The sequence below is a fragment of the Danaus plexippus genome, chromosome 17, assembly GCF_018135715.1.
Source record: "Danaus plexippus chromosome 17, MEX_DaPlex, whole genome shotgun sequence".
Classification (NCBI taxonomy): domain Eukaryota; kingdom Metazoa; phylum Arthropoda; class Insecta; order Lepidoptera; family Nymphalidae; genus Danaus; species Danaus plexippus.
This window is the reverse complement of record NC_083548.1, coordinates 7,298,458-8,451,890: the sequence shown is the minus strand read 5'-3', so window position 1 is coordinate 8,451,890 and position 1,153,433 is coordinate 7,298,458. Positions and strand designations below refer to the sequence as shown.

Below are 1,153,433 nucleotides of genomic sequence, written 5' to 3'. Positions count from 1 at the left end.
TTTATACAATAAAGTAAAATAGAAGCGAACACACATCTTCTATACATAGTATACATTACACGTATATCAGTGCTGTAAAACGACAGAGATGGAAGATCGTCCTAGTGACTTGCGCGTTGAAGAGCCGCCAGACTCTACTTATTTTCTGATGGACAAAACATATATAATAGGTTAGTATTAGTGTCTATAGTAAACGTATATAACTGCTAGCTTATACCGACGGTCAATTCTCAGGTATCAGGTGCTGCCGGTAAGTAAAAATTTTACTCACTTTACTGTGATACCTGATTTTTTAATTTTTTAATTTAAATATATTTTGTTAGTTGTTAAATCAATCCGAGGAGCCCAAATATCTATCATCCATCCATCCATCCAGTATGCATGACAATGATACTTACCTTTTGATTACTGTTTCAATAAAAATATCTAGTAATTTGTCGAATGAAAGCTTAAAACAATAATTAATTAAATTATTTATCATCATTTTTATTTATCATCTAATGTCCAAACGACTGCAGAACAATTAAGATCTTTAGATTTTTTGCTGACATTATTTACTACAGAAAACATACATACAGACACACACATACACGTTTAAAATGTATGTACAATACACAAATAGCAGAAGGTGACAGAATAAAGACGTAATTTCTATTTTTTTTTTTGTAAATTGTAAGGGAGTAGCGCCGCCACAACTCATAACATCTTACCAGGAGAACATAAAGATCTAACAGGATGTTTCACTAGATAATTAAAGTGAAAGTCAGCAAGCATATTTACTATATCCAAAATGTGTTTGTGTGCCTCCGTGTATGTGAGTAAAGGCAGCAAACAGTGCATGCAACTTACTAGTTTTTTTTAACGCTTTTAAAAAATAAAATTTTAAATGTAATTAATTCCCCAACAACTGTATACTCGTGTTTAGATCAATCAAATGAATATTGTTTTCTTAACAATAATATGACTCTTAGTAAGAATTAAATCTCTTCTTTGAATATAACTCAATTTAAGATTTCGATTAACTCGTAATCTATATCAGTCCCAATAAATCAAAAACTGCGTTCAGAACAATCCGTCCACTTAATTCATTAATATTAACGTCACCGCACAATAGACAAATACATTTGAGAATATTGCTAATTGTGCCCTGCTACGCTTTGCTACGCTACGAAGTTTAATTTTTTATTACTTGTGGGTTAACAATATTTTCTGTTTTCCCGTTGTTTGTATAGATATAAAGGCCATCTGGTTTTCACGGGAACACGCAACATACAATTGTCCATGTGAAAAGCAATCTACATACAAATCTAGACCACAGGTATCTAAAGATTGACCTTGAGCTTTGTTGATTGTGACTGCGACCGCCAATGGAATTGGGAATTGCAATCTTTTAAATTTAAATGGTGCATCAGTCGGAATTATGGGAATTTGAGGAATGAGGACATCTTCACCTTTGAAAGGCCCCGTTGAAATCGTTGCTTCCACTATGTTGTTGATTAATTTTTTAACGGTGATTCTTGGGCCGTTGCAAAGTTTTGGCTAGTTAATGGCGCACTTAGGGGTAATGTTAACATTGTGCAAAATAAAAAGAAACAATTCTTGAAGCTTGTTGTATATCGTTTCAAAATTTCAATAACTTATAATTTAATTCAGTTCGCATTCTGTCACCAATAATTATGGGCTCAGAGTACCTAATATAATTAAAATTAAATAATATAGCCTTGTACTATTCAAATAGTGGTTACAATCTGACCTGCGTAAGGGTCGTAACAAGTGAGGACGCCGGTAGCCTAAGTTTTGATTTCGTACTATTTAACGTTGTAGTATCGACATTGGTGTCCTTATTGAAGTGAGGGGGGAGTTTATTAACTAGCCCACACGCATGCGTGAAGTATGCTTCATCCCCTAACACCCCTCTACAAACTCTCTGCTCTCGAGAGCTTTGACCTCATTGAGAGACCCGCATAACTTCATGTTCTCCTGGTAAGACGTTTTGAGTTGTGAAGGTGCCTCTGTGGACTGACTTTTTCATTCACTATATTAACTAACTTGACTGAACGTCAAGTTAATAAATAATATCTTAAAAACTATATGTTGTTAGTTATCCTATTGTTGAATGGTGTATGGTGTCAATAGTTATAAATATTTTATTGACTTATGAGTAGAGTGATTATCATTTCGATAATATCTTCAAAAGCGCCCCGCGCTTTTTTTAAAATAAAATACATTTTTTTTATTCAGACTATTATTAATTTAAATTTATTGAAATTTTTAACACTATTTTCTTAATTTAAATTTATTAAAATTTATTTTCTATTTTTTAGTTCGGTTTTCTATAAAAAGCGTGTTTTTTAGTTTTTTTAAACTATTATTTATTTTCTACTTTTTAGTTTGGTTTATTTATAATAGCTAGTTTTTTTTAATTTTAATTAATTTTATTACCTTATCGACTATAGATGAAAATTATATAAATTAACAAAAATCATATTTTGCAAATTGAAAATGGAATAATTTTATCAAATTAGTGTATTGTCATCGGTCCTCAATAAATCTACAAAGTTTGAACGAAATCTGGCCGTTTAAAGTGGGTCAAAAACGCGCCTAAAGAAGTTGGTTACAAACATACAAACAAACATACAGGTGAAGCTAATAAAAAGCTAATAAAAATCGATACACATATAATATATATATATACATATTCAGCAGTTAATTAACTATGTAGGGTGAAATTAATATAAACTAAGTATATAACAAACTCTCAAAATACTAAATAACAAGACGTAAATAAAAAATACGTTATTTATTTTTCTATTTTGCGTTTTATTTGAACAACAAGAAATTTTGTGTATCGTGGGTTAAGTGATAAATTTAAGTGATTTATAGTATATATAGTATGCATCTAATAATTAATTGTATGTAACATGCGCGTATTCCATCCACCTTTGTTACTCTTCAGTATCAATGTGGTTCTGCAGGAGGCTGTACGTTTGTTGTGGAGGGAAATCCGTACTGTGTACGACGCAGTATACAAAACGTTTCTGGAAAGCTCTAACTGAAACAACTGTACCAGGATCACATAAATCATATAGATATTTTGAGATAATATCGACTGCAGCTGTTGAAAGTTAAATAAATGCATTCTGTATATAAAAAGGAAAACTATTACTTGTTTTAATCAAATTAAGTGACATGCGTTCCATATTAAGTAACAGCTTGAAACTAAAAAAATTCGGTATACTATGGTGAGAAAATAAATTTCAAGAATGTCAGAAGTCAGGTAGGGAGATGTTAGAAACGAAGATCTCACTTTTTTGTCAATTAATATCGTCGCATCAATAGTATAACCAGTGACGTTGAAAAAGAAGACTTCAGTGGTAGGTATTTTAGGAATTCCCCGCTGCAGATTAGACAATTTATCCGGATCCAAATCATTGTAGAGGAAGTGATGATTTTCTAATAATAATTTCATTGTAATTTTAGCGATAGCCAAAGTATTTGTCAGTATTGGTAAACTATTTACAAAAATATATATTAAAGTAATGAATACTAAGACTTTTCTGTGCTATAATAATTAATCATAGGTTAACTTCTTCGATGTTTTCTTATTTCTAGGAGGAATGAAGATTTTGCTTTCAAATTCGTGCTGCTCGGTAATAATGCTTTGAAATCATGTTACCTTATCAAGCCAGCTCTTTCTATATTTGATATTTCATGTGAAATTATTTCATTAAATTCCATTATTTCTTTTTTCATTTTAATTTTCTGCGACGATCTTCCATTTCAGTCATAACTCCCATTTATTTATAATATGATACACATACACACATAATATAATATATTTTTAAAACTCAATGATTTTCTCATCTCTGCTTTTAGGTCGATACTGACAATTTTGAACATCTTACCAGTAAACCATAGAAACAAAATGTGATTAACTAATGTTGCCTTTTATCCCGCCTAAACTAAAATAATAATATGATGGATGCTCTACCTTTTTCCTGACATATTTTTGACAGAAAACATAAATACATGCTTATATGATAAAATATATACGTACACACAAAGAAGAGCTTTAAAGTGGAAATAAAGGAAATAAATAAATTAATTTTTTTATAAAGAGGCATTTTTAAAACCAGGAAGTAACGCCGTCACAACTCATAACATCTTACCAGGAGGACATAAAGCCTAGCGGGCGATGTTTCACCAAAGGATGAAAAGCACGTTTAAGCGAAATTAAAGCAACCAATTTGATACATAATTCCTGACATACATACATAATTCATTCCTCAGTTCAATGAAAACGGTTTTCTTTATGAAAACTCCAGTACATGTTAGACAGTTCTTTGAATCTAAGTCATTTTAATAATATAGTTAAAAGTGTATCAAGAATAATTTATCTTTTGTGCGTTAGTAACAAGGTCGTCTGTAGGTTGCACAAAATCTGGATCACTTAATTTTTTTTTGTAAAAACATTAAATTTTATAACTAAAAATAAAACAAAAAAGTATCTTCTTATTTTAACACATAGCACTGTTTGTGTACGTAACCTATAGGTTCAATATACCCTTGGCTTTCGTAGCGCGCTCGTAGCAGATCGCAGAAGCTACTTTTGATTTATGGACCCCTGGTACTTCATATTATACAAGAAACGTGACCTCCAAGAATAATTTTGTTTCAGACAGAGCAAGACTCGAGGGAGCTCGTAAAATAATTTTAGTGGGAAGATAGTTTTCATAATTTAGTTAATTAAGCACATTTTGTTTTAATTTGATTTGTTTTGTTTCACATTAAGAGTCACAATTTGTCATAATATTTTTAATTTCATAATTATTTTTTTATGTCAAACATACATATTATAAAAGTCCCTAACCGCGTCCGTCTGTTCGCGATAAACGGAAAAACTACTGCACCGATTATGAAACAGTTATCACCATTCGAAAGCGTGATTCTCGAGGAAAGTTTAAGTATATAATTTTTTTAAGAATTTGTATTTATTTGTGTGTGTGTACATTAACCATATTTGTTTAAAATGTCGGGAAAATATGAGCCGTCTGAGAGTTTTCAACGAAAACGGTACCTAAAGTCTTTGAGATATAACAAAATAATATATGGTAGAATTTTGTATCTTATATAGGTCTACAGAAAAGTCCGCGGTGGCCTATGATGTCCTTTACCTTAAGGATAACATACTATATCCATTTTACGACTTTTAAAAATTTGCATTGCTAAAGCGTTTATTGAAAAGCTATTTAGATAAATATGGTATTAAGTCTTATCAACATAAATTACTTCGTTTTCAAGCCTACATCAGCATCTGTACATTATTTTTAAATCATATAAATCGAGAGTACCATTTGAAAGTTATCATAATATAAGTTTAATAATTCTCAAAATGAATGAAATAGGCAAATTTTATATTTTTTGTAAAATAGCTTCTGCGAAGCCGGGGCTGGTACCTAGTGTATGACATTATACAAATGCTATTTCCCTTTTCGAAGAGCTGGTTTAAAAACATATACACGTATGTCCCAAAGACATAGATTTTATACATAAAAGTATATCTTGCCGCCATCCTTTTTTTTCTCGCTCGTTGCGTAACACCGCCACAACTCATAACATCTTACCAGGAGAACATAAAGCCGAGCGGGTGATTTTCCGCTAGGGGTTGAGTGAAACTACTAAATACTCATATTTATTGTATGTGACCTAAAATTGATGTGTATCGAATGATTTCATTTCATGATTTTTCAAGATGGACAAAGTTTTGAATTAAGATAACGTAGACTAAGTAAGTGAAACTACACATGAACAAAATACAAATCTAAAATTATGCTTACATCAAAGATATAAATTATACCCGGGTTAACTAAATAGATAACTAAACAGACCTTTAAAAAATTAACTCACTTATTTGAATATCAATAAAGAAAACATTGTTTTTTGTAAGCTTCAATTAATTAATCTTAAATATCCCACGTCGTAAGTCAGAATGTATGTATATACCCCACCAATAGTGGTCAAAATAATCAAAATTTGTTTTTTTCTAATATGGTTTTCCTGTCAAGTCCGTCGTAACCCTCCAACCTAACCCAAAACATCTTACCAGGAGAACATAAAGCTGTGTGGTTGATGATTCAATAAGGACTGTCCACATTGAACCTCTTGTTGTGTTTCTGTCTACTGATTGTATCCTTGGATTTTTTTGAAACCAATTTTTGTTAAAAACATATAAACTTGTATAAAATTAATATGAAGTTATTGTAAAACTTTTAATAGGAAAAACAAGTGAAATAGAACAAACTTGTTAAGCTAGATGTACATATTATTTATAATATAATTTTACTAACTTTATTAAGATCAAATGTAACTGACATATTGATACGATTTATTTACTCGTTACCTTACGCAGATCAATCGGCAATTCTCTCCTCAGTCATCCATCCTTCATCTCTCTCATGTACACTGCTTGACTTTTCTGAACTCCTGGTCTCCCGTTCAGTGATATAAACGTGACTATGTGTATATGTTGGTCTTTTAAACTCTGGATAATTTTAATATTCTTCGAAAGTAAACTATATAATTTTGTTTTCTGAAAAAAACTGATAGGTTTAATCCACCCATAGTTTTAACAAAATAAACATAAAACTGAAACGACTGTAGTAGGAACAGATAAATTGTATAGATATTTCAGATAATATAGATTTGAAGTGCTGAAAGTACAATGAACTCTGTAGTATTTAAAAATGAGCATAAGAACTCCGACTCAATTCAATAGACTAATAATACTAGCACACTCAAGTCTATTTATTGTTTTATGAAATAAACGTGGTTAGCAAGCTTCATTGGAATTATCGTAAAACAAACAAGGACGGTTCATTCAAAGTAATACTGAATTCCTTTAGGTAACGACAAAACCCATTCGTTACCTTTATTTGTATTATTTACTTATTTATTTATTTAAATAGGAAGCCAACGTTGTATACAATTTTAGTTCTTAGTCTTAATTAACACTAAATTATTTAATTTGTTACATGTATTAATTGTACACCCCACTTATAATTAACTCGACATTTGCATGTACATGATATGTAATAAAATAACATTCTTTGCATGTTCACTCACGAACAAAAAAAAATAGTAATAATAATAATAATCTAATAATAATCTTAAACAATAGCAAATGTGATACAGTTGAAAGCAACAATTGGTAAAAAATGAGGTACAAATAAAGTAAAACAATTACAAGCACTGACTTAAGGAAAAAGTAACGAGAACCAAAAAAAGAAAAAGTGTGATCACAAATCATAATCAAAACGCAATAATAATACTGGGCTGATAATGGAGTAGTAATAAAAAATTATGATAATACTAAGCCCAAAAACCAAGACATTCTTGCGCAGTATATTCCACAGAGACCTTACTTCGTAGAATTACTGAGACTAACCTCAAGTAGTCAGATAGCCTTTTGCTAGTCTTTTGAAAGGTAACAGAGAATCCTTGAAAATATCTAACCCAGCTCCTTTAAATACGTTATTATAAGTTAGAATCATTCTGTTGATGGGAGCATTACGGCCGATGTTAGTCCTAGCAAACCTTTCCCTGAACGTATGTTTATTCCTAATGTGGCTCCTTGAGTTATATTTTGGTATCGCCAATCCAACTCTCTCTAACAAATTTGCACTATCAAGATCACCCTTCACAATTCTGTGAAGAAAACATAAATCTATAAATTTTCTACGATTACACAGGGAAGGCGTATGGTAAAGATTTAACAAATCTTCGTATCTGTCATTCTGTCTTACGACTATCTTTGTAGGCCAGGTGACGTAAGAACTTCTTCTGTACTCTCTCGATTCTGTCTCTATGTGTTTGATATTGCGGATTCCATACAACAGAACAATATTCCAGTTTACTGCGTATCAATGAGTTAAAGATTGCAATTTTGGTTGAAGATTTTTTAAATTCCTTTGTGATTCTTATGATAAAACCTAATACTTTGAATGCGTTTGTAATAATATTATCAATATGCGGAATAAAGGTCAGTTTGTGGTCCAGTGTAACTCCTAGGTCGGATATTTGATGTAACCTCTTCAGTACGTTTTCTTTAATATTATAATCAAATATGAAATTTGATTCCTTTCTGCTAAAGGTAATAGCGTAGTATTTTAAATGGTTTAATTTTAATTTATTCTGGTCACACCATAATCCAAGCCTATCGACATCCATCTGCATATTCCTTGCGTCTTTAATGTCGTTTATCGTCTTATAGAGTTTGAGGTCATCGGCATACAATTGAAACTCACAATGCTTAAAACACTTAGCTATATCATTGACGAAAATTCCAAATAAAATAGGACCAAGAATAGAACCCTGAGGAACACCCGAGGTCGCAGTAAATGCATCTGATTGGTAACCTCCAACGACAACGTTCAAAGTACGCCCTGTTAAATATGATTCCAACCACCTTAAAAGATAATCATCGATGCCATAGTCGCTAAGTTTTTGAAGTAAAATATGATGGTCCACCAAATCAAAGGCCTTTTCCAGGTCCGTGTAAATGCAATCTATTCTCTCCGAGTTGTCCATAGCCTTTGATATATCGTCAACAAAAATTGCTAAATTAGACATAGTAGACCTTTTTTTAGTAAAGCCGTGTTGATTATCTATCATTGTAGACTTCATGTGCCACGTAAGTAGAGGGCTAATAAATGATTCAAAAATTTTTGAGAAGACAGATAGTAAACAGATTGGTCTGTAATTCTTTATGTCATTTTTATCACCACTTTTAAAAATTGGTACCACTCTTGCCTTTTTCCACAAGGAGGGGAATTCACCAAGAGATAGCGATTTGTTAAAAATTACATATAAAGGCTTTGCTAAATGAACAGCACATCTTTTAATGAATAATGGAGGTATGTCATCAGGACCAGTTCCTTTAGCAATATCGAGACTTTTCAGCTCTTTTACAATGTCACTCTCAAGGATGTGCGTATTGTTCATATGTGTGTTAAACATTGATTTTGTAATGGGGGTTGATGAAGTGGTTTTTAAATCGTTCGTAGCGTAAATATTAGAAAAATGTTTTGCAAATTGGTTACATATATCAGACCCATTTGTGAAAGAGCAACCATTCATTGTCATCAATGCCGGGTACTCACATCTGTTACCGCGCCGATTTTTGACGTACGAGTAAAAGTGTTTAGTGTTTAATTTAATATTGTCTTCCATCTCATTTAAATAATTTCTATAATCAGTGTCAATTAAAATTTCACACCTGTCTCTTAGTATTTCGTATTCAATTTTATCCATGGGATTGTGATATTTCTTAAACAGCAATCTGTACTTATTCTTCTCTCTTAATCTTTTCTTTAAATTACTCGTGTACCATACAGGATAATTACTATTATTCTTCAGTCGCCCTTTTGGAATACATTGCTGGACTAAGTTGCCCAGGTGTGAATAAAATATTTCGGTCATTTTATCTACGTTGTTGCAATTAATAAGTAAAGTTTCCCAGTCAATGCCGGCAAGGAGTTCATTAATTTTTTCATAATCACCCTTTCTAAAGTTATACCTAACATTAGTATTCACCTCCAGCGTCGATGGTTTATATTCTAGTTCAAGCTTAATCTGTAGAGGAGGATGAAACTTGTCAACCGAACATGCTGAGAAGTTGCTTTCTGTTACTTCAACCTTTTTATTTGAACTGAAAATAAGATCTAATATCTTCCCGTATGCATTAGTTACAGAGTTATATTGCGAAAGAGACGTTAACCCCATAAAATCCTTAATTAGAGATATAACTGGACCACTATTGCATGGAAACATTTTATTATTTTTAAGATCTAGACTCCATTCTATGGACGGAATATTGAAATCCCCTAATACTAGAGTTCGTGATTGCTTGTTATTTGTTATTCTCTCAACATTTATTGTGAAACGTTCAAGAATGTCGTATTGTAGTGGTGATGGGATATATACTGCACATAGTGAAATAGTTTCCGACTCCAGTACTAAATTAACCCAAATATCTTCACAATTAGTTTCCCAAGAATTAACCCTGTAAGATTTATATTTTTTTAAGACTGCTATCAAAACTCCTCTGCCCTCCTTTTTCTTAGAATCGCATGATTCACGATCTCTGCGAAATATATTATATCTCGCATCGAACAACTCGTTGTCCGATATTCCGCTATTGAGCCACGTTTCAGTGAAAACTAATACATCAAAATCAGACTTAAGCGTTGCTAAGTAAACGTCTTTGGTTTTCGTTTTTAGTCCCCTAACATTCTGATAGAATATTTTTATGGCATTAGCCATTTTGATTTTAATTTTCAAAAAAAAAAACCACTGCGTAATATTTTCTTAACTTAAAAAAAAATATATATATAGCAAAAATAATAATACAAGAAGATTAACTGTTACAATACAACTACAAAGAAGAAAAAAAAAAAAACAATTAAATAAACTTTAAGTTAAAGTGAGTAAGTCGTCCTCTGATTTAACTACAATTGCGTCACTGGATTCAGTTTTTCGCAGGAATATTTTACCGTTACGCGTCCAGACGAAACGATATTGTTTTTGCTTGGCGAAAATACGAGCTGCGGCGTAGGTGTCTTTAGCCGTGGAGGATAAGTGCTCCGAAATAAATACTGGTCTCTTCTCACCAGTTATTCTTATTATTTTAATTAACAAAAAATAGTTCTACTTAGTAAGATTCCGTTTTTCTTTTAAAAGTTAATTTGATAAAATTTTGTAAAAAGAAAGTAAGTTTCATTTTTTATTTCAAATAACCCAAAACTTTCTAATCATCTCTTGAACGTTTTAAGGGTTGATTAGACATCCGATTCTTTTTTCTTAGCAATTGGAACAAATGTTGTTGAAGAGTTTAAACATCGATTCTAATTTAACATAAATTGCGATCACCGATATGATTCATAACACCTTACCAGGACAACATGTATTGGAACGGTTGATGCGATAGTTGTTGATGACTATAACTAGTTTGAGTGTCAGTAAAGTCAACACTAAAAAAAAAAGGACAAAATGATTATACATTTAGCATAAGTATCAAACTAATACTTATTCAGTTTCCAATACGGACTTAGGTCTGTCTAAGGGTAATGTTACATTATTTATGGTTTTCGTTTTGTTAATTTCTTATCTAGTGATCGGTGAGAACATTTCACTTCTGACTGAATAAATAAAAAAAATAAATAAATAAATAAAAAAAATAAATAAATAAATAAATAAAATAAATAAATAAATAAAAAAAAATCTATACAAATAAATAAAATTTAAGTCTCTGTTTGAATTCTAAAAGAACTTTTTTGTACTAAATAAATAGGATGGGCATATCTATGCGAAAATATTATTTGTTAAAATTTTTATTTGTCTATCTGTTTGTTCTAACAATACGTAATTCAAAAATGTAGCTTCAGTTTATTTAGTTTAGAAATTTCAATTATTTAATATGTGCCGATATGATCACAGCTATAAATAAACAAAATTCTTAAGTGAACACTTCAAATTAATTAATTTTTCTTTATATTGAAGAATTAAAGCTTAGAAAATGGCGCAACAAGAACTGCCACCCTGGACTGTCGACAGAGTTGCTCCTCTTTCACGGCGGTGCTGAATAAGAGTGAGAATGGAGTCAGCCTTTAAAGTCTGAATTAATATATTGCCGGTTTATGGATGTGTGTAAACTTTGCCTTTCACTCTAAATGATATAACTCTCGAGTTATGATATCCTGGTAACTATGACTCTGAAGCGTTACGCAACCGATTTTGCAGACGTTTTTTGTATTTATTTTATTTATTTACCTTACCTTATTTTATTTGTTTTTTGAAAGAAAGTTCTCTAACATAGAATGATTACTATTAATTTACTTCAAATTAAATCAAATGACATTATTATTACATAAATAAATAAATACACAATTTCTCATTATTTTATTGAATTATATAACTTGTACTTTATAATTTTCAATGAAAATACAATTAATATGACATTTCAATTGTAATTTACAATAACCTTACTTTATAATACATTATTTAATGATATATTTATTTAATTGCAATTTATTCAGTTATTTGTAATTCCTAACCTAGTAAAATTTCATGCATTCACATTATTCATAAATAATTCAATTAAGTTATATATATAATATTAATAGTTCATCTTATACTTTCTAATCTCCGACATCGGTAACGGTATTATCAGTTTGCCCTTTCGCATAGGCCTCCCCTAGGCTTTCCACATATCTCTGTTCGCGGCTTTTCCTTGCCATGTAGTCCCAGCTACCTTTCTGACACCATCCTCCTATCTCATTTTTTGCGCACTTTTTTCTTTTCCCTTGTTATGGGTAACCATCCAGTTACCGTTTTAGTTTATTTGTCGTTTATGCTTATTTGAACAACAAGAAATTTTGGTTATCGGAGTTTACTTGAACTACGTTTACTAGAAGAAATCACAAATTTTTTACTTATTCACCCTTGCCTTTTTTACTTATTCACTATGCAAGCGATGGCAGTAAAATGTAAGTGATTTAGTATATATTATATGCATATAATAATTAATTGTATGTAACATGCGCGTATTCCATCCACCTTTGTTACTCTTCAGTATCAACGTGGTTCTGCAGGAGGCTGTACGTTTGTTGTGAAGGGTAGGTTCGTACTGTTCGTATATACCGTTCCTTGAAAGCTCTAACTGAAACAACTGTACCAGGATCACATAAATCATACAGATATTTGAGATAATATCGATTGCAGCTGTTAAAAGTTAAATGCATTCTGTATATAAAAAGGAAAACTATTACTTGTTTTAATCAAGTTAAGTGACATGCGTTCCATATTAAGTAACAGCTTGAAACTAAAAAGAATTGGTATACTATAGTGAGAAAATAAATTTCAAGAATGTAAGAAGTCAGGTAGGGAGATGTTAGAAACGAAGATCTCACTTTTTTGTTAATTAATATCATCGCATCAATAGTATAACCAGTGACGTTAAAAAAGAAGACTACAGTGGTAGGTATTTTAGGAATTCCCCGCTGCAGATTAGACTACTGATCCGGATCCAAATCACTGTAGAGGAAGAGATGATTTTCTAATAATAATTTCAGTGTATTTCAGTGATGACCAAAGTATTTGTCAGTATTGGTAAACTATTTACAAAAATATATATTAAAGTGATGAATACTAAGACTTTTCTGTGCTATAATAATTAATCATAGGTTAACTTCTTCGATGTTTTCTTATTTCTAGCAGGAATGAAGATTTTGCTTTCAAATTCGTGCTCCTCTGGTAATAATGCTTTGAAATCACGTGACCTTGATATCAAGCCAGCTCTTTCTATATTTAAAATTTCATGTGAAATTAGGTATATTATTATTATTATTATTTTCATTTTCTTTTAAAGCGATTATCTTCCATTTAGGTAATAACTTCCATTTATTTATTAATATACACATTACAAACTTTTATAATATATTTTAAAAAATCTATGATTTTCTCTTCTCTGCTTTTAGATTGATACTGACAATTTCTAACATCTTAGCAGTAAACCATAGCAACGAAATGTGATATATAGTGGACTGACTAATGTTGCCTTTATCCCGCCTAAACTAAAATAATAAATTAATGATGGATGCTCTACTTATTTCATGACATATTTATGACAGAAAACATACAAACATGCTTATATGATAAAATATATACGTACACACAAAGAAGAGCTTTAAAGTGGAAATAAAGGAAATAAATAAATTATTTTTTTTATAAAGAGGCAGAAAGACATTTTAAAACCAGGAAGTTACGCCGTCACAACTCATAACATCTTACCAGGAGGACATAAAGCCTAGCGGGCGATGTTTCACCAAAGGATGAAAGTGTCAGTCAGCACTTTTATTTATTTTTTATTATATCCAACATGACGTGTTTTTTGTTTTTAGTGAAGTCAACAGTGAAAGCTTTTGGGCAGTTTATTCGTACGTTTAAGCGAAATTAAAGCAACCAATTTGATACATAATTCCTGACATACATACATATTTTACATTCCTCAGTTCAATGAAAACTGTTTTCTTTATGATAACTTCAGTATATGTTAGACAGTTCTTTGAATCTAAGTCATTTTAATAATATAATTAAAAGTGTATCAAGAATAATTTATCTTTTGTGCGTTACTAACAAGGTCGTCTGTAGGTTGCACAAAATCTGGATCACTTAATTTTTTTTTTTGTAAAAACATAAGAGTTTATAACTTAAAGTTCCTATAAGATTATAACTAAAAAAAAAACAAAAAGGTACATTAATACACACATTAGATATTCACACATGTATGTATATGGATATTGTGACATCTTATTTGAACAGTTAACACATAGCACTGTTTGTGTACGTAACATGTAGGTTCAATATACGCTCGGCTTTCGTAGCGAGCTCGTATCAGATCGCAGAAGCTACTTTTGATTTATGGACTCCTGGTACTTCATATTATACAAGAAACGTGACCTCCAAGAATAATTTTGGTTCAGCAGAGCAAGACTCGAGGGAGCTCGTAAAATAATTTTAGTGGGAAGATAGTTCTCATAATCTAGTTAATTAAGCACGTTTTGTTTTCATTTGATTTGTTTTGTTTCACATAAAGAGTCACAAATTGTCATAATATTTTTTTTATATCAAACATACATATTATAAAGTCCCTAACCGCGTCTGTCTGTTCGCGATAAACAGAAAAACTACAGCACCGATTATGAAACAGTTATATTATGAAAGCGTGATTCTCAAGGAAATGTATATAATTTTTTAAGTTTTTATATTTACTTGTGTGTACATACATTAACGACATTTATTTAAAATGTCGGGAAAATATGAGCCGTCTGAGAGCTTTTAACGAAAACGGTACCTAAGTCTTTGAGTACATAATAATATATGGTGGAATTGTGTATCTTATATAGGTCTATTATCTACCTATATATAGTATTGTTTATTTTTAAAATATTATTTTACAAATTCATAGAAATGCAATGTTTGTTCTATTAAATGTCAAACGGGCACTATTGATAATTCTTTTGTATTCTTCTTAAGTTTTGTTAACTATTATTGTAATAATGCGTCGCCAGCTTCAGAATGTACACTGAGTAACTAAAATTAAATTTAGTCGTGACGGGAGAAAACAAAAAGCACCCAAAAAGCTCTTGTACCGTAGACTGTCACTAGAGTTGCTCCCCCTTTAAGACGGTGCTGAATGAGAGTGAAAATGGAGTCAGCCTTGAAAGCTTGAATCAATACTTTGCCAGTGTACAGATACATGTGTTAAACTTTAATTTTCACTTTAAGGATGTTCCTCACAAGTTATGATATCCTGGTAACTATGAATCTGGACTGTTACGCCATCATTTGAAATTTTTACCTCTTTGCATTTTTTTATCACTAAACCCTCCTACATTAATTTATTTATTTTAGACTTGAACAAGCCCGTCGCCATTTTTATTCCATACATTCGACTTGCAATAATACAGTTGCTTATTTTGTTTTGTAATCAAATTCTTTGATTCTTTAGAAATCTAGTAGTGATCTAGTGAAATCTTGAAAATGTGACTGAATCTATATTGACCGTAAATAGTGTCTCTATTGACATTCGTCTAAAGAGTAAAATACTAACAGACAAATTTCACCGATTATAATACTAAGCTAAGCGTAGCAAGAGAAATCTATTAATAAAAAAGAACTTCAAGAAGTATTCGATATTGCTATCATAAACTATTAGAAATTTATCCCTTGGCTCAGCCACTCTAGTACCAATTCTTTTAATATTTTTACAAAAGAATTAAACTCTTATCGAAGAAAGTTTCTTGTTTCATACCTAAATAATAATAATTGTAGCTCGCTATTTGAGTCTGTTTTTAAAAAGCCTGCTTTGTCTGAAAAGACTATAAATTTATATATTTTAAATCCTGCATATATGTTGACTTCATTATTTTACTCTACTCGTTCTTACTATAAAATGTTTACAAAAAAAATCGACTTATTTATTTATTTACTTTACTTTACTTTTTGTTCGGTCACGTTTATTTCATAGTATGATGTACTAGGTACTCATAAAACGAAAGTTGTACTGAAATCCTCTACCAGTATCTTATGGCAGCGGAAGGTACATTGATCGTAAATTAAAATTATACACATACCCGTTACACAAGTAGCCATAAATGTTGAAAAAGTTAGAAACATCTATTATTTTTGTATAATTGTTTTATAAATAAAAATGAAAATAGATTTTAGATATGACAACAAATATTGACGTTATTAACTCGAGTTCAAAACAAACGAAACAAACCGGAGTACGAACATTCCCTTAATAGCAATAATCAATGATCATTATAAGTAACAAACAAAAAAGTATGTTATTAATATTAGGAACAAATAAATAAATATCCAGTAATTAGAGTTTTAGTTTTAGCTTAATCAGATTAATTTAATTATAGCTTATTTTTTTGTATTTTAAAACTCATCATATTTCCACGGATCAGTAGCCTCATTCTTACTTGGAGTATTTTACAAGTACGTAACGTGTCGTAGTTCTATCGCAACATATAAAATTAGTTATGCTCTGATACCAAATTAAAACAACAGTTACAACAACAACAACAACAACAACTAGTAATATTATAAAATTTTACTTGCCTTAAAACTTACTTACTGCAGACAAAATCAGTCACGTTTATTTCATAAAATGGGAAACCAGGGATTCATAAGTCAGAAGAAGTATATAATATTCTGTTCTAAGATTGCTACAAAAAGTTATAGTACATATTATATTTCAATAGATATAAGTAATGAATGTCATTATGTAAGAAGACAACGATACGTTTTACGAAAATTAATAAAAAAAAGTATTCATTGTCTTAAATTCAATTTCAACAAAACCAAATACTTCTTTTTTAATCCAACGTAAGTGTCAAATTACCCTTCCAGTTATTTTAGTGACTTATTCGATTTTTTTGATTTGTAGGGTGTTGAATGTGGGGAACTCTTATTAATACAGTAACTACATACTTTTATGTTCTCCTGGTAAGATGTGTTGAGTTAGGTAGGTTACGTAGCAGTCACGTTGTTCGCAACAGTGTCTACCAGGAGAACATAAATTGATTGAGTGATCATAGTGTAGGAGATTTCGTGTCGCAGCAATTTCTATTTCTAACACTGTTTTTGCATGAAGTGAGCCAGCTAGCTTATTTAGATGACCACTGTTTTTAATAATGAAACAAAGTCGTTGTTTTTAACATTTTTGATTGACTATTTCGAACAGCAATTCAAAATGTATCTCGTATATAATTTGTAAAAAAGATTTCATAAATATAATCAAGTCTGAGTACTGACATTTGGATTTGACTAAAATTCTTACTTGTTCTAATTTTAGAAAAAAAAATGCACAGATAGAACTAAGTCTTAAGAACTAATTTTAAATACATTTTTTTTCAACTAATAAATAACTGCTTCAATAAGGAGTAACTGACGCAAATTTATTAAATTAAAGATAAATTAAGTTAATTGGGGATACAAGTGACGCCCAACAAGCTCCGGTACCCTGGGCTGTCGCTAGAGTTGCTCCTCCTTCAAGGCGGTGCTGAGTGAGACTGAATCAACAGTTGGTTGATGAACAGACGCGTGTAAAATTTTCACTTTCACTTTTAATGGTGTTTCCAACGAGTTATGATGTCCTGGTATCTATGATTCTGACTCGTATGAATTATCAGACATTTTGTTTCAACGATGTACGATGCCATTTCTATGATGTTTCTTCTTGTGCCACTTGCCAATGCGATAATGACATATAATCTTTTATTTAATGTTTAACTTATAAAACCTTCTTTAATTTTTTTTTATGAAAAATACGTTTTACGTTACGTGACCCCGGATCCTCGAGCCACCACTTTCATACCTCTATCCTCATTCCATGAAGGTGGTGTCCTGTACCCCCCCTCATTCCCCTTCCTAACCTCTTTCCCCCATTCTCTATCTTTTCCTTTCCTGGTTTTACCCGTAAAACGGGGTTTTGGAGGTCAGACGGCAGTCGCTCCGTTAAAACCACTCCCGCCACTCTTATGGTTGCAAAAGTTTATGGACTGGGTACGGCTAGGGCGTCGCCGATAAACGACGCGCAGGCACATCGCCCTACACCTGCGATAAGTGGGAAAGGGCTACCGTGTCAAGTACGGGCACGGCTAAAGACGTTAGTACCCAAAGGAAACTCCGCTTTGCAACGTGGAATATTGGCTCTCTAACTGGACGATGCAGAGAACTCGCAGATGTACTCATGAGACGTCGGGTCCAGTGCGCGTTCCTCCAGGAAACTCGCTGGAAGGGCAATAAGTCTCGGAACATCGGACAGGGTTACCGGCTGATATACACTGGGTCGCCTTCAGGTAAAGCTGGTGTAGCGGTAGTGCTATCTGAGGGGCTTCGGAATGGTCTTCTTGAAGTTGATCGTCGCTGCGACCGCCTGATGCGGGTGCGGGTACTGGTCGAGGGAGTGATTACTAACTTGATCAGTGCTTATACTCCTCAGGCTGGATGTAGCGGGTCCGAAAAAGAGTCATTCTGGGAGCAATTTGAAGAGGTTCTACGTGCTATACCAGCTGCTGAAGTAATCATAGTTGGGGGGGACTTAAATGGCCACGTAGGTAGGGCTGCGGAAACGTTTGACCGTGTACACGGTGGTTTTGGTTATGGTCGCCGCAATGCAGAGGGAGAAAATATTCTCAGAACCTGTATTGCGTCTGACTTAGCCGTCGTGAACACGTTCTTCCAAAAGACTCCACAGCACCTTATCACGTATAAGAGCGGGTCCCACTCAACCCAAATAGATTATCTGCTGACCAGACGGTGTCATATCAGCAAGGTGACTAACTGTAAAGTCATTCCTGGTGAAAGCCTGACGGCCCAACATCGACTTCTTGTCATGGACTATGTCGTTACCCCGAAAAAGAAAGTGGCCGAGAAACGTAAGCCTCGCATCAGGTGGTGGTTGCTGAATGGAACGATGCAGACCAGCTTTCGGGCAGAGGTTGAGAGTCAAAATCTGTCGACTAATACCGAAACTGCTCAGAAAGTTTGGGATCGAGCCCAGTCAGCAATTATCACAGCAGGTAAACGAGTTCTAGGCCTTTCTAAGGGAGGACGGGTCATTGACAAGGAGACATGGTGGTGGAATGACGAAGTGCAGGAGGTGATTCGTGAAAAGAAGACTGCCTTTAAGAAGTGGCAGCAATCAAACTCTCCTGAAGACAGACTAGAGTACATAGCAGCGAAACGTGCCAGTAAAAGGGCTGTTGCCAGAGCCCGCAGTGATAGGTTATCACCATTATATGATACACTTGAAACTGCGGAGGGGCAGAAGCTCATTTACAAATTGGCACGAGCTCGGGATAAGGCGACGCAAGATATCGCAAAATGTCTTAGCGTCAAAGATTCCCAAGGCACGTTGCTGTGTAATCATGCCTCTGTGAAGGAGAGATGGAGATGCTACTTCAAGGAGTTGCTAAATACTCAGCATCCGTGCAGTCTTCCAACCGAAATACCTCCTAATCTTGGACTTATTGCCCCGATAACACCTGACGAAACTAGGAATTGTCTTCGACGCATGAAGAATCGGAAAGCGGTGGGACCTGACGATATTCCGATCGAAGCGTGGAAATCATTGGGCTCTCTTGGTGTGCTCATACTGACGGACCTTTTTAACCGCGTCTTGAACACTGGGACTATGCCACATCAGTGGCGTTATAGTTACATTACCCCTATATACAAAGGCAGGGGCAGTGTTCAAGATTGTGGTAGTTATAGGGGCGTTAAGATCATGAGTCATACCATGAAGCTCTTTGAGCGTATGATCGACCTCAGGCTCCGCCGAGAGTGTACTGTCTCGGAATGTCAATATGGATTTCAGCCAGGATCGGGCACCTTGGACGCCATCTTTGCCATCAGAACTCTGATGGAGGCATACAGGGAAAAAAGGAGAGCTCTGCATGTCGCATTCCTAGATCTGCAGAAGGCCTTTGACTGCGTTCCTCGTCAATGTATCTGGTGGGCATTGCGATTCAAAGGCATCCCTGAGGCCTATATTGACATCATTAGAGACATGTACCGCGATTCCGTTTCAATGGTTAGGACTGCTGTTGGCGATACAAAACCCTTTCCGATCTCAGTAGGGGTTCACCAAGGCTCGGCTCTTAGCCCCTTCTTGTTCAATGTAGTGCTGGACACTGTCTCGGCTAACATCCAGGAACAGCCTCCATGGCTGATGATGTATGCCGATGACATAGCGCTCATTGATGAGAGCAGGTTGACGCTAGAGCGAAGAGTGAACCTCTGGAAGGGTACGCTTGAGAACGGTGGTCTTAAACTAAATGTGACGAAGACCGAGTACATGGCTTGCGGAAGCCCGGACTCTTGCACTATCCATATAGGTCCTGAACCAGCCGTTAAGTCGGAAAAGTTCAGGTACCTTGGATCTATTCTGCATGAGTCCGGAGGCATCGATCACGATGTCCAAGCCCGGATCAGCGCTGCTTGGGCGAAATGGCGTGAGGTCACAGGTGTGGTCTGCGATCGCAGAATACCTACCAAGCTCAAGGGAATAATATACAAGAGCATAATCCGACCGGTTCTCTTATATGGAAGCGAATGTTGGCCAACACTGTCCAGGCACACTCAGGAGCTTCACGTCACGGAGATGAAGATGCTGAGGTGGATGTGTGGCGTAACGCGAGCTGACCGTATACGTAACACATTTATCCGAGGTAGTCTTGGAGTCCGTGACGTAGCGGATAAGCTTCAAGAGAGTCGCCTGAGATGGTATGGTCACGTTGCACGCCGGCCTGAGAATTACGTCGGAAAAATTTGCCTTGATATGTCGGTCCCTGGAGCAAGACCCCCAGGACGCCCAAGAAAGCGATGGCTGGACACCGTGAAACAGGATATGAGAGCCAATGGACTTACCACCGCGGATGCTAAAGATCGTGCAAAGTGGAGGAGTTTAAGCAGGAAGGCAGACCCTGGCTAATGCTGGGATAATTGCCAGGATGAAGAAGAAGACGTTTTCCTCCTTTTCCGTTTCGGAAAACTTTTTTTAAAAATTCATAGCTGCATGCTAAGCAAAATTTTATTGATTTCTAGAACTTATTGAACTCTGTTACTTAAAGGAATCCAGAAATTAGCAAATTACATTTACAAACATTCGGTTAGAGAATAAATTTTTGTACGACCAGATATTGCACAAACACTGATGTCGTTTCTAGTAATATAAAATATACATTTCGTTAGGTAGGTGAATAATCTTTTACGCGTGGTGAAAATTGACTACAATTTTAATTTGGTTTATTGATTATTTGCACTAAACTTTAATATATATGTTATTCAATAAACTAATTAGTTGTCTTTCACCTTCCAATTTAGTTACAAGGAATGTTTAGGTCTTAGAAACACTTCCAAAAAATAATCTTATACAGTCTTTAAAACAATGAATGTAAATTGTGAAACTATTTTGATATCAAATACTACAATTATTGAGATGAGGATAATACTCCTAGTTTAAATGGCGGAAAAGAAGTCTGAGACTACAGAATAAATTGAAGTTAATATTTTTCCGTAACAACTCATTATTCCTGATTTTAAATCTGACTACATTAGCAGCTGCGACCGTTTGAAACATAAATCATCAAACAAGCCTCGAACCATTTTAATTTCTACCAAGGGTTATCCACTCTGACATGAGTAATGATTCCCAAAAACCTGTTTCAATAACAGCGGTGTTACCTAGTCAGAATTTCATACTATGGAAAGTTGTTATATGTTTGTGAAGGCTCAACATCTGCTTGCAATTTTCGACTGTTGAATGAAGTATCAGTATGTGGTAGAAATGAATTAGATAGAGAATAGAAATACACACATCAACATTGCCTAGGGATATTTCATTTTTACCTTATTATATGAAATTCTGTATATATTTTGTTAAAACAATTATATATGAAATTGAAGTTTATTTTATGGTTTATACTTGCAATACATAAAAAGAGATGCATCAAAGATTTTAATTTATTTTTTTGTGATTTTATTTTTGGGTGTAATTTTTACTTTGTACATAATGAATTTGATGTAGGAAATTATGAAAATTAAAGTCATAGAGTTACCAAAAAAGGCATTTAATTAAAGTTATCAATCAATAATATCAATAATAAATAATTAAAGTATTTCCTCCCCTAACATTAATTAGAGTTCGACATCGGCTATTCATGCTCAAAATTAAGTTATCCAAATGGAGCTGTGTTATCAGGTCCCAGGTACTTTTCAAGTCTAGGAAGAGTTGTTCTTCTGTTATCAAATTTCATGTTCCCTAAGCACAGTTGATTCCAGCTCAGCCGTATGGGCACGAGCATTATCGTGCATGAGTTAGAACTTCTGACTCATTTGTACCCTGCCTGGGATAAACACAGGTTCCACTACCTCATTGCAGTATTTCAGTGCATTCATGTTCCCTCTGATCCAAATGATATCGGTTCACGCACCGATACGAATACCATACCATACCATAATAGTGCCGCCTTGATATGAATAGACTTCTTGTGGATGCTGGAGACGGCTTCGTCTACCAGGAACTCGCTTAACTCCTAATCTTCGTGAATCCGGATGAAGTCCAAATCGAGACTCATCAGAAAAAAGCACCATGGACCATTGCTCGTCACTCCATGCGAAATGTTCTCGAGCCCACAATAGTCTCCGTCCGCAATTGCCACTTCGAAAACTGGAACCCATCTACGCGAATGAAGACCGGCTTCATGCAATCTTCTTCTTACAGTTTGGTCATTAACCAACAATTGTTGGTTAGATTGTAGCCTTTGAACCATTTGCATAGCTGTAATATTGGTTTGTCTCTTAGCGATATTTTGAAGAAATCAGTTCTGTGTAGGAGTGGTGATGCGATATCTGCCTAAATGCCTTTCAGCGACATTTCCTGTAGCACGATATCGTGACCATAACCGGGAGATTACATTTTGGCCGGTTTGCAGAGTTTCAGCAACCAGGCTTTGTTTAGCGCCTGCTTCCAACATGCCTAAAGATCTAATCTGCTCTTCCGCTGTCAAATGTCGACGTGACATAACAATAAATTTAACACACGTTGAAGTTAGGAAAATTGAAGAAAAGAAAAAAACGTGTAATCACTTGTAATTTTTCAGAACTTCACTGTTTTATTGTAACATGAACTAACTTTTCGACGGCCAAATTCTTGTTTCAAAATGAGTTTTTTTTTTATTTTTTTAAATTTGGAAAGAAGTGATGGAGAAGAAAATATTTTATATCCAACCTTTTTTTTCTTGGTGGAAATCTTTCAGTTTCATCCTCTAGAGAGATATTGTAAACCTATCGTTATGTTTCCCTGGTAAGATGTTATGAGTCGTGGCGGATTTATCTATCCCATCCTCGTGATGTTTGTTTATAACATAACATAAGCTGTATATAAGAAGTACGTTTATGTACTCGTAGTTGTATTAAATTTCGCTTTACATCATTTTTTTATTCATTCATTATACCCTAATTATATAAATTTTAAAGAGGATAAAAGAAACATAGAGGAAAGCTTAATTTTTTCACCATTTCATTACATAAAATATATACTTCTGTTAAGAGTTAGTGGTCATCAGTTTCACCTTAATAAGTAAAATACAGAAGAGGAACAGGAATTTCTTTTTGGATATAATTCGAAACGTTCATAATATTGAACCTTCTCTTCATACAACAGCTAACATTTTCTTTAGATAAACAGACATTTTACCCGATGTAATTAATTATATTTATTTTTTAGTATTTTATTATTCGATGTGATTGCTTACTTTTTTATAAAACCAATCTGTTAGGAGTGATAAATTTATTATATATGGTTATTGTATTCTCAAAATATTCTGCAATCTTTAATTTATTCGTGTAATTAAATTAACAAATCAATAACATTTGCATTATTGACGACTAAAGGCTTCTTTTTGTGAACAAATACAGAAAAAATATCGAATAAATTTAATGTTTATCACTTAAAACAATTACAATATACTAACAAGGATATGATAACTCTATAAGAAAATATAAGGAAATGGAATAGAAAGTCTGCATGCACATAGCAATACACAAACCATACTTCAGACTGAACCATTGGTAGTGGCCAACACGATACAAGGAAAAGAAGGTATATAAGAACTCGTGTGATAAGGTGGAAGATTGACGAAGTAATTTGCGTATTGAGTGCTCACTACAACGAGCAAGATTTATAACATAAGTTTTATTATCTATCACATAGTGTTATGATATATATATATCCATAAATAAAATCAACATCGTATTAGATGTCTCATTTTTATTTAAACGAAAAAAAAGAAACTGTTAGTTTAAATAAAAAAACACTAACTAACCTTCACTTCATTAAAACGATGATTCCTTAGAACATTATGGTGCATTGTTTAAATTACAACCTTGTAACACCTTTATGACTGAAATACAGAAATATACTATATTAGTATATCTTCAGGTAGGAGAAATTCATTACTTTGATATAATATTATTGTAAACAGTTCACCAACACCTTTAAGAGTAATCACTGAAATGTATATAAATTTTAAAATATATTCATACAAACATGTCCTTATCCAGTACAGTATTGATATAGGTAAGTGATATCATCCTCACCGGAGTATTTCTACACCTTCACAGCTTTATGTTCTCCTAGTAAGATGTTTTGAGTTAGTTCAGAGTTACGTAACCAACCAGTCACGTTGTTCATAACACTGCTTAACAGGAGAACATAAATTTGGGAAACAGTATTAAAAGCTTCACATACAGCGTCGTTCAAATGCGGCTATAAAATTTTTCATTGGAATGTTCTTTCGACAACTTAAGGAACAAGAGTTATTGAAATTTATAGTTAATAAATACAAAACCTAACAAACTTTATATTTCACATATAGATAAAATATTTTTGTTTTAATAAAGTAAATTTTGTCGAAATAACTGCTACAATTTAAATTTGAAATAGAGTGAGCTCATCCCCACGAGACCATTTCAATGGTGCAGGGTCCAATAGCTGCCTACTAAGAGCAACCACAGCGGTTTTTGTAGGCTACCAAATAAAACATGGCAAAAAAAATAACAAAATTAACAAAACAAAATTTTAATGATGTCATGTAAAAAAGTTCATTGTGGGTTAATTTAAATATAACAAAATAGTCGTAATTAATTAAAAGGTGATTTTAACTCAAAATTTGAATCTGCTGACTTGTGACATACACAAGGCATCCCAATTTTAGCTCTGAGGGTTCCGGTTGTATATGTTGTTTCTTATACAAACAAATATTATATGCAGATATTCCTTACCTTAGATACAAAAAAGTAAACCAATAAAATACTCCTTAGTCCTCTATTAAAACTTGAAAAATAAAACATTAATGAAGTAGTTAACCGCAATCATTAAATGTGAACTTTTAAATTGAACGGCAAAGCAAGCAAGCACTCTTTGTTTGCCCTGAGCGGCAGGTTGCGTAACACTTCAGGATCACGGTTACCAGGATATCATAACTGTCCAGGTTTATAGAATAAAGTAAAATAGAAGCGAACACACATAGTATACATAACACGTATATCAGTGCTATGAAACGACAGAGATGGAAGATCGTCCTAGTGACTTGCGCGTTGAAGGGCCGCCAGACCCTACTTATTTTCTGGCGGACAAAACATATATAATAGGTTAGTATTGGTGTCTATAGTAAACGTATATAACTGCTAGCTTATACCGACAGTCAATTCTCAGGTATCAGGTGCTGCCGGTAAGTAAAAATTTTACTCACTTTACTTTTAGTGTGAGGTGTGATATTTACGTATGTTCTACGAAATAATGTAAATAATGTCAAATGAATACCGCTACACATCTCCTGTTGGCAGAATTTTTTCGCCAGACAATTTAAATATCGACAACAAACAAACACAATCTTACTTACAGTGTGATACCTGATTTTTAAATTTAAATATATTTTGTTAGTTGTTAAGCCAATCCAAGGAGCCCAAATATCTATCATCCATCCATCCATCCAGTATGCATGACAATGAAGTGCCTTTTGATTACTGTTTCAATAAACATATCTAGTAATTTGTCCAATGAAAGCTTTAAACAATAATTAATTAAATTATTTATCATCATTTTTATTTATCATCTAATGTCCAAACGACTGCAGAACAATTAAGATCTTTAGATTTATTGCTGACATTATTTACTACAGAAAACATAAATACAGACACACACATACACGTTTAAAATATATGTACAATACACAAATAGCATAAGGTGACAGAATAAAGAGGTGATTTCTACTTATTTTTTTTTTGTAAATTGTAAGGGAGTAGCGCCGCCACAACTCATAACATCTTACCAGGAGAACATAAAAATCTAACAGGATGTTTCACTAGAGAATGAAAGTGATAGTCAGCAAGCATATTTACTATATCCAAAATGTGTTTGTGTGCCTCCGTGTATGTGAGTAAAGGCAACAAACAGTGCATGCAACTTACTAGTTTGTTTTAACGCTTTTAAAAAATAAAATTTTTAAATGTAATTAATTCCCCAACAACTGTATACTCGTGTTTAGATCAATCAAATGAATATTGTTTTCTTAACAATAACATGACTCTTTGTTAGAATTAAATCTCTTCTTTGAATTTAACTCAATTTAAGATTTCGATTAATTCGTAATCTATATCAGTCCCAACAAATCAAAAACTGCGTCCAGAACAATCCATCCACTTAATTCATTAATACTAAGGTCGCCGCACAATAGACAAATACATTTGAGAATATTACTAGTTGTGCCCTGCTACGCTGCGCTGTGGACAACAAAAGACAGTATAAGTTTCATTGAAGTTAAATTTTTTAACACTTGTGGGCTAACAATATTTTCTGTTTTCCCGTTGTTTGTGTAGATATAAAGGCCATCTGGTTTTCACGGGAACACGCAACATACAATAGTCCATGTGAAAAGCAATCCACATACAAATCTAGACCACGCGTATCTAAAGATTGACCTTGAGATTTGTTGATTGTGACTGCGACCGCCAATGGAATTGGGAATTACAATCTTTTAAATTGAAATGGTGTATCAGTTGGAATCATGAGAATTTGAGGAATGAGGACATCTTCTTCTTTTAAAGGCCCCGTTGAAATTGTTGCTTCCACTATTTCGTTGATTAATTTTTTAACGGTGATTCTTGGGCCGTTGCAGAGTTTTGGCTAGTTAATGGCGCACTTAGGGGTAATGTTAACATTGTACAAAATAAAAAAAACAAGCTTCTTGAAGCTTGTTGTATATCGTTTCAAAATTTCAATAACATTATAATTTAATTCAGTTCGCATTCTGTCACCAATAATTATGGGCTCAGAGTACTTTATATAATTAAAATTAAATAATATAGCCTTCTACTATTCAAATAGTGGTTACAATCTGACCTGCGTAAGGGTCGTAACAAGCGAGGAAGCCGCTAGCCTAAGTTGATTTCGTACTATTTAACGTTGTAGTATCGACATTGGTGTCCTGATTGAAGTGAGGGGAAGGGGGGGTTTATTAAGCAGCCCACACGCATGCGTGAAGTGTGCTTCATCCCCCAACACCCCTGTACAAACTCTCTGCTATCGAGAGCCTTGACCTCATTGAGAGACCCGCATAACTTTATGTTCTCCTGGTAAGATGTTTTGAGTTGTGCCGGCGCCTCTGTGACTTTTAGTTAATTTTTTTTTAATTTATTTATTTTTCAGCTCACAGTCAGATAAAATTATTTATTTATTTATTTTATCCATAACAAATAAAAATAACTTAAAAAATAAATAAATGAACATGATGTAATTGATCCTATATATATATAATAATGAGTTTGTTACTTTAAAAAAATGTAAGTAAAAATTCGATATTTATTTAGCAGTTAATTAATTATGTAGGGTGAAATTAATATAAATTATATAAAAACTCTCAAAAGGCGTATCTTATAAAATAAATAAAAATTTATTTATTTATTTTTCTATGTTGCGTTTTGTTTGAACAACAAGAAATTTAGTGTATCGGAGTTTACTTGAACTACGTTTACTGGAAAAAATCACCAAGCTGCAATATTCATAATATTGCCAGAGTGAACCTAGAACTGTGCAAGCGATGAGAGTAAAATTTTAGTGTGGTATGCATAAAATGAATTGTATGTAACATGTGTGTGCCTTTGTAGTCTTCAGTATCAACATGGTTTTGCAGGAGGCTGTACGTTTGTTGTGAAGGGAGATTCGTAATGTGCACGCAGTATACAAGGCGTTCCTTGAAAGCTCTAACTGAAACAGCTGTACCAGGATCACATAAATCATACAGATATTTGAGATAATATCGATTGCAGCTGTTGAAAGTTAAATGCATTCTGTATATCAAAAGGAAAACTATTACTTGTTTTAATCAAATTAAGACACATGCGTTCCATATTAAATAACAGCTTGAAACTCAAAAACATTGGTATACTATGGTGAGAAAATAAATTTCAAGAATGTCAGAAGTCAGGTAGGGAGATGTTAGAAACGAAGATCTCACTTTTTTGTTAATCAATATCATCGCATCAATAGTATAACCAGTGACGTAAAAAAAGAAGACTACAGTGGTAGGTATTTGAGGAATTCCCCGGTGCAGATTAGACTACTGACCCGGATCCAAATCACTGTAGAGGAAGAGATGATTTTCTTATAAAAATTTCAGTATATTTCAGTGATGACCAAAGTATTTGTCAGTATTGGTAAACTAGTTACAAAAATATATATTAAAGTGATGAATGCTAAGACTTTTCTGTGCTGTAATAATTAATCATAGGTTAACTTCTTCAATGTTTTCTTATTTCTAGCAGGAATGAAGATTTTGCTTTCAAATTCGTGCTCCTCTGGTAATAATGCTTTGAAATCACGTGACCTTGATATCAAGCCAGCTTTTTCTATATTTGATATATCATATGAAATTAGGTATATTATTATTATTTATTTTCATTTTCATTTAATGCGATGAACTTCCATTTAGGTAATAACTCCCATTTATTTAATAATATAATATATTTTAAAAAATCAATGATTTTCTCTTCTCTGCTTTTAGATTGATACTGACAATTTCTAACATCTTAGCAGTAAACCATGGAAACGAAATGTGATATATAGTGGACTGACTAATGTTGCCTTATGTCCGGCCAAAACTAAAATAATAAATTTATGATGGATGCTCTACCTTCTTCCTAACTGACATATTTATCACAGAAAACATACATACATGCTTATATGATAAAATATATACGTAACTACATACACAAAGAAGAGCTTTAGAGGAAATAAAGGAAATAAATAAAATTATTTTATAAAGAGGCATTGAAAACTAGGAAGTAACGCCGTCACAACTCATAACATCTTACCAGGAGGACATAAAGCCTAGCGGGCGATGTTACACCAAAGGACGAAAGTGAAAATCAGCACTTTTATTATATCCAACATGTTTTTGTGGATGTTTTTTATTTCTAGTTAAGTCAACAGTGAAAGTTTTTGGGCAGTTATTAGTACTTTTAAGTGAAATAAAAAAAAACAATTTGATACATAGTTCCTGACATACATACATAATTCATTCCTCAGTTCAATGAAAACTGTTTTCTTTATGATAACTTCAGTATATGTTAGATATTTCTTTGAATCTTAGTCACAATTATTTTTTTTTTGTAAATACATAAGAGTTTATAACTTAAAGTTCCTAGAAGTTTATAACTAAAAATGAAACAAAAAAGTACATAAATACACACATTATATATTCACACATGTATGTATATGGATATTATGACATCTTATTTTAACAGTTAACACATAGCACTGTTTGTGTACGTAACATGTAGGTTCATTATTTATGGATTTATGGACTCCTGGTACTTCATATTATACAAGAAACGTGACCTCCAAGAATAATTTTCAGACAGAGCAAGACTCGAGGGAGCTCGTAAAATAATTTTAGTGGGAATATAGTTCTTAAGCAGGTTTTGTTTCGATTTGATTTGTTTTGTTTCACATAAAGAGTCATAATATGTTTAATTTCTGTGATAATTGAAAAATACTGTGATTATTTAAAAAATTAAAATATTATAAATAAAATCAAATCATCTTCTTCTGCTTGCTGGTTGCGTAACAACGACACAAATCATAACATCTTAGTAGGAGAACATAGAGTCCATCCGGTCATGGCCCGCTTGAGAATGAAAATGGGACTATCTGTATTTAATTTGTGAATGGGGATAGTTGTTTTTTTTGTGTGTATGTATGTGTTTGTGAGTAAAGTCAAAAGTGTAGCTTTTCATCGCCACGATTTTTGGGAACATACAATCCTAAACTAGAGATATTATTTAAAATTACATTTTATCAAAGTCTTATTCATTTCCTACGCTAGTTTTTAGAAATTCACGAAATAGGATTAATAACAACTGTCTATCAATATAAATATGCCAGCACAAGAAGGAATATATGCAGTAAAAGCTTTAGTATGTTACATATGTATATTTATATTTTATATGACAATTTGAGAAAACACCGTTGGGCGATGGCGTATTTACTAAAGACCCAATGATGGAACAAAATCCACAGACCTAATTTTCTTTCTAATAGGAGAGATTAATAGTCTGTCTCCAATTTAGGTTACAATTTAAAAGATGAAATACACACAGTTGTTGGTACTATTAGCCGTAAGACTTTAAACGTCTATTTATCTTTTCATTCGTTATTCGTTGTTCAATTTAATTATACGTAAGCCAGTTTTTAGTGTTCATTCTACCAATGACCCACTGATACACTGAAATGTGTGTACACAAGTAGTTCTTAAAACTGAACTAACTGAACTTATATGTCATTCTATGCGTCGTCAAAACAAACATATTCTTTGAACTTCAAATACTACTTGTAAGTAAATTAATACAAAAAAAAAATATTATGAGTCGGCCGGTCGCTATCGCAACGGCGCTTTCTGAGCACATTATTGACTGAATACAATATTCGGACATGATACAGTGTAATATTGTCCAAATTTGATATGGTGATGCACCATATCTATGATATGTATGGATATCGTCTGTGGGGAATATTTGTTGCAAGGTCGATACGCTCCTACTTACCGTAGCGATCTCATGGCTGATTATATTATATTGATTTATGAATTTACTTTTTGAATTCCTGGCTCCCTATAATGTGAATAAAACTATACTCACAATTAATTTGCTCTTAATTAACTTAATTTATTAATATCTCTTTACTCATACTCGCTAAGTGACCATTTTTAATTATTTATTTTAAGTGGTAAATAACAATTGTAATAAAAGAAAAACGGTAAATTTTATTGAAAAGATTTTTTGTCTTCTTTTATATGTTTTTTATCCATGGTTCATCCCTGGGTAAGACAATCGTTTACGATAGAAAGCATCTGTTCAGACAAGCCAAAAACTTCTTTCGCAGTAATTTTATTCCTAAATGACAAATAAAAAATATTGTTAATATTTATTTAAGAATATATTGAGAAAATGGATCAGAAGAATTGCACAAATTAATAGAGAAATGGCAAAGAAATATCAACGTCAAGAACAAGATAGGAAAAGAATAAGAAAGAAGAATAAATAATAATATTTTAAGATAAACCATAATGATTTTATAAGCTTTCCTGTCTTTTCAAAGAAATTAAAAAGTTCAATAATTTTTTAAAAATAAATAATTAATTATACACCAACACAGCAATTTGATTCCGTGAAATATCAATATGATATTATACAAGTGTTATTTCCCTTTTCGAATAGGTTTAAAAACATTTACACGTGTATATTCCAATACGTATATATGTATGTACCTAGAGGATATCTTGCCGCCATCCCTTTTTTTCTTCTCAGTTTTGCTCGTTGCGCAACACCGTCACAACTCATAACATCTTACCAGGAGAGCATAAAGCCGAGCGGGTGATTTTCCGCTAGGGGTTGAGTGAAACTACTAAATAAATACTCATATTTATTGTATGTGACCTAAAATTAATTGTGTATCGAATCGGGTGACAGCGCCTACTTAAGATCGAAATATCAAAATTGTCACGGTATCTTTAATAAAAACTATTGAGCCCTCAATTTCATGATTTTTCAACGTGGACAAAGTTTTAAATTAAGATAACGTAGACTAAGTAAGTGAAACCACAAATGTTTAGTTTGATTGAAAATATATTTTTTAAAGTTTTTTTATACACCGTAAGATATATACATATAAACACATATAAAAAATATTTTAACTTGTGTTTATTAAGAGAATAATTATTTCTGTTTCGAGATATCCTTAAAAAAATAGGTAAAGTTTTTTGAAAAGATCGGAATTGTTAAGTAAGAACATGAAACAAAATACAAATCTTAAATTATGTTTACATCAAAGATATAAATGATACCCGGGTTAACTAAATAGATATCTAAACAGACCTTTAAAAAATAACTCGCTTATCAGTAAAGAAAACATTGTTTTTTGTAAGCTTCAATTAATTAATCTTAAATATCCCACGTCGTAAGTCAGAATGTATAGATATACCCACCCCACCAATAGTGGTCAAAATAATCAAAATTATCAAAATTTGTTTTTTTAATATGGTTTTCCTGTCAAGTCGTCCGTCGTAACCCTCCAACCTAACCCAAAACATCTTACCAGGAGAACATAAGACTGTGTGGTTGATGATTCAATAAGGACTGTCCACATTGAACCTCTTGTTGTGTTTCTGTCTACTGAATGTATCCTTGGATTTTTTCAAAAACAATTTTTGTTAAAAACATATAAACTTGTATAAAATTAATAAGAAGTCATTGTAAAACTTTTAATAGGAAAAACAAGTGAAATAGAACAAACTTGTTAAGCTAGATGTACATATTATTTATAATATAATTTTACTAACTTTATTAAGATCAAATGGAACTGACATATTGATACGATGTATTTACTCGTTACCTTACGCAGATCAATCGGCAATTCTCTCCTCAGTCATCCATCTTTCATCTCTCTCATGTACACTGCTTGACTTTTCTGAACTCCTGGTCTCCCGTACAGTGATATCAACGTGACTAGCAAGTTGTTTGATGACGTTATAGTAGTGACGTAGTAAGTAATATTATGTTGGTCTTTTAAACTCTGAATAATTTAATTTAATATTCTTCGAAAGTAAACTATATAATTTTGTTTTCTGAAAAAAAAAAATAGGTTTAAAATTCACATATTGTTTTAACAAAATAAACATAAAACTGAAACGACTGCAGTAGGAACAGATGAATTGTATAGATATTTCAGATAATATAGATTTGAAGTGTTGAAAGTACAATGAACTCTGTAGTATTTAAAAATGAGCATAAGAAATCCGACTCAATTCAATAATAGACTACTGATAGTAAGTAGCACACTCAAGTCTATTTTTTTATGAACTAAACGTGGCTAGCAAGCTTCGTTGCAATTATTGTAAAACAAGGACGGTTCATTCAAAGTAATACTGGATTCCTTTAGGTAATGACCAAACCCATTCGTTACTTTTATTTGTATTATTTTAATTATAATTAGCCAAAATTGTTTTTATTTCGTAAGATGCCGTTTTTCTTTTAAAAGATAATTTGATAAAATTTGGGTAAAAAGAAAGATTAAATTTCATTTTTTAATTCAAATAACCAAAAAGTTTCTCAACTCCTCTTGAACGTTTTAAAGGTTCATTAGACGACAGCCGTTAATTCTTACTGTTTTTTTTTCCTAGCAATTGGAACCATGAACATGTTGTTGAACAATTTAAAAAACATCGATTCTAATTTAACATAAATTGTGATCACCGATATGATTCATAACACCTTACCGGGACAAGATGTATTGGAACGATTGATGCGATAGTTGTTGATGGCTAGAACTAGTTTGAGTGTCAGTAAAGTCAACACTAAAAAAAAGGGGCAATATGATTATACACATGTACCATAAGTATCAAATTAATACTTATTCAGTTTCCAATACGGACTTAGGCCTGTCTAAGGGTAATGTTACATTATTTATGGTTTTCGTTTTGTAAATTTCATATCTAGTGGTCGGTGAGAACATTTCACTTCTATAAGTCCTCACATGGAAAAATATCTGCAACCGTACTTATTCCCTTCTTTATTGCTAATTCTTGTAATTTTTAGTAAATCAAACATCCTGAAAATTGTAAAAAAGTTTTAGTTTTGATTTATTTTTATTTAATTGACTGAATAAATAAAAAAAAAAAAATAAAAATAAAAAAAATCTATAAAAATAAATAAAATTGAAGTGTCTGTTTGAATTCTAAAGGAACTTTTTTGTACTAAATAAATAGGATGGACATATCTATGCAAAAATATTATTTGTTAATTTTTTTTTATAAACAGGCATTTGAAAACAAGGAAGTTACGCCGTCACAACTCATAACATCTTACCAGGAGGACATAAAGCCTAGCGGGCGATGTTTCACCAAAGTAAGAAATTGAAAGTCAGCACTTTTATTTATTTTTTATTATATCCAACATGACGTGTTTTGTGTTTGTAGTGAAGTCAACAGTGAAAGATTTTGGGCAGTTTATTTGTAGGTTTAAGCGAAATTAAAGCAACCAATTTGATACATAATTCCTGATACACATACATAGTTCATTCCTCAGTTCTATGAAAACTGTTTTCTAACTTCAGTATATGTTAAATATTTCTTTGAATCTAAGTCATTTTAATAATATAATTAAAAGTGTATCAAGAATAATTTATCTTTTGTGCGTTACTAACAAGGTCGCCGCACAAAAGACACTGTACTTCCTACAGCTTAGAATATCATGTTGTTAGATTTTTCTCTGTCGTACTTTTAGTTACATATAGTTATTGTAAGAATATAATATTATGGAAACTAACTGAAATATTTGAATACTGGAAAAACTAAATCTTCATGTGGGCTATTGTGCACCATCTATGCATAAAATCTGGATCACTTAATTTTTTTTGTAAAAACAAAAGTTTGTAATAAAAAAGTATCTTCTTATTTTAACACATAGCACTGTTTGTGTAGGTAACCTATAGGTTCAATATACCCTCGGCTTTCGTAGCGCGCTCGTATCAGATCGCAGAAGCTACTTTTGATTTATGGACTCCTGGTACTTCATATTATACAAGAAACGTGACCTCCAAGAATAATTTTGTTTCAGACAGAGCAAAAAGACTCGAGAGGAGAGCTCGTAAAATAATTTTAGTGGGAAGATAGTTCTCATAATTTAGTTAATTAAGCACATTTTGTTTTGATTTGATTTGTTTTGTATCACATAAAGAGTCACAATTTTTTTATATCAAACATACATATTATATTATAAAGTCCCTAACCGCGACTGTCTGTTCGCGATAAACGGAAAAACTACAGCACCGATTATGAAACAGTTATATTATGAAAGCGTGATTCTCGAGGAAAGTTTTAGTATATAGTTTTTTCAGTTTTTATATTTACTTGTGTGTACATACATTAACGACATTTGTTTAAAATGTCGGGAAAATATGAGCCATCTGAGAGCTTTTAACGAAAACGGTACCTAAGTCTTTGAGTACAAAATAATATATGGTGGAATTGTGTATCTTATATAGGTCTATTATCTATCTTATATAGGTCTATATATAGTATTGTTTATTTTTAAAAGATTATTTTAACAATTCATAGAAATGCAATGTTTGTTCTATTAAATGTCAAACGGGCACTATTAATAATTCTTTCTTTTCTTTCTTAAGTTTTGTTAACTATTATTGTAATAATGCGTCGCCAGCTTCAGAATGTACACTGAGTAACTAAAATTAAATTTAGTCCTGACGGGAGAACAAAAAGCACCCAAAAAGCTCTTGTACCGTAGACTGTCACTAGAGTTGCTCCCCCTTTAAGACGGTGCTGAATGAGAGTGAAAATGGAGTCAGCCTTGAAAGCTTGAATCAATACTTTGCCAGTGTACAGATATGCGTGTTAAACTTTAATTTTCACTTTAAAGGATGTTCCTCACAAGTTATGATATCCTGGTAACTATGAATCTGAACTGTTACGCCATCGTTTGAAATTTTATCTCGCTGCATTTTTTTTATCACTAAACCCTACATTAATTATTATTACATTTAACTTAAGTTACCCATAAAAAGTAAGATGAATTGTGAACCCAGTGACTCATGGACTAGTTGTCCATTTTCCGTTTTGGTAGGTTTACACTGTGTGAAAAGCAGTTAGTTTCCTTTGTTTGCAATTTCCCAAGGAACCACGGTTCCTTAATAGAACTCACGAGTTATATTAGTACAACGCGCTTTAAAATTTGCGAATGTATAAATAAATGTCTGATCTGGACGCCGACTTACTTATCCTCTGGGATTTTATATTGCTTCTCATACGTCATCTTTCAGTATAGTCCAATCCAAGGAGGTTTTAATGATAGAGTAAGGCTTAAAGCTTGATTTTGTAGTCTTAGTGCCTTCTTTCACAAAACCTATTGATAGCTTGTTTGTAATAATAATATTTCACAACAACTGAATATTCCTGATTTTAAAAATGACTGCGACCGCCTGAAACATATGTCATCCAAGACTTGAACAAGCCCTTCGCCACTTTAATTCCATACATTCGACTTGCAATAATACAGTTGCTTCTTTTGTTTTGTAATCAAATTCTTTGTTTCTTTAGAAATCTAGTAGTGATCTAGTGAAATCTTGAAAATGTGACTGGATTTATATTGACCGTAAATAGTGTCTCTATTGACATACGTCTATAGAGTAAAATACTAACAGACAAATTTCACCGATTATAATACTAAGCTAAGCGTAGCAAGAAAAATCTATTATTAAAAAAGAACTTCAAGAAGTATTCGATATAAATCATAAACTATTAGAAATTTATCCCGTGGCTCAGCCACTCTAGTACCAATTCTTTTATTATTTTTACAAAAGAATTAAACTGTTATCAAAGAAAGTTTCTTGTTTCATACCTAAATAATAATAATTGTTGCTCGCTATTTGAGTCTGTTTTTAAAAAGCCTGTTTTGTCTGAAAAGACTATAAATTTATTTATTTTAAATCCTGCATATATGTTGACTTTATTATTTTACTCTACTCGTTCTTACTATAAAATGTTTACAAAAAATCGACTTTTAGGTCACGTTTATTTCATAGTATGATGTACTCATAAAACGAAAGTTGTGCTGAAATCTTATGGCTTCGGAAGGTACATTGATCGTAAATTAAAATTATACACATACCCGTTACACAAATAGCCATAAATGTTGAAAAAGTTAGAAACATATATTATTTTTGTATAATTGTTTTATAAATAAAAATGAAAATAGATTTTAGATATGAAAACAAATATTGACGTTATTATAAAGAAAATAGTTTGCATTAAATTGATGTAAAAAATGTATAGAAACTAATTAGCATAAGTATTCAATCAGGAAGGTAACGGAGCATCAAAAACCAAACTCGAGTTCAAAACAAACGAAACAAACCGGAGTACAAACCTTCCCTTAATAGCAATAATCAATAATCATTATAAGTAACAAACAAAAAAGTATTTTATTAATATAAAGAACAAATAAATAAATATCCAGTAATTACAGTTTTAGTTTTTGCTTAATCAGATTAATTTAATTATAGCTTATTTTTTTGTATTTTAAAAATCATCATATTTCCACGGATCAGTAGCCTCATTCTTATTTGGAGTATTTTAAAATTAAAATTACGTATCGTGTCGTAGTTCTATCGCGACATATAAAATTAGTTATGCTCTGATACCAAATTAAAACAACAGTTACAATAACTAGTACATTATAAAATTTTACTTGCCTTAAAAGATTTTAAAGTACTGCAGACAAATTGGACAAAATCAGTCACGTTTATTTCATAAAATGGGAAACCAGGGATTCATAAGTCAGAAGAAGTATATAATATTCTGTTCTAAGATTGCTAGAAAAAGTTATAGTACATATTATATTGTAATAGATATAAGTAATGAATGTCATTATGTAAGAAGACAACGATACGTTTTATGAAAATTAATAAAAAAAAGTATTGAGTGTCTTAAATTCAATTTCAACAAAACCAAATACTTCTTTTTTAATTCAACGTAAGTGTCAAATTACCCTTCCAGTTATTTTAGTGACTTATTCGATTTTTTTGATGTGTAGGGTGTTGAATGTGGGGAACTCTTATTAATACAGTAACTACAGACTTTTATGCTGTCCTGGTAATATATCTTGTTAGGTCGGAGTATTAACGTAACAGTCACGTTGTTCATAACAGTGTCTACCAGGAGAACATAAATTGATTGAGAGATCATAGTGTAGGAGGTTTCGTGTCGCAGCAATTTCTTTTTGGCATGAAGTGAGCCAGCTAGCTTATTTAGATGACCACTGTTTAAATAATGAAACAAAGTCGTTGTTTTTAACATTTTTGATTGACTATTTCGAAGAGCAATTCAAAATGTATCTCGTATATAATTTGTAAAAAAGATTTCATAAATATAATCAAGTCTGAGTACTGACATTTGGATTTGACTAAAATTCTTACTTGTTCTAATTTTAGAAAAAAAAATGCACAGATAGAACTAAGTCTTAAGAACTAATTTCAAATACATTTTTTGTCGACTAATAAATAACTGATTCAATAAGGAGTAACTGACGCAAATTTATTATATTAAAGATAAATTAAGTTAATTGGGGATACAAGTGACGCCCAACAAGCTCCGGTACCCTGGGCTGTCGCTAGAGTTGCTCCTCCTTCAAGGCGGTGCTGAGTGAGACTGAATCAACAGTTGGTTGATGAACAGACGCGTGTAAAATTTTCACTTTCACTTTAAATGGTGTTTCCCACGAGTTATGATGTCCTGGTAACTATGATTCTGACTCGTATGAATTATCAGACATTTTGTTTCAACGATGTACGATGCCATTTCTATGATGTTTCTTCTTGTGCCACTTGCCAATGCGATAATGACATATAATCTTTTATTTAATGTTTAACTTATAAAACCTTCTTTAATTTTTTTTATGAAAAATACATTTTCCTCCTTTTCCGTTTCGGAAAACTTTTTTTAAAAATTCATAGCTGCATGCTAAGCAAAATTTTATTGATTTCTAGAACTTATTGAACTCTATTTTTAAATTTTTGTACGACTAGATATTGCACAATCACTGATGGCGTTCCTAGTAATATAAAATATACATTGCGTTGGGTAGGTGAATAATCTTTTACACATGGTGAAAGTTGGCTTCAATTTTAATTTGGTTTATTGATTATTTGCGCTAAACTTTAATATGTAGTTATTCAATAAACTAATTAGTTGTCTTTCACCTTCCAATTTAGTTACAAGGAATGTTTAGGTCTTAGAAATACTTCCACAAAATAATCACACAGTCTTTAAAACAATGAATGTAAATTGTGAAACTATTTTGAAATCAAATACTACAATTATTGAGATGAGGATTATACTCCTAGTTTAAATCGCGGAAAAGAAGTCTGAGACTACAGAATAAATTGAAGTTAATATTTTTCCGTAACAACTCATTATTCCTGATTTTAAATGTGACTACATTAGCAGCTGCGACCGTTTGAAACATAAATCATCAAACAAGCCTCGAACCATTTTAATTTCTACCAAGGGTTATCCACTCTGACATGAGTAATGATTCCCAAAAACCTGTTTCAATAACAGTGGTGTTACCTAGTCAGAATTTCATACTATGGAAAGTTGTTATATGTTTGTGAAGGCTCAACATCTGCTTGCAATTTTCGACTGTTGAATGAAGTATCAGTATGTGGTAGAAATGAATTAAATAGAGAATAGAAATACACACATCAACATTGCCTAGGGATATTTCATTTTTACCTTATATGAAATTCTGTATATATTTTGTTAAAACAATTATATATGAAATTGAAGTTTATTTTATGGTTTATACTTGCAATACATATAAAGAGATACATCAAAGATTTTTAATTTATTTTTTTGTGATTAAATTTTTGGGGGTAATTATTACTTTGTACATAATGGATTTTATGTAGGAAACTATGAAAATGAAAGTCATAAAATAACAAAAGTTTATAATCAGTATTTCCTCCCCTAACATTAATTAGAGTTCGACATCGGCTATTCAAGCTCAAAATTAAGTTATCCAAATGGAGCTGTGTTATCAGGTCCCAGGTACTTTTCAAGTGCAGGAAAAGTTGTTCTTCTGTTATCAAATTTGGAGAAAAATTTACCATAGCTCTTCGTTGTAACATGTCCCATGCGTGTTCAATGGGATTCATGTCGGGGGACTGAGCAGGCCAGTCCATAACCCTGATTTCATGTTCCCTAAGCACAGTTGATTCAAGCTCAGCCGTAAGGGCACGGGCATTATCGTGAATGTGTTAGAACTTCTGACCCATTTGTACCCTGTGTGGAATAATCATAGGCTGCACTACCTCATTGCAGTATTTCAGCGCATTCATGTTCCCTCTTAGCCAAATGATACCGGTTCGCGCACAGATACGAATACCAGCCCATACCATAATAGTGCCGCCTTGATATGAATAGACTTCTTTTGGATGCTGGAGATGGCTTCGTCTACCAGGAACTCGCCAAACCCTTAATCTTCGTGAATCTGGATGAAATCCAAACCGAGACTCATCAGAAAAAAGCACCACGGACCATTGCTCGTCACACCATGCGAAATGTTCTCGAGCCCACAATAGTCTCCGTCCGCAATTGCAACGCGGCCAAGCTGGGACCCGAAGTGGTCTGCGAGAATGAAGACCAGTTCCATGTAATCTTCCTCTTACAGTTTGGTCACTAACCAACAATTGTTGGTCAGATTGTTGCTGTAATATTGGTTTGTTTCTTAGCGATATTTAGAAGAAAACGGTTCTGTCTAGGAGTGATGATGCGATATCTGCCTCAATGCCGTTCAGCGACATCGTCTGTAGCACCATATCGTGAGCATAACCGTTAGATTACATTTTGGCCGGTTTGCAGAATTTCAACAACCACGCTTTGTATAGCGCCTGCTTCCGACCTACCTACAGATCTAATCTGCTATTCCGCTATCAAATGTCGACGTGACATAACAATAAATTTTACACACGTGAAATGAGGAAAATTGAAGAAAAGAAGAAAATGTGTAATCACTTGTAATTTTTCAGAACTTCACTGTTTTATTGTAACATAATCTAATTTTTCGACCTCCAAATTCTAATAATCGACAGACATTCTTATATTTCAAAATGAGTTTTTTATTTTTATTTTTTTGAATTTGGAAAGAAGTGGTGGAGAAGAAAATATTTTATACACAAACTTTTTTTAATACTGTAAATAGTTTTTAAGTTAAGAAGTCTTTCATGTAATATCCCTAGACATTGTTGATGTGTATACATTATTATCATAGTTTAATTAAATGCTTTTTCCAAAAGTTTATATTTCAACTTGCTATAGTGCCGTTGCTGCTTTAAAAAGTTAGCACCAAAATTAAAGTAAAGCTAATCAACTCATATCAATAAAATAACCAGAAGATGTTTATTAATATTGACTTTCCTGAGCGAGTATCTGATGTTTGTCAAACCGGATGCATTGGTTTGGTTTGTCGGTTGTGTGTTCACCCATTGCAGATTCAAAACACGCCTATTTTTAATGTCCGAGATATGTTCTTTAACCCGCTTGCCGATGATCCTCTTTGTTTGTGCAATGCATGATAAGCCACAGTCACAACCAAGTTTGTATACACCAGCTTGTTGTAAAGAAATAGTTCTCTTAATGGGTCTCAAGCATTAGGTCAATTTCTTGTGTGTTTTATATTTAGTCTTGGTAGAAATCTTTCACTTTCTTACTCTAGACTTCCAGTTTCATCCTCTAGAGAGATATTGTAAACCTATCGTTATGTTTCCCTGGTAAGATGTCATGAGTCGTGGCGGAGTTATCTATCCCATCCTCGTGATGTTTATTAACTAACATAAGCTGTATATGTAAGAAGTACGTTTATGTACTCGTAGTTGTATTAAATTTCCCTTTACATCATTTTTTTATTCATTCATTATGCCCTAATTATATAAATTTTAAAGAGGATAAAAGTAACATAGAGGAAAGCTTAATTTCATCACCGTTTCATTACGTAAAATATATACTTCTGTTAAGAGTTAGTGGTCATCAGTTTCATCTTAATAAGCAAAACACAGAAGAGGAACAAGGATTTCTTTTTGAATATTTCTCCTTCCTTCTCTTCATACAACAGCTAACATTTTCATTACACAAACAGACATTTTACCCGATGTAATTATATTTATTTTTTAGTATTTTATTATTCGATCTGATTGCTTATTTTTTTCATAAAACCAATCTGTTAGGAGTGGTAAATTAATTATATATGGTTATTGTATTCTCAAGATATTCTGCAATCTGTAAATTATTCGTGTAATTAAATTAACAAATCAATATCATTTGCATAATTGAAGAATAAAGGCTTCTTTTTGTGAACAAATACAGAAAAAATATCGAATAAATTTAATGTTTATCACTTACAACAATTACAATATACTAACAAGGATATGATAACTCTATAAGTCAATATAAGGAAAATGAAATAGAAAGTCTGCATGCACATAGCAATACATAAACCATACTTCAGACTGAACTATTGGTAGTGAGCACCACTATACAAGAACTCGTGTGATAAGGTGGAAGATTGCCGAAGTAATTTGCGTATTGAGTGCTCACTACAACGAGCAAGATTTAAATAAATAAAATTCATAAATAAAATCAACATCGTATTAGAGGTGACATTTTTATTTAAACGAAAATAAAAAAAAAACTGTTAGTTAAAATAAAAAAACACTAACTAACCTTCACTTCATTAAAACGATGATTCCTTAGAACATAATGGTATATTGTTTAAATTACAACCTTGTAACACCTTTATGGCTGAAATACAGAAATATACTTTATTAGTATACCTTCAGGTAAAAGAAATTCATTACTTTGATATAATATTATTGTAAACAGTTCACCAACACCCTTAATACATTACTTAATACATTGGTAATCACTGAAATGTATATAAATTTTAAAATATATTCATACAAACATACCCTTATACAGTACAGTATATTGATATGGGTAACTGATATCATCCTCACCGGAGTATTTCTACACCTTCACAGCTTTATGTTCTCCTAGTAAGATGTTTTGAGTTAGTTCAGAGTTACGTAACCAACCAGTCACGTTGTTCATAACACTGCTTAACAGGAGAACATAAATTTGGGAAACAGTATTAAAAGCTTCACATACAGCGTCGTTCAAATGCGGCTATAAAATTTTTCATTGGAATGTTCTTTCGACAACTTAAGGAACAAGAGTTATTGAAATTTATAGTTAATAAATACAAAACCTAACAAACTTTATATTTCACATATAGATAAAATATTTTTTGGTTTAATAAAGTAAATTTTGTCGAAATAACTTTTACAATTTAAATGTGAAATAGAGTGCGCTCATCTCCACGAGACCATTTCAATGGTGCAGGGTCCGACAGCTGCTTACTAAGAGCTACCACAGCGTTATTTGTAGGCTACGAAATAAAATATACGAAAAAAAAACAAAATACTTGTAATATACTAATAAAAAAGATATTTTTAAATTAATAAAACTATTTTAATGATGTCATATAAAAAGTTCTTTGTGGGTTAAAAATAATGGTAATTAAAAGTAATTTTAACTCAAAACTGGAATCTGTTGACTTTTGACCCACACAATGCATCAAAATTTTAGGTCTGAGGGTTACGTTGTATATTATTATTAATATTATTATTATATGCAGATTTAGATATTCGTTACCTTATACAGCACTTTAGATACAAAAAAATAAACCAATAAAGTACTCCTTAGTCAATATTAAAACTTGAAAAATAAAACATTAATGAAATAGTTACCGCAATCATTTAAATTTAAACTTTTAAATGGAAACGGCAAAGCTCTTGAGAAATAAATAAAAATTGTTTGCCCTGAGCGGCCGGTTGCGTAACACTTCAGGATCACGGTTACCAGGATATCATAACTGTCTAGGTTTATACAATAAAGTAAAATAGAAGCGAACACACATCTATACATAGTCAAACATAGCATACATTACACGTATATCAGTGCTGTGAAACGACAGAGATGGAAGATCGTCCGAGTGACTTGCGCGTTGAAGGTCCGCCAGACCCTACTTATTTTCTGATGGACAAAACATATATAATAGGTTAGTATTGGTGTCTATAGTAAACGTATACATATCTGCTAGCTTGTACCGACGGTCAATTCCCAGGTATTAGGTGCTGCCTGTAAGTAAAAATTTTACTCACTTTACTTTTAGTCTGAGGTGTGATATTTACGTATGTTCTACGAAATAATGTAAATAATGTCAAATGAATACCGCTACACATCTTCTGTTGGCAGAATTTTTTCGCCAGACAATTTAAATATCGACAACAAACAAACACAATCTTACTTACAGTGTGATACCTGATTTTTAAATTTAAATATATTTTGTTAGTTGTTAAACCAATCCGAGGAGCAAAAATATCTATCATCCATACACCCATCCAGTATGCATGATAATGAAGTGCCTTTTGATTACTGTTTCAATAAAAATATCTAGTAATTTGTCCAATGAAAGCTTTAAACAATAATTAATTAAATTATTTATCATCATTTTTATTTATCATCTAATGTCCAAACGACTGCAGAACAATTAAGATCTTTAGATTTTTTGCTGACATTATTTACTACAGAAAACATACATACAGACACACACATACACGTTTAAAATATATGTACAATACACAAATAGCGTAAGTTGACACAATAATTTCTACTTAGTTTTTTTTTGTAAATTGTAAGGGAGTAGCGCCGCCACAACTCATAACATCTTACCAGGAGAACATAAAGATCTAACAGGATGTTTCACTAGAGAATGAAAGTGATAGTAAGCAAGCATATTTACTATATTCAAAATGTGTTTGTGTGCCTTCATGTATGTGAGTAAAGGCAACAAACAATGCATGCAACTTACTAGTTTGTTTTAACGCTTTTAAAAAAAAAAAAATTTTAAATGTAATTAATTCCCCAACAACTGTATACTCATGTTTAGATCAATCAAATGAATATTGTTTTCTTAACAATAACATGACTCTTTGTTAGAATTAAATCTCTTCTTTGAATTTAACTCAATTTAAGATTTCGATTAATTCGTAATCTATATCAGTCCCAACAAATCAAAAACTGCGTCCAGAACAGTCCATCCACTTAATTCATTAATACTAACGTCGCCGCACAATAGACAAATACATTTGAGAATATTACTGGTTGTGCCCTGCTACGCTTCGCTGTGAACAACAAAAGACAGTATAACTTTTATTGAAGTTTTATTTTTTAATACTTGTGGGCTAACAATAATTTCTGTTTTCCCGTTGTTTGTTTAGATATTAAGGCCATCTGGTTTTCACGGAAACACGCAACATACAATTGTCAATGTGAAAAGCAATCCACATACAAATCTAGACCACGCGTATCTAAAGATTGACCTTGAGATTTGTTGATTGTGACTGCGACCGCCAATGGAATTGGGAATTACAATCTTTTAAATTGAAATGGTGTACAGCCGGAATCATGGGAATTTGAGGAATGAGGATATCTTCACCTTTGAAAGGCCCCGTTGAAATCGTTGCTTCCACTATGTTGTTGATTAATTTTTTAACGGTGATTCTTGGGCCGTTGCAGAGTTTTGGCTAGTTAATGGCGCACTTAGGGGTAATGTTAACATTGTGCAAAATAAAAAAAGCAATTCTTGAAGCTTGTTGTATATCGTTTCAAAATTTCAATAACTTATAATTTAATTCAGTTTGCATTCTGTCACCAATAATTATGGGCTCAGAGTACTTTATATAATTATAATTAAACTAGCTTTTGCCCGCAACTTCGTTCGCGTGGACTTCGGGTGTCTCCGCAGCCCGTTGAGATGCTAGATACTCAGCATGCTGTCGACGTCGATCCTGGGACTGTTCGGGTGTCTCAGAAGCCCGTTGAGATGCCAGATATTCAGCGTTCTGTTGACGTCGAGCTTGAGACTGTTCGGGTGTCTCTGCAGCCCGTTGAGATGCTAGATACTCAGCATGCTGTCGACGTCTATCTTGGGACTGCTCTGGTGTCTCAGCAACTCTTTGAGCTGCCTCACGCTCTGCTTGTTTAAGCCTTCGCAGTTCGGCTTGTGGAAACGTCTCGTTAAGTCTAGCTACTTTCATAGTTTTAGCTTTATTAGAGCTTTGGGAAAGATTAGACTTACGCTTTCGCGGCATAATTCTTAAGTACGTGTTGTTTCTATACTTCCAAAAAATACAGTACGGTAGTTATTGTTATGATTGTACTTTAATGCAATCCTTGCCTATTTAATTAACCTATCTATATAGTAATTCAATTATCAATGAAGTAATTCGTTATAATTAACCTATTTATATAATTTGTTATAATTAACGGTAAATAACCTATCTATATAGTAATTGAATTATCAATGAAGTAATTCGTAAAAATGAAGTATCTTTTTGTACGTGTAACTCCTAACCAAAAAGAAACCTGGCAATAACTAACCTTAGGCCTATATTACTTAAAGTAGGCGACCATACGTTTTTATCAAATCGCTAGTGCCTTGAAAATTCGCAAAACGGACACAACCGTCAACGACGTCTGCCCTCACGCGTCTACCCGCGTTCGGGTCGCGCACTCAGCGATGAGCCACTTCTTCCCCACCGCACCTACCCCGCTCCCCCCACGCCCCGTTCGCCTGGCGCCGCTGCCGGTATTTATCACCGAAACGGTATTTATCGCCGAAATTGCTATGACTCTGCATTTTAAATCTGTGATATCTTCGAAAATATTTATTTAATTTACATGCTGTAAAAAGCCATATTGATCTTTATTAAATGCACAATGTATTTAAGATACTTAATTGGATAAGGATTAATACTGTATTGCTTAAAATCGCTTCGTAAATAAGCCATTATTTCTCGTACAAAGTAAAGGATAAAAAATGGTTATTGTGGGTTATTCCTAAGAGATAAACATATACCATCACGGACATTTTTGTAGACCTTTTTAAGTTGTACAATACTGTAGTAAATTGTTTTGATCTATCTTGTAGGATTCAGTCAGCGTTTGCAATGTAAGCGCAAAAAATGTGTTTTTTTTACGACCTCACATTAAAAACCTCAAAAATTAGCCTATGTGTTATTCTGATGTATAAGCTATATTGTGGTAAAGTTTCATTCAAATCCATTCAGTAGTTTTTACGTGAAAGAGTAACAAACATCCATACATCCATACTTACAAACTTTCGCCTTTATAATAGTAGTAGGATAATATAGCCTTGTACTATTCAAATAGTAGTTACAATCTGACCGGCGTAAGGGTCGTAACAAGTGAGGACGCCGCTAGCCTAAGTTTTGATTTCGTACTATGTAACGTTGTAGTATCGACATTGGTGTCCTTATTAAAGTGAGGGGGGAGTTTATTAAGCAGCCCACACGCATGCGTGAAGTATGCTTCATCCCCCAACACCCCTCTACAAACTCTCTGCTCTCGAGAGCTTTGACCTCATTGAGAGACCCGCATAACTTTATGTTCTCCTGGTAAGATGTTTTGAGTTGTGCCGGTGCTGCCTCTGTGACTTTCATTCACTTTATTAACTTGACTGAACGTGAATAATATCTTAAAAACTATATGTTGTTAGTTATCCTATTGTTGAACATGATGTGAGTGATCGATCCTATTTATGATTTTGTTAAATAAAAAAAAACAATTCTAAGTACAAAATCGATACACATATAATATATACATATTTAGCAGTTAATTAACTATGTAGGGTGAAATTAATATAAACTAAGTATATAAAAACTCTCAAAATACTAAATAACAAGACGTAAATAAAAAATAATTTATTTATTTTTCTATTTTGCGTTTTATTTGAACAACAAGAAATTTTGTGTACGTGGGTTAAGTGATAAATTTAAGTGTTTAGTATATATAGTATGCATCTAATAATTAATTGCATGTAACATGCGCGTATTCCATCCACCTTTGTTACTCTTCAGTATCAATGTGGTTCTGCAGGAGGCTGTACGTTTGTTGTCAAGAATGTCAGAAGTCGGGTAGGGAGATGTTAGAAACGAAGATCTCACTTTTTTGTTAATTAATATCATCGCATCAATAGTATAACCAGTGACGTAAAAAGAAGACTATAGTGGTAGATATTTTAGGAATTCCCCGCTGCAGATTAGACTACTGATCCGGATCCAAATCACTGTAGAGGAAGAGATGATTTTCTTATAAAAATTTCAGTGTATTTCAGCGATAGCCAAATTATTTGTCAGTATTGGTAAACTATTTACAAAAATATATATTAAAGTGATGAATACTAAGACTTTTCTGTGCTATAATATTAATCATAGGTTAACTTCTTCAATGTTTTCTTTTTTTCTAGCAAGAACTAAGATTTTCCTTCCAACTTCGTGTTCCTCGAGTAATGTTTAAATCCTCGAGTAATGCTTTGAAATCATGTGACCTTGATATCAAGCCCGCTCTTTTTTCTCAACTATTCTATATTTGATATTTCATGTGAAATTAAGTATATTAATATTTTTTTTTATTTTCATTTAATGCGAAGATCTTCCATTTAGGTAATAACTCCCATTTATTTATTAATATACACATTACATACTTTTATAATATATTTTAAAAACTCAATGATTTTCTCATCTCTGCTTTTAGGGTTGATACTGTCAATTTTGAACATCTTACCAGTAAACCACAGAAACAAAATTTGATTATAGTGACTGACTAATGTTATACATGCATACATGCATATATAATAAAATATATACGTACACACAAAGAAGAGCTTTAAAGTGGAAATAAAGGAAATAAATAAATTTATTTTATAAAGAGGCATTGAAAACCAGGAAGTTACGCCGTCACAACTCATAACATCTTACCAGGAGGACATAAAGCCTAGCGGGTGTTTCACCAAAGTAAGAAATTGAATGTCAGCACTTTTATTATATCCAACATGACGTGTTTTTTGTTTGTAGTGAAGTCAACAGTGGAAGCTTTTGGGCAGTTTATTCGTACGTTTAAGCGAAATTAAAGCAACCAATTTTATACATAATTCTTGACATAAATACATAATTTATTCCTCAGTTCAATGAAAACTGTTTTCTTTATGATAACTTCAGTATATGTTAGATATTTCTTTGAATCTTAGTCACAATTATTTTTTTTTGTAAATACATAAGAGTTTATAACTTAAAGTTCCTAGAAGTTTATAACTAAAAATGAAACAAAAAAGTACATTAATACACACATTATATATTCACACATGTATGTATATGGATATTATGACATCTTCTTATTTTAACAGTTAACACATAGCACTGTTTGTGTACGTAACATGTAGGTTCAATATACCCTCGGCTTTCGTAGCGCGCTCGTATCAGATCACAGAAGCTACGTTTGATTTATGGACTCCTGGTACTTCATATTATACAAGAAACGTGACCTCCAACAATAATTTTCAGACAGAGGGAGTAATTATGTAGTGGGAAGATAGTTCTTAAGCAGGTTTTGTTTCGATTTGATTTGTTTTGTTTCACATAAAGAGTCATAATATGTTTAATTTCATAAATACTTTTTCATATTTATATTTTATATAAAAAAAAATACTGTGATTATTTAAAAAATTAAAATATTATAAATAAAATCAAATCATCTTCTTCTGCTTGCTGGTTGCGTAACAACGACACAACTCATAACATCTTATTAGGAGAACATAGAGCCCAACCGGTCATGGCCCGCTAGAGAATGAAAATGGGACTATATGTATTCAATTTGTGAATGGGGATAGTTGTTTTTTTGTATTTGTGTTTATGAGTAAAGTCAAAAGTGGAGAGCTTTTCATCGTTTCGATTTTTGGGAATATGCAATCCTAAACTAGAGATATTATTTAAAATTACATTTTATCAAAGTCTTATTCATTTCCTATGCTAGTTTTTAGAAATTCACGAGACAGGATTAAGAACAACTGTCTATCAATATAAATGTGCCAGCACAAGAAGGAATATATGCAGTAAAAGCTTTAGTATGTTACATATGTATATTTATATTTTATATGACAATTTGAGAAAACACCGTTGGGCGATGGTGTATTTACTAAAGACCCAATGATGGAACAAAATCCACAGACCTAATTTTCTTTCTAATAGGAGAGATTAATAGTCTGTCTCCAATTTAGGTTACAATTTAAAAAGATCAAATACACACAGTTGTTGGTACTATTAGCCGTAAGACTTTAAACGTTTATTTATCTTTTTATTCGTTATTCGTTTTTAAATTTAATTATACGTAAGCCAGTTTTTAGTGTTCATTTTACCAATGACCACTGATACACTGAAATGTATGTATACAAGTAGTTCTTAAAACTAGGACTTTATAGTAGGGTGTTTCTTTATAAAGTATCACAGTGTATATGCTTGATTCTATGAGTCGTCAAAACAAACATATTCTTTGAACTTGAAATACTACTGGTGAATAAATTAATAAAAAAAAAATTATAAGAGTCGGCCGGTTGCTATCGAAACGGCGCTTTCTCAGCACATTATTTGACTGTATACAATATTCGGATATGATACAGTGTAATAATGTCCAAATTTAGTATGGTGATGCACCATATCTATGATATGTATGTATATCGTCTGTGGGGAATATTTGTTGCAAGGTCGATACACCCATACTTACCGTAGCGATCTCATAGCAGATTATATATTGATTTATGAATTTACTTTATGAATTTCTGGCTCCCTATGATGTGAATAAAACTATACTCACAATTAATTTGCTCTTAATTAACTTAATTTATTAATATTTATTTATGAATTCTTACACATCTCTTTACTCATACTCGCTAAGTGACTATTTTTAATTATTTATTTTATGTGGTAAATAACAATAGTAATAAAAGAAAAACGGTAAACTTTATTGAAAAGATTTTTTGTCTTCTTTTATATGTTTTTTGTCCATGGTTCATCCCTGGGTAAGACAATCGGTTACGATAGAAAATATCTGTTCAGACAAGCCAAAAACTATTTTCAAAGTAATTTAATACCTAAATGACAAATAAAAAATATTGTTAATATTTATTTAAGAAATATATCGAGAAAATGGATCAGAAGAATTGTACAAATTAATAGAGAAATGGCAAAGAAATATCAACGTCAAGAACAACATAGGAAAAGAATAAGAAAGAAGAATAGATAATAATATTTTAAGATAAACCATAATGATTTTATAAGCTTTCCTGTCTTTTCAAAGAAATTAAAAAGTTGTATAATTTTTTAAAAATAAATAATTATACCACTAAACACAGCAATTTGATTCCGTGAAATATCAATATGATATTATACAAGTGTTATTTCCCTTTTCGAATTGGTTTAAAATTAAAAACATTTACACGTGTATATTCCAATACGTATATATGTATGTACTTAGAGGATATCTTGCCGCCATCCCTTTTTTTCTGCTCAGTTTTGCTCGTTGCGCAACACCGCCACAACTCATAACATCTTACCAGGAGAGCATAAAGCCGAGCGGGTGATTTTCCGTCAGGGGTTGAAAGTAAAACTACTCTAAATACTCATATTTTTTGTATGTGACCTAAAAGTGATGTGTATCGAATCGAGTGACAGCGCCTACTTAAGATCGAAACATCGAAATGGTCACGGTATCTTTAATAAAAACTACTGAGCCCTCAATTTCATGATTTTTCAACGTGGACAAAGTTTTAAATTAAGATAACGTAGACTAAGAAAGTGAAAACACAAATGTTTAGTTTGATTGAAAATATATTTTCTAATATTTTTCTATACACCGTAAGATATACATATAAACACATATAAAAATATTTTAACTTGTGTTTATTAAGAGAATAATTAATTATTTCTGTTTCGAGATATCCTTAAAAAAATAGGTAAAAGTTTTTTAAAAAGATCGGAATTGTTAAGTATGTAGTGGTACATGAACAAAATACAAATCTTAAATTATGTTTACATCAAAGATATAAATGATACCCGGGTTAACTAAATAGATATCTAAACAGACCTTTAAAAAATTAACTCACTTATTTGAATATCAGTAAAGAAAACACATTTTTTGTAAGCTTTAATTAATTAATCTTAAATATCTCACGTTGTAAGTCAAAATATATGTATATACCCCATCAGTAGTGGTCAAAATAATCTAAATTAGCTAAATTTGTTTTTTCTAATTTGGTTTTCCTGTCAAGTCCGTCGTAACCCTCCAACCTAACCCAAAACATCTTACCAGGAGAACATAAGACTGTGTGGTTGATGATTCAATAAGGACTGCCCACACTGAACCTCTTGTTGTGTTTCTGTCTACTGATTGTATCCTTGGATTTTTTGAAAACAATTTTGTTAAAAACATATAAACTTGTATAAAATTAACATGAAGTTATTGTAAAACTTTTAATAGGAAAAACAAACGAAATAGAACAAACTTGTTAAGCTAGATGTATTATTATTTATAGTATGATTCTTCTAACTTTATTATGATCAAATCTAACTAACATATTGATACGATGTATTTACTCGATACCTTACGCAGATCAATCGGCAATTCTCTCCTCAGTCATCCATCCTTCATCTCTCTCATGTACACTGCTTGACCTTCCTGAACTCCTGGTCCCCCGTACAGTGATATAAACGTGACTAGCAAGTTGTTGGATGACGTTATAGTAGTGACGTCGTCACAATATTATGTTCGTCTTTTAAACTCTGAACAATTTTAATATTCTACGAAAGTAAACTTTGTTTTCTGAAAAAACAAAATAGGTTTAATTCAGATATTGTTTTAACAAAATAAACATAAAACTGAAACGACTGTAGTAGGAACAGATAAATTTAGTATTTAAAATAGATTTGAAGAGCTGAAAGTACAATGAACTCTGTAGTATTTAATAATGAGCATAAGAACTCCGACTCAATTCAATAGACTACTAATATTAGCACACTCAAGTCTATTGTTTTATGAAATAAACGTGGCTAGCAAGCCTGGTTGTAATTATTGTAAAATAAACAAGGACGGTTCATTCAAAGTAATACTGAATTCTTTTAGGTAATGTCCAAACCCATTCGTTACCTTTATTTGTATTATTTAAATTAACAAAAAATAGTGCTACTTAGTAAGATTCCGTTTTTCTTTTAAAAGTTAATTTGATTAAATTTTGTAAAATGAAAGATTAAATTTCATTTTTTAATTCAAATAACTTTAAAATTTCTAATCCTCTCCTGAACGTTTTAAAGGTTGATTAGATAGATAATTCTTACTGTATTTTCCTAGCAATTGGAACAATTTTGTTGAACAAAACAAATAAAGTTGAATTTAAAAACATCGCTTCTAATTTAAATTGCGATCACCGATATGATTCATAACACCTTACCAGGACAACATGTATTGGAACGGTTGATGCGATAGTTATTGATGACTATAACTAGATTGAGCGTCAGTAAAGTCAACACTAAAAAAAAGGACAAAATGATTACACATTTAGCATAAGTATCAAATTAATACTTATTCAGTTTCCAATGGGGGGGGGGAAGGCAGGGTAAAGTCTTGGTGGGAATCACTGTTGGTGAGGACAGTATTACCTACAAAATGCCAAGAAACTATCTGCAGTGTTAGTGGCGGAACACCTTTCTAACGCAGAGCCCTAGCAAGTCCGAGTTACCCACGTCCCCGTCGGCCCTCCTGGGAACTGCTGCAACCGCGCAGACGCGTGACCGCTACCATAGGATGCAGCTGAGCTGAGGGTACAGGGTGAAAGGCGCCTTTTTCTGCGCCTCAAAACAGAACCTACTCACCAGGGAGGAAACCAGTGACAAAACCGAGCACGCTCACTTGCTCTAAGGTGGCAGCCCCACCAGTGAGCTAGGGTATAGTGGGCTAATCACTCGCTTACCTAAATCCAAAAAGATTAGCGAAACCAACACAGTATTTGTACTGTGGATGCCCTCTGCCCCATCTAGGGGACATAGGACCAAGAAAGAAGAAAAAGAAGAAGAAGTTTCCAATACGGACTTAGGACTGTCTAAGGGTAATGTTACATTATTTATGGTTTTCGTTTTGTTAATTTCATATCTAGTGATCGGTGAGAACATTTCACTTCTGACTGAATAAATAAAAAAAATTAAATGAATTAAAAAAAAAATCTATACAAATAAATAAAATTTAAGTCTCTGTTTGAATTCTAAAAGAACTTTTTTGTACTAAATAAATAGGATGGACATATCTATGTGCAAATATTATTTGTTAAAATTTTTATTTGTCTATCTGTTTGTTCTATCAATACGTAATTCAAAAATGTAGCTTCAATTTATTTATTTTAGAAATTTCATATATTTAATATGTGCCGATATAATCACTGTCACAGCTATAAATAAACAGAATTGTTAAGTGAACACTTCAAATTAAATAATTTTTCCTTATATTGAAGAAATTTAAATTTAAAGCTTAGAAAATGGGGCAACAAGAACTGCCACCCTGGACTGTCGACAGAGTTGCTCCTCTTTCACGGCGGTGCTGAATAAGAGTGAAAATGGAGTCAGCCTTTAAAGTCTGAATTAATAAATTGCCGGTTTATGGATGTGTGTAAACTTTCCCTTTCACTCTAAATGATATAACTCTCGAATTATGATATCCTGGTAACTATGACTCTGAAGCGTTACGCAATCTTAAGGATTTTGCAGACGTTTTTTTTTGTATTTCATTCTATTGTTTTTTGAGAAAAAGTTCTCTAACACAGAACTGATTACTATTAATTTACTTCAAATAAAGCCTTTATTACTTGATAATGACATTTTATAATATAATTTCCACATTATTTTATTGAATTATAACTTGTTCTATATAATTTTCAATTAAAATACAATTAATATGACATTTCAATTCTAATTATAATTAATTAAGGTAATCCTTATTTTACATTGTAAATACATTATTTAATGATATATTTATTTAATTGCAATTTATTCAGTTATTTGTAATTCTAACCTAGTAAAATTTCATGCATTCACATTATTCATAAATAATTCAATTAAGTTATATATATATAATATTAATAGTTCATCTTATACTTCTAATCTTCGACATCGGTAACGGTATTTTATCAGTTTGCCGTTTTGCATAGGCCTCCCCTAGGCTTTCCACATATCTCTGTTCGCGGCTTTTCCTTGCCATGTAGTCCCAGCTACCTTTCTGACACCATCCTCCTATCTCATTTTTTGACGCCCTTTTTTTCTTTTCCCTTGTTATGGGTAACCATCCAGTTACCGTTTTAGTTTATTTGTCGTTTATGCTTATCATTATATGGCCTACCCAGGTTAATTTAAGACTTTTCACTGTGTAAGTGACATCTGAGATTTGTGTCTTTGTGCTCATACTTTTAGGTTTAATTTTGTCTGTTAACTTCAGGTTAAGAATGCTCCTTTTCATATTATGTGCTTACTATATTCATCCATAGCGCTGGAACATCATTTCAATATTCAGTTTCCAATCAAATAGTTTAAATTCTCCTATTACTTTTGTTCTGTATAAAATTTATTTAAATAAATTTCCACGAGTAATAAATAATAATGATATTATTTATTAATAACAAACGTGCTTCTCCAGGCCTTTCAGAAATCGAATAGGTAAAAAAAACCACGTTTGTTGATAGCGCTGGCACAACTCATAACATCTTACCAGGAGAACATAAAGCCGAGCGGGTGAAGTTTCGTTAGGAGATGAAAGTGAAAGTCCATAAACTAACTATATTTTCTACACATAACTTGTGTTTGTGTGATTGATTATCTATAACACGTGTGCTCTTGTAGTAAAACTCAAAAGTTAAAAATTATCATTATGTCATGCATTTAAAGAATCCACTTTTTGACATAATTCCTAACTTATGTTACCTTCATCTCTAATGGAAACTCTATATAATCTGTACAATAACGTTAATATTTATAAGAACTATTCATTGAAAGGTTTAATTTTATTCATGGCATAAGTTCACGCAATTTATAGAAATATGTCACGTACAATTCATTAGTATGCATGAAGCATTTCCTGTAATTTATTTGCGTAATTGTTTAATAGGGAATCTTACAGAAAATTAATTCACACTGAAAAATCTGCGTCGCGAGGTGTATATGTATTTATATGATGTAATATTAGGTTACACAGCTGGCTCGCCTTGAATCTTATTTGGTGATAGAAATTAATTTTATCACATCTTTTTATTTTTATAAACGGTGCTAAATATTACGAAATCGTAAGCTAAGGTCTAAATAAAAAAAATGTTCAAGCTTTAATTTAAGTATTCTTTTTATTAGAAGTTGCGGCCGCGATCATATCGGCACATATTAAATAATTGAAATTTCTAAAATGTATAAACTGAAGCTACTCTTTTTGAATTACATATTCCTTGGAACAAACAGACAGACACAGATAAATACTTAACAAATAATATTTTCGCATAGATATGTCCATCCTATTTATTTAGTACAAAACAGTTCTTTCGGAATTCAAAAAGACACTTCAATTTTATTTATTTGTGTACATTATTATTATTCAGTCAATCAAAAAAAAAGAGAATTAAAAGCAAAACTTTTTAATGTTTTTATTAATGCTTGAGTTTCTACAAAACCACAACAATTATGTGAGCAATAAACAAAGTGACATAAACACAGAGTGAAAAGTAGCAAAACAAGAGAATAAGTACGGTTGCAGATATTTTTCATGTGAGGACTTACAGAAGTGAAATGTTCTCACCGACCACTAGATATGAAATTAACAAAACGAAAACCATAAATAATGTGACATTACCCTTAGACAGGCCTAAGTCCGTATTGGAAACTGAATAAGTATTAATTTGGTACTTATGGTAAATGTATAATCATTTTGTCCTTTTTTTTTAGTGTTGACTTTACTGACACTCAAACTAGTTATAGTCATCAACAACTATCGCATCAACCGTTCCAATACATGTTGTCCTGGTAAGGTGTTATGAATTATATCAGTGATCGCAATTTAAATTAGAAGCGATGTTCAAACTCTTCAACAACATTTGTTCCAATTGCTAAGAAAAAAGAATCGGATGTCTAATCACGAAATATGTGATCAAATTACAAAATTTTATCAAATTAACTTTTAAAAGAGAAACGGAATCTTACTAAGTAGAACTATTTTTTGTTAATTAAAATAATACAAATAAAGGTAACGAATGGGTTTGGTCGTTACCTAAAGGAATTCACTATTACTTTGAATGAACCGTCCTTGTTTTACAATAATTGCAACGAAGCTTGCTAGCCACGTTTAGTTCATAAAAAAATAGACTTGAGTGTGCTAGTATTATTAGTCTATTGAATAGAGTCGGAGTTCTTATGCTCATTTTTAAATACTACAGAGTTCATTGTACTTTCAGCTCTTCAAATCTATTTTATCTGAAATATACAATTTATCTGTCTACTACAGTCGTTTCAGTTTTATGTTTATTTTGTTAAAACAATATGTGAATTAAACCTATTATTTTTTTTCATAATACAAAATTATATAGTTTACTTTCGAAGAATATTAAATTATCCAGAGTTTAAAAGAACAACGTAATATTGTGAGGACGTCACTACTATAACGTCATAAACAACTTGCTAGTCACGTTTATATCACTGTACGGGAGACCAGGAGTTCAGAAAGGTTAAGCAGTGTACATGAGAGAGATGAAAGATGGATGACTGAGGAGAGAATTGCCGATTGATCTGCGTAAGGTAACGAGTAAATACATCGTATCAATATGTCAGTTACATTTGATCTTAATAAAGTTATTTAAATTATATTATAAATAATATGTACATCTAGCTTAACAAGTTTGTTTTATTTCACTTGTTTTTCCTATTAAAAGTTTTACAATTACTTCATATTAATTTTATACAAGTTTATATGTTTTTAACAAAAATTGTTTTCGAAAAAATCCAAGGATACATTCAGTAGACAGAAACACAACAAGAGGTTCTATGTGGACAGTCCTTATTGAATCATCAACCACACAGTCTTATGTTCTCCTGGTAAGATGTTTTGGGTTAGGTTGGAGGGTTACGACGGATGACTTGACAGGAAAACCATATTAAAAAACAAATTTTGATTATTTTGATTATTTTGACCACTACTGATGGGGTATATACAAAAATTCAGACTTACGACGTGAGATATTTAAGATTAATTAATTGAAGCTTACAAAAAACAATGTTTTCTTTACTGATATTCAAATAAGTGAGTTAATTTTTTAAAGGTCTGTTTAGATATCTAATTAGTTAACCCGGGTATCATTTATATCTTTGATGTAAACATAATTTTAGATTTGTATTTTGTTCATGTACCACTACTTACTTAACAATTCCGATCTTTTTAAAAAACTTTTACAATTTTTTTTTATCTCTTGAAACAGAAATAGTTATTCTCTTAATAAACACAAGTTAAATAAAATATTTTTTATATGTGTTTATATGTATGTCTTACGGTGTATAACATAACTTTAGAAAATATTTTTTCAATCAAACTAAACATTAGTGGTTTCACTTACTTAGTTTACGTTATCTTAATTTAAAACTTTGTCCACGTTGAAAAATCATGAAATTGAGGACTCAATAGTTTTTATTAAAGATTCCGTGACCATTTTGATGTTTCGATCTTAAGTAGGCGCTGTCACCCGATTATTTTTAGGTCACATACAAAAATATGAGTATTAGTAGTTTCACTTTCAACCCCTAGCGGAAAATCACCCGCTCGGCTTTATGTTCTCCTGGTAAGATGTTATGAGTTGTGTCGGTGTTGCGCAACGAGCGAGAAGAAAAAGGGATGGCGGCAAACATATAATAAAACCTATGTTTTTGGGACATACGTGTATATGTTTTTAAACCAGCTCTTCGAAATGGGAAATAGCATTTGCAAAATATCATATTGATATTTCACGAAATCAAATGGCTGTGTTGGTGTCATTATTTATTTTTAAAAAAATATTATGGTTGGTTAAACATTATGGTTAGGGTGTTCTTAAAATATTCCTGTTTATTCTTCTTTCTTATTCTTTTCCTATCTTGTTGTTGACGTTGATATTTCTTTGGTATTCCTCTATTAATTTGTCAATTCTTCTAATCCATTTTCTCGATATATTCTTAAATAAATATTAACAATATTTTGTATTTGTCATTTAGGTATTAAATTACTTTGAAAATAGTTTTTGGCTTGTCTGAACAGATGCTTTCTATCGTAACCGATTATCTTACCCAGGGATGAACCATGGACAAAAAACATATAACAGAAAACAAAAAATCTTTTCAATAAAATTTACCGTTTTTCTTTTATTACTATTGTTATTTACCACTTAAAATAAATAATTAAAAATGGTCACTTAGCGAGTATGAGTAAAGAGATATTAATAAATTAAATTAATTAAATTAATTGTGAGTATAGTTTTATTCACATTATAGGGAGCCAGGAATTCATAAAGTAAATTCATAAATCAATATATAATCAGCCATGAGATCGCTACGGTAAGTATGGGTGTATCGACCTTGCAACAAATATTCCCCACAGACGATATACATACATATCATAGATATGGTGCATCACCATATCAAATTTGGACAATATTACACTGTATCATGTACGAATATTGTATACAGTCAAATAATGTGCTGAGAAAGCGCTGTTGCGATAGCGACCGGCCGACTCTTATAATATTTTTTTTTGTATTAATTTACTTAGGAGTAGTATTTCAATTTCAAAGAATATGAAACTAGTATTATTCGGATTTACTACGCGGATTTTATTATTTAAAAAACTACATAATCCCGACGATTCGGTTACTTTGCAGCAACCGTGATCACGGGCAGACGAGGTCTGTCAAAGTAACCGAAACGTCGGGATTATGTAGTTTTTAAATAATAAAATCCGCGTAGTAAATCCGAATAATACTAGTTTCATTTAAATGAATACTCGCGAAAATCTTAGATCTCATTATTCAAAGAATATGTTTGTTTTGACCACTTCTAGAATCAAGTATATACACTGTGATACTTTATAAAGAAACACCCCATTTAAGTCCTAGTTTTAAGAATGTATACATACATTTCAGTGTATCAGTAGTCATTCGTAAAATGAACACTAAAAACTGGCTTAATTTAAAAACAAATTACGAGTAAAACCAAGTAAGTACCAACAACTGTGTGTATTTGATCTTTTTAAATTGTAACCTAAATTGGAGACAGACTATTAATCTCTCCTATTAGAAAGAAAATTAGGTCTGTGGATTTTGTTCCATCATTGGGTCTTTAGTAAATACACCATCGCCCAACGGTGTTTTCTCAAATTGTCATATAATATATAAAGACTTTATACTACATACATTCCTTTTTGTGCTGGCACATTTATATTGATAGTCAGTTGTTGTTAATCCTGTCTCGTGAATTTCTAAAAACTAGCATAGGAAATGAATAAGACTTTGATAAAATGTAATTTTAAATAATATCTCTAGTTTAGGATTGCATGTTCCCAAAAATCGTAGCGATGAAAAGCTATCACTTTTGACTTTACTCACAAACACATACATACAAAAAAAACAACTATCCCCATTCACAAATTAAATACAGATAGTCCCATTTTCATTCTCTAGCGGGCCAAGACCGGATGGGCTCTATGTTCTCCTAGTAAGATGTTATGAGTTGTGTCGTTGTTACGCAACCAGCAAGCAGAAGAAGATGATTTATTTGATTTATTTCACATATTTTAATTTTTTAAATAATCACGGTATGTTTTTATATAAAATATAAATATGAAAAAGTATTTATGAAATTAAAAATATTATGACATATTATGTGAAACAAAACAAATCAAAAGGAAACAAAACCTGCTTAACTTAAATTATGAGAACTATCTTCCCACTAAAATTATTTTACGAGCTCCCTCGAGTCTTGCTCTGTCTGAAAATTATTCTTGGAGGTCACGTTTCTTGTATAATATGAAGTACCAGGAGTCCATAAATCAAACGTAGCTTCTGATACGAGCGCGCTACGAAAGCCGAGGGTGTATTGAACCTATAGGTTACGTACACAAACAGTGCTATGTGTTAAAATAAGAAGATATTTTTTTGTTTTATTTTTAGTTATAAAATTTAATGTTTTTACAAAAAAAAAATTAAGTGATCCAGATTTTGTGCAACCTACAGACGATAGCCTTCATGACGATTTAGTTTTGACAGTATTCAAATATTTCCATAATATTATATTCTTACAATAACTATATGTGGCTAAAAGTACGACTGAGAAAAATCTAACAACATGATATTCTAAGCTGTAGGAAGTACAGTGTCTTTTGTGCGGCGACCTTGTTAGTAACGCACAAAAGATAAATTATTCTTGATACACTTTTAATTACATTATTAAAATGACTTAGATTCAAAGAACTATCTAACATATACTGAAGTTATCATAAAGAAAACCGTTTTCATTGAACTGAGGAATGAATTATGTATCAAATTGGTTGCTTTAATTTAGCTTAAACGTGAGAATAAACTGCCCAAAAGCTTTCACTGTTGACTTCACCACAAACAAAAAACACGTCATGTTGGATATAATAAAAGTGCTCACATTCAATTTCATACTTTGGTGAAGCATCGCCCGCTAGGCTTTATGTCCTCCTGGTAAGATGTTATGAGTTGTGACGGCGTTACTTCCTGGTTTTAAAATGTCTGTCTGCCTCTTTATAAAAAAATAAATTTATTTATTTCCACTTTAAAGCTCTTCTTTGTGTGTACGTATATATTTCATCATATAAGCATGTATGTATGTTTTCTGTCATAAATATGTCAGTTAGGAAGAAGGTAGAGCATCCATCATAAATTTATTTTTTTAGTTTTGGCCGAACATAAGGCAATATTAGTCAGTCCACTATATATCACATTTCGTTTCTATGGTTTCCTGCTAAGATGTTAGAAATTATCAGTATCAATCTAATAGCAGAGAAGAGAAAATCATTGATTTTTTAAAATATATTACATTTTTAAATAAATGGGAGTTATTACCTAAATGGAAGATCATCGCATTAAATGAAAATGAAAAAAAAAATAATAATATACCTAATTTCATATGATATATCAAATATAGAAAGAGCTGGCTTGATATCAAGGCCACGTGATTTCAAAGCATTATTACCAGAGGAGCAGGAATTTGAAAGCAAAATCTTCATTCCTGCTAGAAATAAGAAAACATCGAAGAAGTTAACCTATGATTAATTATTATAACACAGAAAAGTCTTAGTATTCATTACTTTAATATATATTTTTGTAATTAGTTTACCAATACCGACAAATACTTTGGTCATCACTGAAATACACTGAAATTATTATTAGAAAATCATCTCTTCCTCTACAGTGATTTGGATCCGGATCAGTAGTCTAATCTGCAGCGGGGAATTCCTAAAATACCTACCACTGTAGTCTTCTTTTTAACGTCACTGGTTATACTATTGATGCGATGATATTAATTAACAAAAAAGTGAGATCTTCGTTTCTAACATCTCCCTACCTGACTTCTTACATTCTTGAAATTTATTTTCTCACTATAGTATACCGAATTTTTTTAGTTTCAAGCTGTTACTTAATATGGAACGCATGTCACTTAACTTGATTAAAACAAGTAATACTTTTCCTTTTTATATTCAGAATGCATTTAACTTTGAACAGCTGCAATCGATATTATCTCAAATATCTGTATGATTTATGTGATCCTGGTACAGTTGTTTCAGTTAGAGCTTTCAAGGAACGGTTTGTATACTGCGTGCACAGTACGAATCTCCCTCCACAACAAACGTACAGCCTCCTGCAGAACCATGTTGATACTGAAGAGTAACAAAGGTGGATGGAATACACGCATGTAACATACAATTAATTATTAGATGCATACTATATATATTTCTTGTTGTTCAAATAAAACGCAAAATAGAAAAATAAATAAGGTATTTTTATTTACGTCTTGTTATTTAATTTTTAGAGTTTTTATAAACCTAATTACTATTAATTTCACGCAACATATTTAATTAACTGCTAATTAATAATTAACTTTTTTATTTTTTCATTTAACAAAATCATAAATAGGATCGATCAATAACATCATGTTCAACAATAGGATCAACAACTAATAGTTTTTAAGATATTATTATTAATTTAACGTTCAGTCAAGTTAATAAAGTGAATGGAAGTCAGTCCACAGAGGCACCTTCACAACTCAAAACGTCTTACCAGGAGAACATGAAGTTATGCGGGTCTCTCAATGAGGTCAAAGCTCTCGAGAGCAGAGAGTTTGTAGAGGGGTGTTGGGGGATGAAGCATACTTCACGCATGCGTGTGGGCTACCTAATAAACTCCCCCCTCCCCTCACTTTAATAAGGACACCAATGTCGATACTACAACGTTAAATAGTACGAAATCAAAACTTAGGCTAGCGGCTTCCTCGCTTGTTACGACCCTTACGCAGGTCAGATTGTAACCACTATTTGAATAGTAGAAGGCTATATTATTTAATTATAATTATATTAAGTACTCTGAGCCCATAATTATTGGTGACAGAATGCGAACTGAATTAAATTATAATGTTATAATAATAGTAATAATTAAATTATAATGAATTAAATAACAACATAGTGGAAGCAACAATTTCAACGGGGCCTTTAAAAGATGAAGATATCCTCATTCCTCAAATTCCCATGATTCCGACTGATACACCATATCAAATTAAAAGATTACAATTCCCAATTCCATTGGCGGTCGCTGTCACAATCAACAAAGCTCAAGGTCAATCTTAGATACGTGTGGATTTGTATGTGGATCACTTTTCACATGGACAATTGTATGTTGCGTGTTCCCGTGAAAACCAGATGGCCTTTATATCTACACAAACAACGGGAAAACAGAAAATATTTTTATCCCACAAGTATTAAAAAATAAAACTGCAATAAAAGTTATACTGTCTTTTGTTGTCCACAGCGCAGCGTAGCAGGGCACAACTAGTAATATTCTCAAATGTATTTGTCTATTGTGCGGTGACCTTAGTATTAATGAACTAAGTGGATGGACTGTTCTGGGCGCAGTTTTTGATTTGTTGGGACTGATATAGATTACGAATTAATCGAAATCTTAAATTGAGTTAACTTCAAAGAAGAGATTTAATTCTTACAAAGTACTTACATATTATTGTTAAGAAAACAATATTCATTTGATTGATCTCAATACGAGTATACAGTTGTTGGGGAATTAATTACATTTAAAATTTTATTTTTTCAAAGCGTTAAAACAAACTAGTAAGTTGCATGCACTGTTTGTTGCCTTTACTCACATACATGGAGGCACACAAACACATTTTGGATATAGTAAATATGCTTGCTGACTTTCACTTTCATTCTCTAGTGAAACATCCTGTTAGATCTTTATGTTCTCCTGGTAAGATGTTATGAGTTGTGGCGGCGCTACTCCCTTACAATTTACAAAAAAAAAATAAGTAAAAATTACCTCTTTATTCTGTCACCTTATGCTATTTGTGTATTGTACATATATTTTAAACGTGTATGTGTGTGTCTGTATGTATGTTTTCTGTAGTAAATAATGTCAGCAAAAAATCTAAAGATCTTAATTGTTCTGCAGTCGTTTGGACATTAGATGATAAATAAAAATGATGATAAATAATTTAATTAATTATTGTTTAAAGCTTTCATTGGACAAATTACTAGATATTTTTATTGTAACAGTAATCAAAAGGCACTTCATTGTCATACATACTGGATGGATGGATGGATGGATGATAGATATTTGGGCTCCTTGGATTGGCTTAACAACTAACAAAATATATTTAAATTTAAAAATCAGGTATCAGACTGTAAGTAAGATTTTGTTTTTGTAGTCGATATTTAAATTGTCTGGCGAAAAAATTCTGCCAACAGAAGATGTGTGGCGGTATTCATTTGACATTATTTACATTATTTCGTAGAACATACGTAAATATCACACCTCAGACTAAAAGTAAAGTGAGTACAATTTTTACTTACCGGCAGCACCTGATACCTGGGAATTGACCGTCGGTGTAAGCAAGCAGATATATATATGTTTACTATAGACACTAATACTAACCTAATATATGTTTTGTCCATCAGAAAATAAGTAGAGTCTGACGGCCCTTCCACGCGCAAGTCACTAGGACGATCTTCCATCTCTGTTGTTTCACAGCACTGATATACGTGTAATGTATACTATGTATAGAAGATGTGTGTTCGCTTCTAGTTTACTTTATTGTATAAACCTAGACAGTTATGATATCCTGGTAACCGTGATCCTGAAGTGTTACGCAACCTGCCGCTCAGGGAACAATTATTCATTTCTCAAGCTTTGCCGTTCAATTTAAAAGTGCACATTAAATGATTGCGGTAACTACTTCATTAATGTTTTATTTTTCAAGTTTTAATGTTGAGTATTTATTGGTTAACTTTTTTGGTAACGAATATCTAAATCTGCATATAATATTTGTTTGTAACCCTCAGAGCTAAAATTGGGATGCCTTGTGTATGTCACAAGTCAGCAGATTCTAATTTTGAGTTAAAATTACCTTTTAATTAATTACGACTATTTTGTTATATTTTAATTAACCCACAATGAACTTTTACATGACATCATTAAAATTTTATTTTGTTAATTTTATTATTATTTTTTTGCCATGTTTTATTTCGTAGCCTACAAAAAACGCTGTGGTTGCTCTTAGTAGGCAGCTATCGGAACCCTGCACCATTGAAATGGTCTCGTGGGGATGAGCTCACTCTATTTCAAATTTAAATTGTAGCAGTTATTTCGATAAAATTTACTTTATTAAAACAAAATTATATATATAAATATTTTATCTTCAAATGACCAATGTTTTGTCGTATTTCAATAACTCTTGTTCCTTAAGTTGTCGAAAGAACATTTCAATGAAAAATTTTATATCCGCATTTGAACGACGCTGTATGTGAAGCTTTTAATACTGTTTCCCAAATTTATGTTCTCCTGTTAAGCAGTGTTATGAACAACGTGACTGGTTGGTTACGTAACTCTGAACTAACTCAAAACATCTTACTAGGAGAACATAAAGCTGTGAAGGTATGTAGAAGGTAGAATACTCCGGTGAGGATGATATCACTTACCTATATCAATACTGTACTGGATAAGGGCATGTTTGTATGAATATATTTTAAAATTTATATACATTTCAGTGATTACCAATGTATTAAAAGTATTGGTTAACTGTTTACAATAATATTATATCAAAGTAATGAATTTCTTTTACCTGAAGGTATACTAATAAAGTATATTTCTGTATTTCAGTCATAAAGGTGTTACAAGGTTGTAATTTAAACAATACACCTTAATGTTCTAAGGAATCATCGTTTTAATGAAGTGAAGGTTAGTTAGTGTTTTTTTATTTAAACTAACATTTTTTTTTTATTTTCGTTTAAATAAAAATGTGACATCTAATACGATGTTGATTTTATTTATGAATTTTATTTATTTAAATCTTGCTCGTTGTAGTGAGCACTCAATACGCAAATTACTTCGGCAATCTTCCACCTTATCACACGAGTTCTTATATACTTTCTTTTCCTTGTGTAGTGTTGCTCACTACCAATAGTTCAGTATGATTTGTGTATTGCTATGTGCATGCAGACTTTTTATTCCATTTCCTTATATTGACTTATAGAGTTATCATATCCTTGTTAGTATATTGTAATTGTTGTCAGTGATAAACATTAAATTTATTCGATGTTTTTTCTGTATTTGTTCACAAAAAAAGGCTTTATTCATCAATTATGCAAATGATATTGATTTGTTAATTTAATTACACGAATAATTTACAGATTGCAGAATATCTTGAGAATACAATAACCATATATAATTAATATACAACTCCTAAAAGATTGGTTTTATGAAAAAATAAGCAATAAGATCGAACAATAAAATACTAAAAAATAAATATAATTACATCCTGTAAAATGACTGTTTGTGTAATGAAAATGTTAGCTGTTGTATGAAGAGAAGGTTCAATATTTTGAACGTTTCGAAATATATCCAAAAAGAAATCCCTGTTCCTCTTCTGTATTTTGCTTATTATGGTGAAACTGATGACCACTAACTCTTAACAGAAGTATATACTTTATGTAATGAAATGGTGATGAAATTAAGCTTTCCTCTATGTTACTTTTATCCTCTATAAAATTTATGTAATTAGGGTATAATGAATGAATAAAATAAAATATGTAAAGGGAAATTTAATACAACTACGAGTACATCAACGTACTTCTTACATAGACACCTAGCTTATGTTAGTTAATAAATATCACGAGGATAGGATAGATAACTCCGCCACGACTCATGACATCTTACCAGGAAAACATAACGATAGGTTTACAATATCTCTCTAGAGGATGAAACTGGAAGATTTCCACCAAGAAAAAAAGTTAGTATATAAAATATTTTCTTCTCTTGGGTAGAAAACTCATTTTGAAAGATAAGAATTTGGCCGTCGAAAAGTTAGTTCATGTTACAATAAAACAGTGAAGTTCTGAAAAATTACTAGTGATTACACGTTTTTTTCTTTTCTTCAATTTTCCTAACTTCAACGTGTGTTAAATTTATTGTTATGTCACGTCGACATTCGACTGCGGAAGAGCAGATTAGATCTTTAGGCATGTTGGAAGCAGGCGCTATACAAAGCGTGGTTGCTGAAACTCTGCAAACCGGCCAAAATGTAATCTCCCGGTTATGGTCACGATATCATGCTACAGGAAATGTCGCTAAACGGCATTAAGGCAGATATCGCATCACCACTCCTAGACAGAACTGATTTCTTCAAAATATCGCTAAGAGACAAACCAATATTACAGCTATGCAAATGGTTCAAAGGCTACAATCTAACCAACAATTGTTGGTTAGTGACCAAACTGTAAGAAGAAGATTGCATGAAGCCGGTCTTCATTCACGTAGATGGGTTCTAGTTTTCGAAGTGGCAATTGCAGACGGAGACTATTGTGGGCTCGAGAACATTTCGCATGGAGTGACGAGCAATAGTCCATTGTGCTTTTTTCTGATGAGTATCGATTTGGACTTCATCCGGATTCACGAAGATTAGGAGTTTAGCGAGTTCCTGGTAGACGAAGCCGTCTCCAGCATCCACAAGAAGTCTATTCATATGAAGGCGGCACTATTATGGTATGGTATGGTATTCGTATCGGTGTGCGAACCGATATCATTTGAATAAGAGGGAACATGAATGCACTGAAATACTGCAATGACGTAGTGGAACCTGTGTTTATTCCAGACAGGATACAAATGGGTCAGAAGTTCTAACTCATGCACGATAATTCCCGTGCCCATACGGCTGAGCTGGAATCAACTGTGCTTAGGGAACATGAAATCAGGGTTATGGACTGGCCTGCTCAGTCCCCCGACATTAATCCTATTGAATACGCATGGGACATGTTACAACGAAGAGCTATGGTAAATTTTTCTCCAAATTTGATAACAGAAGAACAACTTTTCCTGCACTTGAAAAGTACCTGGGACCAGATAACACAGCTCCTTTTGGATAACTTATTTTGAGCTTGAATAGCCGATGCCGAACTCTAATAATTAATGTTAGGGGAGGTAATACTTTAATTATTTATTATTGATATTATTGATTGATTATTAACTTTAATTAAATGCCTTTTTTTGTTACTTTATGACTTTAATTTTCATAATTTCCTACATCAAATTCATCATGTACAAAGTAAATATTACACCCAAAAATAAAAAAAAATCACAAAAAAATTAATTAAAAATCTTTGATGCATCTCTTTATATGTATTGCAAGTATAAACCATAATATAAACTTCAATTTCATATATAATTGTTTTAACAAAATATATACAGAATTTCATATAATAAGGTAAAAATGAAATATCCCTAGGCAATGTTGATGTGTGTATTATATTCTCTATCTAATTCATTTCTACCACATACTGATACTTTATTCAACAGTCGAAAATTGCAAGCAGATGTTGAGCCTTCACAAACATATAACAACTTTCCTTAGTATGAAATTCTGACTAGGTAACACCACTGTTATTGAAGCCAGTTTTTGGGAACCATAACTCATGTCAGAGTGTATAGCCCTTGGTAGAAATTAAAATGGCTCGAGGCTTGTTTGATGATTTATGTTTCAAACGATCGCAGCTGCTAATGTAGTCAGATTTAAAATCAGGAATATTGAGTTGTTACGGAAAAATATTGACTTCAATTTATTCTGTAGTCTCAGACTTCTTTTCCGCGTTTTAAACTAGGAGTATAATCCTCATCTCAATGATTGTAGTATTTGATTTCAAAATAGTTTCACAATTTATATTCATTGTTTTAAAGACTGTGTGTGATCATTTTTTGGAAGTATTTCTAAGACCTAAACATTCCTTGTAACTAAATTGGAAGGTAAAAGACAACTAATTAGTTTTTTGAATAACATATATATTAAAGTTTAGTGCAAATAATCGATAAACCAAATTAAAATTGAAGCCAACTTTCACCATGTGTAAAAGATTATTCACCTACCCAACGAAATGTATATTTTATATTACTAGGAACGCCATCAGTGATTGTGCAATATCTGGTCGTACTAAAATTTATTCCCTAACCGAATGTTTGTAAATGTAATTTGCTAATTTCTGGATTCCTTTAAGTAATAGAGTTCAATAAGTTCTAGAAATCAATAAAATTTTGCATAGATAACAGCTATGAATTTTTAAAAAAGTTTTCCGAAACGGAAAAGGAGGAAAACGTATTTTTCATAAAAAAAAATTTAAAGAAGGTTTTATAAGTTAAACATTAAATAAAATATTATATTTCATTATCGCATTGGCAAGTGGCACAAGAAGAAGCATCATAGAAATGGCATCGTAGATGTTGAAACAAAATGTCTGATAATTCATACGAGTCAGAATCATAGTTACCAGGACATCATAACTCGTGGGAAACACCATTTAAAGTGAAAGTGAAAATTTTACACGCGTCTGCTCATCAACCAACTGTTGCTTCAGTCTCACTCAGTACCGCCTTGAAGGAGGAGCAACTCTAGCGACAGCCCAGGGTACCGGAGCTTGTTGGGCGTCACTTGTATCCCCAATTAACTTAATTTATCTTTAATTTAATAAATTTGCGTCAGTTACTCCTTATTGAAGCAGTTATTTATTAGTTGAAAAAAAATGTATTTGAAATTAGTTCTTAAGACTTAGTTCTATCTGAGCATTTTTCTTTCTAAAATTAGAACAAGTAAGAATTTTAGTAAAATCCAAATGTCACTAAATCACTACTCAGACTTGATTATATTTATGGAATCTTTTTTACAAATTATATACGAGATACATTTTGAATTGCTGTTCGAAATAGTCAATCAATAATTTTAAAAACAACGACTTTGTTTCATTATTAAAACAGTGGTCATCTAAATAAGCTAGCTGGCTCACTTCATGCAAAAACAGTGTTAGAAATAGAAATTGCTGCGACACGACATCTCCTACACTATGATCACTCAATCAATTTATGTTCTCCTGGTAGACACTGTTATGAACAACGTGACTGTTACGTAATACTCCGACCTAACTCAAAAAAACATCTTACCAGGAGAACATAAAAGTATGTAGTTACTGTATTAATAAGAGTTCCCCACATTCAACAGCCTACAAATTAAAAAAATCTAATAAGTCACTAAAATAACTGGAAGGGTAATTTGACACTTACGTTGAATTAAAAAATAAGTATTTGGTTTTGTTGAAATTGAATTTAAGACAATCAATACTCGTTTTTAATTAATTTTCGTAAAACGTATCGTTGTCTTGTTACATAATGACATTCATTACTTATATCTATTGAAATATAATATAATTTTTTGTAGCAATCTTAGAACAGAATATTATATACTTCTTCTGACTTGTGAATCCCTGGTTTCCCATTTTATGAAATAAACATTTTGTCCAATTTGTCTGCAGTAAGTAAAATCTTATCTTAGGCAAGTAAAATTTTATAATATACTAGTTATTGTAACTGTTGTTTTAATTTGGTATCAGAGCATAACTAATTTTATATGTCGCGATAGAACTACGACACGATACTACTACTACGGCTACTGATCCGTGGAAATATGATGATTTTTAAAATACAAAAAAATAAGCTATAATTAAATTAATCTGATTAAGCAAAAACTAAAACTGTTATTACTGGATATTTATTTCTTTCTGTTCCTAATATTAATAAAATACTATTTTGTTTGTTACTTATAACGATTATTGATTATTGCTATTAAGGGAATGTGTGTGCTCCGGTTTGTTTCGTTTGTTTTGAACTCGAGTTTGAGTTTTGATGCTCCGTTACCTTCCTGATTGCATACTTATGCTAATTAGTTTCTATACATTTTTTACATCAATTTAATGCAAACTATTTTCTTTATAATAACGTCAATATTTGTTTTCATATCTAAAATCTATTTTCATTTTTATTTATAAAACAATTATACAAAAATAATATATGTTTCTAACTTTTTCAACATTTATGGCTATTTGTGTAACGGGTATGTGTATAATTTTAATTTACGATCAATGTACCTTCCGCTGCCATAAGATACTGGTAGAGGATTTCAGCACAACTTTCGTTTTATGAGTACCTAGTACATCATACTATGAAATAAACGTGACCGAACAAAGTAAAGTAAATAAAGTCGATTTTTTTTGTAAACATTTTATAAAGGGTTTTCCATTAAGGGCGCTTGATCTTTGAAATGCAAAAAAAATACATGTAGGAAAGATATTTGCGAATTTTTTTTTTATTTAGAAGGTCTATCGACCCCATTATGTACGGAATATGACATCATTCAAATGACCGCCACGGCTTCGGTTGGTGGCGCGCACACGAAAGGTCCAATTTTCGATGACTCTGGCGCACAAATCGGGCTGTATTTGATCGATGGCGTGGCGTATGTTGACTTTGAGGGCATCGGTGGTTTGCGGCTTGTTGGCATAGACCTGCGACTTAAGAAAACCCCACAAGAAAAAGTCCAGCGGGGTCAAATCGCACGATCTCGGTGGCCAGTTCACGTCGCCTCCGCGCGAGATGACCATGTCCAGAAATTGCTCGTGCAGAACTTCCATCGTAGCGTGTGCTGTGTGGCACGTAGCGCCGTCCTGTTGAAACCACATGTTGTCCAGATCCATATTCTCGATTTCAGGCCAAAAGAAGTTGGTTATCATCGACCGGTATCGCTCACCATTGACGGTGACGGCCACACCATTATCGTTTTCGAAAAAATACGGACCAATCACCCCTCCGGCCCAAAATCCGCACCAAACAGTCACTTTCTGCGGGTGCATTGCCACTTGGTGAACCTCGTGTGGATTGGTCTCGTCCCAAATATGGCAATTTTGCTTGTTGACATAGCCATTCGTCCAAAAATGCGCCTCGTCGCTGAAGATGATTTTTTTGCCAAAATCGGCGTCAACTTCCAACTGCTCTAATGCCCAGTCAGCGAACACACGGCGCTGTCTATGGTCATTAACCTTGAGCTCTTGGGTCAGCTGGATCTTGTACGGGTGCAGGCTCAAGTCACAACGCAAAATTCGCCAAGTTGTCGTCTGCGAAAGGCCGAGTTCCTGTGCGCGACGCGGAATTGACTGCCGCGGGTTTTCGAGGACACTGTCGCGCACAGCGGCGATATTCTCGGCAGATCTCGCGTTATGTTGACGCACGGGAACCGGCTGATTGTTAACTGACCCGGTTGACTCGAATTTGTCCACCAATCGACGGATAGTCGACTCGGCAGGACGATCATCGCGACCGTAAAACGGGCGAAGTGCGCGGAACGTTGCTCGAACTGAAGACCCATTTTCATAAAACAATTTTATGATTTGCACGTGCTGCTCGACACTGTAACCTGCCATGGTGGTTTGGGAGGACGGAATGAATATAACACACTGCATTTGACAGCTGTCACTCAAACAACATGGCCGCAATCAGCTGTCAAAGTTCAAGCGTCCCTATTGGAAAACCCCATAGTTAGAACGAGTAGAGTAAAATAATGAAGTCAACATATATTCAGGATTTAAAATATATAAATTTATAGTCTTTTCAGACAAAGCAGGCTTTTTAAAAACAGACTCAAATAGCGAGCTACAATTATTATTATTTAGGAATGAAACAAGAAACTTTCTTTGATAACAGTTTAATTCTTTTGTAAAAAAAATAAAACAATTGTTACTAGAGTGGCTAAGCCATGGGATAAATTTCTTATAGTTTATGATAGCAATATCGAATACTCCTTGAAGTTCTTTTTTATTAATAGATTTTTCTTGCTACGCTTAGCTTAGTATTTTATAATCGGTGAAATTGGTCTGTTAGTATTTTACTCTTTAGACGAATGTCAATAGAGACACTATTTACGGTCAATATAGATTCAGTCACATTTTCAAGATTTCACTAGATCACTACTAGATTTCTAAAGAATCAAAGAATTTGATTATAAAGCAACTGTATTATTGCAAGTCGAATGTATGGAATTAAAGTGGCGAAGGGCTTGTTCAAGTCTTGGATGACATATGTTTCAGGCGGTCGCAGTCATTTTTAAAATCAGGATTATTCAGTTGTTGTGAAATATTATTATTACAAACAAGCTATCAATAGGTTTTGTGAAAGAAGGCACTAAGACTACAAAATCAAACTTCAAGCCTTACTCTATCATTAAAACCTCGTCGGATTGGACTATACTGAAAACTACGTATGAGAAGCAATATAAAATCCCAGAGGATAAGTAAGTCGGTGTCCAGACCAGACATATTTATTTATACATTCGCAAATTTTAAAGCGCGTTGTGCTAATAGAACTCACGGTTGCTTGGGAAATTGCAAACAAAGTAAACTAACTGCTTTTCACACAGTGTAAACCTACCAAAACGGAATATGGACAACTAGTCCATGCGTCATTAGGTTCACAATTCATCTTACTTTTTATGGGTAACTTAAGTTAAATGTAATAATAATTAATGTAGGGTTTAGTGATAAAAAAATGCAGCGAGATAAAATTTCAAACGATGGCGTAACAGTTTAGATTCATAGTTACCAGGATCCATCCTTTAAAGTGAAAATTTAAGTTTAACACATGTATCTGTGCACTGGCAAAGTATCGATTCAAGCTTTCAAGGCTGACTCCATTTTCACTCTCATTCAGCACCGTCTTAAAGGGGGAGCAACTCTAGTGACAGTCTACGGTACAAGAGCTTTTTGGGTGCTTTTTGTTTTCTCCCGTCAGGACTAAATTTAATTTTAGTTAGTCAGTGTACATTCTGAAGCTGGCGACGCATTATTACAACAATAGTTAACAAAACTTAAGAATAATACAAAAGAATTATCAATATTTCCCGTTTGAAGTTACGCCGTCACAACTCATAACACCTTACCAGGAGGACATAAAGCCTAGCGGGCGATGTTTCACCAAAGGATGAAATTGAATGTCAGCACTTTTATTATATCCAACATGACGTGTTTTTTTGTTTTTAGTGAAGTCAACAGTGAAAACTTTTGGGCAGTTTATTCGTACGTTTAAGCGAAATCAAAGCAACCAATTTGATACATAATTCCTGACATACATACATAATTCATTCCTCAGTTCAATGAAAACTGTTTTCTTTATGATAACTTCAGTATATGTTAGACAGTTCTTTGAATCTAAGTCATTTTAATAATATAATTAAAAGTGTATCAAGAATAATTTATCTTTTATGCGTTACTAACAATGTCGCCGCACAAAAGACACTGTACTTCCTACAGCTTAGAATATCATGTTGTTAGATTTTTCTCAGTCGTACTTTTAGCCACATATAGTTATTGTAAGAATATAATATTATGGAAAGTCACTGAAATATTTGAATACTGGAAAAACTAAATCGTCATGAAGGCTATCGTCTGTAGGTTGCACAAAATCTGGATCACTTAATTTTTTTTTGTAAAAACATTAAATTTTATAACTAAAAATAAAACAAAAAAGTATCTTCTTATTTTAACACATAGCACTGTTTGTGTACGTAACCTATAGGTTCAATATACCTTCGGCTTTCGTAGCGCGCTCGTAGCAGATCGCAGAAGCTACTTTTGATTTATGGACTTCTGGTACTTCATATTATACAAGAAACGTGACCTCCAAGAACCATTTTGTTTCAGACAGAGCACGACTTGAGTGAGCTCGTAAAATAATTTTAGTGGGAAGATAGTTCTCATAATCTAGTTAATTAAGCACGTTTTGTTTCCATTTGATTTTTGTTTCACATAAAGAGTTTGTCATAATATTTTGATTTCATAAATGCTTTTTTCATATCAAACATTATAAAGTCCCTAACCGCGTCTGTCTGTTTGCGATAAACGGAAAAACTACTGCACCGATTATGAAACAGTTATCACCATTCGAAAGCGTGATTCTCGAGGAAAGTTTCAGTATATAATTTTTTAAGAATTTGTATTAATTTGTGTGTGTGAACATTAACGATATTTGTTTAAAATGTCGGGAAAATATGAGCCGTCTGAGAGCTTTTAACGAAAACGGTACCTTAAAGTCTTTGAGATATAACAAAATAATATATGGTGGAATTGTGTATCTTATATAGATCTACAGAAAAGTCCGGGGTGGCATATGTCTTTACCTTAAATATAACATACTATAACCATTTTACAACTTTTAAAAATTTTGCATTCCTAAAGTGTTTTTTGGAAAGCTATTTTTTACATATATATGGTATTAAGTCTTATGAAAATAAATTACTTCGTTTTCAAGTCTACATCAGCATCTGTACATTATTTTTAAACCATATAAATCGAACGTACCATTTGAAAGTTATCATAATATATAAGTTTAATAATTCTCAAAATGAAATAGGCAATTTTATATTTTTTGTAAAGAGCTTCTGCGAAGCCGGGCTGGTACCTAGTGTATGTCATTATACAAATGCTAATTTCCCTTTTCGAAGCTGGTTTAAAAACATATACATAAACGTGTGTGTCCCTTTTTTTCTTCTCGCTCGTTGCGTAACACCGCCACAACTCATAACATCTTACCAGGAGAACATAAAGCCGAGCGGGTGATTTTCCGCTAGGGGTTGAGTGAAACTACTAAATACTCATATTTATTGTATGTGACCTAAAATTGATGTGTATCGAATCAGGTGACAGCACCTACTTAAGATCGAAATATCGAAATGGTCACGGTATCTTTAATAAAAACTATTGGGCCCTCAATTTCATGATTTTTCAAGATGGACAAAGTTTTGAATTAAGATAACGTAGACTAAGTAAGTGAAACCACAAATGTTTCATCAACAACAACATCATCATCAGCCTATCGGAAGCCCACTGCTGAGCATAAGCCTCTTCTCGCATAGAGAAGGTACAAAAGTTTAGTTTGATTGAAAATATATTTTCTAAAGTTTTTTTATACACCGTAAGATATTCAGTGAAGATAAGATTGAAGGTAAGATTCTTCACTGAACACTTCAAATAAATTAATTTTTCTTTATATTGAAGAAATTTAAATTTAAAGCTTAGAAAATGGCGCAACAAGAACTGCCACCCTGGATTGTCTACAGAGTTGCTTCTCTTTCACAGCGGTGCTGAATAAGAGTGAAAATGGAGTCAGCCTTTAAAGTCTGAATTAATAAATTGCCGGTTTATGGATGTGTGTAAACTTTCCCGTTCACTCTAAATGATATAACTCTCGAGTTATGATATCCTGGTAACTATGACTCTGAAGCGTTACGCAACCGATTTTGCAGACGTTTTTTGTATTTATTTATTTTACTTACTTACTTATTTTATTTGTTTTTTGAGAGAAAGTTCTCTAACATAGAATGATTACTATTAATTTACTTCAAATTAAATCAAATGACATTATTACATAAATAAACACATATCATTTATACACAATTTCTCATTATTTTATTAAACTTGTACTTTATAATTTTCAATGAAAATACAATTAATATGACATTTCAATTGTAATTAATTACCTTACTTTACAATACATTATTTAATGATATATTTTACAATTTATTCAATTATTTGTAATTCCTAACCTAGTAAAATTTCATACATTCACATTATTCATAAATAATTCAATTAAGTTATATATAATATTAATAGTTCATCTTATACTTTCTAATCTTCGACATCGGTAGCGGGATTATCAGTTTGCCCTTTCGCATAGGCCTCCCCAAGGCTTTGCCACATATCTCTGTTCGCAGCTTTTCTTTGCCATGTAGTCCAGCTACCTTTCTGATATCGTCCTCCTATCTCATTTTTTGATGCCCTTTTTTTCTTTCCCTTTGTTATGGGTAACCATCCAGTTACCGTTTTAGTTTATTTGTCGTTTATGCTTCTCGTCTTATGGCCTACCCAGATTAATTTAAGATTTTTCACTGTGTAAGTGACATCTGTGATTTGTGTCTTTGTGCTCATACTTTTAGGTTTAATTTTGTCTGTTAACTTCAGATTAAGAATGCTCTATTTCATATTATGTGCTTACTATATTCATCCATAGCGTGGGACCATCATCAATATTCAGTTTCCAGTCAAATAGTTTAAATTCTCCTATTACTTTTGTTCTATATAAAATTTATTTAAATAAATTTGTACGAGTAATAAATAAATAATAATGATATTATTTATTAATAACAAACGTGCTTTTCTCCAGGCCTTTCAGAAATCGAATAGGTAAAAAAACCACGTTTGTTGATAGCGCTGGCACAACTCATAACATCTTACCAGGAGAACATAAAGCCGAGCGGGTGAAGTTTCGTTAGGAGATGAAAGTGAAAGTCACTAACTAACTATATTTTCTACACATAACTTGTCTTTGTATGATTGATTATCTATAACACGTGTGCTCTTGTAGTAAAACTCAAAAGTTAAAAATTATCATTATGTCATGCATTTAAAGAATCCACTTTTTGACATAATTCCTAACTTATGTTACCTTCATCTCTAATGGAAACTCTATATAATCTCTACAATAACGTTAATATTTATAAGAACTATTCTTTGAAAGGTTTAATTTTATTCATGGCATAAGTTCACGCAATTTATAGAAATGTGTCACGTACAATTTATTAGTATGAATGAAGCATGTCCTGTAATTTATTTGCGTAATTGCGTAATAGGGAATCTTACAGAAAATTAATTCACACTGAAAAAACTGCGTCGCGAGGTGTATATGTATATATATGATGTAATTTTAGGTTACACAGCTGGCTCGCCTTGAATCTTATTTGGTGATAGAAATTAATTTTATCACATCTTTTTATTTTTATAAACGGTGCTAATTATTACGAAATCGTAAGCTAAGGTCCAAATAAAAAAAATTTGTTCAAGTTTTCATTTTAGAATTCTTTTTATTAGAAGTTGCGGCCGCGATCATATCGGCACATATTAAATAATTGAAATTTCTAAAATGACTAACTGAAGCTACTCTTTTTGAATTACATATTCGTTGGAACAAACAGACAGACACAGATAAATACTTAACAAATAATATTTTCGCATAGATATGTCCATCCTATTTATTTAGTACAAAACAGTTCTTTCGGAATTCAAAAAGACACTTCAATTTTATTTATTTGTGTACATTATTATTATTCAGTCAATCAAAAAAAAAGTGAATTAAAAGCAAAACTTTTTAATGTTTTTATTAATGGTTGAGTTTCTACAAAACCACAACAATTATGTGAGCAATAAACAAAGTGAAATAAACACAGAGTGAAAATTAGAAAAAATAAGAGAATAAGGTGTTGGGCTCTCTGTAACAAAGATTTGCCAACGGTAGCTAACTGTATAGGGTGGTGGTGCGAGTCAATAGTTTTTATTAAAGATACCGTGACCATTTCGATATTTCGATCTTAAGTAGGCGCTGTCACCTGATTCGATACACATCAATTTTAGGTCACATACAATAAATATGAGTATTTAGTAGTTTCACTCAACCCCTAGCGGAAAATCACCCGCTCGGCTTTATGTTCTCCTGGTAAGATGTTATGAGTTGTGGCGGTGTTGCGCAACGAGCGAGAAGAAAAAATGGGACCCACCCACACGTGTATATTATATGTTTTTATACCAGCTCTTCGAAAAGGGAAATAATAATAATTTGTGTAATGTCATACACTAGGTACCAGCCCCGGCTTCGCAGAAGCTCTTTACAAAAAATATGAAATTGCCTATTTCATTTTAAGAATTATTAAACTTATATTATGATAACTTTCAAGTGGTACTCTTGATTTATATGATTTAAAAATAATGTACAGAGGCTGATGTAGGCTTGAAAACGAAGTAATTTATGTTGATAAGACTTAATACCATATTTATGTAAATAGCTTTCCAATAAACGCTTCAGGAATGCAAATTTTTAAAAGTTGTAAAATGGATATAGTATGTTATCCTTAAGGTAAAGGACATAGGCTACCGCGGACTTTTCTGTAAACCTATATAAGATACACAAATCCGCCATATATTATTTTGTTATATCTCAAAGACTTAGGTACCGTTTTCGTTGAAAGCTCTCAGACGGCTCATATTTTCCCGACATTTTAAACAAATATCGTTAATGTACACACACACAAATAAATACAAATTCTTAAAAAAATAATATACTTAAACTTTCCTCGAGAATCACGCTTTCGAATGGTGATAACTGTTTCATAATCGGTGCAGTAGTTTTTCGGTTTATCGCAAACAGACAGACGCGGTCAGGGACTTTATAATATAATATGTATGTTTGATATAAAAAAAGCATTTATGAAATTAAAAATATTATGACAAACTCTTTATGTGAAATAAAACAAATCAAATGGAAACAAAACGTGCTTAATTAACTAATTTATGAGAACTATCTTCCCACTAAAATTATTTTACGAGCTCCCCTCGAGTCTTGCTCTGTCTGAAACAAAATTATTCTTGGAGGTCACGTTTCTTGTATAATATGAAGTACCAGGAGTCCATAAATCAAAAGTAGCTTCTGCGATCTGCTACGAGCGCGCTACGAAAGCCGAGGGTGTATTGAACCTAAAGGTTACGTACACAAACTGTGCTATGTGTTAAAATAAGAAGATACTTTTTTGTTTTATTTTTAGTTATAAAATTTAATGTTTTTACAAAAAAAAAATTAAGTGATCCAGATTTTGTGCAACCTACAGACGACCTTGTTAGTAACGCACAAAAGATAAATTATTCTTGATACACTTTTAATTATATTATTAAAATGACTTAGATTCAAAGAACTGTCTAACATATACTGAAGTTATCATAAAGAAAACCGTTTTCATTGAACTGAGGAATGAATTATGTATGTAGGTCAGGAACTATGTATCAAATTGGTTGCTTTAATTTCGCTTAAACGTGGGAATAAACTGCCCAAAAGCTTCCACTGTTGACTTCACTACAAACAAAAAACACGTCATGTTGGATATAATAAAAGTGCTGACATTCAATTTCATCCTTTGGTGAAACATCGCCCGCTAGGCTTTATGTCTTCCTGGTAAGATGTTATGAGTTGTGACGGCGTAACTTCCTGGTTTTAAAAATGCCTCTTTATAAAAAAAATATTTATTTATTTATTTCCTTTATTTCCACTTTAAAGCTCTTCTTTGTGTGTACGTATATATTTTATCATATAAGCATGTATTTATGTTTTCTGTCAAAAATATGTCAGGAAAAAAGTAGAGCATCCGTCATATTATTATTTTAGTTTAGGCGGGATAAAAGGCAACATTAGTTAATAACATTTTGTTTCTATGGTTTACTGGTAAGATGTTCAAAATTGTCAGTATCGACCTAAAAGCAGATATGAGAAAATCATTGAGTTTTTAAAATATATTATAAAAGTATGTTATGTGTATTAATAAATAAATGGGAGTTATTACCTAAATGTAAGATCTTCGCATTAAATGAAAATGAAAAAAATATTTATATACCTTATTTCACATGAAATATCAAATATAGAAAGAGCTGGCTTGATATCAAGGTCACATGATTTCAAAGCATTCTTACCAGAGGAGCACGAATTTGAAAGCAAAATCTTCATTCCTGCTAGAAATAAGAAAACATCGAAGAAGATAACCTATGATTAATTATTATAACACAGAAAAGTCTAAGTATTCATCACTTTAATATATATTTTTGTAATTAGTTTACCAATACTGACAAATACTTTGGTCATCACTGAAATACACTGAAATTATTATTAGAAAATCATCTCTTCCTCTACAGTGATTTGGATCCGGATCAGTAGTCTAATCTGCAGCGGGGATTTCCTAAAATATCTACCACTATAGTCTTCTTTTTACGTCACTAGTTATACTATTGATGCGATAATATTAATTAACAAAAAAGTGAGATCTTCGTTTCTAACATCTCCCTACCTGACTTCTTACATTCTTGAAATTTATTTTCTCACCATAGTATACCAATGTTTTTGAGTTTCAAGCTGTTATTTAATATGGAACGCATGTCTCTTAATTTGATTAAAACAAGTAATAGTTTTCCTGTTTATATACAGAATGCATTTAACTTTTAACAGCTGCAGTCGATATTATCTCAAATATCTGTATGATTTATGTGATCCTGGTACAGTTGTTTCAGTTAGAGCTTTCAAGGAACGGTTTATACGATCAGTACGAGCCTACCCCTCACAACAAACGTGCAGCCTCCTTCAAAACCATGTTGATACTGAAGAGTACAAAGGCACATGTTACATACAATTAATTTTATGCATACCAAACTAAACCACTAAAATGTTACTCTCATCGCTTGCACAGTTTTATGTTCACTCTGGCAATATTATGAATATGATTTCTTCTAGTAAAGATATTATCGCGCTTTTGAAGATATTATCGAAATGATAATCACTCTACTCATAAGTCAATAAAATATTTATAACTATTAACACCATGCACCCCACGCTTTTTTTAAAATAAATTTCATTTTTTTAATTCACACTATTATTAATTTACATTTATTGAAATTTTTAACACTATTTTCTTAATTTAAATTTATTAAAATTTATTTTCGATTTTTTAGTTCGGTTTTGTATAAAAAGCGTGTTTTTTAGTTTTGTTAAACTATTATTTTTTACTTAGATTTTTTTTTTATTTAACAAAATCATAAATAGGATCACTCACATCATGTTCAACAATAGGATAACTAACCACATATAGTTTTTAAGATATTATTTATTAACTTGACGTTCAGTCAAGTTAGTTAATAAAGTGAATGAAAGTCAGTCACAGAGGCACCGGCACAACTCAAAACATCTTACCAGGAGAACATAAAGTTATGCGGGTCTCTCAATGAGGTCAAAGCTCTCGAGAGCAGAGAGTTTGTAGAGGGGTGTTGGGGGATGAAGCATACTTCACGCATGCGTGTGGGCTACTTAATAAACTCCCCCCCCCCCTCACTTTAATAAGGACACCAATGTCGATACTACAACGTTAAATAGTACGAAATCAAAACTTAGGCTAGCGGCGTCCTCACTTGTTACGACCCTTACGCAGGTCAGATTGTAACCACTATTTGAATAGTACAAGGCTATATTATTTAATTTTAATTATATTAAGTACTCTGAGCCCATAATTATTGGTGACAGAATGCGAACTGAATTAAATTATAAGTTATTGAAATTTTGAAACGATATACAACAAGCTTCAAGAATTGTTTTTTTTATTTTGCACAATGTTAACATTACCCCTAAGTGCACCATTAACTAGCCAAAACTTTGCAACGGCCCAAGAATCACCGTTAAAAAATTAATCAACAACATAGTGGAAGCAACGATTTCAACGGGGCCTTTAAAAGATGAAGATATCCTCATTCCTCAAATTCCCATGATTCCGACTGATACACCATTTCAATTTAAAAGATTGTAATTCCCAATTCCATTGGCGGTCGCAGTCACAATCAACAAATCTCAAGGTCAATCTTTAGATACGCGTGGTCTAGATTTGTATGTGGATTGCTTTTCACATGGACAATTGTATGTTGCGTGTTCCCATGAAAACCAGATGGCCTTTATATCTACACAAACAACGGGAAAACAGAAAATATTGTTAGCCCACAAGTGTTAAAAAATTTAACTTCAATGAAACTTATACTGTCTTTTGTTGTCCACAGCGCAGCGTAGCAGGGCACAACTAGTAATATTCTCAAATGTATTTGTCTATTGTGCGGCGACCTTAGTATTAATGAATTAAGTGGATGGATTGTTCTGGACGCAGTTTTTGATTTGTTGGGACTGATATAGATTACGAATTAATCGAAATCTTCAATTGAGTTAAATTCAAAGAAGAGATTTAATTCTAACAAAGAGTCATGTTATTGTTAAGAAAACAATATTCATTTGATTGATCTAAATACGAATATATAGTTGTTGGGGAATTAATTACATTTAAAATTTTATTTTTTAAAAGCGTTAAAACAAACTAGTAAGTTGCATGCATTGTTTGTTGCCTTTACTCACATACACGGAGGCACACAAACACATTTTGGATATAGTAAATATGCTTGCTTACTATCACTTTCATTCTCTAGTGAAACATCCTGTTAGATTCTTATGTTCTCCTGGTAAGATGTTATGAGTTGTGGCGGCGCTACTCCCTTACAATTTAGAAAAAAAAATAAGTAGAAATTACGTCTTTATTCTGTCACCTTATGCTATTTGTGTATTGTACATATATTTTAAACGTGTATGTGTGTGTCTGTATGTATGTTTTCTGTAGTAAATAATGTCAGCAAAAAATCTAAAGATCTTAATTGTTCTGCAGTCGTTTGGACATTAGATGATAAATAAAAATGATGATAAATAATTTAATTAATTATTGTTTAAAGCTTTCATTGGACAAATTACTAGATATTTTCATTGTCATGCATACTGGATGGATGGATGGATGATAGATATTTTTGCTCCTCGGATTGGTCTAGCAACTAACAAAATATATTTAAATTTAAAAATCAGGTATCAGACTGCAAGTAAGATTGTGTTTTTTGTTGTCGATATTTAAATTGTCTGGCGAAAAAATTCTGCCAACAGGAGATGTGTGGCGGTATTCATTTGTCATTATTTACATTATTTTGTAGAACATACGTAAATATCACACCTCAGACTAAAAGTAAAGTGAGTACAATGTTTACTTAGCGGCAGCACCTGATCACCTGAGAATTGACCGTCGGTACAAGCTAGCAGTTATGTATACGTTTACTATAGACACTAATACTAACCTATTATATATATCGGATTTATTACAAATTCATTGTTTTAAAGAGAGGACGCCAGCCTCGCTGACGTCACTAATGTCACTTGTTTCAGTACGTTCCAGATATTTTAAAATGAAACTTCAATTCTTCTAAATGTTCTTCTATTTCTCGAAGGTTCTTCATAATCACATTCTTGATGATCCACACTCGCTGAACTCTGCAGTCCGCTGTCGTGCGTTCAGACGTCATATTTATACCAGAATTCAAACATAGTTCTATTCTCTTTGATTGCGTTTTACTTTTAACAATAGTAACGACGACCAATAAGTTGTTATAATAATTGATGCCATTGATGTCTTGAGTTGTTTTCATGTTGCATCCGTCATTGAAGCTGCTTACGCCGATATATATGTTTTGTCCGCCAGAAAATAAGTACGGTCTGGCGGCCCTTCAACGCGCAAGTCACTAGGACGATCTTCCATCTCTGTCGTTTCACAGCACTGATATACGTGTAATGTGTATACTATGTATAGACGATGTGTGTTCGCTTCTATTTTACTTTATTGTATAAACCTAGACAGTTATGATATCCTGGTAACCGTGATCCTGAAGTGTTACGCAACCGGCCGCTCAGGGCAAACAATTTTATTTATTTCTCAAGAGCTAAATTTAAAAGTTCACTAAATAATGATTGCGGTAAATAGTTCATTAATGTTTTATTTTTCAAGTTTTAATATTGACTAAGGAGTACTTTATTGGTTTATTTTTTTGTATCTAAAGTGCTGTATAAGGTAACGAATATCTAAATCTGCATATAATAATAATAATATTAATAATAATATACAACGTAACCCTCAGACCTAAAATTGGGACGTGTATGTCAACAGATTCTAATTTTGAGTTAAAATTACTTTTAATTACCACTATTTTTAACCCACAATGAACTTTTAGACATCATTAAAATAGTTTTATTAATATAGAAATATCTTTTTTATTAGTATATTACTAGTATTTTGTAATTTTTTTTGGTATATTTTATTTCGTAGCCTACAAATACCGCTGTGGTTGCTCTTAGTAAGCAGCTGTCGGACCCTGCACCATTGAAATGGTCTCGTGGGGATGAGCTCACTCTAATTCACATTTAAATTGTAACAGTTATTTCGACAAAATTTACTTTATTAAACCAAAAATATTTTATCTACAAATGACCAATGTTTTGTCGTATTTCAATAACTCTTGTTCCTTAACTTGTCGAAAGAACATTCCAATGAAAAATTTTATAGCCGCATTTGAACGACGTTGTATGTGAAGGTTTTAATACTGTTTCCCAAATTTATGTTCTCCTGTTAAGCAGGGTTATGAAAAACGTGACTGGTTGGTTACGTAACTCTGAACTAACTCAAAACATCTTACTAGGAGAACATAAAGCTGTGAAGGTATGTAGAGGGTAGAATACTCCGGTGAGGATGATATCACTTACCTATATCAATATATTGTACTAGATAAGGGCATGTTTGTATGAATATATTTTAAAATTTATATACATTTCAGTGATTACCAATGTATTAAGTAATGTATTAAAAGTATTGGTTAACTGTTTACAATAATATTATACCAAAGTAATGAATTTCTTTTACCTGAAGTTATACTAATAAAGTATATTTCTGTATTTCAGTCATAAAGGTGTTACAAGGTTGTAATTTAAACAATACACCATAATGTTTTAAGGAATCATTGTTTTAATGAAGTGAAGGTTAGTTAGTGTTTTTTTATTTTAACTAACAGTTTTTTTTTTATTTTCGTTTAAATAAAAATGTGACATCTAATACGATGTTGATTTTATTTGTGAATTATTTATTATTATTTATTTAAATCTTGCTCGTTGTAGTGAGAACTCAATACGCAAATTACTTCGGCAATCTTCCACCTTATCACACCGATTTCTTGTATACTTTCTTTTCCTTGTATAGTGTTGCTGTCTACCAATGGTTCAGTCTGAAGTATGATTTGTGTATTGCTATGTGCATGCAGACTTTCTATTCCATTTCCTTATATTGACTTATAGAGTTATCATATCCTTGTTAGTATATTGTAATTGTTGTAAGTGATAAACATTAAATTTATTCGATATTTTTTCTGTATTTGTTCACAAAAAGAAGCCTTTATTCGTCAATTATGTCAATGGTATTGATTTGTTAATTTAATTACACGAATAATTTTCAGATTGCAGAATATTTTGAGAATAAAATAACCATATATAATAAATTTATCACTCCTAACAGATTGGTTTTATAAAAAAATAAGCAATCAGATCGAACAATAAAATACTAAAAAATAAATATAATTACATCGGGTAAAATGTCTGTTTGTGTAATGAAAATGTTAGCTGTTGTATGAAGAGAAGGAAGGAGAAATATTCAAAAAGAAATCCTTGTTCCTCTTCTGTATTTTGCTTATTAAGGTGAAACTGATGACCACTAACTCTTAACAGAAGTATATGTTTTATGTAATGAAATGGTGATGAAATTAAGCTTTCCTCTATGTTACTTTTATCCTCTATAAAATTTATATAATTAGGGCATAATGAATGGATAAAAAAATGATGTAAAGGGAAATGTAATACAACTACGAGTACATAAACGTACTTCTTACATATACAGCTTATGTTAGTTAATAAATATTACGAGGATAGGATAGATAACTCCGCCACGACTCATGACATCTTACCAGGAAAACATAACGATAGGTTTACAATATCTCTCTAGAGGATGAAACTGGAAGTCTAGAGTAAGAAAGTGAAAGATTTCTACCAAGACTAAATATAAAACACACAAGAAAGTGACTTAATGCTTGAGACCCATTAAGAGAACTATTTCTTTACAACAATCTGGTGTATACAAACTTGGTTGTGACTGTGGCTTATCATGCATTGCACAAACAAAGAGGATCATCGGCAAGCGGGTTAAAGAACATATCTCGGACATTAAAAATAGGCGTGTTTTGAATCTGCAATGAGTGAACACACAACCGACAAACCAAACCAATGCATCCGGTTTGACAAACCACAGATACTCGCTCCGGAAAGTCAATATTAATAAACATCTTCTGGTTATTTTATTGATATGAGTTGATTAGCTTTACTTTTATTATGGTGCTAACTTTTTAAAGCAGCAACGGCACTATAGCAAGTTGAAATGTAAACTTTTGGAAAAAGCATTTAATTAAACTATGGTAATAATGTATACACATCAACAATCTCTAGGGATATTACATGAAAGACTTCTTAACTTAAAAACTATTTACTGTATTAAAAAAAGTTTGTGTATAAAATATTTTCTTCTCCACCACTTCTTTCCAAATTCAAAAAAATAAAAATAAAAAACTTATTTTGAAATATAAGAATGTCTGTCGATTATTAGAATTTGGCCGTCGCAAAGTTAGTTCATGTTACAATAAAACAGTGAAGTTCTGAAAAATTACAAGTGATTACACATTTTCTTCTTTTCTTCAATTTTCCTAATTTCAACGTGTGTTCAATTTATTGTTATGTTACGTCGACATTTAATAGCGGAAGAGCAGATTAGATCTGTAGGTAGGTCGGAAGCAGGCGCTATACAAAGCGTGGTTGTTGAAACTCTGCAAACCGGCCAAAATGTAATCTAACGGTTATGCTCACGATATCGTGCTACAGACGATGTCGCTGAACGGCATTCAGGCAGATATCGCATCATCACTCCTAGACAGGACCGTTTTCTTCTAAATATCGCTAAGAGACAAACCAATATTACAGCAACAATCTGACCAACAATTGTTGGTTAGTGACCAAACTGTAAGAGGAAGATTACATGGAACTAGTCTTCATTCTCGCAGACCACTTCGGGTCCCAGCTTTGCCGCGTGGCAATTGCGGACGGAGACTATTGTGGGCTCGAGAACATTTCGCATGGTGTGACGAGCAATGGTCCGTGGTGCTTTTTTCTGATGAGTCTCGGTTTGGATTTCATCCAGATTCACGAAGATTAAGGGTTTGGCGAGTTCCTGGTAGACGAAGTCACCTCCAGCATCCAAAAGAAGTCTATTCATATCAAGGCGGCACTATTATGGTATGGGCTGGTATTCGTATCGGTGCGCGAACAGATATCATTTGGATAAGAGGGAACATGAATGCGCTGAAATACTGCAATGAGGTAGTGGAGCCTATGATTATCCCACACAGGGTACAAATGGGTCAGAAATTCTAACACATTCACGATAATGCCCGTGCCCATACGGCTGAGCTTGAATCAACTGTGCTTAGGGAACATGAAATCAGGGTTATGGACTGGCCCGTTCAGTCCCCCGATATGAATCCCATTGAACACGCATGGGACATGTTACAACGAAGAGCTATGGTAAATTTTTCTCCAAATTTGATAACAGAAGAACAACTTTTCCTGCACTTGAAAATTACCTGGGACCTGATAACACAGGTCTATTTGGATAACTTAATTTTGAGCTTGAATAGCCGATGTCGAACTCTAATTAATGTTAGGGAAGGAAATACTGATTATTAACTTTAATAAAATGCCTTTTTTTTGTTAATTTATGACTTTAATTTTCATAATTTCCTACATCAAATTCATTATGTACAAAGTAAAAATTACACCCAAAAATCACAAAATCACAAAAAAATAAATTAAAAATCTTTGATGCATCTCTTTATATGTATTGCAAGTATAAACCGTAATATAAACTTTAATTTCATATATAAATGTTTTAACAAAATATATACAGAATTTCATATAAGCTAAAAATGAAATATCCCTAGGCAATGTTGATGTGTGTATTTCTATTGTCTTTCTAATTCATTTATACCACATACTTATACTTCATTCAACAGTCGAAAATTGCAAGCAGATGTTGAGCCTTCACAAACATATAACAACTTTCCTTAGTATGAAATTCTGACTAGGTAACACCACTGTTATTGAAGCCAGTTTTTGGGAACCATTACTCATGTCAGAGTGTATAACCCTTGGTAGAAATTAAAATGGTTCGAGGCTTGTTTGATGATTTATGTTTCAAACGGCCGCAGCTGCTAATGTAGTCAGATTTAAAATCAGGAATATTGAGTTGTTACGGAAAAATATTAACTTCAATTTATTCTGTAGTCTCAGACTTCTTTTCCGCGATTTAAACTAGGAGTATTATCCTCATCTCAATAATTGTAGTATTTGATTTCAAAATAGTTTCACAATTTACATTCATTGTTTTAAAAAATGTGTGTGATCATTTTTTTAAAGTATTTCTAAGACCTTAACATTCCTTGTAACTAAATTGGAAGGTAAAAAACAACTAATTAGTTTATTGAATAACATATATATTAAAGTTTAGTGCAAATAATCAATAAACCAAATTAAAATTGCAGCCAACTTTCACCATGTGTAAAAGATTATTCACCTACCCAACGAAATGTATATTTTATATTACTAGGAACGCCATCAGTGATTGTGCAATATCTGGTCGTACAAAAATTTATTCCCTAACCGAATGTTTGTAAATGTAATTTGCTAATTTCTGGATTCCTTTAAGTAACAGAGTTCAATAAGTTCTAGAAATCAATAAAATTTTCATAGAACAGTTATGAATTTTAAAAAAAACTTTTCCGAAACGGAAAAGGAGGAAAACTTATTTGTTCATAAAAAAAAATTTAAAAAAGGTTTTATAAGTTAAGCATTAAATAAAAGATTATATGTCCTTATCGCACCAGCATTGGCAAGTGGCACAAAAAGCATTGGGCAAATGGCATCGTAGATGTTGAAACAAAATGTCTGATAATTCATACGAGTCAGAATCATAGTTACCAGGACATCATAACTCGTGGGAAACACCACGACATCATTCATCAACCAACTGTTGATTCAGTCTCACTCAGCACCGCCTTGAAGGAGGAGCAACTCTAGCGACAGCCCAGGGTACCGGAGCTTGTTGGGGGTCACTTGTATCCTCACTTAACGACTTCATTTATCTTTAATATAATAAAATTTTCGTCAGTTACTCCTTATTGAATCAGTTATTTATTAGTTGACAAAAAATGTATTTGAAATTAGTTCTTAAGACTTAGTTCTATCTGAGCATTTTTTTTTCTAAAATTAGAACAAGTAAGAATTTTAGTAAAATCCAAATGTCACTAAATCACTACTCAGACTTGATTATATTTATGGAATCTTTTTTACAAATTATATACGAGATACATTTTGAATTGCTCTTCGAAATAGTCAATCAATAATTTTAAAAACAACGACTTTGTTTCATTATTTAAACAGTGGTCATCTAAATAAGCTAGCTGGCTCACTTCATGCAAAAACAGTGTTAGAAATAGAAATTGCTGCGACACGACATCTCCTACACTCTGATCACTCAATCAATTTATGTTCTCCTGGTAGACACTGTTGTGAACAACGTGACTGTTACGTAATACTCCGACCAAACAAGATATCTTACCAGGAGAACATAAAAGTATGTAGTTACTGTATTAATAAGAGTTCCCCACATTCAACACCCTACAAATCAAAAAAATCGAATAAGTCACTAAAATAACTGGAAGGGTAATTTGACACTTACGTTGAATTAAAAAAGAAATATTTGGTTTTGTTGAAATTGAATTTAAGACAGTCAATACTTTTTTTTATTAATTTTCATAAAACGTATCGTTGTCTTCTTACATAATGACATTCATTACTTATATCTATTACAATATAATATGTACTATAACTTTTTGTAGCAATCTTAGAACAGAATATTATATACTTCTTCTGACTTATGAATCCCTGGTTTCCCATTTTATGAAATAAACGTGACTGATTTTGTCCAATTTGCCTGCAGAGTACTTTTTAAGCAAGTAAAATTTTATAATATTACTAGTTGTTGTTGTTGTTGTAACTGTTGTTTTAATGGTATCAGAGCATAACTAATTTTATATGTCGCGATAGAACTACGACACTACTACGATACTACTACTACGGCTACTGATCCGTGGAAATATGATGATTTTTAAAATACAAAAAAATAAGCTATAATTAAATTAATCTGATTAAGCAAAAACTAAAACTGTTATTACTGGATATTTATTTATTTGTTCCTAATATTAATAAAATACTTTTTGTTTGTTACTTATAATGATCATTGATTATTGCTATTAAGGGAATGTTTGTACTCCGGTTTGTTTCGTTTGTTTTGAACTCGAGTTTGGTTTTTGATGCTCCGTTACCTTCCTGATTGAATACTTATGCTAATTAGTTTCTATACATTTTTTACATCAATTTAATGCAAACTATTTTCTTTATAATAACGTCAATATTTGTTTTCATATCTAAAATCTATTTTCATTTTTATTTATAAAACAATTATACAAAAATAATATATGTTTCTAACTTTTTCAACATTTATGGCTATTTGTGTAACGGGTATGTGTATAATTTTAATTTACGATCAATGTACCTTCCGCTGCCATAAGATACTCGTAGAGGATTTCAGCACAACTTTCGTTTTATGAGTACCTAGTACATCATACTATGAAATAAACGTGACCTAAAAGTCGATTTTTGTTGTAAGCATTTTATAGTAAGAACGAGTAGAGTAAAATAATGAAGTCAACATATATACAGGATTTAAAATATATAAATTTATAGTCTTTTCAGACAAAGCAGGCTTTTTAAAAACAGACTCAGATAGCGAGCTACAATTTAGGTATGAAACAAGAAACTTTTTTTGATAATAGTTTAATTCTTTTGTAAAAATAATAAAAGAATTGTTACTAGAGTGGCTAAGCCTTGGGATAAATTTCTAATAGTTTATGATTTATATCAAATACTTCTTGAAGTTCTTTTTTATTGATAGATTTTTCTTGCAACGCTTAGCTTAGTATTTTATAATCAGTGAAATTGGTCTGTTAGTATTTTACTCTTTAGACAATAGAGACACTATTTACAGTCAATATAGAATCAGTCATATTTTCAAGATTTCACTAGATCACTACTAGATTTCTAAAGAATCAAAGAATTTGATTACAAAACAAAAGAAGCAACTGTATTATTGCAAGTCGAATGTATGGAATAAAAATGGCGAAGGGCTTGTTCAAGTCTTGGATGACGTATGTTTCAGGCGGTCGCAGTCATTTTTAAAATGAGGAATATTCAGTATTATGAAATATTATTATTACAAACAAGCTATCAATAGGTTTTGTGAAAGAAGGCACTAAGACTACAAAATCAAACTTCAAGCCTTACTCTATCATTAAAACCTCGTCGGATTGGACTATACTGAAAACTACGTATGAGAAGCAATATAAAATCCCAGAGGATAAGTAAGTCGGCGTCCAGACCAGACATTTATTTATACATTCGCAAATTTTAAAGCGCGTTGTGCTAATAGAACTCACGGTTCCTTGGGAAATTGCAAACAAAGGAAACTAACTGTTCTTCACACAGTGTAAACCTACCAAAACGGAAAATGAACAACTAGTCCATGCGTCACTGGTTTCACAATTCATCTTACTTTTTATGGGTAACTTAAGTTAAATGTAAAATGTAGTAGTAGTAACTTTCTCAAAAGAATGAGATCTAAGATTCTCGCGAGATTTATTCATTTAAATGAAACTAGTATTTTTCGGATAAACTACGTGAAACCGTGATCCCGGTTGCTCAAAAGTAACCGAAACATCGGGAGTATGTAGGTTTTTACAAAAATAAGTCACGCGTATTTTATCCGAAAAATATTAGTTTCATTTCTCAAAAGTAATTGCAGTTTTCCAGAGATAGAAAGATTTTATGTAGATTTTTTTTTTAATCAATGAATTTGATAAAACTGCATTGTAAGTAGAAAATAAATAAGAAATTTCATAACAAAGCTGTCAAGCGAATGTGTACTGATTTTATCACAAAGTCAAGAAAAGAGCTTCATTCGAAGTATAAATAATAAAAGAATAAATGTAAATAAATAATAATGTAATAAAAAATTAATTAAATTCGTGATAAAAAAATGCAAAGAGATAAAATTTCAAACGATGGCGTAACAACTCAGATTCATAGTTACCAGGTTATCATAACTTGCGAGGAACACCCTTTAAATTGAAAATGAAAGTTTAACACACATATCTGTGCACTGGCAAAGTATCGATTCAAGCTTTCAAGGCTGACTCCATTTTAGAGCAACTCTAGTGACAGTCTACGGTACAAGAGCTTTTTGGGTGCTTTTTGTTTTCTCCCGTCACGACTAAATTTAATTTTAGTTACTCAGTGTACATTCTGAAGCTGGCGACGCATTATTACAATAATAGTTAACAAAACTTAAGAAGAATACGAAATAATTATCAATAGTGCCCGTTTGACATTTAATAGAACAAACATTGCATTTCTATGAATTGTTAAAATAATATTTTAAAATAAACAATACCTTAAAATAACTGAAAACCTGAGAAAAGAAACAACAAAGATGACAAAAGTCAAGCCCAAATTATTTATTTCACTCTACAGTTTAACCATAAGCCCAAACATAAAAATGACAAGCACACATAGACACACATAAACACAAGAAACTATAATAAAATTGGATAGTTTTACTTTCATCCCCTGACGAAACATCACCCGCTAGATTTTATGTTCTCCTGGTAAGATGTTATGAGTAGTGGCGCCGCTAGCTACCCCGTTTTCAGCAATTTTCTTTATTTATTTTTCTTTTATGTTGTTATGTTTTTAAGTTGTACGTAGTAGTTATTTTTTTTCATAAATGTTTTTTATTAAAGTATGTAAATGAGTTTTGTATAGTAAATATCTCATTTTCTTCAAAAAACTAAATAAAATAAGGTAATAAATAAATTATACTTTTTAGGAGTCAAATCTCGGATTTCTTTTTTAAAATACAAATAGGTGGACGAAAGTGATCCTTTCTTTATAGTTACTGCTTTTTTATTGGCCATTAAGTTTCGCTTAAAAGAAAAAAATAAAAATTGTTGGTCACGTTCAGTCCATAAAATAGGACCCTGCTGCCAGGAATTCTGCTGAGCTGAACTTATTATAAAGTGCTAATAAAAAAGTGAAAGTACGTTATATTATATTTATTGGTAAAAAAAAAATATTACTATCTCATATTTACATTACATATAGTAGATTTATATAAAATAAAATGTTAAATATAAATAGGAAATGAAAAGTATATAAAAGTAGGGTTTGAACCTGATAAATATACATAACACTACTTTTTTTGTTTGTTAATAAAATGAAGTATAATGTGTTAATAAATGTGATATAAAAAATTTTGTATCGATATATATTTCTCTGAATACGTAATTTAATAGTTTGATTTAATTCATTATATTTTTTTCAATTTTTCAAACCATATCTCTGTGGGACCTACATTACCTACCACACGCAGCGTCCATACAATACATCAAGCATATGACCGTCGCGAGCCGAAGGCGCGCGGTTACTAAAACGTAGGGGCACATACGCCGAGTTTTGTATGGACACAGATAGGCGCGTATTTATATGGTGCCTCCCGCGGCGACGGTGCGCCCCTTACCTCTCCTACAATTCGTAAGAAATAATTATTGTTCTTACATACTCACTCGCTATTGGTAGAAAAGCCAATGTTTTGATTTGTACAAAATTTTCTTAAAGAATTTTATTCTTGTTATAACCCTTCCGATTGGTAAACCGGTAATTAAATTGTAACTCACATTATAATCCAATTTCATTGGTTATAATGTGAAACTTTTTATTGGAGACGAATTTCTGTAAATATTGTTTATTGGTTATTAATAATTGTCATTTTTGTATATATATCTGTGTAAATTTCAAATAAAATCATTCCACCTGAAGCATCAACAAGTTTATTACTATAGTCAAGAAACCTCCGAAATAGTTAGGGAAGCAATAGCCCCTACATCTCCATCACCTTTCAGTGCCTACAGTCGATATCATCTTAAACATCTAGATAATTTATGTTCTCCTGGTAGAGTTATTTCAGTTACAGTCTTCAAGGAGCAAAGTCGGTTAACGACGTATACGACGTACATACGGCACAGGCTTCTCTCATCAAAACGTGCAGGCTCCTGCAAGGGCCGCTTTCATACTGAGGAGTACAAAGGATAGGACTAGCATGGTACTTTTATGCATTCCTAGGACTTGTGTACGTAATAAATTAAACCTTAGCAGAATGAATATTTGGTTGTATTTTGTTTATTGCTTACTCAGTGAAGCACTAACAATTTTATGTTCACCTGGTAAGATGTTATGACTAGTGACAGAGCTTAATAAAAAAAAACAAATTAATAATTTACTGTTTGCCTTTTTTTCTCTTGTCAAGGGAAATTATTGTACAGTTATAAATTTTTCAACACCTTAATTATTATGTTTTTGACATTTACACCTTTTTTATTGTTTGATATATTTTTTGTATTGTTAAGACCCAGTTTCACCAAGCTGTGTTTGTTAAATCTAAACGAGGCATTTATTAACGAATCTTCAAAAATATTTACTTCCTAGGATGAAAAAGAAGGCACTATTAAATGACACATTAAATTACTGGCTACCAAATTATTCGTTCCTGTTATAAGACGACTGCGAATAAATAAGACAGAAATAATTAAAACTTTAACATTAAGAAGTGGAAGGGAGTTTGATAGGAGAGCCTTCTTCGGAAACTTACCTAAAATAAGATAAGCAGTAATTATATAAGATGGCAACAGGAGGTTCCAGGAATACTACGAAACATACTTATATGTATATTATAATGAAAATTACATATTAAGACTTATAACCTATACCTCTAAGACTACATGATTGCCCGATGTTAGGATAGCAATGCCATTCCATAGCTTGTGTGGTATCAGGATTCTTCTGGCTCCCACGGCTTGGTGTTGGTTCCGCGGAGTCAGCGGCGTCACTTGTTATATGATATCTTATCCATACAACGATGTTACCCCGGCGATGTTCATTTATTTTATAATATGCACCGCGTACGTAACACAGTCCACTGTGTTTTATCAACATTTTGTTTTTAATAGAAACAAAAAAAAATATGCTCCTGCTTTAATTTCAAAACTTAGTCAAGTAAGTAGTGTACGAGACTGCCACGTAATGTATGAAGAATTAATTTATATTTTTATATTTTTTTTGTTCATCCCTTAAATAATAAATAGATATATAAAGCTCATTTTTTAATTTTTCAAATCTCGGTCTATGTGACTTGTAGGATGACTATATAGATTATTGAGTGTGAAGAAAATTCTTAATCACTTTGCGAGTGACAAAATCGTATTACTGTTACAAACAATCATAATATCACAATAGTATGTAAGGAGTAAGTTGAATTAAGATATATAACTTATCCATATTTGTGTTTCACTTATTTTTCAAGTTTTACAAAATATATTTTTAGAAAAAACCTCACATTAATTAATTCTTAAGTGCCGGATTTATTTTTGAAAAATACGCATACAATTAGGAAAAAGGTAACAAAATTTAAAGTTGAATTACAATTCAAAGCTCCTATAAATAAATATTCAAACTACGTACGTGTCTTTACATATTTTTATATTCCCATGAGATGATGTTTTTTTCTGAGTTAAGTTTTTTTATTTATTTTTATTACGTTAACCAGTCACGTTCTTCATAACTTTACCTACCAGGAGAACATAAATTGAGAGAATGTGAGTCTTCACACTGACTTCAATATAGACACTATTGAAGATAGAGATATATATATATATATATATGTGGATAATGTTTTTAAACAATTTAACGAACAAAGGTGATTCACGAATTCACACATTAAACAAATATTTCTTATATTTCAATATACTTTACATTATTGAAATTATCTACTAACATCTGAAATTTTAAGAAAACATATTTGTTGAAATAAATTAAAAATTACTTAAACAACTATCACAATTTAAATATCACATCGAATGCGTTCATACAAACAAGTAAATTTCAATGGTAAAAGATTCCATAGCTGCCCAATATGTGGAAGCACAGTTTAATTAGTTAGTGATTAATTTAAAAATGGCATTAAAATTTACATTACACTGGTAATATGGCAAAGGAAATTCCAAATTTCCAACAATTTAAAATTACTGTCCGTCAATTAAAAAAAATCTAATGACGTTCTTTATGAACATGAAAGTCTCGATTACTTTTCAGCAACCGTGATCACGGGCGTATGAGATGAGAAACGTGACGTGACGTCGGGAGTATGTAGTTTTTTACAAAAATAAAGTATGCGTAGTATATCTCAAAAATATTAGTTTCATTTAAATACTTCTTAGGTCCTTAGTCAATTATTGAAACATAAAAAACTAAATATATTTATGTCACTTTAAAGTGAAAACTTACGACAAAACCCTCTTGAAAAATAGTAAAATAATTAAAATAAATATAAAAGAAACATTACAACTAACTAACTAACTACTGAAAGAAAATATTTTTTTCCACGTCAGGTTGCGTAACACTTCTGAAGCGTGGTTACCAGGATATCATAAGTGTCTAGGTTTATATAATAAAACACATTTATGCCTCCTCTACACTACTCGCGGAGTTGAACGAAGTTAGATGAATAGGATAGTGTAGAGATGCACTTCAGCTTACCTCGTCAATCTTTACTTCGCCTCGGGTGACTTCCATTTGTTGTCGGTTTTTGGTGCCGAGTCAAAGGGCCCGAAGTTGCACGAGTGTCGGCGCCTTATAGCGAATGAGCTCATCACAAAATTGAACGAGTGTGTAGTGACGCACTTCGGACTGTTGCCAAGGTATCTCGCGTACTTCGCCGAGGAACTCTGCGAGTAGTGTAGAGGAGGCATTAGAAAAACATGATCAAACTTCGCAGGCACTACAGGTACTTCTCAATGAAGTGACAGAGACGGAAGATCATCGTAGTGACTTGCGCATTGAAGAGTTCTCACTGCGAGCCTAATATTAAACACTAGTCTGTCATAAATTTGGTTCCCAGTGCTGATGAAGATAAAAAGAATAGTTAGTAAAGTTCATTTAAAACAAACTTCAAATACGACAAAAAAGTTCATTATTTTTTAATTTGACTAAAAAAATTCTCATATTATTTACATTTTTATACTCACGCTGTTTACAGAAAATTTACAAAGGATAGTGATGGTGGTGGTGATTTGAATTGGGATTGGGTTCAGTAGTCTTATCCTAACCAAAGAATTCTGAAGGTAACTTTATTAGGTAATTTAGGTAACTTTGTTTTTATGACTTGGGTAGCTTAACATTTTATTGATGTTTAGGGCACTCACTATATATTACTTACTACTTACTATACAACTGTAAGACAAAGCACTGATTCGTTCAGACTAGTTCTATATATGTATAATGATATCTTCATTGTTGTTGTACAATTTTAAATCGATGTTAACGGTTTTCTACAAAAAATTTGAAATCTGCATTTTTTTTTTAATTTTTACTTTTTATTTTACATTTTTTACATTTTTTTTTTTATTTTTTTTTATTTTTTTTTTTTTATTTTTTTTTATTTATTTATTTTTTTTTTTTTAATTAAATTATTCTTTCTTATTCATCGTCAACGGTTCCTGAAAGCTCAAACTGAAACATGTGTACCAGGAACACATAAACTATATAGATATTTGAGATAGCGGAAATGAAATAGCGGGGCGAGGCGTCATATAGATGGAAAACTAGCTACCACCAAGGAAGAACAGAAACAATTTCTACTTTTGATGGTCAAAAATTTTAGAGAACAGTAGCCAAATTCAAAGGAAAGCACGTTGGATAGCATGAAATATTTTTTTTCTAATAATTAGCATAACACCTGCTTAATTTATAAGTTCAGTAAAGATGAACAAGTACATATTTTTATTGCCTTAAAATATATTTTTAAAAATGTGAAAAACACTCTGTATTTTTTTGTCTTTGAACAGACTGAAGGGGAGATAGAACCAAAAGATATTTTTAAAAAAATTGAATCAAATAAGAAGCATCCTTCTAGTCTTACTGGGTCGACTCAGTTCCACCAATCAATGTTAAATAAGTAACGTCTTGTAAAGGCCTTCGATGGACTGTTAGATGTATCAAACATCCCACCAGGCACTAATGTCTGTTTAGATGTCTTAACAAGACATTAATATTAATTTCTGCTCTAGAGGTCCGTCAAATGGCTAACGGACTCTTAATCTCTTGTATTATCAAAACTTAAATGTCCAATTCCATCCCTGATTTTTTGTAACCATAGTATCATCATCTGTTTCGTTATTTTCAACTATTTGATTGTATTTAATAATAAGGTGAATTAAAATTTCTTTTTAATGTGATGAAAATTTGTTGCAAATCATGTGATAAATGTGATGACATTGCAAATGAGGTACTGTTTTCATCACTTATAACTTGAACACAATTATGCCAATAAATTAACAAACAATATTATTTTGACAGGGTAAATCTAGTTAACTGAAAAAAAGCTTTTTGTGTGCCAAATCTATGCAATCAACCATATACGTATACGATTTGGTCGCATTAGCTAACAAGTGACGTATCGAAGGATATATCAAGGGATAAAGTGGTTGCATCGTAAGCAAACATGTGCTTTAAACGCTATAACTTCAATTCGATCGTCTTATAACATGGACGAATAATTTGGTAGCCGGTCATTTAAGGTGTCATTTAGTAATAAATATGCCTTTTTAATTTTTCATCGTAAATATTTTGGCAGAAAATTATATTTTTGAAGGTTCGTTAGTAAATGCCTCGTTTAAATTCAAACTAAGCTAAATAAAAACAAAACTAAACTAAATAAAAACAAAGCTTGGTGAAACTGGGTCTCAATAAAATAAATGAAACATGAAGGTGTCGATGTCAAAAAAAAATAATATAAGAAAAATTTATAACCACACAATAATTTCCCTTGACAAGAGAAAAAAGAAAAACAGGTAGTAAGTAACTAACTAACTACTTACTTACTACTTATACCTATTTATTTGTTTTTTTTAAGTACCAAGGTTTGCACTGTCACTAGTCATAACAAAAAACTACGAGAGTAATGACAACTTTTTAGTGCTTTATTGAGTACTCGAGTGAGTGAATATGAAAATGCAACCGAATATTTATTCTGTTAAGGTTACATTTAGGTCCTAGGAATGCATAACAGTGAGCATGCGCGTATTTCCTTTGTACTCTTCAGTGTTATTTTGGCGCTGCGGGAGCCTGTACGTTTGTAATGAGGATAGCTGTGCACGTATGTTCGTTGAAAGCTCAAACTGAAACACCTGTACCAGGAACACATAATTACTTTAGATATTTCAGATAATATCGATTGTAGGAACTAAAAGTGTAATGTATTCAAAGGAGTTTTAATACTCGTACACGAATTGGAAATAAAAACAATGAAAACTAATTGAATTAACTTATTTAATTGATTTTTCAGACAGGTCTGTTCGGTGACAATATTTTACATCATATCAATTAAATAACGATTTAAACTTGCTAACAAAAACAAATGTGTTTTATTCATAATTATTTAAGACAAACTTGTTATAAATAAATTGTGTCTAAATTTCATAATAAATAGAAGTCTACTAAAAAAATTTCTTTCAAGTTGTATTTAGAGATAAATTATGATTTCGACGGTCGGTGGGTGCAATGAAACCAATATTTAAATGACTTAATTTAATTTTAAAACTAAATAACAATTAACTGGTTAGACTTTATTGTAGGAAGGGTGAACGAGTGACGACAAAATATTCATAAAAGAAATATAAAAATGAAACGTCTATTCACAAGAAACCCGTGTCATTTCGGCGTTCGTATTTTGTGACGCCACCGTACTATCGGAGTTAATAACAACAAAGCGTCGTCTCACAGATTCTTTTGACAATAATGGAATAACAACAATATTTTTCTCCAATAATTCTTTCGCAAGCGTATAAATCGCTGTACCTTGAAACCTTCCATAGTAATTATTTGATTAAACTAAACTTACTTCATTTAAAAATCAGTTTTAAAATAAAGTTTTTCGATATGAATTACTTTAAACCATGATCTTTCAATTTATGTCCTCCTGGTAGGCAATGTTATGAACAACGTGACGTGACGTAACTAACTCAACACTCACTCTGACCTAACTCAACACATCTTACCAGGAGAACATAAAACTATGTAGTTAGTTCATGGTTCCATAAGAGCTATTCACGTTGAACTTCAAATCGTTACCTCGTCAGTTTTTCCATGTTTCGGTTTTTTTAAACAATTATGTAATATGCTTTATTACATAATTGTTTAAAAAGCGACTAAGTAAAATGAAAATAAACATGGAATGACTTCTTGTAAAGTATTTATGTAATCCTATTATTTGTATAAAACATAATTACACGTTCGTTAAAGTAAGCCTTTGTGTAATGTATTAATATATGTATTTTAGTAATTTGTATGTAAGTTATACACATTTATTTTGTTTTTATACTGCTTTTTATTTATTTGTGTTGAAAAATATTTAGAACCATAAAAATTGCAACAGTTATATATTGTAAATATTACCTTTACAGTTAAGTGTAATTCCCTATTTACATATACAAAATAGCTCATCATGTTTCCTGACAATTTTATATCATGTATGACGAATACCTTATCAAACCAGATTTCTCATTAGCACCCTTAATATTTTAGTCTTAGGAGCTTTGGCAGTCTGCTGCAAAATGAGCAAGATCGACAAGGTTTTCTAAACAATGACAAAACAATTAAAGTTGAGTACACTTTTGTACTTATTGTCACTAACTATTTGAAATTACGTGGTTTTTGCTATTCATTGGTTTATCATACGTTCAAAAACGCGATTCATGTTATTTTTAAGTACTACGCCATGATCACGTGAGAGTGAAAGGTGGTGATTTGGATTGGTATCAGTTGTCTCATTAGACATTCTCACCTTATTATTTTACAAGTATTAATGTAGATCATATTATTCAACCAATAATATTATATCAAATTTCGATTTCAGTTTAAATTAACAACAAGAAAGTAATTCGTATTTAAGTTATTCGTATTATATTTTAAAATGCAATTTTGGATCTCAATTGATAAAATTTTATCGAGCGTTTATTCCAATAACTTTCTTTGTCTCATAATTATAATCTTCCCACTTAGGTGGCAACCTTTTCAATAAAATTAAAGTATCTCTTGAATTTTACTCTTCTGCATATTATCGATAGAAATCTCTAATAATAAATTTTACCTCTTTAAGAACTTCAAATACGCATTTTTGATACAAATCCACGATTTCTGAAAATTAAGACACAATTAATTACTATAACTATGACGAACAGGCCAATTCAAACACTGAAATTTTTCACTATTTTTTGATTTTTACTATTTTCACAATCATCAGTATTTTCAGTTTTCTTTAAGGTGGATGCGAAAATTACTATTATATTTGTAGGTCAGGCTAAGAGTTTCAGGAACATGTATTAAAGGTAAGTTCACTATTGGTACTTCCGAGAGATTTTCATTTTCTTGAATTATCTTGTGCATTTTCACAGCCATCGATCCAATTTTCACTTCACAAGGGTCATCTAGGATTAGAATGTAAGTTTCTCTAACCTTATATCGGGAAACTTCATCAGAACATGTCTCTTTAACATTTCCTCTTTTCAAGTAAAAAGTACCCATTTGTTAGTTTGCAGTGGTTGTAGAATAATGTCTTCAGTAATTACAGGAACAGGTGTACATAAGGCGTTTTCAGCGTAACTCAATAACTCGGTGTTACAAGGATCATTAAAGAATTGTAGAACTTCATTCTCGTAGCATAGGAAGCTTCCTTTATCAGTCTTCTTGCAGGCGTGAGTTAGTTAGTTAATGATTTAGTTTTCAACCCTTTTGCTATATGGTAAGAATTTACCAGAGTACCAGAGTTACTTTTTGTAACCATTACTTCACAGTACAGGAAAATAGGCTTCCATAAGGCTGAGGGTATATATTATACTTACAGTCATCTACGTCTTTGCTACGAAAAGTAAAAGTAAAAGTACAGTTTTCTCACTACATTATAAACTTGAGTTACTAAAAAAATGTAATACGTTCAATCATGGTTCTATTCTAAATGTGCAAGAAATATAGTAGATACATTAAAAAATTTAAAAATCAAAGATTGAAATATTTGATTTGAATAATTTTTATGGAAAACTTCGTTTAATCGACATATTTAACAACACTTATATAATAGATACTCTCACCTAAACATACTTTCAATAAAATCAAAGTGACGTTCACTTTCTTTTAATTTTTATACGTTGGGAAAGCTATTTATTACATTCTTCCGACCCAAGGGGGAAGTCAGAAGTATCGATTTCAAACCAACGTAGCAGTCAGCTGAGGAGGCAGATTCCCCTCTCTACACTGCGTTCTCGTTTGCAGAAATGACTTGTTCTCAGTTACATAGTTGATAATATAGTTAATGTTTAATTTTAAGTTGTTACTTATTACTTTCAACAATCGTTATATTCTTATTGATAAAATATTCGTTTAATGTGTTAGTTATCACATACCAATGACTCTTGTTCATTCAATTCGTCGAAACAATGTGGCATAGAATATTTTTTATTATAACATTAGTGTGTGAATTCTTCAATACTGTCTATATTCAAATATTCTCTATGAGATCCCATATGGAGGTACACCAATTCTCAATTTATGTTCTCCTGATAGGCAATGCTTTGAACAACGTGAATGTTACCTAACTTTCTGAACTATCCTCAAAACATCTCACCAGGAGAACACAAAAAAATGAAAATGGTGTTTCTTTATGTTCTCTCGACATTTCAACATTCGTGTCCTTATCTAACTTTAGCAAATGAGGGTCTTTGGAAAATAGTTTTGATTTTTATAACAAAAAATATTGAAATTATTTCTCTATTTAGTTTAAGCGTTTAAAAAACTAGTTCGAAAAGTGTTATAATAAAAAAAACTATATAAAAATATTATGCTGTTCCGACGTTGGTAAGAAATTAACGAATATTTATTATTTTTTTAATTCATACATATGTAAAAAGTAAATTAAATATATATTTTTATGCTTCCACTATGTCTTCTCTACCAGTGTTATTTCTTATTTTTACTTTGATAGTTTGTACATTACTTTAAAATCAAGAAAGAAGAAAATTAAACACAAAACAAAACAATAAAATGTTTTTTTAGTCAGGTTTATTTCATAATATATTCATAAAGTAGTGTACTTACAGTCTACTACGAGGATACACCGACGGCTAGAAAAAGATCCTACTTTAATTATAAAAGTCAGACTGTTACAGCTAGCTACAATAGGTTATGCATTTAATATGATTTTATATAGAATTTTTTTAATTTCGCAAATATTTCTCACTAAATGAAAATTCATTTTGGTGTTGAATTTGAATTCGAAATCTCTTCGATTTGAATTGTGATCGGAATAGGGGTTGCATCCTCACAGCAGTATTATGCAAGTGCCACTGTGGCACCAATCGGGATCAATTAGAGTTGGAAAGGGACAACAAGGCAGAGCGTGTTAATTTCATACTTAAGACACTTTCTGAATATACTGTTTTTAATGCCCTCAAAATGCATGCCAGTCATTTGATCGCCATGAGGAGTCCATTTATCTCGAGTCTAATTTTTCAGAATTTATCTTTGGAACACTCCGATCCCCTTCACCTATTTAACATTCTTGAATCTTAACTTTAAGCGATTTATTAAGTCCAAATGTAAGGGAGCTACAGGGAATCTCGGTATCTTTCCAGAAGTACATCAGTTCATCACGCTGGACCAGAATTGCTTTAATTATTGAATATCTTTCTTATCGGACAACTAGATACCGGGTGGGCATAAAGTGTCTCGTATGTAGATATTTCTCCCATCTGGACTAAGCTATATGCTTTTCCTTCCTTCGTCATAAATAAGGTGCGGGGCGGAGTATAAGCAGTATAAACTGGTGCAAACCTGGTGATGATACCTTCACAATATTGAATAAAAATAAAACATCTGCTTTTCTGAACCATCTTAATTCTATCTATAGCAAGATTAAGTTTACTATAGAATTAGAGGCAAATAATTCTTTAGCTTTCCTTGATATACTTGTCATTAGGAATCCTGACAATACTTTGGGACATACTGTTTATAGGAAACCCACATATACCAATAGGTATCTCAATGGTAACTCACACCACCACCCTATCCAGTTAGCTACCGTTGGCAAATCTTTGTTACAGAGAGCCCAACACCTTTGTGATGCTGACCACCTAGAGGCCAAGCTGCAGCGTGTAAAACATGCTCTCACCATCAACAACCTGCACGTGCCTCGCCAGCATCGCAAGAACCACTTGAATCCACCCACAGTTGAACGACAACCTGCGATACTACCATATGTGAAGGAATTTACTGACAGATTAGGCAACATTTTGAAGAAGGTTTCTATCAAAACTAACAAACCACATAAGAAATTGAGTCAATTCTTGCAACATTCTGGTGTATACAAATTCGATTGTGACTGTGGCTTATCATACATTGGACAGACGAAGAGGAGCATCGGTGCAAGGGTTAAAGAACACATCTCAGATATCAAAAGCAGGCGCGCGTCGAAGTCAGCAGTGTGTGAACACACAATGGACAAACCAGCCCACTACATTCGGTTTGATAAACCACAAATCCTCGCTCGGGAAGACAAGTAAATACCGATGTTAATTCGCGATTTTAAATTCGGTAAAAAACATCCTAATTTCAATAGAGAAGATGGCTGGAATCTATCAAACACCTGGGACCCCCTTCTTAAAAATATAAAATCCCATGTCCCTAATCACACCGCAGGACATCGAGACACCGTAAGCGCATTCTGCTGGCATACAGAGCGGTACGTCAGAAAATTAAGAAATCGTTGGCGGTAGATGATAAATAACAGGAGCAACTGACAGACACTCACATCTCATCTGCCCGTGACCACAGTTGCTGAAAAGTAACCGAAACATCGGGAGTACGAAGTTTCTTTCAAAAATAAATCACGCGTAGTTTATGCGAAAAATATAAGTTTCATTAAAATCTTGAATATTGATAACGCCCGAACGGCGTAATAAAAGTACATAAGTTGGCACTCTGATCTTGTAATGCTCGACCAAAATCCAGAATTGCCATCCAGAACTGTATAATATTTAGCCCCGTTTAAGTTAGTGGCCAACTCATTAATAGTCGGATATTGAAAATGCGCTCGTCTAACGACTTCATTGAGAGCACGCATATCTATCTACCGCGCCGGTGCCGATGCTGCCTCCGCACTACGCGCCTCTGCCAGGACGCGATTGCTGTCTGTCTATATTTCGTTGATTTGAAATATTTTAATCGCTTTTTGGAGCATGAGATCCTCCGTTCTCAGCAAGCGATCACGTAACATCATACTTTTTATGCCACATGCGACTCAATCTTGAATAAATTCTTCGTTTAATGCATGGATTTGGCAAGTTTTGCTTAAAAGTTTTAATGCGGTGACGTACTGGTTAATGTTTTCACCGTCCTCCTGGTTTCTCGTGTGGAACGTGTATCTCGCCAACGTAACGTTCGATTTGACCCCAAACTACTCCTCAATTTTTTTCAAAACGACCGTTACGTCATCCCTCTCGGCGTCGTTTGAAATACTGAACGTCTCGTATACGTCGAACCTTCCGTTCCGATCAAGTTTATAAGTTATCTTGTACTCCAACTTCCTCCTTATGTACCCTCGATGCCTTTAGAAACAACTGAAATTGTTTCTTCCAACATGTCCACGCGTCAGCCCGGTTGACAGGTTGTCTTCTAAATACAATTCAGACGGTGGTCGGTTGTGTTCCATTGTTAAAAACAAAAGTAATTACTTTTCGTGATACTTTTACGCAAAATATTTCGTGTATTAAAACTTTCGAAGGCTTTTTCTAGTTAAAATCCCACCGCTGCCACCCTGTAGTGGTCAAAAGATAGTGTGCAGTTGACAAATGTTTATTATTTAATTACCCTCAACATTAATGATTTCAATCATGTTATAGTCATAGCAATTGTAAACAGAGAACGTAAAATCATATGATCACTATCATCGTCAACAAAATAAAAAAGAACAGGCCAAACAAAAGCAAAACAAAAATCTGTTTTATTTCGTTTTGTTAAGCTACCTAAGCTCTGCCACAACTCATAACATCCTACCAAGAGAACATAAAATCCAGCGGGTGAAGTTTCGTTGTGGGCTGAAAGTGAGGAGTCAATATTTGTTGTATCCACGTTGTGTTTGCGTGTGTACTATGTCTGCGTGTCGCGTGTGATTAAAGTCAAGACTAAAGAATTTTTAGAAAATTAGCTACATTCTTACTGATATTATAATTTTAACCAACGTTTATATTAAAATGGAATAAATAATATTGGACTTATTAAAAAAAAATCGAGTGCTTCTTAATAAATAGCAAGGCTTCTTTATTAAAAAACCTAATATTATTTGTCACGAAAAAAATACATACAGTATCATTTTTATATTGTTATATAACATAATTGCATTATTAATATTTCCTTACTGAGAAAAGTGCGAAAAAATAAACAAAAACATGAATTTTGTGTCCGTAACTTACTTTATATTCTAACAATGTAAGATTTCCCAATAACATAAAATTAGTAGATAGCATATAACGGCACACACGACGACCTAAAATAGATGCAACACTTACACGATATCATTAATTCTCTTACATTAATAGTTTTGTTAACAGTGCCTGGGCCTTGCGACCCAGGTGTAGGTTTAAGGGGGCCTTATCTAACTCGTGTAAAAAGTCACCCCCACCGTCTAAGCTCCTCTCTCTACCTAAAATAAATTCACCGGTTCACGGTGGATGCAGGCCGCTTCCGACCGAACCGCTTGGATGTCGATGAGGAAGGCTTATGTCCACCAGTGGAACTCACATGGCTGAAATAGCAGTAGTAGTAATCAGAATCTCTATAATCATTAGTGCTTGATAGAATGTTTATATGTTTCTTGCGGATTGTGGCAGGTGTTTAAATATGGTGAATCGCGTAACTAATTTTTCAAGTCACAAGTCTCAATTTTAAGTTGCAAAAATACTTATGTCTAGACTATTAATTAACATCTAAAGGAATTCCTATCTTCCTGTGTAGAATAACTTCGGGAGTAATGCGTTCGCTGTTAATAAATTTGAAGTTGTTGGCTGTGAAATTGACTTTATTGTAACTTAACATTTTCTATATTTTCAACAACCTTATATTATTGCACGACCTTCACGACGCGACGACGGCATTTGATTTTGATAATGTTTCTTTTTTTTATTACTTAGCCTCCTGCTTCCTGTATGACCTTGACGGTGTACATCACAGTCGGCTAAAAGTAGACATAGAGGCAAACAAACATATTATTTATTCAATAAATACTATCGACGAAGAAAGATTGAACCGTATCTATACGATTGCGTAACAATTCATAATCATAGTTACCAGGATATCATAACTCGTGAAGAGGATTATTTAAAGTAAAAGTGAAAGTTTAACACACACATCTGAATACCAACCACCTGTTGTTTCAGACTAGACTGCACTTTCACTCTTTTTCAGCAACGCCCTAGAGGAGGAGCAACTCTGTCGATAGCCCAAGACACCAGAGCTTATGCGGCCATACTTGCGTCACCCCGCGCTACTCTACTTAATTTAATTTTAATAACTAAATTTTTGAAATTGAATTTGTATTAGTGTTACTTAAAAAATTCTTTTGCTACTTCAAAACAGCAAAATGTTTTTAGCAAAATAGTTATCTTTTATAAAATATATAAATAAAAATAAATAAGTACTCTAAAATAGAAATTAATTACTTCACATTATATCTACTATCTGCCAATATAAGTACGATCAAAATCAAATAAGTACATATTTTATTTGCAAGCGACCTTGGTTTGGTTGGTTCAAAGGTCAGCATTCTTGAAAAAAAAAATATTATCAAAAGATACCCAATATTAACTCAACAAAGTTTACCCTAATTACATATTAGAAAAAAGGAAACAATTTACAGTAAGCAAATAGAGAGCGTGAGAAAGGAAATAAAATCCAAAAATACGATAAACTTGTTATATTAAAACCAAACAACAAAAGAACACTGATGACTTCACCAGAGTTTGATCGCAATTCTTAAAAACTAATTGGTAATAAGTACGTCTTAGCTCTTAAAAAATAAACAATCTTACTCATCTATGTCCACATCAAATAGTGTCTCAGAAGGTGTTATAAAACCAAGCAATCTAAGCTTATTAGTAAACAATAAGTTACGTAGTAAATTATAACACCATGTAACCAAACCAAAGTCATTATAATCAGAAACTTACATTACTACCAACCAACCAATAGCACCAAACCAATTTCTCTGAACAGTATAAAAAAAACCCAGACCGCAGAAATATTTAACTCAACTAAGGCAAGCAAGGAAGCAAGCTTTACATGGTAAGATAAAACGTCAGAACTTTATATACTTACGAAGAGATGAAAGATCGCACAGTATGCGGAAAAAGGGAAAAAAGTGAGTTATATACTGACACGGATCATTCTGTCAAAAAAGATGTAACATACTATTTTATTGTGAAAGGTAATAAATACTAATAGCTACTAACCGAGTGTCTTTAAAGTAATGCATGTTGATATTTAAGAAGTCAAACATATCATTCAATTAAAACTTAAAACATGGGCATAAGAGCAATTGTACTTACTGAGACTAGTTTCAGCTTTAAAACTGTTTGTATATAAATATTAAAATTTATCATCACATTTTTTTTTCGTTTACATTATTGAGGCTGAGAAATGTATATTTGTGTTATAATTATAGTAGGATCAATATCTTATACTTTTCGTAGCATCCTCGTAGCAGTTTGTAGCATCGTACTGTGGCTTTAAGAACACCTGGTACTTCAAATTATAAAATAAAAGTGATTTAACGATTTTCTTTTGCACTTATTTGACTACTTTCTTGTCTAATAAAGAATCTACAAATTATTTGAGTAGAAGATAGTGGCACAAGAGACAGGATTAAAAAATAGGGCGTGGAGGCCCTCGGTGCGGAAGAAATGAAACTTTGTAATGTCGCAATGAAAATAAGAAGAATAAGAAAGGGTAGAAAATAATTTTTAGTGAACTCTTTAAGTCAAACTTTATAAACATTGCTTACAATTATATTCCCCCTCCGCAGGAGCGTTAAACGTTTAACGCAACCTTGTTGAAATTCACATTAGAAGAAGTTTCACTTCAAAACTAAATTTTATTATGATTGAAGCCGAAAATCATCGGTCAAGTAAAAGTAATATACCTACCTATATTGTCTTCTGTATAATATTTTTTCAGTTAACACCGGACAAAATAGTTTTAAAATTGCGTGTTCCTTTTTTGCTCTTCTTTAACTTACTGGTGGAATTTTCTTCATCATTCCACGCTTTGGATTGATTGCGTAACATCAACTCATAACATCTTACCAGGAGAACATAAAACAGAGCGGATAATGTAAGGATGAAAGTGAAACTATTCATATTTTATAATTATTGTTTATATTTTGAATGTTTTTATATGTGTGTGCTTTAACCTTAACTACGAATATATTTGCTTTCTTTTTTGCTTAAGAAACTTTATTAACGAGAAAGAGAGTCTTAAAGTGCAATAAATAGTATTTTGTAATTATTTCTAAGCTAAAAAAATATTTATATTTAGAAATCTATTTCATTAAATTTTACTATATACACTGCATCTACAACAACTACAACTTCATCGTAATTTTGTAGGGAACACAAACATATGTTTTCAGTAAGATCAATACATTAATTTTTTATAACTATCTGGAAGCAGTCTTTATACTACTTCAGCCTTATGAATTCCTGGTTTCCCATTTTGTTGAATAAACGTGACCCACCTTCGTTGCACCTTCTGTTTCTCTTTTATTATGTATGGGTCTTTTACGTGTCCAGAAAATCATTAAAAAAGTACTTTTGATCCCATAAACAATCTTTTAGAAATAGTCTTCCACAGCTTTGTCATAATATGGAATACAGGTTGGCGGGTTTATTTAAAAAATATTTGCGAAGGTAAAAAAAGGTGTTTTTTATCTTCGATACTTATTTTGTTGTAAGCCTCTGTATGAAATCTTGTTTTTCAATATTTCATATAGTGATTATTAATTAATTTAATTACACGTGTTATGAGTAACTCCATTGGAATGTTTGTAATTATATTTTGAATAATAATTATTTAAGAAGTAAAAGAAGTATATTTACTATAAGTGTTTATTATAATGGGTTTTGTATTGTTTTTAGGTTTAATAATCAACATCAATTCTTTTAAGCCTAATCAATCACCTAACAGAGAGTTACGCGCTGACACGGTCATTATATCACGCAAGGTATTACACGTCGGTATATGTTGAAGGATTGTATAAAAATTATTGATATTATTAATAAACCGTAATTCTTAAACTAATACATTACATTAACATCTGAGAGCATAAAGGACAATTGTGCCAAGCTTGTTCTCAGTTTGGGTTTAGAAATTCTTTTCATGTCATCATTTTATAAGTGTCCACACGTTGTAAAAATAAATGTACATATTATGTTTCATTTTCTCGTAGGATCAATATTTCATGGTTCTCGTAGCTTGATCTTAATAGTTCGAGGCATAGTACTTATGGTATAATTATTATGAATTCATATTACGAAACACATGTGACCAAGATTTTATTTAATTATGTTCCAGTAGTAGAAGGTCAAACAAAAAAAAATCGTTTATAGTTAATAAAATAAAATTATAATAAATTTAAAGTTTGACAGAATAATTTAATTCAGAGTAAAAAGCGTGGGGTGCTTGATATTGAATGTTACAATCATTCCAGAGACAACTAACTATCTATGACAGGAAAGATAAATGTAGTCAAATTATTTGATTCTAGCGCGAAACTTTTTATGATTGCGTAACACCACCACTACTCATAACATCTTACCAGGAGAACATGAAAGCGAGAAGTTGATGTTTCATCAGGGGATGAAAGAGAAATAAACTGGGATGGTATAGCGGAGCGAAGAGATCTCGCGCCTGCGTGCTGCAGTGGTTTGGTCACGCCTCTTCACATTTAATCTCAAAGAAGGCAGCGACATTGCTGGCAGGAACGCCTCCTAATAAGGTTCTCACTTAAATATGTATATGTTTAGGGAACACACATTTAATTCGAACCGAACCTTGAAAATGTGAGTGAATCTGAAAACCTAAGTTACATTTGGTTTGTTAACTTACCGCGGAAAAATATTTGTCGACTAGATTTGTAAATGTCTTTGCAAATTAAATTTAAGTTGTTTAACGTATTTCGTTTTAGACAATAACAATTAGTTGAAAATCTTTAAAACAAGTTTGTTCAACGTTTAATTAGTTAATCAAAGTTGTAGTTTTATAAGACAACTATATCTTTAATGTAATACGAATATTTAACTTTTGGTTACTTGACTTACAATTAAACTATTATTATTGTGATAGTTATTAGAGATACATTATACAAAAATTTGGTATAAAAGGAAAATGATGTCCCGTTTATTGCTCCACCAAAATTTGCTGATTGCGTCACCGACATATCTCATACCATCTTACCAGGAGAACATAAAACCGAGCGGGTGATGTTTCACAAGAGGGTGAAAGTGAAACCATCCATATTTATTATATTCAACTTGTGTACGCGAGACTGTTGGTTTTTATGTGCGGGTGAGCTTGTGTGGCTGGTTTAAAGCTTAAATGAAACTAGTATTATTCGGATTTACTACGCGGATTTTATTATTTAAAAACTACATAATCCCGACGTTTCCCGACGTTTGGTTTAAAGCTTTACAAATGAAAATTTTGTTTTTCCTATTCCGGTGATTAAAAGATTAAACATTATTCTGAGTGTTTATTTCATAACATAGAAACCCAACCAGTTCATAACTATCTCATGAACAATTTATATCTTATCAATGCGGCGCAAAATATGTGTATTTTTGTAAAGCGCTGCAAAATTATATAGACATCTGAGATTGTATTGATAGCAGTCAAAGTGAAATAAATATTATAATATAAAATAGCATTTTTAAATTATTTGTTAGCAGAATTTTCATCCCATAGTAGTAATCATTAATAAAGTTTATCAATCGAAGTATTACTTTATGGAATGAAAAACAATAAAAACTCATACTCGTGAGACAAAAGAGCAAAGACTTGTAAAGTATATAGTCTAGATCAATATATATTTTTTGTTCATATAAAATTTTAATTCATGACTTTTTTATATTTTAGACTGCTAAGACTATACGCTAACATATGTGTAAAATAAAAATGTATCTTCTTAAATGCATCTAAACGTATGCATCCTTAGCAGATCGTAGTACACTACTGCAGGTTTATGAATGCCTGGTACATCAGATCATGATATAAACGTGACCTAAGCAACGTTTCCACGTTTTGTATTTTTTTTATATATTGTCTTGGTTCCAAAAAAAAGTTAAAATTTATTTAGTAACATCACATTCACTATAAAGTTAGTGCCAGAACAGATAGAATTAAAGACAAATTTTATTTAATTTTTGAACCTGGTATAATATAAGATACATAAATAATGTATTCAGAATTTACCAACGTCAGACAAAATATATATTGTTTTCTATAATATTTTCTTGAGTAACTTTCGGACAAAGAAATATTGAAACCGCGATAATTAAGTTGCCTTGGAGATTTGAAATTGGCTGCACGGCGCATTTAACACATTATTATATATATATAATATGCCAAAAAATACTAAATTACAAAAAAATAATAAAAAATATAAATAAATCATCAAATAATTCCCAGCTTCGATCGAGAATGTAAAAAAAAGAATTTGTTGTTATCGCAGCGCCACCACAACTCATAACATCTTACCAGGAGAACATAACACCGAGTTGATGTTCACTGGAGGATGAAAGTGAAGCTGGTTGAATTTCATATATGTGTGAGTTTGTTCAGACTGGTTTTGAGACTCACCAATGTAAAATTCTTTAGTTTTTCCAAATTCCCGAGAATGAAAGTTAAAACATTATTTTGTGTATTATTAATGTAATTTCACTGATCTTTCCGTCAGGAGGTATTTTAAACCCAAAATAGATTTCCTTAAGCTTTGCACTCGGTGCCTGGCCTTTTTATAGGAAAATAGGACGACCTAAAGAAATTGGGTACTTGACAAATATTCAAATTCAATATTTTTTTTAGAATTCTCAAAAACGACAGTTTTCGATGATTTTTGTACGGGACTGGGTGTTGTGACGTCATGTTTTTGTTGCGTCTTCTTACGTCGTCCAATTTTAGTTTGGGGTTACACGTAATTTAACTTTTGCTATAGATGATTTTAATAGTTTTTACAGTTTTTCGTTAATTAATTAGCTTTTTTCTTCTGTTTTGGGGAAGGCAACAACTTAAAAAAATACTTGGTATATCTAAGTTTATTTAAGACAGAAAAAATAGTTTTATTTTTTATTTTTTAGTTCTGTTATAGTCTCTAAGCATTCCTACATAGGTAAGTTATGTACAAACAATTTTAAGTCGGTAATTTTTTTCTAACCTCCTTTTTTTGTACTTGTACTTGTACACCAAAAAAATATTTAAAATTGAAATGAAATAGGCCTCGAAATTTTTGAGGTTCGTGAATCATGTTTTTTATAATAATTACGAGTATAGATTTTTTCATCCTTAAGGCCTCAAGCGGGTAAACTGAAATATCGCCTTAGGAGTGTGCAATGTTTGGATAATTTATCATTCATCCCCTAACAATACATCACCCGCCCGGTTTTATGTTTTCCTGGTAAGATGTTATGAATGCGTGTTGAGCACACCACCTTCATTGAAGCTTTCATTCTACAAGGGTTGCTCATATTTTTATAACTAGTTTTTAAGTTATTTATAGTTTATAAAGGGGCCACACGAGGTTAATAGCATTCGCTTAAAGTAGATGCTTAACTTAGAAACCACCGGCTTGTTATTTTTGAAAATGAAAATAATAGTTGGTTATCTATTATTTTCATTATAAATAAAAAATGAAGCAAAAATACATTATTAACGTGTAAAATTTTCGGTGTTGTGAACCTTATTCGGTTTATTTAAAAGTGATAATGGCCTTTACAAGTTTCTTGTCACAAAACATATCTACCCAATTTCATAGCTACAAATTGTATAAGACTTTAGCTTAAAAAAAACAAAATATTACGTCCATAGTTCCTGATAATAGGATATATTTGTATTTGATTGAGTAAATTAAATAAATTGTAATGGTTTGTATACAACATTAATGTCATCAGTGATATATCTAGTTGCGTAGGCACTACGAGATCAACAAAAAAAAAAAAAAAAAAAAAAAACTTTTGAAGGTGTTAAGTAATTTGCTAAACATATTTTTAACATAACTATATTATACATGTAATGTTAGGTTAAGTACACTAGGGGCACGCCCCAAGTGATATTCAGTACGTCCCCGTCGTGTGCCCTGGACCCCTTCCTGACCACCGTAACGGAGTGGCAGGTTGGGTGACCGAATCTGAATATCATTACTTGTGGCTTTTCGGAGTGTTTTCGTTGCGTTTTGTACTCTGCTATTTGATCCTCTCCACTTGGTGCGCGGTAACGCAGTGGCCAGTGGAAGGTGACTACTTTGCGGCTCTCCGTATTAACTGCTTTCTGTATTATCGATCCCTTATTGACTTGGCTTGCCTACTGGACCTTGTATCTATAGTGGTGTGGATCCGTTGATTTGTCTGATTGTTCCTTTAGTTGTTTGTGTTTGTCTGTTTTATTTTATATTTGTCGTTGGGGGAAAACATTATTTCCCCAACAGAATCAGTCTTGGGCAGGGCCCTTGACTGGACTATGTCCGAGAACTCAGAGTCGTCGGACAGGAGAGGGGAAGCTCCTCGGAAAGTCTCCCCAATCCCCCGGCAGACTAGAAGCATGACGGCCGCTGGCTCGAGTGGCTTGGATTCCGAGGCTAACCCGAGGAAGCGGAAGGACTCGGACTCTCAGGGGGATTCTGCGTTGAAGTTCCCAATCGTTGTCCTTCCGAAAGTCCCCCGAAGTTCGACTGGTAGAGGGACCTACCACAATGCTGGTTTGTCCCAAGCCAGACGTGAGAGAAGGGAAGCGATGATGGTGGATACCGACACTGACTCCACCGTGACCGAAGTGGAGAAGGAACAAACGCGTTCCCCCAGAAAGGTGCAGGGTAGGAGGTCGCCAGACATCTCGATGGAGGACCTAGTGAATAAGGCCAAGGTGAGTTCCGAAAGGATTTGGATGCTGGTGTCAAAGTCCAAAAATCTGAAAGGAACCACCAAGAAAGAAATAAAGGATACCTCCATGGCCATAAACCAGCTGGTCGAATCAATCGCTGAAAGGTCCACGAGCGAGGAGCTCAAGAGGGTGCAGGCGGACAACAAGCGCCTAAGAAGCCAGCTGTCCGTACTCCAGGATGAAGTTGCTGCGCTCAGGCGAGCATTTGCTGAGCAGGGCAACCGAAGGAAGAGCCCTTTGGCCGAGGTGGAAGAAACCGTAGAGGAGATGCAGGCAAGCAAGCCTAGTGAAGGCGTCTCTAGGACGGAGCTGACCAACATCATGGAGCGCTTCCAGCGAGAGTTGACTGAGCAATTCGGGCGCATTCTGGGTGCCCGTTTGGAGGGGCTCGAGGTGGATGGCCGACTCCTTCCAGCCGTCTCGCACCGTCCAGCACTAACATCTGACACCCGGAAAAGGAGCAACGAGCCAGTACCCACCACTCTTGTCCCACCTGCGAACATGCCAAAGGAGGCAAGAGCTAAAAAGGGGGCCAAAGCAAAGGCCGTGGCAACGATCTCAGGTCGGGCTGCAGAGCAGACGGAGGGTCCCTCACACCAGGAGCCACCAATGGTTTTGGAAGGCTGGACAACCGTGGTGAAACAGGCAAAGCCCAAGAAGCCCGCGCCAGCTTCCGCTGCCCCCAAGGCTCAAAAGAAAAAGCCATCACTCCCGAAGCAGCCTAAAACCCTAGCGGTGGTCGTGACCCTCAAGCCAGAGGCCGGGGCTGAAGGCATCACATACAAGGATGCCATCACCAAGGCCAAACAATCCGTCAGCTTGGAAGAGCTGGGAATTGGCTCGACCAAATTTCGGACGGGGATAACGGGGGCTCGAATTATTGAGCTCCCAAAAGAGGTCTCTGCCGCCCAGGCGGACAACCTTGCGTCCAGGATTGGCCAAGCTCTAGGGGATGCCGCCAAGGTGACACGCCCGAGGAAAATGGCCAATGTCCGAATTTCCGGCCTGGACGACTCAGTAACCCCGGAGGAAATTCGTCTGGCGCTGGCAGAAAAAACTGGAGTCTCCCCGGAAGACTTCAAAGTCGGGCTTATTACCCACGGGTACACTGGAGTAGGCTCTACCATAACTGCCTGCCCCATTGAAACTGTTGCCAAGCTGGCGGAAGTGGGTCGGCTTTGTGTGGGCTGGAGCGCTGCCTCCATCAGGGTTCTGGAGCAGCGCCCAATGCGGTGTCACCGGTGCTACGGCATCGGACACCCGCAGCAACTCTGCCCCTCTAACAAGGACCGCAGTGGATTATGTTTCCGTTGCGGAGAAGAGGGGCACATATCTAAAGATTGCACAGCCCCACTTTGCTGCGCGGTGTGCAAGGACCGGGCTTGGCATCGGGTCACCGAATGGGGGGAGCCCACTGTAACCCCCCTCCGGTCAAAGGCCGCTCCCTACAATGGGGATCAGCCCTCCGCTCGACTTCCGTGTCGGCTGCCCCTGTAGAGATGCCTATGGAAATCAACAATGCCAGTTAGGCCCATAGGTAAAGTTCTTCAGGGGAACTTAAACCACGCGGTCGCAGCACAGGACCTCTTGTGCCAGACTGTGGCCGAGTGGAACATTAATGTAGCTGTCATTGCGGAGCCATACTCTATACCCCGAACCCATAAATGGGCCGGGTCAGTGGATGGTTCCGCGGCTATTTTCTTTCCCGGCGTGGCCTGCACTCACTCCGTTGTGGAGAGAGGAGCGGGCTTTGTGGCAGCTCGATGGGGAGAAGTAGTGGTGGTCTCTACATACTTCTCCCCAAACCGCAGCCGGGCCGACTTTGAGTCGTTCCTGGCTACGGTTGAAGGAGTCATCCTTCGGGTGGCCCCCAGTCCGGTGCTGGTGGCTGGGGACCTCAATGCGTGGTCTCGCGCTTGGGGCTCTATCAGAACTAACGCCCGCGGTCGTGTCCTGGAGTCCTGGGTTCTGTCATTGGGACTCCAGATTCTCAATAGAGGCACCACCCCAACCTGCGTCCGGTGGCAAGGCACATCCATAGTGGACGTGACCTTTGCCACCCCATCACTTGCCGCCCGCATCAGGGACTGGCGGGTTATGGCGGAAGCAGTGACCCTTTCGGACCATCGGTACGTCCGATATGAGGTCTCCCCGACGTCCCCTGGGACACCTTTCCAGCTGGGTACCAGACCACCTTTCCCAAGGTGGTCACTTGTTCGCCTCCAACCCGATGTGGCTGAGGAGGCAGCGATGGTGAGAGCATGGGCCGAAGTGCCCGACACTATCGCTGGGGATGCGGACAGCATGGCGGACCTCTTTGCGGATGACATTAAGGTTGTCTGCAACGCCGCCATGCCGAAGACGCAGGCCTGCCCACGAAACAGGGGGAAAGTGTATTGGTGGACGCAGGAACTGTCCAGCCTGCGTACCGCCAGTATGGGAGCCAGACGCGCCTACCAGCGTTGCCGTAGGCGCGCCCGAGGAACGCCCGTTGTAGAGGAAGCTCTATACCGGGCCTACCAGGACGCCAACAAGGCATTGCGGACGGCCATTCGCAAGGCCAAAGAGGATGCCTGGGACCAGTTTCTGGGTATCCTCAATAACGACCCTTGGGGTAGGCCCTACAGGGCGATTAGGGGAAGTTGTCTACTGCAGCTTCCCTTACCTCCTGTATGGAGCCTGGGCTGCTGCGGAGGGTACTGGGGACGTTGTTCCCTGATCCGGGACCTTTCGCACCTCCGTACATGGCAACCGCTGCTCTCGCTCAGGGAGAGCGGGTTGACGGCCCTCCTGTGTCGGACGTGGAATTCAATACGATCCGTTCAAGACTCCGTCACAAACGCAAGGCGCCGGGGCCGGACGGGGCCCCCTCTAAGGTGATGGATATCGCCTTGGGACCCCTGGAGGACCGGTTTCGAGCAGTGCTCGATACCTGCATGGCGGCGGCCCGCTTCCCCAGGCGATGGAGAGTAGGGCGGCTGTGCCTAATCCGTAAGGAGAGCCGTCCGGCGGATGCCCCAGAGGGATACCGGCCAGTGGTGCTACTGGATGAGGCGGGGAAGGCTTTCGAAAAGATTCTCGCCTCCCGCATCATCCAGCACCTGGAAGGTAGAGGACCCGACCTGGCGGAATGCCAGTACGGCTTCCGTACTGGTCGGTCTACGATCGACGCGGTGACCCGCCTAAAGAGGTGGACTGAGGCGGCTTTCAACAGGGGGGAGGTGGTGATTGCGGTGTCCCTGGACATCGCGAACGCGTTTAACACCATCCCCCATGAGTGTATCACGGAGGCACTCAAGTATCATCGAGTGCCTTCGTACCTTCGCGCCATAGTCAGGGACTACCTGCAGGACAGGATGGTCCTCTACGAGAGCGCGGAGGGCCGCGTCGAGTCGTGGAGAGTGGCGGCAGGAGTACCTCAGGGTTCCGTATTAGGCCCTCTATTATGGAACCTGGGGTACAATTGGGTTCTGCGGGGCGTGATGCCGCCGCGCATGGATGTCATCTGCTTTGCGGATGACACGCTGGTCGTGGCGGCAGCGAATGGTTGGAATGAGGCGGTCAACCTTGCGTCTTTCGGCACCTCTTTGGTCGTTCGGCGTATCCGCCTACTGGGTCTGGAAGTAGCCCTCAACAAAACGAGGGCCATCTCATTCCATGCCCCCCGACGCAGAGCCTACCTGGAGCTCAGAGTACTGGTAGAGGGGGTCCAAATTCCAGTAGAAATTCATACTAAGTACCTCGGCCTTATCTTGGACCCCCGGTGGAGCTTTGAGGAGCATTTCAAACTCCTAGCTCCCAGGCTATGCGCCGCCGCAGCCGGTCTTGGACGGCTCCTTCCCAACGTGGGAGGGCCGAACACAAAATGCCGTCGGCTGTATCACGGGGTAATACGGTCGCTGGCACTATACGGAGCTCCGGTGTGGGCTGAGTGCCTCACATCCCGCACGCGAGCCCTTTTGCGCAGGCCGCAAAGAATAATCGCGACCAGAGCCGTGCGGGCATATCGTACGGTTAGCCATGAAGCGGCCTGTGTACTAGCGGCCACGCCTCCTTGGAAATCGATGCACTTGTGCTTGCGGAGGTGTATCATCACAAAGTCGAGGCGAGACAGCGGGGTGATGAGCTTGCTCTGGTTGACATAGAGCAGGCCCGAACCGAGGCACAGAGAGAGGCTCTACACCGGTGGAAGGAAGCACTTGCCAACCCCACTGCAGGTCACTGGACGATAACGGCGTTTCGTCCGGTGTTAGAGGAGTGGGTGGGGCGCCAGCAGGGCAGCCTCACCTTCCGTCTGGTGCAGATATTGACCGGACATGGTTGTTTCGGCCACTATCTGCACCGGATTGCAAGAAGAGAAGAGACGCCGCAGTGTCACCACTGCGGCGATCCTGACGACACTGCCGACCACACAATATCAGTGTGTCCGGCATGGCAGTATGAGCGCCGTGAACTCACTGCGGCGCTCGGCGGGAGGAGCCTCTCGCTTCAAAATATGGTCGAAGCCATGATTGACAGCGTTGAAGCTTGGGAGGCTGTCACTTGTTTCGCCGAGACAGTTATGTCGGCGAAGGAAGCCGCGGAGAGGGAGCGGGAGGAGGATGCTCTAGCCGCTCCCCTCCGGCGTAGACGAACGGGTCGGAGGAGACGGGTAAACTTGTAAACACCTCTCTCCGATGACCTGGCGGTTTGACCAGTCTGCGTCAAATGGCACTGACCCGGGGGTGAATTTGGCGAATTGCTGTAGCAGGCCCCAAATCACTCTCAATATGGGCAGGAAAGGAAGCCGGGGAGTTTTAGTGGGTATTCCCAGTGCCAAAAACATCAGGCGCTGGGCGACCCCCACACACATCCCACTGTCGAGCCAGGGCAGTGGGCAGTCTGTAAGCGGATTTCTCCCCGAAAAAAAAAAAAAAAAAAAAAAAAAAAAAAAAAAAAAAAAAAAAAAAAAGGTTAAGTACACTTAGTTCGTTCATCCTATTTCGAGAGTTCAACTATTTCACTATTTAGTTTTAGCGTTTAAAGAACTTACTTGTCCGAAAGTTATTACTATAACAAACTATTTAAAAAATATATTGCTGTCCTTACGTTGATAAGAAATTAAGTAATTTACCTAGGTAATTATATTTTTTATTACCTTCGTTCTGTCTCATATACCTGTAAAAACAAGAAAGAAGTTTAAAAAATAAAACAAAACGATAAAACGTTGTTTTAGTCAGTTTTGCATCATAACCAGCTGTTACCCGCGACTTCGTCTGCGTAACAAAAAAACAAAGTAATTAATACATATATTCATAGATACAAAACTAAAATGAATCAAATGCCCTAAATGCAAAATTAACAATCTGACCTACTTATTGACTGGACTAAAAAAAATTGCCAAAAATACCTACTACTTAGTGTTTTATGATGTATAAATACTAATTCTAATACAAAGTACCTGCTGATTTGTACACATCCTGAAATAGAACAAATTTATAGGTGAACCTATTTATAGATGGTTACTTAGAAACTCAGAAAAAAAATGGTAATACTAAAGTTGTCAAAATATTCATAAATTAATGCTAATTTAAAACACTACGAAAGATAAAAACAATATTATATAAAACATGAATAAAAGCTTTGTGGCATTGATATATCCTAAAGATCATCAGTGGTGGGTGAATTAAATATTCTTGTGTGTTCACGGGCAGGTGTTTTGTCAGCTTGAATGACAATATTATGCCTGTCAGACGGCTCCATCAGAACGAAAACTATTTTGAACATGTTCAATAAATTTCTATTCAATTTAAATAAATCGATCGTACAATTCTGATAATGACTATATATATTATGGAGAGCGATATCTACTACACAATTGTAAAAAAGATCAGAAAAAGTCTTTTTAATTAATAAAACGAGAAAGAAAAGGAAAAAAATAGCAAGCAGCGAGCGAAGCGAGCTGTTTGGTCACGTTTGTTTCATAGTATGGGAACCAGGACTTCATAAGGCTGAGGGAGTAGTGAGTAAAAATATATTGATCTCGATACATTATTATTATGCATGTATGTCCATAGTATAGCTCCTACTTTCTTACAACATTGCATATGCAGAGAACAAATGGAGGTATTTTGGTTTGTTCAGAAGACAAATTGGACTTTCCACTGCTGCTCGTCTTAAATAACAAATAATGGGGTTTAGACTTTATATAATATAAAACGATGATCGAAATGAAACTATTGCTCTTTGTGATCTCTGTATATATCCTAGTTTGATTAAACTTCGCATAGGGAAGGGAATTCCTTTTCTTCAATGAAATAATCAGACCTTTTAAATTCAACTACTGCCTGTCAACAATTAAAACCATCACTGTAGTTGAACGAACAACGTCAGTCCCCTTTATCTTATTGGATGGGATCCAGGAAATCGTAAGAGTAGTGTACATCACATATTTCGTAGCGAGGCGCACTATAGAACTACACAGTTTTATGTTCTTTTCGTAAAATGTTATAAGTTGCGTTGGAGCTATAAGACCAGTAAAAAAATATTTTTAATAATCAAAGCTGTCAGGGAATTTGTCAAGGATATTTTTTAAATAAATATATAAGAGAAACCATTTTTTCTGGTATATATATATGGACCAGAAATGGATGAACCACATTGGGAAAGGAGGAAAATATTAAAGAAATGGAAGGAAAATAAATTAAAGGGCAATCTGAGATCGACAAGGAAATCGGATATAGTCTTTAAGGGTAAAAAACGGTTTCTCTTGATCTCGGACAAAACAAAAAGAGCTATAGAATAAAGTCCAATGGTTTAGTTTTATATAAAATTAAAAAATGTAAAAATTGTTGTGCTTTTTCGATATTAATTTAGAATAAGGTGAGAAAAAAAATACTTTTAATCACATAAATTACAGCGTATTTGGGACATAAAAAGATAAGTTTTCACCAAACTTCATTAAGAAAATTAGTCTAAAAAGATAAAAATAAAAACTTGGTTTTTTGAATTTTTCATATAAATATTGAGGTTACGTGGAAAATTTTGTATACAAGATACAAAATTTTTACATATTTTTATTATCAAAAGTATAAATAAGCTCAGTATTATGAATAAAACTTTTAATAATAAATGTTGTTATAGTAAGTACATAGAGTACATACAAAAGAACAAGTCACTGTAAGAAAAATCTTAATTACATACTTAAGAAAATATTTATTCGTAAAATAAAATAAAATTAAGCTTGCCCCAACATGTAATTCTGATAACAACTGAATTAGTGAGAACAATATCTGAAAGATTGTAATAAGATCAAAAGAAGTCTTTTAAAATAATTTCTTAATTACTAATAATATAATAATGAGAAGGAAAAATAAACCTACCGAGGGTTATAGATAGCAAAGCGCTTTTTGGTCACGTTTATTTCATGATATGGGAACCAGGACTCCACAAGGTGGAAGGAGTGGTACAACCTGCTACGAGATTTCTATGAAAAGTAAAACTATTATTGATCCAACTACAGTTATGTATGTGTCCATATTATAGTTCCTATGTTCTTTATAACATTGTATACCAAGAGAACTAATTGAAATATTTTTATTTTTACGTAAGACAAAAAGGAAGAGCTCTTAACTTAACATAATATATTGTGACAACATTTGTCTAAAAAATCTCCGAAGAAAAACAGTTTTTTAACATTTTATTTTTACAAGAAGAAGTAAGTTGTTTATAGAAAGACCTGTATCTTTCTTAATTTCAGTTTTTATGGGTTTAATAGAATACAAATTGTTTTAAGAAAAAAAAATATGATTCGATTTTATTAGATTTTAAAAATACTTAGCCATCTTCATAAACAAAAGGAACCAAACAAATTCATAAAACTGATAAAAAGTAAGTAGTAATAATAATACATACAATATAATTGAAAAATATACTGGCTAATGGCTCGGATTTCAAAAAAACATTTGTTATATACACAATACACTTACATACGCAGACATACACATACATATATATAAACTAATTTGTAATAAATGTGTATCTTTAACAAGTGACACATTCTCAAACCACAAAATGAACAAATAAAATAGAAATAATTCTCTTGTTCCAATAATTTATTCAGTCTCCAGACAGAATAACCAAAGAATCTACTTTCTGATTTTGTTAAAAGTAATATTTTGAAAAATTTATGATGTTTAACTTTTATATATTCTTAACAGACTTTTTAAATATTATTTTAAATAGCTCAGCAAAACAAATTGCGCCCTATTAACGATTTAAAAACACCACCCACCGTAGTTTGTTGATATCGTTTATAGAACGAACAACGTCAGTCACGTTTATCTCATTGGATGGGAAACCAGGAAATCATGAGAGGCGAGTAGCGTACATCACACTTTTAAGCAAACTATAGAGCGAAACAGTTTTATGTTCTCCTGGTAAGATGTTTTGACCTTACGTCACAGTGTTTCGTAACACTCACGTTGTACATAAAACTGAATGATCATGCCCTGTGCTTGGAAACTTTGTTTAAATTTCTTTATGTGGACAAATTGCTGGCTATATCGGTTACCATGCCATCCATGTGCTTGGAAAGTTTGTTAAAATTTCTTTAGATAGACAAATTGCTGGTTAAGCCGGTTATTATGCAATGGTACGTTATTCGATTTTTTCTATTATGTCCTCTAATAGAGGCGAATGGAGCAATACATTACAGAATGGTGAGAGATACCCGTTTGTGACTGGAGGGTTTCTGCGAAACATTACATATTAAATAATCAATAGCAATAAGATGACTACAAAATCTATTGACGTTATTTCAAATGACTTTTTTATAAAATCACTAACGTTAGACTGTCAAGGAAAGAAAGAATATAAAAGAAAAACTGAGATCTCGTCCAAGGAACGTGTTTCTCTCATACCAAAAAAATACATTGTATTGAGCTTTGACATTATCTTTCTCGTTAATACAGTTTTTAAAAACTCGTAAACCACATGGCTATTACAAAATAAGGAAAAATGGTTAAGATAAAGAAACTTCCTTTAAGAAAGAAAATCTGTGTTGATACATTAATAATAAATTAAAGATATATATAATATATACACTTTTTAGAACTGAATAGCAAAACAATTTTACATTAAGAACGATAGAAAATCAGATACCTCACACACACAAAAACATAACCAACACACAAGCACAAGTTTAATAATGTCGTAATAGAAAAGTTTCACTTTCATCCTCTGACAAAACATAACCCTCTGAGTTTCATGTTCTCCTGGTAGGATGCTATGAGTTGCTGTGGCGCTACGAGATCAGTAGCGCCACAGCAGTTCATTTTAAATCAAGAAGGAATTTAAAACAAAACGTGAAACTTATATATTTTTAGAAACAAGGTAAGAATTGACTTTTCAAAAAATAATTTAATAATTTAATTCCACTACTAATTTATTAAATTTACACAAAAATAAAAACAATTCTAAATGAATAACTTTCAACTATCCTGATTTAAACTAATCGTTAAATGAAATCCGAATATACACAATCGAAAGATTCCACACTTCGAAAATCTACTAACGACTAAACTATCACACCAACGCTCGTTAAGAAACAAATGAGGGTCCTGATGTCCTCTGACAACTGCTTATATGTCGATTGAGTGTCTCCTACCCTCTCATATTCGTACAATATATATATATATATATTGTACAATATATACTCTCATATTCGTACAATATATATATATATATATATATATTGTACGAATATGAGAGGGTAGGAGATATATATATATACTAGCTTTTGCCCGCGACTTCGTTCGCGTGGACTTCGGGTGTCTCCGCAGCCCGTTGAGATGCTAGATACTCAGCATGCTGTCGACATCGATCCTGGGACTGTTCGGGTGTCTCAGAAGCCCGTTGAGATGCCAGATATTCAGCGTTCTGTTGACGTCGAGCTTGAGACTGTTCGGGTGTCTCTGCAGCCCGTTGAGATGCTAGATACTCAGCATGCTGTCGACGTCTATCTTGGGACTGCTCTGGTGTCTCAGCAGCTCGTTGAGCTGCCTCACGCTCTGCTTGTTTAAGCCTTCGCAGTTCGGCTTGTGGAAACGTCTCGTTAAGTCTAGCTACTTTCATAGTTTGAGCTTTATTAGAGCTTTGGGAAAGATTAGACTTACGCTTTCGCGGCATAATTCTTAAGTACGTGTTGTTTCTATACTTCCAAAAAATACAGTACGGTAGTTATTGTTATGATTGTACTTTAATGCAATCCTTGCCTATTTAATTAACCTATCTATATAGTAATTCAATTATCAATGAAGTAATTCGTTATAATTAACCTATTTATATAATTTGTTATAATTAACGGTAAATAACCTATCTAAATAGTAATTGAATTATCAATGAAGTAATTCGTAAAAATGAAGTATCTTCTTGTACGTGTAACTCCTAACCAAAAAGAAACCTGGCAATAACTAAGCTTAGGCCTATATTACTTAAAGTAGGCGACCATACGTTTTTATCAAATCGCTAGTGCCTTGAAAATTCGCAAAACGGACACAACCGTCAACGACGTCTGCCCTCACGCGTCTGCCCGCGTTCGGGTCGCGCACTCAGCGATGAGCCACTTTTTCCCCACCGCACCTACCCCGCTCCCCCCACGCCCCGTTCGCCTGGCGCTGCTGCCGGTATTTATCACCGAAACGGTATTTATCGCCGAAATTGCTATGACTCTGCATTTTAAATCTGTGATATCTTCGAAAATATTTATTTAATTTACATGCTGTAAAAAGCCATATTGATCTTTATTAAATGCACAATGTATTTAAGATACTTAATTGGATAAGGATTAATACTGTATTGCTTAAAATCGCTTCGTAAATAAGCCATTATTTCTCGTACAAAGTAAAGGATAAAAAATGGTTATTGTGGGTTATTCCTAAGAGATAAACATATACCATCACGGACATTTTTGTAGACCTTTTTAAGTTGTACAATACTGTAGTAAATTGTTTTGATCTATCTTGTAGGATTCAGTCAGCGTTTGCAATGTAAGCGCAAAAAATGTGTTTTTTTTACGACCTCACATTAAAAACCTCAAAAATTTTAGCCTATGTGTTATTCTGATGTATAAGCTATATTGTGGTAAAGTTTCATTCAAATCCATTCAGTAGTTTTTACGTGAAAGAGTAACAAACATCCATACATCCATACTTACAAACTTTCGCCTTTATAATAGTAGTAGGATTAGCATACATTTTTTGCATGATAACTAACTATATGATACGTATGGTTAAGCAATGAAAATAGTCCTTAAAGACAATTTCGACAATAATTTATAAGTATAAATAAGTATGGTTATAAGTAATGGCTTTTATATCCTATCTGTTCTGCCTGAGGCAGTTCTACTTTTTAAAATGCATTACTTTACTTAGATAATTTGCAAGTTCATTTTAAAACAAGAAGGAATTTAAAAACAAAACGTGAAACAAAGTTTAAGTCACTTACTTCGTGATGCATGTACCAGGTGTTTGAAGCTATATACTATACTTAATACTATGCTACGATGCGGCTACGAAAACAGAGAGAGTATTGATCGTACGATTAATAAATAAATGTACATTTCAGAGCCTCAATAGTGAGATAATTAAAAAAGATGTAATAATTCATTTAATTGTTATTATACAATTGTCTGTCATAAATCTCTTATTTCTTTCTTGCTTAGTAAAGGCCAATTTAATAAAATATATTTCAGGAAAAAGCTCATTATTATGCTATCGCATAAAGCTCATTCATATATTTTTAAAATCTCGAAAGACATTAGTGGTTTAAGAGCAAATATTTATTCTATCGAGTGAATAAGTTGAGAAAACCTTGTGAACTGAAACACTTGAAACTTAAATATAAATCTTTTACTGTGAAGTCTGTGTTACTACAATAAATCACATCATAAGAAATTGATATCGAAAACAGTTCTGAGCACGCTACTCCGACATACATATACAGCACTAACGCTACGGCCTACTGTTTTAATATAAACAAGGAAGGGTTTCAAACTTTACATAATATTGCAACATGTATGTACATTTATAACAAAATCTCCACAGGAAAAAAGTGTTTTTGACATAAGATCTCAGTAAGCAAGTAAGGAAACATACTGTAATTCAATGATATAATAGTAGTGCTGAGTCACTACTAATGTAGTCACTTAAATTGATTCATTCATGCATTCATACGGGAGATCAGAACTTCTTAAGATTCAATTTAAGACGAGATTCTACGAAATTGCTAGGAAGACTATATTTACCCTTTTATTTAATTTTTTTAATGTATTTTTTTTTTTCTACCTTTAAAAACACCGAAGAACTAAAGTACCAAGTATTCATAATGGTAAAGCAATATCTGCTACGAGGATGCTACGAACAAAAAGAGTACATTGAAAATACGATTAGTAAACACATGTATTTACAGCTTCATTAGTTTGAGGAAATATAAAATGATGACCAAACTGAAACCAAGCTTGGTATAATTCTCTTTATGCTCTCTGATATTATACACCCTAGTTTAATTAAATTTCGAATTCCCTTTCTTTATGATAGTCGAACTCGGGAATTCCTTTTTTTCATGATAGTCGATACAAACTAATTTTTTTGCAGGATTTCATTTGAACTGTAATGTATACATATTTTAAACAGAACTTTTAATAATTACAATTAATATGATTTAAATTGATTTAAATTGCTAAAAAATTAAATTTATATTGCTTCTCATACGCATCAATCATTACAGTCCAATCCGAAGCCGCTGTAATGATAGAGTAAGATTTGAAGGTTTATTTTGTAGCCCTAGTGCCTTCTCTCACAAAAGGTATTGATAGCTTGTATTGATAGCTTGTAGTGGTTATTTCTTTTTGCGCTCTGGGTACCGAAACCGTTTTCAGCAACCGTGATCACGGGCAGACGGGATGTTAATGTCTGTCAGTCGGTCCTTGTTATTTATCATCTACCGCCATCGATTTCTTAATTTTCTGGCGTACCGCTCTGGATGCCGGCAGAATGCGCTTACCGTGTCACGAGGTCATGTGGTGTGGTAATGGATATAGGATTTTATATTTTTAAGGAGGGGGTCCCAGGTGTTGGATAGATTCCAGCCGCCTTCTCTATTGAAATTTGGATGTTTTAATTTCAATAGCCTCGCGGATGAACCTCGGTATGTACCTGTCTCACGAGCGAGGATTTGTGATTTATCAAAACGAATGTAGTGGCCTGGTTTGTCCCTTGTGTGTTCACACACTGCTGAATTCGACGCGCGCCTATTGTTGATGTCTGAGATGTGTTCCTTCACCCTTGTACCGATGCTCCTCTTTGTTTGTCCAATGTATGATAACCCACAATCACAATCGAGTTTGTATACACCCGCTTGTTGCAAAGGAATGGTTTTCTTGATAGTTCTCAAGAATTGGTTCACTTTCTTATGTGGTTTGTAAATAGTCTTAATCGAAACCTTCTTCAAGTTGTTGCCTATTCTGTCAGTAACTCCCTTCACATATGGTAATATTGCAGGTTGTCGCTCAACTGTGGGTGGCTTCAAGTGGTTCTTGCGATGCTGGCGAGGCACGGGCAGGAGGTTGGTGGTGAACTTGTCGCTTTCGAGTGTCGCAGAGAAGATGCTCGAGAGTGACAGGTCCTGGATGGCGGTGTCCTCCTTCTGTGAGACGGTCATGTCCACGAAGGAGGCATCTGAGCGGGAACGGGAGGTTGCAGCTGATGCACCCTCCCTCCGCAGACGACGGGGGGGGGGGGGGGGCGCCGGAGGCGATATTCGCAACGCCTCCAATAGCGCCCCTCCACTACGGGCTGGGGTTGGGCTGGTAACCCGGCTCCTGTGAAAGCCCGGCGTCGTCGGGACGATCCTAATTGCCGGGATCGCCTCCTTTCTCCGAGGGAGTAAGTCCGGTCTTTGCCAGGACCGGCCAGTCGCTGGTGTGCCCTGTCGCTGACAGATCCGGGGTGCACCAACTTAGCGGCCGATGGCTTTCGCAGTGGTTTTAGTGAGTAGGGACCTGCCCAGGTCGAGTCTCACACATCCTCTCCGGCCCCACCAAGGCCGGTGAGACGGCTCGTAAAAAGAGTTTCCCTGCGTCATCAAAAAAAAAAAAAAAAGGAGGTTGGTGGTGAGAGCATGTTTTACATGCTGCAGCTTTGTTTCTAGGTGGTCAGCATCACAAAGGTGTTGGGCTCTCTGTAACAAAGATTTGCCAACGGTAGCTAACTGGATAGGGTTGTTGTGTGAGTTACCATTGAGGTACCTGTCCATATGTGTGGGTTTCCTATAAACAGTATGTCCAAAAGTATTGTCAGGGTTCCTAACGACAAGTATATCAAGGAAAGCTAAAGAATTATTTGCATCTAATTTTATAGTAAACTGAATCTTGCTATTGATAGAATTAAGGTGGCTAAGAAAAGCAAATGTTTTATTTTTATTTAATATTGTGAAGGTGTCATCTACATACCGTTTATATATTAAAGGTTTTATTGGAGGAGAGCAAAGGGCTCGCGCATCGAAGTCCTCCATGAATATATCAGTCTATTCTAAGATCTACTTAGAAAACTACACACCCACGCATACACGCACTTGGTTTGATTATTTAACTTTATATGATACTTCTCAGGTGTCTACCGAATCAGAGAAGGAAATTGAACTGAACAATGTTACTGTTGGTGCCACTACTGGGACTAGTACTAATCGTAGTAGAATAGACTTCTGGGTGAATCCCGAGGAGATACGGGCGAGAAGGGAGGCAGCAAGGGCGGTGAGGGGGGCAGGTGTTATAGGTAAAAAGATTCACTATATATAAAAGTAAAAATCCATATAATTACTAGCCAAATACATAGCAGTGTGAAAAAATCGACAGATGCAGAATTATTCCTTAGTTTTGATAAATACAGCTTAAAAATATCTATAAAAAATTAATTCCACAAATACATAATAATATTGATGAGTTATTCCACATATGTTAATACGATATTTATACATAGTCATAGGAATGCTGACGTCACCGGAAAGCCCAAGGGTCAAGGTCAAGAAAAGGAAGTGTTGCTGAATAGGGATAGGAAAGAAAAGAATAAGTCGTCCAAAGGTAACCACGGGAGGAGGCAGGGCGAGCAGTGGAAGAGATCTCAGGGGATGATGCCCTCATAGATTACTACTGTTTGGAATGTTTAGTTTAATGTTTGAAGTCATTCATCGCTATGGCTCTGAGTAAAGGTTTAGCATTTTCTATGACATACATTGGTTTTAACGTCTTGCTTAAATTTTGTAATGTTTTGGTAATTTTTAATATGAAGTCCATAGAGAAGTAACTAGTGGTGAGTATTGGGTCCGTGATCCAGATGATTGTGTGTTACCAGAATGATTACCTTACCTTAATATCAGCGGAGAATTTAAGAATAGTTTAAGTGATTTGAATAAAGGAAATATAAGGAATTTATAAAGGAATAAATTTGGTTCTTATTTGTTATTTTCAATATAATTCATTACCATTTATTATCTAGTGTTAAAAATAATGTTCACTCCGGTATGGCGTAAGCTGATGATGATAATGATATGATAACGATATGATAGTTGTCTTAGTCACGTTGCTCAGTTCTCATGCGAGTAATGCTACGTTGTTTTTGATGACTTCATTGAATAGACATTTCAAATAAATATTAAGACGTGAAGTTGTGAAATAAAAACTACATTGTTTTTATGATATATTAATATCTAAAGCACTGCTTCTGGTTGTACCTGTTTTTTTGAAGCTCTGTATCAGTTATTATATATTTATATGGTATTAAATATTTAATCATTATTTTCTTTGATTTAAATTTCATCCTCTGTGTTTTGTAATAAAAAAAAAAATAATCTCATCTCTAAAGTTCAAGTATTTTTCGTATTTACAAAGTCTAAGGAATAATTTTTGAGGTTTTATGCGGCTATATCAATTACTCCTATACGCCGAGAGTTTTCTCGATAAAGAAACACAGTTGTTTTAATTTCGATTTTGTTTATTGTCAATCCAAAACCGTAACTGGAAGATATTTAATTGGTTTCTGTTTTTAAAATATAAAAAGTCGTTATTTATTCAGTCATTCTTAAAAGTATATTTTTTTTGTTTTTTGAGACTTACGTTCAGGCGAAATCGATTTTTTTTTGGTACTTACGTATCAATTATTTAATTACACTCTTAATTGAATGTGTTATCTGTCTCCGTGATTATCTTCCAAAAACAGACGGGCAAAATAAAATATCATCAATTTACATATGCTGTAAATGCAGTCACAAAGACACAATTTCTATTTATGTTTTTAATTATAGAAGCATTTACAGTGGTGTTTCTTTTTTGACATTGAAACGGTTAATAGGCGGTTTTTGTTTGTCTAAATCCATGACCGGGAAATGGGAAAGATTATGGTACGTCAATAGTGGACAAGATATTGGAGTTTTGAATTTTATTTTCCATCTGTGCTTAGTAATATAGGGTTTTCCATTAAGGGCGCTTGATCTTTGAAATGCAAAAAATAATACATATAGGAAAGATATTTGCGAAATTTTTTTTTTATTTGGAAGGTCTATCGACCCCATTATGTATGGAATATGACATCATTCAAATGACCGCCACGGCTTCGGTTGGTGGCGCGCACACGAAAGGTCCAATTTTCGATGACTCTGGCGCACAAATCGGGCTGTATTTGATCGATGGCGTGGCGTATGTTGACTTTGAGGGCATCGGTGGTTTGCGGCTTGTTGGCATAGACCTGCGACTTAAGAAAACCCCACAAGAAAAAGTCCAGCGGGGTCAAATCGCACGATCTCGGTGGCCAGTTCACGTCGCCTCCGCGCGAGATGACCATGTCCAGAAATTGCTCGTGCAGAACTTCCATCGTAGCGTGTGCTGTGTGGCACGTAGCGCCGTCCTGTTGAAACCACATGTTGTCCAGATCCATATTCTCGATTTCAGGCCAAAAGAAGTTGGTTATCATCGACCGGTATCGCTCACCATTGACGGTGACGGCCACACCATTATCGTTTTCGAAAAAATACGGACCAATCACGCCTCCGGCCCAAAATCCGCACCAAACAGTCACTTTCTGCGGATGCATTGCCACTTGGTGAACCTCGTGTGGATTGGTCTCGTCCCAAATACGGCAATTTTGCTTGTTGACATAGCCATTCATCCAAAAATGCGCCTCGTCGCTGAAGATGATTTTTTTGCCAAAATCGGCGTCAACTTCCAACTGCTCTAATGCCCAGTCAGCGAACACACGGCGCTGTCTATGGTCATTAACCTTGAGCTCTTGGGTCAGCTGGATCTTGTACGGGTGCAGGCTTAAGTCACAACGCAAAATTCGCCAAGTTGTCGTCTGCGAAAGGCCGAGTTCCTGTGCGCGACGCGGAATTGACTGCCGCGGGTTTTCGAGGACACTGTCGCGCACAGCGGCGATATTCTCGGCAGATCTCGCGTTACGTTGACGCACGGGAACCGGCTGATTGTTAACTGACCCGGTTGACTCGAATTTGTCCACCAATCGACGGATAGTCGACTCGGCAGGACGATCATCGCGACCGTAAAACGGGCGAAGTGCGCGGAACGTTGCTCGAACTGAAGACCCATTTTCATAAAACAATTTTATGATTTGCACGTGCTGCTCGACACTGTAACCTGCCATGGTGGTTTGGGAGGACGGAATGAATATAACACACTGCATTTGACAGCTGTCACTCAAACAACATGGCCGCAATCAGCTGTCAAAGTTCAAGCGTCCCTATTGGAAAACCCTATATATATGGAATATGGGCTTACTCGACCGGAGAAATACCACCCTCTCACAGAAGTTAAGGCTAAGTTAAGGCTTTCTAGGTCCTAAGATGGATAATATAGGTCGTACTCCATCCTTAGAAGAATAGAAGATAGCTTTTTGAAAGATCTTAACCAACCTATAAGTAACGGCAAAAAAACTTGGTTCTACGCTAATTATCTAATATCATATTGGAATTGGCCTTTCCTCGTCTATGATTTTAATAAAACCCTTTTTTCCAAGTTATAAGATATAAGATATCCCGGAGAAATCCGATGATGACGTCGTTACATCACTCCCCAAAAGCTAAAGATGCCCAAGAATCAAGACTTCAATTCCATAAACAGTTTATGATAGGAGAACAAAGTAACAGAGCGGGGTTAGTATCAAGTAAGAAGGCCAAAGATACAAATATATTAAAGATGATTTATATTATTTTAGTCGGCATGACGGGAATTCTAAATATAAGATCCATGCAAATATCTTAGAAATGCAGAAGGAGTGGCTACACATAGGAGATTTTTGCAAGCTATTAGCACTAAAATGGCGCACCCTAATTTATTATTGGTCGCCGTCATTGCTAAAAATTTATCTCAATGCGTTCCAAATGACTCTCCCAGATCAGAGTAATTTAGTAAGATGGAAGGAAGGCAGTTGGAACTGCTAAGCATTTACTGGTGGGATGTAAGGTACTCCTGGATAGCGCACAATACTCGCGTTGTCACGATAGGGTTTAAGAGGTCATACGTGAAGCGGTTAGACTTTCGGTAGCAGGAGCGCAAAAAGAAATATCCACAAACCAGCGATCAAAAGGTTTTGTGAGAGAAAGCATTAGGACTAAAAAACCAAACGTCAAGCCTTATTCCATACTTAAAGTAGCTTCGGATTGGACTATAATAATGGATACGTATGAGAAGCAATATAAAATCCCAGAGGATATATGTGCGTCGGCGCCAAGACCAGACATTTTTATATTCGCGAATTTTAAAGTCCATTGTGCTATTAGAGCTCACGGTTCCTTGGGAAATCAACATCTCCAATGACTATAACATCAAGGTCAACACGGGCTCACTAACGAAGTCACTAAGAATAGGTTCGTTGTACATTTGTACGCGGTAGAAGTAGGAGCGAGAGGTATACCAGCTAAATCTCTCTACAACCCACTAAACGACTTGAGCCCGTTAAGAACTAACATCAGTTCGTTTTTGGATTGTACGTCGAAGGCACCTCTAGTGGGTGCGTTTCAAATTTGGTTAGGTAGATAGAAGAGCTGGGACGGTGGAGGTGAGCGCTTAACGCGAGCTAGATAGGGATCCCTTAAACCTACACCTGGGTCGCCAGCCCCGGGCACTGTTGAAGCTCCTCCCCTTGCAACGCGATGGATCCGGCACCCGCACGGTGAATCCATGGAATGCTGAGAGGTTTCGTCTTTTACATATGTTTTATTTATATTTATAAACAGGATATTTTTTTTTATTGTAGATGAATGTTGGGCGTCTACTATAAAGAAATGCTTGGTCGTTTTAAGCAATAAGCAAATTAGAAAATCAAAAAACGTTAAAAAAATCATCTGCTAAGGATGATACAAAAAGTAAAAGTATTGAAATAGGTATTATTACACACGTCGTTCTCCTCCAGTTTCACTAGTAAGTAAAGTAAAAAAAGATATAATATTTAATTTGTTTATCTTAACAAATTTTAAGTTGTGCCAGACTCCATTCATTTACCCTCATGCCTCATAATGCTGGTATATAGTGTTTCTCATTCCATAATGTAGTACTTTTTACTGAAACATCACTATGAAGGCCATATTTAAAATAACCTAACCTGAAACATCACTAGCTCTGTTTTATGTTCGCCTGGTAAGATGTTATGAGTAAGTGTTACGTAGCAGCAGCTTGATTTTTTTCACAACTCAACAAACACAATTTTTTTTATAACTAGCAACTTTTACGTTATTTACTGTTTATAAAAGAAATAAAAGAATATGTGGCTAAAAGCAAATACTATACTAAGACATTACTGATTAATTTAATAATGTCAATTTTGTTATCTAAAAATAACAGAGAAACTTAAATTATTCATTGAAAAATAGTGAGCTAAATAAATACTTTTGCAAATAAATACTTTAGCTAAATACTTTTGCAAAGGTTTTCTTTGCATTACTAATGCGAATAATTTCATTGTTTAACGAATTTAATTAGAATACATTATTTTAAATTTTAAGGAATCAAATTGTCATATATACAACAGATACATTATTTATTTAAATAAAATTCGAAATAAATTCGCATACCTGTCCATGTCATCACATTATATTGCAACAACACTCTTATAGATTTATGTTCTCCTGGTAAGATGTTATGAGTTGCGGTGGAGGTACAAGACAAAAATTTTATTTTTATTTGCTGATAAAAGTATAACAAATTTGTGCATCTCAACAGACGTTAGAACTAGAATTATATATTAATATAGAAATAACTTAATAATTAATACACAATTAATAATTAACAAATTGTTTATTTCGAAACACTTTGTATGCACGTGAGAGAAAAGGAAACTAAACTCAGTGGCGCCATCACGCGTTACGTTAGGAATTACCCTAACCTATGAAATTATCATTAATATATTTTTTACACTTTTTCCTTATATTGGTAGTAAGTATATAGATTAATTACAACAGATGAAGTCTAGGTAGGGAAAACTTAATTTTATACTTAAGAAAATATTTAAAATAAACGTAACTAACGTAATTTTATTAAATAAGCCTGCAGATTGTATATAATTCTGACAAAGACTGACTGACTTTTCTCTGAAAACGATAAGAAAAAAAAATCCTTTTAAAATATTTAATTATCGACGAGCAGTTTGGTCACTTTTATTTCTCAATATGGGAACCAGGTGTAAGGAGTAGGAATAAGGTGGAAGGAGTGGTACAACCCGCTGCGAGATTTCTATGAAAAGAAAAGTATATTTATTGATTTTATGTATGTAACTCATGTTACACAAAACCAAAACAATTTGTAGTTTTGTGGTCTGTTTTCACCATCCACTGCTAGTTTTTATTTCATTAAAAAAGGAAGGAAGGGTTTTAAACGTTATATGTCTATCAAAATATCAGAAGAAAAAGTGTTTTTGACATTTGCTCTCAGTAAGCACGTAAGGAAATTTCAATTGTTTGTGTCGATGTCGTAGGACTGACATAGTCAGTCGTGTAGGACATGAACATAATTTATTAATAATATTTAATAATGAGACGGAAAATAAATCTTTAAATAAATCTTTAAATCTTTAATTAATTTATATAATTTAATTTAATCTATAGCGAAGCGCTGCTTCGTCACGTTTATTTCATGATATGGGAACCAGGACTTCATAAGGTGGAAGGAGTGGTACAACCTGCTACGAGATTTCCATGAAAAGTAAAACTATTATTGATCCAACTACAGTTATGTATGTGTTCCTATGTTCTTTATAACATTGTATACCAAGAGAATAAAATGAAATATATTTATGTTTACGCAAGACAAAAAGGAAGAGGTCTTAACTTAACATAATATATTGTGACAACATTTGTCTAAAAAATCTCTGAAAAAAAAAAACAGTTTTTTGATATTTTATTTTAACAAACAAAACAAGAAGAATTATGTAAGTCGTTTATAGAAGACCTGTTTTTCTCTTAATTTCAGTTTTTATGGGTTTAATAGAATATAAATTGTTTTAAGAAAAAGAAAAATATAATTTGATTTTATTAGATTTTAAAAATACTTATCCATCTTCATAAACAAAAGGAACCAAACAAATTCATAAAACTGATAAAAAGTAATTAGTAATAATAATACATACAATATAATTGAAAAATATACTGGCTGGCTGCTACAAAAATAAAGAGAACGGATTATACTTCAACATTGTGACGAAATATAACTTTGACAAAATGATGACCGAAATGAAACTAAGCTTGGTACTATTGCTCTTTATGATCTCTGAATATATCTTAGTTTGATTAAACTTTGAATAGGGAAAGGAATTCCTTTTCTTCATGATAGTCGATACAAAAATATATTTTTTGTAAGCTTTCTTTTAAAATCCAATGCCTGTATGGGAGGAAACTGAATTTAAGGAGATTTTTTTAACTTTCATTAAATTTATTCATTTAGAATTTATATTAACAGTTTTTATTTACCATCTGATGGCAAGTTTGGTCGTTCTCATGTAATATATATTCTAAACAGACCTTTTAAATTCAACTACTGTCAACAAAAACAAAACAACTGTAGAACGTAAGTTAGCAAGTAGAACGGACAAACTCAGTCACGTTTATCTCATTGGATGAGAAACCAGGAAATCATGAGAGGCGAGTAGCGTACATAACACTTTTAAGCAAACTGTAGAACGTCACAGTTTATGTTCTCCTGATAAGATGTTTTGACCTAACGTCACAGTGTCACGTTGTACATACCACATGCCCTGTTGAGCATGAGCTTTGTTAGTTTAAATTTTTTTATGTAAAATTGCTGGCTAAGCCGGTTATTAATGGAACGTTAAGTCATATTATACAGATATTGTAAAGACCGATAATTGTACTTATTCGATTTTTCAATTATGTCCTCTAATAGGGGCAAATGGAGCAATACATTACAGAATAGTGAGAGATAGCCATTTGTCAAAAAGATGAATACCAAATCTATTGACGTTATTTCACATGACTTTTTATAAAATCACAGACCTTAGATTGTCAAGGAAAGGAAGAATAACAAAGGAAAACTTAGATCTCGTCACAGAAACCTGGTTAGTTAGTTTTCGCGATATAAATAAGTAACTACTTTACCTGAAAGTAACTGAAGAAAAACTATATAAACAATATTAATTGTGCTTAACTTGTTTTGATGAATTAAGAAATAAAGAATATTTAATTTTTCGGATTCATACTAAATGTAGAAAGCTTATAAGTATCACTATTAAATCCTGTCTTCAATTCTGCTTAAGGAGGTTTTACTTTTCATTATGCATTCATTACTTTACTTAGATAATTTGAATGTTCATTTTAAAACGAGAAGGAATTTAAAATAAAAACCAAACAAAATGTGAAACGTACTTTCAGCACTTTTATTTCGTGATGTTAAAGGTGTTAAAGCTACATAGTACTATGCTACGATCTACTGTGAGAATGCTACGAAATAAAAAGAGTATTGATCTTACGATAAATATAAAGTAGATTTCAGAGCCTCAATAGTGAGAACAATTAAAAAAGATGTAATTCATTTTATTGTTAAATCCAAACAGTTGTGAAGCTGAAATCATTCCTAGTACGTACTATTGTCTGATATTAAATCTTATTAAAAGGTCAATTCCATAAAAATATATGTTAAGGATAAAGCTCACTATTATGAATAAAAATTTTATTATATAAGAATACCATAAAAAGTACTACAAAACAGGTAAGAGAAGAATTGATTTTGAAGTTTAGAAAATATGAATTAAATAAATCTGCAGACCATATAATTCTGATAAGACTAAATTTTGGAGAACGATATCTAAAAGATTCTAAAGAAGATCAAAAGAAATCTTTTTAAACATAGTCTACCAGGAGAACATAAATTGAGAGGCAATAGTTTAGGAAATTTTGTTTAGATTTCTTTCCATAATCTAGCTTATTCAGTTACTACGCAATCGAGTTTTAATTTTTATGACAAATAGGGTGTTAGAGTCACATATTTTACAAATTGCAATATTTGTAATTATTTTTTTTTTTAATTATAACGTCTTTATACTGGAGACCGATGGGGAAAGACATTTCACAATGGAGAGAAATAGCGGTTTGAGATTAAAGTATCGCTGTGAATCACTACATTTTAATAGCAATAGAATGAAAAATCGATAAAGCCAGCCAACACAATACCACACACATAAAATATAACTGACACACAAATATAACTTTATTATAATAAATATGAATAGTTTTCACTTTCATCCTCCAGTGACACTTCATCCGCTCGGTTTTATGCTCTCCTGGTAAGATGTTATGAGTAGTGGCGGTGTTACCAGCCACCGTGTGGCCGTTGTGGGAAATTTTTAAGATTTTTCTCTTCATATCAAATGTAAAACAATTTTATTTATTTTATGAAATGTATATATATATCGGCGCAAGCAGCTTCAATGACGGATGCAACATGAAAATAACTGGCATCAATTATTATAACACCTTATTGGTCGTCGTTACTATTGTTAAAAGTAAAACGAAATCAAAGAGAATAGAACTATGTTTGAATTCTGGTTTAAATATGACGTCTGGACGCACGACAGGGGACGGCAGAGTTCAGCGAGTGCGGATCATAAAGAATGTGATTATGAAGAACCTTCGAGAAATACAAGAACAGTTAGAAGAATTGAACTTTCATTTTAAAATATCTGGAACGTACTGAAACAAGTGACATTAGTGACGTCAGCGAGGCTGGCGTCCTCTCTTTAAAACAATGAATTTGTAATAAATCCGATATATATAATATGTAACTTATGAACGTATATATGTCATTGAAACCTAATTCTCTAACCTAAGTATAACTGGACCGATTTGGATGAATTGTCTTTATATGCATTTAATCTTGACGAAGGAACAAGAAATCCATTTTCGTTTTGGACATAATAAATAAATTAAATTTGTTTGAGAATCATCGCTTCAAAAATAAAATACATTAAAAATCGCTTTAAAATTTTTCTAAATATTTTTTTGAAGAAGTGGTTCACCTGTTTCTTTCAATCCATTTCTTGTAAAGGTTATACGAAAAATGTTACCGTCTTTTTTTTTATTAAACGTAATGTAAGATTCTTTATTTTAGATTTAGAAGCCGAATTATATAAGAGAACAAACAATTGACGAATACAAATTACAGTTATTTATTACTACGTTATGAATTTAGTTTTGAAATTAAAACCTGGCGAACCTGGAATCCATAAGTAGTACTTTAATATAAAACATAATTACACTGTGAGTACTCGGTTACAGTGTTTTTGCACAGACAGGATCGATATATATGTATTTAAAATTAATTCATTTATGTAATCGTCCTTCATAAAGACAAAGCAGAAAGAATTTTGACTGGTTTGGAATTTTGTTCAGAAAATTTTAGTTGACTTTCAAATAAATTTCTATTTAATTTACTTAAAAACATATTACTTACCATTTTTTCATTTACATACACAAATATCGACCGTATGTCAAAAACATTAAGGTTAATGAAAGAGATATGAGTTGTAGAATGTTTTATTTTTAATATTTAATTGACGAAGATTAACAAAATATGTTCCTCAAAAATACATTTGAGTTTGATAAAATAAGTCACATAATTTGAGATAGAACAGAAATAAAAAAATTCAAAACATAAAGTGTTTATTAAACTTCAAACGTTTCATATATTTTAATGTATTTCTTATGGTGTGATACATTCGTTTCTTAGCTGAGTTTATTAAGAATTTCTTTCTCTATCTGACAGATTGCATCTTCCAGGTTGTCCTTGGTGGTCAAATCAGGTTTTTATAATGGGATACTCCAAAAATTTAAAGAAATCAAAGAAACGGAGGGAAATCTATTTTTTTATTTAAATGCGGGTTAGAGAAGGTCGTTCCACACGTTTTTCGGATGACTGTTGAAGACGCCGTGCTATATTAAAGTACGCTTTAAATACTGAGCTTGACATTCCTCATACAGGATGCAAGTGAGGAAGGTCTTCCTATCTTGAAACAGCTACTCTATTCTACGTTTTTATTTTATAATTACGTATCAGTTCATTCTTGGGAAGTGCGTTGAAGGCTGCCCTAGTAGGTTCGTTTCAAATTTGGTTAGGTAGAGAGAGGAGCTTGGACGGTGGAGGTGAGCGTTTAACGCGCGTTATATAGGGGCTCCTTTTTCCTACACCTGGGTCGCAAGTTCCAGGCACTGATGAAGCTCCTCTCCCTGCCAGGCGATGGACCCGCCACCCGCACGGAGAGTCCATGGAATGCTGAAAGTTTTTGTCTCAAAGGCAAGAAATAAAAATATTTTAAAGTAAAAAACCAACTTAGTTATCAGCAACTAAAAGACAAGAAATAATTTTTCACCTAACTATTAGTTCCTAACCTAACCTAGATAGGACAATAATAAAATATAAATATCTGCACAAAAATTGACTACACATCTAATGTAGATAAACCAACACAATTTTATTTTACTTTACAATAATCTAATTTAAAACTTAACTAACTATACACAATGGCTTAATATCTAATCAACTTTTGAAGTCGATGCCTTAGGTATACAACTATAAGGGTAACATGTCTTAGTAAATAGAATAATTGCATTAAAATATCACTATTGGTGACTAAATATCGCTGCATGTATTATGAAATGCGCTGTCGACGTTATTTGTTTGTACGTTATTTGTTGTGATTTAAAGTGTTAACGTTTTTAAGCAAGTAAAACATAAAAACTTGTACTTGATAAGTTAGCAAGCCAGCCATCACAAGCTTACACACCCATAAAAGACAACCATTACACAAACACAAGTAGATTATATTAAATATAGTTAGATAGTTACACTTCCACCCCCTTGTGAAGGATTACCTGCGCGGTAGTATGCTGTCCTATGTTATGAATTGGTGTTATGCAACCAATACAGCTTAGCTAGAGGATTTTTTCCCACATTTCTTCTCTTCTCTCTGGCTGAGTTTATTAAAGTTATCATTATACAGTTAATTCGAGTTACAATTAAGTTACACGCAAATTTAAAGCATTGGGTCAAGCAAATTCTAGATTTACTGATAATTTTGATAAAATAATCCATCAACTTAAAATTATTCAAACCAGTTCAACAACGAGCAAACATAAGCTACAGCATGAGATTAATGGGGAGAAAGATCACCTCGATAGTTTTATATTCCCTGACCTTATAACCTTGTATTACAGATGAAAATTAATTGAGGAATCATGTTTTGTTTGCAATACTGAACGACGATCGTCCACTACTCTACGAACTTAAAAATAATACAAATTATTATATGAAAGTAATATTCACTTCCATAATGCAAGATTTCAGGAACACGCAAAAGAAACTTATACAAGAACAAAAATATATTCATAAGAATAACAGAAAAAACTGAGTTAGGTAATAATAAATAAGCTAAATATAAATTAGGCCATGACACAGGAACATACACATACAAATATATAATATTTATTTTAAAATAAGAAATAAATTTAAAACACACGTCTGTCCAATATATAAAAGCACAAATTTCACTCTGACTTCATAGTGAACATCACTCATACAGATTTATGTTTCCCTGGTAGGATGTTATGAGTTGCGGTGGAGCTACGAGACCAGTAAAATTAAAATTTACTTTCGAAGCGGTTGAGCAGTTTTTTTTTACATAAATGTTATAAATGGGACTTAGTCTTACAGCCTGTTTCGTCTCTCCACTTCGAATTGTTACACTAATTATTTATTACACTCAATTTTCGAGTTATAAATACTTTGACTAAAAAGTAACTGAAAAAAAAACGATATATATTTGAAAAAAAAATTGTTTAATTAATTAATTAATTAATTAAATTAATTATTAATTAATTAAATTAATTATTAATTAATTAAATTAATTATTAATTAATTAAATTAATTATTAATTAATTAAATTAATTATTAATTAATTAAATTAATTATTAATTAATTAAATTAATTATTAATTAATTAAATTAATTATTAATTAATTAATTATTATTTATTATTAATTAATAGTTAATATATTTATTTTCTGATTCTACATCATGTAGAAAACATGTATGAAATGATTTCATTTTCATCTCGTCTTTAGTTGATCATGAACCCGAACTTCGAGTTTACGTGAAATGTATATTCGAAAATTGGTCACGTTTGTTTCATAGTACGGGAACCAGGACTTCTTAAGGTTGAAGGAGTAGTACGTTTCAAGATTGCTGTGAAAAGTAAAACTTTATTGATCTTACTACAGTTACGTATGTAAGTATTACGTAGTTACATAGTATGTGACTCACGTTTTTCATGACGTTGCATACTACGAGAACAAATTTAAGTATTCTGATTTGTATACAATACTGATACGACCACCCACTGCTCTTAGTTTTCAAGATATGTATGTAAGGCAGACTTTTAAGATTGACAAAATACATTTTCACAATATGTATGTCTAAGAAAATCTCAGAAGAAAAATACTGTTTTTTACATAAGCTTTCAGTAAGCCAGTAAAGAAACTTCACTTGTGTGTGTCGATGTTGTAGGCTAACTTAGTCTCGTGTATTTTACATACAGGAGACAGGAATTCATAATAGTCAAGTGCAATCTATGACGAGTTTACTAAGAACAGTGTATTAGACATGGGTATGCACATGCATACGTAATAAGTTGCAATAAATATGCGTCGTTAATAATTACACATTTTCAAACCCCATATAAACAAATAAAATAGAATCAATAAAATATTCTCTTGTTTTTTATGTTCCGATAATAAATTCAAAGTTAACAGAGGCTAAAAGCAGAATTAACTTTCCTAACAGTCTTCCTTCTGCTTAGTTGAAAGTAATGTGTATATTTTGAACAATTCACTTTTTCTATCAATTTTTTTATTTCTTTTTCTTATTTCTTTCATGTATTTTTTTATAAAAGAGTTTTTTATTTTTTTTGTAGTAAAAATTTATTTTATTTCCTTCTTTTCTTTCTTTATTCATGAGAATACCCGTTACTTCATATTATGAAATATATGTGACCTCTACAAGTTCTTACCTAAATATAAAAAAACAACACGAAGAACTTGTAGAGGTCACATGGATTTCATAAAATGAAGTTCCAGGTGTTCTCATGAATAGCATAATATGCTAAAGCAATACGCTACGATCTTCTACGAGGACGCTACGAAAACAAACAGAGCTTTGAAAACTTGATAAGTATAACATACACATAGGTGTGTTTTGAGGTTTCATAGTGGGAAGAATAATAAAATGATGATCAAACTGAAACCAAGCTTGAGTGAGAAAATGGCCCTTTATACTCTCTGATTTTAGATATCGTGGTTTGATTTAATTATGTATACTGGAATTCCTTTCTTCATGAGAGCCAATACTAAAATATGTTATGGCAAATAAGACTCCAGAAGTCTTCATCACATATTTCCTAGCAAAGCGCATTTTAAGAACTACACAGTTTCATTATCTCCTGGTAAGATGTTTTGAGTTGCGTAACAGTCACGTTTTTCGTAATATGGTCTACCAGGAGAACATAAATTAAGAGACTATGGTTTAGAAAAGTGTTAAATCTTAATCATACATATAAAAAGTAGAAATAATTGTAATTATTTGTTTGATTTTGAAAGATTAATCCATAGTGAGTGGGAAAAGGGATAAATAATGAGCAGCAACACACTGACAAGGATCCCTACATTATTAGTGATACTTGCTATTCTAAAGTGTAATGTATATATATATACTTACAATTATTTACCAATAAAGTTAATAACAGGTTGATGTTTTATGAATTCAAATATTATATTATTCTATGAGAAACTTAAATCTCGGTGATAAGAGTAATTGCACGTAATGAGCTTGGTTTCAGCTTCACAACTTTCAGAATGAAACAATTTAATTTATGATATCATTTTTATACGTCTGCACTATTGACCCTTTGAAATGCATATTTGTATGTTTATCGTAGAATCAATTCTCTGGGTTTTCGTAGCATCCTCGTAGCAAATTGTGTCGTAGTATTCTGTAGCTTTATGAACACCTGGTATGTCATACTACGAAATAAACGTGACTTGAAAAACAACGTTTCACAATTTGTTTTTAAATTTAAACTTATTTTTAAAAGGAACGTGCATTATCCAGTAAAAAGTAAATAAAAGTAAAGATAGACAGGTAGTTTTATAAAGTAAAGGCAGAGATAAAAAACCAAATCTTATTTAGACGTTAAATATTTACATACTTTATGTATGATTAAATAATTAATAATTTATCAACATCGGACAAGTTTTGAGATATTTTTGCAAAGAATAGTTTTTATTTAATTGAATGAAAGAATTTATGATTGAAGACTCGAAACAAAGTGCAAAATTTAAATGATTTTATTACAAAATTTTCTGCAACAGATTACATACATAAACTTGTTTGAAATAACTTTCAGAAATCAAAAACCAAAAACGGTTTCAAAACCATATAAAAATTTTATTAGATTAAATTATTTGAATTTTTTTTAATTTACAACATGGGGCCAATTACTCAATAAAGTCACTATAGAGTCTATACTAGGAAAAGGATTAAGTCACACTCGTGGCGTCACGACGCTGTCATGGCAATCTCGTAGCCAATATTCACTTTTATTTCATAATTAGACGTGTTTATCAGATCCATTTTGGAGATCTACAAAAATTTGCAAATTAATTCACAACCTATAACTATTTAATATTTAGCAATTTAGTATTTAATATAATATTTTGTATTACATTTATGTGCAATATGAACTAAAACACCTCGAGACATTCTGTGTTAACCGATACCGCGATGTAGAAACGTGACGTGTTTTACGATCACTTTAACAGACTACCTTTAGTAAGGAGCACCATGTAGTTTTATGAAGGTAAAGTACTATGGTATCAATTGATACGAGGACGCTTCGAAATCTAAGAATTCATAAGAATATGTACTCGTACAACTTCAATGTACATTTCATATCATTAAAATCTACACATTGTCAAACTCCTCCTTATAACAAAATAATAGAAATTATAGACTATCCTTGGTCTGTTTATGTTCCGATAGTTATTCAGTGGGAACTCGGAGTCACCAGACAGAATAACGATTGAAACCATCTTCTTTCAAATTTTCTTTCTTTCTTCAAATCAACAGTCACTAAATAAAGAAGAAACTTCACGAAACAAACAAACAAGCCACAGTCAGTCACGTTTATCTCAGCGGATGGGAAACCAGGAAATCATGAGACACGCGTATTTTGTAGCAAAAGCACTCTATACAACTAACTACACTGTTTTATGTTCTCCTGGTAAGATGTTTCGAGTTAGGTAACAGTCACGTTGTTCATAACACTGTCAACCAGGAAAACATAAATTGAGAGGCAATGGTTTAGAAAACTTTATTTGAATTCTTTGTTCCTTTTTCTCGAAAATTTGAATTTTCTTGTTTGTATTTTTTTTTTATTAAATTACTACGCAAGGGAGTATTAAGTTTTATGACAAATACGATGTTAGGCTGATACCATAGTACAAGTAAATATAATTGTAAATATTTGTTGTTTTTTTTTTTCTTTTAATTATGACCTCAATCTGCTAGGGGCAGATGGAGGCAGACATTCCATAGTAGTGAGAGTAAGTTGTTTGTGACTAGCTTATCGCTGTGAATCATTACATTTTAAAAGCAATAGGATAAAAAATCGATAAAGGCAGCCAACACCACACACATATAAAAAATAACTGACGCACACGTATAACTTTAATATAATAAATATGAATAGTTTTCACTTTCATTCTCCAGTGAAACTTCATCCGCTTGGTTTATGTTCTCCTGGTAAGATGTTATGAGTTGTGGCGGTGTTACGCAATCAATCAAAATCAGCTTTGGGAGATCCATCGACTTTTCTTTTCTAGATTGATTATTATTCCTTATTTTATTTTGATTCAAAATCATCTTTGCAGTAAAGAAACAGTTTGAAAATTACATTGACATTTTTCTTGATTAATTCTTTTTGTCTCAAGCATGGTCTGACTGGTTATATTTGTATAAAATTCCTTTCTCAGTAAGTTTTATAAAGCTTGAGAATATAAAAAAGTTGCTGCCACAGTGTTTTAAATTTGAATCGTCTATGTATGTGAATGCAAGATATTATAAGGTACTCGCGTTTATTTTAGAAATAACGGCACTAGTAGAGTCACTAAAGGAAAAAAGCACTACGCTTCAAATATTTTGTAGAGATACTATGCATAATATTTATACAAGTGTATATATATGTAACTGTGTACTTATTTGTAATTCATATTTATAATCCGCTTTTTTTAGACAAAGCTGAAAGATTTCTCTCACTGCTTTGTAATTCTGATTTGAGATGACTCTTTATTAATTATAAGAATTGATGAACAAATATGTTTCTCTTATCTTTTTTTTCGACACAACTTGAAAAACCTTTTAAAGTATATAAATATAAGTATATATATATAAGTATATAGGAGTGCATCTGTGGTTGGTCATCTAAATAACCTACCTTACTAATCTACAATCATGTAATAAACTTATGAAATACATATTATATATATGAGCTTTTTATGTTAATTTATTACAAGTTTATTTTGTTTATATGTTTTTTAAGAAAAATATTTTTTTATTCCTTATTTTGTTAGCTAGCTCATGACTTTTAAGTACTATGTTACGATCTGCTACGAAGATGCTACGAAAGCTTTAGGTTACACATAGGTTTTCGTACAGTCTCAATCATCTAAAATATAGAAAAATATCTTTGATTTGATTTCTTTATACAAGCAAATTTTAAGTAGAACCATTTTTATTGAATTTTCTAATCCATTCACAATGTATAAAATTCGAAATTTTATTTTAACCCTACATGTTCTGACGCTAATGCATTAATTAATAATACTTTAATAATTTGCACTTTTGTTTCAAATATGACAGTGTAAAAACAACTACAAAATCATTGTAAAACGTAATAAAATAAAATAAATTTGTCAATGTAGGAAATAAAAATTGCTACTGAGAAAAATTTTTATATAAAAATTTCGTCTTTCACAGAACAAGCCGCGCTAAGCAACTTAATAGAAAAAAAATATTTAAAACGAAGAAAACGAACCAACAAACAATATGCGCCGTTTGGTCACGTTTATTTCATGATATGGAAACCAGGAACTCATAACGCTGATGTAGTAATATTATCTGCTACGAGATTTCTATGAAAAGTAAAAAAGTATTATTGATCCGAATACCGAATTCACTTTCGTTATAATGTAACAGGAGAACAAAATTGAGAGATGATGGTTTGTATACAAAACTGATACGATCGTCCACAATTGCTAGTCTTTAATATAAATAAAGGAGGTTTTCAAAGTTAACATAATAAATATATAGTTAAAACATAATATGTCCAAGTTAATCGCGAAAGCAGGAAAAAAAGATTTTACATTTTTTTTACCAAAAAGAATTATGCGAGTCTTTTCTTTCTACGCGAAACATAAAGCAAAATTGTTTGAATTTAAATAGATTTTTATTTTTTTTCCTCTGAATTTTTTTTAATGAACTGATTAGCTTAACTAGTCAACGAGTATGGAAACTTCACTGAAGTTCGTGATAGTGCCGTTGTTGTAGGGAGCTAGTGTATTGTCACGTGTATTTTACTGAATGAAAAACCAGGAATTCAGGAGATTCAAGGAGTTTACTTACTCTTATCGTAGCCATTATGCTACGATATTGTCGCTTAAATGGGAAGAGTCACCTTACACATATAAACAAACTTACACAGAATGAGATCTAAGACTTTCGCGAGTATTATTCATTTAAATGAAACTAATATATTTTCGGATATACTACGCGGATTTTTATTATTTTAAAAATACATAATCCCGAAGTTTCGGTTACTTTTTAGCAGCATTTCATTTTTTATTTTATTTATCTATTATCTCTATAGCGAAGCGCTGTTTGGTCACGTTTATTTCATGATATGGGAACCAGGACTCCATAAGGTGGAAGGAGTGGTACAACCTGCTACGAGATTTTTATGAAAAGTAAAACTATTATTGATCCAACTACAGTTATGTATGTGTCCATATTATAGTTCCTATGTTCTTTATAATATTGTATACCAAGAGAACAAATTGAAATATTTTTATTTTTACGTAAGACAAAAAGGAAGAGGTCTTAACTTAACATAATAAATATATTGTGACACCATTTGTTTAAAAAATCTCTGAAAAAAAAAACAGTTCTTTGACATTTTATTTTAACAAACAAAACAATAAGAATGAATGGAAGTCGTTATTAGAAAGACATGTTTTTCTCTCAATTTCAGTTTTATAGGTAATATTTTGAAAAATTTATGACGTTTAACTTTTATATAGTCTTAACAGACTTTTTAAAATTACTTTAAATAGCTCAGCAAAACAAATTGCGCCCTATCAATAATTTAAAAACACCCCGTAGTTTGTTGATATCGTTTATAGAACGAACAACCTCAGTCACGTTTATCTCATTGGATGGGAAACCAGGAAATCATGAGAGACGAGTAGCGTACATCACACTTTTAAGCAAACTATAGAGCGAAACAGTTTCATGTTCTCCTGGTAAGATGTTTTGACCTTACGTCACAGTGTCACGTTGTTTGTACATGCTTGGAATTATGTTAAAATTTCATTAGATAGACAAATTGGTGGCTAAGCAGGTTATTATGCAATGGTACGTTAAGTCATATACTCATATTGTAAAGATTGGTAATTGTATTTATTCGATTTTTTCTATTATGTCCTCTAATAGAGGCGAATGGAGCAATACATTACAGAATGGTGAGAGATACCCGTTTGTGACTGGAGGGTTTCTGCGAAACATTACATATTAAATAATCAATAGCAATTAGATGACTACAAAATCTGTTGACGTTATTTCAAATCACTTTTTTATAAAATCACTGACGTTAGACTGTCAAGGAAAGAAAGAATATAAAAGAAAAACTTAGATCTCGTCCAAGGAACGTGTTTCTCTCATACCAACAAAATACATTGTATTGGGCTTTGACATTATCTTTCTCGTTAATACAGTTTCTAAAGCTCGTAAACCACACGGCTACTACGAAATAAGGAAAAATGGTTAAGGTAAAGAAACTTCCTTTGAGAAGGAAATTTTTGTGAATGTATTAATAATAAATACATTAATATTAAATAAAAGATATATAATATATTCACTTTTTGGAACTGAGTAGCAAAAATATAAAATTTTACATTAAGAACGATAGAAAATCAGATACCTAACACACACAAAAAAATAACCAACACACAAACACAAGTTTAATAATGTCGTAATAGAAAAGTTTCACTTTCATCCTCTGATAAAACATAACCCTCTGAGTTTCATGTTCTCCTGGTAAGATGCTATGAGTTGCTGTGGCGCTACGAGACCAGTAGCGCCACAGCAGTTCATTTTAAAACAAGAAGGAATTAAAAACAAAACGTGAAACAAAATTTAAGTCACTTACTTCGTGATGCATGTACCAGGTGTTTGAAGCTACATACTATACTTAATACTATGCTACGATGTGGCTACGAAAACAGAGAGAGTATTTATTGATCGTACGATTAATATATAAATGTACAGTTCAGAGCCTCAATAGTGAGAACAATTAAAAAGATGTAATAATTCATTTAATTGTTATTATATAATTGTCTGTCATAAATCTCCTATTTCTTTCTTGCTTAGTAAAGGCCAATTTAATAAAAATATATTTAAGCATAAAGCTCATTATTATGCTATCGCATAAAGCTCATTCATATATTTTTAAAATCACCTAAAGACATTAGTCTTTTAAGAGCAAATATTTATTCTATTGAGTGCAAAAGTTGAGAAAACCTTGTGCACTGAAACACTTGAAACTTAAATAGAAATACTCTTACTGTGAAGTCTGTGTTACTATAATAAATCAAATCATAAGAAATTGATAGCGATAATAGTCCTGAGCACGCTACTCCGACATCCACTGTGTTAATAATATAAACAAGGAAGGGTTTCAAACTTTACATAATATTGCAACATGTATGTACATTTATAACAAAATCTCCGCAGGAAAAAAGTGTTTTTGACATAAGATCTCAGTAAGCAAGTAAGGAAACATACTGTAATTCAATGATATAATCGTAGTGCTGAGTCACTACTAATGTAGTCACTTAAATTGATTCATTCATGCATTCATACGGGAGATCAGAACTTCTTAAGAGTCAATTTAAGACGAGATTTCTACGAAATTGCGAGGAAGACTATATTTACCCTTTTATTTAATTTTTTTAATGTAATTTTTTTTTTCTACTCTACTTCTACTTTTTTTTCTATTAATATGATTTAAATTGATTTAAATTGCTAAAAAATTAAATTTATATTGCTTCTCATACGCATCAATCATTACAGTCCAATCCGAAGCCGCTTTAATGATAGAGTAAGATTTGAAGGTTTATTTTGTAGCCCTAGTGCCTTCTCTCACAAAAGGTATTGATAGCTGGTATTGATAGCTTGTAGTGGTTATTTCTTTTTGCGCTCTGGGTACCGAAACCGTTTTCAGCAACCGTGATCACGGGCAGACGAGATGTGAATATCTGTCAGTCGGTCCTTGTTATTTATCATCTACCGCCATCGATTTCTTAATTTTCTGGCGTACCGCTCTGGATGCTGCCAGAATGCGCTTACCATGTCACGAGGTCCTGTGGTGTGGTCATGGATATGGGATTTTATATTTTTAAGGAGGGGGTCCCAGGTGTTGGATAGATTCCAGCCACCTTCTCTATTGAAATTTGGATGTGTTTTAATTTCAATAGCCTCGCGGATGAACCTCGGTATGTACCTGTCTCACGAGCGAGGATTTGTGATTTATCAAACCGAATGTAGTGGCCTGGTTTGTCCCTTGTGTGTTCACACACTGCTGACTTCGACGCGCGCTTATTTTTGATGTCTGAGATGTGTTCCTTCATTCTTGTACCGATGCTCCTCTTCGTTTGTCCAATGTATGAAAACCCACAATCACAATCGAGTTTGTAGACACCCGCTTGTTGCAAAGGAATGGTATTCTTGATAGTTCTCAAGAATTGGTTCACTCTCTTATGTGGTTTGGAAATAGTCTTGATCGAAACCTTCTTCAAGTTGTTGCCTATTCTGTCAGTAACTCCCTTCACATATGGTAATATTGCAGGTTGTCGCTCAACTGTGGGTGGCTTCAAGTGGTTCTTGCGATGCTGGCAAGGCACGGGCAGGATGTTGGTGGTAAAAGCATGTTTTACATGCTGCAGCTTTGTCTCTAGGTGGTCAGCATCACAAAGGTGTTGGGCTCTCTGTAACAAAGATTTGCCAACGGTAGCTAACTGGATAGGATCGTGGTATGAGTTACCATTGAGATACCTGTCCGTATGTGTGGGTTTCCTATAAACAGTATGTCCAGAAGTGTTGTCAGGGTTCCTAAAGACAAGTATATCAAGGAAAACTTTTATGCTATTTACTGTTTATAAAAGAAATAAAAGAATATGTGGCTAAAAGCAAATACTATACTAAGACATTACTGATTAATTTAGTAATGTCAATTTTGTATCGAATCGAATCACTTTGTATGCACGTGAGAGAAAAGGAAACTAGACTCAGTGGTGCCATTAGACGCGTTACGTTAGGATTACCCCAACGTAAGAAATTATCATTAATATATTTTTTACACTTTTTCCTTATATTGGTAGTAAGTATATAGATTAATTACAACAGATGAAGTGTAGGTAGGGAAAACTTAATTTTATACTTAAGAAAATATTTAGAATAAACGTAACTAACTTAATTTTATTAAATAAGCCTGCCGATTGTATATAATTCTGACAACTGACTTTTCTCTGAAAACGATAAGAAAAAAAATCCTTTTAAATTATTTAATTATCGACGTGCAGTTTGGTCACTTTTATTTCTCAATATGGGAACCAGGTGTAAGGAGTAGGAATAAGGTGGAAGGAGTGGTACAACCTGCTACGAGATTTCTATGAAAAGTAAAACTATTATTGATCCAACTACAGTTATGTATGTGTCCATATTATAGTTCCTATGTTCTTTATAACATTGTATACCAAGAGAACAAATTGAAATATTTTTACGCAAGACAATAAGGAAGAGGTCTTAACTTAATATAATATATTGTGACAACATTTGTCTAAAAAATCTCCAAAGAAAAACAGTTTTTTGACATTTTATTTTAACAAACAAAACAAGAAGAATGTAATTCGTTATTAGAAAGACATGTTTTTCTCTTAATTTCAGTTTATATGGGTTGATTAGAATATCAATTGTTTAAAGAAAAAAATCTATAATTTGATTATATTAGATTTTACAAATACTTAGCCATCTTCATTAACAAAAAGAACTGGTAAAAAGTAAGTAGTAATAATAATACATACAATATAATTGAAAAATATGCTGGCTAATGGCTCGGATTTCAAAACACATTTGTTATATACACAATACACACACACATACGTAGACATACATGTGTATCTTTATCAAATGACACATTCTCAAATCAAAATGAACAAATAAAATAGAAATAATTATCTTGTTCCAATAATTTATTCAGTGTGAACTCTAGTCAGTCTCCAGGCAGTATAACCAACTAACTGTTGAAAGAATTTACTTTCTGCTTTTGTTGAAAGTAATATTTTGAAAAATTTATGACGTTGTTTATGTTAAAAAAAGAACTTGTAGAGATCGCATATTCTACATAATATGGAGTAATAGGTATTTATAATGCTACAGTACTTATACCGCGACCTGCTACGAGGGTGCTACAAAAATATAGAGAACGGATTATACTTCATTACTTTGATGTAATGATGACCGAAATGAAACTAAGCTTGGTACTGCTCTTTGTGATCTCTGAATATATCTTAGTTTGATTAAACTTTCAATAGGGAAAGGAATTCCTTTTCTTCATGATAGTCGATACAAAAAAAATATTTTTTGTATTCTTTCTTTTAAATTTCAATGCCTGTTTAAGAGCAGATGAATTTTAAGGAGATTTTTTTATACTTTCATTAAATTTATTCATTTAGTATTTATATTAACAGCTTTTATTTATCATCTGATGGCAAGTTTGGTCGTTCTCATGTAATATATATATATATATATTCTTAACAGACCTTTTAAATTCATCTGCTGTCAACAATTAAAAACAACTGTAGAACGTAAGTTAGCAAGTAGAACGAACAACCTCAGTCACGTTTATCTCATTGGATGAGAAACCAGGAAATCATGAGAGGCGAGTAGCGTACATCACACTTTTAACACACAAACTGTAGAACGACACAGTTTTATGTTCTCCTGGTAAGAAGTTTTGACCTAACGTCACAGTGCTACGTAACACTCACGTTGTACATAAAACTGAATGACCCCATGCCCTGTGCTTGGAAACTTTGTTTAAATTTCTTTATGTGGACAAATTGCTGGCTATATCGGTTATTAATGGAACGTTAAGTCATATTATATACATATTGTAAAGATTGGTAAAGATTGTACTTATTCGATTTTTTCTATTATGTCCTCTATATTACAGAATAGTGGGAGATAGTCGTTTGTGATTGGAGGTTTTCTGTGAATCCTTACAATTTCATACCAATAAGATGAATGCAAAATCTATTGACGTTATTTCACATGACTTTTTATAAAATCACAGACCTTAGATTGTCAAGGAAAGGAAGAATAACAAAGGAAAACTTAGATCTCGTCACATAAATATAGTTAGTTAGTTTTCGCAATATAAATAAGTAACTACTTTGCCAGAAAATAACTGAAGAAAAACTATATAAACAATATTAATTGTGCTTATCTTGCTTTGATGAATTAAGAAATAAAGAATATTTAATTTTTCGGATTCATACTAAATGTAGAAGAAAGCTTATAAGTATCACTATTAAATCCTGTCTTCAATTCTGCTTAAGGAGGTTCTACTTTTTATCATGCATTCATTACTTTACTTAGATAATTTGAATGTTCATTTTAAAACGAGAAGGAATTTAAAATAAGAACAAAACAAAATGTGAAACGTAGTTTCAGCACTTTTATTTCGTGATGTTAAAGGTGTAATTCATTTTATTGTTATATCCAAACAGTTGTGAAGCTGAAATCATTCCTAGTACGTCCTATTTATCTGATATTAAATCTTATTAAAAGGTCCATTTCATAAAAATATATGTTAAGGATAAAGCTCACAATTATGAATAAAATTTTAATTATATAAGAATACCATAAAGAGTACTACAAAACAGGTCTAGTAAGAGAAGGATTGATTTTGAAGTTTAGAAAATATGAATAAAATAAATCTGCAGACCATATAATTCTGATAAGACTAAATTTTGGAGAACGATATCTAAAAGATTCTAAAGAAGATCAAAAGACATCTTTTTAATTAATTAAGTGGCGGTATTACGCAACCGCCAACTTTTTTGTAGGGTAAAAAGTTTTTGGAAATTATTTTTGAGATTTCTTTCCCTTCATAAAACATATTTATATCAGACTAGTTTTTGCCCACGACTTCGTCCGCATTAATTTTAAAATTAGTAATATATAGCTTTTACTCGCGACTTCGTCCTCATTAGATAGCTTTTTTGGATAGCAGTATGGAAAAAAACCTGAGCTGTGCTTTTTTGTACGTATGTTTGAATCGTGCCGAAAAGGGGTGATGCCATACTAAGTGTGATTGTCATAGGTTAGGTTAGGTTAATACATTTTAAGAAGAAGATAGGTTATTGCTATCCATTTTTATATACGATGTTTTTTGTTTTTCCTTCCTTGGCCAGAAAAGTAATTTTTCCCGTTGGAATGCGTTGGTTTCCCATGGCAAAACAGGGAATACGTTGTTTGAAAGTGACTCATGTCATTTCTTAAGTCTCAAACTATCTCCTTACCAAATTTCATTTAAATCTGTTCAGTAGTTCAGGCGTAAAAGCGATCGGCCCACCTGAATTTTCCCATGGGAATGCGTCATTTTCCCGGTATAAAAAGTAGCCTATGTCCTTTCTCGGGTATCAAAATATCTCCATACCAAATTTTATGCAAATTGGTTCAGTAGTTTAGGCGAGATTGAGTAACAGACAGACAGACAGAGTTACTTTCGCATTTATAATATCATATAGGATGGATGTATTACTAGATAAAACAATTTTATTTATTTTATGAAATATATATAATATGTAACTTATATATATATTATTGAACGGTACGTGTATATGTCATTGTCATCATCGCCTACTCTGCTGGACCGATTTGAACGAATTGTCTTTGTATGCATTTAACCTTGACGATGGAACAAGAAATCCATTTTCGTTTTTGGACATGATAAATAAATAATTTTGTTTCGGAATCATGGCTTCCAAAACAAAATACTTTAAAAATCGCTTTATCATTTTTGTGAATTTTTTTTTTTGAAAGAATGGTTCACCTGTTTATTTTTTTTAATCCATTTCTTGTAAAGGTTACACGAAAAATTTTACTGTATATTTTTTATTATTAAACGTAAATATAAGATACAATTTTTAGATTTAGAAGCTGAATAATATTAAAAGCAAACAGTTGACGAATGCAAATTACAGTTATTTATTGGCACGTTATAAATTTAACTTTAATAATAGTGTGATATCCATATTCGTAATTAACAAAGAGCCAGCTAGCAAGCCAGTCATACCAAACTTACACACATAAAAGACTACCATCACACAAACTACTTGTTTATATATTAAATATAGATAGATAGTTTTACTTCCACCCCTTTGTGAAACATCACCTGCGCGGTTGTATGTTCTCCTAGTAGGATGTTATGAGTTGGTGTTATGCAACCAGTACAGCTAGCTGAGCTAGAGGAATTTTTGCCACATTTCTTTTCATACGTTTGTTTAACTGAGTTTATTAAAGTTATCCAATCATCATACAAATAATTCCAATTATAATTAAGTTGCACGCAAATTGAAAGCATTGAGTTCAAGCAAATGCTAGATTTATTAATAATTTTAATAAAAAAATATATGGAACTTAAAATTATCCAAACCAACTAGAGCTTGAGATTAATGGGGAGAAAGATCACCTTAGTGATAATAAGTAATAATAGTTAATAGTTAATAGTTTTATAATAATAATTAATATTTTTATATACCCTGACTTTATATTTATAACTTTATAACAACGATCGCCCACTGCTCTGCGAACTTGGAAATAATACAAATTATTTTATGAAAGCAAAATTCATTTCCATAAAACAAGCAAAAGAAACATATATCACAAGAACAGAAATACATTCATAAGAATAACAGGAAAAAATGAATAAATAAATAAGCTAGTAGTATAGTAAATATAAATTAGGCCATGACACGCGAACACACACAAACAAATAAATATCAATATATATCGATATGAAATATTTAAAATACACGTCTGTCCCAATATGTTCCATATAGCACAAATTTCGCTCTCAATTCATAGTGAAACAACACCTTCATAGACTTATGTTTCCCTGGTAGGATGTTAAGAGTTGCGTTGGAGCTACGAGACCAGTACAAAAATTTTACTTTCAAAGCGGGCATTTCTTTTTCTATAAATGATAATGGCACTTACTTCGTACAGCCAGTTTCATCTGTCTACTTCGAATTATTTATTACACTTAATCAATTTTGACTAAAATTAACTTAAAAAAAAACATAGATATCGGCGTAATTCTAATTATTTGAAAAACTAATAATTGAGGGTAGTTGAAATTATCAGGCGTCAGCCGCATAACCACCTGTAAGCCACCTGTGTAACTGTAGTCACAACAATGTTGGTATAAATAGAGGCCAGAGATACATACATACATATTACAGATAGTGTCGCTCAAGCCGTTGCAGGGTACGGACCTCTTCGAAGTAAGGGGTTCGTCTAACCGTCCACGTGGTTATCTTCACGAGTCACATCCTGACTACAATCAAGAATAAAGTTATTGATGACGTCAGGTATGCTGACGTCACTCTTTTAAAAAACCACGGCCTGGACCCTACTCCAACTTATAATATATTAATTATTATATTGTATTAGTTTTACTTTATATTATATTAATTAATTATATATTATATTATTTTTTTTCTGATTAGAAAACATGTATGTACATGATTTCATTTTCATCTAGTCTGTCAAATTGATCATGGTTGCTACGAAGGAATTATCAGAACTTCGAAAATTGGTCACGTTTCTTTCATAGTACGGGAACCAGGACTTCATATGTTTGAAGGAGTAGTACAATATGTTTCAAGATTGCTGTGAAAAGTAAAACTTTATTGACCTTACTAAAAAAATATATATACATAGTATGGAACTATAAATACATAGTATGGGACTCTGATAGCGTTGCATACTAGGAGAACAAACTTAAGTATTCCGATTTGTATATATCGGCGCAAGCAGCTTTAATGACGGATGTAACATGAAAATAACTCAAGGCTGTCATCAATTATTATAACAACTTATTGGTCGTCTTTACTATTGTTAAAAGTAAAACGAAATCAAAGAGAATAGAACTATGTTTGAATTCTGGTATAAATATGAAGTCTGGACGCACGACAGTGGACTGCAGAGTTCAGCGAGTGCGGATCATAAATAATGTGATTATGAAGAACCTTCGAGAAATACAAGAACATTAAGAAGAATTGAAGTTTCATTTTAAATTATCTGGAACGTACTGAAACAAGTGACGTCAGCGAGGCTGGCGTCCTCTCTTTAAAATAATGAATTTGTAATAAATCCGATATATACAATACTCATACGATAACCCACTGCTCTTACTTTTCAAGATATGTATTATGTATATGTAAGGCAGACTTTTAAGATTGACAAAATACATTGTTACAATATGTATGTATAAGAAAATTTCAAAAGAAAAAACTGTTTTTTACATTAGCTTTCAGTAAGCCAGTAAGAAAATTACACTTGTGCGTGTCGATGTTTTAGACTAAATTATCTCGTGTATTTCACATACAGGAGACAATATTTCATTGTAGACAAGAGCAATCTATGACGAGTTTACTAAGAACTAGGTATGCACATACGTAATAAATTGCAATAAATATGCGTCGTTAACAATTACACATTTTCAAACCCCATATAAACAAATAAAATAGAAACAATAAAATATTCTCTTGTTTTTTATGTTCCTACAATAAATTCAAAATGAACAGAGGCTCCAAACAGAATTACAATCCTAACAGTCTTCTTTCTGTTTAGTTGAAAGAAATGTGTATATTCTGAACAATTCACTTTTAATTTTTATTTTTTTATTTCTTTTTCTTTGTATGATAAATGTATGATAAATACATATTTTTTTTATGTAAAAGTGGTTTTTGTTCATTTATTTTTGGAGTAAAAATTTCTTTTTTTTCTTTCTTTATTCATGAGAATACCTGGTACTTCATATTATGAAATATATGAGACCTCTACAAGTACTTACCTAAAGTATAAAAAAAACAACACGAAGAACTTGTAGAGGTCACATGGATGAGATCTAAGATTTTCAGATGGATTTCATAAAATGAAGTTCCAGGTAAATTCGGATTTACTACGCGGATTTTATTATTTCAAAACTACATAATCCCGACGTTTCGGTTACTTTGCAGCAACCGTGATCACGGGCAGACGAGGTGCCTCGTGTAGTTTTGAAATAATAAAATCCGCGTAGTAAATCCGAATAATACTAGTTTCATTTAAATGAATACTCGCGAAAATCTTAGATCTCACTATGTGAAGTTCCAGGTGTCCTCATGAATAGCATCATATGCTAAAGCAATACGCTACTATCTTCTACGAGAATGCTACGAAAACAAACAGAGCTTTGAAAACAAGATAAGTAAAACACATACAAGTATTTTTAGAGCTTTATTAGTGGAAAGAATCATAAAGTGATGACCAAACTGACACCAAGCTTGATACAACTGCCCTTTATGTTCTTTGATTTTAGATATGGTGGTTTGATTTAATTTTGAATACAGAAATTCCTTTCTTCATGACAGCCAACACTAAAATATATTTTCGCAAATAAGACACCGGAAGTCTTCATCACGTATTTCGTAGCAAAGAGCATTTTAAGAACTACACAAGTTTTATGCTTTCCTGGTAAAATGTTTTGAGTTGCGTAACAGTCACGTTGTTCGTAATATTGTCTACCAGGAGAACATAAATTAAGAGACTATTCCAATAACTCAATGAAGTCACTATAGAGTGTATACTAGGAAAAGGATTAAGTCACATTCGTGGCGTCACGACGCTATCATAGCAATCTCGTAGCCAATGTTCACGTTTATTTCATAATAAGACGTGTTTATCAGATCCGTTTCGGAGATCTACAAAACATTGCGAATTAATTCACAACCTATAAACAAGCATTTTGGGACTATTTAATATTTAGCAATTTAGTATTTAATGTATTTAGTATTACATTTATGTGCAATATGAACACACACAAACACCTCGAGACATTCTGTGTTAACTGATACCGCGATGTAGAAACGTGACGCGTTTAAGGATTACTTTAACAGACTGCCTTTAGTAAGGAGCACCATGTAGTTTTATAAAGGTAAATTAAAGGTAAATTGATACGAGGACGCTTCGAAATCTAAGGATTCATACGAATATGTACTCGTACAACTTCATTGTACACTTCATATTATTAAAATTGACACATTGACAAACTCTTTAAACCGAAATAAAAGAAATTATAGAATATCCTTTTTCTGTTATTTTCCGATAGTAAATTCAGTGGGAAATCAGAGTCACCAGACAGAATAGCTTTTGAAACAATAGTCTTTCAGCTTTAGTTGAAAGTATGTGTGTATAAATATTTTAAAAAAATAATTTTTCTACGTTTAACCCTTTTCATTTATTTCCATTATTTATCATACATATGCATGTTTTGTTATACATAAAAGTTCATTTTTATCTTTTTATATATTAAAATATTTTTTGTCTTTGTTTTATTCGTTTCTTAACAAAATAAAACTACGAAGAAACAAGCTGTAGGATCATAAGTATTTCATAAAATGAAGTTCCAGGTATTCATAATCCTAAGGCGCTATGCTACGATCTGCTACGAGAATACTACGAAAACAAAGAGAACATTTATAAATAAGTATATACATATGTATATTTCCCTTTTCAATAGTGTGAAGAAATATAAAATATGACCACACTGAAATCACGCTTGGCACAATTGCCCTTTATGAAATGTGATGTTGGTTTTAAGAAGTTTTTGATGTGATTGCCTCAACGTATAAATAAATATAATGTTTTTGAACTAAAACAACCCCAATTCCGCCACCGATTTCTCCTACCCTAAGTAATTTGGGACTATAATAATAGTTGCAAATTGACAAGACTGCACGTTTTTTTAGTTGTCATTAGTTGGAGGATTAAGATCTACTTAGAAAACTTTGTTACACAATATTATAGTGAAAATATTCTTAAGAATTTTTAAGAATTATTTAGTAAGTGTTTAAAGAATTAAAACGATTATGTTATTTATAGAAAGACGCCAATGTGAAGTCTTGTGGTAAACAGAATTTTGGAATTTGTCATTCGGTGTTATACATCCTAGTTTGAATTAATTATACGGGAATATGGGAATTCCTTTCGTCATGATACTTGAGACAATTTTATTTTCGCAAGCCCTCATTTAAATGCAATACCTGTTAGCAGATGGTTTTGAAGGACATAATATTTTCGCTTTTATTGATTATTTATTTAATATGAAAGTTGAGGACGAAATGTTGCTTCTGTTCTGAAATAATTTCATATTTCACAGTATGATACAAAAGTAAGTAAATGTTTCGAGTTACGTAACAGATCGTTACGTAACAATCATGTTGTTCATAGCATAGTCTACCAGGAGATCATAAATTGAGAGGCAATGGTTTAGAAAAGTTTGTTTGAATTATTGGTTTCTTTTTCTCGAAAATTTGAATTCTCTTGTTTGATTTTTTTTAATTCAATTACTATGCAATGGAGTATTAAGTTTTATGATAAACAGGATGTTAGACTGATACATAGTACAAGTAGAGATAATTGTAAATATTTGTTTTTTTTTTCTTTTAATTATGACCTCAATCTTCTAGGGGCAGATGGAGGCAGACATTCCATAGTAGTAAGAGTCAGTTGTTTGTGACTAGCGTATCGCTGTGAATCACTACATTATAAAAGCAATAGGATGAAAAATCGATAAAGCCAGTCAGCACAAGCTCACACAAACATAATAACAACCGACCCACAAACATTAGTTTAATGTATTAAATACATATGAATGATAAATTTCACTTTCATCTTCCAGTGAAACATCATCGGTTTGGTTTTATGTTCTCCTGTTAAGATGTTGTGAGTTGTAGCGGTGTTACGCAATCAATTAAATCAAAATCAACTTTGTGAAGGAGATCCATCGACTTTTCTTTTCGAGATTGATTAATTATTTTGATTGAGATCTCTGCATTAAACAGACAGTTTGAAAATTACATTGAAATTTTTCTGAATTAATCCTTTTTGTAGAAAGTCCGGCTGGTTATTTTTGTATAAAATTCCTTTCTGATTAAGGGTTTATAAAAAAAAATACCTTGAGAATATAAAAATTGCTCGTCGTGAATCGTCCTATGTATGTGAATGCAAGATATTATTAGGTACTCACGTTTATTTTAGTAATAAGGGCACTAGTAAAGTCACTAAAGGAAAAGAGCACTACTACGCTTCAAATATTTCGTAGAGATACTATGAATAATATTTATACAAGTGTATATGTATGTTAATGTATACTTATTTATAATTCATATTTATAATCCGCTTTTTTTAGACAAAGCTGAAAGAATACTCTCACTGCTTTGGAATCCTGAGACCTTGAGATGACTCTATATTAATTATAAGAATTGATGAACACATATGTTTCTCTTATCTGTTTTTTCTAAACAACTTGAAACCTTTTAAAGTATATAAAATATAGGTAGGAGTGCATGTGTGGTTGGTCGTCTAAATAACCAACCCTAATCTACAATCATGTAATAAAGTTATGAAATACATATTATATATATCGGCGCTATCAGCATTAACGACGGCTGCAACATGAAAATAAGCTGAGGCTGTCATCGGTTATTATAAAAACTTATTGGTATTCATAATTATTGTTAAAAGTAAAACGAAATCAAAGACTGTTTAAAAGGAGAATAGAACTATGTTTGAATTCTGAATTATACGACGTCTGGACGCACAACAGCAAAAAAAATATGAATAAATAAATAAGGTCTAATAAATATAAATTAGGCCATGACACGCGAACACACACAAACAAATAAATATCAATATATATCGATATTAAATATTTTAAACACACGTCTGTCCCAATATGTTCCATAAAGCACAAATTTCGCTCTTAATTCATAGTGAAACAACACCTTCATAGACTTATGTTTCCCTGGTAGAATGTTATGAGTTGCGTCGGAGCTACGAGACCAATACAAAAAAAAATTACTTTCGAAGAGGGCATTTCTTTTTCTATAAATGATAATGGCACTTACTTCGTACAGCCAGTTTCATCTCTCTACTTCGAATTATTACACTAAATCAATTTTGACTAAAATTAACTGAAAAAAAATATATCGGCGGCGTAATTCTTGTTATTTGAAATACTAATAATAATTGAGGGTAGTTAAAATTATCTATCAGGTGTCAGCCGCATAACCACCTTTTTTTTTTGATGACGCAGGGAAACTCTTTTTACGAGCCGTCTAACCGGCCTTGGTGGGGCCGGAGAGGATGTGTGAGACTGGACCTGGGCAGGTCCTTACTCACTAAAACCACTGCGAAAACCATCGGCCGCTATGTTGGTGCACCCCGGATCTGTCAGCGACAGGGCACACCAGCGACTGGCCGATCCTGGCAAAGACCGGACTTACCCCCTCGGAGAAAGGGGGCGATAGGATCGCACCAACGACGCCAGGCTTTCACAGGAGACGGGTTACCAGCCTGACCCCAGCCCGGATTGCAGGGGCGCTATTGGAGGCGTTGATCGCCTCCAGCGCACCCCCGTCCGTCGTCTGCGGAGGGAGGGTGCATCGACCGCATCCTCCCGTTCCCGCTCAGATGCCTCCTTCGTGGACATGACCGTCTCACAGAAGGAGGACACCGCCAGCCAGCCGCATAACCACCTGCGTAGCCGCCTGTGTAAGTGTAGTCACAACAATGTTGGTATAAATAGAGGCCAGAGTACATACAGATTACAGATGGTCTCGCTCGAGCCGTTGCAGGGCACGGATCTCTTCGAAGTAAGGGGTTCGTCTAGCCTTCCACGTGGTTACCTTCACGAGTCAGATCCTAACTACAATCAAGAATAAGGTCATTGATGACGTCAGGTATGCTGACGTCACTCTTTTTAAAAACCACGGCCTGGACCCTACTCTGACCCTGGACCCTACTTGTAAAGTGATGTCATTTCTGTTCTTGGTCTAGACGGAATCAGGTTGAGTTAAAACGGTAGGACATTTTGGTCATATTTGATAGCGAGATAATCTTAAAAGCTAACTTTGGGTTGTTCATTGAGTCTAAGGTAAAGGCAGCATCAGGGAAACTTCAGGTCCTTGCTAAGATAGGGCTGTACTTTACTCGGTGATGGCTTCTTTATATCTACAAAGATCAGGACCAGTCCTCTGTAGACAGCTGCTTTTACCTTCAGGCAAATTCTATCAAATTGCACCTTATGTTTCTGAACTCTGTCAAAACTCGTAGAGAAGACTAATTGGTGAACACGTTTTGGTACGAATTAATTTGGTTAAATTGGAGAGTTTGAGAAATGCATAATGCAGAAAAAGAAAGGGAGAGTGTCTATTATCTCGTTATAGAACTTCGTTAATGATGAATGTCGACGACGAGGCGAAATTCTTAGCTTTCTACGTACTTACATGCACAGCAAAAGTATTGAAATGGTTTGCCTGTTTCTTTGTTCCCTCCCTTTCAATTTAGAGGTCTTCAAGGAAATAATGAATAGATTCGTACAAAAATGGTGCATTTAGCATACAGGAAACTTTTCGCTTATCGTCAAGGTGGAAGATAGCCAAGTACTATGTATTCAGTTCTAAATTAATAAATTTCTGAAATGACAGGCCTGAGCACCAAAAGAGTGTTCAAAAAATTCTTAATAAATACATGTAAATAAATACTAAATACATACTTAAGTTCTCCATTCAGATATTTATTAAAAAGATTAATGTAAGATTATGAAAGAAGATCCAATAAACATTTGGATTAAAAATCAGAGAAAGAAAATGAGTTTTGAAATCACCACGTTCTCTGAAACATACGATTGCGCAACAATTCAGAATCATAGTTACCAGGATATCATAACCCTTGCAGAACATAATTTAAAGCGAAAGAGAAAGTTTCACATAAATATCTATACACGAACCACCTGTTGATTCATGTACCTGTTGATTCAATAGCATTTTCACTCTTATACAGGAACGCCCTAGAGGAGGAGCAAATTTGTCGACATCCCAGGACGCCGGAGCTTCTTGGGCGGGACTTGCGTAATCCTCCCTACATTAGTTAATTTAATTTTAATAATCATTATTTTGAATTCAAAAAAAATATTAAATTATTTTTGGGTGTCCAAAAGCAGGATAGCTGTATCCACGATTAGTTATTTTTTATTATATTACTGAAAAGTTAAAATAAAATAAAGAGGTGTGCCCGTGATCACGGTTGCTGCAAAGTAACCGTAACGTCGGGATTATGTAGTTTTTAAATAATAAAATCCGCGTAGTAAATCCGAATAATACTAATTTCATTTAAATGAATACTCGCGAAAATCTTAGATCTCATTATAACACAAATTATTTTATGAAAACAAATTCACTTTCATAAAATAAGATTTCATAAAATAACAATAACTAAATCTACAAAGTTTGAACGAAATCTGGCCGTTTAAAGTGGGTCAAAATCGCGCCCAAAGAAGTCGGTTACAAACATACAAACAAACATACAGGTGAAGCTAATAAAAAGCGTTAAAAATGGATAACGTAATAAGGTCCGATTCATATAAATTAAGCCATGACATACACGCACACATATATATTGTAAAATAAGAAATAAATTTTAAACACACGTTTGTCCAATATGTATAGGAAGTTACACACTCATAGATTTATGTTTTCCTAGTAAGATGTTATGAGTTGCGGTGGAGCTACGAGGTATTTTCAACCATCGTTCAGATTTTTTTTACAGAATGTATATAGCGCTAAGTTCGTGCTACCTATTTCGTCTGTGTACTTAGAATTATTGCACTGATTTTAGTTTCACGGGAAATAAGCTGCTCGGGTTGACTGCTGGAACGAAAGCCTAGCAAGATCAGCCCGGTATTTAAAAGTACAAAAAGAAAAATGCCCCTGGGTTAGTCTGAGGGGACCGATAGAACTTTCCACCGGTCGATATAAACGTCGAAAACAGCGCGAATACGGACTTGAAAAGCCCTATGTACGGGAAAAAGTACAAGAGACGACGATCCTGGTATATCAAACACCTAAAAACACATAATGGTGTTAAAACAAGACAGTCGTCAGTATGTTCTTCGACTTTCGCTTCGGATAGAGTTGACCCTCATGTACCCCATGGTGAACCATTGTCTGGAAATTATCAGCAGTCCTTTGAATTCTGGACTCGTATTAGCATTGCAAATACAACAATCGATTTGGAAAGTTTACGACGATAGTTTAGCGGTCCCGACGATAATAGAGAAGCCGGGCTTAAAGCAGGAATTCAACTCGCAAGTAGAAACTTTTTAAAATACTGTTTACGACTACTTTCACAACCAATATCCACATCAAAATCGTTACGCTCATAAATACAAAGAAAATTCATTCACGATAAACGTGAGGATGAAACAAGGGTAATTAATAAAAAATCTACATATAGCCAAAGCTCTAGGTGATAATAATCTTAGTCACCAACTAGCTAGGGCCTTAATTCAAAAAAATAATTTAAGGAATGCCGATATTCCTTAAATTAATAGCAAACCGGACAATATCACAATAATTTTGATCGGTAAAAATATGAAATAAATTTTTATAAAAACCCTTTTGAGTATTCGAAAACCCTTTTTAAGAAAAAACGCGCAAAACTTTTCCTCTAGAACCAACACTTTAATTCCATAAACAGTTGATGATAGGAGCACAAAGTAACAGAGTAGGGTTAGTATCAAATAGGAAGGTCAAAGATACGTTTATATTAAAGAATTTTAACCGGCAAGACGAGAATCCGAAATATAAGATCCATACAATAAGCCTAGAAATGCAGAATGAGTGGTTACACATAGGAGATTTTTGCATCCCATCAGCACTAAAATGGCGCACTTTAATTCATGACTGGTCGCCAGCAATGCTAAAATTTTATCTTAGTGCGTTCCAAATGACTCTCCCAGATCAGAGTAATTTAGTAAGATAGGATAAAGGTACCGAAAAAACTTGCTTCATCTGCGGGGAGGCAGTTGGAATTGCTGAGGATTTGCTGGTGGGATGTAGGGTACAACTGGATAGCGGTCAATACTCGCGTCGTCACAGTATGGTTTTAGTAATTATACGCGAAGCGGTTAGTCTTTCGGTAGCAAGAGCGCAAAAATAAATAACCACAAACCATCGATCAATAGGTTTTGGAGAGAAGGCACTACGGCTACAAAATCAAAAGTCAAACCTTACTCTATCATAAAAGCGGCTTCGGATTGGACTATAATGATGGATACAAATAATGTCGTGGTGGCCTGGAGGTTAAAGGCCTGCCTTTCATACGTGAGGGCGCGGGTTCGAAACCTGGCAAGTACCAATGTGAGCTTTTCCGTGTCATATGTACTTTCTAAGAGTATTTAGATACCACTGACAGACGGTGAAGGAAAACATCGTGAGGAAACCCGGTCTTATAATTTCAAATTATAAGATTGAAATCGCCAACCCGTCTTGAGCAAGCCTGGTGATAATTGCTCTAACATTCTCCATGCGAGAAGAGGCCTTTGCTCAGCAGTGGGCTCCTATCGGCTGATGATGATGATGATGATGGATACGAGCTAACTAACCATCTCACTAAGAATAGGTTCGTTATAAATTTTTACACGGAGCACGAGCTTTAACAGCAAAAATCTCTATACAACCTACTAAAACTAACATCAGTTCTATCTTTAAACGTGCGTCGAAGGCAGCCCTAGGAGATTCGTTTCAAATTTGGCTAGGTAGAGAGTAGCTTGGACGGTGGAGGTGAGCGTTTAACGCGTTCTAGATGGGGGCTCCTATACCTTGGTCGCAAGTCCCAGGCACTGTTGAAGCTCCTTCCCTTGCAACGCAATGGACTCGGTACCCCCACGTAAACTCATGGAGTGCTAAGAGGTTTCGTCTCACGGCATAAAAAATTCTTTGACTAAAAGAAACTGAAAAAAGATACAACAAATGTATTTGAACAACATTGATTAATATATTAATGAATATTTATCAATTTTCTGATTTAAACACGACATAGAAAGCTAGATGAAATATGTATTTTTCTTTGTTTATTGTATATGTGTACTTAAATAATTTATTTAATAGGTTGCTCGGGTTGACTGCTGGAACGAACGCCCTGGATAACAAGCCTAGCAAGATCAGCCCGGATCAGCCCAGAAAAACTTGTAGAGGTCACATGGATTTCATAAAATGAAGTTTCAGGTGTTCGCATGAATAGCCTCATATGCTAAAGCAATAACGCTACTATCTCCTACGAGGATGTTACGAAAACAAACAGAGCTTTGAAAACACGATAAGTATAACATACATATAAGTATTTTTAGAGGTTTGGTAGTGGAAAGAATCATAAAATGATGAGCAAACTGACACCAAGCTTGATACAATTGCCCTTTATGTTCTTTGATTTTAGATATGGTGGTTTGATTTAATTTTGAATACAGAAATTCCTTTCTTCATGACAGCCAACACTAAAATATATTTTTGCAAATAAGACACCGGAAGTCTTCATCACATATTTCGTAGCAAAGAGCATTTTAAGAACTACACAAGTTTTATGCTCTCCTGGTAAGATGTTTTGAGTTGCGTAACAGTCACGTTTTTCGTAATATTGTCTACCAGGATAACTAAATGAAGAGACTATTCCAATAACTCAATAAAGTCACTATAGAGTGTATACTAGGAAAAGGATTAAGTCACATTCGTGGCGTCACGACGCTATCATAGCAATCTCGTAGCCAATATTCACGTTTATTTCATAATAAGACGTGTTTATCAGATCCGTTTCGGAGATCTACAAAAATTTGCGAACACAACCTATAACTAGCATTTTGAGCCTGTTTCATATTTAGTAATTTAGTATTTAATATAATATTTAGTATTACATTTATGTGCAATATGAACTAAAACACCTCGAGACATTCTGTGTTAACCGACACCGCATGTAGAAACGTGACGTGTTTTACGATTACTTTAACAGACTACCTTTAGTAAGGAGCACCATGTAGTTTTATAAAGGCAAAGTACTAAGGTATCAAATGATACGAAGACGCTTCGAAATCTAAGAATTCATAAGAATATGTACTCGTACAACTTCAATGTATACTGCATATCATTAAAATTCACACATTGTCAAACTCCTTATAACGAAATAAAAGAAATTATAGAATATCCTTTTTCTGTTATTTTCCGATAGTAAATTCAGTGGGAACTCAGATTCACCAGATAGAATAACTTTCGAAACAATAGTCTTTCTGCTTTAGTTGAAAGTATATATATTTTAAACAATTCACTTTTTTTTTTTATTTGTCATACATATGCATGTTTATATACAAAAGTTTATTTTTATTTTTTTAAATATTAAAAATATATTTTTATTTTTTTTAAATGTTGATTTTACTTTTGGAGAATTATTCGACTACTAATTTTTTAAGAATTATTTGACTACTGTTTAAAATGCTTTCCTCAGGAGGGTTTATAAAAGAATTGGTGTCACAAGACTTAGAACACTGTAAGATTTTTGAACACAATTGAAATGTATACTCGCAAAAATCTTATAGGATTAAATTAAAGAATCTTTTTTCGGATTAATATTTGGAATATTGAATAATTTTTTTAATTAATATTTTTAGTACATAAACTAATAAGTAACGAGAAAAAATGGGGTTAACGGTTCAAGTTTAATAATAAATGAGTTTAAGACTCCATCTGAGCCTTCGGTGATGATCTCGCAATACTGACAGTATTTATTGAGTATGTAAAAAAAATCTATCAAGGGTTTTTTATTATTCTATTTATTATATCTATCTCTATAGCGAAGCGCTGCTTGGTCACGTTTATTTCATGATATGGGAACCAGGACTTCATAAGGCGGAAGGAGTGGTACAACCTGCTTCGAGATTTCTATGAAAAGTAACAAAATATTGATCCAACTACAGTTATGTATGTCTCCATATACATGTGTATCTAGTATACATGTATACTCTAGTCAGTCTCAAGACAGATAACTAACTGTTGGAACAATCTACTTTCTGCTTTTGTTGAAAGTAATATTTTGAAAAATTTATGACGTTTAACTTTTGTTTATGTTAAAAAAATAACTTGTAGAGATCACATGTTCTTCATAATATGAAGTACAAGTTATTCATAATGCTACAGTACTAAGCTAGGTTCAACGCTACGAGGATGTTACAAAAACAAAGGGAACGTTAATAATAGGATAATTATACACAAAGCTTCATAGTGAGAAGAAAAATAATATGATGACCAAAATGAAACCAGGCTTGTTACAATTGCCCCTCGTGATTTTTGAACATCCTAGTAAGATTAAATTTTGAATACGGGAATTCATAACAGTCGAGACCAAAATATTTTTTTTGTTAGTTTTATTTCAACTCTGATGGATTTAGAGGAGTATTTGTTTTTACTTTTATTAAATTATTCATTTAGAGTTTAATTTAACAGTTTTTATTTACTATCTGATGGCCCGTTTGATCGTTCTCATGGTCGTTCAAATATATATGTATTCAAATGTTATATATATGTGTTCAAATATATATATATGTATTCTAAACAGACTTTTTAAATATTATTTAAAATTAATTTTAACACCACTGTAGTTTGTTGATATCGTTTATATATGTTAAACAGAACATTTAACAATTACAATTAATATGACCTAAAACAATATAAATTTCGACCAATTGATAAAAAAATTAAAATAAATAAAATGACTTAAGTAAAAAATAAACTTATTCGAGTGATTTTAATATAATTTTTTAAAACCCAGCAAAATATGAGTGGAAATCTTGTTTTGCTCTTTTTACATCAAATGTCTTCATGTTTTTGTTAACAATGGTTTTAATCCCAACAGAGAGAAAGCAAGAAAGCATGGAAAGCGCTTGGTTCAATTCTTTACATTGCTAGGACCGATATAGCTAAATGGAACTTTAATATTTTTGAATTTAAAGTGGATAAAATTTTAAAGTGTTTTTAAATAACATCAAAATATGTAAGTAAGTAAGTAAGTAATTTTATATAAGTCAAACAAGCAAAGTTTACAGAATTTATGGTTAAGAATTTCTAAATTCAACTTCCGGGCAACAAACTCTAAAAAAATGCATTTCTGTGTCAGTAAACGAAGAACGTGTTTATATCATTGGATAAGAAACCAGGAAATCATAAGACTCGAGTAGTGTACATCACAAAGTTTGTAGCGAACGCACTATGGAACTACAAGTTAGTTGGAATTTCTCCCTGGAAAGGATGTTTTTGAGTTAGGTCAGAGTACGTCACGTTGTTCAAAACATTGCCTACCAGGAGAACATACATTGAGAGGCAATGGTTGAGGAAATTATGTTAAGATTTCTGTAGATAACCTAACTTATTCGGTTACTACGCAATCGAGTATTAAGTTTTATAATAAATAAGGATATTGGAGTCTCATATGTTACTAGTTGCGATATTTGTAATTATTATTTTTACTAAAAAAGTAATAACAAAAAACAAAAATATATTTTTCAAAAAAAAGAACCCAAATGAAGCACCAAGGTAAGCCAAGACAATCCAAATGAAAGTCAAAACCAATTTAATGCACAACACCGATTGATATTGATAGCTTAACTAAAGTAAAAATCCCTGAAGGATTGATAAATATACATAGGACCAACAAGCAACATACTCGTATGTGCCCGTTAACCTCGTGAAAATTCTATGAATAGTTCTTATAAGAACGAGCACTAGGATGTGATTCATGGAGCAAATTATATTTAAGAATGACCATTCCGCTAAATAAATAAATAGAGGAGTACTTAATATAAATCCTCAATGAAGGAATTATCCTGAAAAAAGTTGTGAAATCCTAGAAGACTTTTGGTTTCAAATAACCTAGGTCTACCTCCTACTACTTTGATAACGGATGGAAAAATTACATATAAAAGTTATGTTTATTCGATTTTAATTGAGGTTACTTACACTGGCAGATATAATATGTAATAAGGGGTGAGTTTTCATACTTTTATTTTGAGAATATTCATAATATATAATCAACAAATTAACAAGATCGCGGTTACATGTGCAATAAATTAAATTCTTTAAGTTACCACTCAAATTAAAAACATATATTTTGAGATGAAAAATATGGTTATTAAAATTAAATTGTGTAGTGTAGTGAGAACGACGCAAGTACCGTCCAATAAGCTGCGGCGACCTGGACTGTCGACAGATTTGCTCCTCCTCTAGGGAGGTACTGGATAAGAGTGAAAGTGCAGTCTAGTTTGAATCTACAGGTTGTTGGTGCAGATGTGTGTATTAAACTATCACTTTTACTTTAAATGTATGAATCTTCACGATTTATGATATCCTGGTAACTATGATTCTGAATTGTTACGCAATCGCATGGATTTTCAGACACGGTTGCCGGTCCATAATTCGTGGATAGAAATATCCAGTGAGTCTAATATTAGGCATTTAGGACTAATATTAGCTGAACAGGATGTAAATGTGTGGAGATTTAAGCTCTGGCTGGGGCACACGCGGCAGGTAAAATAGATATTCTCTATAAAAAAATATCTTAACCTCGACAAAACTCATCTAAAGCGGGCTACAACGTTATTATTTGATATATTTAGGTTGAAGTGCTAATAAAAACCTGTCACTAGTTGAACAAATGCTTGTAAATTTTCTTAAAAGGGCGGGCTTATATTTTAATAATTCTTTTTTTAAGAATGAGCCTCCAAAAAGGTGAAAAATTTAGCAGAAGTCAATCTAGGTTGCCAAGCTTCATATCTTAAATTGCAAAACCCTGAATTAGGAAGAGATTTACAGGTGGTAGAGCATAGCTGTAGCAAAGTTACTACATTTGGAATATGGGCTTACTCGACCGGAGAAAAACCATCCTCTCACAGAAGTAGTAGTTGTTTCGTTCGCTGAGTCAGAGAGCTGATTGCCCTTTCCTTTTTCCCGCCCTTTCTCCTCCCTCTTCCACGATCAAGGCCGGCAATGCCCATGTTGCTGATGTCCATGGGCGACGGTGACTTTCATCAAGTAGGCCGTCAGGTCGTATGCCACCTTTGATATAAAAAAAACCACTGACAGAGTAAAACAAAAAACAAGATAGGGGAGTCAACACTTTCAGAGAAGAGGCTAACAAATTCTGTACATACAGTAAGACATACGAAGGGAAAAATTTTGTAGAAACTTCGGATCGATGAGCTTATGTCGAAAATATCCTACATTAGGTGGTAGAGCCATGCCGTAAGGCTGAATTGGGCCGGCTCGCTCCGGTGCGGTACCACCCTCCCATAGAAAATCGGCGTTAAGTAATGGTATCTTGTCAGAGATGTCATTGCGTTTCGTACGGTAAGTGGGAGTGCTGAAAGCCATTCTTCCTTTCAGCTAATTCCTTTAGCTAAGCTAAGCTAAGAAACCATTCTTCCTTTCAGCTAATTCCCTTCCCAAACTCTCTGAAAACCTCAGCGGTGTATAAAAATAAACTACCCCAGGAGGGTACCGATGCGATTCGCATCGGAGAATCCCTCCCTGAACACTGTTTCAGGCTTCCTCTCGTATTCTGGGGGGGGGGGGGGCAAGTCCCCGCTCAATACCTCTGGTCGAGGTCGCAGGAAGCTTAGAGTAGATTTATGTTACATAAGGGGGCTACATTCTAATATCAACGCCGTACACTACCACCTCGGGGCGGCCCAGCTGGCCCTTTTCTTTCTTACTTAAACCCAGATATCGTCTCCGGTCGACATCTCTTACCTCCGATACCCCGGCTACTCCATGGAACATAATTTTTTGCCCCGCGCCGGGGTATGTGCGTACGTCGGACACGATATCTGCTATCGTCGCCTTGACTTTACTGAAGGTCCGGACCTGATACAACAATAAAGACCTTCAGCACAAACATGTGTATTGATTAATGCTTACCAAACTCAAGTACATACAGTCTGTTGATAACTCCTTCTTAAGCTATGAAAGGAAGGATGGTAATTAGTACCCACGACAAACGAGCAAGCAACCACTACCGGAATTGTTGATTTAACCGTGTAAATGTATTTACATGAAATAAAAAAAAATACTTGCTCTCTACCTTTATACTCCTATTATATATACATACATTTATAATATTATTCTTTTTATTGTTATAATATTATTATTTATTATAATAATATTCTTGTTCTTTTTTCATTTAATTAGCTGTAAGTATCTGTAATAATAAAAATCTGTTGGATATTCTCTCTAAAACAATCGTTATAATGATACCAGAGAGTGTGTTCAGTTCATTTACTAGAGGTAAAGGGGGGGATGAGATTAAAAAAAAATTACCAATACGACTTCTACATACAGAATCATAATCTGAACAGTTTTCAGAGTTCAACCCCATACATGAAAAACAATTAATAGCTGTAAGGATGGTGCTTTTGGTGTGCATTTAAATAAATTAAATAAGATCATTCATACATTCTGTGTACTCACCTTAAGTTTCTGCTTCCGCTCCTCTCCGTATCTCGGTAGGACATTGATATCTGGAAATTCGGAAGGTACAGGAGCAGAGAGAAGGGGAGATGAGCTGAGGTTCGAGCTCAGTGGATTACTGTGCGTGAGAACTATGTCCACAAGTGGCCTGATAACTGCTGATGATGAGGATTACTTTAATATACTATTGCAACAAAATTATAAGCTTTGAGATTTATTTTTATTAATATAAAAGTGGAATTCATTATGCTTATTTAAACAATGTTATCATGTATTTCTAAGTAGTTTTTTGTATGCACAAGGCCTCTCAGAAAGCAACACATACACACACACACAAATATGTATGTATTGCTTCAAATGAGGTGACATTGAGTGTAAGTATCGAGGGAGATAAGTGATTTCTGATTTAGTGTCAATAATTGCTGAGACTAGCTCATTTCAAAAATCGCTAACGAAGAGTAAGATAAATAATAATTTGGCCGAAAACCATATTGATTTTATCCACAAGAACACACATACGCAAATAACAGCCATCACACAAACATAGTTTCAATATAAAGACGTTCACTTTCAAACACTAGCAGAACGACACCAGCTCGGTTTTATGTTCTTCTGGTAAGATGTTATGTGTTGTTAAGCAACTTCATTCATTCTCACGTTGACAACATTATTTTCATATAGTGTTTTTTTTCCTTTTTTTTTTAATTTTGATTTTACTTTTGGAGAATTATTCGACCACTAATTTTTTAAGAATTATTTGACTACTGTTTCAAATGCTTTCCTCAGGAGGGTTTATAAAAGAATTGGTGTCACAAGTCTTAGAACACTGTAAGATTTTTGAACACAATTGAAATTGTAACTCGTAAAAATCTTATAAGATTAAATTAAAGAATCTTTTTTCGGATTAATATTTGGAATATTGAATAATTTTTTAAATTAATATTTTAGTAGATAAATAAATAACGAGAAAAAATGGGGTTAACGGTTCAAGTTTAATAATAAATAAGTTTAAGACTCCATCTGAGCCTTCGGTGACCCCAAACACTGTCAAGTACGTATGAAGTGGATAAATTCTGTGAGTGAACGGATGGGTTGAGGACAAAACCAAATAGATGTCACTGTCTATGTCTCGGTAGGCGAAATATAAGGCGTAGCTCATACGATCTGGGATAATCGTTAGGAGGTCAATGCGTTTGTACGATTACGGAAAATGCTCCCCTTAAATTTCTCAGTCGTAATATAGATAATATAGGTCGTACTCCATCCTTAGAAGAATAGAAGATAGCTTTATGAACGATCTTAACCAACCAATAAGTAACGTCAAAAAAACTTGGATCTACGATACTTATCTAATATCACAATGGAATTGGTCTTTCCTCGTCTATTATTTTAATAAAACCCATTTTTCCAAGTTAGATGCAAGCGTCATAAAGGTGTGATGTGTGGCTCGGGTTCGCGTTGTCATCTGATTCGTCAGCGTTATTTAGGAATCGTAATAATTTTGGGATGAATTTAAAAGGCCATTGGAGCTCTATAAAGACCGAAGAGTTTGCGAGACGGATATCCTGGAGAAATCCGATGATGACGTCGTTACATCATTCCCCAAAAACTAAAGATACCCAAGAATCAAGACTTCAAATCCATAAACAGTTTATAATACGAGAACAAAGTAACAGAGCAGGGTTTAGAATCAAGTAGGAAGGCCAAAGATACGGATATATTGAAGTCTTTTATTCGGCAAGACGAGAATGATAAATATAAGGTCCATGCAATGAGTTTAGAAATGCAGAACGAGTGGTTTGAAATAGGAGATTTTTGCATCCCATTAGTACTAAAATGGCGCACCTTAATTTATGATTGGTCGCCGTCATTGTTAATAATTTTTCTCAATGCGTTCCAAATGATTCTCCCAGATCAGAGTAATTTAGTAAGATGGGGTAAAGGTACCTAAAAAACTTGCTATATCTGTGGGAATGTAGTTGGAGCTGCAAAGCATTTACTGGTGGGATGTAGGGTACTTCTGGATAGCGGGCAATACTCGCGTCGGCACAATAGGGTTTTAGAGATCATACGTGAAGCGGTTAGTCTTTCGGTAGCAAGAGCGCAAAAGGAAATACCCACAAACCAGACATTAAACTAGAATTATTTATTAATATAGAAATAACTTAATAATACACAATTAATAATTAAGAAATTGTTTATTACTCGAAACAATTTGTATGCACGTGAGAGAAAAGGAAACTAGACTCAGTGGTGCCATCACGCGTTACGTTAGGAATTACCCCAACATAAGAAATTTAATAATATATTTTTTACACTTTTTCCTTATATTGGTAGTAAGTATATTGATTAATTACAACAGATAAAGTCTAGGTAGGGAAAACTTAATTTTATACTTAAGAAAATGTTCAAAATTAACGTAACTAAATTAACTTTATTAAATAAACCTGCCGATTGTATATAATTCTGACAACTGACTTTTCTCTGAAAACGATTAGAAAAATACGAAGAAATATGATAAAAAAATCCTTTTAAATTATTTAATTTTAACGTGCAGTTTGGTCACGTTTATATCACAAAATGGGAACCAGGACTTCATAAGGTGGAAGGAATGGTACAACCTGCTACGAGATTTCTATGAAAAGTAAAACTATTATTGATCCAACTACAGTTATGTATGTGTCCATATTATAGTTCCTATGTTTTTTATAACATTGTATACAAAGAGAACAAATTGAAATATTTTTACGCAAGACAAAAAGGAAGAGGTCTTAACTTAATATAATATATTGTGACAACATTTGTCTAAAAAATCTCGAAAGAAAAACAGTTTTTTGACATTTTATTTTAACAAACAAAACAAGGAGAATTATGTAGAAAGACCTGTTTTCTCTTAATTTCAGTTTTTATGGGTTTAATAGAATATCAATTGTTTTAAGAAAAAATCTATAATTCGATTATATTAGATTTTACAAATACTTAGCCATCTTCATAAACAAAAGGAACCAAACAAATTCATAAAAACAAACTGATAAAAAGTAAGTAGTAATAATAACACATACAATATAATTGAAAAATATGCTGGCTAATGGCTCGGATTTCAAAACACATTTGTTATATACACAATACACACACATACGTAGACATACACATACATACATACATAAAACTAATTTGTAATAAATGTGTATCATTAACAAGTGACAAATTCTCAAACCAAAATGAACAAATAAAATAGAAATAATTCTCTTGTTCCAATAATTTATTCAGAGTGAACTCTAGTCAGTCTCCAGACAGAATAACCAACTAACTGTTGAAAGAATCTACTTTCTGCTTTTGTTGAAAGTAATATTTTGAAAAATTTATGACGTTTAACTTTTATATAGTCTTAACAGACTTTTTAAATATTATTTTAAATAGCTCAGCAAAACAAATTGCGACCCATCAACAATTAAAAAACACCCCTTAGTTTGTGATATCGTTTATAGAACGAACAACCTCAGTCACGTTTATCTCATTGGATGGGAAACCAGGAAATCATGAGAGACGAGTAGCGTACATCACACTTTTAAGCAAAACTAAAGAGCGAAACAGTTTTATGTTCTCCTGGTAAGATGTTTTGACCTAACGGCACAGTGTTTCGTAACACTCACGTTGTACATAAAACTGAATGGCCGACCATACTAGCTTGGAAACTTTGTTAAAATTTCTTTAGATAGACATATTGGTGGCTAAGCCGGTTATTATGCAATGGTGCGTTAAGTCATATTATACTCATATTGTAAAGATCGCTAATTGTATTTATTCGATTTTTTCTATAATGGCCTCATACATGTGGTATTTACAGCTTCAAGAGTTTAAGGAAATATAAAATGATGACCAAACTGAAACCAAGCTTGGTATAATTCTCTTTATGCTCTCTGATATTATACACCCTAGTTTAATTAAATTTCGAATTCCCTTTGTTTATGATAGTCGAACTCGGGAATTCCTTTTTTTCATGATAGTCGATACAAACTAATTTTTTTGCAGGATCTCATTTGAACTGTAATGTATACATATGTTAAACAGAACATTTAATAATTACAATTAATATGACCTACAATTTTGTCACAATTTCGACCAATGGATAAGTAAAATAGATGTAATAGTAAAATGGATAAGTATTTAAGTTAAAAATACTAGTTAGTTAGAACTACAAGTTAGTATGATTTTCTCCTGGTGAATGAAGGATGTTTTGAGTTAGGTCAGAGTACGTACGTTGTTCATAACATAGAGGCGATCGAGCGAGGCGAACGTCTGATGCCTCGACAGATTGAAGCACGGAGGGCGGAGCTCCGCCAGGGCCTAGTGGCAGAGTGGCAGACGCGCTTAGCGCAACCCACGGCCGGTCACGCCGCTGTAGCGGCGGTAAGGCCTGTTCTCGAGAGGTGGCTCAATAGGAGCCACGGCGCCCTCAGCTTCCGGCTGACGCAGGTACTCACCGGACACGGGTGTTTCGGGAAGTACCTTTGTCGTATAGGCCGGGAGCAGACGTCCCAGTGCCACCATTGTGGTGACGGCCGCAATTATACGGCGCTGCATACGTTGGCGGAGTGCCCAGCTTGGGCACTCCGCCAACGTATGCAGCGCAGTGACTTGGTCGCGGCTATAGGTGATGCGGGAAATCTCTCGCTTCCGACTGTAGTGTCTGCTATGGTAGGGAGCGAGTCAGGGTGGTGTGCCGTCGCCACCTTTTGCGAGGCTGTGATGCTCGCAAAAGAGGCGGCGGAAAGAGAGAGAGAGGCTGCCTTCTCTCTCCCCTCCCGCAGCAGACGCATTGGGCGCCGAAGGGTGGCCGAATTCCGGCCACCGTAGAGCGCGGCCTGTGGACGGCAGATTCGGGGCATCGTGTCGTCCGAACAGTGCAGGCTTCGAGGCGGCGGCGTGTGTCCCGCGCGCGCCTCATAGTTGAGTCCTGTGGCCGGGTGACGGCCGCAGAGTGGCTGACGGGGCCCACCTGACCATCTGGTGGGTCAATACTTGTCGGGGGGGTGGCGACGAATGCTTTGGCGATACCCGCCCCTTTGACATACGGGTACATGAGGAACACGGGTTGGTTTTTAGTCAGTAAGAGTCTGACAGTCCCCTTCGCCCTTCCCCGAGGGCGACGGGGCTCCATGAGGATTTTCCAATCCAAAACCAAAAAAAAAAAAAACGTTGTTCATAACATTGCCTACCAGGAGAACATAAATTGAGAGGCAATGGTCGAGGAAACTATGTTATGATTTCTGTAGATAACCTAACTTACTCGGTTACTACGCAATCGAGTATTAAGTTTTATAATAAATAAGGATGTTGGAGTCTCATATGTTACTAGTTGCGATATTTGTAATTATTATTCTTTTAATTATGATATCTGTATACTAGAGACCGATAGAGAAAGACACTTCACAGTGGAAGAAATAGCGATTTGTGATTAAAGTATCGCTGTGAATAACAATAAGATGAAAAATCGATAAAGCCGACCGGCAGAAGCTCACACAAACAAAAAATAACTGACAAACATTATTTCAATATAATAAATATGAACAGTTTCACTTTCTTCCTTCATGCAAGCATTATTCGCTTGGTTTTATGTTATTCTGGCAAGATGTTATGAGTAGTGGCGGTGTTACGCAAAAACAGAAAGAAAAAGAAATTTTTGGAGGAAATCTTTTCAAAAAACATATTTTATGTCAGATATTTTAGTAGATACAACTTAATTTATTTCATACATATGAAATATGTCATTGAAATCCTCATAATCTTGCTGAAAGGATTGGAATGAATTGTATGCGTTTAACCTTTAATGAAAGAAAAAGAAATCCATTTTCGTTTTTGGGTATGATAAATAAATAATTTTTTTTTAGGAATCATTACTTCAAAACAAATAAATATTACCTTGAAAACCACAAAATATTTTTTGAAAAATTGCCTCACCTGTTTTTTTTGTAATTCATTTCTTGTAAAGGTTATAACGAAAAATTTACATACGTATTTTTTAGTGTGAAGAATTATAAAATGATGACCAAAATGAAACTAGTATTGCCCTTTGTGTTCTCAGATTTTATACATCCAAGTTTAATTAAATTTTGAATACAGGAATTACTTTCTTCATGATAGTCAAGCCAAAATTTTTTAATAATTTTTTTCCTCAGAAAAACAAACAACCTTCGTCATGTTTATTTGGAAGGAAAACCAGGAAATCATAAGAGTCGAGTAGTGTACATCACACAGTTTGTTTACTACTATGTTTTGTGTAGGGTCAGATTGTTGCGTAGCAGTCACGGAAAGAAGATTAAAAAATTAAAAGAAAGAATATAATCTCGTCAAAGAAACCAGCACTCAATGGATTCACCGTATTGGTGCCGGGTCCATCGCCTTGCAGGGAGATTAGCTTCAACATTACCTTAGACTTGCAACCCAGATGTAGGTTCAAGGGACCCTTATCTTATACGCACGTCATACGCTAACCTCCACCGTCCAAGCTTCTCTGTCTATCTAAGCAAATTTGAAACGTACCTTCGAAGTATGTTTTAATAATGAATTGATGTTACTTCTGGGCAGGCCCAAGTCCAAGTGAGCTCGTAATACTTGTTGACCTTGATACCATGGTCTTTGGGGATGTCGGTTTCTCAAGAAATTGTAAGCTCTATTAGCCCAACGCGCTTTAAAATTCACGAATTTTAAATATTTCTGGTCTGGACGCCGACCCACAAATATCCTCTGGGATTTTATATTGCTTCTCATACGCATCAATCATTACAGTCCAATCCGAAGCCGCTTTAATGATAGAGTAAGATTTGACGGTTTATTTTGTAGCCCTAGTGCCTTCTCTCACAAAATTGATAGCTTGTACTGATAGCTTGTAGTGGTTATTTCTTTTTGCGCTCTGGGTACCGAAAGACTAACCGCTTCACATATAATTTCTAAAAACCTATCGTGACTACGCGAATATCAACTGCTTAATTATCATTATATTTAATGAATAACCTAACACAAATCATCCAGTTAAATAAAGGCCGTATCGCTAAGTTTCTTTATACTCGATTAATGCAAGATTTCCCAAAACATGCTATACATAGAGACTTTGAAACTTTGACTTTGAGACTTAAAACAATTGACAATATTAAACCGACCGATTAACACAAACTCTCATAATTTCCTTAAAAGTGACTGATAGAACAATAATACCCTCAAATTTTTTCTTATAAGGATATATGGAAATCAAAAATGAATGACTACATTTTAAACAGATCTTTTTTAATTTTTACTATATAGAGACGGTGTCTGTCTGTCCTGTGTCATGTGTCCTCCAGGTGACATGCAGCGCGCGCGGTTGCGTAACAACTTACACCTTTATCACCAGTTCTAGGATTTCATAAATCCAAGGATTCAATATGAAACTTTGATATTCGTTTTCTATAATTCTATATCAATTAAGTTGAATAAAATTTCTTCTGGTTTAGTTTCTAAAGTATTTATATTAAAGTATCCATCGGTATTTATTTTAATTCAATATTTTACTTTTTTTTTTTTATAAATTGATCACCAACATATAAATGTATTATGTTCATATATGTGTGGATGTACAAATGATAATATGTACAGATGACAGACAAAGCTTCAAATTTACAATATATTTGAAGCTTTGTCTGTCATCAAGTCTTTTTGAAACATGAGTCAAAGTCATTTCATGTTATTTAATCATTATACATATCAAATATTTCAATTAATACTGCATTCACAAGTCAGGAGAGATGTGCCGTCATCGTAAAATATAATTAACCAACTTGACTGAAATGGGGTTTATAAATGTACAGGGTATTTAAAAATCACTTTTTGGAATAAATTAAGAGCTGTTCTAAATAGAAGAAGAAGTAGATCGTGATAAAGTTATAAATTATATGAATAGTAACGATTGTAAGAACAAATTTAAGAGTGAATGGTGCGTCCTTTCAAAGGCTAAGCGATTCTAGATCTTATCACAAAAAAATATTTTTTTTAATTTTAGGAAATAAAACTAGTTTAATAAAGTAAAAGGTACAATTAAATGCAAATTATAGAATCGATAATTAAGAATCGATTCTGGGTCGATTCGGATAACTGGGAATCCTTTTTAAATAATCGAGTTTTTGAACACACAATCTAATAATTTAATAATCTTCATTCCAAAACATATGTATCTTATTTCTCATATCATATGAGGATTGTTTCGGTATTCTAATAAACCGCAGTAATAACTGATGTATCCGATGATGGATATAATGAAAATAAAATATAAAAAGAAATATCTTTAATTTATCAATGATAACCCATAATGAATTCAAATATTTGTACAAAATTAATATGTGTATATACATATACTTGTCTGTATTATACATATATAAACATATGCATATACATATGACATATACATGGAGCGAAAGAAGTTTTACTTCAGCCTTGTGGTGTAAGCACACTGTTTAGTTTTTTTTTTTTACTTGAGAGAGATGGAGGATGACTTATAGAGTGAAGAGTGATTTGTGAATTGCCTTGCCTGGGGTGATAAGTGACAACATTGAATTATTTGTTTTGTATAATCGTATTATGATGCGTTGAAGTATAGCACCAATAATATACGTATAGATGATCGCATTCCTCATATTCACTCACTTTTTGTTATTTATTAGTAAAAGTCATAATTTTCAAATAAAAAAAAACTATTTCCGAAAATCGCAATGGTTTTCTATAGATCTACGCATACAACCAGTGGACTTTATGTAGAAAGTTGAATGTTTTTTGTTATAGCCGTTCTTAAAACATCAACAACATAGTTTTATGTTCTCCTGGTTAAATGTTTTGAGTTAGCTCAGAGCGTTACGTAACGGTACATTGGCTACCAGGAGAACATTAATTGAGAGCAATGGTTAAAGACAGTCCTGGAGTTGACAAGTACACGTGGAATATTTTTTTGTTATTTCACAGTTTCTGAATTGTAAATTATTTCAAAATTTGGTTTTGTCTTCAGATTAGTGCTTTGTTAATGCAAAATTTAACATAAAATAAAGGTGACACACACTGCAAGTATTTTTGTTATTATATTTCTTTCATATATTTATTTTGTTAACCACCGTTATCACCTTAACTATGACTGTGTTCAGTTAAACTTAGAGTATATTGTAACTCTGAAGCAACATACACGAGCAGTCAAAACATTGGGTAAAATAATAAATGCAAAAAACATACATAGTTTTAACCAAATTGAAATTCATCGTATTGAAAAAATCTTTTTAGTGAAGTAGTGTCCATTTAAGGGACATCCATCAGTTATTATTATGGTTTACTTTTTTATTATGGCTTACGTTAGTTGGAAGTTTTTTCTTCAATGATATCTGTAAAGTACTTTGTATTTGGTGTATTAATTCAATACCTTTAGATGAAAAACAAAGAATTATTAATCTGGTACGAAGTCTTAAAGTTGGGTAAGAACGGTTTATAATTTGATTACTCTGCTAGAGTTTTGCTATAACTTCTACTATCTATTAAATTGAGCAATAATAAAGTAGAAATTATATATTTTATAAGTATATGATGACTATTTTCGTAAAAATATTCACTCCTAGAATTTTCCCACAAGCACACATAAAAAAGGAAATATCACACAGACACAACTTGAATATCATGAGGATGAAAGTCAGCCTCTGATGAAACATCACCTGCTCGGCTTTATGTAGTCCTGGTAAAATGTTTTGAGTTGTGGCGGCGCTACAAATAAGTACAAATTTAACAAACCTCTTTTTTTCACCAAATATGTTTGCAAGCATGAACGTTTTAATTAAATTTGTTAAAAATTATTTATTTGTACATACTTTATTTTATTTGTTACTAAAGTTTTTATTTTATCAATGTTAATAAAATAATAAAATACAACAAAATAAAATTTCTCAAAATCAAAATCGATAAAAAATTATTTTACAACAAAATCTTATTTTTAGCTCATTGATCAAGAAATCCATAAATTTACATTTTTTTTATCGGACTTACTATTTAATAATCTTACTGTCCTCTTATAATTTTTAAGAAAAAACAAACATTAGATTAAAACGTTTCAAATATATAGCGTTTAAAAGGCTGATGGAATATAAAATTGAAAACGTTGAAGAAAGATAACAAAAGGGAAATCGGGAAAAGAATGTACTAAAGTTATTAGCCAAGGACTGTAGAAGCCACCATAAAGTCTCGGGCTAAATAGCCTATATGAGTTTTTAATTCGATTTGGTGAATCTTAGTATAATTATTATTTAATATGAAAATCTCTCTTTTATTCATTACAGTTACAGAAGGCATTAGGCCTACAAAATGAAACGTCAAACCATACTTTATCATTAAAGTGGCTCTAGATTTGACTATAATGAGGGATACGTTTGAGAAATAATATAAAATCCCAGAAGAATATTTGTGCATCGGCGTCGAAACAGACATATTTTTAAATTCACGACTTTTAAAGAACGTTGTGCTCAAAGAGCTTACGGTTTCGTATGAAACCAATATCCCCAAAGACCATGACATCAAGGTCAACAAGTATTACAAGCTCACTAACGAACTGACTAGGAATAGGTTCGTCGTAAATTTGTACGCGGAGGAAGTGGAAGCGAGAGATATAACAGCTAAATCTGTCTACAACTTACAAAAAGACTTGGACCTGTCCGGCACTAGCACTAATTTATGTTTAGAACGTACCTCGAAAGCAGCCTTCGTAGGTTCGTTTAAGCTGGTACGGTGGAGGTGAACATTTAGCGAGCGTTAAAAAGGGGCCTCTTAAACCGTGTTAGTTCAACAATGCCTGGGTCGGATGTCCCAGGCACTGTTGAACTCCTCTCCCTGCAACGCGATGGAACCGGCACTCGCACGGTGAATCCACGGAATGCTAAGAAGTTTCGTCTTATGTCTGTGTGGTGGTAGTTGTTTATGTGTGCCTGAGCTGGTACTTCAAAATGTGTTAATCTCTTATTTTTCTTATGCACTTCTAAAAATGCAAATACTCTTTAACAAAGCTTCTATTGTGAATTTAATGTCACTGATTTTTTTTTTCCTTAAGAGGAGGTTTTTCTTCCGTAACTATATTTCATTTATTTTTTAAGTGTGTACGAACTAAATGTGTTTAACCGTTACTAAACCAGGGTAGAAAGAAGTCTAAAAATAATAAAAGGTGAAAAACCAAACCTAAAATCATTTGGAAAAAGAGGAGAATGTTATAAACATAAAAGAAAACTAATTTACGATCAATTTGATGTTGTGAAGGGGAAGAGGGTGAGTTTTTAAGGGTAAAATCGGTTTATATCGATTTCCGAAAAAGTTAAAATTCCCATGGAAAAAAAAATTGTCAAGAGATATAAACGTTATGTAATAATACTTTTTTCACGTAACCTCAAAATTTTTCACACAAACTTTGAGGTTAAAGGTAAAAAAACCGTTTTTGGTTTTTATTTTTTACATGTTTTTTAAATCTTAGGTATTATTTGTTGATTTATCTTATTCCGAAAGTTGGTTATATTTTCGTATCCTGCTGGCGTCGATGAGGTTTCCTTTCTATTTTGGAATTGAATAGTGAGTGGAAAGAATTATAACCAGTGAGTTACATACTCTCACGGATAACTCTATCACGCAAGAAGGTGTTTAATACAATTATGTAGTCAATTATTATAATAAAAAATAAAAGTTATAACCATTCATCATTAAAATAATACAGGTTGATAATTTGAGAATTAAAATATTATATTATTAATTGAGAGACATTTTAAATTTGGACATAAGAGCACCTGTTTGTACTGAGCTTGGTTTCACCTTTAAAACTGTTTGGATATAAAAATCAATTTAAAACGCATTCTTTATTCATCGACAATGTTTGACAATTTGAAACACGCTTTTGTATATTTGTAGTCGAATCAACACTCTGTTAGTTAGTAAGTTAGTAGCTTTATAAACAAGTGGCACTTATATAACGAAAAAAACGTTACTAAACTAAACTACGTATCAACTACGTTACTACTGTTTTATTTTGTTTTTTTTTTTTAGTAATTCCTTTTTATTTTGATAAGAACGTACAAATTATATACATAGTATTATTATAAAAAGACAACCTCCTCAGGCAGAACAGGATCAAGAAAATATATTTCAAGCTAAATATTGATTTAGCTAAATATTTTATTTATATAATTTTAATTTTATACTATATATTATTTTATATTTTATAATAACAATAGCTTCAGGAAAATTAGCTTCAATAATTAATTTAAAATAATTTTTCTACTGATTCCGTAGCTCCAACGCAACTCATAACATCTTACCAGGAGAACATAAAACTGTGATGGTGATGTTTCACTGTAGAATAAATGAGACCATATTTTAAACAGGTAATAAAAATGAAATGGGTGCGGTTGTTGAAAGTATTTTTTAAAAAATTTTGTATACAATTTAAATTATTATGAAATTTCGTTTGTTTTCTTAAATACGTCCAGCAGTGGGCGATCGTCGTTGAGGGTTAATTACAAAACATGATCAAATTATGTTCACATTTAACTAAATGGAACAAGTTAAACAAAACTGCAAAGTTTCCGCTGTAATAAAGTAATTTCTGCTTAGTGTATGCTTATTGTTAAATTTGTTGGGTAATTTTAGGTTTTGTTTACAGGTTTTATTCACAAAAGTAACCTATTTAATTAGTCAATAGTCTCACAGACTCGTACTTGCTTTTCAGCAAAACCAATTTTTTTTTCTAAACTGTAAAATAGGATATATCCAGGATGTCTGGATTTTTTTATTTTAAAACTCTGCGTAACACCGCCGCAACTCATAACATCTTACCAGGGGAACATCAAACTCAGCGGGTCATGTTTTACCAGGGGATGAATGAGAAATTTCATATTTATTATACAAAACTTGTATATGTGTGTTGGTTGTTTTTGTGTGTGTGAGTTTGTGCTAGCTGATTTTGTTGCTTTCCAAATATATATAAATATATTAATTGTATATTTTTGCTATTCAGTTCTAAAAAGTGTACACAAAATATAAATCTTCTATTATTATTGCAATACAGATATTTTGTCTTAAAGAAAGTTTCTTTAGCTTAACCATATTTTCTTCATTTCGTAATAGTTCCGAGGATAACTTAAGAATCTGTGTTGACGAGAAAGTTAAAGCTATGTTTTGTTGTTATTGAATAAATAGTAACGTTTCTTTGACGAGATCAAAGTTTTTGTTTTTAATTCTTTCTTTCCTTGAATTTCCTGTGTTTTCCAGTAGGAAAAAAACAATTTGATAACATAACATCTTACCAGGAGAACATAAAACCAAACGAAAGATACTTCGCTAGGGGATGAAAGTATTTTTATGCAAACATCGCAGACCGAAAGTTCTTGTAAAAGGAAGAGATTTCGCGGCTACTTATTGCAGTGGCTTGATCACGCCCCTCTAGTCCCAATCACAAAGTCGTTTATGGTATGGTATCCACGGAGTTTAGATTTTGGATTGGAAGGTAGTAGTCCCGTCCTGTGAATCAGTTGGATACCAGGTAAAAAAATAGAATTTATCTTACCTTTTTAAAATTCCTTACACCTTCTTGCGTAGTTTTTTACAAAAATAAATCACGCGTAGTTTATCCGAAAAATATTAGTTCCATTTTGTGAAGTACTTGTTTGTATTATAGTTACAGTAAGATCTAAATATGTAATCCTAAAAAAGGTCACTTGTTTTTTTATTCTAGTCGATTCTAGTATAGCAATTCTTTCTAATGAATGCCTGGTCTTCCAAACAGTGAAAAAATGTGACTAAGTTAGTTCTTCAATGACTTTGCATAACGAACTTATATTTATTTATTACTAAAGATTCCTTTAATTACGTTAACTTGCAGAGTACTATTATTGTTAGCTTACGGCTGATATATATTTTCATATTTTTCTATATTTTACTTGATTGAGACTGTACGAGAATCTATGTGTATAATTAAGACTAATGTGCTCTAAGTTTTCATAGCATCGTCGTAGCAGCTCGTAACATGGTACTTAAAGTTTATGAAAACCTGGTTCTTCATATTATGAAATGCATGCGGCCACCGTAGCTGCTTCATTTATAAAAAAATAAGGAAATAAAAATTATCTTATTTTAAAAACATATAAAAAACAAAATCAACTTGTTATATATTATTATCATAAGAAACTGATATATATAATATTGTTAGGACAATTAGGGATTATTTGATGCATTTAGAATCGTCACCTCACAAATATTATAAAAGCGAAGGTATTTCGAGGGATAAGTCATTTTCTGGTTGGCTTTCGTACGAAACGGTTCTCGTTGGGAGGTGTCGTCGCTATTTGCAGTGAGTAATTTTCAGTGTACCCACATTAAATTTATTAATGTTATGTGACTAATGGCTGTTTCTTAATAACGAATATTGATATTACATTATTGTTTGTTTTTGATTTAAAAGTTAAACTTGTAATGTAGCAATAAATAATTGTAATTTGTGTCACTCGATTATTTTTTTATATAATTCGGCTTTTATTCCTAAAAATCTGTATTTCATAACTTTATGACATCATTGTAGATCCGATAAGCTTATTTAGACGAACATAGCTGCAGGCTTAAATTCTATATACTTTGAAAGGTTTCAAGACACGCTGGAAAAAAGTATAATGGAAACATCTCTTTACATTGTTATTGTCAATACAGACCAGTGAGAATTCTAAAAATAAATATACATATGTATATATGTGCAAAAGTAATATAGTAGCGTCAATATGGTTACTTTTCATGACAATAACTTAGCTGACTTTATTGCGCATGTTACTATAATAAAAAAAATTAATGCAAAAATTAATTAATTAATTATGTATAAGAGTAATGTGACAGTTATATAATAAATACTAATATCTTGAATGCACGTTCGTAGACGACTCAAAATTGAGAACATCATGGCAACAATACTTTATATATTTTTTTTAAATCTTAATGAAAAAAGGATTTTTTTTCTATAGAAATTATTACCTTTCTTACCTTTTTATTTGAATATTTTTACCATCACAAGAAGATAAAATGTAAAATATAAGCGGAAATCTGTATTTCTGACACGTTTTGTCTTTCAGGTACGAAAATATACAGTTATAGAGAAATCCATATCAAGGAAGGATAACTCTCGACTTACAGTTCGTAGCACAATAGTTGTAAATAATGCTTCCTAGGAATATTTTTAACACGATTTGCATCCTGTCTATAGTATAAACTGGGTTCTCTAAAGACCACGTGAAGACACACAATCTCTCAACGTATGTTCTCCTGGTATGCAATGTTATGAACTTGTGACCTTACTCCAAACATCTCACCAGGAAATCATAAGACTGTGTAGTTGATCTTTTAATAAGGACTGTCCATATTAACTTCTTGTAGTGTTTCCATCCACAGTATCCGTGGGTTTGTTAAAAACAATTTCAGAATTTAAAAAATATGTTCTTCAATAAAAATAATATGAAATTATTAATATATTTTTCTAAAACATGAAATAGAAAAAAATCGAAATAGAACAAACGTGATAAGCTATATGTATGTATCATTATTACATATGCGATAACTCTATTATTAATATTATCATCGTGTGTAACAAATATTGATAGTATGTTTTCACTCGTTAAATTCCGCAAATCAAATAGCAATTCTCTCCTCTCAGTATATAGCCATCCCTCATCTCTCCCATGTACACTGCTTGACTTTTCTGAATTCCTGGTCTCCAGCACAGTGAAATGAACGTGACTAGCAAGTTGTTGATGACGTTATAATAGTGACGTCGTCTCACAGTTTTCATGGTGGTTTTTTAAACTCTGAACTTAAATTTTAAACATCACTGAGTTGAAGTAACGGTAGACAATATAGCAAATTCGCTTTGTATACGAGCATCATTAGAATTTAACAAAATACTTGAAAACCCAATTTTAATCAGTTAAAAAAATTGTCAAAAATAAATTGAAAGTCGTTACTGTAATATGCTTTTTTGTCATTACAATCTATGTCAAGTGCTGGCTTCAAGATTCTGTTGCAACTTCAACTCCAAGAAACTACTTATGGATGTAAAAATCTGAAGACTTGTTAGAACATAAAAAAAGGAATGCCCAAAAAGCCTTAACAGTAAAGCCTTATTATTATTATTATTATTCCAAGGAAACCATTGGTAACTATCTGAAGAACTTGTTGCGTTCGATTTTTTTGATAATGAAGTTTTTATTAAAACCAAAAAGAAAATGGCAATTGCACTGAATAACGAAGGGCCAGATTTAAGTCCTTATATATGAGTCATATTGTAGAAAATCTATTGAGGTTTTTGTGTCTAGCAACATCTTGAGATTATTTAGAAACCTTGAAATTTCGTCTACCTTTTTGCATAAAGAACCCGGTCTTTGGACAGAGAACGAAGATTAAAAAATTTCAAAAAACATTACGAGTATATACGTTCAATGACAGTGGAAAATGAAATAGCGAAGCGAGGCGTAACATATGTATATTGATAACTGACACATATATTGTATATTGAAGAAGTATAATTAAACTAGTTACCACCAATGAACAAGAGAAACAAATTCTACTTTTGGTGGTCTCAAATTTTAATGAATAGTAGCCAAATTCAAATAAAAGTATATTGTCAGCGTAATTCTTTTTTCCTATAATAGGCATAACACGTACGCCGTACTTAATTACGTACGTCGTACTTAAGTTTAGTTACGACATAAAAAAATATAAATTTTTATTATTTTTCATATGCTGGTAGCCACCGTTAAATATTATTTTAAAAATCTGAAAAAAAAAGCTCACTTAAAACAGTAAGTAGTTCGTCTAGTCTTAAAACAGACTGAAAGGAGGTATATACATAAATACAGATAGATACATAAGATTTTTAGAAACAAAAATAAGAAGCAACCTACTCTTAATATAAAAAATATAACAATAAACAAATGGATGTAAGAAGGTGTTAAAAATTTATAACTATAATAAAATAATATCCCTTCACAACGAAGAAAAAAGAAATCCTTTGAACACTTTTAGTTCCTACAATCGATATTATCTGAAATATCTAAACCAATTATGTGTTCCTGGTACAGGTGTTTCAGTTTGAGCTTTCAACGAACGAAGACATACGTGCACAGCTATCCTCGTTACAAACGTACAGGCTCCTGTAGCGCCAAAATATCACTGAAGAGAACAAAGGAAATACGCGCATGCTCAATGTTATGCATTTCTAGGACCTTTGTAACCTTAATGGACTGAATAATTCGGTTGCATTTTTAAATTTACTCTCTCCATAAAGCACTAAAAGCTTATCTCATCAATCATCCACTTTTATGTTCACCTGGTAAGATATTATGAATAGTGACAAGTTTTTTAGCCATTTCTGAAAATAATGTCCATTTATTTGGAATTCCCTCCCTTAAAAATGAGAAACTTAAAGAATACCCAGAGCTTGTTTAGAACGAAATTTTCTCCTACCTTCAGAAGCTCAGTTATGATACCGTAGCCCATATTCAAGATGTAGAAACTTTACCACATCTACCTGTATGTTGTATGTAGCTATTTCGAAATCTGGGCTTTCCAATTTCAAATAGGAAGCTTGGCAATCTACATTGACTTTTGCCAAATTTTTCACCTTCTTTGAGGCTCTTACTTAAAAAAAGTGTTATGAAAATATAACACGTTTTCAAGATAATTTTCAAATAGAGAATATTTTGTGGTCGGCTAATATTAGGATGTAGGGGACTAACTCGATATTTCTACAAAAACACTGTCGACGAATTTACGAAACCATTGCGTAACAATTCAGAATCAAATTTACCAGGATATCAGAAATAGTGAGGAACGTAATTCAAAGTGGCAGCGAAAGTTTAACACATACATCTGTATACCAACCACCAGTTGATTCAGACTAGGCTGCACTTTCACTTTTTATCAGCACCGCCCTAGAGGAGGAGTCAATCTGTCGACAGCCCAGGATGCCAGAGCTTATTGGGAGTTATTTGCGTCATCCTCACTACACTATTTAATTTTAATAAAATCTTTTTCATTTCGAAGGAATATGAATTTACGTTGCGTGTTTACTTTATGAATTCTATAGCTCTGATAATAAATGATTTTGTTAGTGCGAAGTAGTTACCTTTTTATAAATTATATAAATAAAAAAAAGATAAGTACTAGAAAATAGAAATAAAATAAGTTATATCTACCATTTGTCAGTGAAAGTAGAGTAAAAATCAAATAATTATATATTTTATATGTATTTTTTACTAGTTATCAAAGTAATAGAAGGTAGACCATTATTTGAAACAATTAATCTTCTAGGATTTCATAAGTTCTTTAAGGATAATTTCATCATTTAAATTTTCTATTTAAGCGTCCTTTACTCTTTTCTTAAGGATATACTCACTGTAAGAAATAATTTGCTCCATGAAGTATATTTCGGTAAGTATTGTTATATTTGATATCTATAGAAATTTTGCAAGAGGTAAATGAGCAGACTTGTTTCTTGCTGTTCCTGTATAAATTTATCATTTTTGCGAATATTTTTTTAAACTTCTACTATATCAATTAGTGTTATTTGAATTGACTTTCATTTATGTTCTTTTGCCTTTCGTTGGGTTTAGATAGGGTATAGATTGGGTATAGATTTTTAGATTTATCTAGATATCTAGATATATCTAGATATTTGGTAATTATACTCGCAGTAAATTATTTTTTTTATCTGGTAAAGTACCGTTTTATGTTGCAATTGAAAACGATTTCTTTGATCGTCCTTTTACAATTAAAGACTTCTAAATTCCTTAGAGATTTTTAGGCCCCAAGACGAACGCTACGGAAGCAAAACCTATGAAGATACCCAATTTTAACCCACATCACATATTTAACCCCCAACACAAAACGGCGGGTGTTACTTAATATAATACATAACACAATATAATGAAATATCTTGTATACCATTGATTTTCCGATTATTCATTTAAGATTTAAAAATCGCCCTTTAGATTCATTTACAATTAAAAAGTGAAAAAATAATAAGAAGATGAGACTCATTGGAAAAGGAGCACAATATTTTAAAAATGAAAGGAAAACTGATTTATGGGTAATATGAGTTTGGAAAGGGAAAGAGGGTGATTGGTTAAAGAAAAAAAACGGTTTATATCGATTCAGGGCAAAAGTATTACTCCTGTAGAAAAATGTCGAATGTCGTGTTTTAAACTTTTGTATTTACACTTTTTTACGAAACCTAATTGATGTGAAAAATTAATAAAAAAAAAACAAGTTTTGTTTTTTACTTTTAATTTTTTTTTATTTGCAATGTCAAACAAACTCTGGGAGTAAAACTTATCATTATATGAAAAATAAAATTTTTAATAAATGCAATGAAATTGTCGAAAATGTAAAAAAAAGGGATGTTGTTACAATGGCAGCACAGTATTAGGGGTGGGAATAGACATTTAAGTTTTGACAATGCAATAGATTAACAGTCCATCAGACGTTTGATGGAGTTCTACAGCAGGAAATAATATTAATGCCTTGTCAAGGCATTCAAAACGACATTAGTGCGTGGTGGCACGCTCAATACATCCAACAATCCATCAAAGGCCAAGACGTCATTTATTTAACATTGTTTGGTGAAACTGGGCCTGAATAAGATATATTTGCTAATTTTACTTAAATAACTTGCTCTTTCTTTTCAAAAAAGAGTGGAAAATAAAAACACATATTGTAGCCACGTTTAGTTCATAATACGAAGTCTCAGGTATTCATAAACATACAGTACAACTGCGCTACGGTTTGCTACGGGGATGCTACGAAAACTAACAGAATATTGAATAAAATAAAATAAACTTTCACGTTTATCCTCCAGTGACTCATTACCCGCTCGGCTTTATCTTCTCCTGGTAAGATGTTATGAGTTCCGGTGGTGTTCAGCAAATAAAATATATTTTTTATAATTTTTTTTTATACAGCTCAACGGCTTTATGTTGTTAAAAATATGTAAAGACTGGATTTTGTCCTAAATAAAAGTCATCCAGAGATCATTAATTCAGAAACTACTACCAAGCAAGACGTAAGATATAATAACTCAACCATAAACATATTATATACACGACCTCAATAACTTCATACAATATATGCATCTCAGTAACTGTGGTACTTTAAAGAACAGTTACCAACTTTAGGAATCCTCATTCTAGTGTAAAAAAAGAAACATGTGATTTCAAAGCATATGACATGTGTACATGCACTAAGTAAAGATTATGTTTTGTAGTAAGTTATTAACATTGTTTTTTCTTTTGTACCACCAAAAGAAAAACATAATGACTTGCCTAACCTACTGCTTAAAAGCTATTCAAAATTTATTTTATTCTTATTTATTTTTAAAAATTATAACAATATCTAAAATCATATAAAAGTACAATATTTTTCATCAAAGTTAAGCATTTGAATGGCGCGTGAGACAATTTGAAAATTATAAACGATTAACTTTAAACAACAGTTACTTATTTGTTAATCGTTCTCAAAAACCTACGAATATATTGCAAATGAAAGGAGAAGGAAAACAAATTAAATATAATTTTCGTGCAAAATCATCTTTATTATATCAAAAAAATATTATTTATTAGACGAGGTTGTAATTCAATTAATTGAAATTAGTTTTTAAAATATATATATTTTTTAAAGTCCTTACATTCACTTTTCATACTTATTACATTCTGATTTATTAAATTCCAACAGAAATTTTAATATATATTTTAAAATACCCTTTCATGCATTCAAACAAGCACGCAAAGGGATGTTGATTGTATAAGTCTTACTAATACATGAACTACATAGTTTTATGTTCTCCTGGTAAGATGTGTTGAGTTAGGTCAGAGTGTTACGTAACGTCACGTTTTTCATAACATTGCCTACCAGGAGAACATAAATTGAGAAGCAATGCTTTAAAAGACCAACGTTCGACACAATCCCACCCAGTCGTAGTAATGAATGTTTGAGCAGTGATGCATACTGATTAATCAAATACAGTGATTTAAATTTTAATAATATTCTGTGGAATAAGATACTATAAGCAGTAAAATAAAAAAAAAATATGCACTACCTGGTTTTTGATTTTCAAAACCGGTCGTGTACGGGATGATTTACCTTATATTTATTTTTGATGTGTTTTTTTTTTATTTATATATTTTATGTTATATTTTAATTAACTTAATAGTAACATTTAGATCAGATATATCGTCACAGTTATTGTTATTTGAATAACTAATAATTGAGGGTAGTTGAAATTATCAGGTGTCACCCGCATAAGCATCTGAGGAGCCAACTGTGGAAGTGTAGTCACAACAATGTTGGTATAAAAAGAGGCGAGAGTACAGATTACAGGTAGTCTTGCTCGACCCGTTGCAGGGTAAGGACCTTTTCAAAGTAAGGGATCAGTCAAACCATTCAAGACTCTGAGAACCTGATGACATACATGAATATAGGCCTCGGTGACGTCAGTTATGCCGACGTCACTCTTTTTAAAAACCACGGTTTGCGTCTTACTCCGACAGATATATTATTACTTCTCTCTCTTATTTTATCAAATTGTTTTGATTATTACATTTATGGTTGACGGTAAAGAATGCCTATATTAAGTTCGCCTTTTGTTTATCTTTTAGGCGACAAAGGATTTATACTCTTAAATTCATATATCAGGTTATGTCCCTGAATAATTGAATTTATTTTATCTTCTTTTAATAATGTAATTTTTTTTTCATTTTTAAGATTGCAGGAATGAGTCTTACTCGTGTGCGTGACTTTTTATTTTCTTTTAGAACTTTTAACATCTTATTTTATGAATCTAACATACTATTTAATATTATGTTATGTAAGTATTATAGTACATTCATTCATTATATGTGAATGTATTAGGAGAAGTTTTCTTTTACTTTTCGTATCAGGACCATAGCAAATTGTTTGATATGCAACATTACGATAACTTGAGTTTTTTGTTGGGTGCATTTAATTTATGATAACGAATAAATAAATTTTATAAATAATAACAAAAAAGCCAAGCAAATTATATTAAATATGAAAGATATCTTATTTAAGAAATAAATTAATAAATTACATTCTGTTTCATCGGCGTCATTTCAAACAAAACAGAAAGAGTTGATTGGATTACAATTTTCTGATTAGAGACTCTGGTACTTCGTTTTAATTATAATCTATCGACAAAATAGGATTTTTAAATTCTTTCCAACACAAGTCAATTAATTATATTGGTTGATTTTAAAAAAAACTTATCAGAAGAACACAAAACCGAGAGAGTAATGTTTTGTTTCGGTTGAAAGCGATTACTTAACTTTTTTAATTATAAATATTATAGAATATATTATTATATAAGCTGTGTTACAAAAACGTCGTAAAATAAGTGTGATTTGATTGAATTCGACTCTTGAATATGAGAGAAAATCACCGCCTTTTCCATGGTGCAAGGCCACTTTGTATAATACTGCGAACCAACAACATTCTTTGTTGTGTAGATAACAGTACTGGTGATGCTTCTTACAGGAGCTAAGCAAATATTCCTCGAGACCGAGTAGAAGAGAGCTCAAGAGCCTTGTGTTTTAAATTTAGATTTTCAATGGAGGAATTTGGGTTTGGTTCAGTTCAATCCCAAGAACAAAATCAAAAAAAAATCTAAAAATCCCATTTACTGTAGAACCAACATTCCAGCATATTTCCTCTAAGATAAAACATATCCCAAAACAATCAACGATTCCATGCGCACAGACCCTTAAGCCTCTGAAGGGATGTTCTTGCTAAAAAATAATAATAATAAGAAATAAATTAAGTAAAAACTTTGAATGATGAATGCAGTTACAGTGTTGGACGTAAAAATACAAAAAATATATAATTTATAGTATTAGCCCTATATCAAAAGCATTGTGAAAATATTATTTTTATATTTTTATTACGACATTGACAAAGATTAGCAAATATATTCACAGCATAAAATTAAGTATGCAAAATTAACTTACTTAATTTGAGATCAGAGTAGAAATAAAAAAATGGAAGCGTGATGCTTTCATACAGAATAAAATTGAAGTGGGCAGCTATGGTCTTCTGAACAAGCTTATTTCATTTAAAATCATATATTACAGAAAATATAATGGGTAACCAGTTTTTTAAACCACGATCTCTCGTTTTATGTTTTCCTGGTAAGCAATGTTATGAAAACGTGACTGTTACGCAACACTCTGATCTTACCAGGAGAACATAAAACCACGTAGTTTAAGTTTTAATAGGAGCTTCCAATACTGTGTGCATGTCTAATGTTTGTATTTTTACCTTTTGTGAAATCTTTATTAAGAAAAGACAGGAATGTGGATATTTATTTATACAATTATAATTGACAGTACGTAAACACAGTAATGTGAATATACCAGCTGTGGATCTCACACATTGTATAATTACAGAGACTGCCATAGTTACTGCAGAGTGTAGTAATTATGGCATGTATATTTATATTTATGTATGTCTAATATCCAAATTATCTATTACTATAATTTTGTTTGTATGCTTATATATATATATATCTTTTTTTTATTTCTTCCTTCTCTTTTTTATTGTACTTAAACCTTTCTTTTATTGTTTCCTCTATCAAGAGGGTTTTTGGTGGAGATCTCTTTTAAGAGATTATTTATCCTTTGTGCATAACTATTTTTTTATAATAATGTAAACTACTTTTGGTACCTTAATAAATAAATAAATCTAGCTAATGCTTTTAAATCACTTGTTCCTTTTTTTTCTTTTTGTACACTGTAAATATCTCTATAAATAAATCGAGTTTTAAGTTATGTTTTAATTTATTATTATTAAAGTTTTATTGCAACTGATTACTTGACATTTTGCAATGTGTTACTGTTACTTTCACAGATGTCTATTTAAATTCTGACATGGTTACTTAACCTTTGCTCTGTTACTTACTCTTCTTTTTTCTCGTAGTTAAATTTTCTTCTCATTCATAAAAGCTTCGTTGGTTGCATAACACCGACTCATAACATTTTACCAGGAGACCATAAAGCCGAGCCGGTGAGGTTTCACTACAGGATGAAAGTGAAATTTTTATAATATTACTTGTATGTGTGTGATGTTTGTTTTCCATGTGTGCGTCAGCTTCTGATGGCTGGGTTTTAAGTTCATTAAATGTAAATTCTTATTTTTCCAATTCTAGTGATTAAACGTTTTAATACTATTTTACGTAGTATCATTAATATAATTTCATTTATTTTTTTTTCTAACCAGAGGTTTTTGAACCTTAAATAGATTTCGTTAAGAAAAGGGTAAGTGTAATACTAATGTATTTTGTAGTCATTTAAAAATACGACGCTTTGACAACTTACAGACAGAATTTTTTTTTTCGTTCTTGTTTCTTTCTTTCTTTCACAATGTATACGTTACCGATTTTGTTAGAAGTTCAACTGAAAAATTGTTTCTATCAATTTGACATCACTTCCACTAATAATACTATGATTTTCATTGTATATTTTTATTACTTAAATTTAAATGGAAGTTTTAGTTTATTATTATTTTAATAATAAAACAAAAATTAGACGAAAACTATTTCTTATTATATTTGCCTATTTTCTTATTATTTAGTGGATTGCCAATAATCGTCAATTTAATAATTTAGAAATTTAACCCTAACTGTAACTTAGTAAACAGATTCTCTCATTACTGTATTATATTATATATAACATTGTTTATATTATATTTAATTTGTTATTTTCCAGACCTGTAAATTATAATTTAATAACAATGTTTTCATTTCTTTTTAATCGTAATACATTCTTATATAATTAAGCTCATCATGTTCCTGTAATGTCCTTTTCTAGTTTAATAAAACAAATATAGTTTTAAAGTTCAAGTGAAATGGGCCGTGCAATTCCTGAGATTAGGATCATGTTTTTTTATAATAATTATGGCGATAGTTTTTTAGCATTGGCTACACTGAAATATGGTTCCCGCAGTCTGGGATGTGTGGTTAGATTCCCTTTCATCCCCTTACGAAGCATCACCCGCGCGGTGTTATGTTCTTCTGATAAGATGTTATGAGTAAGTTTTAAACCAACAATATCTTTATATTAAATAAGGTCACATTGATTCCGCACATCTTTTTAAGATAGTATTTGAGTTAATTATAGTTTAAAAAGAAAAGAGACGTGATTTTTTAAATGTATAACTAAAATACCACCGGCTAGTTATGTGTTACTTTTGGTGAACAGAAATAAATCATCATCGAAATAACAAAAATCAAAGAAAATATGAGCAAAAAGTCATTATTTAAAAGTAAACTTTCCGTAGTTGCGATACTTGTTCCTTTTATTTAAAAGCATTAATTAATGCAGTTTAAAAACTTTTCACTGTTCACAGAACACATCTTATCTATTTCGTACCTTCATATTATTTAAAGTTGTATGGGGGATTCAGACATTAAGCCCAACAAAGGAAAACATTACCTCAATAGTTTTAAATCTAGCTATATATCATATTGTCCTGATACAGATACTTCATAATGTTGAACATAAATTTTAATGGTTTTATACAAAGCTAGTACGGTTATTCACTGTTATTTGTCATCAACCTCCAACGATTTCTTAATTTCCTACCGCACCGCTCTGGATGTTGGATGATTGCGCTTCTTATGTCTCGAGGTCCTGCTTTGTGGTCACGGACGTGGGGTTTTATATTTTTATGAGGGGTCCCAGATTCCAGTCATCCAATGTCCAATGTATGACAAGCCACAGTCACAATCAAGTTTGTATACACCCGCTTGTTGTAAGGGAATGGTACCTTTAATTGGTCTCAAGAATTGGTTCACTTTATTGTATGTCCTTATTTTTACTTAAATAATTTGCACATTATTTTAAAAAGAAAAAAGAAAAAAATTAAAACAAAACGTATAAAACACTCACCTTTAGTCAGATTTATTTCATAATAATACGAACAAGATGTTCATAAAACTAAAGTAATATATTACGATCTGCTACGAGAATGCTATAAAAACAAAGAAAATATCCTACTTTAAGGAGTATATCAATTCTAACTTTTCAGAACACTCCAATTGGGTATTGAGACATCCTTAAATCTTAACTTTGAGCGGTTGATTCAGTCCAAATTTAAGGTAGTTGTAAGGAAACTAGGTATCTGCAAAATTACTTCACGCTGGCATAGTTTTTTGACTATACAAAGCACAGGTTTCGGCGATTGTTTAATACTGATATCACATCTGGGATGGCGCTGTCAAATGTGACTAAACTGCTTTGGACTTTGAAACGTGCAAAATGACTTATCGGTGACCACTTGATTATAAACAATCTAGTCACATTAGTGCACAGCCGTAAAGTATCTCTCTCGGCTTTTCGGTATTCTGTAGGATACACTTGGGCCTTCATCCTCAATTGTGAACTTTTCTTATATCCTTGGTATTTTACCGCCTACTTTTGATACCTATATTAAAGGAGTGGAAAAGAAATATTACCCCATGTTTGTATTTAAAAAGATGTCAAAATAAGCATGTACACAAAATTTAAATTCCAAATATTAACAATATCAATAAAACTTGCATTACATGAAAGCTTGGAAAAAGGAAATATTTTTAACGCAAATAAAATTAATATAATTTTTTAAACTTATCTTTGCATAAAACTAATTTGTTGATAAAAGATAAAGCAATAAAAAAGATAAAGTAAGAAAAAGTAATAAACAACCATCCAGTACTCATTCAAAAAACTGCTTTAAAAAATACTTCAGTTATAATTTTCATCAAAGATTTGCCGATGGCGTAACACCAACTCATAACATCTTACCAGGAGACCAGAAATCTGAGCGGATGATGTTTCCTCAGAGCATGAAAGTGAAAGTTACCATATTCAAGTTGCGGCTGTGTGATGTTTGCTTTTTGCATGTGTGTGTAAAAAACAAGAGTGAAAAATTTTCGCAATAATGGACATCATATTGAAGCACATTTAAATATACTTATATAGCATATAATTTCTACCTTACCCACATGTATCTTTCGTCCATAAATTCAATGTAATCTGTTTTCTGTACAACGGCGTTATTTATAGTTTAACTGAAATAAGTAGTTAATTTATATAATCAATTTGAATTGTGATCGGGATAGGGGTCGCATCCTCACAATAGTATTCTGCAAGTGTCACTATAGGAACAGTCGAGATCAATTAGAGTTGAAAAGGGAAAACATGGCAGATCGTGTTAATTTCATACTTAAGATACTCTTCGAATACAGTGTTTTCATCCCTGTGAAATTTAATGCCCTGAAAATGCATGCCTGTCATTTCATTGCCATAAGGAGTCCATTTATCTTTCTACAAATTTTCAGAATGCATCTTTGGAATGCTTTACTTACTTTCTTACTTATACTTTCAATGCTTTTCCTTCCGTCGTCAATTCATAACATCTTTCCAGGACATATATCCATACGGGTGATGGTGTTGTTGGTTTAGTTTCTCACCTAACATGGAGTCTTTTCTTTTCAAAATACACCAAACATATATTAATATTTATCTTAAGGAGTTAATTGTATTGAACCTACTTTATACTTGCAGAAGACACGTATATATTTGTCTTCAGTAAGACCAATGAATTACTTTTAATAATAATCTGACAGCAATCTTTACACTACTGTGGTCTTATCAATTCCTGGTTTCTCGTTTCTGGAAATGAATATGAAGAGGCAGGGGCTTTGCTGAAACTTCTTTTCTGTTTTGGCTTTTTTTTATTCTTTTTTCATGTCAAAAAAAATTGTTAATTTACAATTTTGTAAATATTCCTCCAAAACTTTATCATAATAAGCATAAGGGATCGGCAGGTTTATTAATTTGATAATTTCAAGGTATATATTTTTTATCGCTGTAACTTATTGTATTGTAAACATATTTTTCTCAATTTCCGTTTATTATTTTATGAGTTTAAGTCGTTACTTTTTTTTACATGAGGTTACTTTACTTCAACTAAATTCCCTTTAATTCGCAATAATAGTTACAAAAAGGAAAATAACGTCTAAATAAATTTAATGTATTTATTAGTTATTAAAATGCGTTACTTTTACCTTTACTATAAAATCGTTAGTGATTTTGCAAGAGTTTGAATTTTATTGCTATTAATATGTAGTTAGTGGCTATTTATAAAATACTATTCTCTGTAAAATATTTCTCATTAGGCTAGAAATTTGTTTGCCTGCAGAAAGTTAAACAAAGTACTCTAAAATGTGAGAATTGATAGCTAGGTGACCTAATGATTTTTTTTTTATAATTACCTGACTATTGTAAAAGCGACACTATGTGTCTGATATAAACCCTTTTTTTACATAAATTATTAATATAACTTACCTTGGAATCTGTATAAGTTTGTTTATATGTGTAAGGTTACTCTTCTCGTTGTAGTATCAATTTCACAGCAAAATGTTACGATAAGAGTAAGTAAACTACTTGAATCTCCTGAATTCCTGGTTTTTCATTCAGTGAAATACACGTGACAATACACTACCTCCCTACAACAACGGCACAATAAACTTCAGTGAAGTTTCCATACTCGCTAGCTATGAGTAGACTAGTTGAGCTAATCAATTTAATAAAAAATAATTCAGAGGAAAAAAAATAAAAACCTATTTGACTTCAAACGATTTTGTTTTATGTTTCGTGTAGAAAGAAGACTTGCATAATTCTTTTTGGTTAAAAGAAAATGTAAAAACTCTTTTTTTCTTTCGTGATTGACTTAGACGTATATGTTGTAACTATACTCGTATATTATGTAAACCTTAAAAACCTCCATTATTTATACTAAAGACTAGCAGTAGTTGTATAATAGCAATAGTATCAGTTTTGTATAAAAACCATCATCTTTCAATTTGTTCTCCTGATACATTATTATAAAGAAAGTGACTTCGGTATTCGGATTCATTCATGACTATAGTTGGATCAATAATACTTTTTTTACTTTTCATAGAAATCTCGTAGCAGATTGTATAACTACTTCAGCGTTATGAGTTCCTGGTTCCCATATCATGAAATAAACGTGACCAAACGGCTCTTTTTCGTTGCATAAATTTAATTTTTCTATTAAATTGTTTACTAATTAATTTCCTACCCGGGTTTTTTCTGTTAAAAAAGATATTTTATATTTAGATTTTTTGTCAGTAGTAATTTTTACTGCCTGCATTGACAAATTTATTTTATGTTATTACATTGTACGATGGTTATGTTTTTTTTCCGCTTTCTTATTTGAAACAAAAGTGCAAATTATTAAAGTATAATAAATTACCATTAGCGCAAGAACAGGTAGGAAAATAAAATAAAATAAAATAAATAAAATAAATTAAAATAACATTTCGAATTTTATACATTGTGAATGGATCAGAAAATTCAATAATAATATTTTCCAGTTGCAAATTAATTGAAAGTGGATAGATGAAATAAATAGGCTGCACGTAATAAGTGCATTTTAACCTTGGCAGTAAAAAAAAATCCTTTACATGTCTGTTTTAAATTTATATCTTATTTTTCAATATACATATATGTATGTAATGGCCTCATTAATATATATTAGAGCTTATTAACTGAACTATCTTTTCTTTATTTTTTTCTTGTGTTATATTATTTTTTGTGTTATGATATTGAATATTGTTTCCTAAAGTTAGTCAAAATTATACTTTCACTAAGTGTGTAGTAAATTTTTTCAAAATTCTCCAGTCTTGATTTTACTTACACGCGACACGCACTCATAATACACACAAACACAACTTGGATACAATAAATATTGTGACTTGCACTTTTATCTCACAACGAAACTTCACCCGCTCGGCTTTATGTTCTCCTGGTAAGATGCTATGAGTTGTGGTGGCGCTTCGATATTAGTAAAAACAACAAATCATTTACATTTATTTACATTTACATTCTCGATCGAAGCTGAACTAACTAACTTCGTTATCACAACAAATATATATTTAATTAAATAAATAAAAAACAAATATTTAAATTTTCGAAAATCTAATTACTCATTCATAGAAAAATAATTACAATTTTTTTCAAATTTCGACTGAATAGTGCTTGATAGAAAATAAAGTCGTAGGTGGTGAGTGATTCTTGATTTTTCCAATCTTCTTCATAGGAAAGAAGAAGCGCACAGGATTCTTTCGGATGTGTCTGGTTGTCCAATGACAAAAATGGAATGCTGGAATTAAAGTTAATATTACCTAAGCATAGTCTTAACTGTATCATATATAATAAATACCAAGAGGCTTGCTGCCTTCGAGTTTGCTGTAGGTGGAATAGATTATTTTTATTTATTAAATTATATTCAATTATAAAGGAAAAACAAAGAAGAAATAAGTGCAAAAAATGTAACAGAAACTCATCTAGCTTATATTTTCCAGGGATTGCTTTTGAAGCATCAAATAAAATAGGCTATTAGGATGGAAAATTTTATATCCAATCAGTTGTTAGTACAATCAAATTTCAATACAAACTCTTACTTTCATTTTAATTCTATTAAAACAAAAATAGAGCAATTATTTTCTTAATTTTATCCCATGTAACATTACTAAACAAGAAATTGCTTTAGAGACTTATATGAAACTACTTGTAACTAACTTTGATCTTGGTCTGTTAAATCCATTATAAGGAAACAGCGTGATGACACAATAACAATTAAAAAAACTTTATACTCGGAGATTCTTTTATATTTTTATATGTAGTCATTTTTACAGAGTAGTATGTAAGATTCAAATCCTCAATCCTCAAAAAATTCGTACTTACGATGGAGGTCAAGAACTGCGGTTGGTACTATATAGCTTTTGTTTTAAAAACCTTATCTTTGGGAGCGGGACAAGTTTAGAAAACTCAACTCTTAAAACAATTTCCATTCAGTTTATGTTCTCCTGGTAAGCAATGAACATAAACAACGTGACTCTCTCTCGTCGCTAGGTAGGTAAGACCAATAAAATAATTAAAATCGTTGTAATAATAATAAATAATAAAAAAAAATACCTTGAAATTAAATCCATCTTCTATTTGGGTGGGGATTAAACAACACTACATCCATTTTATTAATAATTTTGATTTTTGTTAATTACTAACCAAATAAGTTTGAATAAATATCATATTTAGTGTGACATATAAAAGTGTTCGAGGTCCAGTATCAATCAGTCCAGGACCTGATTTTTAATGTTCAGCGTTACTTCCAGAAATGGCTTACAAAATGGCTGAAGCATTAGTTTTCAAATAAATATATTTAGTTTTCAAATACAAGCAGACACTCAAATGTTGCCATTACAAAATGGAAAAAAGTTCAGTATTATAGTTAATTAGTTATAAAAATAATTCTAAGGATTTATTTGTAAAATAAAAGTACGGTAAGGAAGGCGTCACAAGAGATTCGTCATAAAAAATATGGAATTATGTTCGTTTATTCTTTTGTATATACTATTGTTAGAAATAAATTTAGGTAGTACTTCCACTAAGATTATTTTATTAAATATTTTATTATTATTAAATAGTTTATTACTATTACTATTACTGTTTATTACTATTTATTATTACTCCACAATTCATAATATAACTTACTACCCGGTCTAGCACAAAAGGAAAACGGAAAATACGACCTTATTGCAACCGGCGATTGGGTAAACCTTTATCACAAGTACTAGGATATCATGAATCAAAGGAATCCATATGAAACAGTGATAAGTTTGTTTTTAATAATGTACCAAGAATGTATGCTGTATAGTTTCAGATGAATAAAATTTGCTATTAGTTTAATTTTATTGAATGAAACCATATATTATATTTCTTATAAATTAATCGCCAAAATATTTAGGGATGAGTCCCCGGTCCAAGGAAGTAGAACGTGATGAAGTTATAAACTATATGAATAATAAAACATCTTAGTTTATACAGATAGTTACATTTATACAGATAGAACAATGTAAGACTTAAAAGTTAACCACGTCTCTTCCAAGCCTTATGGGTTCTGGAGTTTATTTGACTGTGAAAGGTCTGACAAAGTTATATGAAGATCTATATGATTTGTGTGTTCCTGGTACATATGTTTCAGTTGGAGCTTTCAAGGAAAACAAGGACCGTTGACTACGTACGTACAAAGTTAGTTTAATCTTATAACAAACGTACAGGAGGTATCCTCAGGTCCACATTGATACTGAGGAATAAAGAGGATGGAGAGCGCTTGCTCTATTTTTATACATTTCTAACAACTATGCATAAATGAAACCTTCAGAGTTAATATTTTGGTGTATTTTGAAAAGAAAAGACTCCATGCTAGGTGAGAAACTAAATCAACAACGATGATGTTGTATGGATGGATCTCTCAGGAAGACTCCTGACCCGTATGGATCTCTGTCTTCCTGGAAAGATGTTATGAATTGACGAAGGAAAGAAAAGCATTGAACCTAATAAATTTCTCAAAGTTTACATTAAAGGATATAAATAGCTGAAGGGGATCGGAGTGTTCCAAAGATGAATTCTGAAAACTTGGAGTCAAGATAAAAGAACTCCTCGTGGCGATGAAATGTCAGGCATGCATTTTGGGGGCATTAAATTTCACAGGGGTGAAAACACTCTATTCGAAGAGTGTCTTAAGTATGAAATTAACACGATCTGCCATGTTGTCCCTTTCCATCTCTAATTCATCCCGACTGGTCTAACAGTGACACTTGCAGAATACTACTGTGAGGATGCGACTCCGTAATTCAAATTCAAAACCAAAATGAAATTTCATTTGGTGAGAAATATTTACGAAACTAAACAAATTCTATATAAAATCATATTTTATATTAAATGCAATGCCTGTGCGTCTTTTATAATTAAAGTAATATCTTTTCCTAGCTATCGTAGCATCCTCGTAGCATCGTAGCATCCTCGTAGCACATCGTAAGTACACTACTTTAAGAACATCTGGTACTTTATATTATGAAATAAACCTGAATAAAACAACGTTTTATTTTATTTTTTTTGTTTAATGTTTCAATATCTTCTTTCTTGTTTTTAAAATAATGTGCAAAATATTCTAAGTAAAAATAAGCAATATCACAGGTAGAGAAGACAGAGCAGAAGAATAAGAAATTTATTTAATATATTCTACTTTATGTATAAATAAGAAAATTAATAAAGAATCATTAATTTCCTACCAACGACGGAACAGCATCATATTTTTTAACTTTCGCACAAGTAACTTTTAAAACGCTAAAACTAAATAGTGAAATAATTTAATCCAATCAACTTTTTTAATATATTTTAATAAAAAATTTAAAACAATTTTTAAAGTCCCGCATTTACTAAGGTTAAACAAGGACATAATTAAATGTTATATATATGTCGAGAGACCATAAAGAAACACTTATTTCATAGTTTTATGTTCTCCTGGTAAGATGTTTTGAGTTAAATCAGTGTTACGTAACGTCACGTTTTTCATAACATTGCCTACCAGGAGAACATAAATTGAGAGTTGGTGTACCTCCACAGGGGATTTCATAGGGAATTTTTTAATAATAAAGACAGTATTGAAAAGTTCACATTCTGTTAAGATGTTTTAATAAAAAAATCCATGAAAAATTATATCGGCAACTTAATAAACAAAGGTGATTTATATATGACAACACATCAAACGAATATTATATCGATATATAAAGATTGTCGAAAGTATCAAGTAAAGACCTAATTTTAAACAAAAACTATTTATTTAAATCAAATTTAAATCACCTTAAAAACAATTACATTTTAATATCAATACTATTATTTTATTATTTAAATATCAATGTCTGAATAAATTGTATTGTCTTTTACCATTATGAATGCATTGCACAATGCGGTAATTAATCAATTTGTAAATTCCACAGCTGCTTTATTCACATTATTTTCATGTTGTCAAATATAATTGACACTTACAAACCTGTTTATTATTTAGGTTTCTCGACCGTAAGAAGCTTGATAGTTTTAGTATGGGTGAATTAATTTGAATATTTTTTCTGCTCTGTTATACGTTAAGGTAACTAATTAAGCATAAGTTAGTAAAAATATTCAATACATTAAGCTAAGTATACAATTAGTTGCCTGTTACGTTTCAGCATTTATGAGGTTTACAACAAAATACAAACCTGCTCCAATTATCGGATAGATGATGTTTTAATACTTGTGATAAATTTTCAAAAAATTACATATTCGTAAAGTATGTAATTTTTTTTTGTCAGCCTTTGTTGATTATACATATCTCGTCTAGGATGGATGTTACTTTTATTGTATCAGCTTTTCCTTCAAGACAATGATTAAGACGTTCAAATTCTATGTTAAAAATAAAATAAGGTAAGTCTTTATATTATTTAATTTTTCATTTGTTAATCTTACAAAAAAATTTTACTACTCCGGTTAAGCGAAGGAAAGTTTTAAGGTTTTTTTGTTAATTTGAAATCATAGAAAACAAAAAAAACTAAGTTATTATATATTTACAAAGACGTTTACGATTTAGACAATTTTACACGGAATTAATGATTGAAAGGAAACTGTGGAATATTTATAGAACTACATGACAATACCGCAAAACTCTAAAATAAAGAAACAATTAATAAAAGCTAAATATAAATAAATATTTAATATCAATATCCAGGGGTTGTATGAAAATTTATTTGAAAATATGATTAATTATTATTAAGGTTTAGTGTCGGTTGCGAATAGCAGTGCCCTCTCTTCACGTGGGTGTGTATTATTTAATGTTTTGTTAATTTCATTTTGCTTTTGTATACTACTGATACTAAAATATTTAAAATAGTCAGAGATTAACAAGATCTTCTTGGATTATAACTTGGTTGGTTTTAGAATTAACAGAATCAAAAAAAATCATTGAAATCTTAACGCACCCTGGGTTTCATATCTAGACAAAGAAACGACTTCAGAAATGTCCATTCATCTATTATTTTATACAACGCCTATGTTATTTCATATCTATAAAATGTGAATATATTAATGAATTAGAGAAATAAAACATAACTTTTTTGACTTTGAGTATTCTTTCACTTGAGATGCAGAGAAGCAGAGATCAAACTTTCCTGCTTACAATTATTAATTACTTGGTGGATTCCCCGAATCTGTGGAGTAAATTTTAATTTAATTGTCTTCTACATCTACCCTCTCGTCATCATAATACGTATACAATTCTTGGATAACTAATTACATCATATAAATGAAACTCGCAAAAATCTTAGATCTCATTAATTACATCATATTTTATTTACACACATAACATTCAGGAAATCTATTGATAATATAATAACTGGAATAATATTGATTATATTTATTTGGAAATTTATTTGAATAGTGCATTTAATGTTCTTAATCTACTGCATGGAGAAATTATTCATAATATAATAAAAGAGTTCCATGTGCGATTTTTTTTATGTGAAAAAGTTTTTTAAGCAAAAAATGCAAGAGCGTAAAATGTAAACTGCTATCTCAAAAGCTGTGCTAGCATCAATTAGCCTTTGCCCAAAATAACAATTTATGAAGACCGCGCTAAAAGAAAAGGGCAATTGCAACATAGTGTTCTTAAAACCACCGACACATTCCGTTACAAAAGCCAGCATCATAAGTATGAAATCATTCACAAACATAAATCGTAGGTCTCTCGACTTTATTTCGGAGATTTATATTCATAATGTGAAATATCAAAATTTCTCGAAGTCGATTCTTTATATATAAATTTTTCACTTCATATTCACCACCAGATTCGTTGTGATGAAATATATTAGTTGAAGAGTTTCTTACTATCTTTCCACATATTAGTCAATTTCACATTCAGAGCTAGCATTTTCGATTCAAGGTAAAGCAAAGATGATCGATAACACCATCATAACGGTTGCTATTTCGTAGTTAGGAGATTCCAGCAACGGTTCCAAACCTGAAAATAATTAAATATAAATAGGAATTATGATTTCCCATTAAAAAATATTACTTCATCGTAGGGATACACCATATCATTATTATTTTCTCAACTTTTGTTAATTATTATAATTCATAACTTAATAAATACTTACCGTATATTACATACATGTCTTGAGTTAAATGGCGTCCAGATCTCAAAAGAGGAAGTGAGATGTAAGTCGCGCTATTTAGCATAGCCACAGCCCAAGTAACTGTTGCTTACCTTTTTACAGTTTTCATGTTTTTCAAGAAATTCTTTTCAAAGCGGGTGCCTTTAACCATCAACTCATTACATCTTAAATATTCATCGATTAGATCCATCACTGTTGAACTAAAATTTTAAATTAGTAAAGAGGAATTTGTCTCATAAAAAACTCAAAATATATAGTTAGCCATTTTGTGATATTTCGGTTTGTATATGTGTGACTAAGTCACAGTATAAATCTTACAAACGATGAAATAAAATAAATTTAACAATATATTTGATAATACCTAATTGGTTTTAGATTTTTTTTACTTACCTGTAATATTTCATGTAAAAGATTTTAGGTATACAAGTTAAACTGAACATTGAAAGTGAAAGTTCAACTATGGCTGCTATAAAATCCCCAGTTTCTTTACTTTTCACCATAAGGAACCAGACGGGCGAGATTACGCACGAGTATATTTAACTAAGACCAGAGGAAATATTAATATATAAAATATCCAGAAAATTGCTAAAATGAATGTAAGAATTATTAAAATATTCCGAGATGTCATTTTTTGACTTCACTGGTTATGGTGTCTTATTCCACATAATATTATTAAAATTGTAATCACTGTATTTGATTAATCCGTATGCTTCACTGCTCAAACATTCATAAGTACGGCTGGAAGGGATTGTGTCGAACGTTGGTCTTTTAAAGCATTGCTTCTCAATTTATGTTCTCCTGGTAGGCAGTGTTATGAAAAACGTGACGTTACGTAACACTCTGACTCTGACTTTAACTCAAAACATCTTACCAGGAGAACATAAAACTATGTAGTTCATATATAAATAAGATTTAACATCCCATTGCATGCTTGTTTGTATGCATGAAAGGGTATTTTTTTTTTGTTGGAATTTAATAAATCAGAATGTAATAAAAATGAAAGGGCATTGTAAAGAATTTAAAAGAAAATTATATTTTAAAAACTAAATTATAATTAATTGAAATATTATTGTTCGTCGAATAAATAATATTTTTTTTATATAATAACGATGATTTTGCACGAAAGTTATATTTAATTAGTTTTCATTCTCTTTTGTATGCAATATATGTTTTTGAGAACGATTAACAAATAAGTAACTATTGTTTAAAGTTAATCGTTTATAATTTTTAAAATCTCACACGCCATTCAAATGCTAAACTTTGATGAAAAATATTGTACTTTTATGTGATTTTAGACATTGTTATTATTTTTAAAAATAAATACGAATAAAATAAATTTTGAATAGCTTTTAAGCAGTAGGGTAGGCAAGTCATTATATTTTTCTTTTGGTGGTACAAAAGAAAAAACAATGGTAATAACTTACTACAAAACATAATCTTTACTTAGTGCATGTACACATGTCGTACTAGAAGCTTATGATTTGAAATCACATGTTTCTTTTTACACTAGAATGAGGATTCCTAAAGTTGGTAACTGTTCTTTAAACTACCGCAGCTACTATATACCTCATATTGTATGAAGTCATTGAGGTCCTGAATATAATATATGTATGTACATCTTGCTTGATAGTTTTTTAATTAATGAGCTCTGGATGATTTCTATTTACGACAAAATAGCCTTTACATACTTTTAACAACATAAAGCCGTTGAGCTGATTCAAAAAAAAAAAAATTTTTTTATAAACAAAAATTACGGCTGATTGGATAATAAAAAATATAAAAAAATATATTTTTCAAAAGATTTGCTGAACACCACCGCAACTCATAACATCTTACCAGGAGAAAATAAAGCCGAGCGGGTAATGATTCACTGGAGTATAAACGTGAAACTTAATTTTATTTTGTACAATATTCTGTTAGTTTTCGTAGCATCCCCGTAGCAGCCCGTAGCATACTTGTACTATATATTTATGGATACCTGATATTTATAATTATGAAATAAACGACGTGTACACTACGTGTTTTTTCTTTTCCACTCTTTTTTGAAAAGAAAGTTTAAAAATTAATAAATATAATTAGTTAATATTTTATACAGATCCATTTTCACCAAAAAAAGTTAAATAAATGATGTCTTGTTAAGGCCTTTGATGGACTGTTAAATGAATCGAGGGTCCCACCTCGCACTTATGTCTTCACAAGTCATTAATATTAATTATTGCTTTAGAGGTCCGTCAAACGGCTGAGGGACTGTTGGTCTATTGTACCGTCAAAATTCAAACGTCAATTCGAATCCCTTATTTTTTGTAACCATAGTAATATCTGTTTTTTCGACAATTTCTTAATATTTTTTCATAAGGTGAATAAAAATTTCTTTTTCACATAATGAAAAATTTAGCCCCTCGATTTTTGTTTGACATTACAAATAAGATACTCTTTTCTTCACTTAAAAAACATTTCATGGCAATATCGCCCGATGAAGAAACAAGCGCACAAATTGTAGGTATTTCACTTTATTTTTGATTTTATTTAATACAAAAGATAACAAAAAACAATTCTCTTCAAAATAGTCACAATTCCCAACACGATTTTGATAGATTACACCTAGTAAATATTTCTAATCAAATAAATAAAAAATAAGGTATCAAGAAACTTCATAAAAAAATGAAAAAACAAAGAAACAAAACTTATTTTCTTAAATTTTTTACATAACTTGGGTTTCGTGAAAAAAGTGTAAATACAAAAGCTTTACATTTCTTTATTACCTAAAACTTGACACTGGACTTTCTCCATAGGACTCTTAGTTTCGTCGAGAATTGAGATAAAACGTATTTTTCCCCTTAAACACTCGCTCCCTCCCCTTCCTGTACTCAGATCGTTCGTCAATCATTTTCCTTTTGTTTTTTTAATATTCTTCTCCTTTTCCAATAGGTTTTATCATTTTTTTTCACTTTTTAATTGTAAATTAATCTAAAACGCTGAAAGGCGATTTTTAAATCTTAAATGAATAATCGGTAAATAGTAAACATTATGGAAAATCAATCGTATACGAGATATTACATTATACTGTATTATATATTATATTAAGTTACACCCCCCTTTTTGCACTAGGGGTTAAAAATGTGATGGAGCTTAAAATTTTATATCTGCATAGGTTTTGCTTCCATAGTGCATATCTTGGAGCCTAAAAATCTCTAAGAGAAGTCTTAAATTATAAGAGGAATCGTTTTCAATTGCAATAAAAAACGATACTTTACCCGACAAAAAACAAAATAATAACTAGGTGTATAATTTCCAAATATTTATATGTCTTGATATCTAAAAATCTATACCAACTTTATCGAACACCCAACGAAAAGCAAAAGAACTCAAAAGAAAGTCAATTAAATTTCAGTAATAGATATAGTAGTAGTTTAAAAATATATATTCGCCAAAATGATAAATTTATACAGGAATAGCAAGAAACAAGTCTCCTCATCTACCTCTTGCAAAATTTCTATACATCTATCAAACATAACAATATTTACCGAATACTAACTACATGGAGCAAATTGTTTCATACAGTGATAATTTCCTTAAGAAAAGAAATAAAGGAGGCCTAAATAGAAAATTTAAATGATGGAATTATCCTTAGATAAGTTATGAAATCCTAGAAGATTTTTTGTTTCAAATAATGCTCTACTTTCTACTACTTTATGATGAATAGACAACCAGTATTAAAAAACATAAAATTTATAATTATTTTATTTTTACTGTACTTTCATTGGCATATAGTAGATGTAACTTATTTTATTTCTCTTTTATAATACTTAACTATTTTTATTTATATAATGTACTAGGTACCAGCCCCGGCTTCGCACAGACTCTTTACAAAAATGTAAAATAACCTATTTAGTTTTGAGAATTATTAAATTTATATTACGATAACTTTCAAATGGTACGCTCGATTAAAATTATTTGAAAAGTAATTTATAGATACTGATGTAGGATTTAAAACGAAGTAATTTATTTTAATAAGACTTAATACCGTATTTACGTAAATAGCTTGCCAATAAATGCCTTTTGGTTTTTAAAAGTTGTATAATGGAGATATGCCACCTCGGATTTTTCTGTAGACCTATACACAATTACACTAAATATTATTTTGTTATATCTTGAAGAATTTAGGCAGCGTTTTCGTTAAAAGGTCCCAGACAGCTCTCGACTTTCTCGACATCTTCAACAAATATCGTTAATGTACACACAAGTAAATACAAAAACTTAACTTATATACTAAAATCTTCCTGGAAATTTAACGCTATCACGTGGTGATAACTGTTTGATAATGAGTGTAGTAGTTTTTCCGTTTATCACGAACAGACAGACAGACGCGGCGAGGGACTTTGTTTTATAATATGTATTGACGTATATTAATTGATGATGAAAAGGTTATTACTTTGCTCAAACAAAATCATTAACACAGCTAAAGAATTCATTAAGTAAACACCCAAACTAAATTCATATTCTTTCGAAATGAAAAACATTTTATTAAAATTAATAGTGTAGTGAGGATGACGCAAGTAACTCCTAATAAGCTCTGGCATCCTGGGCTGTCGACAGATTGACTCCTCCTCTAGGGCGGTGCTGAATAAGAGTGAAAGTGCAGCCTATTTTGAATCAACAGGTGGTTGGTGTACAGATGTGAGTTAAAATTATGCTCCTCCTCAGTTATGATATCCGGATAACTATGATGCTGAATTGTTACACAATCGATAGATTTTCAAACACGGTTTTCTGTCCATAAATTAATTGGTCGACAGTGTTGTAGAAATCCAATGTGTCCCTACTGCCTAATATTGGCCTACCACAATGCACATGGGTGGAGCTTTTAGCTCTGGCTAGTTGGTTGGTAAAATAGATATTCTCTATAAAAAAATATCTTAGGCTCGACATAACTTCTCTAGAGCAGGCGACAACGTTATTTATTATTTGAGATATTTAGGCTAATGTGGTAATAAAAACCGGTCACCAGCACTCAGTGGCATCTCTCGGCTATGGAAGTATTCATTTTTTTTAACAAATACTTGTAAATTTTCTTGAAAAGACGGGCTTATGTTTTACTGAACCTTCTTTTTTAAGAAAAAGCCTCAAAAAAGCTGAAATATTTAGCAGAACTCAATGTAGGTTGCCAAACTATTTAAAATTGGAAAACCCTGATTTAGAAACAGATCTTACCTTTAGAGCCCAGCTGTAGATAAGTTACTGCATCTAGAATATGGGCTAGATTTTCCTGGAAAGTACCACTCTCATACAGAAGTAGCATTTAATGTTTGCGTTTAGTTCACCGATTGAGAGAGTCGATTGCCCATGCCCTTTTCCCACACTTTCCTCTCAATTTTTCACAATCAAGGTCAGCAACGTATCCGCAACATCTTTTATATTGTAGATGTCCATAGGCGACGGTTACTTCCAACAAGTAGGCCGTCTGCCCGCTTGCCACATTTGATATTTAAAAAAAACACTGACAGAGTAAAACAAGAAACAAGACGGGCCAACACTTTCAGAGAAGAGGCTAACAAATTTTGACAAATTCAGTAAGACATGCGGGGGGAAAAATTTTGTAGAGACTTCGGATCATGAGCTTGTGTCGAAAACATCCTACATCAACTTTGCAAAAACTCTCGAAACGAAATAAAACGACCAGGAATCTTATGTACTAAGCCTCCGAGCCTTTGATTTACTTCAGATAAGAAAACAATTGAGAAGATCCGTGAGTTAAAAAGTATTTGTTCAGCCACTTGGAAGAAGCCACGTGAAAAAGTTGACTACCCGAAATGTTAGTCGCCTCTAAGCCAGAGATTCTCTGGAAAGTTTGGAATTATTACAGCTAGAAACCTCTAAACTATAACTGTAAAGCCACCTTCGCACACATCGTCTCAGAAGATCTGACCGAAAAACACCTCGATGGAATCGAAGTGAATCTCAATAGCTTAAGAATGGAATAGGCAGCCCTAGGCAAAGACGGTATCGTATCATAAATGAGCTTTGAAGTTAGAAGAAAATTTCGTTCCAAACAAGCTCTGGGTATTCTTTAAGTTTCTCATTTTTACGGAATGTATTCCAAATACATGGAACTGGAGTATGGACATCTTATTTTTCGAAAAGGATTATAAAATCTAATCGCGCCAACTCATCGAGTTCCAAACTCCGGACTATGCCGGGTTTCAAAATGTCTTTATACACATCTACAAAGTGAGGCAGATTGTACAGAAAACTATTAATCTAATCTACTAATCGGCTCGTGATTCTTACCTTTGTGGACTATCAAAAGACTTCAAACACTGTTAAAATCTTATCTATTCTGAACTACTTGCAAATATGTTAATTCGAATGGTTAAATACATCGAGATGATGAAAAAGTCTTTCCGAAGGACTACCGATGACGGCCCGATATCAGAACCAGTAAATTGCGTCTATTCTGATGTGATGTTATATCTAATGAAACTAATATTTTCGGATTACTTCGCGTATTTTATTATTTTTATAAACTACATACTCCCGACGTTTTTGTTACTTTGCAGCAACCATGATCACGGGCAGACGAGATGTGAAAGAATTGTAGAAAAGAAAGATTGCAACAAAATTATAAGCCTTATTTCAAATTTATTTCGACTAACATAAAATTGGAATTCATCATGCTATTTTAACCACGTTATTTTATATTTATAGGTAATTTTTGTTTCCACGAGGGTACTCAGGAAGCAATACATACACACACACTCACATACACATATATATACATATATTGCTTAAAATGAGGCCACAACCTATGATATGAAAAAAACAAAATTTAATTCAAAACTGGTTCTATCTTGCTTATACCCAAAATCGCTAACAAATAAATAAATAATAATTTTTCCGAAAACCTAATCAATTTTATAACAAGCACACACACACCTAAAAACTGCCATCATTCAAACACAATTTGAATATAAGGAACATGAATAATTTCACTTTCACACACTAACAGACGATACCAGCTCGGTTTTATGTTCTCCTGGTAAGATGTTATGAGTAAGTGTTACGCAACCAATTCAACAAAACTTACCTTGGATTTGTTATTATTTCTGTTTTAAACTGATAACCCCTGATTAGGTCAGAAACTCGTCATCATTAGAGATGTTCTGAAATATAACACCGACAATTATCTTGACGGCAATTAAAATAATTATTTAAATATATTGACGAGGAACACCTGAGGATAAAAAAAATAAAAAAATAAAATTAAAATAAATTAAAATTATAGGTGATAGAGCCTTGATACCGTGGTCAAATAACTGCAGCTCGAACAAGGTCTGGCTTGACCGGGGAAGTACCACCCTATTACAGAAGATCGGCCTGAAGTAGTCATAAATGGCTACGTTTCGTTTGATGAATGAGAGAGCCTATCCCTTTCCCTTTTCCCAACCTTTTCTCACCGTCTTCCCCAATCAAGGGTGGCAACACATCGGTAAAACTATGTTGCAGATGTCCATGGGCGACGGTACGACCTTCATCATGTAGACCGTCTTCTCGTATACCCCCTTTGTCATAAAAAAAATAGGGCACTAGCACGAAACAAACTCACTGAGCACAAATATTAAACTAAAATTTCGAAACATATTTTAAGGAACCCCAAGCATTAAAATTAATTAATTAAATATTTAAATTAAGCAATGAAGGATATGTAGACGACTATAGTTTACTCCTGAATTTTATGTACTTTGTGATTTCATTTTTATCTATGTTTTTTTCTTGAGAAACTTATTAATCACTGTCAATAAAAAATTTAGAAACGAAAAAATTAAAATTTCTGACTTAATTAAACGTATTAAACGCTATAATTCAATGCGGTTCTTATAACAAGAACGAATCATTTGGTAGCCGGTCATTTAATTAATGCCTTTTTAATTTTTCATCGTGGGAGGTAAACATTTTGACAGACAATTAAATTTTTGAAGGTTTGTTAGTAAATGCCTCGTTTAGATTTAACAAACAGACCTAGGTAAAACTGGCTCTAAATCTTTATTGAACTAAAAAACTTGATTAAACTAATATTTCATTAATAAGAATGCCTTCAGATTGTAATTAGTCAATTGTGACTGGTGGTATTATTTATTTACCTTCATCATTATCATCATCATCATCATCAGCGTACGGAGCCCACTGCTGAGCAAAGGCCTCTTCTCATATGGAGAAGGTTAGAGCATTAATCACCACGCTTGCTCAAGACGAATTGGCGATTTCAAACTTATAATTTGAAATGATTAGCCCAAGTTTTCCCACGATGTGGTCCTTCACCGTCTGTCAGTGGTGTCTTAATACTCTTAGAAAGTACATATGATTCGGAAAAGATCACATTGGTACTTGCCAGGTTTCAAACCCTCGCCTTCACGTCTTAGATGCGGGCCTTTTTAACCTCCAGGCCACCACTACTTATATTATAAATGTTATTCATATTGATTTAAGACAAACTTGTTATAAAAAAATAATTTCTAAACGTCTAAGAGTCTAAACACGTATACATTTATTATAGAAGTCCGTTAAAAAATGTTCTTCCACTTTGTATTTAGAGAGAGACCTGTCAATCTACCTATCTGAACAAACAGCTAACATCATTACAGTCAACATAAACGTTTATGCTAAATTTAAACTTAGACACTTTAGACTTTAGACACCACTGACGGACGGTGAAGGAAAACATCGTGAGGAAACCTGGTCTTATAATTTCAAATTATAAGATTGAAATTGCCAACCCGTCTTGGGCAAGCGTGGTGATTAATGCTCTAACCTTCTCCGTGTGAGAAGAGGCCTTTGCTCAGCAGTGGGCTCCTATAAGCTGATGATGATGATGAACATTTGTATTTGTTATCGCGTTAAAAAAAGTCTGTGTACAATTAATATTCTTTAAAATATTGTCGCCAGATAGATCTGCCTTCAAAAGTTATTAAATAACTTAATTAATTTGTTTTCATATTTTTTAATTTTCAAACCGAGTATGAGTACTAAATCCCATTTGAATAATAATAATATTCAGGTCCTACAATTGATATTATCTGAAATATCTAAAACAATTATCCCAGTATATATTCCCTCATCACAACGACAGCCTCCGGCAGTGCCACGTTGATGCTGAGGAGTAAAAAGGTAGGAACGCGCATGCTACATACAATTCTATGCACTCCTTGGGCCTATGGTACGTAAATGTAATCTAACAGAAAGAATATTTGGTTTCATATTGTTTTTAACAACTAACTGCTACCATAAATTATCAATCAAACGAATTATTAGACGTACACCTCAATTATCACATATATTTTATTGTTTTTAGACCAGAATTACACTTATTAACATAATCTACGAGTAGTGTTGAAATTAAATTAAAATGATATTCTTCAGCATTACACTCAACAACAAACAAGACTTCGCGCTACTAGTGTTTAGGAAATTTGGGTGGATTCGGAAAACAAATTTTATGAGAAAGAATTTTTAATTTATACAATACATAAGAACAATTAATTTTAAATTTATAGTATACAATGCATATCATAAATTAAAAATTATTGCCAAAATTACTATTTTATATCCTAATTATGGTTACATCATTCTTATTATACAAAATCTCTGTATCCAATGTGACTGACTATTCAACACGGGCTTTACGAAATATTGAAATACTTCAAAAAATTATCTAACGGCTGAGAAAGTGAAGCTCCAAAAGTTATTTAAATATATTTTAAATAATAGCTGAAAACGAAGCGCCGCCGCAACTCATAACATCTTACCGGGAGAACATAAAACCGAACGGTCGATATTGTGCTAGGCTACGATAGTGGAACTATTTATTTATACATCCAACTTGTGCTTTTATGTACATACTAGGAATCAGCCCCGACTTCGCACGGACTCTTTACAAAAAATTTCATATTTTTTATAAAGAGTCTATTTAATTTTGAGAATTATTAAACTTATATTATGATAACTTTCAAATGGTACGCCCGATATAAATGATTTAAAAAGTAATTTACAGATACTGATGTATGCTTAAAAACAAAGTAATTTAATTTGATAAGGCTTAATACTGTATTTATGTAAATAGCTTTACTTACAATAAACGCTTTAGGAGTGCGAATTTTGAAAAGTTGTATGTTATCCTTAAGGTATAGACTATAGACTATAGACTATAGACTATAGACTATAGACTATAGACTATATGCCACTATGGACTTTTTTGTGGATCTATGTTTATAAGATTCACAATTCCATCATACATTATTTTGTTTTTCAAAGACTTTAGCAGCGTTTTCGTTAAAAGCTCTTAGACGGCTCATGTTTTCCCGACATTTTCAACAAATTTCGTTAATGTACATAAAAGTAAATACAAAAACTTAACAAATTATATACTAAAACCTTCTTCGAAAATCACGCTATTGAGTGGTGTTAACTGTTTGATAATCAGTGCAGTAGTTTTTCCGTTTATCGCGAACAGACAGACAGACAGACGCAGCGAGGGTCTTTGTTTGATAATACGAGTATGTATTGATATTGATGATATGGGTGGCCGTTATAGGTTCATGTGCTCTTGAGGGCAACGTCAAAATTTAAAGATATACATTGCCTGTATGATTATCACCTTTATACGCAATTTTTGCAATGAGCACTATCTCAGATCTCTGAACAAAAAAATAAATACTTGCTGTTACAATTACTTTAGAGTAGGCAGGATTACGGGCAAACGCAATAACAATTCTGTCAATATAACTTGTATTTTGTATTCTCTGAGCTTTTGTCATTTCTGTCGTTAAAGTAAACATCTTCTGTTTTATGAAAGCCTGGTATTGCATAATATGAAATAAACGTGACCTTACCTTCGTTATATCATCCATCATCCATCTATCTCTGTTTATCCTGTACAACTCCTCTAACTGGCTGACTTTTTGTTGTTCTTCTATTTTTCGAAATGTTGCTATATGACGTACAGATTATTATTGATTTTACGGCACGGATTTTTTTTAACAGGAAATCGATTTTTGAAGAAAATATCGTCAATCGAGCTTGACTCGTAATAGTATCATGATATAAATACGCGTCACAAATAACTCTCTCCTCACTCTGAAAAATGTAAGCCCTTATTTTAGAGCTTGCAATAAAAAAAATAAAACAATAAAATTTCTTGTACTATGTGTGAGTGTAACAAGCTAGTCTTCAAATCACCGGCTCGGCTCAGCTTACTGTTCTCCTGGTAGGATGTTATCATTTGTGGCGGCGCTATCTACAATATAAAAATATAAAAATTTTACGTATGTAAAAAAAACTTTTGAAGAAAAGAGTTGTAAGAGCATAACAAGGTTTCTTTAATTATTTAATACAGAAGAATATCAACTAAATTAATCTTTTATCACAAAACCACTTCAACCAAATAATCTTTGAGGTTATCAAATTTCTGATATTGAACTCATTTTTTGAAAAACTGATCTTAAAAATATAAAATTCATACATCCAAAGTAGTTACACCTTTATAACCTCACCTTAGTATTTTTTAGCTAACTAACATATGTTTATATCTAAATAAATATAATTAAAGACTGTGTTTCTACAACACTATTCTTTATTATCTTTATTCAGTAAAATTTTCAAATTTAGTATTTGAAAAGATAATTCTGTATTTTCTATTTTACTTTTTTAACTTTAACTGCATTTCTCAATAGACCTTGAAAATATTTGTATATGTTATTATTTTTTGTAGAATATTTCCCAATTGATAAATTTTTCTCTAACTATACTACGTTAAGGATACGACTTATTCAGTACTTTTTGATTACAATAATTTTGATTTGCATAAAGTGTTTGAATATTGTTTTTAATACAAACAAGGGTTAAATAATTCTTTAACAAGAATACTTTTAAAGAATATCTTATTAGTGAATTCTTTTTGTTATAACCTTAAATAAATTAATTTAAAACTATTTTTCATCCATAGAAAACTTTAAATTGCATTTGGATTGTCATCAATTAACATTTCTCGTTATAAAACAATATAATGTAGCAGACATGAATAAGCATAGAAGCTAACACGGAAACCAACTCACACTATAAATAATTTTGTATACGTACGACGTCCCTATAACGCAACATACTCAATACGTTTTACACGTCACACAAACAACACCGAGTTGTAGGAAGCCTTTGATTTATGATGTCCTAGTACCTGTGCCTAATTTGTTGCGCCATCATGGTCGTCCTCTGTGGATGTAAAAATATGTCAAACGTTCTTTTCTTGTCTTTCTTTATTTAGTGTGGCTTGGATGGCCATTTAAATGAATAACTAACCGAGGTTAGTTATTCATTTAAATGGAATTATTTTAAGAAGTAGTGCATACGTACTTTGCACGTTAAGCTGACGTTTAACCATAGTAGCAGCAAAAGCAATTTTTTCATAAAAGCTGTTTTTAGAACTCAAGAAATGTTCATTTCCTTATTATTTTTCTTCTTTGCTCGGAATTTTCATCATTTAATAAATGATAGGTCTAATTTATTTTTCCTCATTTTAGTCTTGACCCTGCTGGTTTTTGATACAATAAACTTAGTTACTTTATGGTTCTCTATTCTAAAGTATTAACAAGAATTTTTTTGCTTCTAAAGTACCCGCTTCTCTTTGTATACTATATAAAAAAGTATTATCTCATTGATGATACTCGTGATGTCTGATCTGTTGTTATTATTATACTAGAAAGCAACAAACCACTAACACTATAACGATGAGGACAATGGCGTTTGAACCCGCTGACATCACTTTTAAAAGTACGTCGAAGTAATTAGAGGTTAACAAGATCTTTCTTATAAAAAAAACTAACTAAATTTTATTTAGATATTTTAATATTTAATTCAAAATACATTTTTATAAATTTAATAAATTTTGAATTAAATAAATTGAATTAAATATTTCTAACCATACCTTAAACTTCTTAAACGTATACTTTAATTAAAACCTGATTTCATTGGTTATGAGAAAACAATTATACATTTTACTTCTTTGATATATTTTAATTTCCATATCAACATTTTTAGCAATAAAACATCAAATCAATACCTTTACAGTTTTATGTTCTCCTGGTAAGATGTTTTGAGTTGGTAGTTCAAACGTACCAGTCACGTTATTCATAACATTGTTTACCAGGAGAACATAAGAAGTGAGCTGGAAGATTAATGTATAAGGCCAAAGCGGGTATAAAGGAATCTGACTTTCGTTTGACTTTCGTTAAAGTAGAAAATGACTTTCGCTTAACAAATAGATAGACAACAGTGGCGATACAGTAATTTTTTTGTATTTAAATTAAATAAATATTGAATGTATTTAGTTTAATAACTTACGACTTTAAAAAAAAATACAGAAGTGATTAAACAAAATTTAAATAAGACTTCTATATATTCAATTACATATGAAACTTCGATTGCATGAAGTACGATGGATGGCTACCAAACGAAGCCAGCGCATAACATAAAGTGATTCATTAAGACGAAGCAGTATACTTTATATCTAGTATAATGCCTCACTTTTTCCACTTATCTATAGGTATACCAGGTATACCTTTAAATAAGTGCAAATTTAAGATGAGACAGACTCCGTACATAATTGAGAATGCTTCCTGTATAGGTCTTTTATTCAAAATTGAAATACTTTTATTTTGAAAACAGCAAACTACAATAGGAAAACCGCAGATTCAAAATAACTACTACCTCAAGTTGAAGCATAAATGATGTCATTTAAATAAAAGAGTTTTCAAAAGATGAAGTAAGTTATTCTAGACGATAGACACAGATGAGGAAGAAATTACATAGTAACTAAACATACATATATGTACTTGAGTGCGTTAAGAAAATTATTATGGCAAAAATATTTTACTTTTGATTTTTCAAACAGGTGCCCACACATCTAAAAAGTAATTACCACAAACACACAACTAAACACGAGGTGAATATTATAAATATGCAGTTTCACTTCCATTTCCTGGAGCAACGTCACCCTCTCGGTTTTATGTTCTCCTGGTAAGATGGTATGAGATATGTCGGTGTCGCCATCAGCAGAAATTGATAAAACGATGCTGCATTGGGTATTGGGTAAAAAAATAAAATCAAATAAACTAACTAAATTGTAACTTAAAAATTACTTATTGTTTTTATAAATATTAAATACTTGTATCGACGTATCGATTTTAATATCACTATCACTATTCGAGAAATCTGAAATGGAATGTAAGGTATGTTAAAAAAAAGATATGTATGATAAGTACCTGTATAATCAATATATCTGGAATCTGCCTAATTCATAAGCTGGCATTGCTTCTTTCCAAAATAAAATTTCAACATCAGCCAAGATGGCAAAAGGAGGCATTCCTGCCAGGAATGTCGACGCCTTCTTTGAGATTGGAAGTTGAGGGGCGTGACCAAAACCACTGCACCACGCAGACGCAAGATCTTTTCGCTCACTAGATCGCCCTAGTGTGTGTAGTGTACAACATGTGGAATATCTCTTTCACCCCTTAACGAAACATCACCTTTTCGGTTTCATGCTCTCCTGGTAAGATGTTATGGATAGTGGCGGCGTTACGCAGGCAAAAACGTTCGTCTCTCTGGCTATGAAACAATGAGAAAGAAGTACTTCTATTAGAAGTATTATTATTATTTATAAATATTTTACTATGACTTGTTAATTTTATTTTTCTTTGTATCACATATTTATTATGTTATTTAATATATTAAATTTAAAAGTATTGTTGTAGTCTAATAAAACTTCACTTTTTTCTTTTTATTCCTTATTTGTACTGATGACATTTCGTAAGTACCAGGTATTCTTAAGGTAAATTACTATGCTACGATCTACTACGAAGTAGCTACGAAAACCAAGACAATCCTTAGATACACATAATATGTATATATTTTTACAGTGTGAGAACAAATATAAAATAATGAAATAAATCTAATTTCTATATCCAAACATAACAAAACATTTGCCTTTTAAACAATGCTTGAATTCTTAAAATATTAGTTAATGACCTATATTAGTTTAATGTCCATAGGTTATTATTATAACAATGCTTCAACATATACAAGTGTGTAACAGCTCGTGTGATATAATAACCCGTGTCAGTGTGTGGCTCACTATTTCTCTCTTTTTCTCTTCATTATTGCGATCTTTCGTCTCTATTGCCGTATTGAGTTCATATAACTATAGTGTACGCTGTGTTTTAATATATATAAGGAGAAGTTTAGCTTTACTAATTGACGGATAAAACGCGCATTAGATAAAGGTCCCTTAAACATACACATGGGTCTCAAGTCCTAGGTACTGTTGAAGCTTCTCTCCCTGTAGGGAGAATTGTAATTCGATGGAACTGGCAACCGCACGGTGAATCCATAGAATGCTAAGAAGTTTCGTCTCTTATCGAAACTATCCCAAATATCCGGATGAAGGACCAGGGTTGTTACATCATATGTCTAATATACAAATAATAACTTCTGTGGTAGATTTCACCCGTTACAAAAAATCTAATTAATATTTTCATAATTAAATACTAATAAAAATTACTTTTATTTAATACTCAAAAAAAGTAATACTCAATAATTATTATTAAACATACATTAAAAAAAATAGAGTTACAAAACATTCTAATGTATTTATCAATAATAGGTGTGATTAAAGCAATACATGAAATATAGAGAATTTTTTATTACAATAACATTGCAGTCGCTACAACAGAATACGCGTATCAAATATAAAAAACTGACTTTTTTACTTTCGAAAATATTTATGTTAAACCTGCAAACCTGTGATTATTAATATAACCACATTGTGGAGGAGTATTTATTTCCAAAAGATTTTAAAATTGGATCAAAAGTCCTTTTCTTACTACTTTTCTTAACACGTAAAAGAAAGAAACAGAAGGTTTGTGTGTGTACTTTGTTTGGTCACGTTTATATCAAGAAATGGGAAACCAGGACTTCATGAGGCTGAAGTAGTAAACAGTCCACCATTTCCAGTCCAGAATTTCATGAAAATTTATATATGATCTCACTGAACTTATGAATATGTGTCCTCTACAAAATTATGATGAAGTTGTTATTGTTTGAGATGTAGTGTATATAGTAAGTTTTTATGAAATTTATTACCTTATATCAATATTATTTTATATTATAAGGATAAATTCAAACTAACTTTGGCATTTCAAAGGACTCCTTACAGAATCACTATCAGTTAGACTACCGAGGACAGAAAGAATAAAAAACAGCAACTTGCATGTTGTCAGAGTTACATATTTTTTTAATAACTACAAAAAACATTGTATTGGACTTTGACATTATCTTTTTCGTTACTGAAGTGCTCCTTAAAGCTATGTTTCGAAATAAAGCATGTATAGACGATGTAAAGCATCCTCCTTTAAGATAGGTAAATAACAGAAGCTACAGATATATTTTAAAGTGTTTACGTTTTTAAGCAAGTAGGAAAAACATAAGAATTTATATTTTGCAAGTGAGCAAGCCAGCCATCACAAGTTCACACATGCATAAAATATAACCTTAACATAAGCACAAGTTGGATATAATAAATATACATAGTTTTACTTTCCCCTCTCGTGAAACATTAGAAGCTCGGTTTTATGTTTTCCTGGTAGGATGTTATGAGTTGGTGTCATGCGACCAAATACAGTTGCAAATGAGACGAAGTTTTTGTCATCATTATTTATATAATTTTATGTTCTCCTGATGAGATGTTTTGACGAGCGAGATCATGAACAAAAAAATGAAACTTTCGAAAGCTATCTTGAAATTTTCTGATAAATATTTTTTTAAATAAACGTAATGCGATGGTCAAATGAATTAATTTCGTACAGCCTATTTGTTTCCTCTCTCCATTTCCAAGTATTTTGCAACTGGATAAAAATTATTATTGAATTTTCTGATTCATTCACAATATATGTTATAAAACTCGAAATTTTATATTTATCCTACCTGTTCTGACGCTAATGCATTAATTAATAATACTTTAGTAATTTGCACGTTTGTTTTAAATAAGAAAGTGGAAAAACAAAAACGAAACTATCGTAAAACTTCATAAAATATAATAAATTTATCAATGCAGGAAATAAAAATTGCTACTGACGACAAATATAAAATCTCTTCTTTTACAGAACAAGTCGAAAAGGAAAAAAAATTAAGCCCCGTTTGGTCACGTTTATTTCACGATATGGGAACCAGGAACTCATAACGCTGAAGTAGTTATACAAACTGCTACGAGATTTCTATGAAAAGTAAAAAAAAGTATTATTGATGCAACTACAGTCATGCATGTATCCGAATACCGAAGTCACTTTCTTTATAATAATGATAAAATATCAGGAGAACAAATTGAGAGATGATGGTTTGTATACAAAACTGATACTATTGCTATTATACAACTATTGCTAGTCTTTAGTATAAATATGGGAGGTTTTTAAAGTTTACATAATATATGAGCATAGTTACAACATATATGTCTAAGTTAATCACGAAAGCAAAAAAAGAGTTCTTATATTTCCTGTTTACCACAAAGAATTATGCAAGGTATAGTAGTCTTCACACACACATTAACTCAAACAGACGTTCAATGTAATTAAATTGGAAAGTTTCACTTTCATCCTTTTGTGCTCTGTCTCCATTTGCAGCTCATTTAAATGAAACTAGTATTTTTCGGATAAACTACGCGTGCTTTATTTTTGTAAAAAACTACATACTCCCGACGTTTCGGTTACTTTGCAGCAACCGTGATCACGGGCAGACGAGATGTGAATGTCTGTCAGTTGGTCCTTGTTATTTATTTTTCATCTGACAACTTAATTTTTGTTGTCCCAAGTAGATACGAATGAATTTGTATGATTTCAAGTGATTAAGAACTCACTGCATTCAGAGGGGTATTAAAAGATTCATTAAAAGCTTATAAAAGAATATCAAATAAATAAAGTTTGTGGTGGGTCAGAGAAAAAAGAGGCGTTTTGGATAAAAAAAATGTTCTGAATTTTTCTTCATACGATTGCGTAACAATTCAGAATCATAGTTACTAGGATATCAGAATGCGTGAGGAACGTTTTATCCCTCTTCACCGACAACCTGTTGATTCTGACTAGGCTACTCTTTCACTGTTATTAATCACCACCCTAGAGGTGGAGCAAATGTGTCGACAGCCCAAGGCGCCGGAATTAATTGGGTGATAGTTGTGTCATCCTCACCACACTTATTATTTTAATTTTAATAACCATCTTTTTCAATTCCAAGAAAATATAAATTTCAAATTTGGGTGTTAACTTAAAGCATTCTATTTATAAAGGAGCTCTGTCCGCGATTTTGTATTATCACTAGAATTCCCTGGAGGTTGGTCAATATATGTATAAACTATCTCAAAATATCTTACCATGAGAATATAAAACTGTGTAGAAAATTTTAATAAATAAAGGCTTCCCAAATTTAACCTGATGCTGTGCTTGTATAGTTTGTTTTTTTTTTATTGGAACTTAAGTGAAAAATATTAATTTATATAAAATAAACAAGAAGTTATTAAGAATGAGAAAAATATTTTACGAAACATATAAACTACAACTGAAACATATAAATGTAATGTAACAAACGCTATTAGCTAAGAGAGTTATCGTTATGATATGGATAATAAATAAATAAATAAATATATATCGTTAAATTGAAGCATGCGCTCTCCATCCCCTTTATTCTCTAGTGAGATATTTCAAATTGTAACCATTAGTACCAGTGGCACATAAATGACAACAGCTTCGTAATTGGCCCACTGTGTGAAATCTCGGCTACGCTCGGCTATGGCTATTCTAATGTATTCTTCTTTCGCAAATGAGAATGTTTTGTTAAGCTGATGACACCGTCAAACTCCTTTCCTGCGCTATGGCTTTTGGAAGGGTCTGTCCTCTTTGTCGTTGGAGAACCGTCTACTTTATGATCTGCCGGCATCATGAGGAGCAGATTCTTTTACGTTCCTCCTCTATTTTTAATAAGATTAAACCGCTTAAAGCTTTAACATACTTAAAGCTTAGACATCCTTTTTTCTTGAAAGAATTAATTACAAAGAATCAACTAAAAATCAATTAAAAATCAGGTATTGCTTGGGGCACAACTTCTGGCAATCAAACCTAGTGGTTTTGGAAATTACGCTAGCCCATCACGTAATTAAACTCGTGGCCATCTGTTGAGGTGATGAGTAAGCAGGAGAGCAGCGGGTGGGTATTCCCGTCTCTTTTTTGCATTTTAACTGTAAACGCTGTTTGGGTCACGTTTATTGCATAATATGATGTACCAGGTATTCATAAACTTCAAGTTGTGTATTTTGGATACGATGCTACGAAAACTGAAAGCATATTACCATATAAAACGTTAATATATATAATATTACCATATTTAAACACAGTCGTTCTCGTTCAGTCTTATAAGCTCAAATATAAAAAAAATATCATAAATTTAACTCTTATATACAAACACATTTCGAGTTAAATCAGAAGTCACACATTTGCCCTCATGGCTGAAAAAGTAGATTTCGAGTGCTTTTTATTGTATAATTATAATATTTTCATTTGTAAATTAGCATACCGTTATAAGTATATAATAACCACAAATACATAAAACTACTACTCATAAGTGAACTTAAAATGCGATTTTATTTTCTACCAAATTTATAGAACAACAACATTGATATACAATGTTATTACTTTTCTGATTCACACACGATGTAGAAAACTAGATGAAATATGTATTTTTAATCCCGTCTGTTCTGCGTATTAATTTATTATATTTAATTATAATTTATTCATTTTTTTTTAAAACAAGAAAGTAAAAACTTTTACACATAATAAACAAAACATAAAACGTTAATTTAAGTCACATTATTTCATAATGTGAAGTACTAGGTATTGATAAAGCTACGATTTGCTGAGAGGTTGCTACGAAAATTAAGAGAATATTGATTCTACGATATGATATACAAAATGGACATTTAAAAACCTCAATTGTGTGCTCCAATAAAATAGGATGTCATATATTTAATCTTTATATCTAAACAGCTGTGAAGCTGTAAAGTAAGAACAAGAACAGTTTTAGTAAGAACAATAACTCTTATACCCATGAATCTCATGAAAATCTTTTATAGTTATAAAAGATTTTCATAAAATAATATATATATATATATATTTGAATTCTTAAAATATAAAACTGTATTAGTTATAGACGATCGGTTACTAACTATTTATTATTATTATACTTCACTTCATTATGGCATGTAAAACCTTGTACGATATAATGATCCGCGGCAGTGTTTTACTTACTGTTTATCCCTTTTTCTAGTCACTAGTAATTAAAATTCAAAAATCAACAATTAATTATATATATGATTTTCATTTAAATAAACAAAATTTTTAGGATGTACTATAATGAAAATGATCTTATTTTCATCTCGTCTGTACTTATTAAATAATAAGAAACGCGTAGTATATCTGAAAATCTAATTTTTATTTAAAACAATTAATTGTCAAATCTGTAAAAAAACTGCTTCTGACTAAATATCTTATCTCTTTCTTGCTTAGTAGACGGCATTTTAAATATCATGCCCACTGTTATGAATGAAAGTTTTAATTATATAAGAACAGTATATAAAGCTACGGAACATGTCTAGGTAGTAAAAAACTTAATTTTATACATTTTTAAATATTAATTAAATAAATCTGCAGACCATACAATTCTGGTGATGACTATATTATGGAGAGCGATATCTAAACGATTGTAAAAAAGGTCAGAAGAGTCTTTTAAATTTAATAAAAAAAATCAAAATAAAAAGTGAGCGAAGTGGCTGTTTGGTCACGTGACTTTCATAGTACGGGAACCAGGACTTCATAAGGCTGAAGAATAAGTACAATTAGTTTCGAGATTGCTGTGAAATGGGGCTGTATGGGACTCACGTTTTTGATAACGTTGCATACCCGGAGAATAAATTTAAGTATTCTGACTTGTATACACCACGGAAACAACTTCCCACTGCTGCTAGTCTGCAATAAATGTAAGGAACACTTTTAAGATTGACAAAGTACGTTGTTATAATTTGTGTGTCTCAGAATCTCAGAAGAAAAATTTCTTTTTTTATTTCCTAATAGGTTTTTATAAAACACAACACGAAGAACTTGTAGGTTACATGAACTTCATAATATAAGGAAGTATCAAGTATTGATAATGCTACAGTTCTACGCTATGTTCTGCAATGAGGGTGCTACGAAAAGAAGGAGAACAATGATAATTTGATAAGTATAACACATATTATGTATTTTTACAGCTTCAATAGACAAAAAATTAAAATTATAGGTGGTAGAGCCTAGCTGTGGTGAAATAACTACATCTCAAACATGGGCTAGCTCGACCGGGGAAGTACCACCCTCTCACAGAAGATCGGCGTGAAGTAGTCATTAATGACTGCGTTTCGTCCCATGAGTGAGAGAGCCGGTTGCCCTTTCCCTGTGCCTACCTTTTCCTGTCATTTCCTTATTCCCATCCCTCCCTTTTCCTAAACAACTAAGGTTGGCAATGTATGTAATCATTGATATCTGGAACTCCGGAAGTAGCGGAGAAAATAAAAGGGGATATGAGCCGAGCTTTGAGCTCAGTGGACTATTGTGCATGAGAACTACATATGTCCAACAGTGACCTGATAAGTGCTGATGATGAGGATTACTTTAACATCTACAACAACTATCACAACAAAATTATTGGTCTTAACTGAGATTTATTTTGATTAATATAAAAGTGCAATTGATTATGCTTATTTTAACCACGTTATTTTGTATTTCTAAGTATTTTAGTATCCACGAGGCTGCTCAGGAATCAACATATATATGTATATGAGGCCGCGTTGAGTGTTAGTATCTAGGGAGATTAGTGGCTTCTGATTAACTGTCGTGAATTTTTGGGATCTATGATATGAAAAAAAAAATACTGAAATAAAGGTTCTATCTTGTTCATTCATAAAATCGCTAACGAAGAGTAATAATAATTATGCCAAAAACCACATTGATTTTATCCACAAGCACAAACCTAAAACAGCCATCACGTTAACAAAATTTGAATATAATAAACATGGACAATTTCACTTTCAAACACTATCAGAACACCACCAGCTCGGTTTTATGTTCTCCTGGTAAGATGTTATGAGTTGTGGCGGTGTTACGCAACCGCCAACTTTTTAGTATTATTTTTTTATATTTTTGTATTATTGTGGGAGATTATTTGACTTTATTATTTTTTTATAAAATGCTTTTTAAAACAATTTCTGTCGCAAGAATTAGTGTTCAATTAAAGGTTACTCAAAAAAATCTAATAAGAAGTTAAGTTTTCTATTTTACACATGGTTTGTTTTATTTTTATTATCCTTTCTAAATTAGATTTATTTTAAATTGCGGATGAATAATGCTCGACGTCTATCTACTACAAAGAAATGCATGTTTGTTTTAAGCTAGAAGCAAATATGAAAGTATCCAAAAACAGTAAAAAAAAAAGAATGGGATGTCGTTTAACATGAAGTATCAGGATCATAAAGCTATAGATGCTAAGGGTGATGCAAACAGTAAAAGTATTTAAATTAGTATTACTTGTACACATACATTCTCTTAAAGTTTCAATAGTAAAACAATATAAAAAGATGTGATATATTAAAATTCTTTATCTTAACAAATTTCCAGTTGTGCCAGACTCCATACATTTGCCCTCATGCCTCAAAATGCTGTTATGAAGTGTATGCCACTCAATAATGTAGTGCTTTCATTCATAGACAAGCAAACTGTATTAGTAATTTGCACAGTTGGATAAACTCACTAATTACGTAAAAGTTTTATTTGATATGAAATTTATATCTTTACCCGTCAGCAATAAATTCTTGTAACCTCAGGTAACCAGATAAATATATCCAATGCATACATATACAATATTTCAATTGGAGCGATATTACGAAATAAATGAATTATATTTAAGTTTACACTTTTAGCAGTGAAAAGAAAAAATAAGACCTACATTTGGCAGCATATCTCACTCATACACAAACACTAACGACCACACAAACAAATAATTAATATATAGATAGTTTCACTTTCATCCCTTACTGAAACATCACTGTAGCTATATTTTATGTTCTCCTAGTTAGTATTACCGCAAGCAACAATCTAAATGTTTTATAACAATAGTGTTGTTTACTTACTTAAGTTATTATTTACTTTAAAAAAATAAATAAAAGAACATGTGATCTGAGGATATCTTTGATGGAAGCAAATCCGAGATTACTTGCTTGATTCACTAATAATTTAAATTTGGGCGACTAAAAATAATAAAAAAACTTAAATTATTCAATGAAAAATAGCGAGCAGAAAAAAGGAAACATAGAGTAAATATAGAAAGAGTAAATAGAAACAGAGATACTTAGAAAATTTTTTGTTTGCGACACTGATACGAATAATTCTATTGTGTAATGAATTTAAGTAGAATAAATTTTAAGGGAACAAATTATATTATACACAGATACATACATATTTAAGTTAAATACGATAAGAAATCAAAATACATTTATTCCATAGTGAAACATCACCCTCATAGATTTATGATCTCCTAGTAAGATGTTATGGGTTGCGGTGGAACTTTGAATTTTTTAGCTCGAAGCTAAATAATAAAATAAATAAAATAATTTAATTAATTAATATATAATAATTAAAAATAATAATTTCCTCCTATTTTATTTTATTGCTTACACAATGTACCAGGTGTGCAAGCTACATACTATAACTACAATCTGATACGAGGATGCTAGGAAAACTAAGAGAATATTTGATCAAATAAATATACAAAGGTAGAATATGTTTCAGAGCCTCAATGAGTGGTCAAATAAAATAAGATGTGATAAATTTTATTTTTGTATCCAAACAGTTTTGAAGCTGAAACGAGGCTTAGTACGAACAACGCTCTTATGCCCAAACTTTAAATGAGTCTCCATAACATTTATATACTATAAATTCTTAAAAAGTAACCTGTATTACTTTAATGGAGATTGATTGAAAACTATTATTATCAAAAATAGAATAGAAAGCTCAGCAACGCAAGCAAGATCTGGATTTAAACCCAACTTCCGGAATAAGATAAATCAACAAATAAAATTTCGTCAATTCCATAAATAAAGAACTGCTTCGGACAATAAATCGTTTCTAAGGTTAGGAAAGCTCACTCTTATGAATAAAAGTTTTTATTATATAGGTATTGTAAGTCCATAGAGTAAATACAACAGAAGTCTCGGTGGGGAAAAAATTATTATTTACTCGTAAAATAAATTTAAATTAAGTATGAATTTTAATAAAAATTATATTAATGAAAAGGATATAGACATTGAAAATAAGAGCAAAAATAGTCTTTTAAAATTATTTAATGCTACGAAAAGGTGCAAGAGTCTAGCGAAGTGCAGTTCGGTCACGTTTATTTCATAATATGGGAACCAGGTATTCATAATATTTTACGAGATTTCTATGAAAAGTGAAAGCATTTTGATCTCACTACAGCTATGTATGTACATTATGTATGGGGAATCACGTTCATGATAACATTACATACTAGGGGAACAAATTGAAGTTTTCTTGTTTTCTACTCAAGACTAATCTACTATCTTCTGCTGCTAATTTTTAATATAAACAAGGAAGAGTTTTAAACTTTACATAATATGTTGTGACAACATGTATGTATGAACATGTCTGAGAAAATCTCCGAAGAAAAAAGCTTTTTGACATTTTATTTTAACAAACGGAACAAGAAGTATTATGTTTATTGTAGTAGTCTTCTACACGGAACTACAATTCTCCATAAAACTAAATCGTATGGTTATAGAAAAACATGTTTTTTCTAGTAATGTAATTTATTATGAATTTAATAGAATCCAAATTGATTTAACGAAACAAACTATAAATCAATAATTTAGATTATAAAAATATTGAGCCATCTTAATGAACAAGAGGAAACAAGCAAGTTAATAAAACAAGGTAAGAAGTGGTATTACATATATATAAAAAAAATGTTCTTCCAAGTAAAATTTCTTACAGAAAACTGGCTTAAAGACTAAATTTCAAAACAAATTTGTAATATACACAATACACATACAAGGTATGCACATACATATAATAATAATTTGCAATAAAAATATATAGTTAACAATCATACACTGTCAAATTCCTTATAAATTAATAAAAAAGAAGCAATGGCACATTCTCTCGTTGTTTTTTGTTCCGATAATAAATTCAGAGTGAACTCAGAGTCTCCAGACAGAACTACAATCCAAACAGTCTTTATTATCTTCATTCTGCTTTTATTGAAAGTTATGTATGCATGCATATTTTAAACAATATACCTTACTACCTTAGCTTTTTTATTAACCATACATTTTTTTGTGTACAAAGTTGTTTTTTTTTTTATTTAAGTTAAAATATATTTTTTTTCATATTTGTGTTTATCAAAAATATCGCGGAACTGAGGTCACATGTATTTTTATTATATAAAGTACCAAGAATTGAAGCACTATGCTACGATTTGCTACGAGAATGCTAAGAGAACGCTACGGAAACATAAGGTTTCAATTGTGTGCCGAAATATAAAACGATGACCAAACTGAAACCAAGCTTGCTACAATTGTACAATTATGGTCTGATTTAAGCATCCATAATTGAATTCCTTTTCTTTATTTAAACTAAAACTGCTTACCAGGACAACAAAACTCGAAAGTCGATGTGTTTGGAAACTGTGTTTAAATTTTTTTAGATTAACAAATTTCTGACTTAGCCAGTTATAATGCAATGGAACGTTAAGGCATATTATACGCATATTGTAAAAACCGATATTTGTACTTATTCGATATTTCAATTATTCAATTAGGGGCGAATGGAGCAATACATTACAGAATAGTGAGAGATAGCTGTTTGTGACTGAAGGGTTTCTGTGAATCATCACATTTTAATAGCAATAAGATGACTACGACACTATTGACGTTATTTCAAATGACTTTTTTATGAAATCACTTTAGATTGTTGTTATTACAGTTTCTAAAGCTCGTAAAACTCGCGGCTACTACTAAATAAAGCAAAAATGGTTAAGGTAAAGAAACTTTCTTTAAGAAAAAAAATCTCTGTTGATACATTATTAATTAATAAAAGTTATACACACTTTTTAGAACTCAATAACAAAAATATAAAATTAACATTTAGAATGATAAAATGTCAGCTACCTCACACACACAAAAAAATAACCAACATATAAACACAAGATTAATAATGTAATAAGTATGAAAAGTATCACTTTCATACTCTGATAAAATAATATATATACCCTTTCTGTGACTGGCGTATTTCAATGACGTCCCTTTGACTCCGCACAATACATAATAGATGGGAAACCAGGAAATCATAATATTCGAGTAGTGTACATCACACATTTTGTCGAAGTATATATAAGAACTTTAAGTTCAATTTTCTCCTTGATCAGATGTTGCGTAAAAGTCACGTTGTTCATAACATTGTCTACCAGGAGTTCATAAATTGAGAGGCAATGGTTTAGAAAACTTTATTTGAATTCTTTGTTTCTTTTTCTCGAAAATTTGAATTGTCTTGTTTGAATTTTTTTTTTATTCAATTACTATGCAATTGAGTATTAAGTTTTATGACAAACAGGATGTTAGAGTGATACATAGTACAATTAAAGATAATTGCAAAAATTTGTTTTTCTTTCTTTTAATTATGACCTCAATCTTCTAGGGGCAGATGGAGGCAGACATTCCATAGTAGTGAGAGTCAGCTGTTTGTGACTATCGCTGTTAATCACAAGATTTTAAAAGCAATAGGATGAAAAATAGATAAAACCAGTCAGCACAAGCTCACACAAACATAAAGAACAACCGATCCACAAACATAAGTTTAATGTAATAAAAATGTTTTAGTGAAACATCATCGGCTTGGTTTTATGTTCTCCTGGTATAATGTTTTGACTTGTGGCGTTGTTATGCAATCAGTCAATCAGGAGGTCCATGGACTTTTCTGTTCTATTTTGATTAAAAATCATCTTTGCAGTAAAGAAACAGTTTGAAAATTACATTGACATTTTTGGTGATTAATTCTTTTTGTAGAAAGTATGGTCCGACTGGTTATTTTTGTATAAAATTCATTTCTGATTAAGGGTTTATAAAAAAAAAATACCTTGAGAATATAAAAAATAGCTCGTCGTGAATCGTCTATGTATGTGAATGCAAGATATTATAAGGTATTCACGTTTATTTTAGTAATAACAACACGAGTAGAGTCACTAAAGGAAAAAAGCACTACGCTTCAATTATTTTATAGAGATACTATTAATAATATTTATTTAAAAGTGTATATGTATGTAAATGTGTACTTATTTATAAATCATATTTATAATCCGCTTTTTTAAGACAAAGCTGAAAGAATACTCTCACTGCTTTGGAATCCTGAGGCTTTGAGATGACTCTTTATTAATTTAAAAATTGAGGAACACAGAGATGGTTTCTCTTATCTTTTTTTTCTACACAACTTGAAACCTCCTCCTTTTAAAGTATATAAAATATAAAAGTGTATTTGCGCGGTTGGTCGTCTAAATAACCTACCCTACTAATCTACAATCATGTAATAAAGTTATGAAATACATATTATATGTATTAGCTTCTTATGTTAATTTATTACAAGTTTATTTTGTTTTTGAAGAAAAATCATCTTTTATTTCCTTATTTTGTTAGCAAGCTGCTCTGTAGAGCTCACATGTATTTCATAATAAGAAGTACCAGGTTTTCATAACCCTTAAGTACTATGTTACGATCTGCTACGATGATGCTACGAAAGCTAAGAGCACATTGATCTTTTAATTATACACATAGGTTATAAATTAATTACTATACAGTATTGGGTAATTACAGTATTAAATAATATCGACTTAAGTACTTGAAACAATAAGATCCAATTCTTCACAATATTGTCATAAAAATATGTTCATGGTCCTTGCGGATTTCATAATAAAAAAGAATATAAAAAGTTGCTGCCCACAGTGTTTTAAATTTGAATCGTCTACGTATGTGAATGCAAGATATTATTAGGTACTCACGTTTATTTTAGTAATAAGGGCACTACTAAAGTCACTAAAGGAAAAGAGCACTACTAACTACGCTTCAAATATTTGTAATTTGTATTTGTAGAGATTATGTATAAAAAATAAAAACAAACAAGCCACAGTCAGTCACGTTTATCTCAGCGGATGGGAAACCAGGAAATCATGAGGCACGCGTATTTTGTAGCAAAAGCACATTAAAGAACTAACTACTCTGTTTTATGTTCTCCTGGTAAGATGTTTCGAGTTAGGTAACAGATCGTTACGTAACAGTCAGGTTGTTCTATAAAATTGTCTACCAGAAGATCATAAATTGAGAGGCAATGGTTTAGAAAGTTTAGTTTAGTTTAGTTTTGTTTCTTTTTCTCGAAAATTGGAATTTTCTTGTTTGATTTTTTTTTATTCAATTACTATGCAATGGAGTATTAAGTTTTATGACAAACAGGATGTTAGAGTGATACATAGTACAAGTAGAGTTAATTGTTAATATTTGTTTTTTTTTTCTTTTAATTATGACATCAATCTTCTAGGGGCAGATGGAGGCAGACATTCCATAGTAGTAAGAGTCAGTTGTTTGTGATTAGCGTATCGCTGTGAATCACTACATTATAAAAGCAATAGGATGAAAAATCGATAAAGCCAGTCAGCACAAGCTCACACAAACATAATAACAACCGACCCACAAACACTAGTTTAATGTAATAAATACATATGAATGATAAATTTCACTTTCATCTTCCAGTGAAACATCATCGGCTTGGTTTTATGTTCTCCTGGTAAGATGTTGTGAGTTGTAGCGGTGTTACGCAATCAATTAAATCAAAATCAACTTTGTGAAGGAGATCTCCATCGACTTTTCTTTTCTTGATTGATTAATTATTTTGATTGAGATCTCTGCATTAAACAGACAGTTTGAAAATTACATTGAAACTTTTCTGAATTAATCCTTTTTGTAGAAAGTCCGGCTGGTTATTTTTGTATAAAATTCATTTCTGATTAAGGGTTTATAAAAAGAAATACCTTGAGAATATATAAAATTGCTCGTTGTGAATCGTCTATGTGTGTGAATGCAAGATATTATTAGGTATGCACGTTTATTTTAGTAATAAGGGCACTAGTAAAGTCACTAAAGGAAAAGAGCACTACTACGCTTCAAATATTTCGTAGAGATACTATGAATAATATTTATACAAGTGTATATGTATGTTAATGTGTACTTATTTATAATTCATATTTATAATCAGGCTTTTTTAGACAAAGCTGAAAGAATTCTCTCACTTCTTTGTAATTCTGAGACTTTGAGATGACAATTAATTATAAGAATTTATTAACACAAACATATGTTTCTCTTATCCTTTTTTTTTACACAACTTGAAATCTTTCAAGGTATATGAGATATAGGAGTGCATCTGTGGGGTCGATCGTCTGAATAACCAACCCTAATCTACAATCATGTAATAAAGTTATGAAATACATATTATATATATCGGCGCTATCAGCATTAATAACGGATGCAACATGAAAATAAGTTGAGGCTGTCAGCAATTATTATAAAAACTTATTGGTATTCATAATTATTGTTAAAAGTAAAACGAAATCAAAGACTGTTTAAAAGGAGAATAGAACTATGTTTGAATTCTGGTAAAAATACGACGTCTGGACGCACAACAGCAAAAAAAAAATGAATAAATAAATAAGGTCTAATAAATATGGCCATGATACACGAACACACACAAACAATATGTATATAATATGTAAATTTATATATTGTAAAATAAGATATAAATTTAAAACATACGTCTGTCCAATATGTTGGTTCATATACTCGTAGCACCAATTTCACTCTGAATTCATAGTGAAACATCACCTTCTTAGATTTATGTTTCCCTGGTAGAATGTTATGAGTTGCGTCGGAGCTAAGAGACCAATACAAAAAAAAATTACTTTCGAAGAGGGCATTTCTTTTTCTATAAATGATAATGGCACTTACTTCGTACAGCCAGTTTCATCTCTCTACTTCGAATTATTACACTAAATCAATTTTGACTAAAATTAACTGGAAAAATATATATCGGCGGCGTAATTCTTGTTATTTGAAATACTACTAATAATAATTGAAATAGTAGTTGGGTAGTTGAAATTATCTATCAGGTGTCAGCCGCATAACCACCTTTTTTTTTTGATGACGCATGGAAACTCTTTTTACGAGCCGTCTAACCGGCCTTGGTGGGGCCGGAGAGGATGTGTGAGACTGGACCAGGGGAGGTCCCTACTCACTAAAACCACTGCGAAAGCCATCGGCCGCTATATTGGTGCACCCCGGATCTGTCAGCGACAGGGCACACCAGCGACTGGCCGGTCCTGGCAAAGACCGGACTTACCCCCTCGGAGAAAGGGGGCGATCCCGGCAATTAGGATCGCACCAACGACGCCGGGATTTCACAGGAGACGGGTTACCAGCCTGACCCCAGCCTGGATTGCAGGGGCGCTATTGGAGGCGTTGATCGCCTCCAGCGCACCCCCGTCCGTCGTCTGCGGAGGGAGGGTGCATCGACCGCATCCTCCCGTTCCCGCTCAGATGCCTCCTTCGTGGACATGACCGTCTCACAGAAGGAGGACACCGCCAGCCAGCCGCATAACCACCTGCGTAGCCGCCTGTGTAAGTGTAGTCACAACAATGTTGGTATAAATAGAGGCCAGAGTACATACAGATTACAGATGGTCTCGCTCGAGCCGTTGCAGGGTACGGATCTCTTCGAAGTAAGGGGTTCGTCTAGCCGTCCACGTGGTTACCTTCACGAGTCAGATCGTAACTACAATCAAGAATAAGGTCATTGATGACGTCAGGTATGCTGACGTCACTCTTTTTTGAAAAACATGGATCTAAAAAAAATCTAAATCAATTAAGTAATGATATATTATATTATTTATTTTCTTATTAGAAAACATGTATATGATTTCATTTTCATCTCGTCTGTCAATTGATCATGGATGCTACAAAGGAATCACCAGTAGTTACTTCGAAAATTGGTCACGTTGGTTTCATAGTACGGGAACCAGGACTTCATAAGTCTGAAGGAGTTGTACATAATGTTTCAAGATTGCTGTGAAAAGTAAGACTTTATTGACCTTACTACAGTTACGTATAAATACATAGTAGGGGCTCACGTTTCTGATAGCGTTGCATACTAGGAGAACAAACTTAAGTATTCTGATTTGTTTACAATACTGATACAACCACCTACTGCTCTTAGTTTTCAAGATATGTATGTCAGGCAGAATTTTAAGATTGACAAAATACATTGTTACAATATGTATGTCTAAGAAAATCCCAGAAGAAAAAAAAACTGTTTTTTACATTAGTTTTCAGTAAGCCTGATACAATTGCCCTTTATGCTCTCTGATTTTAGATATCTTAGTTTGATTTAATTTTAAAAACGGGAATTCCTTTCTTCATGATAGCCGACACTAAAATATAGTTTTGCCTTAGTTCGTGCATGCATGTTTGCCACAAAGTCTGCACTATTGACCCTTTGAAATGCATATTTGTATGTTTATCGTAGAATCAATTCTCTGGGTTTTCGTAGCATCCTCGTAGCAAATTGTGTTATAGTATTCTGTAGCTTTATGAACACCTGGTACTTCATACTACGAAATAAACGTGACTTGCAACAACGTTTCACAATTTCTTTTTAAATTTAAACTTATTAAAAGGAACGTGCATTATCCAGTAAAAAGTAAATAAAAGAAAAGATAGACAGGTAGTTTTATAAAGTAAAGGCAGAGATAAAAAACCAAATCTTATTTAGGCGTTAAATATTTCATATTTCATGTATGATTAAAAAATAATAAATTAAAAATTAAATCCACACTATATCCTATATACTATTATACTATATACTATTATTTTATTATTATTATTATAATATTATAAATGCGATAGTAACTCTGCCTGTCTGTCTGTTACGCTTTCACGCCTAAACCAGTGAACCGATTTTGATGAAATTTGATATTTATCGCAAAAAATGGGGGAAAATGGGTAAAAAGAGGGGATGACTGTTCGTATGGAAAATCGTCATTTTTGAAGATATAACAGTGAAACTTTGTATTTAGACACTTTATTAGGAATGAAAGAACATAGGCTACTTTTTAGAGCGAAAATTGGGGTAAAAACAGGTGATGAATGTTCGTATGGAAAATCGTAATTTTTGGAAATATAACAGTGAAACTATGTATTTAGACACCGCTTGTGCCGCTCTTAGTCTGACCCCTCACCCTAGACCCGTCCGGTATGGTAGTACCTGCCGGTAAAGCCCTGGGGATCACTGGAGCACTCAAGCCCCCCACCACGACAAGGTGGCAGCTCTCGGGGGGATCGTCGAATTAACCTACCCTAATCTACAATCATGTAATAAAGTGATGAAATGGGTTGAAAATTGAATGAAAGGGTTGAAAGATCACCTTGATAGTTTTATATACGCTGACCTTATAACCTTGTATTACAGATGAACATTAATTGAGGAATCATGTTTTAAATGAAACTAGTATTATTCGGATTAACTACGCGGATTTTATTATTTAAAAACTACATAATCCCGACGTTTCGGTTACTTTGCAGCAACCGTGATCACGGGCCACACCTGACACACCTCGTCTGCCCGTGATCACGGTTGCTGCAAAGTAACCGAAACGTCGGGATTATGTAGTTCTTAAATAATAAAATCCGCGTAGTAAATCCGAATAATACTAGTTTCATTTAAATGAATACTCGCGAAAATCTTTGGAATCATGTTTTGTATGCAATACTGAACGACGATCGTCCACTGCTCTACGAACTTGAAAATAATACAAATTATTTTATGAAAGCAAAATCAGTTTCATAATACAAGATTCCAGTAACAGTATTCCAGTAACTTAATAATCACGGGAATAAAATTTTATATTCATAAAATAACAATGAAACAATATATTTTTTTTTTTGACACGATGACACACACAAATGCACACACACATATACATATGTATTGTTAAAAAGAAATAATAAAAACACACGTCTGTCCAATATGTATACATATTAATTTGTTATAATAATTTTTATTTGTTTCAATTTCACTCTCATTTCATAGTGAAATATTACGTTCATAGATTTATGTTTTCCTGGTAAGACGTTATAAGTTGCGTAGTAGCTGCGAGATCAGTAAAAAAAATATTTTTCGAAGCTGTACAGCATTTTTTTTACATATTAAATATTTTAAATACATTTTTGTTTGTGCAGCCTGTTTCGTCTCTCCACTTCGAATTATTGCACTCAATCAGTTTTCGAGGTATAAATAATACTTTGACTAAAAATAACTGAAAAAAGTACATACAGTAAACTTTGATCAATTCTCTGATTCACACACGATATAGAAAATGATGATATGTATTTTGTTCCCGCCTGTTCTGCCTCTAATGCACTTATACTTAAATAACTTATTTGCTCGCCTTATTTAAAACAAAAATTAAAAAATTTAAACAAAATGTAGTTTAAAGTCATGTCATTTCATAACGTAAGGTACCGGGTATTCATAAAGCTTACGATCTGCTACGAGGGTGCTTAGTTTTAAATGTGAAAGTTGGCAAACGAGCAGATGGCCCACTTGATGGGTTGTACTGACCATCGCCCATGGACTACACGCCGATCTTCTGTAAGAAGGTGGTACTTCCCCGGTCGAGCTGTAGTAATTTAACCACAGTTAGGCCCTACCACCTCAAAAAACTGCTACGAAAACAAAGAGAACATTGATCCTACGATATAATGTACAAATGGGTATTTAAAAGCCTGAATAATGTGCTCGAATAAAATAAGATGTCATATATTTAATCTTTATATCTAAATAGCTAAGAATCTGAAACCAGTCTTAGTAACAACAATGACTCTTATACCCAAGTTATAAAAGATTCTCATGAAATAAGATAAATTTGAATTCTTAAAACATCAACTGTATTGCATGTAATACCTTGTATGATATAGTGACCCGCGTTAGTGTTTTATTTACTGTTTGTCCCTTTTTCCACTCACTATGTAATTAAAATTCAAAAATGGAATGGAAACCTCTTCGACGCAAACAGGATACTTAACTCTAAAACTAACTTCAAAAAACATAAATCAACTATTAATAATATCGATGATTTTCGTTTAAATAAAACCAAAGTATTCATCATCATTCAAAGATCATGTACATATAAAATAAGAAAAAAACCTGTAATATATCCGAAAATCTTAATTTTATGTAAAACAATTAATTGTCAAATCCGTAAATAAAAAACTGCTTCTGACATAAACCTCTTATCTCTTTCTTCCTTAGTAAATGGCTCTTTCATAAATATATGTTAACGATAAAGCGCACTGTTATGAATAAAAGTTTTAATTATATAATATTAGTATATGGAGTACTACGGAGCAGGTCTAGGTAAGTCTTAATTTAATGCTTTTCAAAATATGAATTAAATAAATCTGCAGTCCGTACAATTCTAACGACTATATTATGGAGAGCGATATCTCAACGATTGTAAAGAAGATCAGAAGAAGTCTTTTTAATTAGTTTAACATTACATTTGGAAAGCATGAAAGTCAGCCAGCACACAAACACACACACACACACACACACACACACACACACACACATAGAAATCAATCATCACACAAATACAAGTTTCGTATAATAAATTTGTATAGTTTCACTTTCATTCTCTAGTGAAGCACACCCGCTCGGTTTTATGTTCTCCTAATAAGATGTTAAGAGTTCATGATATGCAAAAAAATCGTAAAAGAAAATTTTTCAATTAAATGTGATGATTATTCATTTCCTTTACAACTTTTCTGTTCGCTCACGACATGTGCAAAACGTAAAATCTTATTTCGCAGTGACACCTCAAGAACGTTCGAATATTAATTATTAAGCTGAACAAAAAAGAAACTAAACATCACCTTCCTAGTTTTATATCCTCCTGAGAGTAAGATCTATTTATTGGGTTGAGGTACTGCATAAAAGTTGAGCATAAATTGAATAATCACGTTTTATATGCAACACTGATACGACTGTTTACGGCTCAACTAACGACTTAAGTAGAAATAAAAATATCTTAAGAAAACCAAATTAAATTGTTGCTTATTCGAAACATATGAAAAAGTTAACATCGCCAGGGCAAGACCGTTGTATGGATAAAATATCAAAGAATTTCACCCTATATGGGTAATTAGATAACACACTTAGAATTTTAGAAAAAAATTTTACTTAATGAGTAAACTAGAAAAAAACAAGCAAGTTGATATAGACAAACATATTTAAGAAGTTTGAAAACATATTTAGTGTGGAGCGAGTCAGTGTGGTGTGCCATCGCCACCTTTTGCTAATCATTAATTATACTTTACTTTAATTTTCTCGTTCTTTTTAAAACAAAACAAAACATAGTTTAAGTCAGGTTTATTTCATAATATAATGTACCAGGTATTCATAAAGCTCTAGAGTACTATGCTACGATTTGATACGAGATTGTTATGTATATTAAAAAAAAAGTATATTGATCTCACTACAGATTAATGTATCATAGTATGGGAGTCACGTTCTTGATAGCGTTGCATACTAGAAGATCAAATTTAAGTATTCTGGTTTAATTATTAGGACGGCCCACTGTGGCTAATGTTTCATATAAATAAAGAGGCTTTTAAGGTATAAATAATATGTAGTTACAAAATGTATTCCCAAGAATATTAAAAAAGTTTTTTTTACATTTTCTTTCAATAATCAGAACAAGAAAAATGATTTAACTTATAGTCTTCTACACGGAATTATAATTGTAAGATATTGAAAATCTTCATAAAACAAAATGATATGTTTATAGTTAAACATTTTTTTCTGTTAATTTAAAGTTTTAGGAATTTTATTAGCTTACAAATAGTTTTAAAGAATCAAACTATAATTTAATGACATTAGCATTTGAAGTGCTGAGAAATTCTAATAAACAAGAGGAAACAAACAAGTAAATAAAAGTAAAATACAATGGAAGTAAGTAAGTAAAGAGTAATATCCTACTACTATTATAAAGGCGAAAGTTTGTAAGTATGGATGTATGGATGTTTGTTACTCTTTCACGTAAAAACTACTGAATGGATTTGAATGAAACTTTACCACAATATAGCTTATACATCAGAATAACACATAGGCTAACATTTTTGAGGTTTTTAATGTGAGGTCGTAAAAAAAAAACACATTTTTTGCGCTTACATTGCAAACGCTGACTGAATCCTACAAGATAGATCAAAACAATTTACTACAGTATTGTACAACTTAAAAAGGTCTACAAAAATGTCCGTGATGGTATATGTTTATCTCTTAGGAATAACCCACAATAACCATTTTTTATCCTTTACTTTGTACGAGAAATAATGGCTTATTTACGAAGCGATTTTAAGCAATACAGTATTAATCCTTATCCAATTAAGTATCTTAAATACATTGTGCATTTAATAAAGATCAATATGGCTTTTTACAGCATGTAAATTAAATAAATATTTTCGAAGATATCACAGATTTAAAATGCAGAGTCATAGCAATTTCGGCGATAAATATCGTTTCGGTGATAAATACCGGCAGCGGCGCCAGGCGAACGGGGCGTGGGGGGAGCGGGGTAGGTACGGTGGGGAAGAAGTGGCTCATCGCTGAGTGCGCGACCCGAACGCGGGCAGACGCGTGAGGGCAGACGTCGTTGACGGTTGTGTCCGTTTTGCGAATTTTCAAGGCACTAGCGATTTGATAAAAACGTATGGTCGCCTACTTTAAGTAATATAGGCCTAAGGTTAGTTATTGCCAGGTTTCTTTTTGGTTAGGAGTTACACGTACAAAAAGATACTTCATTTTTACGAATTACTTCATTGATAATTCAATTACTGTATAGATAGGTTATTTACCGTTAATTATAACAAATTATATAAATAGGTTAATTATAACGAATTACTTCATTGATAATTGAATTACTATATAGATAGGTTAATTAAATAGGCAAGGATTGCATTAAAGTACAATCATAACAATATCTACCGTACTGTATTTTTTGGAAGTATAGAAACAACACGTACTTTAGAATTATGCCGCGAAAGCGTAAGTCTAATCTTTCCCAAAGCTCTAATAAAGCTCGAACTATGAAAGTAGCTAGACTTAACGAGACGTTTCCACAAGCCGAACTGCGAAGGCTTAAACAAGCAGAGCGTGAGGCAGCTCAAAGAGCTGCTGAGACACCAGAGCAGTCCCAAGATAGACGTCGACAGCATGCTGAGTATCTAGCATCTCAACGGGCTGCAGAGACACCCGAACAGTCCCAGGATCGACGTCGACAGCATGCTGAGTATCTAGCATCTCAACGGGCTGCGGAGACACCCGAAGTCCACGCGAACGAAGTCGCGGGCAAAAGCTAGTATACATATAATATATAAAAAAAAATATATATAAATAATTCCATGTAAAGTTTCCTACAGAAACCTGGCTTATGGCCATGATTTCAAAATACTCATCTCAACACGTCCACTCTAACAGTCCAGACAAAACTAACAAATTCTCAGTTAAGAATATTTGACTGTATAGAAAAACAGGTATTTATAAAAATCAAGTATTGTTTCTCACACTTTCGTAGCAATCTGCTACGAAATTATTTATCAATTGAAGTCAAAGGCTTATTATTAAACAATTAAAGTTTATTATCTAAACAAACATACATTATAAAACATAATACAAAAGTTTTCATTTACATCGTTTCTAAGTTTTTTTACCTTTTTAGTATGGAGAGGAGATAAGTTAAAGTGAGAGATTCTATGAGATCAAAAAAATATATTGAATAGATAAAGATTTATGGATTTACGATACTATAAAGTAAATAAAAATAATACAAGACCTTTAACTCACGGAGATTTTATTTGGAAGTTTAAACTTTTAAAATAAAATACATAATTGAAAATTTAATTTAAAATACATATGAAATATAAACAAATAAGTAACATATAAAAAATTTGATAATGTAAAATAATTTCAAATGTCCTTCCGACGTAAACTGACTAAAAATAGACGTATGGCACTCGGAGACTGCCGCGGTAAAGATTTTTCATAGCATTTTATCAACTTATGCAATTATTATTATATATTTATTTTATATAATGCAGTATTTTTTTTCTTTGTTCTTTTTTTCTTTGGAGATGCCGTAACTTGTGCTATCTATTTCAATAAAATCGTAATAAAATAATATAATGATAAGTGTCAGTGACGAGTTTTGAGTCGCGCTATCAGTATTTTGTAGCTTGCTGACTATATATACGGTTGAGAGTGCTCATTGCTCGGATGTGTATTATTTAGTGTGATGCCACTACTGTATTTATATCACAAGCTTCTCGTCAGCTAGTCTGTTAACACGTGATGTCACGTAATTATTTTTTTATAATTTTAACACCATATACATACACGATAAGGTCTAACTAGTTGCGAGCTTGAACTTACTCGTGGACGAAGACAAAAAGCACCTAGCGTTGTGTGTGAAAGAGATAGAATCAGTTGTGAGCAGTTAGCAGCTAGTTAACCTTCATTCGTGTAGTCGCACGCACACATACACCGTGCCGCAGTTTGCCAAACTGAAACGACGTTCGACGATAAGTGTTAGAAATTTTCGCTACGGAATTTCTGAATTCGGTCTCCGCGCTCAAGGCCCGCGATAGAAGCTATGCAATAAAAGGTTTAAAAGATCTTATACACTAGAATTTCAAAAAAGACCAGGTATTCTTAAGAGTTAAGTACAATCTATGAAGAGATTGTTAAAAATTGCTAGGAAGAATATATTTAACCCTTTTTTGATAAAAGATATATTTTATTGTAACATAAAAATATAATGAAATCTTAAAAAACAATCAATTCGTTAGATAAATAAATTTCTGAAATAGGCATTCTACTTAAATGTTGGGTTACAAACCATATATACACACATTTTCATATAGTACTTTTAACTGTCAGTCCTTACATTGGTCTTACCATTATAATTTGATTTATTTCATTTGATATATACCCACACATAGACATAGGCATGAACAGAAATATATAATAAGTTGCAATAAATATGTATCATTAACAAGACATTGTCAGACCTGTAACTATAGAGATCTCGTGTATTTTATAATATGAAGTAGCATGAATTCAAGCAATATGCAACGATCTGCTACAAGAATGCTACGGAAACAAAGAGAACATTGGATAATACGTTGAGTATATAGGTATTTTTACACATAGGTATTTTTACAGCTTCAATTGTGTGAAGATATATAAAATAAGGACCAAAATGAAACCAAACTTTATACAATTGCCCTTTGTGATCTCTGATTTTATACATCCTAGTTTGATTAAATTTTGAATACGGGAATTCCTTTTCTTCAAGGGAGTCGAGACAAAAATATTTTTTTCACAATAATTCGTCGTGGTGCATGCAATGTTTGTCATAAGAAAGAACTATAGAACTACACAATTCTATGTTCTCCTGGTAAGATGTTTTGAGTTAGGTCATCGTTTCAAAAAAGAAGCGGTTTACGAGGAAAAATAGTTTAGATTTTTTTTTTAATTTCTCTTGCAATAAACAAATTTCTAGCTTATTCAGTTCCTAAAAAATGCGAGTATAAAAATTTTATTAAAGAGAGGATTTTAGAGTTATAGGTACCGATTATAACTACCGATATTAATTAATTATAATTATATAATGAGATCTAAGATTTTCGCGAGTATTCATTTAAATGAAACTAGTATTATTCGGATTTACTACGCGGATTTTATTATTTAAAAACTACATAATCCCGACGTTTCGGTTACTTTGCAGCAACCGTGATCACGGGCAGACGAGGTGTGAATGTCTGTCAGTTGGTCCTTGTTATTTATCATCCACCGACATCGATTTCTTAATTTTCTGGCGTACCGCTCTGGATGCCGGCAGAATGCGCTCACGGTGTCTTGAGGTCCTGCGGTGTGGTTTCGGACATGGGATTTTATATTTTTAAGAACGGGGTCCCAGGTGTTTGATAGATTCCAGCCATCTTCTCTATTGAAATTGGGATGTTTTTTAATTTCAATAGCCTCGCGAATTAATCTCGGTATATACTTGTCTTCCCGAGCGAGGATTTGAGGTTTATCAAAACGAATGTAGTGGCCTGGTTTGTCCATTGTGTGTTCACACACTGCTGACTTCGACGCGCGCCTGTTTTTGATGTCTGAGATGTGTTCTTTAACCCTTGTACCGATGCTCCTCTTCGTCTGTCCAATGTATGACAAGCCACAGTCACAGTCGAGTTTGTATACACCCGCTTGTTGTAAAGAAATGTTACTCTTGATTGCTCTCAAGAATTGGCTCACTTTCTTATGTGGTTTGTAAATAGTTTTAATGGAAACCTTCTTCAAAATGTTGCCTATTCTGTCAGTAACTCCCTTCACATATGGTAGTATCGCAGGTTGTCGTTCAACTGTGGGTGGCTTCAGGTGGTTCTTGCGATGCTGGCGAAGCACGGGCAGGGTGTTGATTGTGAGAGCATGTTTTACATGCTGCAGCTCGGCCTCTAGGTGGTCAGCATCACAAAGGTGTTGGGCTCTCTGTAACAAAGATTTGCCAACGGTAGCTAACTGTATAGGGTGGTGGTGTGAGTTACCATTGAGGTACCTGTCCGTGTGTGTGGGTTTCCTATAAACAGTATGTCCCAAAGTATTGTCAGGATTCCTAACGACAAGTATATCAAGGAAAGCTAAAGAATTATTTGCCTCCAATTCTATAGTAAACTGAATCTTACTATTGATAGAATTAAGATGGTTCAGAAAAGCAGATGTTTTATTTTTATTTAATATTGTGATGGTGTCATCTACATACCGTTTATATATTAAAGGTCTTATAGGAGGAGAGCAAAGGGCTCGCACCTCGAAGTCTTCCATGAATATGTCAGCGACAACGGGGGAAACCGGCGAACCCATTGCAACTCCATCTACTTGTATGTAGAATTCATCCTTCCACATGAGGTAGCCAGATGTTAGACAATGCTTTAATAGTTCTGCATATTCTATAGGCATATTGTTATATCCTTTAACTTACCTCTTACAATCTCAATGCAGTCAAGAACAGGTATACTAGTGAATAATGACTGTACATCGAAACTGACCATACTGTCATTGTCGCTCAATTTTAGGTGTTTTAAATCTTTGACAAACTGGTAGGAATCCTTAACGAATGACTTTGTGTGGCCCCGGAGTGGTGATAATATCTTTGAAAGAAATTTAGCCAGTTTATAAGTTGGTGAGTCAATCTGGCTTACTATTGGGCGTAATGGAACATCTTGTTTATGGATTTTAGGTAACCCATACAATTTTGGAGGTTTTGCACACGATGGTACGAGTGATTTGATATCAAGATTAAGTTTTGAACTGTATTTGTTTATTAAAAATTTTGTTTCTGTTAAAACTTTAGTTGTCGGGTCTTTGTTAACTTTTTTATAAATAGAATTATCTGAAAGTATTTCGATTATTTTATTATTATAATCACTCGTATCCATTATTACGGTCGCGTTCCCTTTATCTGCACGGAGGACAGTCAGGTCTTCATTGTTGCGAAGTTGTTTGAGTGCAACCGATTCTTGACGAGAGATATTTTGTCGAGGCAATTTGCTCCGGCGCAGAACATACGAAACATCCTGCCGGATTGCTTCAGACTCTTCTCTCGTGACATGATTTTTATGAAGACATTCCTCAACGTTACAGATAATGTCTTCGAACGGTAATTTTGATGGCACTGGTGCAAAATTCAATCCTTTTTTAAGGATCTCAACGGTTTCTTTATCTAAAGTTTGTTTTGACAGATTGACAACAGTTACCGATGTTTGTGTTGCCCGACTTAAATAAATATTATATAATTATTGCCATTACTATTACAACTTTTTATTTTTTCCGTTAATTTTTTAAATTTATTAATTTTATTATTTTTCGATTGATTATACGTGAATTGTTCACGTTTATTAATAATATCAAAACATTTTTGCCAATCTGTCTTTGACAAACATTTTTGTATTTCGTAACTCAGAACATCAATTTCAAAATCTAACTGCCGTGCATCCGACCGATGTTGTCTGTGAACACACAATGTGTGAACACACAATGGACAAACCAGGCCACTACATTCGTTTTGATAAACCTCAAATCCTCGCTCGGGAAGACAAGTATATACCGAGATTAATTCGCGAGGCTATTGAAATTAAAAAACATCCCAATTTCAATAGAGAAGATGGCTGGAATCTATCAAACACCTGGGACCCCGTTCTTAAAAATATAAAATCCCATGTCCGAAACCACACCGCAGGACCTCAAGACACCGTGAGCGCATTCTGCCGGCATCCAGAGCGGTACGCCAGAAAATTAAGAAATCGATGTCGGTGGATGATAAATAACAAGGACCAACTGACAGACATTCACACCTCGTCTGCCCGTGATCACGGTTGCTGCAAAGTAACCGAAACGTCGGGATTATGTAGTTTTTAATAATAAAATCCGCGTAGTAAATCCGAATAATACTAGTTTCATTTAAATTATAATTATAATTTTTCTTTTTTTATTTTGTCGTCTATCTAGTATGGACTGATGGACGAAAACATTACATAGTTCTGAAAGTAGCAGTTTGTGGTTAAAGTATCGCTATGAATAACCACCACATTTTAACAGCATTAGGAAGAAAAATCGTTAAAGCCAGCCAGCACAAGCTCACACAAACATAAGTAAGTAAATAAATATCAATGAATTAGTTTCACTTTCATGTTCCAGTTAAAACATTTTTGGCTTGGTTTTATGTTCTCCTGGTAATATGTTACGAGTAGTGGTGAATAACGTTTTAACGGATGAAGGAAAAAAAAGAATGCGCTCCCAGCTGTTCTTAGCTCTCTCTTCGAGGTTACGCCTAACCTGAAACCCAATTCTGTGTAACATTTGTGCCAGCGAGCATTTCCATTGCGGATCATGAGTCACTGAATATATTCACGGACGTTTTCTCCTGTCTCAGTGCTTTGCAATTTCGATTACTTGATGAAGCGCAAAAATTTCGACCTGAAAGACCGTGCAAAATGATTCAAGGGCATACTTCTTATAAAGTGTCTCAACTTGATCATCACACCATGTTCCACCTTGCCTACTCTCCGTAAATATCCTCAGCATCCCCTCTTCATATTCCCCAGAAACAGATTCCTCCATGTTTTCCAGAAAGGCAAAATGTTTTAGGGTTCAGGCCGCAGCAAATTTTTTCTGAAGGCGTCAATACCTTATACATGTTAGTGGCCTTGTCTGGCTGTTAAAATTCAGTTGGTTACCTACCTACCTAATTAAAAATATGTTTGTTGATAGCCTACCGTAGCCTGGGAATTCTTAACATACTGGAATTGCAACTCTATTTTCGCTGATGGGTGTTTTCTTTTACCCATATGACAACATAATTGTAAAGTGATGTCATTTCTGTTCCTGGTCGAGACGGCGGAATCAGGTTGAGTTATAACGGTAGGACATTGTGGTCATATTTGATAGCGAGATAACCTTGAAAGCTAACTTTGGGTTGTTCGTTGGGTCTAAGGCTAAGGCAGCATCAGGGAAACTGCTAAGATAGGGCTGTACTATACTCGGTGGTTCTATATATCTACAAAGATCAGGTCCAGTCCTCTGTAGACAGCTGCAGTCTTTACCTTCAGTCAGATTCTATCAAATTGCACCTTGGTTCTGAACTCTGTCAAAACTCGTAGAGAAGACTAATTGGTAAACACGTTTTGGTATGAATTAATTTGGATAAAATTGGAGAGCGTGGGTTTGAGAAATGTATAATGCAGAAAAAGAAAGGGCGAGGAAATAATGAATAGGTTCGTACAAAAATGGTGCATTTATCATACAGGAAACTTTTCATTTATAGGAAGATAGCCAAGTACTATGTATTCAGTTCTAACTTAATAAATTTCTGAAATGACAGGCCTGAGCACCAAAAGAGTGTACAAAAAATTCTTAATAAATACATATAAATAACTACTAAATACATATGTAAGTTCTCCATTCAGATATATATTAAAAAGATTAATGTAAGATTATGAAAGAAGATCCAATAAACATTTGGATTAAAAATCAGAGAAAGAAAATGAGTTTTGAAATCACCACGCTCTCTGAAATAAACGATTGCGCAACAATTCAGAATCATAGTTACCAGGATATCATAACCCTTGCAGAACATAATTTAAAGCGAAAGAGAAAGTTTCACATAAATATCTATACACAAACCACCTGTTGATTCAATAGCAGTTTCACTCTTATACAGGAACGCCCTAGAGGAGGAGCAAATTTGTCGACATCCCAGGACGCCGGAGCTTATTGGGCGGGACTTGCGTAATCCTCCCTACATTAGTTAATTTAATTTTAATAATCTTTATTTTGAATTCAAAAAAAATATTAACTTATTTTTGGGTGTCCAAAAGCTGGATAGCTGTATCCACGATTAGTTATTTTTTATTATATTACTGAAAAAGTTAAAATAAAATAAAATAATTCTCATTATACTATCTACCTTCCAGTGAGAGTACAATAAAAAAAACAATCAGGTTAATCAAATCCTATGCACTTAGTATAATAATATTTTTTATAATAATATATGTTTAGGAATCGAACCAAACATTAAAAACTATAGTTTTCTTATAAACCTACAGAAACTTGTGTTAAAAAGTTTTAACTAATTATTATTCCAAACCCAAACCTTTAACAACTTAAATTTAATTTACGAAGACACTCACAAAAAATATTTTATAAATTAATTATTTTATGTATTTGATATTCCACTGAAAAATAAAGAAGAGATACCTACGAAGGCAAAAATTTATCGCAGAAGCAGCTTATATATCTTGAATGACAATTAGATGTTAATTTATTTCATTCTGGAAGTTGGTTATAGTTTCATATCCTGATCGTGTGCATGACATTTCCAATCTTTTTTTGAAATTTTAATCCATAGTGTGTGGCTTTTCCCACTACACAAATATAAATAATAATAAACATTGGACAACACGCTGACAAGGGTCCCTGTATTATAGGCACTAACTACATACCATTGTAATGTATTATAATAATATTTAATAACCAATGGTGATTAAAGTAATACAGTTTGATATTTTATGAATTCAAATATTATTTTATTCTATGAGAAACTTAAAACTCAGGCGTAAGAGCTTGGTTTTAACTTCACAACTTTTTGCATTAAACAATTTAATTTATATCATCTTTTTTATTTATCCACACTATTGACCCTTTGAAATGCTCATATATATTGTATATTTCTCGTAGAACCACTTCACTTAGTTTTCATAGCATCCTCGTGATAGATTGTAGCGTAATACTTTGTAGCTTTAGGAACACCTGGTACTTTATTTTACGAAACAAACGTGACTTGAAACTACGTTTCAAGGTTTGTTTTTAAATTTTAGCTTGTTTTAAAAATTTTTGTTTGTTTTAAAAATAAAACCATTTATTGTGAATATAATTTAATTCTAACAAAATCATTAAAAATACAGTTGTCCTATAAAGCCAATACTTTTAAAAACAAACCAAACCTTAACTAGAACAAACTAATTATTATCTCGAAGCAAAATATACCTTAAATAAGTTAAATACAATTTAATTTGATTTGATTTAAATTTCACTCTCATAGATTTATGTTTTCCTAGTAAGATGTTATGAGTTGCGGTGGAGCTACGAGGTATTTTCAACTATCGTAGAAGCTGTTCGGAATTTTTTTACAGAATGTAAAAAAAAATATATAAAAAATGTATATGTATAAATGCGCTAAGTTCGTGCTACCTATTTCGTCTGTGTACTTAGAATTATTGCATGATTTAGTTTCACGTTTAATAGGCTGCTCGGGTTGACTGCTGGAACGAAAGCCCTGGATAACAAGCCTAGCAAGATCAGCACGGATCAGCCCAGAAAAACTTGTAGAGGTCACATGGATTTCATAAAATGAAGTTTCAGGTGTTCGCATGAATAGCCTCATATGCTAAAGCAATACGCTACTATCTCCTACGAGGATGTTACGAAGACAAACAGAGCTTTGAAAACACGATAAGTATAACATACACATAAGTATTTTTAGAGGTTTGGTAGTGGAAAGAATCATAAAATGATGAGCAAACTGACACCAATCATGATACGATTGCCCTTTATGCTCTCTGATTTTAGATATCTTGGTTTGATTTAATTTCATCATTCATTCGTTTCACTTTTTTCATGATAGCCGACACTAAAATATATTTTCGCCTTAGTTAGTGCATGCATGTTTGTCACAAGAAGGAATAACGCCACTCACGTTTATCTCATTGGATGGGAAACAGGGAAAATAAAAAAAGTCTTCAATCACATATTTCGTAGCAAAGTGCATTTATAAGAAAGAACTACACAGTTTTATGTTCTCCCGATAAGATGTTTTGAGTTACGTAATAGTCTACCAGAAGAACATAATAAAGAGAGTATAGTTTAGAAAAATGTTAAATCTAATCACACATCACTCACTATTGACCCTTTGAAATGCATGTTTATCGTAGAACCACTTCTCTTATTTTGATAGCATCCTCGTAGAAACTGTATCGTAATATTCTGTGGCTTTATGAACTCCTGGTACTTCATATAACGAAATAAACGTGACTTGAAACAACGTTTCACATTTTGTTTTTAAATTTTAAATTAATTCTTCGAGGATACAATTATAAGAACATATTTAAATCTTATCTTATTAGGATGCTACAGGCCTCATTAACTTGTTTCATAACCATTTCAAAATTTGACTAGATTAAATTATTTGAATTTTTTTTTCTTTACAACATGGGGCCAATTACTCAATAAACTAACTATAGAGTCCCTACTAGGAAAAGCATTAAGTCGCTCCTGTGGCGTCACGACGCTGTCATGGCAATCTCGAAGCCAATATTCACGTGTAGTTCATAATAAGACGTGTTTATCAGATCCATTTCGGAGATCTACAAAAATTTGCGAATACAACCTATAGCTAGCATTTTGAGACTGTTTAATATTATAATATTTATATTTAGTATTATTTATTATTAGTATTATTTATGTGCAATATGATCTAAAACACCTCCAGACTTACAAGACATTCTGTGTTTAACTGATACCGCGATGTAGAAACGTAACGTGTTTTACGATTACTTTAACAGACTACCTTTAGTAAGGAGCACCATGTAGTTTTATAAAGGTAAAGTACTAAGGTATCAATTGATACGAGGACGCTTCGAAATCTAAGAATTCATAAGAATATGTACTCGTACAACTTCAATGTATACTTCATATCATTAAAATTCACACATTGTCAAACTCCTTATAACGAAATAAAAGAAATTATAGAATATCCTTTTTCTGTTATTTTCCGATGGTAAATTCAGTGGGAACTCAGAGTCACCAGATAGAATAACTTTCGAAACAATAGTCTTTCTGCTTTAGTTGAAAGTATATAATATATTTTAAACAATTCACTTTTTTTATTTTTTGTCATACATATGCATGTTTATATACAAAAGTTTATTTTTATTTTTGTAAATATTAAAAATATATTTTTATTTTTTTTAAATGTTGATTTTACTTTTGGAGAATTATTCGACTACAAATTTTTTAAGAATTATTTGACTACTGTTTAAAATGCTTTCCTCAGGAGGTTTTATAAAAGAATTGAAGTCACAAGACTTAGAACACTGTTAGATTTTTGAACACAATTGAAATGTATACTCGCAAAAATCTTATAAGATTAAATTAAAGAATCTTTTTTCGGATTAATATTTGGAATATTGAAAAATGTTTTTAATTAATATTTTAGTAGATAAACTAATAAGTAACGAGAAAAAATGGGGTTAACGGTTCAAGTTTAATAATAAATAAGTTTAAGACTCCATCTGAGCCTTCGGTGACGATCTCGCAATACTGACAGTATTTATTGAGTATGTAAAATAAATCTATCAAGGGTTTTTTATATTATTTTATTTATCTATCTCTATAGCAAAGCGCTGCTTGGTCACGTTTATTTCATGATATGGGAACCAGGACTTCATAAGGCGGAAGGAGTGGTACAACCTGGTACGAGATTTCTATGAAAAGTAAAACTATATTGATCCAACTACAGTTATGTATGTGTCCATATACATGTGTATCTAGTATACATGTATACTCTAGTCACTCTCAAGACAGATAACTAACTGTTGGAACAATCTACTTTCTGCTTTTGTTGAAAGTAATATTTTGAAAAATTTATGACATTTAACTTTTGTTTATGTTAAAAAAATAACTTGTAGAGATCACATGTTCTTCATAATATGAAGTACAAGGTATTCATAATGCTACAGTACTACGCTAGGTTCTACTACGAGGATGCTACAAAAACAAAGAGAATGTTGATAATAGGATAATTATACACAAAGCTTCATAGTGTGAAGAAAAATAATATGATGACCAAAATGAAACCAGGCTTGTTGCAATTGCCCCTCGTGATTTTTGAACATCCTAGTAAGATAAAATTTTGAATACGGGAATTCATAACAATCGAGACCAAAATATTTTTTTTTGTTAGTTTTATTTCAACTCTGATGGATTTAGAGGAGTATTTGTTTTTACTTTTATTAAATTATTCACTTAGAGTTTAATTTAACAGTTTTTATTTACTATCTGATGGCCCGTTTGATCGTTCTCATGGTCGTTCAAATATATATGTATTCAAATGTTATATATATGTGTTCAAATATATATATATATGTATTCTAAACAGACTTTTTAAATATTATTTAAAATTAATTTTAACACCACTGTAGTTAGTTTAGTTTGTTGATATCGTTTATAAAACGAACATCACACTTTTAAGCAAACTATAGAGCGAAACAGTTTTCTGTTCTCCTGGTAAGATGTTTTGACCTAACGTCACAGTGTCACGTTGTACATGCTTGGAAACTTTGTTTCTTTAGATAGACAAATTGGTGGCTAAGCCGGTTATTATGCAATGGTGCGCTAAGTCATATTATATTCATATTGTAAAGATCGCTAATTGTATTTATTCCATTTTTTCTATTATGTCCTCTAATAGAGGCGAATGGAACAATACATTACAGAATGGTGAGAGATACCCGTTTGTGACTGGAGGGTTTCTGTGAAACATTACATATTAAATAATCAAAAGCAATAATATGACTACAAAATCTATTGACGTTATTTCAAATGACTTTTTTATAAAATCACTAACGTTAGACTGTCAAGGAAAGAAAGAATATAAAAGAAAAACTGAGATCTCGTCCAAGGAACGTGTTTCTCTCATACCAACAAAATACATTGTATTGGGCTTTGACATTATCTTTCTCGTTAATACAGTGTCTAAAGCTCGTAAACCACATGGCTATTATAAAATAAGGAAAAAAGGTTAAGGTAAAGAAACTTCCTTTAAGAAAGAAAATCTGTGTTGATACATTAATAATAAATAAAAGATATATATAATACATACACTTTTTAGAACTGAGTAGCAAAAATATAAAATTTTACATTAAGCACGATAGAAAATCAGATACCTCACACACACAAAAAAATAACCAACACACAAGCACACGTTTAATAATGTCGTAATAGAAAAGTTTCACTTTCATCCTCTGACAAAACATAACCCTCTGAGTTTCATGTTCTCCTGGTAAGATGTTATGAGTTGCTGTGGCGCTACGAGACCAGTAGCGCCACAGCAGTTCATTTTAAAACAAGAAGGAATTAAAAACAAAACGTGAAACAAACTTTAAGTCACTTACTTCGTGATGTCATGTACCAGGTGTTTGAAGCTACATAATATACTTAATACTACGCTACGATGTGGCTACGAAAACAGAGAGAGTTCTATATCCTACGATTAATATATGTAATAATGTAAATTAAATGTTCAGTTCAGAGCCTCAATAGTGAGAACAATTAAAAAGAAGTAATAATTCATTTAATTGTTATTATTCAATTGTCTGTCATAAATCTCCTATTTCTTTCTTGGTTAATAAAGGCCAATTTAATAAAAATATATTTAAGGATAAAGCTCATTATTATGCTATCGCATAAAGCTCATTCATATATTTTTAAAATCTCGAAAGACATTAGTGGTTTAAGAGCAAATATTTATTCTATCGAGTACATAAGTTGAGAAAACCTTGTGAACTGAAACACTTGGAACTTAAATATAAATCTTTTACTGTGAAATCTGTGTTACTATAATAAATCACATCATAAGAAATAGATATCGAAAACAGTTCTGAGCGCGCTACTCCGACATACATATACAACACTGATGCTACGGCCTACTGTTTTAATATAAACAAGGAAGGGTTTCAAACTTTACATAATATTGCAACATGTATGTACATGTATAACAAAATCTCCGCAGGAAAAAAGTGTTTTTGACATAAGATCTCAGTAAGCAAGTAAGGAAACATACTGTAATTCATTGTGTTTGTCATCAATGATATAATCGTAGTGCTGAATCACCACTAATGTAGTCACTTAAATTCAATCATTCATTCATTCATTCATATGGGAGATCAAAAATTCATAAGAGTCAATTTAAGACGAGATTTCTAAGAAATTGCTAAGAAGAGTATATTTACCCTTTTATTTTATTTTTTTAATGTAAAAATATATTTTTTTCTACTTTTATTCGTTTTTATAGAAAAAAAAACAACGAAGAACTAAAGTACCGAGTATTCATAAGGCTAAAGCAATATCTGCTACGAGGATGCTACGAACACAAAGAGTAGTTACGTTAGGAATTACCCCAACGTAAGAAATTCAATAATATATTTTTTACACTTTTTCCTTATATTGGGAGTAAGTATATAGATTAATTATAATAGATGAAGTCTAGGTAGGCAAAAACTTAATTTAATATTTAAGAAAATGTTCAAAATTAACGTAACTAACTGAACTTTCTTAAATAAGCCTGCCAATCTATAATATAAAAATAAGTCGAGTTTTCCTTCCTGACGCTATAACTCCAGAACGCACAAACAGATTTCCACAGTTTTGCATTTGTTGAAAAGGTCTCGGGCTCCGTGAGGTTTATAGCAAAGAAAATTCAGGAAAAAATTCAATAGAAAAGCGGGAAAATAGGGAAATAATTTTTTAATACAGCGCCATCTCTGATACATAGCATGTACTACAAACCAATATTTTAAGTAGATGGCGCCGGTGCGTGACAAATTGTTTGACAGCTACTTATTGTTTTCTTCTCAGTTAATTTCATGTGACAAACCGGTGTGAAATTGTGAAAAAAATGTAAAAAAATAAGTTATTCGTTTCTTAACATTTTAATTGGAAACCATCAAATCAATCACGTGTATTGTGTACATTTTTATTCAATTTCAACAGCAGGTATTTGTCTTTAAGGTGGTAAGTTGAACTGTGTAAATTATGTGGATCGTGCATTTGAGGTTAAATTCACCACTCTGCCCATAGTTAAAAATGCCTAGAGGACGACGTGCGAACATCGGCCGCCGCACAAGACATGCAAGTCAGCAACAAGTGTATTCACAGAACTTAAGCGAAGAAAGACAAAATATAATAAGAGAAAATGCCCGATTGAGACAACGCGTGAGCACACGAAGATCATTGGCATCATACAATCGCTTGGCATTCCAATATGATCCCACTGCGAACTACAGTGATGATGAAAATTTAAATATTGGACCAATGACGACTGTATGCCGATATTGCAATGCGTTAAAGTTCAAAAGAGAAACGGCTGGATTGTGCTGCGCAAGTGGAAAAGTCAAACTGGATCCATTACTTACACCACCACAGCCACTGAAACCATTGTTCGATGGAAGTGATCCCGATTCCAGCCATTTTCTTCAACACATCCTTGAATACAATAACTGCTTTCGCATGACTTCCTTTGGAGCTAATATCATTCGAGAAGGCGGCTTCATGCCGACTTGCAAGGTAAAAGATACAACACACACGATCAAAAGTTACACCATATTCTTTAACAAATGATTGTTTGCAATTACAGATACAAGGAGAAATATATCATTTGCATGGTTCAATGGTGCCAACACCAGATGAACCGCATCAATTTCTGCAAATATATTTCATTTCGTCGATGGTGGATCAGCTGAATGTGCGGTGTAAAATTCAGGGAACACAACAGTTAAAGAGACGGATTATTGAACAATTGCAAGCATTTTTTCACGCTAATAACGCTGTGGTTAATATGTTCAAAACAGCATTGGAACGAATGCCATCGGATACGCACAAATTTGTCATAAGAGCGGATTGTACCCCAACAGGTGAACATGTGCGAAGATTCAATGCACCCACCGTTAATGATGTTGCTGCAATTATTGTTGGCGATCCAACTAAATCGCGAGACATTGTCGTTCAGCGAAGAAGCAATATCATGCATCGTGTAAACGAGACACATCGTTTGTACGATGCGTTACAATATCCAATCATTTATTGGCAAGGGCAAGACGGATACGACATCACGTTGAAGATGGTCGATCCAATTACAAGTACAATATTCACACACTAATTATTGCTATTATTGGTTTCCATTAACAATTCATTTAATTTTGCATTTTCAGGCGTATCAACGAATAAAAATCTAAGCGCAATGAATTACTATGCGTATCGTATGATGATTCGTACACATGAGGAGAATGTCATTCTGAAGTGCCGTCGGCTATTCCAGCAATTCGCTGTCGACATGTATGTCAAAGTCGAGACAGAACGTTTAGCGTTCATCCGATTCAATCAGGCAAAGCTACGATCTGAGGACTATATACACTTGCGTGATGCTATTCATTCAGATGGTGATGTTCAGAGTATTGGACGTCTGACGATTCTCCCATCATCTTATATCGGAAGCCCACGCCACATGCATGAATACGCTCAAGACGCTATGACATACGTGCGAAATTATGGAACTCCCGATTTATTTATTACGTTCACATGCAATCCGAAGTGGACGGAAATTGAACGTGAGTTGGAACCGGGCCAAAAACCGCAAGATCGCCATGACATAATCGCCAGAGTATTTCAGCAAAAACTCAAGGTTATGATGGATGTGCTTACTAAGTATCGAGTTTTTGGTGACACACGTTGTTATATGTACTCGGTGGAATGGCAGAAGCGTGGACTACCGCATGCTCATACCCTAACTTGGTTGCTGAACAAATTACATTCAAATGAAGTGGATGACATCATATCAGCTGATATTCCTGATCCAGTCACTGATCCCCATCTACACGACATTGTGACGACACAGATGGTGCATGGACCGTGCGGTGCATTAAATCCATTATCGCCTTGCATGACTGATGGAAAGTGCACAAAACGATATCCGCGACCGTTAGTTGCTGAAACAGTTACAGGGAACGATGGATATCCAGTATATCGTCGGCGTTCAAAAGAAGATAATGGTCGAACTATCAAAGTTAAAGTTCAAAATCAAGAGATTGAGATCGGAAATGAATTCATTGTACCATATTGCCCGCTACTATCACGAATTTTCGAAACACATGTAAACGTTGAGAGTTGTCATTCGGCCAAATCAATCTAATATTTGTGCAAGTACGTCACAAAAGGCAGCGACATGGCTGTGTTTGGTATTGCGTCGAAAAATGCGAATGACGAAATCAGCAACTTCCGAATGGGCAGATACGTCAGTACTAATGAAGCACTGTGGCGATTATTTTCATTTCTAATTCATGAAAGATATCCCACAGTTGTACATTTAACAGTGCATTTGGAAAATGGCCAAAGAGTTTACTTCACTGAAGCTAATGCAGCACAACGAGCTGAGAGACCACCATCGACAACATTGACTAGCTTCTTTGCCATGTGTGAAGCAGATCCATTCGCAGCGACGCTGATGTACGTTGAAATGCCTAAGTATTACACTTGGAATCAATCAACAAAGAAATTCCAACGTCGTAAACAAGGAACCCCAGTTCCAGATTGGCCACAGGTGTTTTCCACTGATGCACTAGGTCGCATGTATACTGTTCATCCTAGAAATGATGAATGTTTTTATTTGCGACTGCTGTTGGTAAATGTACGTGGACCAAAATCATTTGCGCATTTGAAAACTGTGAATGGCCACCAATGCCAAACATATCGAGAAGCATGTTAACTATTGGGTTTGCTAGAGAACGATTCTCATTGGGATTTTACAATTGCGAATTCAGTTGTTTCATCAAATGCGTAACAAATACGAACGCTGTTCGCAATTATCATCACCACATGTTTTCCTTCACAACCAATTCAGTTATGGAACAAATACAAAGACGACATATGAGAAGATATCTTGCATCGCTTGCGCATTCAAACGAATAATCCTGACATGCAAATAACCGATGAAATCTACATTGAAGGATTGATTCTGATTGAGGATAATGCTTGACTATTGCAAACAAGCTACTGATTGAAGTAGGAATGATTGCACCAAATCGATCGATACACGATGCATTCAACCAAGAATTAAATCGAGAGCTGCAATACAGTGTTGATACATTGCAGGAATTCGTTCAAAATAATGTGCCGTTGCTGAATGAACAGCAAAAACCAGTATACGAAACATTAATGCAAGCGGTGGACAATAATACTGGTGGTCTATTCTTCCTGGACGCATCTGGAGGAACAGGGAAAACATTTGTCATTTCATTGATTTTGGCCACTATTCGATCAACAGGTGACATAGCTTTGGCGTTAGCATCATCTGGAATTGCGGCGACTCTTCTAGATGGCGGTCGTACTGCACATTCTGCGCTTAAGTTGCCACTCAATTTAAACACAATTGAGACTCCAACATGCAATATTTCCCGATCCAGTGCAATGGGAAAATTGTTGAGGCAATGCAAGCTCATTGTTTGGGATGAGTGCACAATGGCACATAAGAAATCACTTGAAGCACTTAACTTCACACTGAAGAATCTTCGGCGAAATAACAACATTTTTGGCGGCTTGATGATATTGTTGGCAGGCGATTTCAGGCAGACGTTGCCAGTAATTCCCCGTGGAACGCCTGCAGATGAATTGAATGCTTGCCTGAAGGCATCACCTTTATGGAATAACGTAAAAACATTATCGCTAACCACTAATATGAGAGTTCAACTTCAATATGATCAAAGTGCTGCACAATTTTCAAAACAATTGTTAGCTGTTGGAAATGGAAAAGTCCCAGTTGATGCGACATCTGGATTAATTACTCTCACCAACGACTTTTGCCGATTTGTAGACTCTCAACTAGCTCTTATTGAAAATGTTTTTCCAAACATTAGTGAGAATTATCAGAATTATGCTTGGTTAAATCAACGAGCAATTCTTGCCGCAAAGAATAATGATGTACACGCACTGAATTTCACCATTCAATCAAAAATCGATGGCGATTTGGTGACTTACAAATCCGTTGATTCCATAACAAATCCCCATGATGTAGTACATTATCCAACGGAGTTTTTGAACTCTCTGGAGTTACCAGGATTTCCACCACATAACTTGCAACTCAAAGTTGGTACAGTCATTATGATATTGCGTAATTTGAATCCACCGCGACTTTGCAACGGTACTCGACTTGCGGTAAAAAGACTTATGCCGAATTTGTTTGAGGCAACCATTATTAACGGAAAGTACGCAGGTGAAAATGTATGTATTCCTCGAATACCAATGATTCCGACTGATCTTCCGTTTGACTTCAAACAATTGCAATTTCCAGTTCGCCTTGCGTTCGCAATGACAATTAACAAGTCGCAAGGCCAATCGCTTAGTGTTTGCGGGATAAATTTAGAAAATCATTGTTTTTCTTTTGGGCAGTTGTACGTTGCGTGTTCACGCGTTGGGAAACCATCCGCTTTGTTTGTGTTAACGTCAGACCAAAAAACAAAAAATGTGGTTTAACAAAGAGCACTTCAATGAAACGGTTAATTTGCAGACACGTATAACGCTTCGATTCAGTATTTACTTTGGATTTACTTTCATTTACTTAGAGAAGTTCAACTAAATAACACTTAATTTTTTTAATCGAAATGAATTCATTACTGTTGTGAAATGAAATAAAATTTTTCATTTCAAATATAAAACAAAAAAAAAAATTTTTCTTCATCTTTTAATCACCAAACGAAACGTTACATAAAACGAAGCCATCTGGTGGCGAAACGGAGTTCGCCGGGTTTGCTAGTTGTATATAATTCTGACAACTGACTTTTCTCTGAAAACGATTAGAAAAATACGAAGAAATATGATAGAAAAATCTTAAGCTGTGCCAGACTCCATTCATTTACCCTCATGCCTCATAATGCTGGTATATAGTGTTTCTCATTCCATAATGTAGTACTTTTTACTGAAACATCACTATGAAGGCCATATTTAAAATAACCTAACCTGAAACATCACTTGCTCTGTTTTATGTTCACCTAGTAAGATGTTATGAGTAAATGTTACGCAGCAACAGCTTGAATTTGAAATAAAAGAATATGTGGCTAAAAGCTAAGATATTACTGATTAATTTAATAATGTCAATTTTGGTATCTAAAAGAGAAACTTAAATTATAATTAAACTTTCTTACTTAATTCATTGAAAAAAAGTGAACTAAAAAAGAAAAACAAACTTTTTCAAATGTTTTGGTTGCGATACTAATACGAATAATTTCATTGTTTAACGAATTTAATTAGAATACATTATTTTCAATTTTAAGGAAACAAATTGTCATATATACAGATACATTACATATTTAAATAAAATTCAAAATAAATTTGCATACATCTGTCCATGTCATCACATTATATTGCAACAACACTCTTATAGATTTATGTTCTCCTGGTAAGATGTTATGAGTTGCGGTGGAGGTACAAGATAAAAATTTAATTTTTATTTGCTGAAATAAAAGTATAAAACAAATTTGTGCATCTCAACAGACGTTAGAACTAGAATTATTTATTAATATAGAAATAACTTAATAATAAATACACACTTAATAATTAACAAATTGTTTATTAATCGAAACACTTTGTATGCACGTGAGAGAAAAGGAAACTAGACTCAGTGGCGCCATCACGCGTTACGTTAGGAATTACCCCAACGTAAGAAATTATCATTATTAATATGTTTTTTACACTTTTTCCTTATATTGGTAGTAAGTATATAGATTAATTTACAACAGATGAAGTCTAGGTAGGGAAAACTTAATTTTATACTTAAGAAAATATTTAAAATAACGTAACTAACTTAATTTTATTTTATATAATTTAATTTATAGCGAAGCGCTGCTTGGTCACGTTTATTTCATGATATGGGAACCAGGACTTCATAAGGTGGAAGGAGTGGTACAACCTGCTAAGAGATTTCTATGAAAAGTAAACCTATATTGATCCAACTACAGTTATGTATGTGTCCATATTATAGTTCCTATGTTCTTTATAACATTGTATACCAAGAGAACAAATTGAAATATATTTATTTTTACACAAGACAATAAGGAAGAGGTCTTAACTTAACATAATATATTGTGACAACATTTGTCTAAAAAATCTCTGAAAAAAAAAACAGTTTTTTGACATTTTATTTTAACAAACAAAACAAGAAGAATGTAAGTCGTTTCTAGAAAGACCTGTTTTTCTCTTAATTTCAGTTTTTATGGGTTTAATAGAATATGAATTGTTTTAAGAAAAAACGTCGAGCTCAGTCCCCGGATGAAATATCTGGGGCTGACTCTGGACGGTAGGTGGAAATTCCGGGAGCACTTTCGCGGTCTCGTCCCGAAATTACTCGGGACGGCGAACGCTCTCGGAAGGCTTCTGCCTAATCTCGGTGGTCCGAGCGCGACATGTCGGCGCCTGTACACCGGCGTGTTACGTTCGATGGCGCTGTACGGAGCACCAGTGTGGGCCAGTGCCCTTTCGAGGCCGAACGTGGCGTCACTGCACAGAGCGCAGCGCGTCATGGCTCTGAGAGTGGTGCGTGGATACCGCACTGTTTCCCACGAGGCGGCTTGCGTGCTCGCTGGGACGCCTCCCTGGGACTTGGTCGCCCAGGTTCTGGCGGAGGTGTACCAGTGGCGCGCACGAGCTCGATCCCAGGGTGTGAATCCGCCCTGGGATCCGGTGGATGGTTGGCGACGTTCCGCACGCGAGGAGCTACTCCGTCGATGGGGGCGGCGGCTCTGCGAGCCCGTGGCCGGGTTCCGCACCGTGGAGGCGATTCGACCGCTCCTTAAGGAGTGGGTGGATTGCCGACACGGTTCCTTGACCTTCCGGTTGGTGCAGATCTTCTCGGGGCACGGTAGCTTCGGGTGGTATCTGTGCCACATAGTCGGAAGAGAGCCGACGGCGGCGTGTCACCATTGCAGTTGCGTGGATGATTCGCCCGACCATACATTAGCGGAGTGCCCTTCTTGGAAAGCGGAGCGTCGCCAACTAATCAGTGAAGTTGGCGAGGACCTTTCGCTGCCGGCCGTTTTCCCACATTTCTTCTCATACGTTTGTTTAACTGAGTTTATTAAAGTTATCAATCATCATACAAATAATTCCAATTATAATTAAGTTGCACGCAAATTGAAAGCATTGAGTTCAAGCAAATGCTAAATTTATTAATAATTTTAATAAAAAATATATGGAACTTAAAATTATCCAAACCAACTAGAGCATGAGATTAATGGGGAGAAAGATCACCTTAGTGATAATAAGTAATAATAGTTAATAGTGTTATAATAATAATTAATATTTTTATATACCCTGACTTTATATTTATAACTTTATAACAACGATCGTCCACTGCTCTGCGAACTTGAAAATAATACAAATTATTTTATGAAAGCAAAATTCACTTCCATAAAACAAGCAAAAGAAACATATATCACAAGAACAGAAATATATTCATAAGAATAACAGGAAAAAATGAATAAATAAATAAGCTCTAGTAAATATAAATTAGGCCATGACACGCGAACACACACAAACAAATAATAATCAATATATATCGATATGAAATATTTAAAACACGTCTGTCCCAATATGTTCCATATAGCACAAATTTCGCTCTCAATTCATAGTGAAACAACACCTTCATAGACTTATGTTTCCCTGGTAGGATGTTATGAGTTGCGGTGGAGCTACGAGACAAATTTACTTTCGAAGAGGGCATTTCTTTTTCTATAAATGATAATGGCAATTACTTCGTACAGCCATTTTCATCTCTCTACTTCGAATTATTTATTACACTAAATAAATTTGACTAAAATTAACTTAAAAAAAAACATAGATATCGGCGTTATTCTAATTATTTGAAAAACTAATAATTGAGGGTAGTTGAAATTATCAGGCGTCAGCCGCATAACCACTTGCGCAGCCACCTGTGTAACTGTAGTCACAACAATGTTGGTATAAATAGAGGCCAGAGATATATACAGATTATAGATGGTCTCGCTCGAGCCGTTGCAGGGTACGGACCTCTTCGAAGTAAGGGGTTCGTCTAACCTTCACGAGTACAATCAAGAATAAAGTCATTGATGACGTCAGGTATGCTAACGTCACTCTTTTTAAAAACCACGACCTGGACATATATGTGTTTCAGAAACATTGATTAATTATAATCTAAATCAATTTATATTACATCAATTAATCATATATTAATTATATTATTTATTTTTTGATTAGAAAACATGTTTATGATTTCATTTTCATCTCGTGTGTCAATTGATCATGGCTGCTACAAAGGAATCACCAGAACTTCGAAAATTGGTCACGTTTCTTTCATAGTACGGGAACCAGGACTTCATATGTTTGAAGGAGTAGTACAATATGTTTCAAGATTGCTGTGAAAAGTAAAACTTTATTGACCTTACTAAAAAAATATATATACATAGTATGGAACTATAAATACATAGTATGGGACTCTGATAGCGTTGCATACTAGGAGAACAAACTTAAGTATTCTGATTTGTATATATCGGCGCAAGCAGCTTCAATGACGGATGCAACATGAAAATAACTCAAGGCTGTTATCAATTATTATAACAACTTATTGGTCGTCGTTACTATTGTTAAAAGTAAAACGAAATCAAAGAGAATAGAACTATGTTTGAATTCTGGTATAAATATGACGTCTGAACGCACAACAGTGGACTGCAGAGTTCAGCGAGTGCGGATCATAAATAATGTGATTATGAAGAACCTTCGAGAAATACAAGAACATTAAGAAGAATTGAAGTTTCATTTTAAAATATCTGGAACGTACTGAAACAAGTGACGTCAGCGAGGCTGGCGTCCTCTCTTTAAAATAATGAATTTGTAATAAATCCGATATATAAAATATACGATACGATTACCCACTGCTCTTAGTTTTCAAGATATGTATTACTAGCTTTTGCCCGCGACTTCGTTCGCGTGGACTTCGGGTGTCTCCGCAGCCCGTTGAGATGCTAGATACTCAGCATGCTGTCGACGTCGATCCTGGGACTGTTCGGGTGTCTCAGAAGCCCGTTGAGATGCCAGATATTCAGCGTTCTGTTGACGTCGAGCTTGAGACTGTTCGGGTGTCTCCGCAGCCCGTTGAGATGCTAGATACTCAGCATGCTGTCGACGTCTATCTTGGGACTGCTCTGGTGTCTCAGCAGCTCTTTGAGCTGCCTCACGCTCTGCTTGTTTAAGCCTTCACAGTTCGGCTTGTGGAAACGTCTCGTTAAGTCTAGCTACTTTCATAGTTCGAGCTTTATTAGAGCTTTGGGAAAGATTAGACTTACGCTTTCGCGGCATAATTCTTAAGTACGTGTTGTTTCTATACTTCCAAAAAATACAGTACGGTAGTTATTGTTATGATTGTACTTTAATGCAATCCTTGCCTATTTAATTAACCTATCTATATAGTAATTCAATTATCAATGAAGTAATTCGTTATAATTAACCTATTTATATAATTTGTTATAATTAACGGTAAATAACCTATCTATATAGTAATTGAATTATCAATGAAGTAATTCGTAAAAATTAAGTATCTTTTTGTACGTGTAACTCCTAACCAAAAAGAAACCTGGCAATAACTAACCTTAGGCCTATATTAATTAAAGTAGGCGACCATACGTTTTTATCAAATCGCTAGTGCCTTGAAAATTCGCAAAACGGACACAACCGTCAACGACGTCTGCCCTCACGCGTCTGCCCGCGTTCGGGTCGCGCACTCAGCGATGAGCCACTTCTTCCCCACCGCACCTACCCCGCTCCCCCCACGCCCCGTTCGCCTGGCGCCGCTGCCGGTATTTATCACCGAAACGGTATTTATCGCCGAAATTGCTATGACTCTGCATTTTAAATCTGTGATATCTTCGAAAATATTTATTTAATTTACATGCTGTAAAAAGCCATATTGATCTTTATTAAATGCACAATGTATTTAAGATACTTAATTGGATAAGGATTAATACTGTATTGCTTAAAATCGCTTCGTAAATAAGCCATTATTTCTCGTACAAAGTAAAGGATAAAAAATGGTTATTGTGGGTTATTCCTAAGAGATAAACATATACCATCACGGACATTTTTGTAGACCTTTTTAAGTTGTACAATACTGTAGTAAATTGTTTTGATCTATCTTGTAGGATCCAGTCAGCGTTTGCAATGTAAGCGCAAAAAATGTGTTTTTTTTACGACCTCACATTAAAAACCTCAAAAATTTTAACCTATGTGTTATTCTGATGTATAAGCTATATTGTGGTAAAGTTTCATTCAAATCCATTCAGTAGTTTTTACGTGAAAGAGTAACAAACATTCATACATCCATACTTACAAACTTTAGCCTTTATAATAGTAGTAGGATGTATATGTAAGGCAGACTTTTAAGATTGACAAAATACATTGTTACAATATGTATGTCTAAGAAAATCTCAAAAGAAAAATTTGTTTTTTACATTAGCTTTCAGTAAGCCAGTAAGGAAACTTCACTTGTGTGTGTCAATGTTTTAAGCTAAATTAGTCTCGTGTATTTCTCAAACAGGAGACAGGAATTCATAGTAGTCAGGTGCAATCTTTGACGACTTTACTAAGAACAGTGTATTAGTCATCGGTATGCACATGCATATGTAATAAGTTGCAATAAATATGCGTCGTTAACAATTACACATTTTCAAACCCCTTATAAACAAATAAAATAGAAGCAATAAAATATTCTCTTGTTTTTTTATGTTCCTATAATAAATTCAAAATGAACAGAGGCTCCAAACAGAATTACAATCCTAACAGTCTTCTTTCTGTTTAGTTGAAAGAAATGTGTATATTCTGAACAATTCACTTTTAATTTTTATTTTTTTATTTCTTTTGAAGTGAAACTTCTTTAGAATCGTTGTGATTTCAAACCTGATGCAACGGAAAAAACGGCAGGTAAGAGACACAAATACAAAAATGTGTAGAATGAAGCCGGTAAAGAATGAGACAGAAATATACATACCATTTTATATTATCGGTCTCTCCTCTTTATTATCATTTAGATTTATAGGAAACAAAAACAATTTTAAGACGTATGAATATTTTTGAATTGTAAAATAAATTGTAAGAAAATTGAAAATTAAAATGATATTTAAAAAAATAATAATTTAGTTTTAAAATAAAATGTGGATAATTTTTAAATTGTACATATAATTTAATAACGATATTTGAAAATAATCATCTTTATAAAATGAGTTTTTAAAATTAATTTTATATACATTTTCAATAAATTATATAACATATGTTAAATAAAATATCTTTTAAAATTAATCAAAATACTTTCATTTTTAAACGAATAAACTTTGTAATTATCCTACCCTTGTTATATATATTCATCTCCTACTTTTCTCGATTTACTGAAGTTTCACTTCTATCGTGTGTGAATCACACACACACCTTTTTTTTTCTTTTTATCATACATATTTTTTTTTATGTAAACGTGGTTTTTGTTCATTTATTTTTGGAGTAAAAATTTCTTTTTTTTCTTTCTTTATTCATGAGAATACCTGGTACTTCATATTATGAAATATATGAGACCTCTACAAATTCTTACCTAAAGTATAAAAAAAACAACACGAAGAACTTATAGATGTCACATGGATGAGATCTATGATTTTCAGATGGATTTCATAAAATGAAGTTCCAGGTGTTCTCATGAATAGCATCATATGCTAAAGCAATACGCTACTATCTTCTACGAGAATGCAACGAAAACAAACAGAGCTTTGAAAACAAGATAAGTAAAACATACATACAAGTATTTTTAGAGCTTTATTAGTGGAAAGAATCATAAAGTGATGATCAAACTGACACCAAGCTTGATACAATTGCCCTTTATGTTCTTTGATTTTAGATATGGTGGTTTGATTTAATTTTGAATACAGAAATTCTTTTCTTCATGACAGCCGACACTAAAATATATTTTCGCAAATAAGACACCGGAAGTCTTCATCACATATTTCGTAGCAAAGAGCATTTTAAGAACTACACAAGTTTTATGCCCTCCTGGTAAAATGTTTTGAGTTGGGTAACAGTCACGTTTTTCGTAATATTGTCTACCAGGAGAACAAAAATGAAGAGACTATTCCAATTACTCAATAAAATCACTACAGAGTGTTTACTAGGAAAAGGATTAAGTTACATTCGTGGCGTCACGACGCATAGCAATCGCGTAGCCCAATATTCACGTTTATTTCATAATAAGACGTGTTTATCAGATCCGTTTCGGAGATCTACAAAAAACATTGCGAATTAATTCACAACCTATAACTAGCATTTTGAGACTATTTAATATTTAGCAATTTAGTATTTAATGTATTTAGTATTTCATTTATGTGCAATATGAACACACACAAACACCTCGAGACATTCTGTGTTAACTGATACCGCGATGTAGAAACGTGACGCGTTTAACGATTACTTTAACAGACTGCCTTTAGTAAGGAGCACCATGTAGTTTTATAAAGGTAAATTAAATGTAAATTGATACGAGGACGCTTCGAAATCTAAGGATTCATACGAATATGTACTCGTATAACTTCATTGTCCACTTTATATTATTAAAATTTACACATTGACAAACTCTTTAAACCGAAAAAAAGAAATTATAGAATATCCTTTTTCTGTTATTTTCCGATAGTACATTCAGTGGGAAATCAGAGTCACAAGAAAGAATAACTTTTGAAACAATAGTCTTTCTGCTTTAGTTGAAAGTATGTGTGTGTATATATTTTAAACAATTAATTTTTTTACGTTTAACCCTTTTGATTTATTTTCATTATTTATCATACATATGCATGTTTTGTTATATATAAAAGTTCATTTTTATCTTTTTATATATTAAAATATTTTTTGTCTTTGTTTTATTCGTTTCTTAACAAAATAAAACTACGAAAAAACAAGCTGTAGGATCATAAGTATTTCATAAAATGAAGTTCCAGGTATTCATAATCCTAAGGCGCTATGCTACGATCTACTACGAGAATACTACGAAAACAAAGAGAACATTTATAAATAAGTATATACATATGTATATTTCCCTTTTCAATAGTGTGAAGAAATATAAAATATGACCACACTGAAATCACGCTTGGCACAATTGCCCTTTATGCCATGTGATGTTGGTTTTAAGAAGTTTTTCATGTGATTGCCTCAACGTATAAATAAATATAATGTTTTTGAACTAAAACAAACCCAATTCCCCCACCGATTTCTCCTACCATAAGTAATTTGGGACTATAATAATAGCTGCAAATTGACAAGACTGCACATTCTTTAGTTGTAATTTGTTGGATTAAGATCTATTTAGAAAACTTTGTTAAACAATATTATATTGAAAATATCCTTACGAATTTTTAAGAAACTTCACGTAGTTCGTTGTGCAAACGAAACAAACAAAATACTTTGTATAAAATAAAAACAACCACGTTAGTCACGTTTATCTCAGCGGATGGGAAACCAGGAAATCATGAGAAACGAGTATTTCGTAGCAAAAGCACATTATAGAACTAACTACACAGTTTTATGTTCTCCTGGTAAGATGTTTCGAGTTAGGTAACAGATCGTTACGTAACAGTCAGGTTGTTCTATAAAATTGTCTACCAGGAGATCATAAATTGAGAAGCAATGGTTTAGAAAACTTTATTTGAATTCTTTGTTTCTTTTTCTCGAAAATTTGAATTCTCTTGTTTGAATTTTTTTTATTCAATTACTATGCAATGGAGTATTAAGTTTTATGACAAACAGGATGTTAGACTGATACATAGTACAAGTAGAGATAATTGTAAATATTTGTTTTTTTTTTTCTTTTAATTATGACCTCAATCTTCTAGGGGCAGATGGAGGCAGACATTCCATAGTAGTAAGAGTCAGTTGTTTGTGACTAGCGTATCGCTGTGAATCACTACATTTTAAAAGCAATAGGATGAAAAATCGATAAAGCCAGTCAGCACAAGCTCACTCAAACATAATAACAACCGACCCACAAACATTAGTTTAATGTAATAAATACATATGAATGATAAATTTCACTTTCATCTTCCAGTGAAACATCATCGGCTTGGTTTTATGTTCTCCTGTTAAGATGTTGTGAGTTGTAGCGGTGTTACGCAATCAATTAAATCAAAATCAACTTTGTGAAGGAGATCCATCGACTTTTCTTTTCGAGATTGATTAATTATTTTGATTGAGAATCATCTCTGCATTAAATAGACAGTTTGAAAATTACATTGTAATTTTTCTGAATTAATCCTTTTTGTAGAAAGTCAGGCTGGTTATTTTTGTACAGAATTCCTTTCTGATTAAGGGTTGATAAAAAAAATTCCTTGAGAATATAAAAAATTGCTCGTCGTGAATCGTCTATGTATGTGAATGCAAGATATTATTAGGTACTCACGTTTATTTTAGTAATAAGGGCACTAGTAAAGTCACTAAAGGAAAAGAGCACTACTACGCTTCAAATATTTCGTAGAGATACTATGAATAATATTTATACAAGTGTATATGTATGTTAATGTGTACTTATTTATAATTCATATTTATAATCCGCTTTTTTTAGACAAAGCTGAAAGAATACTCTCACTGCTTTGGAATCCTGAGACTTTGAGATGACTCTATATTAATTATAAGAATTGATGAACACATATGTTTCTCTTATCTTTTTTTTCTAAACAACTTGAAACCATTTAAAGCATATAAAATATAGGTAGGAGTGCATCTGTGGTTGGTCGTCTAAATAACCAACCCTAATCTACAATCATGTAATAAAGTTATGAAATACATATTATATATATCGGCGCTATCAGCATTAATGACGGATGCAACATGAAAATAAGCTGAGGCTGTCATCGGTTATTATAAAAACTTATTGGTATTCATAATTATTGTTAATAGTAAAACGAAATCAAAGACTGTTAAAAAGGAGAATAGAACTATGTTTGAATTCTGGTATAAATACGACGTCTGGACGCACAACAGCAAAAAAATATGAATAAATAAATAAGGTCTAATAAATATAAATTAGGCCATGACACGCGAACACACACAAACAAATAAATATCAATATATATCGATATGAAATATTTAAAACACACGTCTGTCCCAATATGTTCCATATAGCACAAATTTCGCTCTCAATTCATAGTGAAACAACACCTTCATAGACTTATGTTTCCCTGGTAGGATGTTATGAGTTGCGTTGGAGCTACGAGACCAGTACAAAAAATTTAAAATTCGAAGAAGGCATTTCTTTTTCTACAAATAATAATGGCACTTACTTCGTGCAGCCAGTTTCATCTCTCTACTTCGAATTATTACACTAAATCAATTTTGACTAAAATTAACTGAAAAAAAAATATATCGGCGGCGTAATTCTTGTTATTTGAAATACTAATAATAATTGAGGGTAGTTGAAATTATCTATCAGGTGTCAGCCGCATAACCACCTTTTTTTTTTGATGACGCAGGGAAACTCTTTTTACGAGCCGTCTAACCGGCCTTGGTGGGGCCGGAGAGGATGTGTGAGACTGGACCTGGACAGGTCCCTACTCACTAAAACCACTACGAAAGCCATCGGCCGCTATGTTGGTGCACCCCGGATCTGTCAGCGACAGGGCACACTAGCGACTGGCCGGTCCTGGCAAAAATCGGACTTACCCCCTCGGAGAAAGGGGGCGATCCCGGCAATTAGGATCGCACCAACGACGCCGGGCTTTCACAGGAGAGGGGTTACCAGCCTGACCCCAGCCTGGATTGCAGGGGCGCTATTGGACGCGTTGATCGCCTCCAGCGCACCCCCGTCCGTCGTCTGCGGAGGGAGGGTGCATCGACTGCATCTTCCCGTTCCCGCTCAGATGCCTCCTTCGTGGACATGACCGTCTCACAGAAGGAGGACACCGCCAGCCAGCCGCATAACCACCTGCGTAAGTGTAGTCACTACAATGTTGGTATAAATAGAGGCCAGAGTACATACAGATTACAGACGGTCTCGCTCGAGCCGTTGCAGGGTACGGATCTCTTCGAAGTAAGGGGTTTGTCTAGCCGTCCACGTGATTACTTTCACGAGTCAGATCCTAACTACAATCAAGAATAAGGTCATTGATGACGTCAGGTATGCTGACGTCACTCTTTTTAAAAACCACGGCCTGGACCCTACTCTGACCCTGGACCCTACTTGTAAAGTGATGTCATTTCTGTTCTTGGTCTAGACGGAATCAGGTTGAGTTAAAACGGTAGGACATTTTGGTCATATTTGATAGCAAGATAATCTTGAAAGCTAACTTTGGGTTGTTCATTGAGTCTAAGGTAAAGGCAGCATCAGGGAAACTTCAGGTCCTTGCTAAGATAGGGCTGTACTTTACTCGGTGATGGCTTCTTTATATCTATAAAGATCAGGACTAGTCCTCTGTAGACAGCTGCTTTTACCTTCAGGCAGATTCTATCAAATTGCACCTTATGTTTCTGAACTCTGTCAAAACTCGTAGAGAAGACTAATTGGTGAACACGTTTTGGTACGAATTAATTTGGTTAAATTGGAGAGTGTGAGTATGAGAAATGCATAATGCAGAAAAAGAAAGGGAGAGTGTCTATTATCTCGTTATAGAACTTCGTTAATGATGAATGTCAACGACGAGGCGAAACTCTTAGCTTTCTACGTACTTACATGCACAGCAAAAGTATTGAAATGGTTTGCCTGTTTCTTTGTTCCCTCCCTTTCAATTTAGAGGTCTTCAAGGAAATAATGAATAGATTCGTACAAAAATGGTGCATTTAGCATACAGGAAACTTTTCGCTTATCGTCAAGGTGGAAGATAGCCAAGTACTATGTATTCAGTTCTAACTTAATAAATTTCTGAAATGACAGGCCTGAGCACCAAAAGAGTGTACAAAAAATTCTTAATAAATACATATAAATAAATACTAAATACATATTTAATTTAAAGCGAAAGAGAAAATTTCACATAAATATCTATACACAAACCACCTGTTGATTCATGTACCTGTTGATTCAATAGCATTTTCACTCTTATACAGGAACGCCCTAGAGGAGGAGCAAATTTGTCGACATCCCAGGACGCCGGAGCTTATTGGGCGGGACTTGCGTAATCCTCCCTACATTAGTTAATTTAATTTTAATAATCATTATTTTGAATTCAAAAAAAATATTAAATTATTTTTGGGTGTCCAAAAGCTGGATAGCTGTATCCACGATAAGTTATTTTTTATTATATTACTGAAAAAGTTAAAATAATTCTCATTATACTATCTACCTTCCAGTGAGAGTACAATAAAAAAAGCAATCAGATTAATCAAATCCTATGCACTTATTATAATAATAATTTTTATTATAATATATGTTTAGGAATCGAACAAAACATTAAAAACTATAGTTTTCTTATAAACCTACAGAAACTTGTTTTAAAAAGTTTTAACTAATTATTATTCCAAACCCAAATCTTTAACAACTTAAATTTAATTTACGAAGACACTCACAAAAAATATTTTATAAATTAATTATTTTATGTAATTGATATTCCACTGAAAAATAAAGAAGAGATACCTGCGAAGGAAAAAATTATCGCAGAAGCAGCTTTTTATATATTGAATTGAATGACAATTAAATTAAATCTTACCGTCTGTGACTGGCGTTTTTCAATGACGTCCCTGTCTCTCCGCACAATACTTAACAGATGGGAAACCGGGAAATCATAATATTCGAGAAATGTAACATCACAGATTTCGTAGCGAAGCACACTATAGAACTTATAACGTTCTATGTTTTCCCGATCAGATGTTGCGTAACAGTCACGTTGTTCATAACATAGTCTACCAGGAGAATATAAATTGAGAGGCAATAGTTTAGGAAATTTTGTTGAGATTTCTTTACATAATCTAGCTTATTCGGTTACTACGCAATCGAGTATTAAGTTTTATAATAAATAAGAATGTTAGAGTCAAATATTTTACAAATTGCAATATTTGTATTTTTTTTTTTAAATAAAAAACGTTTTTATACTGGAGACCGATGGGGAAAGACATTTCACAGTGGAGAGAAATAGCGGTTTGAGATTAAAGTATCGCTGTGAATCACTACATTTTAATAACAATAGAATGAAAAATCGATAAAGCCAGCCAACACAACACCACACACATAAAAAATAACTGACACACACAAATAAAACTTTTTTATAATAAATATGAATAGTTTTCACTTTCATCCTCCAGTGAAACTTCATCCGCTTGGTTTATGCTCTCCTGGTAAGATGTTATGAGTAGTGGCGGTGTTACCAGCCACCTTGTGGCCGTTGTGGGAAATTTTTAAGATTTTTTTTCTCTTCATATCAAATGTAAAACAATTTTATTTATTTTATGAAATATACATAATATGTAACTTATGAACATGTATATGTCATTGAAACCTAATTCTCTAACCTAAGTATAACTGGACCGATTTGGATGAATTGTCTTTATATGCATTTAACCTCAAGGTTCCATCGTCAACGATGGAACCAGAAATCCATTTTCGTTTTGGACATGATAAATAAATTAAATTTGTTTGAGATTCATCGCTTCAAAAACAAAATACATTGAAAATCGCTTTAAAATTTTTCTAATTTTTTTTTTCGAAAAAGTGGTTCACCTGTTTCTTTTAATCCATTTCTTGTAAAGGTTATACGAAAAATGTTACCGTCTTTTTTTTTATTAAACGTAATATAAGATTCTTTATTTTAGATTTAGAAGCTGAATTATATTAAGAGGAAAAACAATTGACGAATACAAATTACAGTTATTTATTGCTGTGTTATGAATTTAGTTTTGAAATTAAAACCTGGCGAACCTGGAATCCATAAGGCTGAAGTAGTACTTTAATATAAAACGCAATTGCACTGTGAGCACTCGGTTACAGTGTTTTTGCATAGACAGGATCGATATATATGTATTTATAATTCACTTATGTAATCGTCCTTCATAAAGACAAAGCAGAAAGAATTTTGACTGGTCTGGAATTTTGTGCAGATAATTTTAGTTGAGTCTGAAATAAATAGAAGAATTTATCAAAACATATTACTTACCTTTTTTCATTTACATACACAAATATCGACCGTATGTCAAAAATATTAAGGTTAATTAAAAAGATATGAGTTGTAGAATGTTTTATTTTTAATATTTAATTGACGGAGATTAACAAAATATGTTCCTCAAAAATACATTTGAGTTTGAAAAAATAAGTCACATAATTTGAGATAGAACAGAACAAAAAAAATTAAAATATAAAGTGTTTATTAAACTTCAAACGTTTCATATAGCATATAGAGTTTAGGATTACGGCTGTGGTCGTCTCCATTTATTCGAAATCAAGTTATAAAGTTATTAAGACCATATAAATGTATTTCTTATGGTGTGATACATACATTTCTTAGCTGAGTTTATTAAGAAATTCTTTCTCTATCTGACAGATTGCATCTTCCAGGTTGTCCTTGGTGGCCAAATCAGGTTTTTATAATGGGATCCTCCAAAAATTTAAAGAAATCAAAAAATGGAGGGAAATCTATTTTCTTATTTAAATGCGGGTTAGAGAAGGTCCTTCCACACGTTTTTCGGATGACTGTTGAAGACGCCGTGCTATATTAAAGTACGCTTTAAATACTGAGCTCGACATTCCTCATACGAGATGCAAATGAGGAAGGTCTTCCTATCTTGAAACAGCTACTCTATTCTACATTTTTATTGTATAATTACATATCAGTTCATTCTTGGAACGTGCGTTGAAGGTAGCTCTAGTAGGTTCGTTTCAAATTTGGTTAGGTAGAGAGAGGAGCTTGAACAGTGGAGGTGAGCGTTTAACGCCCGTTAGATAGGGGCTTATCTTATAAATAAAGCATAGCTTCGTATATCTTATATGATGGGGTAAGGAAATGTCCCTTAAGAAAGGTAAATAGCAGAATCTATGGCTGTGTTTTAAAAAGTTAACGTTTTAAGCAAGTAAGTAAAACATAAAAACTTGTACTTGATAAGCTAGCAAGCCAGACATCACAAGCTTAGACACATAAAAGACAACCATTACACAAACACAAGTAGACTATATTAAATATAGTTAGATAGTTTCACTTCCACCCCCTCGTGAAACATCACCTGCGCGGTTGTATGTTCTCCTAGTAGGATGTTATGAATTGGTATAATGCAACACAGCTTAGAGCTAGAGGAATTTTTGCCACATTTCTTCTTTTACGTTTAACGTTCATTAAAGTTATCATCATACAGTTAATTCCAGTTATAATTAAGTTACACGCAAATTGAAAGCATTGGGTTCAAGCAAATGCTAGATTTATTGATAATTTTGATAAAAAATCTATGACACTTAAAATTATTCAAACCAGTTCAACAACGAGCAAAATAAGCTATAGCATGAGATTGAAGGGGAGAAAGATCACTTTGATAATTTTATATACCCTGACCTTACAACCTTGTATTACAGATGAACATTAATTGAGGAATCATGATTAGAGCAATATTTGAGCAATATTGAACGACGTTCGTCCACTGCTCTTAGTTTTCAAGATATGTATGTAAAGCAGACTTTTAAGATTGGCAAAATACATTGTAACAATGTGTATGTCTAAGAAAATTTCAGAAGAAAAACTGTTTTTTACATTAGCTTTCACTAAGCCAGTAAGGAAACTTCACTTGTGTGTGTCGATGTTGTAGGCTAACTTAGTCTCGTGTATTTTACAAACAGGAATTCATAATAGTTAAGTGCAATCTTTGACGACTTTACTAAGAACAGTGTATTAGTCATAGGTATGCACATGCATATGTAATAAGTTGCAATAAATATGCGTCGTTAACAATTACACATTTTCAAACCCCTTATAAACAAATAAAATAGAAACAATAAGATATTCTCTTGTTTTTTATGTTCCTACAATGAAATCAAAATGAACAGAGGTTCCAAACAGAATTACAGTCCTAATACTCTTCTTTCTGTTTAGTTGAAAGTAATGTGTATATTTTGAACAATTCACTTTTTCTATTTAAATTTTTTGTTCCTTTTTCTTATTAATCAAACATTTATTTTTTTTAAATGTAAAAGTGGTTTTTGTTGATTTATTTTTGGAGTCAAAATTTCTTTTTTTTTCTTTTTTTATAGGTATAAAAAAAGCATCACGAACAACTTGTAGAGGTCACATGTATTTCATAATATTAAGTTCCAGGTATTCTCATAAATAGCATCATATGCTAAAGTAATATGCTACGATCTGCTATGAGGATGCTACGAAAACAAACAGAGCTTTGAAAACACGATAAGTTTATACTTACTAGTTTATATGTTATCATACATTTAAGTATGTTAAGAGTTTTAGTAGTGGAAAGAATTATAAAATGATGATTAAAATGACACCAAGCTTGATACAATTGCCCTTTACGCTCTCTGATTTTAGATATCTTGGTTTGATTTAATTTTCAATACGGGAATGCCTTTCTTCATGATAGCCGACACTAAAATATATTTTCGCCTTAGTTCGTGCACTCACGTTTGTCACAAGAAGGAATAACGCCAGTTACGTTTATCCCATTGGATGGGAAACAGGGAAAATAGAAGTCTTCATCACAAATTTCGTAGCAAAGCGCTTTTAAAAGAACTACACAGCTTTTTGTTCTCCTGATAAGATGTTTTGCGTTACGTAATAGTCTACCAGAAAGAAAAATATAAATTAAGAGACTATAGTTTAGAAAAATGTTAAATCTAATCACATATGACTATTGATCCTTTGAAATGCATATTTGTATATTTATTCCACTTCTCTTATTTTGGTAGCATCCTCGTAGCAAATTGTATCGCAGTATTCTGTGGTTTTATGAACACCTGGTACTTCATATTACGAAATAAACGTGACTTGAAACTACGTTTCACGTTTAAATTTTTAACTTGTTTTAAAAGGAACGTGCATCATCCAGCAAAAAGTAAATAATAGATAAAGAAAGACAGGTAGTTTTGTAAAGATAAAAAACCAAATCTTATTTAGGTGTTAAATATTTTCATACTTTATGTATGATTAAAAAAATTTAATATTAACAATTCATAAATTTATGAAGGTCGGACAAGTTTTGAGTTATATTTGAGTTGAATTGAGTGAAAGAATTTGGATTCAAGACTCGAAACACAATGCAAAATATAAATGATTAAATAGTTGATTTTATTTTGAAATGATTTCATACAAAATTTTCTGCTATCCTGCTTAGCAAATAAGGGACCAAAGTGAAACTATTGAGGGCGGTGTTATAAAATACCAGGTGTTCTTATAGCCGAAGTGCTATGCTAACATCTTCCTCGAGGATATTACAATAATAAGAACATTAATCTTATCTTATTAGGATGCTACAGACATCATTAACTTGTTTGAAATGACTTTCAAAACCATTTCAAAATTTGACTAGATTAAATTATTTGAATTTTTTTTTCTTTACAACATGGGGCCAATTACTCAATAAAGTAACTATAGAGTCTATACTAGGAAAAGCATTAAGCCGCTCTCGTGGCGTCACGACGCTGTCATGGCAATCTCGTAGCGAATATTCAAGTTTATTTCATAATTAGACGTGTTTATCAGATCCGTTTCGGAGATCTACAAAAATTTGCGAACACAACCTATAACTAGCATTTTGAGACTGTTTCATATTTAGTAATTTAGTATTTAAAATAATATTTAGTGTTACATTTATGTGCAATATGAACTAAAACACCTCGAGACCTTTTGTGTTAACCGATACCGCGATGTAGAAACGTGACGTCTAGTTCTACGATTAGTCTAACAGACTACCTTTAGTAAGGATAACCAAGTAGTTTTATGAAGGTAAAGTACTGTGGTATTATTTGATACGAGGACGCTTCGAATTCTAAGAATTCATAAGAATATGTACTCGTACAACTTCAATGTATACTTCATATCATTAAAATTTACACATTGTCAAACTCCTTATAACGAAATAAAAAAAATTATAGAATATCCTTTTTCTGTTATTTTCCGATAGTAAATTCAGTGGGAACTCAGAGTCACCAGATAGAATAACTTTTGTAACAATAGTCTTTCCGCTTTAGTTGAAAGTATATATATTTTAAACAATTCACTTTTTTTATACATATCATACATATGCATGTTTATATACAAAAGTTTATTTTTATTTTTTTAAATATTAAAAATATATTTTTATTTTTTTAAAATGTTGATTTTACTTTTGGAGAATTATTCGACTATTAATTTTTTAAGAATTATTTGACTACTGTTTAAAATGCTTTCCTCAGGAGGGTTTATAAAAGAATTGGTGTCACAAGACTGACAACACTGTAAGATTTTTGAACACAATTGAAATGTATACTCGCAAAAATCTTATAAGATTAAATTAAAGAATCTTTTTTCGGATTAATATTTGGAATATTGAATAATTTTTTTAATTAATATTTTTAGTACATCAACTATAAGTAACGAGAAAAAATGCTGTTAACGGTTCAAGTTTAATAAAAAATAAGTTTAAGACTACATCTGAGCCTTCGGTGACGATCTCGCAATACTGACAGTATTTATTGAGTATGTAAAATAAATCTATCAAGGGTTTTTTATATTATTTTATATTATTTTCTCTATAGCGAAGCGCTGCTTGGTCACGTTTATTTCATGATATGGGAACCAGGACTTCATAAGGTGGAAGGAGTGGTACAACCTGGTACGAGATGTTTATGAAAAGTAAAACCATATTGATCCAACTACAGTTATGTATGTGTCCATATACATGTGTATCTAGTATACATGTATACTCTAGTCAGTCTCAAGACAGTCTCTAACTGTTGTAACAATCTACTTTCTGCTTTTGTTGAAAGTAATATTTTGAAAAATTTATGACGTTTAACTTTTGTTTATGTTAAAAAAATAACTTGTAGAGATCACATGTTCTTCATAATATGAAGTACAAGGTATTCATAATGCTACAGTACTACGCTAGGTTCTACTACGAGGATGCTAAAAAAACAAAGAGAATGTTAATAATAGGATAATTATACACAAAGCTTCATAGTGTGAAGAAAAATAATATGATGATCAAAATGAAACCAGGCTTGTTGCAATTGCCCCTCGTGATTTTTGAACATCCTAGTAAGATAAAATTTTGAATACGGGAATTCATAACAATCGAGACCAAAATATTTTTTTTTGTTAGTTTTATTTCAACTCTGATGGATTTAGAGGAGTATTTGTTTTTACTTTTATTAAATTATTCATTTAGAGTTTAATTTAACAGTTTTTATTTACTATCTGATGGCCCGTTTGATCGTTCTCATGGTCGTTCAAATATATATATGTATTCTTAACAGACTTTTTAAATTTTATTTTAAATAGCTCAGCAAAACAAATTGCGCCCTATCAACAATTAAAAAACACCACCGTAGTTTGTTGATATCGTTTATAGAACGAACAACGTCAGTCACGTTTATCTCATTGGATGGGAAACCAGGAAATCATGAGAGGCGAGTAGCGTACATCACACTTATAAGCAAACTATAGAGCGAAACAGTTTTCTGTTCTCTTGGTAAGATGTTTTGACCTAACGTCACAGTGTTACGTAACACTCACGTAAAACTGAATGACCGACCATACTATGTGCTTGTAAACTTTGTTAAAATTTCTTTAGATAGACAAATTGGTGGCTAAGCTGGTTATTATGCAATGGTGCGTTAAGTCATATTATACTCATATTGTAAAGATCGCTAATTGTATTTATTCGATTTTTTCTATTATGGCCTCTAATAAAGGCGAATGGAGCAGTACATTACAGAATGGTGAGAGATACCCATTTGTGACTGGAGGGTTTCTGTGAATCCTTACAATTTTATACCAATAAGATGAATACAAAATCTATTGACGTTATTTCAAATGACTTTTTTATAAAATCACTAACGTTAGACTGTCAAGGAAAGAAAGAATATAAAAGAAAAACTTAGATCTCGTCCAAGGAACGTGTTTCTCTCATACCAACAAAATACAGTGTATTGGGCTTTGACATTATCTTTCTCGTTAATACAGTTTCAAAAGCTCGTAAACCACATGGCTATTACGAAATAAGGAAAAATAGTTAAGGTAAAGAAACTTCCTTTGAGAAGGAAATTTTTGTGAATATATTAATAATAAATAAAAGATATATATAATATATTCACTTTTTAGAACTGAGTAGCAAAAATATAAAATTTTACATTAAGCACGATAGAAAATCAGATACCTCACACACACAAAAAAATAACCAACACACAAGCACACGTTTAATAATGTCGTAATAGAAAAGTTTCACTTTCATCCTCTGATAAAACATAACCCTCTGAGATCAGTAGCGCCACAGCAGTTCATTTTAAAACAAGAAGGAATTTAAAAACAAAACGTGAAACAAACTTTAAGTCACTTACTTCGTGATGTCATGTACCAGGTGTTTGAAGCTACATACTATACTTAATACTATGCTACGATGTGGCTACGAAAACAGAGAGAGTATTGATCGTACGATTAATAAATAAATGTACATTTCAGAGCCTCAATAGTGAGATAATTAAAAAAGATGTAATAATTCATTTAATTGTTATTATACAATTGTCTGTCATAAATCTCTTATTTCTTCCTTGCTTAGTAAAGGCCAATTTAATAAAAATATATTTACATAAATTGAGGGGCAATGGTTGGCAGTTATTATGTTATGATTTCTGTAGATAACCTAACTTATTCAGTAACTACGCAATCGAGTATTAAGTTTTATAATAAATAAGGATGTTAGAGTCTCATATGTTACTAGTTGCGATATTTGTAATAATTATTTTTTTAATTATGATATCTATATACTAGAGACCGATAGAGGAAGACATTTCACAGTGGAAAGAAATAACGATTTGTGATTAGCTGTGAATTATCGCTGTGAATAGCAATAGGATGAAGAATCGATAAAGCCAACCGGCAGAAGCTCACACAAACAAAGAAATAACTGACAAACATTATTTCAATATAATAAATATGAACAGTTTCACTTTCTTCCTCCATGCAAGCATTTTTCGCTTGGTTTTATGTTATCCTGGCAAGATGTTATGAGTAGTGGCGGTGTTACACAAAAACAGAAAGAAATTAATAAATATTTTTTTTGTCTTTTTGGAAGAAAATTCTTTTCAAAAAAATATTTATATGAGATATTTTAGTAGATACAACTTAATTTATTGTATACATATGAAAATATTTAATGTCATTGAAATCCTCATAATCTTGCTGGAAGGATTGGAATTAATTTTGTATGCGTTTAACCTTTAATGAAAGAATAAGGTATCTATTTTCTTTTTTGGGTATGATAAATAAATAATTTTTTTTTAGCAATCATTACTTCAAAACAAATAAATATTACCTTGAAAATCACAAAATATTTTTTGAAAAATTGCCTCACCAGTTTTTTTTGTAACTCATTTCTTGTAAAGGTTATACGAAAAATTTACATACGTATTTTTTAGTGTGAAGAAATATAAAATAAAACTAGTCTTGCCCTTTGTGTTCTCAAATTGAATACATCCAAGTTTAATTAAATTTTGAATACAGGAATTACTTTCTTCATGATAGTCGAGCCAAATTTTTTTAATAATGCAAAAACAAACAATCTCAGTCATGTTTATTTGGAAGGAAAACCAATAAATCATAAGAGTCGAGTAGTGTACATGACACAGTTCGTTTACTACTATGTTTTGTGTAGGGTCAGATTGTTGCGTAGCAGTCACGAAAAGAAGAATAAAAAATTAAAAGAAAGAATAAAATCTCGTCAAAGAAACTTATTTATTTTATAATAACAAAATACATTATATTGAGTTTTGATATTATCTTTCTCTTAAATACAGACAGATTTTTAGAGACAAAGCTTCTTAACATTCAATGGATTCACCGTATTGGTGCCGGGTCTATCGCTTTGCAGGGAGATTAGCTTCAACATTACCTTACACTTGCAACCCAGATGTAGGTTCAAGGGACCCTTATCTTAAACGCACGTCATACGCTAACCTCCACCGTCCAAGCTTCTCTGTTTACCTAAGCAAATTTGAAACGTACCTTCGAAGTATGTTTTAATAATGAATTGATGTTACTTCTGGGTAGGCCCAAGTCCGAGTGAGCTCGTAATACTTGTTGACCTTGATACCATGGTCTTTGGGGATGTCGGTTTCTCAAGTAATTGTAAGCTCTATTAGCCCAACGCGCTTTAAAATTCGAGAATTTTAAATATGTCTGCTCTGGACGCCGACGCACAAATATCATCTGGGATTTTATATTGCTTCTCATACGCATCAATCATTACAGTCCAATCCGAAGCCGCTTTAATGATAGAGTAAGATTTGAAGGTTTATTTTGTAGCCCTAGTGCCTTCTCCCACAAAAGGTATTGATAGCTTGTATTGATAGCTTGTAGTGGTTATTTCTTTTTGCGCTCTGGGTACCGAAACCGTTTTCAGCAACCGTGATCACGGGCAGACGAGATGTGAATATCTGTCAGTCGGTCCTTATTATTTATCATCTACTGCCACCGATTTCTCAAGTTTTTGGCGTACCGCTCTGGATGCTGGCAGAATGCGCTTACCGTGTCACGAGGTCCTGTGATGTGGTCGTGGATATGGGATTTTATATTTTTAAGGAGGGGGTCCTAGGTGTTGGATAGATTCCAGCCGCCTTCTCTATTGAAATTTGGATGTGTTTTAATTTCAATAGCCTCGCGGATGAACCTCGGTATGTACCTGTCTCACGAGCGAGGATTTGTGATTTATCAAACCGAATGTAGTGGCCTGGTTTGTCCCTTGTGTGTTCACACACTGCTGAATTCGACGCGCGCCTATTTTTGATGTCTGAGATGTGTTCCTTCACTCTTGTACCGATGCTCCTCTTCGTTTGTCCAATGTATGATAACCCACAATCACAATCGAGTTTGTATACACCCGCTTGTTGCAAAGGAATGGTATTCTTGATAGGTCTCAAGAATTGGCTCACTTTCTTATGTGGTTTGTAAATAGTCTTGATCGAAACCTTCTTGAAGTTGTTGCCTATTCTGTCAGTAACTCCCTTCACATATGGTAATATTGCAGATTGTCACTCAACTGTGGGTGGCTTCAAGTGGTTCTTGCGATGCTGGCGAGGCACGGGCAGGATGTTGGTTGTGAGAGCATGTTTTACATGCTGCAGCTCGGCCTCTAGATGGTCAGCACCACAAAGGTGTTGGGCTCTCTGTAACAAAGATTTGCCAACGGTAGCTAACTGGATAGGATGGTGGTATGAGTTACCATTGAGATACCTATCCGTATGTGTGGGTTTCCTATAAACAGTATGTCCCAAAGTATTGTCAGGGTTCCTAACGACAAGTATATCAAGGAAAGCTAAAGAATTATTTGCATCTAATTTTATAGTAAACTGAATCTTGTTATTGATAGAATTAAGTTGGTTAAGAAAAGCAAATGTTTTATTTTTATTTAATATTGTGAAGGTGTCATCTACATACTGTTTATATATTAAAGGTCTTATAGGAGGAGAGCAAAGGGCTCGCGCATCGAAGTCCTCCATGAATATATCAGCGACAACGGGGGAGATCGTTGTCGTTAGGAACCCTAATGATTTAAATAAAACCCTTTTTTCCAAGTTAGATGCAAGCGTCATAAAGGTGTGATGTGTGGCTCGGATTCGCGTTGTCATCTGATTCGTCAGCGTTTTTTAGGAATCGTAATAATTTTGGGATGAATCTAAAAAGGTCATCGGAGCTCTATAAAGACCGAAAAGTTTGCAAGACGGATATCCTGGAGAAATCCGATGATGACGTCGTTACATCACTCCCCAAAAGCTAAAGATGCCCAAGAATCAAGACTTCAATTCCATAAACAGTTTATGATAGGAGAACAAAGTAACAGAGCGGGGTTAGTATCAAGTAGGAAGGCCAAAGATACAAATATATTAAAGACGATTTATATTATTTTAGTCGGCAAGACGAGAATTCTAAATATAAGATCCATGCAAAGATCTTAGAAATGCAGAATGAGTGGCTACACATAGGAGATTTTTGCAACCCATTAGCACTAAAATGGCGCACCCTAATTTATGATTGGTCGCCGTCATTGCTAAAAATTTATCTCAATGCGTTCCAAATGACTCTCTCAGATCAGAGTAATTTAGTAAGATGGGGTAAAAGTACCGAAAAAACTTGCTATATCCGTGGGAAGGCAGTTGGAACTGCTAAGCATTTACTAGTGGGATGTAAGGTACTCCTGGATAGCGGTCAATACTCGCGTCGTCACGATAGGGTTTTAGAGATCATACGTGAAACGGTTAGTCTTTCGGTAGCAGGAGAGCAAAAAGAAATATCTACAAACCAGCGATCAAAAGGTTTTGTGAGAGAAAGCATTAGGACTAAAAAACCAAATGTCAAGCCTTATTCCATTATTAAAGTAGCTTCGGATTGGACTATAATAAGGGATACCTATGAGAAGCAATATAAAATCCCAGAGGATATTTGTGCGTCGGTGTCCAGACCAGCCATTTTTATATTCGCGAATTTTAAAGTCCATTGTGCTATTAGAGCTCACGGTTCCTTAGGAAATCAACATCTCCAATAACTATACCATCAAGGTCAACACGGGCTCACTAACGAAGTCACTAAGAATAGCTTCGTTGTACATTTGTACGCGGTAGAAGTAGGAGCGAGAGGTATACCAGCTAAATCTCTCTACAACCCACTAAAAGACTTGAGCCTGTTAAGAACTAACATCAATTCGATTTTGGATTGTACGTCGAAGGGACCTCTAGTAGGTTCGTTTCAAATTTGGTTAGGTAGAGAGAGGAGCTGGGACGGTGGAGGTTAATGCGAGCTAGATAGGGATCCCTTAAACCTACACCTGGGTCGCCAGTCCCGGGCACTGTTGAAGCTCCTCCCCTTGCAACGCGATGGACCCGGCACCCGCTCGGTGAATCCATGGAATGCTGAGAGGTTTCGTCTTTTACACATATTTTATTTACATTTATAAACAGGATATTTTTTTTTATTGTAGATGAATGTTGGGAGTCTACTATAAAGAAATGTTTGGTTGTTTTAATCAATATTAAATTAGAAAATCAAAAAACGTTAAAAAACTGATCTGCTAAGGATGATACCAAAAGCAAAAGTATTGAAATAGGTATTAATTGTATTACAGACGTCGTTCTCGTCCAGTTTCAGTAGTAAGTAAAGTATAAAAAGATGCGATATAATATTTAACTTTGTTTATCTTAACAACTTTTAAGTTGTGCCAGACTCCATTCATTTACCCTTATGCCTCATAATGCTGGTATGTATTGTTTCAATAATGAAGTACTTTTTACTCAAACACCACTATGAAGGTCATATTTAAAATAACCTAACCTGAAACATCAGTAGCTCTGTTTTATGTTCGCCTGGTAAGATGTTATGAGTAAGTGTTACGCAGCAACAGCTTGATTTTTTCACAACTCAACAAACACAGCTTTTTTTATAACAAGCGACTTTTAAGTTATTTACTGTTTATAAAAGAAATAAAAGAATATGTGGTTAAAAGCAAAAACTATATTAAGACATTACTGATTAATTTAATAATGTCAATTTTGGTATCTAAAAATAACAGAGAAACTTAAATTATTCATTGAAAAATAGTGAGCTAAAAAACTTTTGCAAATGTTTTGTTTGCGATACTAATGCGAATAATTTCATTGTTTAACGAATTTAATTAGAATACATTATTTTCAATTTTAAGGAAACAAATTGTCATATATACAGATACACAATTTAAATAAAATTCAAAATAAATTCGCACACATCTCTGTCCATGTCATCACATTACATTGCAACAACACTCTTATAGATTTATATTCTCCTGGTAAGATGTTATGAGTTGCGGTGGAGGTACAAGACAAAAATTTAATTTTTATTTGCTGAAATAAAAGTATAAAACAAATTTGTGCATCTCAACAGACGTTAGAACTAGAATTATTTATTAATATAGAAATAACTTAATAATAAATACACAATTAATAATTAACAAATTGTTTATTAATCGAAACACTTTGTATGCACGTGAGAGAAAAGGAAACTAGACTCAGTGGCGCCATCACGCGTTACGTTAGGAATTACCCCAACGTAAGAAATTATCATTAATATATTTTTACACTTTTTCCTTATATTTGAAGAGGTCTTAACTTAATATAATATATTGTGACAACATTTGTCTAAAAAATCTCCAAAGAAAAACAGTTTTTTGACATTTTATTTTAACAAACAAAACAAGAAGAATGTAAGTCGTTTATAGAAAGACCTGTTTTTCTCTCAATTTCAGTTTTTATGGGTTTGATAGAATATGAATTGTTTTCAGAAAAAATCTATAATTCGATTATATTAGATTTTACAAAGACTTAGCCATCTTCATAAACAAAAGAAACCAAACAAATTCATAAAACTGATAAAAAGTAAGTAGTAATAATAATACATACAATAAAATTGAAAAATATGCTGGCTAATGGCTCGGATTTCAAAACACATTTGTTATATACACAATACACATACATACATACATATGTATAAACTAATTTGTAAAACATGTGTATCTTTATCAAATTACACATTCTCAAACCAAATGAACAAATAAAATAGAAATAATTATCTTGTTCCAATAATTTATTAAGAGTGAACTCTAGTCAGTCTCCAGACAGTATAACCAACTAACTGTTGAAAGAATTTACTTTCTGCTTTTGTTGAAAGTAATATTTTGAAAAATTTATGCCATTGTTTATGTTAAAAAAAGAACTTGTAGAGATCGCATATTCTACATAATATGGAGTAATAGGTATTTATAATGCTACAGTACTTATACCGCGACCTGCTACGAGGGTGCTACAAAAATAGAGAACGGATTATACTTCAATACTGTAAAGAACTATAACTTTGATAAAATGATGACCGAAATGAAACTAAGCTTGGTACTATTGCTCCTTGTGATCTCTGTATATATATATACATTTAGTTAGTTAGTTTGATTAAACTTTGAATACGGGAGGGAAATCCTTTTCTTCAGGATAGTCGATACAAAAAATATATTTTTTGTAAGCTTTCTTTTAAATTCCAATGCCTGTATGACAGGAAACTGAATTTAAGGAGATTTTTTTAAACTATCATTAAAATTAGAATTAATATTAACAGTTTTTTTGCCATCTGATGGCAAGTTTGGTCGTTCTCATGTAATATATATTCTAAACAGACCTTTTAAATTCAACTACTGTCAACAATTAAAACAACTGTAGAACGCAAGTAGAACGAACAAACAACCTCAGTCACGTTTATCTCATTGGATGAGAAACCAGGAAATCATGAGAGGCGAGTAGCGTACATCACACTTTTAACACACAAACTGTAGAACGACACAGTTTTATGTTCTCCCTGTAAGAAGTTTTGACCTAAAGTCACAGTGTTACGTAACACTCACGTTGTACATAAAACTGAATGACCATGCCCTGTGCTTGGAAACTTTGTTTAATTTTTTTTTTGTGGACAAATTGCTGGCTATATCGGTTATTAATGGAACGTTAAGTCAATATATACATATTGTAAAGATCGGTAATTGTACTTATTCGATTTTTTCTATTATGTCCTCTAATAGCAATATATTACAGAATAGTGGGAGGTAGTCGTTTGTGACTGGAGGTTTTCTGTGAATCCTTACAATTTCATACCAATAAGATGAATGCAAAATCTATTGACGTTATTTCACATGACTTTTTATAAAATCACAGACCTTAGATTGTCTAGGAAAGGAAGAATAACAAAGGAAAACTTAGATCTCGTCACAGAAACCTAGTTAGTTAGTTTTCGCGATATAAATAAGTAACTACTTTGCCTGAAAGTAACTGAAAAAAACCATATAAACAATATTAATTGTGTTTATCTTGTTTTGAAGAATTAAGAAATAAAGAATATTTAATTTTTCGGATTCATACTAAATGTAGATGAAAGCTTATAACTAACATTATTAAATCCTGTCTTCAATTCTGCTTAAGGAGGTTCTCGTTTTTATAATGCATTCATTACTTTACTTAGATAATTTGAATGTTCATTTAAAAACGAGAAGGAATTTAAAATAAAAACAATACAAAATGTGAAACGTAGTTTCAGCACTTTTATTTCTAAAGCTACATAGTACTATGTAGAATACTGAAGTGGGAGGGATGTACGGATGCTTTTGTCTATGGTTGCGGGCTGCGTCTCGCGTGCCCTCTTCCTCTAATAAAGCTATTAGTGTGCGTGTGTGTGTGTGTGAGTATTGTGTGTGTGACTGACGTACTTCAATGACGTCCCTGTCATTCCGCACAATACTTAACAGATGGGAAACCGGGAAATCATAATATTCGAGTAGTGTAGCATTTCGTAGCGAAGCACTCGTAGAACAACTAAAGTTCAATTTTCTCCTTGATCAGATGTTGCGTAACAGTCACGTTGTTCATAACATAGTCTACCAGGAGAACATAAATTGAGAGGCAATGGTCGAGGAAACTATGTTATGATTTCTGTAGTTATCTTCAGAAATCTATCTAACCTAACTTATTCAGTTACTACGCAATCGAGTTTTAATTTTTATGACAAATAGGGTGTTAGTCACATATTTTACAAATTGCAATATTTGTAATTATTATTATTTTTTTAATTATAACGTTTTTATACTGGAGACCGATGGGGAAAGACATTTCACAGTAGAGAGAAATAGCGGTTTAAGATTAAAGTATCGCTGTGAATAGCATAGACATAGCAATAGAATAAAAAATCGATAAAGCCATCCAACACAACACCACACACATATAAAAAATGACTTACACACACATAAGTTTAATATAATAAATATGAATGGTTTCACTTTCATCCACCAGTGAAACTTCATCCGCTTGGTTTATGCTCTCCTGGTAAGATGTTATGAGTAGTGGCGGTATTACGCAACCGCCAACTTTTTTGTAGGGGAAATAATAAGTTTTTGGAAATTATTTTTGAGATTTCTTTCTCTTCATAAAACATATTTATTTATCTCAGACTAGTTTTTGCCCGCGACTTCGTCCGCATTAATTTTAGAATTAGTAATATATAGCTTTTACTCGCGACTTCGTCCTCATTAGATAGCTTTTTTGGATAGCAGTATGGAAAAAAACCTGAGCTTGTACTTTTTTGTACGTATGTTTGAATCGTGCCGAAAAGGGATGATGCCATACTTAAGTGTGATTGTCATAGGTTAGGTTAGGTTAATACATTTTTTGATCATTCGTTGCGTTTTTGGATTGTGTTTGGGGTGCTTAGGTTGTGTAAGATGGGAGATAGAGAGTATGATGGGGGGGGGAGTGCCCGGGGGGGGAAAACGGGCCTTTTAACTGGGAATGAGGTTGGTGCGGACGACTCAATGTCGTCGCGCCCAGAGTCGGTGTTGGGAGCCAAGCGCCTCTTTTCGGAGGTGTCAGGCTCCGACACCGAGACTGGGGGTGATGTCATCAGAGGGAAGGTTCCGGCGGGAAGGCGAGGCCGCGGTCATACGCTGGCTAAGGCCAGGAGATTCCTGCGGGAGCGTGAAGAGGAGGAGTCAGAGGCTGCCTTTAACTCCTGCCTCGAGAAAAGCCTCGGGAGGGAGAAGAACGGGGCAAGGACGAAGAAGAAGGAGCTCCCTGTGGAGCTGGAAAGCATGGGGGCGGAAGGGATAATGATCGAGGCCGAAAAGAACCTCGATGTTATCAAGGAGCTGGTCGGGAAGAGTTCGAACCTGAAAGGGGGATACTCTTCCCGGATCATGAGGGCCTCGGCGTTCCTACGCGAAGCACTGGATGTGCTGGTGACGCGAACGGAGGCTGAGGAGACCCGCCGTCTCAGAGCCGACATTGGTCGGCTCCAGAGAGAAAACGCGGGTCTCAAGGAGGAGGTGCGCGCTCACCGGGAACAATTTCAGGAGATGTGTAAGGAGAGGGCTTCGATGGTAAGAGCGGCGGCGGATAGTCCCATAAACCGGGACCAATCTCAAGTGCTGGAGGCCAACATCGCCAGGTTGGTTGGCAACCTGGTGGATGGGCGGTTGGCCGCACTGGAGTCCCGGCTCAAGCGGGAAGAAGTAGCCCGCCCTCCCCTGGCGGGTGACAATTCGGTCGAAGCCATTGCGGCCAGGAGGGCGATTCGACAGGCGGCGCTGCAGAGGGGGTCCAAGTCATCGGCCCCTTTGGCGGCGCCACCGGCGCCGGTGGTATCCTCCGACGAGGATTTCCCTTCCCTCCCTGCGCCTTCCAAAGGGAAAGGCAAGAGGTCAAAGGGAGGGAAGGAGGTGGTATGGACTGCATTCGGTCCATCCACATCGGCTGAGGGGACAGATCGGGGTAAAGTGGGGAACGGAGCCAAAGCGGCGGGGTGGACGGAGGTGGTTCGCCGCAAGGCCCCGAAGAAGAAGGAGGTGGTGCCGGTGCCGAACACGCCGGCGCCGCAAACAAAGAAGAAGGTGGGCCCTAAAGAGGGCCCCAAGAAAGTGGCGCTCCCACGCTCCCAGGCCGTAATGCTTAAGTTACGGCCTGAGGCAGCGGCCAAGGGAGCGACCTACTTGTCGGTCCTCCTAAGGGCCGAGAGGGAGGTTAACACGAAGGAGCTGGGCATCGGGCCCCTGAAAATCCGTGCATCGGCAACAGGGGCCCGCATCATCGAGGTGCCCGGCTCAGCCAGCGCGGACAAAGCCGACGCTTTGGCCGCGAAGCTGAAATCCGTGCTGGCGGAGGAGGCGGAGGTGTCGAGGCCCGTGAAATTCACGGACGTAAGAGTAACGGGCCTCAACGACGCGACGACCGCGGACCGGCTGATAGCCGCGGTCGCGCAGGAGGGGGGCTGCACCGAGGCCCAGGTCAGGGTTCGTAATGTGCGACCTGGGCCTCGCGGCACAGGCTCTGCCCTGGTGGAGGTGCCGGCTGCAGCGGCGAAAAAGTTGCTGCAGCTGGGCAGCCTGTCAGTCGGGTGGAGCCAAGTGCGGCTCTCGCATATGGAGGCACGACCCAAGCACTGTTTTAAGTGCTTGGGAACGGGGCACGTCGCGGCCGCGTGCCCTAGTCCAAAAGACCGCAGCGGTTTGTGCTACCGCTGCGGCAAGGAGGGCCACAAGTCCGCCCAGTGCTCCGCGTCACCGCGCTGCGCTGTGTGCGCTGACGCGAGCAAGCCGGCGGACCATGTGATGGGGGGTCATTCGTGCCGCCCCCCATCCACCCGTGGGAAACTCCCGGTCCAGCCACAAAGGGCGGGGGTTTCGAGGCGGGCGTCGGGAGCTGAGATGTCCGAATAATGGCCGGACATCTCAGTTTCCTGCAGGCCAACGGTAACCACTGCGCCGGGGCTCAGGACCTCTTCCTGCAGTCCATGGTGGAGTGGGCCGTTGACGTGGCGGTCATAGCGGAGCCGTACTATGTCCCTGCCCTACCTCATTGGGCGGGAGACACGGGCGGCTCCGTGGCGATCGTCACGCGGGCGGGCGCCGTGCCCCCCCTCGCAGTCAAGGCGAGGGGCCACGGGTATGTGGCGGCGGTTCGGGGGGAGATTGCCATAGTCGGGGTATATTTCTCCCCGAACCGCGACCTGCCGGCCTTCGAGAGTTTTCTCGACACTCTCGGACCGGTAGTAGGGCAGTTAGCGCCTCTCCAGGTCGTTGTGATGGGGGACCTCAACGCCAAGTCCACGGCGTGGGGAAGCCCTCTCACAACACCCAGAGGGAGGGAGCTGGAGGAATGGGCGTTATCTGCCGGGCTGTCCCTACTCAACACGGGGACAGTCCAGACGTGCGTGCGACGGTCGGGAGGTTCAGTGGTGGACGTCTCTTTCGCCACTCCGACCATCGCACGCAGAGTGGAGGGATGGAGGGTTGAGGTAGGAGTGGAGACGCTTTCGGACCACCGCTACATACGGTTCGAAGTGTCTGCCACTCCTGCCGGTCGCCGGAGTCCAGCGTCGAGTTCCTCGTCGTCCCGGGAGAGAAGTCGGTTCCCGCGTTGGGCCCTGTCAAGGCTCAACCGGGAACTGGCTGAGGAAGCGGCCGTTGTCGGCCGCTGGAGTCTCCCGGGGAGTGCGGAGTTGGGGGTGGACGAGGGGGCTAGTCGCTTTGGGGACGTTCTCCATAACGTCTGCAGAGCGGCGATGCCCCCCATTGGACGTCGACCCCCGCGGGGTGCGGTGTACTGGTGGTCGGACCACATTTCCGACCTCCGGATCGCCTGCAACGGGGCCAGGAGGGCATATACCCGGAGCAGGCGACGCCGCCCCCAGGACGAGGAGCGTGATGGCCGGCTGTACAGGGTCTACGTGGCGAAGAAGTTGATCCTGCAGCAGGCCATCTGCCGAGCCAAGGAGGCAGCCTGGCTGGAGCTGGTGGAGGGGCTCGATCGAGACCCCTGGGGCCGACCGTACAAGAGGGCGCGGAATAAAATCTGCGCCCAGTCGGCCCCCATCATGGAGGTGCTCCAGCCGGCTGTTCTGAGGGGGATCGTCGGGGAACTCTTCCCCGACGCCCCGGCGGGATTCACTCCCCCCAGGATGGCTTGGCAGACGCTGGAAGAGGGTGACCGCGTTCCGCCCACCGTCACGGAGTCTGAAATGGAGGCGACTCTGGCTCGCCTCCAGAGTAAGAAGAGCGCACCGGGTCCGGACGGGGTGCACGGGAGGGTTCTGGCCCTCTCCCTGGTGCACCTCGGAGGAGCCCTCAGGGAGCTGTTCGACCTCTGTCTGAGGTCCGGGCAGTTCCCGAGGGCCTGGAAGGAAGGCCGGCTATGCCTACTTCCGAAAGGCAGCCGGCCTCTGGACTCGGCTTCGGCGGTGCGACCGGTGGTTATGCTGAACGAGGCGGGGAAGGCTTTTGAGAAGATTATAGCCACCCGTCTCGTTCGGCACCTGGAGGAAGGCTCGGGACCGGGACTTTCAGAGTCCCAGTTCGGGTTCCGAGCCCACCGGTCGACCGTCGATGCTCTCAAACGCCTGAGGGCAGTGACGGAAGAGGCGGAACGCAGAGGAGAGGTAGTGTTGGCGGTGTCGCTGGACATCGCCAACGCCTTCAACAGCCTCCCACACAGCGCGATACAGGCGGCACTTGAATACTTCGGAGTGCCCCTGTATCTGAGGAGGCTGTTAGGCAGCTACCTCTCCCAGAGGAGGGTGGCAGTCGAGAACCGGAGGGGGTCCATAGAGTGGTGGACAGTCGACAACGGCGTTCCACAGGGTTCGGTACTGGGACCTGTTCTGTGGAACGTCGGGTATGACTGGGTCCTGCGGAGTCGCCTCCTCCCCGGGATGGGTGTCATTTGCTATGCAGATGACACCCTCGTCTTATCCCGGGGACGAAGCTACAAGGAGGCGGCGCGGCTGGCCGAGGTCGGTACTGATCTCGTGGTCAGCCGCATAGAGAGGTTGGGGCTTCGGGTCAGAATCGACAAGACCGAAGCCCTCCTCTTCCGCGGGACTGGGCGGAAAGGACCCCCGCCGGGTGCCACCCTTCTCATAGGAGGAGGGAGGGTCAGGGTGAGCCCGACCATGAAATATCTGGGGCTCACCCTTGACGGAGGGTGGACCTTCGTGCCCCATTTCAGGGAGTTGGGGCCGAAGGTCATGAGGACGGCAGGTGCGCTGGGGAAATTCCTCCCGAACCTCGGAGGACCCAGCGCAGCCTGCAGGCGGCTATACTCTGGGGTCTGTCGGAGTATAGCCACGTACGGTGCTCCCGTTTGGGCTGATCGACCGATGAGCCGCGGGGTCAAGGCCCTACTGCGCTCGGCGCAAAGGGCACCCGCGGTGAGGGTGATTAGGGGGTACCGTACGGTCTCCTGGGCCGCAGCGACGGCTCTTGCTGGCGATCCGCCCTGGGATCTGGTGGCGTCGGTTCTCGCCGAGGTGTTCTCTTACGTCTCGGGTAGGAGGGCTCTCGGAGAGAACCCTTCGTCAGAGGAGATCCGGGCGGTTCGCCGGCAGGGGGAGTCGCGCCTTATGCGGGAGTGGGGGGAGGACCTGGAGGGCCAGCCGTACGGTAAACGTACAACGGCTGCGCTCCGTCCGGTCCTAGAGCGTTGGATGAGGCGGAAACGCAAACCCCTTACTTTCCGTCTGACGCAGGTTTTCACCGGGCACGGCTGCTTCGGTGACTACTTGTGTCGGGTGGCCAGGAGAGAGCCGGGAGGAGGCTGCCATGAGTGCGGCGCTGCGGTGGACTCAGCCCAGCACACCCTCGAGGTGTGCCCGAGATGGGCTGCGCAGCGCCAAGACCTTGTGGCGGCGCTCGGCGGAGTGGGCTTGTCGCTTTCGAGTGTCGCGGAGAAGATGCTTGAGAGTGACAGGTCCTGGATGGCGGTGTCCTCCTTCTGTGAGACGGTCATGTCCACGAAGGAGGCATCTGAGCGGGAACGGGAGGTTGCGGCTGATGCACCCTCCCTCCGCAGACGACGGACGGGGGCGCGCCGGAGGCGATATCAACGCCTCCTCCAATAGCGCCCCTGCGCCCCGGGCTGGGGTCGGGCTGGTAACCCGGCTCCTGTGAAAGCCCGGCGTCGTCGGGGCGGTCCTAATTGCCGGGATCGCCCCCTTTCTCCGAGGGAGTAAGTCCGGTCTTTGCCAGGACCGGCCAGTCGCTGGTGTGCCCTGTCGCTGACAGATCCGGGGTGCACCAACATAGCGGCCGATGGCTTTCGCAGTGGTTTTAGTGAGTAGGGACCTGCCCAGGTCGAGTCTCACACATCCTCTCCGGCCCCACCAAGGCCGGTGAGACGGCTCGTAAAAAGAGTTTCCCTGCGTCATCAAAAAAAAAAAAAAAAAAAGGTTAATACATTTTAAGAAGAAGATAGGTTATTGCAATCCATTTGTATATACGATGTGTTTTGTTTTTCCTTCCTTGGCCAGAAAAGTAATTTTTCCCGTTGGAATGCGTTGGTTTCCCATGGCAAAACAGGGAATACGTTGTTTGAAAGTGACTTATTTCCTTTCTTAAGTCTCAAACTATCTCCTTAACAAATTTCATTTAAATCTGTTCAGTAGTTCAGGCGTAAAAGCGATCGGCCCAACTGAATTTTCTCATGGGAATGCGTCATTTTCCCGGTGTATAAAGTAGCCTATGTCCTTTCTCGGGTTTCAAAATATCTCCATACCAAATTTCATGCAAATTGGTTCAGTGGATAGGCGTGATTGAGTAACAGACAGACAGACAGAGTTACTTTCGCATTTATAATATTATATAGTATGGATGAAACAATTTTATTTATTTTTTGAAATATATATAGTATGTAACTTATACTCGTATATATATTATTGAACGGTACGTGTATATGTCATTGAAATTCGCCTACTCTGCTGGACCGATTTGAACGAATTGTCTTTGTATGCATTTAACCTTGACGAAGGAACAAGAAATCCATTTTCGTTTTTGGACATAAATAATTTTGTTTGAGAATCATGGCTTCCAAAAGAAAATACTTTGAAAATCGCTTTATCATTTTTGTGATTTTTTTTTTGAAAGATTGGTTCACCTGTTTATATCTTTTAATCCATTTCTTGTAAAGGTTACACGAAAAATTTTACTGTTTATTTTTTATTATTAAACGTAAATATAAGATACAATTTTTAGATTTAGAAGCTGAATAATATTAAAAGCAAACAGTTGACAAATGCAAATTACAGTTATTTATTGGCACGTTATGAATTTAATTTTGAAGTAATAATAAATAATAGTGTGATGTCAATATTCGTAATTAACAAAGAGCCAGCTAGCAAGCCAGCCATACCAAACTTACACATACATAAAAGACTACCATCACACAAACAAGTAGACTATACTAAATATAGATAGATAGTTTTACTTCCACCCCTTTGTGAAACATCACCTGCGCGGTTATATGTTCTCCTAGTAGGATGTTATGCGTTGGTGTTATGCAACCAATTTCCCACATTTCTTCTCATACGTTTGTTTAACTGAGTTTATTAATATTAAGGTTATCAATCATCATACAAATAATTCCAATTATAATTAAGTTGCACGCAAATTGAAAGCATTGAGTTCAAATGCTAGATTTATTAATAGTTTTAATAAAAAAATATATGCAATTTAAAATTATCCAAACCAACTAGAGCATGAGATTAATGGGGAGAAAGATCACCTTAGTGATAATAAGTAATAATAGTTAATAGTTAATAGTTTTATAATAATAATTAATATTTTTATATACCCTGACTTTATATTTATAACTTTATAACAACGATCGTCCACTGCTCTGCGAACTTGAAAATAATACAAATTATTTTATGAAAGCAAAATTCACTTCCATAAAACAAGCAAAAGAAACATATATCACAAGAACAGAAATATATTCATAAGAATAACAGGAAAAAATGAATAAATAAATAAGCTCTAGTAAATATAAATTAGGCCATGACACGCGAACACACACAAACAAATAAATATCAATATATATCGATATGAAATATTTAAAACACGTCTGTCCCAATATGTTCCATATAGCACAAATTTCGCTCTCAATTCATAGTGAAACAACACCTTCATAGACTTATGTTTCCCTGGTAGGATGTTATGAGTTGCGTTGGAGCTACGAGACCAGTACAAAAAATTTACTTTCGAAGCGGGCATTTCTTTTTCTATAAATGATAATGGCACTTACTTCGTACAGCCAGTTTCATCTCTCTACTTCGAATTATTTATTACACTAAATCAATTTTGACTAAAATTAACTTAAAAAAAAACATAGATATCGGCGTAATTCTAATTATTTGAAAAACTAATAATTGAGGGTAGTTGAAATGATCAGGCGTCAGCCGCATAACCACTTGTTTAGCCACCTGTGTAACTGTAGTCACAACAATGTTGGTATAAATAGAGGCCAGAGATACATACATATTACAGATAGTCTCGCTCAAGCCGTTGCAGGGTACGCACCTCTTCGAAGTAAGGGGTTCGTCTAACCTTCACGAGTACAATCAAGAATAAAGTCATTGATGACGTCAGGTATGCTAACGTCAGTCTTTTTAAAAACCACGACCTGGACATAATATATGTGTTTCAGAAACATTGATTAATTATAATCTAAATCAATTTATATTACATCAATTAATTATATATTAATTATATTATTTATTTTTTGATTAGAAAACATGTTTATGATTTCATTTTCATCTCGTGTGTCAATTGATCATGGCTGCTACAAAGGAATCACCAGAACATCGAAAATTGGTCACGTTTCTTTCATAGTACGGGAACCAGGACTTCATATGTTTGAAGGAGTAGTACAATATGTTTCAAGATTGCTGTGAAAAGTAAAACTTTATTGACCTTACTAAAAAAATATATATACATAGTATGGAACTATAAATACATAGTATGGGACTCTGATAGCGTTGCATACTAGGAGAACAAACTTAAGTATTCTGATTTGTATATATCGGCGCAAGCAGCTTCAATGACGGATGCAACATGAAAATAACTCAAGGCTGTCATCAATTATTATAACAACTTATTGGTCGTCGTTACTATTGTTAAAAGTAAAACGAAATCAAAGAGAATAGAACTATGTTTGAATTCTGGTATAAATATGACGTCTGGACGCACGACAGTGGACTGCAGAGTTCAGCGAGTGCGGATCATAAATAATGTGATTATGAAGAACCTTCGAGAAATACAAGAACATTAAGAAGAATTGAAGTTTCATTTTAAAATATCTGGAACGTACTGAAACAAGTGACGTCAGCGAGGCTGGCGTCCTCTCTTTAAAATAATGAATTTGTAATAAATCCGATATATAAAATATACGATACGATTACCCACTGCTCTTAGTTTTCAAGATATGTATTACTAGCTTTTGCCCGCGACTTCGTTCGCGTGGACTTCGGGTGTCTCCGCAGCCCGTTGAGATGCTAGATACTCAGCATGCTGTCGACGTCGATCCTGGGACTGTTCGGGTGTCTCAGAAGCCCGTTGAGATGCCAGATATTCAGCGTTCTGTTGACGTCGAGCTTGAGACTGTTCGGGTGTCTCTGCAGCCCGTTGAGATGCTAGATACTCAGCATGCTGTCGACGTCTATCTTGGGACTGCTCTGGTGTCTCAGCAGCTCTTTGAGCTGCCTCACGCTCTGCTTGTTTAAGCCTTCACAGTTCGGCTTGTGGAAACGTCTCGTTAAGTCTAGCTACTTTCATAGTTCGAGCTTTATTAGAGCTTTGGGAAAGATTAGACTTACGCTTTCGCGGCATAATTCTTAAGTACGTGTTGTTTCTATACTTCCAAAAAATACAGTACGGTAGTTATTGTTATGATTGTACTTTAATGCAATCCTTGCCTATTTAATTAACCTATCTATATAGTAATTCAATTATCAATGAAGTAATTCGTTATAATTAACCTATTTATATAATTTGTTATAATTAACGGTAAATAACCTATCTATATAGTAATTGAATTATCAATGAAGTAATTCGTAAAAATTAAGTATCTTTTTGTACGTGTAACTCCTAACCAAAAAGAAACCTGGCAATAACTAACCTTAGGCCTATATTAATTAAAGTAGGCGACCATACGTTTTTATCAAATCGCTAGTGCCTTGAAAATTCGCAAAACGGACACAACCGTCAACGACGTCTGCCCTCACGCGTCTGCCCGCGTTCGGGTCGCGCACTCAGCGATGAGCCACTTCTTCCCCACCGCACCTACCCCGCTCCCCCCACGCCCCGTTCGCCTGGCGCCGCTGCCGGTATTTATCACCGAAACGGTATTTATCGCCGAAATTGCTATGACTCTGCATTTTAAATCTGTGATATCTTCGAAAATATTTATTTAATTTACATGCTGTAAAAAGCCATATTGATCTTTATTAAATGCACAATGTATTTAAGATACTTAATTGGATAAGGATTAATACTGTATTGCTTAAAATCGCTTCGTAAATAAGCCATTATTTCTCGTACAAAGTAAAGGATAAAAAATGGTTATTGTGGGTTATTCCTAAGAGATAAACATATACCATCACGGACATTTTTGTAGACCTTTTTAAGTTGTACAATACTGTAGTAAATTGTTTTGATCTATCTTGTAGGATCCAGTCAGCGTTTGCAATGTAAGCGCAAAAAAGTGTTTTTTTTACGACCTCACATTAAAAACCTCAAAAATTTTAACCTATGTGTTATTCTGATGTATAAGCTATATTGTGGTAAAGTTTCATTCAAATCCATTCAGTAGTTTTTACGTGAAAGAGTAACAAACATTCATACATCCATACTTACAAACTTTAGCCTTTATAATAGTAGTAGGATGTATATGTAAGGCAGACTTTTAAGATTGACAAAATACATTGTTACAATATGTATGTCTAAGAAAATCTCAAAAGAAAAATTTGTTTTTTACATTAGCTTTCAGTAAGCCAGTAAGGAAACTTCACTTGTGTGTGTCAATGTTTTAAGCTAAATTAGTCTCGTGTATTTCTCAAACAGGAGACAGGAATTCATAGTAGTCAGGTGCAATCTTTGACGACTTTACTAAGAACAGTGTATTAGTCATCGGTATGCACATGCATATGTAATAAGTTGCAATAAATATGCGTCGTTAACAATTACACATTTTCAAACCCCTTATAAACAAATAAAATAGAAGCAATAAAATATTCTCTTGTTTTTTTATGTTCCTATAATAAATTCAAAATGAACAGAGGCTCCAAACAGAATTACAATCCTAACAGTCTTCTTTCTGTTTAGTTGAAAGAAATGTGTATATTCTGAACAATTCACTTTTAATTTTATTTTTTTATTTCTTTTGAAGTGAAACTTCTTTAGAATCGTTGTGATTTCAAACCTGATGCAACGGAAAAAACGGCAGGTAAGAGACACAAATACAAAAATGTGTAGAATGAAGCCGGTAAAGAATGAGACAGAAATATACATACCATTTTATATTATCGGTCTCTCCTCTTTATTATCATTTAGATTTATAGGAAACAAAAACAATTTTAAGACGTATGAATATTTTTGAATTGTAAAATAAATTGTAAGAAAATTGAAAATTAAAATGATATTTAAAAAAATAATAATTTAGTTTTAAAATAAAATGTGGATAATTTTTAAATTGTACATATAATTTAATAACGATATTTGAAAATAATCATCTTTATAAAATGAGTTTTTAAAATTAATTTTATATACATTTTCAATAAATTATATAACATATGTTAAATAAAATATCTTTTAAAATTAATCAAAATACTTTCATTTTTAAACGAATAAACTTTGTAATTATCCTACCCTTGTTATATATATTCATCTCCTACTTTTCTCGATTTACTGAAGTTTCACTTCTATCGTGTGTGAATCACACACACACCTTTTTTTTTTCTTTTTATCATACATATTTTTTTTTTATGTAAACGTGGTTTTTGTTCATTTATTTTTGGAGTAAAAATTTCTTTTTTTTCTTTCTTTATTCATGAGAATACCTGGTACTTCATATTATGAAATATATGAGACCTCTACAAGTTCTTACCTAAAGTATAAAAAAAACAACACGAAGAACTTATAGATGTCACATGGATGAGATCTATGATTTTCAGATGGATTTCATAAAATGAAGTTCCAGGTGTTCTCATGAATAGCATCATATGCTAAAGCAATACGCTACTATCTTCTACGAGAATGCAACGAAAACAAACAGAGCTTTGAAAACAAGATAAGTAAAACATACATACAAGTATTTTTAGAGCTTTATTAGTGGAAAGAATCATAAAGTGATGATCAAACTGACACCAAGCTTGATACAATTGCCCTTTATGTTCTTTGATTTTAGATATGGTGGTTTGATTTAATTTTGAATACAGAAATTCTTTTCTTCATGACAGCCGACACTAAAATATATTTTCGCAAATAAGACACCGGAAGTCTTCATCACATATTTCGTAGCAAAGAGCATTTTAAGAACTACACAAGTTTTATGCCCTCCTGGTAAAATGTTTTGAGTTGGGTAACAGTCACGTTTTTCGTAATATTGTCTACCAGGAGAACAAAAATGAAGAGACTATTCCAATTACTCAATAAAATCACTACAGAGTGTTTACTAGGAAAAGGATTAAGTCACATTCGTGGCGTCACGACGCTGTCATAGCAATCTCGTAGCCAATATTCACGTTTATTTCATAATAAGACGTGTTTATCAGATCCGTTTCGGAGATCTACAAAACATTGCGAATTAATTCACAACCTACAACTAGCATTTTGAGACTATTTAATATTTAGCAATTTAGTATTTAATGTATTTAGTATTACATTTATGTGCAATATGAACACACAAAAACACCTCGAGACATTCTGTGTTAACTGATACCGCGATGTAGAAACGTGACGCGATTTACGATTACTTTAACAGACTACCTTTAGTAAGGAGCACCATGTAGTTTTATAAAGGTAAATTAAAGGTAAATTGATACGAGGACGCTTCGAAATCTAAGGATTCATACGAATATGTACTCGTACAACTTCATTGTACACTTCATATTATTAAAATTGACACATTGACAAACTCTTTAAATCGAAATAAAAGAAATTATAGAATATGCTTTTTCTGTTATTTTCCGATAGTACATTCAGTGGAAAATCAGAGTCACCAGACAGAATAGCTTTTGAAACAATAATCTTTCTGCTTTAGTTGAAAGTATGTGTGTATAAATATTTTAAACAATTAATTTTTCTACATTTAACCCTTTTGATTTATTTTTATTATTTATCATACATATGCATGTTTTGTTATATATAAAAGTTCATTTTTATCTTTTTATATATTAAAAATATTTTTTGTCTTTGTTTTATTCGTTTCTTAACAAAATAAAACTACGAAGAAACAAACTGTAGAGATCACAAGTATTTCATAAAATGAAGTTCCAGGTATTCATAATCCTAAGGCGCTATGCTACGATCTGCTACGAGAATACTACGAAAACAAAGAGAACATTTATATATAAGTATATACATTTGTATATTTCCCTTTTCAATAGTGTGAAGAAATATAAAATATGACCACAGTGAAATCACGCTTGGCACAATTGCCCTTTATGCCATGTGATGTTGGTTTTAAGAAGTTTTTCATGTGATTGCCTTAACGTATAAATAAATATAATGTTTTTGAACTAATACAACCCCAATTCCGCCACCGATTTCTCCTACCATAAGTAATTTGGGACTATATAATAGCTGCAAATTGACAAGACTGCACATTCTTTTAGTTGTCATTTGTAGGATTAAGATCTACTTAGAAAACTTTGTTAAACAATATTATAGTGAAAATATCCTTAAGAATTTTTAAGAATTATTTAGAATTAAAACGATTATTTTATTTATAGAAAGAAGCCAATGTGAAGTCTTGCGGTAAACAGAATTTTGGAATTTGTCATTCGATGTTATACATCCTAGTTTGAATTAATTATACGGGAATACGGGAATTCCTTTCCTCATGATACTTGAGACAATTTTATTTTCGCAAGCCCTCATTTAAATGCAATACCTGTGAGCAGATGGTTTTCGAGGAGATAATATTTTAGCTTTTATTGATTATTTATTTAATATGGAAGTTGAGGACGAAATGTTGCTTCTATTCTGAAATAATTAAATATTTCACAGTATTATTTAAAAAAAGTAGTAAAGTTACTTACAAAATTTCCAAAATGTGTACATGTCAAACCAACAGTCACAAACAAACAAACAAGCCACAGTCAGTCACGTTTATCTCAGCGGATGGGAAACCAGGAAATCATGAGACACGCGTATTTTGTAGCAAAAGCACAGTAAAGAACTAACTACACAGTTTTATGTTCTCCTGGTAAGATGGTTCGAGTTAGGTAACAGTCACGTTGTTCATAACATTGTCTACCAGGAGATCATAAATTGAGAGGCAATGGTTTAGAAAATTTTGTTTGAATTCTTTGTTTCTTTTTCTAGCAAATTTGAATTTCCTTGTTTGAATTTATGTTTTTTATTCAATAACTATACAATGTAGTATTAAGTTTTATGAAAAATAGGATATTAGAGTGATACATAATACAAGTAGAGATAATTGTAAATATTTGTTTTTTTTTTCTTTTAATTATGACCTCAATCTTCTAGGGGCATATGGAGGCAGACATTCCATAAAAGTGAGAGTCAGTTGTTTGTGACTTGCGTATCGCTGTGAATCACTACATTTTAAAAGAAATATAATGAAAAATGGATAAAGCCAGTCAGCAGAAGCTCACACAAATATCATAACAACCGACCCACAAACATAAGTTTAATGTAATAAATATGAAAGAACAGTTTCACATTCATGTTTTTGTGAAACATCATCGGCTTGGTTTTATGTTCTCCTGGTATAATGTTTTGTGTTGTGGCGGTGTTACGCAATCAGTCAATCAGGAGGTCCATCGACTTTTCTTTTCTCGATTGATTATTATTCCTTATTTTATTTTGATTCAAAATCATCTTTGCAGTAAAGATACAGTTTGAAAATTACATTGACATTTTTCTTGATTAATTCTTTTTGTCTCAAGTATGGTCCGACTGGTTATTTTTGTATAAAATTCCTTTCTCATTAAGTTTTATAAAGTATAAAAAGTTGCTGCCACAGTGATTTAAATTTGAATCGTCTATGTATGTGAATGCAAGATATTATAAGGTATTCACGTTTATTTTAGTAATAACGACACGATTAGAGTCACTAAAGGAAAAAAGCACTACGCTTCAAATATTTTGTAGAGATACTATGAATAATATTTATTATATACAAGTGTATGTAAATGTATGTATGTGTGTATGTTTATGTATGTAAGTAAATGTGTACTTATTTATAATTCATATTCATAATCCGCTTTTTTTAGACAAAGCTGAAAGAATACTCTCACTGCTTTGGAATCCTGAGGCTTTGAGATGACTCTTTATTAATTATAAAAATTGATGAACACAGATGTTTCTCTTATCTTTTTTTCTACACAACTTGAAACCTCCTTTTAAAGTATATAAAATATAGGAGTGCATCTGTGGTTGGTCGCCTAAATAACCTACCCTACTAATCTACAATCATGTAATAAAGTTATGAAATACATATTATATATTAGCTTCTTATGTTAATTTATTACAAGTTTATTTTGTTTTTTAAGAAAAATCATCTTTTATCCTTATTTTGTTAGCAAGCTATGTTACGATCTGCTACGAAGATGCTACGAAAGCTAAGAGCACATTGATCTTAATTATACACATAGGTTATAATTTAATTACTATACAGTATTGGGTAATTACAGTATTAAATAATATCGACTTAAGTACTTGAAACAATAAGATCCAATTCTTCACAATATTGTCATAAAAATATGTTCATGGTCCTTGCGGATTTCATAATAAAAAAGAATATAAAAAGTTGCTGCCACAGTGTTTTAAATTTGAATCGTACGTATGTGAATGCAAGATATTATTAGGTACTCACGTTTATTTTAGTAATAAGGGCACTAGTAAAGTCACTAAAGGAAAAAAGCACTACTACGCTTCAAATATTTCGTAGAGATACTATGAATAATATTTATGCAAGTGTGTGTATGTATGTAAATGTGTACTTATTTATAATTCATATTTATAATCCGCTTTTTTTAGACAAAGCTGAAAGAATACTCTCACTGCTTTGGAATCCTGAGACTTTGAGATGACTCTATATTAATTATAAGAATTGATGAACACATATGTTTCTCTTATCTTTTTTTTCTAAACAACTTGACACCTTTTAAAGTATATAAAATATAGGAAGGAGTGCATCTGTGGTTGGTCGTCTAAATAACCAACCCTAATCTACAATCATGTAATAAAGTTATGAAATACATATTATAAATATCGGGGCTATCAGCATTAATGACGGATGCAACATGAAAATAAGTTGAGGCTGTCATCGGTTATTATAAAAACTTATTGGTATTCATAATTATTGTTAAAAGTAAAACGAAATCAAAGACTGTTTAAAAGGAGAATAGATCTGTGTTTGAATTCTGGTATAAATACGACGTCTGGACGCACAACAGCAAAAAAAATATGAATAAATAAATAAGGTCTAATAAATATAAATTAGGCCATGACACACGAACACACACAAACAATATGTAAATTTATATGTTGTAAAATAAGATATAAATTTAAAATATACGTCTGTCCAATATGTTGGTTCATATAGCACCAATTTCACTCTGAATTCATAGTGAAACATCACCTTCTTAGATTTATGTTTCCCTGGTAGAATGTTATGAGTTGCGTCGGAGCTACGAGACCAATACAAAAAAAATTATTTTGGAAGAGGGCATTTCTTTTTCTATAAATGATAATGGCACTTACTTCGTACAGCCAGTTTCATCTCTCTACTTCGAATTATTACACTAAATCAATTTTGACTAAAATTAACTGAAAAAATATATATTGGCGGCGTAATTCTTGTTATTTGAAATACTAATAATAATTGAGGGTAGTTGAAATTATCTATCAGGTGTCAGCCGCATAACCACCTTTTTTTTTTGATGACGCAGGGAAACTCTTTTTACGAGCCGTCTAACCGGCCTTGGTGGGGCCGGAGAGGATGTGTGAGACTGGACCTGGACAGGTCCTACTCACTAAAACCACTGCGAAAGCCATCGGCCGTTATGTTGGTGCACCCCGGATCTGTCAGCGACAGGGCACACCAGCGACTGGCCGGTCCTGGCAAAGACCGGACTTACCCCCTCGGAGAAAGGGGGCGATCCCGGCAATTAGGATCGCACCAACGACGCCGGGCTTTCACAGGAGACGGGTTACCAGCCTGACCCCAGCCTGGATTGCAGGGGCGCTATTGGAGGCGTTGATCGCCTCCAGCGCACCCCCGTCCGTCGTCTGCGGAGGGAGGGTGCATCGACCGCATCCTCCCGTTCCCGCTCAGATGCTTCCTTCGTGGACATGACCGTCTCACAGAAGGAGGACACCGCCAGCCAGCCGCATAACCACCTGCGTAGCCGCCTGTGTAAGTGTAGTCTGTGTCACAACAATGTTGGTATAAATAGAGGCCAGAGTACATACAGATTACAGATGGTCTCGCTCGAGCCGTTGCAGGGTACGGATCTCTTCGAAGTAAGGGGTTCGTCTAGCCGTCCACGTGGTCACCTTCACGAGTCAGATCGTAACTACAATCAAGAATAAGGTCATTGATGACGTCAGGTATGCTGACGTCACTCTTTTTTGAAAAACATGGATTAATTATAATCTAAATCAATTAATATTATATTAATTAATGATATATTATTATATTATTTATTTTCTGATTAGAAAACATGTATATGATTTCATTTTCATCTCGTCTGTCAATTGATCATGGAGGCTACAAAGGAATCACCAGTAGTTACTTCGAAAATTGGTCACCTTGGTTTCATAGTACGGGAACCAGGATTTCATAAGTCTGAAGGAGTTGTACATAATGTTTCAAGATTGCTGTGAAAAGTAAGACTTTATTGACCTTACTACAGTTACGTATAAATACATAGTAGGGGCTCACGTTTCTGATAGCGTTGCATACTAGGAGAACAAACTTAACTATTCTGATTTGTATACAATACTGATACGACCACCCACTGCTCTTAGTTTTCAAGATATGTATGTCAGGCAGACTTTTAAGATTGACAAAATACATTTTTACAATATGTATGTCTAAGAAAATCCCAGAAGAAAAAAAAAACTGTTTTTTACATTAGTTTTCAGTAAGCCTGATACAATTGCCCTTTATGCTCTCTGATTTTAGATATCTTAGTTTGATTTAATCTTGAAAACGGGTTTTCCTTTCTTCATGATAGCCGACACTAAAATATAGTTTTGCCTTAGTTCGTGCATGCATGTTTGTCACAAAGTCTGCACTATTGACTCTTTGAAATGCATATTTGTATGTTTATCGTAGAATCAATTCTCTGGGTTTTCGTAGCATCCTCGTAGCAAATTGTGTTATAGTATTCTGTAGCTTTATGAACACCTGGTACTTCATACTACGAAATAAACGTGACTTGAAACAACGTTTCACAATTTCTTTTTAAATTTAAACTTATTAAAAGGAACTTATTATCCAGTAAAAAGTAAATAAAAAGTAAAGATAGACAGGTAGTTTTATAAAGTAAAGGCAGAGATAAAAAAACAAATCTTATTTAGGCGTTAAATATTTCATACTTCATGTATGATTAAAAAATAATAAATAAAAAATTAAATCCACACTATATACTATATACTATTATACTATATACTATTATTTTATTATTATTATTATTATTATTATTATTATTATTATATTATAAATGCGATAGTAAGTCTGCCTGTCTGTCTGTTATGCTTTCACGCCTAAACCAGTGAACCGATTTTGATGAAATTTGATATTTATCGCAAAAAATGGGGGAAAATGGGTAAAAAGAGGGGATGACTGTTCGTATGGAAAATCGTCATTTTTGAAGATATAACAGTGAAACTTTGTATTTAGACACTTCATAGGAATGAAAGAACATAGGCTACTTTTTAGAGCGAAAATTGGGGTAAAAACAGGTGATGAATGTTCGTATGGAAAATCGTAATTTTTGGAAATATAACAGTGAAACAATGTATTTAGACACCGCTTGTGCCGCTCTTAGTCTGACCCCTCACCCTAGACCCGTCCGGTATGGTAGTACCTGCCGGTAAAGCCCTGGGGATCACTGGAGCACTCCAGCCCCCCACCACGACAAGGTGGCAGCTCTCGGGGGGATCGTCGAATTAACCTACCCTAATCTACAATCATGTAATAAAGTGATGAAATAGGTTGAAAATTGAATGAAAGGGTTGAAAGATCACCTTGATAGTTTTATATACGCTGACCTTATAACCTTGTATTACAGATGAACATTAATTGAGGAATCATGTTTTAAATGAAACTAGTATTATTCGGATTTACTACGCGGATTTTATTATTTAAAAACTACATAATCCCGACGTTTCGGTTACTTTACAGCAACCGTGATCACGGGCCACACCTGACACACCTCGTCTGCCCGTGATCACGGTTGCTGCAAAGTAACCGAAACGTCGGGATTATGTAGTTTTTAAATAATAAAATCCGCGTAGTAAATCCGAATAATACTAGTTTCATTTAAATGAATACTCGCTAAAATCTTAGGAATAATGTTTTGTATGCAATACTGAACGACGATCGTCCACTGCTCTACGAACTTGAAAATAATACAAATTATTTTATGAAAGCAAAATCAGTTTCATAATACAAGATTCCAGTAACAGTATTCCAGTAACTTAATAATCACGGGAATAAAATTTTATATTCATAAAATAACAATGAAACAATATATATTTTTTTAACACGATGACACACACAAATGCACACACACATATACATATGTATTGTTAAATAAGAAATAATAAAAACACACGTCTGTCCAATATGTATACATATTAATTTGTTATAATTATTTTTATTTGTTTCAATTTCACTCTCATTTCATAGTGAAATATTGCGTTCATAGATTTATGTTTTCCTGGTAAGACGTTATAAGTTGCGGTGTAGCTGCGAGATCAGTAAAAAAAATATTTTTCGAAACTGTACAGCATTTTTTTTACATATTAAATATTTTAAATACATTTTTGTTTGTGCAGCCTGTTTCGTCTCTCCACTTCGAATTATTGCACTCAATCAGTTTTCGAGGTATAAATAATACTTTGACTAAAAATAACTGAAAAAAGTACATACAATAAACATTGATCAATTCTCTGATTCACACACGATATAGAATGATGATATGTATTTTGATCCCGCTTGTTCTGCCTCTAATGCACTTATACTTAAATAATGTATTTGCTGGCCTTATTTAAAACAAAAAGTAAAAAATTTAAACAAAATGTAGTTTAAAGTCACGTCATTTCATAACGTAAAGTACCGGGTATTCATAAAGCTTACGATCTGCTACGAGGGTGCTTTTTTTTAATGTGAAGGTTGGCAAACGAGCAGAAGGACCACTTGATGGGTTGTACTGACCATCGCCCATGGACTACTGTAAGAAGGTGGTACTTCCCCGGTCGAGCTGTAGTAATTTAATCACAGCTAGGCCCTACCACCTCAAAAAACAGCTACGAAAACAAAGAGAATACTGATCCTATGATATAATATACAAATGGGTATTTAAAAGCCTCAATAATGTGCTCGAAAAAAATAAGATGTCATATATTTAATCTTTATATCTAAACAGCTGTGAAGCTGAAACCAGTCTTAGTAAGAACAATAACTCTTATACCCAAGTTATAAAAGATTCTCATGAAATAATATGAATTTGAATTCTTAAAACATCAACTGTATTGCATGTAATACCTTGTATGGTATAATGACCCGCGTTAGTGTTTTATTTACTGTTTATCTCTTTTTCCACTCACTATGTAATCAAAATTAAAAAATGGAATGGAAACCTCTTCGCCGCAAACACGATACTTAACTCTAAAACTAACTTCAAAAAACATAAATCAACTATTAATAATATCGATGATTTTCGTTTAAATAAAACCAAAGTATTAGCATGTAACATTACGAAAATTATTTTATTTTCATCTCGTCTGTGCGTGACTGCGGTTGCTATAAGTTAACGGAAATCAGGATCGGAAACTTCGGGATCATGTACATATAAAATAAGAAAAAAACGTGTAATATATCCGAAAATCTGAATTTTATGTAAAACAATTAATTGTCAAATCCGTAAATAAAAAACTGCTTCTGACATAAACCTCTTATCTCTTTCTTCCTTAGTAAATGGCTCTTTCATAAATATAATATGTTAACGATAAAGCGCACTGTTATGAATAAAAGTTTTAATTATATAATATTAGTATATGGAGTACTACGGAGCAGGTCTAGGTAAGTCTTAATTTAATACTTTTCAAAATATGAATTAAATAAATCTGCAGTCCGTACAATTCTAATGACTATATTATGGAGAGCGATATCTCAACGATTGTAAAGAAGATAGAAGTCTTTTTAATTAGTTTAACATTACATTTGGAAAGCATGAAAGTCAGCCAGCACACAAACACACACACACACACACATAGAAATCAATCATCACACAAATACAAGATTCGTATAATAAATTTGTTTAGTTTCACTTTCATTCTCTAGTGAATCACACCCGCTCGGTTTTATGTTCTCCTAATAAGACGTTAAGAGTTCATGATATGCAAAAAAATCGTAAAAAAGAAAATTTTTCAATTAAAAGTGATGATTATTCATTTCCTTTACAACTTTTCTGTTCGCTCACGACATGTGCAAAACGTAAAATCTTATTTCGCAGTGACACCTCAAGAACGTTCGAATATTAATTATTAAGCTGAACAAAACAGGAAACTAAACATCACCTTCCTAATTTTATATCCTCCTGAGAGTGAGATCTATTTATTGGGTTGAGGTACTGCATAAAAGTTAAGCATAAATTGAATAATCACGTTTTATATGCAACACTGATACGACTGTTTACGGCTCAACTAACGACTTAAGTAGAAATAAAAATATCTTAAGAAAACCAAATTAAATTGTGGCTTATTCGAAACATATGAAAAAGTTAACATCGCCAGGGCAAGACCGTTGTATGGATAAAATATCAAAGAATGGCACCCTATATGGGTAATTAGATAACACACTTAGAATTTTAGAAAAAAATTTTACTTAATGAGTAAACAAGAAAAAAAAAACAAGCAAGTTGATATAGACAAACATATTTAAGAAGTTTGGAAACATATTTAGTGTGGAGCGAGTCAGTGTGGTGTGCCATCGCCACCTTTTGCTAATCATTAAATTATACTTTACTTTAGGTTTATTTCATAATATAATGTACCAGGTATTTATAAAGCTCTAGAGTACTATGCTACGATTTGATACGAGATTGTTATGTATATTAAAAAAAAAGTATATTGATCTCACTACAGATTAATGTATCATAGTATGGGAGTCACGTTCTTGATAGCGTTGAATACTAGAAGATCAAATTTAAGTATTCTGGTTTAATTATTAGGACGGCCCACTGTGGCTAATGTTTCATATAAATAAAGAGGCTTTTAAGGTATACATAATATGTAGTTACAAAATGTATTCCCAAGAATATTAAAAAAGTTTTTTTTTTACATTTTCTTTCAATAATCAGAACAAGAAAAATGATTTAACTAATAGTCTTCTACACGGAATTATAATTGTAAGATATTGAAAATCTTCATAAAACAAAATGATATGTTTATAGTTAAACATTTTTTTCTTTTAATTTAAAGTTTTCAGGAATTTTAATAGCGTACAAATCGTTTTAAAGAAACAAACTATAATTTAATGACATTAGTATTTGAAAGTGCTGAGAAATCCTAATGAACAAGAGGAAACAAACAAGTAAATAAAAGTAAAATACAATGGAAGTAAGTAAGTAAAGAGTAATATATACATATAATATATAAAAAATATATATATAAATAATTCCATGTAAAGTTTCCTACAGAAACCTGGCTTATGGCCATGATTTCAAAATACTCATCTCAACAAGTCCACTCTAACAGTTCAGAAACAACTAACAAATTTAGTACAAATTAGGTATTTATAAAAATCAAGTATTGTTTCTCACACTTTCGTAGCAATCTGCTACGAAATTATTTATCAATTAAAGTCAAAGGCTTATTATTAAACAATTAAAGTTTATTATCTTAACATACATACATTATAAAACATAATACAAAAGTTTTCATTTACATCGTTTCTAAGGTTTTTTACCTTTTTAGTATGGAGAGGAGATAAGTTAAAGTGAGAGATTCTATGAGATTAAAAAAATATATTGAATAGATAAAGATTTATGGATTTACGATACTATAAAGTAAATAAAAATAATACAAGACCTTTAACTCACGGAGATTTTATTTGGAAGTTTAAACTTTTAAAATAAAATACATAATTTAAACTTTTAATTAAAATACATATGAAATATAAACAAATAAATAATATACATTTATAAAAAATTTGATACTGAAAAAAATAATTTAAAATGTCCTTCCTACGTAAACTGACTAAAAATAGACGTGTGGCATTCGGAGACTGCCGCGGTAAAGCTTTTTCATAGCATTTTATCAACTTATGCAATTATTATTATATATTTATTTTATATTATGCAGTATTTTTTTTTGTTCTTTTTTTTCTTTGGAGAAGCCGTAACTTGTGCTATCTATTTCAATAAAATCGTAATAAAATAATATAATGATATGTGTCAGTGACGAGTTCTGAGTCGCGCTATCAGTATTTTTTGGCTCGCTGACTATATATACAGTTGAGAGTGCTCATTGCGCGGTTGAGTGTTCTTTAGTGTGATTCCACTACTGTATTTAGATCACTAGCTTTTCGTCAACAAGTCTACTGGCACATGATGTCACCTAATTATTTTTTTATAATTTTAACACCATATACATACACGATAAGGTCTAACTAGTAGCGGGCTTGGACTTACTCGTCGACGAAGACAAAAAGCACCTAGCGTTGTATGTGAAAGAGATAAAATCAGTTGTGAGCAGTTAGCAGCTAGTTAATCTTCATACGTGTAGTCGCACGCACACATAGACCGTGCCGAAGTTTGCTGAACTGAAACGACGTTCGACGATATGTGTTAGGAATTTTCGTTACGGAATTTTTGGATTCGGTCTCCGCGCTCAAGGCCCGCGATAGATATGCAATAAAAGGTTTAAAAGAGCTTATACACTAGAATTTCAAAAAAGACCAGGTATTCTTAAGAGTTAAGTACAATCTATGAAGATATTGTTACAAAATTGCTAGGAAGAGTATATTAAACCCTTTTTTGATAAAAGATATATTTTATTATAACATAAAAATATAATGAAATCTTAAAACACAATCAATTCGTTAGATAAATAAATTTCTGAAATAGGCATTCTACTTAAATATTGGGTTACAAACCATATATACATACATTTTCATATAGTACTTTTAACTGTCAGTCCTTACGTTGGTCTTACCATTATTAAGCATTAAGTCGCTCCTGTGGCGTCACGACGCTGTCATGGCAATCTCGAAGCCAATATTCACGTGTAGTTCATAATAAGACGTGTTTATCAGATCCATTTCGGAGATCTACAAAAATTTGCGAATACAACCTATAGCTAGCATTTTGAGACTGTTTAATATTATAATATTTATATTTAGTATTATTTATTATTAGTATTATTTATGTGCAATATGATCTAAAACACCTCCAGACTTACAAGACATTCTGTGTTTAACTGATACCGCGATGTAGAAACGTAACGTGTTTTACGATTACTTTAACAGACTACCTTTAGTAAGGAGCACCATGTAATTTTATAAAGGTAAAGTACTAAGGTATCAATTGATACGAGGACGCTTCGAAATCTAAGAATTCATAAGAATATGTACTCGTACAACTTCAATGTATACTTCATATCATTAAAATTCACACATTGTCAAACTCCTTATAACGAAATAAAAGAAATTATAGAATATCCTTTTTCTGTTATTTTCCGATAGTAAATTCAGTGGGAACTCAGAGTCACCAGATAGAATAACTTTCGAAACAATAGTCTTTCTGCTTTAGTTGAAAGTATATAATATATTTTAAACAATTCACTTTTTTTATTATTTGTCATACATATGCATGTTTATATACAAAAGTTTATTTTTATTTTTGTAAATATTAAAAATATATTTTTAATTTTTTTAAATGTTGATTTTACTTTTGGAGAATTATTCGACTACTAATTTTTTAATAATTATTTGACTACTGTTTAAAATGCTTCCCTCAGGAGGGTTTATAAAAGAATTGGTGTCACAAGACTTAAAACACTGTAAGATTTTTGAACACAATTGAAATGTAACTCGCAAAAATATTATAAGATTAAATTAAAGAATCTTTTTTCGGATTAATATTTGGAATATTGAATAATTTTTTTAATTAATATTTTAGTACATAAACTAATCAGTAACTAGAAAATATGGGGTTAACGGTTCAAGTTTAATAATAAATAAGTTTAAGACTCCATCTGAGCCTTCGGTGACGATCTCGCAATACTGACAGTATTTATTGAGTATGTAAAATAAATCTATCAAGGGTTTTTTATATTATTTTATTTATCTATCTCTGTAGCGAAGCGCTGCTTGGTCACGTTTATTTCATGATATGGGAACCAGGACTTCATAAGGCGGAAGGAGTGGTACAACCTGGTACGAGATTTCTATGAAAAGTAAAACTATATTGATCCAACTACAGTTATGTATGTGTCCATATACATGTGTATCTAGTATACATGTATACTCTAGTCACTCTCAAGACAGATAACTAACTGTTGGAACAATCTACTTTCTGCTTTTGTTGAAAGTAATATTTTGAGAAATTTATGACGTTTAACTTTTGTTTATGTTAAAAAAATAACTTGTAGAGATCACATGTTCTTCATAATATGAAGTACAAGGTATTCATAATGCTACAGTACTACGCTAGGTTCTACTACGAGGATGCTACAAAAACAAAGAGAATGTTGATAATAGGATAATTATACACAAAGCTTCATAGTGTGAAGAAAATAATATGATGACCAAAATGAAACCAGGCTTGTTACAATTTGCCCCTCGTGATTTTTGAACATCCTAGTAAGATAAAATTTGGAATACGGGAATTCATAACAATCGAGACAAAAATATTTTTTTTTGTTAGTTTTATTTCAACTCTGATGGATTTAGAGGAGTATTTGTTTTTACTTTTATTAAATTATTCACTTAGAGTTTAATTTAACAGTTCAAATATATATGTATTCAAATGTTATATATATATGTGTTCAAATATATATATATGTATTCTAAACAGACTTTTTAAATATTATTTAAAATTAATTTTAACACCACTGTAGTTAGTTAGTTTGTTGATATCGTTTATAAAACGAACAACGTCAGTCACGTTTATCTCATTGGATGGGAAACCAGGAAATCATGAGAGGCGAGTAGCGTACATCACACTTTTAAGCAAACTATAGAGCGAAACAGTATTCTGTTCTCTTGGTAAGATGTTTTGACCTAACGTCACAGTGTTACGTAACACTCACGTAAAACTGAATGACCGACCATACTATGTGTTTGGAAACTTTGTTAAAATTTCTTTAGATAGACAAATTGGTGGCTAAGCCGGTTATTATGCAATGGTGCGTTAAGTCATATTATACTCATATTAAAAAGATCGCTAATTGTACTTATTCGATTTTTTCTATTATGGCCTCTAATAAAGGCGAATGGAGCAGTACATTACAGAATGGTGAGAGATACCCGTTTGTGACTGAAGGGTTTCTGTGAAACTCTACATATTAAATAATCAATAGCAATAAGATGACTACAAAATCTGTTGACGTTATTTCAAATCACTTTTTTATAAAATCACTGACGTTAGACTGTCAAGGAAAGAAAGAATATAAAAGAAAAACTTAGATCTCGTCCAAGGAACGTGTTTCTCTCATACCAACAAAATACATTGTATTGGGCTTTGACATTATCTTTCTCGTTAATACAGTTTCTAAAAACTCGTAAACCACATGGCTATTACGAAATAAGGAAAAATGGTTAAGATAAAGAAACTTCCTTTAAGAAAGAAAATCTGTGTTGATACATTAATAATAAATAAAAGATATACATAATATATACATTTTTTAGAACTGAATAGCAAAAATATAAAATTTTACATTAAGAACGATAGAAAATCAGATACCTCACACACACAAAAAAATAATCAACGCACAAGCACAAGTTTAATAATGTCGTAATAGAAAAGTTTCACTTTCATCCTGTGATAAAACATAACCCTCTGAGTTTCATGTTCTCCTGGTAAGATGTTATAAGTTGCTGTGGCGCTACGAGATCAGCAGCGCCACAGCAGTTCATTTTAAAACAAGAAGGAATTGATTTAAAAACAAAACTTAAAACATAGTTTAAGTCACTTACTTCGTGATGTCATGTACCAGGTGTTAATATATAAATGTACATTTCAGAGCCTCAATACTGAGAACAATTAAAAAAGATGTAATAATTCATTTGATTGTTATTATACAATTGTCTGTCATAAATCTCCTATTTCTTTCTTGCTTAGTAAAAGGACAATTTCATAAAAATATATTTAAGGATAAAGCTCATTATTATGCTATCGCATAAAGCTCATTCATATATTTTTAAAATCTCGAAAGACATTAGTCTTTTAAGAGCAAATATTATTGAGTGCAAAAGTTGAGAAAACCTTGTGAACTGAAACACTTGAAACTTAAATATAAATCTCTTACTGTGAAGTCTGTTACTATAATATTGGCAATGGCAATGGACCCGGCACCCGCACGGTGAATCCATTGAATGCTAAGAGGTTTCGTCTCGTCACATCATAAGAAATTGATAACAAAAATAGTCCAGAGCACGGTACTCCGACATACATATACAGCACTGACGCTACGGCCCATTGCCTATATATAAACAAGGAAGGGTTTCAAGCTTTGCATAATATTGCAACATGTATGTACATTTATACCAAAATCTACTGAGGAAAAAGTGTTTTTGACATAAGATCTTAATAAGCAAGTAGGGAAATATACTGTAATTCATTGTGTTAGTCATCAATGATATAATCGTAGTGATGAGTCACTACTAATGTAGTCATCTAAATTAATTATTTCATTCATTCATACGGGAGATCAGAAATTCATAAGAGTGAATTTAAGACGAGATTTCTAAGAAGAGTATATTTACTCTTTTATTTTATTTTTTTAACGTGAAATTATTTTTTATTCTACCTTTATTCGTTTTTATAAAAAACACCGAAGAACTAAAGTACCAAGTATTCGTAATGCTAAAGCAATATCTGCTACGAGGATGCTACGAACACAAAGAGAGCTTTGGAAATACGATTAGTAAACACATGTATTTACAGCTTCAATAGTGTGAAGATATATAAAATGATGACCAAACTGAAACCAAGCTTGGTATAATTCTCTTTATGCTCTCTGATATTATACACCCTAGTTTAATTAAATTTCGAATTCCCTTTCTTTATGATAGTCGAACTCGGGAATTTCTTTTTTTCATGATAGTAGAGACAAAAATATTTTTTCCGCAGGATTTCATTTGAACTGTAATGTATACATATGTTAAACAGAACATTTAACAATTATAATTAATATGACCTAAAACAATATAAATTTCGACCAATGGATAAAAAAAAGTAAAATAAATAAAATTACTTAAGTAAAAAATAAACTTATTCGAGCGATTTTAATATATTTTTTTAAAACCCAGCAAAATATGAGTGGAAATCTTGTTTTGCTCTTTTTATATCAAATGTCTTCATGATTTAAGTGTTTTTGTTAACAATGGTTTTAATCCCAACAGAGAGAAAGCAAGAAAGCATGGAAAGCGCTTGGTTCAATTCTTTACATTGATTGCTAGAACCGATATAGCTAAATGGAACTTTAATATTTTTGAATTTAACGTGGATAAAATTTTAAAGTGTTTTTAAATAACATCAAAATATGTAAGTAAATAAGTAAATTTTATATAAATCAAACAAGCAAAGTTAATGTATTTATGGTTAAGAATTTCTAAATTCAACTTCCGGGCACAAAATTTAAAAAAATGCATTTCAGTGTCAGTAAACGAAGAACGTGTTTATGTCATTGTTTGTACCGAACCCACTATGGAACTACAAGTTAGTTGGAATTTCTCCCTGGTAAAAAGGATGTTTTGCGTTAGGTCAGAGTACGTCACGTTGTTCAAAACATTGCCTACCAGGAGAACATAAATTGAGAGGCGATGGTTGAGGAAATTATGTTAAGATTTCTGTAGATAACCTAACTTATTCGGTTACTACGCAATCGAGTATTAAGTTTTATAATAAATAAGGATGTTGGAGTCTCATATGTTACTAGTTGCGATATTTGTAATTATTATTTTTACTAAAAAAGTAATAACAAAAAACAAATATATTTTTCAAAATTACGAACCCAAATGAAGCACCAAGGTAAGCCAAGATAATCCAAATGAAAGTCAAAACCAATTCAATGCACAACACCGAGTGATATTGATAGCTTAACTAAAGTAAAAATCCCTGAAGGATTGATAAATATACATAGGAACAACAAGCAACATACTGGTATGTGCCCATTAACCTCGTGAAAATTCTATGAATAGTTCTTATAAGAACAAGCACTAGGATATGATTCATGGAGCAAATTATATCTAAGAATGACCATTCCGCTAAATAAATAAATAGAGGAGTACTTAATATAAATCCTCAATGAAGGAATTATCCTGAAAAAAGTTGTGAAATCCTAGAAGACTTTTGGTTTCAAATAACCTAGGTCTACCTCCTACTACTTTGATAACGGATGGAAAAATTACATATAAAAGTTATGTTTATTCGATTTTAATTGAGGTTACTTCCACTGGCAGATATAATATGTAATAAGGGGTGAGTTTTCGTACTTTTATTTTGAGAATATTCATAATATATAATCAACAAATTAACAAGATCGCGGTTACATGTGCAATGAATTAAATTCTTTAAGTTACCACTCAAATTAAAAACATATATTTTGAGATGAAAAATATGGTTATTAAAATTAAATTATGTAGTGTAGTGAGACCGACGCAAATACCGTCCAATAAGCTGCGGCGACCTGGACTGTCGACAGATTTGCTCCTCCTCTAGGGAGGTACTAGATAAGAGTGAAAGTGCAGTCTAGTTTGAATCTACAGGTTGTTGGTGCAGATGTGTGTGTTAAACTATCACTTTTACTTTAAATGTATGAACCTTCACGAGTTATGATATCCTGGTAACTATGATTCTGAATTGTTACGCAATCGCATGGATTTTCAGACACGGTTGCCGGTGTAACTCATCTAAACCGGGCTACAACAACGTTATTATTTGATGTATTTAGGTTGAAGTGCTAATAAAAACCTGTCACTAGTTGAACAAATGCTTTGTAAATTTTCTTAAAAGGGCGGGCTTATATTTTAATAATTCTTTTTTTAAGAATGAGCCTCCAAGAAGGTGAAAAATTTAGCAGAAGTCAATCTAGGTTGCCAAGCTTCATATCTTAAATTGCAAAACCCTGAATTAGGAAGAGATTTACAGGTGGTAGAGCCTAGCTGTGTCAAAGTTACTACATATGGAATCTGGGCTTACTCAACCGGAGAAATACCACCCTCTCACAGAAGTAGTTGTTAATGGCTGCGTTTCGTTCGCTGAGTCAGAGAGTTGATTGCCCTTTCCTTTTTCCCGCCCTTTCTCCTCCCTCTTCCACGATCAAGGCCGGCAATGCCCATGTTGCTGATGTCCATGGGCGACGGTGACTACCTTTCATCAAGTAGGCCGGCCGGTCGTATGCCACCTTTGATATAAAAAAAAACCACTGACAGAGTAAAACAAAAAATAAGATAGGGGAGTCAACACTTTCAGAAAAGAGGCTAACAAATTCTGTACATACAGTAAGACATACGAAGGGAAAAATTTCGTAGAAACTTCAGATCGATGAGCTTATGTCGAAAATATCCTACATTAGGTGGTAGAGCCATGCCGTAAGGCTGAATTGGGCCGGCTCGCCCCGGTGCGGTACCACCCTCCCATAGAAAATCGGCGTTAAGTAACGGTATCTTGTCAGAGATGCCATTGCGTTTCGTACGGTAAGTGGGAGTGCCGGAAGCCCATTTTCTGGATTGGTTGAAGGGAGAAACCATTCTTCCTTTCAGCTAATTCCCTTCCCAAGCTCTCTGAAAACCTCAGCGGTGTATAAAAATAAACTACCCCAGGAGGGTACCGATGCGATTCTGGGGGATTCTGGGGGGGGGGGGGGGGCAAGTCCCCGCTCAATACCTCTGGTCGAGGTCGCCGGAAGCTTAGAGTAGATTTATGTTAGATAAGGGGGCTACATTCTAATATCAACGCCGTACACTACCACCTCGAGGCGGCCAAGCTGGCCCTTTTCTTTCTTACTTAAACCCAGATATCGTCTCCGGTCGACATCTCTTACCTCCGATACCCCGGCTACTCCATGGAACATAATTTTTTGCCCCGCGCCGGGGTATGTGCGTACGTCGGACACGATATCTGCTATCGTCGCCTTGACTTTACTGAAGGTCCGGACCTGATACAACAATAAAGAGCTTTAGCACAAACATGTGTATTGATTAATGCTTACCAAACTCAAGTACATACAGCCTGTTGATTACTCCTTCTTAGGCTATGAAAGGAAGGATGGTAATTAGTACCCACGACAAACGAGCAAGCAACCACTGCTGGAATTGTTGATTTAACCGTGTAAATGTATTTACATGAAATAAAAAAAAATACTTGCTCTCTACCTTTATACTCCTATTATACTCGTATATACATAATATTATTCTTTTTATTGTTATAATATTATTATTCATTATAATAATATTCTTGTTCTTTTTTCATTTAATTAGCTGTAAGTATCTGTAATAATAAAAATCTGTTGTATATTCTCTCTAAAACAATCGTTATAATGATACCAGAGAGTGTGTTCAGTTCATTTACTAGAGGTAAAGGGGGGATGAGATTAAAAAAAAATTACCAATACGACTTCTACATACAGAATCATAATCTGAACAGTTTTCAGAGTTCAACCCCATACATGAAAAATAATTAATAGCTGTAAGGATGGTGCTGTTGGTGTGCGTTTAAATAAATTAAATATGATCATTCATACATTCTGTGTACCCCACCTTAAGTTTCTGCTAACGCCCCTCTCCGTATCTCGGTAGGACATTGATATCTGGAAATTCGGAAGGTACAGGAGCAGAGAGAAGGGGAGATGAGCTGAGGTTCGAGCTCAGTGGATTACTGTGCGTGAGAACTTTGTCCACAAGTGGCCTGATAACTGCTGATGATGAGGATTACTTTAATATACTATTGCAACAAAATTATAAGCACTAATTGAGATTTATTTTGATTAATATAAAAGTGGAAATCATTATGCTTATTTAAATAATGTTATTTTGTATTTCTAAGCAGTTTTTGTATGCACAAGGCTTCCCAGAAAGCAACACATACACACACACACACACACACACATACACACACACACGCAAATATATATGTATTGCTTCAAATGAGGCGACATTGAGTGTAAGTATCGAGGGAGATAAGTGATTTCTGATTCATTCATTCTCACGTTGACAACATTATTTTTATATATATTGTTTATTTTTTTTATAATTTTTTTTAAAAATATTGATTTTACTTTTGGAGAATTATTCGACTACTAATTTTTTAAGAATTACTTGACTACTGTTTAAAATGCTTTCCTCAGGAGGGTTTATAAAAGAATTGAAGCCGCAAGTCTTAGAACACTGTTAGATTTTTGAACACAATTGAAATGTATACTCGCAAAAATCTTATAGGATTAAATTAAAGAATCTTTTTTCGGATTAATATTTGGAATATTGAATAATTTTTTAAATCAATATCTTAGTAGATAAACTAATAAGTAACGAGAAAAAATGGGGTTAACGGTTCAAGTTTAATAATAAATAAGTTTAAGACTCCATCTGAGCCTTCGGTGACCCCAAACACTGTCAAGTACGTATGAAGTGGATAAATTCTGTGAGTGAACGGATGGGATGAGGACAAAACCAAATAGATGTCATTATCTATGTCTCGGTAGGCGAAATATAAGGCGTAGCTCATACGATTTGGGATAATCGTTAGGAGGTCAATGCGTTTGTACGATTACGGAAAATGCTCCCCTTAAATTTCTCGGTCGTAATATAGATAATATAGGTCGTACTCCATCCTTAGAAGAATAGAAGATAGCTTTATGAACGATCTTAACCAACCAATAAGTGACGTCAAAAAAACTTGGATCTATGATAATTATCTAATATCACAATGGAATTGGCCTTTCCTCTTCTATTATTTTAATAAAACCCATTTTTCCAAGTTAGATGCAAGTGTCATAATGGTGTGATGTGTGGCTCGGGTTCGCGGTGTCATCTGATTCGTCAGCGTTATTTAGGAATCGTAATAACTTTTTGATGAATCTAAAAAGGCCATCGGAGCTCTATAAAGACCGAAAAGTTTGCAAGACGGATATCCTGGAGAAATCCGATGATGACGTCGTTACATCACTCCCCAAAAGCTAAAGATGACCAAGAATCAAGACTACAATTCCATAAACGGTTTATGATAGGAGAACAAAGTAACAGAGCAGGGTTAGGATCAAGTAGGAAGGCCAAAGACGAGAATGATAAATATAAGGTCCATGCAATGAGTTTAGAAATGCAGTACGAGTGGTTTGACAAAGGAGATTTTTGCATCCCATTAGTACTAAAATGGCGCACCTTAATTTATAATTGGTCGCCGTCATTGCTAATAACTTATCTGAATGCGTTCCAAATGACTCTCCCAGATCAGAGTAATTTAGTAAGATGGGGTAAAGGTACCGAAAAAACTGGCTATATCTGTGGGAAGGTAGTTGGAAGTGCAAAGCAGTTACTGGTGGGATGTAGGGTACTCCTGGATAGCGGTCAATACTCGCGTCGGCACGATAGGGTTTTAGAGATCATACGTGAAGCGGTTAGTCTTTCGGTAGCAAGAGCGCAAAAGGAAATATCCACAAACCAGCGATCAATACTTTTTGTGAGAGAAAGCATTAGGACTACAAAACCAAACGTCAAGCCTTATTCCATAATTAAAGTGGCTTTGGATTGGACTATAATAATGGATACGTATGAGAAGCAATATAAAATCCCAGAGGATATTTGTGCGTCGGCGTCCAGACCAGCCATTTTTATATTCGCGAATTTTAAAGTCCGTTGTGCTAATAGAGCTCACGGTTCCTTGGGAAATCAACATACCCAATGACTATGCCATCAAGGTCAACACGAGCTCACTAACGAACTCACTAAGACTAGGTTCGTTGTACATTTGTACGCGGTAGCAGTAGGAGCGAGAGGTATACCAGCTAAATCTCTCTACAACCCACTAAAAGACTTGGGCCTGTTAAGAACTAACATCAGTTCGTTTTTGGATTGTACGTCAAAGGCACCTCTAGTAGGTTCGTTTCAAATTTGGTTAGGTAGAAAGAGGAGCTGGGACGGTGGAGATGAGCGCTTAACGCGAGCTAGAATAGGACCCCTTAACCCTACACCTGGGTCGCAAGTCATAGGCACTGTTGAAGCTCCTCCCCCTGCAACGCGATGGACCCGGCACCCGCACGGTGAATCCATGGAATGCTGAGAGGTTTCGTCTTTTACACATGTTTTATTTACATTTATAAACAGGATATTGTTTTTTACATTGTAGATGAATGTTCTCCTGGTAAGATGTTATGAGTTGCGGTGGAGGTACATGATAAATTTAATTTGTTATTTTTTATTTGCTGAAAAAGTATAAAACAAATTTTGTGCATCTCAACAGACGTTAGAACTAGAATTATTTATTAATATAGAAATAACTTAACAATAATACACAATTAACAAATTGTTTATTTCGAAACACTTTGTATGCACGTGAGAGAAAAGGAAACTAGACTCAGTGGCGCCATCACGCGTTACGTTAGGAATTACAACAACGTAAGAAATTCAATAATATATTTTTTACACTTTTTCCTTATATTGGTAGTAAGTATATAGATTAATAATTACAACAGATGAAGTCTAGGTAGGGAAAACTTAATTTTATACTTAAGAAAATGTTTAAAATTAACGTAACTAACTTAACTTTATTAAATAAGCCTGCCGATAGTATTGTAATTCTGACAACTGACTTTTCTCTGAAAACGATCAGAAAAATACGAAGAAATATATATGATAAAAAAATCCTTTTAAATTATTTCATTATCAACGTGCAGTTTGGTCACGTTTATTTCATGATATGGGACCCAGGACTTCATAAGGTGGAAGGAGTGGTACAACCTGCTACGAGATTTCTATGAAAAGAAAAGTATATTGTTTTTATGTATGTAACTCATGTTACACAAAACCAAAACAAATTGTAGTTTTCTCGTCTGTAAACTAGAGAAATTTCACCATCCACTGCTAGTTTTTAAAATAAACAAGGAAGGGTTTTAAACGTTATACGTCTATCAAAATCAGAAGAAAAAAGTGTTTTTGACATTTGCTCTCAGTAGGCACATAAAGGAAATTTCACTTGTTTGTGTCGATGTCGTAGGACTGACATAGTCAGTCGTGTAGGACATAAACATAATTTATTAATAATATTTAATAATGAGAATGAAAAATAAATCTTTAATTTAAATTAATTTATATAATTTTATTTAATCTAAAGCGGAAGCGCTGTGTGGTCACGTTTATTTATGATATGGGACCCAGGACTTCATAAGGTGGAAGGAGTGGTACAACCTGCTACGAGATTTCTATGAAAAGTAAAACTATTATTGATCCAACTACAGTTATGTATGTGTCCATATTATAGTTCCTATGTTCTTTATAACATTGTATACCAAAAGAACAAATTGAAATATTTATACGCAAGACAAAAAGGAAGAGGTCTTAACTTAATATAATTGACAATATATATATATATATATATTGTGACAACATTTGTCTAAAAAATCTCCAAAGAAAAACAGTTTTTTGACATTTTATTTTAACAAACAAAACAAGAAGAATTATGTAAGTCGTTATTAGAAAGACCTGTTTTTCTCTCAATTTCAGTTTTTATGGGTTTAATAGAATATGAATTGTTTTAAGAAAAAATTCTATAATTCGATTACATTAGATTTTACAAATACTTAGCCATCTTCATAAACAAAAGGAACCAAACAAATTCATAAAACTGATAAAAAGTAAGTAGTAATAATAATACATACAATATAATTGAAAAATATGCTGGCTAATGGCTCGGATTTCAAAACACATTTCTTATATACACAATACACATACATACATACATATGTATAAACTAATTTGTAATACATGTGTATCTTTATCAAATCACACATTCTCAAACCAAATGAACAAATAAAATAGAAATAATTATCTTGTTCCAATAATTTATTCAGAGTGAACTCTAGTCAGTCTCCAGACAGTATAACCAACTAACTGTTGAAAGAATTTACTTTCTGCTTTTGTTGAAAGTATTATTTTGAAAAATTTATGACGTTGTTTATGTTAAAAAAAGAACTTGTAGAGATCACATATTCTACATAATATGGAGTAATATAATGCTACATAGTGATAATGCTACAGTACTTATACCGCGACCTGCTACGAGGGTGCTACAAAAATAAAGAGAACGGATTATACTGTAAAGAACTATCTATAACTTTGATAAAATGATGACCAAAATGAAACTAAGCTTGGTACTATTGCTCTTTCTGATCTCTGAATATATCTTAGTTTGATTAAACTTTGAATAGGGAAAGGAATTCCTTTTCTTCATGATAGTCGATACAAAAATATATTTTTTGTAAGCTTTCTTTTAAATTCCAATGTTTGTATGAGAAACGGAATTTAAGGACATTTTTTTAAACTGTCATTAAAATTTTATTCATTTAGAATTTATATTAACAGTTTTTATTTATCATCTGATGGCAAGTTTGGTCGTTCTCATGTAATATTATATATTCTAAACAGACCTTTTAAATTCAACTACTGTCAACAATTAAAAACAACTGTAGAACGTACAACCTCAGTCACGTTTATCTCATTGGATGAGAAACCAGGAAATCATGAGAGGCGAGTAGCGTACATCACACTTTTAACACACAAACTGTAGAACGACACAGTTTTATGTTCTCCTGGTAAGAAGTTTTGACCTGACGTCACAGTGTTACGTAACACTCACGTTGTACATAAAACTGAATGACCATTACCCTGTGCTTGGAAACTTTGTTTAAATTTCTTTATGTGGACAAATTGCTGGCTATATCGGTTATTAATGGAACGTTAAGTCATATTATATACATATTGTAAAGATCGGTAATTGTACTTATTCGATTTTTTCTATTATGTCCTCTAATAGCAATATATTACAGAATAGTGGGAGATAGTCGTTTGTGACTGGAGGTTTTCTGTGAATCCTTACAATTTCATACCAATAATAGTGAGAACAATTAAAAAAGATGTAATTCATTTTATTGTTATTTCCAAACAGTTGTGAAGCTGAAATCATTCCTAATACGTACTATTGTATGATATTAAATCTTATTAAAAGGTCAATTTCATAAAAATATATGTTAAGGATAAAGCTCACTATTACGAATAAAATTTTTATTATATAAGAATACCATAAAGAGTACTACAAAACAGGTCTTGTAAGAGAAGAATTGATTTTGAAGTTTAGAAAATATGAATTAAATAAATCTGCAGACCATATAATTCTGGTAAAACGAAATTATGGAGAACGATATCTAAAAGATTGTAAAGAAGATCAAAAGAAATCTTTTAAATTAATTTAATACAACGATAAGAGAAAAGAAAAGAAATTAAAATCTAATTAAGTCACAGGAGGCATAAGTTTAGTCTTTTCAACTCCTACGGTACGGACCCAAAACGGCAGAGATATCGTCAATGATTAAGTGAATAAATATTGCTTTACTAAAGTGGGAAGGATGTACGGATGCTGTTGTCTATGGTTGCGGGCTGCGTCTCGCGTGCCCTCTTTCTCTAATAAAGCAATTAGTGTGCGTGTGTGTGTGTGTGTGTGTGTGTGTGTGTGTGTGTGTGTGTGTGTGTGTGTGTTGTGTGTGTGACTGACGTACTTCAATGACGTCCCTGTCAATCCGCACAATACTTAACAGATGGGAAACCGGGAAATCATAATATTCGAGTAGTGTACATCACACATTTCGTAGCGAAGCACCACTGTAGAACTATAAAGTTCAATTTTCTCCTTGATCCTTGATCAGTTGCGTAACAGTCACGTTGTTCATAACATAGTCTACCAGGAGAACATAAATTGAGAGGCAATGGTCGAGGAAACTATGTTATGATTTCTGTAGTTATCTTCAGAAATCTATCTAACCTAACTTATTCAGTTACTACGCAATCGAGTTTTAATTTTTATGACAAATAGGGTGTTAGTCACATATTTTACAAATTGCAATATTTGTAATTATTATTATTTTTTTAATTATAACGTTTTTATACTGGAGACCGATGGGGAAAGACATTTCACAGTGGAGACAAATAGCGGTTTGAGATTAAAGTATCGCTGTGAATAGCATAGAAATAGCAATAGAATAAAAATCGATAAAGCCAGCCAACACAACACCACACACATATAAAAAATAACTGACACACACATAAGTTTAATATAATAAATATGAATGGTTTCACTTTCATCCACCAGTGAAACTTCATCCGCTTGGTTTATGCTCTCCTGGTAAGATGTTATGAGTAGTGGCGGTATTACGCAACCGTCAACTTTTTTGTAGGGGAAATAAGTTTTTGGAAATTATTTTTGAGATTTCTTTCTCTTCATAAAACATATTTATATCAGACTAGTTTTTGCCCGCGACTTCGTCCGCATTAATTTTAGAATTAGTAATATATAGCTTTTACTCGCGTCTTCGTCCTCATTAGATAGCAGTATGGAAAAAAACCTGAGCTGTACTTTTTTGTACGTATGTTTGAATCGTGCCGAAAAGGGATGATGCCATACTAAGTGTGATTGTCATAGGTTAGGTTAATAGGCCCCAGATATTTCATCCGGGGACTGCGCGTCGAGCTCAGTTCCCGGATGAAATATCTGGGGCTGACTCTGGACGGTAGGTGGAACTTCCGGGAGCACTTTCGCGGTCTCGTCCCGAAATTACTCGGGACGGCGAACGCTCTCGGAAGGCTTCTGCCTAATCTCGGTGGTCCGAGCGCGACATGTCGGCGCCTGTACACCGGCGTGTTACGTTCGATGGCGCTGTACGGAGCATCAGTGTGGGCCGGTGCCCTTTCGAGGCCGAACGTGGCGTCGCTGCACAGAGCGCAGCGCGTCATGGCTCTGAGAGTGGTGCGTGGATACCGCACTGTCTCCCACGAGGCGGCTTGCGTGCTCGTTGGGACGCCTCCCTGGGACTGGGTCGCCCAGGTTCTGGCGGAGGTGTACCAGTGGCGCGCACGAGCTCGATCCCAGGGTGTGAATCCGCCCTGGGATCCGGTGGATGGTTGGCGACGTTTCGCACGCGAGGAGCTACTCCGTCGATGGGGGCGGCGGCTCTGCGAGCCCGTGGCCGGGTTCCGCACCGTGGAGGCGATTCGACCGCTCCTTAAGGATTGCCGACACGGTTCCTTGACCTTCCGGTTGGTGCAGATCTTCACGGGGCACGGTAGCTTCGGGTGGTATCTGTGCCACATAGTAATTAATTATAAGAATTTATGAACACAAACATATGTTTCTCTTATCCTTTTTTTCTTTCTACACAACTTGAAATCTTTCAAAGTATATAAGATATAGGAGTGCATCTGTGGGGTCGATCGTCTAAGAAACCTACCCTAATCTAACAATCATGTAATAAAGTTACGAAATACATATTATATATATTAGCTTCTTATGTTAGTTTTTTAATAGTTTCTTTTGTTTTTTATGTTTTTAAAGAAAAATCATTTTGATAAAACAAAAAATATGCAACACTTAAAATTACCCAAAACAATTAAACAAAGAGCAAACATAAACATGAGATTAAAGCGAAGAAAGATCACCTTGGTAGTTTTATATACCCAGACTTTATATAACCTTGTATTACAGATGAACATTAATTGAGGAATCATGTTTTGTATGCAATACTGAACGACGGTCGTCCACTGCTCTATGAACTTGAAAATAATACAAATTATTTTATGAAAGCAAAATTCACTTCCATAATGCAAGATTTCAGGAACAAGCAAAAGAAACTTATATATCACAAGAACAAAAATATATTCATAAGAATAACGGGAAAAAAATTTATAAACAAACAAGCTCTAATAAATGTAAATTAGGCCATGATACGCGAACACACACAAACAAATAAATATCCAATATATATTGATATGAAATATTTAAAATACACGTCTTTCACTCTCAATTCATAGTGAAACATCACCTTCATAGATTTATGTTTCCCTGGTACGATGTTATGAGTTGCGGTGGAGCTACGAGACCAGTAAAAAAAAATTCACTTTCGAAGCGGGCATTTCTTTTTCTATAAATGATAATGGCACTTACTTCGTACAGCCAGTTTCGTCTCTCTACTATATGCACTAAATCAAATTTGACTAAAATTAAGTGGAAAAAAAACATATATATCGGCGTAGTTCTTTTTATTCAAAAAACTAATTAATGAAGGTAGTTGAAATTATCAGGTGTCAGCCGCATAACCACTTGTTTAGCCACCTGTGTAAGTGTAGTCACAACAAAGTTGGTTTAAATAGAGACCAGAGTACAGATTACAGATGGTCTCGCTCGAGCCGTTGCAGGGTACGGACCTCTTCGAAGTAAGGGGTTCGTCTAACTGTCCACGAGGTTACCTTCAAGAGTCAGATCCTGACTACAATCAAGAATAAAGTCATTAATGCCGTCAGTTATGCTGACGTCACTCTTTACATTATGTTTCAAGATTGCTGTGAAAAATAAACTTTATTTATCTTACTATAGCTACGTATAAATACATGGTATGGGACTCACGTTTCTAATAACGTTGCATACTAGGAGAACAAACTTAAGTATTCTGATTTATATACAATACTCATACGACAACTCACTGCTCTTAAAATACATTGTTACAATATGTTTGTCTAAGAAAATCTCAGAAGAAATAACTGTTTTTTACATTAGCTTTCACAAAGCCAGTAAGGAAACTTCACTTGTGTGTGTTGATGTTTTAAGCTAAATTAGTCTCGCGTATTTCACATACAGGAGACAGGTGAAATCTATGACGAGTTTACTAAGAACAGTTTACTAAGAAGACATTATATAGGCATGCACATGCATACGTAACAAGTTGCAATGAATATGCGTCGTTAACAATTACACATTTTCAATCCCCTTATAAACAAATAAAATAGAAACAATAAAAAATTCTCTTGTTTTTTTATGTTCCTATAATAAATTCAAAATGAACAGAAGCTCCAAACTGAATTACAATCCTAACAGCCTTATTTCTGTTTAGTTGAAAGTTATGTGTATATTTTGAACAATTTACTTTTTATATTTAAATTTTTTGTTCAATTTTCTTATTTATCATGCATTTATTTTTCTTATATAAAGGTGGTTTTTATTGATTTATTTTTGGAGTAAAAACTTCTTTCTTTATTCATGATAATACCTGGTACTTCATATTATGAAATATATGTGACCTCTACAAGGTCTTACCTAAAGTATACAAAAGCAACGAGAAGAACTTGTAGAGGTCACATGGATTTCATAAAATGAAGTTCCAGGTGTTCTCATGAATAGCATCATATGCTAAAGCAATACGCTAGGATTAGCAACGAGGATGCTACGAAAACAAACAGCTTTGAAAACACGACAAGTATAACATTCACATAGGTAATTTTAGAGCTTTAATAGTGGGAAGAATAATATAACGATGATCAAACTGAAACCAAGCTTGAGACTATTGCCTTTTATGCTCTCTTATTTTAGATATCGTGGTTTGATTTAATTTTGAATACAGGAATTCCTTTCTTCATTACAGCCGACACTATAATATATTTTCGCAAATAAGACTCCGGAAGTCTTGAACTTTAGTTCATATCGCACATAAATTAAAAATTTACACATTGTCAATTTCCTTATAACGAAATAAAAGAAATTATATAATATCCTTGTTCTATTTATGTTCCGATAGTTAATTCAGTGGGAACTCAGAGTCACCAGACAGAATAGCTATTGAAAAAATATTCTTTCTGCTTAAGTTGAAAGTATTAAGTATAATTTGTGTATGTATATTTTAAACAATTCATTTTTTTCTACGTTTAACCCTTTTGATTTATTTTTATTATTTATCATACAATCCAGGTATTCATAATCCTAAGGCACTATGCTACGATCTGCTACGAGAATGCCACGAAAACAAAGAGAACGTTTATATATAAGTATATAAGTTTATTTACATATGTATATTTCCAGTTGTGAAGAAATATAAAATGATGACCACACTGAAATCACGATTGGCACAATTGCCCTTTATGCCCTGTGATATCGCTTTTAAGAAGCTTTTCATGCGATTGCTTCAACGTATAAATAAATATAATGTTGTTGAAATAAGACAACCCCTATTCCCGCCACCGATTTCTCCTACCACAAGTAAATCGAGACTATAATAATAGCTGCAAATTGACAAGACTGCACATTCTTTTTTAGTTGTCATTTGTTGAATTAAGATCTACTTAGAAAACTTTGTTAAACAATATTATATTGAAAATATCCTTACGAATTTTTAAGAAACTTCACGTAGTTCGTTGTGCAAACGAAACAAACAAAATACTTTGTATAAAATAAAAACAACCACGTTAGTCACGTTTATCTCAGCGGATGGGAAACCAGGAAATCATGAGAAACGAGTATTTCGTAGCAAAAGCACTCTATAGAACTAACTACACTGTTTTATGTTCTCCTGGTAAGATGTTTCGAGTTAGGTAACAGATCGTTACGTAACAGTCAGGTTGTTCTATAAAATTGTCTACCAGGAGATCATAAATTGAGAGGCAATGGTTTAGAAAACTTTATTTGAATTCTTTGTTTCTTTTCCTCGAAAATTTGAATTTTCTTGTATGATTTTTTTTTTATTTAATTACTATGCAAGGGAGTATTAAGTTTTATGACAAATACGATGTTAGACTGATACATAGTACAAGTAGAGATAATTGTAAATATTTGTTTTTTTTTTCTTTTAATTTTGACCTTAATCTTTTAGGGACAGATGGAAACAGACTTTCCATAGTAGTGAGAGTCAGCTGTTTGTGACTAGGGTATCGCTGTAAATCACAACATTTTAAAAGAAATAGGATGAAAAATCGATAAAGCCAATCAGCCACAAGCTTACACAAACATAAAAACAATCGACCCACAAACATTAGTTTAAGGTAATAAATACATATGAATGATAAATTTCACTTTCATCTTCCAGTAAAACATCATCGGCTTGGTTTTATGTTCTCCTGGTAAGATGTTATGATTTGTAGCGGTGTTACGCAATCAATTAAAATCAAAATCAACTTTGTGAAGGAGATCCATTGACTTTTCTTTTCTAGATTGATTAATTATTTTGATTGAGAATCATCTCTGCGTTAAACAGACAGTTTGAAAATTACATTGAAATTTGTCTGAATTAATCCTTTTTGTAGAAAGTCCGGCTGGGTTATTTTTGTATAAAACTCCTTTCTAATTAAGGGTTTATAAAAAAAAAATACCTTGAGAACATAAAAAATTGCTCGTCGTGAGTCGTCTATGTATGTGAATGCAAGATATTATTAGGTATTCACGCTTATTTTAGTAATAAGGGCACTAGAAAAGTCACTAAAGGAAAAGAGCACTACTACGCTTTAAATATTTTGTAGAGATACTATGAATAAAAATATTTATACAAGTGTATATGTATGTGAATGTGTACTTATTTATAATTCATATTTATAATCCGCTTTTTTTTAGACAAAGCTGAAAGAATACTCTCACTGCTTTGGAATCCTGAGACTTTGAGATGACTCTATATTAATTATAAGAATTGATGAACACATACATGTTTCTCTTCTCCTTTTTTTTCTACGCAACTTAAAATCTTTCAAGATATATAAGATATAGGAGTGCACCTGTGGGGTCGTTCGTTTAAATAAATTTAAAGCCACGTCATTTCATAACGTGAAGTACCGGGTATTGTGTGTTCACAGACAACATCGGTCGGATGCACGGCAGTTAGATTTTGAAATTGATGTTCTGAGTTACGAAATACAAAAATGTTTGTCAAAGACAGATTGGCAAAAATGTTTTGATATTATTAATAAACGTGAACAATTCACGTATAATCAATCGAAAAATAATAAAATTAATAAATTTAAAAAATTAACGGAAAAAATAAAAAGTTGTAATAGTAATGGCAATAATTATATAATATTTATTTAAGTCGGGCAACACAAACATCGGTAACTGTTGTCAATCTGTCAAAACAATCTTTAGATAAAGAAACCGTTGAGATCCTTAAAAAAGGATTGAATTTTGCACCAGTGCCATCAAAATTACCGTTCGAAGACATTATCTGTAACGTTGAGGAATGTCTTCATAAAAATCATGTCACGAGAGAAGAGTCTGAAGCAATCCGGCAGGATGTTTCGTATGTTCTGCGCCGGAGCAAATTGCCTCGACAAAATATCTCTCGTCAAGAATCGGTTGCACTCAAACAACTTCGCAACAATGAAGACCTGACTGTCCTCCGTGCAGATAAAGGGAACGCGACCGTAATAATGGATACGAGTGATTATGATAATAAAATAATCGAAATACTTTCAGATAATTCTATTTATAAAAAAGTTAACAAAGACCCGACAACTAAAGGTTTAACGGAAACAAAATTTTTAATAAACAAATACAGTTCAAAACTTAATCTTGATATCAAATCACTCGTACCATCGTGTGCAAAACCTCCAAAATTGTATGGGTTACCTAAAATCCATAAACAGAATGTTCCATTACGCCCAATAGTAAGCCAGATTGACTCACCAACTTATAAACTGGCTAAATTTCTTTCAAAGATATTTTCACCACTCCGGGGCCACACAAAGTCATTCGTTAAGGATTCCTACCAGTTTGTCAAAGATTTAAAACACCTAAAATTGAGCGACAATGACAGTATGGTCAGTTTCGATGTACAGTCATTATTCACTAGTATACCTGTTCTTGACTGCATTGAGATTGTAAGAGGTAAGTTAAAGGATAACAATATGCCTATAGAATATGCAGAACTATTAAAGCATTGCCTAACATCTGGCTACCTCATGTGGAAGGATGAATTCTACATACAAGTAGATGGAGTTGCATTGGGTTCGCCGGTTTCCCCCGTTGTCGCTGACATATTCATGGAAGACTTCGAGGTGCCAGCCCTTTGCTCTCCTCCTATAAGACCTTTAATATATAAACGGTATGTAGATGACACCTTCACAATATTAAATAAAAATAAAACATCTGCTTTTCTGAACCATCTTAATTCTATCAATAGTAAGATTCAGTTTACTATAGAATTGGAGGCAAATAATTCTTTAGCTTTCCTTGATATACTTGTCGTTAGGAATCCTGACAATACTTTGGGACATACTGTTTAAAGGAAACCCACACACACGGACAGGTACCTCAATGGTAACTCACACCACCACCCTATACAGTTAGCTACCGTTGGCAAATCTTTGTTACAGAGAGCCCAACACCTTTGTGATGCTGACCACCTAGAGGCCGAGCTGCAGCATGTAAAACATGCTCTCACAATCAACAACCTGCCCGTGCCTCGCCAGCATCGCAAGAACCACCTGAAGCCACCCACAGTTGAACGACAACCTGCGATACTACCATATGTGAAGGGAGTTACTGACAGAATAGGCAACATTTTGAAGAAGGTTTCCATTAAAACTATTTACAAACCACATAAGAAAGTGAGCCAATTCTTGAGAGCAATCAAGAGTAACATTCCTTTACAACAAGCGGGTGTATACAAACTCGACTGTGACTGTGGCTTGTCATACATTGGACAGACGAAGAGGAGCATCGGTACAAGGGTTAAAGAACACATCTCAGACATCAAAAACAGGCGCGCGTCGAAGTCAGCAGTGTGTGAACACACAATGGACAAACCAGGCCACTACATTCGTTTTGATTAACCTCAAATCCTCGCTCGGGAAGACAAGTATATACCGAGATTAATTCGCGAGGCTATTGAAATTAAAAAACATCCCAATTTCAATAGAGAAGATGGCTGGAATCTATCAAACACCTGGGACCCCGTTCTTAAAAATATAAAATCCCGTGTCCGAAACCACACCGCAGGACCTCAAGACACCGTGAGCGCATTCTGCCGGCATCCAGAGCGGTACGCCAGAAAATTAAGAAATCGATGGCGGTAGATGATAAATAACAAGGACCAACTGACAGACATTCACACCTCGTCTGCCCGTGATCACGGTTGCTGCAAAGTAACCGAAACGTCGGGATTATGTAGTTTTTAAATAATAAAATCCGCGTAGTAAATCCGAATAATACTAGTTTCATTTAAATTATAATTATAATTTTTCTTTTTTTATTTTGTCGTCTATCTAGTATGGACTGATGGACGAAAACATTACATAGTTCTGAAAGTAGCAGTTTGTGGTTAAAGTATCGCTATGAATAACCACCACATTTTAACAGCATTAGGAAGAAAAATCGTTAAAGCCAGCCAGCACAAGCTCACACAAACATAAGTAAGTAAATAAATATCAATGAATTAGTTTCACTTTCATGTTCCAGTTAAAACATTTTTGGCTTGGTTTTATATTCTCCTGGTAATATGGACATTGTGGTCATATTTGATAGCGAGATAACCTTGAAAGCTAACTTTGGGTTGTTCGTTGGGTCTAAGGCTAAGGCAGCATCAGGGAAACTGCTAAGATAGGACTGTACTATACTCGGTGGTGGCTTCTATATATCTACAAAGATCAGGTCCAGTCATCTGTAGACAGCTGCAGTCTTTACCTTCAGTCAGATTCTATCAAATTGCACATTATGTTTCAGAACTCTGTCAAAACTCGTAGAGAAGACTAACTGGTCAACACTTTTTGGTATGAATTAATTTAATTAAAATTGGAGAGTGTTAGTTTGAGAAATAAATAATGCAGAAAAAGAAAGGGAGAGTGTCTATTATCTTGTTATAGATCTTCGTTAATGATGAATGTCGACGACGATACGAAATTCTTAGCTTTCTACGTGCATGTAGCACAGCAATAGTACTGAAATGGTTTGTCTGTGTCTTTGTTCCCTCCCACTTTCAATTTAGAGGTCTTCAAGGAAATAATGAATAGGTTCGTACAAAAATGGTGCATTTAGCATACAGGAAACTTTTCATTTATCGTCAGGGTGGAAGATAGCCAAGTACTATGTATTCAGTCCTAAATTAATAAATTTCTAAAATGACAGGCCTGAGCACCAAAAGAGTGTACAAAAAATTATTAATAAATACAAATAAATAAATACTAAATACATATGTAAGTTCTCCATTCGGATATATATTAAAAAGATTAATGTAAGATTATGAAAGAAGATCCAATAAACATTTGGATTAAAAATCAGAGAAAGAAAATGAGTTTTGAAATCACCACGCTCTCTGAAATATACGATTGCGCAACAATTCAGAATCATAGTTACCAGGATATCATAACCCTTGCAGAACATAATTTAAAGCGAAATAGAAAGTTTCACATAAATATCTATACACAAACCACCTGTTGATTCAATAGCAGTTTCACTCTTATACAGGAACGCCCTAGAGGAGGAGCAAATTTGTCGACATCCCAGGACGCCGGAGCTTATTGGGCGGGACTTGCGTAATCCTCCCTACATTAGTTAATTTAATTTTAATAATCATTATTTTGAATTCAAAAAAAATATTAACTTATTTTTGGGTGTCCAAAAGCTGGATAGCTGTATCCACGATTAGTAATTTTTTATTATATTACTGAAAAAGTTAAAATAAAATAAAATAATTCTCATTATACTATCTACCTTCCAGTGAGAGTACAATAAAAAAAATAATCAGATTAATCAAATCCTATGCACTTAGTATAATAATATTTTTTATGATAATATATGTTTAGGAATCGAACCAAACATTAAAAACTATAGTTTTCTTATAAACCTACAGAAACTTGTGTTAAAAAGTTTTAACTAATTATTATTCCAAACCCAAACCTTTAACAACTTAAATTTAATTTACGAAGACACTCACAAAAAATATTTTATAAATTAATTATTTTATGTATTTGATATTCCACTGAAAAATAAAGAAGAGATACCTGCGAAGGAAAAAATTTATCGCAGAAGCAGCTTTTTATATATTGCATGACAATTAGACGTTGATTTGTTTCATTCTGGAAGTTGGTTATAGTTTCATATCCTGATCGTGTGCATGAAATTTCCAATATTTTTTTGAATTTTTAATCCATAGTGTGTGGCTTTTCCCACTACACAAATATAAATAATAATAAACATTGGGCAACAAGCTGATAAGGGTCCCTGTTTTGTAGGCACTAACTACATGCCATACTATATGTATAATGTATTATAATAATAATATTTAATAACCAATGGTTTTTAAAGTAATACAGTTTGATATTTTATGAATTCAAATATTATTTTATTCTATGAGAAACTTACGTACAATATAATAGACTAAAAAGTGCACAAAATCGTTCTACCAAATGTCACTAAAAATTCACAAGAGACCAAGAACATATCACCGTTAAAGTGCAAAATAATGATGTGGTGGCTGCAGTGTAAAGTGTACGATAGAACGGAAACTAGAATTATATTAAAACAGTGAATAAAACAAAAGCACCAAAAACTATAACCTCAAAAGTGCTAAGTAATCGTAATAAATCTCCGTTCCTAAATCATCGATCAGCGCCATCTATGAGGATCCATCAGAACTTCTTAGACAGGCCCTAGCTTGACGTCCACTTCGTTATCTCACAACATTAATACGCTTATACAACTCGATCGCCACTTAAACAAGAAGTACTTACCTGTTCCCATAGAGGGCGCTAAGCGTAGTAAAACCTAAACATGGACGAAATAAAAAATATGTTAATCAACATGCAGCAAGATATAAAGCAGCAAAAACAGGATATGCTGGAGATGAAAGAAGACATTAAATGCACAATAATCAACAGCCTCAGCGAGAAGTTCAGTAACATAGAACTGAAAAACGAGCTTTTGGAGGAAAAAATAAAAGAGTAATCAAATAAAATTAACAACCTAGAAAGACAGTTTAGACGCAAAAATCCGATTCTTTTTGGCGTAGAAGAGAAAGAAAAGTCGTACGAAGAACTAGAAAAAATGATAATCAATATTATAAAGACATACATAAAAATTTCATGCGAAGATTATAACATAGAAGCTGTTAGAAGGTTGGGGAAGAAGGGCGAAAAAGTTCGACCGATAGTTATAACATTCAACACCTTAGGTTTCAAAATAAAAATACAAAAAACAAACAAAACCTTAAAAGTACTTCTTATTACTTTAAAGAAGACTACCCAATTGAAGTCCTGAATAAGCGTAAAGAGCTGCAAGTCCAACTACAAAAAGAAAAAGATGCAGGAAATACCGCTTTTATAAAATACGACAAAATTATTATACTGAGCAACAAAAATCCCCCACAGATACAGCCAAGCAAAAGAAACCTATCAGAGTCCCCGGAGACGTTCCACCCTGAAAATCAAAATGCTCAACAAAATAATAAACAACCATCTAAGAAAAATAAAGGGGACATGAAGAATTATATAATACAAAAGCCCAAACCGTTTCTCGCTCAGACAGAATCAACGCCACGCCAATCGAAGACATCAGACGACAACACAACATAGCAATCAAAATCGGACCCTCTTCCAACCCCTAATCTCCCAGTACGGCCGGTCACCGCGGGAGAGTTCGACCAAAACCCCCCAAGAACAATTATCAAAACAAAAAATACCGTCTACATCTGCACCCTCAACGTAAGATCATTATCTACTGATCAAAAATATATTGAGCTCAAAGCTGCACTAGAAGCTATTAAACATGATATAATAGGTTTGTGTGAAGTCCGCCGCCTAGGAGAAAGGATAATCGAGGACGACGAATATATCTTCTACTACATTGGTCAAACAAAAGGACTATATGGTGTAGGCTTTCTAGTAAGGAAGAAACACAAAGATAACATTATAAAATTTACTGGATTATCCGAAAGAGTATGCGTACTGAAAATCAAAATGGAAAACCTGTGTTTTGCAGTAGTTCAAGCGTACGCCCCCACTGAAAACTCATCACAGGAAGAAATAGACAGTTTTTACGAGGACTTAGCGAAAGCTCACGATTCGATATCTACTGAGTACGTATTTTCTATAGGCGATTTTAATGCTCGAATCGGAGCTCCAGAAAAGTACGAACGTTCCGCTACAGGAAAGTATGGTTGCGACATCAGAAGCGATCGAGGCACGAGATTAATTCAATACGCACATGAGTACAATCTAAAAATTGTAAATACAATGTTCAAACTAAAGCCAAAAAACCGCTGGACATGGATCTCTCCAGATAAAAAACCAAGAAATGAAATCGATTTTATCATGACCACGAAGCACCATATAATCTCTAAATATGAAGTACTACGATGTTTTTCGTTCGGATCGGACCACAGACTACTAAGAGCAATAATACACGTAAATTCAACAAAAAAAGTAGGCGCAATTTTTCTAATGCATCCACCAAGCTAAAAACTCTAGCGGAGCAGGAAAGGTACCTTACAAACCTCTACACCTTTATACCAGAACTCACAAAGCATCAAAACAACTATAACGTAGAGGAGTACTACCAACAAATCATGTGCTACATCCAGATAAGCCTAAAAAACATGAAAGGAACACATAAGAACAAAATCCTATCCGCGAAAGCGCTTGAACTCATGAAAGAAAGAAGCGAACTACAAAATAAGCCCAAATTAAGCGTTGCTGACAAAGAAAAACTAAAAACTTTGTATAAACTTACCAATAAAGAAACAAAAAGGTGCTACGCTACCTACAGAACAACAATTATTCAAAAATACCTCAATAATACTAGATCTGCCAAAAGAGCTTATAAAGAGCTAAACCAAGCCAAAACATGGGTTCCTTTTCTCAAGTCTGGCAACAACAAATGCAATTCTCGCACAGAAATCATAAATGCGGCTACTCATTTCTACGCTAATCTATACAGACAACCAGACACGCAAAATCAAAACATGGTTTCCTATAGCCACACAGATACCTCTCCGATACACCAGTTTACAGAAAATGAAGTATTGAAACAAATAACGAGACTCAAGCCAGAAAAAAGCCCAGGACCGTATGGAATCACCAACGAATGTATCAAGGTTGCGAAGAATCTGCTACTGACACCAATCACTATCCTATGGAATAAAATACTTGACGAAGATGCTGTGCCACATCAATGGATGACATCGGAAATTATACTACTGTATAAAAAAGGTGACCCAGCCGATATAGGCAACTACCATCCTATAAGCCTAATGTCTTGTTTACGGCTCAACTAACGACTTAAGTAGAAATAAAAATATTTTAAGAAAACTAATTTAAATTGTTGCTTACGCGAAACATATGAAAAAGTTAACATCGCCAGGGCAAGACCGTTGTATGTATAAAATATCAAAGAATGGCACTCTATATGGGTAATTACATAACACATTTAGAATTTTAGAAAAAAAATTTACTTAATGGGTAAACAAGAAAAAAAAACAAGCAAGTTGATATAGACAAACATATTTAAGAATTAAGACAGGAATATATTTTTATATATATTTCCTCTCGCTTCCGGCTGTTGCGTGTGGAAAAGTGTGGAGCGAGTCAGTGTGGTGTGCCATCGCAACCTTTTGCGAGGCTGTGACGCTCGCAAAGGAGGCGGCGGAAAGGGAGAGAGAAGCTGCCTCCTATCTCCCCTCCCGCAACAGACGCATTGGGCGCCGTAGGGTAGTCAAATTCCGGCCACCGTAGTGCGCGGCCTGTGGAAGGCAGATTCTGGGCATCTTGTCGTTCGATAACAGCTGCAGGCTTCGAAGCGGCGGCGTGTGTTCCGCGCGCGCCTCATAGTTGAGTCGTGTGGACAGGTGACGGTCGCAGAGTGGGTGACCGGGCCCGCCTGACTATCTGGTGGGTCAATACCCGTCTGTCGGGGGGTAGCGACGACTGCTTAGGCGATACCCGTCCCTTTAACACGAGTACATGAGGAATACGGGTTGGTTTTTAGTCGGTAAGAGGCTGACAGTCCCCTTCACCATTCTCCGAGGGCGGCAGGGCTCCATGAGGATTTTCCAACCCGACCCCAAAAAAAAAAATATAAATTTAATGAAACTCATCTGTCCCATATCGTTTTTTTTTATTCTATAGTGTAAAATTACCCGCAAAGATCTATGTTCTCCTGGTAAAGTGATATGAGTAGCGTTGGAGCTACGAGAAATAAAAAAAAAATTTTAACTTGCAAAGCTGGGTAATTTTTAGACAAATATGCCTTTAGTTTGTGAAGTCTATTTCGAGCTATCGCTTTGATGCACATTAATAAATAAATAAATTATTATTATTTTTCTGTTTTATTTATTAAGTATAACAACAATAAAATATATTTTTTGTAATTCTATGTAATCATTAATTATACTTTAGTATAATTTTCTCGTTCTTTTTAAAACAAAACAAAACATAAAACATAGTTTAAGTCAGGTTTATATCATAATATAATGTACCAGGTATTCATAAAGCTCCAGAGTACTATGCTACGATTTGATACGAGATTTTTATGTAAAATAAAAAAAGTATGTTGATCGTACTACAGATTAATGTATCATAGTATGGGAGTCACGTTCTTGATAGTAGAAGACATACTACATACATACTAGAAGATAAAATTTAAGTATTCTGGTTTAATTATTAGGACGGCCCACTGTGGCTAATGTTTATTATAAATAAAGGAGACTTTTAAGGTATACATAATATGTTGTTACAAAATGTATTCCCAAGAATATTAAAAAACTATTTTTTCCATTTTCTTTCAATAATCAGAACAAGAAAAATGATGTAACTAATCTTGAGTACCGTGTGGAGGAAACACGAAGGAGTTTTTCGAATAGAATAAAGGCGTTTATTTTGAATTGCATTCGGTGTGAATCTTATAAAGAATTTTTTAATATATGTTCATATAACCTCCTTCGTATGATAAATGATGAATGATGTATTAAAAACTTTTTAGAATCGTTTAAACTAAGAATCCTTCATGTTCGTTTGTAGTGAAGACAATTTGTGTTTTGTGTTGTGTCAATGTACTCGTGAAATACTGATTGCTTGATATGATTCAATTTAAAATGATTATTTGTGCCTCCCCATCACAATGTTAATGGTAATAGAAGATATTAAATTGAACAAGTTATATATTTATTATACATATATAGTGATTGAGTCTTAATGAAAATTTCGTTTCCAAGCATTTTTCACCCGCAATCCCAAAAGAAGGTTAAGTTTTTATATCTCATAACTAAGTGTTTCAGAATCTATAGACTGTCTTAGATAAGACGGTAATTTTGTCAAAAACACGTTGATACGTGATTATAATGGAATTCTTATTATAAACATATAATAAGACAGTAAAAATCGAATGTCTGTAAATTAAATATTTTTCCAAAAAACTGATAGGAGGCAATTAAAGAAGTCATAGAAACCAAAAAAACAATTTTTGAAATTTTTGTCTGTCTATCTGTCTGCTACGTTATAACTTCAAAACTACTCAACGGATTTGAACGCGGTTTTCACAGTTGGATTACATATAGTTAGGAGCATTGTCAAAACTTTGTTTCGTCAAAATCGGTTAAGGGGACTAAAAGTTATGGTAAATTTTAAGTTTGATATATATATATATATATATATGGTAATGCGAAAAGCGACCAACACGCGGGCGGAGCCGCGGGCGACAGCTAGTTAGCGATAAATATAAAATGAGGTGTACAAATAATTTTACAACGAATTTAACTGAAATACCACGTTTGTATTATTGCGTAGTAAATTTATCACGGATATTATTATTGACATAATACATATAATATTGTATACTTTTTATATTTAAATAAAACTTGAAATTTTAAAATGTAATCTACTTTACTTAAATATTTTCCTCTATATGAGAATCATTCTCAGGTTATTAGTAGATTTTGCCCGCGACTCTCCTCGTGTCTTCTTTATCCTAGATTATTACTGATAGCGTTACTATGAGTTAATGTACCCACATTACATACGGAGCGTTTTTATTTAAATGATTAAATAGTTGATTTTATTTTCAAATGATTTTATTACAAAATTTTCTGCTACAGACATCATAAACTTGTTTGATATTACTTTCAGAAACCATAAAACCAAAAACGCTTTCAACACCATTTCAAAATTTTACTAGATTAAAATATTTGATTTTTTTTAAAATTTACAACATGGGGCCAATTACTCAGTAAAGTCACTATAGAGTGTATACTAGGAAAAGGATTAAGTCACACTCGTGGCGTCACGACGCTGCCATGGCAATCTCGTAGCCAATATTCACGTTTATTTCATAATTAGACGTGTTTATCAGATCCGTTTCGGAGATCTACAAAAATTTGCGAACACAACCTATAGCACTTTGAGACTGTTTAATATTTAGTAATTTAGTATTTAATATAATATTTAGTGTTACATTTATGTGCAATATGAACTAAAACACCTCGAGACATTCTGTGTTAACCGATACAGCATGTAGAAACGTGACGTGTTTTACGATTACTTTAACAGACTACCTTTAGTAAGGAGCACCATGTAGTTTTATGAAGGTAAAGTACTATGGTATCAATTGATACGAGGACGCTTCGAAATCTAAGAATTTATAAGAATATGTACTCGTACAACTTCATTGTACACTTGTACACTCCATTGTACATTGTACACTTCATATCATTAAAATTTACACATTGTCGAACTCCTTAAACTGAAATAAAAGAAATTATAGAATATCCCTTTTCTGTTATTTTCCGATAGTAAATTCAGTGGGAACTCAGAGTCACCAGACAGAATAACTTTTGAAACAGTAGTTTTTCTGCTTTAGTTGAAAGTATGTGTGTATATATATTTTAAACAATTATTTTTTTCTACATTTAACTCTTTTGATTTATTTTTATCATTTATCATACATATGCATGTTTTGTTATATATAAAAGTTTATTTTAATTTTTTTAAATATTAAAAAAATTTTTTTTTTTTTTTTGGTTCCTAAACAAAAAAAAAACTACGAAGAAAAAACTATAGAGATCACAAGTATTTCATAAAATGAAGTTCCAGGTATTCATAATCCTAAGGAACTATGCCACGATCTGCTACGAGAATACTACGAAAACAAAGAGAACATTTATTTCTATGTATATTATTTTCAGTTTCAATAATGTGAAGAAATATAAAATGCTGACCACACTGCAATCACGCTTGGCACAATTGCCCTTTATGCCATGTGATGTTGGTTTTAAGAAGCTTTTCATGCGATTGGCTCAACGTATAAATATATAAAATGTTGTTGAACTAAAACAACCCCTATTCCCGTCACCGATTTCTCCTACCGTAAGCAATTTGAGACCATGATAATGGCTGCAAATTAACAAGACTGCACATTGCACATGGTTGTCATTTGTTGGATTAACATCTACTTAGAAAACTTTCTTAAACAATATTATAGTGAAAAAATCCTTAAGAATTATTTAGTAAGTGTTTAAAGTATTAAAACGATTACTTTATTTATAGGAAATAAGTCAATGTGAAGTCTCGTGGTAAACAGAATTTTGGAGTTTGTCATTCGGTCTTATACATCCTAGTTTGATTAAATTAAGAATACGGGAATTCATTTTCTTCATGATACTTGAGACAATTTTTTTTTCGCAAGCTTTCATTTAAAGTGCAATGCCTGTAAGCAGATGGATTTCATGGAGATACATTTTATATTTTATCAAATTTATTGATTTAATATGGAAGTTGGGGATGAAATTTTGCTTCTATTCTGAAAAAATTAAATATTTATAAACGTAGTAAAGTTACTTACAAAATTTCCAAATTGTGTACATGTCAAACCAACAGTCACCAAATAAAGAAGAAACTTCACGTAGTTTGTTGTGCAAACGAAACAAACAAACAAGCCACAGTCAGTCACGTTTATCTCAGCGGATGGGAAACCAGGAAATCATGAGACACGCGTATTTTGTAGCAAAAGCACATTATAGAACTAACTACACAGTTTTATGTTCTCCCACTCAATTGAGGTATACAATAGATGGGAAAATTGTTCTTGCTGTTATCATTTGTTGCGTTTTTGGATTGTGTTTGGGTGTGCTTAGGTTGTGTAAGATGGGAGATAGAGAGTATGATGGGGGGGGGGAGTGCCCGGGGGGGGAAAACGGGCCTTTTAACTGGGAATGAGTTTGGTGCGGACGACTCAATGTCGTCGCGCCCAGAGTCGGTGTTGGGAGCCAAGCGCCTCTTTTCGGAGGTGTCAGGCTCCGACACCGAGACTGGAGGTGATGTCATCAGAGGGAAGGTTCCGGCGGGAAGGCGAGGCCGCGGTCATACGCTGGCTAAGGCCAGGAGATTCCTGCGGGAGCGTGAAGAGGAGGAGTCAGAGGCTGCCTTTAACTCCTGCCTCGAGAAAAGCCTCGGGAGGGAGAAGAACGGGGCAAGGACGAAGAAGAAGGAGCTCCCTGTGGAGCTGGAAAGTATGGGGGCGGAAGGGATAATGATCGAGGCCGAAAAGAACCTCGATGTTATCAAGGAGCTAGTCGGGAAGAGTTCGAACCTGAAAGGGGGATACTCTTCCCGGATCATGAGGGCCTCGGCGTGCCTAGGCGAAGCACTGGATGTGCTGGTGACGCGAACGGAGGCTGAGGAGACCCGCCGTCTCAGAGCCGACATTGGTCGGCTCCAGAGAGAAAACGCGGGTCTCAAGGAGGAGGTGCGCGCTCACCGGGAACAATTCCAGGAGATGTGTAAGGAGAGGGCTTCGATGGTAAGAGCGGCGGCGGATGGTCCCATAAACCGGGACCAATCTCAAGTGCTGGAGGCCAACATCGCCAGGTTGGTTGGCAACCTGGTGGATGGGCGGTTGGCCGCACTGGAGTCCCGGCTCAAGCGGGAAGAAGTAGCCCGCCCTCCCCTGGCGGGTGACAATTCGGTCGAAGCCATTGCGGCCAGGAGGGTGATTCGACAGGCGGCCCTGCAGAGGGGGTCCAAGTCATCGGCCCCTTTGGCGGCGCCACCGGTGCCGGTGGTATCCTCCGACGAGGATTTCCCTTCCCTCCCTGCGCCTTCCAAAGGGAAAGGCAAGAGGTCAAAGGCAGGGAAGGAGGTGGTATGGACTGCATTCGGTCCATCCACATCGGCTGGGGGGACAGATCGGGGTAAAGTGGGGAACGGAGCCAAAGCGGCGGGGTGGACGGAGGTGGTTCGCCGCAAGGCCCCGAAGAAGAAGGAGGTGGTGCCGGTGCCGAACACGCCGGCGCCGCAAACAAAAAAGAAGGTGGGCCCTAAAGAGGGCCCCAAGAAAGTGGCGCTCCCACGCTCCCAGGCCGTAATGCTTAAGTTACGGCCTGAGGCAGCGGCCAAGGGAGCGACCTACTTGTCGGTCCTCCTAAGGGCCGAGAGGGAGGTTAACACGAAGGAGCTGGGCATCGGGCCCCTGAAAATCCGTGCATCGGCAACAGGGGCCCGCATCATCGAGGTGCCCGGCTCAGCCAGCGCGGACAAAGCCGACGCTTTGGCCGCGAAGCTGAAGTCCGTGCTGGCGGAGGAGGCGGAGGTGTCGAGGCCCGTGAAATTCACGGACGTAAGAGTAACGGGCCTCAACGACGCGACGACCGCGGACCGGCTGATAGCCGCGGTCGCGCAGGAGGGGGGCTGCACCGAGGCCCAGGTCAGGGTTCGTAGCGTGCGACCTGCGCCTCGCGGCACAGGCTCTGCCCTGGTGGAGGTGCCGGCTGCAGCGGCGAAAAAGTTGCTGCAGCTGGGCAGCCTGTCAGTCGGGTGGAGCCAAGTGCGGCTCTCGCATATGGAGGCACGACCCAAGCACTGTTTTAAGTGCTTGGGAACGGGGCACGTCGCGGCCGCATGCCCTAGTCCAAAAGACCGCAGCGGTTTGTGCTACCGCTGCGGCAAGGAGGGCCACAAGTCCGCCCAGTGCTCCGCGTCACCGCGCTGCGCTGTGTGCGCTGACGCGAGCAAGCCGGCGGACCATGTGATGGGGGGTCATTCGTGGCGCCCCCCATCCACCCGTGGGAAACTCCCGGTCCAGTCACAAAGGGCGGGGGTTTCGAGGCGGGCGTCGGGAGCTGAAATGTCCGAATAATGGCCGGACATCTCAGTTTCCTGCAGGCCAACGGTAACCACTGCGCCGGGGCTCAGGACCTCTTCCTGCAGTCCATGGTGGAGTGGGCCGTTGACGTGGCGGTCATAGCGGAGCCGTACTATGTCCCTGCCCTACCTCATTGGGCGGGAGACACGGGCGGCTCCGTGGCGATCGTCACGCGGGCGGGCGCCGTGCCCCCCCTCGCAGTCAAGGCGAGGGGCCACGGGTATGTGGCGGCGGTTCGGGGGGAGATTGCCATAGTCGGGGTATATTTCTCTCCGAACCGCGACCTGCCGGCCTTCGAGAGTTTTCTCGACACTCTCGGACCGGTAGTAGGGCAGTTAGCGCCTCTCCAGGTCGTTGTGATGGGGGACCTCAACGCCAAGTCCACGGCGTGCGGAAGCCCTCTCACAACACCCAGAGGGAGGGAGCTGGAGGAATGGGCGTTAACTGCCGGGCTGTCCCTACTCAACACGGGGACAGTCCAGACGTGCGTGCGACGGTCGGGAGGTTCAGTGGTGGACGTCTCTTTCGCCACTCCGACCATCGCACGCAGAGTGGAGGGATGGAGGGTTGAGGTAGGAGTGGAGACGCTTTCGGACCACCTGGGGCCGACCGTACAAGAGGGCGCGGAATAAAATCTGCGCCCAGTCGGCCCCCATCATGGAGGTGCTCCAGCCGGCTGTTCTGAGGGGGATCGTCGGGGAACTCTTCCCCGACGCCCCGGCGGGATTTACTCCCCCCAGGATGGCTTGGCAGACGCTGGAAGAGGGCGACCGCGTTCCGCCCACCGTCACGGAGTCTGAAATGGAGGCGATTCTGGCTCGCCTCCAGAGTAAGAAGAGCGCACCGGGTCCGGACGGGGTGCACGGGAGGGTTCTGGCCCTCTCCCTGGTGCACCTCGGAGGAGCCCTCAGGGAGCTGTTCGACCTCTGTCTGAGGTCCGGGCAGTTCCCGAGGGCCTGGAAGGAAGGCCGGCTATGCCTACTTCCGAAAGGCAGCCGGCCTCTGGACTCGGCTTCGGTGGTGCGACCGGTGGTTATGCTGAACGAGGCGGGGAAGGCTTTTGAGAAGATTATAGCCACCCGTCTCGTTCGGCACCTGGAGGAAGGCTCGGGACCGGGACTTTCAGAGTCCCAGTTCGGGTTCCGAGCCCACCGGTCGACCGTCGATGCTCTCAAACGCCTGAGGGCGGTGACGGAAGAGGCGGAACGCAGAGGAGAGGTAGTGTTGGCGGTGTCGCTGGACATCGCCAACGCCTTCAACAGCCTCCCACACAGCGCGATACAGGCGGCACTCGAATACTTCGGAGTGTCCCTGTATCTGAGGAGGCTGTTAGGCAGCTAACTCTCCCAGAGGAGGGTGGCAGTCGAGAACCGGAGGGGGTCCATAGAGTGGTGGACAGTCGACAACGGCGTTCCACAGGGTTCGGTACTGGGACCTGTTCTGTGGAACGTCGGGTATGACTGGGTCCTGCGGAGTCGCTTCCTCCCCGGGATGGGTGTCATTTGCTATGCAGATGACACCCTCGTCTTATCCCGGGGACGAAGCTACAAGGAGGCGGCGCGGCTGGCCGAGGTCGGAACTGATCTCGTGGTCAGCCGCATTGAGAGGTTGGGGCTTCGGGTCAGAATCGACAAGACCGAAGCCCTCCTCTTCCGCGGGACTGGGCGGAAAGGACCCCCGCCGGGTGCCACCCTCCTCATAGGAGGAGGGAGGGTCAGGGTTCGCCCGACCATGAAATATCTGGGGCTCACCCTTGACGGAGGGTGGACCTTCGTGCCCCATTTCAGAGAGTTGGGGCCGAAGGTCATGAGGACGGCAGGTGCGCTGGGAAAAGTCCTCCCATACCTCAGAGGTCCCAGCGCAGCTTGCAGGCGGCTATACTCTGGGGTCTTTCGGAGTATAGCCACGTACGGTGCTCCCGTTTGGGCTGATCGCCCGATGAGCCGCGGGGTCAAGGCCCTACTGCGCTCGGCGCAAAGGGCACCCGCGGTGAGGGTGATTAGGGGGTACCGTACGGTCTCCTGGGCCGCAGCGACGGCTCTTGCTGGCGATCCGCCCTGGGATCTGGTGGCGTCGGTTCTCGCCGAGGTGTTCTCTTACGTCTCGGGTAGGAGGGCTCTCGGAGAGAACCCTTCGTCAGAGGAGATCCGGGCGGTTCGCCGGCAGGGGGAGTCGCGCCTTATGCGGGAGTGGGGGGAGGACCTGGCGGGCCAGCCGTACGGTAAACGTACAACGGCTGCGCTCCGTCCGGTCCTAGAGCGTTGGATGAGGCGGAAACGCAAACCCCTCACTTTCCGTCTGACGCAGGTTTTCACCGGGCACGGCTGCTTCGGTGACTACTTGTGTCGGGTGGCCAGGAGAGAGCCGGGAGGAGGCTGCCATGAGTGCGGCGCTGCGGTGGACTCAGCCCAGCACACCCTCGAGGTGTGCCCGAGATGGGCTGCGCAGCGCCAAGACCTTGTAGCGGCGCTCGGCGGAGTGGGCTTGTCGCTTTCGAGTGTCGCGGAGAAGATGCTTGAGAGTGACAGGTCCTGGATGGCGGTGTCCTTCTTCTGTGAGACGGTCATGTCCACGAAGGAGGCATCTGAGCGGGAACGGGAGGTTGCGGCTGATGCACCCTCCCTCCGCAGACGACGGACGGGGGCGCGCCGGGGGCGATATCAACGCCTCCTCCAATAGCGCCCCTGCGCCCCGGGCTGGGGTCGGGCTGGTAACCCGGCTCCTGTGAAAGCCCGGCGTCGTCGGGGCGGTCCTAATTGCCGGGATCACCCCCTTTCTCCGAGGGAGTAAGTCCGGTCTTTGCCAGGACCGGCCAGTCGCTGGTGTGCCCTGTCGCTGACAGATCAGGGGTGCACCAACATAGCGGCCGATGGCTTTCGTAGTGGTTTTAGTGAGTAGGGACCTGCCCAGGTCGAGTCTCACACATCCTCTCCGGCCCCACCAAGGCTGGTGAGACGGCTCGTAAAAAGAGTTTCCCTGCGTCATCAAAAAAAAAAAAAAAAGTTTTATGTTCTCCTGGTAAGATGTTTCGAGTTAGGTAACAGATCGTTACGTAACAGTCACGTTTTTCTATAACATTGTCTACCAGGAGAACATAAATTGAGAAGCAATGGTTTAGAAAACTTTATTTGAATTCTTTGTTTCTTTTTCTCCAAAATTGGAATTTTCCTGTTTGATTTTTTTTTTTATTCAATTACCATGCAATGGAGTATTAAGTTTTGACAAACAGGATGTTAGAGTGATACATAGTACAAGTAGAGATAATTGTAAATATTTGTTTTTTTTTTTCTTTTAATTATGACCTCAATCTTCTAGGGGCAGATGGAGGCAGACATTCCGTAGAAGTGAGGGTCAGTTGTGTAAGACAAGCGTATCGCTGTGAATAGCCAGTCAGCACAAGCTCACACAAACATAATAACAATCGACCCACAAACATTAGTTTAAGGTAATAAATACATATGAATGATAAATTTCACTTTCATCTTCCAGTGAAAAATCATCGGCTTGGTTTTATGTTCTCCTGGTAAGATGTTATGAGTTGTGGCGGTGTTACGCAATCAATCAGTAAGTAAATCAGCTTTGTCCACCGACTTTTCTTTTCTAGATTGATTAATAATTATTTTGATTGAGCATCATCTCTGCATTAAAACAGTTAGTTTGAAAATTACATTGAAATTTTTCTGGATTTATTCTTTTTGTAGAAAGTATGGTCCGACTGGTTATTTTTGTCTAAAATTCCTTTCTGATTCAGGTTTATGAAATAAAAAAAAATACCTTGAGAATATAAAAAATTACTTATCAGGAATCGTCTATGTATGTGAATGCATGATATTATTAGGTCCTCAAAAGTAAAGTTACTAAAGGAAAAGATCACTACTACGCTTCAAATATTTTGTAGAGATACTATGTATAATATATAAGTATATATGTATGTAAATGTGTACGTATTTATAATTCATATTTATAATCAGGCTTTTTTAGACAAAGCTAAAAGAATTCTCTCACTGCTTTGTAATTTTGACACTTTGAGATGACACGTAATTAATTATAAGAATTTATGAACACAAACATATGTTTCTCTTATCCCTTTTTTTCTTTCTACACAACTTGAATGAAATCTTTCAAAGTATATAAGATATAGGGGTGCATCTGTGGGGTCGATCGTCTAAGAAACCTACCCTAATCTAACAATCATGTAATAAAGTTACGAAATACATATTATATATATTAGCTTCTTATGTTAGTTTTTTAATAGTTTCTTTTGTTTTTTATGTTTTTAAAGAAAAATCATTTTGATAAAACAAAAAATATGCAACACTTAAAATTACCCAAAACAATTAAACAAAGAGCAAACATAAACATGAGATTAAAGCGAAGAAAGATCACCTCGATAGTTTTATATACCCTGACCTTATAACCTTGTATTACAGATGAACATTAATTGAGGAATCATGTTTTGTATGCAATACTGAACGACGGTCGTCCACTGCTCTATGAACTTGAAAATAATACAAATTATTTTATGAAAGCAAAATTCACTTCCATAATGCAAGATTTCAGGAACACGCAAAAGAAACTCATATATCACAAGAACAAAAATATATTCATAAGAATAACGGGAAAAAAATTTATAAACAAACAAGCTCTAATAAATGTAAATTAGGCCATGATACGCGAACACACACAAACAAATAAATATCCAATATATATTTATATGAAATATTTAAAATACACGTCTTTCACTCTCAATTCAGAGTGAAACATCAATATGTAAATTTATATATTGTAAAATAAGATATAAATTTAAAATACACGTCTGTCCAATATAGCACAAATTTCGCTCTCAATTCATAGTGAAACAACACCTTCATAGATTTATGTTTCTCTGGTACGATGTTATGAGTTGCGGTGGAGCTACGAGACCAGTAAAAAAAAATTCACTTTCGAAGCGGGCATTTCTTTTTCTATAAATGATAATGGCACTTACTTCGTACAGCCAGTTTCGTCTCTCTACTATATACACTAAATCAAATTTGACTAAAATTAAGTGGAAAAAAAACATATATATCGGCGTAGTTCTTATTATTCAAAAAACTAATAATTGAGGGTAGTTGAAATTATCAGGTGTTAGCCGCATAACCACCTGCATAGCCACCTGTGTAAGTGTAGTCACAACAAAGTTGGTTTAAATAGAGACCAGAGTACAGATTACAGATGGTCTCGCTCGAGCCGTTGCAGGGTACGGACCTCTTCGAAGTAAGGGGTTCGTCTAACTGTCCACGAGGTTACCTTCAAGAGTCAGATCCTGACTACAATCAAGAATAAAGTCATTAATGCCGTCAGTTATGCTGACGTCACTCTTTACATTATGTTTCAAGATTGCTGTGAAAAATAAACTTTATTGATCTTACTACAGTTACGTATAAATACATGGTATGGGACTCACGTTTCTGATAACGTTGCATACTAGGAGAACAAACTTAAGTATTCTGATTTATATACAATACTCATACGACAACTCACTGCTCTTAAAATACATTGTTACAATATGTTTGTCTAAGAAAATCTCAGAAGAAATAACTGTTTTTTACATTAGCTTTCAGTAAGCCAGTAAGGAAACTTCACTTGTGTGTGTTGATGTTTTAAGCTAAATTAGTCTCGCGTATTTCACATACAGGAGACAGGAATTCATAATAGTCAAGTGAAATCTATGACGAGTTTACTAAGAACAGTGTATTAGACGTAGGCATGCACATGCATACGTAACAAGTTGCAATGAATATGCGTCGTTAACAATTGCACATTTTCAAACCCCTTATATTATATTTTATTTGTTTAAACAAATAAAATAGAAACAATAAAAAATTCTTTTTTTTTATGTTCCTATAATAAATTTAAAATGAACAGAAGCTCCAAACTGAATTACAATCCTAACAGCCTTATTTCTGTTTAGTTGAAAGTTATGTGTATATTTTGAACAATTCACTTTTTATATTTAAATTTTTTGTTCATTTTTCTTATTTATCATGCATTTATTTTTCTTATATAAAGGTGGTTTTTTATTGATTTATTTTTGGAGTAAAAACTTCTTTCTTTATTCATGATAATACCTGGTACTTCATATTATGAAATATATGTGACCTCTACAAGTACCTCTTACCTAAAGTATAAAAAAACAACGAGAAGAACTTGTAGAGGTCACATGGATTTCATAAAATGAAGTTCCAGGTGTTCTCATGAATAGCATCATATGCTAAAGTAATACGCTAGGATTAGCAACGAGGATGCTACGAAAACAAACAGCTTTGAAAACACGACAAGTATAACATTCACATAGGTAATTTTAGAGCTTTAATAGTGGGAAGAATAATATAACGATGATCAAACTGAAACCAAGCTTGAGACTATTGCCTTTTATGCTCTCTTATTTTAGATATCGTGGTTTGATTTAATTTTGAATACAGGAATTCCTTTCTTCATTACAGCCGACACTATAATATATTTTCGCAAATAAGACTCCGGAAGTCTTGAACTTTAGTTCATATCGCACATAAATTAAAAATTTACACATTGTCAATTTCCTTATAACGAAATAAAAGAAATTATATAATATCCTTGTTCTGTTTATGTTCCGATAGTTAATTCAGTGGGAACTCAGAGTCACCAGACAGAATAGCTATTGAAAAAATATTCTTTCTGCTGGAGTTGAAAGTATTAAGTATAATTTGTGTATGTATATTTTAAACAATTCATTTTTTTCTACGTTTAACCCTTTTGATTTATTTTTATTATTTATCATACAATCCAGGTATTCATAATCCTAAGGCACTATGCTACGATCTGCTACGAGAATGCCACGAAAACAAAGAGAACGTTTATATATAAGTATATAAGTTTATTTACATATGTATATTTCCAGTTGTGAAGAAATATAAAATGATGACCACACTGAAATCACGCTTGGCACAATTGCCCTTTATGCCCTGTGATGTTGCTTTTAAGAAGTTTTTCATGCGATTGCTTCAACGTATAAATAAATATAATGTTGTTGAAATAAGACAACCCCTATTCCCGCCACCGATTTCTCCTACCACAAGTAAATCGAGACTATAATAATAGCTGCAAATTGACAAGACTGCACATTCTTTTAGTTGTCATTTGTTGGATTAAGATCTACTTAGAAAACTTTGTTAAACAATATTATATTGAAAATATCCTTACGAATTTTTAAGAAACTTCACGTAGTTCGTTGTGCAAACGAAACAAACAAAATACTTTGTATAAAATAAAAACAACCACGTTAGTCACGTTTATCTCAGCGGATGGGAAACCAGGAAATCATGAGAAACGAGTATTTCGTAGCAAAAGCACTCTATAGAACTAACTACACTGTTTTATGTTCTCCTGGTAAGATGTTTCGAGTTAGGTAACAGATCGTTACGTAACAGTCAGGTTGTTCTATAAAATTGTCTACCAGGAGATCATAAATTGAGAGGCAATGGTTTAGAAAACTTTATTTGAATTCTTTCTTTTTCTCGAAAATTTGAATTTTCTTGTATGATTTTTTTTTATATAATTACTATGCAAGGGAGTATTAACTTTTATAACAAATACGATGTTAGACTGATACATAGTACAAGTAGAGATAATTGTAAATATTTGTTTTTTTTTTTCTTTTAATTTTGACCTCAATCTTTTAGGGACAGATGGAGACAGACATTCCATAGTAGTAAGAGTCAGCTGTTTGTGACTAGCGTATCGCTGTAAATCACAACATTTTAAAAGAATTAGGATGACAAATCGATATAGCCAGTCAGCACAAGCTCACACAAACATTATAAATAACAACCGACCCACAAACATAAGTTTAATGTAAAAAATATGAATGAACAGTTTCACTTTCATGTTTTAGTGAAACATCATCGGCGTGGTTTTATGTTCTCCTGGTATAATGTTATGAGTTGTGGCGGTGTTACGCAATAAATCAAAATCAGTTTTGTGTGAAGGAAGGAGGTCCACCGACTTTTCTTTTCTAGATTGATTAATTATTTTGATTGAAAATTATCTTTGCACTAAAGAAACAGTTTGAAAATCACATTGACATTTTTCTTGATTAATACTTTTTGTCTCAAGTATGGTCCGACTGGTTATTTTTGTATAAAATTCCTTTAAAATAAAGCTTTATAAAGCTTGAGAATATAAAAAAGTTGCTGCCACAGTGATTTAAATTTAAATCGTCTATGTATGTGAATGCAAGATATTATGAGGTATTCACGTTTATTTTAGTAATAACGACACGAGTAGAGTCACTAAAGGAAAAAAGCACTACGCTTCAAATATTTTGTAGAGATACTATGAATAATATTTATATACAAGTGTATATGTATGTAAATGTGTACTTATTTATAATTCGCTTTTTTTAAACAAAGCTGAAAGAATACTCTCCACTGCTTTGGAATCCTGAGGCTTTGAGATGACTTTTTATTAATAATAAGAATTTATGAACACAAACATATGTTTCTCTTATCTTTTTTTTCTACACAACTTGAAAAACCTTTTACAGTATATAAAATATAGCAGTGCATCTGTGGTTCGTCGTCTAAATAATCTACCCTACTAATCTACAATTATGTAATAAACTTATGAAATACATATTATATATATGCTTCTTATGTTAAATTATTACAAGTTTGTTTTGTTTTTATGTTTTTTAAGAAAAACCATTTTTTATTCCTTATTTATTTAGAGGCTAGCTGCTCTGTAGAGGTCACATGTATTTCATAATAAGAAGTACCAGGTTTTCATAAACCTTAAGTACTATGTTACGATCTGCTACGAAGATGCTACGAAAGCTAAGAGCACATTGATCTTAATTATACACATAGGTTTTCGTACAGTCTCAATCATCTAAAATATAGAAAAATATCTTTGTTTTGATTTCTTTATACAAGCAAATTTTAAATAGAACCATAATCCACACACCTCTCCTCATGATTGATGACAGGTTTTTAGTGTATCACAATAAACAATATCATACTGCGATTCAGAAATTACTATACAGTATTAGGTAATTACAGTATTAAATAATATCGGCTGAAGTACTTGAAACAATAAGATCCAATTCTTCACAATATTCTCATAAAAATATGATTCATGGTCCTTGCGGATTTCATAATCCTGCGTCACCATGTATGAAAGAAAACATTTGTTCTAAAAAGTACTCTAGGGATTTTATTTCTGAAACACAAACCGGGGATGACGATTACCCAACCTACAGGCGCAGGTCTCCAGATAATGGTGGAAATACATCAATAATTTGTGTCAAAGGTGCAGAAATTATCGTGGTGGGTTGTTCCCTATAATCCAGTGCTATCAGGAATTTTCAATGCACCCATTAACGTAGAGTTTTGTCAATCGGTCAAAGCTATTAAGTACATCTGTAAGTTTATTCATAAAGGTAATAATGATGAAGTAGAAAAATATCTAAATAGTCGCTATATAAGTTCCTGGGAAGCGTTTTGGAGAATTTTCCGGCAGTAGTTCATTTAGCAGTTCATTTGGAAAATAGACAAAGAGTTTATTTTTATAATAATGCGAACCTTCAGGATCGCGTTAATAATAATCCTTCATCAACGACACTTACAGCGTTCTTTGATCTTTGCAAAAGTGACAATTTTGTACTAACCCTTTTATATCACAAAGTACTCCAGTATTACGTAAGAGAAATCTTAATCATCTGGATCCGTTAGAAGAAGCGTTGCGAAAACCGTATCATCTAAACGAATAAAATTACTATGTTATTCCAAATTAACCAAAATTAGTTAATGACCGATGACTGCGTATAATGGTGTTATGCGAAGTGAAAGAAAAGTATTTTTTTCCGATGCTCTCGGTGGACCCGGCAAAAGTTTTACAAGATATCAGTTTATTAATCTGGGGCGAATGTACCATGATCTATAGAGCTCATGTAGAGGTTCTAGATAGGACTCTTAGAGATATTAAAAGCTGTGATTCAATCATGGGTTGGGTTACTGATATGTTTGCTCGGGACTTTCGACAAACTTTACCAGTAATAATAGTAAGGGGAACTAGATCAGACATTGTAAAGTCTTGCCTTAAAAGTTCCCCATTATAGAAGTTTGTTAAAATCTTATAATTTACTAGAAATATGAGAGCATATTTAGGGGTAGTTAGTATAAGTTTTCTTTCAAAGTAACTTTAAAAAGGGAAAGTAGCTCATTTTGAAAATAAAATTGAAATTGATCGCGATTTAGGAGAAAGAGTGATTAACATTGAGGACTTCATTTCGAAACTTGACCCTGAAATCGGCGATATAGAATATAAATATCATCAATGGATGTGTCAAAGGACAATATTGGTGGCGAGAAACAGTAGCGTGGACGAAATTAAGGACCTAATTTTAGGTAAACTTCCAGGAGACATAGCTACCTACACATATATTGATAATTAATGTAGTGGGTCAAGAAGACACGGTTTATTACCCACAGGAGTTTCTTAATTCTTTGATTCCATATTTTCTCAAGTTAAGAATAGTTGCCCCAATAGCTTAGAAATCTTAAACCACCAAATTTATGTAACGGGACCCGAATTCAAATCAAATTTTTAAGCAATAACGTGATCGTTACAATAGTTTTGACTGGTCCAGCAGTTGGTCAAACAGTGCTTATACCTCGCATCCCAGTGATTCCAAATGGTTTCCCTTTTAATTTTTAAAGAATTCAATTTCCCGTTAAGCTATATTTCGCCGTTACGATTAATAAATCACATAAGCAAACATTTAAAAACTCAGGAATCGATTTAAGTCAAGAATGCTTTTCACACGGCCAACTATATGTCGCGTTGGCAAGATCGGGGTGCGGAGAAAACCAATATGTTCTTCTGTCACAAAAAAATGAAGCTAAAAATATAATTTACGCAGAAGTACTTTAAAATTATTATATTCTCTTAAAAACTTACGGACTGAATTGTCTAAAATAATAACAGAAATTGACGCGGACTAAGTCATAGCTATAATTTATAAAGCTGAGGAAGTTTTTTTTGCAAAAATAAATATAATGCACAAAATAACTATTACGTGCGGGCGATTAATTATTTTATTATTATGCAGGCACAGCTAGTAAATGAATAAACAAGAAAAAATAGTTCAGTTAGTAAGTCCTAATATATATTAATGAGGCCGTGATATACATATATGTATATTGTAAAATAAGATATAAATTGAAAACACCCATCTGTCCAATATGTATGTATAGGATATTTTCACATTCATTCCATAATGAAACGTCCTCCTCACAGATTTATGTTCTCCTAATGAAATGTTTTGACTAGCGAGATCATAGAAAAAAAATATTTTTAACTTTCGAAGCTATTCAGGAATTGCTGATAAATATTTTTTACATAAATGTAATGCAAAGGTTAAAAGCACTTACTACGTGCAGTCTGTTTATTTATCTCTCCATTTCCAATTATTTTGGAACTGGAAAATATTTTTATTGAATTTTCTAATCCATTCACAATGTATAAAATTCGAAATTTTATTTTAACCCTACATGTTCTGACACTAATGCATTAATTAATTATACTTTAATAATTTGCACTTTTGTTTCAAATATGTCAGTGCAAAAACAACAATAAAACCATTGTAAGACGTAATAAAATAAAATATATTTGTCAATGTAGGAAATAATAATTGCTACTGACAAAAAAATTCATATAAAAATTTCGTCTTTAACAGAACAAGCCGCGGTAAACAACCTAATAGAAAAAAAATATTTAAAACGAAGAAAACAAACAAACAACATGCGCCGTTTGGTCACGTTTATTTCATGATATGGGAACCAGGAACTCATAACGCTGAAGTAGTAACATTATCTGCTACGAGATTTCTGTGTAAAAAAGTAAAAAAAGTTTTATTGATCCAACTTATGTCGAGTATTTATCGGAATACCGAAGTCACTTTTGTTATATTGTAACACGAGAACAAAATTGAGATATGATGGTTTGTATACAAAACTGATACGACCGTCCACTATTGCTAGTCTTTAAGGGAGGTTTTCAATATCAACATAATTTATAGTTAAAAAATAATACGTCTAAATTAATCGCGAAACTTTACTGAAATTCGTTGTGTGCCGTTGTTGTAGGGAGCTAGTGTGTTGTCACGTGTATTTCAGTGAGTGTGAAAATAGGAATTCAGGAGATTCAAGTAGTTTACTTACTCTTATCATAGCATTATACTACGAGATTGTCGCTTAAATTGGAAGAGTGACTTTACACATATAAACAAACTTATACAGACTCCAAAGTAAGTAATATTAATAATTTACTTAAAAAAAGGGTTTACGTCAAACACATAGTGTCGCTTTAACAATCAGGTAAGTATAAAAAAATTCATTAGGTCACTTAGCTACCAATTCTCACATTTCATCGCATAGACGTAACTTCAATCATTTGATTTTTTTACACAGGAGAGCTAAGGTTAAGGGATGACTTTGAATAGCGAAAAATTTTGGGGAATTTTTTTATATATTGTATATTGAGTGGGGAAGTATTGTAACGATAACATGAGACCAAAATAGCTTTAAAAACTCACACACTGTCATTTTACAAAAAAATAAACAAGAAATTGAATTGGAGAAAGCTTGAACTACAGATTTTATGTTCTCTTAGTGAGATACTTTGAGCTAGGTCCCGTTGTTCATAACAGTGCCTGCCTACCGTGAGAACATAAATTGAGCGGCAATAGTTTAGAGGACTTTGTTTAACTTTCTGTAGACAAACAAATTTCTAGCTTATGGAGAAATATTTTACAGAGTCTCTATATAAATAGCCACTAACTCAACATGTTCACATAGCAATAATATTCGAACTTGATTGACGATCCTTCAATTCATGTCTTGCAAAATTACTAACGCTTTTATAGTCAAAGTGAAAAAAAAAACAAAAAATGCATGTTTGCGTGTAAAAGCGACGTATTTTTAATAACTAATAAATACGTTGCATTTACTTAGACATTATAGTTTTTGTAATTGTATTATACGAAATAAAGGGAACTTACTTAAAGTCAAGTAACCTCATATAAAAAATAAAAATATAACGACTTACAATCATATTATAATAAACAAAAAGATTATACAGTGATAGCACTGTATAGAAAAAAATATTATGAAGCTAGAAACTCAGTCAATACAAGAGCACACATGCACATTAACACAAACAAGTTGAATATAATAAATAATATACACAGTTTCACTTTCACCCTCTTGTGAAACAGAAGCTCGGTTTTATGTCCTCCTGGTAGGATGTTGTATGTTGTGGCGGTGTTACGCAAACAGGATTAAATCATCAAATAAATCATATATTTATATATATTTATTTTCTTTTTTTGGACAAATTGCTAGGGAATCTCTTTAAAATACATTTACTTACTATGTTTTATTTCCCGACTACTTGTCTTAAGGTAAAGTAGTAGTAATCTCTTTTAACCTTAATGATTTCATACAACATACAAACGACTGCAAAGAAAGATACTGTTTTTCTATGTTTGTTTTTAACTGACGACTATAAATTTGCAAAAGAAGTAAAATGAAATAGATTCATTAAAAAAACATTTCACTTAACTTGTAAAAATAAAAAATAAGCAGTTTTAAGTATAGTTTATTTAATTTTACGGGGAACCAGAGATACAAACACTCGAAGGAGTGCTACAGTTTGCTGCGAAAAGTAAGCGTATAAAGCCTGCTAAGTTATCGTACACAGACACGATCGTGTGTAACTGAGATGGTATCATCGTGATGAATTGAGGAAAATGGCACATTATCGTAACCGCATCAATCAAATTTAAATATTATCTACATTTAAAAAGCACGAAGGAGCTTAACGTTTATCTTTTTCTTTAAAATCTTGAATTGGATTTCTTTGATTTATATATCCGTTGAAATTCAGCAAAATGTCACTTCTGCGAAATCTTGTTACTTGTATAAAGTGTATGATATTTTTTACTTCTTACACACTAGTAGAGGGTAGTGACCATCCTCGTAAAACCGTGTATGTTGTTACAATATGTGTATCTCAAAACATATCGCAAGATAACGAGTTTTTGAAATTTTATTTTAATAATAAGACTGAGAATATACACCGAACAACAGTTGCGAGACATTGAAACGTTCCATAAAACAAAGTTATATTTTAATAAAGATATTTTCTTCTTAGTTTAAGTTTTTACCAGCAAATTCTTTATAACCATTGATTTGTTAAAATAAATGGTTTTATTACTACGCGATTTATTCTTCTATACTTTATCCGAAGTTTAAGTAGAGACTTCTTGATTATGGGCACCTCATATGAGATAAAAATATGAGCATTTGTATCAAAGTAAAACCTCATTCTTCAGTGACAACTATAAAAATCGTAATTATCATCCAGCTTCATTTTGCATTCTCAAATGAAAAGTCTTTACTTAGTAAGAACGTTACAGTGTTTTGAAAAATTGCATGTGTTTTATTTTGATATTTTTTTCGTTTCCTGTTCTTTTCAGCTTAAGTCAAGCAAAATTGCTGACTGTTTTGTGACGACAACTCATATCGTCTTAGCTAGAAACCATCAAATTGCTCGGCAGCTTTCCGATTAGTTAATAAAAGTAAAAATTTCACTTTTTAATGTACAGATGTGGGCACTCATCTTTCTCTTTTTGTAATTCACAAACCATTCTTTTTTATCCCACTACTGTCTCTGAAATTTCACGGCATTTATCCATACAAAAAAAACCTGCATCAAATCAAATTGACCTGCATTTATTCATCTGAGAAGGAGTAAAACAAATCTGAAAAGAAGTAAAACACTTGTGAAAATTTGTATATTATACATAAGTAACAATTGGTTATGATGTTTAGACTAAAGGCATTTTTTGTATTATACAAAGCTCCTAACTCCCAGCAGTTCATGACTGCTACAAGAACAATGTATCACATATCCATGTAGTGTCAGTAAAAGCAATATATATATATATATACATTTAAAAATCTGTGGTATATTATAAGGGTATCTTAGTTTATAAATATTTATGTAGGACAGTTAAAATTGTATTCATTTCGTACAACTTAAAATCGCATTTTTAGTTTACTTGTAAGTCGGAGTTTTTTCCAATAGCCGTTATTGCTAACTTAAACAGTATGTTAATTTACAAATCGAAATATTATATTATATAATGAACAGCACTCGAAATCTACTTCTTCAGTCATGAGTTCAATGTGTGGATTCTGGTTCAACTCAAAATGGGTTTGGATATAAGAGTTAAATTTATGTTATCTTTTTATATTTCACCCTATTAAAACTGAACGAGAACGAATATGTTTAATATGGTAATATTATATATTTACATTTTATATGGTAATATGCTTTTAGTTTTCGTAGCGTGCTCGTAGCAGATCAAAATACACAACTTGAAGTTTATGAATACCTGGTACATCATATCATGCAATAAACGTGACCTAAACAGCGTTTGCAGTTTACAGATAAAGGGGATGGAGAGAGAACGCATGCTTCAATTTATCGATATATATTTATTTATTTACTATCCATATCATAACGATAAAGCACTTAGCTAATAGCGTTTGTTACATTACATTTATATGTTTAAGTTTTAGTTTATATGTTTCGTAAAATATTTTTCTCATTTTTCATAATGACTTCTTGTTTATTTTATATAAATTAATATTTTTCACTGAAGTTCCAATAAAAAAAAAACAAACTATGCAAGCACATCATCATGTTGAATTTGGGAAGAATTTATTTATTAAAATTTTCTACACAGTTTTATATTCTCATGGTAAGATATTCTGATATAGTTGATATATTGATCAACTTCCAGGGAATTGTAGTGATAATACGAAATCGCGGACACAGCTCCTTTATAAAAAGAATTCCTTAAGTTAACACCCAAATTTGAAATTTATTTTGGGCTGCCGAAAGATTTGCTCCACCTGTAGGGTGGTGATGAATAACAGTGAAAGAGCAGCCTAGTCAGAACAGGCTGTCGGGGGAGAGGGATAAAACGTTCCTCCCGCATTCTGATATCCTAGTAACTATGATTCTGAATTGTTGCGCAATCGTATGAAGAAAGAACTTCTCTCATTTTTGTTGTCCAACGCCTTCTTTTTTTCTCTAACTCCACAAACTTTATTTTGTTTTCAAATATTTATTTGATATTATTTTATAAGCTTTTTATGAATCTTTTAATATCCCTCTGAATGAAACGAGTGCTAGGATCACTTAAAATCTTACAAATAAATAAAAATACGCGTTTCAATTGCTGTTTTCGACAACAAAAGTTAACTTTATTAATTTATAGTCCTGAGAGGTGTATAAGATAAAAATAATAATTATTATTACGCATTTCGTAACGATTAAGAAATTATTATTTAACACTTAGTATGTTTGTTTTGCTGCTCAGGTCTGTTATTTCAGAAAAACCTTTTTTAAAATTAGAACGGGATAGTTAATGCTTTCTCCAACCTGATGATGAATGAAAAGTTTTTCATCGATGCACAATGGTAATGGTTTTCGTTTCGTTTAGGGACTGAAAACAATCAGAAATCTTATGTGACTTACTTGGAGCAGGAGTATGATCATCTTGGTTTTTTAAAAGGATCATAAGGCTCTGTTAAAAAAATTCGAGCGTAGATTATGAGTTTCAAAATATCTTTGGCATCATTGTCGCCGTCCACATATCGACAGTCGTATTACTGTTGTATATAAATCATGGTTCCTCAATTTAAGAACACGTGTAACTTAACAACACTCTTACTGTGAAGGCGATTTTGTTTTTTGTTTTTGATCTAAGGTGTGTAATTTATCTTTATATTTGCAAAATAGAGTTTTACGTTTGTAGATGTCGCGTATTTACAGTTAAATGTATATTTTGGGAGAATTATATTGAAAAAAAATATGGGCGACAGTGACAAATGGCTTTCAATTATTAGATTAAAAGTAATTAAGAAAGTGATTTATATATTTTGTAAGACAGATATGATATAATTTATATATCCAGACCGTGCAGGTTATAAACGGTTAATGAAAGTTTAGCTACTTCTTAGTGTTTTTCCTGGAAAAGGCACAGTTAATATAAATTGTACTTAAACGTAAAGTTCTGGCAGCTTATGGTTTAAAATCATATGGTTTCTTATTTCTTGTTTCACAATGTGTATCAGCGAGTTTGAAAACTGTCAAAAAAAAGACTGTTGTAAAAGCTTTAGATACATTATAGACACATATTTTACAATATTTATTGAAAATAAATATTATATGGATCAAACAGATTTTAAGAGGATTTGTCCTTGTTTGTAAAAAGTACATTTTGTTTTATGAAATTATTAACACCCTCTTAAAACAATAAGAAGTCGGGATGATATCTAAAAAATAAATAAGTAAATGCCGTATTTTTTAAAGACATAATTGGTTCTCTAACAAATCATCCGAAAACAGAAGAGCTATTTGGAAAAAAATTATTTTCTTCTTTCAAATCGTTTGTACAACACCGCTACAACTCATAACATCTTACCAGGAGAACATAAAACAGAAAGGGTGATGTTTCAGTAGAGGATGAAAGTGAAAGTATTTAATTTATTTTGTGTATGTGTGAGCTTGGGCGGGCTGACTGTATCGATTTTTCATTTTATTGTAATTCTATTTTTAAATCTAGAGATTCACTGCGATTCTCTAGTCACAATAAGCTGGCTCTCACCACTGCGTATTGTTTTTCTCAATCGGTCCCTAGTAGAAAGTAGTCATAACTAAAAAAAACAAATAATCACATTTATTGGCACTTCTTATAATAAGTGTTGACTATCATCACATTGTCATAATACTTAAAACTCCATTGCGTGGTTACTAAATAAGAGATATTTGTTTATCTAAAGAGAATTAATTATAAACAGTTTCTCTAACTTTATGTTCTCTCTCTTCATGATATGAACAAATAAGAACGTAACTCAAAATATCTTAACCAAGAGAACATAAAAATATGTAGTCCTATTGTGTGCTTTGCTACGAAATGTGTGATGTAACACTAGTCGGATATTATGATTTCCTGGTTTCCCATCCGTTGAGATAAACGTGGACTGACTGTGTTGCTTGTTGACAACAAACGTAGCATGCGGATCGTTCGTTAACAGTGAAATCGGGTGACTGGGGGTTGACTTGCTGAGGTTTTAAATATAAATTTTGAAATTCTCAACTAATATATAATCAGAAACTTAACTTTATTAATTTATTCTACTTACTTTCTAACTTTCACCTGCTTTAAATAAAACCCTGTGGAATTTTTGTTCAATTCAACTAAAAATACATTAATCTCTATCGGTCCTAGGAATGTAAAAAATTGCAGCAAGCGCGTTCTATTCCTTTTACTGTTCAGAATTAACGTTTTCCTTTCTGCAGAAAGCAGTGTCTCCAATGAGGATAGGCTTACTGTGGTGAACTTACGTAGTAAATGAAGCTGTTCATGGGGGTGCCAACTGAAAACTATATCTAATAGGAACACATATATGATAAAAAAAAAAACATATAAAAACAGCAAAACTATGTTTTCAATCGCATTTACTAGGTTCTAAAAAGTTAAAAACACACCAATAAAATAAATTATTATTTAAGTAATTTTACTTATTCATTATATCGCGTTGAAATTTCAGATCATATTAACTGTACTACTTGTTTCCGTTGCATCAACATAGCAAATCGTAGCCTTAGGATCATAGACACCTGGTACTTCATTTTATTAAATATATGTGTCTTCTCATGTGACCTTTTCGGAGTATTTTTATAACTAATAAAGCATATAACAAAATAAAATAATTAAAAAATCATCAAAAAACAACTTTTTATATTTAAAAAAACATATGTGTGATAAATATGAAAAATAAATAAAAAAAGTCAACGTGGAAATTATTAATTGTTCAAAATATACACATATGCATTATTGCTTTCTTCTAAAGCAGAAGGAAGATTGTTTGGATCGTGATTCTATCTGGAGACCTTCGAGTTCACTCTGAATTTATTATCGGAACATAAAACAACAAAACATATTCTATTGTTTCTATTTAAATTGTTTACTTTGGTTTGAGAATTTGTAAATTGTTATCTTGTCGCAACTTATTATATTATTCTGTGTGCATATGTATGGTATACATACAGGTGTTGATATCAATAAAAGGGTAAATAAATATATTCTTCTTAGCAATTTCGTAGCAATCTCGTCATATTATATTCGACGCTTATGAATTCCTGGTCTCCCGAATGCTTGACACACGTGACCATGTAGGTCTACAACAACGACACCAGACACAGTTTACAGTGCAATTGCTTGCTTACTGAGAGCTAATGACAAAAAGACTTTTTTCTTCTGAGATTTTCTTAGACATACAAATTGTAAACCTTGTACACTGTTTAAACCTTAAAAGCTTTCGTTACATCCTCATTGTCCATCATTTTGTCGTTATGAGAATTATATGGTCAGCAATTTTTTTTTTAGTTAATGTTTTCTGAAGTTAAAAATATTTTTTCTCTACTGTTCTGTAGTACTTTATATACTATTTTTATGCAATTTAATTTTTTACTCATAAAAGTGAGCTTATATATAATCCTTAACATATATTTTTATGAAATCAACCTTTTAAAAAGCAAGAAATAAATAAGATATTGATGTCAAACCCAAGTTTCTATTTTCGGGTTTGACAATGAATTGTTGTAAAATAAAACTAAGATTTTTTGATATACTACGCTTTTTTTATTATTTTATATCTACATAATTCCGACTATGTGGAAGATTTCAAGTTTAATTAACACTTAAAGTTTATTTTTTTTTATATCTGTTCTGATCTCAAATTATGTGATTTAAATTTTCAAATGTATTTTGAGGAATATATTTTGTTAATATCTGCCAATTTAAAAACTTAATAAAAATTCAAATCTCATATCTTTTTGATTGACTTTAATTTTTCTATTGACATAGAGATTGGACACTTTTATATTAATTTATTTACGGTGAAAACATATGTAAGAAAAACATATGTTCTTATAAATTCTTCTTATTATTTCAGAGTCTAGTCAAAGTCTCTAAACAAAATCCCAGACCAGTCAAAATTCTTTCTGCTACGTCTTAAAGAAGGCACGAGCTTAATTATATATATAGAGTTAATATAAATCTTATAGTGAACGTAAATAGTGCAACGTATAAAAGAGATATGACATTGATAAAATTAGCATCTATATCGTATCATTCACGTATAAAGATAATAATTTTTTCGTATAACCTACAAGAGAAAAGAATGAAAAAAACATAAGCAGGTGGACCAATTTAAAAAAAATTATTAATATATATGAAATTTTTAAAGTAATTTTGAAAATTTTCATGGATAAACAAAATCTTTTTTTCTTTTTATCCCGCCAAGCGTTACACCGCCACTACTGATAACAAATTACCAGGAGAACATAAAACCAAGCCTATAATGTTTCACTGGAAGATGAAAGTAAAGCTTATTCATTCATATTTATTACATTAAAGTTATGTTTGTGGGTCGGTAGTTATTTATGTGTGTGTGCGAGTGTGAGCTTGTGCTAGCTGGTTTAATCGATTTTTAACTAAAACTTAATACCATACTAACATAATTAGCTAGAAAGAAAGTTTTTATGTATAGAGAAAACTTTTAACTAAGTTTTCTAAACTATTGTCTCTTAATTTATATTCTCCTGGTTAGACAACGTGACTGTTACGTAACGATCTGTTATCTAACTTGAAAAATCTTACCAGGAGAACATAAAACTGTGTAGTTAGTTATAGAACTATATACATTATAGAGTGTGCTTTTGCTACAAAATACTCGTCTCTTATGATTTCCTGGTTTCCCATCCGCTGAGATAAACGTGACTGACTGTGGCTTGTTTGTTTGTTTGTTTTGCTTGCTTGTTTCGTTTGCACAACAAACTACGTGAAGTTCTTTGTTTGGTGACGTATGGTTTGAAATGTACACAATTTGGAAATTTTGTAAGTAATTTTACTACTTACTTTTTTTATAATACTTAATTATTTCAGAACAGAAGCAACATTTCGTCCTCCATATTAAATAAATAATCAATAAAAGAGAAAATATTTTTCCTTGAAAACCATCTGCTCACAGGTATTGCATTTAAATGAGGGCTTGCAAAAAAAAAATTGTCTCAAGTATCATGAAGAAAAGGAATTCCCGTATTCCCGTATAATTTATTCAAACCAGGATGTATAAGATCGAATAACAAACTCCAAAATTCTGTTTACCACGAGACTTCACATTGGCTACTTTCTGTAAATAAAGTAATCGTTTTAATTCTTTAAACACTTACTAAATAATTCTTGAACATTTTTAAGGATATTTTTTCACTATAATATTGTTTAACAAAGTTATCTAAGTAGATCTTAATCCAACTAATGACAACTAAAAGAATGTGCAGTCTTGTCAATTTGCAGCTATTACTATAGTCTCGATTTACTTGTGGTAGGAGAAATCGGTGGCGGGAATAGGGGTTCTTTTATTTCAACAAAATTATATTTATTTATACGTTGAAGCAATCGCATGAAAAACTTCTTAAAAGCAACATCACATAAAGATGCCAAGCGTGATTTAAATGATGTGTTATTTTGTCAATCTTAAAAGTCCGCCTTACATATACATTATACATATCATGAAAACTAAGAGCAGCGGGTTGTCGTATGAGTAGTATTGTATACAAATTAGAATACTTAAGTTTGTTCTCCTAGTATGCACCGCTATCAGAAACGTGAGTCCCATACTATGTATTTATACGTAACTGTAGTAAGGTCAATAAAGTTTTACTTTTCACAGCAATATTCAAACATATTGTACTACTCCTTCACACTTATGAAGTCCTGGTTCCCGTACTATGAAACAAACGTGACCAATTTTCGAAGTAACTACTGGTGATTCCTTTGTAGCAGCCATGATCAATTGACACACGAGATGAAAATGAAATCATAAACATGTTTTCTAATCAAAAAATAAATAATATAATTAATATATAATTAATTGATGTAATATAAATTGATTTAGATTATAATTAATCAGTGTTTTTCAAATACATATATATCGGAGTTTCCAAGCCCTAGCCGCCTCGTTTCAAATTTGGTAAGGCAGAGAGAGGAGCTTGGTCAGTGGAGGTGAGCGTTCAACGCGCGTTAGATAGGGGCCCCTTAAACCTACACCTGGATCGCAAGTCCCAGGCACTGTTGAAGCTCCTCTCCCTGCAACGTGATGGACCCGGCACCCGCACGGTGAATCCATGGAATGCTGAGAGGTTTCGTTTCGTCGAGTATGTATGTGCATGCCTATGTCTATGGTTATATTACTAATCATATATATGCAAGTACGTTTTTATCAATATACTCTTCTTAGCAATTCCGTAGCAACCACGTCATAAGTTGTATAGACTATATCGGTCGTATCGGTGCTGCATACAAACCAGAATATTTAAATTTTGTTCCCCAAGTATGCAACGTTATCTAAAACGTAAGTTCCATACTGTGAAGTCCTGGTGCTACGAAAAAAACGTGACCAAACAGCACCTCGCTCGCTACTAAGTTTTATTGTTTTTTTTCTTTCCTTATATTAAAGTGATTAAAAATACTTTTTCTATTATTCTTTACAATTGTTTAGATATTGCTCTCAATAATATAGTCCTTACTAGAAATGTACGGTCTGCATGCAGATTTATTTCATTCATATTTTAAAAAGGATAAAATTAAGTTTTTCACCACCTAGACCTTTTCTGTAGTGCTCTATATACTTATATAATTAAAACTGTTATTCATAACATTGAGCCTGATCGTTAACATATTTTTATGAAATTGCCATTTACTAAGCAAGAAAGAGATGAGAGGTACATGTCAGAAACAGTTTTTTATTTACGGATTTGACAATTAATTGTTGTAAATAAAACTAAAGATGACCCCGACGTTTCGGTTAATTTGTAGCAACCGTGATCACGGACAGACGAGATGAAAGAAGGTCCTTACATGTACATGCTAACTTTAGTTTTACCTAAATGAAAATCATCGAATATAAAATTTATTTTTGATTTATCTTTTTCTGAAGTTAGTTTTAGTTCCGTATCTTGCTTGCGTTAACAAAGTTTCCAATCGAAACTAAGCCCATTTATTTATAAACAAACATTTTGTTAAAAAAATCTGAACAGCGATTTGAAAATAGCTCCACCACAACTCATAACATCTTACTAGGAAAACATAAATCTATGAGAGTGAAATTTCCTATACATATTGGACAGACGTGTGTTTAAAATTTATTTCTTATTTTACAATATGTGTAAAGAAGATTAAAGGAAGGTTTTTGAATTAATTTAGTACAACTAGAAAAAAAAGGAAAAAAAAAACTTCACATTAAACAATATAGAAAATTCTACAATTTGACGCTTCTTAATAGATAAGTGCAGTTTTCATTAAGAATTAGAATTATTTCTTACTAGAATTCATAAGGCAGAAGGAGTAATACGATCTGCTACGAGATTTCTATGAAAAGAATTATTGGTCAAATTAGAGTTATTTATATGGCAAAATATTACCGTTCACTGTTAGTCTTCAATATAAAAGGAAAGGTTTTGAAACTTCACGTAATGTGTTGTCACAACATATTTATGTCTAAGAAAATCTCAGAAGAAAAAAAGTGGTTGTGACATTTTCTTCTAATGACTAGAAGCAAAGAAGAATTATGTCTTTTCTACACGGAACTACAAATGCAAGACAATACAATTCTCCATAAAACTAGATGATATCTTTATAGAAAAATTTATTGACTTTCTTTACCTTCGTTTACGTTTATGGTATATATATTATATATATGTTTCCTATATAGTCGTATATATATAGGGTACACACTTTTCATATGAACCGAACTTTCAATTCCGGAACGCACCCGAAGTGACATTAAAGCGATGACATTTGATTTGTTCACTTTTACGAGGGAAAGTATTTGTTGACGCAGTTTGTGTTTTTGTAAATTGTATTTAACATATGAAGGTTTGAGATAAAAATTAGTGTGTTCTAGTTAAGGTTTGATTTGTTTTTTAAAAGGTTTTTTTTTATTGGTTTTATAGGACAACTGTATTTTTTTAATGAATTTGTTAGCATTAAATTATATTAACAATGAATGGTTTTTTTATTTTTGAAACAAACAAAAATTTTTAAAACAAATCGTGTTGCCCAATGTTTATTATCTATAATATAAAAATAAGTCGAGTTTTCCTTCCTGACGCTATAACTCCAGAATGCACAAACAGATTTCCACGGTTTTGCATTTGTTGAAAAGGTCTCGGGCTCCGTGAGGTTTATAGCAAAGAAAATTCAGCAAAAATTCATTAGAAAAGCGGGAAAATCATTTTTTAATACAGCGCCATCTCTGAAACATTGCATGTACTACAAACCAATATTTTAAGTAGATGGCGCCGGTGCGTGACACATTGTTTGACAGCTACTTATTGTTTTCTTCTCAGTTAATTTCATGTGACAAACCGGTGTGAAATTGTGAAAAAAAAGTAAAAATAATAAGTTATTCGTTTCTTAACATTTTAATTGGAAACCATCAAATCAATCACGTGTATTGTGTACATTTTTATTCAATTTCAACAGCAGGTATTTGTCTTTAAGGCGGTAAGTTGAACTGTGTAAATTATGTGGATCGTGCATTGGAGGTTAAATTCACCACTCTGCCCATAGTTAAAAATGCCTAGAGGACGACGTGCGAACATCGGCCGCCGCACAAGACATGCAAGTCAGCAACAAGTGTATTCACAGAACTTAAGTGAAGAAAGACAAAATATAATAAGAGATAATGCCCGATTGAGACAACGCGTGAGCACACGAAGATCATTGGCATCATACAATCGCTTGGCATTCCAATATGATCCCACTGCGAACTACAGTGATGATGAAAATTTAAATATTGGACCAATGACGACTGTATGCCGATATTCCAATGCGTTAAAGTTCAAAAGAGAAACGGCTGGATTGTGCTGCGCAAGTGGAAAAGTCAAACTGGATCCATTACTTACACCACCACAGCCACTGAAACCATTGTTCGATGGAAGTGATCCCGATTCCAGCCATTTTCTTCAACACATCCTTGATTACAATAAATGACGAAATCAGCAACTTCCAAATGGGCAAATACGTCAGTACTAATGAAGCACTGTGGCGATTATTTTCATTTCTAATTCATGAAAGATATCCCACAGTTGTACATTTAGCAGTGCATTTGGAAAATGGCCAAAGAGTTTACTTCACTGAAGCTAATGCAGCACAACGAGCTGAGAGACCACCATCGACAACATTGACTAGCTTCTTTGCAATGTGTGAAGCAAATCCATTCGCAGCGACGCTGATGTACGTTGAAATGCCCAAGTATTACACTTGGAATCAATCAACAAAGAAATTCCAACGTCGCAAACAAGGAACCCCAGTTCCAGATTGGCCACAGGTGTTTTCCACTGATGCACTAGGTCGCATGTATACTGTTCATCCTAGAAATGATGAATGTTTTTATTTGCGACTGCTGTTGGTAAATGTACGTGGACCAAAATCATTTGCGCATTTGAAAACTGTGAATGGCCACCAATGCCAAACATATCGAGAAGCATGTCAACAATTGGGTTTGCTAGAGAACGATTCTCATTGGGATTTAACACTTGCGGATTCAGTTGTTTCATCAAATGCGTAACAAATACGAACGCTGTTCGCAATTATCATCACCACATGTTTGTCTTCACAACCAATTCAGTTATGGAACAAATACAAAGACGACATATGTGAAGATATCTTGCATCGCTTGCGCATTCAAACGAATAATCCTGACATGCAAATAACCGATGAAATCTACAATGAAGGATTGATTCTGATTGAGGATCAATGCTTGACTATTGCAAACAAGCTACTGATTGAAGTAAGAATGATTGCACCAAATCGATCAATACACGATGCATTCAACCAAGAATTAAATCGAGAGCTGCAATACAATGTTGATACATTGCAGGAATTCGTTCAAAATAATGTGCCGTTGCTGAATGAACAGCAAAAACCAGTATACGAAACATTAATGCAAACGGTGGACAATAATACTGGTGGTCTATTCTTCCTGGACGCATCTGGAGGAACAGGGAAAACATTTGTCATTTCATTGATTTTGGCCACTATTCGATCAACAGGTGACATAGCTTTGGCGTTAGCATCATCTGGAATTGCGGCGACTCTTCTAGATGGCGGTCGTACTGCACATTCTGCGCTTAAGTTGCCACTCAATTTAAACACAATTGAGACTCCAACATGCAATATTTCCCGATCCAGTGCAATGGGAAAATTGTTGACGCAATGAAAGCTCATTGTTTGGGATGAGCGCACAATGGCACATAAGAAATCACTTGAAGCACTTAACTTCACACTGAAGGATCTTCGGCGAAATAACACTTAATTTTTTTTTCGAAATGAATTCATTACTGTTGTGAAATGAAATAAAATTTTTCCTTTTCAAATATAAAACAAAAAAATTTTTTTCTTCATCTTTTAATCACCAAACGAAATGTTACATAAAACGAAGCCATTTGGTGGCGAAACGGAGTTCGCCGGGTTTGCTAGTTATTTATATTTGTGTAGTGGGAAAAGCCACACACTATGGATTAAAATTTCAAAAAAAAATTGGAAATTTCATGCACACGATCAGGATATGAAACTATAACCAACTTCCAGAATGAAACAAATCAACATCTAATTGTCATTCAATATATATAAGCTGCTTCTGCGATAAATTTTTGCCTTCGTAGGTATCTCTTCTTTATTTTTCAGTGGAATATCAAATACATAAAATAATTAATTTATAAAATATTTTTTGTGAGTGTCTTCGTAAATTAAATTTAAGTTGTTAAAGGTTTGGGTTTGGAATAATAATTAGTTAAAACTTTTCAACACAAGTTTCTGCCAGTTAGGGTTTGATTTGTTATTTTAAAGTTGTAGGTTTATAAGAAAACTATAGTTTTTAATGTTTTGTTCGATTCCTAAACATATAGTATAATAAATATTATTATACTAAGTTCATAGGATTTGATTAATCTGATTATTTTTTTTTTATTTATTTTTTTACTCACTGGAAGGTAGATAGTATTTATAATGAGAATTATTTTATTTTATGTTAACTTTTTTAGTAATATAATCAAAATTACTAATCGTGGATACAGCTATCCAGCTTTTGGACACCCAAATATAAGTTAATATTTTTTTTAAATCAAAAAGATGATTGTTAAAATTAAATTAACTAATATAGGGAGGATGACGCAAGTCCCGCCCAATAAGCTCCGGCGTCCTGGGATGTCGACATATTTGCTCCTCCTCTAGGGCGTTTCTGTATAAGAGTGAAAATGCTATTGAATCAACAGGTATATGAATCAACAGGTGGTTTATGTATAGATATTTATGTGAAACTTTCTCTTTCTCTTTAAATTATGTTCTGCAAGGGTTATGATATCCTGGTAACTCTGATTCTGAATTGTTGCGCAATCGAATGTTTCAGAGAACGTGGTGATTTTCATTTTCAACTAAACTCATTTTCTATCTCTGATTTTTTTTCCAAATGTTTATTGGATCTTCTTTCATAATGAGCTTTCATTAATCTTTTTAATAAATATCTGAATGGAGAACTTAAGTATGTATTAAGTATTTATTTATATGTATTTATTAAGAATTTTTTGTACACTCTTTTGGTGCTCAGGCCTGTCATTTCAGAAATTTATTAAGTTAGAACTGAATAATAAATAGTACTTGGCTATCTTCCACCTTGACGATAAGCGAAAAGTTTCCTGTATGATAAATACACCGTTTTTGTACGAACCTTCATTCATTATTTCCTTGAGGACCTCTAAATTGAAAGTGGGAGGGAACAAAGACACAGGCAAACCATTTCAATACTTTTGCTGTGCATATAAGTACGTAGAAAGCTAAGAATTTCGCCTCGTCGTCGACATTCATCATTAACGAAGATCTATAACGAGATGATAGGCACTCTCCCTTTCTTTTTCTGCATTATGCATTTCTCAAACTCACACTCTCCAATTTTAACCAAATTAATTCGTACCAAAACGTGTTCACCAATTAGTCTTCTCTACGAGTTTTGACAGAGTTCAGAAACATAAGGTGCAATTTGATAGAATCTGCCTGAAGGTAAAAGCAGCTGTCTACAGAGGACTGGACCTGATCTTTGTAGATAAAAAGAAGCCACCACCGAGTAAAGTACAGCCCTATCTTAGCAAGGACCTGAAGTTTCCCTGATGCTGCCTTAGCCTTAGATCCAATGAACAACCCAAAGTTAGCTTTCAAGATTATCTCGCTATCAAATATGACCACAATGTCCTTCCGTTATAACTCAACCTGATTCCGTCTAGACTAAGAACAGAAATGACATAACTTTACAATTATGTTGTCATATGTAAAATAGAGTAAAATAGAGTATTGTAAAATAGAGTTGCAATTCCAGTATGTTAAGAATTCCCAGGCTACGGTACGCTACCAACAAACATATTTTTAATTAGGTAGGTAGGTAACAAACTGAATTCTAACAGCCAGACAAGGCCACTAACTTGTATAAGGTATTGACGCCATCAGCCAAAATTTGTTGCGGCCTGAACCCTAAAACATTTTGCTTTTCTGGAGAACATGGAGGAATTTGTTTCCGGGGAATATGAAGAGGGGACGCTGAGGATATTTACGGAGAGTAGGCAAGGTGGAAGATGGTGTGATGATCAAGTTGAGACACTTTATAAGAAGTATCGACTTGAATCATTTTGCACGGTTTTTCAGGTCAAAATTTTTGCGCTTCATCAAGCAATCGAAATTGAAATGCACTGAGACAGGAGAAAACGTCCGTGAATATATTCAGTGACTCACGATCCGCAATGGAAATACTCGCTGGCACAAATGTTACACAGAATTGAGTTTCAGGTTAGGCGTAACCTCGTAGAGAGAGCTAAGAACGGGTGGGAAGCATGAACTCTTCTTTTTTTTTCCTTCATCCGTTAAAACGTTATTCACCACTACTCGTAACATCTTACCAGGAGAACATAAAACCAAACCAAAAATGTTTAACTGGAAGATGAAAGTGAAACTAATTCATTCATATTCATTACATGAAACTTACGTTTGTGGATAAGTCGTTATTATGTTTGTGTGAGCTTGTGCTGGCTGGCTTTCACGATTTTTCTTCTTAATGCTGTTAAAATTTGGTGGTGATTCATAGCGATACTTTAACCACAAACAGCTACTTTCAGAACTATGTAATGTTTTCTTCCATCAGTCCATAGTAGATAGACGACAAAATAAAAAATATAATTATAATTAATTAATATCGGTAGTTATAATAACCTATAACTCTCAAATCCTCTCTTTAATAAAATTTTTATACTCGCATTTTTTAGGAACTGAATAAGCTAGACATTTGTTTATTAGAAGAGAAATTTAAAAAAAGTTTTCTAGATTCTCCTTTTTTCCTTGAAACGCGTCTTTTTGTAACGATGACCTAACTCAAAACATCTTACCAGGAGAACATAGAATTGTGTAGTTCTATAGTTCTTTCTTATGACAAACATTGCATGCACCACGACGAATTATTGTGAAAAAAATATTTTGTCTCGACTCCCACGAAGAAAAGGAATTCCCGTATTCAAAATTTAATCAAACTAGGATGTATAAAATCAGAGATCACAAAGGGCAATTGTATCAAGCTTGGTGTCATTTTGGTCCTCATTTTATATTTCTTCACACAATTGAAGCTGTAAAAATACCTATGTGTAAACTCAACGTATTATCCAATGTTCTCTTTGTTTCCGTAGCATTCTTGTAGCAGATCGTTGCATATTGCTTGAATTCATGCTACTTCATATTATAAAATACACGAGATCTCTACAGTTTCGCGGTATTTTTTCAATATTCATTCTGTCTGGAGACTCGGAATTCACTTTAAATTTATTATCGGAACATAAAACAACAAAAGAATATTATATATATTTTTTTATTTTTTTTTTATGAGAGGTCTGACAATGTCTTGTTAATGATACATATTTATTGCAACTTATTATATATTTCTGTTCATGCCTATGACTATATGTGGGTATATATCAAATGAAATAAACCAAATTATAATGGTAAGACCAATGTAAGGACTGATAGTTAAAAGTACTGAATGAGAATGTATGTATATATGGTTTGTAACCTAATATTTATGTAGAATGCCTATTTTAGAAATTTATTTATCTAACGAATTGATTGTTTTTTAAGATTTCATTATATTTTTAGGTTACAATGAAATATATTTTTTATCAAAAAAGTGGTAAATATACTCTTCCTAGCAGTTTTGTAACAATCTCTTCATAGATTGTACTTAACTGTCCCCGAGTGCCACACGCTCTTTTTTAGTCAGTTTACGTCGGAAGGACATTTTAAATTATTTTACATTATAATTTTTTTTATAAATGTATATTATTTATTTGTTTATATTTCATATGTATTTTAATTTAAATTTTAATTAATGTATTTTATTTTAAAAGTTTAAACTTCCAAATAACATCTCCGTGAGTTTGTATTATTTTTATTTACTTTATATTATAGTAAGTCCATAAATCTTTATCTATTCAATATATTTTTTAATCTTATAGAATCTCTCACTTTAACTTACCTCCTCTCCATACTAAAAAGGTTATAAAAATTAGAAACGATGTAAATGAAAACTTGTTTATTATGTTTTATATGTTTAGATAATAAACTTTAATTGTTTAATAATAAACCTTTGACTTTAATTGATAAATAATTTCGTAGCAGATTGCTACGAAAGTGTGAGAAACAATACTTGATTTTTATAAATACCTGTTTTTCTATACAGTCAAATATTCTTAACTGAGAATTTGTTAGTTTTGTCTGGACTGTTAGAGTGGACTTGTTGAGATGAGTATTTTGAAATCATGGCCATAAGCCAGGTTTCTGTAGGAAACTTTACATGGAATTATTTATATATATATTTTTTTATATATTATATGTATATATTACTCTTTACTTACTTACTTCCATTGTATTTTACTTTTATTTACTTGTTTGTTTCCTCTTGTTTATTAGAATTTCTCAGCACTTCAAATGCTAATGTCATTAAATTATAGTTTGTTTCTTTAAAACTATTTGTAAGCTATTAAAATTCCTAAAACCTTAAATTAACAAAAAAAAATGTTTAACTATAAACATATCATTTTGTTTTGTGAAGATTTTCAATATCTTACAATTATAATTCCGTGTAGAAGACTATTAGTTAAATCATTTTTCTTGTTCTGATTATTGAAAGAAAATAAAAAAAAAAACTTTTTTAATATTCTTGGGAATACATTTTGTAACTACATATTATGTATACCTTAAAAGCCTCTTTATTTATATGAAACATTAGCCACAGTGGGCCGTCCTAATAATTAAACCAGAATACTTAAATTTGATCTTCTAATATGCAACGCTATCAAGAACGTGACTCCCATACTATGATACATTAATCTGTAGTGAGATCAATATACTTTTTTTTAATATAACAATCTCGTATCAAATCGTAGCATAGTACTCTAGAGCTTTATGAATACCTGGTACATTATATTATGAAATAAACCTGACTTAAACTATGTTTTGTTTTGTTTTAAAAAGAACGAGAAAATTAAAGTAAAGTATAATTAATGATTAGCAAAAGGTGGCGACGGCACACCACACTGACTCGCTCCACACTAAATATGTTTCCAAACTTCTTAAATATGTTTGTCTATATCAACTTGCTTGTTTTTTTTTCTTGTTTACTCATTAAGTAAAATTTTTTTCTAAAATTCTAAGTGTGTTATCTAATTACCCATATAGGGTGCCATTCTTTGATATTTTATCCATACACCGGTCTTGCCCTGGCGATGTTACCTTTTTCATATGTTTCGAATAAGCAACAATTTAATTTGGTTTTCTTAAGATATTTTTATTCCTACTTAAGTCGTTAGTTGAGCCGTAAACAGTCATATCAGTGTTGCATATAAAACATGATTATTCAATTTATGCTCAACTTTTATGCAGTACCTCAACCCAATAAATAGATCTTACTCTCAGGAGGATATAAAACTAGGAAGGTGATGTTTAGTTTATTTTTTGTTCAGCTTAATAATTAATATTCGAACGTTCTTGAGGTGTCACTGCGAAATAAGATTTTACGTTTTGCACATGTCGTGAGCGAACAGAAAATTGGAAAGGAAATAAATAATCATCACATTTAATTGAAAAATTTTCTTTTACGATTTTTTTGCATATCATGAACTCTTAACATCTTATTAGGAGAACATAAAACCGAGCGGGTGTGATTCACTAGAGGATGAAAGTGAAACTATCCACATTTATTATACGAAACTTGTATTTGTGTGATGATTGATTTCTATGTGTGTGTGTGTGTGTGTTGTGTGCTGGCTGACTTTCATGCTTTCCAAATGTAATGTTAAACTAATTAAAAAGACTTCTTCTGATCTTCTTTACAATCGTTGAGATATCGCTCTCCATAACCTAGTCATTAGAATTGTACGGGCTGCAGATTTATTTAATTCATATTTTGAAAAGTATTAAATTAAGACTTACCTAGACCTGCTCCGTAGTACTCCATATACTAATCTATAATATAAAAATAAGTCGAGTTTTCCTTCCTGACGCTATAACTCCAGAATGCACAAACAGATTTCCACGGTTTTGCATTTGTTGAAAAGGTCTCGGGCTCCGTGAGGTTTATAGCAAAGAAAATTCAGCAAAAATTCATTAGAAAAGCGGGAAAATCATTTTTTAATACAGCGCCATCTCTGAAACATTGCATGTACTACAAACCAATATTTTAAGTAGATGGCGCCGGTGCGTGACACATTGTTTGACAGCTACTTATTGTTTTCTTCTCAGTTAATTTCATGTGACAAACCGGTGTGAAATTGTGAAAAAAAAGTAAAAATAATAAGTTATTCGTTTCTTAACATTTTAATTGGAAACCATCAAATCAATCACGTGTATTGTGTACATTTTTATTCAATTTCAACAGCAGGTATTTGTCTTTAAGGCGGTAAGTTGAACTGTGTAAATTATGTGGATCGTGCATTGGAGGTTAAATTCACCACTCTGCCCATAGTTAAAAATGCCTAGAGGACGACGTGCGAACATCGGCCGCCGCACAAGACATGCAAGTCAGCAACAAGTGTATTCACAGAACTTAAGTGAAGAAAGACAAAATATAATAAGAGATAATGCCCGATTGAGACAACGCGTGAGCACACGAAGATCATTGGCATCATACAATCGCTTGGCATTCCAATATGATCCCACTGCGAACTACAGTGATGATGAAAATTTAAATATTGGACCAATGACGACTGTATGCCGATATTCCAATGCGTTAAAGTTCAAAAGAGAAACGGCTGGATTGTGCTGCGCAAGTGGAAAAGTCAAACTGGATCCATTACTTACACCACCACAGCCACTGAAACCATTGTTCGATGGAAGTGATCCCGATTCCAGCCATTTTCTTCAACACATCCTTGATTACAATAAATGACGAAATCAGCAACTTCCAAATGGGCAAATACGTCAGTACTAATGAAGCACTGTGGCGATTATTTTCATTTCTAATTCATGAAAGATATCCCACAGTTGTACATTTAGCAGTGCATTTGGAAAATGGCCAAAGAGTTTACTTCACTGAAGCTAATGCAGCACAACGAGCTGAGAGACCACCATCGACAACATTGACTAGCTTCTTTGCAATGTGTGAAGCAAATCCATTCGCAGCGACGCTGATGTACGTTGAAATGCCCAAGTATTACACTTGGAATCAATCAACAAAGAAATTCCAACGTCGCAAACAAGGAACCCCAGTTCCAGATTGGCCACAGGTGTTTTCCACTGATGCACTAGGTCGCATGTATACTGTTCATCCTAGAAATGATGAATGTTTTTATTTGCGACTGCTGTTGGTAAATGTACGTGGACCAAAATCATTTGCGCATTTGAAAACTGTGAATGGCCACCAATGCCAAACATATCGAGAAGCATGTCAACAATTGGGTTTGCTAGAGAACGATTCTCATTGGGATTTAACACTTGCGGATTCAGTTGTTTCATCAAATGCGTAACAAATACGAACGCTGTTCGCAATTATCATCACCACATGTTTGTCTTCACAACCAATTCAGTTATGGAACAAATACAAAGACGACATATGTGAAGATATCTTGCATCGCTTGCGCATTCAAACGAATAATCCTGACATGCAAATAACCGATGAAATCTACAATGAAGGATTGATTCTGATTCTGAGGATCAATGCTTGACTATTGCAAACAAGCTACTGATTGAAGTAAGAATGATTGCACCAAATCGATCAATACACGATGCATTCAACCAAGAATTAAATCGAGAGCTGCAATACAATGTTGATACATTGCAGGAATTCGTTCAAAATAATGTGCCGTTGCTGAATGAACAGCAAAAACCAGTATACGAAACATTAATGCAAACGGTGGACAATAATACTGGTGGTCTATTCTTCCTGGACGCATCTGGAGGAACAGGGAAAACATTTGTCATTTCATTGATTTTGGCCACTATTCGATCAACAGGTGACATAGCTTTGGCGTTAGCATCATCTGGAATTGCGGCGACTCTTCTAGATGGCGGTCGTACTGCACATTCTGCGCTTAAGTTGCCACTCAATTTAAACACAATTGAGACTCCAACATGCAATATTTCCCGATCCAGTGCAATGGGAAAATTGTTGACGCAATGAAAGCTCATTGTTTGGGATGAGCGCACAATGGCACATAAGAAATCACTTGAAGCACTTAACTTCACACTGAAGGATCTTCGGCGAAATAACACTTAATTTTTTTTCGAAATGAATTCATTACTGTTGTGAAATGAAATAAAATTTTTCCTTTTCAAATATAAAACAAAAAAATTTTTTTCTTCATCTTTTAATCACCAAACGAAATGTTACATAAAACGAAGCCATTTGGTGGCGAAACGGAGTTCGCCGGGTTTGCTAGTTATTTATATTTGTGTAGTGGGAAAAGCCACACACTATGGATTAAAATTTCAAAAAAAATTGGAAATTTCATGCACACGATCAGGATATGAAACTATAACCAACTTCCAGAATGAAACAAATCAACATCTAATTGTCATTCAATATATATAAGCTGCTTCTGCGATAAATTTTTGCCTTCGTAGGTATCTCTTCTTTATTTTTCAGTGGAATATCAAATACATAAAATAATTAATTTATAAAATATTTTTTGTGAGTGTCTTCGTAAATTAAATTTAAGTTGTTAAAGGTTTGGGTTTGGAATAATAATTAGTTAAAACTTTTCAACACAAGTTTCTGCCAGTTAGGGTTTGATTTGTTATTTTAAAGTTGTAGGTTTATAAGAAAACTATAGTTTTTAATGTTTTGTTCGATTCCTAAACATATAGTATAATAAATATTATTATACTAAGTTCATAGGATTTGATTAATCTGATTATTTTTTTTTTATTTATTTTTTTACTCACTGGAAGGTAGATAGTATTTATAATGAGAATTATTTTATTTTATGTTAACTTTTTTAGTAATATAATCAAAATTACTAATCGTGGATACAGCTATCCAGCTTTTGGACACCCAAATATAAGTTAATATTTTTTTTTAAATCAAAAAGATGATTGTTAAAATTAAATTAACTAATATAGGGAGGATGACGCAAGTCCCGCCCAATAAGCTCCGGCGTCCTGGGATGTCGACATATTTGCTCCTCCTCTAGGGCGTTTCTGTATAAGAGTGAAAATGCTATTGAATCAACAGGTATATGAATCAACAGGTGGTTTATGTATAGATATTTATGTGAAACTTTCTCTTTCTCTTTAAATTATGTTCTGCAAGGGTTATGATATCCTGGTAACTCTGATTCTGAATTGTTGCGCAATCGAATGTTTCAGAGAACGTGGTGATTTTCATTTTCAACTAAACTCATTTTCTATCTCTGATTTTTTTTCCAAATGTTTATTGGATCTTCTTTCATAATGAGCTTTCATTAATCTTTTTAATAAATATCTGAATGGAGAACTTAAGTATGTATTAAGTATTTATTTATATGTATTTATTAAGAATTTTTTGTACACTCTTTTGGTGCTCAGGCCTGTCATTTCAGAAATTTATTAAGTTAGAACTGAATAATAAATAGTACTTGGCTATCTTCCACCTTGACGATAAGCGAAAAGTTTCCTGTATGATAAATACACCGTTTTTGTACGAACCTTCATTCATTATTTCCTTGAGGACCTCTAAATTGAAAGTGGGAGGGAACAAAGACACAGGCAAACCATTTCAATACTTTTGCTGTGCATATAAGTACGTAGAAAGCTAAGAATTTCGCCTCGTCGTCGACATTCATCATTAACGAAGATCTATAACGAGATGATAGGCACTCTCCCTTTCTTTTTCTGCATTATGCATTTCTCAAACTCACACTCTCCAATTTTAACCAAATTAATTCGTACCAAAACGTGTTCACCAATTAGTCTTCTCTACGAGTTTTGACAGAGTTCAGAAACATAAGGTGCAATTTGATAGAATCTGCCTGAAGGTAAAAGCAGCTGTCTACAGAGGACTGGACCTGATCTTTGTAGATAAAAAGAAGCCACCACCGAGTAAAGTACAGCCCTATCTTAGCAAGGACCTGAAGTTTCCCTGATGCTGCCTTAGCCTTAGATCCAATGAACAACCCAAAGTTAGCTTTCAAGATTATCTCGCTATCAAATATGACCACAATGTCCTTCCGTTATAACTCAACCTGATTCCGTCTAGACTAAGAACAGAAATGACATAACTTTACAATTATGTTGTCATATGTAAAATAGAGTAAAATAGAGTATTGTAAAATAGAGTTGCAATTCCAGTATGTTAAGAATTCCCAGGCTACGGTACGCTACCAACAAACATATTTTTAATTAGGTAGGTAGGTAACAAACTGAATTCTAACAGCCAGACAAGGCCACTAACTTGTATAAGGTATTGACGCCATCAGCCAAAATTTGTTGCGGCCTGAACCCTAAAACATTTTGCTTTTCTGGAGAACATGGAGGAATTTGTTTCCGGGGAATATGAAGAGGGGACGCTGAGGATATTTACGGAGAGTAGGCAAGGTGGAAGATGGTGTGATGATCAAGTTGAGACACTTTATAAGAAGTATCGACTTGAATCATTTTGCACGGGTTTTCAGGTCAAAATTTTTGCGCTTCATCAAGCAATCGAAATTGAAATGCACTGAGACAGGAGAAAACGTCCGTGAATATATTCAGTGACTCACGATCCGCAATGGAAATACTCGCTGGCACAAATGTTACACAGAATTGAGTTTCAGGTTAGGCGTAACCTCGTAGAGAGAGCTAAGAACGGGTGGGAAGCATGAACTCTTCTTTTTTTTTCCTTCATCCGTTAAAACGTTATTCACCACTACTCGTAACATCTTACCAGGAGAACATAAAACCAAACCAAAATGTTTAACTGGAAGATGAAAGTGAAACTAATTCATTCATATTCATTACATGAAACTTACGTTTGTGGATAAGTCGTTATTATGTTTGTGTGAGCTTGTGCTGGCTGGCTTTCACGATTTTTCTTCTTAATGCTGTTAAAATTTGGTGGTGATTCATAGCGATACTTTAACCACAAACAGCTACTTTCAGAACTATGTAATGTTTTCTTCCATCAGTCCATAGTAGATAGACGACAAAATAAAAAATATAATTATAATTAATTAATATCGGTAGTTATAATAACCTATAACTCTCAAATCCTCTCTTTAATAAAATTTTTATACTCGCATTTTTTAGGAACTGAATAAGCTAGACATTTGTTTATTAGAAGAGAAATTTAAAAAAAGTTTTCTAGATTCTCCTTTTTTCCTTGAAACGCGTCTTTTTGTAACGATGACCTAACTCAAAACATCTTACCAGGAGAACATAGAATTGTGTAGTTCTATAGTTCTTTCTTATGACAAACATTGCATGCACCACGACGAATTATTGTGAAAAAAATATTTTTGTCTCGACTCCCACGAAGAAAAGGAATTCCCGTATTCAAAATTTAATCAAACTAGGATGTATAAAATCAGAGATCACAAAGGGCAATTGTATCAAGCTTGGTGTCATTTTGGTCCTCATTTTATATTTCTTCACACAATTGAAGCTGTAAAAATACCTATGTGTAAACTCAACGTATTATCCAATGTTCTCTTTGTTTCCGTAGCATTCTTGTAGCAGATCGTTGCATATTGCTTGAATTCATGCTACTTCATATTATAAAATACACGAGATCTCTACAGTTTCGCGGTATTTTTTCAATATTCATTCTGTCTGGAGACTCGGAATTCACTTTAAATTTATTATCGGAACATAAAACAACAAAAGAATATTATATATATTTTTTTATTTTTTTTTATGAGAGGTCTGACAATGTCTTGTTAATGATACATATTTATTGCAACTTATTATATATTTCTGTTCATGCCTATGACTATATGTGGGTATATATCAAATGAAATAAACCAAATTATAATGGTAAGACCAATGTAAGGACTGATAGTTAAAAGTACTGAATGAGAATGTATGTATATATGGTTTGTAACCTAATATTTATGTAGAATGCCTATTTTAGAAATTTATTTATCTAACGAATTGATTGTTTTTTAAGATTTCATTATATTTTTAGGTTACAATGAAATATATTTTTTATCAAAAAAGTGGTAAATATACTCTTCCTAGCAGTTTTGTAATAATCTCTTCATAGATTGTACTTAACTGTCCCCGAGTGCCACACGCTCTTTTTTAGTCAGTTTACGTCGGAAGGACATTTTAAATTATTTTACATTATAATTTTTTTATAAATGTATATTATTTATTTGTTTATATTTCATATGTATTTTAATTTAAATTTTAATAAATGTATTTTATTTTAAAAGTTTAAACTTCCAAATAACATCTCCGTGAGTTTGTATTATTTTTATTTACTTTATATTATAGTAAGTCCATAAATCTTTATCTATTCAATATATTTTTTAATCTTATAGAATCTCTCACTTTAACTTACCTCCTCTCCATACTAAAAAGGTTATAAAAATTAGAAACGATGTAAATGAAAACTTGTTTATTATGTTTTATATGTTTAGATAATAAACTTTAATTGTTTAATAATAAACCTTTGACTTTAATTGATAAATAATTTCGTAGCAGATTGCTACGAAAGTGTGAGAAACAATACTTGATTTTTATAAATACCTGTTTTTCTATACAGTCAAATATTCTTAACTGAGAATTTGTTAGTTTTGTCTGGACTGTTAGAGTGGACTTGTTGAGATGAGTATTTTGAAATCATGGCCATAAGCCAGGTTTCTGTAGGAAACTTTACATGGAATTATTTATATATATATTTTTTTATATATTATATGTATATATTACTCTTTACTTACTTACTTCCATTGTATTTTACTTTTATTTACTTGTTTGTTTCCTCTTGTTTATTAGAATTTCTCAGCACTTCAAATGCTAATGTCATTAAATTATAGTTTGTTTCTTTAAAACTATTTGTAAGCTATTAAAATTCCTAAAACCTTAAATTAACAAAAAAAAAATGTTTAACTATAAACATATCATTTTGTTTTGTGAAGATTTTCAATATCTTACAATTATAATTCCGTGTAGAAGACTATTAGTTAAATCATTTTTCTTGTTCTGATTATTGAAAGAAAATAAAAAAAAAAACTTTTTTAATATTCTTGGGAATACATTTTGTAACTACATATTATGTATACCTTAAAAGCCTCTTTATTTATATGAAACATTAGCCACAGTGGGCCGTCCTAATAATTAAACCAGAATACTTAAATTTGATCTTCTAATATGCAACGCTATCAAGAACGTGACTCCCATACTATGATACATTAATCTGTAGTGAGATCAATATACTTTTTTTTTAATATAACAATCTCGTATCAAATCGTAGCATAGTACTCTAGAGCTTTATGAATACCTGGTACATTATATTATGAAATAAACCTGACTTAAACTATGTTTTGTTTTGCTTTAAAAAGAACGAGAAAATTAAAGTAAAGTATAATTAATGATTAGCAAAAGGTGGCGACGGCACACCACACTGACTCGCTCCACACTAAATATGTTTCCAAACTTCTTAAATATGTTTGTCTATATCAACTTGCTTGTTTTTTTTTTCTTGTTTACTCATTAAGTAAAATTTTTTTCTAAAATTCTAAGTGTGTTATCTAATTACCCATATAGGGTGCCATTCTTTGATATTTTATCCATACACCGGTCTTGCCCTGGCGATGTTACCTTTTTCATATGTTTCGAATAAGCAACAATTTAATTTGGTTTTCTTAAGATATTTTTATTCCTACTTAAGTCGTTAGTTGAGCCGTAAACAGTCATATCAGTGTTGCATATAAAACATGATTATTCAATTTATGCTCAACTTTTATGCAGTACCTCAACCCAATAAATAGATCTTACTCTCAGGAGGATATAAAACTAGGAAGGTGATGTTTAGTTTATTTTTTGTTCAGCTTAATAATTAATATTCGAACGTTCTTGAGGTGTCACTGCGAAATAAGATTTTACGTTTTGCACATGTCGTGAGCGAACAGAAAATTGGAAAGGAAATAAATAATCATCACATTTAATTGAAAAATTTTCTTTTACGATTTTTTTGCATATCATGAACTCTTAACATCTTATTAGGAGAACATAAAACCGAGCGGGTGTGATTCACTAGAGGATGAAAGTGAAACTATCCACATTTATTATACGAAACTTGTATTTGTGTGATGATTGATTTCTATGTGTGTGTGTGTGTGTGTTTGTGTGCTGGCTGACTTTCATGCTTTCCAAATGTAATGTTAAACTAATTAAAAAGACTTCTTCTGATCTTCTTTACAATCGTTGAGATATCGCTCTCCATAACCTAGTCATTAGAATTGTACGGGCTGCAGATTTATTTAATTCATATTTTGAAAAGTATTAAATTAAGACTTACCTAGACCTGCTCCGTAGTACTCCATATACTAATCTATAATATAAAAATAAGTCGAGTTTTCCTTCCTGACGCTATAACTCCAGAATGCACAAACAGATTTCCACGGTTTTGCATTTGTTGAAAAGGTCTCGGGCTCCGTGAGGTTTATAGCAAAGAAAATTCAGCAAAAATTCATTAGAAAAGCGGGAAAATCATTTTTTAATACAGCGCCATCTCTGAAACATTGCATGTACTACAAACCAATATTTTAAGTAGATGGCGCCGGTGCGTGACACATTGTTTGACAGCTACTTATTGTTTTCTTCTCAGTTAATTTCATGTGACAAACCGGTGTGAAATTGTGAAAAAAAAGTAAAAATAATAAGTTATTCGTTTCTTAACATTTTAATTGGAAACCATCAAATCAATCACGTGTATTGTGTACATTTTTATTCAATTTCAACAGCAGGTATTTGTCTTTAAGGCGGTAAGTTGAACTGTGTAAATTATGTGGATCGTGCATTGGAGGTTAAATTCACCACTCTGCCCATAGTTAAAAATGCCTAGAGGACGACGTGCGAACATCGGCCGCCGCACAAGACATGCAAGTCAGCAACAAGTGTATTCACAGAACTTAAGTGAAGAAAGACAAAATATAATAAGAGATAATGCCCGATTGAGACAACGCGTGAGCACACGAAGATCATTGGCATCATACAATCGCTTGGCATTCCAATATGATCCCACTGCGAACTACAGTGATGATGAAAATTTAAATATTGGACCAATGACGACTGTATGCCGATATTCCAATGCGTTAAAGTTCAAAAGAGAAACGGCTGGATTGTGCTGCGCAAGTGGAAAAGTCAAACTGGATCCATTACTTACACCACCACAGCCACTGAAACCATTGTTCGATGGAAGTGATCCCGATTCCAGCCATTTTCTTCAACACATCCTTGATTACAATAAATGACGAAATCAGCAACTTCCAAATGGGCAAATACGTCAGTACTAATGAAGCACTGTGGCGATTATTTTCATTTCTAATTCATGAAAGATATCCCACAGTTGTACATTTAGCAGTGCATTTGGAAAATGGCCAAAGAGTTTACTTCACTGAAGCTAATGCAGCACAACGAGCTGAGAGACCACCATCGACAACATTGACTAGCTTCTTTGCAATGTGTGAAGCAAATCCATTCGCAGCGACGCTGATGTACGTTGAAATGCCCAAGTATTACACTTGGAATCAATCAACAAAGAAATTCCAACGTCGCAAACAAGGAACCCCAGTTCCAGATTGGCCACAGGTGTTTTCCACTGATGCACTAGGTCGCATGTATACTGTTCATCCTAGAAATGATGAATGTTTTTATTTGCGACTGCTGTTGGTAAATGTACGTGGACCAAAATCATTTGCGCATTTGAAAACTGTGAATGGCCACCAATGCCAAACATATCGAGAAGCATGTCAACAATTGGGTTTGCTAGAGAACGATTCTCATTGGGATTTAACACTTGCGGATTCAGTTGTTTCATCAAATGCGTAACAAATACGAACGCTGTTCGCAATTATCATCACCACATGTTTGTCTTCACAACCAATTCAGTTATGGAACAAATACAAAGACGACATATGTGAAGATATCTTGCATCGCTTGCGCATTCAAACGAATAATCCTGACATGCAAATAACCGATGAAATCTACAATGAAGGATTGATTCTGATTCTGAGGATCAATGCTTGACTATTGCAAACAAGCTACTGATTGAAGTAAGAATGATTGCACCAAATCGATCAATACACGATGCATTCAACCAAGAATTAAATCGAGAGCTGCAATACAATGTTGATACATTGCAGGAATTCGTTCAAAATAATGTGCCGTTGCTGAATGAACAGCAAAAACCAGTATACGAAACATTAATGCAAACGGTGGACAATAATACTGGTGGTCTATTCTTCCTGGACGCATCTGGAGGAACAGGGAAAACATTTGTCATTTCATTGATTTTGGCCACTATTCGATCAACAGGTGACATAGCTTTGGCGTTAGCATCATCTGGAATTGCGGCGACTCTTCTAGATGGCGGTCGTACTGCACATTCTGCGCTTAAGTTGCCACTCAATTTAAACACAATTGAGACTCCAACATGCAATATTTCCCGATCCAGTGCAATGGGAAAATTGTTGACGCAATGAAAGCTCATTGTTTGGGATGAGCGCACAATGGCACATAAGAAATCACTTGAAGCACTTAACTTCACACTGAAGGATCTTCGGCGAAATAACACTTAATTTTTTTTTCGAAATGAATTCATTACTGTTGTGAAATGAAATAAAATTTTTCCTTTTCAAATATAAAACAAAAAAATTTTTTTCTTCATCTTTTAATCACCAAACGAAATGTTACATAAAACGAAGCCATTTGGTGGCGAAACGGAGTTCGCCGGGTTTGCTAGTATTATATAATTAAAACTTTTATTCATAACAGTGCGCTTTATCGTTAACATATATTTATGAAAGAGCCATTTACTAATGAAGAAAGAGATAAGAGGTTTATGTCAGAAGCAGTTTTTTATTTACGGATTTGACAATTAATTGTTGTACATAAAATTAAGATTTTCGGATATGTTACACGTTTTTTTCTTATTTTATATGTACATGATCCCGAAGTTTCCGATCCCGATTTCGGTTAACTTGTAGCAACCGCAATCATGAACAGACGAGATGAAAATAATATAATTTTCGTAATGTTATTCGTAATGTGTTGGTTTTGTTTAAACGAAAATCATTGATATTATTAATAGTTGATTTATGTTTTTTGAAGTTAGTTTTAGAGTTAAGTATCCTGTTTGCGTCGAAGAGGTTTCCATTCAATTTTTGAATTTTAATTACATAGTGAGTGGAAAAAGGTATAAACAATGAATACAACACTAACGCGGGTCACTATATCATACAAGGTATTTATTATATGCAATACAGTTTGATGTTTTAAAAATTCAAATTCATATTATTTCATGAGAATCTTTTATACTTTGTTCTTACTAAGACTGGTTTCAGCTTCACAGCTGTGTAGATATAAAGATTAAATATATGACATCTTATTTTATTCGAGCACATTATTGAGCCTTTCAAATACCCATTTGTATATTATATCATAGGATCAATATTCTCTTTGTTTTCGTAGCAGTTTTTTGATGTGGTAGAGCTAGCAGTGGTTATGTTACTACAGCTCGAAAATGGGCCTGCTCGATCGGGGAAGAGCCATCCCCTCACAGAAGATCGGCGTGTAGTAGACTTGAGTGACTGCTTCTGGTCCACTGAGTGAGAGAGCCGGTTGCCCTTTGCCTATTCCCACCCCTCCCTTTTCCTCAACAATCAAGGTTGGCAACGAATCCGCAACATCTATATTGCGAATGTCCGTGGGTGATGGTAAGTACAACCCATCAAATTGGCCGTCTGCTCGTTTGCCAGCTTTCACATTTTAAAAAAGCACCCTCGTAGCAGATCGTAAGCTTTATGAATACCCGGTACCTCACGTTATGAAATGACGTGACTTTAAATTAGGTAGATTATTTAAACGAACGACCCCACAGGTGCACTCCTATATCTTATATATCTTGAAAGATTTTAAGTTGCGTAGAAAAAAAAGGAGAAGAGAAACATGCATGTGTTTATAAATTATTATAATTAATTACGTGTCATCTCAAAGTCTCAGAATTACAAAGCAGTGAGAGAACTCTTTCAGCTTTGTTTAAAAAAGCCTGATTATATATATGAATTGTAAATGAGTACACATTTACATACATGTACACGTATATATTAATATTATACGTAGTATCTCTACAAAATATTTGAAGCGTAGTAGTGCTCTTTTCCTTTAGTGACACTAGTGCCCTTATTACTAAAATAAACGTGAATACCTAATAATATCTTGCATTCACATACATAGACGATTCACGACGAGCAATTTTTATATTCTCAAGGTATTTTTTTTATAAACCCTTAATCAGAAAGGAATTTTATACAAAAATAACCAGCCGCACTTTCTACAAAAAGGATTAATTCAGAAAAATTTCAATGTAATTTTCAAACTAACGGTTTTAATGCAGAGATGATTTTCAATCAAAATAATTAATTAATCAATCTAGAAAAGAAAAGTCGATGGATCTCCTTCACAAAGCTGATTTTGATTTAATTGATTGCGTAACACCGCTACAACTCACAACATATTACCAGGAGAACATAAAACCAAGCCGATGATGTTTCACTGGAAGATGAAAGTGAAATATGTATTTATTACATTAAACTAATGTTTGTCGGTCGGTTGTTATTATGTTTGTGTGAGCTTGTGCTGACTGGCTTTATCGATTTTTCATCCTATTGCTTTTATAATGTAGTGATTCACAGCGATACGCTAGTCACAAACAACTGACTCTTACTACTATGGAATGTCTGCCTCCATCTGCCCCTAGAAGATTGAGGTCATAATTAAAAGAAAAAAAAAACAAATATTTACAATTATCTCTACTTGTACTATGTATCAGTCTAACATCCTGTTTGTTATAAAACTTAATACTCCATTGCATAGTAATTGAATAAAAAAATCAAACAAGAAAATTCCAATTTTGGCGAAAAAGAAACAAAGAATTCAAACAAAGTTTTCTAAACCATTGCCTCTCAATTTATGATCTCCTGGTAGACAATGCTATGAACAACGTGACTGTTACGTAACGATCTGTTGCTTAACTCAGAACATCTTGCCAGCAGAACATAAAACAGTGTAGTTAGTTCTTTAATGTGCTTTTGCTACAAAATACGCGTGTCTCATGATTTCCTGGTTTCCCATCCGCTGAGATAAACGTTTTGTTTGTTTGTTTCGTTTGCACAACGAACTACGTGAAGTTTTCTTTCTTCTTTATTTGGTGACTGTTGGTTTGACATGTACAAATTTTGGAAATTTTGTAAGTAACTTTACTACTTTTTTTTAAATAATACTGTGAAATATTTAATTATTTCAGAAAAGAAGCAAAATTTCATCCTCAACTTCCATATCATGAAGAAAAGGAATTCCCGTATTCCCGTATAATTAATTCAAACTAGGATGAAAAATGAACCGAATGACAAATTCCAAAATTCTGTTTGTTTACCACAAGACTTCACATTGGCTTATTTCTATAAATAAAGTAATAGTTTTAATACTTTAAACGCTTACTAAATAATTCACATTTTTTCAGAGTTTTTTCAGAGTTTTTTCAGAGAGTTCAGAAACATAAGGTGCAATTTGATAGAATCTGCCTGAAGGTAAAAGCAGCTGTCTACAGAGGACTGGACCTGATCTTTGTAGATAAAAAGAAGCCACCACCGAGTAAAGTACAGCCCTATCTTAGCAAGGACCTGAAGTTTCCCTGATGCTGCCTTAGCCTTAGATCCAATGAACAACCCAAAGTTAGCTTTCAAGATTATCTCGCTATCAAATATGACCACAATGTCCTTCCGTTATAACTCAACCTGATTCCGTCTAGACTAAGAACAGAAATGACATAACTTTACAATTATGTTGTCATATGTAAAATAGAGTAAAATAGAGTATTGTAAAATAGAGTTGCAATTCCAGTATGTTAAGAATTCCCAGGCTACGGTACGCTACCAACAAACATATTTTTAATTAGGTAGGTAGGTAACAAACTGAATTCTAACAGCCAGACAAGGCCACTAACTTGTATAAGGTATTGACGCCATCAGCCAAAATTTGTTGCGGCCTGAACCCTAAAACATTTTGCTTTTCTGGAGAACATGGAGGAATTTGTTTCCGGGGAATATGAAGAGGGGACGCTGAGGATATTTACGGAGAGTAGGCAAGGTGGAAGATGGTGTGATGATCAAGTTGAGACACTTTATAAGAAGTATCGACTTGAATCATTTTGCACGGTTTTTCAGGTCAAAATTTTTGCGCTTCATCAAGCAATCGAAATTGAAATGCACTGAGACAGGAGAAAACGTCCGTGAATATATTCAGTGACTCACGATCCGCAATGGAAATACTCGCTGGCACAAATGTTACACAGAATTGAGTTTCAGGTTAGGCGTAACCTCGTAGAGAGAGCTAAGAACGGGTGGGAAGCATGAACTCTTCTTTTTTTTTCCTTCATCCGTTAAAACGTTATTCACCACTACTCGTAACATCTTACCAGGAGAACATAAAACCAAACCAAAAATGTTTAACTGGAAGATGAAAGTGAAACTAATTCATTCATATTCATTACATGAAACTTACGTTTGTGGATAAGTCGTTATTATGTTTGTGTGAGCTTGTGCTGGCTGGCTTTCACGATTTTTCTTCTTAATGCTGTTAAAATTTGGTGGTGATTCATAGCGATACTTTAACCACAAACAGCTACTTTCAGAACTATGTAATGTTTTCTTCCATCAGTCCATAGTAGATAGACGACAAAATAAAAAATATAATTATAATTAATTAATATCGGTAGTTATAATAACCTATAACTCTCAAATCCTCTCTTTAATAAAATTTTTATACTCGCATTTTTTAGGAACTGAATAAGCTAGACATTTGTTTATTAGAAGAGAAATTTAAAAAAAGTTTTCTAGATTCTCCTTTTTTCCTTGAAACGCGTCTTTTTGTAACGATGACCTAACTCAAAACATCTTACCAGGAGAACATAGAATTGTGTAGTTCTATAGTTCTTTCTTATGACAAACATTGCATGCACCACGACGAATTATTGTGAAAAAAATATTTTTGTCTCGACTCCCACGAAGAAAAGGAATTCCCGTATTCAAAATTTAATCAAACTAGGATGTATAAAATCAGAGATCACAAAGGGCAATTGTATCAAGCTTGGTGTCATTTTGGTCCTCATTTTATATTTCTTCACACAATTGAAGCTGTAAAAATACCTATGTGTAAACTCAACGTATTATCCAATGTTCTCTTTGTTTCCGTAGCATTCTTGTAGCAGATCGTTGCATATTGCTTGAATTCATGCTACTTCATATTATAAAATACACGAGATCTCTACAGTTTCGCGGTATTTTTTCAATATTCATTCTGTCTGGAGACTCGGAATTCACTTTAAATTTATTATCGGAACATAAAACAACAAAAGAATATTATATATATTTTTTTATTTTTTTTTTATGAGAGGTCTGACAATGTCTTGTTAATGATACATATTTATTGCAACTTATTATATATTTCTGTTCATGCCTATGACTATATGTGGGTATATATCAAATGAAATAAACCAAATTATAATGGTAAGACCAATGTAAGGACTGATAGTTAAAAGTACTGAATGAGAATGTATGTATATATGGTTTGTAACCTAATATTTATGTAGAATGCCTATTTTAGAAATTTATTTATCTAACGAATTGATTGTTTTTTAAGATTTCATTATATTTTTAGGTTACAATGAAATATATTTTTTATCAAAAAAGTGGTAAATATACTCTTCCTAGCAGTTTTGTAATAATCTCTTCATAGATTGTACTTAACTGTCCCCGAGTGCCACACGCTCTTTTTTAGTCAGTTTACGTCGGAAGGACATTTTAAATTATTTTACATTATAATTTTTTTTATAAATGTATATTATTTATTTGTTTATATTTCATATGTATTTTAATTTAAATTTTAATTAATGTATTTTATTTTAAAAGTTTAAACTTCCAAATAACATCTCCGTGAGTTTGTATTATTTTTATTTACTTTATATTATAGTAAGTCCATAAATCTTTATCTATTCAATATATTTTTTAATCTTATAGAATCTCTCACTTTAACTTACCTCCTCTCCATACTAAAAAGGTTATAAAAATTAGAAACGATGTAAATGAAAACTTGTTTATTATGTTTTATATGTTTAGATAATAAACTTTAATTGTTTAATAATAAACCTTTGACTTTAATTGATAAATAATTTCGTAGCAGATTGCTACGAAAGTGTGAGAAACAATACTTGATTTTTATAAATACCTGTTTTTCTATACAGTCAAATATTCTTAACTGAGAATTTGTTAGTTTTGTCTGGACTGTTAGAGTGGACTTGTTGAGATGAGTATTTTGAAATCATGGCCATAAGCCAGGTTTCTGTAGGAAACTTTACATGGAATTATTTATATATATATTTTTTTATATATTATATGTATATATTACTCTTTACTTACTTACTTCCATTGTATTTTACTTTTATTTACTTGTTTGTTTCCTCTTGTTTATTAGAATTTCTCAGCACTTCAAATGCTAATGTCATTAAATTATAGTTTGTTTCTTTAAAACTATTTGTAAGCTATTAAAATTCCTAAAACCTTAAATTAACAAAAAAAAAATGTTTAACTATAAACATATCATTTTGTTTTGTGAAGATTTTCAATATCTTACAATTATAATTCCGTGTAGAAGACTATTAGTTAAATCATTTTTCTTGTTCTGATTATTGAAAGAAAATAAAAAAAAAAACTTTTTTAATATTCTTGGGAATACATTTTGTAACTACATATTATGTATACCTTAAAAGCCTCTTTATTTATATGAAACATTAGCCACAGTGGGCCGTCCTAATAATTAAACCAGAATACTTAAATTTGATCTTCTAATATGCAACGCTATCAAGAACGTGACTCCCATACTATGATACATTAATCTGTAGTGAGATCAATATACTTTTTTTTTAATATAACAATCTCGTATCAAATCGTAGCATAGTACTCTAGAGCTTTATGAATACCTGGTACATTATATTATGAAATAAACCTGACTTAAACTATGTTTTGTTTTGTTTTAAAAAGAACGAGAAAATTAAAGTAAAGTATAATTAATGATTAGCAAAAGGTGGCGACGGCACACCACACTGACTCGCTCCACACTAAATATGTTTCCAAACTTCTTAAATATGTTTGTCTATATCAACTTGCTTGTTTTTTTTTCTTGTTTACTCATTAAGTAAAATTTTTTTCTAAAATTCTAAGTGTGTTATCTAATTACCCATATAGGGTGCCATTCTTTGATATTTTATCCATACACCGGTCTTGCCCTGGCGATGTTACCTTTTTCATATGTTTCGAATAAGCAACAATTTAATTTGGTTTTCTTAAGATATTTTTATTCCTACTTAAGTCGTTAGTTGAGCCGTAAACAGTCATATCAGTGTTGCATATAAAACATGATTATTCAATTTATGCTCAACTTTTATGCAGTACCTCAACCCAATAAATAGATCTTACTCTCAGGAGGATATAAAACTAGGAAGGTGATGTTTAGTTTATTTTTTGTTCAGCTTAATAATTAATATTCGAACGTTCTTGAGGTGTCACTGCGAAATAAGATTTTACGTTTTGCACATGTCGTGAGCGAACAGAAAATTGGAAAGGAAATAAATAATCATCACATTTAATTGAAAAATTTTCTTTTACGATTTTTTTGCATATCATGAACTCTTAACATCTTATTAGGAGAACATAAAACCGAGCGGGTGTGATTCACTAGAGGATGAAAGTGAAACTATCCACATTTATTATACGAAACTTGTATTTGTGTGATGATTGATTTCTATGTGTGTGTGTGTGTGTGTTTGTGTGCTGGCTGACTTTCATGCTTTCCAAATGTAATGTTAAACTAATTAAAAAGACTTCTTCTGATCTTCTTTACAATCGTTGAGATATCGCTCTCCATAACCTAGTCATTAGAATTGTACGGGCTGCAGATTTATTTAATTCATATTTTGAAAAGTATTAAATTAAGACTTACCTAGACCTGCTCCGTAGTACTCCATATACTAATCTATAATATAAAAATAAGTCGAGTTTTCCTTCCTGACGCTATAACTCCAGAATGCACAAACAGATTTCCACGGTTTTGCATTTGTTGAAAAGGTCTCGGGCTCCGTGAGGTTTATAGCAAAGAAAATTCAGCAAAAATTCATTAGAAAAGCGGGAAAATCATTTTTAATACAGCGCCATCTCTGAAACATTGCATGTACTACAAACCAATATTTTAAGTAGATGGCGCCGGTGCGTGACACATTGTTTGACAGCTACTTATTGTTTTCTTCTCAGTTAATTTCATGTGACAAACCGGTGTGAAATTGTGAAAAAAAAGTAAAAATAATAAGTTATTCGTTTCTTAACATTTTAATTGGAAACCATCAAATCAATCACGTGTATTGTGTACATTTTTATTCAATTTCAACAGCAGGTATTTGTCTTTAAGGCGGTAAGTTGAACTGTGTAAATTATGTGGATCGTGCATTGGAGGTTAAATTCACCACTCTGCCCATAGTTAAAAATGCCTAGAGGACGACGTGCGAACATCGGCCGCCGCACAAGACATGCAAGTCAGCAACAAGTGTATTCACAGAACTTAAGTGAAGAAAGACAAAATATAATAAGAGATAATGCCCGATTGAGACAACGCGTGAGCACACGAAGATCATTGGCATCATACAATCGCTTGGCATTCCAATATGATCCCACTGCGAACTACAGTGATGATGAAAATTTAAATATTGGACCAATGACGACTGTATGCCGATATTCCAATGCGTTAAAGTTCAAAAGAGAAACGGCTGGATTGTGCTGCGCAAGTGGAAAAGTCAAACTGGATCCATTACTTACACCACCACAGCCACTGAAACCATTGTTCGATGGAAGTGATCCCGATTCCAGCCATTTTCTTCAACACATCCTTGATTACAATAAATGACGAAATCAGCAACTTCCAAATGGGCAAATACGTCAGTACTAATGAAGCACTGTGGCGATTATTTTCATTTCTAATTCATGAAAGATATCCCACAGTTGTACATTTAGCAGTGCATTTGGAAAATGGCCAAAGAGTTTACTTCACTGAAGCTAATGCAGCACAACGAGCTGAGAGACCACCATCGACAACATTGACTAGCTTCTTTGCAATGTGTGAAGCAAATCCATTCGCAGCGACGCTGATGTACGTTGAAATGCCCAAGTATTACACTTGGAATCAATCAACAAAGAAATTCCAACGTCGCAAACAAGGAACCCCAGTTCCAGATTGGCCACAGGTGTTTTCCACTGATGCACTAGGTCGCATGTATACTGTTCATCCTAGAAATGATGAATGTTTTTATTTGCGACTGCTGTTGGTAAATGTACGTGGACCAAAATCATTTGCGCATTTGAAAACTGTGAATGGCCACCAATGCCAAACATATCGAGAAGCATGTCAACAATTGGGTTTGCTAGAGAACGATTCTCATTGGGATTTAACACTTGCGGATTCAGTTGTTTCATCAAATGCGTAACAAATACGAACGCTGTTCGCAATTATCATCACCACATGTTTGTCTTCACAACCAATTCAGTTATGGAACAAATACAAAGACGACATATGTGAAGATATCTTGCATCGCTTGCGCATTCAAACGAATAATCCTGACATGCAAATAACCGATGAAATCTACAATGAAGGATTGATTCTGATTCTGAGGATCAATGCTTGACTATTGCAAACAAGCTACTGATTGAAGTAAGAATGATTGCACCAAATCGATCAATACACGATGCATTCAACCAAGAATTAAATCGAGAGCTGCAATACAATGTTGATACATTGCAGGAATTCGTTCAAAATAATGTGCCGTTGCTGAATGAACAGCAAAAACCAGTATACGAAACATTAATGCAAACGGTGGACAATAATACTGGTGGTCTATTCTTCCTGGACGCATCTGGAGGAACAGGGAAAACATTTGTCATTTCATTGATTTTGGCCACTATTCGATCAACAGGTGACATAGCTTTGGCGTTAGCATCATCTGGAATTGCGGCGACTCTTCTAGATGGCGGTCGTACTGCACATTCTGCGCTTAAGTTGCCACTCAATTTAAACACAATTGAGACTCCAACATGCAATATTTCCCGATCCAGTGCAATGGGAAAATTGTTGACGCAATGAAAGCTCATTGTTTGGGATGAGCGCACAATGGCACATAAGAAATCACTTGAAGCACTTAACTTCACACTGAAGGATCTTCGGCGAAATAACACTTAATTTTTTTTTCGAAATGAATTCATTACTGTTGTGAAATGAAATAAAATTTTTCCTTTTCAAATATAAAACAAAAAAATTTTTTTCTTCATCTTTTAATCACCAAACGAAATGTTACATAAAACGAAGCCATTTGGTGGCGAAACGGAGTTCGCCGGGTTTGCTAGTATTATATAATTAAAACTTTTATTCATAACAGTGCGCTTTATCGTTAACATATATTTATGAAAGAGCCATTTACTAAGGAAGAAAGAGATAAGAGGTTTATGTCAGAAGCAGTTTTTTATTTACGGATTTGACAATTAATTGTTGTACATAAAATTAAGATTTTCGGATATGTTACACGTTTTTTTCTTATTTTATATGTACATGATCCCGAAGTTTCCGATCCCGATTTCGGTTAACTTGTAGCAACCGCAATCATGAACAGACGAGATGAAAATAATATAATTTTCGTAATGTTATTCGTAATGTGTTGGTTTTGTTTAAACGAAAATCATTGATATTATTAATAGTTGATTTATGTTTTTTGAAGTTAGTTTTAGAGTTAAGTATCCTGTTTGCGTCGAAGAGGTTTCCATTCAATTTTTGAATTTTAATTACATAGTGAGTGGAAAAAGGTATAAACAATGAATACAACACTAACGCGGGTCACTATATCATACAAGGTATTTATTATATGCAATACAGTTTGATGTTTTAAAAATTCAAATTCATATTATTTCATGAGAATCTTTTATACTTTGTTCTTACTAAGACTGGTTTCAGCTTCACAGCTGTGTAGATATAAAGATTAAATATATGACATCTTATTTTATTCGAGCACATTATTGAGCCTTTCAAATACCCATTTGTATATTATATCATAGGATCAATATTCTCTTTGTTTTCGTAGCAGTTTTTTGATGTGGTAGAGCTAGCAGTGGTTATGTTACTACAGCTCGAAAATGGGCCTGCTCGATCGGGGAAGAGCCATCCCCTCACAGAAGATCGGCGTGTAGTAGACTTGAGTGACTGCTTCTGGTCCACTGAGTGAGAGAGCCGGTTGCCCTTTGCCTATTCCCACCCCTCCCTTTTCCTCAACAATCAAGGTTGGCAACGAATCCGCAACATCTATATTGCGAATGTCCGTGGGTGATGGTAAGTACAACCCATCAAATTGGCCGTCTGCTCGTTTGCCAGCTTTCACATTTTAAAAAAAGCACCCTCGTAGCAGATCGTAAGCTTTATGAATACCCGGTACCTCACGTTATGAAATGACGTGACTTTAAATTAGGTAGATTATTTAAACGAACGACCCCACAGGTGCACTCCTATATCTTATATATCTTGAAAGATTTTAAGTTGCGTAGAAAAAAAAGGAGAAGAGAAACATGCATGTGTTTATAAATTATTATAATTAATTACGTGTCATCTCAAAGTCTCAGAATTACAAAGCAGTGAGAGAACTCTTTCAGCTTTGTTTAAAAAAGCCTGATTATATATATGAATTGTAAATGAGTACACATTTACATACATGTACACGTATATATTAATATTATACGTAGTATCTCTACAAAATATTTGAAGCGTAGTAGTGCTCTTTTCCTTTAGTGACACTAGTGCCCTTATTACTAAAATAAACGTGAATACCTAATAATATCTTGCATTCACATACATAGACGATTCACGACGAGCAATTTTTTATATTCTCAAGGTATTTTTTTTATAAACCCTTAATCAGAAAGGAATTTTATACAAAAATAACCAGCCGCACTTTCTACAAAAAGGATTAATTCAGAAAAATTTCAATGTAATTTTCAAACTAACGGTTTTAATGCAGAGATGATTTTCAATCAAAATAATTAATTAATCAATCTAGAAAAGAAAAGTCGATGGATCTCCTTCACAAAGCTGATTTTGATTTAATTGATTGCGTAACACCGCTACAACTCACAACATATTACCAGGAGAACATAAAACCAAGCCGATGATGTTTCACTGGAAGATGAAAGTGAAATATGTATTTATTACATTAAACTAATGTTTGTCGGTCGGTTGTTATTATGTTTGTGTGAGCTTGTGCTGACTGGCTTTATCGATTTTTCATCCTATTGCTTTTATAATGTAGTGATTCACAGCGATACGCTAGTCACAAACAACTGACTCTTACTACTATGGAATGTCTGCCTCCATCTGCCCCTAGAAGATTGAGGTCATAATTAAAAGAAAAAAAAAACAAATATTTACAATTATCTCTACTTGTACTATGTATCAGTCTAACATCCTGTTTGTTATAAAACTTAATACTCCATTGCATAGTAATTGAATAAAAAAATCAAACAAGAAAATTCCAATTTTGGCGAAAAAGAAACAAAGAATTCAAACAAAGTTTTCTAAACCATTGCCTCTCAATTTATGATCTCCTGGTAGACAATGCTATGAACAACGTGACTGTTACGTAACGATCTGTTGCTTAACTCAGAACATCTTGCCAGCAGAACATAAAACAGTGTAGTTAGTTCTTTAATGTGCTTTTGCTACAAAATACGCGTGTCTCATGATTTCCTGGTTTCCCATCCGCTGAGATAAACGTTTTGTTTGTTTGTTTCGTTTGCACAACGAACTACGTGAAGTTTTCTTTCTTCTTTATTTGGTGACTGTTGGTTTGACATGTACAAATTTTGGAAATTTTGTAAGTAACTTTACTACTTTTTTTTAAATAATACTGTGAAATATTTAATTATTTCAGAAAAGAAGCAAAATTTCATCCTCAACTTCCATATCATGAAGAAAAGGAATTCCCGTATTCCCGTATAATTAATTCAAACTAGGATGAAAAATGAACCGAATGACAAATTCCAAAATTCTGTTTGTTTACCACAAGACTTCACATTGGCTTATTTCTATAAATAAAGTAATAGTTTTAATACTTTAAACGCTTACTAAATAATTCACATTTTTTCACTATAATATTGTTAAAGAAAGTTTTCTAAGTAGATGTTAATCCAACAAATGACAACTAAAGGAATGTGCAGACGTTTCAATTTGCAGCCATTATTATAGTCTCAAATAACTTATGGTAAAAGAAATCGGTGGCGGGAATAGGGGTTGTTTAAGTTCAAAAACATTATATTTAATTATACGTTGAGCCAATCACATGAAAAGCTTCTTAAAACCAACATCACATGGCATAAAGGGCAATTGTGCCAAGCGTTATTTCAGTGTGGTCGGTCATATTTTATATTTCTTCACACTATTCACAAGGGAAATATACATATGTATATACATATATTTTTATATATAAATGTTCTTTTTGTTTTCGTAGTATTCTCGTAGCAGATCGTAGCATAGTGCTTTAGGATTATGAATACCTGGAACTTCATTTTATGAAATACTTGTAATCTCTACAGTTTGTTTCTTCGTTGTTTTATTTTGTTAAGAAACGAATAAAACAAAGAAAAAAAAATATTTTTAATATATAAAAAGATAAAAATGGACTTTTTTATATAACAAAACATGCATATGTATGATAAATAATAAAAATAAATAAAAAGGGTTAAACGTAGAAAAATTAATTGTTTAAAATATATACACACACATACTTTTAACTAAAGCAGAAAGACTATTGTTTCAAAAGCTATTCTGTCTGGTGACTCTGAGTTCCCACTGAATTTAGTATCGGAAAATAACAGAAAAAGGATATTCTATAATTTCTTTTTTTCGGTTTAAAGAGTTTGTCAATGTGTAAATTTTAATAATATAAAGTGGACAATGAAGTTATACGAGTACATATTCGTATGAATCCTAAGATTTCGAAGCGTCCTCGTATCAATTGATACCATAGTACTTTACCTTTATAAAACTCCATGGTGCTCCTTACTAAAGGTAGTCTGTTAAAGTAATCGTAAAACACGTCACGTTTCTACATCGCGGTATCGGTTAACACAGAATGTCTCGAGGTGTTTTAGTTCATATTGCACATAAATGTAACACTAAATATTATATTAAATACTAAATTACTAAATATGAAACAGTCTCAAAATGCTAGTTATAGGTTGTGTTCGCAAATTTTTGTAGTTCTCCGAAACGGATCTGATAAACACGTCTAATTATGAAATAAACTTGAATATTCGCTACGAGATTGCCATGACAGCGTCGTGTCGCCACGAGACTGCCTTAATGCTTTTCCTAGTCTAGTAGATTCTATAGTTACTTTATTGAGTAAGTGGCCCATGTTCTAAATAAAAAAAATCAAATAATTTAATGTAGTAAAATTTTGATATGTTTTTGAAACAAGTTAATGATGTCTGTAGCATCCTAATAAGATAAGATTAATATGTTCTTATAATTGTAGTATCTTCGAAGAATTAATTTAAAATTTAACAACAAAATGTGAAACGTAGTTTCAAGTCACGTTTATTTCGTTATATGAAGTACCAGGAGTTCATAAAGCCACAGAATACTACGATACAGTTTCTACGAGGATGCTATCAAAATAAGAGAAGTGGTTCTACGATAAACATGCATTTCAAAGGGTCAATAGTGATGTGTGATTTAGATTTAACATTTTTCTAAACTATACTCTCTTTATTATGTTCTTCTGGTAGACTATTACGTAACTCAAAACATCTTATCAGGAGAACATAAAACTGTGTAGTTCTTATAAATGCGCTTTACTACGAAATATGTGATGAAAACTTTTATTTTCCCTGTTTCCCATCCAATGAGATAAACGTGACTGGCGTTATTCCTTCTTGTGACAAACATGCACGAACTAAGACGAAAATATATTTTAGTGTCGGCTATCATGAAGAAAGTGAAATGAATGAATGATGAAATTAAATCAAATCAAGATATCTAAAATCAGAGAGCATAAAGGGCAATCGTATCATGATTGGTGTCAGTTTGCTCATCATTTTATGATTCTTTCCACTACCAAACCTCTAAAAATACTTATGTGTATGTTATACTTATCGTGTTTTCAAAGCTCTGTTTGTATTCGTAACATCCTCGTAGGAGATAGTAGCGTATTGCTTTAGCATATGATGCTATTCATGAGAACACCTGAAACTTCATTTTATGAAATCCATGTGACCTCTACAAGTTCTTCGTGTTGTTTTTTTATACTTTAGGTAAGAACTTGTAGAGGTCACATATATTTCATAATATGAAGTACCAGGTATTCTCATGAATAAAGAAAGAAAAGAAAGAAAAATAAATTTTTACTCCAAAAATACATTAAAAAGAAACACTTTTACATAAAAAAATAAATGCATGATAAATAAGAAAAAGAAACAAAAAATTGAAATAGAAAAAGTGAATAGTTCAAAATATACACATTACTTTCAACTAATCAGAAAGAAGACTATTAGGACTGCAATTCTGTTTGGAACCTCTGTTCATTTTGAATTTATTATAGGAACATAAAAAACAAGAGAATATTTTATTGTTTCTAGTTTATTTGTTTATAATGGGTTTGAAAATGTGTAATTGTTAACGGCGCATATTTATTGCAACTTATTACGTATGCATGTGCATACCTATATAATGTCTTCTAATACACTGTTCTTAGTAAACTCGTCATAGATTGCACTTGACTATTTTGAATTCCTGTCTCCTGTATGTGAAATACAGGAGACTAATTTAGCCTACAACTTCGACACACATAAGTGAATTTCCTTACTGGCTTACTGAAAACTAATGTAAAAAACAGTGGTTCTTCTGAGATTTTCTTAGACATACATGTGTATGTCTAAGAAAATCTCAGAAACAATGTTGTTTCAATCTATTTTGCCAATCTTAAAAGTCTGCCTTACAAACATATCTTGAAAACTAAGAGCAGTGGGTGGTCGTATCAGTATTGTATACAAATCAGAATACTTAAGTTTGTTCTCGTAGTATGCTACGTCATGAAAAACGTGAGTCACATACTATGTAACTACGTAATACTTATATTCGTAACTGTAGTAAGATCAATAAAGTTTTACTTTTCACAGAATTCTTAAAACGTACTACGCCTTCAACCTTATGAAGTCCTGGTTCCCGTACTATGAAACAAACGTGACCAATTTTCGAATATACATCATATCAACTCGAAGTTCTGGTTCATGATAAACTAAAGACGAGATGAAAATGAAATCATTTCATATATGTTTTCTACATCGTGTAGAATCAGAAAATAAATATATTAATTATTGATTGATTAATAATTAATCAATATTTTTTTTCAAATACATATATCGGTTTTTTTTAGTTACTTTATAGTCAGTCAAAGTATTTTATTTATACCTCGAAAATTTAATGTAATAATTCGAAGTGGAGAGACGAAACAGGTTGTAAGACTAAGCCTTTTATAACATTTTTGTAAAAAAAAACTGCTTTGAAAGTAATTTTTTTTTTACTGGTCTCGTAGCTCCACCGCAACTCATAACATCCTACTAGGGACACATAAATCTGTATGAGTGATGTTCAATATGAAGTCAGAGTGAAATTTGTGCTTTTATGTATTGGACAGACGTGTGTTTTAAATTTATTGCTTATTCTAAAATAAATAATATTTGTATGTGTACGTTCCTGTGTCATGCCTTATTTATATTTAGCTTATTTATTACCTTATTCAGTTTTTTCTGTTATTCTTATGAATATAGTTTTGTTCTTGTGATATATAAGTTTCTTTTGCGTGTTACTGAAATCTTGTTTTGTGGAAGTGTATTTTGCTTTCATAAAATAATATGTATTATTTTCAACTTCGTAGAGCAGTGGACGATCGGCGTTCAGTATTGCATACAAAACATGATTCCTCAATTAATGTTCATCTGTAATACAAGGTTATAAAGTCAGGGAATATAAAACTATCAAGGTGATCTTTCTCCCCTTCAATCTCATGCTAGCTTATGCTTGTTGTTGAACTGGTTTGAAAATTTAAAATTGCAGTGATTTTTTTATCAAAATTATCAATAAATCTAGCATTTGCTTGAAGTGCTTTCAATTTGCGTGTAACTTAATTATAACTGGAATTAACTGTATGATGATAACTTTAATGAACTCAGTTAAACGTAAGAGAAGAAATGTGGCAAAAATTCCTCTAGCGCTAAGTTGTATTAGTTGCATAACACCAATTCATAACATCCTACTAGGAGAACATACAACCGCGCAGGTGATGTTTCACGAGGGGGTGGAAGTGAAACTATCTATCTATATTTAATATAGTCTACTTGTGTTTGTGTAATGGTTGTCTTTTATGGGTGTCTAAGCTTGTGATGTCTGGCTTGCTAGCTTATCAAGTACAAGTTTTTATGTTTTACTTACTTGCTTAAAACGTTAACTTTTTAAAACACAGCCATAGATTCTGCTATTTACCTTTCTTAAGGGACATTTCCTTACCCCATCATATAAGATATAAGAAGCTATGCTTTATTTATAAGATAAGCCCCTATCTAACGGGCGTTAAACGCTCACCTCCACTGTTCAAGCTCCTCTCTCTACCTAAAAAAATTTGAAATGAACCTACTAGAGCTACCTTCAACGCACGTTCCAAGAATGAACTGATATGTAATTATAAAATAAAAATGTAGAATAGAGTAGCTGTTTTAAGATAGGGAGACCTTCCTCACTTGCATCTCGTATGAGGAATATCGAGCTCAGTATTTAAAGCGTACTTTAATATAGCACGGCGTCTTCAACAGTCATCCGAAAAACGTGTGGAAGGACCTTCTCTAACCCGCATTTAAATAAAAAAATAGATTTCCCTCCGTTTCTTTGATTTCTTTAAATTTTTGGAGGATCCCATTATAAAAACCTGATTTGGCCACCAAGGACAACCTGGAAGATGCAATCTGTCAGATAGAGAAAGAATTTCTTAATAAACTCAGCTAAGAAACGAATGTATCACACCATAAGAAGTACATTTATATGGTCTTAATAACTTTATAACTTGATTTCGAATAAATGAAGACGACCACAGCCGTAATCCTAAACTCTATATGCTATATGAAACGTTTGAAGTTTAATAAACACTTTATGTTTTAAATTTTTTTATTTCTGTTCTATCTCAAATTATGTGACTTATTTTTTCAAACTCAAATGTATTTTTGAGGAACATATTTTTTTAATCTCCGTCAATTAAATATTAAAAATAAAACATTCTACAACTCATATCTTTTTAATTAACCTTAATATTTTTGACATACGGTCGATATTTGTGTATGTAAATGAAAAAAGGTAAGTAATATGTTTTTATAAATTCTTCTATTTATTTGAAAGTCAACTAAAATTTTCTAAACAAAATTCCAGACCAGTCAAAATTCTTTCTGCTTTGTCTTTATGAAGGACGATTACATAAGTGAATTATAAATACATATATATCGATCCTGTCTGTGCAAAAACATTGTAACCGAGTGCTCACAGTGCAATTGCGTTTTATATTAAAGTACTACTTCAGCCTTATGGATTCCAGGTTCGCCAGGTTTTAATTTCAAAACTAAATTCATAACACAGCAATAAATAACTGTAATTTGTATTCGTCAATTGTTTTTCCTCTTAATATAATTCGGCTTCTAAATCTAAAATAAAGAATCTTACATTACGTTTAATAAAAAAAAAGACGGTAACATTTTTCCTATAACCTTTACAAGACATGGATTAAAAGAAACAGGTGAACCACTTTTTCAAAAAAAATATTTAGAAAAATTTTAAAGCGATTTACAATGTATTTTGTTTTTGAAGCGATGATTCTCAAACAAATTTAATTTATTTATCATGTCCAAAACGAAAATGGATTTCTGGTTCCATCGTTGACGATGGAACCTTGAGGTTAAATGCATATAAAGACAATTCATCCAAATCGGACCAGTTATACTTAGGTTAGAGAATTAGGTTTCAATGATATATACACGTTCATAAGTTACATATTATATATATTTCATAAAATAAATAAAATTTACATTTGATATGAAGAGAAAAATCTTAAAAATTTCCCACAAAGCTGGTAACACCGCCACTACTCATAACATCTTACCAGGAGAGCATAAAACCAAGCGGATGAAGTTTCACTGGAGGATGAAAGTGAAAACTATTCATATTTATTATAAAAAAGTTTAATTTGTGTGTGTCAGTTATTTTTTATGTGTGTGGTGTTGTGTTGGCTGGCTTTATCGATTTTTTATTCTATTGCTATTTCTATGCTATTCACAGCGATACTTTAATCTCAAACCGCTATTTCTCTCCACTGTGAAATGTCTTTCCCCATCGGTCTCCAGTATAAAAACGTTATAATTAAAAAATTATAATAATTACAAATATTGCAATTTGTAAAATATGTGACTAACACCCTATTTGTCATAAAAATTAAAACTCCATTGCGTAGTAACTGAATAAGTTAGGTTAGATAGATTTCAGAAGATAACTACAGAAATCATAACATAGTTTCCTCGACCATTGCCTCTCAATTTATGTTCTCCTGGTAGACTATGTTATGAACAACGTGACTGTTACGCAACATCTGATCAAGGAGAAAATTGAACTTTATATTATTTATTAGTTCTACTATAGTGGTGCTTCGCTACGAAATCTTTGATGTTACACAACTCGAATATTATGATTTCCTGGTTTCCCATCTGTTAAGTATTGTGTGGAGTGACAGGGACGTCATTGAAATACGCCAGTCACACACACACAGACGGTAAGATTTAATTTAATTGTCATTCAATATATATAAGCTGCCTCTGCGATAAATTTTTGCCTTCGCAGGTATCTCTTCTTTATTTTTCAGTGGAATATCAATTACATAAAATAATTAATTTATAAAATATTTTTTGTGAGTGTCTTCGTAAATTAAATTTAAGTTGTTAAAGATTTGGGTTTGGAATAATAATTAGTTAAAACTTTTTAAAACACGTTTCTGTAGGTTTATAAGAAAACTATAGTTTTTAATGTTTTGTTCGATTCCTAAACATATATTATAATAAAAATTAATTTTATAATAAGTGCATAGGATTTAATTAATCTGATTGTTTTTTTTTATTGTACTCTCACTGGAAGGTAGATAGTATAATGAGAATTATTTTATTTTATTTTAACTTTTTCAGTAATATAATAAAAAATAACTAATCGTGGATACAGCTATCCAGCTTTTGGACACCCAAAAATAATTTAATATTTTTTTTGAATTCAAAATAATGATTATTAAAATTAAATTAACTAATGTAGGGAGGATTACGCAAGTCCCGCCCAATAAGCTCCGGCGTCCTGGGATGTCGACAAATTTGCTCCTCCTCTAGGGCGTTCCTGTATAAGAGTGAAAATGCTATTGAATCAACAGGTATATGAATCAACAGGTGGTTTGTGTATAGATATTTATGTGAAACTTTCTCTTTCGCTTTAAATTATGTTCTGCAAGGGTTATGATATCCTGGTAACTATGATTCTGAATTGTTGCGCAATCGTATGTTTCAGAGAACGTGGTGATTTTCATTTTCAACTAAACTCATTTTCTATCTCTGATTTTTTTTCCAAATGTTTATTGGATCTTCTTTCATAATGAGCTTTCATTAATCTTTTTAATAAATATCTGAATGGAGAACTTAAGTATGTATTAAGTATTTATTTATATGTATTTATTAAGAATTTTTTGTACACTCTTTTGGTGCTCAGGCCTGTCATTTCAGAAATTTATTAAGTTAGAACTGAATAATAAATAGTACTTGGCTATCTTCCACCTTGACGATAAGCGAAAAGTTTCCTGTACGCTAAATGCACCATTTTTTTACGAATCTATTCATTATTTCCTTGAAGACCTCTAAATTGAAAGGGAAGGAACAAAGAAACAGGCAAACCATTTCAATACTTTTGCTGTGCATGTAAGTACGTAGAAAGCTAAGAATTTCGCCTCGCCGTTGACATTCATCATTAACGAAGTTCTATAACGAGATAATAGACACTCTCCCTTTCTTTTTCTGCATTATGCATTTCTCAAACTCACACTCTCCAATTTTAACCAATTTAATTCGTACCAAAACGTGTTCACCAATTAGTCTTCTCTACGAGTTTTGACAGAGTTCAGAAACATAAGGTGCAATTTGATAGAATCTGCCTGAAGGTAAAAGCAGCTGTCTACAGAGGACTGGTCCTGATCTTTGTAGATATAAAGAAGCCATCACCGAGTAAAGTACAGCCCTATCTTAGCAAGGACCTGAAGTTTCCCTGATGCTGCCTTTACCTTAGACTCAATGAACAACCCTAAGTTAGCTTTCAAGGTTATCTCGCTATCAAATGTGACCACATTGTCCTACCGTTATAACTCAACCTGATTCCGTCTAGACCAAGAACAGAAATGACACCACTTTACAAGTAGGGTCCAGGGTCAGAGTAGGGACCAGGCCGTGGTTTTTAAAAAGAGTGACGTCAGCATACCTGACGTCATCAATGACCTTATTCTTGATTGTAGTAAGGATCTGACTCGTGAAAGTAATCACGTGGACTGCTAGACGAACCCCTTACTTCGAAGAGATCCGTACCCTGCAACGGCTCGAGACCATCTGTAATCTGTATGTACTCTGGCCTCTATTTATACCAACATTGTTGTGACTACACTTACGCAGGTGGTTATGCGGCTGGCTGGCTTTGTCCTCCTTCTGTGAGACGGTCATGTCCACGAAGGAGGCATCTGAGCGGGAACGGGAGGATGCAGTCGATGCACCCTCCCTCCGCAGACGACGGACAGGGGTGCGCTGGAGGCGATCAACGCGTCCAATAGCGCCCCTGCAATCCAGGCTGGGGTCAGGCTGGTAACCCCTCTCCTGTGAAAGCCCGGCGTCGTTGGTGCGATCCTAATTGCCGGGATCGCCCCCTTTCTCCGAGGGGGTAAGTCCAGTCTTTGCCAGGACCGGCCAGTCGCTGGTGTGCCCTGTCGCTGACAGATCCGGGGTGCACCAACATAACGGCCGATGGCTTTCGCAGTGGTTTTAGTGAGTAGGGACCTCCCCTGGTCCAGTCTCACACATCCTCTCCGGCCCCACCAAGGCCGGTTAGACGGCTCGTAAAAAGAGTTTCCCTGCGTCATCAAAAAAAAAAGGTGGTTATGCGGCTGACACCTGATAGATAATTTCAACTACCCTCAATTATTATTAGTATTTCAAATAACAAGAATTACGCCGCCGATATATATTTTTTCAGTTAATTTTAGTCAAAATTGATTTAGTGTAATAATTCGAAGTAGAGAGATGAAACTGGCTGTACGAAGTAAGTGCCATTATCATTTATAGAAAAAGAAATGCCCTCTTGTAAATTTGTCTTGTAGCTCCAACGCAACTCATAACATCCTACCAGGGAAACATAAGTCTATGAAGGTGTTGTTTCACTATGAATTAAGAGCGAAATTTGTGCTATATGCAACATATTGGGACAGACGTGTGTTTTAAATATTTCATATCGATATATATTGATATTTATTTGTTTGTGTGTGTTCGCGTGTCATGGCCTAATTTATATTTATTAGACCTTATTTATTTATTCATATTTTTTTTGCTGTTGTGCGTCCAGACGTCGTATTTATACCAGAATTCAAACATAGTTCTATTTTCCTTTTAATCAGTCTTTGATTTCGTTTTACTATTAACAATAACTATGAATACCAATAAGTTTTTATAATAACCGATGACAGCCTCAGCTTATTTTCATGTTGCATCCGTCATTAATGCTGATAGCGCCGATATACATATATAACTAGCAAACCCGGCGAACTCCGTTTCGCCACCAAATGGCTTCGTTTTATGTAACATTTCGTTTGGTGATTAAAAGATGAAGAAAAAAATTTTTTTGTTTTATATTTGAAAAGGAAAAATTTTATTTCATTTCACAACAGTAATGAATTCATTTCGAAAAAAAAATTAAGTGTTATTTCGCCGAAGATCCTTCAGTGTGAAGTTAAGTGCTTCAAGTGATTTCTTATGTGCCATTGTGCGCTCATCCCAAACAATGAGCTTTCATTGCGTCAACAATTTTCCCATTGCACTGGATCGGGAAATATTGCATGTTGGAGTCTCAATTGTGTTTAAATTGAGTGGCAACTTAAGCGCAGAATGTGCAGTACGACCGCCATCTAGAAGAGTCGCCGCAATTCCAGATGATGCTAACGCCAAAGCTATGTCACCTGTTGATCGAATAGTGGCCAAAATCAATGAAATGACAAATGTTTTCCCTGTTCCTCCAGATGCGTCCAGGAAGAATAGACCACCAGTATTATTGTCCACCGTTTGCATTAATGTTTCGTATACTGGTTTTTGCTGTTCATTCAGCAACGGCACATTATTTTGAACGAATTCCTGCAATGTATCAACATTGTATTGCAGCTCTCGATTTAATTCTTGGTTGAATGCATCGTGTATTGATCGATTTGGTGCAATCATTCTTACTTCAATCAGTAGCTTGTTTGCAATAGTCAAGCATTGATCCTCAGAATCAGAATCAATCCTTCATTGTAGATTTCATCGGTTATTTGCATGTCAGGATTATTCGTTTGAATGCGCAAGCGATGCAAGATATCTTCACATATGTCGTCTTTGTATTTGTTCCATAACTGAATTGGTTGTGAAGACAAACATGTGGTGATGATAATTGCGAACAGCGTTCGTATTTGTTACGCATTTGATGAAACAACTGAATCCGCAAGTGTTAAATCCCAATGAGAATCGTTCTCTAGCAAACCCAATTGTTGACATGCTTCTCGATATGTTTGGCATTGGTGGCCATTCACAGTTTTCAAATGCGCAAATGATTTTGGTCCACGTACATTTACCAACAGCAGTCGCAAATAAAAACATTCATCATTTCTAGGATGAACAGTATACATGCGACCTAGTGCATCAGTGGAAAACACCTGTGGCCAATCTGGAACTGGGGTTCCTTGTTTGCGACGTTGGAATTTCTTTGTTGATTGATTCCAAGTGTAATACTTGGGCATTTCAACGTACATCAGCGTCGCTGCGAATGGATTTGCTTCACACATTGCAAAGAAGCTAGTCAATGTTGTCGATGGTGGTCTCTCAGCTCGTTGTGCTGCATTAGCTTCAGTGAAGTAAACTCTTTGGCCATTTTCCAAATGCACTGCTAAATGTACAACTGTGGGATATCTTTCATGAATTAGAAATGAAAATAATCGCCACAGTGCTTCATTAGTACTGACGTATTTGCCCATTTGGAAGTTGCTGATTTCGTCATTTATTGTAATCAAGGATGTGTTGAAGAAAATGGCTGGAATCGGGATCACTTCCATCGAACAATGGTTTCAGTGGCTGTGGTGGTGTAAGTAATGGATCCAGTTTGACTTTTCCACTTGCGCAGCACAATCCAGCCGTTTCTCTTTTGAACTTTAACGCATTGGAATATCGGCATACAGTCGTCATTGGTCCAATATTTAAATTTTCATCATCACTGTAGTTCGCAGTGGGATCATATTGGAATGCCAAGCGATTGTATGATGCCAATGATCTTCGTGTGCTCACGCGTTGTCTCAATCGGGCATTATCTCTTATTATATTTTGTCTTTCTTCACTTAAGTTCTGTGAATACACTTGTTGCTGACTTGCATGTCTTGTGCGGCGGCCGATGTTCGCACGTCGTCCTCTAGGCATTTTTACTATGGGCAGAGTGGTGAATTTAACCTCCAATGCACGATCCACATAATTTACACAGTTCAACTTACCGCCTTAAAGACAAATACCTGCTGTTGAAATTGAATAAAAATGTACACAATACACGTGATTGATTTGATGGTTTCCAATTAAAATGTTAAGAAACGAATAACTTATTATTTTTACTTTTTTTTCACAATTTCACACCGGTTTGTCACATGAAATTAACTGAGAAGAAAACAATAAGTAGCTGTCAAACAATGTGTCACGCACCGGCGCCATCTACTTAAAATATTGGTTTGTAGTACATGCAATGTTTCAGAGATGGCGCTGTATTAAAAAATGATTTTCCCGCTTTTCTAATGAATTTTTGCTGAATTTTCTTTGCTATAAACCTCACGGAGCCCGAGACCTTTTCAACAAATGCAAAACCGTGGAAATCTGTTTGTGCATTCTGGAGTTATAGCGTCAGGAAGGAAAACTCGACTTATTTTTATATTATAGATATGTATTTCATAACTTTATTACATGATTGTAGATTAGGGTTGGTTATTGAGACGACCAACCACAGATGCACTCCTACCTATATTTTATATACTTTAAAAGGTTTCAAGTTGTTTAGAAAAAAAAGATAAGAGAAACATATGTGTTCATCATCAATTCTTATAATTAATATAGAGTCATCTCAAAGTCTCAGGATTCCAAAGCAGTGAGAGTATTCTTTCAGCTTTGTCTAAAAAAAGCGGATTATAAATAAGTACACATTAAGATACATATACACTTGTATAAATATTATTCATAGTATCTCTACGAAATATTTGAAGCGTAGTAGTGCTCTTTTCCTTTAGTGACTTTACTAGTGCCCTTATTACTAAAATAAACGTCAATATCTAATAATATCTTGAATTCACATACATAGACGATTCACGACGAGCAATTTTTTATATTCTCAAGGAATTTTTTTTATCAACCCTTAATCAGAAAGGAATTTTATACAAAAATAACCAGCCGCACTTTCTACAAAAAGGATTAATTCAGAAAAATTTCAATGTAATTTTCAAACTAACGGTTTTAATGAAGAGATGATTTTCAATCAAAATAATTAATTAATCAATCTAGAAAAGAAAAGTCGATGGATCTCCTTCACAAAGCTGATTTTGATTTAATTGATTGCGTAACACCGCTACAACTCACAACATATTACCAGGAGAACATAAAACCAAGCCGATGATGTTTCACTGGAAGATGAAAGTGAAATATGTATTTATTACATTAAACTAATGTTTGTCGGTCGGTTGTTATTATGTTTGTGTGAGCTTGTGCTGACTGGCTTTATCGATTTTTCATCCTATTGCTTTTATAATGTAGTGATTCACAGCGATACGCTAGTCACAAACAACTGACTCTTACTACTATGGAATGTCTGCCTCCATCTGCCCCTAGAAGATTGAGGTCATAATTAAAAGAAAAAAAAAACAAATATTTACAATTATCTCTACTTGTACTATGTATCAGTCTAACATCCTGTTTGTTATAAAACTTAATACTCCATTGCATAGTAATTGAATAAAAAAATCAAACAAGAAAATTCCAATTTTGGCGAAAAAGAAACAAAGAATTCAAACAAAGTTTTCTAAACCATTGCCTCTCAATTTATGATCTCCTGGTAGACAATGCTATGAACAACGTGACTGTTACGTAACGATCTGTTGCTTAACTCAGAACATCTTGCCAGCAGAACATAAAACAGTGTAGTTAGTTCTTTAATGTGCTTTTGCTACAAAATACGCGTGTCTCATGATTTCCTGGTTTCCCATCCGCTGAGATAAACGTTTTGTTTGTTTGTTTCGTTTGCACAACGAACTACGTGAAGTTTTCTTTCTTCTTTATTTGGTGACTGTTGGTTTGACATGTACAAATTTTGGAAATTTTGTAAGTAACTTTACTACTTTTTTTTAAATAATACTGTGAAATATTTAATTATTTCAGAAAAGAAGCAAAATTTCATCCTCAACTTCCATATCATGAAGAAAAGGAATTCCCGTATTCCCGTATAATTAATTCAAACTAGGATGAAAAATGAACCGAATGACAAATTCCAAAATTCTGTTTGTTTACCACAAGACTTCACATTTGGCTTCTTTCTATAAATAAAATAATCGTTTTAATTCTTTAAACACTTACTAAATAATTCTTAAACATTCTGAAGAATATTTTCACTATAATATTGTGTAACAAAGTTTTCTAAGTAGATCTTAATCCAACTAATGACAACTAACAGAACGTGCAGTCTTGTCAATTTGCAACTATTATTATAGTCCCAAATTACTTATGGTAGGAGAAATCGGTGGCGGAATTGGGGTTGTTTTAGTTCAAAAACATTATATTTATTTATACGTTGAGGCAATCACATGAAAAACTTCTTAAAACCAACATCACATATCATAAAGGGCAATGGTGCCAAGCGTGATTTCAGTGTGGTCATATTTTATATTTCTTCACACTATTGAAATGGGAAATATACATATGTATATACTTATTTATAAATGTTCTCTTTATTTTCGTAGTATTCTCGTAGCAGATCGTAGCATAGCGCCTTAGGATTATGAATACCTGGAACTTCATTTTATGAAATACTTGTGATCTCTACAGTTTGTTTCTTCGTAGTTTTATTTTGTTAAGAAACGAATAAAACAAAGACAAAAAATATTTTTAATATATAAAAAGATTAAAATGAACTTTTATATATAACAAAACATGCATATGTATGATAAATAATAAAAATAAATCAAAAGGGTTAAACGTAGAAAAATTAATTGTTTAAAATATTTATACACACATACTTTCAACTAAAGCAGAAAGATTATTGTTTCAAAAGCTATTCTGTCCGGTGACTCTGATTTCCCACTGAATTTACTATCGGAAAATAATAGAAAAAGGATATTCTATAATTTCTTTTATTTCGATTTAAAGAGTTTGTCAATGTGTCAATTTTAATAATATGAAGTGTACAATGAAGTTGTACGAGTACATATTCGTATGAATCCTTAGATTTCGAAGCGTCCTCGTATCAATTTACCTTTACTTTACCTTTATAAAACTACATGATGCTCCTTACTCAAGGCAGTCTGTTAAAGTAATCGTAAAACACGTCACGTTTCTACATCGCGGTATCGGTTAACACAGAATGTCTTGTAAGTCTCGAGGTGTTTTAGTTCATATTGCACATAAATAGAATACTAAATACAATATTAAATACTAATATACTAAGTATTAAACAGTCTCAAAATCCTAGCTATAGGTTGTGAATTAATTCGCAATGTTTTGTAGATCTCCGAAACGGATCTGATAAACACGTCTTATTATGAAATAAACGTGAATATTGGCTACGAGATTGCTATGCGTCGTGGCGCAACGAATGTAACTTAATCCTTTTCCTAGTTACACTCTATAGTGACTTTATTGAGTTATTAGAATAGTCTCTTAATTTATGTTCTCCTTGTAGACAATATTACGAAAAACGTGACTGTTACGCAACTCAAAACATTTTACCAGGAAAACATAAAACTTGTGTAGTTCTTAAAATGCTCTTTGCTACGAAATACGTGATGAAGACTTCCGGTGTCTTATTTGCGAAAATATATTTTAGGGTTGGCTGTCATGAAGAAAGGAATTTCTGTATTCAAAATTAAATCAAACCACCATATCTAAAATCAAAGAACATAAAGGGCAATTGTATCAAGCTTGGTGTCAGTTTGATCATCACTTTATGATTCTTTCCACTAATAAAGCTCTAAAAATACTTGTATGTGTTTTACTTATCTTGTTTTCAAAGCTCTGTTTGTTTTCGTAGCATTCTCGTAGAAGATAGTAGCGTATTGCTTTAGCATATGATGCTATTCATGAGAACACCTGGAACTTCATTTTATGAAATCCATCTGAAAATCTTAGATCTCGTCCATGTGACCTCTACAAGTTCTTCGTGTTGTTTTTTTTATACTTTAGGTAAGAACTTGTAGAGGTCTCATATATTTCATAATATGAAGTACCAGGTATTCTCATGAATAAAGAAAGAAAAGAAAGAAAAAAAAGAAATTGTTACTCCAAAAATAAATGAACAAAAACCACTTTTACATAAAAAAAATATGTTTGATAAAAAGAAAAAGAAATAAAAAAATAAAAATTAAAAGTGAATTGTTCAGAATATACACATTTCTTTCAACTAAACAGAAAGAAGACTGTTAGGATTGTAATTCTGTTTGGAGCCTCTGTTCATTTTGAATTTATAGTAGGAACATAAAAAACAAGAGAATATTTTATTGTTTCTATTTTATTTGTTTATATGGGGTTTGAAAATGTGTAATTGTTAACGACGCATATTTATTGCAATTTATTACGTATGCATGTGCATACCTATTTCTAATCCACTGTTCTTAGTAAACTCGTCATAGATTGCTCTTGTCTACAATGAAATACTGTCTCCTGTATGTGAAATACACGAGATAATTTAGTCTAAAACATCGACACGCCTAAGTGTAATTTTCTTACTAGCTTACTGAAAGCTAATGTAAAAAACAGTTTTTTCTTTTGAGATTTTTTTAGACATACATATTGTAACAATGTATTTTGTCAATCTTAAAAGTCTGCCTTATAAAGTTTGTAAGTATGGATGTATGGATGTTTGTTACTCTTTCACGTAAAAACTACTGAATGGATTTGAATGAAACTTTACCACAATATAGCTTATACATCAGAATAACACATAGGCTAAAATTTTTGAGGTTTTTAATGTGAGGTCGTAAAAAAAACACATTTTTTGCTCTTACATTGCAAACGCTGACTGAATCCTACAAGATAGATCAAAACAATTTACTACAGTATTGTACAACTTAAATAGGTCTACAAAAATGTCCGTGATGGTATATGTTTATCTCTTAGGAATAACCCACAATAACCATTTTTTATCCTTTACTTTGTACGAAAAATAATGGCTTATTTACGAAGCGATTTTAAGCAATACAGTATTAATCCTTATCCAATTAAGTATCTTAAATACATTGTGCATTTAATAAAGATCAATATGGCTTTTTACAGCATGTAAATTAAATAAATATTTTCGAAGATATCACAGATTTAAAATGCAGAGTCATAGCAATTTCGGCGATAAATACCGTTTCGGTGATAAATACCGGCAGCGGCGCCAGGCGAACGGGGCGTGGGGGGAGCGGGGTAGGTGCGGTGGGGAAGAAGTGGCTCATCGCTGAGTGCGCGACCCGAACGCGGGCAGACGCGTGAGGGCAGACGTCGTTGACGGTTGTGTCCGTTTTGCGAATTTTCAAGGCACTAGCGATTTGATAAAAACGTATGGTCGCCTACTTTAAGTAATATAGGCCTAAGGTTAGTTATTGCCAGGTTTCTTTTTGGTTAGGAGTTACACGTACAAAAAGATACTTCATTTTTACGAATTACTTCATTGATAATTCAATTACTATATAGATAGGTTATTTACCGTTAATTATAACAAATTATATAAATAGGTTAATTATAACGAATTACTTCATTGATAATTGAATTACTATATAGATAGGTTAATTAAATAGGCAAGGATTGCATTAAAGTACAATCATAACAATAACTACCGTACTGTATTTTTTGGAAGTATAGAAACAACACGTACTTAAGAATTATGCCGCGAAAGCGTAAGTCTAATCTTTCCCAAAGCTCTAATAAAGCTCGAACTATGAAAGTAGCTAGACTTAACGAGACGTTTCCACAAGCCGAACTGCGAAGGCTTAAACAAGCAGAGCGTGAGGCAGCTCAAAGAGCTGCTGAGACACCAGAGCACTCCCAAGATAGACGTCGACAGCATGCTGAGTATCTAGCATCTCAACGGGCTGCGGAGACACCCGAACAGTCTCAAGCTCGACGTCAACAGAACGCTGAATATCTGGCATCTCAACGGGCTTCTGAGATACCCGAACAGTCCCAGGATCGACGTCGACAGCATGCTGAGTATCTAGCATCTCAACGGGCTGCGGAGACACCCGAAGTCCACGCGAACGAAGTCGCGGGCAAAAGCTAGTACATAATACATATCTTGAAAAGTAAGAGCAGTGGGTTATCGTATGAGTATTGTATATATCGGATTTATTACAAATTCATTATTTTAAAGAGAGAACGCCAGCCTCGCTGACGTCACTTGTTTCAGTACGTTCCAGATATTTTAAAATGAAACTTCAATTCTTCTTAATGTTCTTGTATTTCTCGAAGGTTCTTCATAATCACATTATTTATGATCCGCACTCGCTGAACTCTGCAGTCCACTCGTGCATCCAGACGTCATATTTATACCAGAATTCAAACATAGTTCTATTCTCTTTGATTTCGTTTTACTTTTAACAATAGTAACGACGACCAATAAGTTGTTATAATAATTGATGACAGCCTTGAGTTATTTTCATGTTACATCCGTCATTGAAGCTGCTTGCGCCGATATATACAAATCGGAATACTTAAGTTTGTTCTCCTAGTATGCAACGCTATCAGAGTCCCATACTATGTATTTATAGTTCCATACTATGTATATATATTTTTTTAGTAAGGTCAATAAAGTTTTACTTTTCACAGCAATCTTGAAACATATTGTACTACTCCTTCAAACATATGAAGTCCTGGTTCCCGTACTATGAAAGAAACGTGACCAATTTTCGAAGTTCTGATTATTCCTTCGTAGCAACCATGATCAATTGACAGACGAGATGAAAATGAAATCATAAAAAAAATAATATAATATATAATTAATTAATATAAAGTAAAACTAATATAATATAATAATTAATATATTATAACTAATCAATGTTTCTCAAATACATGTTGGAGTAGGGTCCAGGCCGTTGTTTATAAAAAGAGTGACGTCAGCATACCTGACGTCATCAATAACTTTATTCTTGATTGTAGTCAGGATGTGACTCGTGAAGATAACCACGTGGACGGTTAGACGAACCCCTTAATTCGAAGAGGTCCGTACCCTGCAACGGCTTGAGCGAGACTATCTGTAATATGTATGTATCTCTGGCCTCTATTTATACCAACATTGTTGTGACTACAGTTACACAGGTGGCTAAACAAGTGGTTATGCGGCTGACGCCTGATAATTTCAACTACCCTCAATTATTAGTTTTTCAAATAATTAGACTTACGCCGATATCTATGTTTTTTTTAAGTTAATTTTAGTCAAAATTGATTTAGTGTAATAAATAATTCGAAGTAGAGAGATGAAACTGGCTGTACGAAGTAAGTGCCATTATCATTTATAGAAAAAGAAATGCCCGCTTCGAAAGTAAAATTTTTTGTACTGGTCTCGTAGCTCCAACGCAACTCATAACATCCTACCAGGGAAACATAAGTCTATGAAGGTGTTGTTTCACTATGAATTGAGAGCGAAATTTGTGCTATATGGAACATATTGGGGCAGACGTGTGTTTTAAATATTTCATATCGATATATATTGATATTTATTTGTTTGTGTGTGTTCGCGTGTCATGGCCTAATTTATATTTACTAGAGCTTATTTATTTATTCATTTTTTCCTGTTATTCTTATGAATATATTTCTGTTCTTGTGATATATATTTATTTTGCTTGTTTTATGGAAGTGAATTTTGCTTTCATAAAATAATTTGTATTATTTTCAAGTTCGCAGAGTAGTGGACGATCGTTGTTATAAAGTTATAAATATAAGTTATAAATAATATAAAAATATTAATTATTATTATAAAACTATTAACTATAAACTATTATTACTTATTATCACTAAGGTGATCTTTCTCCCCATTAATCTCATGCTCTAGTTGGTTTGGATAATTTTAAGTTCCATATATATATTTTTTTAAATTATTAATAAATTTAGCATTTGCTTGAACTCAATGCTTTCAATTTGCGTGCAACTTAATTATAATTGGAATTATTTGTATGATGATTGATAACTTTAATAAACTCAGTTAAACAAACGTATGAGAAGAAATGTGGGAAAACGGCCGGTAGCGAAAGGTCCTCGCCAACTTCGCTGATTAGTTGGCGACGCTCCGCTTCCCACGAAGGGCACTCCGCTAATGTATGGTCGGGCGTATCATCCACGCAACTGCAATGGTGACACGCTGCCGTCGGCTCTCTTCCGACTATGTGGCAAAGATACCACCCGAAGCTACCGTGCCCCGAGAAGATCTGCACCAACCGGAAGGTCAAGGAACCGTGTCGGCAATCCTTAAGGAGCGGTCGAATCGCCTCCACAGTGCGGAACCCGGCCACGGGCTCGCAGAGCCGCCGCCCCCATCGACGGAGTAGCTCCTCGCGTGCGAAACGTCGCCAACCATCCACCGGATCCCAGGGCGGATTCACACCCTGGGATCGAGCTCGTGCGCGCCACTGGTACACCTCCGCCAGAACCTGGGCGACCCAGTCCCAGGGAGGCGTCCCAACGAGCACGCAAGCCGCCTCGTGGGAGACAGTGCGGTATCCACGCACCACTCTCAGAGCCATGACGCGCTGCGCTGTGTGCAGCGACGCCATGTTCGGCCTCGAAAGGGCACCGGCCCACACTGGTGCTCCGTACAGCGCCATCGAACGTAACACGCCGGTGTACAGGCGCCGACATGTCGCGCTCGGACCACCGAGATTAGGCAGAAGCCTTCCGAGAGCGTTCGCCGCCCCGAGTAATTTCGGGACGAGACCGCGAAAGTGCTCCCGGAAGTTTCACCTACCGTCCAGAGTCAGCCCCAGATATTTCATCCGGGGACTGAGCTCGACGCGCAGTCCCCGGATGAAATATCTGGGGCCTATTAACCTAACCTATGACAATCACACTTAGTATGGCATCATCCCTTTTCGGCACGATTCAAACATACGTACAAAAAAGTACAGCTCAGGTTTTTTTCCATACTGCTATCCAAAAAAGCTATCTAATGAGGACGAAGACGCGAGTAAAAGCTATATATTACTAATTCTAAAATTAATGCGGATGAAGTCGCGGGCAAAAACTAGTCTGATATAAATATGTTTTATGAAGAGAAATCTCAAAAATCCCAAAAACTTTTTTCCCCTATTGGCGGTTGCGTAACACCGCCACTACTCATAACATCTTACCAGGAGAGCATAAACCAAGCGGATGAAGTTTCACTGGAGGATGAAAGTGAAACCATTCATATATATTATAATAAAGTTATATTTGTGTGTCTGTTATTTTTTATATGTGTGTGTTGTGGTGGCTGGCTTTATCGATTTTTCATTCTATTGCTATTAAAATGTAGTGATTCACAGCGATACTTTAATCTCAAACCGCTATTTCTCTCCACTGTGAAATGTCTTTCCCCATCGGTCTCCAGGATAAAAACGTTATAATTAAAAAAATAATAATAATTACAAATATTGAAATTTGCAAAATATGTGACTAACACCCTATTTGTCATAAAAATTAAAACTCGATTGCGTAGTAACTGAATAAGTTAGGTTAGATAGATTTCTGAAGATAACTACAGAAATCATAACATAGTTTCCTCGACCATTGCTTCTCAATTTATGTCCTCCTGGTAGACTATGTTATGAACTACGTGACTGTTACGCAACATCTGATCAAGGAGAAAATTGAACTTTATATTATTAGTTCTATAGTGGTGCTTCGCTACGAAATCTTTGATGTTTACACAACTTGAATATTATGATTTCCCGGTTTCCCATCTATTAAGTATTGTGCGGATTGACAGGGACGTCATTGAAGTACGTCAGTCACACACACAACACACACACACACACACACACACACACACTCACACACACACACACACACACACACACACACACACACACACACACACACACACACACACACACACACACACACACACACACACACACACACACACGCACGCACACGCACACTAATTGCTTTATTAGAGAAAGAGGGCACGCGAGACGCAGCCCGCAACCATAGACAACAGCATCCGTACATCTTTCCCACTTTACTAAAGCAATATTATTCACTTAATCATTGACGATATCTCTGCCGTTTTGGGTCCGTACCGTAGGAGTTGAAAAGACTGAACTTATGCCTCCTGTGACTTAATTAGATTTTAATTTCTTTTCTTTTCTCTTATCGTTGTATTAAATTAATTAAAAAGATTTCTTTTGATCTTCTTTACAATCTTTTAGATATCGTTCTCCATAATTTCGTTTTACCAGAATTATATGGTCTGCAGATTTATTTAATTCATATTTTCTAAACTTCAAAATCAATTCTTCTCTTACTAGACCTGTTTTGTAGTACTCTTTATGGTATTCTTATATAATAAAAATTTTATTCATAATAGTGAGCTTTATCCTTAACATATATTTTTATGAAATGGACCTTTTAATAAGATTTAATATCAGACAACAGTACGTACTAGGAATGATTTCAGCTTCACAACTGTTTGGAAATAACAATAAAATGAATTACATCTTTTTTAATTGTTCTCACTATTATTGGTATGAAATTGTAAGGATTCACAGAAAACCTCCAGTTACAAACGACTATCTCCCACTATTCTGTAATATGTTGCTATTAGAGGCCATAATAGAAAAAATGGAATAAGTACAATTACCAATTTTACAATATGTATATAATATGACTTAACGTTCCATTAATAACCGGTATAGCCAGCAATTTGTCCACATAAAAAAAATTAAACAAAGTTCCCAAGCACAGGGCATGGGGTCATTCAGTTTTATGTACAACGTGAGTGTTTCGTAACACTGTGACGTTAGGTCAAAACTTCTTACCAGGAGAACATAAAACTGTGTCGTTCTACAGTTTGTGTGTTAAAAGTGTGATGTACGCTACTCACCTCTCATGATTTCCTGGTTTCTCATCCAATGAGATAAACGTGACTGAGGTTGTTCGTTCTACTGCTAACTTACGTCTACAGTTGTTTTTAATTGTTGACAGCAGTTGAATTTAAAAGGTCTGTTAAGAATATATATATTACATGAGAACGACCAAACTTGCCATCAGATGATAAATAAAAACTGTTAATATAAATTCTAAATGAATAAATTTTAATGAAAGTTTAAAAAAATGTCCTTAAATTCCGTTTCTCATACAAACATTGGAATTTAAAAGAAAGCTTACAAAAAATATATTTTTGTATCGACTATCCTGAAGAAAAGGAATTCCTTTCCCTATTCAAAGTTTAATCAAACTAAGATATATTCAGAGATCACAAAGAGCAATAGTACCAAGCTTAGTTTCATTTTGGTCATCATTTTATCAAAGTTTAGATAGTTCTTTACAGTATAATCCGTTCTCTTTATTTTTGTAGTACCCTCGTAGCAGGTCGCGGTATAAGTACTGTAGCATTATCACTATGTAGCATTATATTACTCCATATCATGTAGAATATGTGATCTCTACAAGTTCTTTTTTTAACATAAACAACGTCATAAATTTTTCAAAATATTACTTTCAACAAAAGCAGAAAGTAAATTCTTTCAACAGTTAGTTGGTTATACTGTCTGGAGACTGACTAAAGTTCACTCTGAATAAATTATTGGAACAAGATAATTAGTTCTATTTTATTTGTTCATTTTGATTTGAGAATGTGTCATTTGATAAAGATACACATGTATAACAAATTAGTTTATACATATGTATGTGTATGTCTACGTATGTGTGTGTATTGTGTATATAACAAATGTGTTTTGAAATCCGAGCCATTTGACAGCATATTTTTCAATTATATTGTATGTATTATTATTACTACTTACTTTTTTATCAGTTTTATGAATTTGTTTGGTTCCTTTTGTTTATGAAGATGGCTAAGTATTTGTAAAATCTAATATAATCGAATTATAGATTTTTTTCTTAAAACAATTGATATTCTATTAAACCCATAAAAACTGAAATTAAGAGAAAAACAGGTCTTTCTAATAACGACTTACATTCTTCTTGTTTTGTTTGTTAAAATAAAATGTCAAAAAACTGTTTTTCTTTGGAGATTTTTAGACAAATGTTGTCACAATATATATATATATATATTGTCAATTATATTAAGTTAAGACCTCTTCCTTTTTGTCTTGCGTATAAATATTTCAATTTGTTCTTTTGGTATACAATGTTATAAAGAACATAGGAACTATAATATGGACACATACATAACTGTAGTTGGATCAATAATAGTTTTACTTTTCATAGAAATCTCGTAGCAGGTTGTACCACTCCTTCCACCTTATGAAGTCCTGGTTCCCATATCATGAAATAAACGTGACCACACAGCGCTTCCGCTATAGATTAAATAAAATTATATAAATTAATTTAAATTAAAGATTTATTTTTCCTTCTCATTATTAAATATTATTAATAAATTATGTTTATGTCCTACACGACTGACTATGTCAGTCCTACGACATCGACACAAACAAGTGAAATTTCCTTTACGTGCCTACTGAGAGCAAATGTCAAAAACACTTTTTTCTTCTGATTTTGATAGACGTATAACGTTTAAAACCCTTCCTTGTTTATTTTAAAAACTAGCATTGGATGGTGAAATTTCTCTAGTTTACAGACGAGAAAACTACAATTTGTTTTGGTTTTGTGTAACATTAGTTACATACATAAAAACAATATACTTTTCTTTTCATAGAAATCTCGTAGCAGGTTGTACCACTCCTTCCACCTTATGAAGTCCTGGGTCCCATATCATGAAATAAACGTGACCAAACTGCACGTCGATAATGAAATAATTTAAAAGGATTTTTTTATCATATATATTTCTTCGTATTTTTCTGATCGTTTTCAGAGAAAAGTCAGTTGTCAGAATTATAATACAATCGGCAGGCTTATTTAATAAAGTTAAGTTAGTTACGTTAATTTTAAACATTTTCTTAAGTATAAAATTAAGTTTTCCCTACCTAGACTTCATCTGTTGTAATTATTAATCTATATACTTACTACCAATATAAGGAAAAAGTGTAAAAAATATATTATTGAATTTCTTACGTTGTTGTAATTCCTAACATAACGCGTGATGGCGCCACTGAGTCTAGTTTCCTTTTCTCTCACGTGCATACAAAGTGTTTCGAGTAATATTCAATTTATTCATAAACAGTTTGTAATTATTAATTGTGTATTAAGTTATTTTCTACAATAAATAATTCTAGTTTTAACGTCTGTTGAGATGCACAAATTTGTTTTTTATACTTTTATTTCAGCAAATAAAAATTAAATTTTTGTCTTGTACCTCCACCGCAACTCATAACATCTTACCAGGAGAACATAAATCTATAAGAGTGTTGTTGCAATGTAATGTGATGACATGGACAGAGATGTGTGCGAATTTATTTCGAATTTTATTTAAATATGTAATGTATCTGTATATATGACAATTTGTTTCCTTAAAATTTAAAATAATGTATTCTAATTAAATTCGTTAAACAATGAAATTATTCGTATTAGTATCGCAACCAAAACATTTGAAAAAGTTTGTTTTTCTTTTTTAGTTCACTATTTTTCAATGAATTAAGTAAGTAAGTTTAATTATAATTTAAATTTTTCTTTTAGATACCAAAATTGACATTATTAAATTAATCAGTAATGTCTTAGTATAGTATTTGCTTTTAGCCACACATTCTTTTATTTCTTTTATAAACAGTAAATAACGTAAAAGTCACTAGTTATAAAAAAAGCTGTGTTTGTTGAGTTGTGAAAAAATCATACTGTTGTTGCTGCGTAACACTTACTCATAACATCTTACCAGGCGAACATAAAATAGAGCTAGTGATGTTTCAGGTTAGGTTTTTTTAAATATGGCCTTCATAGTGATGTTTCAGTAAAAAGTACTACATTATGGAATGAGAAACACTATATACCCGCATTATGAGGCATGAGGGTAAATGCATGGAGTCTGACACAACTTAAAAGTTGTTAAGATAAACAAAGTTAAATATTATATCGCATCTGTTTATACTTTACTTACTACTGAAACTGGACGAGAACGACGTCTGTAATACAATTAATACCTATTTCAATACTTTTGCTTTTGGTATCATCCTTAGCAGATCAGTTTTTTAACGTTTTTTGATTTTCTAATTTGATATTGCTTAAAACAACCAAACATTTCTTTATAGTAGACGCCCAACATTCGTCTACAATGTAAAAAACAATATCCTGTTTATAAATGTAAATAAAACATGTGTAAAAGACGAATCCTCTCAGCATTCCATGGATTCACCGTGCGGGTGCCGGGTCCATCGCGTTGCAGGGGGAGGAGCTTCAACAGTGCCTATGACTTGCGACCCAGGTGTAGGGTTAAGGGGTCCTATTCTAGCTCGCGTTAAGCGCTCATCTCCACCGTCCCAGCTCCTCTTTCTACCTAACCAAATTTGAAACGAACCTACTAGAGGTGCCTTTGACGTACAATCCAAAAACGAACTGATGTTAGTTCTTAACAGGCCCAAGTCTTTTAGTGGGTTGTAGAGAGATTTAGCTGGTATACCTCTCGCTCCTACTGCTACCGCGTACAAATGTACAACGAACCTAGTCTTAGTGAGTTCGTTAGTGAGCTCGTGTTGACCTTGATGGCATAGTCATTGGGTATGTTGATTTCCCAAGGAACCGTGAGCTCTATTAGCACAACGGACTTTAAAATTCGCGAATATAAAAATGGCTGGTCTGGACGCCGACGCACAAATACCCTCTGGGATTTTATATTGCTTCTCATACGTATCCATTATTATAGTCCAATCCAAAGCCACTTTAATTATGGAATAAGGCTTGACGTTTGGTTTTGTAGTCCTAATGCTTTCTCTCACAAAAAGTATTGATCGCTGGTTTGTGGATATTTCCTTTTGCGCTCTTGCTACCGAAAGACTAACCGCTTCACGTATGATCTCTAAAACCCTATCGTGCCGACACGAGTATTGACCGCTATCCAGGAGTACCCTACATCCCACCAGTAAATGTTTTGCACTTCCAACTACCTTCCCACAGATATAGCCAGTTTTTTCGGTACCTTTACCCCATCTTACTAAATTACTCTGATCTGGGAGAGTCATTTGGAACGCATTCAGATAAGTTATTAGCAATGACGGCGACCAATTATAAATTAAGGTGCGCCATTTTAGTACTAATGGGATGCAAAAATCTCCTTTGTCAAACCACTCGTACTGCATTTCTAAACTCATTGCATGGACCTTATATTTATCATTCTCGTCTTGCCGAATAAAAGACTTCAATATATCCGTATCTTTGGCCTTCCTACTTGATCCTAACCCTGCTCTGTTACTTTGTTCTCCTATCATAAACCGTTTATGGAATTGTAGTCTTGATTCTTGGTCATCTTTAGCTTTTGGGGAGTGATGTAACGACGTCATCATCGGATTTCTCCAGGATATCCGTCTTGCAAACTTTTCGGTCTTTATAGAGCTCCGATGGCCTTTTTAGATTCATCAAAAAGTTATTACGATTCCTAAATAACGCTGACGAATCAGATGACAACGCGAACCCGAGCCACACATCACACCTTTATGACACTTGCATCTAACTTGGAAAAATGGGTTTTATTAAAATAATAGACGAGGAAAGGCCAATTCCATTGTGATATTAGATAATTATCATAGATCCAAGTTTTTTTGACGTTACTTATTGGTTGGTTAAGATCGTTCATAAAGCTATCTTCTATTCTTCTAAGGATGGAGTACGACCTATATTATCTATATTACGACCGAGAAATTTAAGGGGAGCATTTTCCGTAATCGTACAAACGCATTGACCTCCTAACGATTATCCCAAATCGTATGAGCTACGCCTTATATTTCGCCTACCGAGACATAGACAATGACATCTATTTGGTTTTGTCCTCATCCCATCCGTTCACTCACAGAATTTATCCACTTCATACGTACTTGACAGTGTTTGGGGTCACCGAAGGCTCAGATGGAGTCTTAAACTTATTTATTATTAAACTTGAACCGTTAACCCCATTTTTTCTCGTTACTTATTAGTTTATCTACTAAAATATTGATTAAAAAAATTGTTCAATATTCCAAATATTAATGCGAAAAAAGATTCTTTAATTTAATCCTATAAGATTTTTGCGAGTATACATTTCAATTGTGTTCAAAAATCTAACAGTGTTCTAAGTCTTGTGACTTCAATTCTTTTATAAACCCTCCTGAGGAAAGCATTTTAAACAGTAGTCGAATAATTCTCTAAAAGTAAAATCAATATTTTTAAAAAAAATAATAAAAAAAAATAAACAATATATATAAAAATAATGTTGTCAACGTGAGAATGAATGAATCAGAAATCACTTATCTCCCTCGATACTTACACTCAATGTCGCCTCATTTGAAGCAATACATATATATTTGTGTGTGTGTGTGTGTGTGTGTATGTGTGTGTGTGTGTATGTGTTGCTTTCTGGGAAGCCTTGTGCATACAAAAACTGCTTAGAAATACAAAATAACATTATTTAAATAAGCATAATGATTTCCACTTTTATATTAATCAAAATAAATCTCAATTAGTGCTTATAATTTTGTTGCAATAGTATATTAAAGTAATCCTCATCATCAGCAGTTATCAGGCCACTTGTGGACATAGTTCTCACGCACAGTAATCCACTGAGCTCGAACCTCAGCTCATCTCCCCTTCTCTCTGCTCCTGTACCTTCCGAATTTCCAGATATCAATGTCCTACCAAGATACGGAGAGGGGCGTTAGCAGAAACTTAAGGTGGGGTACACAGAATGTATGAATGATCATATTTAATTTATTTAAACGCACACCAACAGCACCATCCTTACAGCTATTAATTATTTTTCATGTATGGGGTTGAGCTCTGAAAACTGTCCAGATTATGATTCTGTATGTAGAAGTCGTATTGGTAATTTTTTTTTTAATCTCATCCCCCCTTTACCTCTAGTAAATGAACTGAACACACTCTCTGGTATCATTATAACGATTGTTTTAGAGAGAATATCCAACAGATTTTTATTATTACAGATACTTACAGCTAATTAAATGAAAAAAGAACAAGAATATTATTATAATAAATAATAATATTATAACAATAAAAAGAATAATATTATGTATATACGAGTATAATAGGAGTATAAAGGTAGAGAGCAAGTATTTTTTTTTATTTCATGTAAATACATTTACACGGTTAAATCAACAATTCCAGCAGTGGTTGCTTGCTCGTTTGTCGTGGGTACTAATTACCATCCTTCCTTTCGTAGCCTAAGAAGGAGTAATCAACAGGCTGTATGTACTTGAGTTTGGTAAGCATTAATCAATACACATGTTTGTGCTGAAGCTCTTTATTGTTGTATCAGGTCCGGACCTTCAGTAAAGTCAAGGCGACGATAGCAGATATCGTGTCCGACGTACGCACATACCCCGGCGCGAGGCAAAAAATTATGTTCCATGGAGTAGCCGGGATATTGGAGGTAAGAGATGTCGACCGGAGACGATATCTGGGTTTAAGTAAGAAAGAAAAGGGCCAGCTTGGCCGCCCCGAGGTGGTAGTGTACGGCGTTGATATTAGAATGTAGCCCCCTTATGTTACATAAATCTACTCTAAGCTTCCTGCGACCTCGACCAGAGGTATTGAGCGGGGTATTGCTCCCCCCCCCCCCAGAATACGAGAGGAAGCCTGAAACAGTGTTTAGGGAGGGATTCTCCAATGCGAATCGCATCGGTACCCTCCTGGGGTAGTTTATTTTTATACACCGCTGCCGTTTTCAGAGAGCTTGGGAAGGGAACTAGCTGAAAGGAAGAATGGTTTCTCCCTTCAACCAATCCAGAAAATGGGCTTCCGGCACTCCCACTTACCGTACGAAACGCAATGGCATCTCTGACAAGATACCATTACTTAACGCCGATTTTCTATGGGAGGGTGGTACCGCACCGGAGCGAGCCGGCCCAATTCAGCCTTACGGCATGGCTCTACCACCTAATGTAGGATATTTTCGACATAAGCTCATCGATCCGAAGTTTCTACAAAATTTTTCCCTTCGTATGTCTTACTGTATGTACAGAATTTGTTAGCCTCTTCTCTGAAAGTGTTGACTACCCAATCTTGTTTTTTGTTTTACTCTGTCAGTGGTTTTTTTTATATCAAAGGTGGCATACTACCGGACGGCCTACTTGATGAAAGGTAGTCACCGTCGCCCATGGATATCAACAACATGGGCATTGCCGGCCGTGATCGTGGAAGAGGGAGGAGAAAGGGTGGGAAAAAGGAAAGGGCAATCAGCTCTCTGACTCAGCGAACGAAACGCAGCCATTAACAACTACTTCTGTGAGAGGGTGGTTTTTCTCCGGTCGAGTTAGCCCATATTCCATATGTAGTAACTTTGCTACAGCTATGCTCTACCACCTGTAAATCTCTTCTTAATTCAGGGTTTTGCAATTTAAGATATGAAGCTTGGCAACCTAGATTGACTTCTGCTAAATTTTTCACCTTCTTGGAGGCTCATTCTTAAAAAAAGAATTATTAAAATATAAGCCCGCCCTTTTAAGAAAATTTACAAGCATTTGTTCAACTAGTGACAGGTTTTTATTAGCACTTCAACCTAAATATATCAAATAATAACGTTGTAGCCCGCTTTAGATGAGTTTTGTCGAGCTTAAGATATTTTTTTATAGAGAATATCTATTTTACCTGCCGCGTGTGCCCCAGCCAGAGCTTAAATCTCCACACATTTACATCCTGTTCAGCTAATATTAGTCCTAAATGCCTAATATTAGACTCACTGGATATTTCTACAAACTATCCACGAATTATTATTATCCACTATTATATTAGTTACCAGGATATCATAACTCGTGAAGGTTCATACATTTAAAGTAAAAGTGATAGTTTAACACACACATCTGCACCAACAACCTGTAGATTCAAACTAGACTGCACTTTCACTCTTATCCAGTACCTCCCTAGAGGAGGAGCAAATCTGTCGACAGTCCAGGTCGCCGCAGCTTATTGGACGGTATTTGCGTCGTTCTCACTACACTACATAATTTAATTTTAATAACCATATTTTTCATATCAAAATATATGTTTTTAATTTGAGTGGTAACTTAAAGAATTTAATTTATTGCACATGTAACCGCGATCTTGTTAATTTGTTGATTATATATTATGAATATTCTCAAAATAAAAGTACGAAAACTCACCCCTTATTACATATTATATCTGCCAGTGGAAGTAACCTCAATTAAAATCGAATAAACATAACTTTTATATGTAATTTTTCCATCCGTTATCAAAGTAGTAGGAGGTAGACCTAGGTTATTTGAAACCAAAAGTCTTCTAGGATTTCACAACTTTTTTCAGGATAATTCCTTCATTGACGATTTATATTAAGTACTCCTCTATTTATTTCTTTAGCGGAATGGTCATTCTTAAATATAATTTGCTCCATGAATCACATCCTAGTTCTTGTTCTTATAAGAACTATTCATAGAATTTTCACGAGGTTAATGGGCACATACGAGTATGTTGCTTGTTGTTCCTATGTATATTTATCAATCCTTCAGGGATTTTTACTTTAGCTAAGCTATCAATATCACTCGGTGTTGTGCATTGAATTGGTTTTGACTTTCATTTGGATTGTCTTGGCTTACCTTGGTGCTTCATTTGGGTTCGTATTTTTGAAAAATATATTTGTTTTTTGTTATTACTTTTTTAGTAAAAATAATAATTACAAATATCGCAACTAGTAACATATGAGACTCCAACATCCTTATTTATTATAAAACTTAATACTCGATTACGTAGTAACTGAATAAGTTAGGTTATGTACAGAAATCTTAACATAATTTCCTCAACCATTGCCTCTCAATTTATGTTCTCCAATTATGTTCTTCAATGTTCTGAACAACGTGACGTACTCTGACCTAACTCAAGACATGCTTTACCAGGAGAAAATCCAACTTACTTCCATAGTGCATTCGCTACAAACTGTGTGTGTACACTACTCGAGTCTTATAATTTCCTGGTTTCCCATCCAATGATATTAACACGTTCTTCGTTTTACGTTCGTCCGTTTACGCCTGACACTGAGTGATTTTTTTTTTTAATTTTGTGCCCGGAAGTTGATTTGCTGAGCTATTTAACACAAATTTAGAAATTCTTAACCATAAATATATTGTAAACTTTGTTGTTTTTTTAATTTATATAAAATTACTTACTTATATATTTTGATGTTATTTAAAAACACTTTAAAATTTTATCCACTTTAAATTCAAAAATATTAAAGTTCCATTTAGCTATATCGGTGCTAGCAATCAATGTAAAGAATTAAACCAAGCGCTTTCCATGCTTTCTTGCTTTCCCTCTGTTGGGATTAAAACCATTGTTAACAAAATCATGAAGACATTTGATATAAAAAGAGCAAAACATGATTTCCACTCATATTTACTGGGTTTTAAAAAATTATATTAAAATCACTCGAATAAGTTTATTTTTTACTTAAGTAATTTTACTTATTTTACTTTTTTTTTATCCATTGGTCGAAATTTATATTGTGACAAAATTTTAGGTCATATTAATTGTAATTATTAAATGTTCTGTTTAACATATGTATACATTACAGTTCAAATGAAATCCTGCGAAAAATATATTTTTGTGTCGACTATCATGAAAAAAATGAATTCCCGTGTTCGACTATCATAAAGAAAAGGAATTCGAAATTTAATTGAACTAGGGTGTATAATAACAGAGAGCATAAAGAGAATTATACCAAGCTTGGTTTCAGTTTGGTCATCATTTTATATTTCTTCCTACTATTGAATCTGTAAATACATGTGTTTACTAATCGTATTTTCAAAGCTCTCTTTGTGTTCGTAGCATCCTCGTAGCCGATATTGCTTTAGCATTATGAATACTCGGTACTTAAGTTCTTCGGTGTTTTTTTATTTAAACGTATAAAGGTAGGATAAAAAATATTTTTACATTAAAAAAATAAAATAAAAGAGTAAATATACTCTTCTTAGAAATCTCGTCTTAAATTGACTCTTATGAATTTCTGATCTCCCGTATGAATGAATGAATTAATTAATTTAGATGACTACATTAGTAGTGACTCAGCACTACGATTATATCATTGATGACAAACACAATGAATTACAGTATGTTTCCCTACTTGCTCACTGAGGTCTTATGTCAAAAACACTTTTTCCTCAGTAGATTTTGTTATAAATGTACATACATGTTGCAATGTTATGCAAAGCTTGAAACCCTTCCTTGTTTATATATAGGCAATGGGCCGTAGCGTCAGTGCTGTATATGTATGTCGGAGTACCGTGCTCAGGACTATTTTTGTTATCAATTTCTTATGATGTGATTTATTATAGTAACAGACTTCACAGTAAGAGTATTTATATTTAAGTTTCAAGTGATTCAGTTCACAAGGTTTTCTCAACTTTTGCACTCGATAGAATAAATATTTGCTCTTAATGTCTTTCGAGATTTTAAAAATATATAAATGCGCTTTATGCGATAGCATAATAATTAGCTTTATCCTTAAATATATTTTTATGCAATTGTCCTTTTACTAACCAAGAAAGAAAGAAAGAAATAGGAGATTTATGACAGACAATTGTATAATAACAATCAAATGAATTATTACATCTTTTTTAATTGTTCTCACTATTGAGGCTCTGAAATGTACATTTATATATTAACACCTGGTACATGACCTCACGAAGTAAGTGACTTAAACGTTGTTTCACGTTTTGTTTTTAAATTACTTCTTGTTTTAAAATGAACTGCTGTGGCGCCACTGATCTCGTAGCGCCACAGCAACTCAAAACATCTTACCAGGAGAACATGAAACTCAGAGCGTTATGTTTTATCAGAGGATGAAAGTGAAACTTTTCAAATTTATTACGACATTATTAAACTTGTGCTTGTGTGTTGGTTATTTTTTTGTGTGTGTGAGGTATCTGATTTTCTTTCGTTCTTAATGTAAAATTTTATATTTTTGCTACTCAGTTCTAAAAAGTTAATATATTATATATATCTTTTATTTATTATTAATGTATTTATTATTAATATATTCACAAAAATTTCCTTCTCAAAGAAAGTTTCTTTACCTTAACCATTTTTCCTTATTTCGTAATAGCCATGTGGTTTATGAGCTTTAGAAACTGTATTAACGAGAAAGATAATGTCAAAGCCCAATACAATGTATTTTGTTGGTATGAGAGAAACACGTTCCTTGGACGAGATCTAAGTTTTTCTTTTATATTCTTTCTTTCCTTGACAGTCTAACGTTAGTAACTTTATAAAAAAGTCATTTGAAATAACGTCAATAGATTTTGTATTCACAAACGAGTATCTCTCACCATTCCAAGCACATGGCATGGTCATTCAGTTTTTACAACGTGAGGAGTGTTGTTACGAAACAAAACTGTTGCGCTATATAGTTTGCTTAAAAGCGTGATGTACGCTACTCGTCTCTTATGATTTCCTGGTTTCCCATTCAATGAGATAAACGTGACTGAGGTTGTTCGTTCTATAAAACGATATCAACAAACTAACTACAGTGGTGTTAAAATTAATTTAAAATAATATTTAAAAAGTCTGTTAAGAATACATATATATTTGAACGATCAAACGGGCCATGAGATAGTAAATAATGAAGAACATGTGATCTCTACAAGTTATTTTTTTAACATAAACAAAAGTTAAACGTCATAAATTAAATTTTTCAAAATATTACTTTCAACAAAAGCAGAAAGTAGATTGTTCCAACAGTTAGTTATCTGTCTTGAGACTGACTAGAGTATACATGTATACTAGATACACATGTATATATGGACACATACATAACTGTAGTTGGATCAATATAGTTTTACTTTTCATAGAAATCTCGTAGCAGGTTGTACAACTCCTTCCACCTTATGAAGTCCTGGTTCCCATATCATGAAATAAACGTGACCAAGCAGCGCTTCGCTATAGAGATAGATAAATAAAATAATATAAAAAACCCTTGATAGATTTATTTTACATGCTTAATACTGTCAGTATTGCGAGATCGTCACCGAAGGCTCAGATGGAGTCTTAAACTTATTTATTATTAAACTTGAACCGTTAACCCCATTTTTTCTCGTTACTTATTAGTTTGTTTATCTACTAAAAATATTAATTAAAAAAATAATTCAATATTCCAAATATTAATCCGAAAAAAGATTCTTTAATTTAATCTTATAAGATTTTTGCGACTATACATTTCAATCGTGTTCAAAAATCTAACAGTGTTTTAAGACTTGTGACACCAATTCTTTTATAAACCCTCCTAAGGAAAGCATTTTAAACAGTAGTCACATAATTCTTAAAAAATTAGTAGTCGAATAATTCTCCAAAAGTAAAATCAACATTTTAAAAAATTAAAATAAACTTTTATATATAAACATGCATATATATGATAAATAATAAAAAAAGTGAATTGTTTAAAATATAAAGCAGAAAGCAGACAGACTATTGTTTCAAAAGTTATTCTATCTGGTGACTCTGAGTTCCCACTGAGTTTACTATAGGAAAATAACAGAAAAAGGATATTCTATAATTTCTTTTATTTCGTTATAAGGAGTTTGACAAATATGTAAATTTTAATGATATGAAGTATACATTGAAGTTGTACGAGTACATATTCTTATGAATTCTTAGATTTCGAAGCGCCCTCGTATCAGTTGATACCATAGTACTTTACCTTTATAAAACTACATGGTGCTCCTTACCTAGTAAAGTAAAGTAAAGTGGTAGTCTGTTAAAGTAATCGTAAAACACGTCACGTTTCTACATCGCGGTATCGGTTAACACAGAATGTCTCGAGGTGTTTTAGTTCATATTGCACATAAATGTAATACTAAATATTATATTAAATACTAAATTACTAAATATGAAACAGGCTCAAAATGCTAGTTATAGGTTGTGTTCGCAAATTTTTGTAGATCTCCGAAACGGATCTGATAAACACGTCTAATTATGAAATAAACTTGAATATTCGCTACGAGATTGCCATGACAGCGTCGTGACGCCACGAGAGCGGCTTAATGCTTTTCCTAGTATAGACTCTATAGTTAGTTTATTGAGTAATTGGCCCCATGTTGTAAAGAAAAAAAATCAAATAATTTAATCTTGTCAAATTTTGAAATGGTTTTGCAACAAGTTAATGAGGCCTGTAGCATCCTAATAAGATAAGATTTAAATATGTTCTTATAATTGTATCCTCGAAGAATTAATTTAAAATTTAAAAACAAAATGTGAAACGTAGTTTCAAGTCACGTTTATTTCGTTATATGAAGTACCAAGAGTTCATAAAGCCACAGAATATTACGATACAGTTTCTACGAGGATGCTATCAAAATAAGAGAAGTGGTTCTACGATAAACATGCATTTCAAAGGGTCAATAGTGATGTGTGATTAGATTTAACATTTTTCTAAACGATACTCTCTTTATTATGTTCTTCTGGTAGACTATTACGTAACTCAAAACATCTTATCGGGAGAACAAAAAACTGTGTAGTTCTTTTAAAAGCGCTTTGCTACGAAGTATGTGATAAATACTTCTATTTTCCCTGTTTCCCATCCAATGAGGTAAACGTGACTGGCGTTATTCCTTCTTGTGACAAACATGCATGCACGAACTAAGGCGAAAATATATTTTAGTGTCGGCTATCATGAAGAAAGTGAAATGAATGAATGATGAAATTAAATCAAACCAAGATATCTAAAATCAGAGAGCATAAAGGGCAATCGTATCATGCTTGGTGTCAGTTTGCTCATCATTTTATGATTCTTTCCACTACCAAACCTCTAAAAATACTTATGTGTATGTTATACTTATCGTGTTTTCAAAGCTCTGTTTGTTTTCGTAACATTCTCGTAGGAGATAGTAGCGTTATTGCTTTAGCATATGAGGCTATTCATGCGAACACCTGAAACTTCATTTTATGAAATCCATGTGACCTCTACAAGTTTTTCTGGGCTGATCCGGGCTGATCTTGCTAGGCTTGTTATCCAGGGCTTTCGTTCCAGCAGTCAACCCGAGCAGCCTATTTCCCGTGAAACTAAAGTCAGTGCAATAATTCTAAGTACACAGACGAAATAGGTAGCACGAACTAAGCGCATTCATACACATTCTGTAAAAAACTTCTGAACAGCTTACGTACGATAGTTGAAAATACCTCGTAGCTCCACCGCAACTCATAACATCTTACTAGGAAAACATAAATCTATGTGAGTGAAATTTAAATCAAATCAAATTAAATTGTATTTAACTTATTTAAGGTATATTTTGCTTCGAGATAATAATTAGTTTGTTCTAGTTAAGGTTTGATTGTTTTTAAAAGTATTGGCTTTATAGGACCACTGTATTTTTTAATGATTTTGTTAGAATTAAATTATATTCACAATAAATGGTTTTATTTTTAAAACAAACAAAATTTTTTAAAACAAGCTAAAATTTAAAAACAAACCTTGAAACGTAGTTTCAAGTCACGTTTGTTTCGTAAAATAAAGTACCAGGTGTCCCTAAAGCTACAAAGTACTACGCTACAATCTATCACGAGGATGCTATGAAAACTAAGTGAAATGGTTCTACGAGAAATATACAAATGTGCATTTCAAAGTGTCAATAGTGTGGACAAATAAAAAAGATGATATAAATTAAATTGTTTAATGCAAAAAGTTGTGAAGTTAAAACCAAGCTCTTACGCCTGAGTTTTAAGTTCCTCATAGAATAAAATTATATTTGAATTCATAAAATATCAAACTGTATTACTTTAATCACCATTGGTTATTAAATATTATTATAATACATTACAATGGTATGTAGTTAGTGCCTATAATACAGGGACCCTTGTCAGCCTGTTGTCCAATGTTTATTATTATTTATATTTGGGTAGTGGAAAAAGCCACACACTATGGATTAAAATTACAAAAAAAGATTGAAAATTTCATGCACACGATCAGGATATGAAACTATAACCAACTTCCAGAATGAAACAAATCAACATCTAATTGTCATTCAATATATAAAAAGCTGCTTCTGCGATAATATTTTGCCTTCGCAGGTATCTCTTCTTTATTTTTCAGTGGAATATCAATTACATAAAATAATTAATTTCTAAAATATTTTTTGTGAGTGTCTTCGTAAATTAAATTAAAGTTGTTAAGGGTTTGGGTTTGAAATAATAAATAGCTAAAACTTTTCAACACAACTTTCTGCCAGTTAGGGTTTGATTTGTTATTTAAAAGTTGTAAGTTTATAAGAAAACTATAGTTTTTAATGTTTTGTTCGATTTCTAAACATATAGTATAATAAAAAATATTATTATACTAAGTGCATAGGATTTGATTAATCTGATTATTTTTTTTTTATTGTACTCTCACTGGAAGGTAGATTGTATAATGAGAATTATTTTATTTTATTTTAACTTTTTCAGTAATATAATAAAAAATAACTAATCGTGGATAAAGCTATCCAGCTTTTGGACACCCAAAAATAGGTTAATATTTTTTTTGAATTCAAAATAATGATTATTAAAATTAAATTAACTAATGTAGGGAGGATTACGCCAGTCCCGCCCAATAAGCTTCGGCGTCCTGGGATGTCGACAAATTTGCTCCTCCTCTAGGGCGTTTCTGTATAAGAGTGAAAATGCTATTGAATCAACAGGTACATGAATCAACAGGTGGTTTTTGTATAGATATTTATGTGAAACTTTCTCTTTCGCTTTAAATTATGTTCTGCAAGGGTTATGATATCCTGGTAACTATGATTCTCAATTGTTGCGCAATCGTATGTTTCAGAGAACGTGGTGATTTCAAAACTCATTTTCTTTCTCTGATTTTTAATCCAAATGTTTATTGGATCTTCTTTCATAATCTTACATTAATCTTTTTAATATATATCTGAATGGAGAACTTAAATATGTGTTTAGTATTTATTTATTTGTATTTATTAATAATTTTTTGTACACTCTTTTGGTGCTCAGGCCTGTCATTTTAGAAATTAAATTTAGGACTGAATACATAGTACTTGGCTATCTTCCACCCTGACGATAAGTGAAAAGTTTCCTGTATGCTAAATGCACCATTTTTGTACGAACCTATTCATTATTTCCTTGAAGACCTCTAAATTGAAAGTGGGAGGGAACAAAGACACAGACAAACCATTTCAGTACTTTTGCTGTGCTACATGCACGTAGAAAGCTAAGAATTTCGTATCGTCGTCGACATTCATCATTAACGAAGATCTATAACAAGATAATAGACACTCTCCCTTTCTTTTTCTGCATTATGCATTTCTCAAACTAACACTCTCCAATTTTAATCAAATTAATTCATACCAAAAAGTGTTCACCAGTTAGTCTTCTCTACGAGTTTTGACAGAGTTCTGAAACATAAGTTGCAATTTGATAGAATCTGACTGAAGGTAAAGACTGCAGCTGTCTACAGAGGACTGGACCTGATCTTTGTAAATATAAAGAAGCCACCACCGAGTATAGTACAGCCCTATCTTAGCAGTTTCCCTGATGCTGCCTTAGCCTTAGACCCAACGAACAACCCAAAGTTAGCTTTCAAGGTTATCTCGCTATCAAATATGACCACAATGTCCTACCGTTATAACTCAACCTGATTCCGTCTCGACCAAGAACAGAAATGACATCACTTTACAATTATGTTGTCATATGGGTAAAAGAAAACACCCATCAGCGAAAATAGAGTTGCAATTCCAGTATGTTAAGAATTCCCAGGCTACGGTAGGCTACCAACAAACATATTTTTAATTAGGTAGGTAGGTAACAAACTGAATTTTAACAGCCAGATAAGGTCACTAACTTGTATAAGGTATTGACGCCATCAGCCAAAATTTGCTGCGGTCTGAACCCTAAAACATTTTGCCTTTCTGGAAAACATGGAGGAATTTGTTTCTGGGGAATATGAAGAGGGGACGCTGAGGATATTTACGGAGAGTAGGCAAGGTGGAACATGGTGTGATGATCAAGTTGAGACACTTTATAAGAAGTAGCCCCTTGAATTATTTTGCACGGTCTTTTACGGTTGAAATTTTTGCGCTTCATCAAGCAATCGAAATTGCAAAGCACTGAGACAGGAGAAAACGTCCGTGAATATACTCAGTGACTCACGATCCGCAATGGAAATGCTCGCTGGCAAAAATGGGTTTCAGGTTAGGCGTAACCTCGAAGAGAGAGCTAAGAACAGCTGGGAAGCATGAATTACTCGTAACATCTTACTAGAAGAACATAAAACCAAGCCAAAAATGTTTAACTGGAAGATGAAAGTGAAACTAATTCATTCATATTCATTACATGAAACTTATGTTTGTGGATAGGTCGTTATTATGTTTGTGTGAGCTTGTGCTGGCTGGCTTTCACGATTTATCTTCTTAATGCTGTTAAAATGTGGTGGTTATTCATAGCGATACTTTAACCACGAACAGCTACTTTCAGAACTATGTAATGTTTTCTTCCATCAGTCCATAGTAGATAGACGTCGAAATAAAAAAATAATTATAATGATAATTCTAATTAATTATCGGTAGTTATAATCACCTAAAACTCTAAAATCCTGTCTATCATAAAATTTTTATACTCGCATTTTTTAGGAACTGAATAAGCTAGACATTTGTTTATTAGATGAGAAATTTAAAAAAAGTTTTCTTAACTCCTAGTTTTCCTTCAAACGCGTCTTTTTTGTAACGAACGATCTGTGTGACATAACTCAAAACGTCTTACCAGGAGAACATAGAATTGTGTAGTTCTATAGTTCTTTCTTATGACAAACATTGCATGCACCACGACGAATTATTGTGAAAAAAATATTTTTGTCTCGACTCCCACGAAGAAAAGGAATTCCCGTATTCAAAATTTAATCAAACTAGGATGTATAAAATCAGAGATCACAAAGGGCAATTGTATCAAGCTTGGTTTCATTTTGGTCCTCATTTTATATTTCTTCACACAATTGAAGCTGTAAAAATACCTATGTGTATACTCAACGTATTATCCAATGTTCTCTTTGTTTCCGTAGCATTCTTGTAGCAGATCGTTGCATATTGCTTGAATTCATGCTACTTCATATTATAAAATACACGAGATCTCTATAGTTACAGGTCTGACAATGTCTTGTTAATGATACATATTTATTGCAACTTATTATATATTTCTGTTCATGCCTATGTCTATGTGTGGTTATATATCAGATGAAATAAATCAAATTATAATGGTAAGATCAATGTAAGGACTGACAGTTAAAAGTACTATATGAAAATGTGTGTATATATGGTTTGTAACCCAATATTTAAGTAGAATGCCTATTCCAGAAATTTATTTATCTAACGAATTGATTGTTTTTTTAAGATTTCATTATATTTTTATGTTACAATTAAATATATCTTTTATCAAAAAAGGGTTAATTATACTCTTCCTAGCAATTTTGTTACAATATCTTCATAGATTGTACTTAACTCTTAAGAATTCCTGGTCTTTTTTGAAATTCTAGTGTATAAGATCTTTTAAACCTTTTATTGCATAGCTTCTTTTGCGGGCCTTGAGCGCGGAGACCCAATCCAAAAATTCCGTAACGAAAATTCCTAACACATATCGTCGAACGTCGTTTCAGTTCAGCAAACTTCGGCACGGTCTATGTGTGCGTGCGACTCCACGTATGAAGATTAACTAGCTGCTAACTGCTCACAACTGATTCTATCTCTTTCACACACAACGCTAGGTGCTTTTTGTCTTCGTCGACGAGTAAGTCCAAGCCCGCTACTAGTTAGACCTTATCGCGTATGTATATGGTGTTAAAATTATAAAAAAATAATTACGTGACATCATGTGCCAGTAGACTTGTTGACGAAAAGCTAGTGATCTAAATACAGTAGTGGCATCACACTAAAGAATACTCAACCGCGCAATGAGCACTCTCAACTGTATATATAGTCAGCGAGCTAAAAAATACTGATAGCGCGACTCGGAACTTGTCACTGACACGTATCATTATATTATTTTATTACGATTTTATTGAAATAGATAGCATAAGTTACTGCTTGTCCAAAGAAAAAAAAGAACAAAAAAAAATACTGCATAATATAAAATAAATATATAATAATAATTGCATAAGTTGATAAAATGCTATGAAAAAGCTTTACCGCGGTAGTCTCCGAATGCCACACGTCTATTTTTAGTCAGTTTACGTAGGAAGGACATTTTAAATTATTTTTTACATACAACGGTCTTGCCCTGGCGATGTTAACTTTTTCATATGTTTCGCGTAAACAACAATTTAATTTGGTTTTCTTAAGATATTTTTATTTCTACTTAAGTCGTTAGTTGAGCCGTAAATAGTCGTATCAGTGTTGCATATAAAACATGATTATTCAATTTAACTTTTATGCACTACCTCAACCCAATAAATAGATCTCACTCTCAGGAGGATATAAAACTAGGAAGGTGATGTTTAGTTTATTTTTTGTTCAGCTTAATAATTAATATTCGAACGTTCTTGAGGTGTCACTGCGAAATAAGATTTTACGTTTTGCACATGTCGTGAGCGAACAAAAAATTGGAAAGGAAATAAATAATCATCACATTTAATTGAAAAAACGATTTTTTTGCATATCATGAACTCTTAACATCTTATTAGGAGAACATAAAACCGAGCGGGTGTGATTCACTAGGGAATGAAAGTGAAACTATACAAATTTATTATACGAAACTTGTATCTGTGTGATGATTGATTTCTATGTGTGTGTGTGTGTGTGTGTGTGTTTGTGTGCTGGCTGACTTTCATGCTTTCCAAATGTAATGTTAAACTAATTAAAAAGACTTCTTCTGATCTTCTTTACAATCGTTGAGATATCGCTCTCCATAATATAGTCATTAGAATTGTACAGACTGCAGATTTCTTTAATTCATATTTTGAAAAGTATTAAATTAAGACTTACCTAGGCCTGCTCCGTAGTACTCTATATACTATTATTATATAATTAAAACTTTTATTCATAACAGTGCGCTTTATCGTTAACATATAAAATAGCCATTTACTAAGGAAGAAAGAGATAAGAGGTTTATGTCAGAAAGAGTTTTTTATTTACGGATTTGACAATTAATTGTTTTACATAAAATTAAGATTTTCGGATATATTACAGGTTTTTTTCTTATTTTATATGTACATGATCCCGAAGTTTCCGATCCCGATTTCGGTTAACTTGTAGCAACCGCAATCACGCACAGACGAGATGAAAATAAAATAATTTTCGTAATAGTACATGCTAATACTTTGGTTTTATTTAAACGAAAATCATCGATATTATTAATAGTTGATTTATGTTTTTTGAAGTTAGTTTTAGAGTTAAGTATCCTGTTTGCGTCGAAGAGGTTTCCATTCCATTTTTGAATTTTAATTACATAGTGAGTGGAAAAAGGGATAAACAGTGAATAAAACACTAACGGGGTCACTATATCATACAAGGTATTACATGCAATACAGTTGATGTTTTAAGAATTCAAATTCATCTTATTTCATGAGAATCTTTTATAACTTGGCTATAAGAGTTATTGTTCTTACTAAGACTGGTTTCAGATTCTTAGCTATTTAGATATAAAGATTAAATATATGACATCTTATTTTATTCGAGCACATTATTCAGGCTTTTAAATACCCATTTGTACATTATATCGTAGGATCAATGTTCTCTTTGTTTTCGTAGCAGTTTTTTGAGGTGGTAGGGCCTAGCTGTGGTTAAATTACTACAGCTCGACCGGGGAAGTACCACCTTCTTACAGAAGATCGGCGTGTAGTCCATGGGCGATGGTCAGTACAACCCATCAAGTGGGCCATCTGCTCGTTTGCCAACTTTCACATTTAAAACTAAGCACCCTCGTAGCAGATCGTAAGCTTTATGAATACCCGGTACCTCACGTTATGAAATGACATGACTTTAAATTTTGTTTAAATTTTTTAATTTTTGTTTTAAATAAGGCGAGCAAATAAGTTATTTAAGTATAAGTGCATTAGAGGCAGAACAAGCGGGAACAAAATACATATCATCATTTTCTATATCGTGTGTGAATCAGAGAATTGATCAATGTTTATTGTATGTACTTTTTTCAGTTATTTTTAGTCAAAGTATTATTTATACCTCGAAAACTGATTAAGTGCAATAATTCGAAGTGGAGAGACGAAACAGGCTGCACAAACAAAAATGTATTTAAAATATTTAATATGTAAAAAAAATTCTGTACAGCTTCGAAAAATATTTTTTTTACTGATCTCGCAGCTACACCGCAACTTATAACGTCTTACCAGGAAAACATAAATCTATGAACGCAATATTTCACTATGAAATGAGAGTGAAATTGAAACAAATAAAAATTATTATAACAAATTAATATGTATACATATTGGAAAGACGTGTGTTTTTATTATTTCTTATTTGATAATACATATGTATATGTGTGTGTGCATTTGTGTGTGTCATCGTGTCAAAAAAAAAATATATATATATATATTGTTTCATTGTTATTTTATGAATATAAAATTTTATTCCTGTGATTATTAAGTTACTGGAATACTGTTACTGGAATCTTGTATTATGAAACTGATTTTGCTTTCATAAAATAATTTGTATTATTTTCAAGTTCGTAGAGCAGTGGACGATCGTCGTTCAGTATTGCATACAAAACATGATTCCTCAATTAATGTTCATCTGTAATACAAGGTCAGGGTATATAAAACTATCAAGGTGATCTTTCAACCCTTTCATCCAATTTTCAACCCATTTCATCACTTTATTACATGGTTCTACCATACCGGACGGGTCTAGGGTGAGGGGTCAGACTAAGAGCGGCACAAGCGGTGTCTAAATACATAGTTTCACTATTATATTTCCAAAAATTACGATTTTCCATACGAACATTCATCACCTGTTTTTACCCCAATTTTCGCTCTAAAAAGTAGCCTATGTTCTTTCATTCCTAATAAAGTGTCTAAATACAAAGTTTCACTGTTATACCTTCAAAAATGACGATTTTCCATACGAACAGTCATCCCCTCTTTTTACCCATTTTCCCCCATTTTTTGCGATAAATATCAAATTTCATCAAAACCGGTTCACTGGTTTAGGCGTGAAAGCGTAACAGACAGACAGGCAGAGTTACTATCGCTTTTAAAATATTATAATAATAATAATAAAATAATAGTATATAGTATAATAGTATATAGTATAATAATAGTATATAGGATATAGTGTGGATTTAATTTTTATTATTTTTTAATCATACATGAAATATGAAATATTTAACGCCTAAATAAGATTTGGTTTTTTATCTCTGCCTTTACTTTATAAAACTACCTGTCTATCTTTACTTTTATTTACTTTTTACTGGATAATAAGTTCCTTTTAATAAGTTTAAATTTAAAAAGAAATTGTGAAACGTTGTTTCAAGTCACGTTTATTTCGTAGTATGAAGTACCAGGTGTTCATAAAGCTACAGAATACTATAACACAATTTGCTACGAGGATGCTACGAAAACCCAGAGAATTGATTCTACGATAAACATACAAATATGCATTTCAAAGGGTCAATAGTGCAGACTTTGTGGCAAACATGCATGCACGAACTAAGGCAAAACTATATTTTAGTGTCGGCTATCATGAAGAAAGGAATTCCCGTTTTTAAAATTAAATCAAACTAAGATATCTAAAATCAGAGCGCATAAAGGGCAATTGTATCAGGCTTACTGAAAACTAATGTAAAAAACAGTTTTTTTTTTCTTCTGGGATTTTCTTAGACATACATATTGTAACAATGTATTTTGTCAATCTTAAAATTCTGCCTGACATACATATCTTGAAAACTAAGAGCAGTAGGTGGTCGTATCAGTATTGTATACAAATCAGAATACTTAAGTTTGTTCTCCTAGTATGCAACGCTATCAGAAACGTGAGCCCCTACTATGTATTTATACGTAACTGTAGTAAGGTCAATAAAGTCTTACTTTTCACAGCAATCTTGAAACATTATGTACAACTCCTTCAGACTTATGAAGTCCTGGTTCCCGTACTATGAAACCAACGTGACCAATTTTCGAAGTAACTAACTACTGGTGATGATTCCTTTGTAGCATCCATGATCAATTGACAGACGAGATGAAAATGAAATCATATACATGTTTTCTAATCACAAAATAAATAATATAATATTAATTGATTTAGATTATAATTAATCCATGTTTTTCAAAAAAGAGTGACGTCAGCATACCTGACGTCATCAATTACCTTATTCTTGATTGTAGTTACGATCTGACTCGTGAGGGTAACCACGTGGACGGCTAGACGAAGCTTACTTCGAAGAGATCCGTACCCTGCAACGGCTCGAGCGAGACCATCTGTAATCTGTATGTACTCTGGCCTCTATTTATACCAACATTGTTGTGACTACACTTACACAGGCGGCTACGCAGGTGGTTATGCGGCTGGCTGGCGGTGTCCTCCTTCTGTGAGACGGTCATGTCCACGAAGGAAGCATCTGAGCGGGAACGGGAGGATGCGGTCGATGCACCCTCCCTCCGCAGACGACGGACGGGGGTGCGCTGGAGGCGATCAACGCCTCCAATAGCACCCCTGCAATCCAGGCTGGGGTCAGGCTGGTAACCCGTCTCCTGTGAAATCCCGGCGTCGTTGGTGCGATCCTAATTGCCGGGATCGCCCCCTTTCTCCGAGGGGGTAAGTCCGGTCTTTGCCAGGACCGGCCAGTCGCTGGTGTGCCCTGTCGCTGACAGATCCGGGGTGCACCAATATAGCGGCCGATGGCTTTCGCAGTGGTTTTAGTGAGTAGGGACCTGTCCAGGTCCAGTCTCACACATCCTCTCCGGCCCCACCAAGGCCGGTTAGACGGCTCGTAAAAAGAGTTTCCCTGCGTCATCAAAAAAAAAAGTGGTTATGCGGCTGACACCTGATAGATAATTTCAACTACCCAACTACTATTTCAATTATTATTAGTAGTATTTCAAATAACAAGAATTACGCCGCCGATATATATTTTTTCAGTTAATTTTAGTCAAAATTGATTTAGTGTAATAATTCGAAGTAGAGAGATGAAACTGGCTGTACGAAATGCCCTCTTCGAAAGTAATTTTTTTTTGTATTGGTCTCGTAGCTCCGACGCAACTCATAACATTCTACCAGGGAAACATAAATCTAAGAAGGTGATGTTTCACTATGAATTCAGAGTGAAATTGGTGCTACGAGTATATGAACCAACATATTGGACAGACGTATATTTTAAATTTATATCTTATTTTACAATATATAAATTTACATATTATATACATATTGTTTGTGTGTGTTCGTGTGTCATGGCCATATTTATTAGACCTTATTTATTTATTCATTTTTTTTTTGCTGTTGTGCGTCCAGACGTCGTATTTTTACCAGAATTCAAACATAGTTCTATTCTCCTTTTAAACAGTCTTTGATTTCGTTTTACTTTTAACAATAATTATGAATACCAATAAGTTTTTATAATAATTGCTGACAGCCTCAACTTATTTTCATGTTGCATCCGTTATTAATGCTGATAGCTGCCGATATATATAATATGTATTTCATAACTTTATTACATGATTGTAGATTAGGGTTGGTTATTTAGACGATCGACCCCACAGATGCACTCCTATATCTCATATACCTTGAAAGATTTCAAGTTGTGTATAAAAAAAGAATAAGAGAAACATATGTTTGTGTTAATAAATTCTTATAATTAATTGTCATCTCAAAGTCTCAGAATTACAAAGAAGTGAGAGAATTCTTTCAGCTTTGTCTAAAAAAGCCTGATTATAAATATGAATTATAAATAAGTACACATTAACATACATAAACACTTGTATAAATATTATTCATAGTATCTCTACGAAATATTTGAAGCGTAGTAGTGCTCTTTTCCTTTAGTGACTTTACTAGTGCCCTTATTACTAAAATAAACGTGCATACCTAATAATATCTTGCATTCACACACATAGACAATTCACAACGAGCAATTTTATATATATTCTCAAGGTATTTTTTTTTATAAACCCTTAATCAGAAAGGAATTTTGTACAAAAATAACCAGCCGGACTTTCTACAAAAGGATTAATTCAGAAAAGTTTCAATGTAATTTTCAAACTGTCTGTTTAATGAGGAGATCTCAATCAAAATAATTAATCAATCAAGAAAAGAAAAGTCGATGGAGATCTCCTTCACAAAGTTGATTTTGATTTAATTGATTGCGTAACACCGCTACAACTCACAACATCTTACCAGGAGAACATAAAACCAAGCCGATGATGTTTCACTGGAAGATGAAAGTGAAATTTATCATTCATATGTATTTATTACATTAAACTAATGTTTGTGGGTCGGTTGTTATTATGTTTGTGTGAGCTAGTGCTGACTGGCTTTATCGATTTTTCATCCTATTGCTTTTATAATGTAGTGATTCACAGCGATACGCTAATCACAAACAACTGACTCTTACTACTATGGAATGTCTGCCTCCATCTGCCCCTAGAAGATTGATGTCATAATTAAAAGAAAAAAAAAACAAATATTTACAATTATCTCTACTTGTACTATGTATCACTCTAACATCGTATTTGTTATAAAAGTTAATACTCCCTTGCATAGTAATTATATAAAAAAAAATCATACAAGAAAATTCAAATTTTCGAGAAAAAGAAAGAATTCAAATAAAGTTTTCTAAACCATTGCCTCTCAATTTATGATCTCCTGGTAGACAATTTTATAGAACAACGTGACTGTTACCTAACTCGGAACATCTTACCAGGAGAACATAAAAAAGTGTAGTTAGTGTTATAGAGCGCTTTTGCTACAAAATACGCGTGTCTCATGATTTCCTGGTTTCCCATCCACTGAGATAAACGTGACTGACTGTGGCTTGTTTGTTTGTTTCGTTAGCATTACAAACTTCGTGAAGTTTCTTCTTTATTTGGTGACTGGTGGTTTGAAGTGTTAGGGTACATACACACATATACTTTCATCTAAAGCAGAAAGAAGATGGTTTCAATAGTTATTCTATCTGGTGACTCTGAGTTCACACTGAATTTACTATCGGAAAATAACAGAAAAAGGATATTCTATAATTTCTTTTATTTCGTTATAAGGAGTTTGACAATGTGTAAATTTTAATGATATGAAATATACATTGAAGTTGTACGAGTACATATTCTTATGAATTCTTAGATTTCGAAGCGTCCTCCTATCAGTTGATACCATAGTACTTTACCTTTATAAAACTACATGGTGCTCCTTACTAGGTAGTCTGTTAAAGTAATCGTAAAACACGTCACGTTTCTACATCGCGGTATCGGTTAACACAGAATGTCTCGAGGTGTTTTAGTTCATATTGCACATAAATGTAACACTAAATATTATATTAAATACTAAATTACTAAATATGAAACAGTCTCAAAATGCTAGTTATAGGTTGTGTTCGCAAATTTTTGTAGTTCTCCGAAACGGATCTGATAAACACGTCTAATTATGAAATAAACTTGAATATTCGCTACGAGATTGCCATGACAGCGTCGTGACGCCACGAGAGCGGCTTAATGCTTTTCCTAGTATAGACTCTATAGTTACTTTATTGAGTAATTGGCCCAATTTGTAAAGAAAAAAAATAATTCAAATAAGTGAATCTAGTAAAATTTTGATATGGTTTTGAAAGTCATTTCAAACAAGTTAATGATGTCTATAACAGAAGATTTTGTAATAAAATCATTAGAAAATAAAATCAACTATTTAACCATTTAAATTTTGGTCTTCGTTTCGAGTCTTCAATCCAAATTCTTTCACTCCATTAAAATTCGCGGCTTAATAAGTACTCTTTCCAAAATAACTCAAAACTTGTCCGACGTTGATAAATTTATGAATTGTTAATTTTTAATTTTTTTAATCATACATAAAGTATGAAAATTTGGTTTTTTATCTTTATAAAACCACCTGTCCTTCTTTATCTAAAAACGACGTTCCTTTTAAAACAATTAAATATTTAAAAACAAAACAAGACACGTAGTTTCAAGTCACGTTTATTTCGTAATATGAAGTACCAGGTGTTCATAAAGCCACAGAATACTACGATACAATTTGCTACGAGGATGCTACCAAAATAAGAGAAGTGGAATAAATATACAAATATGCATTTCAAAGGATCAATAGTGTAGACGTATAAAAATGATGCTATAAATTAAATTGTTTCATTCTGAAAGTTGTGAAGCTGAAACCAAGCTCATTACGTGCAATTACTCTTATCACCGAGATTTAAGTTTCTCATAGAATAATATAATATTTGAATTCATAAAATATCGACCTGTAATTACTTTATTGGTAAATAATTGTAAGTATATATATATACATTACACTTTAGAATGGCAAGTATCACTAATAATGTAGGGATCCTTGTCAGTGTGTTGCTGCTCATTATTTATCCCTTTTCCCACTCACTATGGATTAATCTTTCAAAAAGAAACAAATAATTGCAATTATTTCTACTTGTGATATATATGATTAAGATTTAACACTTTTCTAAAACAAAGTCTGTTAATTTATGTTCTCCTGGTAGACAATATTACGAAAAACGTGACTGTTACTTAACTCAAAACATCTTACCAGGAGAGCATAAACTATGTAGTTCTTAAAATGCGCTTCGCTACGAAATATGTGATGAAGACGTCTGGAGTCTTATTCGCCATAATATATTTTAGTATAGGCTCTCATGAAGAAAGGAATTCCCGTATACAAAATTAAATCAAACCACGTTATCTAAAATCAGAGAGCATAAAGGGCAATTGTCTCAAGCTTGGTTTCAGTTTGATCATCGTTATATTATTCTTCCCACTATTAAAGCTCTAAAATTACCTATGTGAATGTTATACTTGTCGTCTTTTCAAAGCTCTGTTTGTTTTTGTAGCATCCTCGTAGGAGATCGTAGCGTATTGCTTTACCATATGATGCTATTCATGAGAACACCTGGAACTTCATTTTATGAAATCCATGTGACCTCTACAAGTTCTTCGTGTTGTTTTTTTATACTTTAGGTAAGAACTTGTAGAGTTCACATATATTTTATAATATGAAGTACCAGGTATTCTCATGAATAAAGAAAGAAGTTTTTACTCCAAAAATAAATCATCAAAAACCACTTTTACATAAAAAAATAAATGCATGATAAATAAGAAAAATAAACAAAAAATTTAAATATAAAAAGTGAATTGTTCAAAATATACACATTACTTTCAACTAAACAGAAATAAGACTGTTAGGATTGTAATTCTGTTTGGAGCCTCTGTTCATTTTGAATTTATTATCGGGACATAAAAAAGAAGAGAATAGACTATTGTCTCTATTTTATTTTTTTATATGGTTTGAAAATGTGTAATTGATGACGACGCATATTTATTGCAACTTATTACGCATGCAGGTGCATACCTATGTCTAATACACTGTTCTTAGTAAAGTCGTCAAAGATTGCACTTGACTACTATGAATTCCTGTCTCCTGTATGTGAAATACACGAGACTAATTTAGCTTAAAACATCGACACACAAAAGTGAAATTTCCTTACTGGCTTACTGAAAGCTAATGTAAAAAAACTGATTTTTCTTCTGAGATTTTCTTAGACATACATATTGTAATAATGTATTTTGTCAATCTTAAATGTCTGCCTTTCATACATATCTTGAAAACTAACAGCAGTGGGTGATCGTATCAGTATTGTATACAAATCAGAATACTTATGTTTGTTCTCCTAGTACGCAACGTTATCAAAAACGTGAGTCCCATACTATGTATTATACGTAACTGTAGCAAGATCAATAAACTTTTACTTTTCACAGCCATCTTGAAACATATTGTACCCCTTCAGACTTGTGAAGTCCTGGTTCCCGTACTATGAAACAAACGTGACCAATTTTTGATTATACTAACTATCTATATGATGAACTCGAAGTTCTGGTTCCTTTGTTGCAGCTAACCAAGATTAATTGACAGACGAGATGAAAATGAAATCAGAAAATAAATTTATTATTAATTAATATTAAGTGATTTAAATTATAATTAATCAATGTTTTTCATATACGTATATGTCCGAGTAGGGTCCAGGCCGTGGTTTTTAAAAAGAGTGACGTTAGACTTGACATATATTACCTTGAAAGATTTTAAGTTGTGTAGAAAAAAAAGGATTAGAAAAACATATGTATTCATAAATTCTCATAATTTATTAAGTGTCATCTGAAAGTCTCAGAATTACAAAGCAGTGAGAGAATTCTTTCAGCTATGTCTAAAAAAGCCAGATTATAAATATGAATTGTAAATAAGTACACATGTACATACATGTATACTTCTTATATATTAATTACAAAATGTTTTATATACATCTCTAATATTTTATATACATTTTATCAAAATATTTTTTTTTATACATCTCTACAAAATATTTGAAGCGTAGCAGTGCTCTTTATTAACACCGTCACAACTCATAACATCTTACCAGGAGCACATAAAACCAAGCCGATGATGTTTCACTGGAAGTTAAAGTGAAAACTATTCATATTTATTATAATAAAGTTATATTTGTGTGTCAGTTATTTTTTATGTGTGTGTGGTGTTGTGCTGACTGGCTTTATCGATTTTTCATCCTATTGCTTTTATAATGTAGTGATTCACAGCGATACGCTAGTCACAAACAACTGACTCTCACTACTATAGAATGTCTGCCTCCATCTGTCCCTAGAAGATTGAGATTAAAAGAAAAAAAAACAAATATTTACAATTATCTTTACTTGTACTATGTATCAGTCTAACATCGTATTTGTCATAAAACTTAATTCTCCCTTGCATAGAATTGAATAAAAAATAAATAAATTCAAACAAGAAAATTCATTAAAAACTTTTTAAAACCAACATCACATTTCATAAAGGGCAATTGTGCCAAGCGTGATTTCAGTGTGGTCATATTTTATATTTCTTCACACTATTGAAAAGGGAAATATACATATGTATATTCTTATTTATAAATGTTCTCTTTGTTTTCGTAGTATTCTCGTAGCAGATCGTAGCATAGCGCCTTAGGATTATGAATACCTGGAACTTCATTTTATGAAATACTTATGATCCTACAGCTTGTTTCTTCGTAGTTTTATTTTGTTAAGAAACGAATAAAACAAAGACAAAAAATATTTTAATATATAAAAAGATAATAATGAACTTTTATATATAACAAAACATGCATATGTATGATAAATAATGAAAATAAATCAAAAGGGTTAAACGTAGAAAAATTATTTTTTTTAATATTTATACACATTATTTAACTAAAGCAGAAAGACTATTGTTTCAAAAGCTATTCTGTCTGGTGACTCTGATTTTACACTGAATTTACTATCGGAAAATAACAGAAAAAGGATATTCTATAATTTCTTTTATTTCGATTTAAAGAGTTTGTCAATTTGTCAATTTTAATAATATGAAGTGTACAATGAAGTTGTACGAATACATATTCGTATGAATCCTTAGATTTCGAAGCGTCCTCGTATCAATTTACCTTTAATTTACCTTTATAAAACTACATGGTGCTCCTTACTAAAGGCAGTCTGTTAAAGTAATCGTTAAACGCGTCACGTTTCTACATCGCGGTATCAGTTAACACAGAATGTCTCGAGGTGTTTGTGTGTGTTCATATTGCACATAAATGAAATACTAAATACATTAAATACTAAATTGCTAAATATTAAATAGTCTCAAAATGCTAGTTATAGGTTGTGAATTAATTCGCAATGTTTTGTAGATCTCCGAAACGGATCTGATAAACACGTCTTATTATGAAATAAACGTGAATATTGGCTACGCGATTGCTATGCGTCGTGACGCCACGAATGTAACTTAATCCTTTTCCTAGTATACACTCTATAGTGACTTTACTGAGTTATTGGAATAGTCTCTTAATTTATGTTCTCCTGGTAGACAATATTACGAAAAACGTGACTGTTACGCAACTCAAAACATTTTACCAGGAAAGCATAAAACTTGTGTAGTTCTTAAAATGCTCTTTGCTACGAAATATGTGATGAAGTTTTTCGGTGTCTTATTGGCGAAAATATATTTTAGTGTTGGCTGTCATGAAGAAAGGAATTTCTGTATTCAAAATTAAATCAAACCACCATATCTAAAATCAAAGAACATAAAGGGCAATTGTATCAAGCTTGGTGTCAGTTTGATTATCACGGGCAGACGAGGTGATCACGGTTGCTGCAAATTAACCGAAACGTCGGGATTATGTAGTTTTTAAATAATAAAATCCGCGTAGTAAATCCGAATAACACTAGTTTCATTTAAATGAATACTCGCGAAAATCTTAGATCTCATTAATAGTAAAGACGACCAATAAAGTAGTTATAATAATTGATGACAGCCTTGAGTTATTTTCATGTTACATCCGTCATTGAAGCTGCTTGCGCCGATATATACAAATCGGAATACTTAAGTTTGTTCTCCTAGTATGCAACGCTATCAGAGTCCCATACTATGTATTTATAGTTCCATACTATGTATATATATTTTTTTAGTAAGGTCAATAAAGTTTTACTTTTCACAGCAATCTTGAAACATATTGTACTACTCCTTCAAACATATGAAGTCCTGGTTCCCGTACTATGTAACCAACGTGACCAATTTTCGAAGTTCTGATTATTCCTTCGTAGCAACTATGATCAATTGACAGACGAGATGAAAATGAAATCATATACATGTTTTCTAATCAGAAAAAAAATATATAATATATAATTAATTAATATAATATAAAGTAAAACTAATATAATATAATAATTAATATATTATAAGTAATCAATGTTTCTCAAATACATGTTGGAGTAGGGTCCAGGCCGTTGTTTATAAAAAGAGTGACGTCAGCATACCTGACGTCATCAATAACTTTATTCTTGATTGTAGTCAGGATGTGACTCGTGAAGATAACCACGTGGACGGTTAGACGAACCCCTTACTTCGAAGAGGTCCGTACCCTGCAACGGCTTGAGCGAGACTATCTGTAATATGTATGTATCTCTGGCCTCTATTTATACCAACATTGTTGTGACTTCAGTTACACAGGTGGCTAAACAAGTGGTTATGCGGCTGACGCCTGATAATTTCAACTACCCTCAATTATTAGTATTTCAAATAATAAGAATTACGCCGATATGTTTTTTTTAAGTTAATTTTAGTCAAAATTGATTTAGTGTAATAAGTCGAAGTAGAGAGATGAAACTGGCTGTACGAAGTAAGTGCCATTATCATTTATAGAAAAAGAAATGCCCGCTTCGAAAGTAAATTTTTTTGTACTGGTCTCGTAGCTCCAACGCAACTCATAACATCCTACCAGGGAAACATAAGTCTATGAAGGTGTTGTTTCACTATGAATTGAGAGCGAAATTTGTGCTATATGGAACATATTGGGACAGACGTGTGTTTTAAATATTTCATATCGATATATATTGATATTTATTTGTTTGTGTGTGTTCGCGTGTCATGGCCTAATTTATATTTACTAGAGCTTATTTATTTATTCATTTTTTCCTGTTATTCTTATGAATATATTTCTGTTCTTGTGATATATATTTCTTTTGCTTGTTTTATGGAAGTGAATTTTGCTTTCATAAAATAATTTGTATTATTTTCAAGTTCGCAGAGTAGTGGACGATCGTTGTTATAAAGTTATAAATATAAGTTATAAATAATATAAAAATATTAATTATTATTATAAAACTATTAACTATAAACTATTATTACTTATTATCACTAAGGTGATCTTTCTCCCCATTAATCTCATGCTCTAGTTGGTTTGGATAATTTTAAGGTCCATATATATTTTTTTTTAAATTATTAATAAATTTAGCATTTGCTTGAACTCAATGCTTTCAATTTGCGTGCAACTTAATTATAATTGGAATTATTTGTATGATGATTGATAACTTTAATAAACTCAGTTAAACAAACGTATGAGAAGAAATGTGGGAAAACGGCCGGCAGCGAAAGGTCCTCGCCAACTTCGCTGATTAGTTGGCGACGCTCCGCTTCCCACGAAGGGCACTCCGCTAATGTATGGTCGGGCGTATCATCCACGCAACTGCAATGGTGACACGCCGCCGTCGGCTCTCTTCCGACTATGTGGCACAGATACCACCCGAAGCTACCGTGCCCCGTGAAGATCTGCACCAACCGGAAGGTCAAGGAACCGTGTCGGCAATCCTTAAGGAGCGGTCGAATCGCCTCCACGGTGCGGAACCCGGCCACGGGCTCGCAGAGCCGCCGCCCCCATCGACGGAGTAGCTCCTCGCGTGCGAAACGTCGCCAACCATCCACCGGATCCCAGGGCGGATTCACACCCTGGGATCGAGCTCTTGCGCGCCACTGGTACACCTCCGCCAGAACCTGGGCGACCCAGTCCCAGGGAGGCGTCCCAACGAGCACGCAAGCCGCCTCGTGGGAGACAGTGCGGTATCCACGCACCACTCTCAGAGCCATGACGCGCTGCGCTCTGTGCAGCGACGCCACGTTCGGCCTCGAAAGGGCACCGGCCCACACTGATGCTCCGTACAGCGCCATCGAACGTAACACGCCGGTGTACAGGCGCCGACATGTCGCGCTCGGACCACCGAGATTAGGCAGAAGCCTTCCGAGAGCGTTCGCCGTCCCGAGTAATTTCGGGACGAGACCGCGAAAGTGCTCCCGGAAGTTCCACCTACCGTCCAGAGTCAGCCCCAGATATTTCATCCGGGGACTGAGCTCGACGCGCAGTCCCCGGATGAAATATCTGGGGCCTATTAACCTAACCTATGACAATCACACTTAGTATGGCATCATCCCTTTTCGGCACGATTCAAACATACGTACAAAAAAGTACAGCTCAGGTTTTTTTCCATACTGCTATCCAAAAAAGCTATCTAATGAGGACGAAGACGCGAGTAAAAGCTATATATTACTAATTCTAAAATTAATGCGGACGAAGTCGCGGGCAAAAACTAGTCTGATATAAATATGTTTTATGAAGAGAAATCTCAAAAATCCCAAAAACGTTTTTCCCCTATTGGCGGTTGCGTAACACCGCCACTACTCATAACATCTTACCAGGAGAGCATAAACCAAGCGGATGAAGTTTCACTGGAGGATGAAAGTGAAACCATTCATATATATTATAATAAAGTTATATTTGTGTGTCAGTTATTTTTTATATGTGTGTGGTGTTGTGTTGGCTGGCTTTATCGATTTTTCATTCTATTGCTATTAAAATGTAGTGATTCACAGCGATACTTTAATCTCAAACCGCTATTTCTCTCCACTGTGAAATGTCTTTCCCCATCGGTCTCCAGGATAAAAACGTTATAATTAAAAAAATAATAATAATTACAAATATTGCAATTTGTAAAATATGTGACTAATACCCTATTTGTCATAAAAATTAAAACTCGATTGCGTAGTAACTGAATAAGTTAGGTTAGATAGATTTCTGAAGATAACTACAGAAATCATAACATAGTTTCCTCGACCATTGCCTCTCAATTTATGTTCTCCTGGTAGACTATGTTATGAACAACGTGACTGTTACGCAACATCTGATCAAGGAGAAAATTGAACTTTATAGTTAGTTCTATAGTGTGCTTCGCTACGAAATGTGTGATGTTACACTTCTCGAATATTATGATTTCCCGGTTTCCCATCTGTTAAGTATTGTGCGGATTGACAGGGACGTCATTGAAGTACGTCAGTCACACACACAACACACACACACACACACACACACACACACACACACCCACACGCACACGCACACTAATTGCTTTATTAGAGAAAGAGGGCACGCGAGACGCAGCCCGCAACCATAGACAACAGCATCCGTACATCCTTCCCACTTTAGTAAAGCAATATTATTCACTTAATCATTGACGATATCTCTGCCGTTTTGGGTCCGTACCGTAGGAGTTGAAAAGACTGAACTTATGCCTCCTGTGACTTAATTAGATTTTAATTTCTTTTCTTTTCTCTTATCGTTGTATTAAATTAATTTAAAAGATTTCTTTTGATCTTCTTTACAATCTTTTAGATATCGTTCTCCATAATTTTGTTTTACCAGAATTATATGGTCTGCAGATTTATTTAATTCATATTTTCTAAACTTCAAAATCAATTCTTCTCTTACTAGACCTGTTTTGTAGTACTTTTTAAGGTATTCTTATATAATAAAAATTTTATTCGTAATAGTGAGCTTTATCCTTAACATATATTTTTATGAAATTGACCTTTTAATAAGATTTAATATCAGACAATAGTACGTACTAGGAATGATTTCAGCTTCACAACTGTTTGGAAATAACAATAAAATGAATTACATCTTTTTTAATTGTTCTCACTATTATTGGTATGAAATTGTAAGGATTCACAGAAAACCTCCAGTCACAAACGACTATCTCCCACTATTCTGTAATATATTGCTATTAGAGGACATAATAGAAAAAATCGAATAAGTACAATTACCGATCTTTACAATATGTATATAATATGACTTAACGTTCCATTAATAACCGATATAGCCAGCAATTTGTCCACATAAAGAAATTTAAACAAAGTTTCCAAGCACAGGGCATGGTGATTCAGTTTTATGTACAAACGTGAGTGTTACGTAACACTGTGACGTTAGGTCAAAACTTTTTACCAAGAGAACATAAAACTGTGTCGTTCTACAGTTTGTGTGTTAAAAGTGTGATGTACGCTACTCGCCTCTCATGATTCCCAGGTTTCTCATCCAATGAGATAAACGTGACTGAGGTTGTTCGTTCTATAAACGATATCAACAAACTACAGTGGTGTTAAAATTAATTTAAACGTTCTACAGTTGTTTTTAATTGTTGACAGCAGTTGAATTTAAAAGGTCTGTAAGAATATATATATATATATATTACATGAGAACGACCAAACTTGCCATCAGATGATAAATAAAAACTGTTAATATAAATTCTAAATGAATAAATTTTAATGGCAGTTTAAAAAAATGTCCTTAAATTCCGTTTCTCATACAAACATTGGAATTTAAAAGAAAGCTTACAAAAAATATATTTTTGTATCGACTATCATGAAGAAAAGGAATTCCTTTCCCTATTCAAAGTTTAATCAAACTAAGATATATTCAGAGATCACAAAGAGCAATAGTACCAAGCTTAGTTTCATTTTGGTCATCATTTTATCAAAGTTATAGTTCTTTACAGTATAATCCGTTCTCTTTATTTTTGTAGCACCCTCGTAGCAGGTTGCGGTATAAGTACTGTAGCATTATCACTATGTAGCATTATATTACTCCATATTATGTAGAATATGTGATCTCTACAAGTTCTTTTTTTAACATAAACAACGTCATAAATTTTTCAAAATAATACTTTCAACAAAAGCAGAAAGTAAATTCTTTCAACAGTTAGTTGGTTATACTGTCTGGAGACTGACTAGAGTTCACTCTGAATAAATTATTGGAACAAGATAATTATTTCTATTTTATTTGTTCATTTTGATTTGCGAATGTGTCATTTGATAAAGATACACATGTATAACAAATTAGTTTATACATATGTATGTGTATGTCTACGTACATATGTGTGTGTATTGTGTATATAACAAATGTGTTTTGAAATCCGAGCCATTTGCCAGCATATTTTTCAATTATATTGTATGTATTATAATTACTACTTACTTTTTATCAGTTTTATGAATTTGTTTGGTTCCTTTTGTTTATGAAGATGGCTAAGTATTTGTAAAATCTAATATAATCGAATTATACAATTTTTTCTTAAAACAATTCATATTCTATTAAACCCATAAAAACTGAAATTGAGAGAAAAACAGGTCTTTCTAATAACGACTTACATAATTCTTCTTGTTTTGTTTGTTAAAATAAAATGTCAAAAAACTGTTTTTCTTTGGAGATTTTTTAGACAAATGTTGTCACAATATATATATATATATATATATTGTCAATTATATTAAGTTAAGACCTCTTCCTTTTTGTCTTGCGTATAAATATTTCAATTTGTTCTTTTGGTATACAATGTTATAAAGAACATAGGAACTATAATATGGACACATACATAACTGTAGTTGGATCAATAATAGTTTTACTTTTCATAGAAATCTCGTAGCAGGTTGTACCACTCCTTCCACCTTATGAAGTCCTGGTTCCCATATCATAAATAAACGTGACCACACGTGACCGCGCTTCCGCTATAGATTAAATAAAATTATATAAATTAATTTAAATTAAAGATTTATTTTTCCTTCTCATTATTAAATATTATTAATAAATTATGTTTATGTCCTACACGACTGACTATGTCAGTCCTACGACATCGACACAAACAAGTGAAATTTCCTTTACGTGCCTACTGAGAGCAAATGTCAAAAACACTTTTTTCTTCTTAATTTGATAGACGTATAACGTTTAAAACCCTTCCTTGTTTATTTTAAAAACTAGCAGTGGATGGTGAAATTTCTCTAGTTTACAGACGAGAAAACTACAATTTGTTTTGGTTTTGTGTAACATGAGTTACATACATAAAAACAATATACTTTTCTTTTCATAGAAATCTCGTAGCAGGTTGTACCACTCCTTCCACCTTATGAAGTCCTGGGTCCCATATCATGAAATAAACGTGACCAAACTGCACGTTGATAATGAAATAATTTAAAAGGATTTTTTTATCATATATATTTCTTCGTATTTTTCTGATCGTTTTCAGAGAAAAGTCAGTTGTCAGAATTATAATACTATCGGCAGGCTTATTTAATAAAGTTAAGTTAGTTACGTTAATTTTAAACATTTTCTTAAGTATAAAATTAAGTTTTCCCTACCTAGACTTCATCTGTTGTAATTATTAATCTATATACTTACTACCAATATAAGGAAAAAGTGTAAAAAATATATTATTGAATTTCTTACGTTGTTGTAATTCCTAACATAACGCGTGATGGCGCCACTGAGTCTAGTTTCCTTTTCTCTCACGTGCATACAAAGTGTTTCGAGTAATATTCAATTTATTCATAAACAGTTTGTAATTATTAATTGTGTATTAAGTTATTTCTACATTAAATAATTCTAGTTTTAACGTCTGTTGAGATGCACAAATTTGTTTTATACTTTTATTTCAGCAAATAAAAAATAACAAATTAAATTTATCTTGTACCTCCACCGCAACTCATAACATCTTACCAGGAGAACATAAATCTATAAGAGTGTTGATTCAATATAATGTGATGACATGGACAGAGATGTATGCGAATTTATTTCGAATTTTATTTAAATAAGTAATGTATCTGTATATATGACAATTTGTTTCCTTAAAATTTAAAATAATGTATTCTAATTAAATTCGTTAAACAATGAAATTATTCGTATTAGTATCGCAACCAAAACATTTGAAAAAGTTTGTTTTTCTTTTTTAGTTCACTATTTTTCAATGAATTAAGTAAGTAAGTTTAATTATAATTTAAGTTTTTCTTTTAGATACCAAAATTGACATTATTAAATTAATCAGTAATGTCTTAGTATAGTATTTGCTTTTAGCCACATATTCTTTTATTTCTTTTATAAACAGTAAATAACTTAAAAGTCGCTAGTTATAAAAAAAACTGTGTTTGTTGAGTTGTGAAAAAATCATACTGTTGTTGCTGCGTAACACTTACTCATAACATCTTACCAGGCGAACATAAAATAGAGCTAGTGATGTTTCAGATTAGGTTTTTTTAAATATGGCCTTCATAGTGATGTTTCAGTAAAAAGTACTACATTATGGAATGAGAAACACTATATACCAGCATTATGAGGCATGAGGGTAAATGCATGGAGTCTGGCACAACTTAAAAGTTGTTAAGATAAACAAAGTTAAATATTATATCGCATCTTTTTATACTTTACTTACTACTGAAACTGGACGAGAACGACGTCTGTAATACAATTAATACCTATTTCAATACTTTTGCTTTTGGTATCATCCTTAGCAGATCAGTTTTTTAACGTTTTTTGATTTTCTAATTTAATATTGCTTAAAACAACCAAACATTTCTTTATAGTAGACGCCCAACATTCATCTACAATATAAAAAACAATATCCTGTTTATAAATGTAAATAAAACATGTATAAAAGACGAATCCTCTCAGCATTCCATGGATTCACCGTGCGAGTGCCGGGTCCATCGCGTTGCAGGGGGAGGAGCTTCAATAGTGCCTATGACTTGCGACCCAGGTGTAGGGTTAAGGGGTCCTATTCTAGCTCGCGTTAAGCGCTCATCTCCACCGTCCCAGCTCCTCTTTCTACCTAACCAAATTTGAAACGAACCTACTAGAGGTGCCTTTGACGTACAATCCAAAAACGAACTGATGTTAGTTCTTAACAGGCCCAAGTCTTTTAGTGGGTTGTAGAGAGATTTAGCTGGTATACCTCTCGCTCCTACTGCTACCGCGTACAAATGTACAACGAACCTAGTCTTAGTGAGTTCGTTAGTGAGCTCGTGTTGACCTTGATGGTATAGTCATTGGGTATGTTGATTTCCCTAGGAACCGTGAGCTCTATTAGCACAACGTACTTTAAAATTCGCGAATATAAAAATGGCTGGTCTGGACGCCGACGCACAAATATCCTCTGGGATTTTATATTGCTTCTCATACGTATCCATTATTATAGTCCAATCCAAAGCCACTTTAATTATGGAATAAGGCTTGACGTTTGGTTTTGTAGTCCTAATGCTTTCTCTCACAAAACGTATTGATCGCTGGTTTGTGGATATTTCCTTTTGCGCTCTTGCTACCGAAAGACTAACCGCTTCATGTATGATCTCTAAAACCTTATCGTGCCGACGCGAGTATTGACCGCTATCCAGGAGTACCCTACATCCCACCAGTAAATGCTTTGCACTTCCAACTACCTTCCCACAGATATAGCCAGTTTTTTCGGTACCTTTACGCCATCTTACTAAATTACTCTGATCTGGGAAAGTCATTTGGAACGCATTCAGATAAGTTATTAGCAATGACGGCGACCAATTATAAATTAAGGTGCGCCATTTTAGTACTAATGGGATGCAAAAATCTCCTGTGTCAAACCACTCGTACTGCATTTCTAAACTCATTGCATGGACCTTATATTTATCATTCTCGTCTTTGGCCTTCCTACTTGATCCTAACCCTGCTCTGTTACTTTGTTTTCCTATCATAAACCGTTTATGGAATTGTAGTCTTGATTCTTGGTCATCTTTAGCTTTTGGGGAGTGATGTAACGACGTCATCATCGGATTTCTCCAGGATATCCGTCTTGCAAACTTTTCGGTCTTTATAGAGCTCCGATGGCCTTTTTAGATTCATCAAAAAGTTATTACGATTCCTAAATAACGCTGACGAATCAGATGACACCGCGAACCCGAGCCACACATCACACCATTATGACACTTGCATCTAACTTGGAAAAATGGTTTTTATTAAAATAATAGAAGAGGAAAGGCCAATTCCATTGTGATATTAGATAATTATCATAGATCCAAGTTTTTTTGACGTTACTTATCGGTTGGTTAAGATCGTTCATAAAGCTATCTTCTATTCTTCTAAGGATGGAGTACGACCTATATTATCTATATTACGACCGAGAAATTTAAGGGGAGCATTTTCCGTAATCGTACAAACGCACTGACCTCCTAACGATTATCCCAGATCGTATGAGCTACGCCTTATATTTCGCCTACCGAGACATAGACAATGACATCTATTTGGTTTTGTCCTCATCCCATCCGTTCACTCACAGAATTTATCCACTTCATACGTACTTGACAGTGTTTGGGGTCACCGAAGGCTCAGATGGAGTCTTAAACTTATTTATTATTAAACTTGAACCGTTAACCCCATTTTTTCTCGTTACTTATTAGTTTATCTACTAAGATATTGATTAAAAAAATTATTCAATATTCCAAATATTAATCCAAAAAAAGATTCTGTAATTTAATCCTATAAGATTTTTGCGAGTATACATTTCAATTGTGTTCAAAAATCTAACAGTGTTCTAAGTCTTGTGACTTCAATTCTTTTATAAACCCTCCTGAGGAAAGCATTTTAAACAGTAGTCAAATAATTCTTAAAAAATTCGTAGTCGAATAATTCTCTAAAAGTAAAATCAATATTTTTAAAAAAAATTATAAAAAAAAATAAACAATATATATAAAAATAATGTTGTCAACGTGAGAATGAATGAATCAGAAATCACTTATCTCCCTCGATACTTACACTCAATGTCGCCTCATTTGAAGCAATACATATATATTTGTGTGTGTGTGTGTGTGTATGTGTGTGTGTGTGTGTGTGTGTGTGTGTGTATGTGTTGCTTTCTGGGAAGCCTTGTGCATACAAAAACTGCTTAGAAATACAAAATAACATTATTTAAATAAGCATAATGATTTCCACTTTTATATTAATCAAAATAAATCTCAATTAGTGCTTATAATTTTGTTGCAATAGTATATTAAAGTAATCCTCATCATCAGCAGTTATCAGGCCACTTGTGGACAAAGTTCTCACGCACAGTAATCCACTGAGCTCGAACCTCAGCTCATCTCCCCTTCTCTCTGCTCCTGTACCTTCCGAATTTCCAGATATCAATGTCCTACCGAGATACGGAGAGGGGCGTTAGCAGAAACTTAAGGTGGGGTACACAGAATGTATGAATGATCATATTTAATTTATTTAAACGCACACCAACAGCACCATCCTTACAGCTATTAATTATTTTTCATGTATGGGGTTGAACTCTGAAAACTGTTCAGATTATGATTCTGTATGTAGAAGTCGTATTGGTAATTTTTTTTTAATCTCATCCCCCCTTTACCTCTAGTAAATGAACTGAACACACTCTCTGGTATCATTATAACGATTGTTTTAGAGAGAATATACAACAGATTTTTATTATTACAGATACTTACAGCTAATTAAATGAAAAAAGAACAAGAATATTATTATAATGAATAATAATATTATAACAATAAAAAGAATAATATTATGTATATACGAGTATAATAGGAGTATAAAGGTAGAGAGCAAGTATTTTTTTTTATTTCATGTAAATACATTTACACGGTTAAATCAACAATTCCAGCAGTGGTTGCTTGCTCGTTTGTCGTGGGTACTAATTACCATCCTTCCTTTCATAGCCTAAGAAGGAGTAATCAACAGGCTGTATGTACTTGAGTTTGGTAAGCATTAATCAATACACATGTTTGTGCTGAAGCTCTTTATTGTTGTATCAGGTCCGGACCTTCAGTAAAGTCAAGGCGACGATAGCAGATATCGTGTCCGACGTACGCACATACCCCGGCGCGAGGCAAAAAATTATGTTCCATGGAGTAGCCGGGATATTGGAGGTAAGAGATGTCGACCGGAGACGATATCTGGGTTTAAGTAAGAAAGAAAAGGGCCAGCTTGGCCGCCTCGAGGTGGTAGTATACGGCGTTGATATTAGAATGTAGCCCCCTTATGTAACATAAATCTACTCTAAGCTTCCTGCGACCTCGACCAGAGGTATTGAGCGGGGACTTGCCCCCCCCCCCCCAGAATACGAGAGGAAGCCTGAAACAGTGTTCAGGGAGGGATTCTCCAATGCGAATCGCATCGGTACCCTCCTGGGGTAGTTTATTTTTATACACCGCTGCCGTTTTCAGAGAGCTTGGGAAGGGAACTAGCTGAAAGGAAGAATGGTTTCTCCCTTCAACCAATCCAGAAAATGGGCTTCCGGCACTCCCACTTACCGTACGAAACGCAATGGCATCTCTGACAAGATACCATTACTTAACGCCGATTTTCTATGGGAGGGTGGTACCGCACCGGAGCGAGCCGGCCCAATTCAGCCTTACGGCATGGCTCTACCACCTAATGTAGGATATTTTCGACATAAGCTCATCGATCCGAAGTTTCTACAAAATTTTTCCCTTCGTATGTCTTACTGTATGTACAGAATTTGTTAGCCTCTTCTCTGAAAGTGTTGACTACCCAATCTTGTTTTTTGTTTTACTCTGTCAGTGGTTTTTTTTATATCAAAGGTGGCATACTACCGGACGGCCTACTTGATGAAAGGTAGTCACCGTCGCCCATGGACATCAGCAACATGGGCATTGCCGGCCTTGATCATGGAAGAGGGAGGAGAAAGGGCGGGAAAAAGGAAAGGGCAATCAACTCTCTGACTCAGCGAACGAAACGCAGCCATTAACAACTACTTCTGTGAGAGGGTGGTATTTCTCCGGTCGAGTAAGCCCAGATTCCATATGTAGTAACTTTGACACAGCTAGGCTCTACCACCTGTAAATCTCTTCCTAATTCAGGGTTTTGCAATTTAAGATATGAAGCTTGGCAACCTAGATTGACTTCTGCTAAATTTTTCACCTTCTTGGAGGCTCATTCTTATAAAAAGAATTATTAAAATATAAGCCCGCCCTTTTAAGAAAATTTACAAGCATTTGTTCAACTAGTGACAGGTTTTTATTAGCACTTCAACCTAAATACATCAAATAATAACGTTGATGAGTTACACCGGCAACCGTGTCTGAAAATCCATGCGATTGCGTAACAATTCAGAATCATAGTTACCAGGATATCATAACTCGTGAAGGTTCATACATTTAAAGTAAAAGTGATAGTTTAACACACACATCTGCACCAACAACCTGTAGATTCAAACTAGACTGCACTTTCACTCTTATCTAGTACCTCCCTAGAGGAGGAGCAAATCTGTCGACAGTCCAGGTCGCCGCAGCTTATTGGACGGTATTTGCGTCGGTCTCACTACACTACATAATTTAATTTTAATAACCATATTTTTCATCTCAAAATATATGTTTTTAATTTGAGTGGTAACTTAAAGAATTTAATTCATTGCACATGTAACCGCGATCTTGTTAATTTGTTGATTATATATTATGAATATTCTCAAAATAAAAGTACGAAAACTCACCCCTTATTACATATTATGTCTGCCAGTGGAAGTAACCTCAATTAAAATCGAATAAACATAACTTTTATATGTAATTTTTCCATCCGTTATCAAAGTAGTAGGAGGTAGACCTAGGTTATTTGAAACCAAAAGTCTTCTAGGATTTCACAACTTTTTTCAGGATAATTCCTTCATTGAGGATTTATATTAAGTACTCCTGTATTTATTTATTTAGCGAAATGGTCATTCTTAGATTTAATTTGCTCCATGAATCATATCCCAGTGCTCGTTCTTATAAGAACTATTCATAGAATTTTCACGAGGTTAATGGGCACATACGAGTATGTTGCTTGTTGTTCGTATGTATATTTATCAATCCTTCAGGGATTTTTACTTTAGTTAAGCTATCAATATCACTCGGTGTTGTGCATTGAATTGGTTTTGACTTTCATTTGGATTGTCTTGCCTTACCTTGGTGCTTCATTTGGGTTCGTAATTTTGAAAAATATATTTGTTTTTTGTTATTACTTTTTTAGTAAAAATAATAATTACAAATATCGCAACTAGTAACATATGAGACTCCAACATCCTTATTTATTATAAAACTTAATACTCGATTGCGTAGTAACCGAATAAGTTAGGTTATCTACAGAAATCTTAACATAATTTTCTCACCCATCGCCTCTCAATTTATGTTCTCCTGGTAGGCAATGTTTTGAACAACGTGACGTACTCTGACCTAACTCAAAAACATCCTTTACCAGGGAGAAATTCCAACTAACTTGTAGTTCCATAGTGCGTTCGGTACAAACAATGACATAAACACGTTCTTCGTTTACTGACACTGAAATGCATTTTTTTAAATTTTGTGCCCGGAAGTTGAATTTAGAAATTCTTAACCATAAATACATTGTGCAAAATTTTGCTTGTTTGATTTATATAAAATTTACTTATTTACTTACATATTTTGATGTTATTTAAAAACACTTTAAAATTTTATCCACTTTAAATTCAAAAATATTAAAGTTCCATTTAGCTATATCGGTTCTAGCAATCAATGTAAAGAATTGAACCAAGCGCTTTCCATGCTTTCTTGCTTTCTCTCTGTTGGGATTAAAACCATTGTTAACAAAAACACTTAAATCATGAAGACATTTGATATAAAAAGAGCAAAACAAGATTTCCACTCATATTTTGCTGGGTTTTAAAAAAATATATTAAAATCGCTCGAATAAGTTTATTTTTTACTTAAGTAATTTTATTTATTTTACTTTTTTTTATCCATTGGTCGAAATTTATATTGTTTTAGGTCATATTAATTATAATTGTTAAATGTTCTGTTTAACATATGTATACATTACAGTTCAAATGAAATCCTGCGGAAAAAATATTTTTGTTTCTACTATCATGAAAAAAAGGAATTCCCGAGTTCGACTATCATAAAGAAAGGGAATTCGAAATTTAATTAAACTAGGGTGTATAATATCAGAGAGCATAAAGAGAATTATACCAAGCTTTGTTTCAGTTTGGTCATCATTTTATATTTCTTCACACTATTGAAGCTGTAAATACATGTGTTTACTAATCGTATTTTCAAAGCTCTGTTTGTGTTCGTAGCATCCTCGTAGCAGATATTGCTTTAGCATTATGAATACTTGGTACTTTAGTTCTTCGGTGTTTTTTATAAAAACGAATAAAGGTAGAATAAAAAATAACTTTACGTTAAAAAAATAAAATAAAAGAGTAAATATACTCTTCTTAGAAATCTCGTCTTAAATTCACTCTTATGAATTTCTGATCTCCCGTATGAATGAATGAAATAATTAATTTAGATGACTACATTAGTAGTGACTCATCACTACGATTATATATATCATTGATGACTAACACAATGAATTACAGTATATTTCCCTACTTGCTTATTAAGATCTTATGTCAAAAACACTTTTTCCTCAGTAGATTTTGGTATAAATGTACATACATGTTGCAATATTATGCAAAGCTTGAAACCCTTCCTTGTTTATATATAAGCAATGGGCCGTAGCGTCAGTGCTGTATATGTATGTCGGAATACCGTACTCAGGACTAATTTTGTTATCAATTTCTTATGATGTGACGAGACGAAACCTCTTAGCATTCAATGGATTCACCGTGCGGGTGCCGCGTCCATTGCCATTGCCAATATTATAGTAACAGACTTCACAGTAAGAGATTTATATTTAAGTTTCAAGTGTTTCAGTTCACAAGGTTTTCTCAACTTTTGCACTCAATAATATTTGCTCTTAAAAGACTAATATATCTTTCGAGATTGTATATAAATGAGGTTTATGCGATAGCATAATAATGAGCTTTATCGTTAAATATATTTTTATGAAATTGTCCTTTACTAAGCAAGAAAGAAATAGGAGATTTATGACATACTATAGTGAAACACGTTATTCGCAACAGACTAACCTTTTTTTTTTTTTTTTTTTTGTCATAGACCAACACACAGTTTCTACAAAATGATAAGAGATGGCGCTACCATTCGCTTTACATATTTTGATACACATTATTACACCCCCACTTATCAAAATAAACAACATTTTTATTTAGGTACAATGCCCAATTTACACATAAACTTATAATGCTTAATAGTACACAATCCTTTGGTAAGTAAATCAGCAGGCATTTCCTCACTACATAAGTACATAACTTTAATATATTTATTTTTAACAACATCTCTTACATAATGGAATCTCACATCTATGTGTTTTGATCTGTTGTGACTTTGGTTACTTAATGACAACTTTAAAGCACTCTGATTGTCACAATAGATCTGTATTACAGATAGGTTACCAGTTATTTCATGTAACAGGTTTCTCAAATAGACTCCTTCGCGAGCTGCCTCAGACAAAGCAGTATATTCTGCTTCTGTACTAGAGAGCGATACAGACGTTTGCTTTCTGCTTTGCCATGAGATGACAGATCCCGACTTCCTATCTATGGCATCGCTGGCCCAATCACTATCTACAAAGCCCTCTAACTTGCTACCGTCCTTAAAATATTTTAAACAGTATGTTTTTGTACATTGCAAATATTTAAGAATGCGTTTAGCATAATGCCAATGTGTATTATCATAGCAACTGTTAAATTGGCTCAAATAGCTAACAGAATAGGAAATGTCAGGCCTGGTTAATACTGCCAAATACATTAATGATCCAATTAACTTCTGATATGGAACATCAGGTACACATTTATCAGGTTTCTCCAAATTTAATTTACATTCTATTGGTGTTTTATGCATTTTACAATCCAACATATTGAACCTAGTTAATAGCTGATCAATATACTGCTGCTGATCTACAGTAATTACATTTTTACTAACATTTATTCTCATGCCCAAATATTGTCTTACAGGCCCTAAATCTTTTAGCTTAAATTCTGATCCTAAAGTATCTTTTAATTTTTTACTTTGAACAGGACAGTTCGAAAAAATTAAAAAATCGTCCACATATAAAGCCACAATAATTTTAACTTCACCTTTAGTTTTTTGTGAACAAACAAGGCTCATACAGACTGTTTTTAAAATCTAATTTGCATAGCAAATCTTTAACTCTGTCATACCACGCAAGGGAAGACTGTTTTAACCCATAGATTGCTCTTTTCAATTTTAAAACCTTTCCCCCACTTTTGTTCACAAAACCTTCAGGTAAGGACATGTAAATAGTCTCTTTCAAGAAACCGTTTAGGAATGCTGTAGTAACATCCAAATGATCAATACTCATATTCATCTTAACACTGAGAGCAAACAATAATCTGAGTGTTGAATGTCTAACAACAGGAGAGAATGTGTCCGTATAGTCAATTCCAGGTTTCTGCGAGAAACCTTTTGCCACCAATCTAGCCCGAAACCTCACATTATTGTCCACATCAAACTTTTTGTTAAACACCCATCTACACCTCACAATCGTCACATCACCGGGGTTGTCAACAAGCTCCCATGCATCGCTGTCCTCAAAAGACTGCAGCTCATCTGCCATGGCACGCTTCCACTGTTCCCTCTCTGGCCCTTCGAGAGCCTCTGAGAACACAATCTCTTCTGATGCTGAAACAGTGCTGGAAAGACATGTACCATACCAACCATACCGTTCAGGTGCTTTCCTGGAACGCTTTTCAGGTACTACTGGTGTCTGTTCTGGGGTTGATGTCATCTGGACTTCTGTGTCTAATATGTCTGTGGCTGGTGATGAAGGTTCCGTTAGTGTTTCATTACCGTCCTCATACACTGAAGAAGAATCTGAAGGGCAGTCTTCTGTCTCTAAAACATGAGGCAATTCATCCCCCACTGAAACTGTGCTCTCTTTTTCTATGTTATCTGCAAGTGCCTCCTCGTTAGGAATCCATATAGACTCATTGCCTGTTTCTTTGAGCTTTGATTCATTTTCCATCACGATGACATCTCTACTTATAACAAGACTCTTCTTCGCAAGATTATACAGCCGGTAACCCTTGACCTCTTCACTATATCCCACTAAAATGTGCTCCATGGCTTTCTTATCCCATTTCAAACGATGTTCCTTGGGAATATGCACCATGACTTTACTTCCAAATAAACGGATGTGACTGAGATCTGGTTTCTTCCCATACCACAATTCGTATGGAGTTGTCTGAAGTCCTGAAGCAACGGATCTATTCTTCAAATAGACAGCAGTGTTCGCTGCTTCTGCCCAAAATCGTTTATCCACCATTGCATCATACAATAGACATCTAGCCTTCTCCACAACTGTACGGTTGGCTCGCTCACATAAACCGTTCTGTTCAGGCGTGTAATTATTTGATCTTTGGTGAATTATACCCTTTTGTTTCAAATAATTATCAAACTCCTTATTACAAAATTCAAGTCCATTATCTGAACGTATCATCTTTATTTTCTTATTCAACTGATTCTCAACCAGTGTTTGAAACTCTTTGAATTTGCTGAGTGTCTCACTTTTATTCTTGATAAAGTATATAAAAGTCATCCGACTGAAGTCGTCTACAAACAATATGAAATATCGAGCACCATTCAATGACCTGGTCTCCATTGGTCCACAAATATCTGTGTGAACTCTTTGTAATAATTCTGTGCTTCTCTCACCAACATGCGAAAAGGGTAATCTGGCTTGCTTTCCCTCGCAACAAGTTGTACACTGAGATTTGGTTATGTCAAAATTTTGTTCATATGACAAACCATCCACAATATTTCTCATCTTCTTCATATCTTGACTATTTAGGTGTGCTAATCTTCTGTGCCACAGATTCCCACTAACTGCTGGTGCGGCCAACATACAATGCTGTGTTTCTAACCTCAACTTATAAACACCATCTGACAGGTCGGCAGTAGCAATCAAAACATCATTCTTGTCTCGAATGTAGCAGTGTTTTTCATCAAATATCACATTATTTCCGTTTTTAATCAGTTCACTCACGGATAATAAATTTGTTGTCAAACTGGGAACGCACAGCACATCCTTCACTATAATTTCATATTTCAGTTCTGAAACAATGTCGACGTCTCCAGAACAAACTATTGGCACTGTAGATTCATTTGCGACTACTATTTCTGGTAAACACGGTGATCGGTTCATGTTTTTTACCCAAGATTCATTCGCCGTCATATGAGCGCTGGCGCCGGAATCCACGTACCATTCAGTTTTATTGAACTTTCCATTCAGGAAAACGACATTAAAAACACATTTACTATTGTTTTTCTTCAATAAAGGGCACTGATTTCGATAATGACCATCTTCTTTACATTTGTAGCATGTAATTGTTTTCGATGAATCTGTCATTGCTGCTGTTATTTTCTTGTTTGAAACTGACGTTGAAGGACCGGGACCGCCTTTCTTTGACTTATTGAACGAATGATTATTTCGCGCGGCAAATGCAGCACCGGCGTCATTGTCTCTGGTCACTTCCATGTCGAGCAATTTCGACTTAATGACATCTGCAGTAATCGAAATGCCCGAATGCTCAATTGCCATTATCATGGGAGAATAACGATCTGACAAACCTGCTAATAATAATGAACCCACCCATTCATCGGTAATTGTAAAACCTGTGCCGTTCAACCGTTGAGCTGTCTCGACCATTTGAGTCACATATGTAGCCATTGAATCACAATTATCTAGGCGTATAGAGATCAAATGTCGTAGCAATGTTATTTTGCGTGAGAAACCAGAGTCGTCAAACATGGTCTTTAATGTAGTCCATAATTCTGCTGCGCTCTTGGTATTCTTAATATGCACGTATAACGATGGGTCCACAGTCAATATAAGCTTTGCCTTCGTTTTTGCATCTTCTGCTGGCTTAACCTCAAAACCTGCCGTTGGCTTGATGTAATTGTCCATTCCTTCAAGAACCAATAAATTTTCAGCCGCGAAGCTCCACTCATCATAATTTTCCCTGCCTTTTAGTTTAGGGACACTGGCAATATAGTTCGCAGTCATGTTTCCGCGATATAATTTTCACAAATTATCTATTTTCACAAAATAACTGATAATTTAGCACCGAGTTCGCCCATAACCTATAGTGAAACACGTTATTCGCAACAGACTAACCTTTTTTTTTTTTTTTTTTTGTCATAGACCAACACACAGTTTCTACAAAATGATAAGAGATGGCGCTACCATTCGCTTTACATATTTTGATACACATTATTACACATACAATTGTATAATAACAATTAAATGAATTATTACTCCTTTTTAATTATCTCACTATTGAGGCTCTGAAATGTACATTTATTCATTAATCGTACGATCAATAAGTACGATCTCTCTGTTTTCGTAGCCACATCGTAGCAAAGTATTAAGTATAGTATGTAGCTTCAAAAACCTGGTACATGACATCACGAAGTAAGTGACTTAAATTTTGTTTCACGTTTTGTTTTTAAATTCCTTCTTGATTTAAAATGAACTGCTATGGCGCCACTGATCTCGTAGCGCCACAGCAACTCATAACATCTTACCAGGAGAACATGAAACTCAGAGGGTTATGTTTTATCAGAGGATGAAAGTGAAACGTTTCTATTACGACATTATTAAACTTGTGCTTGTGTGTTGGTTATCTTTTTGTGTGTGTGAGGTATCTGATTTTCTATCGTTCTTAATGTAAAATTTTATATTTTTGCTATTCAGCTCTAAAAAGTGTATATATTATATATATCTTTTATTTATTATTAATGTATCAACACAGATTTTCTTCCTTAAAGGAAGTTTCTTTACCTTAACCATTTTTCCTTATTTCGTAATAGCCATGTGGTTTACGAGCTTTAGAAACTGTATTAACGAGAAAGATAATGTCAAAGCTCAATACAATGTATTTTGTTGGTATGAGAGAAACACGTTCCTTGGACGAGATCTAAGTTTTTCTTTTATATTCTTTCTTTCCTTGACAGTCTAACGTTAGTGATTTTATAAAAAAGTCATTTGAAATAACGTTAATAGATTTTGTAGTCATCTTATTGCTATTGATTATTTAATATGTAATGTTTCACAGAAACCCTCCAGTCACAAACGGGTATCTCTCACCATTCTGTAATGTTAATTGGTCCATTCGCCTCTATTAGAGGCCATAATAGAAAAAATCGAATAAATACAATTAGCAATCTTTACAATATGAGTATAATATGACTTAACGCACCATTGCATAATAACCGGCTTAGCCACCAATTTGTCTATCTAAAGAAATTTTAACAAAGTTTCCAAGCACATAGATAGCAATAGCACATGGTCGGTCATTCAGTTTTACGTGAGTGTTACGTAACACTGTGACGTTAGGTCAAAACATCTTACCAGGAGAACAGAAAACTGTTTCGCTCTATAGTTTGCTTAAAAGTGTGATGTACGCTACTCGCCTCTCATGATTTCCTGGTTTCCCATCCAATGAGATAAACGTGACTGACGTTGTTCGTTCTATAAACGATATCAACAAACTACAGTGGTGTTAAAATTAATTTTAAATAATATTTAAAAAGTCTGTTAAGAATACATATATATATTTGAACGACCATGAGAACGATCAAACGGGCCATCAGATAGTAAATAAAAACTGTTAAATTAAACTCTAAGTGAATAATTTAATAAAAGTAAAAACAAATACTCCTCTAAATCCATCAGAGTTGAAATAAAACTAACAAAAAAAAATATTTTGGTCTCGATTGTTATGAATTCCCGTATTCCAAATTTTATCTTACTAGGATGTTCAAAAATCACGAGGGGCGATTGTAACAAGCCTAGTTTCATTTTGGTCATCATATTATTTTTCTTCACACTATTAAGCTTTGTGTATAATTATCCTATTATCAACATTCTCTTTGTTTTTGTAGCATCCTCGTAGTAGAACCTAGCGTAGTACTGTAGCATTATGAATACCTTGTACTTCATATTATGAAGAACATCTGATCTCTACAAGTTATTTTTTTAACATAAACAAAAGTTAAACGTCATAAATTTTTCAAAATATTACTTTCAACAAAAGCAGAAAGTAGATTGTTCCAACAGTTAGTTATCTGTCTTGAGAGTGACTAGAGTAAACATGTATACTAGATACACATGTATATGGACACATACATAACTGTAGTTGGATCAATATAGTTTTACTTTTCATAGAAATCTCGTACCAGGTTGTACCACTCCTTCCGCCTTATGAAGTCCTGGTTCCCATATCATGAAATAAACGTGACCAAGCAGCGCTTCGCTACAGAGATAGATAAATAAAATAATATAAAAAACCCTTGATAGATTTATTTTATATACTCAATAAATACTGTCAGTATTGCGAGATCGTCACCGAAGGCTCAGATAGAGTCTTAAACTTATTTATTATTAAACTTGAACCGTTAACCCCATTTTTCTAGTTACTTATTAGTTTATGTACTAAAATATTAATTAAAAAAATTATTTAATATTCCAAATATTAATCCGAAAAAAGATTCTTTAATTTAATCTTATAATATTTTTGCGAGTTACATTTCAATTGTGTTCAAAAATCTTACAGTGTTTTAAGACTTGTGACACCAATTCTTTTATAAACCCTCCTGAGGGAAGCATTTTAAACAGTAGTCAAATAATTATTAAAAAATTAGTAGTCGAATAATTCTCCAAAAGTAAAATCAACATTTATAAAAATTAAAAATATATTTTTTAATATTTAAAAAAATAAAAATAAACTTTTGTATATAAACATGCATATGTATGACAAATAATAAAAAAAAGTGAATTGTTTAAAATATATTATATACTTTCAACTAAAGCAGAAAGACTATTGTTTCGAAAGTTATTCTATCTGGTGACTCTGAGTTCCCACTGAATTTACTATCGGAAAATAACAGAAAAAGGATATTCTATAATTTCTTTTATTTCGTTATAAGGAGTTTGACAATGTGTGAATTTTAATGATATGAAGTATACATTGAAGTTGTACGAGTACATATTCTTATGAATTCTTAGATTTCGAAGCGTCCTCGTATCAATCGATACCTTAGTACTTTACCTTTATAAAATTACATGGTGCTCCTTACTAAAGGTAGTCTGTTAAAGTAATCGTAAAACACGTTACGTTTCTACATCGCGGTATCAGTTAAACACAGAATGTCTTGTAAGTCTGGAGGTGTTTTAGTTCATATTGCACATAAATGTAATAAATAAATAATACTAAATATAAATATTATAATATTAAACAGTCTCAAAATGATAGCTATAGGTTGTGTTCGCAAATTTTTGTAGATCTCCGAAACGGATCTGATAAACACGTCTAATTATGAAATAAACATGAATATTCGCTACGAGATTGCCATGACAGCGTCTTGACGCCACGAGAGCAGCTTAATGCTTTTCCTAGTATAGACTCTATAGTTACTTTATTGAGTAATTGGCCCCATGTTGTAAAGAAAAAAAAATCAAATAATTTAATCTAGTCAAATTTTGAAATGGTTTTGAAACAAGTTAATGAGGCCTGTAGCGTCCTAATAAGATAAGATTTAATATGTTCTTATAATTGTAGTATCCTCGAAGAATTAATTTAAAAACAAAATGAAACGTTGTTTCAAGTCACGTTTATTTCGTTATATGAAGTACCAGGAGTTCATAAAGCCACAGAATATTACGATACAGTTTCTACGAGGATGCTATCAAAATAAGAGAAGTGGTTCTACGATAAACATGCATTTCAAAGGGTCAATAGTGATGTATGATTAGATTTAACATTTTTCTAAACTATACTCTCTTTATTATGTTCTTCTGGTAGACTATTACGTAACTCAAAACATCTTATCGGGAGAACATAAAACTGTGTAGTTCTTATAAATGCACTTTGCTACGAAATATGTGATGAAGACTTTTATTTTCCCTGTTTCCCATCCAATGAGATAAACGTGACTGGCGTTATTCCTTCTTGTGACGAACATGCATGCACGAACTAAGGCGAAAATATATTTTAGTGTCGGCTATCATGAAGAAAGTGAAATGAATGAATGATGAAATTAAATCAAACCAAGATATCTAAAATCAGAGAGCTTAAAGGGGGGCAATCGTATCATGCTTGGTGTCAGTTTGCTCATCATTTTATGATTCTTTCCACTACCAAACCTCTAAAAATACTTATGTGTATGTTATACTTATCGTGTTTTCAAAGCTCTGTTTGTTTTCGTAACATCCTCGTAGGAGATAGTAGCGTATTGCTTTAGCATATGAGGCTATTCATGCGAACACCTGAAACTTCATTTTATGAAATCCATGTGTCTTCTACAAGTTTTCTGGGCTGATCCGTGCTGATCTTGCTAGGCTTGTTATCCACGGCTTTCGTTCCAGCAGTCAACCCGAGCAGCCTATTTCCCTTGAAACTAAAATCAGTGCAATAATTCTAAGAACACAGACGAAATAGGTAGCACGAACTAAGCGCATACATACATACATACATTCTGTAAAAAAATTCTGAACAGCTTACGTACGATAGTTGAAAATACCTCGTAGCTCCACCGCAACTCATAACATCTTACTAGGAAAACATAAATCTATGTGAGTGAAATTTAAATCAAATCAAATTAAATTGTATTTAACTTATTTAAGGTATATTTTGCTTCGAGATAATAATTAGTTTGTTCTAGTTAAGGTTTGATTTGTTTTTAGAAGTATTGGCTTTATAGGACAACTGTATTTCTTAATGATTTTGTTAAAATTAAATTATATTAACAATTAATATTAATTAATTATTATTTTATTTTTGAAACAAACAAAAATTTTTAAAACAAGCTAAAATTTAAACACTGAAACGTAGTTTGTTTGTTTAAAATAACTCAAAACTTGTCCAACGTTGATTTTTTTTTATTATGTTTATATTTTATTTTATATTCATTTTTTTTTTATTTTTTAGTCATACATGAAGTATGAAAATATTTAACGTCTAAATAAGATTTGGTTTTTTATCTCTGTCTTTACTTTATAAAACTACCTGTTTATCTTTACTTTTATTTACTTATTACTGGATAATGCACGTTCCTTTTAAAAACAAGATTAAATTTAAAAACAAACCGTGAAACGTAGTTTCAAGTCACGTTTGTTTCGTAATATAAAGTACCAGGTGTTCATAAAGCTACAGAGTACTACGCTACAATCTATCACGAGGATGCTAGGAAAACCAAGTAGAGTGGTTCTACGATAAATATACAAATGTGCATTTCAAAGGATCAATTGTGTGGACAAATAAAAAAGATGTTATAAATTAAATTGTTTAATTCAAAAAGTTGTGAAGCTGAAACCAAGCTCATACGCCTCAATTGCTCTTACGCCTGAGTTTAAAGTTTTTCATAGAATAAAATAATATTTGAATTCATAAAATATCAAACTGTATTACTTTAATAACCATTGGTTATTGAATATTATTATTATAATACATTATACTATATAATGGCATATAGTTAGTGCCTATAATACAGGGACCCTTATCAGCGTATTGCCCAATGTTTATTATTATTTATATTTGTGTAGTGGGAAAAGCCACACACTATGGATTAAAATTACAAAAAAAGATTGGAAATTTCATGCACACGATCAGGATATGAAACTATAACCAACTACCAGAATGAAACAAATCAACATCTAATTTTCATTCAATATATAAAAAGCTGATTCTGCGACAAATTTTGTCTTCGCAGGTATCTCTTCTTTATTTTTCAGTGGAATATCAATTACATAAAATAATTAATTTATAAAATATTTTTTGTGAGTGTCTTCGTAAATTAAATTTAAGTTGTTAAGGGTTTGGATTTGGAATAATAATTAGTTAAAACTTTTCAACACAAGTTTCTGCCAGTTAGGGTTTGATTTGTTATTTAAAAGTTGTAGGTTTATAACAAAACTATAGTTTTTAATGTTTTGTTCGATTCCTAAACATATATTATAATAAAAAATATTATTATACTAAGTGCATAGGATTTGATTAATCTGATTATTTTTTTTATTTTATTTAATTTTTTTTTTAATCACTGGAAGGTAGATAGTATAATGAGAATTATTTTATTTTATTTTAACTTTTTCAGTAATATAATAAAAAATAACTAATCGTGGATACAGCTATCCAGCTTTTGGACACCCAAAAATAAGTTAATATTTTTTTTAATTCAAAAAGATGATTATTAAAATTAAATTAACTAATGTAGGGAGGATGATGCAAGTCCCGCCCAATAAGCTCCGGCGTCCTGGGATGTCGACAAATTTGCTCCTCCTCTAGGGCGTGTCTGTATAAGAGTGCTATTGAATCAACAGGTATATGAATCAACAGGTGGTTTGTGTATAGATATTTATGTGAAACTTTCTCTTTAGCTTTAAATTATGTTCTGCAAGGGTTATGATATCCTGGTTACTCTGATTCTGAATTGTTGCGCAATCGAATGTTTCAGAGAACGTGGTGAAATTTATTTAAGTTAAAACTGAATACATAGTACTTGGCTATCTTCCACCCTGACGATAAATGAAAAGTTTCCTGTATGATAAATGCACCATTTTTGTACGAACCTATTCATTATTTCCTTGAAGACCTCTAAATTGTAAGTGGCAGGGAACAAAGACACAGGCAAACCATTTCAATACTTTTGCTGTGTATGTACGTAGAAAGCTAAGAATTTCGCCTCGTCGTCGACATTCATCATTAACGAAGATCTATAACGAGATGATAGGCACTCTCCCTTTCCTTTTCTGCATTATGCATTTCTCAAACTCACACTCTCCAATTTTAACCAAATTAATTCATACCAAAACGTGTTCACCAATTAGTCTTCTCTACGAGTTTTGACAGAGTTCAGAAACATAAGGTGCAATTTGATAGAATCTGCCTGAAAGTAAAAGCAGCTGTCTACAGAGGACTGGACCTGATCTTTGTAGATATAAAGAAGCCACCACCGAGTAAAGTACAGCCCTATCTTACCAAGGACCTGATGTTTCCCTGATGCTGCCTTAGCCTTAGACTCAATGAACAGCCCAAAGTTAGCTTTCAAGAATATCTCGCTATCAAATATGACCACAATGTCCTACCGTTATAACTCAACCTGATTCCGTCTAGACCAAGAACAGAAATGACATCACTTTACAATTATGTTGTCATATGGGTAAAAGAAAACACCCATCAGCGAAAATAGAGTTGCAATTCCAGTATGTTAAGAATTCCCAGGCTACGGTAGGCTACCAACAAACATATTTTTAATTAGGTAGGTAGGTAACAAACTGATTTTTAATAGCCAGACAAGGCCACTAACTTGTATAAGGTATTGACGCCATCAGAAAAAATTTGCTGCGGCCTGAACCCTAAAACATTTTGCCTTTCTGGAAAACATGGAGGAATTTGTTTCCGGGGTATATGAAGAGGGGACGCTGAGGATATTTACGGAGAGTAGGCAAGGTGGAAGATGGTGTGATGATCAAGTTGAGACACTTTATAAGAAGTATTCCCTTGAATCATTTTGCACGGTCTTTTAGGTTGAAATTTTTGCGCTTCATCAAGCAATCGAAATTGCAAAGCACTGAGACAGGAGAAAACGTCCGTGAATATATTCAGTGAGTCACGATCCGCAATGGAAATGCTCGCTGGCACAAATGTTACACAAAAATGGGTTTCAGGTTAGGCGTAACCTCGAAGAGAGAGCTAAAAACAGCTGGGAAGCATGAACTACTCGTAACATCTTACCAGAAGAACATAAAACCACGCCAAAAATGTTTAACTGGAAGATGAAAGTGAAACTAATTCATTCATATTCATTACATGAAACTTATGTTTGTGGATAGGTCGTTATTATGTTTGTGTGAGCTTGTGCTGGCTGGCTTTCACGATTTTTCTTCTTAATGCTGTTAAAATGTGGTGGTTATTCATAGCGATACTTTAACCACAAACAGCTACTTTCAGAACTATGTAATGTTTTCTTCCATCAGTCCATAGTAGATAGACGTCGAAATAAAAAAATAATTATAATGATAATTCTAATTAATTATCGGTAGTTATAATCACCTAAAACTCTAAAATCCTCTCTATCATAAAATTTTTATACTCGCATTTTTTAGGAACTGAATAAGCTAGACATTTGTTTATTAGATGAGAAATTTAAAAAAAGTTTTCTTAACTCTCCTATTTTCCTATTTTTCCTCGTAGACAAACAACGCGTCTTTTTTGTAACGATCTTTGTGACCTAACTCAAAATATATTACCAGGAGATCATAGAATTGTGTAGTTCTATAGTTCTTTCTTATGACAAACTCTAAAACAAACTATGTGTATACTCAACGTATTATCCAATGTTCTCTTTGTTTCCGTAGCATTCTTGTAGCAGATCGTCGCATATTGCTTGAATTCATGCTACTTCATATTATAAAATACACGAGATCTCTATAGTTATAGGTCTGACAATGTCTTGTTAATGATTTATATTTATTGCAACTTATTATATACATATACAGAAAGTTCATGCCTATGTCTATGTGTATATAATAAATGAAATAAATCAAATTATAATGGTAAGACCAATGTAAGGACTGACAGTTAAAAGTACAATATGAAAATGTGTGTATATATGGTTTGTAACCCAATATTTAAGTAGAATGCCTATTTCAGAAATTTATTTATCTAAGGAATTGATGGTTTTTTAAGATTTCATTACATTTTTATGTTACAATAAAGATATCTTTTATCAAAAAAGGGTTTACTATACTCTTCCTAGCAATTTTGTAACAATATCTTCATAGATTGTACTTAACTCTTAAGAATTCCTGGTCTTTTTTGAAATTCTAGTGTATAAGATCTTTTAAACCTTTTATTGCATAGCTTCTATCGCGGGCCTTGAGCGCGGAGACCGAATTCAGAAATTCCGTAGCGAAAATTTCTAACACCTATCGTCGAACGTCGTTTCAGTTTGGCAAACTTCGGCACGGTGTATGTGTGCGTGCGAGTACACGAATGAAGGTTAACTAGCTGCTAACTGCTCACAACTGATTCTATCTCTTTCACACACAACGCTAGATGCTTTTTGTCTTCGTCCACGAGTAAGTTCAAGCCCGCAACTACTTAGACCTTATCGTGTATGTATATGGTGTTAAAATTATAAAAAAATAATTACGTGACATCATGTGCCAGTAGACTTGTTGACGAGAAGCTAGTGATCTAAATACAGTAGTGGCATCACACTAAAGAATACTCAACCGCGCAATGAGCACTCTCAACTGTATATATAGTCAGCGAGCTAAAAAATACTGATAGCGCGACTCGGAACTTGTCACTGACACGTATCATTATATTATTTTATAACGATTTTATTGAAATAGATAGCACAAGTTACGGCTTCTCCAAAGAAAAAAAAGAACAAAAAAAATACTGCATTATATAAAATAAATATATAATAATAATTGCATAAGTTGATAAAATGCTATGAAAAAGCTTTACCGCGGCAGTCTCCGAATGCCACACGTCTATTTTTAGTCAGTTTACGTAGGAAGGACATTTTAAATTATTTTTTTCATTATCAAATTTTTTATAAATGTATATTATTTATTTGTTTATATTTCATATGTATTTTAATTAAAAGTTTAAATTATGTATTTTATTTTAAAAGTTTAAACTTCCAAATAAAATCTCCGTGAGTTAAAGGTCTTGTATTATTTTTATTTACTTTATAGTATCGTAAATCCATAAATCTTTATCTATTCAATATATTTTTTTAATCTCATAGAATCTCTCACTTTAACTTATCTCCTCTCCATACTAAAAAGGTAAAAAACCTTAGAAACGATGTAAATGAAAACTTTTGTATTATGTTTTATAATGTATGTATGTTTAGATAATAAACTTTAATTGTTTAATAATAAGCCTTTGACTTTAATTGATAAATAATTTCGTAGCAGATTGCTACGAAAGTGTGAGAAACAATACTTGATTTTTATAAATACCTAATTTGTACTAAATTTGTTAGTTGTTTCTGAACTGTTAGAGTGGACTTGTTGAGATGAGTATTTTGAAATCATGGCCATAAGCCAGGTTTCTGTAGGAAACTTTACATGGAATTATTTATATATATATTTTTATATATTATATGTATATGTCGGCGCAACGACATTTAAAAAACCATTATAAAGGGTAGTTGTTTCATATGTATTTCACTTTAGAGGGTAGATGTGACATAAACAATGTCAAGGCGTTAGTAATAACTTTAACAAAATTATTTGTTTTATAGATCGTCGTACGATTTGTATTGAAGGAAAGTAAATGGCAATTCGTATCGTGATAATATGTAAAGATAAGTTATTTTGTGAGTTTTAGTAAAACACAAACTTAAACAGTAACCATTTTGTAATCAATGTTATTCAATTATGATTTCTTTAAATTTTAAATGGCAATATAAAGTTTAGTTGGTTTAATAATTGATTACGAAAACTTTTGTAATGATTACTGTTTATTTGAATTACTACGAATAATCTTTGTAACTTATTATTTAAAATTAAGAGTAAATGTAATGACTCCTCGAAAACCATTTATATTCGGAGACATCTGTGGCGAGGACACAGTGGTGTGAGAGCTATCCAGGAGAAATTACTAAGTGTTAGTTAAAGTTGAAAATAAAGTGTTGCGAGTAAGTGAGAGTGCTTTATTGGTGAAAATGGATAACCTGATAGGTGGAAATAGTGTTATGTGACGATAACATCGCTGACGTCACAGCTCCTAATAATCAACTTGGACATGGCACTTCGACATCAGAAGTGGGATTACCCTCTTCTACTCGTCCATCTGACAATACTGGAGGCTCTGTTGCAGTGGTAAATACCGAATTATTTTTTTATTTTTTTTTTCACAAATGCTAAAAGTGATAAAGCGTATGTCGATCGTATTCCTGGTCAACCAGAAGCCAAAATTAAAATTACTGATACCTGCCATCATACGATCGGGACATGAATGTTGGAATAAGAGAATGGTGTCAACATATTACAACTGCAATGGAAACCTATAACTTTACTGATTACGAAATCAGAATGAAGGTCCGGAGTCTACTCAGAGGACGCATAAAGTTATGGGTTGACAATTGGTTAATATTTACAACAACGTGATCGGAATTGCGGGATGTTTTGATTACGACTTTTCACATCGAACCAGAGACTGGATACTCGCGGGAGATCGTTCGTTTTAAAGAACATAACTATGATAATACTAAGGATATTACGCAATTTTTGTCTCAAGCGTGGGTTCTATGGCGACGTATAAGAAAGGCAGTGATTGTTGTATAGGGGATGAACGACTGCGAATCGAATTACTAAATGTTAGAGCGTCATCAGTACCCGAATTGATCTCTGTGGCATCGCCGATACGATACGTGAAACGGTCTCACCCTAATACATGGATTACATTACAAGGAACTATAAAACGAACAAATTTAGTACGATATTTGAAAGTTCTGAGACAATTTACAGTAGTGTCGCTATCAACATTAACAACAGTATGCGTTATAAATGATCTTCGAATAGAGATTCAGTTTCATATTGTACCTGACTGTGAAATATGTTCAGATGTTTTAATTGGAATGAATTTGATTGAAAACACGAATTTTAGTGTGATAATAAACTCGCATGGTGCTATTTTTCTTCACCAACCTGCTATACGTCATGTGATTTCTAGGAGTGATAAATTTAATAATTTAAATTGCGACCTAACTGATCAAGATCTAATAAATAGATTAATAATTTTGCTCAACAAATATGAAAATCACGTGTTAAACACCGAAGTACTACAAATACGCTTAAAAGATAACGATAGTTATGTAGAACGTAGACCATATCGATTAAGTCCTGTAAGGAGGGAAACAGTTCGTTCAATTATTAAGGAATTACTTGAACATAAAATTATTCGAGAAAGAAACAGCACCAACAGAGCTGTATACAGATGATAGTAGCATTGGATACGGAGCAGTTCTAGCTCAGATCGTTAATGGGCGCCGTCATCCAGTAGTATATATGAGTCAAAAAAAAAAAAAACTACTGACGCGGAGAGCCGGTACCACTCTTATAAGCTCGAGACTCTGGCAGTAGTACGGGCAACAAAACATTTTCGACACTATTTATACGGTCGAAAGTTTAAAATTGTAATGCTTTGAAAGCATCCAAACATAAAAAGGATTTACTTCCGTGAATTCATAGATGTAGAAACCCATCTAATGAAATATCTGTCAATATGATAAGCAAAGACATGGAATGGTTACAAATAGAACAAAGACTCGATGATTTACTTCGTCCTTTAATAAGATAGCATGAGCAGCGACCACGCAGCCGCAAACTATACACTAAGAGAAGGTGTCCTAAAGAAAATTTTAACAGATCCTGTGCTTGGCCAACATGAAGTCATTGTCGTTCCTATCATCATTTCAGGGGAGTATAGTAAATTCATTTAAATGAAACTAATATTTTTCGGATATACGCGTGCTTTATTTTTATTCAAATTACAGGCTCCCGACGTTTCGGTTACTTTTCAGCAACCGTGATCACGGGCAGACGAGATTTAATAAATTCATTTCACACCGCATTGCATCACCCAGGATGGGAGAGAACTCTTCAAAAAATAAAGGACATATGTTTTTGATAAAATGAGTACTTTAATCAGAAGATTTGTTGAAAATTTTATAATTTGCAGAACATCAAAAAACTCGTCAGGTAGCAACAAGTACGACTTCATCCAAATCCAGAAACCCACGGCAGCATTTCAAGTAGTACATATGGACATTACCTGGAAATTAGGAACTAGGAGTAGTGAAGGATGTGAAGAATACGTTATTGTAACAATAGATTCTTTTACTTAATATGTGCTTTTAAACTACTAAATGATAATTCCTTGCAGCAGTCTCGCAGCCTTGAAACGATTAGTACATCTTTTTGGAACACCAGTTCAGATCATGGTTGATGGAGGTCGAGAGTTTTTTGGTGAATTCAAAGTTTATTGTAACCGCTTTGGGAGCAACATACATTCAATCGCACCAGGAATAAGCCGAGCTAAAGGACAGCTTGAAAGTATCATGAGCACTTTAAAAAATGCCCTAACTATTATAAAAATTACACTACCGAAAACTGGCAGACTGCTCTTGAAGCATTGCAACTCTCGTTTAATTGCACGCCTCATAGAGTTACTGGAGTTGCACCTCTAACTCTTCTCACTCGTCGGTAGCATTGTGTGCCATCAGAACTATTAAGGTTAATTGATTTTCAGAATGAATTTATAAATTTTGATGTATTGGAGGAATATGTGCAACAGAAAATGTTGGCTTCGGCGGAATATGATAAACAGAGTTTTGAAAAAAGTAAGGGTAAGCTACGTTCATTTAAAAGAGGTGACTTTGCACTAATCAAAACTAATCCTCGTAAACAAACTTCTTTGGATCTGAAAAAACTGAACCATACGAAATATACAAAATATTGGAATATGATCGTTACATGCTAAAACGTGTAACCGGTAGAGGCCGGCCGCGTAAGTTAGCTCATGATCAATTACGTCCAGCACCAAATCCAGCAGCAGCAGGAACCGTGTCGACGGATCAGATTGATGATCCTCCATATTACGACAGTCCATTAAATGTTGAAGCTTCTGAAAATTTAGAAGTTGAATCCAATGAACGATCAATAAACTTGGTCCAACATTCATTGCTTAGTAAAGTATCAATTTATTGACAATTGTCTTTATCAAAAGATCTCTCAAGTTGAGGAACTTGACATGAGGTCAATAAAAAAAAAAATAATAATTTTAGAACCTGTACTAAAATATTACCTTTCTTCAAATCTTTAGAGCCTCTGTGGACCACGGACAAAAGTCCCAGACCACAGCATCGACCTACCTCAATCCCTTAGAGCCCCTGTGGACCACGGCGTACAAGACCGCCCAGACCACAGCAACAAACCCACTTCTATAAAAATAAGCAAAGATGCGTGGAGCATTTTGCATTAAAAAAAAAAAAAACACAAACACAGGTTCAGAGAATCCAAGTGATCTCTTTAATACAGCGTATGTTGATACGTTGATATATCACAACAAAGTAAAACTGGTGCAGGGCACGCACCAGGCCGCAGAATGGCCGTGTCGGCGCAACGACATTTAAAAAACCATTGTAAAGGGTAGTTGTTTCATATGTATAGTTGTTTCATATGTATTTCACTTTAGAGGGTAGATGTGACATAAACAATGTCAAGGCGTTAGTAATAACTTTAACAAAATTATTTATTTTATAGATCGTCGTACGATTTGTATTGAAGGAAAGTAAATGGCAATTCGTATCGTGATTTGCAATATGTAAAGATAAGTTATTTTGTGAGTTTTAGTAAAACACGAACTTAAACAGTAACCATTTTGTAATCAATGTTATTCAATTATGATTTCTTTAAATTTTAAATGGCAATATAAAGTTTAGTTGGTTTAATAATTGATTACGAAAACTTTTGTAATGATTACTGTTTATTTGAATTACTACGAATAATCTTTGTAACTTATTATTTAAAATTAAGAGTAAATGTAATGACTCCTCGAAAACCATTTATATTCGGAGACATGTGTGGTGAGGACACAGTGGTGTGAGAGCTATCCAGGAGAAATTACTAAGTGTTAGTTAAAGTTGAAAATAAAGTGTTGCGAGTAAGTGAGAGTGCTTTATTGGTGAAAATGGATAACCTGATAGGTGGAAATAGTGTTATGTGACGCTAACATCGCTGACGTCACAGCTCCTAATAATCAACTTGGACATGGCACTTCGACATATATATTACTCTTTACTTACTTACTTCCATTGTATTTTACTTTTATTTACTTGTTTGTTTCCTCTTGTTTATTAGAATTTCTCAGCACTTCAAATGCTAATGTCATTAAATTATAGTTTGTTTCTTTAAAACTATTTGTAAGCTATTAAAATTCCTAAACCCTTAAATTAACAGAAAAAAATGTTTAACTATAAACATATCATTTTGTTTTATGAAGATTTTCAATATCTTACAATTATAATTCCGTGTAGAAGACGTTTAGTTAAATCATTTTTCTTGTTCTGATTATTGAAAGAAAATGTAAAAAAAAAAACTTTTTTAATATTCTTGGGAATACATTTTGTAACTACATATTATGTATACCTTAAAAGCCTCTTTATTTATATGAAACATTAGCCACAGTGGGCCGTCCTAATAATTAAACCAGAATCCTTAAATTTGATCTTCTAGTATGCAACGCTATCAAGAACGTGACTCCCATACTATGATACATTAATCTGTAGTGAGATCAATATACTTTTTTTTTAATATACATAACAATCTCGTATCAAATCGTAGCATAGTACTCTAGAGCTTTATGAATACCTGGTACATTATATTATGAAATAAACCTGACTTAAACTATGTTTTGTTTTGTTTTAAAAAGAACGAGAAAATTAAAGTAAAGTATAATTAATGATTAGCAAAAGGTGGCGATGGCACACCACACTGACTCGCTCCACACTAAATATGTTTCCAAACTTCTTAAATATGTTTGTCTATATCAACTTGCTTGTTTTTTTTTCTTGTTTACTCATTAAGTAAAATTTTTTTCTAAAATTCTAAGTGTGTTATCTAATTACCCATATAGGGTGCCATTCTTTGATATTTTATCCATACAACGGTCTTGATCTGGCGATGTTAACTTTTTCATATGTTTCGAATAAGCCACAATTTAATTTGGTTTTCTTAACATATTTTTATTTCTACTTAAGTCGTTAGTTGAGCCGTAAACAGTCGTATCAGTGTTGCATATAAAACGTGATTATTCAATTTATGCTTAACTTTTATGCAGTACCTCAACCCAATAAATAGATCTCACTCTCAGGAGGATATAAAATTAGGAAGGTGATGTTTAGTTTCCTGTTTTGTTCAGCTTAATAATTAATATTCGAACGTTCTTGAGGTGTCACTGCGAAATAAGATTTTACGTTTTGCACATGTCGTGAGCGAACAGAAAAGTTGTAAAGGAAATGAATAATCACATTTAATTGAAAAATTTTCTTTTACGATTTTTTTGCATATCATGAACTCTTAACATCTTATTAGGAGAACATAAAACCGAGCGGGTGTGATTCACTAGAGAATGAAAGTGAAACTATACAAATTTATTATACGAAACTTGTATTTGTGTGATGATTGATTTCTATGTGTGTGTGTGTGTGTGTGTGTGTGTGTGCTGGCTGACTTTCATGCTTTCCAAATGTAATTCCAAATGTAATGTTAAACTAATTAAAAAGACTTCTTCTGATCTTCTTTATAATGGTTTAGATATCGCTCTCCATAATATAGTCATTAGAATTGTACGGACTGCAGATTTATTTAATTCATATTTTGAAAAGTATTAAATTAAGACTTACCTAGACCTGCTCCGTAGTACTCCATATACTAATATTATATAATTAAAACTTTTATTCATAACAGTGCGCTTTATCGTTAACATATATTTATGAAAGAGCCATTTACTAAGGAAGAAAGAGATAAGAGGTTTATGTCAGAAGCAGTTTTTTATTTACGGATTTGACAATTAATTGTTATACATAAAATTAAGGTTTTCGGATATATTACACGTTTTTTTCTTATTTTATATGTACATGATCCCGAAGTTTCCAATCCCGATTTCGGTTAACTTCTAGCAACCGCAATCACGCACAGACGAGATGAAAATAATATAATTTTCGTAATGTTATTTCGTAATGTGTTGGTTTTATTTAAACGAAAATCATCGATATTATTAATAGTTGATTTATGTTTTTTGAAGTTAGTTTTAGAGTTCAGTATCCTCCTGTTTGCGTCGAAGAGGTTTCCATTCCATTTTTTAATTTTAATTACATAGTGAGTGGAAAAAGGGACAAACAGTAAATAAAACACTAACGCGGGTCACTATATCATACAAGGTATTACATGCAATACAGATTGATGTTTTAAGAATTCAAATTTATCTTATTTCATGAGAATCTTTTATAACTTGGGTATAAGAGTTATTGTTCTTACTAAGACTGGTTTCAACTTTCACAGCTGTTTAGATATAAAGATAAAATATATGACATTTTATTTTATTCAAGCACATTATTGAGGCTTTTAAATACCGATTTGTATATTATATCGTAGGATCAGTATTCTCTTTGTTTTCGTAGCTGTTTTTTGAGGTGGTAGGGCCTAGCTGTGATTAAGTTACTACAGCTCGACCGGGGAAGTACCACCTTCTTACAGTAGTCCATGGGCGATGGTCAGTACAACCCATCAAGTGGTCCTTCTGCTCGTTTGCCAACTTTCACATTAAAAAAAAGCACCCTCGTAGCAGATCGTAAGCTTTATGAATACCCGGTACTTCACGTTATGAAATGACGTGACTTTAAACTACATTTTGTTTAAATTTTTTAATTTTTGTTTTAAATAAGGCGAGCAAATAAGTTATTTAAGTATAAGTGCATTAGAGGCAGAACAGGCGGGAACAAAATACATATCATCATTTTCTATATCGTGTGTGAATCAGAGAATTGATCAATGTTTATTTATTGTATGTACTTTTTTCAGTTATTTTTAGTCAAAGTATTATTTATACCTCGAAAACTGATTGAGTGCAATAATTCGAAGTGGAGAGACGAAACAGGCTGCACAAACAAAAATGTATTTAAAATATGTAAAAAAAATGCTGTACAGCTTCGAAAAATATTTTTTTTACTGATCTCGCAGCTACACCGCAACTTATAACGTCTTACCAGGAAAACATAAATCTATGAACGCAATATTTCACTATGAAATGATAGTGAAATTGAAACAAATAAAAATAATTATAACAAATTAATATGTATACATATTGGACAGACGTGTGTTTTTATTATTTCTTTTTTTACAATACATATGTATATGTGTGTGCATTTGTGTGTGTCATCGTGTCAAAAAAATATATATATATTGCTACATTGTTATTTTATGAATATAAAATTTTATTCCTGTGATTATTAAGTTACTGGAATACTGTTACTGGAATCTTGTATTATGAAACTGATTTTGCTTTCATAAAATAATTTGTATTATTTTCAAGTTCGTAGAGCAGTGGACGATCGTCGTTCAGTATTGCATACAAAACATGATTCCTAAGATTTTCGCGAGTATTCATTTAAATGAAACTAGTTTTATTCGGATTTACTACGCGGATTTTATTATTTAAAAACTACATAATCCCAACGTTTCGGTTACTTTGCAGCAACCGTGATCACAGGCAGACGAGGTGTGTCAGGTGTGGCCCGTGATCACGGTTGCTGCAAAGTAACCGAAACGTCGGGATTATGTAGTTTTTAAATAATAAAATCCGCGTAGTAAATCCGAATAATACTAGTTTCATTTAAAACATGATTCCTCAATTAATGTTCATCTGTAATACAAGGTTATAAGGTCAGCGTATATAAAACTAACAAGGTGATCTTTCAACCCTTTCATTCAATTTTCAACCCATTTCATCACTTTATTACATGATTGTAGATTAAGGTAGGTTAATTCGACGATCCCCCCGAGAGCTGCCACCTTATCGTGGTGGGGGGCTTGAGTGCTCCAGTGATCCCCAGGGCTTTACCGGCAGGTACTACCATACCGGACGGGTCTAGGGTGAGGGGTCAGACTAAGAGCGGCACAAGCGGTGTCTAAATACATAGTTTCACTGTTATATCTTCAAAAATGACGATTTTCCATACGAACAGTCATCCCCTCTTTTTACCCATTTTCCCCCATTTTTTGCGATAAATATCAAATTTCATCAAAATCGGTTCACTGGTTTAGGCGTGCAAGCGTAACAGACAGACAGGCAGAGTTACTATCGCATTTATAATATTGTAATAATAAATATAATAAAATAATAGTATATAGTATAAAAGTATATAGTGTGGATTTAATTTTTAATTTATTATTTTTTAATCATACATGAAGTATGAAATATTTAACGCCTAAATAAGATTTGTTTTTTTATCTCTGCCTTTACTTTATAAAACTACCTGTCTATCTTTACTTTTATTTACTTTTTACTGGATAATGCACGTTCCTTTTAATAAGTTTAAATTTAAAAACAAATTGTGAAACGTTGTTTCAAGTCACGTTTATTTCGTAGTATGAAGTACCAGGTGTTCATAAAGCTACAGAATACTATAACACAATTTGCTACGAGGATGCTACGAAAACCCAGAGAATTGGTTCTACGACAAACATACAAATATGCATTTCAAAGGGTCAATAGTGCAGACGTTGTGACAAACATGCATGCACGAACTAAGGCAAAACTATATTTTAGTGTCGGCTATCATGAAGAAAGGAATTCCCGTTTTCAAAATTGAATCAAACTAAGATATCTAAAATCAGAGAGCATAAAGGGCAATTGTATCAGGCTTACTAAAAACTAATGCAAAAAACACTTTTTTTTGTCTTCTGAGATTTTCTTAGACATACATATTATAACAGTGTATTTTGTCAATCTTAAAAGTCTGCCTGATATACATATCTTGAAAATTAAAAGCAGTGGGCGGTCGTATCAGTATTGTATACAAATCAGAATACTTAAGTTTGTTCTTCTAGTATGCAACGCTATCAGAAAGGTGAGCCCCTACTATGTATTTATACGTAAGTGTAGTAAGGTCAATAAAGTCTTACTTTTCACAGCAATCTTGAAACATAATGTACAACTCCTTCAGACTTATGAAGTCCTGGTTCCCGTACTATGAAACAAACGCGACCAATTTTCGAAGTACTGGTGATTCCTTTGTAGCAACCATGATCAATTGACAGACGAATGAAAATGAAATCATAACATGTTTTCTAATCAGAAAATAAATAATATAATATATCATTAATTAATATAATATTAATTGATATATATTATAATTAATCCATGTTTTTCAAAAAAGAGTGACGTCAGCATACCTGATGTCATTAATGACCTTATTCTTGATTGTAGTTAGGATCTGACTCGTGAAGGTAACCACGTTGACGGCTAGACGAACCCCTTACTTCGAAGAGATCCGTACCTTGCAACGGCTCGAGCGAGACCATCTGTAATCTGTATGTACTCTGGCCTCTATTTATACCAACATTGTTGTGACTACACTTACACAGGCGGCTACGCAGGTGGTTATGCGGCTGGCTGGCGGTATCCTCCTTCTGTGAGACGGTCATGTCCACGAAGGAGGCATCTGAGCGGGAACGGGAGGATGCGGTCGATGCACCCTCCCTCCGCAGACGACGGACGGGGGTGCGCTGGAGGCGATCAACGCCTCCAATAGCGCCCCTGCAATCCAGGCTGAGGTCAGGCTGGTAACCCGTCTCCTGTGAAAGCCCGGCGTCGTTGGTGCGATCCTAATTGCCGGGATCGCCCCCTTTCTCCGAGGGGGTAAGTCTGGTCTTTGCCAGGACCGGCCAGTCGCTGGTGTGCCCTGTCGCTGACAGATCCGGGGTGCACCAACATAGCGGCCGATGGCTTTCGCAGTGGTTTTAGTGAGTAGGGACCTCCCCTGGTCCAGTCTCACACATCCTCTCCGGCCCCACCAAGGCCGGTTAGACGGCTCGTAAAAAGAGTTTCCCTGCGTCATCAAAAAAAAAAGGTGGTTATGCGGCTGACACCTGATAGATAATTTCAACTACCCTTAATTATTATTAGTATTTCAAATAACAAGAATTACGCCGCCGATATATTTTTTTTCAGTTAATTTAAGTCAAAATTGATTTAGTGTAATAATTCGAAGTAGAGAGATGAAACTGGCTGTACGAAGTAAGTGCCATTATCATTTATAGAAAAAGAAATGCCCTCTTCGAAAGTAAATTTGTCTTGTCGCTCCAACGCAACTCATAACATCCTACCAGGGAAACATTAGTCTATGAAGGTGTTGTTTCACTATGAATTAAGAGCGAAATTTGTGCTATATGGAACATATTGGGACAGACGTGTGTTTTAAATATTTCATATCGATATATATTGATATTTATTTGTTTGTGTGTGTTCGCGTGTCATGGCCTAATTTATATTTATGAGACCTTATTTATTTATTCATATTTTTTTTGCTGTTGTGCGTCCAGACGTCGTATTTATACCAGAATTCAAACAAAGTTCTATTCTCCTTTTAAACAGTCTTTGATTTCGTTTTACTTTTAACAATAATTATGAATACCAATAAGTTTTTATAATAACCGATGACAGCCTCGACTTATTTTCATGTTGCATCCGTCATTAATACTGATAGCGCCGATATATATAATATGTATTTCATAACTATTACATGATTGTAGATTAGGGTTGGTTATTTAGACGACCAATCACAGATGCACTCCTACCTATATTTTATATACTTTAAAAGGTTTCAAGTTGTTTAGAAAAAAAAGATAAGAGAAACATATGTGTTCATCAATTCTTATAATTAATATAGAGTCATCTCAAAGTCTCAGGATTCCAAAGCAGTGAGAGTATTCTTTCAGCTTTGTCTAAAAAAAGCGGATTATGAATATGAATTATAAATAAGTACACATTTACTTACATACATAAACATACACACATACATACATTTACATACACTTGTATATAAATATTATTCATAGTATATCTACAAAATATTTGAAGCGTAGTGCTTTTTTCCTTTAGTGACTCTACTCGTGTCGTTATTACTAAAATAAACGTGAATACCTTATAATATCTTGCATAGACTTTATCTTCACATACATAGACGATTCAAATTTAAATCACTGTGGCAGCAACTTTTTATACTTTATAAAACTTAATGAGAAAAGAATTTTATACAAAAATAACCAGTCGGACCATACTTGAGACAAAAAGAATTAATCACGAAAAATGTCAATGTACTTTTCAAACTGTTTCTTTACTGCAAAGATGATTTTGAATCAAAATAAAATAAGGAATAATAATCAATCGAGAAAAGAAAAGTCGATGGACCTCCTGATTGACTGATTGCGTAACACCGCCACAACACAAAACATTATACCAGGAGAACATAAAACCAAGCCGATGATGTTTCACAAAAACATGAAAGTGAAACTGTTCTTTCATATTTATTACATTAAACTTATGTTTGTGGGTCGGTTGTTATGATATTTGTGTGAGCTTCTGCTGACTGGCTTTATCCATTTTTCATTATATTTCTTTTAAAATGTAGTGATTCACAGCGATACGCTAGTCACAAACAACTGACTCTCACTTTTATGGAATGTCTGCCTCCATCTGCCCCTAGAAGATTGAGGTCATAATTAAAAGAAAAAAAAACAAATATTTACAATTATCTCTACTTGTATTATGTATCACTCCTATTGTTGATAAAACTTAATACTATTGTTATAATCCTATTGTTCATAAAACTTAATACTACATTGTATAGTTATTGAATAAAAAACATAAATTCAAACAAGGAAATTTAAATTTGCTAGAAAAAGAAACAAAGAATTCAAACAAAATTTTCTAAACCATTGCCTCTCAATTTATGATCTTCCTGGTAGACAATATATGAACAACGTGACTGTTACCTAACTCGAACCATCTTACCAGGAGAACATAAAACTGTGTAGTTAGTTCTTTACTGTGCTTTTGCTACAAAATACGCGTTTCTCATGATTTCCTGGTTTCCCATCCGCTGAGATAAACGTGACTGACTGTGGCTTGTTTGTTTGTTTGTGACTGTTGGTTTGGAAATTTTGTAAGTAACTTTACTACTTTTTTTTTTAAATAATACTGTGAAATATTTAATTATTTCAGAATAGAAGCAACATTTCGTCCTCAACTTCCATATTAAATAAATAATCAATAAAAGCTAAAATATTATCTCCTCGAAAACCATCTGCGCACAGGTATTGCATTTAAATGAGGGCTTGCGAAAATAAAATTGTCTCAAGTATCATGAGGAAAGGAATTCCCGTATAATTAATTCAAACTAGGATGTATAACATCGAATGACAAATTCCAAAATTCTGTTTACCCCAAGACTTCACATTGGCTTCTTTCTATAAATAAAATAATCGTTTTAATTCTAAATAATGTATGTTTTACTTATCTTGTATGTATGTATGTTTTACTTATCTTGTTTTCAAAGCTCTGTTTGTTTTCGTTGCATTCTCGTAGAAGATAGTAGCGTATTGCTTTAGCATATGATGCTATTCATGAGAACACCTGGAACTTCATTTTATGAAATCCATCTGAAAATCATAGATCTCATCCATGTGACATCTACAAGTTCTTCGTGTTGTTTTTTTTATACTTTAGGTAAGAACTTATAGAGGTCTCATATATTTCATAATATGAAGTACCAGGTATTCTCATGAATAAAGAAAGAAAAGAAAGAAAAAAAAGAAATTTTTACTCCAAAAATAAATGAACAAAAACCACTTTTACATAAAAAAAAATATGTATGATAAAAAGAAAAAAAAGGTGTGTGTGTGATTCACACACGATAGAAGTGAAACTTCAGTAAATCGAGAAAAGTATGAGATGAATATATATAACAAGGGTAGGATAATTACAAAGTTTATTTGTTTAAAAATGAAAGTATTTTGATTAATTTTAAAAGATATTTTATTTAACATATGTTACATAATTTATTGAAAATGTATATAAAATTAATTATAAAAACTCATTTTATAATGATGATTATTTTCAAATATCGTTATTAAATTATATGTACAATTTAAAAATTATCCACATTTTATGTTAAAACTAAATTATTATTTTTTTTAATATCATTTTAATTTTCAATTTTCTTACATTTTATTTTACAATTCAAAAATATTCATACGTCTTTAAATTGTTTTTGTTTCCTATAAATCTAAATGATAATAAAGAGGAGAGACCGATAATATAAAATGTATATTTCTGTCTCATTCTTTACCGGCTTCATTCTACATATTATTGTATTTGTGTCTCTTACCTGCCGTTTTTTCCGTTGCATCAGGTTTGAAATCACAACGATTCTAAAGAAGTTTCACTTCAAAAGAAATTAAAAATAAAAATTAAAAGTGAATTGTTCAGAATATACACATTTCTTTCAACTAAATAGAAAGAAGACTGTTAGGATTGTAATTCTGTTTGGAGCCTCTGTTCATTTTGAATTTATTATAGGAACATAAAAAAACAAGAGAATATTTTATTGCTTCTATTTTATTTGTTTATAAGGGGTTTGAAAATGTGTAATTGTTAACGACGCATATTTATTGCAACTTATTACATATGCATGTGCATACCTATATAATGTCTTCTAATACACTGTTCTTAGTAAAGTCGTCAAAGATTGCACCTGACTACTATGAATTCCTGTCTCCTGTTTGTGAAATACGCGAGACTAATTTAGCTTAAAACATCGACACACACAAGTGAAGTTTCCTTACTGGCTTACTGAAAGCTAATGTAAAAAACAAATTTTTCTTTTGAGATTTTCTTAGACATACATATTGTAACAATGTATTTTATCAATGTTAAAAGTCTGCCTTACATATACATAATACATATCTTGAAAACTAAGAGCAGTGGGTTATCGTATCGTATATTTTATATATCGGATTTATTACAAATTCATTATTTTAAAGAGAGGACGCCAGCCTCGCTGACGTCACTTGTTTCAGTAAGTTCCAGATATTTTAAAATGAAACTTCAATTCTTCTTAATGTTCTTGTATTTCTCGAAGGTTCTTCATAATCACATTATTTATGATCCGCACTCGCTGAACTCTGCAGTCCGCTGTCGTGCGTCCAGACGTCATATTTATACCAGATTTCAAACATAGTTCTATTCTCTTTGATTTCGTTTTACTTTTAACAATAGTAACGACGACCAATAAGTTGTTATAATAATTGATGACAGCCTTGAGTTATTTTCATGTTGCATCAGTCATTGAAGCTGCTGCCGATATATACAAATCAGAATACTTAAGTTTGTTCTCCTAGTATGCAACGCTATCAGAGTCCCATACTATGTATTTATAGTTCCATACTATGTATATATATTTTTTTAGTAAGGTCAATAAAGTTTTACTTTTCACAGCAATCTTGAAACATATTGTACTACTCCTTCAAACATATGAAGTCCTGGTTCCCGTACTATGAAAGAACCAATTTTCGAAGTTCTGATTATTCCTTTGTAGCAACCATGATCAATTGACAGACGAGATGAAAATGAAATCATATACATGTTTTCTAATCAGAAAATAAATAATATAATATATAATTAATTAATATAATATAAAGTAAAACTAATATAAAATAATAATATATATATTATAAGTAATCAATGTTTCTCAAATACATGTTGGAGTAGGAACCAGGCCGTGGTTTTTAAAAAGAGTGACGACGTCAGCATAACTGACGTCATCAATGACTTTATTCTTGATTGTAGTCAGGATCTGACTCGAGAAGGTGGACGTGGACGGTTAGACGAACCCCTTACTTCGAAGAGGTCCGTACCCTACAACAGCTCGAGCGAGACCCTCTGTAATCTGTATGTACTCTGGCCTCTATTTATACCAACATTGTTGTGACTACACTTACACAGGTGCTAGGTGCTACGCAGGTGCTTATGCGGCTGCCACCTGATAATTTGAACTACCCTCAATTATTAGTTTTTCAAATAATTAGAATTACGCCGATATCTATGTTTTTTTTTTAAGTTAATTTTAGTCAAAATTGATTTAGTGTGTGTAATAAATAATTCGAAGTAGAGAGATGAAACTGGCTGTACGAAATAAGTGCTATTATCATTTATAGAAAAAGAAATGCCCTCTTCGAAAGTATTTTTTTTTGTATTGGTCTCGTAGCTCCAACGCAACTCATAACATCCTACCAGGGAAACATAAGTCTATGAAGGTGTTGTTTCACTATGAATGAGAGCGAAATTTGTGCTATATGAACCAACATATTGGGACAGACGTGTGTTTTAAATATTTCATATCGATATATATTGATATTTATTTGTTTATGTGTGTTCGCGTGTCATGGCCTAATTTATATTTACTAGAGCTTATTTATTTATTCATTTTTTCCTGTTATTCTTATGAATATATAACACTTTGCTGTCGGAGAGTTTAAAAGATGCTAGGAAAAGCTAGAGGCAAATTACAGTTTGTTGGATAGACTTAGAGAACGCGTTCGGGTCGATACAACACGAATTGATGCTATTCGCGCTAAGATGGTACAACTTTCCGCCCCTAGTTACCGATATGATCGCGTCGTACTACTCAAAATTAAAGTTTTCTATAACAACTAAAGAAGGCCATTCAAAAACTTTTAGTTACAATGTAGGACTATTTCAAGGTTGCTGTTTGTCTCCAATTGTATTTAATATTGTAATTAACATCTTAGTAGATAAATTAACCAGCAACGAGAAAAAATGGGGGTATCGGTTCAAGTTTAATAATAAATACACGGAATCCATTTTAGCCTTCGCTGACGATCTCGCAATACTGACACGTAACCCCAAACACTGTCAAGTACTATTAGATGAAGTGGATAGATTCTGTGAGTGGACCGATGGATTGAGGACAAAACCAAGTAAATGTCACTGTCTGTGTCTCGGTAGGCGGAGTACAAGATACACCTCATACGATCCGGGATTATCGTTAGGCGGTCAATGCATTTCTACGGTTACAGAAAATGCACCATTTAAATTTCTCGGTCGGAAGATTGATAATATAGGTCGTACTCCATCTTTAGAAGGTATAGTAGATAGCTTTTTAAACGATCTCAACTAGGTAGATAGCCGACAGATCAGTAACGTTAAAAAAGCTTGGATCTACGATAATTATCTGACTTCACGTTTAAATTGGCCTTTCCTCGTTTATGATTTCAATAAAACCCTTTTGTCAAAGTTAGATGCAGGCGTCATAAAGATGTTGAAGTTGTGGCTCGGGCTCGCGCTAACGGCTGATTCATCGGCTTTATTTAGGGATCGCAATAGTTTTGGGATGAGTCTAAAAAGGCCATCGGAGCTCTACAAACAACTGAGAGTTTCCAAGAGATATATCCTGGGGAAATCCCAGGATGACGTCGTTACATCGCTCCCAAAAGACAAAGATGCCCCAGAGCTAGAGTCAAGGCTTCAATTCCACAAGCAGATTATGATAGGAGCGCAAAGTAACAGAGTAGGGTTAGGATCAAGTAGGAAGGTCCAAGATACGGATATATTGAAGTCTTTTATTCGGCAAGACGAGAATGATAAATATAAGATCCATGCAATAAGTTTAGAAATGCAGAACGAGTGGTTAGACATAGGAGATTTTTGCATCCCATTAGCACTAAAATGGCGCACCTTAATCCATGATTGGTCCCCAGCATTGCTAAAATTCTATCTCAATGCGTTCCAGATGACTCTCCCAGATCAAAGTAATTTAGTAAGATGGGGTAAAGGTACCGAAAAGACTTGCTATATCTGTGGGAAGGCAGTTGGAACTGCTAGGCACTTGTTAGTGGGATGTAAGGTACTCCTCGATAGCGGTCAATACTCGCGTCGTCACGATAGGGTTCTAGAAATCATACGTGAAGCGGTTAGTCTTTCGGTAGCCAGAGCGCAAAAGGAAATAACCACAAACGAGCGATCAGTAGGTTTTGTGAGAGAGGGCACTAGGGCTATAAAAACAAATGTCAAGCCTTACTCCATCCTTAAAGCGGCTACGGATTGGACTATAATGATGGATACGTATGAAAAACAATACAAAATCCCCGAGGATATTTGTGCGTCGGCCTCCAGACCAGACATATTTATGTATTCGCGAATCTTAAAACGCGTTGTGATGATAGAGCTTACGGTTCCTTGGGAAACCAACATCCCCAAAGACCATACCATCAAGGTCAACAAATATTACGAGCTCACAAACGAACTCACTCGAAATAGGTTCGTCGTGGATTTATACGCGGTAGAAGTGGGAGCGAGAGGTATAACGGCTAAATCTCTCTACAACCTGCTAAAAGACTTGGGCCTGTCCAGAACTTACATCAATTCGTTCTTGGAACGTACTTCGAAGGCAGCCCTAGTAGGTTCTTTTCAAATATGGTTAGGTAGGGAGAGGAGCTTGGACAGTGGAGGTGAGCGTTTAACGCGCGTTAGTTAGGGGCCCCTTAAACCTACACCTGGGTCGCAAGTCCCAGGCACTGTTGAAGCTCCACTCCCTGCAACGCAATGGACCCGGCACCCGCACGGTGAATCCATTGAATGTTAAGAGGTTTCGTCTCTGTTCTTGTGATATATGTTTCTTTTGCGTGTTCCTGAAATCTTGTTTTATGGAAGTGAATTTTACTTTCATAAAATAATTTGTATTATTTTCAAGTTCGCAGAGCAGTGGACTATCGTCGTTATAAAGTTATAAATATAAAGTCAGGGTATATAAAAATATTAATTATTATTATAAAACTATTAACTATAAACTATTATTACTTATTATTACTAAGGTGATCTTTCTCCCCATTAATCTCATGCTCTAGTTGGTTTGGATAATTTTAAGTTCCATATATTTTTTTTTTAAATTATTAATAAATTTAGCATTTGCTTGAACTCAATGCTTTCAATTTGCGTGCAACTTAATTATAATTGGAATTATTTGTATGATGATTGATAACTTTAATAAACTCAGTTAAACAAACGTATGAGAAGAAATGTGGAAAAAAATCCTCAAACTAAGCTGTATTGGTTGGTTGGTTGCATAACACCAACTCATAACATCCTACTAGGAGAACATACAACCGCGCAGGTGATGTTTCACAAAGGGGTGGAAGTGAAACTATCTATCTATATTTAATATAGTCTACTTGTTTGTGTGATGGTAGTCTTTTATGTACATATGTGTAAGTTTGGTATGACTGGCTTGCTAGCTGGCTCTTTGTTAATTACGAATATTGACATCACACTATTATTTATTATTACTTCAAAGTTAAATTCATAACGTGCCAATAAATAACTGTAATTTGCATTCGTCAACTGTTTGCTCTTAATATTTATTATTCAGCTTCTAAATCTAAAAATTGTATCTTATATTTACGTTTAATAATAAAAAATAAACAGTAAAATTTTTCGTGTAACCTTTACAAGAAATGGATTAAAAGAAATAAACAGGTGAACCACTCTTTCAAAAAAAAAATTCACAAAAATGATAAAGCGATTTTCAAAGTATTTTCTTTTGGAAGCCATGATTCTCAAACAAAATTATTTATTTATCATGTCCAAAAACGAAAATGGATTTCTTGTTCCATCGTCAAGATTAAATGCATACAAAGACAATTTGTTCAAATCGGTCCAGCAGTTTAGGCGAATTTCAATGACATATACACGTACCGTTCAATAATATATATATACGAGTATAAGTTACATACTATATATATTTCATAAAATAAATAAAATTGTTTCATCCATACTATATAATATTATAAATGCGAAAGTAACTCTGTCTGTGTCTGTCTGTTACTCAATCACGCCTATCCACTGAACCAATTTGCATGAAATTTGGTATGGAGATATTTTGAAACCCGAGAAAGGACATAGGCTACTTTATACACCGGGAAAATTACGCATTCCCATGGGAAAATTCAGTTGGGCCGATCGCTTTTACGCCTGAACTACTGAACAGATTTAAATGAAATTTGGTAAGGAGATAGTTTGAGACTTAAGAAAGGACATAAGTCACTTTCAAACAACGTATTCCCTGTTTTGCCATGGGAAACCAACGCATTCCAACGGGAAAAATTACTTTTCTGGCCAAGGAAGGAAAAACAAAACACATCGTATATAAAAATGGATTGCAATAACCTATCTTCTTCTTAAAATGTATTAACCTAACCTAACCTATGACAATCACACTTAGTATGGCATCATCCCTTTTCGGCACGATTCAAACATACGTACAAAAAAGTACAAGCTTAGGTTTTTTTCCATACTGCTATCCAAAAAAGCTATCTAATGAGGACGAAGTCGCGAGTAAAAGCTATATATTACTAATTCTAAAATTAATGCGGACGAAGTCGCGGGCAAAAACTAGTCTGATATAAATATGTTTTATGAAGAGAAAGAAATCTCTAAAATAATTTCCAAAAACTTATTTCCCCTACAAAAAAGTTGACGGTTGCGTAATACCGCCACTACTCATAACATCTTACCAGGAGAGCATAAACCAAGCGGATGAAGTTTCACTGGTGGATGAAAGTGAAACCATTCATATTTATTATATTAAACTTATGTGTGTGTCAGTTATTTTTTATATGTGTGTGGTGTTGTGTTGGCTGGCTTTATCGATTTTTATTCTATTGCTATTTCTATGCTATTCACAGAGATACTTTAATCTCAAACCGCTATTTGTCTCCACTGTGAAATGTCTTTCCCCATCGGTCTCCAGTATAAAAACGTTATAATTAAAAAAATAATAATAATTACAAATATTGCAATTTGTAAAATATGTGACTAACACCCTATTTGTCATAAAAATTAAAACTCGATTGCGTAGTAACTGAATAAGTTAGGTTAGATAGATATCTGAAGATAACTACAGAAATCATAACATAGTTTCCTCGACCATTGCCTCTCAATTTATGTTCTCCTGGTAGACTATGTTATGAACAACGTGACTGTTACGCAACTGATCAAGGGATCAAGGAGAAAATTGAACTTTATAGTTCTACAGTGGTGCTTCGCTACGAAATGTGTGATGTACACTACTCGAATATTATGATTTCCCGGTTTCCCATCTGTTAAGTAGTGTGCGGATTGACAGGGACGTCATTGAAGTACGTCAGTCACACACACAACACACACACACACACACACACACACACACACACACACACACACACACACACACACACACTAATAGCTTTATTAGAGAAAGACGGCATGCGGGACGCAGCCCGCAACCATAGACAAAAGCATCCGTACATCCCTCCCACGTTAGTAAAGCAATATTATTCACTTAATCAGTGACGATATCTCTGGCGTTTTGGGTCGCCGTAGGAGTTGAAAAGATTGAACGTTTGCCTTCTGTGACTTAATTAGATTTTAATTTCTTTTCTTTTCTCTTGTCGTTGTATTAAATTAATTTAAAAGATTTCTTTTGATCTTCTTTACAATCTTTTAGATATCGTTCTCCATAATTTTGTTTTACCAGAATTATATGGTCTGCAGATTTATTTAATTCATATTTTCTAAACTTCAAAATCAATTCTTCTCTTACTAGACCTGTTTTGTAGTACTCTTTATGGTATTCTTATATAATAAAAATTTTATTCGTAATAGTGAGCTTTATCCTTAACATATATTTTTATGGAATTGACCTTTTAATAAGATTTAATATCAGACAATAGTACGTACTAGGAATGATTTCAGCTTCACAACTGTTTGGATATAACAATAAAATGAATTACATCTTTTTTAATTGTTCTCACTATTGAGGCTCTGAAATCTACATTATATTTATCGTACGATCAATACCCTTTTTATGTCGTAGCATTCTCACAGTAGATCGTAGCATAGTACTATGTAGCTTAAACACTTGGTCCATGACATCACGAAATAAAAGTGCTGAAACTACGTTTCACATTTTGTTTTGTTTTTGTCTTAAATTCCTTCTCGTTTTAAAATTATCTAAGTAAAGTAATGAATGCATTATAAAAAGTAGAACCTCCTTAAGCAGAATTGAAGACAGGATTTAATAATATTAGTTATAAGCTTTCTTCTACATTTAGTATGAATCCGAAAAATTCAATATTCTTTATTTCTTAATTCATCAAAGCAAGTTGAGCACAATTAATATTGTTTATATAGTTTTTTTTCAGTTACTTTCAGGTAAAGTAGTTACTTATTTATATCGCAAAAACTTACTAACTATATTTCTGTGACGAGATCTAAATTTTCCTTTGTTATTCTTTCTTTCCTTGACAATCTAAGGTCTGTGATTTTTAAAAAAGTCATCTGAAATAACGTCAATAGATTTTGCATTCATCTTTTTGGTATTAAAATGTAATGATTCACAGAAGCCGTCCAGTCACAAATGGCTATCTCTCACTATTCTGTAATGTATTGCTCCATTTGCCCCTATTAGAGGACATAATTGAAAAATCGAATAAGTACAATTATCGGTCTTTACAATATCTGTATAATATGACTTAACGTTCCATTAATAACCGGCTTAACCAGCAATTTTACATAAAAAAATTTAAACTAACAAAGCTCATGCTCAACAGGGCATGTGGTATGTACCACGTGACACTGTGACGTTAGGTCAAAACATCTTATCAGGAGAACATAAAACTGTGACGTTCTACAGTTTGCTTAAAAGTGTGATGTACGCTACTCGCCTCTCATGATTTCCTGGTTTCTCATCCAATGAGATAAACGTGACTGAGGTTGTTCGTTCTACCTGCTTGCTTGCTAACTTACGTTCTACAGAGTTGTTTTTAATTGTTGACAGTAGTTGAATTTAAAAGGTCTGTTTAGAATATATATTACATGAGAACGACCAAACTTGCCATCAGATGGTAAATAAAAACTGTTAATATAAATTCTAAATGAATAAATTTAATGAAAGTTAAAAAAATCTCCTTAAAATTCATCTGCTCTCTAACAGGCATTGGATTTTAAAAGAAAGCTTACAAAAAATATATTTTTGTATCGACTATCCTGAAGAAAAGGAATTCCTTCCCCTATTCAAAGTTTAATCAAACTAAGATATATTCAGAGATCACAAAGAGCAGTACCAAGCTTAGTTTCATTTCGGTCATCATTTTATCCAAGTTATAGTTCTTTACAGTATTGAAGTATAATCCGTTCTCTTTATTTTAGCAGCCAGCCAGAATATTTTTCATTATATTATTATTACTACTTACTTTTTATCAGTTTTATAAATTTGTTTGGTTCCTTTTGTTTATGAAGATGGCTAAGTATTTGTAAAATCTAATATAATCAAATTATAGATTTTTTTCTTTAAACAATTGATATTCTATTAAACCCATAAAAACTGAAATTAAGAGAAAAACAGGTCTTTCTATAAACGACTTACATAATTCTTACTGTTTTGTTTGTTAAAATAAAATGTCATAAACTGTTTTTTTTCAGAGCTTTTTTAGACTAATGTTGTCACAATATACTATGTTAAGTTAAGACCTCTTCCTTTTTGTCTTGCGTAAAAATAAATATATTTCATTTTGTTCTCTTGGTATACAATGTTATAAAGAACATAGGAACTATAATATGGACATATACATAACTGTAGTTGGATCAATAATAGTTTTACTTTTCATAGAAATCTCGTAGCAGGTTGTACCACTCCTTCCAACTTATGAAGTGCTGGTTCCCACATCATGAAATAAACGTGACCAAACAGCTCTTCGCTATAGAGATAGATAAATAAAATAATAAAACCATTGCTGCTGCTGAAAAGTAACCGAAACTTCGGGATTATGTAGTTTTAAAATAATAAAAATCCGCGTAGTATATCCGAAAATATATTAATTTCATTTAAATGAATAATACTCGCGAAAGTCTTAGATATTCTGTATAAGTTTGTTTATATGTGTAAGGTGACTCTTCCCATTTAAGCGACAATATCGTAGCATAATTGGCTATGATAAGAGTAAGTAAACTCCTTGAATCTCCTGAATTCCTGGTTTTTCATTCAGTAAAATACACGTGACAATACACTTGCTCCCTACAACAACGGCACTATCACGAACTTCAGTGAAGTTTCCATACTCGCTGGTTATGAATGAGTTGACTAGGGGAGCTGATAAATTCATTAAAAAATAATTCAGAGGAAAAAAAATAAAACCTATTTGACTCCAAACGATTTTGCTTCATGTTTCTTATAGAAAGAGGACTATAACTTGCATAATTCTTTTTGGTAAAAAGAAAATGTAAAAACTCTTGTTTTGCTTTCGTGATTAACTTAGACGTATATAACGTATACGTTGTAACTATACTCGTATATTATGTAAACTTTAAAAACCTCCCTTATTTATATTAAAGACTAGCAATAGTGGACGGTCGTATCGTCGTAGTAGTAATTTTTACTGCCTGCATTGACAAATTTATTTTATGTTATTACATTGTACGATGGTTATGTTTTTTTTCCACTTTCTTATTTGAAACAAAAGTGCAAATTAATAAAGTATAATAAATAATTAATTAATTACCATTAGCGCTAGAACAGGTAGGAAAATAAAATAAATTAAAATAAAATTTCGAATTTTATACATTGTGAATGGATCAGAAAATTCAATAATAATATTTTCCAGTTGCAAAATAATTGGAAGTGGAGAGATGAAATAAATAGGCTGCACGTAATAAGTGCATTTAACCTTTGCATTACATTTATGTAAAAAAAAATCCTTTGCGTGTCTGTTTTAAATTTATATCTTATTTTTCAATATACATATATTATATGTATGTCCTGGCCTCATTAATATATATTAGAGCTTATTAACTGAACTATCTTTTCTTTATTTTTTTCTTGTGTTATATTATTTTTTGTGTTATGATATTGAATATTGTTTCCTAAAGTTAGTCAAAATTATACTTTCACTAACTGTGTAGTAAATTTTTTCAAAATTCTCCAGTCTTGATTTTACTTACACGCGACACACTCATAATACACACAAACACAACTTGGATACAATAAATATTGTGACTTTCACTTTTATCTCACAACGAAATTTCACCCGCTCGGCTTTATGTTCTCCTGGTAAGATGTTATGAGTTGTGGTGGTGCTTCGATATTAGTAAAACAGCAAATTCTTTCTTTTTTACATTCTCGATCGAAGCTGAACTGATCAACTTCGTTATCACAACAAATATATATTTAATTAAATAAATAAAAAACAAATATTTAAATTTTCAAAAATCTAATTACTCATTCATAGAAAAATAATTACAATTTTTTTCAAATTTCGACTGAATAGTGCTTGATAGAAAATAAAGGTGAGTAGGTGGTGAGTGATTCTTGATTTTTCCAATCTTCTGCATAAGAAAGAAGAAGCGCACAGATTCTTTCGGATGTGTCTCGTTGTCCAATGACAAAAATATAATGCTGGAATTAAAGTAAATATTACCCACGCATAGTCTTAACTGCAATATATATAATACCAAGAAGCTTGCTTCAAGTAGACTAGATTGTTTTTATTTATTAAATAATATTCAATTATAAAAGAAACAAAGAAGAAACAAATGCAAAAAATGTAACAGAAACTCATCTAACTTATATTTTCCTGGGATCGCTATTGAAGCATCAAATAAAATAGGCGATTAGGATGGAAAATTTTATATCCAATCAGTGGTTAGTACAAAAAAGTTTCAGTACAAACTGTTACTTTCATTTTAATTGGCTTAGCTATTAAAACAAAACTAAAGAAATTATTTCTTAATTTTATCCCATATAACATTACTAAACGAGAAATTGCTATAGAGACTTATATGAAATTATTTGTAACTAACGTTGACCTTCGTCTGTTAAATCGTTATAAGAAAACAGCGTGAAGACACAATAACAATTAAATAAAACTTTATACTAGGAGATTCTTTTATGTTTTTATATGTAGTCATTTTTACAGAGTAGTATGTAAGTTTCAAATCCTCAATCCTCAAAAAATTCATACTTACGATGGAGGTCAGCAACTGCGGTTGGTACTAAATAGCTTTTGTTTTAAAAATCTTATCTTTGGGAGCGGGACAAGTTTAGAAAACTCAACTCTTAAAACAATTTCCATTCAGTTTATGTTCTCCTGGTAAGCAATGAACATAAACAACGTGACTCGTCGCTAGGTAGGTAAGACCAATAAAATAATTAAAATCGTTGTAACAGTATAATCAAAAAATACCTTGAAGTCAAATCCATCTTCTATTTGGGTGGGGATTAAACAACACTACATCCATTTTATTAATAATTTTGATTTTTGTTAATTACTAACCAAATAAGTTTGAATAAATATCATATTTAGTTTGACATATAAAAGTGTTCGAGGTCCAGTCCAGGACTTGATTTTTAATGTTCAGCGTTACTTCCAGAAATGGCTTACAAAATGGCTGAAGCGTTAGTTTTCAAATATATTTAGTTTTCAAATACAAGCAGACACCCAAATGTTGCCATTACAAAATGGAAAAAGGTTCAGTATTAGAATAATTAATTAATATAAAAATAAATAAATTAATTATAATAGTTAATTATAATCAGTTATAAAAATAATTCTAAGGATATATTTGTAAAATAAAAGTACGGTAAGGAAGGCGTCACAAGAGATTCGTCATAAAAAATATGGAATTATGTTCGTTTATTCTTTTATATACTATTGTTAGAAATAAATTTAGGTAGTACTTCCACTAAGATTATTTTATTAAATATTTTATTATTATTAAATAGTTTAATAAATAATAATATTATTATTACTCCACAATTCATAATATAACTAACTACCCGGTCTAGCACAAAAGGAAAACGGAAAATACGACCTTATTGCAACCGGCGATTGGGTAAACCTTTATCACAAGTACTAGGATATCATGAATCAAAGGAAACCATATAAAACAGTGATAAGTTGTTTTTTAATAATGTACTAAGTATGTGTGCTGTATAGTTTCAGATGAATAAAATTTGCTATTACTTTCCTCTTTTTGAGTTTCTAAATTCAAGTCTCAAAACATTCGTATTTAATTTTATTGAATGGTTTATTATATTATATTTCTTATAAATTAATCGCCAAAATATTTAGGGATGAGTCCCGGTCCAAGGAAGTAGAACGTGATGAAGTTATAAAATATATGAATAATAAAGCATCTTAGTACATTGTACATTTATACAGATAGAACAATGTAAGACTTAAAAGTTAACCATATCTCTTCCAAGCCTTATGGGATCTGGAGTTTATATGACTGTGAGAGGTCCGAAAAAGTTATATGAAGATCTATATGATTTATGTGTACATATGTTTCATATGTTTCAGTTGGAGCTTTCAAGGAAAGACCGTTGACTATGTACAATGTACGTATTTATTATATTCTTATTACAAACAAACTTACAGGTATCCTCAGTTCCACGTTGATACTGAGGAATAAAAAGGATGGAAAGCGCTTGCTCTATTTTTATACATTTCTAACAACTATACTACTCATAAATTAAACCTTCAGAGTTAATATTTTGGTCTATTTTGAAAAGAAAAGACTCAATGCTAGGTGAGAAACTAAATCAACAACGATGATGTTGTATGGATCTCTCAGGAAGACTCGGGAGTCTTATACGTTCATACGGGTCAGGATCCGTATGGATCTCTGTCTTCCTGGAAAGATGTTATGGATTGACGAAGGAAGGAAAAGCATTGAACCTATTAAATTTCTCAAAGTTTACATTAAAGGATATCAAATAGCTGAAGGGGATCGGAGTGTTCCAAAGATAAATTCTGAAAACTTGGAGTTAAGATAAATGAACTCCTCGTGGCGATGAAATGACCGGCATGCATTTTGGGGGCATTAAATTTCACAGGAATGAAAACACTCTATTCAAAGAGTGTCTTAGGTATGAAATTAACATGATCTACCATGTTGTCCCTTTCCGACTCTAATTCATCCCGACTGGTCTAACAGTGACACTTGCAGAATACTACTGTGAAGATGCGACCCCTTAATTCAAATTCAACACCAAAATGAAATTTCATTTGGTGAGAAATATTAAAGAAACTTAAACAAATTCTATATAAAATCATATTGTATATTAAATGCAATGCCTGTGTGTCTTTTATAATTAAAGTAATATCTTTTCCTAGCTATCGTAGCATCTTCGTAGCACGTCGTAAGTAACACTACTTTAAGAACATGTGGTGCCTTATATTATGAAATAAACCTGAATAAAGCAACGTTTTATTTTTATTTATTTTTTGTTTAATGTTTCAATTTCTTCTTTCTTGTTTTTAAAATAATGTGCAAAATATTCTAAGTAAAAATAAGCAATATCACAGGTAGAGAAGACAGAGCGGAAGAATAAGAAATTTATTTAATATATTCTACTTTATGTATAAATAAGAAAATTAATAAAGAATCTTTAATTTCCTACCAACGACGGAACAGCATGATATTTTTTAACTTTCGGACAAGTAACTTTTAAAACGCTAAAACTAAATTGTGAAATAACTTAATCCAATCAACTTTTTAAATATATTTTAATAAAAAATTTAAAACAATTTTTAAAGTCCCGCATTTACTAAGGTTAGACAAGGACATAATTAAATGTTATATATATGTCGAGAGACCATAGAGAAACACCTATTTCATAGTTTTATGTTCTCCTGGTAAGATGTTTTGAGTTAGGTCAGAGTGACGTAACGTCACGTTTTTCATAACATTGCCTACCAGGAGAACATAAATTGAGAGTTGGTGTACCTCCACAGGGGATTTCATAGGGAATTTTTTAATACGTCAAGCAGTGGGCGATCGTCGTTGAGGGTTCATTGCAAAACATGATCAAATTATGTTCACATTTAACTAAATACAACAAGTTTAACAAAACTGCAAAGTTTCCGCTGTAATAATGTAATTTCTGCTTAGTGTATGCTTATTGTTAAATATGTTGGGTAATTTTAGGTTTTGTTTACAGGTTTTATTCACAAAAGTAACCTATCTAAAGTCGATAGTCTCAAAGACTCGTACTTGCTTTTCAGCAAAACCAATTTTCTTTTTCTCAACTGTAAAATAGGGATATATCCAGGACGTCTGAATTTTTTTATTTTAAAACTCTGCGTAACACCGCCGCAACTCATAACATCTTACCAGGGGAACATCAAACTCAGCGGGTCATATTTTACCAGAGGATGAAAGAGAATTTTCATATTTATTATACAAAACTTGTATCTGTGTGTTGGTTGTTTTTGTGTGTGTGAGTTTGTGCTAGCTGATTTAGTTGCTTTCCAAATATATATAAATATATTAATTGTATATTTGTGCTGTTCAGTTCTGGAAAGTGTACACAAAATATAAATCTTCTATTATTATTGCAATACAGATATTTTGTCTTAAAGAAAGTTTCTTTAGCTTAACTTAAGTTATAAAATAAATTTTAACATCATACATAATATACTAATATCTTGCATGCACGTTCGTAGACGATTCAAAATTGAGAACATCATGGCAACAATACTTTAATATTTTTTTTTAATCTTAATGAAAAAAGGATTTTTTTTTCTATAGAAATTATTACCTTTCTTATCTTTTTATTTGAATATTCTTAACATCACAAGAAGATAAAATGTAAAATATAAGCGGAAATCTGTATTTCTGACACGTTTTGTCTTTCAGGTACGTAAATATAGAGTTATAGAGAAATCCGTATCAAAAGAGGATAACTCTCGACTTACTGTTCATAGAAAAATAGTTGTAAATAATGCTTCCTAGGAATATTTTTAACAGATTTGCACCCTGTCTATAGTATAAACTGGGTTCTCTAAAGACCACGTGAAGACACACAATCTCTCAACGTATGTTCTCCTGGTATGCAATGTTATGAACAACGAACTGTTTTGTAACATGTGACCTTACTCCAAACATCTCATCAGGAAATCATAAGACTGTGTAGTTGATCTTTTAATAAGGACTGTCCATATTAACTTCTTGTAGTGTTTCCATCCACAGTTTCCGTGGGTTTGTTAAAAACAATTTCAGAATTTAAAAAATATGTTCTTCAATAAAAATAATATAAAATTATTAATATATTTTTCTAAAACATGAAATAGAAAAAAATCGAAATAGAAAAAAACGTGATGAGCTATATGTATGTATCTATTATTACATATGCGATAACTCTATTAATAATATTTTATCATCGTGTGTAACAAATATTGATAGTATGTTTTCACTCGTTAAATTCCGCAAATCAAATAGCAATTTTCTCCTCTCAGTATATAGCCATCCCTCATCTCTCCCATGTACACTGCTTGACTTTTCTGAATTCCTGGTCTCCAGCACAGTGAAATGAACGTGACTAGCAAGTTGTTGATGACGTTATAATAGTGACGTCGTCTCACAGTTTTCATGGTGGTTTTTTAAACTCTGAACTTAAATTTTAAACATCACTGAGTTGAAGTAACGGTAGACAATATAGCAAATTCGCTTTGTATACGAGCATCATTAGAATTTAACAAAATACTTGAAAACCCAATTTTAATCAGTTAAAAAAATTGTCAAAAATAAATTGAAAGTCGTTACTGTAATATGCTTTTTTGTCATTACAATCTATGTCAAGTGCTGGCTTCAAGATTCTGTTGCAACTTTAACTCCAAGAAACTACTTATGGATGTAAAAATCTGAAGACTTGTTAGAACATAAAAAAAGGAATGCCCAAAAAGCCTTAACAGTATTCCAAGGAAACCATTGGTAACTAACTATCTGAAGAACTTGTTGCGTTCGATTTTTTGATAATGAAGTTTTTATTAAAACCAAAAAGAAAATGGCAATTGCACTGAATAACGAAGGGCCAGATTTAAGTCCTTATATATGAGTCATATTGTAGAAAATCTATTGAGGTTTTTGTGTCTAGCAACATCTTGAGATTATTTAGAAACCTTGAAATTTCGTCTGCCTTTTTGCATAAAGAACCCGGTCTTTGGACAGAGAACGAAGATTAAAAAATTTCAAAAAACATTACGAGTATATACGTTCAATGACAGTGGAAAATGAAATAGCGAAGCGAGGCGTAACATATGTATATTGATAACTGACACATATATTGTATATTGAAGAAGTATAATTAAGCTAGTTACCACCAATGAACAAGAGAAACAAATTCTACTTTTGGTGGTCTCAAATTTTAATGAATAGTAGCCAAATTCAAATAAAAGTATATTGTCAGCGTAATTCTTTTTTCCTATAATAGGCATAACACATACGCCGTACTTAATTACGTACGTTGTACTTAAGTTTAGTTACGACATAAAAAATTATAAATTTTTATTATTTTTCATATGCTGGTAGCCACCGTTAAATATTATTTTAAAAATCTGAAAAAAAAGCTCACTTAAAACAGTAAGTAGTTCGTCTAGTCTTAAAACAGACTGAAAGGAGGTATATACATAAATACAGATAGATACATAAGATTTTTAGAAACAAAAATAAGAAGCAACCTACTCTTAATATAAAAAATATAACAATAAACAAATGGATGTAAGAAGGTGTTAAAAATTTATAACTATAATAAAATAATATCCCTTCACAACGAAGAAAAAAGAAATCCTTTGAACACTTTTAGTTCCTACAATCGATATTATCTGAAATATCTAAACCAATTATGTGTTCCTGGTACAGGTGTTTCAGTTTGAGCTTTCAACGAACATACGTGCACAGCTATCCTCATTACAAACGTACAGGCTCCTGTAGCGCCAAAATATCACTGAAGAGAACAAAGGAAATACGCGCATGCTCAATGTTATGCACTTCTAGGACCTTTGTAACCTTAATGGACTGAATAATTCGGTTGCATTTTTAAATTTACTCTCTCAATAAAGTACTAAAAAGCTTATCTCATCAATCATCCACTTTCATGTTCACCTGGTAAGATATTATGAATAGTGACAAGTTTTTTAGCCATTTCTGAAAATAATGTCCATGTATTTGGAATTCCCTCCCTTAAAAATGAGAAACTTAAAGAATACCCAGAGCTTGTTTAGAACGAAATTTTCTCCTACCTTCAGAAGCTCAGTTATGATACCGTAGCCCATATTCAACTTTACCACATCTAGACTCTAAAACCTGTATGTAGATCTATTTCGAAATCTGGGCTTTCCAATTTCAAATAGGAAGCTTGGCAATCTACATTGACTTTTGCCAAATTTTTCACCTTCTTTGAGGCTCTTACTTAAAAAAAGTGTTATGAAAATATAACACGTTTTCAAGATAATTTTCAAATAGAGAATATTTTGTGGTCGGCTAATATTAGGTATGTAGGGGACTAACTCGATATTTCTACAAAAACACTGTCGACGTATTTATGAAACCATGTCTGAAAATCATACCATTGCGTAACAATTCAGAATCAAATTTACCAGGATATCAGAAATAGTGAGGAACGTAATTCAAAGTGGCAGCGAAAGTTTAACACATACATCTGTATACCAACCACCAGTTGATTCAGACTAGGCTGCACTTTCACTTTTTATCAGCACCGCCCTAGAGGAGGAGTCAATCTGTCGATAGCCCAGGATGCCAGAGCTTATTGGGAGTTATTTGCGTCATCCTCATTACACTATTTAATTTTAATAAAATCTTTTTCATTTCGAAGGAATATGAATTTACGTTGCGTGTTTACTTTATGAATTCTATACCTGTGACAATAAATGATTTTGTTAGTGAGAAGTAGTTACCTTTTTATAAATTATATAAATAAAAAAAAGATAAGTATTAGAAAATAGAAATAAAATAAGTTACATCTACCATTTGCTAGTGAAAGTAGAGTAAAAATCAAATAATTATAAATTTTATGTTTTTTAATACTAGTTGTCTATTCATCATAAAGTAGTAGAAAGTAGAGCATTATTTGAAACAAAAAATCTTCTAGGATTTCATAACTTATTTAAGGATAATTTCATCATTTAAATTTTCTATTTAAGCGTCCTTTACTCTTTTCTTAAGGATATACTCACTGTAAGAAATAATTTGCTCCATGAAGTATATTTCGGTAACTATTGTTATATTTGATATCTATAGAAATTTTGCAAGAGGTAAATGAGCAGACTTGTTTCTTGCTGTTCCGGTATAAATTTATCATTTTTGCGAATATATTTTTTTAAACTTCTACTATATCAATTAGTGTTATTTGAATTGACTTTCATTTATGTTCTTTTGCCTTTCGTTGGGTTTTTCATAAAGGTGCGTATAGATTTTTAGATTTATCTAGATATATCTAGATATTTGGTAATTATACTCACAGTAATTTATTTTTTTTATCTGGTAAAGTACCGTTTTATGTTGCAATTGAAAACGATTTCTTTGATCGTCCTTTTACAATTAAAGACTTCTAAATTCTGTAGAGATTCTTAGGCCCCTAGACGAACGCTATGGAAGCAAAACCTATGAAGATTTTAACCCACATCACATATTTAACCCCCAACACAAAAAGGTGGGTGTTACTTAATATAATATATAACACAATATAATTAAATATCTTGTATACCATTGATTTTCCGATTATTCATTTAAGATTTAAAAATCGCCCTTTAGATTCATTTACAATTAAAAAGTGAAAAAATAATAAGAAGATGAGACTCATTGGAAAAGGAGCAGAATATTTTAAAAATGAAAGGAAAACTGATTTATGGGTAATATGAGTTCGGAAAGGGAGAGGGAGTGAGTGGTTAAAGAAAAAAAAACGGTTTATATCGATTCAGGGCAAAACTATAACTCCTGTAGAAAAATGTCGAATGTCATGTTTTAGAAAATAAAAAGATGTTAAACTTTTGTATTTACACTCTTTTTACGAAACCTAATTGATGTGAAAAATTAATAAAAAAAAACAAGTTTTGTTTTTTACTTTTAATTTTTTTTTATTTGCAATGTCAAACAAACTCCGGGGGTAAAACTTATCATTATATCAAAACTAAAATTTTTATAAATGCAATGAAATTGTCGAAAATGAAAAAAAACAGATGTTGTTACAATGGCACCAAATATTAGGGGTGGGAATTGACATTTAAGTTTTGACAACGCAATAGATTAACAGTCCATCAGACGTTTGATGGAGTTCTACAGCAGGAAAAAATATTAATGCCTTGTCAAAGCATTCAAAAAGACATTAGTGCGTGGTGGCACGCTCAATACATCCAACAATCTATCAAAGGCCAAGACGTCATTTATTTAACATCGTTTGGTGAAACTGGGCCTGAATAAGATATATTTGCTAATTTTACTTAAATAACTTGCTCTTTCTTCAAAAAGGAGTGGAAAATAAAAACACATATTGTAGCCACGTTTAGTTCATAATACGAATACTCAGGTATTCATAAACATACAGTACAACTGTGCTACAGTTTGCTACGGGGATGCTACGAAAACTAACAGAATATTGAGTAAAATAAAATAAAGTTTCACGTTTATCCTCCAGTGAATCATTACCCGCTCGGCTTTATTTTCTCCTGGTAAGATGTTATGAGTTGCGGTGGTGTTCAGAAAATAAAAAATGTATATTTTTTAATTTTTTGTTATCAAATAAGCCCTAATATTTTGTATATATTTTAGCTAGTCAACGGCTTTATGTTGTTAAAAATATGGAAAGGCTGGATCTTGTCCTAAATAAAAATCATCCAGAGATCATTAATTCAGAAACTACTACCAAGCAAGACGTTAGATAACTCAACCATAAACATATTATATACACGACCTCAATAACTTCATACAATATATACCTCAGTAACTGCGGTAGTTTAAAGAACAGTTACCAACTTTAGAAATCCTCATTCTAGTGTAAAAAAAGAAACATGTGATTGCAAAGCATAAGCTTCTAGTACGACATGTGTACATGCACTAAGTAAAGATTATGGTTTGTAGTAAGTTATTAACATTGTTTTTTCTTTTGTACCACCAAAAGAAAAATATATTACTTGCCTATCCTACTGCTTAAAAGCTATTTAAAATTTATTTTATTCGTATTTATTTTTAAAAATAATAACAATATCTAAAATCACATAAAAGTATAATATTTTTCATCAAAGTTTAGCATTTCAAAGGCATGTGAGACTATTTTAAAGTTATAAACGATTAATTTTAAACAATAGGTACTTATTTGTTAATCATTCTCAAAAACCTACGAATATGTTGCAAATGAAAGGAGAAGGAAAACAAATTAAATGTAACTTTCGTGCATTATCATCTTTACTATATCAAAAAAATATTATTAATTAGACGAGGTTATAATTCAATTAATTGTAATTTAGTTTTTAAAATGTAATTTTCTTTTAAATTCCTTACATGCACCTTTTAGTTTTATTTCATTCTTATTTATTAAATTCCAACAAAAACTTCAATATTTATTAAAAAATACCCTTTCATGCATACAAACAAGCACGCAATGGGATGTCAAATCTTATTTATATATGAACTACATAGTTTTATGTTCTCCTGGTAAGATGTTTTGAGTTAGGTCAGAGTGTTACGTAACGTCACGTGTTTCATAACATTGCCTACCAGGAGAACATAAATTGAGAAGCAATGCTTTAAAAGACCAACGTTCGACACAATCCCTTCCAGTCGTACTAATGAATGTTTGAGCAGTGAAGCATACGGATTAATCAAATACAGTGATTAAAATTTTAATAATATTCTGTGGAATAAGATACTATAAGCAGTAAAATCAAAAAAAAATATACACTAGCTGGTTTTTTATTTTCAAAACCGGTCGTGTACGGGATGATTTACCTTATTTTATTTTTGATTTGTGTATTTTTTTTTAATTTGTATATTTTATGTTATATTTTAACTAAGTTAATAGTTACATTTAGATCAGATATATCGTCACAATTATTGTCATTTGAATAACTAATAATTGAGGGTAGTTGAAATTATCAAGTGTCACACACATAACCATCTAGGAGGAGCTAACTGTGGAAGTGTAGTCACAACAATGTTGGTATAAATAGAGCCGAGAGTACAGATTACAGGGAGTCTCGCTCGAGCCGTTGTAGGGTAAGGACTTCTTCGAAGTAAGGGATTAGTCAAACCATCTACCAGGTTACCTTCAAGACACTGAGACCCTGATGACATACAAGAATATAGGACTCGGTGACGTCAGTTATGCCGACGTCGCTCTTTTTAAAAACCACGGTTTGCTTATTACTCTGACAGATATATTATTTCTTCTCTCTCTTATTTTATAAAATTGTTTTGATTATTACATTTATGGTTGACGATAATGAATGCCTATATTAAGTTCGCCTTTTGTTTATCTTTTAGGCGACAAAGGATTTATACTCTTAAATTCAAATATCAGGTTATGTCCCTGAATAATTGAATTTATTTTAACTTCTTTTGATAATGTAAATTTTTTTCATTTTTAAGATTGCAGGAATGAGTCTCGCTCGTGTGCGTGACTTTTTATTTTCTTTTAGAACTTTTAACATCTTATTTTATAAACCTAACATACTATTTAATATTATGTAATGTAAGTATTAGTACATTCATTCATTATATGTCAATGAATACATTTTTTAGAGTTAACAGTTTGTTACAGTTACAGGAGAACTTTTCTTTTACTTTTCGTATCAGGACCATAGCAAATTGTTTGATATGCAACATTACGATACCGTGAGTTTTTTGTTGGGTACATTTATTTTATGATAACGAATAAATAAATTTTATAAATAACAACATAAAAAGCCATGCAAATTATATTAAATATGAAAGTTATCTCATTTAAGAAATAAATTTTTGTTATATAATTAATAACTTACATTCTGTTTCATCGGCGTCATTTCAAACAAAGCAGAAAGAGTTGATTGGATTACAATTTTCTGATTAGAGATTCTGGTACTTCGTTTTAATTATAATCTATCGACAAAATAGGTTTTTTAAATTCTTTCCAACACAAGTCAATTAATTAATTAATTATATTGGTTGATTTTATCACACTAACTCAAACCAAAAAAAACTTATCAGGAGAACACAAAACCGAGAGAGTAATGTTTTGTTTCGGTTGAAAGGGATTACTTAACTCTTTTAATTATAAATATTATAGAATATATTATTATATAAACTGTGTTACAAAAACGTCGTATAATAAGTGTGATTTGATTGAATTCGACTCTTGAATATGAGAGAAAATCACCGCCTTTTCCATGGTGCAAGGCTACTATGTATAATACTGCAAACCAACAACATTCTTTGCTTTGTAGATAACAGTAATGGTGATGCTTCTTACAGGAGCTAAGCAAATATTCCTCGAGAACGAGTAGAAGAGAGCAGTAAGAGCCTTGTGTTTTAAATTTAGATTATCAATGGAGGAATTTGGGTTTGGTTCAGTTCAATCCCAATAACACCCACGTGTGTTTATTTAAGACAAAAAATCCCATTTACTGTAGAACCAACATTCCAGCATATTTCCTCTAAGATAAAACATATCCCAAAATAATCAACGATTCCATGCGCACAGATCCTTAAGCCTCTGAAGGGATGTTCTTGCAAAAAAATAATAATAATAAGAAATAAATTAAGTAAAAACTTTTAATGGTGAATGCAGTTACAGTGTTGGACGTAAAAATACAAAAAATATATAATTTATAGCCCTATATCAAAAGCATTGTGAAAATATTATTTTTATATTTTTATTACGAAATTGACAAAGATTAGCAAATATATTCTCAGCATAAAATTTAGTTTGCAAAATTAACTTACTTAATTTGAGATCAGAGTAGAAATAAAAAAATGGAAGCGTGATGCTTTCATAAAGAATAAAATTGAAGTGTGCAGCTATGGTCTTCTGAACAAGCTTATTTAATTTAAAATCAAATATCACAGAAAATATAATGAGTAACCAGTTTTTTAAACCACGATCTCTCGTTTTATGTTTTCCTGGTAAGCAATGTTATGAAAACGTGACTGTTACGCAACACTCTGATCTTACCAGGAGAACATAAAACCACGTAGTTTAAGTTTTAATAGGAGCTTCCAGTATTCAACATCATACTGTGTGCATGTCTCATGTTTGTATTTTTACCTTTTGTGAAATCTTTATTAAGAGAAGACAGGAATGTGGGTATTTATTTATACAATTATAATTGACAGTACGTAAACACAGTAATGTGAATATACCAGCTGTGGATCTCACACATTGTATAATTACAGAGACTGCCATAATTACTGCAGAGTGCAGTAATTATGGCATGTATATATATATTTATGTATGTCTAATATCCAAATTATCTATTACTATAATTTTGTTTGTATGCTTATATATATATATATATTATATATATGTATAAATATCTTTTTTTTATTTTTTTCCTTCTCTTTTTTATTGTACTTAAACCACAATTCTTTTATTGTTTCCTCTATCAAGGGTGGAGATCTCTTTTAAGAGATAATTTATCCTTTGTGCATAACTATTCTTTTATAATAATGTAAACTACTTTTGGTACCTTAATAAATAAATAAATCTAGCTAATGCTTTTAAATCACGTGTTCCTTTTTTTATTTATGTACACTGTAAATATCTCTATAAATAAATCGAGTTTTAAAAGTTATGTGGAATTAATTTATTAAAGTTTTATTGTATAACTGATTGATTCATTGACATTTTGCAATGTGTTACTGTTACTTTCACAGACGTCTATTTAAATTCTGACATGGTTACTTAACCTTTGCTCTGTTACTTACTCTTCTTTTTTCTCGTAGTTAAATTTTCTCTCATTCATAAAAGCTTCGTTGGTTGCATAACACCGACTCATAACATTTTACCAGGAGACCATAAACCCGAGATGTTTCACTACACGATGAAAGTGAAATATTTATTATATTATTTGTATGTGTGTGATGATTGTTTTCCAAGTGTGCGTCAGCTTCTGATGGCTGGGTTTTAAGTTCATTAAATGTAAATTCTTATTTTTCCAATTCTAGTGATTAAAAGTTTTAATACTATTTTACGTAGTATCATTAATATAACTTCACCGATTTTTTCTAATAAGAGGTTTTTGAACCTTAAATAGATTTCGTTAATATCGTAATATAGCTAATAGAAGGTAGACCATTATTTGAAAGAATTAATCTTCTAGGATTTCATAACTTATTTAAGGATAATTCCATCATTTAAATTTTCTATTTAAGAGTCCTTTACTCTTTTCTTAAGGATATACTCACTGTAAGAAATAATTTGCTCCATGAAGTTTATTTCGGTAAGTATTGTTATATTTGATATCTATAGAAATTTTGCAAGAGGAAAATTAGTAGACCTGTTTCTTGCTGTTCCGGTATAAATTTATCATTTTTGCTAATATGTTTTTAAACTTCTACTATATCAATCAGTGTTATTTGAATTGACTTTAATTTATGTTCTTTTGCCTTTCGTTGGGTTTTTCATAAAGGTGCGAATAGATTTTTAGATTTATCTAGATATCTAGATATATCTAGATATTTGGTAATTATACTCGCAGTAATTTTTTTTTTTTATCTGGTAAAGTACCGTTTTATGTTGCAATTGAAAACGATTTCTTTGATCGTCCTCTTACAATTAAAGACTTCTAAATTCTGTAGAGATTCTTAGGCCCCTAGACGAACGCTATGGAAGCAAAACCTATGAAGATTTTAACCCACATCACATATTTAACCCCCAACACAAAAAGGTGGGTGTTACTTAATATAATATATAACACAATATAATTAAATATCTTGTATACCATTGATTTTCCGATTATTCATTTAAGATTTAAAAATCGCCCTTTAGATTCATTTACAATTAAAAAGTGAAAAAATAATAAGAAGATGAGACTCATTGGAAAAGGAGCAGAATATTTTAAAAATGAAAGGAAAACTGATTTATGGGTAATATGAGTTCGGAAAGGGAGAGGGAGTGAGTGGTTAAAGAAAAAAAAACGGTTTATATCGATTCAGGGCAAAACTATAACTCCTGTAGAAAAATGTCGAATGTCATGTTTTAGATGATAAAAAGATGTTAAACTTTTGTATCTACACTCTTTTTACGAAACCTAATTGATGTGAAAAATTAATAAAAAAAAACAAGTTTTGTTTTTTACTTTTAATTTTTTTTTATTTGCAATGTCAAACAAACTCCGGGGGTAAAACTTATCATTATATCAAAACTAAAATTTTTATAAATGCAATGAAATTGTCGAAAATGAAAAAAAACAGATGTTGTTACAATGGCACCAAATATTAGGGGTGGGAATTGACATTTAAGTTTTGACAACGCAATAGATTAACAGTCCATCAGACGTTTGATGGAGTTCTACAGCAGGAAAAAATATTAATGCCTTGTCAAAGCATTCAAAAAGACATTAGTGCGTGGTGGCACGCTCAATACATCCAACAATCTATCAAAGGCCAAGACGTCATTTATTTAACATTGTTTGGTGAAACTGGGCCTGAATAAGATATTGCTTATATATTTGCTAATTTTACTTAAATAACTTGCTCTCTTTTCAAAAAAGAGTGGAAAATAAAAACACATATTGTAGCCACGTTTAGTTCATAATACGAAGTCTCAGTTATTCATAAACATACAATACAATTGTGCTACGGTTTGCTACGGGGATGCTACGAAAACTAACAGAATATTGAATAAAATAAAATAAAGTTTCACGTTTATCCTCCAGTGAATCATTAGCCGCTCGGCTTTATTTTCTCCTGGTAAGATGTTATGAGTTGCGGTGGTGTTCAGCAAATAAAAAATATATTTTTTTTAATTTTTTGTTATCCAATAAGCCGTAATATTTTTTATATTTTTTTTTTAATCAGTCAACGGCTTTATGTTGTTAAAAATATGGAAAGGCTGGATTTTGTCGTAAATAAAAATCATCCAGAGATCATTAATTCAGAAACTACTACCAAGCAAGACGTAAGATATAATAACTCAACCATAAACATATTATATACACGACCTCAATAACTTCATACAATATATGCATCTCAGTAACTGTGGTAGTTTAAAGAACAGTTACCAACTTTAGGAATCCTCATTCTAGTGTAAAAAAAGAAACATGTGATTTCAAAGCATATGACATGTGTACATGCACTAAGTAAAGATTATGTTTTGTAGTAAGTTATTATCATTGTTTTTTTCTTTTGGACCACCAAAAGAAAAATATAATGACTTGCTTAACCTACTGCTTAAAAGCTATTCAAAATTTATTTTATTCTTATTTATTTTTAAAAATAATAACAATATCTAATATTACATAAAAGTACAATATTTTTCATCAAAGTTTAGCATTTGAAAAGCATGTGAGACTATTTTAAAGTTATAAACGATTAATTTTAAACAATAGTTACTTATTTGTTAATCGTTCTCAAAAACATATATATTGCATACAAAAGAGAATGAAAACCAATTAAATATAACTTTCGTGCAAAATCATCTTTATTATATCAGAAAAATATTTATTCGACGAACAATATTTCAATTAATTATAATTTAGTTTTTAAATATAATTTTCTTTTAAATTTCTTACATTCGCCTTTCATTTTTATAACATTCTTATTTATTAAATTCCAACAAAAAATTCAATATTTATTTAAAAATACCCTTACATGCATACAAGCACGCAATGGGATGTTGATTGTGTAAGTGTTACTAATACTTGAACTTACATAGTTTTATGTTCTCCTGGTAATATGTTTTGAGTGTTACGTAACGTCACGTTTTCCATAACATTGGCTACCAGGAGAACATAAATTGAGAAGCAATGCTTTAAAAGACCAACGTTCGACACAATCCCTTCCAGCCGTACTTATGAATGTTTGAGCAGTGAAGCATACGGATTAATCAAATACAGTGATTAAAATTTTCTTAATATTCCGTGGAATAAGATACTATAAGCACTAAATTAAAAAAAAAATATGCACTACCTGGTTTTTGATTTTCAAAACCGGTCGTGTACGGGATGATTTACCTTATTTTATTTTTGATTTGAGTATTTTTTTAATTGATATATTTTATGTTATATTTTAATTAACTTAATAGTTACATTTAGATCAGATATATCGTCACAGTTATTGTTATTTGAATAACTAATAATTGAGGGCAGTTGAAATTATCAGGTGTCACCCGCATAAGCATCTGAGGAGCCAACTGTGGAAGTGTAGTCACAACAATGTTGGTATAAAAAGAGGCGAGAGTACAGATTACAGGTAGTCTTGCTCGACCCGTTGCAGGGTAAGGACCTTTTCAAAGTAAGGGATCAGTCAAACCATCTACGAGGTTACCTTCAAGACTCTGAGAACCTGATGACATACATGAATATAGGCCTTGGTGACGTCAGTTATGCCGACGTCACTCTTTTTAAAAACCTCGGTTTGCGTCTTACTCCGACAGATATATTATTACTTCTCTCTCTTATTTTATCAAATTGTTTTGATTATTACATTTATGGTTGACGGTAAAGAATGCCTATATTAAGTTCGCCTTTTGTTTATCTTTTAGGCGACAAAGGATTTATACTCTTAAATTCATATATCAGGTTATGTGCCTGAATAATTGAATTTATTTTAACTTCTTTTAATAATGTAAATTTTTTTCATTTTTAAGATTGCAGGAATGAGTCTCGCTCGTGTGCGTGACTTTTTATTTTCTTTTAGAACTTTTAACATCTTATTTTATAAACCTAACATACTATTTAATATTATGTAATGTAAGTATTAGTACATTCATTCATTATATGTGAATGTATTAGGAGAAGTAGTCTTTTACTTTTCGTATCAGGACCATAGCAAATTGTTTGATATGCAACATTACGATAACGTAAGTTTTTTGTTGGGTGCATTTATTTTATGATAACGAATAAATAAATTTTATAAATAACAACATGAAAAAGCCAAGCAAATTATATTAAATATGAAAGATATCTTACTTAAGAAATAAATTTTTGATATTTAATAACTTACATTCTGTTTCATCGGCGTCATTTCATTTTCTGCTTACAATTTTCTGATTAGAGATTCTGGTACTTCGTTTTAATTATAATCTATCGACAAAATAGGTTTTTTAAATTCTTTCCAACACAAGTCAATTAATTAATTATATTGGTTGATTTTATCACACTAACTCAAACCAAAAAAACTTATCAGGAGAACACAAAACCGAGAGAGTAATGTTTTGTTTCGGTTGAAAGCGATTATTTAACTCTTTTAATTATAAATATTATAGAATATATTTTTATGTAAGCTGTGTTACAAAAACGTCGTATAATAAGTGTGATTTGATTGAATTCGTCTCTTGAATATGAGAGAAAATCACCGCCTTTTCCATGGTGCAAGGCCACTATGTATAATACTGCAAACCAACAACATTCTTTGCTTTGTAGATAACAGTACTGGTAATGCTTCTTACAGGAGCTAAACAAATATTCCTCGAGAACGAGTAGAAGAGAGCAGTAAGAGCCTTGTGTTTTAAATTTATATTATCAATGGAGGAATTTGGGTTTGGTTCAGTTCAATCCCAAGAACACCCACGTGTGTTTATTTAAGACAAAAAATCCCATTTACTGTAGAACCAACATTCCAGCATATTTCCTCTAAGATAAAACATATCCCAAAACAATCAACGATTCCATGCGCACAGACCCTTAAGCCTCTGAAGGGATGTTCTTGCTAAATAATAATAATAATAAGAAATAAATTAAGCAAAAACTTTGAATGATGAATGCAGTTACAGTGTTGGACGTAAAAATACAAAAAATATATAATTTATAGTATTAGCCCTATATCAAAAGCATTGTGAAAATATTATTTTTATATTTTTTTTACGAAATTGACAAAGATTAGCAAATATATTCAGCATAAAATTTAGTTTGCAAAATTAACTTACTTAATTTGAGATCAGAGTAGAAATAAAAAAATGGAAGCGTGATGCTTTATAAAGAATAAAATTGAAGTGTGCAGCTATGGTCTTCTGAACAAGCTTATTTCATTTAAAATCAAATATCACAGAAAATATAATGAGTAACCAGTTTTTTAAACCACGATCTCTCGTTTTATGTTTTCCTGGTAAGCAATGTTATGAAAACGTGACTGTTACGCAACACTCTGATCTTACCAGGAGAACATAAAACCACGTAGTTTAAGTTTTAATAGGAGCTTCCAATATTCAACGTCATACTGTGCGCATGTCTCATGTTTGTATTTTTACCTTTTGTGAAATCTTTATTAAGAAAAGACAGGAATGTGGATATTTTTTTATACAATTATAATTGACAGTACGTAAACACAGTAATGTGAATATACCAGCTGTGGATCTCACACATTGTATAATTACAGAGACTGCCATAATTACTGCAGAGTGCAGTAATTATGGCATGTATATTATATATTTATGTATGTCTAATATCCAAATTATCTATTACTATAATTTTGTTTGTATGCTTATATATATATCTTTTTTTATTTTTTCCTTCTCTTTTTATTGTACTTAAACCACATTTCTTTTATTGTTTCCTCTATCAAGAGGGTTTTTGGTGGAGATCTCTTTTAAGGAGATAATTTATCCTTTGTGCATAACTATTCTTTTATAATAATGTAAACTACTTTTGGTACCTTAATAAATTAATAAATCTAGCTAATGCTTTTAAATCACGTGTTCCTTTTTTTCCTTTTTGTACACTGTAAATATCTCTATAAATAAATCGAGTTTTAAGTTATGTGTCATTAATTTATTATTATTAAAGTTTTATTGTAGCTGATTACTTGACATTTTGCAATTTGTTACTTTCACAGACGTCTATTTAAATTCTGACATGCTTACTTAACCTTTGCTCTGTTACTTACTCTTCTTTTTTCTCGTAGTTAAATTTTCTCTCATTCAGCTTCGTTGGTTGCATAACACCGACTCATAACATTTTACCAGGAGACCATAAAGCCGAGCCGGTGAGGTTTCACTACAGGATGAAAGTGAAATTTTTATAATATTACTTGTATGTGTGTGATGTTTGTTTTCCATGTGTGCGTCAGCTTCTGATGGCTGGGTTTTAAGTTCATTAAAAGTAAATAGTTATTTTTCCAATTCTAGTGATTAAAAGTTTAAATACTATTTTACGTAGTATTATTAATATAACTTCACCGATTTTTTCTAATAAGAGGTTTTTGAACCTTAAATAGATTTCGTTAATATCGTAATATAGCTTCGAGTAATACCAGTTGAATGAACTTCAGTATAGAAAAGGGTAAGTGTAATACTAATGTATTTTGTAGTCATTTAAAAATACGACGCTTTGACAACTTACAGGCAGAATTTTTGTTTTCGTTCTTCTTTCTTTCTTTCACAATTTATACGTTACCGATTTTGTTAGAAGTTCAACTGAAAAATTGTTTCTATCAATTTGACATCACTTCCACTAATAATACTATGATTTTCATTGTATATTTTTCTTATTTAAATTTAAATGGAAGTTTTAGTTTATTATTATTTTAATAATAAAACAAAAATTAGACGAAAACTATTTCTTATTTTATTTGCCTATTTTCTTATTATTTAGTGGATTGCCAATAATCGTCAATTTAATAATTTAGAAATTTAACCCTAACTGTAACTTAGTAAACAGTTCCTCTCATAACTATATTATATTATATTATATTATATTATATTATATTATATTATATTATATTATATTATATTATATTATATTATATTATATTATATTATATTATATTATATTATATTATATTATATTATATTATATTATATTATATTATATATATTATATTATATTATATTATATTATATTATATTATATTATATTATATTATATTATATTATATTATATTATATTATATTATATTATATTATATTATATTATATTATATTATATTATATATATATTATATTATATTATATTATATTATATTATATTATATTATATTATATTATATTATATTATATTATATTATATTATATTATATTATATTATATTATATTATATTATATTATATTATATTATTATTATATTATATTATATTATATTATATTATATTATATTATATTATATTATATTATATTATATTATATTATATTATATTATATTATATTATATTATATTATATTATATTATATTATATTATATTATATTATATTATATTATATTATATTATATTATATTATATTATATTATATTATATTATATTATATTATATTATATTATATTATATTATATTATATTATATTATATTATATTATATTATATTATATATATTATATATATTATATTATATTATATTATATTATATTATATTATATTATATTATATTATATTATATTATATTATTATATATATTATATTATATTATATTATATTATATTATATTATATTATATTATATTATATTATATTATATTATATTATATTATATTATATTATATTATATTATATTATATTATATTATATTATATTATATTATATTATATTATATTATATTATATTATATTATATTATATATATATATATTATATTATATTATATTATATTATATTATATTATATTATATTATATTATATTATTATATTATATTATATTATATTATATTATATTATATTATATTATATTATATTATATTATATTATATTATATTATATGTCGGCGCAACGACATTTAAAAAACCATTATAAAGGGTAGTTGTTTCATATGTATAGTTGTTTCATATGTATTTCACTTTAGAGGGTAGATGTGACATAAACAATGTCAAGGCGTTAGTAATAACTTTAACAAAATTATTTGTTTGATAGATCGTCGTACTATTTGTATTGAAGGAAAGTAAATGGCAATTCGTATCGTGATTTGTAATATGTAAAGATAAGTTATTTTGTGAGTTTTAGTAAAACACAAACTTAAACAGTAACCATTTTGTAATCAATGTTATTCAATTATGATTTCTTTAAATTTTAAATGGCAATATAAAGTTTAGTTGGTTTAATAATTGATTACGAAAACTTTTGTAATGATTACTGTTTATTTGAATTACTACGAATAATCTTTGTAAGTTATTATTTAAAATTAAGAGTAAATGTAATGACTCCACGAAAACCATTTATATTAGGAGACATCTGTGGCGAGGACACAGTGGTGTGAGAGCTATCCAGGAGAAATTACTAAGTGTTAGTTAAAGTTGAAAATAAAGTGGTGTGAGTAAGTGAGAGTGCTTTATTGGTGAAAATGGATAACCTGATAGGTGGAAATAGTGTTATGTGACGATAACATCGCTGACGTCACAGCTCCTAATAATCAACTTGGACATGGCTCTTCGACATCAGAAGTGGGATTACCTACTTCTACTCGTCCATCTGACAATACTGGAGGCTCTGTTGCAGTGGTAAATACCGAATTATTATTATTATTTTTTCACAAATGCTAAAAGTGATAAAGCGTATGTCGATCGTATTCCTGGTCAACCAGAAGCCAAAATTAAAATTACTGATACCTGCCATCATATGACCGGGACATGAATGTTGGAATCAGAGAATGGTGTCAACATATTACAACTGCAATGGAAACCTATAACTTTACTGATTACGAAATCAGAATGAAGGTCCGGAGTCTACTCAGAGGACGCACAAAGTTATGGGTTGACAATTGGTTAATATTTACAACAACGTGATCGGAATTGCGGGATGTTTTGATTACGACTTTTCACATCGAACCAGAGACTGGATACTCGCGGGACATCGTTCGTTTTAAAGAACATAACTATGATAATACTAAGGATACGCAATTTTAGATAACGATAGATATGTAGAACATAGACCATATCGATTAAGTCCTGTAAGGAGGGAAACAGTTCGTTCAATTATTAAGGAATTACTTGAACATAAAATTATTCGAGAAAGAAACAGCACCAACAGAGCTGTATACAGATGATAGTAGCATTGGATACGGAGCAGTTCTAGCTCAGATCGTTAATGGGCGCCGTCATCCAGTAGTATATATCAGTCAAAAAAAAATAACTACTGACGCGGAGAGCCGGTACCACTCTTATGAGCTCGAGACTCTGGCAGTAGTACGGGCAACAAAACATTTTCGACACTATTTATACGGTCGAAAGTTTAAAATTGTAATGCTTTGAAAGCATCCAAACATAAAAAGGATTTACTTCCGTGAATTCATAGATGTAGAAACCCATCTAATGAAATATCTGTCAATATGATAAGCAAAGACATGGAATGGTTACAAATAGAACAAAGACTCGATGATTTACTTCGTCCTTTAATAAGATAGCATAAGCAGCGACCACGCAGCCGCAAATTATACACTAAGAGAAGGTGTCCTAAAGAAAATTTTAACAGATCCTGTGCTTGGCCAACATGAAGTCATAGTCGTTCCTATCATTATTTCAGGGGAGTATAGTAAATTCATTTAAATGAAACTAATATTTTTCGGATATACGCGTGCTTAATTTTTGTTAAAATTACAGGCTCCCGACGTTTCGGTTACTTTTCAGCAACCATGATCACGGGCAGACGAGAATTTAATAAATTCATTTCACACCGCATTACATCACCCAGGATGGGAGAGAACTCTTCAAAAAATAAAAGACATGTTTTTGATAAAATAATTACTTTAATCAGAAGATTTGTTGAAAATTTTATAATTTGCAGAACATCAAAAATTCGTCAGGTAGCAACAAGTACGACTTCATTCAATCCAGACACCCACGGCAGCATTTCAAGTAGTACATATGGACATTACCTGGAAATTAGGAACTAGGAGTAGTGAAGGGTCAGTCTCGCAGCCTTGAAACGATTAGTACATCTTTTTGGAACACCAGTTCAGATCATGGTTGATGGAGGTCGAGAGTTTCTTGGTGAATTCAAAGTTTATTGTAACCGCTTTGGGAGCAACATACATTCAATCGCACCAGGAATAAGCCGAGCTAAAGGACAGCTTGAAAGTATCATGAGCACTTTAAAAAATGCCCTAACTATTATAAAAATTACACTACCGAAAACTGGCAGACTGCTCTTGAAGCATTGCAACTCTCGTTTAATTGCACGCCTCATAGAGTTACTGGAGTTGCACCTCTAACTCTTCTCACTCGTCGGCAGCATTGTGTGCCATCGGAACTATTAAGGTTAATTGATTTTGAGAATGAATTTATAAATTTTGATGTATTGGAGGAATATGTGCAACAGAAAATGTTGGCTTCGGCGGAATATGATAAACAGAGTTTTGAAAAAAGTAAAGGTAAGCTACGTTCATTTAAAAGAGGTGACTATGCACTAATCAAAACTAATCCTCGTAAACAAACTTCTTTGGATCTGAAAAATACTGAACCATACGAAATATACAAAATATTGGAACGTGATCGTTACATGCTAAAACGTGTAACCGGTAGAGGCCGGCCGCGTAAGTTAGCTCATGATCAATTACGTCCAGCACCAAATCCAGCAGCAGCAGGAACCGTGTCGGCGGATCAGATTGATGACCCTCCACATTACGACAGTCCATTAAATGTTGAAGCTTCTGAAAATTTAGAAGTTGAATCCAATGAACGATCAATAAACTTGGTCCAACATTCATTGCTTAGTAAAGTATCAATTTATTGACAATTGTCTTTATCAAAAGATCTCTCAAGTTGAGGAACTTGACATGAGGTCAATAAAAAAAAAAAAAAAAAATTTTATAACCTGTACTAAAATATTACCTTTCTTCAAATCTTTTAGAGCCTCTGTGGACCACGGACAAAAGTCCTAGACCACAGCATCGACCTACCTCAATCCCTTAGAGCCCCTGTGGACCACGGCGTACGAGACCGCCCAGACCACAGCAACATCATAAAATCAATATCCTCTGTGGACCACGGACAAAAGTCCCAGACCACAGCATCGACCTACCTCAATCCCTTAGAGCCCCTGTGGACCACGGCGTACAAGACCGCCCAGACCACAGCAACATCATAAAATCAATATCCTCTGTGGACCACGGCGTACGAGACCGCCCAGACCACAGCATCGACCTACCTCAATCCCTTAGAGCCCCTGTGGACCACGGCGTACGAGACCGCCCAGACCACAGCAACATCATAAAATCAATATCCTCTGTGGACCACGGACAAAAGTCCCAGACCACAGCAACATCATAAAATCAATATCCTCTGTGGACCACGGCGTACGAGACCGCCCAGACCACAGCATCGACCTACCTCAATCCCTTAGAGCCCCTGTGGACCACGGCGTACAAGACCGCCCAGACCACAGCAACATCATAAAATCAATATCCTCTGTGGACCACGGCGTACGAGACCGCCCAGACCACAGCATCGACCTACCTCAATCCCTTAGAGCCCCTGTGGACCACGGCGTACGAGACCGCCCAGACCACAGCAACATCATAAAATCAATATCCTCTGTGGACCACGGACAAAAGTCCCAGACCACAGCAACATCATAAAATCAATATCCTCTGTGGACCACGGCGTACGAGACCGCCCAGACCACAGCATCGACCTACCTCAATCCCTTAGAGCCCCTGTGGACCACGGCGTACGAGACCGCCCAGACCACAGCAACATCATAAAATCAATATCCTCTGTGGACCACGGACAAAAGTCCCAGACCACAGCAACATCATAAAATCAATATCCTCTGTGGACCACGGCGTACGAGACCGCCCAGACCACAGCATCGACCTACCTCAATCCCTTAGAGCCCCTGTGGACCACGGCGTACGAGACCGCCCAGACCACAGCAACATCATAAAATCAATATCCTCTGTGGACCACGGCGTACGAGACCGCCCAGACCACAGCAACATCATAAAATCAATATCCTCTGTGGACCACGGACGAAAGTCCCAGACCACAGCATCGACCTACCTCAATCCCTTAGAGCCCCTGTGGACCACGGCGTACAAGACCGCCCAGACCACAGCAACAAACCCACTTCAATAAAAGTAAGCAAAGATGCGTGGAGCATTTTGCGTAAAAAAAAAAAAAAAAACACAAACACAGGTTCAGAGAATCCAAGTGATCTCTTTAATACAGCGTATGTTGATACGTTGATATATCACAACAAAGTAAAACTGGTGCAGGGCACGCACCAGGCCGCAGAATGGCCGTGTCGGCGCAACGACATTTAAAAAACCATTATAAAGGGTAGTTGTTTCATATGTATAGTTGTTTCATATGTATTTCACTTTAGAGGGTAGATGTGACATAAACAATGTCAAGGCGTTAGTAATAACTTTAACAAAATTATTTGTTTGATAGATCGTCGTACTATTTGTATTGAAGGAAAGTAAATGGCAATTCGTATCGTGATTTGTAATATGTAAAGATAAGTTATTTTGTGAGTTTTAGTAAAACACAAACTTAAACAGTAACCATTTTGTAATCAATGTTATTCAATTATGATTTCTTTAAATTTTAAATGGCAATATAAAGTTTAGTTGGTTTAATAATTGATTACGAAAACTTTTGTAATGATTACTGTTTATTTGAATTACTACGAATAATCTTTGTAAGTTATTATTTAAAATTAAGAGTAAATGTAATGACTCCACGAAAACCATTTATATTCGGAGACATCTGTGGCGAGGACACAGTGGTGTGAGAGCTATCCAGGAGAAATTACTAAGTGTTAGTTAAAGTTGAAAATAAAGTGGTGTGAGTAAGTGAGAGTGCTTTATTGGTGAAAATGGATAACCTGATAGGTGGAAATAGTGTTATGTGACGATAACATCGCTGACGTCACAGCTCCTAATAATCAACTTGGACATGGCTCTTCGACATATATTATATTATATTATATTATATTATATTATATTATATTATATTATATTATATTATATTATATTATATTATATTATATTATATTATATTATATTATATTATATTATATTATATTATATTATATATATTATATTATATTATATTATATTATATTATATTATATTATATTATATTATATTATATTATATTATATTATATTATATTATATTATATTATATTATATTATATTATATTATATTATATTATATTATATTATATTATATTATATTATATTATATTATATTATATTATATTATATTATATTATATTATATTATATTATATTATATTATATTATATTATATTATATTATATTATATTATATTATATTAAATTCGTTATTTTCCAGACCTGTAAATAATAATTTAATAACAATGTTTTCATTTCTTTTTAATCGTAATACATTCGTATATAATTAAGCTCATCGTGTTTCTTGTAATGTCCTTTTCTAGTTTAATAAAACAGATACAGTTTTAAAGTTCAAGTGAAACGGGCCGTGAAATTCCTGGGATTAGGATCATGTTTTTTATAATAATAATGGCGATAGTTTTTTAGCATTGGCTACACTGAAATATGGCCCCCGCAGTCTGGGATGTGTGGATAAATTCTCTTTCATCGCCTAACGAAGCGGTGTTATGTTCTTCTGGTAAGATGTTATGAGTAAGTTTTAAACCAACAATATCTTTATATCAACTAAAGTCACTTTGATTCCGCACATCTTTTTAAGATGGTATTTGAGTTAATTATAGTTTAAAAAAGAAAAGGGACGTGATTTTTTAAATGTATAACTAAAATACCACCAGCTAGTTATGTGTTTTTTGGAGAACAAAAATAAATAATCATTGAAATAACAAAAATCAAAGAAAATTTGAGCTAAAAGTCATTATTTAAAAGAAAACTTTGCGCAGTTGCGATACTTGTTCCTTTTATTTAAAAGCATTAATTAATGCTGTTTAAAAACTGTTCACAGAACACATCTTATCTATTTCGTACCTTCATATTAATTAAAGTTATATGGGGGATTCCGACCTTAAGCCCAACAAAGGAAAACATTACCTCAATAGTTTTAAATCTAGCTATATATCATATTGTCCTGATAGAGATACTTCATAATGTTGAACATAAATTTTAATGGTTTTTATACAAAGCTAGTAAAGTTGTTTGCTGTTATTTGTCATCTACCGCCAACGATTTCTTTATTTCCTACCGCACCGCTCTGGATGTTGGATGATTGCGTTTCTTATGTCTCGAGGTCCTGCTTTGTGGCAACGGACGTGGCGTTTTATATTTTTGTGAGGGGTCCCAGATGACAGACAGATTCCAGCCATCCAATGTACCATGTATGACAAGCCACAGTCACAATCAAGTTTGTATACACCCGCTTGTTGTAAGGGAATACCTTGTACCTTTAATTGGTCTCAAGAATTGGTTCACTTTATTATATGTCCTTATTTTTGCTTAAATAATTGTCACATTAATTTAAAAAGAAAAAAAATTAAAAACAAAACGTATAAAACACTCACTTTTAGTCAGATTTATTTCATAATATTAAGTACAAGGTGTTCATAAAGCTAAAGTAATATATTACGATCTGCTACGAGAATGACATGAAAACAAAGAAAATATCCTACCTAAAGGAGTTCATTCATCTCAATTCTAACTTTTCAGAACACTCCGATCGTCTTCAGCTATTGGGTATTGAGACTTCCTTAAATTTTAACTTTGAGCGGTTGATTCAGTCCAAATTTAAGGTAGTTGTAAGGAAACTTGGTATCTCTGCAAAATTGCACCACTACTTCACGCTGGCATAGTTTTTTGACTATACAAAGCACAGGTTTCGGGGATTGTTTAATACTGATATCACATCTGGGATGGCGCTGTCAAAGGTGACTAAACTGCTTTGGACTTTGAAACGTGCAAAAGGACTTATCGGTGACCAATTGATTATTAACAATCTAGTCAGTCATATTAGTGAACAACCGTAAAGTATCTCTCTCGGCTTTTCGGTATTCTGTAGGATACACATGGGACTTCATCCTCAATTGTGAACTTTTCCCATATCCAATCCAAATGGTGTTGCAGAAAATCTATCTAAAAAACATGGGAAGCTTGGAAAAAAGGAATATTTTTAACGTAAATAAATAATAATAAAATAATTTTTTTAACTTATCTTTGCATAAAATTAATTTGTTGATAAAAGATAAAGTAGTAAAAAAGATAAAGTAAGAAAAAGTAATAAACAACCATCCAGTACTCATTCAAAAAGCTACTTAAAAAAATTCTTCAGTTATAATTTTCATCAAAGCTTTGCCGATGGCGTAACACTAACTCATAACATCTTACCAGGAGACCATAAATCTGAGCGGATGATGTTTCCTCAGAGCTTGAAAGTGAAAGTTACCATATTCAAGTTGCGGCTGTGTGATGTTTGCTTTTTGCATGTGTGTGTAAAAAAACAAGAGTGAAAAATTTTCGCAATAATGGACATCATATTGAAGCACATTTAAATATAATTTAAATTACTACCTTACCCACATGTATCTTTCGTCCATAAATCCAATGTAATTTGTTTTCTGCACAATGGCGTTATTTATAGTTTAACTGAAAGAAGTAGCTAAAATATATAATCAATTTGAATTGTGATCGGGATAGGGGTCGCATCCTCAAAGTAGTATTCTGCAAGTGTCACTATAGGACCAGTCGGGATCAATTAGAGTTGGAAAGGGAAAACATGGCAGATCGTGTTAATTTCATACTTAACATACTCTTCGAATAGAGTGTTTTCACCCCTGTGAAATTTCATGCCCTCAATATGCATGCCTGTCATTTCATTGCCACGAGGAGTCCGTTTATCTTGACTACAAATTTTCAGAATGCATCTTTGGAATGCTTTACTTACTTTCTTACTTATACTTTCCATGCTTTTCCTTCCGTCGTCAATTCATAACATCTTTCCAGGACATATATCCATACGGGTGATGATGTTGTTGGTATATTAATATTTATTTTAAGGAGTTAAATGTATTGAATCTACTTTATACTTGCAGAAGACACGTATATATTTGTCTTCAGTAAGACCAATGAATTAGTTTTAATAATAATCGGACAGTATTCTTTACACTACTGTGGTCTTATCAATTCCTGGTTTCTCGTTTCTGGAAATGAATATGAAGAGGCAGGGGCTTTGCTGAAACTTCTTTTCTGTTTTGGCTTTTTTTTTATTCTTTTTTCATGTCAAAAAAAATTGTTAATTTACAATTTTGTAAATATTCCTCCAAAACTTTATCATAATAAGCATAAGGGATCGGTAGGTTTATTAATTTGATAATTTCAAGGTAAATATTTTTTATCGCTGTAACTTATTGTATTGTAAACATATTTTTCTCAATTTCCGTTTATAATTTTATGAGTTTAAGTCGTTACTTTTTTTTTTACATGAGGTTACTTTATTTCAACTAAATTCCTTTTAATTCGCAATAATAGTTACAAAAAGGGTAATAACGTCTAAATAAATGCAATGTATTTATTAGTTATTAAAATGCGTTGCTTTTACCTTTACTATAAAATCGCTAGTGATTTTGCAAGAGTTTGAGTTTTATTGCTATTAATATGTAGTTAGTGGCTATTTATGAAATACTATTTATTCTCTGTAAAATATTTCTCACTAAGCTTGAAATTTGTTTGTCTGCAGAAAGTTAAACAAAGTACTCTAAAATGTGAGAATTGATAGCTAGGTGACCTAATGATTTTTTTTTTATAATTAGCTGACTATTGTAAAAGCGACACTATGTGTCTGATATGAAACCTTTTTTTTACATACATTATTAATATTACTTAATTTGGAGTCTGTATAAGTTTGTTTATATGTGTAAGGTCACTCTTCCCGTTTTAGTAACAATTTCACAGCATAATGTTAAGATAAGAGTTAGTAAACTACTTGAATCTCCTGAATTCCTGGTTTTTCATTCAGTAAAATACACGTGACAACACACTAGCTCCCTACAACAACGGCACAACGAACTTCAGTGAAGTTTCCATACTCGCTGGTTATGTATGAGTTAACTAGTGGAGCTGATCAATTCATTAAAAAATAATTCAGAGGAAAAAAAATAAAACCTATTTGACTCCAAACGATTTTGCTTCATGTTTCTTATAGAAAGAGGACTATAACTTAGATAATTCTTTTTGGTAAAAAGAAAATGTAAAAAGTCTTGTTTTGTTTTCGTGATTAACTTAGACATATATGTTGTAACTATATTCGTATATTATGTAAACCTTCAAAACCTCCCTTATTTATAATAAAGACTAGCAGTAGTTGTATAATAGCAATAGTATCAGTTTTGTATACAAACCATCATCTTTCAATTTGTTCTCCTGATACATTATTATAAAGAAAGTGACTTCGGTATTCGGATTCATTCATGACTATAGTTGGATCAAAATTACTTTTTTTTACTTTTCATAGAAATCTCGTAGCAGATTGTATAACTACTTCAACGTTATGAGTTCCTGGTTCCCATATCATGAAATAAACGTGACCAAACGGCGCTTAATTTTTCTATTAAATTTATTTACTATTACTATTTACTACCGGGTCTTGTTCTGTTAAAAAAGAGATTTTATATTTAGATTTTTTATCAGTAGTAAATTTTATTGCCTGCATTGACAAATTTATTTTATTTTATTACATTGTACGATGGTTTTGTTTTTGTTTTTCCACTTTGTTATTAGAAACAAACCTGCAAATTATTAAAGTATAATAATTAATTAATTGCCATTAGTGCCAGAACAGATATATAAAATAAATAGAAATAAATTTAGGTAGTACTTCCACTAAGATGTTTATTTACTCCACAATTCATAATATTCTTACTACCCGGTCTAGCAGCACAAAAGGAAAACGGAAAATACGACCTTATTGCAGCCGGCGATTGGGTAAACCTTTATCACAAGTACTAGGATATCATGAATCAAAGGAAACCGTTATATGAAACAGTGATAAGTTTGTTTTTAATAATGTACCAAGAATGTGTGCTGTATAGTTTCAGATGAATAAAATTTGCTATTAGTTTCCTCTTCCTTGAGTTTCTAAATTCAAGTCTCAAAACATTCGATTTAATTTTATTGAATGAAACCATATATTATATTTCTTATAAATTAATCGCCAAAATATTTAGGAATGAGTCCCAGTCCAAGGAAGTAGAACGTGATGAAGTTATAAACTATATGAATAATAAAACATCTTAGTACATTGTACATTTATACAGATAGAACAATGTAAGCTTAAAAGTTGACCATGCTTCTTCCAAGCCTTATGGGTTCTGGAGTTTATATGACTGTGAGAGGTCCGAAAAAGTTATATGAAGATCTATATGATTTATGTGTTCCTGGTACATATGTTTCAGTTGGAGCTTTCAAGGAAAACAGACCGTTGACTAGGTACGTTACAAAGTTAGTTAGTTTATTCTTATAACAAACGTACAGGAGGTATCCTCAGTTTCACGTTGATACTGAGGAATAAAGAGGATGGAGAGCGCTTGCTCTATATTTATACATTTCTAACAACAATACTAGGAATAAATGAAACCTTCAGAGTTAATATTTTGGTGTATTTTGAAAAGAAAAGACTCCATGCTAGGTGAGAAACTAAATCAACAACGATGATGTTGTATGGATTTCTCAGGAAGACTCGGGAGTCTTATACGTTCATACCAGTCAGGACCCGTATGGATCTCTGTCTTTCGCGAAAGATGTTATGAATTGACGAAGGAAAGAAAAGCATTGAACCTAATAAATTTCTCAAAGTTCATTAAAGGATAACTGAAGGAGATCGGAGTGTTCCAAAGATAAATTCTGAAAACTGGGAGTCAAGATAAAAGGACTCCTCGTGGCGATGAAATCACTGGCATGCATTTTGGGGGCATTAAATTTCACAGGGGTGAAAACACTCTATTCGAAGAGTGTCTTAAGTATGAAATTAACACGATCTGCCATGTTGTCCCTTTCCATCTCTAATTCATCCCGACTGGTCTAACAGTGACACTTGCAGAATACTACTGTGAGGATGCTACCCCGTAATTCAAATTCAAAACCAAAATGAAATTTCATTTGGTGAGAAATATTTAAGAAACTAAACAAATTCTATATAAAATCAAATTAAATGCAATGCCTGTGCGTCTTTTATAATTAAAGTAATATCTTTTCCTAGCTATCGTAGCAGCCTCGTAGCACATCGTAAGTACACTACTTTAAGAACATGTGGTGCTTTATATTATGAAGTAAACCTGAATAAAGCAACGTTTTATTTTATTTTTTTTGTTTAATGTTTCAATTTCTTCTTTCTTGTTTTTAAAATAATGTGCAAAATATTCTAAGTAAAAATAAGCAATATCACAGGTAGAGAAGACAGAGCGGAAGAATAAGAATTTTTTAAAATATATTCTACTTTATGTATAAATAAGAAAATTAACAAAGAATCATTAATTTCCTACCAACGACGGAACAGCATGATATTTTTTAACTTTCGGACAAGTAACTTTTTAAAACGCTAAAACTAAATAGTGAAATAATTTAATCCAATCAACTTTTTTAATATATTTTAATAAAAAATTTAAAACAATTTTTAAAGTCCCGCATTTACTAAGGTTAGACAAGGACACAATTAAATGTTATATATATTATATATGTCGAGAGACCATAAAGAAACACCTATTTCATAGTTTTATGTTTTCCTGGTAAGATGTTTTGAGTTAGGTCAGAGTGACGTAACGTCACGTTTTTCATAACATTGCCTACCAGGAGTACATAAATTGAGAGTTGGTGTATCTCCACAGGGGATTTCATAGGGAATTTTTAATAATAAAGTCAGCATTGAAAAGTTCACATTCTGTTAAGATGTTTTAATAAAAAAAAATCCACGGAATAATAATATCGGCAACTTAATAAACAAAGGTGATTTATATAAGACAACACATCAAACGAATATTATATCAATATATAAAGATTGTCGAAAGTATCAAGTAAAAACCTAATTTTAAACAAAAACTATTTATTTAAATCAAATTTAAATCACCTTAAAAACATTACATTTTAATATCAATACTTTTATTTTATTATTCAAATATCAATGTCTAAATAAATTGTATAGTCTTTTACCATTATGAATGCATTGCACAATGCGGTAATTAATAAATTCCACAGCTGCTTTATTCACATTATTTTCATATTGTCAAATATAAATGACACTTACAAACCTGTTTATTATTTAGGTTTCTCGACCTTCACTCTCTTCGACTTCGACTCTCTTCACGTTCGTGTCCCAGAAGGCGACTAACGGAAATATATACCAGGAAGATGGGCAGCAGCATCTTCCTGGAACATGTCACCAATACTGCATTTGCTAACCCGTCTGCAAGGCAGGTCCGTCTGCAAGGTCGAACAGGGTTGTATACCTAACACTCAGAGTATCTAAGAGGTATTCGTTGAAGGTCGGTCAGATATATGCACCAAATTCGTCACACCCAGACGTGGAAGTAGAGTCCATGTATAAGAACATTAGGTGAGTTTAATTCGAAGCTAGGTGAGGGAAAGCGTTAATGAATTGAAGGTGGGCTACTTCGGATATGGTAAACGGAACCTGAGGGGATAGAAGCAGGCGCATCCCTTGGAAAATGAAGGACTCTTTATGACGAATTCTTTATTTCAGAAGGCACCTCAACAAATATGGACATGGATGAGCCCCGATGGTTCCATGAGAAATGAGATACACTTTATTATGACAACCAAGAGACCAATATTCAACGATGTCTCAATGATTCACAGGGTGAGAACCGTCAGTGATCACCGAATTGTGAGAGACACATTGAATATGAGCGTTAAATTGGAACGGTCCGTTTAATGAAGTCCACGCTCCGACTTACTAGCGATCAGATAGATAAGGCCGAGATCTTTCAACTCGAGCTTTCAAATCACTTTGATCACCTAGAAGGTCACACATCGATGGAGGAGATCAACAACAGTAAAACTCAGAGACTCTCCAACTGCACTCTTTACCTTGTGGCTGAACGACGCTCGCTTAGAGTGTAGTCTCCCGGTGATGCTGAGTCACATAGCCAGCTTAATAGCCATATCTAAAAAAGTTAACTTTAATACTGCTCATATTAAAGATGCTATTGAGGGAAATAAAGGCTCCAGAGTGTTCGCAGGAGATGTGTCTAGTGGGCTAAGCCAAATGACAAAATTGAATCGGGGTGATGGTAGTGTAGTGTTTACAAAAGCGGAAGTCTTAAGGGTAATTTCTATGGATGGTGCTACGATTCGGTCGTAAAAACTGTTTCAAGTTTTGCTACAGACCCGAGAGCCAAACTGACCCGACACTTTTCCAAGAATACCCCGGACTTCAGCGTATCTGAGATTGAGATGGCCTTATAATAGTTAAAGAACAACAAGGCACTGGGTGAGGACGGAATTACTTCTGAATTTCAGAAAACGGGTACTTTAAAGTCTTTTAAAAGCTCTTCAATTCTGTCTTGTTATAATTCCATAAATAGTTACAAAATATATTTTAAGTGCTATATCCCTTAATTAAGACATAATATCTTTATTATGGGGTTTTCCAATAGGGACGCTTGAACTTTGACAGCTGATTGCGGCCATGTTGTTTAAGTGACAGCTGTCAAATGCAGTGTGTTATATTCATTCCGTCCTCCCAAACCACCATGGCAGGTTACAGTGTCGAGCAGCACGTGCAAATCATAAAATTGTTTTATGAAAATGGGTCTTCAGTTCGAGCAACGTTCCGCGCACTTCGCCCGTTTTACGGTCGCGATGGTCGTCCTGCCGAGTCGACTATCCGTCGATTGGTGGACAAATTCGAGTCAACCGGGTCAGTTAACAATCAGCCGGTTCCCGTGCGTCAACGTAACGCGAGATCTGCCGAGAATATCGCCGCTGTGCGCGACAGTGTCCTCGAAAACCCGCGGCAGTCAATTCCGCGTCGCGCACAGGAACTCGGCCTTTCGCAGACGACAACTTGGCGAATTTTGCGTTGTGACTTGAGCCTGCACCCGTACAAGATCCAGCTGACCCAAGAGCTCAAGGTTAATGACCATAGACAGCGCCGTGTGTTCGCTGACTGGGCATTAGAGCAGTTGGAAGTTGACGCCGATTTTGGCAAAAAAATCATCTTCAGCGACGAGGCGCATTTTTGGATGAATGGCTATGTCAACAAGCAAAATTGCCGTATTTGGGACGAAACCAATCCACACGAGGTTCACCAAGTGGCAATGCACCCGCAGAAAGTGACTGTTTGGTGCGGATTTTGGGCCGGAGGCGTGATTGGTCCGTATTTTTTCGAAAACGATAATGGTGTGGCCGTCACCGTTAATGGTGAGCGATACCGGTCGATGATAACCAACTTCTTTTGGCCTGAAATCGAGAATATGGATCTGGACAACATGTGGTTTCAACAGGACGGCGCTACGTGCCACACAGCACACGCTACGATGGAAGTTCTGCACGAGCAATTTCTGGACATGGTCATCTCGCGTGGAGGCGACGTGAACTGGCCACCGAGATCGTGCGATTTGACCCCGCTGGACTTTTTCTTGTGGGGTTTTCTTAAGTCGCAGGTCTATGCCAACAAGCCGCAAACCACCGATGCCCTCAAAGTCAACATACGCCACGCCATCGATCAAATACAGCCCGATTTGTGCGCCAGAGTCATCGAAAATTGGACCTTTCGTGTGCGCGCCACCAACCGAAGCCGTGGCGGTCATTTGAATGATGTCATATTCCATACATAATGGGGTCGATAGACCTTCCAAATAAAAATTTCGCAAATATCTTTCCTACATGTATTTTTTTTTGCATTTCAAAGATCAAGCGCCTTTAATGGAAAACCCTATAGTTTATACGGTTTCATTAGCAGAAGACAGGTAAATAATTAAGGTAAAGGTGGTTTTGTAGGCCATAGAACAGAGATATCACGTATATTTATGTCGTGTACACAGATTGCTGTAAAGTTTATGATAGGATTCCGTACTCTTTATAACAAAAAAAAAAGTTCATAAGTGCTTTGCTTCTATGGTTAACTTTCAATCTCAGGCGTAGATCTCAGGCCGTTGCCTTGAAGGATTTTACATTCACTTTTGTACCAATTACTTTTGGTGTTCTCCGGTTTCCTCACTTTCCTCCCTATTATTTGATGTTTTATTAATATCATTTTGCTTTTGTATACTACTGATAGTAAAATATTTTTAAAGTATATCTTGATAGTCGGTTGGTTTTAGAATTAACAGAATCAAAAAAAAAAAAAATCATTGAAATCTTATCGCATTCTGGGTTTCATATCTAGACAAAGAAACGACTTCAGAAATGTCAATTCATCTATTATTTTATACAACGCCTATGTTGTTTCATTTCTAGAAAATGTGAATATATTAATGAATTAGAGAAATAAAACATAACTTTTTTGACTTTGAGTATTCTTTCACTTGAGAGATGCAGAGAAGCAGAGATCAAACTTTTTAAAACCACCGTCCAATTCCTTTACAAAAGCCAGCATCATAAATATGAAATCATTGACACACATAAATCGTAGTTGTCTCTCGACTTTATTTCGGAGATTTATATTCATAATGTGAAACATTAAAATTTCTCGAAGTCGATTCTTTATATATAAATTTCTCAATTCATATTCACCACCAGATTCGTTGGGATGATATATTAGTTAAAGAATTTCTTACTGTCTTTCCACATATTAGTCAATTTCAAATTCAGAGCTAGCATTTTTGATTCAAGGTAAAGCAAAGATGATCGATAACACCATCATAACGGTTGCTATTTCGTAGTTAGGAGATTCCAGCATCGGTTCCAAACCTGAAAATGATTAAATATAAATAGAAATTATGATTTCCCATTAAAAATATAACTACATCGTAGAGATACACCATATCATTATTATTTTCTCAACTTTTGTTAATTATTATAATTCATAACTTAATAAATACTTACCGTATATTACATACTTGTCTTGAGTGAAATGGCGTCCAGGTCTCAAAAGAGAAAGAGTGAGGTAAGTCGCGCTATTTAGCATAGACACAGCCCAAGTAACTGTTGCTTACCTTTTTACAGTTTTCATGTTTTTCAAGAAATTCTTTCCAAAGCGGGTGCCTTTAACTATCAACTCATTACACCTACGGAATTCATCGATTAGATCCATCACTGTTGAACTGAAATTTTAAATTAGTAAAGAGGAATTTGTCTCATAAAAAACTCAAAATATATAGTTAGCCATTTTGTGATATTTCGGTTTGTATATGTGTGACTAAGTCACAGTATAAATCTTACAAACGATGAAATGAAATAAATGTAACAATATATTTGATAATACCTAATTGGTTTTAGATTTTTTTTAACTTACCTGTAATATTTCATGTAAAAGATTTTAGGTATACAAGTTAAACTGAACATTGAAAGTGAAAGTTCAACCATGGCTGCTATAAAGTCCCCAGTTTCTTTACTTTCACCATGAGGAACCAGACGGGCGAGATTACGTACGAGTATATATAACTAAGACCAGAGGAAATATTAATATATAAATTATCCAGAAAATTGCTAAAATGATGGTAAGAATTATTAAAATATTCCGAGATGTCATTTTTTGACTTCACTGGTTACGGTGTCTTATTACATATAGTATTATTATAATTCTAATCACTGTAGTTGATTAATCAGTTTGCATCACTGCTCAAACATTCATGACTACGACTTAATGGGATTGTATCGAACGTTGGTCTTTTAAAGCATTGCTTCTCAATTTATGTTCTCCTGGTAGGCAATGTTATGAAAAACGTGACGTTACGTAACACTCTGACCTAACTCAACACATCTTACCAGGAGAACATAAAACTATGTAGTTCATATATAAATAAGATTTGACATCCCATTGCATGCTTGTTTGTATTTTTTAATAAATATTGAACATTTTGTTGGAATTTAATTAATAAGAATGAAATAAAACTTAAAGGTGCATATAGAAAATTTAAAAGAAAATTATATTTTAAAAACTAAATTACAATTAATTGAATTATAACCTCGTCTAATGAATAATATTTTTTTGATATAGTAAAGATGATAATGCACGAAAGTTACATTTAATTTGTTTTCCTTGTCCTTTCATTTGCAATATATTCGTAGGTTTTTGAGAACGATTAACAAATAAGTACCTATTGTTTAAAATTAATCGTTTATAACTTTAAAATAGTCTCACATGCCATTCAAATGCTAAACTTTGATGAAAAATATTATACTTTTATGTGATATTAGATATTGTTATTATTTTTAAAAATAAAAACGAATAAAATAAATTCTAAATAGCTTTTAGGCAGTAGGATAGGCAAGTCAATATTTTTCTTTTGGTGGTCCAAAAGAAAAAAACAATGTTAATAACTTACTACAAACCATAATCTTTACTTAGTGCATGTACACATGTCGTACTAGAAGCTTATGCTTTGAAATCACATGTTTCTTTTTTTACACTAGAATGAGGATTCCTAAAGTTGGTAACTGTTCTTTAAACTACCGCAGTTACTATATACCTCATATTGTATGAAGTTATTGAGGTCCTGAATATAATATATGTATGTACGTCTTGCTTGATAGTTTTTTAATTAATGACCTCTGGATGATTTTTATTTACGAAAAAATAGCCTTTACATACTTTTAACAACATAAAGCCGTTGAGCTGATTAAAAAAAAATAGTTATTTTATAAACAAAAATTACGGCTGATTGGATAACAAAAAATATAAAAAAATATATTTTTCAAAAGAATTGCTGAACACCACCGCATAACATCTTACCAGGAGAAAATAAAGCCGAGCGGGTAATGATTCACTGGAGGATAAACGTGAAACTTTATTTTATTTTATTCAATATTCTGTTAGTTTTCGTAGCATCCCCGTAGCAGCCCGTAGCATACTTGTACTATATATTTATGGATACCTGATATTTAGTATTATGAAATAAACGACATGTTTTTTATTTTCCACACTTTTTTGAAAAGAAGGTTTCAAAATTATTAAATATAACTAGTTAATATATTTCATACGGACCCAGTTTCACCAAAAAAAGTAAAATAAATGATGTCTTGTTAAGGCCTATGATGGACTGTTAAATGAATCAAGGGTTCCCACCTCGCATCTTCACAAGGCATTAATATTAATTATTGCTTTAGAGGTCCGTCAAACGGCTGAGGGACTGTTAGTCTATTGTATCGTCAAAATTCAAACGTCAATTCGAATCCCTCATTTTTTGTAACCATAGTAATATGTCTAAATCTAAGAGAAGTCTTAAATTATAAGAGGAATCGTTTTTAATTGCACTAAAAAACGGTACTTTACCCGACAAAAAACAAAATAATAACTAGGTGTATAATTTCCAAATATTTATATATCTTGATATCTAAAAATCTATACCAACCTTATCGAACACCCAACGAAAGGCAAAAGAACTCAAAAGAAAGACAATTAAATTTCAGTAATAGATATAGTAGTAGTTTAAAAATATATATTCGCCAAAATGATAAACTTATACAGGAATAGCAAGAAACAAGTCTCCTCATCTACCTCTTGCAAAATTTCTATACATCTATCAAATATAACAATAGTTACCGAATACTAACTACATGGAGCAAATTGTTTCATACAGTGACAATTTTCTTAAGAAAAGAAGGCCTTAAGAAAAGAAGTAAAGGAGGCCTAAATAGAAAATTTAAATGATGGAATTATCCTTAAATAAGTTATGAAATCCTAGAAGATTTTTTGTTTCAAATAATGCTCTACTTTCTACTACTTTATGATGAATAGACAACCAGTAATAAAAAACATAAAATTTATAATTATTTTATTTTTACTGTACTTTCACTAGCATATAGTAGATGTAACTTATTTTATTTCTCTTTTATAATACTCAACTATTTTTATTTATATAATGTACTAGGTACCAGCCCCGGCTTCGCACAGGCTCTTTACAAAAAATGTAATATAACCTATTTAGTTTTGAGAATTATTAATTTTATATTACGATAACTTTCAATTGGTACGCTCGATTAAAATTATTTGAAAAGTAACTTATAGATACTGATGTAGGATTTAAAACGAAGTAATTTATTTTGATAAGACTTAATAACGTATTTACGTAAATAGCTTGCCAATAAATGCTTTTTGGTTTTTAAAAGTTGTAAAATGGAGATATGCCACCGCGGATTTTTCTGTAGACCTATACACAATTACACTACATATTATTTTGTTATATCTCTAAGAATTTAGGCAGCGTTTTCGTTAAAAGCTCCCAGACGGCTCATGTTTTATCGACATCTTCAACAAATATCGTTAATGTACACACAAGTAAATACAAAAACTTAACAACTTATATACTAAAATTTTCCTGGAAATTTGACGCTATCACGTGGTGATAACTGTTTGATAATGAGTGTAGTAGTTTTTCCGTTTATCACGACCAGACAGACAGATGCGGCAAGGGACTTTGTTTTATAATATGTATTGATGCATATTGATTGATGATGAAAAGGTTACTAATTTGCTCAAACAAAATCATTAACACATCTATAGAATTCATTAAGTAAACACCCAAACTAAATTCATATTCTTTCGAAATGAATAACATTTTATTAAAATTAATAGAGTAGTGAGGATGACGCAAGTAACTCCATAAGCTCTGGCATCCTGGGCTGTCGACAGATTGACTCCTCCTCTAGGGCGGTGCTGAATAAGAGTGAAAGTGCAGCCTATTTTGAATCAACAGGTGGTTGGTGTACAGGTGTGAGTTAAAATTATGCTCCTCCTCAGTTATGATATCCGGATAACTATGATTCTGAATTGTTACACAATCGTTGGATTTTCAAACACGGTTTTCGGTCCATAAATTAATTCGTCGACAGTGTTGTAGAAATCCAGTGTGTCCGTCCCTACTGCCTAATATTGGCCTACCACAATGCACATGGGTGGAGCTTTAAGCTCTGGCTAGTTGGTTGGTAAAATAGATATTCTCTATAAAAAAAATTCTTAGGCTCGACATAACTTCTCTAGAGCAGGCGACAACGTTATTTATTATTTGAGATATTTAGGCTAAAGTGGTAATAAAAACCGGTCACCAGTACTCAGTGGCATCTCTCGGCTATGGAAGTATTCATTTTTTTTAACAAATACTTGTAAATTTTCTTGAAAAGAAGGGCTTATGTTTTACTGAACCTTTTTTTTTAAGAAAAAGCCTCAAAAAAGTTGAAAAATTTAGCAAAACTCAATGTAGGTTGCCAAACTTCCTATTTAAAATTGGAAAGCCCTGATTTAGAAACAGATCTCACCTTTAGAGCCCAGCTGTGGTTAAGTTACTGCATCTTGAATATGGGCTAGCTTTTCCTGGAAAGTACCACCCTCATACAGAAGTAGCATTTAATGTTTGCGTTTAGTTCACCGATTGAGAGAGTCGATTGCCCATGCCCTTTTCCCACACTTTCCTCTCAATTTTTCACAATCAAGGTCGGCAACGCATCCGCAACATCTTTTATATTGCAGATGTCCATGGGCGACGGTTACTTCCAACAAGTAGGCCGTCTGCCCGCTTGCCACATTTGATATTTAAAAAAAATACTGACAGAGTAAAACAAGAAACAAGACGGGCCAACACTTTCAGAGAAGAGGCTAACAAATTTTGTACAGTAAGACATGCGGGGGGAAAAATTTTGTAGAGACTTCGGATCATGAGCTTGTGTCGAAAATAACCTACATCGACTTTGCAAAAACTCTCGAAACGAAATAAAACGACCAGGAATCTTATGTACTAAGCCTCCGAGCCTTTGACTTACTTCAGATAAGAAAACAATTGAGAAGATCCGTGAGTAAAAAATATTTGTTCAGCCACTTGGAAGAAGCCACGTCAAAAAGTTGACTACCCGAAATGTTAGTCGCCTCTAAGCCAGAGATTCTCTGGAAAGTTTGGAATTATTACAGCAAGAAACCTCTAAACCATAACTGTAAAGCCACCTTCGCACACATCGTCTCAGAAGATTTGACCGAAAAACACCTCGATGGAATCGAAGTGAATCTCAATAGCTTAAGAATGGAAAAGGCAGCCCTAGGCAAAGACGGTATCGTATCATAAATGAGCTTTGAAGTTAGAAGAAACTTTCGTTCTAAACAAGCTCTGGGTATTTATGAAAAAGAAAGATTGCAACAAAATTATAAGCCTTATTTCAAATTTATTTCGACTAACATAAAATTGGAATTCATCATGCTATTTTAACCACGTTATTTTATATTTATAGGTAATTTTTGTTTCCCCGAGGGTACTCAGGAAGCAATACATGCACACACAATCACATACACATATATATACATATATTGCTTAAAATGAGGCCACAACCTATGATATGAAAAAAAAAAAAAATTCAAAACTGGTTCTATCTTGCTTATACCCAAAATCGCTAACAAATAAATAAATAATATTTTTTCCGAAAACCTAATTAATTTTATAACAAGCACACACACATACACACACCTAAAAACTGCCATCATTCAAACACAATTTGAATATAAGGAACATGAATAATTTCACTTTCACACACTAACAGACGGTACCAGCTCGGTTTTATGTTCTCCTGGTAAGATGTTATGAGTAAGTGTTACGCAACCAATTCAACAAAACTTACCTTGGATTTGTTTATTTCATTTCTGTTTTAAACTCATTAGAAGAGATGTTCTGAAATATAACACCGACAATTATCTTGACGGCAATTAAAATAATTATTTAAATATATTGACGAGGAAAACCTGAGGATAAAAAAAATAAAAAAATTAAATATAATTAAAATAAATTAAAATTATAGGTGATAGAAAAGCCTTACCGTGGTCAAAGAACTGCAGCTCTAACAAGGTCTGGCTTGACCGGGGAAGTAAAACCCTATTGCAGAAGATCGGCCTGAAGTAGTCTCATAAATGGCTACGTTTCGTTTTTCCCTTTCCTAGCCTTTCCTCTCCGTCTTCCCCAATTAAGGGTGGCAACACGTCGGTAATACTATGTTGCAGATGTCCATGGGCGACGGTACGACCTTCATCAGGTAGACCGTCTGCTCGTTTACCCCCTTTGTCATAAAAAAATAGGGCACTAGCACGAAGCAAACTCACTGAGCACAAATATTAAACTTAAATTTCAAAACATATTTTAAGGAACCCCAAGCATTAAAATTAATTAATTAAATATTTAAATTAAGCAATTAAGAATATGTAGACTAAAGTTTACTCCTGAATTTTATCTACTTTGTGATTTAATTTTTATCTATGTTTCTTTTCTTGAGAAACTTATTAATCTCTGTCAATTAAAAAAAGCCTACAGTATTACTCTTTTACTAAACGGAGTACCAGTAAGAATGGAAGTGGACTCTGGAGCTGCTTATTCCATAGTAAATCAACAGACTTGGGAAAAGTTGAATGATAGTAGTGTTTTAAGTGTATTACCGAATAAGTTGTGTACGTGGAACAATTCACCAGTGCAAGTATTAGGACAAACTTTAGTGCAAGTTAAATATAAGAACACTAAGTTTGCTTTGAATATTGTGGTAGGTCGAGGAGTAGGTTCAAATTTGATTGGACGGAATTGGTTTAGACAACTCGGTATTACATTAAATATTAATATAATTGACCTTGATATGACAGGTGTAGATAAGGTAATCAGTAAATACCTAAATGTCTTCAAAGAAGGGCTCGGTACCTACCGAGGTAACCCTGTTGATATACAGGTCAAACCAAATTGTTATCCTAGATTTTTGAAAGCTAGACCTGTACCGTATGCGTTAAAAGAGAGAATTGAAAACGAAATTGATCGTTTGGTAGAAAAGGGGGTATTGCGACCCGTATCTTTTTCAGATTGGGCCACACCCGTGGTACCTATTGTGAAGAAAAATGGGGATATACGTTTATGCGGAGATTACCGTAGTACCGTCAACCAGGCGACTGAGTCGGATACATACCCAATGCCTACAGAAAGTGAGGTGTTCGCGACAATTGCAGGTGGCTGTTATTACACAACTCTCGATTTAGAGAGAGCTTATACACAAGTTGTTGTTTCAGATTCTACATCAAAATTTTTAACTTTAAATACTTGCAAAGGACTGTACTCCGTACATAGGTTAGCGTTTGGTGTGAAGGCAAGTCCCGGAATTTTTCAGAGGTTAATGACAGCATTGTTGGCAGGAATAAAAGGAGTGGCAATATTGATTGATGATATCATTATAAGTGGCTATACATTAGAGGAGATGACTGAACTGAAGTTTTACATCGCATTGAAAAATCAGGTGTACGACTCAATAAGGATAAATGTAAGTTTGCAAAAAAACGAGTAGAATTTCTAGGTTTCATTATTGATGCCGATGGGATTCACCCAGCTCCAAGTAAGGTTGAATCTATTATGAATACTTCGGAACCTAAAAATGTACAACAATTGCAAGCATTTTTAGGGTTATATAACTTTTACGAGAGGTTCATACCTCACAAGGCTACTATCCTTGAGCCTTTACATAGATTGCTCGAAAAGACTAAAGTATGGCAATGGAATGAACGGGAACAAAACAGTTTTAATATTGCCAAACGTCTCCTATCGTCAGAATCGACTCTCGTTCATTATGATCTCAATAAACAGTTGATTCTTACATGTGACAGTTCAGAATACGGAGTTGGTGCTGTTCTTTCACACATTATGAAAGACGGAGCAGAGCGTCCAGTGGCGATGGGTTCGAGGACTTTACATGTGCATAAGAGACGTTATTCTCAATTAGACAAGGAGGCCACTGCAATCAGTTTTGGAATAAATAAGTTTCATAATTATTTAATTGGCCGTTCGATTACTATTGTGACAGACCATAAACCATTAGTCAGTATTTTTGATCCTAAAAAACCTATGCCTACAGTTTTGTCTCGTAGGTTGACAAGAATTGCATTAATTTTGTCATCTTATAGTTACAACATTGTCTATAAGCCAGGAAAAGAAATTGTTAATGCTGACGGATTAAGTCGTTGGCCACAACCAGTGCAGGAAGAACCAGAACAGCAACTGTATGATGTGTTGCTGATGGCAGAAACACCCTTAGAATTTCCTGTTGACGTAGATCTTATAGCTACAGCCACCAAGAAAGACCGTGTATTGTCTCGTGTTCGTCATTATATACTTGTCGGTTGGCCTTCTAAAGTTGATGATAAAGACTTACACTCGTATTGGTTACATCGTTCAGAACTATCATTGCACGAGGATTGTGTTTTACTTGGCTGTCGTGTAGTAATTCCGCCAGAACTTCGTGAGCCTATTTTAAGAGCCTTACACAGGGTACACAGTGGTATTGTGCAAACGAAAGTATTGGCAAGGAGTTATGTTTGGTGGCCACAATTGAATACCGACATAGAGAGTTTAGTATCACGATGCGATAAATGTTTAGAGAACCGACACATGCCACCTAAAGTTAGTTGTGAATGGGTGACACCAACGAAACCTTGGTCTCGGATTCATGTAGATTTTGCGGGGCCGTTTCAAAACAGAATATTTTTAATTATAGTAGATGCTTATTCGCCTTGGCCGGAGGTTTTTATAGTAAACAATATGAATTCAAGTACATTCATTCGCCATCTTCGAAATGTTTTCGCCACTCATGGTTTGTGTGAAATGTTAGTATCGGATAATGGAACCTCATTTGTCTCTTCAGAAATGAAGAATTTTCTGATATCAAATAAAATTAGACATGTTACTATAGCCCCATACCATCCCGCCACTAATGGTTTAGCTGAAAGAATGGTGCAGACTGTAAAAGATAAATTGCGGAAGATGGAAGGTATCTGTTGGGATGTTAAAATTCCTAACATGCTTTTGGGTCTGAGAGTAACGCCTTGCACTGCGACTAATAAACGTCCAAGTGAATTATTAATGAACAGACGATTACATACTTTATTGGATACTATACACCCAGACAACCGTCAGCAGCAAAAAAGGAGGGAACAAATTAGTAATAACTCTTAAAAGTATCGCCGAAAAATAAATATACAAAAAGAAATAATGTATCGTAATTATAATAATGGTTCACGGTGGTTACCCGGCACAATCCTAAATAGAAAAGGAGCATCCAATTTTGAAGTAAAGACACAGAATGGTACTATCGTGAATAGGCATATTGATCAAATTATTCAAAAAAAACAGTCTGATGTAATGTTGACAAATGAGGGAGAACAGGAAGAAAAGGAAGAGAGAAGAGAGAAAAGTGGAGTTGACGAAGTGGAACATAGCGCTTGTGATGAATTGACTCACAAAGCACCGCGAAAAGGAAAGAACAGTGATAGTTCTGAGGATATAGTCCTAGTGCCAGATGAGGATCAGTGGGCGGTGATGTTAGGGATTCCACTTCAAAGCGAAGTAACTTATAGCGGAGGAAAAGTTAAAACAAAGATAAATAATAATCATTCAAAGACACCATATGATCGACCACAGGTTTTTACCAATTATTTAAATTAAGTTCATTACTGTGCTATTCAGTGTCTTTACAGTGTTTCATTATAGTGTCTGTATTTTTAGTTTCTTATAATGAGACTATTTATCATACTCACTTAAATGATATAAGTAGTTAAATGTTTACTTTAATTAGTTCTTAGATTTGATATATGTGATTGATATTTTGTACTTTATATATAAACTTAGGGGGAAGGTATGTTATGTATTAGTTATACTTGCTCGGTATTGTTAAAATAATAATATGATGTCAAGTGTAATGTAGGTAGATTAGTTTATTTGTATTGGTCTCTGTCAGTCAGTTTGCTACTTAGCACAATACATACATGACGAATTTAATATAGTTTCATTGAATACTACAGACAGACAATTAAATTTTTGAAGGTTCGTTAGTAAATGCCTCGTTTAGATTTAACAAACAGAGCTAGGTTAAACTGGGTCTAAATCTTTATTGAACTAAAAAAATTTATTAAACTGGTATTTCCCTAATAAGAATGCCTTTAGTTTCACCTGATTGTAATTAGTAAATTGTGAATGATGGTATTATTTATTCACCTTCATCATTATCATCATCATTAGCGTACGGAGCCCACTGCTGAGCAAAGGCCTCTTCTCACATGGAAAAGGTTAGAGCATTAATCACCACGCTTGCTCAAGGCGAATGGGCGATTTCAAACTTATAATTTGAAATGATTAGTCCAAATTTTCTCACGATATGTTCCTTCACCGTCTGTCAGTGGTATCTAAATACTCTTAGAAAGTACATACGACTCGGAAAAGCTCACATTGGTACTTGCCAGGTTTCGAACCCGCGCCCTCACGTATGAGAGGTGGGCCTTGAACCTCCAGGTATCCATGACTATATATATTTTTTAAAATATGCTTCCAACGTTATATTTCTCAAAGAAACACTTACGGATAAGAATTTCTAAATTTATATAAAACAGCCCAGCAAGTTCACTCTCCCACTCAATCATTAAAGAAACTTTGTAGATCGACAGGTCTCTCTCTAAATACAAAGTGGAAGAACATTTTTAGCGGACTCTATAATAAATGTATACGTGTTTAGACTCTTAGACGTTTAGATATTTTTTTTATAACAGGTTTGTCTTAAATCAATATGAATAACATTTATAATATAAGTAGTGGTGGCCTGGAGGTTAAAAAGGCCCGCCTCTAATACGTGAAGGCGCGGGTTCAAAACCTGGCAAGTACCAATGTGATCTTTTCCGAATCATATGTACTTTCTAAGAGTATTTAGACACCACTGACGGACGGTGAAGGAAAACATCGTGAGGAAACCTGGTCTTATAATTTCAAATTATAAGATTGAAATCGCCAACCCGTCTTGAGCAAGCGTGGTGATTAATGCTCTAACCTTCTCCGTGAGAGAAGAGGCCTTTGCTGAGCAGTGGGCTCCTATAGGCTGATGATGATGATGAACATTTGTATTTGTTATCGCGTTAAAAAAAGTCTGTGTACAATTAAATAACTTAATTCATTTGGTTTTCATATTTTTTAATTTTCAAACTAAATCCCATTTGAATAATAATATTGCACTTTCAGTTCCGACAATTAATATTATCTGAAATATCTAAAGCAATTATCCCAGTAAACCTTCCCTAAAAATAATCTAACGGCTGGCTAGCTTAGAAAGTGAAGCTCCAAAAGTTATTTAAATATATTTTAAATAATAGCTGAAAACGAAGCGCCGCCGCAACTCATAACATCTTACCGGGAGAACATAAAACCGAACGGTTGATATTGTGCTAGGCTACGATAGTGGAACTATTTATTTATACATCCAACTTGTGCTTTTATGTACATACTAGGAATCAGCCCCGACTTCGCATTTAATTTTGAGAATTATTAAACTTATATTATGATAACTTTCAAATGGTACGCCCGATTTAAATGATTTAAAAAGTAATTTACAGATACTGATGTATGCTTAAAAACAAAGTAATTTAATTTGATAAGGTATAATACCGTATTTATGTAAATGGCTTTACTTACAATAAACGCTTTAGGAATGCCAATTTTGAAAAGTTGTAAGTATTCCTTAAGGTATAGACATATGCCACTGTGGACTTTTTTGTAGATCTATGTTTATAAGATTCACAATTCCACCATATATTATTTTGTTTTTCAAAGACTTTAAGCAGCGTTTTCGTTAAAAGCTCTTAGACGGCTCATGTTTTCCCGACATTTTCAACAAATATCGTTATGGTACATAAAAGTAAATACAAAAACTTAACAAATTATATACTAAAACCTTCTTCGAAAATCATGCTATTGAGTGGTGTTAACTGTTTGATAATCAGTGCAGTAGTTTTTCCGTTTATCGCGAACAGACAGACAGACAGACGCAGCGAGGGTCTTTGTTTTATAATATGTATTGATATTGATGATATGGGTGGCCGTTATAGGTTCATGTGCTCTTGAGGGCAACGTCAAAGATATACATTGCCTATATGATTATCACCTTTATACGCAATTTTTGCAATGAGCACTATCTCAGATCTCTGAACAAAAAAATAAATACTTGCTGTTACAATTACTTTAGAGTAGGCAGGATTACGGGAAAACGCAATAACAATTCTGTCAATATAACTTGTATTTTGTATTCTCTGAGCTTTTGTCGTTTCTGTCGTTAAAGTAAACATCTTCTGCTTTATGAAAGCCTGGTATTGCATATTAAGAAATAAACGTGACCTTACCTTGTTGTTATATCTATCTATCCATCTATATCTGTTTATCATGTACAACTCCTCTATCTGGCCAGTTTTTTGTTGTTTTTGTATTTTCCAAATGGTGCTATATGACGTACAGTTTATTATTGATTTTACGGCACGGATTTTTATTTAACGGGAAATCGATTTTTGAAGAAAATATCGTCAATCGAGCTTGACTAGCTAGTCTTCAAATCACCGGCTCGGCTCAGCTTAATGATCTCCTGGTAGGATGTTATGATCTGTGGCGGCGCTATCTACATGAGTAATAAAAATAAATATTTTACATATGTAAAAAAAACCTTTGAAAAAAAGAGTTGTAAGAGAATAACAAGCTTTCTTTAATTAAATAATGCAGAAGAATATCAATTAAATTAATCTATTTATCACAAAACCCCTTCAACCAAATAATCTTTGAGGTTATCAAATTTCTGATATTGAAATCATTATCTGAAAAACTGATCTTAAAAATATAAATTCATACATCTAAAGTAGTTACACCTTAGTAACCTCACCTTAGTATTTTTTAGCTAACTAACATATGTTTACATCTAAATACACATAATTAAAGACTGTTCCTACAACACTACTTTTTAAAATATCTTTATTCAGTAAATTCTTCAAATTTAGTATTTATAAAGATAATTCTGTACTTTCTCTTTTATTTTACCATTACTTTTTTAACTTTAACTATATTTCTCAATAGATCTCGAAAATATTAGTATATTATATTATTTTTTGTAGAATATTTTGTCAATTGAAAAATTTTCTCTAACTATACTACGTTAAGGATACGACTTATTCAGTACTTTTTGATTGCAATAATTTTGATTTGCACAAAGTGTTTGAATATTGTTTTTAATACAAACAAGGTTTAAATAATTCTTTAACAAAAATTATTTTAAAGAATATTAGTCATTTTTTTTTGTTATAACCTTAAATAAATAAATTTAAAACTATTTTTCACCCATAGAAAACTTTACATTGCATTTGGATTGTCATCAATTAACATTTCTCATTAGAAAACAATATAATGTAGCACACATGAATAAGCATAGAAGCTAACACGGAAACCAACTCACACTATAAATAACTTTGTATAAGTACGACGTACCCTATAACGCAACATACTCAATATATTTTACACGTCACACAAACAACACCGGGTTGTAGGAAGCCTTTGATTTATGATGTCCTAGTACTTGTGCCTAAGTTGTTGCGCCATCATGGTCGTCCTCTCTGGATGTAAAAATATGTCAAACGTTCTTTTCTTGTCTTTCTTTATTTAGTGTATCTTGGATGGCCATTTAAATGAATAACTAACCGAGGTTAGTTATTCATTTAAATGGAATTATTTGAAGAAGTAGTGCATACGTACTTTGCACGTTAAGCTGACGTTTAACCATAGTAGCAGCAAAAGCAATTTTTTCATAAAAGCTGTTTTTAGAACTCAAAAAATGATCATTTCCTTATTATTTTGCTTCTTTGCTCGGAATTTTCATCATTTAATAAATGATAGGTCTAATTTATTATTCCTCATTTTAGTCTTGACCCTGCTGATTTTTGATGTAATAAACTTAGTTACTTTATGGTTCTCTATTCTAAAGTATTAACAAGAATTTTTTTGCTTCTAAAGTACCCGCTTCTCTTTGTATACTATATAAAAAAGTATTATCTCATTGATGATACTCGTGATGTCTGATCTGTTGTTATTATTATACTAGAAAGCAACAAACCACTAACACTATAACGATGAGGACAATGGCGTTTGAACCCGTTGACATCACTTTTAAAAGTACGTCGAAGTAATTAGAGGTTAACAAGATCTTTCTTGTAAAAAAAACTAACTAAATTTTATTTAGATATTTTAATATTTAATTCAAAATACATTTTTATAAATTTAATAAATTTTGAATTAAATAAATTGAATTAAATATTTCTAACCATACCTTAAACTTCTTAAACGTATATTTTAATTAAAACCTAATTTCATTGGTTATGAGAAAACAATTATACATTTTACTTCTTTGATATATTTAATTTTCCATATCCAACATTTTTAACAATAAAACATCAAATCAATACCTTTACAGTTTTATGTTCTTCTGGTAAGATGTTTTGAGTACGTACCAGTCACGTTATTCATAACATTGTTTACCAGGAGAACATAAGAAGTGAGCTGGAAGATTAATGTATAAGGCCGAAGCGGGTATAAAGGAATCTGACTTTCGTTTGACTTTCGTTAAAGTAGAAAATGACTTTCGCTTAACAAATAGATAGACAACAGTGGCGATACAGTAATTTTTTTTTAAATTAAATTAAATATTGAATGTATTTAGTTTAAAAATTTATGAGATTAAAAAATATACAAAAATGATCTAGCAAAACTTAAATAAGACTTGTATATATTCAATTACATATGAAACTTCGATTGCATGAAGTACGATGGATGGCTACCAAACGAAGCCAGCGCATAACATAAAGTGATTCATTAAGACGAAGCAGTATACTTTATATCTAGTATAATGCCTAACTTTTTCCACTTATCTATAAGTATACCAGGTATATACCTATGGATAAGTGCAAATTTTAAAATGAGACAAACTCCGTACATAATTGAGAATGCTTCCTGTATGGGTCTTTTATTCAAAATTGAAATACTTTTATTTTGAAAACAGCAAACTACAATAGGAAAACCGCAGTTTCAAAATAACTACTACCTCAAGTTGAAGCATAAATGATGTCATTTAAATAAAAGAGTTTTCAAAAGATGAAGTAAGTTATTCTAGACGATAGACAAAGATGAGGAATAAATTACATAATAAATAAACATACATATATGTACTTAAGTGTGTTAAGAAAATTATTATGGCAAAAATATTTTACTTTTGATTTTTCCCACAGGTGCCCACACATCTATAAAGTAATTACCACAAACACACAACTAAACACGAGGTGAATATTATAAATATGCAGTTTCACTTCCATTTCCTGGAGCAACGTCACCCTCTCGGTTTTATGTTCTCCTGGTAAGATGGTATGAGATATGTCGGTGTCGCCATCAGCAGAAATGGATAAAACGATGCTGCATTGGGTATTTAAAAAAAATTAAAATCAAATAAACTAACTAAATTGTAACTTAAAAATTACTTATTGTTTTTATAAATATTAAATATTCACATGTATCGACGTATCGATTTTAATATCCCCCCTATCACTATTAGTAGGACTGTTCGAAAAATCTGAAACGAATGTAAGGTATGTTAAAAAAAAGATATGTATGATAAGTACCTGTATAATCTATATCTGGAATCTGCCTAATTCATAAGCTGGGATTGCTTCATTCCAAAATAAAAATGCAACATCAGCAAAGATGGCAAAAGGAGGCATTCCTGCCAGGAATGTCGACGCCTTCTTTGAGATTGGAAGTCGAGGGGCGTGACCGAAACCACTGTACCACGCAGACGCAAGATCTTTTCGCTCACTAGATCGCCCTAGTGTGTGTAGTGTACAACATGTGGAATATCTCTTTCACCCCTTAACGAAACATCACCTTTTCGGTTTCATGCTCTCCTGGTAAGATGTTATGGATAGTGGCGGCGTTACGCAGGCAAAAACGTTCGTCTCTGGCTATGAAACAATGAGAAGTACTTCTATTAGAAGTATTATTATTATTATAAATATTTTACTATGACTTGTTAATTTTATTTTTCTTTGTATCACATATTTATTATGTTATTTAATATATTAAATTTAAAAGTATTGTTGTAGTCTAATAAAACTTCACCTTTTTCTTTTTATTCCTTATTTGTACTGATGACATTTCGTAAGTACCAGGTATTCTTAAGGTAAATTACTATGCTACGATCTACTACGAAAACCAAGACAATCCTTAGATACACATAATATGTATATATTTTTACAGTGTGAGAACAAATATAAAATAATGAAATAAATCTAATTTCTATTTCCAAACATAACAAAACATTTGCCTTTTAAACAATGCTTGAATTCTTAAAATATTAGTTAATGACCTATATTAGTTTAATGTCCATAGGTTATTATTATAACAATGCTTCAACATATGCAAGTGTGTAACAGCTTGTGTGATATAATAATGTGTTTTGATATATATAAGAAGAAGTTTAGCTTTACTAATTGATCGTCAAAACGCGCATAAGATAAAGTTCCCTTAAACCTACACATGGGTCACAAGTCAAAGGTACTGTTGAAGCTTCTCTCCCTAGCATTCGATGGAACTGGCAACCGCACGGTGAATCCATAGAATGCTAAGAAGTTTCGTCTCTTATCGATATTATCCTAAATATCCCGATGGGTTGTCACATCACATGACAGATATACAAATAATAAGTTCTGTGGTAGATTTCGCCCGTTAAAAAAAAAACTAATTAATATTTTCATAATTAAATACTAACAAAAAATATTTTATTTAATACTCAAAAAAAGTATTACTCAATAATTATTATTAAACATACATTAAAAAAATACAGTTACAAAACATTCTAATGTATTTATCAATAATAGGTGTGATTAAAGCACTACATGAAATATAGAGAATTTTTTATTACAATAACATTGCACTCGCTACAACAGAATACGCGTATCAAATATAACTAACCTTTATTACCTTCGAAAATATTTATGTTAAACCTGCAAACCTGTGATTATTATTGTAACCAAATTGTGAGGGAATATTTCCAAAAAATTAAAATTCGATCAAAAGACCTTTTTTTACTAATTTGTCTTAACACGTAAAAGAAAGAAGTAAAGGACAAAACAGAAGGTGTGTGTGTGTACTTTGTTTGGTCACGTTTATATCAAGAAATGGGAAACCAGGACTTCATGAGGCTGAAGTAGTATACAGTCTGCTACCAGAACGTTATGAAAATTAATATATGATCTCACTGAATTTATGAATATGTGTCCTCTACAAAATTATGATGAAGTTGTTGTTGTTTGAGATGTAGTGTATATAGTAAGATTTTATGAAATTGATTACCTTATATCAATATTATTTTATCTTATAAGGATAGATTCAAACTCTATCTTTGACATTTCAAAGGACTCCTTACAGATTCACTATCACTTAGACTACCGAGGACAGAAAGAATAAAAAAGAGCAACTTGCATGTTGTCAGAGTTACGTATTTTTTTAATAACTACAAGAAACATTGTATTGGACTTTGACACTATCTTCCTCGTTACTGAAGTACTCCTTAAAGCTATGTTTCGAAATAAAGCATGTATAGATGATGTAAAGCATCCTCCTGTAAGAAAGGTAAATAACAGAAGCTACAGATATGTTTTAAAGTGTTTAAGTTTTTAAGCAAGTAGGAAAAACATAAGAATTTATATTTTGCAAGTGAGCAAGCCAGCCACCACAAGTTCAGACATGCATAAAATATAACCGTAACATAAGCACAAGTTGAATGTAATAAGTTTTAATGTCATCATTTATATAGATTTATGTTCTCCTGATGAGATGTTTTGACGAGCGAGATCATGGAAAAAATATGAAACCTTCGAAAGCTATCCAGAAATTTGCTGATAAATATTTTTTTAAATAAATGTAATGCGATGGTCAAATGCATTAATTTCGTGCAGCCTATTTGTTTCCTCTCTCCACTTCCAAGTATTTTGCAACTGGATAAAAATTATTATTGAATTTTCTGATTCATTCACAATATATGTTATAAAACTTGAAATTTTATTTTTATCCTACCTGTCCTGACGCTAATGCATTTATTAATAATACTTTAGTAAATTTGCACGTTTGTTTTAAATAAGAAAGTGGAAAAACAAAAACAAAACTATCGTAAAACGTCATAAAATATAATTAATTTGTCAATGCAGGAAATAAAAATTGCTACTGACAAAAGATATAAATATAAAAATCTCTTCTTTAACAAGTCGAAAAGGAAAAAAAAATTAAGCGTCGTTTGGTCACGTTTATTTCATGATATGGGAACCAGGAGATCATAACGCTGAAGTAGTTACACAATCTGCTACGAGATTTCTATGAAAAGTAAAAAAAGTATTATTGATCCAACTATAGTCATGCATGTATTCGAATACAGAAGTCACTTTCTTTATAATAATGTATCAGGAGAACAAATTGACAGATGATGGTTTGTATACAAAACTGGTACTATTGCTGTTATTAAGGGGAAAGAAAATCATCTCTTCTGTTTTCGGATGATTTGTTAGAGTAGAGAACCAATTATTTATTTTAAAAAATATGGAATTTACTTATTTTATTATTTAAATATTACTTCCGACTTCTTATTATTTTAAGAGGGTGTTTCTAACTTCAATAATTACATAAAACAAAATGTACTTTTTAGAAAGAAGTAGAAAAAACCTCTTAAAATCTGTTTGATCCATATAATATTTTTGTTTAAATAAATATTATAAAATATGTGTCTATAATGTATCTAATACTTTTACAACAGTTTTTCTTTTGACAGTTTACAAACTCGCTGATACACATTGTAAAACAAGAAATAAAAAACCACATGATTTTTAAACATAAGCTGCCAGAACTTTATGTTTAAATACAATAAAGTGTATTAACTGTGCGTTTTCCAGAAAAAAACACTAAGAGATAACTAAACTTTCATTAACCCTTTACAACCTGCACCGTCTGGATATCTAAATTATACCAATCTTCTTCTTCCTAGCGTTTATCCCGTCTCGTGACGGGGTCCCCTTTTCGTATTCTCTCCCTCCTCTTCACTCTGTCCTTGACATCTTCATCTTCGAGTTTGCAGCTTTTCATATCCTTCTTTACGACACTCTTCCACCATAGTTATGACCAGCCTCTGCGCCTCTGACCGAGTATGTTGAGATTGAATGTCGCATTGCCGATGTACTCAGGTGGTCTCCTTTTTACATATCCGTACCATCGCAGCCGGTTCGCCTGCATCTTGTCGGTGACATCGCGTACTCCAAGGCTACCGCGCACCTACTCGTTATGGATCTTATCGAGCCTCGTTACTCCGCACATCCATCGCAACATCTTCATCTCGGCAACTTGGATGGTACTGACATTAAATTAAATTATAAATTATACCAATCTGTCAAACAAAATACAAATCACTTTTTTACTTACTTATAATCTCATAAGCGATTGAAAGTAATTTCAAACAAAATATGAAATATGTGTAAATTAAAAAATATATATATATATATAAAATATATGTCGGATCGCCGAGCCCATTAGGGTCTTGTGAACCACTCATATTGCAATCTAATGACTAAAACTTCAATACACTTTGCATTAACTTTATTTCACTTGTCACTATTTGATTAACACCACGAAAGTAATTTACTATTATAGAATAGCAATTATGAATTTGAGCCACGTGGATTGGCGAGTGTGCGTCCAACACCGTGTCCAAGTGAACACTGCCCTTACAATGTGACTGCTCCCATTTATATACCTTGGTGACTGCTACGACGTTGGCGCCACTCGCAACCCCACTCGACAATCTAACTGACGTTAGCGTCGGCTCCTTGCAAAATTAAAATAAATTGAGTTTCTTTTTAAAATTACATTTGTAATATTTATCAACTAAATATAATCACACAAATAAACGAACACATTAAAATATAAACATAAAAGAAATATAATCAAAACATCAAATAATTTTCTTAAAATGAGGTAGTTTATACGATATTTTCTGGATACGCCGTCATACATATATATAATTATCACTGTCGCCGATATTATTTTTTAATATAATTTCTACCAAAAAAACATTTTACTGTTAATGCCCGACATCTACAAATGTAAAACTCTATTTTGCAAATATAAGGATAGATACACACCTTAGATCAAAAATAAAATCTCCTTCACAGTAAGAGTGTTGTTATGTTAAACGTGTTCTTAAATTGAGGAACCATGATTTATATACAACAGTAACACGACTGTCGATGTGTGGACGACGACAATGATGCCAAAGCTATTTTGAAACTCATATAATCTACTTTCGAAAGTAGTTTAACAGAGCCTTATCAGCCTTTTCAAAAACCAAGATGACCACATTCCTGTTCCAAGTATTTGGAGTTCACCCAGTGAACATGACAGCATTAAATTGTACCTAGAAGTCTTTTATAACTAGGTTTCCTTCTACTTTTAGAAGCTCAGTTATGATGCTGTCCTCGGCTTGGGCCTTTCCATTTTTAAGTTGATTGAGAGCCAATTCGATTCTGTGAAAGTTGATTTAAGTCAGAACATCTGAGCATATAACGGTGGGCTTTTAGAGTTCTAGCATAAAGGTTTAATTCTTGGTGTGGGCCAAGCATACATTGGCTGTAAAATTTCAAAACTTTGAAATAAATTTAAATTATTTTAAATTTATTGAAAGTATTAACTTAATTAAAACAAATTTACTCTGGCAGGCGACAATCATTCCGTTATCGGTAATCACCTTTTTTAGGTGACTTCTCCCAAGTGAATGAACAAAAGCTCAAAAGCTTCGTAACTGAAGACTGACGATGTTTCTAAGATCACGTCACAACAGGCTTTTGATTGTTTTCGGTCCGGAAACGAAAAGAAAACCATTACCATAAGCATCGACGGCAAAGTTTTCATTTATCATCAGGTTGGAGGAACCGTTCACCATCAAGTTCTAAATTTAAAAAAAGGTTTTTCTGAAATAACAGACCAGACAGCAGCAAAAGAAACATACTAAGTGTTCAATAATAATTTCTTAATAGTTACTACATGTGAAATAATAATAACTAGTTTTATCTTGTACACCTCTCATATACATTAATTAATAAAGTTAACTTTTGTTGTCCAAAGTAGAAACTGAAACGTATGAATTTATATGATTTCAAGTGATTAAGAACTCACTGCATTCAGAGGGGTATTAAAAGATTCATAAAAAGCTTATAAAATAATATCAAATAAATATTTGAAAACAAAATAAAGTTTGTGGGGGTCAGAGAAAAAAGAGACGTTTTGGACAAAAAAATTGTTCTGAATTTTCTTCATACGATTTCGCAACAATTCAGAATCATAGTTACTAGGATATCAGATTGCGTGAGGAACGCTTTATCTCTCTTCACCGACAACATGTTGATTCTAACTAGGCTGCTATTTCACTATTATTCATCACCGCCCTAGAGGTTGAGCAAAACTTTCGACAGCCAAAGGCGCCGGAATTAATTGGTTGGTACTTGTATCATCCTCACCACACTTATTAATTTAATTTTAATAAATATCTTTTTTAATTCAAAGAAAATATAAATTTCACATTTGGGTTTTAACTTAAAGAATTCTATTTGTAACGGAGCTGTGTCCGCGATTTTGTATTATCACTAGAATTCCCTGGAGGTTGATCAATATTATGAACTATTTCAAAATATCTTACCATAAAAATATAAAACTATGTAGGAAATTTTAATAAACAAGGCTTCCCAAATTCAACATGATGATGTGCTTGCATAGTTTGTTTCTTTTTATAAGCTTAAGTGAAAAATATTAATTTATATAAAATAAACAAGAAGTCATTATAAAGAATGAGAAAAATATTTTACGAAACATAAACTACAACTGAAACATATAAAAATGTAATGTAACAAAAGCTATTAGCTAAGTGCTTTATCGTTATGATATGGATAAATAAATAAATATATATCGATAAATTGTAGCATGCGTCTCTCTCCATCCCCTTTATCATCTGTAAATTGTAAACGCTGTTTAGGTCACGTTTATTGCATGATATGATGTACCAGGTATTCATAAACTTCAAGTTGTGTATTTTGATCTGCTACGAGCACGCTACGAAAACTAAAACCATATAAAATGTAAATATATAATATTACCATATACATATTCGTTCTCGTTCAGTCTTAATAAGGTGAAATACATAAAGATAACATAAATTTAACTCTTATATCCAAACCCATTTCGAGTTGAACCAGAATCCACACATTTAACTCATGACTGAAAAAGTAGATTTCGAGTGCTTTTCATTATATAATATAATATTTCGATTTGTAAAGAATTATCTAAGTGCGTTATCGTTACGATATGGATAAATAAATAAATTAATAAATATATATCGTTAAATTGAAGCATGCGCTCTCCATCCCTTTTATTCTCTAGTGAGATATTTCAAATTGTAACCATTAGTTCCAGTGGCACATAAATGACAACAGCTCCGTAATTGGCCCACTGTGTGAAATCTCGGCTACGCTCGGCTATGGCTATTCCGATGTATTCTTCTTTCGCAAATGAGAATTATTTGTTAAGCGGATGACACCGTCGAACTCCTTTCCTGCGCTATGGCTTTTGGAAGGGTCTGTCCTGTTTGTCGTTGGAGAACCGTCTACTTTATGATCTGCCGGCATCATGAGGAGCAGATTCTTTTACGTTCCTCCTCTATTTTTAATAAGATTAAACCGCTTAAAGCTTTAACATCCTTAAAGCTTAGACATCCTTTTTTCTTGAAGGAATTAATTACAAAGAATCAACTAAAAATCAATTAAAAATCAGGTATTGCTTGGGGCACAACTTCTGGCAATCAAACCTAGTGGTTTGGGAAATTACGCTAGCCCATCACGTAATCAAACTCGTGGCCCTCTGTTGAGGTGATGAGTAAGCAGGTTTAGCGGGTGGGTGGGTATTCCCGGCTCTTTTTTGCATTTTACCTGTAAACGCTGTTTAGGTCACGTTTATTGCATGATATGATGTACCAGGTATTCATAAACTTCAAGTTGTGTATTTTGATCTGCTACGAGCACGCTACGAAAACTAAAAGCGTATAACCATATAAAACTTTAATATATAATAGTACCATATTTAAACTCAGCCATTCTCGTTCAGTCTTATAAGCTCAAATATAAAAAAAATATCATAAATATAACTCTTATATACAAACACATTTCGAGTTAAATCAGAACACATTTGCCCTCATGACTGAAAAAGTAGATTTCGAGTGCTTTTCATTATATAATATAATATTTCGATTTGTAAATTAGCATACTGTATTAGTATATAATAACCACAAATACATAAAACTACTACTCACAAGTGAACTAAAATGCGATTTTATTTTCTACGAAATTTATAGAACAACAACATTGATATACAATGTTATTAATTTTCTGATTCACACACGATGTAGAAAACTAGATGAAATATGTATTTTTAATCCCGCCTGTTCTGCGTATTAATTTATTATATTTAATTATAATTTATTCATTTTTTTTTAAAACAAGAAAGTAAAAACTTTTACACATAACAAACAAAACATAAAACGTTAATTTAAGTCACCTTATTTCATAATGTGAAGTACTAGGTATTGATAAAGCTACGATTTGCTAAGAGGTTGCTACGAAAATTAAGAGAATATTGATTCTACGATATGATATACAAAATGGACATTTAAAAACCTCAATTGTGTGCTCCAATAAAATAGGATGTCATATATTTAATCTTTATATCCAAACAGCTGTGAAGCTGTAAAGTAAGAACAAGAACAGTTTTAGTAAGAACAATAACTCTTATACCCATGAATCTCATGAAAATCTTTTATAGTTATAAAAGATTTTCATAAAATTATATATATATATTTCATATTTTAAGAATCCAAATATATGTATATGAATTCTTAAAATATGAAACTGTATTAGTTATAGACGATCGGTTACTAACTATCTATTATTATTATACTTCACTTCACTGTGGCTTGTAACACCTTGTACGATATAATGATCCGCGGCAGTGTTTTACTTACTGTTTATCCCTTTTTCTAGTCCCTAGTAATTAAAATTCAAAAATCAACAATTATTTATATATATTATTTTCATTTAAATAAACAAAGTTTTTAAGATGTATTATAATGAAAATGATCTTATTTTCATCTCGTCTGTACTTATTAAATAATAAGAAACGCGTAGTATACCTGAAAATCTAATTTTTATTTAAAACAATTAATTGTCAAATCTGTAAAAAAACTGCTTCTGACTAAATATCTTACCTCTTTCTTGCTTAGTAGATGGCATTTTAAATATCATGCCCACTGTTATGAATGAAAGTTTTAATTATATGAACAGTATATAAAGCTACAGAACTAGGTAGTAAAAAACTTAATTTTATACATTTTTAAATATTAATTAAATAAATCTGCAGACCATACAATTCTGGTAATGACTATATTGACGAGAGCGATATCTAAACGATTGTAAGAAGGTCAGAAGAGTCTTTTAAACGTATAAAAAAAAATCAAAATAAAAAACTTAGTAGCGAGCGAAGTGGCTGTTTGGTCACGTGAATTTCATAGTACGGGAACCAGGACTTCATAAGGCTGAAATAAAGTACAATTAGTTTCGAGATTGCTGTGAATTGGGACTGTATGGGACTCACGTTTTTGATAACGATGCATACCCGGAGAACAAATTTAAGTATTCTGATTTCTATACACCATGGAAACAACTTCCCACTGCTGCTAGTCTGCAATTAATGCAAGGAAGACTTTTAAGATTGACAAAGTACGTTGTTATAATTTGTGTGTCTCAGAATCTCAGAAGAAAAAAGTATTTTTTACATTAGCTCTCAGTAAGCGAGTAAGGAAACTTCACATGTGTGCGTCGATGTCGTAGGCTAACTTATTTACGTGTATTTTACAGACGGGGGAACACAAATTCTTAAAAGTCTAGTACAATCTATTTGAGGTTTTTACGAAATTGCTAAGAAGAATATATTGATAAAAAACATACTAGATTTGTATAGGTATGCACTTGCATATATAATAAGTTGCAATAAACATGCATCGTTTACAATTTACACATTGTCAAAATACTTACAAACAAATAAAATAGAAACCATAAAATATTCTCTTGTTGTTTTATATTCCAATAAGTTTAAAGTGAACTCAGTGTCTCCAGTCTTTTTTTATTTATTTTTCTTATTTATCATAGATAAATATATTTTGTTTAAATAAAAGTAGTTTTAGAGTAAAAATCACTTTTTTCTTTCGTTATAGTTTTTATAAAACACAACACGAAGAACTTGTAGGTTACATGAACTTCATAATATAAGGAAGTATCAAGTATTGATAATGCTACAGTTCTACGCTATGTTCTGCAACGAGGGTGCTACGAAAAGAAAGAGAACAATGATAATTTGATAAGTATAACACATATTATGTATTTTTACAGCTTCAAAAGACAAAAAATTAAAATTATAGGTGGTAGAGCCTAGCTGTGGTCAAATAACATCTCAAACATGGGCTAGCTCGACCGGGGAAGTACTACCCTCTCACAGAAGATCGGCGTGAAGTAGTCATTAATGACTGCGTTTCGTCCCATGAGTGAGAGAGCCGTTTGCCCTTTCCCTGTGCCCACCTTTTTCTGTCATTTCCTTATTCCCATCCCTCCCTTTTCCTAAACAACTAAGGTTGGCAATGTTGCGGATGTCCATGGGCGAAGGTCACTACTGCCCATCAAGTAGACCGTCTGCTCGTTTGCCAACTTTTACATAAAAAAAATATATCTATATATATAGAATTATGACCAAACTACATAGACCTTGATACAATTGTCCAGTTTGGCCTCTGATTTTATACATCCTAGTGATCAAGTTTTATGAAGTGATTCGGGAATTCCTTTTCTTAACGATAGTCGAGACAAAAAAAATATTTCATAAGAACGAACAGCGTCAGTCACCTTTTTCTTATTGGATGGGATCCAGGAAATCATAAGACTCGAGTAGTGTGCATTATAAATTTCGTAGCGTAGCGAACTATAAAGCTACACAGTTTTATGTTCTCTTGGTAAGATGTTATAAGTTGCGTTGGAGCTATAAGATCCGTAAAAATATATTTTTCATAATTAAAGATATTTTTTTAATTTATATGTATGCACTAGAAAAGGATGAAACCCATTGGAAATAAAACGAAAAATAATTTGACGGCCACCTGCGGCCTTGATTAATATAAAAGTGGAATTGATTATGCTTATTTTAACCACGTTATTTTGTATTTCTAAGTATTTTAGTATCCACGAGGCTTCTCAGGAATCAACATATATATGTATATGAGGCCGCGTTGAGTGTTAGTATCTAGGGAGATTAGTGGCTTCTGATTAACTGTCGTGAATTTCTGGGATCTATGATATGAAAAAAAAAAATACTGAAATAAAGGTTCTATCTTGTTCATTCATAAAATCGCTAACGAAGAGTAATAATAATTATGCCAAAAACCACATTGATTTTATCCACAAGCACAAACCTAAAACAGCCATCACGTTAACAAAATTTGAATATAATAAAAAACATGGATAATTTCACTTTCAAACACTATCAGAACACCACCAGCTCGGTTTTATGTTCTCCTGGTAAGATGTTATGAGTTGTGGCGGTGTTACGCAACGGCCAACTTTTTAGTATTATTTTTTTATATTTTTGTATTATTGTAGGAGATTATTTGACTTTATTATTTTTTTATTTTATTATTGTAGGAGATTATTTGACTTTATTATTTTTTTATAAAATGCTTTTTAAAACAATTTCTGTCGCAAGAATTAGTGTTCAATTAAAGGTTACTCACAAAAATCTAATAAGAAGTTAAGTTATCTATCTATTTTACACATGGTTTGTTTTACTTTTATTATCATTTGTAAATTAGATTTATTTTAAATTGCGGATGAATAATGTTCGACGTCTACTACAAAGAAATGCATGGTTGTTTTAAGCTAGAAGCAAATAAGAAAATCCAAAAACAGTAAAAAAAACGAATGGGATGTCGTTTAACATGAAGTATCTATCAGGTTCATAAAGCTATGGATGCTAAGGGTGATTCAAACAGTAAAAGTATTTAAATTAGTATTATACGACACATACGTTCTCCTAAAGTTTCAATAGTAAATACAATATAAAAAGATGTGATATATTAAAATTCTTTATCTTAACAAATTTCAAGTTGTGCCAGACTCCATACATTTGCCCTCATGCCTCAAAATGCTGTTTGTTATGAAGTGTATGCCACTCAATAATGTAGTGCTTTCATTCATAGACAAGCAAACTGTATTAGTAATTTGCACAGTTGGATAAACTCACTAATTACAGAAAAGTTTTAATTGATATGAAATATATATCTTTGCCCGTCAGCAATAAATTCTTGTAACCTCAGGTAACCAGATAATATATCCAATGCATACATATACAATATTTCAATTGGAGCGATATTACGAAATAAATGAATTATATGTAAGATAGGTTTTTACACTTTTAGCAGTGAAAAGAAAAAATATAAGACCTACATTTAGCAGCATATCTCACTCATACACAAACACTAACCACCACACAAACAAATAATTAATCTATAGATAGTTTCACTTTCATCCCTTACTGAACCATCACTGTAGCTATATTTTATGTTCTCCTAGTTAGTATTACCGCAAGCAACAATCTAAATGTTTAATAACAAAAGTGTTGTTTACACTTATTTACTTACTTACTTAAGTTATTATTTACTTTAAAAAAATAAATAAAAGAACATGTGATGTGAGGATATCTTTGATGGAAGCAAATCCGAGATTAAGAGTTTACTTGCTTGATTCACTAATACTTTAAATTTGGGCGACTAAAAATAATAAAGAAACTTAAATTATTCAATGAAAAATAGCGAGCAGAAAAAAGAAAATATAGAGAAAAAATATAGAAAGAGTAAATAGAAACAGAGATACTTAGAAAATTTTTTGTTTGCGACACTGATACGAATAATTCTATTGTGCAATGAATTTAAGTAGAATATATTTTAAGGGAACAAATTATATTATACACAGATACATATTTAAGTTAAATACGATAAGAAATCAAAATACATTTATTCCATAGTGAAACATCACCCTCATAGATTTATGATCTCCTAGTAAGATGTTATTGGTTGTGGTGGAACTTTGAAATCTTTTTAACTCGAAGCTGAAGAAATAATTAAAATAAATGAATAAAATAATTTAACTAATTAAAAATAATAATTTCCTATTTTATTTTATTGTTTACACAATGTACCAGGTGTGCAAGCTACATACTATAACTACAATCTGATACGAGGATGCTACGAAAACTAAGAGAATATTTATTTGATATTACAATAAATATACAAAGGTAGAATATGTTTCAGAGCCTCAATGAGTGGTCAAATAATATAAAACGTGGTAAATTTTATTTTTGTATCCAAACAGTTTTAAAGCTGAAACGAGGCTTACTACGAACAACGCTCTTATGCTCAAATTTTAAATGAGTCAGTCGGCATAACATTTATATAATATAAATTCTTAAAAAAGTAACCTGTATTACTTTAATGGAGATTAGTTGAAAACTATTATTATCAAAAATAGAATAAAAAGCTCATCAACGCAAGCAAGATATGGATCTATACCCAACTTCCGGATAAATCAACAAATAAAATTTCATCAATTCCATAAATAAAGAACTGCTTCGGACAATAAACCGTTTCTAAGGTTAGGAAAGCTCACTCTTATGAATAAAAGTTTTTATTATATAGGTATTGTAAGTCCATAGAGTAAATACAACAGAAGTCTCGGTGGGGAAAAAAATATTATTTACTCGTAAAATAAATTTAAATTAAGTATGAATCCTCGTCGACAATATTATTCTAATAAAACTATATTAATGAAAAGGATAAACATTGAAAATAAGAGCAAAAATAGTCTTTTAAAATTATTTAATGCTACGAAAAGGTGCAAGAGTCTAGCGAAGTGCAGTTCGGTCACGTTTATTTCATAATATGGGAACCAGGTATTCATAATATTTTACGAGATTTCTATGAAAAGTGAAAGCATTTTGATTTCACTACAGCTATGTATGTATATTATGTATGAGGAATCACGTTCTTGATAACATTACATACTAGGAGAACAAATTGAAGTATTCTGGTTTGTACTCAAGACAAATCTACTATCTTCTGCTGCTAATTTTAATATAAACAAGGAAGAGTTTTAAACTTTACATAATATGTTGTAACAACATGTATGTATGAACATGTCTGAGAAAATCTCCGAAGAAAAAAGCTTTTTGACATTTTATTTTAACAAACGGAACAAGAAGTATTATGTTTATTGTAGTAGTCTTCTACACGGAACTACAATTCTCCATAAAACTAAATCGTATGGTTATAGAAAAACATGTTTTTTCTAGTAACTTAATTTATTATGAATTTAATAGAATCCAACTTGATTTAACGAAAGAAACTATAAATCAATAATATTCGATTTTAAAAATACTGAGCCATCTTAATGAACAAGAGGAAACCAGCAAGTTAATAAAATAAGGTAAGAAGTGGTATTACATATATAATTAAAAAATGTTCTTCCAAGTAAAATTTTTTACAGAAAACTGGCTTAAAGACTAAATTTCAAAACACATTTGTAATGTACACAATACACATACAAGGTATGCACATACATATAATAATAATTTGCAATAAAAATATATAGTTTACAATCATACACTGTCAAACTCCTTATAAATAAATAAAAAAGAAACAATGGCATATTCTCTCGTTGTTTTTTGTTCCGATAATAAATTCAGAGTGAACTCAGAGTTTCCAGACAGAACTACAATCCAAACAATCTTTAGTATCTTCATTCTGCTTTTATTGAAAGTTCTGTATGCATGCACATTTTCAACAATTTACTTTACTACCTTAGCTTTTTTATTAATCATACATGTTTTCTTTTTTTTTGTGTACAAAGTTTGTTTTTTTTTTATTTAAGTTAAAATATTTTTTTTCCTTATTAGTTTTTATCAAAAATATCGCGGAAGTGAGGTCACATGTGTTTTATTATATAAAGTACCAAAAATTTAAGCACTATGCTACGATTTGCTACGAGAATGCTACGAAAACATACGGTATCAATTGTGTGACGAAATATAAAACGATGACCAAACTGAAACAAGCTTGGTACAATTGTACAATTATGGTCTCTGATTTAAGCATCCTATTTAAATTAAATTCCTTTTCTTTGTTTAAACTAAAACTGCTTACCAGGACAACAAAACTCAAAACTCAATGTGTTGGAAACTTTGTTTAAACTTTTTTAGATTCACAAATTTCTGACTTAGCCAGTTCTAATGCAATGGAACTCTTAGGTTATGGGATTTATCCACAAAAACAAACGTTACTTTCAGCGATCAAATTATATTTATTAAGAGAAAACGTATTGACAAGAACACAGAGTTAACAAAAAGTGACATCACACAAGTCGTGATGTGAATGTTAGTTCAAAATTGACAGCGACAGTGACAGTGGCGCCAAATTTAAATTTTCAAGTTTCTTTTATTAATTCTAATACTCCCACTAAAATTTAACTTTATTCTTTACACAATATTTCAAAATTCTCAAAAAAAATATATAAACTTAACCAAATATCTGATCTCTCAGATAAACAAATATTTGGGTTGATAGGGCTTTTGTCAAAATATCTGCTAATTGCTCTTTACTTGAAACATAATTAATTTTGATTAAACCCAATTCAACCTTTTCCCTTATAAAGTTATATTTAACATCTATGTGTTTTGTACGTTTATGATAGACAGGGTTATTAATAAGTCTAATGGCACTTTGATTGTCTACATACAATGTGACACATTTAAAACTATCACCCAAGTCTGCCATAATTTGCTGCAACCATAAAATTTCTTTTGCAGATTCAGAGGCTGCTACAAATTCTGCCTCAGTTGTGGAGAGAGCAACGGTCTTTTGTTTTTGACTAGACCATGTTATTGGTCCACCATTCATTTTAAAAATATAACCCGTTGTAGATTTACGAGTATCTACATCACTAGCAAAATCAGAGTCTGAATATCCAATCAGATCACTGCTTTCTCCATATTTTATACATAAATCTATGGTGTTAATAAGGTATCTAATTATACGTTTAACAGCATTTACATGTTGTTGACTAGGATTGTTTACATATCGGCTTAATACATTCACTGAAAAGGAAATATCAGGTCTAGAAACAGAGCTCAAAAATAGCAGGCAACCTATAGCCTCCCGATAAGGAAAGTTAACAACATTCTCATCTAGATTCTTTGTGATAATAACATTTACATCTGCTGGCGTACTGGCAGCATTTGCAGTACTCATACAAAATTTATCAATAATTTCCTTTATATAATTTCTCTGATAAATACAAATACAGTTATTTTTTCGTTCAATTTCCATTCCCACAAAATATTTTAAATTTAATTCTTTAATTTTAAAAGCTTTGTTTAAGTACTCTATTATTTCTTTAATAAGTTGTTTACTTGAGGATATTACAAGGGCATCATCAACATATATTATTAAGAATACTTTTATTTTATCAAAAGTGCCAACATAAACACAATTGTCAGCCTGAGACTGTATAAAACCATATTTCTTTAGGAAATCAGTAAATCTTTTGTTCCAGCATCTAGATGCTTGTTTAAGACCGTATAAAGACTTATTCAATTTCAACACAAAATCATTCTTAACAGATACACCCTTAGGAAACTCAATAAAAATATCTTCCTCAAGAAACCCATTGAGAAATGCAGTTTTAACATCAAACTGTTGAATTTCTAAATTATATTTAGCTGCAATAGAAAGAATAATTCTTATTGAATCATATCTAGTTGTTGGTGAAAATATTTCTTGATAATCAACATCTTTTATCTGATTATAACCACGTGCACACAAACGAGCTTTATAACGAATAACTTTATTATTTTCATTCTTCTTAACAGTAAAGACCCATTTCGTAGTAAGGGTTCGTTGACCACATCTTTTCACCATAGTCCAAGTATTATTAACTTTCAATGCAGATAGTTCTTCTTTGATAGCTTCTGACCATTTATCTTTCTGAGGACTTCTTATTGCTTCTTCATATGATTGAGGTATTGACAATTCAATAAGATTGGCTTCAAAACGCCTATTATGCCTTGGTCTCAAGTTGATACTTCGTGATTCTATGTCACTCAATTCTTGAGATGGTTCATATACTGGATCGTCACTATTGCAACTCAACAAACTATCTTCATTCTCAGATGATGGTATTTCAGTTACACTATCATCTACATTTTCTGACTCAGGAATTTCTGTCTCCTGGCTTACAGGTATATCATTATCAATTATACATATTTCTGCAATGTTCTTTCCAGTTTCTGGCACTTGCTGTTCATCAAAGATGACATTTCTTGATATTTTTATCTTCTTGTTATTTAAGTTGTACATCCTATAATTGGTATTATCATACCCAACTAAAATCATCTTCTCACTCTTCTTATCTAATTTTTTTCTCAACTGATCTGGAATGTGAACATAACCAACACTTCCAAACACCTTCAAATGACCTATCTGAGGTTTTATACCATTCCATAATTCAAAAGGTGTCTTATTAGGGCACTGGCTAGAAGAAGTCCTGTTTAATATATAAACTGCACAATTAACAGCTTCAGCCCATAAATCAAGGGATACATCTTTGGCATACAACATTGAACGTGCACTTTCTACTATAGTTCTTTGTTCCCTCTCAGCACGGCCATTCTGTTCTGGGGTATAGGGTGCTGTACGCTCATGAACTATCCCCTCTCTATCCAGATACTCCTGAAATATCTTGTTGACATACTCTTTCCCATTGTCAGTATGTAACACTCTAACATTATGCATGTATTGATTTTTAATAATAGCATTGTATTTCTTGAAAACTTCCATGACTTCATTTTTATTCTTAATGAAATATACATGCCTGTAACTTGTGGCTGCATCTTTAAATAATACAAAATATTTCATACCTTGTATTGATTCATGACTCATTGGTCCACATACATCACTATATACTAGATCTCCTGGCTGTAATTTTCCTCGTACAGATTTATGAAATGGCAGTCTACACTGTTTGCCATATGCACATGCTTCACAAATAAAGTCACTTTGTTCATTGTCTTTGATTTTCAAGCCTTCAACAACACTATTAGAACACATATTTTTAATTTGCTTTAGATTAATATGTCCAAGTCTCTCATGCCACATTTTAAGGTCACTTTGGGTATTTTGAACCAGGTTGCAAGTATTTGGAATCACTGTTTTTATATTTAACTCATACAAATTGTTTTCTGTAATTTTAGCAATCATGACTACTTCACTATTTTTGTAAATTAAAGCATTTGTGTCCTTTTTAATGATAGTAAAATTTTTTCTTATTATTGCCCCTTCTGAAAACAAGTTTCTTCGCAGGCTGGGAACATAGAGTACATCACACAATTCACTGTCCTCCCACTGTCCATTGACATATCTCTGAATTAGAATTTTACCAATACCAGACACTTCCACTGATTGTTTATTTCCCAATGTCAATGTTTTCTGACTGCTCTCAAAAATTTCTATAAAGAATTCCTTTCTATAGGTCATATGTGCGGAAGCACCACTATCCAATATCCAAATATCTTCTGGGTTACTTGTGTAATTACTTTCTATATTAAATGCTAACATATCTGCGCCTTCTTGCTGAGGCTTTCTGTACTTGGATTTTCTTGGTGCACGACATTCCTTTGAAAAATGACCACGCTTCCCACAATTATAGCACTCAAACCTATGTTTGCTATTAGTTTTGTTTTGATTTGGACCACTACTACTAGGTTTGTTTTGATTTGAATGTTTTTTCAATCCTTTATTGGCAACAAGAAGAGCTGTCTCTTGTTGTTGTTCATCTTCACATGCCAAACTTGCTTCTTCATCTAACAATCGAGCAGTTAAGTTAATGATTGTTTGTTGTTCTGGATCCATCGACATCCAAGCTTGCCGCAGTGGTCGATACTTGGAAGGTAAAGTACCAAGTATTTTAGTAATGATGGCCATTTCACTGACTTTTTCACCATTTTCATTTAGCTGTTTTGCCAGAGATTCTACTTTTGATATGTGTTGAGCTACACTATCATTTGGAGACATTTTATATTGATAAAATTTTTCATGGATTAACATCTTACATAGTTCACTCTTTTGTTCATATATTGATTCAAGTTTCAACATGATTTCTTTAGCAGTTTCACAATTTTCAATTAATGTGATCTGACTTAAATCCATTGACGAAGTTATGATAAACATCGCCATGCCATCGTTTTTCAACCACTCCGTACTATTTCCTTCTGGTTTCGGTATAGAAATATCAATTCCTTTTGCTTTCAGAGCACACTTAACTTGAAATTTCCACTGTCGAAAGTTATTTCCATCAAATTTTTCCAAATGCATTGACCGCGTGGGATCCATTTTGAGGTTATTCTCTCGGCCACAATGTAACTTTTTCTTTGTCTATATTTCTTCTTCACTTTTATTTCCAGAGTTCGCTGGGCCCATAACCTCTTAGGTTATGGGATTTATCCACAAAAACAAACGTTACTTTCAGCGATCAAATTATATTTATTAAGAGAAAACGTATTGACAAGAACACAGAGTTAACAAAAAGTGACATCACACAAGTCGTGATGTGAATGTTAGTTCAAAATTGACAGCGACAGTGACAGTGGCGCCAAATTTAAATTTTCAAGTTTCTTTTATTAATTCTAATAGGAACGTTAAGTCATATTATACGCATATTGTAAAGACCGATAATTGTAATTATTCGATTTTTCAATTATGTCCTCTAATAGGGGCAAATGGAGCAATACATTACAGAATAGTGAGAGATAGCCGTTTGTGACTGGACGGTTTTTGTGAATCATTACATTTTAATACCAAAAAGATGAATGCAAAATCTATTGACGTTATTTCACATGCCTTTTTATAAAATCACTGACTTTAGATTGTCAAGGAAAGAAAGAATAACAAAGGAGAACTTAGATCTCGTCACAGAAACCTAGTTAGTTAGTTTTCGCGATATAAATAAGTAACTACTTTGCCTGAAAGTAACTGAAGAAAAACTATATAAACAATATTAATTGTGTTTATCTTGTTTTGAGGAATTAAGAAATAAAGAATATTAAATTTTTCGGATTCATACTTAATGAAGAAGAAAGCTTATAACTAACATTATTAAATCCTGTCTTCAATTCTGCTTAAGGAGGTTCTACTTTTTATAATGCATTCATTACTTTACTAAGATAATTTGAATGTTCATTTTAAAACGAGAAGGAATTTAAAACAATACAAAACAAAATTGAAACGTAGTTTCAGCACTTTTATTTCTAAACCTACATAGTACTATGCTCCGATCTACTGTGAGGATGCTACGAAAATAAAAACAGTATTGATCTTACGACAAATATAATGTAGATTTCAGAGCCTCAATAGTGAGAACAATTAAAAAAGATGTAATTCATTTTATTGTTATATCCAAACAGTTGTAAAGCTGAAATCATTCCTAGTACGTACTATTGTCTGATATTAAATCTTATTAAAAGGTCAATTCCATAAAAATATATGTTAAGGAATATTATGAATAAAATTTTTATTATATAAGAATACCATAAAAAGTACTACAAAACAGGTAAGAGAAGAATTGATTTTGAAGTTTAGAAAATATGAATTAAATAAATCTGCAGACCATATAATTCTGATAAGACTAAATTTTGGAGAACGATATCTAAAAGATTGTAAAGAAGATCAAAAGAAATCTTTTTAATTAATTTAATACAACGACAAGAGAAAAGAAAAGAAATTAAAATCTAATTAAGTCACAGGAGGCATAAGTTCAATCTTTCCAACTCCTACGGCGACCCAAAAACGCCAGAGAGATCATCAATAATTAAGTAAATTATATTGCTTTACTAAAGTGGGAGGGATGTACGTATATGCTTTTGTCTATGGTTGCGGGCTGCGTCCCGCGTGCCGATTTTCTCTAATAAAGCTATTACTGTGCGTGTGTGTGTGTGTGTGTGTGTGTGGGTGTTGTGTGTGTGACTGACGTACTTTAATGACATCCCTGTCATTCCGCACAATACTTAACAGATGAGAAACCGGGAAATCATAATATTCGAGTAGTGTACATCACACATTTCGTAGCGAAGCACCACTGTAGAACTATAAAGTTCAATTTTCTCCTTGATCCTTGATCAGTTGCGTAACAGTCACGTTGTTCATAACATAGTCTACCAGGAGAACATAAATTGAGAGGCAATGGTCGAGGAAACTATGTTATGATTTCTGTAGTTATCTTCAGAAACCTATCTAACCTAACTTATTCAGTTACTACGCAATCGAGTTTTAATTTTTATGACAAATAGGGTGTTAGAGTCACATATTTTACAAATTGCAATATTTGTAATAATATATATATTTTTTAAATTATAACGTTTTTATACTGGAGACCGATGGGGAAAGACATTTCACAGTGGAGAGAAATAGCGGTTTGAGATTAAAGTATCGCTGTGAATCAATCACATTTTAATAGCAATAGAATGAAAAATCGATAAAGCCAGTGAAACTTCATCCGCTTGGTTTATGCTCTCCTGGTAAGATGTTATGAGTAGTTGCGGTATTTTTCTCTTCATAAAACAATATTATTATTATTTTATGAAATATATATAATATGTAACCTATGAACGTGGGGTGCATAGTGTCAATAGTTATAAACATTTAATTGACAGATGAGTAGAATGATCTTTACTTTGATAATATCATAAAAAGGCACTGTAAATGCAAAGAGTAACTGTGGAGCTGCACGCATGCGTAGTTCGCACACTAGCTCTATCTCTCTTACTCGCATGCAAAGGATGCGGAAAGGAATTAATTAATCCTGGCGAATCTAATTGGGATAATCGGATTTTTTAATCGAATTATTGCATTGTCATCGGTCTTTGACAGGTGTGCAAAGTTTCAATTAAATCTGATCGGTCAAAGTATGGCAAAATCGAGCTCAAAGGAGTCGGTTACAAACATACAGGTGAAGATAATAAAAGCGTGTTAAAAATGTTACTGTCTTTTTTTTTATTAAACGTAAATGTAAGAATCTTTCTTTTAGATTTAGAAGCCGAAGCCTAAGAGAAAAAACTATTGACGAATTCAAATTACAGTTATTTATTACTACGTTATGAATTTAGTTTTGAAATTAAAACCTTGTTATTACAGTTTCTAAAGCTCGTAAAAGTCGCGGCTATTACTAAATAAAACAAAAATGGTTAAGGTGAAGAAACTTTCTTTAAAAAAAATCACTGTTGATACATTTTTAATTAATAAAAGATATACACACTTTTTAGATCTCAATAACAAAACAAATATGAAAAAAAGTATCACTTTCATACTGATAAAATAAACTTGACTGGCGTATTTCAATGTCGTTCCTGTGACTCCGCACAATACTTAACAGATGGGAAACCAGGAAATCATAATATTCGAGTAGTGTACATCACACTTCTTGTCGGAGTACACTATAAAGTTCAAGTTTCTCCTTGATCAGATGTTGCGTAACAGTCACGTTGTTTATAACATCGTATACCAGGAGAACATAGATTGAGAGGCAATAGTTAGGAAATTTTGTTTAGATTTCTTTAGATAACCTAGCTTATTCAGTTACTACTTAATACTCGATTATTAAGTTTTGTGACAAATAGGATGTTATTGTCACATATGTTACAAGTTGCAATATTTGTAATTTTTTTTTTAATTACTACGTTTATATAATGGATACCAACGGGGAAAAACATTTCAGAGTGGTGAGAAATAGCAGTTTTAGTTTAAAGTATGGCTGTGAATCACTACAGTTTAATAATAATAGAAGGAAAAATTAAATCGTTTAAGCCAGCCAACACAACAAACACCACACACATATAAAAAATAACTGACACACACATAAGTTTAATATAATAAATATGAATGATTTCACTTTCATCCTCCAGTGAAACTTCATCCGCTTGGTTTTATGCTCTCCTGGTAAGATGTTATAAGTAGTGGCGGTGTTACGCAACCGCCAATAGGGGAAAAAAGATTTTGGAAATTATTTTTTTAAAACATATTTATTATCAGACTACTTTGCGTCCGCGACTTCGTCCGCATTAATTTGAGAATTAGTAATATATAGCTTTTACTCGCGACTTCGTCCTCATTAGATAGCTTTTTTGGATAGCAGTATAGAAAAAAACCTGAGCTGTACTTTTTTGTACGTATGTTTGAATCGTGCCGAAAAGGGATGATGCCATACTAAGTGTGACTGTCATAGGTTAGGTTAGGTTAATACATTTTAAGAAGAAGATAGGTTATTGCAATCCATTTTTATATACGATGTTTTTTGTTTTTCCGTCCTTGGCCAGAAAAGTAATTTTTCCCATTGGAATGCGTTGTTTTTCCTTGGGAAAACAGGGAATACGTTGTTTGAAAGTGACTCATGTCCTTTCTTAAGTCTCAAACTATCTCCATACCAAATTTCATTTAAATCCGTTCAGTAGTTCAGGCGTAAAAGCGATCGCCCCAACTGAATTTTCCCATGGGAATGCGTCATTTTCCCGGTGAATAAAGTAGCCTATGTCCTTTCTCGGGTTTCAAAATATCTCCATACCAAATTTCATGCAAATTGGTTCAGTAGTTTAAGCTTGATTGAGTAACTGACAGACAGACAGAGTTACTTTCGCATTTATAATATTATATAGGATGAATGTATTACTAGATAAAACAATTTTATTTATTTTATGAAATATATATAATATGTAACTTATACTCGTATATATATATTATTGAACGGTACGTGTATATGTCATTGAAATTCGCCTAAACTGCTGGACCGATTTGAATGAATTGTCTTTGTATGCATTTAATCTTGACGATGGAACAAGAAATCCATTTTCGTTTTTGGACATGATAAATAAATTAATTTTGTTTGAGAATCATGGCTTCCAAAACAAACCACTTTGAAAATCACTTTATCATTTTTGTGAATTTTTTTTTTTGAAAGAGTGGTTCACCTGTTTATTTCTTGTAAAGGTTATACGAAAAATTTTACTGTTTATTTTTTATTATTAAACGTAAATATAAGATACAATTTTTAGATTTAGAAGCTGAATAATATTAAAAGCAAACAGTTGACGAATGCAAATTACAGTTATTTATTGGCACGTTATGAATTTAACTTTGAAGTAATAATAAATAATAGTGCGATGTCAATTTTCGTAATTAACAAAGAACAAACTAGCAAGCCATATCAAACTAACACTTACATAAAAGACAACCATCACACAAACAAGTAGACTATATTAAATATAGATAGATAGTTTCACTTCCACCCCCTTGTGAAACATCACCTGCGCGGTTGTATGTTCTCCTAGTAGGATGTTATGAATTTGTGTTATGCAACCAATTAGCTAGAGGAATTTTCCCCACATTTCTTCTCAAACGTTTAACTGAGTTTATTAAAGTTATCATCATACAGTTAATTATAACTGATAATCAAGTTACATGCAAATTGAAAGCATTAGGTTCAAGAAAATGCTAGATTTATTCATAATTTTGATAAAATAATCTATGCAATGTAAAATTATCCAAACCAGTTCAACAACGAGCAAACATAAGCTATAGCATGAGATTGAAGGGGAGAAAGATCACCTCGATAGTTTTATATAACCTGACTTTATATAACCTTGTATTACAGATGAACATTAATTGAGGAATCATGTTTTGTTTTGCAATACTGAACGACGATCGTCCACTGCTCTACGAACTTGAAAATAATACAAATTATTACATGAGAGCAAAATTCACTTCCATAATGCAGGAACACGCAAAAGAAACTTATATCTCACAAGAACAAAAATATATTCCTAAGAATAACAGGAAAAAATGAATAAATAAATAAGCTCTAATAAATGTAAATTAGGCCATGACACACGAACACACACAATCAAATAAATATCAATATATATTGATATGAATATTTAAAACACACGTCTGTCCCAATATGTTCATATAGCACAAATTTTACTTTCAATTCATATTGAAAAATCACCTTCATAGATTTATGTTTCCCTGGTACGATGTTATGAGTTGCGGTGGAGCTACGAGACCAGGACAATAAAAAATACTTTCGAAGCGGTTGAGCAGTTTTTTTTTTACATAAATGTTATAAATGGCACTTAGTCTTACAGCCTGTTTTGTCTCTCCACTTCGAATTATTACACTCAATTTTCGAGGTATAAATAAAATAACTATAATAATAATAACTTTAATAATAATAATTTTGACTAAAAAGTAACTGAAAAAAAACGATATATGTATGTATGGTTTTGGAAAAAAAATTATGATTAATTATTAATCAATCAATAATTAATATATTTATTTTCTGATTCTACACGATGTAGAAAACATATATGAAATGATTTCATTTTCATCTCGTCTTTAGTTTATCATGAACCAGAACTTCGAGTTAAGAAAATTATTCGAAAATTGGTCACGTTTGTTTCATAGTACGGGAACCAGGACTTCATAAGGTTGAAGGAGTAGTACGTTTTAAGATTGCTGTGAAAAGTAAAACTTTATTGATCTTACTACAGTTACGTATGTAAGTATTACGTAGTTACATAGTATGTGACTCACGTTTTCCATGACGTAGCATACTACCAGAACAAACTTAAGTATTCTGATTTGTATACAATACTGATACGACCACCCACTGCTATTAGTTTTCAAGATATGTTTGTAAGGCAGACTTTTAAGATTGACAAAATAGATTGAAACAATGTGTATGTCTAAGAAAATCTCAGAAGAAACACTGTTTTTTACATTAGCTTTCAGTAAGCCAGTAAGGAAATTCACTTGTGTGTGTCGAGGTTGTAGGCTAAATTAGTCTCGTGAATTTCACATACAGGAGATAGGAATTCAAAATAGTCAAGTGCAATCTATGACGAGTTTACTAAGAACAGTGTATTAGAAGACATTATATAGGTATGCACATGCATATGTAATAAGTTGCAATAAATATGCGTCGTTAACAATTACACATTTTCGAACCAGATATAAACAAATAAAATAGAAACAATAAAATATTCTCTTGTTTTTTATGTTCCTATAATAAATTCAAAATGAACAGAGGCTCCAAACAGAATTACAATCCTAACAGTCTTCTTTCTGTTTAATTGAAAGAAATGTGTATATTTTGAACAATTCACTTTTTCTATTTCAATTTTTTGTTTCTTTTTCTTATTTATCATACATTTATTTTTTTTATGTTAAATTGGTATTTTTTAAAAGTATTTTTGGAGTAAAAATTTCTTTTTTTTCTTTCTTTATTCATGAGAATACCTGGTACTTCATATTATGAAATATATGTGACCTCTACAAGTTCTTACCTAAAGTATAAAAAAACAACACGAAGAACTTGTAAAGGTCACATGGATTTCATAAAATGAAGTTCTAGCTATTCTCATGAATAGCATCATATGCTAAAGCAATACGCTACGATCAGCAACGAGGATGCTACGAAAACAAAAAACTTTGAAAACACGATAAGTATAACATACACATAGGTATTTTTAAGGCTTTAATAGTGGGAAGAATAATATAATGATGATCAAACTGACACCAAGCTTGAGACAATTGCCCTTTATGTTCTCTGATTTTAGATATCGTGATTTGATTAAATTTTGAATACAGGAAGTCCTTTCTTCAAGACAGCCGACACTAAAATATATTTTCGCAAATAAGACTACGGAAGTCTTCATCACATATTTCGTAGCAAAGAGCATTTTAAGAACTACGCAGTTTTATGCTGTCCTGGTAAGATGTTTTGAGTTGCGTAACAGTCACGTTTTTCGTAATATTGTCTACCAGGAGAACATAAATTAAGAGACTATTCCAATTACTCAATAAATCACTATAGAGTATATACTAGGAAAAGGATTAAGTCACACTCGAGGCGTCACGACGCTGTCATGGCAATCTCGTAGCCAATATTCTCGTTTTTTTCATAATTAGACATGTTTATCAGATCCGTTTCGGGGATCTACAAAAAATTGCGAATTAATTCACAACCTATAACTAGCATTTTGAGACTGTTTAATATTTAGTAATTTAGTATTTAATATTATATTTAGTATTACATTTATGTGCAATATGAACTAAAACACCTCGAGACTTACAAGACATTCTGTGTTAACCGATACCGTGATGTAGAAACGTGACGTGTTTTACGATTACTTTAACAGACTACCTTTAGTAAGGATCACCATGTAGTTTTATAAAGGTAAAGTACTATGGTATTATTTGATACGAGGGCGCTTCGAAATATAAGAATTCATAAGAATATGTACTCGTACAACTACATTGTACATTTCATATGATTAAAAATTTTATACATTGTCGAACTCCTTATAGCGAAATAGAAGAAATAATAAAATATCCTTGTTCTGTTTATGTTCCGATATTAAATTGAATAGGAACTCAGAGTCACCAGACAGAATAGCTTTTGAAACAATAGTCTTTCTGCTTTAGTTGAAAGTATGTATGTATATATATTATAAACAATTCACTTTTTCTACGTTTAACCCGTTTGATTTATTTTTATAATTTATCATACATATGCATGTTTTGTTATATATAAAAGCTTATTTTAATTTTTTTAAATATTAAAAATATCTTTTTTTTCTTTTTTTTATTTGTTTCTTAACAAAAAAAAAAAAAAACTACGAAGAAACAAACTGTAGAGATCACAAGTATTTCATAAAATGAAATTCCAGGTTTTCATAATCCTAAGGCACTAACTATGCTACGATCTGCTACGAGAATACTACGAAAACAAAGAGAACATTTATTTATATGTATATTTCCAGTTTCAATAATGTGAAGAAATATAAATCACTGACCCACTGAAATCACAATTGCCCTTTATGCCATGTGATGCTGGTTTCAAGAATCTTTTCATGCGATTGGCTCAACGTATAAATAAATAAAATGTTGTTGAACTAAAACAACCCCTATTCCTGCCGCCGATTTCTCCTACCATAAGCAATTCGAGACCATGATAATGGCTGCAAATTGACAAGACTAAACATTCCTTTAGTTGTCATTTGTTGGATTACCATCTACGAAGAAAAATTTGTTAAACAATAAATAAAGTGCAAAAATCCTTAAGAGTTATAAAGAATTATTTAATTAGTGCTTAAAGTTTTAAAACGATTATTTTATTTATAGAAACAAGCCAATGTGAAGTCTCGTGGTAAACAGAATTTTGGAGTTTGTCATTCGTCTTTTACATCTTAGTTTGAATTAATTATACGGGAATACAGGAATTCCTTTTCTTCATGATACTTGAGACAAATTTTTTTTCGCAAGCCCTCATTTAAAGTGCAATATCTGTGAGTATATGGTTTTCAAGGAGATAATATTTTCTCTTTTATTGATTATTTATTTAATATGGCAGTTGAGACGAAATTTTCTTCTATTATGAAATAATCAAATATTCCACAGTATTTTTTTTTTAAAGTTTATGAATTAAGAAAATAAAGTTACTCACAAAATTTCAAGACGGTTTATTTAACGTTTCAAACCAACTCCCCAGTCACCAAATAAAGAAGTAACTTCACGTAGTTTGTTGTGCAAACGAAACAAGCAAGCAAACAAACAAACAAACCGGCCACAGTCAGTCACGTTTATCTCAGCGGATGGGAAACCAGGAAATCATGAGACACGAGTATTTCGTAGAAAAAGCACACTATAGAACTAACTACACAGTTTTATGTTCTCCTGGGAAGATGTTTCGAGTTAGGTAACAGTCACGTTGTTCATAACACTGTCAACCAGGAGATCATAAATTGAGAGGCAATGGTTTAGACAAATTTATATCTTTTTCTAGCAAATTTGAATTTCCTTGTTTGAATTTATTTTTTTATTCAATTATTATGCAAGGGAGAATTAAGTTTTATGACAAATACGATGTTAAACTGATGCATAGTACAAGTAAAGATAATTGTAAATATTTGTTTTTTTTTTCTTTTAATTATGACCTCAATCTTTTAGGGACAGATGGAGGCAGACATTCCATAGTAGTGAGAGTAAGTTGTTTGTGACTAGCGTATCGCTGTGAATCACTACATTTTAAAAGCAATACGATCAAAAATCGATAAAGCCAGCCAACACAACACCACCACACATATATAAAAAATAACTGACACACAATTATAACTTTAATATAATAAATATGAATAGTTTTCACTTTCATCCTGCAGTGAAACTTCATCCGCTTGGTTTTATGTTCTCCTGGTAAGATGTTATGAGTTGTGGCGGTGTTACGCAATCAATCGCTTTGTGAAGGAGATCCATCGACTTTTCTTTTCTAGATTGATTAATTTATTTTGATTGAGAATCATCTCTGCATTAAAACAGTTAGTTTGAAAATTACTTGGAATTTTTTCTGGATTTATTCTTTTTGTAGAAAGTATGGTCCGACTGGTTTTTTTTGTATAAAATTCATTTCTGATTAAGGGTTTATAAAAAAAAAATACCTTGAGAATATAAAAAATTGCTCGTCGTGAATCGTCTATGTATGTGAATGCAAGATATTATAAGGTATTCACGTTTATTTTAGTAATAAGGGCACTAGTGTCACTAAAGGAAAAGAGCACTACTACGCTTCAAATATTTTGTAGAGATATTATGTATAATAAATATTAATGTATAAGTATACATGTATGTAAATGTGTACTCATTTGCAATTAATATTTATAATCAGGATTTTTTAGACAAAGCTGAAAGAATTCTTTCGCTGCTTTGTAATTCTGAGACTTTGAGATGACTCTAAATTAATTATAAGAATTTGTGAACACAAACATATATCTCTCATATCTTTTTTTTTCTACACAACTTCAAATCTTTCAAGTTATATAAGATATATATAGTAGTGCACATGTGGGGTCGATCGTCTAAATAACCTACCCTAATCTTCAATCATGTAATAAAGTTTTGAAATACATATGATATATATCGGCGCTATCAGCATTAATGACGGATGCAACATGAAAATAACTTGAAGCTGTCATCAGTTATTATAAAAACTTATTGGTATTCATAATTATTGTTAAAAGTAAAACGAAATCAAAGACTGTTTAAAAGGAGAATAGAACTATGTTTGAATTCTGGTATAAATACGACGTCTGGACGCACAACAGCAAAAAAAAAAAATGAATAAATAAATAAGGTCTAATAAATATAAATTAGGCCATGACACACAAACACACACAAACAAATAAATATCAATATATGTATTTATATATTGTAAAATAAAATATAAATTTAAAATACACGTCTGTCCAATATGTTCCAATATTTTCACTTCCAATATTTTCACTTCGCCAATTTCACTCTCAATTCATAGTGAAACATCACCTTCTTAGATTTATGTTTCCCTGGTAGAATGGTATGAGTTGCGTTGGAGCTACGAGACCAGTACAAAAAATTTAACTTTTGAAGAAGGCATTTCTCTTTCTATAATGGCACTTACTTCATACAGCCAGTTTCATCTCTCTACTTCGAATTATTACACTAAATCAATTTTGACTAAAATTAACTGAAAAAAAATATATCGGCGGCGTAATTCTTGTTATTTGTAATACTAATTTTAATTGAGGGTAGTTGAAATTATGTATCAGGTGTCAGCCGCATAACCACCTTTTCTTTTTGATGACGCAGGGAAACTCTTTTTACGAGCCGTCTAACCGGCCTTGGTGGGGCCGGAGAGGATGTGTGAGACTGCACCTTGGCAGGTTCCTACTCACTAAAACCACTGCGAAAGCCATCGGCTGCTATGTTGGTGCACCCCGGATCTGTCAGCGACAGAGCACACCAGCGACTGGCCGGTCCTGGCAAAGACCGGACTTACTCCCTCGGAGAAAGGGGGCGATCCCGGCAATTAGGATCGCCCCAACGACTCCGGGCTTTCACAGGAGCCGGGTTACCAGCCTGACCCCAGCCCGGATTGCTGGGGCGCTATTGGAGGCGTTGATCGCCTCCAGCGCACCCCCGTCCGTCGTCTGCGGAGGGAGGGTGCATCGACCGCATCCTCCCGTTCCCGCTCAGATGCCTTCTTCGTGGACATGACCGTCTCACAGAAGGAGGACACCGCCAGCCAGTCGCATAACCACCTGCGTAGCCGCCTGTGTCACAACAATGTTGGCATCAATAGAGGCCAAAGTACATACAGATTACAGATGGTCTCGCTCGAGCCGTTGCAGGGTACGGATCTCGTCGAAGTAGAAGGTTCGTCTAACCGTCCACGTGGTTACCTTCACGAGTCACATCCTAACTACAATCCAGAATAAGGTCATTGATGACGTCAGGTATGCTGACGTCACTCTTTTTAAAAACCACGGCCTGGACCCTACTTGTAAAGTGATGTCATTTCTGTTCTTGGTCTAGACGGAATCAGGTTGAGTTAAAACGGTAGGACATTTTGGTCATATTTGATAGCGAGATAATCTTGAAAGCTAACTTTGGGTTGTTCATTGAGTCTAAGGTAAAGGCAGCATCAGGGAAACTTCAGGTCCTTGCTAAGATAGGGCTGTACTTTACTCGGTGGTGGCTTCTTTATATCTACAAAGATCAGGTCCAGTCCTCTGTAGACAGCTGCTTTTACCTTCAGGCAGATTCTATCAAATTGCACCTTATGTTTCTGAACTCTGTCAAAACTCGTAGAGAAGACTAATTGGTGAACACGTTTTGGTATGAATTAATTTGGTTAAAATTGGAGAGTGTGAGTTTAAGTAATGCATAATACTGGAAAAGAAAGGGAGAGTGTCTATTATCTCGTTATAGAACTTCGTTAATGATGAATGTCGACAACGAGGCGAAATTCTTAGCTTTCTACTTACATGCACAGCAAAAGTATTGAAATGGTTTGCTATGTCTTTGTTCCCTCCCACTTTCAATTTAGAGGTCTTCAAGGAAATAATGAATAGGTTCGTACAAAAATGGTGCATTTATCATACAGGAAACTTTTCATTTATCGTCAGGGTGGAAGATAGCCAAGTACTATGTATTCAGTTTTAACTTAATAAATTTCTTAAATGACAGGCCTGAGCACAAAAAGATTGTACAAAAAATTCTTAATAAATACATATAAATAAATACTAAATACATACTTAAGTTCTCTATTCAGATATATATTTAAAAGATTAATGAAAGCTCATTATCAAAGAAGATCCAATAAACATTTAGATAAAATATCAGAGAAAGAAATTTGAAATCACCACGCTCTTTGAAACATACGATTGCGCAACAATTCAGAATCATAGTTAGCAGGATATCATAACCCTTGCATAACATAATTTAAAGCGAAAGAGAAAGTTTCACATAAATATCTATACACAAAACACCTGTTGATTCATATACCTGTTGATTTAATAGCATTTTCACTCTTATACAGAGACGCACTAGAGGAGGAGCAAATTTGTCGACATCCCAGGACGCCGGAGCTTATTAGGCGGGACTTGCGTCATGCACCCTACTTTAGTCAATTTAATTTTAATAATCATCTTTTTGAATTAAAAAAAATATTAACTTATTTTTGGGTATCCAAAAGCTGGATAGCTGTATCCACGATTAGTTATTTTTTATTATATTACTCAAAAAGTTAAAATAAAAATAAAATAAAATAATTCTCATTATACTATCTACCTTCCAGTGAGAGTCCAATGAAATCCTATGCACTTAGTATAATAATATTTTTTATTATACTATATGTGTAGGAATCGAACAAAACATTAAAAACTATAGTTTTGTTTTAAACCTACAACTTTTAAATAACAAATCAAACCCTAACTGGCAGAAACTTGTGTTGAAAAGTTTTAACTAATTATTATTCCAAACCCAAATCCTTAACAACTTTAATTTAATTTACGAAGACACTCACAAAAAATATTTTGTAAATTAATTATTTTATGTAATTGATATTCCACTGAAAAATAAAGAAGAGATACCTGCGAAGGCAAAAATTTATCGCAGAAGCAGCTTTTTATATATTGAATGACAATTAGATGTTGATTTATTTCATTCTGGAAGTTGGTTATAGTTTCATATCTTGATCGTGTGCATGAAATTTCCAATCTTTTTTTGAAATTTTAATCCATAGTCTGTGGCTTTTCCCACTTCACAAATATAAATAATAATATCATTGGGCAACGCGCTAATAAGGGTCCCTGTAGTATAGGCACTAACTACATGCCATTATATAGTATAATGTATTATAATAATAATATTTAATAACCAATGGTTATTAAAGTAATACAGTTTGAAATTACTATTTTATGAATTCAAATATTATTTTATTCTATGAGAAACTTAAAACTCAGGCGTAAGAGCAATTGTATGTAATGAGCTTGGTTTCAGCTTCACAACTTTCAGAATGAAACAATTTAATTTATAACATCTTTTTTATTTGTCCACGCTATTGACCCTTTGAAATGCACATTTGTATATTTATCGTAAAACCACTTCACTTAGTTTTCATAGCATCCTCGTCACAGATTGTAGCTTAGTACTCTGTAGCTTTATGAACACCTGGTACTTTATATTACGAAACAAACGTGACTTGAAACAACTACGTTTGTTTTAAAAAAAAATGTTTGTTTCAAAAATAAAAAACCATTCATTGTTAATATAATTTAATTCTAACAAAATCATTAAAAAAATACAGTTTTCCTATAAAACCAATAAAAACCTTTTAAAACCTTTTAAAAAACAAATCAAACCTTAACTGAAACAAACTAATTATTATCTCAAACCTTAATATGTTAAATACAATTCACAAAAACACAAACCGCGTCGACAAATACTTTCCCTCGTAAAAGTGAACAAATCAAATGTCATCTCTTTAATGTCACTTCGGGTGCGTTCCGGAATTGAAAGTGCGGTTCATATGAAAAGTGTGTACCCTATATATATGACTATATAGGAAACATATATATAATATATATACCATAAACGTAAAGAAAGTCAATAAATTTTTCTAAAAAGATATCATCTAGTTTTAAGGAGAATTGTAATGTCTTGCATTTGTAGTTCCGTGTAGAAAAGACATAATTCTTCTTTGCTTCTAGTCATTAGAAGAAAATGTCACAACCACTTTTTTTCTTCTGAGATTTTCTTAGATATAAATATGTTGTAACAAAACATTACGTGAAGTGTCAAAACCTTTCTATATTGAAGACTAACAGCAATAGTGAATGGTAATATTTTGACATATAAATAACTCTAATTTGACCAATAATACTTTTCGTAGAAATCTCGTAGCAGATTGTATTACTCCTTCAGCCTTATGAATTCTAGTAAGAAATAATTCTAATTATTAATGAAAACTGCACTTATCTATTAAGTAGCGTCAAATTGTAGAATTCTCTATATTGTTTAATGTGAAGTTTTTTTTTCCTTTCTTTTCTCGTTGTACTAAATAAATTGAAAATCCTTCCTTTGATCTTCTTTAGAATATTTTGAATATCGTTCTCCATAATTTATTCTATATCAGAATTATACAGTCTGCAGATTTATTTGATTAATTTTGTAAAGTATTAAATTAAGTTTTTCTCTACCTAGACCTGTTCTGTAGTACTTTATATATGTAATGAAAAATTTTCATAATAGTGAGCTTTTCTTCTTAGTTATCATTAAATAACTTAAAAGAACCTTTTCAAATCTATTTAATGTATCGTTTTCCATAATTGATTGTCATTATCAAAATTATATCGTCGGCAGGTTTATTAAATCAATTATTATTGTTATTAAGTTTTTATCAGCGAGATTTGTTCTGTTGTTGTTATTTATACTTATTATATAATATTAGTTATTTTCATATAGTAAGTAATATAATATATATAATATTTATCTTTAACCCTGTATATTTTTCTGTAAAGTGCTTTTTATTTTTCTTGGGAAAGGAGTGATTTATGTTAGATTTATTTTATTTACTGTGTGTGCTTTAAAACTATGTGGATATAAAAATTTGATTTATCATATTTTTTTTTATTCTTTCACATTATGAGATCTAAGATTTTCGCGAGTTTTATTCATTTAAATGAAACTAGTATTATTCGGATATACAACGCGGATTTTATTATTTAAAAACTACCTAATCCCGACGTTTCGGTTACTTTGCAGCAACCGTGTTCACGGGCAGACGAGACTGAAATACTAGTTTCATTTAAATGAATAAAAATCGCGAAAATCTTAGATCTCATCATATAGGCTATTTAGCTCGAAACTTGATGGTGGCTTCTACAGTCCTTGGCTAATAACTTTAGTACATTCGTACTAAAAAGTCTCGTGCTCCGTGTAAAAATTTATAACGAACCTATTCTTAGTGAGATGGTTAGTTAGCTCGTATCCATCATCATCATCATCAGCCTATAGGAGCCCACTGCTGAGCAAAGCCCTCTTCTCGCATGGAGAATGTTAGAGCATTAATCACCACGCTTGCTCAAGACGGGTTGGCGATTTCAATCTTATAATTTGAAATTATAAACCAGGTTTCCTCACGATGTTTTCCCTCACCGTCTGTCAGTGGTATCTAAATACTCTTAGAAAGTACATATGACTCGGAAAAGCTCACATTGGTACTTGCCAGGTTTCGAACCCGCGCCCTCACGTATGAAAGGCAGGCCTTTAACCTCCAGGCCACCACGACATTATTTGTATCCATCATTATAGTCCAATCCGAAGCCGCTTTTATGATAGAGTAAGGTATGACTTTTGATTTTGTAGCCGTAGTGCCTTCTCTCCAAAACCTATTGATCGATGGTTTGTGGTTATTTCTTTTTGCGCTCTTGCTACCGAAAGACTAACCGCTTCACGTATGATTACTAAAACCATACTGTGACGACGCGAGTATTGACCGCTATCCAGGAGTACCCTACATCCCACCAGCAAATGCTTATCAGTTCCAAATGCCTCCCCACAGTAGCATGTAGCAAGTTTTCTCGGTACTTTTATCCTATCGTACTAAATTACTCTGATCTGGGAGAGTCATTTGGAACGCACTGTGATAAAATTTTAGCATTGCTGGCGACCAATCATGAATGAAAGTGCGCCATTTTAATGCTAATGGGATGCAAAAATCTCATATGTGTAACCACTCATTCTGCATTTCTAGGCTTATTGAATGGATCTTATATTTAGAATTCTCGTCTTGCCCAATAATGGTCTTTAATATATCCGTATCTTTGGCCTTCCTACTTGATCCTAGCCCTACTCTATTACTTTGTGCCCCTATCATAAACTGTTTGTGGAATCGAAGTCTCGATTCTATCTCTAGGGCATCTTTGTCTTTTGGGAGTGATGTAATAACGTCATCCTGGGATTTCCCCAGGATATGTCTCCTGGAAACTCTTAGGTGTTTATAGAGCTTCGATGGCCTTTTTACATTCATCCCAAAACTATTTATAGTTGCAATAAATATGTATCGTTAACAATTACACATTTTCAAACCCCATATAAACAAATAAAATAGAAAGAATAAAATATTCTCTTGTTATTTTATGTTCCGATAATAAATGCAGAATGTACTCAATCTCCAAACAGTATTACAATCCAAACAGTCCATTTCTGCTTGAGTTGAAACTTATTTGTTTGAACTATTTACTTTTTCTGCATTAATTTTTTTAATTTACTTTTCTTATTTATCATATCCATACATATATGCTTTTATATAAAAATACTTGTTGTTGGTTTTTTTAGTGTAAAAGTATCACTTTTTTCGCTCTTTATAGGTTAAAAAAAAGACAACACGAAGAATTTAATGGAGGTCAACAACCCCTATGCCCGCCCGCCACCGATTTCTCCAACCATAAGCAATTCAAGACTTTAATAATGACACCAAAATGACAAGATACTATACTAGTTACTATACTATACTAGTTGTCATTTAGAAACTTTGTTAAATAATATAGTTAAAAAGTAATTAAGCAATATTTATTGAATGTTTAAAGGGTTGAAACGATAATTTTATATATTATTCTGTGTGCGTTAAAAATATCTAAATAAATATCAACCTCTTTGAATACATTTCATTCGCCACGGTTTATAGAAAGAAGCCCTATGTTTATTTACGTTTTTCGTAAGACAAACCGTTAAGTTTAAGTTTATCTCATCGGACAGGAAACCAGGAAATCATAAAGCATGTGTATTTCATAACAAAGAACACTATAGAACTACATAGTTTTGTTTTCTCCTGGTAAAGAATGTTCTGAGTTAAGCAATCGTTACGTAACAGTCACGTTGTTCATAACATTGTCTACCAGGAGATCATAAATTGAGAGGCAATGGTTTAGAAAACTTTACTTGAATTCTTTGTTTCTTTTTCTAGTAAATTTGGATTTTCTTGTTTCAATTTTTTTTTATTCAATTACTATGCAATGTAGTATTAAGTTTTATGAAAAATAGGATATTAGAGTGATACATAACACAAGTAGAGATAACTGTAAATATTTGTTTTTTTTTTCTTTTAATTATGACCTCAATCTTCTAGGGGCAGATGGAGGCAGCCATTCCATAGTAGTGAGAGTCAGTTGTTTGTGACTAGCGTATTGCTGTGAATCACTACATTATAAAAGCAATACGATCAAAAATCGATAAAGCCAGCCAAAACAACACCACACACATATAAAAAATAACTGACACACAATTATAACTTTAATATGATAAATATGAATAGTTTTCACTTTCATCCTGCAGTGAAACTTCATCCGCTTGGTTTATGTTCTCCTGGTAAGATGTTATGAGTTGTGGCGGTGTTATGCAATCCAATCAAAATCAGCTTTGTGAAGGAGGTCCACCGACTTTTCTTTTCTTGATTGATTAATTATTTTGATTGAGATCTCTGCATTAAACAGACAGTTTGAAAATTACATTGAATTTTTTCTGGATTAATTCTTTTTGTAGAAACTATGGTCCAAACTGGTTATTTTTGCATAAAATTCCTTTCTGATTAAGGTTTATAAAATAAAAATACCTTGACTATATAAAAAATTGCTTGTCGTGAATCGTCTATGTATGTGAATGCAAGATATTATTAGGTACTCACGTTTATTTTAGTAAAAAGGGCACTAGTAAAGTCACTAAAGGAAAAGAGCACTAATATAGTGTATATATTATAAACGCGTCAAATATTGTGTAGAAATACTATGTATAATATTAATATATAAGTATACATGTATATAAATGTGTACTCATTTACAATGCATATTTATAATCAGGCTTTTTTAGACAAATCTGAAAGAATTCTCTCACTGTTTTGTAATTCTGAGACTTTGAGATGACACTTAATTAATTATGAGAATTTATGAATACATATGTTTCTCTTATCCTTTTTTTTCTACACAACTTGAAATCTTCAAGGTATATATGTCAAGTATGCTGATGTCACTCTTTTTAAAAACCACGGCCTGGACCCTACTCCGACATATACGTATATGAAAAACGTTGATTAATTATAATTTAAATCACTTAATATTATATTAATTAATACATTTATTTTCTAATTAGAAAACATGTACATATATTGATTTCAATTTCATCTCGTCTGTCAATTGATCTTGGTTAGCTACAAAGGAACTAGAACTTCGAGTTCATCATGTAGATGTAGTTATTAGTATAATTAAAAATTGGTCACGTTTGTTTCATAGTACGGGAACCATAACTTCACAAGTCTGAAGGGGTACACTATTTTTCAAGATGGCTGTGAAAAGTAAAAGTTTATTGATCTTACTACAGTTACGTATAAATACATAGTATGGGACTCACATTTTTGATAACGTTGCGTACTAGGAGAACAAACTTAAGTATTCTGATTTGTATATAATACTGATACGATCCACTGCTGTTAGTTTTCAAGATATGTATGTAAGGCAGACTTTTAAGATTGACAAAATACATTGTTACAATATGTATGTCTAAGAAAATCTCAAAAGAAAAATTTGTTTTTTACATTCGCTTTCAGTAAGCCAGTAAGGAAACTTCACTTGTGTGTGTCGATGTTTTAAGCTAAATTAGTCTCGTGTATTTCACAAACAGGAGACAGGAATTCATAGTAGTCAGGTGCAATCTTTGACGACTTTACTAAGAACAGTGTATTAGTCATAGGTATGCACATGCATATGTAATAAGTTGCAATAAATATGCGTCGTTAACAATTACACATTTTCACACCCCTTATAAACAAATAAAATAGAAGCAATAAAATATTCTCTTGTTTTTTTATGTTCCTATAATAAATTCAAAATGAACAGAGGCTCCAAACAGAATTACAATCCTAACAGTCTTCTTTCTGTTTAGTTGAAAGTAATATGTATATTTTGAACAATTCACTTTTTCTATTAAATTTATTTGTTTCTTTTTCTTATTTATCTATCATACATATATATTTTTTTATATATATAATTGGTTTTTGTTGATTTATTTTTTGGAGTAAAAATTTCTTTTTTTTTCTTTCTTTATAGGTATAAAAAGAAACATCACGAAGAACTTGTAAAGGTCACATGTATTTCATAATATTAGTTTCCAGGTATTCTCATGAATAGCATCATATGCTAAAGCAATATGCTACGATCTGCTAAACACGATAAGTATAACACACATATAAGTCTTTTTAGAGCTTTAGTAGTGGAAAGAATCATAAAATGGTGATCAAACTGACACCAAGCCTGATACAATTGCCCTTTATGCTCTCTGATTTTAGATATCTTGGTTTGATTTAATTTTGAATACGAAAATTCCTTTCTTCATGATAGCCGACACTAAAATATATTTTCGCCTTAGTTAGTGCATGCATGTTTGTCACAAGAAGGAATAACGCCAGTCACGTTTATCTCATTGGATGGGAAACAGGGAAAATAGAAGTCTTTATCACATATTTCGTAGCAAAGCGATTTTAAAAGAACTACACAGTATTTTGTTCTCCCGATAAGATGTTTTGAGTTACGTAATAGTCTACCATAAAGAAGAACATAAATTAAAAGACTATAGTTTAGAAAAATGTTAAATTTAATCACATATCACTATTGACTCTTTGAAATGCATATTTGTATATTTATTCCACTTCTCTTATTTTGGTAGCATCCTCGTAGCAAATGGTATCGTAATATTCTGTGGCTTTTTGAAGACCTGATACTTCATATTACGAAATAAACGTGACTTGAAACTTTCACGTTAAAATTTTAATTTGTTTTAAAAGGAACATGCATCATCTAGCAAAAAGTAAATAATAGATAAAGAAAGACAGGTAGTTTTGTAAAGATAAAAAACCAAATCTTATTAAGGTGTTAAATATTTTCATACTTTATGTATAATTAAAAAAATTTAATATTAACAATTCATAAATTTATGAAGGTCGGACAAGTTTTGAGTTATATTTAGAAAGAGTAGTTTTTAAGCCATGAATATTAATTGAGTGAAAGAATTTGGATTCAAGACTCGAAACACAATGCAAAATATAAATGATTAAATAGTTGATTTTATTTTGAAATGATTTTATTACAAAATTTTCTGCTATCCTGCTTAGCAAATAAGGGACCAAAGTGAAACTATTGAGGGCAGTGTTATAAAATACCAGGTGTTCTTATAGCCGAAGTGCTATGCTAACATCTTCTTCGAGGATACTACAATAATAAGAACATTAATCTTATCTTATTAGGATGCTACAGACATCATTAACTTGTTTGAAATGACTTTCAAAACCATTTCAAAATTTGACTAGATTAAATTATTTGAATTTTTTTTCTTTACAACATGGGGCCAATTACTCAATAAAGTAACTATAGAGTCTATAGTAGGAAAAGCATTAAGCCGCTCTCGTGGCTTCACGACGCTGTCATGGCAATCTCGTAGCGAATATTCAAGTTTATTTCATAATTAGACGTGTTTATCAGATCCGTTTCGGAGATCTACAAAAATTTGCGAACACAACCTATAACTAGCATTTTGAGACTGTTTAATATTTAGTAATTTAGTATTTAATATAATATTTAGTGTTACATTTATGTGCAATATGAACTAAAACACCTCGAGACCTTTTGTGTTAACCGATACCGCGATGTAGAAACGTGACGTGTTTTACGATCACTTTATCAGACTACCTTTAGTAAGGAGCACCATGTAGTTTTATAAAGGTAAAGTACTAAGGTATCAATTGATACGAGGACGCTTCGAAATCTAAGAATTCATAAGAATATGTACTCGTACAACTTCAATGTATACTTCATATCATTAAAATTTACAAATCGTCAAACTCCTTATAACAAAATAAAAGAAATTATAGAATATCCTTTTTCTGTTATTTTCCGATAGTAAATTCAGTGGGAACTCAGAGTCACCAGACAGAATAACTTTCGAAACAATAGTCTTTCTGCTTTAGTTGAAAGTATATATATTTTAAACAATTCATTTTTTTTTATTATTTGTCATACATATGCATGTTTATATACAAAAGTTTATTTTTATTTTTTTAAATATTAAAAATATATTTTTAATTTTTTTAAATGTTGATTTTACTTTTGGAGAATTATTCGACTACTAATTTTTTAAGAATTATTTGACTACTGTTTAAAATGCTTTCCTTAGGAGGGTTTATAAAAGAATTGGTGTCACAAGTCTTAAAACACTGTAAGATTTTTGAAAACAATTGAAATGTATACTCGCAAAAATCTTATTAGATTAAATTAAAGAATCTTTTTTCGGATTAATATTTGGAATATTGAATAATTTTTTTAATTAATATTTTTAGTACATAAATAAGTAACGAGAAAAAATGGGGTTAACGGTTCAAGTTTAATAATAAATAAGTTTAAGACTCCATCTGAGCCTTCGGTGACGATCTCGCAATACTGACAGTATTTATTGAGTATGTAAAATAAATCTATCAAGGGTTTTTTATATTATTTTATTTATCTATCTCTATAGCGAAGCCGCTGCTTGGTCACCTTTATTTCATGATATGGGAACCAGGACTTCATAAGGCGGAAGGAGTGGTACAACATGCTACGAGATTTTTATGAAAAGTAAAACTATATTGATCCAACTACAGTTATGTATGTGTCCATATACATGTGTATCTAGTATACATGTATACTCTAGTCAGTCTCAAGACAGATAACTAACTGTTGGAACAATCTACTTTCTGCTTTTGTTGAAAGTAATATTTTGAAAAATTTATGACGTTTAACTTTTGTTTATGTTAAAAAAATAACTAGTAGAGATCAGATGTTCTTCATAATATGAAGTACAAGGTATTCATAATGCTACAGTACTACGGTAGGTTCTACTACGAGGATGCTACAAAAACAAAGAGAATGTTGATAATAGAAAATTATACACAAATTATACTTCTGTTCTGATCAAGTCTGAACATTCCTTTTTAAACCCAGATATATCAATTTTTGATCCCTCGGTCTAGTTCAGAGGGCTTTTGATATCGCAAAACATTGACTATATATTGACCCAAAAATAAGAAAAATTAACAATCATTTAGAAACTACAGATAATATATTCAATACAAATTTTACTTTTTTCTCATAACACTAATAATGGGTTAAGTATTGTTTTCGATTAAACAAACTATTTTCAGTATATTATACATATGCAAAAACCACACCACAAGCACTATGATTTATAATAAAATAGAAAATTTTTCTGTTTCAGAGATATTCAACTAACTAAAGAGAATCACAAGCAAGTGGTGAACAAGATTTGTTCCTACATGGACAATCTACCTTCAGACACTCTGCCGCCCTTGGTTCATCATCTACTTAAGTATTGACTATACTATTTAATTCAGATTGTGACGAAGTTATAGGTATTGAGATGAGACAAAAAGCTCTGAAAATATACAAATACAGCAGTAGGTTAATAAGTGTCAATGAAACTAAGGTCTTTCGGATTACTTCTCGTATTTTAATAATTTTATTTTAAAAACTGCACACTCCCGACGTTTCGGTAACTTTGCAGCAACAATGTCGTTTTAAAAATAATAAAATACGCGTAGTGAAATCCGAAAAATATCAGTTTCATTGAAATGAATACTCGCGAAGTCTTAAAACTCGTTAGGTTAATAAATGTTTGAAAAGAACTATTAGGTTAGGTTTACACGTCAAGCCTAGCTCGTTCTCGCGATTTCGTTTGCTTCGCTTTGTACGATCTTTATTTTTGTTATCATTTACTCAGCAAGACATTGTTGAGGAGCCAGTTATATTGTAAAGGCAAACAGGAAATAAATCTATCATTTCCCAGACTATGCAAGCAGCAAAACTTAGAAATAGTTCTGTGACACCTGAGTCACTACTTCAACAAGTTGTACGCCAAACTGCAACCACCAGCTCAAGACTCCGAGGCCACTATAATGGACGTTGAAGACATCGGTTAGTCTTTTTTAAATTGCTCTACCACGAATTTTTTTATGTTCCAAGTGTGCCACTATCTTTATGCTTGTGTCAGCTCAGCTAAGTTTTGCTTTATAACAGCACCTTAAAACTACTTCCTAATTATATTGGATAATACTTATATATTTTTATTGTCTCCAATAACCCAATTAATTTAATTAATAAAAGCTTTTGTTATCAGTTCTGCACAGCGAGGACGAACTCAGGCGCTGCCAGTCCACTTGCTTGTACCACTTGTCTCAAGGATTGGCGGATCCGGAATTAATAAGGAAGCACATGAAGCAGTGGCCTAAAATACAGCTGTTCAGAGAACCGTTCCTCATTAATGTGGCACTTGCCGTGTCTGATAAGGGAGCAGATTTCGCCTCCGTCTGTTTAGATGTATGTCAATAGTTTTTAATCATAATTTCCTCAATATATAATATATATCAAAGTAACTTACAGGTAATCAAATCGGCAATAGAGTTGACGCTTCAAGATGAGCTCAGAAGAAAAGAATCAGCGTGGGCCATTTCTGTTCTTCCGTTAGATTATGCCGTCGCCAGCGTACTGAAAGCACTTGTCATTGAAAGGTAAGCACTAAGCTCAGGCCGTAGGAGCTACTTTTCATTCTCACAAAGTGTGAAACAGCAGTTATATGCAATGGTTTATCAGGTAACTTGATATACATCTAGAATAAGCTGCTCCATAGGAGTTATATCATTGTCCCAGTATGCCACAGCGGCTACTTGCACTGGCCCACCATACTCGATATATATATTCGGAACAAGCTGCTCTATGTAGGACAGCCTCGCCCGTATTCCCGATATCTTTCAATAGTTCCGCCCTGGAAACGTTAATCATTGTCATACTGTTTAATATTGTTTCAGTACGAATCACCGTCAGATGACCGTTCTGGGTTTGATCAATTTGGTCTTCTCGCTGCTATCAGTATACCGCTTGAAGCCCACAGCGCCCCAGTGCTGGGCCCTCGGCCAGATGCTGCTAGTCAAACTGTCCAAGACTCAACCGGAAACAGCTTCACACATCCTCAGCCAGCTTGCAGACAAACTTTTTGGGGATTCAACACAGAATCAATATTCAGGTGTGTATGTATGTACATGTTAACGGAAATGTATGCAATCCGTCATTGTATACATTTGAATACATTGTCATAGTGTGAAGAGAAATAATATTATGACCAAAATGAAACCAGGCTTGTTACAATTGCCCCTCGTGATTTTTGAACATCCTAGTAAGATTAAATTTTGAATAAGGGAATTCATAACAGACGAGACCAAAATATTTTTTTTTTTAGTTTTATTTCAACTCGGATGGATTTAGAGGAGTGTTTATTTTACTTTTATTAAATTATTCATTTTGAGTTTAAATTAAGTTTTTATTTAGTATCTGATGGCCCGTTTGATCGTTCTCATGGTCGTTCAAATATATATGTATTCTTAACAGACTTTTTAAATTTTATTTTAAATAGCTCAGCAAACAAAACAAATTGCGCCCTATCAACAATTTAAAAACACCACCGTAGTTTGTTGATATCGTTTATAGAACGAACAACCTCAGTCACGTTTATCTCATTGGATGGGAAACCAGGAAATCATGAGAGGCGAGTAGCGTACATCACACTTTTAAGCAAACTATGGAGCGACACATTTTTATGTTCTCCTGGTAAGACGTTTTGACCTAACGGCACAGTGTTACGTAACAACACTCATGTTGTACATAAAACTGAATGACCGACCATACTTTGTGCTTGGAATTATGTTAAAATTTCTTTAGATAGATAAATTGGTGGCTAAGCCGGTTATTATGCAATGGTACGGTAAGTCATATTATACTCATATTGTAAAGATCGCTAATTGTACTTATTCGATTTTTTCTATTATGTCCTCTAATAAGGGCGAATGGAGCAATATATTATTACAGAATGGGGAGAGATACCCGTTTGTGAATACAAAATCTATTGACGTTATTTCAAATGACTTTTTTATAAAGTTACTAACGTTAGACTGTCAAGGAAAGAAAGAATATAAAACTTAGATCTCGTCCAAGGAACGTGTTTCTCTCATACCAAGAAAATACATTGTATTGGGCTTTGACGTTATCTTTCTCGTTAATACAGTTTCTAAAGCTCGTATACCACACGGCTACTACGAAGTAAGGAAAAATGGTTAAGGTAAAGAAACTTCTTTTAAGAAACAAAATCCGTGTTGATACATTAATAATAAATAAAATATATATATTATTTATATATATATATATATATATATATATATATATATATATATATATACACTTTTTATAACTGAATAACAAAAATATAAAATTTTACATTAAGAACGATAGAAAATCAGATACCTCACACACACAATAAAATAACCAACACACAAACACAAGTTTAATAATGTCGTCATAAATTTGAAAAGTTTCACTTTCATCCTCTGATAAAACATAACCCTCTGAGTTTCATGTTCTCCTGGTAGGATGTTATGAGTTGCTGTGGCGCTACGAGATCAGTAGCACCACAGCAGTTCATTTTAAAACAAGAAGTAATTTAAAAACAAAACATGAAACAAAGTTTAAGTCACTTGTACCAGGTGATTGAAGCTACATGTTATACTTAATACTATGCTACGATGTGGCTAGGAAAACAGAGAGAGTATTTATCCTACGATTAATATATGTAAAAATGTAAATTAAATGTTCAGTTCAGAGCCTCAATAGTGAGAACAATTAAAAAGGAGTAATAATTCATTTAATTGTTATTATACAATTGTCTGTCATAAATCTCCTATTTCTTTCTTGGTTAGTAAAACGCCAATTTCATAAAAATATATTTAAGGATAAAGTTCATTATTATGCTATCGCATAAAGCTCATTCATATATTTTTTAAATCTCGAAAGACATTAGTGGTTTAAGAGCAAATATTCATTCTATTGAGTTCATAAGTTGAGAAAACCTTGTGAACTGAAACACTTGGAACTTAATATAAATCTTTTACTGTGAAGTCTGTTACTATAATATTGGCAATGGCAATTAGAAAAAAATTGACCAATACGACTTCTGGTAACATACAGAATCATAATCTGAACAGTGTTCAGAGTTCAACCCCATACATGACAAATAATTAATAGCTGTAAGGATTGTGCTGTTGGTGTGCATTTAAATAAATTAAATAAGATCATTCATACATTCTGTGTACTCACCTTAAGTTTCTGCTTCCGCCCCTCTCCGTATCTCGGTAGGACATTGATATCTGGAAATTCGGAAGGTACAGGAGCAGAGAGAAGGGGAGATGAGCTGAGGTTCGAGCTCAGTGGATTACTGTGCGTGAGAACTATGTCCACAAGTGGCCTGATAACTGCTGATGATGAGGATTACTTTAATATACTATTGCAACAAAATTATAAGCACTAATTGAGATTTATTTTGATTAATATAAAAGTGGAAATCATTATGCTTATTTAAATAATGTTATTTTGTATTTCTAAGCAGTTTTTGTATGCACAAGGCTTCCCAGAAAGCAACACATACACACACACACATACACACACACACACACAAATATATATGTATTGCTTCAAATGAGGCGACATTGAGTGTAAGTATCGAGGGAGATAAGTGATTTCTGATTCATTCATTCTCACGTTGACAACATTATTTTTATATATATTGTTTATTTTTTTTTATAATTTTTTTTAAAAATATTGATTTTACTTTTAGAGAATTATTCGACTACTAATTTTTTAAGAATTATTTGACTACTGTTTAAAATGCTTTCCTCAGGAGGGTTTATAAAAGAATTGAAGTCACAAGACTTAGAACACTGTTAGATTTTTGAACACAATTGAAATGTATACTCGCAAAAATCTTATAGGATTAAATTAAAGAATCTTTTTTCGGATTAATATTTGGAATATTGAATATTTTTTTTAATCAATATCTTAGTAGATAAACTAATAAGTAACGAGAAAAAATGGGGTTAACGGTTCAAGTTTAATAATAAATAAGTTTAAGACTCCATCTGAGCCTTCGGTGACCCCAAACACTGTCAAGTACGTATGAAGTGGATAAATTCTGTGAGTGAACGGATGGGATGAGGACAAAACCAAATAGATGTCACTGTCTATGTCTCGGTAGGCGAAATATAAGGCGTAGCTCATACGATTTGGGATAATCGTTAGGAGGTCAGTGCGTTTGTACGATTACGGAAAATGCTCCCCTTAAATTTCTCGGTCGTAATATAGATAATATAGGTCGTACTCCATCCTTAGAAGAATAGAAGATAGCTTTATGAACGATCTTAACCAACCAATAAGTAACGTCAAAAAAACTTGGATCTATGATAATTATCTAATATCACAATGGAATTGGCCTTTCCTCTTCTATTATTTTAATAAAACCCATTTTTCCAAGTTAGATGCAAGTGTCATAAAGGTGTGATGTGTGGCTCGGGTTCGCGGTGTCATCTGATTCGTCAGCGTTATTTAGGAATCGTAATAACTTTTTGATGAATCTAAAAAGGCCATCGGAGCTCTATAAAGACCGAAAAGTTTGCAAGACGGATATCCTGGAGAAATCCGATGATGACGTTGTTACATCACTCCCCAAAAGCTAAAGATGCCCAAGAATCAAGACTTCAATTCCATAAACAGTTTATGATAGGAGAACAAAGTAACAGAGTAGGGTTAGGATCAAGTAGGAAGGCCAAAGATACAAATATATTAAAGTCTTTTAGTCGGCAAGACGAGAATTCTAAATATAAGATCCATGCAATGAGCTTAGTAATGCAGAATGAGTGGCTACATATATAGTGTTTCTCATTCCATAATGTATACTTTTTACTGAAACATCACTATAAAGGCCATATTTAAAATAACCTAACCTGATACATCACTAGCTCTGTTTTATGTTCGCCTGGTAAGATGTTATGAGTAAGTGTTACGTAGCAACAGCTTGATTTTTTTCACAACTCAACAAACACAGTTTTTTTTATAACTAGCGACTTTTAAGTTATTTACTGTTTAAGAAATAAAAGAATAAATGGTTAAAAGCAAATACTATACTAAGACATTACTGATTAATTTAATAATGTCAATTTTGGTATCTAAAAATAACAGAGAAACTTAAATTATTCATTGAAAAATAGTGAGCTAAAAAACTTTTGCAAATGTTTTGTTTGCGATACTAATGCGAATAATTTCATTGTTTAACGAATTTAATTAGAATACATTATTTTCAATTTTAAGGAAACAAATTATAATACATATTTAAAGAAAATTCCACCTACCTAAATACCTGTCCATGTCATCACATTATATTGAATCAACACTCTTATAGATTTATGTTCTCCTGGTAAGATGTTATGAGTTGCGGTGGAGGTACAAGATAAAAATTTAATTTTTATTTGCTGAAATAAAAGTATAAAACAAATTTGTGCATCTCAACAGACGTTAGAACTAGAATTATTTAATGTAGAAATAACTTAATACACAATTAATAATTAACAAACATTACTCATTATTATTACTCGAAACACTTTGTATGCACGTGAGTATGTATATAGATTAACAGAAGAAGTCTAGGTAGGGAAAACTTAATTTTATACTTAAAAAATTGTTTAAACTAACATAACTATATAATAAGTTACAGTAAATATGTATAGTTAATAATTAACACATTGCAAACCCCTAAAAAACAAAAAAAATAATAAACAATATCATGTTATCTTGTTGTTTTTTGGTCCGATAAGAAATTCAAAGTTAACTCAGTCTCCAAACAGAATCACAATACAAACACTCTTTTTCTCCTGTAGTTGAAACTTATGAGTGTATATTTTGAACAATTTACTGTGTCTGTATATTTTATTTTATTTTTCTTATTTATCATACGTATAATTTTTTTTTATATAAAATTGGTTTGTTGGCTTTTTTAAGAGTAAAAATATATATTTTTACTTCTTACGTTTTTATAAAAAAGCAACAAAAAGAACTTGTGGAGATCACATATATGAAGTACCAGGTATTGATTATTTTACAGTATTATGCTACTTTCTGCTACGAGGGTGCTACGATAAGAAAGAGAATATTGATAATACGATAAGTATAATACATATTATGAATCTTTAAAGCTCTAATAGAAATGTAAAATGATGACCAAACTGAAACCAAGCGTCATAAGATTGTCCTTTATTGATCTCTGATTTTAGACATCATAGTTTAATGAAGTTTTGAATACGAGAATTCCTTTCTTCATGATGACTATCATGAAGAAAGGAATTCTATCTCGACTGAGACAAAAAACATTTTTTATCACAATAATTCCCGGTACATGCATGCAAAGTTTCTCATAAGAATGAACAACGTCAGTCACCTTTATCTTATCGGATGGGATCCATGGGATATTTCGTAGCGACGAGCACTATAAAACTACACAGTTTTATGTTCTCTTCGTAAGATGTTATAAGTTGCGTTGGAGCTATAAGATTGTTAAAAAAATAGTTTTAATAATCAAAGCTGTCAGGGAATTAGTCGTGGTGGTCTGGAGGTTAAAGGCCCGCCTCTGAGGGTCGTGACGTGAGGTCGCGGGTTCGAAACCTGACAAGTACCAATTTGATCTTTTCCGAATCATATGTACTTTCTAAGAGTATTTAGACACCACTAACGGACGGTGAAGGAAAACATCGTGAGGAAACCTGGTCTTATAATTTAAAATTATAAGACTAAAATCGCCAACCCGTCTTGAGCAAGCGTGGTGATTAATGCTCTAACCTTCTCCACGTGAGAAGAGGCCTTTGGTCAGCAGTTGGCTCCTTTAGGCTGATGATGATGATGAATTTGCCAAAGATATTTTTAAATATATATACATATGGACCAGAAACGAATGAAACACATCGGAAACGGATGAGAATATTGAAGAAATGGATGGAAAAATAAATTAAAGGGCGATCGCTTTATCGATATTAATTTAGAATAAGGTTAGAAGTTAAGTATTTTTAATCATATAAATTACAGCGTATTTGGAACATAAAAAGGTAAGTTTTTACCAAACTTTAAAAAAAAATTGTGTAAAAGATAAAAATTATAACTTTGTTTTTTAAATTTTTCACATAAATATTGAGGTTAAAGGAAAAGGTGGAAAAGGGGTTACAAAATACAAAACTTTTACATATTTTTATTACCAAAAGTATAATAAGCTCAGTATTATGAATATAAATTTTAATAATAAATGTTGTTATAGTGAGTACATAGACTACATACAAAAGAACAAGTCTCTGTAAGAAAAATCTTAATTATATGGAGAGAAAATATTTATTTGTAAAATAAAATAAAATTAGGCTACCCAACCATATAATTCTGATAACAACTAAATTAGTGAGAACAATATCTGAAAGATTGTAATAAGATCAAAAGAAGTCTTTTAAAATAATTTCATAATTTATTAATAATATTTAATAATGAGAAGGAAAAATAAATCTATCAAGGGTTTTTTATATTATTTTATTTATCTATAGCGAAGCGCTGCTTGGTCACGTTTATTTCATGATATGGGAACCAGGACTTCATAAGGTGGAAGAATGGTACAACCTGCTACGAGATTTCTATGAAAAGTAAAATTATTATTGATCCAACTACAGTTATGTATGTGTCCATATTATAGTTCCTATGTTCTTTATAACATTGTATGCCAAGAGAACAAATTGAAATATTTTTATTTTAAGAAGGGGTCTTAACTTAACATAATATATTGTGACAACATTTGTCTAAAAAACTCCGAAGAAAAAAAGTTTTTTGACATTTTATTTTAACAAACAAAACAAGAAGAATTATGTAAGTCGTTTTTAGAAAGACCTGTTTTTCTATCAATTACAGTTTTTATGGGTTTAATAGAATATAAATTGTTTTAAGAAAAAGAAAAATATAAATCGATTTTATTAGATTTTGCAAATACCTAGCGATCTTCATAAACAAAAGGAACCAAACAAATTCATAAAACTGATAAAAAGTAAGTAGTAATAAATGGCTCAGGTTTCAAAACACATTTGTTATAAACACAATACACACATACGTAGACACACATAAATATGTATAAACTAACTTGTAATAAATCGTTAACAAGTGACACATTCTCAAACCAAATGAAGAAATAAAATAGAAATAATTCTCGTGTTGTTTATGTTCCGATAATTTATTCAGAGTGAACTCTAGTCAGTCTCCAGACAGAATAACTAACTAACTGTTGAAACAATCTACTTTCTGATTTTGTTAAAAGTAATATTTTGAAAAATTTATGACGTTTAACTTTTGTTTATGTTAAAAAAAGAACTTGTAGAGATCACATGTTCTTCATAATATGAAGTACAAGGTATTCATAATGCTACAGTACTACGCTAGGTTCTACTACGAGGATGCTACAAAAACAAAGAGAATGTTGATAATAGGATAATTATACACAAAGCTTCATAGTGTGAAGAAAAATAATATGATGACCAAAATGAAACCAGGCTTGTTGCAATTGCCCCTCGTGATTTTTGAACATCCTAGTAAGATTAAATTTTGAATACGGGAATTCATAACAGTCGAGACCAAAATAGTTTTTTTTTAGTTTTATTTCAACTCGGATGGATTTAGAGGAGTATTTTTTTTACTTTTATTAAATTATTCATTTTGAGTATAAATTAAGTTTTTATTTACTATCTGATGGCCCGTTTGATCGTTCTCATGGTCGTTCAAATATATATATGTATTCTTAACAGACTTTTTAAATATTATTTTAAATAGCTCAGCAAAACAAATTGCGCCCTATCAACAATTTAAAAACACCACCGTAGTTTGTTGATATCGTTGATAGAACGAACATCCTCAGTCACGTTTATCTCATTGAATTGAACTCACGTTGTACATAAAACAGAATGGCCGACCATACTAGCTTGGAAACTTTGTTAAAATTTCTTTAGATAGACAAATTGGTGGCTAAGCCGGTTATTATGCAATGGTGCGTTAAGTCATATTATACTCATATTGTAAAGATCGCTAATTGTATTTATTCGATTTTTTCTATAATGGCCTCTAATAGAGGCGAATGGAGCAATACATTACAGAATGGTGAGAGATACCCGTTTGTGACTGGAGGGTTTCTGCGAAACATTACAAATTAAATAATCAATAGCAATAAGATGAATGCAAAATCTATTGACGTTATTTCAAATGACTTTTTTATAAAATAACTAACGTGAGACTGTCAAGAAAAGAAAGAATATAAAAGAAAAACTTAGATCTCGTCCAAGGAACGTGTTTCTCTCATACCAACAAAATACATTGTATTGGGCTTTGACATTGTCTTTCTCGTTAATACAGTTTCTAAAGCTCGTAAACCACATGGCTATTACGAAATAAGGAAAAATGGTTAAGGTAAAGAGACTTCCTTTGAGAAAGAAAATCCGTGTTGATACATTAATAATAAATAAAATATATATATATATATATATATCGGATTTTATTATAAATTCATTATTTTAAAGACAGGACGCCAGCCTCGCTGACGTCTCTAATGTCACTTGTTTCAGTAAGTTCCAGATATTTTAAAATGAAACTTCAATTCTTCTAAATGTTCTTGTATTTCTCGAAGGTTCTTTTCGCTCCGCACTCGCTGAACTCTGCAGTCCCCCGTCGTGCGTCCAGACGTCATATTTAAACCAGAATTCAAACATAGTTCTATTCTCTTTGATTTCGTTTTACTTTTAACAATAGTAACGACGACCAATAAGGTGTTATAATAATTGGTGCCAGTTATTTTCATGTTGCATCCGTCGTTGAAGCTGCTTGCGCCGATACGGCCATTCTGGCAGGCGGTGCGTGCTCTGCACCTGCCTGGTGATGTGTTCTCTCTTGCTTAGCTTTCGTTATGTTCTCGTACCCGTTGCAGGTCTCGTAGAGTAGATGGGCCAGGTTCAAGAATTGATGCTTCATCGTCCGAAGTCATGCCGATACGGTTATACTGATGCGTGCTCTGCATTGTTTTCTGTGATAACAGAGAGATACTTATGTAGTCTAGGTACTTCCACAGTAAACCTAGATAACTTTATATTGTTATAGTTATGGTTAACAAATTTGTTGTTGTCGTATGGGTAACGTTGTTTATTAAAACTCATCGTGAGACGAAATCATAATATCAGGTCCAATTATTTAATCTACTTATGGCTTTGGGGCGTCACACGAACATTCATAACATATGTCATAGGATGTCTCCATCCGCCTACAACTTTTTTTTTTTTTTTTTTTTTTTTTTTTTTATTTCTTTATTTGTTTGGTGTAAGACGTCTCCACCAGTACAATATTTTTTAATTTTTTTTTTTTTTTTCGTAAGACGTCTCCACCCGTCTACATAAAATTTTTTTTTTTTTCTTTCTTTATTTGTTTGGCGTAAGACGTCTCCACCCGTCTACAATATTATTTTTTATTAATTATTATTATTTTTTTTTTTTATTTATTATTATTTTTTTTTTTTTTGTTATGGTTCGGATCCGCACGCCAAATGCATTTTTTATAATAATATATCTCAAACTAGGTGTTAGACAATCACATTGCTAGCAATGATTAATGGTAATGCGTTTGAATGAAGCAATTTGAACAAAATGAAATACGCTCACCGGATAACTATTAGGTAGGCGAACCGTCCACCTAACTGCTTGCTTAGTAATTCTGTGCGTCCCTCAGATGCTGTGAAGTCTCATCGTAGCTGGTCATGTGCCACATTCGTAGCTGGTCATGTGCCACATTTCGAAGTCATCCATTGTCTAAAATCACTTTACAAGATATTAATCATTCTCAATTATTTTCTGGATTTTGTATAGTTCACAAAATTTTAAATATAGGGATATCCGATTTCTGGGGTTATATTTTTATTATTACAATATCTCCCTTCTGGAATCTTTTAATCGTAGCTCGACCTCTCAAAAACCTAGCTTTGTATCTTCTCTCCGCCTCGACCATCCTGTTTTGAATGTGTTGGTGCATTACTTCCATTTAAACGGACCGATTGTTGAATTGTAATCTAAACTGTCAAAGCATAATTGACTTGTTCGTATGTGCAAAACATCGGCAAGGATACTAAATTTTCCACATGTATTCTTATCACGTAATAAATCTGCTCCGGTTAATATATCAGTAGTCATTTCAAAACCTGGAACTATAGAAAATTATTTCTACATTAATAACTATTTAACTATTCATTGAAATAGTAAGGTCCGATCTCAATCCACGCAAATAGTTTACGATTTGTTTTCTACACCCAGAGATTTCATTTGCAATTGATTCTTGTATAACGCACCACTGCGATCTTGCATTTTTTTTAAGAGTACATTTACCAGTTGGTATTAAATTAAAATTCGGCGTGATCTCCTTATTCCCGTCGGAAACACGATTCAAACGCATGACCACGGTTAGCAGAAAAGGAACAGAAATTAGTTATATTCGCAATAGATGTATTTGATCAGGATTTTGGAGTCGAGTATGCTTTCGTTTGAATTACAGCATCGTTTTTGTAGAGGCACTGCCGTTAACCAGACATGTTGCAAATATTACTGTGAAGAGTATGTCTATTGTCAATTTTAAATAAAGCAATAATCTCAGTAGTTTGATATTAAAATCATGCAAGTTCTTATAGATCGAGTGAGTACCTTTCTACTCAAGTCTTCCCAAGGCCTCCCTACGTCATCTCATGGTATTCTTAAGGATACAGCAAGGACCTGTGGTTGGCTCAAGAGTAACACGCGATTAGTTCAGAGGTACGCTCTCCACATCTGTGGTGTAGACTTGTCTTCTCACGGCTCCACAAGGCATCCCTACGGAATCTCATGGTTCTCTTATGGATACATCAAGGACCCGTGGTTAGCTCAAGGGTAACACGCGATTAGCTCAGAGGTCACGCTCTCCAGATCTGTGGTGTATAATTGTCTTGTCACGGTACCACAAGCCTTCCCTACAGAATCTCATGGTTCTCTTCAGAATACATCATGGACACGAGGTTAGCTCAAAGGATAATAACAAATGTTAGCTATGGTCTCACGTAATGCCTCTTGTGTAGATGTTGCAACTAACCAATCGTCTGCACACTTTCTAGCTCGCTCCTTTAAAAGGCTTTAATTCGAATGTCGTAGTTACTGATTTGGTACGTATTTACAGCCGTAAAGATGCGTTTGAATCAATCCCGAACACACACACTATCACCGGGATCAAAAAATCTTGTTAGTAATTTTAATCGTATCCCTTGTTTTTTTTTTTAGTAGCAAACGTTCGGTCACGCTCTGCATTGTTGACATCATTTGCATGAAAGACTGAGGAGCGTTCTTCATTACGCAAGTTCTCCGGATGATTATTTTCTTGAGCTGGATCAGGATTTACAAATACACTAAGACCGGCAGTAACTGATCACAAGAGCGATCCCACTTCTGATATCGGATTTTATTATAAATTCATTATTTTAAAGACAGGACGCCAGCCTCGCTGACGTCTCTAATGTCACTTGTTTCAGTAAGTTCCAGATATTTTAAAATGAAACTTCAATTCTTCTAAATGTTCTTGTATTTCTCGAAGGTTCTTTTCGCTCCGCACTCGCTGAACTCTGCAGTCCCCCGTCGTGCGTCCAGACGTCATATTTAAACCAGAATTCAAACATAGTTCTATTCTCTTTGATTTCGTTTTACTTTTAACAATAGTAACGACGACCAATAAGGTGTTATAATAATTGGTGCCAGTTATTTTCATGTTGCATCCGTCGTTGAAGCTGCTTGCGCCGATATATATATATATATATATATATATATATATAATTTTACATTAAGAACGATAGAAAATCAGATACCTCACACACACAAAAAAATAACCAACACACAAACACAAGTTTAATAATGTCGTAATAAATTTGAAAAGTTTCACTTTCATCCTCTGACAAAACATAACCCTCTGAGTTTCATGTTCTCCTGGTAAGATGTTATGAGTTGCTGTGGCGCTACGAGATCAGTAGCGCCACAGCAGTTCATTTTAAAACAAGAAGGAATTAAAAACAAAACGTGAAACAAACTTTAAGTCACTTACTTCGTGATGTCATGTACCAGGTGTTAATATATAAATGTACATTTCAGAGCCTCAATAGTGAGAACAATTAAAAAGGATGTAATAATTCATTTAATTGTTATTATATAATTGTCTGTCATAAATCTCCTATTTCTTTCTTGCTTAGTAAAGGCCAATTTAATAGAAATATATTTAAGGATAAAGCTCATTATTATGCTATCGCATAAAGCTCATTAATATATTTTTAAAATCACGAAACACTTTAGTCTTAGTCTTTTAAGATTTTAGTCTTAGTCTTTTAAGATTAGTCTTTTAAGAGCAAATATTTATTATATCGAGTGCATAAGTTGAGAAAACCTTGTGAACTGAAACACTCTCTTACTGTGAAGTCTGTGTTACTATAATAAATCACATCATAAGAAATAGATATCGAAAACAGTTCTGAGCACGCTACTTCGACATACATATACAACACTGATGCTACGGCCTACTGTTTTAATATAAACAAGGAAGGGTTTCAAACTTTACATAATATTGCAACATGTATGTATAACAAAATCTCCGCAGGAAAAAAGTGTTTTTGACATAAGATCTCAGTAAGCAAGTAAGGAAACATACTGTAATTCATTGTGTTTGTCATCAATGATATAATCGTAGTGCTGAGTCACCACTAATGTAGTCACTTAAATTCAATCATTCATTCTTTCATTCATACGGGAGATCAAAAATTCATAAGAGTCAATTTAATACGAGATTTCTAAGAAATTTCTAGGAAGAGTATATTTACCCTTTTATTTTATTTTTTTAATGTAAAAATATATTTTTTTTCTACTTTTATTCGTTTTTATAGAAAAAAAAACAACGAAGAACTGAAGTACCGAGTATTCATAAGGCTAAAGCAATATCTGCTACGAGGATGCTACGAACACAAAGAGTAGTTACGTTAGGAATTACCCCAACGTAAGAAATTCAATAATATATTTTTTACGCTTTTTCCTTATATTGGGAGTAAGTATATAGATTAATTATAACAGATGAAGTCTAGGTAGGCAAAAACTTTATTTAATATTTAAGAAAATGTTCAAAATTAACGTAACTAACTTAACTTTCTTAAATAAGCCTGCCGATTGTATATAATTCTGACAACTGACTTTTCTCTGAAAACGATTAGAAAAATACGAAGAAATATGATAAAAAAATCTTAAGTTGTGCCAGACTCCATTCATTTACCCTCATGCCTCATAATGCTGGTATATAGTGTTTCTCATTTCATAATGTAGTACTTTTTACTGAAACATCACTATGAAGGCCATATTTAAAATAACCTAACCTGAAACATCACTAGCTCTGTTTTATGTTATGAGTAAGTATTACGCAGCAACAGCTTGATTTTTTTCACAACTCAACAAACACAGCTTTTTTTATAACTAGCGACTTTTACGTTATTTACTGTTTATAAAAGAAATAAAAGAATATGTGGCTAAAAGCAAATACTATACTAAGACATTACTGATTAATTTAATAATTTCAATTTTGGTATCTAAAAATAACAAAGAAACTTAAATTATTCATTGAAAAATAGTGAGCTAAAAACTTTTACAAATGTTTTGTTTGCGATACTAATGCGAATAATTTCATTGTTTAACAAATTTAATTAGAATACATTATTTTCAATTTTAAGGATAAAAATTGTCATATATACTTATTTAAATAAAATTCGAAATAAATTCGCATACATCTCTGTCCATGTCATCATATTATATTGCAACAACACTCTTATAGATTTATGTTCTCCTGGTAAGATGTTATGAGTTGCGGTGGAGGTACAAGATAAATTTAATTTGTTATTTTTTATTTACTGAAATAAAAGTATAAAACAAATTTGTGCATCTCAACAGACGTTAGAACTAGAATTATTTATTAATATAGAAATAACTTAATAATATAATACACAATTAATAATTAACAAACTGTTTATTTCGAAACACTTTGTATGCACGTGAGAGAAAAGGAAACTAAACTCAGTGGCGCCATCACGCGTTACGTTAGGAATTACCCCAACCTATGAAATTATCATTAATATATTTTTTACACTTTTACTTTTTCCTTATATTGGTAGTAAGTATATAGATTAATTACAGCAGATGAAGTCTGGGTAGGGAAAACTTAATTTTATACTTAAGAAAATATTTAAAATAAACGTAACTAACGTAATTTTATTAAATAAGCCTGCCGATTGTATATAATTCTGACAACGACTGACTGACTTTTCTCTGAAAACGATAAGAAAAAAAAATCCTTTTAAATTATTTAACTATCGACGTGCAGTTTGGTCACTTTTATTTCTCCATATGGGAACCAGGTGAAAGGAGTAGGAATAAGGTGGAAGGAGTGGTACAACCCGCTGCGAGATTTCTATGAAAAGAAAAGTATATTTATTGATTTTATGTATGTAACGCATGTTACACAAAACCAAAACAATTTGTAGTTTTGTGGTCTGTTTTTACCATCCACTGCTAGTTTTTATTTCATTAAAAAAGGAAGGAAGGGTTTTAAACGTTATATGTCTATCAAAATATCAGAAGAAAAAAGTGTTTTTGACATTTGCTCTCAGTAAGCACGTAAGGAAATTTCACTTGTTTGTGTCGATGTCGTAGGACTGACATAGTCAGTCGTGTAGGACATAAACATAATTTATTAATAATATTTAATAATGAGACGGAAAATAAATCTTTTATTTAATTAATTTATATAATTTAATTTAAAAAATTGTTTTAAGAAAAAGAAAAATATAATTTGATTTTATTAGATTTTAAAAATACTTAGCCATCTTCATAAACAAAAGGAACCAAACAAATTCATAAAACTGATAAAAAGTAAGTAGTAATAATAATACATACAATATAATTGAAAAATATACTGGCTAGTTGCTACAAAAATAAAGAGAACGGATTATACTTCAACATTGTGACGAAATATAACTTTGACAAAATGATGACCGAAATGAAACTAAGCTTGGTACTGCTCTTTATGATCTCTGAATATATCTTAGTTTGATTAAACTTTAAATAGGGGAAGGAATTCCTTTTCTTCAGGATAGTCGATACAAAAATATATTTTTTGTAAGCTTTCTTTTAAAATCCAATGCCTGTTTAAGAGCAGATGAATTTTAAGGAGATTTTTTTAAACTTTCATTAAATTTATTCATTTAGAATTTATATTAACAGTTTTTATTTACCGTCTGATGGCAAGTTTGGTCGCTCTCATGTAATATATATTCTAAACAGACCTTTCAAATTTAACTACTGTCAACAATTAAAAACAACAGTAGAAACGTAAGTAGAACGAACAACCTCAGTCACGTTTATCTCATTGGATGAGAAACCAGGAAATCATGAGAGGCGAGTAGCGTACATCACACTTTTAAGCAAACTGTAGAACGTCACAGTTTTATATTCTCCTGGTTTTGCCCTGAGCTTGGAAATTTTGTTTAAAATTGCTGGCTAAGCCGGTTATTAATGGAACGTTAAGTCATATTATACACATATTGTAAAGGTCGGTTATTGTACTTATTCGATTTTTTCTATTATGTCCTCTAATAGAGGCGAATGGAGCAATACATTACAGAATGGTGAGAGATAGCCGTTTGTGACTGGAGGGTTTCTGTGAATCCTTACAATTTTATGCCAATAAGATGAATACAAAATCTATTGACGTTATTTCAAATGACTTTTTTAAAAATCACAGACCTTAGATTGTCAAGGAAAGAAAGAATAACAAAGGAAAACTTAGATCTCGTCACAGAAACCTAGTTAGTTAGTTTTTGCGATATAAATAAGTAACTACTTTACCTGAAAGTAACTGAAGAAAAACTATGTAAACAATATTAATTGTGCTTAACTTGCTTTGATGAAATAAGAAATAAAAGAATATTTAATAACGGATGCAACATGAAAATAACTCGAGGCTGTCATCAATTATTATAACAACTTATTGGTCGTCGTTACTATTGTTAAAAGTAAAACGAAATCAAAGAGAATAGAACTATGTTTGAATTCTGGTATAAATATGACGTCTGGACGCACGACAGTGGACTGGAGAGTTCAGCGGGTGCGGATCATAAATAATGTGATTATGAAGAACCTTCGAGAAATACAAGAACATTAAGAAGAATTGAAGTTTCATTTTAAATTATCTGGAACGTACTGAAACAAGTGACGTCAGCGAGGCTGGCGTCCTCTCTTTAAAATAATGAATTTGTAATAAATCCGATATATACAATACTCATACGATAACCCACTGCTCTTAGTTTTCAAGATATGTATTATGTATATGTAAGGCAGACTTTTAAGATTGACAAAATACATTGTTACAATATGTATGTCTAAGAAAATCTCAGAAGTAAAATCTGTTTTTTTACATTAGCTTTCAGTAAGAAAGTAAGGAAACTTCACTTGTGTGTGTCGATGTCTTAAGCTAAATTAGTCTCGTGTATTTCACATACAGGAGACAGGAATTTATAGTAGTCAAGTGCAATCTTTGACGACTTTACTAAGAACAGTGTATTAGACATAGGTATGCACATGCATGCGTAATAAGTTGCAATAAATATGCGTCGTTATCAATTACACATTTTCAAACCCCTTATAAACAAATAAAATAGAAACAATAAAATATTCTCTTGTTTTTTATGTTCCTACAATAAATTCAAAATGAACAGAGGCTCCAAACAGAATTACAATCCTAACAGTCTTCTTTCTGTTTAGTTGAAAGAAATGTGTATATTTTGAAAAATTCACTTTTTTTATTAAATTTATTTGTTTCTTTTTCTTATTTATCTATCATACATATATATTTTTTTTATATATAAATGGTTTTTGTTGGTTTATTTTGTGGAGTAAAAATTTCTTTTTTTTTTTTCTTTATAGGTATAAAAAAAGCTTCACGAACAACTTGTAGAGATCACATGTATTTCATAATATTAGTTTCCAGGTATTCTCAGGAATACCTGGAAACTATGCTAAAGCAATACGCTACTATCTTCTACGAGAATGCTACGAAAACAAACAGAGCTTTGAAAACAAGATAAGTAAAACATACATATAAGTATTTCTAGAGCTTTATTAGTGGAAAGAATCATAAAGTGATGATCAAACTGACACCAAGCTTGATACAATTGCTCTTTATGTTCTTTGATTTTAGATATGGTGGTTTGATTTAATTTTGAATACAGAAATTCCTTTCTTCATGACAGCCAACACTAAAATATATTTTCGCAAATAAGACACCGGAAGTCTTCATCACATATTTCGTAGCAAAGAGCATTTTAAGATCTACACAAGTTTTATGCTGTCCTGGTAAAATGTTTTGAGTTGCGTAACAGTCACGTTTTTCGTAATATTGTCTACCAGGAGAACATAAATTAAGAGACTATTCCAATTACTCAATAAAGTCACCATAGGGTGTATACTAGGAAAAGGATTAAGTCACATTCGTGGCGTCACGACGCTATCATAGCGATCTCGTAGCCAATATTCACGTTTATTTCATAATAAGACGTGTTTATCAGATCCGTTTCGGAGATCTACAAAACATTGCGAATTAATTCACAACCTATAACTAGCATTTTGAGACTATTTAATATTTAGAAATTTAGTATTTAATGTATTTAGTATTACATTTATGTGCAATATGAACACACACAAACACCTCGAGACATTCTGTGTTAACTGATACCGCGATGTAGAAACGTGACGCGTTTAACGATTACTTTAACAGACTACCTTCAGGAGGGAGAACCATGTAGTTTTATAAAGGTAAATTAAAGGTAAATTGATACGAGGACGCTTCGAAATCAAAGGATTCATACGAATATGTACTCGTACAACTTCATTGTACACTTCATATTATTAAAATTTACACATTGACAAACTCTTTAAACCGAAATAAAAGAAATTATAGAATTTCCTTTTTCTGTTATTTTCCGATAGTAAATTCAGTGGGAAATCAGAGTCACAAGAAAAATAACTTTTGAAACAATAGTCTTTCTGCTTTAGTTGAAAGTATGTGTGTGTATATATTTTAAACAATTAATTTTTCTACGTTTAACCCTTTTGATTTATTTTTATTATTTATCATACATATGCATGTTTTGTTATATATAAAAGTTCATTTTTATCTTTTTATATATTAAAATATTTTTTGTCTTTGTTTTATTCGTTTCTTAACAAAATTAAACTACAAAGAAACAAACTGTAGGATCACAAGTATTTCATAAAATGAAGTTCCAGGTATTCATAATCCTAAGGCGCTATGCTACGATCTGCTACGAGAATACTACGAAAACAAAGAGAACATTTATAAATAAGTATATATATATGTATATTTCCCTTTTCAATAGTGTGAAGAAATATAAAATATGACCACACTGAAATCACGCTTGGCACAGTTGCCCTTTATGCCATGTGATGTTGGTTTTAAGAAGTTTTTCATGTGATTGCCTCAACGTATATATAAATATAATGTTTTTGAACTAAAACAACCCCATTTCCGCCACCGATTTCTCCGATTTGTTGCATTAAGATCTACTTAGAAAACTTTGTTACACAATATTATAGTGAAAATATTCTAAGAATTTTTAAGAATTATTTAGTAAGTGTTTAAAGAATTAAAACGATTATTTTATTTATAGAAAGAAGGCAATGTGAAGTCTTGTGGTAAACAGAATTTTGAAATTTGTCATTCGGTGTTATACATCCTAGTTTGAATTAATTAAACGAGAATACGGGAATTCCTTTCCTCATGATACTTGAGACAATTTTATTTTCGCAAGCCCTCATTTAAGTGCAATACCTGTGAGCAGATGGTTTTCAAGGAGATATTATTTTCGCTTTTATTGATTATTTAATTAATATGGAAGTTGAGGACGAAATGTTGCTTCTGTTCTGAAATAATTAAATATTTCACAGTATGATAAAAAAGTAAGTAATAAAATTACTTACAAAAATTCCAAATTGTGTACATGTCAATCCAACAGTCACCAAATAAAGAAGAAACTTCACGTAGTTCGTTGTGCAAACGAAACAAGCAAGCAAACAAACAAACAAACCGGCCACAGTCAGTCACGTTTATCTCAGCGGATGGAAAACCAGGAAATCATGAGAAACGCGTATTTTGTAGCAAAAGCACATTAAAGAACTAACTACACTGTTTTATGTTCTCCTGGTAAGATGTTTCGAGTTAGGTAACAGATCGTTACGTAACAGTCACGTTGTTTTATAACATTGTCTACCAGGAGATCATAAATTGAGAAGCAATGGTTTAGAAAACTTTATTTGAATTCTTTGTTTCTTTTTCTAGAACATTTGAATTTTCTTGTTTGAATTTATTTTTTTTATTAAATTACTATGCAATGGAGTATTTATTAAGTTTTATGACAAATACGATGTTAGACTGATACATAGTACAAGTAGAGATAATTGTAAATATTTGTTTTTTTTTCTTTTAATTATGACCTCAATCTTCTAGGACCAGATGGAGGCAGACATTCCATAGTAGTAAGAGTCAGCTGTTTGTGACTAGCGTATCGCTGTGAATCACTACATTTTAAAAGCAATAGGATGAAAAATCGATAAAGCCAGCCAACTACACACACATATAAAAAATAACTGACACACACATATAACTTTAATATAATAAATTTGAATAGTTTTCACTTTCATCCTCCAGTGAAACTTCATCCGCTTTGTTTATGTTCTCCTGGTAAGATGTTATGAGTTGTAGCGGTGTTACGCAATCAATTAAAATCAAAATCAACTTTGTGGGAGATCCATCGACTTTTCTTTGCTAGATTGATTAATTATTTTGATTGCGAATCATCTCTGCGTTAAACAGACAGTTTGAAAATTACATTGAAATTTGTCTGAATTAATCCTTTTTGTAGAAAGTCCGGTTGGGTTATTTTTGTATAAAATTCCTTTCTGATTAAGGGTTTATAAAAAAAAAATACCTTGAGAATATAAAAAATTGCTCGTACTGAATCGTCTATTTATGTGAATGCAAGATATTATTAGGTACTCACGTTTATTTTAGTAATAAGGGCACTAGTAAAGTCACTAAAGGAAAAGAGCACTACTACGCTTCAAATATTTCGTAGAGATACTATGAATAATATTTATACAAGTGTATATGTATGTTAATGTGTACTTATTTATAATTCATATTTATAATCCGCTTTTTTTAGACAAAGCTGAAAGAATACTCTCACTGCTTTGGAATCCTGAGACTTTGAGATGACTCTATATTAATTATAAGAATTGATGAACACATATGTTTCTCTTATCTTTTTTTTTCTAAACAACTTGACACCTTTTAAAGTATATAAAATATAGGAAGGAGTGCATCTGTGGTTGGTCGTCTAAATAACCAACCCTAATCTACAATCATGTAATAAAGTTATGAAACATATATTATATATATCGGGGCTATCAGCATTAATGACGGATGCAACATGAAAATAAGTTGAGGCTGTCATCGGTTATTATAAAAACTTATTGGTATTCATTATTATTGTTAAAAGTAAAACGAAATCAAAGACTGTTTAAAAGGAGAATAGAACTATGTTTGAATTCTGGTATAAATACGACGTCTGGACGCCCAACAGCAAAAAAAAAATGAATAAATAAATAAGGTTTAATAAATATAAATTAGGCCATGACACACGAACACACACAAACAATATGTATATAATATGTAAATTTATATATTGTAAAATAATATATAAATTTAAAATATACGTCTGTCCAATATGTTGGTTCATATAGCACCAATTTCACTCTGAATTCATAGTGAAACATCACCTTCTTAGATTTATGTTTCCCTGGTAGAATGTTATGAGTTGCGTCGGAGCTACGAGACCAATACAAAAAAAAAATTACTTTCGAAGAGGGCATTTCTTTTTCTATAAATGATAATGGCACTTACTTCGTACAGCCAGTTTCATCTCTCTACTTCGAATTATTACACTAAATCAATTTTGACTTAAATTAACTGAAAAAATATATATCGGCGGCGTAATTCTTGTTATTTGAAATACTACTACTAATAATAATTGAAATAGTAGTTGGGTAGTTGAAATTATCTATCAGATGTCAGCCGCATAACCACCTTTTTTTTTTGATGACGCAGGGAAACTCTTTTTACGAGCCGTCTAACCGGCCTTGGTGGGCCGGAGAGGATGTGTGAGACTGGACCTGGACAGGTCCTACTCACTAAAACCACTGCGAAAGCCATCGGCCGTTATGTTGGTGCACCCCGGATCTGTCAGCGACAGGGCACACCAGCGACTGGCCGGTCCTGGCAAAGACCGGACTTACCCCCTCGGAGAAAGGGGGCGATCCCGGCAATTAGGATCGCACCAACGACGCCGGGCTTTCACAGGAGACGGGTTACCAGCCTGACCCCAGCCTGGATTGCAGGGGCGCTATTGGAGGCGTTGATCGCCTCCAGCGCACCCCCGTCCGTCGTCTGCGGAGGGAGGGTGCATCGACCGCATCCTCCCGTTCCCGCTCAGATGCCTCCTTCGTGGACATGACCGTCTCACAGAAGGAGGACACCGCCAGCCAGCCGCATAACCACCTGCGTAGCCGCCTGTGTAAGTGTAGTCACAACAATGTTGGTATAAATAGAGGCCAAAGTACATACAGATTACAGATGGTCTCGCTCGAGCCGTTGCAGGGTACGGATCTCTTCGAAGTAAGGGGTTCGTCTAGCCGTCCACGTGGTCACCTTCACGAGTCAGATCGTAACTACAATCAAGAATAAGGTCATTGATGACGTCAGGTATGCTGACGTCACTCTTTTTTGAAAAACATGGATTAATTATAATCTAAATCAATTAATATTATATTAATTAATGATATATTATATTATTTATTTTCTGATTAGAAAACATGTATATAATTTCATTTTCATCTCGTCTGTCAATTGATCATGGATGCTACAAAGGAATCACCAGTAGTTACTTCGAAAATTGGTCACCTTGGTTTCATAGTACGGGAACCAGGACTTCATAAGTCTGAAGGAGTTGTACATAATGTTTCAAGATTGTTGTGAAAAGTAAGACTTTATTGACCTTACTACAGTTACGTATAAATACATAGTAGGGGCTCACGTTTCTGATAGCGTTGCATACTAGGAGAACAAACTTAAGTATTCTGATTTGTATACAATACTGATACGACCACCCACTGCTCTTAGTTTTCAAGATATGTATGTCAGGCAGACTTTTAAGATTGACAAAATACATTTTTACAATATGTATGTCTAAGAAAATCCCAGAAGAAAAAAAAAACTGTTTTTTACATTAGTTTTCAGTAAGCCTGATACAATTGCCCTTTATGCTCTCTGATTTTAGATATCTTAGTTTGATTTAATCTTGAAAACGGGTTTTCCTTTCTTCATGATAGCCGACACTAAAATATAGTTTTGCCTTAGTTCGTGCGTGCATGTTTGTCACAAAGTCTGCACTATTGACCCTTTGAAATGCATATTTGTATGTTTATCGTAGAATCAATTCTCTGGGTTTTCGTAGCATCCTCGTAGCAAATTGTGTTATAGTATTCTGTAGCTTTATGAACACCTGGTACTTCATACTACGAAATAAACGTGACTTGAAACAACGTTTCACAATTTCTTTTTAAATTTAAACTTATTAAAAGGAACGTGCATTATCCAGTAAAAAGTAAATAAAAGTAAAGATAGACAGGTAGTTTTATAAAGGCAGAGATAAAAAACCAAATCTTATTTAGGCGTTAAATATTTCATACTTCATGTATGATTAAAAAATAAAAAATAAAAAATTAAATCCATACTATATCCTATTATACTATATTCTATTATATTATTATTATTATTATTATTATTATTATTATTATTATTATTATTATTATTATTATTATTATTATTATTATTATTATTATTATTATTATTATTATTATTATTATTATTATTATTATTATTATTATTATATTATAAATGCGATAGTAACTCTGTCTGTCTGTCTGTTACGCTTTCATGCCTAAACCAGTGACCCGATTTTGATGAAATTTGATATTTATCGCAAAAAATGGGGGAAAATGGGTAAAAAGAGGGGATGACTGTTCGTATGGAAAATCGTCTATTTCGAAGATATAACAGTGAAACTTTGTATTTAGACACTTTATTAGGAATGAAAGAACATAGGCTACTTTTTATAGCAAAACTTGGGGGAGAAAATTGGGGTAAAAACAGGTGATGAATGTTCGTATGGAAAATCGTCATTTTTGGAAATATAACAGTGAAACTATGTATTTAGACACCGCTTGTGCCGCTCTTAGTCTAACCCCTCACCCTAAACCCGTCCGGTATGGTAGTACCATGTAATAAAGTGATGAAATGGGTTGAAAATTGGATGAAAGGGTTGAAAGATCACCTTGATAGTTTTATATACCCTGACCTTATCACCTTGTATTACAGATGAACATTAATTGAGGAATCATGTTTTGTATGCAATACTGAACGACGATCGTCCACTGCTCTACGAACTTGAAAATAATACAAATTATTTTATGAAAGCAAAATCAGTTTCATAATACAAGATTCCAGTAACAGTATTCCAGTAACTTAATAATCACAGGAGTAAAATTTTATATTCATAAAATAACAATGAAACAATATATATATATATATATATATTTTGACACGATGACACACACAAATGCACACACACATATACATATGTATTATCAAATAAGAAATAATAAAAACACACGTCTTTCCAATATGTATACATATTAATTTGTTATAATTATTTTTATTTGTTTCAATTTCACTCTCATTTCATAGTGAAATATTGCGTTCATAGATTTATGTTTTCCTAGTAAGATGTTATAAGTTGCGTAGTAGCTGCGAGTTCAGTAAAAAAAATATTTTTCGAAGCTTGTACATCATTTTTTTTACATATTAAATATTTTAAATACACTCTGTTTGTGCAACCAGTTTCGTCTCTCCACTTCGAATTATTGCACTTAATCAGTTTTCGAGGTATAAATAATACTTTGACTAAAAATAACTGAAAAAAGTACATACAATAAACATTGATCAATTTTCTGATTCACACACGATATAGAAAATGATGATATGTATTTTGATCCCGCTTGTTCTGCCTCTAATGCACTTATACTTAAATAATTTATTTGCTCGCCTTATTTAAAACAAAAATTAAAAAATTTAAACAAAATGTAGTTTAAAGTCACGTCATTTCATAACGTGAAGTGAAGAACCGGGTATTAATAAAGCTTACGATCTGCCACGAAGGTGCTTTTTTTAAAATGTGAAAGCTGGCAAACGAGCAGACATCCAATTTGATGGGTTGTACTTACCATCACCCATGGACATTCGCAATATAGATGTTGCGGATTCGTTGCCAACCTTGACTGTTAAGGAAAAGGGAGGGGTGGGAATAGGCAAAGGGCAACCGGCTAACTCACTCAGCTGACCAGAAGCAGACACTAAAGTCTACTATACGCCGATCTTCTGTGAGAGGATGGCCCTTCCCCGGTTGAGCAGGCCGATTTTCGAGCTTTTGTAACATAACCACTGCTAGGCTCTACCACTTCAAAAAACTGCTACGAAAACAAAGAGAATATTGATCCTACGATATAATATACAAATCGGTATTTGAAAGCCTCAATAATGTGCTCGAATAAAATAAGATGTCACATATTTAATCTTTATATCTAAACAGCTGTGACGCTGAAACCAGTCTTAGTAAGAACAACAACTCTTATACTCAAGTTATAAAAGATTCTCATGAAATAATATAAATTTGAATTCTTAAAACATCAAACTGTATTGCATGTTATACCTTGTATGATATAGTGACCCGCGTTAGTGTTTTATTTATTGTTTATCCCTTTTTCCACTCACTATGTAATTAAAATTCAAAAATAGAATGGAAACCTCTTCGAAGCAAACAGGATCCTTAACTCTAAAACTAACTTCAAAAACCATAAATCAACTATTAATAATATCGATGATTTTCGTTTAAATAAAACCAACACATTACGAATAACATTACGAAAATTATTTTATTTTCATCTCGTCTGTGCGTGATTGCGGTTGCTACTAGTTAACCGAAATCGAGATCGGAAACTTCGGGATCATGTACATATAAAATAAGAAATAAACCTGTAATATATCCGAAAATCTTAATTTTATGTACAACAATTAATTGTCAAATCCGTAAATAAAAAACTGTTTCTGACATAAACCTTCTTATATCTTTCTTCCTTAGTAAATGGCTATTTCATAAATATATGTTAACGATAAAGCGCACTGTTATGAATAAAAGTTTTAATTATATAATAATATTAGTATATGGAGTACTACGGAGCAGGTCTAGGTAAGTCGTAATTTAATACTTTTCAAAATATGAATTAAATAAATCTGCAGTCCGTACAATTCTAATGACTATGTTATGGAGAGCGATATCTCAACGATTGTAAAGAAGATCAGAAGACGTCTTTTTAATTAGTTTAACATAACGAGAAAGGAAAGGAAAAAAAAATCACAATAAAAAAACTCCGTAGCGAGCGAAGTCACGCTGTTTGGTCACGTTTATTTCATAGTGCGGGAACCAGGACTTCATAGGGCTGAAGTGAAGTACAATATGTTTCGAGATTGGTATGAAAAGTAAAAATATATTTGATCTCCTTACAGTTTTGTATGTAGTGAGTATGGGACTCACGTTTTTGGGCAACGTTGCATACCAGGGGAACAAATTTAAATATTCTAGTTTGTATGCAGCACTGATACGTCCACCCACTGCTGCTAGTCTTCAGAAATTGTAAAGAAAACTTTTAAGATTGACACAATACGTTGTTACAATATGTATGTACGTCTCAGAAAATCTCATAAGAAAAAAGTATTTTTTACATTAGGTCTCAGTAAGCCAGTAAGGAAACTTCACTTGTGTGTGTCAATGTCGTAGAACTGACTAACTTGGTCACGTGTATTTCACAGACGGGGGATCAGAAATTTTTAAGAGTTGATTTTTAATTTTTAATTTTTTTGGACGAGGTTGCTATGAAGAGTATATTGGTAAAAACATACTTGCTGATATATTGTAATTTCCCCATAAGTTTGACTGTGTATAGAATAAGTTGCAGTAAATATATGTATGTATCGTTAACAAATTACACATTTTAAGAGCTCCTTATAAACAAATAAAATAGAAGCAATATTTTATGTTTTTTTATGATCCGATAAAAAAGAACACATTGTAGAGGGTACATGGTTTCATACTATAAAGTACCAGCTAGTCATAATGCTAAATGCTAATGATCTGCTACGAGGTTGCTACGAAAGCGAAGAGAGCATCGAAAACACGATGGCACACATGCGTATTTTTACAGCTTCAATAATGTGAAGAAATATAAAAAATGATGTCCAAATTGAAAACAAGCTTGATGATACAATCGCCCTTTATGTTCTCTGATATTAAACGTCCTCGTTTGATTAAATTTTAAATACGTGATTTCCTATTTTCATGATAGTAGAAACGAAAATATTTGTTGCACAATAATAGTCCGTGGTGCATGGATTATTTTGGCCATAAGAACGAACAACGTTTATTTCATTGGATGGGAAACCAGGAAATCATAAGAATTGAATAGTGTACACAGATATTCTGTAGCATAGCCTTCTATAGAACTACACAGTTTTATGTTCTTCTGGTGAAATATTTTGAATTAGGTTAGAGTGTCACATTCTGGATTAAAGTGCCTTTTTCCAAAAGCAACTTGACCATAAAAGGAAAAATAAAAAATGATAATTTGCATGTTGTCAAAGAAAAGTATTTACTCAGTAACTAAAAAATACATTGTATTGGACTTTGATATTATCCTTCTCGTTGAGACGGTTTCTTAAGCTCAGAATCCTCGGAGATGCAATATAAAATAAAGCAAACATAGTTAAGGCAAAGGAACTTCCTTTAAGAAAGAAAATCAATGTCGTTACATTAATAACAGAAGCTACAAGTATGTGATAGTGTTTATATCTTTAAGAACATCAGAATTACATTTGGAAAGCATGAAATTCTGCCAGCACACAAACACACACACACAAACACATAAAAATCAATCATCACACAAATACATGTTTCGTATAATAAATGTGGCTAGTTCCACTTTCATCCTCTAGTGAATCACACCCGCTCGGTTTTATGTTCTCCTAATAAGATGTTAAGAGTTCATGATATGCAAAAAAATCGTAAAAGAAAATTTTTCAATTAAATGTGATGATGATTATTCATTTCCTTTACAACTTTTCTGTTCGCTCACGACATGTGCAAAACGTAAAATCTTATTTCGCAGTGACACCTCAAGAACGTTCGAATATTAATTATTAAGCTGAACAAAACAGAAACTAAACATCACCTTCCTAGTTTTATATCCTCCTGAGAGTAAGATCTATTTATTGGGTTGACGTACTGCATAAAAGATGAGCATAAATTGAATAATCATGTTTTATATGCAACACTGATACGACTGTTTACGGCTCAACTAACGACTTAAGTAGAAATAAAAATATCTTAAGAAAACCAAATTAAATTGTTGCTTACGCGAAACATATTAAAAAGTTAACATCGCCAGGGCAAGACCGTATGGTAGACCGTAGTTGTATGGATAAAATATCAAAGAAATGGCATTTTCTCGTTCTTTTTAAAACAAAACAAAATATAGTTTAAGTCAGGTTTATTTCATAATATAATGTACCAGGTATTCATAAAGCTCTAGAGTACTATGCTACGATTTGATACGAGATTGTTATGTAAATTAAAAAAAAAGTATAATGATCTTACTACAGATTAATGTATCATAGTATGGGAGTCACGTTCTTGATAGCGTTGCATACTAGAAGATCAAATTTAAGTATTCTGGTTTAATTATTAGGACGGCCCACTGTGGCTTATGTTTAATATAAATAAAGAAGGCTTTTAAGGTATAGAGAATATGTAGTTACTAAATGTATTCCCAAGAATATTAAAAAAGTTTTTTTTTACATTTTCTTTCAATAATCAGAACAAGAAAAATGATTTAACTAATAGTCTTCTACACGGAATTATAATTGTAAGATATTGAAAATCTTCATAAAACAAAATGATATACATTTATAGTTAAACATTTTTTTCTGTTAACTAGGTTTTAGGAATTTTAATAGCTTACAAATAGTTTTAAAAAAACAAACTATAATTTAATGACATTAGCATTTGAAAGTGCTGAGAAATTCTAATAAACAAGAGGAAACAAACAAGTAAATAAAAGTAAAATACAATGGAAGTAAGTAAGTAAGGAGTAATATAAACATGTAATATATAAAAAATATATATAAATAATTCCATGTAAATTTTCCTACAGAAACCTGGCTGATGGCCATGATTTCAAAATACTCATCTCAACTAGTCCACTCTAACAGTCCAGACACAACTAACAAATTTTCAGTTAAGAATATTTGACTGTATAGAGAAACAGGTATTTATAAAAATCAAGTATTGTTTCTCACACATTCGTAGCAATCTGCTACGAAATTATTTATCAATTAAAGTCAAAGGCTTATTATTAAACAATTAAAGTTTATTATCTTAACATATAAAACATAATACACAAGTTTTCATTTACATCGTTTCTAATTTTTTTTACCTTTTTAGTGTGGAGAGGAGGTAAGTTAAAGTGAGAGATTCTATGAGATTAAAAAAATAAAAATAATACAAGACCTTTAACTCACGGAGATTTATTTGGAAGTTTAAACTTTTAAAATAAAATACATAATTGAAAATTTTAATTAAAATACATATGAAATATAAACAAATAAGAAACATACATTTATACAAAATTTCATAATGTAAAATAATTTCAAATGTCCTTCCGACGTAAACTGACTAAAAATAGACGTATGGCACTCGGAGACTGCCGCGGTAAAGATTTTTCATAGCATTTTATCAACTTATGCAATTATTATTATATATTGATTTTATATAATGCAGTATTTTTTTTCTTTGTTCTTTTTTATCTTTGGAGATGCCGTAACTTGTGCTATCTGTTTCAATACAATCGTAATAAAATAATATAATGATACGTGTCAGTGACGAGTTTTGAGTCGCGCTATCAGTATTTTGTAGCTTGCTGACTATATATACGGTTGAGAGTGCTCATTGCTCGGATGTGTATTATTTAGTGTGATGCCACTACTGTATTTATATCACAAGCTTCTCGTCAGCTAGTCTGTTAACACGTGATGTCACGTAATTATTTTTTATAATTTTAACACCATATACATACACGATAAGGTCTAACTAGTTGCGAGCTTGAACTTACTCGTGGACGAAGACAAAAAGCACCTAGCGTTGTGTGTGAAAGAGATAGAATCAGTTGTGAGCAGTTAGCAGCTAGTTAACCTTCATTCGTGTAGTCGCACGCACACATACACCGTGCCGCAGTTCGCCAAACTGAAACGACGTTCAACGATAAGTGTTAGAAATTTTCGCTACGGAATTCCTGAATTCGGTCTCCGCGCTCAAGGCCCGCGATAGAAGCTATGCAATAAAAGGTTTAAAAGATCTTATACACTAGAATTTCAAAAAAGACCAGGTATTCTTAAGAGTTAAGTACAATCTATGAAGATATTGTTACAAAATTGCTAGGAAGAGTATATTTAACCCTTTTTGATAAAAGATATATTTTATTGTAACATAAAAATATAATGAAATCTTAAAAAACAATCAATTCGTTAGATAAATAAATTTCTGAAATAGGCATTCTACTTAAATATTCGGTTACAAACCATATATACACACATTTTCATATAGTACTTTTAACTGTCAGTCCTTACATTGGTCTTACCATTATAATTTGATTTATTTCATTTGATATATACCCACACATAGACATAGGCATGAACAGAAATATATAATAAGTTGCAATAAATATGTATCATTAACAAGACATTGTCAGACCTGTAACTGTTAGAGATCTCGTGTATTTTATAATATGAAGTAGCATGAATTCAAGCAATATGCAACGATCTACTACAAGAATGCTACGGAAACAAAGAGAACATTGGATAATACGTTGAGTATACACATAGGTATTTTTACAGCTTCAATTGTGTGAAGAAATATAAAATGAGGACCAAAATGAAACCAAGCTTGATACAATTGCCATTTGTGATCTCTGATTTTAACATCCTAGTTTAATAAATTTTTCTAGCTTATACAGTTCTTAAAAAATGCGAGTATAAAAATTTTATTAAAGAGAGGATTTTAGAGTTATAGTTATTCTACCGATATTAATTAATTATAATTATAATTATTTTATTTTATTTTATGGTCTACTATGGACTGATGGAATAAAACATTACATAGTTCTGAAAGTAGCTGTTTGTGGTTAAAGTATCGCTATGAATAACCACAACATTTTAACAGGATTAGGAAGAAAAATCGTGAAAGTCAGCCAGCACAAGCTCACACAAATATAATAACGACCTATCCACAAACATAAGTAAGTAACCCATTTCCGTGTAACATTTGTGCCAGCGAGCATTTCCATTGTGGATCGTGAGTCACTGAATATATTCACGGACGTTTTCTCCTGTCTCAGTGCTTTGCAATTTCGATTGCTTGATGAAGCGCAAAAATTTCAACCTAAAAGACCGTGCAATATGATATTTCTTATAGTGTCTCAACTTGATCATCACACCATCTTCCACCTTGCCTACTCTCCGTAAAAATCCTCAGCTTCCTCTCTTCATATTCCCCTGAAACAAATTCCTCCATGTTTTCCAGAAAGGCAAAATGTTTTAGGGTTCAGACCGCAGTAAATTTTGGCTGATGGCATCAGTACCTTATACAAGTTAGTGACCTTGTCTGGCTGTTAAAATTCAGTTTGTTAACTACCTACCTAATAAAAAATATGTTTGTTGATAGCCTACCGTAGCCTGGAAATTCTTAACATACTGGAATTGCAACTCTATTTTCGCTGATGGGTGTTTTCTTTTACCCATATGACAACATAATTTTAAAGTGATGTCATTTCTGTTCTTGGTCTAGACAGAATCAGGTTGAGTTATAACGGTAGGACAATGTGGTCATATTTGATAGCGAGATATTCTTGAAAGCTAACTTTGGGTTGTTCATTGAGTCTAAGGCTAAGGCAGCATCAGGGAAACATCAGGTCCTTGCTAAGATAGGGCTGTACTTTACTCGGTGGTGGCTTTCTTTATATCTACAAAGATCAGGACCAGTCCTCTGTAGACAGCTGCTTTTACTTTCAGGCAGATTCTATCAAATTGCACCTTATGTTTCTGGACTCTGTCAAAAACTCGTAGAGAAGACTAATTGGTGAACACGTTTTGGTATGAATTAATTTGGTTAAAATTGGAGAGTGTGAGTTTGAGAAATGCATAATGCAGAAAAAGTAAGGACGAGTGTCTATTATCTCGTTATAGATCTTCGTTAATGATGAATGTCGACGACGAGGCGAAATTCTTAGCTTTCTACGTACTTACATGCACTGCAAAAGTATTGAAATGGTTTGCCTGTGTCTTTGTTCCCTCCCAATTTCAATTTAGAGGTCTTCAAGGAAATAATGAATAGGTTCGTACAAAAACGGTGCATTTAGCATACAGGAAACTTTTCGCTTATCGTCAAGGTGGAAGATAGCCAAGTACTATGTATTCAGTTCTAACTTAATAAATTTCTGAAATGACAGGCCTGCTGAGCACCAAAAGAGTGTCCAAAAAATTCTTAATAAATACATATAAATAAATACTAAATACATATTTAAGTTCTCCATTCAGATATATATTAAAAAGATTAATGTAAGATTATGATAGAAGATCCAATAAACATTTGGATTAAAAATCAGAGATAGAAAATGAGTTTAGGTGAAAATGAAAATCACCACGTTCTCTGAAACATACGATTGCGCAACAATTCAGAATCATAGTTACCAGGATATCATAACCCTTGCAGAACATAATTTAAAGCGAAAGAGAAAGTTTCACATAAATATCTATACACAAACCACCTGTTGATTCATATACCTGTTGATTCAATAGCATTTTCACTCTTATACAGAAACGCCCTAGGGCGCCCTAGGGCGGGACTTGCGTCATCCTCCCTATATTAGTTAATTTAATTTTAATAATCATCTTTTTGAATTAAAAAAAATATTAACTTATTTTTGGGTGTCCAAAAGCTGGATAGCTGTATCCACGATTAGTTATTTTTTATTATATTACTGAAAAAGTTAAAATAAAATAAAATAATTCTCATTATTCTATCTACCTTCCAGTGAGAGTACAATAAAAAAAACAATCAGATTAATCGAATCCTATGCACTTAGTATAATAATATTTTTTATTATAATATATGTTTAGGAATCGAACAAAACATTAAAAACTATAGTTTTCTTATAAACCTACAGAAACTTGTGTTAAAAAGTTTTAACTAATTATTATTCCAAACCCAAACCTTTAACAACTTAAATTTAATTTACGAAGACACTCACAAAAAATATTTTATAAATTAATTATTTTATGTAATTGATATTCCACTGAAAAATAAAGAAGAGATACCTGCGAAGGCAAAAATCTATCGCATTAGATGTTGATTTATTTCATTTTGGAAGTTGGTTATAGTTTCATATCCTGATCGTGTGCATGACATTTCCAATCTTTTTTTGAAATTTTAATCCCAAGTGTGTGGCTTTTCCCACTACAAAAATATAAATAATAATATCATTGGGCAACGCGCTAATAAGGGTCCCTGTATTATAGGCACTAACTACATGTCATTATATAGTATAATGTATTATAATAATAATATTTAATAACCAATGGTTATTAAAGTAATACAGTTTGAAATTACTATTTTATGAATTCAAATATTATTTTATTCTATGAAAAACTTTAAACTCAGGCGTAAGAGCAATTGTATGTAATGAGCTTGGTTTCAGCTTCACAACTTTTTGAATTAAACAATTTAATTTATAACATCTTTTTTATTTGTCCACACTATTGACCCTTTGAAATGCACATTTGTATATTTATCGTAGAACCACTTCACTTAGTTTTCATAGCATCCTCGTGATAGATTGTAGCGTAGTACTCTGTAGCTTTATGAACACCTGGTACTTTATATTACGAAACAAACGTGACTTGAAACTACGTTTCACGGTTTGTTTTTAAATTTAATCTTGTTTTTAAAAGGAACGTGCATTAATTATCCAGTAATAAGTAAATAAAAGTAAAGATAAACAGGTAGTTTTATAAAGTAAAGACAGAGATAAAAAACCAAATCTTATTTAGACGTTAAATATTTTTATACTTCATGTATGACTAAAAAATAAAGAAAAATGAATATAAAATAAAATATAAACATAATAAAAAAAATCAACGTTGGACAAGTTTTGAGTTATTTTAAACAAACAAACTACGTTTCAGTGTTTAAATTTTAGCCTGTTTTAAAAATTTTTGTTTATTTCAAAAATAAAATAATAATTAATTAATATTAATTGTTAATATAATTTAATTCTAACAAAATTATTAAAAAATACAGTTGTCCTATAAAGCCAATACTGTAAAAAAAAATCAAACTTTAACACTAGAACAAACTAATTATTATCTCGAAGCAAAATACCTTAAATAAGTTAAATACAATTTACAACACAAACCGCGTCGACAAATACTTTCCCTCGTAAAAGTGAACAAATCAAATGTCATCGCTTTAATGTTACTTTAGGTAAGTTCCGAAATTGAATGTTCGGTTCATATAAAAAGTGTGTACCCTATATATATGATTATATAGGAAACATATATATAATATATATACCATAAACGTAAATAAAGGTAAAGGAAGTCAATAATTTTTTATATAAAGATATCATCTAGTTTTATGGAGAATTGTAATGTCTTGTATTTGTAGTTCCGTGTAGAAAAGACATAATTCCTCTTTGCTTCTAGTCATTAGAAGAAAATGACACAACCATTTTTTTTCTTCAGAGATTTTCTTAGACAGAAATATGTTGTAACAACACATTACATGAAGTTTCAAAACCTTTCCTTTCTATATTGAAGACTAACAGCAATAGTGAATGGTAATATTTTGACATATAAATAACTCTAATTTGACCAATAATACTTTTCGTAGAAATCTCGTAGCAGATTGTATTACTCCTTCAGCCTTATGAATTCCAGTAAGAAATAATTCTAATTATTAATGAAAACTGCACTTATCTATTAAGTAGCGTCAAATTGTAGAATTTTCTATATTGTTTAATGTGAAGTTTTTTTCCTTTTTTTTCTCGTTGTACTAAATTAATTGAAAGTCCTTCCTTTGATCTTCTTTACAAGATTTTGAATATCGTTCTCCATAATTTAGTCTATATCAGAATTATACAGTCTGCAGATTTATTTGATTAATTTTGTAAAGTATTAAATTAAGTTTTTCTCTACCTAGACCTGTTCTGTAGTACTTTATATATGTAATTAAAACTTTTCATAATAGTGAGCTTTTCTTCTTAGTTATCATTAAGTAACTTAAAAGAACCTTTTCACATCTATTTAATGTATCGTTTTCCATAATTATGTCATTATCAAAATTATATCGTCGGCAGGTTTATTAAATCAATTATTATTGTTATAAGTTTTTAACAGCGAGATTTGTTCTGTTGTTGTTATTTATACTTATTATATAATATTAGTTATTTTCATATAGTAAGTAATATAATATATATAATATTTATCTTTAACCCTGTATATTTTTCTGTAAAGGGCTTTTTATTTTTCTTGGGAAAGGAGAGATTTATGTAAGATGTATTTTATTTACTGTGTGTGCTTTAAAAGTATGTGGATATAAAAATTTGATTTATCATATTTCTTTTTATTTTTTCACATTATTGACGCTCTGAATTTAAATATTTATTGTAGGATTAACAATATTCTCTTAGTTTTTATAGCATCTTCGTGGCAGGTCGTACGTACCATAGCACTGTAGTTTCTTGAATGACTGGTGCATCGTATGAAATAAAAGTGACTTAATTAACAACGTTTTCTTATTTTTTTTTTTATATCGTCTTTCTATTTGAAAAGAATATACAAAATAAAAGAAAACAACAGCGTTAAAAAAATATAGTATATTATCAATATCAATGATAATAATAATAATCTTTTTATTTCAAACAAGCTTGAAAAGTTAACTTTTTACTGATCTAGTAGCTCCACCGCAACTCATAACATCTCACCAGGAGGACATAAAACCGGGCGTCTGATGTTTCACTGGGGGATGAAAGTGAAAACTTACATTTTTATTATGTTCTACTTGTGTTTGTGATTTGGTTTTATTTTTATGTGTGTGTGAACTTGTGCAGACTGATTTTCATGCTTTTCAAAGGTTATTTTTTGCTTTTCTATTCAGTGATTACAAATACTGCAGACCATACCTGTAGCTTCTATTATTATTTATGTGACAATAATGATGTTCCTTCTTACAGGAGGTTTCTTTACCTGAACTATATTTGCTTTATTTCATTATATAGCTTTGAAGATTACGAGCAATAAGCTTCAATTACTAGGAAGATAATGTTATAGTTCAAGCCAGCTAGCACAAACTCTCACACACATAAAATACAACCATCACCCAGACACAAGTAGACTATATAAAATAAAGATAGTTTCACTTTCACCCTCTTCTGAAACATCACCAGCAGTGTTTTATATTCTCCTAGTAGGATTTTATGAGTTGGTGACGTTCCAAACGAGAGAAAATTATTCCTCAAAAGTTTATTTTAGTTATAATTAAGTAACACGCAAATTAAATATTGGGTGCAAGCAAATGCGAGATTGTTAAGCGTTTACTGATTGATAAGGTATTAATTTTAATAAACAATGCAACTCTTAAAATTACACAAAATAATTCAACTACAAGCAAATATTAGCTACAGCATGAGATTGAAAGAAAGAAAGATCACTTTGTTAGTGTTATATAGTCTGACTTAATATTAATTGTTTTGTATTCAATACTGAACGACGATCGTCCACTGCTTGAAAATAATACAAATTATTTTATGAAAACAAATTCACTTTCATAAAACAAGATTTCATAAAATAACAATAAAAAATGGATAACGTAATAAGGTCCGATTCATACAAATTAGGCCATGACACACACGCACACATATATATTGTAAAATAAGAAATAAATTTTAAACACACGTCTGTTCAATATGTATAGGAAATTTCACTCTCATAGATTTATGTTTTCCTAGTAAGATGATATGAGTTGCGGTGGAGCTACGAGGTATTTTCAACTATCGTAAGCTGCTCGGGTTGACTGCTGAAACGAAAGCCGTGGATAACAAGCCTAGCAAGATCAGCCCGGTATTTAAAAGTACAAAAAAGAAAATTGCCCCTGGGATAGTCTGAGAGGGGGACTGATAGAACTTTCCACCGGTCGATATAAACGTCGAAAACAGCGCGAATACGGACTTGAAAAGCCCTACGTACGGGAAAAAGTACAAGAGACGACGATCCTGGTAAAATCATATCAAACACCTAAAAACACATAAGGGTGTTAAAACAAGACAGTCGTCAGTATGTTCTTCGACTTTCGCTTCGGATAGAGTTGACCCTCATGTACCCCATGTGAACCATTGTCTGGAAACTATCAGCAGTCCTTTGAATTCTGGACTCGTATTATTAGCATTGCAAATACAACAATCGATTTATAATACAAACGACCAATATCCACATCAAAATCGTTACGCTCATAAATACAAAGAAAATTCTTTCACGTTAAACGTGAGGAGGAAACAAGGGTAATTAATAAAAAATCTACTTATAGCCAAAGCTCTAGGTGATAATAATCTTAGTCACCAACTAGCTAGGGCCTTAATTCAAAAAAATAATTTAAGGAATGCCGATATTCCTTAAATTAATAGCAAACCGGACAATATCACAATAATTTTGACCGGGAAAAATATGAAGTAAATTTTGATAAAAACCCTTTTGAGTATTCGAAAACCCTTTTTCAGAATAAACGCGCAAAACTTTTCCTCTAGAATCAACACTTTAATTCCATAAACAGTTGATCTTAGCACAAAGTAACAGAGTAGGGTTAGAATCAAGTAGGAAGGTCAAAGATACGTTTATATTAAAGACTTTTAATCGGCAAGACGAGAATTCGAAATATAAGATCCATGCAATTAGCCTAGAAATGCAGAATGAGGAGATTTTTGCATCCCATCAGCACTTAAATGGCGCACTTTAATTCATGACTGGTTTCCAGCAATGCTAAAATTTTATATCAGTGCGTTCCAAATGACTCTCCCAGATCAGAGTAATTTAGTAAGATAGGATAAAGGTACCGAAAAAACTTGCTTCATCTGCGGGGAGGCAGTTGGAATTGCCGAAGATTTGCTGGTGGGATGTAGGGTACTCCTGGATAGCGGTCAATACTCGCGTCGTCACAGTATGGTTTTAGTAATCATACGTGAAGCGGTTAGTCTTTCGGTAGCAAGAGCGCAAAAATAAATAACCACAAACCATCGATCAATAGGTTTTGGAGAGAAAGCACTACGGCTACAAAATCAAAAGTCAAACCTTACTCTATCATAAAAGCGGCTTCGGATTGGACTATAATGATGGATACAAATAATGTCGTGGTGGCCTGGAGGTTATAGGCCTGCCTTTCATACGTGAGGGCGCAGGTTCGAAACCTGGCAAGTACCAATGTGAGCTTTTCCGAGTCATATGTACTTTCTAAGAGTATTTAGATACCACTGACAGACGGTGAAGGAAAACATCGTAAGGAAACCTGGTCTTATAATTTCAAATTATAAGATTGAAATCGCCAACCCGTCTTGAGCAAGCGTGGTGATTAATGCTCTAACATTCTCCATGCGAGAAGAGGCCTTTGCTCAGCAGTGGGCTCCTATAGGCTGATGATGATGATGGATACGAGCTAACTAACCATCTCACTAAGAATAGGTTCGTTATAAATTTTTACACGGAGCACGAGGTTTAACAGCAAAAATCTCTATACAACCTACTAAAACTAACATCAGTTCTTTCTTGAAACGTGCGTCGAAGGCAGCACTAGGAGGTTCGTTTCAAATTTGGCTAGGTAGAGAGGAGCTTGGACGGTGGAGGTGAGCGTTTAACGCATTCTAGATGGGGGCCCCTATACCTAGGTCGCAAGTCCCAGGCACTGTTGAAGCTCCTTTCCTTGCAACGCAATGGACTCGGTACCCCCACATAAACCCATGGAGTGCTAAGAGGTTTCGTCTCGCGGCATAAAAAATTCTTTGACAAAAAGAAACTGAAAAAAGATACAACAAATGTATTTGAACAACATTGATTAATATATTAATGAATATTTATCAATTTTCTGATTTAAACACGACATAGAAAGCTAGATGAAATATGTATTTTTCTTTGTTTATTGTATATGTGTACTTCAATAATTTATTTGCTCGTTTTATTTAAATCAAGAAAGTAAAAAATTCATGATCTGCTAAGAGAATGCTATTGATTCGACGATATAATATACAAATGGGTATTTAAGAGCCTCAATAGTGTGCTCAAATGAAATAAGATGTCATATATTTAATTTTTAGAACCAAACAGTGGTGAAGCTGAAACCAGGCTTAGTAAATACAATTGCCCTTATGTCCAAGTTTTAAATGATTCTGAAAATTTTAAATTATATTTGAATTCTGAAAATTTTAAAACATTATTAGTTAAATTATTATTATTATTATACTTCACTATATAATGGCATATATCACCTTGTACGATATAGTGACCCAGCGATCAGTGCTTTACTCACTGTTTGTTCCTTTTTCCACTTACTATGTAATTAAAGTTCAATAATAGATTGGAAACTTTGTTAACGCACGCAGGATACGGAACTAAAACTAACTTCAGAAAAAGATAAATCAAAAATAAATTTTATATTCGATGATTTTCATTTAAATAAAACTAAAGTTTTAGCATGTACTATTTATGTGAGGACATTATTTCATCTCGTCTGTCCGTGATCACGGTTGCTACAAATTAACCGAAACGTCGGGGTCATCTTTAGTTTTATTTACAACAATTAATTGTCAAATCCATAAATAAAAAACTGTTTCTTACATATACCTCTCATCTCTTTCTTGCTTAGTAAATGGCAATTTCATAAAAATATGTTAACGATAAGGCTCAATGTTAGGAATAAAAGTTTTAATTATAAAATTATATAGGGCACTACAGAACAGGTCTAGGTGGTGAAAAACTTAATTTTATCCTTTTTAAAATATGACTTAAATAAATCTGCAGACCGTACAATTCTAATAAGTACTATATTTTGGACAGCGATATCTAAACGATTGTAAAGAAGAATAGAAAAAGTATTTTTAATCACTTTAATATAAGGAAAGGAAAAAAGAAACAATAAAACTTAGTAGCGAGCGAAGTGCTGTTTGGTCACGTTTTTTTCGTAGTAACAGGACTTCATAGTATGGAACTTACGTTTTTGATAACGTTGCACACTTGGGGAACAAAATTTAAATATTCTGGTTTGTACGCAGCACCGATACGACCGATATAGTCTATACAACCTATGGTGTGGTTGCTACTGAATTGCTAAGAAGAGTATATTGATAAAAACGTACTTGCATATATATGATTAGTAATATAACCATAGACATAGGCATGCACATACATACTCGACGAGACGAAAACTCTCAGTATTCCATGGATTCATCGTGCGGGTGCCGGGTCCTTCGCGTTGCAGCTTCAGCACTGCCTGGGACTTGCGACCCAGGTGTAGGTTTAAACGCTCACCTCTACTGTCCAAGCTCAAACGAGCCTGCTAGGGCTGCCTTCGACGCACGTTCCAAGAATGAACTGATGTTAGTTCTTGACAGGCCTAAATCTTTTAGCAGGTTGTAGAGAGATTTGGCTGTTATACCTCTCGCTCCTACTTCTACCGCGTACAAGTTTTCAACGAACATTTTTTTAGTGAGTTCGTTAGTGAGCTCGTAATACTTGTTGACCTTGATTGCATGGTCTTTGGGATGTTGGTTTCTCAAGGAACCGTGAGCTCTATCGGTATAACGCGATTTAAAATTCGCGAATTTAAAAATATGTCCGGTCTGGAGGCCGACGCACAAATATCCTCTGGGATTCTATATTGCTTCTCATACGTATCCATCATAATAGTCCAATCCGAAGCCGCTTTTGTAATAGAGTAAGGCTTGACGTTTGATTTTGTAGCCCTAGTGCCTTCTCTCACAAAACTTATTGATCGTTGGTTTGTGGTTATTTCTTTTTGCGCTCTTGCTACCGATGGACTAACCGCTTCACGTATGATTTCTAAAACCCTATCGTGCCGACGCGAGTACTGACCGCTATCTAGAAGTACCCTACATCCCACCAGCAAATGCTTATCAGTTCCAACTGCCTCCCCGCAGTAGCATGTAGCAAGTTTTCTCGGTACCTTTATCCTATCTTACTAAATTACTCTGATCTGTGAGAGTCATTTGGAACGCACTGAGATAAAATTTTAGCATTGCTGGCGACCAATCATGAATGAAAATGCGCCATTTTAGTGCTACTGGGATGCAAAAATCTCATATGTGTAGCCACTCATTCTTCATTTCTAGGCTTATTGAATGGATCTTATATTTAGAATTCTCGTCTTGCCCAATAATGGTCTTTAATATATCCGTATCTTTGGCCTTCCTACTTGATCCTAGCCCTACTCTATTACTTTGTGCCCCTATCATAAACTGTTTGTGGAATCGAAGTCTCGATTCTACCTCTAGGGCATCTTTGTCTTTTGAGAGTGATGTAATAACGTCACCCTGGGATTTCCCCAGGATATGTCTCCTGGAAACTCTTAGGTGTTTATAGAGCTTCGATGGCCTTTTTACATTCATCCCAAAACTATTTATAGTTGCAATAAATATGTATCGTTAACAATTACACATTTTCAAACCCCATATAAACAAATAAAATAGAAAGAATAAAATATTCTCTTGTTATTTTATGTTCCGATAATAAATGCAGAATGTACTCAATCTCCAAACAGTATTACAATCCAAACAGTCTTTTTCTGCTTCAGTTGAAACTTATTTGTTTGAACTATTTACTTTTTCTACATTAATTTTTTAATTTACTTTTCTTATTTATCATATCCATACAATACTAGTTGTTGGTTTTTTAGTGTAAAAATATCACATTTTTCGCTCTTTATCGGTTAAAAAAAGACAACATAAAGAATTTAATGAAGGTCAACAACCCCTATGCCCGCCCGCCACCGATTTCTCCAGCCATAAGCAATTCAAGACTTTAATAATGACACCAAATTGACAAGATTTCGTTCTATACTACTTGTCATTTAGAAACTTTGTTAAACAATATAGTTAAAAAGTAAAGCAATATTTATTGAATGTTTAAAGGGTTAAAACGATAATTTTATATATTATTATATTTTTATATTTTATAAGTTTAAGTTTATCTCATCGGACAGGAAACCAGGAAATCATAAAGCATGAGTATTTCATAACAAAGAACACTATAGAACTACATAGTTTTGTTTTCTGCTGGTAAGGATGTTCTGAGTTAAGCAATCGTTACGTAACAGTCACGTTGTTCATAACATTGTCTACCAGGAGATCATAAATTGAGCGGCAATGGTTTAGAAAACTTTGTTTGAATTCTTTCTTTATTTTTCTAGCAAGTTTAAAAAAAAAATTCCTTGTTTGAATTTATTTATTTTTTATTCAATTACTATGCAATGTAGTATTAAGTTTTATGAAAAGTAGGATATAAGAGTGATACATAGTAAAAGTAGGGATAACTGTAAATATTTGTTTTTTTCTTTTAATTAAGATCTCAATCTTCTAGGGGCATATGGAGGCAGACATTCCATAGTAGTGAGAGTCAGTTGTTTGTGACTAGCGTATCGCTGTGAATCACTACATTTTAAAAGCAATAGGATCAAAAATCGATAAAGCCAGCCAACACCACACACATATAAAAAATAACTGACACACACATATAAGTTATAACTTTAATATAATAAATATAAATAGTTTTCACTTTCATCCTGCAGTGAAACTTCATCCACTTGGTTTATGCTCTCCTGGTAAGATGTTATGAGTTGTTGCGGTGTTATGCAATCCAATCAAATCAAAATCAGCTTTGTGAAGGAGATCCATCGACTTTTCTTTTCTTGATTCATTAATTATTTTGATTGAGATCTCTGCATTAATCATAAACAAAATTACATTGAATTTTTTCTGGATTAATTCTTTTTGTAGAAACTATGGTCCAAACTGGTTATTTTTGCATAAAATTCCTTTGTGATTAAGGTTTATAAAATAAAAATATCTTGACAATATAAAAAATTGCTCGTCGTGAATCGTCTATGTATGTGAATGCAAGATATTATTAGGTACTCACGTTTATTTTAGTAATAAGGGCACTAGTAAAGTCACTAAAGGAAAAGAGCACTAATATAGTGTACATATTATAAACGCGTCAAATATTGTGTAGAAATACTATGTATAATATTAATATATAAGTATACATGTATATAAATGTGTACTCATTTACAATGCATATTTATAATCAGGCTTTTTTAGACAAAGCTGAAAGAATTCTCTCACTGCTTCCATGGTGGGAAGAATAATATAGTGATGATCAAACTGAAACCAAGCTTGAGACAATTGCCCTTTATGCTCTCTGATTTTAGATATCGTGGTTTGATTTAATTTTGTATACGGGAATTCCTTTCTTCATGTGAGCCGATACTAAAATATATTATGGCAAATAAGACTCCAGAAGTCCTCATCACATATTTCGTAGCAAAGCGCATTTTAATAACTACATAGTTTATGCACTCCTGGTAAGATGTTTTGAGTTAAGTAACAGTCACGTTTTTCGTAATATTGTCTACCAGGAAAACATAAATTAAGACACTATAGTTTAGAAAAGTGTCAAATCTTATCAGACATATCACAAATAGAAATAATTGTAATTATTTGTTTTTTTTGAAAGATTAATACATATTGAGTGAGAAAAGGGATAAATAATGAGCAGCAACACACCGACAAGGGTCCCTATGCTATAAGTGATACTTGTCCTTCTCAAGTACTATAATAATAACAGTTATTTACCAATTGTCTTTAAAGTAATTACAGATTGATATTTTATGAATTCAAATATTATATTACTTTATGAGAAACTTGAATCTCGGCCATAAAAGCAATTGCACGTAATGAGCTTGGTTTCGGCATCACAACTTTTAGAATGCAACAATTAAATTTATAACATAATTTTTAGAAGTCTACACTATTGACCCTTTGAAAGGCATCTTTGTATGTTTATCGTACAACCAATTCTCTGGGTTTTCGTAGCATCCTCGTAGCAAATTGTGTCGTAGTATTCTGTAGCTTCATGAACACCTGGTACTTCATACTATGAAATAAACGTGACTTGAAACTACGTTTCACGGTTGTTTTTTAAATTTATTCTTGTTTTTAAAAGGAACGTGCATTATCCAATAAAAAAGTAAATAAAAGTAAAGATAGACAGGTAGTTATAAAGTAAAGGCAGAGATAAAAAACCAAATCTTATTTAGACGTTAAATATTTTCATACTTTATGTATGATTAAATAATTAAAAAATTTATCAACGTCGGACAAGTTTTGAGTTATTTTTGCAAAGAATAGTTTTTAATTAATTGAATGAAAGAATTTATGATTGAAGACTCGAAACAAAGTGCAAAACTTAAATGATTAAAGTGGATTTTATTTTCAAAAGATTTTTTTACAAAATTTTCTGCTACAGACATCATTAACTTGTTTGAAATGACTTTCAGAAACCAAAAACCAAAAATGGTTTTAAAACCATATCAAAATTTTACTAAATTAAATTATTTGATTTTTTTTTTTAATTTACAACATGGGGCCAATTACTCAATAAAGTAACTATTGAATCTATACTAGGAAAAGGATTAAGTCACACTCGTGGCGTCAGGACGCTGCCATAGCAATCTCGTAGCCAATATTCACGTTTATTTCATAAGTAGACGTGTTTATCAGATCCATTTCGGAGATCTACAAAAACTTGCGAATTAATTCACAACCTATAACTAGCATTTTGAGACTATTTAATATTTAGCAATTTAGTATTTAATATAATATTTAGTATTATTACATTTATGTGCAATATGAACTAAAACACCTCGAGACCTTTTGTGTTAACCGATACCGCGATGTAGAAACGTGACGTGTTTTACGATTACTTTAACAGACTACCTTTAGTAAGGAGCACCAAGTAGTTTTATAAAGTAAAGTACTATGGTATCAATTGATACGAGGGTGCTTCGAAATCTAAGAATTCATAAGTAGAAATAATAAATTATAGAATATCCTTTTTCTGATATTTTCCGATAGTAAATTCAGTGGGCACTCAGAGTCACCAGAAAGTATAACTTTTGAAACAATAGTCTTTCTGCTTTAGTTGAAAGTATGTGTGTATGTACCCTAATACTTCAAACCACCAGTCACCAAATAAAGAAGAAACTTCACGAAACGAAACAAACAAGCCACAATCAGTTACGTTTATCTCAGCTGATGGGAAACCAGGAAATCATGAGACACGCGTATTTTGTAGCAAAAGCGCTCTATAGAACAAAGTACACAGTTTTATGTTCTCCTGGTAAGATGTTTCGAGTTAGGAACAGTCACGTTGTTCATAACACTGTCAACCAGGAGAACATAAATTGAGAGGCAATGCTTTAGAAAACTTTATTTGAATTCGTTTTCTCGAAAATTTTAATTTTCTCGTTTGAATTTTTTTTTATTAAATTACTATGCTAGGGAGTATTAAGTTTTATGACAAATACGATGTTAGACTGATACATAGTACAAGTAAATATAATTGTAAATATTTGTTTTTTTTTCCTTTTAATTATGACCTTAATCTTCTAGGGGCAGATGGAGGCAGACATTCCATAGTAGTGAGAGTAAGTAAGTTGTTTGTGACTAGCGTATCGCTGTGAATCACTACATTTTAAAAGCAATAGGATGAAAAATCGATAAAGCCAGCCAACACCACACACATATAAAAAATAACTGACACACACACATATAACTTTAATATAATAAATATGAATAGTTTTCACTTTCATCCTGCAGTGAAACTTCATTCACTTGGTTTATGTTCTCCTGGTAAGATGTTATGAGTTGTGGCGGTGTTATGCAATCAATCAAAATCAGCTTTGTCCACCGACTTTTCTTTTCTAGATTGATTAAAATTATTTTGATTGAGATCTCTGCATTAAACAGACAGTTTGAAAATTACATTGATTTTTTTCTGGATTAATTCTTTTTGTAGAAACTATGGTCCAAACTGGTGGTTATTTTTGCATAAAATTCCTTTCTGATTAAGGTTTATAAAATAAAAATAAAAATACCTTGAAAATATAAAAAATTGCTCGTCATTAATCGTCTATGTATGTGAATGCAAGAAATTATTAGGTACTCACGTTTATTTTAGTAATAAGGGCACTAGTAAAGTCACTAAAGGAATAGAGCAACTAATACGCTTCAAATATTTTGTAGAAATACTATGTATTATATAAGTATATATGTATGTAAGTGACTACGTTTTATAATTTATATTTATAATCAGGCTTTTTTAGACAAAGCTGAAAGAATTCTCTCACTGCTTTGTAATTCTGAGACTTTGAGATGACTCTAAATTATAAGAATTTATGAACACATATGTTTCTCTTATAATTTTTTTTTCTACACAACTTCAAATCTTTCAAGGTATATTCTTATACCCCACATGTGCACTACTATAAAGATATAGTAGTGCACATGTGGGGTCGATCGTTTAAATAACCTACCCTAATCTTCAATCATGTAATAGAGTTTTGAAATACATATTATATATATCGGCGCTATCAGCATTAATGACGGATGCAACATGAAAATAACTTGTGGCTGTCATCAGTTATTATAAAAACTTATTGGTATTCATAATTATTGTTAAAAGTAAAACGAAATCAAAGACTGTTTAAAAGGAGAATATAACTATGTTTGAATTCTGGTATAAATACGACGTCTGGACGCACAACAGCAAAAAAAAAATGAATAAATAAATAAGGTTTAATAAATATAAATTAGGCCATGACACACGAACACACAAACAATATGTATATAATATGTAACTTTATATTGTAAAATAAGATATAAATTTAAAATACACGTCTGTGCAATATGTTGGTTCATATAGCATCACTTTCACTCTGAAGTGAAACATCAACTACTTAGATTTATGTTTCCTTGGTAGAATGTTATGAGTTGCGTCGGAGCTACGAGACCAGTACAAAAAAATTTACTTTCGAAGAGCCATTTCTTTTTCTATAAATGATAATGGCACTTACTTCGTACAGCCAGTTTCATCTCTCTACTTCGAATTATTACACTAAATCAATTTTGACTTAAATTAACTGAAAAAATATATATCGGCGGCGTAATTCTTGTTATTTGAAATACTACTACTAATAATAATTGAAATAGTAGTTGGGTAGTTGAAATTATCTATCAGATGTCAGCCGCATAACCACCTTTTTTTTTTGATGACGCAGGGAAACTCTTTTTACGAGCCGTCTAACCGGCCTTGGTGGGCGGCCAGAGAGGATGTGTGAGACTGGACCTGGGCAGGACCCTACTCACTTAAACATTGACATTAGCTAGTCATTGATGACGTCAGGTATGCTGACGTCACTCTTTTTTGAAAAACATGGATCTAAAAAAAATCTAAATCAATTAATATTATATTAATTAATGATATATTATATTATTTATTTTCTGATTAGAAGACATGCATATGATTTCATTTTCATCTCGTCTGTCAATTGATCATGGTTGCTACAAAGGAATCACCAGTACTTCGAAAATTGGTCACGTTTGTTTCATAGTACGGGAACCAGGACTTCATAAGTCTGAAGGAGTTGTACAATATGTTTCAAGATTGCTGTGAAAAGTAAGACTTTATTGACCTTACTACAGTTAAGTATAAATACATAGTAGGGGCTCACGTTTTTCATGATGTAGCATACTACGAGAACAAACTTAAGTATTCTGATTTGTATACAATACGGATAAGACCACCCACTGCTCTTAGTTTTCAAGATATATATGTAAGGCAGACTTTTAAGATTCGCAAAATTCATAGTAACAATATCTAATATAATCTCAGAAGAAAAACTGTCTTTTATATTAGTTAAGCCAGTAAGGAAACTTCACTTATGTGTGTCGATGTTGTAGGCTAACTTAGTCTCGTGTATTTTACATACAAGAGACAGGAATTCATAATAGACAAGTGCAATCTATGACGAGTTTACTAAGAACAGTGTATTAGACATAGGTATGCACATGCATACGTAATAAGTTGCAATAAATATGCGTCGTTATCAATTACACATTTTCAAACCCCTTATAAACAAATAGAATAGAAACAATAAAATATTCTCTTGTTTTATATGTTCCGATAATAAATTCAAAATGAACAGAGGCTCCAAACTTAATTACAATTCTAACAGTCTTCTTTCTGTTTAGTTGAAAGAAATGTGTATATTTTGAACACTTCACTTTTTTTTTGTTTATTTTTCTTATTTATCATACATTCATTTTTTTTGAGTAAAAGTGGTTTTTATTGATTTGTTTTTGGAGTAAAAATTTCTTTTTTTTTTCTTTCTTTATAGGTATAAAAAAAACATCACCAGGAACACATGTATTTCATAATATTAGTTTGCAGGTATTCTCATGAATAGCATCATATGCTAAAGCAATATGCTACGATCTGCTACGTGGATACTACGAAAACAAACAGAGCTTTGAAAACATGATAAGTATAACATACATATCAGTGTTTTTAGAGCTTTTGTAGTGGAAAGAATCATAAAATGATGATCAAACTGACACCAAGCCTGATACAATTGCCCTTTATGCTCTCTGATTTTAGATATCTTGGTTTGATTTAATTTTGAATACGGAAATTCCTTTCTTCATGATAGCCGAAACTAAAATATAGTTTCGCCTTAGTTCGTGCATGCATGTTTGTCACAAGAAGGAATAACGCCAGTCACGTTTATCTCATTGGATGGGTAACAGGGAAAATAGAAGTCTTTCATTACATATTTCGTAGCAAAGCGCATTTATAAGAGCTACACAGTTTTTTGTTCTACTGATAAGATGTTTTGAGTTACGTAATAGTCTACCAGAAAGAAGAAGAACATAAATTAAGAGACTATAGTTTAGAAAAATGTTCAATCTAATCACATATCACTATTGAGCCTTTGAAATGCATATTTGTATATTTATTCCACTTCTCTTAATTTCGTAGCATCCTCGTTGCAAATGGTATCGTAATATTCTGTGGCTTTTTGAAGACCTGGTACTTCATATTACGAAATAAACGTAATTTGAAACCACGTTTCATGTTTTGTTTTTAAATTTTAAATTGTTTTAAAAGGAACATGTATCATCCAGCAAAAAGTAAATAATAGATAAAGAAAGACAGGTAGTTTTATAAAGATAAAAAACCAAATCTTATTTAGGTAATGAGATCTAAGATTTTCGCGAGTATTCATTTAAATGAAACTAGTATTGTTCGGATTTACTACGCGGATTTTATTATTTAAAAACTACATAATCCCGACGTTTCGGTTACTTTGCAGCAACCGTGATCACGGGCAGACGAGGTGTGAATGTCTGTCAGTTGGTCCTTGTTATTTATCATCTACCGCCATCGATTTCTTAATTTTCTGGCGTACCGCTCTGGATGCCGGCAGAATGCGCTCACGGTGTCTTGAGGTCCTGCGGTGTGGTTACTCACACCACCACCCTATCCAGTTAGCTACCGTTGGCAAATCTTTGTTACAGAGAGCCCAACATCTTTGTGATGCTGACCACCTTTTTTTTTTTTTTTTTTTTTTCGGGGAGAAATCCTCTTACAGACTGCTCACTGCCCTGGCTCGACAGTGAGTTTTGTGTGGGGGTCGCCCAGCGCCTGATGGTATTGGCACTGGGAATACCCACTAAAACTCCCCGGCTTCCCTTCCTGCCCGTATTTAGGGTGATTTGGGACCTGCTGTAGCAATTCACCAATTCACCCCCGGGCCGCCCGGCTACTGTGCCGGACTACCGCGCCGATGGGGAACTACCCGGGAAAGCCGAGATAATCCCCAAACGTGGTGACCAGGTGCAATGCCTGCGTCAGTGCCATTTGACGCAGGCTGGTCGAACCTCCAGGTCGTCGAAGAAAGGCGTTTACGCGTTCACCCGTCTCCTCCGACCCGTACGTCTACGCCGGATGGAAGCGGCTAGAGCATTTACCTCCCGCTCCCTCTCCGCGGCTTCCTTGGCCGACATTACTGCTTCGGCGAAGCAAGCGGCAGCCTCCCAAGCCTCATCACTACCAATCATGGCCTCGACCAAACTTGGAAGCGAGAGAATCCTCCCGCCGAGCGCCGAAGTGAGTGCACGGCGCTCATTTTGCCACGCCGGACACACTACCATGGTGTGGTCGGCAGTGTCGTCGGGATCGCCGCAGTGGTGACACTGTGGCGTTTCTTCCCTTCTGGCGACCCGGTGCAGGTAGTGGCCGAAACAACCATGTCCTGTTAGAATCTGCACCAGGCGGAAAGTGAGGTTGCCCCGATGGTGCCTCACCCACTCCTCTAACACCGGACGAAACGCGGCAATCGTCCGGTGACCTGCGATAGGGTTGGCAAGTGCCTCCTTCCAACGGTGTAGAGCCTCAATCCGCGCTTCGGTTCGGGCCTGCTCTATGTCTTCTAGAGCAGGCTCTTCACCCCGCTGCCTCGCCTCGACTCTGTGCCGATACACCTCCGCAAGCACAGGTGCATCGATGTCAAAAGGAGGCGTGGCCGCTAGTACGCAGGCCGCCCCGTGGCTAACCGTGCGATATGCCCGCACGGCTCTGGTTGCGATTATCCTTTGCGGCCTGCGCAAAAGGGCTTGCGTGCAGGGTGTGAGGCACTCAGCCCACACCGGTGCTCCGTATAGTGCCATCGACCGTATCACCCCGTGAAACAACCGACGGCACTTTGCACCAGGCCCTCCCACGTTGGGGAGGAGCCGTCCGAGGCCGGCTGCGGCAGCGCACAGCCGTGGAGCGAGGAGCTTAAAATGCTCCTTGAAGCTCCACCGGGAGTCCAAAGTAAGGCCGAGGTACTTCGCATGCACCTCGACTGGAATTTGGACGCCCTCTACCATCACTTTAAGCTCCAGATGGGCTTTGCGGCGAGGGGCATGGAAGGAGATGGCTCTCGTCTTATTTAGTGCCACTTCCAGACCCAGGAGACGGATTCGCCGAACTACCAGGGAGGTGCCGAACGACGCAAGGTGTACCGCTTCGTCCCAATCTTTCGCTGCCGCCACGACAATCGTGTCATCCGCAAAGCAGATGACATCCATGCGCGGCGGCATCACTCCCCGCAGAATCCAATTGTATCCCAGGTTCCATAATAGAGGGCCTAATACGGAACCTTGGGGTACTCCTGCCGCCACTCTCCACGACTCGACCCGGCCCTCCGCGCTCTCATAGAGAATCATCCTGTCCTGCAGGTAGTCCCCGACAATGGCGCGAAGGTACGAAGGCACTCGGTGATACTTGAGTGCCTCCGTGATACACTCATGAGGGATGGTGTTGAACGCGTTCGCGATGTCCAGGGACACCGCGATCACCACCTCCCTTCTGTCGATAGCCGCCTCAGTCCACCTTTTGAGGTGCTTCACCGCGTCGATCGTGGACCGTCCAGTGCGGAAACCGTACTGGCATTCCGCCAGATCTGGCCCACTGCCTTCTAGATGCTGAATGATGCGGGAGGCGAGGATCTTCTCGAAAGTCTTCCCCGCCTCATCCAGCAACACCACAGGCCGGTAGCCCTCTGGGGCATCCGCCGGACGGTTCTCCTTACGGAGTAGACAGAGCCGCCCTACTCTCCATCGCCTGGGGAAGTGGGCCGCCGCAATGCAGGTGTTGAGCACTGCGCGGTACCGGTCCTCCAGGGGCCCTAAGGCGATAGCCAATACCTTGGAGTGGGCCCCATCCGGCCCCGGCGCCTTGCGTTTGCACCGGAGCCTCAAACGGATCGTGCTGAATTCAGCATCCGATACTGGAGGGCCGTCGACTCGCTCCCCTTGAGCGAGATCTGCAGTAGTCATGCGCGGAGGTGCGAACGGTCCAGGATCAGGGAACAACGTCCCAAGTACCCTCCGCAGCAACCCAGGCTCCATACAGGAGGTAGGAGAAGCTGGAGTAGAGAATTTCCCCCTAATCGTCCTGTAGGGCCTACCCCAGGGGTCGTTATTGAGTATGCCCAGGAACTGGTCCCAGGCATCCTCTTTGGCCTTGCGAATGGCCGTCCGCAATGCCTTGTTGGCATCCTGGTAGGCCCGGTATAGACTTTCTTCCACCCCGAGCGTTCCTCGGGCGCGCCTACGGTAACGCTGGTAGGCGCGCCTAGCCCCCATACTGGCGGTACGTAGGCTGGACAGTTCCTGCGTCCACCAGTATACCTGCCCTCTGTTTCGGGGGCAGGCCTGCGTCCTCGGCATAGCGGCATCGCAGACAACCTTAATGTCGTCTGCGAAAAGGTCCGCCATGCAGTCGGCATCCCCAGCCATGGTGTCGGGCACTGCGGCCCATGCTCTCACCATCGCTGCCTCCTCAGCCACATCGGGCTGGAGGCGAACGAGTGACCACCTTAGGAAAGGTGGTCTGCCACCCAGCTGGATAGGGGTCCCGGGGAATGCTGGGGAGATATCATATCGAACGTACCGATGGTCCGATAGGGTCACCACTTCCTCCATCACCCGCCAGTCGCTGATGCGAGCCGCAAGTGATGGGGTGGCAAAAGTCACGTCCACTATGGATGTGCCTTGCCACCGGACGCAGGTTGGAGTGTTGCCTCTATTAAGAATCTGGAGTCCCAATGACAGAACCCAGGACTCCAGGACACGACCGCGGGCGTTAGGTCTGGTAGAGCCCCAAGCGCGAGACCACGCATTGAGGTCCCCAGCCACCAGCACCGGACTGGGGGCCACCCGAAGGATGACTCCTTCAACCGTAGCCAGGAACGACTCAAAGTCGGCCCGGCTGCGGTTTGGGGAGAAGTATGTAGAGACCACCACTACTTCTCCCCATCGAGCTGCCACAAAGCCCACTCCTCTCTCCACAACGGAGTGAGTGCAGGCCACGCCGGGAAAGAAAATAGCCGCGGAACCATCCACGGACCCGGCCCATTTATGGGTTCGGGGAATAGAGTATGGCTCCGCAACGATAGCTACATTTATGTTCCACTCGGCCACAGTCTGGTACAAGAGGTCCTGTGCTGCGACCGCGTGGTTTAAGTTCCCCTGAAGAACTTTACCTATGGGTCTAACTGGCATTGTTGATTTCCATAGGCATCTCTACAGGGGCAGCCGACGTGGCCGGAGAGTGGAGGGCTGATCCCCATTGTAGGGAGCGGCCTTTGACCGGAGGGGGGTTACAGTGGGCTCCCCCCATTCGGTGACCCGATGCCAGGCCCCGGTCTTTGCACACCGCGCAGCAAAGTGGGGCTGAACAGTCTTTAGATATATGCCCCTCTTCTCCGCAGCGGAAACATAATCCGCTGCGGTCCTTGTTAGAGGGGCATAGTTGCTGCGGGTGTCCAATACCGTAGCACCTGTGACACCTCATTGGACGCTGCTCCAGAACCCTGATGGAGGCAGCGCTCCAGCCCACACAGAGCCGACCCGCTTCCGCCAACTTAGGAACGGTTTCAATGGGGCAGGCAGTTATAGTAGAGCCTATCCCAGTGTACCCGTGGGTAATTAGCCCTACCTTAAAGTCGTCCGGGGAGACTCCAGTTTTTTCCGCCAGGGCCTTGCGGATTTCCTCCGGGGTCACCGAGTCGTCCAGGCCAGAAATTCGGACGTTGGCTATTTTCCTGGGGCGTGTCACCTTGGCGGCATCCCCTAAAGCTTGGCCAATCCTGGACGCAAGGCTGTCCGCCTGGGCGGCAGAGACCTCCTTAGGGAGCTCGATAATTCGAGCCCCTGTTATCCCCGTCCGGAATTTGGTCGAGCCAATTCCCAGCTCTTCCAAGTTGACGGACTGTTTGGCCTTAGCAATGGCATCCTTGTACGTGATGCCCTCAGCCACGGCCTCTGGCTTAAGGGTCACGACCACCGCTAGGGTTTTCGGCTGCTTCGGTAGAGAAGGCTTCTTCTTTGGTGCCTTAGGGGCAGCGGGGGCTGGCGCGGACTTCTTGGATTTTGTCCGCTTCACCACTGTCGTCCAGCCTTCCAAAACCACAGGTGGTTCCTGTTGGGAGGGACCCGCCGCCTGCTCTGCAGCTCGTCCTGAGTCCGTTGCCACGGCCTTCGTTTTAGCCCCCTTTTTGGCTCTCGCCTCCTTAGGCATGTTCGCCGGTGGGGCAAGAGTGGTGGGCTTATCTACTTGCTTGTGGCTCCTTTTCTGGGTCTCAGATGCCAATGCTGGACGGTGTGAGACGGCTGGAAGGAGTCGGCCATCCACCTCGAGCCCCTCCAAGCGGGCACTTAGGATGCGCCCGAATTGCTCGCTCAGCTCTCGCTGGAAGCGATCCATTATGCTGGCCAGCTCCGTCCTAGTGATGCCTTCACTAGGCTTGCTGACCTGCGTCTCTTCTGCGGTGTCTTCCCCCCCGGCCGAAAGGCTCTTCCTTTGATTGCCGCGCTCAGCAAATGCTCGCCTAAGCGCAACCACCTCGCCCTCTAGTGCGGACAGCTGGCCCTTTAGGCGCTTGTTGTCTGCCAGCACCCTCTTGAGCTCCTCGCTTGTGGACCTTCCCGCAATTGCCTGGACCATCTGGGACATGGCCATAGAGGTGTCCATGATCTCCTTCTTTACAGTTCCTTTTAGGTTTTGGACATGGACGCCAGCTTACAAATCCTTTCGGAACTCTCCTTGGTTTTGTTTAATAAGTCCTCTATTGAGGTGTCTGGCGACCTCCTACCCTGCACCTTTCTGGGGGAACGCATCTGGTCCGTCTCCACTTCGGTCACGGTAGAATCGGAGTCGGTGGCCACCATCACTGCTTCCCTCCTCTCACGCTTGGCTTGGGACGAACCAGCATTGTGGTAGGTCCCTCTGCCGTTCAAACTTCTGAGGACTTTCGGAAGGACAACGTTCGGGAACTTAAAAGCGAAGTCCGACTGAGAGTCCGAGTCCTTCCTCTTCCTCGGGTTAGCTTCGGAATCCAAACCGCTCGAAATAGTAGCCGCCCTGCTTCTGGTATGCCGAGGGACTGGGGAGACTTTCCGAGGAGCCTCCCCTCTCCTGTCCGACGACTCTGAGTTCTCAGACATTGTCCAGTCAAGGGCCCTGCCCAAGACTGATTCTGTTGGGGAAAAAATGTTTTCCCCAAACAGATTAAATGAAACAAACAAACAACACAAACAAATAAAAGAACTAACACACAATTCAACAGATCCACACCACAATAGCTACAAAGTCCAGTAGGCAAGCCAAGTCAGTAAGGGATCGAATACAGAAAACAGTTAATACGGAGAGCCGCGCAATAGTCACCTCCCACTGGCCACTGCGTTACCGCGCACCAAGTGGAGAGGGTCAAATAGCAGAGAGAGCAGAACAAAAGTGTAAGCTCTGACAGCAAAAAAACGCAACGAAAGCACTCCTAAAAGCCACAAGTAATGATATCCAGATTTGGTCACCCAACCTGCCACTCCGTTACGGTGGTCAGGAAGGGGTTATGTAAATGTTACATACGCTAAATATTATATTAAATACTAAATTAGTAAATATGAAACAGTCTCAAAATGCTAGTTCTAGGTTGTGTTCGCAAATTTTTGTAGATCTCCGAAACGCATCTGATAAACACGTCTAATTATGAAATAAACTTGAATATTCGCTACGAGATTGCCATGTCAGCGTCGTGACGCCACGAGAGCGATTTAATGCTTTTCCTAGTATAGACTCTATAGTTACTTTATTGAGTAATTGGCCCCATGTTGTACAGAAAAAAAAATTCAAATAATTTAATCTAGTCAAATTTTGAAATGGTTTTGAAAGACATTTCAAACAAGTTAATGATGTCTGTAGCATCCTAATAAGATAAGATTTATGTTCTTATTATTGTAGTATCCTCGAAGAAGATGTTAGCATAACACTTCGGCTATAAGAACACCTGGTATTTTATAACACTGCCCTCAATAGCTTCACTTTGGTCCCTTATTTGCTAAGCAGGATAGCAGAAAATTTTGTAATAAAATCATTTCAAAATAAAATCAACTATTTAATCATTTAAATTTTGCATTGAGTTTCGAGTCTTGAATCCAAATTCTTTCACTCAATTAATATTAACGGCTTAAAAACTACTCTTTCCAAATATAACTCAAAACTTGTCCGACCTTGATAAATTTATGAATTGTTAATATAATTTTTTTTTAATCATACATAAAGTATGAAAATATTTAACACCTAAATAAGATGAAACTAGTATTGTTCGGATTTACTACGCGGATTTTATTATTTAAAAACTACATAATCCCGACGTTTCGGTTACTTTGCAGCAACCGTGATCACGGGCAGACGAGGTGTGAATGTCTGTCAGTTGGTCCTTGTTATTTATCATCTACCGCCATCGATTTCTTAATTTTCTGGCGTACCGCTCTGGATGCCGGCAGAATGCGCTCACGGTGTCTTGAGGTCCTGCGGTGTGGTTACGGACATGGGATTTTATATTTTTAAGAACGGGGTCCCAGGTGTTTGAAAGATTCCAGCCATCTTCTCTATTGAAATTGGGATGTTTTTTAATTTCAATAGCCTCGCGAATTAATCTCGGTATATACTTGTCTTCCCGAGCGAGGATTTGAGGTTTATCAAACCGAATGTAGTGGCCTGGTTTGTCCATTGTGTGTTCACACACTGCTGACTTCGACGCGCGCCTGTTTTTGATGTCCGAGATGTGTTCTTTAACCCTAGTACCGATGCTCCTCTTCGTCTGTCCAATGTATGACAAGCCACAGTCACAATCGAGTTTGTATACACCCGCTTGTTGCAAAGGAATGTTACTCTTGATTGGTCTCAAGAATTGGCTCACTTTCTTATGTGGTTTGTAAATAGTTTTAATGGAAACCTTCTTCAAGATGTTGCCTATTCTGTCAGTAACTCCCTTCACATATGGTAGTATCGCAGGTTGTCGTTCAACTGTGGGTGGATTCAAGTGGTTCTTGCGATGCTGGCGAGGCACGGGCAGGATGTTGGTGGTGAGAGCATGTTTTACATGCTGCAGCTTTATCTCTAGGTGGTCAGCATCACAAAGGTGTTGGGCTCTCTGTAACAAAGATTTGCCAACGGTAGCTAACTGGATAGGATCGTGGTATGAGTTACCATTGAGATACCTATCCGTATGTGTGGGTTTCCTATAAACAGTATGTCCAAAAGTGTTGTCAGGGTTCCTAACGACAAGTATATCAAGGAAAGCTGAAGAATTATTTGCATCTAATTTTATAGTAAACTGAATTTTACTATTGATAGAATTAAGATGGTTCAGAAAAGCAAATGTTTTATTTTTATTTAATATTGTGAAGGTGTCATCGAAGTCCTCCATGAATATGTCAGCGATAACGGGGGAGATCCTTGTCGTTAGGAACCCTGTCGTTAGGAAACCTTTTTTTCCAAGTTAGATGCAAGCGTAATAAAGGTGTGATGTGTGGCTCGGGTTCGCGTTGTCATCTGATTCGTCAGCGTTATTTAGGAATCGTAATAATTTTGGGATGAATCTAAAAAGGCCATCGGAGCTCTATAAAGACCGAAAAGTTTGCAAGACGGATATCCTGGAGAAATCCGATGATGACGTCACTCCCCAAAAGCTAAAGATGCCCAAGAATGAAGACTTCAATTCCATAAACAGTTTATGATAGGAGAATAAAGTAACAGAGCGGGGTTAGTATCAAGTAGGAAGGCCAAAGATACAAATATATTAAAGACGATTTATATTATTTTAGTCGGCAAGACGAGAATTCTAAATATAAGATCCATGCAAAGATCTTAGAAATGCAGAATGAGTGTCTACACATAGGAGATTTTTGCAACCCATTAGCACTAAAATGGCGCACCCTAATTTATGATTGGTCGCCGTCATTGCTAAAAATTTATCTCAATGCGTTCCAAATGACTCTCCCAGGTCAGAGTAATTTAGTAAGATGGGGTAAAGGTACCGAAAAAACTTGCTATATCCGTGGGAAGGCAGTTGGAACTGCTAAGCATTTACTGGTGGGATGTAAGGTACTCCTAGATAGCGGTCAATACTCGCGTCGTCACGATAGGGTTTTAGAGATCATACGTGAAGCGGTTAGTCTTTCGGTAGCAGGAGAGCAAAAAGAAATATCCACAAACCAGCGATCAAAAGTTTTAGTGAGAGAAAGCATTAGGACTAAAAAACCAAACGTTAAGCCTTATTCCATTATTAAAGTAGCTTCGGATTGGACTATAATAATGGATACGTATGAGAAGCAATATAAAATCCCAGAGGATATTTGTGCGTCGTAGTCCAGATCAGCCATTTTTATATTCGCGAATTTTAAAGTCCATTGTGCTATTAGAACTCACAGTTCCTTGGGAAATCAACATTTCCAATGACTATACCATCAAAGTCAACACGGGCTCACTAACGAAGTCACTAAGAATAGGTTCGTTGTACATTTGTATGCGGTAGAAGTAAGAGCGAGAGGTATACCAGCTAAATCTCTCTACAACCCACTAAAAGACTTGAGCCTGTTAAGAACTAACATCAGTTCGATTAAATAATTAAGATACATTTAAATTAAATAATTTGTTATTTTTTTATTTCCTGAAATAAAGGTATAAAACAAATTTGTGCATCTCAACAGACGTTAGAACTAGAATTATTTATTAATATAGAAATAACTTAATAATAAAACACAATTAATAATTAACAAATTGTTTATTTCGAAACACTTTGTATGCACGTGAGAGAAAAGGAAACTAAACTCAGTGGCGCCATCACGCGTTACGTTAGGAATTACCCCAACCTATGAAATTATCATTAATATATTTTTTACACTTTTTCCTTATATTGGTAGTAAGTATATAGATTAATTACAGCAGATGAAGTCTAGGTAGGGAAAACTTAATTTTATACTTAAGAAAATATTTAAAATAAACGTAACTAACGTAATTTTATTAAATAAGCCTGCCGATTGTATATAATTCTGACAACGACTGACTGACTTTTCTCTGAAAACGATAAGAAAAAAAAATCCTTTTAAATTATTTAACTATCGACGTGCAGTTTCGTCACTTTTATTTCTCAATATGGGAACCAGGTGTAAGGAGTAGGAATAAGGTGGAAGGAGTGGTACAACCCGCTGCGAGATTTCTATGAAAAGAAAAGTATATTTATTGATTTTATGTATGTAACTCATGTTACACAAAACCAAAACAATTTGTATTGGTCTGTTTTCACCATCCAATGCTAGTTTTTAATTCGTTAAAAAAGAAAGGAAGGGTTTTAAACGTTATTATATGTCTATCAAAATATCAGAAGAAAAAAGTGTTTTTGACATTTGCTCTCAGTAAGCACGTAAGGAAATTTCACTTGTTTGTGTCGATGTCGTAGGACTGACATAGTCAGTCGTGTAGGACATAAACATAATTTATTAATAATATTTAATAATGAGAAGGAAAAATAAATATATCAAGGGTTTTTTATATTTTATTTATCTATCTCTATAGCGAAGCGTTGTTTGGTCACGTTTATTTTATGATATGGGAACCAGGACTTCATAAGGTGGAAGGAGTTGCACAACCCGCTGCGAGATTTCTATGAAAAGAAAAGTATATTTATTGATTTTATGTATGTAACTCATGTTACACAAAACCAAAACAATTTGTAGTTTTGTGGTCTGTTTTCGCCATCCACTGCTAGTTTTTATTTCATTAAAAAAGGAAGGAAGGGTTTTAAACGTTATATGTCTATTAAAATATCAGAAGAAAAAAGTGTTTTTGACATTTGCTCTCAGTAAGCACGTAAGGAAATTTCACTTGTTTGTGTCCATGTCGTAGGACTGACATAGTCAGTCGTGTAGGACATAAACATAATTTATTAATAATATTTAATAATGAGAAGGAAAAATAAATCTTTAATTTAATTAATTTATATAATTTAATCTAATTTAATCCATAGCGAAGCGCTGCTTGGTCACGTTTATTTCACAATATGGGAACCAGGACTTCATAGGGTGGAAGGAGTGGTACAACCTGCTACGAGATTTCTATGAAAACTAAAACTATTATTGATCCAACTACAGTTATGTGTCCAAATTATAGTTACTATGTTCTTTAAACATTGTATACCAAGAGAACAAATTGAAATATTTTTACGCAAGACAAAAAGGAAGAGGTCTTAAGTTAATATAATATATTGTGACAACATTGGTCTAAAAAATCTCCAAAGAAAAACAGTTTTTTGACATTTTATTGTAACAAACAAAACAAGAAGAGTTATGTAAGTCGTTATTAGAAAGACATGTTTTTCTCTCAATTTCAGTTTTTATGGGTTTAATAGAATATGAATTGTTTAAAAAAAAAATCTATAATTTGATTATATTAGATTTTACAAATACTAAGCCATCTTCATAAACAAAAGGAACCAAACAAATTCATAAAACTGATAAAAAGTAAGTAGTAATAAAAAAGGTGTGTGTGCGATTCACACACGATAGAAGTGAAACTTCAGTAAATCGAGAAAAGAATGAGATGAATATATATAACAAGGGAAGGATAATTACAAAGTTTATTCGTTTAAAAATGAAAGTATTTTGATTAATTTTAAAAGATATTTTATTTAATACATGTTACATAATTTATTGAAAATGTATATAAAATTAATTTTAAAAACTCATTTTAAAATGATGATTATTTTCAAATATCGTTATTAAATTATATGTACAATTTAAAAATTATCCACATTTTATTTTAAAACTAATTTATTATTTTTTTTAATATCATTTTAATTTTCAATTTTCTTACAATTTATTTTACAATTCAAAAATATTAATACGTCTTAAAATTGTTTTTGTTTCCTATAAATCTAAATGATAAATCATTTTGTTAATTTAAGAATTATTAAATATAAGTTTAAATTAAATTAAATTTTTTTAAATATTTTAAATCATGAATAATAAATAAAGTATATGTTTTTAAATTAAATTATTAAATTTTAAAGTTTTTCCAACTAAATTATTATTAAATTTAAAAAAAAATTTAATTATTTAAAATTAAATTATGAATGTTAGTATTAATTATTGGTACTTACAATCATTATTTACTAAATTATATCCCGTTGGAACACTATTTTGTTGCTGAGAGTGGTCTAAAACAGAATAAAATAAATAAGATTATACACGTGGTGTATTGAGGTTATATATAAATATAATCCATGATCAGTATAAAATAAAAATCAAATTTATTGATTGAAAAACATTGAAATATTAGTTTATACTTAAAACAGGATTAAAAAACATTTACACTTACCATTTATTACATCAGTCACATTAACACTTATATTTAAACATCTATTTTGATTGTTCAATAATTGTTTTTTACGCGCACGAAACTCGCGACTACGTTCTGTTGAACTTTTTCCTGGATTTTTTTAAATTTTAATTTTATTTTCATTTTTTTGCGTCGATATTGACGACACATTTCGGCATTAGTTTTCGGCATCTTATAAAATTTATTATTTAGCACAACAAGATATAAAAATACTGACAAACACACTGTTAAAGAATAACAAACCACGCTGACATCTTACTACAAAGCTGTAATACGCAGCCGCATACAGTGTAAAGTAGTATTAGCTCACGTACTTTTCACATATACTAACACACGTTAAATGCTCAAATACAAGCAAGTATTGAACAGTGTGCTCTCTCGCTTTGGCTCACTAATTACAGGCGACTATGCTTAGAAGACGGGAGTGGGGACGCTACGAAGTATGGAACAAAGAGGAGAGACCGATAGTATAAAATAGTATGTATATTTCTGTCTCATTCTTTACCGGCTTCATTCTACACATTTTTGTATTTGTGTCTCTTACCTGTCGTTTTTTCCGTTGCATCAGGTTTGAAATTACAACGATTCTAAAGAAGTTTCACTTCAAAAAAAAAAAAGAATAGTTATCAGGAACTAAAAGACAAAAAATAATTTTTCATCTAACTATTATTTCCTAACTTAACCTAGATAGGACAATAATAAAATATAAATATCTGCACAAAAATTTACTAAACATCTAATGTAGATAAACCAACCCAATTTTATTTTACTTTACAATAATCTAATTTAAAACTTAATTAAATATACACAATTGCTTAATATCTAATCAACTTTTGAAGTCTATGCCTTAGGTATACAACTATATGGGTAACATGTCTTAGTAAATAGAATAATTGCATTATAATATCACTATTGGTGACTAAATATCGCTGTCTGTATTATGAAATGCGCTAACGACGTTATTTGTACTGTACTGTACGTTATTTGTACTGTCTATACTGCTCCATACGACGTCTTTCAACAGCGATATCATTATTTCGCTAACGAATTTTCGTTCGCATATCTTATAAATAAAGCATAGCTTCGTATATCTTATACGATGGGGTAAGGAAAACTTCCTTAAGAAAGGTAAATAGCAGAATCTACGGTTGTGTTTTAAAGTGTTTACGTTTTTAAGCAAGTAAGTAAAACATAAAAACTTGTACTTGATAAGCTGGCAAGCCAGACATCACAAACTTACACACCCATAAAAGACAACCATTACACAAACACAAGTAGACTATATTAAATATAGTTAGATAGATAGTTTCACTTCCACTCCCTTGTGAAGCATCACCAGCGCGGTGGTATGTTCTCCTAGTAGGATGTTATGAATTGGTGTTATGCAACCAATACAGCTAGCTGAGCTAGAGGAAATTTTTGCCACCTTTTCTTCTCTTACGTTTAACTGAGTTTATTAAAGTTATCAATCATCATACAAATAATTCCGATTATAATTAAGTTGCACGCAAATTGAAAGCATTGAATTCAAGCAAATGCTAGATTTATTGATAATTTTGATAAAAAATGTATGCAATTTAAAATTTCCAAACCAGTTCAACAACAAGCATAAGCTAGCATGAGATTGAAGGGGAGAAAGATCACCTTGATAGTTTTATATACCCTGACTTTATATAACCTTCTATTACAGATGAACATTAATTGAGAAATCATGTTTTGTATGCAATACTGAACGACGATCGTCCACTGCTCTACGAACTTGAAAATAATATAAATTATTTTATGAAAGCAAAATTCACTTCCATAATGCAAGATTTCAGGAACACGCAAAAGAAACTTATATATCACAAGAACAAAAATATATTCATAAGAATAACAGAAAAAACTGAATAAGGTGGTAAATAAGGTAATAAATAAGCTAAATATATAAGGCATGACACAGGAACATACACATACAAATATATAACATTTATTCTAGAATAAGAAATAAATTTAAAACACACGTCTGTCCAATACATAAAAGCACAAATTTCACTCTGAATTCATAGTGAAACATCACTCACACAGATTTATGTTTCCCAGGTAGGATGTTATGAGTTGCGGTGGAGCTACGAGACCAGTAAAAAAAATTACTTTCGAAACGGTTGAGAAGTTATTTTTTTACATAAATGTTATAAATGGCATTAAGTCTTACAGCCTGTTTCGTTTCTCCACTTCGAATTATTACACTCAATTTTCGAGGTATAAATAAAATAACTATAATAATTACTAACTTACTAATAATAATAATTTTGATTAAAAAGTAACTGAAAAACACCGATATATGGTTTTGGAAAAAAATATTGATTAATCAAACAAATTAATATATTTATTTTCTGATTCTACACGATGTAGAAAAACATATATGAAATGATTTCATTTTCATCTCGTCTTTAGTTTATTAATCATGAAACGGAACCGAGTTTGTGATATGAAATGTATATTCGAAAATTGGTCACGTTTGTTTCATAGTACGGGAACCAGGACTTCATAAGGTTGAAGGCGTAGTACGTTTTAAGATTGCTGTGAAAAGTAAAACTTTATTGATCTTACTACAGTTACGTATAAATACATAGTAGGCGCTCACGTTTCTGATAGCGTTGCATAGTAGGAGAAGAAACTTAAGTATTCTGATTTGTATACAATACTGATACGACCACCCACTTGCTCTTAGTTTTCCGAGATCTACAAAAATTTGCGAATTAATTCACAACCTGTAATTTTCCGATTGTAAATTCAGTGGGAACTCAGAGTCACCAGAAAGAATAACTTTTGAAACAATAGTCCTTCTGCTTTAGTTGAAAATATGTGTGTACACCCTAACACTTCAAACCACCAGTCACCAAATAAAGAAGAAACTTCACGTTATGCAAAGGAATCAACAAACAAGCCAAATAAGTCAGTCACGTTTATCTCAGCGGATGGGAAACCAGGAAATCATGAGCCACGAGTATTTCGTAGCAAAAGCACTCTATAGAACTAACTACACTATTTTATGTTCTCCTGGTAAGATGTTTCGAGTTAGGTAACAGATCGTTACGTAACAATCACGTTGTTCATAAAACTTTCAACCAGGAGATCATAAATTTAGAGGCAATGGTTTAGAAAACTTTATTTGAATTCTTTGTTTTGTTTTTCTTGAAAATTTGAATTTTCTTGTATGATTTTTTTTTTATTAAATTACTATACAAGGGAGTATTAAGTTTTATGATAAATACGATGTTAGACTGATACATAGTACAAGTAAAGATAATTGTAAACATTTGTTTTTTTTTTCTTTTAATTTTGACCTCAATCTTCTAGGGACAGATGGAGACAGACATTCTATAGTAGTGAAAGTAAGTTGTTTGTGACTAGCGTATCGCTGTGAATCACTACATTTTAAAAGCAATAGGATGAAAAATCGATAAAGCCAGCCAACTACACACACATATAAAAAATAACTGACACACACATATAACTTTAATATAATAAATTTGAATAGTTTTCACTTTCATCCTCCAGTGAAACTTCATCCGCTTTGTTTATGTTCTCCTGGTAAGATGTTATGAGTTGTGGCGGTGTTACGCAATCAATCGCTTTGTGAAGGAGTTCCATCGACTTTTCTTTTCTAAATTGATTAATTTATTTATTTTGATTGAAAATCATTTCTGCATTAAACAGACAGTTTGAAAATTAGATTGATTTTTTTCTGGATTTATTCTTTTTGTAGAAACTATGGTCTCCAAACTGGTTATTTTTACATAAAATTAATTCCTTTCTGATTAAGGTTTATAAAATAAAATAAAATCCTTGAGAATATAAAAAATTGCTCGTCGTGAATGTATGCAAGATATTATTAGGTACTCACGTTTATTTTAGTAATAAGGGCACTAGTAAAGTCACTAAAGGAAAAGAGCACCACTACGCTTCAAATATTTCATGAATAATATTTATACAAGTGTATATGTATGTAAATGTGTACTTATTTATAATTCATATTTATAATCAGGCTTTTTAGACAAAGCTGAAAGAATACTCTCACTGCTTTGTAATTCTGAGACTTTGAGATGACAATTAATTATAAGAATTTATTAACACAAACATATGTTTCTCTTATCCTTTTTTTTCTACACAACTTGAAATCTTTCAAAGTATTTAAGATATAGGAGTGCATCTGTGGGGTCGATCGTCTAAATAACCTACCCTAATCTACAATCATGTAATAAAGTTATGAAATACATATTATATATATCGGCGCTATCAGCATTAATGATGGATGCAACATGAAAATAAGCTGAGGCTGTCATCGGTTATTATAAAAACTTATTGGTATTCATAATTATTGTTAAAAGTAAAACGAAATCAAAGACTGTTTAAAAGGAGAATAGAACTATGTTTGAATTCTGGTATAAATACGACGTCTGGACGCACAACAGCAAAAAAAAAAATGAATAAATAAATAAGGTCTAATAAATATAAATTAGGCCATGACACGCGAACACACACAAACAAATAAATATCAATATGTATCGATATGAAATATTTAAAACACACGTCTGCCCCAATATGTTCCATATAGCACAAATTTCGCTCTCAATTCATAGTGAAACAACACCTTCATAGACTTACAATGTTTCCCTGGTAGGATGTTATGAGTTGCGTTGGAGCTACGAGACCAGTACAAAAAATTGAACTTTCGAAGAAGGCATTTCTTTTTCTACAAATGATAATGGCACTTACTTCGTGCAGCCAGTTTCATCTCTCTACTTCGAATTATTACACTAAATAAATTTTGACTAAAAGTAACTGAAAAAAAAACATATCGGCGTAATTCTTATTATTTGAAATACTAATAATTGAAGGTAGTTGAATTTATCGATCAGTTGTCAGCCGCATAACCACCTGCGTAGCCGCCTGTGTAAGTGTAATCACAACAATGTTGGTATAAATAGAGGCCAGAGTACATACAGATTACAGATGGTCTCGCTCGAGCCGTTGCAGGGTACGGATCTCTTCGAAGTAAGGGGTTCGTCTAGCCGTCCTCGTGGTTACCTTCACGAGTCAGATCCTAACTACAATCAAGAATAAGGGGTCATTGATGACGTCAGGTATGCTGACGTCACTCTTTTTAAAAACCACGGTTTGGACCCTACTCTGACATATATTTATTTGAAAAACATTTATTAATTATAATCTATATCAATTAATATTATATTAATTAATGATATATTAAATTATCTATTTTCTGATTAGAAAACATGTTATGATTTCATTTTCATCTCGTCTGTCAATTGATCATGGATGCTACAAAGGAATCACCAGTAAGTTACTTCGAAAATTGGTCAAGTTGGTTTCGTGGTACGGGAACCAGGACTTCATAAGTCTGAAGGAGTTGTACAATATGTTTCAAGATTGCTGTGAAAAGTATGACTTTATTGACCTTGCTACAATTACGTATAAATACATAGTAGGGGCTCACGTTTCTGATAGCGTTGCATACTAGGAGAACAAACTTAAGTATTCTGATTTGTATACAATACTGATACGACCACCCACTGCTCTTAGTTTTCAAGATACAGTAATCCCCCCTATTACACGGTATATTTGTTCCGCGTTATAGGAAAACGCGTTGTACGAAAATTCTCGTAAAACGCGCTCGTATGACCTCGTATAACGCGTTATATACAAATGATTCACGTTTAACTTTTCTTGTTAAAGAGGGTTTAAATCGAATATTAAGGAAAAACTATGTTATGAACGAAATATATGCGTTTTATTAAAATCAAACCAAGAACATTTGGGAATCCCCGTGTTATATGGGGGAAAACACGTGTTATACGAGGGACATGAAATCGCGTTATATGAAAACGCGTTATAAGAGTACCGTGTTATAGGGGGGATTACTGTATGTATATCAGGCAGACTTTTAAGATTGACAAAATACATTGTTACAATATGTATGTCTAAGAAAATCTCAGAAGACAAAAAAAAAGTGTTTTTTGCATTAGTTTTCAATAAGCCTGATACAATTGCCCTTTATGCTCTTTGATTTTAGATATCTTAGTTTGATTTAAATTTGAAAACGGGAATTCCTTTCTTCATGATAGCCGACACTAAAATATAGTTTTGTCTTAGTTCGTGCATGCATGTTTGTTACAACGTCTGCACTATTGCCCCTTTGAAATGCATATTTGTATGTTTGTCGTAGAACCAATTATCTGGGTTTTCGTAACATCCTCGTAGCAAATTGTGTTATAGTATTCTGTAGCTTTATGAACACCTGGTACTTCATACTACGAAATAAACGTGACTTGAAACAACGTTTCACAATTTCTTTTTAAATTTAAACTTATTAAAAGGAACTTATTATTCAGTAAAAAGTAAATAAAAGTAAAGATAGACAGGTAGTTTTATAAAGTAAAGACAGAGATAAAAAACCAAATCTTATTTAGGCGTTAAATATTTCATACTTCATGTATGATTAAAAAATAAAAAATAAAAAATAAAATCCATACTATATCCTATTATACTATATTCTATTATTTTATTATTATTATTATTATTATTATTATTATTATTATTATTATTATTATTATTATTATTATATTATAAATGCGATAGTAACTCTGTCTGTCTGTCTGTTACGCTTTCATGCCTAAACCAGTGACCCGATTTTGATGAAATTTGATATTTATCGCAAAAAATGGGGGAAAATGGGTAAAAAGAGGGGATGACTGTTCGTATGGAAAATCGTCTATTTCGAAGATATAACAGTGAAACTTTGTATTTAGACACTTTATTAGGAATGAAAGAACATAGGCTACTTTTTATAGCAAAACTTGGGGGAGAAAATTGGGGTAAAAACAGGTGATGAATGTTCGTATGGAAAATCGTCATTTTTGGAAATATAACAGTGAAACTATGTATTTAGACACCGCTTGTGCCGCTCTTAGTCTAACCCCTCACCCTAAACCCGTCCGGTATGGTAGTACCATGTAATAAAGTGATGAAATGGGTTGAAAATTGGATGAAAGGGTTGAAAGATCACCTTGATAGTTTTATATACCCTGACCTTATCACCTTGTATTACAGATGAACATTAATTGAGGAATCATGTTTTGTATGCAATACTGAACGACGATCGTCCACTGCTCTACGAACTTGAAAATAATACAAATTATTTTATGAAAGCAAAATCAGTTTCATAATACAAGATTCCAGTAACAGTATTCCAGTAACTTAATAATCACAGGAGTAAAATTTTATATTCATAAAATAACAATGAAACAATATATATATATATATATATATTTTTTGACACGATGACACACACAAATGCACACACACATATACATATGTATTATCAAATAAGAAATAATAAAAACACACGTCTTTCCAATATGTATACATATTAATTTGTTATAATTATTTTTATTTGTTTCAATTTCACTCTCATTTCATAGTGAAATATTGCGTTCATAGATTTATGTTTTCCTAGTAAGATGTTATAAGTTGCGTAGTAGCTGCGAGTTCAGTAAAAAAAATATTTTTCGAAGCTTGTACATCATTTTTTTTACATATTAAATATTTTAAATACACTCTGTTTGTGCAACCAGTTTCGTCTCTCCACTTCGAATTATTGCACTTAATCAGTTTTCGAGGTATAAATAATACTTTGACTAAAAATAACTGAAAAAAGTACATACAATAAACATTGATCAATTTTCTGATTCACACACGATATAGAAAATGATGATATGTATTTTGATCCCGCTTGTTCTGCCTCTAATGCACTTATACTTAAATAATTTATTTGCTCGCCTTATTTAAAACAAAAATTAAAAAATTTAAACAAAATGTAGTTTAAAGTCACGTCATTTCATAACGTGAAGTGAAGAACCGGGTATTAATAAAGCTTACGATCTGCCACGAAGGTGCTTTTTTTAAAATGTGAAAGCTGGCAAACGAGCAGACATCCAATTTGATGGGTTGTACTTACCATCACCCATGGACATTCGCAATATAGATGTTGCGGATTCGTTGCCAACCTTGACTGTTAAGGAAAAGGGAGGGGTGGGAATAGGCAAAGGGCAACCGGCTAACTCACTCAGCTGACCAGAAGCAGACACTAAAGTCTACTATACGCCGATCTTCTGTGAGAGGATGGCCCTTCCCCGGTTGAGCAGGCCGATTTTCGAGCTTTTGTAACATAACCACTGCTAGGCTCTACCACTTCAAAAAACTGCTACGAAAACAAAGAGAATATTGATCCTACGATATAATATACAAATCGGTATTTGAAAGCCTCAATAATGTGCTCGAATAAAATAAGATGTCACATATTTAATCTTTAATTCTAAACAGCTGTGACGCTGAAACCAGTCTTAGTAAGAACAACAACTCTTATACTCAAGTTATAAAAGATTCTCATGAAATAATATAAATTTGAATTCTTAAAACATCAAACTGTATTGCATGTTATACCTTGTATGATATAGTGACCCGCGTTAGTGTTTTATTTATTGTTTATCCCTTTTTCCACTCACTATGTAATTAAAATTCAAAAATAGAATGGAAACCTCTTCGAAGCAAACAGGATCCTTAACTCTAAAACTAACTTCAAAAACCATAAATCAACTATTAATAATATCGATGATTTTCGTTTAAATAAAACCAACACATTACGAATAACATTACGAAAATTATTTTATTTTCATCTCGTCTGTGCGTGATTGCGGTTGCTACTAGTTAACCGAAATCGAGATCGGAAACTTCGGGATCATGTACATATAAAATAAGAAATAAACCTGTAATATATCCGAAAATCTTAATTTTATGTACAACAATTAATTGTCAAATCCGTAAATAAAAAACTGTTTCTGACATAAACCTCTTATATCTTTCTTCCTTAGTAAATGGCTATTTCATAAATATATGTTAACGATAAAGCGCACTGTTATGAATAAAAGTTTTAATTATATAATATTAGTATATGGAGTACTACGGAGCAGGTCTAGGTAAGTCGTAATTTAATACTTTTCAAAATATGAATTAAATAAATCTGCAGTCCGTACAATTCTAATGACTATGTTATGGAGAGCGATATCTCAACGATTGTAAAGAAGATCAGAAGACGTCTTTTTAATTAGTTTAACATAACGAGAAAGGAAAGGAAAAAAAAATCACAATAAAAAAACTCCGTAGCGAGCGAAGTCACGCTGTTTGGTCACGTTTATTTCATAGTGCGGGAACCAGGACTTCATAGGGCTGAAGTGAAGTACAATATGTTTCGAGATTGGTATGAAAAGTAAAAATATATTTGATCTCCTTACAGTTTTGTATGTAGTGAGTATGGGACTCACGTTTTTGGGCAACGTTGCATACCAGGGGAACAAATTTAAATATTCTAGTTTGTATGCAGCACTGATACGTCCACCCACTGCTGCTAGTCTTCAGAAATTGTAAAGAAAACTTTTAAGATTGACACAATACGTTGTTACAATATGTATGTACGTCTCAGAAAATCTCATAAGAAAAAAGTATTTTTTACATTAGGTCTCAGTAAGCCAGTAAGGAAACTTCACTTGTGTGTGTCAATGTCGTAGAACTGACTAACTTGGTCACGTGTATTTCACAGACGGGGGATCAGAAATTTTTAAGAGTTGATTTTTAATTTTTAATTTTTTTGGACGAGGTTGCTATGAAGAGTATATTGGTAAAAACATACTTGCTGATATATTGTAATTTCCCCATAAGTTTGACTGTGTATAGAATAAGTTGCAGTAAATATATGTATGTATCGTTAACAAATTACACATTTTAAGAGCTCCTTATAAACAAATAAAATAGAAGCAATATTTTATGTTTTTTATGATCCGATAAAAAAGAACACATTGTAGAGGGTACATGGTTTCATACTATAAAGTACCAGCTAGTCATAATGCTAAATGCTAATGATCTGCTACGAGGTTGCTACGAAAGCGAAGAGAGCATCGAAAACACGATGGCACACATGCGTATTTTTACAGCTTCAATAATGTGAAGAAATATAAAAAATGATGTCCAAATTGAAAACAAGCTTGATGATACAATCGCCCTTTATGTTCTCTGATATTAAACGTCCTCGTTTGATTAAATTTTAAATACGTGATTTCCTATTTTCATGATAGTAGAAACGAAAATATTTGTTGCACAATAATAGTCCGTGGTGCATGGATTATTTTGGCCATAAGAACGAACAACGTTTATTTCATTGGATGGGAAACCAGGAAATCATAAGAATTGAATAGTGTACACAGATATTCTGTAGCATAGCCTTCTATAGAACTACACAGTTTTATGTTCTTCTGGTGAAATATTTTGAATTAGGTTAGAGTGTCACATTCTGGATTAAAGTGCCTTTTTCCAAAAGCAACTTGACCATAAAAGGAAAAATAAAAAATGATAATTTGCATGTTGTCAAAGAAAAGTATTTACTCAGTAACTAAAAAATACATTGTATTGGACTTTGATATTATCCTTCTCGTTGAGACGGTTTCTTAAGCTCAGAATCCTCGGAGATGCAATATAAAATAAAGCAAACATAGTTAAGGCAAAGGAACTTCCTTTAAGAAAGAAAATCAATGTCGTTACATTAATAACAGAAGCTACAAGTATGTGATAGTGTTTATATCTTTAAGAACATCAGAATTACATTTGGAAAGCATGAAATTCTGCCAGCACACAAACACACACACACAAACACATAAAAATCAATCATCACACAAATACATGTTTCGTATAATAAATGTGGCTAGTTCCACTTTCATCCTCTAGTGAATCACACCCGCTCGGTTTTATGTTCTCCTAATAAGATGTTAAGAGTTCATGATATGCAAAAAAATCGTAAAAGAAAATTTTTCAATTAAATGTGATGATGATTATTCATTTCCTTTACAACTTTTCTGTTCGCTCACGACATGTGCAAAACGTAAAATCTTATTTCGCAGTGACACCTCAAGAACGTTCGAATATTAATTATTAAGCTGAACAAAACAGAAACTAAACATCACCTTCCTAGTTTTATATCCTCCTGAGAGTAAGATCTATTTATTGGGTTGACGTACTGCATAAAAGATGAGCATAAATTGAATAATCATGTTTTATATGCAACACTGATACGACTGTTTACGGCTCAACTAACGACTTAAGTAGAAATAAAAATATCTTAAGAAAACCAAATTAAATTGTTGCTTACGCGAAACATATTAAAAAGTTAACATCGCCAGGGCAAGACCGTATGGTAGACCGTAGTTGTATGGATAAAATATCAAAGAAATGGCATTTTCTCGTTCTTTTTAAAACAAAACAAAATATAGTTTAAGTCAGGTTTATTTCATAATATAATGTACCAGGTATTCATAAAGCTCTAGAGTACTATGCTACGATTTGATACGAGATTGTTATTTATGTAAATTAAAAAAAAAGTATAATGATCTTACTACAGATTAATGTATCATAGTATGGGAGTCACGTTCTTGATAGCGTTGCATACTAGAAGATCAAATTTAAGTATTCTGGTTTAATTATTAGGACGGCCCACTGTGGCTTATGTTTAATATAAATAAAGAAGGCTTTTAAGGTATAGAGAATATGTAGTTACTAAATGTATTCCCAAGAATATTAAAAAAGTTTTTTTTTACATTTTCTTTCAATAATCAGAACAAGAAAAATGATTTAACTAATAGTCTTCTACACGGAATTATAATTGTAAGATATTGAAAATCTTCATAAAACAAAATGATATACATTTATAGTTAAACATTTTTTTCTGTTAACTAGGTTTTAGGAATTTTAATAGCTTACAAATAGTTTTAAAAAAACAAACTATAATTTAATGACATTAGCATTTGAAAGTGCTGAGAAATTCTAATAAACAAGAGGAAACAAACAAGTAAATAAAAGTAAAATACAATGGAAGTAAGTAAGTAAGGAGTAATATAAACATGTAATATATAAAAAATATATATAAATAATTCCATGTAAATTTTCCTACAGAAACCTGGCTGATGGCCATGATTTCAAAATACTCATCTCAACTAGTCCACTCTAACAGTCCAGACACAACTAACAAATTTTCAGTTAAGAATATTTGACTGTATAGAGAAACAGGTATTTATAAAAATCAAGTATTGTTTCTCACACATTCGTAGCAATCTGCTACGAAATTATTTATCAATTAAAGTCAAAGGCTTATTATTAAACAATTAAAGTTTATTATCTTAACATATAAAACATAATACACAAGTTTTCATTTACATCGTTTCTAATTTTTTTTACCTTTTTAGTGTGGAGAGGAGGTAAGTTAAAGTGAGAGATTCTAAGAGATTAAAAAAATAAAAATAATACAAGACCTTTAACTCACGGAGATTTATTTGGAAGTTTAAACTTTTAAAATAAAATACATAATTGAAAATTTTAATTAAAATACATATGAAATATAAACAAATAAGAAACATACATTTATAAAAAATTTCATAATGTAAAATAATTTCAAATGTCCTTCCGACGTAAACTGACTAAAAATAGACGTATGGCACTCGGAGACTGCCGCGGTAAAGATTTTTCATAGCATTTTATCAACTTATGCAATTATTATTATATATTGATTTTATATAATGCAGTATTTTTTTTCTTTGTTCTTTTTTATCTTTGGAGATGCCGTAACTTGTGCTATCTGTTTCAATACAATCGTAATAAAATAATATAATGATACGTGTCAGTGACGAGTTTTGAGTCGCGCTATCAGTATTTTGTAGCTTGCTGACTATATATACGGTTGAGAGTGCTCATTGCTCGGATGTGTATTATTTAGTGTGATGCCACTACTGTATTTATATCACAAGCTTCTCGTCAGCTAGTCTGTTAACACGTGATGTCACGTAATTATTTTTTATAATTTTAACACCATATACATACACGATAAGGTCTAACTAGTTGCGAGCTTGAACTTACTCGTGGACGAAGACAAAAAGCACCTAGCGTTGTGTGTGAAAGAGATAGAATCAGTTGTGAGCAGTTAGCAGCTAGTTAACCTTCATTCGTGTAGTCGCACGCACACATACACCGTGCCGCAGTTCGCCAAACTGAAACGACGTTCAACGATAAGTGTTAGAAATTTTCGCTACGGAATTCCTGAATTCGGTCTCCGCGCTCAAGGCCCGCGATAGAAGCTATGCAATAAAAGGTTTAAAAGATCTTATACACTAGAATTTCAAAAAAGACCAGGTATTCTTAAGAGTTAAGTACAATCTATGAAGATATTGTTACAAAATTGCTAGGAAGAGTATATTTAACCCTTTTTGATAAAAGATATATTTTATTGTAACATAAAAATATAATGACATCTTAAAAAACAATCAATTCGTTAGATAAATAAATTTCTGAAATAGGCATTCTACTTAAATATTCGGTTACAAACCATATATACACACATTTTCATATAGTACTTTTAACTGTCAGTCCTTACATTGGTCTTACCATTATAATTTGATTTATTTCATTTGATATATACCCACACATAGATATAGGCATGAACATAAATATATAATAAGTTGCAATAAATATGTATCATTAACAAGACATTGTCAGACCTAATGAGATCTAAGATTTTCGCGAGTATTCATTTAAATGAAACTAGTATTTTTCGGATTTACTACGCGGATTTTATTATTTAAAAACTACATAATCCCGACGTTTCGGTTACTTTGCAGCAACCGTGACCTTGTGAATTGTCAGACCTGTAACTGTAGAGATCTCGTGTATTATAATAGGAAGTAGCATGAATTCAAGCAATATGCAACGATCTGCTACAAGAATGCTACGGAAACAAAGAGAACATTGGATAATACGTTGAGTATACACATAGGTATTTTTACAGCTTCAATTGTGAGAAGAAATATAAAATGAGGACCAAAATGAAACCAAGCTTGATACAATTGCTCTTTGTGATCTCTGATTTTATACATCCTAGTTTGATTAAATTTTGAATACGGGAATTCCTTTTCTTCGTGGGAGTCGAGACAAAAATATTTTTTTCACAATAATTCGTCGTGGTGCATGCAATGTTTGTCATAAGAAAGAACTATAGAACTACACAATTCTATGTTCTCCTGATAAGACGTTTTGAGTTAGGTCACACAGATCGTTACAAAAAAGAAGCGTTTGTCTACGAGGAAAAACAGGAGAGTTTAGATTTTTTTTTAAATTTCTCTTGTAATAAACAAATTTCTAGCTTATTCAGTTCCTAAAAAATGCGAGTATAAAAATTTTATTAAAGGGAGGATTTTAGAGTTATAGGTTATAATTATAATTATTATTTTTTTATTTTGTCGTCTATCTACTATGGACTGATGGAAGAAAACATTACATAGTTCTGAAAGTAGCTGTTTGTGGTTAAAGTATCGCTATGAATCACCACCACATTTTAACAGCATTAGGAAGAAAAATCCTTAAAGCCAGCCAGCACAAGCTCACACAAACATAAGTAAGTAATAAATATGAATGAATTAGTTTCACTTTCATCTTCCAGTTAAAGCATTTTTGGCTTGGTTTTATGTTCTCCTGGTAATATATTACGAGTAGTGGTGAATAACGTTTTAAAGGATGAAGGAAAAAAAAGAATAGTTCATACGCTCCCAGCTGTTCTTAGCTCTCTCTTCGAGGTTACGCCTAGCCTGAAACCCAATTCTGTGTAACATTTGTGCCAGCGAGCATTTCCATTGTGGATCGTGAGTCACTGAATATATTCACGGACGTTTTCTCCTGTCTCAGTGCTTTGCAATTTCGATTACTTGATGAAGCGCAAAAATTTCGACCTGAAAGACCGTGCAAAATGATTCAAGGGGATACTTCTTATAAAGTGTCTCAACTTGATCATCACACCATGTTCCACCTTGCCTACTCTCCGTAAATATCCTCAGCGTCCCCTCTTCATATTCTCCGAAAACAAATTCCTCCATGTTTTCCAGAGAGGCAAAATGTTTTAGGGTTCAGGCCGCAGCAAATTTTTTCTGATGGCGTCAATACCTTATACAAGTTAGTGGCCTTGTCTGGCTGTTCAAATTCAGTTTGTTACCTACCTACCTAATTAAAAATATGTTTGTTGGTAGCCTGCCGTAGCCTAGGAATTCTTAACATACTGGAATTGCCACTCTATTTTCCCTGATGGGTGTTTTCTTTTACCCATATGACAACATAATTGTAAAGTGATGTCATTTCTGTTCTTGGTCGAGACGGAATCAGGTTGAGTTATAACGGTAGGACATTGTGGTCATATTTGATAGCGAGATAACCTTGAAAGCTAACTTTGGGTTGTTCGTTGGGTCTAAGGCTAAGGCACCATCAGGGAAACTGCTAAGATAGGGCTGTACTATACTCGGTGGTGGCTTCTTTATATTTACAAAGATCAGGTCCAGTCCTCTGTAGACAGCTGCTTTTACCTTCAGTCAGATTCTATCAAATTGCACCTTATGTTTCAGAACTCTGTCAAAACTCGTAGAGAAGACTAACTGGTGAACACTTTTTGGTATGAATTAATTTGATTAAAATTGGAGAGTGTTAGTTTGAGAAATGCATAATGCAGAAAAAGAAAGGGAGAGTGTCTATTATCTTGTTATATGTCTTCGTTAATGATGAATGTCGACGACGATACGAAATTCGTAGCTTTCTACGTGCATGTAGCACAGCAAAAGTACTGAAATGGTTTGTCTGTGTCTTTGTTCCCTCCCACTTTCAATTTAGAGGTCTTCAAGGAAATAATGAATAGGTTCGTACAAAAATGGTGCATTTAGCATACAGGAAACTTTTCACTTATCGTCAGGGTGGAAGATAGCCAAGTACTATGAATTCAGTCCTAAATTAATAAATTTCTAAAATGACAGGCCCGAGCACCAAAAGAGTGTTCAAAAAATTATTAATAAATACAAATAAATAAATACTAAATACATATTTAAGTTCTCCATTCAGATATATATTAAAAAGATTAATGTAAGATTATGAAAGAAGATCCCATAAACATTTGGATTAAAAATCAGAGAAAGAAAATGAGTTTTGAAATCACCACGTTCTCTGAAACATACGATTGCGCAACAATTCAGAATCATAGTTACCAGGATATCATAACCCTTGCAGAACATAATTTAAAGCGAAAGAGAAAATTTCACATAAATATCTATACACAAACCACCTGTTGATTCAATAGCACTTTCACTCTTATACAGAAACGCCCTAGAGGAGGAGCAAATTTGTCGACATCCCAGGACGCCGGAGCTTATTGGGCGGGACTTGCGTAATCCTCCCTACATTAGTTAATTTAATTTTAATAATCATTATTTTGAATTCAAAAAAAATATTAAATTATTTTTGGGTGTCCAAAAGCTGGATAGCTGTATCCACGATTAGTTTTTTTTTATTATATTACTGAAAAAGTTAAAATAAAATAAAATAATTCTCATTATTCTATCTACCTTCCAGTGAGAGTACAATAAAAAAAACAATCAGATTAATCGAATCCTATGCACTTAGTATAATAATATTTTTTATTATAATATATGTTTAGGAATCGAACAAAACATTAAAAACTATAGTTTTCTTATAAACCTACAGAAACTTGTGTTAAAAAGTTTTAACTAATTATTATTCCAAACCCAAACCTTTAACAACTTAAATTTAATTTACGAAGACACTCACAAAAAATATTTTATAAATTAATTATTTTATGTATTTGATATTCCACTGAAAAATAAAGAAGAGATACCTACGAAGGCAAAAATTTATCGCAGAAGCAGCTTATATATATTGAATCACAATTAGATGTTGATTTATTTCATTCTGGAAGTTGGTTATAGTTTCATATCCTGATCGTGTGCAAGACATTTCCAATCTTTTTTTGTAATTTTAATCCATAGTGTGTGGCTTTTCCCACTACACAAATATAAATAATAATAAACATTGGGCAATACGCTGATAAGGGTCCCTGTATTATAGGCACTAACTATATGCCATTATATAGTATAATGTATTATAATAATAATATTCAATAACCAATGGTTATAAAAGTAATACAGTTTGATATTTTATGAATTCAAATATTATTTTATTCTATGAGAAACTTACGTACAATATAATAGACTAAGAAGTGCACAAAATCGTTCTACCAAATGTCACTAAAAATTCACAAGAGACCAAGAACATATCACCGTTAAAGTGCAAAATAATGATGTGGTGGCTGTAGTGTAAAGTGTACGACAGAACGGGAACTAGAATTACATTAAAACAGTGAATAAAACAAAAGCACCAAAAACTATAACCTCAAAAGTGCTAAGTAATCGTAATAAATCTCCGTTCCTAAATCGTCGATCAGCGCCATCTATCAAGATCCATCAGAACTTCTTAGACAGGCCCTAGCTTGACGTCAACTTCGTTATCTCACAACATTAATACGCTTATACAACTCGATCGCCACTTAAACAAAAAGTACTTACCTGTTCCCATAGAGGGCGCTAAGCGTAGTAAAACCTAAACATGGACGAAATAAAAAATATGTTAATCAACATGCAGCAAGATATAAAGCAGCAAAAACAGGATATGCTGGAGATGAAAGAAGATATTAAATGCACAATAATCAACAGCCTCAGTGAGAAGTTCAGTAACATAGAACTGATTAACGAGCTTTTGGAGGAAAAAATAAAAGAGTAATCAAATAAAATTAACAACCTAGAAAGACAGTTTAGACGCAAAAATTTGATTCTTTTTGGCGTAGAAGAGAAAGAAAAGTCGTACGAAGAACTAGAAAAAATGATAATCAATATTATAAAGACATACATAAAAATTTCATGCGAAGATTATAACATAGAAGCTGTTAGAAGGTTGGGGAAGAAGGGCGAAAAAGTTCGACCGATAGTTATAACATTCAACACCTTAGGTTTCAAAATAAAAATACAAAAAAACAAACAAAACCTTAAAAGTACTTCTTATTACTTTAAAGAAGACTACCCAATTGAAGTCCTGAATAAGCGTAAAGAGCTGCAAGTCCAACTACAAAAAGAAAAAGATGCAGGAAATATCGCTTTTCTAAAATACGACAAAATTATTATACTGAGTAACAAAAATCCCCCACAGATACAGCCAAGCAAAAGAAACCTATCAGAGTCCCCGGAGACGTTCCATCCTGAAAATCAAAATGCCCAACAAAATAATAAACAACCATCTAAGAAAAATAAAGGGGACATGAAGAATTATATAATACAAAAGCCCAAACTGTTTCTCGCTCAGGCAGAATCAACGCCACGCCAATCGAAGACATCAGACCACAACACAACATAGCAATCAAAATCGGACCCTCTTCCAACCCCTAATCTCCCAGTACGGCCGGTCACCGCGGGAGAGTTCGACCAAAACCCCCCAAGAACAATTATCAAAACAAAAAATACCGTCTACATCTGCACCCTCAACGTAAGATCATTATCTGCTGATCAAAAATATATTGAGCTCAAAGCTGCATTAGAAGCTATTAAACATGATATAATAGGTTTGTGTGAAGTCCGCCGCCTAGGAGAAAGGATAATCGAGGACGACGAATATATCTTTTACTACATTGGTCAAACAAAAGGACTATATGGTGTAGGCTTTCTAGTAAGGAAGAAACACAAAGATAACATTATAAAATTTACTGGATTATCCGAAAGAGTATGCGTACTGGAAATCAAAATGGAAAACCTAGGTTTTGCAGTAATTCAAGCGTACGCCCCCACTGAAAACTCATCACAGGAAGAAATAGACAGTTTTTACGAGGACTTAGCGAAAGCTCACGATTCGATATCTACTGAGTACGTATTTTCTATAGGCGATTTTAATGCTCGAATCGGAGCTCCAGAAAAGTACGAACGTTCCGCTACAGGAAAGTATGGTTGCGACATCAGAAGCGATCGAGGCACGAGATTAATTCAATACGCACATGTGTACAATCTAAAAATTGTAAATACAATGTTCAAACTAAAGCCAAAAAACTGCTGGACATGGATCTCTCCAGATAAAAAACCAAGAAATGAAATCGATTATATCATGACCACGAAGCACCATATAATCTCTAAATATGAAGTACTACGATGTTTTTCGTTCGGATCGGACCACAGACTACTAAGAGCAACAATACACCTAAATTCAACAAAAAAGTAGTAGGCGCAATTTTTCTAAGGCATCCACCAAGCTAAAAACTCTAGCGGAGCAGGAAAGGTACCTTACAAACCTCTACACCTTTATACCAGAACTCACAAAGAATCAAAACAACTATAACGTAGAGGAGTACTACCAACAAATCATGTGCTACATCCAGATAAGCCTAAAAAACATGAAAGGAACACATAAGAACAAAATCCTATCCGCGAAAGCGCTTGAACTCATGAAAGAAAGAAGCGAACTACAAAATAAGCCCAAATTAAGCGTTGCTGACAAAGAAAAACTAAAAACTTTGTATAAACTTACCAATAAAGAAACAAAAAGGTGCTACGCTACCTACAGAACAACAATTATTCAAAAATACCTCAATAATACTAGATCTGCCAAAAAAGCTTATAAAGAGCTAAACCAAGCCAAAACATGGGTTCCTTTTCTCAAGTCTGGCAACAACAAATGCAATTCTCGCACAGAAATCATAAATGCGGCTACTCATTTCTACGCTAATCTATACAGACAACCAGACACGCAAAATCAAAACATGGTTTCCTATAGCCACACAGATACATCTCCGATACACCAGTTTACAGAAAATGAAGTATTGAAACAAATAACGAGACTCAAGCCAGAAAAAAGCCCAGGACCGGATGGAATCACCAACGAATATATCAAGGTTGCGAAGAATCTGCTACTGACACCAATCACTGTCCTATGGAATAAAATACTTGACGAAGATGCTGTGCCACATCAATGGATGACATCGGAAATTATACTACTGTATAAAAAAGGTGACCCAGCCGATATAGGCAACTACCGTCCTATAAGCCTAATGTCTTGTTTACGGCTCAACTAACGACTTAAGTAGAAATAAAAATATCTTAAGAAAACTAATTTAAATTGTTGCTTACGCGAAACATTTCAAAAAGTTAACATCGCCAGGGCAAGACCGTTGTATGGATAAAATATCAAAGAATGGCACTCTATATGGGTAATTACATAACACATTTAGAATTTTAGAAAAAAATTTTACTTAATGGGTAAACAAGAAAAAAAAACAAGCAAGTTGATATAGACAAACATATTTAAGAATTAAGACAGGAATATATTTTTATATATATTTCCTCTCGCTTCCGGCTGTTGCGTGTGGAAAAGTGTGGAGCGAGTCAGTGTGGTGTGCCATCGCAACCTTTTGCGAGGCTGTGACGCTCGCAAAGGAGGAACGGAAAGGGAGAGAGAAGCTGCCTCCTATCTCCCCTCCCGCAACAGACGCATTGGGCGCCGTAGGGTAGTCGAATTCCGGCCACCGTAGTGCGCGGCCTGTGGAAGGCAGATTCTGGGCATCTTGTCGTCCGATAACAGCTGCAGGCTTCGAAGCGGCGGCGTGTGTTCCGCGCGCGCCTCATAGTTGAGTCGTGTGGACAGGTGACGGTCGCAGAGTGGGTGACCGGGCCCGCCTGACCATCTGGTGGGTCAATACCCGTCTGTCGGGGGGTAGCGACAACTGCTTAGGCGATACCCGTCCCTTTAACACGAGTACATGAGGAATACGGGTTGGTTTTTAGTCGGTAAGAGGCTGACAGTCCCCTTCACCATTCTCCGAGGGCGGCGGGGCTCCATGAGGATTTTCCAACCCGACAACAAAAAAAAATATAAAAATTTAATGAAACTCATCTGTCCCATATCGGTTTTTTTTTATTCTATAGTGTAAAATCACCCGCAAAGATCTATGTTCTCCTGGTAAAGTGATATGAGTAGCGTTGGAGCTACGAGAAATAAAAAAATTTTTTAACTTGCAAAACTGGGTAATTTTTAGACAAATATGCCTTTAGTTTGTGAGGTCTATTTCGAGCTATTGCTTTGATGCACATTAATTAATAAATAAATACAGTAGTGCATCTGTGGTTGGTCGTCTAAATAACCTACCCTAATCTACAATCATGTAATAAACTTATGAAATACATATTATATAATATCGGCGCTATCAGTATTAATGACGGATGCAACATGAAAATAACTTGTGGCTGTCATCAGTTATTATAAAAACTTATTGGTATTCATAATTATTGTTAAAAGTAAAACGAAATCAAAGACTGTTTAAAAGGAGAATAGAACTTTGTTTGAATTCTGATATAAATACGTCTGGACGCACAACAGCAACAAAAAAAATGAATAAATAAATAAGGTCTAATAAATATAAATTAGGTCATGACACACGAACACACACAAACATATAAATATCTTTATATGTTGTAAAATAAGGTATAAATTTAAAATACACGCCTATCCAATATGTTGGTTCATATAGCACCAATTTCACTCTCAATTCATAGTAAAACATCACCTTCTTAGGTTTATGTTTCCCTGGTAGAATGTTATGAGTTGCATTGGAGCTACTAGACCAGTACAAAAAAATTTACTTTCCAAGAGGGCATTTTTTTTTTCTATAAATGATAATTGCACTTACTTCGTACAGCCAGTTTCATCTCTACTTCGAATTATTACACTAAATCAATTTTGACTAAAATTAACTGAAAAAAACATATATAGGCTTATTTCTTATTATTTGAAAAACTAATATTTTGAGGGTAGTTGAAATTATCAGGTGCCAGCCGCATAACCACCTGCGTAGCCACCTTTGTAAGTGTAGTCACAACAATGTTGGTATAAATAGAGGCCAGAGATACATACAGATTACAGATAGTCTCACTCAAGCCGTTGCACGGTACCGACCTCTTCGAAGTAAGGGGTCGTCTAACCGTCCACGAGGTTACCTTCAAGAGTCAGATCATGACTACAATCAAGAATAAAGTCATTGATGACGTCAGGTATGCTGACGTCACTCTTTTTAAAAACCACGGCCTGGACCCTACTCCAACATATATGTATTTGAAAAACATTGATTAATTATAATTTAAATCAATTAATATTATATTAATTAATTATATATTATATTTTTTATTTTCTGATTAGAAAACATGTATATGATTTCATTTTCATCTCGTCTGTCAATTGATCATGGTTGCTAGAAAGAAATCACCAGAACTTCGAAAATTGGTCACGTTTGTTTCATAGTACGGGAACCAGGACTTTACAAGTCTGAAGGGGTACATTATGTTTCAAGATTGCTGTGAAAAGTAAAAGTTTATTGATCTTACTACAGTTACGTATAAATACATAGTATGGGACTCACGTTTTTGATAACGTTGCGTACTAGGAGAACAAACTTAAGTATTGTGATTTGTATACAGTACTGATACGACCACCTACTCCTCTTAGTTTTCAAGATATGTATGTAAGGCAGACTTTTAAGATTGACAAAATACATTGTTACAATATTATATATAGTATGAGTATTAATAGTCTGTCTTAGAAAATCTCAGAAGAAATAACTGTTTTTTACATTAGCTTTCAGTAAGCCAGTAAGGAAACTTCACTTGTGTGTGTCGATGTTTTAAGCTAAATTAGTCTCGCGTATTTCACATACAGGAGACAGGAATTCATAATAGTCAAGTGAAATCTATGACGAGTTTACTAAGAACAGTGTATTAGAAATAGCTATGCACATGCGTACGTAATAAGTTGCAATAAATATACGTCGTTAACAATTACACATTTTCAAACCCCATATAAACAAATAAAATAGAATCAATAGAATATTCTCTTGTTTTTTATGTTCTGATAATAAATTCAAAATGAACAGAGGCTCCAAACAGAATGAAAATCTTAACAGTCTTCCTTCTGCTTAGTTGAAAGTAATGTGTATATTTTGAAAAATTCACTTTTTCTATTATTTTTTTTATTTCTTTTTCCTATTTCATTCATGCATTTTTTTATTAAGAGTGTTTTATTTTTTTTGGAGTAAAAATTTCTTTTATTTTATTTCTTTTATTTCTTTATTCATGAGAATACCTGGTACTTCATATTATGAAATATATGTGACCTCTACAAGTTCTTACCTAAAGTATAAAAAAACAACACGAAAAACTTGTAGAGCTCACATGGATTTCATAAAATGAAGTTCCAGGTGTTCTCATGAATAGCATCATATGCTAAAGCAATACGCTACGATATCCTACGAGGATGCTACAAAAACACACAGAGCTTTGAAAACTTGATAAGTAAAACATTCACATAGGTATTTTTAGAGCTTTAATAGTGGGAAGAATTATATAATGATAATCTAACTAAAACCAAGATTGAGTAAGAAAATGGCCCTTTATGCTCTCTGATTTTAGATATCGTGGTTTCATTTAATTTTGTATACGGGAATTCCTTTCTTCATGAGAGCCGATACTAAAATATATTATGGCACATAAGACTCCAGAAGTCTTCATCACATATTTCGTAGTAAAGAGCATTTTAAGAACTACACAGTTTTATGCTCTCCTGATAAGATATTTTGATTTACGTAACAGTCACGTTTTTCGTAATATTGTCTACCAGGAGAACATAAATTAAAAGACTATTCCAATTACTCAATAAATCACTATAGAGTATATACTAGGAAAAGGATTAAGTCACTCTCGTGACGTCACGACGCTGTCATGGCAATCTCGTAGCCACTATTCACGTTTATTTCATAATTAGACGTGTTTATCAGATCCATTTCGGAGATCTACAAAAATTTGAGAATACAACCTATAATTAGCATTTTGAGACTACTTAATATTTAGTAATTTAGTATTTAATATAATATTAAATATTACATTTATGTGCAATAGGAACTAAAACACCTCGAGACATTCTGTGTTAACCGATACCGCGATGTAGAAACGTGACGTGTTTTACGATTACTTTAACAGACTACCTTTAGTAAGGCGCACCATGTAGTTTTATAAAGGTAAATTAAAGGTAAATTGATACGAGGACGCTTCGAAATCTAAGGATTCATAAGAATATGTACTCGTACAACTTCATTGTACACTTCATTTCATTAAAATTTACTCTTTAAACCGAAATAAAAGAAATTATAGAATATGCTTTTTCTGTTCTTTTCCGAATTCACTGAATTTACTCAGTGGGAACTCAGAGTCACCAGACAGAATAGCTTTTGAAACAATAGTCTTTCTGCTTTAGTTGAAAGTATGTGTGTACCATAACACTTCAAACCACCAGTCACCAAATAAAGAAGAAACTTCTTCGCGAATCATCAACAAACAAGCCACAGTCAGTCACGTTTATCTCAGCGGATGGGAAACCAGGAAATCATAAGACACGAGTATTTCGTAGCAAAAGCACTGTATAGAACTAACTACACTATTTTATGTTCTCCTGGTAAGATGTTTCGAGTTAGGTAACAGATCGTTACGTAACAGTCACGTTGTTCATAGCATTGTCTCCCAGGAGATCATAAATTGAGAGGCAATGGTTTAGAAAACTTTGTTTGAATTCTTTGTTTCTTTTTCTCGAAAATTTGAATTTCCTGGTTTGAATTTATTCTTTTTATTCAATTATTATGCAATGGAGTATTAAGTTTTATGACAAATAGGATGTTACAATTGACACATACATAGTACAAGTAGAGATAATTGTAAATATTTGTTTTTTTTTTCTTTTAATTTTGACCTCAATCTTCTAGGGACAGATGAAGACAGACATTCCATAGTAGTGAGAATCAGCTGTTTGTGACTAGTGTATCGCTGTGAATCACTACATTTTAAAAGCAATAGGATGAAAAATCGATAAAGCCAGCCAACACAATACCACACACATAAAAAATAACTGACACACAAATATAACTTTAATATAATAAATATGAATAGTTTTCACTTTCATCCTCCAGTGAAACTTCATCCGCTTGGTTTATGTTCTCCTGGTAAGATGTTATGAGTTGTGGCGGTGTTACGCAATCAATCAATCAATCGTTTTGTGAAGGAGGTCCATTGACTTTTCTTTTCTAGATTGATTATTTTTTTTTTTGAGAATCATCTCGCGTTAAACAGACAGTTTGAAAATTTCATTGAAATTTTTCTGGAATAATTCTTTTTGTAGAAACTATGGTCCAAACTGGTTATTTTTGCACAAAATTCCTTTTTGATTATAAGGTTTATAAAATGAAAAAAAAACCTTGAGAATATAAAAAATTACTCGTCGTGAATCGTAGGTACTCCCGTTTATTTTAGTAATAACGACACTTGTAGAGTCACGAAAGGAAAAAAGCACTACGCTTCAAATATTTTGTAGAGATACTATGAATAATATTTATGCAAGTGTGTGTGTGTATGTAAATGTGTACTTATTTATAATTCATATTTATAATCCGCTTTTTTTAGACAAAGCTGAAAGAATACTCTCACTGCTTTGGAATCCTGAGGCTTTGAGATGACTCTTTATTAATTATAAGAATTGATGAACACATATGTTTCTCTTATCTTTTTTTTCTACACAACTTGAAAAACCTTTTAAAGTATATAAAATATAGGAGTGCATCTGTGGTTGGTCGTCTAAATAACCTACCCTACTAATCTACAATCATATAATAAAGTTATGAAATACATATTATATATATTAGCTTCTTATGTTACAAGTTTATTTTGTTTTTTATGTTTTTTAAGAAAAATAATTTTTCATTCCTTATTTTTTTGTTAGCTGCTCTGTAGAGGTCACATGTATTTCATAATAAGAAGTACCAGGTTTTCATAACCCTTAAGTAGTATGTTACGATTTGCTACGAAGATGCTACGAAAGCTAAGAGCACATTGATCTTAATTGTACACATAGGTTTTCGTACAGTCTCAATCATCTAAAATATGGAAAATATTTATATTGGAAAATATATAAGTTTTCATTTCTTTATACAAGCAAATTTTAAGTAGAACCATAATCCACACACCTGTCCTCATGACTGATGACAGGTTTTTAGTGACATTAAACAATATAATACTGCGATTCATAAATTACTATACAGTATTAGGTAATTACAGTATTAAGTAATATCGGCTGAAGTACTTGAAACAATAAGATCCAATTCTTCACAATATTGTCATAAAAATATGATTCATAGTCCTTGCGGATTTCATAATCCTGCGTCACCATGTATGAAAACAAACATTTGTTCTAAAAAGTACCCTAGGGATTTTATTTCTGAAACACAAACCGGGGATGACGGTTACCCAACCTACAGGCGCAGGTCACCAGATAATGGTGGAAATACATCAATAATTCGTGTCAAAGGTGCAGAAATTATCGTGGTGGGTTGTTCCCTATAATCCAGTGCTATCACGAATTTAATGAGATCTAAGATTTTCGCGAGTATTCATTTAAATGAAACTAGTATTATTCGGATTTACTACGCGGATTTTATTATTTAAAAACTACATAATCCCGACGTTTCGGTTACTTTGAAGCAACCGTGATCACGTGATCACACCTCGTCTGCCCGTGATCACGGTTGCTGCAAAGTAACCGAAACGTCGGGATTATGTAGTTTTTAAATAATAAAATCCGCGTAGTAAATCCGAATAATAAGGGGTTTTCCAATAGGGACGCTTGAACTTTGACAGCTGATTGCAGCCATGTTGTTTGAGTGAGAGCTGTCAAATGCAGTGTGTTATATTCATTCCGTCCTCCCAAACCACCATGGCAGGTTACAGTGTCGAGCAGCACGTGCAAATCATAAAATTGTTTTATGAAAATGGGTCTTCAGTTCGAGCAACGTTCCGCGCACTTCGCCCGTTTTACGGTCGCGATGATCGTCCTGCCGAGTCGACTATCCGTCGATTGGTGGACAAATTCGAGTCAACCGGGTCAGTTAACAATCAGCCGGTTCCCGTGCGTCAACGTAACGCGAGATCTGCCGAGAATATCGCCGCTGTGCGCGACAGTGTCCTCGAAAACCCGCGGCAGTCAATTCCGCGTCGCGCACAGGAACTCGGCCTTTCGCAGACGACAACTTGGCGAATTTTGCGTTGTGACTTGAGCCTGCACCCGTACAAGATCCAGCTGACCCAAGAGCTCAAGGTTAATGACCATAGACAGCGCCGTGTGTTCGCTGACTGGGCATTAGAGCAGTTGGAAGTTGACGCCGATTTTGGCAAAAAAATCATCTTCAGCGACGAGGCGCATTTTTGGATGAATGGCTATGTCAACAAGCAAAATTGCCGTATTTGGGACGAGACCAATCCACACGAGGTTCACTAAGTGGCAATGCACCCGCAGAAAGTGACTGTTTGGTGCGGATTTTGGGCCGGAGGCGTGATTGGTCCGTATTTTTTCGAAAACGATAATGGTGTGGCCGTCACCGTCAATGGTGAGCGATACCGGTCGATGATAACCAACTTCTTTTGGCCTGAAATCGAGAATATGGATCTGGACAACATGTGGTTTCAACAGGACGGCGCTACGTGCCACACAGCACACGCTACGATGGAAGTTCTGCACGATCAAGCGCCCTTAATGGAAAACCCTATACTTTGGACGGTCAAACATTTCAAGGAGTTTGTAAAGTAATAGGTTTGTTAGAAGATGACTCTCATTGGGAAAGTGCACTTTCTGAAATTGCCTTATGCTGTTCATCTAAATCAATTAGACATTTATTTGCCACCATGCTATCTTTCTATGACTCTACTGACTCACATCTTCTTTGACAAAATTATCGTCCAAGTATAGTTGAAGATATATTGCGTAATAGACTCTAAGAATTGTTATCAAATAGTTTAGATTTTGATGAAATAATTTTAGGTAAAGCTCTATTTGAGTTAGATAAAGAAGGGGAATCTCTATCAGGGAAATCTCTAAAAGATGTTTATGACATAATATTGTCCTCCATTAAAAAAAAATAATTTTAATAATGAAGGTAAAATGTTTTCAGATGCTCCTGGAGAAACAGATAAAATGTTTTTGATAAATTAATTATTAACAAAAACGATCCGACAGGAAAAGTTTTGGAAGATGAGTGAACCACCCAGTCCACATTCAATTTGTCCTTAAAAATATGTAGTGATGAGGTCACTAATATTTGCAATATTTCTAAACAAAGTGATACTAGGAAAGTAATTAGAGATTGTAGTCTAATTATTTGGGAGTCGGCTTCTATGTCTCATAAAGCGTTAGTGGAGGCATCAGACAGGACAATGCGTGATCTGCGTAATAGGAACTGTGCAATGCCTGGTTGTAGTTTTATTTTCTGGGGATTTTCGTCAAATTCTCTCAGTTATAATTAGAGGAACGAGAGCAGATGAATTCAATGCATCGCTGAAAATGTGTCATTTTTGAAAATTTGAGTATTAAAATAATGATTACATGCGGACGATTATGCAGGCACAGCTAGTAAATGAATAAATAAAAAAAAATAGTTCAGTCAATAAGTCCTAATACATATATAATATTAATGAGGCCATGATATACATATATATATGACGGCGTATTCAGAAAATATCGTATAAACTACCTTATTTTAAGAAAATTATTTGATGTTTTGATTATATTTCTTTTATGTTTATATTTAAAGGGGTTCGTTTATTTATGTGATTATATTTAGTTGATAAATATTACAAATGTAATTTTAAAAAGAAACTCAATTTATTTCAATTTTGCAAAGAGCCGACGCTAACGTCAGTTAGATTGTCGAGTGGGGTTGCGAGTGGCGCCAACGTCGTAGCAGTCACCAAGGTATATAAATGGGAGCAGTCACATTGTAAGGGCAGTGTTCACTTGGACACTGTGTTGGACGCACACTCGCCAGTCCACCTGGCTCAAATTCATAATTGCTATTCTATAATAGTAAATTACTTTCGTGCTGTTAATCAAATAGTGACAAGTGAAATAAAGTTATTGCAAAGTGTATTGAAGTTTTAGTCATTGGAATGCAATATGAGTGGTTCACAAGACCCTAATAGGCTCGGCGATCCGACATATATATATCGTAAAATAAGATATAAATTTAAAACACACATCTGTCCAATATGTATGTATAGGATATTTTCACATTCATTCCATAATGAAACGTCCTCCTCACAGATTTATGTTCTCCTGATGAAATGTTTTGACTAGCGAGATCAAAGAAAATAAATATTTTTTAACTTTCGAAGCTGTTCAGGAATTGCTGATAAATATTTTTTACATAAATGTAATGCAAAGGTTAAATGCACTTATTACGTACAGCCTGTTTATTACATCTCTCCATTTCCAATTATTTTGCAACTGGAAAATATTATTATTGAATTTAATCCTACATGTTCTGACGCTAATGCATTAATTAATTATACTTTAATAATTTGCACTTTTGTTTCAAATATGTCAGTGCAAAAATAACAACAAAACCATTGTAAGACGTAATAAAATAAAATAAATTTGTCAATGTAGGAAATAAAAATTGCTACTGACAAAAAAATTCATATAAAAATTTCGTCTTTAACAGAACAAGCCACGCTAAGCAACTTAATAGAAAAAAAATATTTAAAACGAAGAAAACCAACAACCAATGAACAACGACAATAAATAATAATAATAAAAACCACAATATACGCCGTTTGGTCACGTTTATTTCATGATATGGAAACCAGGAACTCATAACGCTGATGTAGTAATATTATCTGCTACGAGATTTCTGTGTAAAAAAAGTTTTATTGATCCAACTTATGTCGAGTATTTATCCGAATACCGAAGTCACTTTCGTTATAATGTAACAGGAGAACAAAATTGAGAGATGATGGTTTGTATGCAAAACTGATACGATCGTCCACTATTGCTAGTCTTTAATATAAATAAGTATTATTATTATTGTATTTCAAAGTTAACATAATAAATATAAAGTTAAAACATAATATGTCTAAGTTAATCGCGAAAGCAGGAAAAAAAGGTTTTTTACATTTGTTTTACCAAAAAGAATTAATTATGCGAGTCATAGTCTTTTTTTTCTACACGAAACATAAAGCAAAATCGTTTGAAGTTAAATAGGTTTTTATGTTTTTTCCTCTGAATTTTTTTTTAATGATTAGCTCAACTCGTCAACTCAACTCAACATATTTTTATGTTCTCCTGGTAATATGTTTTGAGTTAGGTCAGAGTGTTACGTAACGTCACGTTTTTCATAACATTGCCTACCAGGAGAACATAAATTGAGAAGCAATGCTTTAAAAGACCAACGTTCGACACAATCCCACCCAGTCGCAGTAATGAATGTTTGAGCAGTGATGCATACTGATTAATCAAATACAGTGATTAGAATTATTATAATATTCTGTGTAATAAGACGCCATAACCAGTGAAGTCAAAAATGACATCTCGGAATATTTTAATAATTCTTACATTCATTTTAGCAATTTTCTGGATATTTTATATATTAATATTTCCTCTGGTCTTAGTTATATATACTCGTACGTAATCTCGCCCGTCTGGTTCCTTATGGTGAAAAGTAAAGAAACTGGGGACTTTATAGCAGCCATAGTTGAACTTTCACTTTCAATGTTCAGTTTAACTTGTATACCTAAAATCTTTTACATAAAATATTACAGGTAAGTTAAAAAAAATCTAAAACCAATTAGGTATTATCAAATATATTGTTACATTTATTTTATTTCATCGTTTGTAAGATTTATACTTGGACTTAGTCACACATATACAAACCGAAATATCACAATATGGCTAACTATATATTTTGAGTTTTTTATGAGAAAAATTCCTCTTTACTAATTTAAAATTTCAGTTCAGCAGTGATGGATCTAATCGATGAATTCCGAAGGTGTAATGAGTTGATAGTTAAAGGAACCCGCTTTGAAAAGAATTTCTTGAAAAACATGAAAACTGTAAAAAAGCAAGCAACTGTTACTTGGGCTGTGGCTATGCTAAATAGCGCGACTTACCTCACTCTTCCTCTTTTGAGACCTGGACGCCATTTAACTCAAGACATGTATGTAATATACGGTTAGTATTAATTAAGTTATGAATTATAATAATTAACAAAAGTTGAGAAAATAATAATGATATGGTGTATCTCTACGATGAAGTAATATTTTTTAATGGGAAATCATAATTTCTATTTATATTTAATCATTTTCAGGTTTGGAACCGATGCTGGAATCTCCTAACTACGAAATAGCAACCGTTATGATGGTGTTATCGATAATATTTGCTTTACCTTGAATCGAAAATGCTAGCTCTGAATGTGAAATTGCCTAAGATGTGGAAAGATAGTAAGAAATTCTTTAACTAATATATCATCCCAACGAATCTGGTGGTGAATATGAAGTGAGAAATTTATATATAAAGAATCGACTTCGAGAAATTTTTATGTTTCACATTATGAATATAAATCTCCGAAATAAAGTCGAGAGAGAACTACGATTTATGTTTGTGAATGATTTCATATTTATGATGCTGGCTTTTGTAACGGAATTGGTCGGTGGTTTTAAGAACACTATGTTGCAATTGCCCTTTTCTTTTAGCGCGGTCTTCATAAATTGTTATTTTGGGCAAAGGCTAATTGATGATAGCACAGCTTTTGAGATAGCAGTTTACATTTTACGCTCTTGCATTTTTTGCCTAAAAAACTTGTTCACATAAAAAAAATCGCACATGGAACTCTTTAATTATATTATGAATAATTTGTCCATGCAGTAGATTAAGAATATTAAATGCACTATTCAAATAAATTTCCAAATAAATATAATCAATATTATTCCAGTTATTATATTATCAATAGATTTCCTGAATGTTATGTGTCTAAATAAAATATGATGTAATTAATGAGATCTAAGATTTTCGCGAGTTTCATTTATATGATGTAATTAGTTATCCAAGAATTGAATACGTATTATGATGACGAGAGGGTAGATGTAGAAGACAATTAAATTAAAATTTACTCAACAGATTCGGGGAATCCACCAAGTAATTAATAATTGTAAGCAGGAAAGTTTGATCTCTGCTTCTCTGCATCTCTCAAGTGAAAGAATATTCAAGGTCAAAAAAGTTATGCTGTATTTCTCTAATTAATTAATATATTCACATTTTCTAGATATGAAATAACATACGCGTTGTATAAAATAATAGATGAATGGACATTTCTGAAGTCGTTTCTTTGTCTAGATATGAAACCCAGTGTGCGATAAGATTTCAATGATTTTTTTTGATTCTGTTAATTCTAAAACCAACCGAGATATAATCCAAGAAGATCTTGTTAATCTCTGACTATTTTAAATATTTTAGTATCAGTAGTATACAAAAGCAAAATGAGATTAATAAAACATTAAATAATACACACCCACGTGAAGAGAGGGCAGTGCTATTCACAACCGGCACTAAACCTTAATAATAATTAATCATATTTTCAAATAAATTTTCATACAACCCCTGGATATTCATATTAAATATTTATTTATATTTAGCTTTTATTAATTGTTTCTTTATTTTAGAGTTTTGCGGTACTGTCATGTAGTTCTATAAATATTCCACAGTTTCATTTCAATCATTAATTCCGTGTAAAATGGCCTAAATCGTAAACGTCTCTGTAAATATATAATAACTTAGTTTTTTTGTTTTCTATCATCTCAAATTTAAAAAAAAACTTAAAACTTTCTTTCGCTTAACCAGAGTAGTAAAAATTTTTTGTAACATTAAAAAATGAAAAATTAAATAATATAAAGACTTACCTTATTTTATTTTTAACATAGAATTTGAACGTCTTAATCATTGTCTTGAAGGAAAAGTTGATACAAAAAAAGTAACATCCACCTTAGACGAGATATGTATAATCAACAAAGGCTGACAAAAAATATATATATACTTTACATTAAAAAAAATTATATATGTAAACCTCATAAATGCTGAAACGTAACAGGCAACTCAATGTATACTTAGCTTAATATATTGAATATTTTTACTTACTTATGCTTAATTACTTACCTTAACGTATAACAAAGCAAAAAAATATTCAAATTAATTCATCCATACAAAATATATGAAGCTTCCTACGTTCGAGAACCTAAATAATAAACAGGTTTGTAAGTGTCATTTATATTTGACAACACGAAAACTATGTGAAAAAACCAGTTGTGGAATTTACAAATTGATTAATTACAGCATTGTGCAGTGCATTCATAATGGTAAAAGATAATACAATTTATTCAGACATATTGATATTTAAATAATAAAATAGAAGTATTGATATTAAAATGTACTAGTTTTTTGGGTGATTAAAATTTGATTTAAATAAATAGTTTTTGTTTAAAATTAGGTCTTTACCTGATACTTTCGACAATCTTTATATATTGATATAATATTCGTTTGATGTGTTGTCATATATAAATTACCTTTGTTTATTAAGTTGCCGATATAATTTTTCATGGATTTTTTTTTATTAAAACATCTTAACAGTATGTGAACTTTTCAATATTGTCTTTATTATTAAAAAAATCCCTATGAAATCCCCTGTGGAGAACCAACCAACCAACCAACTCTCAACTTATGTTCTCCTGGTAGGCAATGTTATGAAAAACGTGACGTTACGTCACTCTGACCTAACTCAAAACATCTTACCAGGAGAACATAAAACTATGAAATAGGTTTTTCTCTATGGTCTCTCGACATATATATAACATTTAATGATGTCCTTGTCTAACCTTAGTAAATGCGGGACTTTAAAAATTGTTTTAAATTTTTTATTAAAAGTTGATTGGATTAAGTTATTTCACAATTTAGTTTTAGCGTTTTAAAAGTTAAAAAATATCATGCTGTTCCGTCGTTGGTAGGAAATTAAAGATTCTTTATTAATTTTCTTATTTATACATAAAGTAGAATATATTAAATAAATTTCTTATTCTTCCGCTCTGTCTTCTCTAACTGTGATATTGCTTATTTTTACTTAGAATATTTTGCACATTATTTTAAAAACAAGAAAGAAGAAATTGAAACATTAAACAAAAAAAATAAAATAAAACGTTGCTTTATTCAGGTTTACTTCATAATATAAAGCACCACATGTTCTTAAAGTAGTGTGCTTACGATGTGCTACGAGGATGCTACGATAGCTAGGAAAAGATATTACTTTAATTATAAAAGACGTACAGGCAGTGCATTTAATTACAATATGATTTTATATAGAATTTGTTTAGTTTCGTAAATATTTCTCACCAAATGAAATTTCATTTTGGTGTTGAATTTGAATTAAGGGGTCGCATCTTCACAGTAGTATTCTGCAAGTGTCACTGTTAGACCAGTCGGGATGAATTAGAGTCGGAAAGGGACAACATGGTAGATCATGTTAATTTCATACCTAAGACACTCTTTGAATAGAGTGTTTTCATTCCTGTGAAATTTAATGCCCCCAAAATGCATGCCGGTCATTTCATCGCCACGAGGAGTTCATTTATCTTGACTCCAAGTTTTCAGAATTTATCTTTGGAACACTCCGATCCCCTTCAGCTATTTGATATCCTTTAATGTAAACTTTGAGAAATTTAATAGGTTCAATGCTTTTCCTTCCTTCGTCAATCCATAATATCTTTCCAGGAAGACAGAGATCCATACGGATTCTGACAATCCATCCATACAACATCATCGTTGTTGATTTAGTTTCTCACCTAGCATTGAGTCTTTTCTTTTCAAAATAGACCAAAATATTAACTCTGAAGGTTTAATTTATGAGTAGTATAGTTGTTAGAAATGTATAAAAATAGAGCAAGCGCTTTCCATCCTTTTTATTCCTCAGTATCAACGTGGAACTGAGGATACCTGTAAGTTTGTTTGTAATAAGAATATAATAAATACGTACATTGTACATAGTCAAGGGTCTTTCCTTGAAAGCTCCAACTGAAACATATGAAACATATGTACACATACAACATATAGATCTTCATATAACTTTTTCGGACCTCTCACAGTCATATAAACTCCAGATCCCATAAGGCTTGGAAGAGATATGGTTAACTTTTAAGTCTTACATTGTTCTATCTGTATAAATGTACAATGTACTAAGATGCTTTATTATTCATATATTTTATAACTTCATCACGTTCTACTTCCTTGGACCGGGACTCATCCCTAAATATTTTGGCGATTAATTTATAAGAAATATAATATAATAAACCATTCAATAAAATTAAATACGAATGTTTTGAGACTTGAATTTAGAAACTCAAAAAGAGGAAAGTAATAGCAAATTTTATTCATCTGAAACTATACAGCACACATACTTAGTACATTATTAAAAAACAACTTATCACTGTTTTATATGGTTTCCTTTGATTCATGATATCCTAGTACTTGTGATAAAGGTTTACCCAATCGCCGGTTGCAATAAGGTCGTATTTTCCGTTTTCCTTTTGTGCTAGACCGGGTAGTGAGTTATATTATGAATTGTGGAGTAATAATAAACTATTTAATAATAAAAAAATATTTAATAAAATAATCTTAGTGGAAGTACTACCTAAATTTATTTCTAACAATAGTATATACAAAAGAATAAACGAACATAATTCCATATTTTTTATGACGAATCTCTTGTGACGCCTTCCTTACCGTACTTTTATTTTACAAATATATCCTTCGAATTATTTTTATAACTGATTATAATTAACTATTATAATTAATTTATTTATTTTTATATTAATTAATTATTCTAATACTGAACCTTTTTCCATTTTGTAATGGCAACATTTGGGTGTCTGCTTGTATTTGAAAACTAAATATATTTGAAAACTAACGCTTCAGCCATTTTGTAAGCCATTTCTGGAAGTAACGCTGAACATTAAAAATCAAGTCCTGGACTGATCAAGTCCTGGACTGGACCTCGAACACTTTTATATGTCAAACTAAATATGATATTTATTCAAACTTATTTGGTTAGTAATTAACAAAAATCAAAATTATTAATAAAATGGATGTAGTGTTGTTTAATCCTCACCCAAATAGAAGATGGATTTGACTTCAAGGTATTTTTTGATTATACTGTTACAACGATTTTAATTATTTTATTGGTCTTACCTACCTAGCGACGAGTCACGTTGTTTATGTTCATTGCTTACCAGGAGAATATAAACTGAATGGAAATTGTTTTAAGAGTTGAGTTTTCTAAACTTGTCCCGCTCCCAAAGATAAGATTTTTAAAACAAAAGCTATTTAGTACCAACCGCAGTTGCTGACCTCCATCGTAAGTATGAATTTTTTGAGGATTGAGGATTTGAAACTTACATACTACTCTGTAAAAATGACTACATATAAAAACATAAAAGAATCTCCTAGTATAAAGTTTTTTTTAATTGTTATTGTGTCTTCACGCTGTTTTCTTATAATGATTTAACAGACGAAGGTCAACGTTAGTTACAAATAATTTCATATAAGTCTCTATAGCAATTTCTCGTTTAGTAATGTTATATGGGATAAAATTAAGAAATAATTTCTTTAGTTTTGTTTTAATAGCTAAGCCAATTAAAATGAAAGTAACAGTTTGTACTGAAACTTTTTTGTACTAACCACTGATTGGATATAAAATTTTCCATCCTAATCGCCTATTTTATTTGATGCTTCAATAGCGATCCCAGGAAAATATAAGTTAGATGAGTTTCTGTTACATTTTTTGCATTTGTTTCTTCTTTGTTTCTTTTATAATTGAATATTATTTAATAAATAAAAACAATCTAGTCTACTTGAAGCAAGCTTCTTGGTATTATATATATTGCAGTTACGACTATGCGTAGGTAATATTAACTTTAATTCCAGCATTATATTTTTGTCATTGGACAACCAGACACATCCGAAAGAATCTGTGCGCTTCTTCTTTTCTTTGCAGAAGATTGTAAAAATCCCTTGATCACTCACCACCGACGACTTTATTTTCTATCAAGCACTATTCAGTCAAAATTTGAAAAAAATTGTAATAATTTTTCTATGAATGAGTAATTACATTTTTGAAAATTTAAATATTTGTTTTTTATTTATAATTAAATATATATTTGTTGTGATAACGAAGTTGATCAGTTCAGCTTCGATCGAGAATGTAAAAAAGAAAGAATTTACTAATATCGAAGCGCCACCACAACTCATAACATCTTACCAGGAGAACATAAAGCCGAGCGGGTGAAATTTCGTTGTGAGATGAAAGTGAAAGTCACAATATTTATTGTATCCAAGTTGTGTTTGTGTGTATTATGAGTGTGTCGCGTGTAAGTAAAATCAAGACTGGAGAATTTTGAAAAAATTTACTACACAGTTAGTGAAAGTATAATTTTGACTAACTTTAGGAAACAATATTCAATATCATAACACAAAAAATAATATAACACAAGAAAAAAATAAAGAAAAGATAGTTCAGTTAATAAGCTCTAATATATATTAATGAGGCCAGGACATACATATAATATATGTATATTGAAAAATAAGATATAAATTTAAAACAGACACGTAAAGGATTTTTTTTTACATAAATGTAATGCAAAAGTTAAATGCACTTATTACGTGCAGCCTATTTATTTCATCTCTCCACTTCCAATTATTTTGCAACTGGAAAATATTATTATTGAATTTTCTGATCCATTCTCAATGTATAAAATTCGAAATTTTATTTTAATTTATTTTATTTTCCTACCTGTTCTAGCGCTAATGGTAATTAATTAATTATTTATTATACTATAAGGACGAGGGAAATGAAACGCCCGAATGTTGATATAAGACTACTTTATTAACGTTACTGGTGTGGGTTTTATATTATGATGGCACTAAACATGTGTATATCTAGATAGATACCACACCTTCCCTCTCAAAGAAAAAAAAAGAATTGCATTTATTTCTTTTTTTTTATGTTAAAACAGTATTTAAATCATCATATTATTGACATAGGTACAAAATTAAAGAAATCATAATAAAAACTTAAGACTATTATTATAATTACAAAAAAAATGAACTACAATGTGTATACATATCATATTATAATTTTTTACGTATATTTTAAGGGTAATACAATTTCGTTCGATTTTTGTGAATCACATAATTTTTTCCATCTTTCAATATTTCAACATTTGGTGAACAATCCTTAATAACTAAATATGGACCGGAATAAATTGCGCTGAGTTTGTTGCCTGTTTCTTCTTTAACTAATATCAAATCATTGATTTTAAAAGTTATAGGGTTCATTTTAGTATCATATTTTGATTTTCGAACAATTTTACTATTTATAAGATTTTCTCTTGCTTCTTTTTGTGAGGTTTGTAGGCGATATTTTAATTCTAATGGATAATCATCGTAATTATAGAGGGGTTCTACGGTTTTTATTAAGTTACTAGGTAAAGTACATTTTTTGCCATAAACTAACTCGAATGGGGTATATTTTGTTTCACGGTGAACGGAAGTATTATACGAGAAACACCAAAAGGGTAGCCAGGAACTCCAAGACTCGGAGTGGTTGTCAGTCTGTATGCGTAAAAATGCTCCTAAACTCTTATGGGAATTTTCTAAAGCGCCGATGCTCTCATGATGGTATGCTGTGGAATTTAATTTTTTAATTTTTAATAAACTACATACCTCTTTCATTACTGTAGACATAAACTCGGTACCTCGATCTGTGGCTATTTCCTTGGGTATTCCATGTCGAAGAATGAAGTTATTTACGAATGCCTGTGCAACCTCAACTGAACTCTTAGAAACTAACGGATATGCTTCTACGTATTTAGATAACTCACATTGGAGTGTTAATATATATGAATAATTATTACTATCTCTATCTAAAGGTCCTACAATATCTAAGAAAATTTTTTCGAAGGGAGATTGAGCTGTAGAAGTTACAGTCATAGGCTCCCTAACGGGTATAGAATACTTTTGTTTCTGGCATTTGTCACAGCGTCTCACAAATGCTGTTATATCTCGTTCGATACCTGGCCAAAAGTAATATTTTTTAATGTTATTCAACATCCTCTTAATACCCGCGTGGCCACTAGTGGGGAGGAGATGAAAATCATTTAATATTACTCTTTGGTCGTCTTTGTTGTCAATTCTTTCAATTTCATTTAACACAATAATTCTTGGACCGGGCCAATTTTCAATACTATTAATTTCATTTATTACTTGCTCTATAAATTTATTTTTTTCTTTACATTTCATGAAGTATACTTCGTTAATATTTATTTTTTTACAAAAATCAGACAGCTCCCTCACAAATTCGCCTCGCGATAATTGTGATCGAATAGCTGGATTTATATAAATTGTCATTTTCTTTAAAACGTATATAAAAGTTCTAGATTCGCATGCGATTTCATTGTCCTTTCGTAATTTTTGTAAATTACTTTTGTTGATAAATCTTAATTCTATCGATATCTTCGGTTTGTTGTGTATCTCTACGACTCTTGGGTGATCAAGCCAATCGTCAGTATTCACACTATCACACAAAGAATCATTGTTCATCCCTGACATACTATGCTCCTCTTCCATCCTTTTCTTCTGAGCTCTAGTCAACACATTCAAACTACACTCACTCATATCTTTTAAGTCTTTCGATGTAATACGTATTCTAGATAAAGCATCTGCGGCGGAATTTTCACTTCCTCTTACATACTCTACTATATAATCGTATTCTTCGAGAGCAAGTCTAAATTTCAATAACCTACTCGAAGGATCTTTCATGTTAAAAAGATAAATGAGAGGTTTGTGGTCCGTATAAATTTTGAAAGAACGTCCGTATAAATAAGGCCGGAAGTGTTTAACAGCCCATACAATCGCTAATAATTCTTTTTCGATTGTTGGGTAGTTTTTCTCCGCTCTATTTAAAGTTCGGCTAGCATATGCTATAGGTTTACCATTTTTATTGGACAGTACGGCTCCTATAGCGTAACCTGATGCATCCGTTTGAACTACAAATTGGTTACTTTCAGAAAAATCTGGGTATTGCAGTAACGGAGGTGACATCATATCTTGCTTTAATGAATTAAATGAATGTTGACACTCGTCACTCCAATGAAATTGTACATTTTTACGGCATAATTTATTTAAATAAAAAGCTTTCTCTGCAAAATTTCGAATAAATTTACGATAAAAGTTCGCGAATGCTACAAAGCGTTTTACCTCGCCTGTATTAGTAGGAATAGGATAATTTTGTAAGACTTTGATTTTATCAGGATCCGGTAAAACACCATCTCCAGATACAACATGACCCAAATACAGTAATTCCTTTTTTAAAAATGTACACTTATCGGGGTTTAGCTTTAAATTAACTTGTTTTAATCGTTCAAATACTTCCGTTAAATTTTATTGTGATCTGCTAAATTTCTACCAAAAATTATGATGTCATCAAGGTAAATAAAACATTTTTCAAATGTTAAGCCTGCCATAGCCATATTCATCATTCTAGAGAAAGAGCTGGGACTGGTTTTAAGACCCATTGGCATTCTGGTCATCTGGTATTGACCAGAACAGAATGCTGTATACCTACGGCTATTTGGATCTAATTCTACATTATAGAAACCTTGATTTAAGTCTAAATGTGTATAATATATACAACCTGAAAGAGAGTCGAGTATTTCTGTAATATTCGGCAAAGGAAACTTATCATCAACTATGGAATTATTTAATTTACGATAATCGATTACTAATCTCCATTTTTTATCGTTCCTTTCCGATTTTTTAGGCACTAGTAGAATGGGACTTGACCATTCGCTCTTACAAGGTTCAATTATTCCTTGATTTAACATTTTATCTAATTGCCTTTTTATTTCTACTTTTTGAGAATGGGGTAATCTGTATGGTTTTACATAAACTGGATCTACATTGGGTTTTAATGTAATTGTATGTTTATAGATATCAGTCACAGTCAAGCTGTCTCCGGGTAAATAAAAGATATCACAGTATTTCGCACATATGTTTTCGATTGATACCTGTTCTTCCCCCTTAAGATATTCGTGTAATTTTAAAACAGAAAATAATTTTTTTACGCGTTCCGAATTCTTATTCGATTTTCCAAACATACATATATTATACTCACTCGTACTATAAATGTTAGGGCTTACGTCACTCAAACAAAAATCTCTGTCGGTTGTATTTATTATTCGAATCGGTATTTTCCCTCTAATTGGACTTACTAACATACTGGCTAAGTAAACACCTTCCGATAACTCTTTCGAACATACCACACAATCATCTTTCATATCAGTATTTATAAAATGTATAGATTCCGATCGCGACGGAATATACAAAACCTCATTATTAATATTACTAAAAGTAGGTAAATAAATTCGATCATTATTTGAATTAATCAATGAAAAATAATTGTTTTCATAATCAATTACCGCCGCATACTTTTTGCAAAAGTCATCGCCAATTATAGCAGAAACTTTAGTAGGTAGAGTATCAAATACAAAGAATTTATGTTTAAAAGATCCTTGGGGCACTTCCAAATTAAGAAAGACATATCCAATTGCTTCAACACTACCTCCAATTCCGCTAAACTCACATTTCTCTTTATGGAATGGAATGTTATAATTATAAACAAGTTTCGATTCTAGCGCAGAAATTGATGCGCCGGTGTCAATTAAACAATGTGATGCAAAACAATTGTTAAAAGTAAATTGAACTAAACGCGAATGATTGTTACATGAAAATATATGACCTTTACTCACGAAAAAACTGATTATTATTATCAACAGATGGGGTGGGTTGGGACTGTGAATTATTTCGATCGATGATGTTTACATAACTTTGATTTTGCCCAGCGTTTAAGCTATTGTTTTTATTTTTCATACCTCTATTCTGGTACGGGCGGGAATTACCACGCCATGATCTACCTCGTTGTGTGCCACGCCACGTTGGTTGTTGGCCTCTGCGCATACCACCGCCGTGCTGTGGATGGGCACGGTACCCTCGATATTGATTACCTCGGTAATTATAACGTCCCCGTATTCTTCGATGGTCAACTCATTCTGCTTAAAATTCAGCAATCGTGTTTGGATGGCCGTAGCAGATTTTTTCGGCAAAAGCTCTTTTTTCATATCATGAATTAAGTCTGAAATACTAGAATAGCTTGGATGTAATTTAAGTTTTGCTGATTGCGATAAACGATTTTTTAACACAAAATTTATTAATTGGGGCTTAGAATCGGCAGTAAGGGTGGTTTCATAATATTCAACGGAATCTATTAATTGTTTAGTTACAGATAAGTCGTCATTCATAACCGGTAACAAACTCAGAGCAACCTTAAAATCAAATTTTTCCATGTTTATAGTTTCTATAGTCTGACCTGAATTACTAATAAATTCTTTCGAATCGGATGACGTTGAAGAGTATCTAACAATATCTTTATACAATGAAAGAAATTGCTGTGAGTAATCGACAATCAATTCACTATCGCTAGCACTAACATTACCACAATTTACTTCTTTTTGCAAATAAGAATTTAATGTTAAATATTGGCTATACAAACTATTTGCTTCGCTTAACTTAACAATGTAAATGTTACCCTTTCTACGCTCAGGACCAATTTTCCTTAAGTATTCTTCAATAAATTTTAACTCTTGGCACAATATTTTTAAATCATCTGCCATATCAAAATATAAAAATTATACATATTACTAAAATTCATTATTACTAATTACGTATTTTGAAGTTATACAAAAATAATATGAATACCTTAACACTAATTATCTAGTTATTACAAATATATCGCTACATAATATGTATTATTATAATTATATAAAACTATCAAAGTCCGTCTCTACGTTGCATCCCTTATATAGGCATGTTCTGCATTCCGGAGTCACGTTACTCGCGCACTGTTTGGACAAATCACAAGCTTTTCTTTCTTGAATATTAACAATTTTTAGACGCGGCTCCAATCTAAAATCACTTCAATTTATGTTTCTTGTTCAGCAACAGCTGGAGAACCGTGTAGGGTAGCCCGTTGACGTCTGATCGATCCACGAAGTACATATTGATATATACCCTGCTGGACCCAGCGATGATGCATTTTTCGGTATACTCTCCATACAACGTAGATGATAAACAGACTCATCAACAGTAATATTATAAGTAAAAGAATGTTTGTGGTGGACGCATGGAATTTCAATTCTTTTATATATGCATTATTTTCGGCAGCTGCAGAATTTTGGTTTATAAAAATGTCCTCCTTTTCTACTTTCGAATTACACATATTTTAAACTACAGTGACCATTATTAACTTTTGAACTTTGGCGAGTTTGAATGTACACGTGTCGGTAATTTAAATGAAAGGATCTCGCGTTACCGATGCGCATAATGCGCTGGCAGGGTCGCCATATAAGGACGAGGGAAATGAAACGCCCGAATGTTGATATAAGACTACTTTATTAACGTTACTGGTGTGGGTTTTATATTATGATGGCACTAAACATGTGTATATCTAGATAGATACCACAATACTTTAATAATTTGCACTTTTGTTTCAAATAAGAAAGTTGAAAAAAACATAACCATCGTACAATGTAATAACATAAAATAAATTTGTCAAAGCAGGCAGTAAAAATTACTACTACGACGATACGACCGTCCACTATTGCTAGTCTTTAATATAAATAAGGGAGGTTTTTAAAGTTTACATAATATACGAGTATAGTTACAACGTATACGTTATATACGTCTAAGTTAATCACGAAAGCAAAACAAGAGCTTTTACATTTTCTTTTTACCAAAAAGAATTATGCAAGTTAAAAGAGGAAAGTAATAGCAAATTTTATTCATCTGAAACTATACAGCACACATACTTAGTACATTATTAAAAAACAACTTATCACTATTTTATATGGTTTCCTTTGATTCATGATATCCTAGTACTTGTGATAAAGGTTTACCCAATCGCCGGTTGCAATAAGGTCGTATTTTCCGTTTTCCTTTTGTGCTAGACCGGGTAGTGAGTTATATTATGAATTGTGGAGTAATAATAAACTATTTTATAATAAAAAAATATTTAATAAAATAATCTTAGTGGAAGTACTACCTAAATTTATTTCTAACAATAGTATATACAAAAGAATAAACGAACATAATTCCATATTTTTATGACGAATCTCTTGTGACGCCTTCCTTACCGTACTTTTATTTTACAAATATAGAAGAGATAGAATAGATACCTTAGAATTATTTTTATAACTGATTATAATTAACTATTATAATTAATTTATTTATTTTTATATTAATTAATTATTCTAATACTGAACCTTTTTCCATTTTGTAATGGCAACATTTGGGTGTCTGCTTGTATTTGAAAACTAACGCTTCAGCCATTTTGTAAGCCATTTCTGGAAGTAACGCTGAACATTAAAAATCAAGTCCTGGACTGGACCTCGAACACTTTTATATGTCAAACTAAATATGATATTTATTCAAACTTATTTGGTTAGTAATTAACAAAAATCAAAATTATTAATAAAATGGATGTAGTGTTGTTTAATCCTCACCCAAATAGAAGATGGATTTGACTTCAAGGTATTTTTTGATTATACTGTTACAACGATTTTAATTATTTTATTGGTCTTACCTACCTAGCGACGAGTCACGTTGTTTATGTTCATTGCTTACCAGGAGAATATAAACTGAATGGAAATTGTTTTAAGAGTTGAGTTTTCTAAACTTGTCCCGCTCCCAAAGATAAGATTTTTAAAACAAAAGCTATTTAGTACCAACCGCAGTTGCTGACCTCCATCGTAAGTATGAATTTTTTGAGGTTTGAGGATTTGAAACTTACATACTACTCTGTAAAAATGACTACATATAAAAACATAAAAGAATCTCCTAGTATAAAGTTTTTTTTAATTGTTATTGTGTCTTCACGCTGTTTTCTTATAATGATTTAACAGACGAAGGTCAACGTTAGTTACAAATAATTTCATATAAGTCTCTATAGCAATTTCTCGTTTAGTAATGTTATATGGGATAAAATTAAGAAATAATTTCTTTAGTTTTGTTTTAATAGCTAAGCCAATTAAAATGAAAGTAACAGTTTGTACTGAAACTTTTTTGTACTAACCACTGATTGGATATAAAATTTTCCATCCTAATCGCCTATTTTATTTGATGCTTCAATAGCGATCCCAGGAAAATATAAGTTAGATGAGTTTCTGTTACATTTTTTGCATTTGTTTCTTCTTTGTTTCTTTTATAATTGAATATTATTTAATAAATAAAACAATCTAGTCTACTTGAAGCAAGCTTCTTGGTATTATATATATTGCAGTTACGACTATGCGTAGGTAATATTAACTTTAATTCCAGCATTATATTTTTGTCATTGGACAACCAGACACATCCGAAAGAATCTGTGCGCTTCTTCTTTTCTTTGCAGAAGATTGTAAAAATCAAGGTCACTCACCACCGACGACTTTATTTTCTATCAAGCACTATTCAGTCAAAATTTGAAAAAAATTGTAATAATTTTTCTATGAATGAGTAATTACATTTTTGAAAATTTAAATATTTGTTTTTTATTTATAATTAAATATATATTTGTTGTGATAACGAAGTTGATCAGTTCAGCTTCGATCGAGAATGTAAAAAAGAAAGAATTTACTAATATCGAAGCGCCACCACAACTCATAACATCTTACCAGGAGAACATAAAGCCGAGCGGGTGAAATTTCGTTGTGAGATGAAAGTGAAAGTCACAATATTTATTGTATCCAAGTTGTGTTTGTGTGTATTATGAGTGTGTCGCGTGTAAGTAAAATCAAGACTGGAGAATTTTGAAAAAATTTACTACACAGTTAGTGAAAGTATAATTTTGACTAACTTTAGGAAACAATATTCAATATCATAACACAAAAAATAATATAACACAAGAAAAAAATAAAGAAAAGATAGTTCAGTTAATAAGCTCTAATATATATTAATGAGGCCAGGACATACATATAATATATGTATATTGAAAAATAAGATATAAATTTAAAACAGACACGTAAAGGATTTTTTTTACATAAATGTAATGCAAAAGTTAAATGCACTTATTACGTGCAGCCTATTTATTTCATCTCTCCACTTCCAATTATTTTGCAACTGGAAAATATTATTATTGAATTTTCTGATCCATTCTCAATGTATAAAATTCGAAATTTTATTTTAATTTATTTTATTTTCCTACCTGTTCTAGCGCTAATGGTAATTAATTAATTATTTATTATACTATAAGGACGAGGGAAATGAAACGCCCGAATGTTGATATAAGACTACTTTATTAACGTTACTGGTGTGGGTTTTATATTATGATGGCACTAAACATGTGTATATCTAGATAGATACCACACCTTCCCTCTCAAAGAAAAAAAAGAATTGCATTTATTTCTTTTTTTTATGTTAAAACAGTATTTAAATCATCATATTATTGACATAGGTACAAAATTAAAGAAATCATAATAAAAACTTAAGACTATTATTATAATTACAAAAAAAATGAACTACAATGTGTATACATATCATATTATAATTTTTTACGTATATTTTAAGGGTAATACAATTTCGTTCGATTTTTGTGAATCACATAATTTTTTCCATCTTTCAATATTTCAACATTTGGTGAACAATCCTTAATAACTAAATATGGACCGGAATAAATTGCGCTGAGTTTGTTGCCTGTTTCTTCTTTAACTAATATCAAATCATTGATTTTAAAAGTTATAGGGTTCATTTTAGTATCATATTTTGATTTTCGAACAATTTTACTATTTATAAGATTTTCTCTTGCTTCTTTTTGTGAGGTTTGTAGGCGATATTTTAATTCTAATGGATAATCATCGTAATTATAGAGGGGTTCTACGGTTTTTATTAAGTTACTAGGTAAAGTACATTTTTTGCCATAAACTAACTCGAATGGGGTATATTTTGTTTCACGGTGAACGGAAGTATTATACGAGAAACACCAAAAGGGTAGCCAGGAACTCCAAGACTCGGAGTGGTTGTCAGTCTGTATGCGTAAAAATGCTCCTAAACTCTTATGGGAATTTTCTAAAGCGCCGATGCTCTCATGATGGTATGCTGTGGAATTTAATTTTTTAATTTTTAATAAACTACATACCTCTTTCATTACTGTAGACATAAACTCGGTACCTCGATCTGTGGCTATTTCCTTGGGTATTCCATGTCGAAGAATGAAGTTATTTACGAATGCCTGTGCAACCTCAACTGAACTCTTAGAAACTAACGGATATGCTTCTACGTATTTAGATAACTCACATTGGAGTGTTAATATATATGAATAATTATTACTATCTCTATCTAAAGGTCCTACAATATCTAAGAAAATTTTTTCGAAGGGAGATTGAGCTGTAGAAGTTACAGTCATAGGCTCCCTAACGGGTATAGAATACTTTTGTTTCTGGCATTTGTCACAGCGTCTCACAAATGCTGTTATATCTCGTTCGATACCTGGCCAAAAGTAATATTTTTTAATGTTATTCAACATCCTCTTAATACCCGCGTGGCCACTAGTGGGGAGGAGATGAAAATCATTTAATATTACTCTTTGGTCGTCTTTGTTGTCAATTCTTTCAATTTCATTTAACACAATAATTCTTGGACCGGGCCAATTTTCAATACTATTAATTTCATTTATTACTTGCTCTATAAATTTATTTTTTTCTTTACATTTCATGAAGTATACTTCGTTAATATTTATTTTTTTACAAAAATCAGACAGCTCCCTCACAAATTCGCCTCGCGATAATTGTGATCGAATAGCTGGATTTATATAAATTGTCATTTTCTTTAAAACGTATATAAAAGTTCTAGATTCGCATGCGATTTCATTGTCCTTTCGTAATTTTTGTAAATTACTTTTGTTGATAAATCTTAATTCTATCGATATCTTCGGTTTGTTGTGTATCTCTACGACTCTTGGGTGATCAAGCCAATCGTCAGTATTCACACTATCACACAAAGAATCATTGTTCATCCCTGACATACTATGCTCCTCTTCCATCCTTTTCTTCTGAGCTCTAGTCAACACATTCAAACTACACTCACTCATATCTTTTAAGTCTTTCGATGTAATACGTATTCTAGATAAAGCATCTGCGGCGGAATTTTCACTTCCTCTTACATACTCTACTATATAATCGTATTCTTCGAGAGCAAGTCTAAATTTCAATAACCTACTCGAAGGATCTTTCATGTTAAAAAGATAAATGAGAGGTTTGTGGTCCGTATAAATTTTGAAAGAACGTCCGTATAAATAAGGCCGGAAGTGTTTAACAGCCCATACAATCGCTAATAATTCTTTTTCGATTGTTGGGTAGTTTTTCTCCGCTCTATTTAAAGTTCGGCTAGCATATGCTATAGGTTTACCATTTTTATTGGACAGTACGGCTCCTATAGCGTAACCTGATGCATCCGTTTGAACTACAAATTGGTTACTTTCAGAAAAATCTGGGTATTGCAGTAACGGAGGTGACATCATATCTTGCTTTAATGAATTAAATGAATGTTGACACTCGTCACTCCAATGAAATTGTACATTTTACGGCATAATTTATTTAAATAAAAAGCTTTCTCTGCAAAATTTCGAATAAATTTACGATAAAAGTTCGCGAATGCTACAAAGCGTTTTACCTCGCCTGTATTAGTAGGAATAGGATAATTTTGTAAGACTTTGATTTTATCAGGATCCGGTAAAACACCATCTCCAGATACAACATGACCCAAATACAGTAATTCCTTTTTTAAAAATGTACACTTATCGGGGTTTAGCTTTAAATTAACTTGTTTTAATCGTTCAAATACTTCCGTTAAATTTTTATTGTGATCTGCTAAATTTCTACCAAAAATTATGATGTCATCAAGGTAAATAAAACATTTTTCAAATGTTAAGCCTGCCATAGCCATATTCATCATTCTAGAGAAAGAGCTGGGACTGGTTTTAAGACCCATTGGCATTCTGGTCATCTGGTATTGACCAGAACAGAATGCTGTATACCTACGGCTATTTGGATCTAATTCTACATTATAGAAACCTTGATTTAAGTCTAAATGTGTATAATATATACAACCTGAAAGAGAGTCGAGTATTTCTGTAATATTCGGCAAAGGAAACTTATCATCAACTATGGAATTATTTAATTTACGATAATCGATTACTAATCTCCATTTTTTATCGTTCCTTTCCGATTTTTTAGGCACTAGTAGAATGGGACTTGACCATTCGCTCTTACAAGGTTCAATTATTCCTTGATTTAACATTTTATCTAATTGCCTTTTTATTTCTACTTTTTGAGAATGGGGTAATCTGTATGGTTTTACATAAACTGGATCTACATTGGGTTTAATGTAATTGTATGTTTATAGATATCAGTCACAGTCAAGCTGTCTCCGGGTAAATAAAAGATATCACAGTATTTCGCACATATGTTTTCGATTGATACCTGTTCTTCCCCCTTAAGATATTCGTGTAATTTTAAAACAGAAAATAATTTTTTTACGCGTTCCGAATTCTTATTCGATTTTCCAAACATACATATATTATACTCACTCGTACTATAAATGTTAGGGCTTACGTCACTCAAACAAAAATCTCTGTCGGTTGTATTTATTATTCGAATCGGTATTTTCCCTCTAATTGGACTTACTAACATACTGGCTAAGTAAACACCTTCCGATAACTCTTTCGAACATACCACACAATCATCTTTCATATCAGTATTTATAAAATGTATAGATTCCGATCGCGACGGAATATACAAAACCTCATTATTAATATTACTAAAAGTAGGTAAATAAATTCGATCATTATTTGAATTAATCAATGAAAAATAATTGTTTTCATAATCAATTACCGCCGCATACTTTTTGCAAAAGTCATCGCCAATTATAGCAGAAACTTTAGTAGGTAGAGTATCAAATACAAAGAATTTATGTTTAAAAGATCCTTGGGGCACTTCCAAATTAAGAAAGACATATCCAATTGCTTCAACACTACCTCCAATTCCGCTAAACTCACATTTCTCTTTATGGAATGGAATGTTATAATTATAAACAAGTTTCGATTCTAGCGCAGAAATTGATGCGCCGGTGTCAATTAAACAATGTGATGCAAAACAATTGTTAAAAGTAAATTGAACTAAACGCGAATGATTGTTACATGAAAATATATGACCTTTACTCACGAAAAAACTGATTATTATTATCAACAGATGGGGTGGGTTGGGACTGTGAATTATTTCGATCGATGATGTTTACATAACTTTGATTTTGCCCAGCGTTTAAGCTATTGTTTTTATTTTTCATACCTCTATTCTGGTACGGGCGGGAATTACCACGCCATGATCTACCTCGTTGTGTGCCACGCCACGTTGGTTGTTGGCCTCTGCGCATACCACCGCCGTGCTGTGGATGGGCACGGTACCCTCGATATTGATTACCTCGGTAATTATAACGTCCCCGTATTCTTCGATGGTCAACTCATTCTGCTTAAAATTCAGCAATCGTGTTTGGATGGCCGTAGCAGATTTTTTCGGCAAAAGCTCTTTTTTCATATCATGAATTAAGTCTGAAATACTAGAATAGCTTGGATGTAATTTAAGTTTTGCTGATTGCGATAAACGATTTTTTAACACAAAATTTATTAATTGGGGCTTAGAATCGGCAGTAAGGGTGGTTTCATAATATTCAACGGAATCTATTAATTGTTTAGTTACAGATAAGTCGTCATTCATAACCGGTAACAAACTCAGAGCAACCTTAAAATCAAATTTTTCCATGTTTATAGTTTCTATAGTCTGACCTGAATTACTAATAAATTCTTTCGAATCGGATGACGTTGAAGAGTATCTAACAATATCTTTATACAATGAAAGAAATTGCTGTGAGTAATCGACAATCAATTCACTATCGCTAGCACTAACATTACCACAATTTACTTCTTTTTGCAAATAAGAATTTAATGTTAAATATTGGCTATACAAACTATTTGCTTCGCTTAACTTAACAATGTAAATGTTACCCTTTCTACGCTCAGGACCAATTTTCCTTAAGTATTCTTCAATAAATTTTAACTCTTGGCACAATATTTTTAAATCATCTGCCATATCAAAATATAAAAATTATACATATTACTAAAATTCATTATTACTAATTACGTATTTTGAAGTTATACAAAAATAATATGAATACCTTAACACTAATTATCTAGTTATTACAAATATATCGCTACATAATATGTATTATTATAATTATATAAAACTATCAAAGTCCGTCTCTACGTTGCATCCCTTATATAGGCATGTTCTGCATTCCGGAGTCACGTTACTCGCGCACTGTTTGGACAAATCACAAGCTTTTCTTTCTTGAATATTAACAATTTTTAGACGCGGCTCCAATCTAAAATCACTTCAATTTATGTTTCTTGTTCAGCAACAGCTGGAGAACCGTGTAGGGTAGCCCGTTGACGTCTGATCGATCCACGAAGTACATATTGATATATACCCTGCTGGACCCAGCGATGATGCATTTTTCGGTATACTCTCCATACAACGTAGATGATAAACAGACTCATCAACAGTAATATTATAAGTAAAAGAATGTTTGTGGTGGACGCATGGAATTTCAATTCTTTTATATATGCATTATTTTCGGCAGCTGCAGAATTTTGGTTTATAAAAATGTCCTCCTTTTCTACTTTCGAATTACACATATTTTAAACTACAGTGACCATTATTAACTTTTGAACTTTGGCGAGTTTGAATGTACACGTGTCGGTAATTTAAATGAAAGGATCTCGCGTTACCGATGCGCATAATGCGCTGGCAGGGTCGCCATATAAGGACGAGGGAAATGAAACGCCCGAATGTTGATATAAGACTACTTTATTAACGTTACTGGTGTGGGTTTTATATTATGATGGCACTAAACATGTGTATATCTAGATAGATACCACAATACTTTAATAATTTGCACTTTTGTTTCAAATAAGAAAGTTGAAAAAAAACATAACCATCGTACAATGTAATAACATAAAATAAATTTGTCAAAGCAGGCAGTAAAAATTACTACTACGACGATACGACCGTCCACTATTGCTAGTCTTTAATATAAATAAGGGAGGTTTTTAAAGTTTACATAATATACGAGTATAGTTACAACGTATACGTTATATACGTCTAAGTTAATCACGAAAGCAAAACAAGAGCTTTTACATTTTCTTTTTACCAAAAAGAATTATGCAAGTTAAAAGAGGAAAGTAATAGCAAATTTTATTCATCTGAAACTATACAGCACACATACTTAGTACATTATTAAAAAACAACTTATCACTATTTTATATGGTTTCCTTTGATTCATGATATCCTAGTACTTGTGATAAAGGTTTACCCAATCGCCGGTTGCAATAAGGTCGTATTTTCCGTTTTCCTTTTGTGCTAGACCGGGTAGTGAGTTATATTATGAATTGTGGAGTAATAATAAACTATTTTATAATAAAAAAATATTTAATAAAATAATCTTAGTGGAAGTACTACCTAAATTTATTTCTAACAATAGTATATACAAAAGAATAAACGAACATAATTCCATATTTTTATGACGAATCTCTTGTGACGCCTTCCTTACCGTACTTTTATTTTACAAATATAGAAGAGATAGAATAGATACCTTAGAATTATTTTTATAACTGATTATAATTAACTATTATAATTAATTTATTTATTTTTATATTAATTAATTATTCTAATACTGAACCTTTTTCCATTTTGTAATGGCAACATTTGGGTGTCTGCTTGTATTTGAAAACTAAATATATTTGAAAACTAACGCTTCAGCCATTTTGTAAGCCATTTCTGGAAGTAACGCTGAACATTAAAAATCAAGTCCTGGACTGGACCTCGAACACTTTTATATGTCAAACTAAATATGATATTTATTCAAACTTATTTGGTTAGTAATTAACAAAAATCAAAATTATTAATAAAATGGATGTAGTGTTGTTTAATCCTCACCCAAATAGAAGATGGATTTGACTTCAAGGTATTTTTTGATTATACTGTTACAACGATTTTAATTATTTTATTGGTCTTACCTACCTAGCGACGAGTCACGTTGTTTATGTTCATTGCTTACCAGGAGAATATAAACTGAATGGAAATTGTTTTAAGAGTTGAGTTTTCTAAACTTGTCCCGCTCCCAAAGATAAGATTTTTAAAACAAAAGCTATTTAGTACCAACCGCAGTTGCTGACCTCCATCGTAAGTATGAATTTTTTGAGGATTGAGGATTTGAAACTTACATACTACTCTGTAAAAATGACTACATATAAAAACATAAAAGAATCTCCTAGTATAAAGTTTTTTTTAATTGTTATTGTGTCTTCACGCTGTTTTCTTATAATGATTTAACAGACGAAGGTCAACGTTAGTTACAAATAATTTCATATAAGTCTCTATAGCAATTTCTCGTTTAGTAATGTTATATGGGATAAAATTAAGAAATAATTTCTTTAGTTTTGTTTTAATAGCTAAGCCAATTAAAATGAAAGTAACAGTTTGTACTGAAACTTTTTTGTACTAACCACTGATTGGATATAAAATTTTCCATCCTAATCGCCTATTTTATTTGATGCTTCAATAGCGATCCCAGGAAAATATAAGTTAGATGAGTTTCTGTTACATTTTTTGCATTTGTTTCTTCTTTGTTTCTTTTATAATTGAATATTATTTAATAAATAAAAACAATCTAGTCTACTTGAAGCAAGCTTCTTGGTATTATATATATTGCAGTTACGACTATGCGTAGGTAATATTAACTTTAATTCCAGCATTATATTTTTGTCATTGGACAACCAGACACATCCGAAAGAATCTGTGCGCTTCTTCTTTTCTTTGCAGAAGATTGTAAAAATCAAGGTCACTCACCACCGACGACTTTATTTTCTATCAAGCACTATTCAGTCAAAATTTGAAAAAAATTGTAATAATTTTTCTATGAATGAGTAATTACATTTTTGAAAATTTAAATATTTGTTTTTTATTTATAATTAAATATATATTTGTTGTGATAACGAAGTTGATCAGTTCAGCTTCGATCGAGAATGTAAAAAAGAAAGAATTTACTAATATCGAAGCGCCACCACAACTCATAACATCTTACCAGGAGAACATAAAGCCGAGCGGGTGAAATTTCGTTGTGAGATGAAAGTGAAAGTCACAATATTTATTGTATCCAAGTTGTGTTTGTGTGTATTATGAGTGTGTCGCGTGTAAGTAAAATCAAGACTGGAGAATTTTGAAAAAATTTACTACACAGTTAGTGAAAGTATAATTTTGACTAACTTTAGGAAACAATATTCAATATCATAACACAAAAAATAATATAACACAAGAAAAAAATAAAGAAAAGATAGTTCAGTTAATAAGCTCTAATATATATTAATGAGGCCAGGACATACATATAATATATGTATATTGAAAAATAAGATATAAATTTAAAACAGACACGTAAAGGATTTTTTTTTACATAAATGTAATGCAAAAGTTAAATGCACTTATTACGTGCAGCCTATTTATTTCATCTCTCCACTTCCAATTATTTTGCAACTGGAAAATATTATTATTGAATTTTCTGATCCATTCTCAATGTATAAAATTCGAAATTTTATTTTAATTTATTTTATTTTCCTACCTGTTCTAGCGCTAATGGTAATTAATTAATTATTTATTATACTTTAATAATTTGCACTTTTGTTTCAAATAAGAAAGTTGAAAAAAAACATAACCATCGTACAATGTAATAACATAAAATAAATTTGTCAAAGCAGGCAGTAAAAATTACTACTACGACGATACGACCGTCCACTATTGCTAGTCTTTAATAATAATAAGGGAGGTTTTTAAAGTTTACATAATATACGAGTATAGTTACAACGTATACGTTATATACGTCTAAGTTAATCACGAAAGCAAAACAAGAGTTTTTACATTTTCTTTTTACCAAAAAGAATTATGCAAGTTATAGTCCTCTTTCTATAAGAAACATGAAGCAAAATCGTTTGGAGTCAAATAGGTTTTATTTTTTTTCCTCTGAATTATTTTTTAGTAAATTTATCAGCTCCACTAGTCAACTCATTCATAACCAGCGAGTATGGAAACTTCACTGAAGTTCGTGATAGTGCCGTTGTTGTAGGGAGCAAGTGTATTGTCACGTGTATTTTACTGAATGAAAAACCAGGAATTCAGGAGATTCAAGGAGTTTACTTACTCTTATCATAGCCAATTATTGTCGCTTAAATGGGAAGAAGAGTCACCTTACACATATAAACAAACTTATACAGAATATCTAAGACTTTCGCGAGTATTATTCATTTAAATGAAATTAATATATTTTCGGATATACTACGCGGATTTTTATTATTTTAAAACTACATAATCCCGAAGTTTCGGTTACTTTTCAGCAGCAGCAATGGTTTTTTTATTATTTTATTTATCTATCTCTATAGCGAAGAGCTGTTTGGTCACGTTTATTTCATGATGTGGGAACCAGGACTTCATAAGTTGGAAGGAGTGGTACAACCTGCTACGAGATTTCTATGAAAAGTAAAACTATTATTGATCCAACTACAGTTATGTATATGTCCATATTATAGTTCCTATGTTCTTTATAACATTGTATACCAAGAGAACAAAATGAAATATATTTATTTTTACGCAAGACAAAAAGGAAGAGGTCTTAACTTAACATAATATATTGTGACAACATTAGTCTAAAAAAACTCTGAAAAAAAACAGTTTATGACATTTTATTTTAACAAACAAAACAGTAAGAATTATGTAAGTTGTTTATAGAAAGACCTGTTTTTCTCTTAATTTCAGTTTTTATGGGTTTAATAGAATATAAATTGTTTTAAGAAAAAGAAAAAAATAATTTGATTTTATTAGATTTTAAAAATACTTCGCCATCTTCATAAACAAAAGGAACTGGTAAAAAATAAGTAGTAATAATAATACATACAATATAATTGAAAAATATACTGGCTGGCTGCTACAAAAATAAAGAGATCGGATTATACTTCAACATTGTGACGAAATATAACTTTGATAAAATGATGACCGAAATGAAACTAAGCGTGGTACTGCTCTTTGTGATCTCTGATTATATCTTAGTTTGATTAAACTTTGAATAGGGGAAGGAATTCCTTTTCTTCAGGATAGTCGATACAAAAATATATTTTTTGTAAGCTTTCTTTTTTTACGACCTCACATTAAAAACCTCAAAAATTTTAGCCTATGTGTTATTCTGATGTATAAGCTATATTGTGGTAAAGTTTCATTCAAATCCATTCAGTAGTTTTTACGTGAAAGAGTAACAAACATCCATACTTACAAACTTTCGCCTTTATAATAGTAGTAGGATATATATATATTCTTACAGACCTTTTAAATTTAACTGCTGTCAACAATTAAAAACAACTGTAGAACGTAAGTTAGCAAGTAGAACGAACAACCTCAGTCACGTTTATCTCATTGGATGAGAAACCAGGAAATCATGAGAGGCGAGTAGCGTACATCACACTTTTAAGCAAACTGTAGAACGTCACAGTTTTATGTTCTCCTGATAAGATGTTTTGACCTAACGTCACAGTGTTACGTAACACTCACGTTGTACATAAAACTGAATGGCCATTCCCTGTGCTTGGAAACTTTGTTTAAATTTCTTTATGTGGACAAATTGCTGGCTATATCGGTTATTAATGGAACGTTACGTCATATTATATACATATTGTAAAGATCGGTAATTGTACTTATTCGATTTTTTCTATTATGTCCTCTAATAGCAATATATTACAGAATAGTGGGAGATAGTCGTTTGTGACTGGAGGTTTTCTGTGAATCCTTACAATTTCATACCAATAAGATGAATGCAAAATCTATTGACGTTATTTCACATGACTTTTTATAAAATCACAGACCTTAGATTGTCAAGGAAAGGAAGAATAACAAAGGAAAACTTAGATCTCGTCACATAAATATAATTAGTTTAGTAATAGTTTAAATATAGTTAGTTAGTTTTCGCAATATAAATAAGTAACTACTTTGCCTGAAAATAACTGAAGAAAAACTATATAAACAATATTAATTGTGCTTATCTTGCTTTGATGAATTAAGAAATAAAGAATATTAAATTTTTCGGATTCATACTAAATGTAGAAGAAAGCTTATAAGTATCACTATTAAATCCTGTCTTCAATTCTGCTTAAGGAGGTTCTACTTTTTATTACGCATTCATTACTTTACTAAGATAATTTGAATGTTCATTTAAAAACGAGAAGGAATTTAAAATAAAAACAATACAAAATGGGAAACGTAGTTTCAGCACTTTTATTTCGTGATGTTAAAGGTGTTAAAGCTACATAGTACTATGCTACGATCTACTGTGAGAATGCTACGAAATAAAAAGAGTATTGATATTACGACAAATATAATGTAGATTTCAGAGCCTCAATAGTGAGAACAATTAAAAAAGATGTAATTCATTTTATTGTTAAATCCAAACAGTTGTGAAGCTGAAATCATTCCTAGTACGTACTATTGTCTGATATTAAATCTTATTAAAAGGTCAATTTCATAAAAATATATGTTAAGGATAAAGCTCACTATTATGAATAAAATTTTAATTGTATACCATAAAGAGTACCATAAACAGGTCTAATAAGAAAAGAATTGTTTTTGAAGTTTAGAAAATATGAATTAAATAAATCTGCAGATCATATAATTCTGATAAGATTAAATTTTGGAGAACGATATCTAAAAGATTGTAAAGAAGATCAAAAGAAATCTTTTTAATTAATTTAATACAACGATAAGAGAAAAGAAAAGAAATTAAAATTTAATTAAGTCACAGGAGGCATAAGTTCAGTCTTTTCAACTCCTACGGTACGGACCCCAAACAGCAGAGATATCGTCAATGATTAAGTAAATAATATTGCTTTTCTAAAGTGGGAGGGATGTACGGATGCTTTTGTCTATGGTTGCGGGCTGCGTCTCGCGTGCCCTCTTTCTCTAATAAAGCAATTAGTGTGTGTGTGTGTGTGTGTGTTGTGTGTGTGACTGACGTACTTCAATGACGTCCCTGTCAATCTGCACAATACTTAACAGATGGGAAACCGGGAAATCATAATATTCGAGTAGTGTAACGTCACACATTTCGTAGCGAAGCGCACTATAGAACTATAAAGTTCAATTTTCTCCTTGATCAGATGTTGCGTAATAGTCACGTTGTTCATAACATAGTCTACCAGGAGAACATAAATTGAGAGGCAATGGTCGAGGAAACTTTGTTATGATTTCTGTAGTTATTTATCTTCAGAAATCTATCTAACCTAACTTATTCAGTTTCTACGCAATCGAGTTTTAATTTTCATGACAAATTACTCGGGACGGCGAACGCTCTCGGAAGGCTTCTGCCTAATCTCGGTGGTCCGAGCGCGACATGTCGGCGCCTGTACACCGGCGTGTTACGTTCGATGGAGCTGTATGGAGCACCAGTGTGGGCCGGTGCCCTCTCGAGGCCGAACGTGGCGTCGCTGCACAGAGCGCAGCGCGTCATGGCTCTGAGAGTGGTGCGTGGATACCGCACTGTCTCCCACGAGGCGGCTTGCGTGCTCGCTGGGACGCCTCCCTGGGACTTGGTCGCCCAGGTTCTGGCGGAGGTGTACCAGTGGCGCGCACGAGCTCGATCCCAGGGTGTGAATCCGCCCTGGGATCCGGTGGATGGTTGGCGACGCTCCGCACGCGAGGAGCTACTCCGTCGATGGGGGCGGCGGCTCTGCGAGCTCGTGGCCGGGTTGCGCACCGTGGAGGCGATTCGACCGCTCCTTAAGGAGTGGGTGGATTGCCGACACGGTTCCTTGACCTTCCGGTTGGTGCAGATCCTCTCGGGGCACGGTAGCTTCGGGCGGTATCTGTGCCACATAGTCGGAAGAGAGCCGACGGCGGCGTGTCACCATTGCAGTTGCGTGGATGATACGCCCGACCATACATTAGCGGAGCGTCGCCAACTAATCACCGAAGTTGGCGAGGACCTTCCGCTGCCGGCCGTTTTCCCACATTTCTTCTCATACGTTTGTTTAACTGAGTTTATTAAAGTTATCAATCATCATACAAATAATTCCAATTATAATTAAGTTGCACGCAAATTGAAAGCGTTGAGTTCAAGCAAATGATAAATTTATTAATAATTTTAATAAAAAAATGGAACTTAAAATTATCCAAACCAACTAGAGCATGAGATTAATGGGGAGAAAGATCATCTTAGTGATAATAAGTAATAATAGTTTATAGTTAATAGTTTTATAATAATAATTAATATTTTTATATACCCTGACTTTATATTTATAACTTTATAACAACGATCGTCCACTGCTCTGCGAACTTGAAAATAATACAAATTATTTAATGAAAGCAAAATTCACTTCCATAAAACAAGCAAAAGAAACATATATCACAAGAACAGAAATATATTCATAAGAATAACAGGAAAAAATGAATAAATAAATAAGCTCTAGTAAATATAAATTAGGCCATGACACGCGAACACACACAAACAAATAAATATCAATATATATCGATATGAAATATTTAAAACACACGTCTGTCCCAATATGTTCCATATAGCACAAATTTCGCTCTCAATTCATAGTGAAACAACACCTTCATAGACTTATGTTTCCCTGGTAGGATGTTATGAGTTGCGTTGGAGCTACAAGACAAATTTACTTTCGAAGAGGGCATTTCTTTTTCTATAAATGATAATGGCACTTACTTCGTACAGCCAGTTTCATCTCTCTACTTCGAATTATTTATTACACTAAATCAATTTTGACTAAAATTAACTTAAAAAAAAACATAGATATCGGCGTAATTCTAATTATTTGAAAAACTAATAATTGAGGGTAGTTGAAATGATCAGGCGTCAGCCGCATAACCACTTGAATGTGTAACTACCTGTGTAACTGTAGTCACAACAATGTTGGTATAAATAGAGGCCAGAGATACATACAGATTACAGATGGTCTCGCTCGAGCCGTTGCAGGATACGGATCACTTCGAAGTATGGGGTTCGTCTAGCCGTCCACGTGATTACCTTCACGAGTCAGATCCTAACTACAATCAAGAATAAGGTAATTGATGACGTCAGGTATGCTGACGTCACTCTTTTTAAAAACCACGGCCTGGACCCTACTCTGACCCTGGACCCTACTTGTAAAGTGATGTCATTTCTGTTCTTGGTCTAGACGGAATCAGGTTGAGTTATAACGGTAGGACATTTTGGTCATATTTGATAGCGAGATAATCTTGAAAGCTAACTTTGGGTTGTTCATTGAGTCTAAGGTAAAGGCAGCATCAGGGAAACTTCAGGTCCTTGCTAAGATAGGGCTGTACTTTACTCGGTGGTGGCTTCTTTATATCTACAAAGATAAGGTCCAGTCCTCTGTAGACAGCTGCTTTTACCTTCAGGCAGATTCTATCAAACTGCAACTTATGTTTCTGAACTCTGTCAAAACTCGTAGAGAAGACTAATTGGTGAACACGTTTTGGTACGAATTAATTTGGTTAAAATTGGAGAGTGTGAGTTCGAGAAATGCATAATGCAGAAAAAAAAGGGAGAGTGTCCATTATCTCGTTATAAATTTTCGTTAATGATGAATGTCGACGAAGAGGCAAAATTCTTAGCTTTCTATGTACTTACATGCACAGCAAAAGTATTGAAATGGTTTGCCTGTTTCTTTGTTCTCTCCCTTTCAATTTAGAGGTCTTCAAGGAAATAATGAATAGATTCGTACAAAAATGGTGCATTTAGCATACAGGAAACTTTTCGCTTATCGTCAAGGTGGAAGATAGCCAAGTACTATGTATTCAGTTCTAACTTAATAAATTTCTGAAATGACAGGCCCGAGCACCAAAAGAGTGTACAAAAAATTATTAATAAATACAAATAAATAAATACTAAATACATATTTAAGTTCTCCATTCAGATATATATTAAAAAGATTAATGTAAGATTATGAAAGAAGATCCAATAAACATTTGGATTAAAAATCAGAGAAAGAAAATGAGTTTTGAATCACCACGTTCTCTGAAACATACGATTGCGCAACAATTCAGAATCATAGTTACCAGGATATCATAACCCTTGCAGAACATAATTTAAAGCGAAAGAGAAAGTTTCACATAAATATCTATACACAAACCACCTGTTGATTCATATACCTGTTGATTCAATAGCACTTTCACTCTTATAAAGAAACGCCCTAGAGGAGGAGCAAATTTGTCGACATCCCAGGACGCCGAAGCTTATTGGGCGGGACTTGCGTAATCCTCCCTACATTAGTTAATTTAATTTAAATAATCATTATTTTGAATTCAAAAAAAATATTAACTTATTTTTGGGTGTCCAAAAGCTGGATAGCTTTATCCACGATTAGTTATTTTTTATTATATTACTGAAAAAGTTAAAATAAAATAAAATAATTCTCATTATACTATCTACCTTCCAGTGAGAGTACAATAAAAAAAACAATCAGATTAATCAAATCCTATGCACTTATTATAATAATAATTTTTATTATAATATTTGTTTACGAATCGAACAAAACATTAAAAACTATAGTTTTCTTATAAACCTACAGAAACTTGTGTTAAAAAGTTTTAACTAATTATTATTTCAAACCCAAACCTTTAACAACTTAAATTTAATTCACGAAGACACTCACAAAAAATATTTTATAAATTAATTATTTTATGTAATTGATATTCCACTGAAAAATAAAGAAGAGATACCTGCGAAGGCAAAAATTTATCGCAGAAGCAGCTTATATATCTTGAATGACAATTAGATGTTGATTTATTTCATTCTGGAAGTTGGTTATAGTTTCATATCCTGATCGTGTGCATGACATTTCCAATCTTTTTTTGAAATTTTAATCCATAGTGTGTCTCTTTTCCCACTACACAAATATAAACAATAATAAACATTGGGCAACAAGCTGATAAGGGTCCCTGTATTATAGGCACTAACTACATGCCATTATATAGTATAATGTATTATAATAATAATATTCCATAACCAATGGTTTTTAAAGTAATACAGTTTGATATTTTATGTATTCAAATATTATTTTATTCTATGAGAAACTTAAATCTCGGTCATAAGAGTAATTGTACGTAATGAGTTTGGTTTCAGCTTCACAACTTTCAGAATGAAACAATTTAATTTATAACATCATTTTTATTTGTCCACACTATTGACCCTTTGATATGCACATTTGTATATTTCTCGTAGAACCACTTCACTTAGTTTTCATAGCATCCTCGTGATAGATTGCAGCGTAGTACTCTGTAGCTTTATGAACACCTGGTACTTTATATTACGAAACAAACGTGACTTGAAACAACTACTACAACTACTACGTTTGTTTTTAAATTGTTGTTTGTTTTTTTTTTCACAGTTTGTTTTTAAATTTTAGCTTGTTTTAAAAATTTTTGTTTGTTTCAAAAATAAAACCATTTATTCTTAATATAATTTAATTCTAACAAAATCACTAAAAAACACAGTTGTCTTATAAAGCCAATACTTTTAAAAAACAAATCAAACCTTAACTAGAACAAACTAATTATTATCTCGAAGCAAAATACCTTAAATAAGTTAAATACAATTTAGAAAACAAACCGCGTCGACAAATACTTTCCCTCGTAAAAGTGAACAAATCAAATGTCATCGCTTTAATGTTACTTCGGGTGCGTTCCGAAATTGAAAGTTCGGTTCATATGAAAAATGTGTAACCCTATATATATGATTATATAGGAAACATATATATAATATATATACCATAAACGTAAATAAAGGTAAAGAAAGTCAATAAATTTTTCTATAAAGATATGATCTTGTCTTATGGAGACTTGTAATGTCTTGCATTTGTAGTTCCGTGTAGACAAGACATAATTCTTCTTTGCTTCTAGTCATTAGAAGAAAATGTCACAACCACTTTTTTTCTTCTGAGATTTTCTTAGAAATAAATATGTTGTGACAACATATTACGTGAAGTTTCAAAACCTTTCCTTTTATATTGAAGACTAACAGTGAACGGTAATATTTTGACAAAATAACTCTAAATTGATCAATAATACTTTTTTTTACTTTTCATAGAAATCTCGTAGCAGATCGTATTACTCCTTCTGCCTGATGAATTCTAGTAAGAAATAATTCTAATTCTTAATGAAAACTGCACTTATCTATTAAGTAGCGTCAAATTGTAGTATTTTCTATATTGTTTTATATGAAGTTTATTTTTCTTTTTTTTCTCGTTGTACTAAATTAATTGAAAGTCCTTCCTTTGATCTTCTTTAGAATATTTTGAATATCGTTCCCCATAATTTAGTCTATATCAGAATAATACGGTCTGCAGATTTATTTGATTTATTTTCTAAAGTTTTAAATTAAGTTTTTCTCTACCTAGACCTGTTCTGTAGTACTTTATGTATGTAATTAAAACTTTTCATAATAGTGAGCTTTTCTTCTTAGTTATCATTAAATAACTTAAAAGAACCTTTTCAAATCTATTTAATGTATCGTTTTCCATAATTATGTCATTATCAAAATTATATCGTCGGCAGGTTTATTAAATCAATTATTATTGTTATTAAGTTTTTATCATCGGGATTTGTTCTGTTGTTGTTATTTATACTTATTATATAATATTAGTTATCTTCATATAGTAAGTAATATAATATATATAATATTTATCTTTAATCCTGTATATTTTTCTGTAAAGTGCTTTTTATTTTTCTTGGGAAAGGAGAGATTTATGTTAGATGTATTTTATTTACTGTGTGTGCTTTAAAACTATGTGGATATAAAAATTTGATTTATCATATTTTTTTTATTCTTTCACATTATTGACGCTCTGAATTTAAATATTTATTGTAGGATTAACAATATTCTCTTAGTTTTTATAGCATCTTCGTGGCAGGTCGTACGTACCACAGCACTGTAGTTTCTTGAATGACTGGTGCATCGTATGAAATAAAAGTGACTTAATTAACTACTTTTTCTTATTTATTTATTTTTATATCGTCTTTTTATTTGAATGGAATATACAAAATAAAAAAAAACAGACAGCGTTAAAAAAATATATATTTATAATTTATCAATATCAGACAAAGCAATTTCATACGTCGGAAACTAATTCAGTGAAATAATTCCAATTGGAGACTTGCAATAGATTTCCTTAATAATAAATTGCATAATAAATAATAATCTTTTTATTTCAAACAAGCTTGAAAAGTTAATTTTTTACTGATCTAGTAGTTCCACCGCAACTCATAACATCTCACCAGGAGGACAAAAAACCGGGCGGCTGATGTTTCACTGGAGGATTAAAATGAAAACTTTCATTTTTATTATGTTCTACTTGTGTTTGTGATTTGGTTTTATTTTTATGTGTGTATGAACTTGTATGAATTTGGTTTTATTTTTATGTGTGTATGAACTTATTTTTTGCTTTTCTATTCAGTGATAAAAAAAATACTGCAGACCATACCTGTAGCTTCTATTATTATTAATGTGACAATAATGATTTTCCTTCTTACAGGAGGTTTCTTTACCTGAACTATATTTGCTTTACTTCATTATATAGCTTTGAAGATTACGAGCTTAATAAACTTCAATTACTAGGAAGATAATGTTATAGTTCAAGCCAGCTAACACAAGCTCTCACACACATATCACCCAGACACAAGTAGACTATAGTTACGGGCAGAAGAGGTGTGCCCGTGATCACGGTTGCTGCAAAGTAACCGAAACGTCAGGATTATGTAGTTTTTAAATAATAAAATCCGCGTAGTAAATCCGAATAATACTAGTTTCATTTAAATGAATACTCGCGAAAATCTTAGATTTCATAATAATACAAATTATTTTATGAAAACAAATTCACTTTCATAAAATAACAATAAATAAATGTACAAAGTTTGAACGAACGGGTCAAAATCGCGCCCAAAGAAGTCGGTTACAAACATACAAAGAAACATACAGGTGAAGCTAATAAAAAGCGTTAAAAATGGATAACGTAATAAGGTCCGATTCATATAAATTAAGCCATGACATTCACGCACACATATATATTGTAAAATAAGAAATAAATTTTAAACACACGTTTGTCCAATATGTATAGGAAATTTCACTCTCATAGATTTATGTTTTCCTAGTAAGATGTTATGAGTTGCGGTGGAGCTACGAGGTATTTTCAACTATCAGAATTTTTTTACAGAATGTATGTAGCGCTTAGTTCGTGCTACCTATTTCGTCTGTGTACTTAGAATTATTGCACTGATTTTAGTTTCACGGGAAATAGGCTGCTCGGGTTGACTGCTGGAACGAAAGCCCTGGATAACAAGCCTAGCAAGATCAGCCCGGATCAGCCCAGAAAAACTTGTAGAGGTCACATGGATTTCATAAAATGAAGTTTCAGGTGTTCGCATGAATAGCCTCATATGCTAAAGCAATAACGCTACTATCTCCTACGAGAATGTTACGAAAACAAACAGAGCTTTGAAAACACGATAAGTATAACATACACATAAGTATTTTTAGAGGTTTGGTAGTGGAAAGAATCATAAAATGATGGTCAAACTGACACCAAGCTTGATACAATTGCCCTTTATGCTCTCTGATTTTTAGATATCTTGGTTTGATTTTATTTTGAATACGGAAATTCCTTTCTTCATGACAGCCGACACTATAATATATTTTCGTCTTAGTTCGTGCATGTTTGTCACAAGAAGGAATAACGCCAGTCACGTTTATCTCATTGGATGGGAAACAGGGAAAATAAAAGTCTTCAATCACATATTTCGTAGCAAAGTGCATTTATAAGAACTACACAGTTTTATGTTCTCCCGATAAGATGTTTTGAGTTACGTAATAGTCTACCAGAAGAACATAATAAAGAGAGTATAGTTTAGAAAAATGTTAAATCACACATCACTATTGACCCTTTGAAATGCATGTTTATCGTAGAACCACTTTTCTTATTTTGGTAGCATCCTCGTAGAAACTGTATCGTAGTATTCTGTGGCTTTATGAACTCCTGGTACTTCATATAACGAAATAAACGTGACTTGAAACTACGTTTTGTTTTTAAATTTTAAATTAATTCTTCGAAGATACTACAATTAATCTTATCTTATTAGGATGCTACAGACCTCATTAACTTGTTTCATGTAGTTCATAATAAGACGTGTTTATCAGATCCATTTCGGAGATCTACAAAAATTTGCAAATACAACCTATAGCATTTTGAGACTGTTTAATATTTAGTAATTTAGTATTTAATATTATATTTATTTATTACATTTATGTGCAATATGAACTAAAACACCTCCAGACTTACAAGACATTCTGTGTTTAACTGATACCGCGACGTAGAAACGTAACGTGTTTTACGATTACTTTAGCAGACTACCTTTAGTAAGGAGCACCATGTAGTTTATAAAAGTAAAGTACTATGGTATAAATTGATGATACGAGGGCGCTTCGAAATCTAAGAATTCATAAAAATATGTACTAGTTAGTACAACTTCATTGTACATTTCATATCATTAAAATTTACACATTGTCAAACTCCTTATAACGAAATATTAGAAATAATAGAATATCCTTGTTCTGTTTATATTCCGATGGTAAATTCAGTGGTAACTCGGAGTCACCAGACAGAATAACTATTGAAACCATCTTCTTTCTGCTTTAGATGAAAGTATGTGTGTATGTACCCTAACACTTCAAACCACCAGTCACCAAATAAAGAAGAAACTTCACGAAGTTTGTTGTAATGCAAACGAAACAAACAAACAAGCCGCAGTCAGTCACGTTTATGTCAGAGGATGGGAAACCAGGAAATCATAAGATACGCGTATTTTGTAGCAAAAGCACACTACAGAACTAACTACAAAATTTTATGTTCTCCTGGTAAAATGTTTCGAGTTAAGTAACAGTCACGTTGTTCATAACACTGTCAACCAGGAGATCATAAATTGAGAAGCAATGGTTTAGAAAACTTTATTTCTTTTTCTAGCAAATTTGAATTTCCTTGTTTGAATTTATTTTTTTATTCAATTATTATGCAAGGGAGAATTAAGTTTTATGACAAATACGATGTTAGACTGATGCATAGTACAAGTAAAGATAATTGTAACTATTTGTTTTTTTTTTCTTTTAATTATGACCTCAATCTTTTAGGGACAGATGGAGGCAGACATTCCATAGTAGTGAGAGTAAGTTGTTTGTGATAGTCACTAGCGTATCGCTGTGAATCACTACATTTTAAAAGCAATAGGATGAAAAATCGATAAAGCCAGCCAACACCACAGACATATAAAAAATAACTGACACACACATATAACTTTAATATAATAAATATAAATAGTTTTCACTTTCATCCTGCAGTGAAACTTCATCCACTTGGTTTATGCTCTCCTGGTAAGATGTTATGAGTTGTGGCGGTGTTACCAGCTTTGTGGGAAATTATTTATTGTTAAGATTTTTCTCTTCATATCAAATGTAAATTTTATTTATTTTATGAAATATATATAATATGTAACTTATGAACGTGTATATATCATTGAAACCTAATTCTCTAACCTAAGTATAACTGGACCGATTTGAATGAATTGTCTTTATTATGCATTTAATAATCTTGACGATGGAACAAGAAATCCATTTTCGTTTTGAACATGATAAATAAATTAAATTTGCTTAAGAATCATCGCTTCAAAAACAAAATACATTGAAAATCGCTTTAAAATTTTTCTAAATATTTTTTTTAAAAAGTGGTTCACCTGAATCTTTTAATCCATTTCTTGTAAAGGTTATACGAAAAATGTTACCGTCTTTTTTTTTTATTAAACGTAATGTAAGATTCTTTATTTTAGATTTAGAAGCCGAATTATATTAAGAGAAAAAACAATTGACGAATACAAATTACAGTTATTTATTACTACGTTATGAATTTAGTTTTGAAATTAAAACCTGGCGAACCTGGAATCCATTGGGCTGAAGTAGTACTTTAATATAAAACGTAATTTCACTGTGAGCACTCGGTTACAGTGTTTTTGCACAGACAGGATCGATATATATTTATTTATGTAATCGTCCTTCATAAAGACAAAGCAGAAAGAATTTTGACTGGTCTGGAATTTTGTTTAGAACATTTTTGTTGACTCTGAAATAAATAGAAAAATTTATAAAAACATATTACTTGCCTTTTTTTCATTTACATACATAAATATCGACTAATCGACACAAATATTTGAAAAAATAAGTCACATAATTTGAGATAGAACAGAAATAAAAATTTAAAACATAAGTGTTAATGAAACTTCAAACGTTTCATATAGTATATAGAATTTAGGATTACGGCTGTGGTCGTCTTAATTTATTCGAAATCAAGTTATAAAGTTATTAAGACTATATAAATGTATTTCTTATGGTGTGATACATTCGTTTCTTAGCTGAGTTTATTAGGAAATTCTTTCTCTATCTGACAGATTGCATCTTCCAGGTTGTCCTTGGTGGCCAAATCAGGTTTTTATAATGGGATCCTCCAAAAATTTAAAGAAATCAAAAAAAATGGAGGGAAATCTATTTTTTTATTTAAAAGCGGGTTAGAGAAGGTCGTTCCACACGTTTTTCGGATGACTGTTGAAGACGCCGTGCTATATTAAAGTACGCTTTAAATACTGAGCTCGACATTCCTCATACGAGATGCAAGTAAGGAAGGTCTTCCTATCTTGAAACAGCTACTCTATTCTACATTTTTATTTTATAATTACATATCAGTTCATTCTTGGAACGTGCGTTGAAGGCAGCCCTAGTAGGTTCGTTTCAAATTTGGTTAGGTAGAGAAAGGAGCTTGGACAGTGGAGGTGAGAGTTTAAGGCGCGTTAGATAGTGGCTCCTTTAACCTACACCTGGGTCGCAAGTTCCGGGCACTGTTGAAGCTCCTCTCCCTGCCAGGCGATGGACCTGCCACCAGCACGGAGAGTCCATGGAATGCTGAAAGTTTTTGTCTCAAAGGCAAGAAATAAAAATATTTTTAAGTAAAAAACCAACTTCAAAAAAAAAAAAATTGTTATCAGGAACTAAAAGACAAAAAATAATTTTTCACCTAACTATCATTTCCTAACCTAACCTAGATAGGACAATAATAAAATATAAAAATCTGCACAAAAATTGACTAAACATCTAATGTAGATAAACCAACACAATTTTATTTTACTTTATAATAATCTAATTTAAAACTTAACTAAATATACACAATTGCTTAATATCTAATCTGCTTTTGAAGGCGATGCCTTAGGTATACAACTATATGGCTAACATTTATTAGTAAATAGAATAATTGCATTATAATATCACTATTGATGACTAAATATCGCTGCATGTATTATGAAATGCGCTGTCGACGTTATTTGTTTGTACGTTATTTGTTGTGATTTAAAGTGTTAACGTTTTTAAGCAAGTAAAACATAAAAACTTGTACTTGATAAGTTAGCAAGCCAGCCATCACAAGCTTACACACCCATAAAAGACACCCATTACACAAACACAAGTAGACTATATTAAACATAGTTAGATAGTTTCACTTCCACCCCCTTGTGAAATATCACCAGCGCGGTAGTATGTTCTCCTAGTAGGATGTTATGAATTGGTGTTATGCAACCAATACAGCTTACCTGGAAGAATTTTTCCCACATTTCTTCTCATGTGCAAATTAAAAGCATTGGGTTCAAGCAAATGCTAGATTTATTGATAATTTTGATAAAAAAAATCTATACAACTTAAAATTATTCATACCAGTTCAACAACGAGCAAAATAAGCTATAGCATGAGATTGAAGGGGAGAAAGATCATCTTGATAGTTTTATATTCCCTGACTTTATAACCTTGTATTACAGATGAACATTAATTGAGGAATCATGTTTTGTTTTGCAATACTGAACGACGATCGTCCACTATTCTACGACCTTGAAAATAATACAAATTATTATATGAGAGCAAATTCACTTCCATAATGCAAGATTTCAGGAACACGCAAAAGAAACTTGATATCACAAGAAAAAATATATTCATAAGAATAACAGAAAAATCTGAATAAGGTGGTAAATAAGGTAATAAATAAGCTAAATATAAATTAGGCCATGATACAGGAACATACACACACAAATATATAATATTTATTCTAGAATAATAAATAAATTTAAATCACACGTCTGTCCAATACATAAAAGCACAAATTTATTTCACTCTGACTTCATAGTGAACATCACTCATACAGATTTATGTGTCCCTGGTAGGATGTTATGAGTTGCGGTGGAGCTACGAGACCAGTAAAATAAATTTACTTTCGAAACGGTTGAGCAGTTTTTTTTACATAAATGTTATAAATGGCACTTAGTCTTACAGCCTGTTACGTCTCTCCACTTCGAATTATTACACTCAATTTTCGAGGTATAAATAAAATACTTTGACTAAAAAGTAACTGAAAAAAATTGATTAATTATTTATTATTCAATTAAAAATTAATATATTTATTTTCTGATTCTACACGATGTAGAAAACATGTATGAAATGATTTCATTTTCATCTCGTCTGTCAATTGATCATGGTTGCTACAAAGAAATCACCAACCAGAACTTCGAAAATTGGTCACGTTTGTTTCATAGTACGGAAACCAGGACTTCATAAGTTTGAAGGAGTAGTACGTTTTAACATTGCTGTGAAAAGTAAAACTTTATTGATCTTACTACTGTTACGTATATAATAAGTATTACGTAGTTACTTAGTATGTGACTCACGTTGACAAGAATATGTACTAGTACAACTTCATTGTACACTTCATATCATTAAAATTTACACATTGTCAAACTCCTTATAACGAAATATTAGAAATAATAGAATATCCTTGTTCTGTTTATATTCCGATGGTAAATTCAGTGGTAACTCGGAGTCACCAGACAGAATAATTATTGAAACCATTTTCTTTCTGCTTTAGATGAAAGTATGTGTGTATGTACCCTAACACTTCAAACCACCAGTCACCAAATAAAGAAGACACTTCACGAAGTTTGTTGTAATGCAAACGAAACAAACAAACAAGCCGCAGTCAGTCACGTTTATCTCAGAGGATGGGAAACCAGGAAATCATAAGATACGCGTATTTTGTAGCAAAAGCACACTACAGAACTAGCTACACAGTTTTATGTTCTCCTCGTAAAATGTTTCGAGTTAGGTAACAGTCACGTTGTTCATAACACTGTCAACCAGAAGATCATAAATTGAGAGGCAATGGTTTAGAAAACTATTTCTTTTTCTAGAAAAATTTGAATTTCCTTGTTTGAATTTATTTTTTTATTCAATTATTATGCAAAGGAGAATTTAGTTTTATGACAAATACGATGCTAGACTGATGCATAGTACAAGTAAAGATAATTGTAACTATTTGTTTTTTTTTTTCTTTTAATTATGACCTCAATCTTTTAAGGACAGATGGAGGCAGACATTCCATAGTAGTGAGAGTAAGTTGTTCGTGACTAGCGTATCGCTGTGAATCACTACATTTTAAAAGCAATAGGATCAAAAATCGATAAAGCCAGCCAACACAACACCACACACATATAAAAAATAACTGACACACAATTATAACTTTAATATAATAAATATGAATAGTTTTCACTTTCATCCTCCAGTGAAACTTCATCCGCTTGGTTTTATGTTCTCCTGGTAAGATGTTATGAGTTGTGGCGGTGTTATGCAATCAATCAAAATCAGCTTTGTGAAGGAGGTCCACCGACTTTTCTTTTCTAGATTGATTAAAATTATTTTGATTGAAAATCATCTCTGCATTAAAACAGTTAGTTTGAAAATGAAAATTACATTGAAATTTTTCTGGATTAATTCTTTTTGTAGAAACTATGGTCCGACTAGTTATTTTTGTATAAAATTTCTATTTCTTTCTGATTAAGGTTTATTAAATAAAAAAAATACCTTGGGAATATAAAAAATTGCTCGTCGTGAATCGTCTATGTATGTGAATGCAAGATATTACTAGGTACTCACGTTTATTTTAGTAATAAGGGCACTAGTAAGTCACTAAAGGAATAGAGCACTAATACGCTTCAAATATTTTGTAGAGATACTATGTATTATAAGTATATATGTATGTAAATGTCTACGTATTTATAATTTATATTTATAATCAGGCTTTTTTAGACAAAGCTGAAAGAATTCTCTCACTGCTTTGTAATTCTGAGATTTTGAGATGACTCTAAATTATAAGACTTTATGAATACATATGTTTCTCTTATCCTTTTTTTTCTACACAACTTGAAATCTTTCAAGGTATATATGTCAGGTATGCGGACGTCAATCTTTTTAAAAACCACGGCTTGGACCCTACTCCAACATATATGTATTTGAAAACCATTGATTAATTATAATCTAAATCAATTTATATTATATTGATTAATGATATATTAAATTATTTATTTTCTGATTAGAAAACATATATATGATTTAATTTTTATCTCGTCTGACAATTGATCATGTGCTACAGAGGAATCAATCAACCAGAACGTCGAAAATTGGTCACGTTTGTTTCATAGTACGGGAACCAGGATTTCACAAGTCTGAAGGGGTACATTATGTTTCAAGATGGCTGTGAAAAGTAAAAGTTTATTGATCCTACTACAGTTACGTATAAACATAGTATGTGACTCACGTTTTTCATGACGTAGCATACTACGAGAACAAACTTAAGTATTCTGATTTGTATATAATACTGATACGATCACCCACTGCTGTTAGTTTTCAAGATATGTATGTAAGGCAGACTTTTAAGATCGACAAAATACTTTGTTACAATATGTATGTCTAAGAAAATCTCAGAAGAAAAATCTGTTTTTTTACATTAGCTTTCAGTAAGCCAGTAAGGAAACTTCACTTGTGTGTGTCGATGTTGTAGGCTAAATTAGTCTCGTGTATTTCACATACAGGACACAGGATTTCAAAATAGTCAAGTGCAATCTATGACGAGTTTACTAAGAACAGTGTATTAGAAGACATTATATAGGTATGCACATACATACGTAATAAGTTGCAATTAATATGCGTCGTTATCAATTACACATTTTCAAACCCCATATAAAAAAAATAAATAGATACAATAGTCTATTCTCTTGTTTTATATGTTCCGATGATAAATTCAAAATGAACAGAGGCTCCAAACAGAATGAAAATCTTAACAGTCTTCCTTCTGCTTAGTTGAAAGTAATGTGTATATTTTGAAAAATTCACTTTTTTATTTTTTTTTTTTGTTTATTTTTCTTATTTATCATACATTTATTTTTTTTAAGTAAAAGTGGTTTTTATTGGTTTGTTTTTGGAGTAAAAATTTCTTTTTTTTCTTTCTTTATAGGTATAAAAAAAACATCACGAAGAACTTGTAGAGGTCACATGTATTTCATTATATTAAGTTCCATGTATTCTCATATCATATGCTAAAGCAATATGCTACGATCTGCTATGAGGATGCTACGAAAACAGAGCTTTGGAAACACGATAAGTATTACATACATATAAGTCTAAATGAAACTAGTATTATTCGGATTTACTACGCGGATTTTATTATTTAAAAACTACATAATCCCGACGTTTCGGTTACTTTGCAGCAACCGTGATCACGGGCAGACGAGGTGTCACACCGTCGGGATGTGAATGTGAATGAGTGGATGTCGGGAGTGAAAGAATTTGGATTCAAGACTCGAAACACAATGCAAAATTTAAATGATTAAATAGTTGATTTCATTTTGAAATGAATTTATTACAAAATTTTCCGCTTTCCTGCTTAGCAAATAAGGGACCAAAGTGAAGCTATTGAGGGCAGTGTTCTAAAATACCAGGTGTTCTTATAGCCGAAGTGCTATGTTAACATCTTCTTCGAGGATACTACAATAATAAGAACATTAATCTTATCTTATTAGGATGCTACAGACATCATTAACTTGTTTAAAATTACTTTCAAAACCTAATCAAAATTTTACTAGTTTAAATTATTTGAATTTTTTTTTACAACATGGGGCCAATTACTCAATAAAGTAACTATAGAATCTATACTAGGAAAAGCATTAAGTCACTCTCGTGGCGTCACGACGCTGTCATGGCAATCTCGAAGCCAATATTCACGTTTATTTCATAATAAGACGTGTTTGTCAGATCCTTTTCGGAGATCTACAAAAATTTGCGAATACAACCTATAGCTAGCATTTTGATACTGTTTAATATTTAGTTGTTTAATATAATATTTAGTATAACAATATATTAATTATAATATTTATATTTAGTATTATAATATTTATTATTATTTATTAATTACATTTATGTGCAATATGAACTAAAACACATCCAGACATTCTGTGTAAACTGATACCGCGATGTAGAAACGTGACGTGTTTTACGATTACTTTAACAGACTACCTTTAGTAAGAAGCACTATGTAGTTTTATAAAGGTAAAGTACTATGGTATCAATTGATACGAGGGCGCTTCGAAATCTAAGAATTCATAAGAATATGTCCTCGTACAACTTCATTATACACTTCATATCATTAAAATTTGCACATTGTCAAACTCGTTAAACCGAAATAAAAGAAATTATAGAATATCCTTTCTCTGTTATTTTCCGATAGTAAATTCAGTGGGAACTCAGAGTCACCAAATAGAATAACTTTTGAAACAATAGTCTTTCTGCTTTAGTTGAAAGTATATATATTTTAAACAATTCACTTTTTTTATTATTTATCATATACATATGCATGTTTATATACACAAGTTTATTTTTATTTTTTTAAATATTAAAAATATATTATTTCTTTGCTTTATATGTTGCTTAACAAAAAAAAAAAACTACGAAGAAACAAACTGTAGAGATCACAAGTATTTCATGAAATGAAGTTCCAGGTATTCATAATCCTAAGGCACAATGCTACGATCTGCTACGAGAATGCTACGAAAACAAAGAGAACATTAATATATAAGTATATTTACATATGTATATTTCCAGTTGTGAAGAAATATAAAATTATGACCACACTGAAACTACCACGCTTGGTACAATTGCCCTTTATGCCATGTGATATCGCTTTTAAGAAGCTTTTCATGTGATTGCCTCAACGTATAAATAAATATAAAGTTTTTGAACTAAAACAACCCCTATTGCCGCCACCGATTTCTCCTACCATAAGTAATTTGAGACTATAATAATGGCTTCAAATTGAAAAGACTGCACATTCCTTTAGTTGTCATTTGTTGAATAAATGTCTACTTAGAAAACTTTCTTAAACAATATTATAGTGAAAAAATCCGTAAGAATTTAGTAAATGTTTAAAGTATTAAAACGATTATTTTGTTTATAGAAAGAAGTCAATGTGAAGTCTCGTGGTAAACAGAATTTTGGAGTTTGTCATTCGGTTTTATACATCCTAATTTGATTAAATTAAGAATACGGGAATTCCTTTTCTTCATGATACTTGAGACAATGTTCTTTTGTCAAGCTTTAATTTAAAGTGCAATGCCTGTGAGCAGATGGATTTCAAGGAGATACATTTTATATTTTATCAAATTTATTGATTTAATATGGAAGTTGAGGACGAAATTTTGCTTCTATTCTGAAATAATTAAATATTTCACAGTATTTTTAAAAAAAGTAGTAAAAGTATTAAAGATACTTACAAAATTTCCAAACTGTTACCTGTTACTGTAATAAGTTACCAAATAACTGAAACTTCACGTAACAAACAAACAAGCCACAGTAAGTCACGTTTATCTCAGCGGATGGGAAACCAGGAAATCATAAGACACGAGTATTTCGTAGCAAAAGCACACTACAGAACTAACTACACAGTTTTATGTTCTCCTGGTAAAATGTTTCGAGTTAGGTAACAGTCACGTTGTTCATAACACTGTCAACCAGGAGAACATAAATTGAGAGGCAATGGTTTAGAAAACTTTATTTGAATAATACCTTGTTTCTTTTTCTCGAAAATTTGAATTTTCTTTTTTGAATTTTTTTTTATGAAATTACTATGCAAGGTTAAGTTTTATGACAAATACAAATAATTGTAAATATATATATTTTTTTCTTTTAATTATGACCTCAATCTTCTAGGGGCAGATGGAGGCAGACATTCCATAGTAGTGAGAGTCAGTTGATTGTGACTAGCGTATCACTGTGAATCACTACATTTTAAAAGCAATATGATGAAAAATCGATAAAGCCAGTCAGCACAAGCTCACACAAACATAATAACAACCGACCCACAAACATTAGTTTAATATATAATAAATACATATGAATGATAAATTTCACTTTCATCTTCCAGTGATACATCATCGGCTTGGTTTTATGTTCTCCTGGTAAGATGTTATGAGTTGTGGCGGTGTTACGCAATCAATTAAAATCAAAATCAACTTTGTGAAGGAGGTCCATCGACTTTTCTTTTCTAGATTGATTCAATTTATTTTGATTGAAAATCATCTTTGCAGTAAAGAAACAATTTGAAAATTACATTGTAAATTTGTACATATTTACAATTCATATTTATAATCAGGCTTTTTAGACAAAGCTGAAAGAATTCTCTCACTGCTTTGTAATTCTGAGACTTTGAGATGACAATTAATTATAAGAATTTATTAACACAAACATATGTTTCTCTTATCCTTTTTTTTCTACACAACTTGAAATCTTTCAAGGTATATATTTCAGGTATGCTGACGTCACTCTTATTAAAAACCACGGCCTGGACCCTACTCCGACATATACGTATATGAAAAACATTGATTACTTATAATTTAAAAAACTTAATATTATATTAATTAATACATTTGTTTTCTGATTTCATTTTCATCTCGTCTGTCAATTGATCTTGGTTAGCTACAAAGGAACCAGAACTTCGAGTTCATCATGTAGATGTAGTTATTAGTATAATCAAAAATTGGTCACGTTTGTTTCATAGCACGGGAACCAGGACTTCACAAGTCTGAAGGGGTACACTATTTTTCAAGATGGCTGTGAAAAGTAAAAGTTTATTGATCTTACTACAGTTACGTATAATACATAGTATGGGACTCACGTTTTTGATAACGTTGCGTACTAGGAGAACAAACTTAAGTATTCTGATTTGTATATAATACTGATACGATCACCCACTGCTGTTAGTTTTCAAGATATGTATGTAAGGCAGACTTTTAAGATTGACAAAATACATTGTTACAATATGGATGTCTAAGAAAATCTCAGAAGAAAAATCTGTTTTCTTATATTAGCTTTCACTAAGCTAGTAAGGAAACTTCACTTGTGTGTGTCGATGTTTTAAGTTAAATTAGTCTCGTGTATTTCACATACAGGAGACAGGAATTCATAGTAGTTAAGTGCAATCTTTGACGACTTTACTAAGAACAGTGTATTAGACATAGGTATGCAGATGCATGCGTAATAAGTTGCAATAAATATGCGTCGTTATCAATTACACATTTTCAAACCCTTTATAAACAAATAAAATAGAAACAATAAAATATTCTCTTGTTTTTTATGTTCCTATAATAAATTCAAAATGAACAGAGGTTCCAAACAGAATTACAGTCCTAATAGTCTTCTTTCTGTTTAGTTGAAAGTAATGTGTATATTTTGAACAATTCACTTTTTCTATTTAAATTTTTTGTTCGTTTTTCTTATTAATCAAACATTTATTTTTTAATGTAAAAGTGGTTTTAGTTGATTTATTTTTGGAGTCAAAATTTCTTTTTTTTTTTCTTTCTTTATAGGTATAAAAAAAACACCACGAAGAACTTGTAGAGGTCACATGTATTTCATAATATTAGTTTCCAGGTATTCTCATGAATAGCATCATATGATAAAGCAATATGCTAAGATCTGCTACGTGGATACTACGAAAACAGAGCTTTGGAAACACGATAAGTATAACATACATATAAGTCTTTCTAGAGTTTTAGTAGTGGAAAGAATCATAAAATGATGATCAAACTGATACCAAGCTTGATACAATTGCTCTTTATGCTCTCTGATTTTAGATATCTTGGTTTGATTTAATTTTGAATACGAAAATTCCTTTCTTCATGATAGCCGACACTAAAATATATTTTCGCCTTAGTTAGTGCATGCATGTTTGTCACAAGAAGGAATAACGCCAGTCACGTTTATCTCATTGGATTGGAAACAGGGAAAATAGAAGTCTTCATCACATATTTCGTAGCAAAGCGCTTTTAAAAGAACTACACAGTTTTATGTTCTCCCGATAAGATGTTTTGAGTTACGTAATTGTCTTCCATAAAGAAGAACATAAATTAAAAGACTATAGTTTAGAAAAATGTTAAATCTAATCACATATCATTATTGACTCTTTGAAATGCATATTTGTATATTTATTCCACTTCTTTTATTTTGGTAGCATCCTCGTAGCAAATGGTATCGTAATATTCTGTGGCTTTTTGAAGACCTGGTACTTCATATTACGAAATAAACATGACTTGAAACTACGTTTCATGTTTTGTTTTTAAATTTTAAATTGTTTTAAAAGGAACGTGCACCATCCAGCAAAAAGTAAATAATAGATAAAGAAAGACAGGTAGTTTTATAAAGATAAAAAACCAAATCTTATTTAGGTGTTAAATATTTTCATACTTTATGTATGATTAAAAAAATTTAATATTAACAATTCATAAATTTATCAAGGTCGGACAAGTTTTGAGTTATATTTGGAAAAAGTAGTTTTTAAGCCGTGAATATTAATTGAGTGAAAGAATTTGGATTGAAGACTCGAAACACAATGCAAAATATAAATAATTAAATAGTTGATTTTATTTTGAAACGATTTTATTACAAAATTTTCTGCTATCCTGCTTAGCAAATAAGGGACCAAAGTGAAACTATTGAGGGCAGTGTTATAAAATACCAGGTGTTCTTATAGCCGAAGTGCTATGCTAACATCTTCTTCGAGGATACTAAGGGGTTTTCCAATAGGGACGCTTGAACTTTGACAGCTGATTGCGGCCATGTTGTTTGAGTGACAGCTGTCAAATGCAGTGTGTTATATTAATTCCGTCCTCCCAAACCACCATGGCAGGTTACAGTGTCGAGCAGCACGTGCAAATCATAAAATTGTTTTATGAAAATGGGTCTTCAGTTCGAGCAACGTTCCGCGCACTTCGCCCGTTTTACGGTCGCGATGATCGTCCTGCCGAGTCGACTATCCGTCGATTGGTGGACAAATTCGAGTCAACCGGGTCAGTTAACAATCAGCCGGTTCCCGTGCGTCAACGTAACGCGAGATCTGCCGAGAATATCGCCGCTGTGCGCGACAGTGTCCTCGAAAACCCGCGGCAGTCAATTCCGCGTCGCGCACAAGAACTCGGCCTTTCGCAGACGACAACTTGGCGAATTTTGCGTTGTGACTTGAGCCTGCACCCGTACAAGATCCAGCTGACCCAAGAGCTCAAGGTTAATGACCATAGACAGCGCCGTGTGTTCGCTGACTGGGCATTAGAGCAGTTGGAAGTTGACGCCGATTTTGGCAAAAAAATCATCTTCAGCGACGAGGCGCATTTTTGGATGAATGGCTATGTCAACAAGCAAAATTGCCGTATTTGGGACGAGACCAATCCACACGAGGTTTACCAAGTGGCAATGCACCCGCAGAAAGTGACTGTTTGGTGCGGATTTTGGGCCGGAGGCGTGATTGGTCCGTATTTTTTCGAAAACGATAATGGTGTGGCCGTCACCGTCAATGGTGAGCGATACCGGTCGATGATAACCAACTTCTTTTGGCCTGAAATCGAGAATATGGATCTGGACAACATGTGGTTTCAACAGGACGGCGCTACGTGCCACACAGCACACGCTACGATGGAAGTTCTGCACGAGCAATTTCTGGACATGGTCATCTCGCGCGGAGGCGACGTGAACTGGCCACCGAGATCGTGCGATTTGACCCCGCTGGACTTTTTCTTGTGGGGTTTTCTTAAGTCGCAGGTCTATGCCAACAAGCCGCAAACCACCGATGCCCTCAAAGTCAACATACGCCACGCCATCGATCAAATACAGCCCGATTTGTGCGCCAGAATCATCGAAAATTGGACCTTTCGTGTGCGCGCCACCAACCGAAGCCGTGGCGGTCATTTGAATGATGTCATATTCCATACATAATGGGGTCAATAGACCTTCCAAATTAAAAAAAAATTTCGCAAATATCTTTCCTACATGTATTTTTTTTTGCATTTCAAAGATCAAGCGCCCTTAATGGAAAACCCTATACAATAATAAGAACATTAATCTTATCTTATTAGGATGCTACAGACATCATTAACTTGTTTGAAATGACTTTCAAAACCATTTCAAAATTTGACTAGATTTGGCCAATTACTCAATAAACTAACTATAGGGTCTATACTAGGAAAAGCATAGCCGCTCTCGTGGCGTCACGACGCTGTCATGGCAATCTCGTAGCGAATATTCAAGTTTATTTCATAATTAGACGTGTCTATCAGATCCGTTTCGGAGATCTACAAAACATTGCGAATTAATTCACAACCTATAACTAGCATTTTGAGACTATTTAATATTTAGCAATTTAGTATTTAATGTATTTAGTATTTCATTTATGTGCAATATGAACACACACAAACACCTCGAGACATTCTGTGTTAACTGATACCGCGATGTAGAAACGTGACGCGTTTAACGATTACTTTAACAGACTGCCTTTAGTAAGGAGCACCATGTAGTTTTATAAAGGTAAATTAAAGGTAAATTGATACGAGGACGCTTCGAAATCTAAGGATTCATACGAATATGTACTCGTACAACTTCATTGTACACTTCATATTATTAAAATTGACACATTGACAAACTCTTTAAATCGAAATAAAAGAAATTATAGAATATCCTTTTTCTGTTATTTTCCGATAGTAAATTCAGTGGGAAATCAGAGTCACAAGAAAGAATAACTTTTGAAACAATAGTCTTTCTGCTTTAGTTGAAAGTATATATATTTTAAACAATTCACTGTTTTTATTATTTATCATACATATGCTTGATTATATGCAAAAGTTTATTTTTATTTTTTTAAATATTAAAAATAAATTTTTATTTTTTTAAATGTTGATTTTACTTTTGGAGAATTATTCGACTACTAATTTTTTAAGAATTATTTGACTACTGTTTAAAATGCTTTCCTCAGGAAGGTTTATAAAAGAATTGGTGTCACAAGACTGACAACACTGTAAGATTTTTGAACACAATTGAAATGTATACTCGCAAAAATCTTATAAGATTAAATTAAAGAATCTTTTTTCGGATTAATATTTGGAATATTGAATAATTTTTTTAATTAATATTTTTAGTAGATAAACTAATAAGTAACGAGAAAAAATGTGGTAAACGGTTCAAGTTTAATAATAAATAAGTTTAAGACTCCATCTGAGCCTTCGGTGACGATCTCGCAATACTGACAGTATGTAAAATAAATCTATCAAGGGTTTTTTATATTATTTTATTTATCTATCTCTATAGCGAAGCCGCTGCTTGGTCACCTTTATTTCATGATATGGGAACCAGGACTTCATAAGGTGGAAGGAGTGGTACAACCTGCTACGAGATTTCTATGAAAAGTAAAACTATATTGATCCAACTACAGTTATGTATGTGTCCATCATATACATGTGTATCTAGTATACATGTATACTCTAGTCAGTCTCAAGACAGATAACTAACTGTTAGAATAATCTACTTTCTGCTTTTGTTGAAAGTAATATTTTGAAAAATTTATGACGTTTAACTTTTGTTTATGTTAAAAAAATAACTTCTAGAGATCACATGTTCTTCATAATATGAAGTACAAGGTATTCATAATGCTACAGTACTACGATAGGTTCTACTACGAGGATGCTACAAAAATAAAGAGAACGTTGATAATACGATAATTATACACAAAGCTTCATAGTGTGAAGAAAAATAATATGATGATCAAAATGAAACCAGGCTTGTTGCAATTGCCCCTCGTGATTTTTGAACATCCTAGTAAGATTAAATTTTGAATACGGGAATTCATAACAGTCGAGACCAAAATATTTTTTTTGTTAGTTTTATTTTTTCAACTCGGATGGATTTAGAGGAGTATTTTTTTTACTTTTATTAAATTATTCATTTAGAGTTTAATTTAACAGTTTTTATTTACTATCTGATGGCCCGTTTGATCGTTCTCATGGTCGTTCATAAATATATTTATTCTTAACAGACTTTTTAAATATTATTTTAAATTAATTTTAACACCACTGTAGAGTTAGTTAGTTTGTTGATATCGTTTATAGAACGAACAACGTCAGTCACGTTTATCTCATTGGATGGGAAACCAGGAAATCATGAGAGGCGAGTAGCGTACATCACACTTTTAAGCAAACTATAGAGCGAAACAGTTTTGTGTTCTCCTGGTAAGATGTTTTGACCTAACGTCACAGTGTTTCGTAACAACACTCCTCCCGTTGTAAAAACTGAATGACCATGCCATGTGCTTGGAATGGTGAGAGATACCCGTTTGTGAATACAAAATCTATTGACGTTATTTCAAATGACTTTTTTATAGAATCACTAACGTTAGACTGTCAAGGAAAGACGGAATATAAAAGAAAAACTTAGATCTCGTCCAAGGAACGTGTTTCTCTCATACCAACAAAATACATTGTATTGGGCTTTGACATTATCTTTCTCGTTAATACAGTTTCTAAAGCTCGTAAACCACATGGCTATTACGAAATAAGGAAAAATGGTTAAGGTAAAGAAACTTCCTTTGAGAAGGAAATTTTTGTGAATATATTAATAATAGATACATTAATAATAAATAAAAGATATATATAATATATTAACTTTTTAGAACTGAGTAGCAAAAATATAAAATTTTACATTAAGAACGAAAGAAAATCAGATACCTCACACACACAAAAAAATAACCAACACACAAACACAAGTTTAATAATGTCGTTATAAATTTGAAAAGTTTCACATTCATCCTCTGATAAAACATAACCCTCTGAGTTTCATGTTCTCCTGGTAAGATGTTATGAGTTGCTGTGGCGCTACGAGACCAGTAGCGCCACAGCAGTTCATTTTAAAACAAGAAGGAATTTAAAAACAAAACGTGAAACAACAATGTACATTTCAGAGCCTCAATAGTGAGAACAATTAAAAAAGATGTAATAATTCATTTGATTGTTATTATACAATTGTCTGTCATAAATCTCCTATTTTCTTTCTTGCTTAGTAAAAGGACAATTTCATAAAAATATATTTAAGGATAAAGCTCATTATTATGCTATCGCATAAAGCTCATTCATATATTTTTAAAATCACCTAAAGACATTAGTCTTTTAAGAGCAAATATTTATTCTATTGAGTGTATAAGTTGAGAAAACCTTGTGAACTGAAACACTTGAAACTTAAATATAAATCTCTTACTGTGAAGTCTGTTACTATAATAAATCACATCATAAGAAATTGATAACAAAAATAGTCCTGAGCACGGTACTCCGACATACATATACAGCACTGACGCTACGGCCCATTGCCTATATATAAACAAGGAAGGGTTTCAAGCTTTGCATAATATTGCAACGTGTATGTACATTTATAACAAAATCTACTGAGGAAAAAGTGTTTTTGACATAAGACCTCAGTGAGCAAGTAGGGAAACATACTGTAATTCATTGTGTTTGTCATCAATGATATAATCGTAGTGCTGAGTCACTACTAATGTAGTCATCTAAATTAATTAATTCATTCATTCATACGGGAGATCAGAAATTCATAAGAGTCAATTTAAGAAGAGATTTCTAAGAAGAGTATATTTACTCTTTTATTTTATTTTTTTAATGTAAAAATATTTTTTATCCTACCTTTATACGTTTAAATAAAAAAACACCGAAGAACTTAAGTACCGAGTATATATATAGTATATATAGTAATATGACCTAAAATTTTGTCACAATATAAATTTCAACCAATGGATAAAAAAAAAGTAAAATAAGTAAAATTACTTAAGTAAAAAATAAACTTATTCGAGTGATTTTAATATAATTTTTTAAAACCCAGTAAATATGAGTGGAAATCATGTTTTGCTCTTTTTATATCAAATGTCTTCATGATTTTGTTAACAATGGTTTTAATCCCAACAGAGGGAAAGCAAGAAAGCATGGAAAGCGCTTGGTTTAATTCTTTACATTGATTGCTAGCACCGATATAGCTAAATGGAACTTTAATATTTTTGAATTTAAAGTGGATAAAATTTTAAAGTGTTTTTAAATAACATCAAAATATATAAGTAAGTAATTTTATATAAATTAAAAAAACAACAAAGTTTACAATATATTTATGGTTAAGAATTTCTAAATTTGTGTTAAATAGCTCAGCAAATCAACTTCCGGGCACAAAATTAAAAAAAAAATCACTCAGTGTCAGGCGTAAACGGACGAACGTAAAACGAAGAACGTGTTAATATCATTGGATGGGAAACCAGGAAATTATAAGACTCGAGTAGTGTACACACACAGTTTGTAGCGAATGCACTATGGAAGTAAGTTGGATTTTCTCCTGGTAAAGCATGTCTTGAGTTAGGTCAGAGTACGTCACGTTGTTCAGAACATTGAAGAACATAATTGGAGAACATAAATTGAGAGGCAATGGTTGAGGAAATTATGTTAAGATTTCTGTAGATAACCTAACTTATTCAGTTACTACGTAATCGAGTATTAAGTTTTATAATAAATAAGGATGTTGGAGTCTCATATGTTACTAGTTGCGATATTTGTAATTATTATTTTTACTAAAAAAGTAATAACAAAAAACAAATATATTTTTCAAAATTACGAACAAAAGACAATCCAAATGAAAGTCAAAACCAATTCAATGCACAACACCGAGTGATATTGACAGCTTAACTAAAGTAAAAATCCCTGAAGGATTGATAAATATACATAGGAACAACAAGCAACATACTGGTATGTGCCCATTAACCTCGTGAAAATTCTATGAATAGTTCTTATAAGAACAAGAACTAGGATGTGATTCATGGAGCAAATTATATTTAAGAATGACCATTCCGCTAAAGAAATAAATAGAGGAGTACTTAATATAAATCCTCAATGAAGGAATTATCCTGAAAAAAGTTGTGAAATCCTAGAAGACTTTTGGTTTCAAATAACCTAGGTCTACCTCCTACTACTTTGATAACGGATGGAAAAATTACATATAAAAGTTATGTTTATTCGATTTTAATTGAGGTTACTTCCACTGGCAGATATAATATGTAATAAGGGGTGAGTTTTCGTACTTTTATTTTGAGAATATTCATAATATATAATCAACAAATTAACAAGATCGCGGTTACATGTGCAATAAATTAAATTCTTTAAGTTACCACTCAAATTAAAAACATATATTTTGATATGAAAAATATGGTCATTAAAATTAAATTATGTAGTGTAGTGAGACCGACGCAAATACCGTCCAATAAGCTGCGGCGACCTGGATTGTCGACAGATTTGCTCCTCCTCTAGGGAGGTACTGGATAAGAGTGAAAGTGCAGTCTAGTTTGAATCTACAGGTTGTTGGTGCAGATGTGTGTGTTAAACTATCACTTTTACTTTAAATGTATGAACCTTCACGAGTTATGATATCCTGGTAACTATGATTCTGAATTGTTACGCAATCGCATGGATTTGCAGACACGGTTGCCGGTGTATATTCGTCGTGGATAGTGTTGAAGAAATATCCAGTGAGTCTAATATTAGGCATTTAGGACTAATATTAGCTGAACAGGATGTAAATGTGTGAATATTTAAGCTCTGGCTGGGGCACACGCGGCAGGTAAAATAGATATTCTCTATAAAAAAATATCTTAAGCTCGACAAAACTCATCTAAAGCGGGCTACAACGTTATTATTTGATATATTTAGGTTGAAGTGCTAATAAAAACCTGTCACTAGTTGAACAAATGCTTGTAAATTTTCTTAAAAGGGCGGGCTTATATTTTAATAATTCTTTATTTAAGAATGAGCCTCCAAGAAGGTGAAAAATTTAGCAGAAGTCAATCTAGGTTGCCAAGCTTCATATCTTAAATTGCAAAACCCTGAATTAAGAAGAGATTTACAGGTGGTAGAGCATAGCTGTAGCAAAGTTACTACATATGGAATATGGGCTAACTCGACCGGAGAAAAACCATTCTCTCACAGAAGTAGTTGTTAATGGCTGCGTTTCGTTCGCTGAGTCAGAGAGCTGATTGCCCTTTCCTTTTTCCCGCCCTTTCTCCTCCCTCTTCCACGATCACGGCTGGCAATGCCCATGTTGTTGATATCCATGGGCGACGGTGACTACCTTTCATCAAGTAGGCCGTCCGGTAGTATGCCACCTTTGATATAAAAAAAACCACTGACAGAGTAAAACAAAAAACAAGATTGGGTAGTCAACACTTTCAGAGAAGAGGCTTACAAATTTTGTACATACAGTAAGACATACGAAGGGAAAAATTTTGTAGAAATTTCGGATCGATGAGCTTATGTCGAAAATATCCTACATTAGGTGGTAGAGCCATGCCGTAAGGCTGAATTGGGCCGGCTCGCTCCGGTGCGGTACCACCCTCCCATAGAAAATCGGCGTTAAGTAATGGTATCTTGTCAGAGATGCCATTGCGTTTCGTACGGTAAGTGGGAGTGCCGGAAGCCCATTTTCTGGATTGGTTGAAGGGAGAAACCATTCTTCCTTTCAGCTAGTTCCCTTCCCAAGCTCTCTGAAAACGGCAGCGGTGTATAAAAATAAACTACCCCAGGAGGGTACCGATGCGATTCGCATTGGAGAATCCCTCCCTAAACACTGTTTCAGGCTTCCTCTCGTATTCTGGGGGGGGAGCAATACCCCGCTCAATACCTCTGGTCGAGGTCGCAGGAAGCTTAGAGTAGATTTATGTAACATAAGGGGGTTACCTTTTAATATCGACGCCGTACACTACCACCTCGAGGCGGCCTAGCCGGCCCTTTTCTTTCTTACTTAAACCCAGATATCGTCTCCGGCCGACATCTCTTACCTTGGATACCCCGGCTACTCCATGGAACAAAATTTTTTGCTCCGCGCCGGGGTATATGTGTACGTCCGAGACGATATCTGCTATCGTCGCCTTGACTTTACTGAAGGTCCGGACTTGATACAACAATAAAGAGCTTCAGCATAAACATGTGTATTGATTAATGCTTACCAAACTCAAGTACATACAGCCTGTTGATTACTCCTTCTTAGGCTACGAAAGGAAGGATGGTAATTAGTACCCACGACAAACGAGCAAGCAACCACTGCCGGAATTGTTGATTTATCCGTGTAAATGTATTTATATGCAATAAAAAAAATACTTGCTCTCTACCTTTATACTCCTATTATATATATTAGTTACTAGTTATAATATTATTATTTATTATAATAATATTCTTTTTCATTATTCATTTAATTAGCAGTAAGTATCTTTAATAATAAAAATCTATTGGATATTTTCACTAAAACAATCGTTATAATGATACCAGAGAGTGTGTTCAGTTCATTTACTACAGGTCAAGGGGGGATGAGATTAGAAAAAAATTGACCAATACGACTTCTGGTAACATACAGAATCATAATCTGAACAGTTTTCCGAGTTCAACCCCATACATGAAAAATAATTAATAGCTGTAAGGATTGTGCTGTTGGTGTGCGTTTAAATAAATTAAATATGATCATTCATACATTCTGTGTACCCCACCTTAAGTCTCTGCTTACGCCCCTCTCCGTATCTCGGTAGGACATTGATATCTGGAAATTCGGAAGGTACAGGAGCAGAGAGAAGGGGAGATGAGCTGAGGTTCGAGCTCAGTGGATGACTGTGCGTGAGAACTATGTCCACAAGTGGCCTGATAACTGCTGATGATGAGGATTACTTTAATATGCTATTGCAACAAAATTATAAGCACTAATTGAGATTTATTTTGATTAATATAAAAGTGGAAATCATTATGCTTATTTAAATAATGTTATTTTGTATTTCTAAGCAGTTTTTGTATGCACAAGGCTTCCCAGAAAGCAACACATACACACACACACACAAATATATATGTATTGCTTCAAATGAGGCGACATTGAGTGTAAGTATCGAGGGAGATAAGTGATTTCTGATTCATTCATTCTCACGTTGACAACATTATTTTTATATATATTGTTTATTTTATTTTATAATTTTTTTTTAAAATATTGATTTTACTTTTAGAGAATTATTCGACTACGAATTTTTTAAGAATTATTTGACTACTGTTTAAAATGCTTTCCTCAGGAGGGTTTATAAAAGAATTGAAGTCACAAGACTTAGAACACTGTTAGATTTTTGAACACAATTGAAATGTATACTCGCAAAAATCTTATAGGATTAAATTAAAGAATCTTTTTTCGCATTAATATTTGGAATATTGAATAATTTTTTTAATCAATATTTTAGTAGATAAACTAATAAGTAACGAGAAAAAATGGGGTTAACGGTTCAAGTTTAATAATAAATAAGTTTAAGACTCCATCTGAGCCTTCGGTGACCCCAAACACTGTCAAGTACGTATGAAGTGGATAAATTCTGTGAGTGAACGGATGGGATGAGGACAAAACCAAATAGACGTCATTATCTATGTCTCGGTAGGCGAAATATAAGGCGTAGCTCATACGATTTGGGATAATCGTTAGGAGGTCAATGCGTTTGTACGATTACGGAAAATGCTCCCCTTAAATTTCTCGGTCGTAATATAGATAATATAGGTCGTACTCCATCCTTAGAAAAATAGAAGATAGCTTTATGAACGATCTTAACCAACCAATAAGTAACGTCAAAAAAACTTGGATCTATGATAATTATCTAATATCACAATGGAATTGGCCTTTCCTCGTCTATTATTTTAATAAAACCCATTTTTCCAAGTTAGATGCAAGTGTCATAAAGGTGTGATGTGTGGCTCGGGTTCGCGTTGTCATCTGATTCGTCAGCGTTATTTAAGAATCGTAATAACTTTTTGATGAATCTAAAAAGGCCATCGGAGCTCTATAAAGACCGAAAAGTTTGCAAGACGGATATCCTGGAGAAATCCGATGATGACGTCGTTACATCACTCCCCAAAAGCTAAAGATGACCAAGAATCAAGACTACAATTCCATAAACGGTTTATGATAGGAGAACAAAGTATCAGAGCAGGGTTAGGATCAAGTAGGAAGGCCAAAGACGAGAATGATAAATATAAGGTCCATGCAATGAGTTTAGAAATGCAGTACGAGTGGTTTGACAAAGGAGTTTTTTGCATCCCATTAGTACTAAAATGGCGCACCTTAATTTATAATTGGTCGCCGTCATTGCTAATAACTTATCTGAATGCGTTCCAAATGACTCTCCCAGATCAGAGTAATTTAGTAAGATGGGGTAAAGGTACCGAAAAAACTGGCTATATCTGTGGGAAGGTAGTTGGAAGTGCAAAACATTTACTGGTGGGATGTAGGGTACTCCTGGATAGCGGTCAATACTCGCGTCGGCACGATAGGGTTTTAGAGATCATACGTGAAGCGGTTAGTCTTTCGGTAGCAAGAGCGCAAAAGGAAATATCCACAAACCAGCGATCAATACTTTTTGTGAGAGAAAGCATTAGGACTACAAAACCAAACGTCAAGCCTTATTCCATAATTAAAGTGGCTTTGGATTGGTCTATAATAATGGATACGTATGAGAAGAAATATAAAATCCCAGAGGATATTTGTGCGTCGGCGTCCAGACCAGCCATTTTTATATTCGCGAATTTTAAAGTCCGTTGTGCTAATAGAGCTCACGGTTCCTTGGGAAATCAACATACCCAATGACTATGCCATCAAGGTCAACACGAGCTCACTAACGAACTCACTAAGACTAGGTTCGTTGTACATTTGTACGCGGTAGCAGTAGGAGCGAGAGGAATACCAGCTAAATCTCTCTACAACCCACTAAAAGACTTGGGCCTGTTAAGAACTAACATCAGTTCGTTTTTGGATTGTACGTCAAAGGCACCTCTAGTAGGTTCGTTTCAAATTTGGTTAGGTAGAAAGAGGAGCTGGGACGGTGGAGATGAGCGCTTAACGCGAGCTAGAATAGGACCCCTTAACCCTACACCTGGGTCGCAAGTCATAGGCACTGTTGAAGCTCCTCCCCCTGCAACGCGATGGACCCGGCACCCTCACGGTGATTCCATGGAATGCTGAGAGGATTCGTCTTTTACACATGTTTTATTTACATTTATAAACAGGATATTGTTTTTTAACGAATGTTGGGCGTCTACTATAAAGAAATGTTTGGTTGTTTTAAGCAATATCAAATTAGAAAATCAAAAAACGTTAAAAAACTGATCTGCTAAGGATGATACCAAAAGCAAAAGTATTGAAATAGGTATTAATTGTATTACACACGTCGTTCTCGTCCAGTTTCAGTAGTAAGTAAAGTATAAAAAGATGCGATATAATATTTAACTTTGTTTATCTTAACAACTTTTAAGTTGTGCCAGACTCCATGCATTTACCCTCATGCCTCATAATGCTGGTATATAGTGTTTCTCATTCCATAATGTAGTACTTTTTACTGAAACATCACTATGAAGGCCATATTTAAAAAAACCTAACCTGAAAAATCACTAGCTCTATTTTATGTTCGCCTGGTAAGATGTTATGAGTAAGTGTTACGCAGCAACAACAGCTTGATTTTTTCACAACTCAACAAACACAGTTTTTTTTATAACTAGCGACTTTTAAGTTATTTACTGTTTATAAAAGAAATAAAAGAATATGTGGTTAAAAGCAAAAACTATATTAAGATAATTACTGATTAATTTAATAATGTCAATTTTGGTATCTAAAAGAAAAACTTAAATTATAATTAAACTTACTTACTTAATTCATTGAAAAATAGTGAACTAAAAAAGAAAAACAAACTTTTTCAAATGTTTTGGTTGCGATACTAATTCGAATAATTTCATTGTTTAACGAATTTAATTAGAATACATTATTTTAAATTTTAAGGAAACAAATTGTCATATATACAATTACATTACATATTTAAATAAAATTCAAAATAAATTCGCATACATCTGTCCATGTCATCACATTATATTGCAACAACACTCTTATAGATTTATGTTCTCCTGGTAAGATGTTATGAGTTGCGGTGGAGGTAAAAGATAAAAATTTAATTTTTATTTGCTGAAATTAAGGTATAAAACAAATTTGTGCATCTCAACAGACGTTAGAACTAGAATTATTTATTAATATAGAAATAACTTAATAATAAATACACAATTAATAATTAACAAATTGTTTATTAATCGAAACACTTTGTATGCACGTGAGAGAAAAGGAAACTAGACTCAGTGGCGCCATCACGCGTTACGTTAGGAATTACCCCAACGTAAGAAATTATCATTATTAATATGTTTTTTACACTTTTTCCTTATATTGGTAGTAAGTATATAGATTAATTTACAACAGATGAAGTCTAGGTAGGGAAAACTTAATTTTATACTTAAGAAAATATTTAAAATAACGTAACTAACTTAATTTTATTTTATATAATTTATTAATTTAATCTATAGCGAAGCGCTGCTTGGTCACGTTTATTTCATGATATGGGAACCAGGACTTCATAAGGTGGAAGGAGTGGTACAACCTGCTAAGAGATTTCTATGAAAAGTAAACCTATATTGATCCAACTACAGTTATGTATGTGTCCATATTATAGTTCCTATGTTCTTTATAACATTGTATACCAAGAGAACAAATTGAAATATATTTATTTTTACACAAGACAATAAGGAAGAGGTCTTAACTTAACATAATATATTGTGACAACATTTGTCTAAAAAATCTCTGAAAAAAAAAAACAGTTTTTTGACATTTTATTTTAACAAACAAAACAAGAAGAATGTAAGTCGTTTCTAGAAAGACCTGTTTTTCTCTTAATTTCAGTTTTTATGGGTTTAATAGAATATGAATTGTTTTAAGGAAAAAATCTATAATTCGATTATATTAGATTTTACAAATACTTAGCCATCTTCATAAACAAAAGGAACCAAACAAATTCATAAAACTGATAAAAGTAAGTAGTAATAATACAATATAATTGAAAAATATGCTGGCAAATGACTCGGATTTCAAAACACATTTGTTATATACACAATACACACACATACGTAGACATACACATACATATGTATAAACTAATTTGTTATACATGTGTATCTTTATCAAATGACACATTCTCAAATCAAAATGAACAAATAAAATAGAAATAATTATCTTGTTCCAATAATTTATTCAGAGTGAACTCTAGTCAGTCTCCAGACAGTATAACCAACTAACTGTTGAAAGAATTTACTTTCTGCTTTTGTTGAAAGTAATATTTTGAAAAATTTATGACGTTGTTTATGTCAAAAAAGAACTTGTAGAGATCACATATTCTACATAATATGGAGTAATATAATGCTACATAGTGATAATGCTACAGTACTTATACCGCGACCTGCTACGAGGGTGCTACAAAAATAAAGAGAACGGATTATACTTCAATTCTGTAAAGAACTATAACTTTGATAAAATGATGACCAAAATGAGACTAAGCGTGGTACTGCTCTTTGTGATCTCTGATTATATCTTAGTTTGATTAAACTTTGAATAGGGGAAGGAATTCCTTTTCTTCAGGATAGTCGATACAAAAATATATTTTTTGTAAGCTTTCTTTTAAATTCCAATGTTTGTATGAGAAACGGAATTTAAGGACATTTTTTTAAACTTTCATTAAAATTTATTCATTTAGAATTTATATTAACAGTTTTTATTTACCATCTGATGGCAAGTTTGGTCGTTCTCATGTAATATATATTCTAAACAGACCCTGTAAATTCAACTGCTGTCAACAATTAAAAACAACTGTAGAACGTAAGTTAGCAAGCAAGTAGAACGAACAAACAACCTCAGTCACGTTTATCTCATTGGATGAGAAACCAGGAAATCATGAGAGGCGAGTAGCGTACATCACACTTTTAACACACAAACTGTAGAACGACACAGTTTTATGTTCTCCTGGTAAGAATTTTTGACCTGACGTCACAGTGTTACGTAACACTCACGTTGTACATAAAACTGAATGACCATGCCTTGTGCTTGGAAACTTTGTTTTAATTTCTTTATGTGGACAAATTGCTGGCTATATCGGTTATTAATGGAACGTTAAGTCATATTATACACATATTGTAAAGATCGATAATTGTACTTATTCGATTTTTTCTATTATGTCCTCTCTCTAATAGCAATATATTACAGAATAGTGGGAGATAGTCGTTTGTGACTGGAGGTTTTCTGTGAATCCTTACAATTTCATACCAATAATAGTGAGAACAATTAAAAAAGATGTAATTCATTTTATTGTTATTTCCAAACAGTTGTGAAGCTGAAATCGTTCCTAGTACGTACTATTGTCTGATATTAAATCTTATTAAAAGGTCAATTTCATAAAAATATATATTAAGGATAAAGCTCACTATTACGAATAAAATTTTTATTATATAAGAATACCATAAAGAGTACAAAATAGGTCTAGTAAGAGAAGAATTGATTTTGAAGTTTAGAAAATATGAATTAAATAAATCTGCAGACCATATAATTCTGGTAAAACGAAATTATGGAGAAGGATATCTAAAAGATTGTAAAGAATATCAAAAGAAATCTTTTTAATTAATTTAATACAACGGTAAGAGAAAAGAAAAGAAATTAAAATCTAATTAAGTCACAGGAGGCATAAGTTCAGTCTTGTCAACTCCTACGGTACGGACCCAAAACGGCAGAGATATCGTCAATGATTAAGTGAATAATATTGCTTTACTAAAGTGGGAGGGATGTACGGATGCTGTTGTCTATGGTTGCGGGCTGCGTCTCGCGTGCCCTCTCTCTCTAATAAAGCAATTAGTGTGTGTGTGTGTGTGTGTGTGTGTGTGTGTGTGTGTGTGTTGTGTGTGTGACTGACGTACTTCAATGACGTCCCTGTCAATCCGCACAATACTTAACAGATGGGAAACCGGGAAATCATAATATTCGAGTAGTGCAACATCACACATTTCGTAGCGAAGCACCACTATATAAAGTTCAATTTTCTCCTTGATCAGATGTTGCGTAACAGTCACGTAGTTCATAACATAGTCTACCAGGAGAACATAAATTGAGAGGCAATGGTCGAGGAAACTATGTTATGATTTCTGTAGTTATCTTCAGAAATCTATCTAACCTAACTTATTCAGTTACTACGCAATCGAGTTTTAATTTTTATGACAAATAGGGTGTTAGTCACATATTTTACAAATTGCAATATTTGTAATAATTATTATTTTTTTAATTATAACGTTTTTATCCTGGAGACCGATGGGGAAAGACATTTCACAGTAGAGAGAAATAACGGTTTGAGATTAAAGTATCGCTGTGAATCACTACATTTTAATAGCAATAGAATGAAAAATCGATAAAGCCAGCCAACAAAACACCACACACATATAAAAAATAACAGACACACAAATATAACTTTATTATAATATATATGAATGGTTTCACTTTCATCCTCCAGTGAAACTTCATCCGCTTGGTTTATGCTCTCCTAGTAAGATGTTATGAGTAGTGGCGGTGTTACGCAACCGCCAATAGGGGAAAAAAGTTTTTGGGATTTTTGAGATTTCTCTTCATATAAAACATTTATATCAGACTAGTTTTTGCCCGCGACTTCGTCCGCATTAAATTTAGAATTAGTAATATATAGCTTTTACTCGCGTCTTCGTCCTCATTAGATAGCTTTTTTGGATAGCAGTATGGAAAAAACCTGAGTTGTACTTTTTTGTACGTATGTTTGAATCGTGCCGAAAAGGGATGATGCCATACTAAGTGTGATTGTCATAGGTTAGGTTAATAGGCCCCAGATATTTCATCCGGGGACTGCGCGTCGAGCTCAGTCCCCGGATAAATATCTGGGGCTGACTCTGGACGGTAGGTGGAACTTCCGGGAGCACTTTCGCGGTCTCGTCCCGAAATTACTCGGGACGGCGAACGCTCTCGGAAGGCTTCTGCCTGATCTCGGTGGTCCGAGCACGACATGTCGGCGCCTGTACACCGGCGTGTTACGTTCGATGGCGCTGTACGGAGCACCAGTGTGGGCCGGTGCCCTTTCGAGGCCGAACGTGGCGTCGCTGCACAGAGCGCAGCGCGTCATGGCTCTGAGAGTGGTGCGTGGATACCGCACTGTCTCCCACGAGGCGGCTTGCGTGCTCGCTGGGACGCCTCCTTGGGACTTGGTCGCCCAGGTTCTGATGGAGGTGTACCAGTGGCGCGCACGAGCTCGATCCCAGGGTGTGAATCCGCCCTGGGATCCGGTGGATGGTTGGCGACGTTCCGCACGCGAGGAGCTACTCCGTCGATGGGGGCGGCGGCTCTGCGAGCCCGTGGCCGGGTTCCGCACCGTGGAGGCGATTCGACCGCTCCTTAAGGAGTGGGTGGATTGCCGACACGGTTCCTTGACCTTCCGGTTGGTGCAGATCTTCTCGGGGCACGGTAGCTTCGGGTGGTATCTGTGCCACATAGTCGGAAGAGAGCCGACGGCGGCGTGTCACCATTGCAGTTGCGTGGATGATTCGCCCGACCATACATTAGCGGAGTGCCCTTCGTGGGAAGCGGAGCGTCGCCAACTAATCAGCGAAGTTGGCTAGGACCTTTCGCTGCCGGCCGTTTTCCCACATTTCTTCTCATACGTTTGTTTAACTGAGTTTATTAAAGTTATCAATCATCATACAAATAATTCCAATTATAATTAAGTTGCACGCAAATTGAAAGCATTGAGTTCAAGCAAATGCTAAATTTATTAATAATTTAAAAAAATATATATATGGAACTTAAAATTATCCAAACCAACTAGAGCATGAGATTAATGGGGAGAAAGATCACCTTAGTGGATAATAAGTAATAATAGTTAATAGTTAATAGTTTTATAATAATAATTAATATTTTTATATACCCTGACTTTATATTTATAACTTTATAACAACGATCGTCCACTGCTCTGCGAACTTGAAAATAATACAAATTATTTTATGAAAGCAAAATTCACTTCCATAAAACAAGCAAAAGAAACATATATCACAAGAACAGAAATATATTCATAAGAATAACAGGAAAAAATGAATAAATAAATAAGCTCTAGTAAATATAAATTAGGCCATGACACGCGAACACACACAAACAAATAAATATCAATATATATCGATATGAAATATTTAAAACACACGTCTGTCCCAATATGTTCCATATAGCACAAATTTCGCTCTCAATTCATAGTGAAACAACACCTTCATAGACTTATGTTTCCCTGGTAGGAGGTTATGAGTTGCGTTGGAGCTACAAAAAATTTTACTTTCGAAGCGGGCATTTCTTTTTCTATAAATGATAATGGCACTTACTTCGTACAGCCAGTTTCATCTCTCTACTTCGAATTATTTATTACACTAAATCAATTTTGACTCAAAATTAACTTAAAAAAAAACATAGATATCGGCGTAATTCTAATTATTTGAAAAACTAATAATTGAGGGTAGTTGAAATTATCAGGCGTCAGCCGCATAACCACTTGTTTAGCCACCTGTGTAACTGTAGTCACAACAATGTTGGTATAAATAGAGGCCAGAGATACATACATATTACAGATAGTCTCGCTCAAGCCGTTGCAGGGTACGGACCTCTTCGAAGTAAGGGGTTCGTCTAACCGTCCACGTGGTTATCTTCACGAGTCACATCCTGACTACAATCAAGAATAAAGTTATTGATGACGTCAGGTATGCTGACGTCACTCTTTTTATAAACCACGGCCTGGACCCTACTCCAACATGTATTTGAGAAACATTGATTACTTATAATATATTAATTATTATATTATATTCGTTTTACTTTATATTATATTAATTAATTATATATTATTTTTTTTTTCTGATTAGAAAACATGTATATGATTTCATTTTCATCTCGTCTGTCAATTGATCATGGTTGCTACGAAGGAAAAATCAGAACTTCGAAAATTGGTCACGTTTCTTTCATAGTACGGGAACCAGGACTTCATATGTTTGAAGGAGTAGTACAATATGTTTCAAGATTGCTGTGAAAAGTAAAACTTTATTGACCTTACTAAAAAAATATATATACATAGTATGGAACTATAAATACATAGTATGGGACTCTGATAGCGTTGCATACTAGGAGAACAAACTTAAGTATTCCGATTTGTATATATCGGCGCAAGCAGCTTCAATGACGGATGTAACATGAAAATAACTCAAGGCCGTCATCAATGATTATAACAACTTATTGGTCGTCGTTACTATTGTTAAAAGTAAAACGAAATCAAAGAGAATAGAACTATGTTTGAATTCTGGTATAAATATGACGTCTGGACGCACGACAGTGGACTGCAGAGTTCAGCGAGTGCGGATCATAAATAATGTGATTATGAAGAACCTTCGAGAAATACAAGAACATTAAGAAGAATTGAAGTTTCATTTTAAAATATCTGGAACGTACTGAAACAAGTGACGTCAGCGAGGCTGGCGTCCTCTCTTTAAAATAATGAATTTGTAATAAATCCGATATATAAAATATACGATACGATAACCCACTGCTCTTACTTTTCAAGATATGTATTATGTATATGTAAGGCAGACTTTTAAGACTGACAAAATACATTGTTACAATATATAATGTATATAATGTATGTCTAAGAAAATCTCAAAAGAAAAAACTGTTTTTTACATTAGCTTTCAGTAAGCCAGTAAGAAAATTACACTTGTGCGTGTCGATGTTTTAGACTAAATTATCTCGTGTATTTCACATACAGGAGACAGTATTTCATTGTAGACAAGAGCAATCTATGACGAGTTTACTAAGAACAGTGTATTAGAAATAGGTATGCACATGCATACGTAATAAATTGCAATAAATATGCGTCGTTAACAATTACACATTTTCAAACCCCATATGAACAAATAAAATAGAAACAATAAAATATTCTCTTGTTTTTTATGTACCTACAATAAATTCAAAATGAACAGAGGCTCCAAACAGAATTACAATCCTAACAGTCTTCTTTCTGTTTAGTTGAAAGAAATGTGTATATTCTGAACAATTCACTTTTAATTTTTATTTTTTTATTTCTTTTTCTTTTTATCATACATTTTTTTTTATGTCAAAGTGGTTTTTGTTCATTTATTTTTGGAGTAAAAATTTCTTTTTTTTCTTTCTTTTCTTTCTTTATTCATGAGAATACCTGGTACTTCATATTATGAAATATATGAGACCTCTACAATTTCTTACCTAAAGTATAAAAAAACAATACGAAGAACTTGTAGAGGTCACATGGATGAGATCTAAGATTTTCAGATGGATTTCATAAAATGAAGTTCCATGTGTTCTCATCAATAGCATCATATGCTAAAGCAATACGTTACTATCTTCTACGAGAATGCTACGAAAACAAACAGATCTTTGAAAACAAGATAAGTAAAACACATACAAGTATTTTTAGAGCTTTATTAGTGGAAAGCATCATAAAGTGATGATCAAACTGACATCAAGCTTGATACAATTGCCCTTTATGTTCTTTGATTTTAGATATGGTGGTTTGATTTAATTTTGAATACAGAAATTCCTTTCTTCATGACAGCCAACACTAAAATATATTTTCGCAAATAAGACACCGGAAGTCTTCATCACATATTTCGTAGCAAAGAGCATTTTAAGAACTACACAAGTTTTATGCTTTCCTGGTAAAATGTTTTGAGTTGCGTAACAGTCACGTTTTTCGTAATATTGTCTACCAGAAGAACATAAATTAAGAGACTATTCCAATAACTCAGTAAAGTCACTATAGAGTGTATACTAGGAAAAGGATTAAGTTACATTCGTGGCGTCACGACGCATAGCAATCGCGTAGCCAATATTCACGTTTATTTCATAATAAGACGTGTTTATCAGATCCGTTTCGGAGATCTACAAAAAACATTGCGAATTAATTCACAACCTATAACTAGCATTTTGAGACTATTTAATATTTAGCAATTTAGTATTTAATGTATTTAGTATTTCATTTATGTGCAATATGAACACACACAAACACCTCGAGACATTCTGTGTTAACTGATACCGCGATGTAGAAACGTGACGCGTTTAACGATTACTTTAACAGACTGCCTTTAGTAAGGAGCACCATGTAGTTTTATAAAGGTAAATTAAAGGTAAATTGATACGAGGACGCTTCGAAATCTAAGGATTCATACGAATATGTACTCGTACAACTTCATTGTACACTATTATCATACATATGCATGTTTTGTTATATATAAAAGTTCATTTTTATCTTTTTATATATTAAAATATTTTTTGTCTTTGTTTTATTCGTTTCTTAACAAAATAAAACTACGAAGAAACAAACTGTAGGATCATAAGTATTTCATAAAATGAAGTTCCAGGTATTCATAATCCTTAGGCGCTATGCTACGATCTGCTACGAGAATACTACGAAAACAAAGAAGACATTTATAAATAAGTATATACATATGTATATTTCCCTTTTCAATAGTGTGAAGAAATATAAAATATGACCACACTGAAATCACGCTTGGCACAATTGCCCTTTATGCCATGTGATGTTGGTTTTAAGAAGTTTTTCATGTGATTGCCTCAACGTTTAAATAAATATAATGTTTTTGAACTAAAACAACCCCAATTCCGCCACCGATTTCTCCTACCATAAGTAATTTGGGACTATAATAATAGTTGCAAATTGACAAGACTGCACATTCTTTAGTTGTAATTTGTTGGATTAAGATCTACTTAGAAAACCTTGTTAAACAATATTACAGTGAAAATATCCTCAAGAATTTTTAAGAATTATTTAGTAAGTGTTTAAAGAATTAAAACGATTATTTTATTTATAGAAAGAAGCCAATGTGAAGTCTTGTGGTAAACAGAATTTTGGAATTTGTCATTCGGTGTTATACATCCTAATTTGAATTAATTATACGGGAATACGGGAATTAGTTTCCTCATGATACTTGAGACAATTTTATTTTCGCAAGCCCTCATTTAAATGCAATACCTGTGAGCAGATGGTTTTCAAGGAGATGATAATATTTTCTCTTTTATTGATTATTTTTTGATTTAATATGGAAGTTGAGGACAATATTTTGCTTCTGTTCTGAAATAATTAAATATTTCACAGTATTATTAAAAAAAAATAGTAAAGTTACTTACAAAATTTCCAAAATGTGTACATGTCAAACCAACAGTCACAAACAAACAAACAAGCCACAGTCAGTCACGTTTATCTCAGCGGATGGGAAACCAGGAAATCATGAGACACGCGTATTTTGTAGCAAAAGCACATTAAAGAACTAACTACACAGTTTTATGTTCTCCTGGTAAGATGTTTCGAGTTAGGTAACAGTCACGTTGTTCATAATATTGTCTACCAGGAGATCATAAATTGAGAGGCAATGGTTTAGAAAACTTTATTTGAATTCCTTGTTTCTTTTTCTCGAAAATTTGAATTTCCTTGTTTGAATTTATGTTTTTTATTCAATAACTATACAATGTAGTATTAAGTTTTATGAAAAATATGATATTAGAGTAATACATAGTACAAGTAGAGATAATTGTTAATATTTGTTTTTTTTTCTTTTAATTATGACCTCAATCTTCTAGGGGCAGATGGAGGCAGACATTCCATAGTAGTAAGAGTCAGTTGTTTGTGACTAGCGTATCGCTGTGAATCACTACATTATAAAAGCAATAGGATGAAAAATCGATAAAGCCAGTCAGCACAAGCTCACACAAACATAATAATGACCGACCCACAAACATAAGTTTAATATAATAAATTCATATGAATGAAAATTTCACTTTCATTTTCCAGTGAAACATCACCGGCTTGGTTTTATGTTCTCCTGGTAAGATGTTGTGAGTTGTAGCGGTGTTACGCAATCAATTAAATCAAAATCAACTATGTGAAGGAGATCCATCGACTTTTCTTTTCGAGATTGATTAATTATTTTGATTGAGAATCATCTCTGCATTAAATAGACAGTTTGAAAATTACATTGTAATTTTTCTGAATTAATCCTTTTTGTAGAAAATCAGGCTGGTTATTTTTGTACAGAATTCCTTTCTGATTAAGGGTTGATAAAAAAAATTCCTTGAGAATATAAAAAATTGCTCGTCGTGAATCTTCTATGTATGTGAATGCAAGATATTATTAGGTACTCACGTTTATTTTAGTAATAAGGGCACTAGTAAAGTCACTAAAGGAAAAGAGCACTACTACGCTTCAAATATTTCGTAGAGATACTATGAATAATATTTATACAAGTGTATATGTATGTTAATGTGTACTTATTTATAATTCATATTTATAATCCGCTTTTTTTAGACAAAGCTGAAAGAATACTCTCACTGCTTTGGAATCCTGAGACTTTGAGATGACTCTATATTAATTATAAGAATTGATGAACACATATGTTTCTCTTATCTTTTTTTTCTAAACAACTTGAAACCATTTAAAGCATATAAAATATAGGTAGGAATGCATCTGTGGTTGGTCGTCTAAATAACCAACCCTAATCTACAATCATGTAATAAAGTTATGAAATACATATTATATATATCGGCGCTATCAGCATTAATGACGGATGCAACATGAAAATAAGCTGAGGCTGTCATCGGTTATTATAAAAACTTATTGGTATTCATAATTATTGTTAATAGTAAAACGAAATCAAAGACTGTTTAAAAGGAGAATAGAACTATGTTTGAATTCTGGTATAAATACGACGTCTGGACGCACAACAGCAAAAAAATATGAATAAATAAATAAGGTCTAATAAATATAAATTAGGCCATGACACGCGAACACACACAAACAAATAAATATCAATATATATCGATATGAAATATTTAAAACACACGTCTGTCCCAATATGTTCCATATAGCACAAATTTCGCTCTCAATTCATAGTGAAACAACACCTTCATAGACTTATGTTTCCCTGGTAGGATGTTATGAGTTGCGTTGGAGCTACGAGACCAGTACAAAAAATTTAACTTTCGAAGAAGGCATTTCTTTTTCTACAAATAATAATGGCACTTACTTCGTGCAGCCAGTTTCATCTCTCTACTTCGAATTATTACACTAAATCAATTTTGACTAAAATTAACTGAAAAAAAATATATCGGCGGCGTAATTCTTGTTATTTGAAATACTAATAATAATTGAGGGTAGTTGAAATTATCTATCAGGTGTCAGCCGCATAACCACCTTTTTTTTTTGATGACGCAGGGAAACTCTTTTTACGAGCCGTCTAACCGGCCTTGGTGGGGCCGGAGAGGATGTGTGAGACTGGACCTGGACAGGTCCCTACTCACTAAAACCACTACGAAAGCCATCGGCCGCTATGTTGGTGCACCCCGGATCTGTCAGCGACAGGGCACACTAGCGACTGGCCGGTCCTGGCAAAGACCGGACTTACCCCCTCGAAGAAAGGGGGCGATCCCGGCAATTAGGATCGCACCAACGACGCCGGGCTTTCACAGGAGAGGGGTTACCAGCCTGACCCCAGCCTGGATTGCAGGCGCGCTATTGGACGCGTTGATCGCCTCCAGCGCACCCCCGTCCGTCGTCTGCGGAGGGAGGGTGCATCGACTGCATCTTCCCGTTCCCGCTCAGATGCCTCCTTCGTGGACATGACCGTCTCACAGAAGGAGGACACCGCCAGCCAGCCGCATAACCACCTGCGTAAGTGTAGTCACAACAATGTTGGTATAAATAGAGGCCAGAGTACATACAGATTACAGACGGTCTCGCTCGAGCCGTTGCAGGGTACGGATCTCTTCGAAGTAAGGGGTTTGTCTAGCCGTCCACGTGATTACTTTCACGAGTCAGATCCTAACTACAATCAAGAATAAGGTCATTGATGACGTCAAGTATGCTGACGTCACTCTTTTTAAAAACCACGGCCTGGACCCTACTCTGACCCTGGACCCTACTTGTAAAGTGATGTCATTTCTGTTCTTGGTCTAGACGGAATCAGGTTGAGTTAAAACGGTAAGACATTTTGGTCATATTTGATAGCGAGATAATCTTGAAAGCTAACTTTGGGTTGTTCATTGAGTCTAAGGTAAAGGCAGCATCAGGGAAACTTCAGGTCCTTGCTAAGATAGGGTTGTACTTTACTCGGTGATGGCTTCTTTATATCTATAAAGATCAGGACTAGTCCTCTGTAGACAGCTGCTTTTACCTTCAGGCAGATTCTATCAAATTGCACCTTATGTTTCTGAACTCTGTCAAAACTCGTAGAGAAGACTAATTGGTGAACACGTTTTGGTACGAATTAATTTGGTTAAATTGGAGAGTGTGAGTTTGAGAAATGCATAATGCAGAAAAAGAAAGGGAGAGTGTCTATTATCTCGTTATAGAACTTCGTTAATGATGAATGTCAACGACTAGGCGAAATTCTTAGCTTTCTACGTACTTACATGCACAGCAAAAGTATTGAAATGGTTTGCCTGTTTCTTTGTTCCCTCCCTTTCAATTTAGAGGTCTTCAAGGAAATAATGAATAGATTCGTACAAAAATGGTGCATTTAGCATACAGGAAACTTTTCGCTTATCGTCAAGGTGGAAAATAGCCAAGTACTATGTATTCAGTTCTAACTTAATAAATTTCTGAAATGACAGGCCTGAGCACCAAAAGAGTGTACAAAAAATTCTTAATAAATACATATAAATAAATACTAAATACATATTTAAGTTCTCCATTCAGGTATATATTAAAAAGATTAATGTAAGATTATGAAAGAAGATCCAATAAACATTTGGATTAAAAGTCAGAGAAAGAAAATGGAGTTTTGAAATCACCACGTTCTCTGAAACATACGATTGCGCAACAATTCAGAATCATAGTTACCAGGATATCATAACCCTTGCAGAACATAATTTAAAGCGAAAGAGAAAGTTTCACATAAATATCTATATACAAACCACCTGTTGATTCATGTACCTGTTGATTCAATAGCATTTTCACTCTTATACAGGAACGCCCTAGAGGAGGAGCAAATTTGTCGACATCCCAGGACGCCGGAGCTTATTGGGCGGGACTTGCGTAATCCTCCCTACATTAGTTAATTTAATTTTAATAATCATCTTTTTGAATTAAAAAAAAATATTAACTTATTTTTGGGTGTCCAAAAGCTGGATAGCTTTATCCACGATTAGTTATTTTTTTTTATATTACTGAAAAAGTTAAAATAAAATAAAATAATTCTCATTATACTATCTACCTTCCAGTGAGAGTACAATAAAAAAAACAATCAGATTAATCAAATCCTATGTACTTATTATAATAATAATTTTAATTATAATATATGTTTAGGAATCGAACAAAACATTAAAAACTATAGTTTTGTTATAAACCTACAACTTGTAAATAACAAATCAAACCCTAACTGGCAGCAACTTGTGTTGAAAAGTTTTAACTAATTATTATTCCAAACCCAAACCTTTAACAACTTAAATTTAATTTACGAAGACACTCACAAAAAATATTTTATAAATTAATTATTTTATGTAATTGATATTCCACTGAAAAATAAAGAAGAGATACCTACGAAGGCAAAAATTTATCGCAGAAGCAGCTTTTTATATATTGAATTGAATGACAATGAAATTAAATCTTACCGTCTGTGACTGGCGTATTTCAATGACGTCCCTGTCACTCCGCACAATACTTATCTCCTATCACAGATTTCGTAGCGAAGCACACTATAGAACTTATAAAGTTCTATGTTTTCCCGATCAGATGTTGCGTAACAGTCACGTTGTTCATAACATAGTCTACCAGGAGAATATAAATTGAGAGGCAATAGTTTAGGGAATTTTGTTTAGATTTCTTTACATAATCTAGCTTATTCGGTTACTACGCAATCGAGTTTTAATTTTTATGACAAATAAGAATGTTAGAGTCACATATTTTACAAATTGCAATATTTGTATTTTTTTTTTTAATTATAACGTCTTTATAGTGGAGACCGATGGGGAAAGACATTTCACAGTGGAGAGAAATAGCGGTTTGAGATTAAAGTATCGCTGAGAATCACTACATTTTAATAGCAATAGAATGAAAAATCGATAAAGCCAGCCAACACAACACCACACACATAAAAAATAACTGACACACACAAATAAAACTTTATTATAATAAATAGGAATAGTTTTCACTTTCATCCTCCAGTGAAACTTCATCCGCTTGGTTTTATGCTCTCCTGGTAAGATGTTATGAGTAGTGGCGGTGTTACCAGCTTTGTGGGAAATTGTTAAGATTTTTTCTCTTCATATCAAATATAAATTTTATTTATTTTATGAAATATATATAATAGTAACTTATGAACGTGTATATGTCATTGAAACCTAATTCTCTAACCTAAGTGTAACTGGACCGATTTGGATGAATTGTCTTTATATGCATTTAACCTCAAGGTTCCATCGTCAACGATGGAACCAGAAATCCATTTTCGTTTTGGACATGATAAAGAAATTAAATTTGATTGAGAATCATCGCTTCAAAAACAAAATACATTGAAAATCGCTTTAAAATTTTTCTGAATTTTTTTTTCGAAAAAGTGGTTCACCTGTTTCTTTTAATCCATTTCTTGTAAAGGTTATACGAAAAATGTTACCGTCTTTTTTTTATTAAACGTAATGTAAGATTCTTTATTTTAGATTTAGAAGCCGAATTATATTAAGAGAAAAAACAATTGACGAATACAAATTACAGTTATTTATTGCTGTGTTATGAATTTAGTTTTGAAATTAAAACCTGGCGAACCTGGAATTCATAAGGCTGAAGTAGTACTTTAATATAAAACGCAATTGCACTGTGAGCACTCGGTTACAGTGTTTTTGCATAGACAGGATCGATATATATGTATTTATAATTCACTTATGTAATCGTCCTTCATAAAGACAAAGCAGAAAGAATTTTGACTGGTCTGGAATTTTGTTCAGAAAATTTTAGTTGAGTCTGAAATAAATAGAAGAATTTATAAAAACATATTACTTACCTTTTTTCATTTACATACACAAATATAGACCGTATGTCAAAAATATTAAGGTTAATTAAAAAGATATGAGTTGCAGAATGTTTTATTTTTAATATTTAATTGACGGAGATTAACAAAATATGTTCCTCAAAAATACATTTGAGTTTGAAAAAATAAGTCACATAATTTGAGATAGAACAGAAATAAAAATTTAAAACATAAAGTGTTTATTAAACTTCAAACGTTTCATATAGTATATAGAATTTAGGATTACGGCTGTGGTCGTCTTCATTTATTCGAAATCAAGTTATAAAGTTATTAAGACCATATAAATGTATTTCTTATGGTGTGATATATTCGTTTCTTAGCTGAGTTTATTAAGAAATTCTTTCTCCATCTGACAGATTGCATCTTCCAGGTTGTCCTTGGTGGCCAAATCAGGTTTTTATAATGGGATCCTCCAAAAATTTAAAGAAATCAAAAAAATGGAGGGAAATCTATTTTCTTATTTAAATGCGGGTTAGAGAAGGTCCTTCCACACGTTTTTCGGATGACTGTTGAAGACGCCGTGCTATATTAAAGTACGCTTTAAATACTGAGCTCGACATTCCTCATATACGAGATGCAAGTGAGGAAGGTCTCCCTATCATGAAACAGCTACTCTATTCTACATTTTTATTTTATACTTACATATCAGTTCATTCTTGGAACGTGCGTTGAAGGTAGCTCTAGTAGGTTCGTTTCAAATTTGGTTAGGTAGAGAGAGGAGCTTGAACAGTGGAGGTGAGCGTTTAACGCCGGTTAGATAGGGGCTTATCTTATAAATAAAGCATAGCTTCGTATATCTTATATGATGGGGTAAGGAAATCTCCCTTAAGAAAGGTAAAAAGCAGAATTTAAGGTTGTGTTTTAAAGTGTTTACGTTTTTAAGCAAGTAAGTAAAACATAAAAACTTGTACTTGATAAGCTAGCAAGCCAGACATCACAAGCTTAGACACCCATAAAAGACAACCATTACACAAACACAAGTAGACTATATTAAATATAGATAGATAGTTTCACTTCCACCCCCTCGTGAAACATCACCTGCGCGGTTGTATGTTCTCCTAGTAGGATGTTATGAATTGGTGTTATGCAACACAGCTTAGATAGAGCTAGAGGAATTTTTGCTAAATTTCTTCTTTTACGTTTAACGTTCATTAAAGTTATCATCATACAGTTAATTCCAGTTATAATTAAGTTACACGCAAATTGAAAGCATTGGGTTCAAGCAAATGCTAGATTTATTGATAATTTTGATAAAAAAATCTATGTCACTTAAAATTATTCAAACCAGTTCAACAATGAGCAAAATAAGCTATAGCATGAGATTGAAGGGGAGAAAGATCACCTCGATAGTTTTATATACCCTGACCTTATAACCTTGTATTACAGATGAACATTAATTGAGGAATCATGATTTGAGCAATATTTGAGCAATACTGAACGACGATCGTCCACTGCTCTTAGTTTTCAAGATATGTATGTAAAGCAGACTTTTAAGATTGGCAAAATACATTGTAACAATGTGTAAGTCTAAGAAAATCTCAGAAGAAAAACTGTTTTTTACATTAGCTTTCACTAAGCCAGTAAGGAAACTTCACTTGTGTGTGTCGATGTTGTAGGCTAACTTAGTCTCGTGTATTTTACAGACAGGAATTCATAATAGTCAAGTACAATCTATGACGAGTTTACTAAGGACAGTGTCTTAGACATTAAATAGGTATGCACATGCATACATACGTAATAAGTTGCAATAAATATGCGTCGTTATCAATTACACATTTATCAATTACACGCTCGAGCCGTTGCAGAGTACGGACCTCTTCGAAGTAAGGGGTTCGTCTAACCGTCCACGAGGTTACCTTCAAGATACAGATCCTGACTATAATCAAGAATAAAGTTATGCTGACGTCACTCTTTACATTATGTTTCAAGATTGCTGTGAAATTGAAAACTTTATTGATCTTACTACAGTTACGTATAAATACATAGTATGGGACTCACGTTTCTGATAGCGTTGCATACTAGGAGAACAAACTTAAGTATTCTGATTTGTATACAATACTCATACGACCACGCACTGCTCTTAGTTTTCAAGATAAGTATGTTGTAAGGCAGACTTTTAAGATTGACAAAATACATTGTTACAATATGTATGTCTAAGAAAATCTCAGAAGAAAAAACTGTTTTTACATTATCTTTCAGTAAGCCAGTAAGGAAACTTTACTTATGTGTCAATGTTTTAGGCTAAATTAGTCTCGTCTATTTCACATACAGGAGACAGGAATCCATAATAGTTAAGTGCAATCTATGACGAGATTACTTAGAACAGTGTATTAGACATAAGTATGCACATGCATACGTAATAAGTTGCAATAAATATGCGTCGTTAACATTTACACATTTTCATACCACTTATAAACAAATAAAATAGAAACAATAAAATATTCTCTTGTTTTTTATGTTCCTATAATAAATTCAAAATTAACAGAGGCTCCAAACAGAATTACAGTCCTAATAGTCTTCTTTCTGTTTAGTTGAAAGTAATGTGTATATTTTAAACAATGCACTTTTATATTTAATTTTTTTATTTCTTTTTCTTTTTATCATACATATATTTTTTATATAAAAGTGGTTTTTGTTGATTTGTTTTTGGGGTAAAAATTTCTTTCTTTATTGGTAATAAAAAACGTCACGAAGAACCTGTAGAGGTCACATGTATTTCATAATATTAAGTTCCAGGTATTCTCATAAATAGCATCATATGCTAAAGTAATATGCTACGATCTGCTATGAGGATGCTACGAAAACAAACAGAGCTTTGAAAACACGATAAGTTTATACTTACTAGTTTACATACATTTAAGTATTTTAAGAGTTTTAGTAGTGGAAAGAATTATAAAATGATGATTAAAATGACACCAAGCTTGATACAATTGCCCTTTACGCTCTCTGATTTTAGATATCTTGGTTTGATTTAATTTTGAATACGGGAATTCCTTTTTTCATGATAGCCGACACTAAAATATATTTTCGCCTTAGTTCGTGCACGCATGTTTGTCACAAGAAGGAATAACGCCAGTTACGTTTATCTCATTGGATGGGAAACAGGGAAAATAGAAGTCTTCATCACATATTTCATAGCAAAGTGCTTTTAAAAGAACTACACAGTTTTTTGTTCTCCTGATAAGATGTTTTGCCTTACGTAATAGTCTACCAGAAAGAAAAACATAAATTAAGAGACTATAGTTTAGAAAAATGTTTAATCTAATCACATATCACTATTGACCCTTTGAAATGCATATTTGTATATTTATTCCACTTCTCTTATTTTGGTAGCATCCTCCTAGCAAATTGTATCGTAGTATTCTGTGGCTTTATTAACACCTGGTACTTCATATTACGAAATAAACGTGACTTGAAAAACAACGTTTCACGTTTAAATTTTGAATTGTTATAAAAGGAACGTGCATCATCCAGCAAAAAATAAATAAAGATGAAGAAAGACAGATAGTTTTATAAAGATAAAAAACCAAATCTTATTTAGGTGTTAAATATTTTAATACTTTATGTATGATTTAAAAAGATACAAATATTCATAAATTTATCAACGTCAGACAAGTTTTGAGTTATATTTGGAAAGAGTAATTTTTAAGCCATGAATATTGAGTGAAAGAATTTGGATTCAAGACTCGAAACACAATGCAAAATTTAAATGATTAAATAGTTGATTTTATTTTGAAATGATTTTATAACAAAATTTTCTGCTATCCTGCTTAGTAAATAAGGGACCAAAGTGAAGCTATTGAGGGCAGTGTTATAAAATACCAGGTGTTCTTATAGCTGAAGTGCTATGCTAACATCTTCTTCGAGGTTACTACAATTATAAGAATATTAATCTTATCTTATTAGGATGCCACAGACATCATTAACTTGTTTCAAAACCAAATCAAAATTTTACTAGATGAAATTATTTGATTTTTTTTATTTACAATATGGGGCCAATTACTCAATAAAGTAACTATAGAGTCTACACTAGGAAAAGCATTAAGTCACACTCGTGGCTTCACGACGCTGTCATGGCAATCTCGAAACCAACATTCACGTTTATTTCATAATTAGACGTGTTTATCAGATATATTTTGGAGATCTACAAAAATTTGAGAATTAATTCACAACCTATAACTAGCATTTTGAGACTGTTTAATATTTAGTAATTTAGTATTTAATATAATATTAAGTATTACATTTATGTGCAATATGAACTAAAACACCTCCAGACATTCTGTGTTAACTGATACCGCGATGTAGAAACGTGACGTGTTTTACGATTACTTTAACAGACTACCTTTAGTAAGTAGCACGAAGTAGTTTTATAAAGGTAAAGAAATTACTATGGTATCAATTGATACGAGGGCGCTTCGAAATCTAAGAATTCATAAGAATATGTACTCGTTCAACTTCAATGTATACTTCATATCATTAAAATTTACACATTGTCAAACTCCTTATAACTAAATAAAAGAAATTATAGAATATCCTTTTTCTATTATTTTCCTATAGTAAACTCAGTGGAAACTCAGAGTCACCAGACAGAATAGCTTTTGAAACAATAGTCTTTCTGCTTTAGTTGAAAGTATGTGTGTATAAATATTTTAAACAATGCACTTTTTCTACGTTTAACCATTTTGATATATTTTTATTATTGATCATACATATGCATGTTTTGTTATATATAAAAGTTTATTTTAATTTTTTTAAATATTAAAAATATTTTTTTTCTTCTTTTATTCGTTTCTTAACAAAAAAAAAACTACGAAGAGACAGACTGTAGAGATCACAAGTATTTCATAAAATGAAGTTCCAGGTATTCATAATCCTAAGGCACTATGCTACGATCTGCTACGAGAATACTACGAAAACAATGAGAACATTTATACATAAGTATATATATACATATGTATATTTCCCTTTTCAATAGTGTGAAGAAATATAAATTGATGACCACACTGAAATCACGTTTGGCACAATGGCCCTTTATGCCATTTGATGTTGTAAGTGTTTAAAGTATTAAAACGATTACTTTATTTATAGAAAGAAGTCAATGTGAAGTCTCGTGGTAAACAGAATTTTGGAGTTTGTCATTCGGTGTTATACATCCTAGTTTGAATTAATTATAAGGGAATACGGGAATTCCTTTTCTTCATGATACTTGAGACAATTTTTTTTTCGCCAGCTCTCATTTAAATGCAATACCTGTGAGCAGATGGTTTTCAAGGAGATAATATTTTCTCTTTTATTGTTTTATTTATTTAATATGGACGTTGAGGGCGAAATTTTGCTTCTGTTCTGAAATAATTAAATATTTCACAGTATTATAAAAATAAGTAAGTAACAAAACAAAACAACAAATAAGTATAACAAAATTTCCAAATTGTGTACATTTCAAACCATACGTCACCAAATAAAGAACTTCACGTAGTTTGTTGTGCAAACGAAACAAGCAAGCAAACAAACAAACAAACAGGCCACAGTCAGTCACGTTTATCTCAGCGGATGGGAAACCAGGAAATCATGAGACACGCTTATTTTATAAGCAAAAGCACATTAAAGAACTAACTACACTGTTTTATGTTCTCCTGGTAAGATGTTTCGAGTTAGGTAACAGATCGTTACGTAACAGTCACGTTGTTCATAGCATAGTCTACCAGGAGATCATAAATTAAGAGGCAATGGTTTAGAAAACTTTGTTTGAATTCTTTGTTTCTTTTTCTCCAAAATTGGAATTTTCTTGTTTGATTTTTTTTTATTCAATTACTATGCAATGGAGTATTAAGTTTTATGACACACAGGATGTTAGAGTGATACATAGTTCAAGTAGAGGTAATTGTTAATATTTGTTTTTTTTTTCTTTTAATTATGACCTCAATCTTCTAGGGGCAGATGGAGGCAGACATTCCATAGTAGTAAGAGTCAGTTGTTTGTGACTAGCGTATCGCTGTGAATCACTAAATTATAAAAGCAATAGGATGAAAAATCGATAAAGCCAGTCAGCACAAGCTCACACAAACATAATAATGACCGACCCACAAACATAAGTTTAATATAATAAATTCATATGAATGAAAATTTCACTTTCATCTTCCAGTGAAACATCACCGGCTTGGTTTTATGTTCTCCTGGTAAGATGTTGTGAGTTGTAGCGGTGTTACGCAATCAATTAAATCAAAATCAACTATGTGAAGGCGATCCATCGACTTTTCTTTTCGAGATTGATTAATTATTTTGATTGAGAATCATCTCTGCATTAAATAGACAGTTTGAAAATTACATTGTAATTTTTCTGAATTAATCCTTTTTGTAGAAAATCAGGCTGGTTATTTTTGTACAGAATTCCTTTCTGATTAAGGGTTGATAAAAAAAATTCCTTGAGAATATAAAAAATTGCTCGTCGTGAATCTTCTATGTATGTGAATGCAAGATATTATTAGGTACTCACGTTTATTTTAGTAATAAGGGCACTAGTAAAGTCACTAAAGGAAAAGAGCACTACTACGCTTCAAATATTTCGTAGAGATACTATGAATAATATTTATACAAGTGTATATGTATGTTAATGTGTACTTATTTATAATTCATATTTATAATCCGCTTTTTTTAGACAAAGCTGAAAGAATACTCTCACTGCTTTGGAATCCTGAGACTTTGAGATGACTCTATATTAATTATAAGAATTGATGAACACATATGTTTCTCTTATCTTTTTTTTCTAAACAACTTGAAACCATTTAAAGCATATAAAATATAGGTAGGAATGCATCTGTGGTTGGTCGTCTAAATAACCAACCCTACTTACTAGTCTACAATCATGTAATAAAGTTATGAAATACATATTATATATATGAGCTTCTTACGTTAATTTATTACAAGTTTATGTTGTTTTTATGTTTTTTAAGAAAAATCATTTTTTATTAGCTATATTTTGTTAGCTAGCTTGCTCTATAGAGGTCACATGTGTTTCATAATAAGAAGTACCAGGTTTTCATGACCCTTAAGTACTATGTTACGATGCTAAAAAAGCTTTAGGTTACACATAGGTTTTCGTACAGTCTCAATCGTCTTAAATATAGAAAAATATCTTTGATTTGATTTCCTTATACAAGCAAATTTTAAGTGGAACCATAAACCACACACCTGTCCTCATGATTGATGACAGGTTTTTAGTGTATTACAATAATCAATATAATACTGCGATTCATAAATTACTATACAGTGTTAGGTAATTACACTATTAAATAATATCGGCTGAAGTACTTGACAACCAATAAGATCCAATTCTTCACAATATTGTCATAAAAATTTAAATACATGGTCCTTGAGGATTTCATAATCCTGCGTCACCATGTCTGAAAGAAAACATTTGTTCTAAAAAGTACCCTAGGGATTTTATTTCTGAAACACAAACCGGGGATGACGGTTACCCAACCTACAGGCGCAGGTCTCCAGATAATGGTGGAAATACATCAATAATTCGTGTCAAAGGTACTAGGTAAGATAAATATTTTTTACATAAATGTAATGAAAAGGTTAAATGCACTTACTACGTGCAGCCTGTTTATTTCATCTCTCCATTTCCAATTATTTTGCAACTGGCAAATATTTTTATTGAATTTTCTAATCCATTCCAATGTATAAAATTCGAAATTTTATTTTAAACCTACATGTTCTGACGCTAATGCATTAATTGATAATACTTTAATAATTTGCACTTTTGTTTCAAATATGACAGTGCAAAAACAATTAACTACAAAACCATTGTAAAACGTAATAAAATAAAATAAATTTGTCAATGTAGGAAATAAAAATTGCTACTGACAAAAAAATTTATATAAAAATTTCGTCTTTAACAGAACAAGCCGCGGTAAACAACCTAATAGAAGAAAAATATTTAAAACGAAGAAAACAAACAAACAACATGCGCCGTTTGGTCACGTTTATTTCATGATATGGAGACCAGGAGCTCATAACGCTGATGTAGGAATATTATCTGCTACGAGATTTCTATGAAAAGTAAAAAAGTATATTGATCCGAATACCGAAGTCACTTTCGTTATAATGTAACAGGAGAACAAAATTGAGAGATGATGGTTTGTATACAAAACTGATACGATCGTCCACTATTGCTAGTCTTTAATATAAATAAGGGAGGTTTTCAAAGTTAACATAATAAATATATAGTTAAAACATAATATGTCTAAGTTAATCGCGGAGGCAGGAAAAAAAGGTTTACATTTTTTTTACCAAAAAGAATTATGCGAGTCCATAGTCTTTTCTTTCTACACGAAACATAAAGCAAAATCGTTTGAAGTTAAATAGGTTTTTATTTTTTTCCTCTGAATTTTTTTTAATGAACTGATTAGCTCAACTAGTCAACGAGTAACTAGGAAACTTCACTGAAGTTCGTGATAGTGCCGTTGTTGTAGGGAGCAAGTGTATTGTCATGTGTATTTTACTGAATGAAAAACCAGGAATTCAGGAGATTCAAGGAGTTTACTTACTCTTATCATAGCCAATTATTGTCGCTTAAATGGGAAGAGTCACCTTACACATATAAACAAACTTATACAGAATATCTAAGACTTTCGCGAGTATTATTCATTTAAATGAAATTAATATATTTTCGGATATACTACGCGGATTTTTATTATTTTAAAACTACATAATCCCGAAGTTTCGGTTACTTTTCAGCAGCAACAATGGTTTTATTATTTTATTTATCTATCTCTATAGCGAAGCGCTGTTTGGTCACGTTTATTTCATGATATGGGAACCAGGACTTCATAAGGTGGAAGGAGTGGTACAACCTGCTACGAGATTTCTATGAAAAGTAAAACTATTATTGATCCAACTACAGTTATGTATGTGTCCATATTATAGTTCCTATGTTCTTTATAACATTGTATACCAAGAGAACAAATTGAGATATTTTTATGCAAAACAAAAAGGAAGAGGTCTTAACTTAATATGATATATTGTGACAACATTTGTCTAAAAAATCTCCAAAGAAAAACAGTTTTTTGACATTTTATTTTAACAAACAAAACAAGAAGAATGTGTCGTTATTAGAAAGACATGTTTTTCTCTTAATTTCAGTTTTTATGGGTTTAATAGAATATGAATTGTTTTAAGAAAAGAATCTATAATTTGATTATATTAGATTTTAGAAATACTTAGCCATCTTCATTAACAAAAGGAACTGGTAAAAAGTAAGTAGTAATAATAATACATACAATATAATTGAAAAATATGCTGGCTAATTGCTCGGATTTCAAAACACATTTCTTATATACACAATACACACACATACGTAGATATACACATACATACATATGTATAAACTAATTTGTAATAAAATAGAAATAATTCTCTTGTTCCAATAATTTATTCAGAGTGAACTCTAGTCAGTCTCCAGACAGAATAACTAACTAACTGTTGAAAGAATCTACTTTCTGCTTTTGTTGAAAGTAATATTTTGAAAAATTTATGACGTTTAACTTTTATATAGTCTTAATAGACTTTTTAAATATTATTTTAAATAGCTCAGCAAAACAAATTGCGACCTATCAACAATTAAAAAACACCCCTTAGTTTGTGATATCGTTTATAGAACGAACAACCTCAGTCACGTTTATCTCATTGGATGGGAAACCAGGAAATCATGAGAGACGAGTAGCGTACATCATACTTTTAAGCAAACTATAGAGCGAAACAGTTTTGTGTTCTCCTGGTAAGATGTTTGGACTAAAGGCACAGTGTTACGTAACAACACTCACGTTGTACATAAAACTGAATGACCATGCTTGGAAACTTTGTTAACATTTCATTAGATAGACAAATTGGTGGCTAAGCCGATTACTATGCAATGGTACGTTATTCGATTTTTTCTATTATGTCCTCTAATAGAAGCGAATGGAGCAATACATTACAGAATGGTGAGAGATACCCGTTTGTGACTGAAGGGTTTCTGTGAAACATTACATATTAAATAATCAATAGCAATAAGATGAATACAAAATCTATTGACGTTATTTCAAATGACTTTTTTATAGAATCACTAACGTTAGACTGTCAAGGAAAGACGGAATATAAAAGAAAAACTTAGATCTCGTCCAAGGAACGTGTTTCTCTCATACCAAGAAAATACATTGTATTGGGCTTTGACATTATCTTTCTCGTTAATACAGTTTCTAAAAACTCGTAAACCACATGGCTATTACGAAATAAGGAAAAATGGTTAAGATAAAGAAACTTCCTTTAAGAAAGAAAAACTGTGTTGATACATTAATAATAAATAAAAGATATACATAATATATACATTTTTTAGAACTGAATAGCAAAAATATAAAATTTTACATTAAGAACGATAGAAAATCAGATACCTCACACACACAAAAAAATAATTAACGCACAAGCACAAGTTTAATAATGTCGTAATAGAAAAGTTTCACTTTCATCCTGTGATAAAACATAACCCTCTGAGTTTCATGTTCTCCTGGTAAGATGTTATGAGTTGCTGTGGCGCTACGAGATCAGCAGCGCCACAGCAGTTCATTTTAAAACAAGAAGGAATTGATTTAAAAACAAAACTTAAAACATAGTTTAAGTCACTTACTTCGTGATGTTATGTACCATGTGTTTGAAGCTACATACTATACTTAATACTATGCTACGATGTGGCTACGAAAACAGAGAGAGTATTGATCGTACGATTAATATATGTAAAAATGTAAATTAAATGTTCAGAGCCTCAATAGTGAGAACAATTAAAAAGGAGTAATAATTCATTTAATTGTTATTATACAATTGTCTGTCATAAATCACCTATTTCTTTCTTGGTTAGTAAAAGGTCAATTTCATAAAAATATATTTAAGGATTATTATGCTATCGCATAAAGCTCATTCATATATTTTTAAGATCAAGAAAGACATTATTAGTCTTTTAAGAGCAAATATTTATTCTATCGAGTGAATAAGTTGAGAAAACATTGTGAACTGAAACACTCGAAACTTAAATATAAATGTCTGACTGTGAAGTCTGTGTTACTATAATAAATCACATCATAAGAAATAGATATCGAAAACAGTCCTGAGCGCGCTACTCCGGCATACATATACAGCACTGACGCTACGGCCCACTGTTTTAATATAAACAAGGAAGCGTTTCAAACTTAATTATTATATTACATAATATTGCAACATGTATGTACATGTATAACAAAATCTCCGCAGGAAAAGTGTTTTTGACATAAGACCTCAGTGAGCAAGTAAGGAAACATACTGTGATTCATTGTGTTTGTCATCAATGATATAATCGTAGTGCTGAGTCACTACTAATGTAGTCACTTAAATTCATTCATTCATACGGGAGATCAGAAATTCATAAGAGTCAATTTAAGAGGATATTTCTACGAAATTGTTAGGAAGAGTCTATTTACCCATTTATTTTATTTTTTTAACGTAAAAATATATTTTTGTCTACCTTTATTCGTTTTTATAAAAAAACACCGAAGAACTGAAGTACCGAGTATTCGTAATGCTAAAGCAATATCTGCTACGAGGATGCTACGAACACGAAGAGAGCTTTGAAAATACGATTGTATTTACAGCTTCAAGAGTTTGAGGAAATATAAAATGAATGACCAAACTGAAACCAAGCTTGGTATAATTCTCTTTATGTTCTTTGTTATTATACACCCTAGTTTAATTAAATTTCAAATTCCCTTTCTTTATGATAGTCGAACTCGGGAATTCCTTTTTTTCATGATAGTCGAGACAAAAATATTTTTTTGCAGGATTTCATTTGAACTGTAATGTATACATATGTTAAACAGAACATTTAATAATTACAATTAATATGACCTAAAATTTTGTCACAATATAAATTTCAACCAATGGATAAGTAAAATTACTTAAGTAAAAAATAAAATTACTCGAATAAATTTTTTAATATTAATTTTTAAAACCCAGTAAATATCAGTGGAAATCATGTTTTGCTCTTTTTACATCAAATGTGTTACGTACGCGCTACATATTATAAAATAAATGAACATCGCCAGGGTAACATCGTTGTATGGATAAAATATCATATAACGAGTGACGCCGCTGACTCCGCGGAACGAACACCAAGCCGTGTGAACCAGAAGATTCCTGATACCACACAAGCTATGGAATGGCATTGCTATCCTAACATCGGGGCAATCGTGTAGTCTTAGGTATAGGTTATAAGTTTTAATATGTAATTTTTATTATAATGTTTCGTAGTGTTCCTGGAACCTCCGGTTGCCACCTTATATAATTAATGTCTTCATGATTTATGTGTTTTTGTTAACAATGGTTTTAATCCCAACAGAGAGAAAGCAAGAAAGCATGGAAAGCGCTTGGTTCAATTCTTTACATTGCTAGGACCGATATAGCTAAATGGAACTTTAACAGGATATATTGTTTTTGCATTTTAAAGTGGATAAAATTTTAAAGTTTTTTTAAATAACATCAGAATATAAGTAAGTAATTGTATATAAGTCAAAAAAGCAAAGTTTACAATATATTTATGGTTAAGAATTTCTAAATTTGTTTTTAATAGCTCAGCAAATCAACTTCCGGGCAAAAATTAAAAAAAAAATCACTCAGTGTCATTGGATGGGAAACTAGGAAATCATAAGACTCGAGTAGTAATAGTAGTACACCACACAGTTTGTAGCGGGCGCACTATGGAACTACAAGTTAGTTTTTATATTTTATTTTCTCCTGGTAAAGGATGTTTTTGAGTTAGGTACGAGTACGTCACGTTGTTCATAACATTGCCTACCAGGAGAACATCAATTGAGAGGCAATGGTCGAGAAAACTATGTAATGATTTCTGTAGATAACCTAACTTACTCAGTCACAGAGTATTAAGTTTTATAATAAATAAGAATGGAGTCAGTGTTAGAGTCTCATATATTACAAGTTGCGATATTTGTTATTATTATTCTTTTTATTATGATGTCTGTATACCAGAGACTGATAGAGGAAGACACTTCAAGAAATAGCGATTTGTGATTAAAGCATCGCTGTGAAGAGCAATAGGATGAAAAATCGATAAAGCCGACCGGCAGAGGCTCACACACAAAAAAATAACTGACAAACATTATTTCAATATAATAAATATGAACAGTTTCACTTTCTTCCTCCATGCAAGCATTATTCGCTTGGTTTTATGTTATCCTGGTAAGATGTTATGAGTAGTGGCGGTGTTACGCAAAAACTGAAAGAAATCGAAAGAAAGAAATCGAATAAATTTTTTATTTTTTTGTGTTTTTGGAGGAAAATTCTTTTCAAAAAACATTTTACATCAGATATTTTAGTAGATGCAACTTAATTTATGTTAAACATAAATAAAATAAATAAAATAAAAATAAAAATAAAAATAAAAATAGCCTTTATTTCTTCCTTCTTACATGGATAACACAGGTCTACAATGATTTTGGTGCCGCTAAAAGTAAAACTGATTTCAAGTACATTCGTAATTCGTACAACTCTTTGTAATTTTCGGCCTTCTGATTTCCTAAGAAATTTTTTACAACAGCAACAAAAGATTTCCAAGCCTCTGCTTCTAAATTATTCATTGAAAGCATGAAATTGTTGTCTTTCATTAACAGTCTTATCTGTGGGCCATCAAAAATACCAGCTTTTAGTTTTTCATTACTTAAACCAGGAAACTTTCTTGAAAACAATTCAAAAATCACTGTCACGTTCATCAGAAAAAACTTCCATCATCTCGGTGTCCGACAAATCTGATAGATCTGAAAGATCTTGACTCATAGGAGATGGTACGTCATCTGAACACAGTCGAGGTCTTTTAGCAGACGGTAAATCAGGATATGTCATTTTTCTTTTGTTTATACCATGTAATTCTACAACACAAAAATAACAGTCATCAATGTGATTTTTCGGTTCTGTCCAAATCATCGGCACATTAAACTTTAAATGATTACGTTTACCGTTTGCCCACTGTCTTAAATGTTCACTACACAACTTGCACACAATGTTTGGAACCCACGGCTTGTTCAGAGCCTTCATCTCTATTTTAAAGTAATCAATATATGTCTTCTTCACTGAATCTGTTATTGGTTTTCTAAACTTTTTCACAACATATTCACCACAAATGTAACAAAATGTATTTGGATTATTTACACAACACCTTCTTGACGACGGCATATCAATATTATTAATTTAAAAAAAAATTATTGATTATAATGACATTAATTATGATAAAATACGTTTTTTAGGTTATTATATCGATCGATACAAACCTGAACGTAGCTTCACAATTTTGACAGCTTCACACGACATCTTGTGGGCTAATTAACCAAAATATAACCTAGAATTAGCGGCACCAAACAAAAATTTTTTTTTTGTTATCCTGTGTAATATACTGAATACAGAGATCTAAGTTTATACTAGTTTTCCTTTCTATATCTTTATAAAATTGAATAAAAAAAAATATATATATATTTTTTTTACGTTATGTATGTAATTTAGTATATTATTTACTCTTAACCTATTTTGAGAAAGAGAGAACCCCTTTTCGGGTGAAGGCCTCCACCAAAGAAGTTCATTTGTCTCTGTCCATGGCTATTTCGGTCCATTTTGAGCCCGCAATCCGAGTGATGTCGTACTTCCATCTCGCGTGGGGTCTTCCTCTGTGACGCTTTCCTTTCGGTCCGCCCCACAGGGTGACCTTCTTTGTCCACCTCTCATCTTGTAGTCGCGCAACATGTCCTGCCCATTTCCATTTTAGTCTTGAGGTCTGTTCTAGGGCATCAGTAGCCTTTGATGTGTTTCTTATTTTATCATGTCTAATCTTTTGAATTTTTTTGATGTTTAGCATACTGCGTTCCAAGGCACGTTGGCAGCTGATAATTTTGTTTTTGGTTTTGTTCGTAAATTTCCAGGTTTGACAGCCGTATGTTAGGCCTGGCAAAGGACATGTATTCATTACTCTTGTTTTTATTTGTACTGCCATATCGCTTTTAAAAATTTCTTTCAAACCCCAATATTTATTCCAGGTGTTTTGTATCCTTCGTTCTATTTCTAGTTCACTGTTGTTTCTGTTAAAGCCTATTTGTTTTCCCAGGTAAATGTATTTATCAGTGTATTTTAATATTTCGTCGTCAACTACTATTTTCCTCTGTATACTGTTAGTCATGACCATGGTTTTAGTTAGATTCATTTCTAAACCGACTTGTTTACTGGATTTATTCAGTGAGTGTATCATGAGTTGTAGCTGTGTGTCTGTTTCTGACAGTAGAATTAGATCAGCAGCGAAGCGAAGGTGGTTTAAGTATTTGCCATTAATGTTTAATCCATACTGTTTCCAATCTAGGTTTCTTATTATTGATTCTAGGAGAGCAATAAATAGTTGTAGGGACAGTGGGTCGCCCTGTTTTACCCCTCTTCTGATAGGAAAGCTTGGGCCAGGCCTGTCTAGTTTTACTCTAGCTGCGCTGTTTTCGTATATCTTTTTAATTATCTGTATATACATTGTCTCTACTCCTTGGTCTACCAGTGTTTTCCATATGCTCGTATGTGACACAGTATCAAAAGCTTTCTTATAATCTATGTAAGCAATGTATAGCGGTTTCTGATATTCTTGATACTTTTCGATCAGGAGTTCTATGGTATGAATGTGGTCTATAGTTGAGAAGCCCTTTCTGAATCCTGCTTGTTCTATGGGTTGTTCAGCATCTAAGGTGTTTCAAATTTTTTTGTTGATGAGCATAGAGAATAGTTTATATAAACATGGTAATAGACTTATAGGCCTATAGTTGCCTATATCGCGTGGGTCTCCTTTTTTGTATAACAGTATTATCTCCGAATTAGACCATTGGGTTGGAATTTCGGTGGTCCCTAGTATGCGATTGAACAATGCAGTTAGTGGCAGAGCCAGTTGAGCTGATGCGTTTTTTATGGCTTCGTTGGTTATATTATCTTGACCAGGGCTTTTTTCTGCTTTTAACATTTGATTCGCTTCTACAACGTCTACGACGTCGAGCTGTGGTCCGTGATCTTCTTCTTGATGTTTAGCTGAATTTATGATTTCCTGTTCTGTCTCGAAACAATTTGAATCTGGAGCACTATACAATTTTTTATAAAAATCTGTTGCAAGGTTTACTACATCATTTCGATTGTTCAGTGTTTTATTTCTCTGGTTTAGTCCATCTATCCATGTTTTATATGTTTGTAATTCTTTAAAAGCTTTCTTTGAACTATTTATTTGGGTAAGGTGTTTTCCAAGGATATTATATCTGTATCTGGTGTAGTCTTGTTTTATCCGTTTCTTTGTTAACTTGTATAGTGCAGACAGCTCGTTTTACATGGATCTGGTTTTATTTGGTGTATTTTGTAGATCTTGTCTTCTTTTCATTAGTGACAGTGTTTGCTCAGATAGAATATTATGCCTGTTTTGTGTGTTCCCTTTTGTTATCCGAGCAATCTTAAGGCTTTCAGAGATAGCTTTTACTATCTTATCGTGAAATGTTTGTACAGAGTATGTAGAGCAGTCATCGAGTTCAGGTAAGTAGGAAGTAATCTGTTTTGAGTATTTCGAAATTTCTTCTTCTGTTTTTAATTTCGAGTATGTGTAATTTTTGTAGCTTGATCTGGTTTTCTTACATTTTGTTAATATTAATGTTGTTCTTACTGGTCTATGGTCTGAAGAAAAGTTTACATTTAAAACTTCCATGTTTTGAATAAGTTTTGGTTGATTTGTTAGGATGAAATCAATTTCATTTTTATGGCCATTTGGCGAGCACCACGTCCATCTCAGTTTTGGTTTTTTCTTGAAGAATGTGTTTAAAATTACAATTTTATTTTCAAGGGCAAAGTCTAATAGTCTTTGTCCTCCTTGTTTTCTTTCTCCATAGCCGTTTGGTCTTGTTACTAAGTATTCATCTCGTCTGGGTTGGCCAATTTTTGCATTGAAATCTCCCATAACTATGAAAGTTTGATGTACCTGTTTCAAAGCTTTATTTACATTTTCATAAAACAGTTCTAATTCGTCTTCTTTAGCTGTTTCAGTTGGAGCATATACCTGTATGATAGACATTTTGTTTCCTTCTATATTTAAATTTAATATTGCTACTCTGTCTGTAATACCTGCAAAACTTTCTATATTATTTTTGTGTTTTTTATGCACCAAGAAGCCGACACCATATTGGCCAGGTATGATGCCCGAGTGGCATATAATATAATCTTCGTATTCTTGAATTTTTGTTCCTTGACGTCGTGTTTCAGACATCGAATTTGACATTTTTAAATGCTTCTGTCAGTTCTAATAAGTGATCATAGCCCGACAGTGTTCTAACATTGTAAGTGATAATGTAGAGCTTGGTTGGTGTTGTCAATAATCAATTTGAAGTGTTAATTTTTGCATCGTTCTTTGGAGGGTTTTGGTCATGATCTTCCTTGGTGACCAGCCATATTGGAAGATTTTTGTTGTTGCTTGATTGGGTAGTTGTATTTGTAGAAGCTTCGAGAGAGGGGTAGGGGCTTCAAAACTGTTTAGATTTAAAAAAAATATTTTTTATTCATCGACACTGTTGACAATTTGAAACATACTTTTGTATTTTTGTAGTAGAATCAACACTCTGTAAGTTAGTATGTTAGTAGCTTTATAAACAAGTGGCACTTATATAACGAAAAAAACGTTACTAAACTAAACTACGTATCAACTACGTTACTACTGTTTTATTTTGTTTTTTTTTTTTTAGTAATTCCTTCTTGTTTTTAATAAGAACATACAAATTATCTACCTGGTATTGTTATAAAAAGACAACCTCCTCAGGCAGAACAGGATTAAGAAAATATATTTCAAGCTAAATATTGATTTAGCTAAATATTTTATTTATATAATTTTAATTTTATAATAAAATTAGCTTCGATAGTTTAAAATAATTCTTTCTACTGATTCCGTGGCTCCAACGCAACTCATAACATCTTACCAGGAGAACATAGCACTGTGATGGTGATGTTTCACTGTAGAATAAATGAGACCAATGAAATGGGTGAAATCTTATTACTTTAATTTATTGCTTATCTATTGTTCAAAGTATTTTAAAAAAAATTGTATACAATTTAATTTTTTATGAAATTTCGTTTGTTTTCTTAAATACGTCAAGCAGTGGGGGATCGTCGTTGAGGGTTTATTACAAAACATGATCAAATTATGTTCACATTTAACTAAATGGAATAAGTTTAACAAAACTGCAAAGTTTTCGCAAATGTAGTAATTTCTGCTTAGTGTATGCTTATTGTTAAATTTGTTGGGTAATTTTAGGTTTTCTTTACAGGTTTTATTCACAAAAGTAACCTATTTAATTAGTCGATAGTCTCACAGAGTCGTACTTGCTTTTCCGCAAAACCAATTTTCTTTTTCTAAACTGTAAAATAGGATATATCCAGGAAGTCAGGATTTTTTTATTTTAAAACTCTGCGTAACACCGCCGCAGTTCATAACATCTTACCAGGGGAACATCAAACTCAGCGGGTCATGTTTTACCAGAGGATGAAAGAGAAATTTCATATTTATTATACAAAACTTGTATATGTGTATTGGTCTTTTTGTGTGTATGAGTTTGTGCTAGCTGATTTTGTTGCTTTCCAAATATATATATTTGTATATTAATTGTATATTTTTGCTATTCAGTTCTGAAAAGTGTACACAAAATATAAATCTTCTATTATTATTGCAATACAGATATTTTGTCTTAAACAAAGTTTCTTTAGCTTAACCATATTTTCTTCATTTCGTAATAGTTCCGAGGATAACTTAAGAATCTGTGTTGACGAGAAAGTTAAAGCTATATTTTGTTGTTTGTTATTGAATAAATAATAATAGTAACGTTTCTTTGACGAGATAAAAGTTTTTGTTTTTAATTCTTTCTTTCCTTGAATTTCCTGTGTTTTCAGTAGGAAAGAAACAATTTGATAACATAACATCTTACCAGGAGAACATAAAACCAAACGAACGATCCTTCGCTAGGGGATGAAAGTATTTTTATGCAAACATCGCAGACCGAAAGTTCTTGTAGAACGAAGAGACTTCTCGGCTACTTATTGCAGTGGCTTGATCACGCCCCTCTACTTCCAATCACGTAGTCGGTTATGCTAGTTCTGCTAAGGATGTTAGTCCGTTGCTATCCAAGGAGTTTAGATTTGGATTGGAAGGTAGTAGTCCCGTCGTGTGAATCAGTCGGACACCAGGTAAAAAAATAGAATTTATCTTACCTTTTAAATATTCCTTACACCTTCTTGCGTAGTTATTTGCAAAAATAAATCACGCGTGGTTCACGCGTTTCTCAATATGGGAACCAGGTGTAAGGAGTAGGAATAAGGTGGAAGGAGTGGTACAACCTGCTACGAGATTTCTATGAAAAGTAAAACTATTATTGATCCAACTACAGTTATGTATGTGTCCATATTATAGTTCCTATGTTCTTTTGTAACATTGTATAACCAAGAGAACAAAATGAAATATATTTATTTTTACGCAAGACAAAAAGGAAGAGGTCTTAACTTAACATAATATATTGTGACAACATTAGTCTAAAAAAGCTCTGAAAAAAAACAGTTTATGACATTTTATTTTAACAAACAAAACAGTAAGAATTATGTAAGTCGTTTATAGAAAGACCTGTTTTTCTCTTAATTTCAGTTTTTATGGGTTTAATAGAATATCAATTGTTTAAAGAAAAAAATCTATAATTTGATTATATTAGATTTTACAAATACTAAGCCATCTTCATAAACAAAAGGAACCAAACAAATTCATAAAACTGATAAAAAGTAAGTAGTAATAATAATATAATGAAAAATATTCTGGCTGGCTGCTAAAATAAAGAGAACGGATTATACTTCAATACTGTAAAGAACTATAACTTTGATAAAATGATGACCGAAATGAAACTAAGCTTGGGACTATTGCTCTTTGTGATCTCTGAATATATCTTAGTTTGATTAAACTTTGAATAGGGGAAGGAATTCCTTTTCTTCAGGATAGTCGATACAAAAATATATTTTTTGTAAGCTTTCTTTTAAAATCCAATGCCTGTTAGAATTTTAAGGAGATTTTTTTAACTTTCATTAAATTTATTCATTTAGAATTTATATTAACAGTTTTTATTTACCATCTGATGGCAAGTTTGGTCGTTCTCATGTAATATATATTCTAAACAGACCTTTTAAATTCAACTACTGTCAACAATTAAAAACAACTGTAGAACGTAAGTTAGCAAGTAGAACGAACAACCTCAGTCACGTTTATCTCATTGGATGAGAAACCAAGAAATCATGAGAGGCGAGTAGCGTACATCACACTTTTAAGCAAACTGTAGAACGTCATAGTTTTATGTTCTCCTGATAAGATGTTTTGACCTAACGTCACAGTGTCACGTGGTACATACCACATGCCCTGTTGAGCATGAGCTTTGTTAGTTTAAATTTTTTTATGTAAAATTGCTGGCTAAGCCGGGTATTAATGGAACGTTAAGTCATATAATACAGATATTGTAAAGACCGATAATTGTACTTATTCGATTTTTCAATTATGTCCTCTAATAGGGGCAAATGGAGCAATACATTAGAGAATAGTGAGAGATAGCCATTTGTGACTGGACGGCTTCTGTGAATCATTACATTTTAATACCAAAAAGATGAATGCAAAATCTATTGACGTTATTTCAGATGACTTTTTTAAAAATCACAGACCTTAGATTGTCAAGGAAAGAAAGAATAACAAAGGAAAATTTAGATCTCGTCACAGAAACCTAGTTAGTAAGTTTTTGCGATATAAATAAGTAACTACTTTACCTGAAAGTAACTGAAGAAAAACTATATAAACAATATTAATTGTGCTCAACTTGCTTTGATGAATTAAGAAATAAAGAATATTGAATTTTTCGGATTCATACTAAATGTAGAAGAAAGCTTATAACTAACATTATTAAATCCTGTCTTCAATTCTGCTTAAGGAGGTTCTACTTTTTATAATGCATTCATTACTTTACTTAGATAAGTTTAAAACGAGAAGGAATTTAAGACAAAAACAAAACAAAATGTGAAAAGTAGTTTCAGCACTTTTATTTCGTGATGTCATGGACCAAGTGTTTAAGCTACATAGTACTATGCTACGATCTACTGTGAGAATGCTACGACATAAAAAGGGTATTGATCGTACGATAAATATAATGTAGATTTCAGAGCCTCAATAGTGAGAACAATTAAAAAAGATGTAATTCATTTTATTGTTATATCCAAACAGTTGTGAAGCTGAAATCATTCCTAGTACGTACTATTGTCTGATATTAAATCTTATTAAAAGGTCAATTCCATAAAAATATATGTTAAGGATAAAGCTCACTATTATGAATAAAATTTTAATTATATAAGAATACCATAAAGAGTACTACAAAACAGGTCTAGTAAGAGAAGGATTGATTTTGAAGTTTAGAAAATATGAATTAAATAAATCTGCAGATCATATAATTCTGATAAGACTAAATTTTGGAGAACGATATCTAAAAGATTGTAAAGAAGATCAAAAGAAATCTTTTTAATTAATTTAATACAACGACAAGAGAAAAGAAAAGAAATTAAAATCTAATTAAGTCACAGGAGGCAAACGTTCAATCTTTTCAACTCCTACGGCGACCCAAAACGCCAGAGATATCGTCAATGATTAAGTGAATAATATTGCTTTACTAACGTGGGAGGGATGTACGGATGCTTTTGTCTATGGTTGCGGGCTGCGTCCCGCATGCCGTCTCTCTCTAATAAAGCTATTAGTGTGTGTGTGTGTGTGTTGTGTGTGTGTGTGTTGTGTGTGTGTGTTGTGTGTGTGACTGACGTATTTCAATGACGTCCCTGTCAATCCGCACACTACTTAACAAATGGGAAACCGGGAAATCATAATATTCGAGTAGTGTACATCACACATTTCGTAGCGAAGCACCACTGTAGAACTATAAAGTTCAATTTTCTCCTTGACCCTTGATCAGTTGCGTAACAGTCACGTTGTTCATAACATAGTCTACCAGGAGAACATAAATTGAGAGGCAATGGTCGAGGAAACTATGTTATGATTTCTGTAGTTATCTTCAGAAATCTATCTAACCTAACTTATTCAGTTACTACGCAATCGAGTTTTAATTTTTATGACAAATAGGGTGTTAGTCACATATTTTACAAATTGCAATATTTGTAATTATTATTATTTTTTAATTATAACGTTTTTATACTGGAGACCGATGGGGAAAGACATTTCACAGTGGAGACAAATAGCGGTTTGAGATTAAAGTATCGCTGTGAATAGCATAGAAATAGCAATAGAATAAAAATCGATAAAGCCAGCCAACACAACACCACACACATATAAAAAATAACTGACACACACATAAGTTTAATATAATAAATATGAATGGTTTCACTTTCATCCACCAGTGAAACTTCATCCGCTTGGTTTATGCTCTCCTGGTAAGATGTTATGAGTAGTGGCGGTATTACGCAACCGTCAACTTTTTTGTAGGGGAAATAAGTTTTTGGAAATTATTTTAGATTTTCTCTTCATAAAACATATTTATATCAATCAGTATGGAAAAAACCTGAGTTGTACTTTTTTGTACGTATGTTTGAATCGTGCCGAAAAGGGATGATGCCATACTAAGTGTGATTGTCATAGGTTAGGTTAGGTTAATACATTTTAAGAAGAAGATAGGTTATTGCAATCCATTTTTATATACGATGTGTTTTGTTTTTCCTTCCTTGGCCAGAAAAGTAATTTTTCCCGTTGGAATGCGTTGGTTTCCCATGGCAAAACAGGGAATACGTTGTTTGAAAGTGACTTATGTCCTTTCTTAAGTCTCAAACTATCTCCTTACCAAATTTCATTTAAATCTGTTCAGTAGTTCAGGCGTAAAAGCGATCGGCCCAACTGAATTTTCCCATGGGAATGCGTAATTTTCCCGGTGTATAAAGTAGCCTATGTCCTTTCTCGGGTTTCAAAATATCTCCATACCAAATTTCATGCAAATTGGTTCAGTGGATAGGCGTGATTGAGTAACAGACAGACAGACAGAGTTACTTTCGCATTTATAATATTATATAGTATGGATGAAACAATTTTATTTATTTTATGAAATATATATAGTATGTAACTTATACTCGTATATATATATTATTGAACGGTATGTGTATATGTCATTGAAATTCGCCTAAACTGCTGGACCGATTTGAACGAATTGTCTTTGTATGCATTTAACCTTGACGATGGAACAAGAAATCCATTTTCGTTTTTGGACATGATAAATAAATAATTTTGTTTGAGAATCATGGCTTCCAAAAGAAAATACTTTGAAAATCGCTTTATCATTTTTGTGAATTTTTTTTTTGAAAGAGTGGTTCACCTGTTTATTTCTTTTAATCCATTTCTTGTAAAGGTTACACGAAAAATTTTACTGTTTATTTTTTATTATTAAACGTAAATATAAGATACAATTTTTAGATTTAGAAGCTGAATAATAAATATTAAGAGCAAACAGTTGACGAATGCATTATTTATTGGCACGTTATGAATTTAACTTTGAAGTAATAATAAATAATAGTGTCATGTCAATATTCGTAATTAACAAAGAGCCAGCTAGCAAGCCAGTCATACCAAACTTACACATATGTACATAAAAGACTACCATCACACAAACAAGTAGACTATATTAAATATAGATAGATAGTTTCACTTCCACCCCTTTGTGAAACATCACCTGCGCGGTTTTATGTTCTCCTAGTAGGATGTTATGAATTTGTGTTATGCAACCAATGCACAGCTAGCTGGAGCTAGAGGAATTTTTGCCAAATTTCTTCTTTTACGTTTAACGTTCATTAAAGTTATCATCATACAGTTAATTCCAGTTATAATTAAGTTACACGCAAATTGAAAGCATTGGGTTCAAGCAAATGCTAGATTTATAAATAATTTTAATAAAAAAATATATGGAACTTAAAATTATCCAAACCAACTAGAGCATGAGATTAATGGGGAGAAAGATCACCTTAGTGATAATAAGTAATAATAGTTAATAATAGTGTTATAATAATAATTAATATTTTTATATACCCTGACTTTATATTTATAACTTTATAACGACGATCGTCCACTGCTCTGCGAACTTGAAAATAATACAAATTATTTTATGAAAGTAAAATTCACTTCCATAAAACAAGATTTCAGGAACACGCAAAAGAAACATATATCACAAGAACAGAAATATATTCATAAGAATAACAGGAAAAAATGAATAAATAAATAAGCTCTAGTAAATATAAATTAGGCCATGACACGCGAACACACACAAACAAATAAATATCAATATATATCGATATGAAATATTTAAAACACACGTCTGTCCCAATATGTTCCATATAGCACAAATTTCGCTCTCAATTCATAGTGAAACAACACCTTCATAGACTTATGTTTCCCTGGTAGGATGTTATGAGTTGCGTTGGAGCTACGAGACCAATACAAAAAAAATTACTTTCGAAGAGGGCATTTCTTTTTCTATAAATGATAATAGCACTTATTTCGTACAGCCAGTTTCATCTCTCTACTTCGAATTATTTATTACATACACTAAATCAATTTTGACTAAAATTAACTTAAAAAAAAAACATAGATATCGGCGTAATTCTAATTATTTGAAAAACTAATAATTGAGGGTAGTTCAAATTATCAGGTGGTAGCCGCATAAGCACCTGCGTAGCACCTAGCACCTGTGTAAGTGTAGTCACAACAATGTTGGTATAAATAGAGGCCAGAGTACATACAGATTACAGAGGGTCTCGCTCGAGCTGTTGTAGGGTACGGACCTCTTCGAAGTAAGGGGTTCGTCTAACCGTCCACGTCCACCTTCTCGAGTCAGATCCTGACTACAATCAAGAATAAAGTCATTGATGACGTCAGTTATGCTGACGTCGTCACTCTTTTTAAAAACCACGGCCTGGACCCTACTCCAACATGTATTTGAGAAACATTGATTACTTATAATATATTAATTATTATATTATATTCGTTTTACTTTATATTATATTAATTAATTATATATTATTTTTTTTTCTGATTAGAAAACATGTATATGATTTCATTTTCATCTCGTCTGTCAATTGATCATGGTTGCTACGAAGGAAAAATCAGAACTTCGAAAATTGGTCACGTTTCTTTCATAGTACGGGAACCAGGACTTCATATGTTTGAAGGAGTAGTACAATATGTTTCAAGATTGCTGTGAAAAGTAAAACTTTATTGACCTTACTAAAAAAATATATATACATAGTATGGAACTACAAATACATAGTATGGGACTCTGATAGCGTTGCATACTAGGAGAACAAACTTAAGTATTCCGATTTGTATATATCGGCGCAAGCAGCTTCAATGACGGATGTAACATGAAAATAACTCAAGGCTGTCATCAATTATTATAACTACTTATTGGTCGTGTTTACTATTGTTAAAAGTAAAACGAAATCAAAGAGAATAGAACTATGTTTGAATTCTGGTATAAATATGACGTCTGGACGCACGACAGTGGACTGCAGAGTTCAGCGAGTGCGGATCATAAATAATGTGATTATGAAGAACCTTCGAGAAATACAAGAACATTAAGAAGAATTGAAGTTTCATTTTAAAATATCTGGAACGTACTGAAACAAGTGACGTCAGCGAGGCTGGCGTCCTCTCTTTAAAATAATGAATTTGTAATAAATCCGATATATAAAATATACGATACGATAACCCACTGCTCTTAGTTTTCAAGATATGTATTATGTATATGTAAGGCAGACTTTTAAGATTGATAAAATACATTGTTACAATATGTATGTCTAAGAAAATCTCAAAAGAAAAATTTGTTTTTTACATTAGCTTTCAGTAAGCCAGTAAGGAAACTTCACTTGTGTGTGTCGATGTTTTAAGCTAAATTAGTCTCGTGTATTTCACAAACAGGAGACAGGAATTCATAGTAGTCAGGTGCAATCTTTGACGACTTTACTAAGAACAGTGTATTAGTCATAGGTATTCACATGCATATGTAATAAGTTGCAATAAATATGCGTCGTTAACAATTACACATTTTCAAACCCCTTATAAACAAATAAAATAGAAGCAATAAAATATTCTCTTGTTTTTTTATGTTCCTATAATAAATTCAAAATGAACAGAGGCTCCAAACAGAATTACAATCCTAACAGTCTTCTTTCTGTTTAGTTGAAAGAAATGTGTGTATTCTGAACAATTCACTTTTAATTTTTATTTTTTATTTCTTTTGAAGTGAAACTTCTTTAGAATCGTTGTGATTTCAAACCTGATGCAACGGAAAAAACGGCAGGTAAGAGACACAAATACAATAATATGTAGAATGAAGCCGGTAAAGAATGAGACAGAAATATACATTTTATATTATCGGTCTATCCTCTTTATTATCATTTAGATTTATAGGAAACAAATACAATTTTAAGACGTATTAATATTTTTGAATTGTAAAATAAATTGTAAGAAAATTGAAAATTAAAATGATATTAAAAAAAATAATAATTTAGTTTTAACATAAAATGTGGATAATTTTTAAATTGTACATATAATTTAATAACGATATTTGAAAATAATCATCATTATAAAATGAGTTTTTATAATTAATTTTATGTACATTTTCAATAAATTATGTAACATATGTTAAATAAAATATCTTTTAAAATTAATCAAAATACTTTCATTTTTAAACAAATAAACTTTGTAATTATCCTACCCTTGTTATATATATTCATCTCATACTTTTCTCGATTTACTGAAGTTTCACTTCTATCGAGTGTGAATCACACACACACCTTTTTTTTTCTTTTTATCATACATATTTATTTTTATGTAAAAGTGGTTTTTGTTCATTTAGTTTTGGAGTAAAAATTTCTTTTTTTTCTTTCTTTTCTTTCTTTATTCATGACAATACCTGGTACTCCATATTATGAAATATTATGAGACCTCTACAAGTTCTTACCTAAAGTATAAAAAAAACAACACGAAGAACTTGTAGATGTCACATGGATGAGATCTAAGATTTTCAGATGGATTTCATAAAATGAAGTTCCAGGTGTTCTCATGAATAGCATCATATGCTAAAGCAATACGCTACTATCTTCTACGAGAATGCAACGAAAACAAACAGAGCTTTGAAAACAAGATAAGTAAAACATACATACATACAAAATAAGTAAAACATACATACATTATTTAGAATTAAAACGATTATTTTATTTATAGAAAGAAGCCAATGTGAAGTCTTGGGGTAAACAGAATTTTGGAATTTGTCATTCGATGTTATACATCCTAGTTTGAATTAATTATACGGGAATTCCTTTCCTCATGATACTTGAGACAATTTTATTTTCGCAAGCCCTCATTTAAATGCAATACCTGTGCGCAGATGGTTTTCGAGGAGATAATATTTTAGCTTTTATTGATTATTTATTTAATATGGAAGTTGAGGACGAAATGTTGCTTCTATTCTGAAATAATTAAATATTTCACAGTATTATTTAAAAAAAAGTAGTAAAGTTACTTACAAAATTTCCAAAATGTGTACATGTCAAACCAACAGTCACAAACAAACAAACAAGCCACAGTCAGTCACGTTTATCTCAGCGGATGGGAAACCAGGAAATCATGAGAAACGCGTATTTTGTAGCAAAAGCACATTAAAGAACTAACTACACAGTTTTATGTTCTCCTGGTAAGATGGTTCGAGTTAGGTAACAGTCACGTTGTTCATAATATTGTCTACCAGGAGATCATAAATTGAGAGGCAATGGTTTAGAAAATTTTGTTTGAATTCTTTGTTTCTTTTTCTAGCAAATTTAAATTTCCTTGTTTGAATTTATGTTTTTTATTCAATAACTATACAATGTAGTATTAAGTTTTATGAACAATAGGATTATAACAATAGTATTAAGTTTTATGAACAATAGGAGTGATACATAATACAAGTAGAGATATACGAGGTGTGTCAGGTGTGGCCCGTGATCACGGTTGCTGCAAAGTAACCGAAACGTCGGGATTATGTAGTTTTTAAATAATAAAATCCGCGTAGTAAATCCGAATAATACTAGTTTCATTTAAATGAATACTCGCGAAAATCTTAGGAATCATGTTTTGTATGCAATACTGAACGACGATCGTCCACTGCTCTACGAACTTGAAAATAATACAAATTATTTTATGAAAGCAAAATCAGTTTCATAATACAAGATTCCAGTAACAGTATTCCAGTAACTTAATAATCACGGGAATAAAATTTTATATTCATAAAATAACAATGAAGCAATATATATATTTTTTTTTGACACGATGACACACACAAATGCACACACATATACATATGTATTGTAAAAAAAGAAATAATAAAAACACACGTCTGTCCAATATGTATACATATTAATTTGTTATAATTATTTTTATTTGTTTCAATTTCACTATCATTTCATAGTGAAATATTGCGTTCATAGATTTATGTTTTCCTGGTAAGACGTTATAAGTTGCGGTGTAGCTGCGAGATCAGTAAAAAAAATATTTTTCGAAGCTGTACAGCATTTTTTTTACATATTAAATATTTTAAATACATTTTGTTTGTGCAGCCTGTTTCGTCTCTCCACTTCGAATTATTGCACTCAATCAGTTTTCGAGGTATAAATAATACTTTGACTAAAAATAACTGAAAAAAGTACATACAATAAATAAACATTGATCAATTCTCTGATTCACACACGATATAGAAAATGATGATATGTATTTTGTTCCCGCCTGTTCTGCCTCTAATGCACTTATACTTAAATAACTTATTTGCTCGCCTTATTTAAAACAAAAATTAAAAAATTTAAACAAAATGTAGTTTAAAGTCACGTCATTTCATAACGTACGTACGTAGCTTACGATCTGCTACGAGGGTGCTTTTTTTTAATGTGAAAGTTAACAAACGAGCAGAAGGCCCACTTGATGGGTTGTACTGACCATCGCCCATGGACTACACGCCGATCTTCTGTAAGAAGGTGGTACTTCCCCGGTCGAGCTGTAGTAACTTAATCACAGCTAGGCCCTACCACCTCAAAAAAACAGCTACGAAAACAAAGAGAATACTGATCCTACGATATAATATACAAATCGGTATTTAAAAGCCTCAATAATGTGCTCGAATAAAACAAGATGTCATATATTTAATCTTTATATCTAAACAGCTGTGAAGCTGAAACCAGTCTTAGTAACAACAATAACTCTTATACCCAAGTTATAAAAGATTCTCATGAAATAAGATAAATTTGAATTCTTAAAACATCAAACTGTATTGCATGTAATACCTTGTATGATATAGTGACCCGCGTTAGTGTTTTATTTACTGTTTGTCCCTTTTTCCACTCACTATGTAATTAAAATTAAAAAATGGAATGGAAACCTCTTCGCCCCAAACACGATACTTAACTCTAAAACTAACTTCAAAAAACATAAATCAACTATTAATAATATCGATGATTTTCGTTTAAATAAAACCAACACATTACGAATAACATTACGAAATAACATTACGAAAATTATATTATTTTCATCTCGTCTGTGCGTGATTGCGGTTGCTAGAAGTTAACCGAAATCGGGATTGGAAACTTCGGGATCATGTACATATAAAATAAGAAAAAAACGTGTAATATATCCGAAAATCTGAATTTTATGTAAAACAATTAATTGTCAAATCCGTAAATAAACAACTGCTTCTGACATAAACCTCTTATCTCTTTCTTCCTTAGTAAATGGCTCTTTCATAAATATATGTTAACGATAAAGCGCACTGTTATGAATAAAAGTTTTAATTATATAATATTAGTATATGGAGTACTACGGAGCAGGTCTAGGTAAGTCTTAATTTAATACTTTTCAAAATATGAATTAAATAAATCTGCAGTCCGTACAATTCTAATGACTATATTATGGAGAGCGATATCTCAACGATTGTAAAGAAGATCAGAAGAAGTCTTTTTAATTAGTTTAACATTACATTTGGAAAGCATGAAAGTCAGCCAGCACACAAACACACACACACACACACACATAGAAATCAATCATCACACAAATACAAGTTTCGTATAATAAATTTGTATAGTTTCACTTTCATTCTCTAGTGAATCACACCCGCTCGGTTTTATGTTCTCCTAATAAGACGTTAAGAGTTCATGATATGCAAAAAAATCGTAAAAAAGAAAATTTTTCAATTAAATGTGATGATTATTCATTTCCTTTACAACTTTTCTGTTCGCTCACGACATGTGCAAAACGTAAAATCATATTTCGCAGTGACACCTCAAGAACGTTCGAATATTAATTATTAAGCTGAACAAAAAATAAACTAAACATCACCTTCCTAGTTTTATATCCTCCTGAGAGTGAGATCTATTTATTGGGTTGAGGTACTGCATAAAAGTTGAGCATAAATTGAATAATCACGTTTTATATGCAACACTGATACGACTGTTTACGGCTCAACTAACGACTTAAGTAGAAATAAAAATATCTTAAAAAAACCAAATTAAATTGTGGCTTATTCGAAACATATGAAAAAGTTAACATCGCCAGGGCAAGACCGTTGTATGGATAAAATATCAAAGAATTGCACCCTATATGGGTAATTAGATAACACACTTAGAATTTTAGAAAAAAAATTTACTTAATGAGTAAACAAGAAAAAAAAACAAGCAAGTTGATATAGACAAACATATTTAAGAAGTTTGGAAACATATTTAGTGTGGAGCAAGTCAGTGTGGTGTGCCATCGCCACCTTTTGCTAATCTTTAATTATACTTTACTTTAATTTTCTCATTCTTTTTAAAACAAAACAAAACATAGTTTAAGTCAGGTTTATTTCATAATATAATGTACCAGGTATTCATAAAGCTCTAGAGTACTATGCTACGATTTGATACAAGATTGTTATGTATATTAAAAAAAAGTATATTAATCTCACTACAGATTAATGTATCATAGTATGGGAGTCACGTTCTTGATAGCGTTGCATACTAGAAGATCAAATTTAAGTATTCTGGTTTAATTATTAGGACGGCCCACTGTGGCTAATGTTTCATATAAATAAAGAGGCTTTTAAGGTATACATAATATGTAGTTACAAAATGTATTCCCAAGAATATTAAAAAAGTTTTTTTTTACATTTTCTTTCAATAATCAGAACAAGAAAAAAATGATTTAACTAAACGTCTTCTACACGGAATTATAATTGTAAGATATTGAAAATCTTCATAAAACAAAATTATATGTTTATAGTTAAACATTTTTTTCTGTCAATTTAAGGTTTTAGGAATTTTAATAGCTTACAAATAGTTTTAAAGAAACAAACTATAATTTAATGACATTAGCATTTGAAGTGCTGAGAAATTCTAATAAACAAGAGGAAACAAACAAGTAAATAAAAGTAAAATACAATGGAAGTAAGTAAGTAAAGAGTAACATATACATATAATATATAAAAAAAATATATATAAATAATTCCATGTAAAGTTTCCTACAGAAACCTGGCTTATGGCCATGATTTCAAAATACTCATCTCAACAAGTCCACTCTAACAGTTCAGAAACAACTAACAAATTTAGTACAAATTAGGTATTTATAAAAATCAAGTACTGTTTCTCACACTTTCGTAGCAATCTGCTACGAAATTATTTATCAATTAAAGTCAAAGGCTTATTATTAAACAATTAAAGTTTATTATCTAAACATACATACAGTATAAAACATAATACAAAAGTTTTCATTTACATCGTTTCTAAGTTTTTTTACCTTTTTAGTATGGAGAGGAGATAAGTTAAAGTGAGAGATTCTATGAGATTAAAAAAATATATTGAATAGATAAAGATTTATGGATTTACGATACTATAAAGTAAATAAAAATAATACAAGACCTTTAACTCACGGAGATTTTATTTGGAAGCTTAAACTTTTAAAATAAAATATATAATTTAAACTTTTAATTAAAATACATATGAAATATAAACAAATAAATAATATACATTTATAAAAAAATTGATAATGAAAAAAATAATTTAAAATGTCCTTCCTACGTAAACTGACTAAAAATAGACGTGTGGCATTCGGAGACTGCCGCGGTAAAGCTTTTTCATAGCATTTTATCAACTTATGCAATTATTATTATATATTTATTTTATATTATGCAGTATTTTTTTTTTGTTCTTTTTTTTCTTTGGAGAAGCCGTAACTTGTACTATCTATTTCAATAAAATCGTAATAAAATAATATAATGATATGTGTCAGTGACGAGTTCTGAGTCGCGCTATCAGTATTTTTTGGCTCGCTGACTATATATACAGTTGAGAGTGCTCATTGCGCCGTTGAGTATTCTTTAGTGTGATGCCACTACTGTATTTAGATCACTAGCTTTTCGTCAACAAGTCTACTGGCACATGATGTCACGTAATTATTTTTTTATAATTTTAACACCATATACATACACGATAAGGTCTAACTAGTAGCGGGCTTGGACTTACTCGTCGACGAAGACAAAAAGCACCTAGCGTTGTATGTGAAAGAGATAGAATCAGTTGTGAGCAGTTAGCAGCTAGTTAATCTTCATACGTGTAGTCGCACGCACACATAGACCATGCCGAAGTTTGCTGAACTGAAACGACGTTCGACGATATGTGTTAGGAATTTTCGTTACGGAATTTTTGGATTCGGTCTCCGCGCTCAAGGCCCGCGATAGAAGCTATGCAATAAAAGGTTTAAAAGATCTTATACACTAGAATTTCAAAAAAGACCAGGAATTCTTAAGAGTTAAGTACAATCTATGAAGATATTGTTACAAAATTGCTAGGAAGATATATTTTATTATAACATAAAAATATAATGAAATCTTAAAAAACAATCAATTCGTTAGATAAATAAATTTCTGAAATAGGCATTCTACTTAAATATTGGGTTACAAACCATATATACACACATTTTCATATAGTACTTTTAACTGTCAGTCCTTACATTGGTCTTACCATTATAATTTGATTTATTTCATTTGATATATACCCACACAAAGACATAGGCATTAACAGAAATATATAGTAATAAGTTGCAATAAATATGTATCATTAACAAGACATTGTCAGACCTGTAACTATAGAGATCTCGTGTATTTTATAATATGCAGTAGCATGAATTCAAGCAATATGCAACGTTCTGCTACAAGAATGCGACGGAAACAAAGAGAACGTTGGATAATACGTTGAATATACACATATGTATTTTTACAGCTTCAATTGTGTGAAGAAATATAAAATGAGGACCAAAATGAAACCAAGCTTGATACCATTGCCCTTTGTGATCTCTGATTTTATACATCCTAGTTTGATTAAATTTTGAATACGGGAATTCCTTTTCTTCGTGGGAGTCGAGACAAAAATCTTTTTTCACAATAATTCGTCGTGGTGCATGCAATGTTTGTCATAAGAAAGAACTATAGAACTACACAATTCTATGTTCTCCTGGTAAGACGTTTTGAGTTAGGTCACACAGATCGTTCGTTACAAAAAAGACGCGTTTGAAGGAAAACTAGGAGTTAAGAAAACTTTTTTTAAATTTCTCATCTAATAAACAAATGTCTAGCTTATTCAGTTCCTAAAAAATGCGAGTATAAAAATTTTATGATAGACAGGATTTTAGAGTTTTAGGTGATTATAACTACCGATAATTAATTAGAATTAGAATTATAATTATTTTTTTATTTCGACGTCTATCTACTATGGACTGATGGAAGAAAACATTGCATAGTTCTGAAAGTAGCTGTTTGTGGTTAAAGTATCGCTATGAATAACCACCACATTTTACCAGCATTAAGAAGATAAATCGTGAAAGCCAGCCAGCACAAGCTCACACAAACATAATAACGACCTATCCACAAACATAAGTTTCATGTAATGAATATCAATGAATTAGTTTCACTTTCATCTTCCAGTTAAACATTTTTGGCTTGGTTTTATGTTCTTCTGGTAAGATGTTACGAGTAATTCATGCTTCCCAGCTGTTTTTAGCTCTCTCTTCGAGGTTACGCCTAACCTGAAACCCATTTTTGCCAGCTAGCATTTCCATTGCGGATCGTGAGTCACTGAATATATTCACGGACGTTTTCTCCTGTCTCAGTGCTTTGCAATTTCGATTGCTTGATGAAGCGCAAAAATTTCAACCTAAAAGACCGTGCAAAATGATTCAAGGGGCTACTTCTTATAAAGTGTCTCAACTTGATCATCACACCATCTTCCACCTTGCCTACTCTCCGTAAATATCCTCAGCGTCCCCTCTTCATATACCCCGGAAACAAATTCCTCCATGTTTTCCAGAAAGGCAAAATGTTTTAGGGTTCAGGCCGCAGCAAATTTTTTCTGATGGCGTCAATACCTTATACAAGTTAGTGGCCTTGTCTGGCTGTTAAAATTCAGTTTGTTACCTACCTACCTAATTAAAAATATGTTTGTTGGTAGCCTACCGTAGCCTGGGAATTTTTAACATACTGGAATTGCAACTCTATTTTCGCTGATGGGTGTTTTCTTTTACCCATATGACAACATAATTGTAAAGTGATGTCATTTCTGTTCTTGGTCGAGACGGAATCAGGTTGAGTTATAACGGTAGGACATTGTGGTCATATTTGATAGCGAGATAACCTTGAAAGCTAACTTTGGGTTGTTCGTTGGGTCTAAGGCTAAGGCAGCATCAGGGAAACTGCTAAGATAGGGCTGTACTATACTCGGTGGTGGCTTCTTTATATCTACAAAGATCAGGTCCAGTCCTCTGTAGACAGCTGCAGTCTTTACCTTCAGTCAGATTCTATCAAATTGCAACTTATGTTTCAGAACTCTGTCAAAACTCGTAGAGAAGACTAACTGGTGAACACTTTTTGGTATGAATTAATTTGATTAAAATTGGAGAGTGTTAGTTTGAGAAATGCATAATGCAGAAAAAGAAAGAGAGAGTGTCTATTATCTTGTTATAGATTTTCGTTAATGATGAATGTCGACGACGATACGAAATTCTTAGCTTTCTACGTGCATATAGTACAGCAAAAGTACTGAAATGGTTTGTCTGTGTCTTTGTTCCCTCCCACTTTCAATTTAGAGGTCTTCAAGGAAATAATGAATAGGTTCGTACAAAAATGGTGCATTTAGCATACATGAAACTTTTCACTTATCGTCAGGGTGGAAGATAGCCAAGAACTATGTATTCAGTCCTAAATTAATAAATTTCTAAAATGACAGGCCTGAGCACCAAAAGAGTGTACAAAAAATTATTAATAAATACAAATAAATAAATACTAAACACATATTTAAGTTCTCCATTCAGATATATATTAAAAAGATTAATGTAAGATTATGAAAGAAGATCCAATAAACATTTGGATTAAAAATCAGAGAAAGAAAATGGAGCTTTGAAATAATAATCACCACGTTCTCTGAAACATACGATTGCGCAACAATTCAGAATCATAGTTACCAGGATATCATAACCCTTGCAGAACATAATTTAAAGCGAAAGAGAAAGTTTCACATAAATATCTATACACAAACCACAATAGCACTTTCACTCTTATACAGAAACGCCCTAGAGGAGGAGCAAATTTGTCGAGATCCCAGGTCGCCGGAGCTTATTGGGCGGGACTTGCGTCATCCTCCCTGCATCAGTTAATTTAATTTTAATAATCATCTTTTTGAATTAAAAAAAATATTAACTTATTTTTGGGTGTTCAAAAGCTGGATAGCCGTATCCACGATTAGTTATTTTTGATTATATTACTGAAAAAGTTAAAATAAAATAAAATAATTCTCATTATACTATCTACCTTCCAGTGAGAGTACAATAAAAAAACAATCAGATTAATCAAATCCTATGCACTTATTATAATAATAATTTTTATTAAAATATTTGTTTAGGAATCGAACAAAACATTAAAAACTATAGTTTTCTTATAAACCTACAGAAACTTGTGTTAAAAAGTTTTAACTAATTATTATTTCAAACCCAAACCTTTAACAATTTAAATTTAATTCACGAAGACACTCACAAAAAATATTTTATAAATTAATTATTTTATGTAATTGATATTCCACTGAAAAATAAAGAAGAGATACCTACGAAGGCAAAAATTTATCGCAGAAGCAGCTTATATATATTGAATGACAATTAGATGTTGATTTATTTCATTCTGGAAGTTGGTTATAGTTTCATATCCTGATCGTGTGCATGACATTTCCAATCTTTTTTTGAAATTTTAATCCATAGTGTGTGGCTTTTCCCACTACACAAATATAAATAATAATAAACATTGGACAACACGCTGACAAGGGTCCCTGTATTATAGGCACTAACTACATACCATTGTAATGTATTATAATAATATTTAATAACCAATGGTGATTAAAGTAATACAGTTTGATATTTTATGAATTCAAATATTATTTTATTCTATGAGAAACTTAAAACTCAGGCGTAAGAGCTTGGTTTTAACTTCACAACTTTTTGCATTAAACAATTTAATGTATATCATCTTTTTTATTTGTCCACACTATTGACACTTTGAAATGCACATTTGTATATTTATCGTAGAACCACTCTACTTGGTTTTCCTAGCATCCTCGTGATAGATTGTAGCGTAGTACTCTGTAGCTTTATGAACACCTGGTACTTTATATTACGAAACAAACGTGACTTGAAACTACGTTTCAAGGTTTGTTTTTAAATTTTAGCTTGTTTTAAAAATTTTTGTTTGTTTTAACTAAAACCATTTCTTGTGAATATAATTTAATTCTAACAAAATCATTAAAAAATACAGTTGTCCTATAACGCCAATACTTTTAAAAACAAATCAAACCTTAACTAGAACAAACTAATTATTATCTCGAAGCAAAATATACCTTAAATAAGTTAAATACAATTTAATTTGATTTGATTTAAATTTCACTCACATAGATTTATGTTTTCCTAGTAAGATGTTATGAGTTGCGGTGGAGCTACGAGGTATTTTCAACTATGTATGCGCTTAGTTCGTGCTACCTATTTCGTCTGTGTACTTAGAATTATTGCACTGATTTTAGTTTCACGGGAAATAGGCTGCTCGGGTTGACTGCTGGAACAAAAGCCGTGGATAACAAGCCTAGCAAGATCAGCACGGATCAGCCCAGAAAAACTTGTAGAGGTCACATGGATTTCATAAAATGAAGTTTCAGGTGTTCGCATGAATAGCCTCATATGCTAAAGCAATACGCTACTATCTCCTACGAGGATGTTACGAAAACAAACAGAGCTTTGAAAACACGATAAGTATAACATACACATAAGTATTTTTAGAGGTTTGGTAGTGGAAAGAATCATAAAATGATGAGCAAACTGACACCAAGCATGATACGATTGCCCTTTATGCTCTCTGATTTTAGATATCTTGGTTTCACTTTCTTCATGATAGCCGACACTAAAATATATTTTCGCCTTAGTTCGTGCATGCATGTTCGTCACAAGAAGGAATAACGCCAGTCACGTTTATCTCATTGGATGGGAAACAGGGAAAATAAAAGTCTTCAATCACATATTTCGTAGCAAAGTGCATTTATAAGAACTACACAGTTTTATGTTCTCCCGATAAGATGTTTTGAGTTACGTAATAGTCTACCAGAAGAACATAATAAAGAGAGTATAGTTTAGAAAAATGTTAAATCTAATCACACATCACTATTGACCCTTTGAAATGCATGTTTATCGTAGAACCACTTCTCTTATTTTGATAGCATCCTCGTAGAAACTGTATCGTAATATTCTGTGGCTTTATGAACTCCTGGTACTTCATATAACGAAATAAACGTGACTTGAAACAACGTTTCACATTTTGTTTTTAAATTTTAAATTAATTCTTCGAGGATACAATTATAATAACATATTTAAATCTTATCTTATTAGGATGCTACAGGCCTCATTAACTTGTTTCATAACCATTTCAAAATTTGACTAGATTAAATTATTTGAATTTTTTTTTCTTTACAACATGGGGCCAATTACTCAATAAACTAACTATAGAGTCCCTACTAGGAAAAGCATTAAGTCGCTCCTGTGGCGTCACGACGCTGTCATGGCAATCTCGAAGCCAATATTCACGTGTAGTTCATAATAAGACGTGTTTATCAGATCCATTTCGGAGATCTACAAAAATTTGCGAATACAACCTATAGCTAGCATTTTGAGACTGTTTAATATTATAATATTTATATTTAGTATTATTTATTATTAGTATTATTTATGTGCAATATGATCTAAAACACCTCCAGACTTACAAGACATTCTGTGTTTAACTGATACCGCGACGTAGAAACGTAACGTGTTTTACGATTACTTTAACAGACTACCTTTAGTAAGGAGCACCATGTAATTTTATAAAGGTAAAGTACTAAGGTATCAATTGATACGAGGACGCTTCGAAATCTAAGAATTCATAAGAATATGTACTCGTACAACTTCAATGTATACTTCATATCATTAAAATTCACACATTGTCAAACTCCTTATAACGAAATAAAAGAAATTATAGAATATCCTTTTTCTGTTATTTTCCGATAGTAAATTCAGTGGGAACTCAGAGTCACCAGATAGAATAACTTTCGAAACAATAGTCTTTCTGCTTTAGTTGAAAATATATAATATATTTTAAACAATTCACTTTTTTTTATTATTTGTCATACATATGCATGTTTATATACAAAAGTTTATTTTTATTTTTTTAAATATTAAAAATATATTTTTAATTTTTTTAAATGTTGATTTTACTTTTGGAGAATTATTCGACTACTAATTTTTTAATAATTATTTGACTACTGTTTAAAATGCTTCCCTCAGGAGGGTTTATAAAAGAATTGGTGTCACAAGTCTTAAAACACTGTAAGATTTTTGAACACAATTGAAATGTAACTCGCAAAAATCTTATAAGATTAAATTAAAGAATCTTTTTTCGGATTAATATTTGGAATATTGAATAATTTTTTTAATTAATATTTTAGTACATAAACTAATAAGTAACTAGAAAAAATGGGGTTAACGGTTCAAGTTTAATAATAAATAAGTTTAAGACTCTATCTGAGCCTTCGGTGACGATCTCGCAATACTGACAGTATTTATTGAGTATGTAAAATAAATCTATCAAGGGTTTTTTATATTATTTTATTTATCTATCTCTATAGCGAAGCGCTGCTTGGTCACCTTTATTTCATGTTATGTATGTGTCCATATACATGTGTATCTAGTATACATGTATACTCTAGTCACTCTCAAGACAGATAACTAACTGTCGGAACAATCTACTCTCTGCTTTTGTTGAAAGTAATATTTTGAAAAATTTATGACGTCTAACTTTTGTTTATGTTAAAAAAATAACTTGTAGAGATCACATGTTCTTCATAATATGAAGTACAAGGTATTCATAATGCTACAGTACTACGCTAGGTTCTACTACGAGGATGCTACAAAAACAAAGAGAATGTTGATAATAGGATAATTATACACAAAGCTTCATAGTGTGAAGAAAAATAATATGATGACCAAAATGAAACCAGGCTTGTTACAATTGCCCCTCGTGATTTTTGAACATCCTAGTATGATTAAATTTTGAATACGGGAATTCATAACAATCGAGACCAAAATATCTTTTTTGTTAGTTTTATTTCAACTCTGATGGATTAAGAGGAGTATTTTTTATTACTTTCATTAAATTATTCATTTAGAGTTTAATTTAACAGTTTTTATTTACTATCTGATGGCCCGTTTGATCGTTCTCATGGTCGTTCAAAAATATATGTATTCTTAACAGACGTTTTAAATATTATTTTAAATTAATTTTAACACCACTGTAGTTAGTTAGTTTTTTGATATCGTTTATAGAACGAACAACGTCAGTCACGTTTATCTCATTGGATGGGAAACCAGGAAATCATGAGAGGCGAGTAGCGTACATCACACTTTTAAGCAAAGTATAGAGCGAAAAAGTTTTCTGTTCTTCTGGTAAGATGTTTTGACCTAACGTCACAGTGTTACGTAACACTCACGTAAAACTGAATGACCGACCATATTATGTGCTTGGAAACTTTGTTAAAATTTCTTTAGATAGACAAATTGGTGGCTAAGCTGGTTATTATGCAATGGTGCGTTAAGTCATATTATACTCATATTGTAAAGATCGCTAATTGTATTTATTCCATTTTTTCTATTATGTCCTCTAATAGAGGCGAATGGAACAATACATTACAGAATGGTGAGAGATAGCCGTTTGCGACTGGAGGGTTTCTGTGAAACATTACATATTAAATAATCAATAGCAATAATATGACTACAAAATCTATTGACGTTATTTCAAATGACTTTATTATAAAATCACTAACGTTAGACTGTCAAGGAAAGATAGAATATAAAAGAAAAACTGAGATCTCGTCCAAGGAACGTGTTTCTCTCATACCAACAAAATACATTGTATTGGGCTTTGACATTATCTTTCTCGTTAATACAGTTTCAAAAGCTCGTAAACTACATGGCTATTATGAAATAAGGAAAAATGGTTAAGGTAAAGAAACTTCCTTTGAGAAGGAAATTTTTGTGAATATATTAATAATAAATACATTAAATAATAAATAAAAGATATATATAATATATTCACTTTTTAGAACTGCGTAGCAAAAATATAAAATTTTATATTAAGAACGATAGAAAATCAGATACCTCACACACATAAAAAAATAACCAACACACAAGCACAAGTTTAATAATGTCGTAATAGAAAAGTTTCACTTTCATCCTTTGATAAAACATAACCCTCTGAGTTTCATGTTCTCCTGGTAAGATGTTATGAGTTGCTGTGGCGCTACGAGATCAGCAGCGCCAACAGCAGTTCATTTTAAAACAAGAAGGAATTAAAAACAAAACGTGAAACAAAATTTAAGTCACTTACTTCGTGATGTCATGTACCAGGTGTTTGAAGCTGCATACTATACTTAATACTATGCTACGATGTGGCTACGAAAACAGAGAGAGTTCTATATCCTACGATTAATAATTGTAATAATGTAAATTAAATGTTCAGTTCAGAGCCTCAATAGTGAGAACAATTAAAAAGAAGTAATAATTCATTTAATTGTTATTATTCAATTGTCTGTCATAAATCTCCTATTTCTTTCTTGGTTAGTAAAGGCCAATTTAATAAAAATATATTTAAGGATAAAGCTCATTATTATGCTATCGCATAAAGGTCATTCATATATTTTTAAAATCTCGAAAGACATTAGTCTTTTAAGAGCAAATATTATTGAGTGCAAAAGTTGAGAAAAACTTGTGAACTGAAACACTTGAAACTTAAATATAAATCTCTTACTGTGAAGTCTGTTACTATAATAAATCACATCATAAGAAATTGATAACAAAAATAGTCCTGAGCACGATACTCCGACATACATATACAGCACTGACGCTACGGCCCATTGCCTATATATAAACAAGGAAGGGTTTCAAGCTTTGCATAATATTGCAACGTGTATGTACATTTATAACAAAATCTACTGAGGAAAAAGTGTTTTTGACATAAGACCTCAGTGAGCAAGTAGGGAAATATACTGTAATTCATTGTGTTAGTCATCAATGATATAATCGTAGTGATGAGTCACAACTAATGTAGTCATCTAAATTAATTATTTCATTCATTCATACGGGAGATCAGAAATTCATAAGAGTGAATTTAAGACGAGATTTCTAAAAAGAGTATATTTACTCTTTTATTTTATTTTTTTAACGTAAAATTATTTTTTATTCTACCTTTATTCGTTTTTATAAAAAACACCGAAGAACTAAAGTACCAAGTATTCGTAATGCTAAAGCAATATCTGCTACGAGGATGCTACGAACACAAAGAGAGCTTTGAAAATACGATTAGTAAACACATGTATTTACAGCTTCAATAGTGTGAAGATATATAAAATGATGACCAAACTGAAACCAAGCTTGGTATAATTCTCTTTATGCTCTCTGATATTATACACACTAGTTTAATTAAATTTCGAATTCCGTTTCTTTATGATAGTCGAACTCGGGAATTCCTTTTTTTCATGATAGTAGAAACAAAAATATTTTTTCCGCAGGATTTCATTTGAACTGTTATGTATACATATGTTAAACAGAACATTTAACAATTATAATTAATATGACCTAAAACAATATAAATTTCGACCAATGGATAAAAAAAAGTAAAATAAATAAAATTACTTAAGTAAAAAATAAACTTATTCGAGCGATTTTAATATATTTTTTTAAAACCCAGCAAAATATGAGTGGAAATCTTGTTTTGCTCTTTTTATATCAAAGGTCTACATGATTTAAGTGTTTTTGTTAACAATGGTTTTAATCCCAACAGAGAGAAAGCAAGAAAGCATGGAAAGCGCTTGGTTCAATTCTTTACATTGATTGCTAGAACCGATATAGCTAAATGGAACTTTAATATTTTTGAATTTAAAGTGGATAAAATTTTAAAGTGTTTTTAAATAACATCAAAATATGTAAGTAAATAAGTAAATTTTATATAAATCAAATAAGCAAAGTTTACACAATTTATGGTTAAGAATTTCTAAATTCAACTTCCGGGCACAAAATTTAAAAAAATGCATTTCAGTGTCAGTAAACGAAGAACGTGTTTATGTCATTGTTTGTACCGAACGCACTATGGAACTACAAGTTAGTTGGAATTTCTCCCTGGTAAAGGATGTTTTTGAGTTAGGTCAGAGTACGTCACGTTGTTCAAAACATTGCCTACCAGGAGAACATAAATTGAGAGGCGATGGGTGAGAAAATTATGTTAAGATTTCTGTAGATAACCTAACTTATTCGGTTACTACGCAATCGAGTATTAAGTTTTATAATAAATAAGGATGTTGGAGTCTCATATGTTACTAGTTGCGATATTTGTAATTATTATTTTTACTAAAAAAGTAATAACAAAAAACAAATATATTTTTCAAAATTACGAACAAAAGACAATCCAAATGAAAGTCAAAACCAATTCAATGCACAACACCGAGTGATATTGATAGCTTAACTAAAGTAAAAATCCCTGAAGGATTGATAAATATACATAGGAACAACAAGCAACATACTGGTATGTGCCCATTAACCTCGTGAAAATTCTATGAATAGTTCTTATAAGAACAAGAACTAGGATGTGATTCATGGAGCAAATTATATTTAAGAATGACCATTCCGCTAAAGAAATAAATAGAGGAGTACTTAATATAAATCGTCAATGAAGGAATTATCCTGAAAAAAGTTGTGAAATCCTAGAAGACTTTTGGTTTCAAATAACCTAGGTCTACCTCCTACTACTTTGATAACGGATGGAAAAATTACATATAAAAGTTACGTTTATTCGATTTTAATTGAGGTTACTTCCACTGGCAGATATAATATGTAATAAGGGGTGAGTTTTCGTACTTTTATTTTGAGAATATTCATAATATATAATCAACAAATTAACAAGATCGCGGTTACATGTGCAATGAATTAAATTGTTTAAGTTACCACTCAAATTAAAAACATATATTTTGAGATGAAAAATATGGTTATTAAAATTAAATTATGTAGTGTAGTGAGACCGACGCAAATACCGTCCAATAAGCTGCGGTGACCTGGACTGTCGACAGATTTGCTCCTCCTCTAGGGAGGTACTAGATAAGAGTGAAAGTGCAGTCTAGTTTGAATCTACAGGTTGTTGGTGCAGATGTGTGTGTTAAACTATCACTTTTACTTTAAATGTATGAACCTTCACGAGTTATGATATCCTGGTAACTATGATTCTGAATTGTTACGCAATCGCATGGATTTGCAGACACGGTTGCCGGTCCATAATTCGTGGATAGTGTTGTAGAAATATCCAGTGAGTCTAATATTAGGCATTTAGGACTAATATTAGCTGAACAGGATGTAAATGTGTGAATATTTAAGCTCTGGCTGGGGCACACGCGGCAGGTAAAATAGATATTCTCTATAAAAAAATATCTTAAGCTCGACAAAACTCATCTAAAGCGGGCTACAACGTTATTATTTGATATATTTAGGTTGAAGTGCTAATAAAAACCTGTCACTAGTTGAACAAATGCTTGTAAATTTTCTTAAAAGGGCAGGCTTATATTTTAATAATTCTTTATTTAAGAATGAGCCTCCAAGAAGGTGAAAAATTTAGCAGAAGTCAATCTAGGTTGCCAAGCTTCATATCTTAAATTGCAAAACCCTGAATTAAGAAGAGATTTACAGGTGGTAGAGCATAGCTGTAGCAAAGTTACTACATATGGAATATGGGCTAACTCGACCGGAGAAAAACCATTCTCTCACAGAAGTAGTTGTTAATGGCTGCGTTTCGTTCGCTGAGTCAGAGAGCTGATTGCCCTTTCCTTTTTCCCGCCCTTTCTCCTCCCTCTTCCACGATCACGGCTGGCAATGCCCATGTTGCTGATATCCATGGGCGACGGTGACTACCTTTCATCAAGTAGGCCGTCCGGTAGTATGCCACCTTTGATATAAAAAAAACCACTGACAGAGTAAAACAAAAAACAAGATTGGGTAGTCAACACTTTCAGAGAAGAGGCTAACAAATTCTGTACATACAGTAAGACATACGAAGGGAAAAATTTTGTAGAAGCTTCGGATCGATGAGCTTATGTCGAAAATATTCTACATTAGGTGGTAGAGCCATGCCGTAAGGCTGAATTGGGCCGGCTCGCTCCGGTGCGGTACCACCCTCCCATAGAAAATCGGCGTTAAGTAATGGTATCTTGTCAGAGATGCCATTGCGTTTCGTACGGTAAGTGGGAGTGCCGGAAGCCCATTTTCTGGATTTGTTGAAGGGAGAAACCATTCTTCCTTTCAGCTAGTTCCCTTCCCAAGCTCTCTGAAAACGGCAGCGGTGTATAAAAATAAACTACCCCAGGAGGGTACCGATGCGATTCGCATTGGAGAATCCCTCCCTAAACACTGTTTCAGGCTTCCTCTCGTATTCTGGGGGGGGGAGCAATACCCCGCTCAATACCTCTGGTCGAGGTCGCAGGAAGCTTAGAGTAGATTTATGTAACATAAGGGGGCTACATTCTAATATCAACGCCGTACACTACCACCTCGGGGCGGCCAAGCTGGCCCTTTTCTTTCTTACTTAAACCCGGATATCGTCTCCGGTCGACATCTCTTACCTCCAATATCCCGGCTACTCCATGGAACATAATTTTTTGCCTCGCGCCGGGGTATGTGCGTACCTCGGACACGATATCTGCTATCGTCGCCTTGACTTTACTGAAGGTCCGGACCTGATACAACAATAAAGAGCTTCAGCACAAACATGTGTATTGATTAATGCTTACCAAACTCAAGTACATACAGCCTGTTGATTACTCCTTCTTAGGCTACGAAAGGAAGGATGGTAATTAGTACCCACGACAAACGAGCAAGCAACCACTGCTGGAATTGTTGATTTAACCGTGTAAATGTATTTACATGAAATAAAAAAAAATACTTGCTCTCTACCTTTATACTCCTATTATACTCGTATAAACATAATATTATTCTTTTTATTGTTATAATATTATTATTTATTATAATAATATTCTTGTTCTTTTTTCATTTAATTAGCTGTAAGTATCTGTAATAATAAAAATCTGTTGGATATTCTCTCTAAAACAATCGTTATAATGATACTAGAGAGTGTGTTCAGTTCATTTACTAGAGGTAAAGGGGGGATGAGATTAAAAAAAAATTACCAATACGACTTCTACATACAGAATCATAATCTGAATAGTTTTCAGAGTTCAACCCCATACATGAAAAATAATTAATAGCTGTAAGGATGGTGCTGTTGGTGTGCGTTTAAATAAATTAAATATGATCATTCATACATTCTGTGTACCCCACCTTAAGTTTCTGCTAACGCCCCTCTCCGCATCTCGGTAGGACATTGATATCTGGAAATTCGGAAGGTACAGGAGCAGAGAGAAGGGGAGATGAGCTGAGGTTCGAGCTCAGTGGATTACTGTGCGTGAGAACTATATCCACAAGTGGCCTGATAACTGCTGATGATGAGGATTACTTTAATATGCTATTGCAACAAAATTATAAGCACTAATTGAGATTTATTTTGATTAATATAAAAGTGGAAATCATTATGCTTATTTAAATAATGTTATTTTGTATTTCTAAGCAGTTTTTGTATGCACAAGGCTTCCCAGAAAGCAACACATACACACACACACACACATACACACACACACAAATATATATGTATTGCTTCAAATGAGGCGACATTGAGTGTAAGTATCGAGGGAGATAAGTGATTTCTGATTCATTCATTCTCACGTTGACAACATTATTTTTATATATATTGTTTATTTTATTTTATAATTTTTTTTTAAAATATTGATTTTACTTTTAGAGAATTATTCGACTACGAATTTTTTAAGAATTATTTGACTACTGTTTAAAATGCTTTCCTCAGGAGGGTTTATAAAAGAATTGAAGTCACAAGACTTAGAACACTGTTAGATTTTTGAACACAATTGAAATGTATACTCGCAAAAATCTTATAGGATTAAATTAAAGAATCTTTTTTCGCATTAATATTTGGAATATTGAATAATTTTTTTAATCAATATTTTAGTAGATAAACTAATAAGTAACGAGAAAAAATGGGGTTAACGGTTCAAGTTTAATAATAAATAAGTTTAAGACTCCATCTGAGCCTTCGGTGACCCCAAACACTGTCAAGTACGTATGAAGTGGATAAATTCTGTGAGTGAACGGATGGGATGAGGACAAAACCAAATAGACGTCATTATCTGTCTCGGTAGGCGAAATATAAGGCGTAGCTCATACGATTTGGGATAATCGTTAGGAGGTCAATGCGTTTGTACGATTACGGAAAATGCTCCCCTTAAATTTCTCGGTCGTAATATAGATAATATAGGTCGTACTCCATCCTTAGAAGAATAGAAGATAGCTTTATGAACGATCTTAACCAACCAATAAGTAACGTCAAAAAAACTTGGATCTATGATAATTATCTAATATCACAATGGAATTGGCCTTTCCTCGTCTATTATTTTAATAAAACCCATTTTTCCAAGTTAGATGCAAGTGTCATAAAGGTGTGATGTGTGGCTCGGGTTCGCGTTGTCATCTGATTCGTCAGCGTTATTTAAGAATCGTAATAACTTTTTGATGAATCTAAAAAGGCCATCGGAGCTCTATAAAGACCGAAAAGTTTGCAAGACGGATATCCTGGAGAAATCCGATGATGACGTCGTTACATCACTCCCCAAAAGCTAAAGATGACCAAGAAGCAAGACTACAATTCCATAAACGGTTTATGATAGGAGAACAAAGTAACAGAGCAGGGTTAGGATCAAGTAGGAAGGCCAAAGACGAGAATGATAAATATAAGGTCCATGCAATGAGTTTAGAAATGCAGTACGAGTGGTTTGACGAAGGAGATTTTTGCATCCCATTAGTACTAAAATGGCGCACCTTAATTTATAATTGGTCGCCGTCATTGCTAATAACTTATCTGAATGCGTTCCAAATGACTCTCCCAGATCAGAGTAATTTAGTAAGATGGCGTAAAGGTACCGAAAAAACTGGCTATATCTGTGGGAAGGTAGTTGGAAGTGCAAAACATTTACTGGTGGGATGTAGGGTACTCCTGGATAGCGGTCAATACTCGCGTCGGCACGATAGGGTTTTAGAGATCATACGTGAAGCGGTTAGTCTTTCGGTAGCAAGAGCGCAAAAGGAAATATCCACAAACCAGCGATCAATACTTTTTGTGAGAGAAAGCATTAGGACTACAAAACCAAACGTCAAGCCTTATTCCATAATTAAAGTGGCTTTGGATTGGACTATAATAATGGATACGTATGAGAAACAATATAAAATCCCAGAGGATATTTGTGCATCGGCGTCCAGACCAGCCATTTTTATATTCGCGAATTTTAAAGTCCGTTGTGCTAATAGAGCTCACGGTTCCTTGGGAAATCAACATACCCAATGACTATGCCATCAAGGTCAACACGAGCTCACTAACGAACTCACTAAGACTAGGTTCGTTGTACATTTGTACGCGGTAGCAGTAGGAGCGAAAGGAATACCAGCTAAATCTCTCTACAACCCACTAAAAGACTTGGGCCTGTTAAGAACTAACATCATAACAAATTTGGTTAGGTAGAAAGAGGAGCTGGGACGGTGGAGATGAGCGCTTAACGCGAGCTAGAATAGGACCCCTTAACCCTACACCTGGGTCGCAAGTCATAGGCACTGTTGAAGCTCCTCCCCCTGCAACGCGATGGACCCGGCACCCGCACGGTGAATCCATGGAATGCTGAGAGGATTCGTCTTTTACACATGTTTTATTTACATTTATAAACAGGATATTGTTTTTTACATTGTAGACGAATGTTGGGCGTCTACTATAAAGAAATGTTTGGTTGTTTTAAGCAATATCAAATTAGAAAATCAAAAAACGTTAAAAAACTGATCTGCTAAGGATGATACCAAAAGCAAAAGTATTGAAATAGGTATTAATTGTATTACAGACGTCGTTCTCGTCCAGTTTCAGTAGTAAGTAAAGTATAAAAAGATGCGATATAATATTTAACTTTGTTTATCTTAACAACTTTTAAGTTGTGCCAGACTCCATGCATTTACCCTCATGCCTCATAATGCTGGTATATAGTGTTTCTCATTCCATAATGTAGTACTGTTTACTGAAATATCACTATTAAGGCCATATTTAAAAAAACCTAACCTGAAACATCATTAGCTCTGTTTTATGTTCGCCTGGTAAGATGTTATGAGTAAGTGTTACGCAGCTACAACAGTATGATTTTTTCACAACTCAACAAACACAGTTTTTTTTATAACTAGCGACTTTTAAGTTTTTTTACTGTTTATAAAAGAAATAAAAGAATATGTGGTTAAAAGCAAAACCTATATTAAGACATTACTGATTAATTTAATAATGTCAATTTTGGTATCTAAAAATAACAGAGAAACTTAAATTATTCATTGAAAAATAGTGAGCTAATAAACTTTTGCAAATGTTTTGTTTGCGATACTAATGCGAATAATTTCATTGTTTAACGAATTTAATTAGAATACATTATTTTCAATTTTAAGGAATCAAATTATAATATATACAGATACATTACTTATTTAAATAAAATTCGAAATAAATTCGCATACAATCTGTCCATGTCATCACATTATATTGAATCAACACTCTTATAGATTTATGTTCTCCTGGTAAGATGTTATGAGTTGCGGTGGAGGTACAAAATAAAAATTTAATTTTATGTACTGAAATAAAAGTATAAAAACAAATTTGTGCATCTCAACAGACGTTAGAACTAGAATTATTTATTAATAATATAGAAATAACTTAATAATTAATACACAATTAATAATTACAAACTGTTAATGAATAAATTGAATATTACTCGAAACACTTAGTATGCACGTGAGAGAAAAGGAAACTAGACTCAGTGGCGCCATCACACGTTATGTTAGGAATTACAACAACGTAAGAAATTCAATAATATATTTTTTACACTTTTTCCTTATATTGGTAGTAAGTATATAGATTAATAATTACAACAGATGAAGTCTAGGTAGGGAAAACTTAATTTTATACTTAAGATAATGTTTAAAATTAACGTAACTAACTTAACTTTATTAAATAAGATTGTATTATAATTCTGACAACTGACTTTTCTCTGAAAACGATCAGAAAAATACGAAGAAATATGATAAAAAAATCCTTTTAAATAAATTATTTCATTATCGACGGCAGTTTGGTCACGTTTATTTCATGATATGGGACCCAGGACTTCATAAGGTGGAAGGAGTGGTACAACCTGCTACGAGATTTCTATGAAAAGAAAAATATATTGTTTTTATGTATGTAACTCATGTTACACAAAACCAAAACAAATTGTAGTTTTCTCGTCTGTAAACTAGAGAAATTTCACCATCAAATGCTAGTTTTTAAAATAAACAAGGGAGGGTTTCAAACGTTACATGTCTATCAAAATATCAGAAAAAAAAGTGTTTTTGACATTTGCTCTCAGTAAGCACGTAAAGGACATTTCCCTTGTTTGTGTCGATGTCGTAGGACTGACATAGTCAGTCGTGTAGGACATAAACATAATTTATTAATAATATTTAATAATGAGAAGGAAAAATAAATCTATCAAGGGTTTTTTATTTTTATCTATCTCTATAGCGAAGCGCTGCTTGGTCACCTTTATTTCATGATATGGGAACCAGGACTTCATAAGGTGGAAGGAGTGGTACAACCTGCTACGAGATTTCTATGAAAAGTAAAACTATATTGATCCAACTACAGTTATGTCTGTGTCCATATACATGTGTATCTAGTATACATGTATACTCTAGTCAGTCTCAAGACAGATAACGAACTGTTGGAACAATCTACTTTCTGCTTTAGTTGAAAGTAATATTTTGATAAATTTATGACGTTTAACTTTTGTTTATGTTAAAAAAATAACTTGTAGAGATCACATGTTCTTCATAATATGAAGTACAAGGTCTTCATAATGCTACACAGTACTACGCTCGGTTCTACTACGAGGATGCTACAAAAACAAAGAGAATGTTAATAATAGGATAAAATTATACACAAAGCTTCATAGTGTGAAGAAAAATAATATGATGACCAAAATGAAACCAGGCTTGTTACAATTGCCCCTCGTGATTTTTGAACATCCTAGTAAGATTAAATTTTGAATACGGGAATTCATAACAATCGAGACCGAAATATCTTTTTTGTTAGTTTTATTTCAACTCTGATGGATTTAGAGGAGTATTTTTTTTTACTTTTATTAAATTATTCATTAAGAGTTTAATTTAACAGTTTTTATTTACTATCTGATGGCCCGTTTGATCGTTCTCATGGTCGTTCAAATATATATGTATTCAAATGTTATATATATGTGTTCAAATATATATATATATGTATATGTATTCTAAACAGACTTTTTAAATATTATTTAAAATTAATTTTAACACCACTGTAGTTAATTAGTTTGTTGATATCGTTTATAGAACGAACAACGTTCACGTTTATCTCATTGGATGGGAAACCAGGAAATCATGAGAGGCGAGTAGCGTACATCACACTTTTAAGCAAACTATAGAGCGAAACAGTTTTCTGTTCTCCTGGTAAGATGTTTTGACCTAACGTCACAGTGTCACGTTGTACATGCTTGGAAACTTTGTTTCTTTAGATAGACAAATTGGTGGCTAAGCCGATTATTATGCAATGGTGCGCTAAGTCATATTATATTCATATTGTAAAGATCGCTAATTGTATTTATTCCATTTTTTCTATTATGTCCTCTAATAGAGGCGAATGGAACAATACATTACAGAATGGTGAGAGATACCCGTTTGTGACTGGAGGGTTTCTGTGAAACATTACATATTAAATAATCAATAGCAATAATATGACTACAAAATCTATTGACGTTGTTTCAAATGACTTTTTTATAAAATCACTAACGTTAGACTGTCAAGGAAAGAAAGAATATAAAAGAAAAACTGAGATCTCGTCCAAGGAACGTGTTTCTCTCATACCAACAAAATACATTGTATTGGGCTTTGACATTATCTTTCTCGTTAATACAGTGTCTAAAGCTCATAAACCACATGGCTATTATGAAATAAGGAAAAAAGGTTAAGGTAAAGAAACTTCCTTTAAGAAAGAAAATCTGTGTTGATACATTAATAATAAATAAAAGATATATATAATACATACACTTTTTAGAGCTAAATAGCAAAAATATAAAATTTTACATTAAGAACGATAGAAAATCAGATACCTCACACACACAAAAAGATAACCAACACACAAACACAAGTTTAATAATGTCGTAATAAATTTGAAAAGTTTCACTTTCATCCTCTGATAAACCATAACCCTCTGAGTTTCATGTTCTCCTGGTAGGATGCTATGAGTTGCTGTGGCGCTACGAGATCAGTAGCGCCACAGCAGTTCATTTTAAAACAAGAAGGAATTAAAAACAAAACGTGAAAAACAAACTTTAAGTCACTTACTTCGTGATGTCATGTATCAGGTGTTTGAAGCTACATAATATACTTAATACTACGCTACGATGTGGCTACGAAAACAGAGAGAGTTCTATATCCTACGATTAATAATTGTAATAATGTAAATTAAATGTTCAGTTCAGAGCCTCAATAGTGAGAACAATTAAAAAGAAGTAATAATTCATTTAATTGTTATTATTCAATTGTCTGTCATAAATCTCCTATTTCTTTCTTGGTTAGTAAAGGCCAATTTAATAAAAATATATTTAAGGATAAAGCTCATTATTATGCTATCGCATAAAGCTCATTCATATATTTTTAAAATCTCGAAAGACATTAGTGGTTTAAGACCAAATATTTATTCTATCGAGTACATAAGTTGAGAAAACCTTGTGAACTGAAACACTTGGAAGTTAAATATAAATCTTTTACTGTGAAATCTGTGTTACTATAATAAATCACATCATAAGAAATAGATGTCGAAAACAGTTCTGAACGCGCTACTCCGACATACATATACAACACTGATGCTACGGCCTACTGTTTTAATATAAACAAGGAAGGGTTTCAAACTTTACATAATATTGCAACATGTATGTACATGTATAACAAAATCTCCGCAGGAAAAAAGTGTTTTTGACATAAGATCTCAGTAAGCAAGTAAGGAAACATACTGTAACTCATTGTGTTTGTCATCAATGATATAATCGTAGTGCTGAGTCACCACTAATGTAGTCACTTAAATTCAATCATTCATTCATTCATTCATACGGGAGATCAAAAATTCATAAGAGTCAATTTAAGACGAGATTTCTAAGAAATTGCTAAAAAGAGTATATTTACCCTTTTATTTTATTTTTTTAATGTAAAAATATATTTTTTTCTACTTTTATTCGTTTTTATAGAAAAAAAAAAACAACGAAGAACTAAAGTACCGAGTATTCATAAGGCTAAAGCAATATCTGCTACGAGGATGCTACGAACACAAAGAGTAGTTACGTTAGGAATTACCCCAACGTAAGAAATTCAATAATATATTTTTTACACTTTTTCCTTATATTGGGAGTAAGTATATAGATTAATTATAATAGATGAAGTCTAGGTAGGCAAAAACTTAATTTAATATTTAAGAAAATGTTCAAAATTAACGTAACTAACTTAACTTTCTTAAATAAGCCTGCCAATTGTATATAATTCTGACAACTGACTTTTCTCTGAAAACGATTAGAAAAATACGAAGAAATATGATAGAAAAATCTTAAGCTGTGCCAGACTCCATTCATTTACCCTCATGCCTCATAATGCTGGTATATAGTGTTTCTCATTCCATAATGTAGTACTTTTTACTGAAACATCACTATGAAGGCCATATTTAAAATAACCTAACCTGAAACATCACTTGCTCTGTTTTATGTTCGCCTGGTAAGATGTTATGAGTAAGTGTTACGTAGCAACAGCTTGAATTTGAAATAAAAGAATATGGGGCTAAAAGCAAAAACTATATACTGATTAATTTAATAATGTCAATTTTGGTATCTAAAAGAAAAACTTAAATTATAATTAAACTTACTTACTTAATTCATTGAAAAAAAGTGAACTAAAAAAGAAAAACAAACTTTTTCAAATGTTTTGGTTGCGATACTAATACGAATAATTTCATTGTTTAACGAATTTAATTAGAATACATTATTTTCAATTTTAAGGAATCAAATTATAATATATACAGATACATTACTTATTTAAATAAAATTCGAAATAAATTCGCATACATCTGTCCATGTCATCACATTACATTGAATCAACACTCTTATAGATTTATCTTCTCCTGGTAAGATGTTATGAGTTGCGGTGGAGGTACAAGATAAATAAATTTAATTTTATTTGCTGAAATAAAAGTATAAAACAAATTTGTGCATCTCAACAGACGTTAGAACTAGAATTATTTATTAATATAGAAATAACTTAATAATAAATACACAATTAATAATTAACAAATTGTTTATTAATCGAAACACTTTGTATGCACGTGAGAGAAAAGGAAACTAGACTCAGTGGCGCCATCACGCGTTACGTTAGGAATTACCCCAACGTAAGAAATTATCATTATTAATATGTTTTTTACACTTTTTCCTTATATTGGTAGTAAGTATATAGATTAATTTACAACAGATGAAGTCTAGGTAGGGAAAACTTAATTTTATACTTAAGAAAATATTTAAAATAACGTAACTAACTTAATTTTATTTTATATAATTTAATTTAATCTATAGCGAAGCGCTGCTTGGTCACGTTTATTTCATGATATGGGAACCAGGACTTCATAAGGTGGAAGGAGTGGTACAACCTGCTAAGAGATTTCTATGAAAAGTAAACCTATATTGATCCAACTACAGTTATGTATGTGTCCATATTATAGTTCCTATGTTCTTTATAACATTGTATACCAAGAGAACAAATTGAAATATATTTATTTTTACACAAGACAATAAGGAAGAGGTCTTAACTTAACATAATATATTGTGACAACATTTGTCTAAAAAATCTCTGAAAAAAAAAACAGTTTTTTGACATTTTATTTTAACAAACAAAACAAGAAGAATGTAAGTCGTTTCTAGAAAGACCTGTTTTTCTCTTAATTTCAGTTTTTATGGGTTTAATAGAATATGAATTGTTTTAAGAAAAAACGTCGAGCTCAGTCCCCGGATGAAATATCTGGGGCTGACTCTGGACGGTAGGTGGAACTTCCGGGAGCACTTTCGCGGTCTCGTCCCGAAATTACTCGGGACGGCGAACGCTCTCGGAAGGCTTCTGCCTAATCTCGGTGGTCCGAGCGCGACATGTCGGCGCCTGTACACCGGCGTGTTACGTTCGATGGCGCTGTACGGAGCACCAGTGTGGGCCGGTGCCCTTTCGAGGCCGAACGTGGCGTCGCTGCAAAGAGCGCAGCGCGTCATGGCTCTGAGAGTGGTGCGTGGATACCGCACTGTCTCCCACGAGGCGGCTTGCGTGCTCGCTGGGACGCCTCCCTGGGACTTGGTCGCCCAGGTTCTGGCGGAGGTGTACCAGTGGCGCGCACGAGCTCGATCCCAGGGTGTGAATCCGCCCTGGGATCCGGTGGATGGTTGGCGACGTTCCGCACGCGAGGAGCTACTCCTTCGATGGGGGCGGCGGCTCTGCGAGCCCGTGGCCGGGTTCCGCACCGTGGAGGCGATTCGACCGCTCCTTAAGGAGTGGGTGGATTGCCGACACGGTTCCTTGACCTTCCGGTTGGTGCAGATCTTCTCGGGGCACGGTAGCTTCGGGTGGTATCTGTGCCACATAGTCGGAAGAGAGCCGACGGCGGCGTGTCACCATTGCAGTTGCGTGGATGATTCGCCCGACCATACATTAGCGGAGTGCCCTTCGTGGGAAGCGGAGCGTCGCCAACTAATCAGCGAAGTTGGCGAGGACCTTTCGCTGCCGGCCGTTTTCCCACATTTCTTCTCATACGTTTGTTTAACTGAGTTTATTAAAGTTATCAATCATCATACAAATAATTCCAATTATAATTAAGTTGCACGCAAATTGAAAGCATTGAGTTCAAGCAAATGCTAAATTTATTAATAATTAAAAAAAAAAAATATATGGAACTTAAAATTATCCAAACCAACTAGAGCATGAGATTAATGGGGAGAAAGATCACCTTAGTGATAATAAATAATAGTTAATAGTTAATAGTTTTATAATAATAATTAATATTTTTATATACCCTGACTTTATATTTATAACTTTATAACAACGATCGTCCACTGCTCTGCGAACTTGAAAATAATACAAATTATTTTACGAAAGCAAAATTCACTTCCATAAAACAAGCAAAAGAAACATATATCACAAGAACAGAAATATATTCATAAGAATAACAGGAAAAAATGAATAAATAAATAAGCTCTAGTAAATATAAATTAGGCCATGACACGCGAACACACACAAACAAATAAATATCAATATATATCGATATGAAATATTTAAAACACACGTCTGTCCCAATATGTTCCATATAGCACAAATTTCGCTCTCAATTCATAGTGAAACAACACCTTCATAGACTTATGTTTCCCTGGTAGGATGTTATGAGTTGCGTTGGAGCTACGAGACCAGTACAAAAAAATTTACTTTCGAAGCGGGCATTTCTTTTTCTATAAATGATAATGACACTTACTTCGTACAGCCAGTTTCATCTCTCTACTTCGAATTATTTATTACACTAAATCAATTTTGACTAAAATTAACTTAAAAAAAAACAAAGATATCGGCGTAATTCTAATTATTTGAAAAACTAATAATTGAGGGTAGTTGAAATGATCAGGCGTCAGCCGCATAACCACTTGAATGTGTAACTACCTGTGTAACTGTAGTCACAACAATGTTGGTATAAATAGAGGCCAGAGATACATACAGATTACAGATGGTCTCGCTCGAGCCGTTGCAGGATACGGATCACTTCGAAGTATGGGGTTCGTCTAGCCGTCCACGTGATTACCTTCACGAGTCAGATCCTAACTACAATCAAGAATAAGGTAATTGATGACGTCAGGTATGCTGACGTCACTCTTTTTAAAAACCACGGCCTGGACCCTACTCTGACCCTGGACCCTACTTGTAAAGTGATGTCATTTCTGTTCTTGGTCTAGACGGAATCAGGTTGAGTTATAACGGTAGGACACTCTTTTTATAAACAACGGCCTGGACCCTACTCCAACATGTATTTGAGAAACATTGATTACTTATAATATATTAATTATTATATTATATTAGTTTTACTTTATATTATATTAATTAATTATATATTATATTATTTTTTTTCTGATTAGAAAACATGTATATGATTTCATTTTCATCTCGTCTGTCAATTGATCATGGTTGCTACGAAGGAATAATCAGAACTTCGAAAATTGGTCACGTTTCTTTCATAGTACGGGAACCAGGACTTCATATGTTTGAAGGAGTAGTACAATATGTTTCAAGATTGCTGTGAAAAGTAAAACTTTATTGACCTTACTAAAAAAATATATATACATAGTATCGAACTATAAATACATAGTATGGGACTCTGATAGCGTTGCATACTAGGAGAACAAACTTAAGTATTCCGATTTGTATATATCGGCGCAAGCAGCTTCAATTACGGATGTAACATGAAAATAACTCAAGGCTGTCATCAATTATTATAACTACTTATTGGTCGTGTTTACTATTGTTAAAAGTAAAACGAAATCAAAGAGAATAGAACTATGTTTGAATTCTGGTATAAATATGACGTCTGGATGCACGACAGTGGACTGCAGAGTTCAGCGAGTGCGGATCATAAATAATGTGATTATGAAGAACCTTCGAGAAATACAAGAACATTAAGAAGAATTGAAGTTTCATTTTAAAATATCAGGAACGCACTGAAACAAGTGACGTCAGCGATGCTGGCGTCCTCTCTTTAAAATAATGAATTTGTAATAAATCCGATATATACAATACTCATACGATAACCCACTGCTCTTACTTTTCAAGATATGTATTATGTATATGTAAGGCAGACTTTTAAGACTGACAAAATACATTGTTACAATATGTATGTCTAAGAAAATCTCAAAAGAAAAAACTGTTTTTTACATTAGCTTTCAGTAAGCCAGTAAGAAAATTACACTTGTGCGTGTCGATGTTTTAGACTAAATTATCTCGTGTATTTCACATACAGGAGACAGTATTTCATTGTAGACAAGAGCAATCTATGACGAGTTTACTAAGAACAGTGTATTAGAAATAGGTATGCACATGCATACGTAATAAATTGCAATAAATATGCGTCGTTAACAATTACACATTTTCAAACCCCATATAAACAAATAAAATAGAAACAATAAAATATTCTCTTGTTTTTTATGTTCCTACAATAAATTCAAAATGAACAGAGGCTCCAAACAGAATTACAATCATAACAGTCTTCTTTCTGTTTAGTTGAAAGAAATGTGTATATTCTGAACAATTCACTTTTAATTTTTATTTTTTTATTTCTTTTTCTTTTTATCATACATTTTTTTTTATGTCAAAGTGGTTTTTGTTCATTTATTTTTGGAGTAAAAATTTCTTTTTTTTCTTTCTTTTCTTTCTTTATTCATGAGAATACCTGGTACTTCATATTATGAAATATATGAGACCTCTACAAGTTCTTACCCAAAGTATAAAAAAAACAACACGAAGAACTTGTAGAGGTCACATGGATGAGATCTAAGATTTTCAGATGGATTTCATAAAATGAAGTTCCAGGTATTCGTTCTCATGAATAGCATCATATGCTAAAGCAATACGCTACTATCTTCTACGAGAATGCAACGAAAACAAACAGAGCTTTGAAAACAAGATAAGTAAAACATACATACAAGCATTTTCAGAGCTTTATTAGTGGAAAGAATCATAAAGTGATAATCAAACTGACACCAAGCTTGATACAATTGCCCTTTATGTTCTTTGATTTTAGATATGGTGGTTTGATTTAATTTTGAATACAGAAATTCCTTTCTTCATGACAGCCAACACTAAAATATATTTTCGCAAATAAGACACCGAAAAACTTCATCACATATTTCGTAGCAAAGAGCATTTTAAGAACTACACAAGTTTTATGCTCTCCTGGTAAAATGTTTTGAGTTGCGTAACAATCACGTTTTTCGTAATATTGTCTACAAGGAGAACATAAATTAAGAGACTATTCTAATTAATCAATAAAATCACGATAGAGTGTATACTAGGAAAAGGATTAAGTCACATTCGTGGCGTCACGACGCTGTCATAGCAATCTCGTAGCCAATATTCACGTTTATTTCATAATAAGACGTGTTTATCAGATCCGTTTCTGAGATCTACAAAACATTGCGAATTAATTCACAACCTATAGCTAGGATTTTGAGACTGTTTAATATTTAGTATATTAGTATTTAATATTGTATTTAGTATTATATTTATGTGCAATATGAACTGAAACACCTCGAGACTTACAAGACATTCTGTGTTAACCGATACCGCGATGTAGAAACGTGACGTGTTTTACGATTACTTTAACAGACTGCCTTTAGTAAGGAGCACCATGTAGTTTTATAAAGGTAAATTAAAGGTAAATTGATACGAGGACGCTTCGAAATCTAAGGATTCATACGAATATGTACTCGTACAACTTCATTGTACACTTCATATTATTAAATTGACAAATTGACAAACTCTTTAAATCGAAATAAAAGAAATTATAGAATATCCTTTTTCTGTTATTTTCCGATAGTAAATTCAGTGTGAACTCAGAGTCACCAGACAGAATAGCTTTTGAAACAATAGTCTTTCTGCTTTAGTTGAAAGTATGTGTGTATAAATATTTAAAAAAAATAATTTTTCTACGTTTAACCCTTTTGATTTATTTTCATTATTTATCATACATATGCATGTTTTGTTATATATAAAAGTTCATTTTTATCTTTTTATATATTAAAATATTTTTTGTCTTTGTTTTATTCGTTTCTTAACAAAATAAAACTACGAAGAAACAAGCTGTAGGATCATAAGTATTTCATAAAATGAAGTTCCAGGTATTCATAATCCTAAGGCGCTATGCTACAATCTGCTACGAGAATACTACGAAAACAAAGAGAACATTTATATATAAGTATATACATATGTATATTTCCGTTTTCAATAGTGTGAAGAAATATAAAATGATGACCACACTGAAATCACGCTTGGCACAATTGCCCTTTATGCCATGTGATGTTGGTTTTAAGAAGTTTTTCATGTGATTGATTGCCTCAACGTATAAATAAATTTGATGTTTTTGAACTAAAACATTCCCAATTCCGCCACCGATTTCTCCTGCCATAAGTAATTTGGGACTATAATAATAGCTGCAAATTGACAAGACTGCACATTCTTTTAGCTGTCATTTGTTGGATTAAGATCTACTTAGAAAACTTTGTTAAACAATATTATAGTGAAAATATTCTTAAGAATTTTTAAGAATTATTTAGTAAGTGTTTAAAGAATTAAAACGATTATTTTATTTATAGAAAGAAGCTAACGTGAAGTCTCGTGGTAAACAGAATTTTGGAGTTTGTTATTCGGTCTTATACATCCTAGTTTGAATTAATTATATGGGAATACAGGAATTCCTTTTCTTCAAGATACTTGAGACAATTTATTTTCTCGCAAGCCCTCATTTAAATGCAATACCTGTGAGCAGATGGTTTTCAAGGAGATAATATTTTCGCTTTTATTGATTATTTATTTAATATGAAGTTGAGGACGAAATTTTGCTTCAATTCTGAAATAATTAAATATTTCAGAGTATAATTTAAAAAAAGTAGTAAAAGTAGTAAAGTTACTTATAAAAATTTCCAAATTGTGTACATTTCAAACCATAAAACACCAAATAAAGAAGAAGCTTCCACGTAGTTCATTGTTCAAACGAAACAAACAAACAAGCCACAGTCAGTCACGTTTATCTCAGCGGATGAGAAACCAGGAAATCATAAGACACGAGTATTTCGTAGCAAAAGGAAACTATAGGACTACACAGTTTTATGTTCTCCTTTTAAGATGTTTCGAGTTACGTAACAGATCGTTACGTAACAATCATGTTGTTCATAACATTGTCTACCAGGAGATCATAAATTGAGAGGCAATGGTTTAGAAAACTTTATTTGAACTCTTTGTTTCTTTTTCTCGAAAGTATGAATTTTCTTGTTTGAATTTATTTATTTTTTATTCAATTCTATGCAAGGGAGTATTAAGTTTTATGACAAATACGATGTTAGACTGATATATAGTACAAGTAAAGATAATTGTAAATATTTGTTTTTTTTTCTTTTAATCTCAATCTTCTAGGGACAGATGGAGGCAGACATTCTATAGTAGTGAGAGTCAGTTGTTTGTGACTAGCGTATCGCTGTGAATCACTACATTATAAAAGCAATAGGATGAAAAACACAACACCACACACATAAAAAATAACTGACACACAAATATAACTTTATTATAATAAATATGAATAGTTTTCACTTTCACCCTTCAGAGAAACATCATCGGCTTGGTTTTATGTGCTCCTGGTAAGATGTTATGAGTTGTGACGGTGTTAATAAAGAGCAAATACTTTGTAGAGATGTATAAAAAAAAAAATTTTTGATAAAATGTATATAAAATATTAGAGATGTATATAAAACATTTTGTAATTAATATATAAGAAGTATACATGTATGTACATGTGTACTTATTTACAATTCATATTTATAATCTGGCTTTTTTAGACAAAGCTGAAAGAATTCTCTCACCGCTTTGTAATTCTGAGACTTTCAGATGACACTTAATAAATTATGAGAATTTATGAATACATATGTTTTTCTAATCCTTTTTTTTCTACACAACTTAAAATCTTTCAAGGTAATATATGTCAAGTCTAACGTCACTCTTTTTAAAAACCACGGCCTGGACCCTACTCGGACATATACGTATATGAAAAACATTGATTAATTATAATTTAAATAAATCACTTAATATTATATTAATTAATACATTTGTTTTCTGATTTCATTTTCATCTCGTCTGTCAATTGATCTTGGTTAGCTGCAACAAAGGAACCAGAACTTCGAGTTCATCATATAGATAGTTAGTATAATCAAAAATTGGTCACGTTTGTTTCATAGTACGGGAACCAGGACTTCACAAGTCTGAAGGGGTACATTATGTTTCAAGATGGCTGTGAAAAGTAAAAGTTTAATGATCTTGCTACAGTTACGTATAATACATAGTATGGGACTCACGTTTTTGATAACGTTGCGTACTAGGACAACAAACATAAGTATTCTGATTTGTATACAATACTGATACGATCACCCACTGCTGTTAGTTTTCAAGATATGTATGAAAGGCAGACATTTAAGATTGACAAAATACATTATTACAATATGTATGACTAAGAAAATCTCAGAAGAAAAATCAGTTTTTTTACATTAGCTTTCAGTAAGCCAGTAAGGAAATTTCACTTTTGTGTGTCGATGTTTTAAGCTAAATTAGTCTCGTGTATTTCACATACAGGAGACAGTAATTGATAGTAGTCAAGTGCAATCTTTGACGACTTTACTAAGAACAGTGTATTAGACATAGGTATGCACCTGCATGCGTAATAAGTTGCAACAAATATGCGTCGTTATCAATTACACATTTTCAAACCCCTTATAAACAAATAAAATAGAGACAATAGTCTATTCTCTTCTTTTTTATGTCCCGATAATAAACTCAAAATAAACAGAGGCTCCAAACAGAATTACAATCCTAACAGTCTTATTTCTGTTTAGTTGAAAGTAATGTGTATATTTTGAACAATTCACTTTTTATATTTAAATTTTTTGTTTATTTTTCTTATTTATCATGCATTTATTTTTTTATGTAAAAGTGGTTTTTGATGATTTATTTTTGTAGTCTTGAACTTTAGTTCATATCGCACATAAATTAAAAATTTACACATTGTCAATTTCCTTATAACGAAATAAAAGAAATTATATAATATCCTTGTTCTGTTTATGTTCCGATAGTTAATTCAGTGGGAACTCAGAGTCACCAGACAGAATAGCTATTGAAAAAATATTCTTTCTGCTTGAGTTGAAAGTATTAAGTATAATTTGTGTATGTATATTTTAAACAATTCATTTTTTTCTACGTTTAACCCTTTTGATTTATTTTTATTATTTATCATACAATCCAGGTATTCATAATCTTAAGGCACTATGCTACGATCTGCTACGAGAATGCCACGAAAACAAAGAGAACGTTTATATATAAGTATATAAGTTTATTTACATATGTATATTTCCAGTTGTGAAGAAATATAAAATGATGACCACACTGAAATCACGCTTGGCACAATTGCCCTTTATGCCCTGTGATGTTGCTTTTAAGAAGTTTTTCATGCGATTGCTTCAACGTATAAATAAATATAATGTTGTTAAAATAAGACAAACCCTATTCCCGCCACCGATTTCTCCTACCACAATTAAATCGAGACTATAATAATAGCTGCAAATTGACAAGACTGCACATTCTTTTAGTTGTCATTTGTTGGATTAAGATCTACTTAGAAAACTTTGTTAAACAATATTATATTGAAAATATCCTTACGAATTTTTAAGAAACTTCACGTAGTTCGTTATGCAAACGAAACAAACAAAATACTTTGTATAAAATAAAAACAACCACGTTAGTCACGTTTATCACAGCGGATGGGAAACCAGGAAATCATGAGAAACGAGTATTTCGTAGCAAAAGCACTCTATAGAACTAACTACACTGTTTTATGTTCTCCTGGTAAGATGTTTCGAGTTAGGTAACAGATCGTTACGTAACAGTCAGGTTGTTCTATAAAATTGTCTACCAGGAGATCATAAATTGAGAGGCAATGGTTTAGACAACTTTATTTAAATTCTTTGTTTCTTTTCCTCGAAAATTTGAATTTTCTTGTATGTTTTTTTTTTTTATTTAATGACTATGCAAGGGAGTATTAAGTTTTATGACAAATACGATGTTAGACTGATACATAGTACAAGTAGAGATAATTGTAAATATTTGTTTTTTTTTTCTTTTAATTTTGACCTTAATCTTTTAGGGACAGATGGAAATAGACTTTCCATAGTAGTGAGAGTCAGCTGTTTGTGACTAGGGTATCGCTGTAAATCACAACATTTTAAAAGAAATAGGATGAAAAATCGATAAAGCCAGTCAGCCACAAGCTTACACAAACATAATAACAATCGACCCACAAACATTAGTTTAAGGTAATAAATACATATGAATGATAAATTTCACTTTCATCTTCCAGTAAAACATCATCGGCTTGGTTTTATGTTCTCCTGGTAAGATGTTATGATTTGTAGCGGTGTTACGCAATCAATTAAAATCAAAATCAACTTTGTGAAGGAGATCTATTGACTTTTCTTTTCTAGATTGATTAATTATTTTGATTGAGAATCATCTCTGCGTTAAACAGACAGTTTGAAAATTACATTGAAATTTGTCTGAATTAATCCTTTTTGTAGAAAGTCCGGCTGGGTTATTTTTGTATAAAACTCCTTTCTGATTAAGGGTTTATAAAAAAAAAATACCTTGAGAACATAAAAAATTGCTCGTCGTGAATCGTCTATGTATGTGAATGCAAGATATTATTAGGTATTCACGCTTATTTTAGTAATAAGGGCACTAGAAAAGTCACTAAAGGAAAAGAGCACTACTACGCTTTAAATATTTTGTAGAGATACTATGAATAAATATTTATACAAGTGTATATATATGTATGTGAATGTGTACTTATTTATAATTCATATTTATCATCCGCTTTTTTTTAGACAAAGCTGAAAGAATACTCTCACTGCTTTGGAATCCTGAGACTTTGAGATGACTCTATATTAATTATAAGAATTGATGAACACATATGTTTCTCTTCTCCTTTTTTTTCTACGCAACTTAAAATCTTTCAAGATATATAAGATATAGGAGTGCACCTGTGGGGTCGTTCGTTTAAATAAATTTAAAGCCACGTCATTTCATAACGTGAAGTACCGGGTATTCATAAAGCTTACGATCTGCTACGAGGGTGCTTATTTTTAAATGTGAAAGTTGGCAAACGAGCAGACGGCCAATTTGATGGGTTGTACTTACCATCACCCATGGACATTCGCAATATAGATGTTGCGGATTCGTTGCCAACCTTGATTGTTGATAAAAAGGTAGGGGTGGGAATAGGCAAAGGGCAACCGGCTCTCTCACTCAGTGGACCAGAAGCAGTCACTAAAGTCTGCTACACGCCGATCTTCTGTGAGAGGATGGCCCTTCCCCCATCGAGCAGGCCCATTTTCGAGCTGTAGTAACATAATCACTGCTAGCTCTACCACCTCAAAAAACTGCTACGAAAACAAAGAGAATATTGATCCTATGATATAATGTACAAATGGGTATTTGAAAGCCTCAATAATGTGCTCGAATAAAATAAGATGTCATATATTTAATCTTTATATCTAAACAGCTGTGAAGCTGAAACCAGTCTTAGTAAGAACAATAACTCTTATACCAAAGTTATAAAAGATTCTCATGAAATAATATGAATATGAATTCTTAAAACATCAAACTGTTGCGGTTGCTACAAGTTAACCGAAATCGGGATCGGAAACTTCGGGATCATGTACATATAAAATAAGAAAAAAACCTGTAATATATCCGAAAATCTTAATTTTATGTACAACAATTAATTGTCAAATCCGTAAATAAAAAACTGTTTCTGACATAAACCTCTTATATCTTTCTTCCTTAGTTAATGGCTATTTCATAAATATATGTTAACGATAAAGCACACAGTTAATTATATAATAATAGTATATAGAGTACTACGGAGCAGGTCTAGGAGTAGGTCTTTATTTAATACTTTTCAAAATATGAATTAAATAAATCTGCAGTCAGTACAATTCTAATGACTATATTATGGAGAGCGATATCTAAACTATTGTAAAGAAGATAGAAGTCTTTTTAATTAGTTTAACATAACGAGAAAGGAAAGGAAAAAAAATCACAATAAAAAATTCCGTAGCGAGCGAAGTCACGTTTATTTCATAGTGCGGGAACCAGGACTTCATAGGGCTGAAGTGTATTATGTTTCGAGATTGCTGTGAAAAGTATATTTGATCTCCTTATAGTTTTGTACGTAATGAGTATGGGACTCACGTTTTTGGGCAACGTTGCATTCCAGGGGAACAAATTTAAATATTCCACTTTATATGCAGCACTGATACGTCCACCCACTGATGCTAGTCTTCCAAAATTGTAGAGAAAACTTTTAAGATTGACACAATACGTTGTTACAATATGTATGTACGTCTCAGAAAATCTCACAAGAAAAAAGTATTTTTTACATTAGGTCTCAGTAAGCCAGCAAGGAAACTTCACTTGTGTGTGTCAATGTCGTAAGACTGACTAACTTGGTCACATGTATTTCACATTCAGGGGACCAGAAATTTTTAAGAGTTGATTTTTAATTTTTTTTGACGAGGTTGCTATGAAGAGTCTATTGGTAAAAACAAACTTGCATATATATTGATTTGTAATTTACCCATAGGATTGACTGTGTATAGAATAAGTTGCAGTAAATATGTATGTATAGCTAACAAATTACACATTTTAAGAGCTCCTTATAAACAAATAAAATAAAAGCAATATTTTCTTGTTTTTTTATGACCCGTAAAAAAAAAGAATACATTGTAGAGGGTACATCGTTTCATACTATAAAGGTATTCATAATGCTAAAGATATATATGCTACGACCTGCTACGAGGTTGCTACGAAAGCGAAGAGAGCATCGAAAACGTATTTTAACAGCTTTAATAGTGTGAAGAAGTATAAAATGATGACCAAATTGAAAACAAGCTTGATGATACAATCGCCCTTTATGCTCTCTCATATTAAACGTCCTCGTTTGATTAAATTTTAAATACGTGATTTCCTATTTTCATGATAGTAGAAACGAAAATAGGTTAAAACGGATAATAAAACGGTTTTACAATAGTTCGTGGTGCATGGGATGCATATTTTAGCCATAAGAACGAGCAACGTTTATTTCATTGGATGGGAAACCAGGAAATATAAGAATTAAATAGTGCACACACACATATTCTGTAGCATAGCCTACTATAGAACTACACAGTTTTATGTTCTTCTGGTAAAATATTTTGAGGTAGGTTAGAGTGACACATTCTGGATTCAAGTGCCTTTTTCTAAAAGCCATTATTACTACAAAATACATTGTATTGGACTTTGATATTATCATTCTCGTTAAGACGGTTTCTTAAGTTCAGAATCCTCGGAGCTGCAATACAAAATAAAGCAAACATAGTTAAGGCAAAGGAACTTCCTTTAAGAAAGAAAATCAATGTCGTTATATTAATAACAGAAGCTACAAGTATGTTATAGTGTTTATATCTTTAAGAAATAAAAACATCAGAATTACATATGGAAAGCATGAAAGTCAGCCAGCACACAAACACACACACTTATACACATAAAAATCAATCATCACACAAATACAAGTTTCGTATAATAAATGTGGCTAGTTCCACTTTCATCCTCTAGTGAATCACACCCGCGCGGTTTTATGTTCTCCTAATAAGATGTTAAGAGTTCATCATATGCAAAAGAATCGTAATTTGTTTTTTTCAATTAAATGTGATTATTTATTTATTTCCTTTACAACTTTTCTGTTCGCTCACGACATGTGCAAAACGTAAAACCTTATTTCGCAGTGACACCTCAAGAACGTTCGAATATTAATTATTAAGCTGAACAAAAAAGAAACTAAACATCACCTTCCTAGTTTTATATCCTCCTGAGAGTGAGATCTATTTATTGGGTTGAGGTACTGCATAAAAGTTGAGCATAAATTGAATAATCATGTTTTATATGCAACACTGATATGACTGTTTACGGCTCAACTAACGACTTAAGTAGGAATAAAAATATCTTAAGAAAACCAAATTAAATTTTTGCTTACGCGAAATATATGAAAAAGTTAACATCGCCAGGGCAAGACCGTTGTATGGATAAAATATCAAAGAAATGGCATTTTCTCGTTCTTTTAAAACAATACAAAACATAGTTTAAGTCAGGTTTATTTCATAATATAATGTACCAGGTATTCATAAAGCTCTAGAGTACTATGCTACGATTTGATACGATATTGTTATGTATATTAAAAAAAAAGTATATTGATCTCACTACAGATTAATGTATCATAGTATGGGAATCATGTTCTTGATAGCGTTGCATACTAGAAGATCAAATTTAAGTATTCTGGTTTAATTATTAGGACGGCCCACTGTGGCTAATGTTTATTATAAATAAAGGAGGCTTTTAAGGTATACATAATATGTAGTTACAAAATGTATTCCCAAGAATATTAAAAAAGTTTTTTTTTATATTTTCTTTCAATAATCAGACCAAGAAAAATGATTTAACTTATAGTCTTCTACACGGAATTATAATTGTAAGATATTGAAAATCTTCATAAAACAAAATGATATGTTTATAGTAAAAACATTTTTTTCTGTTAATTTAAGGTTTTAGGAATTTTAATAGCTTACAAATAGTTTTAAAGAAACAAACTATAATTTAATGACATTAGCATTTGAAGTGCTGAGAAATTCTAATAAACAAGAGGAAACAAACAAGTAAATAAAAGTAAAATACAATGGAAGTAAGTAAGTAAGCAGTAATATATACATATAATATATAAAAAATATATATAAATAATTCCATGTAAAGTTTCCTACAGAAACCTGGCTTATGGCCATGATTTCAAAATACTCATCTCAACAAGTCCACTCTAACAGTCCAGACACAACTAACAAATTCTTAGTTAAGAATATTTGACTGTATAGAAAAACAGGTATTTATAAAAAACAAGTATTGTTTCTCACACTTTCGTAGCAGATTGCTATTAATTATTTATCAATTAAAGTCAAAGGTTTATTATTAAACAATTAAAGTTTATTATCTTAACATATAAAACATAATACACAAGTTTTCATTTACATCGTTTCTAATTTTTGTTACCTTTTTAGTATGGAGAGGAGATAAGTTAAAGTGAGAGATTCTATGAGATTAAAAAAATATATTGAATAGATAAAGATTTATGGATTTACGATACTATAAAGTAAATAAAAATAATACAAGACCTTTAACTCACGGAGATTTTATTTGGAAGTTTAAACTTTTAAAATAAAATACATAATTGAAAATTTTAATTAAAATATATATGAAATATAAACAAATAAGTAACATATAAAAAATTTGATAATGTAAAATAATTTCAAATGTCCTTCCGACGTAAACTGACTAAAAATAGAGGTGTGGCATTCGGAGACTGCCGCGGTAAAGCTTTTTCATAGCATTTTATCTACTTATGCAATTATTATTATATATTTATTTTATATTATGCAGTATTTTTTTTTGTTCTTTTTTTTCTTTGGAGAAGCCGTAACTTGTGCTATCTATTTCAATAAAATCGTAATAAAATAATATAATGATATGTGTCAGTGACGAGTTCTGAGTCGCGCTATCAGTATTTTTTAGCTCGCTGACTGATATATACAGTTGAGAGTGCTCATTGCGCGGTTGAGTATTCTTTAGTGTGATGCCACTACTGTATTTAGATCACTAGCTTTTCGTCAACAAGTCTACTGGCACATGATGGCACGTAATTATTTTTTTATAATTTTAACACCATATACATACACGATAAGGTCTAACTAGTAGCGGGCTTGGACTTACTCGTGGACGAAGACAAAAAGCACCTAGCGTTGTGTGTGAAAGATATCTCTTTGTGAGCTTATTGAATTATTAACTTATTGAATCAGTTGTGAGCAGTTAGCAGCTAGTTAACCTTCATTCGTGTAGTCGCACGCACACATACACCGTGCCGCAGTTTGCCAATCTGAAACGACGTTCGACGATAAGTGTTAGAAATTCTCGCTACGGAATTTCTGAATTCGGTCTCCGCGCTCAAGGCCCGCAAAAGAAGCTATGCAATAAAAGGTTTAAAAGATCTTATACACTAGAATTTCAAAAAAGACCAGGTATTCTTAAGAGTTAAGTACAATCTATGAAGATATTGTAACAAAATTGCTAGGAAGAGTATATTTAACCCTTTTTTGATAAAAGATATATTTAATTGTAACATAAAAATATAATGAAATCTTAAAAAAACAATCAATTCGTTAGATAAATAAATTTCTGGAATAGGCATTCTACTTAAATATTGGGTTACAAACCATATATACACACATTTTCATATAGTACTTTTAACTGTCAGTCCTTACATTGATCTTACCATTATAATTTGATTTATTTCATCTGATATATAACCACACATAGACATAGGCATGAACAGAAATATATAATAAGTTGCAATAAATATGTATCATTAACAAGACATTGTCAGACCTGTAACTATAGAGATCTCGTGTATTTTATAATATGAAGTAGCGTGAATTCAAGCAATATGCAACGATCTGCTACAAGAATGATACGGAAACAAAAAGAACATTGGATAATACGTTGAGTATACACATAGGTATTTTTACAGCTTCAATTATGTGAAGAAATATAAAATGAGGACCAAAATGAAACCAAGCTTGATACAATTGCCCTTTGTGATCTCTGATTTTATACATCCTAGTTTGATTAAATTTTGAATACGGAATTCCTTTTCTTCGTGGGAGTCGAGACAAAAATATTTTTTTCACAATAATTCGTCGTGGTGCATGCAATGTTTGTCATAAGAAAGAACTATAGAACTACACAAGTCTATGTTCTCCTGGTAAGATGTTTTGAGTTAGGTCATCGTTACAAGCGGTTTGTCTACGAGGAAAAATAGGAAGGAGAGTTTAGATTTTATTTTAAATTTCTCTTGCAATAAACAAATTTCTAGCTTATTCAGTTCCTAAAAAATGCGAGCATAAAAATTTTATTAAAGAGAGGATTTTAGAGTTATAGGTACCGATTATAACTACCGATATTAATTAATTATAATTATATAATGAGATCTAAGATTTTCGCGAGTATTCATTTAAATGAAACTAGTATTATTCGGATTTACTACGCGGATTTTATTATTTAAAAACTACATAATCCCGACGTTTCGGTTACTTTGCAGCAACCGTGATCACGGGCAGACGAGGTGTGAATGTCTGTCAGTTGGTCCTTGTTATTTATCATCTACCGACATCGATTTCTTAATTTTCTGGCGTACCGCTCTGGATGCCGGCAGAATGCGCTCACGGTGTCTTGAGGTCCTGCGGTGTGGTTTCGGACATGGGATTTTATATTTTTAAGAACGGGGTCCCAGGTGTTTGATAGATTCCAGCCATCTTCTCTATTGAAATTGGGATGTTTTTTAATTTCAATAGCCTCGCGAATTAATCTCGGTATATACTTGTCTTCCCGAGCGAGGATTTGAGGTTTATCAAAACGAATGTAGTGGCCTGGTTTGTCCATTGTGTGTTCACACATTGTGTGTTCACAGACAACATCGGTCGGATGCACGGCAGTTAGATTTTGAAATTGATGTTCTGAGTTACGAAATACAAAAATGTTTGTCAAAGACAGATTGGCAAAAATGTTTTGATATTATTAATAAACGTGAACCATTCACGTATAATCAATCGAAAAATAATAAAATTAATAAATTTAAAAAATTAACGGAAAAAATAAAAAGTTGTAATAGTAATGGCAATAATTATAATATTAATTTAAGTCGGGCAACACAAACATCGGTAACTGTTGTCGATCTGTCAAAACAAACTTTAGATAAAGAAACCGTTGAGATCCTTAAAAAAGGATTGAATTTTGCACCAGTGCCATCAAAATTACCGTTCGAAGACATTATCTGTAACGTTGAGGAATGTCTTCATAAAAATCATGTCACGAGAGAAGAGTCTGAAGCAATCCGGCAGGATGTTTCGTATCTTCTGCGCCGGAGCAAATTGCCTCGACAAAATATCTCTCGTCAAGAATCGGTTGCACTCAAACAACTTCGCAACAATGAAGACCTGACTGTCCTCCGTGCAGATAAAGGGAACGCGACCGTAATAATGGATACGAGTGATTATGATAATAAAATAATCGAAATACTTTCAGATAATTCTATTTATAAAAAAGTTAACAAAGACCCGACAACTAAAGTTTTAACAGAAACAAAATTTTTAATAAACAAATACAGTTCAAAACTTAATCTTGATATCAAATCACTCGTACCATCGTGTGCAAAACCTCCAAAATTGTATGGGTTACCTAAAATCCATAAACAAGATGTTCCATTACGCCCAATAGTAAGCCAGATTGACTCACCAACTTATAAACTGGCTAAATTTCTTTCAAAGATATTATCACCACTCCGGGGCCACACAAAGTCATTCGTTAAGGATTCCTACCAGTTTGTCAAAGATTTAAAACACCTAAAATTGAGCGACAATGACAGATGGTCAGTTTCGATGTACAGTCATTATTCACTAGTATACCTGTTCTTGACTGCATTGAGATTGTAAGAGGTAAGTTAAAGGATAACAATATGCCTATAGAATATGCAGAACTATTAAAGCATTGCCTAACATCTGGCTACCTCATGTGGAAGGATGAATTCTACATACAAGTAGATGGAGTTGCAATGGGTTCGCCGGTTTCCCCCGTTGTCGCTGACATATTCATGGAAGACTTCGAGGTGCGAGCCCTTTGCTCTCCTCCTATAAGACCTTTAATATATAAACGGTATTTAGATGACACCTTCACAATATTAAATAAAAATAAAACATCTGCTTTTCTGAACCATCTTAATTCTATCAATAGTAAGATTCAGTTTACTATAGAATTGGAGGCAAATAATTCTTTAGCTTTCCTTGATATACTTGTCGTTAGGGATCCTGACAATACTTTGGGACAAACTGTTTATAGGAAACCCACACACACGGACAGGTACCTCAATGGTAACTCACACCACCACCCTATACAGTTAGCTACCGTTGGCAAATCTTTGTTACAGAGAGCCCAACACCTTTGTGATGCTGACCACCTAGAGGCCGAGCTGCAGCATGTAAAACATGCTCTCACAATCAACAACCTGCCCGTGCCTCGCCAGCATCGCAAGAACCACCTGAAGCCACCCACAGTTGAACGACAACCTGCGATACTACCATATGTGAAGGGAGTTACTGACAGAATAGGCAACATCTTGAAGAAGGTTTCCATTAAAACTATTTACAAACCACATAAGAAAGTGAGCCAATTCTTGAGACCAATCAAGAGTAACATTCCTTTACAACAAGCGGGTGTATACAAACTCGACTGTGACTGTGGCTTGTCATACATTGGACAGACGAAGAGGAGCATCGGTACAAGGGTTAAGGAACACATCTCAGACATCAAAAACAGGCGCGCGTCGAAGTCAGCAGTGTGTGAACACACAATGGACAAACCAGGCCACTACATTCGTTTTGATAAACCTCAAATCCTCGCTCGGGAAGACAAGTATATACCGAGATTAATTCGCGAGGCTATTGAAATTAAAAAACATCCTAATTTCAATAGAGAAGATGGCTGGAATCTATCAAACACCTGGGACCCCGTTCTTAAAAATATAAAATCCCATGTCCGAAACCACACCGCAGGACCTCAAGACACCGTGAGCGCATTCTGCCGGCATCCAGAGCGGTACGCCAGAAAATTAAGAAATCGATGTCGGTAGATGATAAATAACAAGGACCAACTGACAGACATTCACACCTCGTCTGCCCGTGATCACGGTTGCTGCAAAGTAACCGAAACGTCGGGATTACGTAGTTTTTAAATAATAAAATCCGCGTAGTAAATCCGAATAATACTAGTTTCATTTAAATTATAATTATAATTTTTCTTTTTTTATTTTGTCGTCTATCTACTATGGACTGATGGACGAAAACATTACATAGTTCTGAAAGTAGCAGTTTGTGGTTAAAGTATCGCTATGAATAACCACCACATTTTAACAGCATTAGGAAGAAAAATCGTTAAAGCCAGCCAGCACAAGCTCACACAAACATAAGTAAGTAAATAAATATCAATAAATTAGTTTCACTTTCATGTTCCAGTTAAAACATTTTTGGCTTGGTTTTATGTTCTCCTGGTAATATGTTACGAGTAGTGGTGAATAACGTTTTAACGGATGAAGGAAAAAAAAGAATGCGCTCCTAGCTGTTCTTAGCTCTCTCTTCGAGGTTACGCCTAACCTGAAACCCAATTCTGTGTAACATTTGTGCCAGCGAGCATTTCCATTGCGGATTGTGAGTCACGGACGTTTTCTCCTGTCTCAGTGCTTTGCAATTTCGATTACTTGATGAAGCGCAAAAATTTCGACCTGAAAGACCGTGCAAAATGATTCAAGGGCATACTTCTTATAAAGTGTCTCAACTTGATCATCACACCATGTTCCACCTTGCCTACTCTCCGTAAATATCCTCAGCATCCCCTCTTCATATTCCCCAGAAACAAATTCCTCCATGTTTTCCAGAAAGGCAAAATGTTTTAGGGTTCAGGCCGCAGCAAATTTTTTTCTGAAGGCGTCAATACCTTATACATGTTAGTGGCCTTGTCTGGCTGTTAAAATTCAGGCTGTTAAAATTCAGGCTAAGGCAGCATCAGGGAAACTGCTAAGATAGGACTGTACTATACTCGGTGGTGGCTTCTTTATATCTACAAAGATCAGGTCCAGTCCTCTGTAGACAGCTGCAGTCTTTACCTTCAGTCAGATTCTATCAAATTGCAACTTATGTTTCAGAACTCTGTCAAAACTCGTAGAGAAGACTAACTGGTGAACACTTTTTGGTATGAATTAATTTAATTAAAATTGGAGAGTGTTAGTTTGAGAAATGCATAATGCAGAAAAAGAAAGGGAGAGTATCTATTATCTTGTTATAGATCTTCATTAATGATGAATGTCGACGACGATACGAAATTCTTAGCTTTCTACGTGCATGTAGCACAGCAATAGTACTGAAATGGTTTGTCAGTGTCTTTGTTCCCTCCCACTTTCAATTTAGAGGTCTTCAAGGAAATAATGAATAGGTTCGTACAAAAATGGTGCATTTAGCATACAGGAAACTTTTCATTTATCGTCAGGGTGGAAGATAGCCAAGTACTATGTATTCAGTTCTAACTTAATAAATTTCTGAAATGACAGGCCTGAGCACCAAAAGAGTGTACAAAAAATTATTAATAAATACAAATAAATAAATACTAAATACATATGTAAGTTCTCCATTCAGATATATATTAAAAAGATTAATGTAAGATTATGAAAGAAGATCCAATAAACATTTGGATTAAAAATCAGAGAAAGAAAATGAGTTTTGAAATCACCACGCTCTCTGAAATATACGATTGCGCAACAATTCAGAATCATAGTTACCAGGATATCATAACCCATGCAGAACATAATTTAAAGCGAAAGAGAAAGTTTCACATAAATATCTATACACAAACCACCTGTTGATTCAATAGCAGTTTCACTCTTATACAGGAACGCCCTAGAGGAGGAGCAAATTTGTCGACATCCCAGGACGCCGGAGCTTATTGGGCGGGACTTGCGTAATCCTCCCTACATTAGTTAATTTAATTTTAATAATCATTATTTTGAATTCAAAAAAAATATTAACTTATTTTTGGGTGTCCAAAAGCTGGATAGCTGTATCCACGATTAGTTATTTTTTATTATATTACTGAAAAAGTTAAAATAAAATAAAATAATTCTCTTTATACTATCTACCTTCCAATGAGAGTACAATAAAAAAAAATAATCAGATTAATCAAATCCTATGCACTTAGTATAATAATATTTTTTATTATAATATATGTTTAGGAATCGAACCAAACATTAAAAACTATAGTTTTCTTATAAACCTACAGAAACTTGTGTTAAAAAGTTTTAACTAATTATTATTCCAAACCCAAACCTTTAACAACTTAAATTTAATTTACGAAGACACTCACAAAAAATATTTTATAAATTAATTATTTTATGTATTTGATATTCCACTGAAAAATAAAGAAGAGATACCTACGGAGGCAAAAATTTATCGCAGAAGCAGCTTATATATATTGAATGACAATTAGATGTTGATTTATTTCATTCTGGAAGTTGGTTATAGTTTCATATCCTGATCGTGTGCATGACATTTCCAATCTTTTTTTGAAATTTTAATCCATAGTGTGTGGCTTTTCCCACTACACAAATATAAATAATAATAAACATTGGGCAACAAGCTGATAAGGGTCCCTGTTTTGTAGGCACTAACTACATGCCATACTATATGTATAATGTATTATAATAATAATATTTAATAACCAATGGTTTTTAAAGTAATACAGTTTGATATTTTATGAATTCAGATATTATTTTATTCTATGAGAAACTTACGTACAATATAATAGGCTAAAAAGTGCACAAAATCGTTCTACCAAATGTCACTAAAAATTCACAAGAGACCAAGAACATATCACCGTTAAAGTGCAAAATAATGATGTGGTGGCTGCAGTGTAAAGTGTACGATAGAACGGAAACTAGAATTACATTAAAACAGTGAATAAAACAAAAGTACCAAAAACTATAACCTCAAAAGTGCTAAGTAATCGTAATAAATCTCCGTTCCTAAATCATCGATCAGCGCCATCTATGAGGATCCATCAGAACTTCTTAGACAGGCCCTAGCTTGACGTCCACTTCGTTATCTCACAACATTAATACGCTTATACAACTAGATCGCCACTTAAACAAGAAGTACTTACCTGTTCCCATAGAGGGCGCTAAGCGTAGTAAAACCTAAACATGGACGAAATAAAAAATATGTTAATCAACATGCAGCAAGATATAAAGCAGCAAAAACAGGATATGCTGGAGATGAAAGAAGATATTAAATGCACAATAATCAACAGCCTCAGCGAGAAGTTCAGTAACATAGAACTGAAAAACGAGCTTTTGGAGGAAAAAATAAAAGAGTAATCAAATAAAATTAACAACCTAGAAAGACAGTTTAGACGCAAAAATCCGATTCTTTTTGGCGTAGAAGAGAAAGAAAAGTCGTACGAAGAACTAGAAAAAATGATAATCAATATTATAAAGACATACATAAAAATTTCATGCGAAGATTATAACATAGAAGCTGTTAGAAGGTTGGGGAAGAAGGGCGAAAAAGTTCGACCGATAGTTATAACATTCAACACCTTAGGTTTCAAAATAAAAATCCAAAAAAACAAACAAAACCTTAAAAGTACTTCTTATTACTTTAAAGAAGACTACCCACTTGAAGTCCTGAATAAGCGTAAAGAGCTGCAAGTCCAACTACAAAAAGAAAAAGATGCAGGAAATACCGCTTTTATAAAATACGACAAAATTATTATACTGAGCAACAAAAATCCCCCACAGATACAGCCAAGCAAAAGAAACCTATCAGAGTCCCCGGAGACGTTCCACCCTGAAAATCAAAATGCTCAACAAAATAATAAACAACCATCTAAGAAAAATAAAGGGGACATGAAGAATTATATAATACAAAAGCCCAAACTGTTTCTCGCTCAGACAGAATCAACGCCACGCCAATCGAAGACATCAGACCACAACACAACATAGCAATCAAAATCGGACCCTCTTCCAACCCCTAATCTCCCAGTACGGCCGGTCACCGCGGGAGAGTTCGACCAAAACCCCCCAAGAACAATTATCAAAATAAAAAATACCGTCTACATCTGCACCCTCAACGTAAGATCATTATCTACTGATCAAAAATATATTGAGCTCAAAGCTGCATTAGAAGCTATTAAACATGATATAAATAGGTTTGTGTGAAGTCCGCCGCCTAGGAGAAAGGATAATCGAGGACGACGAATATATCTTCTACTACATTGGTCAAACAAAAGGACTATATGGTGTAGGCTTTCTAGTAAGGAAGAAACACAAAGGTAACATTATAAAATTTACTGGATTATCCGAAAGAGTATGCGTACTGGAAATCAAAATGGAAAACCTGTGTTTTGCAGTAATTCAAGCGTACGCCCCCACTGAAAACTCATCACAGGAAGAAATAGACAGTTTTTACGAGGACTTAGCGAAAGCTCACGATTCGATATCTACTGAGTACGTATTTTCTATAGGCGATTTTAATGCTCGAATCGGAGCTCCAGAAAAGTACGAACGTTCCGCTACAGGAAAGTATGGTTGCGACATCAGAAGCGATCGAGGCACGAGATTAATGCAATACGCACATGAGTACAATCTAAAAATTGTAAATACAATGTTCAAACTAAAGCCAAAAAACCGCTGGACATGGATCTCTCCAGATAAAAAACCAAGAAATGAAATCGATTTTACCATGACCACGAAGCACCATATAATCTCTAAATATGAAGTACTACGATGTTTTTCGTTCGGATCGGACCACAGACTACTAAGAGCAACAATACACGTAAATTCAACAAAAAAAGTAGGCGCAATTTTTCTAATGCATCCACCAAGCTAAAAACTCTAGCGGAGCAGGAAAGGTACCTTACAAACCTCTACACCTTTATACCAGAACTCACAAAGAATCAAAACAACTATAACGTAGAGGAGTACTACCAACAAATCATGTGCTACATCCAGATAAGCCTAAAAAACATGAAAGGAACACATAAGAACAAAATCCTATCCGCGAAAGCGCTTGAACTCATGAAAGAAAGAAGCGAACTACAAAATAAGCCCAAATTAAGCGTTGCTGACAAAGAAAAACTAAAAACTTTGTATAAACTTACCAATAAAGAAACAAAAAGGTGCTACGCTACCTACAGAACAACAATTATTCAAAAATACCTCAATAATACTAGATCTGCCAAAAAAGCTTATAAAGAGCTAAACCAAGCCAAAACATGGGTTCCTTTTCTCAAGTCTGGCAACAACAAATGCAATTCTCGCACAGAAATCATAAATGCGGCTACTCATTTCTACGCTAATACTAACAATAGCTAATACAGCTAATACGCTAATAGCTAATACAGACAACCAGACACGTAAAATCAAAACATGGTTTCCTATAGCCACACAGATACCTCTCCGATACACCAGTTTACAGAAAATGAAGTATTGAAACAAATAACGAGACTCAAGCCAGAAAAAAGCCCAGGACCGGATGGAATCACCAACGAATGTATCAAGGTTGCGAAGAATCTGCTACTGACACCAATCACTATCCTATGGAATAAAATACTTGACGAAGATGCTGTGCCACATCAATGGATGACATCGGAAATTATACTACTGTATAAAAAAGGTGACCCAGCCGATATAGGCAACTACCGTCCTATAAGCCTAATGTCTTGTTTACGGCTCAACTAACGACTTAAGTAGAAATAAAAATATTTTAAGAAAACCAATTTAAATTGTTGCTTACGCGAAACATATGACAAAGTTAACATCGCCAGGGCAAGACCGTTGTATGTATAAAATATCAAAGAATGGCACTCTATATGGGTAATTACATAACACATTTAGAATTTTAGAAAAAAATTTTACTTAATGGGTAAACAAGAAAAAAAAACAAGCAAGTTGATATAGACAAACATATTTAAGAATTAAGACAGGAATATATTTCCTCTCGCTTCCGGCTGTTGCGTGTGGAAAAGTGTGGAGCGAGTCAGTGTGGTGTGCCATCGCAACCTTTTGCGAGGCTGTGACGCTCGCAAAGGAGGCGGCGGAAAGGGAGAGAGAAGCTGCCTCCTATCTCCCCTCCCGCAACAGACGCATTGGGCGCCGTAGGGTGGCCGAATTCCGGCCACCGTAGAGCGCGGCCTGTGGACGACAGATTCGGGGCATCGTATCGTCCGAACAGTTGCAGGCTTCGAGGCGGCGGCGTGTGTCCCGCGCGCGCCTCATAGTTGAGTCCTGTGGCCGGGTGACGGCCGCAGAGCGGCTGACGGGGCCCACCTGACCATCTGGTGGGTCAATACTTGTCGAGGGGGTGGCGACGAATGCTTTGGCGATACCCGCCCCTTTGACATACGGGTACATGAGGAACACGGGTTGGTTTTTAGTCAGTAAGAGTCTGACAGTCCCCTTCGCCCTTCCCCGAGGGCGACGGGGCTCCATGAGGATTTTCCAACCCGAAACCGAAAAAAAAAAAAAAAAAAAAAACAAAAGTCTTCTAGGATTTCACAACTTTTTTCAGGATAATTCCTTCATTGAGGATTTATATAGGGTTTTCCATTAAGGGCGCTTGATCTTTGAAATGCAAAAAAAAATACATGCAGGAAAGATATTTGCGAAATTTTTTTTTTATTTGGAAGGTCTATCGACCCCATTATGTATGGAATATGACATCATTCAAATGACCGCCACGGCTTCGGTTGGTGGCGCGCACACGAAAGGTCCAATTTTCGATGACTCTGGCGCACAAATCGGGCTGTATTTGATCGATGGCGTGGCGTATGTTGACTTTGAGGGCATCGGTGGTTTGCGGCTTGTTGGCATAGACCTGCGACTTAAGAAAACCCCACAAGAAAAAGTCCAGCGGGGTCAAATCGCACGATCTCGGTGGCCAGTTCACGTCGCCTCCGCGCGAGATGACCATGTCCAGAAATTGCTCGTGCAGAACTTCCATCGTAGCGTGTGCTGTGTGGCACGTAGCGCCGTCCTGTTGAAACCACATGTTGTCCAGATCCATATTCTCGATTTCAGGCCAAAAGAAGTTGGTTATCATCGACCGGTATCGCTCACCATTGACGGTGACGGCCACACCATTATCGTTTTCGAAAAAATACGGACCAATCACGCCTCCGGCCCAAAATCCGCACCAAACAGTCACTTTCTGCGGGTGCATTGCCACTTGGTGAACCTCGTGTGGATTGGTCTCGTCCCAAATACGGCAATTTTGCTTGTTGACATAGCCATTCATCCAAAAATGCGCCTCGTCGCTGAAGATGATTTTTTTGCCAAAATCGGCGTCAACTTCCAACTGCTCTAATGCCCAGTCAGCGAACACACGGCGCTGTCTATGGTCATTAACCTTGAGCTCTTGGGTCAGCTGGATCTTGTACGGGTGCAGGCTCAAGTCACAACGCAAAATTCGCCAAGTTGTCGTCTGCGAAAGGCCGAGTTCCTGTGCGCGACGCGGAATTGACTGCCGCGGGTTTTCGAGGACACTGTCGCGCACAGCGGCGATATTCTCGGCAGATCTCGCGTTACGTTGACGCACGGGAACCGGCTGATTGTTAACTGACCCGGTTGACTCGAATTTGTCCACCAATCGACGGATAGTCGACTCGGCAGGACGATCATCGCGACCGTAAAACGGGCGAAGTGCGCGGAACGTTGCTCGAACTGAAGACCCATTTTCATAAAACAATTTTATGATTTGCACGTGCTGCTCGACACTGTAACCTGCCATGGTGGTTTGGGAGGACGGAATGAATATAACACACTGCATTTGACAGCTGTCACTCAAACAACATGGCCGCAATCAGCTGTCAAAGTTCAAGCGTCCCTATTGGAAAACCCCATATTTTAAACAATTCATTTTTTCTACATTTAACTCTTTTGATTTATTTTTCTCATTTATCATACATATGCATGTTTTGTTATATATAAAAGTTTATTTTAATTTTTTTAAATATTAAAAACATTTTTTTCTTCGTTTTATTCGCTTCTTAACAAAAAAAAAAAAAAACTACGAAGAAACAAACTATAGAGATCACAAGTATTTCATAAAATGAAGTTCCAGGTATTCATAATCCTAAGGAACTATGCCACGATCTACCACGAGAATACTACGAAAACAAAGAGAACATTTATTTCTATGTATATTTCCAGTTTCAATAATGTGAAGAAATATAAAATGCTGACCACACTTAAATCACGCTTGGCACAATTGCCCTTTATGCCATGTGATGTTGGTTTTAAGAAGCTTTTCATGCGATTGGCTCAACGTATAAATATATAAAATGTTGTTGAACTAAAACAACCCCTATTCCCGTCACCGATTTCTCCTACCGTAAGCAATTCGAGACCATGATAATGGCTGCAAATTAACAAGACTGCACATTCCTTTCGTTGTCATTTGTTGGATTAACATCTACTTAGAAAACTTTCTTAAACAATATTATAGTGAAAAAATCCTTAAGAATTATTTAGTAAGTGTTTAAAGTATTAAAACGATTACTTTATTTATAGGAAATAAGTCAATGTGAAGTCTCGTGGTAAACAGAATTTTGGAGTTTGTCATTCGGTCTTATACATCCTAGTTTGATTAAATTAAGAATACGGGAATTCATTTTCTTCATGATACTTGAGACAACTTTTTTTCGCAAGCTTTCATTTAAAGTGCAATGCCTGTAAGCAGATGGATTTCATGGAGATACATTTTATATTTTATCAAATTTATTGATTTAATATGGAAGTTGGGGATGAAATTTTGCTTCTATTCTGAAAAAATTAAATATTTATAAAAGTAGTAAAGTTACTTACAAAATTTCCAAATTGTGTACATGTCAAACCAACAGTCACCAAATAAAGAAGAAACTTCACGTAGTCTGTTGTGCAAACGAAACAAACAAACAAGCCACAGTCGTTTATCTCAGCGGATGGGAAACCAAGAAATCATGAGACACGCGTATTTTGTAGCAAAAGCACAGTAAAGAACTAACTACACAGTTTTATGTTCTCCTGGTAAGATGGTTCGAGTTAGGTAACAGATCGTTACGTAACAGTCAGGTTGTTCTATAAAATTGTCTACCAGGAGATCATAAATTGAGAGGCAATGGTTTAGAAAACTTTATTTGAATTCTTTGTTTCTTTTTCTCGAAAATTTGAATTTTCTTGTATGATTTTTTTTTATATAATTACTATGCAAGGGAGTATTAACTTTTATAACAAATACGATGTTAGACTGATACATAGTACAAGTAGAGATAATTGTAAATATTTGTTTTTTTTTTCTTTTAATTTTGACCTCAATCTTTTAGGGACAGATGGAGACAGACATTCCATAGTAGTAAGAGTCAGCTGTTTGTGACTAGCGTATCGCTGTAAATCACAACATTTTAAAAGAAATAGGATGACAAATCGATATAGCCAGTCAGCACAAGCTCACTCAAACATTATAAATAACAACCGACCCACAAACATAAGTTTAATGTAAAAAATATGAATGAACAGTTTCACACTCATGTTTTAGTGAAACATCATCGGCGTGGTTTTATGTTCTCCTGGTATAATGTTATGAGTTGTGGCGGTGTTACGCAATAAATCAAAATCAGCTTTGTCCACCGACTTTTCTTTTCTAGATTGATTAATTAATTATTTTGATTGAAAATTATCTTTGCACTAAAGAAACAGTTTGAAAATCACATTGACATTTTTCTTGATTAATACTTTTTGTCTCAAGTATGGTCCGACTTTTATTTATTTTTATTTTTGTATAAAATTCCTTTAAATAAAGCTTTATAAAGCTTGAGAATATAAAAAAGTTGCTGCCACAGTGATTTAAATTTAAATCGTCTATGTATGTGAATGCAAGATATTATAAGGTATTCACGTTTATTTTAGTAATAACGGCACTATTAGATTCACTAAAGGAAAAAAGCACGACGCTTCAAATATTTTGTAGAGATACTATGAATAATATTTATATACAAGTGTATATGTATGTAAATGTGTACTTATTTATAATTCATATTTATAATTCGCTTTTTTAAACAAAGCTGAAAGAATACTCTCCACTGCTTTGGAATCCTGAGGCCTTGAGATGACTTTTTATTAATAATAAGAATTGATGAACACACATGTTTCTCTTATCTTTTTTTTCTACACACTTGAAAAACCTTTTACAGTATATAAAATATAGCAGTGCATCTGTGGTTCGTCGTCTAAATAACCTACCCTACTAATCTACAATTATGTAATAAACTTATGAAATACATATTATATATATGCTTCTTATGTTAAATTATTACAAGTTTATTTTGTTTTTATGTTTTTTAAGAAAAACCATTTTTTATTCCTTATTTATTTAGAGGCTAGCTGCTCTGTAGAGGTCACATGTATTTCATAATAAGAAGTACCAGGTTTTCATAACCCTTAAGTACTATGTTACGATCTGCTACGAAGATGCTACGAAAGCTAAGAGCACATTGATCTTAATTATACACATAGGTTTTCGTACAGTCTCAATCATCTAAAATATAGAAAAATATCTTTGTTTTGATTTCTTTATACAAGCAAATTTTAAATAGAACCATAATCCACACACCTCTCCTCATGATTGATGACAGGTTTATAGTGTATCACAATAAACAATATCATACTGCGATTCAGAAATTACTATACAGTATTAGGTAATTAGAGTATTAAATAATATCGGCTGAAGTACTTGAAACAATAAGATCCAATTCTTCACAATATTGTCATAAAAATATGATTCATGGTCCTTGCGGATTTCATAATCCTGCGTCACCATGTATGAAAGAAATTATTTGTTCTAAAAAGTACTCTAGGGATTTAATTTCTGAAACACAAACCGGGGATGACGATTACCCAACCTACAGGCGCAGGTCTCCAGATAATGGTGGAAATACATCAATAATTTGTGTCAAAGGTGCAGAAATTATCGTGGTGGGTTGTTCCCTATAATCCAGTGCTATCAGGAATTTTCAATGCACCCATTAACATAGAGTTTTGTAAACCGGTCAAAGCTATTAAGTACATCTGTAAGTTTATTCATAAAGGTAATAATGATGAAGTAGAAAAATATCTAAATAGTCGCTATATAAGTTCCTGGGAAGCGTTTTGGAGAATTTTCCGGCAGTAGTTCATTTAGCAGTTCATTTGGAAAATAGACAAAGAGTTTATTTTTATAATAATGCGAACTTTCAGGATCGCGTTAATAATAATCCTTCATCAACGACACTTACAGCGTTCTTTGATCTTTGCAAAAGTGACAATTTTGTACTAACCCTTTTATATCACAAAGTACTCCAGTATTACGTAAGAGAAATCTTAATCATCTGGATCCGTTAGAAGAAGCGTTGCGAAAACCGTATCATCTAAACGAATAAAATTACTATGTTATTCCAAATTAACCAAAATTAGTTAATGACCAGGTGACTGCGTATAATGGTGTTATGCGAAGTGAAAGAAAAGTATTTTTTTTCCGATGCTCTCGGTGGACCCGGCAAAAGTTTTACAAGATATCAGTTTATTAATCTGGGGCGAATGTACCATGATCTATAGAGCTCATGTAGAGGTTCTAGATAGGACTCTTAGAGATATTAAAAGCTGTGATTCAATCATGGGTTGGGTTACTGATATGTTTGCTCGGGACTTTCGACAAACTTTACCAGTAATAATAGTAAGGGCAACTAGATCAGACATTGTAAAGTCTTGCCTTAAAAGTTCCCCATTATAGAAGTTTGTTAAAATCTTAAAATTTACTAGAAATATGAGAGCATATTTAGGGGTAGTTAGTATAAGTTTTCTTTCAAAGTAACTTTAAAAAGGGAAAGTAGCTCATTTTGAAAATAAAATTGAAATTGATCGCGATTTAGGAGAAAGAGTGATTAACATTGAGGACTTCATTTCGAAACTTGACCCTGAAATCGGCGATATAGAATATAAATATCATCAATGGATGTGTCAAAGGACAATATTGGTGGCGAGAAACAGTAGCGTGAACGAAATTAAGGACCTAATTTTAGGTAAACTTCCAGGAGACATAGCTACCTACACATATTTGATAATTAATGTAGTGGGTCAAGAAGACACGGTTTATTACCCACAGGAGTTTCTTAATTCTTTGATTCCATATTTTCTCAAGTTAAGAATAGTTGCCCCAATAGCTTAGAAATCTTAAACCACCAAATTTATGTAACGGGACCCGAATTCAAATCAAATTTTTAAGCAATAACGTGATCGTTACAATAGTTTTGACTGGTCCAGCAGTTGGTCAAACAGTGCTTATACCTCGCATCCCAGTGATTCCAAATGGTTTCCCTTTTAATTTTTAAAGAATTCAATTTCCCGTTAAGCTATATTTCGCCGTTAAGATTAATAAATCACATAAGCAAACATTTAAAAACTCAGGAATCGATTTAAGTCAAGAATGCTTTTCACACGGCCAACTATATGTCGCGTTGGCAAGATCGGGTTGCGGAGAAAACCAATATGTTCTTCTGTCACAAAAAAATGAAGCTAAAAATATAATTTACGCAGAAGTACTTTAAAATTATTATATTCTCTTAAAAACTTACGGACTGAATTGTCTAAAATAATAACAGAAATTGACGCGGACTAAGTCATAGCTATAATTTATAAAGCTGCGGAAGTTTTTTTTGCAAAAATAAATATAATGCACAAAATAACTATTACGTGCGGGCGATTAATTATTTTATTATTATGCAGGCACAGCTAGTAAATGAATAAACAAGAAAAAATAGTTCAGTTAGTAAGTCCTAATATATATTAATGAGGCCGTGATATACATATATGTATATTGTAAAATAAGATATAAATTGAAAACACCCATCTGTCCAATATGTATGTATAGGATATTTTCACATTCATTCCATAATGAAACGTCCTCCTCACAGATTTATGTTCTCCTAATGAAATGTTTTGACTAGCGAGATCATAGACAAAAAAATATTTTTAACTTTCGAAGCTATTCAGGAATTGCTGATAAATATTTTTTACATAAATGTAATGCAAAGGTTAAAAGCACTTACTACGTGCAGTCTGTTTATTTATCTCTCCATTTCCAATTATTTTGCAACTGGAAAATATTTTTATTGAATTTTCTAATCCATTCACAATGTATAAAATTCGAAATTTTATTTTAACCCTACATGTTCTGACACTAATGCATTAATTAATTATACTTTAATAATTTGCACCTTTGTTTCAAATATGTCAGTGCAAAAACAACAATAAAACCATTGTAAGACGTAATAAAATAAAATAAATTTTGTCAATGTAGGAAATAAAAATTGCTACTGACAAAAAAATTAATATAAAAATTTCGTCTTTAACAGAACAAGCCGTGGTAAACAACCTAATAGAAGAAAAATATTTAAAACGAAGAAAACAAACAAACAACATGCGCCGTTTGGTCACGTTTATTTCATGATATGGGAACCAGGAACTCATAACGCTGAAGTAGTAATATTATCTGCTACGAGATTTCTGTGTAAAAAAGTAAAAAAAGTTTTATTGATCCAACTTATGTCGAGTATTTATCGGAATACCGAAGTCACTTTTGTTATATTGTAACACGAGAACAAAATTGAGATATGATGGTTTGTATACAAAACTGATACGACCGTCCACTATTGCTAGTCTTTAAGGGAGGTTTTCAATATCAACATAATTTATAGTTAAAAAATAATACGTCTAAGTTAATCGCGAAACTTTACTGAAGTTCGTTGTGTGCCGTTGTTGTAGGGAGCTAGTGTGTTGTCACGTGTATTTCAGTGAGTGTGAAACTAGGAATTCAGGAGATTCAAGTAGTTTACTTACTCTTATCATAGCATACTACTACGAGATTGTCGCTTAAATTGGAAGAGTGACTTTACACATATAAACAAACTTATACAGACTCCAAAGTAAGTAATATTAATATAATTTACTTAAAAAAAGGGTTTACGTCAGTCACATAGTGTCGCTTTAACAATCAGGTAAGTATAAAAAAATTCGTTAGGTCACTTAGCTATCAATTCTCACATTTCATCGCATAGACGTAACTTCAATCATTTGATTTTTTTACACAGGAGAGCTAAGGTTAAGGGATGACTTTGAATAGCGAAAAATTTTGGGGAATTTTTTTATATATTGTATATTGAGTGGGGAAGTATTGTAACGATAACATAAGACCAAAATAGCTTTAAAAACTCACACACTGTCATTTTACAAAAAAATAAACAAGAAATTGAATTGGAGAAAGCTTGAACTACAGATTTTATGTTCTCTTAGTGAGATACTTTGAGCTAGGTCCCGTTGTTCATAACAGTGCCTGCCTACCGTGAGAACATAAATTGAGCGGCAATAGTTTAGACGACTTTGTTTAACTTTCTGTAGACAAACAAATTTCTAGCTTGTGGAGAAATATTTTACACAGTCTCTATATAAATAGCCACTAACTCAACATGTTCACATAGCAATAAAATTCGAACTTGATTGACGATCCTTCAATTCATGTCTTGCAAAATTACTAACGCTTTTATAGTCAAAGTGAAAAAAAAAAACAAAAAATGCATGTTTGCGTGTAAAAGCGACGTATTTTTAATAACTAATAAATACGTTGCATTTACTTAGACATTATACTTTTTGTAATTGTATTATACGAAATAAAGGGAACTTACTTAAAGTCAAGTAACCTCATATAAAAAATAAAAATATAACGACTTACAATCATATTATATAATAAACAAAAAGATTATACAGTGATAACACTGTATAGAAAAAAATATTATGAAGCTAGAAACTCAGTCAATACAAGAGCACACATGCACATTAACACAAACAAGTTGAATATAATAAATAATATACACAGTTTCACTTTCACCCTCTTGTGAAACAGAAGCTCGGTTTTATGTCCTCCTGGTAGGATGTTGTATGTTGTGGCGGTGTTACGCAAACAGGATTAAATCATCAAATAAATCATATATTTATATATATTTATCTTCTTTTTGGACAAATTGCTAGGGAATCTCTTTAAAATACATTTACTTACTATGTTTTATTTCCCGACTTCTTGTCTTAAGGTAAAGTAGTAGTAATCTCTTTTAACCTTAATGATTTCATACAACATACAAACGACTGCAAAGAAAGATACTGTTTTTCTATGTTTGTTTTTAACTGACGACTATAAATTTGCAAAAGAAGTAAAATGAAATAGATTCATTAAAAAAACATTTCACTTAACTTGTAAAAATAAAAAATAAGCAGTTTTATGTATAGTTTATTTAATTTTACGGGGAACCAGAGATACAAACACTCGAAGGAGTGCTACAGTTTGCTGCGAAAAGTAAGCGTATAAAGCCTGCTAAGTTATCGTACACAGACACGATCGTGTGTAACTGAGATGGTATCATCGTGATGAATTGAGGAAAATGGCACATTATCGTAACCGCATCAATCAAATTTAAATATTATCTACATTTAAAAAGCACGAAGGAGCTTAACGTTTATCTTTTTCTTTAAAATCTTGAATTGGATTTCTTTGATTTATATATCCGTTGAAATTCAGCAAAATGTCACTTCTGCGAAATCTTGTTACTTGTATAAAGTGTATGATATTTTTTACTTCTTACACACTAGTAGAGGGTAGTGACCATCCTCGTAAAACCGTGTATGTTGTTACAATATGTGTATCTCAAAACATATCGCAAGATAACGAGTTTTTGAAATTTTATTTTAATAATAAGACTGAGAATATACACCGAACAACAGTTGCGAGACATTGAAACGTTCCATAAAACAAAGTTATATTTTAATAAAGATATTTTCTTCTTAGTTTAAGTTTTTACCAGCAAATTCTTTATAACCATTGATTTGTTAAAATAAATGGTTTTATTACTACGCGATTTATTCTTCTATACTTTATCCGAAGTTTAAGTAGAGACTTCTTGATTATGGGCACCTCATATGAGATAAAAATATAAGCATTTGTATCAAAGTAAAACCTCATTCTTCAGTGACAACTATAAAAATCGTAATTATCATCCAGCTTCATTTTGCATTCTCAACGAAAACTGTTTACTTAGTAAGAACGTTACAGTGTTTTGAAAAATTGCATGTGTTTTATTTTGATATTTTTTTCGTTTCCTGTTCTTTTCAGCTTAAGTCAAGCAAAATTGCTAACTGTTTTGTGACGACAACTCATATCGTCTTAGCTAGAAACCATCAAATTGCTCGGCCGCTTTTCGATTAGTTAATAAAAGTAAAAATTTCATTTTTTAATGTACAGATGTGGGCACTCATCTTTCTCTTTTTGTAATTCACAAACCATTCTTTTTTATCCCACTACTTCCTCTGAAATTTCAAGCAATTTTTCCATACAAAAATAAACTGCATCAAATCAAATTGACCTGCATTTATTCATCTGAAAAGGAGTAAAAGAAATCTGAAAAGAAGTAAAACACTTGTGAAAATTAGTATGTTATACATTAGTAACAATTGGTTATGATGTTTAGACTAAAGGCATTTTTTGTATTATACAAAGCTCTTAGCTCCCAGCAGTTCATGACTGCCACAAGAACAATGTATCACATATCCATGTAGTGTCAGTAAAAGCAATATATATATATACATTTAAAAATCTGTGGTATATTATAAGGGTATCTTAGTTTATAAATATTTATGTAGGACAGTTAAAATTGTATTCATTTCGTACAACATAAAATCGCATTTTTAGTTTACTTGTAAGTCGGAGTTTTTTCCAATAGCCGTTATTGCTAACTTAAACAGTATGTTAATTTACAAATCGAAATATTATATTATATAATGAACAGCACTCGAAATCTACTTTTTCAGTAATGAGTTCAATGTGTGGATTCTGGTTCAACTCGAAATGGGTTTGGATATAAGAGTTAAATTGATGTTATCTTTTTATATTTCACCTTATTAAGACTGAACGAGAACGAATATGTTTAATATGGTAATATTATATATTTACATTTTATATGGTTTTAGTTTTCGTAGCGTGCTCGTAGCAGATCAAAATACACAACTTGAAGTTTATGAATACCTGGTACATCATATCATGCAATAAACGTGACCTAAACAGCGTTTACAGTTTACAGATAAAGGGGATGGAGAGAGAACGCATGCTTCAATTTATCGATATATATTTATTTATTTATCCATATCATAACGATAAAGCACTTAGCTAATAGCGTTTGTTACATTACATTTATATGTTTCAGTTGTAGTTTATATGTTTCGTAAAATATTTTTCTCATTTTTCATAATGACTTCTTGTTTATTTTATATAAATTAATATTTTTCACTGAAGTTCCAATGAAAAAAAACAAACTATGCAAGCACATCATCATGTTGAATTTGGGAAGAATTTATTTATTAAAATTTTCTACACAGTTTTATATTCTCATGGTAAGATATTCTGATATAGTTGATATATTGATCAACCTCCAGGGAATTGTAGTGATAATACGAAATCGCGGACACAGCTCCTTTATAAAAAGAATTCCTTAAGTTAACACCCAAATTTGAAATTTATTTTGGGCTGCCGAAAGATTTGCTCCACCTGTAGGGTGGTGATGAATAACAGTGAAAGAGCAGCCTAGTCAGAACAGGCTGTCGGGGGAGAGGGATAAAACGTTCCTCCCGCATTCTGATATCCTAGTAACTATGATTCTGAATTGTTGCGCAATCGTATGAACTACTACTTCTCTCATTTTTGTTGTCCAACGCCTTCTTTTTTTCTCTGACTCCACAAACTTTATTTTGTTTTCAAATATTTATTTGATATTATTTTATAAGCTTTTTATGAATCTTTTAATATCCCTCTGAATGAAACGAGTGCTAGGATCACTTAAAATCTTACAAATAAATAAAAATACGCGTTTCAATTGCTGTTTTCGACAACAAAAGTTAACTTTATTAATTTATAGTCCTGAGAGGTGTATAAGATAAAAATAATAATTATTATTACGCATTTCGTAACGATTAAGAAATTATTATTTAACACTTAGTATGTTTGTTTGCTGCTCAGGTCTGTTATTTCAGAAAAACCTTTTTTAAAATTAGAACGGGATAGTTAATGCTTTCTCCAACCTGATGATGAATGAAAAGTTTTCCATCGATGCACAATGGTAATGGTTTTCGTTTCGTTTAGGGACTGAAAACAATCAGAAATCTTATGTGACTTACTTGGAGCAGGAGTATGATCATCTTGGTTTTTTAAAAGGATCATAAGGCTCTGTTAAAAAAATTCGAGCGTAGATTATGAGTTTCAAAATATCTTTGGCATCATTGTCGCCGTCCACATATCGACAGTCGTATTACTGTTGTATATAAATCATGGTTCCTCAATTTAAGAACACGTGTAACTTAACAACACTCTTACTGTGAAGGCGATTTTGTTTTTTGTTTTTGATCTAAGGTGTGTAATTTATCTTTATATTTGCAAAATAGAGTTTTACGTTTGTAGATGTCGCGTATTTACAGTTAAATGTATATTTTGGGAGAATTATATTGAAAAAAAATATGGGCGACAGTGATTAATGGCTTTCAATTATTAGATTAAAAGTAATTAAGAAAGTGATTTATATATTTTGTAAGACAGATATGATATAATTTATATATCCAGACCGTGCAGGTTATAAACGGTTAATGAAAGTTTAGCTATTTCTTAGTGTTTTTCCTGGAAAAGGCACAGTTAATATAAATTGTACTTAAACATAAAGTTCTGGCAGCTTATGGTTTAAAATCATATGGTTTCTTATTTCTTGTTTTACAATGTGTATCAGCGAGTTTGAAAACTGTCAAAAAAAAGACTGTTGTAAAAGCTTTAGATACATTATAGACACATATTTTACAATATTTATTGAAAATAAATATTATATGGATCAAACAGATTTTAAGAGGATTTGTCCTTGTTTGTAAAAAGTACATTTTGTTTTATGAAATTATTAACACCCTCTTAAAACAATAAGAAGTCGGGATGATATCTAAAAAATAAATAAGTAAATGCCGTATTTTTTAAAGACATAATTGGTTCTCTAACAAATCATCCGAAAACAGAAGAGCTATTTGGAAAAAAATTATTTTCTTCTTTCAAATCGTTTGTACAACACCGCCACAACTCATAACATCTTACCAGGAGAACATAAAACAGAAAGGGTGATGTTTCAGTAGAGGATGAAAGTGAAAGTATTTAATTTATTTTGTGTATGTGTGAGCTTGGGCTGGCTGACTGTATCGATTTTTCATTTTATTGTAATTCTATTTTTAAATCTAGAGATTCACTGCGATTCTCTAGACACAATAAGCTGGCTCTCACCACTGCGTATTGTTTTTCTCAATCGGTCCCTAGTAGAAAGTAGTCATAACTAAAAAAAACAAATAATCACATTTATTGGTTGGTACTTCTTATAATAAGTGTTGACTATCATCACATTGTCATAATACTTAAAACTCCATTGCGTGGTTACTAAATAAGAGATATTTGTTTATCTAAAGAGAATTAATTATAAACAGTTTCTCTAACTTTATGTTCTCCTGTTAGGCAATGATATGAACAAATAAGACACTTAAAATATCTTAACCAAGAGAACATAAAAATATGTAGTCCTATTGTGTGCTTTGCTACGAAATGTGTGATGTAACACTAGTCGGATATTATGATTTCCTGGTTTCCCATCCGATGAGATAAATGTGGACTGACTGACTGTGTTACTTGTTGACAACAAACGTAGCATGCGGATCGTTCGTTAACGGTGAAGTCGGGTGACTGGGGGTTGACTTGCTGAGGTTTTAAATATAAATTTTGAAATTCTCAACTAATATATAGTCAGAAACTAAACTTTATTAATTTATTCTACTTACTTTTTAACTTTCACCTGCTTTAAATAAAACCCTGTGGAATTTTTGTTCAATTCAACTAAAAATACATTAATCTCCATCGGTCCTAGGAATGTAAAAAATTGCAGCAAGCGCGTTCTATTCCTTTTACTGTTCAGAATTAACGTTTTCCTTTCTGCAGAAAGCAGTGTCTCCAATGAGGATAGGCTTACTGTGGTGAACTTACGTAGTAAATGAAGCTGTTCATGGGGGTGCCAACTGAAAACTATATCTAATAGGAACACATATATGATAAAAAAAAATTATATAAAAACAGCAAAACTATGTTTTCAATCGCATTTTCTAGGTTCTAAAAAGTTTAAAACACACCAATAAAATAAATTATTATTTAAGTAATTTTACTTATTCATTATACCGCGTTGAAATTTCAAATCATATTAATTGTACTACTTGTTTCCGTTGCATCAACATAGCAAATCGTAGCCTTAGGATCATAGACACCTGGTACTTCATTTTATGAAATATATGTGTCTTCACCTTTTCGGAGTATTTTTTTAACTAATAAAGCAAAATAAAATAATTAAAAAATCATCAAAAAACAACTGTTTATATTTAAAAAAACATATGTGTGATAAATAAGAAAAATAAATAAAAAAAGTCAACGTGGAAATAATTAATTGTAATTAATTAATAATGCATTATTGCATTCTTCTAAAGCAGAAGGAAAATTGTTTGGATCGTGATTCTATCTGGAGACCTTCGAGTTCACTCTGAATTTATTATCGGAACATAAAACAACAAAATATATTCTATTGTTTCTATTTAAATTGTTTACTTTGGTTTGAGAATTTGTAAATTGTTATCTTGTCGCAACTTATTATATTATTCTGTGTGCATATTTATGGTATACATACAGGTGTTGATATCAATAAAAGGGTAAATAAATATATTCTTCTTAGCAATTTCGTAGTAATTATTCGACGCTTATGAATTCCTGGTCTCCCGAATGCTTGACACACGTGACCATGTAGGTCTACAACAACGACACCAGACACAATTTACAGTGCAATTGCTTGCTTACTGAGAGCTAATGACAAAAAGACTTTTTTCTTCTGAGATTTTCTTAGACATACAAATTGTAAACCTTGTACACTGTTTAAACCTTAAAAGCTTTCGTTACATCCTCGTTGTCCATCATTTTGTTCTGTAGTACTTTATATACTATCTTTATGCAATTTAATTTTTTACTCATAATAGTGAGCTTATATATAATCCTTAACATATATTTTTATGAAATCAACCTTTTACAAAGCAAGAAATAAATAAGATATTGATGTCAAACGCAAGTTTCTATTTTCGGGTTTGACAATGAATTGTTGTAAAATAAAACTAAGATTTTTTGATATACTACGCTTTTTTTATTATTTTATATCTACATTATTCCGACTATGTGAAAGATTTCAAGTTTAATTAACACTTAAAGTTTATTTTTTTTTTTATATCTGTTCTGATCTCAAATTATGTGACTTAAATTTTCAAATGTATTTTGAGGAATATATTTTGTTAATATCTGCCAATTTAAAAACTTAAAAAAAAATTCAAATCCCATATCTTTTTGATTGACTTTAATTCTATTGACATAGAGATTAGACACATAGAGATTAGACTATATAAATTTACTTACGGTGAAAACATATGTAAGAAAACATATGTTCTTATAAATTCTTCTTATTATTTCAGAGTCTAGTCAAAGTCTCTAAACAAAATCCCAGACCAGTCAAAATTCTTTCTGCTACGTCTTAAAGAAGGCACCAGCTTAATTATATATATATAATTAATATAAATCTTATTGAGAACGTAAATAGTGCAACGTATAAAAGAGATATGACATTGATAAAATTAGCATCTATATCGTATCATTCACGTATAAAGATAATAAAATTTTTCGTATAACCTACAAGAGAAACGAATGAAAAAAACATAAGCAGGTGGACCAATTTAAAAAAAAATTATTAATATATATGAAATTTTTAAAGTAATTTTGAAAATTTTCATGGATAATGTTTCACTGGAAGATGAAAGTAAAGCTTATTCATTCATATTTATTACATTAAAGTTATGTTTGTGGGTCGGTAGTTATTTATGTGTGTGTGCGTGTGTGAGCTTGTGCTAGCTGGTTTAATCGATTTTTAACTAAAACTTAATACCATGGTAACATAATTAGCTAGAAAGCAAGTTGTTTATGTATAGAGACAACTTTTAACTAAATTTTCTAAACTATTGTCTCTTAATTTATATTCTCCTGGTAGACAACTTTATTTGAATTCGTTTTCTCGAAAATTTGAATTTTCTTGTTTGAATTTTTTTTTATTAAATTACTATGCAAGGGAGTATTAAGTTTTATGACAAATACGATGTTAGACTGATGCATAGTACAAGTAAATATAATTGTAAATATTTGTTTTTTTTTTCTTTTAATTATGACCTCAATCTTTTAGGGACAGATGTAGGCAGACATTCCATAGTAGTGAGAGTAAGTTGTTTGTGACTAGCGTATCGCTGTGAATCACTACATTTTAAAAGCAATAGGATGAAAAATCAATAAAGCCAGCCAACACCACAGACATATAAAAATAACTGACGCACACATATAACTTTAATATAATAAATATGAATAGTTTTCACTTTCATCCTGCAGTGAAACTTCATCCACTTGGTTTATGCTCTCCTGGTAAGATGTTATGAGTTGTGGCGGTGTTATGCAATCCAATCAATAAATATCAAAATCAGCTTTGTGAAGGAGATCCATCGACTTTTCTTTTCTTGATTGATTAATTATTTTGATTGAGATCTCTGCATTAAATAGACAGTTTGAAAATTACATTGAATTTTCTCTGGATTAATTCTTTTTGTAGAAACTATGGTCCAAACTGGTTAATTTTGTATAAAATTCCTTTCTGATTAAAGGTTTATAAAAAAAAAATACTTTGAGAATATAAAAAATTGCTCATCGTGAATCGTCTATGTATGTGAATGCAAGATATTACTAGGTACTCACGTTTATTTTAGTAATAAGGGCACTAGTAAGTCACTAAAGCAATAGAGCACTAATACGCTTCAAATATTTTGTAGAGATACTATGTATTATAAGTATATATGTATGTAAATGTCTACGTATTTATAATTTATATTTATAATCAGGCTTTTTTAGACAAAGCTGAAAGAATTCTCTCACTGCTTTGTAATTCTGAGATTTTGAGATGACTCTAAATTATAAGACTTTATGAATACATATGTTTCTCTTATCCTTTTTTTTCTACACAACTTCAAATCATTCAAGGTATATTCTTATACGATCGATCGATCGTTTAAATAACCTACCCTAATCTTCAATCATGTAATAGATTTATGAAATACATATTATATACATCGGCGCTATCAGCATTAATGACGGATGCTAAATGGAAATAAGTTGAGGCTGTCATCGATTATTATAAAAACTTATTGGTATTCATAATTATTATTAAAGGTAAAACGAAATCAAAGACTGTTTAAAAGGAGAATATAACTATGTTTGAATTCTGGTGTAAATACGACGTCTGGACGCACAACAGCAAAAAAAAATTAATAAATAAATAATTTCTAATAAATATAAATTAGGCCATGATACACGAACACACAAAAATAATTTGTACATAAAATGTAAATTTATATATTGTAAAATAAGATATAAATTTAAAATACACGTCTGTCCAATATGTTGGTTCATATAGCCACCAATTTCACTCTGAATTCATAGTGTAACATCACCTTCTTAGATTTATGTTTCCTTGGTAGAATGTTATGAGTTGCGTCGGAGCTACGAGACCGGTAAAAAAAAATTTACTTTCGAAGAGGGCATTTCTTTTTCTATAAATGATAATGGTACTTACTTCGTACAGCCAGTTTCATCTCTCTACTTTGAATTATTACACTAAATCAATTTTGACTAAAATTAACTGAAAAAAAATATATCGGTGGCGTAATTCTTGTTATTTGAAATACTAATTTTAATTGAGGGTAGTTGAAATTATCTATCAGGTGTCAGCCGCATAACCACCTTTTTTTTTTTGATGACGTAGGGAAACTCTTTTTACGAGCCGTCTAACCGGCTTTGGTGGGGCCGGAGAGGATGTGTGAGACTGGACCTGGACCCTACTCACTAAAACCACTGCGAAAGCCATCGGCCGCTATGTTGGTGCACCCCGGATCTGTCAGCGACAGGGCACACCAGCGACTGGCCGGTCCTGGCAAAGACCGGACTTACTCCCTCGGAGAAAGGGGGCGATTCCGGCAATTAGGACCGCCCCGACGACGCCGGGCTTTCACAGGGGCCGAGTTACCAGCCCGACCCCAGCCCGGAGTGCAGGGGCGCTATTGGAGGCGTTGATCGCCTCCAGCGCACCCCCGTCCGTCGTCTGCGGAGGGAGGGTGCATCGACCGCATCCTCCCGTTCCCGCTCAGATGCCTTCTTCGTGGACATGACCGTCTCACAGAAGGAGGACACCGCCATCCAGGACCTGTCACTCTCGAGCATCTTCTCCGCGACACTCGAAAGCGACAAGCCCACTCCGCCGAGTGCCGCCACAAGGTCTTGGCGCTGCGCAGCCCATCTCGGGCACACCTCGGGGGTGTGCACTAGATGGGCTGCGTAGCACATATCGGCGTAATTCTTATTGTTTGAAATACTAATAATTGAAGGTAGTTGAATTTATCGATCAGTTGTCAGCCGCATAACCACCTGCGTAGCCGCCTGTGTCACAACAATGTTGGCATAAATAGAGGCCAGAGTACATACAGATTACAGATGGTCTCGCTCGAGCCTTTGAAGGGTACGTACGGATCTCTTCGAAGTGAGGGGTTCGTCTAACCGTCCACGCGGTTACCTTCACGAGTCAGATCCTAACTACAATCAAGAGTAAGGTCATTGATGACGTCAGGTATGTTGACGTCACTCTTTTTTGAAAAACATGGATTAATTATAATCTCTAAATCAATTAATATTATATTAATTAATGATATATTATATTATTAATTTTCTGATTAGATTTCATTTTCATCTCGTCTGTCAATTGATCATGGTCGCTACAAAGGAATCAATCACCAGTATGAAATGTATATTCTAAAATTGGTCACGTTTGTTTCATAGTACGGGAACCAGGACTTCATAAGTCTGAAGGAGTTGTAGAATATGTTTCAAGATTCCTGTGAAAAGTAAGACTTTATTGACCTTACTACAGTTACGTATAAATACATAGTAGGGGCTCACGTTTTTGATAACGTTGCGTACTAGGAGAACAAACTTAAGTATTCTGATTTGTATGCAATACTCATACGACAAACTACTGCTCTTAGTTTTCAAGTTATGTATTTAAGGCAGACTTTTAAGATTGGCAAAATACATTGCAACAAAATGTATGTCTACGAAAATCTCAGAACAAAAACTGTTTTTTACATTAGCTTTCAGTAAACCAGTAAGGAAACTTCACTTGTGTGTGTCGATGTTGTAGGCTAAATTAGTCTCGTGTATTTTACATACAGGAGACAGGAATTCAAAACAGTCAAGTGCAATCTATGACGAGTTTACTAAGAACAGTCTATTAGAAATAGGTATGCACATGCATACGTAATAAGTTGCAATAAATATGCGTCGTTATCAATTACACATTTTCAAACCATATAAAAAAATAAAATAGAGACAATAGTCTATTCTCTTCTTTTTTATGTCCCGATAATAAATTCAAAATGAACAGAGGTTCCAAACTGAATTACAATCCTAACAGTCTTCTTTCTGTTTAGTTGAAAGTAATATGTATATTTTGAACAATTCACTTTTTCTATTAAATTTATTTGTTTCTTTTTCTTATTTATCTATCATACATATATTTTTTTTATATATGAATGGCTTTTGTTGATTTATTTTTTAGAGTAAAAATGTCTTTTTTTTTTCTTTCTTTATAGGTATAAAAAAAAAACATCACGAAGAACTTGTAGAGGTCACATGTACATATGTCATAATATTAGTTCCAGGTATTCTCATGAATAGCATCATATGCTAAAGCAATATGCTACGATCTGCTATGAGGATGCTACGAAAACACACAGAGCTTTGAAAACACGATAAGTATAACATACATATAAGTATTTTTAGAGCTTTATTAGTGGAAAGAATCATAAAATGATGATCAAACTGACACCAAGCTTGATACAGTTGCCCTTTTTGCCCTCTGATTTTAGATATCTTGGTTTGATTTAATTTTGAATACGGAAATTCCTTTCGTCATGATAGCCGACTCTAAAATATATTTTCGCCTTAGTTCGTGCATGCATGTTTGTCGCAAAAAGGAACAACGCCAGCCACGTTTATATCATTGGATGGGAAACAGGGAAAAAAGAAGTCCATCACATATTTCCTAGCAAAGCGCTTTTATAACAACTACACAGTTTTTTGTTCTACTGATAAGATGTTTTGAGTTACGTAATAATCTACCAGAAAGAAAAACACATTAAGAGACTTTAGTTTAGAAAAATGTTAAATCGAATCACATATCACTATTGTTGACCCTTTGAAAGGCATATTTGTATATTTATTCCACTTCTCTTATTTTGGTAGCATTCTCGTAGCAAATTGTATCGCAGTATTCTGTGGTTTTATGAACACCTGGTACTTCATATTACGAAATAAACGTGACTTGAAACTACGTTTCATGTTTTGTTTTTAAATTTTAAATTGTTTTAAATGGAACGTGCATCATCCAGCAAAAAGTAAATAATAGATAAAGAAAGACAGGTAGTTTTGTAATGATAAAAAACCAAATCTTATTTAGGTGTTAAATATTTTCATACTTTATGTATGATTAAAAAAATTTAATATTAACAATTCATAAATTTATGAAGGCCGGACAAGTTTTGAGTTATATTTAGAAAGAGTAGTTTTTAAGACATGAATATTAATTGAGTGAAAGAATTTGGATTCAAGACTCGAAACACAATGCAAAGTATAAATGATTAAATAGTTGATTTTATTTTGAAATGATTTTATTACAAAATTTTCTGCTATCCTGCTTAGCAAATAAGGGACCAAAGTGAAACTATTGAGGGCAGTGTAATAAAATACCAGGTGTTCTTATAGCCGAAGTGCTATGCTAACATCTTCTTCGAGGATACTACAATAATAAGAACATTAATCTTATCTTATTAGGATGCTACAGACATCATTAACTTGTTTGAAATGACTTTCAAAACCATTTCAAAATTTGACTAGATTAAATTATTAGAATTTTTTTTTCTTTACAACATGGGGCCAATTACTCAATAAAGTAACTATAGAGTCTATACTAGGGAAAGCATTAAGCCGCTCTCGTGGCTTCACGACGCTGTCATGGCAATCTCGTAGCGAATATTCAAGTTTATTTCATAATTAGACGTGTTTATCAGATCCGTTTCGGAGATCTACAAAAATTTGCGAACACAACCTATATCTAGCATTTTGAGACTGTTTCATATTTAGTAATTTAGTATTTAAAATAATATTTAGTGTTACATTTATGTGCAATATGAACTAAAACACCTCGAGACCTTTTGTGTTAACCGATACCGCGATGTAGAAACGTGACGTCCAGTTCTACGATTAGTCTAACAGACTACCTTTAGTAAGGATAACCAAGTAGTTTTATAAAGGTAAAGTACTAAGGTATTAATTCATACGAGGACGCTTCGAAATCTAAGAATTCATAAGAATATGTACTCGTACAACTTCAATGTACACTTCATATAATTAAAATTTACACATTGTCAAACTCCTTACACCGAAATAAAAGAAATTATAGAATATCCTTTTTCTGTTCTTTTCCGAATTCACTGAATTTACTCAGTGGGAACTCAGAGTCACCAGACAGAATAGCTTTTGAAACAATAGTCTTTCCGCTTTAGTTGGAAGTATATATATTTTAAACAATTCACTTTTTTTTATACATATCATACATATGCATGTTTATATACAAAAGTTTATTTTTATTTTTTTAAATATTAAAAATATATTTTTATTTTTTTAAAATGTTGATTTTACTTTTGGAGAAATATTCGACTACTCATTTTTTAAGAATTATGTGACTACTGTTTAAAATGCTTTCCTTAGGAGGGTTTATAAAAGAATTGGTGTCACAAGTCTTAAAACATTGTAAGATTTTTGAACACAATTGAAATGTATACTCGCAAAAATCTTATGAGTTTAAATTAAAGAATTTTTTTTCGCATTAATATTTGGAATATTGAATAATTTTTTTAATTAATATTTTTAGTACATCAACTATAAGTAACGAGAAAAAATGGGGTGAACGGTTCGTTCAAGTTTAATAAAAAATAAGTTTAAGACTCCATCTGAGCCTTCGGTGACGATCTCGCAATACTGACAGTATTTATTGAGTATGTAAAATAAATCTATCAAGGGTTTTTTATATTATTTTATTTATCTATCTCTATAGCGAAGCGCTGCTTGGTCACGTTTATTTCATGATATGGGAACCAGGACTTCATTAGGTGGAAGGAGTGGTACAACCTGGTACGAGATTTCTATGAAAAGTAAAACTATATTGATCCAACTACAGTTATGTATGTGTCCATATACATGTGTATCTAGTATACATGTATACTCTAGTCAGTCTCAAGACAGATAACTAACTGTTGGAACAATCTACTTTCTGCTTTTGTTGAAAGTAATATTTTGATAAATTTATGACGTTTAACTTTTGTTTATGTTAAAAAAATAACTTGTAGAGATCACATGTTCTTCATAATATGAAGTACAAGGTCTTCATAATGCTACACAGTACTACGCTAGGTTCTACTACGAGGATGCTACAAAAACAAAGAGAATGTTGATAATAGGATAATTATACACAAAGCTTCATAGTGTGAAGAATAATAATATGATGACCAAAATGAAGCCAGGCTTTTTGCAATTTGCCCCTCTTGATTTTTGAACATCCTAGTAAGATAAAATTTTGAATACGGGAATTCATAACAGTCGAGACCAAAATATTTTTTTTTTTTTAGTTTTATATCAACTCGGATGGATTTAGAGGAGTATTTTTTTTACTTTTATTAAATTATTTATTTTGAGTTTAAATTAAGTTTTTATTTACTATCTGATGGCCCGTTTGATCGTTCTCATGGTCGTTCAAATATATATGTATTCTTAACAGACTTTTTAAATATTATTTTAAATTAAAAAACAACCACTGTAGTTTAGTTTGTTGATATCGTTTTTATAGATCGAACAAACTCAGTCACGTTTATCTCATTGGATGGGAAACCAGGAAATCATGAGAGGCGAGTAGCGTACATCCCACTTTTAAGCAAACTATGGAGCGACACATTTTTATGTTCTCCTGGTAAGATGTTTTGACCTAACGTCACAGTGTTTCGTAACACTCACGTTGTACATAAAACTGAATGACCATACTATGTGCTTGGAATTATGTTAAAATTTCTTTAGATAGACAAATTGGTGGCTAAGCCGGTTATTATGCAATGGTACGTTAAGTCATATTATACTCATATTGTAAAGATCGCTAAGTGTACTTATTCGATTTTTTCTATTATGTCCTCTAATAGAGGCGAATGGAGCAATACATTACAGAATGGTGAGAGATACCCGTTTGTGACTGGAGGGTTTCTGTGAAACATTACATATTAAATAATCAATAGCAATAGATGACTACAAAATCTATTGACGTTATTTCAAATGACTTTTTTATAAAATCACTGACGTTAGACTGTCAAGGAAAGACGGAATATAAAAGAAAAACTTAGATCTCGTCCAAGGAACGTGTTTCTCTCATACCAAAAAAAAATACATTGTATTGGACTTTGACATTATTATTATTATTATTATTATTTGACATCTTTCTCGTTAATACAGTGTCTAAAGCTCGTAAACCACATGGCTTTTATGAAATAAGGAAAAATGGTTAAGGTAAAGAAACTTCCTTTGAGAAGGAAATTTTTGTGAATATATTAATAATAAATACATTGATAATAAATAAAAGATATATATAATTTATTCACTTTTTAGAACTGAGTAGCAAAATTATAAAATTTTACATTAAGAACGATAGAAAATCAGATACCTCACACACACAAAAAAATAACCAACACACAAGCACAATTTTAATAATGTCGTAATAGAAAAGTTTCACTTTCATCCTCTGATAAAACATAACCCTCTAAGTTTCATGTTCTCCTGGTAAGATGTTATGAGTTGCCGTGGCGCTACGAGATCAGTAGCGCCACAGCAGTTCATTTTAAAACAAGAAGGAATTTAAAAACAAAACCTGAAACATAGATTCAGTCACTTACTTCGTGATGTCATGTACCAGGTGTTTGAAGCTACATACTATACTTAATACTATGCTACGATGTGGCTACGAAAACAGAGAGAGTATTGATCGTATGATTAATATATAAATGTACATTTCAGAGCCTCAACAGAGAGAACAATTAAATAAGATATAATAATTCATTTAATTAACTCGCTTTTATTAGCTTCACCTGTATGTTTGTATGTTTGTATGTTTGTATGTTTGTATGTTTGTATGTTTGTATGTTGGTATGTTTGTATGTTTGTATGTTTGTATGTTTGTATGTTTGTATGTTTGTATGTTTGTATGTTTGTATGTTTGTATGTTTGTATGTTTGTATGTTTGTATGTTTGTATGTTTGTATGTTTGTATGTTTGTATGTTTGTATGTTTGTATGTTTGTATGTTTGTATGTTTGTATGTTTTTATGTTTGTATGTTTGTATGTTTGTATGTGTGTATGTTTGTATGTTTGTATGTTTGTATGTTTGTATGTTTGTATGTTTGTATGTTTGTATGTTTGTATGTTTGTATATTGGTAACCGACTCCTTTGAGCTCGATTTTGCCATACTTTGACCGATCAGATTTAATTGAAACTTTGCACACCTGTCAAAGACCGATGACAATGCAATAATTCGATTAAAAAATCCGATTATCCCAATTAGATTCGCCAGGATTAATTAATTCCTTTCCGCATCCTTTGCATGCGAGTAAGAGAGATAGAGCTAGTGTGCGAACTACGCATGCGTAGTTAATAACTACACATTAATGTCTGGCCCGGTTCATGTTCTTAAAAATAATAGTTTAAAAAACAAAAAAAATCACGCTTTTATGGAAAACCCAACGAAAAAATTCAACTAAAAAATGAAAAATAAATAATAGTTTAAAAAAACTAAAAAAAGACGCTTTTATAAAAAATCCAACTAAAAAACAAAAAATAAAATTTAATAAATTTAGATTAAGAATAATGTAAATAAAAAATAAATGTACATTATTGTAAAAAGCGTGGGGTGCATAGTGTCAATAGTTATAAACATATAATTGACAGATGAGTAGAATGATCTTTACTTTGATAATATCATAAAATGATTCTATAAGATTAAAAAAATATATTGAATAGATAAAGATTTATGGACTTACGATAATATAAAGTAAATAAAAATAATACAAGTCCTTTAATTCACGGAGATGTTATTTGGAAATTTAAACTTTATAATAAAATACATAATTATTTCCTTCCGATGTAAACTGACTAAATAAAGACGTGTGGCACTCGGAGACTGCCGCGTTAAAGCTATTGCATAGCATTTTTATCAACTTATGCAATTATAATTATATATTTATTTTATATATGCAGCATTTCTTTTCTTTGTTCTTTTTTTCTTTGAAGATGCCGTAACTTGTACTATGTGCTTGTGCTTATTTCAATAAAATCGTAATAAAATAATATAATAATACGTTTCCGTGTCGAGTTTTGAATCGCGATATCAGTATTTTTTAGCTCGCTGATTATATATACAGTTGAGAGTGCTCATTGCGCGGTTGAGTATTCTTTAGTGTGATGCCACTACTGTATTTAGATCACTAGCTTCTCGTCAATAAGTCTATTGGCACGTGATGTCACGTAATCATTTTTTTATAATTTTAACACCATATACATACACGATAAGGTCTAACTAGTTGCGAGCTTGAACTTAGTCGTGGACGAAGACAAAAAGCACCTAGCGTTGTGTGTGAAAGAGATAGAATCAGTTGTGAGCAGTTAGCAGCTAGTTAACCTTCATTCGTGTAGTCGCACGCACACATACACCGTGCCGAAGTTTGCCAAACTGAAACGACGTTCGACGATAGGTGTTAGAAATTTTCGCTACAGAATTTCTGAATTCAGTCTCCGCGCTCAAGGCCCGCGATAGAAGCTATGCAATATAAGGTTTAAAAGATCTTATACACTAGAATTTAAAAAAAGACCAGGAATTCTTAAGAGTTAAGTACAATCTATGAAGATATTGTTACAAAATTACTAGGAAGAGTATATTAAACCGTTTTTTGATAAAAGATATATTTTATTGTAACATAAAAATATAATGAAATCTTAAAAAACAATCAATTCGTTAGATAAATAAATTTCTGAAATAGGCATTCTACTTAAATATTGGGTTACAAACCATATATACACACATTTTCATATAGTACTTTTAACTGTCAGTCCTTACATTGGTCTTACCATTATAATTTGATTTATTTCATTTGTTATATACCCACACATAGACATAGACATGAACAGAAATATATAATAAGTTGCAATAAATATGTATCATTAACAAGACATTATCAGACCTGTAACTGTAGAGATCTCGTGTATTTTATAATATGAAGTAGCATGAATTCAAGCAATATGCAACGATCTGCTACAAGAATGGTAAGGAAACAAAGAGAACATTGGATAATACGTTGAGTATACACATAGGTATTTTTACAGCTTCAATTGTGTGAAGAAATATAAAATGAGGACCAAAATGAAACCAAGCTTGATACAATTGCCCTTTGTGATCTTTGATTTTATACATCCTAGTTTGATTAAATTTTGAATACGGAAATTCCTTTTCTTCGTGGGACTCGAGACAAAAATATTTTTTTCACAATAATTCGTTGTTTGGTGCATGCAATGTTTGTCATAAGAAAGAACTATAGAACTACACAATTCTATGTTCTAGCTTATTCCTAAAAAATGCGAGTATAATTTTTTTATTAAAGACAGGATTTTAGAGTTATAGGTTATTATAACTACCGATGATATTACTTAATTATAATTATTTATTTTTTTATTTTGTCGTCTATCTACTATGGACTGATGGAAGAAAACATTACAACATAGTTCTGAAAGTAGCTGTTCGTGGTTAAAGTATCCCTATGAATCACCACCACATTTTAACAGCATTAAGAAGAAAAATCGTTAAAGCCAGCCAGTACAAGCTCACACAAACATAATAATGACCGACCCACAAACATAAGTTTAATGTAATAAATACATATGAATGAAAAGTTTCACTTTCATCTCCCAGTGATTCATCATCGGCTTGGTTTTATGTTCTCCTGGTAAGATGTTATGAGTAGTGGTGAAGGAAAAAAAAAGAAGAAGAGTTCATGCTTCCAAGCTGTTCTTAGCTCTCTCTTCGAGGTTACGCCTACCCTGAAACCCAATTCTGTGGAACATTTGTGCCAGCGAGCATTTCCATTGCGGATCGTGAGTCACTGAATATATTCACGGACGTTTTCTCCTGTCTCAGTGCTTTGTAATTTTGTTTACTTAATGAAGCGCAAAAATTTCGACCTGAAAGACCGTGCAAAATGATTCAAGGGGATACTTCTTATAAAGTGTCTCAACTTGATCATCACACCATCTTCCACCTTGCCTACTCTCCGTAAATATCCTCAGCGTCCCCTCTTCATATACCCCGGAAAAAAAATCCTCCATGTTTTCCAGAAAGGCAAAATGTTTTAGGGTTCAGGCCGAACCATTTTTTTCTGATGGCGTCAATACCTTATACAAGTTAGTGGCCTTGTCTGGCTGTTAAAATTCAGTTTGTTACCTACCTACCTAATAAAAAATATGTTTGTTGGTAGCCTACCGTAGCCTGGGAATTCTTAACATACTGGAATTGCAACTCTATTTTCGCTGATGGGTGTTTTCTTTTACCCATATGACAACATAATTGTAAAGTGATGTCATTTCTGTTCTTGGTCGAGACGGAATCAGGTTGAGTTATAACGGTAGGACATTGTGGTCATATTTGATAGCGAGATAACCTTGAAAGCTAACATTGGGTTGTTCGTTGGGTCTAAGGCTAAGGCAGCATCAGGGAAACTGCTAAGATAGGGCTGTACTATACTCGGTGGTGGCTTCTTTATATTTACAAAGATCAGGTCCAGTCCTCTGTAGACAGCTGCAGTCTTTACCTTCAGTCAGATTCTATCAAATTGCAACTTATGTTTCAGAACTCTGTCAAAACTCGTAGAGAAGACTAACTGGTGAACACTTTTTGGTATGAATTAATTTGATTAAAATTGGAGAGTGTTAGTTTGAGAAATGCATAATGCAGAAAAAGAAAGGGAGAGTGTCTATTATCTTGTTATTAATTCAGTTCTAAAGAGTGTACAAAAAATTCTTAATAAATACAAATAAATAAATACTAAATACATACTTAAGTTCTCCATTCAGACATTTATTCAAAAGATTAATGAAAGCTTATAAAAGAAAAATTATAAAAGAAGATCCAATAAACATTTAGATAAAAAATCAGAGAAAGAAAATGAGTTTTGAAATCACCACGTTCTCTGAAACATTCGATTGCGCAACAATTCAGAATCAGAGTTACCAGGATATCATAACCCTTGCAGAACCGCTTTTTCTTCTGAGATTTTCTTAGACATAAATATGTTGTGACAACACATTACGTGAAGTTTCAAAACCTTTCCTTTTATATTGAAGACTAACAGTGAACGGTAATATTTTGACATATAGATAACTCTAATTTGGCCAATAATTCTTTTCATAGAAATCTCGTAGCAGATGGTATTACTCCTTCTGCCTTATGAATTCCAGTAAGAAATAATTCTTATTCTTAATGAAAACTGCACTTATCTATTAAGTAGCGTCAAATTGTAGAATTTTCTATATTGTTTAATGTGAAGTTTTTTTTCCTTTTTTTTTCTCGTTGTACTAAATTAATTGAAAAGCCTTCATTTGATCTTCTTTAGAATATTTTGAATATCGTTTTCCATAATTTAGTCTATATCAGAATAATACGGTCTGCAGATTTATGTGATTTATTTTCTAAAGTTTTAAATTAAGTTTTTCTCTACCTAGACCTGTTTTGTAGTACTTTATGTATGTCATTAAAACTTTTCATAATAGTGAGCTTTTCTTCTTAGTTATCATTAAATAACTTAAAAGAACCTTTTCAAAACTATTTAATGTAACGTTTTCCATAATTATGTCATTATGAAAATGATATCGTCGGCAGGTTTATTAAATCAATTATTATTGTTATTAAGTTTTTATCATCGAGATTTGTTCTGTTGTTGTTATTTATACTTATTATATAATATTAGTTATCTTCATATAGTAAGTAATATAATATATATAATATTTATATTCAAACCTGTATATTTTTCTGTAAAGTGCTTTTTATTTTTTTTGGAAAAGGAGAGATTTATTTTAGAAGATGTATTTTATTTACTGTGTGTGCTTTAAAACTATGTGGATATAAAAATTTTATTTATCATATTTTTTTTATTCTTTCACATTATTGACGCTCTGAATTTAATATTTATTGTAGGATTAACAATATTGTCTAAGTTTTTATAGCATCTTCGTGGCAGGTCGTAAGTACGACAGCACTGTAGTTTCTTGAATGACTGGTGCATCGTATGAAATAAAAGTGAATTAATTAACTACGTTTTCTTATTTAGTTTTTTTTATTACTTTTTATTTGAAAGGAATAAACAAAATAAAAAAAACAGACAGCGTTAAAAAAATATAGCATATTATCAATATCAATAATAATAATAATAATCTTTTTATTTCAAACAAGCTTGAAAAGTTAACTTTTTACTGATCTAGTAGCTCCACCGCAACTCATAACATCTCACCAGGAGGACATAAAACCGGGCGGCTGATGTTTCACTGGAGGATGAAAATGAAAACTTTCATTTTTATTATGTTCTACTTGTGTTTGTGATTTAGTTTTATTTTTATGTGTGTATGAACTTGTGCAGACTGATGTTCAAGCTTTTCAAAGGTTATTTTTTGCTTTTCTATTCAGTGATTAAAAATACTGCAGACCATACCTGTAGCTTCTATTATTATTAATGTGACAATAATGATTTTCCTTCTTACAGGAGGTTTCTTTACCTGAACTATATTTGCTTTACTTCATTATATAGCTTTGAAGATTACAAGCTCAATAAACTTCAATTACTAGGAAGATAATGTTATAGTTCAAGCCAGCTAACACAAGCTCTCACACACATAAAATACAACCATCACCCAGACACAAGTAGACTATATAAAATAAAGATAGATAGTTTCACTTTCACCCTCTCGTGAAACATCACCAGCAGTGTCTTATATTCTCCTAGTAGGATTTTATGAGTTGGTGACGTTCCAAACGAGAGAAAATTATTCCCCAAAAGTTTATTTTAGTTATAATTAAATTACACGCAAATTAAATATTGGGTGCAAGCAAATGCGAGATTGTTAAGCGTTTACTGATTGATAAGGTATTAATTTTAATAAACAATGCAACACTTAAAATTACACAAAATAATTCAACTATAAGCAAATATTAGCTACAGCATGAGATTGAAAGAAAGAAAGATCACCTTGTTAGTGTTATATACTCTGACTTAATATTAATTGAGGAATCATGTTTTGTATGAAATACTGAACGACGATCGTCCACTGCTTGAAAATAATACAAATTAAATGAAACTAGTATTATTCGGATTTACTACGCGGATTTTATTATTTAAAAACTACATAATCCCGACGTTTCGGTTACTTTGCAGCAACCGTGATCACGGGCAGAAGAGTTGTGCCCGTGAGGCCCGTAAGGCCGGTGAGACGGCTCGTAAAAAGAGTTTCCCTGCGTCATCAAAAAAAAAAAAGGCGAAATATAAGGTGTAGCTCATACGATCTGGGATAATCGTTAGGAGGTCAATGCGTTTGTACGATTACGGAAAATGCTCCCCTTAAATTTCTTGGTCGTAATATAGATAATATAGGTCGTACTCCATCCTTAGAAGAATAGAAGATAGCTTTATGAACGATCTTAACCAACCAATAAGTAACGTCAAAAAAACTTGGATCTATGATAATTATCTAATGTCACAATGGAATTGGCCTTTCCTCGTTTATTATTTTAATAAAACCCATTTTTCCAAGTTAGATGCAAGTGTCATAAAGGTGTGATGTGTGGCTCGGGTTCGCGTTGTCATCTGATTCGTCAGCGTTATTTAGGAATCGTAATAACTTTTTGATGAATCTAAACAGGCCATCGGAGATCTATAAAGACCGAAAAGTTTGCAAGACGGATATCCTGGAGAAATCCGATGATGACGTCGTTACATCACTCCCCAAAAGCTAAAGATGCCCAAGAATCAAGACTACAATTCCATAAACGGTTTATGATAGGAGAACAAAGTAACAGAGCAGGGTTAGGATCAAGTAGGAAGGCCAAAGATACGGATATATTGAAGTCTTTTATTCGGCAAGACGAGAATGATAAATATAAGGTCCATGCAAAGATCTTACAAATGCAGAATGAGTGGCTACACATAGGAGATTTTTGCAACCCATTAGCACTAAAATGGCGAACCCTAATTTATGATTGGTCGCCGTCATTGCTAAAAATTTATCTCAATGCGTTCCAAAAGACTCTCCCAGATCAGAGTAATTTAGTAAGATGGGGTAAAGGTACCGAAGAAACTTGCTATATCCGTGGGAAGGCAGTTGGAACTGCTAAGCATTTACTGGTGGGATGTAAGGTACTCCTGGATAGCGGTCAATACTCGCGTCGGCACGATAGGGTTATAGAGATCATACGTGAAGCGGTAAGTCTTTCGGTAGCAAGAGCGCAAAAGGAAATATCCACAAACCAGCGATCAATAGGTTTTGTGAGAGAAAGCATTAGGACTACAAAACCAAACGTCAAGCCTTATTCCATAATTAAAGTGGCTTCGGATTGGACTATAATAATGGATACGTATGAGAAGCAATATAAAATCCTAGAGGATATTTGTGCGACGGCGTCCAGACCAGCCATTTTTATATTCGCGAATTTTAAAGTCCGTTGTGCTAATAGAGCTCACGGTTCCTTGGGAAATCAACATCTCCAATGATTAAACCATCAAGGTCAACACGAGCTCACTAACGAAGTCACTAAGAATAGGTTCGTTGTACATTTGTACGCGGTAGAAGTAGGAGCGAGAGGTATACCAGCTAAATCTCTCTACAATCCACTAGCTGGGACGGTGGAGGTGAGCGCTTAACGCGAGCTAGATAGGGACCCCTTGAACCTACACCTGGGTCGCAAGTCATAGGCACTGTTGAAGCTTCTCCCCCTGCAACGCGATGGACCTGGCACCCGCACAGTGAATCCATGGAATGCTAAGAGGTTTCGTCTTTTACACATGTTTTATTTACATTTATAAACAGGATATTGTTTTTTACATTGTAGATGAATGTTGGGCTTCTACTATAAAGAAATGCTTGGTTGTTTTAAGCAATATCAAATTAGAAAATCAAAAAACGTTAAAAAACTGATCTGCTAAGGATGATACAAAAAGCAAAAGTATTGAAATAGGTATTAATTGTATTACAGACGTCGTTCTCGTCCAGCTTCAGTAGTAAGTAAAGTATAAAAAGATGCGATATAATATTTAACTTTATTTATCTTAAGAACTTTTATGTTGTGTCAGACTCCATTCATTTACCCTCATGCCTCATAATGCTGGTATATAGTGTTTCTCATTCCATAATGTAGTACTTTTTACTGAAACATCACTATGAAGGCCATATTTAAAATAACCTAACCTGAAACATCACTAGCTCTATTTTATGTTCTCCTGGTAAGATGTTTTGACCTAACGTCACAGTGTTTCGTATCACTGACGTCACATAACTAAATGACCGACCATACTATGTGCTTGGAAACTTTGTTAAAATTTCATTAGATAGACAAATTGGTGGCTAAGCCAGTTATTATGTAATGGTACGTTAAGTCATATTATACTCATATTGCAAAGATTGGTAATTGTATTTATTCGATTTTTTCTATTATGTCCTGTAATAGAGGCGAATGGAGCAATACATTATTACAGAATGGTGAGAGATACCAGTTTGTGACTGAAGGGTTTCTTCGAAACATTACATATTAAGTAATCAATAACAATAAGATGACTACAAAATCTATTGACGTTATTTCAAATGACTTTTTTATAAAATCACTAACGTTAGACTGTCAAGGAAAGAAAGAATATAAAAGAAAAACTTAGATCTCGTCCAAGGAACGTGTTTCTCTCATAACAAAAAAAAACATTGTATTGGGCTTTGACATTTTCTTTCTCGTTAATACAGTTTCTAAAGCTCGTAAACCACATGGCTATTACGAAAAAAGGAAAAATGGTTAAGGTAAAGAAACTTCCTTTGAGAAGGAAATTTTTGTAAATATATTTATAATAAATACATTAATAATAAATAAAAGATATATATAATATATTCACTTTTTAAAACTGAGTACCAAAAATATAAAATTTTACATTAAGAACAATAGAAAATCAGATACCTCACACACACAAAAAAATAACCAACACACAAGCACAAGTTTAATAATGTCGTAAAAGAAAAGTTTCACTTTCATCCTCTGATAAAACATAACCCTCTGAGTTTCATGTTCTCCTGGTAAGATTTTATGAGTTTCTGTGGCGCTACGAGACCAGTAGCGCCACAGCAGTTCATTTTATCAAGAAGGAATTTAAAAACAAAACGTGAAACAAAATTTAAGTCACTTACTTCGTGATGCATGTACCAGGTGTTTGAAGCTACATACTATACTTAATACTATGCTACGATGTGGCTACGAAAACAGAGAGAGCATTGATCGTACGATTAATATATAAATGTACATTTCAGAGCCTCAATAGTGAGAACAATTAAAAAAGATATAATAATTCATTTAATTGTTATTATACAATTGTCTGTCATAAATCTCTTATTTCTTTCGTGCTTAGTAAAGGCCAATTTAATAAAAATATATTTAAGGAAAAAGCTCATTATTATGTTATTTTAAAATCTCTAAAAACAGTTTTTTAAGAGCAAATACTTATTCTATCGAGTGCATAAATTGAGAAAACCTTGTGAACTGAAACACTTGAAACTTAAATATAAATATTTTACTGTGAAGTCTGTTACTATAATAAATCACTTCATAAGAAATTGATAGCGAAAACAGTCCTGAGCGCGCTACTCCAACATACATATACAGCACTGACGCTACGGCCCACTGTTTTAATATAAAGACGAGATGTGAATCTCGTCTGCCCGTGATCACGGTTGCTGCAAAGTAACCGAAACGTCGGGAGTATGTAGTTTTTAACAAAAATAAATGAATAAAACTCGCGAAAATCTTAGATCTCATTGGTATAATTCTCTTTATACTCTCTGATATTATACAGCCTAGTTTAATTAAATTTCGAATTCCCTTTCTTTATAATAGTCGAACACTTGAATTCATTTTTTTCATAAAAGTCGAGACAAAAATATTATATATGACCTAAAATTTTGTCACACTATAAATTTCGACCAATGGATAAGTAAAATTACTTAAGTAAAAAATAAATTTATTCGAGAGATTTTAATATAAATTTTTAAAACCCAGTAAATATGAGTGGAAATCTTGTTTTGCTCTTTTTATATCAAATGTCTTCATGTTTTTGTTAACAATGGTTTTATTCCCAACAGAGAGAAAGCAAGAAAGCATGGAAAGCGCTTGGTTCAATTCTTAACATTGATTGCTAGAACCCATATAGCTAAGTGGAACTTTAACAGTATATATTTTTTTGCATTTTAAAATGGATAAATTTTAAAGTGTTTTTAAATAACATCAAAATATGTAAGTGAGTAAAAGTGAGTAATTTTATATAAGTCAAAAAAGCAAAGTTTACAATATATTTATGGTTAAGAATTTCTAAATTTGTTTTTAATAGCTCAGCAAGTCAACTTCCGGGCACAAAATAAAAAAAAAATCATTCAGTGTCAGGAAACGGAAATGGACGTAAAACGAAGAACCTGTTTATGTCATTGGATGGGAAATCAGGAAATCATAAGACTCGAGTAGTAGTAGTAGTACATCACACAGTTTGTACAAGTTAGTTGGATTTTCTCCTGGTAAAGGATGTTTTGAGTTAGGTCAGAGTACGTCACGTTGTTCAAAACATTGCCTACCAGGAGAACATAAATTGAGAGGCAATGGTTGAGGAAATTATGTTAAGATTTCTGTAGATAACCTAACTTATTCGGTTACTACGCAATCGAGTATTAAGTTTTATAATAAATAAGGATGTTGGAGTCTCATATGTTACTAGTTGCGATATTTGTAATTATTATTTTTTTAATTATGATATCTGTATACTAGAGACCGATAGAGGAAGACATTTCACAGTGGAAAGAAATAGCGATTTGTGATTAGCTGTGAATTATCGCTGTGAATAACAATAGGATGAAAAATCGATAAAGCCAACCGGCAGAAGCTCACACAAACAAAGAAATAGCTGACAAACATTATTTCAATATAATAAATATGAACAGTTTCATTTTTTTCCTCCATGCAAGCATTATTCGCTTGGTTTTATGTTATCCTGGCAAGATGTTATGAGTAGTGGCGGTGTTACACAAAAACAGAAAGAAATTATAATTTTTTTTTTTGTGTTTTTGGAAGAAAATTCTTTTCAAAAAAATATTTATATAAGATAGTTTAGTAGATACAACTTAATTTATTGTATACATATGAAAATATTTAATGTCATTGAAATCCTCATAATCTTGCTGGAAGGATTGTTATTAATTTTGTATGCGTTTAACCTTTAATGAAATAACAAGGTATCCATTTTCTTTTTTGGGTATGATAAATAAATAATTTTTTTTTAGGAATAAATAAATATAACCTTGAAAACCACAAAATATTTTTTGAAAAATTGCCTCACCTGTTTTTTTTGTAATTCATTTCTTGTAAAGGTTATACGAAAAATTTACATACGTATTTTTTAGTGTGAAGAAATATAAAATGATAACAAAAATGAAACTAGTCTTGCCCTTTGTGTTCTCAAATTTTATACATCCAAGTTTAATTAAATTTTGAATACAGGAACTACTTTCTTCATGATAGTCGAGCCAAATTTTTTTAATAATGTATGTTTGTCATAAAAACAAACAATCTCAGTCATGTTTATTTGGAAGGAAAACCAGGAAATCATAAGAGTCGAGTAGTGTACATGACACAGTTCGTTTACTACTATGTTTTGTGTAGGGTCAGATTGTTGCGTAGCAGTCACGAAAAGAAGAATAAAAAATTAAAAGAAAGAATAAAATCTCGTCAAAGAAACTTATTTATTTTATAACAACAAAATACATTATATTGAGTTTTGATATTATCTTTCTCTTAAATATAGACAGATTTTTAGAGACAAAGCTTCTTAGCATTCAATGGATTCACCGTATTGGTGCCGGGTCCATCGCCTTGCAGGGAGATTAGCTTCAACATTACCTTAGACTTGCAACCCAGATGTAGGTTCAAGGGACCCTTATCTTAAACGCACGTCATACGCTAACCTCCACCGTCCAAGTTTCTCTGTCTACCTAAGCAAATTTGAAACGTACCTTCGAAGTATGTTTTAATAATGAATTGATGTTACTCCTGGGCAAGCCCAAGACCAAGTGAGCTCGTAATACATGTTGACTTTGATCCCATTGTCTTTGGGGATGTCGGTTTCTCAAGAAATTGTAAGCTCTATTAGCCCAACGCGCTTTAAAATTCGCGAATTTTAAATATGTCTGCTCTGGACGCCGACGCACAAATATCATCTGGGATTTTATATTGCTTCTCATACGCATCAATCATTACAGTCCAATCCGAAGCCGCTTTAATGATAGAGTAACATTTGAAGGTTTATTTTGTAGCCCTAGTGCCCTCTCTCACAAAAGGTATTGATAGCTTGTATTGATAGCTTGTAGTGGTTATTTCTTTTTGCGCTCTAGTTACCGAAACCGTTTTCAGCAACCGTGATCACGGGCAGACAAGATGTGAATATCTGTCAGTCGGTCCTTGTTATTTATCATCTACCGCCATCGATTTCTTAATTTTCTGGCGTACCGCTCTGGATGCTGGCAGAATGCGCTTACCGTGTCACGAGGTCCTGTGGTGTGGTCATGGATATGGGATTTTATATTTTTAAGGAGGGGATCCCAGGTGTTGGATAGATTCCAGCCATCTTCTCTATTGAAATTGGGATGTTTTTTAATTTCAATTGGGATGTTTTTTAATTTCAATTTCAATTTAATTTGTCCCTTGTGTGTTCACACACTGCTGACTTCGACGCGCGCCTGTTTTTGATGTCTGAGATGTGTTCCTTAACCCTTGTACCGATGCTCCTCTTCGTCTGTCCAATGTATGACAAGCCACAGTCACAGTCGAGTTTGTATACACCCGCTTGTTGTAAAGGAATGTTACTCTTGATTGGTCTCAAGAATTAGCTCACTTTCTTATGTGGTTTGTAAATAGCTTTAATGGAAACCTTCTTCAAGATGTTGCCTATTCTGTCAGTAACTCCCTTCACATATGGTAGTATCGCAGGTTGTCGTTCAACTGTGGGTGGCTTCAGGTGGTTCTTGCGATGCTGGCGAGGCACGGGCATTTTGTTGATGGTGAGAGCATGTTTTACATGCTGCAGCTCGGCCTCTAGGTGGTCAGCATCACAAAGGTGTTGGGCTCTCTGTAACAAAGATTTGCCAACGGTAGCTAACTGTATAGGGTGGTGGTGTGAGTTACCATTGAGATACCTGTCCGTATGTGTGGGTTTCCTATAAACAGTATGTCCAGAAGTGTTGTCAGGGTTCCTAAAGACAAGTATATCAAGAAAAACTTTTATGCTATTTACTGTTTATAAAAGAAATAAAAGAATATGTGGCTAAAAGCAAATACTATACTAAGACATTACTGATTAATTTAGTAATGTCAATTTTGGTATCGAATCGAATCACTTTGTATGCACGGGAGAGAAAAGGAAACTAGACTCAGTGGCGCCATTAAACGCGTTACGTTAGGATTACCCCAACGTAAGAAATTATCATTAATATATTTTTTACACTTTTTCCTTATATTGGTAGTAAGTATATAGATTAATTACAACAGATGAAGTCTAGGTAGGGAAAACTTAATTTTATACTTAAGAAAATATTTAGAATAAACGTAACTAACTTAATTTTATTAAATAAGCCTGGCGATTCTGACAACGACTGACTGACTTTTCTCTGAAAACGATAAGAAAAAAAATCCTTTTAAATTATTTAATTATCGACGTGCAGTTTGGTCACTTTTATTTCTCAATATGGGAACCAGGTGTAAGGAGTAGGAATAAGGTGGAAGGAGTGGTACAACCTGCTACGAGATTTCTATGAAAAGTAAAACTATTATTGATACAACTACAGTTATGTATGTGTCCATATTATAGTTCCTATGTTTTTTATAACATTGTATACCAAGAGAACAAATTGAAATATTTTTACGCAAGACAATAAGGAAGAGGTCTTAACTTAATATAATATATTGTAACAACATTTGTCTAAAAAATCTCCAAAAAAAACAGTTTTTTGACATTTTATTTTAACAAACAAAACAAGAAGAATATAAGTCGTTATTAGAAAGACATGTTTTTCTCTTAATTTCAGTTTATATGGGTTGATTAGAATATCAATTGTTTAAAGAAAAAAATCTATAATTTGATTATATTAGATTTTACAAATACTTAGCCATCTTCATTAACAAAAAGAACTGGTAAAAAGTAAGTAGTAATAATAATACATACAATATAATTGAAAAATATGCTGGCAAATGGCTCGGATTTCAAAACACATTTGTTATATACACAATACACACACATACGTAGACATACACATACATATGTATAAACTAATTTGTTATACATGTGTATCTTTATCAAATGACACATTTTCAAATCAAAATGAACAAATAAAATAGAAATAATTATCGTGTTCCAATAATTTATTCAGAGTGAACTCTAGTCAGTCTCCAGACAGTATAACCAACTAACTGTTGAAAGAATTTACTTTCTGCTTTTGTTGAAAGTAATATTTTGAAAAATTTATGACGTTGTTTATGTCAAAAAAGAACTTGTAGAGATCACATATTCTACATAATATGGAGTAATATAATGCTACATAGTGATAATGCTACAGTACTTATACCGCGACCTGCTACGAGGGTGCTACAAAAATAAAGAGAACGGATTATACTTCAATTCTGTAAAGAACTATAACTTTGATAAAATGATGACCAAAATGAGACTAAGCGTGGTACTGCTCTTTGTGATCTCTGATTATATCTTAGTTTGATTAAACTTTGAATAGGGGAAGGAATTCCTTTTCTTCATGATAGTCGATACAAAAATATATTTTTTGTAAGCTTTCTTTTAAATTCCAATGTTTGTATGAGAAACGGAATTTAAGGACATTTTTTTAAACTTTCATTAAAATTTATTCATTTAGAATTTATATTAACAGTTTTTATTTATCATCTGATGGCAAGTTTGGTCGTTCTCATGTAATATATATATATATATATTCTTAACAGACCTTTTAAATTCATCTGCTGTCAACAATTAAAAACAACTGTAGAAACGTACAACCTCAGTCACGTTTATCTCATTGGATGAGAAACCAGGAAATCATGAGAGGCGAGTAGCGTACATCACACTTTTAACACACAAACTGTAGAACGACACAGTTTTATGTTCTCCTGGTAAGAAGTTTTGACCTAACGTCACAGTGCTACGTAACACTCACGTTGTACATAAAACTGAATGACCCCATGCCCTGTGCTTGGAAACTTTGTTTAAATTTCTTTATGTGGACAAATTGCTGGCTATATCGGTTATTAATGGAACGTTAAGTCATATTATATACATATTGTAAAGATCGGTAATTGTACTTATTCGATTTTTTCTATTATGTCCTCTAATAGCAATATATTACAGAATAGTGGGAGATAGTCGTTTGTGACTGGAGGTTTTCTGTGAATCCTTACAATTCCATACCAATAAGATGAATATCAAATCTATTGACGTTATTTCACATGACTTTTTATAAAATCACAGACCTTAGATTGTCAAGGAAAGGAAGAATAACAAAGGAAAACTTAGATCTCGTCACATAAATATAGTTAATTAGTTTTCGCAATATAAATAAGTAACTACTTTGCCAGAAAATAACTGAAGAAAAACTATATAAACAATATTAATTGTGCTTATCTTGCTTTGATGAATTAAGAAATAAAGAATATTTAATTTTTCGGATTCATACTAAATGTAGAAGAAAGCTTATAAGTATCACTATTAAATCCTGTCTTCAATTCTGCTTAAGGAGGTTCTACTTTTTATCATGCATTCATTACTTTACTTAGATAATTTGAATGTTCATTTTAAAACGAGAAGGAATTTAAAATAAGAACAAAACAAAATGTGAAACGTAGTTTCAGCACTTTTATTTCGTGATGTTAAAGGTGTTAAAGCTACATAGTACTATGCTACGATCTACTGTGAGAATGCTACGAAATAAAAACAGTATTGATCGTACGATAAATATTATGTAGATTTCACAGCCTCAATAATGAGAACAATTAAAAAAGATGTAATTCATTTTATTGTTATATCCAAACAGTTGTGAAGCTGAAATCATTCCTAGTACGTACTGTTGTCTGATATTAAATCTTATTAAAAGGTCCATTTCATAAAAATATATGTTAAGGATAAAGCTCACTATTATGAATAAAATTTTAATTATATAAGAATACCATAAAGAGTACTACAAAACAGGTCTAGTAAGAGAAGGATTGATTTTGAAGTTTAGAAAATATGAATAAAATAAATCTGCAGACCATATAATTCTGATAAGACTAAATTTTGGAGAACGATATCTAAAAGATTCTAAAGAAGATCAAAAGACATCTTTTTAATTAATTAAGTGGCGGTATTACGCAACCGCCAACTTTTTTGTAGGGTAAAAAGTTTTTGGAAATTATTTTTGAGATTTCTTTCCCTTCATAAAACATATTTATATCAGACTAGTTTTTGCCCACGACTTCGTCCGCATTAATTTTAGAATTAGTAATATATAGCTTTTACTGGCGACTTCGTCCTCATTAGATAGCTTTTTTGGATAGCAGTATGGAAAAAACCTGAGCTGTACTTTTTTGTACGTATGTTTGAATCGTGCCGAAAAGGGATGATGCTATACTAAGTGTGATTGTCATAGGTTAGGTTAGGTTAATACATTTTAAGAAGAAGATAGGTTATTGCAATCCATTTTTATATACGATGTTTTTTGTTTTTCCTTCCTTGGCCAGAAAAGTAATTTTTCCCGTTGGAATGCGTTGGTTTCCCATGGCAAAACAGGGAATACGTTGTTTGAAAGTGACTCATGTCATTTCTTAAGTCTCAAACTATCTCCTTACCAAATTTCATTTAAATCTGTTCAGTAGTTCAGGCGTAAAAGCGATCGGCCCACCTGAATTTTCCCATGGGAATGCGTCATTTTCCCGGTATAAAAAGTAGCCTATGTCCTTTCTCGGGTATCAAAATATCTCCATACCAAATTTCATGCAAATTGGTTCAGTAGTTTAGGCGAGATTGAGTAACAGACAGACAGACAGAGTTACTTTCGCATTTATAATATCATATAGTATGGATGAAACAATTTTATTTATTTTATGAAATATATATAATATGTAACTTATATATATATTATTGAACGGTACGTGTATATGTCATTGAAATTGGCCTACTCTGCTGGACCGATTTGAACGAATTGTCTTTGTATGCATTTAACCTTGACGATGGAACAAGAAATCCATTTTCGTTTTTGGACATGATAAATAAATAATTTTGTTTCGGAATCATGGCTTCCAAAACAAAATACTTTAAAAATCGCTTTATCATTTTTGTGAATTTTTTTTTTGAAAGAATGGTTCACCTGTTTATTTCTTTTAATCCATTTCTTGTAAAGGTTACACGAAAAATTTTACTGTATATTTTTTATTATTAAACGTAAATATAAGATACAATTTTTAGATTTAGAAGCTGAATAATATTAAAAGCAAACAGTTGACGAATGCAAATTACAGTTATTTATTGGCACGTTATAAATTTAACTTTAATAATAGTGTGATATCAATATTCGTAATTAACAAAGAGCCAGCTAGCAAGCCAGTCATACCAAACTTACACATACATAAAAGACTACCATCACACAAGCTACTTGTTTATATATTAAATATAGATAGATAGTTTTACTTCCACCCCTTCGTGAAACATCACCTGCGCGGTTGTATGTTCTCCTAGTAGGATGTTATGAGTTGGCGTTATGCAACCAATACAGCTAGCTAGAGGAAATTTTTGCCACATTTCTTTTCATACGTTTGTTTAACTGAGTTTATTAAAGTTATCAATCATCATACAAATAATTCCAATTATAATTAAGTTGCACGCAAATTGAAAGCATTGAGTGCAAATGCTAGATTTATTAATAATTTTAATAAAAAAATATAATGAACTTAAAATTATCCAAACCAACTAGAGCATGAGATTAATGGGGAGAAAGATCACCTTAGTGATAATAAGTAATAACAGTTAATAGTTAATAGTTTTATAATAATAATTAATATTTTTATATACCCTGACTTTATATTTATAACTTTATAACAACGATCGTCCACTGCTCTGCGAACTTGAAAATAATACAAATTATTTTATGAAAGCAAAATTCATTTCCATAAAACAAGCAAAAGAAACATATATCACAAGAACAGAAATATATTCATAAGAATAACAGGAAAAAATGAATAAATAAATAAGCTCTAGTAAGTATAAATTAGGCCATGACACGCGAACACACACAAACAAATAAATATCAATATATATCGATATGAAATATTTAAAACACACGTCTGTCCCAATATGTTCATATAGCACAAATTTCGCTCTCAATTCATAGTGAAACAACACCTTCATAGACTTATGTTTCCCTGGTAGGATGTTATGAGTTGCGTTGGACCAGTACAAAAAAATTTACTTTCGAACCGGGCATTTCTTTTTCTATAAATGATAATGGCACTTACTTCGTACAGCCATTTTCATCTCTCTACTTCGAATTATTTATTATACTAAATCAATTTTGATTAAAATTAACTTAAAAAAAAACATAGATATCGGCGTAATTCTAATTATTTGAAAAACTAATAATTGAGGGTAGTTCAAATTATCAGGCGTCAGCCGCATAACCACTTTTTTTTTTTTGATGACGCAGGGAAACTCTTTTTACGAGCCATCTCACTGGCCTTGGTGGGGCCGGAGAGGATGTGTGAGACTCGACCTGGGCAGATCCCTACTCACTAAAACCACTGCGAAAGCCATCGGCCGCTATGTTGGTGTACCCCGGATCTGTCAGCGACAGGGCACACCAGCGACTGGCCGGTCCTGGCAAAGACCGGACTTACTCCCTCGGAGAAAGGGGGCGATCCCGGCAATTAGGACCGCCCCGACGACGCCGGGCTTTCACAGGAGCCGGGTTACCAGCCCGACCCCAGCCCGGGGCGCAGGGGCGCTAATGGAGGAGGCGTTGATATCGCCCCCGGCGCGCCCCCGTCCGTCGTCTGCGGAGGGAGGGTGCATCGACCGCAACCTCCCGTTCCCGCTCAGATGCCTCCTTCGTGGACATGACTGTCTCACAGAAGGAGGACACCGCCATCCAGGACCTGTCACTCTCGAGCATCTTCTCCGCGACACTCGAAAGCGACAAGCCCACTCCGCCGAGTGCCGCCACAAGGTCTTGGCGCTGCGCAGCCCATCTCGGGCACACCTCGAGGGTGTGCTGGGCTGAGTCCACCGCAGCGCCGCACTCATGGCAGCCTCCTTCCGGCTCTCTCCTAGCCACCCGACACAAGTAGTCACCGAAGCAGCCGTGCCCGGTGAAAACCTGCGTCAGACGGAAAGTGAGGGGCTTGCGTTTCCGCCTCATCCAACGCTCTAGGACCGGACGGAGCGCAGCCGTTGTACGTTTACCGTACGGCTGGCCCGCCAGGTCCTCCCCCCACTCCCGCATAAGGCGCGACTCCCCCTGCCGGCGAACCGCCCGGATCTCCTCTGTCGAAGGGTTCTCTCCGAGAGCCCTCCTACCCGAGACGTAAGAGAACACCTCGGCGAGAACCGAAGCCACAAGATCCCAAGGCGGATCGCCGGCAAGAGCCGTCGCTGCTTCCCAGGAGACCGTACGGTACCCCCTAACCACCCTCACCGCGGGCGCCCTTTGCGCCGAGCGCAGAAGGGCCTTGACCCCGCGGCTCATCGGGCGATCAGCCCAAACGGGAGCACCGTACGTGGCTATACTCCGACAGACCCCAGAGTATAGCCGCCTGCAAGCTGCGCTGGGACCTCTGAGGTATGGGAGGACTTTTCCCAGCGCACCTGCCGTCCTCATGACCTTCGGCCCCAACTCTCTGAAATGGGGCACGAAGGTCCACCCTCCTTCAAGGGTGAGCCCCAGATATTTCATGGTCGGGCGAACCCTGACCCTCCCTCCTCCTATGAGGAGGGTGGCACCCGGCGGGGGTCCTTTCCGCCCAGTCCCGCGGAAGAGGAGGGCTTCGGTCTTGTCGATTCTGACCCGAAGCCCCAACCTCTCTATGCGGCTGACCACGAGATCAGTACTGACCTCGGCTAGCCGCGCCACCTCCTTGTAGCTCCGTCCCAGGGATAAGACCAGGCTGTCATCAATTATTAATTATTAAAACAACCCCTATTCCGCCACCGATTTCTCCTACCATAAGTAATTTGGGACTATAATAATAGTTGCAAATTGACAAGACTGCACATTCTTTTAGTTATCATTTGTAGGATTAAGATCTACTTAGAAAACTTTGTTAAACAATATTATAGTGAAAATATTCTTAAGAATTTTTAAGAATTATTTAGTAAGTGTTTAAAGAATTAAAACCATTATGTTATTTATAGAAAGAAGCCAATGTGAAGTCTTGTGGTAAACAGAATTTTGGAATTTGTCATTCGGTGTTATACATCCTAGTTTGAATTAATTATTATACGGGAATATGGAAATTCCTTTCCTCATGATACTTGAGACAATTTTATTTTCGCAAGCCCTCATTTAAATGCAATACCTGTGAGCAGATGGTTTTGAAGGACATAATATTTTAGCTTTTATTGATTATTTATTTAATATGGAAGTTGAGGACGAAATGTTGCTTCTGTTCTGAAATAATATAATATTTCATAGTATGATAAAAAAGTAAGTAATAAAATTACTTACAAAATTTCCAAATTGTGTACATTTCAAACCATAAGTCACCAAATAAAGAAGAAACTTCACGTAGTTCGTTGTGCAAACGAAACATGCAAGCCACAGTCAGTCACGTTTATCTCAGCGGATGGAAAACCAGGAAATCATGAGAAACGCGTATTTTGTAGCAAAAGCACATTAAAGAACTAACTACACTGTTTTATGTTCTCCTGGTAAGATGTTTCGAGTTAGGTAACAGATCGTTACGTAACAGTCACGTTGTTCTATAACATTGTCTACCAGGAGATCATAAATTGAGAAGCAATGGTTTAGAAAACTTTATTTGAATTCTTTGTTTCTTTTTCTCGAAAATTTGAATTCTCTTGTTTGAATTTTTTTTATTCAATTACTATGCAATGGAGTATTAAGTTTTATGACAAATACGATGTTAGACTGATACATAGTACAAGTAGAGATAATTGTAAATAATTTTTTTTCTTTTAATTATGACCTCAATCTTCTAGGGGCAGATGGAGGCAGACATTCCATAGTAGTAAGAGTCAGTTGTTTGTGACTAGCGTATCGCTGTTAATCACTACATTATAAAAGCAATAGGATGAAAAATCGATAAAGCCAGTCAGCACAAGCTTACACAAACATAATAACAACCGACCCACAAACATTAGTTTAATGTAATAAATACATATGAATGATAAATTTCACTTTCATCTTCCAGTGAAACATCATCGGCTTGGTTTTATGTTCTCCTGTTAAGATGTTGTGAGTTGTAGGGGTGTTACGCAATCAATTAAATCAAAATCAACTTTGTGAAGGAGATCCATCGACTTTTCTTTTCGATATTGATTAATTATTTTGATTGAGAATCATCTCTGCGTTAAACAAACAGTTTGAAAATTACATTGTAATTTTTCTGCATTAATCCTTTTTGTAGAAAGTCCGGCTGGTTATTTTTGTATAAAATTCCTTTCTGATTAAAGGTTTATAAAAAAAAAAATACCTTGAGAATATAAAAAATTACTCGTCGTGAATCGTCCTATATATGTGAATGCAAGATATTATTAGGTACTCACGTTTATTTTAGTAATAAGGGCACTAGTAAAGTCACTAAAGGAAAAGAGCACTACTACGCTTCAAATATTTCGTAGAGATACTATGAATAATATTTATACAAGTGTATATGTATGTTAATGTGTACTTATTTATAATTCATATTTATAATCCGCTTTTTTTAGACAAAGCTGAAAGAATACTCTCACTGCTTTGGAATCCTGAGACTTTGAGATGACTCTATATTAATTATAAGAATTGATGAACACATATGTTTCTCTTATCTTTTTTTTCTAAACAACTTGAAACCTTTTAAAGTATATAAAATATAGGTAGGAGTGCATCTGTGATTGGTCGTCTAAATAACCAACCCTTATCTACAATCATGTAATAGTTATGAAATACATATTATATATATCGGCGCTATCAGCATTAATGACGGATGCAACATGAAAATAAGTTGAGGCTGTCATCGGTTATTATAAAAACTTATTGGTATTCATAATTATTGTTAAAAGTAAAACGAAATCAAAGACTGTTTAAAAGGAGAATAGAACTTTGTTTGAATTCTGGTATAAATACGACGTCTGGACGCACAACAGCAAAAAAAATATGAATAAATAAATAAGGTCTAATAAATATAAATTAGGCCATGACACGCGAACACACACAAACAAATAAATATCAATATATATCGATATGAAATATTTAAAACACACGTCTGTCCCAATATGTTCCATATAGCACAAATTTCGCTCTTTTTTCATAGTGAAACAACACCTTCATAGACTAATGTTTCCCTGGTAGGATGTTATGAGTTGCTTTGGAGCTACAAGACAAATTTACTTTCCAAGAGGGCATTTCTTTTTCTATAAATGATAATGGCACTTACTTCGTACAGCCAGTTTCATCTCTCTACTTCGAATTATTACACTAAATCAATTTTGACTAAAATTAACTGAAAAAAAATATATCGGCGGCGTAATTCTTGTTATTTGAAATACTAATAATAATTGAGGGTAGTTGAAATTATCTATCAGGTGTCAGCCGCATAACCACCTTTTTTTTTTGATGACGCAGGGAAACTCTTTTTACGAGCCGTCTAACCGGCCTTGGTGGGGCAAGAGAGGATGTGTGAGACTGGACCTGGACAGGTCCCTACTCACTAAAACCACTACGAAAGCCATTGGCCGCTATGTTAGTGCACCCCGGATCTGTCAGCGACAGGGCACACCAGCGACTGGCCGGTCCTGGCAAAGATCGGACTTACCCCCTCGGAGAAAGGGGGCGATCCCGGCAATTAGGATCGCACCAACGACGCCGGGCTTTCACAGGAGAGGGGTTACCAGCCTGACCCCAGCCTGGATTGCAGGGGCGCTATTGGACGCGTTGATCACCTCCAGCGCACCCCCGTCCGTCGTCTGCGGAGGGAGGGTGCATTGACTGCATCCTCCCGTTCCCGCTCAGATTCCTCCTTCGTGGACATGACCGTCTCACAGAAGGAGGACACCGCCAGCCAGCCGCGTAACCACTTGCGTAAGTGTAGTCACAACAATGTTGGTATAAATAGAGGCCAGAGTACATACAGATTACAGATGGTCTCGCTCGAGCCGTTGCAGGGTACGGATCTCTTCGAAGTAAGGGGTTCGTCTAGATGTCTACGTGATTACTTTCACGAGGCAGAGCCTAACTACAAGCAAGAATAAGGTCATTGATGACGTCAGGTATGCTGACGTCACTCTTTTTAAAAACCACGGCCTGGACCCTACTCTGACCCTGGACCCTACTTGTAAAGTGATGTCATTTCTGTTCTTGGTCTAAACGGAATCAGGTTGAGTTAAAACAGTAGGACATTTTGGTCATATTTGATAGCGAGATAATCTTGAAAGCTAACTTTGGGTTGTTCATTGAGTCTAAGGTAAAGGCAGCATCAGGGAAACTTCAGGTCCTTGCTAAGATAGGGCTGTACTTTACTCGGTGATGGCTTCTTTATATCTATAAAGATCAGGACCAGTCCTCTGTAGACAGCTGCTTTTACCTTCAGGCAGATTCTATCAAATTGCACCTTATGTTTCTGAACTCTGTCAAAACTCGTAGAGAAGACTAATTGGTGAACACGTTTTGGTACGAATTAATTTGGTTAAATTGGAGAGTGTGAGTTTGAGAAATGCATAATGCAGAAAAAGAAAGGGAGAGTGTCTATTATCTCGTTATAGAACTTCGTTAATGATGAATGTCAACGACGAGGCGAAATTCTTAGCTTTCTACGTACTTACATGCACAGCAAAAGTATTGAAATGGTTTGCCTGTTTCTTTGTTCCCTCCCTTTCAATTTAGAGGTCTTCAAGGAAATAATGAATAGATTCGTACAAAAATGGTGCATTTAGCATACAGGAAACTTTTCGCTTATCGTCAAGGTGGAAGATAGCCAAGTATTATGTATTCAGTTCTAACTTAATAAATTTCTGAAATGACAGGCCTGAGCACCAAAAGAGTGTATAAAAAATTCTTAATAAATACATATAAATAAATACTAAATACATATTTAAGTTCTCCATTCAGATATATATTAAAAAAATTAATGTAAGATTATGAAAGAAGATCCAATAAACATTTGGATTAAAAATCAGAGAAAGAAAATGAGTTTTGAAATCACCACGTTCTCTGAATGAAACATACGATTGCGCAACAATTCAGAATCATAGTTACCAGGATATCATAACCCTTGCAGAACATAATTTAAAGCGAAAGAGAAAGTTTCACATAAATATCTATACACAAACCACCTGTTGATTCATGTACCTGTTGATTCAATAGCATTTTCACTCTTATACAGGAACGCCCTAGAGGAGGAGCAAATTTGTCGACATCCCAGGACGCCGGAGCTTATTTGGCGGGACTTGCGTAATCCTCCCTACATTAGTTAATTTAATTTTAATAATCATTATTTTGAATTCAAAAAAAATATTAAATTATTTTTGGGTGTCCAAAAGCTGGATAGCTGTATCCACGATTAGTTATTTTTTATTATATTACTGAAAAAGTTAAAATAAAATAAAATAATTCTCATTATACTATCTACCTTCCAGTGAGAGTACAATAAAAAAAAAACAATCAGATTAATCAAATCCTTTGCACTTATTATAATAATAATTTTTATTATAATATATGTTTAGGAATCGAGCAAAACATTAAAAACTATAGTTTTCTTATAAACCTACAGAAACATGTTTTAAAAAGTTTTAACTAATTATTATTCCAAACCCAAATCTTTAACAACTTAAATTTAATTTACGAAGACACTCACAAAAAATATTTTATAAATTAATTATTTTATGTAATTGATATTCCACTGAAAAATAAAGAAGAGATACCTGCGAAGGCAAAAATTTATCGCAGAAGCAGCTTATATATATTGAATGACAATTAAATTAAATCTTACCTTCTGTGACTGGCGTATTTCAATGACGTCCCTGTCACTCCGCACAATACTTATCTCCTATCACAGATTTCATAGCGAAGCACACTATAGAACTTATAAAGTTCTATGTTTTCCCGATCAGATGTTGCGTAACAGTCACGTTGTTCATAACATAGTCTACCAGAAGAATATAAATTGAGAGGCAATAGTTTAGGAAATTTTGTTGAGATTTCTTTACATAATCTAGCTTATTCGGTTACTACGCCATCGAGTATTAAGTTTTATAATAAATAAGAATGTTAGAGCCACATATTTTACAAATTGCAACATTTGTATTTTTTTTTTTAATTATAACGTTTTTATACTGGAGACCGATGGGGAAAGACATTTCACAGTGGAGAGAAATAGCGGTTTGAGATTAAAGTATCGCTGTGAATCACTACATTTTAATAGCAATAGAATGAAAAATCGATAAAGCCAGCCAACACAACACCACACACATAAAAAATAACTGACACACACAAATAAAACTTTATTATAATAAATATGAATAGTTTTCACTTTCATCCTCCAGTGAAACTTCATCCGCTTGGTTTATGCTCTCCTGGTAAGATGTTATGAGTAGTGGCGGTGTTACCAGCCACCTTGTGGCCGTTGTGGGAAACTTTTAAGATTTTTTTTCTCTTCATATCAAATGTAAAACAATTTTATTTATTTTATGAAATATATATAATATGTAACTTATGAACGTGTATATGTCATTGAAACCTAATTCTCTAACCTAAGTATAACTGGACCGATTTGGATGAATTGTCTTTATATGCATTTAACCTTGACGATGGAACAAGAAATCCATTTTCGTTTTGGACATGATAAATAAATTAAAGTTTGAGAATCATCGCTTTAAAAATAAAATACATTGAAAATCGCTTTAAAATTTTTTTAAATATTTTTTTGAAAAAGTGGTTCACCTGTTTCTTTTAATCCATTTCTTTTACAGGTTTTACGAAAAATGTTACCGTCTTTTTTTTATTAAACGTAATGTAAGATACTTTATTTTAGACTTAGAAGCCGAATTATATTAAGAGAAAAAACAATTGACGAATATAAATTACAGTTATTTATTACTACGTTATGAATTTAGTTTTGAAATTAAAACCTGGCGAACCTGGAATCCATAAGGCTGAAGTAGTACTTTAATATAAAACGCAATTGCACTGTTAGCACTCGGTTACAGTGTTTTGCACAGACAGGATCGATATATATGTATTTATAATTCACTTATGTAATCGTCCTTCATAAAGACAAAGCAGAAAGAATTTTGACTGGTCTGGAATTTTGTTCAGAAAATTTTAGTTGACTCTGAAATAAATAGAAGAATTTATAAAAACATATTACTTACCTTTTTTCATTTACATACACAAATATCGACCGTATGTCAAAAACATTAAGGTTAATTAAAAAGATATGAGTTGTAGAATGTTTTATTTTTAATATTTAATTGACGGAGATTAACAAAATATGTTCTTCAAAAATACATTTGAGTTTGAAAAAATAAGTCACATAATTTGAGATAGAACAGAAATAAAAATTTAAAACATAAAATAACAAGTGTTAATGAAACTTCAAACGTTTCATATAGCATATAGAGTTTAGGATTACAGCTGTGGTCGTCTTAATTTATTCGAAATCAAGTTATAAAGTTATTAAGACCATATAAATGTATTTCTTATGGTGTGATACATTCGTTTCTTAGCTGAGTTTATTAAGAAATTCTTTCTCTATCTGACAGATTGCATCTTCCAGGTTGTCCTTGGTGGCCAAATCAGGTTTTTATAATGGGATCCTCCAAAAATTTAAAGAAATCAAAAAAATGGAGGGAAATCTATTTTCTTATTTAAATATGGGTTAGAGAAGGTCCTTCCACACGTTTTTCGGATGACTGTTGAAGACGCCGTGCTATATTAAAGTACGCTTTAAATACTGAGCTCGACATTCCTCATACGAGATGCAAATGAGGAAGGTCTCCCTATCTTGAAACAGCTACTCTATTCTACATTTTTATTTTATAATTACATATCAGTTCATTCTTGGAACGTGCGTTGAAGGTAGCTCTAGTAGGTTCGTTTCAAATTTGGTAAGGTAGAGAGAGGAGCTCGAACAGTGGAGGTGAGCGTTTAACGCCCGTTAGATAGGGGCTTATCTTATAAATAAAGCATAGCTTCGTATATCTTATATGATGGGGTAAGGAAATATCCCTTAAGAAAGGTAAATAGCAGAATCTATGGCTTTGTTTTAAAAAGTTAACGTTTTAAGCAAGTAAGTAAAACATAAAAACTTGTACTTGATAAGCTAGCAAGCCAGCCATCACAAGCTTAGAAACCCATAAAAGACAACCATTACACAAACACAAGTAGACTATATTAAATATAGATAGATAGTTTCACTTCCACCCCCTCGTGAAACATCACCTGCGCGGTTGTATGTTCTCCTAGTAGGATGTTATGAATTGGTATAATGCAACACAGCTTAGAGCTAGAGGAATTTTTGCCACATTTCTTCTTTTACGTTTAACGTTCATTAAAGTTATCATCATACAGTTAATTCCACTTATAATTAAGTTACACGCAAATTGAAAGCATTGGGTTCAAGCAAATGCTAGATTTATTGATAATTTTGATAAAAAAATCTATGTCACTTAAAATTATTCAAACCAGTTCAACAACGAGCAAAATAAGCTATAGCATGAGATTGAAGGGGAGAAAGATCACTTTGATAATTTTATATACCCTGACCTTACAACCTTGTATTACAGATGAACATTAATTGAGGAATCATGATTAGAGCAATATTTGAGCAATATTGAACGACGTTCGTCCACTGCTCTTAGTTTTCAAGATATGTATGTAAAGCAGACTTTTAAGATTGGCAAAATACATTGTAACAATGTGTATGTCTAAGAAAATCTCAGAAGAAAAACTGTTTTTTACATTAGCTTTCACTAAGCCAGTAAGGAAACTTCACTTGTGTGTGTCGATGTTGTAGGCTAACTTAGTCTCGTGTATTTTACAGACAGGAATTCATACTAGTCAAGTGAAATCTATGACGAGTTTACTAAGAACAGTGTCTTAGACATAGGCATGCACATGCATACGTAATCAGTTGCAATAAATATGCGTCGTTATCAATTACACATTTATCAATTACACGCTCGAGCCGTTGCAGAGTACGGACCTCTTCGAAGTAAGGGGTTCGTCTAACCGTTCACGAGGTTACCTTCAAGATACAGATCCTGACTATAATCAAGAATAAAGTTATGCTGACGTCACTCTTTACATTATGTTTCAAGATTGCTGTGAAATTGAAAACTTTATTGATCTTACTACAGTTACGTATAAATACATAGTATGGGACTCACGTTTCTGATAGCGTTGCATACTAGGAGAACAAACTTAAGTATTCTGATTTGTATACAATACTCATACGACCACGCACTGCTCTTAGTTTTCAAGATAAGTATGTAAGGCAGACTTTTAAGATTGACAAAATACATTGTTACAATATGTATGTCTAAGAAAATCTCAGAAGAAAAAACTGTTTTTACATTATCTTTCAATAAGCCAGTAAGGAAACTTCACTTATGTGTCAATGTTTTAGGCTAAATTAGTTTCGTCTATTTCACATACAGGAGACAGGAATTCATAATAGTTAAGTGCAATCTATGACGAGATTACTAAGAATAGTGTATTAGACATAGGTATGCACATGCATACGTAAAAAGTTGCAATAAATATGCGTCGTTAACATTTACACATTTTCATATATTCTCTTGTTTTTTATGTTCCTATAATAAATTCAAAATTAACAGAGGCTCCAAACAGAATTACAATCCTAACAGTCTTCTTTCTGTTTAGTTGAAAGAAATGTGTATATTCTGAACAATTCACTTTTAATTTTTATTTTTTTATTTCTTTTTCTTTTTATCATACATATATTTTTTATATAAAAGTGGTTTTTGTTGATTTGTTTTTGGGGTAAAAATTTCTTTTTTTTTCTTTCTTTATTGGTAATAAAAAACGTCACGAAGAACCTGTAGAGGTCACATGTATTTCATAATATTAAGTTCCAGGTATTCTCATAAATAGCATCATATGCTAAAGTAATATGCTACGATCTGCTATGAGGATGCTACGAAAACAAACAGAGCTTTGAAAACACGATAAGTTTATACTTACTAGTTTATATGTTATCATACATTTAAGTATGTTAAGAGTTTTAGTAGTGGAAAGAATTATAAAATGATGATTAAAATGACACCAAGCTTGATACAATTGCCCTTTACGCTCTCTGATTTTAGATATCTTGGTTTGATTTAATTTTCAATACGGGAATTCCTTTCTTCATGATAGCCGACACTAAAATATATTTTCGCCTTAGTTCGTGCACTCACGTTTGTCACAAGAAGGAATAACGCCAGTTACGTTTATCTCATTGGATGGGAAACAGGGAAAATAGAAGTCTTCATCACAAATTTCGTAGCAAAGCGCTTTTAAAAGAACTACACAGCTTTTTGTTCTCCTGATAAGATGTTTTGCGTTACGTAATAGTCTACCAGAAAGAAAAATATAAATTAAGAGACTATAGTTTAGAAAAATGTTAAATCTAATCACATATCACTATTGATCCTTTGAAATGCATATTTGTATATTTATTCCACTTCTCTTATTTTGGTAGCATCCTCGTAGCAAATTGTATCGCAGTATTCTGTAGTTTTATGAACACCTGGTACTTCATATTACGAAATAAACGTGACTTGAAACTACGTTTCATGTTTTGTTTTTAAATTGTTTTAAAAGGAACGTGCATCATCCAGCAAAAAGTAAATAATAGATAAAGAAAGACAGGTAGTTTTGTAAAGATAAAAAACCAAATCTTATTTAGGTGTTAAATATTTTCATACTTTATGTATGATTAAAAAAATTTAATATTAACAATTCATAAATTTATGAAGGTCGGACAAGTTTTGAGTTATATTTAGAAAGAGTAGTTTTTAAGCCATGAATATTAATTGAGTGAAAGAATTTGGATTCAAGACTCGAAACACAATGCAAAATATAAATGATTAAATAGTTGATTTTATTTTGAAACGATTTTATTACAAATTTTTCTGCTATCCTGCTTAGCAAATAACTTGTTTGAAATGACTTTCAAAACCATTTCAAAATTTGACTAGATTAAATTATTTGAATTTTTTTTTCTTTACAACATGGGGCCAATTACTCAATAAAGTAACTATAGAGTCTATACTAGGAAAAGCATTACGCCGCTCTCGTGGCGTCACGACGCTGTCATGGCAATCTTCCTAGCGAATATTCAAATTGCGCCCTATCAACAATTAAAAAACACCAACCACCGTACTTTGTTGATATCGTTTATAGAACGAACAACGTCAGTCACGTTTATCTCATTGGATGGGAAACCAGGAAATCATGAGAGGCGAGTAGCGTACTTCACACTTTTAAGCAAACTATAGAGCGAAACAGTTTTGTGTTCTCCTGGTAAGATGTTTTGACCTAACGTCACAGTGTTACGTAACACTCACGTTGTACATAAAACTGAATGACCCCATGCCCTATGCTTGGAAACTTTGTTTACATTTCTTTATGTGGACAAATTGCTGGCTATATCGGTTATTAATGGAACGTTGTACATGAATGACCATGCTTATGTGCTTGGAAACTTTGTTAAAATTTCTTTAGATAGACAAATTGGTGGCTAAGCTGGTTATTATGCAATGGTGCGTTAAGTCATATTATACTCATATTGTAAAGATCGCTAATTGTATTTATTCGATTTTTTCTATTATGGCCTCTAATAAAGGCGAATGGAGCAGTACATTACAGAATGGTGAGAGATACCCGATTCCGACTGGAGGGTTTCTGTGAATCATTACAATTTTATACCAATAAGATGAATACAAAATCTATTGACGTTATTTCAAATGACTTTTTTATAAAATCACTAACGTTAGACTGTCAAGGAAAGAAAGAATATAAAAGAAAAACTTAGATCTCGTCCAAGGAACGTGTTTCTCTCATACCAACAAAATACAGTGTATTGGGCTTTGACATTATCTTTCTTGTTAATACAGTTTCAAAAGCTCGTAAACCACATGGCTATTACGAAATAAGGAAAAATGGTTAAGATAAAGAAACTTCCTTTGAGAAGGAAATTTTTGTGAATATATTAATAATAAATACATTAATAATAAATAAAAGATATATATAATATATTCACTTTTTAGAACTGAGTAGCAAAAATATAAAATTTTACATTAAGCACGATAGAAAATCAGATACCTCACACACACAAAAAAATAACCAACACACAAGCACACGTTTAATAATGTCGTAATAGAAAAGTTTCACTTTCATCCTCTGATAAAACATAACCCTCTGAGTTTCATGTTCTCCTGGTAAGATGTTATGAGTTGCCGTGGCGCTACGAGATCAGTAGCGCCACAGCAGTACATTATTTTATCAAGAAGGAATTTAAAAACAAAACGTGAAACAAAATTTAAGTCACTTACTTCGTGATGCATGTACCAGGTGTGTGAAGCTACATACTATACTTAATACTATGCTACGATGTGGCTACGAAAACAGAGGGAGCATTGATCGTACGATTAATATATACATTTCAGAGCCTCAATAGAGAGATAATTAAAAAAGATGTAATAATTCATTTAATTGTTATTATACAAGTCTGTCATAAATCTCTTATTTCTTTCTTGCTTAGTAAAGGCCAATTTAATAAAAATATATTTACATAAATTGAGGAGCAATGGTTGAGGAAATTATGTTATGATTTCTGTAGATAACCTAACTTATTCAGTAACTACGCAATCGAGTATTAAGTTTTATAATAAATAAGGATGTTAGAGTCTCATATGTTACTAGTTGCGATATTTGTAATTATTTTTTTTTTTAATTATGATATCTGTATACTAGAGACCGATAGAGGAAGACATTTCACAGTGGAAAGAAATAGCGATTTGTGATTAGCTGTGAATTATCGCTGTGAATAGCAATAGGATGAAAAATCGATAAAGCCAACCGGCAGAAGCTCACACAAACAAAGAAATAGCTGACAAACATTATTTCAATATAATAAATATGAACAGTTTCACTTTCTTCCTCCATGCAAGCATTATTCGCTTGGTTTTATGTTATCCTGGCAAGATGTTATGAGTAGTGGCGGTGTTACACAAAAACAGAAAGAAATTAATAAATATTTTTTTTGTCTTTTTGGAAGAAAATTCTTTTCAAAAAAATATTTATATGAGATATTTTAGTAGATACAACTTAATTTATTGTATACATATGAAAATATTTAATGTCATTGAAATCCTCATAATCTTGCTGGAAGGATTGGAATTAATTTTGTATGCGTTTAACCTTTAATGAAAGAATAAGGTATCTATTTTCTTTTTTGGGTATGATAAATAAATAATTTTTTTTTAGGAATCATTACTTCAAAACAAATAAATATTACCTTGAAAACCACAAAATATTTTTTGAAAAATTGCCTCACCAGTTTTTTTTGTAATTCATTTCTTGTAAAGGTTATACGAAAAATTTACATACGTATTTTTTAGTGTGAAGAAATATAAAATGAAACTAGTCTTGCCCTTTGTGTTCTCAAATTGAATACATCCAAGTTTAATTAAATTTTGAATACAGGAATTACTTTTTCTTCATGTCGAGCCAAATTTTTTTAATAATGCAAAAACAAACAATCTCAGTCATGTTTATTTGGAAGGAAAACCAGGAAATCATAAGAGTAGAGTAGTGTACATCACACAGTTCGTTTACTACTATGTTTTGTGTAGGGTCAGATTGTTGCGTAGCAGTCACGAAAAGAAGAATAAAAAATTAAAAGAAAGAATAAAATCTCGTCAAAGAAACTTATTTATTTTATAACAACAAAATACGTTATATTGAGTTTTGATATTATCTTTCTCTTAAATACAGACAGATTTTTAGAGACAAAGCTTCTTAACATTCAATGGATTCACCGTATTGGTGCCGGGTCTATCGCTTTGCAGGGAGATTAGCTTCAACATTACCTTAGACTTGCAACCCAGATGTAGGTTCAAGGGACCCTTATCTTAAACGCACGTCATACGCTAACCTCCACCGTCCAAGCTTCTCTGTTTACCTAAGCAAATTTGAAACGTATCTTCGAAGTATGTTTTAATAATGAATTGATGTTACTTCTGGGTAGGCCCAAGTCCGAGTGAGCTCGTAATACTTGTTGACCTTGATACCATGGTCTTTGGGGATGTCGGTTTCTCAAGTAATTGTAAGCTCTATTAGCCCAACGCGCTTTAAAATTCGCGAATTTAAAATATGTGTGGTCTAGACGCCGAAGCACAAATATCATCTGGGATTTTATATTGCTTCTCATACGCATCAATCATTACAGTCCAATTCGAAGCCGCTTTAATGATAGAGTAAGATTTGAAGGTTTATTTTGTAGCCCTAGTGCCTTCTCCCACAAAAGGTATTGATAGCTTGTATTGATAGCTTGTAGTGGTTATTTCTTTTTGCTTTCTGGGTACCGAAATCGTTTTCAGCAACCGTGATCACGGGCAGACGAGATGTGAATATCTGTCAGTCGGTCCTTGTTATTTATCATCTACTGCCACCGATTTCTTAAGTTTTTGGCGTACCGCTCTGGATGCTGGCAGAATGCGCTTACCGTGTCACGAGGTCCTGTGGTGTGGTCATGGATATGGGATTTTATATTTTTAAGGAGGGGGTCCCAGGTGTTGGATAGATTCCAGCCACCTTCTCTATTCAAATTTGGATGTGTTTTAATTTCAATAGCCTCGCGGATGAACCTCGGTATGTACCTGTCTCACGAGCGAGAATTTGTGATTTATCAAACCGAATGTAGTGGCCTGGTTTGTCCCTTGTGTGTTCACACACTGCTGACTTCGACGCGCGCCTATTTTTGATGTCTGAGATGTGTTCCTTCACTCTTGTACCGATGCTCCTCTTCGTTTGTCCAATGTATGATAACCCACAATCACAATCGAGTTTGTATACACCCGCTTGTTGCAAAGGAATGGTATTCTGGATAGGTCTCAAGAATTGGCTCACTTTCTTATGTGGTTTGTAAATAGTCTTGATCGAAACCTTCTTGAAGTTGTTGCCTATTCTGTCAGTAACTCCCTTCACATGTGGTAATATTGCAGATTGTCACTCAACTGTGGGTGGCTTCAAGTGGTTCTTGTGATGCTGGCGAGGCACGGGCAGGATGTTGGTTGTGAGAGCATGTTTTACATGCTGCAGCTCGGCCTCTAGATGGTCAGCACCACAAAGGTGTTGGGCTCTCTGTAACAAAGATTTGCCAACGGTAGCTAACTGGATAGGATGGTGGTGTGAGTTACCATTGAGATACCTATCCGTATGTGTGGGTTTCCTATAAACAGTATGTCCCAAAGTATTGTCAGGGTTCCTAACGACAAGTATATCAAGGAAAGCTAAAGAAATATTTGCATCTAATTTTATAGTAAACTGAATCTTGTTATTGATAGAATTAAGTTGGTTAAGAAAAGCAAATGTTTTATTTTTATTTAATATTGTGAAGGTGTCATCTACATACTGTTTATATATTAAAGGTCTTATAGGAGGAGAGCAAAGGGCTCGCGCATCGAAGTCCTCCATGAATATATCAGCGACAACGGGGGAGATCGTTGTCGTTAGGAACCCTAATGATTTTAATAAAACCCTTTTTTCCAAGTTAGATGCAAGCGTCATAAAGGTGTGATGTGTGGCTCGGATTCGCGTTGTCATCTGATTCGTCAGCGTTTTTTATGAATCGTAATAATTTTGGGATGAATCTAAAAAGGTCACCGGAGCTCTATAAAGACCGAAAAGTTTGCAAGACGGATATCCTGGAGAAATCCGATGATGACGTCGTTACATCACTCCCCAAAAGCTAAAGATGCCCAAGAATCAAGACTTCAATTCCATAAACAGTTTATGATAGGAGAACAAAGTAACAGAGCGGGGTTAGTATCAAGTAGGAAGGCCAAAGATACAAATATATTAAAGACGATTTATATTATTTTAGTCGGCAAGATGAGAATTCTAAATATAAGATCCATGCAAAGATCTTAGAAATGCAGAATGAGTGGCTACACATAGGAGATTTTTGCAACCCATTAACACTAAAATGGCGCACCCTAATTTATGATTGGTCGCCGTCATTGCTAAAAATTTATCTCAATGCGTTCCAAATGACTCTCCCAGATCAGAGTAATTTAGTAAGATGGAGTAAAGGTACCGAAAAAACTTGCTATATCCGTGGGAAGGCAGTTGGAACTGCTAAGCATTTACTGGTAGGATGTAAGGTACTCCTGGATAGCGGTCAATACTCGCGTCGTCACGATAGGGTTTTAGAGATCATACGTGAAACGGTTAGTCTTTCGGTAGCAGGAGAGCAAAAAGAAATATCTACAAACCAGCGATCAAAAGGTTTTGTGAGAGAAAGCATTAGGACTAAAAAACCAAACGTCAAGCCTTATTCCATTATTAAAGTAGCTTCGGATTGGACTATAATAAGGGATACCTATGAGAAGTAATATAAAATCCCAGAGGATATTTGTGCGTCGGTGTCCAGACCAGCCATTTTTATATTCGCGAATTTTAAAGTCCATTGTGCTATTAGAGCTCACGGTTCCTTGGGAAATCAACATCTCCAATGACTATACCATCAAGGTCAACACGGGCTCACTAACGAAGTCACTAAGAATAGCTTCGTTGTACATTTGTACGCGGTAGAAGTAGGAGCGAGAGGTATACCAGCTAAATCTCTCTACAACCCACTAAAAGACTTGAGCCTGTTAAGAACTAACATCAATTCGATTTTGGATTGTACGTCGAAGGGACCTCTAGTAGGTTCGTTTCAAATTTGGTTAGGTAGAGAGAGGAGCTGGGACGGTGGAGGTGAGCGCTTAATGCGAGCTAGATAGGGATCCCTTAAACCTACACCTGGGTCGCCAGTCCCGGGCACTGTTGAAGCTCCTCCCCTTGCAACGCGATGGACCCGGCACCCGCACGGTGAATCCATGGAATGCTGAGAGGTTTCGTCTTTTACACATGTTTTATTTACATTTATAAACAGGATATTTTTTTTTATTGTAGATGAATGTTGGGCGTCTACTATAAAGAAATGCTTGGTTGTTTTAAGCATTAAGCAAATTAGAAAATCAAAAAACGTTAAAAAAATGATCTGCTAAGGATGATACCAAAAGCAAAAGTATTGAAATAGGTATTAATTGTATTACACACGTACGTTCTCATCCAGTTTCAGAAGTAAGTAAAGTATAAAAAGATGCGATATAATATTTAATTTGTTTATCTTTACAAATTTTAAGTTGTGCCAGACTCCATTCATTTACCCTCATGCCTCATAATGCTGGTATATAGTGTTTCTCATTCCATAATGTAGTACTTTTTACTGAAACATCACTATGAAGGTCATATTTAAAATAACCTAACCTTAAACATCACTAGCTCTGTTTAATGTTCGCCTGGTAAGATGTTATGAGTAAGTGTTACGTAGCAACAGCTTGATTTTTTTCACAACTCAACAAACACAGCTTTTTTTATAACCAGCGACTTTTAAGTTATTTACTGTTTATAAAAGAAATAAAAGAATATGTGGCTAAAAGCAAATACTATACTAAGATATTACTGATTAATTTAATAATGTCAATTTTGGTATCTATAAATAACAGAGAAACTTAAATTATTCATTGAAAAATAGTGAGCTAAAAAACTTTTGCAAATGTTTTGTTTGCGATACTAATGCGAATAATTTCATTGTTTAACGAATTTAATTAGAATACATTATTTTCAATTTTAAGGAAACAAATTGTCATATATACAGATACACAATTTAAATAAAATTCAAAATAAATTCGCACACATCTCTGTCCATGTCATCACATTACATTGCAACAACACTCTTATAGATTTATGTTCTCCTGGTAAGATGTTATGAGTTGCGGTGGAGGTACAAGATAAATTTAATTTGTTATTTTTTATTTACTGAAATAAAAGTATAAAACAAATTTGTGCATCTCAACAGACGTTAGAACTAGAATTATTTATTAATATAGAAATAACTTAATAATACACAATTAATAATTAACAAATTGTTTATTAATCGAATCACTTTGTATGCACGTGAGAGAAAAGGAAACTAGACTCAGTGGCGCCATTAGACGCGTTACGTTAGGATTACCCCAACGTAAGAAATTATCATTAATATATTTTTTACACTTTTTCCTTATATTGGTAGTAAGTATATAGATTAATTACAACAGATGAAGTCTAGGTAGGGAAAACTTAATTTTATACTTAAGAAAATATTTAGAATAAACGTAACTAACTTAATTTTATTAAATAAGCCTGGCGATTCTGACAACGACTGACTGACTTTTCTCTGAAAACGATAAGAAAAAAAATCCTTTTAAATTATTTAATTATCGACGTGCAGTTTGGTCACTTCTATTTCTCAATATGGGAACCAGATGTAAGGAGTAGGAATAAGGTGGAAGGAGTGGTACAACCTGCTACGAGATTTCTATGAAAAGTAAAACTATTATTGATACAACTACAGTTATGTATGTGTCCATATTATAGTTCCTATGTTTTTTATAACATTGTATACCAAGAGAACAAATTGAAATATTTTTACGCAAGACAATAAGGAAGAGGTCTTAACTTAATATAATATATTGTAACAACATTTGTCTAAAAAATCTCCAAAAAAAACAGTTTTTTGACATTTTATTTTAACAAACAAAACAAGAAGAATGTAAGTCGTTATTAGAAAGACATGTTTTTCTCTTAATTTCAGTTTATATGGGTTGATTAGAATATCAATTATTTAAAGAAAAAAATCTATAATTTGATTATATTAGATTTTACAAATACTTAGCCATCTTCATTAACAAAAAGAACTGGTAAAAAGTAAGTAGTAATAATAATACATACAATATAATTGAAAAATATGCTGGCTAATGGCTCGGATTTCAAAACACATTTGTTATATACACAATACACACACATACGTAGACATACACATACATACATATGTATAAACTAATTTGTTATACATGTGTATCTTTATCAAATGACACATTCTCAAACCAAAATGAACAAATAAAATAGAAATAATTATCTTGTTCCAATAATTTATTCAGAGTGAACTCTAGTCAGTCTCCAGACAGTATAACCAACTAACTGTTGAAAGAATTTACTTTCTGCTTTTGTTGAAAGTAATATTTTGAAAAATTTATGACATTGTTTATGTTAAAAAAAGAACTTGTAGAGATCACATATTCTACATAATATGGAGTAATATAATGCTACATAGTGATAATGCTACAGTACTTATACCGCGACCTGCTACGAGGGTGCTACAAAAATAAAGAGAACGGATTATACTGTAAAGAACTATAACTTTGATAAAATTATGACCAAAATGAAACTAAGCTTGGTACTATTGCTCCTTGTGATCTCTGTATATATATACATTTAGTTAGTTAATTTGATTAAACTTTGAATAGGGGAGGGAATTCCTTTTCTTCAGGATAGTCGATACAAAAAATATATTTTTTGTAAGCTTTCTTTTAAATTCCAATGCCTGTATGAGAGGAAACTGAATTTAAGGAGATTTTTTTAAACTTTCATTAAATTTATTCATTTAGAATTTATATTAACAGTTTTTATTTATCATCTGATGGCAAGTTTGGTCGTTCTCATGTAATATATATATTCTTAACAGACCTTTTAAATTCAACTGCTATCAAAAATTAAAAACAACTGTAGAAACGTACAACCTCAGTCACGTTTATCTCATTGGATGAGAAACCAGGAAATCATGAGAGGCGAGTAGCGTACATCACACTTTTAACACACAAACTGTAGAACGACACAGTTTTATGTTCTCCTGGTAAGAAGTTTTGACCTAACGTCACAGTGTTACGTAACACTCACGTTGTACATAAAACTGAATGACCATGCCCTGTGCTTGGAAACTTTGTTTAAATTTCTTTATGTGGACAAATTGCTGGATATATCGGTTATTAATGGAACGTTAAGTCATATTATATACATATTGTAAAGATTGGTAATTGTACTTATTCGATTTTTTCTATTATGTGCTCTAATAGCAATATATTACAGAATAGTGGGAGATAGTCGTTTGTGATTGGAGGTTTTCTGTGAATCCTTACAATTTCATACCAATAAGATGAATGCAAAATCTATTGACGTTATTTCACATGACTTTTTATAAAATCACAGACCTTAGATTGTCAAGGAAAGGAAGAATAACAAAGGAAAACTTAGATCTCGTCACATAAATATAGTTAGTTAGTTTTCGCAATATAAATAAGTAACTACTTTGCCAGAAAATAACTGAAGAAAAACTATATAAACAATATTAATTGTGCTTATCTTGCTTTGATGAATTAAGAAATAAAGAATATTTAATTTTTCGGATTCATACTAAATGTAGAAGAAAGCTTATAAGTATCACTATTAAATCCTGTCTTCAATTCTGCTTAAGGAGGTTCTCCTTTTTATAACGCATTCATTACTTTACTTAGATAATTTTAAAATGAGAAGGAATTTAAAACAAAAACAAAACAAAATGTGAAACGTAGTTTGAGCACTTTTATTTCGTGATGTTAAAGGTGTTAAAGCTACATAGTACTATGCTACGATCTACTGTGAGGATGCTACGAAATAAAAAAAGTATTGATCTTACGATAAATATAATGTAGATTTCAGAGCCTCAATAGTGAGAACAATTAAAAAAGATGTAATTCATTTTATTGTTATATCCAAACAGTTGGGAAGCTGAAATCATTCCAAGTACGTATAATTAATTGTCTGATATTAAATCTTATTAAAAGGTCAATTTCATAAAAATATATGTTAAGGATAAAGCTCACTATTATGAATAAAAGTTTTATTATATAAGAATACCATAAAGAGTACTATATACAAAACAGGTCTAGTAAGAGAAGAATTGATTTTGAAGTTTAGAAAATATGAATTAAATAAATCTGCAGACCATATAATTCTGATAAGACTAAATTTTGGAAAACGATATCTAAAAGATTCTAAAGAAGATGAAAAGAAATCTTTTTAATTAATTTAATACAACGACAAGAGAAAAGAATAGAAATTAAAATCTAATTAAGTCACAGGAGGCAAACGTTCAATCTTTTCAACTCCTACGGCGAGCCAAAACGCCAGAGATATCGTCAATGATTAAGTGAATAATATTGCTTTACTAACGTGGGAGGGATGTACGTATGTATGCTTTTGTCTATGGTTGCGGGCTGCGTCCCGCATGCCGTCTTTCTCTAATAAGCCTATTAGTGTGCGTGTGTGTGTGTGTGTGTGTGTGTGTGTGTGTGTGTGTGTGTGTGTGTGTGTGTGTGTGTGTTGTGTGTGTGACTGACGTACTTCAATGACGTCCCTGTCAATCCGCACAATACTTAACAGATGGGAAACCGTTAAATCATAATATTCGAGTAGTGTAACATCACACATTTCGTAGCGAAGCATCACTATAGAAAGAACTATAAAGTTCAATTTTCTCCTTGATCAGATGTTGCGTAACAGTCACGTTGTTCATAACATAGTCTACCAGGAGAACATAAATTGAGAGGCAATGGTCGAGGAAACTATGTTATGATTTCTGTAGTTATCTTCAGAAATCTATCTAACCTAACTTATTCAGTTACTACGCAATCGAGTTTTAATTTTTATGACAAATAGGGTGTTAGTCACATATTTTACAAATTGCAATATTTGTAATTATTATTATTTTTTTAATTATAACGTTTTTATACTGGAGATCGATGGGGAAAGACATTTCACAGTGGAGAGAAATAGCGGTTTGAGATTAAAGTATCGATAAAGCCAGCCAACACAACACCACACACATATAAAAAATTACTGAAACACACATAAGTTTAATATAATAAATATGAATGGTTTCACTTTCATCCACCAGTGAAACTTCATCCGCTTGGTTTATGCTCTCCTGGTAAGATGTTATGAGTAGTGGCGGTGTTACGCAACCGCCAACTTTTTTGTAGGGGAAAAAAGTTTTTGGAAATAAATTATTTTTGAGATTTCTTTTTCTCTTCATAAAACATATTTATATCAGACTAGTTTTTGCCCACGACTTCGTCCGCATTAATTTTAGAATTAGTAATATATAGCTTTTACTCGCGACTTCGTCCTCATTAGATAGCTTTTTTGGATAGCAGTATGGAAAAAACCTGAGCTGTACTTTTTTGTACGTATGTTTGAATCGTGCCGAAAAGGGATGATGCTATACTAAGTGTGATTGTCATAGGTTAGGTTAGGTTAATACATTTTAAGAAGAAGATAGGTTATTGCAATCCATTTTTATATACGATGTTTTTTGTTTTTCCTTCCTTGGCCAGAAAAGTAATTTTTCCCGTTGGAATGCGTTGGTTTCCCATGGCAAAACAGGGAATACGTTGTTTGAAAGTGACTCATATCCTTTCTTAAGTCTCAAACTATCTCCATACCAAATTTCATGCAAATTGGTTCAGTAGTTTAAGCGTGATTGAGTAACAGACAGACAGACAGAGTTACTTTCGCATTTATAATATTATATAGGATGGATGTATTACTAGATAAAACAATTTTATTTATTTTATGAAATATATATAATATGTAACTTATATATATATTATTGAACGGTACGTGTATATGTCATTGAAATTCGCCTACTCTGCTGGACCGATTTGAACGAATTGTCTTTGTATGCATTTAACCTTGACGATGGAACAAGAAATCCATTTTCGTTTTTGAACATGATAAATAAATTAATTTTGTTTGAGAATCATGGCTTCCAAAACAAAATACTTTGAAAATCTTTTTATCATTTTTGTGAATTTTTTTTTTTGAAAGAGTAGTTCACCCGTTTATTTCTTTTAATCCAATTCTTGTAATGGTTATACGAAAAATTTTACTGTATATTTTTTATTATTAAACGTAAATATAAGATACAATTTTTAGATTTAGAAGCTGAATAATATTAAAAGCAAACAATTGACGAGTGCAAATTACAGTTATTTATTGGCACGTTATGAATTTAACTTTGAAGTAAGAATAAATAATAATGTGATGTCAATATTCGTAATTAACAAAGAGCCAGCTAGCAAGCCAGTCATACCAAACTTACACATACATAAAAGACTACCATCACACAAACAAGTAGACTATATTAAATATAGATAGATAGTTTCACTTCCACCCATTCGTGAAACATCACCTGCGCGGTAGTATGTTCTCCTAGTAGGATGTTATGAGTTGGTGTTATGCAACCAATACAGCTACAGCTTAGTTAGAGGAATTTTTCCCACATTTTCTTTCTTCTCTTACTGAGTTTATTAAAGTTATCAATCATCATACAAATAATTCCAATTATAATTAAGTTGCACGCAAATGAAAGCATTGAGTGCAAATGCTAGATTTATTAATAATTTTAATAAAAAAATATATGGAACTTAAAATTATCCAAACCAACTAGAGATTAATGGGGAGAAAGATCACCTTAGTGATAATAAGTAATAATAGTTAATAGTTAATAGTTTTATAATAATAATTAATATTTTTATATAACCTGACTTTATATTTATAACGTAACCGTAAAAATAACTTGACTTTATATTTATAACGCAGTGGACGATCGTCCACTGCTCTGCAAACTTGAAAATAATACAAATAATTTTAAGAAAGCAAAATTGACTTCCATAAAACAAGCAAAGAAACATATATCACAAGAACAGAAATATATTCATTAGAATAACTTTTTTTCTATAAATGATAATGGCATTTCTTTTTCTATAAATGATAATGGCACTTACTTCGTACAACCATTTTCATCTCTCTCCTTCGAATTATTTATTACACTAAATAAATTTGACTAAAATTAACTTAAAAAAAAACATAGATATCGGCGTAATTCTAATTATTTGAAAAACTAATAATTGAGGGTAGTTGAAATTATCAGGCGTCAGCCGCATAACCACTTGCGTAGCCACCTTTGTAACTGTAGTCACAACAATGTTGGTATAAATAGAGGCCAGAGATATATACAGATTATAGATGGTCTCGCTCGAGCCGTTGCAGGGTACGGACCTCTTCGAAGTAAGGGGTTCGTCTAACCTTCACGAGTACAATCAAGAATAAAGTCATTGATGACGACCTGGACCCTACTCCGACATATATGTGTTTCAGAAACATTGATTAATTATAATCTAAATCAATTTATATTACATCAATTAATTATATATTATATTATTTATTTTCTGATAAGAAAACATGTTATGATTTCATTTTCATCTCGTCAATTATGATTTCGACGGTCGGTGGATGCAATGAAACCAAAATTTAAATGACTTAATTTAATTTTAAATCTAAATTACAATTAATTGGTTCGACTATATTGTACGAAGGGTGAACAAATAGTGACACAATATTCTAAAATATTCGAAAAAGAAATATAAAACTAAAAAGTCTGTTCACACGGAACTGCTGAGTCAGACCCGTGTAGAATGAACAAGTTTACCTAGAAGCTTAGCGCGGCCTGCGATTATACCGTAACTCTTTTAATATCTAATTTAACTATCACTATGACACCGTCACGTAACACCTCCCTCCTGAAGATCAGCGAGTATGAGCAACGTTAGTTGTGAATTGAGCTGGGGGTTGATTGAGATCGACCCTTCTGGTTGGTGTTGGGATGGTGTAGACTGCTTGCAATTCCATCTGGTTGTCTTCATGGTTGTCTCCGGAATGTAATGTCCGCTTGTAGAAATACTTGCGATATAATAGAGCGGCGGCTAGTGTGCCTACACTCATCAGTACCACGTAGAGAGGGATAGTGGTGTGATACAGTGTATAATTTGGGTTTCGGTCTAGGGTCAGCAAAGGTTGTAAGCCGACCTTGGTGTTTATTTCATGAAGACGCTTCAAATCGATAGAGTTCAGTTTAATTTTAGATGCAGAGGCTGGAGTGACGTTGTAGCTGGGCAGGTCCATTATTCTCACCGCTTGTCCTTTTAGCCGGTTATTGACGTTCGTTAATGTAAACTGCGGTGTTTCAATATAACATGCTTGAGGAATTGTAACGAGATAGTTGCCGTGTAGTGTGCGATACGAATCTTGTCCACAGGATAAATGAGTTTTAATCGGAGCTGGGAAACTGATGCTATAGTGTAGATCGTCGAGTTTCTCAAAAGCTGCCTTCTTTAATGATACGGTGATAGGATTGAACGACGAACCACGTTGCTGAGTTAAGATGAGATGCTGGATACAATCATTGGATTCCTGGCTTTGAAGATGGCGATTATCCTCGCAAAGATAACACTTACTGGACTTAGGGCATTCTGCCTCTATGTACATGAAATCTTTCTCATACAAGGTTAGGTAAGGGAACGGTGGAATAAGGATTTCTTGATTAAGGTTAGGTATAATAGATAGTTTATACATATCATAAGTGTAAGGCAAAACTATGGGGATTTTATAAACTATAACTATTTTATTTCCTACGTAATAAGAACCTATCTTAATTATATCAAAGTAATCCCTAATATCTAAATCTAACACCTTCTGCCTGCCATATAGGTTACTAACATTACTTATCATTGAATTCATAGTTTCTATATTCAAGACCGCATGATGCACGGTGGACAGTTTAATAAAACCTAGTACGTTTTGAAGTTTATATAGCTCATGGGTAACGGAATCTACATTATCAGTTATAATTAAAAGTATCTGAGCTAAATGTGCATACTTAATTAAGTCGTTATCACTCGTAATAATGCTTTCACTTATTTCATTAATAAGGGTTTGCAAATGACTCTGATTTTCTATTATATTACTTATAATTTTTGAATACTGTGAGGACCATTCTTTAGAGAGACTGACATGACTATTGAATTCAGTGACTAATTTGTTTTCACTCGCCTGAAGGGATTTTATAGCTTCATCATAATGCTGAGCGTCCGTATAATCGAGATTTCCCGTTATACTTTTAATCACTGACCCGAGTCCATCTATGAGGCCTCTCTTTGCACGATCTGTCTCAAAAGACTTTAATTGATTTAAAACATAAAGCTTATTTTCCAAGTAATTCATGTGAGGTTGATATAATGAGTTGGTTCTATTATGTAATTGAGGGCTAAAACTATCTAGCTGGTTTTTCACAGATTCGATTGTACTGCGTATCTCATGAAGGTCTATGTGTTGTATGAAAGAATGATAGTGAGATATAATCTTAGCTAAACCTAGTTTGAATGGTAAAATTCCGGGTCCATTTCCCAAACTCTCAAGTTTTTTCTCTTGCTTTAGGGCTGGTATGAGGAAGAGATGAAGTACCAGGAGTTTCCTGCAACAATTGTGAACTTTTAGGTACTCTTTTTAATCTTGACTTGGAAATAAGGCCTTGTTTTCGTTTAGTGTAAATGTGAATTGGGAGATTAGCTGTCACCTCGTCACGTGTGTAACGCGGAGACAACTTTTGACGCGAGGCAACTGGGTTTTTAATGAAAACAGGTTGGTCAGGTGAATAAGTAACTTCAGGCTCGTGATCCTTATTATGTCCTGCCATTATATTAGTCCGTTCGTTGATACCTATCTCGTGAACCGTGTTATATACTATAGTCATTTTAGCTTTATAATCAATCATGTATTGTTGTAACAAGTGTGCGGAAATGTCTATATTAAAAGAATCACGAGGATCGAAATGTCCTGTAACAAGATCTAGAGGTTTACACTTAGTAAAACTATGAATACTACTGTTATAAGCTAAAATCGCATAAGGCATAATGTTAATTACTGAATCAGATTTTTGGCTCAATTTAAGAATACGTAAATGTTCTAGTATAGTAGAATGGAATCTTTCCACAATTCCATTTTCATTCGGTGTATGTGGAGCAACCCTATGATGGTGAATTTTATGAAATTTAACAAATTCTGCCATAAGCTGATTAGTAAATTCAGTTCCATTATCTGTAACAATAGTAATCGGTACACCATGGTTAGTGCAGAAATTAAGTAAACCCTGTAAGACGCTAACTGCAGTTCCATCTCTCAAATGATAAGCCTGACCAAATTTTGAAAATGCATCTACAATAGTTAAGAATTTTTCACTCTGTATAGTCAAGAGATCTAAATGTACTAATTCAAATGGCCTTGTGGCAGGTGTTAAAACTTGAAATTGCTGCCTGATAGGGTTGCGGTCATATTTTGCTTGACCACATATAATGCATTCGTTTATAAATTTTGATAAATGCTCTTTCATCTTAGGCCAAAAATATCTGTGAGAGAGAGAAAGGTAGCATTCATTGATGCCTCGATGATTAGTTTTCCCATTGTGGTATTTATGAATGATGTCTTGTTGCTGGAGATACTCTCTTACATTTTCTACTTCCCTTTTTACTACAAATAACCGCATAGCAGAGTTTTGAAGTTATTTTGAATAATAGGTATTATTTGGTACATAGCCAAAGCTGGATTTATGAGTAAGCCAGTGTTAATTTTTGGAAGGACATGCTCTTTTATTGCATTTACAACATCTTCTTCTAAATTTGATTGTGAAACCTGTAAGTTAATTCTAGTATAAGCATCGAAAGGTTTTGTTACACTTGGTCTACCCTTGATATCTCCAACTATATTGAAAACTATTTGTTTTGTGAACTTATTTAATGGGTAATCGGATATAGGTATTTCGAGTATGGGATTTTCAGCACTAGTATGAGCCGTAGCAGTTGATGAATTTTCACCAACATCTGGGGCTGTTAAAGTTCTAGAGTCATCTGAAGTAGATGGATTTACAATGATAGATGAAAGTTCCTCATTATTAAGTTCAATACGGGAGAGGGCATCTGCATTGGTATTATATTTTCCTTGTTTGTATGTAACTGAAAAATCGTATTCGCTAAGTTTGAGACGCCACCTGGTTAATCAAGAATTGGGTTCTTTCAAGTTCATAACCCACTGTAAAGGCCTATGATCAGTAATGATTTTAAACTTCCGCCCAAATAAATATGGTCTAAAATACTTTGTAGCCCAAACTATAGCTAAAAGCTCCTTTTCAATAGTACTATAGTTAGTCTCATTGTCATTAAGTGTACGGGATGCATATGCTATGGGTTTATCTGATCCTATGTTACCCTGAGATAGAACGGCACCTATGGCTACGTTAGACGCATCTGTTGTCAGTATAAAGTCTTTACTAAAATCAGGATATTGTAGGATCGGATCATTTGTTAGAAGAGTTTTACAGTGCTCGATACAATTTTTGTAATTTTGATCTAATGTTATTTTGTTTCCCTTTTTAAGACAATTAGTTAGAGGTTTAGTCACACGTGCAAAGTTAGGTATGAATTTTCTGTAATAGCCTAGTAATCCGAGAAAACGTTTGATTTCGGTTGTAGTTTTAGGAAGGTGATAATTTTGAATAGCCTGGATTTTGTTAGGATTTGGTTTTACACCATCTCTACCTATTATATGACCTAAAAATTCAGTTTCCAATTTCAAAAACTCAGATTTATCCATCTGGATTTTGAAATTAGACTCTCTCAATTTTTTAAATACCTACTCAAGGTTAATTACGTGCTCTTGCAATGATGTACTAAAGACTATTATGTCATCTAGGTAAACGAGGCAAACCTGATTTTGAAGATCTTTAAGGACATTGTCCATCACACGTTGGAATGTGGATGGAGAGTTTTTTAAACCCATTGGCATTCTCAAAAATTCGTAATGACCATTTTCAACATTGAATGCGGTTTTCTCAACATCCGCGGGGTCCATCTCGACTTGATAGAAACAACTAGCTAAATCCAGGGTTGTGAAGTATTGACATTTTCCAAGTTTATCTAATACATCTGTTATATTCGGAATTGGATACTTATCATCAACTGTTTTCTCGTTTACTTTTCGAAAATCAACGACGAGACGCCATTTGATTTTATTGGAAGCATCAGCCTTTTTCGGTACTATCCATATTGGAGAGCTCCAAGCAGACTCTGATGGTCGGATAATATTCTGCTCGAGCATCTTTTTGATTTGATCTCTAACTTCCTGTCTATGAACATGCGGATATCTATAACTTTTAGTATGTACGGGGATTTCATCAGTAGTTTTTATTTTATGTTTTATTTTGTTGGTGAAGGTTAAGGGTTCACCCTCAAGATAAAACACGTCCGCGTAGCTGGCACAAAGATTAATCAGGTTAGCACGTTCTTCTGCGTTCATATGATCTGTTCGGAGACGAGATAAAACTTTTTTTATGCGGTCTGATAAAATCTCAGTATTAGTACATTCAAAATTAAAAAGCGAAGCTTCTACAGGTCGGTCCATGGAAAATACGATATCATTAGATGAAGGGTTAGTTATCTCTACCCAAGCGCGGTTATTAACTACTTTAGTTAGACATTCAGGAATTATACAATTACATATACATTGATTTTCCACTATTACATCACCATCCTGCGTATTAATAGGTAATCTAACTAGTTTAGAAGAATTGGCGGGGACAATCTCTTCATAAAGATTAACGTTTTTAGAGTCATACATGTGTATAGGAATATGTGTACTGCGGGTTTTTAGAATTCTGTTTTTAAGATCAATATTACAGTCAAACGCACTCAATAAATCTAAACCTATAAGTCCGTCGAAGTAATTATGGAATTTATATATGAATAGTGTCATGTCGCCTTGCTCTTTAAATTCAGGGAAATATGGTAAAGTAATGGAATAATCATTTGTACTAGTGGCGTGCACATTAGTGACCTCAAATGGTTCATAATTAAGGGGTATATGATTAAAGTATTTTTCAACGGATTCCGGACTAATAAATGACTGGTTTGCGCCTGTGTCTATTAATAATTTAAGTGGAGGTTCTGAAATTTGAATATAACCTAATTGCCTCTGTATGTGGAAATTGAGCTCTATTTTGGCTTTTCTGGTTTTAAGACTTCCTGAAAATTTTCATCTTTACTATCCTTACAGGTGGAAATGGGTTCATCTATGTTATATACTGCAGAGGGTTCTTCGGAGGTATAATATGGCTCATAATGTTCATTATATTGATCATAATCATAGTAATACTGATCATAATCGGGATAATATTCATACTCATTATAGTTATAATCATCGTCAAATTCATTTTAATTTAACTCACGGGTTTTGAAATAATTACTAGGAGGTGGATTGCCAAATTTACGCCAATTATGCCCTGTAGGAGGTAAATTCCTAGGTATAAAGTGACTCACACCACTCATCGGACGTGGTTTAAATGGTTGTTGGGGTTGCTGAGGACTATTAGGCAATTTAAAAAGATTACTTTGCGGATTATAATTCTGAGGCAGAGCGCGCATTACTTGTTGAGTTCGAGAGGGGCCACGGGGTGGTTGCATCTGTTGTGGTTGGCTCGGACGCCATCCTTGGTTATTTGGTGATGCGAATGACCTTGATGGACCAGGCATATTCTGGTGCCTGAAGGGCATACTAAATGGTACGAAATTGTTAGGCGGTAAATGGATTGCATTAGATTTTAAATGAGTTTGATGAAGATCTTTCCTAGAACCACCTTCATTTCTTTGTTGTAAATACAGAGTATTAAGTTCGTCTTGAACAAATTGAAGAGCCTTTTCAATAGACTCCGGTCGCATACAGCGGATCCTACAACCTAAGGGGTCTTTTAAACCTCGCAAGTATGCTTGAAGAGTAAGCTTTTTATATAAATCTCGTTTAGCTTCTATGGTAGTTGGGACAGATTCATGTAAAGAGATATATGTCATAATGGTACTATATAAATTCTGGCACCTCTCATAAAATTCCTGAGGTGTGCTATTACCCTGTGTTTGTAATGAAAGATCACTATAAAAGCGGTCTCGTCACGGTGATCTGCAAAATTGTTCACTAACGCACTCCTGATACCTAGCCAGTTTTCTGGAATTCCATTGGAATTAATTAGCCTAGCCGCGGGTCCAGAAATTTTATTTAAGATTCCGTTTATTAAAGCCAAATTAGACAACTCGTTTCCAGGACCCGGTTGGAAATATTGCAATACTAATTGATCGCATAAATTAATGAAACGGGTTAAAACATGAGTGTTCCCGTCGAAATCGGGTAGCAACCTTAGTGATTTGTAGATATTGTCAATGTCAGCCATTTTTACGTTTAAATCTCTATTTTCGTCTATTATATTAAACTTATTATTTTTATCTAACCTATTCTTTAATCTAGAGTTGCGATATTCGAGTGGATGAAAAATCTTGGTTGCTTAAAATGACACACACAATTTAAAATAATACACAATTAAAATTCAAAAAGTAAGTTTAAACAATCGAAAGAAACGAACATAAAATATAATAAAAATCACACTAATTGATTTGAAAGTCAGGTGAAAATGTAAGTTTATTCAAAACTATATTCTTTATGAAATAAATCGATTTTATTAAATAAAGATTAGAAAAAAAATAAAATTGATTAACTACGTCTATAAAAGAAATTAATTAATTTTTTACTGAACCCTAATAAGGTATATGTGAGTAATTAATTAATAAAATAGTTATAGTCTTACTAAATTAAGGATACGAACTAGGAAAGTAAGGACTGAGATAGATTCAAAGTACTTACAGCATATCTGAATTTTGGTATCAATTGCGGAATCGATTTTCAGATCTCCCCCGAACCGTTCGAACCGAATAGGTTTCGGATACTCGAAAACGGTGCTTAGCCACCCGGGTAGCTCGCGAACACGGTATCGAAGTTGGATATTATCACGAACTATCCGCGAGTATCCTACCGACTGCGCCAATTATGATTTCGACGGTCGGTGGATGCAATGAAACCAAAATTTAAATGACTTAATTTAATTTTAAATCTAAATTACAATTAATTGGTTCGACTATATTGTACGAAGGGTGAACAAATAGTGACACAATATTCTAAAATATTCGAAAAAGAAATATAAAACTAAAAAGTCTGTTCACACGGAACTGCTGAGTCAGACCCGTGTAGAATGAACAAGTTTACCTAGAAGCTTAGCGCGGCCTGCGATTACACCGTAACTCTTTTAATATCTAATTTAACTATCACTATGACACCGTCACGTAACACGTCTGTCAATTGGATCATGGTTGCTACAAAGGAAATCAGAACTTCGAAAATTGGTCACGTTTCTTTCATAGTACGGGAACCAGGACTTCATATGTTTGAAGGAGTAGTATAATATGTTTCAAGATTGCTGTGAAAAGTAAAACTTTATTGACCTTACTAAAAATATATATATACATAGTATGGAACTATAAATACATAGTATGGGACTCTGATAGCGTTGAATACTAGGATAACAAACTTAAGTATTCTGATTTGTATATATCGGCGCAAGCAGCTTCAATGACGGATGCAACATGAAAATAACTCAAGGCTGTCATCAATTATTATAACAACTTATTGGTCGTCGTTACTATCATCGTTAAAAGTAAAACGAAATCAAAGAGAATAGAACTATGTTTGAATTCTGGTATAAATATGACGTCTGGACGCACGACAGTGGACTGCAGAGTTCAGCGAGTGCGGATCATAAATAATGTGATTATGAAGAACCTTCGAGAAATACAAGAACATTAAGAAGAATTGAAGTTTCATTTTAAAATATCTGGAACGTACTGAAACAAGTGACGTCAACGAGGCTGGCGTCCTCTCTTTAAAATAATGAATTTGTAATAAATCCGATATATAAAATATACGATACGATTACCCACTGCTCTTAGTTTTCAAGATATGTATTATGTATATGTAAGGCAGACTTTTAAGATTGACAAAATACATTGTTACAATATGTATGTCTAAGAAAATCTCAAAAGAAAAATTTGTTTTTTACATTAGCTTTCAGTAAGCCAGTAAGGAAACTTCACTTGTGTGTGTCGATGTTTTAAGCTAAATTAGTCTCGTGTATTTCTCAAACAGGAGACAGGAATTCATAGTAGTCAGGTGCAATCTTTGACGACTTTACTAAGAACAGTGTATTAGTCATCGGTATGCACATGCATATGTAATAAGTTGCAATAAATATGCGTCGTTAACAATTACACATTTTCAAACCCCATATAAACAAATAAAATAGAAACAATAAAATATTATCTTGTTTTTTATGTTCCTACAATAAATTCAAAATGAACAGAGGCTCCAAACAGAATTACAATCCTAACAGTCTTCTTTCTGTTTAGTTGAAAGAAATGTGTATATTCTGAACAATTCACTTTTAATTTTTATTTTTTTATTTCTTTTTCTTTTTATCATACTTATTTTTTTATGTAAAAGTGGTTTTTGTTCATTTATTTTTGGAGTAAAAATTTCTTTTTTTTCTTTCTTATGAAATATTTATGAAATATATGAGACCTCTACAAGTTCTTACCTAAAGTATAAAAAAACAACACGAAGAACTTGTAGAGGTCACATGGATGAGATCTAAGATTTTCAGATGGATTTCATAAAATGAAGTTCCAGGTGTTCTCATGAATAGCATCATATGCTAAAGCAATACGATACTATCTTCTACGAGAATGCAACGAAAACAAACAGAGTTATGAAAACAAGATAAGTAAAACACATACAAGTATTTTTAGAGCTTTATTAGTGGAAAGAATCATAAAATGACGATCAAACTGACACCAAGCTTGATACAGTTGCCCTTTATGTTCTTTGATTTTAGATATGGTGGTTTGATTTAATTTTGAATACAGAAATTCCGTTCTTCATGACAGCCAACACTAAAATATATTTTCGCAAATACGACAACGGAAGTCTTCATCACATATTTCGTAGCAAAGAGCATTTTAAGAACTACACAAGTTTTATGCTCTCCTGGTAAAATGTTTTGAGTTGCGTAACAGTCACGTTTTTCGTAATATTGTCTACCAGGAGATCATAAATTAAGAGACTATTCCAATTACTAAATAAAATCACTATAGAGTGTTTACTAGGAAAAGGATTAAGTTACATTCGTGGCGTCACGACGCATAGCAATCGCGTAGCCAATATTCACGTTTATTTCATAATAAGACGTGTTTATCAGATCCGTTTCGGAGATCTACAAAAAACATTGCGAATTAATTCACAACCTATAACTAGCATTTTGAGACTATTTAATATTTAGCAATTTAGTATTTAATGTATTTAGTATTTCATTTATGTGCAATATGAACACACACAAACACCTCGAGACATTCTGTGTTAACTGATACCGCGATGTAGAAACGTGACGCGTTTAACGATTACTTTAACAGACTGCCTTTAGTAAGGAGCACCATGTAGTTTTATAAAGGTAAATTAAAGGTAAATTGATACGAGGACGCTTCGAAATCTAAGGATTCATACGAATATGTACTCGTACAACTTCATTGTACACTTCATATTATTAAAATTGACACATTGACAAACTCTTTAAATCGAAATAAAAGAAATTATAGAATATCCTTTTTCTGTTATTTTCCGATAGTACATTCAGAGGGAAATCAGAGTCACAAGAAAGAATAACTTTTGAAACAATAGTCTTTCTGCTTTAGTTGAAAGTATGTGTGTATAAATATTTTAAACAATTATTTTTTCTACGTTTAACCCTTTTGATTTATTTTTATTATTTATCATACATATGCAAATAAAACTACGAAGAAACAAACTGTAGGATCACAAGTATTTCATAAAATGAAGTTCCAGGTGTTCATAATCCTAAGGCGCTATGCTACGATCTGCTACGAGAATACTACGAAAACAAAGAGAACATTTAAAAATGAGTATATATATATGTATATTTAACTTTTCAATAGTGTGAAGAAATATAAAATATGACCACAGTGAAATCACGCTTGGCACAATTGCCCTTTATGCCATGTGATGTTGGTTTTAAGAAGTTTTTCATGTGATTGTCTCAACGTATAAATAAATATAATGATTTTGAACTAAAACAACCCCAATTCCGCCACCGATTTCTCCTACCGATAAGTAATTTGGGACTATAATAATAGCTGCAAATTGACAAGACTGCACATTCTTTTAGTTATCATTTGTAGGATTAAGATCTACTTAGAAAACTTTGTTAAACAATATTATAGTCAAAATATTCTTAAGAATTTTTAAGAATTATTTAGTAAGTGTTTAAAGAATTAAAACGATTATTTTATTTATAGAAAGAAGCCAATGTGAAGTCTTGTGGTAAACAGAATTTTGGAATTTGTCATTCGATGTTATACATCCTAGTTTGAATTAATTATACGGGAATACGGAAATTCCTTTCCTCATGATACTTGAGACAATTTTATTTTCGCAAGCCCTCATATAAATGCAATACATGTGAGCAGATGGTTTTCAAGGAGATAATATTTCCTCTTTAATTGATTATTTATTTAATATGGAAGTTGAGGACGAAATGTTGCTTCTGTTCTGAAATAATTAAATATTTCACAGTATTATTATAAAAAAAAGTAAGGTAACAGTCACGTTGTTCATAGCATTGTCTACCAGGAGATCATAAATTGAGAGGCAATGGTTTAGAAAGTTTAGTTTAGTTTTGTTTCTTTTTCTCGAAAATTGGAATTTTCTTGTTTGATTTTTTTTTATTGAATTACTATGCAATGGAGTATTAAGTTTTATGACAAACAGGATGTTAGAGTGATATATAGTACAAGTTGAGTTAATTGGTAATATTTGTTTTTTTTTTCTTTTAATTATGACCTCAATCTTCTAGGGGCAGATGGAGGCAGACATTCCATAGTAGTAAGAGTCAGTTGTTTGTGACTAGCGTATCGCTGTGAATCACTACATTATAAAAGCAATAGGATGAAAAATCGATAAAGCCAGTCAGCACAAGCTCACACAAACATTATAAATAACAACCGACCCACAAACATAAGTTTAATGTAAAAAATATGAATGAACAGTTTCACTTTCATGTTTTAGTGAAACATCATCGGCGTGGTTTTATGTTCTCCTGGTATAATGTTATGAGTTGTGGCGGTGTTACGCAATAAATCAAAATCAGCTTTGTGTGAAGGAAGGAGGTCCACCGACTTTTCTTTTCTAGATTGATTAATTATTTTGATTGAAAAATATCTTTGCACTAAAGAAACAGTTTGAAAATCACATTGACATTTTTCTTGATTAATACTTTTTGTCTCAAGTATGGTCCGACTGGTTATTTTTGTATAAAATTCCTTTAAAATAAAGCTTTATTAAGCTTGAGAATATAAAAAAGTTGCTGCCACAGTGATTTAAATTTAAATCGTCTATGTATGTGAATGCAAGATATTATAAGGTATTCACGTTTATTTTAGTAATAACGGCACTATTAGATTCACTAAAGGAAAAAAGCACGACGCTTCAAATATTTTGTAGAGATACTATGAATAATATTTATATACAAGTGTATATGTATGTAAATGTGTACTTATTTATAATTCATATTTATAATTCGCTTTTTTTAAACAAAGCTGAAAGAATACTCTCCACTGCTTTGGAATCCTGAGGCTTTGAGATGACTTTTTATTAATAATAAGAATTTATGAACACAAACATATGTTTCTCTTATCTTTTTTTTCTACACAACTTGAAAAACCTTTTACAGTATATAATAATTAAATAATATCGGCTGAAGTACTTGAAACAATAAGATCCAATTCTTCACAATATTGTCATAAAAATATGATTCATGGTCCTTGCGGATTTCATAATCCTGCGTCACCATGTATGAAAGAAATTATTTGTTCTAAAAAGTACTCTAGGGATTTAATTTCTGAAACACAAACCGGGGGTGACGATTACCCAACCTACAGGCGCAGGTCTCCAGATAATGGTGGAAATACATCAATAATTTGTGTCAAAGGTGCAGAAATTATCGTGGTGGGTTGTTCCCTATAATCCAGTGCTTTCAGGAATTTTCAATGCACCCATTAACGTAGAGTTTTGTCAATCGGTCAAAGCTATTAAGTACATCTGTAAGTTTATTCATAAAGGTAATAATGATGAAGTAGAAAAATATCTAAATAGTCGCTATATAAGTTCCTGGGAAGCGTTTTGGAGAATTTTCCGGCAGTAGTTCATTTAGCAGTTCATTTGGAAAATAGACAAAGAGTTTATTTTTATAATAATGCGAACCTTCAGGATCGCGTTAATAATAATCCTTCATCAACGACACTTACAGCGTTCTTTGATCTTTGCAAAAGTGACAATTTTGTACTAACCCTTTTATATCACAAAGTACTCCAGTATTACGTAAGAGAAATCTTAATCATCTGGATCCGTTAGAAGAAGCGTTGCGAAAACCGTATCATCTAAACAAATAAAATTACTATGTTATTCCAAATTAACCAAAATTAGTTAATGACCGATGACTGCGTATAATGGTGTTATGCGAAGTGAAAGAAAAGTATTTTTTTCCGATGCTCTCGGTGGACCCGGCAAAAGTTTTACAAGATATCAGTTTATTAATCTGGGGCGAATGTACCATGATCTATAGAGCTCATGTAGAGGTTCTAGATAGGACTCTTAGAGATATTAAAAGCTGTGATTCAATCATGGGTTGGGTTACTGATATGTTTGCTCGGGACTTTCGACAAACTTTACCAGTAATAATAGTAAGGGGAACTAGATCAGACATTGTAAAGTCTTGCCTTAAAAGTTCCCCATTATAGAAGTTTGTTAAAATCTTAAAATTTACTAGAAATATAAAAGCATATTTAGGGGTAGTTAGTATAAGTTTTCTTTCAAAGTAACTTTAAAAAGGGAAAGTAACTCATTTTGAAAATAAAATTGAAATTCATCGCGATTTAGGAGAAAGAGTGATTAACATTGAGGACTTCATTTCGAAACTTGACCCTGAAATCGGCGATATAGAATATAAATATCATCAATGGATGTGTCAAAGGACAATATTGGTGGCGAGAAACAGTAGCGTGGACGAAATTAAGGACCTAATTTTAGGTAAACTTCCAGGAGACATAGCTACCTACACATATATTGATAATTAATGTAGTGGGTCAAGAAGACACGGTTTATTACCCACAGGAGTTTCTTAATTCTTTGATTCCATATTTTCTCAAGTTAAGAATAGTTGCCCCAATAGCTTAGAAATCTTAAACCACCAAATTTATGTAACGGGACCCGAATTCAAATCAAATTTTTAAGCAATAACGTGATCGTTACAATAGTTTTGACTGGTCCAGCAGTTGGTCAAACAGTGCTTATACCTCGCATCCCAGTGATTCCAAATGGTTTCCCTTTTAATTTTTAAAGAATTCAATTTCCCGTTAAGCTATATTTCGCCGTTACGATTAATAAATCACATAAGCAAACATTTAAAAACTCAGGAATCGATTTAAGTCAAGAATGCTTTTCACACGGCCAACTTTATGTCGCGTTGGCAAGATCGGGTTGCGGAGAAAACCAATATGTTCTTCTGTCACAAAAAAATGAAGCCAAAAATATAATTTACGCAGAAGTACTTTAAAATAATTATATTCTCTTAAAAACTTATAAACTAAATTGTCTAAAATAATAACAGAAATTGACGCGTACTAAGTCGTAGCTATAATTTATAAAGCTGAGGAAGTTTTTTTTGCAAAAATAAATATAATGCACAAAATAACTATTACGTGCGGACGATTATGCAGGCACAGCTAGTAAATGATTAACAAGAAAAAATAGTTCAGTTAATAAGTCCTAATACATATATAATATTAATGAGGTCATGATATACATATATATGTATATTGTAAAATAAGATATAAATTTAAAACACCCATCTGTCCAATATGTATGTATAGGATATTTTCACATTCATTCCATAATGAAACGTCCTCCTCACAGATTAATGTTCTCCTGATGAAATGTTTTAACTAGCGAGATCAAAGAAAAAAAATATTTTTAACTTTCGAAGCTATTCAGGAATTGCTGATAAATTTAATTTTTTACATAAATGTAATATATGGTTAAATGCACTTATTACGGTGCAGCATGTCTATTTCATCTCTTCATTTCCAATTATTTTGCAACTGGAAAATATTATTATTGAATTTTCTAATCCATTTACAATGTATAAAATTCGAAATTTTATTTTAATCCTACATGTTCTGACGCTAATGCAATAATTAATTATACTTTAATAATTTGCACTTTTGTTTCAAATATGTCAGTGCAAAAACAACAACAAAACCATTGTAAGACGTAATAAAATAAAATAAATGTAGGAAATAAAAATTGCTACTGACAAAAAATTTTATATAAAAATTTCGTCTTTAATAGAACAAGCCGCGCTAAGAAACTTAATAGAAAAAAAATATTTAAAACGAAGAAAATCAACAAACAATGAACAACAACAATATACGCCGTTTGATCACGTTTATTTCATGATATGGAAACCAGGAACTCATAACGCTGATGTAGTAATATTATCTGTTACGAGATTTCTATGAAAAGTAAAAAAGTTATTATTGATCCGAATACCGAAGTCAATTTCGTTATAATGTATAACAGGAGAACAAAATTGAGACATGATGGTTTGTATACAAAACTGATACGATCGTCCACTATTGCTATAAATAAGGGAGGTTTGCAAAGTTAACATAATAAATATAGTTAAAACATAATATGTCTACGTTAATCGCGAAGGTAGAAAAAAAAGTTTTTACATTTTTTTTTCAGTGAGTTAAAAACTAGGAATTCAGGAGATTCAAGGAGTTTACTTACTCTTATCATAGCCATTATGCTACGATATTGTCGCTTAAATGGGAAGAGTCACCTTACACATATAAACAAACTTATACAGAATGAGATCTAAGACTTTCGCGAGTATTATTCATTTAAATGAAACTAATATATTTTCGGATATACTACGCGGATTTTTATTATTTTAAAACTACATAATCCCGACGTTTCGGTTACTTTTCAGCAGCAGCAATGGTTTTATTATTTTATTTATCTATCTCAATAGCGAAGCGCTGTTTGGTCACGTTTATTTCATGATAAGGGAACCAGGACTTCATAAGTTGGAAAGAGTGGTACAACCTGCTACGAGATTTCTATGAAAAGTAAAAAAAACTATTATTGATCCAACTATAGTTATGTATGTGTCCATATTATAGTTCCTATGTTCTTTATAACATTGTATACCAAGAGAACAAAATGGAAGAGGTCTTAAGTTAACATAATATATTGTAACAACATTTGTCTAAAAAATCTCTGAAAAAAAACAGTTTTTTGACATTTTACTTTAACAAACAAAACAAGAAGAATTATGTAAGTCGTTATTAGAAAGACATGTTTTTCTCTTAATTTCAGTTTTTATGGGTTTAATAGAATTTCAATTGTTTAAAGAAAAAAATCTATAATTTGATTATATTAGATTTTACAAATACTTAGCCATCTTCATTAACAAAAGGAACTGGTAAAAAGTAAGTAGTAATAATAATACATACAATATAATTGAAAAAAATACTGATCTCTAAATATATCTTAGTTTGATTAAACTTTGAATAGAGGAAGGAATTCCTTTTCTTCGTGATAGTCGATACAAAAATATATTTTTTGTAAGCTTTCTTTTAAATTCCAAAGCCTGTATGAGAGGAAACTGAATTTAAGGAGATTTTTTTAAACTTTAATTAAAATTTGAATTTATATTAACAGTTTTTTTACCGTCTGATGGCAAGTTTGGTCGCTCTCATGTTATATATATTCTAAACAGACCTTTCAAATTTAACTACTGCTTTCAACAATTAAAAAACATAACTGGAACGTAAATTAGAACGAACAACCTCAGTCACGTTTATCTCATTCGATGAGAAACCAGGAAATCATGAGAGGCGAGTAGCGTACATCACACTTTTAAACAAACTGTAGAACGTCACAGTTTTATGTTCTCCTGATAAGATGTTTTGACCTAACGTCACAGTGTCACGTTGTACATACCACATGCCCTGTTGAGCATGAGCTTTGTTAGTTTAAATTTTTTTATGTAAAATTGCTGGCTAAGCTGGTTATTAATGGAACGTTAAGTCATATTATACAGATATTGTAAAGACCGATAATTGTACTTATTCGATTTTTCAATTATGTCGTCTAATAGGGGCAAATGGAGCAATACATTACAGAATAGTGAGAGATAGCCATTTGTGACTGGACGGTTTCTGTGAATCATTACATTTTAATACCAAAAAGATGAATGCAAAATCTATTGACGTTGTTTCACATGACTTATTATAAAATCACAGACCTTCGATTGTCAAGGAAAGGAAGAATAACAAAGGAAAACTTTGATCTCGTCACAGAAATATAGTTAGTTAGTTTTCGCAATATAAATAAGTAACTACTTTGCCTGAAAGTAACTGAAGAAAAACTATATAAACAATATTAATTGTGCTTATCTTGCTTTGATGAATTAAGAAATAAAGAATATTAAAGTTTTCGGATTCATACTAAATGTAGAAGAAAGCTTATAAGTATCACTATTAAATCCTGTCTTCAATTCTGCTTAAGGAGGTTCTCCTTTTTATAACGCATTCATTACTTTACTTAGATAATTTTAAAATGAGAAGAAATTTAAAACAAAAACAAAACAAAATGTGAAACGTAGTTTCAGTACTTTTTTTACCAGGTGTTTAGGCTACATAGTACTATGCTACGATCTACTATGAGGATGCTACGGAAAAAAAAAAGTATTGCTCGTACGATAAATATTATGTAGATTTCAGAGCCTCAATAATGAGAACAATTAAAAAAGATGTAATTCATTTTATTGTTATATCCAAACAGTTGTGAAGCTGAAATCATTCCTAGTACGTACTATTGTCTGATATTAAATCTTATTAGAAGGTCAATTCCATAAAAATATATGTTAAGGATAAAGCTCACTATTATGAATAAAATTTTAATTATATAAGAATACCATAAAGAGTACCACAAAACAGGTCTAGTAAGAGAAGAATTGATTTTGAAGTTTAGAAAATATGAATTAAATAAATCTGCAGACCATATAATTCTGATAAGACTAAATTTTGGAGAACGATATCTAAAAGATTGTAAAGAAGATCAAAAGAAATCTTTTTAATTAATTTAATACAACGACAAGAGAAAAGAAAAGAAATAAAATCTAATTAAGTCACAGGAGGCATAAGTTCAGTCTTTTCAACTCCTACGGCGACCCAAAACGGCAGAGATATCGTCAATGATTAAGTGAATAATATTGCTTTACTAAAGTGGAAGGGATGTACGGATGCTTTTGTCTATGGTTGCGGGCTGCGTCTCGCGTGCCCTCTTTCTCTAATAAAGCAATTAGTGTGTGTGTGTGTGTGTGGGTGTGTGTGTGTGTGTGTGGTGTGCGTGTGTGACTGGCGTATTTTAATGACGTCCCTGTCACTCCGCACAATACTTAACAGATGGGAAACCGGGAAATCATAATATTCGAGTATCACACATTTTGTAGGGAAGCACACTATAAGTTCTATGTTTTCCTGATCAGATGTTGCGTAACAGTCACGTTGTTCATAACATAGTCTACCAGGAGATTATAAATTGAAAGGCAATAGTTTAGGAAATTTTGTTTAGATTTCTTTACATAATCTAGCTTATTCAGTTTCTACGCAAACGAGTATTAGGTTTTATAATAAACAAGGAGGTTAGAGTCACATATTTTACAAATTGCAATATTTGTAATTATTTGTTTTTTTTTTTAATTATAACGTCTATATACTGGAGACCGATGGGGAAAGACATTTCACAGTGGAGAGAAATAGCGGTTTGAGGTTAAAGTATCGCTGTGAATCACTACATTTTAATAGCAATAGAATGAAAAATCGATAAAGCCAGACAACACAACACCACACACATATAAAATATAACTGACACACACATATAACTTTATTATAATAAATATGAATAGTTTTCACTTTCATCCTCCAGTGAAACTTCATCCGCTTGGTTTTATGCTCTCCTGGTGAGATGTTATGAGTAGTGGCGGTGTTACCAGCTAGCTTTGTGGGAAATTATTTTTAAGATTTTTCTCTTCCTATCAAATGTAAAACAATTTTATTTATTTTATGAAATATATATAAGATGTAACTTATGAACGTGTATATGTCATTGAAACCTAATTCTCTAACCTAAGTATAACTGGACCGATTTGAACGAATTATCTTTATGTGCATTTAACCTTGACGATGGAACAAGAAATCCATTTTCGTTTTGGACATGATAAATAAATTAATTTTGTTTGAAAATCATCGCTTCAAAAACAAAATACATTGAAAATCGCTTTAAAAATTTTCTGAACATTTTTTTGAAAAAGTTGTTCACCTGTTTCTTTCAATCCATTTTCTTGTAAAGGTTATACGAAAAATGTTACCGTCTTTTTTTTATTAAACGTAATGTAAGATTCTTTATTTTAGATTTAGAAGCCGAATTATATTAAGAGAAAAAACAATTGACGAATACAAATTACAGTTATTTATTAATTACTACGTTATGAATTTAGTTTTGAAATTAAAACCTGGCGAACTGGAATCCATTGGGCTGAAGTAGTACTTTAATATAAAACGTAATTGCACTGTGAGCACTCGGTTACAGTGTTTTTGCACAGACAGGATCGATATATATGTACTTATGTAATAGTCCTTCATAAAGACAAAGCAGAAAAAATTTTGACTGGTCTGGAATTTTGTTTAGAAAATTTTTGTTGACTCTGAAATAAATAGAAGAATTTATAAAAACATATTACTTGCCTTTTTTTCATTTACATACACAAATATCGACTTATCGACACAAATATTTGAGTTTGAAAAAATAAGTCACATAATTTGAGATAGAACAGAAATAAAAATTTAAAACATAAAGTGTTAATGAAACTTCAAACGTTTCATATAGTATATAGAATTTAGGATTACGGTTGTGGTCGTCTTAAAGTTATTAAGACCATATAAATGTATTTCGTATGGTGTGATTCAATCATTTTTTAGCTGAGTTTATTAAGAAATTCTTTCTCTATCTGACAGATTGCATCTTCCAGGTTGTCCTTGGTGGCCAAATCAGGTTTTTATAATGGGATCCTCCAAAAATTTAAAGAAATCAAAAAAAATGGAGGGAAATCTATTTTTTTATTTAAATGCGGGTTAGAGAAGGTCCTTCCACACGTTTTTCGGATGGCTGTTGAAGACGCCGTGCTATATTAAAGTACGCTTTAAATACTGAGCTTGACATTCCTCATACAGGATGCAAATGAGGAAGGTCTTCCTATCTTGAAACAGCTACTCTATTCTACGTTTTTATTTTATAATTACATATCAGTTCATTCTTAGGAAGTGCGTTGAAGGCAGCCCTAGTAGTTTCGTTTCAAATTTGGTTAGGTAGAGAAAGGAGCTTGGACAGTGGAGGTGAGGGTTTAACGCGCTTTAGATAGGGGCTCCCTTAACCTACATCTGGGTCGCAAGTTCCAGGCACTGTTGAAGATCCTCTCCCTGCAAGGCGATGGACCCGCCACCCGCACGGAGAGTCCATGGAATGCTGCGAGTTCTTGTCTCAAAGGCTAGAAATAAAAATATTTTTAAGTAAAAAACCAACTTCAAAAAAAAAAAAATAGTTATCGGGAACTAAAAGACAAAAAATATTTTTTCACCTAACTATTATTTCCTAACCTAACCTAGATAGGACAATAATAAAATATAAATATCTGCACAAAAATTCACTAAACATCTAATGTAGATAAACCAACCCAATTTTATTTTACTTTACAATAATCTAATTTAAAACTTAAATAACTATACACAATTGCTTAATATCTAATAAAATTTTGAAGTAGATGCCTTAGGTATACAACTATATGGGTAACATGTCTTAGTAAATAGAATAATTACATTATAATATCACTTTTGGTAACTAAATATCGCTGTCTGTATTATGAAATGCGCTAACGACGTTATTTGTACTGTATCTGAGCGCAGCCGCTGTCTATTGTGCTCCATACGACGTCTTTCAACAGCGATATCATTATTTCGCTAACGAATTTTCGTTCGCATATCTTATAAATAAAGCATAGCTTCGTATATCTTATACGATGGGGTAAGGAAATCTCCCTAAAGAAAGGTAAAATAGCAGAATCTACGGTTGTGTTTTAAAGTGTTTACGTTTTTAAGCAAGTAAGTAAAACATAAAAACTTGTACTTGATAAGCTAGCAAGCCAGACATCACAAGCTTAGACACCCATAAAATACAACCATTACACAAACACAAGTAGACTATATAAAATATAGTCAGATAGTTTCACTTCCACCCCCTTGTGAAATATCACCAGCGCGGTAGTATGTTCTCCTAGTAGGATGTTATGAATTGGTGTTAAGCAACCAATACAGCTTACCTGGAAGAATTTTTCCCACATTTCTTCTCATGTGCAAATTAAAAGCATTGGGTTCAAGCAAATGCTAGATTTATTGATAATTTTGATAAAAAAAATCTATGTCACTTAAAATTGTTCAATCCAGTTCAACAACGAGCAAAATAAGCTATAACATGAGATTGAAGGGGAGAAAGATCATCTTGATAGTTTTATATTCCCTGACTTTATAACCTTGTATTACAGATGAACATTAATTGAGGAATCATGTTTTGTTTGCAATACTGAACGACGATCGTCCACTATTCTACGACCTTGAAAATAATACAAATTATTATATGAGAGCAAATTCACTTCCATAATGCAAGATTTCAGGAACACGCAAAAGAAACTTTATATCACAAGAAAAAATATATTCATAAGAATAACAGAAAAATCTGAATAAGTTGGTAAATAAGGTAATAAATAAGCTAAATATAAATTAGGCCATGATACAGGAACATACACACACAAATATATAATATTTATTCTAGAATAATAAATAAATTTAAAACACACGTCTGTCCAATACATAAAAGCACAAATTTCACTCTGACTTCATAGTGAACATCACTCATACAGATTTATGTGTCCCTGGTAGGATGTTATGAGTTGCGGTGGAGCTACGAGACCAGTAAAAAAAAAATTACTTTCGAAGCAGTTTTTTTTACATAAATGGCACTTAGTCTTACAGCCTGTTACGTCTCTCCACTTCGAATTATTACACTCAATTTTCGAGGTATAAATAAAATACTTTGACTAAAAAGTAACTGAAAAAATTGATTAATTATTTATTAATCAATTAATAATTAATATATTTATTTTCTGATTCTACACGATGTAGAAAACATGTATGAAATGATTTCATTTTCATCTCGTCTGTCAATTGATCATGGTGCTACAAAGAAATCACCAGAACTTCGAAAATTGGTCACGTTTGTTTCATAGTACGGAAACCAGGACTTCATAAGTTTGAAGGAGTAGTACGTTTTAAGATTGCTGTGAAAAGTAAAACTTTATTGATCTTACTACTGTTACGTATTATTACGTAGTTACTTAGTATGTGACTCACGTTGACAAGAATATGTACTAACTAGTACAACTTCATTGTACACTTCATATCATTAAAATTTACTCATTGCCAAACTCCTTATAACGAAATATTAGAAATAATAGAATATCCTTGTTCTGTTTATATTCCGAAAGTAAATTCAGTGGTAACTCGGAGTCACCAGACAGAATAACTATTGAAACCATCTTCTTTCTGCTTTAGATGAAACTATGTGTGTATGTACCCTAACACTTCAAACCACCAGTCACCAAATAAAGAAGAAACTTCACGTAGTTTGTTGTGCAAACGAAACAAGCAAGCAAACAAACAAACAAATAAGCCACAGTCAGTCACGTTTATCTCAGCGGATGGGAAACCAGGAAATCATAAGACACGCGTATTTTGTAGCAAAAGCACACTACAGAACTAACTACACAGTTTTACGTTCTCCTGGTAAAATGTTTCGAGTAAGGTATTAATCACGTTGTTCATAACACTGTCAACCAGGAGATCATAAATTGAGAGGCAATGGTTTAGAAAACTTTATTTCTTTTTCTAGCAAATTTGAATGTCCTTGTTTGAATTTATTTTTTATTCAATTATTATGCAAGGGAGAATTAAGTTTTATGACAAATACGATGTTAGACTGATGCATAGTACAAGTAAATATAATTGTAAATATTTGTTTTTTTTTTCTTTTAATTATGACCTCAATCTTTTAGGGACAGATGTAGGCAGACATTCCATAGTAGTGAGAGTAAGTTGTTTGTGACTAGCGTATCGCTGTGAATCACTACATTTTAAAAGCAATACGATCAAAAATCGATAAAGCCAGCCAACACAAACCACACACATATAAAAAATAACTGACACACAATTATAACTTTAATATAATAAATATGAATAGTTTTCACTTTCATCCTCCAGTGAAACTTCATCCGTTCATTCATTCATGTTCTCCTGGTAAAATGTTATGAGTTGTGGCGGTGTTATGCAATCAATCAAAATCAGCTTTGTCCACCGACTTTTCTTTTCTAGATTGATTAATTTATTTTGATTGAAAATCATCTCTGCATTAAAGTGACAGTTTGAAAATTACATTGAATTTTTTCTGGATTTATTCTTTTTGTAGAAACTATGGTCCAAACTGGTTATTTTTGTATAAAATTTCTAATTTCTTTCTGATTAAGGTTTATTAAATAAAAAAAATACCTTGAGAATATAAAAAATTGCTCGTCGTGAATCGTCTATGTATGTGAATGCAAGATATTATTAGGTACTCACGTTTATTTTAGTAATAAGGGCACTCGTAAAGTCACTAAAGGAAAAGAGCACTACTACGCTTCAAATATTTCGTAGAGATACTATGAATAATATTTATATACAAGTGTATATGTATGTAAATGTGTACTTATTTATAATTCATATTTATAATTCGCTTTTTTAAACAAAGCTGAAAGAATTCTCTCACTGTTTTGTAATTCTGAGACTTTGAGATGACAATTAATTATGAGAATTTATGAATACATATGTTTCTCTTATCCTTTTTTTTCTACACAACTTGAAATCTTTCAAGGTATATATGTCAGGTATGCTGACGTCACTCTTTTTAAAAACCACGGCCTGGACCCTACTCCAACATATATGTATTTGAAAAACATTGATTAATTATAATCTAAATCAATTAATATTATATTAATTAATGATATATTAAATAATTTATTTTCTGATTAGAAAACATATATATGATTTAATTTTTATCTCGTCTGACAATTGATCATGGGCTACAGAGGAATCAATCAACCAGAACGTCGAAAATTGGTCACGTTTGTTTCATAGTACGGGAACCAGGACTTCACAAGTTTGAAGGGGTACATTATGTTTCAAGATGGCTGTGAAAAGTAAAAGTTTATTGATCTTACTACAGTTACGTATAAACATAGTATGTGTGTGACTCACGTTTTTCATGACGTAGCATACTACGAGAACAAACTTAAGTATTCTGATTTGTATATAATACTGATACGATCACCCACTGCTGTTAGTTTTCAAGATATGTATGTAAGGCAGACTTTTAAGATCGACAAAATACTTTGTTACAATAGGTATGTCTAAGAAAATCTCAGAAGAAAAATCTGTTTTTTTACATTAGCTTTCAGTAAGCCAGTAAGGAAACTTCACTTGTGTGTGTCGATGTTGTAGGTTAAATTAGTCTCGTTTATTTCACATACAGGACACAGAAATTCAAAATAGTCAAGTGCAATCTATGACGAGTTTACTAAGAACAGTGTATTAGAAGACATTATATAGGTATGCACATACATACGTAATAAGTTGCAATAAATATGCGTCGTTATCAATTACACATTTTCAAACCCCACATAAAAAAAAAATAGATACAATAGTCTATTCTCTTGTTTTTTATGTTCCTACAATAAATTCCAAATGAACAGAGGCTCCAAACTGAATAACAATCCTAACAGTCTTCTTTCTGTTTAGTTGAAAGTAATGTGTATATTTTGAACAATTCACTTTTTTATTTTTTTTTGTTTATTTTTCTTATTTATGTATCATACATTTATTTTTTTTAAGTTAAAGTGGTTTTTATTGATTTGTTTTTGGAGTAAAAATTTCTTTTTTTTCCTTCTTTATAGGTATAAAAAAAACATCACGAAGAACTTGTAGAGGTCACATGTATTTCATAATATTAAGTTCCAGGTATTCTCATATCATATGCTAAAGCAATATGCTACGATCTGCTATGAGGATGCTACGAAAACAAACAGAGCTTTGGAAACACGATAAGTATAACATACATATAAGTCTAAATGAAACTAGTATTATTCGGATTTACTACGCGGATTTTATTATTTAAAAACTACATAATCCCGACGTTTCGGTTACTTTGCAGCAACCGTGATCACGGGCAGACGAGGTGTCACACCGTCGGGATTATGTAGTTTTTAAATAATAAAATCCGCGTAGTAAATCCGAATAATACTTTTTCATTTAAATGAATACTCGCGAAAATCTTAGATCTCATTACATATAAGTCGTTTTAGAGCTTTAGTAGTGGAAAGAATCATAAAATGATGATCAAACTGACATCAAGATTGATACAATTGCCCTTTATGCTCTCTGATTTTAAATATCTTGATTTGATTTACTTTTGAAAACGGGAATTCCTTTCTTCACGATAGCCGACACTAAAATATATTTTCGCCTTAGTTCGTGCATGCATATCACAAGAAGAAATAACGCCAGTCACGTTTATCTCCTTGGATGGAAAACAGGGAAAATAGAAGTCTTCATCACTAATTTCGTAGCAAAGCGCTTTTAAAAGAACTACACAGCTTTTTGTTCTCCTGATAAGATGTTTTGCGTTACGTAATAGTCTACCAGAAAGAAAAATATAAATTAAGAGACTATAGTTTAGAAAAATGTTAAATCTAATCACATATCACTATTGATCCTTTGAAATGCATATTTGTATATTTATTCCACTTCTCTTATTTTGGTAGCATCCTCGTAGCAAATTGTATCGCAGTATTCTGTGGTTTTATGAACACCTGGTACTTCATATTACGAAATAAACGTGACTTGAAACTACGTTTCACGTTTAAATTTTTAACTTGTTTTAAAAGGAACGTGCATCATCCAGCAAAAAATAAATATCGATAAAGAAAGACAGGTAGTTTTATAAAGATAAAAAACCGAATCTTATTTAGGTGTTAAATATTTTCATACTTTATGTATGATTAAAAAAAATTAATATTAACAACAATTCATAAATTAATCAAGGTCCGACAAGTTTTGAGTTATATTTAGAAAGAGTAGTTTATAAGCCACGACTATTAATTGAGTGAAAGAATTTGGATTCAAGACTCAAAACACAATGCAAAATTTAAATGATTAAATAGTTGATTTTATTTTGAAATGATTTCATACAAAATTTTCTGCTATCCTGCTTAGCAAATAAGGGACCAAAGAGAAACTATTGAGGGCAGTTTTATAAAATACCAGGAGTTCTTATAGCCGAAGTGCTATGCTAACATCTTCCTCGAGGATATTACAATAATAAGAACATTAATCTTATCTTATTAGGATGCTACAGACATCATTAACTTGTTTGAAATGACTTTCAAAACCATTTCAAAATTTGACTAGATTAAATTATTTGAATTTTTTTTTCTTTACAACATGGGGTCAATTACTCAATAAAGTAACTAAAGAGTCTATACTAGGAAAAGCATTAAGCCGCTCTCGTGGCGTCACGACGCTGTCATGGCAATCTCGTAGCGAATATTCAAGTTTATTTCATAATTAGACGTGTTTATCAGATCCGTTTCGGAGATCTACAAAAATTTGCGAATTAATTCACAACTTATAACTAGCATTTTGATACTGTTTAATATTTAGTAGTTTAATATAATATTTAGTATAACAATATATTAATTATAATATTTATATTTAGTATTATATTATTTATTAATTACATTTATGTGCAATATGAACTAAAACACATCCAGACATTCTGTGTAAACTGATACCGCGATGTAGAAACGTGACGTGTTTTACGATTACTTTAACAGACTACCTTTAGTAAGGAGCACTATGTAGTTTTATAAAGGTAAAGTACTATGGTATCAATTGATACGAGGGCGCTTCGAAATCTAAGAATTCATAAGAATATGTCCTCGTACAACTTCATTATACACTTCATATCATTAAAATTTGCACATTGTCAAACTCTTTAAACCGAAATAAAAGAAATTATAGAATATCCTTTTTCTGTTATTTTCCGATAGTAAATTCAGTGGGAACTCAGAGTCACCAGATAGAATAACTTTTGAAACAATAGTCTTTCTGCTTTAGTTGAAAGTATATATATTTTAAACAATTCACTTTTTTTTATTATTTGTCATATACATATGCATGTCTATATACAAAAGTTTATTTTTATTTTTTTAAATATTAAAAATATATTATTTCTTTGCTTTATATGTTGCTTAACAAAAAAAAAACTACGAAGGAACAAACTGTAGAGATCACAAGTATTTCATGAAATGATGTTCCAGGTATTCATAATCCTAAGGCACAATGCTACGATCTGCTACGAGAATGCTACGAAAACAAAGAGAACATTAATATATAAGTATATTTACAAATGTATATTTCCAGTTGTGAAGAAATATAAAATTATGACCACACTGAAACTACCACGCTTGGTACAATTGCCCTTTATGCCATGTGATATCGTTTTAAGAAGCTTTTCATGTGATTGCCTCAACGTATAAATAAATATAAAGTTTTTGAACTAAAACAACCCCTATTGCCGCCACCGATTTCTCCTACCATAAGTAATTTGAGACTATAATAATGGCTTCAAATTGAAAAGACTGCACATTCCTTTAGTTGTCATTTGTTGGATAAATGTCTACTTAGAAAACTTTCTTAAACAATATTATAGTGAAAAAATCCGTAAGAATTTAGTAAATGTTTAAAGTATTAAAACGATTATTTTATTTATAGAAAGAAGTCAATGTGAAGTCTCGTGGTAAACAGAATTTTGGAGTTTGTCATTCGGTCTTATACATCCTAGTTTGAATTAATTATACGGGAATATGGGAATTCCTTTCTTCATGATACTTGAGATAATTTTCTTTTGGCAAGCTTTAATTTAAAGTGCAATGCCTGTGAGCAGATGGATTTCAAGGAGATATATTTTATATTTTATCAAATTTATTGATTTAATATGGAAGTTGAGGACGAAATTTTGCTTCTATTCTGAAATAATTAAATATTTCACAGAATTTTTAAAAAAAGTAGTAAAAGTATTAAAGATACTTACAAAATTTCCAAACTGTGTACATGTCAAACCATAAGTCACCAAATAAAGAAGAAACTTCACGTAGTTCGTTGTGCAAACGAAACATGCAAGCCACAGTCAGTCACGTTTATCTCAGCGGATGGAAAACCAGGAAATCATGATAAACGCGTATTTTGTAGCAAAAGCACATTAAAGAACTAACTACACTGTTTTATGTTCTCCCGGTAAGATGTTTCGAGTTAGGTAACAGATCGTTACGTAACAGTCACGTTGTTCTATAGCATTGTCTACCAGGAGATCATAAATTGAGAAGCAATGGTTTAGAAAACTTTATTTGAATTCTTTGTTTCTTTTTCTCGCAAATTTGAATTCTCTTGTTTGAATTTTTTTTATTCAATTACTATGCAATGGAGTATTAAGTTTTATGACAAACAGGATGTTAGACTGATACATAGTACAAGTAGAGATAATTGTAAATAATTTTTTTTCTTTTAATTATGACCTCAATCTTCTAGGGGCAGATGGAGGCAGACATTCCATAGTAGTAAGAGTCAGTTGTTTGTGACTAGCGTATCGCTGTTAATCACTACATTATAAAAGCAATAGGATGAAAAATCGATAAAGCCAGTCAGCACAAGCTCACACAAACATAATAACAACCGACCCACAAACATTAGTTTAATGTAATAAATACATATGAATGATAAATTTCACTTTCATCTTCCAGTGAAACATCATCGGCTTGGTTTTATGTTCTCCTGTTAAGATGTTGTGAGTTGTAGGGGTGTTACGCAATCAATTAAATCAAAATCAACTTTGTGAAGGAGATCCATCGACTTTTCTTTTCGAGATTGATTAATTATTTTGATTGAGAATCATCTCTGCGTTAAACAAACAGTTTGAAAATTACATTGTAATTTTTCTGCATTAATCCTTTTTGTAGAAAGTCCGGCTGGTTATTTTTGTATAAAATTCCTTTCTGATTAAGGGTTTATAAAAAAAAAATACCTTGAGAATATAAAAAATTACTCGTCGTAAATCGTCCTATGTTTGTGAATGCAAGATATTATTAGGTACTCACGTTTATTTTAGTAATAAGGGCACTAGTAAAGTCACTAAAGGAAAAGAGCACTACTACGCTTCAAATATTTCGTAGAGATACTATGAATAATATTTATACAAGTGTATATGTATGTTAATGTGTACTTACGAGTATTTATAATTCATATTTATAATCCGCTTTTTTTAGACAAAGCTGAAAGAATACTCTCACTGCTTTGGAATCCTGAGACTTTGAGATGACTCTATATTAATTATAAGAATTGATGAACACATATGTTTCTCTTATCTTTTTTTTCTAAACAACTTGAAACCTTTTAAAGTATATAAAATATAGGTAGGAGTGCATCTGTGATTGGTCGTCTAAATAACCAACCCTTATCTACAATCATGTAATAGTTATGAAATACATATTATATATATCGGCGCTATCAGCATTAATGACGGATGCAACATGAAAATAAGTTGAGGCTGTCATCGGTTATTATAAAAACTTATTGGTATTCATAATTATTGTTAAAAGTAAAACGAAATCAAAGACTGTTTAAAAGGAGAATAGAACTTTGTTTGAATTCTGGTATAAATACGACGTCTGGACGCACAACAGCAAAAAAAATATGAATAAATAAATAAGGTCTAATAAATATAAATTAGGCCATGACACGCGAACACACACAAACAAATAAATATCAATATATATCGATATGAAATATTTAAAACACACGTCTGTCCCAATATGTTCCATATAGCACAAATTTCGCTCTTTTTTCATAGTGAAACAACACCTTCATAGACTAATGTTTCCCTGGTAGGATGTTATGAGTTGCTTTGGAGCTACAAGACAAATTTACTTTCCAAGAGGGCATTTCTTTTTCTATAAATGATAATGGCACTTACTTCGTACAGCCAGTTTCATCTCTCTACTTCGAATTATTACACTAAATCAATTTTGACTAAAATTAACTGAAAAAATATATATCGGCGGCGTAATTCTTGTTATTTGAAATACTACTAATAATAATTGAAATAGTAGTTGGGTAGTTGAAATTATCTATCAGGTGTCAGCTGCATAACCACCTTTTTTTTTTGATGACACAGGGAAACTCTTTTTACGAGCCGTCTAACCGGCCTTGGTGGGGCCGGAGAGGATGTGTGAGACTGGACCAGGGGAAGTCCCTACTCACTAAAACCACTGCGAAAGCCATCGGCCGCTATGTTGGTGCACCCCGGATCTGTCAGCGACAGGGCACACCAGCGACTGGCCGGTCCTGGCAAAGATCGGACTTACCCCCTCGGAGAAAGGGGGCGATCCCGGCAATTAGGATCGCACCAACGACGCCGGGCTTTCACAGGAGAGGGGTTACCAGCCTGACCCCAGCCTGGATTGCAGGGGCGCTATTGGACGCGTTGATCACCTCCAACGCACCGCCGTCCGTCGTCTGCGGAGGGAGGGTGCATCGACTGCATCCTCCCGTTACCGCTCAGATTCCTCCTTCGTGGACATGACCGTCTCACAGTAGGAGGACACCGCCAGCCAGCCGCGTAACCACCTGCGTAAGTGTAGTCACAACAATGTTGGTATAAATAGAGGCCAGAGTACATACAGATTACAGATGGTCTCGCTCGAGCCGTTGCAGGGTACGGATCTCTTCGAAGTAAGGGGTTCGTCTAGACGTCTACGAGATTACTTTCACGAGTCAGATCCTAACTACAATCAAGAATAAGGTCATTGATGACGTCAGGTATGCTGACGTCACTCTTTTTAAAAACCACGGCCTGGACCCTACTCTGACCCTGGACCCTACTTGTAAAGTGATGTCATTTCTGTTCTTGGTCTAGACGGAATCAGTTTGAGTCAAAACGGTAGGACATTTTGGTCATATTTGATAGCGAGATAATCTTGAAAGCTAACTTTGGGTTGTTCATTGAGTCTAAGGTAAAAGCAGCATCAGGGAAACTTCAGGTCCTTGCTAAGATAGGGCTGTACTTTACTCGGTGATGGCTTCTTTATATCTATAAAGATCAAGACCAGTCCTCTGTAGACAGCTGCTTTTACCTTCAGGCAGATTCTATCAAATTGCACCTTATGTTTCTGAACTCTGTCAAAACTCGTAGAGAAGACTAATTGGTGAACACGTTTTGGTACGAATTAATTTGGTTAAATTGGAGAGTGTGAGTTTGAGAAATGCATAATGCATAATGCAGAAAAAGAAAGGGAGAGTGTCTATTATCTCGTTATAGAACTTCGTTAATGATGAATGTCAACGACGAGGCGAAATTCTTAGCTTTCTACGTACTTACATGCACAGCAAAAGTATTGAAATGGTTTGCCTGTTTCTTTGTTCCCTCCCTTTCTTTTTTAGAGGTCTTCAAGGAAATAATGAATAGATTCGTACAAAAATGGTGCATTTAGCATACAGGAAACTTTTCGCTTATCGTCAAGGTGGAAGATATCCAAGTAATGTATTCAGTTCTAACTTAATAAATTTCTGAAATGACAGGCCTGAGCACCAAAAGAGTGTATAAAAAATTCTTAATAAATACATATAAATAAATACTAAATACATATTTAAGTTCTCCATTCAGATATATATTAAAAAGATTAATGTAAGATTATGAAAGAAGATCCAATAAACATTTGGATTAAAAATCAGAGAAAGAAAATGAGTTTTGAAATCACCACGTTCTGAATGAAACATACGATTGCGCAACAATTCAGAATCATAGTTACCAGGATATCATAACCCTTGCAGAACATAATTTAAAGCGAAAGAGAAAGTTTCACATAAATATCTATACATAAATCACCTGTTGATTCAATAGCACTTTCACTCTTATACAGAAACGCCCTAGAGGAGGAGCAAATTTGTCAACATCCCAGGACGCCGGAGCTTATTGGGCGGGACTTGCGTAATCCTCCCTACATTAGTTAATTTAATTTTAATAATCATTATTTTGAATTCAAAAAAATATTAACTTATTTTTGGGTGTTCAAAAGCTGGATAGCCGTATCCACGATTAGTTATTTTTGATTATATTACTGAAAAAGTTAAAATAAAATAAAATAATTTTCATTATACTATCTACCTTCCAGTGGGTAAAAAAAAAAATAATAATATAAAAAAAATAATCAGATTAATCAAATCCTATGCACTTAGTATAATAATATATTTAAGTATACTATATGTTTAGAAATCGAACAAAACATTAAAAACTATAGTTTTCTTATAAACCTACAACTTTTAAATAACAAATCAAACCCTAATTGGCAGAAACTTGTGTTCAAAAGTTTTAACTAATTATTATTCCAAACCCAAACCCGTAACAACTTTAATTTAATTTACGAAGACACTCACAAAAAATATTTTATAAATTAATTATTTTATGTATTTGATATTCCACTGAAAAATAAAGAAGAGATACCTGCGAAGGCAAAAATTTATCGCAGAAGCAGCTTATATATATTGAATGACAATTAGATGTTGATTTGTTTCATTCTGGAAGTTGGTTATAGTTTCATATCCTGATCGTGTGCATGACATTTCCAATCTTTTTTTGTAATTTTAATCCATAGTGTGTGGCTTTTCCCACTACATAAATATAAATCATAATAAACATTGGGCAATACGCTGATAAGGGTCCCTGTATTATAGGCACTAACTATATGCCATTATATAGTATAATGTATTATAATAATAATATTCAATAACCAATGGTTATTAAAGTAATACAGTTTGATATTTTATGAATTCAAATATTATTTTATTCTATGAGAAAGTTAAAACTCAGGCGTAAGAGCAATTGTACGTAATGAGCTTGGTTTCAGCTTCACAACTTTTTGAATTAAACAATTTAATTTATAACATCTTTTTTATTTGTCCACACTATTGACCCTTTGAAATGCACATTTGTATATTTATCGTACAACCACTTCACTTAGTTTTCATAGCATCCTCGTGATAGATTGTAGCGTAGTACTCTTTAGCTGTATGAACACCTGGTACTTTATATTACGAAACAAACGTGACTTGAAACAACTACTACTAACTACTTTACGTTTGTTTTTAAATTGTTGTTTGTTTTTTTTTTCACGATTTGTTGTTATAAAAATTTTTGTTTGTTTCAAAAAAAAAAAAAAAAAAATTAATTAATATAATTTAATTCTAACAAAATCATTAAAAAATACAGTTGTCCTATAAAGCCAATACTTTTAACTAAAACTGCACTTATCTATTAAGTAGCGTCAAATTGTAGAATTCTCTATATTGTTTAATGTGAAGTTTTTTTTCCTTTTTTTTCTCGTTGTACTAAATTAATTGAAAGTCCTTCCTTTGATCTTCTTTAGAATATTTTGAATATCGTTCTCCATAATTTAGTCTATATCAGAATTATACGGTCTGCAGATTTGTTTGATTTATTTTCTAAAGTTTTAAATTAAGTTTTTCTCTACCTAGACCTGTTCTGTAGTACTTTATGTATGTAATTAAAACTTTTCATAATGGTGAGCTTTTCTTCTTAGTTATCATTAAATAACTTTAAAGAACCTTTTCAAATCTATTTAATGTATCTTTTTCCATAATTATGTCATTATCAAAATTATATCGTCGGCAGGATTATTAAATCAATTATTATTGTTATTAAGTTTTTAACAGCGAGATTTGTTCTGTTGTTGTTATTTATACTTATTATATAATATTAGTTATCTTCATATAGTAAGTAATATAATATATATAATATTTATCTTTAACCCTGTATATTTTTCTGTAAAGTGCTTTTTATTTTTCTTGGGAAAGGAGAGATTTATGTAAGATGTATTTTATTTACTGTGTGTGCTTTAAAAGTATGTGGATATAAAAATTTGATTTATCATATTTTTTGATTTGATTTATTATATTTCACATTATTGACGCTTTGAATTTAAATATTTATTGTAGGATTAACAATATTCTCTTAGTTTTTATAGCATCTTCGTGGCAGGTCGTACGTACCACAGCACTGTAGTTTCTTGAATGACTGGAGCATCGTATAAAAGTGACTTAATTAACTACGTTTTCTTTTTTTTTATATCTTCTTTTTATTTGAAAGGAATATACAAAATAAAAAAAAAATAAGGGTTAAAAAATATAGTATATTATCAATAATAATAATATAATAATAATAAAATAATTAATAGTAACTTATCAATATCAGACAAATCAATTTCATACGGCGGAAACTAATTCAGTGAAATAATTCCAATTGGAGACTTGAAATAGATTTCCATAATAATAAATTGCATAATAAATAATAATCTTTATATTTCAAACAAGCTTGAAAAGTTAACTTTTTACTGATCTAGTAGCTCCACCGCAACTCATAACATCTCACCAGGAGGACATAAAACCGGGCGGCTGATGTTTCACTGGAGGATGAAAGTGAAAACTTTCATTTTTATTATGTTCTACTTGTGTTTGTGATTTGGTTTTATTTTTATGTGTGTGTGAACTTGTGCAGACTGATTTTCAAGCTTTTCAAAGGTTTTTTTTTGCTTTTCTTTTCAGTGATTAAAAATACTGCAGACCATACCTGTAGCTTCTATTATTATTAATGTGACGGTAATGATTTTCCTTCTTACAGGAGGTTTCTTTACCTGAACTATATTTGCTTTATTTCATTATATAGCTTTGAAGATTACGAGCAATAAGCTTCAATTACTAGGAAGATAATGTTATAGTGCAAGCCAGCAATTTCATTCATTTCACTTTCTTCATGATAGCCGACACTAAAATATATTTTCGCCTTAGTTCGTGCATGCATGTTTGTCACAAGAAGGAATAACGCCATTCACGTTTATTTCATTGGATGGGAAGCAGGAAAAATAAAAGTCTTCATCACATATTTCGTAGCAAAGCGCATTTATAAGAACTACACAGTTTTATGTTCTCCTGATAAGATGTTTTGAGTTACGTAATAGTGTACCAGAAGAACATAATAAAAAGAGTATAGTTTAGAAAAATGTTAAATCTAATCACACATCACTATTGACCCTTTGAAATGCATATTTGACGTAGAACCACTTCTGTTATTTTGATAGCATCCTCGTAGAAACTGTATCGTAGTATTCTGTAGCTTTATAAACATCTGGTACTTGATATAACGAAATAAACGTGACTTGAAACTAACTACGTTTCACATTTTGTTTTTAAATTTTAAATTAATTCTTCGAGGATACTACAATTATAAGAACAATTAATCTTATCTTATTAGGATGCTGCATACCTCATTAACTTGTTTCAAAAACATATCAAAATTTTACTAGATTAAATTATTTGATTTTTTTTTATTTAGAACATGAGCCAATTACTCAATAAAGTAACTATAGAGTCTATACTAGGGAAAGCATTAAGTCGCTCTCGTGGCGTCACGACGCTGTCATGGCAATCTCGAAGCCAATATTCACGTGTAGTTCATAATAAGACGTGTTTATCAGATCCATTTCGGAGATCTACAAAAATTTGCGAATACAACCTATAGCTAGCATTTTGAGACTGTTTAATATTTAGTAATTTAGTATTTAATATTATATTTATTTATTACATTTATGTGCAATATGCACTAAAACACCTCCAGACTTACAAGACATTCTGTGTTTAACTGATACCGCGATGTAAAAACGTAACGTGTTTTACGATTACTTTAGCAGACTACCTTTAGTAAGGAGCACCATGTAGTTTATAAAGGTAAAGTACTATGGTATAAATTGATACGAGGGCGCTTCGAAATCTAAGAATTCATAAGAATATGTACTAGTACAACTTCATTGTACACTTCATATCATTAAAATTTACACATTGTCAAACTCCTTATAACGAAATATTAGAAATAATAGAATATCCTTGTTCTGTTTATATTCCGATGGTAAAATTCAGTGGTAACTCGGAGTCACCAGACAGAATAACTATTGAAACCATCTTCTTTCTGCTTTAGATGAAAGTATGTGTGTATGTACCCTAACACTTCAAACCACCAGTCACCAAATAAAGAAGAAAATTCACGAAGTTTGCAATGCAAACGAAACAAACAAAACAAGCCACCAGTCAGTCACGTTTATCTCAGCGGATGGGAAACCAGGAAATCATAAGACACGCGTATTTTGTAGCAAAAGCGCTCTATAGAACAAACTACACAGTTTTATGTTCTCCTGGTAAGATTTTTCGAGTTAGGTAACAGTCACGTTGTTCATAACGCTGTTAACCAGGAGATCATAAATTGAGAGGCAATGGTTTAGAAAACTTTATTTCTTTTTCTAGCAAATTTGAATTTCCTTGTTTGAATTTATTTTTTTATTAAATTACTATGCAAGGGAGTATTAAGTTTTATGACAAATACGATGTTAGACTGATGCATAGTACAAGTAAAGATAATTGTAAATATATATATATATTTTCTTTAAATTATGACCTCAATCTTTTAGGGACAGATCAAGGAAGACATTTCATAGTAGTGAGAGTCAGTTGTTTGTTACTAGCGTATCGCTGTGAATCACTACACTTTAAAAGCAATAGGATGAAAAATCGATAAAGCCAGCCAACACAATACCACACACATAAAAAATAACTGACTCACAAATATAACTTTAATATAATAAATATGAATAGTTTTCACTTTCATCCTCCAGTGAAACTTCATCCGACTGGTTTATGTTCTCCTGGTAAGATGCTATGAGTTGTGGCGGTGTTACGCAATCAATCAATTTGTGAAGGAGGTCCATTGACTTTTCTTTTCTAGATTGATTATTTTTTTTATTGAGAATCATCTCTGCGTTAAACAGACAGTTTGAAAATTACATTCAAATTTTTCTGGAATAATTCTTTTTGTGGAATATTTTTTTTCTTTTTTTCTTTTTGAAACTATGGTCCAAACTGGTTATTTTTGCATAAAATTCCTTTCTGGTTAAAAAATTAAGGTTTATAAAATAAAAACAAACAAGCCACAGTCAGTCACGTTTATTCTTCCCGTGAAACATTATAAGCTTGGTTTTATGTTCTCCTGGTAATTTGTTATCAGTAGTGGCGGTGTAACGCTTGGCGGGATAAAAAGAAAAAAAAAGATTTTGTTTATCCATGAAAATTTTCAAAATTGCTTTAAAAATTTCATATATATTAATAATTTTTTTAAAATTGGTCCACCTGATTATGTTTTTTTCATTCTTTTCCCTTGTAGGCTATACGAAAAATTTTATTATCTTTATACGTGAATGATACGATGTAGTTGCTAATTTTATCAATGTCATATCTCTTTTATACGTTGCACTATTTACGTTCACTATAAGATTTATATTAACTACATATATATAATTAAGCTGGTGCCTTCTTTAAGACGTAGCAGAAAGAATTTTGACTGGTCTGGAATTTTGTTTAGAGACTTTGACTAGACTCTGAAATAATAAGAAGAATTTATAAGAACATATGTTTTTCTTACATATGTTTTCACCGTAAATAAATTAATATAAAAGTGACTAATCTCTATGTCAATAGAATTAAAGTCCATCAAAAAGATATGAGATTTGAATTTTTTTTAAGTTTTTAAATTGGCAGATATTAACAAAATATATTCCTCAAAATACATTTGAAAATTTAAGTCACATAATTTGAGATCAGAACAGATATAAAAAAAAATTAAACTTTAAGTCTTAATTAAACTTGAAATCTTTCACATAGTCGGAATTATGTAGATATAAAATAATAAAAAAAGCGTAGTATATCAAAAAATCTTAGTTTTATTTTACAACTATTCATTGTCAAACCCGAAAATAGAAACTTGCGTTTGACAGCAATATCTTATTTATTTCTTGCTTTGTAAAAGGTTGATTTCATAAAAATATATGTTAAGGATTATATATAAGCTCACTTTTATGAGTAAAAAATTAAATTGCATAAAAATAGTATATAAAGTACTACAGAACAGTAGAGAAAAATATATTTTTAACTTCAGAAAACATTAACTAAAAAAAAAATTGCTGACCATATAATTCTCATAACGACAAAATGATGGACAATGAGGATGTAACGAAAGCTTTTAAGGTTTAAACAATGTTCAAGGTTTACAATTTGTATGTCTAAGAAAATCTCAGAAGAAAAAAGTCTTTTTGTCATTAGCTCTCAGTAAGCAAGCAATTGCACTGTAAATTGTGTCTGGTGTCGTTGTTGTAGACCTACATGGTCACGTGTGTCAAGCATTCGGGAGACCAGGAATTCATAAGCGTCGAATAATTACTACGAAATTGCTAAGAAGAATATATTTATTTGCCCTTTTATTGATATCAACACCTGAATGTATACCATACATAGGCACACAGAATAATATAATAAGTTGCGACAAGATAACAATTTACAAATTCTCAAACCAAAGTAAACAATTTAAATAGAAACAATAGAATATGTTTTGTTGTTTTATGTTCCGATAATAAATTCAGAGTGATCTCGAAGGTCTCCAGATAGAATCACGATCCAAACAATCTTCCTTCTGCTTTAGAAGAATGCAATAATGCATTATTAATTAATTACAATTAATTATTTCCACGTTGACTTTTTTTATTTATTTTTCTTATTTATCACACATATGTTTTTTTAAATATAAACAGTTGTTTTTTGATGATTTTTTAATTATTTTATTTTGCTTTATTAGTTAAAAAAATACTCCGAAAAGGTGAAGACACATATATTTCATAAAATGAAGTACCAGGTGTCTATGATCCTAAGGCTACGATTTGCTATGTTGATGCAACGGAAACAAGTAGTACAATTAATATGATTTGAAATTTCAACGCGGTATAATGAATAAGTAAAATTACTTAAATAATAATTTATTTTATTGGTGTGTTTTAAACTTTTTAGAACCTAGAAAATGCGATTGAAAACATAGTTTTGCTGTTTTTATATAATTTTTTTTTATCATATATGTGTTCCTATTAGATATAGTTTTCAGTTGGCACCCCCATGAACAGCTTCATTTACTACGTAAGTTCACCACAGTAAGCCTATCCTCATTGGAGACACTGCTTTCTGCAGAAAGGAAAACGTTAATTCTGAACAGTAAAAGGAATAGAACGCGCTTGCTGCAATTTTTTACATTCCTAGGACCGATGGAGATTAATGTATTTTTAGTTGAATTGAACAAAAATTCCACAGGGTTTTATTTAAAGCAGGTGAAAGTTAAAAAGTAAGTAGAATAAATTAATAAAGTTTAGTTTCTGACTATATATTAGTTGAGAATTTCAAAATTTATATTTAAAACCTCAGCAAGTCAACCCCCAGTCACCCGACTTCACCGTTAACGAACGATCCGCATGCTACGTTTGTTGTCAACAAGTAACACAGTCAGTCAGTCCACATTTATCTCATCGGATGGGAAACCAGGAAATCATAATATCCGACTAGTGTTACATCACACATTTCGTAGCAAAGCACACAATAGGACTACATATTTTATGTTCTCTTGGTTAAGATATTTTAAGTGTCTTATTTGTTCATATCATTGCCTAACAGGAGAACATAAAGTTAGAGAAACTGTTTATAATTAATTCTCTTTAGATAAACAAATATCTCTTATTTAGTAACCACGCAATGGAGTTTTAAGTATTATGACAATGTGATGATAGTCAACACTTATTATAAGAAGTACCAACCAATAAATGTGATTATTTGTTTTTTTTAGTTATGACTACTTTCTACTAGGGACCGATTGAGAAAAACAATACGCAGTGGTGAGAGCCAGCTTATTGTGTCTAGAGAATCGCAGTGAATCTCTAGATTTAAAAATAGAATTACAATAAAATGAAAAATCGATACAGTCAGCCAGCCCAAGCTCACACATACACAAAATAAATTAAATACTTTCACTTTCATCCTCTACTGAAACATCACCCTTTCTGTTTTATGTTCTCCTGGTAAGATGTTATGAGTTGTGGCGGTGTTGTACAAACGATTTGAAAGAAGAAAATAATTTTTTTCCAAATAGCTCTTCTGTTTTCGGATGATTTGTTAGAGAACCAATTATGTCTTTAAAAAATACGGCATTTACTTATTTATTTTTTAGATATCATCCCGACTTCTTATTGTTTTAAGAGGGTGTTAATAATTTCATAAAACAAAATGTACTTTTTACAAACAAGGACAAATCCTCTTAAAATCTGTTTGATCCATATAATATTTATTTTCAATAAATATTGTAAAATATGTGTCTATAATGTATCTAAAGCTTTTACAACAGTCTTTTTTTTGACAGTTTTCAAACTCGCTGATACACATTGTAAAACAAGAAATAAGAAACCATATGATTTTAAACCATAAGCTGCCAGAACTTTATGTTTAAGTACAATTTATATTAACTGTGCCTTTTCCAGGAAAAACACTAAGAAATAGCTAAACTTTCATTAACCGTTTATAACCTGCACGGTCTGGATATATAAATTATATCATATCTGTCTTACAAAATATATAAATCACTTTCTTAATTACTTTTAATCTAATAATTGAAAGCCATTAATCACTGTCGCCCATATTTTTTTTCAATATAATTCTCCCAAAATATACATTTAACTGTAAATACGCGACATCTACAAACGTAAAACTCTATTTTGCAAATATAAAGATAAATTACACACCTTAGATCAAAAACAAAAAACAAAATCGCCTTCACAGTAAGAGTGTTGTTAAGTTACACGTGTTCTTAAATTGAGGAACCATGATTTATATACAACAGTAATACGACTGTCGATATGTGGACGGCGACAATGATGCCAAAGATATTTTGAAACTCATAATCTACGCTCGAATTTTTTTAACAGAGCCTTATGATCCTTTTAAAAAACCAAGATGATCATACTCCTGCTCCAAGTAAGTCACATAAGATTTCTGATTGTTTTCAGTCCCTAAACGAAACGAAAACCATTACCATTGTGCATCGATGAAAAACTTTTCATTCATCATCAGGTTGGAGAAAGCATTAACTATCCCGTTCTAATTTTAAAAAAGGTTTTTCTGAAATAACAGACCTGAGCAGCAAAACAAACATACTAAGTGTTAAATAATAATTTCTTAATCGTTACGAAATGCGTAATAATAATTATTATTTTTATCTTATACACCTCTCAGGACTATAAATTAATAAAGTTAACTTTTGTTGTCGAAAACAGCAATTGAAACGCGTATTTTTATTTATTTGTAAGATTTCAAGTGATCCTAGCACTCGTTTCATTCAGAGGGATATTAAAAGATTCATAAAAAGCTTATAAAATAATATCAAATAAATATTTGAAAACAAAATAAAGTTTGTGGAGTCAGAGAAAAAAAGAAGGCGTTGGACAACAAAAATGAGAGAAGTTCTTTCTTCATACGATTGCGCAACAATTCAGAATCATAGTTACTAGGATATCAGAATGCGGGAGGAACGTTTTATCCCTCTCCCCCGACAGCCTGTTCTGACTAGGCTGCTCTTTCACTGTTATTCATCACCACCCTACAGGTGGAGCAAATCTTTCGGCAGCCCAAAATAAATTTCAAATTTGGGTGTTAACTTAAGGAATTCTTTTTATAAAGGAGCTGTGTCCGCGATTTCGTATTATCACTACAATTCCCTGGAGGTTGATCAATATATCAACTATATCAGAATATCTTACCATGAGAATATAAAACTGTGTAGAAAATTTTAATAAATAAATTCTTCCCAAATTCAACATGATGATGTGCTTGCATAGTTTGTTTTTTTTTATTGGAACTTCAGTGAAAAATATTAATTTATATAAAATAAACAAGAAGTCATTATGAAAAATGAGAAAAATATTTTACGAAACATATAAACTACAACTTAAACATATAAATGTAATGTAACAAACGCTATTAGCTAAGTGCTTTATCGTTATGATATGGATAAATAAATAAATATATATCGATAAATTGAAGCATGCGTTCTCTCTCCATCCCCTTTATCTGTAAACTGTAAACGCTGTTTAGGTCACGTTTATTGCATGATATGATGTACCAGGTATTCATAAATTTCAAGTTGTGTATTTTGATCTGCTACGAGCACGTTACGAAAACTAAAAGCATATCACCATATAAAACGTAAATATATAATATTACCATATTAAACATATTCGTTCTCGTTCAGTCTTAATAAGGTGAAATATAAAAAGATAACATCAATTTAACTCTTATATCCAAACCCATTTCGAGTTGAACCAGAATCCACACATTGAACTCATGACTGAAAAAGTAGATTTCGAGTGCTGTTCATTATATAATATAATATTTCGATTTGTAAATTAACATACTGTTTAAGTTAGCAATAACGGCTATTGGAAAAAACTCCGACTTACAAGTAAACTAAAAATGCGATTTTATGTTGTACGAAATGAATACAATTTTAACTGTCCTACATAAATATTTATAAACTAAGATACCCTTATAATATACCACAGATTTTTAAATGTATATATATATATTGCTTTTACTGACACTACATGGATATGTGATACATTGTTCTTGTAGCAGTCATGAACTGCTGGGAGCTAGGAGCTTTGTATAATACAAAAAATGCCTTTAGTCTAAACATCATAACCAATTGTTACTAATGTATAACATACTAATTTTCACAAGTGTTTTACTTCTTTTCAGATTTCTTTTAATCCTTTTCAGATGAATAAATGTAGGTCAATTTGATTTGATGCAGTTTTTTTTTGTATGGAAAAATTGCTTGAAATTTCAGAGGAAGTAGTGGGATAAAAAAGAATGGTTTGTGAATTACAAAAAGAGAAAGATGAGTGCCCACATCTGTACATTAAAAAATGAAATTTTTACTTTTATTAACTAATCGAAAAGCGGCCGAGCAATTTGATGGTTTCTAGGTAAGACGGTATGAGTTGTCGTCACAAAACAGTTAGCAATTTTGCTTGACTTAAGCTGAAAAGAACAGGAAACGAAAAAAATATCAAAATAAAACACATGCAATTTTTCAAAACACTGTAACGTTCTTACTAAGTAAACAGTTTTCGTTGAGAATGCAAAATGAAGCTGGATGATAATTACGATTTTTATAGTTGTCACTGAAGAATGAGGTTTTACTTTGATACAAATGCTTATATTTTTATCTCATATGAGGTGCCCATAATCAAGAAGTCTCTACTTAAACTTCGGATAAAGTATAGAAGAATAAATCGCGTAGTAATAAAACCATCTATTTTAACAAATCAATGGTTATAAAGAATTTGCTGGTAAAAACTTAAACTAAGAAGAAAATATCTTTATTAAAATATAACTTTGTTTTATGGAACGTTTCAATGTCTCGCATTTGTTGTTCGGTGTATATTCTCAGTCTTATTATTAAAATAAAATTTCAAAAACTCGTTATCTTGCGATATGTTTTGAGATAAACATATTGTAACAACATACACGGTTTTACGAGGATGGTCACTACCCTCTACTAGTGTGTAAGAAGTAAAAAATATCATACACTTTATACAAGTAACAAGATTTCGCAGAAGTGACATTTTGCTGAATTTCAACGGATATATAAATCAAAGAAATCCAATTCAAGATTTTAAAGAAAAAGATAAACGTTAAGCTCCTTCGTGCTTTTTAAATGTAGATAATATTTAAATTTGATTGATGCGGTTACGATAATGTGCCATTTTCCTCAATTCATCACGATGATACCATCTCAGTTACACACGATCGTGTCTGTGTACGATAACTTAGCAGGCTTTATACGCTTACTTTTCGCAGCAAACTGTAGCACTCCTTCGAGTGTTTGTATCTCTGGTTCCCCGTAAAATTAAATAAACTATACATAAAACTGCTTATTTTTTATTTTTACAAGTTAAGTGAAATGTTTTTTTAATGAATCTATTTCATTTTACTTCTTTTGCAAATTTATAGTCGTCAGTTAAAAACAAACATAGAAAAACAGTATCTTTCTTTGCAGTCGTTTGTATGTTGTATGAAATCATTAAGGTTAAAAGAGATTACTACTACTTTACCTTAAGACAAGAAGTCGGGAAATAAAACATAGTAAGTAAATGTATTTTAAAGAGATTCCCTAGCAATTTGTCCAAAAAAGAAGATAAATATATATAAATATATGATTTATTTGATGATTTAATCCTGTTTGCGTAACACCGCCACAACATACAACATCCTACCAGGAGGACATAAAACCGAGCTTCTGTTTCACAAGAGGGTGAAAGTGAAACTGTGTATATTATTTATTATATTCAACTTGTTTGTGTTAATGTGCATGTGTGCTCTTGTATTGACTGAGTTTCTAGCTTCATAATATTTTTTTCTATACAGTGTTATCACTGTATAATCTTTTTGTTTATTATATAATATGATTGTAAGTCGTTATATTTTTATTTTTTATATGAGGTTACTTGACTTTAAGTAAGTTCCCTTTATTTCGTATAATACAATTACAAAAACTATAATGTCTAAGTAAATGCAACGTATTTATTAGTTATTAAAAATACGTCGCTTTTACACGCAAACATGCATTTTTTGTTTTTTTTTTTCACTTTGACTATAAAAGCGTTAGTAATTTTGCAAGACATGAATTGAAGGATCGTCAATCAAGTTCGAATTTTATTGCTATGTGAACATGTTGAGTTAGTGGCTATTTATATAGAGACTCTGTAAAATATTTCTCCACAAGCTAGAAATTTGTTTGTCTACAGAAAGTTAAACAAAGTCGTCTAAACTATTGCCGCTCAATTTATGTTCTCACGGTAGGCAGGCACTGTTATGAACAACGGGACCTAGCTCAAAGTATCTCACTAAGAGAACATAAAATCTGTAGTTCAAGCTTTCTCCAATTCAATTTCTTGTTTATTTTTTTGTAAAATGACAGTGTGTGAGTTTTTAAAGCTATTTTGGTCTTATGTTATCGTTACAATACTTCCCCACTCAATATACAATATATAAAAAAATTCCCCAAAATTTTTCGCTATTCAAAGTCATCCCTTAACCTTAGCTCTCCTGTGTAAAAAAATCAAATGATTGAAGTTACGTCTATGCGATGAAATGTGAGAATTGATAGCTAAGTGACCTAACGAATTTTTTTATACTTACCTGATTGTTAAAGCGACACTATGTGACTGACGTAAACCCTTTTTTTAAGTAAATTATATTAATATTACTTACTTTGGAGTCTGTATAAGTTTGTTTATATGTGTAAAGTCACTCTTCCAATTTAAGCGACAATCTCGTAGTAGTATGCTATGATAAGAGTAAGTAAACTACTTGAATCTCCTGAATTCCTAGTTTCACACTCACTGAAATACACGTGACAACACACTAGCTCCCTACAACAACGGCACACAACGAACTTCAGTAAAGTTTCGCGATTAACTTAGACGTATTATTTTTTAACTATAAATTATGTTGATATTGAAAACCTCCCTTAAAGACTAGCAATAGTGGACGGTCGTATCAGTTTTGTATACAAACCATCATATCTCAATTTTGTTCTCGTGTTACAATATAACAAAAGTGACTTCGGTATTCCGATAAATACTCGACATAAGTTGGATCAATAAAACTTTTTTTACTTTTTTACACAGAAATCTCGTAGCAGATAATATTACTACTTCAGCGTTATGAGTTCCTGGTTCCCATATCATGAAATAAACGTGACCAAACGGCGCATGTTGTTTGTTTGTTTTCTTCGTTTTAAATATTTTTCTTCTATTAGGTTGTTTACCACGGCTTGTTCTGTTAAAGACGAAATTTTTATATTAATTTTTTTGTCAGTAGCAATTTTTATTTCCTACATTGACAAAATTTATTTTATTTTATTACGTCTTACAATGGTTTTATTGTTGTTTTTGCACTGACATATTTGAAACAAAGGTGCAAATTATTAAAGTATAATTAATTAATGCATTAGTGTCAGAACATGTAGGGTTAAAATAAAATTTCGAATTTTATACATTGTGAATGGATTAGAAAATTCAATAAAAATATTTTCCAGTTGCAAAATAATTGGAAATGGAGAGATAAATAAACAGACTGCACGTAGTAAGTGCTTTTAACCTTTGCATTACATTTATGTAAAAAATATTTATCAGCAATTCCTGAATAGCTTCGAAAGTTAAAAATATTTTTTTGTCTATGATCTCGCTAGTCAAAACATTTCATTAGGAGAACATAAATCTGTGAGGAGGACGTTTCATTATGGAATGAATGTGAAAATATCCTATACATACATATTGGACAGATGGGTGTTTTCAATTTATATCTTATTTTACAATATACATATATGTATATCACGGCCTTAAGATTAAGATTTCTCTTACGTAATACTGGAGTACTTTGTGATATAAAAGGGTTAGTACAAAATTGCCACTTTTGCAAAGATCAAAGAACGCTGTAAGTGTCGTTGATGAAGGATTATTATTAACGCGATCCTGAAGGTTCGCATTATTATAAAAATAAACTCTTTGTCTATTTTCCAAATGAACTGCTAAATGAACTACTGCCGGAAAATTCTCCAAACGCTTCCCAGGAACTTATATAGCGACTATTTAGATATTTTTCTACTTCATCATTATTACCTTTATGAATAAACTTACAGATGTACTTAATAGCTTTGACCGATTGACAAAACTCTACGTTAATGGGTGCATTGAAAATTCCTGATAGCACTGGATTATAGGGAACAACCCACCACGATAATTTCTGCACCTTTGACACAAATTATTGATGTATTTCCACCATTATCTGGAGACCTGCGCCTGTAGGTTGGGTAATCGTCATCCCCGGTTTGTGTTTCAGAAATTAAATCCCTAGAGTACTTTTTAGAACAAATAATTTCTTTCATACATGGTGACGCAGGATTATGAAATCCGCAAGGACCATGAATCATATTTTTATGATAATATTGTGAAGAATTGGATCTTTTTGTTTCAAGTACTTCAGCCGATATTATTTAATACTCTAATTACCTAATACTGTATAGTAATTTCTGAATCGCAGTATGATATTGTTTATTGTGATACACTAAAAACCTGTCATCAATCATGAGGAGAGGTGTGTGGATTATGGTTCTATTTAAAATTTGCTTGTATAAAGAAATCAAAACAAAGATATTTTTCTATATTTTAGATGATTGAGACTGTACGAAAACCTATGTGTATAATTAAGATCAATGTGCTCTTAGCTTTCGTAGCATCTTCGTAGCAGATCGTAACATAGTACTTAAGGTTTATGAAAACCTGGTACTTCTTATTATGAAATACATGTGACCTCTACAGAGCAGCTAGCCTCTAAATAAATAAGAAATAAAAAATGGTTTTTCTTAAAAAACATAAAAACAAAATAAACTTGTAATAATTTAACATATATATAATATGTATTTCATAAGTTTATTACATAATTGTAGATTAGTAGGGTAGGTTATTTAGACGACGAACCACAGATGCACTGCTATATTTTATATACTGTAAAAGGTTTTTCAAGTTGTGTAGAAAAAAAAGATAAGAGAAACATATGTTTGTGTTCATAAATTCTTATTATTAATAAAAAGTCATCTCAAAGCCTCAGGATTCCAAAGCAGTGGAGAGTATTCTTTCAGCTTTGTTTAAAAAAAGCGAATTATAAATATGAATTATAAATAAGTACACATTTACATACATATACACTTGTATATAAATATTATTCATAGTATCTCTACAAAATATTTGAAGCGTCGTGCTTTTTTCCTTTAGTGAATCTAATAGTGCCGTTATTACTAAAATAAACGCGAATACCTTATAATATCTTGCATTCAAATACATAGACGATTTAAATTTAAATCACTGTGGCAGCAACTTTTTTATATTCTCAAGCTTTATAAAGCTTTATTTTTAAAGGAATTTTATACAAAAATAACCAGTCGGACCATACTTGAGACAAAAAGTATTAATCAAGAAAAATGTCAATGTGATTTTCAAACTGTTTCTTTAGTGCAAAGATAATTTTCAATCAAAATAATTAATCAATCTAGAAAAGAAAAGTCGGTGGACCTCCTTCCTTCACACAAAGCTGATTTTGATTTATTGCGTAACACCGCCACAACTCATAACATTACACCAGGAGAACATAAAACCACTCCGATGATGTTTCACTAAAACATGAAAGTGAAACTGTTCATTCATATTTTTTACATTAAACTTATGTTTGTGGGTCGGTTGTTATTTATAATGTTTGTGTGAGCTTGTGCTGACTGGCTATATCGATTTGTCATCCTATTTCTTTTAAAATGTTGTGATTTACAGCGATACCCTAGTCACAAACAGCTGACTCTCACTACTATGGAAAGTCTGTTTCCATCTGTCCCTAAAAGATTAAGGTCAAAATTAAAAGAAAAAAAAAACAAATATTTACAATTATCTCTACTTGTACTATGTATCAGTCTAACATCGTATTTGTCATAAAACTTAATACTCCCTTGCATAGTAATTAAATAAAAAAAAATCATACAAGAAAATTCAAATTTTCGAGGAAAAGAAACAAAGAATTTAAATAAAGTTTTCTAAACCATTGCCTCTCAATTTATGATCTCCTGGTAGACAATTTTATAGAACAACCTGACTGTTACGTAACGATCTGTTACCTAACTCGAAACATCTTACCAGGAGAACATAAAACAGTGTAGTTAGTTCTATAGAGTGCTTTTGCTACGAAATACTCGTTTCTCATGATTTCCTGGTTTCCCATCCGCTGAGATAAACGTGACTAACGTGGTTGTTTTTATTTTATACAAAGTATTTTGTTTGTTTCGTTTGCACAACGAACTACGTGAAGTTTCTTAAAAATTCATAAGGATATTTTCAATATAAGATTGTTTAACAAAGTTTTCTAAGTAGATCTTAATCCAACAAATGACAACTAAAAGAATGTGCAGTCTTGTCAATTTGCAGCTATTATTATAGTCTCGATTTACTTGTGGTAGGAGAAATCGGTGGCGGGAATAGGGGTTGTCTTATTTCAACAACATTATATTTATTTATTCGTTGAAGTAATCGCATGAAAAGCTTCTTAAAAGCGATATCACAGGGCATAAAGGGCAATTGTGCCAAGCGTGATTTCAGTGTGGTCATCATTTTATATTTCTTCACAACTGGAAATATACATATGTAAATAAACTTATATACTTATATATAAACGTTCTCTTTGTTTTCGTGGCATTCTCGTAGCAGATCGTAGCATAGTGCCTTAAGATTATGAATACCTGGATTGTATGATAAATAATAAAAATAAATCAAAAGGGTTAAACGTAGAAAAAAATGAATTGTTTAAAATATACATACACAAATTATACTTAATACTTTCAACTCAAGCAGAAAGAATATTTTTTCAATAGCTATTCTGTCTGGTGACTCTGAGTTCCCACTGAATTAACTATCGGAACATAAACAGAACAAGGATATTATATAATTTCTTTTATTTCGTTATAAGGAAATTGACAATGTGTAAATTTTTAATTTATGTGCGATATGAACTAAAGTTCAAGACTTCCGGAGTCTTATTTGCGAAAATATATTATAGTGTCGGCTGTAATGAAGAAAGGAATTCCTGTATTAAAAATTAAATCAAACCACGATATCTAAAATAAGAGAGCATAAAAGGCAATAGTCTCAAGCTTGGTTTCAGTTTGATCATCGTTATATTATTCTTCCCACTATTAAAGCTCTAAAATTACCTATGTGAATGTTATACTTGTCGTGTTTTCAAAGCTGTTTGTTTTCGTAGCATCCTCGTTGCTAATCCTAGCGTATTACTTTAGCATATGATGCTATTCATGAGAACACCTGGAACTTCATTTTATGAAATCCATGTGACCTCTACAAGTTCTTCTCGTTGTTTTTTTATACTTTAGGTAAGAGGTACTTGTAGAGGTCACATATATTTCATAATATGAAGTACCAGGTATTATCATGAATAAAGAAAGAAGTTTTTACTCCAAAAATAAATCAATAAAAAACCACCTTTATATGAGAAAAATAAATGCATGATAAATAAGAAAAATGAACAAAAAATTTAAATATAAAAAGTGAATTGTTCAAAATATACACATAACTTTCAACTAAACAGAAATAAGGCTGTACCCTGGTTATTATAATACGCTTGTCTTACACAACTGACCCTCACTTCTACGGAATGTCTGCCTCCATCTGCCCCTAGAAGATTGAGGTCATAATTAAAAGAAAAAAAAACAAATATTTACAATTATCTCTACTTGTACTATGTATCACTCTAACATCCTGTTTGTCATAAAACTTAATACTCCATTGCATGGTAATTGAATAAAAAAAAAATCAAACAGGAAAATTCCAATTTTGGAGAAAAAGAAACAAAGAATTCAAATAAAGTTTTCTAAACCATTGCTTCTCAATTTATGATCTCCTGGTAGACAATGTTATAGAACAACGTGACTGTTACGTAACGATCTGTTACCTAACTCGAAACATCTTACCAGGAGAACATAAAACTGTGTAGTTAGTTCTATAATGTGCTTTTGCTACAAAATACGCGTGTCTCATGATTTCCTGGTTTCCCATCCGCTGAGATAAACTTGACTGACTGTGGCTTGTTTGTTTGTTTAGTTTGCACAACAAACTACGTGAAGTTTCTTCTTTATTTGGTGACGTATGGTTTGAAATGTACACAATTTGGAAATTTTGTAAGTAATTTTACTACTTACTTTTTTTTATAATACTGTGAAACATTTAATTATTTCAGAACAGAAGCAACATTTCATCGTCAACTTCCATATTAAATAAATAATCAATAAAAGAGAAAATATTATCTCCTTGAAAACCATCTGCTCACAGGTATTGCATTTAAATGAGGGCTTGCGAAAATAAAATTGTCTCAAGTATCATGAAGAAAGGAATTCAAACTAGGATGTATAACACATAATGACAAACTCCAAAATTCTGTTTAACACAAGACTTCACGTTGGCTTTTTTTTATAAATAAAATAATCGTTTTAATTCTTTAAACACTTACTAAATAATTCTTAAAAATTCTTAAGAATATTTTCACTATAATATTGTTTAACAAAGTTTTCTAAGTAGATCTTAATGCAACAAATGACAGCTAAAAGAATGTGCAGTCTTGTCAATTTGCAGCTATTATTATAGTCCCAAATTACTTATGGCAGGAGAAATCGGTGGCGGAATTGGGAATGTTTTAGTTCAAAAACATCAAATTTATTTATACGTTGAGCCAATCGCATGAAAAGCTTCTTAAAACCAACATCACATGGCATAAAGGGCAATTGTGCCAAGCGTGATTTCAGTGTGGTCAGCATTTTATATTTCTTCACATTATTGAAACTGAAAATAATATACATAGAAATAAATGTTCTCTTTGTTTTCGTAGTATTCTCGTAGCAGATCGTGCCATAGTTCCTTAGGATTATGAATACCTGGAACTTCATTTTATGAAATACTTGTGATCTCTATAGTTTTTTTCTTCGTAGTTTTTTTTTTTTTGTTAAGAAACGAATAAAACGAAGAAAAAAATGTTTTTAATATTTAAAAAAATTAAAATAAACTTTTATATATAACAAAACATGCATATGTATGATAAATGATAAAAATAAATCAAAAGAGTTAAATGTAGAAAAAATTAATTGTTTAAAATATATATACACACATACTTTCAACTAAAGCAGAAAAACTATTGTTTCAAAAGTTATTCTGTCTGGTGACTCTGAGTTCCCACTGAATTTACTATCGGAAAATAACAGAAAAGGGATATTCTATAATTTCTTTTATTTCAGTTTAAGGAGTTCGACAATGTGTAAATTTTAATGATATGAAGTGTACAATGTACAATGGAGTGACAAGTGTACAATGAAGTTGTACGAGTACATATTCTTATAAATTCTTAGATTTCGAAGCGTCCTCGTATCAATTGATACCATAGTACTTTACCTTCATAAAACTACATGGTGCTCCTTACTAAAGGTAGTCTGTTAAAGTAATCGTAAAACACGTCACGTTTCTACATGCTGTATCGGTTAACACAGAATGTCTCGAGGTGTTTTAGTTCATATTGCACATAAATGTAACACTAAATATTATATTAAATACTAAATTACTAAATATTAAACAGTCTCAAAGTGCTATAGGTTGTGAATTAATTCGCAAATTTTTGTAGACCTCCAAAATGGATCTGATAAACACGTCTATTTAAATGAAATAAACGTGAATATTGGCTACGAGATTGCCATGGCAGCGTCGTGACGCCACGAGTGTGACTTAATCCTTTTCCTAGTATACACTCTATAGTGACTTTACTGAGTAATTGGCCCCATGTTGTAAATTTTTAAAAAAATCAAATATTTTAATCTAGTAAAATTTTGAAATGGTGTTGAAAGCGTTTTTGGTTTTATGGTTTCTGAAAGTAATATCAAACAAGTTTATGATGTCTGTAGCAGAAAATTTTGTAATAAAATCATTTGAAAATAAAATCAACTATTTAATCATTTAAATAAAAAATTCGTTGTAAAATTATTTGTACACCTCATTTTATATTTATCGCTAACTAGCTGTCGCCCGCGGCTCCGCCCGCGTGTTGGTCGCTTTTCGCATTACCATATATATATATATATATATATATATATATATATATATATCAAACTTAAAATTTACCATAACTTTTTGTCCCCTTAACCGATTTTGACGAAACAAAGTTTTGACAATGCTCCTAACTATATGTAATCCAACTGTGAAAACCGCGTTCAAATCCGTTGAGTAGTTTTGAAGTTATAACGTAGCAGACAGATAGACAGACAAAAATTTCAAAATTTGTTTTTTTTGGTTTCTATGACTTCTTTAATTGCCTCCTATCAGATTTTTGGAAAAATATTTAATTTACAGACATTCGATTTTTACTGTCTTATTATATGTTTATAATAAGAATTCCATTATAATCACGTATCAACGTGTTTCTGACAAAATTACCGTCTTATCTAAGACAGTCTATAGATTCTGAAACACTTAGTTATGAGATATAAAAACTTAACCTTCTTTTGGGATTGCGGGTGAAAAATGCTTGGAAACGAAATTTTCATTAAGACTCAATCACTAGATATGTATAATAAATATATAACTTGTTCAATTTAATATCTTCTATTACCATTAACATTGTGATGGGGAGGCACAAATAATCATTTTAAATGGAATCATATCAAGCAATCAGTATTTCACGAGTACATTGACACAACACAAAACACAAATTGTCTTCACTACAAACGAACATGAAGGATTCTTAGTTTAAACGATTCTAAAAAGTTTTTAATACATCATTCATCATTTATCATACGAAGGAGGTTATATGAACATATATTAAAAAATTCTTTATAAGATTCACACCGAATGCAATTCAAAATAAACGCTTTTATTCTATTCGAAAAACTCCTTCGTGTTTCCTCCACACGGTACTCAAGATTAGTTACATCATTTTTCTTGTTCTGATTATTGAAAGAAAATGGAAAAAATAGTTTTTTAATATTCTTGGGAATACATTTTGTAACAACATATTATGTATAGCTTAAAAGCCTCCTTTATTTATAATAAACATTAGCCACAGTGGGCCGTCCTAATAATTAAACCAGAAAACTTAAATTTTATCTTCTAGTATGTATGTAGTATGTCTTTACTATCAAGAACGTGACTCCCATATTATGATACATTAATCTGTAGTACGATCAACATACTTTTTTTTATTTTGCATAAAAATCTCGTATCAAATCGTAGCATAGTACTCTGGAGCTTTATGAATACCTGGTACATTATATTATGATATAAACCTGACTTAAACTATGTTTTATGTTTTGTTTTGTTTTAAAAAGAACGAGAAAATTATACTAAAGTATAAATTAATGATTACACAGAATTACAAAAAATATATTTTATTGTTGTTATACTTAATAAATAGAACAGAAAAATAATAATAATTTATTTATTTATTAATGTGCATCAAAAAATTTTTTTTCTTTCTCGTAGCTCCAACGCTACTCATATCACTTTACCAGGAGAACATAGATCTTTGCGGGTGATTTTACACTATAGAATAAAAAAAAACGATATGGAACAGATGAGTTTCATTAAATTTATATTTTTTTTTTTTGGGTCGGGTTGGAAAATCCTCATGGAGCCCCGCCGCCCTCGGAGAATGGTGAAGGGGACTGTCAGCCTCTTACCGACTAAAAACCAACCCGTATTCCTCATGTACTCGTGTTAAAGGGACGGGTATCGCCTAAGCAGTCGTCGCTACCCCCCGACAGACGGGTATTGACCCACCAGATGGTCAGGCGGGCCCGGTCACCCACTCTGCGACCGTCACCTGTCCACACGACTCAACTATGAGGCGCGCGCGGAACACACGCCGCCGCTTCGAAGCCTGCAGCTGTTATCGAACGACAAGATGCCCAGAATCTGCCTTCCACAGGCCGCGCACTACGGTGGCCGGAATTTGACTACCCTACGGCGCCCAATGCGTCTGTTGCGGGAGGGGAGATAGGAGGCAGCTTCTCTCTCCCTTTCCGCCGCCTCCTTTGCGAGCGTCACAGCCTCGCAAAAGGTTGCGATGGCACACCACACTGACTCGCTCCACACTTTTCCACACGCAACAGCCGGAAGCGAGAGGAAATATATATAAAAATATATTCCTGTCTTAATTCTTAAATATGTTTGTCTATATCAACTTGCTTGTTTTTTTTTCTTGTTTACCCATTAAGTAAAATTTTTTTCTAAAATTCTAAATGTGTTATGTAATTACCCATATAGAGTGCCATTCTTTGATATTTTATACATACAACGGTCTTGCCCTGGCGATGTTAACTTTTTCATATGTTTCGCGTAAGCAACAATTTAAATTGGTTTTCTTAAAATATTTTTATTTCTACTTAAGTCGTTAGTTGAGCCGTAAACAAGACATTAGGCTTATAGGACGGTAGTTGCCTATATCGGCTGGGTCACCTTTTTTATACAGTAGTATAATTTCCGATGTCATCCATTGATGTGGCACAGCATCTTCGTCAAGTATTTTATTCCATAGGATAGTGATTGGTGTCAGTAGCAGATTCTTCGCAACCTTGATACATTCGTTGGTGATTCCATACGGTCCTGGGCTTTTTTCTGGCTTGAGTCTCGTTATTTGTTTCAATACTTCATTTTCTGTAAACTGGTGTATCGGAGAGGTATCTGTGTGGCTATAGGAAACCATGTTTTGATTTTGCGTGTCTGGTTGTCTGTATAGATTAGCGTAGAAGTGAGTAGCCGCATTTATGATTTCTGTGCGAGAATTGCATTTGTTGTTGCCAGACTTGAGAAAAGGAACCCATGTTTTGGCTTGGTTTAGCTCTTTATAAGCTTTTTTGGCAGATCTAGTATTATTGAGGTATTTTTGAATAATTGTTGTTCTGTAGGTAGCGTAGCACCTTTTTGTTTCTTTATTGGTAATTTTACAAAGTTTTTAGTTTTTCTTTGTCAGCAACGCTTAATTTGGGCTTATTTTGTAGTTCGCTTCTTTCTTTCATGAGTTCAAGCGTTTTCGCGGATAGGATTTTGTTCTTATGTGTTCCTTTCATGTTTTTTAGGCTTATCTGGATGTAGCACAGAATTTGTTGGTGGTACTCTTCTACGTTATAGTTGTTTTGATTCTTTGTGAGTTCTGGTATAAAGTTGTAGAGGTTTGTAAGGTTTGTACCCTTCCTGCTCCGCTAGAGTTTTTAGCTTGGTAGATGCATTAGAAAAATTGCGCCTACTTTTCTTTGTTGAATTTAGGTGTATTGTTGCTCTTAGTAGTCTGTGGTCCGATCCGAACGAAAAACATGGTAGTACTTCATATTTAGAGATCATATGGTGCTTCGTGGTCATGATATAATCGATTTCATTTCTTGTTTTTTTATCTGGAGAGATCCATGTCCAGCGGTTTTTTGGCTTTAGTTTGAACATTGTATTTACAATTTTTAGATTGTTCTCATGTGCGTATTGAATTAGTCTCGTGCCTCGATCGCTTCTGATGTCGCAACCATACTTTCCTGTAGCGGAACGTTCGTACTTTTCTGGAGCTCCGATTCGAGCATTAAAATCGCCTATAGAAAATACGTACTCAGTAGATATCGAATCGTGAGCCTTCGCTAAGTCCTCGTAAAAACTGTCTATTTCTTCCTGTGATGAGTTTTCAGTGGGGGCGTACGCTTGAATTACTGCAAAACACAGGTTTTCCATTTTGATTTCCAGTACGCATACTCTTTCGGATAATCCAGTAAATTTTATAATGTTATCTTTGTGTTTCTTCCTTACTAGAAAGCCTACACCATATAGTCCTTTTGTTTGACCAATGTAGTAGAAGATATATTCGTCGTCCTCGATTATCCTTTCTCCTAGGCGGCGGACTTCACACAAACCTATTATATCATGTTTAATAGCTTCTAGTGCAGCTTTGAGCTCAATATATTTTTGATCAGTAGATAATGATCTTACGTTGAGAGTGCAGATGTAGACGGTATTTTTTGTTTTGATAATTGTTCTTGGGGGGTTTTGGTCGAACTCTCCCGCGGTGACCGGCCGTACTGGGAGATTAGGGGTTGGAAGAGGGTCCGATTTTGATTGCTATGTTGTGTTGTGGTCTGATGTCTTCGATTGGCGTGGCGTTGATTCTGTCTGAGCGAGAAACAGTTTGGGCTTTTGTATTATATAATTCTTCATGTCCCCTTTATTTTTCTTAGATGGTAGTTTATTATTTTGTTGGGCATTTTGATTTTCAGGGTGGAACGTCTCCGGGGACTCTGATAGGTTTCTTTTGCTATGCTGTATCTGTGGGGGATTTTTGTTGCTCAGTATAATAATTTTGTCGTATTTTATAAAAGCGGTATTTCCTGCATCTTTTTCTTTTTGTAGTTGGACTTGCAGCTCTTTACGGTTATTCAGGACTTCAATTGGGTAGTCTTCTTTAAAGTAATAAGAAGTACTTTTAAGGTTTTGTTTGTTTTTGTATTTTTATTTTGAAACCTAAGGTGTTGAATGTTATAACTATCGGTCGAACTTTTTCGCCCTTCTTCCCCAACCTTCTAACAGCTTCTATGTTATAATCTTCGCATGAAATTTTTATGTATGTCTTTATAATATTGATTACCATTTTTTCTAGTTCTTCGTACGACTTTTCTTTCTCTTCTACGCCAAAAAGAATCAGATTTTTGTGTCTAAACTGTCTTTCTAGGTTGTTAATTTTATTTGATTACTCTTTTATTTTTTCCTCCAAAAGCTCGTTTTTCAGTTCTATGTTACTGAACTTCCCGCTGAGGCTGTTGATTATTGTGCATTTAATATCTTCTTTCATCTCCAGCATATCCTGTTTTTGCTGCTTTATATCTTGCTGCATGTTGATTAACATATTTTTTATTTCGTCCATGTTTAGGTTTTACTACGCTTAGCGCCCTCTATGGGAACAGGTAAGTACTTCTTGTTTAAGTGGCGATCGAGTTGTATAAGCGTATTAATGTTGTGAGATAACGAAGTGGACGTCAAGCTAGGGCCTGTCTAAGAAGTTCTGATGGATCCTCATAGATGGCGCTGATCGATGATTTAGGAAGGGAGATTTATTACGATTACTTAGCACTTTTGAGGTTATAGTTTTTGGTGCTTTTGTTTTATTCACTGTTTTAATGTAATTCTAGTTTACGTTCTATCGTACACTTTACACTGCAGCCACCACATGATTATTTTGCACTTTAACGGTGATATGTTCTTGGTCTCTTGTGAATTTTTAGTGACATTTGGTAGAACGATTTTGTGCACTTTTTAGTCTATTATATTGTACGTAAGTTTCTCATAGAATAAAATAATATTTGAATTCATAAAATATCAAACTGTATTACTTTAAAAACCATTGGTTATTAAATATTATTATTATAATACATTATACATATAGTATGGCATGTAGTTAGTGCCTACAAAACAGGGACCCTTATCAGCTTGTTGCCCAATGTTTATTATTATTTATATTTGTGTAGTGGGAAAAGCCACACACTATGGATTAAAATTTCAAAAAAAGATTGGAAATGTCATGCACACGATCAGGATATGAAACTATAACCAACTTCCAGAATGAAACAAATCAACATCTAATTGTCATTCAATATATATAAGCTGCTTCTGCGATAAATTTTTGCCTTCGTAGGTATCTCTTCTTTATTTTTCAGTGGAATATCAAATACATAAAATAATTAATTTATAAAATATTTTTTGTGAGTGTCTTCGTAAATTAAATTTAAGTTGTTAAAGGTTTGGGTTTGGAATAATAATTAGTTAAAACTTTTTAACACAAGTTTCTGTAGGTTTATAAGAAAACTATAGTTTTTAATGTTTGGTTCGATTCCTAAACATATATTATAATAAAAAATATTATTATACTAAGTGCATAGGATTTGATTAATCTGATTTTTTTTTTTTATTGTACTCTCACTGGAAGGTAGATAGTATAATGAGAATTATTTTATTTTATTTTAACTTTTTCAGTAATATAATAAAAAATAACTAATCGTGGATACAGCTATCCAGCTTTTGGACACCCAAAAATAAGTTAATATTTTTTTTTGAATTCAAAATAATGATTATTAAAATTAAATTAACTAATGTAGGGACGATGACGCAAGTCCCGCCCAATAAGCTCCGGCGTCCTGGGATATCGACAAATTTGCTCCTCCTCTAGGGAGTTCCTGTATAAGAGTGAAACTGCTATTGAATCAACAGGTGGTTTGTGTATAGATATTTATGTGAAACTTTCTCTTTCGCTTTAAATTATGTTCTGCAAGGGTTATGATATCCTGGTAACTATGATTCTGAATTGTTGCGCAATCGTATATTTCAGAGAGCGTGGTGATTTCAAAACTCATTTCCTTTCTCTGATTTTTAATCCAAATGTTTATTGGATCTTCTTTCATAATCTTACATTAATCTTTTTAATATATATCTGAATGGAGAACTTACATATGTATTTAGTATTTATTTATTTGTATTTATTAATAATTTTTTGTACACTCTTTTGGTGCTCAGGCCTGTCATTTTAGAAATTTATTAATTTAGGACTGAATACATAGTACTTGGCTATCTTCCACCCTGACGATAAATAAAAAGTTTCCTGTATGCTAAATGCACCATTTTTGTACGAACCTATTCATTATTTCCTTGAAGACCTCTAAATTGAAAGTGGGAGGGAACAAAGATACAGACAAACCATTTCAGTACTTTTGCTGTACTACATGCACGTAGAAAGCTAAGAATTTCGTATCGTCGTCGAAATTCATCATTAACGAAAATCTATAACAAGATAATAGACACTCTCTCTTTCTTTTTCTGCATTATGCATTTCTCAAACTAACACTCTCCAATTTTAATCAAATTAATTCATACCAAAAAGTGTTCACCAGTTAGTCTTCTCTACGAGTTTTGACAGAGTTCTGAAACATAATGTGCAATTTGATAGAATCTGACTGAAGGTAAAGACTGCAGCTGTCTACAGAGGACTGGACCTGATCTTTGTAGATATATAGAAGCCACCACCGAGTATAGTACAGTCCTATCTTAGCAGTTTCCCTGATGCTGCCTTAGCCTTAGACCCAACGAACAACCCAAAGTTAGCTTTCAAGGTTATCTCGCTATCAAATATGACCACAATGTCCTACCGTTATAACTCAACCTGATTTCGTCTCGACCAGGAACAGAAATGACATCACTTTACAATTATGTTGTCATATGGGTAAAAGAAAACACCCATCAGCGAAAATAGAGTTGCAATTCCAGTATGTTAAGAATTCCCAGGCTACGGTAGGCTACCAACAAAAATATTTTTAATTAGGTAGGTAGGTAACCAACTGAATTTTAACAGCCAGACAAGGCCACTAACATGTATAAGGTATTGACGCCTTCAGAAAAAATTTGCTGCGGCCTGAACCCTAAAACATTTTGCCTTTCTGGAAAACATGGAGGAATTTGTTTCTGGGGAATATGAAGAGGGGATGCTGTGGATATTTACGGAGAGTAGGCAAGGTGGAATATGGTGTGATGATCAAGTTGAGACACTTTATAAGAAGTATCCCCTAGAATCATTTTGCACGGTCTTTCAGGTCGAAATTTTTGCGCTTCATTAAGTAAACAAAATTACAAAGCACTGAGACAGGAGAAAACGTCCGTGAATATATTCAGTGACTCACGATCCGCAATGGAAATGCTCGCTGGCACAAATGTTCCACAGAATTGGGTTTCAGGTTAGGCGTAACCTTGAAGAGAGAGCTAAGAATAGCTGGGAGCGCATTCTTTTTTTTCCTTCATCCGTTAAAACGTTATTCACCACTACTCGTAACATATTACCAGGAGAACATAAAACCAAGCCAAAAATGTTTTAACTGGAACATGAAAGTGAAACTAATTCATTGATATTTATTTACTTACTTATGTTTGTGTGAGCTTGTGCTGGCTGGCTTTAACGATTTTTCTTCCTAATGCTGTTAAAATGTGGTGGTTATTCATAGCGATACTTTAACCACAAACTGCTACTTTCAGAACTATGTAATGTTTTCGTCCATCAGTCCATACTAGATAGACGACAAAATAAAAAAAGAAAAATTATAATTATAATTTAAATGAAACTAGTATTATTCGGATTTACTACGCGGATTTTATTATTAAAAACTACATAATCCCGACGTTTCGGTTACTTTGCAGCAACCGTGATCACGGGCAGACGAGGTGTGAATGTCTGTCAGTTGGTCCTTGTTATTTATCATCTACCGCCATCGATTTCTTAATTTTCTGGCGTACCGCTCTGGATGCCGGCAGAATGCGCTCACGGTGTCTTGAGGTCCTGCGGTGTGGTTTCGGACATGGGATTTTATATTTTTAAGAACGGGGTCCCAGGTGTTTGATAGATTCCAGCCATCTTCTCTATTGAAATTGGGATGTTTTTTAATTTCAATAGCCTCGCGAATTAATCTCGGTATATACTTGTCTTCCCGAGCGAGGATTTGAGGTTTATCAAAACGAACGTAGTGGCCTGGTTTGCCCATTGTGTGTTCACACACTGCTGACTTCGACGCGCGCCTGTTTTTGATGTCTGAGATGTGTTCTTTAACCCTTGTACCGATGCTCCTCTTCGTCTGTCCATTGTATGACAAGCCACAGTCACAGTCGAGTTTGTATACACCCGCTTGTTGTAAAGGAATGTTACTCTTGATTGCTCTCAAGAATTGGCTCACTTTCTTATGTGGTTTGTAAATAGTTTTAATGGAAACCTTCTTCAAAATGTTGCCTATTCTGTCAGTAACTCCCTTCACATATGGTAGTATCGCAGGTTGTCGTTCAACTGTGGGTGGCTTCAGGTGGTTCTTGCGATGCTGGCGAGGCACGGGCAGGTTGTTGATTGTGAGAGCATGTTTTACATGCTGCAGCTCGGCCTCTAGGTGGTCAGCATCACAAAGGTGTTGGGCTCTCTGTAACAAAGATTTGCCAACGGTAGCTAACTGTATAGGGTGGTGGTGTGAGTTACCATTGAGGTACCTGTCCGTGTGTGTGGGTTTCCTATAAACAGTATGTCCCAAAGTATTGTCAGGATTCCTAACGACAAGTATATCAAGGAAAGCTAAAGAATTATTTGCCTCCAATTCTATAGTAAACTGAATCTTACTATTGATAGAATTGAGATGGTTCAGAAAAGCAGATGTTTTATTTTTATTTAATATTGTGATGGTGTCATCTACATACCGTTTATATATTAAAGGTCTTATAGGAGGAGAGCAAAGGGCTCGCACCTCGAAGTCTTCCATGAATATGTCAGCGACAACGGGGGAAACCGGCGAACCCATTGCAACTCCATCTACTTGTATGTAGAATTCATCCTTCCACATGAGGTAGCCAGATGTTAGTCAATGCTTTAATAGTTCTGCATATTCTATAGGCATATTGTTATCCTTTAACTTACCTCTTACAATCTCAATGCAGTCAAGAACAGGTATACTAGTGAATAATGACTGTACATCGAAACTGACCATACTGTCATAGTCGCTCAATTTTAGGTGTTTTAAATCTTTGACAAACTGGTAGGAATCCTTAACGAATGACTTTGTGTGGCCCCGGAGTGGTGATAATATCTTTGAAAGAAATTTAGCCAGTTTATAAGTTGGTGAGTCAATCTGGCTTACTATTGGGCGTAATGGAACATCTTGTTTATGGATTTTAGGTAACCCATACAATTTTGGAGGTTTTGCACACGATGATACGAGTGATTTGATATCAAGATTAAGTTTTGAACTGTATTTGTTTATTAAAAATTTTGTTTCTGTTAAAACTTTAGTTGTCGGGTCTTTGTTAACTTTTTTATAAATAGAATTATCTGAAAGTATTTCGATTATTTTATTATCATAATCACTCGTATCCATTATTACGGTCGCGTTCCCTTTATCTGCACGGAGGACAGTCAGGTCTTCATTATTGCGAAGTTGTTTGAGTGCAACCGATTCTTGACGAGAGATATTTTGTCGAGGCAATTTGCTCCGGCGCAGAACATACGAAACATCCTGCCGGATTGCTTCAGGCTCTTGTCTCGTGACATGATTTTTATGAAGACATTCCTCAACGTTACAGATAATGTCTTCGAACGGTAATTTTGATGGCACTGGTGCAAAATTCAATCCTTTTTTAAGGATCTCAACGGTTTCTTTATCTAAAGTTTGTTTTGACAGATTGACAACAGTTACCGATGTTTGTGTTGCCCGACTTAAATAAATATTATAATTATTGCCATTACTATTACAACTTTTTATTTTTTCCGTTAATTTTTTAAATTTATTAATTTTATTATTTTTCGATTGATTATACGTGAATGGTTCACGTTTATTAATAATATCAAAACATTTTTGCCAATCTGTCTTTGACAAACATTTTTGTATTTCGTAACTCAGAACATCAATTTCAAAATCTAACTGCCGTGCATCCGACCGATGTTGTCTGTGAACACACAATGTGTGAACACACAATGGACAAACCAGGCCACTACATTCGTTTTGATAAACCTCAAATCCTCGCTCGGGAAGACAAGTATATACCGAGATTAATTCGCGAGGCTATTGAAATTAAAAAACATCCCAATTTCAATAGAGAAGATGGCTGGAATCTATCAAACACCTGGGACCCCGTTCTTAAAAATATAAAATCCCATGTCCGAAACCACACCGCTGGACCTCAAGACACCGTGAGCGCATTCTGCCGGCATCCAGAGCGGTACGCCAGAAAATTAAGAAATCGATGGCGGTAGATGATAAATAACAAGGACCAACTGACAGACATTCACACCTCGTCTGCCCGTGATCACGGTTGCTGCAAAGTAACCGAAACGTCGGGATTATGTAGTTTTTAAATAATAAAATCCGCGTAGTAAATCCGAATAATACTAGTTTCATTTAAATGAATACTCGCGAAAATCTTAGATCTCATTATATAATTATAATTAATTAATATCGGTAGTTATAATCGGTACCTATAACTCTAAAATCCTCTCTTTAATAAAATTTTTATACTCGCATTTTTTAGGAACTGAATAAGCTATAAATTTGTTTATTACAAGAGAAATTTAAAAAAAAATCTGAACTCTCCTATTTTTCCTCGTAAACCGCTTCTTTTTTGTAACGATGACCTAACTCAAAACGTCTTACCAGGAGAACATAGAATTGTGTAATTCTATAGTTCTTTCTTATGACAAACATTGCATGCACCTCGACGAATTATTGTGAAAAAAATATTTTTGTCTCGACTCCCACGAAGAAAAGGAATTCCCGTATTCAAAATTTAATCAAACTAGGATGTATAAAATCAGAGATCACAAAGGGCAATTGTGTCAAGTTTGGTTTCATTTTGGTCCTTATTTTATATATCTTCACACAATTGAAGCTGTAAAAATACCTATGTGTAAAAATATCTATATACTCAACGTATTATCCAATGTTCTCTTTGTTTCCGTAGCATTCTTGTAGCAGATCGTTGCATATTGCTTGAACTCATGCTACTTCATATTATAAAATACACGAGATCTCTATAGTTACAGGTCTGACAATGTCTTGTTAATGATACATATTTATTGCAACTTATTATATATTTCTGTTCATGCCTATGTCTATGTGTGGGTATATATCAGATGAAATAAATCAAATTATAATGGTAAGATCAATGTAAGGACTGACAGTTAAAAGTACTATACGAAAATGTGTGTATATATGGTTTGTAACCCAATATTTAAGTACAATAGTACAACGAACCTAGTCTTAGTGAGTTCGTTAGTGAGCTCGTGTTGACCTTGATGGCATAGTCATTGGGTATGTTGATTTCCCAAGGAACCGTGAGCTCTATTAGCACAACGGACTTTAAAATTCGCGAATATAAAAATGGCTGGTCTGGACGCCGACGCACAAATATCCTCTGGGATTTTATATTGCTTCTCATACGTATCCATTATTATAGTCCAATCCAAAGCCACTTTAATTATGGAATAAGGCTTGACGTTTGGTTTTGTAGTCCTAATGCTTTCTCTCACAAAAAGTATTGATCGCTGGTTTGTGGATATTTCCTTTTGCGCTCTTGCTACCGAAAGACTAACCGCTTCACGTATGATCTCTAAAACCCTATCATGCCGACGCGAGTATTGACCGCTATCCAGGAGTACCCTACATCCCACCAGTAAATGCTTTGCACTTCCAACTACCTTCCCACAGATATAGCCAGTTTTTTCGGTACCTTTACCCCATCTTACTAAATTACTTTGATCTGGGAGAGTCTTTTGGAACGCATTCAGATAAGTTATTAGCAATGACGGCGACCAATTATAAATTAAGGTGTGCCATTTTAGTACTAATGGGATGCAAAAATCTCCTTTGTCAAACCACTCGTACTGCATTTCTAAACTCATTGAATGGACCTTATATTTATCATTCTCGTCTTTGGCCTTCCTACTTGATCCTAACCCTGCTCTGTTACTTTGTTCTCCTATCATAAACCGTTTATGGAATTGTAGTCTTGATTCTTGGTCATCTTTAGCTTTTGGGGAGTGATGTAACGACGTCATCATCGGATTTCTCCAGGATATCCGTCTTGCAAACTTTTCGGTCTTTATAGAGCTCCGATGGCCTTTTTAAATTCATCAAAAAGTTATTACGATTCCTAAATAACGCTGACGAATCAGATGACACCGCGAACCCGAGCCACACATCACACCATTATGACACTTGCATCTAACTTGGAAAAATGGGTTTTATTAAAATAATAGAAGAGGAAAGGCCAATTCCATTGTGATATTAGATAATTATCAAAGATCCAAGTTTTTTTGACGTTACTTATTGGTTGGTTAAGATCGTTCATAAAGCTATCTTCTATTCTTCTAAGGATGGAGTACGACCTATATTATCTATATTACGACCGAGAAATTTAAGGGGAGCATTTTCCGTAATCGTACAAACGCACTGACCTCCTAACGATTATCCCAAATCGTATGAGCTACGCCTTATATTTCGCCTACCGAGACATAGACAATGACATCTATTTGGTTTTGTCCTCATCCCATCCGTTCACTCACAGAATTTATCCACTTCATACGTACTTGACAGTGTTTGGGGTCACCGAAGACTCAGATGGAGTCTTAAACTTATTTATTATTAAACTTGAACCGTTAACCCCATTTTTTCTCGTTACTTATTAGTTTATCTACTAAAATATTGATTAAAAAAATTATTCAATATTCCAAATATTAATCCGAAAAAAGATTCTTTAATTTAATCCTATAAGATTTTTGCGAGTATACATTTCAATTGTGTTCAAAAATCTAACAGTGTTCTAAGTCTTGTGAGTTCAATTCTTTTATAAACCCTCCTGAGGAAAGCAGTTTAAACAGTAGTCAAATAATTCTTAAAAAATTCGTAGTCGAATAATTCTCTAAAAGTAAAATCAATATTTTTAAAAAAAATTATAAAATAAAATAAACAATATATATAAAAATAATATATATAAAATGTTGTCAACGTGAGAATGAATGAATCAGAAATCACTTATCTCCCTCGATACTTACACTCAATGTCGCCTCATTTGAAGCAATACATATATATTTGTGTGTGTGTGTATGTGTGTGTGTGTGTGTGTGTATGTGTTGCTTTCTGGGAAGCCTTGTGTATACAAAAACTGCTTAGAAATACAAAATAACATTATTTAAATAAGCATAATGATTTCCACTTTTATATTAATCAAAATAAATCTCTATTAGTGCTTATAATTTTGTTGCAATAGTATATTAAAGTAATCCTCATCATCAGCAATTATCAGGCCACTTGTGGACATAGTTCTCACGCACAGTAATCCACTGAGCTCGAACCTCAGCTCATCTCCCCTTCTCTCTGCTCCTGTACCTTCCGAATTTCCAGATATCAATGTCCTACCGAGATACAAAGAGGGGCGTTAGCAGAAACTTAAGGTGGGGTACACAGAATGTATGAATGATCATATTTAATTTATTTAAACGCACACCAACAGCACCATCCTTACAGCTATTAATTATTTTTCATGTATGGGGTTGAACTCTGAAAACTGTTCAGATTATGATTCTGTATGTAGAAGTCGTATTGGTAATTTTTTTTTTATCTCATCCCCCCTTTACCTGTAGTAAATGAACTGAACACACTCTCTGGTATCATTATAACGATTGTTTTAGAGAGAATATCCAACAGATTTTTATTATTACAGATACTTACAGCTAATTAAATGAAAAAAGAACAAGAATATTATTATAATGAATAATAATATTATAACAATAAAAAGAATAATATTATGTATATACGAGTATAATAGGAGTATAAAGGTAGAGAGCAAGTATTTTTTTTATTTCATGTAAATACATTTACACGGTTAAATCAACAATTCCAGCAGTGGTTGCTTGCTCGTTTGTCGTGGGTACTAATTACCATCCTTCCTTTCATAGCCTAAGAAGGAGTAATCAACAGGCTGTATGTACTTGAGTTTGGTAAGCATTAATCAATACACATGTTTGTGCTGAAGCTCTTTATTGTTGTATCAGGTCCGGACCTTCAGTAAAGTCAAGGCGACGATAGCAGATATCGTGTCCGACGTACGCAAGTACCCCGGCGCGGGGCAAAAAATTATGTTCCATGGAGTAGCCGGGGTATCGGAGGTAAGAGATGTCGACCGGAGACGATATCTGGGTTTAAGTAAGAAAGAAAAGGGCCAGCTTGGCCGCCTCGAGGTGGTAGTGTACGGCGTTGATATTAGAATGTAGCCCCCTTATCTAACATAAATCTACTCTAAGCTTCCGGCGACCTCGACCAGAGGTATTGAGCGGGGACTTGCCCCCCCCCCCCCAGAATCCCCCAGAATCGCATCGGTACCCTCCTGGGGTAGTTTATTTTTATACACCGCTGCCGTTTTCAGAGAGCTTGGGAAGGGAATTAGCTGAAAGGAAGAATGGTTTCTCCCTTCAACCAATCCAGAAAATGGGCTTCCGGCACTCCCACTTACCGTACGAAACGCAATGGCATCTCTGACAAGATACCATTACTTAACGCCGATTTTCTATGGGAGGGTGGTACCGCACCGGAACGAGCCGGCCCAATTCAGCCTTACGGCATGGCTCTACCACCTAATGTAGGATATTTTCGAAATAAGCTCATCGATCCGAAGTTTCTACAAAATTTTTCCCTTCGTATGTCTTACTGTATGTACAGAATTTGTTAGCCTCTTCTCTGAAAGTGTTGACTACCCAATCTTGTTTCTTGTTTTACTCTGTCAGTGGTTTTTTTTATATCAAAGGTGGCATACGACCGGACGGCCTACTTGATGAAAGGTAGTCACCGTCGCCCATGGACATCAGCAATATGGGCATTGCCGGCCTTGATCGTGGAAGAGGGAGGAGAAAGGGCGGGAAAAAGGAAAGGGCAATCAACTCTCTGACTCAGCGAACGAAACGCAGCCATTAACAACTACTTCTGTGAGAGGGTGGTATTTCTCCGGTCGAGTAAGCCCAGATTCCATATGTAGTAACTTTGACACAGCTAGGCTCTACCACCTGTAAATCTCTTCCTAATTCAGGGTTTTGCAACTTAAGATATGAAGCTTGACAACCTAGATTGACTTCTGCTAAATTTTTCACCTTCTTGGAGGCTCATTCTTAAAAAAAGAATTATTAAAATATAAGCCCGCCCTTTTAAGAAAATTTACAAGCATTTGTTCAACTAGTGACAGGTTTTTATTAGCACTTCAACCTAAATATATCAAATAATAACGTTGTAGCCCGGTTTAGATGAGTTACACCGGCAACCGTGTCTGAAAATCCATGCGATTGCGTAACAATTCAGAATCATAGTTACCAGGATATCATAACTCGTGAAGGTTCATACATTTAAAGTAAAAGTGATAGTTTAACACACACATCTGCACCAACAACCTGTAGATTCAAACTAGACTGCACTTTCACTCTTATCCAGTACCTCCCTAGAGGAGGAGCAAATGTGTCGACAGTCCAGGTCGCCGCAGCTTATTGGACGGTATTTGCGTCGTTCTCACTACACTACATAATTTAATTTTAATAACCTAATTTTTCATATCAAAATATATGTTTTTAATTTGAGTGGTAACTTAAAGAATTTAATTTATTGCACATGTAACCGCGATCTTGTTAATTTGTTGATTATATATTATGAATATTCTCAAAATAAAAGTACGAAAACTCACCCCTTATTACATATTATATCTGCCAGTGGAAGTAACCTCAATTAAAATCGAATAAACATAACTTTTATATGTAATTTTTCCATCCGTTATCAAAGTAGTAGGAGGTAGACCTAGGTTATTTGAAACCAAAAGTCTTCTAGGATTTCACAACTTTTTTCAGGATAATTCCTTCATTGAGGATTTATATTAAGTACTCCTCTATTTATTTATTTAGCGGAATGGTCATTCTTAGATATAATTTGCTCCATGAATCATATCCTAGTGCTTGTTCTTATAAGAACTATTCATAGAATTTTCACGAGGTTAATGGGCACATACCAGTATGTTGCTTGTTGTTCCTATGTATATTTATCAATCCTTCAGGGATTTTTACTTTAGTTAAGCTATCAATATCACTCGGTGTTGTGCATTGAATTGGTTTTGACTTTCATTTGGATTGTCTTGGCTTACCTTGGTGCTTCATTTGGGTTCGTAATTTTGAAAAATATATTTGTTTTTTGTTATTACTTTTTTAGTAAAAATAATAATTACAAATATCGCAACTAGTAACATATGAGACTCCAACATCCTTATTTATTATAAAACTTAATACTCGATTGCGTAGTAACCGAATAAGTTAGGTTATCTACAGAAATCTTAACATAATTTCCTCAACCATCGCCTCTCAATTTATGTTCTCCTGGTAGGCAATGTTTTGAACAACGTGACGTACTCTGACCTAACTCAAAACATCCTTTTTACCAGGGAGAAATTCCCACTAACTTGTAGTTCCATAGTGGGTTCGGTACAAACAATGACATAAACACGTTCTTCGTTTACTGACACTGAAATGCATTTTTTTAAATTTTGTGCCCGGAAGTTGAATTTAGAAATTCTTAACCATAAATACATTGTGTAAACTTTGCTTGTTTGATTTATATAAAATTTACTTATTTACTTACATATTTTGATGTTATTTAAAAACACTTTAAAATTTTATCCACTTTAAATTCAAAAATATTAAAGTTCCATTTAGCTATATCGGTGCTAGCAATCAATGTAAAGAATTGAACCAAGCGCTTTCCATGCTTTCTTGCTTTCTCTCTGTTGGGATTAAAACCATTGTTAACAAAAACACTTAAATCATGAAGACATTTGATATAAAAAGAGCAAAACAAGATTTCCACTCATATTTTGCTGGGTTTTAAAAAAATATATTAAAATCGCTCGAATAAGTTTATTTTTTACTTAAGTAATTTTATTTATTTTACTTTTTTTTATCCATTGGTCGAAATTTATATTGTTTTAGGTCATATTAATTATAATTGTTAAATGTTCTGTTTAACATATGTATACATTACAGTTCAAATGAAATCCTGCGAAAAAAATATTTTTGTTTCTACTATCATGAAAAAAAGGAATTCCCGAGTTCGACTATCATAAAGAAAGGGAATTCGAAATTTAATTAAACTAGGGTGTATAATATCAGAGAGCATAAAGAGAATTATACCAAGCTTGGTTTCAGTTTGGTCATCATTTTATATATCTTCACACTATTGAAGCTGTAAATACATGTGTTTACTAATCGTATTTTCAATGTACTCTTTGTGTTCGTAGCATCCTCGTAGCAGATATTGCTTTAGCATTACGAATACTTGGTACTTTAGTTCTTCGGTGTTTTTTATAAAAACGAATAAAGGTAGAATAAAAAATAATTTTACGTTAAAAAAATAAAATAAAAGAGTAAATATACTCTTCTTAGAAATCTCGTCTTAAATTCACTCTTATGAATTTCTGATCTCCCGTATGAATGAATGAAATAATTAATTTAGATGACTACATTAGTAGTGACTCATCACTACGATTATATCATTGATGACTAACACAATGAATTACAGTATATTTCCCTACTTGCTTATTAAGATCTTATGTCAAAAACACTTTTTCCTCAGTAGATTTTGGTATAAATGTACATACATGTTGCAATATTATGCAAAGCTTGAAACCCTTCCTTGTTTATATATAGGCAATGGGCCGTAGCGTCAGTGCTGTATATGTATGTCGGAGTACCGTGCTCTGGACTATTTTTGTTATCAATTTCTTATGATGTGACGAGACGAAACCTCTTAGCATTCAATGGATTCACCGTGCGGGTGCCGGGTCCATTGCCATTGCCAATATTATAGTAACAGACTTCACAGTAAGAGATTTATATTTAAGTTTCAAGTGTTTCAGTTCACAAGGTTTTCTCAACTTTTGCACTCAATAATATTTGCTCTTAAAAGACTAATGTCTTTCGAGATTTTAAAAATATATGAATGAGCTTTATGCGATAGCATAATAATGAGCTTTATCCTTAAATATATTTTTATGAAATTGTCCTTTTACTAAGCAAGAAAGAAATAGGAGATTTATGACAGACAATTGTATAATAACAATTAAATGAATTATTACTCCTTTTTAATTATCTCACTATTGAGGCTCTGAAAGGTACATTTATTTATTAATCGTACGATCAATACTCTCTCTGTTTTCGTAGCCACATCGTAGCATAGTATTAAGTATAGTATGTAGCTTCAAACACCTGGTACATGACATCACGAAGTAAGTGACTTAAACTATGTTTTAAGTTTTGTTTTTAAATCAATTCCTTCTTGTTTTAAAATGAACTGCTGTGGCGCTGCTGATCTCGTAGCGCCACAGCAACTCATAACATCTTACCAGGAGAACATGAAACTCAGAGGGTTATGTTTTATCACAGGATGAAAGTGAAACTTTTCTATTACGACATTATTAAACTTGTGCTTGTGCGTTGATTATTTTTTTGTGTGTGTAAGGTATCTGATTTTCTATCGTTCTTAATGTAAAATTTTATATTTTTGCTATTCAGTTCTAAAAAATGTATATATTATGTATATCTTTTATTTATTATTAATGTATCAACACAGATTTTCTTTCTTAAAGGAAGTTTCTTTATCTTAACCATTTTTCCTTATTTCGTAATTGCCATGTAGTTTACGAGCTTTAGAAACTGTATTAACGAGAAAGATAATGTCAAAGCCCAATACAATGTATTTTGTTGGTATGAGAGAAACACGTTCCTTGGACGAGATCTAAGTTTTTCTTTTATATTCTTTCTTTCCTTGACAGTCTAACGTCAGTGATTTTATAAAAAAGTGATTTGAAATAACGTCAACAGATTTTGTAGTCATCTTATTGCTATTGATTATTTAATATGTAATGTTTCACAGAAACCCTCCAGTCACAAACGGGTATCTCTCACCATTCTGTAATGTATTGTTCCATTCGCCTCTATTAGAGGACATAATAGAAAAAATCGAATAAGTACAATTAGCGATCTTTTTAATATGAGTATAATATGACTTAACGCACATTGCATAATAACCGGCTTAGCCACCAATTTGTCTATCTAAAGAAATTTTAACAAAGTTTCCAAACACATAGTATGGTCGGTCATTCAGTTTTACGTGAGTGCTACGTAACACTGTGACGTTAGGTCAAAACATCTTACCAGGAGAACAGAATACTGTTTCGCTCTATAGTTTGCTTAAAAGTGTGATGTACGCTACTCGCCTCTCATGATTTCCTGGTTTCCCATCCAATGAGATAAACGTGACTGACGTTGTTCGTTTTATAAACGATATCAACAAACTACAGTGGTGTTAAAATTAATTTAAAATAATATTTAAAAAGTCTGTTTAGAATACATATATATATATTTGAACGACCATGAGAACGATCAAACGGGCCATCAGATAGTAAATAAAAACTGTTAAATTAAACTCTAAGTGAATAATTTAATAAAAGTAAAAACAAATACTCCTCTAAATCCATCAGAGTTGAAATAAAACTAACAAAAAAAAAATATTTTGGTCTCGATTGTTATGAATTCCCGTATTCCAAATTTTATCTTACTAGGATGTTCAAAAATCACGAGGGGCAAATTGTAACAAGCCTGGTTTCATTTTGGTCATCATATTATTTTTCTTCACACTATGAAGCTTTGTGTATAATTATCCTATTATCAACATTCTCTTTGTTTTTGTAGCATCCTCGTAGTAGAACCTAGCGTAGTACTGTAGCATTATGAATACCTTGTACTTCATATTATGAAGAACATGTGATCTCTACAAGTTATTTTTTTAACATAAACAAAAGTTTAACGTCATAAATTTTTCAAAATATTACTTTCAACAAAAGCAGAAAGTAGATTGTTCCAACAGTTAGTTATCTGTCTTGAGAGTGACTAGAGTATACATGTATACTAGATACACATGTATATGGACACATACATAACTGTAGTTGGATCAATATAGTTTTACTTTTCATAGAAATCTCGTACCAGGTTGTACCACTCCTTCCGCCTTATGAAGTCCTGGTTCCCATATCATGAAATAAACGTGACCAAGCAGCGCTTCGCTACAGAGATAGATAAATAAAATAATATAAAAAACCCTTGATAGATTTATTTTACATACTCAATAAATACTGTCAGTATTGCGAGATCGTCACCGAAGGCTCAGATAGAGTCTTAAACTTATTTATTATTAAACTTGAACCGTTAACCCCATTTTTTCTAGTTACTTATTAGTTTATGTACTAAAATATTAATTAAAAAAATTATTCAATATTCCAAATATTAATCCGAAAAAAGATTCTTTAATTTAATCTTATAATATTTTTGCGAGTTACATTTCAATTGTTTTCAAAAATCTTACAGTGTTTTAAGATTTGTGACACCAATTCTTTTATAAACCCTCCTGAGGGAAGCATTTTAAACAGTAGTCAAATAATTATTAAAAAATTAGTAGTCGAATAATTCTCCAAAAGTAAAATCAACATTTAAAAAAATTAAAAATATATTTTTAATATTTAAAAAAATAAAAATAAACTTTTGCATATAAACATGCATATGTATGACAAATAATAAAAAAAAGTGAATTGTTTAAAATATATTATATACTTTCAACTAAAGCAGAAAGACTATTGTTTCGAAAGTTATTCTATCTGGTGACTCTGAGTTCCCACTGAATTTACTATCGGAAAATAACAGAAAAAGGATATTCTATAATTTCTTTTATTTCGTTATAAGGAGTTTGACAATGTGTGAATTTTAATGATATGAAGTATACATTGAAGTTGTACGAGTACATATTCTTATGAATTCTTAGATTTCGAAGCGTCCTCGTATCAATTGATACCTTAGTACTTTACCTTTATAAAATTACATGGTGCTCCTTACTAAAGGTAGTCTGTTAAAGTAATCGTAAAACACGTTACGTTTCTACATCGCGGTATCAGTTAAACACAGAATGTCTTGAAAGTCTGGAGGTGTTTTAGATCATATTGCACATAAATAATACTAATAATAAATAATACTAAATATAAATATTATAATATTAAACAGTCTCAAAATGCTAGCTAGGTTGTATTCGCAAATTTTTGTAGATCTCCGAAATGGATCTGATAAACACGTCTTATTATGAACTACACGTGAATATTGGCTTCGAGATTGCCATGACAGCGTCGTGACGCCACAGGAGCGACTTAATGCTTTTCCTAGTAGGGACTCTCTCTATAGTTAGTTTATTGAGTAATTGGCCCCATGTTGTAAAGAAAAAAAAATTCAAATAATTTAATCTAGTCAAATTTTGAAATGGTTTTGCAACAAGTTAGTTAATTAGGCCTGTAGCATCCTAATAAGATAAGATTTAAATATGTTCTTATAATTGTATCCTCGAAGAATTAATTTAAAATTTAAAAACAAAATGTGAAACGTTGTTTCAAGTCACGTTTATTTCGTTATATGAAGTACCAGGAGTTCATAAAGCCACAGAATATTACGATACAGTTTCTACGAGGATGCTATCAAAATAAGAGAAGTGGTTCTACGATAAACATGCATTTCAAAGGGTCAATAGTGAGTGATGTGTGATTAGATTTAACATTTTTCTAAACTATACTCTCTTTATTATGTTCTTCTGGTAGACTATTACGTAACTCAAAACATCTTATCGGGAGAACATAAAACTGTGTAGTTCTTATAAATGCACTTTGCTACGAAATATGTGATTGAAGACTTTTTTTATTTTCCCTGTTTCCCATCCAATGAGATAAACGTGACTGGCGTTATTCCTTCTTGTGACGAACATGCATGCACGAACTAAGGCGAAAATATATTTTAGTGTCGGCTATCATGAAGAAAGTGAAATGAATGAATGATGAAATTAAATCAAACCAAGATATCTAAAATCAGAGAGCATAAAGGGCAATCGTATCATGCTTGGTGTCAGTTTGCTCATCATTTTATGATTCTTTCCACTACCAAGCCTCTAAAAATACTTATGTGTATGTTATACTTATCGTGTTTTCAAAGCTCTGTTTGTTTTCGTAACATCCTCGTAGGAGATAGTAGCGTATTTTTGCTTTAGCATATGAGGCTATTCATGCGAACACCTGAAACTTCATTTTATGAAATCCATGTGACCTCTACAAGTTTTTCTGGGCTGATCCGTGCTGATCTTGCTAGGCTTGTTATCCACGGCTTTCGTTCCAGCAGTCAACCCGAGCAGCCTATTTCCCTTGAAACTAAAATCAGTGCAATAATTCTAAGAACACAGACGAAATAGGTAGCACGAACTAAGCGCATACATACATACATACATTCTGTAAAAAAATTCTGAACAGCTTACGTACGATAGTTGAAAATACCTCGTAGCTCCACCGCAACTCATAACATCTTACTAGGAAAACATAAATCTATGTGAGTGAAATTTAAATCAAATCAAATTAAATTGTATTTAACTTATTTAAGGTATATTTTGCTTCGAGATAATAATTAGTTTGTTCTAGTTAAGGTTTGATTTGTTTTTAGAAGTATTGGCTTTATAGGACCACTGTATTTTTTAATGATTTTGTTAGAATTAAATTATATTCACAATAAATGGTTTTATTTTTAAAACAAACAAAAATTTTTAAAACAAGCTAAAATTTAAAAACAAACCTTGAAACGTAGTTTCAAGTCACGTTTGTTTCGTAAAATAAAGTACCAGGTGTTTCTAAAGCTACAAAGTACTACGCTACAATCTATCACGAGGATGCTATGAAAACTAAGTGAAATGAATCTACGAGAAATATACAAATGTGCATTTCAAAGTGTCAATAGTGTGGACAAATAAAAAAGATGATATAAATTAAATTGTTTAATGCAAAAAGTTGTGAAGTTAAAACCAAGCTCTTAGGCCTGAGTTTTAAGTTTCTCATAGAATAAAATAATATTTGAATTCATAAAATATCAAACTGTATTACTTTAATCACCATTGGTTATTAAATATTATTATAATACATTACAATGGCATGTAGTTAGTGCCTACAAAACAGGGACCCTTATCAGCTTGTTGCCCAATGTTTATTATTATTTATATTTGTGTAGTGGGAAAAGCCACACACTATGGATTAAAATTTCAAAAAAAGATTGGAAATGACATGTACACGATCAGGATATGAAACTATAACCAACTTCCAGAATGAAATAAATCAACATCTAATTGTCATTCAATATATATAAGCTGTTTCTGCGATAAATTTTTGCCTTCGCAGGTATCTCTTCTTTATTTTTCAGTGGAATATCAAATACATAAAATAATTAATTTATAAAATATTTTTTGTGAGTGTCTTCGTAAATTAAATTAAAGTTGTTAAAGGTTTGGGTTTGGAATAATAATTAGTTAAAACTTTTTAACACAAGTTTCTGTAGGTTTATAAGAAAACTATAGTTTTTAATGTTTGGTTCGATTCCTAAACATATATTATAATAAAAAATATTATTATACTAAGTGCATAGGATTTGATTAATCTGATTTTTTTTTTTTTATTGTACTCTCACTGGAAGGTAGATAGTATAATGAGAATTATTTTATTTTATTTTAACTTTTTCAGTAATATAATAAAAAATAACTAATCGTGGATACAGCTATCCAGCTTTTGGACACCCAAAAATAAGTTAATATTTTTTTTGAATTCAAAATAATGATTATTAAAATTAAATTAACTAATGTAGGGAGGATGACGCAAGTCCCGCCCAATAAGCTTCGGCGTCCTGGGATGTCGACAAATTTGCTCCTCCTCTAGGGCGTTCCTGTATAAGAGTGAAAATGCTATTGAATCAACAGGTACATGAATCAACAGGTGGTTTGTGTATAGATATTTATGTGAAACTTTCTCTTTCGCTTTAAAATATGTTCTGCAAGGGTTATGATATCCTGGTAACTATGATTCTGAATTGTTGCGCAATCGTATGTTTCAGAGAACGTGGTGATTTCAAAGCTCATTTTCTCTGATTTTTAATCCAAATGTTTATTGGATCTTCTTTCATAATCTTACATTAATCTTTTTAATATATATCTGAATGGAGAACTTAAATATGTGTTTAGTATTTATTTATTTGTATTTATTAATAATTTTTTGTACACTCTTTTGGTGCTCAGGCCTGTCATTTTAGAAATTTATTAATTTAGGACTGAATACATAGTACTTGGCTATCTTCCACCCTGACGATAAATAAAAAGTTTCCTGTATGCTAAATGCACCATTTTTGTACGAACCTATTCATTATTTCCTTGAAGACCTCTAAATTGAAAGTGGGAGGGAACAAAGACACAGACAAACCATTTCAGTACTTTTGCTGTACTACATGCACGTAGAAAGCTAAGAATTTCGTATCGTCGTCGACATTCATCATTAACGAAAATCTATAACAAGATAATAGACACTCTCTCTTTCTTTTTCTGCATTATGCATTTCTCAAACTAACACTCTCCAATTTTAATCAAATTAATTCATACCAAAAAGTGTTCACCAGTTAGTCTTCTCTACGAGTTTTGACAGAGTTCTGAAACATAAGTTGCAATTTGATAGAATCTGACTGAAGGTAAAGACTGCAGCTGTCTACAGAGGACTGGACCTGATCTTTGTAGATATATAGAAGCCACCACCGAGTATAGTACAGCCCTATCTTAGCAGTTTCCCTGATGCTGCCTTAGCCTTAGACCCAACGAACAACCCAAAGTTAGCTTTCAAGGTTATCTCGCTATCAAATATGACCACAATGTCCTACCGTTATAACTCAACCTGATTCCGTCTCGACCAAGAACAGAAATGACATCACTTTACAATTATGTTGTCATACGGGTAAAAGAAAACACCCATCAGCGAAAATAGAGTTGCAATTCTAGTATGTTAAGAATTCCCAGGCTACGGTAGGCTACCAACAAACATATTTTTAATTAGGTAGGTAGGTAACCAACTGAATTTTTACAGCCAGACAAGGCCACTAACTTGTATAAGGTATTGACGCCATCAGAAAAAATTTGCTGCGGCCTGAACCCTAAAACATTTTGCCTTTCTGGAAAACATGGAGGAATTTGTTTCCGGGGTATATGAAGAGGGGACGCTGAGGATATTTACGGAGAGTAGGCAAGGTGGAAGATGGTGTGATGATCAAGTTGAGACACTTTATAAGAAGTATTCCCTTGAATCATTTTGCACGGTCTTTTAGGTTGAAATTTTTGCGCTTCATCAAGCAATCGAAATTGCAAAGCACTGAGACAGGAGAAAACGTCCGTGAATATATTCAGTGACTCACGATCCGCAATGGAAATGCTCGCTGGCAAAAATGGGTTCCAGGTTAGGCGTAACCTCGAAGAGAGAGCTAAGAACAGCTGGGAAGCATGAACTACTCGTAACATCTTACCAGAAGAACATAAAACCAAGCCAAAAATGTTTAACTGGAAGATGAAAGTGAAACTAATTCATTCATATTCATTACATGAAACTTATGTTTGTGGATAGGTCGTTATTATGTTTGTGTGAGCTTGTGCTGGCTGGCTTTCACGATTTTTCTTCTTAATGCTGTTAAAATGTGGTGGTGATTCATAGCGATACTTTAACCACAAACAGCTACTTTCAGAACAATGTAATGTTTTCTTCCATCAGTCCATAGTAGATGGACGGCAAAATAAAAAAATAATTATAATGATAATTCTAATTAATTATCGGTAGTTATAATCACCTAAAACTCTAAAATCCTCTCTATCATAAAATTTTTATACTCGCATTTTTTAGGAACTGAATAAGCTAGACATTTGTTTATTTATTAGATGAGAAATTTAAAAAAAGTTTTCTTAACTCCTAGTTTTCCTTCAAACGCGTCTTTTTTGTAACGAACGATCTGTGTGACCTAACTCAAAACGTCTTACCAGGAGAACATAGAATTGTGTAGTTCTATAGTTCTTTCTTATGACAAACATTGCATGCACCACGACGAATTATTGTGAAAAAAATATTTTTGTCTCGACTCCCACGAAGAAAAGGAATTCCCGTATTCAAAATTTAATCAAACTAGGATGTATAAAATCAGAGATCACAAAGGGCAATTGTATCAAGCTTGGTTTCATTTTGGTCCTCATTTTATATATCTTCACACAATTGAAGCTGTAAAAATACCTATGTGTATACTCAACGTATTATCCAATGTTCTCTTTGTTTCCGTCGCATTCTTGTAGCAGATCGTTGCATATTGCTTGAATTCATGCTACTTCATATTATTAAATACACGAGATCTCTACAGTTACAGGTCTGACAATGTCTTGTTAATGATACATATTTATTGCACCTTATTATATATTTCTGTTCATGCCTATATCTATGTGTGGGTATATATCAAATGAAATAAATCAAATTATAATGGTAAGACCAATGTAAGGACTGACAGTTAAAAGTACTATATGAAAATGTGTGTATATATGGTTTGTAACCCAATATTTAAGTAGAATGCCTATTTCAGAAATTTATTTATCTAACGAATTGATTGTTTTTTAAGATTTCATTATATTTTTATGTTATAATAAAATATATCTTTTATCAAAAAAGGGTTTAATATACGCTTCCTAGCAATTTTGTAACAATATCTTCATAGATTGTACTTAACTCTTAAGAATTCCTGGTCTTTTTTGAAATTCTAGTGTATAAGATCTTTTAAACCTTTTATTGCATAGCTTCTATCGCGGGCCTTGAGCGCGGAGACCGAATCCAAAAATTCCGTAACGAAAATTCCTAACACATATCGTCGAACGTCGTTTCAGTTCAGCAAACTTCGGCACGGTCTATGTGTGCGTGCGACTACACGTATGAAGATTAACTAGCTGCTAACTGCTCACAACTGATTCTATCTCTTTCACATACAACGCTAGGTGCTTTTTGTCTTCGTCGACGAGTAAGTCCAAGCCCGCTACTAGTTAGACCTTATCGTGTATGTATATGGTGTTAAAATTATAAAAAAATAATTACGTGACATCATGTGCCAGTAGACTTGTTGACGAAAAGCTAGTGATCTAAATACAGTAGTGGCATCACACTAAAGAATACTCAACGGCGCAATAAGCACTCTCAACTGTATATATAGTCAGCGAGCCAAAAAATACTGATAGCGCGACTCAGAACTCGTCACTGACACATATCATTATATTATTTTATTACGATTTTATTGAAATAGATAGTACAAGTTACGGCTTCTCCAAAGAAAAAAAAGAACAAAAAAAAAATACTGCATAATATAAAATAAATATATAATAATAATTGCATAAGTTGATAAAATGCTATGAAAAAGCTTTACCGCGGCAGTCTCCGAATGCCACACGTCTATTTTTAGTCAGTTTACGTAGGAAGGACATTTTAAATTATTTTTTTCATTATCAAATTTTTTATAAATGTATATTATTTATTTGTTTATATTTCATATGTATTTTAATTAAAAGTTTAAATTATGTATTTTATTTTAAAAGTTTAAACTTCCAAATAAAATCTCCGTGAGTTAAAGGTCTTGTATTATTTTTATTTACTTTATAGTATCGTAAATCCATAAATCTTTATCTATTCAATATATTTTTTTAATCTCATAGAATCTCTCACTTTAACTTATCTCCTCTCCATACTAAAAAGGTAAAAAAACTTAGAAACGATGTAAATGAAAACTTTTGTACTATGTTTTATAATGTATGTATGTTTAGATAATAAACTTTAATTGTTTAATAATAAGCCTTTGACTTTAATTGATAAATAATTTCGTAGCAGATTGCTACGAAAGTGTGAGAAACAATACTTGATTTTTATAAGTACCTAATTTGTACTAAATTTGTTAGTTGTTTCTGAACTGTTAGAGTGGACTTGTTGAGATGAGTATTTTGAAATCATGGCCATAAGCCAGGTTTCTGTAGGAAACTTTGCATGGAATTATTTATATATATTTTTTTTATATATTATATGTATATATTACTCTTTACTTACTTACTTCCATTGTATTTTACTTTTATTTACTTGTTTGTTTCCTCTTGTTTATTAGAATTTCTCAGCACTTCAAATGCTAATGTCATTAAATTATAGTTTGTTTCTTTAAAACTATTTGTAAGCTATTAAAATTCCTAAAACCTTAAATTGACAGAAAAAAATGTTTAACTATAAACATATCATTTTGTTTTATGAAGATTTTCAATATCTTACAATTATAATTCCGTGTAGAAGACGTTTAGTTAAATCATTTTTCTTGTTCTGATTATTGAAAGAAAATGTAAAAAAAAACTTTTTTAATATTCTTGGGAATACATTTTGTAACTACATATTATGTATACCTTAAAAGCCTCTTTATTTATATGAAACATTAGCCACAGTGGGCCGTCCTAATAATTAAACCAGAATACTTAAATTTGATCTTCTAGTATGCAACGCTATCAAGAACGTGACTCCCATACTATGATACATTAATCTGTAGTGAGATCAATATACTTTTTTTTAATATACATAACAATCTCGTATCAAATCGTAGCATAGTACTCTAGAGCTTTATGAATACCTGGTACATTATATTATGAAATAAACCTGACTTAAACTATGTTTTGTTTTGTTTTAAAAAGAACGAGAAAATTAAAGTAAAGTATAATTAATGATTAGCAAAAGGTGGCGATGGCACACCACACTGACTCGCTCCACACTAAATATGTTTCCAAACTTCTTAAATATGTTTGTCTATATCAACTTGCTTCTTTTTTTTTCTTGTTTACTCATTAAGTAAAATTTTTTTCTAAAATTCTAAGTGTGTTATCTAATTACCCATATAGGGTGCCATTCTTTGATATTTTATCCATACAACGGTCTTGCCCTGGCGATGTTAACTTTTTCATATGTTTCGAACAAGCCACAATTTAATTTGGTTTTCTTAAGATATTTTTATTTCTACTTAAGTCGTTAGTTGAGCCGTAAACAGTCGTATCAGTGTTGCATATAAAACGTGATTATTCAATTTATGCTCAACTTTTATGCAGTACCTCAACCCAATAAATAGATCTCACTCTCAGGAGGATATAAAACTAGGAAGGTGATGTTTAGTTTATTTTTTGTTCAGCTTAATAATTAATATTCGAACGTTCTTGAGGTGTCACTGCGAAATAAGATTTTACGTTTTGCACATGTCGTGAGCGAACAGAAAAGTTGTAAAGGAAATGAATAATCATCACATTTAATTGAAAAATTTTCTTTTTTACGATTTTTTTGCATATCATGAACTCTTAACGTCTTATTAGGAGAACATAAAACCGAGCGGGTGTGATTCACTAGAGAAGGAAAGTGAAACTATACAAATTTATTATACGAAACTTGTATTTGTGTGATGATTGATTTCTATGTGTGTGTGTGTGTGTGTTTGTGTGCTGGCTGACTTTCATGCTTTCCAAATGTAATGTTAAACTAATTAAAAAGACTTCTTCTGATCTTCTTTACAATCGTTGAGATATCGCTCTCCATAATATAGTCATTAGATTTGTACGGACTGCAGATTTATTTAATTCATATTTTGAAAAGTATTAAATTAAGACTTACCTAGACCTGCTCCGTAGTACTCCATATACTAATATTATATAATTAAAACTTTTATTCATAACAGTGCGCTTTATCGTTAACATATATTTATGAAAGAGCCATTTACTAAGGAAGAAAGAGATAAGAGGTTTATGTCAGAAGCAGTTTTTTATTTACGGATTTGACAATTAATTGTTATACATAAAATTAAGATTTTCGGATATATTACACGTTTTTTTCTTATTTTATATGTACATGATCCCTAAGTTTCCAATCCCGATTTCGGTTAACTTCTAGCAACCGCAATCACGCACAGACGAGATGAAAATAATATAATTTTCGTAATGTTATTTCGTAATGTGTTTGTTTTATTTAAACGAAAATCATCGATATTATTAATAGTTGATTTATGTTTTTTGAAGTTAGTTTTAGAGTTAAGTATCCTGTTTGCGTCGAAGAGGTTTCCATTCCATTTTTTAATTTTAATTACATAGTGAGTGGAAAAAGGGACAAACAGTAAATAAAACACTAACGCGGGTCACTATATCATACAAGGTATTACATGCAATACAGTTGATGTTTTAAGAATTCAAATTTATCTTATTTCATGAGAATCTTTTATAACTTGAGTATAAGAGTTGTTGTTCTTACTAAGACTGGTTTCAGCTTCACAGCTGTTTAGATATAAAGATAAAATATGTGACATCTTATTTTATTCGAGCACATTATTGAGGCTTTCAAATACCGATTTGTATATTATATCGTAGGATCAGTATTCTCTTTGTTTTCGTAGCTGTTTTTTGAGGTGGTAGGGCCTAGCTGTGATTAAGTAACTACAGCTCGACCGGGGAAGTACCACCTTCTTACAGTAATCCATGGGCGATGGTCAGTACAACCCATCAAGTGGTCCTTCTGCTCGTTTGCCAACTTTCACATTAAAAAAAAGCACCCTCGTAGCAGATCGTAAGCTTTATGAATACCCGGTACTTCACGTTATGAAATGACGTGACTTTAAACTACATTTTGTTTAAATTTTTTAATTTTTGTTTTAAATAAGGCGAGCAAATAAGTTATTTAAGTATAAGTGCATTAGAGGCAGAACAGGCGGGAACAAAATACATATCATCATTTTCTATATCGTGTGTGAATCAGAAAATTGATCAATGTTTATTGTATGTACTTTTTTCAGTTATTTTTAGTCAAAGTATTATTTATACCTCGAAAACTGATTGAGTGCAATAATTCGAAGTGGAGAGACGAAACAGGCTGCACAAACAAAAATGTATTTAAAATATTTAATATGGAAAAAAAATGCTGTACAGCTTCGAAAAACATTTTTTTTACTGATCTCGCAGCTACACCGCAACTTATAACGTCTTACCAGGAAAACATAAATCTATGAACGCAATATTTCACTATGAAATGAGAGTGAAATTGAAACAAATAAAAATAATTATAACAAATTAATATGTATACATATTGGACAGACGCGTGTTTTTATTATTTCTTATTTTACAATACATATGTATATGTGTGTGTCATCGTGTCAAAAAGAAATATATATATTGCTTCATTGTTATTTTATGAATATAAAATTTTATTCCTGTGATTATTAAGTTACTGGAATACTGTTACTGGAATCTTGTATTATGAAACTGATTTTGCTTTCATAAAATAATTTGTATTATTTTCAAGTTCGTAGAGCAGTGGACGATCGTCGTTCAGTATTGCATACAAAACATTATTCCTAAGATTTTCGCGAGTATTCATTTAAATGAAATTAGTATTATTCTGATTTACTACGCGGATTTTATTATTTAAAAACTACATAATCCCGACGTTTCGGTTACTTTGCAGCAACCGTGATCACGGGCAGACGAGGTGTGTCAGGTGTGGCCCGTGATCACGGTTGCTGCAAAGTAACCGAAACGTCGGGATTATGTAGTTTTTAAATAATAAAATCCGCGTAGTAAATCCGAATAATACTAGTTTCATTTAAAACATGATTCCTCAATTAATGTTCATCTGTAATACAAGGTTAAAAGGTCAGCGTATATAAAACTATCAAGGTGATCTTTCAACCCTTTCATTCAATTTTCAACCCATTTCATCACTTTATTACATGATTGTAGATTAGGGTATGTTAATTCGACGATCCCCCCGAGAGCTGCCACCTTGTCGTGGTGGGGGGCTGGAGTGCTCCAGTGATCCCCAGGGCTTTACCGGCAGGTACTACCATATCGGACGGGTCTAGGGTGAGGGGTCAGACTAAGAGCGGCACAAGCGGTGTCTAAATACATAGTTTCACTGTTATATTTCCAAAAATGACGATTTTCCATACGAACATTCATCACCTGTTTTTACCCCAATTTTCGCTCTAAAAAGTAGCCTATGTTCTTTCATTCCTAATAAAGTGTCTAAATACAAAGTTTCACTGTTATATCTTCAAAAATGACGATTTTCCATACGAACAGTCATCCCCTCTTTTTACCCATTTTCCCCCATTTTTTGCGATAAATATCAAATTTCATCAAAATCGGTTCACTGGTTTAGGCGTGAAAGCGTAACAGACAGACAGGCAGACTTACTATCGCATTTATAATATAATAATAATAATAATAATAATAATAATAAAATAATAGTATATAGTATAATAGTATATAGGATATAGTGTGGATTTAATTTTTTATTTATTATTTTTTAATCATACATGAAGTATGAAATATTTAACGCCTAAATAAGATTTGTTTTTTTATCTCTGCCTTTACTTTATAAAACTACCTGTCTATCTTTACTTTTATTTACTTTTTACTGGATAATAAGTTCCTTTTAATACGTTTAAATTTAAAAAGAAATTGTGAAACGTTGTTTCAAGTCACGTTTATTTCGTAGTATGAAGTACCAGGTGTTCATAAAGCTACAGAATACTATAACACAATTTGCTACGAGGATGCTACGAAAACCCAGAGAATTGATTCTACGATAAACATACAAATATGCATTTCAAAGGGTCAATAGTGCAGACTTTGTGACAAACATGCATGCACGAACTAAGGCAAAACTATATTTTAGTGTCGGCTATCATGAAGAAAGGAAAACCCGTTTTCAAAATTAAATCAAACTAAGATATCTAAAATCAGAGAGCATAAAGGGCAATTGTATCAGGCTTACTGAAAACTAATGTAAAAAACAGTTTTTTTTTTCTTCTGGGATTTTCTTAGACATACATATTGTAAAAATGTATTTTGTCAATCTTAAAAGTCTGCCTGACATACATATCTTGAAAACTAAGAGCAGTGGGTGGTCGTATCAGTATTGTATACAAATCAGAATACTTAAGTTTGTTCTCCTAGTATGCAACGCTATCAGAAACGTGAGCCCCTACTATGTATTTATACGTAACTGTAGTAAGGTCAATAAAGTCTTACTTTTCACAGCAATCTTGAAACATTATGTACAACTCCTTCAGACTTATGAAGTCGTGGTTCCCGTACTATGAAACTAAGGTGACCAATTTCCGAAGTAACTACTGGTGATTCCTTTGTAGCATCCATGATCAATTGACAGACGAGATGAAAATGAAATCATATACATGTTTTCTAATCAGAAAATAAATAATATAATATATCATTAATTAATATAATATTAATTGATTTAGATTATAATTAATCCATGTTTTTCAATAAAGAGTGACGTCAGCATACCTGACGTCATCAATGACCTTATTCTTGATTGTAGTTACGATCTGACTCGTGAAGGTGACCACGTGGACGGCTAGACGAACCCCTTACTTCGAAGAGATCCGTACCCTGCAACGGCTCGAGCGAGACCATCTGTAATCTGTATGTACTCTGGCCTCTATTTATACCAACATTGTTGTGACTACACTTACACAGGCGGCTACGCAGGTGGTTATGCGGCTGGCTGGCGGTGTCCTCCTTCTGTGAGACGGTCATGTCCACGAAGGAGGCATCTGAGCGGGAACGGGAAGATGCAGTCGATGCACCCTCCTTCCGCAGACACGGACGTGGGTGCGCTCGAGGCGATCAACGCGTCCAATAGCGCCCCTGCAATCCAGGCTGAGGTCAGGCTGGTAACCCCTCTCCTGTGAAAGCCCGGCGTCGTTGGTGCGATCCTAATTGCCGGGATCGCCCTCTTTCTCCGAGGGGGTAAGTCCGATCTTTGCCAGGACCGGCCAGTGAGTAGGGACCTGTCCAGGTCCAGTCTCACACATCCTCTCCGGCCCCACCAAGGCCGATTAGACGGCTCGTAAAAAGAGTTTCCCTACGTCATCAAAAAAAAATGGTGGTTATGCGGCTGACATCTGATAGATAATTTCAACTACCCAACTACTATTTCAATTATTATTAGTAGTATTTCAAATAACTAGAATTACGCCGCCGATATATATTTTTTCAGTTAATTTTAGTCAAAATTGATTTAGTGTAATAATTCGAACTAGAGAGATGAAACTGGCTGTACGAAGTAAGTGCCATTATCATTTATAGAAAAAGAAATGCCCTCTTCCAAAATATTTTTTTTTGTATTGGTCTCGTAGCTCCGACGCAACTCATAATATTCTACCAGGGAAACATAAATCTAAGAAGGTGATGTTTCACTATGAATTCAGAGTGAAATTAGTGCTACGAGTATATGAACCAACATATTGGACAGACGTATATTTTAAATTTATATCTTATTTTACAACATATAAATTTACATATTATATACATATTGTTTGTGTGTGTTCGTGTGTCATGGCCTAATTTATATTTATTAGACCTTATTTATTTATTTTATTTTTTTTTGCTGTTGTGCGTCCAGACGTCGTATTTATACCAGAATTCAAACATAGATCTATTCTCCTTTTAAACAGTCTTTGATTTCGTTTTACTTTTAACAATAATTATGAATACCAATAAGTTTTTATAATAACCGATGACAGCCTCAACTTATTTTCATGTTGCATCCGTCATTAATGCTGATAGCCCCGATATATATAATATGTATTTCATAACTTTATTACATGATTGTAGATTAGGGTTGGTTATTTAGACGACCAACCACAGATGCACTCCTTCCTATATTTTATATACTTTAAAAGGTGTCAAGTTGTTTAGAAAAAAAAGATAAGAGAAACATCTGTGTTCATCAATTTTTATAATTAATAAAGAGTCATCTCAAAGCCTCAGGATTCCAAAGCAGTGAGAGTATTCTTTCAGCTTTGTCTAAAAAAAGCGGATTATGAATATGAATTATAAATAAGTACACATTTACTTACATACATAAACATACACACATACATACATTTACATACACTTGTATATAATAAATATTATTCATAGTATCTCTACAAAATATTTGAAGCGTAGTGCTTTTTTCCTTTAGTGACTCTACTCGTGTCGTTATTACTAAAATAAACGTGAATACCTTATAATATCTTGCATTCACATACATAGACGATTCAAATTTAAATCACTGTGGCAGCAACTTTTTATACTTTATAAAACTTAATGAGAAAGGAATTTTATACAAAAATAACCAGTCGGACCATACTTGAGACAAAAAGAATTAATCAAGAAAAATGTCAATGTCATTTTCAAACTGTTTCTTTACTGCAAAGATGATTTTGAATCAAAATAAAATAAGGAATAATAATCAATCGAGAAAAGAAAAGTCGATGGACCTCCTGATTGACTGATTGCGTAACACCGCCACAACACAAAACATTATACCAAGAGAACATAAAACCAAGCCGATGATTTGAAAAACATGAAAGTGAAACTGTTCTTTCATATTTATTACATTAAACTTATGTTTGTGGGTCGGTTGTTATGATATTTGTGTGAGCTTGTGCTGACTGGCTTTATCCATTTTTCATTCTATTTCTTTTAAAATGTAGTGATTCACAGCGATACGCAAGTCACAAACAACTGACTCTCACTTTTATGGAATGTCTGCCTCCATCTGCCCCTAGAAGATTGAGGTCATAATTAAAAGAAAAAAAAACAAATATTTACAATTATCTCTACTTGTATTATGTATCACTCTAATATCCTATTTTTCATAAAACTTAATACTACATTGTATAGTTATTGAATAAAAAACATAAATTCAAACAAGGAAATTCAAATTTGCTAGAAAAAGAAACAAAGAATTCAAACAAAATTTTCTAAACCATTGCCTCTCAATTTATGATCTCCTGGTAGACAATGTTATGAACAACGTGACTGTTCCTGGTTTCCCATCCGCTGAGATAAACGTGACTGACTGTGGCTTGTTTGTTTGTTTGTGACTGTTGGTTTGACATGTACTACACATTTTGGAAATTTTGTAAGTAACTTTACTACTTTTTTTTAAATAATACTGTGAAATATTTAATTATTTCAGAATAGAAGCAACATTTCGTCCTCAATTTCCATATTAAATAAATAATCAATAAAAGAGAAAATATTATCTCCTTGAAAACCACATTTAAATGAGGGCTTGCGAAAATAAAATTGTCTCAAGTCTCATGAGGAAAGGAATTCCCGTATTCCCGTATAATTAATTCAAACTAGGATGTATAACATCGAATGACAAATTCCAAAATTCTGTTTACCGCAAGACTTCACATTGGCTTCTTTCTATAAATAAAATAATCGTTTTAATTCTTTAAACACTTACTAAATAATTCTTAAAAATTCTTAAGGATATTTTCACTATAATATTGTTTAACAACGTTTTCTAAGTAGATCTTAATCCTACAAGTGACAACTAAAAGAATGTGCAGTCTTGTCAATTTGCAGCTATTATTATAGTCCCAAATTACTTATGGTAGGAGAAATTGGTGGCGGAATTGGGGTTGTTTTAGTTCAAAAACATTATATTTATTTATACGTTAAGGCAATCACATGAAAAACTTCTTAAAACCAACATCACATGGCATAAAGGGCAATTGTGCCAAGCGTGATTTCACTGTGGTCATATTTTATATTTCTTCACACTATTGAAAAGGGAAATATACATATGTATATACTTATATATAAATGTTCTCTTTGTTTTCGTAGTATTCTCGTAGCAGATCGTAGCATAGCGCCTTAGGATTATGAATACCTGGAACTTCATTTTATGAAATACTTGTGATCTCTACAGTTTGTTTCTTCGTAGTTTTATTTTGTTAAGAAACGAATAAAACAAAGACAAAAAATATTTTTAATATATAAAAAGATAAAAATGAACTTTAATATATAACAAAACATGCATATGTATGATAAATAATAAAAATAAATCAAAAGGGTTAAACGTAGAAAAATTAATTGTTTAAAATATTTATACACACATACTTTCAACTAAAGCAGAAAGACTATTGTTTCAAAAGCTATTCTGTCTGGTGACTCTGATTTCCCACTGAATTTACTATCGGAAAATAACAGAAAAAGGATATTCTATAACTTCTTTTATTTCGGTTTAAAGAGTTTGTCAATGTGTAAATTTTAATAATATGAAGTGTACAATGAAGTTGTACGAGTACATATTCGTATGAATCCTTAGATTTCGAAGCGTCCTCGTATCAATTTACCTTTAATTTACCTTTATAAAACTACATGGTGCTCCTTACTAAAGGCAGTCTGTTAAAGTAATCGTTAAACGCGTCACGTTTCTACATCGCGGTATCAGTTAACACAGAATGTCTCGAGGTGTTTGTGTGTGTTCATATTGCACATAAATGAAATACTAAATACATTAAATACTAAATTGCTAAATATTAAATAGTCTCAAAATGCTAGTTATAGGTTGTGAATTAATTCGCAATGTTTTTTGTAGATCTCCGAAACGGATCTGATAAACACGTCTTATTATGAAATAAACGTGAATATTGGCTACGCGATTGCTATGCGTCGTGACGCCACGAATGTAACTTAATCCTTTTCCTAGTATACACTCTATAGTGACTTTACTGAGTTATTGGAATAGTCTCTTAATTTATGTTCTCCTGGTAGACAATATTACGAAAAACGTGACTGTTACGCAACTCAAAACATTTTACCAGGAAAGCATAAAACTTGTGTAGTTCTTAAAATGCTCTTTGCTACGAAATACGTGATGAAGACTTCCGGTGTCTTATTTGCGAAAATATATTTTAGTGTTGGCTGTCATGAAGAAAGGAATTTCTGTATTCAAAATTAAATCAAACCACCATATCTAAAATCAAAGAACATAAAGGGCAATTGTATCAAGCTTGGTGTCAGTTTGATCATCACTTTATGATTCTTTCCACTAATAAAGCTCTAAAAATACTTGTATGTATGTTTTACTTATCTTGTTTTCAAAGCTCTGTTTGTTTTCGTTGCATTCTCGTAGAAGATAGTAGCGTATTGCTTTAGCATATGATGCTATTCATGAGAACACCTGGAACTTCATTTTATGAAATCCATCTGAAAATCTTAGATCTCATCCATGTGACCTCTACAAGTTCTTCGTATTGTTTTTTTATACTTTAGGTAAGAACTTGTAGAGGTCTCATATATTTCATAATATGAAGTACCAGGTATTCTCATGAATAAAGAAAGAAAAAAAAGAAAATTTTACTCCAAAAATAAATGAACAAAAACCACTTTTACGTAAAAAAAAAAATTATGATAAAAAGAAAAAGAAATAAAAAAATAAAAATTAAAAGTGAATTGTTCAGAATATACACATTTCTTTCAACTAAACAGAAAGAAGACTGTTAGGATTGTAATTCTGTTTGGAGCCTCTGTTCATTTTGAATTTATTATAGGAACATAAAAAAACAAGAGAATATTTTATTGCTTCCATTTTATTTGTTTATAAGGGGTTTGAAAATGTGTAATTGTTAACGACGCATATTTATTGCAACTTATTACATATGCATGTGCATACCGATGACTAATACACTGTTCTTAGTAAAGTCGTCAAAGATTGCACCTGACTACTATGAATTCCTGTCTCCTGTTTGAGAAATACACGAGACTAATTTAGCTTAAAACATCGACACACACAAGTGAAGTTTCCTTACTGGCTTACTGAAAGCTAATGTAAAAAACAAATTTTTCTTTTGAGATTTTCTTAGACATACATATTGTAACAATGTATTTTGTCAATCTTAAAAGTCTGCCTTACATATACATAATACATATCTTGAAAACTAAGAGCAGTGGGTAATCGTATCGTATATTTTATATATCGGATTTATTACAAATTCATTATTTTAAAGAGAGGACGCCAGCCTCGTTGACGTCACTTGTTTCAGTACGTTCCAGATATTTTAAAATGAAACTTCAATTCTTCTTAATGTTCTTGTATTTCTCGAAGGTTCTTCATAATCACATTATTTATGATCCGCACTCGCTGAACTCTGCAGTCCACTGTCGTGCGTCCAGACGTCATATTTATACCAGAATTCAAACATAGTTCTATTCTCTTTGATTTCGTTTTACTTTTAACGATGATAGTAACGACGACCAATAAGTTGTTATAATAATTGATGACAGCCTTGAGTTATTTTCATGTTGCATCCGTCATTGAAGCTGCTTGCGCCGATATATACAAATCAGAATACTTAAGTTTGTTCTCCTAGTATGCAACGCTATCAGAGTCCCATACTATGTATTTATAGTTCCATACTATGTATATATATTTTTTTAGTAAGGTCAATAAAGTTTTACTTTTCACAGCAATCTTGAAACATATTGTACTACTCCTTCAAACATATGAAGTCCTGGTTCCCGTACTATGAAAGAAACGTGACCAATTTTCGAAGTTCTGATTATTCCTTCGTAGCAACCATGATCAATTGACAGACGAGATGAAAATGAAATCATATACATGTTTTCTAATCAGAAAAAAAAATAAAATAATATATAATTAATTAATATAATATAAAGTAAAACTAATATAAAATAATAATATATATATTATAAGTAATCAATGTTTCTCAAATACATGTTGGAGTAGGGTCCAGGCCGTGGTTTATAAAAAGAGTGACGTCAGCATACCTGACGTCATCAATGACCTTATTCTTGATTTTAGTTAGGATCTGACTCGTGAAGGTAATCACGTGGACGGCTAGACGAACCCCATACTTCGAAGAGATCCGTACCCTGCAACGGCTCGAGCGAGACCATCTGTAATCTGTATGTATCTCTGGCCTCTATTTATACCAACATAGTTGTGACTACAGTTACACAGGTAGCTATTCAAGTGGTTATGCGGCTGACGCCTGATCATTTCAACTACCCTCAATTATTAGTTTTTCAAATAATTAGAATTACGCCGATATCTATGTTTTTTTTTAAGTTACTTTTAGTCAAAATTGATTTAGTATTATAAATAATTCGAAGTAGAGAGATGAAACTGGCTGTACGAAGTAAGTGCCATTATCATTTATAGAAAAAGAAATGCCCGCTTCGAAAGTAAATTTTTTTGTACTGGTCTCGTAGCTCCAACGCAACTCATAACATCCTACCAGGGAAACATAAGTCTATGAAGGTGTTGTTTCACTATGAATTGAGAGCGAAATTTGTGCTATATGGAACATATTGGGACAGACGTGTGTTTTAAATATTTCATATCGATATATATTGATATTTATTTGTTTGTGTGTGTTCGCGTGTCATGGCCTAATTTATATTTACTAGAGCTTATTTATTTATTCATTTTTTCCTGTTATTCTTATGAATATATTTCTGTTCTTGTGATATATGTTTCTTTTGCGTGTTCCTGAAATCTTGTTTTATGGAAGTGAATTTTGCTTTCATAAAATAATTTGTATTATTTTCAAGTTCGCAGAGCAGTGGACGATCGTTGTTATAAAGTTATAAATATAAAGTCAGGGTATATAAAAATATTAATTATTATTATAAAACTATTAACTATTAACTATTATTACTTATTATCACTAAGGTGATCTTTCTCCCCATTAATCTCATGCTCTAGTTGGTTTCGATAATTTTAAGTTCCATATATTTTTTATTAAAATTATTAATAAATTTAGCATTTGCTTGAACTCAATGCTTTCAATTTGCGTGCAACTTAATTATAATTGGAATTATTTGTATGATGATTGATAACTTTAATAAACTCAGTTAAACAAACGTATGAGAAGAAATGTGGGAAAACGGCCGGCAGCGAAAGGTCCTCGCCAACTTCGCTGATTAGTTGGCGACGCTCCGCTTCCCACGAAGGGCACTCCGCTAATGTATGGTCGGGCGAATCATCCACGCAACTGCAATGGTGACACGCCACCGTCGGCTCTCTTCCGACTATGTGGCACGGATACCACCCGAAGCTACCGTGCCCCGAGAAGATCTGCACCAACCGGAAGGTCAAGGAACCGTGTCGGCAATCCACCCACTCCTTAAGGAGCGGTCGAATCGCCTCCACGGTGCGGAACCCGGCCACGGGCTCGCAGAGCCGCCGCCCCCATCGACGGAGTAGCTCCTCGCGTGCGGAACGTCGCCAAACATCCACCGGATCCCAGGGCGGATTCACACCCTGGGATCGAGCTCGTGCGCGCCACTGGTACACCTCCGCCAGAACCTGGGCGACCAAGTCCCAGGGAGGCGTCCCAGCGAGCACGCAAGCCACCTCGTGGGAGACAGTGCGGTATCCACGCACCACTCTCAGAGCCATGACGCGCTGCGCTCTGTGCAGCGACGCCACGTTCGGCCTCGAAAGGGCACCGGCCCACACTGGTGCTCCGTACAGCGCCATCGAACGTAACACGCCGGTGTACAGGCGCCGACATGTCGCACTCGGACCACCGAGATTAGGCAGAAGCCTTCCGAGAGCGTTCGCCGTCCCGAGTAATTTCGGGACGAGACCGCGAAAGTGCTCCCGGAAGTTCCACCTACCGTCCAGAGTCAGCCCCAGATATTTCATCCGGGGACTGAGCTCGACGTTTTTTCTTAAAACAATTCATATTCTATTTAACCCATAAAAACTGAAATTAAGAGAAAAACAGGTCTTTCTAGAAACGACTTACATTCTTCTTGTTTTGTTTGTTAAAATAAAATGTCAAAAAACTGTTTTTTTTTTCAGACATTTTTTGGACAAATGTTGTCACAATATATTATGTTAAGTTAAGACCTCTTCCTTATTGTCTTGTGTAAAAATAAATATATTTCAATTTGTTCTCTTGGTATACAATGTTATAAAGAACATAGGAACTATAATATGGACACATACATAACTGTAGTTGGATCAATATAGGTTTACTTTTCATAGAAATCTCTTAGCAGGTTGTACCACTCCTTCCACCTTATGAAGTCCTGGTTCCCATATCATGAAATAAACGTGACCAAGCAGCGCTTCGCTATAGATTAAATTAAATTATATAAAATAAAATTAAGTTAGTTACGTTATTTTAAATATTTTCTTAAGTATAAAATTAAGTTTTCCCTACCTAGACTTCATCTGTTGTAATTATTAATCTATATACTTACTACCAATATAAGGAAAAAGTGTAAAAAATATATTATTGAATTTCTTACGTTGTTGTAATTCCTAACATAACGCGTGATGGCGCCACTGAGTCTAGTTTCCTTTTCTCTCACGTGCATACTAAGTGTTTCGAGTAATATTCAATTTATTCAAAAACAGTTTGTAATTATTAATTTGTGTATTAATTATTAAGTTATTTCTATATTATTAATAAATAATTCTAGTTCTAACGTCTGTTGAGATGCACAAATTTGTTTTATACTTTTATTTCAGCAAATAAAAATAAAAATATCAAATTAAATTTATTTTGTACCTCCACCGCAACTCATAACATCTTACCAGGAGAACATAAATCTATAAGAGTGTTGTTGCAATATAATGTGATGACATGGACAGATGTATGCAAATTTATTTTGATTTTTATTTAAATATGTAATGTATCTGTATATATGACAATTTGTTCCCTTAAAATTTAAAATAATGTATTCTAATTAAATTCGTTAAACAATGAAATTATTCGTATTAGTATCGCAACCAAAACATTTGAAAAAGTTTGTTTTTCTTTTTTAGTTCACTATTTTTCAATGAATTAAGTAAGTAAGTTTAATTATAATTTAAGTTTTTCTTTTAGATACCAAAATTGACATTATTAAATTAATCAGTAATTATCTTAATATAGTTTTTGCTTTTAACCACATATTCTTTTATTTCTTTTATAAACAGTAAATAACTTAAAAGTCGCTAGTTATAAAAAAAACTGTTTGTTGAGTTGTGAAAAAATCATACTGTTGTTGCTGCGTAACACTTACTCATAACATCTTACCAGGCGAACATAAAATAGAGCTAGTGATGTTTCAGGTTAGGTTTTTTTAAATATGGCCTTCATAGTGATGTTTCAGTAAAAAGTACTACATTATGGAATGAGAAACACTATATACCAGCATTATGAGGCATGAGGGTAAATGAATGGAGTCTGGCACAGCTTAAGATTTTTCTATCATATTTCTTCGTATTTTTCTAATCGTTTTCAGAGAAAAGTCAGTTGTCAGAATTATATACAATTGGCAGGCTTATTTAAGAAAGTTAAGTTAGTTACGTTAATTTTGAACATTTTCTTAAATATTAAATTAAGTTTTTGCCTACCTAGACTTCATCTATTATAACTAATCTATATACTTACTCCCAATATAAGGAAAAAGTGTAAAAAATATATTATTGAATTTCTTACGTTGGGGTAATTCCTAACGTAACTACTCTTTGTGTACGTAGCATCCTCGTAGCAGATATTGCTTTAGCCTTATGAATACTCGGTACTTTAGTTCTTCATTGTTTTTTTTCTATAAAAACGAATAAAAGTAGAAAAAAATATATTTTTACATTAAAAAAATAAAATAAAAGGGTAAATATACTCTTCTTAGCAATTTCTTAGAAATCTCGTCTTAAATTGTCTCTTATGAATTTTTGATCTCCCGTATGAATGAATGAATGAATGATTGAATTTAAGTGACTACATTAGTGGTGATTCAGCACTACGATTATATCATTAATGACAAACACAATGAATTACAGTATGTTTCCTTACTTGCTTACTGAGATCTTATGTCAAAAACACTTTTTTCCTGCGGAGATTTTGTTATACATGTACATACATGTTGCAATATTATGTAAAGTTTGAAACCCTTCCTTGTTTATATTAAAACAGTAGGCCGTAGCATCAGTGCTGTATATGTATGTCGGAGTAGCGCGCTCAGAACTGTTTTCGATATCTATTTCTTATGATGTGATTTATTATAGTAACACAGATTTCACAGTAAAAGATTTATATTTAAGTTCCAAGTGTTTCAGTTCACAAGGTTTTCTAAACTTATGTACTCGATAGAATAAATATTTGCTCTTAAACCACTAATGTCTTTCGAGATTTTAAAAATATATGAATGAGCTTTATGCGATAGCATAATAATGAGCTTTATCCTTAAATATATTTTTATTAAATTGGCCTTTACTAAGCAAGAAAGAAATAAGAGATTTATGACAGACAATTGTTTAATAACAATTAAATGAATTATTATATCTTTTTTAATTGTTCTCTCTATTGAGGCTCTGAAATGTACATTTAATTTACATTTTTACATATATTAATCGTACGATCAATACTCTCTCTGTTTTCGTAGCCACATCGTAGCATAGTATTAAGTATATTATGTAGCTTCAAACACCTGGTACATGACATCACGAAGTAAGTGACTTAAAGTTTGTTTCACGTTTTGTTTTTAATTCCTTCTTGTTTTAAAATGAACTGCTGTGGCGCTACTGATCTCGTAGCGCCACAGCAACTCATAACATCTTACCAGGAGAACATGAAACTCAGAGGGTTATGTTTTGTCAGAGGATGAAAGTGAAACTTTTCTATTACGACATTATTAAACGTGTGCTTGTGTGTTGGTTATTTTTTTGTGTGTGTGAGGTATCTGATTTTCTATCGTGCTTAATGTAAAATTTTATATTTTTGCTACTCAGTTCTAAAAAGTGTATGTATTATATATATCTTTTATTTATTATTAATGTATCAACACAGATTTTCTTTCTTAAAGGAAGTTTCTTTACCTTAACCTTTTTTCCTTATTTCATAATAGCCATGTGGTTTACGAGCTTTAGACACTGTATTAACGAGAAAGATAATGTCAAAGCCCAATACAATGTATTTTGTTGGTATGAGAGAAACACGTTCCTTGGACGAGATCTCAGTTTTTCTTTTATATTCTTTCTTTCCTTGACAGTCTAACGTTAGTGATTTTATAAAAAAGTCATTTGAAATAACGTCAATAGATTTTGTAGTCATATTATTGCTATTGATTTTTTAATATGTAATGTTTCACAGAAACCCTCCAGTCACAAACGGGTATCTCTCAACATTCTGTAATGTATTGTTCCATTCGCCTCTATTAGAGGACATAATAGAAAAAATGGAATAAATACAATTAGCGATCTTTACAATATGAGTATAATATGACTTAACGCACCATTGCATAATAACCGGCTTAGCCACCAATTTGTCTATCTAAAGAAACAAAGTTCCAAGCATGTACAACGTGACACTGTGACGTTAGGTCAAAACATCTTACCAGGAGAACAGAAAACTGTTTCGCTCTATAGTTTGCTTAAAAGTGTGATGTAAGCTACTCACCTCTCATGATTTCCTGGTTTCCCATCCAATGAGATAAACGTGACTGACGTTGTTCGTTTTATAAACGATATCAACAAACTAACTACAGTGGTGTTAAAATTAATTTTAAATAATATTTAAAAAGTCTGTTTAGAATACATATATAATATTTGAAAGACCATGAGAACGATCAAACGGGCCATCAGATAGTAAATAAAAACTGTTAAATTAAACTCTAAATGAATAATTTAATAAAAGTAAAAAAAAATACTCCTCTAAATCCATCCGAGTTGAAAAAATAAAACTAACAAAAAAAAAATTTTGGTCTCGACTGTTATGAATTCCCGTATTCAAAATTTAATCTTACTAGGATGTTCAAAAATCACGAGGGGCAATTGCAACAAGCCTGGTTTCATTTTGGTCATCATATTATTTTTCTTCACACTATGAAGTTTTGTGTATAATTATCGTTTTATCAACGTTCCCTTTGTTTTTGTAGCATCCTCGTAGCGTTGAACCTAGCTTAGTACTGTAGCATTATGAATACCTAGTACTACATATTATGAAGAACATGTGATCTCTACAAGATCTTTTTTTTACATAAACAAAAACGTAATAAATTATTCAAAATATTACTTTCAACAAAAGCAGAAAGTAGATTGTTTCAACAGTTAGTTATTCTGCTCGTCACCTCACCTCGTCTGCCCGTGATCACGGTTGCTGCAAAGTAACCGAAACGTCGGGATTATGTAGTTTTTAAATAATAAAATCCGCGTAGTAAATCCGAATAATACTAGTTTCATTTAAATGAATACTCGCGAAAATCTTAGATCTCATTATAGTTAGTTATTCTACCAGGAGACTCACTGGAGAGTTCACTCTGAATAAATTCTCGGAACATAAACAACAAGAGAATTATTTCTATTTTATTTGTTCATTTTGGTTTGAGAATTTGTCACTTGTCACATTTATTACAAGTTAGTTTATACATATGTATGTGTATGTCTACGTATGTATGTGTATTGTGTAAATAAAAAATGTTTTTTGAAATCCGAGCCATTAGCCAGCATGTTTTCAATTATATTGTATGTATTATTATTACTACTTACTTTTTATCAGTTTTATGAATTTGTTCGGTTCCTTTTGTTTATGAAGATGGCTAAGTATTTTCAAAATCTTATAATCAATCAAATTATAGATTTTTTTCTTAAAAAAATGTATATTCTATTTAACCTATAAAAACTGAAGTTGAGAGAAAAACATGTCTTTCTAATAACGACTTACATTCTTCTTGTTTTGTTTGTGAAAATAAAATGCCAAAAAAGTGCTTTCCCCATCGGTCTCCAGTATAAAAACGTTATAATTAAAAAATTATAATAATTACAAATATTGCAATTTGTAAAATATGTGACTAACACCCTATTTGTCATAAAAATTAAAACTCGATTGCGTAGTAACTGAATAAGTTAGGTTAGATAGATTTCAGAATATAACTACAGAAATCATAACATAGTTTCCTCGACCATTGCCTCTCAATTTATGTTCTCCTGGTAAACTATGTTATGAACAATGTGACTGTTACGCAACATCTGATCAAGGAGAAAATTGAACTTTATATTATTTCTATAGTGGTGCTTCGCTACGAAATGTGTGATGTTGCACTACTCGAATATTATGATTTCCCGGTTTCCCATCTGTTAAGTATTGTGCGGATTGACAGGGACGTCATTGAAGTACGTCAGTCACACACACACAACACACACACACACACACACTAATAGCTTTAATAGAGAAAGACGGTATGCGGGACGCAGCCCGCAATCATAGACCAAAGCATACGCACATCCCTCCCACGTTAGTAAAGCAATATTATTCACTTAATCATTGACGATATCTCTGGCATTTTGGGTCGCCGTAGGAGTTGAAAAGATTGAACGTTTGCCTCCTGTGACTTAATTAGTTTTTAATTTCTTTTCTTTTTTCTTGTCGTTGTATAAAATAATTAAAAACATTTCTTTTGATTTTCTTTACAATCTTTCAGATATCGTTCTCCAAAATCTGCATGCATCTAACTTGGAAAAATGGGTTTTATTAAAATAATAGACGAGGAAAGGCCAATTCCATTGTGATATTAGATAATTATCGTAGATCCACGTTTTTTTGACGTTACTTATTGGTTGGTTAAGATCGTTCATAAAGCTATCTTCTATTCTTCTAAGGATGGAGTACGACCTATATTATCTATATTACGACCGAGAAATTTAAGGGGAGCATTTTCCGTAAGCGTACAAACGCATTGACCTCCTAACGATTATCCCAGATCGTATGAGCTACGCCTTATATTTCGCCTACCGAGACATAGACAGTGACATCTATTTGGTTTTGTCCTCAACCCATCCGTTCACTCACAGAATTTATCCACTTCATACGTACTTGACAGTGTTTGGGGTCACCGAAGGCTCAGATGGAGTCTTAAACTTATTTATTATTAAACTTGAACCGTTAACCCCATTTTTTCTCGTTACTTATTAGTTTATCTACTAAAATATTGATTAAAAAAAATTATTCAATATTACAAATATTAATCCGAAAAAAGATTCTTTAATTTAATCTTATAAGATTTTTGCGATTTCAATTGTGTTCAAAAATCTAACAGTGTTCTATGTCTTGTGACTTAAATTCTTTTATAAACCCTCCTGAAGAAAGCATTTTAAACAGTAATCAAATAATTCTTAAAAAATTAGTAGTCGAATAATTCTCTAAAAGTAAAATCAATATTAAAAAAAAAAATATAATTAAAAAAATAAACAATATATATAAAAATAATGTTGTCAACGTGAGAATGAATGAATCAGAAATCACTTATCTCCCTCGATACTAACACTCAATGTCGCCTCATTTGAAGCAATACATATATATTTGTGTGTGTGTGTGTGTGTGTGTGTGTGTATGTGTTGCTTTCTGGGAAGCCTTGTGCATACAAAAACTACTTTTATATAAATCAAAATAAATTTCAATTAGTGCTTATAATTTTGTTGCAATAGTATATTAAAGTAATCCTCATCATCAGCAGTTATCAGGCCACTTGTGGACATAGTTCTCACGCACAGTAATCCACTGAGCTCGAACCTCAGCTCATCTCCCCTTCTCTCTGCTCCTGTACCTTCCGAATTTCCAGATATCAATGTCCTACCGAGATACGGAGAGGGGCATAAGCAGAGACTTAAGGTGGGGTACACAGAATGTATGAATGATCATATTTAATTTATTTAAACGCACACCAACAGCACCATCCTTACAGCTGTTAATTATTTTTCATGTATGGGGTTGAACTCTGAAAACTGTTCAGATTATGATTCTGTATGTAGAAGTCGTATTGGTAATTTTTTTTTAATCTCATCCCCCCTTTACCTCTAGTAAATGAACTGAACACACTCTCTGGTATCATTATAACGATTGTTTTAGAGAGAATATCCAACAGATTTTTATTATTACAGATACTTACAGCTAATTAAATGAAAAAAGAACAAGAATATTATTATAATGAATAATAATATTATAACAATAAAAAGAATAATATTATGTATATACGAGTATAATAGGAGTATAAAGGTAGAGAGCAAGTATTTTTTTTATTTCATGTAAATACATTTACACGGTTAAATCAACAATTCCAGCAGTGGTTGCTTGCTCGTTTGTCGTGGGTACTAATTACCATCCTTCCTTTCGTAGCCTAAGAAGGAGTAATCAACAGGCTGTATGTACTTGAGTTTGGTAAGCATTAATCAATACACATGTTTGTGCTGAAGCTCTTTATTGTTGTATCAGGTCCGGACCTTCAGTAAAGTCAAGGCGACGATAGCAGATATCGTGTCCGACGTACGCACATACCCCGGCGCGGGGCAAAAAATTATGTTCCATGGAGTAGCCGGGGTATCGGAGGTAAGAGATGTCGACCGGAGACGATATCTGGGTTTAAGTAAGAAAGAAAAGGGCCAGCTTGGCCGCCTCGAGGTGGTAGTGTACGGCGTTGATATTAGAATGTAGCCCCCTATCTAACATAAATCTACTCTAAGCTTCCGGCGACCTCGACCAGAGGTATTGAGCGGGGACTTGCCCCCCCCCCCCCAGAATCCCCCAGAATCGCATCGGTACCCTCCTGGGGTAGTTTATTTTTATACACCGCTGCCGTTTTCAGAGAGCTTGGGAAGGGAATTAGCTGAAAGGAAGAATGGTTTCTCCCTTCAACCAATCCAGAAAATGGGCTTCCGGCACTCCCACTTACCGTACGAAACGCAATGGCATCTCTGACAAGATACCATTACTTAACGCCGATTTTCTATGGGAGGGTGGTACCGCACCGGAACGAGCCGGCCCAATTCAGCCTTACGGCATGGCTCTACCACCTAATGTAGGATATTTTCGAAATAAGCTCATCGATCCGAAGTTTCTACAAAATTTTTCCCTTCGTATGTCTTACTGTATGTACAGAATTTGTTAGCCTCTTCTCTGAAAGTGTTGACTACCCAATCTTGTTTCTTGTTTTACTCTGTCAGTGGTTTTTTTTATATCAAAGGTGGCATACGACCGGACGGCCTACTTGATGAAAGGTAGTCACCGTCGCCCATGGACATCAGCAATATGGGCATTGCCGGCCTTGATCGTGGAAGAGGGAGGAGAAAGGGCGGGAAAAAGGAAAGGGCAATCAACTCTCTGACTCAGCGAACGAAACGCAGCCATTAACAACTACTTCTGTGAGAGGGTGGTATTTCTCCGGTCGAGTAAGCCCAGATTCCATATGTAGTAACTTTGACACAGCTAGGCTCTACCACCTGTAAATCTCTTCCTAATTCAGGGTTTTGCAATTTAAGATATGAAGCTTGACAACCTAGATTGACTTCTGCTAAATTTTTCACCTTCTTGGAGGCTCATTCTTAAAAAAAGAATTATTAAAATATAAGCCCGCCCTTTTAAGAAAATTTACAAGCATTTGTTCAATTAGTGACAGGTTTTTATTAGCACATCAACCTAAATATATCAAATAATAACGTTGTAGCCCGCTTTAGATGAGTTTTGTTGAGCTAAGGATATTTTTTATAGAGAATATCTATTTTACCTGCCGCGTGGGCCCCAGCCAGAGCTTAAATCTTCACACATTTACATCCTGTTCAGCTAATATTAGTCCTAAATGCCTAATATTAGACTCACTGGATATTTCTACAACACTATCCACGAATTATGGACCGGCAGCCGTGTCTGCAAATCCATGCGATTGCGTAACAATTCAGAATCATAACTACCAGGATATCATAACTCGTGAAGGTTCATTCATTTAAAGTAAAAGTGATAGTTTAACACACACATCTGCACCAACAACCTGTAGATTCAAACTAGACTGCACTTTCACTCTCATCCAGTACCTCTCTAGAGGAGGAGCAAATCTGTCGACAGTCCAGGTCGCCGCAGCTTATTGGACGGTATTTGCGTCGTTCTCACTACACTACATAATTTAATTTTAATAACCATATTTTTCATATCAAAATATAAGTTTTTAATTTGAGTGGTAACTTAAAGAATTTAATTTATTGCACATGTAACCGCGATCTTGTTAATTTGTTGATTATATATTATGAATATTCTCAAAATAAAAGTACGAAAACTCACCCCTTATTACATATTATATCTGCCAGTGGAAATAACCTCAATTAAAATCGAATAAACATAACTTTTATATGTAATTTTTCCATCCGTTATCAAAGTAGTAGGAGGTAGACCTAGGTTATTTGAAACCAAGTCTTCTAGGATTTCACAACTTTTTTCAGGATAATTCCTTCATTGACGATTTATATTAAGTACTCCTCTATTTATTTCTTTAGCGGAATGGTCATTCTTAAATATAATTTGCTCCATGAATCACATCCCAGTGCTCGTTCTTATAAGAACTATTCATAGAATTTTCACGAGGTTAATGGGCACAGGTATGCTGCTTGTTGTTCCTATGTATATTTATCAATCCTTCAGGGATTTTTACTTTAGCTAAGCTATCAATATCACTCGGTGTTGTGCATTGAATTGGTTTTGACTTTCATTTGGATTGTCTTGGCTTACCTTGGTGCTTCATTTGGGTTCGTATTTTTGAAAAATATATTTGTTTTTTGTTATTACTTTTTTAGTAAAAATAATAATTACAAATATCGCAACTAGTAACATATGAGACTCCAACATCCTTATTTATTATAAAACTTAATACTTAATTACGTAGTAACTGAATAAGTTAGGTTATCTACAGAAATCTTAACATAATTTCCTCAACCATTGCCTCTCAATTTATGTTCTCCTGGTAGGCAATGTTCGTAACAACGTGACGTACTCTGACCTAACTCAAGACATGCTTTACCAGGAGAAAATCCAACTTACTTCCATAGTGCATTCGCTACAAACTGTGTGTGTACACTACTCGAGTCTTATAATTTCCTGGTTTCCCATCCAATGATATTAACACGTTCTTCGTTTTACGTTCGTCCGTTTACGCCTGACACTGAGTGTTTTTTTTTTTAATTTTGTGCCCGGAAGTTGATTTGCTGAGCTATTTAACACAAATTTAGAAATTCTTAACCATAAATATATTGTAAACTTTGTTGTTTTTTTAATTTATATAAAATTACTTACTTATATATTTTGATGTTATTTAAAAACACTTTAAAATTTTATCCACTTTAAATTCAAAAATATTAAAGTTCCATTTAGCTATATCGGTGCTAGCAATCAATGTAAAGAATTAAACCAAGTGCTTTCCATGCTTTCTTGCTTTCTCTCTGTTGGGATTAAAACCATTGTTAACAAAATCATGAAGACATTTGATATAAAAAGAGCAAAACATGATTTCCACTCATATTTACTGGGTTTTAAAAAATTATATTAAAATCACTCGAATAAGTTTATTTTTTACTTAAGTAATTTTACTTATTTTACTTTTTTTTTATCCATTGGTCGAAATTTATATTGTGACAAAATTTTATGTCATATTAATTGTAATTATTAAATGTTCTGTTTAACATATGTATACATTACAGTTCAAATGAAATCCTGCGAAAAATATATTTTTGTGTCGACTATCATGAAAAAAATGAATTCCCGTGTTCGACTATCATAAAGAAAAGGAATTCGAAATTTAATTGAACTAGGGTGTATAATATCAGAGAGCATAAAGAGAATTATACCAAGCTTGGTTTCAGTTTGGTCATCATTTTATATTTCTTCACACTATTGAATCTGTAAATACATGTGTTTACTAATCGTATTTTCAAAGCTCTCTTTGTGTTCGTAGCATCCTCGTAGCCGATATTGCTTTAGCATTATGAATACTCGGTACTTAAATTCTTCGGTGTTTTTTTATAAAAACGAATAAAGGTAGGATAAAAAATATTTTTACATTAAAAAAATAAAATAAAAGAGTAAATATACTCTTCTTAGAAATCTCGTCTTAAATTGACTCTTATGAATTTCTGATCTCCCGTATGAATGAATTAATTAATTAATTTAGATGACTACATTAGTAGTGACTCAGCACTACGATTATATCATTGATGACAAACACAATGAATTACAGTATGTTTCCCTACTTGCTCACTGAGGTCTTATGTCAAAAACACTTTTTCCTCAGTAGATTTTGTTATAAATGTACATACATGTTGCAATGTTATGCAAAGCTTGAAACCCTTCCTTGTTTATATATAGGCAATGGACCGTAGCGTCAGTGCTGTATATGTATGTCGGAGTACCGTGCTCAGGACTATTTTTGTTATCAATTTCTTATGATGTGATTTATTATAGTAACAGACTTCACAGTAAGAGTATTTATATTTAAGTTTCAAGTGTTTCAGTTCACAAGGTTTTCTCAACTTATACACTCAATAGAATAAATATTTGCTCTTAAAAGACTAATGTCTTTAGGTGATTTTAAAAATATATAAATGCGCTTTATGCGATAGCATAATAATGAGCTTTATCCTTAAATATATTTTTATGAAATTGTCCTTTTACTAAGCAAGAAAGAAATAGGAAATTTATGACAGACAATTGTATAATAACAATCAAATGAATTATTACATCTTTTTTAATTGTTCTCACTATTGAGGCTCTGAAATGTACATTGTTGTTTCACGTTTTGTTTTTAAATTACTTCTTGTTTTAAAATGAACTGCTGTGGCGCTACTGATCTCGTAGCGCCACAGCAACTCATAACATCTTACCAGGAGAACATGAAACTCAGAGGGTTATGTTTTATCAGAGGATGAAAGTGAAACTTTTCAAATTTATAACGACATTATTAAACTTGTGATTGTGTGTTGGTTATTTTTTTGTGTGTGTGAGGTATCTGATTTTCTTTCGTTCTTAATGTAAAATTTTATATTTTTGCTACTCAGTTCTAAAAAGTTAATATATTATATATATCTTTTATTTATTATTAATGTATCTATTATTAATATATTCACAAAAATTTCCTTCTCAAAGGAAGTTTCTTTACCTTAACCATTTTTCCTTATTTCGTAATAGCCATGTGGTTTACGAGCTTTAGAAAATGTATTAACGAGAAAGATAATGTCAAAGCCCAATACAATGTATTTTGTTGGTATGAGAGAAACACGTTCCTTGGACGAGATCTAAGTTTTTCTTTTATATTTTTTCTTTCCTTGACAGCCTAACGTTAGTAACTTTATAAAAAAGTCATTTGAAATAACGTTAATAGATTTTGTATTCACAAACGAGTATCTCTCACCATTCCAAGCACATGGCATGGTCATTCAGTTTTTACAACGTGAGGAGTGATGTTACGAAACACTGTGACGTTAGGTCAAAACATCTTACCAGGAGAACACAAAACTGTTTCGCTCTATAGTTTGCTTAAAAGTGTGATGTACGCTACTCGTCTCTCATGATTTCCTGGTTTCCCATCCAATGAGATAAACGTGACTGACGTTGTTCGTTCTATAAACGATATCAACAAACTAACTAACTACAGTGGTGTTAAAATTAATTTAAAATAATATTTAAAAAGTCTGTTAAGAATACATATATTTATGAACGACCATGAGAACGATCAAACGGGCCATCAGATAGTAAATAAAAACTGTTAAATTAAACTCTAAATGAATAATTTAATAAAAGTAAAAAAAAATACTCCTCTAAATCCATCCGAGTTGAAAAAATAAAACTAACAAAAAAAAAATTTTGGTCTCGACTGTTATGAACTCCCGTATTCAAAATTTAATCTTACTAGGATGTTCAAAAATCACGAGGGGCAATTGCAACAAGCCTGGTTTCATTTTGATCATCATATTATTTTTCTTCACACTATGAAGCTTTGTGTATAATTATCGTATTATCAACGTTCTCTTTATTTTTGTAGCATCCTCGTAGTAGAACCTACCGTAGTAATGTAGCATTATGAATACCTAGTACTTCGTATTATGAAGAACATGTGATCTCTACAAATTCTTTTTTTAACATAAACAAAAGTTAAACGTCATAAATTAAATTTTTCAAAATATTACTTTCAATAAAAGCAGAGACTAGATTGTTCCAACAGTTAGTTATCTGTCTTGAGACTGACTAGAGTATACATGTATACTAGATACACATGTATATGATGGACACATACATAACTGTAGTTGGATCAATATAGTTTTACTTTTCATAGAAATCTCGTAGCAGGTTGTACCACTCCTTCCACCTTATGAAGTCCTGGTTCCCATATCATGAAATAAAGGTGACCAAGCAGCGCTTCGCTATAGAGATAGATAAATAAAAAATATAATATAAAAAACCCTTGATAGATTTATTTTACATACTCAATACTGTCAGTATTGCGAGATCGTCACCGAAGGCTCAGATGGAGTCTTAAACTCATTTATTATTAAACTTGAACCGTTAACCCCATTTTTTCTCGTTACTTATAGTTGATGTACTAAAAATATTAATTAAAAAAATTATTCAATATTCCAAATATTAATCCGAAAAAAGATTCTTTAATTTAATCTCATAAGATTTTTGCGAGTACATTTCAATTGTGTTCAAAAATCTTACAGTGTTTTAAGACTTGTGACACCAATTCTTTTATAAACCCTCCTGAGGAAAGCATTTTAAACAGTAGTCAAATAATTCTTAAAAAATTAATAGTCGAATAATTCTCCAAAAGTAAAATCAACATTTAAAAAAATAAAAAGATATTTTTAATATTTAAAAAAATAAAAATAAACTTTTGTATATAAACATGCATATGTATGATAAATAATAAAAAAAGTGAATTGTTTAAAATATATATTCTTAGAAACAAGGTAAGAATTGACTTTTTAAAAAATAACATTCGATACAATTCCACTGCTAATTTATTAAATTTACACAAAAATAAAAAAAAAATCTAAATGAATAACTTTCAACTATCTTGATTTAAACTAATCGTTAAATGAAATCCGAATATAACACAATCGAAAGATTTAAACACACTTCTAAAATCTACTAACGACTAAACTATCACACCAACGCGCGTCACGGACGAAAAAGAGCCCTGATGTCCTCTGACAACTGCTTATATGTCGTTTGAGTCTCTCCTACCCTCTCATATTCCTACATTGATTCTCTCCTACCCTCTCGTATTCCTACAATATATATACTTTCAACTAAAGCAGAAAGACTATTGTTTCAAAAGTTATTCTTTCTTGTGACTCTGATTTCCCACTGAATTTACTATCGGAAAATAACAGAAAAAGGATATTGTATAATTTATTTTATTTCGGTTTAAAGAGTTTGTCAATGTGTAAATTTTAATAATATGAAGTGTACAATGAAGTTGTACGAGTACATATTCGTATGAATCCTTAGATTTCGAAGCGTCCAAGTATCAATTTTCCTTTAATTTACCTTTATAAAACTACATGGTGCTCCTTACTAAAGGTAGTCTGTTAAAGTAATCGTAAAACGCGTCACGTTTCTACATCGCGGTATCAGTTAACACAGAATGTCTCGAGGTGTTTGTATGTGTTCATATTGCACATAAATGTAATACTAAATACATTAAATACTAAATTGCTAAATATTAAATAGTCTCAAAATGCTAGTTATAGGTTGTGAATTAATTCGCAATGTGTTGTAGATCTCCGAAACGGATCTGATAGACACGTCTAATTATGAAATAAACTTGAATATTCGCTACGAGATTGCCATGACAGCGTCGTGACGCCACGAGAGCGGCTATGCTTTTCCTAGTATAGACTCTATAGTTAGTTTATTGAGTAATTGGCCAAATCTAGTCAAATTTTGAAATGGTTTTGAAAGTCATTTCAAACAAGTTAATGATGTCTGTAGCATCCTAATAAGATAAGATTAATGTTCTTATTACTGTAGTATCCTCGAAGAAGATGTTAGCATAGCACTTCGGCTATAAGAACACCTGGTATTTTATAACACTGCCCTCAATAGTTTCACTTTGGTCCCTTATTTGCTAAGCAGGTTAGCAGAAAATTTTGTATGAAATCATTTCAAAATAAAATCAACTATTTAATCATTTATATTTTGCATTGTGTTTCGAGTCTTGAATCCAAATTCTTTCACTCAATTAATATTCATGGCTTAAAAACTACTTTTTCCAAATATAACTCAAAACTTGTCCGACCTTGATAAATTTATGAATTGTTAATATTAAATTTTTTTAATCATACATAAAGTATGAAAATATTAAACACCTAAATAAGATTTGGTTTTTTATCTTTATAAAACTACCTGTCTTTTTTTATCTATTATTTACTTTTTGCTGGATGATGCACGTTCCTTTTAAAACAATTTAAAATTTAAAAACAAAACATGAAAGGTAGTTTCAAGTCACGTTTATTTCGTAATATGAAGTACCAGGTCTTCAAAAAGCCACAGAATATTACGATACCATTTGCTACGAGGATGCTACCAAAATAAGAGAAGTGGAATAAATATACAAATATGCGTTTCAAAGAGTCAATAGTGGTATGTGATTAGATTTAACATTTTTCTAAACTATAGTATTTTAATTTATGTTCTTCTTTATGGTAGGCTATTACGTAACTCAAAACATCTTATCGGGATAACAAAAAACTGTGTAGTTCTTTTAAAAGCGCTTTGCTACGAAGTATGTGATAAAGACTTCTATTTTCCCTGTTTCCCATCCAATGAGATAAACGTGTCTGGCGTTATTCCTTCTTGTGACAAACATGCATGCACTAATTAAGGCGAAAATATATTTTAGTGTCGGCTATCATGAAGAAAGGAATTTCCGTATTCAAAATTAAATCAAACAAGATATCTAAAATCAGAGAGCATAAAGGGCAATTGTATCAAGCTTGGTGTCAGTTTGATCATCATTTTATGATTCTTTCCACTACTAAAACTCTAAAAAGACTTATATGTATGTTATAATTATCGTGTTTTCAAAGCTCTGTTTTTCTAGTATCCACGTAGCAGATCGTAGCATATTGCTTTAGCATGTGATGCTATTCCTGAGAATACCTGGAAACTAATATTATGAAATACATGTGACCTCTACAAGTTGTTCGTGATGCTTTTTTTATACCTATAAAGAAAGAAAAAAAAAGAAATTTTGACTCCAAAAATAAATCAACAAAAACCACTTTTACATTAAAAAAAAATAAATGTTTGATTAATAAGAAAAAGGAACAAAAAATTTAAATAGAAAAAGTGAATTGTTCAAAATATACACATTACTTTCAACTAAACAGAAAGAAGAGTATTAGGACTGTAATTCTGTTTGGAACCTCTGTTCATTTTGATTTCATTGTAGGAACATAAAAAACAAGAGAATATCTTATTGTTTCTATTTTATTTGTTTATAAGGGGTTTGAAAATGTGTAATTGCGAATTCCTGTCTCCTGTATGTGAAATACACGAGACTAATTTAGCTTAAAACATTGACACACACAAGTGAAGTTTCCTTACTGGCTTACTGAAAGCTAATGTAAAAAACAAATTTTTCTTTTGAGATTTTCTTAGACATACATATTGTAACAATGTATTTTGTCAATCTTAAAAGTCTGCCTTACATACATATCTTGAAAACTAACAGCAGTGGGTGATCGTATCAGTATTATATACAAATCAGAATACTTAAGTTTGTTCTCCTAGTACGCAACGTTATCAAAAACGTGAGTCCCATACTATGTATTATACGTAACTGTAGTAAGATCAATAAACTTTTACTTTTCACAGCCATCTTGAAAAATAGTGTACCCCTTCAGACTTGTGAAGTCCTGGTTCCCGTGCTATGAAACAAACGTGACCAATTTTTGATTATACTAATAACTACATCTACATGATGAACTCGAAGTTCTGGTTCCTTTGTAGCTAACCAAGATCAATTGACAGACGAGATGAAAATGAAATCAGAAAACAAATGTATTATTAATATAATATTAAGTTTTTTAAATTATAATTAATCAATGTTTTTCATATACGTATATATCGGAGTAGGGTCCAGGCCGTGGTTTTTAAAAAGAGTGACGTCAGCATACCTGACATATATACCTTGAAAGATTTCAAGTTGTGTAGAAAAAAAAGGATAAGAGAAACATATGTTTGTGTTAATAAATTCTTATAATTAATTGTCATCTCAAAGTCTCAGAATTACAAAGCAGTGAGAAAATTCTTTCAGCTTTGTATAAAAAAGCCTGATTATAAATATGCATTGTAAATATGTACACATTTACAATGTAATTTTCAAATTGTTTCTTTACTGCAAAGATGATTTTCAATCAAAATAAATTTAATCAATCTAGAAAAGAAAAGTCGATGGATCTCCTTCACAAAGCTGATTTATTTGATTGATTGCGTAACACCGCCACAACTCATAACATCTTACCAGGAGAGCATAAACCAAGTGGATGAAGTTTCACTGCAGGATGAAAGTGAAAACTATTCATATTTATTATATTAAAGTTATATGTGTGTATCAGTTATTTTTTATATGTCTGTGGTGTTGGCTGGCTTTATCGATTTTTCATCCTATTGCTTTTAAAATGTAATGATTCACAGCGATACGCTAGTCACAAACAACTTACTCTCACTACTATGGAATGTCTGCCTCCATCTGTCCCTAAAAGATTGAGGTCATAATTAAAAGAAAAAAAAAAACAAATATTTACAATTATCTTTACTTGTACTATGCATCAGTCTAACATCGTATTTGTCATAAAACTAAATTCTCCCTTGCATAATAATTGAATAAAAAAATAAATTCAAACAAGGAAATTCAAATTTGCTAGAAAAAGAAATAAAGTTTTCTAAACCAATGCCTCTCAATTTATGATCTCCTGGTTGACAATGTTATGAACAACGTGACTGTTAACTAACTCGAAACATTTTACCAGGAGAACATAAAACTTTGTAGTTAGTTCCATAGTGTGCTTTTGCTACAAAATACGCGTATCTTATGATTTCCTGGTTTCCCATCCTCTGAGATAAACGTGACTGACTGTAGCTTGTTTGTTTGTTTCGTTTGCATTACAAACTTCGTGAAGTTTCTTCTTTATTTGGTGACTGGTGGTTTGAAGTGTTAGGGTACATACACACATACTTTCATCTAAAGCAGAAAGAAGATGGTTTCAATAGTTATTCTGTCTGGTGACTCCGAGTTACCACTGAATTTACCATCGGAATATAAACAGAACAAGGATATTCTATTATTTCTAATATTTCGTTATAAGGAGTTATAATGTGTAAATTTTAATGATATGAAGTGTACAATGAAGTTGTACTAGTACATATTCTTATGAATTCTTAGATTTCGAACCGCCCTCGTATTAATTTATACCAAAGTACTTTACTTTTATAAACTACATGGTGCTCCTTACTAAACGTAGTCTGCTAAAGTAATCGTAAAACACGTTACGTTTCTACGTCGCGGTATCAGTTAAACACAGAATGTCTTGTAAGTCTGGAGGTGTTTTAGTTCATATTGCACATAAATAAATAAATATAATATTAAATACTAAATTACTAAATATTAAACAGTCTCAAAATGCTAGCTATAGGTTGTATTTGCAAATTTTTGTAGATCTCCGAAATGGATCTGATAAACACGTCTTATTATGAACTACACGTGAATATTGGCTTCGAGATTGCCATGACAGCGTCGTGACGCGACAGGAGCGACTTAATGCTTTTCCTAGTATAGACTCTATAGTTACTTTATTGAGTAAGTGGCCCATGTTCTAAATAAAAAAAAAATCAAATAATTTAATCTAGTAAAATTTTGATATGTTTTTGAAACAAGTTAATGAGGTCTGTAGCATCCTAATAAGATAAGATTAATATGTTCTTATAATTGTAGTATCTTCGAAGAATTAATTTAAAATTTAAAAACAAAATGTGAAACGTAGTTTCAAGTCACGTTTATTTCGTTATATGAATACCAAGAGTTAATAAAGCCACAGAATATTACGATACAGTTTCTACGAGGATGCTATCAAAATAAGAGAAGTGGTTCTACGATAAACATGCATTTCAAAGGGTCAATAGTGAGTGATGTGTGATTAGATTTAACATTTTTCTAAACTATACTCTCTTTATTATGTTCTTCTGGTAGACTATTACGTAACTCAAAACATCTTATCGGGAGAACATAAAACTGTGTAGTTCTTATAAATGCACTTTGCTACGAAATATGTGATTGAAGACTTTTAATTTCCCTGTTTCCCATCCAATGAGATAAACGTGAGTGGCGTTATTCCTTCTTGTGACAAACATGCATGCACTAACTAAGGCGAAAATATATTTTAGTGTCGGCTATCATGAAGAAAGTGAAATGAATGAATGATGAAATTAAATCAAACCAAGATATCTAAAATCAGAGAGCATAAAGGGCAATCGTATCAAGCTTGGTGTCAGTTTGCTCATCATTTTATGATTCTTTCCACTACCAAACCTCAAAAAATACTTATGTGTATGTTATACTTATCGTGTTTTCAAAGCTCTGTTTGTTTTCGTAACATTCTCGTAGGAGATAGTAGCGTTATTGCTTTAGCATATGAGGCTATTCATGCGAACACCTGAAACTTCATTTTATGAAATCCATGTGACCTCTACAAGTTTTTCTGGGCTGATCCGGGCTGATCTTGCTAGGCTTGTTATCCAGGTCTTTCGTTCCAGCAGTCAACCCGAGCAGCCTATTTCCCGTGAAACTAAAGTCAGTGCAATAATTCTAAGTACACAGACGAAATAGGTAGCACGAACTAAGCGCATACATTCTGTAAAAAAATTCTGAACAGAGCTGCTTACAGAGTTGAAAATACCTCGTAGCTCCACCGCAACTCATAACATCTTACTAGGAAAACATAAATCTATGTGAGTGAAATTTAAATCAAATCAAATTAAATTGTATTTAACTTATTTAAGGTATATTTTGCTTCGAGATAATAATTAGTTTGTTCTAGTTAAGGTTTGATTTGTTTTTTTAAAGTATTGGCTTTATAGGACAACTGTATTTCTTAATGATTTTGTTAAAATTAAATTATATTAACAATTAATATTAATTAATTATTATTTTATTTTTGAAACAAACAAAAATTTTTAAAACAAGCTAAAATTTAAACACTGAAACGTAGTTTGTTTGTTTAAAATAACTCGAAACTTGTCCAACGTTGATTTTTTTTTATTATGTTTATATTTTATTTTATATTCATTTTTTTTTATTTTTTAGTCATACATGAAGTATGAAAATATTTAACGTCTAAATAAGATTTGGTATTTTATCTCTGCCTTTACTTTATAAAACTACCTGTTTATCTTTACTTTTATTTACTTATTACTTACTGGATAATGCACGTTCCTTTTAAAAACAAGATTAAATTTAAAAACAAAACCGTGAAACGTAGTTTCAAGTCACGTTTGTTTCGTAATATAAAGTACCAGGTGTTCATAAAGCTACAGAGTACTACGCTACAATCTATCACGAGGATGCTAGGAAAACCAAGTAGAGTGGTTCTACGATAAATATACAAATGTGCATTTCAAAGGATCAATAGTGTGGACAAATAAAAATGATGTTATAAATTAAATTTTTCATTCTGAAAGTTGTGAAGCTGAAACCAAGCTCATTACATACAATTGCTCTTACGCCTGAGTTTAAAGTTTTTCATAGAATAAAATAATATTTGAATTCATAAAATATCAAACTGTATTACTTTAATAACCATTGGTTATTGAATATTATTATTATAATACATTATACTATATAATGGCATAAAGTTAGTGCCTATAATACAGGGACCCTTATCAGCGTATTGCCCAATGTTTATTATTATTTATATTTGTGTAGTGGGAAAAGCCACACACTATGGATTAAAATTACAAAAAAAGATTGGAAATTTCATGCACACGATCAGGATATGAAACTATAACCAACTTCCAGAATGAAATAAATCAACATCTAATTGTGATTCAATATATATAAGCTGCTTCTGCGATAAATTTTTGCCTTCGCAGGTATCTCTTCTTTATTTTTCAGTGGAATATCAATTACATAAAATAATTAATTTATAAAATATTTTTTGTGAGTGTCTTCGTAAATTAAATTAAAGTTGTTAAGGGTTTGTTTGTTTGTTTGTTAAGTTGTTAAGGGTTTGGAATAATAATTAGTTAAAACTTTTTAACACAAGTTTCTGTAGGTTTATAAGAAAACTATAGTTTTTAATGTTTGGTTCGATTCCTAAACATATATTATAATAAAAATTATTATTATAATAAGTACATAGGATTCGATTAATCTGATTGTTTTTTTTATTGTACTCTCACTGGAAGGTAGATAGTATAATGAGAATTATTTTATTTTATTTTAACTTTTTCAGTAATATAATAAAAAATAACTAATCGTGGATACAGCTATCCAGCTTTTGGACACCCAAAAATAAGTTAATATTTTTTTTGAATTCAAAATAATGATTATTAAAATTAAATTAACTAATGTAGGGAGGATTACGCAAGTCCCGCCCAATAAGCTCCGGCGTCCTGGGATGTCGACAAATTTGCTCCTCCTCTAGGGCGTTCCTGTATAAGAGTGAAAAGGCTGTTGAATCAACCGGTACATGAATCAACAGGTGGTTTGTGTATAGATATTTATGTGAAACTTTCTCTTTCGCTTTAAATTATGTTCTGCAAGGGTTATGATATCCTGGTAACTATGATTCTGAATTGTTGCGCAATCGTATGTTTCAGAGAACGTGGTGATTTCAAAGCTCATTCATTTTCTTTCTCTGATTTTTAATCCAAATGTTTATTGGATCTTCTTTCATAATCTTACATTAATCTTTTTAATATATATCTGAATGGAGAACTTACATATGTATTTAGTATTTATTTATTTGTATTTATTAATAATTTTTTGTACACTCTTTTTGTGCTCAGGCCTGTCATTTTAGAAATTTATTAATTTAGGACTGAATACATAGTACTTGGCTATCTTCCACCCTGACGATAAATGAAAAGTTTCCTGTATGCTAAATGCACCATTTTTGTACGAATCTATTCATTATTTCCTTAAAGACCTCTAAATTGAAAGGGAGAGAACAAAGAAACAGGCAAACCATTTCAATACTTTTGCTGTGCATGTAAGTACATAGAAAGCTAAGAATTTTGCCTCTTCGTCGACATTCATCATTAACGAAAATCTATAACGAGATAATGGACACTCTCCCTTTTTTTTCTGCATTATGTATTTCACGAACTCACACTCTCCAATTTTAACCAAATTAATTCGTACCAAAACGTGTTCACCAATTAGTCTTCTCTACGAGTTTTGACAGAGTTCAGAAACATAAGTTGCAGTTTGATAGAATCTGCCTGAAGGTAAAAGCAGCTGTCTACAGAGGACTGGACCTTATCTTTGTAGATATAAAGAAGCCACCACCGAGTAAAGTACAGCCCTATCTTAGCAAGGACCTGAAGTTTCCCTGATGCTGCCTTTACCTTAGACTCAATGAACAACCCAAAGTTAGCTTTCAAGATTATCTCGCTATCAAATATGACCAAAATGTCCTACCGTTATAACTCAACCTGATTCCGTCTAGACCAAGAACAGAAATGACATCACTTTACAAGTAGGGTCCAGGGTCAGAGTAGGGTCCAGGCCGTGGTTTTTAAAAAGAGTGACGTCAGCATACCTGACGTCATCAATGACCTTATTCTTGATTGTAGTTAGGATCTGACTCGTGAAGGTAATCACGTGGACGGCTAGACGAACCCCATACTTCGAAGAGATCCGTACCCTGCAACGGCTCGAGCGAGACCATCTGTAATCTGTATGTATCTCTGGCCTCTATTTATACCAACATAGTTGTGACTACAGTTACACAGGTAGCTATTCAAGTGGTTATGCGGCTGACGCCTGATCATTTCAACTACCCTCAATTATTAGTTTTTCAAATAATTAGAATTACGCCGATATCTATGTTTTTTTTTAAGTTACTTTTAGTCAAAATTGATTTAGTATTATAAATAATTCGAAGTAGAGAGATGAAACTGGCTGTACGAAGTAAGTGCCATTATCATTTATAGAAAAAGAAATGCCCGCTTCGAAAGTAAATTTTTTTGTACTGGTCTCGTAGCTCCAACGCAACTCATAACATCCTACCAGGGAAACATAAGTCTATGAAGGTGTTGTTTCACTATGAATTGAGAGCGAAATTTGTGCTATATGGAACATATTGGGACAGACGTGTGTTTTAAATATTTCATATCGATATATATTGATATTTATTTGTTTGTGTGTGTTCGCGTGTCATGGCCTAATTTATATTTACTAGAGCTTATTTATTTATTCATTTTTTCCTGTTATTCTTATGAATATATTTCTGTTCTTGTGATATATGTTTCTTTTGCGTGTTCCTGAAATCTTGTTTTATGGAAGTGAATTTTGCTTTCATAAAATAATTTGTATTATTTTCAAGTTCGCAGAGCAGTGGACGATCGTTGTTATAAAGTTATAAATATAAAGTCAGGGTATATAAAAATATTAATTATTATTATAAAACTATTAACTATTAACTATTATTACTTATTATCACTAAGGTGATCTTTCTCCCCATTAATCTCATGCTCTAGTTGGTTTCGATAATTTTAAGTTCCATATATTTTTTATTAAAATTATTAATAAATTTAGCATTTGCTTGAACTCAATGCTTTCAATTTGCGTGCAACTTAATTATAATTGGAATTATTTGTATGATGATTGATAACTTTAATAAACTCAGTTAAACAAACGTATGAGAAGAAATGTGGGAAAACGGCCGGCAGCGAAAGGTCCTCGCCAACTTCGCTGATTAGTTGGCGACGCTCCGCTAATGTATGGTCGGGCGTATCATCCACGCAACTGCAATGGTGACACGCCGCCGTCGGCTCTCTTCCGACTATGTGGCACAGATACCGCCCGAAGCTACCGTGCCCCGAGAGGATCTGCACCAACCGGAAGGTCAAGGAACCGTGTCGGCAATCCACCCACTCCTTAAGGAGCGGTCGAATCGCCTCCACGGTGCGCAACCCGGCCACGAGCTCGCAGGGCCGCCGCCCCCATCGACGGAGTAGCTCCTCGCGTGCGGAGCGTCGCCAAGTTCGGCCTCGAGAGGGCACCGGCCCACACTGGTGCTCCATACAGCGCCATCGAACGTAACACGCCGGTGTACAGGCGCCGACATGTCGCGCTCGGACCACCGAGATTAGGCAGAAGCCTTCCGAGAGCGTTCGCCGTCCCGAGTAATTTGTCATAAAAATTAAAACTCGATTGCGTAGAAACTGAATAAGTTAGGTTAGATAGATTTCTGAAGATAAATAACTACAGAAATCATAACAAAGTTTCCTCGACCATTGCCTCTCAATTTATGTTCTCCTGGTAGACTATGTTATGAACAACGTGACTATTACGCAACATCTGATCAAGGAGAAAATTGAACTTTATAGTTCTATAGTGCGCTTCGCTACGAAATGTGTGACGTTACACTACTCGAATATTATGATTTCCCGGTTTCCCATCTGTTAAGTATTGTGCAGATTGACAGGGACGTCATTGAAGTACGTCAGTCACACACACAACACACACACACACACACACACACACACACACACACACACACACACACACACACACACACACACACACTAATTGCTTTATTAGAGAAAGAGGGCACGCGAGATGCAGCCCGCAACCATAGACAAAAGCATCCGTACATCCCTCCCACTTTAGAAAAGCAATATTATTTACTTAATCATTGACGATATCTCTGCTGTTTTGGGTCCGTACCGTAGGAGTTGAAAAGACTGAACTTATGCCTCCTGTGACTTAATTAAATTTTAATTTCTTTTCTTTTCTCTTATCGTTGTATTAAATTAATTAAAAAGATTTCTTTTGATCTTCTTTACAATCTTTTAGATATCGTTCTCCAAAATTTAATCTTATCAGAATTATATGATCTGCAGATTTATTTAATTCATATTTTCTAAACTTCAAAAACAATTCTTTTCTTACCAGACCTGTTTATGGTACTCTTTATGGTATTCTTATATAATTAAAATTTTATTCATAATAGTGAGCTTTATCCTTAACATATATTTTTATGAAATTGACCTTTTAATAAGATTTAATATCAGACAATAGTACGTACTAGGAATGATTTCAGCTTCACAACTGTTTGGATATAACAATAAAATGAATTACATCTTTTTTAATTGTTCTCATTATTGAGGCTCTGAAATCTACATTATATTTGTCGTAAGATCAATACTCTTTTTATTTCGTAGCATTCTCACAGTAGATCGTAGCATAGTACTATGTAGCTTTAACACCTTTAACATCACGAAATAAAAGTGCTGAAACTACGTTTCCCATTTTGTATTGTTTTTATTTTAAATTCCTTCTCGTTTTTAAATTAACATTCAAATTATCTTAGTAAAGTAATGAATGCGTAATAAAAAGTAGAACCTCCTTAAGCAGAATTGAAGACAGGATTTAATAGTGATACTTATAAGCTTTCTTCTACATTTAGTATGAATCCGAAAAATTTAATATTCTTTATTTCTTAATTCATCAAAGCAAGATAAGCACAACTAATATTGTTTATATAGTTTTTCTTCAGTTATTTTCAGGCAAAGTAGTTACTTATTTATATTGCGAAAACTAACTAACTATATTTAAACTATTACTAAACTAATTATATTTATGTGATGAGATCTAAGTTTTCCTTTGTTATTCTTCCTTTCCTTGACAATCTAAGGTCTGTGATTTTATAAAAAGTCATGTGAAATAACGTCAATAGATTTTGCATTCATCTTATTGGTATGAAATTGTAAGGATTCACAGAAAACCTCCAGTCACAAACGACTATCTCCCACTATTCTGTAATATATTGCTATTAGAGGACATAATAGAAAAAATCGAATAAGTACAATTACCGATCTTTACAATATGTATATAATATGACTTAACGTTCCTTTAATAACCGATATAGCCAGCAATTTGTCCACATAAAGAAATTTAAACAAAGTTTCCAAGCACAGGGCATGGGGTCATTCAGTTTTATGTACAACGTGAGTGTTACGTAACACTGTGACGTCAGGTCAAAACTTCTTACCAGGAGAACATAAAACTGTGTCGTTCTACAGTTTGTGTGTTAAAAGTGTGATGTACGCTACTCGCCTCTCATGATTTCCTGGTTTCTCATCCAATGAGATAAACGTGACTGAGGTTGTTCGTTCTACTTACGTTCTACAGTTGTTTTTAATTGTTGACAGTAGTTGAATTTAAAAGGTCTGTTTAGAATATATATTATATGAGAACGACCAAACTTGCCATCAAATGGTAAATAAAAACTGTTAATATAAATTCTAAATGAATAAATTTTAATGAAAGTTTAAAAAATAATTATTTCTATTTTATTTGTTCATTTTGGTTTGAGAATGTGTCATTTGATAAAGATACACATGTATTACAAATTAGTTTATACATATGTATGTATGTATGTGTATTGTGTATATAACAAATGTGTTTTGAAATCTGAGCCATTAGCCAGCATATTTTCTCAATTATATTGTATGTATTATTATTACCACTTACTTTTTATCAGTTTTATGTTTGGTTCCTTTTGTTTATGAAGATGGCTAAGTATTTGTAAAATCTAATATAATCGAATTATAGAATTTTTTCTTAAAACAATTCATATTCTATTAAACCCATAAAAACTGAAATTGAGAGAAAAACATGTCTTTCTAATAACGACTTACATTCTTCTTGTTTTGTTTGTTAAAATAAAATGTCAAAAAACTGTTTTTCTTTGGAGATTTTTAGACAAATGTTGTCACAATATATATATATATATATTGTCAATTATATTAAGTTAAGACCTCTTCCTTTTTGTCTTGCGTTAAAATATTTCAATTTGTTCTCTTGGCATACAATGTTTAAAGAACATAAGAACTATAATATGGACACATAACTGTAGTTGGATAAATAATAGTTTTACTTTTCATAGAAATCTCGTAGCAGATAATATTACTACATCAGCGTTATGAATTCCTGGTTCCCATATCATGAAATAAACGTGACCAAAGAGCGCTTCGCTATAGAGATAGATAAAAATAATAAACCCTTGATAGATTTATTTTTCCTTCTCATTATTAAATATTATTAATAAATTATGTTTATGTCCTACACGACTGACTATGTCAGTCCTACGACATCGACACAAACAAGTGAAATTTCCTTTAGGTGCCTACTGCGAGCAAATGTCAAAAACACTTTTTTCTTCTGATTTTGATAGACATGTAACGTTTGAAACCTTCCCTTGTTTATTTTAAAAACTAGCAGTGGATGGTGAAATTTCTCTAGTTTACAGACGAGAAAACTACAATTTGTTTTGGTTTTGTGTAACATGAGTTACATACATAAAAACAATATATTTTTCTTTTCATAGAAATCTCGTAGCAGGTTGTACCACTCCTTCCACCTTATGAAGTCCTGGGTCCCATATCATGAAACAAACGTGACCAAACTGCCGTCGATAATGAAATAATTTAAAAGGATTTTTTTATCATACATATTTCTTCGTATTTTTCTGATCGTTTTCAGAGAAAAGTCAGTTGTCAGAATTATAATACAATCGGCAGGCTTATTTAACAAAGTTAAGTTAGTTACGTTAATTTTAAACATTTTCTTAAGTATAAAATTAAGTTTTCCCTACCTAGACTTCATCTGTTGTAATTATTAATCTATATACTTACTACCAATATAAGGAAAAAGTGTAAAAAATATATTATTGAATTTCTTACGTTGTTGTAATTCCTAACATAACGCGTGATGGCGCCACTGAGTCTAGTTTCCTTTTCTCTCACGTGCATACTAAGTGTTTCGAGTAATATTCAATTTATTCAAAAACAGTTTGTAATTATTAATTGTGTATTAATTATTAAGTTATTTCTATATTATTAATAAATAATTCTAGTTCTAACGTCTGTTGAGATGCACAAATTTGTTTTATACTTTTATTTCAGCAAATAAAAATAAAAATATCAAATTAAATTTATCTTGTACCTCCACCGCAACTCATAACATCTTACCAGGAGAACATAAATCTATAAGAGTGTTGTTGCAATATAATGTGATGACATGGACAGATGTATGCAAATTTATTTTGATTTTTATTTAAATATGTAATGTATCTGTATATATGACAATTTGTTCCCTTAAAATTTAAAATAATGTATTCTAATTAAATTCGTTAAACAATGAAATTATTCGTATTAGTATCGCAACCAAAACATTTGAAAAAGTTTGTTTTTCTTTTTTAGTTCACTATTTTTCAATGAATTAAGTAAGTAAGTTTAATTATAATTTATGTTTTTCTTTTAGATACCAAAATTGACATTATTAAATTAATCAGTAATTATCTTAATATAGTTTTTGCTTTTAACCACATATTCTTTTATTTCTTTTATAAACAGTAAATAACTTAAAAGTCGCTAGTTATAAAAAAAACTGTGTTTGTTGAGTTGTGAAAAAATCATACTGTTGTTGCTGCGTAACACTTACTCATAACATCTTACCAGGCGAACATAAAATAGAGCTAGTGATGTTTCAGGTTATGTTTTTTTAAATATGGCCTTCATAGTGATGTTTCAGTAAAAAGTACTACATTATGGAATGAGAAACACTATATACCACCATTATGAGGCATGAGGGTAAATGCATGGAGTCTGGCACAACTTAAAAGTTGTTAAGATAAACAAAGTTAAATATTATATCGCATCTTTTTATACTTTACTTACTACTGAAACTGGACGAGAACGACGTCTGTAATACAATTAATACCTATTTCAATACTTTTGCTTTTGGTATCATCCTTAGCAGACCAGTTTTTTAACGTTTTTTGATTTTCTAATTTGATATTGCTTAAAACAACCAAACATTTCTTTATAGTAGACGCCCAACATTCGTCTACAATGTAAAAAACAATATCCTGTTTATAAATGTAAATAAAACATGTGTAAAAGACGAATCCTCTCAGCATTCCATGGATTCACCGTGAGGGTGCCGGTTCCATCGCGTTGCAGGGGGAGGAGCTTCAACAGTGCCTATGACTTGCGACCCAGGTGTAGGGTTAAGGGGTCCTATTCTAGCTCGCGGTAAGCGCTCATCTCCACCGTCCCAGCTCCTCTTTCTACCTAACCAAATTTGAAACGAACCTACTAGAGGTGCCTTTGACGTACAATCCAAAAACGAACTGATGTTAGTTCTTAACAGGCCCAAGTCTTTTAGTGGGTTGTAGAGAGATTTAGCTGGTATTCCTCTCGCTCCTACTGCTACCGCGTACAAATGTACAACGAACCTAGTCTTAGTGAGTTCGTTAGTGAGCTCGTGTTGACCTTGATGGCATAGTCATTGGGTATGTTGATTTCCCAAGGCACCGTGAGCTCTATTAGCAGAACGGACTTTAAAATTCGCGAATATAAAAATGGCTGGTCTGGACGCCGACGCACAAATATCCTCTGGGATTTTATATTGCTTCTCATACGTATCCATTATTATAGTCCAATCCAAAGCCACTTTAATTATGGAATAAGGCTTGACGTTTGGTTTTGTAGTCCTAATGCTTTCTCTCACAAAAAGTATTGATCGCTGGTTTGTGGATATTTCCTTTTGCGCTCTTGCTACCGAAAGACTAACCGCTTCACGTATGATCTCTAAAACCCTATCGTGCCGACGCGAGTATTGACCGCTATCCAGGAGTACCCTACATCCCACCAGTAAATGTTTTGCACTTCCAACTACCTTCCCACAGATATAGCCAGTTTTTTCGGTACCTTTACCCCATCTTACTAAATTACTCTGATCTGGGAGAGTCATTTGGAACGCATTCAGATAAGTTATTAGCAATGACGGCGACCAATTATAAATTAAGGTGCGCCATTTTAGTACTAATGGGATGCAAAAATCTCCTTTGTCAAACCACTCGTACTGCATTTCTAAACTCATTGCATGGACCTTATATGTATTTATCATTCTCGTCTCTGGCCTTCCTACTTTATCCTAACCCTGCTCTGTTACTTTGTTCTCCTATCATAAACCGTTTATGGAATTGTAGTCTTGATTCTTGGTCATCTTTAGCTTTTGGGGAGTGATGTAACGACGTCATCATCGGATTTCTCCAGGATATCCGTCTTGCAAACTTTTCGGTCTTTATAGAGCTCCGATGGCCTTTTTAGATTCATCAAAAAGTTATTACGATTCCTAAATAACGCTGACGAATCAGATGACAACGCGAACCCGAGCCACACATCACACCTTTATGACACTTGCATCCAACTTGGAAAAATGGGTTTTATTAAAATAATAGAAGAGGAAAGGCCAATTCCATTGTGATATTAGATAATTATCATAGATCCAAGTTTTTTTGACGTTACTTATTGGTTGGTTAAGATCGTTCATAAAGCTATCTTCTATTCTTCTAAGGATGGAGTACGACCTATATTATCTATATTACGACCGAGAAATTTAAGGGGAGCATTTTCCGTAATCGTACAAATGTATTGACCTCCTAACGATTATCCCAAATCGTATGAGCTACGCCTTATATTTCGCCTACCGAGACATAGATAATGACATCTATTTGGTTTTGTCCTCATCCCATCCGTTCACTCACAGAATTTATCCACTTCATACGTACTTGACAGTGTTTGGGGTCACCGAAGGCTCAGATGGAGTCTTAAACTTATTTATTATTAAACTTGAACCGTTAACCCCATTTTTTCTCGTTACTTATTAGTTTATCTACTAAAATATTGATTAAAAAAATTATTCAATATTCCAAATATTAATGCGAAAAAAGATTCTTTAATTTAATCCTATAAGATTTTTGCGAGTATACATTTCAATTGTGTTCAAAAATCTAACAGTGTTCTAAGTCTTGTGACTTCAATTCTTTTATAAACCCTCCTGAGGAAAGCATTTTAAACAGTAGTCAAATAATTCTTAAAAAATTAGTAGTCGAATAATTCTCTAAAAGTAAAATCAATATTTTTTAAAAAAATTATAAAAAAAAATAAACAATATATATAAAAATAATGTTGTCAACGTGAGAATGAATGAATCAGAAATCACTTATCTCCCTCGATACTTACACTCAATGTCGCCTCATTTGAAGCAATACATATATATTTGTGTGTGTGTGTGTATGTGTGTGTGTGTATGTGTTGCTTTCTGGGAAGCCTTGTGCATACAAAAACTGCTTAGAAATACAAAATAACATTATTTAAATAAGCATAATGATTTCCACTTTTATTTTAATCAAAATAAATCTCAATTAGTGCTTATAATTTTGTTGCAATAGTATATTAAAGTAATCCTCATCATCAGCAGTTATCAGGCTACTTGTGGACATAGTTCTCACGCACAGTCATCCACTGAGCTCGAACCTCAGCTCATCTCCCCTTCTCTCTGCTCCTGTACCTTCCGAATTTCCAGATATCAATGTCCTACCGAGATACGGAGAGGGGCGTAAGCAGAGACTTAAGGTGGGGTACACAGAATGTATGAATGATCATATTTAATTTATTTAAACGTACACCAACAGCACAATCCTTACAGCTATTAATTATTTTTCATGTATGGGGTTGAACTCGGAAAACTGTTCAAATTATGATTCTGTATGTTACCAGAAGTCGTATTGGTCAATTTTTTTCTAATCTCATCCCCCCTTGACCTGTAGTAAATGAACTGAACACACTCTCTGGTATCATTATAACGATTGTTTTAGTGAAAATATCCAATAGATTTTTATTATTAAAGATACTTACTGCTAATTAAATGAATAATGAAAAAGAATATTATTATAATAAATAATAATATTATAACTAGTAACTAATATATATAATAGGAGTATAAAGGTAGAGAGCAAGTATTTTTTTTATTGCATATAAATACATTTACACGGATAAATCAACAATTCCGGCAGTGGTTGCTTGCTCGTTTGTCGTGGGTACTAATTACCATCCTTCCTTTCGTAGCCTAAGAAGGAGTAATCAACAGGCTGTTTGAGTTTGGTAAGCATTAATCAATACACATGTTTATGCTGAAGCTCTTTATTGTTGTATCAGGTCCGGACCTTCAGTAAAGTCAAGGCGACGATAGCAGATATCGTCTCGGATGTACACATATACCCCGGCGCGGAGCAAAAAATTATGTTCCATGGAGTAGCCGGGGTATCCAAGGTAAGAGATGTCGGCCGGAGACGATATATGGGTTTAAGTAAGAAAGAAAAGGGCCGGCTAGGCCGCCTCGAGGTGGTAGTGTACGGCGTTGATATTAAAAGGAAACCCCCTTATGTTACATAAATCTACTCTAAGCTTCCTGCGACCTCGACCAGAGGTATTGAGCGGGGTATTGCTCCCCCCCCCCAGAATACGAGAGGAAGCCTGAAACAGTGTTTAGGGAGGGATTCTCCAATGCGAATCGCATCGGTACCCTCCTGGGGTAGTTTATTTTTATACACCGCTGCCGTTTTCAGAGAGCTTGGGAAGGGAACTAGCTGAAAGGAAGAATGGTTTCTCCCTTCAACCAATCCAGAAAATGGGCTTCCGGCACTCCCACTTACCGTACGAAACGCAATGGCATCTCTGACAAGATACCATTACTTAACGCCGATTTTCTATGGGAGGGTGGTACCGCACCGGAGCGAGCCGGCCCAATTCAGCCTTACGGCATGGCTCTACCACCTAATGTAGGATATTTTAGCCAGCAATTTTAAACAAAATTTCCAAGCTCAGGGCAAAACCAGGAGAATATAAAACTGTGTCGTTCTACAGTTTGTGTGTTAAAAGTGTGATGTACGCTACTCGCCTCTCATGATTTCCTGGTTTCTCATCCAATGAGATAAACGTGACTGAGGTTGTTCGTTCTACTTGCTAACTTACGTTCTACAGTTGTTTTTAATTGTTGACAGTAGTTGAATTTAAAAGGTCTGTTTAGAATATATATTACATGAGAACGACCAAACTTGCCATCAAATGGTAAATAAAAACTGTTAATATAAATTCTAAATGAATAAATTTAATGAAAGTTAAAATAATCTCCTTAAAATTCATCTGCTCTCTAACAGGCATTGGATTTTAAAAGAAAGCTTACAAAAAATATATTTTTGTATCGACTATCCTGAAGAAAAGGATTTCCCTCCCCTATTCAAAGTTTAATCAAACTAAGATATATTCAGAGATCACAAAGAGCAGTACCAAGCTTAGTTTCATTTCGGTCATCATTTTATCAAAGTTATATTTCGTCACAATGTTGAAGTATAATCCGTTCTCTTTATTTTTGTAGCAGCCAGCCAGTATATTTTTCAATTATATTGTATGTATTATTATTACTACTTATTTTTTACCAGTTCCTTTTGTTTATGAAGATGGCGAAGTATTTTTAAAATCTAATAAAATCAAATTATTTTTTTCTTTTTCTTAAAACAATTTATATTCTATTAAACCCATAAAAACTGAAATTAAGAGAAAAACAGGTCTTTCTATAAACGACTTACATAATTCTTACTGTTTTGTTTGTTAAAATAAAATGTCATAAACTGTTTTTTTTTTCAGAGCTTTTTTAGACTAATGTTGTCACAATAGACGAAACCTCTTAGCATTCAATGGATTCACCGTGCGGGTGCCGGGTCCATTGCGTTGCAGGGAGTGGAGCTTCAACAGTGCCTGGGACTTGCGACCCAGGTGTAGGTTTAAGGGGCCCCTAACTAACGCGCGTTAAACGCTCACCTCCACTGTCCAAGCTCCTCTCCCTACCTAACCATATTTGAAATGTTATGTCATGTTAAGTTAAGACCTCTTCCTTTTTGTCTTGCGTAAAAATAAATATATTTCATTTTGTTCTCTTGGTATACAATGTTATAAAGAACATAGGAACTATAATATGGACATATACATAACTGTAGTTGGATCAATAATAGTTTTACTTTTCATAGAAATCTCGTAGCAGGTTGTACCACTCCTTCCAACTTATGAAGTCCTGGTTCCCACATCATGAAATAAACGTGACCAAACAGATAAATAAAATAATAAAACCATTGCTGCTGCTGAAAAGTAACCGAAACTTCGGGATTATGTAGTTTTAAAATAATAAAAATCCGCGTAGTATATCCGAAAATATATTAATTTCATTTAAATGAATAATACTCGCGAAAGTCTTAGATATTCTGTATAAGTTTGTTTATATGTGTAAGGTGACTCTTCCCATTTAAGCGACAATATCGTAGCATAATTGGCTATGATAAGAGTAAGTAAACTCCTTGAATCTCCTGAATTCCTGGTTTTTCATTCAGTAAAATACACGTGACAATACACTTGCTCCCTACAACAACGGCACTATCACGAACTTCAGTGAAGTTTCCGTACTCGCTGGTTATGAATGAGTTGACTAGTGGAGCTGATAAATTTACTAAAAAATAATTCAGAGGAAAAAAAATAAAACCTATTTGACTCCAAACGATTTTGCTTCATGTTTCTTATAGAAAGAGGACTATAACTTGCATAATTCTTTTTGGTAAAAAGAAAATGTAAAAACTCTTGTTTTGCTTTCGTGATTAACTTAGACGTATATAACGTATACGTTGTAACTATACTCGTATATTATGTAAACTTTAAAAACCTCCCTTATTTATATTAAAGACTAGCAATAGTGGACGGTCGTATCGTCGTAGTAGTAATTTTTACTGCCTGCATTGACAAATTTATTTTATGTTATTACATTGTACGATGGTTATGTTTATTTTCCACTTTCTTATTTGAAAAAAAAAGTGCAAATTATTAAAGTATAATAAATAATTAATTAATTACCATTAGCGCTAGAACAGGTAGGAAAATAAAATTAATTAAAATAAAATTTCGAATTTTATACATTGTGAATGGATCAGAAAATTCAATAATAATATTTTCCAGTTGCAAAATAATTGGAAGTGGATAGATGAAATAAACAGGCTGCACGTAATAAGTGCATTTAACCTTTGCATTACATTTATGTAAAAAAAAATCCTTTACGTGTCTGTTTTAAATTTATATCTTATTTTTCAATATACATATATTATATGCATGTCCTGGCCTCATTAATATATATTAGAGCTTATTAACTGAACTATCTTTTCTTTATTTTTTTCTTGTGTTATATATTATTATTTGTGTTATGATATTGAATATTGTTTCCTAAAGTTAGTCAAAATTATACTTTCACTAACTGTGTAGTAAATTTTTTCAAAATTCTCCAGTCTTGATTTTACTTACACGCGACACGCACTCATAGTACACACAAACACAACTTGGATACAATAAATATTGTGACTTTCACTTTTATCTCACAACGAAACTTCACCCGCTCGGCTTTATGTTCTCCTGGTAAGATGTTATGAGTTGTGGTGGCGCTTCGATATTAGTAAAACAGCAAATTCTTTCTTTTTTACATTCTCGATCGAAGCTGAACTGATCAACTTCGTTATCACAACAAATATATATTTAATTAAATAAATAAAAAACAAATATTTAAATTTTCAAAAATTTAATTACTCATTCATAGAAAAATTATTACAATTTTTTTCAAATTTTGATTGAATAGTGCTTGATAGAAAATAAAGTCGTAGGTGGTGAGTGACCTTGATTTTTCCAATCTTCTGCAAAGAAAAGAAGAAGCGCATAGATTCTTTCGGATGTGTCTGGTTGTCCAATGACAAAAATATAATGCTGGAATTAAAGTTAATATTACCTACGCATAGTCTTAACTGCATCATATATAATACCAAGAAGCTTGCTTCAAGTAGACTAGATTGTTTTTATTTATTAAATAATATTCAATTATAAAAGAAACAAAGAAGAAACAAATGCAAAAAATGTAACAGAAACTCATCTAACTTATATTTTCCTGGGATCGCTATTGAAGCATCAAATAAAATAGGCGATTAGGATGGAAAATTTTATATCCAATCAGTGGTTAGTACAAAAAAGTTTCAGTACAAACTGTTACTTTCATTTTAATTGGCTTAGCTATTAAAACAAAACGAAAGAAATTATTTCTTAATTTTATCCTATATAACATTACTAAACGAGAAATTGCTATAGAGACTTATATGAAATTATTTGTAACTAACGTTGACCTTCGTCTGTTAAATCATTATAAGAAAACAGCGTGAAGACACAATAACAATTAAAAAAAACTTTATACTAGGAGATTCTTTTATGTTTTTATATGTAGTCATTTTTACAGAGTAGTATGTAAGTTTCAAATCCTCAATCCTCAAAAAATTCATACTTACGATGGAGGTCAGCAACTGCGGTTGGTACTAAATAGCTTTTGTTTTAAAAATCTTATCTTTGGGAGCGGGACAAGTTTAGAAAACTCAACTCTTAAAACAATTTCCATTCAGTTTATGTTCTCCTGGTAAGCAATGAACATAAACAAAGTGACTCGTCGCTAGGTAGGTAAGACCAATAAAATAATTAAAATCGTTGTAACCGTATAATCAAAAAATACCTTGAAGTCAAATCCATCTTCTATTTGGGTGAGGATTAAACAACACTACATCCATTTTATTAATAATTTTGATTTTTGTTAATTACTAACCAAATAAGTTTGAATAAATATCATATTTAGTTTGACATATAAAAGTGTTCGAGGTCCAGTCCAGGACTTGATTTTTAATGTTCAGCGTTACTTCCAGAAATGGCTTACAAAATGGCTGAAGCGTTAGTTTTCAAATATATTTAGTTTTCAAATACAAGCAGACACCCAAATGTTGCCATTACAAAATGGAAAAAGGTTCAGTATTAGAATAATTAATTAATATAAAAATAAATAAATTAATTATAATAGTTAATTATAATCAGTTATAAAAATAATTCTAAGGATATATTTGTAAAATAAAAGTACGGTAAGGAAGGCGTCACAAGAGATTCGTCATAAAAAATATGGAATTATGTTCGTTTATTCTTTTGTATATACTATTGTTAGAAATAAATTTAGGTAGTACTTCCACTAAGATTATTTTATTAAATATTTTTTTATTATTAAATAGTTTACTCCACAATTCATAATATAACTCACTACCCGGTCTAGCACAAAAGGAAAACGGAAAATACGACCTTATTGCAACCGGCGATTGGGTAAACCTTTATCACAAGTACTAGGATATCATGAATCAAAGGAAACCATATAAAACAGTGATAAGTTGTTTTTTAATAATGTACTAAGTATGTGTGCTGTATAGTTTCAGATGAATAAAATTTGCTATTACTTTCCTCTTTTTGAGTTTCTAAATTCAAGTCTCAATCCATTCGTATTTAATTTTATTGAATGGTTTATTATATTATATTTCTTATAAATTAATCGCCAAAATATTTAGGGATGAGTCCCGGTCCAAGGAAGTAGAACGTGATGAAGTTATAAAATATATGAATAATAAAGCATCTTAGTACATTGTACATTTATACAGATAGAACAATGTAAGACTTAAAAGTTAACCATATCTCTTCCAAGCCTTATGGGATCTGGAGTTTATATGACTGTGAGAGGTCCGAAAAAGTTATATGAAGATCTATATGATTTATGTGTACATATGTTTCATATGTTTCAGTTGGAGCTTTCAAGGAAAGACCGTTGACTATGTACAATGTACGTATTTATTATATTCTTATTACAAACAAACTTACAGGTATCCTCAGTTCCACGTTGATACTGAGGAATAAAAAGGATGGAAAGCGCTTGCTCTATTTTTATACATTTCTAACAACTATACTACTCATAAATTAAACCTTCAGAGTTAATATTTTGGTCTATTTTGAAAAGAAAAGACTCAATGCTAGGTGAGAAACTAAATCAACAACGATGATGTTGTATGGATCTCTCAGGAAGACTCGGGAGTCTTATACGTTCATACGGGTCAGGATCCGTATGGATCTCTGTCTTCCTGGAAAGATGTTATGGATTGACGAAGGAAGGAAAAGCATTGAACCTATTAAATTTCTCAAAGTTTACATTAAAGGATATCAAATAGCTGAAGGGGATCGGAGTGTTCCAAAGATAAATTCTGAAAACTTGGAGTCAAGATAAATGAACTCCTCGTGGCGATGAAATGACCGGCATGCATTTTGGGGGCATTAAATTTCACAGGAATGAAAACACTCTATTCAAAGAGTGTCTTAGGTATGAAATTAACATGATCTACCATGTTGTCCCTTTCCGACTCTAATTCATCCCGACTGGTCTAACAGTGACACTTGCAGAATACTACTGTGAAGATGCGACCCCTTAATTCAAATTCAACACCAAAATGAAATTTCATTTGGTGAGAAATATTTAAGAAACTTAAACAAATTCTATATAAAATCATATTGTATATTAAATGCACTGCCTGTACGTCTTTTATAATTAAAGTAATATCTTTTCCTAGCTATCGTAGCATCCTCGTAGCACATCGTAAGCACACTACTTTAAGAACATGTGGTGCCTTATATTATGAAATAAACCTGAATAAAGCAACGTTTTATTTTTATTTATTTTTTGTTTAATGTTTCAATTTCTTCTTTCTTGTTTTTAAAATAATGTGCAAAATATTCTAAGTAAAAATAAGCAATATCACAGGTAGAGAAGACAGAGCAGAAGAATAAGAAATTTATTTAATATATTCTACTTTATGTATAAATAAGAAAATTAATAAAGAATCATTAATTTCCTACCAACGACGAAACAGCATGATATTTTTTAACTTTCGGACAAGTAAGTTTTTAAAACGCTAAAACTAAATAGTGAAATAATTTAATCCAATCAACTTTTTTAATATATTTTAATAAAAAATTTAAAACAATTTTTAAAGTTCCGCATTTACTAAGGTTAGACAAGGACATAATTAAATGTTATATATATGTCGAGAGACCATAGAGAAACACCTATTTCATAGTTTTATGTTCTCCTGGTAAGATGTTTTGAGTTAGGTCAGAGTGACGTAACGTCACGTTTTTCATAACATTGCCTACCAGGAGAACATAAATTGAGAGTTGGTGTACCTCCACAGGGGATTTCATAGGGAATTTTTTAATACGTCAAGCAGTGGGCGATCGTCGTTGAGGGTTCATTGCAAAACATGATCAAATTATGTTCACATTTAACTAAATACAACAAGTTTAACAAAACTGCAAAGTTTCCGCTGTAATAATGTAATTTCTGCTTAGTGTATGCTTATTGTTAAATATGTTGGGTAATTTTAGGTTTTGTTTACAGGTTTTATTCTCAAAAGTAACCTATCTAAAGTCGATAGTCTCAAAGACTCGTACTTGCTTTTCAGCAAAACCAATTTTCTTTTTCTCAACTGTAAAATAGGGATATATATCCAGGACGTCTGAATTTTTTTATTTTAAAACTCTGCGTAACACCGCCGCAACTCATAACATCTTACCAGGGGAACATCAAACTCAGCGGGTCATATTTTACCAGAGGATGAAAGAGAATTTTCATATTTATTATACAAAACTTGTATCTGTGTGTTGGTTGTTTTTGTGTGTGTGAGTTTGTGCTAGCTGATTTAGTTGCTTTTCAAATATATATAAATATATTAATTGTATATTTGTGCTGTTCAGTTCTGGAAAGTGTACACAAAATATAAATCTTCTATTATTATTGCAATACAGATATTTTGTCTTAAAGAAAGTTTCTTTAGCTTAACTTAAGTTATAAAATAAATTTTAACATCATACATAATATACTAATATCTTGCATGCACGTTCGTAGACGATTCAAAATTGAGAACATCATGGCAACAATACTTTATTATTTTTTTTTAATCTTAATGAAAAAAGGATTTTTTTTTCTATAGAAATTATTACCTTTCTTATCTTTTTATTTGAATATTCTTAACATCACAAGATAAAATGTAAAATATAAGCGGAAATCTGTATTTCTGACACGTTTTGTCTTTCAGGTACGTAAATATAGAGTTATAGAGAAATCCGTATCAAAAGAGGATAACTCTCGACTTACTGTTCATAGAAAAATAGTTGTAAATAATGCTTCCTAGGAATATTTTTAACAGATTTGCACCCTGTCTATAGTATAAACTGGGTTCTCTAAAGACCACGTGAAGACACACAATCTCTCAACGTATGTTCTCCTGGTATGCAATGTTATGAACAACGAACTGTTTTGTAACACTGTGACCTTACTCCAAACATCTCATCAGGAAATCATAAGACTGTGTAGTTGATCTTTTAATAAGGACTGTCCATATTAAAAGGACTTCTTGTAGTGTTTCCATCCACAGTATCCGTGGGTTTGTTAAAAACAATTTCAGAATTTAAAAAATTTGTTCTTCAATAAAAATAATATAAAATTATTAATATATTTTTCTAAAACATGAAATAGAAAAAAATCGAAATAGAAAAAAACGTGATGAGCTATATGTATGTATCATTATTACATATGCGATAACTCTATTAATAATATTTTATCATCGTGTGTAACAAATATTGATAGTATGTTTTCACTCGTTAAATTCCGCAAATCAAATAGCAATTTTCTCCTCTCAGTATATAGCCATCCCTCATCTCTCCCATGTACACTGCTTGACTTTTCTGAATTCCTGGTCTCCAGCACAGTGAAATGAACGTGACTAGCAAGTTGTTGATGACGTTATAATAGTGACGTCGTCTCACAGTTTTCATGGTGGTTTTTTAAACTCTGAACTTAAATTTTAAACATCACTGAGTTGAAGTAACGGTAGACAATATAGCAAATTCGCTTTGTATACGAGCATCATTAGAATTTAACAAAATACTTGAAAACCCAATTTTAATCAGTTAAAAAAATTGTCAAAAATAAATTGAAAGTCGTTACTGTAATATGCTTTTTTGTCATTACAATCTATGTCAAGTGCTGGCTTCAAGATTCTGTTGCAACTTTAACTCCAAGAAACTACTTATGGATGTAAAAATCTGAAGACTTGTTAGAACATAAAAAAAGGAATGCCCAAAAAGCCTTAACAGTATTCCAAGGAAACCATTGGTAACTAACTATCTGAAGAACTTGTTGCGTTCGATTTTTTTGATAATGAAGTTTTTATTAAAACCAAAAAGAAAATGGCAATTGCACTGAATAACGAAGGGCCAGATTTAAGTCCTTATATATGAGTCATATTGTAGAAAATCTATTGAGGTTTTTGTGTCTAGCAACATCTTGAGATTATTTAGAAATCTTGAAATTTCGTCTGCCTTTTTGCATAAAGAACCCGGTCTTTGGACAGAGAATGAAGATTAAAAAATTTCAAAAAACATTACGAGTATATACGTTCAATGACAGTGGAAAATGAAATAGCGAAGCGAGGCGTAACATATGTATATTGATAACTGACACATATATTGTATATTGAAGAAGTATAATTAAGCTAGTTACCACCAATGAACAAGAGAAACAAATTCTACTTTTGGTGGTCTCAAATTTTAATGAATAGTAGCCAAATTCAAATAAAAGTATATTGTCAGCGTAATTCTTTTTTCCTATAATAGGCATAACACATACGCCGTACTTAATTACGTACGTCGTACTTAAGTTTAGTTACGACATAAAAAATTATAAATTTTTATTATTTTTCATATGCTGGTAGCCACCGTTAAATATTATTTTAAAAATCTGAAAAAAAAGCTCACTTAAAACAGTAAGTAGTTCGTCTAGTCTTAAAACAGACTGAAAGGAGGTATATACATAAATACAGATAGATAGATACATAAGATTTTTAGAAACAAAAATAAGAAGCAACCTACTCTTAATATAAAAAATATAACAATAAACAAATGGATGTAAGAAGGTGTTAAAAATTTATAACTGTAATAAAATAATATCCCTTCACAACGAAGAAAAAAGAAATCCTTTGAACACTTTTAGTTCCTACAATCGATATTATCTGAAATATCTAAAGCAATTATGTGTTCCTGGTACAGGTGTTTCAGTTTGAGCTTTCAACGAACATACGTGCACACCTATCCTCATTACAAACGTACAGGCTCCTGTAGCGCCAAAATATCACTGAAGAGAACAAAGGAAATACGCGCATGCTCAATGTTATGCACTTCTAGGACCTTTGTAACCTTAATGGACTGAATAATTCGGTTGCATTTTTAAATTTACTCTCTCAATAAAGTACTAAAAAGCTTATCTCATCAATCATCCACTTTCATGTTCACCTGGTAAGATATTATGAATAGTGACAAGGTTTTTAGCCATTTCTGAAAATAATGTCCATGTATTTGGAATTCCCTCCCTTAAAAATGAGAAACTTAAAGAATACCCAGAGCTTGTTTAGAACGAAATTTTCTCCTACCTTCAGAAGCTCAGTTATGATACCGTAGCCCATATTCAACTTTACCACATCTAGACTCTAAAACCTGTATGTAGATCTATTTCGAAATCTGGGCTTTCCAATTTCAAATAGGAAGCTTGGCAATCTACATTGACTTTTGCCAAATTTTTCACCTTCTTTGAGGCTCTTACTTAAAAAAAGTGTTATGAAAATATAACACGTTTTCAAGATAATTTTCAAATAGAGAATATTTTGTGGTCGGCTAATATTAGGATGTAGAGGACTAACTCGATATTTCTACAAAAACACTGTCGACGAATTTATGAAACCATGTCTGAAAATCATACCATTGCGTAACAATTCAGAATCAAATTTACCAGGATATCAGAAATAGTGAGGAACGTAATTCAAAGTGGCAGCGAAAGTTTAACACATACATCTGTATACCAACCACCAGTTGATTCAGACTAGGCTGCACTTTCACTTTTTATCAGCACCGCCCTAGAGGAGGAGTCAATCTGTCGATAGCCCAGGATGCCAGAGCTTATTGGGAGTTATTTGCGTCATCCTCATTACACTATTTAATTTTAATAAAATCTTTTTCATTTCGAAGGAATATGAATTTACGTTGCGTGTTTACTTTATGAATTCTATACCTGTGATAATAAATGATTTTGTTAGTGAGAAGTAGTTACCTTTTTATAAATTATATAAATAAAAAAAAGATAAGTATTAGAAAATAGAAATAAAATAAGTTACATCTACCATTTGCTAGTGAAAGTAGAGTAAAAATCAAATAATTATAAATTTTATGTTTTTTAATACTAGTTGTCTATTCATCATAAAGTAGTAGAAAGTAGAGCATTATTTGAAACAAAAAATCTTCTAGGATTTCATAACTTATTTAAGGATAATTCCATCATTTAAATTTTCTATTTAAGCGTCCTTTACTGTTTTCTTAAGGATATACTCACTGTAAGAAATAATTTGCTCCATGAAGTATATTTCGGTAAGTATTATATTTGATATCTATAGAAATTTTGCAAGAGGTAAATGAGCAGACTTGTTTCTTGCTGTTCCTGTATACATTTATCATTTTTGCGAATATATTTTTTTAAACTTCTACTATATCAATTAGTGTTATTTGAGTTGACTTTCATTTATGTTCTTTTGCCTTTCGTTGGGTTTTTCATAAAGGTGCGTATAGACTTTTAGATTTTTCTAGATATCTAGATATTTGGTAATTATACTCGCAGTAATTTATTTTTTTTATCTGGTAAAGCACCGTTTTATGTTGCAATTGAAAACGATTTCTTTGATCGTCCTCTTACAATTAAAGACTTCTAAATTCTGTAGAGATTCTTAGGCCCCTAGACGAACGCTATGGAAGCAAAACCTATGAAGATTTTAACCCACATCACATATTTAACCCCCAACACAAAAAGGTGGGTGTTACTTAATATAATATATAACACAATATAATTAAATATCTTGTATACCATTGATTTTCCGATTATTCATTTAAGATTTAAAATCGCCCTTTAGATTCATTTACAATTAAAAAGTGAAAAAATAATAAGAAGATGAGACTCATTGGAAAAGGAGCAGAATATTTTAAAAATGAAAGGAAAACTGACTTATGGGTAATATGAGTTCGGAAAGGGAAAGGGGGTGAGTGGTTAAAGAAAAAAAAACGGTTTATATCGATTCAGGGCAAAGCTATAACTCCTGTAGAAAAATGTCGAATGTCATGTTTTAGAAAATAAAAAGATGTTAAACTTTTGTATTTACACTTTTTTTACGAAACCTAATTGATGTGAAAAAATAATAAAAAAATAGTTTTGTTTTTTACTTTTAACTTTTTTTTTAATTTGCAATGTCAAACAAACTCCCGGGGTAAAACTTTTCATTATATGAAAAATAAAATTTTTAATAAATGCAATGAAATTGTCGAAAATGAAAAAAGACAGATGTTGTTACAATGGCACCAAAATATTAGGGGTGGGAATTGACATTTAAGTTTTGACAATGCAATAGATTAACAGTCCATCAGACGTTTGATGGAGCTCCACAGCAGGAAATAATATAAATGCCTTGTCAAGGCATTCAAAACGACATTAGTGCGTGGTGGCACGCTCAATACATCCAATGATCCATCAAAGGCCAAGACGTCATTTATTTAACATCGTTTGGTGAAACTGGGCCTGAATAAGATATATTTGCTAATTTTACTTAAATAACTTGCTCTTTCTTCAAAAAGGAGTGGAAAATAAAAACACATATTGTAGCCACGTTTAGTTCATAATACGAATACTCAGGTATTCATAAACATACAGTACAACTGTGCTACAGTTTGCTACGGGGATGCTACGAAAACTAACAGAATATTGAGTAAAATAAAATAAAGTTTCACGTTTATCCTTCAGTGAATCATTACCCGCTCGGCTTTATTTTCTCCTGGTAAGATGTTATGAGTTGCGGTGGTGTTCAGAAAATAAAAAATGTATATTTTTTAATTTTTTGTTATCAAATAAGCCCTAATATTTTGTATATATTTTAGCTAGTCAACGGCTTTATGTTGTTAAAAATATGGAAAGGCTGGATTTTGTCCTAAATAAAAATCATCCAGAGATCATTAATTCAGAAACTACTACCAAGCAAGACGTTAGATAACTCAACCATAAACATATTATATACACGACCTCAATAACTTCAAACAATATATGCACCACAGTAACTGCGGTAGCTTAGAAAACAGTTACCAACTTTAGGAATCCTCATTCTAGTGTAAAAAAAGAAACAACTGATTTCAAAGCATAAGCTTCTAGTACGACATGTGTCCATGCACTAAGTAAAGATTATGTTTTGTAGTAAGTTATTATCATTGTTTTTTCTTTTGGACAACCAAAAGAAAAATATATTACTTGCCTATCCTACTGCTTAAAAGCTATTTAAAATTTATTTTATTCGTATTTATTTTTAAAAATAATAACAATATCTAAAATCACATAAAAGTATAATATTTTTCATCAAAGTTTAGCATTTCAAAGGCATGTGAGACTATTTTAAAGTTATAAACGATTAATTTTAAACAATAGGTACTTATTTGTTAATCGTTCTCAAAAACCTACGAATATGTTGGAAATGAAAGGAGAAGGAAAACAAATTAAATGTAACTTTCGTGCATTATCATCTTTACTATATCAAAAAAATATTATTAATTAGACGAGGTTATAATTCAATTAATTGTAATTTAGTTTTTAAAATATAATTTTCTTTTAAATTCCTTACATGCACCTTTTAGTTTTATTTCATTCTTATTTATTAAATTCCAACAAAAACTTCAATATTTATTAAAAAATACCCTTTCATGCATACAAACAAGCATGCAATGGGATGTCAAATCTTATTTATATATGAACTACATAGTTTTATGTTCTCCTGGTAAGATGTTTTGAGTTAGGTCAGAGTGTTACGTAACGTCACGTGTTTCATAACATTGCCTACCAGGAGAACATAAATTGAGAAGCAATGCTTTAAAAGACCAACGTTCGACACAATCCCTTCCAGTCGTACTAATGAATGTTTGAGCAGTGAAGCATACGGATTAATCAAATACAGTGATTAAAATTTTAATAATATTCTGTGGAATAAGATACTATAAGCAGTAAAATCAAAAAAAAATATACACTAGCTGGTTTTTTATTTTCAAAACCGGTCGTGTACGGGATGATTTACCTTATTTTATTTTTGATTTGTGTATTTTTTTTTAATTTGTATATTTTATGTTATATTTTAACTAAGTTAATAGTAGTAACATTTAGATCAGATATATCGTCACAATTATTGTCATTTGAATAACTAATAATTGAGGGTAGTTGAAATTATCAAGTGTCACCCACATAACCATCTAGGAGGAGCTAACTGTGGAAATGTAGTCACAACAATGTTGGTATAAATAGAGCCGAGAGTACAGATTACAGGGAGTCTCACTCGAGCCGTTGTAGGGTAAGGACTTCTTCGAAGTAAGGGATTAGTCAAACCATCTACCAGGTTACCTTCAAGACACTGAGACCCTGATGACATACAAGAATATAGGACTCGGTGACGTCAGTTATGCCGACGTCGCTCTTTTTAAAAACCACGGTTTGCTTCTTACTCTGACAGATATATTATTTCTTCTCTCTCTTATTTTATAAAATTGTTTTGATTATTACATTTATGGTTGACGATAATGAATGCCTATATTAAGTTCGCCTTTTGTTTATCTTTTAGGCGACAAAGGATTTATACTCTTAAATTCAAATATCAGGTTATGTCCCTGAATAATTGAATTTATTTTAACTTCTTTTAATAATGTAAATTTTTTTCATTTTTAAGATTGCAGGAATGAGTCTCGCTCGTGTGCGTGACTTTTTATTTTCTTTTAGAACTTTTAACATCTTATTTTATAAACCTAACATACTATTTAATATTATGTAATGTAAATATTAGTACATTCATTCATTATATGTCAATGAATACATTTTTTAGAGTTAACAGTTTGTTACAGTTACAGGAGAACTTTTCTTTTACTTTTCGTATCAGGACCATAGCAAATTGTTTGATATGCAACATTACGATACCGTGAGTTTTTTGTTGGGTGCATTTATTTTATGATAACGAATAAATAAATTTTATAAATAACAACATAAAAAGCCATGCAAATTATATTAAATATGAAAGTTATCTCATTTAAGAAATAAATTTTTGTTATATAATTAATAACTTACATTCTGTTTCATCGGCGTCATTTCAAACAAAGCAGAAAGAGTTGATTGGATTACAATTTTCTGATTAGAGATTCTGGTACTTCGTTTTAATTATAATCTATCGACAAAATAGGTTTTTTAAATTCTTTCCAACACAAGTCAATTAATTAATTAATTATATTGGTTGATTTTATCACACTAACTCAAACCAAAAAAAACTTATCAGGAGAACACAAAACCGAGAGAGTAATGTTTTGTTTCGGTTGAAAGCGATTACTTAACTCTTTTAATTATAAATATTATAGAATATATTATTATATAAACTGTGTTACAAAAACGTCGTATAATAAGTGTGATTTGATTGAATTCGACTCTTGAATATGAGAGAAAATCACCGCCTTTTCCATGGTGCAAAGCTACTATGTATAATACTGCAAACCAACAACATTCTTTGCTTTGTAGATAACAGTAATGGTGATGCTTCTTACAGGAGCTAAGCAAATATTCCTCGAGAACGAGTAGAAGAGAGCAGTAAGAGCCTTGTGTTTTAAATTTAGATTATCAATGGAGGAATTTGGGTTTGGTTCAGTTCAATCCCAATAACACCCACGTGTGTTTATTTAAGACAAAAAATCCCATTTACTGTAGAACCAACATTCCAGCATATTTCCTCTAAGATAAAACATATCCCAAAATAATCAACGATTCCATGCGCACAGATCCTTAAGCCTCTGAAGGGATGTTCTTGCAAAAAAATAATAATAATAAGAAATAAATTAAGTAAAAACTTTTAATGGTGAATGCAGTTACAGTGTTGGACGTAAAAATACAAAAAATATATAATTTATAGTATTAGCCCTATATCAAAAGCATTGTGAAAATATTATTTTTATATTTTTATTACGAAATTGACAAAGATTAGCAAATATTCTCAGCATAAAATTTAGTTTGCAAAATTAACTTACTTAATTTGAGATCAGAGTAGAAATAAAAAAATGGAAGCGTGATGCTTTCATAAAGAATAAAATTGAAGTGTGCCGCTATGGTCTTCTGAACAAGCTTATTTAATTTAAAATCAAATATCACAGAAAATATAATGAGTAACCAGTTTTTTCAAACCACGATCTCTCGTTTTATGTTTTCCTGGTAGGCAATGTTATGAAAACGTGACTGTTACGCAACACTCTGATCTTACCAGGAGAACATAAAACCACGTAGTTTAAGTTTTAATAGGAGCTTCCAATATTCAACATCATACTGTGTGCATGTCTCATGTTTGTATTTTTACCTTTTGTGAAATCTTTATTAAGAGAAGACAGGAATGTCGGTATTTATTTATACAATTATAATTGACAGTACGTAAACACAGTAATGTAAATATACCAGCTGTGGATCTCACACATTGTATAATTACAGAGACTGCCATAATTACTGGAGAGTGCAGTAATTATGGCATGTATATATATATTTATGTATGTCTAATATCCAAATTATCTATTACTATAATTTTGTTTGTATGCTTATATATATATATATATATATATATATATATATATATATATATATATATATATATATATCTTTTTTTTATTTTTTTCCTTCTCTTTTTTATTGTACTTAAACCACAATTCTTTTATTGTTTCCTCTATCAAGGGTGTAGATCTCTTTTAAGAGATAATTTATCCTTTGTGCATAACTATTCTTTTATAATAATGTAAACTGCTTTTGGTACCTTAATAAATAAATAAATCTAGCTAATGCTTTTAAATCACGTGTTACTTTTTTTTATTTATGTACACTGTAAATATATATATAAATAATTGGAGTTTTAAAAGTTATGTGGAATTAATTTATTAATGTTTTATTGTAACTGATTGATTCCTTGACATTTTGCAATGTGTTACTGTTACTTTCACAGACGTCTATTTAAATTCTGACATAGTTACTTAACCTTTGCTCTGTTACTTACTCTTCTTTTTTCTCGTAGTTAAATTTTCTCTCATTCACAAAAGCTTCGTTGGTTGCATAACACCGACTCATAACATTTTACCAGGAGACCATAAACCCGAGATGTTTCACTACACGATGAAAGTGAAATATTTATTATATTATTTGTATGTGTGTGATGATTGTTTTCCATGTGTGCGTCAGCTTCTGATGGCTGGGTTTTAAGTTCATTAAATGTAAATTCTTATTTTTCCAATTCTAGTGATTAAACGTTTTAATACTATTTTACGTAGTATCATTAATATAATTTCATTTATTTTTTTTCTAACCAGAGGTTTTTGAACCTTAAATAGATTTCGTTAAGAAAAGGGTAAGTGTAATACTACTATATTTTGTAGTCATTTAAAAATACGACGCTTTGACAACTTACAGGCAGAATTTTTGTTTTCGTTCTTCTTTCTTACTTTCACAATTTATACGTTACCGATTTTGTTAGAAGTTCAACTGAAAAATTGTTTCTATCAATTTGACATCACTTCCACTAATAATACTATGATTTTCATTGTATATTTTTCTTATTTAAATTTAAATGTAAGTTTTAGTTCATCATTATTTTAATAATAAAACAAAGATTAGACGAAAACTATTTCTTATTTTATTTGCCTATTTTCTTATTATTTAGTGGATTGCCAATAATCGTCAATTTAATAATTTAGAAATTTAACCCTAACTGTAACTTAGTAAACAGATTCTCTCATTACTGTATTATATTATATATAACATTGTTTATATTATATTTAATTTGTTATTTTCCAGACCTGTAAATTATAATTTAATAACAATGTTTTCATTTCTTTTTAATCGTAATACATTCTTATATAATTAAGCTCATCATGTTTCTTGTAATGTCCTTTTCTAGTTTAATAAAACAAATATAGTTTTAAAGTTCCAGTGAAATGGGCCGTGCAATTCCTGAGGTTAGGATCATGTTTCTTTATAATAATTATGGCAATAGTTTTTTGGCATTGGCTACACTGAAATATGGCCCCCGCAGCCTGGGATGTGTGGATAATTTCCCTTTCATCCCCTAACGAAGCATCACCCGCGCGGTGTTATGTTCTTCTGGTAAGATGTTATGAGTAAGTTTTAAACCAACAATATCTTTATATTAACTAAGGTCACTTTGATTCCGCACATCTTTTTAAGATAGTATTTGAGTTAATTATAGTTTAAAAAAGAAAAGGGACGTGATTTTTTAAATGTATAACTAAAATACCACCAGCTAGTTATGTGTTTTTTTGGAGAACAAAAATAAATAATCATCGAAATAACAAAAATCAAAGAAAATTTGAGCAAAAAGTCATTATTTAAAAGAAAACTTTCCGCAGTTGCGATACTTGTTCCTTTTATTTAAAAGCATTAATTAATGCAGTTTAAAAACTTTTTACTGTTCGCAAAACACATCTTATTTATTTCGTACCTTCATATTATTTAAAGTTGTATGGGGGATTCAGACTTTAAGCCCAACAAAAGAAAACATTACCTCAATAGTTTTAAATCTAGCTATATATCATATTGTCCTGATAGAGATACTTCATAATGTTGAACATAAATTGTAACGGTTTTTATACAAAGCTAGTACGGTTGTTCACTGTTATTTGTCATCTACCGCCAACGATTTCTTAATTTCCTACCGCACCGCTCTGGATGTTGGATGATTGCGCTTCTTATGTCTCGAGGTCCTGCTTTGTGGGCACGGACGTAGGGTTTTATATTTTTATGAGGGGTCCCAGATGTCAGACAGACTCCAGCCATCCAATGACCCATGTTTGACAAGCTACCACAGTCACAATCAAGTTTGTATACACCCGCTTGTTGTAAGGAAATGGTACCTTTAATTGGTCTCAAGAATGTGTTCACTTTATTGTATGTCCTTATTTTTGCTTAAATAATTTGCACATTATTTTAAAAACAAAAAAGAAAAAAATTAAAAACAAAACGTATAAAACACTCACTTTAAGTCAGATTTATTTCATAATAATAAGTACAAGATGTTCATAAAACTAAAGTAATATACTACGATCTGCTACGAGAATGCTATGAAAACAAAGAAAATATCCTACCTTAAGGAGTTCATTCATCTCAATTCTTACTTTTCAGAACACTCCGATCGTCTTCAGCTATTGGGTATTGAGACTTCCTTAAATTTTAACTTTGAGCGGTTGATTCAGTTCAAATTTAAAGTAGTTGTAAGGAAATTCGGTATCTCTGCAAAATTGCACCACTTCTCCACGCTGGCATAGTTTTTTTGACTATACAAAGCACAGGTTTCGGCGATTGTGGAATACTGATATCACATCTGGGATGTCGCTATCAAATGTGACTAAACTGCTTTGGACTTTGAAACGTGAAAAATGACTTATCGGTGACCACTTCATTATAATCAATCTAGTCACATTAGCGCACAGCCGTAAAGTATATCTCTCGGTTTTTCGATATTCTGTAGGATACACTTGGGCCTTCATCCTCAATTGTGAACTTTTCTCATATCCTTGGTATTTTACCGCCTACTTTTGATACCTATATTAAAGGAGTGGAAAATAAATATTACCCCATATTTGTATTTAAACACATGTCAACATAAGCACATATGTACACAAAATTTAAATTCCAAATATTAACCATATCAATTAAACTTGCATTACATGAAGGAAAGCTTAGAAAAAGGAAATATTTTTAACGTGAATATAATAAATATAATGTTTTAAACATATCTTTGCATAAAATTAATTTGTTGATAAAAGATAAAGTAATAAAAAAGATAAAGTAAGAAAAAGTAATAAACAACCATCCAGTACTCATTCAAAAAGCTACTTAAAAACATACTTCATTTATAATTTTCATCAAAGCTTTGCCGATGGCGTAACACTAACTCATAACATCTTACCAGGAGACCATAAATCTGAGCGGATGATGTTTCCTCAGAGCTTGAAAGTGAAAGTTACCATATTCAAGTTGCGGCTGTGTGATGTTTGCTTTTTGCATGTGTGTGTAAAAAACAAGAGTGAAAAATTTTCGCAATAATGGACATCATATTGAAGCACATTTAAATATACTTATATAGCATATAATTTCTACCTTACCCACATGTATCTTTCGTCCATAAATTCAATGTAATCTGTTTTCTGTACTATGGCGTTATTTATAGTTTAACTGAAAGAAGTAGCTAATTTATATAATAAATTTGAATTGTGATCGGGATAGGGGTCGCATCCTCACAGTAGTATTCTGCAAATGTCACTATAGGACCAGTCGGGATCAATTAGAGTTGGAAAGGGACAACATGGCTGATCGTGTTAATTTCATACTTAATACACTCTTGGAATAGAGTGTTTTAACCCCTGTGAAATTTCATGCCCTTAATATGCATGCCTGGCATTTCATTGCCATGAGGAGTCCATTTATCTTGACTACAAATAATTAATTTTCAAAATGCATCTTGGAATGCTTTACTAACTTTCTTACTTATACTTTCAATGCTTTTCCTTCCGTCGTCAATGCATAACATCTTTCCAGGACATACATCCATACGGGTGATGGTGTTGTTGGTTTAGTTTCTAACCTAACACCGAGTCTTTTCTTTTCAAAATACACTAAACATATATTAATACTTATCTTAAGGAGTTAATTGTATTGAATCTACTTTATACTTGCAGAGGACACGTATATATTTGTCTTCAGTAAGACCAATGAATTACTTTTAATAATAATCTGATAGCATTTATAACATAACTTTACACTACTGTGGTCTTATCAATTCCTGGTTTCTCGTTTCTTGAAATAAATATGAACAGGCAAGGACTTTGCTGAAACTTCTTTTCTGTTTTGGCTTTTTTATATTCATTTTCATGTCAAAAAAAATTGTTAATTTACAATTTTGTAAATATTCCTCCAAAACTTTATCATAATAAGCATAAGGGATCGGTAGGTTTATTAATTTGATAATTTCAAGGTATATATTTTTTATCGCTGTAACTTATTGTATTGTAAACATATTTTTTGTCTCAATTTCCGTTTATAATTGTATGAGTTTAAGTCGTTACTTTTTTTTACATGAGGTTACTTTACTTCAACTAAATTCCTTTTAATTCGCAATAATAGTTACAAAAAGGAAAATAACGTCTAAATAAATGCAATGTATTTATTAGTTATTAAAAATGCGTTGCTTTTACCTTTACTATAAAAACGCTAGTGATTTTGCAAGAGTTTGAATTTTATTGCTATTAATATGTAGTTAGTGGCTATTTATAAAATACTATTCTCTGTAAAATATTTCTCACTAAGCTAGAAATTTGTTTGTCTGCAGAAAGTTAAACAAAGTACTCTAAAATGTGAGAATTGATAGCTAGGTGACCTAATGATTTTTTTTTTATAATTAGCTGACTATTGTAAAAGCGACTCTATGTATCTGACATAAACCCTTATTTTACATAAATTATTAATATTATTTACTTTGGAGTCTGTATAAGTTTGTTTATATGTGTAACAGCGCGATACAGGCGGCACTCGTATACTTCGGAGTGCCCCTGTATCTGAGGAGGCTGTTAGGCAGCTACCTCTCCCAGAGGAGGGTGGCAGTCGAGAACCGGAGGGGGTCCATAGAGTGGTGGACAGTCGACAACGGCGTTCCACAGGGTTCGGTATTGGGACCTGTCCTTTGGAACGTCGGGTATGACTGGGTCCTGCGGAGCCGCCTCCTCCCCGGGATGGGTGTCATATGCTACGCTGATGACACCCTCGTCTTATCCCGGGGACGGAGCTACAAGGAGGCGGCGCGGCTGGCCGAGGTCGGAACTGCTCTCGTGGTCAGCCGCATAGAGAGGTTGGGGCTTCGGGTCAGAATCGACAAGACCGAAGCCCTCCTCTTCCGCGGGACTGGGCGGAAAGGACCCCCGCCGGGTGCCACCCTCCTCATAGGAGGAGGGAGGGTCAGGATGAGCCCTACCATGAAATATCTGGGGCTCACCCTTGACGGAGGGTGGACCTTCGTGCCCCATTTCAGAGAGTTGGTGCCGAAGGTCATGAGGACGGCAGGTGCGCTGGGGAAATTCCTCCCGAACCTCGGAGGTCCCAGCGCAGCTTGCAGGCGGCTATACTCTGGGGTCTGTCGGAGTATAGCCACGTACGGTGCTCCCGTTTGGGCTGATCGCCCGATGAGCCGCGGGGTCAAGGCCCTTCTGCGCTCGGCGCAAAGGGCGCCCGCGGTGAGGGTGGTTAGGGGGTACCGTACGGTCTCCTGGGCCGCAGCGACGGCTCTTGCCGGCGATCCGCCTTGGGATCTTGTGGCGTCGGTTCTCGCCGAGGTGTTCTCTTACGTCTCGGGTAGGAGGGCTCTCGGAGAGAACCCTTCGACAGAGGAGATCCGGGCGGTTCGCCGGCAGGGGGAGTCGCGCCTTATGCGGGAGTGGGGGGAGGACCTGGCGGGCCAGCCGTACGGTAAACGTACAACGGCTGCGCTCCGTCCGGTCCTAGAGCGTTGGATGAGGCGGAAACGCAAGCCTCTCACTTTCCGTCTGACGCAGGTTTTCACCGGGCACGGCTGCTTCGGTGACTACTTGTGTCGGGTGGCCAGGAGAGAGCCGGAAGGAGGCTGCCATGAGTGCGGCGCTGCGGTGGACTCAGCCCAGCACACCCTCGAGGTGTGCCCGAGATGGGCTGCGCAGCGCCAAGACCTTGTGGCGGCACTCGGCGGAGTGGGCTTGTCGCTTTCGAGTGTCGCGGAGAAGATGCTCGAGAGTGACAGGTCCTGGATGGCGGTGTCCTCCTTCTGTGAGACGGTCATGTCCACGAAGGAGGCATCTGAGCGGGAACGGGAGGTTGCGGCTGATGCACCCTCCCTCCGCAGACGACGGACGGGGGCGCGCCGGGGGCGATATCAACGCCTCCTCCAATAGCGCCCCTGCGCCCCGGGCTGGGGTCGGGCTGGTAACCCGGCTCCTGTGAAAGCCCGGCGTCGTCGGGGCGGTCCTAATTGCCGGGATCGCCCCCTTTCTCCGAGGGAGTAAGCCCGGTCTTTGCCAGGACCGGCCAGTCGCTGGTGTGCCCTGTCGCTGACAGATCCGGGGTGCACCAACATAGCGGCCGATGGCTTTCGCAGTGGTTTTAGTGAGTAGGGACCTGCCCAGGTCGAGTCTCACACATCCTCTCCGGCCCCACCAAGGCCGGTGAGACGGCTCGTAAAAAGAGTTTCCCTGCGTCATCAAAAAAAAAAAAAAATATGTGTAACGTCACTCTTCCCGTTTTAATAACAATTTCACAGCATAATGTTACGATAAGAGTAAGTAAACTACTTGAATCTCCTGAATTCCTGGTTTTTCATTCAGTGAAATACACGTGACAACACACTAGCTCCCTACAACAACGGTACAATAAACACACAATGAACTTCAGTGAAGTTTCCATACTCGCTGGTTATTAATGAGTTGACTAGTGGAGCTGATAAATTCATTAAAAAATAATTCAGAGGAAAAAAATTAAAACCTATTTGACTCCAAACGATTTTGCTTCATGTTTCTTATAGAAAGAAAGAGGACTATAACTTGCATAATTCTTTTTGGTAAAAAGAAAATATAAAAACTCTTGTTTTGCTTTCGTGATTAACTTAGACGTATATGTTGTAACTATGCTCGTATATTATGTAAACCTTAAAAACCTCCCTTATTTATACTAAAGACTAGCAGTAGTTGTATAATAGCAACAGTATCAGTTTTGTATACAAACCATCATCTCTCAATTTGTTCTCCTGATACATTATTTTAAAAAGTGACTTCGGTATTCGGATACATGCATGACTAGAGTTGGATCAATATTACTTTTTTTTACTTTTCATAGAAATCTCGTAGCAGATTGTATAACTACTTCAGCGTTATGAGTTCCTGGTTCCCATATCATGAAATAAACGTGACCAAACGGCTCTTTTTCGTTGCATAAATTTAATTTTTCTATTAAATTGTTTACTAATTAATTTACTACCCGAGTTTTTTCTGTTAAAAAAGATATTTTATATTTAGATTTTTTGTCAGTAGTAATTTTTACTGCCTGCATTGACAAATTTATTTTATGTTATTACATATTATTATTATGTTATTATTTTATTTTATTACATTGTACGATGGTTTTGTTTTTTTTTTCCACTTTCTTATTTGAAACAAACCTGCAAATTATTAAAGTATAATAATTAATTAATTACCATTAGCGCCAGAACAGGTAGGATTAAAATAAAATTTCGAATTTTATACATTGTGAATGGATCAGAAAATTCAATAATAATATTTTCCAGTTGCAAATTAATTGATGAAATAAATAGGCTGCACGTAATAAGTGCATTTTAACCTTGGCAGTTAAAAAAAAATCCTTTACATGTCTGTTCTAAATTTATATCTTATTTTTCAATATACATATATTATATGTATGTCCTGGCCTCATTAATATATATTAGAGCTTATTAACTGAACTATCTTTTCTTTATTTTTTTCTTGTGTTATATTATTTTTTGTGTTATGATATTGAATATTGTTTCCTAAAGTTAGTCAAATTATACTTTCACTAAGTGTGTAGTAAATTTTTTCAAAATTCTCCAGTCTTGATTTTACTTACACGCGACACACTCATAATACACACAAACACAACTTGGATACAATAAATATTGTGACTTTCACTTTCATCTCACAACGAAACTTCACCCGCTCGGCTTTATGTTCTCCTGGTAAGATGTTATGAGTTGTGGTGGCGCTTCGATATTAGTAAAAACAACAAATTCTTTCTTTTTAACATTCTCGATCGAAGCTGAACTAACTAACTAACTTCGTTATCACAACAAATATATATTTAATTAAATAAATAAAAAACAAATATTTAAATTTTCAAAAATCTAATTACTAATCTAATCATAGAAAAATAATTACAATTTTTTTCAAATTTCGACTGAATAGTGCTTGATAGGAAATAAAGGTGAGTAGGTGGTGAGTGATTCTTGATTTTTCCAATCTTCTGCATAGGAAAGAAGAAGCGCACAGATTCTTTCGGATGTGTCTCGTTGTCCAATGACAAAAATATAATGCTGGAATTAAAGTAAATATTACCCACGCATAGTCTTAACTGTATCATATATAAATACCAAGAGGCTTGCTGCCTTCGAGTTTGCTGTAGGTGGAATAGATTTTTTTTATTTATTAAATAATATTCAATTATAAAGGAAAAACAAAAAAGAAATAAGTGCAAAAAATGTAACAGAAACTCATCTAACTTATATTTTCCAGGGATTGCTTTTGAAGCATCAAATGAAATAGGCTATTAGGATGGAAAATTTTATATCCAATCAGTGGTTAGTACAATCAAATTTCAATACAAACTCTTACTTTCATTTTAATTGGCTTAGCTATTAAAACAAAAATAGAGCAATTATTTTCTTAATTTTATCCCATGTAACATTACTAAACGAGAAATTGCTATAGAGACTTATATGAAACTATTTGTAACTAACGTTGACCTTGGTCTGTTAAATCATTCTAAGAAAACAGCGTGGTGACTCAATAACAATTAAAAAAACTTTATACTAGGAGATTCTTTTATATTTTTATATGTAGTCATTTTTACAGAGTAGTATGTGAGATTCAAATCCTCAATCCTCAAAAAATTCATACTTACGATGGAGGTCAAGAACTACGGTTGGTACTATACAGCTTTTCTTTTAAAAATCTTATCTTTGGGAGCGGGACAAGTTTAGAAAACTCAACTCTTAAAACAATTTCCATTCAGTTTATGTTCTCCTGGTAAGCAATGAACATAAACAACGTGACTCGTTGCTAGGTAGGTAAGACCAATAAAATAATTAAAATCGTTGTAACAGTATAATCAAAAAATACCTTGAAGTCAAATCCATCTTCTATTTGGGTGGGGAATAAACAACATTACATCCATTTTATTAATAATTTTGATTTTTGTTAATTACTAACCAAATAAGTTTGAATAAATATCATATTTAGTTTGACATATAAAAGTGTTCGAGGTCCAGTCCAGGACTTGATTTTTAATGTTCAGCGTTACTTCCAGAAATGGCTTACAAAATGGCTGAAGCGTTAGTTTTCAAATATATTTAGTTTTCAAATACAAGCAGACACCCAAATGTTGCCATTACAAAATGGAAAAAGGTTCAGTATTAATCAGTTATAAGAATAATTCTAAGGATATATTTGTAAAATAAAAGTACAGTAAGGAAGGCGTCACAAGAGATTCGTCATAAAAAATATGGAATTATGTTCGTTTATTCTTTTCTATATACTATTGTTAGAAATAAATTTAGGTAGTACTTCCACTAAGATTATTTTATTAAATATTTTATTATTATTAAATAGTTTATTATTACTCCACAATTCATAATATAACTCACTACCCGGTCTAGCACAAAAGGAAAACGGAAAATACGACCTTATTGCAACCGGCGATTGGGTAAACCTTTATCACAAGTACTAGGATATCATGAATCAAAGGAAACCATATAAAACAGTGATAAGTTGTTTTTTAATAATGTACTAAGTATGTGTGCTGTATAGTTTCAGATGAATAAAATTTGCTATTACTTTCCTCTTTTTGAGTTTCTAAATTCAAGTCTCAAAACATTCGTATTTAATTTTATTGAATGGTTTATTATATTATATTTCTTATAAATTAATCGCCAAAATATTTAGGGATGAGTCCCGGTCCAAGGAAGTAGAACGTGATGAAGTTATAAAATATATGAATAATAAAGCATCTTAGTACATTGTACATTTATACAGATAGAACAATGTAAGACTTAAAAGTTAACCATATCTCTTCCAAGCCTTATGGGATCTGGAGTTTATATGACTGTGAGAGGTCCGAAAAAGTTATATGAAGATCTATATGATTTATTTGTACATATGTTTCATATGTTTCAGTTGGAGCTTTCAAGGAAAGACCGTTGACTATGTACAATGTACGTATTTATTATATTCTTATTACAAACAAACTTACAGGTATCCTCAGTTCCACGTTGATACTGAGGAATAAAAAGGATGGAAAGCGCTTGCTCTATTTTTATACATTTCTAACAACTATACTACTCATAAATTAAACCTTCAGAGTTAATATTTTGGTCTATTTTGAAAAGAAAAGACTCAATGCTAGGTGAGAAACTAAATCAACAACGATGATGTTGTATGGATCTCTCAGGAAGACTCGGGAGTCTTATACGTTCATACGGGTCAGGATCCGTATGGATCTCTGTCTTCCTGGAAAGATGTTATGGATTGACGAAGGAAGGAAAAGCATTGAACCTATTAAATTTCTCAAAGTTTACATTAAAGGATATCAAATAGCTGAAGGGGATCGGAGTGTTCCAAAGATAAATTCTGAAAACTTGGAGTCAAGATAAATGAACTCCTCGTGGCGATGAAATGACCGGCATGCATTTTGGGGCATTAAATTTCACAGGAATGAAAACACTCTATTCAAAGAGTGTCTTAGGTATGAAATTAACATGATCTACCATGTTGTCCCTTTCCGACTCTAATTCATCCCGACTGGTCTAACAGTGACACTTGCAGAATACTACTGTGAAGATGCGACCCCTTAATTCAAATTCAACACCAAAATGAAATTTCATTTGGTGAGAAATATTTAAGAAACTTAAACAAATTCTATATAAAATCATATTGTATATTAAATGCAATGCCTGTGTGTCTTTTATAATTAAAGTAATATCTTTTCCTAGCTATCGTAGCATCTTCGTAGCACGTCGTAAGTAACACTACTTTAAGAACATGTGGTGCCTTATATTATGAAATAAACCTGAATAAAGCAACGTTTTATTTTTATTTATTTTTTGTTTAATGTTTCAATTTCTTCTTTCTTGTTTTTAAAATAATGTGCAAAATATTCTAAGTAAAAATAAGCAATATCACAGGTAGAGAAGACAGAGCAGAAGAATAAGAAATTTATTTAATATATTCTACTTTATGTATAAATAAGAAAATTAATAAAGAATCATTAATTTCCTACCAACGACGAAACAGCATGATATTTTTTAACTTTCGGACAAGTAAGTTTTTAAAACGCTAAAACTAAATAGTGAAATAATTTAATCCAATCAACTTTTTTAATATATTTTAATAAAAAATTTAAAACAATTTTTAAAGTCCCGCATTTACTAAGGTTTAGACAAGTACACAATTAAATCTTATATATATATATATACATATATCCGATATATATATATATATATATATATATATATATATATATATATATATATCGGATTTTATTACAAATTCATTGTTTTAAAGACAGGACGCCAGCCTCGCTGACGTCTCTAATGTCACTTGTTTCAGTAAGTTCCAGATATTTTAAAATGAAACTTCAATTCTTCTAAATGTTCTTGTATTTCTCGAAGGTTCTTTATGCTCCGCACTCGCTGAACTCTGCAGTCCCCCGTCGTGCGTCCAGACGTCATATTTAAACCAGAATTCAAACATAGTTCTATTCTCTTTGATTTCGTTTTACTTTTAACAATAGTAACGACGACCAATAAGGTGTTATAATAATTGGTGCCAGTTATTTTCATGTTGCATCCGTCGTTGAAGCTGCTTGCGCCGATACGGCCATTCTGGCAGGCGGTGCGTGCTCTGCACCTGCCTGGTGATGTGTTCTCTCTTGCTTAGCTTTCGTTATGTTCTCGTACCCGTTGCAGGTCTCGTAGAGTAGATGGGCCAGGTTCAAGAATTGATGCTTCATCGTCCGAAGTCATGCCGATACGGTTATACTGATGCGTGCTCTGCATTGTTTTCTGTGATAACAGAGAGATACTTATGTAGTCTAGGTACTTCCACAGTAAACCTAGATAACTTTATATTGTTATAGTTATGGTTAACAAATTTGTTGTTGTCGTATGGGTTACGTTGTTTATTACGACTCATCGTGAGACGAAATCATAATATCGGGTCCAATTATTTAATCTACTTATGGCTTTGGGGCGTCACACGAACATTCATAACATATGTCATAGGACGTCTCCATCCGCCTACAACATTTTTTTTTTATTTTTTTTTTTTTTTTTGTTTGGCGTAAGACGTCTCCACCCGTGTACAATATTTTTTTTAATTTTTTTTTTATTGTTTGGCGTAAGACGTCTCCACCCGTGTACAATATATTTTATTTTTTTTTTTTTTTTTTTCGTAAGACGTCTCCACCCGTCTACAATATTTTTGTTTTTTTTTTTTTTTTATTATTTTTTTTTTTGTTACGGTTCGGATCCGCACGCCAAATGCATCTTTTATAGTAATATATCTCAAACTAAGTGTTAGACAATCACATTGCTAGCAATGATTAATGGTAATGCGTTTGAATGAAGCAATTTAAACAAAATGAAATACGCTCACCGGATAACTATTAGGTAGGCGAACCGTCCACCTAACTGCTTGCTTAGTAATTCTGTGTCGTCCCTCAGATGCTGTGAAGTCTCATCGTAACTGGTCATGTGCCACATTCGTAGCTGGTCATGTGCCACATTTCGAAGTCATCCATTGTCTAAAATCACTTTACAAGATATTAATCATTCTCAATTATTTTCTGGATTTTGTATAGTTCACAAAATTTTAAATATAGGGATATCCGATTTCTGGGGTTATATTTTTATTATTACAATATCTCCCTTCTGGAATCTTTTAATCGTAGCTCGACCTCTCAAAAACCTAGCTTTGTATCTTCTCTCCGCCTCGACCATCCTGTTTTGAATGTGTTGGTGCATTACTTCGATTTAAACGGACTGATTGTTGAATTGTAATCTAAACTGTCAAAGCATAATTGACTTGTTCGTATGTGCAAAACATCGGCAAGGATACTAAATTTTCCACATGTATTCTTATCACGTAATAAATCTGCTCCGGTTAATATATCAGTAGTCATTTCAAAACCTGGAACTATAGAAAATTATTTCTACATTAATAACTATTTAACTATTCATTGAAATAGTAAGGTCCGATCTCAATCCACGCAAATAGTTTACGATTTGTTTTCTACACCCAGAGATTTCATTTGCAATTGATTCTTGTATAACGCACCACTGCGATCTTGCATTTTATTTAAGAGTACATTTACCAGTTGGTATTAAATTAAAATTCGGCGTGATCTCCTTATTCCCGTCGGAAACACGATTCAAACGCATGACCACGGTTAGCAGAAAAGGAACAGAAATTAGTTATATTCGCAATAGATGTATTTGATCAGGATTTTGGAGTCGAGTATGCTTTCGTTTGAATTACAGCATCGTTTTTGTAGAGGCACTGCCGTTAACCAGACATGTTGCAAATATTACTGTGAAGAGTATGTCTATTGTCAATTTTAAATAAAGCAATAATCTCAGTAGTTTGATATTAAAATCATGCAAGTTCTTATAGATCGAGTGAGTACCTTTCTACTCAAGTCTTCCCAAGGCCTCCCTACGTCATCTCATGGTATTCTTAAGGATACAGCAAGGACCTGTGGTTGGCTCAAGAGTAACACGCGATTAGTTCAGAGGTACGCTCTCCACATCTGTGGTGTAGACTTGTCTTCTCACGGCTCCACAAGGCATCCCTACGGAATCTCATGGTTCTCTTATGGATACATCAAGGACCCGTGGTTAGCTCAAGGGTAACACGCGATTAGCTCAGAGGTCACGCTCTCCAGATCTGTGGTGTATAATTGTCTTGTCACGGTACCACAAGCCTTCCCTACAGAATCTCATGGTTCTCTTCAGAATACATCATGGACACGAGGTTAGCTCAAAGGATAATAACAAATGTTAGCTATGGTCTCACGTAATGCCTCTTGTGTAGATGTTGCAACTAACCAATCGTCTGCACACTTTCTAGCTCGCTCCTTTAAAAGGCTTTAATTCGAATGTCGTAGTTACTGATTTGGTACGTATTTACAGCCGTAAAGATGCGTTTGAATCAATCCCGAACACACACACTATCACCGGGATCAAAAAATCTTGTTAGTAATTTTAATCGTATCCCTTGTTTTTTTTTTAGTAGCAAACGTTCGGTCACGCTCTGCATTGTTGACATCATTTGCATGAAAGACTGAGGAGCGTTCTTCATTACGCAAGTTCTCCGGATGATTATTTTCTTGAGCTGGATCAGGATTTACAAATACACTAAGACCGGCAGTAACTGATCACAGGAGCGATCCCACTTCTGATATCGGATTTTATTACAAATTCATTGTTTTAAAGACAGGACGCCAGCCTCGCTGACGTCTCTAATGTCACTTGTTTCAGTAAGTTCCAGATATTTTAAAATGAAACTTCAATTCTTCTAAATGTTCTTGTATTTCTCGAAGGTTCTTTATGCTCCGCACTCGCTGAACTCTGCAGTCCCCCGTCGTGCGTCCAGACGTCATATTTAAACCAGAATTCAAACATAGTTCTATTCTCTTTGATTTCGTTTTACTTTTAACAATAGTAACGACGACCAATAAGGTGTTATAATAATTGGTGCCAGTTATTTTCATGTTGCATCCGTCGTTGAAGCTGCTTGCGCCGATATATATAATGTCGTATGTCGAGAGACTATAAAGAAACACCTATTTCATAGTTTTATGTTCTCCTGGTAAGATGTTTTGAGTTAGGTCAGTGTTACGTAACGTCACGTTTTTCATAACATTGCCTACCAGGAGAACATAAATTGAGAGTTGGTTGGTTGGTTGGTTCTCCACAGGGGATTTCATAGGGATTTTTTTAATAATAAAGACAATATTGAAAAGTTCACATACTGTTAAGATGTTTTAATAAAAAAAAATCCATGAAAAATAATATCGGCAACTTAATAAACAAAGGTAATTTATATATGACAACACATCAAACGAATATTATATCAATATATAAAGATTGTCGAAAGTATCAAGTAAAGACCTAATTTTAAACAAAAACTATTTATTTAAATCAAATTTTAATCACCCAAAAAACTAGTACATTTTAATATCAATACTTCTATTTTATTATTTAAATATCAATATGTCTGAATAAATTGTATTATCTTTTACCATTATGAATGCACTGCACAATGCTGTAATTAATCAATTTGTAAATTCCACAACTGGTTTTTTCACATAGTTTTCGTGTTGTCAAATATAAATGACACTTACAAACCTGTTTATTATTTAGGTTCTCGAACGTAGGAAGCTTCATATATTTTGTATGGATGAATTAATTTGAATATTTTTTTGCTTTGTTATACGTTAAGGTAAGTAATTAAGCATAAGTAAGTAAAAATATTCAATATATTAAGCTAAGTATACATTTAGTTGCCTGTTACGTTTCAGCATTTATGAGGTTTACAACAAAATACAAACCTGCTCCAATTATCTGATAGATGATGTTTTAATACTTGTGATAAATTTTCAAAAGATAACATATAAAATTTTTTTTTAATGTAAAGTATATATATATTTTTTGTCAGCCTTTGTTGATTATACATATCTCGTCTAAGGTGGATGTTACTTTTTTTGTATCAACTTTTCCTTCAAGACAATGATTAAGACGTTCAAATTCTATGTTAAAAATAAAATAAGGTAAGTCTTTATATTATTTAATTTTTCATTTTTTAATGTTACAAAAAATTTTTACTACTCTGGTTAAGCGAAAGAAGGTTTTAAGTTTTTTTTTAAATTTGAGATGATAGAAAACAAAAAAACTAAGTTATTATATATTTACAGAGACGTTTACGATTTAGACCATTTTACACGGAATTAATGATTGAAAGGAAACTGTGGAATATTTATAGAACTACATGACAATACCGCAAAACTCTAAAATAAAGAAACAATTAATAAAAGCTAAATATAAATAAATATTTAATATGAATACCCAGGGGTTGTATGAAAATTTATTTGAAAATATGATTAATTATTATTAAGGTTTAGAGTCGGTTGCGAATAGCACTGCCCTCTCTTCACGTGGGTGTGTATTATTTAATGTTTTATTAATTTCATTTTGCTTTTGTATACTACTGATACTAAAATATTTAAAATAGTCAGGGATTAACAAGATCTTCTTGGATTATATCTTGGTTGGTTTTACAATTACAGGATCAAAAAAAAATCATTGAAATCTTAACGCACCCTGGGTTTCATATCTAGACAAAGAAACGACTTCAGAAATGTCCATTCATCTATTATTTTATACAACGCCTATGTTCTCTCATATCTAGAAAATGTGAATATATTAATGAATTAGAGAAATACAGCATAACTTTTTTGACCTTGAATATTCTTTCACTTGAGAGATGCAGAGAAGCAGAGATCAAGCTTTCCTGCTTACAATTATTAATTACTTGGTGGATTCCCCGAATCTGTTGAGTAAATTTTAATTTAATTGTCTTCTACATCTACCCTCTCGTCATCATAATACGTATTCAATTCTTGGATAACTAATTACATCATATAAATGAAACTCGCGAAAATCTTAGATCTCATTAATTACATCATATTTTATTTAGACACATAACATTCAGGAAATCTATTGATAATATAATAACTGGAATAATATTGATTATATTTATTTGGAAATTTATTTGAATAGTGCATTTAATATTCTTAATCTACTGCATGGAGAAATTATTCATAATATAATTAAAGAGTTCCATGTGCGATTTTTTTTATGTGAACAAGTTTTTTAGGCAAAAAATGCAAGAGCGTAAAATGTAAACTGCTATCTCAAAAGCTGTGCTAGCATCAATTAGCCTTTGCCCAAAATAACAATTTATGAAGACCGCGCTAAAAGAAAAGGGCAATTGCAACATAGTGTTCTTAAAACCACCGACCAATTCCGTTACAAAAGCCAGCATCATAAATATGAAATCATTCACAAACATAAATCGAAGTTCTCTCTCGACTTTATTTCGGAGGTTTATATTCATAATGTGAAACATAAAAATTTCTCGAAGTCGATTCTTTATATATAAATTTCTCACTTCATATTCACCACCAGATTCGTTGGGATGATATATTAGTTAAAGAATTTCTTACTATCTTTCCACATCTTAGGCAATTTCACATTCAGAGCTAGCATTTTCGATTCAAGGTAAAGCAAATATGATCGATAACACCATCATAACGGTTGCTATTTCGTAGTTAGGAGATTCCAGCATCGGTTCCAAACCTGAAAATGATTAAATATAAATAGAAATTATGATTTCCCATTAAAAAATATTACTTCATCGTAGAGATACACCATATCATTATTATTTTCTCAACTTTTGTTAATTATTATAATTCATAACTTAATTAATACTTACCGTATATTATATACATGTCTTGAGTTAAATGGCGTCCAGGTCTCAAAAGAGGAAGAGTGAGGTAAGTCGCGCTATTTAGCATAGCCACAGCCCAAGTAACAGTTGCTTGCTTTTTTACAGTTTTCATGTTTTTCAAGAAATTCTTTCCAAAGCGGGTTCCTTTAACTATCAACTCATTACACCTTCGGAATTCATCAATTAGATCCATCACTGCTGAACTGAAATTTTAAATTAGTAAAGAGGAATTTTTCTCATAAAAAACTCAAAATATATAGTTAGCCATATTGTGATATTTTGGTTTGTATATGTGTGACTAAGTCCAAGTATAAATCTTACAAACGATGAAATAAAATAAATGTAACAATATATTTGATAATACCTAATTGGTTTTAGATTTTTTTTTAACTTACCTGTAATATTTCATGTAAAAGATTTTAGGTATACAAGTTAAACTGAACATTGAAAGTGAAAGTTCAACTATGGCTGCTATAAAGTCCCCAGTTTCTTTACTTTTCACCATAAGGAACCAGACGGGCGAGATTACGTACGAGTATATATAACTAAGACCAGAGGAAATATTAATATATAAAATATCCAGAAAATTGCTAAAATGAATGTAAGAATTATTAAAATATTCCGAGATGTCATTTTTTGACTTCACTGGTTATGGCGTCTTATTACACAGAATATTATAATAATTCTAATCACTGTATTTGATTAATCAGTATGCATCACTGCTCAAACATTCATTACTACGACTGGGTGGGATTGTGTCGAACGTTGGTCTTTTAAAGCATTGCTTCTCAATTTATGCTCTCCTGGTAGGCAATGTTATGAAAAACGTGACGTTACGTAACACTCTGACCTAACTCAAAACATATTACCAGGAGAACATAAAAATATGTTGAGTTGAGTTGACGAGTTGAGCTAATCATTAAAAAAAAATGCAGAGGAAAAAACATAAAAACCTATTTAACTTCAAACGATTTTGCTTTATGTTTCGTGTAGAAAAAAAAGACTATGACTCGCATAATTAATTCTTTTTGGTAAAACAAATGTAAAAAACCTTTTTTTCCTGCTTTCGCGATTAACTTAGACATATTATGTTTTAACTTTATATTTATTATGTTAACTTTGAAATACAATAATAATAATACTTATTTATATTAAAGACTAGCAATAGTGGACGATCGTATCAGTTTTGTATACAAACCATCATCTCTCAATTTTGTTCTCCTGTTACATTATAACGAAAGTGACTTCGGTATTCGGATCAATAATACTTTTTTACTTTTCATAGAAATCTCGTAGCAGATAATATTACTACATCAGCGTTATGAGTTCCTGGTTTCCATATCATGAAATAAACGTGACCAAACGGCGTATATTGTGGTTTTTATTATTATTATTTATTGTCGTTGTTCATTGGTTGTTGTTGGTTTTCTTCGTTTTAAATATTTTTTTTCTATTAAGTTGCTTAGCGTGGCTTGTTCTGATAAAGACGAAATTTTTATATGAATTTTTTTGTCAGTAGCAATTTTTATTTCCTACATTGACAAATTTATTTTATTTTATTACGTCTTACAATGGTTTTGTTGTTATTTTTGCACTGACATATTTGAAACAAAAGTGCAAATTATTAAAGTATAATTAATTAATGCATTAGCGTCAGAACATGTAGGATTAAATTCAATAATAATATTTTCCAGTTGCAAAATAATTGGAAATGGAGAGATGTAATAAACAGGCTGTACGTAATAAGTGCATTTAACCTTTGCATTACATTTATGTAAAAAATATTTATCAGCAATTCCTGAACAGCTTCGAAAGTTAAAAAATATTTATCTTCTTTGATCTCGCTAGTCAAAACATTTCATCAGGAGAATATAAATCTGTGAGGAGGACGTTTCATTATGGAATGAATGTGAAAATATCCTATACATACATATTGGACAGATGTGTGTTTTAAATTTATATCTTATTTTACAATATATATATGTCGGATCGCCGAGCCTATTAGGGTCTTGTGAACCACTCATATTGCATTCCAATGACTAAAACTTCAATACACTTTGCAATAACTTTATTTCACTTGTCACTATTTGATTAACACCACGAAAGTAATTTACTATTATAGAATAGCAATTATGAATTTGAGCCAAGTGGACTGGCGAGTGTGCGTCCAACACAGTGTCCAAGTGAACACTGCCCTTACAATGTGACTGCTCCCATTTATATACCTTGGTGACTGCTACGACGTTGGCGCCACTCGCAACCCCACTCGACAATCTAACTGACGTTAGCGTCGGCTCTTTGCAAAATTGAAATAAATTGAGTTTCTTTTTAAAATTACATTTGTAATATTTATCAACTAAATATAATCACATAAATAAACGAACCCATTTAAATATAAACATAAAAGAAATATAATCAAAACATCAAATAATTTTCTTAAAATAAGGTAGTTTATACGATATTTTTTGAATACGCCGTCATATATGTATGTATATCATGGCCTCATTAATATTATATATGTATTAGGACTTATTGACTGAACTATTTTTTTTTATTTATTCATTTACTAGCTGTGCCTGCATAATCGTCCGCATGTAATCATTATTTTGTGCATTATATTTATTTTTGCAAAAAAACTTCCTCAGCTTTATAAATTATAGCTACGACTTAGTCCGCGTCAATTTCTGTTATTATTTTAGACAATTCAGTCCGTAAGTTTTTAAGAGAATATAATAATTTTAAAGTACTTCTGCGTAAATTATATTTTTAGCTTCATTTTTTTGTGACAGAAGAACATATTGGTTTTCTCCGCAACCCGATCTTGCCAACGCGACATATAGTTGGCCGTGTGAAAAGCATTCTTGACTTAAATCGATTCCTAAGTGTTTAAATGTTTGCTTATGTGATTTATTAATCGTAACGGTGAAATATAGCTTAACGGGAAATTGAATTCTTTAAAAATTAAAAGGGAAACCATTTGGAATCACTGGGATGCGAAGTATAAGCACTGTTTGACCAACCGCTGGACCAGTCAAAACTATTGCAACGATCACGTTATTGCTTAAAAATTTGATTTGAATTCGGGTCCCGTTACATAAATTTGGTGGTTTAAGATTTCTAAGCTATTGGGACAACTATTCTTAACTTGAGAAAATATGGAATCAAAGAATTAAGAATCTCCTGTGGGTAATAAACCGTGTCTTCTTGACCCACTAAATTAATTATCAATAAATGTGTAGGTAGCTATGTCTCCTGGCAGTTACCTAAAATTAGGTCGTTAATTTCGTCCACGCTACTGTTTCTTGCCACCAACATTGTCCTTTGACTCATCCATTGATGATCTTTATATTCTATTTCGCTGATTTCAGGGTAAACTTTCGAAATGAAATCCTCAATGTTAATCACTCTTTCTCCTAAATCGCGATCAATTTCAATTTTATTTTCAAAATGAGCTACTTTCCTTTTTTAAAGTTACTTTGAAAGAAAACTTATACTAACTACCCCTAAATATGCTCTCATATTTCTAATAAATTTTAAGATTTTTACAAATTTCCATAATGGGGAATAACAGTAACCCCACCCTAGCCATGATTTAATCCCAGCTTTTAATATCTCTAAGAGTCCTATCTAGATCCTCTACATGAGCTCTATAGATCATGGTACATTCGCCCCAGATTAATAAACCGACATCTTGTAAAACTTTTGCCGGGTCCACCGAGAGCATCGGAAAAAAATACTTTTCCTTCACTTCGCATAACACTATTATACGCAGTCACCTGGTCATTAACTAATTTTGGTTAATTTGGAATAACATAGTAATTTAATTCGTTTAGATGATACGGTTTTCTCAACGCTTCTTCTAACGGATCCAGGTGATTAAGATTTCTCTTACGTAATACTGGAGTACTTTGTGATATAAAAAGGTTAGTAAAAAATTGTCACTTTTGCAAAGATCAAAGAACGCTGTAAGTGTCGTTGATGAAGGATTATTATTAACGCGATCTTGAAGGTTCGCATTATTATAACAATAAACTCTTTGTCTAGTTTCGAAATGAACTGCTAAATGAACTACTGCCGGAAAATTCTCCAAAACGCTTCCCAGGAACTTATATAGCGACTATTTAGATATTTTTCTACTTCATCATTATTACCTTTATCAATAAACTTACAGATGTACTTAATAGCTTTGACCGATTGACTAAACTCTACGTTAATGGGTGCATTGAAAATTCGTGATAGATGAAACTAGTATTATTCGGATTTACTACGCGGATTTTATTATTTAAAAACTACATTATCCCGACGTTTCGGTTACTTTGCAGCAACCGTGATCACGGGCAGACGAGGTGTGTCAGGTGTGGCCCGTGATCACGGTTGCTGCAAAGTAACCGAAACGTCGGGATTATGTAGTTTTTAAATAATAAAATCCGCGTAGTAAATCCGAATAATACTAGTTTCATTTAAATGAATACTCGCGAAAATCTTAGATCTCATTAAATTCGTGATAGCACTGGATTATAGGGAACAACCCACCACGATAATTTCTGCACCTTTGACACGAATTATTGATGTATTTCCACCATTATCTGGTGACCTGCGCCTGTAGGTTGGGTAACCGTCATCCCCGGTTTGTGTTTCAGAAATAAAATCCCTAGGGTACTTTTTAGAACAAATGTTTTTTTTCATACATGGTGACGCAGGATTATGAAATCCGCAAGGACCATGAATCATATTTTTATGACAATATTGTGAAGAATTGGATCTTATTGTTTCAAGTACTTCAGCCGATATTACTTAATACTGTAATTACCTAATACTGTATAGTAATTTATGAATCGCAGTATTATATTGTTTAATGTCACTAAAAACCTGTCATCAGTCATGAGGACAGGTGTGTGGATTATGGTTCTACTTAAAATTTGCTTGTATAAAGAAATGAAAACTTATATATTTTCCAATATAAACATTTTCCATATTTTAGATGATTGAGACTGTACGAAAACCTATGTGTATAATTAAGATCAATGTGCTCTTAGCTTTCGTAGCATCTTCGTAGCAAATCGTAACATACTACTTAAGGGTTATGAAAACCTGGTACTTCTTATTATGAAATACATGTGACCTCTACAGAGCAGCTAACAAAAAAATAAGGAATGAAAAATTATTTTTCTTAAAAAACATAAAAAACAAAATAAACTTGTAACATAAGAAGCTAATATATATAATATGTATTTCATAACTTTATTATATGATTGTAGATTAGTAGGGTAGGTTATTTAGACGACCAACCACAGATGCACTCCTATATTTTATATACTTTAAAAGGTTTTTCAAAGTTGTGTAGAAAAAAAAGATAAGAGAAACATATGTGTTCATCAATTCTTATAATTAATAAAGAGTCATCTCAAAGCCTCAGGATTCCAAAGCAGTGAGAGTATTCTTTCAGCTTTGTCTAAAAAAAGCGGATTATGAATATGAATTATAAATAAGTACACATTTACTTACATACATAAACATACACACATACATACATTTACACACACTTGTATATAATAAATATTATTCATAGTATCTCTACAAAATATTTGAAGCGTAGTGCTTTTTTCCTTTAGTGACTCTACAAGTGTCGTTATTACTAAAATAAACGGGAGTACCTACGATTCACGACGAGTAATTTTTTATATTCTCAAGGTTTTTTTTTTCATTTTATAAACCTTAATCAAAAAGGAATTTTGTGCAAAAATAACCAGTTTGGACCATAGTTTCTACAAAAAGAATTATTCCAGAAAAATTTCAATGAAATTTTCAAACTGTCTGTTTAACGCGAGATGATTCTCAATAAAAAAAAATAATCAATCTAGAAAAGAAAAGTCAATGGACCTCCTTCACAAAACGATTGATTGATTGATTGCGTAACACCGCCACAACTCATAACATCTTACCAGGAGAACATAAACCAAGCGGATGAAGTTTCACTGGAGGATGAAAGTGAAAACTATTCATATTTATTATATTAAAGTTATATTTGTGTGTCAGTTATTTTTTATGTGTGTGGTATTGTGTTGGCTGGCTTTATCGATTTTTCATCCTATTGCTTTTAAAATGTAGTGATTCACAGCGATACACTAGTCACAAACAGCTGATTCTCACTACTATGGAATGTCTGTCTTCATCTGTCCCTAGAAGATTGAGGTCAAAATTAAAAGAAAAAAAAACAAATATTTACAATTATCTCTACTTGTACTATGTATGTGTCATTTGTAACATCCTATTTGTCATAAAACTTAATACTCCATTGCATAATAATTGAATAAAAAGAATAAATTCAAACAAGGAAATTCAAATTTTCGAGAAAAAGAAACAAAGAATTCAAACAAAGTTTTCTAAACCATTGCCTCTCAATTTATGATCTCCTGGTAGACAATGCTATGAACAACGTGACTGTTACGTAACGATCTGTTACCTAACTCGAAACATCTTACCAGGAGAACATAAAATAGTGTAGTTAGTTCTATAGAGTGCTTTTGCTACGAAATACTCGTGTCTTATGATTTCCTGGATTCCCATCCGCTGAGATAAACGTGACTGACTGTGGCTTGTTTGTTGATGATTCGCGAAGAAGTTTCTTCTTTATTTGGTGACTGGTGGTTTGAAGTGTTAGGGTACACACATACTTTCAACTAAAGCAGAAAGACTATTGTTTCAAAAGCTATTCTGTCTGGTGACTCTGAGTTCCCACTAAGTAAATTCAGTGAATTCGGAAAAGAACAGAAAAAGCATATTCTATAATTTCTTTTATTTCGGTTTAAAGAGTTTGACAATGTGTAAATTTTAATGAAATGAAGTGTACAATGAAGTTGTACGAGTACATATTCTTATGAATCCTTAGATTTCGAAGCGTCCTCGTATCAATTTACCTTTAATTTACCTTTATAAAACTACATGGTGCGCCTTACTAAAGGTAGTCTGTTAAAGTAATCGTAAAGCACGTCACGTTTCTACATCGCGGTATCGGTTAACACAGAATGTCTCGAGGTGTTTTAGTTCCTATTGCACATAAATGTAATATTTAATATTATATTAAATACTAAATTACTAAATATTAAGTAGTCTCAAAATGCTAATTATAGGTTGTATTCTTAAATTTTTGTAGATCTCCGAAATGGATCTGATAAACACGTCTAATTATGAAATAAACGTGAATAGTGGCTACGAGATTGCCATGACAGCGTCGTGACGTCACGAGAGTGACTTAATCCTTTTCCTAGTATATACTCTATAGTGATTTATTGAGTAATTGGAATAGTCTTTTAATTTATGTTCTCCTGGTAGACAATATTACGAAAAACGTGACTGTTACGTAAATCAAAATATCTTATCAGGAGAGCATAAAACTGTGTAGTTCTTAAAATGCGCTTTACTACGAAATATGTGATGAAGACTTCTGGAGTCCTATGTGCCATAATATATTTTAGTATCGGCTCTCATGAATTCCCGTATACAAAATTAAATGAAACCACGATATCTAAAATCAGAGAGCATAAAGGGCCATTTTCTTACTCAATCTTGGTTTCAGTTAGATTATCATTATATAATTCTTCCCACTATTAAAGCTCTAAAAATACCTATGTGAATGTTTTACTTATCAAGTTTTCAAAGCTCTGTGTGTTTTTGTAGCATCCTCGTAGGATATCGTAGCGTATTGCTTTAGCATATGATGCTATTCATGAGAACACCTGGAACTTCATTTTATGAAATCCATGCGAGCTCTACAAGTTTTTCGTGTTGTTTTTTTATACTTTAGGTAAGAACTTGTAGAGGTCACATATATTTCATAATATGAAGTACCAGGTATTCTCATGAATAAAGAAAGAAAAGAAATAAAATAAAAGAAATTTTTACTCCAAAAAAAATAAAACACTCTTATATAAAAAAATGCATGAATGAAATAGGAAAAAGAATTAAAAAAATTATAGAAAAAGTGAATTTTTCAAAATATACACATTACTTTCAACTAAGCAGAAGGAAGACTGTTAAGATTTTCATTCTGTTTGGAGCCTCTGTTCATTTTGAATTTATTATCGGAACATAAAAAACAAGAGAATATTCTATTGTTTCTATTTTATTTGTTTATATGGGGTTTGAAAATGTGTAATTGTTAACGACGTATATTTATTGCAACTTATTACGTATGCATGTGCATAGCTATTTCTAATACACTGTTCTTAGTAAACTCGTCATAGATTTCACTTGACTATTATGAATTCCTGTCTCCTGTATGTGAAATACGCGAGACTAATTTAGCTTAAAACATCGACACACACAAGTGAAGTTTCCTTACTGGCTTACAGAAAGCTAATGTAAAAAACAGTTATTTCTTCTGAGATTTTCTAAGACAGACTATTAATACTCATACTATATATAATATTGTAACAATGTATTTTGTCAATCTTAAAAGTCTGCCTTACATACATATCTTGAAAACTAAGAGCAGTAGGTGGTCGTATCAGTACTGTATACAAATCACAATACTTAAGTTTGTTCTCCTAGTACGCAACGTTATCAAAAACGTGAGTCCCATACTATGTATTTATACGTAACTGTAGTAAGATCAATAAACTTTTACTTTTCACAGCAATCTTGAAACATAATGTACCCCTTCAGACTTGTGAAGTCCTGGTTCCCGTACTATGAAACAAACGTGACCAATTTTCGAAGTTCTGGTGATTTCTTTCTAGCAACCATGATCAATTGACAGACGAGATGAAAATGAAATCATATACATGTTTTCTAATCAGAAAATAAATAATATAATATATAATTAATTAATATAATATTAATTGATTTAAATTATAATTAATCAATGTTTTTCAAATACATATATATATGTTGGAGTAGGGTCCAGGCCGTGGTTTTTAAAAAGAGTGACGTCAGCATACCTGACGTCATCAATGACTTTATTCTTGATTGTAGTCATGATCTGACTCTTGAAGGTAACCTCGTGGACGGTTAGACGACCCCTTACTTCGAAGAGGTCGGTACCGTGCAACGGCTTGAGTGAGACTATCTGTAATCTGTATGTATCTCTGGCCTCTATTTATACCAACATTGTTGTGACTACACTTACAAAGGTGGCTACGCAGGTGGTTATGCGGCTGGCACCTGATAATTTCAACTACCCTCAAAATATTAGTTTTTCAAATAATAAGAAATAAGCCTATATATGTTTTTTTCAGTTAATTTTAGTCAAAATTGATTTAGTGTAATAATTCGAAGTAGAGATGAAACTGGCTGTACGAAGTAAGTGCAATTATCATTTATAGAAAAAAAAATGCCCTCTTGGAAAGTAAATTTTTTTGTACTGGTCTAGTAGCTCCAATGCAACTCATAACATTCTACCAGGGAAACATAAACCTAAGAAGGTGATGTTTCACTATGAATTGAGAGTGAAATTGGTGCTATATGAACCAACATATTGGATAGGCGTGTATTTTAAATTTATACCTTATTTTACAACATATAAAGATATTTATATGTTTGTGTGTGTTCGTGTGTCATGACCTAATTTATATTTATTAGACCTTATTTATTTATTCATTTTTTTTGTTGCTGTTGTGCGTCCAGACGTATTTATATCAGAATTCAAACAAAGTTCTATTCTCCTTTTAAACAGTCTTTGATTTCGTTTTACTTTTAACAATAATTATGAATACCAATAAGTTTTTATAATAACTGATGACAGCCTCAAGTTATTTTCATGTTGCATCCGTCATTAATGCTGATAGCGCCGATATTATATAATATGTATTTCATAAGTTTATTACATGATTGTAGATTAGGGTAGGTTATTTAGACGACCAACCACAGATGCACTACTGTATTTATTTATTAATTAATGTGCATCAAAGCGATAGCTCGAAATAGACTTCACAAACTAAAGGCATATTTGTCTTAAAATTACCCAGCTTTGCAAGTTAAATTTTTTTTTTATTTCTCGTAGCTCCAACGCTACTCATATCACTTTACCAGGAGAACATAGATCTTTGCGGGTGATTTTACACTATAAAATAAAAAAAAACCGATATGGGACAGATGAGTTTCATTAAATTTTTATATTTTTTTTTTGTTGTCGGGTTGGAAAATCCTCATGGAGCCCCGCCGCCCTCGGAGAATGGTGAAGGGGACTGTCAGCCTCTTACCGACTAAAAACCAACCCGTATTCCTCATGTACTCGTGTTAAAGGGACGGGTATCGCCTAAGCAGTCGTCGCTACCCCCCGACAGACGGGTATTGACCCACCAGATGGTCAGGCGGGCCCGGTCACCCACTCTGCGATCGTCACCTGTCCACACGACTCAACTATGAGGCGCGCGCGGAACACACGCCGCCGCTTCGAAGCCTGCAGCTGTTATCGGACGACAAGATGCCCAGAATCTGCCTTCCACAGGCCGCGCACTACGGTGGCCGGAATTCGACTACCCTACGGCGCCCAATGCGTCTGTTGGGGGAGGGGAGATAGGAGGCAGCTTCTCTCTCCCTTTCCGCCGCCTCCTTTGCGAGCGTCACAGCCTCGCAAAAGGTTGCGATGGCACACCACACTGACTCGCTCCACACTTTTCCACACGCAACAGCCGGAAGCGAGAGGAAATATATATAAAAATATATTCCTGTCTTAATTCTTAAATATGCTTGTCTATATCAACTTGCTTGTTTTTTTTTTTGTTTACCCATTAAGTAAAATTTTTTCTAAAATTCTAAATGTGTTATGTAATTACCCATATAGAGTGCCATTCTTTGATATTTTATCCATACAACGGTCTTGCCCTGGCGATGTTAACTTTTTGAAATGTTTCGCGTAAGCAACAATTTAAATTAGTTTTCTTAAGATATTTTTATTTCTACTTAAGTCGTTAGTTGAGCCGTAAACAAGACATTAGGCTTATAGGACGGTAGTTGCCTATATCGGCTGGGTCACCTTTTTTATACAGTAGTATAATTTCCGATGTCATCCATTGATGTGGCACAGCATCTTCGTCAAGTATTTTATTCCATAGGACAGTGATTGGTGTCAGTAGCAGATTCTTCGCAACCTTGATATATTCGTTGGTGATTTCATCCGGTCCTGGGCTTTTTTCTGGCTTGAGTCTCGTTATTTGTTTCAATACTTCATTTTCTGTAAACTGGTGTATCGGAGAGGTATCTGTGTGGCTATAGGAAACCATGTTTTGATTTTGCGTGTCTGGTTGTCTGTATAGATTAGCGTAGAAATGAGTAGCCGCATTTATGATTTCTGTGCGAGAATTGCATTTGTTGTTGCCAGACTTGAGAAAAGGAACCCATGTTTTGGCTTGGTTTAGCTCTTTATAAGCTTTTTTGGCAGATCTAGTATTATTGAGGTATTTTTGAATAATTGTTGTTCTGTAGGTAGCGTAGCACCTTTTTGTTTCTTTATTGGTAAGTTTATACAAAGTTTTTAGTTTCTCTTTGCCAGCAACGCTTAATTTGGGCTTATTTTGTAGTTCGCTTCTTTCTTTCATGAGTTCAAGCGCTTTCGCGGATAGGATTTTGTTCTTATGTGTTCCTTTCATGTTTTTTAGGCTTATCTGGATGTAGCACATGATTTGTTGGTAGTACTCCTCTACGTTAAAGTTGTTTTGATTCTTTGTGAGTTCTGGTATAAAGGTGTAGAGGTTTGTAAGGTACCTTTCCTGCTCCGCTAGAGTTTTTAGCTTGGTGGATGCCTTAGAAAAATTGCGCCTACTTTTTTTGTTGAATTTAGGTGTATTGTTGCTCTTAGTAGTCTGTGGTCCGATCCGAACGAAAAACATCGTAGTACTTCATATTTAGAGATTATATGGTGCTTCGTGGTCATGATATAATCGATTTCATTTCTTGGTTTTTTATCTGGAGAGATCCATGTCCAGCAGTTTTTTGGCTTTAGTTTGAACATTGTATTTACAATTTTTAGATTGTACACATGTGCGTATTGAATTAATCTCGTGCCTCGATCGCTTCTGATGTCGCAACCATACTTTCCTGTAGCGGAACGTTCGTACTTTTCTGGAGCTCCGATTCGAGCATTAAAATCGCCTATAGAAAATACGTACTCAGTAGATATCGAATCGTGAGCTTTCGCTAAGTCCTCGTAAAACTGTCTATTTCTTCCTGTGATGAGTTTTCAGTGGGGGCGTACGCTTGAATTACTGCAAAACACAGGTTTTCCATTTTGATTTCCAGTACGCATACTCTTTCGGATAATCCAGTAAATTTTATAATGTTATCTTTGTGTTTCTTCCTTACTAGAAAGCCTACACCATATAGTCCTTTTGTTTGACCAATGTAGTAGAAGATATATTCGTCGTCCTCGATTATCCTTTCTCCTAGGCGGCGGACTTCACACAAACCTATTATATCATGTTTAATAGCTTCTAATGCAGCTTTGAGCTCAATATATTTTTGATCAGTAGATAATGATCTTACGTTGAGGGTGCAGATGTAGACGGTATTTTTTGTTTTGATAATTGTTCTTGGGGGGTTTTAGTCGAACTCTCCCGCGGTGACCGGCCGTACTGGGAGATTAGGGGTTGGAAGAGGGTCCGATTTTGATTGCTATGTTGTGTTGTGGTCTGATGTCTTCGATTGGCGTGGCGTTGATTCTGCCTGAGCGAGAAACAGTTTGGGCTTTTGTATTATATAATTCTTCATGTCCCCTTTATTTTTCTTAGATGGTTGTTTATTATTTTGTTAGGCATTTTGATTTTCAGGATGGAACGTCTCCGGGGACTCTGATAGGTTTCTTTTGCTTGGCTGTATCTGTGGGGGATTTTTGTTGCTCAGTATAATAATTTTGTCGTATTTTATAAAAGCGATATTTCCTGCATCTTTTTCTTTTTGTAGTTGGACTTGCAGCTCTTTAGGCTTATTCAGGACTTCAATTGGGTAGTCTTCTTTTAAGTAATAAGAAGTACTTTTAAGGTTTTGTTTGTTTTTTTGTATTTTTATTTTGAAACCTATGGTGTTGAATGTTATATCTATAGGTCGAACTTTTTCGCCCTTCTTCCCCAACCTTCTAACAGCTTCTATGTTATAATCTTCGCATGAAATTTTTATGTATGTCTTTATAATATTGATTATCATTTTTTCTAGTTCTTCGTACGACTTTTCTTTCTCTTCTACGCCAAAAAGAATCAAATTTTTGCGTCTAAACTGTCTTTCTAGGTTGTTAATTTTATTTGATTACTCTTTTATTTTTTCCTCCAAAAGCTCGTTTTTCAGTTCTATGTTACTGAACTTCTCGCTGAGGCTGTTGATTATTGTGCATTTAATATCTTCTTTCAACTCCAGCATATCCTGTTTTTGCTGCTTTATATCTTGCTGCATGTTGATTAACATATTTTTTATTTCGTCCATGTTTAGGTTTTACTACGCTTAGCGCCCTCTATGGGAACAGGTAAGTACTTTTTGTTTAAGTGGCGATCGAGTTGTATAAGCGTATTAATGTTGTGAGATAACGAAGTGGACGTCAAGCTAGGGACTGTCTAAGAAGTTCTGATGGATCCTGCTAGATGGCGCTGATCGATGATTTAGGAACGGAGATTTATTACGATTACTTAGCACTTTTGAGGTTATAGTTTTTGGTGCTTTTGTTTTATTCACTGTTTTAATGTAATTCTAGTTCCCGTTCTGTCGTACACTTTACACTACAGCCACCACATCATTATTTTGCACTTTAACGGTGATATGTTCTTGGTCTCTTGTGAATTTTTAGTGACATTTGGTAGAACGATTTTGTGCACTTCTTAGTCTATTATATTGTACGTAAGTTTCTCATAGAATAAAATAATATTTGAATTCATAAAATATCAAACTGTATTACTTTAATAACCATTGGTTATTGAATATTATTATTATAATACATTATACTATATAATGGCATATAGTTAGTGCCTATAATACAGGGACCCTTATCAGCGTATTGCCCAATGTTTATTATTATTTATATTTGTGTAGTGGGAAAAGCCACACACTATGGATTAAAATTACAAAAAAAGATTGGAAATGTCTTGCACACGATCAGGATATGAAACTATAACCAACTTCCAGAATGAAATAAATCAACATCTAATTGTGATTCAATATATATAAGCTGCTTCTGCGATAAATTTTTGCCTTCGCAGGTATCTCTTCTCTATTTTTCAGTGGAATATCAAATACATAAAATAATTAATTTATAAAATATTTTTTGTGAGTGTCTTCGTAAATTAAATTTAAGTTGTTAAAGGTTTGGGTTTGGAATAATAATTAGTTAAAACTTTTTAACACAAGTTTCTGTAGGTTTATAAGAAAACTATAGTTTTTAATGTTTGGTTCGATTCCTAAACATATATTATAATAAAAAATATTATTATACTAAGTGCATAGGATTTGATTAATCTGATTATTTTTTTTTATTGTACTCTCACTGGAAGGTAGATAGTATAATGAGAATTATTTTATTTTATTTTAACTTTTTCAGTAATATAATAAAAAATAACTAATCGTGGATACAGCTATCCAGCTTTTGGACACCCAAAAATAAGTTAATATTTTTTTTGAATTCAAAATAATGATTATTAAAATTAAATTAACTAATGTAGGGAGGATTACGCAAGTCCCGCCCAATAAGCTCCGGCGTCCTGGGATGTCGACAAATTTGCTCCTCCTCTAGGGCGTTTCTGTATAAGAGTGAAAGTGCTATTGAATCAACAGGTGGTTTGTGTATAGATATTTATGTGAAACTTTCTCTTTCGCTTTAAATTATGTTCTGCAAGGGTTATGATATCCTGGTAACTATGATTCTGAATTGTTGCGCAATCGAATGTTTCAGAGAACGTGGTGATTTCAAAACTCATTTTCTTTCTCTGATTTTTAATCCAAATGTTTATTGGATCTTCTTTCATAATCTTACATTAATCTTTTTAATATATATCTGAATGGAGAACTTAAATATGTATTTAGTATTTATTTATTTGTATTTATTAATAATTTTTTGTACACTCTTTTGGTGCTCGGGCCTGTCATTTTAGAAATTTATTAATTTAGGACTGAATTCATAGTACTTGGCTATCTTCCACCCTGACGATAAGTGAAAAGTTTCCTGTATGCTAAATGCACCGTTTTTGTACGAACCTATTCATTATTTCCTTGAAGACCTCTAAATTGAAAGTGGGAGGGAACAAAGACACAGACAAACCATTTCAGTACTTTTGCTGTGCTACATGCACGTAGAAAGCTACGAATTTCGTATCGTCGTCGACATTCATCATTAACGAAGATATATAACAAGATAATAGACACTTTCACTTTCTTTTTCTGCATTATGCATTTCTCAAACTAACACTCTCCAATTTTAATCAAATTAATTCATACCAAAAAGTGTTCACCAGTTAGTCTTCTCTACGAGTTTTGACAGAGTTCTGAAACATAAGGTGCAATTTGATAGAATCTGACTGAAGGTAAAAGCAGCTGTCTACAGAGGACTGGACCTGATCTTTGTAGATATAAAGAAGCCACCACCGAGTATAGTACAGCCCTATCTTAGCAGTTTCCCTGATGCTGCCTTAGCCTTAGACCCAACGAACAACCCAAAGTTAGCTTTCAAGGTTATCTCGCTATCAAATATGACCACAATGTCCTACCGTTATAACTCAACCTGATTCCGTCTCGACCAAGAACAGAAATGACATCACTTTACAATTATGTTGTCATATGGGTAAAAGAAAACACCCATCAGCGAAAATAGAGTGGCAATTCCAGTATGTTAAGAATTCCCAGGCTACGGTAGGCTACCAACAAACATATTTTTAATTAGGTAGGTAGGTAACAAACTGAATTTGAACAGCCAGACAAGGCCACTAACTTGTATAAGGTATTGACGCCATCAGAAAAAATTTGCTGCGGCCTGAACCCTAAAACATTTTGCCTCTCTGGAAAACATGGAGGAATTTGTTTTCGGGGAATATGAAGAGGGGATGCTGAGGATATTTACGGAGGCAAGGTGGAACATGGTGTGATGATCAAGTTGAGACACTTTATAAGAAGTATCCCCTTGAATCATTTTGCACGGTCTTTCAGGTCGAAATTTTTGCGCTTCATCAAGTAATCGAAATTGCAAAGCACTGAGACAGGAGAAAACGTCCGTGAATATATTCAGTGACTCACGATCCACAATGGAAATGCTCGCTGGCACAAATGTTACACAGAATTGGGTTTCAGGTTAGGCGTAACCTCGAAGAGAGAGCTAAGAACAGCTGGGAGCGTATGAACTATTCTTTTTTTTCCTTCATCCGTTAAAACGTTATTCACCACTACTCGTAATATATTACCAGGAGAACATAAAACCAAGCCAAAAATGTTTAACTGGAAGATGAAAGTGAAACTAATTCATTCATATTCATTACATGAAACTTATGTTTGTGGATAGGTCGTTATTATGTTTGTGTGAGCTTGTGCTGGCTGGCTTTCGCGATTTTTCTTCTTAATGCTGTTAAAATGTGGTGGTGATTCATAGCGATACTTTAACCACAAACAGCTACTTTCAGAACTATGTAATGTTTTCTTCCATCAGTCCATAGTAGATAGACGACAAAATAAAAAAATAATAATTATAATTATAACCTATAACTCTAAAATCCTCCCTTTAATAAAATTTTTATACTCGCATTTTTTAGGTACTAAATAAGCTAGAAATTTGTTTATTACAAGAGAAATTTAAAAAAAAATCTAAACTCTCCTATTTTTCCTCGTAGACAAACGCTTCTTTTTTGTAACGATCTGTGTGACCTAACTCAAAACATCTTATAAGGAGAACATAGAATTGTGTAGTTCTATAGTTCTTTCTTATGATAAACATTGCATGCACCACGACGAATTATTGTGAAAAAAATATTTTTGTCTCGACTCCCACGAAGAAAAGGAATTACCGTATTCAAAATTTAATCAAACTAGGATGTATAAAATCAGAGATCACAAAGAGCAATTGTATCAAGCTTGGTTTCATTTTGGTCCTCATTTTATATTTCTTCACACAATTGAAGCTGTAAAAATACCTATGTGGATACTCAACGTATTATCCAATGTTCTCTTTGTTTCCGTAGCATTCTTGTAGCAGATCGTTGCATATTGCTTGAATTCATGCTACTTCCTATTATAACATACACGAGATCTCTACAGTTACAGGTCTGACAATGTCTTGTTAATGATACATATTTATTGCAACTTATTATATATTTATGTTCATGCCTATATCTATGTGTGGGTATATATCAAATGAAATAAATCAAATTATAATGGTAAGACCAATGTAAGGACTGACAGTTAAAAGTACTATATGAAAATGTGTGTATATATGGTTTGTAACCGAATATTTAAGTAGAATGCCTATTTCAGAAATTTATTTATCTAACGAATTGATTGTTTTTTAAGATTTCATTATATTTTTATGTTACAATAAAATATATCTTTTATCAAAATGGGTTAAATATACTCTTCCTAGCAATTTTGTAACAATATCTTCATAGATTGTACTTAACTCTTAAGAATACCTGGTCTTTTTTGGAATTCTAGTGTATAAGATCTTTTAAACCTTTTATTGCATAGCTTCTATCGCGGGCCTTGAGCGCGGAGACCGAATTCAGGAATTTCGTAGCGAAAATTTCTAACACTTATCGTTGAACGTCGATTCAGTTTGGTGAACTGCGGCACGGTGTATGTGTGCGTGCGACTACACGAATGAAGGTTAACTAGCTGCTAACTGCTCACAACTGATTCTATCTCTTTCACACACAACGCTAGGTGCTTTTTGTCTTCGTCCACGAGTAAGTTCAAGCTCGCAACTAGTTAGACCTTATAGTGTATGTATATGGTGTTAAAATTATAAAAAAATAATTACGTGACATCACGTGTTAACAGACTAGCTGACGAGAAGCTTGTGATATAAATACAGTAGTGGCATCACACTAAATAATACACATCCGAGCAATGAGCACTCTCAACCGTATATATAGTCAGCAAGCTACAAAATACTGATAGCGCGACTCAAAACTCGTCACTGACACGTATCATTATATTATTTTATTACGATTGTATTGAAACAGATAGCACAAGTTACGGCATCTCCAAAGATAAAAAAGAACAAAGAAAAAAAATACTGCATTATATAATAATAATTGCATAAGTTGATAAAATGCTATGAAAAATCTTTACCGCGGCAGTCTCCGAGTGCCATACGTCTATTTTTAGTCAGTTTACGTCGGAAGGACATTTGAAATTATTTTACATAATCAAATTTTTTATAAATGTATGTTTCTTATTTGTTTATATTTCATATGTATTTTAATTAAAATTTTCAATTATGTATTTTATTTTAAAAGTTTAAACTTCCAAATAAAATCTCCGTGAGTTAAAGGTCTTGTATTATTTTTATTTACTTTATATTATCGTAAGTCCATAAATCTTTATCTATTCAATATATTTTTTTAATCTCATAGAATCTCTCACTTTAACTTACCTCCTCTCCACACTAAAAAGGTAAAAAAAATTAGAAACGATGTAAATGAAAACTTGTGTATTATGTTTTATATGTTAAGATAATAAACTTTAATTGTTTAATAATAAGCCTTTGACTTTAATTGATAAATAATTTCGTAGCAGATTGCTACGAATGTGTGAGAAACAATACTTGATTTTTATAAATACCTGTTTCTCTATACAGTCAAATATTCTTAACTGAAAATTTGTTAGTTGTGTCTGGACTGTTAGGGTGGACTAGTTGAGATGAGTATTTTGAAATCATGGCCATAAGCCAGGTTTCTGTAGGAAACTTTACATGGAATTATTTATATATATTTTTTATATATTACATGTATATATTACTCCTTACTTACTTACTTCCATTGTATTTTACTTTTATTTACTTGTTTGTTTCCTCTTGTTTATTAGAATTTCTCAGCACTTTCAAATGCTAATGTCATTAAATTATAGTTTGTTTTTTTAAAACTATTTGCAAGCTATTAAAATTCCTAAAACCTTAAGTTAACAGAAAAAAATGTTTAACTATAAATGTATATCATTTTGTTTTATGAAGATTTTCAATATCTTAAAATTATAATTCCGTGTAGAAGACTATTAGTTAAATCATTTTTCTTGTTCTGATTATTGAAAGAAAATGTAAAAAAAAACTTTTTTAATATTCTTGGGAATACATTTAGTAACTACATATTCTCTATACCTTAAAAGCCTTCTTTATTTATATTAAACATAAGCCACAGTGGGCCGTCCTAATAATTAAAACAGAATACTTAAATTTGATCTTCTAGTATGCAACGCTATCAAGAACGTGACTCCCATACTATGATACATTAATCTGTAGTGAGATCAATATACTTTTTTTTTAATATACATAACAATCTCGTATCAAATCGTAGCATAGTACTCTAGAGCTTTATGAATACCTGGTACATTATATTATGAAATAAACCTGACTTAAACTATATTTTGTTTTGTTTTAAAAAGAACGAGAAAATGCCATTTCTTTGATATTTTATCCATACAACTACGGTCTACCATACGGTCTTGCCCTGGCGATGTTAACTTTTTAATATGTTTCGCGTAAGCAACAATTTAATTTGGTTTTCTTAAGATATTTTTATTTATATTTGAGCCGTAAACAGTCGTATCAGTGTTGCATATAAAACGTGATTATAATTTATGCTCAACTTTTATGCAGTACCTCAACCCAATAAATATATCTTACTCTCAGGAGGATATAAAACTAGGAAGGTGATGTTTAGTTTCTGTTTTGTTCAGCTTAATAATTAATATTCGAACGTTCTTGAAGTGTCTCTGCGAAATAAGATTTTACGTTTTGCACATGTCGTGAGCGAACAGAAAAGTTGTAAAGGATATGAATATCATCATATATAATATATAATAATAATCACATTTAATTGAAAAAAACAAATTGCGATTCTTTTGCATATCATGAACTCTTAACATCTTATTAGGAGAACATAAAACCGAGCGGGTGTGATTCACTAGAGGATGAAAGTGGAACTAGCCACATTTATTATACGAAACTTGTATTTGTGTGATGATTGATTTTTATGTGTTTGTGTGTGTGTGTTTGTGTGCTGGCAGAATTTCATGCTTTCCAAATGTAATTCTGATGTTCTTAAAGATATAAACACTATCACATACTTGTAGCTTCTGTTATTAATGTAACGACATTGATTTTCTTTCTTAAAGGAATTTCCTTTGCCTTAACTATGTTTGCTTTATTTTATATTGCATCTCCGAGGATTCTGAGCTTAAGAAACCGTCTCAACGAGAAGGATAATATCAAAGTCCAATACAATGTATTTTTTAGTTACTGAGTAAATACTTTTCTTTGACAACATGCAAATTATCATTTTTTATTTTTCCTTTTATGGTCAAGTTGCTTTTGGAAAAAGGCACTTTAATCCAGAATGTGACACTCTAACCTAACTCAAAATATTTCACCAGAAGAACATAAAACTGTGTAGTTCTATAGAAGGCTATGCTACAGAATATCTGTGTACACTATTCAATTCTTATGATTTCCTGGTTTCCCATCCAATGAAATAAACGTTGTTCGTTCTTATGGCCAAAATAATCCATGCACCACGGACTATTATTGTGCAACAAATATTTTCGTTTCTACTATCATGAAAATAGGAAATCACGTATTTAAAATTTAATCAAACGAGGACGTTTAATATCAGAGACCATAAAGGGCGATTGTATCATCAAGCTTGTTTTCAATTTGGACATCATTTTTTTATATTTCTTCACATTATTGAAGCTGTAAAAATACGCATGTGTGCTATCGTGTTTTCGATGCTCTCTTCGCTTTCGTAGCAACCTCGTAGCAGATCATTAGCATTTAGCATTATGAATAGCTGGTACTTTATAGTATGAAACCATGTACCCTCTACAATGTGTTCTTTTTTTATCGGATCATAAAAAAACATAAAATATTGCTTCTATTTTATTTGTTTATAAGGAGCTCTTAAAATGTGTAATTTGTTAACGATACATACATATATTTACTGCAACTTATTCTATACACAGTCAAACTTATGGGGAAATTACAATATATCAGCAAGTATGTTTTTACCAATATACTCTTCATAGCAACCTCGTCCAAATAAATTAAAAATTAAAAATCAACTCTTAAAAATTTCTGATCCCCCGTCTGTGAAATACACGTGACCAAGTTAGTCAGTTCTACGACATTGACACACACAAGTGAAGTTTCCTTACTGGCTTACTGAGACCTAATGTAAAAAATACTTTTTTCTTATGAGATTTTCTGAGACGTACATACATATTGTAACAACGTATTGTGTCAATCTTAAAAGTTTTCTTTACAATTTTTGAGGACTAGCAGCAGTGGCTGGACGTATCAGTGCTGCATCAACTAGAATATTTAAATTTGTTCCCCTGGTATGCAACGTTGCCCAAAAACGTGAGTCCCATACTCACTACATACAAAACTGTAAGGAGATCAAATATACTTTTACTTTTCATAGCAATCTCGAAACATATTGTACTTCACTTCAGCCCTATGAAGTCCTGGTTCCCGCACTATGAAATAAACGTGACCAAACAGCGTGACTTCGCTCGCTACGGAGTTTTTTTATTGTGATTTTTTTTCCTTTCCTTTCTCGTTATATTAAACTAATTAAAAAGACGTCTTCTGATCTTCTTTACAATCGTTGAGATATCGCTCTCCATAACATAGTCATTAGAATTGTACGGACTGCAGATTTATTTAATTCATATTTTGAAAAGTATTAAATTACGACTTACCTAGACCTGCTCCGTAGTACTCCATATACTAATATTATATAATTAAAACTTTTATTCATAACAGTGCGCTTTATCGTTAACATATATTTATGAAATAGCCATTTACTAAGGAAGAAAGAGATAAGAGGTTTATGTCAGAAGCAGTTTTTTATTTACGGATTTGACAATTAATTGTTGTACATAAAATTGAGATTTTCGGATATATTAGACGTTTTTTTCTTATTTTATATGAACATGATCCCGAAGTTTTTGATCCCGATTTCGGTTAACTTGTAGCAACCGCAATCACGCACAGACGAGATGAAAGTAATATAATTTTCGTAATGTTATTCGTAATATGTTGGTATTATTTAAACGAAAATCATCGATATTATTAATAGTTGATTTATGTTTTTTGAAGTTAGTTTTAGAGTTAAGTTTCCTGTTTACGTCGAAGAGGTTTCCATTCCATTTTTGAATTTTAATTACATAGTGATTGGAGAAAGGGATAAACAGTGAATAAAACACTAACGCGGGTCACTATATCATACAAGGTATTACATGCAATACAGTTTGATGTTTTAAGAATTCAAATTCATCTTATTTCATGAGAATCTTTTATAACTTGGGTATAAGAGTTATTGTTCTTACTAAGACTGGTTTCAACTTTCACAGCTGTTTAGATATAAAGATTAAATATATGACATCTTATTTTATTCGAGCACATTATTGAGGCTTTTAAATACCCATTTGTGTATTATATCGTAGGATCAGTATTCTCTTTGTTTTCGTAGCAGTTTTTTGAGGTGGTAGGGCCTAGCTGTGGTTAAGTTACTACAGCTCGACCGGGGAAGTACCACCTTCTTACAGTAGTCCTCGTTTGCCAACTTTCACATTAAAAAAAAGCACCCTCGTAGCACATCGTAAGCTTTATGAATACCCGGTACTTCAAGTTATGAAATGACGTGACTTTAAACTAAATTTTGTTTGAATTTTTAATTTTTGTTTTAAATAAGGCGAGCAAATAAATTATTTAAGTATAAGTGCATTAGAGGCAGAACAAGCGGGATCTAAATACATATCATCATTTTCTATATCGTGTGTGAATCAGAAAATTGATCAATGTTTATTGTATGTACTTTTTTCAGTTATTTTTAGTCAAAGTATTATTTATACCTCGAAAACTGATTAAGTGCAATAATTCGAAGTGGAGAGACGAAACTGGCTGCACAAACAGAGTGTATTTAAAATATTTAATATGTAAAAAAAATGATGTACAGCTTCGAAAAATATTTTTTTTACTGAACTCGCAGCTACTACGCAACTTATAACATCTTACTAGGAAAACATAAATCTATGAACGCAATATTTCACTATGAAATGAGAGTGAAATTGAAACAAATAAAAATAATTATAACAAATTAATATGTATACATATTGGAAAGACGTGTGTTTTTATTATTTCTTATTTGATAATACATATGTATATGTGTGTGTGCATTTGTGTGTGTCATCGTGTCAAAAAATATATATATATATATATATTGTTTCATTGTTATTTTATGAATATAAAATTTTATTCCTGTGATTATTAAGTTACTGGAATACTGTTACTGGAATCTTGTATTATGAAACTGATTTTGCTTTCATAAAGTAATTTGTATTATTTTCAAGTTCGTAGAGCAGTGGACGATCGTCGTTCAGTATTGCATACAAAACATGATTCCTCAATTAATGTTCATCTGTAATACAAGGTCAGGTATATAAAACTATCAAGGTGATCTTTCAACCCTTTCATCCAATTTTCAACCCATTTCATCACTTTATTACATGGTACTACCATACCGGACGGGTTTAGGGTGAGGGGTTAGACTAAGAGCGGCACAAGCGGTGTCTAAATACATAGTTTCACTGTTATATTTCCAAAAATGACGATTTTCCATATTCGTATGTTCATCACCTGTTTTTACCCCAATTTTCTCCCCCAAGTTTTGCTATAAAAAGTAGCCTATGTTCTTTCATTCCTAATAAAGTGTCTAAATACAAAGTTTCACTGTTATATCTTCAAAATAGACGATTTTCCATACGAACAGTCATCCCCTCTTTTTACCCATTTTCCCCCATTTTTTGCGATAAATATCAAATTTCATCAAAATCGGGTCACTGGTTTAGGCATGAAAGCGTAAGCGTAATAATAATAATAATAATAATAATAATAATAATAATAATAATAATAATAATAATAATAAAATAATAGAATATAGTATAATAGGATATAGTATGGATTTAATTTTTTATTTTTTATTTTTTAATCATACATGAAGTATGAAATATTTAACGCCTAAATAAGATTTGGTTTTTTATCTCTGTCTTTACTTTATAAAACTACCTGTCTATCTTTACTTTTATTTACTTTTTACTGGATGCACTTTCCTTTTTAAAATAAGTTTAAATTTAAAAACAAATTGTGAAACGTTGTTTCAAGTCACGTTTATTTCGTAGTATGAAGTACCAGGTGTTCATAAAGCTACAGAATACTATAACACAATTTGCGACGAGGATGCTACGAAAACCCAGAGAATTGGTTCTACGACAAATATACAAATATGCATTTCAAAGGGTCAATAGTGCAGACGTTGTGACAAACATGCATGCACGAACTAAGACAAAACTATATTTTAGTGTCGGCTATCATGAAGAAAGGAATTCCCGTTTTCAAATTTAAATCAAACTAAGATATCTACAATCAGAGAGCATAAAGGGCAATTGTATCAGGCTTATTGAAAACTAATGCAAAAAACACTTTTTTTTTGTCTTCTGAGATTTTCTTAGACATACATATTGTAACAATGTATTTTGTCAATCTTAAAAGTCTGCCTGATATACATACAGTAATCCCCCCTATAACACGGTACTCTTATAACGCGTTTTCATATAACGCGATTTCATGTCCCTCGTATAACACGTGTTTTCCCCCATATAACACGGGGATTCCCAAATGTTCTTGGTTTGATTTTAATAAAACGCATATATTTCGTTCATAACATAGTTTTTCCTTAATATTCGATTTAAACCCTCTTTAACAAGAAAAGTTAAACGTGAATCATTTGTATATAACGCGTTATACGAGGTCATACGAGCGCGTTTTACGAGAATTTTCGTACAACGCGTTTTCCTATAACGCGGAACAAATATACCGTGTAATAGGGGGGATTACTGTATCTTGAAAACTAAGAGCAGTGGGTGGTCGTATCAGTATTGTATACAAATCAGAATACTTAAGTTTGTTCTCCTAGTATGCAACGCTATCAGAAACGTGAGCCCCTACTATGTATTTATACGTAATTGTAGCAAGGTCAATAAAGTCATACTTTTCACAGCAATCTTGAAACATATTGTACAACTCCTTCAGACTTATGAAGTCCTGGTTCCCGTACCACGAAACCAACTTGACCAATTTTCGAAGTAACTACTGGTGATTCCTTTGTAGCATCCATGATCAATTGACAGACGAGATGAAAATGAAATCATAACATGTTTTCTAATCAGAAAATAGATAATTTAATATATCATTAATTAATATAATATTAATTGATATAGATTATAATTAATAAATGTTTTTCAAATAAATATATGTCAGAGTAGGGTCCAGGCCGTGGTTTTTAAAAAGAGTGACGTCAGCATACCTGACGTCATCAATGACCCCTTATTCTTGATTGTAGTTAGGATCTGACTCGTGAAGGTAACCACGTGGACGGCTAGACGAACCCCTTACTTCGAAGAGATCCGTACCCTGCAACGGCTCGAGCGAGACCATCTGTAATCTGTATGTACTCTGGCCTCTATTTATACCAACATTGTTGTGATTACACTTACACAGGCGGCTACGCAGGTGGTTATGCGGCTGACAACTGATCGATAAATTCAACTACCTTCAATTATTAGTATTTCAAATAATAAGAATTACGCCGATATGTTTTTTTTTTTTCAGTTACTTTTAGTCAAAATTTATTTAGTGTAATAATTCGAAGTAGAGAGATGAAACTGGCTGCACGAAGTAAGTGCCATTATCATTTGTAGAAAAAGAAATGCCTTCTTCGAAAGTTCAATTTTTTGTACTGGTCTCGTAGTTCCAACGCAACTCATAACATTCTACTAGGGAAACATAAATCTAAGAAGGTGATGTTACACTATGAATTCAGAGTGAAATTGGTGCTATATGAACCAACATATTGGACAGACGTGTATTTTAAATTTATATCTTATTTTACAATATATAAATTTACATATTGTTTGTGTGTGTTCGTGTGTCATGGCCTAATTTATATTTATTAGACCTTATTTATTTATTCATTTTTTTTTTGCTGTTGTGCGTCCAGACGTCGTATTTATACCAGAATTCAAACATAGTTCTATTCTCCTTTTAAACAGTCTTTGATTTCGTTTTACTTTTAACAATAATTATGAATACCAATAAGTTTTTATAATAACCGATGACAGCCTCAACTTATTTTCATGTTGCATCCATCATTAATGCTGATAGCGCCGATATATATAATATGTATTTCATAACTTTATTACATGATTGTAGATTAGGGTAGGTTATTTAGACGATCGACCCCACAGATGCACTCCTATATCTTAAATACTTTGAAAGATTTCAAGTTGTGTAGAAAAAAAAGGATAAGAGAAACATATGTTTGTGTTAATAAATTCTTATAATTAATTGTCATCTCAAAGTCTCAGAATTACAAAGCAGTGAGAGTATTCTTTCAGCTTTGTCTAAAAAGCCTGATTATAAATATGAATTATAAATAAGTACACATTTACATACATATACACTTGTATAAATATTATCCATAGTATCTCTATGAAATATTTGAAGCGTAGTAGTGCTCTTTTCCTTTAGTGACTTTACTAGTGCCCTTATTACTAAAATAAACGTGAGTACCTAATAATATCTTGCATACATTCACGACGAGCAATTTTTTATATTCTCAAGGATTTTATTTTATTTATAAACCTTAATAAGAAAGGAATTAATTTTATGTAAAAATAACCAGTTTGGAGACCATAGTTTCTACAAAAAGAATAAATCTAGAAAAAAATCAATCTAATTTTCAAACTGTCTGTTTAATGCAGAAATGATTTTCAATCAAAATAAATTAATTAATCAATCTAGAAAAGAAAAGTCGATGGAACTCCTTCACAAAGCGATTGATTGCGTAACACCGCCACAACTCATAACATACCAGGAGAACATAAACAAAGCGGATGAAGTTTCACTGGAGGATGAAAGTGAAAACTATTCAAATTTATTATATTAAAGTTATATGTGTGTGTCAGTTATTTTTTATATGTGTGTGTAGTTGGCTGGCTTTATCGATTTTTCATCCTATTGCTTTTAAAATGTAGTGATTCACAGCGATACGCTAGTCACAAACAACTTACTTTCACTACTATGGAATGTCTGTCTCCATCTGTCCCTAGAAAATTGAGGTCAAAATTAAAAGAAAAAAAAACAAATGTTTACAATTATCTTTACTTGTACTATGTATCAGTCTAACATCGTATTTATCATAAAACTTAATACTCCCTTGTATAGTAATTTAATAAAAAAAAAATCATACAAGAAAATTCAAATTTTCAAGAAAAACAAAACAAAGAATTCAAATAAAGTTTTCTAAACCATTGCCTCTTAATTTATGATCTCCTGGTTGAAAGTTTTATGAACAACGTGACTGTTCCTAACTCGAAACATCTTACCAGGAGAACATAAAATAGTGTAGTTAGTTCTATAGAGTGCTTTTGCTACGAAATACTCGTGTCTCATGATTTCCTGGTTTCCCATCCGCTGAGATAAACGTGACTGACTGTGGCTTGTTTGTTGATGATTCGTTTGCATAAAGTGAAGTTTCTTCTTTATTTGGTGACTGGTGGTTTGAAGTGTTAGGGTACACACATATTTTAAACTAAAGCAGAAGGACTATTGTTTCAAAAGTTATTCTTTCTGGTGACTCTGAGTTCCCACTGAATTTACAATCGGAAAATTACAGGTTGTGAATTAATTCGCAAATTTTTGTAGATCTCGGAAAACTAAGAGCAGTGGGTGGTCGTATCAGTATTGTATACAAATCAGAATACTTAAGTTTCTTCTCCTACTATGCAACGCTATCAGAAACGTGAGCGCCTACTATGTATTTATACGTAACTGTAGTAAGATCAATAAATAAAGTTTTACTTTTCACAGCAATCTTAAAACGTACTACGCCTTCAACCTTATGAAGTCCTGGTTCCCGTACTATGAAACAAACGTGACCAATTTTCGAATATACATTTCATATCACAAACTCGGTTCCGTTTCATGATTAAAGACGAGATGAAAATGAAATCATTTCATATATGTTTTTCTACATCGTGTAGAATCAGAAAATAAATATATTAATTTGTTTGATTAATCAATATTTTTTCCAAAACCATACATATATCGGTTTTTTTCAGTTACTTTTTAATCAAAATTATTATTATTAGTAAGTTAGTAATTATTATAGTTATTTTATTTATACCTCGAAAATTGAGTGTAATAATTCGAAGTGGAGAAACGAAACAGGCTGTAAGACTTAATGCCATTTATAACATGTATGTAAAAAAATAACTGCTCAACCGTTTCGAAAGTAATTTTTTTTTTACTGGTCTCGTAGCTCCACCGCAACTCATAACACCCTACCAGGGAAACATAAACCTGTGTGAGTGATGTTCCCTATGAATTCAGAGTGAAATTTGTGCTTTTATATATTGGACAGACGTGTGTTTTAAATTTATTTCTTATTCTAGAATAAATGTTATATATTTGTATCTGTATGTTCCTGTGTCATGCCTTATTTATATTTAGCTTATTTATTACCTTATTTACTACCTTATTCAGTTTTTTCTGTTATTCTTATGAATATATTTTTGTTCTTGTGATATATAAGTTTCTTTTGCGTGTTCCTGAAATCTTGCATTATGGAAGTGAATTTTGCTTTCATAAAATAATTTGTATTATTTTCAAGTTCGTAGAGCAGTGGACGATCGTCGTTCAGTATTGCATACAAAACATGATTTCTCAATTAATGTTCATCTGTAATACAAGGTTATATAAAGTCAGGGTATATAAAACTAACAAGGTGATCTTTCTCCCCTTCAATCTCATGCTAGCTTATGCTTGTTGTTGAACTGGTTTGAAAATTTTAAATTGCATACATTTTTTATCAAAATTATCAATAAATCTAGCATTTGCTTGAACCCAATGCTTTCAATTTGCGTGCAACTTAATTATAATCGGAATTATTTGTATGATGATTGATAACTTTAATAAACTCAGTTAAACATAAGAGAAGAAAAGGTGGCAAAAATTTCCTCTAGCTCAGCTAGCTGTCTGTATTGGTTACATAACACCAATTCATAACATCCTACTAGGAGAACATACCACCGCGCTGGTGATGCTTCACAAGGGAGTGGAAGTGAAACTATCTAACTATATTTAATATAGTCTACTTGTGTTTGTGTAATGGTTGTCTTTTATGTGTCTGAGCTTGTGATGTCTGGCTTGCTAGCTTATCAAGTACAAGTTTTTATGTTTTACTTACTTGCTTAAAAACGTAAACACTTTAAAACACAACCGTAGATTCTGCTATTTACCTTTCTTAAGGAAGTTTTCCTTACCCCATCGTATAAGATATACGAAGCTATGCTTTATTTATAAGATATGCGAACGAAAATTCGTTAGCGAAATAATGATATCGCTGTTGAAAGACGTCGTATGGAGCAGTATCGACAGTACAAATAACGTACAGTACAGTACAAATAACGTCGTTAGCGCATTTCATAATACAGACAGCGATATTTAGTCACCAATAGTGATATTATAATGCAATTATTCTATTTACTAAGACATGTTACCCATATAGTTGTATACCTAAGGCATCGACTTCAAAAGTTGATTAGATATTAAGCAATTGTGTATATTTAGTTAAGTTTTAAATTAGATTATTGTAAAGTAAAATAAAATTGGGTTGGTTTATCTACATTAGATGTTTAGTAAACTTTTGTCCAGATATTTATATTTTATTATTGTCCTATCTAGGTTAAGTTAGGAAATAATAGTTAGATGAAAAATTATTTTTTGTCTTTTAGTTCCTGATAACTATTCTTTTTTTTTTGAAGTGAAACTTCTTTAGAATCGTTGTAATTTCAAACCTGATGCAACGGAAAAAACGACAGGTAAGAGACACAAATACAAAAATGTGTAGAATGAAGCCGGTAAAGAATGAGACAGAAATATACATACTATTTTATATTATCGGTCTCTCCTCTTTGTTCCATACTTCGTAGCGTCCCCACTCCCGTCTTCTAAGCATAGTCGCCTGTAATTAGTGAGCCAAAGCGAGAGAGCACACTGTTCAATACTTGCTTGTATTTGAGCATTTAACGTGTGTTAGTATATGTGAAAAGTACGTGAGCTAATACTACTTTACACTGTATGCGGCTGCGTATTACAGCTTTGTAGTAAGATGTCAGCGTGGTTTGTTATTCTTTAACAGTGTGTTTGTCAGTATTTTTATATCTTGTTGTGCTAAATAATAAATTTTATAAGATGCCGAAAACTAATGCCGAAATGTGTCGTCAATATCGACGCAAAAAAATGAAAATAAAATTAAAATTTAAAAAAATCCAGGAAAAAGTTCAACAGAACGTAGTCGCGAGTTTCGTGCGCGTAAAAAACAATTATTGAACAATCAAAATAGATGTTTAAATATAAGTGTTAATGTGACTGATGTAATAAATGGTAAGTGTAAATGTTTTTTAATCCTGTTTTAAGTATAAATTAATATTTCAATGTCTTTCAATCAATAAATTTGATTTTTATTTTATACTGATCATGGATTATATTTATATATAACCTCAATACACCACGTGTATAATCTTATTTATTTTATTCTGTTTTAGACCACTCTCAGCAACAAAATAGTGTTCCAACGGGATATAATTTAGTAAATAATGATTGTAAGTACCAATAATTAATACTAACATTCATCATTTAATTTTAAATAATTAAAAAATTTTTTTAAATTTAATAATAATTTAGTTGGAAAAACTTTAAAATTTAATAATTTAATTTAAAAACATATACTTTATTTATTATTCATGATTTAAAATATTTAAAAAAATTTAATTTAATTTAAACTTATATTTAATAATTCTTAAATTAACAAAATGATTTATCATTTAGATTTATAGGAAACAAAAACAATTTTAAGACGTATTAATATTTTTGAATTGTAAAATAAATTGTAAGAAAATTGAAAATTAAAATGATATTAAAAAAAATAATAAATTAGTTTTAAAATAAAATGTGGATAATTTTTAAATTGTACATATAATTTAATAACGATATTTGAAAATAATCATCATTTTAAAATGAGTTTTTAAAATTAATTTTATATACATTTTCAATAAATTATGTAATATGTGTTAAATAAAATATCTTTTAAAATTAATCAAAATACTTTCATTTTTAAACGAATAAACTTTGTAATTATCCTTCCCTTGTTATATATATTCATCTCATTCTTTTCTCGATTTACTGAAGTTTCACTTCTATCGTGTGTGAATCGCACACACACCTTTTTTATTACTACTTACTTTTTATCAGTTTTATGAATTTGTTTGGTTCCTTTTGTTTATGAAGATGGCTTAGTATTTGTAAAATCTAATATAATCAAATTATAGATTTTTTTTTAAAACAATTCATATTCTATTAAACCCATAAAAACTGAAATTGAGAGAAAAACATGTCTTTCTAATAACGACTTACATAACTCTTCTTGTTTTGTTTGTTACAATAAAATGTCAAAAAACTGTTTTTCTTTGGAGATTTTTTAGACAAATGTTGTCACAATATATTATATTAACTTAAGACCTCTTCCTTTTTGTCTTGCGTAAAAATATTTCAATTTGTTCTCTTGGTATACAATGTTTAAAGAACATAGGAACTATAATATGGACACATAACTGTAGTTGGATCAATAATAGTTTTAGTTTTCATAGAAATCTCGTAGCAGGTTGTACCACTCCTTCCACCCTATGAAGTCCTGGTTCCCATATTGTGAAATAAACGTGACCAAGCAGCGCTTCGCTATAGATTAAATTAGATTAAATTATATAAATTAATTAAATTAAAGATTTATTTTTCCTTCTCATTATTAAATATTATTAATAAATTATGTTTATGTCCTACACGACTGACTATGTCAGTCCTACGACATCGACACAAACAAGTGAAATTTCCTTACGTGCTTACTGAGAGCAAATGTCAAAAACACTTTTTTCTTCTGATATTTTGATAGACATATAACGTTTAAAACCCTTCCTTTCTTTTTTAACGAATTAAAAACTAGCAGTGGATGGTGAAAACAGACCAATACAAATTGTTTTGGTTTTGTGTAACATGAGTTACATACATAAAATCAATAAATATACTTTTCTTTTCATAGAAATCTCGCAGCGGGTTGTACCACTCCTTCCACCTTATTCCTACTCCTTACACCTGGTTCCCATATTGAGAAATAAAAGTGACCAAACTGCACGTCGATAGTTAAATGATTTAAAAGGATTTTTTTTTCTTATCGTTTTCAGAGAAAAGTCAGTCAGTCGTTGTCAGAATTATATACAATCGGCAGGCTTATTTAATAAAATTACGTTAGTTACGTTTATTTTAAATATTTTCTTAAGTATAAAATTAAGTTTTCCCTACCTAGACTTCATCTGCTGTAATTAATCTATATACTTACTACCAATATAAGGGAAAATCGTAAAAAAAATATTAAATGTTAACGTAAAGCGTGATGACGCCACTGAGTCTAGTTTCCTTTTCTCTCACGTGCATACAAAGTGTTTCGAAATATAAAATTTGTTAATTATTAATTGTGCATTAATTATTAAGTTATTTCTATATTATTAATAAATAATTCTAGTTCTAACGTCTGTTGAGATGCACAATTTTGTTTTTATACTTTTATTTTCAGCAAATAAAATTAAATTTTTATCATGTACCTCCACCGCAACTCATAACATCTTACCAGGAGAACATAAATTTATAAGAGTGTTGATTCAATATAATGTGATGACATGGACAGGTATGCGAATTTATTTCGAATTTTATTTAAATAAGTAATGTATCTGTATATATGACAATTTGTTTCCTTAAAATTTAAAATAATGTATTCTAATTAAATTCGTTAAACAATGAAATTATTCGCATTAGTATCGCAAACAAAACATTTGCAAAAGTTTTTTAGCTCACTATTTTTCAATGAATAATTTAAGTTTCTCTGTTATTTTTAGATACCAAAATTGACATTATTAAATTAATCAGTAATGTCTTAGTATCGTATTTGCTTTTAGCCACATATTCTTTTATTTCTTTTCTAAACAGTAAATAACTACGTGTGTAATACAATTAATACCTATTTCAATACTTTTGCTTTTGGTATCATCCTTAGCAGATCATTTTTTTAACGTTTTTTGATTTTCTAATTTGCTTATTGCTTAAAACAACCAAGCATTTCTTTATAGTAGACTCCCAACATTCATCTACAATAAAAACAAATATCCTGTTTATAAATGTAAATAAAACATGTGTAAAAGACGAAACCTCTCAGCATTCCATGGATTCACCGTGCGGGTGCCGGGTCCATCACGTTGCAAGGGGAGGAGCTTCAACAGTGCCCGGGACTGGCGACCCAGGTGTAGGTTTAAGGGATCCCTATCTAGCTCGCGTTAAGCGCTCACCTCCACCGTCCCAGCTCCTCTATCTACCTAACCAAATTTGAAACGAACCTACTAGAGGTCCCTTCGACGTACAATCTAAAATCGAACTGATGTTAGTTCTTAACAGGCTCAAGTCTTTTAGTGGGTTGTAGAGAGATTTAGCTGGTATACCTCTCGCTCCTACTTCTACCGCGTACAAATGTACAACGAACCTATTCTCAGTTACTTCGTTAGTGAGCCCGTGTTGACCTTGATGGTTTAATCATTGGAGATGTTGATTCCCCAAGGAACCGTGAGCTCTATTAGCACAACGGACTTTAAAATTCGCGAATATAAAAATGTCTGGTCTGGACGCCGTCGTACAAATATCCTCTGGGATCTTATATTGCTTCTCATACGTATCCATTATTATAGTCCAATCCGAAGCCACTTTAAATATGGAATAAGGCTTGACGTTTGGTTTTGTAGTCCTAATACTTTCTCTCACAAAACCTATTGATCGCTGGTTTGTGGATATTTCCTTTTGCGCTCTTGCTACCGAAAGACTTACCGCTTCACGTATGATCTCTAAAACCCTATCGTGACGACGCGAGTATTAACCGCTATCCAGGAGTACCTTACATCCCACCAGTAAATGCTTTGCACTTCCAACTACCTTCCCACAGATATAGCAAGTTTTTTCGGTACCTTTACCCCATCTTACTAAATTACTCTGATCTGGGAGAGTCATTTGGAACGCATTCAGATAAGTAATTAGCAATGACGGCAACCAATTATAAATTAAGATGCGCCATTTTAGTACTTATGGGATGCAAAAATCTCCTTTGTCAAACCACTCGTACTGCATTTCTAAACTCATTGCATGGACCTTATATTTATCATTCTCGTCTTGCCGAATAAAAGACTTCAATATATCCGTATCTTTGGCCTTCCTACTTGATCCTAACCCTGCTCTGTTACTTTGTTCTCCTATCATAAACCGTTTATGGAATTGTAGTCTTGATTCTTGGGCATCTTTAACTTTTGGGGAGTGATGTAACGACGTCATCATCGGATTTCTCCAGGATATCCGTCTTGCAAACTTTTCGGTCTTTATAGAGCTCCGATGGCCTGTTTAGATTCATCAAAAAGTTATTACGATTCCTAAATAACGCTGATGAATCAGATGACAACGCGAACCCGAGCCACACATCACACCTTTATGACACTTGCATCTAACTTGGAAAAATGGGTTTTATTAAAATAATAGACGAGGAAAGGTCAATTCCATTGTGACATTAGATAATTATCGTAGATCCAAGTTTTTTTGACGTTACTTATTGGTTGGTTAAGATCGTTCATAAAGCTATCTTCTATTCTTCTAAGGATGGAGTACGACCTTTATTATCTATATTACGACCAAGAAATTTAAGGGGAGCATTTTCCGTAATCGTACAAACGCATTGACCTCCTAAAGATTATCCCAGATAGTATGAGCTACGCCTTATATTTCGCCTACCGAGACATAGACAGTGACATCTATTTGGTTTTGTCCTCAACCCATCCATTCACTCACAGAATTTATCCACTTCATACGTACTCGACAGTGTTTGGGGTCACCGAAGGCTCAGATGGAGTCTTAAACTCATTTATTATTAAACTTGAACCGTTATCCCCATTTTTTCTCGTTACTTATTAATTATTACTACACTTATTACTTATTATTATTATTATCTACTAAAATATTGATTAAAAAAATTATTCAATATTCCAAATATTAATCCGAAAAAAGATTCTTTAATTTATCCTATAAGATTTTTGCGAGCATACATTTCAATTGTGTTCAAAAATCTAACAGTATTCTAAGTCTTGTGACTTCAATTCTTTTATAAACCCTCCTGAGGAAAGCATTTTAAACAGTAGTCAAATAATTCTTAAAAAATTAGTAGTCGAATAATCTCTAAAATCAACATTTTTAATGAATGAAGTTGCTTAACAACTCATAACATCTTACCAGGAGAACATAAAACCGAGCTGGTATCGTTCTGCTAGTGTTTGAAAGTGAAACTCTTTATATTGAAATTGTGTTTGTGTGATGGCTGTTATTTGCGTATGTGTGTGCTTGGGGATAAAATCAATATGGTTTTCGGCCAAATTATTATTTATCTTACTCTTCGTTAACGATTTTTGAAATGAGCTAGTCTCAGCAATTATTGACACTAAATCAGAAATCACTTATCTCCCTCGATACTTACACTCAATGTCACCTCATTTGAAGCAATACATATATATTTGTGTGTGTGTGTGTGTGTGTATGTGTTGCTTTCTGGGAAGCCTTGTGCATACAAAAACTGCTTAGAAATACAAAATAACATTATTTAAATAAGCATAATGATTTCCACTTTTATATTAATCAAAATAAATCTCAATTAGTGCTTATAATTTTATTGCAATAGTATATTAAAGTAATCCTCATCATCAGCAGTTATCAGGCCACTTGTGGACATAGTTCTCACGCACAGTAATCCACTGAGCTCGAACCTCAGCTCATCTCCCCTTCTCTCTGCTCCTGTACCTTCCGAATTTCCAGATATCAATGTCCTACCGAGATACAAAGAGGGGCGTTAGCAGAAACTTAAGGTGGGGTACACAGAATGTATGAATGATCATATTTAATTTATTTAAACGCACACCAACAGCACCATCCTTACAGCTATTAATTATTTTTCATGTATGGGGTTGAACTCTGAAAACTGTTCAGATTATGATTCTGTATGTAGAAGTCGTATTGGTAATTTTTTTTTTAATCTCATCCCCCCTTTACCTCTAGTAAATGAACTGAACACACTCTCTGGTATCATTATAATGATTGTTTTAGAGAGAATATCCAACAGATTTTTGTTATTAAAGATACTTACAGCTAATTAAATGAAAAAAGAACAAGAATATTTTTATAATAAATAATAATATTATAACAATAAAAAGAATAATATTATAAATGTATTTATATATAATAGGAGTATAAAGGTAGAGAGCAAGTATTTTTTTTATTGCATGTAAATACTTTTACACTTTTGCTGTTGCTTGCTCGTTTGTCGTGGGTACTAATTACCATCCTTCCTTTCGTAGCCTAAGAAGGAGTAATCAACAGGCTGTATGTACTTGAGTTTGGTAAGCATTAATCAATACACATGTTTGTGCTGAAGCTCTTTATTGTTGTATCAGGTGCGGACCTTCAGTAAAGTCAAGGCGACGATAGCAGATATCGTGTCCGACGTACGCACATACCCCGGCGCGGGGCAAAAAATTATGTTCCATGGAGTAGCCGGGGTATCGGAGGTAAGAGATTTCGGCCGGAGACGATATCTGGGTTTAAGTAAGAATGAAAAGGGCCAGCTTGGCCGCCTCGAGGTGGTACTGTACGGCGTCGATATTAGAATGTAGCCCCCTTATGTTACATAAATCTACTCTAAGCTTCCTGCGACCTCGACCAGAGGTATTGAGCGGGGTATTGCCCCCCCCCCCCTCCCAGAATACGAGAGGAAGCCTGAAACAGTGTGTAGGGAGGGATTCTCCGATGCGAATCGCATCGGTACCCTCCTGGGGTAGTTTATTTTTATACACCGCTGCCGTTTTCAGAGAGCTTGGGAAGGGAATTAGCTGAAAGGAAGAATGGTTTCTCCCTTCAACCAATCAAGAAAATGGGCTTCCGGCACTCCCACTTACCGTACGAAACGCAATGGCATCTCTGACAAGATACCATTACTTAACGCCGATTTTCTATGGGAGGGTGGTACCGCACCGGAGCGAGCCGGCCCAATTGAGCCTTACGGCATGGCTCTACCACCTAATGTAAGATATTTTCGACATAAGCTCATCGATCCGATGTTTCTACAAAAATTTTCCCTTCGTATGTCTTACTGTATGTACAGAATTTGTTAGCCTCTTCTCTGAAAGTGTTGACTACCTAATCTTGTTTTTTGTTTTACTCTGTCAGTGGTTTTTTTTATACCAAAGGTGGCATACTACCGGACGGCCTACTTGATGAAAGGTAGTCACCGTCGCCCATGGACATCAGCAACATGGGCATTGCCGGCCGTGATCGTGGAAGAGGGAGGAGAAAGGGCGGGAAAAAGGAAAGGGCAATCAGCTCTCTGACTCAGCGAACGAAACGCAGCCATTAAACAACTACTTCTGTGAGAGAATGGTTTTTCTCCGGTCGAGTAAGCCCATATTCCATATGTAGTAACTTTGCTACAGCTATGCTCTACCACCTGTAAATCTCTTCTTAATTCAGAGTTTTGCAATTTAAGATATGAAGCTTGGCAACCTAGATTGACCTCTGCTAAATTTTTCACCTTCTTGGAGGCTCATTCTTAAAAAAAGAATTATTAAAATATAAGCCCGCCCTTTTAAGAAAATTTACAAGTATTTGTTCAACTAGTGACAGGTTTTTATTAGCACTTCAACCTAAATATATCAAATAATAACGTTGTAGCCCACTTTAGATGAGTTTTGTCGAGCTTAAGATATTTTTTTATAGAGAATATCTATTTTACCTGCCGCGTGTGCCCCAGCCAGAGCTTAAATCTTCACACATTTACATCCTGTTCAGCTAATATTAGTCCTAAATGCCTAATATTAGACTCACTGGATATTTCTACAACACTATCCACGAATTATGGACCGGCAACCGTGTCTGCAAATCCATGCGATTGCGTAACAATTCAGAATCATAGTTACCAGGATATCATAACTCGTGAAGGTTCATACATTTAAAGTAAAAGTGATAGTTTAACACACACATCTGCACCAACAACCTGTAGATTCAAACTAGACTGCACTTTCACTCTTATCCAGTACCTCCCTAGAGGAGGAGCAAGTCTGTCGACAGTCCAGGTCGCCGCAGCTTATTGGACGGTATTTGCGTCGTTCTCACTACACTACATAATTTAATTTTAATAACCATATTTTTCATATCAAAATATAAGTTTTTAATTTGAGTGGTAACTTAAAGAATTTAATTTATTGCACATGTAACCGCGATCTTGTTAATTTGTTGATTATATATTATGAATATTCTCAAAATAAAAGTACGAAAACTCACCCCTTATTACATATTATATCTGCCAGTGGAAATAACCTCAATTAAAATCGAATAAACTTAACTTTTATATGTAATTTTTCCATCCGTTATCAAAGTAGTAGGAGGTAGACCTAGGTTATTTGAAACCAAGTCTTCTAGGATTTCACAACTTTTTTCAGGATAATTCCTTCATTGACGATTTATATTAAGTACTCCTCTATTTATTTCTTTAGCGGAATGGTCATTCTTAAATATAATTTGCTCCATGAATCACATCCCAGTGCTCGTTCTTATAAGAACTATTCATAGAATTTTCACGAGGTTAATGGGCACAGGTATGCTGCTTGTTGTTCCTATGTATATTTATCAATCCTTCAGGGATTTTTACTTTAGTTAAGCTATCAATATCACTCGGTGTTGTGCATTGAATTGGTTTTGACTTTCATTTGGATTGTCTTGGCTTACCTTGGTGCTTCATTTGGGTTCGTATTTTTGAAAAATATATTTGTTTTTTGTTATTACTTTTTTAGTAAAAATAATAATTACAAATATCGCAACTAGTAACATATGAGACTCCAACATCCTTATTTATTATAAAACTTAATACTTAATTACGTAGTAACTGAATAAGTTAGGTTATCTACAGAAATCTTAACATAATTTCCTCAACCATTGCCTCTCAATTTATGTTCTCCTGGTAGGCAATGTTCTGAACAACGTGACGTACTCTGACCTAACTCAAGACATGCTTTACCAGGAGAAAATCCAACTTACTTCCATAGTGCATTCGCTACAAACTGTGTGTGTACACTACTCGAGTCTTATAATTTCCTGGTTTCCCATCCAATGATATTAACACGTTCTTCGTTTTACGTTCGTCCGTTTACGCCTGACACTGAGTGTTTTTTTTTTTAATTTTGTGCCCGGAAGTTGATTTGCTGAGCTATTTAACACAAATTTAGAAATTCTTAACCATAAATATATTGTAAACTTTGTTGTTTTTTTAATTTATATAAAATTACTTACTTATATATTTTGATGTTATTTAAAAACACTTTAAAATTTTATCCACTTTAAATTCAAAAATATTAAAGTTCCATTTAGCTATATCGGTGCTAGCAATCAATGTAAAGAATTAAACCAAGCGCTTTCCATGCTTTCTTGCTTTCTCTCTGTTGGGATTAAAACCATTGTTAACAAAATCATGAAGACATTTGATATAAAAAGAGCAAAACATGATTTCCACTCATATTTACTGGGTTTTAAAAAATTATATTAAAATCACTCGAATAAGTTTATTTTTTACTTAAGTAATTTTACTTATTTTACTTTTTTTTTATCCATTGGTCGAAATTTATATTGTGACAAAATTTTAGGTCATATTAATTGTAATTATTAAATGTTCTGTTTAACATATGTATACATTACAGTTCAAACGAAATCCTGCGAAAAAAATATTTTTGTCTCGACTATCATGAAAAATGAATTCCCGTGTTCGACTATCATAAAGAAAGGGTATTCGAAATTTAATTAAACTAGGCTGTATCATATCAGAGAGCATAAAGAGAATTATACCAAGCTTGGTTTCAGTTTGGTCATCATTTTATATTTCTTCCCACTATTGAATCTGTAAATACATGTGTTTACTAATCGTATTTTCAAAGCTCTCTTTGTGTTCGTAGCATCCTCGTAGCCGATATTGCTTTAGCATTATGAATACTCGGTACTTTAGTTCTTCGGTGTTTTTTTATAAAAACGAATAAAGGTAGGATAAAAAATATTTTTACATTAAAAAAATAAAATAAAAGAGTAAATATACTCTTCTTAGAAATCTCGTCTTAAATTGACTCTTATGAATTTCTGATCTCCCGTATGAATGAAACTAGTATTATTCGGATTTACTACGCGGATTTTATTATTTAAAAAACTACATAATCCCGACGTTTCGGTTACTTTGCAGCAACCGTGATCACGGGCAGACGAGGTGTGAATGTCTGTCAGTTGGTCCTTGTTATTTATCATCTACCGCCATCGATTCCTTAATTTTCTGGCGTACCGCTCTGGATGCCGGCAGAATGCGCACCGAAACGCCGGGATTATGTAGTTTTTTAAATAATAAAATCCGCGTAGTAAATCCGAATAATACTAGTTTCATTTAAATGAATACTCGCGAAAATCTTAGATCTCATTATCTCCCGTATGAATGAATGAATGAATGAATTTAGATGACTACATTACTCAGCACTACGATTATATCATTGAGGACAAACACAATGAATTACAGTATGTTTCCCTACTTGCTCACTGAGATCTTATGTCAAAAACACTTTTTCCTCAGTAGATTTTGTTATAAATGTACATACACGTTGCAATATTATGCAAAGCTTGAAACCCTTCCTTGTTTATATTAAGGCAATGGGCAGTAGCATCAGTGCTGTATATGTATGTCGGAGTAAAGTGCTCAGGACTGTTTTCGTTATCAATTTCTTATGATTTGATTTATTATAGTAACACAGACTTCACAGTAAGAGATATATATTTAAGTTTCAAGTGTTTCAGTTCACAAGGTTTTCTCAACTTATGCACTCGATAGAATAAATATTTGCTCTTAAACCACTAATGTCTTTCGAGATTTTAAAAATATATGAATGAGCTTTATGCGGTAGCATAATAATGAGCTTTATCCTTAAATATATTTTTATTAAATTGGCCTTTACTAAGCAAGAAAGAAATAAGAGATTTATGACAGACAATTGTATAATAACAATCAAATGAATTATTACATCTTTTTTAATTGTTCTCACTATTGAGGCTCTGAAATGTACATTGTTGTTTCATGTTTTCTTTTTAAATTCCTTCTTGTTTTAAAATGAACTGCTGTGGCGCTACTGATCTCGTAGCGCCACAGCAACTCATAACATCTTACCAGGAGAACATGAAACTCAGAGGGTTATGTTTTATCAGAGGATGAAAGTGAAACTTTTCAAATTTATTACGACATTATTAAACTTGTGTTTGTGTGTTGGTTATTTTTTTGTGTGTGTGAGGTATCTGATTTTCTTTCGTTCTTAATGTAAAATTTTATGTTTTTGCTACTCAGTTCTAAAAAGTTAATATATTATATATATCTTTTATTTATTATTAATGTATCTATTATTAATATATTCACAAAAATTTCCTTCTCAAAGGAAGTTTCTTTAAATTAACCATTTTTCCTTATTTCGTAATAGCCATGTGGTTTACGAGCTTTAGAAACTGTATTAACGAGAAAGATAATGTCAAAGCCCAATACAATGTATTTTGTTGGTATGAGAGAAACACGTTCCTTGGACGAGATCTAAGTTTTTCTTTTATATTTTTTCTTTCCTTGACAGCCTAACGTTAGTAACTTTATAAAAAAGTCATTTGAAATAACGTTAATAGATTTTGTATTCACAAACGAGTATCTCTCACCATTCCAAGCACATGGCATGGTCATTCAGTTTTTACAACGTGAGGAGTGATGTTACGAAACACTGTGACGTTAGGTCAAAACATCTTACCAGGAGAACACCAAACTGTTTCGCTCTATAGTTTGCTTAAAAGTGTGATGTACGCTACTCGCCTCTCATGATTTCCTGGTTTCCCATCCAATGAGATAAACGTGACTGAGGTTGTTCCTTCTATAAACGATATCAACAGACTAACTATCAGTGGTGTTAAAATTAATTTAAAATAATATTTAAAAAGTCTGTTGAATACATATATTTTTGAAGGACCATGAGAACGATCAAACGGGCCATCAGATAGTAAATAAAAACTGTTAAATTAAACTCTAAATGAATAATTTAATAAAAGTAAAAACAAATACTCCTCTAAATCCATCGGAGTTGAAAAAATAAAACTAACAAAAAAAATATTTTGGTCTCGACTGTTATGAATTCCCGTATTCAAAATTTAATCTTACTAGGATGTTCAAAAATCAAGAGGGGCAATTGTAACAACCATGGTTTCATTTTGGTCATGATATTATTTTTCTTCACACTATGAAACTTTCTGTATAATTATCGTATTATCAACGTTCTCTTTGTTTTTGTAGTATCCTCGTAGTAGAACCTAGCGTAGTTCTGTAGCATTATGAATACCTTGTACTTCATATTATGAAGAACATGTGATCTCTACAAGTTATTTTTTTAACATAAACAAAAGTTAAACGTCATAAATTTTTCAAAATATTACTTTCAACAAAAGCAGAAAGTAGATTGTTCCAACAGTTAGTTATCTGTCTTGAGAGTGACTAGAGTATACATGTATACTAGATACACATGTATATGGACACATACATAACTGTAGTTGGATCAATATAGTGTTACTTTTCATAGAAATCTCGTAGCAGGTTGTACCACTCCTTCCACCTTATGAGGTCCTGGTTCCCATATCATGAAATAAACGTGACCAAGCAGCGCTTCGCTATATAATATAAAAAACCCTTGATAGATTTATTTTACATACTCAATAAATACTGTCAGTATTGCGAGATCGTCACCGAAGGCTCAGATGGAGTCTTAAACTCATTTATTATTAAACTTGAACCGTTAACCCCATTTTTTCTCGTTACTTATTAGTTTATGTACTAAAAATATTAATTTAAAAAATTATTCAATATTCCAAATATTAATCCGAAAAAAGATTCTTTAATTTAATCTTATAAGATTTTTGCGAGTATACATTTCAATTGTGTTCAAAAATCTAACAGTGTTCTAAGTCTTGTGACACCAATTCTTTTATAAACCCTCCTGAGGAAAGCATTTTAAACAGTAGTCAAATAATTCTTAACAAATTAGTAGTCGAATAATTCTCCAAAAGTAAAATCAACATTTAAAAAAAATTAAAATATTTTTTGATATTTAAAAAAATAAAAATAAACTTTTGTATATAAACATGCATATGTATGATAAATAATAAAAAAAAGTGAATTGTTTAAAATATATATACTTTCAACTAAAGCAGATAGACTATTGTTTCAAAAGTTATTCTATCTGGTCACTTTGAGTTCCCACTGAATTTACTATCGGAAAATAACAAAAAAAAGATATTCTATAATTTCTTTTATTTCGTTATAAGGAGTTTGACAATGTGTAAATTTTAATGATATGAAGTATACATTGAAGTTGTACGAGTACATATTCTTATGAATTTTTAGATTTCGAAGCGTCCTCGTATCAATTGATACCTTAGTACTTTACCTTTATAAAACTAGATGGTGCTCCTTATTAAAGGTAGTCTGTTAAAGTAATCGTAAAACACGTCACGTTTCTACATGCTGTATCGGTTAACACAAAAGGTCTCGAGGTGTTTTAGTTCATATTGCACATAAATGTAACACTAAATATTATATTAAATACTAAATTACTAAATATGAAACAGTCTCAAAATGCTAGTTATAGGTTGTGTTCGCAAATTTTTGTAGATCTCCGAAACGGATCTGATAAACACGTCTTATTATGAAATAAACGTGAATATTGGCTACGAGATTGCTATGACAGCGTCGTGACGCCACGAGAGCGGCTTAATGCTTTTCCTAGTATAGACTATATAGTTACTTTATTGAGTAATTGGCCCATGTTCTAAATAAAAAAAAATTCAAATAATTTAATCTAGTCAAATTTTGAAATGGTTTTGAAAGTCATTTCAAACAAGTTAATGATGTCTGTAGCATCCTAATAAGATAAGATTAATGTTCTTATTATTGTAGTATATTCGAAGAAGATGTTAGCATAGCACTTCGGCTATAAGAACACCTGGTATTTTATAACACTGCCCTCAATAGCTTCACTTTGGTCCCTTATTTGCTAAGCCGGATAGCGGAAAATTTTGTAATAAATTCATTTCAAAATGAAATCAACTATTTAATCATTTAAATTTTGCATTGTGTTTCGAGTCTTGAATCCAAATTCTTTCACTCAATTAATAGTCGTGGCTTATAAAAGTACTCTTTCTAAATATAACTCAAAACTTGTCGGACCTTGATTAATTTATGAATTGTTAATATTAATTTTTTTTAAACGTATGTTTATGTATATAAAGTATGAAAATATTTAACACCTAAATAAGATTCGGTTTTTTATATTTATAAAACTACCTGTCTTTCTTTATCGATATTTATTTTTTGATAGATGATGCACGTTCCTTTTAAAACAAGTTAAAAATTTAAACGTGAAACGTGAAAGGTAGTTTCAAGTCACGTTTATTTCGTAATATGAAGTACCAGATCTTCAAAAAGCCACAGAATATTACGATACCATTTGCTACGAGGATGCTACCAAAATAAGAGAAGTGGAATAAATATACAAATATGCGTTTCAAAGATTCAATAGTGATATATGATTAGATTTAACATTTTTCTAAACTATAGTCTTTTAATTTATGTTCTTCTTTATGGTAGGCTATTACGTAACTCAAAACATCTTATCGGGAGAACAAAAAACTGTGTAGTTCTTTTAAAAGCGCTTTGGTACGAAGTATGTGATTAAGACTTCTATTTTCCCTGTTTCCCATCCAATGAGATAAACGTGACTAGCGTTATTCCTTCTTGTGACAAACATGCATGCACTAACTAAGGCGAAAATATATTTTAGTGTCGGCTATCATGAAGAAAGGAATTTCCGTATTCAAAATTAAATCAAACCAAGATATCTAAAATCAGAGAGCATAAAGGGCAATTGTATCAAGCTTGGTGTCAGTTTGATCATCATTTTATGATTCTTTCCACTACTAAAACTCTAAAAAGACTTATATGTATGTTATACTTATCGTGTTTTCAAAGCTCTGTTTTCGTAGTATCCACGTAGAAGATCGTAGCATATTGCTTTAGCATATGATGCTATTCATGAGAATACCTGGAAACTAATATTATGAAATACATGTGACCTCTACAAGTTCTTCGTGATGTTTTTTTTATACCTATAAAGAAAGAAAAAAAAGAAATTTTTACTCCAAAAACAAACCAATAAAAACCGCTTTTACTTAAAAAAAATAAATGTATGATAAATAATAAAAATAAACAAAAAAAAAATAAAAAAGTGAATTGTTCAAAATATACACATTACTTTCAACTAAACAGAAAGAAGACTGTTAGGATTGTAATTCTGTAGTGAGCCTCTGTTCATTTTGAATTTATTGTAGGAACATAAAAAACAAGAGAATATTTTATTCTTTATTGTTTCTAATTTATTTGTTTATAAGGGGTTTGAAAATGTGTAATTGATAACGACGCATATTTATTGCAACTTATTACGCATGCATGTGCATACCTATGTCTAATACACTGTTCTTAGTAAAGTCGTCAAAGATTGCACTTGACTACTATGAATTCCTGTCTCCTGTATGTGAAATACACGAGACTAATTTAGCTTAAAACATCGACACACACAAGTGAAGTTTCCTTACTGGCTTACTGAAAGCTAATGTAAAAAACAGATTTTTCTTCTGAGATTTTCTTAGACATATTGTAATAATGTATTTTGTCAATCTTAAAAGTCAGCCTTACATACATATCTTGAAAACTAACAGCAGTGGGTGATCGTATCAGTATTATATACAAATCAGAATACTTAAATTTGTTCTCCTAGTACGCAACGATATCAAAAACGTGAGTCCCATACTATGTATTATACGTAACTGTAGTAAGATCAATAAACTTTTACTTTTTACAGCCATCTTGAAAAATAGAGTACCCCTTCAGACTTGTGAAGTCCTGGTTCCCGCACTATGAAACAAACGTGACCACTTTTTGATTATACTAATAACTACATCTACATGATGAACTTGAAGTTCTGGTTCCTTAGTAGCTAACCAAGATCAATTGACAGACGAGATGAAAATGAAATCAGAAAAAAAAAATTATTATTAATTAATATTAAGTTTTTTAAATTATAATTAATCGATGTTTTACATATACGTATATGTCGAAGTAGGGTCCAGGCCGTGGTTTTTAAAAAGAGTGACGTCAGCATACCTGACATATATACTTTGAAAGATTTCAAGTTGTGTAGAAAAAAAAGGATAAGAGAAAAACATATGTTTGTGTTAATAAATTCTTATAATTAATTGTCATCTCAAAGTCTCAGAATTACAAAGCAGTGAGAGAATTCTTTCAGCTTTGTCTAAAAAAGCCTGATTATAAATAAATATGCATTGTAAATGAGTACACATTTATATACATGTATACTTATATATTAATATTATACATAGTATTTCTACACAATATTTGACGCGTATATAATATATACACTATATTAGTGCTCTTTTCCTTTAGTGACTTTACTAGTGCCCTTATTACTAAAATAAACGTGAGCACCTAATAATATCTTGCATTCACATACATAGACGATTCACGACGAGCAATTTTTTATATTCTCAAGGTATTTTTATTTTTATTTTATAAACCTTAATCAGAAAGAAAATATTATGCAAAATTTTTATGCAAAAATAACCACCAGTTTGGACCATACTTTCTACAAAAAGAATTAATCCAAAAAAAAATCAATGTAATTTTCAAACTGTCTGTTTAATGCAGAGATATAATAATATATATATATATATATATATTAATTTATTTTCAATCAAAATAAATTAATCAATCTAGAAAAGAAAAGTCGATGGAACTCCTTCACAAAGCGATTGATTGCATAACACCGCCACAACTCATAACATCTTACCAGGAGAGCATAAAACCAAGCGGATGAAGTTTCACTGCAGGATGAAAGTGAAAACTATTCATATTTATTATATTAAAGTTATATTTGTGTGTCAGTTATTTTTTATATGTATGTGGTGTTGTGTTGGCTGGCTTTATCGATTTTTGATCGTATTGCTTTTAAAATGTAGTGATTCACAGCGATACGCTAGTCACAAACAACTTACTCTCACTACTATGGAATGTCTGCCTCCATCTGTCCCTAAAAGATTGAGGTCATAAATAAAAGAAAAAAAAAACAAATATTTACAATTATCTTTACTTGTACTATGCATCAGTCTAACATCGTATTTGTCACAAAAGTTAATTCTCCCTTGCATAATAATTGAATAAAAAAATAAATTCAAACAAGGAAATTCAAATTTGCTAGAAAAAGAAATAGTTTTCTAAACCATTGCCTCTCAATTTATGATCTTCTGGTTGACAGTGTTATGAACAACGTGACTGTTACCTAACTCGAAACATTTTACCAGGAGAACATAAAACTGTGTAGCTAGTTCTGTAGTGTGCTTTTGCTACAAAATACGCGTGTCTTATGATTTCCTGGTTTCCCATCCGCTGAGATAAACGTGACTGACTGGTGGCTTGTTTTGTTTGTTTCGTTTGCATTGCAAACTTCGTGAATTTTCTTCTTTATTTGGTGACTGGTGGTTTGAAGTGTTAGGGTACATACACACATACTTTCATCTAAAGCAGAAAGAAGATGGTTTCAATAGTTATTGTCTGGTGACTCCGAGTTACCACTGAATATAAACAGAACAAGGATATTCTATTATTTCTAATATTTCGTTATGAGGAGTTTGACAATGTGTACATTTTAATGATATGAAGTGTACAATGAAGTTGTACTAGTACATATTCTTATGACTTCTTAGATTTCGAAGCGCCCTCGTATCAATTTATACCATAGTACTTTACCTTTATAAAACTACATGGTGCTCCTTACTAAAGGTAGTCTGTTAAAGTAATCGTAAAACACGTTACGTTTCTACATCGCGGTATCAGTTAACACAGAATGTGTTGTAAGTCTGGAGGTGTTTTAGTTCATTTTGCACATAAATGTAATAAATAAATAATACTAAATATAAATATTATAATATTAAACAGTCTTATTTACTTTATTTAGTAATTGGCCCATGTTCTAAATAAAAAAAAAAATCAAATAGTTTAATCTAGTTAAATTTTGATATGTTTTTGAAACAAGTTAATGAGGTCTGTAGCATCCTAATAATAATTAATTTAAAATTTTAAAACCAAATGTGAAACGTTTCAAGTCACGTTTATTTCGTTATATGAAGTACCAGGAGTTCATAAAGCCACAGAATATTACGATACAGTTTCTACGAGGATGCTATCAAAATAAGAGAAGTGGTTCTACGATAAATATGCATTTCAAAGGGTCAATAGTGATGTGTGATTAGATTTAACATTTTTCTAAACTTATTTATATAAGTTTCTTAATTTATGTTTTTCTTTCTGGTAGAAAACTATTACGTAACTCAAAACATCTTATCAGGAAAACAAAAAACTGTGTAGTTCTTATAAATGCGTTTTGCTACGAAATATGTGATGGACTTCTTTTTTCCCTGTTTCCCATCCAATGAGATAAACTTCACTGGCGTTATTCCTTCTTGTGACAAACATGCATGCACGAACGAAGGCGAAAATATATTTTAGTGTCGGCTATCATGAAGAAAGTGAAATGAATGAATGATGAAATTAAATCAAACCAAGATATCTAAAATCAGAGAGCATAAAGGGCAATCGTATCAAGCTTGGTGTCAGTTTGCTCATCATTTTATGATTCTTTCCACTACCAAACCTCTAAAAATACTTATGTGTATGTTATACTTATCGTGTTTTCAAAGCTCTGTTTGTTTTCGTAACATCCTCGTAGGAGATAGTAGCGTATTGCTTTAGCATATGAGTCTATTCATGCGAACACCTGAAACTTCATTTTATGAAATCCATGTGACCTCTACAAGTTTTTCGTGTTGTTTTTTTATACTTTAGTTAAGAACTTGAAGAGGTCACATATATTTCATAATATGAAAGACCAGGTATTCTCATGAATAAAGAAAGAAAAGAAAGAAAAAGAAATTTTTACTCCAAAAATACATTAAAAAAAAAAACACTTTTACATAAAAAAATAAATGTATGATAAATAAGAAAAAGAAACAAAAAATTGAAATAGAAAAAGTGAATAGTTCAAAATATACACATTTCTTTCAACTAAACAGAAAGAAGACTGTTGGGATTCTAATTCAGTATGGAGCCTCTGTTCATTTTGAATTTATTATCGGGACATAAAAAAGAAGAGAATAGACTATTGTCTCTATTTTATTTTTTTATATGGTTTGAAAATGTGTAATTGTTAACGACGCATATTTATTGCAATTTATTACGTATGCATGTGCATACCTATTTCTAATACACTGTTCTTAGTAAACTCGTCATAGATGGCACTTGACTGTATGTGAAGTACACGAGACTAATTTAGCCTAAAACATCGACAAACACAAGTAAATTTCCTTACTGGCTTACTAGACCAGGGTCGATAATTTTTAAAACCAATTAAAAACGTAGTAGGATGAAACCCATTAAAAAAGGAGGGGAATATTATAAAAATGAAGGGAAAAATAATTTACGGGCGATCTGAGGTCGGGGAGGGGGTTAGTTTTTAAGGGTAAAAAACGGTTTTTCTCGATTTCCGGCAAAACTAAAAGTCCTATCGAAAAAAATCAAATAGCAAAGTTGTAGGTAATAAAAAGATCTAAAACTTTTGTATTTACACTTTTTTCACATAACCTCAAAATTTATGTGAAAAATTCAAAAAACCAAGTTTTAGGTTTTTTATTTTTATCTTTTACAAAAAATTTTTTTTTTCAACGAAATTTGGTGAAAACTTACCTTTTTATGTCCCAAATACGCTGTAATTTATTTGATTAAAAATATTTATTTTTTCACCTTATTTTGAATTAATATCGAAAAAACACCCTAATTTTCAATCGAAAACTCACCCGTCAAAATATCAGCGTTTTTCAAAAAGTTGGTATGTTTTCTGTTCGTTGAAATCTCTACTTTTCGATGGTGAAAAAAAATATATATGTTACTATAGTAAATCTTCTCAGAAAATGCAAAAAATCGAAAAAAACTCGAATTCGAAATTGTTTTTTAATTATTATAAATAATTTAATTTAAAAAATGTGATTTCTGCAATTTGTTTCAATTAAAAAGTTGATTTATTTAATGCTTATTACATTTACGTCATAGAAAATCTCATTATATAAAAATATAAATGTAAATCGTACAATTAAATGTAGATCCTTTATTCTGATTACGTTATTCATTACAATATTTTTAACACATTAATCTTATGATTCATAAATACCTTATCTTCAAGTCTAATCACTTATCCATTAGTTTTTTGTTTTTTTGACGGCATTTCTTCATCGCTAGATTCGTCAAACATCTCCGATTCTACTAGATCTTCGAAATCTTCGTGATTATTACCTTCTTCCTCTCCAACATTATTTCCAGACTGCGTTGGTTCTTCATCCACAATTTCTTCTGAATCATTAACTTTTTCGTAGGTTTCTTCTTCAATATTGGAGCAATTTTCAGAACCATGACAATTTGAACATAAATTTGTGCATTTTAAACCATGTTTTCGGCAACCACATTTTAAACTGTTACATCCAGTTTCACAGCTGCAGCAAATAGTTTTGAGCAATATTTCCGGAATTAATTCTTTTTGTGTAAATTTGGGCATAATTCCACGTTGATATAGCTTCCAGCCCCAATCTGTAGCTGTTAGTTCGTTACCCAACCAAGTTTGAAGCTGATAATATGCCCTGTAACAATGTTGTTCTGCTGCTCCTTCTGTGGGTGGGAGGTTTGCCAAAACGAAAGATGATTTAATTTTTGCCAATTGATATTTTTGAAACCTTAATTGATTCAGTGTAATTATTTCATTTTTACATTTATAAATAGATTTGATTAGTTGTAATCCATTTTTTTTTATTTCTTCTTTACTGGCATCTTTCTTATAAAAAACATTGGCCAAATGCGACAAATTTTTAACGTCTAATAATGAATTGACGATACTTTTCTTTCCTTTTCCGGCAAATCCAGATATTGTATTTTTATAAACGATGTTGTATATTGTACTGTATTTCGAATACTGGTTAGGCTAACGGTTGTAACAGCTGCTACGAAATAGTAGGTATGTATGTAGTAAGACCCAGACTCGCCTAGCCCCTTCCCCACTTCTCCATGAAATACGTTTTAATGGGCTACTATTTTTCGTAGGTCACTCAGGTATATAATTTTTCTTAAAATAGTTATAAATAGACATCTACGCATATAATTTAAAGAAGATTCGACAACTTTCTCCAAATATTGTAAATGTCTTATTAAATATTAATTTTATTAACTGATTTGTCTGTTAATTATAGTAGTATATTCTTATTTGCAATTTTTTTTTATCAATGTAACATGTAATCTAATGTTTTTCGAGTAATTAAAGTGTTAATTTTAATAAATAGCTCAAAATTTTTTATAAAAATTAAAAAAAAAATTCGAATTCGAGTTTTTTTCGATTTTTTGCATTTTCCGAGAAGATTTACTATAGTAACATATATATTTTTTTTCACCATCGAAAAGTAGAGATTTCAACGAACAGAAAACATACCAACTTTTTGAAAAAAGCTGATATTTTGACGGGTGAGTTTTTGATTGAAAATTAGGGTGTTTTTTCGATATTAATTCAAAATAAGGTGAAAAAATAAATATTTTTAATCAAATAAATTACAGCGTATTTGGGACATAAAAAGGTAAGTTTTCACCAAATTTCGTTGAAAAAAAAATTTTTTTGTAAAAGAAAAATAAAAAACCAAAAACTTGGTTTTTTGAATTTTTCACATAAATTTTGAGGTTATGTGAAAAAGGTGTAAATACAAAAGTTTTAGATCTTTTTATTACCTACAACTTTGCCATTTGACTTTTTTCGATAGGACTTTTAGTTTTGCCGGAAATCGAGAAAAACTGTTTTTTACCCTTAAAAACTCACCCCCATCCCCTCCCCGACCTCAGATCGCCCGTAAATTATTTTTCCCTTCATTTTTATAATATTCCCCTCCTCTTCTAATGGGTTTCATCCTACTACGATTTTATTTCACTTTTTATTATTTTTAAAGGCTTCTACCCTAGTCTATACTGTAAGCTAATGTAAAAAACAGTTTTTTCTTCTGAGATTTTATTAGACATACACATTGTTACAATCTATTTTGCCAATCTTAAAAGTCTGCTTTACAAACATATCTTGAAAACTAAGAGCAGTGGGTGGTCGTATCAGTATTGTATACAAATCAGAATACTTAAGTTTGTTCTCCTAGTATACAACGCTATCAGAAACGTGAGCCCCTACTATGTTTTTATACGTAACTATAGTAAAGTCAATAAAATTTTACTTTTCACAGCAATCTTCAAACATATTATACTACTCCTTCACAGTTATGAAGTCCTGGTTCCCGTACTATGAAACAAACGTGACCAATTTTCGACGTTCTGGTTGATTGATTCCTCTGTAGCCCATGACCAATTAATTCGACCCCTTACTTCGAAGAGGTCCGTACCCTGCAACGGCTCGAGCGAGACCATCTGTAATCTGAACGTATCTCTGGCCTCTATTTATACCAACATTGTTGTGACTACAGTTACACAGGTGGCTACGCAAGTGGTTATGCGGCTGACGCCTGATAATTTCAACTACCCTCAATTATTAGTTTTTCAATTAATAAGAATTACGCCGATATATATGCTGTTTTTCAGTTAATTTTGGTCAAAATTAATTTAGTGTAATAATTCGAAGTAGAGTTTCATCAACTGGCTGTACGAAGTAAGTGGTATTATCATTTATAAGAAAAAGAAATGCCCTCTTCAAAAGTAAAATTCATATTTATTAGACCTTATTTATTTATTCATTTTTTTTTTGCTGTTGTGCTGTCCAGACGTCGTATTTATACCAGAATTCAAACATAGTTCTATTCTCCTTTTAAACAGTCTTTGATTTCGTTTTTCTTTTAACAATAATTAGGAATACCAATAAGTTTTTATAATAACTGATGACAGCCTCAAGTTATTTTCATGTTGCATCCGTCATTAATGCTGATAGCGCCGATATATATAATATGTATTTCATAACTTTATTACATGATTGTAGATTAGGGTAGGTTATTTAGACGACCAGCCACAGATGCATTACTATATCCTATATACCTTGAAAGATTTCAAGTTGTGTAGAAAAAAAGGATAAGAGAAACATATGTTTGTGTTAATAAATTCTTATAATTAATTGTCATCTCAAAGTCTCAGAATTACAAAGCAGTGAGAGAATTCTTTCAGCTTTCTCTAAACAAGCCTGATTATAAATATGCATTGTAAATATGTACACATTTACATACATGTATTTATATATTAATATTATACAGAGTATATCTACACAATATTTGGAGTGTATTAGTGCTCTTTTCCTTTAGTGACTTTACTAGTGCCCTTATTACTAAAATAACCGTGAGTACCTAATAATACCTTGCATTCACATTCATAGACGATTCACGAAGAGCAATTTTTTATATTCCCAAGGTATTTTTTTTTTTTTTATAAACCTTAATCAGAAAGGAATTTTATGCAAAAATAACCACCAGTTTGGACCATAGTTTCTACAAAAAGAATTAATCCAGAAAAAATTCAATGTAATTTTCAAACTGTCTGTTTAATGCAGAGATGATTTTCAATCAAAATAATTTTAATCAATCTAGAAAAGAAAAGTCGTAGGACCTCCTTCACAAAGCTGATTTTGATTGATTGCATAACACCGCCACAACTCATAACATTTTACCAGGAGAACATAAAACCAAGCCAATGATGTTTCACTGGAAGATGAAAGTGAAATATTTGTGTGAGCTTGTGCTGACAGGCTTTATCGATACGCTAGTCACAAACAACTGACTCTCACTACTATAGAATGTCTGCCTCCATATGCCCCTAGAAGATTGAGATCATAATTAAAAGAAAAAAAACACAACTATTTACAGTTATCTCTACTTGTACTATGTATAACTCTAATATCCTACTTTTCATAAAACTTAATACTACATTGCATAGTAATTGAATAAAAAATATATAAATTCAAACAAGGAAATTTTTTTCAAATTTGCTAGAAAAATAAACAAAGAATTCAAACAAAATTTTCTAAACCATTGCCGCTCAATTTATGATCTCCTGGTAGACAATGTTATGAAGAACGTGACTGTTACGTAACGATCTGTTGCTTAACTCAGAACATCTTACCAGGAGAACATAAAACTGTGTAGTTCTATATTGTGCTTTGTTACGAAATACTCATGCTTTATGATTTCCTGGTTTCCTGTCCGATGAGTTAAACTTAACGGTTTTTCTTCCGAAAAACGTAAATAAACATAGGGCTTCTTTCTATAAACCGTGGCGAATGAAATGTATTCAAAGAGGTTGATATTTATTTAGATATTTTTAACGCACACAGAATAATATATAAAATTATCGTTTCAACCCTTTAAACATTCAATAAATATTGCTTAATTACTTTTTAACTATATTGTTTAACAAAGTTTCTAAATGACACAACTAGTATAGAACGAAATCTTGTCAGTTTGGTGTCATTATTAAAGTCTTGAATTGCTTATGGTTGGAGAAATCGGTGGCGGGCGGGCATAGGGGTTGTTGACCTCCATTAAATTATTTGTGTTGTCTTTTTTTTAAACCTATAAAGAGCGAAAAAAGTGATATTATTACACTAAAAAAACCAACAACAAGTATTTTTATATAAAAACATATATGTATGGATATGATAAATAAGAAAAGTAAATTAAAAAATAAATGTAGAAAAAGTAAATAGTTCAAACAAATAAGTTTCAACTGAAGCAGAAAAAGACTGTTTGGATTGTAATACTCTTTGGAGATTGAGTACATTCTGCATTTATTATCGGAACATAAAATAACAAGAGAATAGAGATACATATTTATTGCAACTATAAATAGTTTTGGGATGAATGTAAAAAGGCCATCGAAGCTCTAAAAACACCTAAGAGTTTCCAGGAGACATGTCCTGGGGAAATCCCAGGATGACGTTATTATATCACTCCCAAAAGACAAAGATGCCCTAGAGGTAGAATCGAGCCTTCGATTCCACAAATAGTTTATGATAGGGGCACAAAGTAATAGAGTAGGGCTAGGATCAAGTAGGAAGGCCAAAGATATGGATATATTAAAGACCTTTATTGGGCAAGACCAGAATTCTAAATATAAGATCCATTCAATAAGCCTAGAAATGCAGAATGAGTGGCTACACATATGAGATTTTTGCATACCATTAGCACTAAAATGGCGCACTTTCATTCATGATTGGTCGCCAGCAATGCTAAAATTTTATCTCAGTGCGTTCCAAATGACTCTCCCAGATCAGAGTAATTTAGTAAGATATGATAAAGGTACCGAAAAAACTTGCTACATGCTACTGCGGGGAGGCAGTTGGAACTGTTAAGCATTTGCTGGTGGGATGTAGGGTACTCCTAGGTAGCGGTCAGTACTCGCGTCGGCACGATAGGGTCTTAGTAATCATACGTGAAGCGGTTAGTCTTTCGGTAGCAAGAGCGCAAAAAGAAATAACCACAAACCAACGATCAATAAGTTTTGTGAGAGAAGGCACTAGGGCTACAAAATCAAACGTCAAGCCTTACTCTATTATAAAAGCGGCTTCGGATTGGACTATAATAATGGATACGTATGAGAAGCAATATAGAATCCCGGAGGATATTTGTGCGTCGGCTTCCAGACCGGACATATTTTTATATTCGTGAATTTTACGAGTAAATCGTGTTGTACCGATAGAGCTCACGGTTCCTTGGGAAACCAACATCCCAAAGACCATGCAATCAAGGTCAACAAGTATTACGAACTCACTAATAAACTCACCAAAAAACTGTTCGTTGAAAACTTGTATGCGGTAGAAGTAGGAGCGAGCGGTATAACAGCCAAATCTCTCTACAACCTGCTAAAAGATTTAGGCCTGTCAAAAAGAAAATTGATAAATATTCATTAATATATATGTTGTTCAAATACATTTGTTGTATCTTTTTTCAGTTTCTTTTAGTCAAAGAATTTTTTATGCCGCGAGACGAAACCTCTTAGCACTCCATGGGTTTATGTGGGGGTACCGAGTCCATTGCGTTGCAAGGAAAGGAGCTTCAACAGTGCCTGGGACTTGCGACCAAGGTATAGGGGCCCCCATCTAGAACGCGTTAAACGCTCACCTCCACCGTCCAAGCTCCTCTCTACCTAGCCAAATATGAAACGAACCTCCTAGGGCTGTCTTCGTCGCACGTTTCAACAAAGAACTGATGTTAGTTTTAGTAGGTTGTATAGAGATTTTTGCTTTTAAACCTCGTGCTCCGTGTAAAAATTTATAACCATCCTATTCTTAGTGAGATGGTTAGTTAGCTCGTATCCATCATCATCATCAGCCTATAGGAGCCCACTGCTGAGCAAAGGCCTCTTCTCGCATGGAGAATGTTAGAGCATTAATCACCACGCTTGCTCAAGACGGGTTGGCGATTTCAATCTTATAATTTGAAATTATAAACCCAGGTTTCCTCACGATGTTTTCCTTCACCGTCTGTCAGTGGTATCTAAATACTCTTATAAAGTACATATGACTCGGAAAAGCTCACATTGGTACTTGCCAGGTTTCGAACCCGCGCCCTCACGTATGAAAGGCCGGCCTTTAACCTCCAGGCCACCACGACATTATTTGTATCCATCATTAGAGTCCAATACGAAGCCGCTTTTATGATAGAGTAAGGTTTGACTTTTGATTTTGTAGCCGTAGTGCCTTCTCTCCAAAACCTATTGATCGATGGTTTGTGGTTATTTCTTTTTGCGCTCTTGCTACCGAAAGACTAACCGCTTCACGTATGATTACTAAAACCATACTGTGACGACGCGAGTATTAACCGCTATCCAGGAGTACTCAACATCCCACCAGCAAATCCTCAGCAATTCCAACTGCCTCCCCGCAGATGAAGCAAGTTTTTTCGGTACCTTTATCCTATCTTACTAAATTACTCTGATCTGGGAGAGTCATTTGGAACGCACTGAGATAAAATTTTAGCATTGCTGGCGACCAGCCATGAATTAAAGTGCGCCATTTTAGTGCTGATAGGATGCAAAAATCTCCTATGTGTAACCACTCATTCTGCATTTCTAGGCTGATTGCATGGATCTTATATTTCGAATTCTCGTCTTGCCGATTAAAAGTCTTTAATATAAACGTATCTTTGACCTTCCTACTTGATCCTAACCCTACTCTGTTACTTTGTGCTCCTCTCATCAACTGTTTATGGAATTAAAGTGTTGATTCTAGAGGAAAAGTTTTGCGCGTTTTTTCTTAAAAAGGGTTTTCGAATACTCAAAAGGGTTTTTATCAAAATTTACTTCATATTTTTCCCGGTCAAAGTTATTGTGATATTGTCCGGTTTGCTATTAATTTAAGGAAATCTATCGGTCCCCCTCTCGGACTATCTCAGGGGCGTTTGTCTTTTTTGTACTTATAGCAGTATAAATACCGGGCAGATCTTGCTAGGCTTGTTTGTTATCCACGGTTGTCGTTCCAGCAGTCAACCCGAGCAGCCTATTTCACGTGAAACTAAATCATGCAATAATTCTAAGTACACACACAAAATAGATAGCACGAACTTAGCGCATTTATACATATACATTTTTTATATATATTTTTTTACATTCTGTAAAAAAATTCCGAACAGCTTACGTACGATAGTTGAAAATACCTCGTAGCTCCACCGCAAGTCATA

At 32.9% G+C, this 1,153,433-nt stretch overlaps 6 protein-coding genes, 3 long non-coding RNA genes and 2 pseudogenes across 10 annotated transcripts; 6 read left to right on the top strand and 5 right to left on the bottom strand.

Moving 5' to 3' along the window:
* Positions 1-46,075: 46,075 nt before the first annotated feature.
* On the bottom strand, positions 46,076-46,417 carry LOC133319313 (uncharacterized protein C05D11.13-like). Its single transcript, XM_061523271.1, has one exon. It carries the CDS (start codon positions 46,415-46,417, stop codon positions 46,076-46,078), a length of 342 nt encoding a protein of 113 aa, XP_061379255.1.
* An 80,318-nt stretch (positions 46,418-126,735) lies between these two features.
* LOC133319312 (uncharacterized protein C05D11.13-like) lies at positions 126,736-127,077 on the bottom strand. The gene has a single exon (XM_061523270.1). It carries the CDS (start codon positions 127,075-127,077, stop codon positions 126,736-126,738), a length of 342 nt encoding a protein of 113 aa, XP_061379254.1.
* Positions 127,078-407,974: 280,897 nt separating this feature from the next.
* On the top strand, positions 407,975-409,287 carry LOC133319346 (uncharacterized). Its single transcript, XR_009752990.1, has 2 exons — positions 407,975-408,221; positions 408,306-409,287. It is a non-coding gene; the product is annotated as an uncharacterized LOC133319346 (long non-coding RNA).
* A 21,113-nt stretch (positions 409,288-430,400) lies between these two features.
* LOC133319311 (uncharacterized protein C05D11.13-like) lies at positions 430,401-430,742 on the top strand. Its single transcript, XM_061523269.1, has one exon. It carries the CDS (start codon positions 430,401-430,403, stop codon positions 430,740-430,742), a length of 342 nt encoding a protein of 113 aa, XP_061379253.1.
* A 112,751-nt stretch (positions 430,743-543,493) lies between these two features.
* Positions 543,494-547,388, top strand: LOC133319310 (uncharacterized; annotated as a pseudogene).
* A 10,835-nt stretch (positions 547,389-558,223) lies between these two features.
* On the bottom strand, positions 558,224-558,829 carry LOC133319309 (uncharacterized; annotated as a pseudogene).
* Positions 558,830-565,142: 6,313 nt separating this feature from the next.
* LOC133319308 (uncharacterized protein K02A2.6-like) lies at positions 565,143-566,151 on the top strand. The gene has a single exon (XM_061523268.1). It carries the CDS (start codon positions 565,180-565,182, stop codon positions 566,149-566,151), a length of 972 nt encoding a protein of 323 aa, XP_061379252.1. The 5' UTR covers positions 565,143-565,179.
* Positions 566,152-566,701: 550 nt separating this feature from the next.
* Positions 566,702-568,634, top strand: LOC116771943 (uncharacterized protein K02A2.6-like). The gene has a single exon (XM_032663952.2). It carries the CDS (start codon positions 566,706-566,708, stop codon positions 567,810-567,812), a length of 1,107 nt encoding a protein of 368 aa, XP_032519843.2. The 5' UTR covers positions 566,702-566,705; the 3' UTR covers positions 567,813-568,634.
* Positions 568,635-616,614: 47,980 nt separating this feature from the next.
* On the top strand, positions 616,615-619,541 carry LOC133319307 (uncharacterized). The gene is made up of 6 exons (XM_061523266.1): positions 616,615-616,743; positions 617,221-617,348; positions 617,551-617,750; positions 617,814-617,941; positions 618,239-618,453; positions 619,489-619,541. Exons 2-6 carry the CDS (start codon positions 617,330-617,332, stop codon positions 619,539-619,541), a joined length of 615 nt encoding a protein of 204 aa, XP_061379250.1. The 5' UTR covers positions 616,615-616,743; positions 617,221-617,329.
* Positions 619,542-627,933: 8,392 nt separating this feature from the next.
* Positions 627,934-1,092,274, bottom strand: LOC133319283 (uncharacterized). Of its 2 annotated transcripts, XR_009752964.1 has the most exons (4): positions 1,091,181-1,092,274; positions 1,090,869-1,091,084; positions 1,090,151-1,090,690; positions 627,934-628,162 (listed from the first exon to the last, which is right to left on the bottom strand). It is a non-coding gene; the product is annotated as an uncharacterized LOC133319283 (long non-coding RNA). The 2 variants fall into 2 exon arrangements; XR_009752963.1 differs by having other exon boundaries at positions 627,935-628,162; positions 1,090,869-1,092,268.
* On the bottom strand, positions 628,260-629,961 carry LOC133319284 (uncharacterized). The gene is made up of 2 exons (XR_009752965.1): positions 628,733-629,961; positions 628,260-628,554 (listed from the first exon to the last, which is right to left on the bottom strand). It is a non-coding gene; the product is annotated as an uncharacterized LOC133319284 (long non-coding RNA).
* Positions 1,092,275-1,153,433: the final 61,159 nt, after the last annotated feature.

Coding starts and splice junctions, on each gene's coding strand:
- LOC116771943 (XM_032663952.2), top strand. CDS start 566,706: ATGCCTACAGTTTTGTCTCGTAGGTTGACAAGAATTGCATTAATTTTG.
- LOC133319307 (XM_061523266.1), top strand. Junction 617,751..617,813: donor TCGCCTCCGTCTGTTTAGAT/GTATGTCAATAG, acceptor AGTAACTTACAG/GTAATCAAATCGGCAATAGA. Junction 618,454..619,488: donor AACACAGAATCAATATTCAG/GTGTGTATGTAT, acceptor TCGTTAATACAG/TTTCTAAAGCTCGTATACCA.
- LOC133319312 (XM_061523270.1), bottom strand. CDS start 127,077: ATGAAAGTAGCTAGACTTAACGAGACGTTTCCACAAGCCGAACTGCGA.
- LOC133319313 (XM_061523271.1), bottom strand. CDS start 46,417: ATGAAAGTAGCTAGACTTAACGAGACGTTTCCACAAGCCGAACTGCGA.
- LOC133319311 (XM_061523269.1), top strand. CDS start 430,401: ATGAAAGTAGCTAGACTTAACGAGACGTTTCCACAAGCCGAACTGCGA.
- LOC133319308 (XM_061523268.1), top strand. CDS start 565,180: ATGGAAGTGGACTCTGGAGCTGCTTATTCCATAGTAAATCAACAGACT.